The sequence below is a fragment of the Canis aureus genome, chromosome 22 (genome assembly GCF_053574225.1).
Source record: "Canis aureus isolate CA01 chromosome 22, VMU_Caureus_v.1.0, whole genome shotgun sequence".
NCBI lineage: Eukaryota > Metazoa > Chordata > Mammalia > Carnivora > Canidae > Canis > Canis aureus.
Genome location: NC_135632.1, coordinates 28,173,182 through 29,239,779, shown reverse-complemented (window position 1 = coordinate 29,239,779; position 1,066,598 = coordinate 28,173,182). Strand labels below are relative to the sequence as shown.

At 37.4% G+C, this 1,066,598-nt stretch overlaps 1 protein-coding gene, 5 long non-coding RNA genes, 1 other non-coding gene and 3 pseudogenes across 12 annotated transcripts; 7 read left to right on the top strand and 3 right to left on the bottom strand.

The window, feature by feature from the left end:
• Positions 1-87,642: 87,642 nt before the first annotated feature.
• Positions 87,643-105,397, top strand: LOC144294344 (uncharacterized). The gene is made up of 3 exons (XR_013361752.1): positions 87,643-87,708; positions 96,088-96,195; positions 105,315-105,397. It is a non-coding gene; the product is annotated as an uncharacterized LOC144294344 (long non-coding RNA).
• A 90-nt stretch (positions 105,398-105,487) lies between these two features.
• Positions 105,488-124,285, top strand: LOC144294343 (uncharacterized). The gene is made up of 3 exons (XR_013361751.1): positions 105,488-105,638; positions 115,915-116,025; positions 123,601-124,285. It is a non-coding gene; the product is annotated as an uncharacterized LOC144294343 (long non-coding RNA).
• A 3,714-nt stretch (positions 124,286-127,999) lies between these two features.
• Positions 128,000-128,520, top strand: LOC144294342 (transcription factor BTF3 pseudogene; annotated as a pseudogene).
• A 19,891-nt stretch (positions 128,521-148,411) lies between these two features.
• Positions 148,412-148,551, bottom strand: LOC144294423 (U4 spliceosomal RNA). Its single transcript, XR_013361806.1, has one exon. It is a non-coding gene; the product is annotated as a U4 spliceosomal RNA (small nuclear RNA).
• A 42,160-nt stretch (positions 148,552-190,711) lies between these two features.
• KCNH8 (potassium voltage-gated channel subfamily H member 8) lies at positions 190,712-553,992 on the bottom strand. The gene is made up of 16 exons (XM_077865348.1): positions 553,663-553,992; positions 426,222-426,455; positions 390,623-390,754; positions 338,272-338,399; positions 335,128-335,368; positions 302,291-302,448; positions 296,838-297,045; positions 261,057-261,254; positions 249,564-249,763; positions 248,455-248,704; positions 242,045-242,259; positions 223,736-223,774; positions 219,272-219,630; positions 216,947-217,053; positions 214,329-214,405; positions 190,712-193,846 (listed from the first exon to the last, which is right to left on the bottom strand). Exons 1-16 carry the CDS (start codon positions 553,736-553,738, stop codon positions 193,142-193,144), a joined length of 3,327 nt encoding a protein of 1,108 aa, XP_077721474.1. The 5' UTR covers positions 553,739-553,992; the 3' UTR covers positions 190,712-193,141.
• LOC144293961 (uncharacterized) lies at positions 458,531-459,482 on the top strand. Of its 2 annotated transcripts, none has more exons than XR_013361311.1 (2): positions 458,531-458,732; positions 459,297-459,482. It is a non-coding gene; the product is annotated as an uncharacterized LOC144293961 (long non-coding RNA). The 2 variants fall into 2 exon arrangements; XR_013361312.1 differs by having other exon boundaries at positions 458,531-458,763.
• A 1,706-nt stretch (positions 553,993-555,698) lies between the features above and the next one.
• Positions 555,699-655,451, top strand: LOC144294341 (uncharacterized). 4 transcript variants are annotated; one of them, XR_013361750.1, is made up of 8 exons: positions 555,699-555,920; positions 564,826-564,916; positions 573,087-573,147; positions 594,172-594,338; positions 604,143-604,236; positions 637,579-637,659; positions 643,333-643,610; positions 655,230-655,451. It is a non-coding gene; the product is annotated as an uncharacterized LOC144294341 (long non-coding RNA). The 4 variants fall into 4 exon arrangements; XR_013361747.1 differs by lacking the exon at positions 564,826-564,916; XR_013361749.1 differs by lacking the exons at positions 564,826-564,916; positions 643,333-643,610.
• A 45,303-nt stretch (positions 655,452-700,754) lies between these two features.
• On the top strand, positions 700,755-701,081 carry LOC144294340 (transmembrane protein 14C pseudogene; annotated as a pseudogene).
• A 10,279-nt stretch (positions 701,082-711,360) lies between these two features.
• LOC144294249 (nucleoside diphosphate kinase, mitochondrial-like) lies at positions 711,361-718,346 on the bottom strand (annotated as a pseudogene).
• Positions 718,347-898,431: 180,085 nt separating this feature from the next.
• LOC144293959 (uncharacterized) lies at positions 898,432-913,431 on the top strand. 2 transcript variants are annotated; one of them, XR_013361310.1, is made up of 5 exons: positions 898,432-898,510; positions 899,467-899,588; positions 904,049-904,132; positions 905,275-905,475; positions 913,078-913,431. It is a non-coding gene; the product is annotated as an uncharacterized LOC144293959 (long non-coding RNA). The 2 variants fall into 2 exon arrangements; XR_013361309.1 differs by lacking the exon at positions 898,432-898,510 and adding an exon at positions 899,092-899,248.
• Positions 913,432-1,066,598: the final 153,167 nt, after the last annotated feature.

Sequence of the window (1,066,598 nt, the reverse complement as noted above, 5' to 3'; positions counted from 1 at the left end):
TGATAGTCACAGAGAGAGAGAGAGAGAGAGAGGCAGAGACATAGGCAGAGGGAGAAGCAGGCAGGAGCCCGACGTGGGATTCGATCCCGAGTCTCCAGGATCGCGCCCTGGGCCAAAGGCAGGCGCTAAACCGCTGCGTCACAATAGCAGATTTTAATGTTGTTTTATACTTGTACAGAATATGGTGTGTTCAATCCTTATTTTTTCAGTGTTGTTTTCTAAACTCAAGAAAAACAAGAAAGATTTAATTCCTTTGGTGGTAGATGCAGCAAATATGTATTAGGCATGTGTTATGTGTTAGGCTATCTCCAACATATTCTCAAAGGTACTAAACTATGTTTTAATGAACTTTAAAAATCAATTGATTTTATCTTCTTCTTTAACAACACGAAAGTTTTAGCCTATTGAACATCCCTCCAACATCACCTCAATTACTGTTACTGTTTTCTTTCATGTTGTAGATGCATACTATTTTGATTCCACATTGTTTTAAAATATAAATTTAATTATCTATACTCTTTTATCATTCAACTTGTTTGCATTTAAGAAAACAGTTTGCTAAAAAAAAAATACAATTTGCTGATTTCTTTATTCTTTGCCTGTGGGTTTATTTTTTTCCTACCCAAGTATAGCTTTTAGTATTTCTTTTGGTACGGTTCTGTGGATAAAAGAGTTTTTTAGTCTCACTTAGGTTGAAAATGCTTTCTTTTCCCCCCTCTGTCTCAAATGATGGTTTCATGTAGTATAGGATATTAGGATCTGTATTCCATCAGTATTTTGGAGATTTTTATTATCTCTGGCATTTATTTATTCAGTAATGTTTTGGTAAATGATTTCTGGAGGTTGAGAAAAGAATCTTGATTTGTAGCATTTGTCAGTTTCTGTGGTATGAATATCCCCAATATGGTGATTTCAAGCTACTGATATTTTAATGAGTGGCTCACAAGATTTCTGGAAATTCGACAACCAGCTTTTTGAGTTGGTACAGACCAGCTCTATCTAGCATGCCATAGCATCTATTGTTGCTGAATAGAATTTGTGTCAGTATGATTATCTTTTCTATCCTAGGTAATCTTTCTCCCTGGGAGCTCTTAAGATTTTCTTTTACTATTGATGGTCTGCGATTTTAAATTATATATATAAATTATATACATATATATAAAATAGATTATATATATTTGAGAGAGAGTGTGTGTGCATGCATGTGAACTCATGCGAGCAGTGAGGAGAGGCAGAGTGAAAGGGAGAGAGAAAATCTCAAGCAGACTCTATGCTCGGCACAGAACACTGCAGGGCCTGTTCTCATGACCCTGAGATCATGACCCGAGCAGAGATCAAGACTCAAACACTTAACCGACTGACCCACTCAGGTGCCCCCGCCCCCTTAAATGATATTTTGGTGTGAATTTACCTTTATTTGTACTACCTGGGACCCAGTATATGTTTTCATCTAAGGAATCAAATCTTTTTTCTACTCCTCAAAAATCTGAGTATAATAGGAATATCCATTACCTCTTCCCTATTCTCTCTAGTTTCTCTCTGGAATTCTGATAAGATGTAATATGGAGCATCTAAATATGGTTTCCATGGTTTTTGTTCATTTTTAAAAATTTATTATTCTTCCTGTTTCATTTAGGGTTTTTAGTTTATTCTTCTGTTTATTAATCTTTTCACCTGTAATTAATTTACATGTAATTAATTTGTGTATTAAATTTTTTTTCAGTAATTATACTTTTCTTTAAAAATGTTAAAAATGGGGGTGCCTGGGTGGCTCAGTGGTTGAGCCTCTGCCTTTGGCTTGGGTCATGATCCCAGGATCCCGGGATCGAGTCCCACCTCGGGCTCCCTGCAAGGAGCCTGCTTCTCCCTCTTCCTGTGTCTCTGCTTCTCTGTGTCTCTCATGAATAAATAAAATCATAAAATTTTAAAAAAATAGTCCATTGATAATTTTTTACAAATATTTTTCATAAATTTCTGTTTTTATGTTCTGATATACTTTGAAGCTTTTATTACACTTAATTTGAAGTCATTTTTGGATTGTTTGATTATTTCTGTTCCTTCAGTGTGATTTCTTCTTTATTTTTTAAGATTTTATTTATTATTCATGAGAGACATGGAGAGAGGCAGAGACATAGATAGAGGGAGAAGCAGGATCCTTGCAGGGAGCCCGATGTGGAACTCATCCCCGGATGGGATCACACCCTGAGCCAAAGGCAGACGCTCAGCTGCTGAGCCACCCAGGCATCCCTAGTATGAATTCTTCTGTTTGTTAGGTTTGTGGTTTATCTCTTGGCTATGGGGTATAATAGTTAATAATTACTGAATGTTCACTGGGGAGTCTCGAGAACTTTGTGTTATCTTAATCTTCCCAGTAAACTATTAGGTAGATACTATCATCCCACATGATAGATAGGGATACTGAAGGGTTAAAAAATTAAGTAACTTGTGTAAAACACATAGGTAAGAGAGGCAGAGCCAGGAAGAAGTCTAGATTCGGAGTTGACACTCAATCATTATTCAATGCAGCCTCTTATGTGTCTTTTTCCACCCCAATAATATTTCCACTGAGGTATGAATGAACATACATCTATAAAATTATTAAAAATTATAATGAGATGGCTTGGTGAATTTCCACAAAATGAATGCACTCACACCCAGATCAAAGAACAATGTATGTCCAGCACCTTAGAATCTTGTTTGCAAATTACTAATGTGTTTTTATCTTGAATTATTAATTCTAATAGTTGCCTCGAGATTGTTTTGCATTTTTTTGTGCACACAATCATTTTATGTGTGAATAATTGTAGTTTTATTTTTTGCTTTTCAGTTTGAATAATTTTCCTTACCTTGTCTTATGAGTAAGGACTCCTGTACAGTGTTGACTAGAAATAATGCTAGAAGGCATACTTATCTCATTCTCTATCTAAGAGAGAAATCTTCATTAAATATGTGAATTGTTATAAGGTTTTGGTGGATACTCACTCTCAGATTAAGAATTTCATTTCTATGCCCGGTTTGGTAAGAGTTTTATCATTAATGAGTTGTATTTGATTTCTGTCATTGCTATCACATTATGTCGTTTGGAATTTCCTTAATTTGTCTTTTATAACCGCCAGGCTTGTTTTCTTTTTTCTTTATTATTTATTTATTTATTTAAAGTAGACTCAACACCCAACACAGAACCTGAACTCATAAACCCTGAGATCAAGACCTGACCTGAAATCAAGAGTTGGGCATTTAGCCAACTGAGCTATTTAGGTGTCCTAAACTTAGTGGCCTTAAATGACTTAAATATATTATTTTATAATTCTTTAGGTTAGAAGTCTGCCAGGTTTTGGTATTAAGCTTATGCAGACCTGAAAAAAAAAAAAAAAGGATCTCTCTTTTCTTAGGATATAGGTGAGTTTTTGTAAAATTGTTACTATTTCTCTCTTAAATATTGGCTAAAATCACCAGGAAAGATATTTGGGCCTGGAGATTTTCTTTGTGAGAATGTATTTATTAATAAAATTGATTTTTTGGCGTGCCTCAGTGGCCCAGTTGTTTAAGTGTTTGATTTCGACTCAGGTCACAATCCTAAGATCCTGGGATTGAGCCCCACATTGGGCTCCCTGCGCAGCGTGGGGAGTCTGCTTCTCCCTCTGCCTTCCCTGGCCTGTGCTCATTCTCTCTCTCTCTCTCACATAAATAAATAAAATCTTAAAAAATAAATTTAATTTTTTATAGATATGGTCTATTTTTAAAAACTTTTAAAATTAGATTCAGAGTAGAATTTAGTGATTCATTAGTTTCATGTAACACCAAGTGCTCATTATATCAAGTGCCCTACTTAATGCCTATCATCCAATTATCTCCTTCTTCCACCCACCACCCCTCCAGCCACTCTCAATTTGTTTCCTAGAGTTCAGTGTTACTTATGGTTTGCCTCCCTCTCAATTTTCATCTTATTTTATTTTTCCTTCCCTTCCCCTATGTTCATTTGTTTTGTTTCTAAAATTCCACGTATGAATGAAATCATACGGTATTTGTCTTTCTCTACTGACTTATTTCACTCAGCGTAATACCCTCTAGTTCCATCTACATCGCTGCAAATGGCAAGATTTCATTCTGTTGAAATCTGTTGATGGACATCTGGGCTCTTTCCATAGTTTGGCTATTGTGGACATTGCTACTATAAACACTGGGGTGGGGCAGCCCTGGTGGCTCAGTGGTTTAGCGCCACCTTCAGCCCAGGGCGTGATCCTGGAGACCCAGGATAGAGTCCCACGTCAGGCTTCCTGCATGGAACCTGCTTCTCCTTCTGCCTATATCTCTGCCTCTCTCTCTCTCTCTCTCTCTCTCTGTCTCTGTCTCTGTCTCTCATGAATTAAAACAAAACAAAACAAAACAAAAACCCACCCTTAAACACTGGGGTGCATGTGCCCCTTTAAATCACTATGTTTGTATCCTTTGGGTAAATATGTAGTGCAATTGCTGGGTCATAGGGTAGCTCTATTTTTAACTTTTTAAGGAACCTCCATACTATTTGCCAGAGTGGTTGTACCAGTTGGGATTCCCACTAACAGCACAAGAGGGTTCCCCTTTCTCTACATCCTTGCCAACATCTGTTGTTTCCTGAGTTGTTAATTTTAGTCATTCTGACCCTTTTGAGGTGGTATCTCATTGTGTTTTTGATTTGTATTTCTCTGATGCTTAGTGATGTTGAGCATTTTTTTATGTGTCTGGTGGCCATCTGTATGTCTCGGAGAAATGTCTGTTGATATCTTCTGCCCATTTCTTAATTGGATTTCTTGTTTGTTTGTTTAGGTGTTGAGTTTGATAAGTTCTTTAGGGATTTTGGATACTAGCCCTTTATCTGATAAGACATTTGCAAATATCTTCCCCCATTCCATAGGTTGCCTTTTAGTTTTGTTGACTGCTTTCTTTGCTGTGCAAAAGCTTTTTATTTTGACAAGGTCCCATTAGTTCATTTTTGCTTTTGTTTCTCTTGCCTTTGAGGACACGTCTAGCAAGAAGTTGCTGTGGCCAAGGTCAAAGAGGTTTCTACATGTTTTCTCTCCAGGATTTTGATGAATTCCTGTCTTATATTTAAGTCTTTCATCCATTTTGAGTTTATTTTTGTGTATAATGTAAGAAAGTGATCCAGTTTCATTCTTCTGCATGTTGCTGTCCAATTTTCCCAACACCATTTGTTAAAGAGACTTTTTTCCGTTGGATATTTTTTCCTGCTTTGTCAAAATTAGTTGACCATAGAGTTGAAGGTCCATTTCTGGATTCTCTCTTCAGTTCCATTGGTCTATGTCTATTTTATGCCAGTACCATACTGTTTTGATGATTACAGTTTTATAATACAGGTGAAGTCTGGAATTGTGATGCCTCCAGATTTTTTTTTTTTCAACATTCCTTTGGCTAGTCAGAGTCTTTTGTGGCTCCATACAAATGTTAGGATTGTTTTTTCCAGCTCTATGAAAAATGTTGATGGTAGTTTGATAGGGATTGGATTAAATGTGTATATTGCTTTGTAAAATGCATAGATATTTTAACAATATTTGTTTTTCCAATTCATGAGCATGGAATGTTATTCCATTTCTTTGAGTTATCCTTAATTCCTTTCATAAGTGTTTTATAATTTTCAGAGTACAGATCCTTTACCCCTTTGGTTAGGTTTATTCCTAGGTATCTCATGGTTTTTGGTGTGGCTGTAAATGGGATCAATTCCTTGTTTTCTCTTTCTTCTGCTTCATTGTTAGTGTACAGAAATGCAACTGACTTCTGTGCATTGATTTTATATCCTGTGATTTTGCTGAATTCCTAAACCAGTTATAACAATTTTTGGGTGGAGTCTTTTGGGTTTTCTACATAGAGTATCATGTCATCTGTGAAGAGTGGGATTTTGCCTTCTGCAAAGGGGATTCAACATCCACAAGTCAATCGATGTGATACACCACATTAATAAAAAAGAAAGGACAAGAACCATATGATCCTCTCAATAGATGCAGAAAAAAGCATTTGACAAAATACAGCATCCTTTCTTGATAAAAACTGTCTGCAGTGTAGGGATAGAAGGATCATACCTCAATATCATAATAAAAGCTATATGTGAAAAACCCACAGTGAATATCATCTTCACCAGGGAAAACCTGAGAGCTTTTCTCCTAAGGTCAGGAACATGACAGAGATGTCCACTGTCACCACTGTTGTTCAACATGTTCAACATGTTGTTCAAAGCCTAACCTTTACCATCAGACAACAGACAGAAATAAAAGGCATCCAAATTGGGATAGATATAGACTATTAAAATATTCTCTTTCTTCCTATGTTAATTTTGGTAAGTTGTGTTTTCTAGAAATTTGATTATTTCATTTAAATTTGAAATTTATTTGCTTAAATTTGTTTATAAGAGTCTGTTCAATTTTTAAAGTCCTATTTTTCATTCCTGACAATAGTAATTTGTAACTTTTCCTTTTTTTTCTTGGTTAATCTTCTTAGAGATTAATCAGTTTTATTAATCTTTTCAAAAAACCAACATTTGGCTTATTTTCTCTGTTGTATTATGTCTCTGACATCCTTAAGTATGCTCTTAAATTCATCATTCATCTTCTATTCTCAGCTTGATTTTCTAACCCCCCTTTTAATTTCATGAAGACATTTAATTAATTGATTTTTAACTTTTGTCTTTTTCTAAGGGATGCATTTGAAATTATAGATTTTACCCAGCACAGCATTAGCTGCATTTCATATGTTTTATTTTATTTTTTTAAAGATTTTATTTATTTATTCATAGAGACAGAGGGAGAGAGAGAGGCCTAGACACAGGCAGAGGGAGAAGCAGGCATCATACAGAGAGCCTGACATGGGACTCGATCCAGGGTCTCTAGGATCACGCCCTGGGCTGCAGGCGGCACTAACCTGCTGCGCCACCAAGCCTGCCCCATTTCATATGTTTTAATATGTTGTATTCTCATTATCATTCTGTTAAATATATTTTATAATTTCCAGTATAATTTTTCTGCTATGTATTATTTAGAAGAGTAATGCTAAATTTACAAATATTTTGAAATTTTCTAATTATTTTTTGTTATTGATTTACAGATTAATTTTTATAGATATGCTCTGAATGATGTTGACTGAAATTTGTTGACTTGCTTTTGAACTAGCTTTTTGTTCATTTGAATGAATATTTTATTTCACTTAAATATTTCTCTCATGTTTGAGTACAGCATTTCTCCTGTTTCTTGTTTCTCTATCACAAGCCATCACAAACACTAGTGACTTAGAACATTATCATTTATTTTGCACTAAAATCTGGAATTTTGGCAGAACACAGTGGAGACAGTTTGTTTTGGTTTATGTGGTATTAGCTGGGATGGCTTAAAAGCTGGAAGATAAATTATGTCATTCAAGGACTTTGTCCATTGTATCTAAGAATTTGAATTTACTGGCAAATAATTTATCCATATATTTTCTTTAGTAAACTTTTGATATTAGTAGTATCTGTTTTGATAGACTTCCATATAATTCCTGCTATTGATTTTATGTCTCCTCTCTTTCTTGATCAATCTGGCTAGAGCTTTATTAATATTTGGGGTTTTGCAAAGAACCAGATTTTGGTTTCATTGATTTTCTCTTTTTTACTTTATGTTTTCAACTTCATTGATTTTTGGATTTTATCTTTATCATTTCTTTCCTTATAGTTGATTTATTTTTATTTTATTTTATTTTTTTTTAGTTGATTTGATTTAGATGTAATTTTCTTTCTTTTTATTCCTCAAGTTTGATCATTGGTTTTAGACCTTTCTTCCTTTTTAGTATAAGTATTTAATGGTATAAATATCTATCTAAGCTCTGTTTTAGCTGCATCCTACAAATTTTGATATATTGTATTCTCATTTTTATTCAATTAAAATATATTCTAAAAAAATAAAATAAAATAAATAAAATATATTCTAATTTATTTTGTTTTTGTTTTTGTTTTAAGTTTTTATTATAATCCCAGTTAGTTAATATACAGTGCTATTTTAGTTTCAGGTATACAATATAGTCATCCGATACTTCAAACATCACCCTTGCTCATCACAAGTGCATTGCTTAATCCCCATCACCTATTTCACCCATCCCCTCACCCACTTCCCCTCTAGTAACTATCAATTTGTGCTCTAGAGTTAAGAGTCTGTTTCTTGGTTTGCTTTTCTCTCTCTTTTTTCCTTTTTCTCTTTGTTCTTTATTTTGTTTCTTAAATTCCACATGTGAGTGAAATCATGTGGTATTTGTCTTTCTCTGACTTATTGTGTATTCTAATTTCCATTGAGACTTCTTTGATGCATGAGTTTGTTAGGCATGTGTTCAATTTCCAAATATTTGGGGATTTTTCAGATATCTTTTAGTGATTTATTTCTAGTTCAGTTTTATTGTGGTCAAATATTTTGTATAATTTTATTTGTTTTATGGCCCAGAATATGATCTGTCTGGGAGAATGCTCTATGTGCACTTGAAAAGAAAACTAATTATCTTTCATTGAGTGGAATGTTTTATAAATGTTAATTACGTCAAGTTGGTTGGTAATATTCTTCAAGATTTTCTAAAAATTTACTATTTTTAAAATCTATTCTAGGGATCCCTGGGTGGCGCAGCGGTTTAGCGCCTGCCTTCGGCCCAGGGCACGATCCTGGAGACCGGGGATCGAATCCCACTCGGGCTCCTGGTGCATGGAGCCTGCTTCTCCCTCTGCCTATGTCTCTGCCTCTCTCTCTCTCTCTCTCTCTCTGTGTGACTATCATAAATAAATAAAAATTAAAAAAAAATCTATTCTATAATTACTGGGAAAGTAGTGCCAAAGTCTCCAATATAATTGTGGATTTATTCTTCCTTCAGTTATTAATTTTGCTTTTTGCATTTGAAATTTTGTTAAGTGCATATACTTCTTTTCTGTTTAAGATTTTTAGAATTTATTTATTCATGAGAGACACACAGAGAGAGGCAGAGACATAGGCAGAGGGAGAAGCAGGCTCCCTTTGGGGAGCCCCATAAGGGACTCAGTCCCAGGATCCTGGGATCACACCCTGAGCCTAAGGCAGATGCTCAACCACTGAGCCACCCAGGTGTCCCAAGTGCATATTCTTCTAACATTTTTATGTCTTTTTGATGTGTTGATCCCTTTATCATTATATGCTGCTCATCTTCATCTCTGATCATATTGCTTGTTCTGAAATCTACTTTTCTGTGTCTTTATATTCAAAATTACTCTACTGAGGGCACCTGGTAGAGACAGAGGTAGAGGGAGAAGCAAATTCCCTTTGAGCTGGGAGCCCAATGTGGGGCTGAATCCTAGGACCTGGAGATTATGAATTGAGGTGAAGGCAGACTTTTAAGCATCTGAGCCTCCCAGAAGCTCTACTTTTATAGTTCCTTTATCAAATTCTGATGCCATGCAAAGTATTTTCAAATTCTATGAAGGTAAAAGTGGCTTACTTGGGTTACCTTTTTGACATCTTGGCTTCTCAAGCCTGAATTGCCTTGGTGGCTCTGAGCCTTCAAATAGGTTTTATATTCAATTTTTCTAGTTATTCTTGGAGGAATAATTGTTCTTCCACAAGCTATTCTATCAAATCATATAGCAATTATATATTATGACTGCCTAATCTATTATGTGTTTTTTGGCACCTGAATTTTATAACAACATGAATATTCTATATTCTATATTTTATAATTTCTATGAGTTTTTTAAAGGAAATTATCTTATATACATGTTTATATGTGTTTTGTGCACATGCATGTGTGTGTGTATATGTGTCCTGTATTATGTTTTTAGTAGTGGAGGCTTCTCTGCAGGGCAATTTCATTTTTGCTTTGGTTGGAACTCCATTTTCGTATCAGTTTTCATATTAGTTTCTATGATTACATGTTTACTGCTCCACATTTGATTCTCATCCATACGAAGTTACAAGATCTAATTTCTTTCAGGTTATTGTCTCCACTCACGACTTGAAGTGGATGACTACTTTATACTGTGGTTTTGGGCTAGTGGGTTGAGATTTTCTGATCTCAATGAAGATAGACTGGTTTCCTTGTGTCTGGACTTAGTTGATGAAATTAACTAAGTCTGGATCATGTGAACAGAATTGTGCAATAAATCACCATGTGTTAAAAAAAGACACTTGATGAAGCAAATTCAGACCCATTATATGGAAACACTATTATTTATAGGAGGTAATAAACTATTAAAACATATTATCCACAAGACTTATGGAGTGAAACTAGAAATATACGGCAGAATATTTATGGAAATTAGTGAAAGTGGGAGAATTGTTAATAAATCTGATATACATTAATATTTCTAGCTTCTAGGCTAAAATATAGTAGTGGTGTCATTGTTGGAAGGGAGAGGGAAGGGACGGGAACCTTAATATATTAAGTCATTACTATGTGTAGGCACTTTATATATTTTATTTCATTTATTTCTCAAATCAGTCTTGTGAGAAAAATATTAGTTTTTTCATTTTACTGGCCAGGGAAATATGACTTAAAGAAGCATCTCATTTAAGGCTACAGAATTCCTGTAGCTGTCGCTTATGTCTAAATTAAATTTATTTCAGTTTCATCAGAATATATTGAGAGGAAACTGGGGTACAATGGTGGAAGAAGACAGACTAGGTCCCTGACCTTTATAACTGGATGAGCTGCCCTTGTGGCTTCTCTCGAAGCACCTGCTTTCCTCTACCATTGCATATCTCATTTTGTATGTAATTATCTTTTTAGATGTCTGTCTTCCACTCTGGGCTGTGAGTGCCTTGAGTGTAGTGACAAGAGCCATATCTATCTTTGTATCCTTAGTGCTAAATCAATGAACAAGTAGTGATTGCTAAATCCCAAGTTCAAATGGAGATTGGTTTCATAACAAAAGTTGTTCCCCTTAATCCATAGGGCCATAGAAAGAGTAGAATATGTTAGGAAACCCTACCTAATGAAATATGCCAATAATATGCTCTTCAGTGCCTGAGCTATATATCAGCAGGGATAGGAGGAATCAGTTTTCACTTTGATTTTGGAAAGAGTATTGGCATTGATAATTTATATAAATAATTTCCCCCTTTTCATGCCACATATCATCTTTTGCTGAATAACAGGAAATAAAAATGACTGATAGTAATATAAATGGTTAGCTTCAATTTCTTTTAAGATGTTTTTTGTCTTTACATATATTTCTCTTATTATTTAAAGCACAGTGATTTAACAGTGACATAAATGGCTAACTTCTCCAATCTTTTAAAAATAGTTTTGCTCATAAATGCATCTCTTTTATTATTGAACATACAAACAGTTCTAATGGATGGTTGGTATAGTTTCCCTAGGAAGGTATGAAATTGCTTTATCAGATTAATTTAGTAAGACTCCGTTTTTGACAGCTTCTTTAGAAGGCTGTGGCAGTGGATACATATAGGCAAAGCTGTTATAACATGGGGAAGTGTGGAACATCATAGTAGTTTACAGAAGAATGTGGTCTATTCAAGTCTCATAAAGGAGTTTTGAGGTGAGTGGTACAGGTGAGGACAGGTCAGTCCTACACAGTCACTTAAGGACACAGGTTTCTTTCCTTTTGTGGATTTCTCTACATGCTGGGGCTTTGTCTTCATCTACATGGTCAAGCTAAGTCTTAAACACACCAGATGGGGAGGAGTGGATGTTTGGGGCAAGTAGTCTCTTCTTATAAGTAAGCGAAGCATAAGTTGCACATCTTACTTCTGCTTGTGGTAAATTGATGATAAGGGTTATATGGCTAAACTGAGTTTCAAGGCTAATCAGGCAATGCAGCATTAACTGGGCAACTATCGCTTAAACTCTATTACTGTAGAAGAGCAAAATAGATTTTGTGAGACAATTAGCCGTCTCTACTGCTAATGGCAATATTGGAACTGACATGACAGAAAATGGGTTTTGGGGAGTGGGTTCCAGAAAATCTTTGGTATTTATTGCTCATAAATGACTTAATGTGGCTAAGCTCCTTTCACAAATCTGAGATTTTACACATTTTAATACTGGGAAGAGTTTGTTTAGTTAGTCCTGAAAAATCTCTACTCCAGTTTGAGGTAGCTAACACAACATAATTCCCATATCTTTTTTTATGAACCAGTCAGAGATATATTACTTGACTGTTGCCCATGTGTCTGGTCAGTTAGTTGTGGATTCCAAAGCACAGACACAAGGAGTTTTGCTTTGCTGAGTGTTAAAACAATACCAGACATGAATGACTTTCTGAGCCATTCAGCCAGGGGTTTGATTTTATTTAGTAGGAATTTGTCAGGGGCACCTGGGTGACTCAGTAAGTTAAGCATCTGACTCTTGGTTTTAGGTACACACTCAGTGGGGAGTCTGCTTGAAAATTGGCTCCCTCTGCCCCTTCCTCCACTCACTTTCTCTCCCATCCTGTCTCTCTAAAATACATAAATAAATAAATCTTAAAAAATATAAATAGAAATTTATCAAGTGTTGCTCATTGAAGACGAATCTTTTGATACCAGTTGTTGTCAAACATTCTTGCCCAGTCATGTTTATGCTCTTCAACTGTCGTGTTCATTTTTTTTTTCCTTGACATAAGAAATGTCTTTAATAGAACATTAACTGAGACATGTGATGTAACCAGTCTCTTTCAGGTCTTAAAGTATTAGCTCACAAAAAAAGCATTTCCAATCTTTATTTAAAATGTTCTCAGAATCTATGTATCTAATAGGTTGCTGAGTAATTGCAAAAGTAAAAACTAAAATATCTAAAGTAAATGACCCTCTTTTAGAAAATATTTAAGGTGTTCAGTCTTCTTAACTGTGAGTTGATGGAAGAGACTTTTTGGGCCCCCTGGTGCTTCTAATAGAGTGGTATTTATACTATATCCTAAGTTGGCCAATTTATCATCAATGAAAATATTAGTTTGTAGATGGAAAAATATGAAAAGCTGCCTCTTTATTTAACTTGGCAATTCAGCTTGAATGGAACATTTTATGGGACCTCCTCATTTCTTTCTGCTCTCTCCTGCCTCTCTTTCCATATCAACTTAAGAGGCAACTTTGTTCTCTAATGAATCCCAGTGTGTGGCAAGATGTGGGTTGAGGTGTTTGGAATGCGTGCTAATAAAGATGCTGATAGGACAAACAGTTCTATGGTTGGTCCTGGAACATTTAGGTATAAATTGGGAAATGAACGCTCATTTGTTTTTGTTTCTGAAACTGTTCTGTCTCTACTAGATCTCTGTTACTTAAAGTGTGGCCTCTGGATAAACAGCATCAGCATCTTCTGGGAGCTTGTTAGAAATACAGAAGTTGAAACGCTACTTCAGACTTGTTGAGTCAGAATCTGTATGCTCTGCACATCTCTAGATGATTCTATATACAGTTAAGCTTGGGAAGCACTGTACTAGAAAATCTGATGAAGCCTAGCTATCTAGCTTTTAATAAGACTTTAATAAGTCATCCTCAGATTTACTGTTCCATACATATAATATCTCAGTTGCCTCTAGTCTCCTTGAGACTTTAGAAACATGGAGCCCATGAATTATCAGATAATTGCAGTAGCTCTTTTTAGAATAACCTGGTCTAACAGTCTGAACTAACAAAAATAGAGATGCAAACCACTAACAATACAGATATCTCACACAGGACTTTTGTCCAGAATATACAATAAATTATATAACTTGATAATAAGAAGCTAAATGATCCAATAAAAATGGGTAAAATATTTGTATAGGCACCTTACAAAGAAGATATTTGAATGCCAGTAAGTCTGTGAAAGATTCTTTTTTTTTTTAATTGAAAGGACTGAAATTATTTTTTATTTATTTTTTATTTTTATTTTTTTAAAGATTTTATTTATTTATTCATCCATGATAGTCACACAGAGAGAGACAGAGAGGCAGAGACACAGGCAGAGGGAGAAGCAGGCTCCATGCTGGGAGCCCGATGTGGGATTCGATCCCGGGTCTCCAGGATCGCACCCCGGGCCAAAGGCAGGCGCCAAACCACTGCACCACCCAGGGATCCCTCTGTGAAAGATTCTAAACATCATTAGTGAGCATAAAAAAAAAATAAAATCACAGTAAGATTGCTTCGTGTGCCTACTAGATGGCTAAAATTAAAAGGAAAGTACTACCAATACTAAGTGTTGGAGAGGATCTGGAACACACATAAGCTACTATTGGTAGTGTAAGATGGCACAGCCTTCTTTGGAAGATGGTTTGGTAGTTTCTTATAAACATATGATTCAGCAATTCCACTTTGAGGTATTTACTGGGGGAAAAGAAAATATATGTCCAAACAAAGAATTGTACACAAATGTTCATAATGGTTTGTGTATATTAGTCCCAACCTAGAGAAAATCCAAATGTCCATCAATAAGCGAATGCATAAAGGAACTGTGGTGTATCCATACAATGGAATATTACTCCACGATAAAAAGGAAAGGACTACTGATATATGCAACAACATTGATGAGTCAGTCACAAAAGCTTTATGAGGAAGGAAGTTTTATCCCCAACAATTGCATGGTGTATGATTCCATTTATAAGAAATTGTAAGAAGAGGGAAATCTTTTTTACAGTGGCAGAAAGCCAATAAATTCTTATCTGAGGCTGGGAGTTTAGAAGACTAGACTACAAATGGGCACAAGGAAACTTTTGGAGTGATGGAAATAATCTATGTTTCAATCATTGTAGTTACAAGCATGTATATGTGTATACTTTCTCAAAACTCATTGAACTGTACATTTAAAACAGGTGCATTTTACTATATGTAAATTATTAATCAATAATGTTGATTAAACCAAACCAAAACAAAACCGAGCAAACTTAAGGTTTAATTAACAAGATCCACACCTATCCTCCAGGAAAATCTAATATCAATTTGAGTCTTTTTTCTTTTTAATAAGGCTGGCCAGGGGTTTATCTATTTTATTAATTCTTTCAAAAAACCAGCTCCTGGTTTTGTTGATCTGTTCTACAGTTCTTCTGGTCTCTATTTCATTGAGTTCTGCTCGAATCTTCTTCTGTTTGGTGTAGGTTTTACTTGCTTCTTTCTCCCATTCCTTTAGGTGCAAGGTTAGCTTTTCCAATTTTTTGAGGGAGGCTTGTATTGTGATGTATTTCCCTCTTAGGATTGCTTTTGCCGTACCCCAAAGATTTTGCATAGTCATATCTTCATTTTCATTAGTTTTCATGAATCTTTTTAATTCTTCTCTAATTTCCTGGTTGACCCATTCATCTTTTAGTAGGATGCTCTTTAACCTCCACGTGTTTGAGTATCTTCCAAATTTCTTCTTGTGATTGAGTTCTAGTTTCAAAGCAATGTGATCTGAAAATATACAGGGGACAATCCCAATCTTTTGGTATCAGTTGAGACCTGATTTGTGACCCTGTATGTGGTCTATTCTGGAGAAAGTTCCATGTGCCTTTGAGAAGAACGTGTATTCAGTTGCACTCAGATGGAAAGTTCTGTATATATCTGTGGAATCTATTTGGTCCAGTGTATCATTTAAGGTCCTTGTTTCTTTGGTGATGTTCTGCTTAGAAGATCTGTCATTTGCTGAAAGTGCTGTGTTGAAGTCTCCCAGTATTAGTGTATTATTATCTAAGTATTTCTTTACTTTGGTTATTAATTGATTGATATACTTGGTGGCTCGCACATTAGGGGCATAAATATTTGTGATTGTTAGGTCTTCTTGTTGGATAGACATTTTAAGTATGATATAGTGTCCTTTTTCATCTCTTATTGCAGTCTTTGGTATAAACTCTAATTTATCTGATATGAGGATTTGTACTCCAGCTTTCTTTTGAGGACCATTTTTTTTAAATTTATTTTTTACTGGTATTCAATTTACCAACATACAGAATAACCCCCAGTGCCCATCACCCATTCACTCCCACCCCCCGCCCTCCTCCCCTTCTACCACCCCTAGTTCATTTCCCAGAGTTAGCAGTCTTTACGTTCTGTCTCCCTTTCTGATATTTCCCACACATTTCTTCTCCCTTCCCTTATATTCCCTTTCACTATTATTTATATTCCCCAAATGAATGAGAACATATAATGTTTGTCCTTCTCCGACTGACTTACTTCACTCAGCATAATACCCTCCAGTTCCACACGTTGAAGCAAATGGTGGGTATTTGTCATTTCTAATAGCTGAGTAATATTCCATTGTATACATAAACCACATCTTCTTTATCCACTCATCTTTCGATGGACACCGAGGCTCCTTCCACAGTTTGGCTATTGTGGCCATTGTTGCTATAAACATCGGGGTGCAGGTGTCCACGAAGGCAAAAGAAACAAAAGCAAAAATGAACTATTGGAACTTCATCAAGATAAGAAGCTTTTGCACAGCAAAGGATACAGTCAACAAAACTAAAAGACAACCTACAGAATGGGAGAAGATATTTACAAATGACAAATATAAAGGGCTAGCTTCCAAGATCTATAAAGAACTTATTAAACTCAACACCAAAGAAACAAACAATCCAATCATGAAATGGGCAAAAGACATGAACAGAAATCTCACCGAGGAAGACATAGACATGGCCAACACGCACATGAGAAAATGCTCTGCATCACTTGCCATCAGGGAAATACAAATCAAAACCACAATGAGATACCACCTCACACCAGTGAGAATGGGGCAAATTAACAAGGCAGGAAACAACAAATGTCGGAGAGGATGCGGAGAAAAGGGAACCCTCTTACACTGTTGGTGGGAATGTGAACTGGTGCAGCCACTCTGGAAAACTGTGTGGAGGTTCCTCAAAGAGTTAAAAATAGACCTGCCCTACGACCCAGCAATTGCACTGTTGGGGATTTACCCCAAAGATACAGATGCAATGAAATGCCGGGACACCTGCATCCCGATGTTTATAGCAGCAATGGCCACAATAGCCAAACTGTGGAAGGAGCCTTGGTGTCCATCGAAAGATGAGTGGATAAAGAAGATGTGGTTTTGAGGACCATTTGAATGATAGATGGTTCTCCACACTTTCATTTTCAGGCTGGAGGTGTCCTTAGGTCTAAAATGAGTCTCTTGTAGACAGCATATACATGGGTCTTGCTTTTTTATCCAGTCTGATACCCTGCATCTTTTGATGGGATCATTTAGCCCATTCATGTTCAGAGTAACTATTGAAAGATATGAATTTAGTGCCATTGTAATACCTATTCAGTCCCTGTTTTTGTGGATTATTTATTTGGGATCCCTCTTTCTTTTACCGGGTTGCCCTTAATATTTCTTGCAGAGCCAGTTTGGTGGTCCCATATTCTTTCAGTTTCTGCCTATCCTGGAAGTTCTTTATCTCCCTTCTAGTTTGAATTAAAGCCTTGCTGGATAGAGGATTCTTGGCTGCATGTTCTTCTCATTTAGGAGAATATATCCTGCCAGCACTTTCTGGCCTGCCAGGTTTCTGGAGAGGTCTGCCATTAATCTAATATTTCTCCCCATATAAGTTAGGGATCTCTCGTCTCTTGCTGCTTTAAGGATTTTCTCTTTATCTTTGGAATTTGCAAATTTCACTATTAAATGTCAAGGTATTGAATAGTTTTTATTGATTTTTGGGTGAGTCCTCTATCTCTCAGATCTGAATGCCTGTTTCCTTCCCCAGATTAGGGAAGTTCTCAATTATGATTTGTTCAAATATACTTTGTGGTCCCCCCCCCAACCCCGTCTCTTCTGAATCTCAATCAGATGTATTTTCTTCCTTCTCAAGCTGTCATTTATTTCCCTAAGACTTTCCTCGTGGTCTCTTAATTGTTTTTCTCTTCTTTCCTCAGCTTCCTTCCTTATCAACTTGTCTTTTATGTCACTCACTCTCTCTTTCATCTCATTAACCCTAGCAGTTAGAGCATCCAGTTTGGATTGCATCTCATTTAATCTATTTTTAATTTTGGCCTGATTAAATCTCAATTCTGCAGTAATGAAGTCTCTAGAGTCCTTTATGCTTTTATCCAGAGCCACCACTAACTTCATAATTGTGCTTCTGAATTAAATTTCTGACATTGTATTTAAATACAAATTCTGTAACTCCGTGGCAGAGAGTATTGTTTCCGATTCTTTCTGTTGTGGTGAATTCTTTCTTCTAGTCATTTTGTCCAGTGCAGAGTGGCTGTATGAGCAGGCTGAGTCAAAAATATCAACCACGACCTAAGTAAAAAGCACCCTGATGATTCCAAAATAAATAATCAGAAAATAAAATAAAAGAACAGAACAAGGGAACACTAAAGTGAAAAACAAATTTTAAACAAAGTAGTAAAATAAAAAGCCAAAAAAAAAAAAAAAAAAGAAAAAGAAAAAAGAAAAGAAATGCAAAGAAAAGAAAAAAAAAGGGAGGGGAATGGTGGTGGTCAGGAAGTGGTAGTGGAGAGAAAATGTAGTCTACCTGAGGGGTGCTAGAGGGTGATCCTCTTTGTTCTGAGTGTATTTTGTTCTGTATGTTAGAAGATGCTCAATTCCAAATTTATATAAATCAGCAATACTTATATAAAGCCCCAACACTGACCACAAAAACATAAACAAGATAAAAGAGGGGGGCAGAATGGGAAGGAAGAGAGAATATAATCTCACAGAATAAACCAACACAGTGTTCCACTTGGTTCTGGGTGTATTTTGTTCATGTGTTAGAAGGTACTAACTTCCACCATTGTAAAACAAAACAAAGGAAAAAAAAAAAGCAAACCCAAAACCAAAAAACAAATACTCATATCTTGTATATCTACCAAAATTAAATTGAATGTGTTGAAGGGAATCCAGAAGTGAAAAATATATCTAAGACATGTAATTGTAGAAATATGAAAGTCAAAAAGGAAAAAAACTTAAAAATGAAGAGTTAGTAAAATATTGTAGTTAAGGTGTGAAAAGAGAAAAAATATTAGAAATTTTTAGTCTGCTATGAAAGCGAGTCATAATGGAAAAAGAGAAAAAAAGGACCCTCTAGTTCTATATACTATTTTCCCTCAGTCCTGGAGCTTTCCAGTGCTGCCTGGTCAGTAAACTTAACTATTCCCTGTTTCAACTGGTCTTCTGGGGGAGGGGTCTGCTGTGCTGATTGGCAGGCCTCTGTGCCTGGGTGGAGATGCCCTGCCCCTTGCCAGGTGTTGGGCTCATTATTAGCTGTTTATCCTGTGAGGCCTTTTTTCCCTAGAGGCCTCACCTCTCCCAGGCACAGGTGAAACTAACAGGAAAAAAATTGGTAGCGGCCAGATTTCCAGCTCAGGAGTCAAGCTCCCCGTGAGTAACTAACCGCAGTCTTCCAGTCCACACTGGCCTAGATGCTCCCGGGGCTGGCACGGGTGCACTGATCTGCACAGCTTGTGGGGAGCCCAGCAGCAGGAGAGTTATTGCTTCCCTGTACCCTCCCTGCTTCCACCTGTGCCAGGTGTAACAAAGTACTGCAGGCTTTGTCTGCTTGGGCACGCTGGGATCTGTGTCCTTGTGCTGCTAGACCCATGCTCCTGGGGACCGCCTCTTCTGAAGGGAACAGAGTACAGCCACCTCTGTCTGTGTCTTACCCTAGAGCCCACCTAAAGGACTGGCTTCTTCCAAAAGCCCCCGAGGGCTGCACGCTCCAGCCCTTTACTGATATCAGATCCTGGTTTGCAGTGAGCTTTCCCTCGGGTGCCTCTCCTCTTATAGTAACTCCAGGAATCTGGATGCTTCACTGCCTCTCCTACAATTCTGCCCAATTTCCCTGCTAAGCACTTTTCCATCAGGGAAAACTCCAGTGTGGATTTTTAAAGTTCCCACTTCTCCAGGGCTGGGCTTTGGTGCCCTGGAGGCTTTTGCCACTCTGCTTTAACCCTGTTAGTTGTGGTTCCCTCCCCCACTTCCTTTTTTTTTTTTTTCCCCACATTCCTACCTTGTTAGAAGCAAAAACTCTTCTCTCTGTAGCATTTCAACTCTTCTCTCTTTAAATCTCAGGTCGAATTCATAGGTGTTCAGGATGTTTTGAAAGTTATCTAGGTAAGTTTGTGGGGTCAGGTGAGCTGAGGACCCCTATTCCTCTGCCATCTTACCCCTCCCTCCCAGGAAAATCTAACATAAGAGAAAACCCTTAATACCATAATATTTACCTTCTTTTTCCTTTGTAGTTCCTGGGGGATTTCCCTTTATTTCCTGTGACTTAAAAAAAAAAAAAAACCCAAATCAGAGATGCTTATATTTTATGAGCATTTCTACACTTTTGTTGGCTGGGAGAAACTTAAAGATAATTTTAGTCCACTGTTTTTTGAATTTTAAATTTCCATGAGAATTATGGAATTACATAAGTAATATAAATCTCTCCTCCTCTCTTTACAACCTTTCAGTATAATCTAATCTCTTATGATTTTCTTATGGAGTACTGGGTCCTGTTTTATTTATTTATTTGCTTATTTATTTATCATTATTTTTAAATATTTTATTTATTTATTCATGAAAGACACACACACACACACACACACACACAGAGGCAGAACTTAGGCAGAGGGAGAAGCAGGTTCTATGCAGGAAGCCTGATGTGGGACTCGATCCCAGGACTCCAGGATCATGCCCTGAGCCAAAGGGAGATGCTCAACTGCTGAGCCTCCCAGGCATCCCTGTTTAATTATTTTTAAATATTTTATTTAACTATTCATGAGAGACGCACAGAGAAAGGCAGAGACATAGGCAGAGGGGGGAAGCAGGCTCCGTGTGAGGAGCCTGATGTGGAACTCAATCCAAGACCCTGGGATCACAGCTTAAGACAAAAGCAGACCCTCAACCACTGAGCCACCCAGGTGCCCCTGAGTCCTGTTTTAACAATGAAGGTAAAGCCAACACTTTCTGTAAGAAGGATAAGTGCATATGGATCACAGTCACTGCTCTAGAGAGCTAAATGCTCAAGTTATATATCATGTAGGATTTATCATAGAAGTGTCCTTCTAAAACTTTCTAGATGATTCGTAAATAATATACTTTTATTATTTTATTTATTAAGGACCAGAGACATTTGTTTAAAATTTCTCATTGTGGATATACTTTATAAATCTATAAATTGACTCATGTCCCTTATTTGGCCTCACCATCCCCAACCCCATACTCTGCTCTAGAGAAGACTTATTTTTCTAGCAGTTCTCCTTGCAATTCTTTGAAGAAGCCATTAATCCCTATATCTGCATCTGCCTGTTTGCTCTTCCTTCTGTTTGAAATACTTGTTCCTTTTTATTCATTTAATGAACTTATGCTTATTTTTCAAATTTCCCTTTCTCCAGGAAGTCTTGCCAGCCAACCACAAAGTTAGTTGCTTTTGTCTCTGTATACTATAGCATCTTGTATGTGGTTCCATTAAGAATCTTAACCATATTAGTAGTTATTTAGACATCTGTTTCCCTCATTGTACTATGAAGACTGGGAGGGCAGGAAATACTCTCTAGTTACCTTTGTTTCCCTATTATCTAACACAGAGGCACAGAAATAGACCTATGGTCTACATGGATAAATAAATCCATGTTATTAATAATAAAATTAATTTTAAAACTTGGGAAGCAAAGGGTTGAACCTTTGAAATAAATTGCTATATTTTCTTCTAATAATAATGAAGTGTAAAAAATAATAAAAGGTAATATAACCTATTCCCCTATTTCTCTGTTAGAAACTCAGAGCAAAATTTTTGATTAACAATTCTCAACTTCTTGATATTCCCTGGTTTGCTTGTCTTTGGTCCTATTTTAATAATCTTTGATCTTATTCTGCCTCTGTTTTTATTGTAAGCAATACCAAGTGTGTTTTAAGATGTAAAGACCTGAATAAAAACTAAAGAACACTATGACGCTGGATTCAAGGGGATGCCCTTAGAGCATCTTGGGACTGGAAAGAAAAGAAGCCACTGCCCTTGATGTTTCTGGTGGAGGGGAAAACATTCATTATTTGTTCATCAGAGGCAGAGAGGAACATCCCTGAGCATTTTGTTAAGTCCTTAGCTGGGGCCAGTTTAAGGAAAGGTATAGAACTTCTCTGAGCTGCTGCACGTGATAGTACATTATATAGTCAAATTTGGATAATGTGATTTATATATTTTCCAGAAGGCTTTGAATTCCAAGAAATTTAACAGCAATATTTTTAAGCATTACAGTATTTTAAACTGTAAGGCAATTTTACATTGGAAATATAATTGACTTTCTAAGTGCCAAGGAAAACACTAGTATGTTAGAGACTGAAATCAAGTCCACCCTGTAATCTTTATTTCTTTTTGTTACACTCATCTGCCTATCCTCATCCCCTCCCCCCCATTTCTCTCCCCACATGCTCCCTATTCTTCCTCCCTTCCTTTATTTCTTTTTTTTTTTATTTTATTTGTTTATTCATGAGACACACACACATACACACACACACACACACACACACACACAAACAGAGGCAGAGACATAGGCAAAGGGAAAACCAGGCTCCATGCAGGAAGCTGGATGTGGGACTCGATTCTGGGACTCTGGGATCATGCCCTGAACCAAAGGCAGGTGTTCAACCACTGAGCCACTCGGGTGTCCTGTTCCCTTTTCTATTAATCCAAATTCAACATGAAGCTTTTGGGTTTTTAATGCTTTCTTTAAAAAAAAAAAGATTTTATTGATTTATTCATGAGAATACACAGAGAGGAGAGAGAGAAGCAGAGACACAGGCAGGCTCTATGGAGGGAGCCTGACGTGGGACTCAATCCCAGGTCTCCAGAATCACACCCTGGGCCGAAGGCAGTGCTAAACCGCTGAGCTACCCAGGCCACCCTTTTTAATGCTTTCTTTGGAGTCAATCAAGAACACATGGGATTTTGCTTCCTACCTCAGACATTTCCACCCACTGCCTCTAAGGCCAGTGGAAACCTCAACTGCTTGATTCTTCACTTACCTTCTAGTTTAGGAAATGTGTGGCTCAAAGGAGCCAGAGAAAGAAGAACTTTCATCTTTAGGGTTCTAAGACACTAATTCAATTATATAATGAATTCAAGTCTTTGAAAGTCTATGCCTGGGATCTAACCGTATCTCGAGTTCTGAAAAACCAAATTTGTATCATTTGATTATTCTTTCTTTCCACTTATATGAAATTTTTCTTCGTGTCCTAAAAACACTTGTTTTGCTTAAATAATACACAAAAGTGTTACATAAATCTAGACTGGGTAAAAAGAGGTACAGAGAGGCCAAGAGAGAGGGTATGCTAATGTAACTAAGAAGCTACTTAGAGTTCAGTAAGTCTTTATTATAGAACTGCCTGCAGCTTTGATGGAAATTATCTATATGGCAGCAGGCACAATCCTATATTTAGAGACTAGCATTATTTCTATGCCCTGGGACAGTCTGAAAGTCTTCCTATGATTTAACTGTCTTCTTGTACTTTATATCCTATGCCGGGGGTGGTAAACTGTAGCTCATAGGCAAAATTCTATGTTTTTATTTGGTCCATAAATTAAGAATGGCTTTTACATTTTTAAATGGTTGACCAAAAAATTAAAAGAATATCTGGTGGCACATGAAAAATTATGTGAAATTCTAATTTCAGTGTCCATAAATAAAATTTTATTGGAATATTCTTTTACCTATGGTCCACAGTTGCTTTCATGTAACATTGGAAGAGTTGAGTAGTTGCAGCAGAGACTATATGGTCCACAAAGCCTAAGATACTTATTTTATGGCTCTTAATAGAAAATATTTGCTGATACTGGGACTAGACTTCTGTTTCTCTTGGTTCCTGTACTCCCTTGTCCATGTGGACTGTTTCTTTCTTTCTTTTTTTTTTTCATGTGGACTGTTTCTAAATTGTTTCAGGACATCCTCGATGTATAAGCCCATCCCTTCATTGCTTCCACTGGAGAAAAATCATTGCTATCAAGTTTTTCCATATTTTTGAAGACTTTTACTGAATTTTGGGGGTGAGACACAAATATCTTGCTGCTTGCTTGTTATGGCCCTTTCTCCTCTTTTTTTTTTTCCTTTCCTTGACTCTATCTGGTATAACTAAGAATTTCTTCCAGGTCACTCCTACACACTCTCAGGTTCCCTGTGGGTCTCAGGATCTACCTTAAGCAGGCTTGTTGAGAAACTGTTACCAACAAAGCTAGTGCTGTCTCTGGAAAAGAATTCTGGTGAATAGATTTTTCACCACTAACTACTATGGGAGAATAATAGTTCTCCAGTGATTTAGCCAAGGCTCAGAGCCTTCTCTAGGTGCAAATGATTTTGCTCTTTAATTCTCTTTTTTCTTTTTTTTACTCTTTAATACCCTTAGACAGGATCTCAGTTGGGTCATAAAGTCTCTTCACAGTGTACTTCATCCCTACATTCTTTCAGACATTATACCTCTAGATGGTCTTTTGACTTTAATCTTTGTCTGCATCAATGAAAGAAAAGATCAGAGGCTGTTCTTTGAGATGTCTTCAGCTACTTAAACTCATAATTATAGTATCCTGATTCTCATTGTACAATGCTTAGCAATTTAGTTTTTAATCAAAACATTACACTCAGAACTTTAGTCAGAGTGATGCGTCAGTGATCTATTGTTACATGGAAAGATTGCCTAGTGAGTAGCTGGGATTATTAAAATATACAGCGGTGTCAGAGATTCTGGCTGGAGTCCTGATTGAGAGAGATTAGAGGATATTTATCAAATTCTTCTGAGGGCTACTCTTTGTTCGCCTGGTCATGGTTTTAAAAGCTTTAAAAGAGTCTTACTTGGTAGCATAGTTAAACAGATAGTAAAATATGTATATTAAATATATAACATTCTATTCCTTTCAGCATATTGAAGGAAAAATATAGTAAAAATATTTGCATATCATTATGTATTTCTGGCCAAGTTACAGTTGTAAATTTTGTTTCAAACATGTTGGAATGATAAAGTATAAAAGACATAGATGGGCAAAATATAGAAGAACATTTCAATGGGCAGAAAATCAAAGTTTGATTGAGGTTCACACTGTGGATTTGCTGGGCTTTGGGTGTACATGAGAATAGGGACTATATGAGGCTCCCTGTTTAATGTCCTGTTCTGGAAATGAGACACAAAGAGGCTATTGTGGGCTTATGACTAATAGGACTCGATGAACCTGGGGAAGTTGGGATTCAGTCTTACCAATGGCAACTGAACCAGCCTCCCACTGGCTCAGAGACGGAACTGGATTTTTTTTTATATTTTCCCAAATCACTCAGGGGTAAGGCCTTTTAATCATCAATATAAATTTTCCTGGAACTGATAGAGAAAGAGAAAGGGAGAGAGGGATGAAAATATTCTAAAATTGATTGTGGTGATAGTTGCACAATGGTATTAATAACTGATAACCATTGAATTGTACACTTTAAATTTGAATGTATGTTTTGTGAATTATATCTCAATAAAGCTATTTTTTAAACAAAGGAAAAGAATTTTTACAAGTCAATATTGTGAAGACAGCCTAATTGAAAAACAGTCAAATGATGTGAAGAGACATCTTGCAGAAATGACATCATTCTTAAACATATAAAAGAAGCATATGAAAAAATACTTAATTTTATTCATGGTAAGGAAAATGCATGTTGAAACAACGGAAATGTCATTTTTCACCTATCATTTGGCAAAGGTCAGCAACTTTGAGTATACCTTAGGTTGGCAAGGCTGTCAGCAAACCACTCCCCTCATAGCCAGGCAGTAACTTGTCTTTTCTTGACAAGTTATCTAGGAATCACATTTCATTGTCTACATTGCAAGACACTGTTGATGTAAGATTTTTATACTCATAAACCCTTCTGTCAAGAGTGATTTTCTTAGCGCATAAATCAGTCATTTTCCTTCCATTGTACCCAGCCATCATCTTAATGGTGTTCCTTGCTTCTTGCATTCCAGGTATCATTGCACACACTAATTCCTTCACCAGGAATGCAAGAAATAACAAATAAAATTTGGTATAATATATCAGTCTACCTAGTTATTATCTAATAAGAAAGCTCCTTAATTTTAGGAAGTTAAAAGGATGAAAAGATATATATTCTGGATGAAATTTGCAAGATGAATAGTGTTGAATGGGTGTGTATTTGAAATATTTTAAATTCCCAATACTGATTGGGACTGAAATCTGAATACGGAAATATTTTATTTAAAAACATCCAGCAGTGAACATGCTTGAAAAAGTATATAGGGTTCATTCATTCATTCCCTCCTCAAAAATTTATTGAATGTTTTTTTCAGTAAGAGGGCTAGACATTGTGGGGGTATATCAATAAAAATGAGACAGTGATTCTTTCCTCAACTAGTTCATGCTATTCTCTGAAAAGAGAAGTAACCTGAGACAGGGGCTGGAAAATTATGTCCCTGTGAAGCACCAAATATTAAATATTTTAAGCTTTACCAGTGACATGGCCTCTGTTGCCCAGAGTATTATTATACCTTCCAGGTATAAAGTACTAATTTCATTTAAGAGATTCTAATAGATAGGGATTCAGAGGAGGGAGAGCTTGCATTTAGATAGCAGTCTTCTGTAAGGACTTCATGGGGGTACTTAATCTGGAACTTTGGTGTTGGGTAAAATATAAATTTTGGGGTATGATAGCGAGAGAGGTGAAACTGAGGCAGGAAAGATGCTCTTGGTAGAAGAAAATACATAAACAGAATTACAGTGGAGTTGGCTAGCCAGTGGGCATGGAGTAGTAATTCAGTTTGGTTTAAGAATAGTATACATTAAATGGAGTGAAACATAAGTGGGAAGGAGGGTTTGGGTAAGATCAAGAAAGGCTTAACAATTAGAAAAAGAAGAATGGATTTATTATTTTGTCAACTTGGGAGGGCTGGTGGAAAGCCATAGAGTCACAGAGTGGCATGGTCAATCACGCCTTAGGAAAGTTAAATCTGGTGTTCTAGGAGTCCTGAAGCTTAAACAGTTAGGGATCATCTTCAAAAAAAAAAAAAAGAATACAATACTAAAAATATGACGTTAGATAGAAGACTCTAGGAGGGGCTCAAAATAAGTGTTGGGCCCCCAAATCTGTTTCATATCCTCCTGGAAAATCATCTCTGTGGGTATCATGAGGGGTGGCTACAACAGTAGTCTTGGCAAGAGATAACAAGAATTTGACAGAAATGGCAGAGGGAATTGGGAAGAAGGGAAAAACTCAGTCTATAGAGGTTAAAGTGTAGGGCTTTGCAACTGGCAAACAAAAAATGCACAGATTTACATCATCTAGTGGAAGCAAAGAAGAGGAAACAAAGTTAGATCTGAGATTTACAGTTTAGAAGGTGGTGATGACAAATAGAAAAACGTAACACAGAGGAGGTACAGCTTTGCAAAGGAAGAAGATGCAGTTAGTGTTGAACAGAGTGAGCTTGAGATTGTCTAGGTAAAATTATTTAGTAGGCCATTGAAAATGTGAAATTAGAGATTGGGAAAGAAATTTGAATTTGGGATTACCCACATCAACATGAGTATTGTGAGAGAGTGAGATTATCCAGGGAGAGGATACAGAGATATCAGATGTCTTTGGATAGAGTTGCCTCCTCATTTGGTGGAGGTTGAAATGGAAAATGGCTGCACAGAGAACTGATAAGCTATCTTAATATTCTTATTTCCTTTCTGGCTACCAAGCTTTTCTTTGGAGATCCCTTAACTTTAGCAGGAATGAAACTACTTTTTGGAATGAAACTACTTTTTATGCTACTTTATTATCCATTAGATGGTATAGGTATTGCCCTGAAATATAACATTTAAATAAATTATTTATATTCATTCTGACTTTAAGCACCTATTTTTTTTAAGATGACATTCACCATGTTTTTTTAGTCTCCTTTCATGAAACTACAAAGATGTGTGAAGCATATGCCCCTCCTCCTGACAGATAACCTTTAAATCTGTCTTTCTTCCCTAGTATTTATAATTACTCTACCTCAGAAGGGGTCAAATCTGTAGAAATGGAAGGAAAGAAAAACTCTTGAGAAGTATGTAATTATAAGTAATAGTTATGCTCTCTTACTGTAATTGCAGTTCCATTTTAGGGCTTCCGTTTGTCCCTTCTTGATTACTTCTGACATTAGCAGGATCTAAAAGTTTGGTACAAGTGTCTGGAAAAAATACTTCTTGAGAGTATTTGCTTACTTATCTGATCTCAAATGGCTGGTACAAGAAACCAGGATATTCAGGATGTTCATATCCGTCCAAATAGTCATCTTTCCTTCTTTAAGAAGGAGAAAGGTTTCTTTAAGAAACCTAGTCATAATACATATCATACTTTTTTCCCCTATTGTTGTTTCTCTATTGCTTTAATGATTTTTTTCCCATGAATTCCCCAATTAACTATTTTCACTGAGTATTTTGAGAAGCACATTCCCCTTTCTAGATTTCTTGAGATTATTTGAAACATGGTAGAAGTACTTTTCCAGAGACTTTATTAGAAAAAAATATTATAAAACTGGTTTCCAACCTGGTTCATTATCCAAATAACCTGGATGACTAAACCTACACAGATTTCCAGCAACACGTTGTGCCTTTTCTTGGGTTAGCATGCAGTACTTTCCTTCTTTCTTATGTTTTACTGACATATTTTACCTATCCTTAAGGTTCAAAATATTATCTATATTCTGATGACCCCCAGTTATATGTCTCCAGTCCAGTTCTTTTACCATAGCCCGATTACATGCCTAGCATTTCCACTTGAATGTTTCACTTATATCTCAATAACATGTCCTGAACTCATCTACTCCACCCAACTTGTTTTTCTCCATATCTTTTCCTTTATCAGGGAGTAGCCGCCATATATGAAGATATGTAGGAACCACCCTTGATTTTTCTTTCTCTGACATCCTATTCCTGCTCTACATCCATTCATGGGCAATTCCTATAGATTCTTTCTAAAATATAGCTGAAAGCTATCCATCTCCATGCCATCAATATCATCTAAGCTTTGATGTTCTCTCATGTGGGCTAATGCAAGTCTCCTAATTGGATTCCCAGCCTCATTCTTGCTTCCCCCATCAGTGGGGCTTAACCTGATTGTATATTGGATTCAGCTGAAAACACACAAACTGCTGGTACTTGGGTCTCACACCCAGAGATTCTGATTTAATTGGTCTGGGGCATGGCCTGGGTATGAGGTATTTAAATAATTGCCCCAAGTGATTATAATGTGCAATCAACCAGTGATGGAGAATCACTGCTCCATCCCACACACAGCGTGGAGAGCCAAATCCTTAATACTTTAATCAGTCTGCTTAAAACCCCTCTATGTCCTCCCAATGACCTCAAACACATTAATATCTCTATTCTATTGCATCTGTTGATCCTTCTGACTAATGCATCCTCATCTCTTTATCCACTTTATTCTGCTTTGCTTCTGGGTTCGGCTTCCTCACTTTTCTAGTACACCATTCTATACAATGGATCTTGGAAGTGGTTAGGTACATGTAACTTGGTGGCTATTCTTCTGCAAAGCAATCTCATCTCGTTTTTCAATCATAATTTGGACTGAGAGAACTTCATTCTTTTACTCTATCCCTATTCCCACTTTGTGCTTAGGAATATGACCTAGGATTTGCTTTTCAGAATATTCTATCAGAACTAATCAGCATCCTTTCTGATAGTTTTTAGCTGGAGATATCAGGAGTTGTGAATTGCTAAAGTTATAAACCTGCTGCCATGTCCCCTGGCTGAATGCAGAGTCATCTCCAGTAGGAGACAAAGTGACTAGCATGTCAAGAAGAGAGAGGCTTTGAGATGCACGGTGCTGCATTTATATGATCTTATTTAATCCTCACAATAACCCATCAGATTATTGCTATTCCCATTTTGCTGATGAGAAGAGTGAATGCCAGAGAAATTGGGTAATATGCTTACATGTTACTGTTTGAGTTAGAATTCAATTTTAGATATAAAAAATCAGCTTATGAAAATCAATTTCTGAAGTATATTTTACAATGTTCTCTCCATATAAGAATAAGTTTATTGTGAATATTTCACATCAGTATACAAAAGCCAAGTCTTCAGAATACGCATTAACTATTTACTAACACTCTTGAAGAAACAGGATATATGTTTTGCATAAAAGTTAGTGCTAGGGGTACCTCGTGGCTCAGTGGCCGAGCATCTGCCTTTGGCTCAGGTCATGATCCTAGGGTCCTGGGATTGAGTCCTACATCAGGCTCCCCATAGGGAGCCTGCTTCTCCCTCTGCCTATGTCTCTGCTTCTCTCTGTGTGTCTCTCATGAATAAATAAATAAGATCTTACAGAAAAAAGTTAGTGGTAGTGGTTGTTGGCAGATTTATAACATGGCTCTGAATACTGTTGGCTCAGATGGGTTATGTCAGTTAATACTTCTCTGTTTTCTGTGTGTGTGTGTGTGTCTTTTAGATTCCATATATAAGTAAAATCACATAGTATTTATCTTGGTCTATCTGATTACTTCATTTAACATACTACACTGTAGGCCCATCCATGTTGTCACAAAGGGCACGATCTCATTGTTTTTTTAATTTCTGAATAATATTCCATGGTGTGTGTATATGTATACATATATACATATATGGGATGTATATATATATATGACATCTTTGTCCATTCCTCTATTGATGGACCGTTAGGTTGCTTCCAAATCTTGGCTATTATAAATAATGCTGCAATATGAAACATAGAAGTACCTATATGGTTTTGAACTAGTACCCAGTATTGGGATTAGTGGATCCTATGGTATTTTTATTTTTAATTTTTTGAAGAACCTTCATACGTTTTCCATAATGGTTGCACCAATTTGTTTTCCCACCATGATTTCATAAGGGCTCCTTTTTCTCCACATCCTCACCAACATTTGTTATTTATTGTCTTTTTGATACTAACCATTCTGACTGGTGTGAGATGATAAAAAAAAAATACACTCATAAATACAGAGGACAAACTGATCATTGCCAGGAGGGAGGGGGGAATAGGGTAAGGGGATTAAGAGGTACAAACTTCTAGTTATAAATTAAATAAGTAATAGGGATGAAAAGTAAACTTAAGGAATGTAGTCAATATCATTGTAATATTGTGTGGTGACAGATAACAACTACACTTACTGTGGTGAGCATTCCATAATGTACAGAATTCCTAATCATTATGTTGTACACCTGAAACTAATAAAACATTGTATGTCAACTATGCTTCAATTAGAAAGTTAAAAAACCCCAATGCTTCTCAAAAATGTAATGTCACAGGAATCACCTGGAATCTTGCTTAGATGAAACTACTGATTTAATAGAACTGGGATGTGATCCGAAATCCTGAATTGCTAGCAGGTTCTCAAGTGATGCTTATGCTGCTGTTTTGTGCACCACTCTGAGTATCAAAGGGTTAGAATTTCAATGACATAAGTTATATTCATTGCACCAAAATCCCTGTAGCCCTCTCATAGGTTAAAGCTTAAATTGTAATCATACCCAATTGAATATCACACAGAATTCATTGACACAAGAAAAAAACCTATCATGAGTTGGTGCTCATGTGACCACTTTATTTATTTTTAAAGATTTTATTTACTTATTCATGATAGACATAGAGAGAGAGAGGCAGAGACACAGGCAGAAGGAGAAGCAGGCCCCATGCCGGGAGCCTGACACTGTACTCAATCCTGGGACTCCAGGATCATGCCCTGGGCGGAAGGCAGGCGCTGAACCGCTGAGCCACCCAGGGATTCCCTCATGTGGCCACTTTAAGAGTTAGATACTCACTGTACTGTCATTCTGGGGACAGATTAGTAGAAGAAACTTCTGTAAATCTTCTGGAATTCTGAGGGAGGAGTTCTTAATAAGTAGTAAATTGAAGCTCTGGTGATGAGGAAGCTCCAGAAAAAAAACACAAATGAAGGAAGTGAAGAATCTGCAGAAAGGAGATATTGCTACTTAAGATGTAAGTTCTTCCCAAATGTCGAACACAATATACAACTACCATAAATAAATTACTCTTCTTATTCAAGTGTAGAACCATTCTTGGTAAATAGAGGCCCTGGCACTTAAATTTTTTAATGGGGGCAGGGGGGTCCTTTTTTTTTTCTTTTTTCTTTTCTTTTCCTTTCTTTTTCTTTCTTTTCTTTTCTTTTCTTTCTTTTCTTTCTGGAAATTTTATTTTTCTCCCTATCTTTCAAGCTGGTTTACTGGGAAAAATAATTTGTTTTACCTGTCTGTAAATAGACTAACTTCAGGACTGAGAAGAATTCAGATTTCTGAAAAGTTGGGTATCCTGGAGTTTCTTTGCCACATAGGAGGAAAAAAAAGTGTCCTGTGCCAGTAGATACATAACAAAATTAAGGAGGCATACTGTTTCATGAAAATTTACAAAACTGAAGTTTTGAAAAGCTTTACATTGGGAGAAGCCATGTTTTTGTCTGTTTATTTTAAATTTTTGTTTAAATTCTAGTTAACATAGAGTGTAATATTGGTTTTAGAATTTGGTGATTCATTACTTCGTATAATACACAGTGCTTATCATAACAAGTTCATCTAGTTAATACCCATCACCCATCTAGTCCATCCCCCACCCACATCCCTCCATCAACCCTTTGTTTTCTATACATAAGAGTCTCTCTCTTTTGTTTTTAAAAAAGGATTTTATTTATTTATTCATGAGAGAGAGAGAGAGAGAGAGAGAGAGGCAGAGACACAGACAGAGGGAGAAGCAGGCTCCATGCAGGGAGCCCGATGTGGGACTCATCCTGGGTCTCCAGGATCACACCCTGGGCTGAGGGTGGCGCTAAACCGCTGAGCCACCCGGGCTCCCCCATTAGAGTCTCTTATACTTTGCTTCTCTTTCTTTTTTTTTTTCCTTCCCATATATTCATCTATTTTGTTTCTTAAATTCGCTATATGAGTGAAATCATATGGTATTTGTCTCTCTGGCTGACTTATTTTGCTTAGCGTAATGCACACTAGCTCCAATCACATTGTTGCAAGTGGTAAGATTTCATTCTTTTTGATGGTTGAGTAATATATATATTCTATGTACATAATATATATGTCACTTCCTTACTTTAAAAAAAAGATCTTACTTATTTGATAGAGAGGGAGCACAAGCTGGGTGGGGGGAGTAGCAGGCAGAGAGGGAGAAGCAAGCTTCCCACCGAGTGGGAAGTCCAACACAGGGCTTGATCCCAGGACCCTGGGATTATGACCTGAGCTGAAGGCAGGCGCTTAACCAACTGAGCCATCCAGGCACCCCTATACCACTTCTTTATTCATTCATCAGCCCTTGGGCATTTGGTCTCTTTCCACAATTTGGCTATTGTTGATAATGCTGCTATAAACATCAGGGTGCGTGTGCCCCTTTGAATCTGTATTTTTTTGTATTCTTTGGGTAAATACCTAGTAGTGCAATTGCTGGATCATAGGGAAGTTTTATTTTTAACTTTTTTAGAACCTTCCATACTGTTTTCCAGAGTGTTTGCATCCCCACCAACTGTGTAAGAGGGTTCTCCTTTCTCTGCATCCTCCCCAACATCTGTTGTTTCCTGTGTTGTTAATTTCAGCCATTCTGACTGGTGTGAGGTGGTATCTCATGGTGGTTTTTACTTGCATTTCCCTGATGATGAATGATGTTGAACATCTTTTCATGTGTCTATTGGCCATCTGGATGTCTTCTTTAGAAAAATGTCTATTCAGGTCTTCTGCCTATTTTTTAACTGGAGTTGAGTTTTTGTGTTTTTTTGGTGTCAAATTTGATAAGTTCTTTATAGATTTTGGATAGTAACCCTTTATCAGATATGTCATTTGCAAGTGTCTTCTCCCATTCTGTGTGTTGCCTTATAGTTTTGTTGATTTTTTTTCTTTACTGTGTGGAAGCTTTATTATTTTTTTTTCTTAAGATTTTATTCATCTCTTTGAGAGAGAAGGAGAGAGAGAGAGAAAGAGAGAGAACTGTCAGGGGGAGAGACAGAGGGAGAAGGAGAGAGAGAGAAGCAGACTTTCTGATGAGCAGGGATCCCAATATGGGGCTCAATCCCAGAACCCTGGGATCATGACCTTATCTGAAGGCAGATGCTTAACCAACTGAGGCACCCAGGTGCCCCGTGTGGAAGCTTTTTATCTTGATGAAGTCCCAGTAGTTCATTTTCGTTTTTGTTTCCCTTGCCTCTGGTGACGGGTCTAGTAATAAGTTGCTATAGTTGAGGTCAAAGAGGTTGCTGCCAGTGTTCTCCTCTACGGTTTTGATGGTTTGTTATCTCATATTTAGCTCTTTCATCCATTTTGAATTTATTTTTTTTGCATGGTGTAAGTAAGTGGGCCCATTTCATTCTTTTACGTGTTGCTGTCCAGTTTTCCTGAGACCATTTGTTGAAGAGGCTTTCTTTTCATTGGATATTCTTTCCTGCTTTGTTGAAGATTACTTGACATAGGGAAAGGGTATATTTTTAAAACTAGTGATATTCTTCCTGTAACTGGGCCCATGGAAGTAAAATATTCCCTTTGTCTTTGGGGCAGCATTGTGAGGGCAGTATAAGGCTTTGGAGGTGAGGAAGAAGAAGGCACCACAGAGTAATAATTTCATTTTCTTTTGTGAAATGTGAAGATAATTTTTTTGTATGAGTAGGATTGAGGGCAAATTTGAAGACTGTAGCAGGCATGAAAGCAAAAGGGATTAGTTTAAATCAGCAGTGAGAAGGACCTTGCTGGGCAGTCCTGAGTTATTTCCAATATTTCCAAAAAAAACTAAAAAAACTTTGGTGATTAACTTGTTATAACATCATAGCTCCTTAATTTTGGCTTGTATTATAGAATGTAAGGAGATAATGCAGGTTTTCTGGAGGCAATTAGAAGTACTGATTGGGATTTATATGCCTTTGTTTAAAAATGAGATACATTAATTATAATATGATAGACTAAGTCTCTCAAAATAGGGGATTGATGTGGATTTGGAATTAAGACTTTTGAGTATTGAAAAGTTTAGGGACTATTATTAAAAATCAAGTTTATTGCCCCTTTGGAGATACATCTTGAACCAATTAACTTATTTGTTGTCATTCAGCAAATATTTAATGAGCATCTTCACATGCCAGACACTGAGCTGGGCATTTTGGGATTTAGTAATGAAGAAGTCAGGATCATTTCTTATGAAACTTATGGAGGGAAAAGGGAATATTAAAAAAATAGCTGCATGTAATGTTAATATAAATTATCCTAGAGGCTCCTGATGCTAAATAAAATGTTGATGTATTTAATTTCCTTATTTATATATTTAAAATATAAAATTCTGAGAAGAAATCAACAAATAGTTACCTGTGAGTAATACAGACAGTGAATGACCTTTGGTACCCATATGATGCATATCCCTTGGGTTGGTTATCATCCTACGAATATATCCCTTGTAGTTTTTTTCCTAGATGTATTTCCTATAAGCAACTCACATAAAAGAGCTGATGTCAGACAATTGGTGAAATTAATCACTTTCATTCAAACAGCATTTGTTGTGTTCGTTTTAGGTTTTGAAATCTAGTCCCACGTATTTCCCATTTTAAAGCCTAGAGTTCAAGTTCATGCTGTTCTGCAATGATCAGCTGTTTGACTGTTTGCATTTGGTACTTTGTTTTATGAATCCTATTTTGATTTACTTTCGTCATCACCTGCTTATCCTGGTTTTCATAGGGAGCCATAAATAACCTCTGTCTATTTTTCTCTTGGTACCTTTTCTTCTAGTTTTTCATATTTCTCAGCCATTTTTACATTTCTTCAAATGCTTGAATATTGATTGTGTAATTAAACTTTCAGAAACACACAAATTATTTGATTAAGTGAACTAATGTTCAGGAAAACAGAAACATTTAAATCTTTTATATGTAATATTTTAATTTGAGAAATAGTGATATGCTTAATGTTACACATTGTAGAACATCAGAGGTTAATCGCAAGTGTTCTATTTCTTAAATAACTGGGTGAGTGCATGAGCACAATGGGTTCCTCTATTGTTCTTCTTTATGCCTTACACATGTTTTATAATTATCCCTTTGTATCTATTGAATGTAAATAAAAATTAAATTTTTCAGTAACAGGAACTGGAAAGAACAATTGACGTGAGAACGTGTGAAAACTAAAGGCCATAGTTAAGCATTACATTTTGTTTCCATTGACCACACATAAAAAAGTGAATACTTCATAGTATTTACCATGATACCAAAGTTAAATTTATTTTGTTGAATTTATGTCTGTTTCCAGAGATTTCCTATAAAGTTAAAAAATTTATTGTAATAGTCCAAGAACTGGCTTGTAAGTCAGAGTTGAATGTTGTGGGAAAATTCATTTGTTACAATATTTGTGGCAGAAAAAGATGTATTTGTTCATTTTAATTTGTAAGTTTGCAATAGCAGGTTGGTTTTATGTATCAACTTTGTAATAATTAGTTCATTGATCTTATTAATAAATTTGAATGAATTCAGTTATTTAAAAAATTGTGAGCATTTTTCTCTACATCAAGAAAATATCAAAGGCCTCTAACTTTTAAAACTTATTTTCTAAGTAAACAAATAACAATGTAATTTAAAAACATATAGAATCTTGACTTTCTGAGAAACCATCAACATTTAAATATTAGCATGAAGTTTTCCTGTGATCATTGAATGCTTAGATTTTCTTTGGGTGAATGTAAATACACAAATATTAGCCCTAGCTAGACTTGGAAATATTACTTAGAATTTTTTTATATATAAGTCTACACACATACACATATACACCACAATTGTTATTGGTGTTACAGAGAAAAATTAAAACCTGCAAAATATTGTATCACATGGGACTTAATCTAGTCTGAGTACATCAAAATAAATTGTTTTGTTAGATAGCAGGATGCTAAGTCACTGAAACACAAGTTAAAATTTAATTGGAAAACAGGCTGTTGAAAATAGGCTGAGGCAGGAAGCCAGGATGGGAACACCTGGGTTGTGCAAATGAAAAAGGAGAGTGGGAAACATTTTGAGGTTAAATTGGCTTCTTCACAGCCAAGGCCATGCTGTGGTCTTTACTTGGATCATTCTTCTTCCTCCTGCCACTCCATACTCTGTCTTCATTTTCTGTATGGATGACTTATTTCATCCTTCAGGTCTTAGGTCTAGTGTCTTCTCCTCAGAAATGCTCTTATGTTAAGTATATATCTGCCTCCACCAAATGACTCCCAGGACCTGTGTCAGAGCACTTAGCACAATTTTCAATCACTTATTTGTTTGCTTACAGTGTGGTTGTCTATTTCCCTTCCCCATTGACAACTTCTATTCTGTTTCCAATCTCTAAACTCCATAAGGAACGATCTGTTGTCTCTCCCAGTGCCTATTAGTGTGCGGGGCTCAGTGGAGGTCCAGTACTTCTTGCTGCTTTCAGGTAGCAATACAGGTAAATCATCTCTGACATGGGAATCAAGCTTTCTCAAAACATTTCTATATAGGGAGATCTGTAGGTCCTTTTATCCCTCCTCTTACCCACACACTATGCCCTATCCCATTTCAGGCTTTTCTATCAATTTAACATATGACATATGGTTTTTAGTGGGGAGAGCATAATTAAAGAGCTTTCATAGGTCACTGGAATTGTACTTTACATTTTCAAGCAGAATTCTCTCTTTCCTAGTGATATGACTAAAAGGCAAGAAACTTGCTATCTGTAGTTTTCTTAAAGCATGGTGTGCCCCTATGCTACCATTGACCTTGTTTAGACTGGAGCTACTTTCAATGTTAGTTCAGTGTCCCTGGAGGACTTATATTTCTGTCATTAATTTTTAAGCTATCATTGGGCTGTGTGTTTATTACTCAGAAAGCATTCACTGAGTGTAGATGAGTAGGGAGCTTTGTACAGAGGATTACCCTTGGGACATAAAGATTGAAGGTGACATCATCCTTGTATTTGAGTTGATTAAAAACTAGGTAGGAAGATCACATGTTCATATACAGAATAATGAAAGACAATTACAAATTGTTTAAAACAGTGGAAAATTAGAAATAATGAAAATGTTTAGTAATGGGTGAATAATAAACTGTGAGATATCTACATGTTGAACTTTGACTTTAAATTATGTTAATAACATAGACACGATCAAATTATAAGGTTAAGTATGGAAAAAAGTCAGGATTCAAAATATCAAAAATTTAAACTGTAGGCTTCATTTCATTGCTCTGTCTCTGTAGCAATGAACACCATTTAACATACTCTATAGTTTGGTTGTTTATTTAATATATTTGTTTCTTTCCATTACTATATAAGCACCATGAAGGCAGAGTTTGTCAATTTTTTGGTCCTATAATTTTTATTGTATAGAAAACAGTGCCTGATACATAGTAGATACTCAGTAAATATTAGATGAATAAGTATATGCTTAGAATATAGAAGAGAATGATGGAATACTAGAAAGAACTATTAGTAATGGTTATCTTTGGGTGTGGGATTATACAGAATGTTACTTTGAAATATAAGTTTTCTCGTATAGTATGCATTAATTTTGTAAGAATACTCTATACACACAGATATATATATATGTATATATGTACGAATATATAAAGACTGGATGTAATTACAGCAAAAAAGTAGCTTTCTTTGAATGATAGACTAAAAATAAATGTTTAAAAATTTGTTGTCCACCTAAAATACAGCAAAATTTATTAGTTTAAAATTCTTTTAAAAAGTAAAAAATCTTTCATTTGTGGTAGTAGTGGTTTGACTCAGAATATAGAGGAGAATACAATAAGCAAATACTCTACTATCATGTTATTTATGCTCAGTAATATGAAATTTCCTTAAAAAAAAACAGAAGGTTTGGCAATTATGGGGCTTAAACTATATTTTGTTAGTGATAATGTGTACATTGGAGCTTTTACGCTGAAGGAGTTTAAATAATGTAGATATAAGGGAAACCAGAAAACATTTAATTTCTTTAGGAGTCAAGAATTTGTGCTTTGTTCTTACTTTAACACTGTGTTACATAAATCCTTTCAAATACCAAATGTCTTAAAGTGGTTTGAAATAAATTCTTGGAAATTCAAGTTTTAACCCAGAATGCCCTCTCTAGCAAACGGTGATTAAAAAAAAGAGTTCCCCTGATAATAAAACTGGAAACCACATGGGAAGAAGTGTCACAACATGAAGCAAGAAACCTTTTAATCAAGCTATCAAGGGTCTGTTTTGAAATGTGTAATTAATAGAGCTTCTGGTTAAAATTTAATGAAGAATGTGCTCCTTATCAGGATCATTTCAAATCTAACAGAATTTAGCTGCATTTTGCATATCAATTTGGGCTAAAAGAATAAAGTTTGGTGGCACCTGGGCGGCTGAGTTGGTTAAGTGATAGACTCTTGATTTTGGCTCAGGTAATGATTTCAGGGTCATGAGATGGAGCCCCAGGTGGGACTCTGTGCTTAGTATGGAGTCTGCTTGCCCTTCTCCCTCTGCTCCTCCCCCATTCTCTCGTGTGTGCCCTCTCTCATGTAAATAAATACATAAATAAACATACAAATAAATAAATAAAATCTTTAAAAAAATAACAAAATTTGAACATTAATTGTAGTTAACTTCGCAATTATTCTAAGTGCATACACTACAAAGTGGGAAAACTAAGCTATTTTGGTTAGGTGACTAGCAAAGAACATTATATTTCTGGCCTCTTTAAGAAGAATCTTTTTAGATATCTTAGGTGTACCAAAAATGTTTTGGTCAGGTTGTTTTGTAATCCATGAGCTAAGGGGAACTTTAGGAGGCATATATAGAAGCTGCCTTCTTGGTAAGAGTGTTGTTAGGGCCATTTGAAGAATAAAATACAAAGCAGATGTTCTTATAGGTACTGTGATATAACTTGGTGTGGATGTGCAGAGGGGATTTCACTTAGAGATAACCAGTGAGAAATTACAGGCATGGATCATTCTATTTCTAAGGATAACTTTAAAGAGTTGACTGGGAAAGTCCTAATATTCTGTAAAAATCAACATCCATGCATCTTTTCCCATTTAAAATTTAAATAGAATACAGCTCCTTTCTTTTTTATGACATTCAGTTCATAGAGAAGAGGAATTTCTTCATCTCTCAACCACAGTGCTTTTCCAACTTTAATATACACCACCTGGGAATCTTGTTAAGGCAGATTCTGATCCAGTAGTTGTGGGTGGGGCCTCATTCTGCATCTCTAACAAGCTCCCAGATGGTACCAGTGTTGTTGGTCAGTGTACCTCTGAACTTGTTTTCTCTGGGTCTCTCACCTACCCTGCCCCTTCCTAAATGACCCAAACCTATTAAAATATAAATGATTTAAAGAAATATAAATTGAACTAAGGAAATAAACATAAACTATTTAAGGAAAATGATGTTTAAAATTTTTCTTTGGTGTGACTTACACAGAATTTAGCAATATTCAGATGCCTGTTATATATATATATATACATATATATATATAACATTCTCTGAATATATATATATAATTCTCTGAATTGATAGATTGAGAAAAGCATGGGATGAGGAGACAAACACCTGTTGGGTATGAACTTTGACTCAACTATTTACTACTTGTGATACATACATAACATAAGTTCTCTGAGTCTCAGTTTTTTAAGTAAAATGGTGAAGTTAACACCTACCTTGCAGGACAATTGTGAATATTGAAGGAAAGAGTGTACGTTCAGTGTCTAGTTCAGGTTTTGGAATATAGCAGGCACAGAATAAATTCTAATTTCTTTTTTCACCTTTTCTACTCTACTCTAGTCCTGAATGAGAGGAGTAAAATCCTGCAAGTTTGGAAGTTAAAGCCAAGAGAGAATTAAAGTCAGAGCAATACGTATACTTTTCTTATTAGCATCCACTTCAGATCTACAGTTACGTTACATATTTTGTTTTTGTTTTTAAGATTTTATTTATTTATTCATGAGAGACACAGAGAGAGGAGAGAGAGAGAGAGAGAGAGAGAGGCAGAGACAGAGAAACAGGCAGAAGGAGAAGCCGGCTCCATGCAGGGAGCCCGACATGGGACTGGAGTCCGACGTGGGAGTTGATCCCCAGTCTCCAGGATAGCACCCTGGGCTGAAGGCAGGCACCGAACCGCTGAGCCACCCAGGGATCCCCACGTTACATATTTTGAAATAGAAAGATATATTATGTAAGATGACTTGCATCATAAAATTACTGGAGTTCATATTTTGAATATAAAAGTCAGGCTTATTTAGAGGGAAACTCAGCTTTATTAATTGGACTAAAAATGTTCAAACTTTTTTTGGGTCAGAGTTGGAGCTAAAAGTTACTCTACTTTATGAAATATGGCAAAATTAAGTTTTTCCAAATTATGAAAATATATGCTATATTAGTTTGATTTGCTCAATAACAATATTATTACAAATGTAATGGCTTAAAAAGCATAGATGTATTATTTCACAGATTCTATGAGTCAGGAGTCCAGTCATAGCTTAGCTGGCCCACTGCAAGGATGCAATGAGGCATCAGACAGACCTGGGTTCTTACCTAAAGACAGTATGGGAGTATCTGCTTCTAAACTCACATGGTTGTTGGCAGAATTCAGTTCCCTGGAGTTGTAGGGTGGAGGGATCCAGTTCCTTGCTGGTATTGGCTAAAGGTTACCTTCAGTTCCTTGAGACTATCCTTAGATCCTTAGCACATGGGCCTCCCAGCAGGTCTATTTGCTTTTTCAGAAAGAGCAAGGGAGAGAATCTTCTTACAAGATAGAGATCATGACCCTATGTAACATAATCACAACTGGAAAAAAAAATAAATTGCAAAAAACCCCCAGAAAAATGTAAACAAAACAGAAAGAAAGCTAATTGGTATTTTAGACTTCTTATCCTCTTCAATGTTAAGCATTATGCACAAAAAGCCTCTATATTCACAAAACAAACTGACAGACTATAAGAAGAAAATGCCCTGACACTCATTTGGATGTCAGTTTGTTACCTGGAACTTTGTTTAATTGGTCTAATGTTATGAGTAACTTTATCAGAAATTTCTGCTCTGCTTCTTTAATCTCATGATGTTCAGAGTATTGAAAATAAAAATATTACTTATTTAGAAAATATCAATTTCTCTATTAACAGTTGATCTGGAATATTTTAAAATTTGGAATAACTTGGAATGTTTTTAAGGATCGTACCCCACGCCAACTAATTTTGCAGTTTGCAGAAAAAAAAATTAAAAAGGGGTCTTGCCGTCCTAGTTTAAGAGGTTTGGAAAAATTCTAACTACCTTGTCCTACCACAAACAAGAAAGTCTTTTGCATCTGTAGCATTTAATGGCATTTCCCCCAAATGACATTCATTGAGATAACAATTCTACATTCAAACTTATTCAGTAGATAAACCTGACATGTACAAAATAATATATATAAAAAGATATTTCTTGCATCTCTGCTTTTAATAGCAAAATATCAAATGGGGACTAATTTAATAAATTGTTAGATCATTTCAATGGAATAATAGAGTTTTTAAACAATTAAGAAGACTATATGGTGATATGGAATGATCTCTAGGATAATTTTTCAATGAAAAAAGCAAGGTGGGCATCCCGGGTGGCTCAGCGGTTTAGCACCGCCTTCAGCCCAGGGCTTGATCCTGGAGACCCGGAATCGAGTCCCATGTCCGGCTCCCTGCATGGAGCCTGCTTCTCCTTCTGCCTGTGTCTCTGCCTCTCTCTCTCTCTCTGTCTCTAATAAATAAATAAAATCTTAAAAAAAAAGCAAGGCTCAGAACTGTGTATATAGTGTACTGTCATTTGTGTAACAAGGAGATTAAAAAGAAGGCAAGCATACTGCATACTTAGGCATAAAGTAACTCAGGAAGAAGAGTGGGGCTTGGGGATCCCTGGGTGGCGCAGCGGTTTGGCGCCTGCCTTTGGCCCAGGGCGCGATCCTGGAGACCCTGGATCGAATCCCACGTCGCGCTCCCGGTGCATGGAGCCTGCTTCTCTCTCTGCCTGTGTCTCTGCCTCTCTCTCTCTCTCTCTCTGTGACTATCATAAATAAACAAAAATTAAAGAAAAAAAAGAGTAGGGCTTACAGACACATGTAGGAGGGAGATTTCACCTTCCACACTCTGTTGTACTGTTTGAATTTTGAGTCATATTAATTTATTTCCTATTCCAAAATCAAATTAAAAAACAAAAGAATTGCATGTGTGTGTTGCCTTTGCTTTCTCTCTTCCCATTCATTCCTTGACACCCAGGAAGCTGACTTCCTTATCATAACTTTAAAAACTTAATGAGATACTTTAAAAACTGCTTTTGTTAAGGTCACCAATGACTTCCATGACATCATGTGCAGTGGTCACTTTTCAGGTCTCATTTTATCAAATTTCTCTGTGGTATTAGACCTAGTTTACTATTTTTCCCTCTTGAAATATTTTCCACTCTTGGGTGGGACAATATCTCTCTCAGTTTCCTTTTCCCTCATTATTGCATCTCACTCTCTGTTGTAAATGTTCACTAGAACCCTGATAGTAGTCTCATGTCCTCCACCCTCCTCTGTCTTCTTTCCCTAGCGAAATCCATCTGTTTTCATTGTTTAAACATCATCTGTGTACAGATAGTCATAGTACAAACTTGGGTTTCATGACACAACCTTGGGTTTTTCCTTTTTCATTAAATATCTTCATCTTTTTGTTACTTAACTCAGAACCTGAGAAGTCATCATTTTCCTTCAGCTACTTAGACCCCCTCAAATCTTATCCACTAAGAAGTTCTGTTGTTTCTACCTCCAAAAGTAGAATATACATATCTATAATATATAACTATGTATCTATAGATCCATATATATATCTACATAATATATATATCTACATCTTAAATATATCTCCAAATACTACCCACTTTCCCGCTATATATTATATATATTATATAGATAGATACATAATATCTTAAATATATCTCTAAATATCACCTACTTTCCCCATTTCTATTGCCACCATCTTAGTCCATTCAACTTTTCTCAGAGCTATTGTAGAGTTCTTTGAACCCTTTCCACTATTCTTCCCACCTTTTTTTTTTTTTATTTTTTATTGGTGTTCAATTTACTAACATACAGAATAACCCCCAGTGCCCGTCACCCATTCACTCCCACCCCCCGCCCTCCTCCCCTTCTACCACCCCTAGTTCGTTTCCCAGAGTTAGCAGTCTTTACGTTCTGTCTCCCTTTCGGATATTTCCCACACATTTCTTCTCCCTTCCCTTATTTTCCCTTTCACTATTATTTATATTCCCCAAATGAATGAGAACATATAATGTTTGTCCTTCTCCGACTGACTTACTTCACTCAGCATAATACCCTCCAGTTCCATCCACGTTGAAGCAAATGGTGGGTATTTGTCATTTCTAATAGCTGAGTAATATTCCATTGTATACATAAACCACATCTTCTTTATCCATTCATCTTTCGTTGGACACCGAGGCTCCTTCCACAGTTTGGCTATCGTGGCCATTGCTGCTATAAACATCGGGGTGCAGGTGTCCCGGCGTTTCATCGCATTTGTATCTTTGGGGTAAATCCCCAACAGTGCAATTGCTGGGTCATAGGGCAGGTATATTTTTAACTGTTTGAGGAACCTCCACACAGTTTTCCAGAGTGGCTGCACCAGTTCACATTCCCACCAACAGTGTATGAGGGTTCCCTTTTCTCCGCATCCTCTCCAACATTTGTTGTTTCCTGCCTTGTTAATTTTCCCCATTCTCACTGGTGTGAGGTGGTATCTCATTGTGGTTTTGATTTGTATTTCCCTGATGGCAAGTGATGCAGAGCATTTTCTCATATGCATGTTGGCCATGTCTATGTCTTCCTCTGTGAGATTTCTGTTCATGTCTTTTGCCCATTTCATGATTGGATTGTTTGTTTCTTTGGTGTTGAGTTTAAGAAGTTCTTTATAGATCTTGGAAACTAGCCCTTTATCTGATATGTCATTTGCAAATATCTTCTCCCATTCTGTAGGTTGTCTTTGAGTTTTGTTGACTGTATCCTTTGCTGTGCAAAAGCTTCTTATCTTGATGAAGTCCCAATAGTTCATTTTTGCTTTTGTTTCTTTTGCCTTCATGGATGTATCTTGCAAGAAGTTACTATGGCCGAGTTCAAAAAGGGTGTTGCCTGTGTTCTTCTCTAGGATTTTGATGGAATCTTGTCTCACATTTAGATCTTTCATCCATTTTGAGTTTATCTTTGTGTATGGTGAAAGAGAGCGGTCTAGTTTCATTCTTCTGCATGTGGATGTCCAATTTTCCCAGCACCATTTATTGAAGAGACTGTCTTTCTTCCAATGGATAGTCTTTCCTCCTTTATCGAATATTAGTTGCCCATAAAGTTCAGGGTCCACTTCTGGATTCTCTATTCTGTTCCACTGATCTATGTGTCTGTTTTTGTGCCAGTACCACACTGTCTTGATGACCACAGCTTTGTAGTACCACCTGAAATCTGGCATTGTGATACCCCCAGATATGGTTTTCTTTTTTAAAATTCCCCTGGCTATTCGGGGTCTTTTCTGATTCCACACAAATCTTAAAATAATTTGTTCTAACTCTCTGAAGAAACTCCATGGTATTTTGATAGGGATTGCATTAAACGTGTATATTGCCCTGGGTAACATTGACATTTTCACAATATTAATTCTGCCAATTCATGAGCATGGAATATTTTTCCATCTCTTTGTGTCTTCCTCAATTTCTTTCAAAAGTGTTCTATAGTTTTGAGGGTATAGATCCTTTACATCTTTGGTTAGGTTTATTCCTAGGTATCTTATGCTTTTGGGTGCAATTGTAAATGGGATTGACTCCTTAATTTCTCTTTCTTCAGTCTTATTGTTAGTGTATAGAAATGCTACTGACTTCTGGGCATTGATTTTGTATCCTGCCACGCTACCGAATTGCTGTATGAGTTCTAGCAATCTTGGGGTGGAGACTATTGGGTTTTCCCCACCTTTATTTTTGATACCCCATACAACCAACATAGATTTCCCACATAGCAGCCAGGGTACTTTCTCTTTCAAAGACTTGGACCTGATAACATACTTCTATGGAATGACTCCTGCTGTGCTCAGTAACAAACCTTAGCATGGCCTGCAGTGTGATGTATGAACCAGGACTTCCCGACTCTACAAGTTCATTTCACGTGCTTTGCTCTCTGGTTGATCACACTGGACTTTTCTGAGTTCCTGGAATATGGCAATCTCTTTGCCACCTCATGACCTTAGTACATGCTGTTCCTTCCTCTTGAGGGGGGGCTCTTTCCTTGCTTTGCTCATGCCAGAGTCTTTATCCAACATATCTTAGCTTAAATTCCTCCTCCTTAGAGAGGACTTTTCTCGCCAGCCAGTACAGAAATGGCCTTTCCCAGGTATTTGCTATCATTATATTTATAACATTGCATCTAACTACGCTGTTTTTGAGTCCTTTTGAAGTTCTGTAGTGTTTGCCAGCAGGTTAAGGGTGATGACTATTTGACTGTAGAAATGGTAAGAAGACAAATAGTACTGTGTGCCTTGCTTTGTCAAATATATCTCAGCATGGGATAAGAGAGTGTACATCATTTTCAAACTATATGTGTAATAAAAGAGACAAGAACAAATTTAGGGAAGGACTAATGATTATTATCTTGGCTCAAGGGAATTGGCAGATGGGGGAATAATCTCCTTTGAGAGAAACAGGCATCCATTTACCATCTTGCAATCCCAAAGGATACCTAATTATCTCAAGCAGCAGCATTCATTACAGTCTAAATATGGTACATTGCATTGAATTCTGAACACAGTTAGGACTGTAAGAGGTCTTTAGAGTTTATACAGTGTATCTTTTTCTAATAAGCAAATCAAGAACTGGAGAAGTTAATTGATCTGCTCAAGGTCATCCCACTGCTGAATTGACTTGCTGCCTTCTGCTCCAGGGAGATGTCCATGACAATTTTTTAATGCTCAAGCTTTGAATTCCCGAAGGCAAAGCCCTGAGAACTATAAGGACTCACTGAAACCTTAAATTTTTTTCCCTGGATATCTCTGAAGTTATAGGAACATATCAACTTCTTATTTTCTTACATGCAGGTTTTAAGTCTCCTTTCTGAATGAAATAACCTTTAAAAATATAAGTAAGGCAATAATTTAGATATAAGATAATAATCATAAATAAATAATGATATAAATCATCCATAAAACTGTGCTTCCCCTGGATAGTAGTATTTTGATATATTTCATCTTCTTAAGGATGGCTCAGAACAAGAGAACAGCCTTCTTTAATCCTGAGTCTATTACTCTGTTACCGAGAAATGTCAGAGAAAAATGGGGTTTAGGTTTCCTGTCTTCAAGCTTTTCAGGAAAACTGAGACAGGATAAGACAACAAAGTCAATATATATTTGGGGCTTAAATACTACTCCATGTGTTTGAAAACATCTTCCATGAGAACTTAAGGGTTTTCATTATATGTATAAAGTAGGTGGATATCTTTTTTTAAACTCTAGGTATAAATATATGAACCTCATTCTCAGTTATCCACCTCATTTGATTTTAACTTCTTTAAATGGATATGCAGGTGGGTTGCTATGGTTTTTCTTTTTTTGTTGTTATTTTTTCTCCAAGCTCAAACACATGTTCTTTGCCGAGAATCTAGCTAAGAAGCTTGTAGGGGAAAAGCCCAGCAGAGAAGTAGTGCTGCAGTGCAAGTGGGTGCTGTCCCAGGTGGTTCCTGATGGATCAGACTTGCAAGGAAGGAAAAGATGACAAAAAAAAAAAATTCAATTCTGTTTTGGCAGGTTCAAGATACTGACATGTTTTGTTATTTCATCCCTGGAGACTAAATTAAAGCGATATTGTTTCTCCAATACACCTTGGAACCAATAAAAAGAAAATAATGACTTGTGGTGTCATCGTGTGGGTAGGTCACTGGAAGTACTGGGACTTCCCCCTCAGGTATCAGAATCTTCAAATATTGAATTCAAAGTAAGTTCTCCTCTCACTTTGTGGTCAAACAAAGCTTTTGAGTATAAATTTTGTAACCAGATCTGATTATGATCTATTGCTGGGCAAGTTATTTATCTGCTTGATCCCCAATTTTCCCTCAATGTGTGATCATGAAAATTAAATGAGACAATTAGGCAAATGGTTTTGCACAGGGTCTCAGACTTAACAAATATCTTCTGGCAGAGAAGAATGGAATAGAATTTTGAGGCTAAATTATGAACTACGACTAGAGAGTTGCTATGCTATTGAGAGAAGGCTAACTCAGGTTTTAGCTGCAAAACCATGATTTGGTTTGCTTTGTACAGTTTCTACTGTGAAAAATTTTAATTTATTTTTTTAAAAGATTTATTTATTTATTCCCCAGAGATAGAGAGAGGATGCACATGCACACCATTTTGTGCAAGGGGAGGGGCAGAGGGAGAGGGAGACAAGTAGACTCCCTACTGAGCAGAGAGCCCTACTTAAGGCTCAGTATCAGGACCCTGAGATCATGACCTGAGCTGAAACCAAGAGTCACACATTTAACAGACTGAGCCACTCAGGCGCCCAGAAAAAATTTAAATACAAGGAGTGATAGTTAAGTATGTTGTTCGTGATGATAGCAACTGTGAACAATAGCTTGGGATTTGAAAAACTAAAAATCCTTCTTTAAAACTTAGTAGATTTTGAACATTAGCCAGCATCATCCTATATAGTCAAATACTTGTTCATTCCAATGACTTTGGAGCCTTTAGCGTTTCTCCCCCTCTCCTAGACCCCCTGATGCGTCTCTTTGCTTAATCAGGAATGAAGCTGAACTTTTCTGCCACCCACTGTTTCTCCATGTATATGGAGGGCTTTCTTTGAGTTGTGCCCAAAATAACATCTGATCTGAAAGCAACACTAGGAAATTCAATCATCGATGAAAAGAGGAGTGAGAAATAAAAGCAAAGTCATGCCCCTTGAAAGTTCAGCTTCAGCTCTGGAAAATATAAAAAGGAGATTTGGGCGAGTCTATTTCTGGAAACCTGACTGCTCCAGCACAATGTGCTGAACAGTGAGGGGGATTCTTTTGTGGTTAATGTACACATAGAGAGCCTCTCTCCACTGTGTCGGCCTTTTAACCTGCTGCAGGGCAAAGCCAGTCTCAGCTGCCTGTCCTACACTGGCTAATCCATCACTTGAGAGTTTTCCCTAGTATAATATACTATATAGCACTTAACTCTGGTTTTCTAGATCTTTTGGGTCTTGGCAGACAGGTATTTCAAATCCAAGACTATATACCTAAACTGATTCTGGAATTGATTTCTTGTCTGGTGTATTTCTGCTCTTCACCATCTAGTCTAACAAATATTCTTTTCCCTAGGGGACATTTCCCTGCATCAGGGCATCCATATGCATGTTTTCCACACTCTAAGGAGACTTTCTCTTAGGCTTGCTGGAGAAAAATAGGACAAGTCATAACAAAACAGCCTGCCAGTGCCTACTAATATGACTATACACAGTAATGTGGATGAGTGCTGGTGCTGCTTCTGGAATTACAGTTCCCTCCTTCCCTCCCAACCTATGCCTTCTTAGACCTAGTGTTGTCAGCTGGGCATGAAATATCATTGAAAGCCTCTTGAAAACAAAAACAAAATAACTATCTCATCTTACATTTCTTAGGGCTTCTGGACTCCTATATACTCTATTCTTTTCTGGTTTTCCTATTTGGTCATGATTTAATTCCTAAAGGGATGTAGGTCCCATCATATTCATCACAGGCAGACTCTATTTCCTGATAGGTCCTTCTGTGCTTTTCTTATCTATAGCTAGCTATGCTGAGGGATATTTTGGAAAAATAAGCCCTCGCAATTATCAGCTCAACTCAACAGAAAATGACAACCAAAAAAAAATCCTTTAACTTGAAATTATCTGGCTGTTTCAAGGTGAGAGAATTCATTTTTGCCTTGGACCATCAGGATAATTGTCTCATTTTCTCACTGTGCTTTGCTAGTGGCCTAAATGTTCCTGTGAGCTTTGAGTCCTTTATCTGGTTTGGTCTCTTGTTCCAGCTACTTGTTTTTGCTCCTCCTCCTTTTCTTTATTACCTGTAACCAAGGAAACTGATACATACTAAAAGCTTTCAATTGTTTTCTTCATTACTGGTTGTTTTTGGTTTATTAGTTTGTTTCTTAAACATTTCCATTCTTCTCTGGATTTTATAGGAAATACCACTCCTTTGAAGGGAGAAACCATTGATTCAGATAAACTGAAGGTATGGATGTGAGAATAGAAAAAACCTGGAAGCTCATGAGGTTGCCCTGGACTTATGTTGCAGGGAAAGACTTGTTCATTTATTTATTTTTTTGAGAGAGATAGAGAAAGTGAGAGAAAGAAAGTTCAAGTGGGTTGGGGAGGAGCAGATGGAGAGGAAGACAGGGAACCTTAAGCAGGACTCATGCCCTGCTTGGAACCCCACACAGGCTCAGTCTCATGACCCTGAGATCATGATCTGAGAGGAAATGGAGACCTGGATGTCTGACTGAGCCACCCAGTGCCTCAGGAAAGACTTAGTTTGGACAGTCTCTTTTATACTTCACACTTTGGATAGTTGGGGTGAAGTAGTGGCAAACAAATAATCTTAATATGTCAACTGAGCTTGGATGGTATTACTCAAAGCAATAGAAAAAGTCATGGCTGTTTTTCCCCAAGTCCTTTGAGTATATGCCATACAATATGGTAACCACTAGCCACAAGTGATTATTTAAATTAAAATTAATTAAAATTAAATAAATTAAAAATTCAATTTCTTGATCACATTGATCACTGTCAACTGTGCCATAGTCACATGTGACTAGGGGCTATTATATTAGATAGCATATATATATATATGGCACATATATAACACTGCAGCAGAACGTTCTATTGACAACACTGCTCTAGTCATTACCTTGCTTAAGTTGTTTCCCATCTTGGAATATCACCTTCCCATACTATTACCTCTGCAAAACCTACAGTGCTACTGAAACTTGGTTTCCTCTCACCTCCATCATGCATTGAACGACTACCTCATACTTCATTTTCCAATTTTTAAATTTCTTGGGCACCATTTATAGAATTTAGACCATAATGTATATAGTCAGTATTCTTATTATTTTATTTGCTAGTCCTAGATTTTTTAACTAGATTAAAAGCTTCTTAAAGATAAGAGTTATACTGGGGCACTTCAGTGGTTTAGTTGGTTAAATATGTGAGTCTTGTTTTCAGCTCAGGTCATGATCTCAGGGTGTGAGATTGAGCCCCACCTCCTCCCATTGGGCTCCATTCTGGGCATGGAGTCTGCTTGAGATTCTCTTCCTCTCCTTCTGCTCCCCCCCACCCCACAGGCACTGTCTCTCTAAAATTAAAAAAAAAAAGACAAGAGTTATGCCTTATATGTTTTGTTTTTATAGTCCCTCAGTACCCTGTACAACTTGAGACCATATTATTATCATTATTATTAATTTTTTAAAAAGTATAGTCTGAGACTAAGCTCAGGGACTTATATGTGTTTTCTAGAATGAAGTCTCTTATAAAGCTATGTTCATAATTTATTTATTGTTGTATCCTCAGGGTTTCAGTAAGTGCTCAGTAAACCTAAAGAAGACAGAATCATTTCATTTAATTTTCACAAGAGTGTGAAATTGGTATTATCTTTAATTTTTACAAATTCAGAAATTGGGATTCAGGAGAGTTCAATAATTTGATGAATCCCAGTACTAATAAACAGTAGTTATTTTGCACACTGGTGCTTTTGCATGTGCCCTTTCTCTCCACTTGGTGTTTCATCCCTCTCTCCAGCAGAGTAACCTGGATTTCTTACATGGCAACTCAAGGATCCTTGAGGGAGAAAGAAGTTACCAAAACTCTGCCTCATCATTCAGTTAGTCAAAGCAATGGAAAATCCAGCACAGATTCCCAGGACAATAGTATTAGCATGCAGGCTTGATTTATGTAGACAGGGGGTGAAAGACTGTTGAAGAATTATCCTTGGAGACTAGCTACCACATGAGTCATCATCTCTTTGGGGTTCCAGTTTCCTGGTACCATGATTCTTTCTATAATAATTTCCTACCTCAGAATATTCTTCTGTGAGATTTGAAAGCGATTAAAAACAAAGCTTAAGCTGCCAGAACATTCCCATTAAGAGAAGTGACCTGGGTTTGATTTCTAGAAATAAGCAGACTTCTGAAAAGCCTAGGATGGCCTCTTATTCTAGAAGGAGGCAAATATAGTTGTCAGCAGGATGCACAAGGATCTTGCATGGGGATGCTTATGTCTCCCAACAAGAGGCCTTTTGATTAGTGCTACCATCCTGGGATTCTGATAGCTAGAATTCTTGCCTCGAAGGTAAAGTTCCTCAAACTGTGAAGCTAAGACACTTGCATCTTTCTTCCAAAGTGAAAACAAGCAATTTCAGGGAAAGATGGAAAAGACATTTCCCCTCAAAAGATTCTTTTGGCATCCTTCTGCAACCCACTCAGCAACTTCAGAGTTTTACAATCAAATAATGTCTTTTTAGCACATAATCATCTTTTATGGGGAGCTGGGCTTTTTTAGTTGTATGAATTACTCATGTTGGAAGGAATAAAATTTTACAGAAAACCTTCTGAATTTACTGGGGTGATAAGCAATTACTTTGAGAGAGAAAATTACATGAAAGAAGCTTGTGAATGTTTTTTCTCCTGCTGCAGTCAAAGAAGAAAGTTAGAGAAATGTTACTTTAGGGACCCAAGAGGAGGAATCCACATAAGAATATGGAAGACAACAAAAAGTTTGACTTCATTTTATTTTGTAATTGTATTTTGGAGAGCAATTAATTATTTGACACAATGTGTAAATTGTGCTTTTTAATTGCTGTTCCCTCACCACCATTGTATGTTTCTTTCTCAAGTTGTCCTGTTAAAAAAGAAAAATTAAAAAGTAGCTGAGCAAAGGATGCTTTCAGAAAACTACGAAGTGAAGCTAAAGTAACTGAGCCAGGCTCAGTCTGAAGTTTGGCTGTGTCAGTTACTCAGAGATACAGTGTGCATGGCTGTCTTTTTTTTGGTAGGCTCCCTTGATCCTGCACTCCAAAGTTCTTGGAAAGCTGTTATGGCCTTGAGTGGAAAAATGAAAACTCAAAAATGAACTAACCCAATTTGCTGGATTGGCAAAAAACTGGGGTTGGCAAACCCTGATTCTGAATATACATCATCCTCAGAGCAAATGAACAGTCTCTCATTTGGGAACTAATAGACTGGGATTTAGATACTAGCATTTTCCATAGCCTTGCTCTGACATGATTCACTTTGCAGCAGAATTTAGAAATAAGGCTCTAAACCCCAGTCAGTCCCTGGAGGTCTCAGAAAAATTTGGTTAAATCCCTGCTCCATTTACAATTGCTATATAGTGATCCATTCCAAACTGTTTGGTTTAAAATAGCAACAATTTATTAAGCGCCAAATTCTTTGGGTTGGTTGGCAATTCAATAAGGACACAGTAGGGATAGATTTCTTTGCTTTGTGATATCTGGGACTTCAGCTGGGAAAAGTCACATCGCTGAGAGCTAGAGAGTTCATTTCTAAAGATGGCTCTTCACTCACATGTCTGGATTTTGGTGCTGGTTGTTGGCGGGAACCCTGGCTGGGTATGTTAAGTAGAGCATCTGCATGCAGTCTTTTCATGGGAGTTGATGTCCTCACATTTGAGTCGTTGGACTTCTTACAGGATGGCTCAGAACTTTAAATGTGAATGTCTCAGTGAACAAGGCAGAAGCCACAAAATTTTTTTATGATCTAGTCTCAGAACTCATAGAATGTCACTGTTGCTATATTTTATTCATCAAGGCCATCATGAGTGCACCCAAATTCAAGGGAGGGGAGGAAGTGCCATCACTTGATAAGTTATTGGCAAGGTCACACTGCAGAAGAGCATGAAGAATGGGAGACATTATTGTGGTCTTTTTGGATAATATAATCTTCCACATTCCTGTTTCACTTACAAGAAGACTTAGGACTGAGTTTTGTGACCTGCCTCAAGGGTAGAACCCATCTACCACTATCAGATTTGTACTCTGCAAGGTAATGAACCAAAGAGCTCACACGTCATGAACATGGAAGATAGTGAATATCTTCTGTTCTCATAAAAAAGGCACAAAAACACAGCCACTGAGTTTTGAGGAGGTTTGTAGCACACCTCTGGCTGGTTAATACAGTATACAAATCAGTGTACATTGTTCAATTTAATTTTCATGTATATAGCAAATAGATACTATAATATATAATTCTTAAATAATGTTACTTAAATGTTGACACACACTTGTATGTATATGTTTATCTAGAGAAATTTAGAAATACATCTAAGCAAAAACATGTAATACTTTTATGAAGAACAAAATGAAAATTTGTTGAAATACACTATAGAAGATTTCTTAATGAGGAGATACATTTTTATAAAAGTTTCAATATAGTTGACATGATGGCTTTCCTCAAATTGGCCTATAAATTCAATGTATTTCAATGAAAATCCCAGTAGGTATTTTTGGTATTGTGGTTGATTTTTGTTTCATCTTGTTTTGCTTTGTTTTTGCTTTAGTAACCTAGTTCTCCTTTGCTTAAGTTAGCTACTGGGTTTCTGTCACTTGACACCAAAGAACCCTAACTCATAAAATGGGTTTACCTGCTATCTATTCCCCCTTTCCTCAATTCTACCCTGCTGATGGGCATGATATTTTGGTGGAGGAACAAAAATATGCGAGTAGTAAACATTTGTTGTTTTTTTTACCATTCCACTTGACAAGAAGTACAAATCAGGGTTTCAATGGCTCCAACTCAGTTTCATCAGTGTCTCTAAGATTGCTAGCAATGTAATTAAAGTCTTCCAAAACGACTTTTTTTTTCAGTTCACAATTATTCATCATTCACTTATTCCTATCCCTTACTTAATTGTTGAGTGTCGATTGTGAGAGAGATGCTGAGCTAGGTGCTAGAGATAAAATGGGGAAACAACATAAACACAATTTTTGCTTTCAAAGAATTAATGTTCTAGGTAAGGAGACAGTATATAAATAAGTACAGCACAAAATAAGCCTAGATTATGGTAACTGTTATGGTGGAGATCAAATGAATGCTCCTTATCTTATTGAATGCAAGCATATGGACAAGATGTCAAAAATGTTCAGTGTAAACCTCTATACCTGACATTTTTAGAGGAGTATAGAATTGTTTAGCAAACCTTTTTCTTCTAACAGAATTCACAAGAGATTATTACATATTGATTTTTATTCCTTACATATCATGACAAAACTTTGCCTTTATCTATCCTATTCTGTATCTTCTGCTTATTAATACACTTAATTTATTGCATTAAATGACAAGTAAGATGGTATCTGAGCCTAATGTGCAGAGAAGATAATTCAATCTTTGGGAGTAGATTAGATTTGGAGGGAGTGATTCAGGAAACATGGATTTAATGATTTTAATGGAAAAGTATTTTTTGGAAAACAACATTAAAAGGTAACTAATTGATTTGTGGATAAATATCATTATTAATTTGAATGAAAGTTTATAATATTTTGATGCTAATTTTTTACAACTAACTTCTCTATCACTCAGCTACACCTGTGACTCCACCTCATTCTCTGTCACTTTCTGTTGTGAATTCCAGACAGCGTGAACTTCCTATTGCTTCCTGAACATAAAGACTACTTCACTTTTTAGGCTCTGTCTTTGTTTCTTCTTTCTAGAATGTCTTTTTCTTCTATTACCTTCTATTCCTTAAGAAGGAATTCTCATATTTGTTGGTTAAATTTCCAGTAATTTTCCAGAAACACAAGTTATTTAAGATAGAATTTGGTTCTTCAACCAGGCTGTGTGTCATTATATAATTAAATCATTCCCCGTGAACCACAAGCTGGGTTTATAGCAACAGAAAGTTTGTAGGTGGTAGATCAGTTTGTGTAACTCTACAACTATGTGTTTCCAGGCTTCTAGGAAGCGCTTGAAGTAGTTGAGGTAGCTGAATAGTAGTCCCTTAGTTTTATTCCCCTGTTCTTCCAGTGTTTCTAGTGTTTGGGATCTTTACCACCTGTGTCTTGTATTTAATCAACCAGTATTTATTGAACAGCATCCCGTTCTAGGCCCTGTGATAAGATTGGTGGGGACAGAGCTGTCACAGATTGGGTTCCCTGGGAAGCTGACTGAGACAGATATTAGTATACAAGAGCATATATGGGTGGATTTTTAGTATCAAACCCTGTGGAAGGAAAGGGAAAGAGCTAGATGGGACACATGAAGAGGTTGAACTGTAATGTTGTCTCAGGGGAGGCCTCAGTCAACCATTTGAGGAATTCTGAAGAATGACCCTTCAGAGCTGTCCTGTGCTGGGACAAGAAGGCTGGATCTTATACATCTGCATTTATGTTCATTCCCTCTAGTAGGGCATGGAACTTTGGGCAAGGTTGCTCTTTTCAGTTTTAAACTTTCTATAATCCCCCAAAGTGTCAGGGAGCAGAGGGCTTTCTGCTAGCAGCTCTCCCAGAAACTGAAATACTAAGTCCTCTATTTTTTAAAGATTTTATTTATTTATTCATGAGAAACACACAGAGAGAGGCAGAGACATAGTCAGAGGGAGAAGCAGGCTCCCTAAGGTGAGCCTGATGTGGAACTTGATCCCAGGACCCCAGGATCATGGCCTGAGCCGAAGGCAGATGCTCAACCACTGAGCCACCCAGTGTCCCCAAGTCCTCTATTTTTGAAGGGAGACCTGGGAAGCACATCATGGTATCCATCATAAATCACATCCAGAGTTAAGTACCTACTAAGGGCAACAGTTGAATAAATACCCAATTCCAATATTGTGTGGTAAAGACAGAGTAAGTGTCTCACAGGAGGAGAACTTAATGTAGTTTAAGGGAAGTTTGAAGAAGCAGTAGCATTTAAGTTCTGAGAGATCATTGAGAATTAGAGGGACAAAGATGAGGTGATAGTAAGGAGAGAGAGAGAAAAGTCAGGAGGTAAGAAAATAAGGAATGCTTGGGGAACTATTTCAAACTAAATTCTTGGAGCCAGTAACCTGGCTATCCTAAAAGGAGTAAGGTATAAACAGATTAACTAGGTGAAAGAGGTGTGTGTGTGTGTGTGTGTGTGTGTGTGTGTGTGTGGTCTGTATTGGGAGAGTAGGTGTTATGGATGGAATAGCTTATGAGAAGGTTGGGAAGTAGAAAGGGAGGGAGGACAGAGAAAGCTGAGGAGGGAGGGGTAGAGATGGGATGGAAGGGGAGGGGAGGCAGGAGAGGAGAAAGAATTGGGTAATTGAAGGTAGTTTTTGCTTGGCTTGAGAGTGGAATTTGTGACTATGAAAGTCCTTCTGTGCTATATTAACAAGTTTAGACTTTATCTTGAGTGCAGTGGGAAAGCCGTAAAGGATTATAAGTAGAGGAATGACATTTTTTTTGCTGTCACTTGTCCTTTATCTCAGATACCTCATGTAATTATTTATTCACTGAAGGCTTATGTATGGCACCACTTAGGTACAACCGAGTCTGAAATAGTTTCATTTTAATATTTTATCACATAATTACCTTGCTGTATTAATCAGATTATGACATAGAATAAAGGACTTATTACTGGGTTAGACTTTATATAATTGTGGGAGCTGGTGGGATAGGCTTTGTAGGCTGTTACCTCCCCATCTGGTACAATATTTGGCTGGAAATCTTTATGGATCAGTCAGATCTACAATCAGGAAGGAAGGCTGGATGCAAATGACAGCAAGGAAAGATGGGAACCCATGAAGATGAACTGGAACCCATGACTGTCCCTCACCAACTCTAGTCTTGACAACGTGAGTGACCTGCACAAAAAGATGGTGCCCTTTACTATGTAGCTGCACATGCATCTGGCCCAGGACCCAGAGAAGCTAAAGGAGAACCACCAGAAGATGGAAGATCTGCAGATCTGGGTGCTTCTCCATGCCAATTGAGTGGGTCAGAGGGCAGCAAAATTGTATATGAACTGCAACAGTGCCTGGTGCTCTACACCAACCTTCAGAGTGCAATGGCCATTGCTTCACCTCTGCCTTCCAAACCTTGTGTGGATTTCTTTTGTGGCCAGTGCTGACCTAGAATCATACAGAGAAGGGAAGCATTATTCTAGCTCTAGTTGTTGAGAAGTTGACACTGCACAAAACTACCATACTTCATGTTTTGAGCACCCTTAGGACTACTAAGCATTCTGCTGAACGTAGTACACACACACACACACACACACACACTATATGTATATATATATATATATGAAATACACAATACATTTATATAGTAATATATTACTATAATATTCTCTGAAGGATTATTATCCTCATTTTATAGATAGAAAAACAGAGAGAGAGATTGAATAAATTGCTTTAGTAAGAAGCAAAACTGACATTTGTATTTCATTGCTCTAATTCCCATCCTATAGTTTCATGTACTATGCAAAATAGCTTTCTCTGCCAAGTACTGTAGGTAGACAGATGCTATTTAAAAAAAATACACCATTTTTGTCAACATAGCATATTTTGACACATATAGCTCTAAAATGAAGGTTACTACACACTGATGCTTGCCAATGACCCTCACTGCCTGATACTAAAATTTCTCTGTGGTTCTGTGATAGTCATCTACAACTCGTCCATCACTGCCGCCATAGAGGCATTGAAGCTTTAAGAGGCTCCCTGATTTTCTGAGGCTTATAGAACATTCTAAACCATGGACATTCAGATTTGGCACATCCATATTATCATATTATCATTGACCATATCATTGGCAGGTCTGAGATTGCAGGAAATTAACTTCCTTAGGACCCACCCTTAGCCAGTGACTGCTGACAGGTGGTGTACAAATACTCCAGCTTCCATGGCTCAGCTGGGAAAAATCTGAGGCATGTGATTTTACATGATTTTCGGACTTTTCTTGTGGGATTAAACTCCAGTTACCCACAGTGTTAACTTACCTGATACACACCCTTTATTGATTATTTCTTCTTCCTTGACTACTTTCCCTGCCCTCTTTGTAGGACTTCCTGCACTTTCTAAACAAACTACTTGTATTTGAATTTTGTCTCAGTATTTGTTTTGCAGGAATCCTAACTAATATAAATGGGAAGGGCATGGAAATGAGGTGAAGAAAGTGAAACAGGGAAATAAAGAAGGAAGAACTAGTGAGATAAGTTGGATAGAAAAAGGTAACTGGGACATATGGGGAATAAATAAGATAGAGAAAATTATTAGGGACAAGGAGGAGGTTGTTAACCTGACCTAGAAATAAAATTGCTTGGTGAGCTTACACAGATCTCCTCTGTAAACCATGTCTGTGATTCAATCACATCACCTCTGTGTTGGCTCAGGGTCAGAAGATACACTCACTGGGTGGAATCTTCGAATTCCTTTTGAAAGCAAAACTTAAGCTTGCAAGAGACCTTTTATAAGAAAAGTCTAATTTCACAAATGTATCATTGCATACTCCTGTGGGGTCTGACTTTTCCTTTTTCTCCCCCTCTCTGCATATTCAGAGAAAAGCATGGTTTTTTTTTTTTTTTCTCACTTTGTGGTTCATCTTTTCCATTTTGGATTTTGAAAAAGTCAAATTCAGAGTCACTTTGGAAACTTTTTAAAAAAAATATTTTATTTATTTATTCGAGAGAGGGAGAGAGAGAGAGAGGCAGAGACACAGACAGAGTGAGAAGCAGGCATGCAAGGAGCCTGATGTGGGACTCGATCCTGGGACTCCAGGATCATGCCCTGGGCTGAAGGCGGCGCCTAACCACTGAGCCCGCGGGGCTGCCCTCAGAGTCACTTTTGTTAACTTCAGCACTTGTAATATGACTTGGCATTTTCTAAAGTGGAATAAAAATTCAGGCTAAGTGCACCAATAGACAATTTCCTATTCAATTTCTTTATCAAATGGCTCAGGAAATAATTACTGAAAACTTGAGGTATAATTTAGCTAGTGAATAAACCTTTAGTTTCATACAGTAACTTCTCCTGCCAGAGGACTCCTCTGGGGATGTATCTGAGTTTCCTTTAGCTTCTACTTCTCAGACAGTGGACCCCTAATGGTTTCCTCGCCTGGCACTATTCTTATTTGTTTGTTCTTTCATTTCCTTATTGGGTTGGAGTTGCTTACCTCTAGAAGGAATTGTGTTATTATAGTCACAATGAGTGACTGTATTAAAGGGAGAACACCTATCTGAAATATTTCAGAAGACATTTCCATGTCACCAGTGCCAATAAGCTTTTGAATCTTCCTGGGAAACAATCGTGCTATCTATCCAGTAATGACTTTTTAGTTGACCTTTTTAGATACTTTTTTGTCTGTCTTCTGTATATTTTTGGGAAACTAAGACTTGAACAGTTTGAAACATTGCTATTGTTTTGATAACAATAATAGGTAGAAGAATGGCAGGCTTTAGGAACAGTGCTTTATTACTATGAGGAACCAAAGAACCACTTACCCTCATATTCTTTTTGTTTACAATCATGGATTAACAGAAGCAACACAAACCTGACCGTAAAATAAATTAAGATAGGTCGCCAGTTCACTTCCTACAATACAGCCAGCATTTGTTAGCGAATGAAATCATTGAAGTAGGTAGGTACAACCCAGACACATAATAAAGTGCTCGACACTTTTATGGAATCCAAAAGTGAAAGTAGGTATCAATGCTCTGTGGGGCCAAGGGAAAGAGTGGGTAATTCTCCCTGGGAAAGAGAGAGAAAGAAAAGTTTCATTGAAATAGTGACATTTGAAAGATGAGAAGTCATTTCCAGGAATGGTTGGAGTAGGGAATTTCAAACAGTCAAGGCTAGGAAGTGTGAAAAAGGATGGAGTCTTTGGTGGCACTGTTTGCTCCTCTATGAGCTGAACTACTGGATCTGAAGTGTCAGGGGAGTGCAGTGAGACAGAAGCCTGGAGAGACACAAGGAGCTACCCCAAGAGGCGCCTTGTAAATTATGTTGAGGGATATGGACATATTCTGTGGGCAAAATCCACTATAGAATATTAAGCAAGAGGTATTAGAATCAAATGTACATTTCAAAAATATTACTTCAGTTGCAATTTGAAAAATGTTTGGAGGCAGGGGACTAGAAGGGTCACTTAAAATACTTTGTGCAAGGGATGATGATGACATTAATTAAGGCCATATCAATAGAGATGAAGAGGTGGACAGATTCCAGTGACTGGGGAACTAAAGGAGATGAGTTCTAGTTATTAAGGACGTGTTGGAGAGGAGTGGACAAGAATTGATCCCGATTTTTTGCCTGGGTGATTGTAGATGAGAAGGGTGAGAGAGGAGTGGGAGATGGTGAGGGAGTGTGAGAGAAGGTGCCAGAGAGGTCTTGAGAGTCAGGGTCTCTTGTTAGGAGAACATCTTCCTGCTCTGGATGACTCTGAAAACAGAATCCCACTGATACATTGATTCACTTGGGTAGGGGAATCACACATGGTGTGTGGCTCCCAAATACCTGGCCCCCAATACAGTACTGGAGGCGGAAGCTAGATTTTAAGGATAAAGGAGCATTCTGACAGAAGGACATTTGATTTGAAACTTATTCCTTTATTCTTTTATCCATTTATTTAGAAGACATCTAGAAAGAGACCCTTATGTTCCAGGCAGTATGCCGGAGATAAAATGGTGAATGTGACAGAGATTAAGAAAGACAAATAAAAAGACAGTTTCATATAGCAAAATAAGGTCTATGTTAAAATGTTTTAGGCTGGAATTCCCTCTAAGAAAAGGATTTGAGTATTGAGAATATTTCATATGGGAGATAATTTGAAAAACCACCAATTAGAGAAGTAGGGAAGTTAGGAAAGGTAAGGAAGCCAGTAGAGGGTGCATTAATGAGCAGGTTGTCATAGTGAGTCTCATGAATTCATGGAACTAAGGCCATTTATACAGAGGAGAAGATACTATAGATGCCTGGGCTGAAAGAAACTTGAAAAAAGAAAGGGGTACCAAGAGCAAGCTGATGATACTCATTAATCTTTTAATATGTAGAGACTTCAATTCCTCCAGTTTCTGCAGATGCTGATACCACAAATGATTAATGATTTCCTGAACATCTATTTATTCTTGTTATTCCATCATATTTGTGGGGAGGGGTTTTAAAAAATGAGTATACATCACAAGCTTGATTTTCAGTGAAAAATTGATTGGTAAATGCATTTGCTCAATGACCATTTCATATAAAATGTTATATTTTCCCCCATTTTCAGACAGTTTTAACTGATGGAAAATTATACATATTTTGAATATATTTTTCACTTGGTTTGTTTAATAGATTCATATTAAGTGAAAGATTTTATAAACTAAATATACACATTTTTAATTTGCATATTAAATTATTACTAGAATGATTAAATGATTTCACCCTTTTCCCATTTTTTCACATATAAAATAGAGATGATGATAATTCCTACTTCATAAGAATGTTGGTAATATTAAATGAAGTACTATAAGTAAGAATGTCTAATAAAGTGTTACATTTTTCATGCTTAACAATTGGCAAATATTATCTATTATACCTTTTCAAAGTTTATTTTATGTACCATTGAGTTGTTTTAGAATTAAAGTATCTAAATTCCAAAGATACTATAATCCAAGTCCTAGACATTTTGGTCCTAGACCACTTTCTCCTTTGAGATAATATTGTGTAATGTTTAAAAGCACATACTCTGCATCTGGGGGTAGATCTGGAGGGCATTATGCAAGTATAATAAGTCAAATATAGAAAGACAAGTATTATATGATCTCACTTATATGTAAGATCCAAAAAAGCCAAACTTACAAACCACAGAGTAGAAAGATGATTGCCAGGGGCTGAAGAGTGGGGGAAATGGGGAGATGTTGGGTATAAAGGAGTATAAATTTTCAGCTACAAGACGAATAAGTTCTGGGGATCTAATGTGCAGTGTGGTGACTATAGTTAACAATACTATATTATATACTTGAAAGTTGCTAAGAAAGTAGATCTTAAATGTTCTTACCACAAAAAAAGTAGTGGTAACTTTGTGACATGATGAAAGTGTCAACTAACCCTAATGTAATCATTCCACAATATATAAGTGTATCAAATCATCACATTGTACACCTTAAACTTACATAATGTTATATGTCAATTATATCTCAATAAACCTGGGGAAAAATAAGGACTCTGAAGCCAGATTGCTATTATTAGGTGTATGACTTTGACAAGTTACTTAGTATCTCTCTGACTTAGTCCTTCAGTGTGAAATAGGTATAATAATGGTATTTATGGGGTTATAAAGAGTTATAAGAATTAAATGTTAGTATGTTATTTAAACCTAGGACGGTGCCTGACAGAGTGAACACTAATAAGCATTATTATTATTATTGTTATTCTGTTAAAAACAGTAGGTAGCCTTAAAGAGCTTACCAAAGCACCTAATAAAAGACAAATTTTGCACTATTGTCATTATCTTATATTGCATAGATTCCTGATATTATTTACAATAGTTAAACAGGGTAGAGTGGAGTAGTCCTAAGGATAGAACTCAATAAGTTGACTTTTCTGATGGAATTTAGAAAATGCATATTCCAACTTTGACATTGTTGCATCCTCCTAGAAAAGATAAACTTATTTCTACTGTTGTATAGAAGAGATCTATTTGGATTCAGTGTTTAAACATGTTGGATGAAATTTGCCATATTTATGTTCTTCCTTTTTTAAAATTTATGTTCTTCCTTTTGAAGTATGCTTCCAGCTATTCTGTAGAGTCACATTTTGACAATGTCTCAGTCCTTATTAGTTTAATGGGTCCCACCATAGAGTTAGTTATTTTTGGAGAAATAAATTATAGAACTGGTGGTGGATTCTTAGGAGTTTTACCTAGATGGTTGACAAATGGCAGGAATGATTTCCTGTGGGCCACATTCCTCTAGAGACAGATGACAACCCAAAGGGAAAGCTCCTGTTAGTGTCATCATTACAAGAAGAATAAATTGGATAACTCTGTCAAGGTATACTGTGATGAAAATGATCACATTTGACCTAGCCTCTCCCTATATTTCTATTCTAGAGCCCAAGGGCTACAGGCTATAATAAGGTCCTTCCCTGTTTAGACCTATCCTTGTCTACATTCATGGCTTTTCTGGAGAAATCAGAGAATGCCAAGAGTAATGTGAACTGATGTGCAGTGTTAGGGGACAGATTTACTTACAAATTATTTTAGGAATTGTTTGCTTCTTGGTGTTTTTTTTTAAAGTGATGCCTTGAACGTCTGGAAGTAAATGTTCTTCTCATCTTTACCCACAGGTTGTATATGGAATGGCTAAATTTGGTTTTATTTTGTTTTCCAAGAAATATTAGACTGACTGATCTAGTGCCTGGTTTGATAAATATTCCTGAGTAACAAAAGGAAACATTCACGAAGTGAAGCCAAGTCAGGCCAGGCCAGACAAGACAAGGCAAGGCTAAATAAAACAAAGTACAACACACAAAGAAGTCAATCAAATAAAAATTGTCTGGACTGATTGGTAAAATCATATCATATCTCAAGCAGTATTTATTATAAGGGTGAACTATATTTTTATAAAGTTAAAATCTTCCTTTATGGTTTTCAGTGCTTCCCAAAGCCAAACTATATCAAATAATTCAAACCAAACCAAACACTGACCAAACAAACAAACCTCAATTTCAATTTCCACATCTTTGTCTAACTTCTCAATTCATTCCTCAAGGGTAACCCATCCATGTAGGGGAAACAGATTTTAGTCATTAGGTTCAATTAAAAGAAAAAGTTTGGGGACACATTATCTATGTATAATTCAATGAGGGATGCCATGGAGACCCTTGATGCTGGTTGACACTTGAGAGGTGGAACAAAGAACACATGGCATAATTTTGGTATTTTTCTAGATAATTCTTAATTTAGGGGCATGACCAGAGTCTAAAAGATTTCACAATCTGTGGCATCATAATGATTAGCTATCACCTTCACTTTGATTCTGATGTATCCATGTTCAGTAAATGTTTTCCCAAGTCCCTACTATGTCTATGGCATAATTCTTATCCTTGAAGAGCTTATGGCCAGGAGTAGGTACTGCTAGAGCTTTTTGAGTAACAGCTTTATTGAGAAATAATTCATATACCATACAATTCATCCATTTTAAAGTGACAGCTCAGTGGTTTTTGGTATATTCCTGGGTGGGGGAACAATCACAGCAGTAAATTTTAGAATAATGTTGTCACCTCAAAGAGAATCTATGTATCTACTAGCAGTCACTCCTTGCCCCTCAACTTCCCAGTGCTATTAAACCACTGTATACTTTGTTTCTATGGATTTGCCTCTTCTAAGCATGTTATATAAATGAAATCATGCAATATGTAGTCCTTTGTGCTTGGCTTCTCTCATTTAGCATAATATTTCAGGGTTTCTCTATGCTGTAGCATGCAACAGTACTTCATTGATTTTGTTACCAAATAATATTCCATTATATGGATATTCCATCTTCTATTTATCCATCCAAGAGCTGATGGACATTTGGTTTATTTCTACCTTTTGGCTGTTATTTAAACTTGGTATGAATATTCTCGTACAGGGTTTTGGTATACATATGTTTTCATTTCTCTTGGGTATATAACTAGGAGTAGAATTGCTGGGTCTTATGGTAACTACATTTAATCTTTTGAAAATCTGCCAGACTTTTATAGAGGTTGCATCATTTTATACTCCCACTAGCAGTGCGTTATCACTTTTGTTGTCTTTTCTCCTTATACAAATTAGCATCAGCTTTACTCTGTCTCATAACTCCAACATCTAATCATTTGTCAAGCCCTGATAATATAGGTGTGTGTGTGTGTGTGTGTGTGTGTGTGTGTTAAAGATGCCTTTCCATTCCCACTGTCACTTACCATATTACAACTTCACAATAACAATCACCTTAGTTGGTCTTCCTATATCTGATCTCATCTACTTCTTAGCATCCTCTGTTATTACTCCAGAGTGATTTTTCTAGAGTGAAAAACTTCATATTCCTTTACTCCTTAAAATCCCTTAATGTTAAAAACAAAACAAAACAAAACAAAACAAAACAAAAGAAAAAAATCCCTTAATGTACATCCTGATCTCTTCCCAACCAAATCAACTCTCTGGTTCCAGCCTAGCTTGCTAAGCTCACTTCCTGCAGCTTTATTGCTGGTAGGCTTTGCTCCAGCTACCACAAATCCCTTGCTGTTTCATGGAACCACATGATGGTTAAAGCCTCCAAGACTTTGCCCAAATTTTGTTTTGCCTGGCATACCTTTCTCCCATTTTGTCATTCTGTTCAACTCCTATTTGTCCTTTAAGACCTCAGCTTAAGAGCCTTTTTTTCTCTTTTGAAGACTTTGCCAAGACTCCATAGAGAAATAGTACCAGTTTCCTCCAGGTTTTGTTGTTATATGCATCACATTGTATGACAATTATTTGTTTTATAATATCTAATTCTCTTTTTAGACTGTGAGATATATTTCTAAAAGCAAGAGACCTTAATGATCATCTGACTGACCTTTCACTTTTGAAAATGACAAGCAACTAAAGCAGAAAAGCAACTTGGTCACTGGGTAAATCTTTGCTAAATACCATCCCTACCTTCAGACCTGACTCACAGAACTCTAAAAGTTTTTGTTTTCCTTTTTCCTGTTTGAAATAAACATTTCTTTTTTTTTAATATTTTATTTATTAATGAGAGACACAGAGAGAGAAAGAGAGGCAGAGACACAGGCAGAGGGAGAAGCAGGTTCTGCAGGGAGCCGATGTGGGACTTGATCCTGGGACTCCAGGATCATGCCCTGGGCCAAAGGCAGGTGCTAAACCACTGAGCCACCCAGGAATCCCCTGAAAGAAACATTTCTTTAGTGATGGGTCCAGAGCAATGGATGGAAATGAAGATCTTATTATTTGCCCTGATATTTATGTGGCTTTCTAGGAATATATTCAGCCATAGAGACTCAAAGCCCTGAAATAACTTTAAAATAGCTTATCAGCAAATTCTTAGCTTGCTGGGATTTGGCCAAAAGTTTATTCAATGATCTGCCTTTTTCCTTTAAATATCATAATAATATATTCACTGAGTGATTAGTGCTCATAGTGACAGAGATACCTACCAAAAAATATTCCTGCAACAAATAAAGTTTATTTTTAAAAAGTTTTTAAAATTTCAGTATACTTAACATATAGTGTTATATTAGTTTCAGGTATACAATATAATGTTTCAACAGTTCTACGTATTGCTCAATACTTATAATATTGATCTTCATCCCCTATCTCACCCATTCCCCACCCCCTTTCTGGTGACCATCAGTTTGTTTTCTATAGTTAAGAGTTGGTTTCTTGTTTTTTCACTCTCTTTTTCTCCGTTGTTCATTTGTTTTGTTTCTTAAACTTCACATGTGAGTGAAATCATATGGTATTTGTCTTTCTCTGACTTTTTTTGCTTAGCATAATATTCTCTAGCTGTATCCATGTTTTTGTCATTGTAAATGGCAAGAATTCAATCTTTTGTTGGCTGAATAATATTTTATTGTGTATATATAAACCTCTTCTTTATCCATTCATCTATTGATGGACATCTGGGCTGCTTCTATAATTTGGCTATTGTAAATAATGCTGCTATAAACATGGGGGTGCACATATCCTTTTAAATTAGTGTTTTTATATTCTTTGGGTAAATACCTAGTAGAGCAATACCTGGATTGTAGGGTAGTTCTATTTTCAATCTCTTGAGGAATCTCCATACTGTATTCCACAGTGGCTTCATAGTTTACATTCCCACCAGCAGTACACAAGTATTCCTTTTTCTCCACATCCTTGCCAACACCTGTTGTTTCTTGTGTTATTGGTTTTAGCCATTCTGACAGATGTGAGATGATATCTCATCATAGTTTTGATATGTATTTCCCTGATGATGAGTGATGTTTAGTATCTTTTCATGTGTCTGTTGGCTATCTATGTCTTCTTTGGAGAGATATTTGTTCATATCTTCTGCCCATTTCCTTTTTTTCAGATTTATAATTTATTTATTAATGAGAGATACAGAGAGAGAGGCAGAGACACAGGCAGTGAGAGAGAGAGAGGCAGAGAGAAGCAGACTCCATGGAGGGAGCCCGATGGGACTTGATCCCAGGTCTCCAGGACCACGCCCTGGGCCGAAGGCAGGCGCCAAACCGCTGAGCCACCCAGCATCCCTTCTGCTCATTTCTTAATCGGATTATTTGTTTTTTGGGTGTTGGGTTGTATAAATCCTTTAAATGTTTTAGATACTAACCCTTTATCAGATATGTCATTTGCAAATATCTTCTCCCATTTAGTAGGCTGTCTTTTAGTTTTGTTAACTGTTTCCTTTGCTATGCAGAAACTTTTTATTTTGATGTAGTCCTAATAGTTTATTTTTGCTTTGGTTTCCCTAGTTCTAGTTCAGTGAAAAAATTTGTTGGTATTTTGATAGAGATTGCATTAAATCTGTAGATTCCCTTTGGTATTATGGGCATTTTAACAATATTTATTCTTCCAATCTATGAGCATGGAATATCTTTCCATTTGTATCATCTTCAAGAAACTTTCACAACTATCTATAAACAAGTAGCAATACTGAACAATACTGTTGGGTTTCTTTTACTAGCTATTTCCCTCTGGATTTACTCACATCAAGTATAATACAAGAAATAAAGTAGATATTCTAGAAGGACAAGTAATCAGTTTCTTTCTTGAGGTAGATTAAAAAGCCTCTTGAAATCTCTGGGCCATTTTCTTAGGCAGCAAAAAAGAGACTTATTAGCAGTTGTTATAGATTGAATAGATTTGTAAAGTCCTAAAGTTAGGCCCCTTTCTCAGCAAGAGTAGCAAAGGTTACAGAATCATGCAGAGCTGTAATCAGTCCCTTCTAAGCAGGTCTAGGTATAGGGCAATACTTATAAGTTCCATTTCATGTATTTATGCAAAATATAATGTGGTGAGTTTTCATTTTAGTTCCAGAATATTGGTGTGGACATTACTAGTTTTTACCATATCTGTTTCTTTTCAAGTTTATCTAATTTGGGCCTGAAACTCATATAATTTGTCAATGAGGACAACTTTTGTTCTGACATCAGAGGGATCCCACACAGCTCTGATAGTGCCTCTCCTTTTAACTTATGTCTTTATTGAGAAGCTACTATTTTTCTGTGTATTATCTATCAAGGCACTGGCACACAGGGTTGAGATTATTTTTTGCAATCTCAGGAGTACAGATATTGCACAAGACATTATACACTTGATGTACTACTACCAGGGGTAGTGCTAGCCACACTGGTGGGAGAAAGGAGGGGGGATATTTCAAGAAGAGGGGGTTGCATATGTAAAGACCATGACGTTAGGAGAACAGAACTGGGGTGTGGTAATCAAAGGGAAAAAATAGCAGGAAAAAGTTCGAAGAGGAGCATGATCCAAACTGTTCTGGGCCTTGCAAGCCACTTCAAGGAATATAATTTTGCTCATATGTGATAGGGAAGCCATTTAAGAATTTCTAATAGGGAGCAATGTAGATTTAGGTCATATAGGCTGTCACAAGGATATAGGAGTAGATGATGTCATCTAGAGAAGACTATCAAGATTGAGGTGAGAAGAGGTTTAGAAGACAGCCAAATTGATGCCAGAATTCTTCAGTGGTTTCCAGCAGCCTACAACATGCAAAATACAAATATTTATTTTGGCATTCAAACCTACCCATTGTCTTATCTTCATCTACTGGTTTTTCAGTTTCTTTTTTTTTAAATAATAAATTTATTTTCTTATTGGTGTTCAATTTGCCAACATACAGAATAACACCCAGTGCTCATCCCGTCAAGTGCCCCCCTCAGTGCCCGTCACCCATTCACCCCACCCCCCGCCCTCCTCCCCTTCCACCACCCCTAGTTTGTTACCAGAGTTAGGAGTCTTTATGTTCTGTCTCCCTTTCTGATATTTCCCACACATTTCTTCTCCCTTCCCTTATATTCCCTTTCACTATTATTTATATTCCTCAAATGAATGAGACCATATAATGTTTGTCCTTCTCTGATTGACTTATTTCACTCAGCATAATACCCTCCAGTTCCATCCACGTTGAAGCAAATGGTGGGTATTTGTCATTTCTAATGGCTGAGTAATATTCCATTGTATACATAAACCACATCTTCTTTATCCATTCATCTTTCGATGGACACCGAGGCTCCTTCCACAGTTTGGCTATTGTGGCCATTGCTGCTATAAACATCGGGGTGCAGGTGCCCCGGTGTTTCATTGCATCTGCATCTTTGGGGTAAATCCCCAACAGTGCAATTCAAATTCTATTACTATTTTTCAGTTTACCTGGTATTCTAAACATACCTAATTCTGTACTATTTTTCATGTTGTTTCTCAAACTGAATTCCATTTCTTTTCCTCTGTGTATTAAAATATTCTTTGTCCTTCCAGGTTCAAAACAAGTCTCATTCCTTCTTGAAATCATTACTGATCCTACAGTAGATCTCCACTATACATGAAATGAATAAGTGAATGAACAGGGTACACTAAATGCGTTAGGTTTAATTCGATGAAGAGGAATGAAACTAACATTTGTTCAACACCTAATATGTGTTATTAACTGTGTTAAGCCCTTCAACTATAGAGTCTTGCTTGATCCTCACACCATCCTATAAATGATGTATTATCATTACTCCCCTTTTACACAGAAAGAAAAATGCCTATGGATGTTTTCACAATATCACACTGTCTTTTAAGAAGTTGAGTTTGTCTCATTTGCATAGTATCAAAACACATCTGAGTCAAAAAATAATCCTGAACTCACTGAGTTACATTAAAAAATTAATGTCCCTTACTTTGCTCCTCCCTCAGGCAGGATTTTATCCTATTACATTTTAATGATAGTAATTTGTTCTCATTGATGCTTTCTCCATCCTACTTATAGGTTCAAGTTCACTCTCAGATTAACTCTTCTAATTTAGTAAATGATCTGTTGTTTTTCATGCCCAATGACCAATTCAATTCAATTTAGCAAACATTTATAAAGTACTCTTCTCTGTGGTAGGAAGAGTAAACAAAGATGAGTAAGACAAGAGATCTACTTCCCAGGGTTCTTGAAATCTTACAAGAGAGTTAGTTCAAAAAAATAAATATATGTAAGGAAAGATGGCCCTTTATTTCTTCAGAAAATGTTATTTGTTACCTTTCGTGTACCAGATGTTGGTAGCCTCTAGGGCTACAAAGATCAATACAACACATTCCTTGCCTTGAACAAAGGCATTGTTATCAAGGAAAAGTAAGAGAAGAACACAAAATAACATTCAGAGTAGCATCCTTGACTCAATAAACTTCTCAAGCTGGACATAGTAAAGATATAGATAGAATAATGACAGTGATTTCGTTTTATTATTGAATCCCCCCACCCCCCAGCTATACAGGAGAATGTAGGGAATATATTGGAATGAACTAGAAGAATTATGTAGGAATAAGAACACAATTTTGTAGGAATCAAGATGTAGAAAATAATTTAGAAGTTCAGTAAAGAGAGACTGTCATCTATTACAATGCTTTTAAAACTTTAATGTATAGAAATTCACTTAGGGATTCTGCTAAAATGAAGATTCTGATTCCATATGCTTGGGATGGGGCTCAAGAATCTCTATTTTAACAAGCTCCTTGGTCTGGCATCACACTTGGTGTAACAAAGACCTAGTATATGCAACTTTTATGATTGGCTTAGTCTTTAAGAATTATTACTGATTCTTTTAATAAAAAATTAAGGCTATTTTAGACAAAATTTCCTTACATAATGAATAATAAACCATACTAATATTTCTTGTTTTTAGAAGCTTTTTCAATTTAAAGGGGAGGGAAAAGGTCATGGAGTAGATACAAAACCACACACACACAAAGAGGGTTAATGTAGTGAATAAACATTATCATAATGTAATAATAACAGAAAGATTATAAATGAAAAATACTCTTCAACAACTGGTCTTCATTTTTTCCTAGTTTCTATCAATTTTTGTCCATTTATACCAAGTACTATTTACATAGTTTTAATTATAGCACAGGATAAAATTTTGTCTTCCTTTCAGGTATATTTTGAGTGAACTCATATCCTATAGATCAAATTTATGAATTTATTTAATGCTTTGATTTTGTGAAAAGATCCAGTCAAATCCATAAAGAGTACAATTGAATTGAATTTGGTAGACAAGGTATATTCAACTTGTTAGCTCTTCTAGCAAGCATAGTATCCCGAAAGAAACATCAGTTTGCCTAATATTTACCAGATGTTGATTCCTACTTGTCAGGTCTATGTTTGAAACTTGCATCAATCAGAAAAGAAAGTGGTAGATAATCCACATATTTTACTCTTATTGTTTTCTTAACCTGTCAATTACTATAGAAAACTATAGAAGAAAAGCGATGTTCCTAACTTAAGCCTTAGTTCAAACCCCATGCTCTTGGTGAGGGCTTTGGGTGAACTAAACGTGTGAAGGAATCATTACTGCAGTTACTGCAGTGAAGTGCAAGGAGTTGGAAAATCAGGCTAAAAGTGAGTATTTTTTAGTATTAATTTTCCAAAGACTGAAAAGTTGGCATTTGACACTCTAAAGACACAGTATGGTATCAATGTTCAGAGCATGGGTTCTGGAGTCATACTGCTTTAATTGCTGTGTGAATTTGTACAAATTACTTACTTCTATCCACCTCAATTTATACATCAGCAAAATCAAGATAGTAATGTTATGTACTTTATTTAATTTTTATGAGTTTTAGGTGAAATAATTCATGTAAAAAGAGTTTAAAATAATACTTGGTTCTTAGCAAACAATAAATATTTTATTATTACTACCGGATGTAATATAATTTTAACTACTGTGCCTTTCTTAGAAGTCTCTACTCACGTGGCTTCTTTCTTTATTTCTTAAAACATTTTTAAAAAGATTATTTATTTATTTATTCATGAGAGACACAGAGATAGGCAAAGACATAGGCAGATGGAGAAGCAGGCTCTCTGCAGGGAGCCCAATGTGGACTCAGTGGGGGTCTCAATGAAGGACTTGGTTTGAGACTTAATCTTGGGACCTGGTATCGTGCCCTGAGCTGAAGGTAGATGCTCAACCGCTGAGCCACCCAGGCACCCCTCATTTGGCTTCTTTAATAGAAAAACTTCCTATGCCTCCTTCAACCCTTGTGACTATCTTTTCCCCCCAATTTTCTTCAGAGGATTCCTCATAAATATTGGTTTTTCCTAGAACACTATCTTTGGCCTATCTCTTTTATCACTATATGTACTGCATTCAATTTATTCCTATCACTTTAATTAGTTATACCCTGATAAAATTCAAATCTATAACTCTTAGCTCTGATTTTTCTTGCAAGCTTCTAGCTCATATGTATCCAACTGCCTTCCCAAAATCTTTATTGATGTATTTAAGCCAACATATTATTAACTGAAAATTTTCACCTTTGTCTGCATCTACATCCTTACCAGAGCTCATTTGTGGATAGTGGATAACCCATTTTTTTACTTTGGGAGTGACTATGTATTATGCCTTACTTTGACCACTGACATATGGGTAGAAGTAATAGTATGACAGTTCTGAGCTTAAGCCATAAAAGCCTTTGTGTACTTCTACTGTCTCTCTCCCACCTCTGCTATCCATACACACACACACACACACACACACACACACACACACACTCCCATGGTTAGCCTGCTAGTTCAAGGAGAATGAATGATAAATGGAGTAGAAAATTCCCATCTAATCCAAGACCTGTAATGAGAAGCAGACTCATCCATCACAGTGTAAAGTTGCTCAGCTGAACTTGTTAACCTATAGATACATGAATGATAATAAGTAATTGCTTTTTAAAACTAGTAACTTTTAAAGTCATTTTGCATAAATAGCTAACCAATATAATGTTCTACAGGCATCTCAAATCCAGCTTACCTGAAATTAAACTCCTTTTCTATTGCTCACCATAAACCTGTTCCTTTGTGGGTTGGTGGCCTTACTACTCATTTTGTCACTCATCCAGACATCAGGATATTTTTCTTGTCTTTAACCTCTCTGTTGCTCTCTATATGCCTTGTGTCCAAATTCTGTCAATTTCGTTTCCTAACTAGTTCTAAAACCCATTTTTCATCCCCATACTCAATATTGCTGCATGGGTTTAGGCCCTAATCCTTTTTCTATTGGGCTATTGCAGTGGAGCCCTAATGGGTCTTCCTACCCTTGTTCTCACTGGTCTCTGATCCCGACCCACCCAGGCATGATAATCAGAGTGATGTAAAATTAACCATGTCACTGTGCTCTTTCAAATCTTTTGCCAGCCCTCACCATCCACAGGAGAAGTCAAAATTCCTTAGCATGAATCTAAACTTCATCATCTGGTCATCATTTGCCTATCCAAATTCATTTCACACTTCTTTCCCTTTATACTTTGCATCTATCAGTTTAAAACTATGTTAATTCCAAACATATCATGGGACTTCCTACCTGTGTGACCTTATAAATTATATGGATTCTAGAATGTCTTTCTATCTTTTCTCCATATGATAAATTCACCTTCATCATTTAAAATATGAATTAGGCATTACCCCTCTTTGAAGCCTTGCTGGCTGCTTCAATCATTTCTTCTGTTACTTGACAATGTTTATGTTACCACACTTATCACTTTGAATTACAATAATGTTTGTCTGTCTCTTCCACAAAACTGAGTCCTGTGCCCATGATTTCTGGTTCTTAGCACAGAGCTTGATGTATAATAGAATAGATAGTCAATATGTGCTTTCTTGGCCAAATTAATGTTGTGGAAATGATGTAATTTTATTCAGCAGTGTCCTGGTGGAGATAGGAAAGTCTCACAAACTCAATCAAGCAGCTTTCAATTGCAGCCGGAGCCAGAAGGTTACCCTCCCTATTCTCAGAGGGCGTATGTAGTCAGATGGTCAGGTATCCTGAGCAGGCTTCTGGAAGAAAGGCAGGCCATGAGGAGACTCAGAGAGAAGCAGGAGGATGGGTGGTGATGGATGTGATCTCTTTCCATTATTCCTCATGTTTTGAAAACCCAAATTATACTTCTGAAACCATGAATCTGATTGGATTTTTGAGTGTTCACAGCCAAAGGGCTGATTTCTGTGTGCTCTATAAGAATGAAACTTATTAACGTGTGACTCCCAGATGAAGAGGCTGAGGTAGAGAAAGCCCTCAAGAAGTAAAATGGAAAGTTACAGGAATTGGGGGGAGTGTGTTTGAGTTGAGCATGCTATGACTAAAATCTCTAAGGTGCAAAGAGTCACATCTAGATTATAATTCTCATAGAATTTATGGAAAGTTAAGACATTCCAAAATGCCTAGCACAGGGCATAGCATGTAGTACAGTAAAATTAAGTTTTCTTCTACCCAGATTCTTCTTTCAGAAGAAAGAGAAAGAAAAATACTTTCCCTGTTTAACTACCTTAATGTTAACCTAATTAACACACTTATTTTTTTATGGCTTAACTTCAGTTAAAATGCAAATATGCTATTTATAGTTACATATTAAATATTCCAATAGTAAAAATTGACAATTGACAATGAAAAATCTAACCAGTTCTTGAAAGTAAAAATAAGGAATAATCCTACTGTTGAAATGCTTCTTAACAGGTGTAACATAGCTTCCTGGCCCACATTTTACCCCAGGCCTTCTTATGGCAACCAGGTTTGCGCTGATGTAATCTCCCCTGTCACATCACATACTTCCAACCTTCTGCTGTGGGTTTTTCGGACTCTCTTGCCTGGAAAGCTTGTGGGAATTAACCCAGTATTTCTATAATGGGCAATCTGAAAGTACAAGGGAATTAGCATCCCATGGGCAACCCCTGACCAGTAGGGAATGGGAACTAGGGAATAGAGGCTCCCTCTTTGTCCTTGAGGTGTTCAACTTTGAGGCATGGTATGCAGCTTCTCAGAAGGTGCCAGCAGAACTGATTCAGCAGCTGCACACAGCAGACAGATCCAGGATGAACACTTACACTGGTGTTCTCCCTTTTCTGTTTCACTCTTAGTGGTTCTCCATTCCTGTTGCCCAAATCTCATCCCCAAATAACTCCCTGAATATGGGTCCTGTCTCAGGATCTGCTGCTTTACCAGAGATATCCCAGGTTAAGATAACAAGCTGTATTGGACACATTTTAGGCCATATCTTAGATTCTCTCAGAGTCACAAGTCTATGGGCTTTTAGCCACTTGCTTGTGGAAAGCCAGTTGCCAACACTACCAGAACTTCTTTGGCTAGAATGACTTTATGGCACCCACCATGGTGTGAGCCTGATCAGAGCCACTCTGATCCATGGACCCTGGTTCCTTTCTTTTTCTCTAGACTCAGAACAGATTCCGTGCCACAGGATGGCCCCTGGATTCCCCAACAATGTCAAAAGGGACCAAATAATATAAATTGGAAGAGCAAAAACAGTTGATTCTCTACGGGGAAACTCTGACCAAATGAGAGACAGAGGAGGATGGGGGGCCCTCAGATAAACTCCTCTCTCTTCTTCCTTTTCATGGGTGGTACCAAAACATAGTTTTCTATGCAGCTTGTTTGGACATGTTCCTACAGCTGAGTGACCAGCTATGGCTCTCTGTGACTCGTGAAGCAATAGCTGGCATGGTAATATATCACCTTATATTTCCTTCCCATCTTTCTCTGTCTTTCTTACTGTTTGGAGACTACATGTCTCAACACTTAAACCTTGTTTCAGGCTTGCTTTTAGGGTAGTGGGACTAAGACACAGGCCATTGAGGAATTTTACTACATTGCTGATAATACGGAATAACTGGGGGCAAGTAGAAATCAACTTTGAAAGAGGTTATACAACAAGATGTAGGCCTTGAAAAGGTCTTAGGATTATACTCTCTCTCTACAGCTCAACACAGAAGGCATTAGTTCCTTTTATATAGAGTCAGTAATAATACAGTTCAGATACCTACCTCAATTCTGGATGGAGAAGGAAGTCCAGCCCATGCATTTCCATTCCTATGGTACCTCATTCCTCTCTTAAACAAGGTAAGAAGAATATCTGCTTTTTCTGGTTTTTGTTTCAGCCTTCACCTTTTATTACTAAGGTGTGTAAAACGCTTTGAAAATGAAAAAAGTATTTTCTAATTATGAAGAAAAGCATGTGTACTATCAAGAACTTAGAAAATTAAGAAATTTGTCAAGAAGTGAACAAAAATCTCCTGTGGTTCTCCAATACACAAATAGCCAGTTTTGTGCATTTCTTTCTTAATTTTTAAAAACCTATGCATACTTATATGTATGCACACAAAGGGTAATGTGTAATTTTCCTTTCTAGAAATCTCTTCCCACTCTTCACCCATTGGAATACTACCTGGCCCTCAAGATAAGCTTATTTGGAACCTCTTTTATAAAGGCTTCTCTCATTTTCCACATCAATATTCTTCTCAGACATATAATATTTGGTTTGTGTCATATTTATTTTTGTTCATAGGTATATATATTCCCAAACTAGTTTTTAAGTTTTTAGACCAGAGGACAGAGGCCATATCTGACTCATCTTTGAAATCTCACTTCATCTGACAAGTATTGAATTATTATTTGATAAACAAATATACAATTTATCTTATTATTTTTCAACACCTTTATCACAGTATTATTTCTTACACATGATTATTATCATTTTATGACAGACTTTTCTCATTTATGAATTATTTCATATATTTCTAATTTCACCAATTAGATTGTGAAATTTCCAAAGGCAAGGACCTCTGCTTATATTTCCTTTATCATATTTATCACATTGTTGAATATAGAGCAGGTGTCCAGCAAACCTTTTTTAGTTTGTCCATTAGCCATCAAATACTGCATATTTATACCTCAGACTAAAAGCAAATCACCTCTAGGTCAGGAAAATGGTCAGGAAAAAAATATATATATCCCCATGATGTTCCATGGCAATTAAAAGAGGGTTTGTCCAGATGTCCATCATCAGATGAATGGATAAGGATGTGTATACACACACACACACACACACACACACACACACACACACCACGGAATATTACTTAGCTGTCAAAAATGAAATCTTGCCATTTGCAACATTGTGGATGGAATTAGAGGGTACTATGCTAAGTGCGATAGTCAATCAGAGAAAGACAATTCTCATTCAATCTCATTTATATGTGGAACTTGGGGAACAACAGATGAACATAGGGAAAGAGAGGGAAAAACAAAGCAAAATGAAATCAGAGAGGGAGACAAACCAAAAGAGACCCTTAACCATAGGAAACAAACTGAGGGTTGCTGGATGGCAGGAGGATGGGGGGATGGGGTAATTGGGTGATGGACATTAAGGAGGGCACATGATGTAATTAATGAGCACTGGGTATTAATGAGCACAACTGATGAATCACTAAACTCTTCTGAAACTAATAATATACTATATGTTAATTAATTGGTTATAAATACATTTTTTTTAAAAAAGAAGGCTTGTTCATGTGTATTTGAGAATGATTATAGATTATTTCTGGTGATCAGTCACTCTGAGGAAAAGGATCAAATAAATCTTTATAGATATTCAGTAGCTCGAGAGAAGTCACCTTCTGAGAGAATGTAGTTTTCATTGTTTAAAGTTAGAACCTTGCAATGTGGGAACATTGCTGCTTTGATGAGATTGAAATTCACTTATGTGAGAGAAAATACTTGAACAAATTAAAAATGTGAAGAACACAATTATCAACTACACTGACTTTACCCAAAATGAGATATAGCATGGGAAAGTCAATACTGGAGTGGGTGTCCCCCTTCTCCCTCTGATTAGCATGAACATTTTTTTAGGACTTTCTCATGAGTATTTTGAGTTAATCCAGGTTCCATTCTCAGCTCGTGCATTTGCTTCATGTGTAACCTTAGATAAGTCACTAAATCTTTTTAAACCTAAGTTTTCTCCTCTATAATGAGGATAACAATGCTTCCAATTTTATAAGATTATTGTAAGATAAAGACTAAGATAAAGGTAGCTCATGAAAAAGATTTAGCAAGATGCCAGCCTGTCACCATTGTTAAATAAATACTATAAATAACTAAATAATAAATATTAGCATTTATTACTTTTGCTACTTTTTTTCTTAGACCGTTAAAAAGAGAAATTTGCATTCATTAGTATTAAATTGTTTTTTTCTTACCAAAGTCAGTATGCATTTCTTTTTCCTCTTTTCCCTTGTTTAGGTCCTATTTATGACTTTGCAGTAGCAGAGCAACAACAAGCCTCTCTCACCAGGGTTCTTAGGGTTAAAAATCCTCTTTTAGTGGGGGAAATATTAATTACTGATATTAGAAATAGAAAGCCTGTGAAATAGATAGAAGTGCATGTGCAGTCAGTCAGCAAGACATAGCTCTTTCTTTTGAGAAAATGTGTACAAGTGACAAGCATCATAGAACCATTAATTGTTCCAGTGTGGGACAGGCTCACAGCTTGTAAGCATAAGACCATTTGTCTTAAAACTGACAAAGCAGCTTGATTAAATGGTACTATATAAAGAGATGTGAAAGTTAAATTTCATTAATGATTATTATAAAAAGAGCAACGCAAAACACCCTCAATCATTTTCCACGAGGAAAAAAAAGAAATTGAGAACAAATTATATAAAAACAAAGTAATTTTTAGGTCTGCAAGCACTTCCATGTAGTTAATAACAGGAAAGTAGACAAGCTAATAAATGCAGTATTATAAAGACAAGAGAATGCATACTGACTTTGATAAGAAAAAACGCTCAATTTAATACTAACGAATGCTGACTTCTTTCTTTTTTTGACAGTCTGAGAAACTCTTGTCTCTGTGCTGCAATGAAGCTCACTGATTCTGTCTTCAAAAGCTTTGAAAAAAAAATGTAAAAGGCTTTTTTGCCTCATGGAGAAGACAATGCAGAGGGCTATTAGGAATTCTTTTACCCCCTTGATTCACGTTCTTTTAAAAAGAGGTACATGATAGTGCTTTCTTTCCACTCCCTTAACAAATAATTGGTTGACCCTATTTTTCTTTTCTTTAATCTGCTTACCTCTGCAGAGCATTCCAGAATTTGTTTGAGTAGAAAGATCCTTTCACTCAAGGGATTTAATTAAAGAAAGAACAATGCTCACATCAGCAGTGCAGGAGCAGGTGATTCGTAATATGGCCTCAATATGAATAAGATTGGGCAGAAGCCCTCACTGTAGAACTTGGGGGTTCGTCTTACCACAGCCTGAGAGAGATGTAGATAAGTCAAACTGATGACCAACTATTAGGTTTAGACTTGAAGCCCAATAGGTGGTCTCTTGATGTGTTCCCCGGAAACAAGTCATATGTCTGGAGAGATAAACATGCTGCTTCTCTGAATGAGGAGATGCTTTTAATCATTTGTCTTATGGCAACTTCCATCTTCATTCTTGCAGAGACTTTCAGAGGAAACGTTCTCACATCTAGTGATCTGTAACCTTACACCAGTGGAGTTACCTTGTCTTTTTTGCATTCTGAAGGAAAGGAGCCCTGAATTTAACTCAGGTAGCAAGAAAAAAATTCATAAGTGTATTTTAATTTATCTTTCTCTAACTTCTGTTTGTGAATATGTAATTTTAAGGGTGCACTATACCAATTTAGTAAAAAAAAACAAAAAACAAAAAACCTCTTACACTTTGCCTATATAGGCCTTTTCTCAGAATTTGTAAGTTATCACCATTGTTAGCATCTTCAGCTCGGATAATGAAATGTCTTGTGTACAGAATGATGAACCAGTCATCAAAAGTGCTTGGAGCAGTAGGGGGGGCATTTTGTTCAGAGTCTGTATCAGATCAGCTCTTAAGCTCCATGCCTTCAACTCAACAAGTGACCATATTCTGTAAAATAAAATGTGAAGTTTTTTTAAATAAAAAACCAAACAAACAGACCCATCACTCTCTCTGGCAGTGATGGTTTCATGGCTCATGATGGAAGACAGAGTTCTGTTCTCATCTCCATTCTCTGCCTTTAGGTTCCCTTGAGTATTTGCCGAACTGGCTATCCCATCTCTAAAAGGTGTGGTGCTCAAACTTTGGCATCCAGCAGAATCCTCTGGTGAGGTTTTTCAAAACACACATGTGGAGATGCTTCCCACCCTTACTGAATCAGGAGTTGGGAGTGTGTATGTGGTTTAGGGCGGGTGGCAAAAAGGTCTCTAGGTAATTCCTATTTATACCAAAGATGAAGAACCTCCTGTGGTAAACCCTGGCTCATGTCGATGCACGGGCTAAGGAGTTTCAGTTGCAGCTGCATAGTGAAATCACCTGGAGTCATGAAAACACTACTGCTGGGTTTTACTTCCAGAGATTTTGATTTAATTGGGAACTGGGTTTTGAGAGTTTAAAAAGCTCCCCAGGTGATTCCAGTATTCAGCCAAAGTTTTAGACTTTGTCTCTACATACCCAGGCTAGGCGAGAAGTGTTTTGAGCAAGGTGCCATATTTTATCTGAATACCTACTAGTACTATTTTTTTCTTAATTTTCATTAATAGATCCCTCGATAGGACTGCTATACTTGGAGTGCTACATGCGAGACTGCTATACATAAAGGATAACCTATATTCCTTTGTTCATTCATTCAATCATTCACACATATTCATCAAATGTTTTCTACTCTGCGTCATACTCTGTTCTGTGGTTTAAAGCAGTGGTCAAGAAATACACAGTCATTGCCTTTGCCTTTGTGATAATTAACAGACAGAAACAGCTGGACCCACTATTTCAAGCTCTCTTCATCAATTGGCTGCTGGGTTTATTTATGCCCTCTACTTTTGACCTTTTCTTTTCTATCCCAGATGCTCCTTTTTTTTAAACCAAATTGTGCTTCCCTGAAAGAATCATGTGTTCCCACACTTCTGAGTCTTGTCCCTGTTGTGATCTCTTTGCTTGGATGTCCCTTCTTCTTCCTAACTAGCTAGCTTCTATCCATGTTGGCTATCAACTTTTTCAGAAGTATTCTTGGACTGGGGTAGATGTCTCTCCATCATTCTCCACAGTTCCTTGCATTGGGCAGGATTGGTCAAGTAGGAAATCTAGGGACGCCTGGGTGGCTCAGCGGTTGAGCGTCTGCCTTTGGCTCAGGGTGTGATCCCGGGATCTGGGATTGAGTTCCATATTGGCTCCTTGCAGGAAGCCTGCTTCATATCTCTGCCTGGGTCTCTGCCTCCCCTCTTTCTGTGTCTCTCATGAATAAATAAATAAAATTTTTTTTTAAAAAAGGGAGGAAAATGTACTGTATTTGATGTCAAATTGAATATGTCAAGTGAATTCTTGGTGGGCATTAGGAAAAACAAAGATGAGGGTAAGGTTGTTGTGTGTTTACAATTTTGTGGCCATGCACATTAGATGAGTTAAGGGCAGCATTGGAGTTCAATCTAAGGGAGCACAGTCTAATGAGAACCAAAATGTATAGGCTTTTCTCTAAGCTGCTCTGGCCCATCCTCATTTTAGGGATGTTACATGGAGAAAAAACAAGTGCACACAGCTTAAAAAGAGGCTTAAAAAGCAATGATCTAACTGACCCTATCTAATTAAAGAGAGTGGTTTTGGAGGATTCTGTGAGGTGCACAAAGGATGTGTCAAGGAGAAATCTTCTTGGGTCTTAAGTAAATGGTTAAATGGAGCTTGTGGACTGGGAAATTTTAGGAATATTGCAAATCTGTTGTCTTTTCTCCCAAAGTTGTTATAGCCAGGGTAACTAAATTGAATGTTTATGAATTTGCATTGCCTCTTGTTCCAACTGCTGCCATGTTAGATGGGAGAAAGCCCAAGGATGGGAAAATAATAGAGCCCACTGCTCTGATTACATTTTTTTTGCCCCTGCTGCTGTTGAGGGTAGAGCCTCTCCCAAGGGGTTAACTATTTGCTTTTCAAAAGTGCTTTTCATCCTCTATTCCAATTGTTGGTTTATTTCTTCTTTCTACCTTAGATGTAAATTCCTGGAGAGCTAGGACCATGACCTTAACTTAATCTTGCTTATAGCTACAAGAACTGGCATATAGTTGGTACTCAGAAATATACATTGGTTGATAGGTTCCTATTTTTATAGTGTTCATTAAAAGTTTTGCCATTTTGAAATATCTTGAGCAAAGTAAGGAGAGCACTAGGAGAATTCAAAAACCTAACCTTAGTTTCTTTATCACTACTTCTTAAAACTTTATTTTTAACCTCCAGAGACCAACTTCTAGAGGTCTTTATGATTTATACCTTGCTATTACTCAGGGACTTTCTGATTTTTTTTAGAAGGCTATTCTTAGACTGCTGCTCAGTGCCTTGAGGGAGGTCCCTCAGGTTTTTCAAAAGACGAGTGTAGGTGAATTTCTACCCTGGAGAGGAGGTGGATGGTGGTGTAATAGGGAGGCTGACATTGCCTTCTTTGAACATATTCATTTGGCTGTGTGAAGGGGAAGGGGACTCATAACAGTAAGGTGCCTCTCAAATGACTTAAAAATAAGAGGAATAATATATAGACCCTGGAGAGTGAAATGATAACTTTGGATTGTAGCACAGTTGGTCCCTTCAGAAATATGTGAAGACAGTTTAATAAGATCACATGGCCTTTAGGCACTAGCTTTAACTGAAGGTATTTGTATATATAGGAAAAGAAGATAACAAAAAGAAGTGGCTGTTCACTTTGTTTAATGTAGAAAAGGAAGATCAGAGACAGAGGGGCTCTATCCATACCAACTATTCTGGTAAAAGAAATCCCATATCTTGGTAACTAATATGAGTACTTGATACCAAATGTATGTATGTTCCTATTGTGAAAAATGGGTATTTGGGACTATCATTTGTCTAGTAACAACCAAAGCAGGAATTATATAATTGATTTTCCTACATTAGTCCCATGTTCACCATATACTCTTCTTTCTATAATTTGCCTTTGCATGGAGCTCTATAAGAAGCTCTCCAAAAAGAATGGTATTCTAGGCTGAATGAAAGTAATATACATTATTGTAAACATAATAATTGGTGTCTTGTTTATCATCATTTTCTTTGGTTACTGTAAACTTGATTCTCCTGGTGATCTCTTTACTTTGATATTTACCTTCCTTCAAATTCTGGATTCTATACTCTGTACTAAGAATGTACTTACTGTAATTATTCATGAAAATGAACTAAAACATCACTGCAGAAACTAGAACTTGATTGCCATATATCTACTTCAGATTTTAAGAGTAGATCATCCTGTGCCTTTCAAGAAGTTTGTGTACCTTTTCATCAGTATCCATATTTTAAAATGTTAAAGGCTTCAATTATGTCTCCTTGTAGCTCTTATGTATTTATGATTTATTATGTTAAATAATTATGTATTTATTATGTCATCTGATTCTCACCAACCATGTAATGTAGCTGGAACAGATTTCTATTTTTACAAAGGTTCTAAGATGTTCTTGTTTATTCAAGATCATAGGTAGATGTACTGGATAAATGGAAATCGAAAGCAAATTTCTGTATCTAAGACCAATAAAATGTCCACAATATATGTCAAATGATATATCAGATTGAGTAAAGGGATAAAAATTTCTCCACATCAATCTTGATGAAGGGTCCCACTGAATATTCTTCATGGTCACACTTCTAACCTTTGAAGAATCCTACTCCTATTATAACATACAAAACAGAGGTTGCTCACTTAATTTTGTTTATTTGGCTCACTTTCCAGTTACTTTCTTAAATATTTACATAACAAGAAGAAATCTCTAAATATCTAAAAATTAGATATTTTTAGGAGGGAAGATCCTGGTAAAGGAAACTTTAGATTTCTGCTGGCCTTTTGTGTTGCCAAGAAAATAGATTGGCCATTTGATATATTTAACACATGATCGGTTTGGGGCTCATTCAACATAATGTAGATTTGGCAGTAAATTTAGAAGTAATAGCCAGAGAGAATTGAATAGAAAAATAAATAGTAAGAAGAACTGGTAGATTTCAGGGACATTTCAACAGGGTTTAGGAAATGAGAATTAGGAGAGATGATGGTATTAAGAAATTGGCTGGGGGGTACCTGGGTGGCTCAGTTGGTTGAGAGTTGACTCTTGATTTCAGCTCAGGTCCTGAAGAGGCTGAGACCTCTTGATTTCAGGTCTCAGCCTGTCCTGAGACAGGCTCCCCGCTCAGTGGGGAGTCTGCTTGGGATGCTCATTCTTTCTCTGCCCCTCTTCCTTCCCCTTGCGCGTGGGCTCGCATTCTCTCTCTCTGTCAAATAAATAAATCTTAAAAAAAAAAAAAAGAAATGGGCTACAGTCTGGAATCTAGGACATAAACTGGAACACAGGAGTGGATAAACAGTCTAGTGGCAGAGTCAACAAAAGAACTTTAGGGAAATTTGTCTCATAATTTTAACTTTTTTTTTTTCATTACTGTGATGCTTAAATACGTCCTTTCTGGGGTGCCTGGGTGGCTCAGTTGGTAAGCAGTCTGCCTTTGGCTGGGGTCATGATCTCAGGTCCTGGGATAGACCCCTGAATTAGGCTCCTTGCTCCGTGAGGAGCCTGCTTCTCCCTCTCCTCCCTGCTTAAGCTCTCTCTTGCTATCTCTTTCACTATCTCTCTCTCTTAAATATATAAATAAAATGTTAAAAAAAAATGTCCTTTCCTGCCTTTTCTGTAAACCTGCAGTGAAGTCAGCTCTGCACACAATTGCTCTTTTTGAGGTGTTTGTCTTTATAGAAATTAAGAGAAGAGGCCAAGTTTAAAGTTTGGTTCAATGCAGTGTTGGAAGAAGGTAACAACATGAGGATCACAGGGAAATTATTAATAAATTGAATAATTTGTCTACAGCAGAAGGTGATAATTAGAGACCAGGTAACCACAGTACCCAGGCTTCCAGTCCATTTGCAGAAATCTTAAAGGCAGTATTAGATTTCCTAGTGCTATGACACGGGGTTTAAGCTAATCTTCATTTTAAGAGACAGGGTGACCATAGCTGGCATATGGATTACTTTAAAAAAATCCTCCTAATGATTGGCTTATTTCCCCCATAATCTTATTTGATTCACATTTTTTTTTATATTCTGACCAAAACCTGTACATTAAAAGTGTTATTAAGTTAGGACATAAAGGATTGATTTGTTCAGGGTTATTGCCCATCATGAAGTAAAGCCTATAGGAGGAAATGATTGATTTAATAAATGAAGCCCAGAAACTTTCTCAGAAGTAGTTCATGTTAGTTTAAACACTCATTGTCAGTATAGTAGGCAGTTTGGAATTTCTTTTAAATATGGAAAATATTAGGTAAATTACTATTCTTCCTTGAAAACTGAAGCTAGTACATATTTTAATATTGGTGATGACCACTCATATTTAAAGAGCAGAAGCAGAAGTAGGCATGTATGAAAACAAACCAAGAATTGACTAAGTTTGCTTATAAGAATTATCAAATCCATGTGATGGTACTAAGAGCTACCATAATTAAACATCTACTGTATTCTAGGGGCAGGGCTAAAAATTTTATCATGTATATCATTTAATTTTCAAAGCTCCATAAAGATAAGTATTATTATTATTATTATATAAATGATGAAACAAAGGTTCAGAGAGGTTAATAAGTTGTCCAAGGCCACACAGGTAGAATATGTTAGAATTTGAGCTTGAACTCAGGTCTATTTCATTAACAAACCGGTATATCCGACCTAGTTTGTCCGAGCAAAGCAAGACCGAGCCAGGTGGACTGTTTTAGCAAAACTAAATCACTTGGCCTATGTCAAAGGCGTTATTATAAGCTGTTGACTTTCCTGATTTGGAATATACATTTATTAGGAAATAAAATCACAAACAACAACTTGACCTTGGGAGAGTTGCTCATCTCATCTTATAAATAAATTGATTTCCTCCTTCTAACTTTAATGTTCTATAGAGCCTAAATTATATACCACTTGGAGCAGTAGTATATAATTTATATTCCTAGAAATCTTATCAGATTAGGTAATTATCTGGCCACCTTGTATTCTAAATCCCTCCTAATCTTTCTTCTATCTTGTTTACTCACTATGATTTTCCATTTCTTGTTCTCTAAACTTTTCTCATTAATCAACAAATATGTATGAAACTCTATTATTATGTGACACCTGGGTGGCTCAGTGGTTGAGTGTCTGCCTTTGGCTCAGAGCATGATCCCAGAATCCCGGAATCGACTCCCACATCGGGCTCCCTCCATGCTTCTCTCTCTGCTATGTCTCTGTCTCTCATGAATAAATAAATAAATAAATAAATAAATAAATAAATAAATAAATAAAATCTTTAAAAAAAGAAAGATTATTATTACACACAATGGAGGTGATAATAAAAAAATATAAAACTTTTGAGGTAGATCCAGAAATTTTAGTGGAACAAGAAAAAATAAAGAAGATAGGAAGGGACAGGATAGGGTGGAGAATAGAGGGAGTGCTTCAGCAGTGGTGCCTGACATAGAGTGGGGACTTAATAGATTTTTTTCTTGAATGAGTGAATGAGTAGTTAAGTGAATAGATACATGGACGAGTGGATGGATAAGTGAATGGATGAATGTGTGAATGAATGAATAGATGGATGGATGGATGGAATAAATTGACTGGAAAAATATGGTTTTGGAAAGATGGATACAACAAAATCCTATCTTGCCTCTATGGACTGGGTCCTTTTATTGGAGAATCTGCTAAAAACAAGTTGGCAGTGGTTACAATCATCTGAACATGGCATGAAATGACAGATTCTGACTCAGGCTTCTCCCTATTGTTTAGGTTTGAACAAGTCAGAAGACACCTGGGGACTAGATGGTGGAATAAACAGACTCTTCAGCACTAAGTACCTAGCGGGAAAAGTTATTGAAATAAGCAAATGAAATTTGTTTTCAGTTTGATACAGAAAACCTGAGTGTTTAACTAAAACCTAAATACCACGTAAATTCTGATAGTAAAGAAAAACAGTGCTGAATAGAAAAAAGAAAAATGTTTGCATAAAAACACTAATGATACCAAATGAGAGAAGGGGGTAAGGATAGATAAACAGCTTAGCAAGGAAAAAGATTATGGCTTTGGAGCCAAAAATACAGAACAATGCCAAGCCTAGTCTTGCCTCTGCCATTGCAGCACTTTGCATCTCCAACAGTAGCAGAAGATTACCCCCCAGGGTGCTCTGCCAATCTCCTGGGCCCAGAGAAGAAAACAGTTTTTCTTTCTTTTTTTTTCTTTCCTTGCTTCTAGAAGACTGCTGCACCCGTTTTAGAATGCATACTGCTTTTAACCAGACCAGTGCAGATTTTTGAAATATGTTTTTTTTATGTCACTGTTTGACTTTGGACAACCATTGTTAATTTAAATATTGATTAAATACCATATGTTGTCATGAAAAGAGATTTTTATGACCCTTGGCAAGCACTGAGCCTGTTTTCCAACCTTTAGAATGTGGATGGTGAGGCAAACTCATAATTTTCCTGGAAGGATTATATCAGGTAACCTTTAGTTTTTCTAGATTTACTGTGACCTCTTTTATGAAATTCTGTGGTTCCAGAAAACTATACTTATATTAGATCCTGTATCTTGGAGGTGGGACTTATCAAATAGTGTTGCCCACTATTTTATGCTATAGATGAGGACAGCACATCATTTGCCAGAAAATGTTCTTTGTTTTGAGAAGAATGTAGTGTTTCTTCTCAGATATGTGATTATAAGGACAGTAGGTCTTCTTTGTTGTAACAGCTTAAAGGCAGAAGGAGGTCACAAGTTCTAAAATCATGGAGCCTCTATGAGCCAAAGTTTCAAGGCTATTGATCATTCCTTTTATGATAACTTATAGAATGGATTGAAAGGATCTTTACTGAAAATCTTCGGTGGAATAAAATACACAATGGGAAAAGAAAATCTGAAATGGAAACCTAATTTCAGGGCAAAGACTTTGAGAGATTAAGATTGGCATAGATGTGGCCAGCTATTAACCTGAAATTATTAGAGATGTCTCAGAGTTTAGGCCAGATAGTCCTTCCTCATAGCAGGAGATGAGGGGGTGGCAGCCAGAGTATATCTGTCCTTTCCATGGTCTCTTGAAAAATTTAGAGGTGGAACAGACATTAAAAATAAGTAAAAATTGTTCTCTGATAATGTGGCCTATGAAGCCCAGATACTTCCCTCAGATATTATTAAAAAGAGAAGATTTTTTTTTTTTTAAAGAATCAAGTTTGAATCTGATCAGGCCTCTAGATATATGGGAAGCTTAAATTTGTTTTTTAAGATTTTATTTATTTATTCATGAGAGGCACAGAGAGAGGCAGAGACACAGGCAGAGGGAGAAGCAGGCTCCCTGCGGGGAGCCCAATGTGGGACTCCATCCCAGGGCGGGGATCATACCCTGAGTCAAAGGCAGATGCTCAACCGCTGAGCCACCCAGGCATCCTGGGAAGCTTAGAAATTAATATAAATTTACAGGAAAGATAGAGGTATAAGAACATGTTATATGGCAACAGGGGTGAGGACCAGTAAAATGTGGATAGGGAGGAACTCTGCCAGATGAACAACCTCTTCTATAATAAACAAATCACAGGGAAAGTGAGAACATGAGATTGAGAGAGACTGAAGGGACATAGTGACCTACTGTTGACCCATTGGAATAATGACGTTCTTAGATCCTGGTTTGAACACACAGAGTGAATATGAAGAGGAGGAAGACAGAAAGGAATCCGAGTAGTGATTAGATATTCAATGATATTAAAAAATTAATAGTTTTTCTTAAGATGACATAGTCAATTTAAAGTTAAATATTATAGTTAATATGGTTAAATATTACAGTTAAATATTAACTAACTATGTTGTAATTTTAAAAGGAGCTTTATCACTTCTTCCATAAATGAACCTTTTACACTTAAATATTTAGGAGTGAAATGATGAGAGAGTTTATTTTTTTTTTTTTTTTTCTGGTGGCTAAAACATGTTTTTAATAATCTTTTTTTTTTTTTAATTTATTTTTTATTGGTGTTCAATTTACTAACATACAGAATAACACCCAGTGCCCGTCACCCATTCACTCCCACCCCCCGCCCTCCTCCCCTTCTACCACCCCTAGTTCGTTTCCCAGAGTTAGCAGTCTTTACGTTCTGTCTCCCTTTCTGATATTTCCCACACATTTCTTCTCCCTTCCCTTATTTTCCCTTTCACTATTATTTATATTCCCCAAATGAATGAGAACATATAATGTTTGTCCTTCTCCGACTGACTTACTTCACTCAGCATAATACCCTCCAGTTCCATCCATGTTGAAGCAAATGGTGGGTATTTGTCATTTCTAATGGCTGAGGAATATTCCATTGTATACATAAACCACATCTTCTTTATCCGTTCATCTTTCGATGGACACCGAGGCTCCTTCCACAGTTTGGCTATCGTGGCCATTGCTGCTAGAAACATCGGGGTGCAGGTGTCCCGGCGTTTCATTGCATTTGTATCTTTGGGGTAAATCCCCAACAGTGCAATTGCTGGGTCGTAGGGCAGGTATATTTTTAACTGTTTGAGGAACCTCCACACAGTTTTCCAGAGTGGCTGCACCAGTTCACATTCCCACCAACAGTGTAAGAGGGTTCCCTTTTCTCCGCATCCTCTCCAACATTTGTTGTTTCCTGCCTTGTTAATTTTCCCCATTCTCACTGGTGTGAGGTGGTATCTCATTGTAGTTTTGATTTGTATTTCCCTGATGGCAAGTGATGCAGAGCATTTTCTCATATGCATGTTGGCCATGTCTATGTCTTCCTCTGTGAGGTTTCTGTTCATGTCTTTTGCCCATTTCATGATTGGATTGTTTGTTTCTTTGGTGTTGAGTTTAAGAAGTTCTTTATAGATCTTGGAAACTAGCCCTTTATCTGATATGTCATTTGCAAATATCTTCTCCCATTCTGTAGGTTGTCTTTGAGTTTTGTTGACTGTATCCTTTGCTGTGCAAAAGCTTCTTATCTTGATGAAGTCCCAATAGTTCATTTTTGCTTTTGTTTCTTTTGCCTTCGTGGATGTATCTTGCAAGAAGTTACTATGGCCGAGTTCAAAAAGGGTGTTGCCTGTGTTCTTCTCTAGGATTTTGATGGAATCTTGTCTCACATTTAGATCTTTCATCCATTTTGAGTTTATCTTTGTGTATGGTGAAAGAGAGTGGTCTAGTTTCATTCTTCTGCATGTGGATGTCCAATTTTCCCAGCACCATTTATTGAAGAGACTGTCTTTCTTCCAATGGATAGTCTTTCCTCCTTTATCGAATATTAGTTGCCCATAAAGTTCAGGGTCCACTTCTGGATTCTCTATTCTGTTCCACTGATTTATGTGTCTGTTTTTGTGCCAGTACCACACTGTCTTGATGACCACAGCTTTGTAGTACAACCTGAAATCTGGCATTGTGATGCCCCCAGATATGGTTTTCTTTTTTAAAATTCCCCTGGCTATTCGGGGTCTTTTCTGATTCCACACAAATCTTAAAATAATTTGTTCTAACTCTCTGAAGAAAGTCCATGGTATTTTGATAGGGATTGCATTAAACGTGTATATTGCCCTGGGTAACGTTGACATTTTCACAATATTAATTCTGCCAATCCATGAGCATGGAATATTTTTCCATCTCTTTGTGTCTTCCTCAATTTCTTTCAGAAGTGTTCTATAGTTTTGAGGGTATAGATCCTTTACATCTTTGGTGAGGTTTATTCCTAGGTATCTTATGCTTTTGGGTGCAATTGTCAATGGGATTGACTCCTTAATTTCTCTTTCTTCAGTCTCATTGTTAGTGTATAGAAATGCCATTGATTTCTGGGCATTGATTTTGTATCCTGCCACGCTACCGAATTGCTGTATGAGTTCTAGCAATCTTGGGGTGGAGACTTTTGGGTTTTCTATGTAGAGTATCATGTCATCGGCGAAGAGGGAGAGTTTGACTTCTTCTTTGCCAATTTGAATGCCTTTAATGTCTTTTTGTTGTCTGATTGCTGAGGCTAGGACTTCCAGTACTATGTTGAACAGCAGTGGTGAGAGTGGACATCCCTGTCTTGTTCCTGATCTTAGGGGAAAGGCTCCCAGTGCTTCCCCATTGAGAATGATATTTGCTGTGGGCTTTTCATAGGTGGCTTTTAAGATGTCGAGGAATGTTCCCTCTATCCCTACACTCTGAAGAGTTTTGATCAGGAATGGATGCTGTATTTTGTCAAATGCTTTCTCTGCATCCAATGAGAGGATCATATGGTTCTTGGTTTTTCTCTTGCTGATATGATGAATCACATTGATTGTTTTACGGGTGTTGAACCAGCCTTGTGTCCCAGGGATAAATCCTACTTGGTCATGGTGAATAATTTTCTTAATGTACTGTTGGATCCTATTGGCCAGTATCTTGTTGAGAATTTTTGCATCCATGTTCATCAGGGATATTGGTCTGTAATTCTCCTTTTTGGCGGGGTCTTTGTCTGGCTTTGGAATTAAGGTGATGCTGGCCTCATAGAACGAATTTGGAAGTACTCCATCTCTTTCTATCTTTCCAAACAGCTTTAGTAGAATAGGTATGATTTCTTCTTTAAAAGTTTGATAAAATTCTCCTGGGAAGCCATCTGGCCCTGGACTCTTGTGTCTTGGGAGGTTTTTGATGACTGCTTCAATTTCCTCCCTGGTTATTGGCCTGTTCAGGTTTTCTATTTCTTCCTGTTCCAGTTTTGGTAGTTTGTGGCTTTCCAGGAATGCGTCCATTTCTTCTAGATTGCCTAATTTATTGGCGTATAGCTGTTCATAATATGTTTTTAAAATCGTTTGTATTTCCTTGGTGTTGGTAGTGATCTCTCCTTTCTCATTCATGATTTTATTAATTTGAGTCTTCTCTCTCTTCTTTTTAATAAGGCTGGCTAATGGTTTATCTATCTTATTAATTCTTTCAAAGAACCAACTCCTGGTTTTGTTGATCTGTTCCACAGTTCTTCTGGTCTCGATTTCGTTGAGTTCTGCTCGAATCTTTATTAGCTCCCTTCTTCTCTTGGGTGTAGGATCTATTTGCTGTTTTTTCTCTAGCTCCTTTATGTGTAAGGTTAGCTTTTGTATTTGAGTTCTTTCCAGTTTTTGAATGGATGCTTGTATTGCGATGTATTTCCCCCTTAGGACTGCTTTTGCTGCATCCCAAAGATTTTGAACGGTTGTATCTTCATTCTCATTAGTTTCCATGAATCATTTTAATTCTTCCTTAATTTCCTGGTTGACCCTTTTATCTTTTAGCAGGATGGTCCTTAACCTCCATGTGTTTGAGGTCCTTCCAAACTTCTTGTTGTGATTTAGTTCTAATTTCAAGGCATTATGGTCCGAGAATATGCAGGGGACAATCCCAATCTTTTGGTATCGGTTCAGACCCGATTTGTGACCCAATATGTGGTCTATTCTGGAGAAAGTTCCATGTGCGCTTGAGAAGAATGTGTATTCAGTTGAGTTTGGATGTAAAGTTCTGTAGATATCTGTGAAATCCATCTGGTCCAGTGTATCATTTAAAGCTCTCGTTTCTTTGGAGATGTTTTGCTTAGAAGACCTATCGAGTATAGAAAGAGCTAGATTGAAGTCACCAAGTATAAGTGTATTATTATCTAAGTATTTCTTCACTTTGGTTAATAATTGATTTATATATTTGGCAGCTCCCACATTCGGAGCATATATATTGAGGATTGTTAAGTCCTCTTGTTGAATAGATCCTTTAAGTATGATATAGTGTCCCTCTTCATCTCTCACTACAGTCTTTGGGGTAAATTTTAGTTTATCTGATATAAGGATGGCTACCCCTGCTTTCTTTTGAGGACCATTCGAATGGTAAATGGTTCTCCAACCTTTTCTTTTCAGGCTGTAGGTGTCCTTCTGTCTAAAATGAGTCTCTTGTAGACAGCAAATAGATGGGTCCTGCTTTTTTATCCAGTCTGAAACCCTGCGCCTTTTGATGGGGTCATTAAGCCCGTTCACATTCAGAGTTACTATTGAGAGATATGAGTTTAGTGTCATCATGATATCTATTCAGTCTTTGTTTTTGTGGACTGTTCCACTGAACTTCTTCTTAAAGGGGAATTTTAAGAGTCCCCCTTAAAATTTCTTGCAGAGCTGGTTTGGAGGTCACATATTCTTTTAGTTGCTGCCTGTCTTGGAAGCTCTTTATCTCTCCTTCCATTTTGAATGAGAGCCTTGCTGGATAAAGTATTCTTGGTTGCATGTTCTTCTCATTTAGGACCCTGAATATATCCTGCCAGCCCTTTCTGGCCTGCCAGGTCTCTGTGGAGAGGTCTGCTGTTACCCTAATATTCCTCCCCATAAAAGTCAGGGATTTCTTGTCTCTTGCTGCTTTAAGGATCTTCTCTTTATCTTTGGAATTTGCAAGCTTCACAATTAAATGTCGAGGTGTTGAACGGTTTTTATTGATTTTAGGGGGGGATCTCTCTATTTCCTGGATCTGAATGCCTGTTTCCCTTCCCAGATTAGGAAAGTTTTCAGCTAGAATTTGTTCAAATACATATTCTGGCCCTCTGTCCCTTTCGGCGCCCTCGGGAACCCCAATTAAACGTAGGTTTTTCTTCCTCAGGCTGTCGTTTATTTCCCTTAATCTATCTTCATGGTCTTTTAATTGTTTGTCTCTTTTTTCCTCAGTTTCCCTCTTTGCTATCAACTTGTCTTCTAGGTCACTCACTCGTTCTTCCACCTCGTTAACCCTCGTCGTTAGGACTTCTAGTTTGGATTGCATCTCATTCAATTGATTTTTAATTTCTGCCTGATTAGCTCTAAATTCTGCAGTCATGAAGTCTCTTGAGTCCTTTATACTTTTTTCTAGAGCCACCAGTAGCTGTATAAGAGTGCTTCTGAATTGGCTTTCTGACATTGAATTGTAATCCAGATTTTGTAACTCTGTGGGAGAGAGGACTGTTTCTGATTCTTTCTTTTGAGGTGAGGCTTTCCTTCTAGTCATTTTGCTCAGTGCAGAGTGGCCAAAAGCAAGTTGTATTGGGAAAAAGAGAAAAAGAGAGGAGAGAAAGAAGGAAAGAAAAGAGAAAGAGAAAAAAAAAGGGAAGAAAAAGAAAAAAAAAGAAGAAAAAGAGAAAGAAAAAGAAAGGAGAAAAAAAGGGGGTGGGGGAAGGAAACAAATCAAAAAGCAAAACAAAACAAAAACAAAAACAAAAACAAACAAACAAAAAAAGAACCACCGGGGAGTATCTTCTGATTCTGTGTTCTTTAAGTCCCTTGGCTTCTCCTGGAAGTTGTCCGTCTAGCTGGTGTTCTGGGGGAGGGGCCTGCTGTGCTGATTTTCAGGTGTTAGCAGTTGGGGGAGCTGCTGTGCCCCTGCCTGGTGCAGGGCTCAGTGGGGGTTGTTTACCCCGTGAGGCCGCAGGAGGAACAGCCCCAGTGGCGGGGCAGCTCTGGAAACCTGGATTCAGCTCCGGCAGGAACTCCGTCTGCAGGGCCTGGAGGCTCCGGGCGGGGCCGCTGATCTGCTCAGCTGGGGCAGGAGCGTCCTCGCTGTCCTGGGCCCTCCCGGCCTCTGCCTGTCCCGGGGGAGGCGGGATCCTGGGCTGTGTCCCGGCGCCCTGTGCTCCGGACCCTGCGCTGGTGGATTCGCGCTCCCGGGGCCGCGCAGCCCCCTCCGCGGAGCCGCCGCCCGAGCCCCTCCGAGCTGCTCCTGGAACCGCGCAGCCCCCTCCGCACGGAGCCTCTTCCTCTGCCCGAGCCCCTCCGAGCTGCTCCCGGGGCCGCGCAGCCCCCTCCGCGGAGCCGCCGCCCGAGCCCCTTCAGCTGCTCCGGGTCCCGCCGGGTTGATGAGAGAGTTTAAATGCGAGTGCCTACTGGCACCAGAAACTAGTGTAGCAGGTCATGTGTATGATACTGAGAGTAATTTAGAGAACTGTGGTTCCTTCCTCCAGGTGGACCAAGGATGTGCTCTCTGGTTTCTTTCCTCAATACCTCTTTCTTTAGCTGTATCAAGGAGTTTATTCCAATGCATGGTTTTCTGTGTTTCAGATATTGTAATTGATTTCATTTGTACCTACGTACTTTCTCCAGAATTAAGATAACCTAGATAACCTAGTTAGGATTAGAAGGAACACATATTATTATTTACCGTTTATGTAGGAGATTGGATGTGTTAGATGCTAATGGCATGCTTGTCATTATGGGTATTGACTTGCACTGCACAAAGCTCCACAGTGACTTTTTGCATTGTTCACAGTGATTCTGCAATAGCATGAGATATGCTGGTGGAATGCGGCTGGGACAATGTTGAATTTGGAAAAGGATCCATTCTTGTCAGGAGTGATTCACAGGTTTTCATTTTCTGGTAAGATTGTATCAGGCTCCCTATTTTAACTTTGAAGCATAAAGGAAATGTTAAACTTTCAATCTTTTTCCAGATAATGTTCTCTGATAACAGACTTTGACCATTTGCTCTAATGGAAAAAGCAGTCCAACTCAGATTCATTGAATCCATCCATCTCTCTATCCACCCATCCATTTACCCATCCATCTATCCTCCATCTATCTATCCATTGATCCGTTTATTTATTGAATTCATCTATCTATCTATCCATCCATCCATCCATCCATCCAACCATCCATTCATCAATCGATCTATATTTATACACTTACTTTTTACTTATATGTCTTCTTTGTAATTTCTTTGGGAATTTTTTATGGCAAATTTATTTTTATTTGGTATTTGTCACAATTATTGATCAACAACATTTTGGGGGATACCTTCATATTCCAAAGGAAAAAGTTAGGTTAGAAGGAGAGAGAGAGAGAGTAATCTTAAATATTAACTAACTATATAACCTCGGACAACTATAATTTTTCTGTTCTTTAGGTTTTGCCTCTGTAAGTTATTTATCAAATACCATGCTCTGGGGAAAAAATAACTTTCCCAGGAAAAAAATCACTAATGATCTCATATCATGTTCAAAAACTATTTACGAGATGGGATATCATTATGTTAAATGAAAAGAATGTAATGCTCTTCCATAATAATCTCAAATTTGTAATATAAACAGTAAAGCATACTGAATGCAAACATATTGAAATTATGCTTTTCTAATATCTTTTAGCTTTCTATAATTAAAATACACTTATTTCTGAGCAGAAAATAATGCCAGGAAAAGAAATCCATGATGATATAATGAAGTAACAAGTGTAAAAAGCCTAAAAAGCTAATGTATAATGTATTTGTTTGCAAGTGTTATTTTGTTTACCAAGTTGCTGAAGATCAGAGAAGGGTAATCCAGGGTAGATAAAGTAGATAAATAATGTTATCTTATAATAATCTTTCCAGCTATATTAAATTCAGCAATCATCTATTATGTGTTTTTTGTGCACAAGACATTAGGCTAGATCCAATAAAGCTATATAAATGAGGAAAGATAAATCAAAAGAATGAATCTGGCTTTCAGGTAGGTTATCTGACCTGGATGATTAAACGGATTATTTGGAACAGATACTTTGATGAGGAAATCCCAAGTGTAGGGGGGGCATCTGGGTGGCACAGTCAGTTGAGCGTCTGACTCTTGGTTTCTGCTTGGGTCATGATTTTGGGGTTGTGGGATCAAGCCCTGTGTGGGACTCCATGCTTGGTGCTGAGTCTGCTTGTGACTCTCCATCTCCTTCTTCCCTTCCCCCACTCTCTCTTTCTCTCTCTCTAATAATAAATAAATAAATCTTAAAAAAAAGAAAAATAAGAAAATGAATTTCACTTCTCACCACTTCTACTATTACCATCCTTCTCTGAATCACCATTGTCTCTTGCCTGGATTATTGCAGTGTATGCCTAACAAGCCTTTATGCCACTTTCTTCTCTCTCTGCTTTGAATGTCTTTCCCTAGATATCTATATGTTTAGCTCCTTCACCCCTTTTGTACCTTTGATCCAATACCACTTCTTTGCTTCCTTGCCCATCCTGTTTATTTATTTATAAAAAGATTTTATTTATTTATTTATTTATTTATTTATTTATTTATTTATTTATTTATTTAGATTTTATTTATTTATTCATGAGAGACACACAGGAAGAGGCAGAGACATAGGCAGAGGGAGAAACAGGCTTCTCTCAGGGACCCCGATGTGGGACTCAATCCTGGGACTCTGTGATACACCCTGAGCCAAAGGCAAACACTCATCTGCAGAGCCACTCAGGCATTCCCTTGACCATCCTGTTTAAATTTCAGTTCTTCTACTCTACTACTAGCTTTCTCTGTGACTCTACCCAGCTTTATTTTTCTAAATAGAACTTAGGTTGGTTTCCCGTGTCTCCCTTGGCTAACATGTCACATCCATGGTAGCAGCCATTTTTGTCCTTTTTGTTTACTGCTGGATTCCCAGTTCCCCAGCAAGAGAGCAGTCAGAGGGAGGAAGAGAATATTTACTGTAGTGGCTGCTGGCTCCCACCCTATGGGGTGGCCTCAAATTAGCTGTGTTCCGTGAAGTCACTGCTTCTCTTAAGATAGACCTCTATTAGACCTCTATTACTGGACTCTCTCCTTATGACTTCTGGTAATACTACCTTCCTTTTGTTACCTGTGTACTTAGGATGTTTTGAGTCCAGCATTACCACACTGCTCCTTGTGGTTTTCCTTCATCCTGCCCAGACTTTTGTAATATGTCCCTTACTGAAAACATCCTAATTTGAGTATGCCATCTGTTTCCTGCTGATGCCCTGACTTACACAGTGCTCAATAAGTATTTTTGAATGAATGATTAAAAAACAGATTTTTAAGGGCAAAAGGGGCTTTCACAGGTTTATATTAGATTTTACACATATCTTTGTATCATGTCCAATGAATGTGACTGTTATAATTCTAATTCTTAAAGAAAGATTCAGTAAATGTTCACATCATACAGAATTTAGAACATTTCTGATTACTTTTAATGAATTTAAATATAAAATTCTATGCAAACATAGATCTCTTGTCTTTTATTCTTCTCAATGTATTTTACATTCATAAAGATTTAATTTTTTAATAAGCTGCAGAGCTGAATCTACAATAATTAATTTAAAATAAAGCAATTAATTTAAAATTTGCTTCTACCTGGCAAAATACCACCATTTTGACCCTCAATAATTGATTGAAGATACCTTGTTAGAAGCTAAAAGACCAATAATTTGATTTAGTTTATTTATTTTTATTTTATTAAAGATTTCATTTATTTATTCATGAGAGACACAGAGAGAGAGAGAGAAAGAGAGAGAGAGAGAGACAGACAGAGACACAGGCAGAGGGAGAAGCAGGCTCCATGCAGGGAGCCTGACGTGAAACTCGATCCTGGGCCTCCAGGATCACACCCTGGGCTGAAGGTGGTGCTAAACCGCTGAGCTACACGGGCTGTCCATTTGATTTAATTTAAATCAACATGTTATGTTATTTGTTAACCGGAGACCTGTGGAATTTCATTTCAACCTAGACGAGAATAAAAGAAGAAATAGAACTTGGCAGTAATGAAGCTCTGTCCTCTCATGAGATTTTTTTTTTTTCTCTCATGAGATTTTAAGAGCCTATGAAATGCTTACTGACTTAATGCTGATGACTGGCTTATAGAAATAGTTTGAAAGGGTAGAATATAGATGTTGACTTATGTTTCTCATCCTGAATCTTTGTTTAGGTAGTGACCACACTACAATGGTACTTATTTAGTTGCTATCATTATATCTTTTCCACTGAGAAAGTTCACTTAGATTTACAAATGTAGAGATGGCTGGTCTCTTCCTAAATTGGAGTGCTGTGGAGTGGTTGGTGAGGTGAGACAAGGTCTTCCTTTGAAAATTTGTCGAATGGTACTTGACCATTGATAAATTAAAAATCTGCTAAATTGGTGAGGTGTAATTGCTTAGAGTTCTACCATTGGATCAATGGGTTGTCATGTTGATCTCTATCTCCCTTTATCTCTGGCTAGTCACTGAGATTGTGTGTGTGTGTGTGTGTGTGTATGTGTATCTTCACATCTCCCTTAACTTTAAAATATATAGTAAAAAATGCATCTGATTGCTGCATCATACCTTGATTTGAAAGTCCAAATTTTGCTTCTACCTGGCAACTTTGATTTCAAGGGGAGTTAGACCTTAGCTTTTCCAAAGGAACAAATTTCTTTCTTTCTTTTTTTTAAAGGTTTTATTTATTTACTCATGAGAGATGCAGAGAGAGAGAGTAGAGACACAGGCAGAGGGAGAAATAGGCTCCTCGCAGGGAGCCCAAAGTAGGACTCAATCCTGGATCCCGGGATCACGGCCTGAGCTGAAGGGAAATGCTCAACCACTGAGCCACCCAAGTATCCCAAAGGAACAAATTTCTAAATAGAATTTTAGTTAATATTTTTTACAGCTTATGTATTTCATTTATTTGACTGTATTGGTCTACAGTTGTTAAATAACCACAAAATACCAGTGGCCTACAATAGCGAACATTATTTTTCTTCGTGTACCCAAAGGTCAGCTAGGAGTCAATTGTTCTAGACTGGGATTGGCTGGACAGCTTTGTTCATGTGCCTGTGGGTTGGCTGGATGTGGGGGTGTCAATTGATCAAGGCTGGCTGATTGGAGCACCCTGGCTGGGTGGCTCTGTATCACATGTTCACCCTCTGGGGGCTAGTGGGTAAGCCCAAGCATGAACTTCTCACAAAAATGCCAGAAACACAAGAATGCAAGCCAAATCACTCAAGACACTTTAAGGCCTAGGCTGGGACTAGTCTGATTTCACTTTCATCTCATTATTCTCTTGGCCAAAGCAAGTTATATTTTTTAGTGTGAGTAACTGCAGAGCAAGACAGCAAAAGGTACTGAAACACAGAAGTGGATATGAAGAATTGAGGCTAATGATGCAATATACCAAAAAGACCATCTGATCCAAGATCACTTAATGTAACTAATTTTCTCACATTTATATTTAAACCCAATGGCAAACAAAACAAAACAAACAAAAACAAAAACAAAAACAAAACAAAACAAAACAAAAACAAAAACAAAACCCAATGGCAGTTTTTCTCTGCAAAGTGAAATACAGGTGTTTCCTTCTACATGATTTTTCTTTATAACTTCATTTTCCCACTGTATTCTGAAACTCAATTTACCTTATCTTGAGCAAATTAGGAAAAGGCCTTTAATTCTAGGGATTTTTCTATGCCTTTGCACAAAATGCTAATCAAAATGCTTGCTGTTTTTGATCTCACTTTGGTAAGTTCAATTAGGACCTTCTAATTTGAGAATATAAAAGTACAACAATTGAAGAATCATTGAAGACAATATGCAAATAATTCAGTCTGAAAGCAACATATCTAAATCTTCACTAAGTTTTACTAATTGCATCATAAAAGTAAAAACAACTAAAATATCTTTTATAGTAGCAGTCCTGAATTTAGGCCTAGACCCACAAGGGTATTTCCCTAGCTGAGAGTTATATAAACTCTGAAAATAACCATATTTAATTTCCTAGTGAAAGAGAACAAGGGGTTACACATACTGGAACAGGTTTATATTTCCATGAAATCTTTGGCCCAAAAGCCTTGGTTATTGTTTTGTGGCAAAGAACTTTTTGGCAGTTTTAGAGGTCATACATATTCCTAAAACAGTAAATATTTTGGTAAACTGGACACAAAAGTACATATAGGTAACCACAAATGTCTGCAAGAGCTAGTTTATGATGAATCATGATTTTGTAGCAGAGCCAAGGTTGTGAATACCCTGTATTAAGGTGTGTTGAGGCTGCATGGAAGACTGGAGGGGAGGCTTACCAGGAGTCTATTTGTATGAATGTTAGGAGACCTTTTGGGAAAGAATCTTCCTGAAAATATATAGTGTGTATGTTGGTACAATAACAGCCCCCAAGCATTTGTAGGCAGAAGATGATTTTACTCTTTGTGATTGATGAATTTCTGTAGTGATACATTTGGCTTTCTTTCTCTTTATTTTTTGTGTATCTATTAAAGTTTTTGGGTTTGTGGTTACCATGATGTTCATATATAACATCCCAAGTACATGGCAGTCTATATAAAGTTGGTGGTCATTTAAGTTCAATTACATTCTGAAAAAAAAACAGACACAAACTTTTCTTTACTCCCTCGTCCACATTGTATGTATATGCTATCGTATTTTGCATTTTCTTATTTATAATTTTTCTTATGTCTTATTATGGCCATTTCTTTTCAACTTAAAGAAGTCCCTTTAACATGTAAGGCTGGTTTAGTGGTGACAAACCCCTTAACTTTTGTCTGGGAAATGTTTTATCTCTCCTTCAGTTCTGAATGATAACTTTGCCAGATAGAGTTTTCTTGGTTGTGGGTGTTTTCCTTTCAGCACTTTGAATATATCATACCATTTTCTACTGGCCTGCAAAGTTTCTGCTGAAAAATCAGCTGAGAGCCTTATAAGGTTTCCCTTGAATGAGACTTTTTGTTTCTTGCTGCTTTAAAAGTTCTCTCTTTATCTTTAACCTTTGACATTTTAATTTTTTTGACATTTTAATTATTATGTGTTTTGGTGTGGACCTCATTGGGTTCATCTTGTTTGGAACTCTCTGTGTTTACTGGACTTGGATGTCTTTTGCCGTCCTCAGTTTAGAGAAGTTTTCAGCTATTATTTCTTTATTTTTTTTTAAATTTCTTTATTTTTTAATTATTTCTTTAAATAAGCTTTTTGCACCCTTTTCTCTCTTCTTTTTCTGGGGCCCCTTTAATGTGAATGTTCACCTGATGTTGTCCAAGATATCCCTTAACCTATCCTCATTTTTAAAATTCTTCTCATTTGGGCAGCCCCAGTGGCGCAGCGGTTTAGCTCCTCCTGCAGCCGGGGGTGTGATCCTGAACACCCGGGATCGAGTCCCACATCGGGCTTCCTGCATGGAGCCTGCTTCTCCCTCTGCCTGTGTCTCTGCCTCTCTCTTCGCTCTGTCTCTGAATGAATAAATAAATAAATCTTAAAAAAAATAAAAATAAAATAAAATTCTTCTCATTTTGTTTTCCATTACCCTGTTTTCCAGATCTCTGATATATTCTTCTGCATCCACTAATGTACTGTTCATTCCCTCTAGTGTATTTTTTATTTCAGTTATTGTATTCTTCAATTCTGATTGGTTCTTTTTTTATATTATCCATTTCTTTATTGAAGGTCTCACTGAGTTCTTCCACTCTCCTCTCCAGCCCTGTATCTTTATAATCATTACTTAAAATTCTTTTTTAAACTTAATTTTATTTTTAAATTTCACTTCACTTTATTTTATTTCCAGTATAGTGAAAATACAATGTTATCATTACTCCAAATTCTTTATCAGGCACATTTCTCATCTCTGTTTCATTTAGTTCTTTTTCTGAGGTTTTGTCTTGTTCTTTCTTTGAAGCATATTGCCCTGCCTCCTCATTTTGCTTGACTTTCTGTGTTTCTATGGTTTAGGTAAACAACTACTTCTCCTAAACTTGAAAGAATGATCTTGTGTGTGGTCAGCTTCTGTGCAGATGATTGACTGTGGGGGTTGGTGACATTCACTGGCTGGCTAGAGTTGTGGGTGGTATGGGCTGGGGGTCATAGAGCTCTCTACACCATGGGCACCCTCGCAGGACAGCTAAGGCTAAAGTGGGTACAAGCCACAGTGTCCCAAAGTACTGCCAGAGGATGCCCTGGCAGGACAGCTGGAGCTGTGGCTGGTGTGGTCCAGGAGATCCCTGGGCTCTCTGTGCAGAGAGTAACCTGGCAGAACAGCTGAAACTAAAGTGTGTGCAAGCCAGGAAGACCTAGGGCTCTATGCACAGAGGGCATTGACAGGCTAGCTGAAGCTAAAGTGGCTACAGACCAGTGTGGTCCTGGGCTGAAGCTGGATTGGGCGTAAGCCAGAGTGTCCCAGTGTGCTTAGCAGGGAGTATCCTGGCCAGGAGAATGGAGACAAGACCAGTGTAGGTGTTCTAGGGTCCTCTGCACAGGGGCACCCTGGCAGGGTGGCTGGATCTGAAGCAGATATCAGCCAAGAAATCCTAGGATGCTCGACACTGAGGGTGCCCTAGCATGCTGACTGAAGCTGAAGTAGTGTGGGCCTGGAGTGTTCCAGGCTACTTTATGCCTCTGTCATCTTGGCACAAAGGCTGGAACTATAGTGACCACTAACTAGTATGTACTACCCCGTGGCTGCCTTGGTGGGATGGCCAGGGCTGGTGTGGGTTAGGGGCCTGGGCTCACTGAGGTGACAGGCCTGTTAGGGCACCCAGGCTGTGTACTAGTCTGTGCTTTCAAGGAGGAGGGGAAATGTAGACCTGCCTGTCAGCCTCTGCCTGTAGAGCTTTCCATTTGGTGAAGTTCTAGGGCTGGATCTTTTATATCCTAGTTGCTCTTTTAACCTTGGCTTTATTTCTGTGCCCAAGGACAGAGGAATCTGTTCCCAGTTCTCAATACTATCCTTTCTCACTACAATTAACGGCATTGTTGGGGGCGTCTTCGTTACCATGTCTCCAGTTCTCTTGCTGTTCTCTTTTGCTGTTCTATCTTTTGTTGTACAGAAGCAGTTCAGCCAGCCCTCAGTTCTTCAGGAGAAATTGCTCTATAAATAGAGGCAATTTGGTGTGTTCTGAGGAGGAGATGAGTTCAGGGTGATTTTATTTATTTATTATTTTTAAAGATTTTATTTATTTATTCATAAGAGACACACAGAGAGAGGCAGACACATAGGCAGAGGGAGAAGCAGGCTCCTCGAGGGGAACCCGATGTGGGACTCGATCCCAGGACTCCAGGACTATGTCCCGAGCCAGAGGAAGACATTCAACCACTGACCCACCCAGGCGTCCCATCAGGGTGATTTAAAACTCCATAAGCAGATCATCCTTAGTTATTACCTAGATGAATTGGCTTGATTTTAATTTTTTTAAGATTATTTATTTATTTATTCATAGAGACACACACACAGAGAGACAGAGAGAGAGAGAGAGAGAGAGAGAGAGAGGCAGAGACACAGGCAGAGGGAAGCAGGCTCCATGCAGAGAGCCTGACGTGGGACTCGATCCAGGGTCTCCAGGATCCCGACCTGGGCTGCAGGCAGTGCTAAACCGCTACACCACCGGGGCTGCCCTGGCTTGACTTTTAGTACAGAAGGAGGAGAAAAAAGAGAGGGATGCAAATAGAGGGGAAGGAGAGGATTACCAATGAAACTAAAAGTTAAGTTTCTCCAAAATTCTAAGTTATATTCACTTTTCTTAAATTTGTAGGAGGAAACATTTGTACCTCTTTCCTCAAGCTCCTGTCTCAGTATATAATGGGCTTCAGGGTTGAATGAACTTTTGTTCCTCACATCCCCTTAGGGAGGGCAGAGTTAGGGGAGGTGGAGGAGCTAATCCTATGTGCGGAATTTGCTCACTGGGACTTATCTACTGGGGAGCAGGATGCTTACATGTCATATAACTTTTCCAAGCTTTTACTTCCTGGCCTTTTTGTCTCCACGCACTTAGCCTGGGAAGAGCCCACAGCCCATGGGAAGAGCCCACAGCCCATATTCTGAAGAAGGTGTTATGAACTAGACCAGACATAAAAGGTGGGTCTTGATTTAGGATTAGCAGGGATGATTTCCTTAATTAGTCCACAGTTACAATGACTTTGCTTTATAGTGGTCTCAGTTAGCAAGCAGTGGAAAACATACACATGAGATAAGGATACCTGGTGGTACACATCGAGGCAGCTTCCTGCTACCTCCTCAATTCTCGTGGAAGCACACCAGAAGCTATGTCTCAGCAGCCTGTGCAGAGTGAAGAATCCTCCGAGTCAGAACACATAAGGTAGGAGGAAGACAGGCAAGTCAAATTACTTAAAGTGAATTTCTTGATATCCCATACACATATATTCTCAGTTGATTTCATGCTATGTCTTTGGGGCAAGGCTTCCATGAAGCAATATTTGTGGTTGGCTTCCCTTCTCATTTTTCAAGCTCTCTGTTCTGTGTGTAACTAGGTGTATAAGGTAGGGCTGTTTGTGTAAGTGATATGGAGTCAGGTTTGTGTGTATGCCTAAGCTTGCAGGCCCTAAGATCTAGGTTTAGAATGGGAGGCAGGAGGCTCTGCTTTGCCTTCCTAATTATGCTTCCCAATGGTGCAGCATTTTGGATATTCCCATACAAAGAAACCAGTACTTTATTTCTTATTTGTCTCATTGTGTTGTGGCATTCTGAACTACTAACTAGGTATATTTAGTGGTGAGTAACAAAGGTGAGGCTGCTTCATGCACTACAGCAGAGAATATAGAATGTAGCCGCCCCATTGAGGACACTGGGCAATCAGCAGGGGAGGGCAACAGCCATATTGGAAATTTGGCAGCTCCAGCAAAGCACAACATGAGCACAGCATGACTTCAGGCGACATTGATAAAAAATGTCATCAGAGGCAGCATCAGTGAAATTGCACATTCACTAGGCTTCACAGAGATTGGAGGCTTGCTGATAGTGCCGCACGGAGCCAGAGCTAGAGCCAGAGCAGAAGAGGAAGTGGTGGCTGAGAAGCCTTACTTTTTCACTACCAGTGGGGCATCTCTAGGGGACATGCAGGAATTCTTGGGGGAGGCTTTTAAGAGAATCTGGAAGATTTTCAATAATAGACAAGGGAAGAATTAGAAGCTATTGTGTACCTATAAGTGTGACTTTCTGTAATTCTGTAACTGGCAGGGCCTGGGAGAACACAGGCACTAAGTTTGAACAGGTGTTTGGCATACCTTTTTCCTAATTCTAGGCATACCTAATCTGATAGCCAACTGGGGTGCTTAAAATAAACGGATTGGTTTCAGGATCCTAAATCTTTTACTTTTTTCGTTGTTATTGACCATGACTGGGGAGTTTTCACATCTATTTTTAGCATTTTGACAGCTTCTGCATTACTGATTCCTGAATCTATCAATTAAAATGATATTGGTCTATGTCCTGTGTACATGTAACAGGAGACAATGATGGGCAATGAATATGTATATATACAGAGGAAAGTGATGGAGGGACAAATGGAGGAAGATTTAGCAATATTGCAGGAATATCAAATTTTTGTCTTTTTTTTTTTTTTTTTTTGAGAGAATGAAAGCATGCATGGGAGCAGGGTGGGAGGGGCAGAAGGAGAGAATGAATCTTAAGCAGGCTCCATACGCAGCACAGGGCCTGAGATGAGGCTTGATCTCACAACCCTGATATATGATGTGAGCCTCATGAGATCAAGAGTCCGATGCATGACTGAGCCACCCAAGCACCCTGAGGAATATCAAATTTTAATCCACATTACATTCTAAACCTCACGAAGATTACTTTTTTGATTAACACTTACAATTTGAATTCCTAGCACAGTGTGTGACCTATAAGAGAAAATCAATATATTTTGATGAATAAATATTTATTACATCTGTATATTATCTAAAAGAAACAGTGCACAAGAAGTGGTATTCTGGAGAAGGACTGAGAGGTAGGAAGTAGAATGATGAAAAAGCAAAGAAAAATTTAAGACAAAGGATTTTGAAGAGTGAGAGTGACATTAATCTGTCACATTAAACAGAAAGCCACCATCAATTTAGCTGTTTTTCTTGGGTTTTGCTCTTTGTACAACATTACCTCTTCAAACAATAAGGAACTGTGCATGTATTTTCTACTGGTGTTTGTTGAAGAAAAGTAATTCAGGGCATAAGACAGAACAGACTCTTGGCTGCATATGAACAATGTGTTCCAAAAAATCAGATTTAAAAGTTATTGTAGTGATAAAATGAAGGCATTTCAAGATCTGCCTTACTGCGACTCTAGTCTCTTATGCCAACTCACATCACAGCATCAAGAAAATAATCCTGTCTCCTTTGTTGAGGCCATCTGAACTGGAAGTGAGGGAGTGGGGAGGAGACGTGCTGAAATGGCACCTACATGCTCTCCCCACGTAGTCACATCAGAATAGCAGAGAACTGCCAACAGGTGCCCTCAGAATCATGTAAAAGTTCTGACTATCAAAACCAAAAAAGACACCTCTTTTGGAATGGACAGCAGCACATCACCTCCAAAGGGAATAGAGCTATAAGCAGCCTGATGTATATTCTTAAGATGGAAGCCAGGTAGTGCTTGCTTTTTCTTCCTTAAATATAGATCTTTACTATAAAATAAAATGCCACTATCAACTGTTAGATTTCACTGCTACAACTTGTTTAGTTCCTTTAAATTAAATTGTAGTTTAACACTCAAAGAAAAACTAAAGGGAAGTAAGAGATTGATGAGAAGAAAAAAGTGAATCTCTCTGTCCTTTTTACCCAACGTTGGTAACAATAGCAGTGCACATTCAAGAAATAAAAGGAGGTTTTGTCAATCTCTATAACTCAAAAGATATTTTGTGTTTATTTGTGATATGTTTATTTCTCACAAATTCGAGCCATAGGAGCTTTTTCCTTTGAGAGTACCTTATGGAACTGCTGTAGTAAAGATATGTTTATCTCCTTCTTGAATTATTTCATTGATGGTTTCCTGCTCTCCATTCTCTCTAAAGTTTTTTTCTGGACCTTTTGGATGGATCCTTTAATTTTTTCTCTTTTCTATTTTTTCATGTTTCTTTCTCTCTCACACACATTATATACCCCAACCTTATCTTCCAACACTTCTTTTGACTTCTTTATTTCTGTTTCATATTTTATGTCTCTATGCCTTCTTTCTTATTTATGGAGTTATCCTTCTTTATAGCATCCTTTCTTATTCCATGAGAGCAATGTATTCCATTATTTCTCTGAGTATATTAGTGTGTGTGTGTATGAGAAGTTTCTTCACCAACAGTCTTGTTTTCCTCCAATTTGTTTCCTATTTATTTGTTTTAATCCTTATCTTTTGGATTAGAACCTTTTCTTCAAATGGCTGGTAATCCTTGTTTGCCAGCTTTTATTTCAGAGTCAGAGATTTAAAAAAGCTGATTTAGAAGCTCAGAATTTTGTAGAGGGCGTTGACTGTGAACTGCAATAGGGGGTGATCAGGTTGGAATTTTATTGGGAAGTCCATCATATCAATATCCTTGGTCTTGTCTCTGGGCTGCTCAGATTCTATAGACAAAATTCTTCACTTTTCCTGCCTGAGAGCCTGGTGAGAAAGAGATAGGCTTTTTTTTTCTTCACACAACATAATTCTCTTGAGTTCTACCAAAGTTATGCCTATCAATAGATAATATAGATGAAATCATATAGTATTTAACTTTTTGAAATTGGCTTTTTTCACTCAGCATAATTACTTTGAGCTTCACCAAAATGGTTGCATGTATCAATAGTCCATTCATGTTTATTACTGAGTGATATTCTGTGGAATGGATGTAGTGCAGTTTGTTTATCCTCTCACTCACTGAGGCTCATTTGGGTTGTTTTCAGCTTTTAGCTACTATCAATAAAACTGCTATGAAGTATAATGTATAGGTTTTCGTAGGAACATAAGTTTTATTTACCTGGGAATGTCCAGGAAGAGGATTGCCGGGTACTATGTTTAGTTTCAAAAGAAACTGCCAAACCATTTTCCAGAGTGTCTTTTTACTCTCTTAATATCTTCTACAGAGCAAAAGTTTTTGATTTTGATGAAGTCTGGTTTATCAATGTTTTCACTTATTGATTGTATTTTTGCTGTCTTCTCTATGAATGATTAGCTTAATTCACAGTCACAAAGATCTTATCCTGTTTTCTTCTAGAAGTTTTAGAGCTTTGGGTTTTATATGTTTGTCTTTGACCCATTTTGAGTCACTTTTTATATATAGTACAAAGTATGGCTCAAAGTTTCTTCTACATGTGTAAATATTGAATTTCTTTGGCATCATTTGTTGAAAGGGTATTCTTTCTTCATGGAATTGCCTGGCATTGGTCAAAATCAATTGGTCATAGTTTTGAGGAACTATAGACCGTTTATTTTGTTCTGTTGTCTATGTAAGCTTTTGAAAATGGCACGGCTTTATATTTGGACTTGAAATCAGGTAGTGTGAATCTCTCAACCTTATGCTTTTTTTAAAAAATGTTTTGACTATTATATGTTTACCTTTCCATAAACATTTTAGAATCCACTTGCTAATATCTACCAAAAATCCTGCTAAGGTTTTGATTGGGATTATGGTGAATTTATAAGCCAACGGGGAACCAACATCAACCATATTGAGTCTTCTGAACTATTACATATTTTTTGTTGCTATAATAAGTGGTTGTGCCAATTATCAGTTTGTTTTCCATACCCCAGGTGATATTTTTTAGCTCTTAATTATCAGGGGCTAGGACATTGTCTAGCATAGACTAAGCACTTAGTAAATATTTGTCGACTATTGGCCTTAATGTCAGAAAATTTGGGTTTTATTCCTGGCTCTACTCTTTTTATTGTGATATCTTGAGTAAGACACACAATACTCCTGAGCTTCATTGTACCCATCTGAAAATAATTCAGTGGGTCTAAGTAGTATGTAAGCATATTTGAGTTACATACCATGAGTCTACAACTGAGCCAATTTGACATAAATTACTAAAGCATGTCGTTTCTCCCTCCTATTCTGGTTGGCTTATCTGAGTTAGGCAGGAGAATTAAAGGGAGAAAAATGAACTTACAAAAGTTTTTCCTACTACATAATTCAACTGAATTGGATACTCTTAGCATTAAATGTTTGAAACTTTATTTTTTTTCATTGAGGTATAATTAAAATACAGTGTTCTAGTATAAATATTTGAAACTTAAAAAAAGGGAATTTATTGGGATTTGTGGGTCAAGATGGAAGGAAAAAAAAGTCATGGTGACACTTGCTCATATCCCCCTCCATTTCACAGTCCTGTAGAAGAATTATTTAGCAAGCAATATTTTCATAGTCTGGGCATTCTGCAAGATGGATGTGACTGACTTTGAATGCTCTGATACTGATCACTCCTATGTAGTTGATGATTATTCATAATACTCCTTAAATTAATAACAATAAGGTTGGGCTTATGGAATCATGCAAAGTAGACAGTTATGGCAGCCAGAGCAATTCCACTTATCTTCTCTTCTCCCTCATCCATCAGCAATAGTGCCTATTTCATTACTTACTGGTTACTAATTGTCTCAGGTTGTTACAATAGAAGAGGGGATTTCATTTTCATTGGCTATTTACTCCCAAGACTAGTTCAGAGAAGTGGTGGCCTAATTATTATGGGCTTAAATATTTTATCTTACTTAAGGACACAACATTTGATAATGCTGAATTTTAATCACTCTTGTGGTCAGGTCTTGCTGACCCATAAGAAGAGTTATCTCCTTTCATTTACTTGAATTATTACACTCTAAATTAAAACTTTTGAGTGTAACTCTCACACTATTTCAAAGTGAAGATAATTGCAATCATATTTTCTTAGAAAAAGATTTAAAAGTTGTCACATTCACCTCTAGAATTCCTTCTCTACCTCTGCAATTAGCATTGTGTATCTACCTCTCAACAGAAACTGTTCTTGCAAAAGTTATCTGTAGCTTCATTTTTCCCCCTTTACTCTTAGACATATCTGAGTTACTTAAAGCCTCTGACCACCATTTTCCATGGCGTTTTCTCCTCCATTGGCTTCCATAATACATTTTTATGCTAGGGTTTTGTTTTGTTTTGTTTTTTTTGTTCTTTTTGTTTTGTTTTTTATCTCTCTGGTTCCTTTTTTCTTTCCTCTTCGTAAGTCTTGCCAGACTTGGAGTGGCTTTGCAACTATGAAGGGGCAGATGAAGTGGTGACATGGAGGGATTGACAACCAGAGACAGTTGGGGTCAAGCAAGAGGCAGTCATGGCAAATGTCAGCAAGGACAAGTGACAATGAAGGCTATCCCATTGCTTTGGCACTATGCAGTCCCTGTGGGACCAAGGGCACAAATGCAGCAGAAGTGAGAAAGGACCTGAATTGACTGAGGTTAATTTTTCACATCCAGAAGAATGAAAGCTCAAAATAGAAATTAAATTCAGTTGTAGAAATAAAGTTATATATTGGAAAATCTGTTTGTGGCCCAAGATTTAAGTTTACCAACATGCAGTATTTTCAAATGGCTCTATCTTATATGTCATTTGACCCTGATAATACTATGAAGAAGACAAATAAGTTACAGTTGCTCTCCACTCAGAGTTAAACAAGTTTCCCGATGTCCATGCAATCCAATAGCAATAAGGCAAAAACTGGATTTCAGGGCTTCTGCTCAACAATGCCATGCTCTTTCCACTAGATCACATAACTGGGCTTAACTGGTTATTTAATAATTGCAGGAAAAAAATTCAATGATCCATAATCAGTAAGACTAATGCCGAGTCAGATCCAGAAGAAGTGCTATCCAGTAGCGATAGAAACTATTTTAGGTGAAATACTTGTAAGTCAAACTAGTTGACACAGCCATCAATAGAACTGATTGCTATTCAATTTAAACTGAACCATTCTACTTTGTCATTTTAGTGTCTAATAATGTTTGCTGCAGACTTCAAAGTAGAGGAGTAGCATTTTAGAGTTGGATTTAACCTCTTGTGAAGTCCTTTCATTTTACAGGTAAGAGAACAGAGATCTAGAAAGGTTATGACTTTTGCAGAGCTGATTAGTGATGGAAACAGAGTGAGCTCCCAGGTTTTAAGATGGTGCATTTTTCCTTACACTATCTTACCTTTGGAAAACTAAAATGCTAGAATTGTTACTATTTTGGCTGAGTTGTAAGGGGCTGAAGAAGTGCTAGGCCATTCAAAGGAAATGAATTTACTTTGTCCCATTCTTTCTAGGCTAGATGTTCCTCTCTGCCCATTATGAGTATTTCAGTAAGCCTAATAGGGGGTATTTGTGTTATCAAGGTAATAAGCTTTCCTTGGAAAATATGAATATTTTTAGCTTTGGAAGGTAGAGCTTGTTTCAGAGACTATTTGCTTAGGGTATGGTGGATGGTAAATATATCTTTAGTCCATTAACTTCTATCTTTTATCATAATTTTCAAATAGTTCTCTTTAAAGGACTTGAAGGTCATACAATTTTTGCCAGCCCGTTAAGACATCCAGATCTTAGGCCCATATATTATTTCACTGTGGGATGGTTATCTAAATTGCTGCACTTCCTATTTGCTTATTGCTCTTTAATTTTTTTCCTTTTCCTAGTGCTTTTCATTAACATTTTATCTCAACTTCAATTACATCTTCCTTGTTTCTCCTTATCATCACCTCTGACAAAGTAAGTATACTTTGTTCCAAACAAGGAAACTGTCTTAATTCATCAACCATGTGGTCAATTAATTAGCCTAAATTCTTGAACACCTGTCAAGTCTTGCTGAGTTGGCAGATACTTTTCCTTCCTTATTTTCATTTTATGCTTTCTCTTTTTGACTAGTCATTTGGTTAAGTTCCCGTGATGAATAATGTGGTTTTGCTGTGGGTTAGAATGTTTTAAAATTGAAATCTGACCCTATAGTTTCTTTCTGTGTTATATGAAAACATATTTAGCCACATTTAGTCTATCTTTACCCAATCTACATAATTTCCCAAGACTCAGTATCAATTAGTGAAGTGTTGTTAGTGGGTTGTTATTTGAAGTCCAGGCACTTACTTATCAGCTCTAAATGAAGCTACTGCATTAGCCTTCTAATTAATCTTAAGTCTTTTTATGCATAAGGATTATATATATCCATAGCTCTTCAAGTTTCTCATACTCTAGCCACATGAAGACACTTGGTACTTTCTTTTTCTCATTCTATCTACATGAAATGCTTGTATCTTTTTCTACCCATTGAGCATTAGATGCCCACCCACATAACATGGCTCAGATGAAAGGTTACCTCTCTATGAAATTTATGCTATCTCCTGTGGTCTTAGATTGGTTTCTGAGAAACAGAGGCTGACACAAAGATTCAGGTGCATTTGATTTATGGTTGAGATGCTCTTCAGAGGACATGAGTGAGGAAAGAAGGACAGCAAAGAAGAGCAAGATTATTACCTTAGGAAAGGTTTACCATGGCCTAATCCACTGGTGGTGAGGTAGATTCCTCCAGAACATTAAGTATACCACAAAGTTTTCCCTCCACAAGATGTGTGTGTGTGGGGGGGTGTCAGTCTTTTGTACCTCCATATTTAGTCATTTAAATATAGGATATTTTCGGAGTTGGTGAATATTTCTAGCCATGTGACTGCCATCAACAGAGGGTCATTTTCTTGAGCAAGGGGCATTTGTAAGTTCTTAATAGCCAATATTCTCAGCAACCAGGACTCTGTAAATATGACATGGAGAGACCCCAACAGCATCCAAAACGCATACTAAATTAGAATTTTTTCACCTCTCTGTGCTTGTACTTTACATAATTGTAGTTTATGTATCTCTGATATCAAGTATTCCATTCTTCTTTAATCTATGGAAAATTAGAAATATTCAGTCACCCAGAATAGCTTATTCTTATGTTAATATAGCATCCAGTGGTTTTAAAGTAAAATTATAGCTCATATTAAAAAAATAACTTTGATTGAGTGTTTCAGTTTGTAATGTGAATATGAATAGAAGCCAGTTTTAAGGTTTATGACACTTGGTGAAGAGTATAAGCAACTCATAAAAAATAATATAAATGGCCTATAAGCATATGAAAAAATCATTAGCTTCATGAATAATCATAGTAATACAATAAAAATTAAGATACAAAAAACACTCATAAAATTGGCAACTAGTACAAAGGATACCTAGTGTTTGTATGGATGCGAGTGAATAGATACTCTTATACATTTTTTATGGGATTATATATTAATACAATCTTTTTTTTTTGGAGGAGAGGATGTGAACTTAGCAATGTTTATCCAAAGTGCATGACCTTTGATATTAGAATTTTACATTTTAGAGTTCAACCTAGAGAAATGATGGAAATAAGAGGAGCAGGAGGGCAGAGAGAAGCAGACTCCCCACTTGGCGGGACCTTGATGTGTGGTTCAATCCCAGGACCCTGGGATCATGACCTGAACTGACGGCAGATATTTAACCAACTGAGCCCCCACCCAGATGCCTCAACACATACATTTTTGTATATTGGGTATCGAGGCTAAATCAAAGACTCATGGAATATTCCTGGTAGAGGAGGTCTTTAAAATTATCTTGATTAACTATCTCAAATTATGAATGAGATCAGAAATTTTGGAACATTTCTGCAATGTTCTGCAACATTTCTGAATCACTCATTGTCAGAGCTAGGAGCAAATTCAGACCTTCAGATTCCAATCTGCATTCTCTCTGCTATTAATATAAGTGTCTCAACAGAAAAAAAGAAGCTCTCAAAGATGTACAGTGAGGAGTGCTCAGGGCACTGGGACCCTTTCTCTATACAATTCTTGAACTCTTCTACCCTATGCACAATTGAATATTTATTATTTTCACTTGTCCAGGATTCCTCCCATCCCTTCTCTTTATTTTTTGGTGAATTCCTCCTTTCACTGTGATCCTGGAAGGGCCACCAGTAATATTATCCTGCACATCCTGGCCACAGAACATTGGAGCTATACTAAGTTTGGCCTCCATGCCACACCATCTCCCTTGTCACAACTCTAAGGCACACAAACTAAGCAAGGTCATTAAGAATCCTTCTATAAATTTTTAATTTATTGATAGAAGAGAGAAGCTCCATCTTTCCTTCGTGAAGGCTAAGTTGGGTGGCCATATGCCTGCATTTGTCTGTATTCATGTTCTCCTCTTACTCTGACAAAAGAAGATCCAGATATGGTTGAATAGAATGAATGAGATACATAGAGAAGCAGATCCAAGAAATGGTGAAAGGAAGTCTAGACAGTACCATATGAATTGATGACATCCCTAAGTCTAGTTACAATGAATGCTTTCCCTAGTTTCATAAACCAAGTGCTCTCTCTCGCTCCCTTTCTCTTATTTTTTTTCTCTTTCCTACTGTTCTATTCTGAAATTGAGTTGAGTTGTAGTTTTATCATTTGAAAGCAACAAATCTGTTCAACACAGCACATTGCTTATTCTGGTCTTCAATAACTGCCTTCTGTATTTTTAAGCTATCACACCCATTTCCTTCTCTATCCTCAGCTATTAACCAGGAGACAGGAGACATCCTGCAACCCTGAATTTCCTTCTGGCTTTATCTTTCAGCTGCTGATGCTGTGGTGAGATGAGCCATTTGGAGGTGAGACTGAAAATCTGTCAGAGGAGTTTTCTCTGATTTTCATCTTTTTCTCATGAGCAGAAGTAGAAATTTTAGAGGTGAGTGAATATAGCCCTGTCATTTTACTAATGAGAAATCAATGTTTTGGAACTATTTCCTAAGGTGAAAGGTAGAGCTTGAGTCAAGTATGACCAAATTTATGGTCCAGGGATATTTCCTCACTGCAGCCTATCCCTCCAGTCTCACTGGGTAATTTTCCTCTCTTGGAAACTTGAAAAATATGCCTTGCTGACTTGGTTCTGGTGAGTGAGAGGAGAGTTCACAACCATATTTGGAAAATGGACCAGTCCCTCTATGATCATACATTTAACCTAATTTCATGAACTCTAAATTCTGTAAAATTAATGTGAATGACTGTGGGTCTTTCACAAAATATATTTTACTTTCCTATATCAGTTTGTCCCAAAATACTTAAAGATAGAATATTCTGTTTCTTTTTTTATTCCAAAACTAACCATCATCCTCAACTTCTGAATGGCTATTACTTTCTGAATATTTCTGGTTTAATTTCTACAGAAACATTAATATTGTGTTTAAACCTTATTTCCCTGCAAGGGGCCAGCTTCTCATCAACAACTACAAAGACAAGTTATAAGCCTGAAAAATGCATTTTAAAAATAACTAAGTTAATTTGTTAACAGCATTAAAAGATTCACCACAGCATTAAAAGGTTCACGACAGAATCTTTGTTAGGAACCAAATGAGGATGGGCCACATTCTTTTTTTTTCTATAATTTTTTTTATTAAGGTGTAATTGACCTATGAAATTATATTAGTTCTGGATGTGCAACATAATGAGTCCATATTTGTATACATTGTGAAATGACCACAATGAGTTTAGTTATGCCACCATATAAACTTGCATACTATGCAAAACAATGTTATTGACAACAGTCACAATATTGTACATCACATCCCTATGACTTATTTATTTTATGACTGAAAGTTTGTGTCTCCTACTCCCCTTCTTCCATTTTCCCACTCCTCAAAACCCATTCCTCTCCAATAATCATCAAATTTGTTCTCTGGAACAACCCTGAGATCATGACCCAAGCTTAACTGATTGAGCCATCCACACACCCTTGCTCAGCATAATATTCTTAAAGTCAACCCATGTTGTCACAAATGGCAAGATTTCATTTTTTTTTATGGTTGAATAATACTCGTGTGTGTGTGTATGTGTCTTTATCCATTTATCCATCCATCCATTTATAAATTTTTATCCATTTGTCCATCAAGAGACACTTAGATTGTTTCTATATCTTGGCTCTTGTGAATAATGCTGTGATGAAGATACAGGTGCAGATATCTTTTCAAATTAATGCTTTCAATTTCTTCAGATAAATACCCAGAAATGGAATTGCTACATCATTTTTTTTTGAAAAGCTGCCATACTGTTTTCCATAGTAGCTGCAGCAATTTACAATCCCATGAACAATGTATGAAGGTTACCTTTTCCCCACATCATTGCTAACCCTTGTTATTTCTTGTCTTTTTGATACTAGCCATTCAGACTGGTGTGAGGTGATATTTCATTGTGGTTTTTATTTGCATTTTCCTGATGATTAATGATGTTGAGCATCCTTTTATGTGTCTGTTGGCCATCTGCATTTAGAAAAAAATTATTCACATCTTCTGCCCATTTTTTAATCAATCACTTGGTTTTTGTTATTGAGTTGTATAAATTCTTTATATATTTCAGATATTAATCCCTATTGGATTTATAATTTGTAAATATGGTTTTCCATTCAGTAGATTGCCTTTTTATTTTACTTTGCTGATGATTCCCTTTGCTGTTCAAAACCTTTTTATTTTGAGGTAGTCTCATTTAGTTTTACTTTTGTTGCCAATACCTTTGGAGTCAGATCCAAAAAAAATATCATCAAGACTAATGCCAATGTACTTGTTTTTTTTGTTAGGAGTCTTATTATTTCTGGTCTTAAATTTAAGTCTTTAATCCATTTTGAGTTTGTTTCTGTGTATGTCCTAAGACAGTGATCCAGTTTTATTCTTTTGCATGGGGATGTACAGTTTTTCTAATACCATTTATCAAAGAGACTGCCTTCTTCATTATATATTCTTGCTTCCTTTGCTGCCAGTTTTTTTTCTGGACTTTATATTCTGTTCCACTATATGTATCTGTTTTCATGTGAAAATCATACTGTTTTGTTTACTATAGCTTTGTAATATAGCTTGAAATCAAGGAACATGGTGTCTCCATCTTTGTTCTTTCTCAAGACTCACTTTGGATATTTGGGATCTTGTGTGATTCCATAAAAATTTTAAGATTGCTTTTCCATTTCAATGAAAAATGCCATTGGAATTTTGATAGAGATTGCATTGAACTTATAGGTTGCTTTGGGTAATATGAACATTTTAACAATTTTAATTCTTCCAATCCATGAGCACAGAATATCTTTCCATTTATTGGTGTCTTATTCATTTTCTTTCATCAATGTCTAGTAGTTTTCACTAACAGGTCTCTCACCTCCTTAGTTAAATGTATCCCTAGGTATTTTATTACTTTTGATGTAATTGTAAATGGGATTTTTAAAATTTTTCTGATAGTTTTGTTGTTAGTGTATAAAAATGCAACATATTTCTGTATGTTGACTTTATATCCTGCAACTCTATTGAATTAAGTTATTAGTTCTAACAGGTCTTTGCAGAGTCTGTAGGATTCTTATATACAGAATCATGTCATTCACAAATAGTGAGTTCTACTTTTTCCTTTCCAATCTGGATGCCTTTCATTTGTTTTTCTTGCTTAATTGCTCTAGCTAGGACATTCAATACTATGTTGAATGAAAGTGACAAGAGTGGGTATCCTTGTTTTATTCCTGATCTTAGAGAAAAAGCTTTCAGCTTTTTTCTATTGAATATGAAGTTAGCTGTGGGTTTGTCATACATGGTCTTTATATGTTGAGGTACAGTTCCTCTATACCCATTTTGTTGAGAGTTTTTATCATAAGTGGATGTTGAATTTTATCAAATTCCTTTTCTGTATCTATTGAGATAATCATGTTTTTATTTTTCATTTTGTTCATGTGATGTATTATGTTGATTGATTTGCAGGTTTTGAACCATCCTTTAATCCCTGGAATAAATCCCGCTTGATCAAAATATTCTTTTAACATATTGTTGAATTGGTTTGCTGTCTTGTTGAGGATTTTTACATCTATGTTCATCCGGGATATTGACCTCTAATTTTCTTTTGTGGTGTCATTGTCTTGTTTTTGTATTGGGTGATGCTGGTCAAGTAAAATGACTTTAGAAATGTTCCCTTCTCAAATACAAATCAAAACCACAATGAGATACCACTGAACACATGTCAGAATGGCCAAAATTAACCACACAGGAAACAGCACATGTTGGTGAAGGTGTGGAGAAAGGGCAACACTCTTACACTATTGGTGGGAATTCAAACTGGTGCAGCCACTCTGGAAAACAGTATGAAGATTCCTCAAAAAGTTAAAAATAGAACTACTTTACAATCCAGCCATTGACCTACTAGGTATTTCCCCAAAGTATACAAAAATACAGATTTGGGGGTTCCTGGGTAGCTTAGTCAGTTAAGCATCTGACTCTTGATCTCAGCTAAGGTCTTGATCTCAGGGTCATAAGTTTAAGTTATGTATTGGGTTCCACATTGGGCATGGAGGAAACAAAAACAGATTTGAAGGGGCACATTGATGGAGCACATCAAGGAGCACATCAAGCACCTTGATGTTTATAGCAGCATTATCAACAATAGCCAAACTATGGAAAAAGCCCAAATGTCTATCAACTGATGAATGGGTAAAGAAGTGAGGTACATACACATACACACACACACACACACACACACACACACTAGAGTATCAAACAGCCATAAAAAAATGAAATCTTACCACTTTTAATGGTGTGAATTGAGTTAGAGGATATTATGCTAGGTGAAATAAAGTCAGAGAAAGACAAATATCATATGATTTCACTCATGTGAGACTTAGGAAACAAAATAGATGAATATATGGGAAGAGAGAAAAAAAGAGAGAAGGAAGCAAACGATAAGAGATTCTTAATGACAGAGAAAAAACTGAGGGTTGATTGAAGGAGGTGTTGGGGGGATGAGCTAAGTGGATGATGGGTATTTTTTTTAAAAAAAATTTTTTTTAATTTTTTTATTTATTTATGATAGTCACAGAGCGAGAGAGAGAGGCAGAGACACAGGCAGAGGGAGAAGCAGGCTCCATGCACCGGGAGCCTGACGTGGGATTCGATCCCGGGTCTCCAGGATCGCGCCCTGGGCCAAAGGCAGGCGCTAAACCACTGCACCACCCAGGGATCCCTGGATGATGGGTATTAAGGAGAGCACTTGTTATGATGAGCACTAGGTGTTATATGTAAGTGATGAATCACTAAAGTCTACTCCTGAGACGAGTATTACATTATATGTAAACTAACTAGAATTTAAATAAAATTTAGAAGAAAAAAAACAGAAGAGTTCCTTTCTTCAAAACTTTGGTAGAATTTGAGGATAAATGTTAAATCCTCTTTGAACGTTTGTTGGAATTCACCAGTGAAGCCATCTGGTCTTAGACTTTTGTTTCTGGAGAGTTTTTTCTTAATTTTGTATTTATTTTTAAGATTTTATTTATTTGAGAAAAAAAGAGAAAAAGCATGAGCTGGCAGAGATGAAGAGGAAGAAGCAGACTCCCTGCCAATCAGGGAACCTAATGCACGGCTGGATCCCAGGATTCTGGGATCATGACCTGAGCCAAAGGCAGACACAGCCAACTGAGCCACTCATGTGCCCCTCTGGAGAGGTTTTTAATTACTGATTCAACCTCCTTGCTAGTACCAACTTTGTATTTCTTCAGGATTTAGTGTTGGGAGATTGTATGTTTCTAGGAATTTGTCCTTTTTTCTATGTTGTCCTATTTGTTGGCATATTATTGTTCATAGTTATCTCTCAAGATTCTTTGTATTTCTTTGCTATCAGCTTAAGTTCTCATCTTTGATTTCCGATTTTATTTGAGCCTTTTCTCTTTTTTTTCTTAGTGAATCCAGCTAAAGTTTCATCAATTTTGTTTATTTTTTTCAAAGAGCTAGTTCTTAACTTAATTGATCTTTCTTATTGTGTTTTAGTTTCTAATTCATTTATTTCTGCTCTAATCTTTATCATTTTCTTCCTTCTACTAACTTTGGAATTTTTTTGTTCCTTTTTTTGGTAGTTCTGTTAAGTGTTGTTTAACACAGAGTGATAGGCAGAATAGTTGTCTCCAATGATGTCCATGTTCTAATCTCCAGAATCTATGTATATGTTGTTATACGGCAAGAGGGAATTAAAGTTGCAGATGGAATTAAGGTTGCTAGTCAGTTGACCTTGAAATGAGATTGGTCTAGATTATCCAAACGGGACTGATATAACCATAAGTCTTCAAAAGTGGAGGATAGAAAAAGAAGAGTCAATTTTAGAGTCAGAGAAAGAAGTGACTGGCCATTGCTTGCTCTAAAGATGGAAGGAGGTGACTTTTAGAAGCTAGAAAAGCCAAGAAAATGATTCCTCCCTAGATTCTCCAGAAGGGACACCATCCTACTGATAGCTTGATTTTAACCCTGAGAAAACCTGTTTGCACTTCTTCCTGCCAGAATTGTAAAACTCCTAATAAATGCATAGTGTTTCAAGCCACCAAGTCTGTAGTAATTTGTTACAGCAGCCATAAGATACTAATACAGACAGTGTTTTACAAAATCATATGACCATAGAACACCTAATACCTCCTATATCTTGTATCCAAATTTGGGACAAAATTTGAGGAAAATGATGGTCTCAACCCTTCTTTATTCTCTAAATTAGCCCTAACCAACAGAATATTCTGCAAAGTTTATATCTTTGCTATGGTAACCACTAGCTGGTTATTGAGCACTGGCATTGTGGCTGGTGCAACTGAGAAACTGAAATTTAAATTTTATTTTATCTTAATTAATTTAAATTTGAATAGCTAATGTGACTACTGGCTAAAGTATTGGACAATACAAATTTAGATCAAAGTTTTCAGATTCAGTTGCTCACAGAGGCCAGTGTATATATGAGAAGCTTACCAAATATAAATAAGATAACAGCAAAAGAATTATGATGAATAGCACTTACTCTTGGTCTCAGTGTTCCAGAGCCTGATGAGAGTGAAAGAAGGGTGTTCTTCAGAGGATGTGCCTTGACAGTAAGGGAGAGAGCTACTCTGCTTTTGCCAGGTATGGCAATGAGGAAACAGACATTTATTATCAGACATAATTTTTCAAGAGAAGCTAGGAATTTGGGTTTGGGATCTTAACTACTCAGAGCCCTAAAAGTTTCAGATAAAAGCAAACATACTATGGGGCACATGAGCCTGTAGACTTCTAGTTTAGAAGCCCTGAACAAGAATGATACATTAAGTTTTCTTTTATTTTAATTCTGAGGTCCTGACCTAAGGAAAAGATGTATATGTCAGCTGTTGAGTATAGTTGTACAGACTGGGGCACTGCACACGAACACACGTGATGTGAGTCACCATTGACATTGCACACATGAAGGATGATTGCAATTATTCAGATAATTTTTTTTGCAAATGGTGGTAAAGCACTTTGTTCTAAAAAGTTCAGCACATTATGACAATTTGCCAATTGATGGAAATAAGTTGGCTTGAAGACAAGAATTTTTGTTTGTTTTTATACTGTTGTATATGGGATAGTGACAACTCTGACAAGAAGAGGTACAACTTCAAAGGAGAATATCCAGGAAGGCTGCCTATCAGATAAAATTCAGCTTTATAAACCCACTATTTGTAAACTCTGAACTTTATTTTCTTACACATTAATTAAAAAAAAAGATCTGTAATTTTCCCAGAAGGTGCCAGACCAACTTATATAGGCTGAATATTCCTGCTATGGTTTTCTTCTCAGAATGCATTCTATTTTTCATATCACTGCTCTTCAATGCATTGTCCTATTTAATTGATTTATCTTTATGGTCCCCGTGCCAGCTAACTCAGAAACCTCACATAGAATCTGCCCCATAGATTCTTATTGAAGGAATATTTTTTCTTTTGTATACCCAGTATAGGTATTCTTTTTCTTTCTAGCTCTACTTGTTTTTATTTCTCAATCCTTGTCCTTACCTCTCTCTGTCCCTGTTACCTCAGTTTCTCACTCTCTGCCTTCGTCTCTCTGACCTCACTTCTCTCACATTGTCTCTTCGTCACCTCCTGAATTGTTTCATTCTCATTTACTTTCCTTTTTCTTTTCTCTCTCACTTCTTACTCTGCTTACTATTTCCAGCTCTGTGTCTGTCTGTCTTTGATTGTCTGTCCCTTAAGTGGGGACTTGGAATCCAAAAAATTGAGACAGCAAAAGGTGTGGCCCATCAAACTTAATTTCCCAATTGTTTTTTTTTTTTTTATCAGGAAGTTTCAGGCTTTTTTTCTTTCCAAGATGTGAAACATGTTGGAGAATGAATGACAGATGCTTTTAAATACAAAAAATCTTTCTCAGAAGCTTCAGGGTAAGTCCACTTGAAAAGTCATTGACCTTCAGCAGCAGGAGTTCCCTGGTGGCAGCTTTCTTCTTCCTTCTCTCTCTTTCTTTTATCTTAGAAAATAAGCTGGAAGCATCAAAGTGGAATTTCCTGCAGCAGATGAGAGTCGAACAGTGGCTTATTTTAGTTTCCACAGAGTCCACTCTTCTTGGGTCAGAAGAAGTGGTGAGCCTGGCATTCAGAGAGATGAGTCTGCTTCTAACATCACACCAACACCACCAGGGAAGACAGTTGGGCCAAGGAGGTGTAAACGAAGAAAGGAAACCGGCTGTGAATTGCTTTCTTTCAGCACTGCTTTCAGATACTCAGCTGTTAAGAAGCAGAGTTGCCATTCTGTCTAAGACAACCGTCTTTGCTAAATTATTCTGGACTGGGTCACATGGGCCATTCACAGGTGTTCAAGTGAAAGGCTTACTTTCTTTTTTCTAATTTTTCAGAAACAGAATTATTTAAAAAAGAGAAAGAAACAGAATTATTTATTTATTCATTCATATAAACAATTTTTTAGAAGCAAATTTTCTTTATTTTCTATTAAGTTCCCATTATTCTGTGATCAAATGTACACTTGGATCCAGATGTATGGCTGGCAGTGACAATAATAATTAAAAGGTCCCAGAGTCCTTTTTTTTTCTGGTGAAGTAGGTAGAAATCAGCTAGTCCTACCAACTGAACTTGATAGAGAGTTTGTTTGCAGGGGATGGATAACACCAAAGTCTTTTACTTTTCCATATATTATAGCTATAGGACCTCTCATTTAAATCAAAATAGAGTTCAGCAAGAGAACCTTTCTGCTGAACACTTCCTGAAGTTGGTCTCCATTTCCTTACAACCAGTTTAGAGGATTTCCTTCTTATGAGTGAAACCATATGATATTTGTCTTTTTCTGACTGGCTTATTTCACTTATGTTTATACCACATCTTCCTTTTTTTAATAAAGATTTTATTTATTTATTCCTGAGAGACACAGAGAGAGAGGCAGAGACATAGGCAGAGGGAGAAGCAGGCTCCCTGCAGGGAGCCCGATGCTGGACTTGATCCCAGGACCCCAAGATCATGTCCTGAGCCAAAGGCAGATACTCAACCACTGAGCCACCTAGGTGTTCCTACAACTTAATTTTTAAAATTTTAACTTTAACTTTTTAAAAATGTATTTATTCTTTTTTTATGTATTTTTTATTGGAGTTCGATTTGCCAACATATAGTATAACACCCAGTGCTCATCCCATCAAGTGTCCCCCTCAAGCCCGTCACCCAGTCACCCCATTCCCCCATCCACCTCCCCTTCCACTACCCCTTGTTCGTTTCCCAGAGTTAGGAGTCTCTCATGTTCTGTCACTGTCACTGATTTTTCCCACTCATTTTCTCTCCTTTCCCCTATAATCCCTTTCACTATTTTTTACATTCCTCATGAGTGAAACCATATAATGATTGTCCTTCTCCAATTGACTAACCTCACTCAGCATAATACCCTCCAGTTCCATCCATGTCGAAGCAAATGGTGGGTATTCGTCCTGATGGCTGAGTAATATTCTGTTGTATACATAAACCACATCTTCTTTATCCAGTCATCTTTTGATGGACACTGAGGCTCCTCCCCCAGTTTGGCTGTTGTGGACATTGCTGCTATAAACATTGGGGTGCAGATGTCCTGCCGTTTCACTGCATCTGTATCTTTGGGGTAAATCCCCAGCAGTGCAATTGCTGGGTCTCAGCTCTATTTTAACTCTTTGAGGAACCTCCACACAGTTTCCAGAGTGGCTGTACCAGTTCACATTCCCACCAACAGTGCAAGAGGGTTCCCTTTTCACCGCATCCTCTCCAACATTTGTTGTTTCCTGCCTTGTTAATTTTCCCCATTTTCACAGGTGTGAGGTGGTATCTCATTGTGGTTTTGATTTGTATTTCCCTGATGGCAAGTGATGTGGAGCATTTTCTCCTGTGCTTGTTGGCTTTGTGTATGTCTTCTTCGGTGAGATTTCTGTTCATGTCTTTTGCCCATTTCATGACTGGATTGTTTGTTTCTTTGCTGTTGAGTTTAATAAGTTCTTTATAGATCTTGGATACTAGCCCTTTATCTGATATATTTTCAAATATCTTCTCCCATTCTGTAGGTTGTCTTTTAGTTTTGTTGACTGTTTCTTTTGCTGTGCAGAAGCTTTTTATCTTCCTCCAACTTTTTTTAAAAAAGGTTATACCACATCTTCTTTATCCATTTATCTATTGATGGACACTTGGGCTGATTCCATAATTTGGCCATTGTAAATAATGCTGCAATAAACAGAGATGGATATATCTGTTTTCCCCCATCACATATATATTGTTTTATATGGTACAAACTAAACTTTTTGTCTTCACTCTTAATTTTTAATATTTTAATTCAAATTCAATTAGTTAACATATAGTGTAATGTTAGTTTCAGGTGTATGATATAGTGATTCAGCTTCCATACAACATCCTGTGCTCATCACAAGTGTACTCCTTAATCCCCTTTACCTATTTACCTACCCCCTACCTCCCCTCTGATAACCATCAGTTTTTTCTCAAAAGTTAAGTGTCTGTTTCTTGATTTCATTCTCTCTTTTTTCCCTTTGCTCGTTTGTTTTGTTTCTTAAATTCCTCATACGAATGAAATCATGTGGTATTTGTCTTTCTCTGACTTACTCTGCATCGTATTATACTCTCTAGCTCCTTCTATGTTGTTGCAAATAGCAAGATTTCATTCTTTTTTATGGCTGAGGAATATATATATATATATATATATATATATATATATATCCCCATTCGTGAGTTAGTGGACACCTGGGCTACTTCCATAATTTGGTTATTATAGATAATGCTGCTATAAACATTGGGGTGTGTGTATCCCTTTGAATTAATATTATATTCTTTGTATAAATACCTAGTAGTACAATTGCTAGATCCTAGGGTAGTTCTATTTTTAACTTTATGAGGGAATTCCATACTGTTTTCCAGAGTGACAGCTCCAGTTTGCATTCCCACTAACAGTGCAAGAGGGTTCCCCTTTCTTCACACCCTTGCCTCATCCATTATTTTTGTATTTTGATTTTTGCCATTCTGATAGATGTGAGGTGGTAACTCATTGTAGTGTTTTTTCTTAAGATTTTATTTGTTTATTCATGAGAGAGACACACACAGAGATAGAGAGAGAGAGAGTGAGAGAGGCAGAGACACAGGCTGAGGGAGAAGCAGGCTCCATGCAGGGAGTTTGACGTGGGGTTCGATTCCGGGTCTCTAGGATCATGCCCTGGGCTGAAGGCAGTGCTAAACAGCTGGGCCACCACGGGTGCCCTCTTTGTAGTTTTGATTTGCAAAATTGATGATGATAAGTGATGTTGAGCATCTTTTTATGTTGGCCATCTGTATGTCTTTTTTGAAAAAATGTCTATTCATGTCTTCTGCCCATTTTTAATTAGATTATTCATTTTGGGGGTGTTGAGTTTTATAAGTTCTTTATAGATTTTGGATACTAACCCTTTAATCAGATGTGTCATTTTCAAATATCTTCTCTCATTTCGTAAGTTCCTTTTTACTTCTGTTGATTGTTTCCTTCACTGTGCAGAAGCTCTTTATTTTGATGTAGTCCCAATAGTTTATTTTGCTTTTGTTTCCCTTGCCTCAGGAGACATATCTAGAAAAATGTTGTTATGACTGATGTCAGAGACATTACTGCCTGTGCTCTCTTTTTAGCATTTTTATGGTTTTAGGACTCACATTTAAGTCCTTAATCCATTTTGAGTTTATTTTTTTGTCTGGAATACTTTTTTTAATTAAAATTTCTGCTTTGCCTATATTTGATTGAGCAAAGCTGGAGATTCGGTAGGTAAATATACATGCTCTCTCTTGCTCTTTCATGCTTCAACCTCGCTGGCCCTTTTTATTCTCTTGAATTTTTCACATTTTTTTCTTACTCTTTATTTTTCATGGAATGCTCCTTCTTATCATTTTCAACTACTTCACTTCTGCTTGTCCCTCAGTTCTCTGGTGTCACTCCCTTTGGGAAACCCTCATGGGCTTTCTATTATAACATTACATAGCCTTCCAAATATGGGATTTCTTTTTTTATTTTTATTTTTATTTTTTTTTCAAATATGGGATTTCAACCATATGGGAAATCCACCTTTCCTTCATATATTTGTCCTGGTTGTGATTTAATATTTCTTTCTGTGATTATCTGATTAATATCTGTCCCTCCTGCTAGTCTATAAGCTACACAAGGGCTAATATGGGTTACTTTTATTTGGTGTTTAGCAATGAGCTTAGTACATGGTAAACATTCAACAAATATTTGTTGAGTGAGTAAATAGGTGAATGAAAAACAGGACCAGAGTTGCCATCTTACATCCCCATGTGTATGCACCTAATCTGAGCTGGTCTGCCCAAGACCCACTGACCATCAACCCTAATTCCCCACATGGTTCCATTTCTGCTCCAACAAGATGAAAGAAACAATCATGAACCAGGAGAAGCTCACCAAATGATAAGCACAAGTGGGCATTGGTGGGAAAGGAACTGTTTGTAGCCCATAAAATGGCCACAGCAGATGATAAAAAAACTTCAGTTCTCTTTAAAGAAGTTAGGGGTAAACAATATCTCTGATGTTAAAGAAGTGAATATATTCACAAACCAAGGAATCCACTTGACAACCCTAAAGTTCAGACAACTCTGGCAGCACTTTCAGCCTTCCAGGCCATGCTGAGACTAAGCAGCTGACAGAAATGCTACCCAGTAGCTTAGACCAACTTGGTGCAGACAGCCTGACTAGTTTAAGAAGATTGGCTGAAGCTCTGTCCACACAGTCGGTGGATGGAAAAGCATCGTTTGTTACCGGAAAGAAGGAGGATGATGAAGTTCCAGATCTTGTGGAGAATTTTGATGAGGCTTCCAAGAATGAAGCAAACTGAATTGAGTCAACTTCTGAAGAAGATAAAACTTGAAGAAGTTATTGGGAACTGCTATTTTATATATGACTGCTTTTTAAAATTTTGTTCATAGATCTGATAAAATCTAGATCTCTAATATTTTTAAGCCCAAGTCCTTTGGACACTGCAACTCTTTTCAAGTTTTTGCTTATACACAATTCATTCTTTGCAGCTAATTAAGCTGAAGAAGCCTGGGAATTAAATTTGAAATAAGGTTAATAAAGTTCTTTGCTTAGTAAAAACAAAAAAACAAAAAAGAGGACCATAGCCTTTGCAGTGTCATTGAATCAACCTAGCCAGGATCTTTGTTTTTGTTTAATAATCACAAGGAACAACATAGCAAGTAGGTACAGGCCAGTGAGGCCCAGGAAGAGAGACATCCTTGCAGTGGACACTCCAAGGGCCATTAAAGGTGACTCTCCGAGAGGCAAAGGAAAGGGAGAGGCTCAGAGAAAGAAAGGTCAGTGGCGCTGGTGAAACCAATTGAATTCCTACCCATAGATAGGATCAAGCTGCCACTGCTTGGGAGCTTCCAAGCATCTAGAATTTTGTATATCCAAAGTATATTTTGAAAAGAAAGCAATTATAGCAGCTTGGAGTGCAAACCTTTATGAGAGGCTCATAGAGGCAATGAAAATGATCCATTTCATGAAAATGAAATCCATTTCCAATGAAAATGATCATTTTCATGATCCATGGATCATGAGTTGAGTGAAGATGGATCAAAGGTTTCTTGCATCTAAATGCAAAGGCTAATAAATGCAGGTGAAACATTAGAGATTGCAATTGGAGAATGATGCAAAATCACAAGAAAATTGTAAAATATTCATAACAACAGCGTTGAGGTCAAATTTCAGAGGCAGCAAGAGTGTGCAGCTATTGTACCCCCAATAACTGCATCCTGATCAGACTATTCCTGTAATAAAGTATTGAACAGAGAGGGAGTCTCCTTTTGTTTTTAACAATTTTGTGAGTTAGGTTTTTCAGTCTTGTGGACTGTGTGATCCTCCTAATAACTTTCCTGACAACATTCCAACGAATTATTTTTCTATTTGCCCACAATCAGCTCTTCTTGCTTGTAAATAAGAAAACTTGCCCTATGAAATGTGACAGAAAAAGCTAGGAAAAGGCTCTGTCTAGTGGACTCCTTGAACACCAGTCAAACCAAATGTAGTGTCCTGCAGTGGAAGAGATGGGAAAGTGGGGATGCTCTTGGCAGATCAGCAAAACTTCAGCATGTAGAAATTTCACAACAAACCCCTTGTGGTGGAAGCTTTCCTTTGTGGCATGATAATTCTTTGGAAATAAGAATGAGACCCACTAGATTGCTTGCATGACAAAATTCCTGCTTCCCCAAATTCAAAAGGATAATCTAATTCAGTGGTTTTTCAGTGGGGGCAGTTTTACTCCCAAGGGGACATTTAGCAATGTCTGGAGACATTTTTGATGTTACAGCTAAGGAAGGGAGTTGCTACTGGCATCTAGTGAGTATAGGCCAAGGATGTTGCAGAACATCCTACAACACACAGGGAAGTCCCCCATGATGGAGAATTATCCAGCCAAAACTATCTAGTCTGTGTATCACTCCTGAGAAATTCTGGTCTAAATAATGTGACTGAAACTCTCTTGCTTCTTAGGGAAGTTTTGTACTGGAAAGAAAATCTTGTATTGGAAAATGTTAAACTTCATATTTTGAGGTAGTATATAGAACTGCATTGTCCAGCATAGTAGAAACTAGCTATTGAGCATTTGAACTATGACTAGTCTGAATTGAGATTATGCATATGTGAAATACACACTGGGTTTCTTAGTATGCAAAAAATGTAGAGTATCTCATAATAATTTTAAAATATTGTATACATGTTGAAATTATAATTTTTGAAATATTGAGTAAAATGAAATAAGTTATCAAAGTTAATTACACCTGTTTCATTTTACTTTTTTTTTCATATGGATTACTAGAAAATTTAAGTTACATATATGTGGCTCATCTCATATTTCCATTGGATGTCTCTGGCCTGGAAAAGGAGAAGCTAGTGAATTAAAGATTTTTGGACAAAGGAAATTCTGCTCATATTGAAAAGAACAAAAGCTAAAAGAAATAATCTTTCATTTATCCTTTAATTTTTCTACCCAGTAGACATTTTTTAAAAGTAGTCTCCATGCTGAGTGTGGATCCTAACATGGTGCTTCAATTGATAACCCTGAGATCAAGACCTGAGCTGAGATCAACCGTTGGATACTTAACCAACTGAACCATCCAGGTGCCCCCAATAAACATTTTTGAACACATGCTATGTACTAATCATTTGGCATATTAAAGATCAGAATCTCTTCCTTTGTGAAGAACTCATAGTCTATTAAAGAAGTCAGAGAATTAAGAAAAGGGATTGCATAAAAATTTGTATATTACTGAGTATGTATAGAGAAAAGTGTGATTAGCTATTTAAATGAGTCAGGGAGCATAAAGAGGTGATGAAGTTTCATTAGGATCTGTCCTTTGACATCTTCAAGTGTTATCTGACTATTCGCTTTTCTGAGACTCACCACTTGAAATGTGATTTTTTCCTCTCTCTGCTAACACTCTGCCTAACTTAAATGACTAAACCTTCCTGGGAGCATTGTAGCCCAAAGAGATGCCTCATAATTTGGAACTTTTAAAGGTGTTAATTTGTTGATACTGAAACAGAGGTACACAAATATGCTTATTTAATGCAAGAATGACCATTCTAAAGGTCTCATTCAATTAAGTCCTGCTTGTAACTCTTTCTTGGATTGTAGGCCAATGCAGTAACACACAGGTTCTGTATTAATTTCTTCACTAATGATCTAACTGCCCTCTGTTCACTCTAGGCCTTTGCACTTCATATTCCCTTTGCACCTTTCCACACTGCCCTTTGCATGATAATCTTTTAGCCTTTAAGTTTCTCTCTTTCTCTTTTTCTTTCTTTCTTTCTTTCTTTCTTTCTTTCTTTCTTTCTTTCTTTCTGATTTTATTTATTTATAGATAAATATTCACACAGAGCACACACAAGTAGGGGGAGCAGCAGGCAGAGAGAGAGGGAGAAGCAGGCTCCCCACTGAGCAGCAGAGAGCCTGACATGTGGCTTGATCCCAGGACCCTGGGATCATGACTCGAACCAAAAGCAGATGCCTAATTGACTGCGCCACCTTGTCTCTAGGTTTCAATTTCAATGCTACTTCCTCTGGTAAGCTGTCTCTGACAACTGCCACCCTACAAAATTATGTGCTCCTTCTCCTAGAGCATTGTCTTCTGAGAGAGCCCTTCTCACAGTGTATTTTAATGGTGGTTCAGTGTCCCATCTTCTTTATTAGACTGTGAGCTCTAAATGGCTGTTTTTGAATCTCATTTGCTCACCTTCATGTCCTTAGCATTCAGCCCCAAGTGTGACACATAGTATGCCTTAGGTTAGGTTCCCCAAAGCAGATACTAGGGTGAGGACTTGTGTGCAGATTATTTTATTAGAAAGTGTTCCCAGAAGTAAGAGAGTGGGGAAAACAAAACAGTGTGGGGCAGAAGCCCAGCAAGGGTGTAATTTCAGGTGATTTCCCACCTGATGAGAAGATGTGGTAAATTACCTCATCCTGATCTCAGTGAGAGCTCTGGAATCTTACAACTCCTATTTTTCCCGGCCCAAGTCAAGAGTTAGCTTTCCACTAGTCAATCATTGGAAATGAGCTCTTTGGGGGTCATAACTTGTAGCCCCTTCTGGTTCTCTGCCTTTGCAGGGAAAGTCAGCAAAGTGACTCTCATAGCCCAAGGAAGTTTTATGAAGAAGGTAGCAGGGGCAGGCCATTAAAAGCAAAAACACAGATGTTGGAGAAGGGGTGCACAAAATTTGTAAAGGAAATCTCAGAGATCCAAATGGAGCAAAGTCAATGTCTGCTACATAGTAAATGTTAAAAATTTTTTTGTTGTTGTTGGATGGATAATTTAAAAATCCTCTTTCAGATTGACTGGCAAAGCACAATTAATCCAAGCAGCTATGTGGATATTTATACTTAATATACTTGACAAAAGTAGCAAATATAGGGTTTTTGCCTTGCTAACTTTGGACTTGAAGAAATCTGTATATCATTTTATATAGAATGAGTGATCAGCAATTGATTGATCTACTGGATTATAGTTTTAAGAAAAGCTTAAATGAACATATTAATTATGAATCTATATGCTTTTAAGGGGGAAGTTAGAATCTTTCAAAAACATTTGTCTAATATTTTACCCGATTTTAAAGAAAGAAGCTACAATGTTTATCTATAAATCTTTTCTTGATACTACAGTTATAGAACTATTTTGTTTGCCAAACCAATAGCTGAACCCTTTATGGTTTAACTAACAGATATGACCAATATAGAAAATAACTTTAGTATTGTCATAGAAAATAACTTCAGTATTATCATAATATGACATAATTATGACAATTGTAATTATGACAATTATGAGAATTGTAAAAAAAAGTTTAAAGTGATATGGCATTTTACTCTGATCTCAGGGCTAAATAGAAAAACCTGCTGAATGAAATCTTTGACCAGTATTTTAAAATTTATATGGCAATTGTAATGCTTCCCTTGAATTTATATTATAGTGCTGCACCTGGTAGAGGGATAATGCATCATGAAAACAGTTCGGTCTCAGTAGGATGGCTTCTGATGGAGGCTTACACTCCCAGAGTTTGTCTTTAAACCTGAGAGCCTACCAAAATATAAATCATGTGGTGTTTACTACAGAAAAAAGAAAGTCACAAGGGAGTGATCAATGTAGTGGAGATTGTGGAATGAATGATTTCAGATCAAGTACATGATCCTTCCTGTAGCCGGAATCTTATTTTTAATACTTTTCACAGATATCAGCACAGTGCATGATTATTTACAGCTGTACTGACTCTACTTCTCATTTTATTGCTTTAGTAAAGTAAACTTTTTTTTGGAAAATGGAATTTAAAATTGGGATAAATTAAGGGGCAAGTAATTCAATCTGGGATAAATCACAAATATCACCTCAGATTTTGCCTTTACCTTTCTACCTCCTTGTTAATGAGCAATGAAATTATTTTATCAGAAGAGTGTTGGAAAACACATATTAATACATATTCCCTGTTTTCTGCAATGTTCCTTTAATATGGTTGTGGATGAACACCGCCTACAATAAAAAAAGGAATATTTACACATCCCATGTAAAACTAATATTATAGCCTTGTATAACAAAAACATTAAAATTTGCATATGTATAGTGGTAAAGTAGTTCTTTAATTAAAAAAAAAACAAGAAATTATGAAATCAGGTAATAAGACAGAGGAGTATTTGTATAGAAAAGGAATCAATACATTTTGAAAATAACTCCAATCAATGAAACAAACTTTAGACTGCACCCAGGTAAAGAATGAGAGAAATGGAAAGGAGTTGTGAGTAATCCACTTTGAAAATAGCAGGGAGAGATGGAATCAAATATTAAACAGCAGTTGAGAGCTATGGAAATAATTGAGAACCTTTCATATATGCTTAATAAGGTTTCTGAAGGAAGAGAATGGAAAGAATTTTGAAGAAACAAGATTTGAAACACTAGTGGCAGGAACAAAGGCAGAGTACTCAGGAAGGAAGGGCACTGTAAATAGGGGCTGGGATAAAAATACTTACCCTATACTAGGTATTAAAACAGCAGAATGTTAAGAGAAAAAGAGATTCTTAAAAGCTACTACAGAGTAGCTAGACAGACTAACTAGAATGTCAATTAATGAGACAGCCAACTTCACATCATTAACAAGAGATGCCAAAAAAACGGTGATGGAATCTCTTCAAAATAGTGAGGGAAAATATCTGATGACTTACACTTTTATATCCAGCTAGATTATCATGAAAGAGGGAGGCAGGTGTAAGAGACATTTTAGACATACAACCACTAGGAGAGTTTTTCAGCCATAGTCTCTCCTGAAAGGAATATTAAATCATCTTCTTCAGTAATAAGAAAGTTACACCTTGAGGAGAGTGAGATACAAGAAATTAAATATATAAGCACAGAAATTTTATATGAAATTTTTATAATAGTAATTAACTTTTGGATATAAAAACAATACAGAACAAATATTATGTGTTAATAAAAAAAGAAGAAGAATATTCTAGGAAGCAGTGACAAGAGGGGTACATTGTTTTGTGGAAAATTAAAGGGTGTTAAGATCAGCATCATTTTCAAAAGGAAGAAAGGAATCTTGAATAGCTTCAAATGTAGAAAAATGAAGACCCAAATAAGTATGTTAAATAATTTAAGAGTAACCTCCATTATTCTCCAGCAGAGGGACAAAAAAAGAATGTCCAAATATTTATTAACTTAGCAATATTAAATAATTTATTATTTAATATAAGTTAAATAAAATGGCACAAGACAGAAAGAAGGTGAAAAATAAGATGGTGAAAAAAGAGTAGTTTACACCACAATACCCATTGATCCCTTTGATTCCTCTGATGATAGCCTCAGTCCTTCTCAGTTTTGTCTATGGAGGTATAGAAATAAGAACATGTGATTTCACATATCAGCATGTTTTTAATCATCTTGGTAGCTCTTTCTGACTCTGGTCTCTGCACTAGAGAATATTCTAGTATCTCTTTATGGTCCTACTCACAGATGCACTGTTAATCTTTACTCCTCAGTGGAATCTGAAATTAGAACTAGAGGACTTGGTGGAGGCCTCATATTCTCTTTCATCTGCTTTTCTTTTCCATCTCCACCTATCCCCCTGAGGTCTGCAATCAGTTTCCCAGGAAAGCAATGCCAATTAAAACCTCCAAGAGGGCATATTCTTTGAACCTCAAATCAGATCACATGATCTATCTGATAAGTATTGGTTCCTATTGGAAATAGGGAATCATGTATTCTTATTAGAGATGAAAACAGAGCAATACTTATGACTTATGATCATAATAAACCATAGGAAGAAAATAAATGTATATTAACTTATTAAAATGAGAGGAAGATAAAACATACCTGATTTTCTAGATAATTAATAAATGTACTGAACCTTGAGCAGCCAAGTTATCCAGATCATTGCACTAGCTACTCTAGAGACATATTTACCCATATACATATGATTTCCATCTCGTCATACTATTTAATATCATAAAACTTGATTGGAAAAATTAATATCCTTTTTTTCAAACTAGAAAAATCTTAATTTGTTACATTTACTGATTTTAAGATTAGTTATATTTTGTCAGAACATATGGATAGAACAGAAAAGATTAATAAACATACTACTTGAGACAACCACTATTAAAAGTTTGGAATATTTTTTCTTTCAGTCTTTTATTTAAGTTCTTGGAAAAATGTTGGCTCTCCCTTTTGCTACAAAAGAAATGTAATCTTTAGTAGGTTTCTGTATTATACTTGGAATCTTCAGTGACAAGCTTATGGCAAGGACTCTGAATGGTTGGATGTTTGGATGGGTGGATGGATGTATAAATGAATGGAGTCATGAATAAGTGAGTAGAATGTGAATGCAGTTCATCAGGGAAAAATCATGTATTCAAATTCAGGCATCAATCACAGAGAATCTAATGAACAAAGGGTGAAATAGAATAAATTATTAAGGTGGGTTATAGGTGGAGTAATCTAAATGTCAAGAAATAACAGTGCCCACTTTACTCTCAAAATGACAGCCACCAATCCCAAATACAGAATTCATACTTTGGAGAAAAAATGGAGCAATTTTCAAATGAGTACTAATGTCAGCTCTGTCATCTGTTTGCATCTCAGCCTATGGAATTACACACAGCATGTGCAGGAATGATACCTAGAGAGCTTTAGAGAGTTTCCCCATTCTGTGGTATTACTGTTCAGTTTACATTATAAAATGACACAATTGCCTATAATATAAAGGATACTTGTGTTAAGCTGGACTTCTCAGATTCTTCTCCCCTCCCCCAGCTTCACTAAGATATAATTGACATATGACACTGTGTAAGTTTACTATATTCAACATAATGATTTGAAATACGTATATATTACATAATGATTACCACAGTAAGTTTAGTTAGTGTAACCATCACTTCACATATTTACATTTTTTGGTATGTAAAGTGAGAACTTTTAAGACTCTCAGTACTTGCAAGTGTACAATACAGTATTGTTAACTATAGTCACAATAATATAATGGTGTATATTACATCCCCAAAATTTATTCATCTTATAACTGGAAGTTTGTACTCTTTAACTATCTTTACTCATATGTACCCCACCCACACCTTCCCAATCCTGGCAACCACCAATCTGTTCTCCGTTTTTATGAATGTGGTTTTTTTAGATTCCACATGTAAGTGTGGTTTTTTAGATTCTACTTGTATAGTATTTGTCTTTCTCTGATTTATTTCACTTAGCATAATCCCCTCAACTTTCATCCATGTTGTTGCAAATGACAGGATTTCCTTTTTTATGACTGAATCTATTCCACTATATACGTATAGTATATATTCTTTATTTATTCATCTGTTGATAGACACTTAAGTTGTTTCTATGTCTTGGCCATTGTAAACACTGCAATGAACATGGGGGTACAGATATTTCTTTGAGATAGTGATTTAATTTCCTATGGATATATACTCAGAAGTGGGTTGCTGGGTCATGTGATAGTTCTATTTTTAATTTTCTGAGAAACCTCCATGCTGTTTTCCATAGTGGCTACACCAATTTACATTCTTACCCACAGTGCACAAATGTTTCCTTTTCTACACTTCCTTGCCTATACTTGTTATTTCTTGTCTTTTTGATAATAACCATTCTAACCAGTGTAAGGTGATATCTCATTGTGATTTTGATTTGCATTTCCCCAATTATGATTAATAATGTTGAGCACTTTTTATGTCCCTGTTGGCCATTTGAATATCTTGTTTGAAATAATGTCTATTCAGGTCCTTTGCCCATTTTAAAAACAGATTATTTGTTTTTTGCTATTGAGTTGTGTAAGTTCCTTATATAATATGGATATTAACCCCTAATCAGGTATGTGGTTGCAAAGATTTTCTCCCATTCTGTAAGTTGTCTTTTCATTTTGATGATTTTTTTTCTATATAGAAGTTTTTTAGTTTGATGTAGTTCCCATTTGTATATTTTTGTTTTAGTTATTTGTGCTTTTGGTGTTATATCCAAAAAATCATTGCAATAACCAATGTAAAGTTGCTTTCCCCTGATGTTTTCTACTAGGAGTTTTATCGTTTCAGGTCTTCCAGTAAGTATGTAATCTATTTAAGTTATAGAGAGAAGAATATTTTTTCCTATTGATGTCTTCTTTGACTCATTGGTTGTTCAGGAATGTGTTTTTGAATTTCTATAAATCCATACATTTGTGAATTTTCCTGTTCTTGTCCTGTTATTCATATTTAGCTTCATACCACTGTAGCCAGAAAATGTATTTGATATAATTTCTATCCTTATGAATATGTTGAAACTTGTTTTGTGGTCTTATCTATGATCTATCCTAACGAATGTTCAGTATGCTTGAGAAAAATATGTATTCTGTTGCTATTGGATATAATGTTCTGTATATGTCTCCCAGCTTCACTTGGGCTATAGTATTGCTCAAGTCTACTATTTCCTGATATTCTCTGCCTGGATGATCTATCCATTGTTGAGAGTATGGTTTTAAAGTCTTCAACTTTTATTGCATTGCTGTTTATTTCTCCTTTTAGTTCTGTTAGTATTTGCTATATAGATTTACGTGTTCCAATGTTGAGTACACGAATATTTATAATTATTATTTTTTCTTAATGGCTTGACCTCTCTATAGTTATGTAATGACCTTCTTTGTTCCTTTTGTCCATTTTTAGCTTAAAGTCTCTTTGTCTGATATGAATTTTTTTTTGTTTGTTTTTTTGTTTTGTTTTTTGATATGAATATTGTTATTTCTACTTTCTTTTGATTACCATTTGCTTGAAATATCTTTTTCCATCCCTTTATTTGAAGTCTATGGAAGTCCTTAAAGCTGAAGTAAGTCTCCTGTAGGCAGTATATTGTTGAATCTATTCTTTTTATCCATTCAGCCATTCTGTCTTTTGATTCAATAATTTAATCCATTTATATTTAAAGTAATTATTGATAGGTAAGGACTTACTATTGCCAATTTGTTAATTGTATCTGACTGCTCTGTAGATCCTTTGTATTTTGCTTCCTCTCTTGCTGTCTTCTTTTGTGATTTAATGACTTTTTATAGCAATATGATTTGGCATTATCTTAATCTTTTGAGTATCTACTATAGGTTTGTCCTTTGTGGTTACCTTGAGGCTTACATAAAATATCTTATATTTATAAATTCTATTTTTGGCTAATAACAACATATTCAATAGCTTACAGAAAATATATACATTTACTTCTTCTCCCTCTCATATTAGTTTATTGATATTATGTTTTTTAATATCAAATAACAAATTAATATAATAACAAATATTACTGTAATAAATAATAAATTATGGTAGTTATGGTTAATTTTAATATGTTTAATTTTAACTTTTTAACTAAAATTGAGGTGATTTATATATCACCATTACAATATTAGAGAATCGGAGTTTGGCTATATATTTACTATTCTTTTTTTTTTTTTTTTAATTTTTATTCATGATAGGCACACAGTGAGAGAGAGAGAGGCAGAGACACAGGCAGAGGGAGAAGCAGGCTCCATGCACCGGGAGCCTGATGTGGGATTCGATCCCAGATCTCCAGGATCGCGCCCTGTGCCAAAGGCAGGCGCCAAACCGCTGCGCCACCCAGGGATCCCTATATTTACTATTCTTAATGAGTTTTACACATTCATGTTTTCTGAAGTTAATTGAATTATTTTAAATTCAATTTAAAATGACCTTTTCATGTTTCCCTTTAGACAGGTCTAGTGGTGATGAACTCCCAGTTTTTGTTTGATTGGGAAAGTTTCTCTTTTTTTCTATTCTGAAGGACAACATTGCTGGGTATAGTATTTTTCATTTTCAGGGCACCCCCCCCCCCCCACACACACACTTTTTGAATATGTCATTCTACTCTTGCCTGGCCTGAAAAATTTCTGTTGAGAAAAATGCTAATAGTCATTTTAGGGTTTCCTTGTATGTGACCTGTCACTTTTATCTTGCTGCTTTTGTAATTCCCTGTCTTTGACTTTTGACAACTTAATTATAATGTATATTAGTTTTGTCTTTTTCAGACTTAACCTATTTGGGGTCTTTTGGGCCTTGTGAATCTGGATGTTCATTTCTCTCCTCATGTTTAGGAAGTTTTCAGCCATTATTACTTTAATAAACTTTTTGTCCCTTTCTCTTTCTCTTCTCCTTTATACTAAGTGGTTAAGGACATAGAATATGACTGGGAAATCTTAATAGATGTGATTGAATAAATGGTTATCTCTAATATCATGCCATAGGCCTCCTTCCTCCCTATTGTTATTTTTATTAGAAAGAAAATTAGATGAAGACATGATTGCCTCTATATCAATATTTCTGATGACATAAATTGTAGGTAGGTGATATCAGTGTTAAATAAATCAAAATTAAAATTGATCATAAGAAATTGGACTATGGACCAAAGTGATCCATATGAAATTTAATTTTAAAAACTTATTGTTGGAGAAGAATATCAACAATTCAGTACAATACAAAGATGGGCTAGGGTAGACTAGACAACAACTCGTGAAAAACACAGATTTTATAAGCCATCTGGTCACCGCAGGCTAATATTATACATAGACTGCTGTAAAAGCAAATATGATCTTAGGAATTAGAAATATTATATTACATTAGAAAGTATGCCGAAGACTTGTTTGTTTCAACTTAAAGAGAAACATCTGAATTGCTGTTGATGTCCAGTTTGGAATATAATAATGCCTTCTGAGGCAGTGAGCCACGTGCCATTGGTAAAGTTCGAGGCAATCTTGTAAGTTCACCTAAAGATAAAATTCATTTAGTAGGAAGATTGAACTAGGTGATTTAAAGATTGTTTCAATTCTAAGGTTCTAAGATTTAAGTGGAAATTCCGTGAACTTCAGTTTATGTTATCTGTGAAATGAGAGGGTTTTCAGAACAACTAAGGTATATCTACATAAAGTTTTGTGTAAAAATATTGACATGTTTAGGCAAGTTTAAAATGAATAAAATCCATGGTTTGTCACAACTAAAGATTTTCTAAATTATGCTATTATTTTAATTTTTATCCTCATCTAATTAATGTACCTTTTTGGAACTTTATAAAATGACAAGGTATTTGTCAGAATGATTCACTCAGTTCTTTTGTTTTAAAAAAGGGAGCACAATTTTTATTTTATTTTTTGTCTAATTTGAGAATATTTGGGTTTTCTCATACCATCAGGCAACTAGGAACCCCAGTTTTCCAGTCTTCAGCTAGATCGTGAAAGGAAAACTGAAACCAAAGACATCAGGCCTTTCTAAAAAAGCTTTTTTAAGAGTGGTCCCACTAAATAGGCCTAGAATTCTCTAGAACAGGAGTTTTCAAAATATGGTCCATGGGCCCCTGGGGTACTCAAGGCCCTTTCAGGAAGTCAATGAGGTTAAAATTATTTTTATAATTATATAAGACAATATTTGCCTTTTGTATTTTGATATTGTGCTGACAGTATAAAAGCTATGGTATATAAAACTAAGCTCAAATCAAGACAGTTCCACCAAACTGTATTAGTATCATGTATTCTTCATTGCCACGCACACAAATGTCAATTCTATTTAAGAATGTCTTTTATGAAGCAATAAAATTGTTAATCTTATTAAATAACCTTAGAGTATACTTTTTAAATATTCTGAGTGATATAATGGAAAGTATGCATAAAGCACTGTATGCTTTGGGTTTAAAGCTGTCAACAGATGAATGGATAAAGAAGGTGTGGTGTATATATATATATATATATATACATACGTATGTATATATGTGGTATATACATATATATACACATACATACAATGGAATATTGCTCAGCCATAAAAAATGAAATCTTACCATTTACAGTGATATAGATGGAACTAGAGGGTATTATGTTAAGCGAAGTAAGTCAATCAGGGAAATAAAATTCTCATAGGATTTCACTCACATTTGGAATTTAAGAAACAAGACAGAGGATCATAGGAGAAGAGAGGGAGAAAGAAAATAAGACAAAATCAGGGAGGGAGACAAACCACAAGAGACTCAACTATAGGAAACAAAGCAAAGATTGCTAGAGGGGTGGTAGGTGGGGGGGATGGGGTAACTGGGTGATGGGCATTAAGAAGGACACATGATGTAATGAGCAGTGGATGTTATATGCAACTGATGGATACCTGAACTCTATCTCTGAAACTAATAATACACTATATGTCAATTAATTGAATTTAAATAAAATAAAATTTTTAAAAAAGAAAGACAAGGAAAACAAACAAAAAGTTCCATTTTTACTTGAAAAATCTATTAACAAAAAAGGAAAATCTATTAACAGACAAAATATGATTATTTAGATTTGAGTATCCAAAATATTTTCTCAAAAATAAAGTAAGCTGTCACGTAAGTTTTCAAGTGAAAATTAGAATTTTAGAAAACTTGCATCATATATGTGATCTTGACATTTTCCAAAGGTTTTTCTGATGAGATCAGTGGTGATAACAAAAAATATTATTTTTTGATATTGTATAATAAAACGTGTCAACGTTTTGAACATCTGCATAGCTCAGTGAACCAGTATCTTCCAAATGACCATGATGTTATAAAATCATTCATGTTAAAGTGATTCTTGTACTCATTCAGAGTACAAGAAATGTCAACAAAGTTTAATGTGATAGATTATGCAAAGTTCACTGAGATTGTTTTGGAGTCCTTTCTGCAACTTCCCTTTAAATCACTACCTCTTGTTGAGTATTGACTTAACATCAAATAAGAAAATCCACAAATATTTGAAAAGGCTATTAAAATATTCCTCTTTGTCAAACTACATATTTTTGTAAGGGTTACTTTTCTTCATATACATAAGTCCAAAAAACAGATAGCATTTGACTGAATGCAGAAGCTGATGTGATAATCCAGCTGTGTTCTATGATATTGAATATTAAAGGGATGTGCAAAAGTGTAAAATATGCTACTCTTCATTTTTTGTTTGTTTTGGGAAATACGGTTATTTTTTCATGAAATATGTTATTTACACCAACTAATAAATGTATTTTAAAATAAATTTATAAATATTGCATATATTTTTCAGTTTTAATTTCTAATACTATAAATATTGATGGTATAACCCACATAGACAAAGTTTTGGATTTCCTTGATAATTTTAAGTGTAAAGAAGTTAAGAATACACTGGGGCTGCAAAAGGACAATTTTACCAGACTTCCTTTTTTAGAATTGACTCAATTTGCCATGACACGCCCTCTTCTTGACTTTGTTCATGGCCTTAAAATAAGTTGCTAAAGTTGAGGTCTTGATCACTGTAAAAACTTCACTAAGTTTTCTCCAAATCCATGAACTTCACTGCCCTAAGTAAATCCCCTTTGGGAAATTACAGCTTGTGCTATTCAAAGTCCTCTCAGCCTTTCCTGGACGTGAAATAGTTCATTTCAGTGGTTGCATTTCCGTATGGTGTGAAATGATCCCTACATCAGACCCCTGCTGTGGGAGCCATTATCAACCTGGAAATGGAAAACAAAGCCAAAAATAGGGTACAAATGTGACCTACCAAGAAAAAAATTACATGAAACTCAAACTTGAGTTATTAAGGGATAGCTGTCTTTAGACCTAAATATAAAATGAATACATACAGACCTCTTTTAATACATATTTTTCTCTGGGCAGGAAAATGCTTACATTTTGCTCAATTATTAAGTAGAGAATCTTAAATCTAATGAGTAGACGTCATAGTCAATTAATGAGCTATTAAAATGACTACATATTTTTTTAAAGATTGTATTTATTTACTCACAAGAGATACAGAGAGAGGCAGAGACATAGGCAGAAAAAGAGAAGCAAGCTCCATGCAGGGAGCCTGATGGGGTACTCGATCCTGGGACTCCAGGATCACGCCCTGGGCCAAAGGCAGGCGCTCAACCACTAAGCCACCCAGGCATGACTACATGTTTCTAAAGTTATAATGTAAGTCAAGGGGAAAATATTGTTTGATTTACAATAATTAGATGGCCAGGCAACCTTCTTTGGAAATCCCTTTACTAAGCAAAATGATCTATATGTAAGAATAGAATACAAACTTTACAGAATGTCTAGCCATTGGCAGCGATTTTAAAATGAGACTGCTCAGAATGGCTTTTCTGGCCTATTGAAATGATTTCTCAGATATTGGAAATTTCATTAAATTATGAATTATGGAGGAAATGTAATTCCTTTTTCTTGAGAAATTACTTGAATGCTCAGAAATATTATTAATGCTAATGACTGGCTAAAAGTCAAAATAATGAACCAAGTTGTGGCAAAAGTCTATGCTTATGATTAACATTCTATCAAATTTATTTTTAATAAATTCAGGTACTGCATACTGAGACTTCATTATAAGTAATAAGCCTTAACTTTCAATTAAGGAGCTATTATTGTACAGCTACAAAATTAATAACAATAGGTAACATTGATTGAGTGGTTGCTATATATGCAAGGTTCTACTCTAAGCACTTTATATTATTTCATTCTTTCAATGAATACTATGAAGTTTATACTATTGTTATAGTCTTTTTAGGGCTAAAGAAACTGGTTCTTAAAAGCCCAGAAACACAAAGCCAACAAAGTATAGTTATGATTAGAACTTAAGCAAAAAATTTAAAATAGAACTACCTTAAGGTCCAGCAATCTCACTTCCGAATGTATATCTAAAAGAAATGAAGTCACTCTCTTCAAGAGATATCTGAACCCCATGTTTTTTACATTATTTACAATAGCCAAGGCATGGAAATAATCCAAGTGTCCAGCAATGGATGAACGGATAAAGAAAATGTGGTACATATTTATATTCAACAGAATATTTAGCCACGAAAAGGAAAGATACCTGCCTTTTGCAATAACATAGATGAACTTTGAAGGCATTATGCCAAGTATGACCTTACTTATATATGGAATCTAAAAAAGCTGAACTCATAGAATCAGAGAACAGACATGATTATCAGGGGTTAGGGGGTGGGAAATGGGGAGATGTCATTCAAAGGATAACAGACTTCCAATTATAAGATGAATAATTCTGAGGATGCAATATATACCATGGTGACTTTAGTTAATAATACTGTATTATATGCTTGAAAGTGGCTAAGAGAGAAAATCTCAATGCTCTCATAGCACACACAAAATTGGTGATTATGTGTGGTGATGGAGATGTTTACTAGGTTGTGGTAATTGTTTTGCAATTTTTGTTTATAAAATCATCACATTGTGAATCTTATACAATCACGTATGTCAATTATATCTTAGTAAACCTGCAAAAAATAATGCTACTACAATTATGGGTTCGCAAATATCTCTTTGAGACCCTGCTACATTTTTTGACATATACCCCAAAGTGAAATTGCTGGATCACATGGCAATTCTTTGTTTAATTTTTTTGAGGAACTGCCATTCTTTTTTCACAGTAACTGTACCATTTCACATTTCCACCAGCAATGCACAAATGTTCCAATTTTTCCATATCCTTGTCAACACTTGTTATTTTCTGTTTTGTTTTTAGAATAGCCATCTAACAGATGTGAAGCAGTTTCATATTTTGGTTTTGATTTGTATTTGATTAGTGTATTTGATAATCACTAATGATTAGTGATATTGAGCATCATTTTCTATGCTTATCAGCCATTTGTATACCTTCTTTAGAGAGTGTCCCTTCAAGACCCTTCTCGTTGTTGAACTGAATTGTATGTTTTTTGTTGTTGTTGCATTGTAGTTCTTTATATCTTCTCTATGGCTTTCCCAATTTTACAACTGTTTTCCCTTTCTGATTGCTTTCCCTGTATATTTTGTTTTCAGCACTGGACATTGATACCATATCCTTAAATTCACTGCATAACCAGCCCCATGGTTGTGTAAGATCAAATCCTATAATAATTTATTATATATGTCTCTTAGGAAGTCTGCTTCTCTGATTACACCCTAATATTAATAGTCCTTGTACAAAAGTCCTATTAAAAAAAGAAATGCAATCATCATGTTACATATTACATAACATAGTGACTTTGTCAGAGTCAAACTTTTGGTAATTTATGGAGTCTGGATTCAGGTCTACTACCTGAGTCCATGTTCTTTCAGCAGGACTATGTTGTCTTCTTTAAAGCAAGGAAAAGCTTGAGTGTCACAGCTCATTAAAGTATCTCAGCCTTTCCTATAACATGTCCTTCCATGAAGTGTTAATGGCAAAAACCACTTTATCAATGACATGGTTTCTGAGTCAGTCACAAGGTATTTTCATTATCCTCCAAGTTACCCAGATGATCTAACTGTTGTCTAGGGCCATCCTAGCCATGTCAATCACAGCCACTGTGGAAGAAAACGAACATCTCGTCCTGCTACCATTATGAATAAACATATACATGATGTTCCAGGATGTGATAAAAATAACAGGGTCATCCTGTCTAGTTCTGGTCCATAAAATAAAGGAAAATTTAAGCATTTCCTCTAAATTACTCATTCCGTAGCAAAATAACTATAACCCTGACTTTTGCACAATTGATTTCTAAGGATATGTGATATCCTTTGTGGATATAGTAACTATGTGAGAAAGTTCTTTTTCTACTGTGAATAGATTAACATAAGCCATATAACCTTGGTAATTTCACAGCTTTTTTTCCTTTAAATTTATGTTGTAGAGAGTTTTGTTTTGTTTTGTTTTGTTTTTGACAAGCTAATCTTCCTGAAGTCTGATTTTTGCCAACTTCTCATAAGCAAATCTCTTTTCTAAGTGCTTTGATGTCTGAGTCTTCTTCTCACATGAACATGCTTTTGTATTTCTTAGGATATAAATATCTCTGATTGTTGGTACAAGGAATTAAAAATAGGTAGTGTTCTCTCTCTTTTACTGAGTGTATATAACACAAACTTATTTTTTAAGATTTATTTATTTTAGAGAGAGAGAACATGAGTGAGAGAGGCAGAGAGAGGCAGAGAGAGAGAGAAAGAGAGAGAATCTTAAGCAGGATCCATGCCCAGTGCAGAGCCCAGTGTTTGACTTGACCTCATGACCCTGAGATCCCACAACCTGAGCTGAAACCAAGAGTTAGACATTTAACCTACTGTGCCACCCAGGTGTCCCAACACAAATTTATAAGCAACCTTTTATACCACTGTTCCTTGTAGCTTACTCCATAAGAAGACCCAACTTAGGAAATTTATGTTCTAATTTGGATCTGAGAGGGGAAGGACCTATAAAGAGAGGCTGGTACAAAGCTGAAATCTGGAATATTTGTTTTATTTCATATCTATTCATAGTATTAGAATGTAGTCTTTTATGTCATAACTGCATGAGTTTAAGTTTGAACTTTACAGCTTATTTGCTATTAAATCTTGACAATTTTATATAAATGTTCTGTCTTAGTTTCTTTGTCCCCTAAGAAAAATAACAATACCAATATAATGTCACAGAGAAAACTAAATGAATTAAGGCACATATTGAGCTTAGCATAGAACCTGTCACAAATAAGTACTCAGTAAATTTTCGCTACAATTGTTAAGTTTTGTGGTACTTTGGAGATCATTTGAAGCTCTTGGAAAAGGGCAAAAATTGGCCTCATTATTTAACCAGAAGTTTTGACCATATAGCTGGTGCTAGGAGCTAAAATTCAAGGAACCAAATTTAGTACATGCTTAACTCAGCTTGTTTTGGGGAAGGAGATGTGAGGGTCTGCCATGTAAAAAAAACCTCCTTTTTGATATTGGAAAGTAAAACTCTGTGGAGAACAAGCTTGAAAACCCATAATAGGTCTGAGGCAGGATCAAATTTGGGATGGAGGGATGCCTGGGTGGCTCAGCGGTTAAGTGTCTGCCTTTGGCTCAGGGCATGGTCCTGGAGTCCTGGGATGGAGTCCCATATTGGGCTCTCTGCATGGAGCCTGCTTCTCCCTCTGCATATGTCTGCCTCTCATTCTCTCTCTCTCTGTGTCTGTCATGAATAAATAAATGAACTATTTTAAAAAATAAATCTTAAAATAAATAAAATCTTAAAAAAAAATCATCCCCAACAGTTTGGGATGAAGAACAATCTAGTGACTCAGAGGGGTTTGAAATGAAAGCTGATTGCAGGGGGAAAGAAGGAAGGTTATAGGATATATTTGAGATCAGTCTACTCTTTGCCTTTATTGGATTATGGGAGAATGGTATTTTATAAATACCAGAATGATAATTTATAAATTATCCAGCTGCTGTGTAATTAGAGACAATGTAGAATTGATCCTAGTTTGGAGAATCTTTGAATGGGTTCTGTAAATCCTCACATTGATTAGACATGATAAGGAATTAATATTGAACAGCTGTCTTTACTGATAGTGAAGTTTTTTTTAACATTTATCACAAACTTATGCATTATATATTTGTCTTCTCAATTTTGCAGGTGAGAAAACCAAAGCTCAGTCAAGGAAATGTATTAGTTATGGCTTTTCTGGTGGCAGAAAATCAAAACCCAGTAGGAACTAGGTTAGGCATAATGTAGAATTAATTGGCTTAAATACCCAAACCAGAGAAAGGGCAGTGATAAGGCTAGGTCCCAGAGTTTTCTGGAATAAGAGAAGGTAGTGGTGCCAGGCCCCATTTACCTACTGGCTCTTAATCTCCCTTCATTTTTCTGCATTTGAACTTCATTCTTTCACATTGGCTTTTGCATTACGGCTGGGAACATGGCCCCGGGCAGCTCTTTCTCTTACAGTTTTGCAACCTACCCACAAGACAGAGGTGATAACTCTTGGCTGCTTGACCTGAATCTCTATTATTTGCTGTTTTGTGAGGTACACTTTCTGAGTGGAGAGACAACTAGCCAATGAACTGGAAGCCCAGTTAGTAGACTTGAATCCATAACTGACCTCTAAATTTGCAATAATCGTGCCTTGGATAAACCTCATTGGCTACGATACTGCCACTGCACAAAGCTGACCTCTAAATTAAAACTCAATATATTCTTATATAGTCCATAACATTTTTCAGCCTTTGGGGTGTTACACTTATGACAACCATATTAGTTAACTACTGCTGCATGATAGCTTACCACAAAATTTAGCAGCTTAAAACAGCATTTATTATCTCACAGTTTCGGTGGGCTGGGAATTGGGTGTAACTTAGCTGGGTGCCTCTGTCCAGTACCTATCTAAGCTGCAGTCAGGTGTCAGCCAAGGCTGACGTCATCTCTTGCTGATCTGGAAAAGAATCTGCTTCCAAGCTTTCTCACATGGCTATTTGCAAGCCTCTGATCTCCCCTGGATGTTGACTAGAGATCTCTCTGGCCTCACCAGAGAGCAGTTCATAACATGGCAGCAGGCTTTCTTCAGAATAAGTTAGCAAAAGAGTGAGAGAGGCTTCCTAAGATGGAGGCTGTAGTCTTTTTGTAATCTACCTTGGACAGTGACATCAGCTGCATTTGCCATATTCTATTCACTACTGAGTCACTAGGTTTAGCCCACACTCAAGAGGAGAAAATTACATAAGGACACAAAGGAAGCAGGAATCATGGGGCTGTTCTTGTCCTACAATGTCTTTTAACTATGCCTTTTTTTTTTTTTCTTAGTTTCTGGTAAACAGAAGACAAGACTAGCAATTCATAAATATCATTAATTGCAGGGTCTACAGTAAAAATAAGGCCGAAAAATTCAGCTCTTAGTGTACTAGGAAGGGCAAAAGACTGCATCTGTCCCAGGATATCCGTACTTTCCCTCAGCTATTCCAGAGGAAGAAAGACTTATTTCTTAAGAAATTGAGAGATCATTAAGTCTAGGTTAAAAACCAATTTCTAGGAAGTAATTTCATGAGCAAGTTTTTAGACTTCCATAAATTTAGAGAATTCATATAATACTGCCTATATCCATTTTCTGCATAAAATATACTATCTAAAATGGTATGCTTCCTCCAAATTGCCCCTCTGAGTTTGCAATGATATTCTAAGAACATCTTAGTATGCGTTTGGCATCTGTATTCTCTGATACTATTCTTTTAGGAGTTGAGTTGGCATGGTTGGTGGGGCAGTCCTGGCCTTGGATCTTTGTGCTTTTGTTTCAGCACAGAGCAGCACTGCACCTAAATTCATACCACTTGCACTGTTGCCCCTAATACTCAACCAGTATAATCTGGCTTGCCAATTGATTCACATCGCATTCAAATAATAACTCTCTATTAATTAATTTATTTATTTTTAAAGTTATTCTTTTTAAAGATTTATTGATTTTTTTAATTTATTTTTTATTGGTGTTCAATTTACTAACATACAGAATAACCCCCAGTGCCCGTCACCCATTCACTCCCAACCCCCGCCCTCCTCCCATTCTACCACCCCTAGTTCGTTTCCCAGAGTTGGCAGTCTTTACGTTCTGTCTCCCTTTCTGATATTTCCCACACATTTCTTCTCCCTTCCCTTATACTCCCTTTCACTATTATTTATATTCCCCAAATGAATGAGAACATATAATGTTTGTCCTTCTCTGACTGACTTATTTCACTCAGCATAATACCCTCCAGTTCCATCCACGTTGAAGCAAGTGGTGGGTATTTGTCATTTCTAATGGCTGAGTAATATTCCATTGTATACATAAACCACATCTTCTTTATCCATTCATCTTTCGGTGGACACCGAGGCTCCTTCCACAGTTTGGCTATCGTGGCCATTGCTGCTATAAACATCGCGGTGCAGGTGTCCCGGCGTTTCATTGCATCTGTATCTTTGGGGTAAATCCCCAACAGTGCAATTGCTGGGTCGTAGGGCAGGTATATTTTTAACTGTTTGAGGAACCTCCACACAGTTTTCCAGAGTGGCTGCACCAGTTCACATTCCCACCAACAGTGTAAGAGGGTTCCCTTTTCACCGCATCCTCTCCAACATTTGTTGTTTCCTGCCTTGTTAATTTGCCCCATTCTCACTGGTGTGAGGTGGTATCTCATTGTGGTTTTGATTTGTATTTCCCTGATGGCAAGTGATGCAGAGCATTTTCTCATATGCATGTTGGACATCCACATGCAGAAGAATGAAACTAGACCACTCTCTTTCACCATACACAAAGATAAACTCAAAATGGATGAAAGATCTAAATGTGAGACAAGATTCCATCAAAATCCTAGAGAAGAACACAGGCAACACCTTTTTTGAACTCGGCCACAGTAACTTCTTGCAAGATACATCCACGAAGGCAAAAGAAACAAAAGCAAAAATGAACTATTGGCACTTCATCAAGATAAGAAGCTTTTGCACAGCAAAGGATACAGTCAACAAAACTCAAAGACAACCTACAGAATGGGAGAAGATATTTGCAAATGACGTATCAGATAAAGGGCTAGTTTCCAAGATCTATAAAGAACTTCTTAAACTCAACACCAAAGAAACAAGCAATCCAATCATGAAATGGGCAAAAGACATGAACAGAAATCTCACAGAGGAAGACATAGACATCTCTATTACTTTAAAAAATAGTGGCAATCATTATTGCCAGTGTTCAAGGGGCAGCACAAGCATTTTTATCCAATACAGAAAGCTTTCTGTAAATGTTTTCTTTAGATCTCTCTCTGTTCTAAAAGCAGGCAACTGCTGAAAACCTTTAGCATGAACAGGTCCCTGTGTCCTGTTGACTTTCTCCTCCCCAATTTGCACACCTTTTGCAATATACTATTCCAGAAAAGCTGTGTGTGACCCTTGAGAAGATGGTCTGGTCCCTTCCTCTGATGGCCTGTCTCATGATAATCAGGCATCATCAACTCCGCTTTGGAACAGTGATGAATTATCACTATATGAAGGCTCTCATCAAGAACCTGAAGTTTGGATTTTGATTCCTTCTTCCTTTAATGCCTTTCTCTTGCACTCAATTAAGAAGGAAGTAAAGAGGAAACCTTTTCAGAGGGCAGTCTTAGGAGTAAAGAAAGTGCTCTGGGAATGCAATATTTATTCTAAGAATCAGTTTTAAATTACTCAGTTTAGAAGATGTGCATTGTTCTCCTAACTCCCTACTTCTGTGCACTGAGTAATCAGAGCTCAAAAAAAATCAACAATCTTCAATGTTCAAATAATATAAAGTAATATTTAATGTGAACATTTCTTTCCTACTACCTACACCATATTGTATCTGTGTGGTTTTTGAGTAAAGAAACCTAAAGCATGTTTTGGGCAAAAATGATGTAAATTAAGTAACAGAGTTTGCTGAAAAAAGGAAAGGAGATAAGAATGTACCCTTTTATTTTTTTAATTTTAATTTTTTTAAATGTTTATTTATTCATGAGAGGCACAGAGACAGAGAGAGGCAGACACATCGGCAGACGGAGAAGCGGGCTCTCTACCGGGAGCCCAATGTGGGACTTGATCCGGGATCCTGGGATCAGGCCCCAAGCCAAAGGCAGACACTCAACTGCTGAGCCACCCAGGCATCCCCAAAAATGTACCTTTTAAATATTTTTCCCCATCCTACAGAAAACATAGAGTTATAAGAAGAAATAAACAACATGGAAATTATCCAGATCATTTTTCCTTCCTATCTGGGTTTGGGCATTTACAGTAGCTTAGAGATTGGTTAGTAATTAGGAATTCCAGCCCGCAGATTTGAAAGCCATTATTTGTATTTTATACTTAGAGAGTATACACATTTGTTTTTAATTTAGTATGTTTTGCTTCCTCACTTGGTTTTGGCTTGTTTTCCTGCCTGCATAGCAGCAGGTGTTTGGATGATAATAACATCTAAAATAATTCTAGGAAAATGTGCAAATTGGCTGAAGAGCAGCAGGAGCTATCACAATATGCACCTCCCCTCCTCCCATAATTTAGTTTAACTAATCAGATTGCAGCATCAAAGCTGTTATGTACTTGGTACATGGTTTTTTGTTTTGTTTTGGTGTAAAATTGTATGGGTGTTTTAACCACGATAACAGGTGTATATAAAAGTTTTGAAGTTTGGGAAGGGTATTGCTGCAATCTAGAAGTGCCCACTATTAAGGGTGACCATATTACAAGACTTACAAACAAAGAGTTTTTAATTCACAAAACTTGAGCTTTGAGATATGTGTTCATTTATATTTATATCAGTTAGAATTGTACTCCATCGAAAGGAGAAAACCTATCAAGCTACGGCTTAAATAAAGGATTCTTTTCATCACATAAAGTTCAGAAATCATTCAGTAGGTCTCTGATGCTATCAGGGACTCATGCTTCTTCCATCTTCTCACTCTACCATGCTTTGTGTGTGGATTCCGTCCTCATAGTCTCTGAATGGCAACTGCACCTCCAAACATCAAGTTCATATCCTAGCCTGAACAAAAGTGAGGGCAGAAAAAAGGGCAGCTCCTCTATCAGGAGAGAGAAAACTTATCATGAGCTCTGTAGCGTAATAATTTGCAATTATACCAGAAATGGGCCACAGGATTATCCATGGTTACAAGAATAGTTGGGAAACCAAGATTTTTAGTTGAGTAAATTGACACCCTATGAAAATCAGAGTTTTGGTTGGTGAGGGAGAAGGAGGAGAATGTATATTTAGTAGATAATTGGAGAGACTAACAAAACCCATTTTCAAATAATAATTTTTCTCTCTCATTTGTATATATGTAAATGTGTGTGTATGTGTGTTTCCTGAGCATGTTTAAAAGTATGGGCTTTGATGTCTTACAGAACTGGATTTGAATTCTTTCTATGACATACTAGATATGTAACATCTGGGAAGTTAGTCCAGCCTAGGGTTCATCCTGCAATCCCACTGTTTCCCAACCAAGAACCAGTTCTGTATGTTTGCAGGGTAATGGTACCAACAAAATATAGCTTGTGATGGAAGGAGGGACATTAGTACACCAATTTGACTACTCACCATATTCAAAGCCTACATCTGAGGGCTTATACTGCAGATCTCCTGATGGGATTACTTGATACATTTATCTTCATGCGTATCTCTGGTTTGAGTATTTCTGTAACAACTGTAATAAAACCACAAAGAAGTCAGTTGTAGGAAATTAAATTTGAATGCCAAAAAAATGGAATATATAGGCCAGGTTCAGTCCAGCCAGCAAGTTTACATGATACCAAGAAGGTATTGGCTGTTCTCTACAGCATATTTGATGAGTACCTGAAATCACCAGGTAGATGTCTTTTTGTCTAGGCTGTATGATCTGGAAACAAGTGAGATAGTCTTACTCCAGGAAGGTTTCTTCATGGATATTCAGCACTAGTGTCCATGAGCAGCAGTGCCTGACTAAGGTTCAGGGACATATTGAGATGGTCTTAGAAGACTTTCTATGGGGGCACCTGGATGGCTTGGTTGATTAAGCATCCAACTCTTAATTTCAGCTCAGGTTATAATCTCAGGGTTATGGGAACAAGCCCCACATCAGGCTCTGTGCTGGGCGTGGAGCCTGCTTAAGATTCTCTCTCCTGCTCCTCCTCCTCCCCAATAGAAGACTTTTGTATGGAAGGACTTCTTCCTTCATTTGTCACTGCCACCCCAAAGAGGTATGTCCAACCATCAACACTAATATAATCCACAGAAATCTTTGCTACATCCAACATGACATCTGTAGGACTTCAAATTTCATGACTTCTAGACCTGTGTTACAGACAAAAGAGGCAAGCTAGAGGGAGCTCTGAACTCACTCTAGACTTCTTAATCCAATTGAAACGGTATCACAATACATTTTATTTCACAGCCATGACATCATCCTGAAGGCAGTGGACACTGACTAAGATTCTGAACATCATTCTCTGCTTCACATTCCCCATTCATATGAGCCATTTCCATCCTGTTTACATAAGGCATTTATCCCATTTCAGTAATATAATTTTGACAGATAGGATTTCGATTCCCAGAAAGCACAGGAGGAAGTTTTGTCTCAAATTGGGTTCCAGTGTTTATCTTCCCTGCCACCTCCACACCCTCCTCTGTACTGGTCTGCATTATCAGAATTCTCTGAATCCTGAGTTTTGTTTTCTACTTTCTTTTTTTTTTGCCTCTGAATCTTTACTCTTCTTTCATTCCTTATATTATCCCCTACAAATGAAAGCATCTCTAAGTTATATGATGAATATGAAATATTGAGTCCATGTAGAAGCTTGAGAAAAAATAAAAATAAATAAAATCTCTATTAAAAGACATGACAATCAATTTGGTATACACAGAAAATACTTCTGGAAGATAACTGCATTATAACTTTTCTGACATTATGTAGTCATGCTCTGATTGCTCAGCCCTCATTCTTGCTACCACATTGTCATTCTTTATCCTTCTTTTTGTTTTCCTAGTTCCTTTGAGCAATGACAGTCATATTGAAGGTAAAGAATAAAGAAAAGAAAAGAAAGAAAAGAAAAGAAAAGAAAAGAAAGGAAAAGAAAAGAAAAAAAAGAAAAGAAATGCTAAAAAGGTGACTACCTGTCTGAATGTCAATGACCATTTCCAACCACCAGAGACACAACCACTCTGACTACTTTTGAAATTCCAGACTCAATGTGGCCTCTGGGTGATGGAATTGGGGCTGCCAATTTTTCTGTGCAATAGAGGAGAAACTTTGGAACTAAGACTGCTTTTTCCAGTACACAACGATCTGCTAGATTTACTGGTCCTTGAGCTGGGTTTACTGGAAACTCAGTAAATAGCATAATCCATTTCACTTAACCATGTGGAGGTAAAAGTTTTTATGATTTCAGGCCAGTGAGAAGTATTTTAATATAGAGTTAAATTTGATGGTACAATATTCCATATAACATAGTACATGTAAGCCTAGTAGAAAGATTTGTAAATTTAGCCTAAAACATAACCAATATTTTTTAAGTGTCAGTTCAGTTTATTTCATCAGGAGTATTTCAATAATAAAAGGCCTTAGAAATTAGTGCTATCACAGTAAATAATGAAAATTGATGATGTTGGCTGAAAACCACATTTTTAGTAAAACTGATCTTATGTCCATTTATTTATTCAGTTATTACTGTATAACCATTTGCTTGCACAGCCACTAAAACCTAACTCCTATTAAACACTGGAGTCTAATGTGCATTGGAAATGCAGGCATAAAAGAAAGTATCTGCATAAAAGAATTCATGCCAAAATAAGTATAAAAGAAAAACAGAGAGAATGGGTATCTTTAAGTTTCCATTATTATTAGCTTTAACTGACATGAAAGCTACACGTAAATAAGACCTTTTCCAGTTGGGTTGCCTATCACTAATTGAGTGACTGCATGAGTGTGTGCATGCAGGCATGCATGTGTGTGTATGCATGAATAAATACAGAGCATAAAATGATCAGCCATTGCAAATCATATAATCACCATTGATGTTGTCTTGAACATTCCTATTGGATGTCTAAAAGTAGAAATAATATCATTATATTTGCTCTTACTTTCTTTTTTTTTGATTGAAGTTGGCAGGGAATTGTTTTCCTGATAATAATTTCCAGTGGATGATGTCTAGGAAAATGATTGAATGAGGGAAAACCAATAAGCCTCCTCTTCTAATTTCTTAAGGGAAAGTATAGGAGATTATTTAATCTAGAAAGAAAGTTTTCACTTGCCTATTGATTAAAATAAAAATATTGAAAAATATTGCAAATTAAAAAAGGGATTTCTATATACTCCATACTGAAAGTGCAGGATTAAAAGCATCTGTAATATGCTAAATTTCCTGCCATCAATATAACACTGTATATTAACTAACTAGAATTTAAATAAAAATTTGCAAGAGAAAAAGATTTTTACCACATTTGAAATTAAAATCGAGGGGAAAAAACATCTGTAATACCTAGCTTGATCTAATTCCTAATTAGGTATCATCTGACTAAAACATAAGTATGGAAAGATTGCTCCTGATCCAAGCTGAAGACCTTACTTGACGTTTTGCTAATCTGATATCCCCTTCTATTGTGGGTTGAATTGTATAAAAGGACTTTGCGATATTAACTGCCAACCAGCACCTTTGCATGTGATCTTTGCTGATGTGAATAGGCTCTTTGCTGATGATCAAGTTAATATAAGGTCAGTAGGGTGGACCCTATCCAATATGACTGATGTTTTTTAAAAAGGGGAAGTTTGGAGACAGAGACAGATGTACACACAGAAGGAACACCAAATGAACATGAAGGCAAAGATCAAAATAATGCAGGTAACAAGCCAAGGAAAGTCAAAGGTTGGAAGGCCAAAGACCTCAGTGTCTCCATGGTGCTCACTGCTCTGGGCAAGAATAGAGAGAAGGCCTTTCAAAACTCTAGTCCCAAATTTGAGTGTTTGAAACCAGTGTGGCCTAATGAGATAGATTAAATCATTCCAATGTCTAGTCTATAGATAAAATCCAGAAGTAGTTAGAGTTTAGAGGTGACTTCCGACATTGAGAGTGCTCATCCTTCAGTGACACAACAATGGAATTAAATTAAGAATATGACCCCTATAAGGATGTCTGAAAGATATATGAAAGAGAAGGAAAAGAATGTAAAAAAATTTTCCCATTTCCTTTTCACATTTATAGCATACAACTTATGACTGAGGCCAGATGATTGGTTTTCCCCAAAATTTCCTAAGGTTATTTTCTTAGTACTCAGGCAACAATACTTGAAATGGATTTTGTATAGGATTTTAGAAGATAGTAGTTATCTATTTTTCAGTGATAAAAGAGAATATGAGAATTGTGGAAGGAAAGGTAGGATTGTGCTAACCAGTTCACATCATCACTGAGAAAAACAGACAGTCATACAATGCTGCAGAAAGTCAGACTGCTGGAATATAATGTGGTGGAACTGAAGAGAGTAACTAAAAAAACAAGATGAGAGAAAATAGAAGTTCCTGAATGAAAAATTAGAATAAAAGAACATTCTGATAATCAATGGCATACTTGGAAAAGAAATAAAAAATGTGAAAAAATAACAAGTAGGAGATAGCAGTGTCTCACGCTATCTTAGGTAAATTTAAAATGGCAAAAACACTCTACAAGGCATACTCCAGCTATTTCATATCTTTCATAGCATAAAATTTTCCCTTCCTATCTTAAAACTAAAGGTAATTATCAAAGGAATCATAATTTGGATAGCTCCTAATTCTGTATTATACTATCAAGGTAATAGAGTGTATATGAAATATTCTCAGGGGAAAAAATGTGAAAAGTTTAGAAGTTTGTGGAAAATACATATGAAGAATTTTGAAATCAGTTACTCACTTTAGAGACACGTAAATAATCCCATGAATTAGGTTGTTAACAAGAGTGGCATAATTAGGAGTGAGGGTAGAAAGAATAAATTTGCTTTTTCTAACTATACTAAACGTGTAAAAGGAAAAAGAACATGATCATACATAAAAAGGTTTAAGAGTAATAGGGAAAAATGTAATTTTCTAGAAATGTATAAAACATATGTAACAACTAATATAAACATTTTATATTATACACATAACAACAGAATATTAGGTTTTTTTTTAATTTAAGAGGCCAGTGACTTCTTGCTCTTAGGATATGTGCTGAAACAAATAGACCAAAAGGTATAACAAGGTAACAAAAATGGCGGAATAAAATGAAAAGATACCATAAGTGAAAGAATCATGAAAATAGAGGGGGGAGGAGCAAGATGGCGGAAGAGCAGGGTCTCCAAATCACCTGTCCCCACCAAACTACCTAGAAAACCTTCAAATTATCCTGAAAATCTATGAATTCGGCCTGAGATTTAAAGAGAGACCAGCTGGAATGCGACAGTGAGAAGAGTTCGCGCTTCTATCAAGGTAGGAAGACGGGGAAAAAGAAGTAAAGAAACAAAGGCCTCCAAGGGGGAGGGGCCCCCGAGGAGCCGGGCTAAGGCCGGGGCGAGTGTCCCCAGGACAGGAGAGCCCCGTCCCGGAGGAGCAGGAGCTGCACCGACCTTCCCGGGCGGAAAGGGGCTCCAGGGAGGTGGAGCAGGACCCAGGAGGGCGGGGATGCCCTCGGGCTCCCCGGGACAGTAACAGCAACTGCGCGCTCAGGAGAGTGCGCCGAGCTCCCTAAGGGCTGCAGCGCGCACGGCGGGACCCGGCGGGACCCGGAGCAGCTGAAGGGGCTCGGGGGGCGGCTCCGCGGAGGGGGCTGCGCGGCCCGGGAGCGTGAATCCACCAGCGCAGGCTCCGGAGCACAGGGCGCCGGGACACAGCCCAGGATCCCGCCTCCCCCGGGACAGGCAGAGGCCGGGAGGGCCCAGGACAGCGAGGACGCTCCTGCCCCAGCTGAGCACATCAGCGGCCCCGCCCCGGAGCCTCCAGGCCCTGCAGACGGAGTTCCTGCCGGAGCTGAATCCAGGTTTCCAGAGCTGCCCCGCCACTGGGGCTGTTCCTCCTGCGGCCTCACGGGGTAAACAACCCCCACCGAGCCCTGCACCAGGCAGGGGCACAGCAGCCCCCCCAACTGCTAACACCTGAAAATCAGCACAACAGGCCCCTCCCCCAGAAGATCAGCTAGACGGACAACTTCCAGGAGAAGCCAAGGGACTTAAAGTACACAGAATCAGAAGATACTCCCCGGTGGTTCCTTTTTTTTGTTTGTTTGTTTTTGTTTTTGTTTTTGTTTTGTTTTGCTTTTTGATTTGTTTCCTTCCCCCACCCCCTTTTTTTCTCCTTTCTTTTTCTTTCTCTTTTTCTTCTTTTTTTTTTTTTTTCGTTTTTTTTTTTTCTTTTTCTTCCCTTTTTTTTTCTCTTTCTCTTTTCTTTCCCTCTTTCTCTCCTCTCTTTTTCTCTTTTTCCCAATACAACTTGCTTTTGGCCACTCTGCACTGAGCAAAATGACTAGAAGGAAAACCTCACCTCAAAAGAAAGAATCAGAAACAGTCCTCTCTCCCACAGAGTTACAAAATCTGGATTACAATTCAATGTCAGAAAGCCAATTCAGAAGCACTATTATACAGCTACTGGTGGCTCTAGAAAAAAGTATAAAGGACTCAAGAGACTTCATGACTGCAGAATTTAGAGCTAATCAGGCAGAAATTAAAAATCAATTGAATGAGATGCAATCCAAACTAGAAGTCCTAACGACAAGGGTTAACGAGGTGGAAGAACAGGTGAGTGACATAGAAGACAAGTTGATAGCAAAGAGGGAAACTGAGGAAAAAAGAGACAAACAATTAAAAGACCATGAAGATAGATTAAGGGAAATAAACGACAGCCTGAGGAAGAAAAACCTACGTTTAATTGGGGTTCCCGAGGGCGCCGAAAGGGACAGAGGGCCAGAATATGTATTTGAACAAATTCTAGCTGAAAACTTTCCTAATCTGGGAAGGGAAACAGGCATTCAGATCCAGGAAATAGAGAGATCCCCCCCTAAAATCAATAAAAACCGTTCAACACCTCGACACTTAATTGTGAAGCTTGCAAATTCCAAAGATAAGGAGAAGATCCTTAAAGCAGCAAGAGACAAGAAATCCCTGACTTTTATGGGGAGGAGTATTAGGGTAACAGCAGACCTCTCCACAGAGACCTGGCAGGCCAGAAAGGGCTGGCAGGATATATTCAGGGTCCTAAATGAGAAGAACATGCAACCAAGAATACTTTATCCAGCAAGGCTCTCATTCAAAATGGAAGGAGAGATAAAGAGCTTCCAAGACAGGCAGCAACTAAAAGAATATGTGACCTCCAAACCAGCTCTGCAAGAAATTTTAAGGGGGCCTCTTAAAATTCCCCTTTAAGAAGAAGTTCAGTGGAACAGTCCACAAAAACAAAGACTGAATAGATATCATGATGACACTAAACTCATATCTCTCAATAGTAACTCTGAATGTGAACGGGCTTAATGACCCCATCAAAAGGCGCAGGGTGTCTGACTGGATAAAAAAGCAGGACCCATCTATTTGCTGTCTACAAGAGACTCATTTTAGACAGAAGGACACCTACAGCCTGAAAATAAAAGGTTGGAGAACCATTTACCATTCGAATGGTCCTCAAAAGAAAGCAGGGGTAGCCATCCTTATATCAGATAAACTAAAATTTACCCCAAAGACTGTATGAGAGATGAAGAGGGACACTATATCATACTTAAAGGATCTATTCAACAAGAGGACTTAACAATCCTCAATATATATGCTCCGAATGTGGGAGCTGCCAAATATATAAATCAATTATTAACCAAAGTGAAGAAATACTTAGATAATAATACACTTATACTTGGTGACTTCAATCTAGCTCTTTCTATACTCGATAGGTCTTCTAAGCACAACATCTCCAAAGAAACGAGAGCTTTAAATGATACACTGGACCAGATGGATTTCACAGATATCTACAGAACTTTACATCCAAACTCAACTGAATACACATTCTTCTCAAGCGCACATGGAACTTTCTCCAGAATAGACCACATATTGGGTCACAAATCGGGTCTGAACCGATACCAAAAGATTGGGATTGTCCCCTGCATATTCTCGGACCATAATGCCTTGAAATTAGAACTAAATCACAACAAGAAGTTTGGAAGGACCTCAAACACATGGAGGTTAAGGACCATCCTGCTAAAAGATAAAAGGGTCAACCAGGAAATTAAGGAAGAATTAAAAAGATTCATGGAAACTAATGAGAATGAAGATACAACCGTTCAAAATCTTTGGGATGCAGCAAAAGCAGTCCTAAGGGGGAAATACATCGCAATACAAGCATCCATTCAAAAACTGGAAAGAACTCAAATACAAAAGCTAACCTTACACATAAAGGAGCTAGAGAAAAAACAGCAAATAGATCCTACACCCAAGAGAAGAAGGGAGTTAATAAAGATTCGAGCAGAACTCAACGAAATCGAGACCAGAAGAACTGTGGAACAGATCAACAGAACCAGGAGTTGGTTCTTTGAAAGAATTAATAAGATAGATAAACCATTAGCCAGCCTTATTAAAAAGAAGAGAGAGAAGACTCAAATTAATAAAATCATGAATGAGAAAGGAGAGATCACTACCAACACCAAGGAAATACAAACGATTTTAAAAACATATTATGAACAGCTATACGCCAATAAATTAGGCAATCTAGAAGAAATGGACGCATTCCTGGAAAGCCACAAACTACCAAAACTGGAACAGGAAGAAATAGAAAACCTGAACAGGCCAATAACCAGGGAGGAAATTGAAGCAGTCATCAAAAACCTCCCAAGACACAAGAGTCCAGGGCCAGATGGCTTCCCAGGAGAATTTTATCAAACGTTTAAAGAAGAAATCATACCTATTCTCCTAAAGCTGTTTGGAAAGATAGAAAGAGATGGAGTACTTCCAAATTCGTTCTATGAAGCCAGCATCACCTTAATTCCAAAGCCAGACAAAGACCCCGCCAAAAAGGAGAATTACAGACCAATATCCCTGATGAACATGGATGCAAAAATTCTCAACAAGATACTGGCCAATAGGATCCAACAGTACATTAAGAAAATTATTCACCATGACCAAGTAGGATTTATCCCTGGGACACAAGGCTGGTTCAACACCCGTAAAACAATCAATGTGATTCATCATATCAGCAAGAGAAAAACCAAGAACCATATGATCCTCTCATTGGATGCAGAGAAAGCATTTGACAAAATACAGCATCCATTCCTGATTAAAACTCTTCAGAGTGTAGGGATAGAGGGAACATTCCTCGACATCTTAAAAGCCATCTATGAAAAGCCCACAGCAAATATCATTCTCAATGGGGAAGCACTGGGAGCCTTTCCCCTAAGATCAGGAACAAGACAGGGATGTCCACTCTCACCACTGCTATTCAACATAGTACTGGAAGTCCTAGCCTCAGCAATCAGACAACAAAAAGACATTAGAGGCATTCAAATTGGCAAAGAAGAAGTCAAACTCTCTCTCTTCGCCGATGACATGATACTCTACATAGAAAACCCAAAAGTCTCCACCCCAAGATTGCTAGAACTCATACAGCAATTCGGTAGCATGGCAGGATACAAAATCAATGCCCAGAAGTCAGTGGCATTTCTATACACTAACAATGAGACTGAAGAAAGAGAAATTAAGGAGTCAATCCCATTTACAATTGCACCCCAAAACATAAGATACCTAGGAATAAACCTCACCAAAGATGTAAAGGATCTATACCCTCAAAACTATAGAACACTTCTGAAAGAAATTGAGGAAGACACAAAGAGATGGAAAAATATTCCATGCTCATGGATTGGCAGAATTAATATTGTGAAAATGTCAATGTTACCCAGGGCAATTTACACGTTTAATGCAATCCCTATCAAAATACCATGGACTTTCTTCAGAGAGTTAGAACAAATTATTTTAAGATTTGTGTGGAATCAGAAAAGACCCCGAATAGCCAGGGGAATTTTAAAAAAGAAAACCATATCTGGGGGCATCACAATGCCAGATTTCAGGTTGTACTACAAAGCTGTGGTCATCAAGACAGTGTGGTACTGGCACAAAAACAGACACATAGATCAGTGGAACAGAATAGAGAATCCAGAAGTGGACCCTGAACTTTATGGGCAACTAATATTCGATAAAGGAGGAAAGACTATCCATTGGAAGAAAGACAGTCTCTTCAATAAATGGTGCTGGGAAAATTGGACATCCACATGCAGAAGAATGAAACTAGACCACTCTCTTTCACCATACACAAAGATAAACTCAAAATGGATGAAAGATCTAAATGTGAGACAAGATTCCATCAAAATCCTAGAGAAGAACACAGGCAACACCCTTTTTGAACTCGGCCATAGTAACTTCTTGCAAGATACATCCACAAAGGCAAAAGAAACAAAAGCAAAAATGAACTATTGGGACTTCATCAAGATAAGAAGCTTTTGCACAGCAAAGGATACAGTCAACAAAACTCAAAGACAACCTACAGAATGGGAGAAGATATTTGCAAATGACATATCAGATAAAGGGCTAGTTTCCAAAATCTATAAAGAACTTATTAAACTCAACACCAAAGAAACAAACAATCCAATCATGAAATGGGCAAAAGACATGAACAGAAATCTCACAGAGGAAGACATAGACATGGCCAACATGCATATGAGAAAATGCTCTGCATCACTTGCCATCAGGGAAATACAAATCAAAACTACAATGAGATACCACCTCACACCAGTGAGAATGGGGAAAATTAACAAGGCAGGAAACAACAAATGTTGGAGAGGATGCGGAGAAAAGGGAACCCTCCTACACTGTTGGTGGGAATGTGAACTGGTGCAGCCACTCTGGAAAACTGTGTGGAGGTTCCTCAAACAGTTAAAAATAGACCTGCCCTACGACCCAGCAATTGCACTGTTGGGGATTTACCCCAAAGATACAAATGCAATGAAACGCCGGGACACCTGCACCCCGATGTTTCTAGCAGCAATGGCCACTATAGCCAAACTGTGGAAGGAGCCTCGGTGTCCAACGAAAGATGAATGGATAAAGAAGATGTGGTTTATGTATACAATGGAATATTACTCAGCCATTAGAAATGACAAATACCCACCATTTGCTTCAACGTGGATGGAACTGGAGGGTATTATGCTGAGTGAAGTAAGTCAGTCGGAGAAGGACAAACATTATATGTTCTCATTCATTTGGGGAATATAAATAATAGTGAAAGGGAAAATAAGGGAAGGGAGAAGAAATGTGTGGGAAATATCAGAAAGGGAGACAGAACGTAAAGACTGCTAACTCTGGGAAACGAACTAGGGGTGGTAGAAGGGGAGGAGGGCGGGGGGTGGGAGTGAATGGGTGACGGGCACTGGGTGTTATTCTGTATGTTAGTAAATTGAACACGAATAAAAAAAAAAAAAAAAAAAAAAAAAAGATAATACAACCCTCAAAAAAAAAAAAAAAAAAGAATCATGAAAATATGATAAAAAGGTATTAAATGTTTCAAATACTACTAATGCATTAATATATGCACAAAGTAAAAAATTATGTAAAATAAATTTTAACTTACCTTAATTAATTTACTACAGATCTAATTGAAAAAGTTAAATATTGGAAAGGAAACATTACATTTGACTAAGTAAATATGTTACACAGCTCATTTTGGAAACTAGAAGCTTCTGAAACTTCTATAGAGCAAATAGGATCTTAGGTTCCTAACTTGATAAAATATCAGTGCAAGAGTTAAAAGGAAAAAAAATCCACACAAGAATTAGTGTAAATACTTAAGAAAGTGACCAGAAAAGTTTTGTATAAATGTGAGTATAGGGATGCCTCAGTAGCTCAGTGGTTGGGGCTCAGGTTGTGATCGCAGGATCCCGGGTGGAGTCCTTCAGATTGGGGCTCACTGCAGCGAGCCTGCTTCTCCCTCTGCCTATGTCTCTGCCTCTCTCTCTCAGTCTGTGTCTCTCATGAATAAATAATAAATCTTTAAAAAGAATATAAGTATATACACAGATATATATGTGTGCACATACATATACACACATACAAATCAACTGAGTTCTAACAATGCAAACTAGACATCTTTCAAATTCATGGTGGAAAATGTGAATTTGATTATTATTTATTTGATTATTATATATTTATTTGATTTATTATATATTTGATTATTTATTTAGATCATCTTGCTCTGATAAGCTTTTAAAGTTTTTTTAAAACAAATCTATAAAGTGATGCAAAAAAGTTTAAAATTCAGTTAGTAAAAAATGGATGTTGTTTAAAAAAGTTTACTATATAGAATTTTCTAAAATTGCCAAACCATACTGACATATTTTAAATAAGATTTGAACAAAGAGGAAGAGATAGCTAATTCCTGGAAGAATTTCTCCTCTTTTGATCTTTACAACTTAAAAAATACATATAAATATGTTTTAAAAATTTTATATAAAAATTTATATAAACAATTTATAAAAATTTTATATAAATATTTTAAACTTTTTAAAAAAGATTTTATTTATTTATTTATTTAGAGAGAGCATGTATGCAAGTGGTGGGAAGGAGCAAAGGGAGAGAGATTCCCAAGCAGACTCCCCGCTGACCACAGAGCCTGATACATGGCTCCATCCTAGGACACTGCCATCACGACCTGAGCCAAAATCAAGAGTTGAATGTTCACCCAACTGAGCCACTTATATTTTAAGCTTTTATTTAAATTCTAGTTAGTTAATATATAGAACTATATATATATTAAATATACATATTTAAATCATATGTAGTTTTAAGAATCCAGAAAAGTGGGAAGAATGATTAACATGTATAAGCACAAAGCCAACATTTGTATCTGAGTGAGGTATAGACATTCATTTTAAATTCAAGAACAAAATAATGGTGCCCACTATCACCTTTCCTATTTATGAAAGGATGGAAAAAAGGAATGAGAGATCTTCTGAAAATCAGAAGTGACTAATTAATTGTCTTTTAACAGGTGAATGGATAAGCAAACTCTGGTATATCCATGCAATGGAATATTAGCAGCTATAAAATGGAATGAGCTATCAAGACCTAAAAGGCATAGAGGAATCTTAAATGCATATTGCAAAATAAAAGAAACCAATCTGAAACAGTCACGTACTATATGATTCAACCATATGACATTCTGGAAAAAGGAAAACTAGAGACAATAAAATGATCAGTGGTTGTCACGAAGTCCAGGAGAGAGAAGGAGGGAGAAATGAATAGCTGAAGCACAAGAGATTTTTCAAGGAGTGAAACTATTCTGTACGATATTGTAATGGTAGATACAGGGCATTACACATTTGTCAAAACCTGTAGAACTGTGTAGCACAGAGTGAACCCTAATATAAACTGTAGCCTTTAGTTAGTAATATTATAACAATTTTGGCTCATCAATTATACCAAATATATCACACTTATTTTAAAAATGTTAATAATAGGAGAGGTTGGGGGATGCCTGAGTGGCTTAGCGGTTGAGTGTCTGCCTTTGGCTCACGTCATGATCCCGGAGTCCCAGGATTGAGTCCCACATAGGCTTCCTGCAGGGAGCCTGCTTCTCCCTCTGTCTGTACCTCTGCCTCTCTGTGTCTCATGAATAAATAAATACAATCTTTAAAAAAAATAATAGGGGAGGTTGGGTGGGGGGGATAGAGGGAGAGGGAATATATGGGAACTCCATGTGCTCTCTGCTCAACTTTTCTGTAAACCTAAAACTTCTCTAACAAATTAAGTCCATTAATTAAAATAAAACATAAAAAGAATGATAAATGCAGGAAAAGTACAATTGAAATGTAATTTCTTACAAGTAAGTATTTCTAAATTTTTCATTTACTTTTGGTATTATTCTATATGGTGCTATAATTTTCTGCATAATAGTTATTATTTTTAATATCTTCCATTAGATTCATTTTTGCAAGTTTTGTTGTCTTATTCTTTTTCTGGTTTGGAGCTGGTTAAGCATTTAAATATTTTAGTATTACTATTATATTTTGTCCAGTTTTTCTAAATGTTTGAGGCACTATAGTCAATTTTTCACAGTAACTCAATGCACCATATTAATTATAAGTCACCCAAGTTTTTTAAAAAGTACATTTTATGGTATTTCTATCAAAATCTCAAAAGGAGTTCTAAAAATTCAGTGAAAACTTCTAAATCACTTGAGAAATGAATAGGTAAGAAAATCAAGACAAGTGTATTAAAAAGCAGCACCAGAGGGATAAATATCTACTAGATATTAAAACCCATAATGGAGCAGTAACTCTTAAGGCATTTTGATATTGATAGAAAAATAAAAATATGAAATAATGGGGTAGCATCAAGTATGTATAAATATACCTCACAGAGGCAAGTAAATTTACTAAAAAATGGATAGGAATGTAAGCTATGGGCTTTGAGTGATAATGATATGCTCTTGCAGGTTTATTATCAGTGGTAATAAATGTACCACTGTAGTGGGGAATGTTAATGGGGGAGGCTGTGATGTGTGGAGACATGGGGCATTGGGAATCTCTGCATCTTCCTCTCAATTTTGCTGTGAATCTAAAACTGTTCTAAAATAATGGCCTTTAAAATTAAAAAATGTTTTAAGTGGATAGTGAAAAAAATTACTAAATATGTCACACTGAAGTAATTGGTTAGCACTTTGAAATATAGAAAAAGTCACTTTATACTAATCACTGAAATATTCTCCATTTGAATAAGGGCAATGATTGTCATAGGGGTGGGGCTCGGGGAGTGGGTGTTCTTTGCAGAATCATGCTGCCTTTCTTCCTGGGTGAAAGAAAAAGCAGTCGCTTTACAGCTAGACTAGAGTGGGAATTGTAATTTATCTGTTTCTGCTTGTGTCCTGAAGAAGAATGAAATGTCTAGAAACACCAAATTAGAGGGTTAAATATAAAACATCAAATTAGAGTAGAAGTGGCAGAAAATAGAATAGTTTATCTCACAGAGGGATGATAACATTTTCAACTTCTAAGTAACAATGGGAAAAATGAAAATAAATTTATATGAAAAAATTGAAAATATCCTTATGATGAAAAATAATAAAGAAATAAAGTATACCATAAAAGATTTACATGAGACATGACACAATTCACTATCTATAAAATATTAAGGATGCACACAAAGTTATAAGCAAAATATCAAGACCACAAAAAAATTAAGCAAGCATGTGACATGGGTTGACAATTCAAAAAGGAAGTACAATCAGAAAATAATAATATGAGAAGTTGTTCATACTATCTAGTGATGAAAATGTAAAATAGAGCAACATTAAGCAAATTATAAAAGAAATTATAACACACCTGTGGTAACACTGGGGTAGAATTGTTGTATATATATTTAAGGTGGTACACCTTGATCTAAAAAAAAAGTGACTGAGTTGACCACAAGTATTCTCTACATTTCAAAAATATGACTTTTATGAGAATTTATTATTAAAAAATAAATTTGTTAGTGACTAAGAAATCAATTATTTTGTATCCAGTTGAGAGAATGGGTTACAGCTTCATGTAAAGTCTATGTTAACATGTATAAAGCTTCTACATAGCAAATGGTATGATTAAATAGAGACTATATTAAAAGAACATGGTCATAGTGGCATATAAAAAGGTTGGTTTATATTTGGCATTTTTTCCATCTTTATAACTGTGTATGTTTTGGTGAATTAATTTTTCTGAAAATAAGGAAAAAGATGGCTCTATTATTACAGGAACCAGGGTAACAATCACAGAGATACTGTCAGCAAATCCTAGAATCTGATTCCTCTTAGTTTATGGCTTGAATTGTTTCTCCAGTCACCTGAGATTAAATTTTAAGGTAGATCTTCCACCTGTGAGGATAGATAGTTGCATTGTAACCCCCTCTTCCTGACTCTTCTACTGGCTTAAATTAGAATTCTTAGGGGGTAACTTTTTCTATTAACTGACAAGGGATTCATGAGTTTGCTGCTGAATTTTAAAGACCTTAGTGGATATTTTTACAAGATTTTCAGCTAGAGAGTTAGTAGAACAAAAGCTTTATTCCCTGAGTTACCAAAGGTTTAAATCACAAGTGGAAACTAACAAGAAATCTTTCTTTTTCTCATGTGGTTTCCATAGGCGACTCTGTATTCTTAGAAAAACGTGAGCAATCACTATGGTTCTGAAGCAGTTTCTTGTCTGAAATGTAGCATATATTTTTAATCTGAAAACTCATAAAAGCTATTTCTTGGACAATTGGGAGTGCCATCTCTGTTTTGTGAGTTAAAATGCTTTCTGTATTCTTTCATCTTAGGTTAGACTACTTTCATGATCTCTTTTTTTGTTAGCAACTTGGAAGAGGAGTGCTCTATTATGACTGGCTAAAAATCATTTGAAAGAGAACCCTCACCTAAAGAACTTCTGCTACACAACTTTTTCTTACTCATTTGCTAGTGGAGTTGAGAGATACTTCTAAAGTGATTAACTGGAAGCCTTAGGAAATGAGGATGAGTGATTTTAACGGGTTTCCTTTCTTTTCTTTTTAAAATTATTTTTCATTATTTTTAAAATTTAAATTCAATTAGCCAACACATAGAACATCATTAGTTTCAGATGTAGAGTTCAATTACTCATCAGTTGCATATAACACTCAGTGATCATCATCACATCACATGAAGCCTTAATGTCTGTCACCCAGTTAGTTACCCCATCCCCCCACGCCCCTCCCCTCCAGCAACACTCAGTTTATTTTCCATAGTTAAAAGTCTCTCATAGTTTGTTTCCCTCTCTGATTTTTTCCCATTCTGTTTTGCCTTCCCTTCCCTTCTGATCCTCTGTGCTGTTTCTTATAGTCTTCATATGAGTGAAACCATATGATAATCATCTTTCTCTGATTGGGTCTCAGCAGACCTGCAGTCCTAGAAGATATCTATACTCTAAACTTCATATATTTTTGCAAATTCTATTGTCCTTCTCTTTGAAATAAAATGATGAAAGATGACTTTGTAACTATAGATTGCTTCTCCCTTTCCCTAAACATTGTTGGTGACTTTTCTCCAATAAAAATCCTTTCAACATATAACAACAATATTTACCTTTCAACAAATGTATACATCTTTGCATAGAGTGATGGTGATACGCATCCATTACAAACAATTAAATCTCTGATCTTAAGAACAAATTTGTTGAAATGATTTTATATCCCAATAGGATATCACAGTGTGACAAAGCCACATAGAAAATAGATTCTTGGAAGTCCTAGCCTCAGCAATCAGACAACAAAAAGACATTAAAGGCATTCAAATTGGCAAAGAAGAAGTCAAACTCTCCCTCTTCGCCGATGACATGATACTCTACATAGAACCCAAAAGTCTCCACCCCAAGATTGCTAGAACTCATACAGCAATTCGGTAGCGTGGCAGGATACAAAATCAATGCCCAGAAGTCAGTGGCATTTCTATACACTAACAATGAGACTGAAGAAAGAGAAATTAAGGAGTCAATCCCATTTATAATTGCACCCAAAAGCATAAGATACCTAGGAATAAACCTAACCAAAGATGTAAAGGATCTATACCCTCAAAACTATAGAACACTTCTGAAAGAAATTGAGGAAGACAGAAAGAGATGGAAAAATATTCCATGCTCATGGATTGGCAGAATTAATATTGTGAAAATGTCAATGTTACCCATGGCAATATACACGTTTAATGCAATCCCTATCAAAATACCATGGACTTTCTTCAGAGAGTTAGAACAAATTATTTTAAGATTTGTGTGGAATCAGAAAAGACCCCGAATAGCCAGGGGAATTTTAAAAAAGAAAACCATATCTGGGGGCATCACAATGCCAGATTTCAGGTTGTACTACAAAGCTGTGGTCATCAAGACAGTGTGGTACTGGCACAAAAACAGACACATAGATCAGTGGAACAGAATAGAGAATCCAGAAGTGGACCCTGAACTTTATGGGCAACTAATATTCGATAAAGGAGGAAAGACTATCCATTGGAAGAAAGACAGTCTCTTCAATAAATGGTGCTGGGAAAATTGGACATCCACATGCAGAAGAATGAAACTAGACCACTCTCTTGCACCATACACAAAGATAAACTCAAAATGGATGAAAGATCTAAATGTGAGACAAGATTCCATCAAAATCCTAGAGAAGAACACAGGCAACACCCTTTTTGAACTCGGCCATAGTAACTTCTTGCAAGATACATCCACGAAGGCAAAAGAAACAAAAACAAAAATGAACTATTGGCACTTCATCAAGATAAGAAGCTTTTGCACAGCAAAGGATACAGTCAACAAAACTCAAACACAACCTACAGAATGGGAGAAGATATTTGCAAATGACATATCAGATAAAGGGCTAGTTTCCAAGATCTATAAAGAACTTCTTAAACTCAACACCAAAGAAACAAACAATCCAATCATGAAATGGGCAAAAGACATGAACAGAAATCTCACAGAGGAAGACATAGACATGGCCAACATGCATATGAGAAAATGCTCTGCATCACTTGCCATCAGGGAAATACAAATCAAAACTACAATGAGATACCACCTCACACTAGTGAGAATGGGGAAAATTAACAAGGCAGGAAACAACAAATGTTGGAGAGGATGCGGAGAAAAGGGAACCCTCTTACACTGTTGGTGGGAATGTGAACTGGTGCAGCCACTCTGGAAAACTGTGTGGAGGTTCCTCAAACAGTTAAAAATATACCTGCCCTACGACCCAGCAATTGCACTGTTGGGGATTTACCCCAAAGATACAAATGCAATGAAACGCCGGGACACCTGCACCGCGATGTTTCTAGCAGCAATGGCCACTATAGCCAAACTGTGGAAGGAGCCTCGGTGTCCAACGAAAGATGAATGGATAAAGAAGATGTGGTTTATGTATACAATGGAATATTACTCAGCTATTAGAAATGACAAATACCCACCATTTGCTTCAACGTGGATGGAACTGGAGGGTATTATGCTGAGTGAAGTAAGTCAGTCGGAGAAGGACAAACATTATATGTTCTCATTCATTTGGGGAATATAAATAATAGTGAAAGGGAATATAAGGGAAGGGAGAAGAAATGTGTGGGAAATATCAGAAAGGGAGACAGAACGTAAAGACTGCTAACTCTGGGAAACGAACTAGGGGTGGTAGAAGGGGAGGAGGGCGGGGGGTGGGAGTGAATGTGTGACGGGCACTGGGTGTTATTCTGTATGTTAGTAAATTGAACACCAATAAAAAATAAAAAAAATGAAAAAAAAGGAAAATAGATTCTTGTACATAAAAATCTACGGGTACTTGGTTGAGAATATTTGCAGAATAATTTTCTAGGAATGGAAGCCACCATCAATTGTATATGCACTTTAAAATTCGAAAGATGTTGCAAAATTGCCCATTAAGGAGCTGATACCAATATAACATACCATCAGCCAATGTTTTATTGGCCATATGTACCATTTATCCGTCTCTTTTCTCAATTTTTCCATAAGTAACTGATCTCTTGTTTTATAATATTATATTTTTCATATACAAAAAAATTAGCACTTTGTCCTTGGTTGCATATACTTTCTCCTGACTGTTCATTTTATTTATAGCATTTTTTTTCTGGTACAAAGTTTTCATTTTTTGTCGTTAGATTTTTATCTTGATGAAGTCCCAATAGTTCATTCATTTTGCTTTTGTTTCCCTTGCCTCTGAAGATGTGTATAGCAAGAAGTTGCTGCAACTGAGGTTTAAGGGATTGCTGCTTGTGTTCTCCTCTAGGATTTTGATGGATTCTTGCCTCACATTTAGGTGTTTCATTCATTTTGAGTTTATTTGTGTATGGTGTAATAAAAAGATCCAGTTTAATTCTTTTGCACGTGGTTGTCCAATTTTCCCAATACCATTTGTTGAAGAAACTCTTTTCCACTGGATATTCTTTCCTGCTTTGTCAAAGATGAGTTGACCATAGAGTTGAGGGTCCTTTTCTGGGTTCTCAATTTAGTTCCATTGATCTATGTGTCTATGTGTCTGTTTTTGTGCCAGTACCATACTGTTTTGATGATACAGCTTTGTAATAGAGCTTGAAGTCTGGAATTGTGATGCCTCCAAATTTGGTTTTCTTTTTCAACATTCCTTTGGCTGTGGTTGTTGTTGTTGTTTAATTTAGTTGAATATAGTTGTCACACAATGTTACATTAGTTTCAGGTGTGCAACATAGTGATTTTATTATTCAACTTCTCATATGTTATGCTATGCTTATCACAAGCGCTTGGCTACCATCTATAACTATTCAATGCTAGTGCAATATCATTGGCTATATTGCCTGAGCTGTGCCTTTTTCCCGTGACTTATTCATTTCATAACTGGAATCCTGTGTCTGCTTCTCCTTTCCACCCATTTTGCCCATTTTTCCACCCCCTTTCCCTCTAGCAACCATCAGCTGGTTTCCTATATAGCTGCTTTTTGTGTATCTGTTTGTTCATTTGTTTTGGTTGGCATTTGTTCATTTGTTTTAGGTTTCACATGTGAGTGAAATCATATAGTATTTGTCTCTTTCAGTCTTATTTCACTTAGCTTAATAACCCATCTGTCCATCCATGTTGTTGCAAAGGGTAAGATCTCATTCTTTTTTATTGCCATGTAATATCCCATAATATAGATGAATGATAGCTAGCTAGCTAGACACATAGATATACAGATACAGACATATACATCACATCTTCCTTGTCCATTTATATATCAATAGACAATTGTGCTACTTCTCTGTCTTGGCTACTGTAAATAATGCTGCTATAAACATAGGCGTACATATATCTTTTCAATTCAGTGCTTTTGTTTTTTTTCGTAAATACCCAGTAGTGGAATCATTGGATCATATGGTATTTATATTTTTAATTTTTGAAGAACCTCCATACTATCCACAGTGGCTGCACCAGTTTGCATTCTCAACAGCACATGGGTGTTCCCTTTTCTCCCCATTCTTGTCCACACTTGTTATTTCTTGTCTTTTTTATTTTAGCCACTCTCTGTGCAGTGATATTTCATTGCATTTTTGGTTTGCATTGAGTAATGTTGAGCATCTTTTCATCTGTCTGTTGGGCATCTTGTGTCTTCTTGGGAGAAATATCTATCCAGTCCTTTGCCCAATTTTTAATCAGATCATTTATTTTATTTTATTTTTTTGTGGTGTTGAGTTGTATACATTCTTTATATTTTGGATACTAACCCCTTATTGGATGTATCATTTGCACATAACTTCTCCCATTCGGTAGGTTGCCTTTTTGTTTTGTTTCATTGATGGTTTTCTTTGTTGTGCAGAAGCTTTTTAATATAGTCCCAGTAGTTTATATTTTGTTTCTCAAAATTCTTGACAATTTTCAAGGCCCAATTTAAAGGCGGCTTTTTCCAGAAACATTCTCTGTATCTTTGGTTTGATATGATTTTTTTTTCCTCTTCTCTTTTCCCATGACCTAGGCTCTCATGTTATGTCTCTGTCTCTTCTACCCTGTGTTCTAGCATCTGTTTCCTTTCTCTGATTATAAGTGACATGAACTCAGATCTTCTTGAGTCTTGTTTGTAATTCTAACTCATTAAATCCTTTTATGATTGAATGGAATTTTAAAAGTTCTAAATGATTGGGATTTTATAAAAAGTATTTATTCTTTCACAGTTCTGGCAGCCACTAGTCCAAAATCAGTATCACTGGGCCAAAGTCAAGCTGAGCTCTTTCTGAAAGTTCTAGGGGAGAGTACATTTCTTACTTCTCTCAGCTTCTGGTGGCTACCAGCATTCCTTGGCTTGTGATTCCATTACTCCAATCTTTGTCTTCACATTGTTTTCTCTGTGCGTGCAGTCTCCCTTTGCCTTTCTCGTGTAAGAACCCTGATGATAGTATTTTAGATCCTGCCTGGATAATCAAGGACAAGATCCTTAACTTAATCACATCTGCAAAGACCCTTTTTCAGTTTACAGGTTTTAGGGAGTAAGACTTGATGTCTTTGAATATTATCCATCCTACCACAGGTCTATAGCATCTAATCCAAAGAAATATAATATTTTTTAAAATGTTGAGTCTGTTTCTCTATTCAAAAATGAAGGGCAGGGTAAAAGGCAGTGTGAATGTTGGTAAAAGTTTGGGCTTTGTAAGTAAGGGCTGAAGAATATATATATGTCATATTTATTGAATATAATTTACATTCAATAAAATGCTATATTTTAAGTATTCTAACTAGTTTTGATAAATTTATACATTCCTATAATCACACGTACAATCAATATACAGACATTTTTTTAATCACCCCACACAGGTCCCTTGTGTTCTTTCCATTGTGATCTACTTTTTGTCATTGCATATTAAATTTGCCTTTTCTAGAGTTTTATATAATCATACAGTATGCTTTTTACAGTTAGCATAATGCTATTGAGATTCATCCATGTTGTTGACTGTATTAGTAAACCATTCCTTTTAATTGCTGAGTAGCATTTTGTTCATCCTCTGTTGATGAATATTTGAATTGTTTCCACTTTGAAGCTATCATGAACAGTAATGTATAGGTCCTTGTGTAGATATATGCTTGTTTGCTTTGTTTTCCTTCTTTGTAGTTTATCTGCTTATTTTATTTTCCACCGCTTCATAGAGCCATGTCTTGAAATGGACAGATATGGACAATAAGTGTGGTGACAGTATTTGTGGGACTTCCTGCCTTTCATGTTTCTATTATGGAGACAGAGAGTAGTCACATCAAAGAAAAAAAAAATCCTACCTCTATTTCAGTTAGGATTTAATCCTTTCAACTAACCAAGCAGACAGTAGTTCCATTGAGAGAACAAGATAAATTGGAAGGGATGTGAGAGCTTGGAAGTATAAGCAAGTAATTATCTGACTCAATCAGAGGGAGGGCCAACCTTAATGGGGTATTGCTTGCTAAATTAAACTTCAGGGAATCAAACATGTAAATCTAACTTGAGATGTAACCAACTTTCTAAGCCATAGAAAGTTCAGGCTGAGTTAGTGTTCCTTGTTCTGTCTTGCCATAGAGCTCTTAGAAGAGCCTCTGGACAGATGGTATTAATACAGAGCTATCAGTCAATCATCTGGTTGATTCTTTTTCATACCACAAGTGATTTCACAATGATTTAGAATATCAACAATGAATTCACACAGATGCTATACCTCAGTGGTTGAGAAAATATCTGAGCTAATCCTAGCCCAGTTTCTAACTTATGTTCTAACCTCAAGAAAGGTATTGAATACATTAAGCTCTTTTTGAGAGGAGGAAGGTAGAACTGAACATTTTAGCTGCTATGGCAACAGGTACCATTTACATCTTATGGTTTTGTTCCTGGAGAAAATCTACTCAGTAGCAGAAATGGGGACAGGATAGGAAGGGGAAATGGAATATGTGGTTCCAAGACCTTCTGGCCCAAACTCTGTGCAGAAGATTTAATAGCAATAAAGCCAGAATTCCCAGTGCAGGGAATTTCCATTCCCACCACTAATTATATCTGCATGCTGAGCTACAGCTGAGGAAATTTGAGGTATTCTAAACCACAGTGTCCTTATTCAATTTTCCCCTAATAGATAAAGCATAGAAATTTATATTAAATATAAACACCAGATATCTTACTATGTTCCCAATAGAAACACACGAACTGTAAGAGATAATACCATTAACAATCTATTTATCAATTTTAAAAGCCTAGGTGTTGAGCAATGTGCTGTAATTCTTTGGTAATAATGTAACAATATAACCAGTCACATAAGAATTATTATTTTTTCCCTTATTTCCAAGGATTGTGTTAAAAAGTCAATGTCCTCTTATGTTGTCTTTTTCCTTTTAGTTCTCATCTTTTTCTCCTTCACTTCTTTCCTCTGTACTCAAGTATGGTTGAGTTTTAGGTCCAAAACGTCTTTCAGGTTTTTGGATAATTCTTTGATCTAATTTCATGTTCTTTAGATAAGAAACTTTGAAGTCTTGGATGTTGATAATCATCTCCTGGTCCACTCTGCTGAGTTAGAACCTGGAGAGCCTGAGGAAGTTGAGATTGGGTATGCAGTACCTATAATATAATGATGAACCAAGTAGACAAGATGCCTGCTTCCAAAGAGGTGATGATTTGATTAGGAAAGAGACATTAACCAACTATGTAGCACGTATTTTTAAATTTAAATCCTGTGAAAGAAAATCTCATGGCACTCTAAAAGTATAAACCTAAAAAGTGACATTGAGCTGAAGGGTGAATTGCCATGCGTATCTTATTGAAATTTCACTTTCATCTTAAAATTTTTATAGAAATTAGTCCAGCCTCTGCACACAGGTTATAAAAAAAAACAACCAATGATTCAATGGGTAAGAGACTAAGGAAAGATGACAGTACCTGACTTTTTACATATAAATTTTATTAAGAGACAATTCTATCAGTTTTTAGATCCCTTAAAAAAGTTTTTAAAGCTTGAAACTTTGCACTGAATATAAGAAAGCAATTTGTATCATCTGGATAAGAAACCATTAAATATCTTGAAGATAGAGGATGAAACTTTGTCCTATGCTGGGATGTAAACCTGTTGATGGAGTGGTTAAGTCATCAACAGACTTCTTCCTAGGCTCCTCTTTGGCTCTTAAGTGACCCTAGCATCTGTTATGTGTCCCAGTCTGAAGGTATGAGCGAAGTGGAAAGACACCCAAACTTTAATGCTCAAAACACAGTTTCATACAAAAAACTGGAGCCCCCTTTCCTCTATTACAGACAGAGAGCAGGAATTAATCGGGAAAATGAATAAATGCTATCAAGGACAAATAGTTTTTTGGAAATAAATGTAGGATGATTATCACATGTTTTGATGTGGAAGGACTGACATCAGACCAGGTCTGTGGAGGGTCTTTCAGATTCATACAACGTGAAATCTCAGGAAAGAGTAATGGAATCAGAAAAGACACATGCCAAGAAACAATGTTTGTCACATATTATCTGATTCATGGTCTCACACTGACAATCTTTGGACTCCTGTGGGGATTTTGTCAGGGTTACAAAACATTCTAAAGGCAGATAACCTCATGGGATTGTTGATTTATCTACCTAGGAGCCAATATTCACATTAATTGGGATTTAATATCATCACCAATGTCCCCTTACCCCAACACTTTGAAATGTTGTGTGGTATTTAACACATTATGTAGTATTATTGTGTGGTAATGTTGAAAAAATCTTTAGCGGTTACCCAAAAACAACACAACAGAAACAGCCCTGAAGGATGCATATGGTTTAAAAATTGTAATAGTGTATTCAATTGATGTGGGGTTTTGCCAAGGTAGAGAAAGAACTGATAAGCCAAGAAAAGTAGTTTACTCCCTTCTATTTATATAGGAAGGGCAATGGAGGAGACAGTAGAAAAGAGTGACAGGTAGGACAGAATTAGAAGTTGCTAAGTACCTAAAACATTATACTGTGCTGATGTTTTGTATCTAGCATCTTACTTAATTTTTAAAAGACACATGATTATTCCTTCTTCCCCAACTCCCCCCCCCAAAAAAAAAAAAAACTGTTAGGAAACTGAGGACCAGAGGCATTGTGCAACTTTCTCAAAAGTCACACTTCTAGTAAATGGTAGAACTAGAACTGGAACCAAGGAATGTCAGACTTTAAGATTCATGCCTTTTCTAAGTCATTCAAGGAGGCAAGAGAGACTGTTTGGTAAAAGTACTGAGATTCTGGATTCCAAGATTCTAAGACTCCAAGGGAGAGATCAGAATAAATTTTTCAAAGCACAAAGCTGGAGGAGGGACCGTATGACCAAGGAAGACACAAGGTTGGTATTAAGTACAAGATGTCAGTGTAGAAATAGATAGAACTGGGAACTATGAGAAAATCTTGAATGTGCATTTCAATGTGCAAATCTTGAAATTAATTTTTAAATTAATTTCCATAAACAATCCAGAAGGAATGGTATTAAAAAGTTGAATGATCCAAGAAATGAGCTTTAGAGACTGGATTCTGTTTTTGGCTCTTCCACTTACATGTCATATGACCTCTCTCAGATTTCCTTATAGGTAAATAGGAGCTAATAATATTGTAGTTATTGGGATAAGTTTGAGATGGAAGCTAGTAACAGCATAAGATGGACAGTAGAACCATCTGCATGACACTTGAAAACCATGCAAACCAATCAGTGTGGTCAAAGGGTTGTGAATTCAGAGAGATAACTACAGAAAGTAGAAACCTCATCAACTGTATTGTAACTGAATGGTCTGGAAAAGGGCTGTGTAGAAAAAAGGGCAAAAATTACAAGTGCTTTCTTGTCCTGTCCAAAGGAGAGAACACAGTTTTTAGTATTTAGACTAAGAGCTGTTCAACTTTGGATGAAAGATGAAAGAACTTTTAAGGCCAATGAATTCCTTTTTATCTTACATCATGCTCATCAAGCAACCCATGACCATATTTGAGGATTTTTGCAGCTACTTTTATAATGAGATCAGGTGTTAGGGCATCTGCTCAATTTAAGGGAAAATTCCCCAATTCTTATGGTATGAGTTATTTATTGCTGGATAGTAAATTATTCCCAAACTTATTGGCACAAAACTGTGCATACTTATTATATCATAGTGCGGGTCAAGAATCTGAGCATGGTTTTGCAGGGTCTCTTGAAAGTCTGCAATTGAGATATAGGCAGAAACTGTAAGGTTCAATCTGGGGGTTCAGTTGGGGCATGATCAGCTTTAAGTTCACTGTGGTTCTTGGTGAGATTTAGTTTTCTGTGGACTGTTGCACTGAAGGCCGCAGTTCCTTTCTGGGCACTGGCCAGAACCCTCACTTCTTTGCCTTGAGGTGCTTTCCATCACAGTAATTAAGTGAGAAGAACCTGAGAGAGATAATACCAGCAAGAGAGAAGTCACAGCCTTTTGTTACCTAAAAATGGGAAGGATAGCATATCATTTTTTACCATGTGCTGTTTGTAGAAGAAAGTCACTATCCTACACTCACAGGGATGGGATCATGCAAGAGCATGAGCATCAGGAAAGAGGGAGCACTGAGAGCCATGCCAGAAGCTGCATACCACAATTAGCTATCTACAAACTGCTGTAGCAAAGATCGTACTCAATCATGATTACTGAAAACTAATGCAGATGACTTCTTAGGAAAAACCTGAAGTCCCCTTTACTCTGTCGAATTTCCTTTCTGTAAATGAAAAATTTAGCCACTTGTTTTTCTATAAATGAATCATGGCAACTGATATTAGGGCCATAAAAAAGCAACACACTGTAGCCTTGCTCTTACTGTGGCCTCAGGCAACAGCCTTCTTTTTGAGCAGCCTACTTGTGAGCAAGGCCCAAGTGAATAATGTAAACCAAAGTCCCTTGACATGTGCTTTCCAAAGTATATTTACACTCCACGTGGGTCAATAACCTTGATATTTGGCAGAGGTCTCTGAGCAGATGATGGAAATATTTTACCTCACATTTAGGCTGACTCTCTTGTGTTGGTATTTCAACTTGGAATATCGGGATGAATTGAGGGAAGAGAGGCAGTATAGAATGGGAGAAAGGGAAGAAAGAAGAGCAGAGACATTTCTTGTTAAGTCTCAAGCTTTATAAATAATAAGGGCTTGGTTCTAAAGGAAAGCTCCCATAGCAAACAAGGATAAGGAAGCTTCAATTAAAAAAATACATGCTTAACTCTGAATAGTTCAGGGGGGACAAGAGTCACATTTAACTTGTACCTGCTTTAACGAGACAGTAAGGAGAAAGGTGCCTGCCTGTCTTGAATGTGTGTGAATGCCTTGCTGTTTTGATTTGGGTAGAGGAATAAAACTTTTTGTGTTTATTTCTGTTCTTTTTACCACTATCAGCATCTGGGCTATTGACTGGGGTAATTTAAAAAAGATTTTAAGCCTAAGCAAAAATGCCATTTCCTTTGACTTTCATTTCTTGCAAAATAAGCATGGTCATGCTGAGTAGTTAGATTATTGATTTGCTGGATAAATCATACTCTAAAGTATACAAATTCTTACAAAGTCCCTCCAAGGGAGCTATCTTAGATAAATAATGGTGAGGAAGATTGTATAGAATGTGTTGAGTGGAGACCTGCCCATCTCTGGGTTCCAGACTGGAACACAGATGCTGTACCCTGTCGAAACCTGTTTACATCTCACCTTTGCTGCACAAGTAAGGGGGGATCTGGAAGCACAAGAAGAGATCTTTTGGAGCAGCTGGTTAAATGCCATTTCCGTTATTTGCATTGAGTTCTAAACGTATCCTGTGAAGCCGTATAATGACCAATCTTTTATTACTTCTCCTGCAAATAATAATCACTGTTGAGATTATAGGGCCTTCCAGTCACAATTTTGTGGCAGCCATCTTGTGTCAGGCTCTGTCCTGGTTGTTATGTAGAGAATATGAATCAATTGAAAAACTAGCTGTCTTGGAATGGCTTATAACCCAAAGAGACACACAGGTAATAACAGGCATAAAACTGGAATATGAATAGAGCTAAGAGCAAGGATTTTGGAACCAATGTAGTTAGGTTTAAACTCTAGTTCAGCCACTTAACCAGGAGTGTGGTTTTGCATATATTATTTAACTACTTTTATCCTCAGTTTTCTCAGCTATGAAATGAAGATCACAGCAGTGATGCCCTGATAGGATTATTGTTAGGACAAAATGAATTAATATACTATAAGACTCTGAGTGTAGTTACCTGTTTCCATTAAATATTAGCTGTTTTAATTTCTTTCTGGTTTAGACTTCTTGTTCAACCTTGCCTGAATATCCTCATCAATAAAATAAGCCTAATATCATAAGCTGACAATGTAACAGGTTTATCAGGAGACTCAGTGCAAATAAATGCAGTTATACTATTAAGGGAAGACACAATGTATGTTTTTATTAATAAGATTTGTTTTCCAAGTTCAAGTTCAGAACAGAATTAAGTATGTGTTTATAAATGTCCAGGAAGGTCTGAGGTAGATCTAACAACTCTGTGAAATTGTGCCGAATTTGGTCTTTGGAATATCAGAGGAAGGACTGTGTCTCCAATTTGTGGTGGAAAATCGCATAATTTCTCAGCCTCTGCTTTCTTATTTGTGATAAAGGGATAATAAAGGATATATTATGGCCTTACTGGGAGTATTTAGAGAGAGCACATATTTAGTGTACCTGGCATATAGCAGTTAGTTCATTAAAGTCATCGTATGTTGATATGAAAAGAAGAGGGAAAGGTGAAACCTGGAAGGAAGGTCATGGAAGAGGGGTATGGAACTCCAGCATGAACACTCATTTACACAAACCCCAATAATCCAAATCAACTCTCTCTAGAGCAGCAGATACCTGGGGTGCATGTAGTAGGGCATCCCCAGTTCTGCTACTTTCACTTTGATTCACCTTATATCTAACTGCTGTCTCTTGTCCCAGCCCCAGAATTATGTTGAATGCCAGAGTTAGGTTAAGTAACTGGCCAGAATCAGTCCTCATGTCAGACAGAAGAAGGGATACAATTCTCTCTGGTGGCTCTAGAAGCTGAGTTTCTTTCACTTTGTGAGTTGAGGCATTAATAACTACTTGGAAATTTACGATCTAAGTTGTTTCTCACTCTTAACTAGACTGTCCCCTTCCATGCTTTTATGAACTATCAATTTTAGTTTTGGTCACATCTGAATAGAGTCCAAGTGACCTATAGATTTTTCTCCCTTAGTCTTCTCTCCAGTTTCCCCATGATTGGAGGATCTTAAACCAGAAAAGATTTTAGAAGCCATCAGGTCCAAGTCAACTCACCCTATATACATTGCCTCCACACTGGGCTTGAACAGTGGTCATCTAGGAACTCTTTGATCCCGGTTACCACTTCCTTCAAAATACCAATTGTTCCACCATGGGCTTAATTCTCAAAAAAAAAAAAAAAAAAAAAAAAAAGGATGTATCTCCATCCATGATCACCTCTTGTCATTTATTTCTGTGCCCATGAGTTATATTGTAATCCTTTGAAGCTTCATGAAGCAAGGAGGAAGAGGAAGAAAGAAGGATGGTCTGACCTAAGACAAATTGTTTTTCTATTTTTAAGAGTTGTGAGTGATTATGAACATCAATGGTAATTGAAAGGAAACAATAAATTAATAGCCAGAAGCATATTGATGGGTCAAGAGATTAATTCATTTAGTGGAAAGGTTAATTAATTGGATGTGTATGTGATAAAGACATCTCAAGGTGATATTTTAATTGTCAGTCATATCACTGGTGAGGAGGATAAGAGAGAAAAGTGCTAAATTAGAGAATTTAAACTCAGTGTTTCTGATTGCACTCTCTCTGACTCTGCACTAATAAAGGTGAGAAATAAGATGTGGTTTTCTGAAGGTCTTTGAGGGGGGAAAGCAAGGACATTCTAACTACTCAGACACTCATTCACTGTGTACCCCAGCCATACTCTTCCCTTTTCCTTCAGCTTACCAAAATTTTCAGTAAAAAAAAAAAAAATGCTAGAGTCCTTCTATTACACGCATTAAAATGGACATATTGCACTTGTCATTAATTGTAGAAGAAAGACCTGGTCCCCATTCAAGGAGTTTTAGGTGACAAAAGAAGAGGTGTATTAATACAGGAGTCAATTTATAACATTCTTACACAGAAGACAAACACTGTTAAGAATATCATATATAACAATGTTTTAGAAAAAAATAATAAATCAGTTGTGTCAGTGAAAAACATGGTTTTGCCCTAAACAGTAATTCTAAGGATGTTTTTGAATAAAAACACTCACTTAAAATATTATCAAAAATAACTTCATAGTTTAAAAAGTAATCCTAAAACATGCTATTCCATTTACTTCATATGGAATGATATTATATGAATAGCATTATTTTCTGTCAGAGTATTGTCTTTCACCTCAAAACCCACTTGTTATTGCCCTGTTTCATTGCCATTACAGATAGTCGACTATGTCTTGTAAATATTTCCCCTTTTCCAGTGACAGTGTTAGAAAGACACTACAGAGGAGAGGGGATTCTGGTTTCTGTGTGCTGCTTCTTGGTTGGCTCCTGTGGTACATGATGACGAGTAGTGTGCTGCACACTCAGTGAAGCTGACTTTTGGCTTGCCAATTCTGGCACCAGGCTTGGTCCACCTGTACCTGGCAGGGGTTTCCTGTTTGCCCTGCATGCATTTTCCTGCCCTCCAGCCTCAGTCCAGAGACTATGGACATTTCTTATCCAGGCAACCAGGTAAACCCTGCTGCCAATGTGCTATGTCTATCACTCAGTCTAGATTCTAGCCTTGAGGCCCCTTTTTCCAAATTTGTTCCTCTTGGGGACTCTCCTTCTGCCATAGGGTATCTTTAGCATTCTCTTTCATCTCTTCTTTGGAGGTAATCCTCCATAAACAATAATTCTTTATATCAAGTATTTTCTGTTCTAATTACTGGTTTCTGTCTTTGACTCGACCTGATACATACTTCAGGTAGCAGATTCTTCTGGTAGTCTGCCCATCTCCACCGTGCACACACCATTCCACTCCTTTCCCAAGGCATTCTTCTGCAAGCATCTGTGACTCTCTGCTGAGGCTTTGTCTTTGCCTTTCCATGGGGCAGGCCTGGCATACTGAGAAGCTAACATCTCTGGGAGCAGCCCTCAGCCATTAACAAATGGGACCTAGGGGATGAATACACCAGCTTCTTCCTCCTCAAGTGGGACAACTCATGGTCATGTTCTACAATGTCTCCCAGAGCAACGTGGGGCTTTTGAGTCTCAGTTGCTCACAGTGATTATTGCTCAACAACACATTTTTTATGTGTTATTCCTTCCTTCCCCCTCCTTATCTCATTTCCGCATTCCCCCATTCCCCCACCAGTGTTTCCTGAAGTCATCCCTCAAATATTCTATTTTACTACAATTTTTGTCTCAGGATATGTTACTAGGGGAACTCAAATTAATGCATCCCATTTCAGATATGAGGGAATGAAGAGTAGGAGAATATAATTGTCTTGTCAAGTCAAATAGCTGAGTAGTAGAGTTAAAAACTCAGTTTGTCTCAGCCTAAGCCTTATTATATACATTTGCTTTAGCAAATATCTCTATAAAGATAGTTTTAGGGATGCCTGGGTGGCTCAGTGGTTGAGCATCTGCCTTTGGCTCAGGGCATGCTCCCAGGGTCCTGGGATCGAGTCCCACATTGGGCTCCCTGCAGGGAGCCGCCTTCTCCCTCTACCTATGTGTCTGCCTCTCTCTCTCTCTCTCTCTTTATTCATGAATAAATAAATAAATATTTTGTTTTAAAAAGATCATTTTAACCACATATTAGATAAGTTCAGATCCATTAGTCTAGTCTAAATACAAAAACCCTCAAAAATAGGTGCCTCACATCTACAAATGTGATCAAAATGGCATACTATTACTCTCATGGCTTATATATGCAGCTGGTTCAGTGTTGAAATATAAACAGTGTTTTTATATTTCAGTGTTATATTTCAGTGTTGATTTCTTTTTTTAAAAGATTTATTTATTTATTCAGAGAGAGAGAGAGAGAGAGAGAGGCAGAGACACAGGCAGAGGGAGAAGCAGGCTCCATGCAGGAAGCCTGACATGGGACTCAATCCCAGGTCTGTAGGATCACACCCTGGGCTGCAGGCGGCACTAAAGCCCTGATTTCTAAACACAACAACTATCTGTAATTAAAACTAGGAAAAACATTAGATTGGTTTTTCTTGGGATACATTTTCTGTACTCTCGGGGGAGAAACTTCTCTCTCCAACCATGGTTCACTAATCTTGTAATTTTGACTTGTTGTTGTAACCAACACCAAGCCTTTATCAAGCTAGGCCTTATAAAACTAAAATGTACCTGTGCCTCCTAAGAATAAGATTTTTCACAAGGATGTCATTAGGCTAGCCTATAGAAATAGAAAAGTTAGGAGCCTATTCTAATTAGAAAGTGACATGTTCACTTATCAGTATGGTTTTAAAACATAGAGAGAGATTTGAAATAGAAAATGATGAGTCTCCTGGAAGAAGGTAGATATTGATGTACATTTTATTAAATATAACATGTAATAATAATATACTATTATATTCAAACTCCTTCTTGCTTATGACTTGCTTTAGGTGCTACTGGTTCCTTTGCTGTCTAGACTAGAGCAGAAGTCTCAAACTTTAGCAGGCATCAGAATCATAGAGGTTTTTGGGGCCCATCCCCAGAGTTTCTGACTCTGTAGGTCTGGGTGGAGCCTGTGAATTTGCATTTCTAACTAGTTCCTGGTAATACTAATGGTGCTGGTCCAGGTACCATATTTTGAGAACCACTATTCTAGAACAGTGTTTTCTTAACCTTGGGTGTATACTGGAGTTACATGGGGAGATTTAAACATTACTGGTACTTGGGGCCCACTCTAAGTTAGAATCTTTGAGGTTAGGGCAAGGAATCTGGTTTATAAAAGCTAGCCTGGTTGATTCTAATGAGTGGCAAGCCAAGAACCAATGTTTATTTAAGTGTTTCTGCAAAACTGTAATGCGTACACCTGAGGATCTTGATGAAATGCAGACCCTGATTCAGTAGCTCTGGGATGGGGTCTAAGATTCTGCATTTTTAACAAGCTCCCAGATGAAGCTGCTGCTGCTCCATGGACCATACTTTGAAAACCAAGAGTCAGAAATGCTGTCTCTTTTCTGTGGATATAAGTTTTTCTGTAAGTTAACCAGAGGTATACTAAATGCTTCAGGTCTAGGGCTCAAATATTTTTGGGTACTAGGAGCTGGAAATAAAAATTTGACTTTGTTCTACAGGTCCTCTGACTAGAGCAGGGACTCTCATGACTCATTTTGGGTAATGGGTTACCATGGCAACTTTCAGAAATCTGCGTATCAACCTGGGGGCTCCTGAACATCACTGCCAATCACAGCAAGGGACTCCAAAAACATTAGAGAGTGTTAGCCATGTAGCTGCAGCCACTCAGAGACCTCTGTGTTACCTGGGAGATGCAGCTGAGTTTGAGCCCCTTCCTCAGCAGCAGTTAACACTGATCCCCATGCTGAGCTCAGAAATAATTCTCCCTCACGACAAATAAACCATAGTGGAGAATGAACTGCCAGTTGGGGTTCAGGAAATTAGTATTGGTAGAAAATTTACCACTGAAAGCAAGAGTACCAAAGGGATAGAGTACTCTTTACTCCAGAGGGAATTCTTAAATAAAAATGGTCCCTTCATGTTAGTATATCCCTTCTGGATTCTTACAAAAACAAACAGCATGGATACTCTTTTAAGTTCACTTCCTCCCATTTTATTCTCTGTTGTACTCAAATATATCACATATGTACGTTCTATTTTTACCAGCCAACTGAAAAAAAAAAAAGATAAAAAAACAACCCAAAACAGAGCCTTAAATTCAGTATTAAATTCCACCCCACCCCCTTATCTCCAGGGGAAAAACCTAAAGCAGAAGCAAATAGTCTGAGGAGGCATAGTTTTGCCCATAGGAAGCATCCACTCAGCTATTTTTTCTAGAATATACATTTTATTTAATTCCCTTGAACAACAGATGCAGATGTGCTGGTCTCTGCCTCACTGGGCTGTCCTCCTGTCTTTTGCGAGGTTTATTCAGGGCTCTGTTGACTTTTACAACCCAAGGAACAGATTCTTTCAGGACACAAGCTGCAGGGAGTGACATTTAGCTTATTCCCTCTGGTGGGACCTACTCTCTCTATGGGATAACGAGGGGAAACTTTGAAGACATCTGTGTGAAGTGGCAGACGTTTCTTCATCTCGGCTTCCAGCTACAGGAGCTATGGGCAACAGGGCAAGGCCCCGTGCTGCAGGGAAATTTCTGAGGCTTTTGGCTGACAGTACTCAGGTGTTCTGTATCTCAGGGTGGTGGGCATGACATATATATGTCTGATTTCTGAGGCATCAGCAAATTTCTTCAGAGAAACTTTATGGGCAAGAAAAAAAGAGATACATGTTCATATTGATGAATACATTTCCCGGATCTTTCTGTAATTGTAAAGATTTTAAAATAAGGCTTTGGGGGGCACCTGGGCGGCTCAGTAGTTGAGCGTCTGCCTTTGACTCAGGGCGTGATCCTGGAGTCATGGGCTCCTTGCATGGAGCTCCCTGCATGGAGCCTGCTTGTCTCTCTGCCTATGTTTCTGCCTCTCTCTCTCTGTGTCTCTCATGAATAAATAAATAAAATATTTAAAAAAATAAAATGAGGCTTTGATTACTAAAATTTGGATAGAAATCAGAAGCCACACAGGTTGGAGCTAAGATGGCTAGGAGCAAAGGTGGCATATTATTCCCCTGGTGCATCCCCCACAACTTTTTCTTAAAGGTAAATGTTGACTTGATTGGTAATACTGTAAGGAATAGATTGCAGGTGACATAGCGTAAAAGCTAGATTGTGGCTTCTGTGGAGAAAATGTCAAAGGCAGCTCATTTTTCAGAAGTTAGCCTGAGACTCTTAGGGGAAAGAGGAAGTAGGGAGAAGGAAAGAGAAGGGAGAGGGAGAGAGGGAATGGAGATGTCAGGGTAGGGAGATGGAGAAAGAGGGAGAGCTAGGGAGTAAGCAGGTGGAGAAGAGGTAGGGGGAAGGAAGGATGGAGAAATTTGGAAGGGAAGTGGGAGAGAGAGATAGGAGGCAGAGGAAGTAGGAGAGCCAGGGGAGACCAACTGACATTTGCTTAGTATTCTCTATATGTCAGGCAATGTGCTTTCACATAAATTACTTCATTGACTCTTCACAAAGACTCTGCAAGTTAGGTATATTTTAATACCCGATTTTTAGATAAAGAAATGGAGGCTCAGAAGTGTTAAATAACTTGTTTGAGGTCATAGAGCAAGGAAAAATGGCTGGAGGCAAACACTCCTTTGTGTCTCTCCAAAACTCCTGCCCTTTCCTCAACATTGTATTTCTTTGGAGTGTGTGCCCTTGGATAAACTGAAAGAAGCAGGCAAAGGAGAAGCCTCTTAGAGCAGTCTTTCATGGAAACTGCACAGGTTCTGAGGCTCTGTTTTCAGTGGTGATGGTGATCTAAGGGGAGAATCCATTTGGAGTGTTACAAAACTTTCTAGTAAAGGTGATGTCTTATAAGGATGATCTTACACCTCATGAGAAGAAGCAGCTGTAGCAAGAACTATTTGGAACAAGCTATTTTCATTGCTCTGGATAAAATCATAATCTTGACATGAGCAGTTCCATTTCACACAGGGGCCATCAATAGCAACTGTCATTCTCTAACCAAGTAGTTGGTTTACTTCACATCCAAATATGATTCCTCCCTATTCAGGAAGAACTGACAAGTTCATAAGGCTTCAAAAGGCATTTTCATTTTTTTCTTCCTACTAGAAAATCCAAGTCAAACAAGAGAACAAAGACCTACAACAAATCAAGAGGTACCAGTACATGACACATAGTAGGCATTCAGCCATTACCAGTAATGAAGGAACGTTCAAAGTGCTCTTGAAGAAAGTGATCACTTATTTTCATGAAAAAATTTATCGATTTATTAAGAATGCCATGGAAACAGTATGGTACATAATTGTCAGTTTTGATTGTTTGACTCTAGCTGGTCTGCCCCCCACAGAACCAACTACTCATTATCTAAGGGATGATGACACAGCTTAGGGTAACGTTTCTGGAGTTTGTTCCCTGGAACATCTATATCAGAATTGCTTGGGACCCAGCCCATATCTTAGGAATCAGGTCCCTAAAATCTCAATTTTATTAAGATCCCCTGGAAATACATCATTTGAACAGAAGTTTGAAACTACTGATATAGAGGTTGACCAGGTCTTTCTGATACAATGACAGACTCAGACCTATCTTTAACAGAATGTAGATGCTAGTCCACCTGTGTATAAATTAGGTAGGACTCAGTCTTGTACTACTATAGATTCCATACCAATATTTCCCAATATTTAGTGCATATAAATCACCCAGGGAGTTTAAGTGGGAGATATCAGGCCCCACCCAAAGGCACTTGGTTGAAGCCAGATCTAAAGTTTAAGCAAGCACCCCATGTGATTCTGATGCATGTATTCTGTTAACCTCCCACCCAATACAGAATCCTTCTGGAAAACAATTTTCCTGTCACGTAGTTATGCAACCTCTCAAAGGACACTTTATTAGTGATTTTACCATCTCTCAAGGCAATAAACTCCATTTGTAAGTGGCTTTAATTACCAGAAATTTCTTACGTTGAATTAAAATAAAGTCCTGTTAATCTGTCTGGTTCTCTTAATTAGAGCTACACAGAAGACTTTAGTCCTCAGTATTGTTTTAAAGAAAATATACTTGACCAAGAAAATAAGTGCTTTTCTTTCTTCTGGATCCCTGTTTTGCTTCTTCAGCAGAGTTGGTAGGTAGAGATCCAAACATGCATCCCTGATAAGTAGACAAGGGCTTCTGCTACTTACATTGCAATAATGTTTGGAAAATCAAATACCTAGAAAAACTTGGGATTCTCATTTCCTGGAATAATATCACAACAGACATAAACAAACAAAGCAAAATGTGTCATTCTGGCTGCCCAGGATATGGAGGAGTTCTGCTCAGAATAATGATGATGAGGGAAAAGGTGAATAAAGAGTAAGTTGGGACTGAAGTAGGTGCCCTCCTCTAAGAAATCAATGAGAGCCCTCACTTACTATGGGTGATCATTCATTTTCATCCAGCTGCAGACCTATGAGGGCAGGTATCTGATTCTTATGCCTAAGGTCAGCCATTAAGTGCAGATACAGAGGAGAGACTGGCTGGAAAAATATGGGCATGTTTCCAGACATTTCACAGGGGCTTCCTCAAATCCTCACAGGTTAGCTAATTTGTCCCATCTGTATGCTTCCTTAAAAAAAAAAAAAACACACAAATATTTTATTTTATTCTATTCACAGATTTCAAAAGGAAGTAATTACTAGTAAAGTTTTAAAAGACAGCAAGAACAGATCTGGACATGAAGAGGATACCGAGTGGCTATGGGTTATTGGATTTATCATTTAAAACAATGTGACTGGGTAAGTTAAAAAAAAGTCCATGGCCCAATTATTCATTTACAAAATGAGGATAATAGTAAGTCATTTTTAGCATTGTTTGACAATTATATGAGGAAATATAACATGTTAAATTCTAAATATATGTTGGTACAGAGTCACTACTCAAAAAACAGAATGTCAGTCATTATTGTTAGCATCAATAATTAGTGCTAGTTTGCCAGAAGAATATTCACACACTAATACCGTTCTTTTTGAATGGTACTAAAAATGACTATATAGGTCAGGAGAACAAAAGGGAGAATTAATACAAACCTGAGCACTTTAAATCTAGAAAGCTGCCTTTGCCTCAATTTTCCCATTCACTTAGGTAAGGAGAGATTAAATTTTGGAGGTGGAGAAGTAGAACGCATTGTCTTGAGTAATATGTTGATACACACGTACTATTTCCTTTTTCATACAGATTTCTTTCTGCTGCCCAGCCAATTTTAGGGTACAAGATTCACACATCAGAGCTTTTGGTTTGTTTAGATGTTTTTAATGATACAATTCTCAGACTGTTTATTTTTTGTGATGCAAAAAAAAAAACCTGAGACTCCAGAATGTAAATGGGATGTTTTCTAAGAATGTCTGGGATGATTTGGCCCTAAATGTCCTTAAACATCAAATAAAAGTTGAGAGGTGCCTGGGTGGCTCAGTTGGTTAAGCGTCTGCCTTCGGCTCAGGTCATGATCCCAGGGTCCTGGGATGGAGCCCCACATGGGGCTCCCTGCTCAGGGGGGAGTGTGCTTCTCCCTCTGCCCCTCCTCCTGCTCAGGCTTGTGCTCACTCTCTGAAATAAATAAATAAAATCTTTTAAAAAAAACCCAAAACAAATAAAAGTTGAGTGAAGGTGTTTAAACCATTCCCAAGCCAGCATCTGAATTTGCATTTGGCTGAGATGCAGGGAGAATTATAGGTTCTAGACCATCTCCGGCATCCGAGCTGTGTAATCTCTTTTTATCTCTTTGCAAAATGAGAATGAAAACACCTGCGCTGCATAACTTACAGCTTTGTTGAGAGCTTTACAGAAAAAAATGAAAACACTGATCCAGTGTAAGCTGGCCTTACTACTCTCACAAGTCATTGCTCAGAAGTCTGGGCTCCCTTTTGGAATTTGCACTGGTGTATAATCTCTCCCTCAAGAATAGCACAAAGGAAGCATACAGCCAAGGTTCTCTCCCTCATTTTGAGATCAGAATGGCTTAAAGTAGTTGAGATCTCATATCCCACAGACCAATTTTGGGTTCCTGAACAATGAAGTTTGATGCCTGGAGGGGAGACATTTATGCCAGCACAGTGGGGGCAGCCTTAATTCGGGTCGTTGGCGTGAGTCAGCAGAGCCTAACGAGGTGGAGCCCTGCCTACCACCATGCCAGAGCCCACATATTTGACACTCAGTCCATGTTTTTATTTCATTAATAAAATATGACCTCACTGTTTCTTTGTAATCCCGAAGTGTGAGGATACATTTGTTGCAAACTGCATGCAAATAAAAGGGGGGATTCCTTTTGAAACTACATCCTCTTAATAATAAATAGTTTTTGATCTACTATACATAACAGTAGTGCATTTCTTAAGACGGCAAGCTTTTTCTTTTTTTACCAAAATGAAAAGAAAACATTCATTTCTTTATAAATATTTTAAATAGTTTAAATACATATTTCATACCAAGTATATAAAAATAGCCTCTCTTTTTTTTTTTCGATAAATAAAGACATGTTCATTTACATGGCAAGTAACGTGCAATAGCTAACCACTGGCCACCAGCTCTATTTGACTGATTGTCTAGGAGATGACATGCAGTGATAATTGTCCCTTTGCCTTCACAAAAAGAAAAATAGATCAGCAGGAGCTGTGCACTCCAGAGGCCAACAGTGCTATGGATATTGTTCAGGAACGACAAGCAGGCACTCAGGAAAAACCTTTGCTGCATTTCACAAAAGTCACCTAGGACAAAATGAATCCACAGATTCTTTGTCTGGAACTTCTAGCTGCTCAGACCCTCAGGGTCTTTGGACTTTTAAAAAGTCTGTGAAACAGACGGGTAAGTGAATACCTGTAGAGGGAACGGTTTCTGCTATGTTCCTAAGGATCTAGCAAGTGCTTGCTACAGTATGGATGTGGCTCGCCTTCGGCTGGCTCCTCACGCACGCTCCTGCAGGACTCCCAGCTTAGCCCAGTCTTCACACCTGCCCGAGGCAAAAAAGGCAAACTAAAGCTGTCATGCAGTGGTGGGTTTGGAACTGGCAGCTGCTGCACGTGCGCAAATATCATACGTTTATGGCTTTACTATCTTTCATTTCTGCTGTGCTTGTGACAACTTCCAGTGGAAAGTTTTCCAAGGGTTCCGTAGAGATTGATGCTGCTCCTTCCCTGTCCCAAGATCCTGGCAAGTTTTCCAGACTGAAGGAACTCGTGACTCCTTGGCTGAAGCTGCCCTCCTCTGATCTGCTTGGGAGAACCAGATGCAAGGACGTTTCTGAGGAGGAGCAGAGGGAGGATGAGAGGGTCGCTGAAATGGACTGCAGAGGTGTCAGTGTAGAATCTGAATGTGGGGAGATGCACCTTAAAAATTGCAGATGACCTTCTTGGACGACCTGGTAGTGCGCAGGTGAATAATCAAGGTTTGGAGAATGATAAAGTTCAGTGTCAGCTGGATTTTGCTCATGAGCTCCAGTTCGCTGGGGGCTGCTCCCCACAGAGGAGGGATCCACACTCCAAATGTGTGAGGTGACATTACCATGACAGAGTTGTGCTTGAGTATAAGTAGCTCCCCCAGCTTGTAAGTGTAGGCAAGGTTGGTGTGTGCTCCAGGTCATCCTGGTCTGTAAGCTGTCCCTGGAGGGACACACGGATGTGGAGTGCAGAGAGCAAAACCGTGACGGTTGCTGAGGTGAGAGAACATTTTCTAGAAGTTGCATCACATTCCTCATGTCTTTACCTAACTGAGAGACCTCCTGAGTCAATGTCGTTACCTGCGTGGATAAAGCAAAGCAGAAAGCAATAGTCAGAGGTGCATGGCAGTGCTTTGAGAGCAGTGAGGCAGGGAAGTGAGATTTCACAATACGAAGGACTGAAAGGCTGCCCACCTCTAACTCCAGCCAAGTCCAAGGGGTGGATGGGAAAGTTGGGCACCTAATCTACAGCCATTCTTATTCTGAGGGAACCTACAGAGATATTCATAGTTGTGTTCTTAATCAGTGACTCTGGGGTTCTTGAACTAAATTAGAGATGTGGGTCAATTATCTCTTGTATCTCGTACATACAGACAGTACCTTAAGTTAATGGGTTACACAGTGGTGCACACAAATCATCCTCAGACACCTCAAAAACCAGTATGGAGTGGTGGGTATTGTATGTAAAGCACTCAGCACACCATCTGTCCAGAGTAGATAGTAAATAATAACCCTCACTTTCGTCATTTTTGGTTGAGATCCATGCTCATTGTAGGTTCAGGGGCAAACTAGCCTTCAGGGATGATGAAGGTGGTAAGCAAGAACCTGCACCAGATCGGTGAGGGAGGGAGTTTGCAGAAAGAGGGAACACAGCCAAATAAGAGAAACCTGAAAGCTAGGTAGGTGCAGATCAGATGGTGTGGAGCCTTGGGGCCTTGTGGTAGATCAGTGAACCTGGAGCCTTGTGGAATTGTAACCCAGATTATGTGGTATGTGCTTTATTCACTTTTCTAGCCAAGACATTTACCTTTTGTAAGATTTTCCAAGTAGACACAACCCTCAAACACCTAAGACCCACTGAAAAGTCTTCATTATTCATTTTATACTTAAAACCGATAATAAAATCTGTCAGAGGATCTATTTTCTTGCCAACCACATCACTTTTTTCTAACCATGGAAGACCACCAGAAGATTGAATCTAGCTTTTCTGGAGTGCTTACATTCTTCAAAGTGAGGAAAAGAAAGCAGGACACAAACATGTATTTTCTAATCTTTGGTGATTTGTAACAATAACACGATGGTGTAATACTTTGCCTTCATTGCTATGATTGTATTTTATAAAGGACCTTCTGTGACTTGATTATTCTATCATGAACCACAAAACTCCAATATAAGCACCTGAACCCATTGACTATCCTCAAAAAAACAAAACAAAACAAAAGGCAAGTTCGACTTCAGTGATGCCAGATCCAAGATTGCTGTTTTGGGCAAACTTTTTTCAACATTTACGTACACATTCCTAATTCCTCCAGCAGCTTAATTCATTTCACTTCCTGTGAGTGCGTTCTGAAACTAATTCTCCCTGGCAGGCCCATCAGGAGGTAGTGCCGCTTGAATCAGGCATTTTAAAAAAGGCCAGAAGGAGGTTTTTCCATGGTTCAGGCAACCAACTGGTAACACCTGCCTTGAAATTGCCAGGCCAAAAGTATTTGTGCCTTGCTGCTAGCATGGAACTCGAGGGACTCAATCGAATGCCTGTCCAGGCTTTTCAACAGATCTGAAACTTTGGGTGATAAAAAGATACCTCTGAGCCTCACATTTAAGAAGCAAAATAGTGAATCTGAGAAAGATGCTATGTGTTTTGAGATTTTCACTACATTTTAACTATGTGTTTTGAGATTGTCTAATTTTATTACCTGCCAAGCCTCAATTTTAAAGTGCATGGGTCACACTTAAATCAGGATCTGGATCTTGGCATTGCAGACATTCACCCATGGGTTCCATCTTGAACTGATTAGCTCTCTTATCCAAATTTCAGAAGAGAAGGCTGACACTAAACGAGATGTTTGAAGGGATATATTGACCATTCATTTCTGTGAAATGTCTAAGCTTCATTTCTGCATCGAATTGACCAGAGGTACATTAGCTCCCAGTAAAATGCTTTTTAATAGGCATTTTATTAGGCTTGAATAAAGATAGTCTTTGAAGAACCATTTTGCATTTTAAGCACATTAACAATTATGTTATTCAATAAATGTTTGAGTAAATTTATGATACAATGTGATTTCAGGTACCTTTTTCTCTATTGGATTTATAAACAGTGCTAAGATAGGCAGAGATACATTATTATTTCCCCACCTATAAAATGGGGACACTAAGGCTCAGAACTTAAACAACATTTTTAAGGTCCCTTATTTCATTCTTTGGTCTGGAATCCAGGCCTTCTTATTTTGGTGCTCTTTCTGTTATAATATATAATCACCTGGAGAAGGAGGTATTGATTAAGAGTTGAGAGATTTTTGTTAATGTGCTCAGAATTTGTGAAGAGCCCAGATGATACAAAAAGATAGCTTCATGTGTGAAATCTATCTGAAGTGTTAATTCAACATCAAGTAAGTAAATGGCATCATCTCTAAGTCAGAGATGTATTAAGCAGAGCAAAACCTCCTCATATTAAATTATACAAATAAAACAACAAAAACAGTGTGCAGTAAGGGGAATTTGGAGCCAGACAATACACCAACATATATATTTCTGATGAACTATTTTTTTCTAGATTTCAAGATGGACAGGTATTTTCTCATGGGTGAAATAGCTTTTGATAGCCACATCCTTGACATCCAACTTTTACTGTGCACTTATCACAACTTCGGGGCAATGAACTTCGAATGAGAATCGAGAGTCTTGACTGGCTCCCAGAATGTAAAGAAGCATTAGCATTTCCAGAAAACAAAATCACTATATTAGCCTGAACTAAAAGCAAACAAAGAATCCAAGGAAATAGAGCTTTCTTTAGCTCTGAAGGGTAAAGATCAATTTATATCAAGATTTCTGTCACTGTGTCACTGAGGAAACACCCCTGCACCTTATTAAAGTTACATGAAGAGAATTAATCCCTGTTGGATATGGGATCTCTCACTTCCCAAGGACAAAGGCAACTGTCACAAGGAAACACGGCATCTCCTGGAGGTGGATACTCTGGTGACGCTGAAAGTGACAACATACTGCCACAAAAACTGCAGTAAGAGGCACGGCACTTTTGTTTACTGCTTTCTGCTGGGCTTGCTAACAAAATTCATTCTAAAACAGGAAAGGCCTTATTCTTAATCAAATGTGGAAAGCAAAGAATGAAGTCTCTACAAGGGTGGTGAGGCTTTCTGCCTTTTTATAGCATGCTAAGATGTGCATTTGCTAAAAAAGCTTGTTGGGGCTACTTTGTGAACAAGGCTCCATCCATTTAAGGAGATATGCCTTCAAAATACAACTTAAAACCAGAGTACTGCAAAAATAGGTCAGTAAAAACAAACAAAAATCATTCCAGATCAAATGAACCAAAGTTTTCCCACTTACCTCAACACCTGCTCAAATTCTTTAAATGTCTTCTGTTACTCATATTAGAAGATACTATCTCTTTTTTTAAAAATACATATTATTTATTTGAGAGAGAGAGAGACAGACAGAGCAAGAGCAGGGGGAGTGGGAGAGGGAGAAGCAGAGTCTTCACGGAACAGGAAGAATGTGGGGCTCAATCCCAGGACCCCGAAATCATGACCTGAGCCGAAGGCAGCCTCTTAACCAACTAAGCCACCCAGGTGCCCAATACAGCCTCTTTTTAAGTGGATATTACAAAGCCCTTAACAAGCCCTATCTCTCTCTCTTCCTTTCTTTCTCTTCCTTCCTTCCTTTCTTTTCCTTCCTTCCTTCCTTTCTTTCTTCTTTCTTTCTTTCTTTCTTTCTTTCTTTCTTTCTTTCTTTCTTTCTTTCTTTCTTTCTTCTTTCTTTCTTTCTTTCTTTCTTTCTCTTTTCTTTTCTTTTTTTTCTTTTCTTTTCCCTCCTTCCTTCCTTCCTCCCTCCCTCCCTCCCTCCTTCCCTCCCTCCCTCCCTCACTTCTTCCTCTCATACCTCTAGGTGAATGACCCCATTTTTCCAGGTGTTGTTGAAAAGGTTAATGTTGGTAAGGGGATGGGATGGGGTGAGGATAGGATTTGGATTCTTTTCTAATCCATTTTAGGGATTGTTTTACTAATTAAAGATGCTCAATGCCCTTTCTTTCTTTCTTTCTTTCTTTCTTTCTTTCTTTCTTTCTTTTCTTTCTTTCTTTCTTTTCTTTCTTTCTTCTTCCTCTCTTTCTTGACCCTGAGATCAAGAGTCAGATGCTTAATCAACTGAGTCACCCAGGTGTCCCCCCATCACATTTTTTAGTGGCACCTATTTACTGACTCCCATCTCATGACTATGAGTGCCAAGTGACAAACTTAATTAAGTTATTCAGAATTGTTTTATCAGCTGAAATTTGGTAAACTTTTTTGCATCTCTGGTTGCTACCGTAGCTGGCTATTTTAGATGTGGCCTTCTGATTATTTCTATTTATAAAACTGATAAATAAACCATAACTTAATACACATTTTCCCCTTGTGTATTAAATTATATTCCTTTATTCATTCCCCCCCCCCTTCCACTTCCTTCTCTTAATTCTTCTGTGAATAAGAACCCATCAGTCTGGGATTTAAAACTGTCAGCCAAACCAGTTCACCATCACCATCTGCAGAGCCAATTGTTCACATCCAAGATTTCTCTATCCCTTCCAAAGTCCCAACTGCTAGAAAGAAGTGTTGAAAACACCATCTGTGCTTCCAAGTGGTTCAGTTTTCTATCCAAAACTTTGGATCATCTAAAGATTCTTCTCTTCTCTGTTCTCCCAGTAACATGTATTTTACCACACGAATCATTAGGTGTTTAGCAGATTTTTAGGCAGTACATTTGCTCTTGTTTAGCAGCATCTTCTGTCATGAATAGAAACACTCATGTGACACCGGACTGGTCAATTATCCATGATAATCCACAAAGTGATCATCCCATACCTTTAAGAAGGAAGTCACTAATTGCCACAATTTTTCTATTTTTTGCCATATCCAGCTTTTCTCAGAACTTCTTTTTGCTAAGAAATAGTTATTGTTGCCTACATTTCCAAGGTATCTGTTTTTCTTTTCTTATGTTTAATTTGCACCACTGATGTGATGCTACTTCTCATCCTCAATCATATGTCCACAGATACTTTGTTGTGAGGATTAAATAATACAATGGAGTTAATGTTTGGTCCCTACATATAACTGATGCTTGCCAGGATCCCCAGTATCTGCATTTGATAATGCAAAACAGCTCAGTTGAAAACTTCTTCATGGTAGGGAATACTGACCCAGGAAACATTTAGCCCAAAGAGAATAAAGGACATATATAACTCCTCTTCAGCCTCAGCACGGAGAGACAAACCATGCTGTTAATGCTTTTACAGAATTAATTTGGGAGAAATAGAGTCTCCAAGTTTTAGCATCACTTGTGTAGCTCTTTGCCGTAACAAATCGTAACAGCGATAACCAAAGCCTTTGAAAAATGTTGATCTAAGGTTTGAGTAATTGCAGTCAGATGGATTGAGAAATCTCTATAAAGGATGCATGAGCCAAAATACAACAATGTTCAGCAGGATTAGCTGGGGGCAGGTATGACTAGTCATTATTGTGCTTTATAATAGCTCTAGTCTCTGTATAAATCCTGCCATTTACAACTCTTTGTTGATACATGAGTAAGTTAATGAATAATAAGTTGCATGGTTAATTTCTTAGTATGAGTTTCTAATATTTTCATTTGAACTTAAATAACTTTCACCAATCTCCCCTAAATAGCACTGCAAGACACAGATTTAAGTACCACTATATCTCTAGCAGGTAAGAATGTTTTATATGATGTCAGTATCTCATAGACATCCCCCTCACTTCAAAATGGGAGGCTTTAAAACCATTGTGTTATTACATAGTTGAAAAAAATCCATCTGGGATGCTGGTGACCTATTGTTCCAATAAGACTGTGCACTGCCAGTTTTTACACTTAGATTATGTGCCTTTTAGTGTAAACACAGATTTGCTGTTCTGGTGTGTCTCTGGATTGTGCCTTTTGGGAACAGGAATGTGAGTTTCACAAGGAAGACCAGAATTGACAATACCTTTTATTTCACGTAGAAAGTAGCTAACTTTTGCCTTCTATTATTCATGTTTTACATTTTTCAATCTTGGCTATTGGCATGGTATGATTCATGGCCTCTGAGTATAACTGGAACTTCAATTGATAGAAAAAAAATGCCGTTTCCATTTTTGTACATTCAGTGAGCAGATGGGTAATGCATCTGTTGATATAATCTTCTTAGCTTGAAGAGTTCTTGACCCATCACTCAATTTTTGCCAAACATGTACACATTTTCCTGCTAGACACAATTTTTCTAAATTCCCGGTCCTAATTACACCAATCCTCTCCATCCCCCACCCCCCGCCATGAACACATATACATTTTTACAAGCTCTGATTCAGGTAATTAAATGGTCTTTCATTTAATCTTTTGTTATGTTGCATATTTATCATGGGATTCAGACAAGTTCAATCAAACTCCATAAGCAGGCAAAACAAAAAGGACGATCGGTATAATTTCATCCTTGTGTCTTTTGCTTCACAACACATTCAAAAACAAATGACAATCTTTTTATCTGTCAGCTAAAATAATAATCATACTCGGCACTTGCATAAATTTCATCCAAATGAGAATCTCAATCCCATTACTAACGAAAGTTGTAAATCTTGTTCTACAGCTGGAGAGACTAGAATGTTGGGAGGTGAAATGGTTTACCCGAGGTCACACAGGAATAGTACCAAGGGCTTTACTTTTGCAGGTGCATCTGATGCCACTTAAATTATAAGAGAAGAATTACAAGTCTTGAAAGTGATTACTCCAATGGTTTCATTGAATTTCTGCAAACTCAGGCCTTTGGACAAGACTTTATTACTTTAGCTGTATTGTTGTAATCCATTATTTATCAACCCTTTGATTGCTTTCCTCATCTACTTTCCCACTTCCTGTGACAAAGTTTGATTAGTATCCAAATTGCTGTCTGGCTAAAGGATCTTCACTGCTATTAGTGAAAAATCTGTCTCATCTCAGAATACAAACTGTATTGACACTGCTTATCAAGACAATGAATAGAGGAATTACTTGGGGATCTTGACACCATGTATACTAAGACTCGGTAGGTATGGGGTGGGATTCTGCATTTCTGTTAAGCTCCCAGTTGATGCGAGTGCTGCTGGTTGTCGTATTCTAAGTCAGATCATGACTTCCTATTATGGATCTAGTCCCTTTGGTTAACTCTTCGTGTACTAGTCTTTCAGTAAGAGCTGAGAATCTAGTCTAAACAGCTTTTCTCAATTCCTTTGACAAGTCTGTAGTTGGAGTTTTTTTTTTGTTTAGATCTTCTTTTACTTTCTTTCAACAATATTTTGTCATAACCATAAGAGACTCTTAATCATAGGAAACAAACAGGGTTGCTGGAGGGGAGGAGAGTGAGGGGATGGGATAACTGGGTGATGGACATTAAGGAGGGCACAGGATATAATGAGCACTGGGTATTATAAAAGACTGATGAATTACAGACTTCTACTTCTGAAACCAACAGTATATGTTAATTAATTGAATTTAAATAAAATAAGCACAAAAAAACACATATTTTGTCATTTTTGGTGTACAAGTCTATACCTCCTTGGTTAAATTTATTCCTAAGTACTTTATTCTTTTTGATATTACTGTAAATGAGATTGTTTTTCTTAATTTTTCTTTCTGATAGTTCATTATCAGTGGATAGAAATACAACTGACTTTTATATATTGACTTTATATCCTGCAGCTTTACTGAATTCATTTATTAGTTCTAACAAATTTTGGTGGAATCTTGAGGGTTTAGGGTCTTTGTGATTGTTGAAACTGTTGTCTTTCTTCTTGGTGGCTCCCAGTAGTTGAGGGTGTCCCAAGATCTGTCAGTGTCCCTAAGTGGAGGATCATAGAGAGTACCTAGGTGCACGTGGATTAGAAGCTGGTCCTTAGGCAGCAGCTGGGAAAGTATGCAGTAATATCCCTTTCAGGGAGAAACTAGGAAATGGGCATTTTTGCATGCTCCCTCTCTGCTGAACTTGGATATACAACCATAGAGATGCTCTTAACACCCATTTTTTCACTCTTTAAAATGTAAATTCAATTAATTGACATATAGGATATTATTAGTTTCAGAGGTAGAGTTCAGTGATTCATCAGTCTTATATAATACCCAATACTCATTAAATCACATGCCTTCTTAATGTCCATCACCTAGTTACCCCATCCTTCCACTCCAGCAATCTTAGGTTTGTTTCCTATGATCGAGTCTCTTATGGTTTGTCTCCCCCTCTGATTTTATCTTATTTTATTTTTCCTTCCCTTCCCCTATGATCCTCTGTTGTTTCTTAAATTCCATATATCAGTGAAATCCTATGATAATTGTCTTTCTCTGATGGGCTTATTTTGCTTAGCATAATACCCTCTAGTTCCATCCATATTGTTGCAAATGGCAAGATTTCATTTTTTTGATAGCTGAGTATATATATATATATACATACTAGCTGAGTATATATATCATTTTTTTGATAGCTGAGTATGTATATATATATATGCAAATCCCATCTATATCAATTTATCTGTTGATGGACAACTGAACAAACCCTCTTTTAATTGCTATGGAACATCATGGATATATATTCCAATCATTTTCTAAACCTAGAGTTGATTTGGTTTCAGTCTGGGATATAAATATGTAGCATTTTGGTATAAATGGCGAGATTTCATTTTTTTGATGGTTGGGTAGTTTTCCATAGACACCACACCTTTATCTATTCATCTGTCGACAGACATCTGGGCTCTTTCCATAGTTTGGGTATTGTAGACATTGCTGCTATAAACATTGGGGTGCAGGTGCCCCTTTAGATCACTACATTTGTATCATTGGGTAAATACCTAGTAGTGCAATTGCTGGGTCATAGGGTAGCTCTATTTTCAACTTTTTGAGAAGCCTCCACTCTGTTTTCCAGAGTGGCTGCACCAGCTTGCATTCCCACTAACAGTGTAAGAGGACTGCCCTTTCTCCACATTTTCACCAACATTTGTCATTTCCTGACTTGCTAATTTTAGCTATCCTGACCAGTTGAGGTTGTATCTCACTGTGGTTTTGATTTGTATTTCCCTGATGCTGAGTGATATTGGGCATTTTTTTCATGTGTCTGTTGGCCATGTGTAAGTCTTCTTTGGAGAAATGTCTGTTCATGTCTTCTGCCCATTTCTCGATTGGATTATTTGTTCTTGAGGCATTGAGTTTGTTCAGTTCTTTATAAATTTTGGATACTAGCCCCTTATCTGCTATGTTCTCCCAACCATTTAAAAATTATTTTTGTTTGCTATAATCATGTAGGACTTGTGAAAATAAGCCCCTTTGGCTTTCAGAGCCAGATGTTTTGAAGACCCTAGTTGGGGGCTCTAGTTCCAAACTCTCCAATGCTGGGAGTTAGGGGCTCCCTCTTGATTATGTGGCACTTTATCCGGGGTGGGGTTTAAGGTTTATGTGTCCCAGCCTTTACTATCTGTCTCTATGTAGTGATTTTCTCATTCACCTGATGGGTAGGAGTCATTCAGCTTGTTTCTATTATTTCTTATTTGTATGTTTATCTCACAGGGAATTATTCTGTGTATAGATGTACATTCAACATGTATGTACACAACATATGAAACATAGAAATATGTTATTATTTACTTAATATGAATAATAGTTATTTGGACATCTGTTATTTTATCAATACCTATATGTTTAAAATGGCTCATGGTTAAAAAATAAAAACAAAATATTTGGTATGTACATTAGAATCTCACTTAAAAATGCAATGTACATGTAATTCCTTTAAAAATCCCCAAATATCTTACCTGAAAAAGAAAACTGATTTACATTAATTGCTTCTCCTTTATTTCTGGTTGTTATAAGTTTCAATGACTAATTTTTAACTACTGCAAATCAGTGTCCAAAAAAAACACCAAAAGAATAGATACCTACTTGAATGAATGCAAAAGCTTTTCTTTTACTTTCATAGCAATTGAGCAATGAACACCTCAGTGAGAAAGACTGGTTCAGCAAGGTCTAATATAAAGCATCATGGAACCTACTACCTAAAGCTTGTTCAGAGGTCTAGAGTTTTCTTTTAACCACCGGTAGACACCTACCCGATTCAAGCTTTTTTGATAATGGAGTTTTAAACAAAAACACAATTCTCTATCAAATGAATGCTATGTGAATAGAACTCCTTTATCGCCAAGGCTGAAGAGATTCACTTTAGAGAGTAGGCTTGCAGATCATCAACTGAAGTCAGTATAAGGCTGTAGTAACAGTATTTTGTTACCAGCTATCAGATTTGATTTAAAAATACATTTAAAAAATCAATATTTTACCAGTGGACTCCACCCCACTTATCATTTTATTTGCTTCAAAATGTACTCCTTTTCCTTTCTTTTTTCTGGATTTGAATATGCTAACATGTGGAATAGTCACCAATGGAAAAACATATTTGGGAGATGTATCTTTCCCCTTGAATAAACATACACTGTATTTTATTAGACTTTTTTTGAAAAGCCCTTTCTAAAATTATCATATTTTAAAATTATCTGTCCATTATTAAATCAAATATTACTTTTAAGTATATATGGGTAATTTAAGAAACCAAAGACTCAAGTCTTAACGTGGGTATCTAATATTTCAGAAGGAAATCTTTTCAGTGCACACCAAGGATAGCCTTCTCTGAAAGCTAACCCAATAAAAAAAAGCCACTGAAATGGGACTCAGGTCTTGTTTTTAAGCCTTTCTATACCTCTTGCTGCATATGTGATTATCTCTGGGCCTCAATTTACTAATCCATGATAGAAGCATCTCACATGATGGGATTTATAGGGTCTCTTCAAACTCAAAATTGGAATTTTATTTTCTCTTCTATTCAATGTTCTACCTGATGGTTAAAAAAAGATATAATGCATAATCCAGCACTTTTTATACATTCATCACCATAAATGTATATCTACTGTATGTAGCCAGTCATAGCAAAGAAAAAGATAAATATTCTTGTCCTCATAGAACTGACATTCTAATGGGAGATAAAGATAATGAAAAATCTAGATAAATAAACTATGTACTGTATCAGAGGTTTGATAAGCTATGAGGAAGAACAAATTTAGAAGTAATTTGGGTAGAGGGGACTTCTATTTAAAAAGACTGGTCAAGGAAGACCTCACTAAGTTGACATCTGAACACAGGTTTAAAAGAGGGAAGAGAGCTTCCATGCAGATATTGGGGAAGAGCTTTCTGAACAGAGAGAAAAATACAAGACCTTCAGGTGTTTTCGTAAACTAAAACATGATAGACAATATGGTCTGTTCTGGAAATGTCATCTATAGGACACTGGGATCATTTGTGGTTGTCTTTAAGAAATTTGGACAAGAGGAGGGGTCAGTGGCAGAGGAAGTTAATCATGATGATTAAAGGGTCTGTATTTCATGTCACATGAGTAAAGTTTCAGGAAGAGAGAGCATTAGAGAGGAGGAAAATATGCTACAGAATGGGGAGGAAGAGAGATATTAGTTATCTTCAAAATTTAAAATATTTTCAGCATAAAAAACATTTATGTAGTTTTTTCTATGCAACTCAAGAGGGATAGAGTAGGAAATATTAATAAAAAGGCTTTATAGAAAGTTATATGAGCTAAATATAGAGAATAGGTTTCTAATAGCTAAACTAATTGAGGAATGAGGTTGGCTGTCATCAGAAGCACTTGGAGAATTTTTTTTTTTTTTTTACTTGGAGAATTTTTTAAAAGATTTTGTTTCTTTAGAGAAAGAGAGAGAGCAAGAGAGAGAGAGAGAGAAAGAGAGAGAGAGAGAGAAAATATGAGTGGGGGAGGGGCAAAGGGACAGGGAGAAAGAAAATCCTTAAGTAGACTCCCTGCTGAGCACAGAGCTCAACTTGAGGCTCCAAGGACCCTAAGATAATGGCCTGAGCCAAAATCACAAGTCAGAAGCTTAACTGACTGAGCCGCCTTGGTGCCCTGCATTTGGAAAATTTTTAAAAATACAGATTCCCAGTGCCAACTCTAGAGTTCTGAGATTCAGTTAGTCTATGCCTGGCCAAAGGAATTGTTATTTTTAAAATACTTACTAATATTAAATATATTTTATATATTCATAATTTATAAAATATCTACAATCTATAATCATGTAAAAAGTTCTAGAGAATCTGAAAGCACAACTAGGTTTGGAAAATACTAGTGTAGCTTTCTATTGGGACATAGTGAGTTTCTCACTATAGAAAATGTTCAGGCAAAATAACTTCTTGCTAAAAATCTCAGAAACAAAATTCCACTACTAGAAGATAAGCTAGAATAGGTGGCCTCGGAGATATCTCTCAAATTTCAAATTTTATGATTCTCCCACATTATAAAAATACAATATTGAAGCTGAGATTGCTAAAATATTGATTTCAGAACAATTCGTCTACCTATTACATAAATTATTTTCAAATTCTATCTTATCCTATGGTCACATAAGCACAAAAGGGAAATCTGACTAATTTAGTATTGATTTATGATATTGTGTTTATTTCTAATTAGGTACAAGTAAATGGGAAGTGTCAGTTCCCATTTGTCTACGTGCCTTATGGTTCTCTAATAAAAAGACTTAAAGAATCTCCAAGCCTTCTCAAGTTCATATATATTTATTTTCTAGTCCTGAACATTGACCTACTTGAGATAAGGACATTCTCTGTTGTACTTCTGTAAAGTCTGCATACTTTAACAACAACAATAAAAATAATAATAATAATTTTGAGGCAATTCACAGAATTTTTTGGAGATATGATCAAAGTTCTCAAGAGCTTGGGGAAAGAAGAAATGTGCACATGAAAATAACATAAAAGTATAGAAAAGAAAATGCTGAATGGCAAGGTTAGAAAGCAAGTATTAAAACTCAGAGAAGGCACTTAAAAACTGGGATTCATCATGGAAGAATCACGAAAATTCATATTAGGCTGGAGGTGGAATCAGAGCCCTTCTGAAAGATGTATGATGTTCTCATTTTTAAAAAGGTGAAACTCATGTATTAGGGGATGAGAAGAAAGAAAAATTTCCCTGTAATCCCTTCCAATTGTGAAATTCTATAAAAAATTTCTAATACTATTTGTAGCTGCTAGATTGGATCAATTATTGGACTTAATTTTTCTGTTGATGAATGGAAAATGGCAGAGGGGTATGTTCTCTTAAAAATGTATGAACCTGGGCAGCCCGGGTGGCTCAGCGGTTTAGCACCGCCTTCAGCTCAGGGCCTGATCCTGGAGACCCGGTATCGAGTCCCGCATCGGGCTCCTTGCATTGACCCTGCTTCTCCCTCTGCCTGTATCTTTGCCTCTCTGTGTCATGAATAGATGAATTAAAAAAATCTTTTAAAAAAAATGTATCAATTTATGGGGCTCTTAAGTGGTGCAGTCAGTTAGGTGCCAGACTCTTGATTTTGACTCAGGTTGTGGTTTCTGGGTTGGGGGATCAAGCCCTGTGTCAGGCTCCATGCTCAGCATGGAGTCTACTTAAGACTCTGCCCTTCTCCCCTGATCTCTCTCTCAAATAAATAAATAAATCCTTAAAGAATGTATCAAAACTTACAAGTTATTTAGGAAGTATGGGAGAGGAACACCCATATTCATTAAAAAAAAAAAAACAGTTATTCTGAAACTATTAGTTAGTAGCCAGTTAATAACTAGGCTATTACTAACTGGCTAATTACTACTAATAAATAATTAATAACCAATTGTTTAAATTTCATTTGAATTTCTCTGTACTTGCTTGAATACACAATAACTCATTTTACGGAATATTTCTCATTTTTATTTCTAGAATAGATCCACATTCCAACCAATTCTGCTCCTTGTATGAGCTGAGACTGACTTGTATGAACTCCATCAACAGGCTCATTGGCTCATTGGCTTCTGGTTGGGTTTGGCCATTGTAGAACATCAGCAGATTGAAGAGAGATAGAAGAGGGAAGTCGGGGTATATGTTCCTCTGGCTGCTTCCCTGCAGAGTTGAGGTGGGCAGAAGGTCACAGAGGGTCCCAACAAAAGATCACAGCTCTTTTCAGGTGGCCTTCTCCACCTTTCTGGGACTCAAGATTCTATCTATAATCACTCTCTACCCTGGCCCCTTCAGACCCAGGAGTTGTAGTGCTCTTCTATTGTTATTATACCCACAGTGGGAGGGACAGTGCTAACCTTTGTGGTTGCCCTACACTCAACTAACTTCTTTGTAAATACTCTTTTTCCTGCTCAAGTTGCCCATTTGGAATGTGGCATTGGTCCCCCTTGGACCTTTACCAATATGTCCATTAAGTCCCTCTACTCAAAATAAGAGAGGCTTATGTATAAGTAATCACAGGTTAGGAAGACAAAAACACCTAATATCCAAAATCTATATCCATATTAAATTCATACTTCACAGGATAAACTTTTGAGTGGCATTTTTTTTCCTTTTGGGAGATCCTCACTATTGTTTAGGGTATGTATGTATGTATGTAGGTAGGTATGTATTTATTATCAGGAAATCTCTCATAAGAGCTACAAATCTACCTAGGTATACAGGCTTGAGAACTGAAAATAAACAAAAAGCATCCTGCAAATCATTAAATAGTTGGGTATATTCCAGTTTAGAAAGCTATGCCCACAAAACGTAGCATTATAATCAGTAATACTTATGTTTTAAGATGAAAACTACAGAATGGCTTGTCAGCAGTTAAATGGATTTTGTTTTTCTATGTCAAAAAGTGAATGTACAAATTTTTTTAGGTTTTACTTTTGAGAATTGATGGTTAAGAATACATATGTGATCATGATGAGGAAGAAATGAGATTGTACAGTCAGAACTTGGAATGGTCTCACAATTCTCTGAGTGTGTTTGGTTAAACTAATTGTCAAATAAAAGATATAATGATAATACTAATTCAGAGGACTGAGGCATACCCTTTACTATGGATGTTACTCATGTAAGTTTCTCTATGTGAATTATTAATAGAAGTCTAAATTTTCATTGCCAGTTAGAAAAGTAATAAAGCAAATCTTTGGTAAGGAACAACTTCTGATATTGCTATTCTATTTCTTTGACTGAAGGAGACTTCATTGATCTCATGCTACAAATTTGTAGATGTGACTTCAAAATCACAAAGAATGAAAGAATAAACTGAATATCACCAAAATTAATACTTTTGTGTTTCAAAGAAAAATGTGTAGAAAATAAAAAGGCAACTTCAATAATGGGAGAAGGAAACTGCACATCATAACTTGTATCGAGAATATATATGTAATTCTTACAACCCAGTAACAAAGAGACAATCCAATTTTAAAGTGGGCAAAGGATCTGAATAGACAACTTTCCAAAGCATGAATAGACGACTTTCTAAAGCATGAGAAGATGCTCTATATTATTAGCTATCAAGGAAATGCAAGTGAAAATCACAATGAAATACCACTTCATACACTCTAGTATGGTTATAATAAAAAAGTCTTATAACAAATAAAAAATTGCTGGCAAGGAAAAGAGAGCTTGGAACCTTCATATACTGCTGAATGTAAAGTGCTGCTGCTGCTTTGGGAAACAGTCTGGCAGTTTCTCAAATGTTTAAACATAGAGTTACATTACGATTCAGCAATTCCACTTAATTACCCAAGAGAAATTAAAACACGTCCACACAAAAACTTGTGTGAATGTCTTAGGAATGCTCATAGCAACATTATTCATATTAGCTAAAAGGTGGTAACAACACAAATGTCCATCAGCTGATGAATGAATAAGCAAAAAGTGGTATATCCATACAATGGAATATTACTTGGGTATAAATGAACAAATGAAGTACTCCCAAGCCACAACATGGGTGAACCTTGAAAACATTATACTAAATGAAAAAAAGCCAGTCACAGAGGACCATATTGTATGATTCCATTTATATGAAATGTTCAAAATACGCAAAAATATGGGCAGAGAATGTAGATTAATAGGGTTCAAGATAGGGGGACTTCAGGCATTACAAGTGATGGCTATATGATACGGAGTTTCTTTGTGGGGTTATAAAATGGTTTAAAATTGATTAAAGTGATGAATGCACAACTCTATGAACATACTAAAAGCCTTCAGATTATACACTTTAAATGGATGAATTAGGGTGCCTGGGTGGCTCAGTCAGTTAAGTGTCTGCCTTCATCAGGGAACCTGCTTCTCCCTCTGCCCCTCTCCCTGCTTGTGCACTCTCTCTTTCTCTCTCTCTCCTCTCTCCCCCTCAAATAAATAAATAAAATCTTAAAAACATAAATAGGTGAATTATATGATATATTAATTATATCTCAGAAAAGTTGTTTTTTAAAAAAGGAGTTAATAAATAGTATGAAAAGTCAGGCTTTTCCCTTTAAATAGTAAATACAAGTTTTTTCTACAAAGGCCATTTTTTGTTTAGAAATGTACATTTAATTCTTATGAATATATTTAAGACTTGGGTGGGTTAAAATGATCTAATATTAACTTTGTGTACATACAAAAAAAAATGCTAAAAAGTGGCAATCAGAGCATTCCAGCCCAAATACCCCTTGCTGAACAAGGATGATTTAACAAGACACCTGCATTCTTTCATTTTGAAAATGAAGATTTGGCTATGATGATGTTTCCAGTAAGCTTGGCAGGTTCTTTTCTGCCTAGTTTCATAATCATTTTTGCTACTTACATGTTTAGTATAGTAGCAGGTAATGATTAAGCATTGTTTAAGTGGCATACTGGGTGTCTTTGCCCTTTAATCTCTAAGTCTTACAGAACAAGTGTTCTTTACATTGATTCAGTGACACTATCTCATCAAATTATTTAGCTAAAATAAGATGCACTGAAATATAAACACTTTGCCCTATCATTTTCTATTCTAATTTTATATTAAGTATTTTCATAGCAAAAAAAAAGTCTCAGGTAAAAACTAGTAATTTTTATGATCAACTGTGTCCCTTAAATCTATTAATTTTCATTTTATCCCTCATGAAAATTCAAAATTTTCTCTCCCATGAAAGCACTGAGACAAATCCTCTCCTATTACTCCACACCGGGTAGGAGGAGGGAGCAGGGGGCTTTAACTTGAGAGTAGCCTTCTGTTGAATGGAAGTATAACCTTGTAGAAAGAGAAAATGAGTATTTGACCCCTTATTAACAGAAAACATCATGCTGGGTGCTTTATTTATGGTATAAAGTTCTCGCAATGATCCTATATTGCAGATGTTATTATTACCACTTAATAGAGGAAAAACCTGAACTTAGGGAAGGTGAACATTTTGCTGAAGTCAGATGGTTAATTTTATGAGTAGGGATCTGAATATTTTTCTTTCTCCAAAGCTTATTCTCTTTCTTTACTAGTCTGTTTTATGTCTTATGCCTGCTGTGGCGAAGCACACAGGCTCCCCCGGTAGGCTTTGCTGCAATGTCTTTCTGGGTCAGCCAGATTTCAGAAATAAGGAAACATTCTAACCCTTACCTACAAACCTTTTCAGAAATGGAGCACTTGACTTACACAGCCCATGGCCCCCACAGTGACATTTTGTTGTTATTTTTAAACGATTTCCTTAGAATTGCACTATTTCTTTGTTTGCTGTAAAGCAATGGCAATGTTTTCAAAAGTGTTCTAATATTAGTAGCTGCCCTATATCTTTTAAACTCTCTTCACTGTTCTGTGAATGTAGGTTATTACCAACATGATTCCTTTCCTGATTTTTGTTCTGTATTTAGCCAGCTGATTATGAAATCTACACATCAATGAACAGTTTCTTTATATCTTAAATATTTAAGCAAATATCAGAATAGAGTTGTTGCCATGTTCTCAAACTTTATACAATGCTTGACATACCCCACATATATTGAGATTGCCCTTTTTATTACAGAGTTATTATTATGCAGTAATTCCATGGTCATTATCAATTCTCTTGTTTACCACTAACAAGGAATAGAATAAATGAAGAATAAAGCAATCAGATGAGCACATGGGTGAGTGGTAGGATACAGGTGAAATGGAAAAATTAGGCTTGGATTTTAAAAGGTAGTTTTTTTTTTTTTTTTTTTTGCTATGATAAGCAACATTACTTTATAGGAGGTATGAGGAAAAAACAAATAGGAGGTTGGAAGAAAGATAATTTTACAGTTTGAAACCAATTTGTATTTTCATTCTGCCTATCTTAGTGGGTTTTAATGCACCAAAGGGTCAAGACTGTATAAATTAAGTTATGTGTAAAGGATAAGATTTTCTTACTTAAGCTTCAACCATGAAGAAATCAGATATTTCCTATAAGAAAAAACTAATTCTTTAGGGAAGGATAATTGGACAATTGATATTTTAACTTGCCCTTTTTATTTCAATATATAGCAAGATAAAAAGATTTATGTCATCTCACTAGAAAAGCAATCATGAATACCAAATCACACTGGGGAAATGTTTTGTTTTTCAAGTGCTTATCTGTTTTAACGTATCTACCACTGGCTCACATTGTCAAAGAAAAATCATATCATGTGTGGATTTACAGCCGTGACTTGGGAAAATTATGTAATTTCCAAAAGGTGAAGATATAAACATATTTCTTTCCCAGAACAATTATGAACTCCAATATTTGAGTTAAGATATAGGTCAGTCAATTCTTAAAACCATTACATGATCTCAAATGTGAGGGAAAAGAATTCAAATTATATCAATGGGTGCTTTTAGCCAAAAACAGTATGTGAAAAGAAATTATTCAATAGAAGTTTCTCTGACAAGGTATTTAGTTTGTTTCGTTTTGTTTTGTTTTTTAAATGGATTTTTAACAGGAGGTTATTTAGGTAATCCAGTGTATGGCCAAGTCCTTGTGATTTAAGAAGTTTCAATCCGGTTAGTTTTCCATTCCTATCTTGTTACTCTGTCCATTGGAGCTCTTTTGTCTTGTTAGCAACAATTTCACTTCCAGAGAGAGTGGACACAGAAGGGGAAATGGTAGTAAATTGTAAATCTTCACGAAGCTGAAGACACACAGGTTTAAGAAAAACCTCTGACCTTCATGACAAGCTACCCAGTTTTCCTCTATTACAGATAATTGGAAACTGATTATGATCATATGATTTCATTTTCAGAAATCTCATCAGTGTTAGTAAGTGGTTACATTTTTTGCTAAGATCTCATCAGATAATCTAAAACTTTAGTCCTAGAAAGGGTGTGTCTGTGCCTGCCCACATGTCCTCACCTTAGGTCAACCCTAAAGGTCACCAAAGACAGGTCCAGGTCTTCCTGCATATTCCTGTCTGAAGAAGCAAGCTTTTGAGTCTCCTCTGCAGCTAGGCCTGCATGAAGAGCTAGAGAGTCAATCTCTTAGGAACCACCCTCAATTCCCCTTTTCCTTGCCTAATGGTAGAACAGTTTTGAGTTGTCCTACATGCTCTCTCAGTGGTCCCCACCAGGAGTGAGCCCCAACTGCTTTCTGGATCACCTCCCAAATAAACTATTTGCATCCAAATTGTTGTCTTGAATCTGGTTTTTTTTTTTTTTTTTTTTTTTCCTAATTGAATTTTTTTGGGGAGGACACCAAATTAGGACAGTGATTCAGAAATTACCTTCTCTATTTATATGAAATGGCTGGAAGAAGCAAAAAGTAGGTAAGTGGGTACCTAGGGCTGGATGAGGGAACAGGGATTAATCATAAATCACTATGAGAAGTCTTGTTGTCAGTGGTTGGGGGGGTGGGAGGTGGTAAAATTATTCTAAAACTGATATGACAGTGGAGCCATTCAATGAAGTTACTAAAGATCATTGAATTGTATACTTGAAATGGATGAATTTTATGATATATAAAATATATCTTAGGGGATCCCTGGGTGGCGCAGCGGTTTGGCGCCTGCCTTTGGCCCAGGGCGCGATCCTGGAGACCCGGGATCGAATCCCACGTCGGGCTCCCGATGCATGGAGCCTGCTTCTCCCTCTGCCTATGTCTCTGCCTCTCTCTCTCTCTCTGTGACTATCATAAATAAATAAAAATAAAAAAAATAAACTAAAATATATCTTAATAAAGTTATTAAAAAGTTACCTGATTTTACATGGATAGATGGTAAGATCTGGAGAGTAAAAGTGTTCAAAGTTACACAGCAAATATATGTCAGGGAAGGGAAGAGCATTTTAAGCCATGTGATTATTCTGAGAAATAGCATTCATCTTTATATTAATCATCTTGCTTTAACTCATTAAAAATTAAAGTACATGAAAAAAGTGAAAAAGCACCAGTTATATCAAGTATCAATACATTTATGACACTAATTAGTATAATTATCATTTATTTAGTGCTTACTTTATGCTAAATGATTTGCCTTTACTATTTCAATTTCACAGTGGGCCATAAGGCCCTTTATTGTCCTCTTCTTGTACACAGGGAAATAGAGAGAGGGTAAGTAAATTATAAAAGGTCACGTAACTCATATGAGGCTTAGTGGGAATTCATCCATGCTGGTCTGACACCAGAGCACATGCCTATAATTAAATTATATTGCTTTTGCTAGCAACTAGGATTTATAGCTCTTACCACTCCAGCATGACCAAAAAAAGAGGAAGTTCCATACCTCACTGTTGAGTTTATTTATTTGCTGTTTGGTTTCCTCTGCTTTAATGAAGAGAACAGCAGCTCCAATCTCTGGGTCTGAAAAGTGGAACACACACAAAATGAGTCCTTTAGTAATAAACCTCATATTTGAGAATTGGGGCAGTTGGAATGGGGAAGGAAGCTTAAGCTACTACCTTTAATCTTCCTGATGCCTGTGCACTGTAGGTTCTGTCTCCCTGGAAATGGACATGCTTCTAGTAATCCTCTGGATCATGCCTGATACACTCCTTGAAACTAGGAACGTATCATAGTGGGGACTGTGACCACACTGATTGGATGTGTTCACATCATATCTTCCTTTCCCCTGAACACAATCACCACCATGTTCCAAGATGGCACATTTTCTTTTTTGATCATTCTCTAAAAATATATCACAGTCAGTGCCTAAACCATGGAAAAGGAATGTTCTTTTCCTCTTTTTCCCCCCAAATATTAATTCCCATGCCCATGAGAGCATCCTCCCCCACTTATATTTCAGGTGCTTAACTTTACTATAGGTTTCCTATCTCCTCCTGTGTTACTCTAAAAGATAGTATCTCCTATTTCCTGGTTCTCTTATCTGCACTTTTTCTTTACCTTACTCTTCCAAATACATTTATTTCTGTCAGCACCAAAAATCTGGATGAATTGCTGCTAGCTGGAGTGGAAAGGAATATATATATATTATATATTACATATATAATTATATATGTATATGTGACATATACATATATAATTTATTTATACTTATTATTTAAATATATTTATAGAAAATTATATGGTCATCCTAATATCTTAATTCTGGTAAATTATGGGTAGAAAACGTGTGGAAGAAAGAAGTCACTGAAAACAATCTGAAGTGGCAGAGTAATAGAAGCTCATTTTGCAAAGACTTTGCAAAGTTAATCTATTAATTCAATGAATGACTAGAGAACATATATAATAGACCATGCCTCCTTTAGAAGAGAGAGCAATGAATAAAGAAAATGTAATTGACCCTCATGGAGCTTAGAGTCTAGCTGGGAAAAGAGACATTTAAAAAGCAATTAGGCAATAGATTTGAATTTCACACTAAGGGCAATAGGAAGCTATTTAAGGGTTTAAAGCATAGGATCAGAATTATAAGAATAAACTTGTATTTTTAAAAAAGTTTACTCTGTATGGAGAGCAGAGTGAGGCCAGAGAAGAGACCTTGGTAGCAATGCAGGCAAGAGATGGATGTGGTAAGGAAAAGTATGGTAGCAGTAAGGACACAAAGTCTTAGAATGTAGGGCTTAGGAGGTATAGCCAAGAAAATTTGTTGCTTGAGTGCATGAGTGTAGGAGTGAATGTTAGGAATATAAGAAGAGGAGGCTATAAGGAGGTGGGGGGACCAGAAATAGGTGGATGGATGTGGTGAGGTTCTGTGCATCATGTCTAGGTCTAGGTTAGTCAATAAGGAAAACTTCCAATTGGGACCTACCATCAACTTTCATAGCAAATACATCAGTGTGACTGTAACTATGATTTCTGTGCCTCTTTCCCCAGAGTAATATCAGCACAGGTAAGTCAATCAAATGAATGAATCAGGATTGTTGACTGAGATCTGTACTCCTTCTATTCCTGTCTTCCTTCCATCTGCAATTCCCCTCACTTCCATCAGGGAAGCTTATAAGGACCTTTCCATTTCCCCAGAAGATGATGAGTGCCAGGAAGTAGGATTGTTGATTGACATGGAATACTGGTATTCTAAAAAAGGAGACACACACCCAGAACTATACATTCAAAAGTTTTTACTGGGCTTGGTTTTGTTCACAGAAGTATTCACTAATTATTAGTAGATACTGACACAGGATCTCAGAGCTGAGTGGGAAGGGGATGACAGAGTTGGCAGGGGACTATTGGCCTTACATCTGGTAGTTTTCTGGTAAATTGTTTTGGATATCCTATGCTTGCTCATTATTCTCACTTTATTATAACTACAAGTGTGTCTTCTTTAGAATTTACTTGTTATTTCTGGTCTTCATTATGTTGATAGATTTCTTTTTATGGGCAATGAACTCAAGAAGGCAAAGGAGAGAGGAGGCTGGTTAGGTTTAGGGGTACCCTTACATTAATTCACCATCACCAGAGGGTAGTGCTTCACATAGGTCTCCATCATTTCCAACCTTCTTACATCCTTTTGAAGTTGTTTAAGCTCTGACAAAATGCACATACACAATCTCTAACCAATAGGTTGGTTAAAAATAACCAATGTTCCCATAGTGTACAACCAATACAGCTTTTCCTCTGGATAATGCTTTTGTGGATTAGTCTGCATTTGTAGTAAGAAAACATGGTCACCCTTTAATCAACAGCAGAAACTTGAGTCTCCTGACATACCATTTACCTGGGCTGGTAAATGACAGAGCATCTAGCCTGGACAGAGAAACAATTTCAAATTATATCTTAATAATTTGGAGATGGGACAGACTCAAGTTTAATTGTTCAATGACATTGGTAAAGTTCTATCATGTAGAAAATATTCAGAGAATGGGAAGGCAAAAAAGTGCCTATGCCAAACATTACAAGATAAAAAGAAATATCACCCTTTGTCAAAAGGCTAAATTCAGAACTTACCTCCAAGAGGTGGGGAGACTCTGGGCTCCAGTCTGATGCGTTCAGAGCCAAAGTCAAAAGTCTGACTTTCCTCACTGCTATTTCCATCTTCAATTCCATCAACAATCCTATTTAAAATAAAGGACATTGGCTAGTTGTGCATTTATATTAATGGGTTCCAGTATTTTGTTTTTAAAGATTTTGTTTATTTATTTTAGACAGAGAGGCAGAGCACCTGAGAGAGAGTGTGGGGCTGCCGGGCAGGGGAAGAGGGAGCGAGAACTCCAAGCCGACTTCCCACTGAGCATGTAGTCTAACTGGGGCTCCATCTCACCAACCTGAGATTATGCCCTGAGCTGAAACCAAGAGTTGGACACTTAACCGACTGAGCCACCCAGGCACCCTGGGTTCCAGTATTTCTAGAAGACTAAAATATTGTGTTAATTTCTAAATTCTACATACTCTAAAGCTGTACTATCCAATATGATAGCCATTAGCCTTATATGGCTATTGAGCACCTTAAATGTGGCTCATGCAAATGGAGATATGCTGTAAGCATAAAATACACATTGGATTTTGAAGGCTTGAGTGAAAAAATGCAAATGGTTTTATTAAAAATTTTTAAATATTATTTACATTTGAAATTATATTATTTGGGGCATACTGAGTCAAATAAAAATAAAACATTATTAAATTAAATTTCACTTTATTTTGTTTTTTTGAGTTCTGTTTTGTTTGCTTTTAAAAAATGTGGCTACTAGAAAATTTAAAATTACATATGTGGCTCACAATTTTAGTGTACATTGTATTCCAATGGAAATATAGAATTTAGAATCTTATTTATTCTCAGATTCAAAGCCTTAAACTACAGAATTCTTCTTATCTGAATTCATGTTAAATCACCAATCTATCCAGAATTAAATGTTTTAATCTAGTGATTATAGCATCACATTAAATAACTTTGATGACACCTTTACTCTCAACCTGGACAATACTCTGAAGTAAGAGTTAAATAATTACATATAAATAACTATTAAGACTTTGCCTAGTCTTTTCTTGCTAAAAAATGTCTAAGCTACTCATTATTTTAAAAATATAAGTCTATTGTAGAAAATTTAAACCTAAAAGTAAAAAAATTAGAAAACAAAAATCACCTGTAATCCATCACTACTGTTAGCATTTTGATGCAGATCCTCAAAATCCTTTTATAAGTGTTAGGATCAATTGTACATAGACCTTTCTTTTCCAGCTCTGATATATTTCCCTTTAAGATTTATTGTCTTTCTTATTTAAAATGTAGGAAGGAGAAGAATAAGGCAATATTTTCAAATTACCATCCTCAGCTGAATTCCTGAACCTTTAATGTCCACCTGCTTTTTTCACTGTTTTGCTAATTTTTAAAAATATTCTCTCTAAATGGATAAATTGTGTTTTCTTCAAATGACTAGTTGAATATATTGACAAATATCACTTGCCTTTCAAGTAGAAAAACAGAATTTGAATCCAGATTTCCAAACTTAATCTCTGAGATTTTAGACAAAATAGTTCACTTCCTATATCTTCATAGTACAGATAACATGAATTATTTTACAGGACTCCTGAATTCCTGAGGAGACTAAATGCAATAGTGAATGTGGAATTACCTAGCAGAGGACATGACACATAGGAAGCAATCAGTATTTTTTTCTTGCTTTTATTTATTATTCCCCTATGATGTGATTTTTCAGTATTGCTTGTATGCACCATAAACTACTCCTTTCACATTATCTGAGTCAGGATTTTTCACCCTCTCAATTATCTTTAGTTAATCCTAAAGTGAATTTTTAAAAGTAAAAGTAGAGCCATGCCATGTTACCTATGGAAGAGGCAAAAATAAAACCAAGTTTCAGTTATCCACAATGATGAAGAAATCAGTATTAAAAATGAACATCACTTCATTTTCTTTACGATTTTAACTTATTGTTCCATAAAATTTTTGGTAAGTTCAAGTACTGAGGGAATAACATCAATGAGCCTTGTTCTTTTATTTTCATTTAAATTTATAAATTATAGAATTACAGTTTGTAGAAATACAAACTTATAATAAGAGGTAGAGCTAAATGGATGAAGGACTTCTGAATATTTAATGGACCCTTTTGAGAATATGACTAAAACTAATTGTTACATTGCACACTCCTCCATGTAGAGGCAAAAATTGCACACAAAATCCAGGAAAGTTGAAGAAGCCAGGCTAGAAACCTGTGTGGTTGAGAGGCCCAGAAGGCTGAATAATTTACTAACACGGCACTAATTTGAACAAAAAGTAGCCCTTTCACCCAGGAAAGAATTGCATGATGTGATTCTTACCTTGGACTGAGGTCTGGGGGTCCAGCACTATTCAAAGCTGAAAGTTGCAATTTCAAGTTTCTCTCCTTCCTTTTACCATGGTTAGGTGGGTCGATTTCCTGTTTGTTTTTTGGGGAATGTGAACTGGAGACTCTGCTGGGTGAGTGAAATGGCACAGTGCCTGAAGCCAGCTGCTTCAAGCTTAAGCCTAGATAGCTTTTATTGCTTCCACCCTTTTTGCTGCGTGCAGAGGAGGCTCCCCTCGTGTAGATGGGAGAAAGGGAGACTGTCTCCTCGTCCTCCCCTTCCTCCTCCTCCTCTTCATCTTCCACAATGGATGGGAGTCTTTTGTTGATGCTGCCATTTCCCTTGGGCTCCGACTAAACCAGTGGATAACATAGGTTAGTACAGATCGCAAAGACCACTTGAGAGGTAGATCATTCATGCTGGTGGGCCCATCTAAGCAAAGTCAAATCCTTTAGAAACCTCTCAGTAAAACTTCACACTTTGCAGATTTTGCTTTTATTTATTCAGGGGTTCAATGTATCCCCATTTCTGATATTCCCCAGGTTTACCCTTTCTGCTATCCTGGTGTTAGTCTGCTAACACCTCTCTTGGTCTTTTTAAAACTGTCTTGGTGCATTTTACCAGGCTTGCATCCAGATTTTAATCAGTCTGTCATTGGTAATAGTATATGAGGGCACGTTCTTAGGACATTTTAAATTTTACAGGAAGGTGTCAGCCCCCTTGTTCCTTTAAAGCCATAGGGTCTGGAGTGGAACTTTATGTGTCGATCAACCAGAAAAATATATTATCTTTGAGAAAAAAAAATCTTTCCTATTTTGGATCACAGAGATGGAGTAAGGTCAGTAACAGCCACAGCTACTCTACTTTCTGCTATATTTATTGTCCAATGTCATTTGGCAGGAAATGGGGCAAACCATTTGGTCTACTCCCCTTGAGAACCCTGGGAAGGGAAGGAGAAGTCTTGCTAGACCCCATCTTAGACTCTTGACTGGAGTCATTCAATTTTTTAGACCAAGAAGAAGCAAGGGAGAGAATGTGTAAAGGCAATGGAGGTAATGATAGAGTGGCAGGGCAGAGAGGACAGCAAAGAGGAAGCTAGTGGCCCTCATGGGGTCACTATAAGAGTGGCTGTTTCTTGCTCTGCCTCAGACATGGCTTCCCTGCTCCAAAAGGTCAACACATTTTTTTGTATGCCTCATTTTGTATGCCTCATTCTCTTTTCAGGATACAACTGCTTCTACCGCCTCATCACTTTCTTTCTTCTTTTTTTTTAAATAAATTTATTTTTTATTGGTGTTCAATTTACCAACATACGGAATAACACCCAGTGCTCATCCCGTCAAGTGCCCCCCTCAGTGCCTGTCACCCATTCACCCCACCCCCCGCCCTCCTCCCCTTCCACCACCCCTAGTTCGTTTCCCAGAGTTAGGAGTCTTTATGTTCTGTCTCTCTTTCTGATATTTCCCACACATTTCTTCTCCCTTCCCTTATATTCCCTTTCACTATTATTTTCTAAGAGAAATAAGACAACAAATAGAAAAGATTTAAGAGTGCTATTTAAATCTCATGAACTGTCATAGTTACTCCTTCGTCTTAATAAACAGTTGGTTTATTGGTATATTTGGATTTTCCTGTAATGTTCTAATGATAGATACCACAACAAAAAATGAACTTGAACCTGTGGTGACTTTACAGGCAATAGCCCATTCAGTGTAGGCCAAGCTAAGAACAATTAGTTTACTCATGTAGCTTTCTTGTATTTTAATCTTAATGACTCAAAATTTCTTGAGGAAATGGCATTATTAGACTCATCTTTCCAACTAGATATGATTCTTTTAATTAATGTGAAGCCATTAGTTCTTTATTGGGATAGTCATGGTTTGGCTTTTGTTTTTTCTTTTCACAGCATTTAAAAATTCTGTGCTTTTAACAAAAGTTGGACCGACATGGAATTTCAGGGGAACATTTGTTTGGTAGCACTGTAGAAGAGAAAAATTAGCTCACTCAGTTAAAGACACAACAGGGCAAAGTTATCAAAGAAATGAAAAACAATGAGTGAATTCTTTAATTGGACTTCTGTTTATATTTGCATTGGCAATTTAATCATTCCTTTGGCTCAAGGAGGCTCCTCTGGCCCTAAAAGAATTCTCTGACTAATAATCCACAGTGTTTGTACTTCTATGAGTTTGTTTAAATTTAAAACTTCCATTTTATTATGGAAACTTGGCACTTTGGGCAAGTTGCTTAGATATTGACTCTTGTGATCAAGGCAGCCAGCAGTACTTTAACCAAGAATTAATTATTCTCCCTACCATTATTGCTGACAGATGCCACGTTTATTAGATTATTTAACACCCAGCCCACACGCAGCCTCTATGCAGGAGTACCAGTTACTTTCTTCAGGCCATCTATACAGAAACGCTTGCTTCCCTTGTGTAGCTGGACTCACTCATATATACACAGCCATAAGCTTCGACCACAGATTTCTTCTTTCTCTTTTGACCCATCCTTTATTTTCTCCTAACCAGTGCTTTTATGAGGGCAATGAGGTGTTTGTTCCCATAATCAAAACAATCTCTAATTTAGCTCATGACATTCTATGTGGATAGCCACTTTGAACTCACAGTTGACTAGATTCAGTCAAACCTGTCATGACTATAGGGGAAGTAGAAAAAAGTCCAGTGGCTGAATGCATGGACTTTTGGTCATACAGTCCTAGAAGTCCTGAGACTTACTATCTATAACTTTGGTGAAGTAATATAATTACTTAAATCCTTGGTTTTCTCGCCTATATATTGGGAATGGTATGAGAAAATAGGTATTAGATAATGGAAGTTAAAACACATAGCAATGTGCATTGGAAGTACTTAATAGATGCTTGCCCTTGTGATGATGATCATGAAGTAAGTGGAAGCATTTGCCTCAGGGCAGGTGCTAAAGAGAGTGTTGGTTACTTTCTTTTTACATAATCTACCCTTCTTTGCTAGTTAACATAACTCTTAGCAATGCACCCTGCCCACAGATCTCCTTTTTCCCAAAGATCTTCCTTTGCCAGTTCGTTTGGCCATGAGGCTAAGTTCAGGGGTGATACCATATAAACGGACAGGTTAAAAGGAACTTATAGGAAGACGTCTGGAAAGAAGTGCCTCTATCCTGTTCTTTCTTTCTTTTTTTTTTTTTTTATTTCTAATCTGGAATATTGATAAAATGGAGAGGTCTCCAGCAGCCATCTTAGACAATGAGATCTTTAAAAAGGAAGCCATGCATTGAGCATAATGAAGCCAAAAGAATAAAGCTCAGGACCCTATTGACACTGTTATTATCACCCACCTCTGGTCTTGTCCATGAGAGAGAAATAAACATCTTTTGCTTTGAAGCCCACGTTATTCTGGTGGTTATGATATTGTAAACAAATTTAAGCCTAAATTATACAGAATAATTTTTCTTTTGAAGCTAAAGATGTTGTGTTCTTAGAAGGGATATTCATTTTCAGAGTCCAATGAAGGGGTGAGGAATTCAAATTGGAAAATCCAAAAAAAAAAAAAAAAGCTAAATTTCTTGTTATAAGAAAGAGAACATAGGAACAGTTTAGGGGGAAAGGGATATAGAATGAGGAGAGTCTCCAGGTTGAGAAGAGTTGAAACATAATAACTGTTTTGCTAGCTCCTGAGGAGGGTAATTTGTAGACATGAGGAAGGAAAGATAACTAGTGCCAGAGAGAAACTAGGTTGAATGCACTGAGAGGTTTTAAGGGCTTTTAAGAAATTTCTCAATAGTATTAAGAGTAAGCCCTGTTTGTGCCTCCACAGTCCCAACTATCTCCAGTAAATCATCAATGTCTTTGATATCTGTTACGTAATTGGATACGTACGTGTGTCTGTGTATGAAAGGTGTTGGGTTCTGCTGCCAGTAGAGTACTGAGTAAGAAAAGGAGCTTTTTATAGGGTTCCTGTCACAGGATTATTGGTAGTAAAAGTCTAGGTAATAAATCTGAGAAGTTACTGTTTCTTAGAAAAGTTTTCTGTGAAATTGGAGGATTCCTAAAAATTGGGACTGCCTTAAGGGTTCAGGTGAAACCACTTCCAGAATATCTCTGAACTATTTTTTTTTTTTATATCATGGAGAATCATGTTGTACCATCAATTGGAAACTTACAAGAGAACATTTGGCTACTAATCTTAAACGTAATAAATGTACTTCCAAGATCAGTATCTCAGGACTTTACTACTTTTGGAAGGTTCTGGTGCCAACTACTTTTCAACAACAATATAACCCTTAGAGAGAGGAGTTTCAATACTTCTCTGTTTTAAACTCCAGAAAGTCCATCAATACATTTCACTGGAAAATATATCAGGGAAAGTAGAAAATAAGTACATAAAATTCCTGAAATAGAAGGCAGATTTATTGGAAATCCTACAGATTTTAGATAAATGTTCTGCTTTTTGGAAAAAGGCATACCTGTGAGACTGTAGATTTATTCGATAATCTTGATATCACCTGAAAGAACAAACAAACAAATAGAATTTGTAACGATCATTTAAACCTCCCCAGGTGGTTTGGGACTGGGTGAACCGTAGGAAGCCGGGGAAAGAGAGTGTGAGGGATGATTGATCCACCTGGGTAGGCAAGAAGGAAAAAAAATGCCCCCTAAAAGATGCAGAAAAAGCCTCCTTCACCCCAGCCTCTGGCAGCTCTACTGACCAGTGTGTGAACTAAGAAAAGGGAGCAGCAAACAACGTCACACCTAGAAAATAATGATTGAAATAGTGGATGTACTGGCTATCTTTTCCAACTTGATGTCTTATTTGCTCCCTTTTTGTTTTCCATCTCCCTTTTCATCTTTCCTGCCCTCTGCTAAATTCTTGAGTCTTCTATGATTTTTCTCTCTGGTTCTGTGAAACAGAAACTCATGGAATATTTTCTTATTTAATCTAAACTCTTTCCATTTATCCACCTCCTCTTGTTTGAATACAGGTGCGAGTGACACCTCCTTTCCATCTCACTTGTTTTCCTCACCATGATGTTCCTGGTGAACTACAATTAAGTTCACTGCGGATCCTGATCTCCTAGTTGACTGTATTTAAGATCCCATTGGTTATGAAAAGAAAAAAATGCTGCCAATCAAATGGTGACATGCCATCAATTATAAGATAGACCCCAATTTCAGAGATGCTGAAAGGTGACAAACAAATGTGTATTGTTGAATCACTTAAGCTGGGTTTCAGAATACATCTTATAGAAAATCAAACTACACTACTGTGGAGGAGTCCATTCCAAAACATGCAGCTTTCCATGATGGACAAAGAAGCTCTAAAACTTATGATCTATTCTGGAAATATGCTTCAGGTCTCATCCACTTTGATTTTTGCTCAAATACACTTCTTTCATTTTAAAGTGATAATAGATGCTATAAATTAGCGTAGCTTTATTCACATAAAAAAAACCTTTTACACTCAAAAATGATCTGCCTCGTAAGTGAGACATAGTTGGTAATTCTGTTAACTCTCACTGTTGTTGTTGTTTTTTTTTTTCTAGATGATTAGGGAAATAAATGTGTTATTATTTATACAAATGCTGGCATCATTATTGCTGTGCAAATATGTTTCATCAATGTTTAATTTTATCAAAGAAGTCAACCCATTCTACATCTGCTTAGTTGCCTAAATATGCATTAATCAGAGGCATTGTAGACATAAGTTTTGTAATAATTCCCTAAATGGTGACAAATAAAACAGCTGAATAATTGAAAATGTGAAAACCAAAATCACAGTGCTGTTGCTACTGTGGTAGACACAAAAATGTGTTTTAAAAAGCCTGTCAGTTACATACAGGCTGGATGGGAGAATGAATACACCTGTGGGATTCAGGAGGCATGAACAGCTCCAGGTCAGAGGCACCCTCTGAGGTGTAGGGAAAAGGAAATGGCCTTAGAGTCTTCTGATTTAGATGTGAATCCTAGCTCCCTGGTTTACATGGTAGTAACAAGACTTCTGTCAAATTGCTGAATCCAAAGTTTGTTCTCTATCAGTGCTTCTCAACTTATATGTGCACACAAGTCACCTGGGGATTTCATTACAAAATGCAGGTTCTGGTTCAGGAGGTCCGGGGTGGAGCTTGAGATTCTGTGTTTCTAACGAGTTCCCGGGCAATACTGATGCTGCCCACCCACGGGCATACTTTGATCTCATAACCAACATCACTGCTATTATCATTCTGTCACCTATTAATTTACTAAGTGTTCACTATGTGACAAAAACCCTGAAAAATGCTCCCAGGCATTATGTCCACTAATTTTCATTGCAAGCCTATGAGGTAAGAAGTATACATTATATAACCAACACTATTGTGGTAGGCTCTCTAAGTAAGTCATTTCATTTGCATATGGCATTAATCACACGTATTTAAAAAGTGTACTATGATACATTCATTCTATTGACTAACACTTCATGCTGACCCAGATTCTGCCAATTGCAGAGAATATTAGTTTCATGGAATCCCAGTATTTTAAAGCTAGAAGTCACCCTACAGAGTGTCTGTTGCAATGGTTTGTAACCTGACAGACAGTAGAATATTTGAGAAGCATTCCTAAGTAAATCAGATTCCAGAGCACCAACTCCACAGAGGGTCTCTTCCAGTTGGTGGTGGGTATGGCCAGGGTCTCTGGGTCAAGGTTGAAATCAGAGTTAGTCCAACTGCCTACCTAGACATTGGAAACTGCTACCCAGGAAGATGAGGGGACTTGCCCAATTTATGCATCAGGTTAGAGTCCTGGCAAAACCCTACCAGACACCATATGCCCTGACTCCCAGTGCACCTTGCACACAATCAAAAGTTGTCTCAGGTGCCCTCTTCAGCAGGTAATGCTGTTACTTGAGCTGAAAGGCTAAGTGCCTGACATATTGTTGAATTGAATTTAGCAGAAGGTTTGATGACTGCCATAAAGTAGGCCCCCAAATCTCATGATATTAAGTTACCCAAGCACCTTATTAGGCTTTTCTGAGTTCCAGACCTCTCTGGAAATACAATACTTTCTAGGCATTCTATCCCCAGTGGGAAAAACAACCTTTGAATAGATAATGTTTATAGGTCTCATTTTTTTTAAAGATTACTTATTTATTTATTCATAGAGACACAGCTAGAGAGAGAGAGAGGCAGAGACACAGGCAGAGGGAGAAGCAGGCACCATGCAGGGAGCCTGTTGTGGGACTCTATCCGGATCTCCAGGATCACGCCCTGGGCTGCAGGCGGCGCTAAACCGCTGCGCCACCGGGGCTGCCCAGGTCTCATTTTTTTTGTTCCAGTAACTGGAAAACTCAAAGGTTTTGAACATTTTGAGGAAGATAGTGTTATGCAATTTGAGTCCTTCCCACATGAACTTTTAAACCTTATAGATAATAGAGCTGCTGGTAGTCTCTAATGGGGATGATTTAAAAAAAAAAAGACTGAAGTAATATGGATTGGGATGATAGAATGTTCTAAATCAACATAAAATAAGGAATGAAGATCATTGCAATAAAGTCTAGAGAGAAATAAAGGAGGCTGAGGGTTAGCCCACTTGGAAATGCACTTTCAGTTTGCCAGGACAGAAGAAGCCAAGTGAGGGCAAGAAGGACTGGGGACATGTCTCAGTACAAGGTCATCATGAATGAGGTAAGGCTTTATAACCCTTTGGGCTAGGAAAGAAACATTCTCAGCTATGCAGAGTTGGTTTTAAAAGATTGTCTTCTTCTTTTATTTCCCTGGTCCCTAACCACTTAACTTACTCTATCACTCTGTTAAATCCTGTGGAACCAAGAGGGAGGTTACAATGAAAAAAAAACTGCTCACTGGCATAGAGAACCAGAAGAAGGCAAATGGTCTCTTCTTCCTCAGACACCCTGCTACAAAAAAGCAAAACAAATTCACAATCTTCTTTAAAAAACAAAGAACTGTGTTGGGAAGGCCTCAAAATTCCACTAGTGGGCTTGAACTGCAAACAGATATTAATGGAAGCTAATGCCCTACCCTTAAAAGTTGAATGGTTTTTCGGTAGTAGTGAGGCATTGTCAATAAGCTTTCCTTACTCTCAAGATCTTTTCAGGAGGTTGAACCATCAAAGTTGAGTACTACGAGGTAGGAATGTAGCAAATGGGAATAGAACCCACCACAGAGGCCTAGGAATCCTGAACTATAACCCAGTGGACCATTGACCCAAGGAAGGTATTTCCATGGCTTACTTGGTTTGTAGGTCAGAATTATAAGTCCCTGTGTGAGTCTGCAACTCTGGAATCTCCTAAGACACTAAAGTGCTCTGGTAAGAATGTTATCTACAGCTGATTGCTCAATTGGGAAATGAGATGCAAATTACAAGGCTCTTCTTTTCCAGTGATTCATGATATCCTCCGCTTTGTTAATAATGCCACATTGATTAAGTCACAAAAGCAGATTGAAGGAACATGTGTCCTCATTCAGAAAAAGGAATCATCACATATTTTATCTTGTTCTCTGAACAGCAACATTACCGATATTGGTGGCTATTTGGGTAAATAAGAGTATGAATGAAGGATACTCAGTAACTCACATAGTTAAAATGCCCATTCTTACAAAACCTAAATGATTGTCATATGATACGGGCAAGCAGCAAATCAGGAGGTCTCATTTTTATTTCTGATCTGCTTCTTTCTCTTGTAGACTTAAGTGGAGAAACCTCTTGGTGAATGCCACCAGTGGCAGGTGGAAGACAGAGGAATTGGAAAGCTCTGGAGAAAGAATAGGCTTTGAATAAGGGGGCATTCATAGAAGTTCACTACCATCTACTCTCAAGAAGACATTTTCAAAGTTGGTCTGAAACCCTAAGTGGGCAATACAGTAGCCAACATGTTTCCTTTGCTTGTTGTATAACTTAGAAACGAGATTTTAATTAAAAAACTGATGATTTTGAACTTTTCTAATTTCACCCTGAGCCTGAGGTCAAGACAAACTATTAAGACTGAGAAGAGAATTCTTTTCCTCTAAGAAAAGGAAGATGAAGAAAGACTTCTGATGAAGAAAGCACATGTCAAGTAACCGACACTTGAATTTAGAGTTTATTTTCTAGTTCTGAAGAGCTTAACTACTGAGCCTATAGTGTAGGAAATGCCACACAAACTCTTCATTGCTGTGTATTACGATAAAAGGTCTGTGTGTCCGGGAATAGGGTGGATAGGACCCATTTAGGAGATAGTATGGCATAGTGGTTAAGCGGCAGGATTTTCCTAGTTTTTTCACTTAGTAGCTATGTGACCATAGGAAACATATTAATTGGGATAAAATAGGTAATGCTGAGGTAACAAATAATTCGGTAAATTTTAATGGTTTAATCCAAAAGAATTTTATTTCTCATTCTTCCTCTAAAAAGTGATGATGGGGTGCCTAGGTGGCACAGTTGGTTGGACCTCCGATGCTTGGTTTCAGCTCAGGCCCTGATCTCAGGGTCATGAGATCAAGCCCCATGTTGGGCTCTGCACTCAGTTTGGAGTCTGCTTAAGATTTTCTCTACTCCCCTCAAATAAAAAGTAAATCTTTAAAAAAAATGGTGATAGTATTTATTTGTAAAGATTTTATTTATTTACACATGAGAGACACAGAGAGAGAGAGAGAGAGAGAGAGAGAGGCAGAGACATAGGCAGAGGGAGAAGCAGACTCCATGCAGGGAGCCTAATGCGGGACTCGATCTTAAGACTCCAGGATCATGCCCTAAGCGAAGGCAGACCGCTGAGCCACCCAGGCATCCCAGTGATAGTATTTAAAGTTGTTTTGAGGATTAAATGAGATACATAAATGTAAGCTGAACAAATCTTGGAGACCCAATTGGCCACACATTGGACATTAAGTAAAATGTATAGTAACCAAAAGTACAGTTGACCCTTGCACAGCACTGGGAGTTATAGGGGTGCCGCCTACCCTCTTCCCTGTGAAAAGTCGTTTAGAACTTTTGACTCCCCACAAATTAACTACTAATAGCCTACTATTGACCAGAAACCCTATAAACAGTTGAATAACACATATTTTATATGTTACAGAGTAACTGTATACAGTTACAGTATACTGTATTCTTACAATAAAGTAAGCCAGAGAAAAGAAAATGTTATTAAATCATGAGAAAAAAAAAGAAAATCATGAGAAAATACATTTACAGTGCTGTATTTATCAAAAAAATCCACATAAAAGTGGATCTGTGCAGTTTACACCTGTGTTGTTCAAGAGTCAACTTTAATTTTTTAAAAGATTTTATTTATTTATTCATGAGAGACGCAGACAGAGGCAGAGACACTGGCAGAGGGAGAAGCAGGATCCCTCTTGGAGACCCCCGGATTCCAACCTGAGCCAAAGGCAGACGCTAAACCGCTGAGCCACCCAGGTGCCCTGAGTCAATTGTAATTTTAAAAATAATTCTTTTTGTGTGTTTTCAAGAACCTTAAAGGTTATATATTGATAAACCTTTGATAAACCTATTGATAAGTCTGCAGTGAGACTTTCTAAAATTACCCCCTCCCTTTCTACTCCATTAGCAATAGCTAAGGTGCTTTTTCTCAGTTCTCTTCCTGAAACTGGGATCTTTCTGTTCACATTTCCCTCCTTGCTTCCCCTCCGGCCGTCATGCCCAATGTTCCTGCCGGAGCTGACCACTAGGTGGTGCCATGCCTTCCAGCCCTCTCGTTTCTCTAGGGAGAAAAAGCATCTGGAGCTTGCCAAGCAGTGTGTTTTGCCACTTCAACTTTAAGATACATAAGGAATTCTCACATAAGACTTATGGTGAAAAAAGTCCTCATATAGTTGCATTTATTTAGCACTTGGTCCAGTGTCTGGCATAAAAAGTGATTAATTTCTGTTAATAAGTGTTACATTATTATTGATATATGGGTTATAAAGAAAAGTTTCCTTTGAATTGGATTAATGGGATATAGGGCATTTTTAGCTATGGATATCCAAGCATTCACACAGATAGGTTTGTCCAACCGAAACTAATATATATGTAGGACTACTTAATAAAGAGGTCACAAATTTGTTAAACATGAGTTTTCCCCACATTGCTCTCCTAGCGAGGGCTGTCATCCCATGTCATAAAACTCTTCTTTGTACAACACTTTACATAAAGTAATGACTCGGATGGGTGCTTGGGTCAGTTGGTTAAGCGTCTGCCTTTGGCTCAGGTCCTGATCCCAGGGTCCTGCGATCGAGTCCCACCTCAGGCTCCTTGCCCAGCGCGGAGTCTGTTTCTCCCTCTTTCTCTGGCCCTCCCCCTGCTCCTGCTCTCTCTGAAGCTCTGTGTCAAATAATAAAATCTTTTTTAGAAAATGTAATGACTTGGTATTCTATTCTTTTCTCTCTCAACCCTTTTATCTGCTTCACTTAAATAAAATAAGGTACTTTCAAATTGTCCATACAGTCAAGACATGGATAATGTATGCAAATTAACTCAAGCACAAATTTAACTTCCTATCTCTAAATTCAAATGTATGAATTACAAGGCTTTTGAATTAAAAGAAAACCCAACAAGTCTCTTAATACTTACTTAAGAACTTAGAAAATGCAGGATGATTTTGAGGGAGTCAGAGTTACTTATAAATATGTGCTTAATATCATTCTAGAAAGCCAAAGGAGGAAAATATGCACCATTATGTGAAAAAACTAGAAATTTCTCCACAGTGACATAGAGTTTTAAAGACTTCAGGCTTCAGGAGCTATGTACCAACTCCCTGATTTGGGAGTTCAGCAGTTAATCAGCGCTAAAAGAATTTGCAGTTTAAACTCATTATATTGAGCTGAGATTCCATGCCCCCCAATGACCTGCTTCTGATTAGGGTACAATGGCTCCTTGGTTAGCTTGTAAAATCAGCTACTATGTAATTGTAAGGAAACACAATAGCTGGTTTCATAAGAGTTTCAGGATACAAGCTGAGTACTTTGGTTCCAAACCAGGTTGGTGAAGGAAAATGCTCAATCTGGTATGAGAAGTTTTCACATCATAACTCCCAACGGTACTTCTAAAGCTAATGTGAAATGCCTAATTTGCTGCCAAGGAAGCTGACTGTCAATTATACACTGTAACAAAAAAAAGGTGAACTGCCCTATATGTTGAAAAGTGTTTGTATCAGCAAACCGAAAAGAGCTACTTTGCTTATTTAAACCACAGTGCCTTGGTTAAGCTCAGTTAGCCAGAGAAAATAAGAGGCCTATATAGGACCATGGTAGAGGGGTCATAGAAGGTCAGGCTTCTACATGACCAAATGCATTTTTTTTTTTTTTTTTTTAAGATTTACTGATTTATTTTAGAGAGAGGATGAGCCAGAAAAGTCAGAGGGAGAGAGAAAGAGAGAATCTCAAGCAGACTCTACTCTGAGCACAGAGCCTGACTCAGGGCTCAATCCCATAACCCAGAGATCATGACCTGAGCTGAAATCAAGAATCAGACCCTTAACTGACTGTGCCACCGAGGCACCCCCAAATGCATACCCTTTTTAATTAAAGCAGTCTGAAACTTCGGCATGAAGAATATTGTGTTTCATAGCATTTACACTTTTGCCAAATACTCAACAATTTCTAGGTGAGGAAGAAAGTCTCACAGATAGTAGATGGAGGCCAAGCTTCTTAGGTTACAGTTTTGTTGTACTCATGTACATCATGTACTCATGTACATGATGGAACATTATAAGGTGTTTCTAGAATGTTATATAATATATAATATGTTACATATTATATATAACAATATAGTTATATATTGACTGAAAACAAGTCTTTGCGAGAATTCACAAGAGGAGTACAAAGCACTGAAATTCAGAAAGAAATGTGTCTGAGTTGGCATTTTTGTTCCCCCATAACAATTGTCATAGATCAAATCTGCCTGATATATCTTGTTTCCTTTTCTGGTCTCTCCTAATAACATCCTCACCCAAAGTCTGTGAAGGGGGTCATTCCCCAGTAATTTATATGGTGGTATGTCTTTTCTATTTCTTTTCTTATGTAAATTTGTATTTTGAGCCTCAGCTTTTATCCCAGGATAGAATTTTCCTTAACCTTTCAAAATACACAGTGAGGGATTTAGGGGAGAGGTTTATGGGGAGAGGTGAGGCCATGACCTCTTTCTTGAAATTATACTATGTGGACAAGATTTTAGCATTATCATGGAACAGCCTAGTCACAGAGTGGCCATTTCCAAATTTGGACAAAAATCACAGCAGTTATCTACTGTGGAATTCCTCTTCATGAAAATGTGAACAGTGAATAAAGCATATCCACTTAGAATGGTCATAACTTCTTAGAGTGGGGCATTCTACTTACAAGCTAAGTGAGTTACTTATAGGTTCACACAAAGACATCATTTTTCTAGTTACACACATGAAATCTATACATTTAATTCTCTTCAGAACAAACTTTTCTCTCCAGGTTTTAAGGTGATTATTTCCATGATTGCAAAACATGCACCAGTGACTTTACTGGAAGGCCAATGTTTTCACAAGTATACACAAGTTTGTGCAAAGGAATTCTGGCCCTTCAAGTTTCCAATCTCGTGGATCAGGCTGTGCTTGTGAAGTTCTGTCTTTGGGGATTGTGAGAAACTGGCATATTGGATTCTTTGAAGGAACAATTCTGGCCTTGGGTTGGGTTGTGAAGGCATACTACTTTTAGGTAAGATAGATGCTTCCAAAATTAGTCATTTGGAGTTCCACAGTGGGAGTCATGTTTTTCTTATTAATTTCCATTAGATCTTCAGGAGGTGTAATTTCTATTTGGCACTGGCTCTACATCATTGACTTTAAGCCTCTCTTCCTCTCTTCCTTTTTTGTTAATTCATTCAGAATTTTTAAATAAACACTTACTTGGAGAAGCACCATTAAAGTGATTCTGTGGCAAATTATTTAGAAACTCTAAAGAAATATTTTAAGTTATGAATATCCTCCTATTTATTAATGAATTTGGCAGAAATATATTCCTATAGGCTAGACTCTTATAAAATGGTGGCACACTCATCTGTCCGGCAAGCTGCATTCATCTGCCACTCCTCATATTTTCCTCAAAATACTAAATGATATCATATGTGCTCACTCTGCGTTTCCTAAAGAACACATTCTCATTTAAAGGCAAAATAAAAACACAATAGTAAAATAAAACACATGCAGAGAGCAAAACAAATAATTTAATTTGGCTGCACACATTTCTCAATGTTTAAACGTTTTCTTAAGCTGGAGTAAAAAAAAAAAAAAAACAATAGAAAGGTAATACAAGAAGGACCTATGACTCAGACTGGTTAATTGTTCACTAACTGGCTAACTATTCACCTGGATGGATGCATCCTGTTGGACATGCAGCTTGATGAGATTTCCTAGACTGTGTGTACTTAGGCTGAATCACATGACTCCTTCTGGCTGATGGAATGTGAGCAGAAGAGATCTGTGCCATTTCTGGGTCTGGCCCCTAAATAATACAAGGGCAGCCTCCAATCTCTCTCTCTTAACTGGTTGGTTGGCTGGATACGAAGTGTCCTGTGAGGGACTCTGAGTTCCAGATGACCCTGAGGGCTAGGGGGTGATGGGGCCACCAAATAGAGGAAGCCTGGATTCCTACGTCATCAAGTGAGAAACTGCCACCTGTCCATGGAATATGAATGAACTTTACTGCATAAATCATGTATTCTACTTATTATATTAAGTTACCAGGACTTGGGGTTGTTTGTTGCAGCATTTAGCTTGACTCAACCAACAGTGTCTTAGTGACCATTTAGGCCAGAGATGAGGAACTGGAGGCCTGCAGAAAGAAAACAACTTTCTCCAAGTTGTATGTATTGAGTGTAATGCCTAGATTCATTTTCTTTTTGACAGAATCCTCTTTTGGCTTTTCATTCTTTTCCCCATATACAATGCTAACATTTTGTCCTATCAAGATGAAAGTGTGACTAATAAAAGAAAAAAACGTAAACTACAACCTGGAATACAAATACACTTCGTTAGCCCTAGTCAGACATGGGACTGTATGAATCCTGGCAAAATGCAGTGACACAGATCGGTGACCATATGCTCTGCTTTTAAAGAACTTAATCTTCTGGGTGGAACACATAAGTGGGATTACCACATCACTAAAAGCTTAGCGTCTTGCAGATGTTCATCTCAGAATTTTTCCTTAATCATTTTCCTCAATGGCGTGGAAACCAAATCCTTTAAATCCCAATTCATTTCACAGAACTGTATCTCCATGAATCCCTCTGCCCTTATAGAGTTGTCATTAGTACTGCATGCTGGCCTGCCAATTCATAATCTTGAGGTACTTCAATTTCCCCCCTAACTTGGCATCTTGTTTGCTTCCGGTTTCTGACTACTTGGCTACTGTTCCCTTCAGTTAAAGCCACCACTCTTTTGGCATCCCAGGATGCTAGGTTTAAATGGTGAGCAAATAGATGCCTTCAATCTGATGAACCAAAGGCCTCCAGATCTGCCTGCCGAGCACAGTCTGCGCTGTAGCGTAAGCAGACTGTCTCTACCATATGTCATCGTCTCTGCTGTCTACACCCTTTTGGGGAACTTCACGGGAAAAGCACTATTAGAGATGTTTATCCTGGGATTTTGTAATTTGTTTTTAATTTTAATTTAATTTCTACCAACTTAGCTCATTTAGAACAGTTTTAATTATACCACCCACAGACTCTGTGTTGTATCAATTGAGTTTGGGTTTGGGATTAAAGGGCTAACTGAAGAGATGTTGTACATGCCCAAGGATGACCTGTGAAATATTATTAGACTAGCTGAGTGCAAACAGTGAAATATATACTATAGTAAAACATTCAGGATTATTCTAACAAGACCCAAGAAATCCAATTCTTGAATTAAAAAAACAAAATAAAATTATGTTTTCAAAAAATCCTAACATACAGAGGTAAAGTATTTGCAGATTGATTGAGAAATGTTAAAAATATTGTTTCTTTTATCTGTATTCTTTTTGTTATTGTTGTTAGGGGGAGGGAGAGTGAGTGAGAGAGATGGGGGGAGGGGCAGAGGCAGAGGGAGAGGGAGAGAGAGAAGTCCAAGCAGGCTCCATGCCCAGCACAGAGCCCAATGTGGGGTTCAATCTCATGATGGTGAGATCATGACCTGAGCCGAAATCAAGAGTTGGATGGTGAGATCATGACCTGAGCCAAAATCAAGAGTTGGATGCTCAACCGACTGAGCCACCCTGGCACCCTCTTCACCTATATTCTAATCCTCCTCCATAACTTTGTATATATATATATATACATATATATATGTATATATATATATATACACACACACACACACACACACACAAAGGAAGTGCTGAGAACATTTTATTTCAATTGATAAGAAGGCCTCCAACTTCTTACAAGGATGAAATTGAATCTGAAAAGAATTGAAATACTATTTTGTACATCTGAAATGATCATGATTTACTTGTAAACATGGAATGAAGGAAGGATGAAGAACCATTACATGTATAGAAGATTGAAAAGCATGTACTTGAGTGGGAAGGTGTTCTTGAGTGCCAGTTGGTGACCAAAGGGTTATTAATAGGTGGATGGATTTATGAGCAAATGAAAGCACAAATACTAAGGGAAAGGACAAGTCAGATGGCCAAGCTACAATAGTTCTGCCGTCTTACTCATCCTCTTGTTAATGAGATGTCTTTCCTGAAATATTTAGGCACAGTAGGTTTTTGATGAGACAGGACGAGTAATAGCATTAAGGTTAAGAAGATTAAAGTGATGTTATTCTAGAAATTCAGTATAGCTCCTGCTGTACGTCAGGATGACTGAAGGAAACCAACTTCTTTTAGGAGAATTATGTTCTGATTTGTAGCAGAGTGCTTTAGTGGACAAATGTACAAGGCTGGGATTCAGAATACCAGCATTTGACTCAATCTTATACTATCTGATTCTTTCACTAATTCTGTAATCTCAGGCAGGATACTGCTGGGACACTCAGTTCCTTCATCTGTTAAGCAAGGATTCAGGGGTGATGCAAGAACTAAAAATTAAATGAAAGGAGGTAATGTAAATAAACTCCCTTGCTCCTGATACATACTTAATAAACATTAACATCCTCTCCTCATCAGCAGATGTGCTACTAAATATGCAGTCGACAAGAGAAATTAAAACATGGTGAAAGATATTTTGATATTTTGACTGAATCCTATTTGAAACACATACTTGGAATGGTTGATGGAAAACTTCATCCCAAAGTAAAAGTCTGCTTTGTGCAAAGGGATTATTCTAACTCCTTTAGGTATACCATTCACTTAAGTTATATACCTAACCAATGACTGGATTTTTAATTCTGTGAATGAATACATTTTCTTTGCCTTTCCCTTTAAGTCACTTATAATCAAAGGAAAATCTGAGTTTTAATACATAGTACTTAAAATCCCTTCCAGCTCCAATATTTTATTATTCTGTGGATATGGAAACATATATATGTATATATAGTTTATATAACTATATATAACTTTAACATATATATAAACTAAATTCCAATCAATATTCATCAAGCCCATACCTTGTACCAGCAGTTTTACTAGGAAAATGATTACAATGATTAATAAAATATAGTTATGGCTCTCAAAGAATTTATATGTATACAATTGAGTTCTCCGCTTATAATTTGGTTGAGTTCCTCAATGACTTATTTTTAAAAAACTTTCTCATCAAAGTATAACATATGCAAAAGCATGCACAAATAAGAAGTGTACAGTTTGAAGAATTATCAAAAAGTTCTGTGGTTCATTTTCTCTTAATGTGTGAAGCCTGTTTTCCCATGGAAACATGTTTTCCCATGAATGCTCCATTAACCTAAAATACAGCTTGCATTCACTGCTCATAGGATTAAAGGACACAGGAAAAATGTATAACTTTGTTTTGATGGATAAACTTCTACTACATTGCCACTGGGTTTAGGATTCAGGTGGCATGGGACTGAAGTTGTAGTTCCTGACCTCATTTGCTGAAGGATTGGGCCAGATTTTACCACTTTTTTCTTTAATTAGTCTTCCTACTTAGTACCTGAACTTAGCAATTAATCTCCAAGAATACTATAATAGTAACAGAAGGCAATGTTTGTAAAGTGCTTACCATATAGCTTTGTTCACAGGAGCTATTATACTATTAGCAGCAGCAACATCATCTTCATGTCACAGAACCTTGTCAAGAGGGTGGGTTCTGTTACCCTAGTCTACAGGAGAACTTGAGGGCAGGCTCCAGACTTTGATGGTAGCTTAAACAACCATCAGAAGTGCAGTGGGGAATGTAGGGACCTGAGTAACACCAGTGGGGCAGGTTTGAGGATTCTAGGTGAATGCACCCTAGGTAGTTTTTTATTCTCAAGGAATGTGCATAAATTGACTCCTGCCTATGTGTGTGTGTGTGTGTGTGTGTGTGTGTGTGTGTGTGTATGCAAATCTGACACCTTTTATTTCAGGCTGAACATCTGCTGCTCCCTGCAGGATGGAAGTAGCCAAGAAAGTAAGGAAAGAAAGACTTTTTTTGTCTTGTTTATGAGATGGCAGGTGGCCTTTTATCCTCTGACTTTTCCAACTCAGCTAACCCCTGCTTTCCCCCAAGGAGTTTAAAAATCTAAATGTTCACTGTTCAACTTGCAAACACAAGCTGAAATACCCAGATGTCCTCAAATGTGGCTGATCTCTTTGTAGGATATGCCTCATGCTGTTTGACTGACAAATGGTTACACCAGACAGAATCCAGAAGAGATGATACAAGAGCCCGCTCAGGGTGGTTTAAAGCTTTTTATGTGTTCTCTACTTTATTTGTTTTTATTTTTTGTATATGTTTAAATATTTTGTTCTAAGAAAATGTTGCTGAGATATGATTGCATAACCTGCAATGATGTGATTCTCCACAGTTCATACAATACTGGCTTTGGTTCATTTGTCCAACAGCTACCCCTGACCACCCACCACTTTTCTGGATCTTTCTTACCGTAATTCTTCAGTCCATGAGTTGCCATGGAAACCACCATATTACTGGAGTGTGATCTCTCTTCATCATTGACCCCCTCACACAAACACTCCCACACACAATAAATGATGAAACCTGAGTAGGCACTTGACTTGAGCTGAACCACTCAGTCTTCCTACAGGAATCTAGAATTGACTAAAAGAGTTCAGCTTAATCCGCTCCCCCCTTGAGTTGAGGAGCTGCTATCTGCAACAATTTCTTGCCATTTGGACAAGGAAAGAAAGACGGCATGATGACCAAAGGAAAGATAAATGGAGAAGCAAGGAAAAGTGAGAAATGTGGAGAAAATCCTAACCTGATTATAAGAATTCCTGAGATTCAGGTGTGTGTATGTGTGCATTTGCATGTATGTGTGTGCGCGTGTACTTTATTTAATCCTATAAGATACTTGGAATCCTTACAATAAATCTCCTCTGCTTCTGATGCTCTATTTGAGTTGGATTTTTGCTGCCTATAGTCAATGTCCTTATTCTAAGTTGCCTCCAAACTTACCAGGATCCTCAGGCTGGCCCTTGTGCCAATGCCCCACACTAGCTCTATCCTAAAATTAGAATTTTAAAAAGAATCAGTCTGTACTTTGAGAAGAGGTGAAGAGTAACCCTTTTTCTTCTTAGGAGTATGGAGCCTTCATCTCTCTGAGGCAGGGGACTAGGCAGGAGCAAGAGAACTTCAAGGTAGAGTGGAATATAAACTTAGAATCCAGTGGAGTCCATTCCACCCTGAGGTCTTTCAGGGGAAAACAGGGACAAAACTAATAGTAATGGAGGGAATGAAGCAGTAAGCCTGCGTAATCGCTAGAAGAAAAGAAGACACGGAGGGTCTTTTTACTGCAGTCAGAGCAAGTAAGATGTTCATTAAGTGCCAGAAGTCCAACAGCCATCATCATTTACTGAAAGCCATGAACATAATAAACATAACGCTGGGCCCTGGGGACACTACCTGAAATGTGATCTTTTCCTTCAAGGTAATGTTTGCTGCAACTTCTGAATCCACTGAAAGATCAGTATGAGAAAAGTTTCAGAACAGAAATATACTGGGTAGGTGCAAGTAAAATTTCTAGGCCATTATTTACTGAGCTTTTTCCACCTTATCTGATACCATTGTAAGCACCATAAAAGTGTATGATACATAAAACAATTCACCAGAAAACATTTCTTGCAGGAAAAATATTTTAAAATATACACTGACAAACAAAACACCTGTTGCTTCTCCGATAGCAAGGAAAGCTGACATGATCAAATAACATGTGAGTCCTTTAATACGCAATTTTCAAAGAACAAATATCTCAAAAAGGTGCAGAATTAATTATGTTCTCTTTTTACACAAGACTGAGCTAGCAGATGCACACCTACACTCAGGCTACTATTGAAGAGCTAAGTATCTAGGTTGTCGGATATGATTTTTAAAATTAGTACCATTTGGTAAATCATTTTCAGGAAAATTGCTTCCAAGTAGCCCAATCTTATTTCAGTCTGAAATGGGTACTAAATTTAAACCAAGTCCCTCCTTTGGAAATAGCTCTCTTTTCAGTACAATCTTGAATTAAATTGTAATATAGTCACATCGGTGGCAAGAGATGTTGGTAAATCACAGATTTCACTTGAAAGATCTATTCAGCCTTGTTGTTATCTAAGTGAGGAAGCAGAGTCAAACCTCATGGATATAGTACAGCTTAAGTATTTAAGAAACTGTCCAGTGTCAAGTGACCCAATGGACACATTTCAATACAACTTAGGAATTAGATGCTTTTATCAGTGTTATTTGTGTTTGAGATAGGGGCTGCCTACTGAAAACTCAAACAAAATAAAGATTCACCTCGGCATATTAAAGGCATGGGGGTCTAGACTCAGAAATATAAATTCACATTCAGATACCACTGAAGCTAATGCTAACTAAGGAATATGAGATATACTCAACCAGATTCCACCATACACATTAGAGACCCTATATCTCACAGTTAACCATTAAGTAAGTGCAACAGATCTGTGTGTTATGTTTTGATGAAGTATTTTATAAACATAGATAAGCTGCTTTGCTAGACCTAGAATTTTCCATGTGTAAATTCATTTCACCCAGGAAGTTTGTAGTCTCATATCCTAGACAATAAATGTGAAGTGAATAACAGTCCAGAATGACATAATGGTTAAAGGTATTGATTCTCTACTTTCTGGGGGTTTTAGTGTTGTAAGAGTTCATCTATTTCTACAGAAAATACATGTGTGAGTTTAGATTTGAAGGCAGATCCTTTTTCATCTTAAGACAACTTACTATACCAAATTACTTGGAGGAATTACGTTATCTATACTGCAAGAGGGTTTTTTTTTTTTTTAAATTCAGCTTAAATTCCTCCTATGGCTTTTGAAAACCTCTCATCTTAAATTTAAGGGAAGTGAAAAGTAGTATTTCCAATTTAGCTATTCTTTCAATTTATTCTTTTTAGTATTACAAAAAAAATTGATACTTTCTTTGGCTTTGTTACCTCTTAGGAAAGTAATTCTGAATTCTCTTAACTTTTCATTTAATTTTATTTTTAAGTAAGCCATATGCCCAAAGTGGGGCTTAAAATCATGACCCCAATACCAAGACTCATATGCTCTACCAACTGAGCCAGCCAGGTGCCTCAGATCAAGGTTGTAGGGAACTAGGATGTTAAGAAATGAGGTTTTAAGTAGCTATGAGAAGTCAGCACCTCAACCACTCAAGTATGACCACATACGTCCAAGTGGAAAGAAGCTGCTGGAAGAGCATGTCCTCAGGGGCTCCCTTGTCTCTGCCTCAGGAGCCTTCTCTGAACTTTGCAGTAGCCTCTTGTGCTGTATTGGAGATGGGTAGTCCAGGTCCTTCACCTAGATAGGTCACTGACCCTCAAGAAACTGGAGAAATACCCCTTTCTTTATTAAAGAAGTAGGAATTCTTTCTCTACCTTTCAGAACGAGGAATATTAATGACTAACAAAATGCTTCCACAATATGGGTTAGTCAGAAGAATAGTTCCTCTCAGGGAAAAAAAACCCTAGAATATTGCAAATATCTGGGGCAAAACTCAAGGCGGCCGATCGAGACTTTTGTTGTTACTGAACATTATGCATGCTCTGGCTTGCCTTTCAACAATCATTCCTATTAAATCATTTGTGCCACTGACACATCTAATGAAGTCATATTCGTGACCAGCTTAATCCCAAGATGCAGGGTAGTACCTATTTTGTTAGGAAAGCTCTTTGTATAAACTGAGACACGAGCAAATATCTAATTTCATAAAATGCTCATTATGCTTTCAGTGTATCAATCTTTGGCTTGAATCCTTTTATGCATATTTAGTAATTTTAAGATAGACTATTTTGGGTACTGTTTGACAAAAAGATTTCTCTTAAGCAAACTCCCTAGCAAGCAAGTGGAATAGTAAACAGTTACAAACACAGCAAACTCTGAGCCATATATTCTATCTGGAAATCTTTAAATTCTGGAGAAATCATGCATCTGTAGCTAAATAGTATATCACTAAAACTGATGCTTGTTATAAGCGCATGAAAATAAACAAGAAAGAAACTGAATTAAAGGAGGTCATCTATAAACAATACTTTCCTAAAATGTTGATAACCAACGCCAGGCTTGATTTCTACCTAATTATTTAATTGTTCAACTACTGGCTGAATAACCATACCTTATTCATTCAGGGACTTTTACAAGTGAAGTCATGACATGTGCTTTTACTGTTATAAATGATCCTGAGGATCCATGTTTTAGGTCTCAGCACTAATTAGAAGTGAGACTTACATCACTCTCATGACCTTCTCGAAGGTTGTATGTGAGGTCATGCTGAATGTCTTCCACAAACTTGTGAGCATACTCTGGGTAAAGGTCTAGCACTTCAAAGAGTCCTTTGAGGATGATGCACTGAAGATCACAGTAGGTTAAAGCCTTCACATCTGCGTTGGTCTTGATCACTTGGTCCTTAATTGATAGATTTGCTCCAATTAAGTCCCCTTTCCCTTGAAACAGTGAAAAAAGAGACATGTCACTTTTAAACAAAAGCAAGCTGGGACTGGAGACTTCATTTGACTTACAGGCTTCACTTCTCTGAGATGACTCTGCAAAGAAAAAGAAACCTTTATCTTGGCAGTGTTGATATTTGGGGTCTTGCAATTCTTTGTCATGGGAGGGGGCTTTCTGTACACAGTAGAATGTACATATTCCCAATCCCCCAGTGGTGACAACCAAAAATATCTTCAGGCATTGCCAAATGTTCCCTGGCGAGGCAAGACTGTTCCTGGTTGAGAGCAGTGGTCGAGGGGATAAAGACTAGGAGAGCCAGAGAGGGTCGAGGGGATAAAGACTAGGAGAGCCAGAGACAGCAATTGCCATGCATAGATGACTCCAGACAACCCCTCATGGCATTCAACAAATAACTTCAAACAAAGCAGTTGACATTTTTGTCACAGTTGCCTCAACTGTTCAAGAGAAATGATAATGGCTCCAGCTTTTTTTGTAAGGCTCTGTATCATATCCTGAAAATGTCTATTAATAATTTTGATTCTAACACAATAATTGTCCTCATCATCAGCTTGCTAACATACTCAGGTTGTTTTATTTACCTCTGAACATGTCTATCAGACAGGATGGCAAGGAGAGAGAAGGTGGCCTCCTTCCATCTCCTCAGAACTGGGGGGCAGAGAGAAGTATTAGACATGATGGACACTGAATCTACTAAATGAAAATATAAGACACAAGCTATACTTCTAACACTCTCTAACAGTGTAAAAGGCCAATTTTCCCATTAAAAAAAAAAAAAAAAGAAAAGAAAAGAAAAGAAAGAAAAAGAAATCAAATAAATGAAAACTATGTGCTCTTGGCTTGCACCACTGTAAGGAGAGAGACTTACCACCACTTTGTCATCTGTGCCCGACCCACTCCCAGCACCTTCTGGTATTTTGCCTGCGGAGTCTCTATCAGTCTTAGGTTGGATTCGCCTGCCTGGGAACTAGCTGGCTTCCTTGAGTTTGCTGATTAGATAATACTAGATGATGTATTTGAATCTTTAAAATATTTCAATTGATTTGAATCAGTTTAGCTTAGCAGGAAGGCGAGCATAAATATAAGTGTTGATTGCACCTTCAGATTGATTTTAGACACAGCCATTAATTCACTCGGCATCCATGTGAGAAACATGAAAGAAAATCCATTCAATCATCAGACAAACTTAGGTTAAACACTGAAGTAATATGACCTAAGTTCACAGAGGACACTGGCATGAGATTCATGGCTACAACTTTGGAATTTCTTTGCTTTGTCCTCCTGCCTGTGCTTTAAATTTTATTATTTTTTTAATGGCCACTTTACTCTGTCTCACAGGGAATCAACAACCAACAACTGATCAGCAGAGAAACCACCAAACAAATAATATCTTTGGAATGGTACACAGCAAATTGCCCTGTCCCCCATTCGGTTATTTTTTTAACTTATAAATTGTTATTTTTTTTATCGTGCTCAGCATTTCTGGAAGGAAAGTATCTGACCTATAGCAGGCTTCAATAAAATTCTGTTTTATTGAATTTCACAATAAAAGGAAACATGCCAAATTAACCATGAATACTTGAAATATTCATAAGTATATAAAAGATAAAAATTGAACATTTAAAAATTATTGAATTACATCTAAGTATTATCTTTGAAATAACATTAAATTCAAACCTTGAGGCTGAGCCTATTTGACCAAAGAAAAAAGGGACTAAAATCTATACTTACAGTTCTAAGGGAATATACAACTACATGGTGCTAGAGAATTCAAGTTGTTTTTGTTGTCACCGATACTGCTAAACTTGGCAATTTTGTTTCTTACATGTTTTATTAGAAATCTAAATTGGGGGGATCCCTGGGTGGCTCAGCGGTTTAGTGCCTGCCTTTGGCCCAGGGCGTGATGCTGGAGACCCGGGACTGAGTCCCACATCAGGCTCCTGCATGGAGCCTGATTCTCCCTCTGCCTGTGTCTCTGACTCTCTCTTTCTCTCTATGTCTGTCATGATAAATAAATAAAATCTTTAAAAAAAAAAAAAGAAATCTAAATTGATGCTCAAAAACTCAAAATTGGGTACCAATGCAAGATGTAAATATACCATCTGCTCTGCTTTTTTGCCTTTTTAAGATTTTATTTATTCATGAGAGACACAGAAACAGAGACACAGGCAGAGAAGCAGACTCCCTGCAGGAGCCCGATGCGGGACTCGATCCCAGGACCCGAGGATCACGACCTGAGCCAAAGGCAGATGCTCAACCACTGAGCCACCCAGGGATCCCAGATGTAAATATACCAGGATGCTTTGAATCTAGTAAATTTTGAAATTTGTATATCTCAGGAGAGTTTGTCATGATGTAGTGTCTTGCTACAAAGAGTGTTTATATATTCTGTTAAGCAACTGCTGTTTAGAACGACTTTAGGGTCATCACACATTCATACTTTGGATGACCATAGCATGACTATTTAAGCCACAATGACCCCAGCTATAAAAGCAACATCAACATCTTTCTAAGCTTGGCACCATAGAAAGAATTCCAGTGTATTTTTCATTTAATGAGTATTTATGAAGCACTGACCTATGTACCAGACCTTGTGTTGAGCCTTGGTATGTGTACACTGGTAAATAACAATGTGGTCCTACCTTCACTGATTTTATGGTCTTGTGAATTTCTCACTATCTAGATTTAGGACCTTGATATAAGTTTCTTAATTAGTCTAGGTCTCAGTGTCCTTATTTCTAAAGAAGAGAAGGATTTCTATGATCTCTTTCTCCATTTTTCAGAATTCTATTATTGATATTTGCTAACTAGTGAGTCTTCCACAGGCAGTGGGATATGGGGGGTGTGTGAGGCAAGCTGATGGGAAGCATCTGCAAATTATCCAGGTTAGAGCAATAACATGTTTAATTATAATTAAGCAGACTAATACCATCTGTGAAGAGCACATTTATCAGTGCTTTGTCATTTTCTTTTAAACATCAGTGAAGAAATTGGTAGAAAAACATAATTACCAGGACATGAAATGGAAGTGTACAAGGCAAACAAATTCTATCCCCATAACAAATCCTTGATTCTATGTCAACCGCCTCCCCAGGCATCAGATTAAGAAATGCCTTCGTGTATCGACTGGACAACTGAGTTGCTTGAATAAGTTACGGCTTGACAGCTGTTTGGTGATCCTTCTTCCCTACAACATTATATATTAATTCATTTTGTTGGCAGAGTGAATGTGTATTAAATATCTAAAGATCAAATGTGAAGCCATGTGCTTACATTTATTAAAGTCAGTATTGCTTTTAATTGGCCCTATATGACAATATTACCACAGGGGAAGTAAAATACCCAATCTCCATTGAAATAATGTTAACCAAAAAGATAGAATATTAGTAGTTTGTTATCCTTGTTTGGGTTTAGTCCCAATACCACATACAAGCATTTAGAATGGTCATGTGACAGTTTGCATTTAAACCATTTTTCGTGTTCGACACAGTAGAAATGAAGATGTGAAAATGTTAATTATGAAAATCATAATTCATGGAGGAAATTGGGGCCAAGAGCATAAGGCAAAGGATTAAGCCTTTCAGATGTGAGTAGAATTTTTTTCAATAAGAAAATCCAGTTGAATTATGTATTACAAACAATGCTAATTACCTAGAAGCCACTGAATTTGTACCTATTATGTTCTAATGTTATGGAGGTTGGCTTCATATTCCATTCCTAGAATTGTTGCTAGTTACTGAATGTAAAACACACCAAGATTATGGAAAAAAGAGATTATATATATTTAAACAAGTTATATTATTTTTGCTTACAAGCATATCAAACCATGTAGTTTTGGAAAAATAACTATATGCCCTTCTAAAGGAAGGCTATGTTAATAGGCAGGCTATAAAACTTACATGGTCTTAAGGAAGGCCATGGAAAATTATTTTATGATTAAAAGTAATTTTTGAAGCAAATTTAGAAATAACTGTAAATTTTGATTTAGAATCACAAAATAATAGAATGGTTGTTAACTTTGCCAAGTTGGTAGCAGGAGTTTTAAATTCTCCTTTTAAAAACACAGCCTCACTCCGACACTGATAATGAACTGGCCAACCTGAAAATGAACTCTTTCGGTTGCTATCCTGTGCCTTTCTTAAAAAAAAATTTTTTTTAAATTTTAGTTAATTTAGTTAACATATAGTGCATTATTAGTTTCAGGAGTAGAATTTAGTGACGATCAGTTGCATATAATACTCAATGCTCATTACATCAAGTGCCCTCCTCAATGCCCATCATCCAATTGCCCTATCCCTCAACCTCGTACCTTCCCTCCAGCCTTTCTGTTAAGGAGAAAAAACATGAGGATGAATCAAGAGTAGTACCAAAACTTTAAAAAGCAAGCCCTACCTTTCCTCTGGTAAGTGGCAAATTGAGTGAATATGAAGCAATGAGAAGCCTGTGGGTATTTCACTATTCACTAGCCTCCCCTTTCCACCTTTAATCAGGACTAACCATGGCAACCTAACAGGATAGTAGGATTTAAGTTGGATAATGGACATAAAACACCTGGCTCATATTGGGGATTCAATAAATATTAGTTCTCTTCCCTTTCCCAAATATAATCTGTCTTGAAGCTTATGACTAGAATCCAGTGAAAGCAGGCTTACAATAATTACATAGAATAGCAGGCATTGCTTAGAGGTGGAAAGAGAACTGGATATAGAGTCAAAAGACCTAAGTTAGCTTTGGCTTTGGAAAAACAGAGAAAATACCACTCCCATCTGTTTCTTTGTGTTAGGAAGGCTTAAATAAGAACCTGCACGTGAAAATATTTTATAAATGGTTAAGTGCTTTATAAATCTTAGTTCTTAAATTATATTAAAAATAAATTAACCTTTTTATATTAACACAAATTCTAAACATCGATATACTACATTGGTGTTCAAAATATATTTATTGTTTAGGTCACAACCTGACACATTCTTAGGCCCTCTGTAAATATTAGTTGAATGAACAAAAAAAAAAACAAAAAAAAAACAAGAGATAGTGATTTTAAAAGAATTACACAAAAATTGTGAGTAGGAATTTTTCTACATTAACTCTACACATCATCTTTTGTCAGCTGACCTTGTATTTTATTTTATTTTTTTTTTAAATTTTTTAAAAATTTTTATTTATTTATTTATGATAGTCACAGAGAGAGAGAGAGGCAGAGACACAGGCAGAGGGAGAAGCAGGCTCCATGCACCGGGAGCCCGATGCGGGATTCGATCCCAGGTCTCCAGGATCGTGCCCTGGGCCAAAGGCAGGCGCCAAACCGCTGCGCCACCCAGGTGACCTTGTATTTTAATGAAAACCAATTGTATCTTAATAAATGGGAGTCAACTTTGTGGTATAAAATCTTTACAAACCATCCTATGAAATTTCTTTCAGGAAGTAAAAATAAAAAACCTTGAAAATATTGGATTAATGACTGCAGTGAGAGCTTATTCTCAATGCATAATAATTTTTGCACTATTTCTAGCCCAGATGAAATAATTTTTATGTTCTTCTCTGAATTTGTTCTCCACAGAAATAAAGAAATGCTCTCTTAAAATTGATCGGCTACTTCACCAAAAGGCAGCAAGTATCACGACTAATAATCTGGCTTTAAGAATCAAAAAGAACTGTGTTCATTTGCTTATCATGTTATTTGGAGAAATTAACTAAGATACTATTTATTCATTTGTAAAATGGGGTTAATATTCATACTGCTGGGGATGCCCAGGTGGCTCAGTGGTTAAGCGTCTGCCTTTGGCTCAGGGTGTAATCCTGGGGTCCCGGGATCGAATCCCGCATCGGGCTCCCTGCATGGAGCCTGCTTCTTTCTCTGCCTATGTCTCTGCCTCTCTGTTTCTGTGTCTCTCATGAATAAAATAAAATCTTTAAAAAAATATTCACCCTGCTGGATTTTTAACAAGAATGAAATGATATGTTGGATGTAATACTTAGCACAGGGTAAACTCAGTATGTGGCATAACAATAATAAATAATTGGCAAATGAAATCCATTTAAGAAATAATCCTAATTCCATATGTTCACCCAGAATTTCCTTACTCACAATAGCAGTATTCTGTTCCCCCACTATTTTCTCTTCTCAACTTATGCTCTAGGGTAAAATTTCATGAGGTTTTTAAACTTAGACCCACCAAGAATAGCCAGCACCATGCTGTCTTTAAGAACTTCCATGGAGCCTGAGCATACAAAGTAGATGGCCTGCAAAGCATCTCCTTGACGAAGCAGATACTCCCCCGGAGCACAGAAAGAGGTTTTGATGTGTAGAGACAGAGACCTGAGGCAGCCCCGGCTGGCACATTCAAAAAGGGACAACTGTAGGATTTCCTTGTTCAAATGCATAGTGATGTCAGAACGCAGCTCGTCTGGAAAGTCTTTCAAAAGCTGTCAAGATGAAAGAAGAAATCAAGTTGGGTTAAGTCTAGTCTAATTTATTTACTCTGCAAGAGAAGAGGGATGTTTTTCCCACTGTTTGACCAACTAGTGTACAGAAGAGGAAATATATAGAACCCTGGGGAGATTTTTCAGTGACTGTGACCCCAGTTAGTTGCTACTGTAAAATCAGCAGATAATAAGTCTGGAGAAATATGATACATTAATAAAAGACTCTAGAATGAAGATGTATGGCTTCTTGTGACTTAATTTTCACAAAGACTCTCACTCAGGAGAGAAGATATGGAATTTGGACTCACTGGTATTTTCCTCTGGCATCGTGGTCATATCTGCACAAGTGGAGAAACCAAATCATCAGTTAAAAGAGGGATTATAGTTTGATTGGGGCACTGTAGCACAGTTGATTATTATAGGATACCTTTCTTATGTGGTGATCTGGGGTATTCCTGGAAGTCCACAGATAACACATGTGCCAGAAGACATTTTCTTTTTTACTTTGTTGGTTTTAAAGGCACACAGTAACTTGGTTAATCTAATAATCCAACATTACACAATTTAATGGTCATAAGAATTGATTGGTTCCTCCAGAGAGGATCAATAAGAATGAAAGTCCACCTGATTGACCGAAGTAGCAAATTAATGTAAAACAATGGTCAGTCCAGAGTGTCATCATGAAAATGTAAGCCAAAGCCGATGAAAGAAGATGAACCAGGTTTCATGAGGGATTAAAAAATACAGGTAAAGAAGTTGGTGTGTACTTCACTTCTGAGGCCTGCATTAGAGCACCTTGCTTTTACCTAAGAATATGTGCTTTCTGCCTGAAAACGTCAACATGAGAAATGAACATTACCTCATTTGAATCTATTCCGTTGTTGACTGACCAGGTTGTTTGGAAATATTCAAGCATCCTCTGCTTGAGCTGCTGGGGCAGGTGATGGACCCGTATGAAGTCCTTCAGATCCTTAGTTCTAGTGTGATAGAGAGACCACCTGGAATACATCCTCTGTATGATCGCTGTCACGTTTCCAAACACCAAGGCATGCATTAAGGCTAGAGAGGACAACAAAGCATACAATGGGAGAGAAATATGATTGAGTAGCTCACCCCTTAAGTCTAAATTTACAGTTTATATATCCTGAATTCAGCAGAGTATGCTTATGTGGCCATGTTGATACAACTGTTTTGGTATGAGCATTTTGGTACAGCCACTTTGTCACAGAGTGGATCCTGATGCATTCACTTGAATCCATATGGCTTGATAAAAGTAAAAATATCTTTTAAAAATATTCAGTAATAGGTAAAATAGGCCCCTCTGACTCACAATCCACTAACTACTATTCTGGCTATGACCAACTTTTATTTTGTACTTTTTGCATCTATATTATTTTAATAGGTATAGTTTAATAGCCAAGATAAAATAATTTTGATATAATTTCATAAAAAACTCTAAAGTTACAGTTCAATGGTTATCATAATAACAAATACATTTTAAAAATAAGTCTATTATAGAGGTACCTGAGGGGCTCAGTTGGTTAAGCATCAGACTCTTGACTTTGGCTCAGGTCATAATCTCAGGGTCAGGAGAGCCCTAATGGGCTCTGCCCTCAGCATGGAATCTGTTTGTCCCTTTCCCTTCCCCCTCCTACACATCCCCATCACTTGTGTGTGCATGCACACATTGTCTCTCTCAAAAATAAATTAATAAAATCTTTTTTAAAAATCTATTATAACTGGTTAACCTTTATTAGTCTTTTCCCCTAAGCCATCACTTAAAATTTGTTTTAGCATATTAAATATAACACATTTTTATTAATAAAGGTATAGAGAAAGTTGCTAGAAATGTAACTGAGGATTTTCTGAGCAATCTGAAGCTGAGATTAATATGGCTCCAATCGCCAACCTCACTTTAGCTCTGAGGTTACTTACATTTTAAGGAGATATCTGAAAACCTGGGACCATTAAAGAAACAAATGCATTCATAGAGAAAAACATATTCTGCTTAGAGTCATCTTGCCATTCTGAGAGGAACCAGGTTGGTACATATATATGCGATTCCTGTTTTAATGAGATTTCTCAGTTGGTATTTAATCCCCACTTTCTTGCTGACCTTTCCCCTTTCTCAAACCACCAACAGATTATAAGATAGAAGACAGTTCACAAGAATTCAAGAGTTGATGGGGATTGGAGATGGGTCTTCTACTGAAAAAAAAAAGTTATTTCTAGGAGTTATTCACCATATGGAATGCCCAAGTATCTTAAAGTCAAGAAGGCAAGACAAGAATTTGTACTAAATAGTGATTAGCCAAACAGAACTGGAATGGTCTCTGCAGACACTAGCAGATAATCCAAGAAGGCCTTGAACCCACCCGGGGCTATGGCATTGGGAGAGTTGAGAGCCAGGTGTAGTTAGGTTTCTGGGCAGGTCAACTCTCAGTGATATTCAGAATTCACCCCTGATCCCCATCCTGGACAGGACTGACAACTCAGAGGTCGGGTGAAATCATCTGTTTCAACAGCTTTTGATAAAAAAAAAAAAAGACTAAAAATTTAGTAGTTTGTCTATTAGGACCTATCAAAGTGTCCTTGTACCAAAATCTCAATGTCAAAGGAACTCAAGTTTCTCAGCATCAAAATGAATACATTAGTGCAAATGTGTCAACATATTACTGCATCTATCTTCCAGAATCTTCATTCTATTTCAAGACAGCCTCAAATAAAATTTTCTCTTTCCTCTACATTCCCCAGTAATTAGTGACCACTGGCATGTTAATTTCAATCTAATCTAATATTGGAATTAAAACTCTTTCAGGTTATACATCATCATTTCTCTATGGAAGATATGGTCATCATGCCTATAAAGATAAATGGTAATAATAAGGAAGCCCCCAACATTCTGGAAAAGTTACTAGAAAAGGCTAAATTTAGGGTCTATACACAGGAGGAGTATAATGTTGCAGAGAGAATATGGGCTTCAGAATCAGACACATCAAGATTTGAAACCTGACTTTGGCACTTCCTAACTGTGAACTTGGGAAGATGTTAGAAATCCCATGGATAAGTAAGAGTGGTAACTTATTCATATGACTTTTTTGATATTTAAAGAGTTAATATATATATTTTTAAAGTGCCTAATATTTTGTATGAAAAACAGTGGCTGCTCAATTTATGCTAATTTTTCCTGTGAGATTGGAAAGTGTAATGACGAATTTTCAATATGCCCAGTAGTGTAAAAATATGGGGAAAAGGACTCAGTTTAGGTTTTACAGCAATCTCTTAAATATTTAAGAGTGTTTGTTAATGGAAATAACTTCTTGATGAAAGAAATTCAAGAAATATTTCAAAAATGCTGGCTCCATACAAATGTAAGTATATATTCTCCCTACATTTTCAAAAATGGAATGTCTTACAACGGGTCAAAATTATTCCAAGAAAGATGTATACTGCCTAATAACTCACTATTGAATGGCTCTTGGTAAATTCTAAATAGAGTTCCATTCTTCTGCATGTTTTTTAAAGCACAGTAGTTCCTATGTCAAATACTTTGTTTGGAAGAAGAGACCTCTATTTATGGTAAACACTCAGCAAAGGAAGGAAACGATTCTGCTCCAACTCAAAGAAATTAAACACCAATTTCAGGCTCAGTTAATATACTTATGGGCTCACTGTTTGGAAGCCCTACCATCTGTAAAAGTATGTAATAGTCTTTCATGGAGATTAAACTGAGTACTGAGAACAATTTTATTTCATTTATTTTAACACTGCTTTCCTTAATTATGTGTATGATTTTAACTTTGCTTTGCTTAATTATAATGTGTGTAAAACACTTAAAGTAAGAGAAGTAATATGTTCAGATCATTTAGCATCCTAATTGTACATTATCAATAAAATGAATTACTGGATTAATTGTAGCATTCTAAGTGTTGTTGGAAAGTTCTAGTCTATTTTCGAGTCACCATAATTTCAGTTTCATTTCAGCAGCAGCAAATACTTCTCATTTAAGTAGTTAAATAAATAAAACCACAGATCCCTTAATTTTTCAGTTTCTAAAGTTATTTTGCCTCTCTGTCACTGGTTATCACTTTCACACTGGTGAAGAGTGTAGATAACTGTCAGGCCAAATCATTCCATCTGCTATGGCAGTTTAACTCAAGAACTGCAATATCCAGGTCAGTTTGGAAGTTATCATTCACTTTTTCTTTTCCTCCTAGCAAATCTGATGTATATAATTCTTAAAGTAGCATGCTAGGGCTGCTGCTGAGTGTGTGGGTGGCTCTTTTGCTTTGTATAATTGAGTTTTGTATAAAACGAATCCTGTAAAATCCTGTCTTAATATCAGGTCTTGGGAGGAACCTCCGTAATTGGGATCTCAGAAGAAAGTCAATAGAACTTAAATGAAAGTGCACTCTTAGAGGGGCTGCCTGGCTTTCTTTTTCTGTGTCTCCTTTTCTTCCTCTTCCTTCTCTTTTCTCTTCCCTCCCTCTCCTTTCCTTTTCTCCTCCCTCTCCCTTCCCTTTTCTCTCCCTGCCTCTTGGGCAGCACTGCTCTCCTGAGGTAGAGCATCCTTGCTGAGTTCGTCAGCCAACCACTTTGCAGTGCCTGCAGACTGTTTGCCCCTAATATAAAAGGATACCAGAGCCCAGGCTTTGGGTAATCTTAGCTGCCCTCCTCCTCTCTCCCACCTACTCACTGACCTAGAATTTTCCCCTCCTGCTGGAGTACACTGGATTGTGGAGAGCAGATGGCGGAGAAAGCAGAGTGAGAACAATTTCCTAAACGACCTATTCGAATGGCAGTGTAGCCATCTTTAAAAAGCCTGAATTTGTGAACACCATAGCCCATATGGGGCCAATAAAATTCTGTCAGGAGAATATATATAGGATGAGAGGACCCAAGGAAAGCCTTAACTGTTAGGAATTTCACTTTACCTTTTTCAGGACAACAATGACTCATTTAAACGGGGCATGTCCTCAGGGATGAGCCACCTTCACTAGGAAGTTTTATCTGACCTCCGAGATTGAGCCAATGGACCCATCCATTGGGGCTTACTTATTAGGTGACTATGAGGCCGCTGTTAGTAAATCTGATAGAAGAGCCTTTATTTATTTTTTAATATTTTATTTATTTATTCACAGAGAGGGAAAGGCAGAGACATTGGCAGAGGGAGAAGTAGGCTCTGGTGGGACTCCGACCAAAGGCAGATACTCAACCACTGAGGCATCCAGGTGCCCTGATAGAAGAGCTTTTAAAGATATGGGAAAATGTTCTAATATATTTTGTTTAGCAGCAAAAATGATATGCAGAGTTAATGTAAATATTGTCAAAAAGAGGGTAATATATGTGTAAAAAGACTGAAAAGACTATCTTTGGTAATGGGATTTTATGTAATTTTAATTTTTGTGTGGACTTCTCAGTCTTTTCTAAATGTGCATTATAATAGGAAGAATTAAAATGGAAAAAGAAAGAACATCATCTGCCCAAGTTCCTATTTCCATTACTAAACTGTGAACTCCTCGAAGGAAAGTTATGTCTTAGTCATTTTTGTTTCCCCAGCATCTAGCACAGTGCCTGGCATAATTTAAGCATGCCATGAATATTTATGGAACTGAAGTGAACCTCTGGTCATTTGATATTTTGTTTTAAAAGTTTTGTAATCATGAGCAATTAGCTTAGAAAATATATTGTGAATAGTTCAGCCCCAAACACATCCTTTCACCCTCATCCCACTTCCCAAAGGCAATTTTTTTTTTTAAATTTTTATTTATTTATGATAGTCACACACAGAGAGAGAGAGAGAGAGAGGGGCAGAGACACAAGCAGAGGGAGAAGCAAGCTCCATGCCCCGGGAGCCTGACGTGGGATTTGATCCCGGGTCTCCAGGATCGCGCCCTGGGCTGAAGGCAGGCGCTAAACCGCTGCGCCACCCAGGGATCCCCCAAAGGCAATCTTTTAAAATTATTTATTTGAGGTCTTCTTGTGATCATCACCAATATTTTAGACAACTTAGTTTTACTTCCATTGGTTGAATCATCATGTTAAGACAAGACCTAAAAACAACCTGACATGAAAGGTGAGAACTCAGCTCACTGTTACCTACCTTCCCATCCCACACTTGGTAGTTACTATTTTTAGCTCATCTATTACAATTTTACAAGGCGATATTCATATCAATGACACATCAAGAAATTATACAAATACTAAATGTACAGCTTGCTTCTTAAAGCGTTTTACCCTCCTGATGAATAAACAGGATATTACCAGCACCCTAGGCCTTCCTTGTGTCCCCTTCACAGACACTAACCAGCCCCATTACCAAAGGTAACCTGTAGTTGTGAATTATATTGCAATCCATAAGCTTTGCCTACTTTTAAATTTTCTTTATTTTTATAAAATTTTATTTATTTATTCATGAGAGACACACAGAGAGAAAGAGAGGCACAGACACAGGCAGAGGGAGAAGCAGGCTCCATGCAGGGAGCCTGATGTGGGACTCGATCCCGGGTCTCCAGGATCACGCCCTGGGCTGAAGGCGGTGCTAAACTGCTGAGCCACCGGGCTGCCCTTAAATTTTCTTTAAACAAAGTCACACAATATGTACTTTTTGGTGTCTGACTTCTCTGCTTAGCATTCATTGTAAGATTCATCCATGTGGTTGCGTGATGTAATAGTTCATTCATTCTCATTACTGTATTGTATTCTATTGAATACTGGTTTCACGATTCATTTATTTATGTAATAGAAGCAACGATGCTTCTATAGACATTTATTGGTCTTTTGAAATATATATAAGTATTCTATTGGATATATACTCTCAGAAGTGGAATTGTTGAGTGGCAGAATACAAGTATGTTCAGTTTTGGTAAATATCAACAAAATTATTGTACCAATCGCACTCCCATCAACAGTATAGGAGAAGTCAAGGTGTTCCATATCCTCTCAAACCCTTGGGTTGACACTGTTTTTAAGAATAGCATTCTGGGCACTGGGCATCTGCCTTCGGCTCAGATCATGATCCCAGGGTTCTGGGATTGAGTCCTGAATCCTGCTTCAACCTCTCCCTCTGCCTGCCACTCCCCCTGCTTATGGTCTCTCTCTGTCAAAAAAATAAATAAAATCTTAAAAAAAAAAAAAAAAAAGAATAGCATTCTGGTGAATATAAATGCTATCTAATTTGATCTTAATTTACATGCCCTTCATGAACGATCCTGATTTGCATTGTTTATTTGGCATGGAAACCTACTTGTGAAGTATTTTCTAAAGTTTTTATGAATTTTTGGATTGTCTGCTCTTATGGATTTGTAGACAGTCTTTATTTATAATAGATAAGAGTCTTTTGTCAGATAGATATTTGTAAATACTTTCTCCTATCCTATGGCTTGCCTCTTTACATTTTTAAATCATGTTTTTTGATAAATACAAATTCTGTAGTTCAATTTACCCAGTGTTTTCTTTATGGTTAGGGCTCCGGCTAGAATTAATTTTAATGTACAGTTTTAGGAGGAGACGAGGTAGTTTTTCAATAAGCAGATATACGTTTGAACCAGCAACATTATTGAAAGAATCATCATTCCCCCGTCACACTACATGTCACCAATGTTATAAATAAAGTGACCATATGTGCGTGGACCTATTTCTGTACTCTCCTATTCCACTGGCCTATTTGTCTGTTCCTGAGCTAACACGTGCTTTCTTTTCTTTTCTTTTTTTTTTTTTTTTTGTTAAGATTTATTTATTATTTGGGAGAGAGAGAAAGAGAGCAGGGGGAGGGGCAGAAGGAGTGAAAGAATCTCAAGCAGTCTCCACTCTGAGCACAAAGCCAAATGCTGGGCTCAATTCCAGGACCCTCAGATCATGACCTGATCCAAAATCAAGAGGTTGACACTTAACTGACTGAGCTGCCCAGGAGCCCATAGCATGTGCTTTCTTAATTGCTATAATGTTACAATGGATCTTGATATCTGTACTGCAAATCTTCCGATTTTATTCTTTGCCATTGCTTTGACCAGTTTTAGCTTTGCATTTGCACTCATCCGTAGAAACAGCTTGTCATTTTGCAAACACACACACACATACCCACCAACACACATGTACTAGAATTTTCATTGGCGTATTGAATCTTTAATTTGGGTAAAACCAGTATATTTAGAATATTGAGTCTTAAAATCATCACCATTGTAAATCCTTCCATTATTTTAAACAATTTGTAAATTTTCTCACTAATGTTTTGTAGTTTTCTGCATAGTAGAATTGCACATTTGATATTTGATATTTTTATAATTACTTCTATTTCATTTTCAGTTGTTTGTTACTATCATATAGAAATACTATTAATTTTTGCATATTGAACTTGTATCCAGTAGCTTTACAACATTCACTTATCAACTGTGATAGGTGTTTGAAACTTTTAAGGTTACATAAATTTGTCCAGATATGGATTTCTCTCCCATTATTTTTGCTAGATTTCTTTGATAGTTTTAAATATTCTTCTCATAAATTAGTGGTTTGTATACACTGTCATTACAGATGCTCACATGCAACCTTCTCATTTTTCCCTCCTCCTCCCTCAGCTAGTGAAAGCCACTGCCCTAGATAATTATCTTGGATCTTGGCAGTCACCTGCAACATTAAATATTGCTACTACCTGCTTTTGTAGTAAATATTGCATCCCTGTCATTAATAATTTCATTAGCCTTGGGTGGAGATTCCTAATAAGATACCTCAGACTTGATTCCATAGTAACATACACCTAATTAAAAAAATTATTTGTGTACATTTATAGAAATTAAGGGAATAAAATCAATTTATAGTATATAATACAATGGATATCCTGTTGTTGTTTTTTTTTAAACAGTGGCAAGAAACAGTTTATTGACCATGCTGAAGGCATGAGAAGGCAGGACTGATGAGGAGTGAAGGGTCAGACCTCCCCAGTGACTCCAAAATCATGTCCTCAACCAGGTCCTGGAGGTAGCCTTTGTACTGGTTCAAGGTGAGAGTGAGTGGATAGCTGTAAACTCACTAAACCTCTGCTGCCTTATATCTAAATTAAAGTGTTATTAACTTTTATCTCATAGTGTTAGGAAAATTAAATGAACAAAATGTTCCATATTGTGAGCCCTTATGATCAGCTCTCAAAGTTAGCTAGTTAGTTAATTAGGAAATATTAAAATGCAGGCATCATTTCTTCTAGCCTAGGGTAATTGTCATAATAATACAGAGTTATTTCCCACAAACACAAATTTCAGAAGGTTTAATTAATAAAGTCAAATTATTTAGATACCATTTGCCTACGTGCTGTTCAAGTCACCTAAATGCTTTAATGCCACTAACAAATGTGCCCTGGTTTTCCACCAGGATAATTTGATCAATGAACGCTTAACAAGTGACAAAGTAACATTATCTGATTATGTCCTTTATCTTTTGGCCCTGTGACCAGCACTGCTTTCTACTTACAATGAATAGCAGGGAATAATTTATGCCTTAACCATTTCTGATTCAGGACCATTCACAATATAGTATGTGGATCAATAGAGAATAAAAGCTCAATTATCTAGCAGATTCTTGAAATGTCAGATCAGTTAGGTTAAGCCTTGAGAATTTGAGCGTTTCCTCAAATTTCCACCAGGAATAGAAGAAACATGGGCAAATATTAAATAAGTATAAACTGTGTATATTGGCAAAACACTTGTCATTTTGCTAACCTGAAAGATGGGTGATTGAGGAGACTGGCGATTATAGAAGTTATAACATTGGGTATAAAGCAGCCACCATGGTGTCGGACACATTGCAGCTCTTCACAAAATGAGAGTTCCTGTTCTTTGCTCCCTAGGCTGTTGTCGCTGTACGTCAGCCAAGAGCCTGTTACAATTGCTATAGTCCCAGCATTCCTCTTCAGCAACTCTGCCACAAGCACTGCCTTTCCAAGAAATTCTCCTGATCCCTGGCCCTTGCTTTTTCACTGCTTCTGAACTTCTATCTGATTTGGCACTTAGCATTTACAGTCTGCTGTTAGTAAAACTCCTTCCACATCTTTCAGCCTATCTCTTCTAAGCTGGATCACAAGTTCCTTGAGGGAAAGTTTGGCTTTATCCTTGTTTGATTTCACCATAGGCAGGATGAGTCATTGCTTAAAGCCCCACATAACTCATTTTACATCTCCCACGCAAGGAAGCTGGTAGGAGCCATTCCCTCTTATAAGGTGAGAAACTCTAAGTGATAGCCGGAATTAAGGCCATTAAAAGAATATGATAAGGGATGCCTGGGTGGCTCAGTGGTTGAGCATCTGCCTTTGGCTTAGGTCATGATCACGGGGTCCCAGAATCATGTCCTGTATCAGGCTCCCTGCAGGGATCCTACTTCTCCCTCTGCCTATGTCACTGCCTCTCTGTGTGTCTCTCATGAATAAATAAATAAAGTATTTTTTAAAAAAAGAATGATAAAACAGGCTTTTGTGGCAAATCATATGGGGCAGAAAATACTGCTAGAACCCTAGTTTAAGAATTCTGACCTAAGAAGAATGTTTAAGAATGACCTAAGAAAACAAGACTTGATCCAGCCTAAACAACCACATCTCCTACTACTCCCATGAGAACAGTCTTATAATTCAGTAAATATCCAATCATGTATTTATATGTATGTAGTAGTAAGCATTTATCTGGGTTCAAACCTTGCCTCTTTTACTTACTGATTGTATGGCATTGGGAAAGTTACTTTATTTCTCCAAGCTTTAGATTTATCATCTGAAAATGTGGAGAAAAATAGTATCAATCCTGTTTTAAGTTAGGAGGTTCAGGGAAGGGAAATTAAAGTAAAGGTTTCAACAGAGGAAACTCACTATAGAGAATTGGTTTTCCTGGGGCTAGAGTGCTAAACGAGCAAAAAGAGAGTATAGAGGTAATGTCGATATAATAACCACAAGAAGGAGCTTCTGTCCTTGGAGATGGATAAACAAAGGGAAGAAGTGCACTTATCAGAACACAGAAGTCCAAAACAGGAGCTGAGAGGAGCCATAAGAAACCAGGGCTCTGACTTTGGATGTAGAGGTGCTCCCAACTGATGCAGGGATCTTGAAGAAGACCCAATGAGGCTGGTTCTGGGAGTGCCTGAAGATGCTGAATGCTGGGACTACTTGCTGCTGCTCGACGTGGTCTGCCACTCAAGGTACATCATACACATCAGAAGCAGGCAGTCTACTCTTTCCACCTCCAGCTTTCCACTCTCCCTTTGGCCTCCCCTATTTTTTTTTTTCGTTTGGCTCGCCTATTGGTGGAAGTAACTGTAGTCGGCTAGCAAAGAAAAATGAGTTTTGCGGAGTCCAAACCCCAGCACTACAAAGCACAGCACAGAAGGTGGGTTTGGAACTCAGAGACAATAGTATCTTAATTTGTGTATTTGTTAAATAGAATAGTGATAGTGCCCAACCCATAAGAATTGCTCAGGGTATTGTACTGAAGCATCTAGCACAGAGAATGGAACATAAAAACAATTTTAAAATGTTGAATATTTATTATTTTATTGGGTGTGTTTCTTTGTTTTTATTTTTAATTAAGTGATCTATCAAGCATCCTTAATCTACTATATTGGTATTAATAAGATTTGATAACATTCACTTGAGATTATAAAATGGAGTTTCACACTTATACATACGTGCAATTCAGACTCATGTAATTCACAAATACTAGGAGTAAACAGTATGCTAAGAAAACAAAGTTCCTGCCCTTTCAAAATCAGCATTAATGGGATGCCTGGGTGGCTCAGCGGTTGAGCATCTGCCTTTGGCTCAGGGCATGATCCTTGAGTCTCGGGATCGAGTCCCACATTGGGCTTCCTGCATGGAGACTTCTTCTCCCTCTGCCTATGTCTCTGCTCCTCTCTGTGTGTCTCGCATTAATACATAAATAAAATCTTTAAAACAAAAAAACAAAATCAGCATTGAGTAAATGATTACTTCTTTATCTGTCCAGAAAATGGAATTTTTTGACATCATAGACTTTCACTGCTAATCTGTATGTAAATTAAAGTGTTTGCCACTTTTTTTTTTAATATTTTATTTATTTACTCATGAGAGACACAGAAAGAGAGAAGCAGAGACACAGGCAGAGGGAGAAGTCTCTATGCAGGAAACCCGATGTGGGACTCCATCCGGGGACTCTGGGATCATGCCCTGAGCCAAAGGCAGACACATAACTGCTAAGCCACTCAGGCGTCCCATGTCACTGATTTTCTAATTAGTGCTTTTAGACTCTTCCAACTTAAGTAACATACCTCTATTGTGTTTTATGACAGAATAAACAGAACAGCAATAGTATGGCACCTTCTCTTGGTGTGAAAGAAGAATTTGTCTTACCACCAATCAGCATGGTGCAGATGGAGAAGATCTTTTCTGCATCTGTATTAGCAGAGACATTCCCAAACCCAACACTGGTGAGGCTGCTGAGGGTGAAGTACAGAGCGGCAATATAGGCACTTCGGATCGATGGGCCCCCCAAGGTATTGTTGCCGTAGTATGGAGATTCTAGTCTCTTTCCCAACTCATGGAGCCAGCCTGCAATGGAAGAATGAGAAGGTAAGCCCAAATTGTAAAATCCCAGTATTAGCACCTGGCAGTCATGATAAATGAACATTTAGGGACATACTAATTTGCTCAGGAGAAAGAAGAGAGAAAAGTTAAAAGGAGATTAAAGGCAAAGAATGAGTTTCCATTCCTAAAAAGCAAAAATGTCACTTTTATGCAAGCTGTTCTGTTTAAGACCCAGCAGAGAAGTGGGCATTCAAGAGCAGATGGGTGGTCAAAGCTAAACAGGTTCCCCTAATGCAGGAGATCACCTGCAGGGAGAGAAATTGGGATTGTTACTGTCAGTAACAGTGTTGTCTATTTCTCTAGTGGTTAAGCTCCTTCTCAATTGGAATTTTAAGAGATAAAGGAGTCTAGTAGGTATTTTTAAACCCTACATGATGATAAATAGCAACAAACACAAGAATCTCGACTTCACACAGACAAGATGGGCTTTATTTTCATCCTGCGCAACTTACCCTGTTTTATTCATTTGGGCTGACATCTAGTTGGCTTACCAGTTCATGCTACCTTACTCAGGAATCTTCCTCTGCAACCCCATTCTGCCATTTGGGGCTGGGAGGGGGAAAACTGCTCTACTAAGAGGTTTCTGTAATAGAACTGGATGCCCCTTGCAACTGTTTTATAGTACTGGTGTATATATGTGCCCAAACTGATCAAATCAAGAGCTTTACATATATGCAGTTTGTTGTATGTCAATTATGTGGTCATAAAGCTATAAAGAAACTGTATTAATAAAGATGGGAACTAGCAAGTAGGCTATTGACAGTAATAGAATGGAAACACAACAGAAAGACAACTTTAAAATCCTTTATTGGAAATATTTATCCTCTAAGATTTTGTATTCTAAAATTCTGTCTCTCTCACTGTATGTATGTATGTTACAAAACACTATGACAATTCAGTTGAACCCATAAGGCTCATAAGACTTTTGTTAAGAGATGTTATTCACTGGCCACTACTTTCTTATAAACACTTCATTTAATGGCTGCCCCAAAAGAGATGAAAGTCATTATACTTTTTAAGTAGTAATAATTCTGCCCTTTTCTGCTAAAGTTATAGATTATGGAACTGTACTAAGTAATTAAAATGCATATTTTAAACAACTGGGAATTCCTTGAGACCAAAGAGAATTGCTTAATGGCAAGTATTGTGCCTTATTCATCCTGTTTCCCTAGAGAAATGTTTGTCAACCCTTAGCTTGCCTCAGAAACATCTAGAGGGCTTGTTAAAGAGATAGCCAAGTGCATCCCTGGAAGTTACTGGTACAATTCAGGAGGCTGGGTAGGGGCTGGGAATCTGCCTTTGTAATAGATTCCTACATGATGCTGATGCTGCAGATGGAAGGGAACACACTTTGAAAAGCCACTGCTCTGGTACAATGATTCTCAACACTGGCTATAGCTAGAAGACTTTTTAAAAAAATACACTGCCCAACGGCTGTCTCCACTAACTGCATTAAAATTTCTGTTGCCAAGACCAGGTACCGGTATTTTTTAAAAGTCCCCAGTAAAATCTAATGCAAAGATAGAATTTAGAACCACTATTCCAGTACTTAGCAAAGCACTAACAAGAATAAGTTTTAATAAATGTTTAAAAAAAAAAAAAGAATGAATTAAGGAATGAATAAATGATTCTTGCACTCTGTCACAGTATGAGACAATATGACAACATTGATGCAATGAAACAGCATATACGCATTTGTAAATTTGTACTAGAATAATGAATATATGTTTTGATGATAGAGAATAATAATAAAACATTAAATTTCACATTATAAAAGGTGATGCTGTTAGTAAGCTATGAATATTTACTCTGTCTGGAAAGCTTTGTGATGAAATAAACACTAGTGATGGGGTTCAGGGCAAGCTGCCCCAGAATGTGCCACTTTGGCATGTGAATTATTTGAGCTGAAGGCAATCAAGGCCTAACAGACTCAAGAAGAGCCTTTTACTTTCCTCTCAATTGCCTAAAATAATTTAAATAGGGGGCCTATACCAAAAAGAGAGCTATTACCAGGGATAACTTTTTACATCAGAAAGGCAAACATTTGTTTACCAAACATTTATTGTTCTTATCTTCCAATGAATTGCATTCCTTCCCTTTGAAGCCCCCTTCAGTTTAACTCAGGATGGCATATGACTCAACTACCTGTCTTTGACCTCCTCATGTCTATGTGAGACTTCCATATGTACTAAATTAAGTTGTTTTTTGTTTATTTGATTGTCTTATGTCAATGTTATTATTAGCCAGCCAAAGAACTTAAAAGAAGGAAAAAAACTTCCTCCCCTACACTAGATTCAATACAGATTTAAATCTGGACTCTTTAATTTACAGGCCGTAGGAACAACTAACTTCTTTAAGTTTCACTTTTCTTATTTGTAAAAACAAGGATATTGTCTAACTTGTAGGGCTGCAGTGGATCCAATGAAGTGCCACATATGAAAATGCCAACCACCGTTACTGGTAGAGGGTTGGTGCATCATATCTCTTTTCTCTTTCTTGCTTCTCTTGATAACATTGAACAAGAAAGTACACAATCCAGAAAGGTAAGAAAAAATAAGAGATCAGCAGTGAACTGTAATGGAAAAGAAAGGTGGTGACCACATGTATTCAGTAGAACCTAAGGTAAGGATTAGCATTTTCTAATAGCAACAAAAGGGAGAAAATTCAGATGGCAGTGGTTTTTAAAATTGAAGGAGTAATACACCTCTATGTAAATCTGAAGAGAGACATGATCCTTTTGTCAGAACAAAATTCATGTGAAGACTCTTGCACCACTGTATTCATTTTTAGTTGGTTCATGGCTTCCTGAAGCCCCTTCATACATATCAGATTAAAAACCTCTGTTCTAGAAGTGAGTGGGAAGAGAAAGTGATAAAAGGAGACTTAATAAAACTTAGTCTAATCTAGTATAGAGAAAGATTCAGAAATAAAAACAACTTATCCAAGATTAATTGAAGAGATAGCACAAAAGCAAATCAAATGTGCATTTAAAAAATATTACTGGTATGTTTATATACACTGTAGGAAAACAGTCTAGACACAGAAAAAAATCAGGAAGCAGAAATAACATCTGAATTTATTGTCATATTCAGGATGTTGATTTCTCAGAGTGGTGCCCCTGTTGGCATTTGATCCAAATACTATCAAATCTGAGAACAAGAGGATGCTGAATGGCCAGTGGGTTGGCTGTTTCTTATGTGTCTTCCAACTTGTGCTCTGAAAGGTTTGTTGTTGTATTATTTCTACTGGACAAGGAAGTGATTAGAAGGGCTCTCATCCCTTTGTTCCATATTGGTCATTTCTGCTAATTACTGGGCAACTGAAGAATACCATTTTGGCCAAAGAGTAAATATTGCATGACCTATTTTTTGTTTTAGTTGATGCACAGAAGAAGAAAAAAATCAGAAACAATAAAGCTACTGCTTCCTCTTGGCTGAATCAGCTATACAATCAGACCATGAAGAAGCAACTGGACCATCTACTGATCTTGAAGTAAAGTATTCATTTACTTACAGAAGCCAGTTTTCTCACTTAAAAAAAAAAAAAAAAAAAAAAAAAAGCAAACAAACAAACCCAGTCAATAGATTTGGTTAAGTTCCTTAATTTGAATAAAAGTAAAAGACATAAGAATTCTCTGAAACAAATCAGTTCTCATATAAATTGATTTCGGTATTAAAATAGGATAAAAGTTTGTATTAGGACACACAGATTATATCCTCATCCAATGCCTGTTCATTTACAATGTGGAAAGCTATCTCAGAAGTGATTCAGGGAGCAAAATGCAGAGGAACGACAGACCTACTTTTGTTGATATCTCTTTTCTGTCTAGCCAACTGTTCTGTCTATTTTCAGAAACATCTTGTTTTTTAAGAAAGGTTGCTACTAAACTGTGTTACAGCTGACTGAGCGAAAGCAATAATGATGATGACAAAACCTGGTAACACGGAAAAGAGGTAACACCCACAAATCCGGGGATTGGATCTGTGGGCTAAATAAAACTTTTTCACAGAACAGCTCGTCCAAAATGAGAGCACATGTTCACTGTAACAAGACAACATGTCACTGTACTGTACAGAAAAAACAGTTTAACCAATTTGGAAGCCAATCTTTTTTTATGCTGGAGAAACTCATCTCTAAAGGAAGGGATGTCCTAGAACAGTCTGTCTGCTTCTGCTCAATTTTTTTTCCTAAAGAACATTTTGAAGGAAAAACATACACAACATAAAGTAGAATCTAAATATACTGAATACATTCCCCTCTCATAAAAACAAAAGATAACAAAATAATCCTATCATTAGTAAAATTGATTAGATAAATAAAAGAGTATATTTCTGGAATAAAGATCAATTTCAAAGCCCAGAAGAGCCTGTAACTTAGTATAATTCAATACATATATTTTTCATTGTATTCTTACCATGGGCTCAATATTTCACTTAATTACATACTTTAACTCTAAATGGAAGTTCTTAATTATTTTACTCTTTAGGTTTCCTACAATAACTCACTTATTTTTTTTTTTTTTAAGATTTTATTTATTTACTCATGAGAGACACAGAGAGAGACAGAGAGGGAGAGACACAGGTAGAGGGAGAAGCAGGCTCCAGGCAGGGAAGCCCGATGTGGGGACTCGATCCTGGGTCTCCAGGATCACGCCCTGGGCTGAAGGGAGTACTAAACTGCTGAGCCACCTAGGCTGCCCAACTTATTTACTTTTACAATGCATGTGTGTACAGTTTGTACAGGTGTGACCTGCTTTATACAACATATGCATTCTTGAAAAGCTTAGTTTAGGTTAGCACTTAGTAAATTATTTTAGGTTTAATGAAAGAAATAGGAACATGTTATTTAAGGAAGACCTATGGTGAATTTCTTTGGTCACATAAAATACCTTAGGAATATAAAAACTACCCAGTAAAATATAAGCTTAGTAAATCAGATTTATATGTGTGTTAAGATATGTTTGTATGGATAGAGAAAAGAGAGAAGGGACTAGCACATGCATAATTACACCAAAATTCAAAATGGTACTTTACTTAATTGGGTATGAATGAACCATGCTGTATTAGGGTTTAGCTAGACGCAACAATGGAGCCCATGCTAGAGTTTCCTTGTTACTAGGTTGGCGCGTAGTTTACTTTTCGCTGAGGACTTCCTGTGCTCCAGACACTCTACTAGGGCAGTACATCTTCCAACTCATGGATAGGCCTTAACTCTATGGGATAGGTTATCATCCATATTTTGATTCATTATTTCACTAATCATTGTAACAATTTAGAAATTATCATCCCTGTTTTAAAGGTAGGAAAACTAAGACTCAGAGGGATTAAATAAATTGCTCAATATGGCAATTTTAAATCCTCAGGATTTTAATCCAGATATGTTCACTGTTGGAACTCAAATTCTTGGCCACTATGCATAGTACCTCAGTGTGCTACAGACCTAAGAGTACCAGCATTGCAGTGTAACTGAATGCCTTTACAAGCGAGGTACCATCCTTTATGATGGAATACAAACATGGTAAAAAAGAAATAGTATAGTTAAACCTTCCCAGAAGCAGACTCTGAGACATGGCTTTATCTATAAGTAATTTATGTAAGTTCTGGGTCCAGTCAATATTTTTGGGAGACAATAGGGAAGGGGCACATAGAGTGGAAGCAGCCAATGAAGTGTGTCTGTAGTTACCGCTATAGACAACTGCAGCCTAATCCTACTGGGGAACCTCTGGGATCAGTGTGGAACACACCTTCGGTTGGAGCAGGGGATATATATATATATATATATATATATATAACAGCTATCAGCTATCAATAATTGACGGCGGCTCCAAGGGAGTTTGAATTCCCTACCATTGCCATGACTGCTAGCAAAGGAGCCTTCCATACCTGAAGACAGTGCCTCAGGCATGGATACATAGCTACAGATCCTAAGGATGGGAATCATATAGATTGAGGGGACATGGTGGAGAATCAAGAACATTTTCGATAGCAGCCAACACTTACTAAATGCCAAATGTTTTACTAGGCTTCCACATAACATTATTTTCATACAACTATCACAATTACTCTGCCTTAAAAACAAAAGAAAAATAAAAAACTGATGATGAGTCCCAACAGAGAAGTTCAGCAATTTTCTCCCTTCTTTTCGGGAGTTTTAGAACTGAGAGGCAAGTCCATACTTTTCTAAATAAACATCCATGATCTTTCTACCATACTATACTTTTTTTTTTTCATACTATACTTTATAAAGAAGTAATAATTTTAAACAATCTTTTTAATTGTGCTTGTGGAAACCATTATTTAGTAAGTTTGCATTTTCAGTGGCCACTTTTGCTTAGAGTGGGAGATTGTGTCTCAAAGGCACATATCATATCAGAGAAAATAGAAGAATTATCCAAACATAATCCACAATGTAGACATGGGATAACATGGCATTTAGAACCTGAAAATTACTTCAACAGGGATCAAGAGGCTTCTAATGTAAATTCCAAGCATAGAAAATACTATAGTTAACATTTGCTTCCCCTCCCTCCATACTTAATCCTTTTGGACTTCATTCAGATGAGAGGTAGAAAAACACTGTTTTATGAGTCCTAAGGCAGGAGGTGTCTTACTGGGAGAGGCAAAGCCATGGGAGACAATGATTGTAGTGCATAGCATGAGAACTTCTCTGATCTCTTCAGCCTCCCACAAGGGGCTGAGGTGTAGGCCTGCCCAGCTGCAGGAGTGAGTGAGAGATATGAAACTAGGTGTCAGAAGTCTGAGTGTATGCATGTGTTTATGTAGGCTTGTGGGGGTGGTGATGGTGTGGTACTGGAAAGCCAAAGCATTTGTCAGGTATTGTATTTACTGTTATACATATTCAAAAAGGAGTTGTTAACCCCCAAAAAATATTACAAAAAAGCTTAAGATTTCATCTCCATTGTCTCTTAAAATATCTATATATTCATCTCCATTTCTTAAGGTTCAACTAGTACCTGTTGCTATAGGTTTTTGTTTTGTTTGTTTTTTGATTTAAACAAACTTTTTATTTTGGGATAATTTTGACTAATAAAAAGTTGCAAAGAGTACAAAGAATTCCTATATATCCTTCACCCAGTTTCCTCTACTATTAATATCTTAATGTTTGTCCAACTATGAAATTAACATTGACACATTACCATTAACTAAACTACGGACTTTCAATATTTTAATGTAATAAAGAGTTAAGGAGTTCAGAGACTTAGATTTCAAAACTCAATCTCCACCTCTACTTCATCCCATGTTACAGGATGTGACTGCGGATTAGACGAGAAGGGCACCACGCTACAGTGGTATTTGATACTGATTTGTTGATTCCACTAAAGAAAAGGCATCAATAAATCTGGGGTCCTAATTTGAATAGGAACTCCATCATTTAAGTTCCCACTAATAGCACATTTTGGTTTTCATACACCGGGAGGTATCTTACATTTCTGAAATGGTATAACTTACTTTCGAGGTAAAAGTCTGAAACAAAAAGGATTAACCATACAGTGAAAGGCTGGACTCTGAGTCAGGAAATTGGGATCCTAATCTTGGTCCTGCCATTAATTAAGTTGATATATGACCCTATATGGGTCACCAGTTAGCGCCAGTTAGCCTTTCTGGTCTTCCATTTTTCCATCTTGAATATGAGGTGATTGGATTGAGTAATCTCTTTTTCCATAATCTTTTAGTAATGTTTCTCAGATCTAAGATTTTATGAAACAAGATCCTGTAATGTTTCATCACAAGTGGTTGACTTTCTTAAAGCAAAATGCTTGTGTAATAACCCATGATCTTATGAATCCATCTTTTATTTGTTTTTAATTATTTGAGTGATAACCCATCGACAAATATTGATGGGATAAGGATGGGAGATTTTCACATTTTGATGTGTGTATCATTTCTGCTCTATTCCCACTGCTGAACAATTTTTCAGAAGCAATATTATGTGATGTTGATACTGTCAACAAAAAGATGTACTGCTTGCGCTAAAACCAGTCCAGAGTTTGCCAGTTCTCTAAAGTCTACTTGAATATGAAGTTTGTATGAAAGAAATTTCCTGACTATTGATTGCTAAGGTCTAGCATTTCACTTCAGCAACGATGAATTGAAAGGTTACACACTATGGTAAACTACCAAAATTGATCATTAATACATGCAGCAAAAAAACAAAAATCAAACCAAACAGAAATCCTCCAGAAAGAACACGAAATGTGAAACAACCTGAAGCCACAGTTGAGCAACTACTGTAGAGTTTTCTGACTGGTCCTAAGAAGAGGCAGTACAGGCCATCTGTTTCCAACCAACTGAGGCACTTCCAAATGCCTTTCAAATCTTGGTTAAAAATAAAGGAAATTCTAACAAAGATTAGGCTCATGGCTAAGTTAACAGAACCTAAACTATGAACTATTTGCCTTTAACCGTCCTATATGAAATGCTCATACAGTTCACAATGCTTTCAGATCTGCCTCACCATGAGCATTTTTTCCTGAGTCATTGCTTATATGTTTTTCATGGCTTAATGAGTTTGTGACATACATTCATGTCTGAGCACAGAGTAGCATTTCCAGAGACAACTTGTCACTCGATAAGAAAATTCTAATCCGAAGCACTCATTCTTTGCACAAAGAGACAAAAACAAGTTTCAGGAAAATAATTTAGGGTAAAAGTAATTGAATCCAACCAAGTAATTTTACTTTTGTGGCATGCTAAATTTATTTTCATTATCTGCTCCCAATCTCCTTTATGTTTTCTCTTTTCTCTCAAAGATTCAGAGTTGCTACAAACCTAGGGAAGAAAAATGAATTGACATGTCCCACGTTTGCAAACCATTTCTCAGCTGTTGTAGTTGCCTGGCAGTCATTTAAATTAGAAGGATAGGCTTTGATATCCATTAAAAAGGAATCTTAAGTTTCTCTGGTTTGTAGAACTTCAAAATAAAGTTCTAATTACATTTCTTCCAAATGCATTAAAGGAAATACATTTTCTAACATCTCAATTATAAAAGTAATTCAAATAAATTAAGCCATAGAATATGCTAGAATGTTGTGTTCAAATGCCCCATTAAAGAGTCCTCTGGATTTTCTTTACCTTTAGTTAGGTCTGAAACTAAAGGCATTTTCTATGTTCTAAAGGCATTTTCTTCAAGTTTCTAGGAAATACCCATGTGTCAAAATAAAACACCAAGTTTGAAGTGTCAGCCTTGGTTCTCCTTTAGAAGAATGTCCAGTAATGCATTTAAAACATATAACTAACTTTGTTTGATGGCTTGATGGGGGAATGAAATACAATAAGTGGTGGGAGTTTTGCATGAACATTCCAAAATAAGTTTTTTGCCAGCACATGGCTGAGGGGTCAGATGTGAAGTTAACACAGGTGTGCCCAAGACACCTACAGGTGGCATGGAAATTTTTACAAATGAGAAGTAGACAGAGTGCCCAGAGACAACAATCAAGGAACAAGAGATGCAGGAAAAATGCAGAAGAGAAACGTGACAACAGAGAAATGTATCTGACCAAGGAGTTCTGTAAACCTGAATAACTCAGAAGGCAAGCAATGCAGCATAGGAAAGTGCTACTTAGTTGTGTGATGTTAGCTAACTTACTCATCTTCTTGGGCCCTAGTCTCCTTCTTGCTAAAATGGAGAACATGACAGTAACTCACCTCATAGGCTGCTGTAATGTCAAGTGACACAGTTCACATAAAGGGCTTAGCAGAATGCAGAATTAACCACAGCAAGCACTAGATAAAAAAGCTATTCTTATTGTTGCTGCCATTGTTTGAAAGGAATGAAGGTTTTCTGTCTTACTGAAAGTAATGCAGACTTCTAAAATCCTTCATTCCTCAAGATTGGTATAAAATCTTAACCCACCATCTCATTTCCATCCGTATAAAATAATGAACATGGTAGCAGAAATAACGTGAACAATCACATCATTCTTGCAAATCAGGGATTTTGTATCATTCGTATTACAAATGTCACTTTCTGTATTGAGGTACTGAAGACACAAAATCGATAGGATGTAAGTTCATAATATTTTGTCATCAATTTCTTTGCCATTACTTGATTTGTTATGGTAAAAACAGTATGTCATAATATTCTTGCTTGTGCCTTCGTGGCTGGAGACCACACGCTGATCATCAAATGTGATGAATATTTTATATATCATTTAATTTAATCATCGAGGGATCCCTGGGTGGCGCAGCGGTTTGGCGCCTGCCTTTGGCCCAGGGCGCGATCCTGGAGACCCGGGATCGAATCCCACATCGGGCTCCCGGTGCATGGAGCCTGCTTCTCCCTCTGCCTGTGTCTCTGCCTCTCTCTCTCTCTCTCTCTCTCTCTGTGTGACTATCATAAACTAAAAAAAAAAAAAAAAAAAAAAAAAAAAAAAAATAATAATTTAATCATCGATTGTGTTAACAATTTCTTACAACTCTAAGAGCCAAGCATTACAATCTAAAATGTTGATATTAAAATATTAGTACTTGGAAAGGCTAAGTCAAACATGAGAGACATCTGTTAGGGAGAAGGACCAGCTTTTGAATCTGGAGTTGTCTGAGTTGAGAGTCTTTACACTAGTTAATATCATGCTACCTTTTGATCCTTCTTGTCAATCAAGATTTTGGTATTAGCACGCTCCTGATTGACTTCGTCTCTTTTATAGAAATGGCTGCTGCAATTGATTTTTCTATGTCATTGCTTTTCCCTTCCACCTGCAAATAGAAATTTTCCATACTCCTTCTGCTGCTTATAGTCACCATCATCTAAGACGTGTGGTCAGGAGACATGGTGTTATTTTTATTTTGAGACTGGAAACTTTTGTGATGCTCTTTGCTGCCCCACCACCCCCACCAGAAACCTTAGCTATTATTCTAAAGGCAGTTGGCGGGAATTGATATGTTAATGGTCAGTGTATGCAAAAGCTTGGGGAATGTGAAAGCTTTTTGGAACTGTAGCCTGAACTCTCAGCAAGTCCCCAAGGTTTCATTTTTCAGGAATAGAATTCTTTGGTTATCCTCTCATGGACTTTGCAAGAGACTTTATATAGGTCAGGTCCATGTTGTGAAGGAATTAGAGACCACACAGCTTTTGTTTTTCTTATGAAAACCCACTTTCTTATGTAGTTTCTTGGACCTTATTAAAAATATTAGGTAAACTAAGTACTTTGAACCATGTTTTAACCATCCCATTCATTGGCATCTGACTTTTGATTTCACCCGCAGATACCAACTCTGTTTACAAATTCATTATTTGGCAACCGTAATGCCTTTTTAATGGATTGGAAACAATGGAAGCAAGGGCAAAAGATGGTTTAGTCTCCAGCCTGGCATGCAAAAGTTGGTTTAACTCACACTGTAATCAAAGTACAGTATATAGTTTATCTACATATTTGGCTAAGTCTTACCCTAGCAATTTGGGGGAAGAAGGTGTTTTTACTTTCATTGGATGATATCTTCTGAAATACCTTCAGTTCTGTTTCTGGGAAACGTGTTTCAAATGCCACAGGGCAGGTTTTGTAGGTGTCATTCCGGGAGAAAGCTGTCCCACTCTAGGCATAGAGCAGAAGCCGCAAGAGGAACATAGTAATGAAAACAAAGAAGTCCAAAGACACCAGAACATCTTGAGAAAAAGTGGCAGGAAGCATGGGTAGAGTGGCAGTAGCATGGGTAGGCACGGCTGAGGGAGCAGTACACAACCCTAGTGAGCCCAGGCTGTGGCAGAGGCAGGATTTGGCTCCCAGTTCCAACTGCTGAGGACCCAGGAACATGTGAGTTACCCTGTAGTCACAGCCCAGGCTCTCTCTAAGACTAGGGTTGAATCCAATCTGCCTCCCCTGGCTACCCACCCTTTGGCCCTATTTCTACTCTTTTCTTCCAAAATATAGCAGTATTTCCTATGTTTAAAAATACAATTGTCAATGCTCAACTGCAACCACTTTTCAAGGTCATATGACTCCACTTCCTGTGCCCGGTTTCCCTTTTCTGAACATCCTGCAGATTGTTCAGGTCTATCTTTGATGTTTTGTCTCAGAATAGAATGCAGTTAATTTTTGTATTTTGGTTTGTTTGTTTGTTTGTTTGTTTTGGTCAGCAATTGTGACCAAAGACTTGGTTGATGACAGGACTTGGTTCCTGAAAGCTCTGTTCTTACATCCAGTCCCCAGCCGAGTGTACATTCAGATCAATTCTCTTTCTTAACCTCCCACCACTCCTCAAGAGAGTCTTTTCTTGAGCCGGGAGACTAACATATTACTTTCATTGTTTCCACCTGTTCAGGAGTTTCTAAATAGCTCAAAATTCATTAATTAATTCACTCACTTAGCAACTATTTAGTAACCATGCATAATGCTTGAGATGCTGTGAGATGTAAAGACAAGGGAACTGGGGCATCATTGTCTTGCAGTCTGCTTGGGAAACTCTAATAATAGTGTACATTTGTCTGAACCAAGGGCCCCTTGCTGGAGCAATCAGAAATGGTTTAGAGAAGGAGAGTATTCAGAGTGTACTGCAAAGAATAACAGAGATGGAGGAAAAGTGCATTTTGGGAAGTTAACTAAAGGCACTAGGCCAGGAACATTTAATGCACATATGGAGAAAAGGAGTTTATGCAATTGGGCTGAAGTGAAGGGTATGGGACAGGAAGTCATGTAAAGTATGTTTAGCCTGCAAGTTTGCAAACTTAAAACTATCCTCCTTTTCTTCCAAGATATCAAAAATCAACAAAAGCAGTCAACCAAAAGGAAAGTTGGGTTTAAACTGCTCCATCAAGGACTAACATTTGATATAATGGATTACTTTGTGGCAAGAATGTTAAGCCTTTGAATAAATTAACAGGAAAACTGCCAAATCATTCTCCTCCTAGGTATATGCATGTGTGCATGTGTGTGCGCGTGTGCATGTGTGGGTGAGAGAGAGTGAGAAAGACAGAAAGGGAGTGAGTGTCAGAGAAACAAATCACAAATAATGTGGGGATGAATTTAGTATAATTCTTGCTAGAATCGGGATGGTTCCTTCAACTTTATTTTGAGAATACTCATAATGAAAAAGATACTGCACATTCTTAAAATCTAGAAATAACTTTTGAAGAAACAATAAGGCAAAAGGTACCAAGGCCTTGAGAAACCGCTGGAGAAACCTCTGGGGGTTTATCTCAGGGTCATTCGGTCTGACAAAGTTCAATAAATGTAGAAGAAAGAGAAACACGTTTTCAGTCTTGGGAGAGGCTCATACTGAAGAGTTTGAGTTATTGGCATTCAAGTCTCATGCTGGTATCTAGATTACAATTTTTAATCATTATGAATCATCATCACTATGATGCAATACTCACAAACATTTTTAAGGATCTTGCAAAACTCTCAAACCTTCAGTGATTTCATTTAGGACTTATTTTTATCCCCTTTCACTTTGCAGTAATCTATGTAATCAATTTTTCATTTCCATTGCTTAGCCCTCTGTCCCTCTCCTTCCCCTCCCACCACTGGATGCTTTACTGCCCTTTCATCTCATCTGATTATCTGCCTGCAGCTCCCATTAGACCGCAGTTTCTTGAGAGTAGGAATTATTGTCATCTTATACGCTTGATTCCCAAGCCTAACTCAGGGCGTGGCACCTAATATGCAGCCAATACATATTTATTAAGTGATAAAATATATCCTTCTCAATCATAATCATTGCAAAATAGATACACTTGCCATGAATATAAAACAAGCTTTGGTTTTGCAGAATGGGTTAGACTTCAGCCCCATGACTACTTCACAATCTGACTTCAGGGAAGCTAGCCCTCTAAGTTCCAACTCCTTCAACTAAAAAAGGAACTAAAAATGCCTTCTTGTTTTTGAGAGGCTTGAAGAAGATAATTTTGTTAAACATCTGTCATGGTGCCTGGAGTGATTACTGTGTAAAATGTTGGATCTTTTTCACCTTTCCTGCAGTCTTCCATCACTTTGTCACAAATAACTAGATGATTCCAAAACAAATTAGCTTTCTAAATTAGAAGATGAGTTGACAATTAATTTTCATCATATATCATGTATATAACTAAAAATGGACATGTGCCAGTAGGGAAATTTGGGTGTTAGAATAAAGTTATCCATTAATATAGACAGATAATAAAACATATTGAGGCATTACATCACTTAGCAAAACCATATGTCTCCTGATTAATTTCAGTGAGGTGTCTAAAAATTCGAAGGACATGTTGACCCACTGTTTGGACTGCAATGATATTTGATGCCTCTCTCCATGTAGATGCCATCATTGTTCTATCTCATGCTCTTTGTTCCTTGTTCAGAGACATAAACATATTTTAATTATGCTATCCAATTAATAAGCATGGTTAGTAGAAATGAAACAAATAGAGTTGATGAAGTTGAAAAGAGACCATGTTCACATTCGCTAGTTACCAACACAAAATAACCTGATTGAAAATAAACATTCTTTAGGAACAATGAGACAGTGAACATTGATCAGGGACAAATTAGACACAGTAGAAATAATCAATTAAAAAAACCATAATAGCTACAACTGCACAAGGTAAAATTGTTATTGACCAAAAATGATGGAAGAATAAAATCTTCTTAACAAAAATTAGTTCTTTAAAACGTACATTGAGAAAATTGAACTTGCTGGAAATGTCACAAAAGAAAACTCATTCTATCTGATTTGAAAAAAATTGATTGATGAATTAAGTCTTTGGTACAAAGTTCACACAGGAAAGAACTTACCTTGATAAAAAATAACTTCAATAGAAATTTTAAAAAGGAAATGGAAAGGAATTATTTAACACTGCTGTATAGGTATTTGATACAAAAATTAAGTATAATGAAGTTAAGTGACTTCTAGATGAGAAGTCAGAAATGTTGTTCTAGTGAAAATGTCTGTATACTAAATATACAATGGAAATGTCCTTAGGGGTCAAGAGAGTAAGGACAAACATCCACAGAGTTAGTTAAAATGCAGGGTTCAAAATGGTAGGATCAAAACATCTGCCTTCATCAAAATCAGTTCAATATTTGGTCGAATAAAGATGTTTTAATTGTTTGATCAATATTTCAATGCAATTATTGACTCAGAAAATAGAGACTTTTACTAAAATAATTCCATTGAGCTTGCCATCCAAAGATGGAATCTTTCCCTTCCAGGGAATGAAAAATATGTGATTCACCAATTTTAAAGAATGTAAAATCCTCTAAGTTGGCAGTGGCAATGAATTGGTGTTTGTTTCCCCGACGCAGACACACACACTCAGTAAGGCCATGATAATTGTTAAGAATGACTATCTGATATGACTTGCTTACACCACTCATCAAGCATGTTGTCAACAGAAAAACAAAATAATACTGGGTTATTCATTTAAGAAGATCTAATTCTTCAGAAACCTATTATACCATGGTATTATTTTTGGATTTGCAAATATATTTGCATTGCTATGAACAAGCATTTTTTTGTATGAAACATACAAAACACTGTATTGGAGATAGGAATCATGTCTCCTCAGTTTATGACATACTCTTAAATCAAGTACTAATTGGCTCTTTGAAATAATTTCATTGGTTATTTCCTAGAGGGTCAGTCACCACATATTCCACGATATACCATTTCAGCCACAGAATAGCTTTGCAATCTGTAAGCCTAAACCAATATATTTAAAAAAATTAATGGGATTAACTAGCACTAAAAATACGATTTTATGAGCAAATGATAAAATTAGAAATACCACCCTTCTATATATGACACTTAAAAAAAAGCCAACCTTGACAGAATTCCATTTCAGGCTAGAAAGACTACTAAAAATAAAACTGTAATCTCTGACCATCAGCAGCAGATTTTCAGTAAAGACTGCGAGCAGTTTGCGTGCTGGCTTCAACACTATAAATCAAGTACATAAAGTTTCTGGAGAACAAAATCAGCTGTGAGAGTCATGATTTTAATAAAATATCATAGGGCAGTAATAGGAATAATGATAGCTAAAACAGCAGCAGTGGCAGTGGCAGCAACAGCTGTTAACATGAAATGAGCATCTGATAATCACTTCCTATCACTTAATCTCCATCATAACCTGGTAAAGAAGCTAATCCTGCTTCTATTTCACAGATGAGGAGCCAGTGCCTAGACAGGTAAATGCCACACACAAACCCACACAGTTGGTAAGCAGAGGATTCAGGTTTTGAAGTCTGAATCTAGAACTCGCATTCTTAAAAGCAGTCATGTGACATCTGATCTTTTGAGATCAAATATAGGTTTACAGGAAGCTATCCAGCCCAAAATTAATTTTCAATGTTTTCATGAGAGAAAATGGATAAAGAGTTTGAAAGCTGTATAAAGCTTGATGTACATTAACTTTTATTTCCATCTTTAATATTTCAACGGAGGGAATCTTCTGGCATCCAGTTTCTGCCAGTCTATTTAATTTTGGTGTAGAGGACAAGGGCATGGACAAATATACAAGGAAACAAATCTACCATTTTTGCAGAGAGACTTCATAAATCATTTCTATCTTAACAGGGTTCTGGTCTCTAAGTTTCTGAGGAATTAAGTTTGGGATTTGTCTCTGTCTTTCCTAACTAATCTCAGTGGAAAAAAAACAAAACCAAAAGACTCTGTCCAAGTAAATGACCTGTCAGTAAAGAGATTTTAGCAGTAGTCTCCATAGTGTCTTAAACTATGAACCACATTTTAATCACTTCTTCTATTTGTGGCTAGTTGGAGAAAGACATACAAGCAAACACCCAAACATACACACATGACAAGAACCAAGGAAAGAGGTATGGACATTTTTAAACCAGATGTCTAATTGGTTTACATAAAATGTCCAATTATCTTTTTATCTTTTATCTTTTATCTATAACTCATGGTCATGTTTGTTAAAATCTCAAATGGAGAAATAACTCCAGTGGAAATTCTTTATAAATTTAATACCACTTTATAAAAGTAATCACACAATGAGGATAACAAACAGAAGAAAACTTTTCATTAGTTATGTATATAAAGCTTATACTTCATATACAAGTATATATACATGAGGATATAAAGTGTGAGACAAATTTCCTAAAAATAGCATGTGTATTCCTTTTCATGTGAATGTACAGCTGGACTAAACAGTTTGACAAACATCACAAGGAGAAGTATTGCCTACATTTCTCTGTTTTGAGTTTGGAATAAGATTTCTAAAATACTCTATTAATCAGGTCACACCTTCTCTGGTCTCTCTTGTCTTAGAGATCACATCTGCACATCTCAGCCAAAACTCTCAACCATTATTTTGGCCTTACCTCTCTTTTTACTCACTGTGTATCTGAAAAGGCAAATTGGTTACCTATGGACTGGATCAGGTCCAGTTATTTACACTGTGCTTACATTGTGCTTTTCAAGTTCTGCATTACTTGCCAATATTTAAATATCAGACATTTAACAAAAAATCCTGACTCTCAAATTCTCTGAAAACATCAGTTAATGTAGCTGGACCTAGGTCATAGTTGGTTCTCTCAAGTAGGGCTTGCATTCTCCACTTCTTTCAGAACTTAATTTCAGTAACCTTTAGTTTCACACCTGGCCTCCTTCATCCATAAATGCTATGACTTCCTCTTGTTAACTTTTTATTTTATTCAAGAATGTTCTGCTCCACACAAACTCATCTACTAACTGTTCCTCAAATGCATTGTGAAATTTCCTACTTCCATGAATTTATTCACACCATGTATACCACACCTAAATATTCTCTAAATGTTCTCCTCTAAAATAGTATTCACCTTTTAAAGTTCATCTCCAATGCCATTCTCAAAGAAATTCAGTTAAAATTATTTTTATTTCTTTCTAAGCTCTCTTTTTTAAAGATTTTATTTATTTACTCATGAGAGACACACAGAGAGAGGCAGAGACATAGGCAGAGGGAGAAGCAGATTTCCTGTGGGGAGTCTGATGAGGGACTCTATCCCAGGACCCTGGGATCATGACCTGAGCCAAAGGCAGATGTTCAACCACTAAGCCACCCAGGTGCCCTGTTTCTAAAAAACTCTCCAGGAAATTTTTATGTGTGCAAATTTACAGCAAATCAGCCTTTAAAAAATAATTTTTGTGTAGTTTTGTGTCTATCTCTTGACACTCCAAGAAGAGAGTATAAGGCAGGGGCTCTAATTTACAACTCTTTGCATTGCTTGCAGCTCATAGCACTGTCTTTTTTCAGTCCTCAACAAATATTTATTTCATAGTAAATACTGAAAACCTTGTAGAGTTTAAATGCAACAATCTCAAAGACTCAGTTCTTTTTCTATTCTATTTTTCAATATATCTATAGTCTATTATGAAAATAATCTGCAGTACATTGAACTGTCACCTATTCCAAAGAATATGATTAATATAGTAGCTAGAAATAATTCTATATCAAGCAATTTGATGATGCCTTCTCTAGACAGCAGCATAATTCATTTTCCTAGTAACTGAACAATTCTGTTTGAAGGACTGGAGATTTGATGTCTTACATTTAAATGATTTTCCCCTATAAATATATCATAAGTGGGAATCAGGTCTTCAGTAATTAACCCTTATTGAATTGGCCTTTTAGGATTAGATTACAACCATTCTTATAGTTCAAACAAAACATACAATGAGATCACACTGGAATTTAGGTTACAGTATTTGGGGCAGAAATTGATACAGTAGTTCTGGCAAGATAATGACCTTGGCTAGTGTGTAAGGCTTTCTGATATAAATACCTGAAAATACTGGTAATATATGCATTCTTCCAAATGAGGAAGTGAAATCTTCACATGCAAAAAAAGGAGTAGCAAATTTGAAGGCTGGCATGGTGATGGTGCTGATAGGGAGAGAAGGATAGGAAGCTGACCAGAAGTAATGATGTCTATGGCCTTGGATTTCACACCCATTCAGGCACAGGAGAGAATACCTAAATCTTACAAACACTGAACTGACACCTGGTATAAAACCGCGACACATGCATGGAGAAGGGTAGAAATGATCTACCCAACAGCTTATGGGAAAGACAAGGAAACTAGAGTTTGAAAAAAGTAATCTCTTGAGAGAAATTTTTTAAATTCAGACTTGTGCCTTGCATACATTGGTGTCTGAATATATACTATCCATGAGGCACCTTGAAGCTAAGCAATTTTTAAGAATTTGATCCTAGGCCAAGAAATAATGTTTCTGTCCTTGGCAAAAGCAAACAAAAACAATCAAAATTCTGTATATTCTCATTCCTCCCTCTGCACAGGATTTCTAAAAGAAGTCCTATTGAAGATGAGCTGACAATGAAAATGAAAAGCATCAAAATACATGAGGAAATAAATATTAAAATACAATGAACTCGAATTAATAAAATAAAAAAGGGAAATACAATTAAGACAATATATTTAAAATATTTAAATTCAATTAATGGACATAAAGGAAGGAATTAGAACTATTAAAAGGAAGCCAAACACCATGGAAAACAGAGATCTGAGAGAGCACCAAATAAAATTTCAATCTATATTTGATAGAAAATAGTTAATAAGGATCTATAACATATGTATAACTAAATTCAAAACTTGACCCAATAAACATATATAAAACCTTGCAAAATTATATGCAAAAAATATATATGCATGTCCTAATCCAAACACCAAAGAGTATATTCAAAATGAGTGTCAACAAACCTGAAGAACCAGTGTCATAGGGACCAAATTCTGTGACAACTAATGCATGTAATTAAAAATCAATAACAAACACTTAACTTCATAAGTCACATACACATTGAGTAGTAATTTTTAAAGATTTAACACTTAAAAATATAGAGCATCAGAAAGATTATTTAGGAAAGAAGAGAATTTGTAAATTAATGAGCTAAGTGTCTCATTCACCAAAGAGGAAGCTGTAGTAGTCAGAAGAGAAAAAAGGAAGAAACAACAGAAAGGAAGGAAGGAAGGAAGGAAGGAAGGAAGGAAGGAAGGAAGGAAGGAAGGAAGAAAGAAAGAAAGAAAGAAAAAGAAAGAAAGAAAGAAAGAAAGAAAGAAAGAAAGAAAGAAAGAAAAAGAAAGAAAGAAAGAAAGAAAGAAAGAAAGAAAAAAGAAAAAGAAAATATCTTCTACTTTACTTAGGGAATTGGAAATTAAAACATGACGCTATTTCATTTACCCTCCACTTCTCCCTGACCCTAGATTTTTGCAAGTTTAAAATCATTCATAGTAATTGTTGGTGATGATCTGGGGAAAGAACACATATTACACTACCAAGTAAGACACTGCAACAATGTATTATTATTATCATCAACTACTATCTGCTATTTAATTATCTACTGTTACTATTACTATGACTTCTATTTGTGGTAATTTATATGGAAGCTAATGAGACAAAATAAAACACTCTTTATTAATACATTTGCATAGGCGAAAAATAGAATCCAAGAAGAGCCTATGCACCAACTTGAGGAAGGGAGCAAGTGGGAATTAGTGGGTAATGGGGTTTTGGCTTTATCTGTAATGTTGTATTATTTTAAAAATACAAATGAAACAAATACGGCAAAATAATCTCAAACAGTGTCTACACCATTTGTTCTAATCTTTTGTATGTTAAAAATACTTTATTTAAAAAAAGAGATTTCTAGGAAACCTCAAACTTTTCAAGCTTTAGTTTCTTTTTTGTAAATGGGGTTGAAAATATCTGTCTCATGGAAATGCAATAAAAATCAGATGAGACAATGTACACAAATATATTAAGCACTGAACCATGTATGTAGTTTGTACTAAATATACGTAACTAAATATTAATTTGATGTAAGTCTATTGTTTTTAAAAATGTAGAAAAATTTACAAATAACTCCACTACTTACTGAATTTATTTCTAGTCTCTCTCTCTGTATGTGTGTGTGTGTGTGTGTGTGTACTTCCTCTTTATCCCAAATAGGAATCATATAATGCACTGAAATCTGTATCTTGAGTTCTTCATTTGAAATAACCAGAGCTTTTCCCCATGTCATTAACTTTTCATTAAAATCATGATGTATTATTTCTTACCCTTGTGTTTTCTTGATACTTCCTTTTTTCCTGTCTTTTTCTATACGTCCTATGGTTTGTGTGATTTATAAGCTATGTGCACTATTTTAAATTCTATTTGGTGGTGACATTTAGTTTTTCAAAGTCTATCTAATCTATATTCTCTACTTACCAGTTAATATTGACAATTTACATTGTAGTACCTCCTTTCCCTGCCCACATCTCTAAGATGAGAAATTTTGTATATTTGAAATTTTCTTCTAATCTTGGATGAAATAGAAAACCTACTGAGCCTGGCAGAGCTATTATTTGACGTTAAAAGAATGTCTGTGCAACAAAGATAATTGTCCCATCTCCTTGCAGACCTGTGCTCTCTGAATCAAAGGGCAGAGTATGAGTATAGAATGAAGGACTTCCGTTAGTGTAGATCTCTCAAAATTTGAAGCTCAAGTTGTCTGTTGGTTATATTTTAAAATCCAAACCTATTTATGTGTCATTTTGTGGAAATTCTTGTCTCTAGTAATAAGAGATCAATGGTTGATCCTAATTTTTGATGATGGTTAAGATGGTTAGGATGCTTTTATCCTGGTCATTATATAAATGTTAGTGGGAAGACGGGAGAGGCTGCATCAAGGGTTGCTATTCAGAAAAACTGTTACCTGGATCCAATTTTCTTGAATTTAGTGATGAGGGGAACATATTAAAAAAAGATAAAGAAGATACTAACTTAAGAAAAATCCTGACACCCTGATTCTTTTCCATTGAAATCACAAGTTATTTTCTATTACTTCTTTTTTTTTTTTTAAGATTTTATTTACTTATTCATGAGAGACACACAGAAAGGCAGAGGCACAGGCAGAGGGAGAAGCATGCTCCCCATGGCAAGCCCAATGAGGAACCTGATCTCAGGACCCAGGATCACGCCCTGAGCCAAAGGCAGACACTCAACCGCTGAGCCACCCAGGTGTCCCTTTTCTATTACTTCTTAAAAATATTATCTTTACACTTCAGCCCTGGAAATTTAAAAATAGTGTATTTGGATTTGAGGAAAGGGATATATAGACTAAAATGTAATTTTAAAAAGACATACATCAGGTCAACACTACGCCCTCTTTGAAATAAGGGCCAAAAATAACAAAAATCAGTTCACATATTTTTGGAAGTAGAAATATGTATTTCTATCTTCAGAAATACCTTAGAGTAGAAAATCTCCATTGAAAATCTTTTGTACTCCTCTTCTTCACATAAAAAATAAGTTGATGTTCTAACAATTTTGGAGATCATCTGTTCTGACCACTTCATTTTACCCAGAAGAAATATGAAACCTGAAGCCTAGATTGGAGTCTTAATTTCATGACTCCCAGTCCACTGTTCTTCTCAGTACATCATGAGAAGCAAGCAAGTAAGTAAAATTAGAAGTTTAGAATATTTCTCTCTAGGGCTCTTCCTTACACTAACATTCTGTGATCTATGAACCAAGGTTAGCTGGAATAAAATAGTAACTCAACTGGAGCCAATTCAATTGCCTAAGGTTGCTGAGTATAGGGGTTGAAAAAAAAATGCTGGCGTTAAAGGCTGCTTTGCAAAAGGACTCCCCAGCTGAGCTAATCAAATGCTGTCCAAATAACTGAAGTTCTAAGATATTAGGAAATCAGCTTTGCTTCGGACTATCATTTAGAGACTAAACCAGAAATGAAAATTTGAACATTTCAATCACAAGTTATTTCTATATCCATTTGGAGAGTAGCGTTGCTTTCTCTCAGTTTAAGAAATCATTACAATTCTTTAAAGTTGCATGTAAAGTGAAATTGTTTATTGAGTTTGTTTGCATCATAAAATTGACAGTGCATGGCTGTGGCTAAATTCTTCCAATGGTTAAGAAATTTAGAAAAAAAATGGATTACAGGAGAGGATTTCCATGGCATGTATATTATTGTACAGAATACAATTACATTCTAATAGTAAAAACCCTGGAAAGAACAGAAAGTTGAAAAAATGTTCTACTATTGAGTTGGAGCACTTCTGACTGAGTCTCACTCTCGGTAAAAGATACGTCAACAGACTAGGTATTATTTCTTCAAAAAACCCAAGTTTCAAGTGCAAGGCAATTTTCTTAAAGGAATTGGAACCGAATCTTCTCCAAGTTGAAAACAATCTTAGAGATCATCTAGCTCTAGGATGTTTTTGTTTGTCCCATTTACAAGGAACCCATGAAAAAGTATCATAGAATATACAAACTATAGTTTTATGCATACTATTTAAACAGATGTAGGAATTTATCACAGAGAGTTACAACTTCCACTCATTTTCCAAAAAGGCTTATGACTCAAGAAGAATTGAGACTCAGTAAGAACCAGTTGCATGGGGATCCCTGGGTGGCTCAGCGGTTTAGTGCCTGCCTTGGGCTTAGGGAGTGATCCTGGAGTCCTGGGATCAAGTCCTGAATCAGGCTCCCTGCATGAAGCCTGTTTCTCCCTCTGCCTGTGTCTCTGCCTCTCTCTGTCTGTGCCTCTCATGAATAAATAAATAAATAAATAAATAAATAAATAAATAAATAAATAAAATCTTTAAAAAAATTTAAAAAGAGAGAGAGAGAGAAAAAAAAAAGAGTCAGTTTCGTATCTCATTTCCACAGAGATAATTGGCACAGATATGGTATAATAAAATTTCATAGGTCATATAGGTAACTAGCAGCAGGGCTGCAGTTAGGATAGAAGATCCCAACTTCCAAGTTAAGAATTGTTCTATTTTACCCTGTTCTTTTACAAAAAATATTTTTGAGGGCCAGAGTTGAAAGTTTGGTATCAAGTATCCATAAGAATGTCTGTTAGTGATCTATAAAATATTTTCTCAGTAACATCTAGTGAAGTTAGAGTAAATATTTAATAAAAAAGATAATTTTCTGAAACCAGTATGAAAAAGAGTATAGACATTGGATAAGTCAGGGAGAAATTTATTAGTACTTTAGATTATAAGACTGTTTTCCTAAAAACTCAAAGAAATTAGTTAAAATTTGGATACATATTATGTGAAATATCTACACAATATTATTTTCAAGTCACTAGATTTTCTTATATCAATAATAACTGGAACCAAATTAATGAAAAATGGATCCCACCCACATAAGCAGAAAAATGTAAAATATTTAGAAATAAACTCAATAAGAAATATGTGTGACTTGTATGAAGAAAACTACATACTTTCTCTTAATTATATAAAAATTTTTAAATAATTGGAGATTAAGTACCATGCCTTGGATGACAAAAGTATCTCACTGTTATAAAAGCATTAATTTCCTTAAACTAATTTTTGAAATTAATTCCAATTAAAATGCCATTCGTATTTTTTTGGAGGGGTGATTTTTCCTAATATTGATCTAAATGAGTAAATGAGTCAGAATGGCCTCATTCTACTTGCTGTACCAAAAATTTAAACAGTACAATAATTAAACTCAGCAATACTGGTATAAAATTAGACTGTCAGTGAAAGAAAAATGAAATCTAGTAATAGCCATAAGTATGCATAATAATTGAGTATGATTAAAATGCCATATTTAATTAGTGTGAGTAAATGGATTATTCAATAAATAATACTGAGAGGCTATTTAGGCATTTAAACTATACACATATACGAAAGAAAGAAAGAAAGAAAAAAGAAAGAAACAAAGAAACGAAGGAAGGAAGAAAGAAAGAAAAAAAGTTAGATCCAAGCCTCAACCAGCTATATTAAACTCCCCCTGACCACCTTTTCTTTTCTTTAGATGCTCACATTGCCTTTTGGACCACCCTAAAACTAGTATCTTCAACTTTGAACTTATTTAAGTATAGAAGCATTTGGCACTCTGGAAGCCGGAAACATATTATTGTCCCTGATCTTAACAACCACAAAACTCAGGAAAATCCTTTAGGGTAGAAAGAAGAGGTCAAAGGTAGGCAAAGTTTCTAGTGATTAAATCATAGGATCCTTTGGGAGGAGCACAATAAGTCAATGAATGGTCAGCAGAGCATCACCTTCTTGCAGAAAATACTCAAAGGAGATTCTCTCTTCCAAAGTCTAGGTCAGGGCAGGGCTGAAGGTGTTTGAGAACCAAGCATATTCCTTCAAGGGCTGAGAGGACAAAATGAGACTAGGAAGCAGCTCATTGGAGGGTTTTGGATCTAATAAAAGATAGCAGTACCAACCCAAATTTATCTCCAGTTAGAAAATGGAAGTGTGTTTGAATTATTCACTAATTCAGAAAACACAAAAAAAGGATCAGGATAGGGAATGAAAGAGTTGAAATGATTAGCTGTCTCTGGTATCCTATAAGGATGAAACCATTGCTTATCATACTCTACACAATAGGAAATTAAGAACTGACTTATTCACTGCCACACCACACAAATCCCAAGACGCTAAGTGAGGAATATGGCCCTTAAAATCTACATATTTGAATAGTATATGTGATATTGTGATTCATAATAATATGTATTTGGTTTCCATCTTGTTTCTGGCACAGATCTCCTAAAACATCTTTTCTATGATATAACTATTGCACCTAAAGATGGAAGCTGATTGCTAGATAGCCAACCCTGTGATTAGAATGTTGGAAATTTCCATCCCACTCCAACCTTCAGGGAGGGGAGAGGGGATGGAGGTTGAATCAGTCACCAATGACCACTTGTGTACTTACTTTTTATGATTTCAAATCCATATTTTGAAACCTTGTTTTGAATGAAGTCATTTGTGATTAGAACTTGTTTTGAATAACTTGTTTTAATGATATGGTTTTGAAGTTGGATATTGATATTGATATGATACTGATACTCATATCAATTGTTAAAAAGAAACTAGAGGCCCAAAATGGAGTCACTTTTGCTAAGCTCCACCAAAACTTAATACCTAACCTAATTGCAGTTTCAGCCTCTCTCAGGAATGGAATTTTAAACCAATCAGTCTGGAATTTCTGATCAGCACTAGTGAGGTCATTTGCATGTTAAGTAAGACTTTCTGTCTTTTCTGCTAAGGGAAGATGGCCTTGCCTGAAACAATTCTTTCTGTTCTTGTGCTGATAACTTCCTTGTCCAGCACCATTTCTGCCTTTAGAAATCTTCCATTTTGTATAGCTTCTAAAGGATGCTTTCTACTTGCTGGTTGGGATGCTGTCCTGAATTGTTAAGAAAGTTAATTTGATCTTCAAATTTACTCATTTGAATTTTTGTTTTTAACACAACCATACCCTTGTTTACTATGCTTTCCTGATAACTCCCATATCTGGTTCCCCACTCCCTAAATCCTTTGTCTTTAGCTGAGGGTAGTATTTAAGATGAAAACATGGACTATTTTGGCAAGTTACTCAGTTTTCCTGGGTTTCTCTCACATATATAGGGGATATACATGCTATCATGCTTCTGTTTTCTTCTGTTAGTCTGTCATTTTATTACAAGGTGTCTCCTCCAAGAACCTAGAAGAGTAGAGGGAAAATTATTTTTCCCCTCCCATAGAAACAAAACAGTTCCCATTCAAATGTGATTTGAATACTGAAGAAATTAAATTTTTGGATAGTCAAAGTATCCTAAAATAATACATAATTTGATTGAAATATAATGTTGACATTTGGCTTTCTATTACATCTTAAAATAATGTACTATGTAATCGAAATATAATCTTGACATTTGGCTTTCTATTACTTTATTTAATTTTTTATTAAGTTTTTAATGTTAATTCCATAGAGTTAACATATAGTGTTATATTAGTTTCCAGTGTACAATAGTGATTTGACCATTCTATACATTATGCAGGGCTCATCATGACAAATGTATTCTTTAATCCCCATTACCTATTTCACCCATCCCTTGACATACCTCCCCTCTGGTAACCATCAATTTGTTCTCTATAGTTAAGAGTGTGTTTCTTTGTTCATTTCTCTCCCTCTGGCTTCCTATTACTGTATGATCTATACTTCATGGAAATACAGTTTCACCAAATGAGGAATGAGAATTTTGTTCTTTAATTTTATAAATGATAAGATAATATAAAGAAAGAGATACCCGGCATAACTTACTTCTGAACACTGAAGGAAGACTGACTTCAGAACCTCTTCCTCTTTAATCTGAGTGGGATGACACATTGATATGGGACAGAAGGCTTTATTTGTGGTCCACTGATTCATTCCTGCATTCACCCAAATAAATGATCCTTGGGTTCTCTACATAGGCATACTGAGATCAGTATCATGGAAAGAACATAAAGACAGGAGTTTGTGGTATAGAGTATGTACATAATGTCTCTCTGGAAAGAGAGAAAGATACACTTATACAGATACACATATGCATATATATATGTATGTGTGTTTGTGTGTATGTTATTAACACAATAATGATGTGTCATAATTCTACATCACTTCTTAGTTTGCAAATTGTTTTTATATACATTAGCTTACTTAAGCTCACCCAACTGATGAGATATAGAAGCAGAAAAATGTTCACCTTTAGCCCTCGCTGACATATAGCCTGCCTAGTCTCTATAAGGATCAAATAAGTACTGGTTGCTACATTTGAAAATGGCCTCATGACTGCCTGTACTTCTCACTGATAGTTAATAGTGAGCTGAATGATATGCACCAAGAGATCTCAGTGAAAGTAGTTTTAGGAGTAGAAATTCAAAGAAACACTCATGATCTAATACTCCCTGCATGTCCCCTCCCCCTTGAGCATGAAGCATATGAACGCCAGCTTCATACAGCAAAAGTGCAGCTCTTTCTGCCCATGGGTCTTATCCCCATGCTACTTAAATAAACTTAAGTTGCACCATAAAAGGTCTCAAGAATTCTTTCTTGATTGTCATGCTCAGTGATCTTGCAACACAACTACTCTCTAATGTAGGTATTTTTTGTTATCTCCATATTATAAATGAGGATAATCTCTCTCTCTATTCTTATAGATTTACTGTGGAAAGATTCAGTGGTATCCCATATTGTTAAAAAGATGGAAATCATAATTATTCCTCCTACTATGATACTAAGTCTAGTAATTTGTTAAGGTGTGTTTTTTAAACTCCAAATTCATGAGAGATTAACAGAATATTAATAATGTGTAGTAGAAAAAGGAAAGGTTATGAGGTAAGATAAATGTATGCGACATTTGGGTTAAATAAAGTTTAAACAATTTCTTTGGGATTTCTCTGAGCTCACACTGTGCTAATTTACCTTGTCAGTCCTTCAGAATGGGATGGAGTGCCTTCATTTCTCAAACTTATATGACAATAGGACCATTTTTGCTTGGAGTGTATGGTCTGAAGCTCAAACATATTTGGAAACCCTGGTACAAGAATATTCTGAAATATCAGCTTCAGTATTTTCTAATTGTTAAGTGTGAAGTACATCCTCTTATTGGGCAACTCTTGCAATGTGAAATCATATTAACTCCCAGTCTGCTACCCGAAACACAAAACTTTCCTATCAAAGGATTGAGAACAGTATGCAATTAAAAGCTAATTTTGTGTTGCTTGCTTTCTAAATGCCCAAATAAGTTTTAAACGTACAAGGTCAGACGACAGAGATAATTCAACTTCAGCATTGGAAATTCATATATGTTATTTCCTCAATTTTTTATAAGTAAAGTGTATCATTATATTCAGAATGTACAATGGAAAACTCAATTTTAAGAATAGACCATTTGCTCTTTATGGCAAAGAGTAAAATCTTTCTAGAAAACATGGAAACATTTCTGTTTTCTAGAAACCTTTATCAAAATAGAATAGAGCACTGGCAACTCTTTTAAAACTGATGGCATTTAATTTTAGTTTCTCAGAACTACCAGTAATATAAATTGTTTCTGGTGATGATATTTAATTTATATATTAAATTATATAATTTATATTATATTATATTGTGTTATATATTGCTTCAGCATGGAGGTTAATTCCTTCTCAATGGAGAAGGATCTCCATTGAGAGAATGGACCTCCCTGGTCCATTACTATATTCAAATAAATTCACAGATGTGATGAGGATTGAAAAGAGACAGGGATGTGGAACAGGTTAGGAAGGACTGAGTTGTTGTTGGTTTAGGACTGTTTATAAACTGTGAGTATTAACGTCACAGAAATTCCTGAGACTTTTTTAAACCTTGCTACTCAAAGTGTGGTGGGGGAACCAGCAGCCTGGACTTCACTCAGGAGCTTGTGAAATACACTGGGTCTCAGGCTGCACTTCAGATTTACTAAACTAGAATCTGTATTTTAATACAATCCTCAGGTGATTTCAGTACACATTAAAGTTTAAGATCTTTTGTTTTTCAAAAAAGCCCAGGTACCCCTCACTGGGGTACATTTTAAACCTTCATTTTAAGCTTTTTCTCCTCTTTGTTCATTTCATATACTCCCAAGAATGAGAATCTATAGATAAGGCTATCTCAAACAGTTTTTCATAATTCTTTATACAAAACCTGAAAATGTAGAATGCTAGTCAGTTATATCTTTTTAAGGGAAAATTGATGCAGTTATTGAAATAACCAGCTCATAATATCATAAGACTGGTCATTTTTTTGCCCATTGCATGAGGCTTGTAAATGCTAAGCAGTTGGTAACTAGAGAGCCCTTTAAATCAATCAGCTTTTATGATGTTTTATCCAACGAGGATCAGATTTAGGATTAAAATTGTCAATGAAAATTTGAAAATGATATCTCACTTAATCCTTTTCTTCCCATTCCAGATTTTTGGGCTTTTTCCCTCTTTTTTTGGTCATTGGTACAAATATACTTTTAGGCATCCACAATGGATAAGCTTACTCCAGCCAAAGGATTAAAAGATAAAAAAGCTTCTCTCTATTACAGTGTACTCTCATCTCTATCCTTTGTAGCAGATCATCTACTTTAAAGTTCAGCATGTCACAGTTTTAGAAATAGAGATAGCTTTGAGAAAGAATGTAAGGAAGTATTTTTGGCTGCAAATCGGAGCTACTGACCACGATGCAGTCTAGCCGAGGAAGCACGGCTTGGTCAGTAGAATGCCATTGTGACGTTTACATAAGGAGCCCAGACTGTGTTGTAGTAAGCAAGAAGCATCGATAACTACCACATGTCCTTTTCTCAGCTAATTCCATTTGGCATGACAATGTCCGAGAAGGGTATGATTCATAGAAGCATTTTAATAAATGTTTTTTTGTACGTTGTCCTGTTTGTTTTTAAATGTAAGGGTAAAGATGTTACAGTAGAAGATATTCATCTTTTTTTCTCTCTCTCTCTAAAACCTTACGTGAAGCGGGTATTCTCCATCATGCATAGTAAACTGAGAGACACAGGGCCCCAGGGAAGTGAAGGTGGGAGGTCCACCTCACCCCAGCAGTCAGTATTTGAGCATGTGACCTAAGCTTGGCCAATTGGATTCTCCCTTTAGGGACTGCAAATTAGAGACAGAAGGTTAGGGGTCTCTCATAGCATTTACGAAGCAGAAACACATCTAGGCCACGTTCGCAAACTGTCAGCAACTGTGCTTCCTGCACTGGGATGCTTGGAGCTGCCTTGGATCATGTTCTTTCCCTAAGTCTTGTTCTCTCATTCTGAGTCTGCATGTCCTGCTGATGGATTCCTTTTTTGTTTTTGCTTCCAAACAAGAATCATGACTGTAAGAGAAATATCACCTCTTCACTAGACTTGAATAGCATACAGAGTTCATTGATGGAAGTTTGAGCAGATAACTGCAGTTGGAGAATAGCACCAATCAGTAGTAAGAATGGAGGAGGTGTTTGTAATGGTGGTAGCTATCAGCTGCAAGAACATACTACTTACCAGACTGTGTTAGGTATGTCAACTTGAGCACTTATAATACTCAAAACCACTGAGGGTCGGTACTTCCATATCCACTTTACAGACAAGGAAACTAAAGAGCCTTGTATAAAAAGTCACACACTGAAGTCATTTTGGCTAAAATCGCATGCCTAGTGAATCCCTGAAGCAAGATTCCAATCCAAATATTTCTAACTTAAATCAGAACCATTATGTTCTATTTGGGATCCTAAGGAACTCTTTAAGGACTAATTCAATGTCATTATTGAACTTCATAAGTGATAATTAAAATAATATATCCCTATATTAATTGGGATGTACAGAAACATGCATGTCTTCTTATTCAGATCTAGCTGGGTATTTATTGAAGACTTCTTATAGAAAACAAATAAAGATACCCCCTCCCTAAGAGATCATTCTGAAACATGTCTTTGCAGCCAAAATAAAAATTTTAATTTAAAAAGAACACTTAGGGGTACCTGGGTGGCTCAAACATCCAACTCTTGATTTCAGCTCAGGTCATGATCTCAGGGTCCTGAGGTTGAGCCCTGTGGGTGGCTCCATTCTCAGCAGGGAGTCTGCCTGAGATTCTCTTTATCTCTCCCCGAACCCCTCCCCTCCTCTCTCTCTCTTTCTCTCAAATAAATAAATCTTAAAAACCTTTTTAAAATAAAAAGCATACTTAGACTCAGTTGTGTTATGCTTTTTTTTTCTTTTTAAGATTTTATTCATTCATTCATTCATCATTCATTCATGAGAGACACACAGAGAGAGAGGCAGAGACACAGGCAGAGGGGGAGAAGCAGGCTCCATGCAGGGAACCTGACGTGGGTCTTGATCCCGGGTCTCCAGGATCACACCCTGGGCCGAAGTCGGCGCTAAACCGCGGGGCCACTAAAGCTGCCCTGTGTTATGCTTCTTTAACGCAATGTTAAATCTTGCCCTTGAAGCACTAAGTTCCATAAAAGTTTTCTACACCTCAACAAGCTTACAGGATAGATGTTGGGCCTGTCACCTGTATTAGCCTGGAAGAGGAAATCTGTATGTGTGCAATTGTGAGGCTATGTGAAATTTACTAATTTTTCAGAGGCTTGTAAATGCTAAGCAGTTGGTAACTAGAGAGCCCTTTAAATCAATCAGCTTTTATGATGTTTTATCCAACGAGGATCAGATGATGATATTTGATGATATTCTTGTTAGATCTAGCTGCCTTCCCTCTATGCATGTTCCAGTCATAGAACTATAACACTGTGATATATCTATCGAGCTATTTGTCTCTTCTTCCTACTGCACTTTAAGTTCCATGACATTAAGTATAATATTTGTTTTGCTATCTCCAGTGCCTTACACAGGGTGAAGGAAGCCTGCACTGGACACTCAAAAAAATATTTTTTGAATGAGTAAACAACTTAAGTGATCTCTTTATTTATTCTTCCCCTCTCAAACTTCCTGCCTGAAAAGATTTGCTGAATAACCATTTCCTCTAATCTCATAACATTCAAAATTATTAGAAGGAGTTCTATACAAGAAGTTAGGGAATCTAGGTTCTTGTCCCATGACTGTCACTTAGTAATTGAATGGCCTTGAAGACTGACTCATTCAACATTTTTTTTCAAACATTTGCCATGTGCAAAGAAATATACACTGTAGTGGAGATACAGCAGTGATACAACAGACAATAACCCCTACCACCACAGAGCTTATATAGCCTAGAGCTGGATTTCTCACCATAAAATTTAAAAAGTTCGACTAAGCTCCTCCCAAGCCTAAAATTCCATGAAACAATAAGTCAAACCTTAAATTTCTTAAAATACAGTATGAAAGTGTATAAGAATATGAAGTAAAAATAACACTAGGCAAATTAGTTCATAACCAGCCTTTGGTATAATTAATCCATGAATATTAATTCTTCCTTCCAAAAATAGATATCTTATAGAGAAGTGATATTACAGTTTTTTTAAAAGATTAACTTTGATTTGATCTGATGAAAAGTATGGGAGCTCTCTCTAGCTATAAGTAGTAGACCTGCCAAGGACAAAAAGGGGAAAAATCATTTTAAGACAATTAACGATGATTAGAAAGAAAATTCCATTTTATCCCTTGGGGATATGAATCTGTTCTATACATCTACCTTTAGTCACACCATAAGAACATGTTCTCTAATCAAACTTTATTTGTGTGAAGAATTTTTTGAATCATGGTAGTTGGACCAAAAAAGATAAATATAATATTAATACACAAATTCCATAGGAAAAACTAAATTATCCTAGATTCTCAGCTGCTTTAAAAAAATAGGAAAGGTCATAATTATTTAATTTATGTCCAAATCTCAGCTGGAAAATCTTTTAAATGAACAATAGGGCAAGTAATTTTAAGAGAAGGGAAAGTCCTTATAGCCAAGTCTATAAATCCAGTATTGACAGACATAATTAGCATACTACCTTCCTGATCATTTTATGAGAGGTGTTTGGACAGGAAATCTAATTCTCTAAAGATAAAGGTTTAGTTGTTCTTATCATAACTGAGTAAAACATAGCAATTCTTTAACGTGCTGTGATCACAAGATATACTCCCTGACACATCCTCTTTCCTCAAACTTGTTGATATTGGTGTTTGCTACTGATGGTTTATGTGGACACTGAACCATGATTAAAAAAAATCACACCATACTGGGTTTGTTCTTCCATTAAAGTCATAAATTATGGAAACCAAAATAGACTTTTGAGTTATTTGGTGAGTTTTCTCATATTCTAGCTGAGGAAACTGAGGCCTATAGACGTGAACCAAATTACTGCAAATCTCACAATTGGTTAGTGGTGGAGCCATGATGATAGGAGAGTACTGTTGCCCCAACCCAATGTTTTCTTCCCATCATTGTACTATGCCAGTGCTTTCTTTGTGGGTTGACTTCCACTTCACAAGCTTCCATTCATTACATTGAACCATAACATCAAGTTTAAGAGTAGGAGTGGTAGGGGGCAATACTGAAGCAGTTCAGATGGCTGGCTTCTTTTTTCTTAGAAAATCAATACCTCTGTGTGTTTGTGGGAAGAAAAACAACAGCTAGCTTGTACATCTGCAGCAGAACTGGTGTGTTGGAAATGAAACAAAAGCTTTCCTCATCTAACTAAATTTGAGAGCGTGAATAAGCTGAATTTCCCCATCTGGAGACTCTCAGACTAGACAAGGCTTACAAATTAATATGAGTGTATAGGTCTGGGGCCTGAAGGAAATTAGGTCAGGCCCAGAAAGGAATCAGGTGGCTGACCACAAGTCAGAATTTAAATATGGATTCAAAACATAGGGCAGAGATCTAATGCTGTGATTCACTGAACACCATTAGGACTACACCAGAGTATGTGATGAGGGACCCTTCAGGACAAGAAAATAGAAAGGGAAACAATACTAAAGGACAGGAAATGTTTTAAACCAAGTACAATCCAGACTTTGGTCCTCCTTTTAATCAACTCTTCTCTGTCCTCCTCCTGCTGTCTTTTCCTCTCCCTGCTCACATTCCCAAATCCCTGCTCACATTCCCAAATCCCAAATATGTAGGATATTCCTGCTTTCACTCTGCAGTTGTATTGCTCCCTTGACTTCATTTCTGAGAATTGAGATCCACAGCAAGGCACAGAAGAAGTACTTTGATAAGGAAGAGAAGACTATTCCGAGATGAAAATTATCAGAACACATTCATTGCTTTGGTGCAACTTAGGGTCAATATCGAGATGTGTAGGTGCATTTTTAAGAACGTAGACAGGTGATTCACTCCCTGGAATCTGTTTTCATAGGATCTCCAGCTCATTCTCCAAAGACGTACTTTGAAGGCTTTGTATATACGCCCTATGGTGAAAGGCTGGCATTATGAGAGGCAACCCAGGGATGTTCCAAATGCATTCTGCCATTAAGTACTGGTATGAAAAGTTAGAGCATCTTTCTCTCTTGGGAATCTCTTGTGGCTTCATCCCTGTGCAAAGGTCTGAGTTTCCAAAAGTTCAAGATTGATTTTTGGAGAAAAGAAGTGAAGAATTTCTAGCCAACCAAGAAACAGATTCTTTTGATGAAATGTCAGATTAAGGAAAAAAAAAAAAAAAGAATTCTACACGGTGTACTATGACAATTCTCTAAAGGCAATGACTGGGAGAAGAATGCAGATATTTTTGGATAGAGGGTTATAGCCTTCAGAATTTCATTTTCTGTAAAGTTCTTGTGGTTAACATAAGTTTAAAAATGTGTTCCTGTGCAGAACATTTCAGATTCATTTATGCAGAATTATGTAACCCTTGGAAAAATCTCCCTTAAATTCCCATGTATTATGGGGACACAAAATTCTACAAATTATATTTGTTGATATCCAGTACCCTCTATCATCCCAAATTCCCGAAGTATACTAAATGTGGCAAGTGGGTCATTATAATACATTCTCTCTCTGTCTCACTGCAGTGATTGGCCATAGGCCAGTTGCCCACTGATCCAATGGTACTAGCCCTGCATTGGAGATGTCAGATAATATAACACATTACTTATCTGAACACTTCTACAGCCTGGCTGGTCATTTTAAACAGTTAACTCATTGAAATCTTAACCGATTACTCTTTAAAATATATATAAGGATTTTCCAGAAAACTTTCTCAAGAGAAATCACTTGATCATGGACCCAGCCCACTCCACCTCTAAAAATTATTAGACAAATTGACAGTCAGAGGACATATTTATGGACTCATCTTTCACCTCCTCCAAATTCTAGACAATCTTCCTTTTCACTTAAAAATGGAAAATGTGACAAATGTAAGCCCTTACCAACTTCCCACTTCAGAAGGCTGTTGTCTTCCCTCTCCATTTTTCCAATGACATACCAGATACACGCCATCCAGTGTGCAAGAAGTGCAAACATGGACATGAGCAGAGTCAGGACGATTGTGCTATGCTGAGAATAACGGTCCAACTTCTGCAGGAGACGCAAAAGACGCAGCAGCCGGACTGTCTTCAGGAGATGCACGAGAGACACCTGTGGGAGGAGACAGGGCGGCACAACTTGACCCATGGGCTCATTTCATGTTATGACGTTACTTTAACTTACAGCTGTCCTGAAAAGTTCTTGAAATTAAGTATAATCATGATCCCAATGCTATGGTCATTTTTCATGACCATACCAATCTCATTTCTTAACATATTATATCAAGAAGTGATAGAACAAAAGATAAAATTTCTTTAAATTAATTCTTATTTTCCTTAAGATTTATCTGTTTTTCTCAACCTATTTGGTTGAATATAATTTTGTATATTACGATAAACAACTGAAACACATTATGGTTTCAGGACTGAACATAAGGTGTCTCCACCTATTACACACATTTTCTTTCAATTCCACATCCCTTCCTCAGTGTAAGAGCGGTTTTATAACAATAACTGATACATGATGAAGTAAAACCCTGTGAAGTGGCAATAACGATAACTTAGTTTTGGAAAACACAGTGATTAGATTTATCAAACTTGTATCAGATCTACTCAAAAATGCCAGTAGCATGTTCTGTCTCATGTGCTGTGCTCTCTTCCTTCTAACATTGCTGATAGACAGGGAAAACATGTGCCTGAAACTTATACATCCTGAGCCCTCTCTCAAATACGCTTAGAGAACCAAAATAAAATGAACACAATTTTTGAAAACTCTCCTACGTCCTGACTTCGTATGCACTAAACAGTATACTTGTTGCTAAGGGATTATTTTCCTGACTTCGAGCGCCCAACTGAAAAATGTGCACTGTTGGTGTCCACCAGAATGGTCAATGTCGTTATTAACAACACATGTGGTGCACTAATGTATACTCTTTCACACCTCAATGAGCCTCAATAAGCATTCTAAAATAGAAAAGGCAAATAAAGTATAGGCTTATATGCAAATAGAGTTTGACAAATTACTCAATTTTTTCTAATTTGGGAAGGGGTGTGGAAAGAACCATAAATACAGGGGAAGAAAGTGGTTTGTATGACTACCCCTAAAAACGGTATTTCCTAAAGACAGAATCATAAACACGGCCAGCATCTTCTGGAAATTTGCCTTTATAATTAGCTCTGGAGTTAGTTGACTTCCAATTCCTTCCTCCACTATTCATCTCTCCTTATGTCTAAGAAACTCGTACCTAGAGCAGTGCCTGACATATAGTAAGTGCTCAATAAATATATGTTGAATGAATGAATGGGTAATAAATTGAGATACAAAACACTCTACATTTAATATAATAATAGAAATTCAGTTAAAGTGTTTTCATTTGTAATCTTGTGAATTATTCTATACTGAAATATAATAAAATAGTAAGGTCGGTTAGCTGTGCTTTTCTTTTTCTCATTCTTCTATGTCAAGTTTTATTTTCATCTCCTTCACAGCCAAGTTCTCATCTGTCATTTTTCCAGCTCATTGTAAACCAGATGATTAAATGCCAGTACTTTGGAATATCTACTTTGTAACTTAGAGGAATTACTGACAGTGGAGTTTGTTTTATGGTAGAAGAATATGATAGATAGATGACAGTTTTGTACTTGAAATAAAACCTCAAACAGAAGTCTCAAAGGGAAAAAGCCATTTGCTGTGGACTGAAGTTTGTCTTTCTAAATCTCATGTGTTGAAGTCCTAACCCTCAATGTGATGATAATTGATGATGGGGCCTTTGGGAAGTAATTTGGTTTAAATGGTTTAAATGGTTTAATGGTTTAAAAGGGTAGGATCCTCAAGATGGGTTAATGCCCTTACAAGAAAAGCCCAGAGAGTATCCTCTCTCCTCCTCCTCTCTCCCTTTCTCCCTGACTCCCTCTCTCCTTAACCCAATGTCTCTCTCTCCCCTTGCCATGTGAGAACATAGCAAGAAGACAGCAGTCTATATGCCAGGAAGAGAGCCCTCATCAAGAACAAAACTGGCTGGAACCTTGATCTTGGACTTCCCAGACTTCAGAATGGAGAAAAATTTCTATTGTTCAAGCCACCCAATCAATGATATTTTGTTATAGCAGCCTGAGCAGACTAAGACACCAATGACCATAGAATACTAATAATGTAAGGAACTCCCCATTTCCTTTGACCAGAAAGAAGATGTTCAAGGGAAGAATAGGGGGCTGTCCTTACATGAGAACAATAGTCTTTTGAAAAGATAAAGGACATGAGCCTTGGTGTCCAGGATGAGACAGCCTTAGTGATTTTGCTGACACTTTTGAAAAAAATTATACTTATTCCCATCTGAGTCAATAGCTTCTTGCTATAAAATGTGAGTTTGGTCTCTTAATGAATGACAGAAGAAAGAGGCATATTCGATTTAGTTGGAAATATATAATCTGGAAAAAACAAAGTATCTTTCTACTTTTGGGATGCTATCCTGAATTTGTCAGTGATAAAAATTAGAGGCACCTTAAAGACAGGCGCAAGAGTGTGATGTACTCATCAGTACCCCCTATCAAATGGGAGTTTCCCCTATTACTAAGTGGACATGACCACCCCCTGGCTATCCATTAGGGGAGAGAAAGAGAGAGAGAGAGAGAGAGAGAGACAGAGAGAGACAGAGAGAGACAGAGAGAAGAGAGAGAGAATTTGATTAACATTTACCAAGGTCTTTCTGTGTGTTTGACACTTAGCAAGGTAGTTTATAAAAATGTTGCCTTTTTAGGCTGCTGAGAAACCCTGTAGCGATTTTTATGCTCATTTTGCCATTTTTGATGTTTAACTTCCCCAAGGAAGTCATTCAGATGGCAAGTATTAAGACCTAATATAAGGATTTATATTTTTGCCTTTTTCACTCTATCATATTTTCTGTTTCATTCACAACTTTGTCACTCAGAGTGCCTTTCCATAATGACTTACACATGGTAAGTTTTATTAAAGAAATGTGTGAGTGTATATAAAACATTTACTATCAGCAATTATAGTCAGAATCAAAATTAGAGCATTCAATATATTTTTGATGGTTGTAATGTATTTTTGAGTGTCATCTACAGAGATGCACTGACTGAGTGTATTTTAGATCTGGAAAGCCAACACCTGTGTTTATTCATTTATTTATTTATTTCCTTTTTTTTTTTTTTTTTTGGTAAGCCTGTGCAGTATAGGAATTGCATAATGTGGGAAGCCTGGGAGGCTCAGCAGCTGAGCATCTGCCTTCAGCTCAGGGCATGATCCTGGGATCTGGGGATGGAGTCCTGCATCAGGTTCCCTGTGGGGAGCCTGCTTCTCCCTCTGCTCATATCTCTGCCTCTCTCTCTGTGCCCCTCGTAAATAAATAAATAAAATCTTTTTAAAAAATTGCATAACGCATAAACTTTTCTTCGTAGCTTATGTTTTCCTGGGAAGTAAATATAATACATTGAACAAGCTTTTCTGTTAAAATAGACGATTTTATCTTAACTCATTTATTTGGGGGCATTGCAACTTTATGTGCCAATCTGTTAATGATCATATTCTCACTCCAGTGAGACACAGAAAAATCATCACTGATAAGAGAGATTCCTTTATTCCTTCCTTTCCCTTTCTTTCTAACAGAGATGTTGATCTATAATTTGTATTCTTTATAAAGTATTAGTGCCAGATTTCACAAGGCAGAATGAAGAAAGGGAGCAAGAATGCAGTAAAGGTGTACAAGTATTTAAAATTCATCAAAATATGAGAATTAGATTTTGTCAGAAATCCTTTGTGTTAATTTTAGACAATGAGGATGTTAATTATATATAAACATATTATGTATCTTAAAATTTTATAGATTTTATAATATAATGATGCAATATATATTTTAAATCATTCTATTTGCTCAGTCCCCAAAGAGAAATGGAACATAAAAAAATATTATTAGTATGTAGTAGCAAAGCAGCAAGTTAATTTAGAACACAGTCTATTCAACACGATTTATTTAAGAATTCTCCAGGAGAATGTGGAAAAGTTTTCTTAGCATTTTGTAAATTATGTACTTCTTTTGAAATTTTTTTGTTGCAGTCTTGCAAAGCCTTGTTTTAAGTCATTACACTTTCATTATAGCACACTTATCTAGTCAAATTCAATTTTAAAAAGCACTTTAAAAAGCCTGGATAACAACTCAATGTGGCACTGATTGATATTATATACTAAATTTTTCCCCAGAGGTTTCCTTTAGTTAACTTATAAACCTCTTAAAGATGTTGACACCCTCAACTTTCCATCTTCAGAAAAAAAAAAAAAAGAAAGAAAAAGAAAAAAAATACTATTATATAGGTAATTAACAAGTGCACAAATCTGTACTCAATAGGCAGGATTACAGTTCAATCTTCATTCTGAAGTCAATAATGACTATATTTGAAACACTGATCACTTTAGTATTGAAAACTATGCTTTTAAATTCTTGATAGAGAATCTCAAGGGGTTGTCAACTGAGTAAGAAATATGTTTAATATGAACTAATGTTTAGTAAATTTTTGCCTGCTAAAATTGGTTACTGTAGCAGCAAACTGCATTACTGGCCCCAAAATGCTATTATGCCTCCCTAAAACTCTTTCTATGTATAAGTGAGCACTTAATGCTTTTAAGAACAACAATTGTTCAATAGTAAAAATAGCTATTACCACAAGTGGACATACTTTATTTCCTGCGAGGAGGCATGAGGATAAAGGCTTTCCATGAAGGAAGAAGGGAAGTTACAATCATAGAGAAAAGTTAAAAACCCAAGAGAGCTCTCAAGTTCACGGTCAGTGTTTTTTAGGCTTTTGCCCCACCCAACATTTTTATAAGGACTTCTAAGAAGTGGTTGAATTCTTTTTCTTTTTTTTTTTAATTTCAATATTCTTCTTTATCTTGATCAGTCTTTTATTTGTTTTGCCAGTAAGTAATGAAATACTCAAGAGGTAGAGAGTAAAAGTCATAAAACTGGAAGAAATCTTAAACTCTCCACTAAATTCCTGATGTAAATATCTGCCTAAGTAATACATAGTAATGCCTGTATTCCTGCAGATGGTTTCCTTATCAAAGGATTTGTTCTGTGAGTCAGTATTGATGATAAACTCAGGCTTTTCTTATTTCCTTGTCTATGTATTTAAATAACTCATACAGATAATGCAGATTTCAAAAGGAAGTAACTCTCTTAAGTGGAACTCCATGGTCTGCGTACCATTGGTCACTTTGGCATCTATATTCAGGAGGGCACAAGGTCCTGGACATACAAATTGTCACAAATGCTTAAAACCTGAATATATGGAAAACAAACACAGGGTTAAGATCAAGATCATGTGGAAGGACCCTCTGTACTCACCACTGTGACGTTGAAAGCATACAGGAGATCAAAAGGCAGAGCGGCAATTAAATCAATGATGAACCAGGTTGTGACATAGTGGATGCAAATTGATCTCGCTTCAAAGATAACTTGGCCAGACTTGCTGACATAGGTTGTTCGGAAATTTAAAATAATATCTGCTTGAGAAAAAAAGATAAGAGAAAGAGAAGGAAGGTACAGAGAGAAGAAGTAAAGAAGGAAAGACAAGGAAAGAAGGAAGGATGAAGGGAAGACAGGCATTCAGGCAGGGAGGAAGAGGGAGGAAGAAAATTGTATAAAATTAAATAAAATTAGACAAATGGTAACCAGACTGATAATATCTGAAATACTCTTCTTTACAGATCCAGTTCAATTCAACAAACAGGTACTGAAGAAGAGTGAAGAAAGTGATGTTTTCTGAGCACTTAATACATTCCAGACATTGGGCCACATGTTAACATAACTAAAATGAATAAAAATAACAAAACAACAATAGTCATCACTTACTAAATGCTCATTATGTACTGGGCATTGTCCTAAAAACTTAGCATAGGTTATTTCACTTACTCCTCAGAACACGTTCTTAAGTAGACAGTATTACCTCCACATTAAACAGACAAAAACTGTCAGTGAGGCAAAGTAACACATCCATGATCAAAAGTGGCAAAGATAATTTGAACACAGATGTAATTTCTAGTCTGCATTCTTTTTTAAATAAAATTTTACTTTGTTTCATGAACAAAGTTTTACTAATTTCTGTGTAGGCATAAAACTTATCTCTGCCCTAAAAGCACTTATATTAAGAAAGTGTCAGAGGATTCTTGTTTGGATTTCTAGGCCCAGTTTCCCCATTCCATTTTCATGGATGATGTAATCATTTCCAATTTTTCTCTACATCATTCTTTTATTATATTTTTATTTTATATTCATACTTACTTTAAATTTATATTATATTTTATTATTTATTGAACTTTTATATTTATATTATGTTTATGAATAAACATCTCAGAGTCTGTTATATTAGTCTCTGGGTTCAATATCATTAAAGCATCGGAAAAGATTACCTTTTCCCTAGTTTGTTTTAGAGTTGAGCACAATCAGGCCATAGGGAAGTTCAGGATTGCTGAATATGTATATGTAAGGGGGATAATGGTTGAGTATTTTATGGGTTAGTGAATTCAACAGAACATACTTCTTCATGAACTTTGTTGTTGGGGAGTGCCATGAGTCATTGACTCAAAGATCAAAGGAGAGAATGTTGGAGGTTAAATACGCCAAATCGAATAGGAATTGAGAGAGTTATGAAGCAAATGCAAAGCTGAATTACATGGTTATCGAATGAACTGAAATAATCTTTAAGTTTACTTAAACCTTTGAAAATAAAAATAAGGTTGTATGATGATAAAAAACCTAAAGTTTACTTAAACCTTTGAAAATAAAAATAGGGTTGTATGATGATAAAAGTTTGATATCATGAACACAATGAGGATGACAGCGATGCAACATACAAGAATGTGCATTTGGCAGGTCAATTTACTTTTCACTTCCTGTTCACGTTTGTGGTAGGCAGAATTCAAAGATGACCCTTACTCTAATATGATCTCCTCCCCTTAAGTGAGGGTGGAACCTGTGAGCATGATAAGATATCATGCCACTCTCATGTAGGATCTGACTAAAGGAATATTTGCCTGGGTGGCCTACTTGATCAGGTAAGCCCTATATAAGCAAGTTTTCTTCAACAGGTGGTAAGGGATTAGAAACCAGTGAGAAATGCTCTTTCTGGCCTGGAAGGAGGCAACTGCCATAATGTGGAAAAGGCCATGTGGCAGGAAGGATAGGGAGTCTCCAATTGCTGAGAGTGGTCCCTGGCTGACATCTAGTAAGAAATTTCCATCCTAAGGAAATGAATTCTTCCAACAGCCATATGAGTTTTCAATACAAAGATGACTACAACATGTATTCCATCATTTGGTTCTCATTATACCTTGTAAGGAGAGAGAATACAAGAACTATGACAAGACAGATTACTGTTACATTATTACAGATGACACACATGCTTTTGGCATAAGCCCAGTACTGTTCTGGGTCCTTTATAATCATAATCCCATGTACTACTTATAGCAATGCTACACAGTAGGCACTTTTATTATCCTCTTTTACAGATGAGGAAACTGAAGCACAAAGAAACTCAAATGATTTGTCCAGGGTCACACAAACGATGAAACTGAAACATAGGATTAAACTCCTCAGCTAGTCAGTGGAAGAGCAAGACTCAAATCCAAGTCTCCTAATTTCCAATTCAGTGCTTTGGCTTTGGTAACTTCACAGAGGCCAGTCATGCCCCAAGTCTGGAAGCAAGTTCTAGGTGGCTTAAAAAGGAAACAATGGCTTTTCTAGTCTATTGTGAATGATCAAGCTTTTTAAAAATGGCATTATTAACAGTCACATTTTTGTCAAAAAATAAAAATATTGAAATAGTTCTGTTGCTAATATTGAGAATGTGAAAGGAAGAAGCAGTGGCTAAACGATTCACAAAAGACGAAAACAGGGGCAGCCCCAGTGGTTCAGCAGTTTAGTGCTGCCTTCAGCCCAGGGCATGATCTTGGAGACCCGGGATTGAGTCCCACGTCGGGCTCCCTGCATGGAGCCTGCTTCTCCCTCTGCCCGTGTCTCTGCCTCTCTCTCTCTCTCTCTTTCCCTCCCTCTCTCTCTCTCATGAATAAATAAATAAAATCTTAAAAAAAAAAGATGAAAACAATCCCAAGGTGACTCTGCAGAGTAAAAGTGCTATCACAGCAAAGTACTAATGCATCATTGAAACTTAGCTGCCAAGAATGGACATACCATGGAATGCCATCAGATAGTTATGGTAGCAGGTGAACATCTCATTCTTTCTTTTACTTTCTGGGCTCATGTATTTCTTTATTAGCAAGTCAGTACAACAGATAAGGCCACTAATTGCTGAAATAAAGCAGGGATTTCAAATTCCTGGTTTCCAAAAGAAAGCTCAGATTAGGGATTTAGGTTTTCATTTTATGAGTGAGAAATCCAGAGTTGTTTACCAAGCCCTTTGGTGGGTGATCTGTTGTTTCCATAACACAGACTGAGATAAGTCTCCTTGTTCATTGTAAGATTGGAGGTACAGAATCACTAAATTCTACTCTTGAAACCAATTATTACACTATATGTTAACTAATTAGAATTTAAATAAAGATTTGAAGATAGGAAAAAAAAATTAGAGGAACAAATTCCTTGCATATTTACTAACTGATCACCTGTTCTACCACAAATTTCACAGAAAACCCACTACCACCATCCACATTTCTGGGGCATTCTCATGAATAGAGGAATGAATAAAATGATTGGCCTTTGGTTGATTGATGTGGCATTTTTAAAGCTGTGTAGTAAATTATGTGTTTGACTAAAAGATAAAAGAGGTGCAGACTTCTGAATAGAAAAGACATTTTCATGGATGAGTCATTACAGAATATCAGTTTAGAAAGCTTTTAAAAAATAATTTGTTACTCATTTGAGTTAATTGGGTGAAAAAAGGAGATATGCTAATTTTAGGTTTTAAAAAAGAGTAATTATAAGACTTTTATACACAAATAGTAATAATAGTTAAAGAATATAAAAGATTCTTTTTTTAATCTATGGATACAAATTTACTTCTGAGATACTTCATGAATACTTTAGGTTTCTTTTCAGGGAAAAAAACTAAACATACATTATATTCTAAGATTTCCAGGATGATAGTCCTATTGTTGTGCAAAACTGTAGGTTTATTCGATGATTAGCATTATTTTTGGAAAGCTCATTTCTAAGAAACTTACTTTTGTCATATGCATAAAAATAGACATAATTCTGGTGTATTGTGATATACAAAAATATTCTCACATTCATTAATTTGTGTGACAATACCAACTCTCTCAGGTGTACTATTTTATCAATGACTCAAGACACTTAAGGACTTTGTTTTGTATTGTTTTTAAAGATTTTATTTATTTATTTGACAGAGAGAATATGAGAGCAGAAGCAAGGGGAGCAGCACCAGGACAGGGAGAAGCAGACTCCCCACTGAGCAGGGAGCCCAAGACAGGGCTCAATTCCAGGACCCTGGGAACATGACCTGAGCTGAAGGCAGATTCTTAACCAATTGAGCCACTCAGGTGTCCCTTAAGGGCCTTGTTTAAAGCCATGAAAAGAGTAAGCAACAAAGGATAGGACATCTATTTACACTTGATCCCATTTTCTTTCCATTCTCCTCAAGATTTACTGCACTTCCCAATATATTTTAGAGGGAATAACAATAGGTTGGCGCAGGGAAGCGCATTTCTGAACATATCCCTTAGATCAAACTCAGCATCAGCACCACCTAGGAACAAGAATGTCACAGAAGTGACAAAGGAGTCATAGAATTGAATGTAAGGAAATGAACTGTCTTTGATTCTGTCTAGGGACAACAGAGAATACTCTATTTTCTCTCTGTGTTCAAGAAGCAAGAGAACTCGATGCTCGTAAATATCTCCTTAAATGCAAGGACAGAGATGGTGACACAAGTTCTCTAAGCACAAGGGAAGCATAGAATAAAATAAGATTCTGAGGAAGAAAAAGAATAAAAGACTCCAGATCTCGAGTCCCTCATAAGAGAATCATGGCAGCAAAGTGGAGCTTGGCAAACATTGGCTGCAGCTGCTCCCCCTCCCCGTGCTCATCTCACTTCTCTCAAAGGTTTTGTACCTTTGGCAATTAAATCAATGACTCATTCAAATGTTACAGTAAGAATGTGCTCTCCTCCAGACAATCCACAACCTACCTGAAAGGCAACAGTATGGTTTCTATTTTGAGACATCTGGAAAGCAAAGTACAATGTTTTTTGACTTTATGTTGAAAAATACTCAACATGTTGAAAAATACTCAATATGTTGACAGCATATTCATTATTCAAATTTCTATATGTAATTTTTCTCAATTCCATTTATTATCAACATGTACAATTGTCCCTTAATACACACACACACACACAGTTTGAACCAGGAAAAGTATTCTAAAACTGTAACAAATTAATTCATAAGAATTTACCACCTCAAAACTTTAATGTCTCATGTGTTTGTATGTATATAATCCCTTGTAACACATGGTGCTGGTATCATGTGTAATGAGTAAATAACCAGGGCAATAGAGAGTCATTATATGTATTCTATGTGGCTTATACAGTTTCCAAAAAAATGGTCATAATATACACTATCAAAATGAGGTAAAATATAATTGAATTCTCTGATGATTCAGATGGCACTTAATTATTTTCAGGATAATCAATTTGCCTTGTTGTATTTCAGTTTTACATAAGCATGATTAAAATAAATATAGATAATAGAGAGATAACTGTGTACATGTTCTGTTTTTATAATGTTAAGGCTTCCAAAAATAAATGTTTCCTTTCACTCCCACACTAAACAGCTATATATGTGGACTAAAAAGCAAGAAGGTTAAATCCATTTTTTCTAGTTTGATTTCTTTGAGAACCATATAATTAGAAAGTAGAAGAAAAAAAAAAGGGTGAATTTGATATGGCACAAATTAATAGATTTTCTTCTTTATTAGTACTTAAGCCAGATGGGAAATAATTTAAAAGTCATATTGGCTTACTTGTTAAAAAGTAAATTAAAATATAATGGTGTGCATGTGAGCATATATACCACATACAAATAATTAATATCTTCATTTAGCCATTTCTTTAAAAATTAATCAATGTAGTACAGCGTGGGTGGAAGGATATTTAACTAAACCAGCTGCCAACTCATTTGCAAGATACCGTCTTTCTTCATTGCTTGTGAGGCATTCTGAAACAGGATGGTGTCACAGCAAATTGAGCTCAGTGTGGGAAGGTGAACAACTGAGAGCTAATTAATGAAGAAGTTTGAGGGACTAGCAAACCTAAGAATGTAACTGATTGTCCATGTTAGTGGATGAAATTTTCATACCACTCGATCCTTGCTCATCTTGTCAGCATATGTTCCTCTTCCTTACTTTAAATGAGAGATCTATGGGGGAAAAAGTCAGCAGACTCTGAGAAATAGCACTTAAAAGCAATTGCCTGAAGAAGAATGCAAGCAGATGCATCAAGGGGCATTTGATACTGATATTGACTTCTGTTTTGTACCAGTGTGTCCTGCATTATCATGGTGGACTCCTACATTGGTTTTGACCCTCAACTTCAACATTACATGAACCCATGTAGAAGGAAAGGGACCTAAAAATCACTTTCTTCCAACTGCTGCCTTCTTCCTTATTCCTTGCTTTCCTTGGTTCTAGTTTTGTCCTAAGTAGCAACACAAAATGCATTGACCTCTTCCACCCAAAAACCTTTTCTATAAATATTAGAGATCAGTCATCAAGTTCTCTCCATGCCCCAGGTTGAATATCTCCATTTTGTTCAATGGTCTCTTACTGATGTTTCCAGTCCTGGTGTTTTCCTCTAGCTTGATGGTTTTCACAACAAAATCTCATGAAGACAGGATTTGAGCTTTCACCTTCTCCTTTCACCCTTCCTCTTTTTAAGCTGAGCTTTTATTCATTTTACATAGTGAGGCACCCTATCAATTTTTACTTTGAAAAGGAATTTCAAGTCTTTAACACAATAAGGAAAAGAAATTCGTTCACGTACTTGACTACTGTCTTTTTGGAAGGAAGGTACTGAAAGGGTAGAATATCCCAAAATACGTCATTGTGGCATACCAATTATTTTGAGCTGAAGATAACAGAGAAGCAAAAATGAGAAAAGCTCCCTGCCCTGCCCCTATTTGCCTATAAGCAGGGCATAAATTTTCAAAGGTATCACTCTTCTCTATCAGGAAGGACAAAAGTTAATTCCCAGGTGTACCCAGAAGTGTGGTGGACAGTGGCAAATTCATATGTTCCTACCAGTGTTTTCAGAATCCTTGTTACTCTACTGTCTCACCAATACTTGATGTCATCAGACCTTAAAAATTTTGCCAATTGGGCTGAAGTATAAAGTTCCTAATAATACATCTAGAATTGGTTCTATTTTTAGTAATGCAAACCTAGTAAGTTGTTTGGAAATCCTTAAAAAAACCTCTTATATTACTATTAGTTGAAGCAAACTTTTGCCAACTTAAATCTCCCCACATTTTTCATACAGACTGCTCCCAAATGACTGGTCCTTTTCCTTATTGAAAGAACAAAAGTATAGCTCTCCCTTTCAAATTTGGCACATCCTTAAGTACTATAAAAATAACCCCACTGGTGACCTGTTGTACTCTTTGCCCAATGCAGGGCACTTGGCATTTAAAGATGTACAAAATGTGCAAAAGAAGCATGCAACAGACTCTGATTTTATTATCTGATGTCATTGTATCTTTTGGTGCAAAAGTAAATCCCATCTTTGAATATGGTGGCAGATCAAAAGAGACAGCACACACTCCCGATGTATCTCTATTAAACCCCCAATTCTTATTTATAAATAAAATTTATTTTATTATATTGACTTGTATGTTGCTTTAATTTTATTGTATAAGTTAACCATGTAAAAAGCTTTCCACATAACATGCATATTGGTATGTGTAAAAACTACCAATTTTGGCTTCCTATAAATTATTCAACTTCATTTCAGTAACATGTAACTCTAAATTAGATATTGAACTTTGGAATTACCAGATCATTTTTAATAAAAATAATTTAATGATTAAACATAAACCTATTGAAAGATCATGACCCATGCATATGCCACTTAAATATAGAAATCCTTTTGGCGTACACATTCTGTCTATAATTATACTTACCAAGGGGTAAAATTTCCTAGTTTAAATATAATAGAAAGTATAAGGACTGTCATGTCTATAAATACCCAGTCATGAAATTTTTTAAAAACCCCAAACACTTGAATCTACTAATTTCATATGGAATAAATATTGATTATACAAGTAATAAAAATTAGAATTGATGAAAATGAATATAAATAAAAATGTATTGATATGATTAATGTTTGCCCCAAAGTGAAATCCAACACATATATCTTCATAAGAGAGAAAAATTTTAGATTAAATAATAAGGTCTTTTATGATTACATATTATTTCACATTTTAATTAGGACTTTCTGATCATTTTCATATTTGAGGAAAATAGTACCCTTAGTATTTATGGCAGTCTTTATTGCTGTTTACCAAATATTCCTGCCTCTCTACTTCCTGGTATGATTATATTTCCCTACCACTTGAAGAAGTTGTGTGCCTCACTTTGGCTAAAACTATGAGAGCAGGAGGAGCCTGAAACACTCTGAGCAAAATTTTGAGAGCTACTGTACTCTTCTCCCTGCCTTGATGATCATGGGAACATGTGGCAAGATGGAATCTCTGTCAGCCTGGGTTTCTGAGTGACTACAGTGGGCAGAGCTCACAGCTGACTCACAATGGACACGTAGCATGAGGGAGACATAAACCTTTGTGTTATATTCCACTGAGATTTTGAAGTGACTTGTTACCACTGCCCGTCCTGACAGGTATGTATTCCTAAAAGGCTATAGAGCAGAGTAGCTAACAGTGAGTATCTGTAGTCACACGTTTTGGGTTATAAATCACTGAGCAGGTATTAGCTGCCATTGTTGTTATCTGTATTAGTAATATGAGTAATATGTAGTACTACCATTCTATAGGCTTCAAAACTGAGAAACAGGGACAGTGAATGACTTATCTAAATCTGCCTAAGAAATTAATACAATTACTTTTATTGTTACTTTATAGATCTGATACACATGATATATAGTGCTAACATTACAATAGGATTATTGAAAAAATGAGCATAATAACAGACAGCATTTTAAAAAGTCTTCTTACCTGATAGGGCTTGTTTTAAGTGCTTTATATGTATTATCTATTTTGATCCTCATATGTTCACTATGAATTAGGTATTACGTCCATTTAGTGATAGGTTACAGGCTCAGAATTAACTTGCCCATGGTTACCCAACTAGAAAATGGGAGACCTGTAATTTAAAGTCTCCTGTATACAACCACAAAACATTTTTTATTATAATTCTTCAGCTTAGGAAGGGAATTCTTCTGGTGAGGCTTATGAATTACTTTTTGAAATTTAGGTACTTTTTAGAGTCATAAGAAGATAATTAGGTTGTATTTTGACTATGGGTTGCTATATTTAACGTTATTTGGCATCTTTTAAAAATGTTTTTATTTTTTTTCTTCAAATTTTTATTTACATTCTAGTTAGTCAATACACAGTGCAATACTGGTTTCAGGATTAGAATTCAGTGATTCATCACTTACATACAACACCCGGTGCTCATTGAAACAAGTGTCCTCTTTAATATCCATCACTCATCTAGCCCTTGCCCTACCCCACCACCCCCCATCAACTCTCCACAGTTAGTTCTCTATCTTTAAGAGTCTCTTATGTTTGTTTCCCTCGATCTCATCCCTGTCACATATGTTCATGTTTTGTTTCTTTAATTCCACATGAGTGAAATCATATGGTATTTGTCCTTCTCTGACTTATTTCACTTAATACCCTCTAGCTCCATCCACTCATTGCAAATGGCAAGAATAGATTCTTTTTGATGGCTGAATAATATTCTATTGTGTATATATACTACATCTTTTTTACCCATTCATCAGTTGATGGACATTTGGGCTCTTTCCATAGTTTGCCTGGATCATAGGGTAGTTCTGTTTTTAACTTTCTGAGTTGACCATATCCATTCTTGAGTTTTCTATTCTGTTCCATTGATCTATGTGTCTGGTTTTGTGCCAGGACCATACTATCTTGATGACTACAGTTTTATAAAGCTCAATATCAGATCCATGATGCTTCCTGCTTTTCTTTTCTTTTCCAGGATTGCTTGGTCTATTTGGATTTTCTTTGTGTGTGATTCCATACAAATTTTAGGATAGTTTGTTCTAACTCTGTGAAAAATGCTGGTGGAATTTTGAAAGGGATTGCATGAAATCTGTAGATTACTTTGGGTAGTATGGACATCATTTATTTTTGCTCTTATCTTTATTATTTCCCTTCTACCGCTATAGGCTTTATTTACTGTTCCTTCTCTAGCTCCTTTACATATAAGATTAGGTTGTCTAGTTGAGACTTTCCTTGCCTCTTGAGGTAGGTCTGTTTTGCAATATACTTCCCCAGTATATTGTTGCATCCCAGAGGTTTTGGACTGCCATGTTTTCATTTTCATTTGCTTCTATGTACTTCTTAATTTCTTCTTTAATTTCCTGGTTGATCTACTTATTCTTTGGTGGGATGTTCTTTAATCTTCATGTATTAGTGGTTTTTCCAATTTTTTCTTGTGGTGGACTTCAAATCTCATAGCATTGTGGTTGGAAAATATGCTTGGTATGATCTCAACTTTTTATACTTGTGGAAGGCTGGTTTGTGACCCTGTATGTGATCTATTCTGGAGACTGTTCCATGTGTACTGTTCCATGTGTTCCATCTAGTCTGGAGACCGTTCCATGTGTATTCATTTTCCTGCTTTAGGATAAAATGTTCTGAATGTATCTGTTAAGTCCCTTTAGTCCAGTGTGTCATTCAAACCTGTGTATCCTTGTTGATTTTCTGCTTAGATGATCTGCCCATTGCCATAAGTGGGGGGTAAAGTCTCCCACTATTATTGTATTACTATCAATGAGTTTTTTAATGTTTGTTATTAATTGATTTATATTTTTGGATACTCCATAAATATTTATGATTATTAGGTCTTCTTGATGTATAGATCCCTTAATTATAATAAAATACTCTTCATTTCTTGTTACAGTCTTTGTTTTAAAATCTGGTTTGGGGACGTCTGGGTGGTTCAGAGGGTTAAGCTTCTGCCAGGACCCTGGGATCAAGCCCTGCACTGGGCTTCCTGCTCATCAGGGACTTTGCTTCTCCCTCTCCCTCTCTCCCTCCCCCCGCTCATGTGCACGTGCATGTGCACGCTGTCTCTAATAAATAGTCTTTAAAAAATTAAGCACTGGGTGTTATACTATATGTTGGCAAATTGAATTTAAATAAAAAATTTTTTTAAAGAAATCAAAACAAATAGAAAAAATAACAAAATCATAAAAATAAAACAAAAAAATGTAGTTTGTCTGATATAAGGGTGGCTTTTCCAGCTTTCTTTTGATGTTCATTAGCATGATAGATGGTTCTCCATCCCCTTACTTTGAATTTGCAGGGTGCTTTTGGTCTAAAATGAGCCTTGGCTCATAGCATATAGATGGGTCTTATTTTTTAGTCCATTCTGATACCCTATGTCTTTTGATTGGAGCATTTAGTATACTTACATTCAGAGTGATTATTAAAAGACATGAATTTAGTGCCATTGTGTTACCAGAAATTGGTGTTTCTGGTGGAGTTTTCTGTTCCTGTTTAGTCTTTGTTGCTTTTGGTCTTTTGTTCCACCACTCAGAGTCCTCCTTAATATTTCCTGCAGGACTGGCATAGAGGTAATGTACTCCTTCAGTTTTTGTTTATCTGGGAAACTCATCTCTCCTTCTATTCTGAATGACAGCCTTGCTGGATAGAATATTCTTGGCTTCATATTTTTCCCATTCAGCACACTGAATGTATCCTGCCATTGTCTTCTGGCCTGCTAAGTTTCTGTGGACAGATCTGCTGCAAACCTGATCTGTTTTCCATTGTAGGTTAAGGACCCTTTTCCTTTGCTCTTCCAGGAGTCTTTGTTTGTCTATGTATTTTGTGATTTTAACATTGCTTTCGCAGTAGTTGGCTTTTGTTTAATTTAATGGGAGTGCTCTATGCTCCTTGGATTTTTATGTCTGTGTCCTTCTCCAGAGTAGGGAAATTTTCAGGTATAATTTGTTCAAATAAATCTGCCTCTTTTTCTCTCCCTTCATCTTCTGGGATTGCTATGATATGAATGTTATTACATTTTAATAAGTTGTTGAGTTCCCTAAGTCTACCATCATAATTTATTACATTTCATTCTCTCTTCTGTTCAGCTTCATTAATTTCCATAATTTTATCTTCTACATCATGAATTCATTCCTCTGCTTTGTCCATCCTCATTGTTTTGGCATCCATTTGGGTTTGTATCTCCATTATAGTATTTTTAATCTTGGCCTGATTAGATTTTAGTTTTGTTATCTCTGCAGCAAGGGATTCTCTATTGTCTTCTAATGCTTTTTTTCAAACCCAGCTAATATACTTATAATTGTTTTCATAAATTCTAGTTCAGACATCTTACTTGTATCCATATTGATTAAATCCTTGGCTCTTACTTCTACTAAATGTTCTTTCTTTTGGGGTGAATTCCTCTGTCTTGTCATTTTGTCTAGAGGGGAAGAAAAAAGAAACACACCTAGATCGTAGGTGTGTTTTGGTCTGCTTGTTAGAAGCTAGAACCACAATTAAAAATATGTGTATTAAAAATATATAAATTATATAAAATAATAATATAAATATGTATAAATAAAAATAAATAAGCAAGCAAAAATTAAAAAGGAATTAAAAAATAAAGTAAGATATAAAAGTAAAAAGAAATCCAGATCCTATTTCTCCTAGAGCTGAGGCTTTGCAGTTCTCTATGATAAGTGGATTTCTTGTGAGCAAGGAGTCTGTGCTGATCATCTAGGGGAGAGTCCTGTTGTGCTGATCCCCAGGCAGACTTGCACCTACAGGGGGCAGGGGGATAGGGCTTAGTGTAAGCAGCTCCAGTTTCCACATGGTAGTGCTGTTTAGCTCACTGAGGTTGGTCCTTGCTGATGGGGAGAAGGCAAAATAGTGAGGCCCCACTCTGCCATCCCCAGAACTCAGAGTTTGTGCTAACCAATCTTCAGAAAACCCTCACAGAAGAGCAAACAATCATCCCTCTTATGTCCCCAGCTTCCATCAGATCCCTGCCTTCACCCTGCCTGTGTCTGCCAGGTAGCACCACACTCCTGTGTGCACAGATGGGTTTCAAAACTCCAATTTTTAGGGATTTTCGAGGTGCTAATCCTCTGGGGAAAGGTCTTGCCATGTCTTTGCCATTTATTGGCCCATCCCAGGAAAAGGGGGTTCCTGACTGCACAGTGGTTCAGAGTTGAGGGCAAGGTGAAGCCAAAAAGCCAGCACCCGGGCTCACTGCCTTCAGTCAGCATTCCTGCTCATATGCCTGAGAACAGTGCAGAATGTTGGCACCATTCATTCTTCTTACAACCCAGGGGATCCTCAGACCATTTTGTCCACTCTCTTGTCTCTGCCCTCCTTCCCCTCCAGATCACCTTTAAAGCAGGCTCGACTGGGATAGTGATAGACTTCCAAAACTTCAGATTTTGTGCTCCCCACTTATAATACCTTGTGGTAGTCTCTGTAAGCAAAACTTCTTCCCCTCCACAGCACCTGCAGTTCTTATCTCCCCCAAATCAACTTTTTGCACCTTCTGCCTTCCAGAACGTGGCTGCTTTTTACTAATAGACTTGCAAGTTTTGTTTTTTTTTTCTCCCATATTGATTTCATCGGTGGTCAGAAAGATTTGATAATTATCTAGCTATGCTCCAGGGATAGTGCAAGCTTAGGGTCCCTCCACCATCTTAACTCCTTTTCTAAAAGAAAGTTTTAATTTAAGAATTGCTTATACAGGGATCCCTGGGTGGAATAGCGGTTTGGCGCCTGCCTTTGGCCCAGGGCGCGATCCTGGAGACCTGGAATCGAGTCCCACATCGCGCTCCCGGTGCATGGAGCCTGCTTCTCTCTCTGCCTCTCTCTCTCTCTCTCTCTCTCTCTCTGTGACTATCATAAATAAATAAAAATTAAAAAAAAAAAAAGAATTGCTTATACACTGCAAAATGCACTGGTCTAAAGTGGACAGTGTGATGAATTTTTCCAAAGCTGATCAGCTTTGTCATCACAAAAGGATAGAGATACAACTAGGACCAGAACATCAGAAACCTCTTTTATGATCTAGTCCAGTCATTAATTCCCCAAAGATCACTGTTGTCCTGATTACCATAGATTAATTTTGCTTAATTAATTAGGAACTTTATACAAATAGATCAATAGTATATACTCTTGTGTATGGATTCTTTCATTGAACATTGCATATGATTTTCATCAATTTATTTATTTATTTTTTTAAATTTTTATTTATTTATGATAGTCACACAGAGAAAGAGAGAGAGGCAGAGACACAGGCAGAAGGAGAAGCAGGCTCCATGCACCGGGAGCCCGATGTGGGATTCGATCCCGGGTCTCCAGGATCGCGCCCTGGGCCAAAGGCAGGCGCCAAACCGCTGCGCCACCCAGGGATCCCGATTTTCATCAATTTAATATCACGTTCACTTTTTTAAATTGCTGTATAATATTTTATTGTATGACTATACAGAAATTCACTTCTTAATTTCATTGTTGGTGAAAATTTGGGTTGTTTCCGATATGGGCCATTACAGCTAATACTCTTAGAAACACATACACACACACATACACACACTATACTTATCTTTGTGTAGATACAGATAGGCCTGTTGACTCTACGATTAGAATTGCTGGGTTGCAATTATATATGTTACTTCTGTTACTTGAATAGATTCCAGCAAAGAGTCTAAGAGAGACTGTATTCATTTGTATTCCTACACACAGTGTATGAAATTTCACGTTGTTCTATATCTTTCCACAATCCCTGGTAATTTTGTCTCTTAATTTATTTTAATTTTTCTCTACTCATTCTAGTGACAGTGAAATTATTTTCACTTTCCTAATGATATCAAGCACATAGTAGTTGCATACTTGGATATCTGCTTTCATGAAATGTCAGTTCAGGATTTTTGTCTAATGAAATATGTTTTCTTCCTTTTTTTAAAAACTAATTTGTAAGAATTCCTATTATATTTTCTGATTGTGAGTTGTGTTCTAAGTAATTTATGCCTATGCCAAGATCATTAAAATATTCTACTATGATGCCCCGTAGGAGTTTTATTTTTTTTTACTTTGACATTTTATCTACAATCCTTTGCTGTGAATGATTCTGTGTATGGTGGGATTCAGGAGTCAAGATTTATATTTTCCTAGGTAGATATCTGATTGACCTACCACCATTTTAAAAAGCACTACCATTCCCTCCAAAGTATTCTAGTGGCATTTTGTCAGAAGTCAGGAGATTGTATATGCATAGATCTGTTTCTGGTCTCTACATTTTGTCCCAAGGGCCTATCTGTCAGATACCAGCTTTTCCAACACAGTCAGAAATGGATACGCTTAAGCTCTATCAAAGGATTCTCAAATACATTTAAAATATGACTAATATATTTGACTTTTAACACAAAAGTTGATTAGTCACAAATCTGAAATGTTATATTAAAAAAAACCTAACTGAAATAAAATATTCTGCATTTGAAATAATGGAACCATGTTTAAGAGAAAAATAGATTCTCACTTTAGCACATTATGATTTCATAGCTATTTTTATGAGGGTGATCAGTAGAAATTGCTCATGTATTTGTGTTATGCCATAATTGCATTTCTACTTGTGGTTTCTATAATTTAGTCTACTTTTAGTCTTTCTGAACAGTAAAATCATAAAAAGATCAATAATGTCAAGCCACACCTATCTGATTTCAGTAAGATATGAGTAGGATCAAGCAATAATGATGAAGTTGGGGCACAAAGTGTTTCTTTGCTCTAGTTGTATTATAATCCAGGTCACTCAAATAAAAAGGAAAGTTGGGAAGTAAGACAGTATCTATGTTTCATGAATTCTCCCTTAGGGTTGTTTGAGTAGAGAGAGTAGCCCAATTACAAGTCAAGTCAATATCACCAGGCATTTAAGACCCAACAATTCATCATGGTAGCTGGATCACCAAAACCAAGAAACGAAATCACAAGACAAGCAGAAATAGAATCCAAATAATCACATATAAAACTCAACAACAAAAGGCAGTACTAGAATGAGACAGGAAGAATTCCAGAGCCAGTTAATACCAACATGCAGCTATATACTCAGCGTCAGGGCAGAAGGTGAACTTTAGGAGGTTAAATTTATCCTTTGGAAATGTACAATATCAAAGGGTTATCAATTAGAACTATAGCCTTAAAAGAAACAAAGTTTCTAGTTATTTTTAATTGTTCATATTTCACATTAAAAGTTGTTTTTAAAGTTCTTACACACTTTATCCTTTAAAAACTTATTTTAGGATATTTCTAGAGTCTAAGGGAGAAACTGCTCCTGTATATGTTTATACAAATAAAATATAATGTCTGCTGCTTCTGTAGCTGTTTATATAAATAAAATACAGTATTCTCAGTGATATTCTACAGAGAGCAAAAACATAACTCTCAAAATCTACCAACTGTGTTTTTCTACTTATTATATTTTCCATATATTTTAATTACTTATTTCTACTTATTTTCTATTTATAGGGCAGTGGTTATTGATGTAAAGATGAATAACTAAAAGTTCACAAAGACATCTATTTGTTAAAAATCATCTACTCGTGTACTCAAGGAAGATCTTGTCCTCAAATTAACTTTTTATTACATTAAGATAGTTTTACTGCTGTTTTTCTAGGTATATGGATGAAACCACATTGTCTCCATCAGGCTAGAGTTACAAGGTGCTACAAAATTCAGTTTACTCAGGATCGAACATTGCCACAGACTGGAAATCTAAGATTTTATTCTGAGAAGTTGTTTTCTGAGGCATTACTCAAACAAGTGAGTACTCCAAATGTGGTTTTTTGGCTATTACTAGTAACAACTTGACAAGGGGTTGTTTTCATGAATTCTATACTCAAGCTAATGCTGTTTCTTATTTAGTATTTGAATGTCCATCACTACTGATGCTATTCTGAATACATACTTAAGTACAAGTAATGTCTCCTTTGCATTGGAGTGACTGAAACATAACTGTCTCAATGTGCTTCAAGATTGCTATTGACCATGCATTCTGTATAATTCAATTGTTATCAGGATTTTCATGTGTATTGTCAGTTCGAATTTTCAATCTGTATGAAAATACATCTTTTAGTGATAAGGATTCATTTGTATTATCTTAATAAAGATGTCCAAGGCAGGGACTGATCTGATCAAATATTACCTTCTGTAACTATACACTATTTTCGCTCTTTCTGAGATCATGAAATCTGAAACCAAGAATCTGACACTCAACTGGCTGAGCCACCCAGATGCCCCATAAATAATGGCTTTTAAAAAATATAACTGGGTTTCCTGCCTTGTTAATTTTCTCCATTCTCACTGGTGGGAGGCCCCTCTTGCACTGTTGGTGGGAATGTGAAATGCTGCAGCCACTCTGGAAAACTGTGTGGAGGTTCCTCAAAGAGTTAAAAATAGGCCTGCCCTATGACCCAGCAATTGCATTGCTGGGGATTTACCCCAAAGATACAGATGCAATGAAACGCCGGGACACCTGCACCCCGATGTTTCTAGCAGCAATGTCCACAACAGCCAAACTGTGGAAGGAGCCTCGGTGTCCACCGAAAGATGAATGGATAAAGAAGATGTGGTTTATGTATACAATGGAATATTATTCAGCCATTAGAAATGACAAATACCCACCATTTGCTTCGACGTGGATGGAACTGAAGGGTATTATGCTGAGTGAAATAAGTCAATCGGAGAAGGACAAAGATTATATGTTCTCATTCATTTGGGGAATATAAATAATAGTGAAAGGGAATAGAGGTGAAGGGAAAAGAAATGGGTAGGAAATATCAAAAAGGGAGACAGAACATGGAAGACTCCTAACTCTGGAAAACGAACTAGGTGTGGTGGAAGGGAAAGAGGGCGGGGGGTGAGGGTGCCTAGGTGGCAGGTACTGAGTGGGGCACTTGACAGGATGAGCACTGGGTGTTACTCTGCATGTTGGCAAATTGAACACCAATAAAAAATAAATTTATTATTACAAAAAAATATAACTGGGTTCTAATTTCAGCCTTTGCACTTAGTAGCCGTGTTTCCCTTAAAAATTGGTTTTGCTTTGTTTTTTTTTTTTTTTTAACTCTTCTAAGTTCTAATTTCTACTTAAGTACTGGAACTAATAATTACTGCCCTTCATTTATTTATTTAACCAATATTTATGGATTGCCTAATATGTACATGTATTTATTGACTGGATTTGGAGGTGGGAAGAATACTAATACTTTGTTCATGCATTCAAAGAAATTGTAATTTAGTAGGAGATATAGGTAAATAAACAGGAAATCATAAAGTTACGTGATGAGTGTTCTGGAGGAATTGCTATACTCGAGAAGGAGGAGCTAACTTGGAAGATGAAGACTTAGAAGGTGAGGCTTGGGACAGACAGGTGGGAGACCACAAGTGAAGTGTGTCCTGAGCATGAATGAGAGTTATCAAGGCAAAGGAGAAAGAGGATGGAGGCTGCAAGTATGCATTTATTTAAAGTTCAAAACTAGAGGAGCACGTGGGTGGCTCAGTCGGTTAATTGACCAACTCTTGATTTTGGCTCAGTTCATGATCTCAGGGTGATGAAACAGAGCCCTGCATAGAGGTCCATCTGGGCATGGAGCCTGCATAATAAGATTCTCCCTCTCCTCCTGCCCTTCCTTACCTCTCATGCTCTCTTTCTCTTTCTCTCTCAAAAAAAAAAAAAAAAAGAATGGGAAGTGATTGAAGGTTTTTTGTTTTGTTTTGTTTTGTTTTTAGAGAGAGAGAGAGAGGCAGAGACACAGGCAGAGGGAGAAGCAGGTTCCATGGAGGGAGCCCGATGTGGGACTCGATTCCAGGACTCCAGGATCACGCCCTGGACCAAAGGCAGGTGCTAAACCGCTGAGCCACCCAGGATCCCCTGATTGAAGGGTTTTAAGCAGTCAGATGACATGATAAGATATGCATTATATTAAAACAACAACAACAAAAACAAAAACCTGCCTCTAGCATAATGAATAGATCCTAAAAGTATAGGCAAGGAAGAAAGTTAGTCAAGGGATATGGTTATCTAGTCAAAACTGATGGTGACTGGAACTGAAGTAGTCACAATAAAGAATAAGAAGAGACAGTGTACCATCTGATGGTTAGGAGTGGACCACACAGTAGTCTGAGCTTGATTTTACTGGGGGATTAAGGGAGAAGGGGATATCTGTGAAAAGCCCTATGTTCATGGCTCATGGGGTCATAATCACAGATATGGGAAACTTTTTTTTTTTTTAATTTTATTCATTTATGATAGTCACAGAGAGAGAGAGAGAGAGGCAGAGACACAGGCAGAGGGAGAGGCAGGCTCCATGCACCGGGAGCCTGACGTGGGATTCGATCCCGGGTCTCCAGGATCGCGCCCTGGGCCAAAGGCAGGCGCCAAACCGCTGCGCCACCCAGGGATCCCACAGGTATGGGAAAATGCAGGAAGGGAAAAGGTGAGTCGTTTAGGAAAAGAAGGTGATGAATTCAATTTCTGATGTGTGGTATTTGAAGAAGCAGTGCTTGCTGGAAAGATAGCACACAGTTGAATACACATGCATGAAGTTTTGGAAGCAATCAGGTTCAAGATATTGATCTGGAAACCACCAACACTGAACTAATAGGAGGTGATGCAAACACTCATGGTGGGAGAGCGATGTAAGGGAGAGAGGAGAAAGCCAAGGATAAAATCCAGGGAACTAAAATACAGGCAAAGTGAGAAGAGCTCATGGAGGAGATTGAGTAGAAATGTTGAGGAAGGAGAAGGAAAACTAGAACATAGTATGCCATGGACGCCAATGTGAGAGAAGGGATCACTAGTATCAAATATGGAAAGAAATGTAGTTAGAAAAAGACTATCAAGCACCATTTGACAAAGAGGTGACAGGTGATTGGAAGACTCTTCTCTTGCTTTGTTATAACCATTAAATGAAATAATAAATAGAAAAATATTTATCTTTTTTTAAATTTTTATTTATTTACTTGACAGAGAGCACAAGCAGGAGGAGAAGTAGGGGCAGAGAGAGAAGCAGGCTCCCTGCTGAGCAGGGAACCAGATGTAGGGCTCGATCCCAGGACCCTGAGATCATGACCTGAGCTGAAGGTCAAGTGTCTACTTAACCAACTGACCCATCCTGGTGCCTGGGAAAATATTTATCTTGAGTCTGCTGTCCAGATAGAAGTTTACTTGTTACCCTTTATATTTCCTTTCTTTATAAAGTTATTTACCGTCTTTGAGCTTCAGTTTCTTTATCTACAAACTGGGATGAATAATACCAACAAATTAAGTTCTTAATTATACTACACTGTGTAAGGTCAACCACAACAGTATTGTAAGATAGGAAAAATAAGAAGTAACTCTTTGCAACTTCAGTCTTCTCAAAGGGTTAAATGTCAAATGATAAAATGTAAATTAATACTCTTTAAATATTCTAATATTCTCAATAAAAATGAGGCACTAGTAATTTTAAAAATCAGACTTAATATCTTGCATTTTTCTTGGCCCTTATGTTTTATTCAGGCCATTATCTGATTCAATCCAAGTGAATCATTGTCTTATTTACTATGTAGTAAATTCCCAGTCATGCTCACTTTCAAACCTTCAATATCGATTTAGTGCACAGTTACTGTATACTAACACCTGGAATCCAGGTTTTGAGAGTTACGGTCCTTTTTTTTTTTTTTTTTTTTTTTTAAGATTTTATTTATTTATTCATGAGAGACACAGAGAGAGGCAGAGACACAAGCAGAGGGAGAAGCAGGCTCCCTATGGGGAACCTGATGTGGGACTAGATCCCAGGACCCCGGGATCACGATCTGAGCCAAAGGCAGACACACAATCAGTAAGCCACTCAGGTGCCCCGAGAGTATGGTCTTTATACAATAGCCCTATTTGTGTTGGTTTTTTGAAATGTTCCATTCCAATAGTGAATTTCATTTTTATTTCATTAGAATTACAAATAGATGAACAACTACAAGCACAGTTTAGTTCTTGTTGCCACCTCAGTAAATTAAGCCTCATTCCAGATGCTCAGTCCTCATGGTTTCTCATTCCACTTTCCTATCAACTTCTCCTCTCTGATCACACCTTCACATTCCATGACTAATACTTACCAGCTTTACATCTATTTCAAAATACACCAGCTATGTCTTTCCTGGAATCATGACATCGTCTATACAGCCTGGAGCAAGGTTACTGCTGCTCTTTCACTGTCTACTGAAAGTTTTTCATACTTAGGCAAATTTTCTCATTCATTGTATAAGATTCTCAAATATAGGAAGAATGCCTTCAATTTCTTCAGTACACTTTTCATCACCCAAAGTATGATATTAAGTTTTGTCAGGGTTACCTTTAAATAATTCTTAGTAGTTAATTGCTAAGAAAGATTTCTAATTTTCTGGTAGGCAGGATATCCAGCCAAGTTGAGACTGTAGCATCTCCATGCTTCTCTGCACATCCATAGAACACTTTTCTAGGATTATCACCCAGACATAGATGTGGCATCCTAAAACCTAGCTCTTTGAATTTCTGAGTTCATTTCACACTCACCCTAGTGCACCATTTGGAGGGCCTTGAGGAGTTCTTGGAAAGTTTGCAAGAGGTATGCAGGGCACACAACCTATGGGATTTCTCAAGCTACCTGCTGTTTGCTTGATGGCACGGACTTGTTAAAGATTAGTTACTCTAAAGTGAGCTATACTGTTTAAAAGTAAAGAATGGCCACCCGTGGAACCACATGAAAAAGCCATGGAGGCTTGCCTTTAGAAAGAAAGCTGTTGTTCAACTCCATGAGCCATACTTCCTATTTTGTTTATCTGCACTATGGTAGTAAGTAAACATTAGTCACCTGCTTACTATGAGTCAGATATATATTAGCTGGACAAACCAGGGAAATAAATATATTATCCAGTCCACATCCTCTGGGAGCTCATAGTTTATTTATGCTATGTGTGTGGAGTGGGGGAGAAATAGACTACTATGATATAGGGATGAAAAGTCAGAGAGGGAAAGTATTTAAATAATGGATGAAGGAAAACTAACTCAGATTCATGGTGATAGAGGTAAGGAGAGTTGAAAAGATGACCTTCAAGAAGAGACCAAAGATGACACTTCAAGGATAAGGAGAATTTTATGGGACAAAGAGAGTTAAGGAGATGTCTTGCCCCCTCTTTTTCCCTGAGAGTAGGAACTATGAAAGATATGAAAATACAAAATATGTAAGGAATGGTACAAAGAACTGCTGATGGTCCAATATGTCTGGAGCCACAGGTAAAAGAAGAAAGTGATGATAAATAAAATCTTAGGGCAGCCTGGGTGGTTCAGCAGTTTAGCGCCGCCTTCAGCCCAGGGTCTGATCCCAGAGACCCAGGATCGAGTCTCACGTCGGGCTCCCTGCAAGGAGCCTGCTTCTCCCTCTGCCTGTGTCTCTGCCTGTCTCTCTCTCTGTGTTTGTCATGAATAAATAAGTAAAATCTTAAAAAAAAAATCTTGTTAAGAGTCTAGACCGTGGGAGGTTTGCAAAACTATGTTGAGTATGCCATGAGCAATCATTTGAGTGACATAATATTGGTCCTCAACAAATATTAATGAATTGAACAATACATAATGAGTTGCATCTAGGTCCAGGTGCCCATAATGTATTCAGTTATCTAAAATATTTAAAGGGGTACTTTGGTGGCTCAATCAGTTACACATCCAACTCTTGATTTTGGCTCAGGTCATGATCTCAGGGTTGTGGGATCAAGCCCTGTGTCAGGCTCCACCCTCAGTATGGAGTCAGCTTGAGATTCTCTCTCTCTCCCTCTCCCTCTGCCCCCCCAACTCTATAAATAAATCTTAAAAAAATGTTTAAATAACTTCTCAATACATTCAATGAATATTTGCTCTAAAAATTATTTATGTAGTTATCTTAAAACTATTGGTGTAATTAGGGAGGAGATTATTCCAATGGCAAACACAAAATGCATGAGTTGAAAGTGGGAAATATAAACCACATAAGTAGTGTTATTTTTATTTAGACAATATGATTTTTTAAACTGCAAGAAAACATACTTGAACAAATGGGAAAAGAAAAGAATGACATAGCAGAGTTCATGTTTGGTAAGAGGCAAATGAAAAAAAAAACCCTCATTAGTCTGCAATAAGATTCTAAATCAAGAACTCACAATTTTCCTCTGGGTTTCTAAATTTAGTAATATTCCATTTTTAATTTCCTTGCCTTGTTCAAAACAAGCACTATTGTTTCATTTTTTATGAGCACATGCTCCTTCTCATAGTCTATTTACAGTAATATGTAAGTCAGAGGGCAGCATCATTCTCAGACCTGCGCTGAGATAATTTTCCTTCAAAACTACCAACTCACAAACATTTCAGATATAAACATAATGGATTCAGGCACATCATGTAATAAATTTTGTATTTGCCAAGCAAATACAATTCTATTTTCCATATATATATATCTAATCTCCTAAGGAAAAAATAGAAAGAAAGAAATAACAATGATGCAATATTAATAACACTCTTTTATCTGAATTACTCCATTAAATGAAATGACTGTTTAGTAGTAAAACAAATTCAGAAAGCGACATGCATCTATAACTTTTCACAATCGCTATAACTATAAAAAATATTAGCATGAACAAATTGTATTTCAACTAGAGCTTTACTGACCAATAAATGCTCTGAAGATAATGTGATTTAAAAAAATGAAATTTTGAAAACATGTTATAAGCTGTATATGTTAATATTCTTTAGCCCATTAACTCCACCCCTTAAAATAACACTAAATGCATTTGATGTTCTCTTTCCTTGGAATATTCTTTATCAAGAAATTCAGTTGACTGTTTCCTTGCTTCCTTTATGTCTTTATTTAAATGTCATGTTATTCATTCACACCCCTGACTACTTTACTTAGGATTGTAGCTCATTTCTTTCCCCTTCTCTGCTTCACTATTCTCTATGCAACTCACTATACTCTCTGACATGTTATACATTTTACTTGTTTTGATTCCTATTGGTCTCTATTGGGATATAAATCCTATAAAAGCAAAGATCTCTATTTGTTCTGCTATTCTATCTGTACCAACTAAAACACTGAATAGCAAACAACAGGCATTTGACATATGTTTGTTTAGTTAGTGAATAGATATAGTTTGGGGCAGCCCCAGTGGCTTAGTGGTTTAGCACCGCCTACAGCCTGGGTATGATCCTGGAGACCTGGGATCGAGTCCCACGTCGGGCTCCCTGCATGGAGCCTGCTTCTCCCTCTGCTTGTGTCTCTGCCTTTCTCTCTCTCTCTCTCTGTATCTCTCATTAATAAATAAATAAATCTAAAAATAGATTAAAAATAGATATATTTTTCACAGAGATGTTAATTATAATTTTTTAAGTAGCAAAAAAAATCTTAAATGTGTAACAATTAAGACATGGTTAAGTAAACATAATAGTTCATTTATATAATGGAATATTATGCAACTATTAAATGTTTATAAATACTTACAAAACACAGAGAAATACTTACACTAAAATCTTATGTGAAAAAAAAGTCACCAAAATTTGTGTAGACTATGATCAAAACCACATGAAAATAAACAGGGAAAAGAGCAGCCAGAAAGATTGAATGTGGAAGCAGTAGTTATGCTGGGATGGGTATGAATGAGAACCATTTGTTTCTCCACTGTTCCTATCTTAAAATTTATGTCAGTAGTACCAGGGTCAAAAAACTACTATATGCCCATTTTACATGAACTTTAAAATCTTTTCATATAATTCAATCATAAAATGGTGCAACCATCCATACAAAAAAGAGTGAACTACCCCTAAAGAAATTTTTAGGTTTATTTATTCTAAAAAGCCTAAAGAAGCAACAATGAAACTCACAGTTTATTTGCAAAAATAAATGCAATTTTAGTCTTTGCTTAAGTGCTTGAGTAGGTACTTTCATTTATTTTTTTTAAAGATTTTATTTATTTATTTATTTATTTGAGAGACAGAGAGAGAGAGAGAAGAGTGAGCAGGAGCAGGGGAGGGGCAGAGGGAGAAGGAGAAGCAGACTCCCTGCTGAGCAGAGAGCCTGATGTGAAGCTTGATCCCAGGATCCTGGGATCATGACCTGAGCCAAAGGCAGACACTTAACTGACTGAGCCACCCAGGTGCTGTAGTAAGTACTTTTAAGACAACTTATTTGGGAGCTCTCAATAACAATAATGACAATAGTATTTTACTTTTCAATGCACTCTTTTTCCCCCCAAGGCATTCTGACAAACAAAATCTCTCCACTTTTGAGATAAGACACTTGGTATGTTACACTTTTGTGGGATTTTAAAGTGGCAAATAATCTTTTTTTTTTTTTTTTTGGTTGTTTTAACTGTTTAATTATTGCTGTATCCTCAGTCTTAAATTTATTCACCAGAAAATAGCTGGTCAGTAGTCAGGTGGGTACTGATTAATTCATGTCCAGTCAATGGTTAATGCTCGATACAACACATTCCATTTATTCAATTCTCCAAATGTATTATCTGGGAATGTAGAGACTGGGATATTCTTGTCGTCAGGTTAAAAATGCCCACATGAGGCTAAGGACAAATCTGACCCATGGCTATGAATGCCATCTTGAGTTCTCCTTATTTATTTATTTATTTATTTATTTATTTATTTATTTATTTATTTTAAGATTTTATTTATTCATAGACACAGAGAGAGAGAGGCAGAGACACAAGCAGAGGGAGAAGCAGGCTCCATGCAGGAAGCCCGATGTGGGACTTGATCCTGGGTCTCCAAGATCACACCCCAGGCTGCAGGCGGCGCCAAACCGCTGCGCCACCAGGGCTGCCCTTGAGTTCTCCTTATTAAGAGACTCTCTTACTCAATCCAAGATCAATGTGAAGGATAGAGATGTGGGGGTGCAGATATAGGGGTACATGGCTGTGTAGGTTTCCATTTGAAAGGAGAGAGAACAGGAGAAAGAACATACATGAAGGGCAGGAGAGGAAAATGAGGCAGATGGAGGGAGAGAAGAGAGGAGGGAGGGACTCACATATTAAGAGACAAATGAATGCCTACTCAAGCCTTTTAAATATGTAGTCTGGGAATACCAGGTTACCCAAAGCATTTAATGGTAAAATTTATTTGAATTCCCTCATCACCACAAAATTTCGACTTTATTTATTATTAGAAAACTTTCCCTTCAGTATCCAAGTCTGTAGCTTTGATATCAGTCATCTGATTAAATTGGAAAATGACATATCTTTATTTGAAATTTTCAGGAAAATGACTCTAAGCTGGGCTTAGCTTGTGCAATGAAATAGCAATAAAATGTCTATGGTCTTTCAGGTTCCACTGAGATTTATAAATTTTATCCTAACAGAAAAAGACATGCAAGAATGCTGAAAGAATTAACATATTTCTTTAAAAAAAAAAGATTTTATTTATTTATTTGAGAGAGAGAGAGCACAAGCCAAGGAGAGATGCAGAGTGAGAAGGAGAAGCTCAGCAATTGAGCTCCCAGGACCCCAGGATCATGACCTGAGCCAAAGGCAGTTGCTTAACCGACTGCCACCCAGGCGCTCCAAGAATTAAAGTATTTCATTTGAGGCTTGAATTTCTATCACAGTAACAAACTGCAGTTGAATGGTATAAGAACATTATTCTTTAGTTCCACATGGGAAAAGGCATATTGATAAAGATTATGCACAACAAAGATGGATTTGGGAAGAAGTTCTATAAAACAAACACATATCTAAATATTGTTGGGAATTGAACACAGGGGCCTCTGAGTGGTGCCGTCAGTTGTGCATCCAATTTTTGGCTTTGGCCAGGTTGTGATCTCAGGGTCATGAGATTGAGTCCTGAATTTGGACTACATGCTCAGGTGTGGAGTCTGCTCAAAAGACTCTCTCTTCCTCTGGACTTCTCCCTGTTCTATCACTCTCAAATAAATAAATCTTTTAAAAAAGAAATTGAATGCAGATCCAGTAAAAGTATGAGTTTGTTGAACAGAGAGAAGTCTCCATTACTCTAAAGCTAGTGAGTAAGCCTTTAGCTAATGACTTTCTTCTAAACTGTTACTGGAAGCCCAGCTAGTACCTTTCAGTCTCATCAGAGCAGGGCAGGAAAAAGGAGGAGGAGCTGAAATGAAGATCAGCTATCTTCCTGTTCCTACATTTCTGATGGAAGATTGGAGACACACCTGGGATGATTATTTGTGGTCACATCAATGCTGATAAAGAATGCCTGACTTAAGTAGATGTAAGAGACCTTCTCTCAGCCTTTCTAAAAGGATGCTGAGGCAAACTTGTAGAAGTAGCTGATAAAAGCCTTAGATCCTTTAAGTGGTAAATGAGTCCCCAGACACTTGTGTTCTTGAAAGTTAAGGGATATGGAATGTTCTGGTCTACCTTATTCCCATGATTAGCTGAACTTTCAGTTTGTATTAAAAGGTGCTTGTTTTCTGAAAAAGAGTGGATAGTAAAACAAACTGAAGAGATAGAAGCTTGGTGACATTATTGACAATTCTTATCAGTACTGATTAAACAGTGAGTATTTGCTCATAATAATGCTACTACCCATTTTACAAGTTGGTTTTAGGGTTTTAGTCCTAGCTTGGTCAATAATCAGCTAGTTCTTGGATAAACTGCTTTCTGTTTTCCCTCTTTTCCTTCCTATTTATAAACAGATACACCTGCTTCAATTATGTCACAAGGTTATAATAATAATTGAATGATAGGAAGAAGTAAAGATTCTGAGATAGCAAAATTTGGTGACATGTGAGTGAATAGAAGCATTAATTAATAAAGCATCACAAAGGAGAAAAAATAAAATAACCAGAAATGAAAATATAAATATATGCTCAGAAGATATACTACATGTAGGGGAATTCTATTCATTAGTTTGGGTGAAATAATTTGTAGATAAGTAAATTGTGATCTAAAAGCATTAAACACCAAATGATGGGTAGTGCTGATTAGTGAAATAAAGTCAAACCTACATATTTCTAAAATAGTTCCTATGTGTGATTCTGTGCCCACTGAGAACCAGTGAAGCAGAACTACCTAAGTCAGCACAAAGTATAACCTTAAAAAATATAACATCAAGGAAAAAATACCTTTTGAATATGTATGAGGTGTTTCGGTTGTCATAATAACTGGGGAGCATTGGTGGTCTGTAGTGAGTAGTAAGGATGCTAGATGTTCAGTCCTGGCCAGTATGGTCTACACAAGGTATGATTGCCATTTATCCCCGTGACTTTCAACTGTCTTTTTATGACTAAGGGGAATATGAGGCAAATAGAAAATACAATTGCATACCATGTTTCCTTTGACCTTTAGCTTTCTGAGGATTCCCAGAGAAACCAACAGAGTTACAGCTTTATGGCATAGCCTATGATTCTAAGCCATTGTGATTATAACAGCTGATAAGAAGTATGTGCAAACCACAACCTAGATAGGCTCACAGTGGAATGACAGGACAGAAAAAAGAGCATTCTGTTCCTCTGGGAGGGATTTATCATTGAACCTCTGAAATGGCCTAGTGTAAGGAATCAAGATGACAAGAGAGTGGTTTTGAAAAAAAATTTAGGATGATATAGCTATCAATAACAAAATATCCAATTAACAGTGGTCCCAATAACAGAAACACTATTATATGACTCATCAAGGAGTCCACATCTTCTTCCCTATGTCACTCCTCATGATTAAAGACGGCTGCAGTAATTACAATGTATCATACCCTTCTATCCACACATCCTATGGGAAAGAAAGGAATAAGGACACAAATATTTTCCCCTGTATGTCTCTCTGCTTTTTTCAGGGTAAAAACATAATTTCCAAAAGGCCCCATAGAAACCATCTCTATATATCCTATTGGATAGAATTGGTCACATATTTTAAGGGGATAGGAAATATCACTGGCTTGGAATTCTCATAATTCATTCCCTGGGTCTGGGATACTGCTGTTTGCACAAAATTGAGTTCTTTTGGGGTTTTGTTTTGTTTTAAGATTTTATTTATTTATTCATAAGAGACACAGAGAGAGGCAGAGACACAGGCAGAGGGAGAAGCAGGCTCCTTTCAGGGAGCCAGATGTGGGACGCGATTGAGGAACTCTGGGATCACAACCTGAGCCGAAGGCAGATGTTCAATCACTGAGCCACCCAGGCATCCCCCTTTTGGGTTTTGAGAAGGAAATGGGATAAGTGATTATTGGACCTATGGGTATACCACAATTTTTGCCACCAAGATTTCAGAGATTAAAACTATTAATTTCTGCATTCATGGAAGAAAGAAAAGGAAGTTAGCACTTCTTTCTCTCATTTTCTGCCTCATTGCTATGAATAAAAGAAAGCAAGCTGAGTAGAATTTTTCAGAAAATGGAATCATATTGGTTATCTATTTTTTTAAAGCATTTAAAAGAAGTTTCATTTATTTATTCATGAGACACACACAGAGAGAGAGAGAGAGAGAGAGAGAGGTAGAGACACAGGCAGAGGGAGACGAAGGCTCCATGCAGGGTGCCTGACGTGGGACTCAATCCCAGGTCTCCAGGACTATGACCTGGGCCAAAGGCAGCGCTAAACCACTGAGCCACCGGGGCTGCCCTGGTTATCTATTCTTAAGAAACCTGATACAACAACCAGGAGACCTGAGTGTGTCACCAATTCGTTACAGGGCCTTAGGCATATCACGAAGGCTCAGTTTCCCACTCATAAAGTAAGAAAGATTGGATTAGATAAATTAGTAGTAGGTCAGTTCTCATTGTAAGTTTCTGTAAGGCTTTGAGACAGCAGATAAATTATACATGATGGTTTTCAAACTAAAAGTAATTTTATAACCACTTTGTAACTTACAGACAAACATTGTGCCCTATTGATCCTAAAGTATTAATGTAATTTACAAAGAAATTTATTTTAAAATGAAGAGAGTAGTTGGGAGAGATTCAAGCTCACCATTCACATTTATAATTTTACTAGAATAATAACATTCAGATACTTTATTGTGAATTTATCAGGGAAGAATATTTTTAAGTCAGTCTTCCCAAAAGAGTATTACTAAACAGCCCAGAGAAGAGAGTTCAGAAGTAAAAATATCTTTAGGAGGTGCTGAATTAATCACATTTAAATATTTCTTTAACATTGAATTTCTCAGAGAATTTATAAAGCTAATGTGCATTTTGAATCACCAAAAGAGATATATTATCTTCCAAGTTTCATTTTGACTATATATATATTTTTTTATGGAATACTTAATTTTCCTCATTTAGAAAAAAAATCACATCATCTTACATTTGTATAGAGTGGTTCAAATAAGAAAATGTTTTGAAAGTACCATGTTTTGCTATACAAAAGCCTTTCCTTCCCAAATCTCTTTAAACTACTTCTTAACAGTTCTGATCCAATTGATTTTAAGATGTCAATTTAATAACACTATCTTTAAATAGAAAATAAACATGTTAAATACACAGAGATTTGGCCACATTTACCAACTTAAATAACTATTAAATGGTACAAGCACTGCCTTATTAGTATTGTAAAAACACAGTATTATAGGCTATGCACTCTTTTATTCCTACTATTTTGAATTATTTCTCAGTGATCATTTTTAGGTTACCTTTGTGAAATATGTCACAGAATAAAGGTTCTGGGAAACATACTTTGAGAAGTTTTCAACTATTTTTCCAAATCTGTTATAATAAATTGTAGATACTCACTTATAGAGCAAGAAGATAACAATAGCAAAGAGTGGTAAAGTTTTTACTCCTTATGAAAATTAGTCATTCAAGGGGATTCCAGGCTGGGATAACTCTAAAACTGTTGGCAGGCCAAAATCTCAAATTCTAAACTAATCTTTGTAGAAGGCAAACTGCATTAAAAACAGGGGTGAATTTCCATTTCCTTGTCATGCTGCTAGTTAAAGAGTGGGTATTGCCTACTTAGAGGAATATCTTACTGCCCTGAGCATAGCAGAAATGTCAGTCACAAAGAATACAGAAAATATAGGGGCAACTGGCAGGGGGCAAGCCAGTTGCCCCTTTATTTGGTTTAGTAGAAGAAAGCAGCCTTAAAGAAAGCAGCCAACCAACCAAGTCAATGCTCCAAAATTGTATAAAATATCTTTCTCATAAGTGTCAGTTCTGGTGTAAACACATTATCATCTGCCAGTGAGCATGTAGTACAGAAGTGGTGGTAACCACTTAGAATTTCAAATATCTAAGGACAAGGAAGGGTGGAAAGTTCAAGATATAACCATATCCCTATGACAGAGTTGATAATAATAATAATAATAATAATAATAGTAATGATATGAAATATTTGTTAAGCAGATACTCAGGCATAATAGACATGTAGATTGCCTGCTCAAATTCTTGGAAACTATGAACATGTCATAGGGAGTCTTTTTAGAGTGCTAACTTATGCATGCATCTTGGGCAGGTAGGAGAAGACATGGAAGGTTAACAAAGTAAAAGGATATAAAACAATGGATTGGCATATGGATACACTCAATTTGTTCACAGGCTGGAATATTGTTATTTGCCTTTTAACAGTGATTTTATATCTCTTTATTATGGTTACATCTTCCCAGTGAAGAATGGTTTAAGTTAAAAAAAAATTAAAATATATTTCCTTGACTTTATAGTTTTGCCAAGCTACCCAGGTAGACAACATTGCCATCTAGTGGTCTATTCATACTACAGCCACCACTTTTGGGGTGGGAGCAGGGGTCCTAACATAGCTTTGAGGGGGTTCTCAGTAAATGCAATGGTAATAGTGGTGCCAAAGCCACACCAAGAGCATACAAACTCATCCAGAGAAAATGTGCTAACATTCATTTAGAGAATCCACTCTGGCCCCAAAGCTTTACCAGCTCCACAGAGAAAAAAGTACCACCACTACTGAAATAAGGGTTTGATCTGGCTCATTTATTTTCTTCTGTTGAACTTTAAGATCCATTTCTCATTCCTGTGTTCGCCTACCTGCTTGGAAACATTTTCCAAACATTTTTTCATTTTTACAATGAGGATGTTGCCCTATATAACCATGACCAACCATGTAAAGAAGCAGGTATCAGGTTACCAGTGATAGTCAAGAACGCCACAGGGATGAGTGAAAGGGACAAGGGACATTTCTGTACTATCTTCCCAATTTCCTGTGAATTAAAATGAAACGAAACAAAACAAAACCACACACACACACATACACACACACCCACGAACATCCCCTCTACAGGAGTCAATCTAAGCCTTAATGGAGATAAAGGATTTGTCTTTTTTTTTTTTTTTTTTTTTAGGATTTGTCTTAGAACAAACAAGAAAGAGCTAGGATTTGGTCTAAACATATGAAGATTTAAGGGACAGGGAGATAGGAAGAGGCTTATAAGAGTGGAGCACAGATGGCTTCAGCTGAGGTTCCCAATATTCTAGAGATAAACATTCTTAGCAAGCATCCCATGGGGCCTCTTTTTAAGTTAAAATCAGATACTCCCTCTTCTCCTGATTGACCGTAAGGCTTATGTAATCCTTTGATTCTGCAACCAGGCCATCTATGGCAACAACCACCAACATGCCAAAAAGGCATGGAAGGATATGGAGAATCATGCCCAAGACTGGCCCATTATCAGACCACTGATGGGTTCTTGTCAAACCCCATCTCTGACCCTGTGCAATTAAGATCATGATGGATGTGAGAGTACCAACAAGATAGTCTTTTTTAGTCTATTTTTGACAAAACAAGGATAGAAACACAAAACATGGGCTTAGATCTGTTTGACTAAAGGAACAGTGAGAAAGCTGGAAGAGGCAATTTTCAGAAATCCAAATATGTGCTTCTCCAAAATTTGCATCAGAGGTTTAGTCATGCCCATGCAAATGGATCTTAGTTCAAATTCATGTCAGAAGAATCTGGAACACACTTACTTCCTTTATGCAAATCTTCTAGGAAAGCAGCCGTTGGTTCTTACCTATAATAAAAAGAATCTCCACTGCAATGTCACTGACTGTTGTGCTCCGAGTCGTGGACAGGTCATCGTTGCCAATAAAGCAAACGTTGTAAGGTACGGTCACGGCAACATAAAACGTCGCCAACAGAATAAGCCAGTCCCAGCCAGCTTTAAAAGTGCTAAAATGCAAAAGTATGAATTTGGACTTTTTTGCATCAGAAACTTTATACTCCGGAAATGCTGGTTTATCTACAAAAACATTCTGTGGATAAAGACAAAAAGGAGAGAAGGGAGACACAACATTAGAAGCAAGGATCACACAGCCGTAAACACACTTCTGTGAGGAGGATCATTCATCCACACAAGGCCAATGTATTTACAAGTGACTTTTAGAAGTTGGTGATGCAAAAAGTAGAGATGTATATACTAAAATTGAGCAGAGAGCTTTGTTATAAATAACAGAAATACACAGGATTATTCATGAATGTTAGGTGAATAATCTAGACTTTGTTCATTAAGAACAAAAAGATCATTTCCTAAAATGTTGCCTATGAACATCCACAGTTACAAGTATAATCCTATACACACTGGAAACACAAAGATACATTTATATTCCTATTGTCACGGGGACATTCCTTATACTTGTAGTTTTGAGATGACACTACCTAAAGCGTATAAATGACTGAAATTCTTCTAATAATAATCAAGTTACCATTTTTTTTCCCAGAAAGGATAGAGATATATGATCAATATTCTATGGTTAACAGCAATTTACATTTCTTCCAAAATATAACCAGGTTGTGCTAACTACTTGCATTTTGCGTTGTAATTGTTGGTGAAGTTTCAAGTTGGGAACCCATATCTCATACCCTTGATTGGCATGGATTCATCCTGACACTAGCTAGCCCTTGTTAAGATAGCAAAGTAAGAAATGGTTGCTTAACAATTATTCAAGTCATAGGATGAGAAAGGCAGTGTTCACTGCAGCCAATGAAATGCAGAAGAATAGCTGGAATTTCATAGCTGCAAAAGCACTTCACTTTGAAAGCAGTCCAAATTGATGAACAATTCTTATTGCTATAAGGCAAAGGAAGGCCCAACAATAACATGTGTGGAAATTTGACAAGCCTATGACCAGATACTTGCAGACCTTGCATTGACCTCAATTAATGAGAAATACAAGATCAGTAATGGAATCCTAAATTCGAAAGTTAAGTTGAATGAAGTGAACAGTTAAAAGTTTTGGAATATGTGTTACTTGCAGGTCACAGTATGTTTTCTTGTTTCAGACATTAAGGAAAGGGCAAATTGATGTGGAATGTTCAGGGATTCCTAAGCTATTTGAGGACTCAAGAAAGGTCAGTAATACCTAACTTTTTAGTGGTAACTGTTAATGACCAAATATTTTTGCTACCTTAATAGTAATGCACCCTTTATCTTACATTTCTCCTTGGTAGGCATTTCCAACACATTTCTACTTCCTGTTAATATTCCCACTCAACCCACACAGGCGCCTCATAATGCCAGGATTTCATGGTGAGGGACTGTTTTACTACTTCCAGATGGTTCTTTGATACCCATCTTCCATTGCATCTAAGTTTCATTCAATTCCTTGATACCTGACCTGCCTCTTTTACCTCATTCTCTGGTTTCCAGAAACAAGTTTAAAGGGTGGGTTTTGGCATAAAACTGGGAAGAGGAGAACAAAGTTTACCTGTTGGGCTTCTCATTTAAAGTTTAGGCAGGTACATAGGAGAAGAGAGAGTTAGGGTTGGTATTAATCACCTGAGGGTTGATAAGTACTTCTGTTTAAAGAAGGACATGATGGATTCTCATATATTTTTTTTTCAAATATAAGACATTAACAGAGAATGGGGGAATACCTCAATTTCTCTCTGAGTAAGTTGTTTCCTATCATTTTAAAGAGATTAAAACTTCACCTTGTTTGAGGGAGATGCCAGCTCTAGGAATGAGGATTGGGAAAACTCAGGAAGTATTTTCTTTGGATTATGCTGATTACATGAAGCATTAGTGATGCTGAAGCAAAAAGTCAGCAATATATTATTTATCTCCATAGGTCAGAAAATAAATCATACTACTTCATTTTTATAGGGTACTTAAAACATATTCCTTAAAATTATTTTAAAAGATACTAAGAATTCATTATACCTCAGATTAGGCTTAAATTGTGAAGGGATTTTCATCTCAAATCCTGCACATTGTGACACATTCAACTGAGTAAAAAAATGGATGCTTCTCTTCTCCTACAACTAGATTTGTAAAGTTTTATCAAAAATCTTTTGAATGGAAAAAAATTTCTTATAATTGGAAAGTATGCTTTTAGCAAGTTGGGGAAAAAGATTATTTATAACCCTGAAACATGGGGTTTGCCTAAGGAAAAATGTAACCAACTATTCTCAATTTTAGTTATATATTATTTATTAACTTCAAAGCATATTCTTTAGTACCAATAGTGTTTTAACTCTGTAACCTCTATGAATTATAAATTAAAGCCAAAGCCTACTAAGGTAACTGTTTCCTAAACCAGTTTTGTAACTTTTCTTTGAAACTAACTTTCCAATGAGCAAAGAGATGGGAGGATGTTTCTATAATCACTGCACCAAGTCCCAGGAAAGCCTTTGCTTGTTCACCTTGCCTTCCAGGACCACACTAGTATGCAGCTGGTAATATTGGCATTTAGAGCACTCTCCTTTGAAGCCCCAAGGCTCTTATGATCTTTACATTTCCTTGCATTAGAGACACTTGCATCATCACATTGTCCTTGATAGAGTAACAAATCAAGAAAGCAGAAATTAAGTACCTTTTTCGAAGATGTACAAACGTGTAATTTGACTTAGTGCCTCATCTTGTTCATAAAATGTAACCAATATGTCCCCATTCACAGTGTCCCTTGTACCATAGTGTACTGACTATGGCAATACTTTGATCTCTGTGCTGTGATAGCACAATGATTAAGCACTTCTATTAAGCATTGCCTCATGATGGCTGACCTTTCCTAGTTTATTCTTTATAGGAAAGCACAATCCAAAGTGCAAAAAAATCTAGGAAAGCCAATAAATGAGTAATTGGAGCTTTTCTTTAGTGAATCAAATATTGGCACCAGGGGAAGTTCTCGCATTCACAGTGTGCACACATACCACCTACGTTATTTATTTTCAATTTGTTCTTTTCTCTTCTTTGCAGGTGCCCAGAGATGTGATAAAGGACAGCTCGACTCCGTTTCCGGGCTGAGTCAAAGTGGGTGCCTGCTCTTGATCTTCCTTTGGCTTTGTCTGGGGGAAAATAAAACTCATTAAGCATCAATGAATGCGTCATTTCATCCCAAGAAAGTCAAGTTTTGACAGTTCCTTTTCAATGCACATAGGACACGTTTTTCCACACTTAAAATTATCTGCTGCCTCCTAATGACATATATTTAATTTTAGTCCTTACAACTTATATATTTTGTCATCATCTTAACTGCATTAATTTTTTAAATTACAGTAAAACATACAGGAGTATAAGTTCAGAAAAACATTGAATCAAAAGTCAAAAAACTTACTCCCATTTTCCTGCTATTCCATATGCATATCCCTAATTCAGCTCCCAATGTTTTTTCTTGCTATTTTCTAGAAATATATCTAATATATATACTATATTAACAATCTAATATATATATACTATATTAACATTTATATATTTTTTCTTTGCATAAATGGAAGTTTGCCATAAAAACTCTTTACATATTTTCTCATATCAAAGTAACTTATAAATCATTCTAAATATACACAATATTTGTATTTATGTTTATAAAGTCAATTCATATTATTTTGGCCAATATTAAAGTTACATTGCTTTTTTAAAATTTATTTGTAGGAGCTGTTTGTGTACTAATTGCCATTTTCTTGTCATATATCCTGCCAATAGGATATATGCTCTCCTTTTGTTACTTCACTTTGAATTTTATTTATCCAGTATACAAATTTTAAATTTTTATTTTGTCAGATTTAATGTTTTACCCATTGTGGTGTCTAGACATTATGTGCTACAGAGCCAAATTGCCTTCACTAAAAAATTATTTTAAAAAATTTATGCCTGCTCTCTTCCAACATCTTTATGTCTTTTTTATTTTTGACATTTAAATCTTTAATCAAATGGAACCCTATTTCAGTAAAATTAGGTAGATTTCCAGCTATTTTATTTTCTTCCCAAAGGGCTATTGTCCACGAGAAAAAAAATATTATTCAACATTAAGAAACATTTAGTCTTTATTTGGTCAGTCAGTCAACATACAATATCATCCTAAACAAATTGTATCTATATTACAGTGACTGTGAAATATAAAAATTAAAAACTATTATTTATCTAAGCTTCATCATCCAATCTCTATAGTATTACAAAGCCTCTTTGATTTCTCTGTTTCATAAAAATGATGTGGTTTGGTTGCAAGAGTGGGGAAGCCATATAACTATTATTGGTAGCTATTGTGCACCAGGCCTTGTTCTATTTATTATTTCAATTAATCCTCATAAATATCCAGTGAGATTAGTATTATTATCCTCCATTTGCAGACGAGAAAACTGAAAGGTCTAATACTATCACAGAGCTAGTAAGCAATAGAGGCAATATGTGAAGCCAAACTGGTTGGAGTCCCTACTCCTCCCACGCGCAGCACCTAGCAGGAATACTGTTTGGTCTTGAGTGTAATTTTGACTAATGCATATCATTGTCCCTGCCCATCTAAGCTTGAACTCCAAGTCTTTCAAAGATTTTAACATCCCCAATTCCCACTTCACTCTGGCATGCTTTTAATGACCAGAAAATGGGGTGTTTTATTCCCTACAAAAATGTAATCTGATGTTCTATGGGTTTTTTTTTTAATTGTTCACATTTTGCTTCTTATTTTGAAAGAATGTTTAAGATAAAATATGATACATCATCATAAGCTTGGATCACTAAAAACAAATTTAAAAACAAAGAACAACACCAAAAGGGGCATTTTTTTGGAAACTCATGGCTGAACAATCACATTTCATTGTATTGTTGAAGGTTAAGATCATGTTTTTTTGTGTTCAAGATTTTGGTCTACACAGAACTTTTGAACACTGTATTTGAAAATGTAACCATTAATCCATCAGGGAGTAAATTTAAATACATTTAAATATGAAAACAGACAGATGTCTTTAGGAATATGGTAGCAAAGACCAGCAGGCTGCTTATACTAAATCAATTGGTATCAAAATGCCAGGTGGAATTACAATGCTAACTACCAAAGGAACCAGATTAGAGATTTATGACAGATAATAAACCCATTCCTTTCTCACTGGAGAAATCAAATTAAGAGCTAAGAATCTTCCAAAGAAAACAACAGCAATTTTATAGTCTTAAAAAGGGGCCCTTCAAAGGGAAACATAAAACTAAATTCTAAAAAGAATTAGTTGTTAATAAGACAATACAAGGGGTAGCAGAGGGAGGAACATTGCTGACAGCAAATGAAAGGTGTGAGGGCCTTGGGCATAAGAGTTCAGCATCTCTGAAAAACTGAAAGAAGTCCAGGAGAGTTGGCATATAGAGAATGGGAAGAAAAAAAGTAAAAGGGGAAACGAGGAGGTAGGCAGAACAGAAAGATCACCCATCACCCATCACCCAGGGCTTCTCAGGCCCCATTAAGAATTTTGCCTTTGACTCTAAGTGCAATGGTAAGAGTATTAATTGGGGAACCGCTTAGGGTTGAATAACTCTTTGAATAAGAAAAATGACTCTCTCTCTCTCTGTATTGTGGGTCTTTCCCTTTCCTATAACAAGCAGAGTTTAGCAATCTAAAGTGGTGGAGCAGCTCTGCCATCCTTCACAAGTGGCCCCCATCTCGGAGTCCAAGGCAGCTCCTGTGGGGGAGGAGGAAGAGGAAATAAGTAGAGGGCATGAAGCTTCCTATAGGAGCCAGAGGTCACTCCCATCACTTTTACTCATCCCACATTAGCCACACTCGGCTACAAAGAGGTGAGGAGACAGAGTCACTAGCTGGGCAGCCTTGTTCCCTGTTGAATCTCTGTTGTAAGCTGGAGAGGGTCCTATTAATAATGGATGAGTTCTGGGGGATAATTAACAGTTCTGGCACATGAAACCATAGCAAGGTTTTAAGTGTTCAAATGACATGAGAAAATTTGAATTTTCAAAATTGCACATTAAACTACAGTGTAGAAACTGATTAGAAAGAGTCAATAGAGGTCGTTAGGAATCACTCAGGTGGCCATTTTAAGTCAGTTGAATACAGGCTCCAGCGGTAGAAGTGGAACAAAGCTGACACATTCAAAATATATTTAGAAAGAAAAGTTGCATGGCTTTGTCACTTAATAGATTATGAAATTATCTTGCAAGACAGTGACAGGAAAAAATCTAGGCCCTTCAAAACATAATAGGACAACTATGAGGCTAAAAAAACTTTGAAAAAGACAAATACAAAGAGGAGGGAAAGGATAGTTGTGGTGTCAGAGAATCTGAGGGAGAAGAATGGTTCAAGAAAGAGAGGCCATAGTGTCTTCACACCTCACTTTGAGTGATTCTCCTTAGGTGGAAGAGACATCCCATCACTTTCTTTTATAGGAAGGAGGACATTGGTGGCATATACATGAAGGTGGACATACAGGTTTGATGGCAGGAAGATGAAATAGCTCCTGTCTGGGAAATTCTTTCTTCCTTTTTCTTCCCTCCCTTTTGTCTTCTCCCTTTCTCTCTCCTCCCCTGGACTTTCTTTTCCTTTCCCTTTCTGTGTTTCTTTCTTTCTTGTTGACTTTGGAGGTGCAGCCAAATGCTAAGGGTGAGGGGTAATTAGCACGGGCTGGTAGTTTGAAGACAAGATGGAATGCTTGAAATATTTGTTGTAGAGGATGGGCTGTCAAGCTCAGTAAGGAAAGGGATAGATTTGTTGGAGAATTTGCCCCACTTGAGGCTGCTAAAAATAAATTTGAGTGATTCAGAGGATTTAGAGGATTCCCATCCTCCCTAACTTAGGTATTATACCAGCAGTTCACAGCCACTTGTGTCTGGGCCAAAATAAAAATATTGTTGGTCCTTTTGGGTTTGCAGCTTTGTCAGATAGATATAGAGAAAATACAGAGATGCAAGAGAATTTGGGGTCTATGTACAAGAGACATTAAAATGATAAACCATAAGTTCTAAAGCAGAAAAAAAATGAAAACAGTAGTGAACTAACAAAAGGAAGAAAATAACTGGAAGTCACCATCAGATCACAAAAGGTAAATGACTTATGTTTAGGAGAATGTATGTGCTATAAAACTACACATGATCAACACAGGAGAGGAGGTACTATGTTCATAATCAATATGATGAAAGAAGCAATTTCAGCTATTGAGCAATACCAAGTAATGATAATTTTCAGGAAAAAAAATTAAAACTTACATTTACACTCCAGTGAGTTAGGACTTCTCAACAAAACATTATGTATTAGCAATATTCCCTTAGCTCCTCTCATGTTCTAGGCATCAGGCTAGGAACACTGTCTTGGTTCTCATTTCATCCCCCCTTTTAAAGCATCACTTTTTCCATTCATTGCAAAGCAAATGAAAGGTCATAGAAATCCTGTAACATGCCCAAATTCAAAATGAGTGGACTGATTCATATTTGAATCCTTAACGATCTTCCCTGAATCCTTAATAGGTAATCCTTAATCCTTGAATCCTTAATGATCTTCCATTCTTTCCACGTCACCATAGATTATGGACAACTAGCAGTAGCTTCTTATGAGATGTTTTCACTTATCTGTGTTATGCTGTTGAATCAGAATGGATCTATATCCTAGATAGGCATCATTTCCTGTGCTGTTTTTTTTTTTTTCTCTCATTTTGCTCTTTCCTTTGCATCACCAGAGATACACATTGGAACATCCACCTCCCCAGTTGCCACTTTTAGGTTCCATTTCCTTTCCACTGCCCCTCACATCCCCTCTTTTATACTGTAAAATATTTTTATAATATACTGGTTTATATTAGAGTATGTATGTGTTTCCATTTAGATAATAAGGCAGAGACTTCTGGGTTAAGATGGCTTAAAAACAAAACAAAACAAAAGCTCCTTCTTGTTTAAAAAATTATAAGCCATAAAAAATCATGAAATTTTATGCTCTGAATTATATACTGCTGAAAACAGAAAATTGTTAAAAACCACAAAGAAATCTTACAAATCAAAATTGCAGAGAAATAATTAACTGTCTTAAAAATTGGTAGGTCATGGTGGCAATAAATAAAATTATAGAAAAATTTAGTCATTTATTATTTATTTTCTATATTTATTTCTATAATTTATTTATTTATTTATCTGTGTTTATTATCTATAATTACTGAACATATACCTATGGTACCATTCAACTTAGAATGCCCATTCTTTTCATATGCTTGTGGAACATTCATAATTGATTTTGTTCTGCAAAAACATTTTCAAAAATATTCCAAAATGTAGAAGTCATGTGCATAAAAAAGCCTTCCATCTATTTCAAACTTTCATCATGTGGATCTTTTTTTCAAGTCCTTTATAATTCTTGATTTTAAAAGAAATTAGTAAATGAACTTACAGACTTTTGGAAATGAAAATATATTGTTTTAAAAAATAAACAATGTTGGGGTGCTTAGGTGGCTCAGTTGGCTCAGGTCATGATCCCAGGGTCCTATGATTGAGCCCCTTGTAGGGCTCCCTGCTCAGTGGAGAGTCTGCTTCTACCTCTTCCTCTGCCTCTCCTCTGTTTGTGCTCTCTCTCTCTCCCTCTTACTCTCTCAGATAAATACATAAAATCTTTTAAAAATCTTTAAAAATTAAAAAAAAAGGAAGCTCCACACCCATTGTCCAACTTAACCTAGGGCCTGAACTCATGACCATGGGATTAAGACCTGAGCTGATATTAGGAGTGGATGTTTAACCAATTGAGCCACCTGGGTGTCCCTCAATAAATACGAATTTTTAAAAATATAACAACAAATATTCGTATGTTTTAAAGAAAATTTTGTAATATTCATGCAATAGGAGGAATCTTTAACTTGATAGAGAATTTATCAGTAACACAGGGAAAACTCATTTTTAATGAAGTGACATTAGAAGTTTCACTTGGAAAATACAGAGAAAATTTAAAAAACAAAAAAATGCCTGGTTGTTTTCATTATTAAGGGTTTTCTGCATTTTCTTCCAAATTTTTATTTCATTTATTTTTTTATAAACTCAATTGCAATTATATAGTAATAACATTTGTTCCTTGAGTATCAGAAACTAATATATGTACATTTTACAAAATTTAGAAATGTAAAATAGCATAATGCAGGAAGTGAATATTTTTCATAACACCGTCTCCCAGAAATAATTTAAATTCTGATGATTTTTTTTTGTTTTAAAGATTTTATTTATTTATTCATGAGAGACACAGAGAGAGAGGCAGAGATATAGGCAGAGGGAGAAGCAGGCTCCATGCAGGGAGCCCGATGTGGGACTCGATCCTGGGACTCCAGGATCACGCCCTGAGCCAAAGGTAAGACGTTCAAACATTGAGCCACCCAGGTGTCCCATAAATTTTGATGATTTTATTCTTTGATTTTGTTCTACACTTTTTTTTAAAATTTTTATTTATTTATGATAGTCACACAGATAGAGAGAGAGAGAGAGAGAGAGGCAGAGACACAGGCAGAGGGAGAAGCAGACTCCATGCACCGGGAGCCCGACGTGGGATTCGATTCCGGGTCTCCAGGATCGCGCCCTGGGCCAAAGGCAGGCGCCAAACCGCTGTGCCACCCAGGGATCCCTTAGACTTTTTTTTTTTAAATACTACTGACCTCATATTTTGTAAACTAATCTTAAACATAATTAACACAGGAATAATCACAGATCCTAGAAATAAAGAGGCCCAAAGGGGAAAATATCTGTCAATGGATGTGGGACTGTCAATGGATGTGGTACTGGGACTTTACCTAATTAAGAAAAAGTTTTTAACTCAGTTAATTAAATATGAATTTTACGATTTGATAGTTACCAGAGGGGAGGTGGGTGGGGAGATGGGTTAAATAGGTGATGGGGATTAAGAAGGGCACTTGGGGTGATGAGCACTGAGTAATGTACAGAACTGTTAAATTACTATATTGTACTTCTGAAACAAATACAATACTGAATGTTAACAAACTGAAATTAAAATAAAAACTTAAGGGAAAAAAATGGAAAATATAAATTTTAAATATATATATAACCATTTTTTAAAAGTTTGCAATGGTCTTTGGCCACTAATTAAGTCTTGCTTCTGTGATGGGAAATGAAAAAAGTCAGTGATTCTGGAGCAGAGTTGTAGCGCATGCTGCACTATATTGCCCAGTTGCCTAATCAAAATGGAAAGGTCTAAGTCTGTAGTTGTTGGGAGTGTGTCTGCCCAGAACCCTTACCTCAGTCCTCAGACCACTCTGGAAATGCTCCCAGCTATGGAGAGTGACCTGGACCAAAGTGATTTCCTTTCCCAGAGCAGCTTGGGTTCAATAACCAGTCAATATGGGAATGGAATGGGAGGTCCTCCTGCCCAACTCAAAGGGCACCGGTTTTAGCTAATGGTGAACCTGGGAGTCAGCAAAACATCTTATGGCAGCAGCACTGCTGCTCAACTGCCCTTTCTGCTCTGTCCTCTCTTCTCATCCTTTATTCTAGCTTTGTTCCTAAGAGAATTTCCTAATAAATGTTCTGCAATCTCCATCTCAGGGCTGCTTGCTAGAGATCCTGACCTACATCAGCAGTGTTGCAGCTTAACTACTGATCACTGGGTCAGAATAAATACAACAGGTTGGTGTTTCAATGGTAATCTGACACAGTGAGAATTAACATCTGAACTGTGAGGCAAGGATGTGCATCAGAACAAAATATTTACTGATACATAGAAATGACTAGAAGTGAAAGAAGAAAAACATAGTGAATTGTTCTGGGACCTGGTTTACTCCTTGAACTGAAGAATTCTTCTGAACTAATATATAACTGGTCCACACTGGTTAAGGAAGGACACAAATTTGTAACTTCCACATTTTTAAATTTATAATTTTGAATCCTTTCTATTGGCTGGAATGCATCTTCAAGTATTTTTTTTCAAGAGACATCTAAGGATTATATACTTTATGATTTTCCATATGACGTACTGTACAATCCTCTACAGTGAATTTTCTTACCCTGAGAGTATCACAAAGCCTGATAATCTCTCAGGCTATTGGAGCCATAGAATACCAGGACAGGGTAGTAGGAGCAGAGTAAACCAAGGGTAAGCATGAAGAAGTGCTGTCTATGGACAATTTGAAAACAACGATAAATCAACTACCTTTGGTCAGCTTTTCATCACCATGTGCAGGCATTTTAAGTAATTTTAGTGACAAAAACTCTCCTTCCTCCAAAAATCTTTTACTGGGCTTGGTTCAAAACAATTGCTGTGGTTATTGTTGAATTTTAATAGTACACGTAAGCTTCCAAATTAGCACATTTATGGTAGAAATTATGGGCTGGGAGAAAATATTTTCAAATCACTGACAAAAAACTGACTACATATCGAGAATATGTAAAGAACTCTCAAAATTTGACATCATGAAATTTAAATAATCTGATTAGAGAATGAGTAAACACATAGAAAGACATTTCACTAAAGAGGATGTAAGAATGTCAAATAATCATGTGAAAAGATGTTCAACATCACTAGCCATTAAGGAAAAGCTAATGGAGAATAAAATGATATATCATTATCTACCTACTAGAACAGCTAAAGTGAAAAGCAGTGACAATACCAATTGCTGGTGCAGATGTAGAGAGACTGGATGTTTCACACATTGCTTATGGAAATGTAACATGGTACAGTTGCTCTGAAAGTTTGGCAGTTTCTTGAAAAACAAAAATAACGACTAAATATATACTTAACCATACAAACTGGCAATTGCATTCCTGGGCAATTATCCCAGAGAAGTGAAAGTGTATGTCCCACAAAGACCTATGCACAATTGTTCATAGCAATTTTATTCGTAATAGCTAAGAACTGAAAGCAAGAACCAGCCATATCCCTCAATCGGTGAATGTCTAAATAAATCGTAGTGTATCTGTATCATGGAATACCTCTGAGCAATAAACAGCAAACTATTGATATATGCAGCAACTTGGATGGATCTCCTGGGCATTATATTCAGTGAAAAAAGCTAATCTCAAAAGGTTACAAATAGATGTTTCTATAGTTCTATTTATGTAACATTCTCTAAATGCCAGAGATGAAGGACAGATTAGCAGTAGTCAGGGGTTACAGATGGTGAAGGGTAGGGGGTGACTATGACTATATAAGGGTAGCAAGGGAGAGATATTTGTGGAGATAAAGTAGTTATATATCTTGATTATGGTGGTAGTCACACAAAACTACCCATGTGATAAAATGGCATAAATCTATACACACATATTGTGCCAATGTCAATTCCCTGGTTTTGATATTATAAGATGTAGCAATTGTGAACAATTGGGACCCCTCTTTTTTCTTTCTACTATCCTTGCTAATTCCTGTAAATCTATAATTATTTCAAAACAATAGAAAAGTATTTTTCAGACTGTGTCTCGGTATTGGTCTTTTTTTTTTTTTTTTTTTACTTATTTTGAGCACAGCACATTGAGGCCTTCTAATTGTTTTCAGTATTTGAGAATCTTTTTTTTTTTTTTTTTTTTAATATTTGAGAATCTAAACTACATCAAAGCCTGGAGCTGGTTTTTCATACTCAGTGATGCTGGCTCATCCCAACAGTTTGTCAATTTGGAAAAGGACTCCTTCCTCAACACATATTACTTCCATCTATTATAAAATTGTTACACTGAACCCACCTTGTTAGAATACGACACTTTACTGTCATATGCAAGAAATTTTTTATCATTAACAGGATATAAACTTACACATCTACAAAGCAAATGTGTATATTTTTAGATCTTATACATTCATGACTTACTGTTGTATCATTAATATTTAAAATAGAGCCTGGTATGTGATAGGTAATTAATTTTTTTAATGAACAAAATAAGAAAAATATTTCCCCATTATATAATTGTATGACATGTATTTGAGTATCTATTGATTGGTGGGAATGTGGTTAGATGCTACGCTTATCAGATAAGCATCACTGTTTTCATCCCTCGTCTTTTTTAGTCTATTTTCCACAGAAATCCTCAAAAGATTGCTGTGCATAAAACTTGATTCTGTATTTTATAAAGTCATGTATGTTTTATCCCACTTCTGATGTAATTATCTTCAGTTTATTTTATATACATCTGGAAGTAAAGATTTTATTAGCTACAACATACATAAAAAAGAAAAGACAAATCAAAAGTGTGCAGTTAGATTTCTGGTTAGTATTGATCTTGAATATCTAAATCAGAAAAAAGAAATATATGTGTGTGAATTATACCTATATCCTATGCCTTCTCTTTCTCCATAGAACCCTATCTCTGGTTTACTCATCACCTAGCTTCAACAATATGAATAAACATATGGTCTTATGTATTGTCACCCACTCCACTGCTCCACTTTCTCTTAAGGCAAATTCGAGGCATCCTATCTATCTATCTATATCTACCTACCCTATATATACATATGCATACATAGATATATAATAAAAAGTTTCTAAAACAAATCACAATATATATCACATAAATATATAACCACATTCTTTAATATTATCAAATAACCAGTCATTGAGGAACTCTGGCTTTTATTTTATTTTTTAAGATTTTATTTATTTTTTCATGAGAGACACAGAGAGAGAGGCAGAGACAAAGGCAGAGGGAGAAGCAGGCTCCCTGTGGGGAGCCAGATGTGGGAGCAGATCCCAGAACTCTGGGATCATGCCCTGAGCCAAAGGCAGATGCCCAATCACTGAGCCACCCAGGCATCCTAAGGAAATATGGCTTTTAATTGGGATTTTTAGATTCTTAGGTTTTAGAGGAAGTGTGATAGGGATAGAAATAGGTGAGTGTGGGATAGAAGAAAGTCACCAGGCAATGCACTAGGTCAGGAAGCCCCATTTCTTTTTGTCTGTTTTATAAAAAATGAGCTTTGGAATGAGATTTTAGTCAATGAAAGAACTCTATCATTTAGAGAAAATGGAAATTACTAAATAGGTAATCTTGGGTCAAAACAAAAGAGTACTATTCTTTCTGCTTTCTCAAACTAGAAAAAAAATGTACACTTAGTAGAAAAGTGTATTGGATAATGCAGTAGGTGCTTTGGCTTTGCACAATTTCTAATCTGGAAGATGTATTATGTTATTTATCTTTCTACTCATTACTTAGTATAGGGATAGAGGGAAGTAAGTTACTAATGTTGCTAGTTACTTTACCAGATTCTTTATTCATGTAGTTGATATATTCACTTCATTGTTCTGTGTGAGGAATTTAAGTCACTAATTGTGGGAAGTTTGGGAGGAGACTTTATACAAGAATTGGCTAAAAAGACAAAGGAGAATTGTTTTAGAATTCAATGGCAGAACTTGATTTCCTTTGAAAAGACCTCTGATTGAGTTAGAAGAAATCAGAATAATGCCAGAGGATTATTACAGGAACAAGTAGTTTTCCCTTGAGAGTGAAAAGCTGAAATAACTAAAATAAATTTTTAAAAGTCCGAGAAGTCCAAGCAGCAAAACATAGGAAATAAAGTGAGGGATTAAGATAAACTAATATTAAGAATTCAGAAAAAAAATTTAAGTAATCTCTATGCCCAACATGGGACTTAAACTCATGACCCTGAGAACAAGAGTCACATGTTCTACCAACTGAGCCAGCCAAGAATTCAGAAAAATTTAAAGTGCTAACAATTATGATAGATATGAGGTGTGAGGATCGAGGTTAGTTTAAATAGCCATAAAAAGCAATAAAACTCATTTATATAACATACCAAATTTCAAAATGACTAGAGAATTACTCATTTTGACATACGTTAGAGTAAATTTATATTTATTGACTTTTAAATGCTAATATTCTCCAGCTAAATAATTGCTGTTGAGGGTTTATTATAATTTCCTTTCTACCTTTTGTTGGATTAAAATTTTTCTTAATAATATATTTTTTAAAAAAACATCCAAGTTTTTGGTTATTGATCTATGTAGGTACCAAACCACTAGCCATTTTGAATCATAAGGATCCCTACATTTGAAAATTAAAATATGTAAACTTTAAAATCAGAAAAGATATCCATCAAACAGTTGACTGAGGAGAGGCAAACAGAAGAGTAAGCATTTCTATTTTTAAAAAAATCCATGCTTCTTAACAATAGTGATGGAAACACATTTTCAGAAAATATAGAAACTGAAAATGCTTTGGGGTCCCTGGGTGGCTCAGTGAGTTAAGTTTCCTTAAGCCTTGACTCTTGATTTCAGGTCAGGTCATGAGCTCAGGGTCATGAGATCAAGCCCGCATAGGGCTATATGTTCAGCAGGGAGTGTGCTTGAGAATCTCTCCCTCTCCTTATGCCCAACCCCACTTACAATTGCATGGCACTCTCTCTGTCTCTCAAATAAATAAATAAATATTCAAAAAAGAATGAAATGGAAAATGCCTTGATAGGTGATTCTTCAAATTCATGGAAGTGTCTTTCAGTGATAAATTTAAATAACTGAACCAAGGCTGAGGTAATTATCTCTTAAGGAGCACTAACAATTTCACTGAAAGAGTTGTATGTACATAAATCAGAAATAACAAATAATAAACATACCAATCTGCTTCCTACTCTACTTCTTTCAGTTTTGACTCTTGCCAGCTTAGTAGAAAACAGACACAGAAAACTTTTGGCTCAGTTTATTGGGGTTCACGCTCAACAACTTAATTTTAACTCTTAAAAGAGGAAGATGTGACTTGACTTTTGCTTTTGGATTTACAGTGAAGTATGCACTGAAGGAAGATTTTAGATGCAGAAAGAGCAAACAGATGGTATCTAGCCATAAAAACTGTAATGGATTGGTAGGAACATCCTCTAATTATTTACTCGTTTAGGATATAGTTCTAACAGTATTTACAAAGGAAATAAATAAAGAAATTAGCAATACACACTAAAGAAAGGAGTCCTTGCATATCTAAATATGACAAGTATTAAAATGTGGTATAAGCAGAATTCTCCCATTGATGTTTTTTTTAATCCTTAGTCACCTGTTAGTTAGGAATTTCTTTTATGGAAATTTTGATGAAGCAAGTTATGTGTTTTCTTCTTTTGTCCTCTCAAAAATTGCAATTTTCAATTATTCCTAATCATTGCTATTATATATACATATTATCTCATAATCTCATATATATATGTGTGTGTGTATATATATATATATATATACATATGCAGATTTATCAAGACATTGAGTAATGCAGTTTTTGGAATCTTTCATGGATGGAGTAGCCCTGGAAATAAGTCTTTAATCCTTCTTTGATCCACGAAGGCAAAAGAAACATCCACAAAGGCAAAAGAAACAAAAGCAAAAATGAACTATTGGGACTTCATCAAGATAAGAAGCTTTTGCACAGCAAAGGATACAGTCAACAAAACTAAAAGACAACCTACAGAATGGGAGAAGATATTTGCAAATGACGTATCAGATAAAGGGCTAGTTTCCAAGATCTATAAAGAACTTCTTAAACTCAACACCAAAGAAACAAACAATCCAATCATGAAATGGGCAAAAGACATGAACAGAAATCTCACAGACGAAGACATAGACATGGCCAACATGCACATGAGAAAATGCTCTGCATCACTTGCCATCAGGGAAATACAAATCAAAACCACAATGAGATACCACCTCACACCAGTGAGAATGGGGAAAATTAACAAGGCAGGAAACCACAAATGTTGGAGAGGATGTGGAGAAAGGGGAACCCTCTTGCACTGTTGGTGGGAATGTGAACTGGTGCAGCCACTCTGGGAAACTGTGTGGAGGTTCCTCAAAGAGTTAAAAATAGACCTGCCCTACGACCCAGCAATTGCTCTGCTGGGGATTTACCCCAAAGATTCAGATGCAATGAAACACCGGGACACCTGCACCCCGATGTCTATAGCAGCAATGTCCACAATAGCCAAACTGTGGAAGGAGCCTCGGTGTCCATCGAAAGATGAGTGGATAAAGAAGATGTGGTTTATGTATACAATGGAATATTACTCAGCCATTAGAAACGACAAATAGCCACCATTTGCTTCAACGTGGATGGAACTGGAGGGTATTATGCTGAGTGAAGTAAGTCAATCGGAGAAGGACAAACAGTGTATGTTCTCATTCATTTGGGGAATATAAATAATAGTGAAAGGGAATAGAAGGGAAGGGAGAAGAAATGTGTGGGAAATATCAGAAAGGGAGACAGAACATAAAGACTCCTAACTCTGGGAAACGAACTAGGGGTGGTGGAAGGGGAGGAGGGCGGGGGGTGGGGGTGAATGGGTGATGGGCACCGAGGGGGGCACTTGACGGGATGAGCACTGGGTGTTATTCTGTATGTTGGTAAATTGAACACCAATAAAAAATAAATTTATTAAAAAAAAAAAGGACAGGGATTTCCAGAGGGAGTGAAGGAAGTACAGATATAAGTTTGATTATGTTAATAAAAACCCTGTAGCCTTGAGTTTGGAAAAAAAAAAAATCCTTCCTTGGATATTCTGTAAAAGAATTCAAGTCAACATGTTGTTATTGAAAAATTGCCAATGGGCGAGTTCTGGTTATAGCATGGGGAATTTGGAGTAGCTAGCTGGGGAGATAAGTGCTTTAAAAGACCCCTAAAATCATTATGGGGCATAAAACTGATGGGAAAAGGATTTAGGAACATAAAATAGATTGAAACACAAAGTTGTAAATATTAGGCACCAGAAACATTAGATAATGCTTCTAGAAAAGAAAGGATTTCATGTGGATTTAGGAGCAGGCAATGAAGGTGGATTATTAGGCAAGATGAATATGTGAGCCAAGGTTTAGGGTAGCAATAACATGGCAAATTCAGGATAGAATAGAGCCATCAGGATAAGAGAATAGTAATAGAATAGTCAAAATTCTCTATAAATTTTGAAGCATTTTTCAGAAACATCAGAAAGCTTAGACAAATGCGTTAGATTATTATTAGTAGTGTTTAGAAATTTTCAAAAAAAATTTTTCTTCCACAAAAAGATAACAGGAAAACTGGGAGGGAGAGGTAAAAACAGAAAGGAAGAGAATTAACATTTACTGAACATCTATTAAGTTTCAGTTAATCATTGTGGGAAGACTATATTAATATAAATCTCATGTTAACCATTAAGGTGGGTTTTATCTCCTCTACTTAGTTAGCAGATGAGAAGACTGATGTGAGAGAGCTGATGTACTTTACTCAGCATCATACAATAGGAATAGGTGGACCTGGCATGCATTTGCAGGTCTGTATGTCTCTAAAACCCATGAACCTTCCACTAAACCTACTGCATTAAAGAGAATGATGATAACCACTCACTCCTTATAAACTGAGAAACCATTAGTTCCCCTGATCCTGCCAGAAAAAAATATGGAGAGGGACTCAGGAGGAGCAAAAGGTAGAAAGTGGGGTAAAATGGAATTAGCTTCCCAGAGAGCGGTAGATTATCGATAAATATAGGCACCTAACAAATCCTCACATTCTTATTCATACATGCCTCTCTTCTTATCAAAATACAGAGTTTACTTCCTCCCCCCTTGAATTTGGGTTGGTCCTGTGACCAACAGAATATGGCAAAAGAGATGGTGTATGACTTCTGGACTTCTGTAACTTCTATATTTGCCCTCTTCACATCCAGCCTCTATGCAACACAGCAAGGGCTGAACTCCTGAATAATGAGATAGAGAGATAGAGCGATAGAGATAGAGGAGTAGAGGGAGAGGGATAGAGGAAAAGAGAAATAGAAACCTAGACAACCCTGTCATTCTCTCCTCCTCAGTTAAGGTATTGGATATATTAAGTTATTTAGGATATTTCAGTCCCAGCCAAGTTCCAAGACCATGATAGTAGCTACATGAGTGACTTTAGCAAAATCCATTTGGAACAGAAGAACCACACAGCTTATTCAAAGAATCATGAGAAATGATAAACTATTATTGTTTTCACTTTGGGGGGGGGGGGGATCTGTTATACAGCAAAGGCTAATTATCAGTTTTGAGATCCCAGAGTGGAGAAAACAAATCATCAGGAAAAGATAGAGCAATAGGGTAATGTCACTTTAGTCTCTGTCTTCATTCATATCCTTGAGCCTATAGAAGACATTTCAAAATACCTCTATTAAAATATAAATATTCCCTGGAAAGACACTCAGCTGCCTAGCAAGGCTTCATTGACAGCCAATAGAGCACAACATATGGAACAGGATAAGAGGGAAAGATTCTATTTAAGCCTGATCTAGAATAAGGAATAAGAAAGGTTCCATAGAGAATTCATGATTTTGCAAGGGCTTGGCCCGGTCCATGTCTAGCTAATACCAGTACCATCATCTCCAAAATCACCACCCGTCATGATCATCTATTGTGACTATGATTGACTTAAAAAGACCTACTTTATGTAAATATCATCCTAGAGCAAATTTAATTTATACTTCTCTAATTCTCACAGTGACATTCTGAGGTAGACATTGGTCCATTTTAAAGCTAATAGCACTTAAGTGCAATAGGTTTAAATAACTTACCCATATCTTTGTAACTTACAAAAGGCAGCATGACAATTAATACCTAGTTCTGTCCAATTTCAGACTTTGCCATTTGCCTTTATCAGTTTCACATAATTTGCAGGCACTTTTTTCTTAAGGACTGTCAACCCCCCAGTTTTTTTTTTTAATGTTGGTAATTGATTTTGAAAAATAATAAAGTTCTATAGGAAATTGGCCCATATTTTAGAGTTATTAAAAACATTAAAAATTACTTAAGATGAGAAACAAATTTATAGGAATTCTAATATAGAAATCAATTAAAAGTAAAAAAAATAATAACTTAAAAAGGTTTGCCTTTAAAATTTGTAGCAGTAGCATTATCATAATGACAGTGGGTGGTGAAATGATCCAATATTTTTCTCACTGGTATTCCCCAGTGTCCTACATTAAAATTCCTTAGTGCTTTTTTTGTTCTGGTTCTTCGCAGTTTATAGGAGGCAAAGCAAAAGAATCTTGGCCATCCTTTGAGTCAGTTGAAGGAATAAAATAGAATATCCATGAAGAATTCAGGCCAGCAAGAAATAGCCAGGAATGAAAATGTAAGGACAAAGGAGGAGAAAAGAAGAACAGTAGATGTTGAAAAAATATGCCAACTCCTTGTCTATAAGACCAACAAATAGATCTAATCTATTCATTCCATTTTAAAGCATCTATTTATTTTGTGCCAGCCACTAAGCTGGGAAGACGAAGATAAATAATTCACAATTCTTGACCTTAAGGAAAAGTAAGCAAACTGATTTATCCAGACAAATAGTATGCTAGGAGGTTTGAATGTGATCCAGCTAATTCACAGAGGTCCCAAGATAAGGCTCCATTTACTTTCCATTCTGAGATGTAACTCCATCATTGCTACTGGACATGCAATCTTCAGGTGAAGAACAGAGTCAAAAATACAATCCTTGTATTAAAACCACAGCCATCAAATTGATAATATGATATGCAAGAGTTGGAGGAATACGGAGAGAGCCCTTTATTTCTAAATGAATGGCTTCCTTAGAAGTCTTGCATAATAATGCACCACTCAAAAATACTGAATAACAAATTAGTTTTCATCAACACTGAAATTTAACTATTAAAGAGACTTATGGTATTAATACTATCCCTCATCTTCTTAATGCTATATGTTATAGGGTGATGGTTTGGTTGCTCTATACCAATACTTCTCAACCAGGGGAGATTTTTGACAATGTCTGGAGACAGTTTGTGTTGCCAAAATGGGTGTGGATGCTACTGGCATCTTTGGTAGAAATCAGGGCTATTGTTAAACATACTGCAGTACACAGGACAGCCTTCCACAGCAAACAATTATTTGACACAGAAATGTCAATAGTGCCAGAATTGAAAAAAATCACCTATCTATATGTCCATTTTACATAAACTTTAAATTCTTTTCATAATATTCAGTTACAAAATGATGCAACCTTCCACACACACAAGATGAACTATTCCTAAAGAAATTTTCAGGTTTATTTATTTTTTTCAAAAATAAGGAAATAAGGTTACATAGGCATCAAATGACTTGAAATCAATAAATGACTTAATTTTTTTTAAAGCTTTGGGTCATGCCTTAATAATCAGTGTGACCTTAAGTATTCAATTCAGAGATAGTCAATTCTCAATTGGTCCATATTTCTCGAGTTATGCCCATCAATTCACCAAATAATGATCTAAGACTGATAATTTCAGAGATTTTCTTTTGAAGTAATTCTCACAAACATGGTGGCAAACTATGATAATCTCCTGGTTTTTCCTTAAAAGAAAAATGATAGTGTCTTACTCACTTGAATTCAGAATTTGAATCTATAACAGTCTCAGTAAAATCTAAGATAAAAGACCCTGAATCTCTAGTCTTGATTCTGTGATCCATGAATTAAATTAAGATCATAAAGTTAATTCATATAGGTCAGGGAACATACTTTAAGTGCACAAAACAAGAATTTTTGAGGCATGATGAAGCATTCCAGATGGGTCAACATAGTAGCAAACTATAACTTTTTTAGTCATCAAATAGACCCCCAAATGATCTCTCTATGTCAACATTTTATGATTGTGCATCTATTAACCATGTGTTAGATGCCAGGAAATGCACCTGTAAGCCTTATGAAACAAGAGTTGGCAAAAATAAAAGTTCAATAAAAGAAACTCTTGGATAAGAAAGAAGCTGACCAGAGTTTGTAGAGCTCACAGATTTCCATTTCTCATTATCTTGGTTATATCTATCACTCTCCTGGGCTTCTAATACTTAGTCAGTTTGACTCTAGGGTCTCTTTAAACTTCCTTACATAGACTTGCCTCTCCCTTCTACCTTGAATCAGAAATTGAAATATTATTTTCCTTAGCATTTTTGGTACTAATATCTCACTACCCATTTTAAGACTGTGCAATTCTGTGGCATGTTTTTAATGATTCTAGAACGTGACTGCTTCTTAGACCATTTGGAGAGACTCTTTTCCTTCCTTCCTCCCTCTTCTCCAGACCAGAAGCATGGTCCTATTGACCTGAGTACTAAAGTGACCTATGCTTTTCTTTTCCTTTTTTTTAAAGATTTATTTATTTATTTGAGACAGAACACAGACATGAGGAGCTGACGAAGATGGAGAGAGAATCCCAAGCAGACTCCACACTGAGCTCAATCTCATGACCCCAAGATAACGACCCAAAACTAAGAACTGATGCTTAACCTATGGGTCTTCCAGGAACCTCAACCTATATACTTCTTAAAGCTATAGAAGTTCCTGTGATTTGATAGTTAAAGCATTACACAAGATATAAGGCACAACACTTAGCACTTAGCTAACACACATTAAGTGCTGAATGTAATGACTGAAATCAGACCCCCACCAATGAGACTTTCCAGGGAATCATGTCTTGTAATTAGAAATCCCATAATTAGAAGGCATTCAGAAAAAAAAAAAAAAAAAAAAAAAAGAAGGCATTCAGGTCCCATCTTCCAATGCTTTCTCTAGTATAAAATGATCTAGTTTAGGTACAGGGTGAGGGAGGAGTCACTTGTTAATTAATTATCTAGACCAGGAATCTGCAAACTCTGGCCCACCAACCAGTCATCTTTTTTTGTAAATAATGTTTTATTGGAACACAGCCACACTCATTTATTTATATATGGTCTATGGCTGCTTTTCTGCTATAGTGGAAGAATTAAGTAGTTTTGGTAGAGACCATATATGGTATGGCTCACAATGCCTAAAATATTTATTACCAAGCCTTTTACAGAAAAAGTTTGCTGATCTTTGATCTAGATCAAATGAGAAAGAGCAAATGAGAATGAAAATGTGAACTAACCATTTTCTCAAATATATTCCCACGTGAGAGCTAACTCACTAGAGAAGGAGCAAGCATAATGGCCCAGCTTTATCAAAACTTTTAAAAATTAAACTTTGCATAATTGATCCTAGGTTTGTGTATGTAGGTGGTTTAAAGAAAAAAAAAAAAAAGCACACCAGCAAGTACATTTGAAGTTCAAATATTTCCCAATTCTATTCATTTCACCATTATGTAACATCAAACACTCCATAAAATGTAGGGTTTATGAGAATCAAACCATTTAAAGACTGACATTGAAATGCAAATTCCATTAAATTCAGTACGAATACTAAAGTCTATTTTTGTCTTTCTTCTCCCTGAATAAGACCAGGGACCACTGGAAACTTCATATGACCATCTAGTGACTTATACATGACACTTCATAGTAAGTGTTTCTTCACTTAGCCACAAAGCTATTTACTGGGTTTTTCCAATTGAATCAGTGGGAGCATCAGAAAAAGAAAGTGTACACATACACTTCAATTTCAAGAACTTAGATCAGAATAAGAGCTATTCTGGCTGGTAATACTGAATGTGGCAAACATACAGAGTGTCCTCTTGCTCTGGTGAGCTCAGATGGAAGATTTGGAATATAGGGTCTTCAGTTCACAGTCTACAAGCAGGCTCTGTGACCCAGTATCTTACAAGATTTCCTGTCATGTAATATGGCTGTGGAATTACAGATCCTTGCAATAAAAGATGCCCAAGAAATTATCCTCTAATTATTTTATACTGTAGCTGGAGAAACTGAAATTAGGAAAAGCAAAATGCCCTGTCCAAGGTCACACCGCTAGCTAGTGGCAGAGATACAACTTGAACCTATAACTCCTGGGATCTCTTTACTATATCCTAGAGTTAGCAAGGTGACCTGCACTAGATAAAATTATGAAGTAGAGGAAAGCTGTTCTCAGACAACCATAAACCTCAAACTCCTTTCTGATTGCATGACTTGAAAGGAAGATTCATCCACTAATGAATGAAGACCAAACTCCTTAGCATGACCTATAGTTGGAAGTCTGAACTACATATATGTTCTCCATTCAAGGCCACTACTCATATTCCTGGGGCTCTAGAACAGCTCACAGACCAGCATGTCTTCAAGAAGCCCCAAGTGCTAAGGGCAGTTCTGGAGGCAGTGTCTTCAGGAAAACCTGGACACCAGAACTAATCCAATACAAAAGAGTAGGATACAGAACAAGGGGAAAGAGGCCCCATGTTGACTACACTAGATACTACACAAAGCTTATTCTAGGCAGTCAGTCACCTTGTATCTTTTCACAGGAAGCAGGGGCTGCAAGGGACCTTGTGGAACATCTCACGCAGTTATTCCACAGTTCCAATTTTATGGCCCATAAACCTGGGAAGTTAGAGCAAGGTCCTTGAGCTAACTTTAATATTGCATAAAACCTAGGAAAAATAATTTTTTATCATCACAATACCCATAAGAGCCATAATTATAGCATACTTTACTAATCTACACTTTAGCTAGAACGACATTTACCAATATCACATGACCAGAAGCTCTGATTGGCTACCGACAACAGCAGAAGGATTTCCTTGAAAGGACAGAGGGCAGAAACACGTCATATAGTGATAGTTCACATTCCTTTTAACAAGGTAAGTGCCAAGAAGAGATATAATCTAGTATATTCAAAGTATGGATGAGGAAACTCAAGCCCAAACCTGACAGGGTATTAAAGGCCAGCTCGAGCTTACAGTTTGCCAAGTTTCCCATTTCTGAGTCAGTGTTCCTTCCAACAGAATATGCCATGGAATCTTCTAGAGTAAACCAGTCACATAGCCCTGTTTTCCTTATAATGGAAAAATAGGAGGGATAGAAATAGAATTTAGCTTTTTTCAATGCCATAAATTTATCTATAAACATTTGCATTTTTAGAATGTGTGATTTCAAATAAATAGGTGAAAGTTTAACTCACGACAAAGTTCAACCTAAGTCTATGTAATTTGCAGTATACTTAGAATGAATTTCAGTTTATCATATTGATTCAGCTGATTTCCAAAATGGGATCAATTAATATTATACAAGATATCTAAGTGCAAAACACTATGCAGAAGGGAGTTTGGGAAAGTCAATCTTTACCTTGAAGAAAATGACCATTTAATCTGGAAGAAGCTGTTGATCTTATACCAGTTAGGATACTTTTTGCAGCAATTGACCCAAAAAAAAAAAAATCCAGAAAATCCTAATCAATTCAGATAAAGAGCAGAAAAAATGAATTTTGGTCCATGCTCTGGGTTGATTTAATTCTCAGAAAAGCTCTAAGAATTTGTGTTATCTCTGTTTCAAATCTAGCAGAAAGTACATATGCCTGAAATTCATGATTCCTTGGCTCTGGTGTGGTTGTGTGTCTCACCAATTTCTGAGTCAGAGGAGTATACAGCTGTAGTTGCCAAGCCTGAGTCAGACTTTACTCCTAGAATCTATGAGGAATGGGGCAAGCTCCACCAGAGTTATGGTCTAAGACTAGAAAAGCAGTGTGTCCCCTCCTTGTAAATACACTATGGGGAACAGGGCAAATGAACACAAGATGGCCAAGAGACCAAAAGATGTCCATGACATGCACACAATAAAAATGATTAAAAATATTACTTCATATGCAAAAAGTTCAGATGAAAGCAAATCTGTGGAGAAGCTAATAATTTGGCTCTGGAACCAGATTGTCTAGACTCAAATCATCACTCTACTGCTTTTTAGCTGTGTGAGCTTAGGCAAGTTACTTAACCTGATTGGGCTTTCATGTATTCATCTCTAAAAACAGAGATAGAAATAGTACCTACTCACTGGCATTTTGTGATAATTAAATGAGATGACACCCATGTAAGTGCTTAGAATAGTCTCTGACACACGGTAACCACTCAATCGACATTAACTCTCATGATTATTATTATTATTGAGTATGAGAGGCAAAAATGGTAAGTATTTAAAAGATCAGAGAAAGGAGAGAACACTTACAAAGGAATCAAGAGTGGGATAAATTGTGTACCTGTGCTCAATAGCATGGGATGGGTCTTTGTGTTAAGGGCGGGTGTTGGGGGAAGATGGCATTCTGGATGATGCAAAGTGTAATGGTCAAAAAGAGCAAAAGGCTCAGTAGTCTAATCAATCTGTCTAGAGTGAAGAGGAAACTTTTGACAAGGTCTTAGCTGCCAGGAGTTTTTCAGAAATGCTGGGCACGGGTATATCTGCCAGGTTGTTTTCCTCCTCAAATGTAATTTTAAAAAATCTATTTTTCATATTGGATTTATAGGTCCTTTATTGTGAAACAATGATAAATCCCCTTTTATTTAAGCCATTTACTAAAAACAATTTTACATGAAGATATCACCATGTGAAGTTTATGAAATATTTGTAAAATTACTCCATTAAGAAACAGATTGTAACAACTGACCCCTTTGAACTCAAGAACAGCAATCTATCTTGCCAATATGGATGTGTTGATCTGCAGGTTATTATTCTCACTTCAAAACACTCTTACCCTCTTGATGGCTTTCATCTCCTCCAGACCTGCTAACCCTTTTCTCATAGTTTCTCTTTGGAGACTTCATAAGAGCAATGCTGTTATGATTCCTAAGTTACAAGAATCCATAAACAACACAAAAATGACATTCTTTATATTGACATTTCATGATATTTTCCGTCCATCTCTGGATAAGATTTGGCAACATTTTCTGGAAGGTAAGAATTCAGCACCTATGCAGATAATTATTTTCGTGAGTTGCTTTTTGTTAAAGAAGGCGTTATTTTTAAATAAGTAGTCAAAATCTCCTAGCCAATCAAAGTGGTACAATTAACTAGCTTTATAGCAGTCATTTATGTAGAGTAACACTGGAATTTTACTTGGGTAAAGAAAACATAAGAAAATTCTCTCATCCCATTTTGCCTTAAAAGTCCGTACACTGATGGTTTGTGTACCTGTGCATTCCAAAGTAATGTTGGCGTGGTGGTTGTTGTGGCTTGTCAAAGCCATGCCTACTGTGTGGCAGGCACTATACCAGAAGCCAGAAAACAAAGTCTCCTGTCTCACACATATTTTAACATTTCTGAGATACAAAGTTCCCATCCAAAGTCCTCTTTCCTTCCAAGAGGTTCTTACACATAGAAAATCCAAAAGCTACTTATAGCAGAAAGCAAGCCCTAAGAAAACACAGAGACTATGGGTAAGGGCAGACACTTAATCCACCGAAAACTGAGCCCCATGTCAAAACAAATTGCCATATTGCATCTCTGTTGTGGCTATGGGTACCAGATTTCCGTGTAGTTTCTAGCTCAACTATTGAACTTGGTGCTTTCAATAAGGCTGCGGCTGCTTGTCGCAAAAATCTGGGTTTTGGTTTATGTTCCACCATCTTATGCAAATATTTTTCTTCTGAACCTCTCAACCTTTGAGAAGCCTTCCCCTCATGCCTCCCTTCTTCTTCCATTCCTACTCAGAAATAATAGAGAACTTTTTCTAGATCTCTGCTTTACTATATAGAACAATGTATTTTAGTTACTGGTGTCACTCCCCAATAGACAGTGCAAGAAATAGGCAAAGGCAAGAATTTTTCTTTTCCACCCATGTGTCTCTAGATGTTAGATGATTCTTTTTTTTTTTTTTTTTAAATTTTTTTTTTTAACTTTTATTTATTTATGATAGTCACAGAGAGAGAGAGAGAGAGAGAGGCAGAGACACAGGCAGAGGGAGAAGCAGGCTCCATGCACCGGGAGCCCGACGTGGGATTCGATCCCGGGTCTCCAGGATCGTGCCCCGGGCCAAAGGCAGGCGCCAAACCGCTGCGCCACCCAGGGATCCCTAGATGTTAGATGATTCTTTGCTGAATTGATACGTAAGACAATGAATCTAAGGGTAGCATTTTGGCTGAATCTTAAGCTTTGAAATAGTACACATAAGACACTGTGCTTTCTGACTTTATGAAACACTATTTAACCTCCAAATAATTTTTCCACAAAGAGTCAAGTTTGATAAAGCCTTTCAGACAGCTTTTCCCACTCCTTCAGTAATTTGTATAAAAGTAGAGGTTCACTCTCATTTTGAGTAAGCATTTATCTCTTAGCTAAGGGGAAACCCTAGTGTCTCATACGACAGGGGTCCTTGCAGTTGGGCCCTCTGAGAGAGAAAACAGAACAACACTAACAGAATGAAAAAGTTTGGAAACCACTGAGCTCAAGTTATATAGAATCCAAGGACAACCAAGCTTGCTAAATCTAAGAAAGAGAGGAGAAAATAAGCATTTGGCTAGTATGAAGTTTTAATCTTGTCACATTCCGATTCCACTTGAACCCTAAAGAGTTGTTATTTGGTGTTATTTCCAGGTTTGACACTGTTAACTATATTACTAATGTTTGCTTGTTAGCATCCTTAGAGTTTACATTAAGGCAGTCTGCCTTGTTCCCTTGAAAACCCATTTAATTTAATCCTTGGTTTTATGGTAATGGAAGGCAAATTTGCTATGTGTGCATGTGTGTTTGTGTATGTATGAGTATGAGACAGAGAGACAGAGAGAGAGAGAGAGGAAGGGAGAAGGAGCGAGAGTGGGTAAGGAAGCTGACTGAAGCAGAGAAGCAGAGAATTGCTTTTAGGCAGATCAAGGACTAGGGAGTTCTGGAGCTGGGAGGATCCTTCAGAATTATCCCAAGTAAGAGGAAAGAACTAGGCCTTCAAACTGACTCTCCCCACACCACTGACTAGTCATCAGATAAAGGTTGCCTGGGAAGAGCTGCCACCGTGGACAGGTCCTCCTTTCAGCTTAGGTAACCCCTGTAGGGAGCTAACAGCTCAGGGCTGTCTGCCAGCAAAGCTTCTGAAAGCTACAAACCCTTCAGTCCTGCAATAGGGCATCTGGTGTCATAGCACAGTGTCCATGACAATTCAGCATAAAAAAAAAAAAATGTTTCATTTTAAATAAGTATTTTTCTGTCCAAATCTTGTGTTTGGGAGATGTCAGTAGAAAAGATCACTGAGAACCAGCAAATCAGTAACTTAAATCTTCCATTTTTTTCTCATCTATAAAACAGACTTGATTTACTCTATATAGAGATAAAGTTGTTTTCTTTCCTTTTATTGTTTGATTTGGCTTTGTTTTCATCAACTATAACTAGTCCTTTGAAGACAAAAATTTCTTTCACTGCCTATTTATGAAGTTAAAGACTCATATTTTTCACATGAAGAGGTGGGACAAAATTTGTTAGTGTCATTTCTTCTGAAATCACTTTTCTGTTTCACTTATCAAAGAATTAAAAATAAAAGTGATCATTTATACCTTTCTCAACAAATACTTAGATGTAAAACCCCTTCTCTGAGATAGTGTGGCTAATTTCTACCTAAAGTGATAGAGATTTGAGGAGGGAAGTTGCGTGATTTTAGCAGTTAGCATAATGCCTTGAGGTTTGCCAATAATTTGCTCCTGCAGGATCCCCCTGAGATGACACACTCAATCACCCAAAGGCCAGAGCAAGACCACACTCCCTGCTGAAATGTAAACAGAAAGCTTCAGGAGTCACCATCATGTATCACAAGTGTGGCTGAAAACCCATCATGATTCAAATCTTGAGCTTCTTGTAGAAACAGAGGCAGCACTCATAGGGTCTCATGATGTGTGGGCTTGTTATGGACTGAATGGTTGTGTCCTCCCACCAGAAGTTCATATGTTGAAGCCCTAATTCCCAGTATGATGGTATGAGATGAGGCCTTTGGTAGGTAATAAGGTTTAGAGGAGGTCAAGAAGGGGTCAAGAGGGGGTAGCTCCCATGATGGGGCTTGTGCTTTATGAGAAGAGGAAGAGACCAGAGCTCTCTCATCTTTGCACCTGCCATTTGAAGTCATGGTGAGAAGCAACAGTTGTGCAAGCCCTCAAGAGGGCTGTTACCAGAACCTGATCATGTTGGCACCTGGATATCAAATTTTCCAGCCTCTAGAACTGTGAGAATTAAATGTCTATTGTTTAAACCACCAGTCTAAAATAAATAAATAAATAAATAAATAAATAAATAAATAAATAAATAAATAAATAAAATAAACCACCCAGTCTATGGTATTTTGTTAGAGCAGCCAGAAAGCTGGTATTTGTTAGAACAGATGGAAACAGGGCTAATAGGAATTTCTGAAAATATTTGGATTCTTTGATCATTTGGAAGTTTTTGCAATTAGAGGAATTGAATTTGAATGTGATATCCTAGATTTTACCCATATATAAACATGATTGAATCAGCAAGTTTTATTTTGTTGAGTTGACAGACTGTGAAATATCCTTCTCCCGAGAGGTGACTGATCAGATTCAAATCAGGCAATGGGATCACTCAGGCCTTAGGTCAGATAGGAGAGATTTTCTTTTGAAGCTGTTACATGGAGATCAGTTGGGGGCCTGCAAATATGAGACCGTATAAGTTCTAATTATCCTTTGAGAAAAATTGAGGGAAAATTTCCTGTTTTTATGTCTTAGAAAGTCTATAATCTTTACAGGATAGACCTTCTGATACTATAGAAGCACTTTTCCCCCTGGTGGATCCAAGAAACACTTGAAAAATGGCACTTTTGCTGAAAATTGAAGGACATAAATGATCTATAATATCTAATACTGAAATATTACACCTCCTGATAGGCAAAATGAATCAAAGGAGCCACCTATTCACATCCTCATATTGTTTCACTTTACTGATAAGGAAGATGGGACAATTCTAGTCCTGGGGCTTGGGGCTCCTCCTTTAGTGCTCTCCACTAACGATTTGCCTTTGTGCAACCCTGATTTTGCTTGGTTTTAGAATGAAGTGTCCCCTTCTGGCTTTGGAGTTAGACCTAGGTTGGATGCCTTAGCAAAGGCTGAAATCACCCACTCATACGCCTGCTGGCACCCAGTACAGATTCAGACATGGACCACTCATACGCCTGCTGGCACCCAGTACAGATTCAGACATGGACCCTTCTTATAAGGATGACTTTCGAGTGTTATTCCTTCCTTCTGAGTAAGACAGGACCTTCTTTTTTTTCTATTATTAAACATCATCTCATCAAGTTAAATACCTAACAGGGTGAAAAAGCAAGTGATTTTTGTTTTACTTTGTTTTGTTTAGGTTTTTCCAAAGATTTCAGGAAATTTCTCATCACTTACCAATAAATTAGGGCAGGTTTGGATGAGTGCTGATGGAGCAGAAGGTTGATTAACAATTTTTGAGTGCACCTGGTGCAGTTAATTAAACAGTAATTTTTTCCTTAAAAAATAATCAAAGTTACACATGCACATGTCTGTCAATAGTCCAAAAGTTTTTAGAAAACCAGAATTTTCTAGATCTTCTCATCCCATTTTTTCCTGTATCAGAAACAAAACTTTTCATGTCTTTTGGCTATTTTTTTAAGTAATCACTTCTAATGCCTATATTTTCACTTTCTCAACTTTCCAGTTCTAGGTGCTACTGACTTGTTTCTCACTATAAAAGATGAGAGTTTAATTCTTGTATATCCCATCCCACAAGCACACGCATCCTCTTTCCATCTCCCCTTCCTCCCAATATGGTTACAGAGTTACTTTGGTTAGATCAGTCTTCAGCATTCACAATATTTTGACAGTTGAGCCATTTGGTGTATGATATTTTTTCTTCTCCACACAAGTTTTTTTCTTTCTTTGGAGTTAATAATTATCTGATTTTTTTTGCTTTGTTTTCTATATATTTATCACTAATAAAAATCCAATCTCTTCACTAATTATGTGAATTTTCCCTCAGTAAAGTTTGACGCAGCAGGTGGAATATTAACCAATCTTGAAGCCTTCCCTCAGAGCCTCTGTCTGCTCTGATCTGGGCAGGATGGCTTGCTCAACCCAGGGCAGAGCTCTTATCCTGAGCTGTCATCTTAAGATAATATACACTCTTTCAAATTACCTCTTCACTTGCCAAATCTCATGTCTTCATTTTTCTGGTTTACTGCCTCATTTTGGCATATCACAGCCTCTAGTAGATTCCTCAGAAAAGGTGCATGGAAGGGAAGTAGATTTTTAGACCTTTCATGTCAGAGAAAAATATCAGCTGGATATAAATTCCACATTGGTTGATTAGCAGCAACACCCTAGCCCCTGACAACTATCATTCTATTCTTTGCTTTCCTAAGTTTACCTACCTAGATATCTCATGTAAGTGGGATCATATCATCTTTGTCCTTCTGGGACTGCCTTAATCCACTCAGCATAAGGCTGGAATTCCTTCTTTTTAAAGGCTCAATAATATTCCATTGTATGTATATGACACACTTTTTTTAACGCATTCATGCATCAATGGACATTTAAGTTGTTTCTACATCTTGGCTCTTATGAATAGGGCAAGAGTGAACACTGGAGTGCTAATATTTGAGATTCTGATTCTAGTTCTTTTGGATAAATATCCAGAAGTAGAAATGTTGGATCATATGGTAGTTTTAATTTTTAATTTTTTGAGGGACCTCCACACCTAGTTCCCAGGCTATACTATTTTGCATTTCTACCAACAGTGCATGAGGGTTCCAATTTTTAAGGCAATGCTGTACTGCTTTTTAGCTTCCGGTATTCTTTTGAGAAGTCCAAAGTCATTCTGGTTTCTGATCCCTTGTATGTTACTTTTTTCTTTTTTTCCTAGAAGCCAAAAGAATCATCTTTTTGTTTGCAGTATTATGAAATTTCAGTGCAGAAACTCACATCCTTCAGTTCCAGAAACTTGTAGTAGTTGATTAATAGAGTCCTTCACTCTAGTTTCTTTTTATTCCTATTTCTCTCTCTCTTTCTTTGATACTGTTTTTAATCTAGTTCCTTAACCTCCTAGATCTGTGCTGTTCAGTATCACAGCTGCTAGACACCTGTGGCTTCTCACATTTGCATTTAAATTAATTGAAATTAAATAGATTTTTAAAATTCAGTACTTCAGTCCCACTAGCCCCACTTGAAGTGTTCAATAGCCATATGTAACTAGTATGTACCCTATTAGCACAAATATAGAACATTTTCATCATCACAGAAAATTCTAGGACAGTGCAGTCCTAGATGGTCCTCTAATCTTATCTCTTTTCTTCTATTTCCACATCTTTGTCAGTCTGCTCAAATTTCTGAAAGATTGCTCAACTTAATCTTCCAATATTTCTATTAAAATTTGAGAAAAATCATTATTTTTAAATTTCCAAATTTTTCTTAAACTTTGGAATTTAACTTTTCTTTAAAAATTTATTTTCTTTTCCTGTATCACCCTATATTTATATCTCATGGATTTAATATCTAGTATTTAATATCTATTCTAATGTGTCTAGAGATATTGAATATTAAGCTTTGTTATTCCTAAAGAGTTTCTTCTTACTCAAGGTAGACTATTCATCTGTGTTTATATTGGTTTATATCCTTTATATTAAAAGATTTCAGTAGAAGTCCAGGCAGTTTTAGATATCTGCTTCACATTTAAGATATTACTCAGCCATTAGAAATGACAAATACCCACCATTTACTTCAACGTGGGTGGAATTGGAGGGTATTATGCTGAGTGAAATAAGTCAATCGGAGAAGGACAAACATTATATGGTCTCATTCATTTGGGGAATATAAAAATTAGTGAAAGGGAATAAAGGGGAAAGGAGAGAAAATGAGTGAAAATATCAGTGAGGATGACAAAACATGAGAGACACCTAACTCTGGGAAACAAATAAGGGGTAGGTGGGCAGGGGGTTGGGGTGATTGGGTGATGGGCACTGAGGGGGGCACTTGGTGGGATGAGGACTGGGTATTATGCTATATGTTGGCAAATTGAACTCCAATAAAAAAAAATTAAAAAAAAAAGAATGGAACATGATAAATCTGAATGGAAGATCTAAGCACATGGATAAGATGTGTCAAATTTGTTCTTTGTCATAGGGTGATATGGCTAAGCTATTTGCATAAGCAAATCCTACTATCAACATATTCAGAACTTTCCTCCTGTGCTGTTCAGATTATTTTGAAAAGATTCTTCCAAACTCTTATCAACAGAGTATACACTTGGCTGCTAGGGTTCTAGGAGCAAACTTGAGAAATCAGACCAGGGTCAGAGTACTTGGGATGTACATATTTTTATCTCCTCCTCTTTTAGTGCAGCACCTGTATCCCCAAATGTGCCTGATTTTCTTCAGTCCAGAGATCTTCAGTCTCACCCTCACAAAAGGAGACGTCTCACATTTTTCAGCAAGGGCAGGGAAGTGTATCAGACACCTATTAGAGTGTGCTGTGCATTCATGACCAAAAGATTTATATTCCAGTGGTTAGGAATGCCATGATTGAGGAGAGTCACTTGCCAATGATCACATACTATTTGGGGACAGCATGTGTATAGCGATTGGTTGCACTGAGTGTCCAGGCCCTTCACCCAACTCAGGACAGTTCTGAAAAGTCATCCTGTTACCATACCAGAACCTGAAGTCTTCTGCTTCATCCTACTTTCTTTCCTTTTCACCCAGATCTTTTTTTTTTTTTTAAGATTCTATTTATTTATTCATAGAGACACAGAGAGAGAGAGGCAGAGACACAGACAGAGGGATAAGCAGGCTCCATGCAGGGAGCCCGACATGGGACTCGATCCCGGGTCTCCAGGATCACACCCCAGGCTGCAGGTGGCACTAAACTGCTGCGCCACCAGGGCTGCCACTCACCCAGATCTTGATCCTACTAATACTTGCTTCCCAGGGAACTTAATAGTTTGGGGAGGGCAGTTGTCTGGTTGCACAGAGTAAGGGAAGAAATCTGTGGATTCAGCTGCTTTTTAAAAAATACTTTCAAATGACTTTTGTGTTTTAGCTTTACCATGATCGTCACTTTGAAAAGGAACTCTTCTTGAGTCTTGGAAAGTGCTACAGTAAAAATCACATTTCTTCTGAGCTTTTTGCATTACTGGTTAGGATTTAGGTTTCCCAGATCCATTCAGTTTGCACACATCAATTTGCTTTTCAGTTTCTAAAATTTTGTTGCTATTATTTTTGACCTATAAGCTTACGTCTTTAAAAAAAAAAATCTTTTCACTGTCATTTTAGTGACATTTGGGAAATATGTACATGTAATAAGCCAGTTTCTTGATGTAGACTTCACTCTGCCTTTGGAACTTCTGACGTTTTTATTTGCAGGCCATAGTGGAGTAAACGGAAATATTAATCGTTAAAGCTCTCTGGTTGCCCTAATCCCAGTAAGGAGAGTGAACAGGTAAGAGATAATATATATCTTGAAAGTTGATATATTCTTAAGTGATGGGGAACTATCAGATTGAAGTTCAGCATGGAAGGAGTTATTACAGATTTTGCAATTATAAGATATGACTAAGTATAGATTAAAAACTAGACATTATCTCAAGGATCATGGTGGTTCACAAATTGAATGACAGTCATAACTATCTTTAACAGCCATCCTGATGGAATAGAATGCATAAAATGCAGGCATTTAAAAGCTATCTTTTTATTAAACTCAGTATTGATGAGATATAATATGCATTAGTATGTACTGTTCTAGACTCAAAAGGAGTAGAATGAACTTCAAGAGGGCTTAAAGGAAAATGGCAAATATAATTATAGGGTTGGGGACAGGGAGAACCTAAGTAGTAAGCAGAAAAACACACAGTTTATTCAGAAGAGAAGAATTACATGATTTTCTAATGGCCCTAAAGCAAATAAAGCAATACTCATTTGTTTTCACATTTTTAAGTGCTTTTTCTGAGAAAATTTAATGGGATAATAGGTGGGTAAAAGTACCTTATTGATAGGAGGCCTTTCAATGTTAGTTTTCTTCCTTTTTAAAGGACCCAAGCACGATAAAATGGTCTTAAACTTCAGCAAGAAGGAATGAAGTTTTTTGTTTTTGTTTTTAAAGATTGTATTTATTCATGGGAGACACAGAGAAAGGCAGAGACATAGGCAGAGGGAGAAGCAGGTTTCCTGCAGGAAGCCTGATCCAGGACTCCAGGATCCTGCCTTGGGCTGAAGGGAGGGGCTCAACCGCTGAGCCACCCAGGCGTCCCAGGAATGAAGTTTTTACATAAGAATTCCCTAGAAGTGAGTATTTTTAGAGAATGGACTTATTGTTTTAAAAACGTGTACTGAAATTTACATTGAAAAAGGAATGGATGGATTATATCCATGAATGTATGCAAGAGGATTTTCTTTGTATAATGAACCTAGGAATCATGTATTTCTTCAGTTTTTTTCTGTATTTTCCTCATTTTTTTTCATGAATGACTATGCGGCATTTTTATAAGGGATTACCATGGTTATATATTCCTTTATACCGTGGTGTAGAAACTCTCTAATGTAGCGATTATAGCAGATCAAACTCTGAAGCCAACCAAGGCTTGGGTTCGAGTCCTGGCCTCACTACTTACCAGATTTGTGACCCGTGGGCACTGTACTTAACTTTTAAACTCATTGATGATAATATCCCCTACACTACAGGGTAGTTGACAGGATTAAGTTTATAAATATATGAAAAGCATTTAGAAGAACAACTGGCTTATGGAAAGCATTCAATAATGTTGGATATCATTTCTATTCCAAGCAACAATTAAGGCATTTACAAAATTATAGATTAGGAAGATTTTAAAAGTAAAAAGGATTTAGGCAAAGGGTAGAAAAGAACAAAATGAAACTCAGAAAGAGCTAAAAATTTGATATTATTTAGTCATATTATTAAATATTATTAAATTTCTAGCTCAATTAAAAAGAGGAAAACATGGTTGAATATAATAATTAGAGTAGCTATAAATAAATTTTTAAAACTCATATCCTGACCTAAAAGAAATCGTCCCAGGATTCTCATAAAGGAGTCACTAGATTATTTAACTTTTTTTAAATCACAAAATGTAAAGAAGTTATATAATCTCCACTCTTAAATACCCTTAAGACTAAATTTGTAAATATTAATGAATACCCAAGGGTCCAGACTTCCTTATGGTAAGCAAATATGCTTTTTGTTTTCTAAACTACAGAAATCAAACACAGCTTAGCTTCATGACAAAAATGCCCCAATGCAGGGACATACATTTCCCCCCTTAGTTATAGGTAAACAAATCAATAGCTAGAAAGCTGTAATGCTTCTGAGATTAACTCTGCATTTCTATTTTCTGTATTTATCACCTTACCTACCCTGTGGTGAGTCTTCCTATAATTGAGAATGTATCCCAAATTACACTCATTTAAATATTGTTTTTCTTACTTTGTCATATAACATTTGTACACATTTAAAACATTTACTTCCAAAGAACTCACTTATTTGTATTTAGGCCATTTTAATAATGCCTGCACTTTGATTATGCTTTCTAATCTATGTGCTAGTATAGTATAATATATATTTTTTAAGAAGTGTTTTGGGTGTCCTTTAAAATCACTGTGCACTACCAACAATACTCGAGACTTCTACTACTCTTTGGGAAACATTAGATTAAAATAATAAACTTTGACATACATATTCACATTAAAGCTCATTTTTAAATGTGAAGTTAATAATATCTAACATAGAAGTGAAAACTATATTCCTTTGTTAAATGAAAAAAAAGAAGGGAAATTTTGAGGGCTACATTAACCACTGAAATCAAGGCATGCTTACTCAGGTGAATGCCTTTCCTGCTTCTTTACTAGGATAATGCTGTATTTATCCACAAATTTTCAGCCACTGCTGTTAACACAGCAAAATTATCTAAGGTAATAAACTAAATGAGTTCCCTCTATTTTTTAAAAAACTGTTTACTAAGCATCACTATAGATGTCTTTCAATGAGTTTTTAAGTTTTTATTTAAATTACAGTTAGTTATCATACATGTAATATTAGTTTCAAGGGAACGAAATAGTGATTCAACACTTCCATACAAAACCCAGTGTTCATCACAAATGCCAACCTTAATCCATATCCTCTATTTCCCCCACCCCATCCTTCAATCTCCTCCCCTCTGGTAACTATCAGTCTGTTCTTTAGAGTGAAGAGGCTATGTCTTGGTTTTCCTCTCTCCTCTTTTTTCCCCTCTTTGCTTATTTGTTTTGTTTCTTAAATTCTACATATGAATGAAATCACATGGTATTTGTCTTTCTCTGACTGATTTATTTCAGTTAGCACAAAACACTCCATCCATTTCTTGCAAATGGCAAGATTTCTTTCTTTTCTTTTTTCTTTTTTTTTCTTTTCTTTTCTTTCTTTTCTTTTCTTCTCTTTTCTTTTCTTTTTTATGGCTTAACGAGAGTCTAATAAGTAAAACAGCCAGTTGTGTCCTGTGCTTATTTTTGCCAATATGGCAAGTTTGAAAGTCTGTCTCTTTGTCTCTTTGTATTTATTTATTTATTTATTTATTTATTTATTTATTTATTTATTTATGACACACACAGAGAGAGCGAGAGAGAGAGAGAGAGAGAGAGAGGCAGAGACACAGGCAGAGGGAGAAGCAGGCTCCATGCAGGGAGCCCGACGTGGGACTCGATCCCGGGTCTCCAAGATCAGGCTCTGGGCTGAAAGCAGCACTAAACCACTGAGCCACCCTGGCTGCCCAAGAATCAGGTTCTAATCAGACTTCTAATCAACTGTACCAAGCACGGTATTTATCTGTAGATTCTTTTGAGCTTTTTGTGTAAGCAATTATATCATTTGAAAATATGACAGTTTTGTTACTTTCATAACAATCTTTTATTTTTCCCTTCTCATGGCACTAGTCAGAGCTGCTAACTTAGGCGAAACAGAAATGGCAACAGCAGTGTGTTGTTTCAATTGATTATTATATTGGTCATTTTTTACAATTTTTTTGGTAGACATAACCTTGATCAAAAAGCAGAAGATTCCCTTATTTGTATTTTTGCCAGGAGCTCTATATAAAAATATTTTTAATATGTCCTGTGGTGGAACTCCTGAACTTACTGAGATGATCAGATTGTCTCCTAAATTAATCAGCTAATATGGTAGATTTATTAATACACTTTCTAATGTTAAATCTTTCTTCACTGTAATAAATTCAATTTGCTCAGAATGCATTGTTGCTTTTATTCATTGTTGGATTCAGTCTGTTTCTATTTTTTGTTTAGAATCTTTGCATTTACATTTATGGTGAGATTAGCTTGTCATTTTCTTTGCCATGCTTTGCAAGTTGTCCTTAGCTGGGTTTAGTGCCAAGATTGTAATTTTTCTATCCTCTGAAAGAATATGTTTAAGACTGAGTTTATATGTTTATTAAATGTTTGGGAATACTCATTCATGAAATCATTTGAGTTTAATATTTGTGAGGAAAATATTTAAGCAAGTGATTCGATAGGTTTAATTATTACAGGATAATTCAAATTTCCTTTCTCTTCTTGAGTCAACTTTTAAAAATTTTTCTACGAACTTTCCATTTCACCTAATTTTGAAAAACTATTGGCATAAAGTTTTTGATTATATTATCTCTTTAATCTCTGCTGTATCTCCTGTCATTTCCTCTTGTTCATTTCTAATATTAAACTGTCCAAAAGGAAAGTTTTGATGTAAGTGAATGATCTATATTTTAGGTGGAAGTTTCTGTATCTTATCTCCATTATTCAAGAGTTCAAGTGGATAAAACATTCTAGGTTGGCACTGATTCTCATCAACACTTGGAAGATAGTGTTCCACTCTCTTCAGGCTTTTATTGTGTTGAGAGGAGAGATGCTAGTCAAATTGGCTTCCATTTGCAGATAAAGTCATTTCTCTAAGCCTGCTTTTAAGATCTTCTCTTTGTACATAGTATTCTTTAGTTTTACAATGACATTTCTAGATTTGGTTTCTTTACATTTCTTCTGTTCAGATTGGTTGGGCTTCCTAAATTTGAACATTGAGTTGCATTAATTTTGAAAAATCCTTAATAGTTTATTACCCATCATTCTTTCATGACAGAGAGAGAGAGGCAGAGCCACAGGCAGAGGGAGAAGCAGGCTCCATGCAGGGAGCCCGACGCCGGACTCAATCCCAGGTCTCCAGGATCACACCCCGGGCTGAAGGTGGCGCTAAACCACTGGTCCACCAGGGCTGCCCCATTACCCATCATTCTATTCTTTTTCTAAAAGTCCACTTTTTAAAATCTTTTTACTCTAACCACTATTTCTCTTGATTTTTTTCATGTGTAATACATTGCAATAATTGGATTGCTTCTTTTCTAATTCACTTACTTTTTCTTTTTCTATGACTAACCTGCTATCCATCTTTTTCATTGAGTTTATTTTTAATTATTATCTTTCTCATTTATAAAAGTTCTGTTCGGTTCTTCAAATATACATGCTATTTTGATAGTCTTTGTCCCTCTATCATATTTTACAGCCCTCTTGAATTTTCATTAAATAAAGCATACTTATATTCTTATCTGATAATTTTAATATCTACAGGCTTGAAGATTCAATTTTGTGATTTCTTTTTTTTTCTGGTGACTCTTGCTCATGATAATTTATCTCATAGCATTGATGACTTTCATTGTAAGCTCATGTTCCTTGGAACTTTGTCTCAGGATTCTTTTAGAATTGCAATTAGAAATACCCAATGGTGGACTGCAAACTGGTACAGCCACTCTGGAAACAGTAAGAAGTTAAAAATAGAGCTACCCAATGACCCAGAAATTGCACTACTTGGTTTTTACCCCAAAGATACAACTGTAGTGATCTGAAGGGACATCTGCACCCCAATGTTTATAGCAGCAGTGTCCACAGTAGCCAAACTGTGGAAAAAGCTCAAATGTCCCTTGACAGATGAATGGATAAAGAAGATGTGGTAGGGATGCCTGTGTGGCTCAGTGGTTGAGCATCTGCCTTTGGCTCAGGGCATGATCCCGGGGTCCTGGGATCGAATCCTACATCAGGCTCTCCACAGGGAACCTGCTTCTCCCTCTGCCTGTGTCTCTGCCTCTGTGTGTGTGTGTCTCAAAAATAAATAAAATTAAAAAAAAAGATGTGATATATATATATATATATATATATATATATATACACACAAATACATACATACACAATCGAATATTACTCAACCATCAGAAAGGATGAATACTTACCATTTACATCAACATGTTGGAAAAGGAGGTATTATGCCGAGCAAAATAAGTTAATCAGAAAAAGACAATTAACATGGTTTCAGTCACGTGGGGTTATATAAGAAATAGCACAGAGGATAGGGGAAGTGAGAGAAAACAAAATGGAAAGAAATCAAAGAGAGAGACAAACCATTAGAGACTCTTAACTATAGGAAACAAACTGAGGGATGCTGGAGGGGTGGTGGGTAGGGGGATGGAATAACTGGGTGCATGAGGATTAAGGAGGGCATGTGATGTAATGAATACTGGGTGTTATATCCAACTGATGACTAATTTAACTCTACATCTGAAACTAATAATGCACTATATGTTGGTTAATTTAATTTAAATTAAAAAAAAGATGTTGAAAAAATTAAATATGTTCAATACAATATTTCTGAAATAAAACCCACTTTTCCAGTAAAAAAAAAAAAAAAAAAAACAAAAAAAAACCCTATCAGAGAAGACTTGTGTGCCTGGTAATCTCACAGACTGGAATCACTTTAAATAAAATTTTCAGCTAGGTTTACTCAATTTCGAACAGATGTTACAAATTCAGCCCCAAATCTAAATAAGTGTGATCTTGTGATAAGGAATTCTTATGAAAAATGTTCTTTTTCTTTTTTCATGCTTTATGCAGATCCAAGGTTTAGATAAAGAAGTCTTCTTCTTTGGGGCCTCTCACCACCACCCCCACCATAGATGACACTTCAATGTTTCAATATGTGAAAGATACACTGTTTTGTATCTGATTTAACCCCACGAGAAAGTTGAAGTGTCCAATTTTCTACTTGTTATAAAAATGATAACTCCTTCCTCAACAGCAGGTGTGAAAAATATCTGGCTTGCTTGTGACTACCACCTTCTTTTATTCTCCTATTCACTATGGCCTTGGTAGACAGAGTTCAGTAATTGATTATAGCAGCCTTCCCCTGTGAGACAAGATGCCACCTCAACAGGCTTTTCAACATAAAATCTAGGTAGTTATTTCCAGCCAAAAGACATTAGATTATACAGTAACTCTTATTTGCCAACTTTGTCTAGATCATCTGATTCATTAGATTTTTTTTTCTCACCACTGTCGTTTGTTATACTCACAAATTAATAGCTTCTCTTTTGATTCTAACAATGATGTGTGATTGCACAAGGGTGATAGTCACTATGAAAAGACACCAGCAAAAATGCATTTCTTAGTGTACATAATGGATATAACTCCAATCCACAAATCTAGCAATGACTGCACAGAGTAAAATGGCCAGCCAGCAGTACTTCTGCAGATATTGATTAGCATTCTTGGCTTTCAGGTTCTCCTGTTATCCCAAGGCTGCCAATGAGCTCATGTAATTGAGCAGAATATTTTGTCAAGCCTTTGAGAAACTCCTTTCATTCACCATGTTCCTGTTCTCTGGTTATGTGAGAATTTTTGGATACCCTCTAGTCCTTTCCTACTCACTGGTAGCCAGCATTTTCCCAGGAACTTTGCAGTTAGACTAGAATCATTGAAAATCAGTTTTCCAGGGTACAATACCCTCAGCAGATATTTGGGCTTATCTGAAGTTCTATTCGTGCACAGAAGGTAATGACAGAATATTATTAGGAATAATTTCATTTTAACTTTAATTTAGCCAACCTCCCTTTTAACACAAAGCTAGACTACTTACTCAAAAAGTCATGATCCAATGGTATGGTTTGGTTTTCTGTCCTTAGGTTGTAATGTATATAAATAAGTTGTTAAATAATTTGTTAACTTGTAATTTCATTAATCTATCATTCAGGTTTTGCTGAAATTCTATTGAAGGTGAAATACAGCTGGAGTCCCATTTGGGCTCCATCATTTAATGACTGCTCTCAGCTCATACTATGGCACCTTAAACATGTAAGAGAGTAAATACTGGAGAAATCAACCCAAATCATGATACTTAGCCACTCTGATGGTTACTTCTTAACACTGTGCTTCAATGGGACTCAGGGCTCTATCATATTCCCTCCTTCTCTGTTGGGTTTTACAGCTTCCTTCAGATGTTCCTGAGTACATTTCTTAGTGATCACATTACCCTAAACCACTTTCTTGAGAGATGAGCCCTCACAGATGTGTCTCTCATATTGTGCTATAATGTGTGGGCTTTCATATTCCATCTAGTAGGCATATTTTACCCATCTTTTCACTAAGGTTGTATAAATAAACTAAAAATTTTGTATCAGATATATCTGGAATATCCCATTTCTCCTTTTCATACAAGGATCATTGATTTTCTTCATTAGTCATTAGAAGTTGTTATTTTCCTTTTCAATAGTTTTACTATCTCTGCCTGTTCTGCTACTTTATTTTACCTTGCTACGTAAGACTTCCCATATGCTTAAAAATCCCCCATTTACCCCCTAAGTCTCAGCTTATTGCTGGAGTTTCCCTAGCTCAAAAACTCCCTTTAATAAATAAATTAAAAAAAATCATTCTAAACTGATTCTAAATCGCCACAAGACTCTTCATCTCTTAATGGCACTCAGTTCAGTCTTTCATGTGCCCACCCCTAATCTCCATTCTGGTTAAATTCACTCAAAAGTGAATCAGATGTAGCTCCGCCTTCACACAGCTCAGAGTCTAGAAGGGGAAAAGGAACACAATAAAGAAACAAACGCACACACCAATGAGCTCATAAGCACCATTTATAACTTCCAAAGTTTCTTCTCAATATAATCAGTCATTTTAGCAGCTTTCTAGCTAATAAATATTCATCTCACCTCCCATCTTGCATCAACATTAATATGAATGTTTGCTATGAAATGCTAATACTTAGGCAAAAAATTTGATTCTCCACATTGAGTCTGTACATATTTTTCTCAAGAACTGAAAGATGTATTTTTAAAGTAGATTAAATAAAATTGAGTTACCATATAATTTCAAGAAATTGAAGCAATTAGATGAACATTTCAGTAGACATTTATCTAGTGAAACTTCTATGTTCTCTCCGAGCCACATCATTCCCCACAAAATGTGTCAAATAAACACATTCAAAGCCTCATGGAATTTGGGGGAAGCCTGTTTGTAGAGACGAACAGGATTGCTCAGTGGGGCTCTCAGATCTTCCTGTCTGCAAACAAGCTAGCAGTGATGGACAGTTGACTTTTATTGATGTGAGAGGCAGAAACTAAACTCAAACCCCCTTTAACTGGGGACCCAGGCCCTCCCTTCAGTGTTTCCCAGCACTTACCTGAAAGGCTGACACCTAAGCTCTTGGCACTTAACAGTCTGTTTTTCTCACACTGGCAAAGCCATCACCACACTAACCCATATAAAAAGAAATGCAAAAAGGGTAACCACTCCTACACCACCACCCTCTGCAGCACAAACCCATGTCCTGCCAGACCTAGGTATGCTTCTCCATAGGATGCTGATCCCAGAGACACAGGACCTCATAGATCTGTCCATGGTTCCAGACTGTACCATATCATTCATGACAGTTGCATAACAGCTATAATCCCTGAATTAGGAACACTCTCTAATACCAACCTCCAGGTGAATTCTGTTGGATACAGAGAATATCACTAAGAATGCATATAACCAACCAGAGGTCCAGTTATATGGCTTTTTAAAATTCTCAGCCTGAATTTTTTTTAATTTTATTTATTTATTCATGAGAGAGATAGAGATAGAGAGAGAGAGAGGCAGAGACACAGGCAGAGGGAGAAGTGGGCTCCATGCAGGGAGCCCGACGCGGGACTTGATCCCGGGTCTCCAGGATCAGGCCCTGGGCTGAAGGCAGTGCTAAACCCTCAGCCTGAATTTATTAATCTTCTTAATACTCATTTGTCTAGTGTTTCAATTAGTTGGGCATTTAATTACAAAATGTTTTAAATGTTACATTCACCCCGCAAAATGGTCAAAATCATGTCTCCATTCATGAAGTAATAAAACTATAAATACCTTTTATAAAAATTAGAATAATAAGGTATTAGGTTCATAAAGATTTGTCCAAGGATGACAAGTTCCAAGAAAAAATTCAGTCCACAGATATGTTTAAATTGGTTGCAGAATATTTTAAGTTTTTCCTTATTTTATTTTATTTATTTTTCATTTTTTTAAGTTTTTCTTTAAAATGGAAAGACTGTGAAGCAAAACATGTACATTATGCCTCAGTTTCCACCACAGTTTATCACAGGATTTCACTCATCTTATTATCCCATGGTCCCTAAAGGCAACTTAGTTTATAAATTTTGGCTTTCACTATTTGTCTTTGGAAGACTATTTTAAAAATGAAGATAGTGAAAATGTACAGAAAACCCAAAGGATTTTTTCTTTTAATATAGATAATATAGATGAGATGAAGATTCTTCAATCACCTTAAGCATCTGCCTGGGCTGTTCATTTCATATTTCATCACATATTTGACAAAGAGTTGGTATGGATTTCCTGGAGGCAGAAATAGATGTCCTCACAAAAAAGTATCAATTTTTACAATAGTTCTCCCATTAGACAACTGCTCTCTATTAAGATATCTGCATATGTTTCTTCCACTTTGTAAACAAAAGAAAGTGATGGGAACAGTATTAGAATGTTCCATACTGAAAATTAAAATATTCCATGTATACAAAAAAATCATCTCAAATGTAATTAATATCTGATCAGTGGCTTAATGATTTGGAGAATATTTGTGTGTGTGTGTGTGTGTGTGTGTGTGTGTGTGTATATATATATACAGGCAGAATATATAATGACTTCAGTTACCTTAAAAATATTGACCAAATTGAAATTCCCAGAAACTGAAAGATAATCAGAAAAATCAACAAGAACAGGAAATTGACCAATAGCAAAGATTCTATTTTAAGTGAAATAGCCATTCAACACCAGCAGTAAGAACACGTTTTGAGAGGGAACGGACTCAGGTAAATACATGTCAAATGGTCTTTGATTTAAATCAGGCACAAAAGAGCCAAACAATATATTCATCAGAATGTACACCTGAAAAAAAAAAAAAAAAAAAGAATGTACACCTGAGACATGCAGTTTTGATAGTTATGATCTGATTTTGAAGAAGCAAGAATGCTATGTTGTTTTCTCTCCCTGAATAATAAAACTTGCTAAATTGGACGTCATTTATACATTTATGTATTCATCCATCCATCCATCCCTTAGTATTTCTTGAGAACTTACTGAGTGTAAGTGATACCCACAGTGTTCCCTGATGTAACCTAAATTTTAATGGAGGATAGAATTATTACAGTAGAAATTAGTTTTGATGAAGTTCGTTTCAGATGGCAGTAAATGCTATGAGGACAATGAACATGCTGATGTAAGGGATGGCTGGAGGTGGGCTCCTTCAGACAGGGTGGTCACAGAAGCCCCTTCTAAGAAATGTGTATGGCCAAAGTCTTCGCAAATTCGGAGGCACAGGTAAATCATCTGAGGATCTTACTAAAATGCAGATTCTTTTTTTTTTTAAAGATTTTATTTATTCATTCATAGAGACAGAGAGAGAGAGAGAGGAGGCAGAGACACAGGCAGAGGGAGAAGCAGGCTCCACACAGGGAGCCCGACGTGGGACTCGATCCCGTGTCTCCAGGATCAGGCCCCAGGCTGCAGACGGCGCTAAACCGCTGTGCCACCAGGGCTGCCCTAAAATGCAGATTCTTATTCAGAGGGTGATAAGGGCCTGCCTCGTGTGTCAGGTCCTTGGATCTCACATTGAACAGTAAGGACTCTAAATAAGAAATAAGAATGGTAAAAAGAATTGGGGCAGGAGCTTTCTGTTTTGATGACAATCACACGTGGGGTTTGGAGAAGGGACTGCAACAAGCCCAGACTTCTGTCCACCTCATTTCCAAATTTCTATAATTTGTTTCATAGGAGGCCCTAGGGCATGATGGAAAGAGAGCTGCTCTGAGACCAGGCAGTCCTGGGGCTTGAGTCCTGTCTCCATCTTCTCATGGTACCGAGGTTTTGGACAGTTCACTTGCTTTCACTTTGTTTTTTTAAGTTTCACTCTTCTCCATTCTAGCAGAATCTGTGGATAATCTGTCTGACTTATAGAAAATCATCAGTAAATGATAGACACTCTAGATTGGCTGACCTAACCTGACTTCCAAGTCCTTCTTCTCTTGGCTATTTCTACTCTAAATGTGTGAAAACCTTATAAATAGACTGGAAAACTTTGATTTCCTACCTTTCTTCCAGCTAGAGAAGGCCATGTGAAAGAGTTATGGTCATTGACAACTTGATGGAAATTCCCGGACACTCCTTCCGCCCACAAAAGCAAAGCCTCAAAAGGAGAAGCCTTTGCCCTCTGTCTTTCACTATCCTTTCTGTCTCAACAGAAATGAGTTCTAAAGGTGCAACAGGCATCTTAGAACCATGAAATGACAAGAATGAGAATGAGGTGCAAGCTGGCTCAGTAGGAAGAGCACGCAACTCTTGATCTCAGGGTGGTGAGTTTAAGCCCCATGCTGGGTGTAGGTTACTTTAAAAAAAAAAAAAAACTTAAAAATGAAAAGAATGAGAATGACAAGCAGCACACATGAAGACAGCAGAGCAGAAAGGCAAAAAAGAACCTGAGTGCCTACCAGTATTGCTGTAACCATTCTAAACATGGGCTGCTCAGCTCCAGACACTTTGCAATATGAGAAAATAAAGCCCATACTGGTTAAGCTTATGCTGTTAGGTTTTCAGGTTCTTGCAACTGCTATTGATATCTAATTGTATAGTGCAGCTATTCATTTTTATTTCTTCTGAAGTCACTTAGTAAGAGGAAAAGGTGGGTGCAATGTTAAACTTTCATCAGTGTAGTTAATACTGACAACCTGCTGCTATCTGCCAAAAGTGAGGCTACCAGGAAAGCCATTGCATTTGAATACTGGTTTGTATCACTGCTGAAGATAATATGAGGCGCCTCACACATCAACCCCTAAATTCTCAAGACAATTCTGAAGTGCTCATTTTTTTAGAAATTATAACTAAAAGTCTCCAGGTCTGGGTTAACTGGTGATGTCGTTGTTACATAATGCATAGCTTGGTGTCAACCAGCATTTCAAACCAAAACTGGGGCGTCCTACAAGAAATAAACAAAAATAATTGCCTCGGGCCCTGTGCCTGAAACAATAAGGCACAAATTATGTGCGCAACTGGTTTGAATGGAAAACCAGATCAGTTATAATGAATGAACTACTGTGAAATGAAGTTTGGAAAACAGACAAATAGAACTGACTATAGAGGAAAAGATCTTTCTTTCTCTTTCTTTTCTTTCTTTCTTTCTTTCTTTCTTTCTTTCTTTCTTTCTTTCTTTCTTCTTTTCTTCTTTCTTCTTTTTTATTTTTTAAATATTTTATTTATTTATTAATGAGAGAGACACAGACAGAGAGGCAGAGACATAGGCAGAGGGGAAGCAGGCTCCTCGCAGGGAGCCCGATGTGGGACTCGACCCCGGATACTGGGATCAGGCTCTGAGCCAAAGGCAGACAGTCAACCACTGAGCCACCCAGGCGTCCTGAGGAAAGGAACTTTAAAAAAAAACTGAACATTGTCTTGTAGGGGAAAGTCCTTTAATAAAATGAATTAATCAGGGCAGCCCCAGTGGCGCAGCGGTTTAGCGCCGCCTGCAGCCCGGGGTGTGATCCTGGAGACCCGGGATCGAGTCCCACATCAGGCTCCCTGCATAGTGCCTGCTTCTCCCTCTGCCTGTGTCTCTGCCTCTCTCTCTCTAGCTGTGTCTCTATGAATAAATAAATAAAAAATCTTTAAAAAAAAAAAAATTTAAAATGAATTAATCAGCAAGTATGTCCTCTTTATCTATTATGTGCAGGCACTTCAGAAATTCAAAGACAATGGAGGAGTATGCCAAGTTTAAGGTCCTCTTCACAGTTTGAGAAAGACAAGCCAGATGAATGAAGCCAGCAGAAAACACAGAGCTGTCCAAGGGAAGGACCCCCACCCTGAGCTCAGGTGGTTCAGGCAAACTGACAACAACGAAAAGAAGTAGGATTCCCCTGGTGACTAGGAGTGACAAACGTGGTTAGATTCAGGGCAAATCTGAGAAATGGGTGTGTAGAAAAATGAGGATGAATTGTATTCGTTAAGTGTGAATAAACCAGCTTGGTTTGTCCAGAGACTTCAAGAAGGTCAACATGAGGAGGACCTGGGATCTGGTCTTGCATGGCAGGGGCGGGGCTCCCCACAGGGAAGCCTACCTTTCCCTCTGCCTATGTCTCTGCCTCTCTGTGTCTCTCACAAATAAATAAATAAAATCTTTAAAAGAAAAAAAGAAGGTTAACATGAATGGTTGTTAGAAAGTGGGTTGCAGGGGTGATGAGAATGTAAGACCTGCTTTCATAAAAGCACATCTGTTGAGAGTCAAAAGGGGAGGTGCTGCCCCCTTGCTTCCTGGTCACACAGCCTTTCATCTGTGCGTGCACACCCCTCATGTCTCCCTATGTCTAAATCTACTCTTCTTATGAGGACACCAGTCAGACAGGATTAGGGCCCACCATATGGCTTCATTTCATCTTAATTACCTCTTTAAAGGCCCTATCTCCAAATGCCGTCACATGCGGAGGTAGTGAATTTAAGGCTGTTCAACATAGGATTTGGGAAGCACACAATTCAGCCCCTAATTGTCCCCAGGCCAGAAACTTGGAGTCAGTCTTCTGCCTTCATCTCCTGTCAAGTCCTACTTCTAACTGTGAACTCTAGCTCCACATCTTCTACACTCCACACCATCTATATCTAAAATATTAACTGGAATTTAAATAAAAACTTGAAGAAAAAATAAAGAATGATGTAATACAATATTTAAGACTTAAGCTCTGCCTACTTAGATAGAGATAAACTTCAGCTTCCTGACTTTCATAATCTGCTTCCAAAAAATGTCAACTATTTGCTAGTTCAGCTCCTGAAAATAACATCCCTCTGTTGGGTGCATCAAACTCCACTCGTCTTTCAAGATTTGCTTAAATATTATTTTCCCTATGAAGTTCTTGGCTCTGCTCCAATTCTTGTTGGCCCCACCCTATCTTTTTCCCTTTTCTGGAAAGGATTTACCAGTTCTGCCTCTCTACTATCATTGACTACACTGTATCACAAATACTGGATCGGTGTCCTTCATAAGATCACAAGCTCTTAGGAGAGAAAAAAAGAATCCCAAGAAAATAATGTACACTCTGGACTTTGATTTGGTTATACAAATGTAAATCTTAGTTATATTAAGATTTTTTTTTTTACTCTGTCAACTTTATCAACTATTATTGCACTTAAATTCATTGGTAAATGGAAATAAGAATAATACCTAATTCACACAGTTATAATGAGAAATAAATGAAGTTTCTGTTAGTATGAGGCAGAGACTCAATAACAGCTAGCTATTAAAATAATACAGAGAGAATATAACAATGACCACAGCTATCTTTTACTGAGCGTATTCCATATTTTCTGTCCTATATGATTTGCATATATTATTTCTTATAAACCTCAATAAAATTGATTCATATATTGGGACTCACAAAATGGGACCCAGTGCCCTGACATCTAAACCTATGCTAGGCTGCACTTAGGGGAAATACCTGTCAAGGAATCCTAATATACACCAAGCACTATCCTCCAAATCAGCTTTAGCTAGCTTACCTTATCCTAAAATATAGGACCTTGCTAGCCTCATAAAGAAATCCCCTATCTCCTAGCCAATCACATTGTTTCCATGTTGCCCCTACTACGTCCCTAGAAAACTCATTCTTGTCCAAAATCCGAGTGACCCACTGCTCGTGACACACTGTATACTCCCAATCCATGGAGTGTTTTCCCTTGAATAAAGGGCACCAAATCCATTTCTAAATTCCATGATTTTTGTCATTTGACAATCTAAAACAAATGTAGACACGTACAATTACCCCATTTTATAGATGAGAAAATTCAGTCTCTGAGATGATAAGCAGCTAGTCTAAGATCTAATACCCAACATGTGGTGGAACCAGGATTTCAGGTAAGTATAGATGATCCAAAGCATCTTCATTTTGACATCCCCTAACAATACAAATCTGAAGGCAGAGTGGATACTCAATAAGTATTTGTTGAATTACTTACTCCACTATTAATCCACTTTTAAGTTGTATTAAAACATTTCTTACTGATAGTAAAAGAGGTGAACAGAGTCTCACCTTATTGTAATGCTGGAAATGGATATAGAAGTTAGTGGTTTACACACTATTTTTAGAATGGAAGTAAAATACATGTCCAAAATAAGGAGGGTATTAGGTAGTAAAAATCACCAGATTTCTGCTGAAGTCCTCCATACCCTCCCTCCCTTCTCCGTCCCTCTCTTCTACTTCTCCCCCACCAAAAACACACACACACATCACCTACCCAACACACATCTCAGAGAGCTACCGGGTACACCTACAGTACTTTGTATTTTATGCTAATCTCTGATTGATGCTGTTCCTTGTATCTCATACCTTGCAAGCCTTTTCTATAAAATATGTTTTTCTTCATTTCAAATAAAACCCCAAGGGGGATCCCTGGGTAGCTCAGTGGTTTAGTGCCTGCCTTTGGTCCAGGGCATGATCCTGGAGTCCTGGGATCAGATCCCACATCAGGTTCCCTTGCATGGAGCCTGCTTCTCCCTCTACCTGTGTCTCTGCCTCTCTCTCTCTCTCTAGGTCTCTCATGAATAAACAAATAAAATCTTTAAGAAAACCTCAAGCAGTATAGATATTAATGATGAAAGTATTTTTTAAAAATAGAAGTGCACAAGTTATACCTCTTAAAGTCCATAATTGAGCCTTGGTAAAAATTAATTTAATTAACACAAATCTTATTTCTACAACCCAATGAACTTCAGTGATACATTTGTATGAGGTGCAATACCAGGTCAATCAGGCTCACTTAGAGTTTTCTAGTGCTATGAAACAATATTGCTCCAGTTACACAGTGACATTTTAATGATTTTCAAACACTTATCCTGAAGTTCTAAAAATATCATACGCTAAGATGTGCCTTTCCTGCAAGACATGCCATCAATTGGTGAATTTTAATGTATTTTTCTCTATTAATGGCAGGTTAAAAATAAAGAAAAGAAATATATATCTATTATTTAAGATCATTTTATAACCATATTGGCTTTATAATATTGGTGGGACATTTATAATAAGGTAGTAACAGAAGAAAATGTTCTTAAGTGCGCAGTACATGTTGGAAATAATACATAATCTCATATAAAGTAATAATCATTTGAGGAAAAAGTTATAAAACTATAAAAATTTAGGGACTGTTGTCAAATATTTCAAAATTCCTAAGTCATACTTTGCATTATATAGTTAATGTTAAAAATGTTTTGTTGATATTTTTTGCTTTAAACTTTGCAAGTGATAGAACATGATCGTACACGTTCCCTAAACAAACTGGACTATTACTGAGCATAGTTGAACATATTTATTTAAATATAAACGTAAAACTCATTTTTAAGATAGAACTTTGAATTAGGGGCAGCGGTTTAGCACCGCCTTCAGTCCAGGGCCTGATCCTGGAGACCCGAGATCAAGTCCCACATCAGGCTCCTTGCATGGAACTTGCTTCTCCCTCTGCCTGTGTCTCTCTCTCTGCCTCATTCTATCTCTCAGGAATAAATAAATAAAATATTACAAAAAAAAGAACTTTGAATTAGTAAAATTGTCACTGGTTCCAGAGTATCCAAATTTATGCCCTCCACCCCCAAATGGCAAGTGCGGTCTTTCATGCGCAAGCAGTTCTGTTAGTGTGAAACATGTGGCCTCTCTCTGCTACTTTACTCAATTCTTCCCAGGGAAAGAAGAGGAACTTAATTGGATCACATTTGGAAGGACGGTATTAAGGCACAGCTGCCTTGGGGAACACCTGATCTGCTCTGGTCCTTGAGCTTGAATTTATAATTTGGGGAGATCTGCCTTGCCTCATTACAGCTTGACCAAGGGTAACTCTGCCTAAATCCAGAGCTGAGAAAGGGGAAGCTCACTTGCTGTAGATGATACATGTCAGATGCTCTGTTATCAGTATTATCAGAAAGAAAGGTGATATGCTGGTCTCCCATCTGCTTTATTCTTATTCCCTTGTGAGTTGGTCCAGCGCTTGGGTGGAGAAAAGGAGCGTTTTCATTGAGCTCTTTCAAACCCCAAGTGAGTAAGTATAGTTTGCTCCTTTTATCAATTTCAGTCTTCCAGGACAGGAATTTCTCCCTATCTGCAGAGCAGACATGACAGACCTAAGACAAAGGTGATGAGTTAAATTTTATAAAACCATGACACATGATCCTCATGTTTAAAGCAAGTCAGATTAATTAAATTGCTCCCTTTGAAGCAAAAAAAAAAAAAAAAAAAAAAAAAGTAGTAGTCATATATTTTTTAGTTTTATATTTCTATCTACACATATATGGGTGTACATAATATACACACATATTCAATATATGAATAATGATTTTATTTAAATATTCTTTACTGTGGCATAATAAATATAAATATATATATAAACATATATACATATATATAAATGTGTGTATATATAAACATGTATATAAATGTCTTTCTCTCCTGTTCCTGGCAAACAACTCTATTAATTTTTTGGAATCTCTGAGATGAGGAGTGTCTTTTATACACTGATGAATGATTAGTGGCTGGGGTTCCCTAGATAGCTTCAGTGATGAATGATTAGTAGCTGGGGGTCCCTGGCAAGATTAGGGAGTTGGAACTTTCACCCCATGCCTAACCTTCTGGAAGAGGAGAGGGGCTGGAGACTGAGTTAATCACCAATGGCCAATGATGTAATCAATTATGCTTACATAATAAAACTTCTGTAAGAATTCCTGCAGCAGGCTTGAGGGCTTCTGAACTGGTGAACACACTGAGGTCCTGGGAGTGTGGCTCACCCACAGGGACCATGGCAGCTTCAGATTCCCCCTCTCCATGCCTTGCCCTATGCATTTTTTCCATTTTGCTATTTCTGAGTTGTATCCTTTGTAATAATATAAGAAAAGTGTTACCCTGAGTGCTGGGAGCTATTCTAACAAATTACCGTATTTGCAGAGGGGAATGTGGGGTAGCAGAGCCTCCAACTTTAAAGCCAAGTAGGACAGAAGTGTACAGGTACCCTGGGCTCCCAATATTTGTGACTAGCATCTGAATTGAGGGCAGTCTTGTGGGAATGAACCCATAAACCTGTGGAGTCTGACACTAACTCTGAGTAGTGTCAGAGCTGAATTACATGATAGGACCCCCAGCTGGTGTCCATAAAGTTGGAGAACTGGTTCTTGGTATGGAGAAAATCCACACATTTAGTGTCAACAAGTGCTGTGAGCAAATACAATTCATACTCACCTTCCATATTCCTATAATACCAAAAACAAAAACAAACAAACAAAACTAAAAACAAAACTGCACATTGACTCCCACATTTTCTTTTCTCTCACTGGACAGGTGTTACACTTGCTGTAATATCCACGTAACTTTCATTGTAAGACTGTTCTTTCCTTTTGTATGTAAAATATGCCTAACCATTTAGTCATGCAAACACACAGGAAAAGGGTTGTGTATTTGCAAACATTTTAAATGATGGAAGTGGGGGTGGGAGTACCATGATAGTTCTCTCTTTTGGGTTGTCATTTCAAGAGACATTCTATATTTAAAACACTAACATATATGTTTTAAAAGAACCGGAGTAAGAGTTCATTCTTAAAAAGACATAGTTGTTGAATGCCAAATAGCTTGTTCTCATAAAGAATTTACTACATAGGACATCCCTGAAATGACGATTGCTTTTTCTCTGGTCACCCCAAAGTATCTAATCCTACTCCTGTTTAAGTGAAACAAAACTGACATTTTTTCAGCATCAATTTTTGTCAGTTTGCATGAATTGCAAGAAATTTCATAATAAGTATAAACAGAAGGAAAAGTATAACTAAAAGGAAAGCAACATAGAGCCTTAGACTCCTTTAAAGATCATTAAAAGCTTATTTATACCTTAAAACAAATCATTATACTGTTCTGTATGATGAGATACAGATACACATTTGTTTCCGACAGTCCACTCTAGCAACCATTAAACTTGATTCTTAATTTTGCACGTGAAATTTTCACTTCTAGGTTTTGAGCTACTTCACTTTAGATGAAACTGACAGATATACTTTTAATCACATCATTTTAAGTTCACTTATTGCTCTTGATTCATTTTCTTCCCTAATAAAACAAGTTGGTGTGATGCTTTATATTCTAGTAAACTATTTTCCATTCTCATTCTATTTGCATAGGAATATGAACTTCTGGTTCCTGTCAAATGAGTCTTTATTACTCAGACAAGAATGTAAATTCATGTAATGTCTCTGTGATTTTGGAATAGGCACCAAATACTGACTGCTAACAGTTCTGAATATTTATCAGTTGCTGTTATTAAAAAGGCAATTTTTTTTTCCTCCCAGAGTTTTTGAGTAAACAATTTCAAAATGTTGCTCCATCTGTCAATGTTTTCTGAAAACAGTACCAACCTTCTTTTTTATCTTCTGGAGTAATCTTCACTTTTGTATCTGTTATATCTTTGAATGAGGCCAGAAAAAGTACCACATCTCCTTTCTCATTCTTTATAGGAACAATATCCAATAGGCACCAAAATGGAGACCCTGCAACAGTAATAAAAATACAAATCAACCACTGCCTCGTGTTTTTCTTATGAAAACCTCAATCATTACTGGTGCAGTTAATAAAGTCCTTACTGTTTTCTTCTATCCCACACCTCCCCTCCAAAATCTTAAAAATGTCAGTTTTCAGATTCCATAAATGACTAGCCCATATGCATATCTCTTCAATCCCAAATGAAATGCTTTCTTTGAAAATAAGGCTGTATTTTAAACAAAAACACTTGTCTGTGCTGAGATATTTCTGCTTATGTAATTCAAACTGTATTTCTTTTTTGAACTTGTTGATGTTGAAGCATTCCACTTTATGAAACATTGCCCCTTTCCACCCCCAGCACGAATGGGTTGCTAAATAAAGACCTTTGTTTGGTAGGAGTTTGCTGGAGGTTTATTTAGTCGATTTAAAAATCAATGATTGCCCACCAGAATGGCTAAAGTAAAAAAGATGGAAAATACCAAGTTTTGGGGGAAATGCAGTCACTTGAACTCTCCTACATGCCAGCTGGTTGCAAATTAGTACATATACTTTAAAAACTGTATGGCAGTATTAAGATACATTCCCACAATACAACATTAGGCAGCACTGTGAATGAACATTATGCAATAATCAACAATCGGATGAATATCACTAACATAATATTGAGCAAAAGTAGCCAGTCACAAACGAGTAGAATACATTTACATTAAGTACAAAACAGTCAAAACTCACCTACAGTGTTAAAAGTCAGGTTGGTAGTTTAGGAGATTGTGATTTGAAGGGGAAACAGGTTGGGGGAGTTCTAGGATGCTGGTCAAGTTTTGCTTTATGATTTTTATGTTATTTACATAGGAATGTTCAGTTTTTGAAAACCTATCAAACTCTACACTTATGCATGTCTATTTTTCTACTTTAAGAACATATTTTAGGGGCGCCTGGGTAACTCAGTCAGTTAAGCATATGCTTTCATGGGTCATGTTCCCAGGGTGCTGGGATAGAGCCCCACATCAGGCTCCCTGCTTAGGTTCCTGCTTCTCCCTCTGCCTCTGCCTGCTGTTCCCCCTGCTTATGCTCTCTGTCAAATAAATAAATAAAATCTTTTAAAAAAATGAACATATTTTAAAAAGAGGTAATCAAGTACAATTCTATTTTTTGCACAAAAGAACCCTGAGAAATATCATTAGTAGCTTTAGGTTCAAACCCAAGGCTCATATTTTAAAATGTTTTTATGTATATTAAGATATACATTTTCAGAGTATATTAAAATTCTTATACTAGATTTCCTACTAAAAAGCATTCCTGGGCAAAAGAGAAAATTGAAAATGGCAAAAAAGTTACTGCTTAAAAACAAAACTATTCATCTACTCACATAGATTTTTCCTTCATTTTTCTTTTGATGGGGGAAAAAACATTACTATTGTGAATATACACCTTATTTGGGAGTTGATTTCTAAGTTGGGTATAAGACAAAAATAACAGTCAGAATACTGATATTCTGATATTTTAAGTTGCTTTGTATATATTGCATTACATTTCATAATTTCCAAAACAGGCTGAGATATCTATCCAACCTTAGAATCTAACAAATTTTTTTTCTTTAGTTAAGCACCAGATGAAGGAGTTGATATAGGGGCCATCTGACATAAAAAAAAAAATCACATTTTATTTTATCTGCTTTGTACTTTTTGAAAAGTGTAGTTGAATATACAAAAAAGTGTGTATAATGTGCTTCTACTATATAAAGTATGCATAGACTGTGTCCCTGTTCCACCACATCTTCCTAATAGCTTCAGCATCATGAATTCCTTTGATCTTTTGATTCAGATCTATGATTTCCTTTCATTCATCTTCCCAAATAGCTATGTAACAGCAATCCTATTTCAATATCCCATCACCAGGCTCCAGGAGACCTGGGATCCAAACATAGCTCCTACAGTAACTAACCTTGGACCATGGGGGGTATCAATTAACTACTCTTCTCCAATTAACTTGGTCCCTCAATTCTAATATCCTCACATTCATCAGTCCAGTGGTAGATAGAGCAACTCAAAAACCATGAGACAATAAATCAACTCTATCATCTATGACTAATGGGGAAAACTCATAAATAAGCCATATTCCTGGCCAAACACTACTATCCTCATCATCCCAGAATGGCTCTTAATTCTAACTTTTCCTATGGCCATCATTTCAAGTTGGGAGCTCTTTTCACTAATGCTGTAGCTATGGTAGGAACAAAAAGAACCATCATGGCAAGCTATCAATCAGACCCTGGACATAGTAATAGCAGGGACATGGCAAAACAGTATGAATCTGATATTTGGATCACACCTTAAAGCATCTCTCTGTTAGCTATCTTAGAAAAACATCATCTAAATAAGAACAGAGGCTATTAATTTTCCTGAAAATCCATTTTATCTATGCACTCAGATAGGCATCATTATTGTCTCCACAGAGACTTTGAACAGGTGAACCAAAGCATCTTAGAGAGAGGCAAAAGCATATCAGGTGAGAGAGAGCCAAGGGAAGAGCTGCCCACCTGACAGTATCTCTAATCACACAGCAGTCATTTCACATCATGTTCTGGAGCAGTTGAAAGATCACTTTGAGATTTGTCTCTTAAGTTACAATGAGATATAACCTTTGACATTTTATAAATTCAGCAAAAGTTCTCAACATGGGTTCCTTTAAATTCAAATTTTGTAATGATTTGGCATGCACTAGCCTGATGTCTGCCTTCCCATTGCATATATGACAAAAAAAATGTGTAGAGGCACACCTCAGAGATACTGTGTGCTTGGTTCCAGACCACGCCAATGAAGTAAACACTGCAATGAAGAGGGATAAATGACTTTTTAAAAAAAGGTTTATTTATTTACTTTAAAAAGAAAGAGGGGGGAGATGGCAGGGGGAGGAACAGAGAGAGAGAGAGAGAGAGAGAGAGAGAGAGAAGAATCCTGAAGCAGACTCCCCCACGGAGCATGGAGCCTAATGTGGGCTCATTCCCAGGACCCTGAGATCATGACCTGAGCTGAAACCAAGAGTTGGCCTCCCAACCAACTGAGCCTGGGTTAAATGAAATTAGGTTAAAACCTAACCTAACCTAACCTAACCTAACATAACATAACATATTAGGATAAACAATCCTATACAGTAGTCTATTGAGTGTACAATAGCATTATGTCTAATAATATAATGTGCATGCCTTAGTTAAAAATACTTTATTTCTTAAAAAAATGCTAAGCATCACGTAATCTTTTTTGCTGGTGGAAGGTCTTACCTTTGCTGATGGCTGCTGACTGATAAAGGGAAGGTGGTCGCTGAAAGTTGAGGTGGCTTTGGCAATTTCTTAAAATAAGACAACAATGAGATTTGCCACATTAATCGACTCTTACTTTCGTGAGTGATTTCTCTGTGGGATGTGGTGCTATTTGATAGCCTTTTACCCACAGGAGAGCTTCTTTTAAAATTGGGAGTCACTTCTCTCAAACCCCCCTGCTGCTTTATCAACTAAGTTTATGTAATACTCTAAATCCTTTGTTATTTCAACAACCTTCAAAGCATCTTCACCAGGAGAAGTTTCCATCTCAAGAGTCACTTTCCTTGCTCATCAACTCTTAATCCATTAAAGTTTGATCAGGAGATCACACCAATTTAGTCACAGCTACAGGCTCTACTTCTAATTCTGGTTCTTTTGCTGTTTCTACCACATCTGCAATTACTTCCTCCACTGAAGTCTTGAACCCGTCCAAGGCACCAAGGCATCCATGAATGCTGGAATCAATCTCTTCCAAATTCCTGTTAATGTTGATATTTTGACCTCTTTCCATGACCTCTTCCCTCTTAATGGCATTTGGAATGGTGAATTCTTTCTAGAAGGTTTTCGATTTACTTTTCCCAGATGCAAAAGAGGAATCTATGGCAGCTATAGCCTTACAAAATATGTTTTGTTTTTTTAAAAAATATTGTTTATTTTAGAGAGGAAGAATGTGTGAGCAGGGAGAGGGAGAGAATCTCCAGCAGGCTCCCTGCTGAGCACGGAGGTGACACAGGGCTCCCTCTCAGGATCCTGAGGTCATGACCTGAGCAAAAATCAAGAGTCAGACACTTAACCGCCTGAGGCACCCAGGCACCCCCAAATGTGTTTCTTAATTAATAAGACTTGAAAGTCAAAATTCCTCCTTGATCCATGGGCTGCAAAATGGATGTTGTGCTAATAGACATGAAAACAACATTGGTCTCATTGTACATCTCTTGGATGACCAGCTACATTATTAATGAGTAGTAATATTTTGAAAGGAATTTTTTTTCTGTAAGTCTCAACAGTGGGTTTAAAATTAAGATATTCAGAGAACAATGTTATAAACCGATGTGCTGTCATCCAGGTTTTGTTCTATGTATAGAGCATAGAATAGATCCAGCATAATTCTTAAGGGTCCTAGGATTTGTTTGGAATGTTCAATGGGTATGAGCTTCAACTTAAAGTCACCAGCTGCATTAACCCCTAACAGAAGAGTCAACTATCATTTGAAGCTCTGAAGCCAGCCATTAACTTCTCTCCAGCTATCAAAATCCTAGATCATATCTGCTTCCAATAGGAGGCCGTGTCATCTATATTGAAAATCTGTGGTTTAGCATACCCAGTTTTACGAATTATCTGAGCTCGATCTTCTGGATCACTTATGCAGCTTCTACGTCAGCACTTGCTGCTTCACCTTGCACTTTGATGTTATGGAGACAGCTTCTTCCCTTAAACCTCATAAACCAGGGCAGCCCCGGTGGCTCAGCGCTTTAGCACTGCCTTCAGCCCAGGGCGTGATCCTGGAGACCCGGGATGGAGTCCCACATCAGGCTCCTTGCTTGGAGCCTGCTTCTCCCTCTGCCTGTATCTGTTCCTCTCTCCCTCTCTCTCTCTCTGTGTCTTTCATGAATAAATAAAATCTTAAAAAAAATGAAAAAACTACACCTGCAAAGATTATTAAAAAAAAAAAAAACCTTATAGACCAATCTCTGCTGGCTTCAAAGTTTTCTTCTGCAGCTTCCTCACCTCTCCCAGCCTTTATAGTATTGAAGAGAGTTAGGACCTTCCTCTGGATTAGACTTTGGCTTAAGGGATGTTTGGCTGGTTTGATCTTCTCTCCAGACCCTTCAAACTTTCTCTACACCAGAATAAGGCTGTTTCACTTTCTTAGTGTGTTCACTTTCTTAGTGTGTTCGCTTTGTGTGTTCACTGGAGTACCACTTTTAATTTTCTTCAAGAACTTCTTTGCATGCACAGCTTGGCTGTTTGGAATAAGAGAGCTAGTTTTGGCCTATTTTGACTTTCAACATCCTTCCTCACTAAGCTTAACCATTTCTAGGCTTTTGACTTAAAGTGAGAGACATGCAACTCTACCTTTCATGTGAATACTTAGAGGCCACTGTAGGGTTGTTAATCAACCCAATTACAATATTGTTGTATCTCAGGGAATAAAGGGGCCCAAGGAATGAGAAAGAGAATGGGAATGGCCAGTTGGTGGAGGGGTCAGAACACATACATTTAAGTTTGCTGTCTTATATGAGCAGCATTGGTGGTGCCCCAAAACAATTACAATAGTAATATAAAAGCTCACTAATATCTATGAGATCACTATAACAATTATAATAACGAAAAAGTATGAAATATTGAGAGAATTGCCAAAATGTGAACACACAAAGCGAGAAAATGTTAGAAAAATGGCACAATCAAGTGGCTCCATGCAGGGTTGCTATAAATCTTTGATTGGTAAAAAAAAAAAAATACAATTATCTGTGAAGTACAATAAAGTACAATACAAGGAGGTATACCTGTATAAGAGAAACAGTATAAGGGAATTATAGGCTTATTTCTTTTCTCCCTCCCTTTCCTTCTTCCTTTCTTCTTTCAACTGCTCCTTCAGATTTATCCATATCAACTGCCCTACAAATATGGTTCTGGCTATCTCTAGAGTTAGAAGGCAATGCATATGCCACTTGCTTCTTCCCAAAAAAGAGGAAAGATGCCAACACTTACCAAGCAGGTAGGCAAGACCCTTCACACTTAATTTGCTCATTTATGCATCCCTTCCCTGGCTTTCCTGAATTTCTCTACTAGGCCCTCTGCCCTGGCTCTCTGACAAAATCTCCAAGCTTGGAGGACTATAATCATTCAAAGCTATTCCCCAAGGTTGGCCTCTTCCATTCTTACCCATGGGCACAATAAAGATCATCAACATCTTCCAGTCAATGGTAATTCAAGCCTGCTGTGATAAATCTCTCAGAAGGTTAAGATGGGAGGCAGCACATTCCTCAGCCTCAAATCCAGAGATGAAGGATTCTTAAAACAGGTTAGAGGGCAGAAATCCTGTGTCAATTTTAAGTCCTTCTGTGATAGCAGCAGTAATTACCATGTGGGCTGTTGAGTGCTAAAACAGATGAGGCTCTGCCAGGATTTAAGTTAATAACACCTTAGACTTCCATGGATGAATACAACTCACAGGGAGAAAACAGAGTCTATACCCTATATGGTAAAATGTATTTTTGGAATTGCATAAATAATTACACAGAGCTTAAATGCGGTGGAATGTCCCATGTCTCCACTTTGGTACTTCCTTTTTCTCCACTGGGAAACAAGGGTATTGGAGAATCTGACTTGCTACTATTCACAATTGTAAGAAGACTTATATGCTTTCTACAAACCCCCAACAGGTTATATTTGGCAATAAGCAAAAAAAAAGAAAAAGAAAAAAGATAGTTTCCAGTAGGAGTTCAAAGTTTGATAACTTAATATAAGAAGGTACAGATATAAAAGCAAATTGAGTTGTGAGTTGTTCTCTTTTCTTTAATGACTCTGCTGTTGTGATGAGAGATACAAGTTGCATTTCCCAGTGTAACTCAGTAGCAGAAAGGAGGATATGGACACTTTGCATATCCTCATGTTTCTTATCATCAAGCAGGATTTTAATTGGATTTTTCACAATAAATATGTGTGACATTGAGTTTTTGAAACTATTACTACGGTAATACAATACCCCAACTGTTAACAGCATTAATATCATGTGACCTAAACATTTTCAGGTGCTCTTCATATTTCACACTGAATCTGATGAGTTTTGGTCCCAAAAACTGTTGTCTTAGTGCTACTTTTTTAGTGATGTGGTGACAAGTTTGACAGTTTTTAGAAATTAGTCTAGGGAGTACATATTGAGGCAGGGGTTGGAAAGAGACTGCGGACAAGTAAACAAAGCTATTCCTGATAGTAATGGATGATGGGACACTCAGAGCTGTAGCAGAAAGGCTGCAGCAGTAATGCGAATACCAACTGATTCTATCATCGAACTCTTAGCTATCCTTCCTCTTTACATTTGCTACTATTGCTTTGTCCAGCCTTTATCATCTCTCATCCACTCTTCAAAAGTGTTCTTCCTGCCTTTAGGTTTCCTCTCATGCTGCTTCCTATAAGCTGTGAAAATACAGAGTATTGAATAAAAACACCCAATGGCTTTTCACTGCTTGCTTAAAGTATTAGCATAACATTCCAGATTCTTTATCAATATGGAAGGACTATTTTCAAGGGACTGAGGAAAAAAAAAAAAAACAGGAATAGAATGGGTACTGTGAAAAGGTGACTTAAAAGAAGAGTCATATTAAAAAGGAAAGAGAAGTCCCCTGGAGTACCCAGAACTGTATGGGGAACAAGCTCCATATCAATCTCACCATTCTTGGCATTTGTACTATACTAAGGGATAAAAGCAAAGACTCTTTTGTGAAATATCAGGTAAAGGCTGTACCTTACCTGCAGGAAACCCTTCCAAGGGTCATCCATCTACAGTGCAGCATATATATGTTTCAGGTCTTTGCCCTGTCCCCACTGGATTTTCCTGGAGTGAACCCTTCCTCCATATGCCCCAGGATCTTAGTGACCCAAAGTTAAAGGGCACTAGGACACTGACACCTGTGTAACAGCAGAGGGTAAAGTGGAGTTGGGGGGCGATGAACAGAACCAGCTAGAGACACCCCTGAGCTGGGCAGTGGCTAAAGATACCTTTCATTTCAATATTCAATGAAAAGAAGGATCTCATAAAAACAATGTGTTGGGATCCCTGGGTGGCGCAGCGGTTTGGCGCCTGCCTTTGGCCCAGGGCGCGATCCTGGAGACCCGGGATCGAATCCCACATCTGGCTCCTGGTGCATGGAGCCTGCTTCTCCCTCTGCCTGTGTCTCTGCCTCTCTCTCTCTCTGTGACTGTCATAAATAAATAAATAAAATAATAAAAAATAAAAACAATGTGTTTTACATTTGTTTCTTTGTAGGAAAAAAAAAAGCCTGTAAGAATGCACACAAAATATTAATAGCGGTGGCTTGTGGAATTATTGTTTTTTCTTTTCTCCTTTCTTCTCAGGAACTTTATTTTCAGTTTTTATAGAATAAGGATAAAGGAACATATAGTGGGGTTCTGGCAACTCTAGAGATTTGAGGTAAGAAATTGAATATTCAAGACAGGGCAATAAGGGTGATGAGGTCATATCTCTGGGGAGATCACTTTTTGCACATTCCAATGATCTAAATTTTAACAGATATCCCAAAGATAGAGAGGAAAAGAGAGAAAGAGAGAGAGAAGAAAGAAGAATAGATATCAAATCATGCAACGCTTAACTGATTTGAATGTGCCAAGTTTTTTTTTTTCTTCTTTCCATTTTGTTCCAAGTTCCTTTTCTCCTTAAATAAAAACCGTATTCCTCTCCCAGGAGTATGTATAGCCCTTTTTAAGAAATCTCTAATCATTAGGAAAAAGGGGAGCTCGGGAACTTGAGAGCCAAAAAAATTATCCCCAAGATGTGATTTTATCAATAGTTGCACCATCCTTGCTCAACAAATCATTGATTATGTTATTGACCAGTAGAGCTATTACTTGCTTTAAGAAAACCAAACTGCTCTGACGGTAAACAGAGATAATTATTACCTGAAATTGAATAGATTTTCCACATATGGTTAAACACAAATTCAGCTGGGATGGGTTTAGAGGAGGAGCCAGAACAACTGAGTATAGTCCAATGAGACATAGAGATAAAAGGAGTCCTGATAATATAAACAATATAATGCATGCAGCAAGAACTTAGTGTGAGAATTTAAGTTTCCATTATGTGCTAGACACTATGCCATATGCTTTACATGCATTATATCTGAACTTCTCATTAAGCAACATGACCAATACTTTACCGCACTGAACCACATTTTACAAATGTGGAACCTGAGATATGCAGTATGTTCTTTAGTTCACACAGCATTTAAATGCCAAAGAGCAGAATTTAAACACAAGCCTCAGTTGTGTTTCAAATTTTGCTTTATTATAATATTCTGGGCATATTCTTATTCTATAAACAATGTTCAGGAATGGAGTTTCACTGTCATTTAAGTTTTCTCCACATGCTCTAGGACATAATGATACAAATGGTTTCTTAAATACCATAGTATAAGAGAAAAAAAATGAAATAAAGGCTTAGGATAACCCACAAATTTCTCTCAACCAAGAATAAGAGTAGAACCTCTCTCTCTCTCTCTCTTTTTAAGATCTTATTTTTTTCAGTACTCTCTATACCCAGCATGGGCTTGAACTTACAACCTGGAGATCACAAGAGTTGCACACTCCACCAACTGAGCCAGCCAGGTGCCCAGACTTCTCTTTGAGACAAGATTTAGCTATTTTAGTTTCAGATTGGAATACATTCTTTATTAAGATACACATGGCTCTAACTCTTAAAGTTCCTTCAGTAGCCAGTGAGACACTGGGATCTGAAAACCAACTACTGTACTACTTTCAGTCCCCATGTTGAGATAAAGAGAATGTACTCAGAAAAGTTTCCTGGTAACAGTTTTTAAGGGTAGTAACCTAAGTCGTTGATGTGTGTAGCACCATATTCTGACCTCATTCAGAAAGCATTTGTCTGACACATCCTCCCGATATGTTTTTTTCTCTTGCTTTCTTAGGAACCTTAAGAAATGGTCATCTCTGTATTGTGGCAGCTCTAGTAGTACACACAGTGATATCCCCCTGATTCATTTCTTCTTCTAAGACTGGAAAAAACAAAGAGCCCTGAGCCCCAATCAACTCTGAGCTGTGGTTCTCTATTTCAACGATCCTCTGGATGAAAGGCGGCCAAATGTGACAGACAACTGTTAGTGAGCAGAAAAATGTCTGATCCAAAGGGCTTTGCTTTGTGATCGCTACTTCCTTTTGGGAACAAGACACTGAAGCAAACTTGCCCCCACGATACTTGACTTTAAGAAAAGCAATTTAAGATTTCTTCAAACTTGCTGTTTTTCAGTGAAAAAGAACTTGCTTTAAATGAGAATTCGAGGATCAAGTTAACTCTAATTGCACAAGGTTTTAGTTGGAGGAATCTATGGTCTTTGTAGGGCAATGGGAATAATTGTTGGTATCAATAATAATCATAATGCCCACATAAATCCAGCATGGGTAAGGGAGTCTGGGACTCTAGGATTACTTAGTTTAGGACCCAAAAGAAAATATTTGGAGATTACATTGCAAGCAATTAGAAATAAAGTTATTCATTCAACAAATATTTATTGATACACATAGAAAAAAAAACACAAATATTTATTGAGTGCCCTCTATGGCTGGGAACTGTTTTATGTGTTTGGTTACCTCAGTAAACAAAACAGAATAGATCTCTGTCCTATACCCCCAAGAGACCTTATATTCTACTTTGGAAAGAAAAACAATAAACTACCAATAATCGTAGAGTTTGTTAGAAGGTTTTAAATGTTTTAAGAACAACAACAACAAAAAGGGGGTTAAAGAATGTGGGAAAGGAAGAATAATATTCTTAGGGAATTATTCATGAAAGTGCTACTTAGTATTGCTTTTGAATATTAATGACTAGATGTGTGCCATTGCAGATCTTCTTAGAAGCTAATGATGAGAAGAACATAAAGCAGGTCTCAGGTCAAGCTAAGGAGAAAGGGAAGGAAAAAAAATTTGACAACAGTGTGTTAGCCTGCAGTGCGGTTGTAATGGAAGTTCACCAAGGTCATCAAGGAGTCACCCAGCCAAGGTGACCATCAGGGTATTTCTGTATCTCCCTGGAACAGAACTATTTAGCACCTCTGTTTCATTCAGTCATTGGCTGGAAGCAGCCTGTAGAAAGTTTGGCCTCTGTGCCAACACAGTGAAATGGTTTCAGAGCATAGCAGCTGGGGCCATTAGCCAATTACTATCCTGTAATCAGAGACACAAGATGCATGTTCTCATGGTTGCCACAATTAGCAGAGTAGATTATCTCACTTTTTTGGCAGAATAGCATCCGTGCCTTTCCTCTTGTCACTGAACCACCATATTCCATCAGAACCCAAAACACTCCTCTGCACATAGCCCTAATAGAACCATCAAGCCCAGTACTCTGACTAGCACCTCACTGGAAGGATACACAAATAGTCTACACCGAGCCAATCAGTTTCTTTTCCAGTAATTTTGGTCTTGAACAGAGGGACCCAAGATCAAAAATGGAGGAAGCATATTCATTTAACAATGGAGGCCAGAAAAATCCTTCCAGTTATTCCTGCCACCTAGACCTTACAGAAAATTACTGCTTCCTATCTTTTTCAAGAGCTGGTTGCTCATTGCTTTCTTTGGGTCTGTAAGTTGCAACATATGTTTTTAATAAACTAGTATTTTTAGTTAAGATAATCATAATCAATTTGTGGTGTTTATGAGGAATTCTAATTACAAAAATACTATGTTTAGAAAAGGAGAGTCAAGGTATAATGGGAAAAATCAGGGCTTAGATGACCTTGCATGTAGTTGAGTCTTGGATTCTACATTTTACTCACTGAGTATGCTCAAATATAATTTTTATACCTGTCTGAACCACGTCTGCATACTGAATATACAGCTACTTCTCATGGTTAAGGGCTTTGAAGAGGCTAATATGTACAAAAGTATTTTACACTTTTTGACTAATTATATAAAATAAGGACTTTACCTATACATGTAATGCTTCCATCCTTTAACTATTTTTTTTATTTTTATTTTTTTTATTTTTTATTTTTTTTTATTTTTATTTTTATTTTTTTTCCCATCCTTTAACTATTAAAAAACATTAAGGGAGGTGCCTGAGTGGCTCAGTCGGTTAAGGATCTGCCTTCAGCTCCAGTCATGATCCCAGGGTCCTGGCATCAAGCTCTGTTGGGCTCCCTGTTCTGCTTCTCCCTATCCCTCTGCCCCTCCCCCTCCTTGTGTGCATGCTCTCTCTCCCTCTCAAATAAATACACAAAATCTTTTTTAAAAAAATCAGGCACAACTATGGTTCAGTATTAATATTTGTTAAAGCTAAGTGATGGCATAAGGTGGGTATTGGTTATAAAAATCTGCATACATATGAAACATTTCATGATTTTATTTTTAATTAAGGAAACATATTACTTTGGAAAATGGAGAATTATTCAGTATTTACTTGAACATCTAAGCTAGTGTTAAGTTGTAACATAAAGTCAGCTCAGATTGCTGGGGTTAGAAAGATCTTTGAGATGATGAGATGAAACTCTTTACTGGAAAGATGAAAATCTTGAGTTCAGAGTGGTTGAGTAAACCATTCAGAATGATTAATGTTAATTGTTGGAAGAGGTGAGACTATACCTCAAAAGTCATATGACTTTCAGTTTCATTGGCTTTGTGCTAAAACACAGTGCATTTCTACAAACATTAAAAGAAATCTCTAAGGAATAATTATCACATGAGTGAATAATATTATTTTGATATCTGAAAAGGAAAAAATTATACTTGCATAAATTATTGATATTAGTGATAAGCAGAGGGAAGGGCCGAGAGAGAGGGAGAGAGAGAAGAGAAGTGGACTTGGAGCTGAGCTGAGCATCGAGCCCAACATTGTGCTGGATCTCATGACCTGAGCTGAAATCAAGAGCCAGACTCTTAACTGGCTGGGCCACTCAGGCACCCCAATCAAGTTTTTGTTTTAAGTAGATTTGGGATTAGAATCTGTTGAGTGAGATAAAAATGATAACAAATATGTTCTATGGGAAAAAGCAGAAATTTTGAGATGAGAATTTGGAAACGAGGAAATAGAAATTGAAAAGAAGTAGTTAAGAATCTCATGACAATTCTCCAGTGTATAAATACATGGTGGCAGTTTTAGGTGTCATTTTAGCACTTTCCAAGAACATGCAGACAACAAACATACTGAACATTTCTTCCATTGTGCAAACTCGACTCTTAGCAAAGACTCATGAACACAGTGCCAGATTGCCCTGAGTCACAACTTGGCAGGCATATTGAAGCAAAGCAGTTAGATGCTTCCTTAACTTACTGCTTGCTCCTCCCCTAAAACGGAGCTGATATCTCATCAGAACTTGAGTTCAAACCCTATTCCAGGTGAAGACTGCCCTACCCTTTGTGCTCAGATGAGCTATTAGCACTGGCAAGCCTGCCCCAAGACAGACACTGTTTTGTGAAATCTGAATTCATGCATAACATTTTCTCACTAGCTTCCATATGATTATAGGCATTTTCCTCCAACACCAACAAAAGCACATTTTGATCCTATGCATATAATTAAAACATGACAATTCAGAATTCTCCTAAACCATGTGGGCCTCCAATTTGATATTAACTAATAGATTTGGTACATTTATCTTCAGAGGTCAGTAGACGTCTTCCGTAGAGGGCCAGATAGTAAATATTTTTGGCTTTGCCGTTCATAGAGTCACACAGACTCAACTATTCAACTCTGCTATTGTAGTGACAAAATAGTAATAAACAACACATAAGCAAATGAGCATGGCCATTTTCCAATAAAATGTCCTTTATAAAACTGGCATCCTGACAGATATGACCCACAACCCATACTTTGCCAACGCCTTAGGAAGAAGTCTATAAATTACTGTGTTCTAAGAGTTAATTCTTCATTCTTTGGGAGTTTTGATTACTCTATACTACCAGACTGTTTAAGAAGCTCTATTTGTTAGTGCAAGAACCAAGTAGAACCTAGACTGTGAATGTCATAGGGGTGCATTCTAAAAAAGATTATCCAGATGATCCTATTTTACTAAATAGAGGGTCGTCATTTCCTTTCACTTTTGATAATGAAAATATACTTAATTATCCTTCACCTATAAAAAAGCTTAACAACCTTAGAGGGATCTCTGACAAGGCATGTCTTTCAATTCCATTAACAGAAGCTATGTGGGGATTATGACATTGAGTACAAACTTTGTGAGCTGCATCCCAAAAGCAAGATACATGCAAATCAAAGGAGAAAGGAGTCAAATGGAGACTGGTCAAGGAGTCTGTGCAGACTCAGGCCAAAGCAACTAAAAGATCAAATGCACGAGAAGCTTTTACTCTGGCAATCTCTTTTTATGCTTGGAGGAAAACAGGTAGTGTTTGGGGCGCCTGGTGGCTCAGTTGGTTAAGCCTTTAGCATTCACCTTTCGCTCAGGTCACGATCCCAGGAAGCAAGTCCCACACTGGGCTCCCTGCTCAGTAGGGGTCTGCTTCTCCCTCTGCCTGTTGCTCCCCATGTTTGTGCTTCCTCTCTCTCAATAAATAAATAAAATCTTAAAAATAAAACAACCAGTAGTTTTCTAAATTATTATAGATAGATATATTATAGATACTATACACAATGAAACAAGTTCAAGCAAAAGGGGATTTTTTTTTTAAATCAAGCACATTCCAAGTTTAATGTTTTCCCTTTTAATAGTATCTTAGTAGCATTGTTAACAAGATTTCTTTTGCTGTTTGACTCCTAGTGTAATTTCTGAAACACAGTACTCTTTTTTTTTTTTTTTTTTAATAGTGGAACATGATGATGTTTCAAAAGATAATTTAGTGGACTCAGCATTGAAAAATTCTGGGGAAGTAAAGACCTCAAGAAAAATAGCTGTCCTTATCATAGATGAAATCAGTTCTCCAGTTAGAGCTTGGCTACATTACCCATTGCTAGAGATGCTCTAAGCCATAACTTTTTTTTCACTTGATGTCATTTTTAATAATGATAGTTTTTGGATCTGGTCATCAGTGCTCTGTGGATTAGTAAATATTAAAAAATAGACATGCTAAAACAACAAGCTATGCTCCAGCTTTCCCTCCCCTCTCATTTCAAAACATACAAACCCAACAAAGTATAAAAGGCCAGGTTAGGGGATTCCATTGCAGATGCACATTTTGGAGTCATTCTTGACACTTCCTTTTTTCTCATCCTCCTACCCCCAAACCAAAGAGATCACTAAATCCTGTCAATCCAGTAGCTAAACCCTTGAAATGAGTTTTAAATCCATTCATGTTTGCATCTCTATTGACCACATCCTAGACTAAACTAGGGCTTCAAAAACTTTAGTATGCAACAGAATCCCCTGGAGGGCTTGTGAAAGCACGGGTTGCAGGGCCCCACCTCCTGATTTGATTCAGTAGGTCTGGGTGGGGCCTGATAATTTGCATTTCTCACAAGTCCCAGGTGACATCCTCATTACTGGTCATACTTCAATAACACTTAAGCTTATGTGGATTACCTGCCTCACATGGCAGAAAAAAAAAATGATCTTTGTAAGATTAAATATTCATTATGTGACTTCCCTGCTCACAACTCTGACTGCCTTCAGTTAACTGGCCATAACCTGAGTATGGTCTATAAAGCCTGTGATTCCATCCTTATTCCACTCCTATAGGATGTGATACCTTACTGCCTGTTCTCCAGTGCCACTGGCTTTCTCTCTCTTTCTCAGATGGGGTAGTCTTTCTCAGAACCTTTGCACACAGGCACAGGGGTCTTTGTTTAGAATGCCTTTATTCTTTCCTCCATGTAGTCAACTTATACTCACCCTCCAAAGTTCAACTCAAAACTCAATTTCTTGATAAATTCTTCTTTGTTCCCAGATCTGATCAGATACCCCTATTATTCTATCCCATAGCAGCTTGCAAACTACTTAAAGGTCCATGATTATGTGATGAGTCTTTCTTTCTCAGTAGACTCTAAGGTATAGGAGAGCAAGGATTATGACTATTATGACTTCCTTTCTCTTGTACTCCCCCAGGTACAAAGCAGATTGCCTGGCCTGAACATTGTAGGAGCTCTACAATTGGTGTTCAAAGAACAAAGTTAATTTTTATAAGATGAACTCCAACTTTACAATAATAATAATACTATTGGTTGAGAAACTGATGGCTAACTTTTACTGAGTGTCCATATGCCAGGCACCATGCAAAGCACTTTACAAGCAATATTTCACTTAAACCTAAAAAGTAGATGCTCTAACTGCTATTGCCATCTTACAGGTGAGGAAACTGAGGCTCAGGAAGTTGAAGTAAACTGCTCTAAATCACATAATTCATAAGTAATGGCAGCTTTTTTGCCTGGTGGATATAAATCTGGACTCTGAAAATCATTATTGCTAGAATTTATGTGGTTCTTTATATTTTCTATCCCTTGTTTTCTTTTTCTGATCCCCTTAACAGCTTTAAGATATAAAATATTATCTTTGCCTCTTACAGGCAAATTTAGAGATTGGAGAGTAGAATGACTTGGCTAAGGTGGTGTTCAGCATGTCCTGAGTCAGAACTTGAACTCAAGTCTTCACATACACAATTCATGATTCCTTCCATTAAGACATGCTGGAAATGGGCAAAAGTGCTCTCTACAATAAGATAATTTTTACTACATTTCTATTCTCAAAAAAGCATCTGAAAATGTGAATTAATGTGACCATCTTGCCAAGTTCCTAGCGGCCAACAATTGGAGTACTTCTCAGACAGTTCTTTCAGCTTTGAGAGATATTCACATGCCAGAGCCTATAGGGAGAGCAAATACTTCCTTTCACATTCAGAGGGGTTCCACTGTCTCCAACACGATGCACAACACAATCCCTGAGTTGTGTGCAAGTTGCTGGTCTTTTCTGCATTCTCTGGTGGCTGTCTCTCCAGCTGCTTTCCCCTTGCTTTTTCTTGCTAGCTGCTCCAGAGACACTCACCTCTTAGCTGCCTTATTTATCTCAAAATAAATAAATGTGTCTGCATTGGCTCAACCTCTCAGAGGAAACTGGCATAGAAAGGGCTAAAAGCAGAAGGATGCAATGAATAATCCAGTCCTCCAATCCTGCATTCTTGGATTAAGATGCCTCAGGACAACCCTGTTACTTCCCATGCAAATAGATGTTGCTTTATCAATCCTGCAGAAAACTCCAAAATGCCATTCCCTTTATCACTGCAAGACAGAGAATGAGAAGAGGTTCCCCAAATAGAAAAAAAAAAAGAAAAATATCCTAGCAACAGAACCAATGTGTAGAAACAGAAAGAAAAGGGGAGGTTGAGGTCAGAGATCTGGAGAGATTTGGAAGGAGAGGTACCAGAAGGCTGAAACAGAAGAACTAAATGAGTTTACAGGAGGGTGTACAGATAGACTCATACAATGTCTCAAGGCTGTTTGAGTAGGGAGCAAGACAGGGCTTTATTTGAAACAGTAAAACAAACATTTTTACTCAGTCAGCAAGTATTTCAGCATTTCTTATGTGCCAACGACTGTTCTAGGCACAGCAGATACCATGATTAATTAATATAGCACCAGAAAAAAAAAGCCACCCGTAACCACCCACAATCTCCTGGGAGAGATACATGTATAAAGGGAAAGTTGTAACAAAGGGTCTATTAGGCAGTTTGGCCTGCTCTAACAAAGTATCGTAGACCAGGCTTCAGAACTACAGGAATTTATTTCTCACAGCTTGGGAGGCTGAAGTCTGAGATGAGGGAGGCAGCACGGTCTGGTTATGGTGACAGTCCTCTTCTGGGTTACAGATGGTCAACTTCACGTTGTGTCCGCACACAGTGGAAAGACTCTCTGGCCTCTTCCTATAAAGGCACCAATCTCATTCCCAAGGCCTCCGCCCTCATGACCTAATCACCCCCAAAGGCCTCACCTCCTGACACCGTCACATCGGGATTCGACTTCCAACATCTACATTTTGAGCAAACACATTCAGCTCATTGCAGGTGCCTACTATGAAGAAAGGAAGCATGATGTGAAACAGAAGGTTTCAGTTGGTGAAGGCCTCACAGATGAGACAGGCTTGAACTGAACTATGATGATTTTACTGGTCTAATGTGAGTGTGTGGGCAGGGTGGGGGTGCTGTTCCCAGCAGGCGAGGGCCAAGTAAAAAGGCACAAGGCAAGTCAGGACATGGGGGATTTTTTAAATATTATAAAATGATGAGTCAGCCTGAAGCGAGGCTGTGTGGAGTAGGGATGATGAGAAATGAGGAGAGAAAGGTGGGCAGAAAAGAGAAAGGCTGAGTCTGAAGAGGTAGACTGTAGAGCAGAGCTAGCTCCTGCTAGGTAGCTAGGTAGCTTTACACCTCAGGCGAAGGAGTTTCCATTTACTCTCAAGGACAAGGAGGAATCACTGAAGGCTTTGTCTTAGGAGTGAAGAAGGGTCAGAGGAATGCTGAGGGGGACAACTTGGAGGCAGGGAAGAGAACAGATTGTAGATCGGACACCTGATTAAATAAAACTATCGAGGGGCACCTGGGTGGCTCAGTGGTTGAATGTCTGCCTTTGGCTCAGATCATGATCCTGGGGTCCTAAGATGGAGAACCGCATCAGGCTCCCCAAAAGGAGTCTGCTTCTCCCTCTGCCTATGTCTTTGCCTCTGTGTGTGTGTGTCTCATGAATAAATAAATAAAATCTTTTAAAAATAAATAAGTAAATAAATAAATAAATACCACTGAAACTCAGGCCCCAACTCATCGCAGTCTCAACTAAGGCAGCAGCTGGAAGAATGACTTTCTTCATCAGGGCAAAAGGATCCATGCGAGTGCCCTATAGATCTGAAGTTCTGATAACCAGGTAGTGTTTAAATTTGGTGAGTATCACAGAGTAAAGGCTCATCATTGAGAAATAAAGCACAGGTCTATTTTAAACAGTTGTAACCAGTCAATATTATATAATTACTCATGGTAAAAGTACAGCAGGTCGAAAATGGTGTAAGTTTTCGTGTTAGCCTTATAATTCTCCTACAACTCAGATGCCATACAGCCTCTCAGCTAAGACATCATAGAATCTTTATGGGATCCCTTTGAAGATGGTTACATGTCTATGGCTTTTCTAGTGAGGTGAGGAGGGACTAGAAACCAGGCAACAGGCCAGGGTTCTGACCCTGGATTCAGACATCTAAGTGGGAGGTTCTGAAGGTCTGGCGCTCCAGGAAATGGGAGCAGACAGGCTCTTCTGGAGAGGGAAACATGCCAGGGGAGGAAGGGGTATTTGTTGAAGGGTTATAACATTGAGGACCAGCCTCATGGGCATGCAACCAGTGCAATTGCACAGGTTGTGCACTCAGGAGGGCCCCAGGTCTTGATGAAATGGTCCACTATTACTATCTTAAAATTTTTGGTAGAACTTTTTAAAGATGAGGTGTTGGGGGAAGGTCTGTATTTTCACTTCGCGATGGATCCTACAAATCATGTACCTTTCCTAATAATGGGTGCTGAGCAATGGTTATCTCATTTGGCCCTCCATCAGACTTCAGTGAGGGTGGCACCACTACCTGTGTCAGAGAAGGTCAAGCTGAGGCTCAGACAAACCAAGTCACTTAACTAGCGTACATACTTAGTATACAGCAAAGGGAACTTGTTTCACTCCAAAGAATCTCAAACATTGTTTGTGGTTACATTTCATTTCCGGCTCATAAAGATGAAATAATGAATAGCCACAGGTACAAAAATGAGTCACTTAATAGGGTTCTTTCTTTGTCAGTTCGCCAGTTCTTCCCAGAGAGTTAAGTACAGCATCTAGGAAGCTGCTCTCTCCCATAACCCAGGGGCCGGTGAGGGGGAGTCACAGGGTCCACAGCCGGAAGCTGAGGTTTGCCGTGCCCACGAGCATGACCTAGTGTCTGAGAGCACATGCATCCGGAGTCCACTTAACTTCTCTGTGAATGAGTTTAACTATGAAATGGGGTATTAATAGGATTTGCCTCAAAGGACTGGTGCCAGGAGTAAATGGAATAACAACACAGGCAAAGTGTAGAGCACAGAGCTTGGCCCTCAGCAAACACACAGGAAATATGAGCTGTTATCACCAAAGTCGTTTAGTGACTTTGTTTAGTCAACAAGACTGACTGTGAAGAAGGGAAGGCATGCAGGACTGGCTAGGTGGCAACGGTGACCACTCAGTCTCCACAGAACCCAGAGAACTACGTGGTTCCCGAATGCACAGAGGCCTGATCTGCAGGGCTGTCTCACTTTGTTGTTATTGTGTTTTTTTGTTTGTTTGTTTGTTTGTTTTTTAAGATTTTCTTTATTTGAGAGAGAGAGAAAGTGAGAGCAAGCACAGCAGGGAAGAGAGGGAGAAGCAGGTTCCCCACTAAGCAGGGAGCCCAATGTGGGGCTCAATCCCAGAACCCTGAGATCATGACCAAAGGCAGATGCTTAACACAACGGAGCCAGCCAGGCACCCCTGCCTCACTTTGTTCTGATCACCCTGGCTGGAGAGCCTGAGTGAGCACGTCAATAAAAGGACTGGCATAAAACTCCTGCTCAGTGACTCAACAAAGCAACTTTCACTGTGGGCACAGAAAGAGAGCAGCACGCTTTCTCTTAGAGTAGCTTGTTCAGATGCATGAGACCTAGCCCAGGAGAGCTGCCTATGTTTACAAGGACGAAGCCAAGCCTGAATACACGTAAGTGAAAATATGAACTGCCAGGCAGCCTCCCAGTTCAGGCCACCTGGGCCCTGCCGCTCTGGTGTGCGCTGTGCTGTCCCAGAGCCCTTCACCTTCTGGCTACATCACCCTATGGTTTTTGGCTGCATTACTGAGCCCCACATCTTGAATGCAAAAGACACAGGAGGGAAATATAAAATTCCAATCTTCTATCAAGACTGAACGACACACACACAAAATATTAAAAAGACTGCACAGACATATTGGAGAATCATCATGAAATCATAAAAGCATCATAAAAGGCTTTCTATTTTGGGGCATGCAAAGTCTAAAGTAGAACCTCAGCGGAATCAGACTGGAAAGTAACTGAGAGCAAGCAGCAACAAGCTGACCCACAGCTCTTGAATACACTTAGTTGTGGGAAGCATGGTCCCTATTTGCGTCCCTTTAGACATTAGAAAAGCCATACATTTTATAAGCATCAGAATTAAATATCCTCTTGCCTCTTGCTACTCTCTCTCTTCCTCAATAAATGTGTTTCAACAAATCTAGATGTGGAGTTTGTAAAACATGGCTGCACATTTTTGGTCACTCCTTCTATTAAGCATTGGGATCTAGGTTCCCCCCCTCATGAATGTGGGTAGCCTTGCAGCTGCTCCAAACACAATCCCAATATAGCACGGAAGAAGCTATGCAGGTGACATCGTAAACTGGGTCACAAAAGGTCTCACAGCCTCTGCCTGGTTCATGGACCAGTAGATTATCTGGAAGCCTCCACGAGAGGCTCTGTGTAAACACTTCAGTTTTCTGTCCCAATAGATCCTAGACTTCTAAGATGCCAGACATGTGAGTGAAGTCATTCAAGGTCCTCCAATCTGAACATGGAAGCATCGTCCCTCTGAACACCACCTAACAACCAACCTCTGCCAACCCCAAAAGAAAGAAGAATCATTCTACCAAGCCCAGCTTGGATTCCTGACCCACAATCCTATAAGCTGCTAACAGCCACTGTTGTAAGCAACTCGATTCTGAAGTAGCTGTTGCACAGCAATAGTTAACTGGGACATTATATAAACTGTACTGTGCCTCCTTGATGCCACATGCCTGCAGGTAAGAATTTGCTTCTATCCATTTCACAGGAAAAAAGTTTCCAAGCTCTGACCTTCACTAGCTTTTCAGGAAATGTGAACCCAACAGGGCTCTTCACAGATACTTCCAAAATCCAGAAGTGTCTCTACAATCTAGTCCTCTTGGTTTCCAAGAATTTAAGACTCTAAGCTCTTCACTGTCCTCCAGGCTCACTCCGAAGCTTTCAGTTGCTGCCTAAGGACCATCCCAAGCAAGGCTAATGCTCATGGCTTTGACAATCTCAACGGCCTGAGGAGAGTCTATCAAAGGATAACACTTGCCTTTGTGCTGCCTTTCTTGGGAACTCTGGTCTGCGTCTATGGGAGGGCTAAGAAGGAAAATGATCTTGCTTCACTCAGAATTACCTTTCCCTCCACCCCAGGGCTTGCTCCACCTTAAAATAAAGTTTCTTTTCTTTTCTGTAATCTCAAGGCTGGTTCTCGAACTCTTGTTGCAATAGGTTCCTGGCCCACTGCTTGCCTCATTGTTCTTTGGATGTGGTAGAAATGTAAAGCGACTGTGAGTGATGCCCATGCTGGGAACCCCCACAGCCACAGAAGACACTACAGTTTCCATTAAAGTGCATTTTCTTATTACATGGATGGGCATGACACCCCTTGCTCTGAAATTTGGATCTTATGTGGAAACCATTCTATTTGCAATGCCCATCTCTTAACAGGAATGGGAATGCCAGTGCATTTAAAATGTTAATTTTGAGAATCATTTGACATTTTACAACCCCAAGGCTTTGTCTCTTTTCCTATATTGAGCTCCAATTCTAAAGTACCTGGAGGGCATAATCAAATATTCTAAAAATCATATGCAAAGTCATTTGAAAAACTGAGTGTAACAGAACTCACTAAGAATATCTTACATATAAACTTAGTGTTAGAAGGAAAGTGGTGTTCCTTACTATAATTATCTGCTATGAGCAGCTCATTGTAAAAAAAAAAAAAGAAAAAGAAAGTTCATGAGGAAATCTGCTTCCTTTTGCCCTTGATTATGAACTGACCTCATAAGACTGAATAAGCATATGCCTGATTCTGACAGTTTATATGTGTGCCAGAGTAAAGACAGTGTGTTGCCCAGCTAGTGGTAGGCATACTCTTCGTATTTTAGGTAGTTCATATAAATACCTTACATTTTAATATCTGTTAGTTTTTTTTTTTTTTTTTTTTTTTTTTTTTTTTTTATTTATGATAGTCACAGAGAGAGAGAGAGAGAGAGAGGCAGAGACACAGGCAGAGGGAGAAGCAGGCTCCATGCACCGGGAGCCTGATGTGGGATTCGATCCCGGGTCTCCAGGATCGCGCCCTGGGCCAAAGGCAGGCGCCAAACCGCTGCGCCACCCAGGGATCCCAATATCTGTTAGTTTTAATGTGCATTGAAACAGAACTATGCAGCTAGTACATCCAACCTATATTTAAACATTTTGAGGGAAATGAGCAAGACAACATTCAATGTCTCCTCATTTCTCTCACTCTCCTTCTCTCATCTTCTCTTCCAATCTTCCCCTACCTCTCTTCTTCCACCCCTGGTCACCCAAGAGAAGGCTCCTCAGTTTCAAGGTTCCAGCTTTCCCCTAACTCCAATGCGACTTTTTATTTACTGAACAATTTAGTTTTTCAGCTTCTGATTTGCATTTGAATATACATCTAGCAGCCAAATAAACAAAGGATTCCTCACCCCCCAGGAATCCTCCTTAAACAAATATTTACAAATAGTAAATTGTAAATAAATTGTTTTTATTGTCACAAATATTTAAAGTCCATTATCACAGAATGTTGAAAAGCTAACTGTATATATATTTTAAAAAGCGTTGATATTTCTAGGCATTTTTCCATGTCTTGACAAGCTGAGGACTATCACATAACACACACTTCTGTGTTCAAATTATTTTTGTGCAACAGTTTCCTTATCTGTAAATGTGAGACAATTCATTTTTACCTGAATTTTTATTGGGAAAAGAAAAGTGTGCTGGTTGGTACACTATAATCAATTAGATTTATTGTTACTTAGATTTCGTGGTATATATATATATATATATATTAATTTCAAGAAACGAAATTACAATGTTTTGCTGCATATTTATTTTTTAAAAGATTTATTTATTAGAGAGAGATCGTGCATGCATGTGCACACGAGAAGGGATGTGTGCTGGTACAGAGGAAGAGGGAGAGAGTAACTCAAGCAGATTCCCCACTGAGCGCAGAGCCTTACACAGGGCTCGGTCTCAGGATCCTGAGATCACAACCTGAACCAGAACCAAGAGTTGGACACTTAACTGAGGGAACCACCCACGTGCCCCTCATTGCATATTTATTTATGGTTACCTTCTTTTTGAGGCTAGAGATCTCAGTTTTCCATTTAGAGTAGTGATTTAGTTTTCTTTTGCTTGCAATTTGAATTATTTTAAAAAGATTTTATTTATTAATGAGAGAGAGAGAGTGAGAGAGAGGCAGAGGGAGAAGCAGGCTCCATGCAGGGAGCCTGATGTGGGACTCGATCCCAGGACTCCAGGATCACACCCCGAGCCAAAGGCAGATGCTAAACCGCTGAGCCACCAGGGATCCTGCAATTTGAATTTTTATAAAGTGAATCAACTAGGGGCACCTGGGTGGCTCGGTCAGTTAAGTGTCTGCGTTCAGCTCAGGTCATGATCCCAAGGTTTGGGGGATTGAGCCCCGCATCAGGCTTCCTGCTCAGCGCTCAGCATGGAATCTGCTTTTCCCACTCCTTCTGTCTGCCGCTCTCCTGCTTGTGCTCTCTCTCTCTCAAATAAATACATAAAATCTTAAAAAATAAAGTAAGTCAACTGAAAAACAGTAAGCAATAGTTCAGAAGGTACATGGAAATAAACGGCAACTCTTGAAGGTAACCCAGGAATGAGTGAATTTGTGAGTGAAAAGAGTTATCTAAAACTCTACCAGACTCAAGATTCCCTTTTGTAACAAATATTTGTACTTCCCTCTTCTCTATTTAGAACTGAAAAATCATAATTAATATGATTATATAGCTTGTTTTCAGAAAAAAGCACTAAGTATTATTAACTGTAATCTAACAGAAAATTAAAGTGAGGTCATCTCTGAGAAACTAATATGCATCTCAACATGAAGTGTTCAGGTGTGCCTGCCTGCAGCAAAAGATGTGCATTGGCAGCTGGATAACTGGATCGATATGCAGAATTCCAGGGAATGCAAGAGCTCGGAATGCAGAGTCCATGTGAATGTGCTACATCCATGACAAGTACTATGAGTCAGTGACAATATTTTTCTGAAATGGGTGAAATTTGAAACAAGATAAAAGTTTAACCATTCCTCATTACACTAAGGTTTTCTTCTTGGAAATTCAATGGGAAATTAAAGCCTTCCTCAAAATACTGTTCAGATAATTAGAAGCCAGTGTTCACTTCCTGGAAAACCTGATGGGGCATTAGAAAGTCATACAGTGCAAAATACTATATTGTTAACTTTTGGTACTATGTCATACAGCAGTTCTCTCCAACTTACTCATCTTGCAAAACTGAAACTTTATTTTTTTTTTATTTTTTTATTTTTATTTTTTTTTATGATAGGCACACAGTGAGAGAGAGAGAGGCAGAGACACAGGCAGAGGGAGAAGCAGGCTCCATGCACCGGGAGCCCGATGTGGGATTCGATCCCGGGTCTCCAGGATCGTGCCCTGGGCCAAAGGCAGGCGCCAAACCACTGTGCCACCCAGGGATCCCTTAAAAACTGAAACTTTATATCCAGCTAACAGCTACTACCTTTTTTCTCCTCCCCTCAACCATTAGAAAAAAAAATTTTAATTCTCTGCTTCTATGAGTTTGACTATTTTAGATACCTCATGTAAGTAGAATCATGTAGTATTTGTCCTTCTGTGAATGGCTTATTTCACTTTCTATAAAGTTAAGAGGATAGATCTCATGTTAAGGGTTCTTACCACAAATAAACAAGCCACAAGAACACAAGGAAATTTTTGGAGGTGATGGATATGTTTAGTATCTTGATTGTGCTCTGGTATCACAGGTATATATATATGTCCAAACTAATCAAATCATATACATTAAATATGTGTAATTTTGGCATACTAATTATACCTCGATAAAATTTTTAGAAATTTAAAAAGAAAGAAAGCTATGTTAGACACTGGACAATTCTTCAATTGCAAGACCAACCCATACATTATAGAACATTTAGCATCCCTGACTCCTGTCCATTAGATGGTAAAAGCAGCACCCCCCCCCCCCCAATTATTGAGTCAAACATCCCTAGAGAAGTCCCTGGGAGGTGGTACCAATCCCCTTTCCACAGATTCAGTGGCTTAAGAGCAAGGACCTTGAAGTCAGAGGATGTTTATGTATCTTGGTTTCTTTGTTTACTAGTTGACAATTTGGGGCAAATTGTAATACATTTAATGTGAATGTAACCAGGTGTTTTAGGTTTACTTTCATCCCAAAAAGAAATGATAGAATCCTAACACCTAAGTACTTCAGAATGTGACCTTATTAGGAGATAGAGTCTTTACAGAAGTAATCAGGTTAAAGTGAGGACATTAAGGTAAGCACTAATGAAATATGACAGGTGTCCTGATAAAAATGTGGAAATCTCAACACAGCCACTCACATAGGGAAAATACTATGTGAAGGTGAAAGTAGAGATCAAGAAGATGCTTCTACAAGCTAAGGAACACTGAAGATTGCCAGCAAACCACCAGAAGCTAGGGCAGAGGCATGGAGCAAAATCTTCCTCACCGCCCTCAAAGAAACCAACTCAACTGACCCCTTGATGGTAGATTTCCAGAAGGGTGAGACAATAAATTTCTGTTGCCTAAGCCACTGGTTTGTGTGGTATTTTGTTGTGATATCTCTAACAAACTGATACATCGGGACACGATATTTGCAAAATTAATGGTGCCATTTTAATTTTCTTTTGACATTTTTATTCTCTTCCAGCCTTTTTCTTCCTGGGATCTAGCTAATATGAAATTGGGCTTGATAGAATGGAATATTATTTCACCATCAAAAAGAATGAAATCTTGCCATTTGCAACAACATGGATGGATCTAGAAAGTATAATGCTAAGCAATATAAGTCAGTCAGAGACAAATACTATATAATTTCACTCATATGCGGAATTTAAGAAACAATACAAAGGATTTAAAAAGAAAAAGAAAGAGAATGAGATAAGCCAAGACACAGACTCTTAACTATTAGAGAACAAACTACTGGTTATCAGGGGGTAGGTGGATAGAGAGGTGGATGAAATACATAATGAGGATTAAGTAGTGTACTTGTCAAGATGAGCACAGGATGATGTATGGAATTGTTGAATCATTATATTTTACACCCAAAACTAATAACATTATGTTAAGTATACTAGAATTAATTTTTTTTAATTAAATTTTTTTAAAATAAAAAATAAATTAAAAGAAAAACAAAATAGACTTGAAAGGTAAGATTTCTGTAGAGGATATGCTAAGATTAACATGTAAAGGTTGGGGCCCATACAGCCAATCATGATGATCTACCATGGTGGAGGATATAACTTTCTACCATTTAAAACCTTAGGAAGAAGCTAGAGTCTGGAAGATGGCAATATGACATGATATACTACGGTATCCCTTCAGTTTGTGAGATTGTGAAAAGGAATATGGGAGACTAGAGATAATCTCTTCACTCTGAGGCTTCACAGCTTTGAAGCAGGAAGAAGCTGTGTTGGATAGTTTTTTGGAAACACTGAAGACATTAGAGACCTTTTATTTCTGTATTTGGGACTTGAGAAAAACTGCTTGTCAAGATACCTCTTTATCAACATGGAGGTGGCTGCCTACTTTTGAGGAAATGTGAGAGCACAAAGGATGTTCCAGTTTATTTTCTCAGAGACTCTCTTTGCTTCTTTGTATGAAGGATGAGTGTGCTCACCTTTTAAGAGCTAAGGGGAGGTAAAGTGATTTAGGGAGTACCACCAGCTACAAAACTCAGCTGTAATGCTATAAGGGGAACATCAGACAGATGAGCCATGCATGACTCAGTGGTCAACAAGAGGTGAAGGGACCCTTTCTACATTAAGCCTCATGCAAATCACCATTTAGGAAGAAAAAAAAGAAGGAGAATGAAACTCTCACAGACTGGGCTTATATCAGCAAAGCAACTGTACAATGTCTAAAGAAATTGTTTAAAGTATTACATGAAAGAGCCATGGTGGTAAGGACTTGGTTTTTGAGATATCCCCAATCCTTTCACAAAATTAAAGTAAAAGTAACTAAGGTAGCAAAATCAGAAATCCATGAAAAACATCAAACTGTATGACAATGGTCCCCTTGGGACCTCAGAATACAGAGTGATAGGGCAATACCCCTAGTACTTAAGTTTTTACTCCATTTTGAGTTGACTTTTACATATGACATAAGATTATGGTCCAATTTCATTCTTTTGCATGTGGATATCCAGTTCTTCCAACATCATTTATTGAAGAGATTATCTTTCTTCATTGTGTATTTTTAGCTCTATTGTGAAGGATTAGTTGACTAAGAAGCTAGATTCTGTAGGAACAACAGCTGCATAGGAAAAAACAGGATAGGAAAAGGAAAATTCCCAATAGGCCTAGGAGATTGGGGGGGTCTCATAAATTGTCAAAAGGTATCTCTATTCCCAAAAGAAGAAATGCTCTGAAAGTAGAGGACTTCATAGACAGATCTGAAAACAATTAAAACTAGAAAGGAGAGGCACCTGGCTGGCTTAGAGGGTGGGCTCTTGATCTTGGGGCTGTGAGTTCAAGCCCCATGTTGGCTGTCATTACTTAAAAATAAAATCTTAAAAAACAAAATACAAAGGAGCTTTACATTCTTCAATTTACAGTGATTACAAGTGGGCTACACAAAGATAGGATGGTGTTGGGGTTGCCTGACCCTTCAACACTCTGAGAAAATCTTTCTTGGAAATTGTTGGAACCAGAACTCTACTTGGTCAGAGCATGAAGATCAGGGTAAAGAAAGAAAATATTTCAAATACTAGTGTGGGAGAGGCCATGCTAGGAGAGGAAACCAATCTCAGGAAGTAGCAAAAATGTATCTGTGCTAAAAAGTGATTAAGAAAAAATACTTTCTGGGATGCCTGGGTGGCTCAGTGGTTAAACGTCTGCCTTCAGCTCAGGGTATGATCCTCGAGTTCCAGGATCGAGACCCACATCAGGTTCCCTGCATGGAGCCTGCTTCTCTTTCTGCCCATATCTCTGCCTCTCTATGTGTGTGTCTCTCATGAATAAATAAATGAAATCTTTAAAAAAAATAAAAAAGAAAAAAACTTTCTGGTGATGGCAGAAGGGACTTAGAGCCATAGATTAGGAAAGTTTTCCAAGCATACCTCTATTTCCAATATTCTTCTAAAAGTCAAAGAAAACATATTTTTCAAACAAACAACAGACAAGGATAAAAGAGAAGAATAAAGACAAAAATTATCTGACCAGGGCAGCCTGGATGGCTCAGCAGTTTGGCGCTGCCTTCGGCCCAGGGCCTGATCCTGGAGACCCAGGATTGAGTCCCACATCGGGCTCCCTGCATGGAGCCTGCTTCTCCCTTTGCCTGTGCCTCTGTCTATCTCTCATAAATAAATAAATAAACAAACAAACAAATAAATAAATAAAATCTTTTAAAAAATTATCTGACCAAAAAACCTACATAAAGTAAAAACACACCCAAAATATTCCATGGAGTACACAAAACCAAAACATTTCAAAATAAAGCAAAGGTAATCAAGAAAACCTTACCAAATTTGAAACAACAACACACAGTAACTTAAAGACTCAGAAGTAACATGAATAAGTATTACAGAATGAATGTATTCCCTCAAAATTTGTATATTGAAATTCTAATCCCCACGACCTCACAATGTGACTGTATTTGCAGACAGAATCTTGGAAGAATTAATTAAGATGAAGTCATATGGATGTACCTGAGTCATATTGACTGGTTTCCTTATAAAAAGAAGACATTAGGACAAAACATAGAGAGACAAGATCATATGAAGACACCGAGAGGAAAAGGCAGTCATCTACAAGCCAGAGAGAGAGACCTCAAAAGGAAGCAATTCTGCCAACATCTTGAGTTTGGACTTCCAGCCTCCAGAGTACTGAGAAAATAACATTCTTGTTGTTTAAGCCACACAGTGTGTGGTGCTTTGTTATGGCAGCCCTAGCAACTAATGTACTAGGCAAAGAATGATATGAATAATATGAGCAAACTGAGCTCAGGAGGGCACATAAACAGAAGACAAAGGATTGAAGATTTTTAAAGAGAAGAAATACATTGTGAATGCATACCACAAGAATAAGGGAAAGGAAATAAACTACACATGGTTAAAAAAAAAAAAGGGAAAAAAAAGAAATGAAAAAGACAAAGTGATAAAGAACACGCAAAGAGGACCCAATAGAGATATAATTGGATGTTATTAAAGAGGAGAGTCAAAGCAATAGGAAAAATAATAATGACAATTACAATTCAAGAAAAATTTCCTACAATAAAAGAGACTTAAATAAATAAGAAAGGACATATAACATATCAGAAGTAAAATCTGACTCTAAACATTCTGTATCAACTATCCGTAAACTGTGGCCTGAAGGCCAAATCTAACCTACTTTCTGTTTTTGTCAACATAGACACATTGTGAGACAGCCCACCTAGTCATTTACATATTTTCCAGGGCTGCTTCACACTACAGTGACAGAAAGGAGTACTTGAGACAGATTGCCTGCAATACATATAGTATTTACTATCTGGCCCTTTACAAACAGGTGTGCTGACCCATGGCCTATGCCAAAATATACACCAGTAAAAATATTGGATTAAAATAAAAAATAAATAAAAATAAAATAAAATAAATTCATTGAACATCCAGGACAAAACATCAAGATACTTAAATAGCAACACTTCTAAGGTAAAATAATACTCTATACCAGTACATAAGGGAATAACATAATTGAGATATTTAAATGAAGAAAATATGAACCAAAAGCTTAATTTTCAGCCAAACTGATCTACCAGTCTAAAGGCCACAGTTACACAGTTATTAACAAGCAAGAATTCAGAGAAAACAGTTCCCATGAGCTCTTTCTGAGATGGCTCAGAGATCAGGCTTCAGGAAATCAAGAAGAGATTGGAGAAGCTTTGGGCTAAGGATATACGGTTATCATTAGGCATATTTAACAATAGCAGTAAGATTAAATGACAGAGTATAAGAATGACAAAATATATGCAATTGCTATTTGCTGACAATGTAAATATAACTATGAAAGAGGTCAGAGAGGAAGAAGGGAGACTACGAGGAGAGCAGAATGAACATGCTGTCTTACAGATGATAACTGGTACAAAAAAAATTACTTTAAATAATCAGGGGAAAGGATAAGAAGGAAGAATTGGCTCCCGGCTAGTCACAACATTGTTTATTGTAGGAAATGAAGACAAAATCTTGAGAAAGTGGACTGTAAGTACCCTAAAGGTAAATAAATGCCTCATGTTAAGGATAACTTTTAGAAAAAGACACAAACTTTCTAAGTAATAAAAGTATTTAAAAGAGAGAGGGGCAGAAAAGGCAAAGAAAACAGACCACATTCCAGTAGGAACGCAGAAGTCCATCAACAGACGAATGATTGAATAGATGATGATAGATTCAGATGATATCATACTATGCAGCTATAAAAGAGAATGAATGACTTTTAGCATACATTGTTCTACAAGGTATACACAGTCCTAGAGAATATATACTGTTCTGCTGAAGTGCAGAATAGTGTGCAAAGTATGCTCTGTATAAGAAAAGGAGAAAACCACAAAGATTTTAGTATTGCACATATTAAAAGAAACAATGACAGAATGAACACAAATTAATAAAATGGTTAGCCTTGGCTGATAGCCATACATCTGTTTGCCTAGAATAGCCCTAGTTAATGCCTTTTGATATCAATAGAAGTGGAGGAGACTGCTTTTTGAAAAGGCATCTTAATGGTACTCATTTCTGATATAGGTAGACCCTTGACTATCTAGAGGGAGGATAAGTAATGAGAAATGTTAACTACTAAACATGAAAGTGTAAAATATCTCCATTTTAGACAAAAGTCTGCATTGTATTTTTTTATGTGTGAATTGTATGTAGGTGCTTTACTTGAAATAAATGGGATTCTTAATACAATCATACACAATGTGACAACACAATACTGAACAAATTCTATAAATCAGTGATTACTTTTTTATGGTAATTATGCAATTGCTTTATTTTTTGAAAATAGATGATCTTATTGAAGTATAATTGAAATAAAATGTTATATTAGTATCAAATATATACTGATTTGACAATTATACACATTTTGCTATGCTCACCATAGCATACCAAATGTAGATTTATATTATGTTTATCTGTGAAACTGTCTTCCTAATTATTACTTAATTTTTAAAATTCTTATTCTTTCTTTATATTGGCCTTTTCATCTGTAATATGACAATGTAAGAGTATCTCTCTTTTAAAATTGTTTTAGGATAGACAGAAGACATCAATAGACACTTTTCCAAAAAAGACATCCAAATGGTTAACAGACACATGAAAATATGCTCAATATCATTCATCATCAGGAAATAGAAATCAAAACCACAATGAGATACCTACCACCTCACACCTCTCAGGATGGCTAAAATTAACAATATTAACAACACAAGAAACAACAGGTATTAGTGAGGATGCAGAGAAAGGGGAACCCTCTTGCACTGTTGGTGTAATGCAAACTGGTGCAGCCATTCTGGAAAACAGTGTGGAATTTCCTCAAAAAGTTAAAAATAGAACTATCTTATGATCCAGGCATTACATTACTAGGTATTTACCCAAAAGATACAAAAATACAGATTGAAGGGGTATATGGACTTTGATATTTATAGCAGCATTATCAATAATAGCCAAATGAAGGCGAGAAGGAGGACTGTTGAGGGCATAAGCTTTGTTTTAAAAATCAGAAATCCAGACATCCTCTGAAGTATCCATAAGTCCCTCTAATGATTACTTTCAATTCCATTCAGCAAACATTTCCTGCGAACTAATAACTGTCTGACGGACCCTGCTCTAAACTCAAGCTCTACCTGCTGGACATGCTGAAACAACTCATGTATTGGTTGTGCTTCAAAGGTTCACCATTGTATGTGGAGAGAGATATTTACAAAACTAGCTAACATACAGCATGATTATCAGAAGGAAGAGAGCAATTTTCAATCACTTATAATTGGATCAATTTATTGGCTCAAAATGTCAGACAATTCTCCATATTGATTGGGTTACAGCAGACTGGTGCCTTTAATCATTTCCACCCAAGGAGGTCCAAGGCTATAGACATCTTATAAAATCCTGGGCTCAGGAAATTCTTTTGGGTGTTGACTCCCACACCGTACTCCGTATTTTCTACCTTTCTGGCCTCTAAAGTTTCCATCCTTTGGGCTTCCCATCTAGATTCTGCCCCTTGGCCTAAACCTTTCTCAGTGCTGCCACATTTAGATATTTTGAGCTGGCTTAAAAAGGAAGACGTTCAGATGGATCTGGAGTTACCTATACAAGGCACCTATCTTGAGAAGGACAAATCTGCAGTCAGCGGATAATTTAGACAAAGAATATCCCTTTTCTCTTTGTTCCACCAGATGGTGGTTTTATCACTCCTGACCAGTCTGCATTCTCCATGGCATCTCCTATTTTCTTCTATCTCAGGCTCTCTTCGGTGATTGCGGTATAATTACACAGAGCTGGAGTCCTTTTATTTTATCATATTTGCTACACAGGCCTTATCTATTGACACTGGGAAGGACACAAAGGTCTGAACTATGTTCCTAATACCAAAGCACTGGATATTCTGTTCCTCCTAGAATGGTACTTTCCAATAATTCATGACTACCATGTATCCAAAATTCACATGATCAAAGACTGTCCTCCAAAGACAAATAAGTTATAAAAGAAGATGAGGTTCCCATGTTCAGGACGCTATACCTCTTCCTGATAGTGACCCCAATACTAAGTGCTGAGAGCAAAATATAGAGGCTTGAAATGCTGCTAATCATCAGCAATGTACAGGATAGCCTCCCACAACAAATTTACCAACCCAAAAAATCAACAGTGCCAAAGCTGAGAAACCCAGAGTTAGAATGCAATTTAGATTTTGTAACAAAAAGACCCCAAAATGAAATGATTCCAGTAAGAGAAATTTATTTTCTCATCGTTCTGGAGGCTGCAAATGAAGATCAGGGTGCTGACAGGGCTGTTTTATCTTGAGGCCTCTCTCATCCTGTACTTACATAACCTTTCATCCATGTGCCTGTATCGTTGGTATCTCTTCTTCTTATAAGGACACTAGTCATTTGGATGTGGGCCCCACCCTTATGATCTCATTTAACTCTAATCACCTCTCTAAAGGCCCTCTCTCCAAATGCAGTCACAGTGGGGTTAGAGCTTCAACATATGAATTTTGAGGACACACAATACAGTCCATAATATTATGGGAAGGGAGAAGAAAAATTAGATGACAAACAATTGTATTTTTTAGGCATTTTTCCTAAAAGTTACATAAATCATTCTTTTGCATATCACTGGCCCAAAATTTTGTCACACCCAGCCCAACTTCAAAAGAGGTGAGGAAGTCTATTCTCTAGCTTGGTAGCCCTGCATGGAAATAAATCTCGACAGCGATGTTATTTCAGGGAAAACTATTAAAGAAAAAGAATTTTAGAAATTGGAAAATGACAATCTGTTCTCTTTTTTTAAAAAAGATTTAATTTATTTATTCATGAGAGACACAGAGAGAGAGGCAGAGACATAGGAAGAGGGATCACGACCTGAGCCAAAGGCAGATGCTCAACCACTGAGTCACCCAGGTGCCCCAATCTGTTCTAATTTTGAGTTGGCATTTCCCCAGGATCATGCCTCTTGGATTCATCCAAACTACCAGGACCCATGAGGTAAAGAAACCAATTCCTACTTCAGACCCAAGCACTGCAGATACCATACCGGTCCCTATATCTTCTTTTATTTAGAAAAGAGACACAAAACCAGCCACAGGAAAACACTTTCCTCAGCAGCAATTTTGAGTCTAGGCAAATTTATTCCTACTCTGAGGTACACCACGTGCCTCTTATTTTGTCTTTTAAAAAGTAGTGAGAAAGGCTCCGTGGCCAAGGAACTGGAAGAGAAAATGCCTATGCTGTCCTTTACATTAACTTCCTCTTCTGCCAGTGAACACTCGGATTTCTGTCTTAATGACTGTGGTTCAGATGTGGTTCTTAAAGGCACGTAATTTGGAGAATATCCCTGGATAAGATCATCTATTAATAATATATTAACAACTATCATATCTAATATGTATTTTAAGAATGACCTAGTGAAATTATAAGACACTTCACTTTAACATATAGTCATTTAGTTAATATATAACATTGAACAGTTATAATTCTAATGCTAAATTTTCAAGCAGTTTATGCTGCTAATGGCTAAAACATGACTATTGCCCGAGTCGTTTGTGGAACTTCAATAACAGTGTATATTTATGGGAAATGCCAGTAAGCTTGAATGTGAGTTATGGAGTAATTACTGAGTTGAAAGCAGGTGACCCTTCCCAACTGCCCAATGAGCACCAATCTAGGAAAGCCACTCACCGTTCTTCTTGTAGAACATAATTTCTCCTTTGAATTCTGTTTTCTCCTCCAATGACTTTTCTATTTGAAGCATCAGCTGCTCATTGGTTTCAACTCCAAATAAGAATTTGCAGCTGCAACTCTTCTGCATGACTTCAGTCCGGGCGAATCCAGCGAGCTCACAGAAGCCATCAGAACAGTAGACTATGGGGAACCCCTTAGCCACCTGGGCATTCGCAAGGATGAAGTTGCTATCTGTAGAACAACAAGAAGACACTCAGGCACTACATGAGCATGAGGAACTCTTTTTTAAAATCATAGTTTCAGGAGAAATTATGAGCACATGTGTTTAGCTAACAGTGCCTAAAACGCATGTCCTGATGTGCTGGGGTGAGAAAAAGACAGTCTAAAACACTGACCAGCAGAATTATGTATTAAGCTCTGATTCTGGCTTGCATTTTGAAACACACTACAGAGGGAATACAGTTTTCATTGGCCTGCTTCAAAGCACTTAACTATCTAGTTGGCAGTCAGGTAGGCACTATTGGGCATAATTTTGGGCTCAAGCCCTGAATCTGCTGCTTGATGTATATACATAAACTTGAACAAGTTATTCACACACTATACTTCAGTTTCCTCAGGTTTGATTTCTCTAAAAGCAGACCCCAAATGAGGATTCGAGTGTAAGACATTTACTTGGCAAGTGATTTCAGGAAGTAAGACAGTAGGAAATTGAGAAAGGGAAGGCAGGAACGGTAATAAAAAGTAGGAGAAAGGGTTTTAGTGCTATGGCAGGTGGGAGGTTATACAGGGACCCTAGAATTGACCAAAGACCACAACATGGAATTTTCTCACTAAGGGGAGAGAAAGGTGTGTCATAGGAATTAATGAGAAATGTACATAATGTGCTTTGTGAAGTCTGTGGCACAAATAAGTATTCACCAAAAATTGTTGAGTATTATTCACATCTTTATGGTCATTATGTTAACAAATAAGAATCAGAGGACAATCAAAAATAGCAGAGTATTAAGTGCTTGGAGATAACCTCTACAAGACAGTGTGAAAGGCAATATTTAGGGAAGGTTCCTATAGGATGAATCTTTTTGAGATTAATTTTGAGGTTTGAATATATTTATAAGCAAAAAGACACATATTGGGAATGGGCTGTAAGAGAAGGCATTTACAAAATCTGCTGGTAGGTGACTTTTAGGTTCAGAATGAATTAGAGATTATTATTATATCATTCATTCATTCTTTCACAAAGCAAATGTTGGACAATATATTAGACAATATTAGAGGCTAGTATTTTTTAAAATAACACAAGTAAAAATACAAAGAACCACAGTGGTTGTTAGATGAAAAAATCAAGATTCAATATAATATGTTATTAGATGAACTATTTGTCTGAAAATATATAAACACATATAAACATATATATGTATATCCAAATATGAAATGCTTGTGTGTACCCAAAAATAAGTGGAATACCTTGGCAACTGTAGATATCTTTAGAGAGAACAACATTGGGCAAAGGTGGTAGGCACACTTATTTTTACCATACACCTACCATACACTTTTAAAGTTATACTACATGCTTTATATATTGCATATTCAAAAACCAGAATGTTTTAAAAATGTTTCCAGCAGACAGCCTATCTTGAGCAAGAAGGAATTCCAGCTATTTCTCATTGGTCAATAGCACAAACAGTGAAGAGCTCTTCCATGGGCTTCCTCATCATATTTTTAAACATCTGTTTCATGTTTCCACAGCCCACTATCCGCTATGAGAACCAAATCCATTCTACCCACTTTGCTCCAATCAGCCCTTAGCCCAGAGCACCAATTCTAGTGCTAACATCTGCATCCTGCCTCAGCTGGGTTGGCTTGTCTACCCTCCCTGGGGAAAAAAGCCAGAGCTAAAGTCCTACACTGGGAAGCCTTTGACAGCATGTTGTTTTGAAGCCACAGGAAGAATTAAATTATCTGAGACTAATATTTAATTCTGCCACACTTTGCAGAAGCATTTATTAACTGTGTACTACATGTCGGACTTTGTTCCAGGTGTAGAGACAAAAAGTTTACTGGATGCAGTCTCTGCGCTTGAGAATCAGTAATGAGCCTGCCCGAGTTTCCAGCTAGGTCCAGAGGTGGGCACCCTCCTACTGGCTAATGGTCTTCACCCATAGCTCCGCACAACTATGGATCACTCTCTAACCACAGTGTCTTTTCCTCTTCCCATTCTAAAACTTTGGCTGAGAGATTGCTTAGAAAATGTAAATACATAGCATTGGCAAAGTACTCAAGCATCCTGAAAGAGCTTTTAATGCATTTTCAGAAGCCATTTTTTAGTCGACTATTGACATGTTTATTGACTTTCTACTATATGTCAGGTGACTTGATTCTACCATATGGCAGGACCTACGGGGAGATGATGGTGGGTGATAAAAGATGAAGAAGGTATAGTCTCTAGCTCTAGATTACTACAATTTAATTAAAGAAATGCATGAATATCAATAACACTAAAACACAGCTTATGATAGGTACCAAATGAATGGTACACAGATGATATGCACTACTAGAGTTGAGAGATTAAAGATTCTGAGCTTTGAAAATGGTTAATGTGGAGTAAGACAGAAATAGGTGGAGATGATCAACCAAAAGTCCTGGAAGGTCAGAAGCAGATGCCAGGATGGAATAGGCTCAGGATAGAGAGCAGCCATTGGAGACAGGAAATAAACGACACCACATTTGGTCCTAAGGTCCAGTTTTCCCATTATTTAAAGGACTACAATAGTTTTCTTTTGTTAGTATTTATCTGGTATATTTCTTATCTTACTACTTTCAACCCTTCCTTCTGGGGATCTATTTTAGTTGTGTCTTGTACATAGCACGTATTTAAATTTTTAAAAAATACCGTATGAACGGGTTAGGTCTAAGTGGTTCAGTCAGTTGAGCATCAGACTCTTGATTTGGGCTCAGGATCCTGAGAGCAGGGGGGCTTTGCACAGGGAGTGGAGCCTGCTTGGGGTTCTCTCTCTCCCTTTGCCCTCCCCCCTCAAAACTACAATATGAAGATACTTCGATCAACCTAAGATCAATACGTTTACCCTTATCATTATTACTATCTTAAATTGTTTTCCAACTAACTTAATTTGTGCTTTTCTTCACCATTATTTTGCCTTTTCCATTCTCAAAACTGAAGAAATATAACTTACCTAAAAAACTGTATAACAATATTTAACATCAACAATAAATATCCACCATAGATCATACATCCAGCAAAACTCCCTCTGTGCACCACACAGATTGTATTTCCCTCCTTCCCCAGAGAAGAAACCCAAAGCTTGAATTTTTGTAATAACCATTCCCATTCATATTTTACCACTTACATATGTATCTTTACACAACAAATTGCCTATTTCCCCCCGATTTTATGGCATACATTACAGTATATCCTTCTACATAGTTCTTAGTGACTTGGTTCTTTCATCAATTTCCTTAGCGTCCTTATAATTGTTTACATAAGAAGAGACCAGCCCTTCTGGAGCTACAATAAGCTTTTGAAAAAAGCTGCTAAAGGACTCACCAAATTGCCTAAACTGTGTGTTCAATTAAGGATTATACTGTGTTGTGGGGCGGGGACAGATGGTGGAGGAGTAGGGTCCCCAAGGCACCTGGCCCCACCAACTTAGGTAGATAACTTTCAAATCAACCTGAAAACCTACGAATTCGACCTGAGATTTAAAGAGAGAACAGCTGGAACGCTACAGAGAGAAGGATTTTCACTTCTAACAAAGTGGGAAGGCAGGAAAAATATAAAAAAAGAATCAAGTGGGGGAGGGGCCCCTACGAGGAGGTGGCAAGAGCCTCGGGACAGGAGAGCCCCCGGGAGAAGCAGGTACTTTGAGAATCCGCACCGGACCCTTCCGGAGGGAGAGGCGCTCAGCAGGGAACCCGGGCAGAGCCGCAGGAGGGCAGCGGGGCCTCCAGGATCCCGGGGTCACTGGCAGAGGAGGGCCCCGGGGGGAGCGCCCCACACACCCGGGGATCTCGGTAAAGGGCTGGAGCGCCCGGCGGGGCCTCGGGAGAAGCCAGTGGGTCAGGCGGGGGCTCCGGGCGGAGGGGGCTGCGCCCTGATGCCTTCGGGAGCCCGGCCCCGGGGGGTGCAATTCCAGCGGCGCAGGCCCCGGATCCCAGGGCGCAGGGGGACACAGCCCAGGATCCTGTGGTCCCCAGAATGGGCGGAGGCAGGGAGGGCACAGGACAACGAGGACGGTCCTGCCACAGGGCGCCCCCGAGCCGTGCAGGTCAGCGCCCCCCGCCCTGGGAGCATCTAGGCCAGTGCCCACTGGGAGCTGCGGCAGTTACTGCGGGAGCCGACTCCAGGGCTAGAGAGGTGGCCACCACCTGTGGGGTTGTTCCTCCTGGTGTCACCCTGTGCCTGGGAATGACAGGACTATCAGGGATCAGGGGCCTCACAGGATAAACAGCTCACCTGAGTCTAGCACCTGGCAGGGGGCGGGCAGCTCCCCCAGGTGCACACACCTGAGAATCAGCACAGCAGCCCCTCCCCCAGAAGACCAGCTGGAAGGGCAGCGGAGAGCATGTGCTTGACAGAGCAGAGCTGGAAAGCTCCAGGGGAAGTCAGAGGGATTTACGGTATATAGAACCAGAGGGTACCCCTCCTTTTTTTTCCCTTCTTTTTTCCAGTACAACTCATTTTTATACCAGGCTGTAAATTTCCATTTTTTTTCTCTTTTCCCACCTTAACTATAAAATTTTACCACCTCTTCATTTTTAAGATTCCTAAAAGATTCTTCCTTTTTGACTTTGATAGTTCTACAATTACAGGTCCTAGATATATTTTCCACTTCTAGATTCCCTTCAACATACTCAACTTAATTTGGGGAGATATACAAGATATGTTTTTTGTTGTTGTTTTGTGTTTTTTGTTTTTTCTGTCTCATTTATTTCTACAATGGCATAAGTTAATACCTTCTAAAACATGACCAGTATGCACCCAGAACCAAGTGGTATGCCATTCCGTGAGATTCCTCATTCCCATTCTGCCCCCCTCTTTTATCTCATTTATGTTTTGGTGGTCAATGTTGGAGCCCTCTACAAGTGTTTCTGGTATATATAAATTTGGAACTAAGCATCTTCTAAGTTACAGAACTTAATATACTCAGAAACAAGAGGATTACCCTCTAGAACCCCTCAGGTAGACTACATTTTCCCTCCACTACAACTTCTTCACCACCACCATCTCCCAGTCCCCCCTTTTTTCCTTCTCCTTTTTTTTCTTTTTTCTTTTCTTTTCTTTTCTTTTCTTTTCTTTTCTTTTCTTTTTTCTTTCTTTTTTTTCTTCCTTAGGATTCCTGGCCTTTTATTTTTTATTACTTTGTTTTACAATTTGTTTTTCTCTTTAGTGGTCCTTTTGTTTTATTTTGTTCTGATCTTTGTTTTCAATTTCTGGTCTCTGACCTCGGCAGAATCATCTAGGGTGAAATTTACTTAGGTCTTGATTGATATTCTTGATGCAGCCTGCTCATACAGCCACCCTGCACTGAGCAAAATGACTAGAAAGAAGAATTCACCACAAAATAAAGAATCAGAAACAGTACTCTCTGCCACAGAGTTATAGAATTTGGATTATAATTCGATGTCAGAAAGCTAATTCAGAAGCACAATTATAAAGCTACTGGTGGCGCTGGAAAAAAGCATAAAGGATTCAAGAAACTTCATGACTGCAGAATTGAGATGTAATCAGGCAGAAATTAAAAATCAAATGAGATGCAATCCAAAATGGAGGTCCTAACGATGAGGGTTAATGAGGTAGAAGAAAGAGTGAGTAACATAGAAGACAAGTTGATGGCAAGGAAGGAAGCTGAGGAAAAAAGAGAAAAACAATTAAAAGACCATGAGGAAAGGTTAAAGGAAATAAATGACAGCCTCAGAAGGAAAAAATCTACATATAATTGGGGTTCCAGAGGGTGCCGAGAAGGACAGAAGACCAGAAAGCATATTTGAACAAATCATACCTGAGAACTTCCTTAATTTGGGGAGGGAAACAGACATTCAGATCCAGGATATAAAGAGATCCCCCTCTAAAATCAATAAAAACCATTCAACACCTTGACATTTAATAGTGAAACTTGCAAATTCCAAAGATAAAGAGAAGATCCTTAAAGCAGCAAGAGACAAGAAATCCCTAACTTATATGGGGAGAAATATTAGATTAACAGCAGACTTCTCCACAGAGACCTGGCAGGCCAGAAAGGGCTGGCAGAATATATTCAGGATCTTAAATGAGAAGAACATACAGCCAAGAACACTTTATCCAGTAAGGCTCTCATTCAGAATAGAAGGAGAGATAAAGAGCTTCCAAGATAGGCAGAAACTGAAAGAATATGTGACCACCAAACCAGCTCTGCAAGAAATATTAAGGGGGACTCTGTAAAAGAAAGAGGAAGCCCAAAGAAATAATCCACAAAAACAGGGCCTGAGTAGGTATTATGATGATACTAAATTCATATCTTTCAATAGTAACTCTGAACGTGAATGGGCTTGATCCCATCAAAAGATGCAGGGTTTCAGACTGGATAAAGGCAAGACCCATCTATTTGCTGTCTACAAGAGACTCATTTTAGACCTAAGGACACCTCCAGTCTGAAAATGAAAGGTTGGAGAACCATTTACCATTCAAATGGTCCTCAAAAGAAAGCAGGGGTAACAATCCTCATATCATATAAATTAAAGTTTACCCCAAAGACTGTAGTAATAGATGAAGAGGGACACTATATCAAACTTAAAGGATCTATCCAACAAGAGGACCTAACAATCATGAATGTTTATGCCCCTAATATGGGAGCTGCCAAGTATATCAATCAATTAACAACCAAAGTAAAGACACACTTAGATAATAATACACTAATACTGGGAGACCTCAACACTGAACTTTCTGCAAATGACAGATTTAAGCACAACATCTCCAAAGAAATAAGAGCTTTAAATGATACACTGGACCAGATGGATTTCACAGATATTTACAAAACTTTACATCCAAACGCAACTGAATACACATTCTTCTCAAGTGCACATGGACTTTCTCCAGAATAGACCACATACTGGGTCACAAATCAGGTCTCAACGGATACCAAAAGATTGGGATTGTCCTGCATATTTTCAGATGATAAATGCTTTGAAACTTGAACACAATCACAAGAAGAAATTTGGAAGAAACTCAAACACGTGGAGGTTAGAGAGCATCCTGCTAAAAGATGAAAGGGTCAACCAGGATACTAGAGAAGAATCAAAAAGATTAATGGAAACTAATGAGAATGAAGATACAATTGTCCAAAATCTTTGGGATACAGCAAAAGCGTCCTAAGAGGGAAATACATTGCAATACAAGCATCCCTCAAAACATTGGAAAAAACTCAAATACACAAGCTAACCTTGCACCTAAAGGAACTGGAGAAAGAACAGCAAGTAAAACCTACACCAAGCAGAAGAAGAGAGTTAATAAAGATTCGAGCAGAACTCAAAGAAATAGAAACCAGAAGAACTGGAGAACAGATCAACAAAATCAGGAGTTGGTTCTTTGAAAGAATTAATAAGATAGATAAACCATTAGCCAGCCTTATTAAAAACGAAAGAGAAAAGACTTTAATTAATAAAATCATTAATGAAAAAGGAGAGATCACAACCAATACCAAGGAAATACAAACGATTTTAAAAACATATTATGAGCAGCTATACGTCAATAAATTAGGCAATCTAGAAGAAATGGACACATATCTGGAAAACCACAAACTACCAAAACTGGAACAGGAAGAAGCAGACAACCTGAACAGGCCTATAACCAGGGAGAAAATTGAAGCAGTCATCAAAAACCTCCCAAGACACAAAAGTCCAAGGCCAGATGGCTTCCCAGGGGAATCCTACCAAACATTTAAAGAAGAAATAATACCTATTCTACTAAAGCTGTTCTGAAAGATAGAAAGGGATGGAATACTTCCCAACTCATTTTATGAGACCAGCATCACCTTAATTCCAAAACCAGACAAAGACCCCACCAAAAAGGAGAATTATAGACCAATATCCCTGATGAACACAGATGCAAAAATTCTCAACAAGATACTAGCCAATAGGATCCGATGGTATATTCAGAAGATTATTCATCATGACCAAGTGGGATTTATCCCTGGGATGCAAGGCTGGCTCAACACTTGTAAAATAATCAACGTGATAGATCATATCAAGAAGAGAAAAAATAAGAACCATATGATCCTCTCAACAGATGCAGAGAAAGCATTTGACAAAATACAGCATCCATTCCTGATCAAAACTCTTCAAAATGTAGAGATGGAAGGAACATTCCTCAGCATCTTAAAAGCCATCTATGCAAAGCACACAGTAAATATCATTCTCAATGGGGAAATACTGGGAGCCTTTCCCCTAAGATCAGGAGCACAACAGGGATGTCCACTCTCATCACTGCTATTCAACATAGTACTATAAGTCCTAGCCTCTTGTTGAGACAGACAACAAAAATAAAAGGCATTCAAATAGGCAAAGAAGAAGTCAAACTCTTCCTCTTCACAGATGACATGATACTATATATAGAAAACCCAAAAGACTCCACCCCAAGATTGCTAGAACTCTTACAGCAATTTGGCAGTGTGGCACGATACAAAATCAATGCCCAGAAATCAGTGGCATTTCTATACACTAACTATGATACTGTGGAAAGAGAAATTAAGGAGTCAATCCCATTTACAATTGCACCCAAAAGCATAAGATACCTAGGAATAAACCTAACCAAAGAGGTAAAGGATCTATACCCTAAAAACTACAGAACACTTCTGAAAGAAATTGAGGAAGACACAAAGAGATGGAAAAATATTCCATGCTCATGGATTGGCAGAATTAATATTGTGAAAATGTCAATGTTACCCAGGGCAATTTATACATTCAGTGCAATCCCTATCAAAATACCATGGACTTTCTTCAGAGAGTTGGAATAAATCATGTTAAGATTTGTAATGGAATTGGGGATCCCTGGATGGCTTAGCAGTTTAGTGCTGCCTTCAGCCCAGGTCATGATCCTGGAGTCCCAGGATCAAGTCCCACATCAGGCTCCCTGTGTGAAGCCTCCTTCTCCCTCTATCTGTGTCCCTGCCTCTCTCTCTCTCTGTATCTCATGAATAAATAAATAAAATATTAAAAAAAAAGATTTGTGTGGAATCAGAAAAGACCCCGAATAGCCAGGGGAATATTGAAAAAGAAAACCAGAGCTGGGGCATCACAATGCCAGATTTCAGGTTGTACTACAAAGCTGTGATCATTAAGACAGTGTGGTACTGGCACAAAAACAGACACATAGATCAATGAAACAGAATAGAGAACCCAGAAATGGGCCTTCAACTCTATGGTCCACTAGTATTTGACAAAGCAGGAAAGACTATCCACTGGACAAAGGACAGTCTCTTCAATAAATGGTGCTGGGAAAATTGGACAGCCACATCCAGAAGAATGAAACTAGACCATTCTCTTACACCATACACAAAGATAAACTCAAAATGGATGAAAGATCTAAATGTGAGACAAGGTTCCATCGAAATCCTAGAGGAGAACACAGGCAACACCCTTTTTGAACTCGGCCACAGTAACTTCTTGCAAGATACATCCACGAAGGCAAAAGAAACAAAAGCAAAAATGAACTATTGAGACTTCCAGATAAAAAGCTTCTGCACAGCAAAAGAAAGTCAATAAAACTAAAAGACAACCTACAGAATGGGAAAAGATATTTGCAAATGACATATCAGATAAAGGGCTAGTATCGAAGATCTATAAAGAACTTATTAAACTCAACACCAAAGAAATAAACAATCCAATCATGAAATGGGCAAAAGACATGAACAGAAATCTCACAGAGGAAGACATAGACATGGCCAACAAGCACATGAGGAAATGGTCCACATCACTTGCCATCAGGGAAATACAAATCAAAACCACAATGAGATACCACCTCACACCAATGAGAATGGTGAAAATTAACAAGGCAGGAAACCACAAATGTTGGAGAGGATGTGGAGAAAGGGGAACCCTCTTACACTGTTGGTGGGAATGTGAACTGATACAGCCACTCTGGAAAACTGTGTGGAGGTTCCTCAAACAGTTAAAAATAGACCTGCCCTACGACCCAGCAATTGCACTGTTGGGGATTTACCCCAAAGATTCAGATGCAATGAAACGCCGGGACACCTGCACCCCGATGTTTCTAGCAGCAATGTCCACAATAGCCAAACTGTGGAAGGAGCCTCGGTGTCCATCGAAAGATGAATGGATAAAGAAGATGTGGTTGATGTACACAATGGAATATTACTCAGCCATTAGAAATGACAAATACCCACCATTTGCTTCAACGTGGATGGAACTGGAGGGTATTATGCTGAGTGAAGTAAGTCAATTGGAGAAGGACAAACAGTGTATGTTCTCATTCATTTGGGGAATATAAATAACAGTGAAAGGGAATATAAGGGAAGGGAGAAGAAAAAGACTCCTAACTCGGGGAAACGAACTAGGGGTAATGGAAGGGGAGGTGGGCTGGGGGATGGGGTGACTGGGGGACTGGCACTGAGGGGGGCACTTGATGGGATGAGCACTGGGTGTTATGCTATGTGTTGGCAAATAGAACTCCAATAAAAAAATAAACAAACAAAAAAAAGGATTATACTCTGTTTGGGGTATTTAATTCTTCCTGCAAATATACTGCAAAAACAAAGCAAAAAAAAATCATGTATTTGGCCTTTCTGTTTATATTTAGCATTTGTCCTCGATATGTAATTGCATTTTAATTCCGAAGAGAATTTAGTGGCAGTCTCCGTGCCTCATAAAGCTTAGTGTACTTGTTACAAGAATAGTCCTTCTGTTTGGGAAAGAGTACCTCCTCTTACCCTGCTATCTACTTGGAAACATATGCTTTTCTGAATACCAGTCCTGGAATCTCCAAAGAAACACGACATTTACTTTAGAATTATGTAAAACAAAGCCATTGCCATAATGATTATGAACCCATCATGGGTATATCACTATCCATACATATGCTAAGCGTATTTAACCTTTTAAGGAATCAATTATGTATATGTGATATGCATCTAAATGCCACACTGCTTTTCCCTGCTTATTTCTAGGTCATCCTTTTGTGCAAATTCATTTTTGAACCGGGAGTAAACAGTAGGATCTAAATGTGTTTACAGTTTAGGCAGTTGATTCTTTCTCTAAATGCTTCCTTAGCAAAAAGCCTGTGTAGATCATCAGAGGGAATCTCAGGGTTGGGGGAGACCCAGGTCCTTTGTTCTGACTTCCTAATACACAGGCACCACTTTCCCGTTCAAATGGAGTTGTACTATTCCTTGTCAGCTCCCCAGGCTCTCTGGGAATGGTGGAAGAAATGGAAAGCTAGAGAAGAAAAGAAGGAGAGAGGGCAAAAGTCAAACCACAACTAACTCCTTTCATCTTTGTGGGGTTTTTTTAAATTTATTTATTTATTATTATTTTTTTAATGAGAACATTGAGGCCTGGAGAACTTTAGATTCTGGTCCAAGGGGATTAAAACTGGTTCTGTGTTTACTCTATCCTGCATTCTTTCTGCAAAGAAGTGACTTGTCCTCTGTTTTCAAGCAGGAATGGGTTAATTCTGGAAAAAATGACTCTAGAAAATAGTCTAAAGCTAATTCTAGAAAATGGGTTATTCTAGAAAATGTTTACCTCTTCTGTTCTGCCAACAGCCCAAATTGATAGTTTTTTCTCTACAGAGATCATTTATTAACCAATCATTGACATATATCAACTCATAAATAAAATACACAAATACATAAATAAAATACCAAGTTCAGCTTTAAAACAAAGTTCATTGATGACATCTCCCAAGCCAGTTTGAGTCTCTTAGCAACCTCCATGTCACTTCCTCATTTTCTCCAGAAAATCAGTATTTTATGACAGCGACTTTCTTGGTTCCAAAATATTTTGCACAGGCCTCCTCCCAGGAGGCAAAGAAATGTAGCTGCGATTCAACAGATCAGGTTTCTGACCTCATGCCAGTGTAGATCAGAATTCTTACAAAATTATTCCATTAAAATATCCCTCCATTGGCTGAAGCCATTAATTTGTATTCTAAGGGATCTTGGGGCATAGATCTAAGTTCAATACTGTTTTTGAAACCCCATGATGAATAAAAACCTATCAAAACTGCATATTCTACTGTGTTGTATATTCATGTTTGAGGAGTTTTGACTTGTTTTAATATGAGTCTGCCAACTTTTTAACTGTTGAAACTTCAGGACGGTGTGCTATTTGTTTTCTATGACTCTGGGGATACCATTTAGCACACCTCAACATAACCTATGCTTGAGAATCATGATGGAAGGTAGACTGATGTGGGAAACAAAGGCAAAAGAAACAAATTCAATTTCCTTACTGCCTATTGACAAGTCCTTTGTTTTTGTTTTTTTTTAAGGTTTTATTTATTTTTTCATGAGAGACACACACACACAGAGACACAGGCAGAGGGAGAAGCAGGCTCCATATAGGGAGCTCAATGTGGGACTCGATCCCAGGACTCCAAGACCATGCCCTGGGCAGAAGGTAGACACTCAGCCGCTGAACCACTGCTGAACCACTCAGGGGCCCGCCCGACAAGTACTTGAAAAGGGTAGAGTGACCTTCCCTCTGGGAGCTCAGCTGCCTCAATATTATTACTTTGCTAAGGGCAGAAAGAAATCTTGGTTTAACATTACCCCGACCTCCAGAATCCTGTAAGTCTTCTTTAACATACAGAATTTCCTTTGGAAACTTCCTTATCCCTACCCCCCAAGATATGTTAACAGTCATTCTCCAAGCTAATAAATATATACATATCTGATTTATATCCGAAAGGTCTCATGGCTAAGTTTTCAGTAATAAATGACCTTTTCCTAACAATGGCCTGCCCCCTCAGGGTCCTGGAAACCTTGTTTTCAAAAGACCTTGGAGGTTTATGCTATCCCTAACCCCCTCCCAACTTGAAAGTGTATAGTCAGTCATCCATCACAATCTGAATGCAGCTCTTTCTGCCCATAGGTCCTGTCTCTGTGCTTTAATAAAACAATCTTTTGCCTGAAGATGTCCCGAGAATTCTTTCTTGACTGTTCCGAACTCCAGGATTTCTACATCATAGACTAGGGCATGCTCCAAAAAATTAGATCCAAAGCAACCCATTCCAGAGGCCTCAAATACTTCAAGACAACCATCTCTGTATCCGGTCTAAAAATTCTGCATTATGGCAGACCCCTGGAATCATTTGAACCTAAGGAGTTAGTGGTACTTGGCATCAAGGAGGATTCTGTATTCCTTTGGCTCTTTCTGACAATGGCACAGAAATAGAGACTTTGATGGTCCAAATCTTTCTGAAATGTGCTTCTGGTACTGGTTCTCTTTTAAAACCAAATCTTGTGTCATGCTAGCCAGTACTCTATGAACATACTCTGCAGACAAAGTAGATGGGCAAATTTGAGTCCTCCAGCACTCACATTCTCGCAGAGAACAAGAAACAAACATTAACTTTTAAGTTCTTTTAGGAGTTGCCCCATGCTTTCTGAGTAACATTTACATACAGATCCAAGACAGACAACATCTGTCTCCCTTGTGTTATTGATCACTGTCATCTCAAGAGAATACTTTATTCAAGCAAATAGATTATGAATATCCCTGACTTTAAAATATTTAAGTCATCTTTGCACTTTATATCGATTTCAGGGAACTTAATTGTATCATTTCCAAGTATGATGGCATCTTTATTAGATTGGTGGTACTGGCTGCAAGCTAAAATCCTCAGTGTGCTTTGTACCCAAATTTAGGAGGTTGCTTGGATCGAGGACTTTCCTAACCTTATAAAAAAAGTAGTTGGAAAATTTGCAAAGAGGGAATCTCATGGTCCTTGCAATTTATGCATCACCTAGTAGCATGCTTCAGATGGTTACATTGGTAGCTTTCATCCTTTATTTATGGTTTGATTTCCTAAAAACTGTATAAATTATCACTGCAAACAGACAAAAATGAGAAGAACACTATCATAAAGCAAAGCTCAAAGCTGGGATTCTAGTGCTGAAGCTGTAGTAGAGAGCAGTAAGCTCTATCTGTGAATGAGACTATCTAGGTCTTTTCAGTCCAGTAAGCAAACACACAGACAAATATAAACAAATGCACTGCTCCATCTTGTCCCTGGGAATGTGGTCTAGGCCAGCAACATCAGCCTCAGCTGGGAACTTCTTGGAAATGCAGACTTTCAAGCCTCATCCCAGGCCCCTTAAATCACAATCTGTATTTTAACAAGATTCACATGCACATTAATAGTTGAGAAGCTCCTTTAAAATATCATTGGAGAGGTATATGAGATCCTAGTGATAGTTAATGACAGAGAGGGCACCCAAGTGGCTCAGGACAAAAACAGGAAAAAAAGACTTAGTTTTCATGGTATACCTCTTTAAATTGTGAATTTTGTAGTATATACATGTAACACCTATTCAAAAATATCTTCTTAAAGTTTATTTCACCATTTTCCTAAATGGTTGAATAAAAATAACTTGGATAAAAATAAGTAGTAAACTTGATGAAGTTAAAAAATCTAGATAAACAGATTTTGAAATTTCCAAAAGCTCATTAAGGCAAATACATGTTAAGCAAATTTAGTTCACTCTTTATCATAATTTGGTAACTGCAAAATCACTAAGTTTTGCAAATTCCACTTTTTCAGTGGTGTGAGCTTCAATGTTGAGCTATACTAAATTTTAGGTGTATGGTCTATAAGAGTTGAAGAAATGCGTTGAATTTTGAAAAAGAATGATTTTTATTTATGACAGGGTGACAGTACTTACCAAAAACAAAATGAATGAAGGAGAAACTTTATAAAATCTCAAAGACAATAATAAAATGTACTTAGTATTTTATCTGCACTTGATTCCCTACAAACACATTTGAAATAATATTAAAATGTGCCCTATTTTCTCTAGGTCTTGTCTTACAGAGTTAATCTTTTAGACAAAATGATCTTTTCACATCATTTGTTTACTTTTTAGAAAATGAGTATAACTATCTATACTCTGCCATTAGGAGGCACACAGCAAGGGATAGGGGATTGGTTTATTTGTTCATTAATGTAGTTACAACCTCTATTGTGCCTGACATATAGTAGATGCTCAACAATTCTTAAACAAATAAGTGAAATAAACACATAACCTATAAGCTTTTATTACAGTATACCAAATGAAGTCAATGTTTAGCTCAATCTATTGTTTTATCATGTAGCAATAGCATCTTTGTTTAAATATTTTTTGGGGGGTTTTATTTATTTATTTGAGAGAGAGAGAGAGAGAGAGAGAGAGAGAGAGAGCATGAGCAGAGGAGGGAAAGGCAGAGGGAGAGAGAGAAGCAGATTCCTCGCTGAGCATGCAGCCCTAAGCAGGGCTCCATCCCAGGACCCTGGGATCATGACTGAGCCTAAGGCAGTTGTTCAACCAACTCAGCCACCTAGGCTCCCCTCTAGCATCTTTGTTTTAAAGATAAAACCAGGTCAACCAGATAAACCTTTATTTTTTCATCCTGACATGCTACTTTTAGCAAAGTCTTTGGTAAGCAGAAATAAACAACTTCGTTTTCTATTAGAAAATCAATTAAGCAAAAACAGTGGGTTAAATAATGTTAAGCCCTTTCTCCAAAATATAAAATGAAGAAATTATAAGGCACTTTTACTTAGTAAAGAAAACTACCATGTTTTACAACAACGTAAATCAGCATTTTGGAATCATCAGGGACTCTTTAGGATCATTCAAAGGTACTTTGTGATTTCCTAATCCAGGATGCTAAATTTTGGCCACTACCCTAGTGTAGGGAGGGAGACTAGTCAGTTCCAAACAGGCCTAGGGAAAAGAACTAAGTATAATGTAAATATCTCTGTATTTGCATATATATTATCCCTGTATTTGCATATAACTCCTGTCCGACCGACCCTACCTCCCTCCCCAAAATCAAATATGAACCTTGGGGGAGCCTTCTGGAAAGGACAAGGGTTTTTTCCTGCTTTTGCAAAGAGCAGAGGAAGAGAAAGCACCATGTTCACTACACTCTTTCCCTCTTTTCAATATACACGACTGGATAATCTAACAATGCTAACTCCCCCAGAGGGTAAGGTAGTTAGACAATAAAAGATCAGGAAGGTTTTGTGTCTTGCCAGTAGTGGGGCCTGAATTTTCTGGCCCAATTCTCATTTAGTTCAATTTTATTCCCTTAAATAAATGTAAATTACCAAATATGTAGCTAATCGTGGTTTAAATTTTATACCTTTGCAAAAGCTTTCTTAGTTTATTTAAAGACAAAGTAAGACCACATGACAATACTTTTGTTCTGACAAACCGAGTAATTTATTTTGTCATCGTATTTGTCCTATTGAAAGGCAGACTACATGGAACCTAGCAAACGAAACTAGCCACGTTCTATGAATACCCAGATTCCCAAAATATTTAATTTAACTTGTCCCCTGGTTATCCTCCAGCACAACCTAGAGTTTGCTTGCAATTATGTTTAATTCAAAGAATATTTCCTTTTAATTTCAAAGAGACTGGAACAGGATCTTTACTTGAGATATACATAAAGGTTTAAAAGAAAGTGATTAATTTAGCCACATTTCATTATTTTTTACACTTAAAGGACTTTTACATTTGAATTTCTGAAGACAAACTATATAGTGTGTTCATTGCCACAGGGTGGACTGATTTCTCCTTTCCCACTCAAGCATTGTTTATACTCTGTGGAAGCTAATGCAATTCAAATGTTTTTCATAATTTGGTAGCGTTTTCCAGAACCTCATCTGTCCACGGCATAATCTTCTCTGCTTCACAGTACTCATGTTAGATTAAACAGGAAAGACGAGTGGTTTTGCAAGAGATAATTGTAAGTTAAATAGCAGGAAACACAAGAGTAAACTAATTTGATAGTTACAGATATTCCATGGCTGTAATATTAGTGCTTTTATTCTAGTGTCTTCTGTAGTAAGGCAGAGAGAGTGCAAAACTTTAATTAAGGTGATACCTTCCAGAGACAGATCTCTGAGAATTTGTAGAGGAGGTGGTGGCCAGAGGAAGATGGCAAAAACTGAGAAACAAACCAACACAGGTGAATGTTGCCTCTGCATTAGGAAACAGATGAGCAGAAAGGAGGCAGGCAAATAAATTAGACAGGCAGAAATAAAGCAGATTAGAGTTGCTGTTTATTAAACTGCTGTGATATGCCAGGCGCTCAGGTCAGTGTTCAGCATTTTAAATTTTTGACCCTCACAACAGCATCTTACTGTAAGTGTCATTACAGATGTAGGGACTTCAGCTCAGAAAGGCTGACTAACCTAACAATGCTCCACAGTAAATTAAAATATCCTTAGGGCTGCAATATTCTCGATTTCAGTAGAGGACAGGCAGCGGTGAATAGAGCTGGGATACGAGTAGGCGTTCCTCGTCACCGAGTGCAGAGTTTCTCCAAGTGCAGCGTTGGCCTAGCTTGTCCATTGGAATCTCCTGGGTTCACTTATTAAGGTTGCAGTTTTGCAGACGTCACCTCGGGTCTATTAACTTAGAACCTCCAAAGTATGGGAGCCCAGGATCTCCATTTTAAATCAAATCACTAGGTTTGGTTTATTATACAAAAATTGAGACCTTCTGCCCTAATGGAAGGAGGTTCTGATTATATACCCAAACCCCAATTTGAGAAAGACGTATCTCCTTTGTAGATGAATACATACTCAGTTTCTAAGGTGTGGGAGGATTCCCTTCTATATAATAACCCTTTTGATTTTATGGTTTTCTAAAATTCCTAGAGACACTTTCAATAATTAGCTCAGTGCACAGAAGTATTGAAGTTCAAAGTTTGCAGAGAATAGTGAAGGTCAGTGTATGGCCCAATCTATAGTCCTTTAATCGTCCTCTACAACATTGTATTTTTTGGTTGCACCAGTGCCTAGGGATGGGAACCCCACTGTTTCACAAACTGATGATGTTTTGCTGTGACTATGAAAGGTACTGACCTACCTCACATACAGATTTAAAACATGCTTTTGGTCTTATTACCTAGAATACTCTTTGTAAAGAAAATTATGCCTAACACTCTCCCATTTTATTTTATTTTTTTAAGAGCGAGGGTGAGGGGCAGAGGGAGAGACAGAATCTTACTCAGGCTCCATGCTCAGTGTGGAGCCTGACGAAGGGCACGATATCACACTCCTGAGATTGTGACCTGTCCTGAAATCAAGAGTCAGAAGCTTAACTAACTGAACCACCCAGTGTCCGGCCACTCTACCATTTTAAACTCTTTAAAGGATTTCCATTGCAATTGGAATGAAACTTAAATGCTCTCTACCATGGTCTGTAATGTGCTACCTAAGATTTCACTTACTTTTTTCTGGTATCTGACATTTAAGAATGTTCTTCTGGGCTCTTCCAGGAGCGCCTGGGTGGCTTAGTTGGTTGAACATCTGACTCTTGGTTTCAGTTCCGGTCATGGTCTCAGGTCTGGGGATCAGGATCTGCATGGGGCCCCAAGCTCTTTGAGTCTGCTTGAGATTCTCTTCCTCTGTCCCTTCCCCTGTTCACATTCTCTCTCTCTCTTAAATAAATAAATCTTAAAAAAAAAGAAAGAAAAAGAAAGTTCTTCCCAGCTCTTTCCAGCCTTCAGGCTTTTGCTTATGCATTTCTTCTCCCTGTGATTCATCTTAGGTCTCAGATTAAATATTCACTTTTCAGAAGATTCTTTCCTGACCATCTTATCTAAACAGGTCACCCTTCATTTTTCTCTATCATTGTAGCCCTTTCTTTCCTTATGACTATTACCATTTTTACTGATATTTCAACACATAGGGTTGTTTATTTATGATTTATTAGTTAGTCACACTCCAGCCCACTATGCACAAAACTATAAACATACACTAAACTGTAAACTCTATAAGGAAATGATCTGTCTTGTGTATCCTATCATCAAACATGTTATGTGGGTGTGTATTTTTTCTAAGTGAATATTATCTAAGATATGCATGCATGTACACACACACGTGCACACACACACACTCACATCTTTTCCCTCTATGAATGGTATCAGTACATCTGGGTTCTGTAGTCCTGACACTATAGTAGCCACCTAACTTGCAGTATAGAAAACTGTCTTTTCATAAGAAAACTCATTTATGCTAATGTTTAGATTTTAGGTGAAGCACCTTTTAGACCTAAGTCATGAGGAGATATAAATATGAAGTATAACATATCTAGTGGAATTTTACATTTTGGATGAACACTGGTCTACTATATCAGATATCTTAAAATCGGATTCCCACTGTCTCAGTAATAAGCTGTATGATTGTGCCCAAGTCACTTCCTCTTTCTGGGCCTTACTTATTTCATATGGAAAGTGAGGAAATTCATATCCAAGATCCTTTCCAGCTCAGACACATGCAGTTCAATGAATTATGGGCACCAAAATATGTGTCAACAGTGACTGGAACATAGTGACTGTAATAAGTGACTTAAAATACTGTATATAATTTTAATCTTATGAACCAAAGATAGGAAGGAAGGGAGGGAGGGAAGGAGAGAGGGAGAGAAAAAAATGAAAGACAGACAAAAGGAAAAAGAGCTTGAATATTAGAATTGAGCAAAAGAAGCATCTTAAAACGACATGGAATATTTCAAACCAGAATTCTTCTGCAATTTCAGTAAAAGATTTGCATGATATACTAGTGACCACTTAAGAGTCAGAGACAAATTCTGCCACTCTTTACCTTTGAGAAGAAGATAAGCTAACTTATCTGAATTTTAGTGTCTTCCTTTTGTAAAGAGGAGGTGATTGTTCATTCACATAAAATAGCTAACGTAATGCCTAGCATGTAAAGACATTGCTCAGTAAATCATAATTTTATTATTTCCTTAATTATTTTCAAATATTTCCCTTTCTAGAACATGACCCTTAGATCAGTTAAAAACTGAACAAAGGTCTTTGATTCAGGAAACTAATTTGTATTATTCTAATTCTAGGGATACATGCATCATTTATTCAACAAATATTATGTGCCAGGCATACTGCTAAGTATTGAGGGGAGAAAGGAGAGAAGGAGGGAGGATGGCCTGGGTTCATGTCTTACTTCTATAATGAAAAGCCCACTCTGGCTATTTTGTATAGAATATACTGTAGGAGAACATTGGCAAGACTGACAAAACCAGTCAGAGGTTATCCCAAGAGTCCATTTTGAAAGAGGTGATTTGGACTAGGGTGGTTAGCAATGGCTGTAGTGAGAAGTGGCCAAACCTGAGGAATCTTTAGGAATAGCTGAAAACATTTGCCAAAGGATTCAACTTCAATGGGAGAGCAAAAAAAGAATCAAGAAATAATGCCAGTGATTTTGGGTTAAAAACTAGAAGGGTAGAGGTGCATTTTATGAGATGGGAAAAAAAGGAACCCCGCAGATTTGAGAGACTTCAAGAGTGTGGCCTTACATATGCTAAATTTAAGAAGCCCATTAAGCATCCCAGAGAAGATGTGAAGTAGGCAGCTGAATAAATGAATCTGAAATTTAAAGATGTTATCTATGCCGAAGATATAAATGTGGACTTGGCAGAAATTAGATCATTCAGGAAATGAATATAAGTAGAGCAAAGATGAAGTCTGAGTACTAAATACAGGAGATGTCAACATTTAAAGGTTGGAAAAATCAGAAGTTATCCAAAAAGAGTGAGAAAGAATGACCAGTAAGATAGGAGGAGAACCAAGGAGGTCATGAAAGCAGGCAAACTAATCACACATTTCCAGGTCAATGTTAAGTATATTTTATGTTTTAAATATGATTTGCAGTATAGATTTTTAAATGAATCAATAGAATCATGTTCTGAGTCAGGAGGCTCTAGAGAAGATGTTCACTGTGACATTGTACACACTCTACTTAAAAGAATGACCTTAAAGATAGCAGTGTGACTTCCCCACCCCTTTCCCTGCCCTGGCTCAGTGCAGATATGTAAGATGGGAAGTGAGATGAGGTGCTAAATCAATGAATTTTTCAGCAAAAGTCTAATTACGTTTAGTTCAAGTGAATTTATTTTTACTATAAAGGCATCCTTTCATCATCAAATTAATTTAGCCATATTACAAAGCATTAGGAAATCAGAGAAGAAATAAAAATATTACCCATCATCTGACCCTTCTCAGTTAAGGTAATAATTTTCAACTCATTTCTAAAATTTTTTGCCATTCACATATTAAACAATCATGAATAATCATAATGGTAAACCTGGTTTTATTCACTTGTCATTACATGGCCAGGTTAATTAATATGTTCTGTCCAATGAGGCATTTGGATAAGTCAGTTTGAAGATATCTAGTAAGATATTTTCATTTCCATTAAAAAGCAATATGACAAGAGAAATGCTTTTACCATCCAGGGCATTATGCCCATTTACCTTCTCTTACCCCTCGCTCCTGCTTTGGAACTTATTTGTGATATCTAGAGCTATGTCATTTTGAGGCCTCAAGACAGCTTTTCTGCAAATGGCAGAACTAAAGGATGGAACGAGTCTGGATTTTTTATATCTTTGAATAGCGAAACTAATGCTAGCATTTATATTTAAAGTAATTATGAATAAAGTAAGTGTGTATGTGGGATGGATAAAGTACTTATTGTCATTTTGTTATATGTTTTCTGGCTATTTTTATAGGTTTTGTTTCTTGTCTTATGCTCTTTTTGTGTGTGTGTGGTTTGATGACTTTCTTTAATGGTACGCTTATATTCTTTCTCTTTCTGTTTTGTGTCTTTACTAAGGTTTTTGCTTTGTAGTTACCATGAGGCTCACCAATTGTCTGTGGTAATAATCTTTTTTTTTTTAAGATTTAAATACTTATTTATTTGAGAGAAAGAGAATGCATGCACTTGAGTTGGGGGAGAGGCAGAAGCAGAGGGAGAAAGAGGAGAGAAGTAGACTCCCCCAAGAGTGCAGAGTCCAACACAAGGGCTGGATCTCTCAACCTTGAAATCATGACCTGACTTAAAATCAAGAGTCCGATGCTCAACCAACTGAGCCACCCATGAGCCCCACATTCTTTTTTAAAAAATATTTCCACCCTTTACCCCCACTCTGGCAACCACTAATCTCTTCTCTCTGTATCTATGAACTTGATTTTTTGTTGTTGTGTTTTTTCAGGGGAGGGGTGCTTTATATTCCAAGTGTAAGAGAGATCATATGGTATTTGTCTTTCTCTGTCTGATATATTTCATTTAGCATAGTGTCCTTTGAGATCCATCCATGTTGCTGCAAATGAAAAGATTTCACCCTTTTTTTAAAAAGATTTTATCTATTTATTCATGAGACACACACATACACACATTTATTCATGAGACACACACATACACACAGAGGCAGACAGAGGCAGAGAGAGAAGCAGGCTCCATGCAGGGAGCCCGATGTGGGGCTTGATCCTGGGACTCCAGAATCACACCCTGGGCGGAAGGCAGGCACTCAACCACTGAGCCACTCAGGCGTCCCCTATCCTTTTTTATAGCTAAAAAATTATATCACAACTTCTTTACTCATTCATCCATTAATGGACATTCAGGTGATTTTCCTATCTTGGCTATTGTAAATAATGCTGAAATGAACATAAAGATGCACAAATACTTTTGAGTTAGCATTTTTGTATACCTCAGATTAATACCGAGAAGTGGAATTGCTGGATCATACAGTAGTTCTCCCTTTAATTTTTTGAGAAACCTCCATGCAGTTTTTCATAGTGGCTGCACCAATTTATATTCCCACCAACAGTGCAGGAAGGTTCCCTTTTCTCTACATCTTTGCCAACACTCTTTATTTCTTGTCTTTTTAATACTAGCCATCTGACAGATGTGAGGTGATAGCTCATTGTGGCTTTGATTTGCATTTCCCTGATGATTAGTGCTGAACATTTCTTCTTATAGCTGTTGGCCATCTGTATGTCTTCTTTGGAAAAATGTCTCTTCAGATCTTCTGCCTGCAGTTTAATCAGATTACTTGTTTTTTGTTTGTTTCTGTGTTTGTTTTGCTGTTGAGTTGTATGAAGCCTTTATATATTTGGATATTAGCCCCCTATTAGATAAATGAGTTGCAAATATTTTGTCCCATTCAGTATGTTGTCTTTTCACTTTGTTGGCAGTTTCCTTTGTTGTTTAATATATAGTCTTACTTGCTGGGATGCTTGGGTGTTTCAGTGGTTGAGCATCTGCCTTTGGCTAAGGTCATAATCCTGGGGTCATGGGATAGAGTCCAGCATCAGGCTTCTCACAGGGAGCCTGCTTCTCCCTCTGACTATATCTCTGCCTCTCTCTGTGTGTCTCTCATGAATAAATAAATAAAATCTTCAGAAGTCTTTATTATTTTTGCTTTTGTTGCCCTAGCTTTTGATGTCAGTCAGATTGAAAATCATCACCAACACCTATGTCAAGAAGCTATGTTTTCTTCTTGTAAGTTTGATGGTTTCAGGTCTTATGTTCAAGTATTTAATCCATTTTGAGTAAGTTTTTGTGTATGGTGTAAGTGGTCAAATTTCATTCTTTTGCATGTGGTCATCCAGTTTTCCCAACACCATTTATTGGAGACTGTTCTGTTCTTTCCCCTTTGAACTTTCTTAGCTCCTTTGTCATAAATTTGTATGTGTACGTTTATTTCTGCACTCTCTATTCTGCTCCCTTGATCTGTATGTGTTTTTTTTATATGTCAATACCATAGTTTTAATCACTCTAGTTTGTAATATAGTTTGAAATCAAGGATCCTGATGCTTCTAGCTTTGTTATTCTCTCTCAAGATTGCTTAGGTTATTCAGGATCTTTTGTGGTTCCATACAAATTTTAGGATTATTTTCTCAATTTCTGTGAAAAATGCAATTTGAAATTTGATAGGGATTGCATTGAAACTGTAAATTCCTGAGTCTTATGGTCATTTTAACAATATTCTTCCAATCCATGGGCATAAATATCTTTCCATTTATTTGTGTCTTCTTCAATTTCTTTCATTAATATTTTTTAGTTTTCAACATACAGATCTTTCACCTCCTTGGTTAGCTTTATATCTAAGCATTTTATTCTTTTTGATGCTATCATAAGTGAGATTATTTTCTTAATTTCTTTCTGATAGTCTGCTATCAGTGTATAGAAACATAATTTATTTTGTGTATTGATTTTGTATCCTGCAACTTTACTGAATTTATTAGTTTAAAAGTTTTTTTGTGGAGTCTTTAGGATTTTCTATTATATAATATGTAATCTGCAAATAGTGACAGTTTTATTTATTCCTTCCCAAATTGGATGCCTTTTATTTCTGTTTCTTGCCTAATTGCTGTGAATTAAAGAGGTAAGGGTAGGCATCCTCGTCTTGTTCCAGAAAGCTTTCAGCTTTTCACTGCAGAGTATGTTTGCTGAGGGCTATCATAGCCTTTATCACACTAAGGTCCATTCCCTCACTACTTGCTTTGTTGAGAGTTTTTATCTTAAGTGGATGTTGAACTTGTGAAATGTTCTTTCATCTCTATTGAGGTGATAATATAATTTTTATCATTTACTTTGTTAATGAAGTGTCATCACATTGATTGATATGCAGTTAAGCCATCCTGACATCCCCGAATAAATCCCACCTGATCATGGTCTATGATCCTTTTAATGTATTGCTGAATTCAATTTGCTGACATTTTTGTTGAGGATTTTTACATCTATATCCATTAGGGATATTGGCCTGTAATTTTATTTGTGACATCCTTGTCTGCTTTTGGTAATCAGGGTAATGCTAGCCCCAAAAGGTAAGTTTAGAAGAGTTCCCTCCTCTTCTATTTTTTTGGAAAAATCTGAAAAGAATTGGTATTAATTCTTCTTTAAATGTTTGGTAGAATTCACCAGGGAAGCTCTCTGGTCCTGGATGTTGTCTGATGGAACGCTTTTGATTAGTGATTTAATCTCTTTCCCAATAATTGGTCTATTTAAATTTTCTATTTCATCATGATTCAGTCTTGGTAGGTTATATGTTTCTAGGAATTTATCCATTTTTTTCTATGTTCTCCAATTTGTTGGTATATAATCATTCATAATAGTCTCTTAAGACCTTTTGTATTTCTGTGGCATCAGTTGTATCATCTCCTCTTTCATTTCTGATTTTACTTGAGCCCTCTCATTCTTTTTGAGTCTAACTAAATGCTTGTCAATTCAGTTCATCTTTTCAAAGAACCAGCTCTTATTTTCACTGACCATCTCTATTGTCTTTTTAGTCTACCTTGAATTTCTGCTCTATTCTGTTATTTTCTCCCTTATACTAACTTTGGTCTTGTTTTGTTCTTTTTCTAGTTCTTCTGGGTATATAGTTAAATTATTTGAGACTTTTCTTACTTTTCAATGTAGGCATTTATCACTATGAACTTCCCTCTTAGAACTGCTTTTGCTGCATCCCATGTTGTATTTCCATTTGTATCAAGGTATTTTTTTTTTTATTTCTTCTTTGGTTTCTTCATTGACCTATTGGTTGTTCAGTGGCATGTTGTTTAATTTCCACATGTTTATGACTTTTACAGTTTCCTTAGAAATTAATCTCTAGTTTCATATCATTGTGTTCAGAAAAGATGCTTGATATGCTTCAGTCCTCTTAAGTTTACTAAGGTTTGTTTTTTGGCCTAACTCATGATCTATCCTGTAAAAAGTTCCATGCGCACTTGAGAAAACTGTGTATTCTGTTGCTTTTGGAAGGAATGTTCTATATATGTCTGTTATATCCATTTGATCTAATGTGTCTTTTAAAGCCAATACTTTCTCACTGATTTTCTCTCTGGATGATCTATCCACTGATGTAGATGGGGTGTTAAGGACCCCACTATTATCATGTTGCTATATTTTTCTTCCTTTAGGTCTTGTTAATATTTGCTTTATTTACTGAGGTGCTTCTAAATTGGGTGCATGAATATTTACAAATGTTGGATTGGCCCCTTTATTATTTTGTAACATTTATCTTTGTCTCTTTATAGTTTTTGTTTCAAAGTCATTTTGTCTGGTATAAATGTAGCTACTCCAGTTCTTTTGGTTTCCATTTGTATAAAATATCTTTTATATCCCTTCACTTTCAGTGAGTGTGTTTTCTTATATTTGAAGTGAGTCTCTCGTAGGCACCATATAGATGTGTCTTGATTTGCTTGTTTGTTTGTTCTTTATTCATTTAGCCTCTCTGTGTCTTTTATGATCATGGTATGTTCCCTACCAGGTAAGTATACCACTCTACATCTTTTGATCGGAGAGTTTCATCCAGCAAAACCTATATCCACATTTTATTATGAAAAATAAATTCCTATGTATTTAAACCACTAATATTTGAATTTCCTGGTACTTGAAAATGGAAACATTCCTAACTGAAATACACAGTATCATGAATATTTCCCCATGTATTCCTGTGGGGTTTTTTAAAAAAGATTTATTTATTTATCTATTCGTGAGAGACACACACAGAGAGAGAGAGAGAGAGAGAGAGAGAGAGGCAGAGACACAGAGAGCGAAGCAGGCTCCATACAGGGAGCCTGATGCAGGACTCAATTTCGGGACCCCAGCACACCCAGAGCTGAAGGCAGATGCTCAACCACTGAGCCACCCAGGCATCCCAGTATTCCTGTTTTTATCAACATAATTTGAAAGATGATATATAAATATACCAAAGTTACTAAGCTAATCACTTCTTAAATGTATATATTTTCTAGAAGCGTTTTAGATTTTGATGTTAACATAAATTAAAGTTAGTATTTTGGATATATCTTCTAGAATTAAAGAAGACTTTAAAAATACCCTTCTCAGTCATCTACTACTAGACATTTATTGATAACAATTGATCTTGAAGATCTCTAACAAATTCTGTAATTTCCAACAAAAGTCCAATGAGGGAAAAAATTAAGATGTGTAACTCATGATATAAACATATGGTATGAAATAGTATCATCCTAAATCCTGTTGTTGTTTTTCTCTGTTCTATGTTAGAATACAATTTAAGAGATAGGGATGCTAGGTAATTGGTTCTCTTGCCCTTGTAAAGGCTCTTCTGGCATTGCTATTCATCCATATTAGGAAAGCAAGATGTATTTGCTCAGCATGTAGTGATAAAACCAAAAAACAGTTATTATTCTATACAATAAGAATTCTCAGAGAGGGGTACAAGTGTTGCAAAAACAAAGGCTTGGAATAATCTTTACTTCCTGGATTTTGTTCCTTTCTCAGTTTGTTTTAGGATTGTCTAGTCTACTATTTTCTCAGTCCACTGACGTGAAAATTATACTATTTGATATATTGGGACCATTGCCACATAGAAGAGTGGTCTTGTTCTATATTTGCCTAGGAAGTAAAAGCAATGTCCATGGATTGACACCACAAGGGAAAAGATTTCATCTTAGCACAGATATAATTGTATCCAATATCTAACACTACCCAAAAGGTCACAAGCTACCTCAAGTACACTGAGCTTCCTAAGAGCATTCACTGAAGCGGATGACCGACACAGATTTAGCAGAAAGGGACTACAATGAGTGGCAGAAACTTGGCCTAGATGGCTTTTAAGATCATTTGAAAAACTCTAAGAGATAATCTTGCCACTTTGTTGAAGATTTTCCTCCTACCAAGCCTTGGATTCTGGTCTTTATATCTAGATATAGAAATAAAGTATTCCAAACCTAAATGCTAAATTTCTCATTATAAAATTTTTTTTCTCATTATAAAATTTATAGGGTATTATGTATATATTTATCCCATAACCAATAGTTTCAAAATGGACCTTTTCATCACATTTTTCTTATGCAATGGGATACAATTTAGATTTAAATTGTTTTGAAATGAAAGGTATAAACACACACACACACACACACACACACACACAGACAAACACAGATTCTGGATCTACATTGTGGGACTCAAAGTAGGATCAAAGGATATACTAATTACACAGATTTCTCAGTGTTGTTGTTTGCATTTGTTTCAAGTTCACTACATGAAGTACAAGATCTTCATTGCCTGCATTTATATGGCCCTTATTATTTACTGATATTTGCTTCTGAACAGATTCATGTAGATCAATGAAATCAATAAATGCATTGCTATCCAGTGGGTATGCCAACTATGGCTGCCCTCTAATACTCAAGTGTCTGGTCCTTGTGCTAATGTCAAGGGCAGGGTTTTATAAACCATCATGGCTTTTGGAGAGAACCAGGATGCCACACACAATTGAATAGGTCATGTCCCAAGTGAGTGTGCTCAACTGTCAGTTATATGGGGACTGAAATGCAGCCTGCACTCAGCTCACCAAGCCATGAGCCCTAATATTGGGTCATGTTCACTAGACATATATCTTTCATCAAATGACTAGTCCCAGAAGATTTACAAATAACAATTATAGAAATAAAACAAATGAAAAAAGCCTATACTACTCTTTATATGCTAATGCAGCATAGTTTAACTTGACTTTGGAAAACACATTCATACCCTATAATCTCATACTCTTCTGTAATACAGATAAAGATACTGTAATATAAATAAGTTAAGTGATTTCCAGAGGAATTACAATTAGTCAAAAGAGAGTAATAACATCAAGTTCAACTGGATTTTTAAACCAACTGATTTTTTTAAACAATTGTATTAAAATATTTTTAGCATAATATATATATATATGGCACACAGGATATTGAAATCTACTGTATTACAAAAAAGTATGAATAATTTCTATATTTAAAGTTACATTTTTATGTTCCTCTTTCTTGTCTTAGTTCTCTCCATTTAGTCATGTTCTATATAGACACCTATTAATGGAGACCGTGTCATCCTAAGTCTACAATTTGGATGAATAATTTAATGCACTGCTCAAACTTACACCATATGCCCCTTTCCTGGTTCTGTGAAACGGGCATATAACATGATTACATTGTAATAGTTTTATCTAATTCTATATGGGATATTGTGATTTATAATAAGAAATATATATGGTCTCCCTGGCACAGAGCTCCTAAAATTCTTGCAATGTTCCTAAGCAGTAAGATCAATGGGAACCTTTTGTCATAATAGTTGATCTTGTGTCCTCAAATACCCGTAGAGTGAAATAGCTCCAGGATAATAAAGATGAAAGAATTAAGCAGAAAAAACTGTCTTTTTGAACCAGTCCCTTTCAACCATACCCGAGTTTATGCTAATGAAGTGACTTTTGGAAAGCCCCTAAGAATGGGCATTGATTGCCAGTGGAGCTAATCATGTGATTGGAGGTTTGGAACTTTCAGCCTCACCCTCACTTGCAGAGAGGATAGAGGAGCTAGAGGTTGAACCAATCATTAATGACCAATGATTTAATGACCATGCCTATATAATGATGCTTCTATAAAAATCCCATGAAGATGGGTTTCAAAGAACTTTAGGGTTGGCAAATGCATAGAAATGCTGGAAGAATGGAGCACCAGGCTGGCCCAGAAGCTTCACATCCTTTCCTCACACCTTGCCTTAGGCGTCTGTTCCTTTGGCTGTTTCTGAGTTATGTCTTTTTAGTAAACCAGTAATGTAATAAGTTAAATGTTTTCCTAAGTTCTATGACCTGCTCTAGCAAATTAATTGAACCCAAGGAATAGGTCATGGGAACCTCGGATTCACAGCCAGTGAGTCAGAAGAACAGGTAACAACTGGAACTTGGGACTTGCATCTTTGGACTGAGCCCTTAACCTGTAGGACATGATGTTAAATTGTAGGACATGCTGCGCTGGTGGCGCAGAATTGCTTCATGTGCAGAAAAACCCATACATGTGGTGTCAGAGCAAAGTGTAGGATGAGAGCAAAAAAGAAACTCAGGACTGTTTTTCCAAAACACCAAAATTCACAAATTACATCATTTTCTCCAATCTTCGTGTTCCTGTCTCTTTTATATACCAAACTTTAACCAGTGCCTTCTTACTCTACCTCAACACATGCAACACTCACAGGTGGACATATCAGAGTTTTCCTCTTTACTTCCCTCCCCCACAAAAGACAGTAGATTAATTCATCTCAAATACATTAACAGGTGGAAAGGGTAGTGAGGACAGGATGAAGGGAGAAGAGAATAGATAATATGTGATTTATCAAGGTATGACTAACCACACATTTGTTATTGTTGTGGTTGTGGTTGTTAACCAAACCCCATACAAAGAAAGGCTTCAAATGATTCAAAGAGACACCAACAATTTAAATTCCTCTGGGAAATCTATGGAGTCCTTCACATACTAGTAAAAGATGCTCATTTTATTTTTTTACTTTTTAAAAGATTTTATTTATTTATTCATGAGAGACACAGACAGAGGGGCAGAGACATAGGCAGAGGGAGAAGCAGGCTCCCTGTAGACAGCTTGATGCAGAATTTGATCCCAGGACTGCAGGATCATGACTTGTGCTAAAGGCAGACACTCAACCACTGAGCCCCCTAGAGTCCCCATAAGATGCTTATTTTAGTTATACCAGGAGGTCCAGGGCTGTTTCACCAGGCTTTTCCCTGCCTTTCACCACCACAGTTCCCCATCTGGACACAAATATCACTTATTCAATGACTTTTCTTTTAACTTATCTCTACATACAAGTCCACATGTTGGAATCTACTTTATCAAACAAATTTGCAATGTCTGCTTCCCAAAGAGTGCACAACTGCATCCTTGCCAAAAGTTGTTGTTGCTAGCTTTAATTTAGCCATTTCCCTGAAATAATTATTTTCAAAGATCAGGTCACTCCAACTAGCATACTTTTCACTCAGCACCTTAGGTTACTGTAATTCTGTGAATTCAAAGTAGCTGAGACATTTAGGGGCATTAAAAAGATTTGCATTCAGCCCCCACAGTTTTAGGAAAAATCTATTTATTTGATAATATTTATCTTTTTCAGTTATAACAGGTTTACACAGATGCTCGCTGTTACATGGCTTTTACTATAAAATATTCAAATATAAAATTAAAGAGTAATGTGTCAAAACCTAGATCCTAATCATACAAAATTAATGAATATTAAAGTATTTCCATATTTCTAATTTTGCAATACTATAGATGCAGTGTCATGACATGCCTTTGTCAATGGTAGGCCTTCTCATCCTCCCCTAGAAGCACACAAAATTCTGGAATGGGCATATACCGAATTCACCTTTGTTTTTATATTTTCATCATTTTTTGTATATATAAACAACATATAGAAATGTTTTATGTGTTTGTAAAATTTACAAAATTATATTATTCTTTATGGATCATACTGAAGTCTATTCCCCCAACACCAGTAAATTTTGTGTTTCATATCAATTCACATTGATAACTATACATCTAATTGTTTCATTTTAACTACTGTAGGGATATATCACAGTTAATTTACCTATTCCTCTATAGATGGATATTTAATTTCCTTCTTTCCTTCCTCTCTCTTCCTGTAATAAAGTAGCAAAGTGCATGAGAATAAGTGTCAGAGTTTCTAGAAGTTCACTGTTACCTTACATTTTTAATAGCAAATTGAAGAACCTTTCTTATTAGGAGACAAGCATTATAACCTATAAAAGCACCATATGTATTTTGCAAACTATCCCACAATTAATCCACTTACTTTCATTTTTCTAAGTATAATTAACAAAGGATGCTGGTGACCCCTCTGATACAAATTTTCCACTTACAAAAGTTCTTCACCTACTATGGTATCTTGAAATTGGCATCCACTCAGTGTATTGACAATAACAATAATACCAAATCAAAGCTGTTTTCAACAGTAGCAAGAGTTAATATTTGTTGGGCCAGGCAGAGATGGAAGCCACTTAAGATACCAGCTTGGTTCACATACAGAGAAAGAATATGATAACATGAGGTATAAGGATAAGAGGCAAGTAGCATTTATACTCAGAACATCAAAAAATTTCCAGATGATGGGGGGAGCTATTTAGGATAAAATATAGAAAATCACCATTTTGTAAGTCAAAACTGATAATACATAAAAATAGGCTGTTACTCATACTTTCTGGATTTGACATTAACAGGATTGGTATTTTCTGAAATAGTCAAGAACTATTTCTAAGATACCTGAAGGGCCCAAAGCATGTGTGACCCATACCAATCAAAATTTGGAAGTGTTCCTTTCCTATCATACCTCTTAGATGCTTCAGACCATTCTCACGTTAATGGGTGGAAATCCACCCTTTATCAAGGGCTGCCAGCCAGAGTTGTTCATTGGTGACTTCACAAAGGCTCTCAGCCAAAGGGAAGGCTCAGGGTTGGTGATCAACCTCATGCCACAGGGTGCTACTTACACCACCCAAGGAGGTCTCTTTTTCTAATGGATCTGTCCACCAGATGTGCATTTTTTAACTTTTCACAAAAGCACTCTGTAGGCTACTATTGACCGTCTCTTAAATTCTATACAAGCCTGGAGAACTGAAGTATAAAATGAGCCGTGTATGGAGGGGAATGGTGAGCTGGACCTTCATAGCACATGCAAATGGTGACTCTCCTCTATTAGAAGGGACCCTTGGTTTTCTTGTAGTTCAAATCTTTCTACAACAAAAATCCCTCTGCTGAAGTTGTTGAGAGGTTTTTTTCAGTTCTGGATTCTAAGTGAAGGATATGGCTGGGGAAATAAAAGCAAGAGTAAGATTATCTTCTTGGCAACCAAGCAGAGATGACGTATTCCAGTGACATTAGGATATTTGCAATCTATTGATTGAATTTAATAAACCTGTAAGGTGTGTTTTGTTTGCCAATCACACAGGAGGCTTCCATTTGACCACGTATTTTTCTTTAAAACTAAACTAAACAAAACAAAATAAAAATCTGTGGTACTAATTCCTCTTATTTTCTTGCTAAAAATAAATTCCAACTGAGATACAGGAGCAAATATCTCAAATGTGTGATTTGAAAAATTTTAAAGCATTTTAGCAAAGGGACCTCTGACTTTAGCTAGGTATTGTGTATTCACTTGTGGTGTCAAGTCTCAACTCATTACAATTAATCTATTGTATTGATTTAATATCTCAGGCAGAGATGTATTTACCTGGCTAGAGCACTGTGGAAGATGCTTCTAGGAGAAAAGGAATGTTTGCAAATGAAGATGAGATCCTCTGATGAAAGGAAAGCTGACAGTGAGTAGCACTCACAGAATCAGACCCCAAACACTCATTACTTCAAGGCTCAATCCCCCAAATTAAAGCTAATAATGATTTAGTTTTGCATTGTTGGGTATTTTCATTCTGTAAAAGAATACCTTGGGGTAGAAAGGAAGCCAAGCAACAGATTTGCTCTTGTAGGCTGGCGCATTAAGAGAGGGTTATTTAAACTAGAGCCAAATTACAATGAACCATTTCCACGATAGATGTCAGCAATTCCACAGAAAAGAAGCCCCCTCTCTTCTCTAATATATAATCTTACTGTTATTTTAAAAATTTTTTCTGATTTTTTTTTAATTTTTTTTAAATTTTTATTTATTTATCATAGTCACAGAGAGAGAGAGAGAGAGAGAGGCAGAGACATAGGCAGAGGGAGAAGCAGGCTCCATGCACCAGGAGCCTGATGTGGGCTTCGATCCCGGGTCTCCAGGATCGCGCCCTGGGCCAAAGGCAGGCGCCAAACCGCTGCGCCACCCAGGGATCCCAATTTTTCTGATTTTAAAATAGATCTGTTCTGATCCTACAAGTAATAAGGTACCAAATAAAATGTAAAATATAGAAAAAATCATGATTCTATTAAAGATCATCAGATCATTTTTTTCACCTTTATCATTCATTCATTCAAAAGAAGCTATAGATTGTCTACAACATACCAAGGATATTCATAATAAAAGGAATACACTGAATAAGACAATTTCTGCCCTCAAATTATGTGTCATCTAATAAGGAACATGTATAAATACACGGGAAAATTTAAAAATCACTGTTATAGGGACGCCTGGGTGGTTCAGTGGTTGAGCATCTGCTTTTGGCTCAGGGTGTGATCCGGGGCCCAGGGATCGAGTCTCACATTGGGGTCCCCACAGGGAACCTGCTTCTCCCTCTGCCTGTGTCTCTTCCTCTCTCTCTCTGTCTCCCATGAATAAATAAAAATCTTTTAAAAAATCAGTGTTATCATTGAGGTACAGATGCATATTTTATATTGAGATACAATGAAATTTGTGAAACTGCATCCTTCATTTTCAGTTAATGTAAATTTTCTCTATGACAGTGGACATATACGTATATATTTAGAGATGTATTTATTTTAGAGAGAGAGAGAGAGCATGTGTGCAGGCACAAGTGAGAGGATGGGCAGAGGAAGAAAATCTCAGGCATACTCCCCACTGGGCATGGAGCCTGACTCCAAGCTTGATCTCAAAACCCATGTGATGATGGTGACCTGAGCCAAAACCAAGAGTCAGACACTTAACTGACTGAGCCCTCGACAGTAGATACATATGTTTATCATGTTACAGATTACAAAGTAGTTCATGCTTTGGATATACTACAATTTGTTGATCATTTTGTAATGCTTGTATGTTCTGAGCATGTAAACCTTTTCACTCTTTAACTAACGTGATGGTGGATCTTTCACATTTGTCCCTAGGCAAATTCCTAGAAGTTCAAAGGGTAAGAACATTTCTAAAACATCTGGCACACATTGCAAAATTGCTTTCCAAAGAAAAGCATTGTGCCAATTTACATGTCCACCTAGAATTGAGCATTTTAAAAGATACACACACAAGTACACATTATTAAATATTTACACTGTCCTTGATTTCTTCAAGGTTTCAAAATTATCTAAGTGTAAACAATCTGTTTGTTCATAGTCACAAGTAAATAGGTGTTTATAGGGACACCTGGGTGGCTCAGCGGTTGAGCATCTGCCTTCAGTTCAGGACGTGATCCTGGAGTCCCAGGATCAAGTCCTGCATCTGGGTCCCTGCATAGAGCCTACTTTTCCCTCTGTCTATGGCTCTGCCTCTCTTTCTGTGTCTCTCTTGAATAAATAAATAAAATATTTTTAAAATATATGTGTTTATATTACATAAAGATCCAGATTTGATTGGTTTCATCTGATTGTAAAAAGTAACCTGTTTCAAAATTTAAAAAGCAAAGAAAATACAATTTTTGGTATCATGTAATCAATGACACATTATGCACTTTGCTGTAATCTTTTATCACAACCATCTAAAGCCATGATGTATCAAGATGGCATGGCAACTGACTTGTCTTCACCTCTCTTCAGTAGGCACCTGTACCTAGTAGGTATCTGGTTTCAAGTAGCATAAAATCATCTACTGATTATTTAGGCTTCATTAAACTTTTATGTTTACTCTTTGCAACTATAAAATTGAGTTAACCACCAATAACAAGTAAAAAGTATTCACATACATGGAAATCAAGAAAATTATCTCTACAACTTCTATAAAAACTGGGAATAAAATTCATTGAAACTCAAATTATTAAAACACATTATTTTTGGTCAACATCTTCTAGTATTCTGTGTGTGACAGACACAAATTGATGGCAATATTATTTACTTCCTCAACTACTTTCCTACCTTTTAAACTACAAAGAGAAGTAACAGGACCTAATAATGGACATTTAGAATGAGAATCAATTGCCCCACTGGAAGAGCAATTCTAGATTAATTCACAACTTGAAATGATAAATGTCTTAGAATTTGTTCTATAAAAAGATGCCAAGTTTGAAGTTCAGGGATCTGGTTTAGGACTTCGTTTAGCTTTACCATTTACTAGTTGACTGACCCACAGCAATTATTGTACTTTAAAGTGTTGGTGCCCTTATCTATGAGATGGTGTTGTGGGAATAAAATGAGTTACCACTCATAAGAGTGCATGGCATACAGTAGGTATCTTGGATAACAATCTTTTTCATAGCTAGGACAGTTTCTGTAGCTTCTCTCATAGACCTTTTTAGCCAAACCACTAAGTATGTGGATTATTCATGACTTTCCAGCTAATGTTCTACTTTTTATCTATTTTGGAAAATAACCTGATGAATACAAATGAATACCAATTAGCTAAATATACTGGTGATGTAGCACATGAATAAACCACCATTTTATTTGTCACTGGGGATAAATTTTTTCTAATGAGTCATAGAGCTAGCAATGGTGTGAATAGAACATTTATTATATTTCCTATAATACAATATAGAATCTATTTTATGGTTTGATTGAGCTGCTTCTAAAATTTCACATCTGTGCCACTCTCATCCAATGGGTCCCAGATGACTATCATTTTCATTTTGAAAGTCTCACATGATGCAAAATAATCTAGAAGTTCTAATAGTACTTGATATAAGCATAACATGGTTTAATGAAAAAAGTATAGCTTAAAGGTTAAAAATACTGCTCTCAGAGATGAGCAAACTTTTTTCTGTAAAAGGCAAGAGACTAAATATTTTAGGCATTGAGGACCATCTCATTTCAGTAACAAATACTCAACCTTGTCATAGCACAAAAGAAGCCATAGAAAATACAAAAACAAGTAGTATTATGAGATACTCTTTTATTCTTTTCAACTATTTAAAAACACAACCCCTATTTTTAGCTCACATGTTGTTCACAAACAGGAGGGGAGCCAGATAGGGCCTGCAGACAGCAGTTTCCAGATCCCTGCTCCAGAGTCATACTGTCTGAACTCAAATTCTGGCTTTATCCCTTGCTGGCTGTGCCACCTGAGTGAAGTAGTCTCCTCTGTCCACTTGAGTCTAAACTGGAACAATAACCTGTACCTCATTCATGTGAGTGTTATGTGATCTGAATGAGGAATATACAAAAGTGAATTGTATTATGCATGGAGGGTAGCTACAAATGGTAGGCCCCTTCCCATCTAAGTGTTTTTATTTTTATGGGCATCCTGTATAGTGGAAACATAAGATCTTAGAATCCAGACAGACCTGCACCCAAATCCTAACCACTAATTTTTACCCACATTACTGAGATGTAACACTGAGCCTATAAGCAGGATTCCTGTGAGAGTCTGGTGTATAGTATATACTGACTGTTTCATTGAGTTCCTGGCATGAACAAGATGTTTTTAAAATTTTGGTTATTGCTGTTTTATGCTAAACTCTTTTTTCCAAGGACGTAAGTAGCTGACATGCTTTATATCGTTGTACCACTTATAACAGATGTGTGTGTGTGTGTGTGTGTGTGTGTGTGTGTAACTCTGGTTAAGCTCTGTATTGGGAACAAAGCACTCACATTCAAATATAACCCATGGTGATTGTTAGGAATTCTTGAGTTCTCATGTATATGCTAGTTTCCAATCTAGACACTGGGTCATCTCTAGGAGCAAAAGTTCTCAAGAAGGGAAAAGTGTCAAGTATAACCATCTTACTCCCTCAGATCCTCCCCACTTCTCTGAGGTATCTGAAGAGAATAAAATACTGGCTTACCAGAAATAGAGAACACTAACACTATGGATTGGCAACTTTGCCTGGGCTGAGAAGAAATGAGTAAAAGGAGAGGGTCAAGGACAAGACAGGCTAAAGAAGAAAAGGCATGGATGGAGGGAAATGTTTTGTCTAGTCTTCAAAGTTAGTGGGAAAACCAGATTGAGGCATCCAAAGAGGGATGCTGGCTCTAGGGGAGAACCATGACGCTTCCTATATTATAGCTGAGTGAGTACAAACAATAAATTTCAGGCAGTGATTTGCAGGAGTCACTGGATGAATCTAGGTAAAAGAAGCCCAGTGAAGAATCCAGGTAGAGACCTGTGAGTATGGCTCTGAAAACAGACCCTAAATCATATGGTCTTGTGGAAAAGTCAAGGATATGAAAATGGGACACTGTGGATCTTCAGAACTGTGCCTAAGCTGCAGACCTATGTGCACTGGTGCTGTTTCCTGTTATTGGAAATCTGGCAACATTTTAAGATGAGTAGTCCTCTGGAAGAATACTGTAGAGCTCCAGGGGGCACTATTCAGACTATAGTAGTCTCGTGTAAATGGCACCTGCTGGAGTTCTGCAGAGCACAGCCTGCGTAGCCCAAGCATTAGTAGACAGCTGCTTTCCCTGCAGAATGAATTTTCCCTTGTGTGTGTGCATGTGTATGTGTGTTTGCATGCAGTGCTGGAGCACAAACCTTAATGCTGAACAACACATGATGCCTCCAAGTGTAACTTGGTCTCTTAGTGCCAAAACAAAGATGATAGAAACTATACTTTCTTGTCTTGTTTTCCACAAAAATACCAAACACCTAATACCATTTCCAAAGTCTGAGGCAAAAAATCTTTGGGTATTCCAAACATGATTGATCAAAACTACCTTCTGTAGGACCCAGGATGGAAATTTCACACATAGACACGCACACATACAGGCATACCACACACGCAAATATATATAATTATACCAAACATATGCAAACTTTTTATAAAAATAAATGTGGTAGGCATTGCCTTTCCTAAAACTATCCCACCAATACTGCTGGTAGTTGAAGCATTGGTAAATAAAATAAGTATTCCCAGTATGAAGGCTGGAAGAATTTTACAAGTTATGCTTGCAAGATAGGCATTTGATATTTATATTATTGGAATATCCAAGACTACAGGAAGTTCCATATGGTCAAAAGGAATTTCAAATCAAAAGATTATTTCAGAATTTATATTTCAGTTCCTTACAATGTGGTTTACTCATGGTATCACTTTTCATAGGCAGGAAAGTCATAATAGACATCTGTGAATAAACAAACAGTATATTCACTTAAAATCACTGGATTATATGTACACCTGACCTACCACAACAACCAAAATACTTCATGGAAGAAAATAACAAGTATTTTAACCATCTAAGTTTTGTCCTAACTTTAGTCACATATCATGGAGGTAAATATTGTCCAAATCAATTATCTATAAGTGTAGGACCACAAAAATACAAGGATTCCCAGAATAGATGAAAAAGCATGCGCTACAGTATAAGGCTTATAAAGAATTGTCAAGTCCACATCAATAAAACATGCCACCTTTCACAAGCCATGAAGTAAGCCAACCATTTTGTAAGAAGGAAAATTAGGAGTTTTACACACGAAGGGCAAGTTATTACAGTGAATATACATGCCGCATTCAGGAGTCAGGGAAAAGTCAGTCAGCTCATTCTTTGAAGTCTTCAGGTAAAAAACAGATATTAAAAACAATGACTATTAGGTTAATCTACTACATATACAAGAAGCAGTAACTGCTGAAGTTTTTGACCTTGAGTAGCCTAGTATGGCAGGATGTGATGAAAAGATTTCTAGGATGTGAGTCAGCAAAGAGGTTTTTGATATTACTATGTTACTAATATTCTATGCAACCTCTCTGTCCTCAGTTTCCTTATCTATAAAACAATGGATTGGATTTTTATAGACCTGTCCTGTTCTATTATGTCTCTTCAAATCTTCCTTCACATTAGTATTTAATTTCAGGGACTAGGAATAAAGTCCAAACCTCCCAGGTTTGCATTCAATTTTCCATATAGTGATGACAGCTTTTGCCTCCACCTTTGTTCTTGTTTTATTACTGAAACTACACCAATGTTTGACTCAGATTCTCTTTTTCTCTTGCTCTTCATCATGATTACCTCTGTTTTTCTTCCTTTTTCTTCAACTGAACTTTTACTCCATTCTATCACTTCCCAAAACCATCTCTTTGTTAGAGTTCTATGTATCCGTCACCACTATAAGCTATATGCTCCTCAATGTCACAGGGTGGGCCTTATGCATTGGTTGCACCCATTAGTACAATACCCAGCAACACCCTGTCCAAAATATATCCTTGAGAATGACTGGTGATTGATTCTAATCTTGGGCAAAGAACCAAAAGCCTATTTATACTTTTGTTAAAAATCAAAACCAGTGATCCCTAAAATAAAAAAAGACAAGAAATGACAAGCGTTAGCAAGGATGTGGAGAAAAAGGAACCTCATGCACTGTTGGTGGGAACACAAATTGGTGCAGTAACTGTAGAAAACAATATGGAAGTTCCCTCAAAAGTTGATATTAGAAATACCTTATGATCTAATAATTCCACTGCTGGGCATTTACCCAGAGAAAACAAAAACACTAATTCAGAAAGATATATGCACCCATGTGATTGATTATTGTAGCATTATTTACAACAGCCAAGATATAGAAGTAACCTGTGTTTATCAACAGATAAATAAAGAAGATGTGATACACACACATGTACATACAATAGAATATTATGCAGCCATTAAAAAGGATGAGATCTTGCCATCTGCAACAACATGGATGGACCTAGAGGATATTATACTAAATTAAGTTAGTCAAACTGAGAAAGACAAATACCATATGATTTCATTCATATATGGAATATAAAAAATAAAACAAATGAGTAAACAAACAAAAAGCAAAATCAGACCTATAAATACAGAGAACAAACTGGTGGTTGCCAGAGGGAGATAGAGGCTTCCAGTTACGGAGTGAATCAGTCATGAGAATAAAAGGCACAGCATAGAAAACATAATCAGTGATATCATTATAGTGTTGTATGGTGACAGACATTGGCTACACCTGTGGTGAGCACAGGATAACATACACAGAAGTTTAATCACTATGTTGTATATCTGACACTGATGTATCATCGTGTGTCAACTATATTTTAAAAATCCTTTAAATTAAAAATTAAAAAATTAAGAAAATTTTTTAAATTTTAAAAAATCAAGGTGAGCCTTAACAAACGTCAATTCTTCTCATCCTTATGGGAATGAATGCCTTTGAAAAGGAGAAAATTAAACATTTCAGATTATTGTAAAAGGTTTATTTATTTATCTTTAAACTAGAATGGCTAGGTTTCATAATTTTCAAAGCAAGCATAGTTCAGGAAACAAGAACAACATTACTAGTCTAATTTCTCATAGGCTTCACAGCAACTCTTAATGAACTTCATTGTCAAGTGCTTTAAAATCCTAATGGCTGGATAAAATTTAGTATTTTCTATTTTGGAACATATAATATACTCGCCATTGAAAAGTGTCAGGATTTGCCTTTATTCAAAGTTTAAAAAAAAAAAAAAAACTCCTGTTGAGTTAGGTTACTCTATTCCCCATGTAAAAAAGAACTCTACTAAGAGAATAATCACAGATTGCCTTGTTAATCTTAACAAAAATCTTCACTCTCTCTTTTACGATATGCACATATTCTCCTACAGGGAAGCACAAATCAATAAGAGATGTGTCAGTATAGGTCTTTTTTTTTTATATAAATTTATTTTTTATTGGTGTGTCACTATAGGTCTTAATCTGCATTTATTAATTCCTCTTTGCATTACCAAATATGATTTCAAGTAACTTTTTTAAAATCTTCCCAATCCTTAACTTTGCATATCTTTTTTGTCTAAGAAAAGACATTAAAGTATTTGAGATGAAATTACAAAGTGATGTAGCAGTACAACCTTTAAAAGGCAGAAATTATTTAAAACTTTTTTTCCAAACAAATAGAAGAAAATGGTAAGTAAATGGTGAGCCCTTGAGCCAGAGTTTGCAGTTTTATGGTCCCACATGATCATGGAAGACTAGCAGGCAAAGATGCTGAGCTATACAAACTCTGGTAATGGGAATTGGTAATAAATGGTTGAAGCAGACCCATGCTATATAAGCAGTAAATTTTAAGACTTCAAATGAAAAGTAGTACAATGGACTCCAATCCCAAATAAGCACATTTAACTTACACAAACTTAACACACAAGTTCAGCATTGATATGTAGATAAGTAAATAAATAATCAAATAATCTAAAAGAGAGGAAAAAGAAGCAATCATTTAAATAGTATAGGTAACTATTCCATTCAGTTGGAATAGTTTCAAAGATAAGCCTTTTTTAAAAAATTATAATGTGGCCCCAAAACATATGGCAACTACTTTATTAGAAGCTCAAGTCAAGCATTGGTTACCTGTTCATTGCTGGGGAAAATCTGTGTTAGTAAAAGACAAAATGTCAGTCCGCAATAGACTTACTTCAGAGGGGACGGTGGTAGGTAACTTAAATCACATGCAAATTTAATCCTATATAGAGATCTTAGCAGAGAAATGCTGTATAAAGTGCCACTCTTCTAATGCCCTATGTTTGGAATTGTTGATCTCAGGCCAGAATTATCCTGTCCAGTAACCTTTGCTCAAGTGTCAAACAATAATAATGCAGTGGAATCTTAAGGGCTCCAGTGGTATCTTCATCTCCCACAGCATCTATTACATGTAGAGTGCTAATTACTCTTCTCCCTTAGGAACCTGACCCATTTAATACATAGGTAAAAAGATAAAGACCAGAGAATATTTGTGACAGAGATGGAAAGAGAATTGGAGATGGGGTCCCTATATTTTGTTTTATAAAATGAGAAATTAAAACCCAAAAGTCCAGGGATTTGATCAAGGTCTCTCTGTGCACAAGGCAGTGCACACTGGAGTCATTTGGGACGTCTCTAGGGACAGGAAATACAGGTCTTTTTCATCAGAAAAGCATAATATGGAGGCTTTCTTTTATTTTCCATATGGGCTTCATCCTAAAAAGTATCCTGAACAAAATGGATGCTACTGATCTTGCTGCAGATTTCTCCGTGGTTGAAGCAGAAGTTTCAAAGGTTTTAACTTCTCTACAACAGGTTTACATTTGAGTTGGAAAGTTCATCTGAACCACTTACTTTTATCAAAGCTTACCATCACTATTTTTATTGGAGTGCAATTTATTTAAAGGGGGGGGGCTGGTACTATTTGTCACACCACAGCCAGTTTTATAAGGCATTACTGCTGTTTTCTGAAACCTTTACTGCAGTTATACTGACTGGAAATGCCAAACAAAATTATCCTCTGTACACAAGTGCACAGGTTTTGACCTACTTTAATTAATCAATCCTAGTTCACATAGTATTATTATTTTTTTAAAGATTTTATTTATTCATGAGAGACACAGAGAGAGAGGTAGAGACATAGGCAGAGGGAGAAACAGTCTCCCCACGGGGAGCTTGATGCGGGACTCGATCCCAGGACCTCAGGATCACCACCTGAGCCAAAGGCAGACACTCAATCACCCAGGTGCCCCACAGGTAGATACTATTAAACATTTCACCACTAACTTTTCTCCCAGAAATTTTGAAGATATTTTGGCTATATAAAACATTTATTTTAACTGAAGAAGATACTATATACAGAGAGTAAAGGCACTCAGCAAAATTGGCATTTGACAATTTTCTCATATCTGCAAATAATTAGAAAAAAATATTTTTTAATGTAAAAATGTAATTTTCTATGTAGAGGAACATGGTCCCTTTTGGAAGGCAGATAGATAAGCATTCTTGAGTAATTTATAGAAGCTTTAAGGCTATGAAATTCTACTCAAGTTGCCTGACTCCACTTGTTTGTCCTATAAAAATGGGATGCTAATGTTATTTTTTTCTCATGCCTAGAGACTTGATAAAAACTAATTATTTAACATATACATATTTTTTAGAAGATGTAGAGGCTAGTGAAATTACTAATTTTTTTCAGTGATATTACTAATATTAACTTAAAATGACATAAACTTTATTCGAAATTAGTGTACATTTGACCCTAGAGGACTTGTTAAAATGTAACGAATTATAAAGACTCGATAAGTCAGAGGTGGGCTTAAAGCTTTTTTTAAAAAATAGGGGGAATTTTGTAAAAAAAAAAAAAGAAAGAAAGAAAATATATTGGAAGTCAAGGAAAAGACTTATTTAGGATGAGAATAATTACAAGAAGGACAAAAGGTGTCCTTTGTAAGGATACTTACAAAAGATACTGTGATACTTTTTACAGACAAGATGTTGGTTCTGTCTATTCCAATCCCCTTTTTACCCCTCTGTTCAGGTAAGTGGGGTTCGGGGCATCATAGGAGCTGCTGTCCCGCAGCAAAATCTCTAGCCCTGCTTTTATGTGTCCTGACACCTGATGAGTCATGGAGTGGGTGGCCTGAGTATTCCTGCGAGCCATTAATTCCTATACCAGATAACTAGCAATAGCTATACTTGGAAATTACTGAAAACTACATAAATATATTCTGCTCAACCTAAACTAAATAAATATTCCCAACTCAACTTCCACGTTAGTTGAATCCCAAAACTGCCTGCAGCAAACACAAAGGCAAGTGTGGTGGAGGGAAAATTAGAATGGAAAGAAACAGTACAATGAAACTGTTGTGGTTAAAATACATTACTTTTGAAAATTTTACAAACAGAAATGATTAATGGTATATTCTAGGGCCGCTATCGAGCCAAATGAAAGGCCCTGAAAGCTTAAGTTTCATTAAGTTTCTGATAAAACCTCATCTGCAGAAAGATCCCCATCAAAATGAACTACCTCTGGGGATACCTGGGTGGCTCAGCAGTTGAGCATCTGCCTTTGGCTCAGGGTGTGATCCTGGAGTCCTGGGATTGAGTCCCACATTGGGTCCCTGTGGGGGGGCCTGCTTCTCCCTCTGCCTATGTCTCTACCTCTCTTTGTGTCTCTCATGAATAAATAAAATCTTTAAGAATAAAAAAAAAGAGCTAAGTCTGGAGTCAAACACACACAATGTTTTCTTCTAGATGGTTCATGTGGACAGCACCAACAGAATAGAGGGAAAAAAAGAGACACAGTTCAGGAAGCATATGACAGGTGGCTGAAAAGGAATAAGATGGGTTATTACCTGTGGATTCAGGGATCAAATGTGTTGCCTTAGTCAACTTCTACCTCCTGATACCCCTCTGTTTTATGGTCAGTCATGGATAATGTTGCTATCCATGAATGAGTGTGGCTGGAAAAAAAAATCAATGGCATGTTTCCCACATCTGTGTGGCCAGGACTTCCGCTGTGAAATCTCCTGTTTTTGAAGCCTTTGTTGAGAAGGTTCACCTTCTGGGCTGCATGATGTCAGAAACACCCTTTCATGCTCTTCTACAAACTTCCAAGTCTTCTCCCTGACAGGTAAATGTCTTTAAGTGATATTTTAGCATTTATTTTTGGAAGCCATTCCTGAGTTCAAGGAAAAACCAGCCAAAATGGCCACAGCAAGACCAGATGGAGATGCAGCCTGAATGAGATGTGAGCTGTGCTCTGCAGCTGTACTTCAGATGGAGTTTAAAAAGTATTTCAGAGCCATCTACTCTGGGCCAGCATCTAAGCTGGCACCAGAGTGAAAACCAGCATTGGGTAAGACATGTTTGCCATAATTAATGTCTACATTCTAGGAGGACAGAGGCTCCTACAAAATAAACAATATTTATGAGGACAAAGGATGATCACAGGTAACTTTCATATAAAATAATGGAGTTCAAGACCAAGAAATGCACAGTGAGCTACCTAACTCAGTGATTCTGCTGGGAATCACTCCTGACATTTGGCTACCAGGGGCCTAGGAGAAGCCTTGATGAGATTATTAAGAAAACTGGATGTGACATCTGTGGGCCATTTAAACCCCTTCCACTCTAGTGAAGCCAAAGAAATGTATCCCAGAGCACTCTGTGGTCACTCTAGGAGCATTGTGCTTTCTGACACTAGTAGGAAAATCACAGCAAGTCATGATGTCCAACTTCTCAACCTTAGAGTTTCTTCCAGGAGCTTCACTGATTGCTTCTCTGCATACTAAATGACAGTAGAAATAGGTCAAGAAAGGCCTCTCGCTGTCTCATCAGAAGAGTTTTGGTTTCATAGTGTATGTGCAAAAGGCCTTGAGCTCTCAGAAGGGAGGGATGGCAAGCACTTGCCCAGATCTAGAGTAATCACGAATGTGACATTCGGCTGAAAGTCCCAAATGCAGGGTCCTACAGGAAAGCCGTGGGTGCCACAGTGCTCAATAAAATAGTTATATGTTTCACTCTCCTCCCGCCTGCCTTAACCGATGTACTAAAATAAGCATCTCTACAACTAAACCCATAAAGTAAAATGAGTAAGCTGCACATATTTTTTTGAGCTGCTATTGTGCTATTATGGCCCATAATATTTGTGTTGAATAGAATTACTTTGAATCACTAAACAGAGATTCATAGATGGTTCAGAATACCAAAGGTCTCAGAATCTAGTTTAGATTCATTTAGGTCAATGAAAACAGCTTAATTCACTCAACTCCAGTGGCTCCGAATATCTGTCATGCAGGTGTTTGGAATACATCAGAGAGTAAAACAAAGAGCCCCTCATTGGGCCTATATTCCAATATCAAGGTGGGGAGAAGAAAAACAATAAATAGCAAAACTAGCAATAAGCAAATTACCAAGTATGTTAGAAGATGATAAGCAGTCCAGAAAACAACAGCAACAACAGTAGACAAGGGTAACTGGGGGGCATGGAGCAGAGTTGAGATATGATTGTAAATAGGATGATCAGGAGGGGGAAGCATTACTGAGAGGGGCCTATTTGAAGACAGACTTGAGAACGGGGCACCTTGTGAGTTATGCGGACAGTCAGGGTGTGGAGATGCTCCAGGCAAGGGAACAGACAACGCAAAGGCCTTAAGGCAGGAGCACATCCAAGCATTCAAGGAGCAGCAAAGGTAGCATGGTACCTCCCAGTGAATAAGAAGAAGCACAGTAGTGGTAGTAGTTGAACTGTGCTCCTCCAAAATTATATGCAGAGGTCCTAACTCCCAGTATCTCAGAATGTGACCTTTTTGGAAACAGAATCAATGCAGAGGTAATTAATTAAAATGAATCATACTGGAGTAGGGCAGGCCCCAAGTCCAGGAGAACTAATGTCCTTTAAAAGGGGGGAAATTTGGACACAAACACAGACACACACACATACACACACACACACACACACAGGGAGAACACAGCGTGAAGATTGGAGTGACATAGCTGCAAATCAAAAAAACCACCTGAAGCCAGGAGACAGACCTGGAACAGAGTCTACCCTAGAGCCTTCTGAGGAAAGGAACACAGCCCTGCTGACAGCTCGATCTCAGACTTCCAGTCTTCAAAACTGTGAGATAATACATTTCTGTTTTTTAAGACACTCAAGTTTGTGTCACTGTGTTATGGCAGCCCTAGCAAACTAACAATGGGCAATTAGGCCAAAAAGAGAATAAGGATCAGATGATAAAGGGTTTTCATACACGGACTTTGGATGAAGAGTCATGACAGCATTTTCAGCAGAGGAGTTATATGATCTGCTCAGAGGAGGCTGAGTTCTTCAACTTTATGAAGTCTCAGAAAAGGAGAAAACATGGCAAAGAAGTTGACAAGGAGTCACCAGTGATGCAGGAGAAAAATCAGGAGATTGTACAGCAGGGAGTGCTCATGGTACTTTTCAAACTGAGATCATGGCCAGATGGTATTGTAAGAGCAGTCCATTGTCAGCGGATCAGGGATCACCAGTGAAGGGGAAAGAGGGAGAAGTCCATCAACTTCTTCAAAAGCATACAAAGAGCCAGTTAAAGCATAAAAAAAATAAAATAAAAAAACTACCCTCTTAAGTCCATGGAATCCATTATGGTTAGTGGTGTTTTTTTTAATTTCTTAAAATTCAGACATCACTTATCAAAAGAAAAAAAGAAGGTAAGAGATAATATCTGGTTTCATTGTATAGGGCTTCTTCTATTTGTGTTGAACAGAATTACTTGGAATCACCAAGCAGAGATTCATAGGTGGTTCAGAATACCAAAGGTTTCAGAATCTAGTTTAGATTCACTTAGGTCAATGAAAACAGCTGAATTCACTCAGCTTCAGTGGTCCTAATATCTGTCACACAGGATCTTAAGAGGAAGTCTGTAACTCCGCTTCATGGCATTTCCTGCATCCCTAACTCCTCATCTAAATGGCCTTATGCAGAGGGGAAATTCTTTTTTTTTTTTTTTTAAGATTTTATTTATTTATTCATGAGAGAGAGAGAGAGAGAGAGGCAGAGACACAAGCAGAGAGAGAAGCAGGCTCCGTGCAGGGAGCCCGACGTGGGACTCGATCCTAGGACTCCAGGATCACACCCTGGGCTGAAGGCGGCGCTAAATCGCTGAGCCACCGGGGCTGCCCAGAGGGGAAATTCTTGATTATTGCCATGGTCCTAAACCAACTAAATAAAGTGACTGTATGTCAACTCTGAAATCTCATATTGATGGACACAGAACATTTTAAATAATCCCAGCTCCTGTCATTTAAAAGCCTCACGATACAAACAGGCTAGACTAGCCTAGCCTGACACCTACAAAACAGACTCTGAAGCTAGCCTGCCTGGATGAGAATCCTGCCTGGAGAGCTCACTACCTACAGGATCTTGAGCAATTTGCTTAATTGTCTTGTGCCTCAATGTATGTATTTGTAAAGAGGGGACAGTAATAGAAGATAATAGAAGTGACTTCATATTGGTATAGTAAGGATTGAGTTAATATTTGTATGAACATAGAACTCACTTAGCACTCAGTAAAAACTATGTATTTGTTAAATATATAAACCAGTGTGTATTTTTCCTGGTCAAGAGTTTTGACGAAACTAATGAAGTTGCTTATAAAAGAAAAAACATATATTAAAGACAATTTTTTCAAGCTCTTAAAATGTTTTGCCTCTAGAAAGCAATGTCTGTGTTAAACTACTCATACATAGGTATGAGTGCTCATCCACTCACCAAATGGTCACCTCCTTTAAAAGTTTGAACATGACAGATTTTTATAAATTATAGAAATGCAAGGTGAAATTTCTTAAGCCATCTGTGCTAGATAAGCTAAAACAGAATGCTCTGCAACAAAAGTAACGACCCCCGTATTAGCGGTGATGGTAGCTGTACACAAGCAAAAATATGAGCCGTCTACAAGGGGTGCTAAGGCTTTCCATGAATCCCTCATTTCATGCTCACAATCACCTCAGGAAGTGCACCCTGCCATCATTGGCTATTTCAAGATGAAGAAACAGTCTCAGGGATATTAAATGCCTGCTCTCTGCTCACGCAGCTACAAGGCGGTGGGAAACCTGGTTTGAGCTCTTCGCCACTCTGCCTGTGCGCACAGAGCCCTGCTTTCGCCCTGCTCAGTGCCCTCGGGATCCTGCTCCTTCCTCGCCCTGCCCCGGGAGCCTCAGCACCCAGGACCTGGCCCGCCGCCGCGCTGCCGCAATCTCAGCGGCCAAATGGAAAAATCAATCCTGTTGAAAGCTGTTTCCTGGAGAATGCCTCCCTTGCTGCTGGGGAAGCTGCAGAGAGCACAGAAGGGGATCCTGATGTATTTGGGAGTGGGCAGCACTTTGTGTTGCCTTGAGGACAGGCATTTCTGTGCAGTGGGGAAAACAGAAGATCTACCAAAGGCGCTCGGAGCGTGTACACGAAGGTGGCCCCCGACTCTGACTCGCTTTCCTGTATGAGGAATCACTGTAATTATTAACACTTTTGAAGCTGCCGGTGACGTTTGCTCATTTTCCTGAAGTTAAAATCCACCATAATCAGAAGAGTAGGAATCATGACATGTACAGATCTAAGAAAAAGGGTCAGGAGCTACCGGTAGATATTGATCATAATTGGGAATTTCAAGTTGAGAATATCTGCCCTTCCAAATAAGCATGGCACGAGGGCGCCTGGGGGGCTCAGTTAGTTAAGCAACTGACTCTTGATTTCTGCTCAGGTCCTGATCTCAGGGTCCGGAGATAAGCCCGGTGATGGGCTCAGGAGGGAGTCTGCTTAAGATTCTCTCTCTCTTCCTCTTCCTCTGCCCCTCCCCCTGCTCGCACTCTCACACTCTCTGCCTCTCTCCCTCTCTCTCAAATAATATATAAATAAATCTTCAAATAAATGTGGCACCATTTGAATTTCATCCATTACCTGCATAAAATAAACACACTTCACCCTGATGTAGAGGGAAGCCAGCCTGCCCCAGCTGGTGCTAAAACCTCTTCCTATTTTTTTCTCTCTCCATTCCTCGCCGGCATGGAGAAAATCAGCTCCAAGAGCCATCAAGCTAAGAGAAAGGGCAAAATTTGATTGGAAAGTGATAATTCAAGTTGTTTGTGAATGACAGGTAGAGCCAGCAGGTTCACTAAACATAGACAAACTTTATTAGCAAAGCTGCTCATTCAAATTATCAGAGGAACTAGGTTCCTGAACCCATAAATGGTTCATTGCAAGCATGCCCATTATTCTAAATTCCTATTAATTTCTCAATTCCCAGTTGGATTCGGCTGCCTTCAAAGGCACATTCTATTTGCAGTTTCTGACACTCTGTAGGGATGGCTAATAATTTCATCTAACTGTGGGACAACTAAAGATGTGACTGAATTAGCTACAGCCGTACTTCATCTAGCCACAAAGGAAATGTGGCAGTGCTGAAGAGTGGAATCACCTTCTGCAGTGGAATAGACTGCCTCTCTGAAGAAAGGAGGGCCTACTGAGAAGAATACCAGTTCTTTATTTATCAGTTTGTTTGGGGGGGAGGGGAGAGAAGTTGTGTCACTGTCAAGTAATTACTACCACATGAGAAAACAGGAGTCCCTTAGGGTCAACTGGGGAGCATTGGCTAGGCTGAGAAATTCTCAAAAGAATCTGCGTATGTTGGTCACATAAAAAACCACAGAACCAGAATACATGTTGGGATCATGGAAAAGACACAATTAAATACAAGACTTGTTGACTTGTCTGCTGAATATTTCACTACACGTTAGAGCATCTGAAAATGGAATGGGCTCAAACAAGTTGTTCTCATGCAGTGTTGGCCCAATTATCCTCAAGATTGACGCAATCTCTGGTAAATCTAGGCCCTCCTAGTTCTCCTAGGTCCGGAAACAGCCTTTCAACTGTCTTCTCCCCCAACAACCCCCATTAAGTGCCAATGTGTGGTAGCAGGAGTTATAAATAAACCAGCTGCTAAGGCCCCCAATAAAAACTACCATTTACCTAAAAGGGATTCAACTGTCAAGCTGTCACCTAAGTTTCTGAACCTCAGCAAATGCCAGAGCACAAATCCTAAGGCACAGAGAACAAGTTTACCCCAAATAAACATGACTGGAGAAGTGCAGCATGATTTGCTTAAACAAGCTGACTCGCTTCAGGGACTGGAAAGGTAGAGCTCCAGTCAGGATGTTAATTTACACTCTTTGGTGGAGAAAGGGAGAGAGATACAGGACCAAGGCAATAACAGCAGGAGGTGCTTAAGCCTTCATGGAGCAGATAAGGGGCACATGGACCTTTCGTGATGACAGTGGGCACAGGCCTTGGATACTGTTGAACAGTAATCACAAACTTCGCTCAGAACCAGTGACAGTCCATCCTCAAAGCCAAGATGGCTCGGCATAGAAGACATGCTGGGTTAGGGAGGACATGCTAGAAGAGGGAGATTATCTCAATCATGAGAACATAATAGTTAAAAATACAGGATTTGGAGTCAGATAAGCCTCGTGTAATCACCAACTTCATTATCTTCTAGCTCTATGTGCTTGGTACATGTCTGAGGTCAAGTTCTTTAAATACAGAGCCTGAAACAAAGTTTAAGATATACCTAATTTATTGAGGGAGTGCTTTCAAGAAAAGCTTTTAAGAGAATAAGGGGAACAGAATTAAGAAGGGGAGAAATGACATGGTTTCTGATAATGTAACCTTGACCTGATCAATAGGGGACCTCTGGAAGGTGAATACACCACAGATTTGTCCCTGCCTATCGTCCAAGGAGCTGGCTTTTGTAGCCCTGGCCCACAGGTAGAAGGGAAAGATTGGGAGAGTCTGTTAACCTCCTGGACAAGGGCAATTAATTATTTGAGGAAAGGGGAAGCTGTGAGTTTACCAGCCAATGCTGGTAGCAGCTGTTGGATAGGCTGATAGTAGTCTGGATCCAATCTAGATATAGAAATTATACAGTAGGTTAAACAGAAAAATTTTAATATAAATAATTACTATGATTAAACTGTATAACATTCTAAGACTGAAAGAGAATATCCTAGGAGGGGCAAACTGGAAGAAAAATGTGGTTCAGCCCACCAGAGAGTAGAGAAGTACACTGGTTTGGTCAGGCTGAATATGGTTGGTTTGCTGGGCAAGCCATAGGCCACCACCCACTGGAGTGCAGAGTAAGCCAGGGGTGGATGACCAGCATTGATAATGTGGGTGTGTATGTGTTGGGAATCTGGATGCTGGCAGGAGTCAGGGGGTCGGGTAGGAGCCTCACTGAGGCTCTGGTTTTTGTCAAGAGGGCTAGAGAAAGATCAAGGCTAGGCTAAGTCTGCATTCACATCACCAACCTCCAACACCCCTCTGAAATGGGCAGAAAAGCACCCCACCCCCCAATACACACACCTGCAGTGTCTCTGTAGCACCCTCTACTGGAATTCAGTTAACACAGAGCATATATTGAAAAGTGCTTTGGGAGCTGAGGCAACAAATTGGTAATGGACATAGTACTTTCAGTCCAGGAAAGGAGAACTGGATGGAGTTTCAATGGATCCTACCAGTGCCCACTCTTCACAGTTTCCTCTTCTAGAAAACAGAGGTAACATCCAGTATAAAAAATTATTATGCAGATTAAATGAGATTTTGTACAGTGTCAAGCACAGTACCTGGCATACAGTAAGTACTTGACAGATGGTAGCAAATGCTATTGGTCTTTTCATCATTTCCATGTGATATCAAGCAATGGGAAGCATTCACAGAAATGGCAGGTTGTTCCTCTCTACTTCTTTTTAGAAACACCAAACATCTAGTTCACCTCCAGCACTGCCATAAAGAGGGTAAGTAGAGACTTCTTGCCCAAAGCTGTAGACTCAGAGTCATTGTAAGGATCGAGTAAAATAATATTGTAAAATACTTGTCAGAGTACTAGTCACGTAAGTGTTCAATGGTACATGGTAATATTAGCCACATGGTAACTGTGGCTAATATTAATAATCATCATAAATTAACATAGGATGGCAAAAATCCAGATTCAAAAAGATTTTGCCAACTTTGCCTAATGACCCCAAACTAAAATGATAGTGTTTATCAGAATAAAGGCAAATTCCTGCGTGTGAGTTGCAGAAACAACACAATACAAATAAAAGATCTGACTAAATGGCAAAGTTGAAGAAGAAATTCGTTTAACAAATATTTATTTATTGCCCTACATTTTGCAGACACTATTCTAGATAAAGAGGGAAATTGCAGAAAACAATAACAACAACAACAACAAAAAACAAAAATCCCAGCTCTCATTGAGCTCACACTTTTTTGTATGATATGCAGAGGCTAAAAAACGAACATGTCAATACATAGTTTGTCAGATAGTGATGAATGCTCCGAACATAAATTAATCAAAGTATTATGATAATGTACTGGAGACAGTAGTTAGCAAAATCTTCTCTGATTAGGTGGGCACAGAAGTGAAGGCAGCTGAGGGAGTGGGTGTGGGTGGGCACATCAGAGGGAAGAGTGTGTAAATCAAAGGGTCTGCAAGTACAGGTGCAAAGGGCTAGAGAGGAAGTTTAAGTGACACATTCAAGCTACAGTGAGGAGGCGTGGTACCTAGCCAAGACTAAGTGAGAGGGAGAGGAGTGGCAGACAAAGGCAGAAGGAAAGGTGAGCTTTCAGATCATGCAGAGGAGATTCCAGACCACTGTGAGGATTTTGATTTATGTTCCAGCTGCTGTGAGGAAAATAGTTTGTGCAGGCAGGGTGGTGGGCAAGTTGTCTGTGCAAGATAAATTGGTAGCCTGGACTACAATGAGAACACTGGGGTTGGTTAAAATGTATTGGATTCTGGAAGTAATTTTAAAGCTGAGCCAATAGGGTAGATGATGGTTTAGAAGCACAATGAAAGAGAATAAGACACATCAGGATGACTTCAGATTTCTGGCCCCTCGAACTGAAAAAACAGTCTCATAAGGTAAAGAAGACTAGGGGGTAGGGGAGATTTTTTTTTTAAAGAATTTAATTTATTTATTCATGAGAGACACAGAGAGAGAGAGAGAGAGAGAGAGAGAGAGAGAGGCAGAGACACAGGCAGAGACACAGGCAGAGGGAGAAGCAGGCTCCATTCCATGCAGGGAGCCCAACGTGGGACTCGATCCCGGGTCTCCAGGACCACAACCTGGGCTGAAGGCAGCGCTACACCGCTGAGCCACCCGGGGCTGCCCTGGGGGGCACTTTTTAATGGGAAGATATAATCAAGACTTTGTGTTTCAGTATTAAATCTGAGATGCTTACTAGACATTCAAAGGCAGATATCCAGCAGGCAATTGTACATGGATCTAGAGTTCACAGGAAAAGAACGGTCTAGATATATGAATTTGAAAGTTCTCAATGCATAGATGTATTTAAAGTCTTAAGAAGGACAGGATCACAAGAGTGCATGCAGATGTAAAGAGGATAGCTTCCAAAAAGAAAGCCCTGGAATACTCTGGTGTCTAGAGCAATAGACACGATTGTGAAGTTATACTGAATTTAAAAGAGGGAATTTTAATTTAAAATGGAATAATGAGTTCCTGCTCCCTGCTCACAAGCAACATCTGCTGCCCTCAGTCAGACTATAGGGATTCCAACATCGGGTGAAAAGAAGGAGCACATGATCTTCAAGTTCAAAGCCATCAATATAGAAGATAGTTTTCTAGGAATCAAGAGATCTTTAGTTAAAAGTCTGCCCTTAACTTGTTCTGTGGCCTTAAGGAACTCATGAAACCTCCATAGTCTTCAGTTTCTTCATTGATAAAATAAAGGAGTTGGATAAGATATTTAACATTCTCTTCTGAGATCTAAAAGTCTGTAATTACCAGGGATCCATTTCTGTTCTGCTTAACCCAGACATTATAAAACTCAGATATAAAAAAAAATCCAAAATGATTTAATAACTCCAAAGAGTTGCTGATTTGTTCAAAATTAATTAATTAGATTCATACAATCTGACAAAGGCAAAGCCTTTCCAGGTAGCTCCTGAGTTATCTTCCCCAGAGCCCCTATTCCTATTTCCACTCTGAGGTGATACAGCTGTACTTCTGTGATAAGCCATAGCAAAGGAAGAAAATTTAGCTCAATTTAAACAATAGGAGCCTTGATCCAGAGAAAAGTACACTGCTGGATGCCTTGAGACATGTGAACAGGCCACCTGGGCTCTCACAACTTGGTCAAGAGAGGCTGGATATGCAATTCTAGTGAAAGAGTGAAAATTACTACCCAGAAATGCATAGGGCTAGCTGTAGAAAGACCAAAGAGGAGAATGGCCATCTGTTGGCAAGTTGGGCTTAAACAGAAAAAGCTAGTATTCATGTCAGGGCCTGAAGATGAGTAGGGTTTCTAGGCATGATGAAGAATAGAAGTTTTGTAATCAAATAGGCCTGGGCTCCAAACTCAACTGTATTAGCATTTAACGGTTTACCCTTTGATAAGACTCTTCACTCAAAACTCAGGCTAATACCTTCTTCTTACCATATTTGTGATAAAAAAAATGTTATAATTATATGTAAGATACTTAATACCTGGTATCTAAGAAGGAATCAGCAAACCATAGTTATTAATATTTCAATAATAGAAGTAGTAATGGAATCCCAAGAAAAGACACAACATGAATAATGTTCATGAATCTAGTATTCACTGATCTCCTTGATCTATTCACAGCCTATCTTTTAAATCTTATTCTGGCTACTTTCCATCATGACTCTCCTTGTTACCACATGGAACTACTTGCCATCCCAAGTATAAATTATATTATAATTCGTTTTCCCAAAGTCATTCATATACCACCCAAACAAATTTTGCACTATCTACATAACATTTGTACTAGTATTTGTCTCCATTTTTCTTGAATTATTGAAGTTTTCACTTAAATACATTTATTTAATTACAATATTTTATACAACTCTAAATAGAAATCTAGCATTCCTTTCCCATAGGTGAAGAGAACTAAAAACTAAGTGCAATTTAAACCCTTTTTGTTGAATTCTAGTTACTGTAGTCTACTATCATATTTAGGTCAATACATCAAAGAGCAAGGGGAGTAAAGAGGGACTACTTAACTAGCAAGTACAGAAAGGGGTTACAGATGCATCACTATGAAATTGAGGCCTTTTTTTCCTGAATAAAAGTATTGAAAGATGTTTGGAAAGAGAAAACTCTGTCACTGTCACTTATCAAATATTATTTAATGCTACTTCTAGATACTGTGCATATCTGCAGTTGTACAGAGCCTTTGAGAAACATCACCTTGGTTCATACTGTCTTGCCCTCTCTCTTTATTCCAATCCATGTCTTTCAGTGCTCCCTTTCAAGCCCTATCTCTTCCATGGAGCATCCCTTGATTATTCCATTCAGCAGTTAAGCTCTCTGCTTATAAATCAAAGTTCCTGGTGTTAACTCATTTGGAAAGAAATCATGCACTTCCTTATGACATTTGTTCTATAACCGTCACACTGGCATTTTGATTGCATTTTTATCATTATCTAGGTTTTTCTTACTCCTCCAATATAAGTAATTGTGGGTGAGAACTCTGTCTTTGCTGCCCACATTATCCTATGCATACTTGGAAAATGGCAGGTATGTCATAAATATATGTAGAATACATAACTACAACATGTAGTCAATGAAAATATCAAGTACTATGATCATACTGGAAAACTGAGATAAATATAAATGGGGGCCGAGAATAGTGACATTAACTAGGCATTACTGAAATAAAAATATTTGAATATTAGGCAGCAAGGAAAGTTTTCCTGAGATAATTTTGATTTCTTATTACTGTGAAAAAGGTAGCTGTTAGCACCATTATCAGAAATTCACCATGTTTCCAGACTCTGGAATTAACAGAGCTCTATCTAGGTAGTGCTGTCAAAGGAATAAACCATCACATTCTGGCCAAGATCCTTTATCTCTCATTTGACTTGCTTGAAAATGATAATAACCCTTATTAGGACATATGTGATTGCCCAGTTTTATTATCTTTTTTTATAGGTGTATGAAACTTAACCTGCTATAACACTAACACAGCCATTTCACAATGGCTTAGAACCCACCACAGTGAAATTTCAGAAATATAAAGACAATTATGAAGAAAGTAAGGTTTAAAAAAAAAAACAGTATCATACAAAAGAAGGTAAAATAGTAAAATGAATTCTCTCACATCATACACTTTAAATGAGATTGGAACACCAAATAGAAGGCTTCATCCAAGCCAGCTATAGGGCTCTCACATCATTTTCTACCAAGCCTTGTGTAATAATCAGGATGTTAATCATCACATAATGAGGTGTACCATCTTAAAGGATATAATTTCATTTTATGCATTTGGGTAATGTCACTTTAGAGAAAATCAGATAATGGGCAGAAGAGAAAGCAAGGAGATAGAAAAGGAATCATAATTGAATGCTTAGGTCTGCTGTCCATCCTTGCCTTTCTCCTTTCATCCTTAAATGCAATGGCAAGTTTCTTCACTCTTGAAATGTTAAAGGCTTTTTTAGAAACAAGGAGGAAATTCTAAAAGGGCCTTTGTTAGAATTGGGAGAGATCTTGGAAATCATCTAGCTCAAACTCCACATTCTGCAAAGAAAGGAAGAGAACACCAGAGAAGAGTGTAAACTGTCCAAGATCACTGGTAACTTTTGTCAAAGGGAGGTCTGGAATGCTGGTCTCCAGCCTCAGGCTATCCAGTGCCTCCTCAAAGAATTTCCTTCATCGACCTCAAAGCCTGAGGCCTTCCCTTCTCATTCCAGGCCAGGTAGTAGTAATAGTGAGAAAACAGGAGTATATATTACACAGATGATGGATAACTCATCAGAAACCTGCAATTCTACCACTAATGTTCTGCTGGTTTCCTCAGCAAGCATATGGCTCATGGATGTGACTTCCTTCGTTGACAACTGGAGTGAACAAGCAGTACTTCTATCAAGTTTCACACTACCAATGACAATACATCTCCCTATAAGCAAAGCTGCTTTTTGCTTGGAATCCAGTAGACGGAGCTGTGCTTTGAGGACAGATGTGAAAACAGGATCATTTGCTTACTTCTGCAAGGGAATTTAAATCTTTTGGATAATTTGATACAGTCCACATGACTAGTTTGAATGCTTTACAATGTAATCACCAATTGCTGGATAAGTGTTAAATAATCCTCCAAACTCCCAAAGATTACACTAGCTTTGCTTTCAAGAACCTATTCTATTTTTAAATGATTCAAATCTTTTTAAAAATTTATCAGCATTATTTTCTAGATGAATATACTTCTTTGGCCTCAGGAAGTACAATGACATTGTGTTCAAGAAACACAAATTATTCTACCAAATGAAAAAAAGAATGTTTTAGTGATGCATTTTCATTAGTAAATAAACTTCTAAGCACAAAAGAGGTTATTGGTTTGCTTGCAATGGCCATCACAAAGAATCTTTTAAAGTAAAAAGTCATAATGCTTCAAACACCAAAGAAAAAGCCACTACTAAAATAACCAATGAAGGAGTAAAGAAAGCATAAATCCATCAATCAATCAATCAATCTTTTCTTCACTACTGATTGAGTAAAAAATTAGTCATGCTCACAGCAGACCTGTTCTGTTCTGTTTTCTGAATGCAGAGACTATGGAAAAATATGCCTCAGGTCCCAAAGTATTGAAGATTTGATATCTCTTAATTCTTTGCTTTAACCCTGAGCTCTTCTGAACAGCAAATTCAGTTCCCCTTTTTCCATCTCCCACTCATAAAGGGGATTCTCATACAAATTGGGTAAAACAGATTTCCTTTTGGTACTACTATCAACATAAAAAAATAGGAAACAGAACATCTCCCCCAGGAAGCCTCCTTTGACATCCTGAGCCCATGATTCTCTCCCATTCTTAAGCACCTTCTACAGATGCAGGAGGCTCTAAAGTGCTCAGTACTTGGGGCACCTGGCTGGCTCAGGTGGTAGAGCATGCAACTCTTGGTCTTGGGGTCGTGAGTTCAAACTCTAGTTTGAGCGTAGAGATCGCTTAAAAATAAATAAATAAATAAAACAAAATTTGCTCATATATACCTATTAAAAGAATATTTTTTTAAAAAGTGCTTGGTACGTAATTGTTCTCTTAGGGATTTATATATGGTTCCTTCTCTCTGACAGGCTTGCAAACTCATGAGAATAAGGATTATAACTTCTACTTATTTGTGATACTCAGCAATATTGCAATACAGACAAGTGCTCTGTCACACGACCTTGATGGAAAATCAAACTGTTTTCGATTTTTCATGTCCTCAAAAACATGTCCATAGAATTAGGGTGTTAATTCAAACCTAAGAATTATTGCTTGGTAACATTCGGACAGTTTCTAAACGATCATTCATAATATTTTATTATATAATGAAGATATGCAATAGAAATAAGAATAATGACATATGAAACATTAAATATGTACTTTTTGAAAGTAAGTACAAAGACTGAGTAAAAACACAATGTAGAAATTTTCAAACTGGCAAACTTTTGCAGAGCTCCTCTCTTGCAGCATTTACAAGAAGAGTAAATGACTCATTTCCTTAAACTGCATTTGAATCTTGGGAAATTAATTTCTGGAGCATTTAGCATTTGACTCTCTCAACTTGCAGACTAAGAAGATAAACAGGCTAAGGCTGTATTGTTAGAGTTTTATTAAGTCCAGCTGTAATTAGTTTCTTATTTTTAAAAATCTTAGTAGAATTGCCAATTGACAGTAGGTACACTGAATACCCTGAACTATATGTAGAAAAATACAATCCTTAAACCCATGCCCATTACATTAAAATTTTGTGCAAGAAAGTCTCCCTCTACTCCACCTTCAATATCCAGAACACATCATGTCTATTATATCTACTTCTTACATTTTTGGTGAGAAAAGCCATTAGCTACATAAGACAGCTGTTCACAGCCTTCTAGACACAACTTGGCATATTTCAGGACATACAAATGATCATTTCTAAATTAAAAGAGTCCAATTGCACATTGGACTTATTTTGTCACTGGCATAATTCAGCCATCTATTTGTGCATATTGGTATAGGAAGGGACATAATAAAAATATATCCCTGCAATGCAATACCTACTTATGAGAGTCTCAAAATACTTCATAGATATTAACAGATTATTTTGTATTACTATAACATAATGGAGCATTATCACCATTTTCTTCGATATAATATTTGTTACAATGTTAGACCATTATTACAATCTAGGCACAGAGACCTGCTTCTATATTTTCAAAAGAGGTCCTTTATTAAGCATAACTTAATATGCAACGGCCCTTGAGCAACACAGGTTTGAACTGTGCAAGTCTACTTACATGCAGGTTTTCATAGTATGGTACCATAAATGTTATTTTCCTTATGATTTTCTTAAGAACATTTTCTTTTCTCTAACTTACTTTATTGTAAGAATACAGTACAATGAAACATAAAACATAAAAAATATCTGTTAATCTGCTTATGTTAATGGTAAGGCATCCAGTCAACACTAGGCTACAGTGGTTAAGTGTTGGGGGAGTCAAAGTTACACACGAATTTTTGATCATATGGGAATTGGCACCCTTAACCCCTATATTGCTCAAGGACCAACTGTACCTTACTTATTTATTCTTTCATTGTCTCACAAACGTTTCTTGAACACCCATTTAATGCCAGCCCCCAAGTCTACAGAGCAGAATAATACAGTCTACATTTAGCCTTATATTTTCCTCCCTAACTGCTCTATCCAAAAAACATTTTTCATTTCCTACTTGGATGTGCATTTCTGTAAATTGTTACTAAGATAGCTTCCTTCTTGAAAAGCTTCCTTGGCAGACATGATGTCACACTTTCCTAGCTCTTCTCTTACCCCTGCCCATTCCTTGTCTTTGATAGCTTTCTCTTCTTTCTAAAACTGTTTCAATGACATCTCAAGCTTCAATCTCCTCAAAAGCCCACACAAGTTCCTGCATGACAGATCCCAGTCTTCTACTCCAGCTTGTCCCCTGCCCACAATGGCAGTCTGTCTCTATGCTTTCGCAGCACCAGTTTGTTTATAATTCTCCATCATACATTTTATTGCCTCCGTGCCTCTGTTCATACATTGCCCACTTCTGGAATTCCTTTCCCTCTCTCTCTCTTTTTTTTTAATCTGATTAATTTTCATCCATCCTTTAAAATTTTTCCTAGAGGTATTCTCTGATACCATTTCCCTTCTCTACCATTCTCAGGTCAGATTAGGTGCACCTTTTCTGTGCTCCCACAGTACACTGCTCACACCTTGGTTAGAGCATCAGTGGGATGGTTTTCAGGTTATCCATGGGTTCCTGTGCTCTCTTTGTGTGCACAGATGGTGTTTCATCAATTTTTTCTGTACCCCCATGCCTGGCTTGTAAGTAATTGGTAAGCATTTGTTGAAATGAACTTGAGAAGTTAAGTGGAGATTAACTGTATTTACCTAAGGATGGGGATTTTACTAACATAGAGAGTAACTCTAAGATAACATTTTTCTGAATTCTCAGAAAGGAACTCATCTTGCCCCCAAATAGTGGTAAGCAGAAATCCTCTAGCCACACAGAAATATACTCATTGACATTTAATCCCTGGATTAGACTGCACAAGATTTAAAATCAAAGCCAGGTGTTTGTGATTTTGCTAATGAAATATGTAAAAAAAAATAAGCGATCATTAACCATTAGTTGAACATATGAATGATTGGGTGGATGGGTAGGTGGGTGAATGGATAGGTAGATGGATGAATGGATTGACAGGTTGGAGGGTAGTTTAAATACTGTATTCATTTGATCTCTCTTTTGGTTTCTTTTTATAACCATCTACTCATGAAATAAGGCTAGGAAAACACTCTCTGTACCTCATTATTTGGTCTTTTTGTATATATATTTGTCCTCTATTTTGACAGGACTCAGAAAGACCAAGTACAAAGATTTCTTGAGGCACTGAATGAATAGTCCGATGTTTCTGAAGTTCATTAGAAGCCCCTTGATTTCCTTTATAAGAATGAAGATAAGATCTCTTCCAATACCTCATTCACAATGGAGTGTGATTCTCCTCCTCAATATCATTTTTTTTTCTCCCAACAAGTTTAAAATGTTTTGGTTAAATACTGTAAAAAATACTTTGGACAAATATCAATTTAAAAGAAAACCTGGGCAGTCCTGGTGGCGCAGCGGTTTAGCGCCGCCTGCAGCCCCGGGTGTGATCCTGGAAAGCCAGGATCGAGTCCCACATCAGGCTTCCTGCATGGAGCCTGCTTCTCCCTCTGCCTGTGTCTCTGCCTCTCTCTCTCTCTGAATGAATGAATAAATAAATAAATCTTTTTAAAAAATAGAAAGGAAAGGAAAGGAAAGGAAAGGGAAAAGAAAAGAAAGAAAAGAAAAAAGAAAGAAAAGAAAAGAAAAGAAAAGAAAAGAAAAGAAAAGAAAAGAAGAAAAGAAAAGAAAAGAAAAGAAAAGAAAAGAAAAGAAAAGAAAAGAAAAGAAAAGAAAAGAAAAGAAAAGAAACCTGACAACCATTTGTGTGACGTGGGAGTTTTTTTGTTTTTCTAATCCGTGGTTGTTGTTTTTTATTTAATCTCCATGAGAACTCTATCTCCTTCCATTTGTGGAAGAGGGTGTCATAATTTAAAACTATTATTTGCGATTTCAGGTCAGCTTTTGGGGCTTCTAACCAGCCAACTCTGAATCTGTTCCATTATAGAGAGGCTTCACAGTCATGTTTAATCAACATAACTGCATTTCCAAGATCACAATTAATTATTACAAAGAGGAGAGACAGAGAGTGGTAACCTCAGTTCACAGTAGAATCAAATTCCTAGAATGCCCTCCTCTCTCTTTTTTTATATAAGTTTAATTTTCATATATATATGTAAATGTATATATATTATTTTTTTAAAGTAAACTCTATGACCAACATGGGGCTTAAGCTCTTAATCCCAAAATCAAGAGTCACATACTCTACTGACTGAGCCAATCAGGTGCCCCAATTTTCACATATTCTTTAAAAATAAGCAGGTAGATCATATAATTTGTCATGCAAATTGGTGCACATTTAGCATTGAATGGAAGCAAAAAAAAATTATATAATTTAAAAATATTTAATTAAGAACTGACAATTTGGTTTCAATATATTGATGAACCAAATAAAAAATTCTATTCAATAATTATTTTCAAAATAAAACCCTTCCTAAAAATAAAAAAGAGCACATATCCTTAGCAAAACAACATTTAATACTTCCTTATCTTATATGAATATTAAATATATACAACATTCATTTCCATATTCTGATAGCTGTATTATTTCATCAGTGACTATCCTTGATTTTAGGAAGTACATTCTGAAAGAGTTAGGTATTTTTTCCTATGAAAATTTACCAAGAGAAATAAGTTTAAAAATAGCATAAGCCGACAAAGTATTCATGTACATATTTAGGTACTTTAAACAGGTTCTTATTTATATATATCTCGAGTACCATATCACTGGTATTTTTTTAATGTACTTTTTCTATATGATCTTCTTATTTTCAATTTTGTGTAAAATTACCTGCAAACTTCTTCAAAGATGGATTTTATGGATAATACACAGGAAACTGGGGACATTTAAATCTTCTTTTTTGTACACCATAAAAATTTTAACTGGAAAAAAATACTCTCTCCATAAACACTAAGGTACCTGGTAAATAAAAAGCAAATTATGCTACATGGAGTATAATCTCAATTATAATATTTTTATATTGAAACATGTAAATATTCTTATAGATATTGGGTTTTCCTTTTATTTATAATAACTTTCTTTGCAAAATATTTCTGATACATCAACAAATATCTGTTTTGAATATTAAGCCAAATCTAAATACTTCAAAATATATAAATATATTCAAAGAGAGAGAGGAGTGCCAACAAAACATTCTTCCCCAAACCCAAGATATTCCAAAGTGCAGTATAAAATTCCAAAATTAAGTCTTTATGGTGGTTGAGCTCTCATTATTTAATTTGTTTAGCCTCTCCTTTTGTAAAGAGCCATTTCAATGTGTTCTTTTTGGAAGCGTTGTTTCAATAATTAGAGTTTGTTACATGTCCAAAATATGAATATTTTTGCCTGTCCATTCTTTGAATACTTGATTCTAAATTTCTAACTAATTTTTAACAAAAGGCAAACAGAATTTGAAGTGAACACTGGTGCTTCTTCAGCAAATTTTCATCTTCCCATCAGAAGTTTTGGTTAGTGACACACCTATGGTTTCCACAATGGGTAATAAACAAAATAAACTTTGTGCGCAAGTTACATGTTCATTATCAACTCTTTTTTTAAGACCTGTATATTCAGTACCTAATATTTCATTAAACATTCATTTCTCTTTTTCTGTTGTTGCTGCCAAAGGAGTTTATTCCAATATAAAATTTTTCAAACCATGAAATATGGTTGTAGATTTAGGCCATATAATAAATGAAAAGAAACTCTCTATGAAACAGACTATTCCTCCTCTATTTTTCATACATATTTCTCATACATTGAGCAAAACTGTGTACATTTCCTACTAGCCCCAATGACTGGTGCCCTGGCAGTTTTGTGCACCTGGCACAGAAGGAGTTAGCTGTCCCTAGTCCCTGAGGTTCGAGAGCTCTTTGTTTTATCAGCAAGCAGAATACACAGAGTCTCTGAAAGGAAGCTGGAAAAGCTTGGAGTAGAGAGAGGCAGGCTGATCATTGTCTTTCAGATTTAACCACATATTAGAGTGGGAAATCTTTTCATTCCACATGGGTATCACAAACTACTAGACCAGACTAGGGCAGAAGCTGCAAGCAAAGCAGAAATCTATGAAACACAATCCAACTAATTCATCTTAAAATGAATAACATTTCCATAAAAATTGAAAAATTTGGATAGTCATTAAACCAGAGTAAATGATAGGACAAGTATAAGTCAAGACTAGACCAGGCAAACATATGATCGCTGGCCTCATTAAGCCAGTTTGCACTTCCAGCTTGCATTCAAGAACCTGAGTTCTCCTAACTCACTAATATGGTACAGGAGATCTGTTAATGAAACTGAGATTGTCAGTTTTTATCTTTGAAATTGGTGGTGCATCTGTCAAATAAGATGAATTGACCTCTCATTTTGTTTTATTCTGTTAGTGGTATTTTGTTTCTAGAATGGAAAAGAATTTAACTAATTGTTTTTGGAGAATATAAACTAACATCCAAAGGCTTTAATCTAAAATGGAAAGCAATCAACCTGTTATCCCCTGAGTAACAAATAAGTAACAAGTAACAAGTACTGATATATGTATACAAGTACTGAATATGTATCAGTATCAGTATAACTAACAATATATTTCTCTTCATTTAAGAGAAAATGAATAGAACTTACTGAAGAGAAAACACGGGTTCTAAGGTGGGAGAGTTACAGTATTGTATGCTAATTCTGTCTTAAACTGAGGATTCAAAGAATACTGGTGTGGATAGCTCTCAAACCTCCACAAGATTGCTGAATTGAGGTGTGTGACCCAAAGTTAGGGACATAAAAATTCAGACTCATCTATGGCATCCACTAAGAACATAACTAAGAAGAAATATGCTATATAGCAGCTAATAGAGTATTATGCTAAAAAAAATGTTTACAAGTTTATCTTTAATTACCTCTTCTCTGTCACTTAAGAATTTGACAGTTTTCTTATCTGGATAATGGCCATGAGGGAGAGAAGGTGAGGTTTAAATGACACAATGGCTCATAATTGGCCCTTAAAAAATATTTGTTGAAATTTGAATGTTGAAAATTAATTAAATGGAAATAAAGAATTGAAGAACAAAATAAAAACACTGTGATAAAGATGTTGTTAGCATTATGAGTATCTAATAGAATTTTTTAAGGTAATTGTTAATTGTATTTCACTTACTTGAAAAGATCCCAGTTATGTATTATGCATAAATTAAACAACACAACTTTAAGGATATAATTTCATCAATGAAGTCTCACTGTACAAGTAATGGCTTGGGAACTTTGTATCTCAAAACTTGTCTTTTTAAAATTCACAGGCCAGGGCACCTGGATGGCTTGGTCAGTTAGGCATCTGACTCTTGATTTGGGCTCAGGTCATGATCTCAGGATTGTGGGATCAAGTCATGATTTCAGGGTCCTGGGATGGAGCCCCACTTGTCAGACACTGTGCTCAGTGGGTAGTTGGCTTGGGATTCTCTCTCCCTCTCCCTCTGCCCCTCTCCCATTCTCTCTCTCTCTCTCTCTCTCTCTCAGATAAATCAATCTTTAAAACTCATAAGCCAAAACTACATTTCTTATGAAGTGACATTACTACATACTATAGGGTTAAACAAAAATTAATTGATAAAGTTGAAGCTGAACTAATATTAATTTAAAAATTTAAAGGACATAGGTAAAATTGAAAATCACAATTAGCTATAGAGAACACTAATACCACCCTGATTATAAAGCATTGTTGCAGAAATAAAAAAGAAAAGTGGGAATACCAACTTGTGTAATGTAGTAAAAGCTCTGCAACTTTCCTTGAGTATTGTGTTGTTTAGGTTTCCAGTAAATTCTAAAAATATGCATTTTTTTCTCTTCAGAATTTAACATTTTAGTAAGCTTTATTCACTTAATAGAGTATTATTAATCATTCTCTAAGTATCTTTAAAAATAAATATCTAACAAAAATCTACAAGTTATTTGTGCTTACTATTTATTTGATCTGGATATATTTTTAAACCACATTTAGCAATTTCTCAAAAATCATCTCATACATCAAGCTGATCTTTAAAGGCTTTACCTTATTTTCTACTTTTATTTTTTCTTCACTCATATTCCTTTACCAATTTTTTTGTTTTGTTTTTCTTTTTTATATGGAAAACAATTTTATTTTTAATCGGTTATTTATATCTCTGAAAGCTGCCTAGTATTAGTTTCTGCAATGATGTAGAGAATCAGTTGATTAATTAGCTTTTTTAAAATCAGACTTACTTAGTAATTCACTGAATAAGACACCATATTCCTCAGTTTCACTATAAAAATCTGTACCAAGTTATTTGTATCACATCAGAGTTTATAGCAAAACAATTTAAAAAGACATCCTCTTCTAAACTCCTTCATTATTAATTGTAGCACTAGATCATGCAACCAACTGAATAAAACCCAGTTCATCCAGACAGACAGGACTACTCACTTTTTAAATTGAAACAGCAATATTATATTACTCACTACTTTGCTTTATTATCACATCTGTCATTTGTCATAAGACTTGGTGATTTACATGTCTTACTGAATACAGCTTTGTTTATGAGGATAAAAGACAGTTTTTTATAATTAGAAACTTATCAATTAGATAATTTATTAATTAGATAATTATCTATCGCTAGGGGATTTTAAAAATATATCTCTTTAGATACATATTTTTTTAGTTTTATGTAAGTATATAAATATACAATACACATGAATTGTTCCCAGGAACTAATGACTCAAGCACATTTTCGCTGCATGAATTATCTGAGTAACAATTTTTATCCAGCAGGTACAAGAACTTTAATATTGCAAGCGAAGAATTCATATTTACAAATTTGAGGGAGTATCCTTTTGTTAGATGATTGAAAAGTTTGCCTCTTAGGACGTGATGTCCTTTGTTTCTCATCATAGTTTATGTAATAGTAGAGAACTGCTTCTAATGAAGGTTTGTTTGTGCTCTGACATTTGTGGAACTTATTGTTCTAAAAGCACCCTGTCAGATGCAAAAAAGAGGATAAATTAAGCTCAGTTTAACGTGTAACATGATTTATTTCAACCTGATTAGCACTGAATAACTATCAGACTTTATATATTAATAGGATGATACAATAAAATGAATATAAGAACATGCAGCGTGGTGGAAGTTAAATATTTGAGAGGAGAGAAAAACAGCTTTTCAAAATGGCAAGCCATCCCTTCCTACAGCATTTTCTTTTTTCATAATTTTCTGCCGTAAACCTGAGGCTGATGCCAGGCAGATGTTGGTCAGCCAGCCAGTGTTCATCATCTGCTTACCTGCCACAGACCACTACTTTGAAGTTCTGGTTAGTCTGTGGCTCTTCCAAGTACTGGCCTTGCTTGAGATCCCTCTCTTCCCATCTCTCCTCCCTCCATACTTTCTGAGATTTACCTTCTTTTTGCAAATCCCTATTCTCATTGGGCCAGATAATTCATCTCATAAGCTATGGCATACTTAACTAAGATGCTACTATACTCTATGAGATACCCTAATATAGTGTATTTTCTTGTATTAAGAAAACGTTGAAAACATCACTGAAGAGTGGAGACTGCTTGGTGGTTACTGGTTGGGGAAGTTTGTTGTTCTTGGTGTTAGGAATCACTATCACATCAATTGTGCTCACATAAGAAAGATCCTTGGGGCACCTGGGTGGCTCAGTCAGTAAAGTGTCTCCCTTCAGCTCAGGTCATGATCCCAGAGTCCTGGGATCAAGCCCCACTTAGGGCTCCCTGCTCAGTAGGGAGTCTGCCTCTCCCTTTCCATCTGCCTACTGCTCCCCCTGCTTATGTTCTTTCTCTCTGTCAAAACAAATAAAAAAAAAAATCTTTAAAAAAACTTTTTAAAAAAAGATACATCTTTATCTCTATAATATTAAAATGAAGCATAACTTGGAATCACAAGAGTCTATAAATTTTATTAATCATTTATTATACAAATCTAAATCTCCACACATTCTCTTTTGGCCATAGGAAATGATCTGAATTGTTTCTATGGTACAATGGAGCCCTGCTCCAGCTTTGTTTTGTGCAGTAGCCAAGCCTTATCCCTGAAGTTCTCTTACACTGCCATGTTCATTCTGGCTTCCGCAAATGTGCTCTGCTTTCTCAGAACACTCCCATAATCTTTACCTCTCAATGCCTTCTGTTTAAGGTTGGCTTAAGAATCATCTCCCTGGGGGCACCTGGGTATCAGGTTAAGCATCTGACTCTTAGTTTCTGCTCAGGTCATGATCTCGGGGGTCGTGATCTCAGCATCAGCATCATGAGATCCAGTCCCACGTCAATTCCAGGCTCCGCAGGGAGCCTATCTGAAGATTCTCTCCCTCTGTCCCTCCCCTCCTCTCTCACCCACATGCTTTTTCTTTCTCTCTGTAAAATAAATTTAAAAATCTTTAAAAAAATCACCTCCTTGGAGAAACCATTTCTGTCATTACCTTTGTTTCCCACAGTAACCTCTGCTTATGCATACTTCTAGTATAAAGTTCAGCAATGATCTGCCCCCATTCATTTGCTTATTAATTTTCCTGTACTGTATGTAAAGTATTTTAAAGATCAGAATGGTTACTTATTCATTCTGAATCCCTATGATTGATCTCTATGTCTGGCACACAGTGAATACCCAATAAACGTCTGTTGATTAGAGATGAATAAAAAACTATTGCATGTTTGGAATTACTGAAGTAGTCCTTGAACCAACCTTTCTTTTCTGTGTGTGTATATTTTTTTATTGGAGTTCGATTTGCCAACATATAGCATAACACCCAGTACTCATTCCATCAAGTACCCCCCTCAGTGCCCGTCACCCAGTCACTCCATCCCCCCGCCCACCTCCCCTTCCACTACCCCTTGTTCGTTTCCCAGAGTTAGGAGTCTCTCATGTTCTGTCACCCTCACTGATATTTCCCACTCATTTTCTCTCCTTTCCCCTTTATTCCCTTTCACTAATTTTTTATATCCCCCAAAAGAATGAGACCATATAATGTTTGTCCTCCAATTGACTTACTTCACTCAGCATAATACCCTCCAGTTCCATCCACGTTGAAGCAAATGGTGGATATTTGTTATTTCTAATGTCCTAGTAATATTCCATTGTATATATATAGACCACATCTTTATACATTCATCTGTTGATGGACACTGAGGCTCTCCACAGTTTAGCTATTGTGGACATTGCTGCTAGAAACATTGGGGTGCAGGTGTCCTGCCGTTTCACTGCATCTGTATCTTTGGGGTAAATCCCCAGCAGTGCAATTGCTGGGTCATAGGGTAGTTCTATTTTTAACTCTTTGAACCTCCACACAGTTTTCCAGAGTGGCTGCACCAGTTCACATTCCCAACAACAGTGCAAGAGGGTTTCCCTTTCTCACATCCTCTCCAACATATGTTGTTTCCTTTCTTGTTAATTTTCCCCATTCTCACTGGTGTGAGGTGGTATCTCATTGTGATTTTGATTTGTATTTCCCTGATGGCAAGTGTTGCAGAGATTTTCTCATGTGCTTGTTGGCCATGTCTATGTTTTCCTCTGTGAAATTTCTGTTCATGTCTTTTGCCATTTGAACCAACCTTTCTAATATCTTTCCACACGGTGCTTGAACGCTGCATGGACACATCAAACCCTATACAAAAGCCTTTGATAACTCCCTTTTACCAAGTGATGAAGCATCAAATTTGTGACATACATAGTACAAAAGGTTTTTTGCTTGTTTGTTTTTTAATAATTTCTCTCCCAGTGCTATTCAAGATGGAAGCATAGAAGACTCTGAACTCACTTCCTCCAAAAGACACAACAAATCTAAAGCTACATGTGGAAAAAGAAAACACTAATTTGAAGATGTATTTGCACCTTTACATTCATTTGAGTATTATTTACAATAGCCAAGATATGGAAACAAGCCAAGAGTCTACTAAAGGATGAAAGAATAAAGATGTGGGCTACTCACACACACACACACACACAAACACAATGGAATACGACTTAGCTATAAGAAAAAATAAAATCTTGACACTTGCAACAACATGAATGGGCCTCAAGAGTATTATGCTAAATGAAATAAGTCAAACAGAGAAAAGACAAATACCATATAATTTCACTTATATGTGGAAGCTAAAAAACAAAACAAATGAATAAACAAAACAATACAAAACCAAACTCATAGACAAGACACAGTGTACTAGCGATTGCCAGAGGATAAGGTAGTTGGGGTAGGCAAAATAGGTGAAGGAGATAAAGAGGTACAAACTTCCAGTTACAAGTAAGTCATTGGCATATTATGTACAGCATGGGGACTATAGTCAATAATATTTTATTGCTAATCTGAAAGTTGATAAGAAAGTAAATCTTAGAAAGTTCTCATCACAAGAAAAAAATGTAACTTTGTACAGTAACAGATGGTAAATAAACAATGCGGTGACCATTTCACAATATATACAAATGTAGAATCATTATGTTATATACCTGAAACTAATACAATGTTGTATCTCAATTATACTTCAATAAAAATTATTTCTTTCCTCAAATAATTTAAAATTCAGTTGGGAAAATAAGCCAAGAATAAGTAAAACAGAAAAAATGTCAACCAAAATGGTAAAGTTTATATGACACTTATTTTGAACCAAATATATTTAGAAACAATTGACATATATTCATACATTCAGTCATGTAATTATACAGTAATTGCCATCATCTTGTTAGAGGTGAAGAAATCAAACCACTGAGAAGTTGTATGACTTTCCCAAGCTTGTAGAAGGAAGAAAAGGCAGAGCTGAGATTTGTAACCAGGCAGTCTGGCTCCTACCTATATTCTTAGTTACTGCACCATATTACCTCTAAGAACACAACTCATAAATGCTTCCACGCCCCCAAAACAATTGCAAGGTTGACTGCCAAATGAAGGAACAGACACGTGCTATAACTTTACAGTGGGGAACAATAGCTTTATGCCAGTTAGATTCAGAAAGATCTTATGGGAGAGGTGAAAATAGAATGGAATTGATTTTTCAGGATTTATTGGACTGGGGAAAGCAGAGTGGGAGAAGGCCTCCCGAAAGAGAAAGCAAAGATCAGTAAATACAAGGTAAGTTGTTTGGGAGATAACACTGGAGCATGTAGGGTAAGATGTGTAGGGTCAGAGGTGGGGGGGGAGTTAAATTCTAAAGTCAGTAGTTAAAAATATTTCTAATTAACCCTAGAAGTCATTGGGAGAAATGGCCAAAGATAAAATGTGTAAAGTATTGTTTCAGAATAATAATCTGTTAGTGGATCGTAAAGCAAAATCAAAGAGAAAGATACTGAAACAGGAAGCTCCTTACAATACTATTTTACAGGTTTGGACAAAAGTGATGGGATCCTTGTTTGCCCAATATTCCTACTTAACTTATTAATTAATGAGATAACCAGTCAGATGTTACAACTATATCAATGGAGAATCCAAAGAACTAGACAGATAGGCAGTAAGAAATGCTGAAATGAACTTAAAAATAGATTAAAAACTGGACTTTTCCCTAGAAGGGGAAAGGAAGTCAACTTAAAAACATTTATTTGTATATAGAGAGTTATCAAAAGCTTTTATATAGGGTTTTATGTGTCCAGGGAAGTGTTTAAGCACTTGTATCTCTAGGAATAAGAATTATTTGCACTTTTAATTGTCTAAATTCACAGTCAAAGACAATGAAAGGTACAGAGAGACCTCCATGTAACCAGATATCCAGGAAGAGGAAGTTGCTAAAGAACACCTAGTTTTCCACTGAAAACTTCAGTAATTTTTCCCCCATTTCAGAGTCTTTCACTGGGTCAAAATGCCCATTTCAACATTGGTGTGAGCGTTAAATGAGAATATCAGTAATATTGGACCAGAACAGGAATGTAAAGTTCCTAACACATGGAATTAGGTGGTACTTTCCTTCTCACTCTTTGAGTGAGATCATTTTCTCATTATGCATGTGAACTGGCAGGTTCAGAAAAGGAATAGAACTGTCTTTTATGAGATCAGGCATATGCAGTTATACCTGGCCACTTCCCAGGCAAAAAAGGAAAATGATAGCTCAAAGGGCACACCAGAGTTCTCTTAGGGAGAAGCTGGCACTAGGAAAGTCAGCATTGTCCAGTAAGCCAGAGTTGGCAACAGAGTCTTTTGTTTTGAGTCAGTACTTTGTTATAAGAAAAATAAATTAATTTGAGCTATATTTTTCAAAAGAAAAACAAATGAACAGGGCAGCCTGGGTGGCTCAGCAGTTTGGCGCTGCCCAGGGCCTGGGCCTGGAAACCCGGGATCGAGTCCCGCATTGGGCTCCCTGCGTGGAGCCTGGTTCTCCCTCTGCCTGTGTCTCTGCCTCTGTGTGTGTGTGTGTGTCTCTCATGAATGAATCGATGAAATCTTAAAAAAAAAAAAAAAAGAACAAGGATGTCTTTTCAAGTGTTCAAATCTTTAAAATAAAAAAGAACAAACATTTTCTAACATTCTATCTTTTGAACATTTGATGGAAATATATTAGATTTGAAAGAATCTGAAAGAAGGCTAGAGGAAGGTGCAAACTGAAAAAAAGAGCAGGACATGGGAAAGATCTAGGCCTGAGGACCAAGAAAGAAGCAAGTCCAATGACAAGACTCTGATGCTTCTGCAAAAGGTGACCGCTGCTAGAAGCCACTGCCATCAGTGCTGAACTTGGCTATGTTCACTGTGGCTCCTTAATGACCCTTCTTTTCCTGGGTCACTTTTCCAGAATCGGCCTCAGGCTGCAACATCTGATTGGCTAAGCTTGGGTCACACGCTGTGCCCTGGCTTCTGGGGAATTATCAGGTAGATGGAGTATCTCTCTCTTTCACTTTTGTACTGAGAGGCAAAACACTGCAGCCAACCAAATCAATACACACTGGTAATTTCTGCCAAAAGACAAATAGGGTAATATATGCTCCACTGTCAAGCGATGGAGCAACTGTCCAGGCCTATCTGGGTGTTGAGACCAGAGAGAACTTCTCTGTTGGGTATGGAGAGAGGATGGGATATGAATCTGTTATGATTAATCTACTCTGTCAGCATGAATGCACCTTGAGGAAGAACAGAGCTACGGGAATCAAGGGAGGAAAACCCCATCATGCCAGAGCCAAGCAGCTCTAGTATAGGGTTCCTTCTAAAAAGACAGAAAAGGGAGCACCTCCTAGGTGGCTCAGTGGTTGAGTGTCTGCCTTTGCCTTGGATTGTGATCCTGGGGTCCTGGGATCTAGTCCCACATCAGGTTCCCCAGACGGAGGCTGCTTCTCCCTTTGCCTATGTCTGCCTCTCACTGTGTCTCTCATGAATAAATAAATTAAGTGTTAAAAAAAATAATAAAAAGGTAGAAAAGGGCAAGGAAAGGAATCATTTCACACACACACACACACACACACACACACACACAAAGAATGAACATACTGAGTCTTAGAACTGCAGGCAGTCAGGCAGCAGCTCATGTAGGTGTATGTGAGGACAGCAGGAAAAATGCATGGGGCACTCCCTAGGGCCTCAAGCTGGTAAGAGGAGTGTCCCTATGATCATAGCTTGTGAGGCTCAGGGACACACTGCATTGCACAAGTTATTGGTATTCTTACCTAAAACATACGTTTTTATTAATCAGTTTTACTGCCACTTTCACTTATGATGGCCTTCCTCTTAATACACTTAACCTACCCTGAAAGGGTCTCTATCTTCTTATCTAACGTTTTAAAATAGACAGTCCCAACTCTTTGCAAAGCATTCCCTGACCTAAACCAATACATATAGTTTTTTCCATTAATCAAATTGTTAAGCACAATTTAGTACTTAAAATCAAACACTGTCTCTGGCATTCTCTGATTCTGATCCATAAGATCTGTCTCTCCAGTCATTTTAGGGGCCCTATGAAGAAATTACCATCAGACTTTGAAATTCCCTAACTCTATAACAGATGCTTCATCAACACTTTCATCAACGATTTGATCATGATGGAGCAGAAAGAACACAGAAGAGAGACAGTCTCGTTTAAGCCTGTCACACATTGGTTATAGGATGAATAGTTCATTCAACTTTTGATCCTTACTTCTTCATCAGTGAAAAAAAGGAACAATAAAGGTGGTAAAGATAAACATATCATCACCAACACCTAGCTCAAAATGCTATCATGAGCTAATAAAAATAGAGCAAAATACTTGCAAATGTCAAACCACTGCATTATAAAAATACTACTTCTGAACACTTTCTATTACCTAGAATTAGCATCAAACAGAAGCAATTTCCCTAGCAGAACTTCAAATGCCATAGCAGGTTGTAGAGATGGAAGATATTTTTGGAAATGGAATCCATTCCAGAATGCTTGAAAATATATCATATAGGTAGTTGTAATTTTGCTCAAATCTTACTCTGCTGTCCTTTCCTATCCCAATATGGCCCATATTCTGTGCCTTATCCAATTTGGTTCATAATCTCTTAATACCACCTCTTTTCACAATAATGGCAACTTATATTTATACATCATTTTACAGTTTACAGAACACTTTCACACCTATAGTCTCATTTGATCTTTGCACCCACACAAAAACTACAAAAGTAAAGTGTTAATACCTAATAAGCTCCCCACAATATTTGAAGCCTTAAAGTTAAAGCAAAATTCTTGAGTGAAACAGCTATTTTTTTAAGGAGTCTCCTCTTGTAGTTGCTGGAGAGGAAGTGGGTGGGGGGAATGGGCTAAATAGGTGACAGGCTTTAAGGAGGGCACTTGTTGTATCATATATAGGTGATGAATCACAAATTCTACTCCTGAAATCAATGCCACATTATATGCTAACTAACTTGAATTTAAATAATATCTTGGAAGAAAAAAAAAGTCTCTTCCTGCAATAGCATAATTACCTTCAGTTTACTACTCACTACTTAAGACAACAATTTGAAACCTTTTGGGTTTCAAAACAAATTTTACAATTTACAAATTTTTACAATTTTACAAAAAATTGTTTCAAAAACAATTTTGCAAATTGTTTTTATCTCTATCCAAAATTTAAATTGATAAGTTCTGTACATACTTGAACCTTCCATGACACCCTATATTCAGAGAGCACTTTACAGCTTGCAAAAGCATATTCACACTTACCATCTTTTTTGAATTTGCACACACTCAAAGGTTAAGACATGAGGTTAAGGGCCACCTGGCTGGCTGTCGGAAGAGCCTGTGACTCTTGACCTCGGGATCATGAGTTCGAGCTTCACACTGGGGGTAGAGATTACTTACAAATAAACAAACAAACTAACTGAATAACTTAAGAAAAAAAGACACAAAGTCAAAATCATGGTTTATTTCTTCACCTTTGTATCTCTTAGGACTAACACAGTACCTGGTATTTATGAGAGATTGTATAAATGTTAAATGTGAATGAAGAAGGTAAAGAAAAACATGGAGGAAAGAGAGAGAATGATATGACTCAAAAGCAAGGAAAGATTAGTGTCCATGGAGATACAGAAGATTGTTCTTATTTCTCTCTGTGCAGAAACTTCACTAAATTACATTAATATTCAATTCTCACACATATACTTTGTGTTGAGCACTAAATTACAGGTTTTGCAAAGAGGGGACTTATTAAATATTGGAATTAGAAGATGTTCTCTTCACTATTTTTAAAAATGGCATATGTTTAAGAATCTAAAACTTTCAGTGAAATAGGGACTGAAAATAATCCTTGCATGGGATCAGCCTCAGCTTTCAAAGTAAAACTTTCTCTCATTACTGATGCTTTAAAATGAGAAAGTTTCAGTGTCTCTATAAATGAATCTTTCTAAAAGTGATGTGGAAATCTTAAATCTTTTATGACAATCAGCTGCAATCCTGCACTTAAAACAGTAAAAAAAAAAAAAAAAAGTGAAGAATAATGCTTCTAATAATATTTGATTGGCTTAAATTTCCAGCAGGTTTGCAGACCATTTCTAAACAGACCTGCTACAAGTATTTCAAATTCAAAACAAGGTAGGTACGTGTCTTTTATTGGAATCAGATTGAGTGAAAATAAATATAGTAGGATCAAATTCAACCACAAACCCAAGCCAAATCCATAGAAAGCTGAAAAGGAGTAACTTGGCAAAATAGAATCAATTGCTCAAGATGAATGCATCATTTGTTTAACTAGAGACATTTATGGCAATAATAAAAGAAACATGGTCTTCTTAAATCAAAATGGAAGAGAGCTAACAGAAAAAATCTCTTCATTCCCCATCTCTCTTTGAAAAACAAAAGTAAATACAAAAGAACACTGGAAATTTGAATCAATTATGGATTTCCTGGAAGATATAAAGCAGACAGGAACAGACCGATGTTAAAATCCAACTGAGTTATGATTATCTCAACCAGAGAAAACCTCAAACAACCCCAAGATGAAGGCACTCTTTGGAGAAGAATTGGCTGATACTCAAGAGAAGTACAGAAGGCTGAATACCAATGAGTCTCAAGGTCAGTAATTATTATTTTTGCTACCTGGAAAAAAACAAAAACAAACACGAGTATATTCTATCAAAGTAGGAATTCTGACATGGGAGATAGGTCCTAGAAATTGAGACAAAATCCTAGGTAAAGCATTTCCTAGGAAATTTGAAGAAAGCTTCAACTGGTTCGAGGTCACCACCTTGCCCATTTGCTCCTCTACACAATAGCCACAGGAAAAACTCCTATTTTTAAAATAAGAATTTACTGCAAAACAAAGAACAGTTATTACCCAGTCTGTAAAAATATACTGGACACTATGGAGACTGTACAATTTGAGACCTAGGAAGGAAAACCAAACCTTTGAAAAAAGTATTACTATCCCAATGGGAAATCCAAATAAACAGAGTTAAGAACAAAACAGAAGAAAGACTAAAAATGAGTAGAACTAATGCCCTCAGAACTAATACCCCACAGCATAGAGGGAATAAACTAAAAAATGGTTTAAAATTAGGTTGTTATAAAGAGGTAGCTATAAAAAAGCATAAATTAAGACTAAAATTAAGACTAAAAGTCTGTAGACAAAACAGCAGAAGGGGCCCTGATAAAAACTGGTGACCCAGAAGGCAGACTCTGGAGACCTCTCAGCTGAATGCAGTGGACAAGAGTTGAATAGTATGAGAACAAAGTTACAAGACATAGTGAGAGCTAATAGGCTAACATCCATTCACCTCATAGGAGTTTTAGAGAGGGGTAACAGAAGAATAAATCATCAAAGGGAAAAAAACACCAAAGAAAATTTCCCAATGCCTTCAAGAAACTCCATAAAATAAAATTGATATTTAAAAATAAAGAGACTAAATCTGCCAATAATTAAAGATATAAAAGGATAAGCAAAAAACTATGCTAATGAACAATTACCACCATATGTCCTTCACCATATGTGAAGGACAGGCAGAGATAGAGGAGGCAGGCCACTCCAGATTGGTCAGTGGCAAGTGTAGGAAGCAAGGGAATTTGGGACACCTGGATGGCTCAGCCAGTTAAGTACTGGACTCTTAGTTTTGGCTCGGATCATGATCTCAGGGTCATGAGATAGAGCCCCACTTAGGGCTCAACAGGAGTCTGCTGGAGATTCTCTTCCTCAGCTCTCCCTCTGCCCCTCCCCTTTTGGCCTCTCCTAAAATAAATAAACCTAAAAAAAAAAAAAAAAGAAGAAGCAAGGGAATTTACTTGAGAGGCTTGTCTTGAGACAAAGAATCCACCTACTAGAATCTTAAAAATTTATGCAGAGGCCTAAATATGGTTTCAGTCATGTATATCATCCAGATAGTCTCAACACCTTACTCTCTCAAAGCTACATCTTTAAGGAGCACCTCAGTCTTTGAAGCATGCTACTCTTGATCTCGGGTTGTGAGTTCAAGGCCCATATTGGGACAGAGATTACTTAAAAAAAAATAGTTGCATCCTTGAAACAGCTGCCACTGAGGGAAGGGTGTTAAAAATGAACTGGAAGTGCACCTGAGTGGCTCATTGTTGGTTAATTAAGCGTCTGTTTCTTGGTTATGGCTCGGGTCATGATCTCCAGACTGTGAGATTGAGGCCTGCCTGCAACTCTGCACTGGGTATGGTGCCTGTTTAACATTCTCTTTTCCTCTCCTTCTGCCCCTTCCCCTCCCTCTCTTAAAAAGAAAAAAAATGAAGAGATATATATTAGTAGTATAGAAAGATTTCCAGGATCTATGAAGTGGGAAAAATTTGTAAAATATCAATGTATGAACTCATTTATATTATACACATGAACACAAATGCCTAACAAAGGTGTGAAAAGATGCATACTAAAACCTTTTGCACAGGGGAATGGGATTATCAGGCAAGTGTGAAGAAGGGGTATGTGCAGATAAAGAAGTCCTGGAGTCAGAAGGACTCTGTTTTTTAGTTTGTACATGTATGTAGGCACTATCTGAATTATACATTTATGTTTTAGTTTTATGATTTAAAAATATTATTCAATAGGCTGTCTATTACTATTTTACAAAAATACAAGTTTCTTTGAGAGTTTTAAGATATGATCATAGCAAGTCCTCAAAACAATCTTGTCCGCAGGGCTGAGGAAAGTCATTCTATAAAATTAAGGACAATTGTACCGAAAACCACTAACCAATAAATATAAAAATCATTATTTTCTGTAAAAATATATATCCTTAAAAATGAAATTCATACAACATACTTAAACCAGGCTGGCCATACAAACTGTGTATGGCCTCCTACTTTCACAAGGCTTCCATTTGAGAGATTTTATTTTTTATTTTTTTTTTTTAATTTTATTTATTTATTTATGATAGTCAGAGAGAGAGAGAGAGAGAGAGAGAGGCAGAGACACAGGCAGAGGGAGAAGCAGGCTCCATGCACCGGGAACCCGATGTGGGATTCGATCCCAGGTCTCCAGAATCGCGCCCTGGGCCAAAGGCAGGCGCCAAACCGCTGCGCCACCCAGGGATCCCCAAAGATTTTAAACAGGAAGTTCAAAGAGGTTGCCAATGAATATTTCTTTGTGCGTCCTGTCCTAGCCACCCATCCCTCAGCCCCACCATCCATTATATAATGTAAACCCCAAGCTATTGCTACATTGTCATTTCCACTTGTTGCTTTCGGAAATTAGCTAACCACCAACAGCATCCTATTTTCTTTCACATTAAAGTCATTAGGCTTCTTGCCCATGCAGCTAATATTTCTTTAGCTATAAATAAATTGGACACATCTTATTCCCCACAAAGCTATTATGGGGGGGGGACATCTCTTCAAAGCAACCAGGGAGATAAATTTTATTCCTTTTACCTCATCAAAGGTCAAATTAATTTCACCTGGGTTGTTTACACTTTTAAAATACTTTCAACTTTTGCTCTTGATAAGATGAGGAGAAGATGAAACAGGGAAGAGAGAAACTTCCTAATTGCTGTAAAGGAACCATGGAGCTTCTAACTAGGCTATTGTGCCAGAACTGAAGAGAAATTGGAATGGAATGATGGGGACCTACAAACAGCACCTACATACCACTCACTCATACCACTCATGAGAAGGGCTATTCCATGAGAGTGTACGTGACAAGGGGCTTAGAGTTTCTTCTGAGAACTACCAGGATGTAGATTTGTTACCAGCACAAACAGTTGCTGATACAATAAAGAGAACAGTGAATAAAATTTTTATCTTAGAACTAATGTAGCTGAAAAAGAAAAATGAGAGGGAAAAAAGCATTTATTACTTTCTTGAATCAGTGGAAAACCTGTGAGTACAAGCTTTAAAATGTTCACTTGATTTGACTAGATTTCACAGAACCATGGAATCTGATGCCCCAACTTAGGTTTTCCCCTCAAGACAAGCACAGATGTTTTCTCTACCAAAACTGGGCCATCTTTGCTGGTTCTAGCTCAGTTTTGCTAAAAGTCAATTAATTAAATAATCGTCAACCTTTATCAAATGTATCAACTCTTCTAAGGAATATGTTCATGAATTTTTAAATTACAGTCAATGACTATATAACCTTTTTATGAATCTCATATGAATACATAGGCCTTAATTTTGTATTTATAACAATTGAAATATAAAATTTCAGCACTTCATTTGCAATAGAATTGTTTTGGACTTTTTTTTTTTTTTTTAGTTGTTTCACATTCTTTGCAATTCCATTTTTTATACCTCAGGCTTTTTTTTTTTCTAAGATTTTATTTATTTATTTGACGAGAGAGAGAGCACAAGCAGAGGGAGCAGCAGAGGGCTATGGAGAAGTAGGCTCCCCGCTGAGCAGGGAGCCCAACAATGAGAGACTCAAACTCAGGACCCCAGGATCATGACCTGAGCTGAAGACAGATACTTAACTGACTGACCCACCCCAGCACCCCTAGAGTTCAGGCTTTAAGTTTTGCCATTAATTAACCAATTGGCATACGAGCCATAATTCTGTAATTACTAGCAAAATCACCCGATTTTTTTTCTTTGTAATACTTATAGGTAAACCACTGTAAATTAGATTTGGGGTAGTAATCTTAGTCTAAATTTTGGTTGTTGAATATGAATTATAAATTTCTGAAAATTAAATGTATTTATAAGAAAACTAATTCATCCTATGACCTTTTAAAATATTATCTTTCAACCAAATAATTTTTAAACATTCATTTATTGATCTTATTAAGTATAGTTAACATATAATGTTATCTTAGTTTTAACTGTACAACTTATTATATTAATAATTCTATACATTAGGCTGTATAGTTTTACCATTTGTCACCATTTAAAGTTATTATTATTTACTATATTCTACATGCTATACTCTTCATCTCTGTGGCTTATTTTAGAACTATGAGGACAAAAAAAAAGAACTATGAGGACAAAAAAGTCAATAAGCTAAAATTTACAGTAATATTTAAAAACTATTAATGTAGTCCTATGAAATGCACTGCTATAAAACTTATATCTTTATAAATAACTAAATAACAAGCTAAATTAATGTTACTTGAGAATTTAAAAGATCCTTTATGAAAGGAATAAAGGGGAAAGGAGAGAAAATGAGTGAAAATATCAGTGAGGGGACAAAACATGAGAGACCCCTAACTCTGGGAAATGAACAAGGGGTAATGGAAAGGGAGGTGGGTGGGGGGTTGGGGTGACTGGATGATGGGCATTGAGGGGGGCACTTGGTGGGATGAGCACTGGGTGTTATGCTATATGTTGGCAAACTGAACTCCAATAAATAAATAAATAAATAAATAAATAAATAAATAAATAAATATAAAAAGGTCCTTTAAATATGAAAAGATTCTTTAACATTAATATAAAATTTAGGAATTTAAAAGAGATTACTATAAGCTAAATAATTCCCAAATGAAACTTTTATTAGATTCATCTAAAAATAGTAAATAAAACAATGTTTATAAATGCAATCATAAAAATTATTCAACTCAGCAACTAAATATTCATTTAATATATTCAAAAAGAGATGGCATATTTAACAATAAATTCTGTAAATCAGTTATCCAGCAAATAGATTTTTGGAGAACTAATTGGCTTTTAAACTTTGCTTTTGATCTGCCAAAGAATGACCTACCATTGCATTTTAACTACTTAAAGTTCTTCATCCAAACACTTCTGATTTGGCTGATTCTAATAATCCTGCACTTGCAAGATGAGCATGAAAGGATAGGTCCTATATCTAGGGATCTGGTTATCAACTTATTTAGTTACTCAAATAGGTAAATGTGTAAATGGTTTATGGCTGAATCAAAAGGAAAAGCTACCCATAGTCTGTGTAAAAATAACTTGTAGCATGCAGGCCAGATTTCCTTAAGAATGAGCTTTTTATTAAAAAACAAAAATTTAAGAGTGCCTGGGTGCTTCAGTCAGTTAAGTGCCCTACTCTTGATCTCAGCTCAGGTCTTGATCCCAGGATTGTGAGTTCAAGCACCACACTGGGCTCCATGCTTAGCGTGGAGCCTCCTTAAAAAAACAAAACAATACAAAAAAACCCTGGAATCCTTTATTTTATAAAGCATTATTAAAGACCTAATTTTAATTATACTTCAAAAAAGGATCATGTGTCAGCAAATAATGGCTTCCTAAATTATTTCTAGCTTACAGAATAATCTTGTTAAAGTAGTATATAATTTTTCTTAGACTTTTGAGAATCATTAGATGTTCTTAGAAAAGGAGTTAACAAACTAAGGCTCTTAGGTTAAATTCAACCCACCACCTGTTTCTGTAAATAAAGTTTTATTGGAACACAGCCATACTCATTCATTTACATATTGTCAGTGGCTGCTTTCAGGCTACAATTGCCCAGCTGCATAGTTATGATAGAGGACTATGATAGAGGCCCACAAAACCAAAAATATTTATGACCTGACCCTTCACAAAAAGATTGCTGACCTCTGCTCTAGAATACATTTGTATATCCTACAACAAGGACCAATGGTCTTAGCTTGACCAATGTTATGTTAATGATTACACTTTAAATATTTAAAATATCAGCTAAAGCCCACCAAAAAATAAACACAAGAGGGATCCCTGGGTGGCTCAGTGGTTTAGCGCTGCCTTCAGCCCAGGGCGTGCTCCTGGAGTCCCAGGATCGAGTCCCACGTCAGGCTCCCGGCATGGAGCCTGCTTCTCCCTCTGTCTGTGTCTCTGCACCCCCCACTCTCTCTATGTCTATCATGAATAAATAAATAAAATATTTAAAATAAATAAATAAATAAACACAAGTATAGAACAAAAATTGTGCAGCAGTGCTTGGTCATAAATGGGGATTCCAGATAATAGAAAATATCCTTATAATTTTATTTGAGCATTCATTAAAAAATGCATATTTAAAAATCTATTTTTAAATAGGTTTTTAAACTATTTTATAATAATTAATTCATAGACTCCAAGAATATTTCTAATGACCCAAGTTTTCTCATAGCAGTTGTAAAAGACAGTAAGATTATGTAAACATAGATATATAAAAAAATTCAGAGCTGTTCCTGATTTATAGAATCATCAAAATCATCAATTTATTCAGCCAATGGGTAGGTGAGAGCAGATAAAAGTTTATTCTCAAGGATTGTTTTGATTGTTTATACGTGCAATTTTAAGTATTATTTAATAAATGGAAAATATTTACAGTTCAGCTTATATAGAGGACTGTATCTCTTAAGCACTTATTAACAATTGGGTATTAAATATTGCTCTGTTCCCCATGTACCACGGAAAGCTACATATTCCAAGTATATTTGGAACTCCATAGGAGTTTAGTAAAGGCAACTCTGAAAGAGAATCATTTCAGGATCTTTACTTTCAAAGCAGATTTAACTGGATTATATGAAGTTGAGTCTTATGAGCAGAATGGATAACAAACGGGGTGATACCAAGTCATCAACAAGGTAAAGTAACCTTTACTGAGCCAATCCTGTTTTTTTCCAGTTGTTTTAGCATAAGGCTTTACTGTTGTTCTTTTTTTTTTTTTAAGATTTTATTTATTTATTCATGAGAGACAGAGAGAGAGAGAGAGGCAGAGACACAGGCAGAGGTAGAAGCAGGCTCCCTGCAGGGAGCCCGACATGGGACTTGATCCGGGGACTTCAGGATTATGCTCTGGGCCAAAGGCAGGCGCTAAACCGCTGAGCCGCCCAGGAATCCCCTGTTGTTCTTTTATTACTATAATTTATTTGTATTGATAGATACTAAATATATTTACTATTATGTATGGTAATTTATTACCACAGATCACATATTTTGGAAAATCTGTGCTAATTTTAGCAATGAGGTTTTTACTCACTGTAGATTAAAAGTTAACCAAATTTGGCCTGTAATCCCAATTTGGTTGGGGAAAAATTAAAAACAAAAAATAATAATATTTCATGACACAGAAAAAATAATATAGGATTCAAATTTTAGTGTCTATAAATAAAGTTTTATTAAACAATCATTTGCTCATGTGTTATCTATGGCTGTGTTCATGTCATAATAGCAGAATTGAGTGGGAGGTCATAAAGCCCATAAATTCTAAAATATTTATTATCTGGCACATTGCAGAAAAATTCAACAAGCTCTGCTTAAAACTATACAGAAATGTGGAATAAGCAGAAAAGATTACCAGATGTCTCCAATGCAATACCATGGCTTGTTTCCCACCCCTTCACCACCACCTACAGAAAAAGCCAATTTTACCTCTTCTGCGAATTCATTTCGATATTTCTTTACTCTATATGAATTTGAGATTCTTTGACTTTTCTTTTTTTTTTAATTTTTAATTTTTATTTTTATTTATGATAGTCACAAAGAGAGAGAGAGAGGCAGAGACACAGGCAGAGGGAGAAAGAAGCAGGCTCCATGCACCGGGAGCCCGATGTGGGATTCGATCCCGGGTCTCCAGGATCGCGCCCTGGGCCAAAGGCAGGCGCCAAACCGCTGCGCCACCCAGGGATCCCTTGACTTTTCCTTTGAACCCTGTCATGTCTGCATAGTTCCCTTTTTAACAATAGGTTAAATAAAATCTTTAACACATGTTTATTTTATATCTGTATAAATGTATTTATTTACGTATCTGTATGAATTATGATTTTTCCTTTATTAAAATTTATCCTTCAGCAGAATAAAAAGAACACATCAAAGAATATGTATTATTCTCCCTGCCCCTCCTTTAACATCACGTGAGAGTAGAGCATACAAAAGTGATCTGTTTATGCTCTGCCCTTTCAATATAGGAATAAAAGACAAGGCCCAGGAAAAGTGCCCTTAAGCAACACAATAATTTGTGAAATGCCAGGTGTTTATACAAGGTTTTCTTTTGGAGAGACTTTTGAAAATGAAACAAAAGGCATATTCAAGGGGAAAGGACATTCATTTCAAGTCAGTAAGGGCAAGTTGCAGAACTTTTTTTTTTTTTTTGGAGAGGAACACTGCATAAAACTGTGGGAGAATGCACCCCAGCGGATTGTGTCATTGCAGCAATGTCTCCCTAACAGTCTGAGAAGGTGATTCAGGAAGCCAGCTACCTACCCCAGCAAGTTTTAAAGCTGATTAATCTAGTTCCTTCAGAAGGCTTTGACTTCGAGAATTGTTACTTCCTACTGTTGTTTTTTTTTTAAGGACTACGTATGGATAATTTTATTGTTTTCTCACTAAATTTGTATTTTCCATGAGACAAAAATCTTGCCAATTGGACTCTGCCCAACTACTACAAGGGTAATATCTGCAATTGGCAAAACGTTAACTTATATCTTGAAATAGAAAAAAAATGAACATGTATGAGCGTGTGTAGATACACTGTGCACAGGGGCTTAACAGGGATTTGGAATGCCCTGTTAAATCATGAGAAAACTTCAAACAATGTTTTGAACAATAATTATATTTTTGGAATAAATCAAGATAGTAAATATAATTACAGTCGACCCTTGAGCAACATAGGTTTGAACTACATAGGACCACTTACAGATTTTTGTAGAGAAGTACTGAGTACTATAAATGTATTTCCCTTATGATTTTTTAAAGATTATTTATTTATTTATTTATTTGACAGAAAGAGAGCATGAGTTGGAGGGAGGGTCATAGGGAGAGGGAGAAGCAGACTCCCTGCCAAGCAGGCACCCTAATATGGGGCTATATCCTAGAACTTTGAGATTATGACCTGAGCAGAAGGCAGATGCTTAGTCGACTGAGCTACCCAGGTGCCCCTTTTTCTTATGATCTTTTTAATAACATTTTCTTTTCTCTAGATTAGTTTATTGTAAGAATATAATATATAATACATATACAAAATACATATTAATTGACTTTATGTTATCTTTAATGCTTCTGGTCAACAGTAGGTTATTAGTAGTTAAGTTTTGGGGAGTCAAAAGGTATACATGGATTTTCAATGGTGAGGGGGGGTCAGGTCAACATCCTTAACCCTGCAATATTTAAGAATCAACTGTCCTTTGACAGAATCACTAGTAATTATAATGCATGATTTCTAATAAGTTTGAATCTATATTTTTCATAGCACTCAATACTCCTTTGAAGAGAAAAAGGGCAAATAAATCATAGGAGCACAAATATGCTAACCTGCTAAAGTAACAGCTATAGTCATAATGATTCTTTTTTAAATTGACTTCTCAGCAGTAATTTCTGCCCAAATTAAGATCATGTGAGAGATATGGTACACATGAAAATAAAGCCCCACTTAAAATTACTTTCTTACGGGATGAAGACACTTGCAAATCTTGAATTAGATAAAAGATTTCTATCTAGACTATGACTCTTACAGCTCAATAAACAACAATAATAGTAATCAATTTAAAATACAGCAAAAGGGTTGAATAGACATTTCAGCAAAGAAGACATCAAACAGCTAATAAGTACATGAAAATTGTTCGACATCATTCATCATTAGGAAAATATACATTAAAACCACACTAAGATACAACAACATACCCACTTGAATGGCTATAATAAAAACCTAGACAACAGCAAGTTTGGCAAGGATGTGAAGAAACTAAAACCCTCTACATTACTAGTAGAAATGTAAAGTGGTGCCATCACTCTAAAAATAGTTTGGCAGTATTTTAAGAAGTTAAACATAAACTTTCAATGACCCAACAATTCCACTTCTATGAATCTACTCAAGAGAAATGAAAACGCGTTTCTGCAAAAGACTTGTACATGAATACTCATAGAAGCATTATGAAACAGGCTGTTCTGGGGATCCCTGGGTGGCTCAGCGGTTTAGTGTGCCTGCCTTTGGCCCAGGGCGTGATCCCGGAGTCCCAGGATCAAGTCCCACATCGGGGTCCCTGCATGGGGCCTGCTTCTCCCTCTGCCTGTGTCTCTGCCTCTCTCTCTCTCTGTCTCTCATGAATAAATAAATAAAATCTTAAAAAAAAAAAAAAGAAAAAGAAACAAGCTGTTCATAAGCAAAAACTGGAAACAATTCAAATGACCATCAAGTGGTAACTGGACAAACCCAAAGTGTCATATCCATGCATGGATGGATTCAGCAACGTAAAGAACCAAAATATTGACCTACACAGCCTCATGGGTGAACCTCAAAAACATTATGTTAAACGTAAAAAGCCAGATACAAGGGACTACACATCATATGATTCTATTTTTACGGACTATTCAAAAAAGACAAACTTATAGGAACAGAAAGAAAATCAGGGGTTGCCTGGGGGTCGTCAAAGGGATTGACTACAAAGAGACTGGTGGGAATTTCGTGGATGATGGAAATACTTCAAAAGTACGCTGCAATGATGGTGGCACAACTCTATCCATTAACTAAAAATCATTGCATTGTACATTCACCATGGGATATAAATTCGACGTCAATGAAAGGATAAAAAAAAAAAAACCTGTGAAAACTTATAAAATTCCACAGATAATTTATGGCACAAGTTGGAATAATTTTTAGACTAACTTGCCCATAACAAAACCATATGTAACAAAGCCTAATCCATTTGGCTAAATATTTTGACCACAAGGCAGATGCTCATCCTAGACCCCAGAGATTTCCTTAGGAAAGTACTGTCCAACAGCACTATCTCTAGATTTGCATTTCTCCCACGTTCTGCAATAATCTAGTATCTCCATATACATGTTCAAAATTCATTTTCTTGCCAAATATGTTTGAAGAGGGCTGTGTTCTACATTTACCTCTTCGAGAGGCAGAGGCCATTCCAGCATAACAAAGATTCTGATAAGTTCTGCATCAGAACCAACACAATTTGACTTTATTTAACAGTTTTTATGAAGCATCATTATCATGCAGAAAGTTATAGAGAATGTTATGTCCTTGTATTCTTCAACTAGCTTTAAGTGTTAAAAATTTTCATTTTTACTTCAGATTTTACTGAATAAAATATATTACATATATAGTTGAAATGCAGATGTATCCAAATTCTATCCCTTCTTCTTTAATGATATTCACTATCTTAAACTGATGTTTATCATTCCCATGCCTATTATTTTATGTTTACTACAGATATCTAAAATTAATATATGGTATTGTCTACATAATCACTAAACTTTGTATAAGCAATAATATATTTGTCTTTTCTCTCTCAAAATTGTGTTTTCAAGATTCTTCTATGTTATGGATGGTTCACTTTCATAAGGTAATATTTCATTATATGATTACATTCAAAATTTACTTATTAGACTACATGTTGCTATTACAAATCAAGATGCAACAGGCATTCTGGACATATCTCCTTGTGTGCTGGTAGTGGACTGATTTCTGGAATATATTTCTAGAAGTGGAATAGCAGTGTCCAAGAGCATGCCCATGTTTAAATATACTATAGTTTGCCAAATTGCTCTTCTAAAATGGCTGCTCCAAGTCACTCTACCATAAGCATGTTTAAAACCTGTTTCTCCAAGTTCTTACCAATATATATCATTTCAAATTTTCAAAACAATACACTAGCCATATAGATATGAAATGTTTTAAGCCGCATTTCCTTGGTTACTAGTGAGGTTGAGCATCTTTCTCTTGTTCTTTCTCCTGTTGACTTACTCTGAGTTTTCTCCTCTGTGATTTGCCTTTGTCTGTTTCTTTTTTAGACTAATAGAAGGAGTTCTTTTAAAATTTGGTATGCACTCTTTTGTCAGCTCTATTGGTGGCAAATATCCAATCCCAGTGTGTAGTTCACATTTCAACTATGTTTGTTATTGGTAGGTTTTGCTGCAGTGGTTGTCAAGTAATTTTTAAGTTGTAATTTAATTGCATTTGTCAATCTTATTTTAAGTTTCTGGGTTTTTTGTGTATTTTAAATGCTTCCCTCCCTATGACCATAAAGATATTCTTCTATATTTCATTTTTAAAATTATTTATTTACCTAAGTTTAGTTCACTTAGAATTTAAGAGTTCACCTTTTCCCAGCTCATCTCTAATGTCAATTAGGCCCTTATAAACACCTAGGTCTGTTTCTTGGTTCCGTATTCTTTTTGTTGGTCATTTTTGTATACCTGCATACGACCTTGCAATCTACTTGCTTAAGTTAACAAACAATAAATGTTGCCATCTGGTAGAGCAGATCTCCACACTTTGTTGTTATTCTTCAACATGTCTTCACAGTGTGCTTTCTGTTCTATTGGTATTTACATTCTCGATGAAATGTAAGGACATTATTTTGACTTCTTTTCTAATTTGTATAACTCATTTCATTTTTATTATTAGATTGCATTGGCTAGAACTTCTCGTAAATATTAAACAGAGGAGGTAATAGCAGGATTCTTGATGGATTCCAAATTTGAGTGAGGTTGCTTCTAAAGTTTCACGACTACATACATTAACTGTAAGTTTTAGATGAATACCTTTGATCAAACCAAGAAAGTTCTGCTATTTTGCTATGGCATTTCCTAATGAAGAAACATCAAAAATAATAAAATTTTCCCAACATAAGATCATACCATACTGTATTATCTACCCTTTCCTGAGTAACAAAATGCCCCAAAACTTTGTGGCTTAAAACAACAATGGTTTATTTTTTGTGTGTGATTTTGTGTGCTGGCGCAATGGCTCTGCTGCTTTCACTTGGACTCACCCAGAAGGCTATCCTCATGAAGCAGGCCTACTAAGCCTCAGCTTAAAAGTTTGGGGTATTTCTCCTTTTGTCTTTTCATTCTGCAGGAGGCTGGCCCACACTTCTGAAAATGTCATCAGGGCTCCTGGCAACAAGGAAGGAGAAGATCTAATGCAGGAGCACTTTCTAAGCCTCTTTCATCGTATTTCCTAGTGCTCCATTGACCAAAGCAAGTCACATGGCCAAGTCCAGATTCAACGGTAGAGAAAGAGATACTACCTCTTGATGGAATGAATGTCATTCTCTACAGTCTAGAACCTCCTTTATTAATGTAGTATGTTACATTAACAGTTTTTTCTAACGTAAAAACATAGTTTTTCTATGATACAGATATCCAGGTATTTGGTCATAGAGATTTAAATAATATCTTTTTATTCTAATTTTTTCTTTGTGTCTTTTCTCTTTTCCTAGATCAGTCTTGACATATATTTATGTATCATTAACTTCTTCAAAAACCTAAATTTTTGGTTTTCTGATCATCTATTTCTTTGCCTTACATTGAAAATTTCTTACCCATTTCTGTTCTTCCTCCTTTCTTAAGATTTACTCTTTCTTTTTCTACCTTCTGTAGTTAAATGAAATACAAAACAAAGGAGAATGACAAGAAATAGATCTGAAAGTGAATGAAGCAAGGACTAGCATACAACCCTTCCAGGTTCAATTTTCTCCTGATAAAGTCTATCTTTTAAAAATTATTTTCTGAATGGTTATTTAGGGTGAATTCTCTGTCTTAGTATGACTAAAAATGTCTTTCACAAAAACTGACTTCAACAATTAAAGATATGCCATGTTATTAGAAATAAACATTTCTAATAAAAACCAGATAAAGATGTAATCCTCCTTAAGTTAGTTCATATTTGTTAAGATAATAATCAGACCATCCCCAAAAATGCATATTTTTATATTACCATGTTATATTCTCTATTTAACTAAAATAATTTATTTTCTATTTTATTCCATTTCCTCTACCCAATATCCTTTCCCTGGATAACTCTATGAAATTATATATGGCAACCACATATTCCATTTAGGAATAAATATTTTAGACTTGTTGCAACAATCTAAAAATAAACTCTCACAGAATTTTTTACAAAGAGTACATCCTCATAGTCTGTCAAATAGTCTTTTGGGGAGACTTAAAAAACAAAACAAATTTTAAAAATAAAGAAACATCTTGGTACTGACTTGCTCTATGTGTATAGCGGATATATAGAATTGTCTATTCACTATGTTGTAAACTTGAAACTAATATAACATTACATGTCAACTATACTTCAATTTAAAAAGTAAATTACATAAATAAAGCCATAATAGCAATTTTGAGTGTTTGAAGTTAAGCTGAGAAGACATAGCAAATCTTCCACTTTGACAGCCTCCTGCTTATCCAGTGATATCAACCAGTTCAATAGTGGTTTTCATAATTGTTTCAATAGAAACTCAGAATATTTTTAAATGTATGCTCAAAATACCTTTACCTTTATTAGAAAAACTGGCCTTGGCTCTGTGGGCAAATGTAGTCATACCAGATCACCTTTACAAAGCTTAAAAGTAGGCAGATTTTAGAAATAAAATATTTTTTAGTGTTACATTCTAGTTTGTCCTAACATATGCTTCAAATTTTTCAGTAGAAAAGAAGGATCTTGAACAGTGATAATTTTGACTTTTAAATGTTTTGAGGTTCAGTATTAACTAATTGGCACAAATTGATGAAAACTTTTTGATGCAAAGCATCTCTGTTTTATCTATGTACTCTCATTCTGGTCATGTTTTTTTTTTTTAATTATTATTTTTTTATTTAAATTCAATTAGGCAATATATAGTATATCATTAGTTTCAGATGTAGTGTTCAATAATTCATCAGTTCTGTATAACATCCAGTGCTCATCACATCACATGCCCTCCTTATGCACATCACCCAAATACCTCTCCCCCACTCACCCACCTCCCCCCTCCAGCATCATTCTGGTCATGTTTAAAAGCTTAGTCTCAAAACAGAAACACAGCTCTCTTTCTATGCATCATTAAGTACTTCTAATAGGATGATCATCTTAAGAAATTTCCTGCATAGAAAATGCCTCAACTCTACTGCAATACTATTATGAATGTTGTTTACATCTGATCTTCTCTACAATAATTAAATTTGAGATATGGAGCCCAATGTGCTTGGATGCAGACTTCTCCTCTTTGTAACTTTTAGCATCTTTCAACAAATAATACCTGTTTCCCCCATGGCTTTGCTTAAATAACAATATTCTAGGGGTGCCTAGCTAGTTGAGTTGGTGGAGCATGCAACTATTGAGTATGAGCCCCACACTGGACGTAAAGATTACTTAAAAAAATCTTTAAAAAAACCAAAATCCTATTATTGTATTTCTGTGGGATTTATTTATTGCTGCTGCTATTATCTAGCTCTGTTAAATTCACTGCAATGCTGAACTTATTCAAAGATATTTATTTGAGTCTTTCTTATGCAATTTACTCTTGAAATACATTTTAAATTTCCTAAAGTCTCTGAGATATAGTAAAATGTTTCTACTTTTATTTATTTTTATTTTTATTTTTTTTAAGATTTTATTTATTTATTTATTCATGAGAGACACAGAGCAAGACAGAGAGTCAGAGACACAGGCAAAGGGAGAAGCAAGCTCCATGCAGGGAGCCTGCTGTGGGACTCGAACCCGGGACTCCAGGATCACGCCCTGGGCCAAAGGCAGACACTCAACCACCGAGCCACCTAGACATCCCAAAATGTTTCTACTTTTAAATAAAATATATGCCAGAAAGTATTTTGATTGTCTCTGTTAACTTTCATCTTGGAGAACAATCACTGTAGCACAAATAAGCAACAAAGTGGAGTTTAAAAGTTGTTTCTGGGGGATCCCTGGGTGGCTCAGCGGTTTAGCACCTGCCTTCGGGCTCCCTGCATGGAGCCTGCTTCTCCCTCTGCCTGTGTCTTGCGCGCTCTCTCTCTCTCTCTCTCTCTGTGTCTTTCATGAATAAATGAATAAAATCTTTTTTAAAAAAGTTTTTCTGTGGTAGATAATTGAAGCAGATTATTGTAGATTACCGATTAAGTACAGTATATTATTCTAAATTTTTCCTCTGAATTTTGTTAATCAGAAATGCTATAGAAAATAAAGAATCATGATAACTGATATATTTTTGATAACTGATATTTTTAATGTTGACACTAAGGTTCATATATGAAAGTATCTTCTGAATAACTAATAAAGATTAAATTATTAATCAACATAGTTTTAGAGTTATATTTTGTCCCTATTACTCAAAAACAGATAGTTCATATATGGTAGCTGATGAACACCACAGATAAGTACATTTGGCAAAACTTCAAGAAACAAATAACAAACATTTCCCCACTCTAAATAAAACCAGAACAAAAACAATCCCCAGGAGTAAATTCTCTACAAAACCTCAATGTTTGGGGCAAAGGATCTCTCATCCAAGTAAAAAGTATTTATGACATTAAAAACACATTCTTTCTCAACAATGTCTCTCTCATTCATCCCCAACTTCCTAGTTCAAATTTTCTTCCCCAGTTCAAGACCTTTGATACCAGTAACCCAATTACTTACCAGTTTGTCTCTAGTATCTCATGTCTTCTAATCCACCAAAACTCCATTGCTAAAGAGCACTTCTCAAAGTAAGGCTCTGACTTTACCAGCTGAATATTTTGCAGTAGCTCTCTACGGTCTGATTCAAGTCCAACCACATTATTTAGCTTCCAAGACATGAGCCATTATGTCCAAATTACCATTCAAGCATTCCTAGAGTTATCCACTTTGCTATTTACTTCACAAATGCCCTGGCCCAGCAAAATCTTCTGGAGAACCATCTCCCCTTCCCACCTAACAGTTTCTACTCAGGATACAAGTTCCAGTCTAAATGCTCTCTTCTCTGTTCTCTTTAAGAAGCATCTTTCCCTTTGTTTATTAATTCACAATCCTTGTTAACTAGTGCTCTTATAACCTTTCCATTCTACCCTGTGTTCTAGTCATACCAATCTTTTCTCTGTCACTAGAGTGTAAGTGTCCTGAAAGAGGGGAGAGTTATCCTTCTGTTTCAGTCATGCCCTCAACAATATGTGACATAGTGACCTGCATAAGTAGCTGTTGAACTCATGTCTGAAACACTGAATTAGAGCCTCAAGATTAAGGGATGGACAGGGCACCCACTTCCTATCCCTTATTCTCAATTATTTTTTTCAATAAACCAAAAACTTCAGAAGACCAAGTATTTCTGTTCTCCAAAGATATGGCAATGAAAAATCTCAAGGTTCAAAACATAATACAAACCAGTGAATTTATTTATTTCCAAGAGGCTTCAACTCCAAATCTTATTAACAATCAAATACAGAATTTTCTGGAAAAAGTCACCCAATTACTGTATTTACTTTCCTGTGCTATTCAGTGTTACTAGAAGGCATAAATTAATTTTGATGAATGAACAAAGAATTGAGTTGGTAATATACTAAGCAAACGGTCTTCTGACTTTCATAATAAGAACAAGAGGAAAAAAAGCAAAGCAAAGCACCACCTTCTAATATATAATGACATGTTCAAATTCAGTAGCTGTAAGTGTGGCAAAAACTGAATTAACTATGTCAGAAGATGGATGACTTCCCATTAACTGCATTTTAAAATAATGTTAAGATTATATTAATTATGAAGCTTTTCATTTTAATTGTCTATAAACAGAAGAGGTTAAGTCAATTTTATGTACTTCAAAGAATTTTTAAACAGGCTGCTGCGCTAACACATGAATAATTAGGACATTCATTACTTTTAAAAATGACTTTCTTCTGTACATCAACATGTCATTACTCTCTCTTCTCACTCATTCTTGCTCTATCTTTGTATGTATATACAAATAATACACATGTATTTAAATATGCATGCCCTTAAATACTCAAGTATTTAATACACATGTATTTAAAGACAATAAATATTACACTTAGAGATATTTGCCTGTAACTAACAACAGATGGAAACACAGAATGGGCCTGGCTATCCAGGAAGTATTATGAACTAGAAGATAAAATGTAACAGAAGATAATTCCTACCCTATAGTAACCAAAACATATTACAGATGCATCCCTATATAGTCTATCCTCATTACTAGTGGATTCCTTATTTGGGAATTTGTCTATTCACTAAAACATATCTGTAACCACCAAATTAATACTTATGGTGCTTTAACAGAACTCACACACATGCACAGAGCACTGACAAATATGAGTCACCTGGCATGGTCCTAACTGAGGTTGAACAAGGTCTTTCTCTGCCTTCTTGTTTCAGCTCTTAAACTGTAAACAAGTGTCTCTTTCAGTCTATTTAGTGTCAAGTTTTTCATCTTATTGTGCTTTCTGTTGGTGATTTTGCTATTTAAAATGGCCCCCGAGCAAGACCTGGCTGGCTCAGTGGTTGAGCATCAGCCTTTGGCTCTGGTCATGATTCTGGGTCCTGGAACCAAGTCCTGCATCAGGCTCCCCAGAGGGAGCCTGCTTCTCCCTCTGCCTATGTTTCTGTCCATCTGTCTGTCTGTCTCTCTCTCTCTCTGTCTCTCGTGAATAAATAAATAAATAAGATCTTAATGAAGATTAAAAAATAAAATGGCCTCCAAGCCTAGTGCTCTCCCGTGTTCCTAAGTCTGAAAAAAGCTATGATGCGTCTTACAGAGAAAATGTGTGTGCTAGACAAGCTTCATTCGGGCATGAGTTATAGTGCTGTTGGCTGTGAGTTCAATGTTAACGTTCTGATCAGAGGCTCACTGGAAACTAACCCTGTATTTTCCCTAGGAGCACTGGTTCAGTATTAGCTAATTCAGTGTTCATGGGAACTTTATAGGTTATAACTACTTCAAATAATGAGAATCAGCTATATATCATGCATGCACACACACACAAACATGCACACACAATTACACATTTGCACACACAATGGAATAGAATAGTCTAAAATGAAGTTACAAAATTAAATAAGCAAAACATAGGTAATGTTAAAGAAACATTACTTTTCCTTAACTACATAAAATTTCCAGCTCAAAATCAGTGTGTTTTAGTCAAATTAATATATATTGAATTTCAGTAAAAGGAAGAATATTTTTCTATTAATTTCTTTGATAACGTTTCAAGTAGAAAACAGTCCTAAAAGAATCTTAGGAAAGAAAGAAATCATTTAGTTGCTACATTAAAATGTGACATAAAATATTAAATGCAATAATAGCAATTACAATAATAACACCAATAATAATCTCAGCATTTCCAGGTCTTTCCAGCATTTTCCATCTCTGGAATGATCTTACTTAAACTAAAGAGATGTCTGTTATATGGGAATATTCTTATTCAAAATATTTTTTTTTAATTTTTTTTTTATTTATTTATGATAAGCACACAGTGAGAGAGAGAGAGGCAGAGACACAGGCAGAGGGAGAAGCAGGCTCCATGCACCGGGAGCCCGATGTGGGATTCGATCCCGGGTCTCCAGGATCGCGCCCTGGGCCAAAGGCAGGCGCCAAACCACTGCGCCACCCAGGGATCCCCGGAATATTCTTATTCAATGTTTCCAGGGCCCCATACTGTTTAGTTGAATATATCCAGCAGAATACATATTCAATATGGGTGATGACCTCCAGCCTTAACAACTTTAACTTATGTTCTAAAGTTTTGTTGAAATTAAATAAATGAGGTTGCTTTCATCCACAACTTAGGCAAAACTCTCTCTGTTAATCAATGGGATGATGGAGAATAATAATCATAATTTAAATCATTTATCAAATTAAGTTATTTAATTAAGTCATTAATTACGTTTATCATAATTCAATCTGCAATGTATTAATAGATAATTTTTCATTAATAACATTATAATGCCTCCATGATAGAAACAGCATAAAACAATTTACAGACACATAGTCTTTATACCCTCAAAATGGTTAGATTTTAAACTTATTAGTAGCCATTGTTTACTGTAGTTCCTTTTTAGCAATCTGTCTCTCAATACACAGGTATGTGCTTTTACATACAAGACAGGTATCTGTAAGCAGGACTCACCATTTCTGAACAGGCAATATCACGTGATGGTTAAGAACAGAGAGTTTGTGGTCAGCCAATGCAGTATTTAAATTCTGGCCCAACTATTTGCCAAGTTGCTTAACCTCTCTAAACCCTAATTTCTTCCTCAGTAAGAATCTCAATCCCAATTTTTAAAAAAACCCAATACTAGAAATGAGAAGCTTTTTGAGCTCAAAACAAACTCTTATCTACAAGCTGCATCTGAATTGAGATGAGACTATTTGCATTCTCAATGTTCTCCATATTGTGCAAATAACAGTGTGTTTTGTTGCAGAAATGTTAATATGTTTGGTTACAGGGTGCCACCTCATACTCCAGTAGGGTGTTAGGTAATATCTAGCATACACATCATAATGTCTTAACTAGCATCTGAAAAATTCTTAATTCCAAACACATCCCATCCTCAGGGTTTTGGATAAGGGGTTGTAGAGTGGTAGTATACAATTTTAAATTGCTGAGAGAAATAAATGACAATGCAGGTAAAGTGCGCATGTGTACTTTATGCACATATATGACTATGCAGGATCAGATCATATCACTCTAGCCCATATTAGCTCTGGCCCAACAAAAGGAGGAAAACAGAAGAAAATACAAAAATTTGTGTTCATTAAATTATCCCAAGTTGGCCTTCACCCTCCCCTACCTTAGTGAATTCCCTGCCTTCCCTGACTGAGGTCAGCAACTCTTCTTTGCCTGGCCTCATGCCTCCTCCATCAGGCCTGTTTGAATTCCTTTCTCAAATACAATCCCTCTTTTATTATTATTAGTAGTAGTAGTAGTAGTAGTAATGATTTTATTTATTTATTTGAAAGAGAGAGACAGAGATAGCAACAGGGAGCACGAGTGGATTGGAGAGGGAGAAGCAGGCTCCCTGCTGGGGTGGGGGTCCATCTCTGGACCCCAGGATCAGGACTTGAGCTGAAGGCAGGTGCTTAAGCAACTGAGCCACTCAGGCATCCCTCAAATACAATCCATCTTTTCCTTCAAGTCTTAGTGTTCTCCAAGCATCAAGATCATTTTTGACTCCAGATCTCTAACTACCCATGCATGAAGAAGAGTACCCCAAGCCTAACCTCTCCCAAGGCACCCTCACATCCACAAATGCACACAAATGATCCAGAGAGTAGATTCCTTTCCAAACAGATCTATAGAAGATAATAAAATATATGAATAGATGGCTTCCATTCACATCCACCTATGGTGCTTTCTCCCAATATAGCCCAAGTTATATAATATCACTCCATTTCTTAATACCTTATACTGGATTCCTATTTCAGTTTGAACATAATCCAAACTTCTTTCCACAATGATTTATATGGCCCTACATGATCCAGTTTCTTACCACTCAGAACTTGTTTCATATTACGCTCCACCCCACCCCCAACCTATAATCTTGTCACGTCTGTCTTGAATGTTCCCTTCTCACCTCCAATATTTCCACTGCTGGTTTGTTCTCATTATTCAATCATTGTCATAAAGGTAATTTAAAGGGCCTTTTTTATGATCGTCTTTTCAAAAGAAAGAACCTCTTTCTCCAAGTTACTTTTCTTCTCCCTTTTCTCTTATATTTTCTTATTATTGTGTGTTTCTCTCTAAACTCATTTTATTTGTGTGTTTAGGATTTCCACCCACCCCTGCCATCAGAACATAAGCTTCATGAAGGAAGAGACTTTTCCTGAATTATTCACAGCTATATACCCAGTACCTAAAACAGTGCTGGGATATAGTATGCACTCAGTGAACATGTATTGAATGAATTATTGCTCTAACTTGGCAATGCCTGAACTTAAAAAATAAAAGTAAAAACACCGGGCAGCCAGGGTGGCTCAGGGGTTTAGTGCCGCCTTCAGCCCAGGGCCTGATCCTGGAGACCTGGAATCGAGTCCCACGTCAGGCTCCCTGCATGGAGCCTGCTTCTCCCTCTGCCTGTGTCTGCCTCTCTCTCTGTGTGTTTCTCATGAATAAATAAATAAAATCTTTAAAAAAAAGTAAAAACACCACTCTAAAAAAGATTGTATGGTATTGCACCATACAAGATAAGTTATACATATTACAAAGTAGTACATAATGAAGTACTATGGGAACTGGGGAGAAAGGGAGAGAGTCTTATAAACTAAAGTGGTCAAGAATAGTGTCATGTCCACATTCATATGCCTGCCCCCAAAGAAAGTACTGGAATGGTGCTGGATGAACTCCTGTAAGCTTACAAGAAGAAAAATCACTATATGGCTAGGATGTAACTATCCGCAGAGAGAACAACAGATTCATGCCACATGGAACACAAATATTTAACTTAATTTTTTATTAGTTTTGGATAGTGGAGCCTTAATCCAAATCCCAAAACACTGATTCAATGGGGTGCATTTAATTTGTCAAGATTAAAATTAAAAAGTGATTTTTTTTCTTTCCCTACCTCATGTGCACCTTCAGGGTCGGATACTAAAAGTTACTTTTGCTTCAGAGAACAAAAAGATTTTAACCTAAGAGAACAGTGGTGCCCAATAGAACACGCATAACACTCAGTAAGAGGCTTAAATTCAACCAATAATCAAGGATGTTCTATCTATCTGAAAAAAAATTAATAGAATGTTCTTATAGAACAACTTCTACTAAGCTAGGCACTGCCTATATGGGAAATCTGGAAAACTCCAAATCATATCGCATAACCTTAATAAGTCTTCTGTTTTTTAGAGAGCCTTCATTGTGTTTTTTTCACATTTCTCCTTTTGCCTAACCTCAACTTTACAATGTCTACACCAAAGTCATTTCAAAGAAAATACTAAAAAGCTAACACTGTAGTCATTGTTGTCCAAGCAAATCTCATAACTCCTAAGACTTTTATTATCTTAAAGGTCAATTCCCATGGAATAAAAGTCTATGTAGAGAAGACATTTCAGAGTCTCAAAGTCAAATATTCTTTCCAATTTCACTTATTTGCCTATAGGTTGGTCATGACACTGGAGAAGAAGCACGGGTTCTAACCAGCTGTGTGACCCTGGACAAGTCACATTGCCTTTCTAAGCCCCATTTCCTTACCTTCAAATTAGAGGTTGAAACAGATAATTCTTCAGATCTCTTTCAGAACTTTACCAAAAAAGGCCTTCTGAGTCTGCACAAGAGTGAAATATTAAAGGAGAAGATGTGAATAAATATTCACCCAAGGGCAGTCCAGTGGCTCAGCAGTTTAGCACTGCCTTCGGCCCAGGGCCTGATCCTGGAGACCTGGGATCAAGTCCCATGTCAGGCTCCCTGCATGGAGCCTGCTTCTCTCTATGCCTATGTCTCTGCCTCTCTCTCTGTGTATCTCTCATGAATAAATAAATAAAATCTTTAAAAAAAAATATTCACCCCAACTCAGCAGTATATATATTCTGAGAAAATTCTAATAATAGAAAACAAGTCCAGAGGAAAGCACTGATATCATAATTTGAATTTTATTATTTCAGGTAGCATTATTTCTAAACATGCTAATGTAGCTAAATTGATCCTATACTCCCAGACAGCTGCTGTAAATTTATTAGTTGAAGAAAATGTCTAATGTGAAGTCTGAGTACATATGGGAAAACTTGAATTTGAATTCATATGTAAATAAAAATAGCTCACAGATATTTTCCCCCTCTGAAATGTCATAGAGAGTATTAGGAGAACTAGCTTACATTCAGCCTTTACATTTAATTGGATAAATATAAGATCAGCTAAAGAACCAATATGATGAACGAAATTTCATTTTAAAAGTGATGAAAAAGGTGGTATTTCCAGAAGAAACATACTAGAAGGTGTGCAAAAATTGGTCTTCATGTTCTCATGAAGTTTATAAAGATACTTCCATAAAATTGCATCTCAACTATTTAGAGTCACATAAAGAATAGTATTTTCATTGTCATTTGTGGACTAATATAAAATAAAAGAATGATCACAGAAAAAGTGTAACTGATAAAGTGACAAAACAGTTATTATACATGTTTCAAATTACTACTTTGAGTTCACATATTTTGACTAATTACATACAGGGTTTTTCTGAATTACTATATTCAGACCAAGTTAATCCATTATTAAATATTTGTACTCAGAAAGTATTTATCCCAGGGTGATAGTGTCCTAATATTAAAACTCATGGCACTTCATCTAGGGTGAGAAAGCCAAATTCATCATTAAAAAAAAAAAAGGAGATTATATTATGTTCTCACTAGACTTTACATAATAAAACATAAAATGATTGGTATTTAATTCATAGGGACAGATTAGCACATTTCTCTCTTTCTTTTGCAGTATTTTCCACTAATAGAAAGAAAACAATTATGGATAGACTCAAAATTCCTCTTTTTAAAAAAACAGGCACAAAGTTTTTACTATACAGAAATCAAAATAATTCAGATCTGGGCTCCTGGGTGGCTCAGTTGGCTAGTATCTGCCTTTGGCTCAGGTCATGATCCCAGGGTCCTGGGATAGAGTCCTGCATCCAGCTCCCTGCTCCACAGGGAGTCTGCTCCCTCTACCCTTCCCTCCATTCAAGATATCTCTTTCTTTCACTACCTCTCTCTCTCAGTCTCTCTCTCTCTCAAATAAATAAATAAAATCTTTTTAAAAATAATTCAAATTTATAATCTCTCCCTTATAACATTTTCTAAACTTTACGATTAGAAATAACATTCATATCTATCTCTTACACTACCTTCTTGAGATAGTGACTATAATTTTATTAATCACATTCTACAGCACGGAGGAGGTGCCAGGCAAGGTGAATAAGAAACATGCTTTATGACACAATGGGAAAGTCAACTCACTAAAATATGAAGATTCAGCTTCAATTTCGTTCTTAGAATCGAGAACATTTAAAAAAATCCCTATTACTTAAAAATTTGAAGGTCCAAATTAAAGCTTTTAAAGTAAATCCTTGACTAACTTGCTTGACCTCACACAGGATGTTTTTCTGTTGCCCAAATGATAAAGGAAATACTGAGATTTATTTATTTATTTATTTATTTATTTATTTATTTATTTATTTATTTAGAAACACTGAGATTTATGATCTTGCCATGAGATCTGTAGAAACTTAATTCTTAGTATCTGCAGAATCAATCAGGCATTTTTAAATACTATTTTGAGAAAACCACTATATTTGTGTTTCTTTTTTTTTTTTTTTTAGATTTTATTTATTCATAAGAGACAGAGAGAGAAAGGCAGAGACATAGGCAGAGGGAGAAGCAGGCTCCCCATGGGGAGCCCAATGTGGGGCTCGATCCCAGGAACCCAGGATCACAACCTGAGCCAAAGGTAGACACTCAACCCCTGAGCCACCCAGGCCTCCTTTTTATTTGTGTTTCTACTCATTACTCTGTTCGAATATATTTGAAAATGTATGGAAGGTAAAATCCTTAAAAATATACTTGCTTTCTAAGGGCCTAGAACTAAGGTCAAATGGAAAGATATCAAAACACTACTGAGCTAAGGGAAGAAACCTATTTTGTGTCAGAAGCCACAGAGAGTTAAGAAAGGAATACCACTTGCCACAGGGTGTCTGCCCCCAATCTTTCTTCTTTTCTTTCAGCCACAGAAGAAAGAAAATGTCATGATGGGGTAGAAGCCAAGGTATTGAAAGGAAGGAGACACTGAGAGGGAAACAGAATGGCAACATAACACATAGGTGCTACCTACTAGACCATACCAAAAAGCAATAAAGTCACCTATGGGAACTTTTGGGTGCCAAACCTGACATAGCTGCCCAGAATCTGTGCTCACACGAGTCCTGGGGAGGCAAGGAGAATTATTTTCTTTAAGATAAATATATAGAATATTCAGTAATCAAGATAATTAGTCATGTATGTATATATGTGTGTATACACATATACACAATTATTTGTTCTTAGCTGAACTCATTTAAATATTGGTTAAATGTTCTATCATTTTCTCATAAATCATACATTGTGAAGAGCTTATGTTAATGGGTATGTTCTTCTGCCATGATATATATGTCTATACACAGTTTGTGTCTTTCTCCACTCTCTCTTCTCTCAATCCTTTCTCTCTGCAACATTCACAAGCTGAGCAAAGAACTAAAAAATGAGAAGCTGAGTGAGTTGTAGACACAGTCTATCTACTTCATAACGTGAATTAAAAAGAAAAATAGAGGGACACCTGGGTGGCTCAGTGGTTGATCGTCTGCCTTTGGCTCTGTGTCTCTCATGAATAAATAAATAAAATCTTTTTAAAAAAAGAAAGGAAAATAGAACAGTTCAATTCATTGAACTATTTCCTGCTTTCTATACCTGGAGAGTGCAAGTTCTCACACATTGTTGGGCACATAGTAGATGCTCAATAAATATTTTTAGAATTTTTTTTCAGGTTCATCTCTGTTTATTGTTTTCAAAACAAAGCTAAAAATCATCACTCAAAATGTTTGAGAAAAGTGCTCAGCTCAATCACAGTTAAAAGCTTTATGTAATTTGCAGCCAGAGCATCATGGACTGGTGGTCACCAACAAGAGCTTCTGGAGTGGCCCAGACAGGGCCTGGGGCCTGAAATGGCCCGTTCCTGCTACTGGAGCCCCAGCACAGTTCTCTGCATGCGCCATCCAGGGGCACCCACAGAGGATAAGGACCGCTCAGCTCCCCACCGGGCTTGCCAGTTGCCCATCGGGCACCTCCCTCCCCCACCAGAGGTCCCCAAAACCTGGGAAAAACCTGGGAGCTGTCCAGGCACCTATTTCTCAAGGCAATACCTTGCATATTAATGGTCCGTTGCTCAGAGGGCAAGTTTCAAAACCTCATCTCACAGATCCAAGCCATGATTTTCCATCCCAGTTGCACATAAGAAACACACCATGTCATCTGTTTCTTTTTAATCAGACGCCTGGGTCCCCCCAGAATCAGAGATACTGATTCAGCAGCTCTGGGACAGAGCCTGGTGATCTGCAGCTTTCAGCTGCTCATGAGGCAATTCTGTTTTGCAGCCAGAGTTGAGAACTACTTAGAAGGAAATGAATCTCCTAGGTTTGTTAACGTGTAAACATAGATCTGTTATTTTTACCTTGTCAGTTAACTCAGACAATCTTTTTCTTTTTAATGTATAACATATATACAGGAGGAAATAACTAAGCAAATAGCAGGGGATGGAATTAGAGGTCTTAAGAAACCAATAACAAAAAATTTATTATGCAATCATAAATTTTAGGGGAGGGTGATGCCTTCTAAAACCATATAGTGGCCAGACATGAGTTTGCATCTTGATTCTGTTACTTTTGCAGTGTGACACTTGGGCAAATTGCTTAACTTCTCCCTACTTCAATGTCTTCATTTGTGAGATGGAAATGTGGCTAATTCCATATAAGGTCTTTTTGTGAATTAAATGAACTTATGTATAAAAAATGCTGAGCAGAGAGAATAATACATATCAACAAATGGCAGGCATTTATAATGATGCAATGATGATGACAAATAGTAATGATTTTTTAATATAAGTGATCAAGGAATTTTGAAAAACCTAAGTGATTAAATAGAAAAACACTTCCTATTAAGTCTTGTTTCATACTTAACCAGTTGAAACTTTTAGTAAATTTTTTTTTTGTATATCTACTCTATTTTTGGCACTCTGCAAGACTAAAAGACAATCATAAAAAAGAGATATCTCAAGGAACATGTACTCTTGTGTGAGAGGCAAGTATGTAAGTAAAAATATAATAATAAAGTAATACTATAATGACTGTGAACAAGGCTATATCATTCTCTAAGCAATAATGTCAAATAAAAATTTTGTTAAGATACCTAGATTAGCAACATGATTTACAATATTATTCTTTTGAAACTTGCCCAACCCAGGAAGATAGTCAAAGTATTCCCATTACTGTGAAGTAAAAAATATCAGAAAACAAAGAGACATATGTGTACCTAGAAAACTCACAGACAGCAACTACAAAGATCAGAAGCCTTTCCTGCTTCCTCTTTCATGATTGCAAAAGGGAATTCCTCTACTCAGATGAGATTACTCTATTTTCACACTTTGAGTGCAAACATTGTCAAGTTCTCACACACATCCAGAATGAAAATCCTTCACAACTGAATGAGCAGAGAATACTCAATCAGCTAACCAATACCAAAACACCAACAGAGCAAAATTACCTGTGAGTTATTCTAGATTTCAAAACAATCTCAGCTTCTCACTTTACATAGGAAATTCAGAGCCATGTCTCTCTGGGTTAATGGGATATTTCTCATTTTATCCATAAACTCGGTAATGGAAGCAATTAGCACGTTTCCTTCCTGACTTCAAAAAAACGCCACTAATTTAAAAGTATACATGAAATTATTGAAGTGAATTTAGTAATCAGAGGAGCAGATCTGTCATTCATGGCATACCTCTGATAGGCTCATTTATTTATAGACTCAAGCTACTGAGTACCTACTTGAATACTGAAGAAGAATTGAAGAAAAGCCATGTATCTCTACCATTTGCATCAACTCTTAAAAAATGACAACTTGAAAAATATATTGCCAGCAGGAATCATTCATTTTTTCCTGTTATTACCCTTCTAGTCACTGAAAAACAAGATGATACATAGAAATAAATTAATAGGAACAAAAAATATTACCTGTATCCTCCAAGGGACCTAATTTAACCTAGAAATCTCTAAGCCAGTGAGGAAGCTTCTTGAGAAAGTATAAAAACAAGTTTTCTTAAAACTTAGGGTTTTTTTTAATATGATGAAATGTTCCAAAAAAGAAATAATTTATGTGGCTCACAAAAATATATATAATTTATTAAAATAAAGAAATGAGTGAAGAAATTAGAACAAGTAAGAGTAATAAAGAGACTATGTAGCTAATGTTATTTTTACTTAAAAGAGTCTGTACCAATGCTATAGAGAGTCTGAACATTCAACTTTGAACACTCTTATGCCTGTGAATGGAGGAAACATGGTCAGTTTCACAATATTCCCCATATCTCTTCCCCATCTAACTTTCTGATACTGGAAAATGTAAATTCTTTAAGCCTGAGACACTATTACATCATACAAGATATGATACTTTGGGAACAATTAACATTTAAATGAAGTAATACTAAATTATAAATAGTTGTGTGTATGTGCATGTGCATGCATGAGTGCGTGTGTTGGGGACAGAGCTTGAGGAACTGATAAAGAAGGGAAACAAAGAAACAGGAAGGTAAGAGTATAGCACCTGAACTTTACCTAAGAGAAGATGCCTTTTCTTCAATATCCATATCTGCAAAGTAAGAATGATGTCATTTCTTTCAATGTGTCACAAAAAAATAGAATAAAATATTAACAATGTGTCACATAAAAATAGAATAAAATATTAACATAAGGTGACATAAGGAAAGAATGTAAGACATAAGGCTGGAACACACATATATGAATCTCCTCCATGGATCTCAAGTAGAAATATATCTATTTCCTTCCCAAATTAGTCTGGTGTTTGTAAAAAATAAATGAGGTAATATATGTGGCTTTATGATAAAGTACTTACGAATACTTTCCACCAACATAATGTAAAACATGAACTTGATGTTGAAATTCTTTGACAAGGAAACAAGAGATGTGTATAGACAATCTGTCAGTCATTAGGAGAGTATTTACTGATTCTTGATAGGATCCATAAGATTCACTCTAGTGGAAGCTATGCATTTGTTGAAAGACAATTTTAGGCTAGGTATCTTTGTTATGTAACAGGATGATAAAATGTACCCATATCACTTCCCATTTCTGTTGAGGTCCTAAAACATTAAGTGTTAATGTCTCCACATTCTAAAAGAAACTACACACAGGATTTTAAAATGAGGTTAACAAAAAACAGCTGTTCATACATTAAGCCTTTCTTTCACACTAGTTATGAAACAGTGGCGTTTCAGAGACTACAAAGAGGTTTCAAAAGATAGAAGGGGCTAGGCTTTTACCTCAAGCCCAGGAAATCGGCCTTCAATAGCATAGTCAAAGAATGTCCTCTGGAAATTTGGGGTAAAAAATTTAAAAAGTGAGAGATGGTAGCAGACCAGCTGCGCTGCTGGAACAATGAAAGGAGATTATCTGCAGAGAACATGAAAGTGTTCCCTGTGGATTCCATGGTTTCAATCTAGGCCTACAAGGGAGCCAGCATGGGGTTATCAAAGATCCTGTACAAGAGGGACCCTTGTAGGTAGACAGTGACCTTCTTAAAAGAAGATGGAGGTGTACCTTGGGTGTCTTGGGGTTGATGGAATAGTCATAAGCTAGAGAAAAATGTGATCACTCAAGTCAAGGAAACAGTAGTTGATAAATCCCTTGGGATGTGCTGCCTCTGTATGCATATATATGTGCATGTGAGTGAGAAGAGATCTTAAGAACTCAAGAAAGTGCCAAATAAGAGAACCAGCCTCACTACAATCCCCAAACACATGTCATACTCCAAAGATGTAATAATCAGATGGCACATTCGCCAAACAATCAAAACAAGGCAGTGACCAATCAACATAGCTTCTACCAATTTGGCTAGAACAGTACATATCAAATGAACACCAGGTTTACTCCAAAATGCCAATGACAGCTTTCAATAATACTTGTTGACTAAGAACTTTTCTGTCCCACATATCTCCTCTCTCCTCCAGGTTCAACCCTGGAAGAAACTGAGGCAGCCTAATGAATGGGGGTAGGGGAGGAAGGGGAGGAGGAGAATCTCAATAGTAGGGATCTTTCCTACTATAGGTTACCAAGACAGGCTGGACTTATGCTGGGAGAGGGAAGAGCTAACTTTTCAAAGAAGATGAAAACTGTGACTATATATTGCACTGGATCTTTATTGAGACTATAGTAACTGAAAGATCTTTTCATTACTTAATATTAACCCAGAATGTCACAGAACTTGACATAGATTTCATCCACGTGGGAAGAAACTGGTCCCTGGGGAGCTCATACGGTGACAGCTACAACTATATAATGTTTAGGTGCCAGTTCTGATGTTTTCAAAATTTGTTTTCAGCCACAGAGATTCTTCAAAGGAAAGCTGCTGCAAAGCTCAATGTGTAAAATAGGTGATCTCAGAGTTGCTCTAGTTGGGGGAGGGATGGTGTGGGGAACAAGGAAGGGCAGGTACATGCCAGGGCCCCAAGGGAGCTGAAGGGTAGCTTCAAAGCCAGCCTTGAGATAGTCCCTTCAGTAGATAAGTCCTCATCATCCCCCAACAGTTTTCTCATACTCCTTAGTAATGCCACCTCTCTCCACCCCACTCCCATGCCTAAGCAACCACTGATTGGCCAGAAGTATGTTTACATTCAAATTAGTGTGGCATTGTTCTATAGAAAACTCTGAATCTACTGTAGTCAAACTTCTGGGCTTGTGGCATAGATCTCAAATGATCGCCACCACCAGTTGTTCATGACCCCTTAGGTAAGAACGATTTTTGGTACTTAATCTAACAAGGAAGGTAAATTCCTGGAAAATCCAGGACAATAGTCCTGGATAATAATGGTGTGTTCTTACAAAGCATGAAAATGGTTTGTGTCTCAACGTGAAGTCAAACATTAAGATCTTAATCATGTAAATGTAATGCTTTACACTTTAGTTCCAATTTTTTGTCTTTTTAGTAAATATAGACTACTATAGTCAAAACTGTGTCTATAAACTCCTGCATCACTATAAAGTGCATGACATTTGATAATATATTCTACTTTTCTGGGCTTCAATTTCTCTGTCCATAAAATAAGAATAAAAACAACTTGCAGTGTTGCAGAGATTAAATAAACTGATGTAGGTGAAAATATCAGACACAGCATTGGGTGTATTGTTGCTCATTAGATGTCAGATCTCTTCCTTTTTCCCTTTTCAAAGTAAAATCAGAGTAAAACTAAAAGAACATGGGTTTTGAAATTAAATGGCAAATGTTAGAACCCAGCCCTCCCATGTAGTAGCTTTGGGACAAAATAAACAGCCTCTCTAGGGTCCTCTGCCTCTGTCTCTAAAGTGAGGACAATACAAATATCTAGAATAATAAGAGGCCAATAAAGACTCAAGTCCTTTCCATATCAAAGTTTCTGTCATATTAAAATTAAAGAGATACCAAACATTATATAAACCATTAAATATTTTTCTTAATATTTATATTAACATTCAAAATTGTGGGATAAATTTTTCCCCAAAGTCTATCAATCTACCTTAGAAGATAATATCAAAAGTAAATAACAGGAAAAAAATAAAAATAAAAATAAATTAAAAAAATAAAAAAGTAAATTACAGCGGTGGTGATTAGCTGGCACATCAGTACAGCATGCAACTCTAGATCTTGGGGTCGTGAGTTCAAGCCCCACGCTGGGAGTAGAGATTACTTACAAAAAAAGATGGAAAAAAATTTAAGTAAATTATATAAGAAGTCTAATTTAAGGAAATTTGTATTTGGCAGCTTGGGGTAGGCTAGAAAGCCTTATTTCAAAGAGCTGTGAAAATCTTGATATGAGGTGAACATAACATAGGATGAGGCAGGGACTCCTTTGAGAGTGAAAATAGGTACTAAAGAATATAATTGTATAATATTAAAAATCATTTTTTTTTATATTCGACTGATTTAGTTATATTAATGAATGTATAAATTTTTTTTTCCAAAGCTATTTTGAAACACAGTATTTCTAGAACATAATATCTATATTTTTATATTACCAGAAAGTAACATAATAATCTAAGCACAATGATCTTTTCATTATATTTTCACATAGTTAAGTCTTGCACTTAGTCATATCTGTCTCCTTCACTAAGTTGCTGTTACTGTTTTAAAGACTAGTTCTTTTTCTCTGTATATAGTACTATTACTTTTTTTTTTTTTTTCATAAAATTGCCTGTAATTTTCCTCAATGGTGTATTTTCTGGTTAATAAATTTGAAATTGCGGACATCTTCAATTAACTCTTCACTATAGACCATAAAAAATTATAATTGAAAAAATAGTCTGTAGTTGCTGAAATACCTCGTAGGCACATGCAAATTTTGCTAAATGGATGATATTCTTGATTCCATTTTTCCTCAAAATTTTGCCTCATTGAGAATATCTCAATTCTATCTTCTATATTTAAAGATGTAAATATCTCAGTCTAAAAACTTCATAGGCTCTCATTTTGCCTTACTCAGAATAAATATCTTCAAAAAATATTTCCATAATACAAAAATATGTTATAAAAGGTGTTTTATGGGGCACCAAGCTGACTCAATCCATTAAGCATGAGACTCTTGGTTTCAGAGAAGTGAGTTCAAGACTCTTGGTGGGCATGGAACTTACTTAAATAAATCAATAAATAAAAGGTGTCTTCATGATTATTTTTGGGGTTTTGCCAAATATTGGTGCTGCAAAATCATAGTTCTTTTCGACTGCATTCAGTTTCAGTCTGAACATAAATATGTCCAATTAAAAATAGAACCTGCATCAAAAGAGTCAAGTTGAAATATTCCAAAGGAAAATTAAAGAATTTCAAATATTAATCTAGTGGATAGCTTGAGTTATTGTTTTTTCCCTTTGCTTATCTAGAGATACATTTCAATGTATTTCTGTTTTTGATTTGTTTACAATAGTTGCTATACACTAAAATGAAGTTTTGTGTATGCTGTTTATTAAGTACTTTGATTAAATATTTTCTTTTTTTTTTTAAGATTTTATTTATTCATTTGAGAGATGAGAGAGAACAAAGGGGGTGGGGAGTGCAGAGGGAGCAGGAGAAACAGACTCCTCACTGAGCAGAGGGCCCTTTGCAGCTCAGATCCCAGGACCCTAACATCATGACCTGAGCCAAAGGCAAATGCTAAACCGACTGAGCCAGTCTCCCTGATTAAATATTTTCAAATGTTTCAAACAAAATGAAAAGAAAAAATAAAATCTCACTTAGAAAGGACTAATAACTTTTGTGGACACAGATTATTTACAAAGCATGAATTCAAAGACTCAGATATTTTATTTTTTAATTTGTTTTGTCTTTGTCGTAACTTTTATTTAAATTTTAGTTGTTAACATACAATGCAATATTGTGTTCCAGAATAGAATTCAGTGATTCATCACTTACATACAATTCCCAGAGCTCATCAGAACAAGTGCCCTCTTTATCACGATCACTAATCTAGCCCATCCCCCACATGCCTTCCTCCATCCAAACCTTCAGTTTGTTCTCTCTCTATTAAGAGTCTCTTTTGGATTGTTTCCCTCTCCCCTTTTTTTCTTTTCCCCCTTCCCATATGTTCATCTGTTTTCTTTCTTAAATTCTATATATGAGTAAAGTCATATGGTATGTCTTTCTGTGACTGACTTACCAAGTCTAACATAGTACACTCTAGCTCCATCCAAGTCACTGCAAATGGCAAGATTTCATTCTTTTTAATGACTGAATAGTATTCCATTGTGTGTGTGTGTGTATATATACATATATATATATGTATATATATATGTATATATATACATATATATATATATATATATATATATACTGCTTTATCCATTTATTAGTAGATGGACATTTGTCTCTCTCCGTAGTTTGGCTATTGTTGATAATATTGCTATAAACATTTGGGTGAATGTACCCCTTCTAATCCGTATTTGGGTAAAAACCTACTAATCCGTATTTGGGTAAAAACTTGCAGTTGCTGGATCATAGGGTAGTTCTATTTTTTAACTTTTTGAGGAACCTCCACATTGTTCTCCAGAGTGGTTGTACCAGCCTCCATTTCCACCAGCAGTTTAAGAGGGTTCCTCTTTCTCTGCAACCTCCCCAACTGTGGTTTCTTATGTTGTTAATTTTAGCCATTCTGACAGGTATAAGACCGTATCTTGTTGTGGTTTTGATTTGTATTTGTGAGTAATGTTGAGCATCTGTTCATATGTCTGTTAGCCATCTGGATGTCTTCTTTGGAAAAGTGTCTATAAAGGTCTTCTGCCCATTCCTTAACTGAATTTTTTGTTTTTTGGGTGTCAAGGTTGGTAAATTCTTTATACATTTTGGATACTAACCCTTTATCAGACACATCATTTGCAAATATCCTTCTCATTCTGTGGGCTGCCTTTTAGTTTTGTTGGTTGTTTCCTACACTGTGCAGATATCATTTATCTTCATGAATTCACTTATCTTGATGAATCCTCAACAATTCATTTTTGCTTTTGTTTCCCTTGTCTCCAATGATGTGTCTAATACGAAGCTGCTACAGCCAAGGTCAAAAAGGTTTCTGCCTGTTTTATCCTCTAGGATTTTGATGGTTTCCTGTCTCAGATTTAGGTCTTTCACCCGTTTTGAATTTATTTTTGTGGATGGTGTAAGAATGTGTTCTGGTTTAATTCGTCTGCATGTTGCTGTCCAGTTTTTCCAACATCATTTGTTAAAGAGATTGTCTTTTCACCATTGTATATCCTTTCCTGCTTTGTCAAAAATTAGTTGACCTTGTAGTTGTGGGTTCATTTCTGGGTTTTCTATTCTGTTCCATTGATCTATATGTCCGTTTTTGTGCCAGTACCATACTGTCTTGATGACTACAGCTTTGTAATGTTGCCTGAAATCCAGAATTGTGATGCCTCCAATTCTGTATTTCTTTTTCAGGAATGCTTTGGGTATTTGGGGTCTTTTGTGGTTCCATACAAATTTTAGGATTATTTGTTCTAGCTCTGTGAAAAATGCTGGTAGTATTTTGATAGAGGTTGCATTAAACATGTAGATTTCTTTGGATAGGATAGACATTTAACAATGTTTGTCCTTCCAATCCATGAGTATGGAATGCTTTTCCATTTCTTTGTGTCCTCTTCGATGTCTTTCACAAGTGTTCTATACTTTTCAGAGAATAGACGTTTTGCCTCTTTAGTTGTGTTTATTCCTAGGTATTTTTATTGTTTTGGTACAGTTGCAAATAGGATCGATTCCTTGATTGTTTTTTTCTGCTGCTCCATTATTGGTGTATAGAAATGCAAAGATTTCTGCATGTTGGTTTTATATTTTGTGTCTTTGCCAAGTTTATGTATCAGCTCTAGTAATTTTTTGGTGGAGTCTTAAATATGCCTTACACCCAAAAGAGCTAAAAAAGGAACAGCAAAGAAAGCCTAAAGCCAATAGAAGAAAGGAAACAATAAATATTAGAGCAGACATAAATGATATAGAAACAAACAAATAAAAAAGTAGAACAGATCAATAAAACTAAGAGTGGGTTCTTCGAAAGAATTAATAAAATTGATAAGCCCCTAGCCAGACTTATAAAAAAGAAAAAGGGACTCAAATAGATAAAATCATGAATGAAAGAGTAAAGATCATACCAACACCACAGAAATAGAAACCATTATGAAAGAATACTATCAAAAACTATATGCCAGCAAATTGGGCAATCTGGAAGAAATGGACAAATTCCTCGAAATTCACAAATGACCAAAACTGAAACAGGAAGACACAGAAAATTGGAACAGACCCATAACAAGCAAAGAAATTGAATCAGTAATCAACCCAACCAACAAAAGCTCTGGGCCAGATGGCTTCCCAGGGAAATTCTATCAGACATTTAAATAAGAGTTAATACCTATTCTTCTCAAATTGTTCCAAAAAAAAAAAAGGAAAGAAAACTTCTGAACTCATTCTATGATGCCAGCATTACCTTGCTTCCAAAACCAAAGACCTCACTAAAAAGGAGAATTACAGGCAAATATCCCTGATGAACATGGATGGAAAAATTCTCAACAAGATACTAGCAAATTGAATCCAACAGTACATTAAAGGAATTCTTCACCATGATCAAGTGGGATTTATTCCTGGGCTGCAGGGGTGACTCAATATTCACACCACATTAATAAAAGAAAGGATAAGAATCATGTGATCCTCTAAACAGTTGCAGAAAAGAATTTGACAAAATATAGCATCCATTCTTGGTAAAAAATCCTCACCAAAATAGGGATAGATGGAATATACATCAACATATATGAAAGACCCACAGCTAATATTATCCTTCATGGTGAACAACTGAGAGCCTTTCCCCTATAGTCAGGAATAAGACAGGTATGTCTATTCTCACCATTACTATTTAACACAGCACTGGAAGTCTTAGCTTCAGCAATTAGACAACCAAAAGATATAAAAGGCATCCAAATTGGCAAGGAAGAAGTCAAACTTCCACTACAAGCAGATGACATGATGTTCTATGTAGAAAACCTGAAAGATTCCACCAAAGACTCATATATTTTAAGATTCTAAATGATGGAGCCAGTAAAAAAGTAAACCATGCACTGACATGACAAATATTTTTCTGCATTTAACAACATATATCATGTAGTGTAACTACTATAACTAATTTCTCATATATAAAAATATTTGGCAATTTTGACCACTATAGCTTCTTAGTAATTGATAGATTATCATTGTTTTTTGACACAAAAATGAATCAAATGTACACCACCACCAAATCCAAGCACATTTCTGCTTCATACATTTTTTAAGTTCAATAAACACTGTGTTTACTGTGATATTATGCTATACTAAAATTTACATTTCTCTTGTCACCACTGAGTAACTTTATTGTTAATGATCCACTTCACTGAATTTACAATGACATTTATAATAATGTATGTTCACCTTCTATAGAATAAACTTTGAAAAGCTTTACTTACATCCATAAATTAGATACAAAACTCAAGCATTATTAAAATTAACTCCTTTTCCATCAAAAACTCTGATGGGGGTGCCTGGGTGGCTCAGTCAGTTGAGCATTTGCCTTCAACTCAGGTCATGATCCCCGAGTCCTGGTCCTGGGATCAAGCCTGCATAGGGCTCCCTCCCTGCTCAGTGGGGGTCTGCTTCTCCCACTCCCTCTGCTTCTCCCTCTGTCTATGTCTCTGCCTCTCTCTCTGTGTCTCTCTTGAATAAATAAATAAAATCTTTAAAAAAAAAAAAGAAATGGGAACTCAATATTTCATTAAACACATCTTTCATTTTTGTGAGGTCACTGATGGCAGAAAAGTTTCACTGCAAAAAACTTTTAAAAATACGAAAAATAACTACATTCTACTTAAATTTCATTGTATACCTAAATGATAATTTCCTGTGCTTCCTACTGACTTCACTAACCTGGGCCCTGGTAACTCCATGCATCTCACAGGCCTTGGTGCTGCTGGTTAGTATACAATGCACATGTTGTCCTAGGAAAGGATGTGTGTGTGTGTGTGTGTGTGTTTATATACATATATAATCTGTATATACAGATTATTATTAAATATTTTGTATCTGGAAAGCATTGGCATAAAAGATATGCATTGTTGGAGTTTTTCAGACTTAAATACACATTAAAATAAAACCTATCTTCCCTACACAGATTCCTGAGACATTAGAGAAGACTATAGTCAAAACCTTTAAGTACCAACTGGAGATCTACCAACCCATTTTGACTTATTTTAATGCAATGATTAATAATGATACTACATTAAAAATGAAAAATTTGGTGCAAGTGCTAAACTAAATGGGACTACATTAATAGGCAGAAATATGGATGTGTGGGTACTCCACCAAAATTCAGTAATACATATACAAAAAGAGAAAATTAATGTCAGTATTATAAACACGTGCATACATATACATGTATGTTTGTGGGTTTGTGTGTGTGTGTGTGTGTTTCCAATGTAAAAATTCTAATTAAACATTAACAAGTAAAACCCAGTAACATGACCAAGTAACTTTTATTAAAAGAATGCAAGGATAGTTCAATTGAATTTTATATTAATTGATTCAATAAGAAACCTAGAATTGCTTAGACAGCTGATGAAAAGCCAATTTATAAAATTGCTCGATGAAATAGGAACATATAACAAAGTCTCTTAATAAAGTGGAAATATATAAGAAAATATCTATCCCTGAAACTAAAGCCAGAAAAATGCTTACTAGAAAGACATTAAAATAATTTCCATTGAAAGTCAGGAATAAGAAGGATTTTCTTTACCATTACCATTTTTATTTATTTATTTATTTTAATATTTTATTTATTTATTCATGAGCGACAGAGAGAGAGAGAATGGCAGAGACACAGGCCAAGGGAGAAGCAGGCTCCATGTAGGGAGCCTGATGTGGGACTCGATCCGGGGACTCCAGGATCATGCCCTGGGCCGAAGGCGGCGCTAAACCACTAAGCCACCCGGGCTGCCCACCATTACCATTTTTTAGTAGTATTTATAATGTTTATAATACTAACCAAAAGTCAATTCGATAACAGAAAAAAATTAAGGGGACAATATGTAAGAGTTACAAAAGCTGGAAACAAGAAAAATTTTTATTAGTTGAAGATAGTATTATTTCTTAGTTGAAAACCCCAAGAAACTAACTGAAAAATTATTGCAAGGGATAGTAAAAACTCAGCAAGCTGGCTGGTTAAAAAAATAATAACACATAGGAATCAATAGCCTTCAAATAAACAAACATAACTAAATTAGAAAAACAAAATGGTGGAACAAAAGACTCCACATAGAAACGACAAAGATTAAATAAGTAGGAACAAAAGAAACAAGAAATGTGCAAGAACTTTACTGAGAACCCCCTAAAAAGATATAAATGATAGAAACACATAAGTTCTTAGATATAAATTTTCAACATCATAAAAATGTCATGTTTCATACAGATTCCATTAAAAATACCAACAAGATTGTTTTTAGCTAGATAATCTGGTTCTTAAATTCATAGGGACTTCAAGTAAGTATGATTAGCCAACTAAAACTTTTCTGGAAAAAAATAGTGAAATAAAATCCTTAACATATTGTAAAATTCCTATAATTAAAACTATGACACTAATATAAAGAAAGAGATGAATATAGTAGGATTGAAAGTCATAAGATTAAAAAAAAGATAAAAAAAGAAAGTCATAAGATAGAAAAATTACATATAGAATGATAAAATATTATAAATATACATATAGGAGTGCAGAAGATAACATGATAAACTAGACATAGAAAATATGCATAGAAATAAGCATAGTACAGATGAATTACTAAACAATCATGTTAGGAAAATGGATAGGCATCTAGAAAGAATAAATTTTGATCCCTACATCATATATATTCAATAGATTAAATTGCAGAACTTAGAATGGAGGAGAACAAATTTGAATATATAAAATGAAACTATGGTAAAGCACATAGGATATATCTTAAAAACAAGTTTAATATAGAAAATATCTCTCTAAGTATGACATAAGAAACACAATAAGGAAAACTGATTAATTCATCTATGTAAAAATCAAAAGACCAACCAAAATTGGAAACAAAAACATATACAATTCACATCACTTAAAAATATTCATTTTGTTACTATGTAAAAAACTCACAGGTGTCAAAAAGAGAATACTAGTAATCCAATCAATAAAGGGCAATGAATATGGACAAATAATGCCCCGGAAAGGAAACTCAAGTAGACTTTAATTAAATGTTGAACTTCACTTACGGAAAACAAAGGTACATTCAAAATTATAATAGGAAGCCATTTTTAATCTTAAATTGAAAAGTAATTTAAGTAAAGGGATAAAAAATGAATACGCTGAAATGTTATGCAAACATTAATATTAATACTATTAATACTATCTTTCAAATAATTTTATAACTTTTGGTTTGTTTGAACCAAAAATACACTATAAGATATAGAGCACTATACAGATGGACAAGAGCCCTCAGTGATTATTACTTCTGTATCTTAAAACCTGAATCCACATACTGTTTGAGAGAGGGTAGCAAGCTTATTTTCAGATGATGGAACTATAACTTAACCAAAGATGTACCACATTAATACAATACAAAAGCTGCAATGCCAAGACATGCATTCTTTTCACCATTTATGGAATCATAGGTGTGAAGGTAAAAAATACACCCACTTTTAACTTCATTATTCTTTTCATTGAAGAAATAACTAGAACACCACAATTAAGGACAACTCTACTTGTCAAACTGGGTGTTTGCTATTTTGATAACCTGTGAACTTCTTATGTGGATCCTTTTTTCTAGAAAATCAAACAGAACATGGAAAGATTGGTAAGTGCCCTGGTCTCGGTTCCTTCTAGTTCAATGACTAGAATGAGAAACTCATTTGGACAGACAGGTACAATAAGGAAGCCTATCTAAAAGACAGAAGAGAACAAAAAAAAAAAAAAAAAAAAGAAAAGAAATGAGTTTAGATTATACTTGCAAGTTGGAGAGCTAGGTACTTGTATTTCTTCTTGTAAATTCATTGTGGAGAAAAGGTAAATGATCTCTGTTAAAAGATGTCAACAGTACCTGACACTGGAGAATATATTTCTCCCAATAAAAGGAGACTCAAAATAGGTAGAAGAATTTCTTCTGTAAGACACTAACAAGGTAAAAACACAAAATGATGTCACTATAATAGATATGAGAATTAGAATATCTTCTATAGAGAGATTAGCCTGACAATAAAAGAATCACAAGTTCTAAAATCAGCAAATTCTAAGCACCAAAATCTCAAAGAAAAAGGATTTCTTTATTTTTTTAAAAAAATGGACAGTAGATTTTCTTTGATGAGCAAAACTGCTCTGTACAGTGAATGCGTTAAGTAGTTCCAGATATGAGTCTTAAATACCAATCTAAAAACATTCTTTAAGTGACAAGTACTTAAACCATAATATATCAAAAGGGAAAGAAAAAAACAGCACATAGACTAGAAGGGGCTAAAAACTTTAAAGCAGAAATGCCTTTTGGCAAGAATTAGAAACTAGAAATGATACCACAGATTGCCCTAGTTTGTTTATACTTGCTATAAAAAAAAACACATTTTAAAGGCAGTGTGATATAGTAGAAAAATCACAGGCTATAGTAGAAAAATCACAGGCTAGTGTGATAACACGGAAAAATGCTGAGCTTGAGTTTTGTCATCTGTAACAAAAAGGGGGGCTGCCTTCCCCCTTGCTGGGCTGTTGGGTTGTGGCAGGAACAAATAAAGCACCAGCATAGTATACAGAGTGTATGTAGACCTGCCCAACATGGTAGTCACTACTATCATTAAACTTTAATAAAGAAAATTAGCACTTGAACCATGTGAAAATGAGAGGCTAGAAGCTAGTCTAGAATTATGTTTCAAAACTAAAGTTAAACAACATAATACTGAATATAAGGAAAATCAGTTAGCACCAAAGGGAAATAAAGGCAATTAATTACTCCGCAACTCTAGCCTTCAAGGAGTTTGCAATTCTTTTACACCAAGAATCATTTATTGAGCCATAACTTTGTTCCAAAGGTAAGCCTGAGCAAGGGGGATACAAAAGAATAAAGACAAAAGAATAAAGTCAAAACTTGAAGGAATGGAGTGCTGGAATATGAAAGCATAGAATCAGAACACCAGGTAATGTGGAAGCAGGGAACAAATGCCACTTAATTCAACTTGAAGCCTCATAGAAAGAGCTTAGATACAAGGTAACCCCAGGATGGGTCTTGAAGAAAATGGATCTTGCTCTTCAAGTGACTGGCCAAGGCACAAAGACATCAATGAACAGGGGATTCAGGGTGAGTAGGTCTGCAGCCTGGGAGACAAAGGTTTGAAAAGATTCTGCAGCATCATCTTGGGGTCATTTGACACTAAGGACTTTGGACAGTCTCCAAGAGGTAGCAAGGAGCTGATAGATGGCTTTAAATAGGAGGGTTAAATGATTAAATCATAGTGCTTTTATTGGAAGTCACTCTGGGGACAGTGTAGGCTGAAGGGTAGGGAGTAAGCAGGATATGGGCCTATCGCCAGAGAAATCCAGTTAGAGTAATGTTACAACTGTGTAGATAAAAGAACAGAGGATCCAAACTAAAGAAGAAGCAATGAGAAGGAGGTAAGGAGCCAGATTAGGGCATTTCTAAAGGAAAATCTCAAAGACTTGGTAACCAATTAGATGTGTGGACAGTTGAGGGCAACTCAGATTTCTAGCTTGGAGAAATGGATGGGCGGTGATGCCAATAACGGAGGCAGAAAACATAAGAAGACAAATAGGTTTGATAGGCCAGGAAAGATTATTAGTTCATTTGGGGACATGTGAGTTTTGAAAGGTTTAAGGGAGATAGATAGCTGCATTAACAGCTATGAAGGAAAACCAAAATATATCTTCCAGGGAATGCATAAGCCAAGAACTGTATTTGACTGTTTAAATTACTGAGAAAGCTCTTCAACTGCTCCAGTTGTTAAATATGAACTATGTCATAGGTAAAGCTGAAGTCTCATCTTTTTTGTTTGTGGGCTCTACTAAACCAAAATGGATTTAAAACTTAGTATTTAGACTATCTCAGCAAATATACACTGTCAGATTGAACTCTACTATCTCTACAGCGGTTGCAATTCTGTACCTTTTACTGTTGGCACTTCTCCAATTGACTTCACTAGAACTGAATGCTAGCACACCCTCAATTCTTTTTCTTCTCCACAGGCACAATTTTATAGTATAACACAACCCTGGAGGAGAAGAGTACTCAGCTATGTGGTGAGAAATCAATCTCTCTCTTTCCCAAGAGATAAAAGTTAAGCTCCCTGGGCAAAGCAGACATTTGTAAAAACATGAAGAACCCATCAATCCACTGAATTCTCTGGGACCCTTGTCAAAGTGTAAAAAAGCATTTTTAGAAGAGATAGTAAGAAGAAACTTCTTAGGTTTCAAGGTGGATGTTTCTCCTGCATTATGCATCAGACTGTGGAATATGGAAAGGTTGAGAGTTTTTACACCAGGCATAGATGGCACCGTACTATTGTACCAAGATATGAATCTATCACTTTCAATGGCTTACGAAGACAAAGTACTCTGACTTAGAGACATCCCATGTCTGGCCTAATTTACTTTCCATTCTCCTCTTGCCTCTACCTTTTGCCATCCACATCCTCTAAGATACTCAAAGACACCCCTCCCCCTTTTTAGCTTCAATGACCCTGCTACACAAATTAGCAAACAGAATATTGTCTTTGTTCTTATCATAATATGAGCCAATAATTCCTCCCCAGATGCCATTCTTTATATAAAACCCTGCCAGATCATTCACCCACAGAAATTATTCCTTTTTCATCCAGATGTGCACAGTCCTTTGCCTATATCTCCTGAATATTCTTATCCATTTCCAACCTATCCTACAATACCTTTTGCATACATTTATCATCTTCTTTGAGAGGAGGACAAGCCTGGTTTACTCCAAAGATCCTAGCATAATGGCTGTGTATATAGTCAGTGTTGCTTAAATATTGTTGAAGAAATGATTGATCATTGAGACTAAAGTAAAGATTTCATCAGAATGACTGTATCATTCTAGAAATATGTTAGATCTAGGATATCCCAGAAATGGGTAACTCAGGACCTTCAATGTGTTTCTCATGCCAGAAGAGGTTCATGCCATGGCCTTTGGTCTGGGGTGATACTAAAAGCCAGAGCCTAAGAAAAATATATAATGAGCATAACTTCCATTTTTAACATATTGGCTATCAATTTTCCTCTATATAATGATGTCAGATCAAAATTATATGATATTTTAAAGACTATATCATAAAAATTTTCTTATTATTTGTGTATTTCACTCATCAAAAGAAATGTATGTCTGATAAAGGCATAAATCCAATTCTTTTTTTTTTTTTTTTTTTTTTCATAAATCCAATTCTTATAATCAAATGCTTTGTTCATTGCATGGAAGTTATGAGAACTGCTGTGGTAAATCCTTTGCAGAGTAAAGAATTCATCTACAAAATCAAAGCATGAGAATAAATAATTCCCTCCTCGCCCTTCTTTCTTCTCTCCTCTCTCTCCTTTTCCCTCTCTCTTTTTTCTTTCTAATTTTCAGTAAATCTAGAATAAATTTAAATAAAGAACATTATTTAGTTGAACATAAGCCAACTTCAATGCAAGAGTGCATAGAGTCTTAAATCTGGGACATGGCTAGGGGCATGAGAAAGACATGGAAAACATATTTTTTCAAAGTAGTTCACTTAGTTTGCCCAGAAATAGGCCTGGTTAATTAGTAAGGGAGAAATACCCCAGACCCCTTAGAGTGCAGTGCCCTGCTTTGGCTATAATTCTTTGCAGATGCCACATTCTTAGATTGTTTCTCCATCCAGTACAGGTTAAGAGAACCAGGTACACAGACTAACAGGTCCCATTTCTTATCCATAGAGAGGGAACCCCCTGTTAAGGGACTGGATTAATATCCTAAAATAATCCAAAATTTCCCACATCACTTCTAGATCAGAGAATGAAGAGTATGACAGGACAGCTGACTAAAATGAACTAGACTAGTTTTACTCCTGTGCCACCGCCAGATAGTGAGCAAAACCCTTCCTCTAGTAGGCTGGAATTCACTAAGATTCCAGATGTAAACTCCACAGGGTTTCATGCATATAGAACTACAGAGTTCACTTAATAAATCTACTTTTTAGAACAAATGTCAGAACATTGGATTTTGTATGATAATACAATGGTGGATAGCATCTGTAGTAGACAGTTTCAAAATGGCCCTCACAATTCCCAACTCCTTGTATATACACCTTGTCTCATCCCTCTCTCGAGTGTGAGCAGAACAGATGATTTTAGATGTGATTAAGATCCATAATCAGTTGACTGTGAGTTAATCAAAATGGAGATTATCCTAGGTAAGCCTGACTTAGGCAAATTCTTAAAAAGAGAGACTTTCCTGCTGCTCTAGAAGAAGCAAACTGCATGGTTGTAAGAGGCCCTATAGGAGAGGACATGTGGCATCACCTGAGTGCAGCTGCTGGTTGCTGAGAAAAGTCCCTGGCTGATAGTTAGCAAGACAACAGAGACCTCAATCATAAAACCGAAAGGAATTAAATTCTGCTAACAACGACATGACCTTAGAGGAGGGCCTCAAGCCTCTGCAAAGACCATAGGCCCAGCTGAGGACTTGTTTGCAGCCTTGTGAGACCCTGAGCAGAAGACCCACCTGATCCTTGCCTAGATGTCTGGCCTACAGAAAATGTGAATTATTAAGCCACTAAGTTTGTGGCAATTTACTACACAGGAAAAGAAAAATAATAAAGAACTATCTCTTTAAACATAAAGAATAAGAATAAAAGAGACTACAAGTAGCACAGAAAAAAATTTTTAAGAGTCTTTATAAACTTCTGTTTGGGGAGAGATATCTCTAGAATTCTAGCTATTTCCTTGAATGTTTTCATGTAATAGCCTTTTATAGACAGACTCGTACATAATGGAGCTCATTCTTTTTTATTGGCTAAATGCCTTTGCTGGTATTCTCCAAACTACAACCCAGCAAAGACTTAGGAAGATCTCCACTGTCCTACCTTATTCTTCCACCTTCCTGCAGTATTGGATTCATTACCCTTCTTTCTATGATTATAAAGTTAAGAGCTCTATGTTCCGTGATGAAAGCATAAAAGGAAAGATGGAAAAAAAGAAGAAAGGAAATATGAAAAGAAAAACCATTGCAGTTACCTCTGTAAAGGAAGTATTTCAATTTTAACAAATTTCCTTGGATCATTTTAAACAGGCTATACAGAAGTACATAAAGTACATGCAAATATGAATGAGTTTCTAAACTATTGTTATCCTGAATACTTTGACTAGAATGTCCTTGATAGAGTCACTGGGCTACAAACTTCCTTTAAAGTTTAAATCTTGTTTCACTAACCCCAAAGGAGAAGTATTCTGGCCAAATTTTGATATGACTAGAATATGTAGGCAAATTTACAGCTATGAAAACGTACCATTATGTATGTTTGAAAATGGACACTTGCTTCTGAAAGTTTTATATCCTCAAAAAAAAATGTGTTTTGCTCAAAAGGTACTCCATGACAAATATCTGTACTAAAAACTATTTTTAACATATGTACTTATGTCTTCTCTACTATACTTTCTCTTTGCAAGATTAATATTCATGTGCTTAATCCAAGAAGTCCACTCATAGAAGATTTTTTTTAAATACATCAAATATATTTAAAGAAAAACCACGTAGGAAAAACGAATTAGATCCAGGTTATGCTGTTAAAACTTAGTATGTGTGTGTGTGTGTCTGTCTGTCTGTCTGTTTTAGAGTGTTTCCAGTGAGAAGTGTGGCTACATGTAATGAGTCAAAAAAATTCATTGGCATTACTTTTTTGTCCTAAATAGTGTATACGTAGTTAATGTTAGCAAGGTTCTTAGTTTTTCTCAGTCTCACTGCACTTCAATTAAACACAAACCAGGAGAACATAATTCAAAAGTACATGTATTTTAGGGTAGTTTTACCATAAAAAGATTCATATTTTCCAATAGTTTTTAAAAATTATATTGGATATGAGAAAAATATTTTTCCAATTAATGGTCCACAATTGTCTTTCAATCTTGACAAAGAGCTCACTTAAATATCAAAAGGAAGAAATAACTATTATATAAATAATAAGGTGTCACCAGGTGATAAAATATATTATTAACTTCTTTTATGTTGCCCTGTGATAATATTTCAACTAATAAATTAATAAGATTATGTTATGAGCTTTTATTATTGTATACTTACTTTTTTCCTGGGAGAAACTTTAAATGTTTTAGGTTTTATTATTTTCCGTTACAATATTAAGTCAGTAAGGCTAATAATAATACTGCATGGTGGTTAAGTTAACAAGGTGGTTTGCCAGGATTACTGTTTTTTCTCTTCATTTTTTTTTTCATCAGGATTACACAATATAAAATAAAATAAGAAACTAAGATGACTATAAAGTGTACCTAACAAATAATCCAATATACCAAGTAAACATATTACATTTTGAGTATAATAACATCATTCACTTTCTGTAGAATTTTTATTTAGGTAGGTGGAAGTTTGGTGAATTTAAAACTTGCAAATAGTTTTGTCTTGCACAAGGAATTAATACTATAAAAAATCAAGAGAAAGAAGGATGATCATAGGAAGAGTTTCAGGGAATGAAGTATACTTAAAATTTTGTCAATACAGAAAAGATAGCACAATAAGATAAAATACTTAGCCAGGGAAATGGTATGCCCATGATTCTAGATACAGCAAAATTTGAGGCTAAAAATGTGTTTAAAGTATTCTTTTAAATTTCAGATTATTCAAGTCATCCTACAATTGAAAAGAGAAGTAAATGAGAAAAATACAATCTTTTTCCCTGGAGTGGGGTTTGTTGGGATGAAGGGTATTCATTAGATGTAAAAAGAAAAAAGTCCTGCCAAAGTAAACCTTCATGTTACTCCTCATTTTGAAATTTGTTTCAGTGATTTCATACAAAGTGGTTCCCTATAGGAATCCCCCAAGTCCCAACCAAGCACAGACCAAGCATGTTCTCCAAAAGTTTTAGGTTTAGGTTTTGGTTTTGGATTTTGGTTTTGTTTTCTAAATGCTGGTAGGTAATGATGGTCTTCCCAAATAAGAATTTAAAATTTCTAATCCATTTTAATTAACATTAATGTTTAACTTTTTAAAAAGGAGCTATTCACTAGTACACCCATCTACATGCGCTCCAGTCATCAAATGTTAGAGTGACAGAAAGAGGCAAAGGTATCTCGTACTGATGGTCTAAAGCCCCTCTCATTATAACTGATATCTAAATATATTGCTGCAGTAATTCTCAGGGCTATGCTGGGATGACTCACTACACTATGCACTCCATTCAACTTTAAATGACAATGAGATAAGCAACTACCATTTACCAGTAACCTCGTTTTTAATAAATGCTTTTGGGATCCATGTTGAGAGTCTTTGTGGCTTAAATTTGCAACTTCAAGAAGAAACAGACAAACCAAACTAATCAGCTCCTAAGGTAACAATTAATAGTACCCACGTTCACACATGGTTAAAGACAGCAAGGGTGATTTTGTATGCTGTTCGGGTGGTGAAGGTAATGGCAGTGGCAGGGGCTATAAGTTTTATTACAGTATTTTCTCTTATTATCCAAAGAAGACACATTGGGCTGCACTTCACCAATACTGTCTGACACATGTAGAATATAAAAGGGAAGAGAACGACTAAAGCAAGAGTTAAAAACACTGTAAGAATAGCCACACCTTTTGCCCTGAGTAGGGTGGATATCAAAAATAAAAAATGAACAAAATCAGGTAAATTATTCGTCTCCCTCCCATGTAAACTTTTCCAACTATTCCTAAAGCACAAAGTCCAGGACTTTCTTCTCACCATAATGGGAATGTGTATATAGACTACTGGAGTGGAAATAGAATTAGAGGTGATCTCTCATGCCAGTTCCATGAAATACACCATCATAGTAAAAGAACAATGATACTTGAACCACAGAAGAGCCTTTAGAATAAAGGAGTTCCTATGAGTTTTGTGTAAGAGACAGAAAAAGGAAAGATAACACACAGAAGCAACATAAGCTAGGAGGAAGGTGAGGATATTCATATTGAAACCAACTAAGAGCATTTTTAGGGGTCAGAGTACAGAGTCCTAAGCCTGTTGGGAAGACCAACAGGCTCAATAAAGAGAGCTCCGGAAGCCTGGGAAGGAACGGGGACCTGACCGTGGTCCTGAAAGAGGACAACTTGCAGGTGATTCCAAACATCTCCAAACGTCCACAGGACACTAACTATATCCTTGTTTTCAACTATAGCTGAAACAAGCTAAACGTCTAATAATACTCACCCTCAAAAAAAAAATTGGTGGAAACTTTCTCATACGATCAGCCTTTATAATGCCCAGCTCATCCCTCCCCAACAGTATATCCTAGAGTGAGGATAATCTCAGGACTGAGAGGTACGCTCTTCTAGCTTAAAGGCAGGAATCAAGATTCTGACAAACTCATAACGCTTAGAATTCTACAGAAAGCTTACAGTTGGCAATCCTGATTCTAGTTTGCGTGTCTCAAACTCTTATGGGAAACCATGCCTATCCGAAAGACCTCAAGGAATGATGCTCCATGGAAGCCTAACATTTCAAACTCACCCTGTAATCGAGACAGCCTTGAAACTCTAGGAAGGTAAGGTGGAAATTCACTAACATGGACATTCCCGCTCTCACCTCGTTAAGTTAATTTTTCAAAAATTTTCAAAAAAAAAAAAAAAACAGTCCCATAAAGAAGTGCCCGATCCAGGTCCCACACTGAACACGGGCGTCGGTCTTTCTTCAGGCTGCTTGCTGGCTCCCACAAACCCAGGAAGTCAAGGGGACCAACTACACCAATCCAAAGTGTTAACACTACACCGAACCATGGGTGGAAGGAAAGACGCCTTTGCAAAAACGGAAAGAATTTCACTCCGCCGGTGCAAAAAAAGACGGTGGGAGAGAAAGTAATTTATACGTGAAAAATCATTCTCGGAAAATAGCACACAACTCGTCGAAGTGCAAGACTTACGTGTTCCGTCAAAACGGGTGGCGATGGTGTCGAGGAAGGTGTTCTGGGGCGCCAGTAATCCTTTCATAACCGGCATTTTTCCAGCGTGGTGTGAAATTCTCCATCAAAGTTTGTCCAGAAGGATGGTTCGGGAGGAAAGCGCCAAGAAGGGAGCAGGGGAGCGTGCTGACGGCAGCGGAGGGCAACCTGGCGTGGCGCTGGGGCCCATCCGGGGGAGGAGGATGGAAGCGGAGAGGGAGCGCGCTCCAGCCAACGCCGCTCCGGCTGGAGCCTCCCCGCGAGCGCTCCGAGCCCGCCCCGCACCTCCAGGCGCAGCCCGGCGCAGGCTCCCTCTCCCGCCCCCTCCGCCTCCGCCAGCCGCCGAAGCCCCCCCACCGCCCCTCCGCGGGCCTCGCACCCCCCGCCCCGCCCGGGAAGAGCCCGCCGTGGCCCGGGGCGCCGCGCCCTGACCTCAGGCGCTGGGGGCGCGGAGGACGGCGCTCGCTGCAGGGCGAGGCCGGGTGGCGCCCAACCTCCCGGTTTCCAAGGGGCGCGGGGAAACGCGCGCGAGCTCGACTCCCACCCCCCAGGAGCCAGTGAACAAAGACCCCTTTGTTCCCGCTCCGTCCCTCTCCCGGGGAGACCGGAGTCCCGTGGGTGTGGTACTGGAGAAGGGGAGGAGACAGGTTGGGGCAGGTACCCGGGAGCCTGGGAGGGGGCAGCCCCCCCCCCCCCCCCGTGGTGTCCGAGAGAACCGAGGCAGCCGGGCGCCTGCGGGGGGAGGTGGCCCCCTTCCGGCACACCTGCCGCGGCGAGTGCCCGAGCCTGCAGCAGGGCAGCTCCGAGTTAGTCGCGCGGCCCCCTCCCCAGCGACCCGGGTCTTGCAGCCTGAAAACTAGTCCAAAGCTCCTGGGTTTTTCCACCTCTCCTTCCCGGGTTCAAAAGCGGGTATTTCGGTCCCGCTCTCCAAATTGCCCGTGGCCTTCCCAAGCCGTTCTAAACTAAAAGAAAACAATAAGAGGTTTTTTTGGGTTTTTTTTGTGTGTGTGTTTTTTTTGGGGGGGGGTTGTTTCTTAATGGACGATGCATAACCGGTTTCTCACTCTCGGATGAAATGTAAATAAAACATTCCTAGAAAAGTTTTCTGTTTTTATTGATTTGCAAAATGCACTGTTAAGTGCAAGCAGCAAGGTTGCCTCGTAAGACAAGCCACCAGCTTCCACAGCCAGCAGCCTAGGCCGCCTCCTCCCCAGCACCCGACAACCCCCACCCGCCCCACGGCGAGGCTGCCTCCGACGCTGGAGCCTCCGGCTGGAAAGCCTGGCCGAGTCCCCGGAGCGGCAGGTGTCGCGGAAAACGAAAGCGGGCTCTCGGTGCCCTTGTCCCCTTTGCCACGCGGGGACCCGGGGCTGCCGGCGCTCCGCCCGGGGAAGCCCGGCCCACGCCTGGCGCGGAGGAGGCCCCGCGCTGGGAGCTGCGGCGCCCGCACAAGGGAAGGAGACGTGGAGGGAAAAGTTGGGAGCCCAGGGACGGAAAAACAGCCGTCCGCCAGGTGCCGGCGCACCCGGAAGGGAGGGAGGGAGGGGGCGAGCGAACAGGTGTGCAGCCTCGGCGAGGGGCAGCTCGCGTCCCCGCCGCCTGCGAGCTCCCGCGCGGCCGGAGCGGGGAGCGGGGAGCGGGGAGCGGGGAGCGGGGCGGGGGGAGGGGACGGGCTCCTGGGGCGAAGGGGAGACCCTGAGGCTGTCGTCACGGCCGCCCGGGGCTGCGGGGGGGCGGGGTGGAAGCCTCCCCCGCACCCCGCCCCCAGTCCCTCTTCCTCGGTGATGCACTTCCTGCGGCCGAGGATTCCCTTTGTGTTGAAATTCAAGAAGATCCGGCTGCGGCGCGCGGCCTGCGGGGCCCGGGGGCGCGGGCCGGGGCGGGGACTCCGGCGTGGGCGGCGCGGGGCGGCGACCGCGAGGCCGGGCCTTGCCGGGGGTCCCCCCGCCCCCCGGGCCCCGCCAGCCGCGCGCCCCCCCCCAGCCTCGCGTCCCGAGCCGGCTGCGCGGTGCGGAAACGGAGCCCTCGGGGGCGGTGTCCCCCACGCGGCGCGCCCAGACTCCTGCGGGCGGCTCCGTTGGCTCCCTCGTGGGCAGAGTGGGGAGGAGGCCAGAGGGAGCCCCTGCTTCTGTTTGGGCGGCGCGCCGCGTCCTAGAAAACCCGGGCTGCTGCTGTGGATGTGAAAGCCGGAAAAACGCCCCGCACCTAGTGGCTTGAAGTTCAGCAGGAAATAACATCAGGTGTAAACCAGCATTCGGGTTCATAAAATGTGCACTGTAGAGCTGGGTGTCTGTGTGTGTAAAAACGGTTGGCTCGTGGCCTTGATCTTCGTTGCCAAACGCATGCAACGAGAAAGGAGAGGGGCTTAAGAAAGGCAACCCCAGAGAAAGCCTAGGTTTTATGGGGGGGGGGGGGAAAGCTCAGCATTTATCACTCACTGTCTTAGTCGTTTCTCCAGTACCTACTGTGTGTGAGGGACTGTACTAGACATGACAAGATTTCTCCCCTAAAATCATAGTCCAGCCTCGGATCATACTGAATCCTACTGGTCGGTAGTAGATGGCTTTCACCACCTCTTACGTGCTCACATCCCCACCAAGAAGTCTTCAAGACAGTCATCACCACTCTGGTCTTGGAATCCAGGCCTTCCCTGAGTATCCCAAGAGACAGGAATTAGGAACTACCAGTTTCTAACTACCTGGTCCAGAAACTGCCAGGACTAAAGCAGGCACAGAATCCAGATTCAAAGGGAAGGAACAGAAATCCATGTATTAAAAATCTCCAAGTCGATTGTTAGTATTTCAAATTTCAAAGGAGATTGCCTTATGACAGTATTCCAAAATTTGATTTAAAAACCTAATTTCACCTATTCTAAATATTTCCATAACAATTTAGGATTTAGGGGTACAAAATCTTGGCTCGAGTCCGTAATTCTTTATACGGAAAATGTTAAGAAACAAGTGTAAAAAAAAAAAAAAAAAGACACAAGTGTAAAAATATACATTGAAATCCCTTGAGAACTAAAACCATGTATAAATGGCAACGGTTACTGTTTTCTTTCATGTTTGTTCTCTCATGTTGGTGGAGGTCATGGAGAGGATGTGACCACTGGTTGACCCCGGAGCTGGTCTCCAATCAGAGACTCCTCACTTTCCCCCTATCCTTGTAAAGTATTTTCTGCCTACCTTTCCCACAGCCTGGAGCTGTTTTCAATGGCACAGACTTGAGAAAGCAAGCTTTTAAGCCGTAGCTAAGATTTTGGTGGGTGGATGCCAACATCTATTCGTTTTGCAGCTACTCAAGACAAGCCTAGTATGTAAGTCCTTCTGCTGGTTAAACCTGCCACCTACTAATCTGGAGTGGCCTGCCCTTTTCTTTGGTTTCTCCTTGCCCTCTGCATACAGGATTCATTTAAGGTTTTACCTGGGGAACTCCTGAGGTTTCAAAACAACACCTCAACATTTCATGCTGTCTTTTCAGTCTGGATGAAATTGAAAAGGGGCTTCAGAAACCACCCACCCACCTCCACATCTGTTTGATGGTTTTAGGTCTTCTTCATGTCCAGTTTTAAATTATAGCATTCATTCAATACCATGGTACAAATAAATGTTTCATTGATGTCCATAGGCTTTGAAAACATTGTTAAACTTTTTCTGGCAACAAGAACTTTTGCCCTCAGAGGAGAAGTAGCTATTTTAATTTATAGGCTGGTAAAAAAAAAAAAAAAAGAATGTCTACTCAAAAGTGTGGTGTTTTGGTTTTACCTCTACCACTTATCCCCTTTGTGACTTTGTCACTACCTTGGGAAAGTCATTTAATCTTTGTGACTTAATACTCCCTCATCTGTAAAACTGGAATAATACTTTCCCTACCTTCTTCACCGAGTAGAAGAAAATATTTGTGAAAAATCTTTGAAACCTGTAATGTGCAGCACATGATATAAAGCATTATTACAAACATCAATTTCTCCTTTTTTGTTGTCTTCTAACACCTAATTCAAAGTTATTTATACACAATAAATATCATTGACTGTTACAATATATGGTCTTATTAACTCAGAACACATTCATGTATTAATAACCCATCACAACCTATGGCTTCTGAGTTTTTCCTTCTAAATATAAATGACTCTAGAAGCTCAGAAGGAAAATCAAGTTCATTCATTTCTTTTACTAATGCTCTTGAGTTGTCCTGCTGTGATCCAACTAAACTGGATTCTGGTGGTATGGTTACTGCCTCCTGTTCCCAAAATACATTCAATGTGTATAGAAACTGGAATATTCTGGCAAAAACTTCCAGAGTTATGATCACAGTCAGGATAATCTAGATTATACTTCAATAAAAATATAAAATCTCAGTGGCTTTTTACAGCAATGCTATTTCCTGCTCACTCTACATTTCCAACATGACTTGGCAAGTACCTCTGCTCATTACTAGGGTCCAGATTGATGGAAACTCTGCTCAAAATGTTTTCCCTGATAAGAAAAAGAAAATATGATAGAACATACACTGTTTTAACACCTCTGCTCACAACCTAATGGGTAAAAGGAGTCATGTGACAATTTGAATTTGAAAAGGGTGGTAAAATACAATTTGTTTTGTACCCAGTCTTAATTTATAAAGGTGATGACAGAGGTCAATGCCATTGAAAGAGAAGTTTAATATCACTTACAATTTCCCTAGAAATGAGAGACAAGACTCACGATGCAGAGCCACAGAGGGAACACCAAGGAAACAGAAGCAAGAGTGAGGGGAGCTCCTAGGTCACAGCTTTTACTGGGATTTCTGTGGGAAAGGCAAAGCAGGACAGAGTTTAAGATTGGCTCATTTCAATAGTTGTGGTGGGATTTAGGCCACAGGGGTTGCACCTGGCCCTGTGGTGATTTAGGGCAGGGGAAATATTAACTTGATGTGAGAGATTTAGATAAGCTCATTGACCAATTATGCATATGGTCTTCCTCACCTATAAGATGGAGAGCTTTGGAAGTATTGTGTGAACCTTCATCTATTAGAGAGAAATAATACTCATACTCTACCTTGAACCTTGTGATAATTAAATGAGGTAATAATATAAAACACATATAATGGTATCCATAGTAAGAGCTCTATAAGCATAGGATATTATTTTAGGCTCTCCTGTGCAGACTCTCACTTTGGGAACTTAGGTCACTACAAACCTTTGGCAGCAGTCAGATAGCTGATTCCTAGGGGTTCAGGGATTCATCTAATAGCATCCTCAACTCTTGGTAAATTTTCACAATATTCAAGTCACACAGCCAAGAGTATAATCCAGACCACTTTGCCATTCAGTTTATGTGAGCCTTTTCCGGAGGGTGGACAATAAAAACTGGGGCTAATATTTGCTTTATTCATTTATTAAACCTAACTATCTTTTCCTTACCTTGGAATATTCTGTCACAGGAAACTTAACATTATGTCCTTTAGTGCCCATCCGCAGTTTTCAACATTCTGCTTAGGCCTCTTGAAAGAAACACTGCTCCAATTTCATCAGATCTTAATGGTGAACACCTTCAATTTCATCTTCTCTCATCTGCCAGTGATTTTATAACTTCATTCATCCTACCATCTTTCCTTTTCTCCCAAAAGATTAAGTGTTCTCTGTAAGAGTATCATACAACCCCCATAATTTTTCATAGTTGGCTTCTAGAACTGTATTCCATTTGTCAAACCTTCTCCCCTATGTATTTATTTCTCTAATGGTTTAGTCTCTTAACCTATAAATATTCCAGATCCTCTCTCAGAGAGAGAGAGAGAAACAGAGACATAGGCAGAGGAGAAGCAGGCTCCCTGCAGGGAACTTAATGTGGGACTCTATCCCAGGACACCAGGATCAGGACCTGAGCCAAAGGCAGATGCTCAACCACTGAGCCACCCAGGTGACTCTATAATCTGGATTTTTCTTCAACCATTTTACCTAGATGTCTCTTGTAAAGCCATTGATGACCATTGATGACCTCTTGTTAAAGTCATTAGTTTATTTTTCTAAACTAATGGACATTTTCAGCACATATATTCCTGATGTTTTTTTCCCTGCATTTGATCCTGCCAATAATTCTTTTTTAAAACTCTCTACTTCAGGGATCCCTGGGTGGCGCAGCGGTTTGGCGCCTGCCTTTGGCCCAGGGCGCGATCCTGGAGACCTGGGATCGAATCCCACGTCGGGCTCCCTGCATGGAGCCTGCTTCTCCCTCTGCCTATGTCTCTGACTCTCTCTCTCTCTCTGTGTGTGACTATCATAAATAAATAAAAATTAAAAAAAAAAACTCTCTACTTCATAAATTTCTAAGATAGCAAACTTTCTTGTCTTGGAAAAGAAAGCCCCTTACCTGTTGAATTTTTAATTTTCATTAAAAAAAAAAAAAGCTTTCCTTCAACTTTTCTTCATATTTCATCATTCTTCAAGATTCCATAAACTAGATTACTAAATATTTTCATCTCAAGTGCTGTCATATCTGAAATATCTCCTCTATGAAAACAGTTTTCAAATATTTAATATGAAGCCAAGGCCTTTCCTCTAAGCTTCTGATAACATCCAACTGTGCGTTTTATTTTACACTTTGACTATTTCTCCCACACAAACTTTTGCATCCATCATTAAGTAGAAGACATCCCTCTTCTTTCTTTCATTCTTTTTTTTTTAAGATTTATTTATTTATTAGAGAGAGATAGACTGAGAGATAGAGAGACAAAGAAAGAGCAGGGAGAGGAGGAGAGGGAGAGGGACAAGCAGGCTCTATGCTGAGTGCAGAGCCTGACATGGGCCTTGATCCCACAACCCGGAGATCACAACCTGAGCTGAAATCAAGAGTCAGAAACTCAATGGACTGAGCCAACCAGGGACCCCCCCCTTCTTATATCTTAGTCCCAACACCCATCATATCCTTGGGCCCTTATTTTATCTCCTAATTATATCTTAAAGAATCTCTAATTTTTCCATCTAATCAATACCTAGTTCTGGTCTTTCCCATGTCTTACGTGAACTCCTGCAATGCCTCCTAAGTGGTTTCCTTACCTAAAAGTTTATCTACCTCAAAACCATTCTTGACATTCCAGCTAGCATTGATCTCATTAAAAGGTAAGCCCATCATGTCACTCCTCATGCTGTCCGGAGGGTAAAGTCAAATGTCTATTTTCTGAGCTCAGTTTATTTCTTCATGATGCATTTCTCATCATACTCAAATTTTTTGTGCAAGGAAAACAAAATTCCTAGAAGTTCCCAAAACATGCAGTGCTCTTCAGGAGCCTGTGACTTTGATCATACTATCCTCACTTCCTGGAAAGCACTTTTTAAACCTCCTTAGCATGACTAACACACACATACCCACGTTCTACTCCCGCCTAATTTGGATGCACCTTAAAATGGAGTCATTTTGCTTTCAGAACAGCTGTTGTATATCAGTTGTATATAATCTGACCTAGTTTTACTTCTGTGCTTTTAAGTAAGTTACTTAGCTTTTCTGAATCTCATGGGAATTATAATAACATACATTTCACAGAGCAATTGTGAGGGATAAATGAGAAAAGACAAAGAAATCAACAAGGCCAATGTCCACCATGTACTCATTGTGGTATTCCCATTGTAACTAACATGATCTCTGGCACATTGTAGTCATGTAAATACTTGTTGAAAGAATAAAAGTCAGTTATCACAATTATTAGTTCATTCATTTCACCCATATATTACTTTCTATTTATTAGTTTATCTCTCCGTCTTTTGCCCCACCAAGCTTTTGAAGGTTTATTATCTTAAGAAGACTGTCTTATCCAATCTTTTATTCAAAAAAATCTGGCATAAGGTGTATTTAAAAATGTTTGATGAATGAATAATGAGTAAATGGATGGATGAAATTATTCTATAGCAGGTCTTCCTCAGCAGCAAATCTCGACACTGACTTCACAGCTCCTTCATTACAATTCCCTTTGCTATCCAATCTCTTCTCCTTCCCCTGATTCACTGATATCCTGAATGTAGGTGTGGGTGTGTGGTTGTGGGAGTTCCCTTTTGATTTATTTATTTATAAACCACATACATTTTAACTTAAAGAAAATATTCCAAGTGTTTTCCCTATACTGCTGGATTGATAATTTATAGGCAGAAAATGAAGAGAGGAGTTTGTATGTGATCTAAACTTCCCTGATCAGATTATTGAGCAGGCATTTTCTAATGTGTATTTATACAACAGACACTTTCTAAAGTACATAAGAATAATGTACACTCTTTAAATCACAAAAATTTCAAGCTATAGAATCATTCTTCTATAACCTTTCACAATGAATCCAAGGCAAGCTCCGATGACTCTGTCCTGCACTGGGTGCTCCCAGTACAGGACACCCATATGACACCCATATTTTTAAAAAGAGGGCTCCAGTTGTTGAATGTTTGTTAAGTTGAATGGACTACACATATTAACAGATAAGTGAATATTTGGGAAAAGTGAGGTGTTGTAATTTCTCCTTGATAAAATGAACTTATTCATAAAGTAATGTCTTCCTACTTTTAAAACTATTTCAAGACAGTTCACTATTTAAAACAGACACAGAAAGTTAGTTTAAATGAAGTATATAATATGAGTGGTGGGATTATAAGAACTTTTATTGCTTCTTTATAGCTTGACATGTTTTCCAGATTTTCTCATGAATATGTATTACTCTATAATGAAATCTAAAATACACTCAGAAAAATCAGAAATTATATAATGGAGGGGCAACTGGGTGGCTCAGTCGGTTAAGTATCTGACTCTTGATCTCATCTCAGGTCTTGATCTCAGAGTCGTGAGTTCAAGCCCTGAAAAGAAAAAAAATTATATAAAGGAAAGAGCAATTTATTGTACAAGAAATGTGATTTTACTCATCTGAACGTTAAATTAAGCTCTGAGTTAAGTAGAGGCCAAAATAGGGTTTGGTTAATATATAAGTATCTCAGTCATTTGGGTGAGATCAAAATCTGTCTTGGTGCTAAAAAAGAAACTATTATTTAGTTTTTCCAAGTATCAAAAATGATAGTTTTTCACTATCATTTTTCCAAGAAGAAACTATCATTTAGTTTTATTGAAATAACAAGATATTGGGCATCAAAAACTCAGGTTCCACTACAGACTCATTCTCAACTAATTTTGAGACTTTGAACAAATCATTTAATATCTCTGGGATTCATACAAACAAAGAAGGAAGAGAAGCTTTGGCTCTCCAAGGTCCCTTCCAGCTTTAATATAATGTGATTCGTGTTTAGGGAAAATATTTCAAAATAAGATAAGGAGTCATGTATTTACACTTGAAAATTGAACCCTTGCAACAATCCTGCTGCCCCTGAGAACTTAGAAGAAAAACTGTATCCGTTTGCTCACATACAGATAGAGACAATGCAGAGTCTTCTTGCTTAATGCATTAAAGATGAAAAGAGTGACTCTTACACCCTCCTTCCCTTCCTAGATTCTATCCTGGTTTCTGTTTTTAGACTTTCACACAAGAAAAAAATATATATATAAAGTCAGTCTTTTTCAAGTCTCCTGCTGCTCTTTTGTATGTATTTAAAACCCAATGTTTTAGCAAAAGATGAGAATAGATGCTCAGTGCTGATGTAAATGGCAATGCCGTCATCACTCAGCTAATGGAAAACAGAAATAAAAGGATACAGAGGGGGAAGGGAAGGGTCGAACTGCTCTAACTGATGAAGTAGATGTTTAAAAGTTATAAGTTCCTGGTAGTGAGACATCATGCTGTTTATTTCTTGTTTAATTTCATAGTGCTGGCTCAGTGATCTCTTTCTTTTCTGAATTGTAGTAGCACTATCCAAATTCTGTATTTGGTAATGTCTCATTAAATATCAAGACATGTGTTCTTTCAATATCTTCATTCTAGAAAATTTAGTTTCATTACCTTCCAAAGTCTGCATGCCTTGGGTCTTCTACCAGATTAGAGACATGTTAGGTACCAGCGTTGTATTTTAGATGCTTTGTGTCTTTCATGGTACCTAGCTTAAACTTTGATCTCTAGAGGTTTTCAATATAGACTTATGTGTTCTCCAAAAATAGTGGGTTATTTACACAGTGTGGGTTGGTTTAAGGAACTTAACTATGATCTCTATGTTGCCAACGTCTTCATTCCACTACTTCATTCAAAATCCTTGAACTGCAGATTCATTTCAACTGCATTTTTTTATTACTTCCCCACCTCCACATCTACTTTACTAGCTAAGTGTTGTCTTCTCCCAGATTCAGCTCAAAATTCACCTTCTCTGAAAGACTTCTATTACTCCTTTCCCACCTTGGCCATCACTTTAACTTTCAAGATTCAGTTATTCCTTTGCTGCTTCCCAGTTTTGAAACATTTCTTATGTAATTCTGTTCTATAAATTTTGCTCCTAAATAGTTTGTAAGGAAAAGTGTTGAGTCACTTTCTTCATTTTGTGGAATATGCAAAGACTGGTATATTATAATAGCTTAATAAATACTAATTTCTTCCCTTGTAGCTGCCTTAAAATTTCAGGCAGTCAAAACATATTTTCAAATTACACTGGTAGGGCCTCCTGGGTGGCTCAGTTGGTTAAGCATCTGCCTTCGGTTCAGGTCATGATCTCTAGATCCTAGAATTAAGCCCCATACCAGGCTTCCTGCCCAGCAGGAAACTTCTCTCTCTCTCTCTCTCTCTGTCTCCTCCCTCTAACCCTCCCCACTGCCTGTTCTTTCTCTCTCTCAAATAAATAAAACAAAATTATACTGCTAAAGCTATTTCTAGTGGTGAGCTTGGCACTTGGGGATCATTGCCACTCTGCTGTATTCATTAATTCAAAGTGGAGTGCGGTAAAGTGACAAGAAATTCAATACAATTTTGAATCATAGGATGGCAAAACTAGACTACAGAGACCATACATTGAGTCTAGTAGAGGAGAGTGGTGCACTAAGATAAGCTATGACTTTTTCAAGGTCAAACAGTCAATTCAAGAGAGAATACTTATATCTAAATGGTCTCAGCAAAGTACCCTTGTGACTTTTCTTTATATCTCTGTTTTTCCTGGATTAATATTTTTTCAAACTATGAAGGATTATTAAGGTGTGTACTTCTTGATGCTCACACCCTTAACATGGCCACAGAAGATTAATTTCCTTCTTTTCCTTTGAGTTGTAGCTCTTCTGATAAAATATTCATGGCGGCTCATCTTTTGTAAATCACCTTTAAAGCTTCTCAACCTGGAGTATTTGTGCCCTGATGGATCATGGTATGTGGTAAAGTTATTTCTAAAGCCACAAGATGAAGAAGGCCCATCTTCTAGAAACTTGATTTTCATATTAAAATGAAGCTATATATTTCCTTTTTAATAAAAGGGTTTTTTAAATTATTTATTTATTTATTTTTATTTATTTTTTATTTTTGTTTTTTAAAATTTCAATGTTGTGGCCACTACTACAAGCTGTTCTTCCTGGAATACACATGCAGGCTGCCTTGAGGTTAGCAGGTCTCAAGACAAAAAGTTGACATTTAGAGGATGTAAGACTATCTAGTGAGTTGCAAAATATCCGCAATGTCAGTTTATGAAACTGTCTATAATTATTATGTACCTTGTGTTTCAACTTTGACTTTCAATCTGTCAATCTCATTTCTTTGGGTTCCCTACCATTTAGCAGATTACTGAGCACAATACATATTACCACCCAATAAATGTAGAATATCTACTGAGGATGACAAATAGTTATCAAGACCATTTGTAGAGGTAAAGGAAATATCAGACTGCCCCAAGATATATGAAGACCCAGCTATGCCATAGCAGGGACCACAGAAATTGAGAAGGTACAGCACTTTGAAAATATTTTAAATTCTAAGAAATACTAGAAAGAAACAATTACAGGCTACCTTGAGGAATAATTTCATTTGAAATTGCTGATATGAGGGAAAATAGATGGAACATTCAATAAAGACTGTTATGCATGTGGGTTATAAGTACAACCATTAATAGATCAGTAACTTTTACATGCACATTGATTGATAATTTTATTACATAGTTACATGATCCTATATGTCATCTCATTTTATTTTTTCTAAGAGTGACACACATAAAATCCCTTTTTATAACATTAAAGAAAAATAATTCTTAGGTTTCAATTAAAAGGAAAAAATAAAATGTGAAAAAACACAGTTTCTGAAATAATGAAGTCATTAGAATTTTAAATCTTTACATTGTGGATTTATTTTCTTTCACCAAAAAAAAAAAAAAATGTCAACACTGTCAACATTGCAAGACAAAGATTGTGGAGAAATTGTTTCCTAAAAACTAAAATTATTGATGTTTTATTTACTTAAGATTATGTATTTATTTATTTGAGAGAGAGACAAGGAGAGAACACAAGTGGCAGGCAGAGGGAGAGAAAGAAGCTGACTGCCTACTGAGCAGGGAGCCTGAAGTGGGGCTCAATCTCAGGACTCCAGGGTCATGACCTGAGCCAAAGGAAGAGTCTCTTACCAACTAAGCCACCCAGGTACCCCTAAAATTATCAACGTTTTAAGGAGTATAATTTGTAGTTAACTTTTCATTTCTTTCGTTTAGGTGATAGTTTGACATGGCAGTCACAATCCTTTTTGGGAGGAGGGAGGTTAGATCTGGAGAAACAAAGCAAAAAAATTGTTGGATATGCTAAGATATATTTTGAGTGGGCTAAGCCCCCAATGGCTTGCTCTTCTCATTAAAAATACATAAAGATCAATATTACAGCTGTGCTTAATGAACAAAATGATTCAAAATAAAAGCCATTCACAAAGTGATTCAGGTGCCATAGAGATTGTGATTGCTTCAATGAAAAATGAGTGAATGAATGAATGAATGTATGGAATCAAATACTTCTGGATCAACTGGCAGGTGCCTTGGCTCAATGTGTTATTTCTGTATTGTGTGGTGCAGAAGTGTAGAATCCTTTGAATTTTGGAAAAGAAGAGTATTTTTATCGATCAACAAGCTCACACTGCAGCTCCTTTATATTAAGTTCGAATTTCAACTGTTAAATACTCCCCTGGATAGCATTTTGTAAGCTTACTCATTCTTCACTGCCAAAGGCAACAAAACGGGAACATCTAACAATTTTAATTGCTATTAAATGCTTATTTAACCACATGTGGAAGAATTTCAGGGAAAGTAGCTAAAATCACCTCTTATTCCACACTGAGTATAGAGATTACTTAAAATCTTTAGGGATGCCTGGGTGGCTCAGTCAGTTAAGTGTCTGGCTTCGGCTCAGGTTATGATCTCAGGGTACCGGGCTCAAGCCCCACCTGGGGATCCCTGCTCAGCAAGAAGTCTGCCTCTCCTTCTCCATCTGCCACTGTCTCTTACTCTCTCTCTCTCTTCCTCAAATAAATAAAATCTTTTAAAAAAAGTTTTTTTAAAAAATCTTATATCACACTTCTTATCCTTTTTTTAAGGATTAGATCTTTTGAAAGTTTTATTTTCTTTTGAAAAATGAGTAGCATACTATTATAATCAGAGGATGAACAGTCCTTAATAATATTGACTGCATTCAGGAAAAATTAGAAATTATAAACTGGAGTCAAAAATTAATAATTAAATTGAAAATTTATCTTTCCCATTTATAAGATTTCAAGTTTTATTTTATTGCTTCCAGAAATATAATTTAAACAAACCAAAAAATCTGGAGTTTTCTATGGATAATAAATTCACAAATCTCAAAAGCATAACTTGACTTACCAATTGAGCTCTGTATACATTCTCATAAAAATTGGGCTAATAACAGTTTGAATACACATGTTTCAAGAAGTAAATGGAGGAGAAAAGTGTATTCTACACATGGTGGTATAATTGACAAAAAAAGCAGACTTGGAATAAGGAGACTCAAATTCTAATATTGAAAACTTGAGACACATAAATCATAAATACTTGGACTCTTTGCCATCTAATAATAAAACTTACTGAATATAGACAGTATCATTCACTTTTCTGTGGAAATCTCCCTAAAAGATCAACATTAGTTTGATAGGCCTCAAGTAGTGCTCAGATTATGATACTAGGAGTTGTTTGTGGGATGATTTTAGATTGTACCAAGATGACATTATGTTATTTCAATAATTATCTACTATGAAAATGCATATTTAAAAAGTTTTCCATTTCAGTAGTGATTAAAATATTGTTTAATATTTATGTTCTTAAAATATTTAGATTTTTAAGAGAGATTATATAAAATATTAAATATATAATACTACAGCTGATAATAAAGTAAACACATCTTTAAGTGATTGAAGAGGTCTGATTACGGGGAAACAAATGTTGCCTTTGCAATGCAAGCATCAGTTTGAGAAACACAGAATGACATTTATGTGAGATTCCTTCCCATTTTTAAATAATATAGGCCTTTAATAAAAGTGAACCACATTAGCTTCTTACTAGATGGTAAAAGCAAACAAGCAAAAAACAACCAAAAAAAGTCTACCACACAGCAAGCATCCTGAATATACATTTTCAGAATGCTATGGTACATTTTCTTTTTCTTTAAAACCAGTTTTTCATGTCTTGGGAAATTACTTCTCAGTGGTTATTCAAGGGCTTTTAAATGGATCATCACCCAGAACATCTCCAAAGAGATTACTGAATCAATTCCATATGGTATTGATGCAAGGACAGATTTAGAATCCAAAGAAACAAAGTGAAGACTATAGAATTAAACATGTTTATATAGGGTTAATTAAATTTCAATAAAAGTACCAAAGCATTTCCATGGGGAACATAAAGTCATTTTAACTAATAATGCTGAAACAATTGGATGCCCATTTAAGGAAAAAAAATCAGCCTTGACCCTTCATTCACACTATACAAAAAAAATTAATACAAGATGCACCATGGTCCTAACCATAAAAGCTAAATCTACAACATTTCTTGAAGACAACAAGGAGAAAATCTTTGTTAACTTGGAGTAAAAAAGACTTGTTAGGAAGGTCACAAAAAGCATCAAAAAATGATAAAATACCACTATATTCCCTGCAGAATGATTAAAAAAAAAAAAAGACAACATCACATGTTGGCAAAAAAGTGGGACAAAGGAAAACCTTATACTTGCTAGTCAGATGTGTAAGCACTTCGGTAGTTGGTTTTACAGTAAAGCTCAAGTTAAGTGTGCACTTACCATATGATACCTCAATTCCATCCTTGGGTATTTATCCAATAGAAATAAAAGATTACCCATGTTAAACATTATACAGGAATGCTCATAGGAGCTGTTAATCAGAATAGCCCCAAACTGGAAGCAACCTAAAATTCACCAGCAGCTGAAAAAGTGTATCCATACAGTATAACACTACTCAGCAATAATGAAGAATAACCTACTGCTACATGTGACAACATAGATAAATCTCAAAATTGTGGCACAGAGTAATGTGTCCAAAAACAAGAGTATACAGTATAGTGTATTACTAGTCCATTTATGAAAAATTCTAAAATAGGCAAAATTAATCTGTGGCAACAGAATGCAGATCAATGGTTGTGCAAGGCTAGGGATAGAGGGGACTGACAACAAAAGAAAGGAATTTCTGAGGTAATGAAAATATTCTTTATCTTAACCAGAATGTTAGTTACATATGCATATATATTTGTTAAGGCTCATTGATGTGCACACTTAACATACCTGTATTTTGATATCAACTTTGATAAAGTTGATTTTTAAAAACTGTCAAATTAGAATAATGTCTGCTTGTGAGGGAAGATTGACAAGATGTGCACAAGGCAACTTTCTGGAATGATCAAATAAATATTCTATATCTCTTTGGGGTGGTGGCTAATCTGTTGTACACATTTGTCAAAACTTATCAGGCTATAACCTTAAAATCTATCAATTTTATTTTATGCAAATTATTCTTCAATTAAATGAAAACAATTACTTTAAGAAATGAGATGCAATAGCAATGCAAAAAGAATATTTTTATGTCTTTCAAATTGGCAAAGATATATATGTATATATCATGTATGTATGTGTGCATATCAGTGCTAATAAAAGTTGGGCAAGATAGAAATATTAGTATACTGACAACAGGAATGCAAATTAGAACATTTCTAGAAATACATGTGCTAATTTTCATAGCTTCTGAACATATATACCCTTTGGTTGAGTAATTTTACTCTTTGGAATCTATACTAATGAAACAGAAGTCCAAAGATTTATGTGCAAATATACTCATTTCCTAAAACAGTAATTTAGCTGTAAAATTGGAAAGAAACCTGTCCAAGTAGTAGGATATAATTATATAAATTACAGCATATCTATGTGGTTGATTTGAATAGGTATTAAATGATGTTTACAGATGATTTTGAATAGTATGAGAAAATATTATATTAAATACTTAGCAAAATGAAAAGATATCAGATAGTATTAAAATATTATGGTTATAATGTAAACTATGAATGTGAATATTTAAGAAAAAAAGTGTAAATGCTAACATTGGTTGTTACTGGGAAGCAGGATTATGATTGCTATTTTCTTCATAGTTTTCAACTTTATTTTCATAAGTTAAAAATATTTTGTGAGAAAAACTAAAATTGTAACATAAATTTAAACATTATTCTTGTTACTATTTGCAAAGATAAATGTTTACGGTATCAATGTCACTACAATTTTATAAGGTGAAGATTTGTAAATATATGTCCTATACAGTTGTAAATGTTTTAGAAGAGTGAATAAAACATGAATATATTTTTCTGAATATAAGGTACTATATTCTTTTTATCAGTTTGGAATATATCTTTTTAACTTTTGTCCTTCCTTGCTATAACTTCTGAAAAATAGCTTCTTTTTTTTTTTAAGATTTTATTTATTTATTTGAGAGAGAAAGCAAGTGAGCACAAGCAGAGGGAGGGGCAGAAGCAGACTCCCTGCTGACCAGGGAGCCCGATACAGGGCTCCATCCTGGGACCCCAAGAACTGTGATCTTGAGCCAAAGGCACCACTTAACCAACTGAGCCACCCAGACACCCCTGTTTTTTTTTTTTTCTTTTGGGAGGGACAGAAATAACCTACATAAATTTTTTTTTAAAGATTTTATTTATTTATTCATGAGAGACACAGAGAGAGAGGCAGAGACATACGCAGAGGGAGAAGCAGGTTCCATGCAGGGAGCCTGATATGGGACTCAATCCGAGGACTCCAGGATCATGCCCTCAGCCGAAGGCAGACACTTAACCGCTGAGCCACCCAGCCATCACAACTGCATAAAATTTTTATTTTTCAACATAGTACTCAGTATTTATAAAACATGGTGACAGAGATGTTTAATACTCACCAAATACCCATACACTTCCTCATGATTCCCAGCTCCCTTTCATTTGACATGACCATGTGATGAATTTTGACTATGTTACTCTGCAGATCTTTCTTCCCCATGAGCAGTAAATTGGAATCCTCATCATAAGATTGAAAGTGGAAGGAGTTAACAGATCCAAGGGAGTCAGTCACCAATGAGCAACAGAATATACACCTGTGAAAAATGAATCTTTGTTATGTAAAGCCACTAGGGTTTCAGGATTTATTACTTCAGTTTTAACTGTTATACTTACCAATACAAATATTAGTACTAAAGTGAGGATTGCCATTGAAACAAAAAAGAAGAAGAAGAAGAAGAAGAAGGAGAAGGAGAAGGAGAAGGAGAAGGAGAAGGAGAAGGAGAAGGAGAAGAAGAAGAAGAAGAAGAAGAAGAAGAAGAAGAAGAAGAAGAAGAAGAAGAAGAAAGAAAAGAAAACGAAAAAAACACTGAAATGTCTGGTATTAGCTTAATAGTTTGGCCAGTAGGAAGTGGGGGAAAAAGTATATAGAGGGGGGCCTGGGTGGCTCAAACGGTTAAGTGTCCAACTCTCAATTTTGGCTCAGGTCATGATATCAGGGTAGTGGGATCAAGCCCCAAGTTGGGCTCCCACAGGATATAGATCCTGCCTAAGATTCTCTTCTTCTCCCTCTGCCTCTCTGCACAACACCCCCTTTCTGTCTCAAAAAAAAAGTATACAGAGGCTGGAAAGATGGATCTATATTATCCTGTGGTTGAACACTTAGTAAAACCTGGTAGTATGAGGTGGCGCTATTTGCTTTTACATTTGGCAAGTTATTTCAAGGAAAAAATGAGCTTTTGAAAAAATTGGCTCAGATGTAAGTGGGAAAAAAAAGGAATAATGAAAATGCAGAAATTCAGTGCCTTGTAGGATTGGCAAAGTCACTGATTCTAGACACTAGCTCATAAGATTAAGCATTTAAGGAGGTTCTTTTCAACAAATTTAAAATAAGCACCAGCTTAAAATGACCCAAGGCAAAGATCAGAGTAAGAGTATGACCTTCATATCTACTGTTAATGATAGCCTTAAGGTATTCACTATTAAATCGAGCAAGAGAAGGATGAGGGGGAAGTAGGAAAATGTAGCAAATCTGGGAGCCATCCGTGGTTGTGCATATTGATGTGACTTTAAGCAAATAAAGGATAAGTATACTGATTTATTTTTAAGAGAGTTTCACTTTGGGGTGCCTGGCTGGTTTAGTCAGTGGAGCATGTGACTCTTGATCTCAGGGTTGTGAATTCAAGCCCCATGTTGAGTGTAGAAGTTATTTCAAATGAATAAATTAGTTTTAAAAAGTTTTGCTTTTATAAAAATCGAGTTTTATCCAAAAAATATTTGTGATTGTTCAAAACCTAACAATCATTAGGACCCCAAACTACCATAGACAGAAAGCAACTGAGAAAGGAAAGCCCTGAGTAATAATGGTCAAGGGACTTTCTCCTTGAAAGTTGAATCAGGGTCTAATAAAGGTGCATCCAGGATAGGGAGGCCAGCAGGACTTCAAAATTGCTATGGAACAGTACAGGCTTTTCTCCATTCTTCCCTTTCTGGTGAAAGATTTTATTGAGGTTTCCTGTTTCAGTTCCACCAGTTATACTGGGTGAAAGGGAAGCAAACAGCTTTCTTTTTAGTTGATGGGGCACCTGGGTGGCTCAGTCAGTTATGCTTCCAACTCTTGATTTTGGCTCAAGTCATGACCTCAGGGTCCTGGATCAAGTCCCCTATGTCGGGGCTTCACACTCAACAGGGAGTCTGCTTGAGATTCTCTGTGTTATGCTCTCTCTCACCCTCTCTCTCTCAAATAAATAAATAAATCTTAAGGAGGTGGAAGGGAACACCCATCTTTTTAGTTGATAGGTGTATGGCCCAAGAGGAGAGAGAAACTAGAGTATGGCTTACTCTTTGAGCTGGGTGAAGTGACACTGAGTTGTTAACACCAAGTTGTCTTCTTAGGGAAAGGCTGAGTGTGTTCTATGAGTGGAAAGATATTAACAAAGGCATGCTTATTGACCAGAAAGACAGATGGTGGTGGAGACACTGATCAGTTATGGAGTAAATATGATCTTACTTCTTTTCCCAGTTCCCTTACATGCAGTGCCTTGTGACTAATGGATGGCCAAGAAGCTAAAAATAGAAATCAGGTATGCATTAATGTGTTAAGTTGCTGAAAATCTTGGGCTTATTTTTTATTGAAGGATAATCTAGCTTATCCTGAGAAATAAATATGTTCATAAAGTAAATTTGGAAAAAATAAAAATTGGAAGAAGGAAAAATAACATCCATAATACATTTATAAAGCTTTTATTTTTGCTGGCAGTTGATATGTTTGTTGTTGGAAATTCAGAAAATATTTCCCAAAAGAAAATAAAATATGAAATCATTTGTATTTCTATTTCCCAGATATATTACATATATCATAAAAATGTGTGAAATTCTCAATAGTAGAGTTATAATTTGCATATTTTATTGACTGCATTAAAATATATATATTATGATAATCTCAATATAAATGTATCTTTATTCTTAGCATAACAATAGTATAATTTGTTTTATTTTTATGGATTTTCAATTGCAAAATCTTATTACATAAAATTGAGTTGCACACTTTATATATTTTAGATATTTGAGAAATTATTCTATTGTTATGCATGTTGCCTATGTTTTCTTTTATTCTTTTTATTTTTTTAGATTTTATTTATTTATTTATTTATTTATTTATTTATTTAAGAGAGACAGATCACGAGCAGGAAGAGGGGCAAAAGGAGAGGGATAAGCAGACTCCCTGCTGAGCAGGGATCCTGATGTGGGGCTCCATCCCAGGACCCTGGGATCATGACCTGAGCCAAAGGCAGAAGCTTAACTAAGCCACCCAGATACACTCATTGTCTATATACCCTCCCAATGATTGATTTAATCCCAGGTTTTAGTTATAAAGTCTTTTATGTCATGTATTTTAAAATAGTAGTAGAATCTTTGTTTTTTTCTTAAATTCTTCCAGGTTTAACATCTTTTTAAAATAAAATTGCTCTACCCAATTACAACAAAAATTCAGTTTCATTTTCTCCAAATATTAATATGGGATTATTTCTGTGTTATTTTGTTTTTATTTCTTAAATTTCAGATCATGTAAGACCCCACATTGGTTTCATTTGCTTCAGCATTGTGTACAGAATTTACCATTCCCCCTCACTAGTTTGCAATGACACTTTTAATCTATATTTCTACATAAATGTGTGGTTTTGCCCTCCCTTTTCTCTTCAATTAGTTTTACTTTTCTCTGCCAGTGTCAACCTATACTGTTATAATTAATGTATTCTTACAGAATACTTTATATCCTTTAGAGAAATTTTCCCTTTTTTGCTTAAAAAGAGGGCTACTTTTATACATTGTCTCTTCCAGGAGCATCAAATAATTAGCTTGTTGAGATCTACAGAAAATTAAGTTTGAATTTCACTGAACTCATAAGTTAATTTACTGGAAATCGACTTTATTACAGTATTAATTCTTCACAGCCAGAAATCTATTTTAATCTCCATTTATTCAAATCTTATTTTATTCAAATTTTTAAAAATGCTTAGATATTAGAATTTATTTTAAGGACCATCACATTCTCGTGTTTCAAAGAATTTTTAAAATAAAGAAATATACAAACAGCAAACACTTGAAAGAATTCTAACTATAGTAATGAAATGGAAGGATATACAAACATCTTCATTGAAATAAGGCATATCTGAAGAAAAAAAGAAAGAAGGCGTAACTGTATTGAAAGGAGACCAGAATAATAGGGACGACTTGATTCTGCACTACTAGATAAGTGATACTGTATTTCATCTATTTTAAGATGCAAATCTTTCCATGTTTTTACTCTGAAAATCTCTGAAATTGTCATGTGTTATGTAACCTATGGCATCTTTTTTTTTTTTTTTAACCTATGGCATCTTAAAATGCCTTTCAGCAACCTAGTTATCATTGCCTGTGTGTATGACCAAAATTTGGTCATAACTGGTTGTTATAACATCAATTGAGCTATAGATATTATTAAAATATACTGAGTTCCATCACTGTTTTTAAGAAGTTCACTAAGATTTAAAGGTGAAAAGTTATCATGTACCTAGGAAGCCAACAGAAGTAAACAATGGGGACATAAATTTAATATTTGCAAAGCAAATGTTTCCATTGAACAAATACATTCATTCTCCATTTTCTTGCAGACTGCAACTGAATGCTTTCTGAGAACCAAGAAAGGAAGAAATCCATGGTAGATGATGTATGAGGGTTTGTTACTAATATATATGCTGATGTATTGTCTATCATAGACAAGAAACAGTAAGCATTAAATTTGTAGAACAGACATGTAGGACTTAGAGAAAAACTGCAGTCTCAACTGTTACACATATTAAAAAAGCTATGTCCCCAAGGAGATATTTGGTGGGAACATACAGGTAATGATGATGATTGAGATGATTTGAGAAGAATTGAACGCAGAATGGGAACACATTTTAACTAGCTTATGTCACTTATATACCCTGATTAATGCCTCCCAAACTTATATGATTGAAAAAATGACCTTGCAGAGGTCTTTCAAAAAGTTATCAAAAATTTAAAAACTTAAGGGGTATAAAGCAAAAGTTCTTAGTTTAATTGTATGCATTTTTCTCAATAGTATATAAAATAATAATAATTCTAATAATGTTGATTTAAATGAGATGACATATTTCATATCAGTTAGAATCCTTTCATTGTAAGTATAAAAGTAAAAACTGAAACTTGCCTAAACATTAAAGGGAATTACTTCATTTAACTATGAGGTCCAATTTTTCAGCTTGATTCAGGTTAACTCTGAATCAGGTGTTCATAATATCACCAAGGAGTTGACTTCTGTGTCCTCACCCTACCTTTCATATTGTGGACTCCATCTCCTCTTTAGACACAGGCTCAGAAGGCCAGTAGTTATAAAAGTTAATGTACTGAATGTTGGTGGATAAATACTCCAGCTCTTAGCTATTTTGTGATTTGGGTGGGATAAAATATATAACATATAACCCTGGTTCCCAGAGCTAGATTAAATCCCAATAATGGAGCTGTAAATAAATGGTCACACACACTTTATTGATTGCTTTTCCTTCTTTGTCTTGCTTCTCTGCTTCCCTTCCAGTGTTTTCTTCTCCTCCCAAATGAACTCTTTACATATACCTATGACTCAGGATCTGCATCTGAGGAAACCCAAACTCAAACAGTGATATTAGATCTTCCCTTTCCCTTGTCGTTTAAAATACAGTGTTTATTTTGTAAGACTTATCTGAACCTTGGTTTCTCCCTGAATTAAAAGGAAATAGTCATGCTTGCCCCCACATTCTTGACGTGATTACTATGAAGATCAAATGAGAGAACATATATTAAAATGTTTTGTAAGATGCTGTACAAATGAGCATAGCTATAGTTATAATTATCATATATTTTAGAAAAATCAATCCCCTCAATTATTGGCACGTAAACAACAAATAATATTTATCAGTGGTGGGATCCTAGGCTGTGCCCTCTGCCTTCTCTTGAAATCAAAAGGACAATAATTAATAAAAAATTAGATGATTCATCACAAAGGGATTACCGAAGGCATGCCTTTGTGTAGGATACAGCTGCCCATTTATTTGTTGTTAATACCAGAGACCTCTCAGCAGGAGGAGAGCAGAAAGGAAACAGGGAAAAATTGCTAGAAAAGGGCAAAGGGAAGCCACCTGCTGGGCACTGCTCCCTCAAAGGCTAATGTAACCTGAACTGACTCACACTTCAGCTCCACAGGGCTGCTGATCAGGAACACAACCGAGGCCACAGTCATTCACTCAATGCAAAATGTCGGTTTCCAGAAAAAATTCAGAGCGAATTGACAATAAATAGTTGCCAATGTTATGGTCTTTACTCTTACTCGTTTGGAACTCAATATGCTTTACTTTGCTATATTTTATTTTTATTATTTTAAAACGTAATTAAATTCCAACATACGTGCAGGCAAGTTCACACACCATAAGTAGAGAGTGGGAGGAAATAGCACATTGTGAACAAGCTGGTAATCACCACGCGAGTCAAGAAATTATCAGCACCCTACTCACTCCTTTCAGACACTACCTGACTCTCCTCCATTAAGGTAACCTCTATCTGGATTCTCTGACCAGAGATTAACTTTGCCTAATGGTGAACTTCATATAAATGGAATAGAATGGTAGATATTCTTTCCTGTCTGGCTTTTTCACGACAATTTCGATAATGAGACTCATTCATGCTGTTGCCTTTACCCATATTCCATTCATTACATTGCTGCATATTATTGTATTATAATATACATTCCGATTGTAACACAATGAGTGGTTTACCCTTTCTACTGCAATGAGTGGTTTACCTTTTATACAATGAGTGGTTGTAGAGTAGTTTACCCTTTCTACTGCTGATAAACATTTAAGTTGTTTCCTGTCTTGGGCTGTTATGACTCAATCTATAATATATATTCTCATGTAAGTCTTTTTATGTGTACATGTATTCATTTCTCTTGGGCATATTCCTTAGAATTATTGGGTCGTGGAGTGGATATATGTTTAATTTTGTTTAATTTTAATTTTGTTAAAAATGATATTTTTCCAAAGTAGGTATGCCTCTTACAATCCCACAATGGTATACAAGAATGCCATTGCTACACATTTCTGTAACACTTGATATTGTCAGTCTTATTTATTTCACACATTGTGATGGTATCTCATTTGCTTTAAAATTGCATTTCACCAATTACTAATGACTTGAGCATCTTTTTAAATATTTTTGGCCATTTGGATATCTTTTTCTTGTAAAGTATTTGCTTAAATCTCTAGTCCATTTACTACTGGTTTGTCTTCTTTCCCTTATTGATTAGAAGTTTCTACCTATAAGGGTCCCTGGGTGGCACAGGCAGTTAAAGGTCCCACTCTTGGATTCGGCTCAGGTTGTGATCTCAGGGTTGAGACTGAGCCCTGTATAGAGCTCCATGCTGAGGTGGAGTTGACTTGAGTTTCTCTCTTCCTTTCTCTCTGCCTCTCCCAACTGCACTCTTTCTCTCTCTCTCTTTAAAAGGAAATAAGTAAATCTTTTTAAAAAATATTCTCTATATATCATGGTTACAAGTAATTTCTCAGTTCCAGCCTCACATCAAGTTCTATGCTCAGCAAAAAGTCTGCTTGAGATTCTCTCTCCCTCTTTCTCTGCTCCTCCTGCTCATTCTCTCTCTCTCTCTCTCTCTCTCTCTGTCTCTGTCTCTCTCTCTCTACACACACACACACACACACACACACACACACACACACACAAATACATTCTCAATTAAGTATATAATGGCTTGCTTCTCTCATTTTGTGGCTTCTCTGTTCACTGACTTTATGTATTTTAAGGACTATAAGTTTTTAACTTTAATGTAGTCTGATTTATCAAATTGATAAATTTACATACCATAAGGTCAGAGCATATTCTTCTGTATTATCTTCTACTTTATTGATTAGATTTTTACATTATTTTAAAAATCTACCTGGAATTTTTGTTTATGCCTAGAATCAAGGTTCATTTTTTCCCTTCACGGATATCCAATAGTTTGTCCTGTGCCTGAAGAACTTCCTTTAGCATTTCTTATAGTGCAGCAGTGCCAGTAATAAATTCTTTCAGTTTGTGTTTGTCTGCAACTTCTTTAGTCTCCTTTTTTTTTTAAACCAACCAAATGTCAGACCATTGTCTTCTGGTTTGCATTGATTTTAATAGAAGTCAGTGGTAATGCTTCCATATACTATGTTTTTCCCTTTCTGACTCATCTCAAGATGTTCTTGTGGCATTTAGAATAGACTTTTCTAAAGTTTTCCAGTTGTAATTGATTTTTCTGGAGAGATAGGTTCAATGCCATCCGTGGGGGGTAAAGCTTCTGCAATGATGTCAAGGCAAGAAGAAGCTGGGTTATTATAAGAAAATGAAGGAAAGTTGAGTATATGGTGACTAATTTGTCCTTGTTCACCAAGGATTTTCTCAGTTTTAGTACTAAAAGCCTCACATTCTGGAAAACCCCCCAAGCTCCTAAAAATTGAATAGTTTGCCCAGGAATATCCTGGTTTTAAAAATGACTGTCCTACATCTCAGAAAACCTCTCAATCCCACACAAACCAGGATATTTGGTCCCCTGATATCAGCTTCTCTCTTTCTCCATCCCTTTCCTCTCTCTCCTATTTGTTACTAGCTTAGTTCACCTGCATTTTTCATTTAGATTGTTATAAAGGCCTGCTAACTGGTTTTCATGTTTTTATCATTGGCTCCATTATTGTTCATTTTAGCAATCATTTCCAAGTTTGTGAAAGCAGGGTATGCATGGTGTCTAAACTATATTTCTTGTATCTAGCTCTGCATTTGATTTGCCTTGAGACTAAAGTTTCTCTCTGCTTTAACCTTGGTATCTGTTTGTTTTGATACCTTTCAGTGCCAAACCGGATCTAGAGCAATACTCTTTTCTTTGGTGATTTGACAGTGCTTAATGATTTCCAACGCTCACTATGTGGAATGAGTATCTATTGTGCTCTTTTCCAGTCCAGGAGGAAGCAGAGAGACCACTGGCTTCTCAGGTTGCTACTTTAGAAACAAAAGTAAATTGTCCCAAGAAAAGAGTGCTTATTAAAAACCCAAATTGGGGGATGCCTGGGTGGTTCGCGGTTGAGAGCCTGCCTTTGGCTTAGGGCATGATCCTGGAGTTTCGGGATATAGAGTCCCACAATGGGCTCCCTGCCTGGAGCCTGTTTCTCCCTCTACCTGTATCTCTGCCTCTTTCTGTCTCTCATGGATAAATAAATGAAATCTTTAAAAAAATAAAATAAAATAAAAACACAAATTGAAAATAAGTTTTGGATACAAGTAAAACTAATCAAGAGTGGAATGGATGGATCTTGAATTAAATGTGAGCTGTGGCTATTGAAAAATTAGGATAGCTTCTATTCTTTAGTGGATGTCAGTTAGACATAATACAGTTATTCTTGTTCTCTACTGATTTCTTGGATGGAAAGTCTATGCATTTCTTATCTAGAGCAATTTTCTGGAAAGTTAAGAAATAGTCTAGAGAAAATTTGGGACATCTTAATTATCTTCAACAGGTTTTGAATGAAATAATTATACCAAGGCAAAATACTTTTACCAGGTCATCATCAGCATATGGAGGGAAGATTTTTATTCTCTCTTATGTTATTTATTCCCAACTAATGATATCATTGCCAAAAACTTTCTTTTTTTAAAAAAAACTTATTTTATTTATTTATTCATAAGAGACACATACAGAGAGACAGAAAGAGACAGGGACATAGGCAGAGGAAGAAGCAAGCTCCCTGAGGGGAACCTGATGCAGAACTTGATCCCAGGACCCTGAAATCACGACTGAGCCAAAGGCAGAAGCTCAACCGCAGAGCCACCCAGGTGCCCCTATTGCCAAAAACTTCATGAAATTATCAAATCCCTTAACCACTTCAGGATATATTTAGTATAGATTTTGGTGAATAAATTGCTTAATGACCAGGAAACCATAGACTTAGCTAAACTTCATGGTTTAGAGGTCATTTAGTGAGACACCTTTGAAGTTGTATTTTTCATTCACAGCTGATAAACTTTCTTCATATAAAATCTTGTGCAGGGATCCCTGGGTGGCTCAGCAGTTTAGCACCTGCCTTCGGCCTAGGGCGTGATCCTGGACCTCCCAGGATCCAGTCCCGCATCAGGCTCCCAGCATGAGCCTGCTTCTCCCTCTGCCTGTGTCTCTGCCTCTCTCTCTCTCTGTCTCTCTCATGAATAAATAAATAAATAAAATCTTTTAAAAAAAATCTTGTGCAAAAATGCAATGTATAAAAGTAAAAAAGAAACGTTTCTCTGGATGAGACACAGAAGCAAGACTGCTCACCATCTTTTCCTCCCCCAGTATTTGCAGCATTGTGAAGAATCAGAATTATTAGAATTTACAATAATATTGTGCCAAGTTTGCACAAAATTGTAATGTAACATGCCCACCAACTGCACAGAAAATTGCTCCCCAAATAATATTCTTGCAAACCACACAACAGAAATGTACTGTTCCCCTATCAGCTTGAAATTGGATTCATCATATATTATAACGTTTCAAAAGAGCTCAGAGAGCCTTTCCCAAAACAGTATTTTTTTCCGAAAAAAATAGTATCTTAAGATCATTGTATAAAAATCACCTTCAACTTAAGCATAAAATACCTATTTGAAATGAAGTTATCTCTTTAAAATTTATCTTTATATACAAAATAGGAATAACAACAAGCATAAACATAAACATACATCTTTTTAGTATGTTACAGATTTTAACTTGCAGAAATATAAACTCATTCTTGAATCAGATACTTGTTTGGTATGCTTTGACTGTATTCCAAATCTGTGGAATCTCTTCTTCAAATTTTGTGGAAGCTCAATGAGTACAGAAATCTGAGGTTGAACTCCTCTGATGGAAGTGGAACTAGGATCCTAGAGCCTTGACTGCTTAGCACCCCAGTAGCAGGCCTGCTTCCCAGCCTTCCCACAATCTGTGTTGGAGGGGCCCAGACATCCTCTGTTAGTGCGGAAGCCACTCTTGTAGAGATTGTAAGGCAGAGTGCTTAATGATGCTGGCTTTGGAGTCAGTGATAGCTAGAATCGAGTCACATCTCTGCCATTTATTAATTTGTCAATCTGATCTCTCTGAGCTCCAATTTCCTTATCTGAAAAATAAGAGCAGCGGTAGTAGCTAGTCTCCAAAGTGAGATGCCATCATTTTCTGTCTCTATGCCCATGTTGCTCCATCCATTAAGAGGTATATTCTATTTCCCAGCCCCTTGAATCTAGGCCAGCCTTGTGAGGAAATGGCTTTTTTACTAAGAGATTATAGAGGTAACAACTCTATGCTAGTTCCTGTAACAAACTTGAAGAAGCCTGGAGCTTCTGGTAAGGAAAGCCAGCCCATGTGGTATAACAAAACTCAAATGAGACTATTGAGATGGGGAAAAAAATCAGGTAGTGGCAGAGAGGTCAGGGGGAGGAGTACTTGAGATCTCAGAAATTTGAGGGGAGTCTTCATGGATCCTCCAGCCGAGCCATCCAATAGGAAAGCCAGATGAGTGAGTGATCCTGTGTGAAAAGAGAATTATCTAGCTGAGACATGCCTGAATTTCTGGCCTGCAGAACAGTGAGAAACGATAAATTATTGTGTATCAATCCATTTAGTTTTAGAGTAGCTTATTATGTAGCAATAGATACTGAAACGAAATTAGAAAGTACCTCATGTGGTTGTTGTTAGGGTTAAATGAGATAGCAATAATAAAACAATTAGCACCCTATGGGGGAACATTGCAATTAAATTCAACTGCAGTTAGTGATTGGCCTGTGAGTCAGAATTCCAGAGACCTTTCCCATTTGGGGGCTTACATTCTAGAAGGAGCAGATGGAAATAATAAATAAGTAAATTATATAGTTTGTTAGAATGTGTTAAGTCCCATGGGGGAAAAATAGAGCAAAATAGATTGGTAATGTAGGGTTGGAGGAGACAGTTTACAATTTGGGATAGAACGGTCAGCATAGACTTTCTTGAGAAGATTAAATGTGAGGAAAGGAATGTAAGGGGGTGGGGGAGCTCTCTTTGCATGTATCAGAAAAGAGCCTTCCAGAGAAAGAACAAACACTGCAAGGCAGGAGCATACCTTGAGTGGTCAAGATGCAGTGAAGAAAGAGGTCACCGGGCTGGAACACAGCAGACATAGTGGAGTATGGTAGGAGACTGGTGGGGAGGGGTATATAACCTACCGTGGTGTCTTTGGCTGTCCTAGAACATTTAGAAAGGGATGTTCTGTGTAATGAAGGCAGTGCTTTTTTCTTTCAAAAAGTATGACATGGAAGTTCAGTAATTGCTAACACAGATTGCTACCTGCAATCATCTTGTTTTGTTCATTTATTTGTGTATTCTGCTAATCTTATGAAAATGTAAGATTTACAAAAACACAAACCTAAAACAGTTCCTGTCACAGAGCAGATGATCAAGATATATTTTTGTTTAAGGGAATTCATGGATGAAAACACTTATTGGTAACAAACATCTGCCCAATACTCCATAGTTTACAAAATGCTTTTAGATTAGTTATCTCAGTTTAACCTTACAATGCTGTGAGGAAAATAATATTATAATTCCATGGTCTAGATGTGGAGAGATGCAGAAACTTTAAAGGTCTAGCCAGTGGCGTCTCCTTGAAGGCCACATGCTGGGGGAATTGTAGGGAGTCAAAGTGTTTGTGTAGGGTCTAATTTTTTAAAAGAAGCTGTGTTACATCTCATACTTTAACTTAATATTTAAAGAAATTTCAACATACATTTAAGTAAGGACAAAGGATGTAATTTCTAACAATGAAATTTTGACACCTCTCTTTTAAATGTAACAAATCCCCGGGTGCCCAGTTGGTTAAGGGACCGATTGACTCAGATAGTGAGATCGAGCCTCCCATTGGGCTCTGTGCTGGATGCAGAGCTCACTTAAGATTTTCTCTCTCCCTCTACTCCTCCATGCTCATACTCTCAGTCGTGCTCTCTCTCAAAAAAAAAAAAGAAAAAAAAAAAGTAACAAATCCAGGGGTATCTGAATGGCTCAGTTGGTAGACCATGTGACTCTTGATCTTATGGTTATAAGTTCCAGCCCCACATTAGATGTAGAGATTACTTAAAAATAAATCATATAGAGGAGCAAGACGGCGGAAGAGTAGGGTCCCCAAATCACCTGTCTCCACCAAACTACCTAGAAAACCTTCAAATTATCCTGAAAATCTATGAATTCGGCCTGAGATTTAAAGAGAGACCAGCTGGAATGCTACAGTGAGAAGAGTTCGCGCTTCTATCAAGGTAGGAAGACGGGGAAAAAGAAGTAAAGAAACAAAGGCCTCCAAGGGGGAGGGGCCCCGCGAGGAGCCGGGCTGAGGCCGGGGCGAGTGTCCCCAGGACAGGAGAGCCCCGTCCCGGAGACGCAGGAGCTGCACCGACCTTCCCGGGCGGAAAGGGGCTCGCGAGGAGGTGGAGCAGGACCCAGGAGGGCGGGAATGCCCTCGGGCTCCCGGGGACAGTAACAGCAACTGCGCGCCCAGGAGAGTGCGCCGAGCTCCCTAAGGGCTGCAGCGCGCACGGCGGGACCCGGCGGGACCCGGAGCAGCTGAAGGGGCTCGGGCGGCGGCTCCGCGGAGGGGGCTGCGCGGCCCCGGGAGCAGCTCGGAGGGGCTCGGGCAGAGGAGGAGGCTCCGTGCGGAGGGGCCTGCGCGGTTCCAGGAGCAGCTCGGAGGGGCTCGGGCGGCGGCTCCAAGGAGGGGGCTGCGCGGCCCGGGAGCGCGAATCCAACAGCGCAGGCTCCGGAGCACAGGGCGCCGGGACACAGCCCAGGATCCCGCCTCCCCCGGGACAGGCAGAGGCCGGGAGGGCCCAGGACAGCAAGGACGCTCCTGCCCCAGCTGAGCACATCAGCGGCCCCGCCCCGGAGCCTCCAGGCCCTGCAGACGGAGTTCCTGCCGGAGCTGACTCCAGGTTTCCAGAGCTGCCCCGCCACTGGGGCTGTTCCTCCTGCGGCCTCACGGGGTAAACAACCCCCACCGAGCCCTGCACCAGGCAGGGGCACAGCAGCTCCCCCAACTGCTAACACCTGAAAATCAGCACAACAGGCCCCTCCCCCAGAACACCAGCTAGACTGACTGACAACTTCCAGGGGAAGCCAAGGGACTTAAAGTACACAGAATCAGAAGATACTCCCCGGTGGTTCTTTTTTTGTTTGTTTGTTTTTGTTTTTGTTTTTGTTTTTGTTTTGTTTTGCTTTTTGATTTGTTTCCTTCCCCCACCCCCTTTTTTTTCTCCTTTCTTTTTCTTTCTCTTTTTCTTCTTTTTTTTTTTTCGTTTTTTTTTCTTTTTCTTCCCTTTTTTTTTCTCTTTCTCTTTTCTTTCCTTCTTTCTCTCCTCTCTTTTTCTCTTTTTCCCAATACAACTTGCTTTTGGCCACTCTGCACTGAGCAAAATGACTAGAAGGAAAACCTCACCTCAAAAGAAAGAATCAGAAACAGTCCTCTCTCCCACAGAGTTACAAAATCTGGATTACAATTCAATGTCAGAAAGCCAATTCAGAAGCACTATTATACAGCTACTGGTGGCTCTAGAAAAAAGTATAAAGGACTCAAGAGACTTCATGACTGCAGAATTTAGAGCTAATCAGGCAGAAATTAAAAATCAATTGAATGAGATGCAATCCAAACTAGAAGTCCTAACGACAAGGGTTAACGAGGTGGAAGAACGAGTGAGTGACCTAGAAGACAAGTTGATAGCAAAGAGGGAAACTGAGGAAAAAAGAGACAAACAATTAAAAGACCATGAAGATAGATTAAGGGAAATAAACGACAGCCTGAGGAAGAAAAACCTACGTTTAATTGGGGTTCCCGAGGGCGCCGAAAGGGACAGAGGGCCAGAATATGTATTTGAACAAATTCTAGCTGAAAACTGTCCTAATCTGGGAAGGGAAACAGGCATTCAGATCCAGGAAATAGAGAGATCCCCCCCTAAAATCAATAAAAACCGTTCAACACCTCGACATTTAATTGTGAAGCTTGCAAATTCCAAAGATAAGGAGAAGATCCTTAAAGCAGCAAGAGACAAGAAATCCCTGACTTTTATGGGGAGGAGTATTAGGGTAACAGCAGACCTCTCCACAGAGACCTGGCAGGCCAGAAAGGGCTGGCAGGATATATTCAGGGTCCTAAATGAGAAGAACATGCAACCAAGAATACTTTATCCAGCAAGGCTCTCATTCAAAATGGAAGGAGAGATAAAGAGCTTCCAAGACAGGCAGCAACTAAAAGAATATGTGACCTCCAAACCAGCTCTGCAAGAAATTTTAAGGGGGCCTCTTAAAATTCCCCTTTAAGAAGAAGTTCAGTGGAACAGTCCACAAAAACAAAGACTGAATAGATATCATGATGACACTAAACTCATATCTCTCAATAGTAACTCTGAATGTGAACGGGCTTAATGACCCCATCAAAAGGCGCAGGGTTTCAGACTGGATAAAAAAGCAGGACCCATCTATTTGCTGTCTACAAGAGACTCATTTTAGACAGAAGGACACCTACAGCCTGAAAATAAAAGGTTGGAGAACCATTTACCATTCGAATGGTCCTCAAAAGAAAGCAGGGGTAGCCATCCTTATATCAGATAAACTAAAATTTACCCCAAAGACTGTAGTGAGAGATGAAGAGGGACACTATATCATACTTAAAGGATCTATTCAACAAGAGGACTTAACAATCCTCAATATATATGCTCCGAATGTGGGAGCTGCCAAATATATAAATCAATTATTAACCAAAGTGAAGAAATACTTAGCTAATAATACACTTATACTTGGTGACTTCAATCTAGCTCTTTCTATACTCGATAGGTCTTCTAAGCACAACATCTCCAAAGAAACGAGAGCTTTAAATGATACACTGGACCAGATGGATTTCACAGATATCTACAGAACTTTACATCCAAACTCAACTGAATACACATTCTTCTCAAGCGCACATGGAACTTTCTCCAGAATAGACCACATATTGGGTCACAAATCGGGTCTGAACCGATACCAAAAGATTGGGATTGTCCCCTGCATATTCTCGGACCATAATGCCTTGAAATTAGAACTAAATCACAACAAGAAGTTTGGAAGGACCTCAAACACATGGAGGTTAAGGACCATCCTGCTAAAAGATAAAAGGGTCAACCAGGAAATTAAGGAAGAATTAAAAAGATTCATGGAAACTAATGAGAATGAAGATACAACCATTCAAAATCTTTGGGATGCAGCAAAAGCAGTCCTGAGGGGGAAATACATCGCAATACAAGCATCCATTCAAAAACTGGAAAGAACTCAAATACAAAAGCTAACCTTACACATAAAGGAGCTAGAGAAAAAACAGCAAATAGATCCTACACCCAAGAGAAGAAGGGAGTTAATAAAGATTCGAGCAGAACTCAACGAAATCGAGACCAGAAGAACTGTGGAACAGATCAACAGAACCAGGAGTTGGTTCTTTGAAAGAATTAATAAGATAGATAAACCATTAGCCAGCCTTATTAAAAAGAAGAGAGAGAAGACTCAAATTAATAAAATCATGAATGAGAAAGGAGAGATCACTACCAACACCAAGGAAATACAAACGATTTTAAAAGCATATTATGAACAGCTATACGCCAATAAATTAGGCAATCTAGAAGAAATGGACGCATTCCTGGAAAGCCACAAACTACCAAAACTGGAACAGGAAGAAATAGAAAACCTGAACAGGCCAATAACCAGGGAGGAAATTGAAGCAGTCATCAAAAACCTCCCAAGACACAAGAGTCCAGGGCCAGATGGCTTCCCAGGAGAATTTTATCAAACGTTTAAAGAAGAAATCATACCTATTCTCCTAAAGCTGTTTGGAAAGATAGAAAGAGATGGAGTACTTCCAAATTCGTTCTATGAAGCCAGCATCACCTTAATTCCAAAGCCAGACAAAGACCCCGCCAAAAAGGAGAATTACAGACCAATATCCCTGATGAACATGGATGCAAAAATTCTCAACAAGATACTGGCCAATAGGATCCAACAGTACATTAAGAAAATTATTCACCATGACCAAGTAGGATTTATCCCTGGGACACAAGGCTGGTTCAACACCCGTAAAACAATCAATGTGATTCATCATATCAGCAAGAGAAAAACCAAGAACCATATGATCCTCTCATTGGATGCAGAGAAAGCATTTGACAAAATACAGCATCCATTCCTGATTAAAACTCTTCAGAGTGTAGGGATAGAGGGAACATTCCTCGACATCTTAAAAGCCATCTATGAAAAGCCCACAGCAAATATCATTCTCAATGGGGAAGCACTGGGAGCCTTTCCCCTAAGATCAGGAACAAGACAGGGATGTCCACTCTCACCACTGCTATTCAACATAGTACTGGAAGTCCTAGCCTCAGCAATCAGACAACAAAAAGACATTAAAGGCATTCAAATTGGCAAAGAAGAAGTCAAACTCTCTCTCTTCGCCGATGACATGATACTCTACATAGAAAACCCAAAAGTCTCCACCCCAAGATTGCTAGAACTCATATAGCAATTCGGTAGCGTGGCAGGATACAAAATCAATGCCCAGAAGTCAGTGGCATTTCTATACACTAACAATGAGACTGAAGAAAGAGAAATTAAGGAGTCAATCCCATTTACAATTGCACCCAAAAGCATAAGATACCTAGGAATAAACCTCACCAAAGATGTAAAGGATCTATACCCTCAAAACTATAGAACACTTCTGAAAGAAATTGAGGAAGACACAAAGAGATGGAAAAATATTCCATGCTCATGGATTGGCAGAATTAATATTGTGAAAATGTCAATGTTACCCAGGGCAATATACACGTTTAATGCAATCCCTATCAAAATACCATGGACTTTCTTCAGAGAGTTAGAACAAATTATTTTAAGATTTGTGTGGAATCAGAAAAGACCCCGAATAGCCAGGGGAATTTTAAAAAAGAAAACCATATCTGGGGGCATCACAATGCCAGATTTCAGGTTGTACTACAAAGCTGTGGTCATCAAGACAGTGTGGTACTGGCACAAAAACAGACACATAGATCAGTGGAACAGAATAGAGAATCCAGAAGTGGACCCTGAACTTTATGGGCAACTAATATTCGATAAAGGAGGAAAGACTATCCATTGGAAGAAAGACAGTCTCTTCAATAAATGGTGCTGGGAAAATTGGACATCCACATGCAGAAGAATGAAACTAGACCACTCTCTTTCACCATACACAAAGATAAACTCAAAATGGATGAAAGATCTAAATGTGAGACAAGATTCCATCAAAATCCTAGAGAAGAACACAGGCAACACCCTTTTTGAACTCGGCCATAGTAACTTCTTGCAAGATACATCCACGAAGGCAAAAGAAACAAAAGCAAAAATGAACTATTGGGACTTCATCAAGATAAGAAGCTTTTGCACAGCAAAGGATACAGTCAACAAAACTCAAAGACAACCTACAGAATGGGAGAAGATATTTGCAAATGACATATCAGATAAAGGGCTAGTTTCCAAGATCTATAAAGAACTTATTAAACTCAACACCAAAGAAACAAACAATCCAATCATGAAATGGGCAAAAGACATGAACAGAAATCTCACAGAGGAAGACATAGACATGGCCAACATGCATATGAGAAAATGCTCTGCATCACTTGCCATCAGGGAAATACAAATCAAAACTACAATGAGATACCACCTCACACCAGTGAGAATGGGGAAAATTAACAAGGCAGGAAACAACAAATGTTGGAGAGGATGCGGAGAAAAGGGAACCCTCTTACACTGTTGGTGGGAATGTGAACTGGTGCAGCCACTCTGGAAAACTGTGTGGAGGTTCCTCAAACAGTTAAAAATATACCTGCCCTACGACCCAGCAATTGCACTGTTGGGCATTTACCCCAAAGATACAAATGCAATGAAACGCCGGGACACCTGCACCCCGATGTTTCTAGCAGCAATGGCCACAATAGCCAAACTGTGGAAGGAGCCTCGGTGTCCAACGAAAGATGAATGGATAAAGAAGATGTGGTTTATGTATACAATGGAATATTACTCAGCTATTAGAAATGACAAATACCCACCATTTGCTTCAACGTGGATGGAACTGGAGGGTATTATGCTGAGTGAAGTAAGTCAGTCGGAGAAGGACAAACATTATATGTTCTCATTCATTTGGGGAATATAAATAATAGTGAAAGGGAAAATAAGGGAAGGGAGAAGAAATGTGTGGGAAATATCAGAAAGGGAGACAGAACGTAAAGACTGCTAACTCTGGGAAACGAACTAGGGGTGGTAGAAGGGGAGGAGGGCGGGGGGTGGGAGTGAATGGGTGACGGGCACTGGGTATTATTCTGTATGTTAGTAAATTGAACACCAATAAAAAAAAAAAAGGAAAAAAAAATAAATCATATATATATACATATTTATGAATATATGTATATATATACACACACACATATATATATAAACAACAGTAGGAAATTTTTACATATTTCTTTTCACCTCCTTAAACTCATATTTCCATTCCACTTCTTTCATAGGATTTTATCTTTAAAAAGTATTTTTATATTTGAAAGGCTTAAATTGATCACACTATCAAAATTCTCTGTGAGAAAATGGTGCATATAAATTGAAATTTAAATATTTCATTTCTTATGACAATAAGGCTCCAGATTGAGTTATCTTTATAATTATTATTAATAGATAGCTAATAAAAGTGACGTAGATGTACTGTAAATGTTAATAAATAATAAGCATAAAAGGAAAATTTATTGCATTTCTTAAGGAGATGGATAGGGATTTCCTTTATGCATTCAGGGCAGATTCTACTTTTTTTTTTTTTTTAAATAGGGGTTTAGCATCAGCTTTACTCCTATTTAATATCTTTTTCTGGTGTAAGTACTAAGAAAACATGTTTGCATAAATAAATAGATGGGAATAAAAAGAGTTGTTACTAGCAATGACCCTTGAATTCTTTGACAACTTTTCCAAGTTATACAATAAAAAATACTTAGTGATCTACCACCAAGAATTATTTTAAGCATCTATAAGTTCATAATTCACTTAGATGAATTGTGAAAAGTGGAGAATTAGAAAGCACCTGACCTGAAAAAGGTTTGCTACCTTTTCCTTATAGTTATTCACTTGCTCAGCACTTGTACTGACATTTAGACAGGATTTCTTTTTTGTGTGCACCAGAGGATTTTCTGTGCACAACAATAGAGCAATACAAGGCATTAGTGAAAAGGTGTGCTGGGGGCTACTTGGAAAAATGAAGGCAAGAAAGGAGAACTTGTGAAGCATTTTCAAGCTGGTTCATTTTAGATAAGAATGCATATGGAGGTTGAGATTTTGGACATTGATTTTCTTAAAAATATCTACGTGCCCATGTGTCGCTGGGGAACTCCGTGATGGCCAGACTCCAGTTTGAAGACTGCTTCCAAAGTGGACAGGCTGGACAATGGCCCAATGTAGGAAGGTACAAGGGAATATAGTAATCAGAAAATACCCCTAGAAGCATGGTCTCAAAGAAGGAGAAGAACGAGACCAGAGACTGAGAAATTTCTTTATAACGAGGGCATGAAATGACTAAAGCAGGCAGTTCAGGACCAAAGTCCTAAAGCCCTAGACCACTGGGGATAGGAGTGAGAGTGGGAGTGGCAGGGATAGGGTTGGATGTGGGCTGGGCTTTAAGGAGCTGGCATCTCCAGGTTATTGGGAATTTTTATGTGAAACTTAAAATTAGAATCTTGTGGGAAATTGTGATAGTAGGAGAAACGAATAAGATTGTATAAGAGGGGCCATGTAGGGAAATCATGTACCTTTGAATACTAGTTTAACTGTTGTGATTGTCTGATATCTACTGCATGAAGTAAAACACAAGAGACGATATAGAACTATGCTATCCCATGTGGCAGGTACCTAGCTACTAGATGCTATCAAATGTCTGATGTGTGGCTGGTCAGAATTAAGATGCACTGTGTATAAAACACAAATCAGATTTCTTTTTTTTCTTTCTTTTTTTTTTAAAAGATTTTATTTATTTATTCATGAGAGACACAGAGAGAGAGAGGCAGAGACATAGGCAGAGGGAGAAGCAGGCTCCCTGCAGGGAACCCAATGTGGGACTCGATCCTAGGACCTGGGGATGATGACCTGAGCCAAAGGCTGATGCTCAACCATTGAGACACCCAGGTGTCCCCATAAATCAGATTTCAAAGATTTAAAAATGAAGAAAAAAATGTGAGTTAACTCAATGATATTTTGTACTGACTGCATCTTAAAATGGTGATTGGTGGATATATTGGGTTAAAGAAAATATACTTTCTTTTAACTTATTAGAAATTTTAAATTATATATGTGGCTCATTTTCTCTTGAATTGCATTGGGCTGGAACTTCTTCTCTGAGGATTTTTTTTAAATCACAATAATTTCTGGATAATTTTAAAGTCATTTAAAATTTTATTATGAAAGAAAATGAAAAGATATGGGAAAACAATAAGGTCACTTCATAGTTTTTTTAAAGTGAAGATATAAATGCATAAGATATATTAACTAAATAAAGCATAATTAAAACTATATAGTGATTTATGATTCCAAATTTGAAAAAAAGATAAATGCATATATAAATAAGAAAAGTTCACAATAGTATAAATAATAGATTTTTCCTGAATGAGATTTTTGTCTTATTATATGTTTATATGTTTTTATTTTCCAATTATTCAAAATAGACACACATTTTTATTTATTATTATTTTTATTATTATTAACTTTTAAAAGAACATAATGGAAGATGTCCTTTTAAAATCCTTTTACAAAATATTTAATAAAAATTATATGGGGTGCCTGAGTGGTTCAGTCAGTTAAGCATCTGTCTCTTGATTTTGGCTCAGGTCATGATCTCGGAGTCTTGAGATGAAGCCCCTTATCAGTTCCATGTTCATCAGGGAGTCAGCTTGAGATTCTCTCTCTCTCTCTCTGCTCCTCTCCCCACTCATACATGTGCTCTCTTTCTTTCTCTAAAATTAAAAAAAAAAAAGATATGTAGAAAAATAAAGAGAAGCATTGAGAAATGTTTATTTCTATTAGTCAGAGTGGCATACAATAGCCTAAAAAGTATATGATAGTGATAAATATTTTAGGAATAATTTAGTTTCATTCCCTTATTGTCCATTATCAATTAGGATGTACTGCTCATTTCCATTATCAACAAGTAATGGGAGTCAATGATAAGAAAGCATTAAATTTTCTTGAAAATACCAGGAGAGAAAATCCGTGAAAAGAATTTACTTAGTTTTTCAAAAACATTACCTTGCAAGGAAAATATAGCTACTTGGTGGCCATACAAAAGCTCTAGTGTATGAAAAGCATTTTCATGGAGCTGATCCTAATACAATACCAAAACCATGATAAGAATTTACTCAATTTTTCAAAAACATTACCTGTGAGGAAAATATAGCTACCTGGTGGCCATACAAAAGTCCAAGTGTATGAAAAGCATTTTCATGGTGCTGATCCTAATACAAACAGGAATTAATTGATTTTCAGAGATCTCTGATACAGCTCCAAATATTCAGCTCTGATTTACCAACAGAAAATGAATAGAAAATGAACTGAATTATTCCAGAATTACATCCTTAATATTCACTTTCAAAAATTGTTTTTTGGGCACCTGGATGGCTCAGTCAGTTAAGTAGCTGCCTTTGACTCAGGTAATGTTCCTAGTCTTGGGATGGAGCCTGGGTCTTCGGGCTCTCTGCTCCAGCAGGAAGCCTGTTTCTCCCTCTCCCTCTGCCTCTGCCTGCTACTCCCCATGCTTGTGTGTGTACTCTCTCTCTCTCTCTCTCTCTCTCTGTCAAATAAATAAAATCTAAAAAAAAAATGTTTTTAGTTTGCTGGAGCAGTATTATCTGATTTTACTCAGTTAACTTAAAGGGAATCCTGCAGTCTCCCAAAGCATCTACTTGATAATCAAGGAGCCATTCCAATGAGACATTGCGAACCTGTTCGCAAGTATATCTCAAACATCCACATCTGGTTCATAAGCTTCTATTTTTTAAAAAAGATTTATTTCTTTTATTATTTTAGAGAAGGAGAGAGAGAGAGTGTGAGCAGGGGGAGGGGTAGAGAGAGAGAGAGAAAGCCACAAGCAGATTCCCCATTGAGTGTGGAATCTGATGTGGGGCTTAATCTCACGATCCTGAGCCAAAATCAAGAGTGGGATGCTCAACTGAATGAGCCACTGAGGTACCCCTGGTTCATAAGCTTCTAATCATATGATTCATTTACAAGGTGAAGACATTCAACCCAACATGTGACAAGCACTGACATCTGAAACCTTTTGGGTGGCAATGGCAAAAAGACTGCTTAATTAAGAAATGGTAAAGTGGTCTAAACACAGCAAGAGGGCAATGATTCAGCATTCATCCTGATTACTGATCTGCTTTCTAATCTACGGCTCATCAATTTCTTTCTTTTCTTAATAGCTAGTTTATTGGTTCTTGTTTCTCTTGAGGTTTGAGAATGGAAGAAAAGATGTCTATGAAAATTTCAGGACTGTGTCATTGATGCTATCTTTCTCCAGTGACTCACTTCAACATACATGACTACTGACCCAACATTGTCAGAGAAAGAAGGCTCCTCTATTACACCTTTGACTGCAGCTGGCATCATAAGATACAAGTAAGTTGAAATAGATGTGGGTGGAAGTGGGTGGAAAAACCACTATTTTAGAAATGTGATATGTGCTATAATGGAGAGTTGTACATATGTCCAAATTGCCCTGAAAGCACAGAGGACAGAGCAATTCAGGGCACTTCTGTTCTGCTTAGTGAGCAGGATTTGGGGCTTGGAAGGTGTCACAAAGAGGTGTGATACTTGGGGCCATTCTTGCCAGGCAGAGAGCTAAAAGGAAGTGGAGTGGAGGTTCTAGATTACTGGGCTCCACCTCCAGTGCTTTGAGTGGTTTGGCCGTGGGGCCTAAGAATTATAACTTCTAACAAGTTTCCAGGTCATGCTGATTCTGATTCACTTTTCTAGACCAAGGGAACAATAAAAATATAATTAGTTCTATGACAATGTCCTCCTTTCTTGCCATCAACAATTTGTAACACACAGACACATACACACACACACACACACACACACACACACTGACCAAGGGAAAAGAGAACTTGGTATAGTGTCTGAAATTAATCGAGCCCTTACAAAGCATTCTTTTGAGATTTCAGCTTTGTCCTTGCAGGTTTAATAAAACAGCTCACTCAGTAATGTGCAGCTTCTTCATCTGCAGGAGGCCCTGTGGACTGCAGTTTGAAAGCTGGGATAAGGAGGAATTGAGGGGCACCTGGGTGGCTCAGTTGGTTAAGCATCTGCCTTTGGCTCAGGTCATGATCCTGAGGTTCTGGGATTAAGTCCCAAGTTTGGGCTCCCTGCTTAGCAGGGAATCTGCTTCTCCCTCTGCCCCTCCCCACTCGTGCTCTCTCTCTTTCATGCTCGCTCTCTGCCTCTCAAAGATCTTTAAAAAATTTTAAAAAAATAAAAAGGAACAGTTGAAATGCAAGAACTAACAGTGCTCTACAGCATCGCAGAAGTGCAGATTCTGTTGTTGTCTGGAATGCCCTTGAAGGTGATGGAGCAGTTAGAATATTTAGAATATCATCTACTTTTTTCTAAGTTTAGGTTTTATTGATTATGGATATTTGAGAATTAATCTTTGCTTTCACTGTGTGTGTGAATGTGTTTATATGATTTGAAAAAACTAAATAAACAATTGTGATCTCCCAGTAGCTGGGATTTTGAAAATAGTTAAATTTGGTGGGGCTATGTCCAACATGGGTTGTGCTAGGGAAGCTTAAGGATTTATTTATTTATTTATTTATTTATTTATTTATTTATTTATTTACTTACTTACTTACTTACTTATTTAAAGAGCATGAGCAGGAGGAGAGGCAGAGGGAGAGAGAGAGAGAATCTCAAGTAGACTCTGTGCTAAGTGTGGAGCCTGACTGGGGACTTGATCTCACAACCCCGAGATCATGACCTGAGCTGAAATCAAGGATTGGGTGCTTTAACCGAATAAGCTACACAGGTGCCCCAATACTGGGGAAGCTTAGAACACCAAAGTCAAACAGAACTGTTCTTTAAGAATCTCTAGGGAAGTATTCCAGATTGAATAACTCAGAATTAAGGAAATAAACCATAGGAGGAAGGAGATGAAGGCTGGGATAACTCTAACAACTAATAGGTAAGGGATGAGGTTTCTCAAAGACAGATCAAGATTTTCATACCTGAGGGTTAGTGTGACTTGAAGTGGTATGGTCCAGGGCTGGGAGGAGCCCTGAAATTTAAGCATGTCTTTTGCTTCACAGTAAATCCACCCATTACATTTCTTCACTTCATCAAAATCCAAGAAATGCTTCACCTCTCTCCTGAGTTTTATTTTTCTGTCTCAGGCAGGTGAGAGTCTCCACCTGGACAGACTGTCAGATCATCCCAAGCTGGGACTTAATTTTATCAAACATGCATATATAAAGGTTCATGTTTGAAAATTATACACGTTGATGAATTTTCACAAACTTAGCACATCCATAACTAATACTCCAGAAGGCCCTCCTTCCATCCAATCCCTACACCGTCCCTTCACCAAGGAATCACCATCCTTATTCCTACCTAGTAGAGTTGTTCTGTCTATAGACGTGCTTTATATGCATCTGTTTCTTTCTTTCAGTGTTGTTTCTGAGATTTGTAGATGGTTCATTCTCAATAGTGTACCATATTGCTTGGTGTGTAATTACTACAACTTACTCTTCATCTAACTTTTGATGAGCATTTGGTAGTTTTGTGTTTTAGGCTATTAAAAATATTACTACCATGAACACTCTAGTATATATCTTTAATTAAGCTTCTGCATGCACATATTTGTATCATAGGAATGGAAATACTGCATTGTAAGGTACCCATATATTAAACTTAATAAATACTGCCTGTTCCAAAGTGCTTATACTAATTCATATTTTTATGAACTGGACATGGGAGTTATAATCAGTCTACACCCAGATCAAAACTTGATAGTATCCGACTTTTACATTTTAGCAATTCAGTTGATATGTTTAGCACCTCACTGTGGTCTTATTCGCATTTTACTTATGGTAAAATGGACATTTGGATATCTTCTTTTTAGTAAGGTGAGGGCTGGCTAGACACAGGAGCCAGGCAACAGGCAATGGAATATCATCCAATCAACTATTTAAAATTCTCAGAGAGCTATGTTTATTGTCTGAGGTCCCTGAGCATCACTCACGGGAGTGTTCTTTCTCATTTTGGAGGAAAATTTGGGATTAAAATAGTGTGGAGAATTTTCAGAAAATATAGTCTCCTCATAACACTGTATAAACTATGATAGTAATTCTTATCTCATAGGGTTACAATAAAGACAAATGAATAAATATATTTGAAACTCAGAAATTTGCCCTGCTTAAATATACTTTTAAACTAAAATATAGTTAAAATATATTTTTAACAATATTGACAATATTATTATATATTATTATTATATTTTCTATTAAGGTCCTGAATTTCCTATTCCTACATGTAATTTGTTCTTTTCATGCACGCACTCACACACACACACACACACACACACACACACACAAGGAGCACAACATACTTTGAAAATTCCTGTGAGAAATCACTGTCCAGAAACAATGTTTACTTACTGTTTAAATGTTCTATCAGAAATCTGTTGGGAAAGATGGTAGAAGTAAAATCCTACCCCGCAGTATATCCACTGGGAAAAGGACAGTTGTAATCAAATGATGTCAGAAGCCATCATTTTTACCCAGAGGAAGTCATGAAAGTTGTTAGAACATTAGTTGCTTAAAAGGAATTATGTCCATAGACCTTGGTAGTCATTTGTGAGCAGTTGTCACTTTTTGTTGTTTGCCTTTTCTTTTTTTTTAAGATTTTATTTATTTATTCATGAGAGACACAGAGAGACAGGCAGAGACATTGGTAGAAGGAGAAGCAGGCTCCCCACAGAGGGAGCCTGATGCGATGCTCAATCCCAGAACCCTGGGATCATCACCAGGGCCAAAGGCAGACACTCAACTACTGAGCCATCCAGGTGCCCCAGCTTTTTTTTTATATGAAATATTTCACACATACAGAAGACTATATATTAAAAATGTAAAGAATAATAATTTATAATACCTTCATATTCAGGTTAAGAAATGGTACCTTGCCTTCATGTTTGAGGTCCCTGTTTTTCCTTAGCCATTCTTTACTCTATATCCACAGGTGAACTCCATTCGTAGCAATATTCTTTTCATTCCCATGACTTTCTTTATCTTTTAGCACATAAGTATTTATGATTAAAATTTATTATTTTTTTACATGGTTTTGAACTTTAATAAAATGATATTGTATTGTATGTCCTGTTCTGGAGTTTGTTCTTTTGGTTAAAGTTTTTACTACAGATTTTTCCATGTTAATTGTATAGTTGTAGTTCAGTCATTCATTATTCAGCATTCCTTTTTATAAATACACTGGAGTTTATTTATCTATTGTTCTGTGGATGAGCATTTGAGTTGTTTGTGGTATTTTACTAAAAAAATAATACTGCTCTATCAATTGTGTGTTTGTCTCCTAAAATATACATGTAAACATTTTGGGTTTTCACTAGGGAAGAACTTTCTGGCTAATCAATTGTGCATATTTTCAAGCCTTACAATTTTTTTCCAGAATGGTAGTAGAAATATACATGTCCAACAACAGTAAAGACCCATTACACCACAGCCTCACCAACAGTTGGTATTGTCAGATTTTAAATTATCTGCCAATTGTGTTAAATAAAAGCATATTTCATTGTGGTTTTAATTTGCATATCCTTGATTATTATTAGTAAGATTACCATGATTTCATATGCTTGTTGTCATTCACATTTTCTCTTTTGTGAAAGCCAGTTCAGTAATTTAGCCTACTTTTCTGTTGGGTCTTTTTTCCAATTGAATTACGGGAATTATTTATATAGTCTGCATACTAAATCCCTTGTCAATTCCAAGAGTTGTAAATATTTTATCTCTGCTTTGTCTTATCTTTTCATTTCTTCAGAAAATCATTTCATGAAAAAAAATTTAATTTTCATGTTGTAAAAATTCTGTAATGTTCATGATGCTTTCATCATTTGTATGTTTTTATTTATTTATTTATTTTTAATTTTTATTTATTTATGATAGTCACACAGAGAGAGAGAGAGAGGCAGAGACATAGGCAGAGGGAGAAGCAGGCTCCATGCACCGGGAGCCCGACGTGGGATTCGATCCCGGGTCTCCAGGATCGCGCCCTGGGCCAAAGGCAGGCGCTAAACCACTGCGCCACCCAGGGTTCCCTGTATGTTTTTTTTTCAAGATTTTATTTATTTATTTGAGAGAGAGGATGAGCAGGGTGAGGGGTGAGGAAGCGCAGGGGCAGAGGGAGAAGCAGACTTCTCATTGAGCAGGGAGCTCCAGTAGGGCTTGATTCCCTGGACCCCTGGATCATGACTTGAGCCCAAAGCAAATGCTTAAACAACTGAGCCACCTAGGAGCTCCTCATTTGTATGTTTTTAAAAACAACTATTACTTTATACCAAAATTATAAAGACTTTTTACCCTATTGTCTTCTGTAAAGCACTAAAAGTTTTCAATTTGAAATTTAGGCCCATAATATACTTTGAATTGATTTTATCTTCTTTTATATAAATAGCCTATTGTTCTAGTGCAAATTTTAAAAAGATTTTATTTATTCATTTATTTGAGAGAGAGAAAGAGAGAGAGGGAGAAGCAGAGGTAGAGGGACGATTTATTTGTAGATTATTTTGCTTTTTTATTTAGAAAATAATCTTATCTGAAAATAACAAAGTTTTTTACTTCTTTTGGAAAGTTATATTTTTATACCTATTTTCTTATGAACTGGCTAGAATTTCCAGTACAATGCTAATCAGAAGTCCTAAGTCTTGTTTGACTCTGATTTTAAAATAAATACTTTTAATATTTAACTGTGAAGTATAATGCTTTTTCCTGAGCTTTCTTTTTGGCAAATTCTATGTAAGAGTGTCCAGATTAGAGTTGTTGCAATTTGATTTTAGAAAATCCAAAACAAGAGTAGTTTATTGACACGGAGATGTATCCTATTATTTAAAATAGTACAGAAATAAGTGGTCCAATGATGGATACAGCAGTTACATAAAATCATGAGAAATGTAGTTGTTTAATCTTTTCCTCCACTATTCCTTACACAAATTTTCCTTTCAAGGTCATTTCATGGCTCCAAATAGTTGCTGGGTCTCCAGTCATCACAGCAACCATTCTAGGAGCAACAAGGAAGAAGCCAGTAAAAAAAGAGAGAGAGAGAAAGAGAGAGAGAGAGAGAGAGAGAAGAGAGAAATAGAATCAGTTTCCATTAGAAGGACTTCTAAGAAATCTTACATAAAATTTAACTTTATGCTTCATGGACAAACAACCAGCTACAAGTGAAGTTAATAACATTTTGTTGTAGCCCACAGTGCTATTCTCTCCTCAATTGTAAGATTATTTACTTAATAAAGAAGGAGATTGCCTGTGAGGGCAAATCACAGTCTCTCTCTTTGTGAGGTTAAAGAAGATCCAAGCTATTCTTTGTTGATAATATTTTTTAAAAATCATAAATATACATTGAGTTATACTGAGTGTTTCTATGCATCTACTCAGATGATCACATTTTTTCCCCTTTCACCTGATAATGTTGTGAATTACATTAATCGATTTTCTAATTTAAATGCAGTTGTACACCCAGGATAAACTCAACTTGGTCGTGATATATCTTCACTTTACACTGTTGGAATTGACTCGCTAATATTGTGTTTAGGATTTTTTCAGATACATTAAAGAGTGAGATCAATTTGCAAGTTTCCTTTTTTCATTATGTCCTTACTGATTTGGGTATCAAGGTTACACTATCTCATAAAATTAATTAGAGGGAGTTATCTATTGTTCAAGATTATAGTTATCTGTATCTTGAAGTTTGGGTAGAATTTTCTAGTAAAACTAGTTTTCTTGGGATTTCCCTCATAAGATTATTAACAATGAAGAGTATTAATTTTTTGAAATTATTAATTGTTCTGTTTCTGAATCCTTTAAATTTAAAATAAGGATTTTTCTCGACTCATTTTAGTTTTCTAAAATTTAATAAGTGATTTGCTTACTAGGATTATGAAATACAGTGTACATCTCAAAATCCAAGTTAGGGCTATGGTAGTTGGTCTTCTATTCCTAGAGGAAAGATTTTAAAACTTTTCAGTAGAATCAGCCTCTAGTCAGTCCCAGGATCAAGGTGAATAGGGCTTGAAAGTATCTAATAAGCTCTACCCTAACCAGCAGATGGAACTTAAGCTGCTGCCTACACTGCTTTTCTCTTGTGTAACCTAGCTCTCTGACTCACTTCTCTTCTGGGTCTAAATACACTTAATTCCCACACTATTTGGAATTAAGCACTGAATGTTCATCCACTTTGTGTAGATGATGTTTTCTCTTCCTTGAATACGTTCTATCCACTTAACTTTCCATCCCAACCACTTGGACCTCTACTCTTTTCTACTTTTTCTTTTCAAACTCCTGCTCATGCATCTTTTCCACTGGGAGGTCTTCCAGGACATAAACAGAGTTGGACTCTGTCTTTCATGTTATCACTATACCTACTACTTATCCCTATCACTTCACCTGTTACACTTGGTATTTTCAAAACTTTTTATTGAGTTATATCAGAAATGTACGTATCACTAGTATACAGATTTATGAATTTTCACAAACTGTACATACATTGTTTTATATTTTTGTATCTTGGTTCCCCCTTATCAGACTCTAAGCTTATAGTAGCTCTCTGTAGTAGTAGTTCTCTATAAGTAGCCCTCTCTAGGACATATCACAGTGGCTGGAATAAATACCTGGTAATAAGCAAATGACAATTTTCTTTTTTTTAATGAATTAATTTATTCATTCATGAGAGATACAGAGAGAGAGGCAGAGACATAGGCAGAGGGAGAAGCAGTCTCCCTGCCGGAAGCCCAATGCAAGACTCAATCCCAGGACCCTGGGATCATGACCTGAGCTGAAGGCAGATGCTCAACCACTGAGCTACCCAGGTGCCCCTCTTTTTCCTTTTTGTCTATCAGTTATGATTATCCAGCAATTTATTAGTCCCTCTTAGCATTGGGGATTTGCTACTGTTATTGCCATTTGCTGATGAGAAAACAGTTTCTGTTTCTTGCTTAAGGTAACTTAAGTTGGAGATTGAATTATTGGCCCCAATATTTAATCCCTTTTGGTAATCAGGCCTGATGGCACATACTTTTCCTGTTTTTCCTATCACCATGGGAAGAGTCTTCTTCCCTAAACTCTGACTGTGGGCTCAACCATGTAACTTGGTTTGGCCAGGTGGAGATTTGGAGCCGGGGTGGTAAACAGAAATGTGCTTCAGTACTTAGTCAAGCACTTTTGTGCCTCTCATTGCCATGAAAAGAGCTTTTCCTGTGTGGCTGCTCCCCTCTCAGTCTGAGCTCTAGAATGAGACACCATTCTAGAATGGGCTAACTGGGCAGCCCCGGTGGTGCAGCGGTTTAGTGCCGCTTGCAGCCTGGGGTGTGATCCTGGAGAACCGGGACTGAGTACTGCATAGGGCTCCCTGCATGGAGCCTGCTTTTCCCTCTGCCTGTGTCTCTGCCTCTCTTTTTTTTTTTTTTTCTCTGCCTCTCTCTCTCTCTCTCTCTCTCTCTGTGTCTCTATAAATAAATAAAAATTTTTAAAAATCTTTTATATATATATGTATATATGTATACATATATATAGAGAGAGAGAGTGGGCCAACCAAACTCAGCCTGGATCAGCTGACCTGCAGACACAGATGATTTAACTGAGCGTTGCAACCCAAAGTTTGAAATAGTCACATGCCACTGATAATGTACTTTACTGTTACACGGCATTAGCTCTCATTTAGCCAATGCTAAAAATAGATTTTACTGGCCCTCAGATCATGTCTTCAAGCATGGTGAAATTCTCCTTCAATTATGATGCATTTCCTAATCGTCAGTTTAGAATTTAGGACTCCTGCCCTTGAGTCTTCTATGTTTCTGCTTTAATACAGAATTTTTTAAAAATATATTTAAAAACGTATTTACTCTCCATTGGATACCAAATGTGGTCACTCATCCTCTAAGTGGGGGTGATTTTTTTAAAAGATTTTATTTATTTATTTATTTATTTATTTATTTATTTATTTATTTATTTATTGGAGACACAGAGAGAGAGAGACAAAGACATAGGTAGAGAGAGAAGCAGGCTCCCCATGGGGAGCCTGATGCAGGACTCCACCCCAGAACTCCAGAAGTACAACCTGAGCCAAAGGCAGATGCTCAACCACTGAGCCACCCAGGTGCCCTGGTGGGGATGATTTTTGTGACATCAATCCATTAAACAGAGGTCTAGCTTCTTGGTTAGTGATTACTAGATTTAAATATGTCTACTGTTTTCAATGCTATAATTTGAATTGACAGACACCCTCCTTGGAAGTCAGCCCTCAACCTACATTAAGTTCTTTCCTTATCCAGTTTACTCCTTTCTCCTCTTGAGTCCATCGCTGAGGACTCACTGTGCCATAAGAGATATTTAACCTGGACAGGTTATGACAGCCATGGTAGTTCTTAATAGAAATTAATCAGTGGGGCTTCCATCTAGTTCACTGTAGGTTCAAGAAGTGGAATTTAGGGGTGCGTGGCTGGCTCAGTTGGTACAACATGTGATTCTTGATTTCAAAGTCTAGAGTACAAGCCCTACATTGGCCATGGAGATATTTTAAAAAAATAAAATATATATTTAAAAAAAGAGAAGGATTTAATCATCAAGAGTAATCACAGGGCTCTCAGATGGCTGGTTTTGCTCGATTCCAAGCCACTTGGTCTCATGGAAAAGAAATTACTATCTCTGCAGCCTCATGTCCACATATGTACACCTCTAACATGCTTCAGTAACTGATTCCACAATAAATATATAATCTTTATAGTAGCCCAGAAATAGAATGAGGGCTAAATGCTCAGTTTTATACTTCTTGCTCTATAATCATTTCTGCCATCAATGACACACGTCCTCTTGTTTTCAATGTTAGGTATTGAGTGTTGAATTTATCTTATTCCTTATGCCCGTGGTTTTCAAACATGAGTGACATCAGAACCACCTAGAAGAGATGTTAAACTACAGATGCCTTAGCTACCCTCTTCCACAAGAGTTACTGACTTAATATTCTGGGGCGGGACCTAAGAATTTGCATTTCTAACAAGTTCCAAGTGATGCTGGCACTGCTGGTTCAAAGCACCACAATTTGAGAATCATTGCCCAAATTTATGATGCACTAAAATCATAAAAATCTATATAATATCTCTCTACAGTCTTACTTACTTATTTCCCCATCTCCCTCACATAGGTCAGGTTGAAACAGACTCTGGGAGGGGGAGTTGCATGAAGAAGGTTTTTGGTGAGAGGTCTCAGGAGATACCCTACTTCGGAGGTGGGAAAAGGTAAGACTGGGCAGAAAGACAAGCTGACCCACAAAGGTTTCCACTGAGGCCTTAGCCAATGCTATGAGGGTGCTCTGGAGCTGAGAAAGCTGTTCAGAATTATCCCCAGGTGAGAAAGTTTGGCCCTTGTATTCCCACATCAGTCAATCATTGGCTGCAGGCAGTCACCAGGAGGAAGCATTACCTTGAGTGAGGCAGTTCTCTGATGCCAAAGTAGTGCCCAGGAGAGATTGCTGTCACTGGCAGAAATTCCCAGCATCTAGAGGATGGAAGATTTTACTCCAAAGAGAGTTCTGTATGTGTTGACCTCCATGGTTATTTATGATGTATATTATTCAGTGAGTAAAACAGGTTTAAGAAACATGTATACAGTATCATTCCATTTTTTAGAAAACAAACATCTGTTATTTTTATAAATTCTTGTATTTGAGTTTGGAAAAGAACGTAGGAAGATAAATATTGGGCTCTTTATACACAATACTTCAAGGGAATGGAAATGTGAAAGGGAGGAGATTGAATGAAATTATTAACTATTTTCTTTATATTTGTGCTGTCTTAATGATTATGTTGACATGTCAATTATACACTGTTATACTTAATTAGAAAACAAATACAAGGTAGCTTACTCATATTACAAAAGAAAGACACCTCCAGCTCAGAATTCTTTTATAATCCAAATTTCTTCAGTGTATGTGAAATATAAATCAATTAAAAACAAAAAAATAAGTTTATAGGCTTTCAAACAGCGTATGTAACAAGATTTCCAGTGTTGAATAAGTTACCTTTCAAACAGCCATTTTTGACTTGAAGTGGAACCTTACATTTGTCTTTATGGAGATTTTCCATCTCCCTGCAAGCCATACAGAGTGTCCTGGTTGTTCAACATGCTCTCCAGTACTAAGTTACAGAAGCCCTTAACACTTTAGACATTTTTATGCGGATATAGAGTCACTGAGGTTTTATTTTGCATTTCTCTGATGGCTGGTGACATTGAGCATCTTTATATATACTTGTTGGTCATTTGACTTTCTCCTTTCTTTCTTTCTTTTCTTTCTTTCTTTCTTTCTTTCTTTCTTTCTTTCTCTTTTCTTTTCTTTTCTTTTCTTTCTTTTCTTTCTTTTCTTTTCTTTTTCTTTCTTTCTTTCTTCCTTTCTTTCTTTTCTTTCTTTTCTTTCTTTCCCCTTTCTTGTTGCAAAAAGCTTTATTGTCTGCATTTCCTCCCAGCTTGGGCGAGGGCTCCAGAGCAATTAAAAAGCGGCCTAGTAGCTGCAGAGCGAGGCTCAGGCAAAAGCCCTGGCACCGGGGGCCCGCCAGAGGGGCCCCTCCAAGGCAGCTGGGCTCGGGGCGCGCTCTCAGGCCAGAGGCTGAGCCTTTCACAGGGCCGCCAGCCCGAGGAGGCGAGGCAGGTGGTCTCCATCTTCTCATCTTGATGAATCTCCCGTCCTCACCTGGGAAGCGGTTCTCCCGGCAGTCACAGAGATGGGGCCTGGGGACAGAACCCCAGGGGCCCAGCTCAGGCTCTTCGCCAGGACCGCAGCGGCTTCGGTGGGGGGAAGGAGGCTTCAGCACGCGCAGGAGCTCGCCGAGGCCGAGGCGCGGGTTCTGCTCGGCCTGGGCCTGGGTGGCTCAGCCGCCGCGCCTCTCCGCGCCCACGGGGGGTGGGGGTGGGGGTCGCGTGCCCCGGAGCCCCTGGAACCCCGCGGAGGCAGCAGCCCAGAGAAAGGGGGGGCGGGTGGCTGCTGGGGCCTCCGCGTTGGCCCAGGGGGTTCCCAAGGCTGCAACTGGGAAAGACGTGGAGGGCGGTCGGGGCCGGCCCGGCGGGAGGCGCGTGCCTGGGTGGGGTGGGCTGCGGGCGGGCACTGGGGAGGCGCAGCCAGACGGGGGGCGCCCTGGGGCGCCCGCGCACCATCTTCTTCTATTTTTTTTTTTTTAATTCATTCATGATAGAGAGAGAGAGAGAGGCAGAGACACAGGCAGAGGGAGAAGCAGGCTCCATGCAGGATGCAGGGAGCCCGTCGCGGGACTCGATCCCGGGACTCCAGGATCGCGGCCTGGGCCAAAGGCAGGCGCTGAACCGCTGAGCCACTCAGGGATGCCCCCTTCTTCTATTTTTTAAAGATTTTATTTATTCATGAGAGACGCACACAGAGACAGAGATAGAGAGAGAGAGGCAGAGACAGAAGCTGGCCCCATGCAGGGAGCCCGATGCGCCCGACGTGGGACTCGATCCCGGGTCTCCAGGATCGCGCCCTGGGCCAAAGGCAGGTGCTAAACCGCTGAGCCACCCAGGCGTCCCCCGATCTTCTTTTATGAAGTGTCCCTTCAACTCCTTTGCTATTTCTCAAAACAGGTTTCCCTGTCTTCCTGATTTCTATCATTCTTTGTATATTTTTCACACAAGTGAAAAATCAGCGTTGTGAAGGTCTTTCCCCACTTTGTGCCCTACTTTTTTTCACTATGTGATGAACAGAAATTCTTTTTTTTTAAAAGTAAACTACGCCCAAATGGGACTCGATTTCACAACCCCGAGATCGAGTCGCATGTTTTCACCAACTGTGTCAGCTAGGCACCCCAGTGAACAGAAATTCTCAACTTTCACAAGTCTAATTTGTCAGTTTTTTGCGTTAAGTTTTTTGGTGTAGAAATCTTTGTGTACCCTAAAGTTAGGAAGAGAGTCTGCTATATTTTCCTCTGGAAGCTTCTTTGATTTTTCTTTCACATGTAAGTCTCTGCTCTGTGTCAAATTAATTTTTTTTTATGGTGTCAGGTTAGGTGTAACATAGTGTGTCCCTTTAAGGATTGAGTGTGTGTGTGTGTGTGTGTATTTAGAACAGTATCTGACAGCCACTGCTATCTAAATGTTAACTATTATTACCATTATTATTCACTATTTCTAACTTTATTAATTCTCCACTGACCTTTTAACCCTTATTTTCTTAGCCATAACACTTCTTAAATTTTATATTGCGTCATTATTTAGTATCCAGGTGCTTATTTTACTCCACTTTTAAGTTCTGCTATAATGTAAAGCCCTTTCAGGGACTGTTTTTCTGCCTTTTAATTTGCTTCTTTTGTTTGCTTCCAAACTGGATTTTTTTTTTAATCTGCCTTTTAAAAGCTTTCCTCCTTCCTCTCTCCTTTTATTCTTCCTTTTTTCTCCTTTCCTTCCTTCGAAGCTTCCTCTCTTCTCTGGCTTTCCTTCTCCTCCTCCTTTTCCCCTTTCTTTCTTGTTTGTCACACCATGCCTCTCACCTTTCTCATGATACTTTGGTAATATTTCCTGAGACATTTTTTCTTTTATTTACTGTAATATGAATAGTTTATATTTCCCCATAGAAATAGAGAACATTGCTCTTTTTTTTTGTATTTTGTTATTATATCTGATATTTGGGCTGACTCCTCATGGACGGCAATGTTGCCTATTTCCTTGGGGAGATTTTTTTTTAATTTATTTTATTTATTTGAGAGAAAGAGTGCAGAGAGAAAGAGAGAGAGAAAGAGTGGGGAAGGGGGTGGCGATCTCAGGACCCTGGGATCACAGGCTCCAGCTGAAGGCAGATGCTTTACCAACCAAGCCACCCAGACACCCCCCACTCCTTGGGAAGATTTTAGTATATATATTTGAGAGGTCTTACTTTTCCATATATTCCAAGAAATTAGCCACATCTGCATCTGTGTAATCAGCACTGAGTCTTTGGCCTTTCCTTAATGTTCACTGATAAGATACACTGGCCATTTGAAAGAGTTTCCTTTTTTTTTGTAAACTATCATTTGACATTTATATTTTATTTTTGATTATGTGTTTAAAATGGAGAGGTGCCTGGGTGATTCAGTTAGTTAGGCAGCTACCCCTGCTCAGGTCAGCCCTAGGGGTCAGGCTCCCTGCTCTGTGGGGAGTCTGCTTCTTCCTGACCTTGTGCCCCTCTCCCAAACTTGCATGCACACATGCTATGCTCTCTCTCTCTCTCTCAAATAAATAAATAAATAAAATATTTAAAATGATAAATTAGTCCCATCAAGAAATTAATGTTTGATAGTAACATTTGAAAAATATTTTATAATTTTAAATCCCTTTCAAAATTAAAGAAAAATGTTGAGATTGCTTTCCAAATTTCAAAATAGAATTTTTATTGTTACAAATATTATTAATAGCTGCTTAGAAGAAAAAAAACACATTATTCCTTTAAAAAAATATGGGATGTCTTCAACTGCCAATTAAAAGAACAAATGCAATCAGGTTTTATACATTCAGATAGTATGTAATAGTGAAAAAAATAAAAGGAACTAAAATTTTATAGTTTGTAGGCTCAGGTTCAAGCTTAAATTTTGTCACTTATTAAATATAAGCTTTTCAAAATGAGTTTCTCTGAGTGTCAGTTTCTGTATTTGGAAAATGAGGATAAAAATAACTACCTGAATAAGCTCATGCATTATTACAAGAACCAAACTGGATGATATGTAAAATTCCTTGTAAATGGAAATTGGTATGCCAATTAAAGTTGTTTTCTCAACACTTAAAGTGAGAACTGAGCAACTTAGTTCGAAAAATTTGACACTTGGGTCTTTAAAAACAGTTTGAAATGAACAGAGAGGCCACAACTTGGGCTAATGTCACTTCATCTCAGGCTCAGGTGTTCAGTCACCTAGTACAGGAGGTGGAGGTGAAAGGTAACACTCAGTGGTGGCACCTTCTGCTTCCCTCTCCTCTTTCCCAACTTTAGTTTTCTAGACAATTGAAAAAGAAAAGGAAAGCAAGTAAAGGAACTAACCTTGATAGATGAGGCAAAACACTGTGAGGGTACATCATGTTCTACTAGAAATCAATTATTGTCACAAAACGACTCATTATGTAACAAACACCAGGCATCTTAACTATCTTTTCTTTCAAAGAAGAGGTGATTGAAACCGGACAGACACACTAACTAAGACCCATCAGGTGAAACAGAACTGTTTTCTTCTTAATTGTCTCTGAATCTGAGTCCTGTTATTTCATTTGGTGTTATTTCTCTATTACTAGTCACTTGTGGTTGTTGCTGTTAAGGCAGTTTACATAGACAAACTAAGAGTGGGGGGGGACATCCAAAGTCTGAGCTTTCCTGACTTGGACCTAGACTCTTGGTTCCTAAGTGTAAGTCAGTGCGATCAAGATGGAAAGTTATTGTGTGCATGTGTGTGTGTTTAAAGATAGATAGATAGATGATTGATAGATGATGATGATAGATAGATAGATAGATGATAGATAGATTGATTTAAGAGGTAGAGGGACAAAGGGAGAGGGAGAGAGAACCCAAGCAGACTCTGCACTGAGTGCAGAGCCCAACATGGGGCTCTATCCCAGGACCCTGAGATCACAACCTGAGCCGAAACCAAGAGTCAGATGCTTAGCAGACCTTGCCACCCGGGTGCCCTGAAATTACTACATTTTGCCAGCACAGTCCTGGTATAGCATCAAACCTTGGTTCAATCTAGTTCAATCTCATCATTCTTATTTTATTTTAAAGGTTTTGCTTATTTGAGAGACAGAGAAAACAAGTGGTGGGGAGGGGCAGAGGGAGAGAAAGAGAGAGAAGCAGACTCCCTGTTGAGCAGGAAGCCTGCTCCAGGGCTTCCTGGGATCATGACCTGAGTTTAAGGCAGACATTTAACTGACTGAGCCACCCAGGCACCCATCATCATTCCTTTTTTTTTTTTTTTTTTCCTTGTGAATTCATGCCAGAAAGCATGGGCCACTGAGTGAAAAGATAGTGGTTCAGAGCCCAAGCACAGAATCCAGAATTTATGTGGGTTCAGATTTCACTTCTTAACCATCTAGATTATGGTAGGTCACTTGATTTCTTTTGACCTCCTCTTCCTCATCTCCAAATTGAAGACATTTACAGTACCTGGTTCTTAGAATTTGCTGAGCATGTTTCATTAATGTTTCAAATTAATGAAATTAATTTGTGTAGCTATATATTAAACCATGTCTGGCACACAGTAAGCATCATTATTATTAGCTATTCTGGAATTTAAATTCAAGTGACTTGCTAAACTCATACTATTTTTACAATGAAAAATGTTTGGGATTTCAGCTGGCCAAGTTCCCTGGCTTCTAATAAGACAGTACTCCCCCACAACAAATAGGACTGTTTATTCTTCCTTTTGCTTCAGTACCTTTATTAAATTAGTCCATGTTTAAATCTAAAGCAAAACCAAACACATTTAGTAATGGTGGATAGTTCTTGCTAAAAATACTTACCTCAGTCTTTGAGTCAAGCTGGAGTTTCCTGTGGAGGCCAGATGCCAAAAGCCTGCTGAGAGAACAGCATGTGATGAAATCTGCAGAAAAGACCAAAATGATCATATCCTGGAAATGCATTTTGTCAGAGCCCATCCATTCTCCTCTTCCCACAGCCTTGGGCTGTGACCACTTAATTCTCAGGACACTATGATACAACATTATTGATGACAAACTCTGGACTCTCTAGTGAGGGACTAGAAGAAGGGAGGTAGCAAACCTAAAGTTTCTCTTTCCCCCTTTCTTTTTATTACACATTTCTTTTTATTTTATGGAATTTCTCTGGGTCTGAAGTGAGGGGCATGCATATAAGGCAGGTGTGCACTTATACTGCAGTGCACTTATATTATAGAGCAGTGATTCTCAAAGTGTGGTCCCCAGACCAGCAGCATCAGAGTCACTTGGGAATTTGTATGAAATCCAAACACTTAGCTCCATCCCAGACTGCTGACTCAAGAACTCTGTTTGTGGCCCTTAGAGATCTGTGTTTGTTTTTTAAATGTTTTTCGTTTGTTTGTTTTTGTTTTTTTAAGTAAACTCTATGCCCAATATGGGGCTTGAACTCAACAACCTCAAGATCAAGAGTCACATACTCTACCAACTGAGCCATCCACACACCCTAGATTTGTGTTCCTACAAGTCCTTTGGTGATACTAATGCATGCTCAGTTTGAGAGCCAGGAACAAGAGGTTGGAGGGCCTGGTCTCCAGGGCTGGCTCTGCAATTCATTTCTTCTATCACCTTGAGATAAACTTTATAGCCTCTCAGAAACTGAGCCCTCCTTTTGCTAAAGATAAATGGAAATATTGGGCCCCTGGCCAGAAGATAATATGTAAGAGTACCTCATAAATTATCAAGTGATATAGACATGTATCTTTTACCAGAGCCTTTTGATATGGGAACAAGAGAAGGAAGTCAGAAGGGGCTTTGATGAGACTGAATGAGACTGAATGATTTTTTAAAAAGAAATAAAGACAAAATAACGATAGGGTTCTCAGAGTTTGGGGCTACTTTTCACAGGCGGACCAGACTAGGCCAATCAGAACAACTGATAGGGTGGTGCCCAGAAATGTAGGAGGCAATTCTAGAGTTATATGAAGGTAGGGATTCCACTTGGGGAGAAGTGAACAATGTTAATTCCTTCTCCCTTTGTATTTAATTGTATACCTATAACCCACATTAGAGTGCCTCTTTCTTTGTGGTAGAATGAGGGTAAGAGGTAGCTTGAGTCACTCCTAAGAATGTGGAATCACAGTCAAGAAAAGTTAGCTTGAGGAAAATACCTTTATAAAATTATAGCTGGCATAAGGGAAGCCTGATTATTTGGACCCCAGGAAAATATATTCTTTCTGAGCTTAAAAGAATATATTAGCATCTTCCTGAATCTAGATTGAAAGACTCAAGCTAATTCTCTAGTTATTCAAAAAAGAAGCAAATTTCCAGTGACAATAGGGCTATTAAATGTACCAGTTGAAAAGGAGAATAATGTGTGCCTCGCTGAGCCAAATTTCAAATCAAGATTCTTTCTTAGTATCAATCATATTGGTGGTGCTATCTGTTTCTATACATTTCTTGTAAATTATTGATGTGTGTCATTGGATTTTATAGAAATATTTAAAATATAATATCTGTGTATGAAATGTCTTTGCTCTAAAATGATCTTTTCAAAGACTTAAGTGACAACACATGAATCCAAACTATTTTTTTCATAGACTAAAAATACTGTTTGTAAGAATTGCTAGTTATGTTCTTTTTCTTTCAAGGGTCTTTTTTCCTGTAGGAAGACAGGAATATACATAGAGAAGAAACAGAAAATTGAGTTTCAAATGCCCAATATTAGGCTGCATTTTCTTTCTTTACCGATTAAGTTATGCCAGGCCCTTGTGGGTTTAAGGAGGAATATAATACAACTATGAAAGCATTGTTTTATTGTGTTACATTTTGTGACGGAGCTCCTTTCAAATGATGCCCCCATCATTCAAGCAGTAACACAGGAAGAATCCAATGAATGGGGTTTCTCTGGCATACTTGGAAAATGTCACTTAGAAAATAAAGCTTCAGAGGAGTTGGCTTTACCTAAGCTATGTATCCACCCCTCCTCCAACTCTAAGTCAAATAGTTACAGAAAACTTCATAGATTTATACACTAGGTTTAGGATACCCTACTGCCATCAAAACCTGAGGTTAGGGATGCCTGGGTGGCTCAATGGTTGAGCATCTGCCTTTGACTCACGGCATGATCCTGGAGTTCCAGGATCGAGTCCCGTATCGGACTCCTTGCATGGAGCCTGTTTCTCCTGTCTCTGCCTCTCTCTCTGCCTCTCTCTGCGTCTCTCATGAATAAGTAAATAAAATCTTTAAAAAAACCCTGAGGTCAGATGTCTTCATTTCAATTTCTAAGATTGTAACAGTGGCGTACCCATTCAGTAGGGTACCATAATTTCCCTTCCACACAGAATAGGATAAGTATTCTAGTAAGATCATATTACTATCTATATTGCCCTATGTGCTTCTTGATTTGTAAAACAAAATTTATTTTAAGTTTTAGATTTTCAGAAAAATTGAGCAGAAAGTAGAGTTTCCATGTTTCCTTTCCCCACTCATACACAGCTTGTCCTACTATCAACATTCTCCCACTAGGGTGGAGCATTTGTTACAGTCAATGAACATACATTGCTGTAGCATTATTATCCAAAGTCTATATTAGGATTCACTCTTGCTGTTGGAGATCCTGTGGGTTTTGGTAAATGTATAACATGTATCCACCATATAATATCATATAGAATGATTTCCCTGCCCTAAAAAATCCACCACGCTCCACCTATTTATTGCTCCCTTCTTCTTAACTCCTGTTATTCACTGATATTTTTACTATTTCTGTGGTTTTGCCTTATATAGTTGGAATCATACAATATGTAGCCTCTTTAAATTGCCTTTTACTAAGCAGTATGGATTTAATGTTCTTCCATGTCTCTTCATGGCTTGTTAATTTATTTCTTTTTTAGCACTGAATAATATTCCATTGCCTGGATATACCCCATTTTATTTATTCACTCACCTACTCAAGGATATCCTGGTTGCTTCTAAGTTTTGACAATTATGAGTAAAACTACCATAGACATTCTTGGGCAGATTTTTGTATAGGCATAGGTATTCAACCCAATAGGGTAAATGCCAAGTAGTACAATTGCTGGGTCATAAGAGTATGTTTTGTTTTGTAAGAAACTGCCAAATTGTCTTCCAAAGTGGCAGTACCATTTTATATTCCCATTGACAATGAACAAAAAATTCCTGTTGCTCCACATTGTTGCCAGTATTTGATGTTGTCAATGTTTTGGATGTTGGCCACTCTAATAGATGTGTAGTGGTATCTCATTGTTTTAGTTGAAAATCTCTAAAGACATTTGATGTTGAGAATCTTTGCATATTTTATATGGGATGTGTATACTTTATTTGGTGAGGTGTCTGTTCAGGTATTTGCTAATTTTTTTAATTGGTTATTTTCTTACTGTTGAGTTTTGATAGTTATTTGCATATTTTGGATAATATTGCGTATAAGATATGGTTTTTTGCAGATATTTTCTCCTAGTCAGTGACTTGTTTTCTCATTCTCTTGATAATGTCTTTTGCAAAGTAGAAGTTTTTCATTTTAATGAAGTCTAGCTTATCAATTATTTCTTTTATGGATTGTGCCTTTGGTGTTAGATCTAAAAAGTCAGTACCATACCCAAGATCCACTTAGATTTTCTCCTATGTCATCTTCTAGGAGTTTTATAATTTTGTGTTTTACTTTGGGGTCTATGACCCACTTTGAGTTAAATTTTGTGAAAGTTGTAGAGTTTATGTCTATAAAATTCTTTCTTTCTTTCTTTCTTTCTTTCTTTCTTTCTTTCTTTCTTTCTTTCTTTCTTTCTTTCTTCTTTCTTTCTTTCTTTCTTTCTTTTTTTTTGTATGTGGATGTTCCTGGTGTTTCAGCACCATTTGTTGAAAAGACTCTTTTTCTCAATTGTCCTGGCTTTGTTCCTTTGTCGAAGATTACTTGATAATATTTATGTGGATCTGTTTCTGGACTGTTCTATTTGTCCTTTTTGTCACTACTACACTGTCTTGATTACTGTGACTTGTTAGTAAATCTTATAGTTGGATAGTGTCAGTCCTCTGACTGTATTCTTCTCTTACCATTTTGTGTTGGCAACTTTATAATCATTTTGTTGATATCCATAAAATAACTTGCCAAGATTTTGATTGGGATCACGTTAAATCTATAGACCTTTTTGGGAAGAATGGGCATTTTGAAAATATTGAGTCTTCCCATGCATGAACATGGAATGTCTCTCTAATTATTTATTTTGTCTTTAATTTGCCTCATCAGAGTTTCATTGTTTTCCTCATAAAGATCTTGTACATATTTTGTTAGATTTATATTTAAGTATTTCATTTTGAAGGACACTAATGTAAATGCTATTGAATTTTTAATTCCAATTCCACTTGTTCATTGCTGGTATATAGGAAACTGATTGCCTTTTACATTAACTTTGCATACTGCAACCTTGCTGTAATTGCTTATTAGTTCCGGGAGTTCTTTTGTTGATTCTTTTGGATTTTCTAGATAGATAGTTTGTCACTTGCAAGTGAAGACAGTTTTATTTTTTCTTTCCCAATCTGTATACCTTTTATTTCCTTTTGCCATCCCATTACATTTGCTAGGACTCCTAATACTATGTTGTAAAGCAGTGATGAGGGGGTCTCCTTGCCTTGTTCCTAGTTTTAACAGGAAAGCTTTGACTTCCTTATCGTTAAGTATAATTTTACCTCTAGGTTTTTTGTAGGTATTCTTTATCAAGTTGAGGAAGCTTCCCCTCTATTCCTATTTTGCTGAGAGTTTTATCATGAACAGGTATTGGATTTTGTTAAATGCTTTTTTGCATCTACTGATATGATCATGTGATTTTTCTTCTTTAGCATGTTGAAGTGATAGATTACATTAACTAATTTTCACATGTTGAACCAGCCTTGCATACCTGAGACGAATGCCACTTGGTCATGGTATATAATTCTTTTTATATGTTACTGGACTCGATTTGCTACTATTCTGTTGAGGATTTTTACATCTATGTTTTTGAGAAATACTGGTCTGTAGTTTTATTTCCTTGTAATGTCTTTGTCTGGCTTTGATACTAAGGTAAGACTGGCCTCATAGAATGAATTAGGTAACATTTCCTCTGCTTCTGTCTTCTAGAAGAGATTGTAGAGAATTGGTATGATTTCTTTCTTAGGAATTCACAAGCAAACCCATCTAGGCCTGGTGCTTTTTATTTTGGAAGATTGTTAGTTATTAAGTCAACTTGGAAGATTATTAATTATTGATTCAATTTTTAATAGCTATAGGCTTATCCAGATTATTTTTTTCTTGATTTTTATGGTAATATTTAATAATTACTTATTTGCAGAGTTCTAACAAAAGCATAGCAAGAATCTCTTCTCATGAAAGCATTTACCTTTCCCTGATCATATAACCAAATCCTCTATCAAATTTATGTCTCTTGCTTTATCAGCTTATTTTTATTCTATACCACTGCCCAACATGTCTTTGTTTAAAAGTTTTCTTCAGGTTTTTCTTATCATTCAGCCTTGGTCATGGGTTGTTCTCCTTAAGAGAACTGTCTTTATTGATGTCCAATATGACAATGTAGAGTATTTGCTTTGCCTGTATTTTGATATTTTGAGTCATCCTTTTAACAAGACTTAATCCAAACTTCAAGGGCAAATCCTTTTCCTTCAAAATAGAACAGTGTATGGAAGAAGTAATGGGTTCCTTTGAGAGATACAGAATATATCCAGTTTATGATGCAAATTCTCTATATTTGAATTAGATTTTACCACCACATAATTGTGTGTTTCATCTTGAACTTCATGCATAAATACAAAATTTTATTCCCTTACCACAACCATTTAGAAAAAATATCCAATTTATCATAAAATTTCTCAAAAATACATTCCTACTGTATATAACTAATGATTGCCTATAATCATATTTTCAATATCTGAATAGACATGACACTATTCTAGAGGTGCTCAATACATCAGAATTATGGAAGGAGAGTCAAGACTTATTAAATTACACCAATCATTTAATATGGAATTATAATTGATAGTATTATACATATAAAAATCATATCTATATAATCTTATAAGGAATCACATCCATCCTCGAAAAAGGGCTTTGTTCCTTATTGCTTGTTTTCATGGGGTACAACCAAATAAATAATGTCTGAAGAATATAATAAATCAAATTATATTAATATTAATTCAGTATTTATTTTTAAAAGTATATAAGGCGGGATCCCTGGGTGGCGCAGCGGTTTGGCGCCTGCCTTTGGCCCAGGGCGCAATCCTGGAGACCTGGGATCGAATCCCACGTCGGGCTCCCGGTGCATGGAGCCTGCTTCTCCCTCTGCCTGTGTCTCTGCCTCTCTCTCTCTGTGTGTGTGACTATCATAAATAAATAAAAATTAAAAAAACAAAAAAAACAAAAAAAAATAAAAGTATATAAGGCATATAAATGATGATATTAAAAGTAAGAGAGTTTTCTTTTTAAATCTTTTTTTAAAGATTTTATTTATTTATTCATAAGAGACAGAAAGAGAGAGAGAGGCAGAGACATAGGCAGAGGGAGAAGCAGGCTCCATGCAGGGAGCCTCAATCCTGGATCCTGGGATCAGGACCTGAGACAAAGACAGACACTCAACCACTAAGCCATCCAGACATCCCAGATAGAGAGTTTTATTGACCAAGTATAACATATTTCATTTTCCAATGATGGCCATATTCTATCCTGTCTTGTCCCTTCCATGGAGACATGAGCTTTATGATCTCTCACCTTGAATTTGGGCAAGCTTGTGACTATAGTATAACTGATGAAATGTGAAATCTGAGGCTAATTTATGAAAGTTGACACAGCTTCCACCGGATTCTTCTTTGGGACATTTGCTTTTGGAATTCAGCCACCATGCTATGCAGGAACCCAGACTGCATGGAGATGCTAACATACAGGTATTCTGATTGACAGGCGGTAACCAAACTAAACTGCTAGACTTGTGGATAGTGAACAGATGATTTTATCCCCCAGATATCAAGTCATCCCTCAATGTCTTCTCAACTCATGTTCCAGGTATCATGGAGCAGAGACAAGTTGTGCCCCCATGACCTTTTTGAATTTCCAACTACATCTCCTGTAGGATGCTAGGAATGTTTTTGTATTTCAGATTCTGAGATTTTTTATTACTCTAGTAAGTTTGGGATGGTTTGTTAGGCAGCAGTAGTAATTAGGACAATTCTTTAATACTGGTAAGGCAGGTATCTTCTGTTTGCCTCTTTATCCCCAAATCTGCTTTCTGCTTGTCTACACTATACTCTCTTCCCTGTGGATGCTGACCTGCATGGACTATATGAACAGGCTCCGGTGCCCTCCAGTGTCCTGTTATGTCAGCCAACTGGGAACCCCAGAAGGAGTTCAGAGGGAGAGAGAAGAGAGAGGTCAGAAGAATGATCCCTCTGGCTTCCCTCTGAGAAGATGGCTCAGTATCTTCAGCTCCAGACACTGCTGTTCTCGAGAGGGCCTACCTGACATGTCTCTCCTGGGCTCCAAATCAATATACATTTAATAGTAATACTGCTTTCTCCTCTCATTCTTTGCAATCTAGTAATGGCATCATAACCTTCTTTAGTTATTCTTTGTGCTTCTGTGGCATCCATTTTGTAGGCCTCTAACAAGTTAAACAAAAACCAAACTTCCCATTTCACTGCCTTGCTTTGATAAGGTGCACATCTTGACTTCATTTGACCACTCCCAAGTTCTGCTCTTACCTTCCAGGAGTATGGTACAGTCGGTAACAAAACACTTAAGTTTCCTCCAGGCTACCATCCCCAGGGACCACCTACGACCCTTCAACTCACCAGTTGAGCCTTTGCATCACCCAACTTCCTGTTGGTCCTACACGGCCTGCTAGGGTTTCCTCTCTGGACCTGTGAGTAGAAAATTTTATTTTCTGGTCTCTTAAGTGCCCGCTCACTGTGCTGCAGCAGAAACCAACATCTTAGTAAACTCTGTCCTAGGGTAGCATACAGCATTGGCAATTGCCACTACCACCAGTTTCCTGCATGCATATCCTTGTGGTTTCCCTATTCCCTGCACATGACTTTGTAATGGGTCCTTTTGTTTTTTCTAAAATTATTCTAAATATGAATGTGCTGTGTATTTCCTGGTGGGAATGAAAGATACAGCTGATGGTTGGTTTAGCTGAATCTTCAATTTTAACTCCTCTATAAAGGCAGATGCCCCTCACCTAAATTTCTTCAATGGCCCTTACAACTCTGTAATTGTTATTTAAATTCCTTTTCTTCTTATTTGTTTATCTTTATATCCCTCTTCTTTAAAATGTCTTGCTCATATAGACACTCAGTAAATGTCTGATATAGAGATCCTTGCCAATCACAAGGCACCCCCAAAATAAAGGTAATTAAACACATTTTGCTGGGGACATTCTCTCAGTATGTTTCATAACAGGTAAAGTCTTAAGTTAAAGATGAGTTAAAAGTGGGGTATGTCCCACAAATTGAGGAAAACTCACCTATAGGAATAGCCCATAGTGAGAGTGACCAGGCCCTTCCTACCATGTGTGCAAAGGGTACAACATGTACCAAAGTGAGTCAAGTGGCCTCTCTTACTAGACATGTAGCAGGAAATATGGATTCCAGACTCATTCCCAAGCCAGGCTGGTGGTAGATAGATATGGGTTATATATCCTGGTGGACACAGAACTATCTTGGTTTCCTCCTGTTTCCCACATACTTGATAGTGTTCCTTTTTGGTCTTTTTTTTTTTTTTTTTTTTGGTTTTATTTATTCATGAGAGAGACAGAGAGAGAAGCAGACTCCATGCAGGGAGCCCAACATGGGACTCCATCTGGGGACTCCAGGATCATGTCCTGGACTGAAGGCAACGCTAAACCACTGAGCCACCCAGGCTGCCCGAGCCACCCCAGGCTGCCCCCTTTTCAGTCTTAAGTGTGTACTGATTTAGATGATAAATATAGAATCACTTTAGCTATAAATAATAGCTGTGGGCTGGAGAGTATGGAGAGAATATTCAGCCTTTTAGAAAAGGAGACAGACCAACTGCAGTCCTAGAAGAGGAGCAGGCACCATGAAACCAAAGAGACCAGAGTAGATGTTCAGAGCAGAATTTCAGTCCTCTGTGTTGAGCCATCATGGTAGGCCGAGGTTTGGGCAGCAAGGAGTGTTGGGACATTTTATTTTAACATTTGGATCAAGGACTGATGTCAACAAAGGAGTCTGGAAGAGAACACTAACGTGGCCCTAAGTGATGGGCATTTTTATGAAGTCTGCCTACTGACTGACATTTGTACCTGTAAGGTTCCTCTGGGGTGGTGGCCCCCAGAAGGCATGGCTGTCACTTAGACATTGTGAAGGTAGAAAGCACTTATTTGGTTAAATTTCTCAGAATGGTCTATACTTAGGCTGCTGCTCTGGATTGTGGTACCTGGAGATTCTCATCTATCTTCTCTAGAACAGAAATTCTTACTCTATCACATTCTTCATCTTTTTTAATTATGGGCAAAACTTGACTTTCAGACACATTCATATTAAAATTGCCACAAATCTGGATTCCATTCTTGTTAGGTTATTAGGGGTTTTGATTGAAATCCTAGAGTATAGGCCTTTTTCTCAAATATCCCCACATAACAGACACTGTCTTGCCTCTGTCTTGGGAATTATACTTGACCTTGGTCATAGTTTCGTCCATTGGTACATCCAGCTTTGGGGATCAAGGATTTCAAAGATAAATGGGAGTAAAGATAAATGGTGGAACCTAATAGGGTAACTTTGGTTAACATTTTTGTTCTGATAAGTTTTTTTTATATAATCAAGAGTAAATATAAATAATCCTATGGACTAGTTTATTCTTTTATAGGTAGTCACATAGATAAAAAATAATTATTTTGTTATGAATTCTTCTTTTCAAATATTATGGAAACTGTATAAACTAAACACACCACTAATGAGGTCACAGTTATAGGCAGCCAGTTACCCAGAACAGAGCAGATTTTGTCACAATTTGCCAAGACTTTTAGCTTAGTGACTAACTATTTAGGGAATAGTTAGGTGAGACTTAGTTTTAAAACTGAGAAAATGGGCAGCCCGGGTGGCTCAGTGGTTTAGCACTGCCTTTGGCCCAGGGCATGATCCTAGAGTCCCAGGATCGAGTCCCATGTCAGGCTTCCTGCATGGGGCCTGCTTCTCCCTCTGCCTGTGTCTCTGCTTCACTCTCTCTCTTTCTCTCTCATGAATAAATAAATAAAATTTTTAAAAAAGAAAGCCTTAAAACCAAGAAAATGTCTATGCATTCACTTGTGATAGTCACCAGTGAGACTGCACTGAAAATCAGTGCAATAGACGTTATTTCAAATCCTGACTCTAAAATTCTCCACATGCTCTTGAACAAGGCCCTCAACTTCTTTGCATCTGTTTCCTCAATTCAGAAGTTGTTCTGAGAGTTGAATGCTGTCATGACAGCCTACAGTACAGAGCTGGAAAATGTTGCTGCAGATCTTTAAACGTTCCTTCAACCTATGCATAATGCTTATTTATGGTTCCACATTATGTACTAGATCATAGGGGAGGAGTTTCTTGCTTTATAACATGTTATATGTATCTTTACTAAGGCCCTCATGTAGTGACTGACTTAAAGAATTTTTGAAAGGAATGAGTGAAGGAGGGAGGGCAGATATAACCATTATAATGATTAAAGAGTCTGAAATTATTGAGATGAGGGGCAAACATGTATCTGGGTTAAGAGTTTGTTATACCCCCTCCCCCCCAAAAAAGAGTTTGTTATACCTCTCTAGTTTGACGGTGATTATTCCACTTGGTACAAAACACTCACCTAGATTGTGCCCCTAAATGCAGGGTTTTACTGAAAGCTTTTTTTTTTATCTCCAAGAAGATAACCATAAAACACTATTGTCCCAGTGGACCTATGTCATGCCATAATTATTGCTTTGCTAATAAATAGTTGTAGCAAGATAAATTGGAACAGCAGCAGCCATCTGACTTGGGAGGTCTGATTAAAACTGTAGGAGGTCAACAGAATATGAAGGAGATAAATATTATTTTTAAGCCCTCATCTAGGAGCTGCATGTAGCCCAGGCATCGGAATAGTTTGTACTGCACAGTGAATCTGTTTCTCACAAGCACATGTGTGGTATTCAGTTCATAAGCCAACCCACAAAAGTCTATTGAGTGGTTAATACACCTGAAGCAGTCTTTGTGTCCACGAGGCAGTGTGGTCAAGGTTTCCCTGTGGGATGGCAGGAATATGTTTTTTTGACTCTGTGAGATAGAGAGTTCCTTTCTCCCTTCCAGTCTCTCTAGCTGTCATCTGGCAGGGAGGAGGACATGCTACCTGGAGGATTTGAGCATAGACTCTGCTGGGGACGGAGTTCAGCAACAGTGAAGATCAGAGGAGGCATTTCTAGGATGAAGAAAAAGGAGATGTTACATTCAATGACTCTAAAGTACCATGTATAATAATACTGAGACTACCACCTTTTTATTTATCCATCAAATCTTTTTTTTAAAAGATTTTATTTTTAAGTAATCTCTATACCCAACATGGGACTCAAACTTATAACCCCGAAAATCAAGAGTCAAGTACTCACTCTACTGACTGAGCCAGCCAGGTGTCCCCATCTATCAAATATTTTATGTTTTGGGGAAAAATGGATGTTTTGAAGAAAAAAGTTGCACAAAATGTCTAGCACAAATGTGATCAACCATCACGTAATTATTCAGTGATAAATTAATCATGTAAGAGCTACAAGGATTCAGCTATTTCAGTGTATAATTATGTGTACTATTGTGTTTTTCTGAAGAGTCTCCAGGGAAGCTTTCTGTAATGATTCTAACTGCGCAAGGTGTAGAAAGTGACCTTTCCTAGCCTCATAGGGAAGAAGTCTCTGTAGGACAACTGTTAGTCCTGTCCAACTACTGAGCAGAGGACAATTCTTTCACTTCCATGTTAGTCCTTTCTTCCACAGGGGTTAGCCTCTAAACCTGGAATCAGAGAAGTAGATTCATTATTAGCTCTGTGTTCACATCTTCTTAAACATACTACTTTGAAATGAGAACAGTTCTCACTTTAGTTCTGTGGGTTTAGGCTGGGGGCTCACGTGGCAAGGCTGCCATCTAGTGTGCAATAGATTTCATTACACCCCCCAACCATAAAAGACTGAATGGAATCGTAGTACGCGCACATGCTGATATGCCATCAGTGCTAGCTAGCTATATGCAGGATTTACTGGTGATTCTAAGCCAAAAATAGGTCAGAGATCACTAACAGAATTACTATCCTTAATCACATTTTTCTATGACTAAAAATATCTCCAAGCTTCAGCCCTTACATTTGGGGTACTTTGCAGTATCTTAGGGAAAGACATGGACACATCCTTGGGCTCTGATTTGTGGGAGAAATCGTGATTACTAAAATTAGATTATGTATATGGAGATTAGGTTCAGCAGAAAATGTTTTGCTTTGCTGCCGATTTTCAAACAAATTTACATAGTTTATATAAATAAAGCTGGTGTCCTTAAGTTCCTTATAGCTTGACAAGGTATCAATGAATTCATGCCAAAAACTTTCACAGAGAGAATTTTAGGTAAGAGGCCCTGTAAGATGATGATAATGAGCATGAGTATTTAAAGTCAGACTGCCTAGGTTTAAATCCTGGCTCCCCTACTTAGTAGCTGGACAGACGTGGGAGCGTTACCTAATGTTAAATGCCTCAGTTTCTCCACCTGTCTCTGGAACTAACAGTTGCAGTTACTCACAGAGGATACTGTGGGAATTAAGAGTTGTGACATACAAAGAGATCTAGATGATTGTTTTTTTAAAAATACATTGAATTATTTTTATTATTTTTTAAATTTTATTTATTTATTCATGAGAGACACAGAGAGAGGGGCGGAGACATAGGCAGAGGGAGAAGTAGGCTCCTTTTAAAAAGGGTGCCCCTTTTTAAAAAGTTTTATTTATTTATTTTTTATTTAAGAGAGAGCACAAGCAGGGGGAAGGAGCAGAGAGAGAGGGACAAGCAGGCTCTCCGATAGGCAGGGAACCCAACATGGGGCTTGCTCCTAGGACCCTGGGATCATGACCTGAGCCTAAGGCAGACACTTAACTGACTGAGCCACCCAGGAGCCACTACATTGTACCCTTTAATGAATAACAAGAAATAGCCAGCATTTGAGAATGAGGGTCTGCACCATCTTATTTAGAATCATACATTTGACAGGTAATAAGGGAAGCAAACCTAAAACCTACCTTCATGCTTATTTTCCTTCTCTAGACATTGGCCAAAAAGGCAGCCTTATTTTTAGTGCTGAAAAAATTGTATTTCAAGGTTCAGTGCAGTGAAGTAGTAAAAGAAGATAAGGGTGAGAAATCTGAAGACATGAGTATTATAATTTTTCAAACAGTAGGAAGAATGCCAATTGATTTGTAGTGAAAAGGCTGCCCCTAAGAGTTTAGCTTTCTGTACCATTTTACAAATCATATTCAATGAATAGAAATGAAATGTTTTATCTCACTTGCCTGAGTGATTGAAAAAAAAGAAATAGTAGGCCATTTCATGATATATAATGAAATCATAGAATTTACGGATAAGGCATACAGAAGCCCAAAGAAGCAACAAAATTTTTTGTTTTTGTTTTTTAGAGATTTTATTTTTTTATTTGTGAGAGACACACAGAGAGAGGCAGAGACATAGGCAGAGACAGAAGCAGGCTCCATGCAGGAAGCCCGATATGGAACTCCATCCCAGGACCCCCAGATCATGCCCTGAGCTGAAGGCAAACACTCAACTCCTGAGCCACCCAGGTGACCCAAGAAGTCACAAGGTTAGTTAGTGGTGACAGCTGATTTCCGAGGCCCTTCCTGATACCCAAGATTGAATTCAGACAAAATAAAAGGTCACTAAAATGACATCTTTACCGGTAACTAGATTCCCACTGATCAAGCCAAAAATTTAAAATGTGTAGTTTGAAGAAACCACCCCAGCCTCACAAACACTGTTTACTTACAATCTTCTGAACTTTGCTCCTTGCAGCAGGTGTGGGAACTGATATTTACTGGGGATGAGGAGAGAGGCCTGATAGGGGTAAATTACTCTTGGTTTGGGGGGATTGAGCCAGAACTGAAAGCAAAAAGCTCACAAATGCCCTGGAGAAACAATTCCTAAGCACGCAGGTGTTCTTTAATGTGGGCAAGAGGAAGGGCCCCTGAGCACAGAGGGCAGAAACATTCAAGATTAAGGTCGACAGGGATCCCTGGGTGGCGCAGCGGTTTGGCGCCTGCCTTTGGCCCAGGGCGTGATCCTGGAGACCCGGGATTGAATCCCACATCAGGCTCCCGGTGCATGGAGCCTGCTTCTCCCTCTGCCTGTGTCTCTGCCTCTCTCTCTATCATAAATAAATTAAAAAAAAAAAAAAAAAAAAGATTAAGGTCGACAGTCAAGTGACCACCTTTTCACTCTTGCTTTTGCGAGAGCTGTTCTCACAAAACAACCATGCACAAATCTACCAGGACAATCCCCCGCTATAGCAGACATCTTTCAAGTCCTACAGAATATTCTTGGCCCATGTCCAATTTCAGCACCAGCTGTGGTGGACAGTTTCTGGCAGGCTGACCCTGTCCCACCTGGGTCCTCCATGCTTCTTACTCAGTGCTTTCTCTAAAACCATGGGAGCTGGCTCTGGAAGTGTGGAGAGATTCATCTCCTCAGGGGAGACCATTATACAGTAAGAGATTGGAGGCACTAGAGAAATGCCTCCCCAGGCACCCATTCTTTGTTGAAGTCATTCTGAGGTGAATTTTGTAAGGTTTCCTCAAAAGGTCTTCCACAGGATTTAATTCTAGTTACCCAGGGCTAACAGCTCTAACAGAAACCATTTAGGGGTGCCTGGGTGGCTCAGCCAGCTAAGCATCTGGCTTTTGGTTTTGCCCCTGATGTCAGGGGGATCTCTGAGTTGGGCTTTTCACTCAGTGTGGAATTTGCTTGTCCTTGTCTCTCTGTTTCTCCCCTCCCTGCTCATGTCTCAGGTTCTGCTTGTAGAGGAACCCAAACTAAGACTACACTTATGGTTTGGATCATGTCTGATTCCTTCTTTTCAACTCACTCCTCAGTGGCCAGGAGAAACATTCAAGAATCACTGTTAACTTACCCTGGTTTCCCCAGCGGATCTTCAGACACCTTAGCACCGCTTGGGGAAAAGCAAAAGCTTATGTCTGGCAGTATTGACCGTTTCCTTTGCAAAGCTGCAAACACCTCTTTCAGCATGGGAAGCAAAGGCTTGGGGGAGTTTACTAGGGACCCAACTTTCAGCCCTGCAGAGCACTTTCTAGGGATCAGGAAAGGCTCAAGGACTGCCTACCTATAATAGTCTTGCTGTATATCTATGTGTCTGCATGTAAGAGTGGTTTCTCTGAATTACTTCACTATATTTGGAGAGTGGGTGAAAATATCAGGTGATAGGATGCTCCTTCCCACATCTAGCTCAGAATTATTATAATTGAATCAAATGTTGATTTGAGCAACCAGGAACATATATTTTGTTCTTTAAGATACTCTGAAGCCTGGTTAGAAGAGGTTGGAACTTTGGCAATCGAGAACAGTGTTCCTTGTGCATTCAGATAGGCATACTGATATAAGGGACAAAACATGTGCTCAGAGCCACATGGGTCTGATTATGAAGGCTGGCTTAACTATTATTGAGTTACATGTAGTCAATACTGTGATGATTCACCCAGAACTGTCTTCTGGAATGAGGGACATTTCCTCTCAGTGACTGGGAGTCTGCAGCTGAGAGTTTTCAGCTGTCAGCCATCTCCAGAAATTACTCCTGGTAATCCTTTGATACTTCTTTGCCCATGGTCACACTCCTTTCTGGGGCAGCTGATCCATATCATCCAATGGCCCACTGACAGAAATATGTAAATACCTGACCATCTCAGCCCAAGTCAGAACAGCTATGAAAGGCTCAATTGTAGAGATTAGCCAAGGCCACAGCTGAATCTTTGTCACAGCTTACCTCCTCCTTTAGCCCAATCCTCTATTCTTCTTTTCTTTTGTAGGTATTGATCTTAAAAATATGCCCTAATAAGTTGTCTGTATGCTAACTCCTTCTCAGAGTGTGCAGGTGTCCCAGGACACCTGCTTTGTGACACTACATGACAGGGCTTGATTGAGACAGATGAGGTTTTTGGAAATGAATAATGCAGCCCTTGATTGAGACAGATAAGGTCCTTGGATAACTTGATAATGCAGCCCTACTTCAAAAAATATTCTTTTAATGTTTAGTCAGCATTTAGTCTTCAGTGAGATCAGTTCCAAAGAAGAGTGTTTTATACTCTTGTTTTTTCTATTCTCTTTCAGTCCTAGAGGACTAATTACATTTCCCAAGTGATGGTGAGAAATCTGATCTGAATCCTTGGGTTAACTGTCAAGAAATTTTCCAAGTACTTAGATAATGCTTTAGTACTGGATACAGATTGATTTCTTAGGAAATTGTCCATGGATTCTACCTCTTAATCTATTCTGAGCTTATATGTATGATCCTGAGAAAGTCATTTAAATGTTATGAGCCTTGGTCACAGTCACAGAATGTCTTCCTCACAGAATTATGGAAAGAATTCAATTGACTTTTTAAAAAGATTTTATTTATTTGTTTATTTGACAGAGAGAGAGCACAAGCAGGGGGAGTGGCAGACAGAGGCAGAGGGAGAGGGAGAAGCAGGCTCCCTGCTGAGCAGAGTCAACATGAAGCTTGATCTCAGGACCCTAGGATCACGACCTGAGCCAAAGGCAGATATTTAACTGACTGAGCCACCCAGGCATCCTGGAAAGGATTCAATTAATTAATATAATGCACAGAATAGCTACTCAACACAAGGTAACTTACTTCTCCTAGCTTCAGTAAACTGGGCCATTCATACTTTTTTTCCCCATTCATACTTTTTAAGTAAGGTAAGGTGTTACAAATTATAATATAAAAACTGTGGTTACTGTTGGCAAGATCTGGTTACCTTGTAGACCTTAAGTAGACAAGGTCATCTATCTGTTGGGAAATAGGGTGTCCCCCAAGGAATGAGTCACAAAATCTCCAGTGTTTGCTGAAACACATGATGAAAATCATGTCAATGGCATTGAGTCCATGCTGAGCTCTTCTCTTCCTCAGCCAAGATTTCCTTTTCGGGGGTGTTATATGTTTTTAGCAAGAGATGCCATTTACATCATAACTGAGCAGGTCTTCATAGTGACTTCTGCTCTTGATGTTATTCAAGGCAACTTTCTAGAAGGCAGTATTTCCCCATATAAACAAAGGAGAGGAAAAGAATAGGAAGAGTGATGACAGGAGATGAGAGGACACATAAATAGAAAAAGTTTTCTTGAATTATTAATTCCATGGAGATACTGATTGCCATTTTTACTTTTTTAAATTTTTTTAAAAATTTTATTTATTCATGAGACACACACACACACACACACAGAGAGAGAGAGAGAGAGGCAGAGACACAGGCAGAGGGAGAAGCAGGCTCCATGCAGGGAGCCAGACGTGGGACTTGATTCTGGGTCTCCAGGCTCAGGCCCTGGGCTGAATGCAGTGCTAAACTGCTGAGCCACCTAGGCTGCCCCTTTTTTAAATTTTTTAAAGATTTTATTTATTTATTCATGAAAGACACAGAAAGAGAGAGAGAAGCAGACACACAGGCAGAGGGAGAAGCAGGCTCCACGCAGGGAGCCAGACGTGGGACTCGATCCCAGGTCTCCAGGATCACACCCCTGTCTCCAGGATCACACCGTGGGCTGAAGGTGGCGCTAAACCGCTGAGCCACCCGGGCTGCCCTGCCATTTTTATTAATCCTAATATTATCTAATCTCCAGGCTCCATAAGAGTTGCTTATTTTCCTGAATCTCTCTAACCAAAGGAAAAAAAAAATTGCTTAGCATAATTCACACAAATCCAACTGTGTGTGTTGTGAAGAACTGCAAACCAAAAGAAGAGTCAGGACTTGTAGGTTCCAGAGGCTTAGCTAGCATAGATCTCTGGGCACCACAGGTCCAGACATCCAATCAAAATTTCCAGGGCCATTTTAATGGAGTATGGAACATAGGAGAAAATTTACCATTTATCTTTTTGGTATAATAAAAATATGCCCTAAATTTTTAAACTGGTCTCATATATTCAGAAATATATTCAAATAATCATTAATACTGAAAAGAAAAAAGGGAAAATGGAATTACCACTCAACCTGTAGAGAATGACAGAATACAGCAAAGTCAACGGTGAAGGCTAGACGGTTCCAGATGGAAGCCTAGATTCTTCTTAAATGGCAATTGAATTACATTTCTTCATCTTTTCCTCATTTCTGCCCTGTTTCATTTCCCAATCTGAAATCTTGGCAGTTTTCTCTATATTCATCATCAAACTATCACACTATTGGTTTTTTTTTTTTTAAGTTAACTGAAACTGAGTTGAAATAGACTCCTTTTCATTAATAGCACCAGTGCCAGACAATAATTTGAAATATGAGGAATTTTCATTTAATGCCACTTCAGCTTGGCACCTTTTGTGTTTATTCCTCTCCTTGCTGAGAATCATTACCCTCATGACTTACTCAAATGGGGTTTCCCATTGTAGTAACTCAGATGGGTTGGGATGGAGAGTTTGGGCTTGCCAAAACTGACCTGCCTTGTTTTCGGTTCCTCATAGACCTGGCTCTTCTTTTTCTTTCTTTTTTTTATTTTAATGATTTTATTTATTCATCATGATAGACAGAGAGAGAGAGAGAGAGAGAGAGGCAGAGACACAGAAGGAGGGAGAAGCAGGCTCCATGCCAGGAGCCTGACGCGGGACTCGATCGTGGGACTCCAGGATCAGGCCCTGGACCAAAGGCAGGTGCCAAACTGCTGAGCCACCCAGGGATCCCCTAGACCTGGCTCTTAGTGAATCCTCAGGCTAGAAAACAATCTAAATAATCTACAACAAAGTATCACTATTCCAGTTATGTAAATGGATACTCCTTCCATTTCAACCTTATTTAGATTTTCTTTAGCCTGTCCCTTTGTTCTAAACCTTTGCCAAATTTGGTAATTCTATCTATTTATCCCACTCAAATAGTTTCCAGTAGACTGCCACTGCTCTACTATGGTCCCTAAGTGACCATTTCCAGCTACTGGAGTAACTTCCTAAAGCATCTCTTGTTTCCAGCCCTCATCCTCTGCCTTGATTCCAGTGAGATATAGAAACTTTATCCAGTACAGATGTATTCCTTTATGCTATTATTGTCATGTATCTATAACTTTATATAAGCCCATTGATAGTTTTGTAATAATTGTTTTTTGCAATTGCCTTTTAAATCAGTAGAGAAAAGAGAAATATATATATTTATATTTACATGTTAAGTATCTGTAAATATATTTCTACTTTAAAAAAGATATTTATTTATTTATTTATTTATTTATTTATTTATTTATTTGAGAGAGAGAGAGAGAGAGAGCATGAATAGGGGAGGGAGAGCAGAGTCAGAAGAAGAAGCAGGCTCCCTGCTCAGCAGGGCTCCAGGATGTGACCTCAGTGGAGGGCTGACACTTAACCGACTAAGCCACCTAGTTGCCCTATATTTTCTTACATAATTATATTTACTGGTGCTCTTTCTTTGTGTGGATTCAGGTTACCATACGGTATCATTTCTTTTCAGTCTGAAGGACTTCTTTTGATATTTGCCATGAAAATCTGTTAATGAATTCTTTCAGTCTTCGTTTGTATCTGGAGATACCTTAATTTTTCCTTCATTTTTTTATAGTTTTGCTTGCTACAGTTATTAGTTGACAGTTGTATTTTTTCAAGCACTTTAGATATGTCATCCCACTGCCTGCCTTCTGGCCTCATTTCTTTCTGCCTGTCATCTGGTAGTTTTAACACAGTTTCCTTGTTGATGATGAGTTGTGGCGGGGGGGAGGGTGTTTTTGTGTGTATATATGCGTTAACTGCTTTTAAGATTTCCCCTTGGACTTTATCTATGACATGTCCAGGTGTGGATCTCATTGTGTTTATCCTGCTTGCAGTTCATTAAGCTTTCTGTATATATAGATTAATGCTTTTCTCTTTTTTGGTGATAAAGTTTTGAAAATGTTTAGCCATTATTTCTTCATTTATTTTTCTGCCCCTTTTCCTCTCTTTGAGACTCCTTTACATATATGTTAATATATTTTATGTTGTCCCAAGTGTGTGAGGTTCTATTCATTATGTTCTCCATTCTTTTTTATTTCTGTTCCTCAGGATTATTTTTATTGACCCACTTCAGGTTTGCTGAGTTTTACTTCCGCTAGCTCAAATCTTCTGTTGAGCTATTTTACTGATTTTTTCAATTATTGTACTTTTCAGTACCTGAAATTCTACTTGGTTAGTTTTTATAACTCCCCTCTTTTTATCGAGGTTCTATATTTGATTATCCACTGTTATTATACTGTCCTCTAATTATCAGAACATGGTTTACCTTTGTTTTTGAACATATATAATACCTACTTTTTTGTCTATTAAGTCCAACATCTGGGCCCCTACAGAGTGCTTATATTGAAACAGAGATAGTATCCTTCTATATATTGGCTACATATTCTTATTTCTTTGCATGCCTTGTATTTTTTTTGTTGTTAAAAACTGAGTATTTTAGGTAATATATTGTATACTCTAGATTCTTATTTCCACCTCTCATAGGGGTTGTGAATGTTGCTCACTTGTTTACATGTTTAGTGATTTTTCCTGAGCTATTTATGTAGAGTCTATACTCCTTACAGTGTGATGATGGCTATCTCTCCTAAGTTTTAAAAATTTTTTTCTTGTTGTTATTGTTTTTTGTTTTTTTTAAATTTTTATTTATTTATGATAGTCACAGAGAGAGAGAGAGGCAGAGACACAGGCAGAGGGAGAAGCAGGCTCCATGCACCGGGAGCCCGACGTGGGACTCGATCCTGGGTCTCCAGGATCGCGCCCTGGGCCAAAGGCAGGCGCCAAACCGCTGCGCCACCCAGGGATCCCTCTTGTTGTTATTGTTAAGCATGGTTTCCTATGGGTCATCCCTGGTCAACATAGTTTAGTCCTCAAAGATTGGTTAAAGATTTGGTGGGAAATTTCATCTTAACATGGTTTATCCAATCCATTTTCTGATTTTAGAGAGAAGCACAAGTTTCTAAATGCTTAGGGATATTCATGTATTGCACATGTTTGTAAGGGCCTTGCTCTATATCCAACACTCTGCTAAACTGTGGGAATATAATGGTGAATAAGTAAGTCACCATTTCAACTTCCATGGAACCTACAATCTCATTGGCATGGCAAAAGAAGGAGAAAAAAAAATCACCACAGTCCATATTCAGGAGTGGGGAAAATATGAAGAAGGAAAAAGGTAAGTTTATTTTTTCTATTTTTAAAAAACTTTTTCTGTTTTTGACTGTGTCGGCCATTTCAAATTTATTTTTCCTTAAATACAGCTCAAGATATCTAGTGAGGTTCTGAAACACCTAAGACAATGTTCAGAATTGCAAAGGGAATCCTGGCACTTCCTCATTTCCTGTCGTGCCATGACAGAGAAAGAAAGTAAAGAAGGGAAAGGAATCATCTGTTTAATTTATATCCACCACAAGCCTTGCCTTCTTCAATAAATAACCCACTTCAGTGCTTATGTACCCATGCAATGATTCTGATCAAAAGACTGATTTCATTTCCTTGTAATCAGACAAGGTTATTTTACTGTAATAATTAGAAACTAAATAGTTCTTCTTTGATTATTGGTATTCAGTTTGGCCTAGAAAATCATTAGAAACTTATAAATCTGTAATCCATGAGAATGGAAAACTACTGATAAATGCAAAGTAGTAGCTCTGACCTATGCATGGTGGAATTTTCAAAATTATAATGAATGGGCTTGATTGAGGCATCAAATGTAGTTTTTATAATGCAATTCATTTCTGTATGGTTGCTTTCAGGGACACACATCACAAATCACTATACAAATCATTGCAGTCTATCCAGCAAATACAATTCATAGCTATAAATATGGCATTGCATATATCAAGAAACTACAGTGTTAAGGAGCCAAAAAATGACTTTGAACAAGAGTGTCAGAGAGTATGGCATATTTGAGACACATTGAGTTGATTTGATTGTTTTATTATAGAGGCTATGAGATATTACAGATCAGAGAGAAAGATTTAGATTTTGAATTGAAGAATTATATAGTTATTCACAAAAAATACAGATAGTTATATTCTTTCCCATTTTGCAAGCAAAACAAGAAAAAAGATACTCATAGAAATGAACTGAAAGGGAGGTTGCTCTTGCTTTCAAAAATTTATTTCTCCATTTACATGTGATTTGTCCATTTCTTCCCTAAAATATGCAAGAAGAGTTTAGCTTCAGGAGAGGCAGTCTTGCTCAAGGAATAATTCTCTAGCTTCATTGTAGAGGAACTCTTCAGCTGGTAGAAAAATCACATTTTTGCTCCTAAGTAAAATGATTTGGCTACGAAGCATAATGAATGGTAATTTTCAAAAGGAGTATGATTTTCAAAACAAACTTCACAATACTACATTCAAGAGGTTTCTTTGTGCTGTAATTAATGGAAGCAACTTCACCAGCTGAGGCTACGAGTCCCCAAGGACAACGTTGTTTTATCTCCAGGCTCAGAGAAAAGTTTCTATAGGTGGTCTGCAGGTATCGGTCCAGTGCAGGAGCAGGAGGAGCTTTAGCTTGAAATTAGATCCAGCTCCTCCCAAAGCAGAAGGGATACTGGCAGTTTAGGAATGGAGGAATGTGTTTGTGTGTGTGTTGCTGGAAGAGAATGCTAAGACAATGTCTGGCTGACCTGCAATTGCATGTGCAGTCCTCAGTACTGCAGGCTCCAGTCATGCTTGTAGTAAAAACACCCTAGGAATGTATATTAGTTTTCTACTACTACTGTGTCACAAAACATCACAAATTTAGCGGCTTAAGACGACATGCATTCTGTATCTCAAAGTTTCTGTGGGTCGGGAGTCCAGGCATGGGTAAAATGGCCCTTTGCTCAGGGTGTCATGAGACTGCAATGAAGATGTTGAAGGAGTGCCTGCCCTTCTAGAACTTTGGTCTCTCTTCAAAGGTCATGTGATTGTCAGCAGAATTTAGTACCTTATGTTTGAAGATCTAAGTTCCCTACTTCCTAGAGGCCACCCTCCATTCTCTGCCACATATCCTCTCTGCAGTGTTAGTTTGCTTCTTCAAGGCCAACTTCTGCTGCTGCTTCTTCAAGGTTAACTTCTGCTGCAGCTGCTGCTTTTCTCTTACTTCTAGACCTCCTCTGCTGAAGGGTGTAGGTTAGGTCAGGCTCACTGAAGATAATCTTACTTTTGATATTCTCAAAATTAATCATCCTGAGATCTGATTTATACCTAAAAATCTCAGACTTTTTGGCATATGGTACAAACTAATCATGCAATGAGATCCATCATATTTTCTGGCCCCACCCATGCCTGAGGGCAAGGGATTATACAGGGCATATATACTAAGGCCCAGAAGTCTTGGGGCTATCTTATAATTCTGCCCTACCCCCCCTCCATAGGACCCAAGATAAGCAGGCAGGTTAAATCACCAAAACTGAGGAGAAATGAAGGAGGTAAACACTAAAATACAGCAGAAAGAGACTCTTGGATACCAGGGCTTGATTTGAATAGCAGCCTGAAACAGTAACTCAAAAAAGCCAAGACGATGAACAGAGAAGCTTCTCTTGGAAATGTAGAATCAAACAAAGGCATTAAAGTCATTAGGAATAGCTATACTTCATAGAGGAAGGCTGTTCTATCCAGTCTTGAAGTGGTGGTGATGTAGGAATAACACCAGAACATCATGGACATGTAAGACTAAAACAAGTTAGGGAAAGGATCCAGTTTTAAGCCTTGTTAGGGATTAGGGGTGAACATTCAATACTGTATTATAGGCTGTCTCATGAAAGCTAAACCAGAGAATGGGGCTAAAGCTTAGAGCCTCAGTGGAACCTCTAACCTCTATCTCTTCCCTACTCTCAACTTCAAATCTATAATTTTGGGACAGATGTAATCAGATAAACCTGAAAAGAGAGAGAAAGAGAGAGAGAGAGAGAGCAGGTAAGTACTCAGCCCAAGAAGGACTCTGAGTTTACTCAGCCAGCCACCTGGAATACAAAGGGAAGTTTATGGGACACCTTGGTGGCTCAGTCAGTTAAGTGTCTGCCTTCAGCTCAGGTCATGTTTCCCTGGGTCCTGAGATCGAGCCCCGCATCAGGCTTCTTGCTCGGTGGAAGTCTTTTGAAAAATTTCTCTCTCTCTCTCTCTGTCTTTCTCCTTTCTCTCTCCTTCTGCCCCTCCCCATGGCTTGTTCTCTCTCTCTCAGATTAATAAATAAAATATTAAAGAGAAAATAAAGGGAAGCTTAAAGGGGCAACTAACTTGTCCCATAGACCAGTTTTACTTTAAGGGTGAGGTTAGAAGATCAAGATAAAGGGTGGAAGCTGGGCTCATACAATTAAAGTGATAGCAGGCTTGTTATTTATTTATTTATTTATTTATTTATTTATTTATTTATTTTTTATTTATTTAAAGATTTTATTTATTTATTCATGAGAGACACAGTGAGAGAGAGGCAGAGACACAGGCAGAGGGGGAAGCAGGCTCCATGCAGGGAGCCTAATGTGGGACTCTTTCCCGAGTCTCCAAGATCACACCCTGGGCCGAAGGTGGCGCTAAACTGCTGAGCCACCTGGGCTGCCTTGGGCTTGTCCATTATTATAAATGACTTGATCCAGTGAATATCTTGGGTTATGATGAATCAGTCTCTCCTAATGTTAGAAGAGTTTAGGAAATTGATTTGTAGAAAAGTTTTAATCCCTCTGGATTAGTGGGAAGGGTCAGAAGACACTACAATTAGCCTATTGTTTTTCTAGAAGTTGGCATAAGGAGAACCATAGACATGCCTTTGGGTGGCAAAGAATGGATCAGGGTACTTTGAAGAGGAGTGGCTTTGGGCAATAAGCTATTTATGCTGGTACTTAGATTTTTGTTTTGTTTTGTTTTATTTTTGACCTGATCGGTACCAGGTGAAGGAGTAATAGACTCTATACAAGCTCCACTAATTCCCAGAAAGTTGTTTTCATTGTACTATCTGCTCTGGTAGTAGTCACTGGTTTATCCTACAGTAGAACTCAGAGGTCTAAGCTCAATTCTCTAATATTCAGTTTTGATTCCCTAATATTAGACACTGTGTGGTGTGTTAGGCATTAAAATCATAACATTATGATGCATACAAATTATGTTGTCATATTCAGAGTGCTGTACTTAGTTTAATTACAGTGTTGTTTTTGCTTTTATTGGTGTTTTAAAATGCCTCTTGGAGTTATTTTAAAAATATATAAAATGTTTATTTTTCAGAGTGTAAAAAGTTACATGCATACTCTAGGATCTTTTAGAAATGTTATGGTGTGAAGAGGTAAATAACCATAGTATGCAGTCTTAACACTTTTTAACCCTTTTCCACTTTTCATTAAAGATGCAACTTATTAGTCAATGATTAAATAATAACCTTGGCTTGAACTTGCCAAATAAGCATACTTTCTGGGATCAAGCATATGTGTCTTTGGCTGATGGGACAGAGCTTTGTTTCAAGATAGTAATTGAAGTGAGCCACTAATACATATGAAAAGTTGTGCACATCTCTGCTTATTTCCTTTAGGACAGATTTCAGGAATTGGAATCCTAAGTCAAATGATACGAAGCTATTTGCACCTTTTGATAATGTTGCTGTGATGGCCAATTTCATGTGTCAACTTAGCTTGGCTGTAGTGCCCAGTTATTCAATCAAACACTAATATAGGTGTTGCTGTGAAAGTATTTTGTAGATATGATTAACAACTACAATTAGTTGGTATTAAGTAAAGGAGATTATCCTCAATCATCAGGGTGGGCCTGATTTAATTAGTTGAAAGGCCTTACAGCAGAATTGAGACTTCCCTGAAGAAGAAATTCCTGCTGTAGACTGCAGCTTTGGTTCCTGCCTGAAGTTTCTAGCTTGGCCTTCCTGAATGGGCTTCAGATTTGTCTACCCAGTCCCCACAGTCACTCATGTCAATTCTTTATGTATTTGTAGGTATTTATACTATGTGTATATATGTCATATGTGCGTACATATATGTCTTATATACATGTGTATATGTCTTCACATGCACCCATACATCAATACGTATAGGTTATATACACACTTACATAATTTACCAGATAGATAGAGATAATAATGGTTCTGTTTCTCTGGTAGAACCCTGATTATTAAGTTGCCAAATTCCTTTTCAGAATGATCATACTCATAATTGATAGAATGTCCTAATCAGCACATGTTAACCAACATGGATAATTATAATTCTGTAGACACGAGGACCCATTGACTAGATTTGACTGGGGATCTGATCAAAATGGTGTTTCAATCCATGACATCAATATGGTGATGGGGGCAGGGTTTACTAAAAGTGAAAATGAAGAAGTTAGGGAACCTGTCATAGCTGTAACAATGAAATCCTAAATACTAAAGGCATATCCAATTGATAACATATATCCATTAGGATTCTCATATATTCTTTACTTTTTGCTCTGCAATTGTCTATATCAATTAAAACTGAGTCCCCAAATGGCTTACTTGATTGCTCACTCAAGTATTAGGGTTATTTAAAAGACTTTAAACTCTGGTCAAATACATCAAATAATACATATTCTTTGGGCTTTCAACTAATGTGGAATGTAATATGATGTTTCTGTATTTAAACAGCCATTTATCAGACTTTTCTTGGCTTACAACTATCCACGCTTTATAAAATAACCCTGATAAAAAAATAATAATAAAATAAAATAAAATAACCCTGACCTCTTCTATCAAAGGATGAAACTGAGGACAAATGTGGAGAAGTGGGTCAGACATGGATTTGTGTAGCAGGAAACTTACTCAGAGACATTAGGAAGGTAAGATAAATACTGTGTGTATAGACATTACTGAAGATACATCACTCATGGGGGCATGACAAAACAATAACAACTTTAATTTTAGCTTTCCATTTTCCTTTTAAATCCCCACTGGGAGGCAAATTTCTACTCTACCTTGGGATCAAAACTCAGGCAGGACCTTGTCTTTTCTGGTCCTTCTTTAGTTAAGCTAACAATTCTCCGTTGCTCAGGCCTCCTCCAGGTAGGGAGGCTGGAATCAGGGGTAAGAATATAGATGGCATCTTTTCCATATTCTGTACATTCTCTATCCTCTGAAAAACCATGCTTCTAATCCTTCCAGAGTTGGAGGGATAGGGAGAGATGCCCTAAGGGGAAAAGTTCCCACCTAATAGAATCCTACCTACCTAATTTCAATGCTTGTGAGATTTGTCAGGCATTTACAATGACTTTCTGGATGCACTTAACTTAGTCGTTGGCGACCTCTTGGGGAAATTTTCTGCCTTGGGTAAAATACATCTGTATTATGGCTCACATCTTACTTCTTCTTGGCCTCTATAAATCCAGCAGTACCTCCAGCCTTTACTCCTTACCATGGCAGGCTGCCCTCTTGGTCAGAATTTACGAAGACTCTGCAAGGTCTCTTGCACATGGCCCTTATGTGAGGGGACAGTCATCTGACATTTTCCCTGTCAGACTCCAGCAGAGCAGACTAATTCCAACACAATAGCCACTTCCCATCTGCCCTACCATCAGATCAGCTAGCCAGCCAGTCAGACTCTATTGCTCTGTTGCTATTTAGATTTCTCAGAGGAAGGGGGGGGGGGGAATAGAGAGAGAGAGAGAGAGAAAGAGAGAGATGAGTGTACTCTGTTTGCAAACTGTAAGGAAGATATTTTTGTGAGTGGTTGGATTGAAGCTTTCTCCCCCAGTCATGATGGGAAGTGCCTACACTCTCCAGCCCGCTTCTACCCCCTATTAGGGGATGTGCCTCACAATACACAATTTAGAGTTCTCTGTAAAGCCCTACTTCCCTCATCTCTAAATCTCTAGGTCCTTGTTGTGGAGGAGGATGTTTTAATCACCTCCTCCAAACAGTTTGCATCATAGTTGCCTTGCACTTCCTTTAAGGTTGCAGTATCCATTGAACGAAGGCAGTGGCTCTTACAATGGTCCCAGACCAGCATTATCCTTGGGGGCGGGGAACCCCCAAGGATAATGGGAGAATGGGTTAAAAGGCCCATTCTCTGAACTCACCCCAGACCTACTGGATCAGAAATTCTAGGTGTGAAGCATAAAAAGTCTGTGTTTTAGCAAACCTTCCAGGTGATTCTGATGTATGCTGATGTTTGAGAGCCACTATTCTAAGGCATCTCCTAAAATTCCACTTTAATATCCTCTCACGTGTATACTTAGCTGAACTTGTTGACCCACTTAATCTGTTTCTTATAATAATGCACATGTTTACAGATTTAAGAAATAACTATGAAATGATAAATCATAATTACATTTTACTAAAACCAAAGCCTGCTGATTATCTGACACTCATCAGTCCTAAATTACTATGAGTTGAAGGTTGGCCAGTAAGGGCAGCTGGAGTAATGTGTTATTATATTCCCTCTCCCATTTCCCTAACTCCAGCTTGCTCACTAAACTATAAAATAAATTATTGTTTTGTAAACTACTGCATTAATTTTTTTAGCTTTGCTCAGACTTCTTTGTGTTCTTTTTGTAGTAAAAGACACTGTCCCTTTATTTCACTTGCCTTTTATAGTAACCTCTTAGGTCCTTTGTTGCTATATAAATCAGGATTCCTCAACTTCAGTACTACTGATATTTTTGGCCAGATGATTCTTTATTGTGTGGAGCTGTCCTAGATGCCAGGAGCATACTCTAAATTGTGACAACTCTATAAAGTTCTCCAGACATTGATACATGTTTCCTGGGAGTGCAAATCAACTCTAGTAGGGAAGCACTGGTTTAAATGGATACCCATTAAGTTCCCAAGTATATTTAACATTTCTAGTAGGCTCCACACATTTTGAAGACCAAGAGGAACACTTTGTTTTGGCCAGGACTTATAATTACCATAGAGATAATTTTGAAATATTTTAAATAGTATTATTTTGTGACTTGTTATAAAAATGCATCTTTGGATTGCTGAGCAAATATTCTGATTCACATCATCAATTAAGCCCTTAGAATCATTTCGAGAATTTACTGTCTGAGAGCCCTCATTTATAAACACAACAAGCTCCAAGAAACACAATTACTATACATTTTCTCAAGGAAGGGAGTGGTGGTAGTATCGTAGACTGTTGATTTAAATTGTCTTCTTTTTTTTCTTCTTTCATTAAGTGGTAATTCAACTCTTCATCTTTCGTGATTTTCTTTACTCACTTCAGGCAATTATTGCTGGCGATTATGATGTTAATGAGTTATGCAGAGCAGACTGAAAAAATGAAATATATTTTTAGGAAGTTAAGTTAATGGAAGCAACAACTTGAATGCATGCAAAAAGCAGGCATCTTTCTTATTGTGCCCTGATTGATTTCATAAGTCAGGTGTTCATATGAATAGATAACCTTTACTTAGTGCTGGGAGTATTTTGACAAGAAATTTACTCTGATGAGCCATAAAGGAAGTCTTTTGTGAGACTGCCTGTTCTGCATTGTGTCTGATATATTTTTTTTATATTGCTTGAGTTAATTTTAAGGCCTCCAAATCTAAGCAGATGATGCTGATCGACATGAAAACCAGAACTCTTTTCTTGCCTCCTTTGTAGTTGAATTCTAATGGTCTTGACATATTGTGGTATTGTTCACCAGGGTGACATAAAATACAATCAAACGCACACACAGATGACTATGGAAAAGCAAACCCAGATGACAACACATATCAATAGAATATTTTCTTTCACCCTTTTCTTTTTATTCTTGAGTGACACAGCAACTGAAATAACCTTCTTTTTTGAATGCCTTTGATTCAATCAATTGCATGTTTCCCCTCAGATGAGGCTGAAGTATTAGCACTTCACTGTCAAAACCACCTTTGTTTCTAAATTAATACCCAATATTTACATACCAGTAAGATAGATCTTAATATGCTGAGACTCTCATCTTTTTCAGCCTTCAGTTTTACAAACTACTTTTATTCCGGATAAACTTTCAAACTGAAGTGCTATTGAAAATATGCATCAATGATCCTGGACTTTTTGGTTAAGATGGGAGATGGCAGCAGTGAGCTAATTATGGATGATGATGATGATGATGATGATTATTGAGATAAGAACATTAAAAAAATGTAAGTGTGGAGCCTGACGTGGGGCTCAATCTGAGAACCTGGGATCATGAACTAAGCTGAAGGCAGACACTTAACTGAGTCACCCAGGTGCCCATCTTTTTTATTATAACCATCATAGTGGTTGTAAAGTGGTATCTCGTTATTTTCAGATATAAGATTTGCAAAAGTTTTCTCCCATTCTGTTGTTTCTTTTTTTACTTTCTTGATGATGTACTTTGAAGCACAGACGTTTTTCATTTTGATGTTGTATATTATTAATTTTGTCTTTTTTGCTTGTTCTTTTGTGTTATATCTAAGAAACCATTGCCTAATTCAAGATCATGCCTATATTTTTATGCATAAAACATTTTAGAGTTTTATAGTTTTAGCTCTTGAGTTTAGATCTTTGATCCATTTTGAGTTAGGGTTTGAGTGTTGTGAAGTGGGGTCTAAGTATAGTTTTTGCATGTGTATATCCAGTTTTACCAACATTATTTGTTGAAAGACTATTTTTCTCCATTGAATTTCCTGGCCATCTTAGTTGAAGATAAATGGTAAGATGCCTATTTTATTGTTATATATATATATGTATATATATATAAATACATATATATATATATATATATATATTTTAATAATAATACCACACAGTTTTGATTACTGTAGCTGTGTAGTAAGGTTAAAGTTAAAGTTTGGAAGTGTGAGTTCTCCAAATTTGTTCTTTTGCAAGTTGCTTTGGCTATTTTAAGTCTTTAATTTCCGGGGATCCCTGGGTGGCGCAGCGGTTTGGCGCCTGCCTTTGGCCCAGGGCGCGATCCTGGAGACCCGGGATCGAATCCCACATCGGGCTCCCAGTGCATGGAGCCTGCTTCTCCCTCTGCCTGTGTCTCTGCCTCTCTCTCTCACTGTGTGCCTATCATAAATAAATAAAAAAAATTAAAAAAAAAAAAGGTCTTTAATTTCCACATGAATTTTAGGAACACCTTGTCAGTTTCTGCAAAGAAGTCAGCTGGCATTTTGATTTAAATTATACCAAATCTGTAGATTGATTTGGAGAGCATTGTCATCATAGCAACATAAGTCTTCTGATCCTTGTTTATGGAGTTTATTTCCATTTATTTAAATCTTTGATTTCCTTCAATAACATTTTATAGTTTTCAGAGTATACTTAACACTTCTCCTGCTAAATTTATTCCTAATTACTTTATTCTTTTTGGTGCTATTATAAATTTTTTCATTTATTTAAATTTTGCTCTCTCATTGCTACTATATAGAACAATAATTAATTTTTGTATATTTATCTTGTATGCTGCAATCTGTGGGACTCATTTATTAATCTTAAATTTTTTTTTAGTGAATTGCTTAAGATTTTCTTTGAATAAGAGCATGTCATCTGCAAACCAAAATAGTATTACTTCTTCCTTTCTAATCATGGGATATATTTTATCTCATTTTCTTGCCTAATTACCTTGGTTAGAACTCCTAGTACTGTGTTGAATACAAGTGCTAGATAAGACAGCCATTTCTGGTTCCTGATCTTAGGAAAGTATTCAGTATTTCAGGTTTAAGCATTCATTATGAAGTATGATGTTAAATGTGAGTGTTTCATAGATACTCTTTATCAAGTTGAGGAAATTCTCTTATACTTCTAGTTTGTTAAGTGTTTTTATCACAAAGAAGTGATGAATTTTATCAAATGGTTTTCCTGCATCTATTGAGATGATTATGTGATTTTGTTCTTTGTTTAGTTGATGTAGTATATTATATTAATTTATTTTTAATGTTAAAACAACCTTGCATTCCTGGGACAAATTCATTCAACTGTATCATCTGTTTTATATAAATTTTGGATTTGATCTCTTAGTATTTTGTTGAGAATTTTTGTGCCTATATTTACAAGAGATACTCTTCTTTAGTTTTCTTTTCTTGTGCAATCTTTGTTTTTAGAATCAGGGTAATACTGGTCTCATAGGATGAGTTCTCTCTTTTTAGTTTTTGGAAGAGCTTGTGAAGAGTTGGTATTAATTCTTCTTTAAGTGTTTGGTAGAATTCATCAGTGAAGGCATTTGGCTTTGGGTTTTTTTTTGTGGTAAGTTTTTTGATTACTTATCTTTTTGCTTGTTATAGTTCAAATCAGATTTTCTAGTTTTTAATTTGGTTTTGTTTGTGTCTCTCCAGGAATTTTTCCATTTAAGTTAAGGTACCTAATTTGTTGGCATATACTTGTTCAAACTATTTCTTCATCATTCTTTTTATTTCTGTAAAAGGATGGCTCCTTAGGTCTGAAAACAAGGGTGATCAACTTTGTCTCAGATTTGAGTAATAATTTAAAAGTCTGTAATGTTGCATTAAATGGATGGATTAGGTAAACTATTTAAGATTAGAGAACTAACTGGCTAACTCTGTTTCTAGGGAAGGCCTGGAGTACACTCCCATCATGAAGATGATAAGGAATGCACTGGGGAGAGGGACTGGTATCATTGAGAAGTTCAGTGGTGGCTGTTTTCTGTCACTGTGAAAGTGGGCTTGCTGCTTTCAATGGGAATAATAAGGAACCAGGACAGAGGGAACTAAACACCAGAAACAAGCTGGATGTGATTTCATGGAGGGCAGCAAAGCCAACATGGCCCAGAGGGCCTTGAACTGCTACAATTTGTGGCCGTGGCATATACAGCATGGTGGACCTGGAGGTGAGATAGATGGGTAGTCAGTAAGAGTATTGTCTGTCTAATGCAACCACAAAAGATCAAAAGTGGGTGAATAAGAAGACTGGTGAGAACCATTAAAATGGGCAATCACAATTTTTCACCTACCTTCCAGATGTGAGCCAGTTCTCAAAGCCATGAGACATTACTTCCCTTTAATGGAAGGACATTCCAAGTTCCTTTGAGGATATAGAGTAGTGATTTCTCCAGTCCTTCCCTAAAGGACCTTATGGTATTTGCCAGAGTAACTGGAAAGGAGAACACAGGTCTTTCAATGACTGTTATATACATAGTCTCAAATGATAGTGAAATCAAATTGCTCAAAAATGGCATCATACCACCTTTGATAGAGTGGGAGCATGCAGATAGAGTCCTGGTATATTAATTATGATCTTGGATGAACTGCAACAACAAGGACAGTATGTGGTTCCACTGAATCTACTGTGTAAGACTTTATTGCTCTTTGTAAAATTGCAACTGGATATCACCTTGAGGAAACACTAACTTAACAAAGTGAACTTCAACTGTTAGAGTTACAAGCCCTTGCAACTCTTCACCTGGAGCCACTTGGTCCACAGGCTAGAGGTGTTGGGGAATAACCACCTCTCCCCAGTAAATACTCCCCTATAAATACTCCAATTACCTTGCTGGGGTTAGTATCTGGGCATGTTGGGATAACTAAGACGCATTACACCATGTCTCTAAGCCTCAGTGGCCCACTGTCAGTTGCCTGTACAATGACACACCTTTTGTTTGCTGTCTTCTTTTCCTTGTCTCACTTCCCCACTTCTCTACATGTGTTTTCTTAGTCATTTCCCAAATAAACTACTCATCGCACATCCTTGTCCCAAGGTCTGCTTTAGAGAAACTCAAACTAAGATACTTCTACCTCCAATTCGGTGTCTCTGACTTCTCTCCTTGCTCTTTTTGAGGCAAAATAGAAGTATTGAGAGAAAGAGCTGAAAAAAGTCAAGAAAGAATAACTGAAAATGGAAGGACAAGCAGGGGAAATAAAGAGTGTTCTCCAGTAGCATTGTGGGTTCACCTGCTCAGAAGGGAGGAATCTGAAAGAAGAACTGGCTCTTGACTATTATGCTCCATCACGCATTTACCCAACCCCTAAAGCAATCCACAAAGAAGATATGGTTACCTGAAATTGTTAGCAGAGTGCAAGATATGTGTGATGGCTAATTTTATGTGTTGACTGGACTGGGTCACGGGTTAGCCATTATTCTGGGTGCTTCTGGATGAGATTAGCATTTGAATCAGTAGAGTGAGTAAAGCAGATGGCACTCCCAAATGTGAGTATCATCTAATCCACTGAGGAACTGATGAGAACAAAAAGGCAGAGGAGGGGAGAATTCGCACTCTCTGTCTTACTGTTGGAGCTGGAACATTGATCTTTTCCTGCATATGAACTAGGATTTACACTATCAGCTCTCCTGGGTCTCCAGGTTATAGATGGCAGACTGCAGGACTTCTCATCCTCCATAACCAAGTGAACCGATTTCTTACAATAAATCTTTACTGGTTCTGCTTCTGTGGAGAACCCTGTCTAATATTGCATGTCATTTGAGAGACAGGGTCAGCTGCAAATAACAGAAAACATGATCACAGTCACTTAAGCATATAAAGTTTACTTTGATCAAATAATGAAAAGTACAGAGGTAATGAGTCCAAGTGTCTTCCAGCTGCTTAGCAATAATGGCAAGAACTCAGATATTTTCTATTTTTGTATTCCAGCATCCACTTGTACTCATGTTTGCCACCTCCTGGTTGCAGTATAGCTGCCACACCTTAATCTCACTTTTGTTGCAGGAAGAAAGAAGGCCAAACATGAAGGAATGTACTTCTACTGAGAAATCTAAGCTTTCCCAGAAAACCTCAACCATTTCTATTGGCCAGAATTATGTCCCACGGCCATCTCTAACTACAACAGACTATTTTTAGCTGGGTAGATTGCCACCCTGAACAAGGAAGACAGGATTGAGGAATTAATATTAGGTCACATTTATCACCAGGTTCCACATAAGGTGAGCACAAGTAAAACTCAAATTATCTCACAGCAGGGTTAGTACATTCCTCTAAGGTCATTTTGTAAAATCAATTTCTGAAGAATGGACCCTAGAGATAGGTATGTGACTATTCTAGTGGCTTCATGCAATTAAAAGCCCACCTACATTGTGTGTGTGTGTGTAGTGGGAGGTGGAGGAGAAATGCCATCTAAATCTAAAAATAAGATGGATTAGAAAGCTAGGATAATATGATAAAGAAGAGAGGGATCCAGAAACAGAGAGACCAGCAAAATTTATAGAGCTCACTCAACAACCCAGATAATGGAACAGTAAATACTTTTCACCCAATTGCATAGCTGGCTAAACTGCACTTGATTTTAGCCAAAAGGTTGAGAAGGGATAGCTGGCTAGCCTTAATCACAGCAACCGGAAGAGTTTTCAGGTGGGCCTTCTGAAAATTATTTCCCATCTGTAGTCTAAGTAGGAGGCTGAATGACTTCATAGACTGAAAAATGAAATTCTTGATGTAAGGACTTCTATCTTGGCTGCAGAAGACTGCAGTAGTTACTGCATTCGATTTGTGCACATTTTGTGTCTGCGTGTGCATGTCAGGGTGAACATGCACCCTGGAAAATGCCATTTATGTAGGGAAATATGAATAAATGGCATCTTCCAGGCTAGTCATTCCAGAGTTGACCTCACGCAAATTTTTTATTTCTAAGGGATTCCTTGGAGGAGCACTGAGAGACCAATCCCTTGTGTTCACCTGTACAATTCACTTGTTTTAAGTAATGAAATCCCCAGGAAGATATAACATCATTATGCTTCTGTTCTTTTCTTACTTTCTGAAATACGTGCAGTGACACTTTTGATCTCTCCAGAGACACCAAAAAAAGCTTATGGACACAAAGATGATTCCTCCAAGATTCAAAATTTGTATTTTCTCTTTATGTGTCTGTATCTCTTACTACATGTACAGTGCACACATGACAGCGTGGAAAATATAAACACACCTTTTTTTCATTTAGAATTAAAAGTCTTCTGGAAATTCACTGGAATGGCAATAAGAAATGCATGCTCATGCATTATTAATCTATGCTATAAAAATGGAATTTACAGTAACATGATGTTTATTGCTTTTGCTCCTGAGATGCAGAGACATGCGCCTTTTTTTGCCAGGCACTTTAAAGCAGAGCTGTTTCACTTCATGCTGATGGCACTGCAGCATCAAACAAGCACCAATGACATTGCTCAGGGTCTTCCAAACGAATTTCTAGATTTCATTATCAAAAAAATGGTCTGCCCATTTGTACTGCCAGTCTTAGTCCAAACTGACAGCATGAGCTGGAGTGATTCCAAATCTGTTTTTGTAGGGATATCTCACAAATTACAATGGGAGCCATAGAAGTATATTACAGAGTTCCATTACATTACCTCACTGTCTTTCCAAAAAAAAAAAAAAAATCCTGGGAAGAGGCTTTGTTATTTTTGTTTCACTATGTTTGTTTTACAAGAGTCTAGCAGATTTGTATTTAAAACTTCCTGCTGGAAAGGATGAACATGGTTGCACCAAGTTTTCTGGAACACTGGGCATTGAGACAAAAAAACCCAGGTTTCCAGGTGTATTCCCTGTGCTAATGGTGATCTCATAGACTGATTCAGATTTCTATAGTTATGAATATAGTTTGCATACCCACCTCCCTATCATGTATTCAAGATTGCTGTAGGTGTGGTGTAGGTTCATTGATTTGGGCTAGGTATTTCAACGTTGACTTCTTACAGACTTACCTTCTAATCAAACATGTTTTTTCCTAGGAGTCCCATAAAGTAGGGCTTTATATTAGATGAACCGTATGAAACTGTCATTTTTTGATGTCAAAGATGGTTGACTATGAACAATTTCATTTGGCTCAGTCTTGTCCTTGGTCCCAACTAGAAAAATAACTCTGAATAAAACATGGCTACTTCCTTTTCTTCAGTTTACTCCAGAATCCTGTCCTTTGAATGGTCCCCAAGAGAGCACTATAACTCATTTCCTGACTATAGTTGCAGGAGACACAGTACTGCACAGAGAGTTGGGCAATCATGGCTCAAACTGTGGATCTTCTATTTCCATAGCTTTAAGGTACTTATTCATCATGGCTCCCTTGTTATTCGTAGTGGTTGTCATAGATTTCCATGATGTTTTAAAATATATTTTCAAACACTCTAGGAAAAGATGAGCATATGTTCATCTCACAGATGAAGATGGTGGGGCCAAATGTGACTTTGCTATTGTTATTATGTAGGCAGTGATGATGTCACAGTCTCCTGTCCACCTCTGGTGGACCTCTTACCTCCTCACAGCAGTAGGGCTTTTGATCCTATAATTGCTCACTATCAACAATGCTTTAGTCTCCATATTGACAATTATTTAACTTCATTTCTAATCTTTAAAATGGGGATAATAATAGTATCTTCTTCATAGGATTGTTTTGAGAATTAAACTAGTTAATCTTAATATGTGAAGTATTTTGAATAGTTCTTGTATTGGAAAAGTGCTATGTGTGTTAACTCTTATCGTTAGACTTTTTATTCAAAAGCTTCTTGCTCTAGGAAGCTGAAACTTGATGGAAAACTTACACTTGAATTTTATTACAGTGAGCTTTCATATTCATGAAGTCAACAATGTGAAAGCACAACCAAAGATTGATTATAAGTAGATGTATTGCATTCTGCTCTAATAGAGGTCTTATGTTTCACTATTCAGGGAGCTCATCCATATTCCTCTCGGTTTATAGTCTTATGTTGGGCTGAGGAATAATTTTAGAGAGTCATAAAAAGCCAAGGTGTTTGTCATAGCACCTGGAAGCAAGCATACTGTGGGCAGGTGCTGAGAAACCATTCTCCATCCCTCATGCCAAAACACCTCAGCCCTTTCCCTGCCATGGCCCTGGTCTTGGACATCACTGAGGCAGCCCCTGCCAACCCAGCAGGCTGTTTGATGGCTTGGTGTTCTAGGAACTGAGATTGTGAGATGAATGCTCTGGCTGCAACTCACAACTGGCACTTTCCACGAGGCCTGTGGGATTGGAGCTGTTGATCTCAAGGCTCATTGCACAATGTCCAGGTATAAAATGCTCAGAATGCTCCATGGGAGCAAATTGGCTGCTTCTGGATAATTACCAATACACTCCCTCTTCCAAAGACCAAAACCAGTACATGAGTAAGACTGTATTATCAGCCCTAATGACTAATAGATTAAGTCATCCTTTTTTATAGCAAATAATGCATATAGCAGTCACTACTGCTGCTCTGTATATGCCTTACCAAAAACTCATTATAGTTTGCTTCTGAGTTATTAAAAATGTCTGGATCTAACTTTTGGAGCTGAGAGAGATCAGGTCCTCACTTACTGGGGCCTTAGGAAACAAGGTCGTCAAGCAGATGCTGAATGGATTGTGAAATGTGGAACCCAGGCAGAAAATAGCCTGGTTCATCTATGTCCTATACAACTGTTTATAGATATGCTGTTTATAGACAGGTCTTCATGGGAATAGGGATCCTCACTGGAGAAGAGAGGAAATTTGGAGATAAAACAAATGAAAGTGGATTATATTTATGCTGGGATGGCCTATGTGGAGAGAGAAAGGACAGAGGCTGATGGAATTTGAGAAGATGATGATAAGGAGACAGGCTCAAAGAGTGTAAGCACACACAATCCTATATACTGTGTATATATCCACAGTAGCTAGGAAAGTAGCATGTTCTGTTCATAAGGCAATGGATCAGTGTATATTCTTGGTTGTAAATGTAATAGTTCCTGATCAGGTCAGACAAAATTTTAAACTTAAAAGTTGCATAAGAAAATCTTTCAGAAAGAATATTAATTGGTTCAATTTTAAAAAAGATTTATTTATTCATGAGAGAGAGAGAGAGAGAGAGAGAAACCGACATAGGCAGAGAGAGAAGCAGGCTCCATGCAGGGAGCCCAATATGGGACTCGATCCTGGGACTCCAGGATCACGCCCTGAGCTGAAGGCAGATGCTCAACCACTGAGCCACCCAGGCGTCCCTTAATTGGTATATTTTTAATAAATAACATTTCATCCAAATTTCTTTTAATTAATTAAAATTGGAGATCAAAAAATTAGTAAAAAAGGAAAGAATATACATACAATGGGAAAAAGAAATTCTGTTCAATAAATGGTGTTGGGGGATGTCTAGGTAGCTCAGTCAGTTAAGCATCTGTCTTCTATTCAAGTCATGATCCTGGGATCTGGGATTGAGCCCAACATTGGGATCCTTGCTTAGTGGTGAGTCTGCTTCTCTCTCTCCTCTGTCCCTCTCCATGCCCATGCTCTCTCCTTTGCTCTTTCTCTCTCAAATAAATAATAAAATCTTTAAAAAGCAAAAAACAAAAACAAGTGATGTTGAGAAAACTACATGCAAAAGAATGAAACTGGAGCACTTTCTTATACTATATACAAAAACAAATTCAAAATGGGTTAAAGACCTAAATATGAGAGCTGAGACCATAAAAATACTAGAAGAGGCACAGGCAGTAATTTCTCTGACATTGACTATAGCAATATTTTTCTAGATATGTCTCCTGAGGCAAGGGAAATAAAAACAAAAATAAACTATTAGGACTACTTCAGAATAAAAAGCTTCTGCACAGTGAAGGAAACAATCAATAAAACTAACAGGCAACCTACTGAATGGAAGACGATATTTGCAAATGACATATCTGATAAAGTTAGTATCCAAAATAGATAAAGAACTTAAGTCAACACCCACAAACAAATAATTCAATGAAAAACTGGGCAGAAGACATTAATAGACATTCCTCCAAAGAAGACATCCAGATGGCCGACAGACACACTAAAAGATGCTCAATATTACTCATCATGAGGGAAATGCAAATCAAAACTACAATGAGATATCACCTAACACCTGTCAGAATGGCTAAAATCAAAAACACAAGAAATCACAAGTGTTGACGAGGATGTGGAGAAAAAGGAGCCGTCTTGCACTGTTGGTAGGAATGCAAACTGGTGGAGCCATTGTGGAAAGCAGTATGGAGTTTCTTCAAAAAATTAAGAATAGAACTCTTCTATAGCACAGTAATTGCACTACTAGGTATTTACCCAAAAAATACAAAAACAGTAATTCAAAAGGATACATACACCCCTGTGTTTATAGCAACATTATTTACAATAACTCTATTGTGGAAGCAGCCCAGGTGTCCACCAACAGATAAATAAAGAAGATGTGGTACATATATACAATGGGATATTATTCAGTCATAAAAAGGAGTGAAATCTTGTCATTTACAATGGCATGGACGAAGCTAGAGAGAATAACACTAAGCAAAGAAAGTCATTCAGAGAACTGAAATATACCAGATGATTTCCCTCATATGTGGAATTTAAGAAACAAAACAAATAATCAAAGGAAAGAAAAAGAGAGAAACCAAGAAATAGACACTTAACTGTAAAGAACAAACTGATGGTTACCAGATGGGAGGTATAGGAGGATGGGTGAAATGGGTGATAGGGATGAGTGCACTTGTGATGATGTTGTACACTTGGAACAGATATAATACTGTATGTTTTGAAATTAGTGAAAAGAAAGGTAATAATGTTGAAATCAATCTAAGTGTGAAATATATCCTCTGCTGAACAAATATCAGTAAATTTGCTTTTTTTTTTTTTCCATGCAAGAAGCAAGATTTGCCCATGATTAAGATTCCTCTTGATGCCTAATAAAAGGTTACTAGATTCCTTAGCTTGGAAAACTCAGTGTTGAACAACCATTTCTTTTGCAGAATTTCTCAGAGTCTAAACAGATTTTTCTAGTAGTGCCTATAGAATCTGCTCCCCAAACTTATTTGATAATAGAATCCCTTTATAAGACCCATCTGTAGGAATTAATATTCTCCCAACATGCATGAGAAATGTTATCCAAAAGGTCTCTGCAATTCTCTTTCATGAGCCTCAGAATATCTTTAATAGACCTTATTAGATATTATTCGTTCTGAAGCACTTTCCACATACTATTTTTAATTCTCAAACTATCATGTATGTAAGCATTATTATTCATACTACAATTAAAGAAGGAGATTCAGAGAGGTTAATGGATCTTCCCAAAGCTGCAAAGCTAGTAAATAATGGAGCTGTGTTTTAAACTGATAACTGGTCAATCTATAGCTTTTTTGTTTCCTGTGTAAATATGATTAAATGTCAGAGTTCCTCACTCTGTGTTTGCTAAAGAAGGTGGTACTCTTCTATCCCTTAGAATTAATTATAATAAGGAATACTCTTTTGATAAACTTGATGTTTGATTTAAATGGCTATTGTAGAAGGTGAACTGATTAGGAAAACAAAGGAATGAAATCATTCCATATGAAGCAGGACATAACCAAATTTGTTGCTGAGTAAGACTTGAAAATTATTTTCAAGGCTGCATTAATGCATCATCTACTGGCTTTCCCCTGGCTCATGCTGTTACTTTGCCAGATTCAGATTTGATTTAATAAGCAACAGCTTAAGAAAAATCATTTATGGAATACCCTTGCAATGCTTAAAAACATGTTCAACTTGAAAGCATCTTGGAGACTTTATTGAACCAGAAGGGTGGTATCCTGCACAGCTCTTATTTTGCTTTGAAATAAAAGCCTCTACTGGTCTTGTCCTTGTACTCTTATTTGTGAAGCCCAGTTTAGAAGTTTAAATGTTTTCCTGTAGGAACAATTCTTGCTATTTTACCTTTACTTCTTCTACGTTAAATGCGTGGACAAATTCAATGGCCTCTCCCTCCCAGCCATACCTTTCTTTGTAACAAAGGTCTTTGTATTCCAAATGGATTATTTCTAAAGAGACCTGTTCAAGGAATAAGCTTACTTTCTTAATTCTAGCACTATCCAGTTGAAAACAAAAAAATCCAAATTCTCCTTTCAACTGCACTGTGAAATTGTTTTCAGTTTATTTCATGAATTCAGAGTGTTTGATTATAATAAACGGTTGAATTTTTTTTTCTTATGTGACACTATCTTCTGACCTAAACTTCAATTCCTTTTCTTGACTCTATTTTTACTATAAATGTGGAATCCGGAAGCTGTTAGATTGTGTCTCTTGAAGCCACTTTCCTGTTTCTCACATAGCTTAGAGCCTGGGAGCGCAGGTTTGTCATAGATCTCGGGGTATTCAACCAAAGTGCCTTTCTTTGAAGATTCTTTCACATTTACTACAATGGCTCTTTAAATGGAGCAATCTTCTGATAGAGGAGGTAGGAGAAGTTAGGGGAAAAAAGGCCATAGTGACCTGGGGATATGAGTAGGGTTGTCAGATAAAATGCAGAAGACTGTTGACTTTGAAATTCAGATCAATGAAATAGTAGAAATATGTCCCAAATACTGCACAGGACATACTTACACTGAATAATTCTGCATTATTATCAGATATTTAAAGTTAATGTGGCTGTCTGTAGTTTTATTTGCTAAATCAACAGTCCTAGAAATTGGAGAAGTGTAAATACAGAGGGCAAGAGGTGAGAGACTGCAACATAGAGCTGAATCTACCTTTACAGCATGGAAACAGAGGAACTGAGGCAGGAAGATGACAACATGCAGGCATAAAAAGGGAAAAAGAAAATACGCTTCTTAATTTCAGGAGTTACCCTTCCTGGGAATATTTAAGAAATAAAATGAAAATAACCTAATCATTTTTGTAAACAAATACAATTAGATAAAACTTCAGATGTTAATGTTTTCTCACTTTGTCATCTAGAACATCAAATCTGAGCCTTTGCAAATTCTGAATTCAAGCTTGTTAATTTTTATAAGTTATTCCTTTTTTTACATGAAATAATGACAGCAGAATTGTGTTTTCTACAGTTTATTTTTTTATTTTTATTTTTTATTCTTTTAAAGATTTTATTTATTTATTCATGAGAGACAGAGAGAGAGAGAGAGAGAGAGAGAGAGAGAGAGATTGAGGCAGAGGGAGAAGCAGGCTCCATGCAGGAAGCCTGACATGGGACTCAGTCCCAGGTGTCCAGGATCAGGCCCTAGGCTGAAGGCGGCGCTAAACCACTGAGCTACCTGGGCTGCCCCCAGTTTAGTTTTTTAAAAATAAAATTGCATTCCCTTGGAAAATAAGTTGGGTTCCAGGATATGTTATCAAGATGGTAACGTTTGCCCACTGTTTTCTTCTCATCTGTGTTCTGAGCATGTAACTGATTCTTCTGCAAATGGACCTCGGAGCTATTTTGACCCAGTGGAAACCTTCAGTTCCACAAAACTAGTCTCCCTGACTAGGAAAAACCTAAAAAAATAATGCTAAAATTGCTTCTGAGGGAACTGGAGAGTGAAGTGAGTAAATATGACTATTAAAGCAGTCGGTGTGAAGGAAGGAAAAAGCTCCTAGAATGGGGGAAAAAAAAAGAGGTTGAAACAGAATGGGAAGGTGGGGATAGCAATTCCTGGTGAGGGTCTGTACTTGTGGACTGATGAAGGGATGCATTCTTGGAGGTATGGCTGTGGAGGTGCATCTCTGGAGTGGACACAGAGATCCCCAGCCTTCTAAACTACATCAGATTGCTGGAGCATATAAAGAGTACAGTCAGCCCTGAAGGAGCCCAGAGAGCTAGGCCCATAATGCCTCAGTGGCAATCATAATCAACTGATGACCAAGAGACTGCCTCATTTCTAGAAATTACTAGAGACTCAGAACTTTTGCATAACACTGGGCAGGAGTGGGAGAGGGAGAGGTCATCACATCAACTGTGATTAAATTTCCCAGCAGCAGAGCAGGAGGATGCAGAATTAAACTGATTCAGGGAAAATAAAGTGAAATTTACTGCGTGCCCATGGCCTCAGATTCATTCCTACCCCACACATTTGCTTCATCTGAATTCCACGCTTATCAATAACTAGGAAGAATCCTTTTAGTTTTTTTCTCATAATTATGCCTAAGGTATCATGATGTGGAATACCAATTTCATCAATTTGTTCCCAAGGTATTGTGGGTTCCAGAGAAATTCCCAAATTGCTTGATTTTGATTCAACTAAGACAGACTCTAATTGTGTCGCCTCTAAGATTTGGAAATAATTGAATCTCTGTTTCTGTCTTTTGATCCAAGTCCTAGCAAGTAGTTCTCAGTATAATAATATTTTCCTAGTATTACTTCAGCAGTCAAACAAGACTATAATCCAAAAAGCCCCCTGTATTCACAGAGACAATGCTCTTATGATGAAACCACAGAAAGAAGTTGTAATTAATGCAAGAAATAATGCGAACAATCTATTAACATAATCTGAATGAAATCCTTGCACTGTTAAATGCAGACACTAAGTGCTCATATAATACTTTATTAATTAACAAAGTATTTATCCACAGGGAAATGAGGATAAGAGACCATACACTTTGTCAGACTACAGGAAAATGTATTAGTGCTTCATAAGAAATGCATACAATTCAAACAATAGCATGATTATCTTTTTAAAGCAATTACATTTAATCTCAGAAGAAAGAATAAATACATTAATTCTTCTATGTTCCCTGATAAGCCACCAAGATACATAAGTGATCATTTTCTTTTCCTACAGCTCTGGAGGCTGGTGGCAATCCAGTGTGTGCTGCTCAGACAACTTATGCAGTGAAATATCACTTAGCACATGAAAACACATTATGAGATTAACTGACTTTTGGCTGAATAGAATTCTCTTCCCTGGGAAGCCACGGTTTGTACTTGACTTTGCACATTCCTTTCAGCTTTGGAGACTTGGATGATGAGAAGGTGTATCTCCCATACATAATAAAAGAGTTCAGTACTGAATTCCAAGTCTTTTTTCTTATCCTGGTATGCTGCGCTGAACCAAGTATCATCACTGAGAATGTTTTTTACCTTGAAAACTCCAGATGCAATGAAATCAAAGGATTTCCATGATTTCTTTCCCTTGGTTCCATTCAGGCTCTTCTTGACCCTCCAGAACTGGAAGCCAATAACAGAAATTATAACCCTCATCTGCATTTAGCTGATTGTGACAACCATACAATGATCTACCCATGTGCCATGTAGCCACCAACTAATGTGAGAGACCTTTGGCCAACCAATCTTTGTTCATTACCTCCTAAGCCACACCCAGGCCTTCCCAGCTGCAGTTTCCAATGTATTATTCCTTGTCTATCAGTCTGAAAAATCAGCTCCAACTGCTCCTATAGCTGCTCTATGGATGCTGCTTTTCTTGGCTGCTCGTACTTCAGAAATGGCTCTTTCTGGTTTACCCAGGGGCCCTAGACCAGGGTACTCTGTGTCCTAGATGCTGTCACCCTTTCCTGAAGTTACAGCAAAGGGATGGGAGCTGGTGCAAAGCTACAGAGAGATTGCATGGCTAACTAGTCCATGTATTTCTTAAATACTCTCTTATTCAAGACTAGACTTGGAAACAGGGGGCCTAAATGTCAAATGCCCTAGATGCCACATGGTGTGACAATGAGAAAATAATCGAACACTCCAAGGCTTCTGTTTCATAATCTATAAAATGGTGGTACTAATTACTTTCCTGTTATTTCCCAGGGACTCTAGAGATGGACAATTATTACTATATATATGAAAATATTTTGTGAAAGTACAGAATGTCAAATGAGTTGCATTATTGTTTATATTTATAGGAAGACTAAGTCAACTCTTTAAATGTTTTTTCTAAAACATACATATCAAAACGCCCCATGAGGTAAAATGCTGTAAATGTTATGTGGTCAAATATGTTTGGCAAAAACTGCCTATGGTATCTCCTTTTAGGAGATGAACAATCCTTTTGCCATATTAAGGGCTCTAAAAAGTCCATCAAAAAGAAATTTGTTTAAGTTTTGGTTCACTAATACTTTCTTTGACCATTGGATTTTTTTTTAAGGATTAAGAAAAAGTGTTTTTTTTTTTTAAGGTATTATTATTAAAACTCTATGGAGGGAAAAGGATATAAAGACACATCCAACATAACAACAAACATTCCATGGAACTAGTTTTCTATAGAACATAATTTAAGAAGCCAGGTCTGGATTGTTTTAAATGTGACCCTGAAACAAAATGTAAAGACGTCATAGTTTTCAAAAGAGAAGCTGCTTATTTTTGTACATGTGTTTTTAGGATAATATTGAGATTATTTTAATATGATACAGAAATATACCTGGTATATTTCACCTAGTATTTGTAGGATTCCCATCAACTCTTTTAATGTGGTGACAATAATACCTACACTGAGATTTCTGGAGGAAACACACAGAGATAATTTCCTCTCACATTCCTTGTTGGTGTTATGATGGACTTCTTTCTAGGCCACCTCTGACAAAAAGTACTAACACCAGAAAGAAGGAGCTGAGGGGAATAGTTAATAAATCCTTTTAGCCAATCTTGTGTCTTTAGAGGCCAAGTAATTTTTCTTAGTCAGTTTGGACTGTTATAACAGAATACCATAGACTTGGTGGCTTATAGATAACAAACCTCTGTTGCCCAGACTTCTGGAATTGGGCAGTCCAAGATTAAGGTGCTGGCAGGTCCTCTTCTGGTAAGAACACCCTTCCTTGTTCATAGAAGGCCACTGTGTCTTCATAGACGTAGCACTCTAGGTTTTTTTTATAAGGACACTAATCCCACTCATGAAGCTCCACCCTCATGATTTAATCACTTCCTGGAGGCCCCCACCTCATAACACCATCACATTGGGGGTAAGGGTTACAACATGAATCTTAGGGACACACAAATATTCAGTCTATAGTGTAACTATGTTTGACGTCATTCTCAGCTACTTCATCCTTATAGAGGTACATAAGGCAAGATGTACCTAACATTCTCAAGATGAAACAACCAACTGGGCAGGATTTGAGTTCGCCTTCCATGTATCTTTCCATTTCCATTTTCTTCCCATTCTTTCAATTTTCTTCAGCCATTTTTTTTCCCATTTTGTTGCCTCTCTTGCTTTCCTTTAATGACTGTTTCTTTGATTTATAGATATCATTAATTATAAGATGTACATAGATTTAATATAAGCTGGGGGAGGAGAAGAAGATACAATTATTTGATACATCAATTCTAGGATGCATACTGATTTTACATGTTTATTTGTAATAAAAAAAAAACCTTTATAATGTGCTTATCATGCACCAAACACAAGTCTAAGCACTTGTCATTTATTCATTTAATCCTCTTCATAACTGTATGTAGATACTGTCATTGTTCTTATTTTATAGATGAGGAAATAGCACAGAGAAATAAGGAAATTGCTTAATATCACACAGCAAATGACAGATAGGGGCTACATTCAAACACAGTAATTCTTACTACCCCCCTATTCTGCTTCAAAAAAATTCCTGAGCCTCAAGAAATAGATCTTGGCTGAGAAATTTTCGTCTTTGTTTTTCATGTCATAAAGCATGATGAAGGTCAGAAACACATGATAATTAAACTACTCCCAATTATTTAGCCTTTTATTTTACAGATATTTGTCATGCTCCTACTATGTGCGTTCTGTAGTAGAAGGCTCTTAGAGGGGAAGAGAGGTTCTATTTCAAGGCTGTCACAGTTGTGTTGGGAAAAAAAGATGTGCACATGTAAACCATAGCAAAAGGGAGAAGACTGCCCTTTGGATTGTGGCCACAGATGCTGTTTAGATGCTACTCTTAGGGTTCCAGCCTCTTGCCTAAGATCACACAGTGGGAGGTAGTGCAGTTAGGGTCCAAACTCTGACCATTTGACCTCATAGTGCGTGCTTCCAACACCACTGCCATGTCTTCTCTGCTGCTATTTAGGGACCTCCTAGAACTGTGCAAAAACAATTGCTATGTTCCTGTGGCATGAGTTCTGTGTAGCCGCATCGGTGGTGGTAGAAGAAATTTTATTTTTAGTTTTTTTGTTTGAAAACAATGTTTAGAATGTCACTGCTTGATGGGAAGTAACATTGAAGTCAAAGTCCAAGAAGCCAGAGATGGTGTCCATGAATTATCAAAATCTCAGAGCCAGGAAATTGAGAAGAGGTAAAGTTTTCTGGCTACTGACCGTGCGTCCGCTCTTGTTCTTTCACTGCCATTGTGTAAACCATTAGATGCCTGAAACATACCCAGCTCTTCAGTCTGTTTATTCAATTTCTTCCTCGTTTCAGACTTGACAGCTTATTATTTTTAAAACAATCTAATGATTATAATCTAGGTTAGATTTATTCAGTTCAGAATGCATGAGAATTGTTTTTACCAAAGAACAAGTGTCTACTTTAGAGCCTCTTCATTGCAACCTATTTTTTTTTTCAACTGCCAGATTCTTAAACTGAATTTTGAAAATGCATTTGGGGCACTTTATTCAGGTAGAGAACTTTTATTAGTGGTCTTTTGACCTAATAAGCAGCAATGATATCATTTCTAAGAAAAAATAGCAAGTAGCTGATCACAGTCCATTAACCAGAATATGAAGCCGGTAACACTGAACTTTATTGACAAGCTGGAGGAAGTTCTATTCTCCGTCATTGAGAAAGCCGCATGGGCTATTTTCCTGCCTGGACAACCAGAAGTCCGGGTAATGGAATTCAGTGGGGCCTTGAGGAATGTGCCACATGCAGTTATTGTTTTTTTCTTGTTTATTTTGGCAACTGGCTTTATTCAGGAGAAACCTTGAGATTTGTGTAGTCAGAGTTGTATGTGCCAACACCTTCCCTGAAGGGCAGAATTTATCCAGTATTATCACCGTTCCTGTATATTGAATTTCTTTATCTGGGAGAATCAACTCTCTAATAGATAACATATTATGCAGAATTGATTTATGGGAAATTTTATTCTTAGGACCCAAATGAAGCAGAGAGATTTAAGTCAGGCATATTTGGAAATACAGCATTTGCTGTAAGAGGAAAAGGCTGTAAAAGATTGCTTGAAGTAGCACTTATCACAGTTGTAGAAATGGTTTAAACTGGCAACACCAGGATCTCTGTTTCTCAGTCTTCTGAAGTTACTCTTTTTTTTCCCTACCATTTAAATAGTCCATTTGACGTCCTTGTCCCAGGGGGGATATCTAATGATCTGTCCTGCATTTCTCAGGATCCTGGGAAAGTATTTTCCTTCTCTCAGTAACTCTCACTTCCTGGTTGGAAAACTACCCCTCAGCTCAATTTCAATCAGCTTTTACTATTGAGTTCCCACTGTCACCCACGGATCTAACCCTCTTGCATCCATTCTTTAGGTAGGAGAACCAACTATCCTGGTTTGCGTGGGATGTGGGAGTTTCTGGGCTAAAACTAGAGAAGTCCTGAACAAATTTGAATGAGTTGTTCACCTTATTCTCTAGGACACCAGTAAACAGCTCTGCTATGTATAACAAACTTTCTGAGGGATTGGGGATAACAACAATGAAATAAAAGCACAAAAAAGAAAACAACACAAACTTAGAGATATGACATCAATGTAGCTAAGGCCTGGTCCTCCGTTCCCTTATCCATGGCTAGCAGTACTACAACAAACTCTAGCAATTCTGAAACTACCATCTGGGCACCTACGTGGCTCAGTGGTTAAGCATCTGCCTTTGGCTCAGGTCGTGATCCCTGGGACCTGGGACGGAGTCTGGCATCAGGCTCACCACAGGGAGCCTGCTTCTCCCTCTGCCTATGTCTCTGCTCCTCTCTCTGTGCATCTCATGAATAAATAAGTAAAATCTTTAAAACAAAAAACAAACTACCATCTATCTTCCAGGGACTGAAAGTACAATGGATTGAATGTTTGCATCCTTCAAAATGCATCTGTTGAAATCCTAATCCCCAGTGTCATGGTAATAGGTGAAGCCTTTGGGAGGTGATTAGATCATAAGAATGAAGACTTATGAAAGGGATCCCAGAGCACCCTCCTCCTCTTTTTACCATGTGAGGATACAATGAAAAAACAGCTTCTGCAACCCAGAAGAGGGTCTTCAAAACTGGACGGTGTTGGCACCCTGATCTTGGATTTCCATTCTTCAGATCTGTGAGAAATATATTTCTGTGTTTTATAAACCATGCAGGCTATGGTATTGTGTTAAAGCAGCCTGAACTGACTGACAGAAAGGTTGAAGGTAAAATATTTGAGCAGGTTTCAACGTAAGAGAGCATGTGTTTGGCTTTTAGAAAGAGGCCCCTGGCAGCATTCTGTAAAATAATGGAGCAGATCTTGAAGTGCATGGAAATTGTCTTTCTGTGGCAGATACTACACCTTGTGCCAATTAGGCACTCAATAAATGCCTGTTGAATCAAACCATAAGTACCCTAAAAAGATTTTACTATGAAAACCCTTTATTATCTCAAGTAATAAGAGACCCAGTGTAGTGAATTCCAGAGTTAATTCAATGGATCCTCATTATTACCAAGAACTATGTCACTTCCATCTTTAAGCTCAACTATCTTCAGTACCTTTGCTGTATATTCCCTCATTGCCACAAGATGCCAGTACTAATTCCAAAGGTCAGATTGCATGGCCACATCAATAGAGAAAAAAGGAGTTTACTCCTGGTTCTCTTTTAATTAGGGAGGAAAGTTTCCCATCAGATTTCTTTTTAAGACTCACAAGGTTATCAAGGGAGGTTAGGAAAATTAACTTCTAGGAGAGGGATATAGTCTTTCCCAACCAGAAGACATGGGACTATTGGTTGGGCAGCAAACCGAAACTTCCACTCATAGCAAAAGTAGGCTGTTGTCAGTAATTTGGGGATAATGAGACTTCCCATAAAAAGAATTTATGTGTAGAATCTCTGATAACTTTTTAGCCACATTGGTAGACACTGACTAGAAGCTCACCTGAATAATTTCTTTTTCCAAACTCATATAAAAACCACCTTGCTCAGCTTCTCTTGCTATGTGCCTGACTTCTGGCCAGTGGAAAATAGGTATGAGTGCCTTAGAGGAGTCCTACCCAGGAGAGCCACGTCTCCCACATTAGACTGATATTTCTGAGATTCAAACAAAAAATTAACTTTATTGATTTATATCACTGCAATCTCTAGGCTTTTTTGTTTTAGGGGCTATTAATTATAATCTCTTTCCTTGCTTCATATACTATTCTTTTTTTTTTTTTTAAGGTTTTTAATTTATTCATTAGAGACACACACACAGAGAAAGAGAGAGAGAGAGAGAGTCAGAGACACAGGCAGAGGGAGAAGCAGGCTCCATGCAGGGAGCCTGATGTGGGACTCGATCCCGGGTCTCCAGGATCAGGCCCTCCGCTGAAGGCAGCACTAAACCACTGAGCCACCCGAGCTGCCCACTTCATATACTATTCTAAGTAGAAAAACCTTACTCAGACTTCTAGTAGCTCTTCTTTTACTAATGGCATGTAAGGCTAAAACTGAAAACTTCACTCATTCTTTATGAGATACCCCTATGGTTCCAGAAGTCAGATACCCCTATGGTTTTACATTTAAAAGTAGACTGGCATTCATTATTTTGAGAACCCCCTACCCTTAGTAGAATTGATTTGTGCAAAGAAAAATGGACTGAACCCATTGAATTTTAATTATTTCTGCAGAAATGACTGCAAGTTTAAGATGAAGTTGAATCCAACCTCATTCTGTAAGATACTACAAAAGGAAGCATTATGGAGTCAGTTATATATGTTCTTACTTTTTGTGTTCATCTTTATAATGCCTGCTTTTGTCATTATGTCATTCCAACAGACAAGAAAACTGTGTGGGCAGATTTTGTTAATCCCTGGGATTATAAAGATGAACAGTGTCTTGTCCTCGTAGAGCTCACAGTTTGTATATTGACAATGAGAATTTAATTTATTTTTTCAATTTTCATTTATTTATGATAGAGAGAGAGAGAGAGAGGCAGAGACACAGGCAGAGGGAGAAGCAGGCTCCATGCACCGGGATGCCCGATGTGGGATTCGATCCCAGGTCTCCAGGATCGCGCCCTGGGCCAAAGGCAGGCGCCAAACTGCTGCACCACCCAGGGATCCCGACAATGAGAATTTAATGTCTTAAGAACAATAGTGGAGTGTGTGTATGCTGTGGAGCACAGAAAAGAATATTACTAAATCTGCCTGGGGATGATTTTACAATATTTATCACATGATCTTTGTCTACTTGGACTGCTATAACAAATTATCATAGATTGGGGAATTTATAAACAACAGAAATTTATTTCTCATGTTCCCAGAGACTGCAAAATCCAAGATCAAGGTGCCAGCAGATTTAGTGTCCTTATGAGGGCCTATTTTCTGGTTCATAAATAGCCATCTTTTTGTTGTATATTCATATGGTAGAAAGACCAAGGGAGCTAGCTCTCTGAGGTGTCTTTCATAAGAGTACTAATCCCATTCCTGAGGGCTCTACTCTCATGACCTAATAACCTCCCAAAAGCCCCACCTCCTAATACCATCACATTGGGCATTAGTTTGTGCTCAAAACATGATTTGGAGATGGGAGCACAAATTATCCGGCTTAAAGCACAACCCAGTGACCAGGATGCTGTTAGTGTTCAAAACTGTTATCCTTTGTCCTTTCTTAAGCTATATTCTAGCCAATCTGAAGGCACTTTTTGTTTACCAGAATTTTGCCTGTCATCAGTGGTATGCTGGTCAACCAGTTCTCCACAAAAACAAAAGTTTTGATTTATAGCATTTGCCAATTTATGTGGTGTAAATGCTTCCATCGTGGCAATTTTGAGCTATAGCACCTTAATACAGGTTGACAAAATGGTTGAATACTTAATAATTGGCTTGTAAGTGTTAGCCAGCATACTATACCACTGTCATAATCTGATAAAATCCCCCTCATCAGTATATCTCAAGAATATTTTATTTTATTTTATTTTATTTTTTCATAAGAATATTTTAAAAAGACTTTTTAAATTTAGGATTTTGTGAAGATTCATTGATTCATTCAACAAATATTATTTTTGCATTTTTTGTGTGGTTGACCCTGTTATAAATGCTGGGGATATACCAGGAACAGAACAGACATAGCTCCTTCCATTATGGAGTTTCTGTTCTAGTAGAGTGATGACTATAATGGGGAAAATCAAGATGGGGCAAGGGGTTACTGAGATCTTATGGGACATATTACTTTATATATGAAGGTCAGGTAACTCTTTTCTTGGTTAGCTCACATTTGAGTAAGGTTTGAAAGAAGTAATAGAGAAAAACATGCAGATATCTGGAAAAGGACACTGAGGGTGCAGAGACTCTGGAGCAGGAAAGTGCTTGGCATGTTTAAGGGAGAGCAACAAGATAACTGTGCCCTGATTGGAATGAATAGAGGATAAAGTGGTAGGGAAACTGGTGAAAGAGATATGGGAGCAAGGTGAGGGGTTGTTATGGATAACTATAATTTATTGAATGCTTGTTCTGAGTAACAACAGTCTAAGAATTATACAGATATTGCTTCACTTAATCTTTATAAGGCAATGAGGGAGTTAATATTTCTTCCCTTTTACTAATGACAGACTTGAGGCTTATAGTAGTATTTTAGTTTGGGTTGCTCCAGAAGCAAATCCTGAAACAAGAATCTGAAGGCAAATAGTTTATTTGGGAACTGATTCCAGAAGATACCAGTAGGAAATTTGGGGATTTAGTCAGGCAAGGGAAGAAAACAGAAAAATGATGTGTTATGAAGTTACCTACCACTGTGGGCTACTGGAGCTTCATTCCACAGGGGGACTCTGAAGGACCATGTTGAAGGTATGCCCCTCAGAGTTATCCCACCAAAAGGGTGATGAAAGTGGAGTGTTTTATCTCAAAGTCCCATCCATCAGAGTTTAGAGCTATTCCCAAAATGCATTCATTCTCTGTGCTTTTAGACTGTCATGCTTTTGTACATATATTTGGCCATTAAAGAAAACCTTTAGACAAATATTTTTGGGTGCTAACAGTTGAAACTACCACCCAGGGTCGGTATCCCTGGGTGGCGCAGCAGTTTGGCGCCTGCCTTTGGCCCAGGGTGCGATCCTGGAGACCCGGGATCGAATCCCACATCGAGCTCCCTGCATGGAGCCTGCTTCTCCCTCTGCCTGTGTCTCTGCCTCTCTCTCTCTCTCTCTCTCTCTGTGACTATCATAAATAAATAAAAAATAAAATAAAATAAAAAAATAAAAAGGGTCAATATGGTCCCTTCCTTTGAACACTAGGAAAGGTTCATAATGAGTATTCCAATTTGTTTTCTTCAACAACCCTCAAATGGCACCTAGAACTCATTTCATGAATTTTATTTCAACATAATTGCAGATTTAAAGACCATTTAAGACAGGTCAGCAAGGGTATTTTCATGAATTCTAAAGCCATAGTAGTCTAAATGGGTAAGAAATTTGCCACCAAGGATAGTATGAAAGAAGACACAAGGAATTACTTGACATCAGCGAAGATTAAATTTGATTCTTCCTTTTCTGAAACTGTGAAGGCACCATTCAGAGAGCCAAGAAATTGAGGGATGGTACAATGTGAGGTAGTACTCACCACGGTAAGAAAAAGGGATGCTTGGAATATTGTGTTAAAAGCAAAGGCTATGGCAATCTCAGTGAAGCGCCACTCTGCCTGTCCAGGGGATCCCACCATGTCCACATATAAATAGATACAAAGCAGCTCTGGTTTTTAGGGAGTAGCCTGTGTGTATCTGTGGTCTCTCTGCTCATCCATACATGACACTTAGAAAAAAGAGATGGGAAGTGGAAGTGATTGGAGAGAGCCCTTTGGGCTATGCTGATCCTTACCGTGTGCTCCAGGAAACTCCACTCTCCTGAAAGGTAGTGGTCAGGCTTCCAAAGGAAACTCTATAGGGAGTGTGGTACAGAAGGCTTTGCATAAATTAAATGAAACACAACCATTCCTAGACCTGAGAGATCACATTGTTTTCCTCTCCAATCTCCAGTTAGATTATTTATTTGAAATGGTATCAAACATGCCTGTCCCTAGGCTAGGAGTAAAATAGCAATTTTGAGGCTGAACATAAGGAGAAGAGAACAAAAAGATGAAAGCAATCAAAATAAAATGGGGCACGTTGTGGAAAAAAAAGGCCAAAGCATGGCAAAGATAATCCCATTCTTTGATAATACATAAAGAGCCAAAAATTCAATAAATAAATGTTAAGGCCATGTTCAAGGGAAACACTGTTCTTGGGTGTAGAAAAATGGGTCTTACAGCAGAGGAAGACATGATCAAAACCCATGTTTCCCAACCGTTTTTTTAAAGCAGCAGAATGCTTTTATTCAAATGTAATCATACATGGAGTTCAATTGATAAAGCAGATAAAAATGCAGCTGCTCCAGTAGAGTAAGGGGAGGCCAAGGGCACTGTACCTCTGCCTCTCTGTTTTTTCCAGCAGCTGCTCCTGTAGTCCTGCCAGGGAATACTTGTGTTCTACAAAGCAGAATTCGAAAAGGAAACACTGGAATGTTGCAGCTTCTGCCCCTTTCATAGTTTTACAGATATTAAATGTTATAGGCTCCTCTTAAACCAGTAGACATACACTAATAAAGTCGCAAATCTCTTTTCTTGTGTTCATGATTTTTTTTTTTCATCCTGTAAATGGGGTTGAAAGATGTAGCAGCCCACAAAAGTAGGGGATTTGAACCAGCCCATTCACACTTCCTGGTGTCCCTGCTGGTATTGGCAGGAGAAAACTGTATGTGGGCAATGTGCAATATTCACACCAGTTAGAAGATTCTTGCCTGACCTCATGATTGGATTTATTTGAACTTATCACTTCTCAGATCTTTGACCCAGGGACTGTTGGTTATTTGCATTGCTTCTAAAGAGTAAGTCTGAGACATTTAATATTTATCTTGAGGAGGTCAGAAGCCTTAGGTGGACTCTGTATCTGGTTAGCTGGAATGATTAATTCATATATCCAAAAGCTAAAGGGTGCTTTCTGTGAATTGTCTGCATCATTTGTTGAAATGCAGCAGGATGGTTTAATGGCTTAAATGCACTGGTGATGAAGGAAAGAGGAGGGCTCAGTGCTTCTTGGTCCCATGAGAAACTGTAGGCATGGAATCAAAGAGGGCTATTTAGTCCCTGCTTAAGCCATAACCAGGGGAGAGAGGTCCATGGCCTGTAATTTAAATCATCATCAGTCTCCAGTGGAGAGGAGAAGGTAGATCTATATCACTTCTGAATGGATGATCTGAGGGAGGAGAAACAGCCTTTAATATACTTGGTGCTTGAAGGGAGACAGCAGTGGGAGCAGAGGGTAGGAGAAATACAGAAATGGGTACTCCTAAGCTTTCTCTGGCGGTAGCCTTTTTTGTCTATAAAATGGGCACAAGAATAACTACAATGGTAGGTTATGACTATTCAAAAACATTCACACTTCTTTACCACCTTAATGGGAATAATTAGCTTTTCTACCTGGCTGATACTGGGTTTAACCATGCAAGTTGACTGGCCTCATGTAAGGCAGAAGGAATTTCACCATAATTTGGCTTTGAGCGTGACCATGTAGCTTGCATACACCGATGGGTTACCAGTCAGTATGATGCAATAACAGTTTAAAGTAGACCTGTCATAAGAAAAACATGCTCTAGCTATCTATCTCTGAAGGAGAGGTGACACTCATGAAGCAGACCTGGACCCTACCTGCAGCTTGAAGCCAACCCCAACCTGTATCACTAACCCCCAGCTGACCTATAGATCTGTGAGCAAGAAAAATGTATTTTGAAGTCACTGAGTCATAGGGTGCTCATAGGCCCATAAACAATAAAGAACTGCTGCTGCTATAAACAACATTCACATTAGTATTTGGGTTAATACTTTTTTTTTTTTTTCTCCATATGAATGAGTGGGTATCACATAGACTTCTGGCTAGAGTCATACTGGTGGGGAAGTTCCCTTAATAGTACCAGTTCTCTTCACATTTCAAGTCAAGTTCCACTCTGTCCTGCTGTCCCTTTCTAGTTGTTTCACATCCAGTGTAGAACACTGAAAAGGTGACAAAATTAGACATCTCTTTTGGTTTTCTTTTCACAAGAGTTCTTTTTTTTTACAACCTACAGAAATGGGCGACTTTCCACAGGCCTTTCTGGGTGTGCAGTGCTAAGCTCATGAAAGCTTGTGGTATGGAGTTGGCTGTGCCACTGGTTTTCACATTGCCTGAGGAGCTTAACCTTTCTGTATTGCACTTCCCTGATTTACATAATGGGGCTGATTATAATTGCCAACCTCACAGGATTGTTGTGCGAATTAACTAATGTTTGTAAAGTACTTAGAGGTCCATAGATGAAAGGTGCTATATAAGCCTATTATTATGTCATCAAAAATGAAATTCCAATAAGAGTACACTTTCATTTAAATTTCCATTAATTTTGCCATCATTCTAGATGAATTCTCACTGGTTTTCTAGAGCAAAAAATAAATAAATAAATAAATAAATAAATAAATAAATAAATAAATAAATAGGAGAAAAGGTTGTACATTAAAATACGAAGCATTCATATGGAAAGGAAATTAGCTAGAGAAAGCTAACACTTAAAAGTGATTTTAAAATTATTATCCTTTAATGAGCCCAGATCATGTAATCAATATTATGTAAAACCTAGATATGGTCTTTGAGTTTACAGACTAAATCATGAACCTGACTAATTAAATAGCGAACATTTCTCATTTCAAGTGTGTAGAAATGAATGCTGTATAAAGACCCATAACTCTACTTATTTTTAAATTGAACTTCTTGTTATAGGAAATAGCCTTAAAAGATTATAAACGATGATAAATGTATAAAGGATATATATGTACATATATATATGCCAATAGATACACATGGTTATCAGGTGGTCTGCGGAACTCTATTGGATCTGTGTGAACTGGCCTTGACATTTGGACTTGCTGAAGTGACCCTTGCGTAATTAGTGCCATAAAGTTTGAGTGTAATCTCTCTCATCAAACCAGGGTGTTAGATCTTGAACATCTGGTTTAATATCCTCATTTTACAGATAAGAAAACAGAGACTCAAGTGTTTAAATAATTTACACAAAGTCTCTTAGCTAGAGATTAGCTAATTGGGGGCCCCCCCTCAAGGCCCCCACCTAATGTCCTTTCCAGTACAACTATTGACATCTATGCATAAGAGGATTAGTTACTCATTCATGTTATAATATGGGTTATTTCTGCTCTGCTTTTGGCATCAAGGGTACATTAGATGGACATTTCCAAGCCTCACTGTTCAATGAAGTGAGTTTCTTGTGTTAATACTAGTAAAATGTATGCACTCATCGACCATGATGATGATTTAAAAGAAAACAAGATGTTATTCTGGGTGTCCTAAACACACAGAAATGATTCCTTTTTCTAGAACTGTTGACAAGAAATGGCAGATGGGGCATTGGAAGCTATTTCCTTTTTTGGAAATCGAGGGTGTAGATTAAATACTATCCAGTTCTCTGACTCTAAATGTCTATGCATCTGAGATGCCAGGTTCATTAGAAGTAGAGAATGATACCAGGTCTTTTGCTTGTAACAGGGAGAGTTCATTGGATTCCACTGAATTTTAATGACAGTAGAAAGAGATGGATGCTGTTGCTTCGTTTTCCATTAGATAGATGCTATATACAGATAATAAAGGAAAAGTCTATTTAGAAGCTTAATGCACACTTATTTCTTAGGTTGTCTCATGCTGCTGATGTCTGAAGATGCAAATTTTCTTTGTAAAATTGGGAGTGAGAGTAGTGGTACCAAGTCCAACTAAACTTCACTGGGTTATGGATGGGGGAAATTATGTTTCATTTGATGACTGCGGTGATGCCAAAAGAAACCTGAAAGACAAATGCCTGCCTTAAATATTGAGACAGAGATAGATGGACTAACAGAAGCACTATAGGAAAACCGCAGCAACCCTTTAGTGGCTGGGAATCTTATTCTTCCTCTAGATTTGATTCATCTTTCCACTTCCGTGCCAATTTTGCCCACAGATTCATTTTCTGTTTCTAAGAAATTGAAAATGTTGGTTGCTTAACACGAAGGTGCATAATCATGGGAGCTCATTCACGCATTCATTCATTCAGGACTTTCAGGGCACCTCCTGCTTTGTGGGAGGCATGTGACAAATATTATGGTTGATTTTTATATCATATCCTATATGTCACACACTTCATTTAATTTTTGCTACAACTCTGTTGTATTATCATCCCCATTTTACAGATGAGAAAGGGAGACGGAGTGAGCATGTTGTCAAAGTCACATTGCATTGGCATTTTTTTTTCCCTACATCTTAGATGTTTTAACATCTAAAAAATCTTGCTGGCTAGATGGGTTCCATGCTGGGCATGGAGCCTATTAAAAAAAAATCTATCTCTCTATCTTGCTGGCTAGGGAGAGACTGGCCCTCCTTGGGGAAGCGAACTCTTCTTATAGATAGCAAAACATAATCCCTGGAGCACACCTTTCATATGCAAACCAATCAGTCCCAAGTCTATCCTCCCAACCACCTACTTCTCTAAATCTCACACACATAACCAATATTTCTACTGCCCTGAATCATCCCAGGGCAGGGCTCAAGCAACTGGAGACCACCCTTAGAGCCCCAAATCTACTGGAATTATTCAGATTAGCCAGTCCTAAACTATTTATTCTGCTCTGTCTTGCCTTTCGCACAGAAAGCCAAATCAAAGTTCTGATCTAGGTTCCCCCCATCCTTCCTGCTTCTGCCTCCTGACTGGATGTGGTGCTTCCTTTGTGGCCCTTTGTGGTGTGCCATGACTCTTGTTTTCTTTCAATGGCATTGACCTCCCCATGTCGTCACTCAGTTGCCCTTATAAATTTGGATCCAGGTACAATTCATCATAAGCTGGTAAGGAGGACGGGAACGGGGCACTTGGGACTCAGTAGGCTGAGGGGCTCCAGATCTGTGCTCTTAACATATAAGCTATACTGACAGAAATGAGACACTCCCTTTAAAGAGCTCTCAGTCCTGTGGGGAAACAGATTCTGAAGCAAATCATTAATATGTAAATGCAATTATGGAGATATCATTGTTATGGCTAGCTCACTCGAAGCATCATCAATGAGAAAAAAACCATATATCTTGGATAGTGTTTGTGTAAACTTGCTGTTTGGTTCCATTCAACACATATTTAAGCACCTACTGTGTGCGGGCACTTTCTCAGTTACAAGATACATAAAAGGGCTGTGATAGAACACAACTTTGAGTAGCTGAGTAGAGATGTGGGCACCTAAACAAATAATCATAATATTGCTTGTGCAGTAGGTGCAACAGTCAGAAGAATGGGTGGGATAATCAACTCTGCTCCCAGGAGAAATTTGGGGGGCAGGCAAGCAGTAAAATTACTGTGAAAAATTAGAAATTTAGAAAGTTTTGTTCAAGAGGTCACGAGTCAGGGGTAGGGATAGAGTGTGTGGTCTCATTTAGTTGGAGGGAACAGAATTAGTCAGGATTTTGAGACATGTCATCATGCAAGTCTGATGGGTTTGGCTTGTGTCTTTTAAACTCTGGTTGTATTGAACATCAAAAATGAGACAGATTATCTTTAGAATTTCAAGCCAGGATCATAGACCTTACTGTATGGCGGTGAGGAGCAGGTCAGAGTAGTAAAGAGAGTGCCAGTTTTTAGAATTTAATAGATCTGAGTTCAAATTTGGAATTTCTAACTCACTAGTTCTGTCATTTGGGGCAAGTTACTTAACCTCTCTGAAGTTCAATGGGAGTAATTTTACCTACCTAAGATGTGCAAAAATGCCTGGTGTACACGGTTAAGAAATGAAAGTTTTATTCTATGTTCTGGTCCCTCTGGTCCAAAGGGGTCTACGTATTTAGTCAAAAGATATGCAGATGTTAATAACCCCAAAAAGGTTACATAAATAGCACAAAGGCTATGGTAGTAAGACTCCACATAGGTTTTGTTAACAGTCATTGCAATATGAGAGTGATAAAATAAGCTGAATCAACTTCTGTTTCCCTTATTCCCTTGAACAACGTCTTAGCATTATTCCTTTCTTGGACAAGTCTTAAGCATGAGGAGGTTTGTGAATTCTTGAACTACAAGAGGCTGGGGCAGATTGGTATAGTATTACTCATGCAAAGGAGGGATGATACCTGAAAACCAGAATTATGATTACTGTCAGTAAGTTACCTTCATTTCCCAGTTAGTGTTTTTCATTTGTTCTTTGTCAGCAAGTAAGTAGGCCCCAGCTTCTCTTCTGTGTCTTCCTTCTCAGTTGCTATATCAGATTTACCATTTTATGAGTATTTACTATGTGATACGCTGTTTGGGGGCACTCAGTATATATATATATGTATGTATGTATCTTGATGGCTTTGGTTCTAAGCTTGCTAACACTAACTCATGTGTTTGAACTCAGCTCCTCTGGGCTTCCATCCTGTCAGTATTATGAACTGGATTGATCACTGGTTAATCTTTATTTCCAATGTGGCACATTCCTATATTATCCATTCATCATTTGAACTCATATATACCTACAGATGTTGCTTCATTGTGAATAGTAGACTGAATTCAACAGCATGTCTCTTGATACCACCCTAAGAGTTCAACAGGGAAAAATCTGGAGTCAGACTGTCTAAATTCTATACCTGCTAGTCCGGTGACTTCAAGATAAGTAATTCAATTTCTATGGACTTGAGTTTCTTCAACTCTGATAGTACTGACTTCAGAGACTTGTTGTAATGAAATGAGATAATATTTAGCCTTGTTCCTAGTACATAGTAAGTACACAAAAGATATTAGTTATTATTTTCATTGACAAAGACAACCCAGGGAAGTTAAGTTGTCTTGTGCTGTCCAATTTAGCAGTCACTAACGACATGTGGTTATTTAAATTTAAAGGTACTGAATTTTTAAAAATCAGTTTTTTAGTTGCACTGGCCATGTTTTAAGTATTTAATAGCCAAAGATGGCTACTGGTGTTGGATAGTGCAGATGTGGAACATTTCTACCTTTCACAGAAAGTTCTATGGGACTGTGCTGATAATGACATTGCTCTCAAACACTAGAAATATCGTAAAAGAAATATGCAAAATGCACCACATGCTTCAAACCAAACCTCATCTGTGTATCCTGTGGGGGCTATAAACGCAAAGAAATATCCCAAAAACCCACCTACAGCATGTGTAAACCTTTTGAAACAATTAGAGCACACACTGTTCCTTTGCACATTGTTTTGTGGTGATTTCTCCCTACCCCCCCTCCATTTTCAATATCTTTCTGATGGAGTTACGTTCCATATGTAATATTGCTACAGGTGCAAAATTGTTTCTTTCAATCCTGAATGCAGTTGCACATGTGCAACAATAGCTCTGAAGGCCAGCACACCATTACTGTGGATCCAGCCTCTCTCATAGTCTGTGGGTCAACAGCGTTCTTCTTTGCTTGCTAATGCTTTATTGTCTCTTAGTATACATTGGAATAATAATGGTAATTTATGCAGATATTTTGTATGCATAGCAAATAATGAGAAACACCTGCAGAAATTTCCCTCCTTCTCTGAGTTCAGCAACTAATTATATTTTTAAATAATGGCTACCATTGAACACAATTATCCAAATCACTTTAAGTAATGGAATCTTTTTAAGGTGTTTTTGAAAATTTTAGCACAGTTTTTAAACACTCATTTTTATCTAGAAGATGGGAGGAAAAAAAGGCTATTGGGCGGCTTACCCAAAAAAACATTTTCTGCCAAGAATGGATCAGCCCTGGATTTTCCTCGGGGGCCCTGGTCTGACTCCCAAGGCTATGACCAGCTGATGAAAACCAGGTTTTCTGTAGAGTTTACCTTGCTGATTTTGGAGGCTTGCTCTTCCTTCCGTTCTCTCTTTCTTAATGCAATATAAAAATAATTAGATTACCTCTAAAATTCTCTTCTAAAAAGCACAAGTTGCCACATGATTTTCCCTTCTGTCAATCTAGTAGTTTGAGTGGAAAAAAACACTGGCTGGGAAGTCAGAAGACCAGTTTATTTTGTCCTTCTGAGTCTCAGTTTCCTCTTCCATACCTCAGGAAGGTAGATACAGGTAACCTCCTAATGGCTTTCTAACTCTGAAGAACCACAACCCCATGATAGTCAATAGCCTCTGAATCCTAGCTGTCAGGAATCGAGCTCAGCAAAGAGAATCTGAAAATGGAAGTGTTTGGCCAAGAGCAAGACCAGTCAGTAAGAAGTACATATTTCCTCCCTATATCTAAACCTTAGTTTGTGGTCTCAGTTAGAGCAAGGTTACGGGAATTTTTTGATGTATGTACCTATGTGATTTGGGATTGAACACAGTAGAACAATTTGGGAAATCTACATCTTCTTGGACACTTCCTCTCATTGTTATCTGTGTGGATGTGATCAATTCCACCTTCCAATATTTCTTTTTGTTTTGGTTTTGTTTTTTTCCCCCCATCTTCTAACATTTCTCATCTTTTTTCTACATGCCTACAGGAGTTATTGGTCTTTAGGAGGGAAAATCAACTCTTGCAAAATCATATCATTTTCTTTGAGATTTTGGGTTCATTTGGCCAACTGAAATTTATGGAATGCTTCTTAGAAAATGCTTCAGTTACAGGAATTTCTGACCTCAAGGTGTTTACAATCAGAAGATGGAAACGAGTTAAGTAACAAAACAAATTTAAAATAAAATGGTGAAAATAAAATAAAACTGCATCATGAAAGCATGAATGGCAGAGTTGTTCATTGTGATAACAAATTAAGGGGAAAAAAAATTAAGGGGAAATCTCCTAGAAGAGGTGATCTATCCCAGAATAAAGTAGGCAAGCTAGTGAATCCCAGATGCTGGCCCGTGGACTGGTGCTACTCTAGATTGAAGTTTAACTCCTCTAATTGATGAAAGCATAAAGGAGAAAAATAAGGAAAGCAGAGTGATTGTTTTCTAAAGCTAAATATAGTTAATGAAAAGGATATCCTTTTATATTTTGAGATTATGTTCTACATATTCCTTTGTTGTTAAGCTATCTTTTATAAATGATAGTTAGCATATATGGTTATTTTTAGATTTTTTAAAAAGAGCTTCTTTGGCAAAATCAAAAGCTGGAAAACCTATGTCATCCTCAAATCTTGACTGTGTTTGAATTTTTTTTTAAATTTTTATTTATTTATGATAGTCACAGAGAGAGAGAGAGAAGAGCAGAGACATAGGTAGAGGGAGAAGCAGGCTCCCTCCATGCACCAGGAGCCCGAGGTGGGATTCAATCCCGGGTCTCCAGGATCGCGCCCTGGGCCAAAGGCAGGCGCCAAACCGCAGCGCTACCCAGGGATCCCTGTGTTTGAAATTTTTACTGGATCTTTAAAATTAAAATCTGGGAGTCTCTGCGTTGCAGTTCCCCTCTCTGTTCTTTTTTTGTTTTGCAACTTCCAAGGGCCTCTGTGTTCTTCTAAGAGAAGGAAGATGAAAAGCCAAATGGATTTTTATTTTGTATTTCTGCTGTGCTGATGAATTACACTGCTAATCTCAGAGAGAGAGAGAGAGACAGAAACAGAGCAAGAACAGGGGGAGATTGAGTTTGAAGGTACATATCCTATAAAAAAAACAGTTGATAGTGATTTAAAAATCACTGTCCACAAAAGCTAATAATTGTGCATTTGTAAGACAAGCTTTTCGTGGTCATTATTTCGTTTAATTTTATATTATTATAGTAAGCAAAAAGACAGCATGAAAAGTCTCTTGAAAGGAATTGTAGGCACAACTCCCAGGGGATACTCTTATCAGACCCAAGAGAGCATGACAAAGGAGGTGTAAATGGGACTCTTCCCTCCCCAGTGAGGACAGGAAAGGGTAGCAAGAGTCACCATGGGAAACACAATTTACAAAAAAAAAAAAAAAAAAAAGTCACTATTTGAAGAAAGTCATTCTTTTCCATTTTGGAATTCCAGCTAAAAATTAAATTGATGCTAATCCTATTTCCTGAATATATAATCTTCCTGTGTTATGTGAGCGGCTTATATGACTCATATTGCGGGTGGATAGTTAAAAATGAGCTGCTTGTGTGCTTCTGCACAAAATGGAGGATGGTCAGTAAAATAGGTGGAGGTGGCCTGTGCTGTCTTTGCTACCTCAACAGGAAAAGGAAGAGATTTTGAACTTGGTGGCGGAGCCTGAAGTGGGTGAGAGAAGGGAGGGAAGGAGGCATTCACTTGGAATCAAAGGGCAAGTGACATGGTACTACTCATTAAATGATCTCTGTGCTTTCCCTTCTTGACATTTAGCTCTCCTTTGATCAACCTCTGCTGGACACCCAGAACTAGTGAACATTTCCATCCTGAAACTCACTTCCCATGTTAAACTTCTATACAAATAAATTCTGTAGTGAATGAGAGGGATCGTGGCTTGAAAATGGCTTGACAAATACGAATGCTTTCATTCTTTAAAAAGGATCCTTAGAGTAGAATTGAAAGATGGCATTTTTATTACTCAAGATTTTGGAGTATACTAAAAAAACACTGCATCCATCTTGTGTGGATGGCTGCAATCCTTTGTAGATACTTATGGTCATATGACCATAAGAGCAGCTTCTTGTCTCTGTTGCTAACAACACTTTACTTTTACATTAAACATGATCTTAAGGAAAAAAATCTACTTAAGGGACATCTCTTGGCTGTTGCTGTTCTGAACATAGCTTAGCACCGAAAGAAAGCATTTGTGGGCTGTTTATAGTTGCTGTGTCAGAAGAATGCTCTTTATCACGGTAATTTGGAGAGTGTAAGATGGTGGCCCCTGGGGAAATTTGACTCAAAATAAATCTTTGAGAGCATATATCAAAGGTGCTTGGAAAGACTGTCTTTGAACAACTGGTTAAGTGTCAGATTTTTCCTCCCTCAGATGAACTTTGAGGATAAAATGCCTGAAAGAACAAGCATAGTCTAGATTTAATTCTACACTAGCAACGTTCCCTCAGGAGATAATGAATAGTGAATAGTGAAGTTCTAAATCCATTTCCAGAGCTTTCAGTGAAAGGCTAAACTGTCTTTTTTTTCCAACAGCCACATTAACAGCTTCAAAACTACCCTCAAATGCAGACATTATACCCCAAAAGAGGGATATCCCCCCTCCCCCATGCTACCTATAATAAGCATCAGACTGCTTGGCCATTCTTTCTCAAAAAATTCCAAAACTTGCAACTGTCTGAAAATAGGTAACAAAGGCCTGAGGGACCTGAGAAGGACCCTAAATATTATCTGCAAAGCAGATTAATACTGTATGTGTCATAGTAATCGGTTTTAAGAGATTTTTACCCCCCTTCTCAAGTCGCAGTTCTCAATCATGGCCACAAGAGGGAACCATTGTTTAAATGTTGGAAGGACTGGGTCTTCTGAGGGACTCCTCCAGCTCGAATCTCTCTTTAATAGAAGAACCTGGTCAAAGGGGTGGAACAAAAAAGTAAAGGGACAGATACACTCATCGATGCAGCTCTGTTTTTGATAGCTAAAGTATCTCAGCTTTTAAACATTAAAATAATCGAAGGTACTCCCAGGACGGTGACTTGGTTAACAGAAACCCAAGACCCGGGTCAAGCACAGGATAGAAATTCATGTAATTGAGAAAGCACCGACGAGTCTTTATTTTTACCACAAACAAGGCAAACTTTTTTGGATGCAAACAGAAAATACTGAAATAGAAGGACACAATGACAAATCCAAACCTCTAGCTCAAATGTGTTGTGTATTAAATAGCAAATAACAACAGTGGCTGGTAACTGGAGAAGGGGAACATATGTTGTAAAGAATTCTTGCTTACAGCCTTTTGAACCAGCACAGTTGTGAAATCCAGATTAATGTGATAAAAGACATATAGAATGGCCTCTTGGAGTTCACATGGCACCAGGCTGGCACAAGTCCAGTTTCTGCACCAACAGAACTGCAAAACAAACTGGAAAATATTTGATGCCAGTAGGGCTTTTATAGGAAAACAGATGACGGCTGAGATTATTAATCTTGACAGTTTCCTGATTTATTAGGACGTTGTCATCCTCTTCTTTTGTATAATTTGGCAAATGATCACAGTATTAGACTTAGTGGAGGCAGAACTAAGGGTTTCCCCGTCTAACAGTGGCAGCAGGTATAAAGCAGTAGGGCTTGGGTTTAGGCAAGACGTGGATGAAATGAATTTTCCGTTACATACTGTCATTTGAGGAACACTAAATCGGTGTTTCCTAATGACTGTCAACCTAGATATAGCTATGTAACTAAAATGCATGAATTATCTCAGAGAAATAAACCTTCTGTTTATTTAGTAAATCAGAAGCAAGGGGACTAAATTTAAAACCAAGGTCTCTCTAGCAGTCAGGAATTATGATTGTTTACCATGCAGGCAAGGAAAAACAAAGAAAACAATTAGGAAATAGTAGTAATCTTTAAAAGCCATTCTTCTAAATTGTGATTCTCTGTATAGAATTTCTTACTCTGAATCATTCATGCAAAATCACTAAAACAATCTTGGGTGACTTCATAATAGACTCAAAATTAGAAAGCATTGGCATATTTTATTAGTGATCTCCTTCACCAAGATATCTTTACGTTCTCTTTTTCATGATACCTTGCATTTAAAATAACTGCAACAGAAATTAAGCCTCAATAAAATACATCACAATTATAGGTATTTCCAACTAAACGATGTTATCCCCACGACAGTTTTATCAAAATATAAAATCCCAAACTTGAAATGTTATAATTGAACACTTTTTTTATTAAGAAAAGCCATGTCTGCACCTATGTTTCAAGACTGACATATTGTGCAATAAACAGCAATCAGCCTAAAGATGCTATATTAAACAAACCAAGTTTTGTTTTGCTAAACTAAGCAAAATTAGTTGAATGCCCTAAGTAATAGTTGCTGGTATTTTTTTTTCTAAATTATTTCTCCACTTGTTTTTGTGTCTATGCATAAATTAAAAATCTGCTGAAATTTATTATTCATCTGAGATGTAATTAATATGCAAAATTATGCAAATTAAGATGCAATTAGGCTTCAATTCTCTAGTGGAATTTTCCATTATAATTTAATACAAAGTAATAGAGTAATTGGTGTCACGTGTAATTACGGTTACTCACGTGTACTTGCAGACGTGCAAATGATGTGGTATATGTTAGTTATCCTATGCAAATGGTTCATGCAATCTCTTAATACTTGGGAATGAAGTAAACAAAGATGGATCTTCAAAAAAAAAGGGTGAGAGGGACCCCTCTTTCTTCTCATGTGCTACCATTTTGAAGAACTATGTGAATAATTGTAACTAATTTCCCTGCATTTATTTCTAAGAATTTTTAACTTAGTATTATGCAGTGTATTGTTTATTACTTTAAAGAAATTATTTCTAGTAAAAATGAATCTCTAAACAGAGACCTAATCGCGATTCGGATGCCACATGGGTGAATAATCCAGGACGAGAGCAAGCACACCAAAGCACTAACTCCGCAGAGGCTGTTTTTGCATCAGGCTCAAAAGGTCTTGTCTTTAAAAGAAATAACATAGCTAGGCGAGCTCTGCCAAAGAAATCACTGTAACAATGTTGTGTTATTTCCTGATTACAAAGTTGATCAGTTTGCTTCCCGGTCTCTTCAGAAGCCAGGCAGTTTGATTTTCCAAACCAAAATTTCTTCCCTCCTACTTTTCAGAATTCTAGGAGAATTCCATGTCATTTCTTTCTGAATGAATAAAGCACTGAGCAGATTAAACTATGTAATTCTCTCCGTCTCTAACTCTGCCATTTGGTTCAAGGGACTCAGCCGCTAACTACCGAGTGTCTCCCTGTGTCTCCCTGAAGAGATGAAAAGAACGAGAGTCTGATGAAAAGAACGAGAGTCTCCCATGTGCTTGTCCTGAGCCTGGAGCTGCAGCTTATAATTTCTCCATGAGAAATGATTACCGCTTGTTTTAAAACACCCATGCTGTGTTGAATCCTGCACAGAAAACATTATGATCTCGACACTTTCCTTCTCATAACTGAAGCACACACTTTAAGACGAGTATTTTATATTCTCAGCTCCAATTAACCTGAAGTGTTTCTCTTCCCTATGTCTCCCCCTCACCCTTACCCCCTTCATCTGAGCCTATGACTCTATCCTTTTGTGACAGATTTTTTTTTTAAGGGAAGGGATGTGTGATATACTTGGTTGTAATTAATAAGAGTGGGCACTGACAGAGAAAAACAGGCTTGCTATGGACTAGCAGATAAAGAGCTTCCCTCTCTCCCCACTACATTCCCACTTCTTACCCCTTTCCTCTACCTCCTTTGGCTGGTTATTTGAGAAAACAGACGTGGATAAGAGAAAACAAGCACTACCGCTAGTCTCTCGTGCTGCACCCTTTCAAAGGCCCACCCATCCATCCATATGTGGCTTTCCCATTCATTCCGATAATAATACCAATTACTATGCAGGCAGGGCCATTCTTATTCACATTTGCAGCTCACTGTGGACATTTATGCTGCACTCTGAGCAACACTCCTATCTTCAACAACATCGATTATACAGCTGTTGTACAATCATTGTAAATGAAATATACAGTGCCCCCGTTCAGCTCACAGAAACATTTGTAACCATGGAAGGTGGGATAGGAGAGGGGTGGCCTTTCCTCTGCCTGATTTCTTTCCAACACGGCCTCATTCTTCAAGTCCTGGTATGTCCTGGGGCTTGGAGGGGGGGTCGGGGGAGGGAGAAACTGAAATGATATAATTTAAGAACCAAAAAGCCAAGGCAATGTTGTTTTCTCTCAGAGAAGGGACTTTGAGATTCAGGTGCAGTGGACAAATGGGGTCCCAGGACCTCAGCCATTACAATGTCTCTTCTGGGACTTCCTGTGGCCAGACATCCTAGATCAGATGAAACTTGGACTCACACTATCTAAGTCTTTCCAATCAGGTTGTCTGATGTAGGCAAATGTTGTCTCTGCTATTTCCTCTCTTTGCAGATAAAGTTTTTCTATTTGTTCTTGCCTTCAACAGGTTACATTTGTAGTCAAAACCAATACTGTGGGTAGGGGCACCTGGAAGGCTAAGTTGGTAGAGTATGTGATTCTTGATCTTGAGGTCATGAGTTTGAACTCCATATTGACACAGAGATCACATTAAAAAAACAATATTATGGGTCTTTTATTTTTACTTTTCTAAGAAATTGTATTGATTCAGTCTGCCCTTCCCAAAGAGACCTAATCAGCGAACTCTTTTGTTCCTTTCTTTCTACACATTTGTCTCTTCCAACCTTAAGAGAGAGACTCTGATCCACTGAATTGACATAAACCTGACATTCTACACATGACCATCCATTCACCCAGGTACTGTCACATGCAATCAATACAACTCAGATTATACGTACTTTATATATGAAAAGATTAATGTCTTAAGAAATGCCATACACGTAATTCAAGATAGGACTGAGACTTAAGTAGTAATGCTAGCTTTCCCCCCTGTATTTAGATTTTATTTACCTTTATTTATCAAACACTCTCCTATAATCTTTGCAAAAACTCTATTGGATGAAAGTTAATACACTTTTTTAAATGTTTTAATATGTAGGAAAATATCTTATAATCAATGCCACTTTGACAGTCACTTTCAGCCAAACAACAGTTATTGTGAAGCTGCCAATGTTTGTAGATGCACAAACTTTTTTTGTTATTCCTGGCGAATGACTAAAAGCTGAAATCCTTTGAATGTTTAGCCAACAATCTTTAACTTAAGGACCATTTAAAAAAAATAACACACATCTTTCTCTTGTCTGAAAATTCTCTGTTTGACATCTTCTGGTAAGATCAAATCCTCTCTCTATGGGTGTCAGCAACGTGGAAGAAATTTCTAGAGACAATGGTGAGTACTCTTTTAAGAAATGCTGCATCACTGACATTCTTAATAGCAGAAAGGATGACACTTTGTGGAAAAACACGAAGTTGAAAGCTAATTCTTAGTTGTCAGCATCACAATGTGGAGGGTTTAAGAAGACCAAACCTGATTATTTCACTTATATTTCCTTTATCTATGTGCCTTTTATATATGTGATAAGTGATAAAAATAGATGTTAAAATAACTCTGAAAGAGCTTCTTCAATAAGTATAAAGCAATAATTCCAAGTGATAAGAAGCCATTGTGTCATAGGTTAATTAGCAGCCATCTTTTCTTTCTTGGGGACACATTAAATAATGGTTCATCCTACATTCAGTAGTGTCTTAGAAACAAAGAAATGTATTAGTAACTCATTTGATCCTTGTAGACATCCTATGCGCTTAGTGCTATTGGTCTTATTTTATAGTTTAAAGACCAAGGTACAGAAGTAACTTGGCCAAGGGTACATATATAATAAATAGTTAAGCATGGATTTGCAACCAGGAAGTTTGGCCGTGGACTTCACATTTAACCGGGGTGAAATCTGACTTACGGGTAGGATTTGTTAGGTTTAAACATTAATTTTTTTTTAAAAAAGTCCTTAACTTTTGGTTTTATGGCTGTAAACATTTAAAATTGGGAAATTTTGTATAAGAATTTGAATTTCCAGCTTTTTAGGAAAATCAAGTCTTGCAATAGCAGGTGTCTATTCTCACCTGATAACAACCAGCTTGAAGGATTGGTTGCTTCCCCTGCTGAAGCACATGCTCTCTTGTCTCCACCTTGCCTGCTCTCTTTGTTTTCTTCACTTTCTTCTTCCCTGTGAGGATTTAATGTTGTGGCTTCAGTTATGCTGTTGTGTTAAAACTGGGAACATCCTTAGGAGAGCTCTCTTGGAAACCACTATTCCCACCCCAACCTCCCCCTTTCCCACCCATATTGTACATCGCACAAATGAAATCAGGCCAAAACAGGTGGAAACACCTCTGGCCCAAAGTTGTAAAACAGAAATCTTTGTGTGTTTGGCCATGGTATCAGACAGTATTTGATCAGAAGCAAATTGGCTAGGAGTGATATCCAATAAGGAGCTTATTATAGGGATTTTAACCATGTAAAGTTCTGGTGACTGGTAAGACAATTTATGTAGGGCTATTGCTTTTGCATCTAGTCTGGGTCTGGCATGAGCAGGGCTGACAGGGAAAAGGAAGGATGGTTGTGAAATGGGGAGAGCAAATGCAAGCTGTAATTCACGTGATCAAGGCAGAACCCACGGAGGTGTCACACCACCTCTAAGCCTCTGACTTTGTTAATGTGAATCATTTGCAGAAGAAGCTGCCAGCCCATTACTGCAGAAGTAGACAGGTTCTTGGCTAGGTAGTCAGAGAAGCCAAAAGAGGAAGATGATAGAGAATGGGCTAGGTTGCTGCTGCAAACCAACCAGGTGAGCCAGCACCTGTGACAAGGTATGTGAGCTGCAACTACTTCTGACCATATACCAACCTTCCAGCATAATCAAAACTGAATCTTCACCTTCCCAGCTTCATAGAAATTTCTGGTGGCCAAGGGTAGTCTGGAGCCATAAAGGGAAAGGGGAATTCTGGGGAATGTAGTTCCAGCTTAGCTAAATTAACACAGCACAAAACTACAATAGCCCAAAGTCAAGAAATCAAAACCCTCACAAAGCTGTTGCCTAAAAAAAATTCAGTCTCCCATCTTTGAGGGACCAGAAGGATGAGAAATCTGCCAGGAATCCATTGCACTTGGATCATGAGATCTCTTTAACCATGGTGCTGTCTAATTTTCTGCTCTTCTTACTTAGGGCCTAAAAGACACAATATGCAAATTGAACTTCTATCTTGGCTGTCACAAACAAGCTTCTCTTTTCCCTGGATCAGTTCTCCCTTAGTCTAGTTCCAATGCGCGGCTGTCCTGGCTCATGTGAATTTCCCCCTTTGGGGTAAGGATGCTTCCATCCACACAACAGCAACTCTGATATTGCTGTGGCACAGTTTGTTTTGTTCTCAGGCCCAGGTCTAGTTTCAAGAATCTCCACAGAAAGAATTGCAGAATCTGGAGTTACACATAATACAGGCCTTATATGAAATCCCACTCATTGTCTGATGATCAACATTTGTTGACTCTGATATTGCTGCTCAGCAGTGGCTGACAGGGCAGGCAGGAAACAGAAGTGCCTTTCCTTGGGGTAACCCTTATCTATCATGGCTCATACTGCCTTATGATTGGGATCTCATTTTTATAGCTGCCTATTTGCACTCATATACACAGCTAGCCTATCTTAAGCAAGTTCACAAATACCACATTAGATGACATTTCCAACCTCACCTTCACACTGTGCTCAATCCTGGCCTAAGTCAACAGCCAGGACCCACCTTTACCCTTATAATAAAACTCCTTTAGGGGTCCTGAGTGTCTTCTGCTGCTGACCAACCTCGCTAGGGCCATCTTGATGCATCAGCCATTCTGATAAACTTGAACCCCAAAGGGAAGGACATTTCAATCTTTTCTTTTCAGAGTCTCATTGACTCCTTATACAAAGATTCACTAAAATGGTTCTGGTAGAGTTCCAACATGCCCCCATGTTGGCGATGGTTTACCCCGTGCCACCCAAACACCTGACACCAGCTTGGTGTCCTACAGTTAACTGAATTCCACTCAATTTTGACACTATCTACCTAGAGATAGCATAAAATCCTCCAGGTTAAGATGTCTTACATGATTATTCCCACCCCCTTCAGATGCCAGCTGCAAGCCCAGGTTGCAACCTATGTTCTGACCAACTGGCTACAAATTGGAGATTCCAAAGGCCACCCACCCCCTCCCGCTCAGGTTTGATTAATTTGCTAGAGCAGTTCACTGAGCTCAGAAAGACATTTTACTTACTAGATTACCAGTTTATTATGAAAGGATATAACTCAGGAATAGCCAGATGGAAGAGATGCATAGGGCAAGGTATGGGGAAAGGACATGGAGCTGTCATGTCTTCTGAGCATGCAACTCTCCCTCAATTGCCTGCTATTCACCAACCAGGAATCTCCTGAACCCTGTCCTTTTGGGTGTTTATGAAAGCTTCAGTTTATAGACAGGATTGATTGCATCATTGGGCATTGGCAGTTGATTGAGCCTCCAGCCCTATTCCTTCCCCATGGGACTGAAAGGTCTGACCCTCTAATCAGGTGGTTGGTTCCGGCAGCCAGCCCCCATTCTTAGGTGACTCATAACAAAGACAACTTTTCTGCTCTCTTCACTTAAGAAATTCCAAGGATTTTAGGAATTCTGTGTCAGAAATGGGGATGAAGACCAAATATGTATTTCTTATTATAAATCACAATATCAGGCCCACCTCTTACCAGTCTATCATATTAGGTATTAATGAGTACAGAGAAGTTTCAAGCTCTACAAATTGTCCTATTATACTCAGTCTTAGCCCAGGTTCCCCCTAATGTAATATGAGGAAACAGGAGTGGGGGATAGGCAGAGTGAAACAGGAAAGGTAGAAAAGCTAAAACAAGGATGCATGAACATGTTGGCATCTACTCTGACTCTTGTTCATCCTGTGGGACTCTCTGAGGAGCCTAATGAAATGCATCTCAGACCTATCTGCCTGGGGAATTAAAGAGGGAATAATTTGTCTATTAATCCCTTAACTCATTCATACTTCTGGGTTCTGAGTGGGATTCTGTAGGTGTCCTCTGCTGCAGCATCAGAGAATCCAGGGAATGGTGAACAGTCTGTGAACAAAGCTTCAAACTGAGGTTGCATCTGGGTGAAGCTCATCAAAGCCCATGTGGGACTGGTTGTTGCAGCAGTAGCTGGAGAAAGAAATCTGGCTGAACAGAATTAAGTGGGCTACAAGAGGGATCCACTAAAGTCCATCCTTGTAATACTTAGATTCACTCATGCCTTCCATTCAGGTCACGTCCCCTGACCTGGTTATGGGAGACAATGGTCTTCCTAAAATTCAAGGAGACTTACTCATTTTATTGAGTAGAGTATGCCAAGACATCACATTTTCAGAGAGAAAATATCAGGCTTTCCTTTGTGATATTCCCACTGAGCTATATAGTAATAAAGCATCAATTTATTGATGCTTCTTTTCTTGATAATTCTTTTCTTTCTGGGCATATGAAAGTCAAAGTTTCCAAGTCCTTTTGCAGTAAGATATGACTAATGGCCAATGAAACATAAGCAGAACTGATATGTGTCCCTCTGAAATGGAGGCAGGGAACAAGCCCCTACATAACTTTCCAGTCTCTTCCATCTCTCTTTGAGCAAAAAGAATGGAGTCTGTTTGTTGAGATGACAGAATGACAACAGCCTTAATCATTGAATCATTACATGGAGGACAGCTGCCTGGAAGGATCACCCAGCATATAATAGACTTTGCAGGAGCATGTAATAAACCTTATATGTTTAGCTGCTAAGATTTTGGGACTTTGTATTATAATATCGTAACATATTCTGTGTAAAACACCCCTTAACATTTGCAAATTTCTTGTACGTTATAATCAAAAGTCAGGAGAATGGGTTATATATTAATGTTATAAATATTTATGATATAAGTTGAATCACTGCTTAGGGGAAATTAAATTCTTAAGTGAGGGAATGTACTAACATTCAGAGCTAGAAACTTTCTAACATCTCCTGCCACATCAGAACTCATTGGAATTGAGAAGTCTTGGTTAAGATCCTAATACCTGCCACACTGAACTGTCTCCTAGTGAGTTTCTGAAGACCTGAATATGTTCATAGGCATGGAATATCCAAATATCCCTTCACTTTTTGTTCCATACTAAGTGCATCTGTGTCATTGTCCATTATAACCTCATTCCTTAATCAAATTACACATAGTATCCCAAGGATAAACTTTTGAATTGCAGGGCCTTCTCAGAAGCCCGCATTTGCAATGATGCTACCATAATTCATTATTATGTCTCAGCATTGTAGTTGATAAATAGTTGATGTTTGTTGAATTAAGTCAAATTGAACTGACATGAATTGAAGAAGGAGGAAGATGATATAATCATTGTGCTGGGGACTTTATATCTATTATGAGGTGACTAATATTATCCCCTTTTTGCAGATGAAGAAATTAAGGTTTAGAGAGATTGGGTAAATTGCCAAACGTCATACTAATGGTAGTCTATGTTGAAGTCTGTGAATTCTAAGATCTGAGATAAAGCCAACCATCCTTCCACAATATCATAATGCTATCTTGAATTGAAAGAAATGTAAATTGAATCAAAGTGAATTGAATTGAACTGTATTGAACTGAACTGGAAAATCCATCACAATGTAGAGATGTGGGGCTCAAGCCTCTGTAGTACTCATATTATTTATGGTGTATCATTACGCCAACACCCATCACTACATGCCTATTTCTGAGAGGTGATTCTTTAAAATATTGAACTCTTAATATGTTTTAAAACTACTTTTTTAATTAAAGTTTTAGCTAATAAAAAAGTTTTGATCAAAACTCTCAGGTGACTTATATTGCCGTAATAACCCCTATCTCCTTCCGGGTGAGACTGGCTCTTTTGATCTCAGAGTGCAAGGGGATAGGCCTGATTGGCACTGGTTCATAATACTTCTGGTCTCATTTAACATGTCCACATGGTGCAAAACTGTCCAGAATGATAATTACACGAGGGGATATTCACTAGTATATAAGCTACCATGACAAGCTTTCTAAGAGGCAGATTCTATAACCAGGTTTTAAATCGCTTTAGACTTTGAGTCAGCACCCTTCAGGAAAAAGCAGCAACTGGCAAGCATGTCATTGTGGCATGCTATGTGGACGGATCATTAAAACACACACATACACACACACACAATCAAGTTCAACTGCCTAATTTCTCAGAATAGGAAACAATACCAATACCTCAAACTGATCTTACGGTTTATAGTTTATACAGAGTTTCACACATGCATGATCTCATCTGTTATGTCATCTGAGGCCTCAGCCCTAGGAGGTTAAGTAATATGCTTAAAGTCACATGGTTACTTAGTGACAGAATAAAAATGAAGTGTCAGAAGCCCAAAGTTTGTTATAGGTGTGCTTTTCATTGAGTTACTTTCTTAAGAAATATATAGTATAACACCCAGTAGACATTGTACTTAGAACTTTGGTTTGGCATTGCAAAAAAGAGGGTGTGAAATATTCAACGAATACTGAATTGCCCTCAACTGAAGATGATCTAAAGCAATGAAAACAAGTTGCCAATATGGAGTAGGAAGTGACAAGTGTCTATGAGTGGTTCTAATCATTTCTAGGGGAGTTCATGTAGGAGTGATTTCATTTGATTCAGTGAAGAGAAAGATTCTCAAGGATTTCTAGGCGAGGGGACATTTGAATAGATTTTTAGATAGGTAGAATTTTAATATGCAGACCTGGAGTATATGAAACAGAGGGAATTGTTCTAGATAGGGACAAAGGCAGGAAACATGATACACATGGAGAACAATGAGGACTCTTGCCTTAAATCTCAGCTACATTATCTTTTTATGTTTTAATGTCTTGAATATCATGAATTATCTTGGAGTCACTTTCAAAAAAAACCTTCCCCTCCAGTAGGCTATGGCATAAGATGCATATTAAGTGAATGATGGACTTTCAATCAGTAGTGTCTCATCAGTGAGTTAGGACATTATCACTCATCTTGATGAAATTGAGGGTGAATGGAGAAAAGTCATAGAAACTTAGATTCAAATTTTAAGTTGTGGAGAAATCATGAAAGGCCTGAATACCAGATTAAAGTTGTTGAGACTTTATTACACATGCCATCAGGAGCCACTGAACATTTTTTGAGTAAGAAGTAATAGAGTAAGAATAGCATTTAGGAAATTAAGTTGACAGTAATATGTGGGTAGACTGAGAGTAGAAAGACAGTAGAAAGGAATAATACAGAGAGGTGATTAAATAGTTAAGGAGAGAAACAATCTGAACCATTTAATTCATTACTGGGCAACAAACCACCCCAAAACTCAGTGGCTTAAAAAAACAACCATGTATTTATTCTATAATTCTACAGAGCAGTCATTGGGTCTGGGCCTATCTGGGCAGTTCTTCTGGCGTTAGCTGGTCTCAGTCATATACTTGCCGCTGATTACCAGAGCTGGCCAGCCTAGGATGGCATCAGTGGAATGGTATCCTTCAGTGGACTGGCTCAGATTTGCTTACATGGAGGCAGAAAAGACTTCCTGTCTAGAAAATGGAAGTGCCCATGGCCCTTGAAGCCTAAGCTTGCAACTGGCTTGATATTACTTCTGTTGTGTTCTGTTATTCAGAGCAAGTCATAGGTAGCTGCAAAGTCACATTGCAAAGTGCTGTGGATAAAAAGAAAGGGAAGGAAATGACTATAGTCATTCCCCCCACCCCCAGCAATCTGCCATATTCCCCAATTTATTTCCTTTATCACTATTTTTTTCATATAATTCTTTTTCATATACCTTTTTTCTCACTATATGAAAGATACGGAAGAAAAGGCCATTTTTCGGGAACATACCTTATTAATAATTTCTCTCTAAGGATCACCATCTTTAATAAAAAGAAGCATAGCATTATGGTTTTGTCTTTAGTTAGGAAATCATCAATTCTATTCTTATTATTAGTTCTATTTGACTAAGCCTGAAATATTTGCAGTGTTTTATACCATACTTAATAATATCAATAAATATGGTTTATGACTAAATTTGTCTTTTTCTTCCTTCTATGTTCAAATCACATTACAATAAACACATCGTACTAGGCTTAGTTAGTGGAAAGTATTCATCAGTGGAGGCCCATGAAGGATATTCCAACATGTTATTAAAAAAATATGTGGTGCTTAAAATATTGAAATTGCTTTGGATCCAGAATTTCACTGAACTGCTTGTTTGGTGATTTTTTCCACCAATCTTTCTTATTCCATTGGTAGGTCTGTTCTTAAAGGTCTTAATAAATAAAGGGGACCTTTCTAGTATATTTCATACACTAAGAGGGGCAGAATAAAACATAATTGGACATTTTAGGAAAATTTCCCTTCAAGGCAACCCAAAGGAAATGTTTTCTTTCTCCATCTACTTCATTAACATGTATTTCATATAGCTTATGTTTTTAGTTTTTATCCAGGTGCTTTCATGAAATTTAAAAATTTACAAACTATATTGTTAGATAAAAATTCTATCTAGAATTCAATCTATTAGATAAATATTCTCACCAGATCATGTAATTTCATTTTCTAAATACCTAGTGAATCTGTTTAGGCTCATGGCTACTACCATTTCTCCAGTTCAGATCTTCATTACTTCTCTTCTGGACAAATGAAGTACTTTCTTAGCTAGCGTCCCTGGTTCCAGCTTTTCCTGTTTTGCAATGTATCCTTTTGGACCTCAGAGTATTTCTGATGGAATATTAGTCTGACCAGATGTTCTCTGAAGAAAAATGATCTGTGTTCAAATAAGTTTGAAGTGCGATAGGCCATACCCTTCATGCATGTAGAGTCAAAAACTCTTAGCACAGTGAAAGCTTTGAGAAGTCCCGAGTTACATGAAGATAGTAACATGCTTTTCTCTTCTGCATTACCCATGATCACCATACTATTTAATTTGAAGTACCTAGTGCCTTAGGCAAAATCAGAATAATTACAGTAGAGTAGGAATTTGAAGAGAAAGTGTTAATATTTAACATTTAGCTTCCAAAAGGAGACTGTGAACATCAAGACTAGAAAAATTCTTGAAATCTCAGCTTTATTGAGAGAGAATGGATTTATAAATTCCAAAAGATCTTTAACATACCCAAATCCAGACTTAATGGAACCATAGGTCGCTAAATTTTACCAAAAAATGTTGAGAGGTTAATCAGAAAACAGTAGTGTATGAAGAATGCCTTACCAGGATGAGGAAGGAACATGATACTTTTCATGAGGCAGACAGGAGACATTTAGGAAGGATAGGTAGAGGAAAAAGAAGCAGCCTGGATCCTTCAGAGATGCAGCACCTCCACTTCCACAGGTCTTCACCCAAGGGTTGCCAGACAAGTGAGGTTAAAAACTTCAGGCAAAATAAAAGGGAAGTTGAAACTGTAGGGTATGTGCATTCCTTTGCCAATTGTAACTCTGAAAGGACAATGACTTACAAGGTCCTCTTGTGCCAAAATGGGATGGTCACAGTGGAATAGAAAAGATTGTACACATATTTAGGCAGGGAATTTTGCCAATTAAATTTCCCTTGACAGATCTTTGGTGTGAAAGGAATTAAACATTTGTTCCATGCTCCCATTGAGGCAAATGAAAATAGTTGAGAAATAAGACTGGATCTGTTATGGGTCACCATAGTAGATGGCAAGGTGATCCCACATTAAAAAACAACAACAACAACAACAACAACAACAACAACAACAACAACAAAAAACAGTAAAGCAGAAAGAAGCTGCAGCTGAAAAGCAAAGGATTTAGAGTGCATAGGAAACCAAGGAGAAGCATAATATCCAGATGTGAAAATGAGGATGAGGCTCTCAAAACTTTTGATTTTGCTAGGAGAATAGGCAATACGTTACACCTAAGAAGGGGATGTAGTCAGAAAAAAGACCATTGCCCAGAGTTAGGTGACACAAGCTACACCTCAACCAGAATTCAACAAGAGAAAGTCCAGAAGTCATTAACCCCAATTCTGGACATTCTTTTGGAAAGAAAATGGTGAAAGATCATCTGCAGGTGAAAAATTGCTTGAAGGAGAGTTTAAATGTTCAATTGAGTGAACAATGACCTAGGTGAGAAGATACTAAACTGGAAAAGATTGAGTTACCTGTAACTGGAAAGTTTTCTTTATTACTTTCTATCCATTGTTAGAAATGCAGATTATAAGGGAGTTTAGTTACAGAAGTATCGTAGAATTTTACACAAATTAGATATAGGTATGAATTGTCTACTCTATTACATAGACCAATCTGATTCTTCATCTAGTCTAGAATCCCCCAAATGTATTTGTCAAAAAATTAAAAAAAAAATTAACAAGTGACATCTTCTCTCAGAACTAGTATTGGATGGAACATGCTCTGGGAAATTAGGTACTATGTTTTTATGAGAGTTATCTCTTAAGAAAAATCTTTTTTCTTTTTAATTAATGTTGGCTTTTTAATGCTTTTTAGGAATTCTTACATGGTTGAGGCATTATGTTAGGTGCCTGAATTGAAAAGATGTCTCTATCATAAGTTCTGGCCTCAAAGAAGCCACAGACTTACAGAGGAAATATGTACTAGTTTTGGCAACATATATAATAATTATTTTTTATTTAAATTTTGCTAGTTAGCATACAGTGCAATATTGGTTTCTGGAGTAGCAGTCAGTAATTCATCAAATACAATATCCAGTGCTTATCACAACAAGTGCCCTTTTTAATACCCCTCACCCACCTAACCTATCTTCCACCCATCTCCCTCTGTCAACCCTCAGTTTGTTCTCTGTTATTGTTACTTATGGCTTGTTTCCCTCTCTCCTTTTTTCTCCCCCCCCTTCCATATATTCGTCTGTTTTCTTAAATTCCACATATGAGTGAGATCATATAGTATTTATCTTTCTATGACTGGCCCATTTTGCTTAGCATAATACACTCCAGCTCCATTCACATTGTTGCAAATGGAAGATTTCATTCTTTTTGATGGCTGGATAATATTCCACACACACACACACACACACACACACATATACATACACGCACACCCCACATCTTCTTTATCCATTCATCAGTTAATGGACATTTGGGCTCTCTCCGTAGTTTGGCTATTGCTGATAATTCTGATATAAACATTGGGGTGCATGTACCCCTTTAAATCTGTATTTTTGTATACTTTAGGTAAATATGTAGTAATACAACTGCTGTGTCATAGGGTAGTTCTATTTTTAACTGTTTGAGGAACCTCCAAACTGTTCTCCAGAGTGGTTGCACCAGTTGCCTTCCCACCAATAGTGTAAGAGTGTTCCTCTTTCTCTGCACCTCACCAACACATTTCTTTGTTGTTAATTTAGGCATTCTGATGGATGTGAGGTGATATTTCATTGTGGTTTTGATTTGTATTTTCCTGATAATGAGAGATGTTGAGCATCTTTTCATGTTAACCATCTGGATGTCTTCTTTGGAAAAGTGTCTACTCATGTCTTCTTATTTTTTAACTGGATTATTTGTTTTGTCAGTGTTGAGTTTGATAAATTCTTTACACATTTTGGATACTAACCCTTTATCAGATATGTTTTTTTTGCAAATATCCTTCCCATTTTGGGGGCTGTCTCTTAGTTTTGTTGATTGTTTCCTTTGCTATGCAGAAATTTTTATCTTGATGAAGCCCCAACAGTTCATTTTTGCTTTTGTTTCCCTTGCCTCTGGCAACATGTCTAATAAGAGGTACTATGGTTGACCTCAAGGAGGTTTCTGCCTGTATTATCCTCTAGGATTTTAATAGTTTCCTGTCTCACATTTAGGTCTTTCATCCATTTTGAATGTGTTTTTGTGTGTGGTGTAAGAAAGTGGTCCACTTTCATTCTCCTGCATGTTGCTGTCCAGTATTCTCAACATCATTTGTTAAATAGACTATCTTTTTTCCATTGGGTATTTTTTTCCTGCTTTGTCAAATATTAGTTGGCCATATAGTTTTGGGTCCACTTCTGGGTTGTTTAATCTGTTCCATTGATTTTTATGTTTGTTTTTGTGCCAGTACCATACTATCTTGATGAATAAAGATTTATGATATAGTTTGAAATCCAGAATTGTGATGCCTTTAGTTTTGTTTTTCTTTTTCGGAATTGCTTTCGGCATTTGAGGTCTCTTTCGTGATTTCATACAAATTTTAGGATTGTTTGTTCTAGCTCTGTGAAAGATGCTGGTGTTATTTTGATAGGGATTGCATTAAAGGCAACATATATACTGATATTGTAACAGTATGGAGACAACTAGCATGAATTTTGTACAAAGGTTGGAGGAAAATTTAGGAGGAGTTTTACATTTTTCTCTTTAAGAGGTTATAGTTTAAGAAAATGGTCAAGGCTAGGGTATTCTCTCACAACTTCTATTCTACATCATAGTAGAAGTTTAAGAAAGTGCAATAGGCAAGGAACAGACATAGAGATTAGAAAGAAAGAAGCAAAACTGCCAATATTTGCAGATGACATGATTGTCTGTATAGTGAATCCTAAATAATATGCAAAGCATTTACTAGACCTAATAGTGAACTTAGCAAGGTTGTGGTATACAAAGTTAATATACTAAGAGCAAAGATTTGGAAAATAAAAATTTAAAGGATGCATTTAATATGGCATCAAATCCATAAAATACTTAAGGATAAATTTAGCAATACATAAAAAAATCTTGTACCCTGAATCCACAAAATATTAATGAGAGAAATTAAAGAAATTATTATATTACCATGTTAATTGATAAAAGACAAAGTTGTCAAGATGTCAGTTCTCCCCCAAATTGTTATATAGATTTAACAGAAGCCAAATCACAATTCCAGAAAGTTTTTTTATTTCATAAATTGATAAGCTATTCTAAAATTTATATGGAAGTATAAATAACCTGGAATAGTCAAAACAGTCTCAAAAAGGGAAAATAATATAATATAGGAGGTTTTCCCTGGCTTCAAGACCATTATGAAGCTACATTTAAGGTACATTATTATTATGAAGCTACATTTAAAGACAGTGTGGTATTTATAAAAAGATAGTTAAATAGAACAGAGAATCAGAAATACAATCACACTTACACGGTCAATTGAGTTTTCATAATAGCACTGAAGGATTTCAATAAATGGTGCTTGTGCAACTTGATATCCACATGGAAATATTGAACTTTAACCTCTACATCATGTTGTGTGGTGATTTGAGATGGATCACAGGCCTAATTTTAAAATTTACACTTATAAAGCTTATGAAAGAAAACTTATGAAAATATCTGCATCAAATGAGAGTAAGCTGGGAGAAATCATTTGTAAAACATATATCTGGGAAAGGACAAAGAACTTGTATTCTATAGTTAAATAATAAAAAGATAAACAATTCAATCATAAAAGACCTGAACAGAGACATCACACAGGATGAAATATATGTGGCCAATAAATAAATAAATGAAAGATGATTCAACATCATTGCAGGAAAATGCAATGAAATCACGAAGAGGTACTGTATGCTCCATGTTTAGCAGGATGGTTAAATTTAAAAAGGAACAGCAACATTAAATGTTGTCAAGGATATGGAGCAACTGGAATTCTCACACATTGACAATGGAGCATTATATAGTACAATCAATGTAAAAATCTGTTAGTTGATTTCTCTTTTTAAAGTTGAACATGTATCCTCCCTATGATCTAATAATGACACTCCCAGGAATTTATCCAAAAGAAATGAGAATATATGTCCACATAAGACTTTATGATAAATGTTCATGGCAGCTTTATTCATATTCAAAATTAGAAACAACCCAAATGCCTATCAAAGAGTAGATAAAGAATATATTCAAACAATGAAATAATATTAAACAATAAAAATGAAAACTATTCACTTCTACAACAACATGGATAAATCATCATACCAAGCAAATGTAGTCAGATACAAGATAATGAACATTATATGATTTCATATGTATGAATTTCTAGACTAGAAAACCCTAACCTACTGGAGCAAAGGATATCCCCAGAAGAAGCCAGAGAACATTCTACAATGGTGAACTTCCTATGTCTTAATGGCAGTGTGAGTTACGTGGATGTAGGCGTTTACCAAATCTTATTGAATTGTCCACTTAACATGTGCATATCTTACTGATTATAAGTTTTATTCTTAAAAAAGGGAATACTCACTATATTTGGTAGGAATCCTTTTCACACTGGTATGGGCAAACAATTCTGAAATAATTTTGTGTTCTTTGAGCGAATCAGTAAATATATTGATGATAATGGGTGCCAGATTTTCCTCTATTGCAGTTATAACTGTGGGAGGGAGACAGCTAGAATGAACACAGGAGTGTTGAAGTGGAATTAGAATCACCAGGTTAATTCATTATTTTTAATATATAAATCGATAGATTCAGAAATAAACGTGTGTGTGTATTTTTTGTTGTTGTTGTTTTTCCTAGCTCTGAACACTGAGAGAGGTTGAAAGCAATGAAAAGCTAGTAGCAATGACCACAGCTAGTATTCAGATATTGGCTCCTAAGTATCATTCTCCACTAAAAAGGACCAAGGCTCCCTGGAAGAATGATTAATTCCAATGCTTAAGCTAAAAAAAAAAAAAAAAAAAAAAAAAAATACAAAATGAGTTATTCAAGAAAGTCAGAAACTACTCAAGAATGTTGGAAACCTGATGAAAGGACACCAAAACTGGACTAAAGGGGCTACTGATGTCCAAAATCTAGAAGAGTCTGAGCATCAATATAAATAATGCTAGAAAAGGATTACAATCCATTGAATAAAATAGAAATATGCATGTCCAAATTGATATAAAACTAAATGAATGAATGAATATATCATATACTAGGGTGGTGGTGGGCAAATGCCAGCCAGAGTGGTGAAGGCAGGCATCAGATCTTGGGGCCAGGTGTGTTTCTTTATAGCTGTCTGCACCTGCTTAGACTTCTCCTTGGGCTTGGAATAGACTTCCTGTTCCCCACCAGCTTGGTGTCTTCCTTCCCTCACTTCTCATGGCCCAGCTTTATGTTACCTCCTTTGGGAAAGTTTCTTGAATTTTTAGAAGCATCTTAGTGAAGTAATTATTGATCATTTGTTGTCTTATTTTTCATAATCCCTTTCTCAGTAGAAATTGTTTTTATTTTTCTTAGCACTCTCTTTTTTCTTAGGGTCATGTTATCTTCTATATTTTTTATTTCCATTCCCCCACCCCCACTGGTGGGCACTGGAAGATTTTATCTCATTTTTTTGATTCTTTATTACAGAGGATGCTGTAACATTAATGGCATTGTATTAAATTGTATCCCATCAATTGGTTGCAAGCTATGAAAATGAAAGTAATAGGGGTCAATTTAGCAAAAAAATTAGTTTATCTTGATGCCAGCTGTGAAAAATGCATAAGACTGGCTGAGAGCCAATCACAGAAGCCCTGTAAGGTACATTCTTCCACCTGCTTACAGGAAAAACCTTATTTAAAAAAAAAAAATCAGCAGATAACTGCAGCTCTCCTTCTGTCCTTTGATTTAGAGTTGTGTTTTGTTTTGCTCCCTGACTAGACAGTCCTGAATTGGGTTCCCTGACAACAGATGGCTCTGTCAGCCAGTTGGGCCAAATGAGTCAGTGTATTTGCCACAATGATGGACATCAAACAGCCATGGAGGTATCAGGATGCCCACTCGCCCAGGATCAGAAACCTCATGCTGGTTTCCAGGCTTCCCTTCCCCTTTCTTCAGCTCCTGCTGAAAAGAAACTTACAGAAGCTATAACAAAACAACCCCCCCCCACACCACCACCAACATTCTTTCTGAAGATTAGAGGCAAAAATAAAAGCCAGTTCAAGAAAAAGCAGGCCTTCTCTGAGGAGGGTGGGAATTTCCCAGTGTGGGTTAGTCTTTAGGGTCAGGCCAGTTCAAACAGCAGATATAAAATAGTACAGGTGCCAACCTTACCTCTGCTGCCCATTGAGCTACAAGTCACTTGATAGTTTTGTCTTGCTGGATGCAGACGTCACAGCCCTAAGTACTTCAGCCGGCTGAGCCCGATCATATTATAATGATAATTGAGTTGCAAAGTGAGGCCAGATGAGTACCTATTTGAGACAGAATTCTGGAATATGATGTGCACAGCCCCAGGGAAGGAAGAGCAGCTTCTAAGGGGCTTTGGGAAGACTACCATTCTCAGTGTTTTTCTTTGTATTTTTAGAGGTTTCCTCAGACCTGTTTGCAAATATTTCTATAATCATGGGAATTCCTGTATATTATAAACAATTATAACTGATATTGATATGATCATTTCTGATTTTCACAATAGGATCAGATCTTCAGTCTCAACAGATTCTCATGATAGGGTCATATGTGTGACACCTATAAAGGAAATATGGCAATCCTTATTTTGTAAATGAAGACAGAGACTTGGAGAGGTAAAAACATTATCTATTTTAAAAGGAAGAGAATTCTGTAATTCTGGATTGAAGATGAGTTATTAACAGAAAACAAGTATCCAGTAAGCTATATCTTAGGTATCTGAAGAAAATAAAAAAGAATGGTGAGAAGAAAATAAATGGTTATTATCTGGCCAGATATTCTCAGTAGAAGATGGTATCAAAGGGATCTGGGATAGGTTCACCTCATACTTTATTGCCTATAAAACTTGGACTTGGGATGTTCAAGGATGTCACTGGGAGACACCCCTCCCTAGACTTACCCAGAAGTCTCAAGATTTGTAGTACCTGGAGAAATAGGGATCGGTGAGACTGCAGATGACTCAAGGCACTTCTATTATGTCAATGAAAACAGTTCGCAACTCACAGCAGCATAGGATACAATTCTGTTTTTCCTCTGTCATTCCTGCTTCCTACTTCCTTACTTCACATGCAGGCATTGGTGACTCCTCATCTGGTACTGATTAGTTAAGAGGAGGAGGATGCAGTAAAGCTAGAGAAAGAAAGAAGTTTTGATTTTCAAAAGTCTTGTTTTAATTTGAGATAAAAGATTAAGAGGTTAGTCAGATTCAGTTGTTCTTACTATTAAAGGGGAGATAAAAATTTCATGAAATGGGACAATGGCAAAGAACAAGTGGAGAATACACAAGGACATTGGATAAAGATGGACCCCAGCAAAGGGACCCTGGATCCTTCACTATGCTTTCTCCATGCTTCACCCCCTTTGTGTTTAATTCCTGAGGACAAAGTTGAATACTAGGGAAAGTGAAGATTTGAATATAAGCAGGAACCATGCAAGTTTTCACAAGTTGTACTTAGGATGAAGACAAGGCTTAAGTTTCCCTGTGAAGGAGCAGAAATATCTATGATCAGACAACAAATCAGAAGATATTTTACCTTGAGGTCAGTCTTTTGTCATGCATTCCATAAAGAGGGGTCGTGTGCTGACTTTGGCAGAGGATGGGTCAAGGTTCAGATATGTGGGAGAAGGTGAGAAAATTAGCCAGTTTAGTTAGTACGTATTTTGTTCATCACCGATCAATGAGGACGAAACAGTTCAGCTAATCATTTCTGAGGCAGAGAATGGGAATTTTGGAGGTCTGCGTTGCCCTGTCACAGGTAGATAAAGAGGAATCTGTATGTCTTATTTAAGTCATGCATGGTATGGGGTTCTTTGCAATAAGTAGTTTTCTAGAACATAAGAGTGGGGGGATTTCTTTTTTTTTATTTTTTAACTTTGCTGTTTTCTAGGATCACAGGGCCTAAGTAAAGTTTAATGTTTTAAATGGATGCCAGTAAACCAGGAAAATGGTCCAGAATGATCAACCTAAGACATGTACGTGGACTCTAAAAAAGAAAAAAGAGCCACCAAACAGCAGCAACAACCAGGAACAAAACAAAAATTCCTACAAGAACAAAATACTAGCCTCATTTATCTCCTGATCAGCGTTTCTATACAAGAAGCCTTGAAAGCAACAAGATACTAAGTAGTAGGCCAAAGATAGTTTAACCAACCACATTTTATTTAATATCTACTCTACGAACAGTTTTGACCATGCAAGAGCTCAGAGAATATTGTGCCGTTGAATCCTTCTAGTAGGAATTATTAGACAATGAATTTTGACCAACTAAGTAATTAGGTAAACAGTGGCAAAAGGACTGGGAATAAATATTAAATGTATTTGCCTGTAGAAACAAAATATGGAGATTGAGATGTCAGAGTGAAATATAGATATTACATGTCTTTACTATGTAGAAATGATATAACTAAAGTTGGATAGGCAAGAGAGAAAGGAAGTCAGAAATTAGATAAATTTATTCTCACTTAATTTATTAAAAATAAATACTGTCAGTAACTAAAGTCAGGTGAGAGAGATGAGGGGAGAGACAGAAAAGGAAGAAGAAATATCTTAATTTTTAACCATTAGTTATAGTAGGGAACTTAGAGATGTATTTTTAAAAAGTACATGATTAAGGATCTAATATAAAATTATTATTATAAAGATAACAACTAAAGGAAAAAAAACCACATAACTTGAATAGCAGATAAACAACACACACAAAAAAAACCCAAATAAAATGGAATTTATAATGAAAGAAATTCTTTAAAATGACACTGAAAATGCAATACAATAATATGATGGAAAAAAGATGAAACATAACTTTTATATCAATAAGTCACCTTTTAAAAGGCTTATCTTTGTCTAACTTTTTAATTTTTTTAAAGGCTTAACTTAATTTTTTAAGAATTATTTTATTAGCTTATCTTAGTGAGACAGAGAGAGAGAGCAAGTATGCGTAAGTAGGAGGAGGGTAAGAAGGAGAGGATCTCAAGCAGACTCTGAGCTGAGTGCATAGCCTAACATGGAGCTTGATCTCAGGATCCTGAGATCAGGACCTGAGGTGAAATCAAGTGTCTGACACTTAACAGACTGAACCACCCAAGTGCCCCTGAATTTAGTTTTTAAAGGAAATGAATCTCCAGAATGAATCATACAACCTGATTCTATGGCACAGACTCATCTAAAGCAAGGCACTTCAGTAAGGCTGAAAATAGAAGAATTAAAAAGGGCAGAGCAGAAAATACACATAAAAATAGACCAGGGACTCCAGTAAAATAATATTAAGAAAGATACTAATACTGCAGAAGTATGTGACTTGGGATCCCTGGGTGGCGCAGCGGTTTGGCGCCTGCCTTTGGCCCAGGGCGCGATCCTGGAGACTCGGGATCGAATCCCACGTCGGGCTCCCGGTGCATGGGTGCATGGAGCCTGCTTCTCCCTCTGCCTGTGTTTCTGCCTCTCTCTCTCTCTCTCTTTCTCTGTGTGATGACTATCATAAATAAATAAAATTAAAAAAAAAAAAAAAGAAAATCCTTAATCTATTCCGAACTAAAAATAAATAGGAACCTTAGGTATAACCTTCTCTAATCACCATACAATGAAACTAGACAGCCCAAAGGCCCTTTAACTTGGACTTTGTAATAATATTTTCCTAAAATCTAAATTGAAGAAGAAATAAAAAATGAAATTGCATTGTATGTAGAAAAAAATGTAATAAAAACACTTTAGAATCTATGGGATGTAGTTAAAACGGGGTTTATGGAAAATTCATCATCTTAAAACACTTAACCTCAGTAAAAAAAATGGAGTCATGGGGCTTGTGCACCCTTGTCGACTCATGCAGGCCTAGGGGAAAGTGGTTCAGTGCAGGCCTGGTGTATCCTCCTGTCCAGCCAGAGTGAGAGGGAACCATGCAGAAGGACTCTGGCCCACTAGTGCCTTCACATTGGATCGGCTTTGGCTATGCAGCACTGATTGCTTCTGGTGGGATCACTGGCTATGCAAAGGCAGGTAGTGTCCTGTCACTGGCTGCTGGGCTTCTTCCCTGTGCTTTAGCAAGCCTGGGTGCTTTTCAGCTGTCTCAGGATCTGAGGAACATTTGGGTTTTCCTAGCCACATCTGGAGCCTTAGCTGGCATTATAGGAATGAGATTCTATGACTCTGGAAAATTTGCCGGTGCCAGTTTGTCGATGGTTGCCAAACTTGGAATTACTGTATTGAACATGCCCCGTCAGTAGTAGTCATGTCCAGCCTGGACTCATGAAGAATTTAAAACTTCCAGTATTTTTAGTGTAATGAGAGAAATTAGGTGCAGCATTTTCAAGTATTTTGACATTTTACTTACAAAACAAAACAGAACAAAATGACATTGAACTTTCTAGGAGAAAAAAAATCAGTCATTATCATTACAACCCTAAAGAGGTTGCTGGTATATAATCCAAGAGCTTATTGTTATATTCTCATATAGTTTGATTCTTGTATGTTGATGTTATCTCTTCTTTCTGTATCTATAGGTAAAGTCTCAAGGGGTAAAATGTTAGGTATTTTCATTAACAATGTTAGGTATTAACATAAAGCCCCATGACCTGCTCATAATGGTGTGAAAAAAATCTTTTATGAGATTTAGGATTTCTGTTCTTTGGCTCATCCTAGAGCATAGGCCTACTTTGAAATTATGTCAAATGAAGTATCAATGAAAATAAAGTTTGCCATAAATTTAAAAAATGGAGTCATGAATAGATATCCAATTCAAAATTTAGAGGAGAGAAAATGAAATTAACCTGAGGTAAGTAGAGGAAGTTTGATAGATTGAATACGTCTCACTTTTTCAGTTCTCTCTGTATATGTCCCCTGCCTCTTGCCCTTGTGCTCCATCATGTGGATTTCTTTGGCAGATGGGATGCCAGTAGATGGGATGCAACAGAGGCTTGCAGTGCACATGTGCAGCAGTGTAAACTCTTGTGTATCTGCATTTGCCCTGAGAATAACATCCATCAGCTAGCCTGCTGGTTCTGGAGGAGAGACACATAAAGGAATGCTGCAGAAGCATCAGCTGGCCTGGAGGAGGATGAGAGACACATAGAGGAGAGCTGCACAAGCTATCGAGTGCATGACACAGAGCTGCTTCGCCCACCATGACCTGGAGAGAAACTGTCCCAGGCAACACTGAAGTTCAAAAATGACAGTGCCATGAAGATTTTGTGGTTGTTTGCTATGTGACATTACTAGGACAACACGAATGAATCAATTAGAAAATAGAATAATGGTGAATTAATTAGAAAATAGAATAATGGTGAATTTTATTTTTAAGCTTTTGTTTTAAAAATGTCTTTAGCTTTTATTTATAAGCTTCTATTTTTAAAAAGCTAATAAATTGTTAATTTCATGCAAAGAAAGAGAGGAGAGAGAGAGAGAACCTCAATAGCAAAAGAACTATTAAAAGAGAGGAGAGAAATTTTGAGAAACAGGAAATTTAAAGCTCAATAAAATAATTTTGCTGTGATATCTGAATATATTTGTTTATTTTTAGTTTTATTTATTTATTTATTCACGATAGAGAGAGAGACAGAGACACAGGAGGAGGGAGAAGCAGGCTCCATGCCGGGAGCCAGACGTGGGACTCAATCCCTGGACTCCAGGATCACGCCCTGGGCCAAAGGCAGGCGCCAAACCACTGAGCCACCCAGGGATCCCCCTATCTGAATATATTTGAAAATCTATATGAAATATTTTATTTTCAGGAATACAAAATATTCCCAAACTTAGAAAATTTAAACTGTTTCCATAGAAAAGAGCCATTTCCAAAAAACACCAGGCCCAGATAGACTCATAAAAGAAGTCTACTAAACCTTAATGAGTATGATAAGTTAATAATATTTAAACTTTTTCAGAGCATTAGAAAAAGAACTGAATTATTTTTGTAATGAATACAGATATCAAAATCTAACAAATATTGGGCAAAAAAGAATACTAAAGCACAATATCTCTTATGCACATCAGTGGAAACATTCTCAATAAATCATTAGCTAATGGAATCTAGCAACAATTAAAATGCACCAGAAACAACTAGGTTCAATTGAGGAAATGCAAGGATGGTTTCATATTAGGGCCTCTATTAATATCCTTCATCATATTGATACATTTAAGGAGGAAAAAATAATATGATCATAACACGGCTCTGAAAAGGCATTTGATAAAGGTCAACATTGATTTTGGATTGAAAAACAATGAACAACTAGATGTAAGTTACCTTAACCTGATAATCTCACATCTTTATATCTGCCTATTTTTCCTGTATCTTTCTCAGCCCCCAAACCACATGTTACTTACTATAGAAATAAATTGCTGTGATTGTGAGAGAGGAAGGGATAGAATCAGTCCCCTAAGCTTTGTCATATTGTGTGGTTTAGGGGTCAAATCTGGTGCCCCACTGGCCGAATTTAGCACACAGATATGTTTTTTTTCTGGCCAGCACAATATTGTTTTAAGATGAAAATCTTAGTGTCTGTGTGATCCTGTACTTTCCCATTCGCTGTGGTCATCTACCATCTATTATTTTATACCAGATGCTGAGAAGCATCTGAGTTATAATCTCTGATGGAGAGTTGCCCGTGGCCATGTGTTTTCATCATTGGCTGTAGAAACCATTGCCTTCTCCAGATCCATCTTTAAGAGCCTTTTCACCAGAGGAGAGCTATTAGCTTCAAAACTCAAAGTTTTAGATGATCCTCTAACCATGGTGAGAGATAATCCTTTTGAAGCCACTTTCTCAGGAGTAGGGGACCTAGACAGGGTGCGAAGGAGCATGTGTGGTTGTGCCACCTGTAACATATTTGACCTGTTTGTGAAAAGCTTTTCAGAAAAGAACCAAATGTTCCCCTTAACATTTACTTAAAAAATTAGAAAATGCGTTAGTAACAGCCTTATCTCCCAGATTTGCACAGGAAAGGACAACATGACCTTTTAAATATTCTTTTTTAGTTAATTCTTAGGATCAAGATTGAGGAAAGAAATTGCGAATAAATATTGTAAAAAAAATATGACTGTTAAACAGCCAAACCTGGAAGAGTGAGCCCCACAAAAGGGAAAGTAATTGATAGATGAATAATACAATGTGTAAAGATGTATTAGTGTTTTCATTATTTTGTACTATTTCTATTCAGTTGGAGCTGATTTCCATAGTAATATAGTTAGCTAAAAATCTGCCTTTGTATATAAGGTCTCCACAGAAAAAGCAAATATGAAAATGGCAATTTTTAAAACAATATTCTGTTTTTTGTTTAATAAAACTAATGTTTCCAAATCTGCTTTTATTAAAACACAATAAATACCATCAATTTTTGACATGAAATCTCATTATATACTGTAAATATTTATCACTTTCTAGGGGGAAGATTATGCAGTAGATGACTTCTCATTGATTCACTCATAAAGCTGAGTTAGAAGTGAAGCTTCTTTTTATTTTCATAAAAATAAAAGGAACTCAGAATTTGACATCCATTCCATTTGGACCAGCTAATCAGACAAAGCACAGATGGTGCACTTTTCAAGAGCATTTCTTTTAGCATTAGAAAAATTATAAAAGTAATGTTAATATAAAAACCTTCAAGGTAAAATAGAAAACAGACAATGCTATTGCAGAGATCACTTCCTCTCCTTTCTGGGATTTATTCTCTTACTAAATCTAAAGTTTTGGCATCAAATACCATATTTAAAGATGGGTAGAATAGTATAATTTATATCGTTTTATGTTTATAGATCTGAAAAAGAAAATCGTTATACAATAGCTTAAAGTGGAATACAAGGCAATGTATGGTCTTGATGTCAAGAAGACTAGGGCTCCTTGGGGGAACAGTGTAGCTCAGTCATTGGTCAAATTTCTACAAACTTACAGGTTCTCGGTCATTGATCATTGATGTCAACAAAGCTGTAGATTTGTGAGCTCTGACCTAGCTTTTGAGGGTCTGGTGGAAGCCACCTATGTATATACATCTAGAAAATTTTGTATATACATTCAAGTGGGTCACAAACCTTCTGAGAAGTCTCACTAAGGATCCGTGGATCACTGGTTAAGGGCCCCTGAAATAAATACCCCAAACATTTTAATCCATTTATTATTTGCTCTCGTACATTCCCTTTCTCTTTTCTAGAAATGTATGAATCATTGCCCACCTGCAAGTATTCTGAATCTAAGGTTGATTCCATCATTAAGAGTCTTTTACATATAATCCTACATTTTAGCTCCTAGTTGTAAATTTGTATTTTCAATCCCATGCCTTGGGACAAAAGAGAATAGAGTTAGACTTTATTCATTTTATCTCTTCTTCCTTCTGGGCTAATGATGATGGAGGAGGAAAGGAAGGTGAGATTCTATCATCTTTACTGAATAAAAAAAAAAAATCAACTCATGTAAGACCTGGCATGTTAATTTTTGGATATTTGCTTTTAACCACTAAGTTATCCCTTTCTCTCCCCCTCATACAGTGACACATAATGGTTTGGTGTTTTTTCTATTGTACCTAAATTTTTTTTTATTGAATAACACATGATGAAACTATCAAAAAAAAGTTAGCCCTAGAATATTGTATTTTATTTTGACCATTACATGCTTAATTCATGTTTTTAAAAAGTATAATCACTTAGTAGAGAAAACTTAACATCTCAGAGTTCTCAAAGTGATTTTGATTTTTATGAACACTTTTGAAGATCAGAATTCTTTTTGTGGATGCAACTTGGTGGTGCAACTACTCATGTGCAGTTAAATAATTTTTCCTTTAAAGATAGTGGCTTTTCAATACTCAGTTGATGTATTTTTTAAAGGGACTAACTATCCACTTTATGAAAGCTATTATTTAATTATTCTGGACAAAAAGAAATAATATCAAGCATAACATCCCAGACTCAGCCAAAGCCAATTTCAAATACTGGCCTTCTCTATTCTTGGCTATCATGATTATAGTGTTACAGTCAGACTCCAGGACTAAAAATAATGAAATGTGTTGGTCTTGAACTTAATGCCTAGAATATCATTCTTAAAAGAGAGTCTCCTTGAATGTGTTCTGGGGAAACTGGGTTAAGATAATAAACTAAGAGTAGGTAGCTAACTTTCCTCCAGTTCATCATTTCTAAAAATAATAAATATATTTTTAAAGGATTAAATAATTATTGTGTTAAAAATTTTAAAGAAGTCATCAGTGAAGCAGAAATATTAAGAAATTCCTGAATAAATGGAAAGAAGATAGAGTTGGATACATGGCAGTAATTGAACTTGGGATATTCAGAAGCTTGGGCAGTTGCTTTATAGAAGTTCAAAGCTAAGAATCAAAGATTCTGTAGGTAGAGGAGGCACAAGGAAATGGTGAAGGTGATAAATTGGGAAAATATATTCTGAACATGTGGGTAGCTTACATCTTCCCTTCTGACCTGACTTAGTAGCACAAGATAAAATAGCAAATGACTGGGAGAAGCTGATGAATATCCAGGTATATGGCAACTTTTAGGAGGGCCTTAGAATCTTCCACAATTAGAACAGCAATTCCAGGCACTCTAGCTAGGAGTATATGCCAACCCCCATCCTAATATCACTGCTGGATTGATATTTATGAATCAGAGTAATTGAACAAGATAATTTTCCCCAAAAGACTTTTAAGATGACATCTATATGCATACATACATATATACATATATATTTTAGAAAAGTCATATTTTTTCATGGAATAGAAATCCAAAAATTTGAGAGCAATCTTACCTAAATTTTGAAATTCTAATAGAAGAGAAAAGAAGGAATGTAGAAGAGGAAATTATTAAGAAAAACAAAGAAAGTAATTATGAAGAAAGAAAGAAATGATTTTTCAGCTTTTGAGATACTCTTCATATTGAGCAAAATACATGCAGTAATTTTACTTTATGGATAAAATTTTAGAAACATTGAGGATAATGAGAAAATTTAAACTTTCCAGAAAGATGAAAACAGGTTTTCTTCAAAGAAATGAAAATCTAATTGGCATCATACCTCTCATTAAAAACAATCTATATTAGAAAACACTGGAGCAAAATGTTGACTAATGCTATTTTCATCTAAAAACCCTGAGATGCACATACTTAAAAGTGAGTGATATGGAAAGATCATGTAACAATATGCTAAAATGGTTTTAGATAAATCACTAAGACTTCAGATATTACATTCCAAGGTGAGGTTCTAGGTCAGAATGTAATTTTCTTTTCTTTTCTTTTTTTAAAATTTTATTTATTTACTCATGAGAGACACAGAGAGAGAGAGAGAGAGGCAGAGACACAGGCAGAGGGAGAAGCAGGCTCCATGCAGGGAGCCCGACGTGGGACTCGATCCCAGGTCTCCAGGATCGGGCCCTAGGCTGAAGGCGGCGCCAAACCACTGAGCCACTGGGGCTGGCACAGAATGTAATTTTCAAAGAGGTGACCAAAATCCAGCTACATGTCCCTTATACTCATTGCCCATAAGAAACATATAAAAGGGTTGGATTTAGAGATGAAGTAAGTAGAAGATTTTTGGAGAATCCCACCCTATAAAAGTAAAAGAAAGTCTTCCACAAAGAACTTGAAGAACTTACTAGGTGAGCCTCTGAGAATTTAGGGGACAGAGTGTGTCTGATTCTATTCTAAGAAATCTAAAAGACGACATGAGGTTTGAAGATGGAGTAAAAGAGAAGGCTTTGTATGGCCTGTATCAGAGAAAAGGATGCAGACGTGTGTTTTGTGGGCCCAACTGTGAGCCACATAAAAGAGAGCTGGCGTGGAGTCATCTTAGGTCCTATCTACCTTAGGTCCCTGGAGGCATGACAGACCATATACAGAGAAACCACAGACATCACTGAATGCCCATAGATCTGAGGAAGGGGAAGTAAGCAGCTAGAATAGAGATGGATCTGCCCACATAAAAGAAAGTGTACTTGAGATTCTCAACCCTGTTTTAGAAGAGAAAGAAGCAGATTCAACCCTGCTTTAGAAGAGAAAGAAGCAGAGTTCTACTGGTAGATCACTATAACAGTATTAGTTAAGCCAATTTCCTGCTCCCTTGCCTCTGTTCTCTCTTCTTCAAGTCAAAGATCATCAATAGCAAGGCAGAGGAGTATAAGTAGAAGGTCTAGCAAGAGAAAAAGTAAAGAAAGCCCACCCCTCTGATGATTGGCTTCCTACTAACCCAAGGATTGAGCTGGATGAGAAGTAACTTAAGGAGTTTAAAAGTTGTCTCCTACACAAGGATGAACATTTAAGTTATTAAACTCAGCCTGTATTTGAGACTAGAAGTGCCAAAGATTTTACTACCGCAGAAAAATAAAAAACTATATGACGTATCTAATCTTTGTCTGAAAGCAGAGGACACCCTAAAACAGATTTGGAGGCAGAGAAAGAAAAAGTAGTTGTTTTGTAATTACATCTCCAGAGCTGTGTTTGTTTTTGGTATTGCTATTACAATTTTAAAAAGGACAGGAAAAAGATATATTTCACAACTACTAAAAGTAGGTTTATGCTGATTTTAATACTAGAGAAAATAGAATTTAAGGTGGAAGTATTAAGTGAGATAAAATCATATTGGTAAAAGTAGAATTCATCAGGAAAATATGAGTTACAAACCTCAAGGCACCCTGCAGTATAACTTTGATACATATTAAACTGAAACTAATAGAAATTCAAGAAGTAATTGAAATAGATGTATAGGATTTTATACATGCAAAATAATTTATATTCCATTCAAAATTCAATGAAATCTTCACCAACATTAACCCTCAACTGGGCCTTAAAATATACTTCAACAAGTTTCTCAATTTAAAAATCAAGTAAGCCATGTTTTCTGGAAACAAAAATACAATTATGCTTATTCTAAATAACTATGATTATAGAGGAAATCCAACAGGAAATTACAAATATTTAGAAATAAATAATGTGAGCAATGTGTGTGTGTGTGTGTGTATTCACATGTGTGTGTTCACATTTGTGTGTAGCTATACCCTGTAAAGTGGTACCCAGATGAAAATTTCTAATATTAAATATATTTGTTAGGAATCCACAAAGAAATGAATTGTGCATACACTTAAAGAAAATAGAAAAAATAGCATTAAAATATACAGAAATGTAAAGGGAAGAAATTAAGAGAGAAAAGGGAAAATTAACCATATAACAGCCAAAAGTCTAACCCAGATCATTAAGCCAAAATCTAATTCTTGGAGAGGACCAATAAATACAAAGTCTTTGCTAAGTTGATCAAAGAAATAAGAATAAATTTCAGAGTTTGACAAATGCATATAGTTTCACTCATCTACCGTTACCATATCGTACAGAATAGAATCCTCATCCTAAAAATTTCGTCTTCTACTTATTTATGCCTTCATCCTCCAGAAACCCTGGCAACCAACGATCCAACATTATAATATCAGTTAGACAATTCTCAGTATCCTACAAATCTTCTGTGCTCTACCTTTTCATCTCTCCCCACCTCAATTTCTCACGAACAGTAATCTTTTTATTGTATCCATAGTTTTGCCTTTTCCAGAATGTCACATAATTGGAATGATACAGTGTGTAGTCTTTGCATGCTTTTTTCACTTGGCAATATGCATTTAAGTTCCCTCCATATCTTTTGGTGGCTTGAGAGCTTATTTCTTTATATGCTGAATACTGTTCCATTGCATAGGTATACCACAGTTTGTTTATCCAGTCGTTTATCAAAGGACTTGGTTGTTTTGGTTTTGGCAATTATGCATAAAACTGCCATAGACATTTGTATATGGATTTTGTGCAAACATGCTTTCAACCCATTTGGATAAATGCCTGAGAGTGCAATTGCTGGATTGTATGGTAAGCCTCTGTTTACCTTTGTAAGAAAATGCTGAACTTTCTTGCAAAGTGGCTGTGTCATTTTGCATTCCCATGAGAGTTCATGTTGCTCCCATATCCTTGCTGCCATTTGTTGTTGTGGTTAGTGTTTGGATTTTAGCCATTCTACAAGCTGTGTAATAGTATCACATTGTTGTTTTAATTTGCAATTCCTTATGACATGATATTGAGCATCTTTTCAATTGGCTTCTTAGAATCTGTATATCTTTTTTTGATGAAGCGTCTATTCAGATCTTCTGCCCATGTATTAATTGGGTTGTTTTGTTATGGTTGAGATTTAAGAGTTCTTTGTAGATTTTAGATTCAAGTTCTTCATAGGACGTAGGTTTTACAAGTTTTTTTTCCCAGTCTGTGGCTTGTCTTTCTGTTCTCTTAACAGTGTCTTTCACAGAGCAGAACATTTTCACTTAAATTAAATTTGACATCAACTTTTTTTTCTCATGGATTTTTTTTGGGTTATATCTAAGAATTCACCTTCAAACCCAATGTAGGTTTTCTCCTGTATTAACTTGTAGAAGTTTCACAATTTTTTATTTTATGTTTAGGTCTATGATTAATTTTGAGTTCATTTTTGTAAAGGCATAATGTCTGTGTCATTTTTTTTTCCATGTGGATATCCATTTGTTCCAGTGCTGTTTGTTAAAAAGATTATCCTTTTCCATTTGAATTGCTTTTATTCCTTGTCAAAGATCATTGGCCATATTTGTGTGGGTCTATTTCTGGGCTTTCTATTCTGTTCCATTGATCTGTTTGTCTATTATTTTGCCAATACCACACTGTCTTAATTACTGTGGCTTTAGAGTAAGTCTTGAAGTCAGATAGTATAAGTCTGTTAACTTTGTTCTTCAATATTGTGTTGGTTATTCTGTGTCTTTTACCTTTTAATAAAAACTGTAGAATCATTTTATCAATATTCACAAAATAATTTGCTGGGATTTTGTTTGACATTGCCCTGAATCTTTAGATCATATTGGGAAGAACCAATACATTAACAATATTGAGTTTTTCTTTGTTTGCTTGATCTGTCAATTGCTGATACAGGAGCTTTGAAATCTCCAACCATAATAGTGGATTTGTCAATTTCTCCTTAAAATTCTATCAGTCTTTGCCTCATATGTTTTGATGCTCTATTGTTAGGTGTATACACATTAAAGATTGTTAAGTCGTAGAGAATTGACCCCTTTATCACATGTATGATTCTCTTTACCCTTAAAAAATACCCTTGCTTCTGAAGTCTGCTTCATCTGCCATTAATATAAGCACTTCAGCTTCCTTTGAATAATATTATTTAATTAATATTAACATGACTTATCTTTTTTTCATCCTTTACTTTTTTTATATAGCACCATGTCCAACCCTTTGGGGGAAGGAAGGTTATATAATCACTTTTGCAGACACCTCAAAGGTTGCCTGCCACTTTGGTATAGAAAGGATATGGTCCAATTTCTTGCTAGCTTAAGATACTGAAAGGCACATAATGTTGGTAGATCAACCTCCCTGGGCTGGGGTAGGGCAGAAGGTAGACAGGGAGGTGGTCTGGGATCTGGGACAGGAGGACAGAGCATAAGTGTGGGCTTAAGTTCTTGTCAACAGAATTAGTTGGTCTTAGGCAGGTGCTGGAGTGGAAGAGGGCAGGCTGAAGGCTCAAGTGGAGTAGATGTTGCAATGGTGGCCTCCTTTTGCCCAGTCCACCAGCTCATTGCTCTGGAATCACAGCTGGATTTCCCAGTGGGTTCCCTCCAGGAGGCACTGGTGTGAATGACATTCCTACAGCTTCATGGACCAGTCTAGGCTGTTTCTGTGAGCTTCGTTTTCCCACCAGTCTTCCTGTGCAACACCCTCAGGTTGTGCACTGATGTGAATGTTGAAGTCTCCTGTGAAGATGTCCAGGACAGCCTCAGCCAAGTTGGTGCAAACTTCACTGAGGTCTTCCCAGACCATGGTCACCAAGAGGCCAGTAGCTGATGAGGGCTGGGTAGAAGGTATTCCTCTGCAAGTCATGATAGAACTCAACAAGGATACTTTCTGGTGTCTGCAACATTTTCACCCCATTAACTTGTAGCACTTTCTCTCAAGGCACCGATTACATCCTTACCCCAGTGAGCCACTGCTGCAACCTATCTGCTTACCAGAGTCTGCTCCAGGTCCAAGAGGGCCCTCTTGAGCTGGGGTGCACAAGCAGTCTCTCCCAGGAGCAGTAGGTTACACAGCAGACCCTATAGCACTGTGCACTAAAAGGGAGGCCACTTATGTCACCTAACCTGGGGCATCTTGCTGACCTGGACTGACTCAGCTGCCTGAGGTCCTCTTCATCCCTTTACTTTTAATCTACTAATTTATACTTAAAATGAGTTTATTGTTGAGCTGAGTCTGTTTTTGTTGTTTTTAATCCACGCTGACAGTTTTCTGCCTTTTAATTGGTGAATTTAGACCATTCACATTTACAGTGATTATCCAGAAAGTTGGATGAATTAACTGCCCTGTTTTTTTTTTTTTTACCATTTTCTACTCCTCACTCTTTCTTTGTTACTTTGTTATCTTCATATTGTTTTCTATTTTCTCTGATTTTAATTCAGTTTTTTTTTTTTTTTTTTTTTTAATAATCCCTACACCCAACATGGCCTTGAACTCATCACTCCGAAATGAAAAGTCATCTGTTCCTCCAACTGAGCTAGCTGGGTGCCCCTAATTCAGCTTTTTATAATGATTTCATTTTCTCTCCTTCTTTAGCATGCCAATCACAAGTTTTTACATTTTTTTTATGGTTGCCCTAGAATCTGCAATATATATATTTACTAATCTAAGCCCACTTTTGAATAACACTAGACCACTGTACAAGTACTACAGATATTTCCTAACACAGCATTTCCAATCTTCTCTCTCATCCCTTAGAACATTGCTGTTATTCATTTCACTTATCTAGAAGCTATAATCATCCAATGCATTATTGCTACTATCATTTGAACAGTTACGTTTTAGATAGATTATGAATAAGAAAATATTTTCTTTTATTTTCATTTATTTCTATATTATTGCTCTTCCTTTCTTCATGTAGACTGAATTTTCTTACCTATCATTTTACATCTCTAAAGAATTTTTTCAAAACATTTTCTGCAAGGCAAATCTACTGGCAACAAATTCCCTCAATTTTTGTTTGTTTGAGAATGCCTTTATTTTTCCTTCATTTTTGAAGAATAATTTCACTGGATATAGAAATCTAGGCTGATAGGTTTTTTTCCCCCCAATACTTTAAATATTTCATTTACTCTCTTCCTGATTGCATGGTTTCTGAAGAGAAGACTGATAGAATTCTTACACTTTTTATTCTAGAGGTAAAGATTTTTTTCTGCTTTCAAAAGTTTTTTGCTTTTGTTTTTTGTGGTTTGAGTATAATATGCCTAGGTGTCATTTGTTTGTTTATTTGTTTTGCTACTATTTATCCTGCTTGGTGTCTTCTGATCCTTGATTAGAGGTTTGGTGTTTGTTTCTAATTTTGGAAAATCCTTAGTCATTCTTGCCTAGATATATTTTGTTCCTTTTTCTCTTTTCTTTCTCATATTCCTATTATAGATGTGTTATAGCCTTTGAATTGTGTCCCACAATACTCGGATATCTGTTCCTTTTTAAAAACACTATTTTCTCTTTGCTTTTCAGTTTGGGAAGTTTCTATTGACACAGCTTTATTTCTTTATTTTAAAAGATTTTATTTATTTATTCATGAGAGATACAGAGAGAGGCAGAGACCTAGGCAGAGGGAGAAGCAAGCTCCCTATGGGTAGCCCGATGTGGGACTTGATCCCAGGATCCCTCAACCACTGAGCCACCCAGGTGCCCCTTTATTGATGCTTCTTTAAATCTTATGTCACTGATCACTGATTCTTTTGTCAACTATTTTCAGTGTACTGATGAGCCATCAAAGGCATTCTTCATTTCTGTTACCTTTTTAAATTTCTAGCATTTAGTTTTGATTCTTTCTTAGAGTTTCCATTTCTCTGCTTATATTACCCATCTATTCTCTTATATTGTTAAATCTCACATTAGTGTCCTTAGTATATTAATTATAGTTATTTTATATTCTCAGTCTGATAATTTCAAAATCTGTCATTTCTGAGTCTTGTTCTGATGCTTCTTTTGTGTCTTGAGATTGTGTTTTTGTTTGGTGTGGTTTTACCTTTATCCTGCAACTCTTTATTGATAGCTGGTCATGATGTATTGGTTAAAAACTGAGGCAAATTGACCTTTAGTGTCAGGTATTACATTTATCTGGCTAGGAGTCAGGTTGTGTTTACAGTTTGCTGTTCTGCAGGTGTCAGAGGTTAAAATTTCCTCTAGTGTCCTTGTTTTTTTAAATATATTTTTATTTATTTTTATTTATTTTATTTATTTATGATAGTCACAGAGAGAGAGAGAGAGGCAGAGACATACGCAGAGGGAGAAGCAGGCCCCATGCACCGGGAGCCCGATGTGGGATTCGATCCTGGGTCTCCAGGATAGTGCCCTGGGCCTAAGGCAGGCGCTAAACTGCTGCGCCACCCAGGGATCCCTAGTGTCCTTGTTTTTATGTTTTATTGCCTTTGGGTTTCTCTAAAGACTCCTTTTTGTTTATTTTACTTATTTATTTTTAAAAGACTTTATTTGAGAGAGCAAGAGAGAAAGCATGAGCAGGAGGAGAGGCAGGGGGAGAAGCAGACACCCCGCTGATGGGGAGTCCTACTCAGAGCTTGATCTCCGGACTCCGGGATCATGACCTGAGCCAAAGGCAGACAGTTAACCAACTGAGCCACCCAGATGCCCCTAAAGTCTCCTTTTTAAACGGAATCCGAATATTGCAGTTCTTTCTTCTGTACTTTCCTGGAGTGTGATCTTTACAATTACTTGTCAGCTTTTTCTTCCCCTTAGGTGAGACAGGAAGGCTTGATGGCACTGGAATTGTGCATTTCCTCCTGCCACCTGAGTAGCTAGAGGGACTTGGTTCTGAGCACTTCCTTTGCCCCATATCAGTTAGGATCTGGTGAAACTGTTTCTCTTGAAAGGAGGTTTTTGTTAAAGAGAACAGAATGATCTGACCATATTTCAGAATAGTTACTTTCCCCCTTCCTCTGTTAGAGCACTAGAGGATTTGTCTCTGATCTTCACTGTAAGAAGCTGGTGGAGCTGATGAGTGTAAAACTCACAAACGTGTGGAAAGACCCTTAATGCTGGGCTTCCAGGAGTTTTATCCCTTAAGCAAGCCCATGCTCAGTCTCCGACAACTGGTAAATGGCCATTTTTACGTTCTTACCAGTTCCTGGCTCCAGTGGCTTCTGTTCCCAATAAGCTGTGATTCTCTCTATCCATCTGTCTGTCTCTTCAGTTTTGGGGGGCAGCAGTTTGCCTTGTGGTCTCAATACTCTGTTGTATCCAAGAACAGTTGTTGATTTTCAGTTTTTCACATTTTTTTTTTGTTGTTGTGAGGACCAGAATGATGGGTTCAAAACTCTTTACGTTAGACTCAGATTTTATTGATGAATTCTACTAAGCTTGAGAGAATAGATTTTGATGATATAAAAATTATTGATAATCATAAAAATTCAATGATTTCTAAGTAATATACAAACTTATTATAACTCTTATACAAATACCAAAGTTATATAAAAACTGAACATTGTAAGTTCGCCTTTCTTAGGAACATAGAGGAAAATGCCCTAAATAAAATAGTTAAAAGTGATCACACAGATATGTTATTTATTTACTTACTTACTTGATTTTTAGAGAGAGAAAGAAAGCCAGGACAAGTTGGGGTTGAAGGTGGAGAGGGACAGAGAGAGAGGGAGAGACAGAATCTTAAGCAGGCTCCATGCCTGGTGTGGAGCCCAGCATGGGGCCTGATCTTACAACACTGAGGTCATAACCTAAGCCAAAATCAAGAGTCAGACACTTAACCAGTTGAGCCACCCAGATGCCCCCAGAGAGACTTTTTTTGTGACTACTCTTCTTTTAAAAAATATTTTCCTTTAGAAACATCTTAGCTTTCCTAATAGCTTAGTTACCACAAATGAGAAGCTTTTCATTTTCAGTTCCCTGAAGCATTGATTAAGCACAGTGCTAGGCACAAAACAGATATTCTATAAACTTGTTTTCAATGAATGAATGAATGAACATTGAACACAGTGCTCTATAAGGGGAATTGTGAGAGGCGCATAATGAAAAGTGTAAGGTCACTGCCTTTCCAGAGCTCACAATCTTGTGAGGAGTCAGCTACAAACATAACAGACTAACCCAAATCAGATTGTGATAATTGCTGCTATAGAGAAACAATCACACTTCTATAAGTGTATGTGGGAAAGAGAGATTAATTCTAAAAAGCAGTGTTTATTTAGATCATGGCTTAAGAAATAGAGGGAAATGAAGCTTTCTGACTAAACTTAATTTCACAATTACCCAGAATCATAGAATTAGATTTGCACAGTGGTCTATCAGAGGCTTAGTTATTGCCAATTAGATCATAGAATCATTTTAGAATGCATTCTAGATTCAAAAGAAATGATTTTGGAACCTGAGTTTTCCAAGACTTTATCACTCTAAAGGTAATATCATGTCATTTTTATGGCAAATATTTTAATATCCATGGTATGTTGTCTCAGTGAACATACCTTAAAAACTCCAGCCCCTAAATGTTCCTGGATATCTTCAGGCAAATTTCATGTGAACAATTGAATAGTCTTTCCTGAATCTTCTGCCCTACTCTGCTCTCTTCTTATGGTCCACAGGTCTAGAAGCTGCTTGGGAGAGTGCCTCACCTGTCACTGCACCTGACCCTCAGCAGTGCTGCCTCCCTCTTCATTTCTGCAGCAAAATTGTTTTATCCATATAAGAGGGAAAAGGTCTCAGTCTCCCACAATGTGTGGTCCTTTGCTTTGAGATTAGTGTGGCTTGTGTTTTCATGTCCCACAATCACATACACATACACGTGCACGTGCACGTGCGCACACACACACACACATACACACACCCCTTTCTTTCTTTTTTTTGCTGTCACCTAAACCTACATAGTTTGGCAAAGGGACCATCTGCAAAAACACGTTCTGTTTTCTTTTTCCCCATTCCCCATGAACTTTCCTCATTGCCCTCTCTTATAGGAAAAATACTCTCTCCTCTCCCAAATCAGGCAAAAAACTTCTCCAGATCCTGGAAGCTCAACTCATCAGTTCTTGAAATATCTCTGATCACTCCTAACTCCCAGTGTAGGATATGAATCACCCTTCACAGACTCAGGAAGACAAGAAAAATCACATCTCTTCATTTTTTATATGTCAACTTATTTTGATTTTCAGGTTCTTCCTGCTTGGTAATTCTCTGGGGCTTCATGCCATGTTTGGGACATGGGGCTCTATTTCAAGTCCTCCCAGAATCCTACTGTCCAGACATATCTTTCTTCTCTGGAGATTTACTGCTCCTTCAGGCTGCTGCCAAGGAAATACTCACAGCCCTCCCTGCTTGCATGAAGCTCAGATCTTTCTTTCCTTTCTCTCTAGTCCAACCTCAGTCCAGAGGAATCTCCTTCTAGTTGTGAGGGGGTGGTTTGTCTCTCTCCTGCTCCTATATTTTTTTTCCAAGCTACTCTGCTTCTTCCTGCTTGCTACTTTACTTCTTTTCTTCTATCTCTCAAAAATGCATGTGGTTTCCTAAAGGCTTGGGTTTGGGAGACAAAGAGCCAAGACCCTGGTTTCAGTCCTATGGCATTTCTCCCTAGGCAGTGCTGGACAGAGAAGCCTGTAATTTGCTTTAAAAAATTATTTATTCACTTGAGAGAGAGAGAGAGAGAAAGGGAGAGTGAGAGCAGGGGGGAGGGTAGAGGGAGAGAGAGAGAATCCCAAGCTGACTCCCCACTGAATGAGGAGCTTGACTCAGGGCTCAATACCATCATCCTGAGATCATGATCTGGGCTGAAACCAAGAGCCAGACCCTTAACTGACTGAGCCACCCAGGCACCATGAGAAGTCTGTACTTTGAAGGAGAGAAAAGAAAAGAGGCACAATATGGGATTCACCTAATCCCAAAATTTACCTCAAATACTATCTATTCACATCAGTTTTGACTTTAGCTTAGATTCTCCAATATGTTTTTAGAATTATAAAGACATTTAGAGATGGCCTATTCTTATCCTTGATAAAGAGAAAGAGGCTCAGGAAAAAATGGATTTAAAGGCTCAATTCTGGTTATCTATTAACTGTGTAACAAAGCATCCCCAAACTTAGTGGCTTAAAACAATGACAATACTTATGATGATCGTTATTATCTCTGGTGGTCCTGGAGTTGGCTGAACTCAGCTGGCAATTCTCAGTTGGAGCCTGTGCAATATTGAGTCAGACAGTGGTGACTAGGATGCCTGAAGCTTCGTTCACTCAACTGTCTGAAGGTTGATGTTGCCTGGTGGCACAGTCAAGTGGCGGCTGAACAGATGGGGCTCCTTCAGCTTCTTCCTTTATTCTCATGTAGTCTTTTGACATGGTCTCTCCAGCATAATATCTTACCTTGTGGCTCAGAGTTCCAAACATACATGTTGAGAGAAGGGATGAGAGTAAGCTGGGTCCCCTTTCATGATCTAGCCTCTCACAGGAAGTCTTAGTGACATGACTAAGGCCAGCCATTGTTCATTGGTGGATAATTAGACTCCAACTTTTGATAGAAGTGTCAGATAATTTGCAGACATGTTTTAAAACCACAACAAGTATATCTTCTTCCTCTATGTTGGTCAACTCCATTTCCTTTATGTCTCATGTCTAGCCTCCCCTCTGCAGCATATAATTTATTCCTTTAATGTGAGCAATGGTTAATTTTATGTGTCAACATGACTAGGTGGTGAGACGGCCAGATACTTGGTTGAACGTTATTTTTGGGTGTATTTGTGAGGACGTCTCCAAATGAGATTAACCTTTGAATCAGACTGAGTAAAGAAGATAACCTTCCCAATGTGGCAAGTATCATTTGACCTTTTTAGGGACTGAATAGAACAAAAAGGCAGAACGGGGGAGAATTTGCTTTCTTTGCTTGAATGCTTGAGCTGAAACATTGGTCTTTTCCTATCTCTGGACTAGGACTTACATCATCAGTTCTGGTTCTTAGGCCTTCAGTCTCAGACTGGAATGACACCAATAATTTTTATGGGTCTTCAGCTTGCAGATGGCAGATTGTGGGACTTCTCAGCCTCTATAACTGCATGAGCCAATTCCTCATATTCATTCTCTCTTTCTTTCTGTATGTGTGTACACACACACACACACACACACACACACACACACGGTTTCTCTGGAGAACCCTGACTAATATAATATATCTTTCAGATTGGAAATTTTCTCTTCACTCCTAGAGTCAAATTCCTTATTGGCTTCCTTGCCACTTAACATGTAAAGTTCAGCCAACTCCTCTCTCACTTTCTTGCCTTTTCCACTTTTCTGCCATTTTTTTTTTTTTTGAGCTCTAGTCAGGCTTAAACATTAGAGTTAAAATTATTTTCCAGACTCCTAGATGATTTCATTCATTTATTTTCAGACTAATTTTAAAGATACATTATCACATTTCACATTACTCTAGAAACTGATTTTTGTATTTTGAATAAGGCACAGTAATTATGGAATACGGAGGGTCTGACCTACAGGAAGCAGTCCTGCTGATGAGATTCTCAGCTCCATCTTACTTGCACGAGAAAGCGTTGTTGATTCACAATTAGATGTTGCATGCCAAAGGAAATCTTGTGAAGGAGATAGCTAGGACTCAACTATAGATATTTTAGAAAGTAAAAAGTGGAGAGTTTAGGACAGGGCTGGCAAACACCCAGAGAATATATCACAATGCTCATTTTCCTTACCCCTGTTAGACATGGCTAATCAGTCATAGCACTGCAGCTGGAAGTGGCCTCAGCACAGAGCCCGAGGAGCTACTACAAATAAAACTATCTGGATTGACACAAAAGATAAAGATCTTTTGCCCTCTTGGGTCCACACTCTAGAGAAAAAAACTGAAGTCAAGCTAATGTTAAGAAGACTGTGGATGTGGATTTTGTTTCCAAAGCTTATTGACGGCAGAAGGCATATTTATAGCAATGTGAACATGGTGGTTTTCTGACTGGCATGAGAGTCCTGCCAGAGAGTCCATCCACACAGATATAGTCAATAATCACTTGTGTTGATTGTGATGTGTGGTACCTTCAAATTACTGTGTCCTCAGCCTCTAAGAGATTAATCACCTTGGCTATACATGGGGACATAGCTTTCAATGGTTTTCATAAGCCTACATCGTAAGTGGTACAAGAATCTTCTAACAGGAAATAAATTGATATAATTGTGGTAAATATGATTCTGTCCTCAAGACACTTCCTTTTCAGATGCCCTTCACTTCTTGGATTTCTTTTGCTTCCCCCATATCCTTACCTCTGTGTAGAGTTTAGCACATGGAAGAGGTACAAGAATTTGTGATGATGCTGTCACACAATCATTTTTTAATTTTATACCTTTCTACATGCTGCAGAAAATCAAAAGAGAAATGAAGAAATTTCTCCAAAGCATATTGCATATATCATTCTGGATGCATATATAGTGTCCTGATGCTGCAGACAACTGCTTAGTCATTCATTTTATTTAAAAAAAGGGGGGGGGGGGAACCTGAGCCTCTTAAGAGCTAAAACTGAACCACATTTTGATTTTTAATGTTTAAAAAAATAGAAAAGAACATTTTGGCAAGCCTGTGATTATTTCTAATTGCCTTAGAGAACTCATGTTCTGGGGATGGGTTTGATAAGAAACAAAGCATAGAGAATTGATTTTGTATGCTATTAATTCGATGCCCATGCCACACTCAATAAATGACCATTCTGTTTCATACCACCTCCTCCCAGAGGGCAGAATGGAAGAGAAGAAATACCTGGGCAACCTTTGGGTCAGTCTCTGTGGAAGGCTTCAGAAACATATGCTATCTGGGCATGCCCATTTATCAAACAATTTACACAATTCTTTTTTCTAGCCTATATTACCAACATGACACAATTACTAGATTTATTAATGCCTTGTTGCTGGGACTAGAGATTTCCCAATGTGATGGACTAATGCATATTGCATTAGCGCTAACATCTGGGTCTCTACTCCCACCAACACCAAGAGATTAACTGAAAAACAACAATACAACTTTTCCCTTTGTCTCAATGCAAGTCTCCTCCCTTCCTCCCTCCCTTTCCACATCTTGCTCTTTCGCTTCCTCTCTTAAGCACTCAACAAGCTTTCTTGAGCAAAGAAAGTAAGAAAGTGTTTGATTTACAACCTCATTTTGTCTCTGCTTGTATTTCACCTTCTATCTTCACATTTCGTATTGAAACCAAGATGAGTAGGGGGAGACGAATAGGCTATCTATTTTCCTCTCAATCTTTCAAGTCTTTGGAGAAGCACCAATCACCATTCAGGTTGTCAAGAATTCTATCAAGATCTAGGAGCAGGGCTCAAAAGAGCACAACAGCATATGGTTCTTACATTAGGCCTGGGGCCTGGGGTCCACTTCATCTTTTGTGGGGCTAAGAGAACAGGCAGAGAATATGATGGTCATATGCCTACTGGGATCATTGTCCTCTCCTCACACCTGCTCATATAAATGCCTTCTGCCATCACAATTTGTTGCCTGAGATCCCACTGTTGGCTATCCTGCTGTCTCTTGTTATCTCCTACTTCCTTTTGTTCTTGTTGTTCAACCTTTGTGCCCTAGGATCTTGCCCCTAAAGCAAATGTCTAAGGCAGGTGTTCCAATATCTTGGGTACAGCTCTCAATCTCAGTTATTTGTAAGATTGCCTATGGAAGCAGACCAAGCTTTTAAAAAGCAAGCAAGCAAGCACTGTGGTAAAGACGGCAATTGACAAATAGCTTCAGTGTTGGAAAGGCAATGTCATAGTCATCATGAACTGGTTACTCATGTCCTGACTAAAGGGGGCAGCCATGGTTCCCTATATGCCCTAATTTTCCAGGTTTTTTAATTTTTCAAAATAAGCTGGAATCAGATTTCCATGTAAACTCTATTTATGAATATTTACAACTAATTCACATTTTAAAGAAAGCATAATGCAAGTACCACCCCCCAACCCCCACCCCCACCCCTACTGCCCACCCAACCCATCTGTAGGTGTGATTAGACCTATGGGATTACAGTCCTCTGGTTTTAGACTGTTTTCCAATCGGTATGCCGATTGGAAAACAATGCCAGGAAATCTTGTCCAGAAGTTTAGACTTCTTCTTTTTTAAAAAAAGTTCCATTTATTTATTCATGAGAGACATATATAGAGACACAGAGACATAGGCAGAGGGAGAAGCAGACTACCTGCAGGAGCCTGATGCAGGACTTGATCCCAGGACCCAGCATCACACCCTGAGCCAAAGGCAGACACTCAACCACTGAGCCACCCTGGTGCCTCCAGATGTTTAGACTTTGTAAATAGCTTTTCCTCATTCATGGATTGCCCCTTAATATACTTTTGCCTAAATGCTCTTTATCTTCTCACACTGTATCCTCATCCACCCCATGTCAATTCACCAGATGTTCAAATGAGTATCTCTGGTAAGTGAGATACCATACAAGACACTATAAGAACTACAAAAATGTTAATGAGAATGAACTAGACTGCTGAAAAATTGTCCCAAATTAGTGGTGGCTTAAAGAAATGGGTATTTATTTTCCAGATAAATTAAATTCCAATGTGATATGTTTTCTTCATAAGTCAGGGACCCAGATCCTTCTGTATCATGGCTCTGTTACCCATCACATGTTGCACTTGACTGCATAGCCTTAAGGTGATTCATTATCTACTCTAGTCAAATACCACCAGACTATGTTATAGTAACAAACTTGCTCTAAATCTGAGTTGCCTCATATGGGTCCGGTGGCTTTTCTCATTGCTATATATCTGGCACTAGTGGCCTGCAAGTCCATTGTGGAAAAAAAGAAATGGAAAATACACATTGGGTCTTAATTGACTCTTTCTGAAGGTGACACAACTCCTGCTTCAATCACATGGTAAGAGATAGTCCCATGATCCCAACTTACTGATGTAAGAGGATGGTAAATGTAAAGGATCACATATACAATTGGTGATTTATAATACTTTTTGCTATGCAATCAAATTCATATGCCACCTAGTAGGAATATGAATTGGTAAAGGGGAGGGAATGCCAAAAAAATTCATGCGTAACTAACAACTCTTATTCTGCTGTATACATTTTTTATCACATGGTTATTCCTAGCTATGAAAGTGGCTGGTTGAGAAATACAGTTTTAATTCTGGGTGGCCATGTGCTTAGCTAAAACTTAAGGTTCTATTATGATAGGAAAAGGAGAAAACAGATATTTGGAGGCAATTAGAATATTTTGCTATAATGAAGTTGATATGGTCTTTGCCCCGAAGGAGCTTACTGTTTAGTAGAAAAGATAGATGTGTACATAAAGGATTATATTGAGGTTAATTGTGTCTTGCTTTAAAAGAATAAAAGTGTTGTGGGAAGCATAAACAAAGTTAGGGGAGAGATAATCCATTAATAATTATGTAAGGAATCAAACAAGTATAATGAGTTAGAGAAAACTGTATTCTTTGGAATGCCTTAGGGTCCTGGGAAAGTTTACTAGTCCAATCAGGGAAGTCCTCAAAGATGAGGAGACAGAACTACATTTCCTATAGGCCTGCTCACAGTGGTTAAGGGTCACATATTTGTGGGAAAACCTACATCTTGTTTTCTCCCACATAGTCCAGGTTTACACTTATCATTCCAGTGTATTATTAGTAACATCCTCTTTTAATTTCAAAATGTTCTAATCTGGGCAATAATAAATTATTTGATCACTCTAGTCTAGTGATTGGAGGTTGGGATATAAGAAGGTAGGAGAGAATATGAAGAGGGAAGCTGGGAAATGGTAGAAGCATGTGTGGTGTTGGTGTGAATTTTTTTCCCAGAATCGTGCAAATGTTCATTAAAGTTACTAACTTCATGAAATCATGAGCATGACAGTTTCTTAAGTGAATGGTATAAAGTCAGTATACGAGATGGAATGGAATCATTTCTATGAGGAAGTGATTTTAGAATCAGCAGAAATCTTGGGGTACTAGATTCCATAGCTGTAAAATTGAAGGCTGAAATCAAGTTGAAAGGGTGTCCAAAGGATAAGGACATTCATCAGTGTTATGTCCTACACTTAAAAAAACAGATTTTATTTATTCATGAGAGATAGAGAGATAAGGAGGCTGGGAGATAGAGAGAGAAGGAGGCAGAGACATAGGCAGAGGGAGAATTAGATTCCATGTGGGCGGCCTGATGCGAGACTCAATCCCAAAACCCCAGGATCACACCCTGAGCAAAAGGCAGACACTCAACCACTAAGCCACTCAGGCATCCCTATCCTACACTTTGTAGGAGGTACTATTTGAGCAGAGTCCTGAAGAACACTTTATTGATCTGGAATTCCACTTGGAGTCTGCATTTCCATGTACTTATTCCATGTACATCCTCTCTCATGCACTCTAAAAAATCAGTAACTCCCATACAACTTTTCTCTTTATACTCATGATCATTTTAAAGGCATGCCCTAAAGCCTTCCCCACTTCTTCCTTCCCCAGATAGAATTATACAACCAACCCCATACCAGTCCTTACTACTAAAAACTTTACCACTCCTCCTTCATATTATAGCTGATTTAGACAAATGGCATGAAAATGAGAAAGCACTGGTTTAAGGCAGGCTTGCCCACTTGCCACTCAGTGAAAACATGGAAACAAACAATGAAATGAACTGACACACACAGGAAACCTAAGTTGAGTTTTAATTTGTAATCATCCACAATTTTGGAGAGAGTCACTTCACTTCTTTGAATTTGAATTTACTTGTCCATAAAATGATGTTTGGAGACCAGATCAGTTCTTGACAAAATGCTTATTCCATGAGATGCTGTTCTTCAAGCAGAAAAGTATTTCCTTTGGAGTGTATGGTAAACCCACATCACACATTGGAATTCCTAGAGGGAGTTCCTCCCCTAAGAATTACTTCTTAATTATGTCAGATGTACCATATCTCAAACAGAAATGTCTCTATTTACATTTCACATTGATAGAACAAAACTGGCTCCATAATTTGGATGCCTGCATGGATCAAATATACTTTCCCTTCATTCACTTTCATCCATCTATATCTGTACTGGTTCATTTTCAGCTCTTACTTCTTCTGGTTATGTCTAGGATAAATTTTGTCCAAATATAATTACCCAGGTGGCCCTGGGGCAGCTTCATCCAACTTTATTAGGCTTCTCCCTTCCCAAGGTCACCTCTACTCTAGGTCTTCTTTAACTTAGCATTTACAGTGTGCTTCTGAATTTTCAACTTTATTTCCTGAATTATACCTTCTCATATTAAAATAGGATTTGCCTATTTTTAATTTTGTCTCAGTATTTTCTGAAGGGATTGAACATATTCCCTTATTGTTTAAACGGTATTTTTTACCGTTTATTTTTGGGAATGACGAAGCTGTGCCCAGCCTTTGCACAACCCGCATCCAACCTGCAAATAATTGGGCTGTGGAAAAGGGAGTATCCCACTCAAATAAGGAAGCTGCTGAAGGAAGTCCAGCTAGTCAAGCCACAGATTGTCATTGGTGATGATTGGTATTCTTTTGATGAAGATGACCGGTACTGGTGGAAAAGCTGAAGACTCCTCCCACCCCACCCACTCTGATGGAAGAACATTAAAAATAGTCTTCTGGGGTAAGCTGTGCCCAGAAACTCCCTCTTAGAGATAGAATATTAGTTCTGGTTCTCAGAAAGCCCTCAGTGACATAGGCTGTGACTTTTAAATCCTAGGATCTCGGTATTTGTGAAATGTCTGTCCTATATTGGAGCATATACAGAAAATTGAATAAACATGGAGAGCATTCAAGGAATAAAAAAACAACAAAAAATAATAATGGTATTATTTTTAAGCTTATTGTTTAAACGGTATTTTTTTTTCTTGTTGTATTTCCTTCTAGTTCTTTTTTCTTTCAATATTTTTTTCTCTTTAGCTTAAATGGGGCTCCTGTTTGTTTCTATTACCCAACTGTGGTTGACATTTGTATATCTTGTTGCTTTATTTTACCTGCTTTCTTTTGGGGGGGTGGGCAGGAGGGCATATAGACTTTGAACTTCATAGATTATCATACTAATTTTTCCCATGTGAGCAGTGTCTCAAAGTCATTTTTGGAAAAGAGCAAGTGACAAATTCTTGAAAACTTATCTGGTCTATATTTATAATACATTTATTATAATTAAATGCTTTGCTTTTGTTTATCAACTTTACTAATAGCTAAAATATTAACTAAGAGTATATCAAACTTTTAAAAAAGATTTTTATTCATTTAGAGAGAGAGAGAGAGCACTCAGAGGGACAGAGGGGTAGGGAGATGGACAAGCAGACTCCTTGCTGAGCGTCAAGTCCAATGTTGGGTTCAGATCCCTTGACTCAGAGACCATGACCCCAAGACCATGAACCTAAGACCATAACTCCAGTGGAAACCAAGAGCTGGGTGCTCAACCAACTGAGTCACCCAGGCACCCCTGTCAAACAGTTTTTAATCACCTTGTACATCTAGGGGTTTTCCACCATCTTAAATATATAGACAAAGATTTTCTAGGAAGACATTATGTGTAACCTTTTGGTTTGTGAAAATATGCCACACGCCTATGTAGATCTCCCCCTCAAACTGGTCTAAGAGAAAACTTTGAAGAAGGGAAAATGTTTTAGAAAAAGCATGGGCATGTGTTACTGAAAAGAAGTTATTTAACCTTTGATCTTCATCTCCTTAACTGTATAATGGGCATAATAATGTCTGTTATATTAAGTGAGTTATTTGACATGAATTGCTAATCCTCAACCCCGTTTGACCTACAAAAATGACAATTTCATATTAGTAATCTGGCACCTAATAAAATGAGCCAGCATCAGTCATTAATAAAAGCGGATTCTCTTAGCCTCTCCATTATCATATAATTTCTCCAGTGCCGCAGTAATGCCCTGCTCTTCTTCCTCTCTCCTTAGACTCACATGTTTCTAGTTTCTTCTATCAAAACTCAGGAATCAAAGACTTGAAAAAAAAAACCCCAAAGGCACAATTTATCTACCACATCATAAACATTTTTTTCTGATAAAATTATTGCATTTTCTGTAGAAAATTAGGAAAATACAAAAAATTTTATTTATCCATTTGATGGAAAGAGAGCACAGGGGGAGCAGGGGAGGGAGAGAGAGAAGCAGGCTTCCTGCCAAGCAGGGAGCTTGATTTAGGGCTCAATCTCAGGACCTCAAGATCATGACCTGAGCCAAAGCAAGATGCCTAACTGACTGAGCCACACAGGCACCCCTAAAAATACAAAAAGATTCTTAAAAATACTACTAATAAACTATTGTCCACCAGCCTTCCAAATTCATTTATAACATTTCCAGATATATGGAAAAAATATAAATAAAGCATGTAAATATATGGGGGGAAGAGAGTTTTCATTTTAGTTTTTCAAAATACATTTATTTGATGGGTATTATTTTGTATCATTTCTAAATTTAATGTGCCATCAAATATTCTTTTATGTAATTTAACATATTGTTAATGGCTGCATGATATTCCATCTTAAGGGGATACTAACATTTATTTAAACAATCCCCTGGATATTTATGGGTGTTTTTTGGTCTTAAAGGATGTACCATGATGAAAATGCTAATACATAAATGCCTGTTCCGATCTAAAACTCTTTCTTAAGGACTAACTACTAGAGGTAGAAGTTACAATTACTCAAATTTTAATAGTGTCAATAAATTGCCCTGCAGAAAGTTTGTACCAGTTTATACATTCAAGGGCAATTCATTTAATTATCTACTTCCTTAGACCAGAATTTCTCAAATTTTTTGTTCTCAGATGTTTTTATTCTCTCAAAAATTACTGAGATCCCTAAAGACTTATGTGAGTATTATGTATGTATTACATAAGAAATTAAACCTGAGAATATTGTAAATGTTTATGTATTCATTGATTTTAAAAGTAATAAACTTGCTATAAATTAATAAAAGTTAAATTTTCATGAAAAATAATTGTATTTTCCAAACTAAAGGATCTCTTTAATATCTGGCTTAATAGAAGGCTGTTGGATTCTCATATTTGCTTTTACGATCAATCCACATTTGGTTGAAATATGTATGAAAAAAGGTTCTGACTCACACAGAAATGTAAGTGAAATAGGGAAAAGTATTTGAACAGCCTTTTCATATAACGGTAGGTATTTTTCTTTGACACTACCTGAAGACCAACAAGTGATAGTTTCTTAAAGGTTAGTTGCAATATGGAATCAGAAGTCAATGCTTTGAACTCTGTTGAATTAAAATCCAGTGGTCTGTCTTGCACCTAAATGGCTCTTTTTACTCATCCATAATTACATAAAATCATGTGTTGGTCACGGGTTGAAAAATATTGTTTTTCAGGGTTATGCATACCTTTCAATCTTTGACACATTTCACAATAAAATACCAAAACGCCACGTTTATTAGCATCATCATCAGTCTCATCTGAAAATTCTTTAAGTATTGGGGAGCTGTCAAAGTACTGTTGTTTGAAAGCTTTAATTTTATTATTGGTCATAAATATTGTCAGTTGTTTTCCTTGAAGCCACAAGCTCCCTTCATTTATATTCCAGAAAATATCTGCCAGATATACAACTTTGAAAACCCATACTTCATCCCTCATTCTTTCAGATAAAAATGGTGGTCCTTGAACACACACAAGTGCTTTTCCTTGAGACAATTGTCATACTTTTGTATGCGGCAGAAGGGCTTTAAATGTTCTTCCCATTTCATCACACAGAATATTAAAAAGACTTGTACTCAAGGGTTGAGATTTAATGAAATTAATATTTTTACTACTTCACCAAGGACTTTCTTAAATGAAACTGACTTTTTCCCCCCTGTACATGAATATTGGTGAAGAATATGATTATTATCAGCATAGTTTATTTTCATGGTCTTAAATTGTGCTTTGGCACCATTGCTTTGGCATAATCAATGCAAGTATCAGCACAGTGAAAAGGCAAATAGCATCTTAGTATTACTGTGAAAATAATTTTGCCCTCGTGGCCCCCCTGAAAAGGAAAGAGTGGTTCTTACTATTGTATTATTATTATGGTTATTATACCTATTCTTCCTATCCCCTCTTCAATGAATGAGGGCAGGGATGAATTATTTTTGGATCCTACCTTCTCCACCCCCCCACCAGCAATATTTACTGATTAATTCCACTTACTAATACTCAAAAACAAAACCAAACTTCACTGATGGTGCAAAGGCAAGACAAAGACACAGGTTCTGAAGCAGAAGAGAAGGTAAACACACAATTACTTTTAAAAAAATTATTATTTATGTGTTTAAAGTACAAATTAGTTTGGTAGAGAACATCTTATGTCTGTTTTATTTCCATATCCCTCAGACTGACAATGGGATGCCTATCAATTAATTCATTTAGAAAGCCATACACCACAAGAAATAAATTATTTGTCCTCTGGAGCTTGTCACAAGGGGATTTTTAAAAAACCATTAAACAGAAAGACAACTGCTCATCTTTGAAAGATGAAAGGCCACTTCTTCCTCCTCAGCTGATAGTTTCTTAGTAATGATACCTACTATGGATGGTGTTTCACATTATAAAGCATGTCCATATACGAATTACTTAGCCTCTTTGAACCTTGTTTTCTTATATGTGAAATTGGATTAATAAGGATGCTTTGGGAGTATTTAAGACAATGAATATGATGTGTTCAGCACTGTGTCTGGCACCTAGGAAGTTTTCAGAATGATCATGGTGATGATAATAATGGTAGTAGTAGAATCAGTAGTAAGAGTAACATCTGTGGGAGCTGTTATTTTAGGCATCAGTAATGCGGCCTGGCAAAATGACTGGGCTCCTTCATGGTCACCTAGAAAGGCAAAAATGGAGCTGTTCTTTAGACCCTGGCTATTTTCACTCCATGCCCCAAAATCTTCCTTCTTGAGCCCCCACTGTACCTCTGGGAATCTCAGAAAGTGTCATTAGCTCTCCTAGTTGGCTTGATCTACCTCCTGATGGTTGGCTTCTCAGGCAGCCTACATGGATGGCATCTCCAAGCTGGACTCCTCCCTGCCCTGACAATGGCTCAGTGCATCGAGAGCCCTAAGAAGAATGGAACATTTACATGGAAGCACAGGTAGGAAAGGGTTTACAGCACACACTTTGGAGTGAGCAAAACCTGAGTCAGAAACCAGTTTTTTGTTTCCTATACCCTTCACATCGGGCACATGGAACAATGCTACTACTCACTTCATGGAACTGTGGTGAAGGTTATTATATGAGGTAGCATGAAGAGCTGAGCACAGGCACACAGTACCAGGCACTGTGAGTCATAAGAAAATGCCTATTTGAGGATGAGTCTTACAGAAACATTTGCTCTTCCGGGTCCTGATTTTTAGTCCCCTAGACTAAACATCTTCACTGTTTTCCTCCCTGCTCAGTCCCAGACACATCATAGAATTATAAGAATATTAAAAGCTCAGGACTCTCCCTACACAGAATTTTCCATAACCCTCTTTCTTCTTTGAGCTCCTAAAGCTATTTCATAGAAAAGTGACCTTATTTTTAAATAGAGGGGGCAATTGAAAATTAGTGAACGGACCTACCCCCTAATGATTTTTTTCTCAGACATAATTATAATAATTAGCATTATAAAGTGCTAATTATCTTTGGACACAGAGGACCTGCACACCAGAGACAGAGGTCCGCATTAAGTAAAGTGCATTTCACTTTCTTTAGTTACGAGATTTCTCTATTTTTCTCTTTGTAAGGATGCAAAAGATATTTAGTCCACCAAGCCTCATTTGACGACTTTTTTTTTCAGTTAAGGAAAGTTTTTTGCTGGCCATCCACTGCCCAACTCCATATTGAACTTAGGGAGATACAAAGAATTGTTCCCAAATCATCACTTTTTGTTAGATGATCGTTCTGTAGTTCTAGGCCAATACCTAGAACCCAGGAAGAGTCTCAAACTGTAAAGATCATGAGTTTCTTGTTTAGATGGCAGATCATTCTTATTAATGAATGGATAGATAAAATACTACCCCGAGACTCAGAAACTCTGGGGGCAATTGCTGAAGGTATTAGCTATGTAGAAGCTCAGTATGTGGTACATAGGATTTCAAGCTGCATAGTATTTAAGGAATCACGTGTTCTAACTGCTTAATTTTATAGAGGAGAAACTGAGGCAGAGACGTACTGGCTAAGAGAACTGGAATTGAAACTGGAGCTATGGATGTTTCCAGCAGAATTTTGGTCACCCTGCATTGGGCTTTAAGTCAGAGGGCTTCTTATTAAGTAAAGTCAGGGCCATGTTTTAAAGTTAAAAAAAAAATAGGGCAAGTAATGAGGCATTGGGCATTGGGGTAAGATTATGAAGAGTAGAATTCTGCACTCCTCTTTATCATTTGTTGTCAGCAATGAATAATTGTTAATATTACCTAGTCCTCACCTCATTAACACAGACATTGGATAGGGAGGCAGAGTTTAGAAAAGAATATTAGTAATGCAGAGCTATAAAGAGCCATAGACATTTTCTGAGAGCCCCAGAAAACCATATAATTAGTTCATCCCTCCAAGTCCAATGTAGGCACCTGTCTCCCATTTCAGCCTAGATATTCAGTCACCCCCAAGTCGGTCAGCCTCATCGTCCAACAGCTCTATTCAATGGGATGAATAGAGGTTTGTCCCAGATGAGAGAACACAGGTTCTCATCTGTGTCAGATCAAAATCTACCCCCTTAAATGTCCATTCGCGGGACTTGTTTTGTACATTGAAGCACAAATAAATCAGTAGGTCTCACTTTAAAAAATACTTTAGAGGGACACCGGGATGGCTCAGTGGTTGAGCGTCTGCCTTAGGTTCAGGGCGTGATCCTGGGGTCCTGGAATCTAGTCCCACATCGGGCTTCCTGCATGGAGCCTGCTTCTCCATCTGCCTGTGTCTCTGCCTCTCTCTCTCTGTCAGGAATAAATAAATAAAATCTTAAAAAAATAGTTTCAATTATTTAAAAATATGAACATAATCCCCTTAAGTTTTCTCTAAGCTGATGTTTTTCTTTTTCTTTTTTTTTAAAAGATTTTATTTATTTATTTATTTATTTAATTATTTATTCATGAGAGACACGCTGGTCTGCTCACATGTTAAGGTCTGCAGCTCTGTCAGTCCTCTCTATTATGCCTCTTGAGGCATGTTTCCTAATCTGATGCCATTCCATTTATTCTTTTTGGAATGCTTTCGAAATTTGCCTGTTGTCTTTTTTTTATACTTTTTATATTTGTTCAAGCTTTCCTTAGTGGGCATATATGACTTTTCTACTTGAGGGAAAGAAGTGCATTTTTCTTTCAAGTTAAATAAAAGTGTGATTATCAATATAAAGCAAGATGACTAAAAATAATCTCTCATTATTATGTTTTTATAGCTTATATATGGATTATTTGAACTAGAATGAATTTGTTAAGTCAATTATTTCTATTTCCATCACTGCACACTGTGGTGATTGGGGAAAAAGATGCTTCTTTGGTATTACCTTTATTTTCACATTCTGGAGTTTATGATAGTATGAGAAGGCCTAAATTTGTAAGCCAAAGGCCTGATTTCACAATTCAGAGATCTGGATTTCATGGACACTGGGATGGAGTTTGACTGCGTGTCTTTAGACAACTTTTCAGTTTCCTCATTTTTAAATGGCAATAAAATAGTAATGGCTGCCTTTTATTCTCCATACAGAAGTAAGAGAAAACATAATAACACTTGTATATCTATGAAGGCTTTGCAAATTTTGTTATTATCTCTAATGTTTATTCACATGGCTGCTGCTTCCATTTTTTTTCATCAGGAAATCCATTTTGTGAGAAGAAAAGCAATGTAAGAATTCATTTTGCCTATAAGTGTCTTTAGGGATGAGCCCTCCACCCTCTGAGCACATTGCCTAACCTCATGTCACCTAACTCAACTGAACTTCTAGTTAGACAAGTTAGTGATGGTGCACTGTCTCCAGAGAATGCCAAGTCTATGGTCCATGAACACATGCAGTCTGTGCCTCTTAGCTCCTCTGATTAAACAGTTGTGGTAATGTGACTTGAAGAACCCTCCCTTGGAGGCCACAGACCGTGCCTGTATTCCCACCCAGGTTTTAAAAGGTATACTCTTTGTTAAGAAAGAGTGACAATGAGGGTGCCTGGGTGACTCAGTTGGTTGAGCATCTGACTCTTGATTTCAGCTCAGGTCATGATCTCAGAGTTGTGAGATCAAGTCCTTCATCAGGCTCTAAGCTCTATGTGGTATCTGCTTGGGACACCTCTCTCTCTCGCTCTCATCCTCTGTTTGCCCCCTATGCTCCCCCCATGCTCTCTCTCTCAAATAAATAAACAAGCCTTTAAAAAAGAGAGATAGAGTGTGACAATGATTTAATATAATTCTTTTTCTACAACTGGGGGAAAAACCCTTAACTTTTACCAATTATTGAAGAAAAGAACATGGGGAGCACATTTGCTGAATCAATTGAATATTCCCTCACAGAGTTGGTATAGACATATCTCACATAACAACTTTTCAGGTGCTTGCTCTGGGAAAGGTCTATCACTTATTTTCAGACAATTCCTTTTTATTTTATATAATTGCTTTTTCACCAAAAATATATTTATTTTATATAATCACGTTTCACCAAAATGACACTATATGAAGTGATATTTTGACATTACTGTTTTAGGCAAAGATACAGTCACCAACGTATTCTATAAGAGTTTCTACTCCGAGAAACCCACGTGGATTCTTTTGAATTGCTCCAACGCTTGGCTGAGCCCTAAATAATTTGCTGTACACCAAGTGCGAAGGCTGGGGAGATGTCATCTGTGCATCTCTTTATTCTGGTGTGAGTTCTGTTTCCATTTTTTTTTTTTTGAAAAGCTCTCTTTCTTAGCCTTTATTTTGCCTTGAGATTTTTTTTTTTCTTCTCTGTGCTAAAACTTTATTTCTATCTAGTTTGACCTCAGGGAAACCATAAGCTTGCAAAAGGTTAAAAACAATTTATGAAGAAGGTGATGCAGAAAGAAAAATGCATTTTCCAAAAAATAACTCCTTTGGAGCCCTTCTGCAGTACCTGCTACTTTCTGTTATCTTCTTTCTAGATTGAGTGTCACAAATTTTCAACTCATAACATTCTCAGTACAGGCTGTACTTACTGGCCTTCAAGTTATCCAACTGATGTATTCAAATGAATTCTCTTTTTCAATTGTTGTATTTTGCTACAAATTGATCATTGATTTATAGAACTCAGTTGATATATTTTGAAAGTAATGGGTTGAGATGGAACACATTTAAAATTAAGACAATTTTTTTTCATTTAATAGCTTCTCCCTTGGATGTAAAATTTTCAGGGATATGTGAAAAGTCATTAAGCCAGGCATACATGTGCATTTAAAAATTCACGGCCACAAGAAGTGACAGTATACCAAGGCAGAGAGATAGAAGTTTGAACCTCAGTTGCCTGATTCCTGGGACAAATCAATTCTTTATTCTTGGATATTTTTGTAGGATCCCCTCTTCTTTCCATTTCCAGCTCAATATTTACACCTGAATGATGCTCGGCTCTTTAAAAGATGGGCTGGCTGGATAAGTTGCTGTCTCAGACAGACTTTAAATGTATTTTCAGCATGTCTTCAGACAGTTACTTTTCTTCTGTTCAATTTTGTTCATCTTCTTACTCAACTTTTCAAGTGCTACTATTTCCTTTTTAAATGTGGTATTGAGAAGTGCAAACATTATTGAAAGAGAGAGTCTTACTAGCATAATTGTGCATTATCTTCCTTTTATATTGCAGATGGAAAACATTAAATCTAGGGGGAATAGAAATCTGCTCAATCAGATAATGATAGTACAATTTCCTTTAAAAATACTTACCTGTGGAGAAGAAAAGTACTGATTTTTTAAGGTGGCAACTTTCCATCATTCTTAAAAAGAGTCAAATGACACAGGGAGTTAAAATTCTGTCTTTTGGGAGCCAAACTTCCTTGCTGATGTTACTCCTTTCCCTCTTGCAATTTGATATTTTAGGTAGGGATTTGGGTGGAGTAGGAGGAGGGAGTACTCCATAGAGCAGTATATCATAACTTGGGGGTTAAAAGAGTACTTAGGACACAGTGCTCTGTTACATGTCTTATATTAAGTTTTAGTAACAATAATTACTTACAAAAATCTTTAACAGCTTTATTAAAGGATAATTGATGAGCAAACTGCATATATCTAGTGTACAATTTGATAATTTTGATCTATGTATAAGTCTGTGAAACCATCATCAAAATCAAGAGAGTGAACATGGTCATCATCCGCAATAGTTTCTGCAGTCCTTCACCCTGGTTGGAGATAACTGTGTATCTGCTTTCTGTCCCTACTGTTTATATATTTTAGTGTTTCATCTAGATGAAATTATAAAGTATATTGTCTTCATTGTCTGACTTCTTGCATTCTGCATAATAATTTTTAGAGTCATCGAGGTTGTTGCTTGTATCAACTGTGGTCCATTCATTTTTATTGTTGAATAGTCTTTGTCTGGACATGTGCTTTCATTCAAATTGTAGTGAATGGCTGAATGGTGTGGTTGGTATCTATTTACTTTTAAAGAAATCACCAAACTACGTTCTAAAAACCAAATACCTTCTAAAAAACAAACAAACAAAAAGCTGGACAAAGTACTTTAAAAAATGTTTTTTAAGATCATGAACAAGGTGGGCAGGTTCTTCTTACTCCATTTTGGCCAGAAACAGAAGAACATTAATTACTTTTAATGAAAAAAATAAAACAAAACAAAAAACAGTCAAGGAGAGCTTAAGATTTCATTTTTATTTTTTTCAAAAATATCATGAGACTTTAGTTAAAAGAGATAATATGCAGAAGTATTGGCTAAACTGGAGTTTTATTCCACTGCCATGTTCTTAGTGGTTCATATGGAGATCTGAAATTTCATATAGCTGAAAAATTCTGTGATTCGATAATTATAATTTTCATTATAATGGTAATTCTGATTAATGACAATCTTCAGAAATACAAACTTTGCCAGTTAAAAAGGGAAAATTTTTTCTTTTATGTAACAATTTTCAATGTAAAGGTATTTTAATAGATTAACACTTCAATTTCCTGAGTCTTTCTTCCAAACTTCAATACTTGAAGTCTTTGAAAAATACTAACACTGAACATTCTCCTTTCTCTGTAAAAATATGGTTCTTACAGAATACAGATATTTTTTAGACATAAAAATGGGTAAGCATAATTTGAGAGTCTATCAGATAAAAGGAAATAAAATCTAGAGAGCTGGGCTTATCCTGGCTGTAGGGAGACGTGGCTAGCTTCGAAGACCTCTGACAAGAAATAACAAGAAATAGCTGGATACTGGCTGGAGAAATGGCTTTTACTTAGCTCATCTCTCCCAGTGGAAATTCATTCATGTTGTGCAACAAAGTGCTAAGGATCTTCATTACAGGTGTATATTGTACTACATGACCTCTTATTAGCTGTTTGTGATACCGACTCTTCACTGCCCTCCCTAATCCTTTTCACTCCCACCAAAAATCCCACAAGCAAATCTTTATTTAATTTCCAAATATCCATATCCTTTTGGACAGGATTTATTTATCTGACTGCTCCTAGAATTATTTATCTAGCCCAACACTGCCACACCCTTCATCTTTGATCTTGTTTCTGTAAAGGTGGTGATTGCTAATTCAGAATGTGATCTCCAAAGATGAAATCAGCTCCATCAACCCAAATAGCTGTCTCAAAAAATCCCTAAAATCATTTTTGTTCAAGGCTTGACATGTTGTCTTCATTAGCCGAGCCATGTGTCCATCATAAATCCCATCAAAGAGCTGACTGTTTTCTCCACATTGTTTTGAAAAGTCTAATTTAAATGTTAACTAGCCCAGCAGTAATACAATTCGGATTGTTAACAGCAACCTCCAGACTCAGAGACAGTTCAAATGACCATTATCTGGAAAAACGAGACAGAGTGAAGAGCTGTTTCTTATTATGATGCTTAATTTACAAATTAAAAGCTCCTCAAACCCTCATTTCAGAGCTGGCCCTATTTGGGGCAGTGGTGATGGATAACAAACATTGTTTTAAATAATAAAATTGTTTTAAAACATAAGATGACAAAATAATTATAGTCAAATTGACATTTTTTTCAATTCCTTAAAATTTTCACAACTATGATGTGATCAGAATTGTTAGGGGCATTATTAGTCTATAAATAAACATGTGAAATAATATAGTATGTACTCAATTTACTTTCAAGTTTTCTTTATCACTGCCTAGAATTTATGCCAAGTCTATCTTGCTAGATTGTGAGAAAACATCTGCCTTTAAACATGTAGAGAAGTAGAGGTATTCAAAATTGGCATCATTAACTCTTGTTAAATATTAATATACATGTATCAGACATTTATATGAAGAACTTAAGAACTAAGATCATATAGAATATCAGAGATTATAAATAATGATTCTTGCCTTGCTGGTCTACAGAGGCTCAAAATTATTATCATCTGAGGAGAGTTTATTTGTCAGACCAGTGCTTTTCAAATTTCAGAGATCGATACATTAATTTTTCTAGTAGACAGGATTTAAGATAGCCCCCTAAGTCCCTCCTCTTGGTTAATGCCTTTGCATAATTGCTTCCATTTGTGTGTGTTCCGGACCTATAATGTGCTTCTAACTAACAGAATATGGTAAAGAGCTTCCCCATGTAAAGGGTCATGTGGAAGGAAACCAAGGGTGGCTTCCATCTAATAGCCAGCAAGAAATCCAGCCCTTAGTCCAACAAACCTACAAGGAACCAAATGTTAACAAAAACCAAGTGACCAAGGACATGATTTCTTTCCCAGTTGAATCTCATATGAGATCCTTACCCCAGCTAACATATTAATTGCAGCCTTGCAGATGATATAGCCAAGCTATATGTAGATCCTTGACACACAGAAAGTGTGACAAGAGTGTGTTTTCATAAGTTGCCAAATTTGTGGCAATATTGTTACACAGCAACAGGTAATTAATATATGTGTTATAAAGTAAATTTGAGGGGATCCCTGGGTGGTGCAGCGGTTTGGTGCCTACCTTTGGCCCAGGGCGCGATCCTGGAGACCTGGGATCGAATCCCACGTCGGGCTCCCGGTGCATGGAGCCTTCTTCTCCCTCTGCCTATGTCTCTGCCTCTCTCTCTCTCTCTGTGACTATCATAAATAAATAAAAAAAAAATTAAAAAAAAGTAAATTTGATAAGTGTCAATCTATAATTTAAAAAATGAAGTAGACAAACAGGACAGAATGAAGTATAAGCATGGTTCATTAAAATTTTACTTTATATAGTATTCATACGTATATCTACATTGGGTCATAAGATATATGTATTTCATAATGTGGGTTGTAGTAAAAAAAAATTGACAAGAATCTTCTGGAAAAGACCCTTTGAAGTTTTAAGCCTGTATATTCTCACTTAATCTATGAACCCTTTACAAGACCTGTGAATCCCGCTGAGACAGGGGTATAGGAGCAGCCAGGGAGAAAATATGAATATGGAAGACTAAGAGTATTTTCTCACATTTAGGAGATTTTTTTTTTTTTTTGGAGGAGTATTAAGAAGGTTATATCTGGAGTAAATTACAGAATTATGTAATGTTCGGTACTCAATTTACAAACATATAGAGACAGAACTAGGCAAGACTTTACGTTGTGCTAATTTAGACTTTTTTTTTTAAAAGAGATTTTATTTATTTATTCATGAGAGACACAGAAAGAGAGAGAGAGAGACAGAGAGAGAGAGGTTGAGACACAGGTAGAGGGAGAAACAGGTTCCATGCATGGAGCCTGACATGGGACTCGATCCTGGGTCTCCAGGATCAGGCTCTGGGCTGAAGTCGGAGCTAAACCACTGAGCCACCCGGTCTGCCCAAATTTAGACTTTTCCCTCCAAAGTGTAGCATTCATCTCATTGGTAGTACTATATGACTTTAGTTTGCATGTAGACAATTGAATTTTTTTTTAACATTTATGCATCTATCTTCATGAGTATCTAAAACCTGACAATGTTACTGCTTAGGTCATGGTGCCTCTGTACCAACTCTGCCTTCTTTTTAGCATCAGTCTGTGTTCTTGTGATGACATGTGAGTAAGACCATCAAACATCAGGAAAATGATTTGTAAACGTCAGATACCTGATAATTGGGAAACCCTTTTCCAGACCAAACTTTGGTTTGCCAAAGAAATGGAAGGAAACTCCGAGAGGTTAAGAGGACTTGTCCTGCTCACTGTTGCACGTGGGATCATACACTGAGGAAAAAGAATGAGCTGTTGTCCAAGTTTATGTAAGATGTAGACTCTTTTGAGTTAAATAAGTTACATTGGTAGAGAAAGTATATGTGCTTGTGATGTGGGTAAGTGTCTTAGGGGGAATGTGTGGCTTGTGTATGTGTGATTTCTAGTGTTTCCTGTATTAGACATTGTGCTAGACATAGCCAACAAGACAGCTAAGGCATATTTCTTGTCCTTTCAGAGTTTATAGATTAACAGATAATCATAGTCATAAACTCCAATAATCAATAAATTGAGGAAGTTATTGATTATTAGAAGTCTGTTTTGAAAGTCGTGTAAAAAATCTAAAAGAATGTCAACTTTCACATTAGAAGAGGTGAGATCAGATTTTAACTCCACTATTTGCTGGCCTTATGATCTTGGACAACGAAACCTCTGTGAGCTTCATTTTGCTCATGTAAATAATTAAGATTTGAGTCTTTTCTTCACTGAACTGTGTATAGTCAGTCTTTGCCAGAGAAACAGAACCAATAGGATATGTATGTATATATATAGAAAGAGATTTATTTTAAGGAATTAACTTCTATGTTTATGAAGGCTGACAAGTCTAAGATCTACAGAGTGGAGCAGCAGGCTAGAGACCCAAGGAAGACCCAGTACTGCAGTTTGAGTCCAAAGGATATCTGCTACACAAATCTGTTTTGCTCAGGGAGGATTTATCTTTTGTTCTACTCAGGCCTTCAATTCATTGACCAAAATTCACCCACCTAATAGAGGGGAATATGCTTTATTTAAAGTCCACTGATTTAAATGTAAATCTCATCCCAAAAAACTCTCACAGAAATATCTAGAATAATACTTGACCATATATCTGAGCCATGGCCCAGCCAAGTTGACACATTAAAATCAAGCATCACAGGTTCACCCCAACTTGGCACCCATACACATTTCCTTGAACCATACTTCATCTCCAAATAGAGGTCATACTTCCACTTGACATGATACAATTATCCTGTGTGCAGGTGAAAACACATTAATCCTTTTTTCAGAAGAAGTGTGTATATATATATGTGTGTATATATATATATGATGTGGGAATTAGGGGTGTCAGCTCCCCCACACAACTAAAAATCCATGCATAACTTTGGACTCCCCCAAACTTAACTGCTAAGCTGGAAGCCTTACAAATAACATAAAGAGTTGTTTCACACATAGTTTGTATGTTCTATGTGTTATATACTGTATTTTTATAATAAAGTAACCTAGACAAAAAAGGGTTATTAAGGAAATTATAAGAAGATAAAATATACTTATAGTACTGCACTGTATATGTAAAAAAAAAAAATCTATGTATAAGTTGACTCATGCAGTCCAAACCCAAGGGTCCAAGAGTCAACTGTATATGTGTGCATGTATTTGTGTGTGTGTGTGTGTGTGTGTATAGTACCTAGATTTTCCAGCACGTGGCTTATTGTTACTAAATGCTGTTTCTTCACACTGTATTTTGATTTAGGATCAATCTCTGCTACATAATGTCATATATTAACCATGATAAGAATTAGCTTCTGTACAAGCGTGGGCATAAAAATTTGTATATGGTATGTGCTTACACATTTTGGTAAATAATAAATTACATGTGCAGTAATTAGATGCCTGTTTCTTTTGTATAAAAAATCATCTACTTAATTTCCTGCATTTTAGGCCAGGGCCCCAATTGTAGAATTCTTGGCAGAGGAAATCAGGGCTTTTCTATTTTTAAGAATCTGAAACTAATTTTTAAAAATTCTACTTGCACATAATGAAATAGGCTCAAAAGGCTGCATGGGAATTGGGCAGCTTTTTATCTATCTGAATTATTTACCCTAAAGTGGTGGTAATGATTGCATGTGTGTGTATGTGCATGTATACATATACATATGTATGTGCATAAAATAACTGACTTTTAAATCTCCTGCCATCAATACCTAAAACTTTATGTAATTCGTTCAATGTTCAGTCTAACTATCTATCCACAATTTAATTGAAAATCCTGCCAACATTATGTAGGTTACCCCCTGCTCTATCCTAGCTAATCTGAAAAATAAAGAAAAATATTGGACTTTGAGCATTTAATCCAGATACAGATAAAGAGCTCTATCTCCATATACCTTGCATTTATATTCTCCTTTCCACTTATAAAATGTCTTTTCCTCAGTAAGGCAAGAGATGCATGTCTATGTTAAAATTCTATTTCTACCTTCATAATACTCTTCCTAATTCTACTCTGAGTGTAATAGGTAGCAAATATTTTTTCTATTAATTAAAGTCCTTCACTTTTAGAATGAATTTTTTTGAAAGCTCTCCAAACCTCTCATGCTCTTAAAGAAAATATCTTCTCACATGGAAATGCTTAATTCATTACTTGATACTACAAAAATTAAAAAGTAGTCATTCAAACTGGTTTATTTTGTCCTTCCTTCTTCAGTACCCATTATTCCCCTTCTCCTAGGCTCAAACAGATATGATGAGAGAAAGAAAAGTGTCACTCACACACCTGCACAAGGGTCTTTGGAAACTCTTGCATACCAAGAAGGTGAGTCCACATTATAGCTTTCCTCCCATCCCAAATTATAATAATCAGGATGGCTAATGATTGGGAATTTAAATTCTGCTTTCTTATTTCCAATCATTATGCTAAGATCACAGAGATAAATAAACCTGTAGCGCTGTGTAAGGAAAGAAAATCTTTTCAAATTCACCCAATCAAGTTATTCTAAATCCAATCTTTCTATGCCTTGCAAAATCAGCTATATCTGGTTGTTTTCACAATTTCCTGATTAAATCTGTCAATAGATTTTCTGCTGCTCGTTCCGTTATTTATCTAGAGCATTAATGAACTTCTCTACCTCCTGTGGATCCATAAATATTTCTATTTTATTATCAAAAACAACCCTTAATTGGACTAAAAATAGGACTGTAGATCTATCTGCTCCACCTAAGTAGTGAATTAACTTTTGCGGCTCCAAAGTCACCATTTATTCATTCATCACTCACCGCTATTTATTGCATGCCTACCACATGCCAAGCATCATTCCTGGGGCTCAGGATTAAGTGGCAAAAAAGGCAAGCAGGGCCGCCGTTGCTCCCACAGATGTTAGGTTCAGTAAGAGAGATGGTTAGTTAATAAACATGCCACCAAATAAAGCAGAAAACTTCTCACGATGAAGAGTTATATGGGAATACAGAACAGGGAAATCTGGAACGTGGTAACTAAATGTAGGAGAGGAGAATGTGTGCCAAGGAAGAGAGAGAGAGACCCAGGAAGTCCTCTTGGAAGAGCTCACATTTGAACTGCTGTCAGGGAATAATGAGAAGAAACTGGCCAGGCACAGATCCACGGGAGAGATTTTTCAGACAGCAGGAACAGCAGATGCAAAGGCTCAGAGTCAGGAAACTGGTATGTTTGAGGACACGGAAAAAGACATGTGATTGGAACTCAGTAAACCAGTAACTGCAACTAACATGACATTGGCAGTGTTCCAAGTATCTGACTTCGGCAATAATGGCTAAAATGTCTTGGGCTCTCAGTATTAGCCGAAGACCAAGAACATTCATTCGTTACCTCAATCAATTAAAAAAAATAACCACGTGAGGGAATTAACTTCTATTATATCCATTTTCCATTAAACTGAAGTTCAGAGAAGTGAGTGACTTGCTGAAGGATATTAATCTAGTAAGTGGACCAACTCAAACTGAACCAAGCCCAGTTCCTTAACCAGTGAGTCACAGTCCCCACCTGACATCTTTTCCACTAATAATTTGAACTATTTTTATCTTGTTTTATGAATTACTTTTGCAAGTCACACTTAGCCACTTTGGTTTCAGGATACTATACACAATAATGTCAGTATCTGTATGATATTTTGCCTACTAGGTAGGAGGCAGTGATATACTGGTAACCGTTGAGCAACTAACCCCCATCTTCCCCCCAGAAAGTCCTGATTTGTGGCATTTGTTGATTTCCATAGTGTAAATACTCCCACAATGGCCCATTTCAAGTCAACAATGAGTCATCTGCTAAATGCGCAATCGAGAAGAGATGTGCCCAATCAGTTCCTATGAGCCAGAATGAATGGGCTCCAATATACCACTGCTAGGAGATGTCCAATAAATATTCATTTGAATGAAAGCCTACCCATAGGAAAACAGTTTGGAATCCCTTTGATGAAAGTCAGAATCAAAAAGGCTAAAACCAATTGCATTTTATTACTTTCCATCCTCTAAATTTACTAGTTGGGGAGAAAGGTAGGAGGCAGTTCATGAAAAAAAAAAAGAAAAAGGATGTCTTTTCCCCTGATTTGTGCTAGTCAAGAGTTTTATCACTGCCACCTGAAATGTTTTGCCATTGAATCTGCTCATTGTTGAGCGAATCATTGTCTTGAATGTAGTGTACACGAATGGTATTTCAAAATGAAGAGGCACAGCACCTTAGGCACCTATATTAAAGTTCAGGATTGGTTTTGCTAATTGAGAATTTAGGAGACCAAGCCCCTGGATGCAGCACCTAAGGAATTGTTTTACAACATGGAAGCCGTTAGACAATATGGACCTTCTATGAATGAGCAGGAATCCTTGCCGTGGGGGTGGAGAAACTGCCTTCCAAGTGCAAATTCCAATGTGGAATCATCAAATAATAATTCATGACAGAGATACAACATATGCTCTCCTGATAGAGTGGGAGTTACAGGACACAGAGAGCGAGTAAGCAGCAGAAACTCCGTGAATTACAGCACCTCATTGCCATTATAAAACATCTTTATTGGGAGGGAAAACGCAATATTTTGGTAGAAGGAGATGAAGTAGGTAGTCGGGATTGCTCACTTACGGTAGAATGTGCAATTTTACAGCTGGGATATGCCCGTCTGCTTTGTGTCTTCCTTGACTCACAGCCCATCCTGTGTATACACAGTCTAATCCACAAGGCAATCAAGGTGCTCACGTAGAACCTGGGAAATGGAGAATTTTATGAAAGGGAAGCCTATATTTGCTACAGAAAGTTCTCAAGCGCCATCCTCTCCATCCCCTTGGTAATGTTAATTTGATTTGTGCTACTTCTGGGAAGCTGTTGTAGTGGTCATTGAGTGTGTGTTCTTGAGGCAAGTGGATTGATTCACCTGTATAAAACTCCTTGTTGTTGTTGTTTTACTGTTCAAGTTTGGAAATTACCACCATTTCATCTTCTTAGCAAAGTCTTAATGCTAAGAACCCATCACTGGAGTCAGGTGCAGAAGCCTGGTGCCCTTGGATCCTTGAGGCTTACAGCAAATTCCTGCTTTACCTTCCCAGTGTTACAGTGGCAGAGAGAACAGCTTCTAAAGTCATCGGAGAGATGCAGTCTATTGGAATTTTTAGACCTGTAAAGAAATTGACCATGCAGGGATGCCTGGGTGGCTCAGCGGTTTAGTGCCTGCCTTCGGCTCAGGGCGTGATCCCGGAGCCCTGGGACTGGGTCCCACATTGGGCTCCCTGCATGGACCCTGCTTCTCCCTCTGCCTATGTCTCTGCCTCTCTTTCTCTGTGTCTCTCATGAATAAATAAAAAAGAAAGAAAAGAAATTGACCATGCAAATCCTTCAGTAAGCTCAGTGTGTGAGACATGTTTTCCTCCCTAGGAGCAAGGGGAAGGAACTCATACTCCTTCCAAGACAGTTTTCAATCTCGTGTTTTTGCACTTTTTAATTCTTTCTCATGAAGGGACAAGTTAAAAGATTTGAACCCTTTATCTGCTTGGCAAATCAGAATATCAAAATAACACGAGGAAGGTTTATAGCCAAAGATAGGCGTCACAGAGAATGGAGATGAAAATGCATGATATTTAGAAGTCTCTACTCTCTACCTTATCATTTTCATCAAAGAGAATATAATTCCTCTATGCAAACATATGAGTGAATTCCTATATTCATTCTTTCTCAAATCACCTACTTGTTTTGGGGAAGTGTTCCTTTAAAATATTTTGAATCCCAATCATATGTTGAAGGTTTTTTGAAAGATGAGAGGTCATCAATTTCATGGTTTTAGTGATTTGACTCTGGAATGCCATTATTTTCCTCTTATAAATTTGATCAGTAAAAAATCCCATAAAATGGTCATAGTGATTCCCTATAAGGTAGTCTCCTAACACCTAAGTTTAGAAAACAATGTTTCAAGGGGTACTTTATGTTGATCCACATCACTGTGAAGTCTTCTTTATTTGTTATTGTCTTTTAGAAAGCATGAAAATGTCTTTTCTATTTGGAGTTGTTTTCAGGAAATATGGACTCTTGTCTCTCTCGTTACCTCCTGGCTACACTCACTTTCTATGCTATTTGTGTATCTACATTATTCATGCTTACAAGCCCAGCTGTAAAATAAAAATAGAGTGAATGAATGAGTTCTAAGGATCAACATAAAAATACGGCCTGAACTCCAGCCAAACCTTGAATCTAACTTATTTAGATCAGTTCACTAGTTCACCACTTCCCTACTTCATACAAAAATGCTATTAGTCAAACTACTTCTCTTTTGAAAATCTGTTCATCTGAATATAAGTTTGAAGCCCAGGACTTTTCTTAATTAAAATGATCAAACCTATAATATTCCATGTGTTCTGTACATCCCTCAATTCCCTGTAAGACCTGGAAAGTTTTCATGTCAATCAAAAAATGAAGAAAACTACTTCGTTTTGTTTCTTGATTTCTGAAATTCAGACCTCTTTATTTTTATTTACTCACCAGCCAGAAAACATTGTGTGGCTTTCTTTGAAGCTATGAAAAAGATTAATACAGAATGGCCCCAACTTTACTATGCTAATATTCTGGGAGGCATGGTCCTCAGAGACCATCTTAGGCTGGCTGCTGCTGCTTGTGATGCTGGTAAATTGAAAAGCAAAATACCGCCGACACAGTGAAAAAGCATGGTCAACTTTACATCAGACTTCATTGTTCCTGCCATCATGCGCTGCTTTCCACACATAATAGTGACTGATCTGGGTGATCCTTTTCACTTAAGGGAAAAAACATTTCTAAACTCATTTTATCAGCTCCAGAGTTTCATATGTATAAAACAGAGAATTATATATGTGACAGGGCCCAATACAGGGACTAAGAGATCTCCAAGCCTGGAATGAAAAACATAGAGTTTTCTGGCAATTTGAGCCTTTTGTAAATTTTCCTCTCAAGCTGATTCACATGGCTGAGTAGAAAAATGTGTATTCCTCATTGAACTCCAACCGGCAGCTTCCTAGCTTTCTGCCGTCAATTGTGGTGAAATCATTGTCAATTAATCAACTGGAAGAGCAAACACCTGCCCAATTTATTATTATTTTTTTACAAGTAATTAGGAGGTCCAATAAAGCAGCAGGAGTAGATACATTTTCAGGTAAAAGCATATGTCAAAACCTGCATGTTTCTAAGCAATCCCACAGCAGAGAAAGAGAGAGAGAGAGAAAGAGAGAGAGAGAGAGAGAGAGAGAAAGAGAGAAAGAATATGTATATTTCTTTTGACAACAAACAACCACAAAAAAATTCTGAAATGTAGAACAAAAAGGCTTGTCAAGCAACGATCTTTATTGCCTAGGATCCCAGCACCTGCGAGCATATTTAAGAGCATGATGTGTGACACATGTATGTAGGTCACTGTTGTGTAGGTGGCATAGGTACCATTGGCCTGGGTTCAGGCAATGAGCTTATATCTACCAGTTTTCTGTATATTTTGTAAGCCAGGCAACAGAGACAGACTCTACATTTTGTCTCTTCTCCAGAGAGAGGGAGAGGGAGAGGAGAGAGAGAGAGAGAGAGAGAGAAGGAGAGAGGGAGAGAGAGAGAGAGAGAGAGAAGCAGCCGGGTGGCAGAAGCCCATGTACACTTGCACAAAACAGGTGGTGTTCTAGTTAGGATGCCATATTTGCTATTTAGGGTTCTTGTGATCTCTGGAAGGATGGGTAAGCTATAGGGTGCGTAGGATGAATCTACACAAAGCATCCCTAGCGCTCCAAGCCTACAGGCTCTGAGCGACCTGGCACTTCACATATCGAGATGGGTTATCTCAGCAAGCCTGCTACAGAGTCTCTGCGAAATTTGGGTTACCACATTTAGCTGTGGGATTACAGCACATAATACCACAGATAGGAGATAATGCCTAAGGCATGCGGCTGTGGCAATGTAAGCCTCGCAAGGCTAATTATGGCAGATTTGGGGGTTGGGGCAGATAGAGGTGAGGCAGGACGTGGAATGGGTAATGCAGCATGGCTTGTGGCTTGCTAGTGGCTGTCATGGCATACTTGCCCCCACAGCCTGGTACCCCACCTACACTGACAATCTAAACAAAGCTATGAAATGTCATTCTGTGCCTCCATCCTTCTTTTGAGGCAAACAGCAAAAAATCAGAATTTATTTTCTCACTAGGAGTCCAATAGCACATAAAGGGGGCAGAATTTATTTTTTTCTCTTACTTTTAACTGTTTTTTTTTTTGAGGCCGAAGTGATAGGTTAAATTTTTCTCTCCAATGGCACTGCATGAATTTTTTTTTTCTTTAATAATGATTCGTGTTCATTGCTTCCAGTGGCCAGAAACTCTCAAGATATTTATGAAACAAGTTGTCACCTCATGGTACCTCACCAAAACTTTGTTTTGTCACATTTGTGTTAGTGAGCTTTATTTCTCACTGTATTTCAGTTGAATAATCTCCCCAACACTTGGACAAGTCCTGGACAAATCTGGTAGAGTTCAGAATAAAACTACATTGTGGTGGGTGATAATTCTTGCTAGTCCAGCTGTCTCAAATTTTGAACCTGTTCACATTTCCCGTATGCCAACATTTCCTTCTGATTTACAAAGACCATTTGAATACTGTAGCAAGTCATGAAGGCCATTACCTCGTCTCAATTTTTCTCATAAGGAAACGTTGCTTATCATAATCTATGTCCTACTCCTGTAACTCAGTTGTTATGAAGCTCAAATGTAAAAGGTGTTTCTCATATAATTGAAGTATTTCCAATGTACTACTGTGTTGTAATCTCTCCTCCCTTTCTCCCAGATGCAACTCTTCTTAATCTTGGAAAAATGCACAATGAGATTTGGAGCATTTAAAAGACATAAGTTGTCCAGAAAGTCTTAAAATAAAATCTGAAGAATACCGGATATGGTACTGATTAGTGCTTTCTTGGATTTTTTTTTTTTTTTTAGGATCTCTGCCTTTTGGGCACATGCTAAGATTATATTTTCTACCCTCTTGTGTTTGCACGGAACCATCTGACTAGTTCTACACAATTAATTGTGATCAGAAGGGCTGTGAGTCATCTCTGATCCAGGGCATTTAATGGTTGATATATATAGGAGACTTTCCAGATCTTTCTCTTTTTCCTATATCATGGCAACTGGCCCACTTTATGTGCTAGCTCTTTCTTTGGGGTTAGCCCATGAGTATAATGAATGCAACATTTCTGATGATCCCTAAGGACATGCTGGACATTGACCCTGAGTAGGAAGTAAATGTGTGTTGAAATAAAACACTGATTTTTGAGAGGCTCTTTGTTACCTCAGCATAACCTAACCTTTCCTGACTGTTAAACTAGTTCACTGGAACTGCAATACATGTGGTGTGGAAAAAAGGGGGTACCAGATGGGACAAGTTTGGGAAGAGCTAGTTTGAACAAGATGAAATAGGTTATGTAGGCTGTTTCAGATTCATTAGTGGCCTGTGAATCTTCATAAGTCTATTGTAAAGACAAAGCATCCTAATACAGTACTTTCTATTTGATGATCATCCCAAAACGGCTCACATGCCAAGGAATGCATGCCAAGTCTCCACCACCTCACTGGCCTTTGTCCTCCTGTGACAGCATCGGGAGAGTCTTCCTCAATCCTTGGTAATGCTAGCTTATGGCATAGTGCGGGTTTCACTGCCATTCCACGTTCCTTGTAATCCATTGGCTTGAAGAAATCTATAAATTCATTCTCCTCCTGAATGTTAGCTAATTTCAAAGGCAAGCGTATAATATTTTGCACGTGAAGGAGAGAGCGGTGCTATTCTCTAGGAGATATATATTTTTTTTAAAAAAATGTAGACTTTGACATTTTTCTGGCTCACTAATTTCTTTTCTTTTTCTGATTAAAAAATACACCTCGTTTATGAGGAAAAAAAAAATATATTACCATACGTGCTACAAATAGAAGCCAACACACCAAAGAAAGTAACTGCTGCTAAAAGCTGGCTAATTGAAATGTAATTCATTAGTTTCAAACAGAACTGGCTGTGCGTGCGCGTGCGCGCGTGCGTACGCACAAGCACACATACACACACACTCACACATACACATAGAATTTTTGGCCTCACAACCCTTTCCAAGGTTGCATTTATGTTTCTTTATCTGGCAATGTTTTTGCTGCACTTGAGAAACTGGAAAAATCTATTGTATTGAAAAAACTAAAGGTGGCCACTCACATGCAAAGTCAGTAGCTATGTTTTTTTTTTTTTTTTTTTCCATGACTATTTTCCTCTGGGGGATGATTGTATAGACGCCAGCCTAACAAAGCATTCTGTCTGTCAGTGGTGTACTGAATTTGGAGAGAGTGATCAGAACTTAATTCTCAAAATGTTACTCTGATGCAAATCGAGGCCATTCTATTTCAAGAGACTCTAGTTTCTTTATTCAAAGTCACCCTGCATTTCTGGAGCTAATTTGGTCTGAAAAGTAACCGGTTAGGTGAAGAACCAAAGTGTTTCCAAGCCTTAGGCTGCAGGTGGCTGAGATAAAAGTAAATCCCAAGCTGTTAGAAGAAGAAAAGGAAGCGGAGGAGGAGGGAAAAAAAATAAAATAATGAAAAAAAGGAAATGAAAAGGAAGAAGGAAGGAAGGATGGAAGGCAAGAGGGATGGAAGGAAAGTAATTCTGCTCCTGCGCTCATTTACTTTCTGAATTGACACACGAGCAGCCCAGATCTTATCAGATAATACACACATTTAGAAATCCGTCTGCACGTGTCTATGTTCCTACAGCCCATTCTGCCTAGCTAAAACAACATCTTTTTTTTTTCCCGAAAAATCTGTTTCCTTCTTACATAGTCCAAATGTTAGAATGTGGTTTGAATTCTTTTTTGAACATTAATTTAAACAGTATGGGAATAGATCAGCCCTTATAAGTCTAAATAAAACTTCCTTCGACATATATAATATGGTGTGCTTATTTGGAGGCTAATGGAGCTGGAAAGGAAAAGTGGGAAAGAGTTAAGCACAGAAAAGAGTAAGCTTCATGGGAGTTTTTTTCTTATAAAAATTTAATTGCTGCGTATTTTTTTTCCATCCAACCTATTTAGCAGAAATTTACAGCAAAGCTTTAAACTGGTTTTCATACCAGCATTCCAAATGTTCGGATATTTTGACCTGAACAGAAAAATGCAAATAACACAGTGCCACTTAGTGGAAAGGGGAAAAAAAAATCATGTGGATGAGGAAGAAAGTCAACAGGCATCCAAATCATTGCCTGGAATTATAGATACAAGTCATGTTTGACATTCAGATGCTACGCCTTTTGATGGCTTTCAATCACATTAAATTTCTACTGCCACAATAATAAGTAAATTGTGTCACATGCTATCACAACAAACATTTCCAAAAAGAGCATGGAGGAATCCATTCAATGCTAGTAGTATAGAAATGTTATAGACTCTACTTGCTCAAGGAGAGAAATTTTAGTAACTTCTTAAGGTGAGGCAGTCTTGTAAATTGATAGAACCATATAATTTTTGTAGCTATATATGAATTATAATCAGACACTTAGACTGTGCTCAGCAGAGCAACTTTCTTCTCTGCGTTAAGAAAAGCTGGAGGATCATTGACATCCATAGTACTTTGAGGACCTTGAAAAAGTCACAACTGGGGTGGGGCCATATCTCTCCAGCTTTTGGTGAGTCAGGGGTCAGGGCCACCAATTTAGTCTGCAAGCTGAATATTTTGTTTCCACAAAAATGAAGGTTCACTATCGAAAGTGAAGCTTTTTGTAACTATTGTTGCATTGTCCTTGGGGGTGAAATGTGTAATACCTTTAGGTGTCTCTCTGTGTGCCTATTAAATGCAATCATCTATCAAAGCTATCAAATAGCATTTCATTATTCTAATATTTTGCAAAATTCACAGCATGCATGGACAAAAGCAATGACTCTATTTATGTACATATAACTTGACACACCCAGTAAAGAGCATCAAGGCGCTCTTTCCCTCTCCCACTCCCTCCTGTTCTCTGTTGAAGCTAGAGCTTATTTATCCAGCTCTGAAGCGCTCTCAAAGTCTGCTTCCTCCCACCGCCTCTCAGCTTCACAACACCCTTACAAAAATGCTACCTTTGGATACTATATTTTATTTTTACAGCCCACTGCCAACAGAACACAATTGTAACCCTGGACTAGGTAACTCAGCAGGATAGGTTCACAAAGTCTATGGTCTTCCATTGGGCCAAGTTGTGATCTTTTAGGGTAGGTGGTGCTGAATGCAAATGGCAGCACTGATGGTTTTACAAAAAGTATTTGAGGCATCCTAGACAGCACTTGGGGAGTCAGCATGGAATTAAAGATGAACAGCATTCACAGCTCTTAATCAGAAGCTCTTTCTACAAGAAAAAAAGAGAAATTAAAAAAAATGTTCCTACATTACCTACAGTGTTGTTAATGTAACTTTCTATTTACATAATATGCAAAAAGGGCTGTCTGCAAACTGCAGTAATCTATATGGAATGAGGACAAAAGATACTGATTTCTCTAAAATGTTCTTGTTAAGGAATAATCAAGAAGTTAGAACCTCTAATCTTGCAGTCAAAGCAGAAGTTTGGGAGATTTTTTCTTTTTTTCATTTTGCTCATGTATATATATTCACATGCACAGACGAGTACAGACAGATTTACAGATATCAAATATATCGTCTTTAACATTCAAGAACTAAATTAAACTTCAAAGAAAAAGTTAAAGTTCCCAGTAAAAGAAACATTTATTCACTTTTGATTTAGCCTTAAGCACTTCCAGCAAGTTTGCTCTGAGATGTCTAAGGAGAAGTTAAGGGTGTGCGTGTGTGTGTGTGTGTGTGTGTGTGCACCATGTTCCTGCTTGTGTTAGAGGGAGAGAGGCAGAGCGAGGGAGATTGGAAGGAGAGACAGGAAGAGGGGAAGAAAAGGGAGGGAAGATGAGATAGACTAGACTGGACGGAAATGGAGCAGAATGGAAGGAAAGAGGTAGAAAGAGGGAAGGAGAGAAGAAAGGAGCAAGGGACAAAGAGATTGCCAGATGCTCTTTCTCCTCTGAGTCCCTGAACTTTCCAGTGTTTTAATCAGTGAGAGATATATTTTGCCCTGAGTTAAAGTGATGCCCGAGGGAGCTTCTAGAGAAGGAAATATCAAAGGCAAGTTTGTCTAAGAAAATGTCCAACTGCTTGTAGGTTCTATCTTCCATTTCTAGATGATGATAAGGAACATTCTGGTTGGCATCGACTGTGAGGGCACAACATATAGAGAAAAGCACATCTAGGGCAATACAACATCGAACCAGCAAGGGATGACTGAATGAAGAATCAGCACAAGGAAATGCATTTGCAAACAGCCAGTTAGTAGCTGATACCCTTAGGACCACTGTGTAAACTGCTGCAGGCTGTACCAGTAGGAACTTCCCAGAGTGGAGATACTGGGATTCAATGAGCTTACAGACTTGATGGGTCTTTGAGTGTCTTATTGGCCTCTGTGTCCTTCAAGTCCAAAGATGTGCTACACCCAGGCATAAAAATGTAAATCATCAAAAAGTTTCAGACTGACTAATGCATATTTTAGGACTAGAATTGTTATATTGGATTTCCCTTGGAGTTCTTCATATACACCAATTAAACCACCTGTTGATCAATTTTACTCTGAAATAGAATGATGACTTTACAAATTCACAGTATTATTCAGGTTTTCTATAGTGAAATGACAGCAGCAAAGACTTCCAGATCCAGAGACCCAGGTTTGAATCCCAGATCTAGTTTGGACTATCTCTGTCTTTGTTCAAGAATCAAATTACTCTGCACCTCCATTGTTTCCCTCCATAAAATAAGAATAATCATAGAAAGAGTACCTCACAGAAATTTCATGAAGGTCAAATGACAGCATCCTTGCGAAAGATCTTTTTAGGTTGTGACCAGCACTTCCATGGGGCCTTTTAGTGATTTCTTTATGTGTAAGGCTGATAATTTTATACATCTCTAAAAATTGTCTGTTTTAAAACTCTTTGTGTCATGCTTGGTGGTCTAGAGTGTTGGGTCTCTCCATCAAGCTGTTATGCTTGATAAAAAAAAAAAAAGTCAAAACCTCTTTCCAGAATAAAATGGAGGTTTGCCTGTAGACTCTCTGGGGGCACCTGTGTGGAGGTGGAGTGCCTTGTCATTTTTCCCAATGGAACATCTTATCTACCACCAACTAGTTAGGTTTCTAAAACTCAGTGTTTTTCTTAGTTAGCATTGTAGGGCTTTAAAATGAGATCTTTCTTTCTGCAGGTGCTGTTATTAGCACTCCATATGCATATTTCATATCATCTTGCTTCTGAAATTCCTGCATGAAATATTGTACAGTATTATTAACCCCACTGTACAGATGAGGAAACTGAGGCCTAAAACCTTATTTGTCAAAGATCACCCAATTAGTGACAAGGGAGATCATAATTTGCCACATGCCAGACTCTAAGGGCTATGCTTTTATCCATTTATCACAATACTTACTTCATTTGCACTTTCCCCCCTTTAGATCATAGCAAAGGCTTTGCCAGAAAAAGAAATGCTTTTGGAAAAAAGAGCATAATAGAGAAATAGTATACTGTGTGAATAAAGCAATTAAAGACAATGTATATGATAGTTTAAAAGCAAAAACACTATGCGTCTATATGGGATGGGGCCAGAGAAAGAGAGAGAAAAAAGATGGGAGATGACCTGAAAGAATGGATACATATCAAACTTGATGGTGGTGGAAATAAGATATCAGTAGGAATGAAATTTAAATTTTTCTTTTTTCTTATTTTTAAAATAAGTGTGCCCTGTTTTGCTTTGAAAAGAACATTGAAACTGTGTGTTATCTGACACTTCTGACATTTTTCTAAACTCTAAGTGTGGATTAATTTAAACCAAGGGATAGCTATCTTTGAACATCAAAGTATTTGCTCCTTGTTCCTTCACATGCATTTGATGCTAAGTCCTCAGCTTCCATCAAAGTCATCATAAGAAAGAGCCATATCGGAAGACCCCCTGCTTTTCCTGCAGAGTGTTTTTCTGGACATTACTTAAGATGACATTCTCTAACATGTGTTAGGTCCTAGATGTTTATTAGAACTTAGTGCCAAGAAAAACTGTTCCCCTGCAAAGAGTGAATTGCCCTCTTGTTTCTAATAATGCAGAAGATAAGCCAATCATCAGGCTTTCTTTATGCATATAACATGGAGAGCTCATCCAGATTTGCTCCTTCATTAGAACTGTATCGATCTTTCTGCCCAGTTTAACCATATCCTTCATGTCTTCTCAGGCCTGGTTTCCTCTTTCTTTGTTTTTCTTACTCCTTCTGCATATATATTATTTGAAGAAACTAAGTTTCTTCAAATAATGTTTGAAAAGTGGCATTCTATAAAGTACTTAGTTATACAATATGAGAATTAGTTATACATTTAGGAGGTGGGAGCAATGAAACTGTCTGAAGTAAAGAAGAAAAAAAAAACTTCCCATATAGGTTTTAAGAAGAATATTAACCCCTCTACCTTTTGGATAACAACAAATGGGAAAATACAAATATTTGTGAAAATATGTCAACCATGACAAACTTGATAAGACAACTGGTAGAGAACGGCAGGAGCTCTGTGTCCGAGTTGTGGTGAACTGGTTTAGTTGGGTGGTTCAGTGACTCAATTTTATTTTTGAAACTCAACAACTATAGTAATGATGTCCAGAAGATGGCCTGGCCATAGGCAAGAATTAATAACCAGGTCTTGGGAGAGCAAGAATGCTAGGATTAAATCAGTGAAATATTGAGGACATTTGTCAGAGAGAGATTGAACAAACCTTGTCAAGATGGATTGGGAGGAGATTAGACAGTGTTGAACAAATTCCAGAGAGATTGGGGCTTTGAAAAGGACGGAGATGTGATCTTTCCCAGGAAGAAAGGCAAAGGATAGTACAAGGCACAGAGACAGAACACTGGCATGCGCCACAGTCAGTGCCATGATGGGTCAATCTCTAGGGTTCGTCCTGGGGCATTGCAGTACAGTCACTGGAAGGGGCGCATGATAAAGGAGGGGGGGGGGTGGATGAGAGGAGACATCTGTGTGTGGTGCTGAGGGCTCTGGGGGATAAACAAAGGTTTTTTGAGCTATGAAGGGCTACTAGATCAAGATTTGGAAAGTGATTGGATTCTGAGAAGGTATTCTAACTTTCTTGTTTGGGTTGGGGGATCAGGGAAGATTTTACAATTGATGTGAGCCAGTAACAGGAAAAGTAATGACAAAGAGGTGGCCATTTTGTCATCTGAATATGAGGCGGCTTGAGGCCACAACATTGGAAGTGATATAGACTCATGGTGCTAAGAGGATGGGGAGTCTTCATGCCCCTGCTCTGTCACTTTAACCGCATACCACAAATCTGCCATTCCATAAGGGAAAGGTCCAAGAACTATGATCTGATGCTTGCATCAGATGTTTCTGTAGAGTCTGTTACATCCCCTCAGCTCAATTATTAATCCATACCACTGTGATGGGGGTTCTGTGCATGCCCATGACAGTCCACCTCAATCAGCCAGCTCAGCACCTCTCTATTTTTCTGTCCTAGAGCTTTATCTGCAGATGGCCCCTGGAAGTGAGAGGGTTAACACCCCTATGAACATCCCTCAATTAATGAGGAGTGGGTGTTGGTGGATATTTGCCCAGGCCTCTGGTCCTTGGAGGGACAATTCTGATGAACTTTCTATACATTTCCTCAGAATTCCCCAGATGGATTGAGCCCCAATTGCTCACAGCAATAACCAGCTTGGTAATGTACAGTTTATTACTTGTGCTAGTTGCCCATCTTACTCTCCCTGTTCCCTCATTCCTGCTTCCTGGGATAACTTTCCAAATAAATGACCTATATCCAACTCCGTCTTTTGCCTCTGCTTTCAAAGGAACCCAAGCTAAGAGCTCAAAGTGGTTTTTTGGATTCTCTCTTTCCTACTACTTTTTAACCGCTCCAACTTACTTTGGCTCTAATTTCTCACTGGCAAATCCTGTTTTAGTTCTGAAAAACCCCAACTGTCAGTTGTTAGAGAAGCTGCAGGCAAGAATTCCAACCTAAAGAAAGGTAAATTTAACCCTAAATAATAACAGACTCCCTCCACCCAATGAAAGGAGGAGTTGAAATATTTTCAATTATTGGCTGTTGCCTTTAAGACCTTTATTGACTCTCATCAATGACAAAAGTTAACAATTGCTTTATTTAGAGGTCTTAATGTTTAAAGTTGGAGGTAACAGGTAAAATGTAACTCTTGGAATGTCATCAGAGTGATGCTGTTTCTTTATACTGGAAGACACAGTTTTGGATGTACCCCCAAGTAACTCCATTCCAACTGAGGTCTGCAGTGGGTATGATGTATCTATAAAATGGAGTAAAACCTAGTGTAACAAATAACACAGAGGAGCATTTTGTATGTTTACTAATTGAGTTCTTATTTTCATTACTGTTCCCATCTCTAATAATGTATTTATTTGAACCAAGTTGCCCTTCTTTCACTAACCTTAAAAGTAACTATCAGTTATCACTAAGATGGCTGAATGTCTAAGGTAGAATAAAATTATTATAATGATGGGTTAGTATTTTTATGTAGCAATCAATATAATCTCCCAAAATAGCTTCTGAAGCATTGACCCACATTGTCTTTGGGGCATGGTTGCTACTGCAAAAATTGAAAAAAAAAAAGACAATATTAAGCTCATGAACTTCTTAAAAGGTGCTATAATTCCAAGGCAAACAGGTAATAGCTTTGAGAAAATCAGCACTTTTGAGTAGCAAGAGCCTGTATCTTTTAAGCACCCAAAGTAGAGTCACAAAAGGTTATATGATTAATCAGAATAAGTTATTGACACCTGCCCAGACTAGATAACCCTGGAGAGAGAATAGTCAAAGATGAAGCAAAATGGATTAAATGCTGAGAGGCTCACTGAAAGGCTCACTGTTGTCATTCATGGATGATAACATGGAATATTGGCCATCCCTGAGAACTAGAGGCAACTTTACCTATCAACAGATGCCAGAGAGGACAGGATCTGACATCAGGATGAGAATCCCCCCTCAATGCCGTGACACTTGCCATATCCCTAACTTGGAAATCAACCAAGGTGGATGAGGACAGGAGGAAAAAAATGTATAATTGAGTGGCTTTAAATCTTAATTGACTGATGTTGCATTTTTCAATTTGAGGAGATTTCATTTAAAAGTTTGTATTTCCGGTTTGTCTCATAAAATCAGAAGATCTAGCAACATCAGGGGATCCTTCCAGCTTTCAATTTTCCCACTCAGTATTAGCTGCTCCCCCCAACCTTGGTACTATAGTTTGCCCCAATCCCTACCGCTCCTTAATGTCTTACACCTGGATCACTTCACTCACTTAAATTATTAGCACGGGGCCTGTGGATATTTAAGTGCTTATCTATAAGTTTAGAGAGCAAAACAAGGGAAAGGAATTTGGCTGAAGGTACTTGTTTATCTACAGAAAAGGATTGTATTTATAAGGTTAATTCTGTCAATGGAGTTACCGCTTCATGCCCGTCAAAATCAGAGGCTTTTTTTTTTACCTATACAGTCATTGCCTGTTTTTCTCATAAGAAGGTTGCCACCTAGACCCTATGAGACTGGGAGAATAGAAACCTTAGTCCCTATTGGATATAAGTGGAAATAATAATATACATATACATATACATACACATATACATATACATATACATATACATATACACACATTATGTATATGTATGTGCGTGTACATGAGTTAGCTCCCCTAGCACCCAGCAAGTTTGTCAGCATCGTACTATTGCAAAGCTTAGTTAAAGAAGACCCGAATTTCAAGTTACAATTATGAAAACAAAACTGGTTTCTTCTTAATTTTGTAGATACCAGGTTTGCATACAGCATTAGCCATTTTCCTGTACATTTCCATTAGTAATGTCTTTGCTGATTAGTTTTTTCTAAATTAGCATGTTTATCCATTAGCATATCAATATTGCTGCCAACCATCCTCTTAATTTTTAGTTTTCTTGTTGCAACAAAAAAATTTTTTTTTGCCAATAAAAGCAGGCATTTCTTAAAGCCTTAATTAACTCCAGCACAATTCCTTTTTGCTTCTTTAATAATAGTGTGTAATATTTACTAAGATTATAGATTTTGCCTTATTCAAAACCACTGCTCATTCGAATAAGCAAAATCTTCACATTTTCGGGTTTGGCATTAACACAGTCTCCACTTGTCAAGAGATTCTCCAAGTTCTGGAATGCTTTGGAAATACTATACATTTTCAAGATAAGCATCAGAAAAACTTCAAGGACAAGGATTCCATAAATGTAAGATTTTTTTCTAAGTGATTATTGAAGTACGTTGGGCTTTCAGTAACCATGTAAAAGGAAAAAGATTATGGTCCAAACTCCAATTCTCTTGTCCAAGTCCTTTATCTGTATTATCCCACCACAAATAAGCAGAATTCTGGCTGACTCATTGCTTTGATGTGCACAATTATATAAATTTGAAGTCACCTACATCAAATAAGTAACACTATGTTTAACAAAGTACACAGGAAGCACGCTAAAATATATAGTCTGCTAAAGACTCCTGTCTACACTGTTATTCGAGGTAGGTTCTTTTGACTACAATGATTAAATATCTGCAATAATTTTTTTTCTGCTGAGTCTGTGGAGACTGTTAACGTTATGCTTACCCAATTCTAAGCACTGTCTTATTAAGGTAAGTGCCAGTAATTATAAATCTTTATGTGTAAGTGTAGGGTTTTTTTCACACCTTTCTGGTGATTAAGAAAGAAGAATGATGAAGAAGCTGGTGATATTGATGACTGTATCTCACATACTGTTTGTGGAGGTGTAAATTGTCACTGTCTTTCTGGAGGGCAATTTGGCAAGATCTCTCAAATGAGAATGTCCTTTGCCCTGAAAATTCCACTTGTGAGAATTATTCCCAAGGAAATAATTGGAGAAGAAGGCAAAGATGAACGTACAGAGATGTTAGTGATAGTGGGGAAGTGAAAACCAGTCTCAATACCCAGCAATCAAAAACAGTTGAATGAATTAGGAAAATCCAAGCAATGGAATACTAGAAAGCCATAAACACGGACAGGATAAATCTCTATATAAATTAAAGTGAAAAAAGATGAGTATTTACTATTTAAATTTTAAGTACAGTTGTAGAATAACATATCTAATATGATACAGTAAGATAGATTTATATATGGAAATGCAAAAGACCGGAGAGACACAAACTAAAACCACTCAAATTGCTAATCTCAGTCCCATTATGAAGGCATTTCACTTTTTAATTTTATTTACTTCTCTATTGTGTAACGTTTTCCCAATTAGCTGGTTTTGTTCAAGAATTGTCTGTATTATTTATTTTTTTAGGATTGTGTTCCAGCACTCAGACACTCCCCTTTCTCTTTTCACATGAATCTTCCTCTGGAAGGAAGTCCTTGTCATGTGCCCCTTGGCCAAGCATAGTGCTCACCCCAACAAGGGTGTTAGTGTCTCAATCGGCTCTCTCTCCATCTGGGGCTATGAAGCCCACATGTAACATTCTCTCTCCAGGACTTAATGCTAAAGAGAGTGACTCAAGGGCACAGGAGGAGTTAGCTGTAAGGCTTATTGTAGGGGTGGAGGTGGCGTGAAACCCGAAAGTTCCACGGTGTGACCCTTGCGGTGGGTCCTGTGGCTCAGCTCTCAGAACATTCCTGGTTCTTGTCCATTTGTTAAACCTCCTCTAGCAAGGGCTCATAGAGACCTTCTAGTTCATCTAGCTTCTAGTTCATCTCCTCTGCCTTTAGATGGCCATAGTTCTGCTTCTGACTGATATGCTTATTTTGTTTTATAAGAGAAAACAAAACTATGTTTCCATCTAGCAACTGAAACAAATAGTTATGCACTATTTAGAAATAAAAGCCAGAACTGAATGAAAAAGCAAGGGGGGAGGGGGGAAGAAGGAAAGAACAAAACAGAACAGAAAAACCCTTGTGATTTCAGTTGGATGTAAGTGTGGGGCAACCAGGCTCATGATGATAAGGACAAAAACCCCAAAAGTGAGAATAAAAGTCAGTGTGGGTGTAACCATGAGCCATCTGATTAGTGTAACGAGTATATGTCAGGGAGAAACTCGCCTCTGTTTTGCTTTTCACAATATAAAACAAAGGCTTTAATATTAAGGGTTTAGTTCTTATTGTTCACTGTGGATTTATTGAACTGAGTCCCTTGAGGAGGCCTGGTTAATTTATTTCATATGAAACAGGTATCTTCTGTATTGGAAGTATTGTATTTTATTCGGTTTTGAATTGCTAAACTATCCAGACTTGTATCTTTTCCCTTACTAAGACGAGATAGATTCATGGAGTCACAAATAATAATAGCATCATAAACAAATGAGACTGAAATGGTTTATATCATGACTTCTCTAAGCTGAAGACATAAATGTTCCCTTTTTGAATACCTGAATAATTCAAGTAAAGGTATTCTTTAAACTTTTCCAGTATTCATATCTAAGAACATAAAATATTTTCACAATACAAGTACATTTACCAAGAGCAAATGTTTAAACAAAAGAACCAGGGTTCTTAATGAAACACCCTCAGGAAAATGTTTAAACTTTGCCCTTAAGTTTACTTTGTTCACTAATAGGCTTCTATTTCGAGTAGAGAGTAGGAAGGGTAAGTTCAATGTGTTAATAAGAAAAAAGTAATAATATTTAATTAATTCTGGCTGAACACACATGGTTTAATATACTTGGCAATATCATTCCATCACATGATATGATAATTTAATGGAACTTTTTTATTTAAATTGCTGGCAAGTTTATGAAATTATAAAGCAAATAGGCCATGCACTTGGGTGTAATTGACTGTATAAATGTGTTTTATACTATACTGTTGGCAAATTAGCCAATCCCTGTCACGGAATCAATTATTATCTAGCTGAATTCCACAAACACAATAGCAGAAATATTGCATTTATACAAAAAAACACCATGATTGTTAATCTTACATTGTGCATCTTAAAGCAAGGCAATAAACATTTATACTCTGGATAATCGTCTTAAGATAATGCCACTGCCAAATGATGCACATTTAAAGATTCCTTGTTGTTGGAGACAGTCATTTGGGTTTTATTTGTGCCTGCCTCCCCGGATCAATGAAGAGGATAATGGAAGCTTGGGTAGTTCGAGTCAAGTAGGGGTACGGGCATTTGACCTGCATTTAAGAGACACACACTGCCCAAAGCCAGATAACACGGTGCGTGCATACCTTGCTCTGGTGGCTTTAGAAATAATAACAATGTCACGTGTGTAGACGGAGCTATCACTTTCTGAGTGCTGTCATGCACGCTCTATCTTGTTACCTTTCCCAGTGAAAACTGTGGCATGGATGACCCACAGAAGAGCTCTGTGTCGTCAGTTTCTAGTCTGGCTTAATTTAGCACAGTTTATTTGGACCAGAAGGAGGTTTCTTTCTTCTCCAGTTAGCCCTCCAGTGTTGCCAGCCGAGGCTGCTGCAAACTGCTTGTTGGGAAAAGCCTGGATGCCAGCTTTTTGGATTCTGGACGGTCGAGGATGCAGCCGCCCTTGAGATAACTCGCATTTTCAAAACTGAATCTGATGAGACCAAGTGTACCTTCTCCTGGCCGTTTGCATTTAAGCTTCATACAAGTCTGTGAGGCTTACTTTACTCATTTGATGAGCAAGCGGAGGCTTAAAGAGTCAGAGAGATTTATCCAGGACGACACATATAGAAAGAGACAGAGTATGAACGTCCATCACAAGGGCTGATTCAAAACCTTTGTTCTTTGCTCTAAGACAAAAATCCAAACAGCAAGACCCTCTTCCCATAGATGCTGACCAGAAACCAAGTCTGAAGAAATAAGGCTAAAACGGAGTCAACAGGGAAACTAGTAAGCATATTCCTTACAAGAATATTTTTCTCCTTAAAAGGAGCACATTCTTTTTTCTTTCAGCAGTTCGGCAGGGAGTAGATTTCTTTAAATACCCAGCTGAAGCGTGTTATCTCCTCTTTGTCTTTTTCATATTCACTTGAGTACATATCATAATATGCTGTTTGTTTTAATAGAGGTTTTTCTGCCTTGTGGTAAGCATTTGGACATTTCTTCCTTCTGGGAGAGTTTTTCCCCCTTAAGATTTCCTTTCTGCTGTTGTTGCTGTTGTTTTTTAAAAAAATGCTGGCCTTGATTTGAATCAGTTTCTCCATCGTTCCATTTTCTTCCTCCTCTTTAACCTTTGAATTTCTTCTGAGCCTTATTCTCACTGCTTTCTAGTAGTCAGCCCCACTGTTTGGAGAGCTACATCTCCCAGAGATTTGCTTTGTGAGCCCTAAGGTGGAGGAATGACAAAAGGGAGAAGAGAACCTTGCATTAAAATATTGACTTTTCATTTCTGTCGGGCTTTGTGGGTGTGTGATGTTCAATGAATATTGGACAATAGTGAAAAACTTCATACAAGTAAGCCTTGCCTCCAAGCTACAACTGTATTTAGTATAAGTGAATGCATTTTAAAAAAACTTATCATGATATTTACCCATTTTTTTAGGATATTCAGAGAGCCAGTAAACTCTTAAAAATCTGTGGAGGTCATTCCTTCCAAGATCTTTTATGAAATAAATATTTGTTGAATGGCAAAATTTAGTCCATAACCACTTTCCATTCCTTGCTTTAGAAGAAATGGGAAGCACTAGGATATGGCTGGCTGTGATTTTTATAATGAAACAAAGGTAGATCTCAAGACTCTTCAAAACAATCACAGATGATGAAGCAGGTTTTCCAACTAGTCATTAGTTTAAAGGTTTATATCAAACTTAGAGCAACTGTAAATTAATTTCTACACCCTCCTGAATATCCTTTTTATAGACACTGAATGTAAGTGAATGCTTTCCAATTTACCTTGCCCCCAACCTGAAAAATGTGAAAAATGATGAAAAGAGGAACAATGAATTTTACCACCTCATCAATCAACATTTCGGATTTGGACAACAATATTTTTCCTAGAATACCAGGGAGAGCTGTGGTGATGTGGATTACAGCCTCTCTCAACTATAGAACTTCATCTTTTTTCTCGCTCACAAAATTTAGACATTCATTCAGCATACTTATTGATTTATTTAGGATCTTTGCTATGTGAAGCATTTAGATCCTGCACCAGTGTTCTTAACTGAATGACTGGCTAGATGAGTGATTGAATGTCCAACCCCCAAAGCTATCTGTGTGTGTGTGTGTGTGTGTGTGTGTGTGTGCCTTCCACTGGATATCTCCAAATCATCGCAGTTTCAACAACTCCAGAGGTACATATACTCCACAGAGTCCTCCTAAAACTGACTCCTCCTTTAGTATCATTTATCTACTTGGGGAAGGACAGCTACCCAATCTAGAAATCTAATTTAGAGACCCAGTCTAGAAATTTCAAAAGTCATCTTGAATCCCTTTGTGTGAATCAAAGAACCCCACCGATCAGTGGGTCCTTAATACCTACTCTTCCTGCCTCAGAAATACCTCTTCCCCCTCGATTTCACTATGGTTAGTTCTGACATTTATGATTTCTCAGTCCTAGCTATGCAAGGAGTCCCCTGACACAGGGCAGCAAGTTTGACTCTTTCCCAGGTCATTTTCCATGCAGTCACTAACTTTTTTTTACTGAAAAACTAATCTTATATGTCATTCTTCTACTTCAAAACCCTATGATGCCTCCATCTCTGACAGGAATAAGGTCCAGTTTACTTAGCATGATGACAGGGTCCCTCATGATGTTTCTCACTGTAGATCTCCACCACTGTCTCCCAGCACACCTCTACACCGAACCTGCTCCCACCACACCTATCATGTTGTTGTATTTGGAAACAAGAATCTCACATATTTCCATGACTATGAGTGCTAATTTTTTTTAACAAATCCATCTCTATGGGCCTCAAATTACTCATGTATTAAATGTAGCTAATAATATTGAATACTTTATATGGATGTTGTGAGGATTAAAATAAGCTAATACATGTAAAGTACTTGAACAGGCTCCAGCACATGATACATTTGCAATAAATATTAGCTCTTATTGTTGTATGATTCAAATATTGCTTTTAGTCTAGGAAGCTTTTATTCTCCTCATCCTCCTGGACAATTCTGACTCCTAATGACCATCCTCTTTGGGAAGCCATCTCCGATTTGGCAGGAGAGTTGCTCCTCTATACATCCAAGGTTCTTTGTTCACTTATGTAATAGAGACCTGTCTGATTTAAAATCATGTATTGGTTTGATTGTTTGTTTCCTCCATTAAACTTTAATATCATTAAGAGCAAATACAAGATCTTAATCTTTTTTGGATGCCTCGGAAAGCTAGCAAAGTGCCAGCCATTTTGTAGGGGCATGATAAATGATTGTTGATCGAATAAAAGACATATGTTACATGACACTGGATAGTGAAGACTGGTCATGTGATCTACCTACAAACTTAAGGGGACTTCAGAAATTTTTAACAATCCTAACAATCCATTTCTACTCCTAATAGATCTTGTCCTAGGCTGTTGAATAGTGGAAATTCCTGCTTGGGGGCATGATTCTCAAGTGAGATGAAGATTGGTCCAATCTATTGTTTTCTATATCACACTTCAGACAGAAATGGAATGGGTGGGGCAGAAATATTTTTCTTACCTTATCTTACATATATTTTCTGAGTTCGAGGTATAGTATATCTGTGCTAGTAAAATTCAGAAAACATTTCATTCATTTACATGTGATTTATGCCAGAGACCTGCCAGAAGAGTGTAGATATGAATCAAAAAATGTGATTCATTATTCCCCATATAGAAGTAATTATCTATGCCCATAAGATTCTCCCAAAGGGACAGCATGATATTTAAAACAGGAGAATTTATAGCTCTCACACATATTTGCATCTTTTACAAAGTCGATAATATTTTGAAAGGAATTGTGTGGAATATATGGGTGCCCTCAGGCCTACGGAGTTCCAATGAATCCTGCCAAATATTATATACCGTAAAGAACTCCAGCTTGATTGGCAATCCTCAGCTTGATCAAGGGGTGTGGAATATTAACTTCTTGAGGTGGTAGCCCTTACAAGTAACGGCTCTTACACCCTAGGTTTTCTCCAGGACATTTTCTCAAGTGTGTTTTGGTACTTCCCAAGTGTCAGGGGGAATAAGAATTAATTTAAAATGATTGATGATTTGGCAACCATCGAATGAGAATGAATCACTCCTTCCCTCGTTGGCAGTCAAAACTCAATTTGGTTTCCTGCTTTCTGTAACCCGTGAAAGTTTTCTAAGTTGCAGTAGATGCAGTTGAACAGCTCCATCGGAAACCTCAGCTGACTTGCCAATACAGGAACCGGGAAAGGTACAGGAGAGGTTGTAAAGACTAACATTTTACACAAATTTTTTCAAGCTGAGTGCTAAGATGACAATGGGTGATTAGGCTGAGCCCACTCAACACAGACTTAACTGGTCAGGAAATGGTTGAGTTTCAGCTTTTTGGGGAGATTTTAATTAATTCAATTCTTAATTATCAGTCCCTTCCCCACTCCCTATCTAGCCAGAGTTCCCCAAATTTGAAGGGATTGTCCAGTTATTATCAGTTTATTACAAGATCCTCTATCTTAGGCCTTCTCAAACTAAAATATGCATGTGACTCTCCTATGCATCTTTGTTAAAAGGTTCAGTAGGTCTAGAGCTGGAGCCTGCATTTCTAACAAGCTCCCAGGTGGTGCTGCTGGTCTGAAGACCATACTAAGTCTCAGATGTCTAAATGCAACCTCAGACCACAGTAGATCCCTTCCTGCCACCCTGGGTTTCTCTACGATGCCATATGCAGGCAAAAAGTAGATATTTTAGAATAGCAGAATAAAACAGACATTCTAAAAAGCAAAAAGTCCTTCAAAAGTCGCTTAGAACTGTGGAGACCTAAAACTGAGAAATGACATTTCTTCTAATCTCTTTATAGGTAAACAAATAGGTCTAGAATTACCTTTGTTTTTGGCCTTTTTAGCATCACCCCAGCATGTCAAGAACAAGAAAAAAGTTTATTAGAGATTTACTTTCACATTTCTGAAACTGAAATCCATTCTAGTGATATAAGGGGCAATCCTAAACTCTTTAAAACAATCCAAGTGCTGTGCCAACCATCCATTTCCTGGAGTCTTGTAAAGGTTGCTATTTATGCCTCCTCTGGATCTCTTGGTGTGCCCGTTCCCCTGTTGCTGTGAGTGTAGGCTAGGGGGGATTTCCCTGGGTCCACTGGGGACCTTCTGGCTGGGGCAGCTATCAATCCCAGTCCCCCACCCATCCTCCCACTCCTCTTTGCCCCCAGAGCTAACCAGATGATTAGATCCTTCTGGCATACCAAACACCAGCTCCCTTGCCTCAAGGTGGGCCCAACTTTATCGTGCAATTCATGCTCCAGAGCCACACATTTGATCAGGCTGGAAATGAACTGCAATTATATCATCTCCTCATTGCTTGATTCCTTCCCCTGTTACACCCCGCTTCCTTCACTCCCCTAATTTGAGAGCACTCCCCCAATAAACACTTAGCAAAAGAATCCTTATCCCAAGGTCTGCATCTAGGGAACTAATATGAGATGATTATGTCATAACACTCTTCTACCAAAGTTAAGAAACGCCTTTTCATTCCAGGAAATGTCATTGGATTCTAGAAAGAAAAGAGAAAGAGAAAAAAAAAAAGAAATGAACCATCTAAATGGCTGAAAATGACCCTATGATATAGTGGTAATATTTATTTCTTGAGTTATTCTTCCTCTATTTGTCATTTAGAATAGAATAATTAGCTCATCCTTCGTAAAAGAATTATCAATGCTGATTTTTTTTTGCTTAAGTAAGATGAGATGAGATAGCTCTCTCTGCCAGCGATATCTGCTAGGATAGCTGATGCTACCAGTTCTTTAGCCAGAGCCACAGTCATTTCTGCTCACCTTCTGAAATCCAAAAGCAATCGGGCAAAAAGCAAACTCTCCTATGAGCTGAGCATACCCCAGACTGTTCAGGTTCATATAGATTAGCTGTGTTCATATTGCAAAGATTAGGCAATCATCTATGGATGATGTCTTCTTACTTTATCTTGTCTTTGAACGAATGGGGGAGTTATAAATAAAATGTTGTTCAAGGAGGTGTATAAATAAATTGGCATAATTAGGTGTCATAATTAGGTGCCCAATGCTGTTCCAGACACATTTACATAATTGTCAGTGCTGCAATGAAAATAATTGTTTGCCAGGATTGCTTCTGTTAAGGCTGATAGTTCCTTACTTAGTATAGTTTGTTCTAAGTGGTTGTTTAGAAAATATTCTAAACTCTGATTGTGGAATCATTGTACACAGACTTAAATTTTGGTTTGGCTTATTCTTTAAAAGTAAAGCAAAGGGCAAATAGCTCATTTTTGGAAACTTTATCCATTAGTGGAGCTGAGAAAAATTAAAGTTTTTATACACATGCACACGAAGAATGAAATGCATACATGTAGACAAAGTATACTCTAAAATTCACCTTTTAAAATCCAGAACTCTCTTTTGAGCATTAAATTGTACCCCTGACTGATGAGTGTCTGTCCAAGGCCAACTGAAATATGGTTAAAAAGAAATTAGTATGCTTCTGTCTGAGGAAGGAAGGTAGTGCAGAGGTGCTCTTGTTGCTTAGATCCCTTTATTAATCTCCTATCTTAATGTCTAGACTTTCTGATATACTTTCTGTAATACTTTTTCTCCAGATGTCCCTCACATCCTTCATGTCTTTGCTCAGATGTCACCTTCCCAGAGGGTCCTACTTTGCCCACTCATTTAAAAAATTTTTCCCTGCCCCCCTCACCTCTGTGCCCTGCTCTACCTCATTTTCATAGCATCTACCGCCTACCAGTCTACATAATTTACTGTTTGTGTTTATTGCTTATTGTCTCTCTACTCTAGAAAGTAAGTTCTATGGAACAGAGATCTTCATATTTAAAAAAAACAGTGTAAAGAACAACTGCTAAAAGGAATTTATTGGTTCACAGAGAAGTCCAGGAATAGTCACCTATAGGCATGGCTGTATCAAGGGGTTCACATGCTATTCTAAGACTGTGTTATTTCTTTCTTTGTCTTCTGCTTTACTTTCCCCCTCATTCTAAGGCAGATTTTTCTATGTAGTTGCAAATTGACCTTCAGCAACTCCAGGTTACTTTGTATTTAGCCAAGAAGTATCAAAGCAAAGAGGAGGTCATCCTTCTAATGGTTGCAACATAAGACTGGAGACTGGCTTTCAATTCCCATTCCAGAACCAACCACCATGACTAGGATGCATACTCACTGGCCAGAACTAAGTCCCACACTCATGCCTGGGGTTGTAGTGGGATGAACTCCACCTGAACCACATATCGGTAGTTTCCTAAAAGAAAATCAAGGCTATACAAAGCTCCTGTATCTGTTGATTATGCTTTTCTCCCAAAAATATCAGCCACTTGTAAATTAAATATTTAAGAAGATTTTTATTCTGAATTTTGGTGCTTGTCCCTTAGGAATGTTATAGATCTATGAATGCCCTTATACACATTTCCTTCCTGACTGAACAAATTATTACAGCAATGAAGAATTCACATGATCATTTACAACAGAAGAGCTAAATTCTAACCCATTCTCCAGGCCACAAACAGAGTTCAGTGTGCTTCATATATTCAGAAGGATTTGCTGCAAATTCACCCTTGATTCCACAGCTGCTAAAGCCTTAGATTTTCCTGGCATTTAACTCCATCATATGAATGTATTTTGTGTTACAGAAGTTGTTCCTGGGGCACCTTGGTGGCTCAGTGGTTGTGCGTCTGCCTTTGGTTCAGGTCATGATTCCAGGGTCTGAGGATCAAGTCCCATATCCGACTCCTCACAGGAAATCTGCTTCTCCCTCTGCCTATGTCTCTACCTCTCTCTCTGTCTCTCATGAATGAATAAATAAAATCTTAAAAAAAATTGTTCCTAATGTTAAGTAAAATTGGGGTAGCTCTTCTCTTCTAATTGCCCCATTCTGCTACTACTAATAATTAATGGCTCTTCTGCTTGTAACATCATTTAACTTTTAGGTAGACAGTTATATCTCCCCTCAGCCTCCTTTGATTAGAATGAATATTCTCATGTTCTTAGCCTTCTCTCACAGGTCTTGTTTTCCAGACCTTTTATCATTTTTGTTGGTCTCTTCTGAACTACCTACGGCCTATCTTCTTTAAAAACAGTGTCTGATACCCTCACCTGAAGCAGAGCCATATTCTCACAGAGCAGAATCAGAGTTCTTTTGTTTAAGACATTTTGGGGGGTGAAGGTGGGGGGAACTATTGTATAAAGCCTCTTTTCTCACCCGCAGGTGGGTTCTATTATTGCTTAACCGGTATTCCTCAGTTTTACAGCTATTTGGAAATTTACCAATGTCATCATCAGACCCCTGCACAGATGTACAAAATATAATGAAGCAATTATTTAAAAGAACATAAAACTAATTGTTAAAAAAAAAACTTTCCAAGTTGATCCAGCTGTTAACTCTGACCTGCTTTCAGCAGGAAGTTTACATATAAAGAAGAGAATATAATCTGCAGGTGTGGACACCCCTTGACATAGAATTGAGTTAAAAAAATTTAAGATACTTATTGTGCTATTTGGCTTTGTTCATTTAAAAAAAAATCTTCCATTATGTATAACCAGATCTTTAAAATTACAGTAGACACTGAAGTATTAGAAAATTTCACAATGGGGAAAAAATGACACCAACTTATGATTTGGAGGAACCTACCTGCCATTCTACAATTAATATGCTGATCATATTTTCATTATTACAGATGTGCCACAATGGCATATAGTTTCCCTGTGACAAGATGTCATTTAAGGCATAGTACAATGTAGAATGCATGTATAATACCATTATGCTTTCTGATAGTCTAGTGCAATGTATTGTCTGATTACACACACATATTCTGTAACATACTGATACACCACCCAACCATGCTTCTTTAATGAAACTTCAAACCTTTGTGCAATATCAATCTGCCAAAGAAAGTAGTCCCTTTGCAGGTGATATAAGCAAACTCAGCTGCTTCCCTTTTAAACTTCCAGTTTCCTCTTCCATAATCAATCTAGTTGCTGCGATTATCTATGTGACAGATGTTAAATGGAGAGATGTTTAATTTTCCCAAGGTGTTATTATATACTTATTTTATGTTCATTTGTTTTCACTCATGTAAGTGCTTCATTGGAATGAAATTTCCTCGATGACTGTCTTGGGTTGTGAGAACTTCACGTCTTACTCCTAAATAAGCCTTCCCTGACCTAAAAAAGAATTTTACTAGCCTATAAAAATAAATCCTTTTGTGTGTGAGTGTGTGTGTGTGTGTGTGTGTGTGTGTCTACTGTTCCAGCTAATGATTAGATCCACATTTCCCAATACAAGATCCATTCAATAGTCTATGACCAAAGGGCCCTCTGATCAAATATGATTGGGATACTGTGTTTTCTATTCTCCTCCTGGAGAATGCACACATGTAGATATGAATAAAAAAGGCTTTGAGTAGTCCCAGAGTAAAGAAACCTGTTCAAGACAGTGTTCCCCAACATTTTTGGACTTGACACATTTTTACTCCCACATAGTTCCTATTAACAGTTCTGAGAAACTACTTGAAACACTGAAATATTGGTTTATAACAATATTTAAAACAATGATACTTTGTCATTTTCAGGCAGTCTTCTATATCCAAGGAAGTAGTTCAATGATGTTTCCTTCATTTATGGACTTCTGTAAAAAGTGAAGACAGATGACAAGATGGAAGGACACTCCATCTTGAGTTTGAGGGGGATGGGAAGAGGCACTGCCCATGTGAATTTCTGGAAGGGGAAAAGAAGGGAATGATTAAGCCCCTATTACATTCTAGACACTCTTACTCTTACATACTTTATGTACATACATGCATTTATTCATTTAACAAATATTTATGGAGTGCCTATTTTTCTAGGAGCTGTGAATCAGTCCCGAGCAAGACAAATTCCCCATTCTGATGGTGCTCAGATTATCATGTTGAATCCTCAAGAGGTAAAGGCTTCATCTTCACTTTACAGATGAGAAAATTGAAGCTCAGAGACATTACACAAGTTGTCCAAGGTCACAGTGATGGTAAGTCAGCATGGAAAGGGTCTGAAAACTCACAGCAGACCTCCTTGTGAGATTCACATCCCAGTCCAGAGCCCTGTGTGGGGGGCTTTGGTGCCAGGGAGTTCCAGTGGCTGGAACAGGAGGTGAGATCAGGGGATGCTAACAGGGAGACAGCTCATCAAAGGCATTGTCTTCCACATACTTTATTACCTGTTACACACCCTCTTTACCAACTGCCTATAATAATAAGAAGGCTCAAACCTGGAGGCATATTTATGTGAGTAAATAACACTCCTCTCCTTTCCAAGACAGTTTTGCATCAGCGTTCTCAGCAAGTACTTTCATCCTTGGTTTCCAACCTAACTTTATGGGGAAACTTAATCTATATATTTACAAATCACTCTCTGACACTGAGCCTCAAACCCATCTTTAAGTTCACAAAACCTCTTATTCTGCCCCTAACAGCTAAGAATATGCTGTATCCTGAAGTTCTTCTGAGTTCTTGGTCTGTGGCTTTCATTGGGATGTGAATGGGCTGTGAATTTTAGGTTAGAATCTCTGTTTTTCTACTTACTTAGTATGAAAGTATGAAAAATTCAGACCAAGTTTATCCTCCTCACTGACGCCCCCACCCCATTCCCACCCCCACCCTCAACTACACTTTCTCCTGCTTCCTTATATCCATGATACCGTTTCAAAACTTGCTGTCAGGAAAGGACTTGAAAGATATTCAGGCCACATAGAGTCCTTTTCTATCATCTTGCCTCTCATGGGGTAAAGCTCCCCTAAGGTTCTGTTGAGGAAATTGTCTTTCAGGTTCCTATCCCTGAGGAACTCCTTCACACTCTAGGTTTTAACTCCTGCTTGGATGTTGTTGACTCCTCAGTCTCCAGGAAGGTATTTTCTTCTGAACTCCAAACCCTTATTTCCAATAGCCTACTCGGCATTGCCATCTACATGTTTTGCAAGTGCCTCAAATTCACTCTCTCTAAACCTGCTCCTCCACTCAGCTGTTCCATCTGAAGTCTGCTCTGTGACTTAGCCACTCTCCATAGGTCTTGGCTTTCCCAGGAGGAGAAATTTTATATTTCTACATCTATGGCTCTGCCTGTACTAACCATGACATTTCAATCATGGTGCCTCTAAGTTATTAGTATGCTCATTGTCTTGCTGTCTATCTCCCTTCTAGGCGGTGAACATTTTGAGGACAGCTACCATATCTTTTCTGCCTCTACCTTCCCAATGCTTAGTAAATGCAAGTGAGTGTCGAGTGAATGATAATAGTCTGAATGAATGTATAAATAAATAAAGTGTGAATAAAGGTAAAAATGATTGATGATTGATGAGTGTGATCTATTTGCTAGGGATACTTATATTTTAAAAGATGTATAAAGCCAAAATAAAGTAGTAAGACAGCAGCAGCAATTGTCTCTATTTAATCATTTGTTCAGCGGTGGTTCTAAGGAGCTTTACATACAACACAATAAAGAGCTTGTGGGAGTCACCTACTAAAAATGGTTTTAAGCCAATAACTAAGAAGTTTAGGACCCTTCCTAATTTTTAAAATAGTTATCATTTTAGGTTTATGTACTTGTAATTTTGGGGGGGTACATAGTCACAGTATTGTTTTGATATGCCATGAGAGGCGAGGAAAGCCTAAGATGGTGGTCAGAACATCTCTCTTTGGCAATTGTCTGGCATGCTTCTTTGTGTCTAGAGTTGCTCTACCCAAATCTTCCCACATTTTCTTTGGCTTACTGGTTTCCTTTGCCTTTAAATAATACAGAATTTCTGGCTGTGCATCAAGTTTGTACAAATCAATTCTGGGATGATAGGAAAGGGTCTTAGAAGTTGAGCTTCACTTTCCTTGTCATCCACGGCAGAAGTTTATCTGCATATTAAACACACTAATGTCCACAAAGAACCCCTTTTTCTTATAGTAGAACAACAATCATGAGACCATAGCCAAATTTCCCAAGTTTCTCCACATATAAATAAAAGAATCATAAGCCTTCCAGTCTTAAAGATGTTATCTATGTTCTTATAATTCATTCAGTACACAAACAGGGGAGATTCCATACTTTTTTGTGTGATTCTGTTGACACTTGCCTTTTCAACAGTAAAAAAAGAACTATGTATCCTATATTGCTTCTTAAACATAAGAGCTTCATGTTTAAATGACAGTCTATCTGCTGCACAAAATAAAGAACATCACATAAGTTATCTAAAAATGGGGACAGAGATCTTCTACTCCTAAGAAAATACATTTTATCTCTGATAGCAAGTAGTATAATGTAGTAAATGGGCTTTGGATTCATAAATAATAATAGCAGGTACACACTGGTACTTATATAAGCCAAGTTCTCTAAGTGTGTTACAGAAGTTAACATAGTTCATCTTCACAACCACTTTCTGAAGTAGGTACTATTTGTCTCCTTTTTATAGTTGAGGACAGTGGCCAACAGAAATGTGCCTGTGACCAGCAGAGCACATGTGATGGGACCAGAATTTAGACCCAAGCAGTCAGATTCTAGATACCATCCCTTTAACTTCCAGACTTGGTGACCCAGCTCTTAAGCTAGCTCTGCTCACAATGTGTGCCCTCTGTAAAGCCTCAGTTTACTAATCTATAAAAACGATAGTACTGGGATGCCTGGGTGGCTCAGGGGTTGAGCGTCTGCCTTTGGTTCAGGGTATGATCTAGGTAACGGAATCAAGTCCCACATTGTGCTCCCTGCGAGGAGCCTGCTTCTCCGTCTGTCTGTGTCTCTGCCTCTCTCTCTGTGTCTCTCATGAATAAGTAAATAAAATCTTAAAAAAAAAAAAAAAACGACAGTACCTACCATCCAGGGTTATTGTGAGAATTAAATGAATGTTCACTGTAAAGCCCTTAGTGGAGTGCCTGGTGTAGGGAAAGATGTCCCCAAATATATCTATTATCAATCAGGATATATTTCATATGATTGTTATTAGACTGCATTGGTATCTCGGAAGGAAATAAATAGCATGTTCACAGGGATAATTGAAGTAAGTTTAATGAAGAGGCCATTATAAAAAGCCAACAGTGGGGAAAGGAAGGACCCTAAGGCTAAATAGTTATTACTGAAAGAACTTACCACTCCTAGACCTGAGGGTGACAGTACAGGGAGCAGTTTCTAGAACTTTCTTTTCCAGAAGGCTGCCTGATACGTGCTGTGGACTTCAAGAGAGAAACAAGCAGTGTAATGTATGGCCGGGCAGGGAATGACCTGGTGTAATGAATATCTAGACACTTGTCTCCTGCTGCCACCTCCTCGAGGCCACACCCAGAGGAAAGTCATACTCAAGGAACCTGCACCATGCTGTCCACAACATTCTAAGATATGGTTTACCGATTCTCCCATTACCTGTGTTACAAAGATATGTATTTATGTGTGGTCTGCATGCTTCTGTGGAAAAACATGTTATAGACAAAATTTTAAATAAGACATTGTAGAAAATTTCTGGGCTAAGAGTGAATCATTCCTACCATCCCTAGGCAATTCATTCACTTTAGTATGTCATACCTAAAAACTGAATTTATTGACTTATTTTCATTTATTTAAGCCTTCCATAAACTTGCTTTGTACTAGGCTCTATTCTAAATGCTCAAAGGTTAGCTAGTTTAATTTAATCCTAGTAAGGAGTCTATGAGATAAATACTTTTTAATTCCCATTTTACAGATGAAGGAATTCAAGCAAGAGGCTAAACTCAAGATCACACAGCAGTAATTAGAAGAGTCTAGATTTGAACTCAGGCAGACTGACTCTAGAGTGAAAGCAATTAGCAAGAGCATTAACCATAGCCCACTTTTTAAGTGTTTATTGTTGCAGGCAGTCTAGTTTCTTTAAAGTAAGTGACTTTGTTTTTTGAGTAGAGTTTTTAAATCAACTTAAAATATCTAAACCTTGTCGGGATCCTTATTTGGACAACTGAAAAAAAAAGAGACATTTTATTAAATGATCAGAAAAAAGGTTAAACACTGAATATTAGATAAAAATAAAGAATTATTGCAATATTTTTTGGTGTGATAATACCTAAAATATTCTTATCTCTTGGAGAAATATTGAAGTTTTATGGGTGAAGGGATGCAGTGTCTAAGATTTGAAGAGTGAGCAGATGGATTAATCAAGAAAGGTGAAATGTTGGTAATTGTTGAAGCTAGGTAATAAATAGATACCTGGGATTCATTGTGAAATTCTCTGTTTTTGTGTATGCTTATGATTTTTCATTGTTAAATTTTTTTAAAATACTGTCAATTCTTATAGAGATATTTTAAGGAGACAGTAAGAAAGGAGAATTTCTTAATTTTAATGCAGTAATAACATTGATAGTAAAAAATTAAGATAAAATATAAATTTCATAGACCTTTTTTTTTTTTTCATAGACCTTTTAAAACATATAAGCTTGAAACTATCTTGCTTCTTAGAGCAGTGATTTGAAACTGGTCAGCATTTACTTACATTTTATATTTATCACCTATTGTAGTCTTTCCCACATGCCCAAATGACCACCTTTTACTGTAGTTGTGGTAAAAAGCCTTGTAGTAACAGCAGGTTTGTCTTCTCCAAAACATGAACCCACTAGAGCTGAGAGCTGACTTCCTCCCTCAGAGAGTATGTGTCCTTAGGCTGAGCCACCAGTCTTCTAGTCCTATTTTCTCATTTCTCTCCATGTACCTATAAGGTCATTTGAAGGGACACTGTTGGATGTATTCCTAATGTTACCATATGGCTTCTCAAAAAGCACTGTGCATGCCATAGGTATGAACTAGGTAATCACGTTGTTTTTTTTTATTTTTATTAGACTTAAGGAAATCATAAAATTTAGAGATAGAGGGGCCTTAGAATACTTTAATCTTTGCCACTCTTTCAATAGAAAATATATGGAGATACAGGGAGATTAATTGACTTGCCTAAATTTATACCAAGGCTTAACTTTGGTCTTTCCCCAGAGAATGTCAATTCTGATTCTCTATTTTGTGCTTAGAGAAGGTCAACACCTTGGCTCTCCTTTTTAAGACCTAAGGCTCACATAATTTTGTCAATGTTTGTTAAGAAAAAGAACATAAGATTATAAAGACAAACTTTAGTATAAACACTAATATTTATTTAGAATGAGAAGATAGTCATGATATAATAATTTAAATTACTAAAAAAACCCCACAATTATCATAAAATGCTGAGAGGTAACTATGTTTTTATAAATTAATTGCCTAATGAGGCTCTTTATTAACCCATTTATTTGGGATTATTGAATTAGTGGTTCTAAAGAATTCTCTTTTATACTATTACACGGTAGGATTCCTTTAAAAATAAAGTTTAGAGTTGTATATAAGTTTATATAGAAGAGTATTTAATTCCTCTAAGTTGTAAATACATTACCTCTGGTAGTTTCTGACAGGTATACCTAAGTTACAGCAGAGCCCAAGCATCTAGGCTTACACCAGACATGGCTAGGTAAGAGAAGTTGACTGTGTAAGTATTCATTCATTCATTCATTCATTCATTCATTTATCAGACATCTGTGATGCTCCTACTAGGTGTCAGTCACTGTGCTGGATGATAGTGATGCAAAGATGAATAAAATATCTTCTCTTAACTAATCCTTGTGCCCCAGTATACTGGGAGAGAATGGCAAACAAAGAATCAAAATTCAGTGCCATACCTATTGAAACAGGGTTGTGGGATAAAAAGATCAAAAGAGAGATTGCTGATTCTTTTTTGGAGCAATATTGTAGAGAAGCATTCACAGAGGAAGTGACTCTGAAGTGAATCTTAAAGAAGAAGTAAAATGGGGGAGAAAATTATAGGGACAACATGTTCAAAGATGAAGAACTAGGAAGGGGTATTCTCTGACTCAATAAGGCTGGAACAAAATATCTAAGGAAGGCAGTGTCAGGGGTCAGGGCTTGAAAGGGCAAAGGAGAGACGAAGTGGCATATATGGTGTGCTAAAGATCTTGGGCAACACCTAATAGGTGAAGAGAAGACCTTTCTCTCAGTCAGGCTACTGTAATAGAACACCATGGACTGCATGGCTTAACAACAAACATTTATTTCTCATGGTTATGAAGGCTGGTATGTCTAAGATCCAGGTTCTAAGCTGGTCTGGTGTGTGGTAAGGAACTTCTTCCTGTTTGCTGACAGCTGTCTCCTTGTATTATCACATGGCAAATAGCAAAGATAGAGAGGAAGCTCTTTGTGTCTCTTCTTATGACGGCACTGATTCCATTCATGAAAGCTCCACTCTCATGACCTTTAGGAATACTAAAGGCCTCATCTCCTGATGCCATAACATTGGGGGACAGGATTTCAACACACGAGTTTGATGGAGACAAGGATGTTCCATCTATTGCACTCTTCAAGAATTTTAAGCAGATGAGCAAGAGAGGGGGAGAGGGCAACTCTCAGCCAGAAGATAAGCATGATGTACATCTAACAGTCTGGGTGGGGAGGGGCATAAACAAGAGTGGTGATCCAGAGGATGAAGAGGAGAGAATCAAAATAAATTATCTGTAAAACATAAGAAGAATGGGACTTTGTGATTGATTATACATTGGGGATGAGCAGAAAGGGAGGAATTGGGGATAAGCTTGGGCACCTAGGAACAGAATTATCATTTGCTAAGATGAGAATATTAAATTAGTATAGGTATTTCAGTTTATATTCTCCTCAGTACTTTCTTAGTGAGTAAATATATATATACACATATATATACATATATATATTTAATCACTTTCTATTTAATCCTTCAATTAGAGCCAAAATTAAATAATTAAATTATAATATTAATATTAATATATATGTATATATGTATATATGTATTTACTCATTTTCTACTCTTTCTACTTACAAAAATGCTTCAATTAGAGCCAAAATTAAATAATTAAATTATAATATTAACATTAATATATATGTATATATGTATATATGTATTTACTCATTTTCTACTCTTTCTACTAACAAAAATGCTTCAATTAGAGCCAAAATTAAATAATTAAATTATAATATTAATATTAATAATGATGCCTAAGTATTTAAAAATATTTCATTACTAATATGGTTTATAAAAATATCTCACCTGTTTTATGTTTCATAAAATTCAGTCCTACTTTACTAACTTATGCAGCTGTATCATGAGTGGATGGTTTAATTCTTACAGGAAGTTCCATTGCTGTTCAGATTTCAAAATCTATATGGCTCCCCTTTTTCTTATGTTTTCTGATTTGTACTTGACTGTATTTTAAAAGGAAGGGGTACCCATCTGGTACTATCACTTCTGGTTCTCTAACCTACTACTACTTTTATAGGTAAATAGTTCCTCACACTTTTTATTAAGGGGGCTAGATTTCCTACACTGTCCAACATGGTGGTTCCTGCTACACGTGATCATTTATAACAGAATTAAAATTAAATACATTAGAAACTCAGTTGTTCTGTTGAACTAGCATTTCAAATGCTCAAGTTCCATATATGACTGTGGCTACCATATTGGACAGCTCAAACATAAATAATGTATCATTCCAGGAAGTTCTGCATTATTTCAGAAAGTTATTGGAAGTTTTGGGCTAGACCATTATTCTTGTGATCCTTTTGAAACTATATAACTATTCATTCAGGATGCTAATGAGATTTTCCTTCTAATTCTTTTCATTGAAAACACACTCCACATGCATTTTCATATAAACTACCCATTGCGTTTTGCATATAAATTTGTTATTATCATGAAAATCATGAAGTCTTAAATATTTAGGAAACAATTTTGGGTCCAGTTAGCAGAGGTTGGCAATACTGAAAAAATCATCAAGATATAACAGCTCTCTTTTAAGATGTCAAAGTGTCACCACTAGTTTTACAAGGGAAAAGGTAGTTTGAAATACTAAACAGACCATCTTGGTCGATTTGTCTCCAGTGAGTAATAAATCCTCCCTGTTTGCTAACTCAGCCAACTGATGTGCTTGGTTGACTCTAGAGAATTTATAGTCTCTTTCTAAAAATTTATTGCTGAGTGGATCACTATATTCATAATTTCAGGATTACAAACAAACTCTAATCCAGCCATGTCACCAATGAATAAAGTGGCATCATTTATTTAAGTGGTAACTAGAGTTTCATGAGTATTTCACCTCCAAATCCATCTCTGTCATGACTGGCAGTAAGTCAAAAAGTAGTTAACTTGAAAAAAAAAAAAAAGACAAAAGCCATATCATCGCATCACCAACTCTGGGTACATTTAAAAAGTGAAGCAATCTCCATTCTGAAAAGACTAAACACCAGTAATTCCTCTACCTAGAATATCCAAAAGAGAAATAGGTCATCATTGAAACGAAAACAATAAGCATAGCACTATTTGGAAGAATCAATAGTGTCATGATAAATGAAGTCCCCTCTTGTATTGCAGCAACAAACCTCTTGTGACTGAGAAGTCCCAACTGATTCTCTACCTCCAATGACCCCCCCCCCCCCACTCCATATACTTAGTCCCCAGGATTCTCTCAGTGACTCTTCTAAAACAAGAGTCTAGGTCCCATAAACTATGTAAAGCCTTGTAGATCCAGCTACAGTCAGAAATAAACTAACCCTTTCTGAAAGGGCACCCCAGCATGGTGACTGATCACTAGACCTTCGTCATATTTCAGCTGTGTTGGCTATATCGTGCAGCCACCCTACTTAGCAAGTGTGACGGACACTCAGTGCTGGGAGAAGTTGATGTCATTCCTGCTGACAAGGACACTAACAGGCTATATTCTTCTTGTGCCATTCGGAGGCGCATTGAACAAAGAAGCAAGTGGCCAGAATGTTCAAAGTTAACTGCAAACGGGGAAAAGAAAGTTAATGTGACACGCTGCAGTATTATCTCTTAGCATGCAGTTGCAAGCTTTGAAAGTCCCGTTAAGTATCTCTTTTTTAAGATAAATACCTATTAAGTAATGTATATGCACAAGCTGAAGTGTTAAATGGTTTGTTGAAACCTATTAGAGTACACAAGATGATAAACATAAATTATAGCTAATATACTGCACCAGTGATTTTTAAACATAAAAATTACTGACACTGTAAAAACACACTTGAGTCATCGTAGCAGCATAATAGCACTAATCCATGTTTATCCAACCATGCACTTTTCAAAAACAACACAAACCTCTAATAAATGCTTTGGCTTCACCTTGACAACTTATATGGGTTATTGCCTCGTTCATGCCTGGATAACCATGTGTTATGACTTAAATGTTCTTTAATATCAATTTATGCCTTGAAGAAAAAAGATTGAATAACATAGTGTACATATGGTTCAATTTATTACAGCAAAACAATCATTTTAGTTTGAAGATATTTTCTCATGGTGCATATCATAGAAATCTTCTTCAATAGAGCTCTCAATAAACCAGATTTTTTATGTCACAATAAATGAAACTAAGGCAGCTAATTGTTGCTAAGATTCTAAATAGATGGGTCTATTTGGCTTCCTTGTCAATCAAGAAATACATTCCTTAACACTTGTATTTCTGGATTCTAATGTCTCTAATTGGATTTTACACTATCTGATTAACGAGGTAGTTTATAGGCTACTATAAAAAAATTGATCCTTAAAAAGTGAAGGAGGAAATTGTAGACTGTCAGCATTACTGAAGAGACAAGAAGATACCAAGAATCATAGTGGTTGCAAAAACCAAAGGGGAGGGAGTGAGAAGAGAAAGTGAATTCTAGAGATAGAGTAAGTCAATAGTAACTATGATTATCTCAGAGATGCTTCAGATGATATCTCCTTACCCCCAGCCCCCAAAATTCCAAGTCTCTAAGTAGATATTTTAATTTGATTCTGGCTGGTTGAAACATTATGCTTGGGTCACACGGTCACTACACTGATCTGAAAACCTGGCATGTGGTGGGCTTGATGTGCTAGCAGATGACAGAGACTCTGTAGATATCTATTTCCTTAAGAAGAGTTAGTCAATCGAATCAACAGGTCTTTATAGGAATAAAAATAGAACCAACATACTTACATATGGCTCATTATAAAATGGCAAAACACTACAGCAATTTAAAAACATACTCCTTTAATTATTTATTCTTTATTTCTCGCTTTCCCTATGCCAGTCAATCATGCTATTTGGGAACTCACTGTGTGATATTAGGGATGAATGAGCACCACTTTTGGGGTGGGGGAGGGGCTTGGAGCAGACAGGCTGAAAAAAGATTAAATTAGTGTTATAAATGATATAATAAACACTTGCAGGGAAGCATTGAGGAAAGAAGGCTTTATGGATTAGGTAGCATTGGTTGCTGAATCTTGAAAGACACAAATTAGTCTGAAAATGGCCCATGGAAAAAAAAATGGCCCATGATCCCATAGAAAACCAACAAAAAATAGACTTGTCTTTCTAGAAATTAATACTGATAATAAAATCTAGAAGTCCTAAGAACTTTATCCAACAGATGCCAGGAAATGGAGCTTTCCACTCAACAAACTTGTTTCCAAACAAGGTTTCTTTGGGATGAATGAACCATTACTTCAATCACCTTCCATTCCAGCAAACACTAATTCGCCATCTTCAAATGAACTTAGCTTTTCTGTAAGGTCTTCTCCATAACCACTTGCTTTCTCTTACCCAGACATAAATTCATTTTGTAGGTCAAGTACGTGAAAAATAACCTTGCAAACAGATACATTTTGCTAGGCATCCTAAACAAATCCAATTACAAGGTGATCAATAAAAAATCCAGTCAAACTGAATTTCTCTGTTTCCAGATCTTGGCTGTTTTTTTTGTTTTTGTTTTGTTTTGTTTTGTTTTTTACCTAGGTCTTCAAGCTTTAGATTGCATTGGTTTCTCTAGAGTTCCTTCCTTTCCCATATCTACATACTCAAATTTCACCTGTTCTTTAGGGCAACAGTCTCATCTCACTTCTATATGAAGCATTCCCTGATTACCAATGGCTTCAAGTAGCTTCTCTTTTTCATTTCTCACAGCTTGTTCCTGAACTTCTGTAGAACTTACTGATTTTCATCCTGTACGCTTCCTGTTTACATTTGTGTTTACTATCTTCCCTGGTGGACTCTATACTTCTTGAGGGCAAGTAGGACCATCGCCTCTTTCCCTCTGTGTGCTAGAGTTGGGCACTGTTCCTGGAGCAGCTTAAGCTTCAACTAGGTTTTGTTTAATAAACATGATAAATTTGCCCATAATTTTGAGGCTTCTTTCTATTAGTGCCATAGAAATTTGCCATCATTAAGATTATACTCTTGCAAAACTATTAATGAGGAACTGGAAGTAGAGATATTTCTTTGGTATACCTATTTCTATGTTAAAAAAAAAAGACTGATTCAAACCATGACTGCTTTCATTTTAGTTTTATTCTCAATCCATCAAAAAGGAGTGGATTGTATACCTTTGTGATTCACAAATACACAGAGGCAATTACAATTCTAAAAAATGAGCCTGTCTTTCCATCCTTGAAGATATCATAGTGACACACTGCAGGTACTGGGGCATGGTCACCTACGAGGCTAAGCTTGTGTACGTGCCCATTGGAATGTATTCTTGAACTGTCTAATCCTTCTTCATTATCCATTAGCCCAGCACACGTATTCTGGGATGAAACTCAAAGTCAATGACTGTTTATCATCATTAGCTCCTCCAAGCAATGATTTACATGCAAGTCCTGATACTGTTCACCACTGCTTCTCTAGCCCATCAGCATCCAGGTTTCCCCTAGAGCATCCTTAAGTGATTCCAGCTTGAGAAACCCCATCCCAGATTCCAAATGTGGAGGTCCTTGAGCAGTATCTGAGTAGACTAAACAATCTACATTTATGATGTTCCCCCTGGGAACATTACCTCCATAAAGGAAATGACACATGCAAATATACACGGTCAAGTAAACATCCTACTCCTTCCGTAAGAGCGCTAAGTATGTGATTTGAAATCAGTTTGCCTCTGGGGATGTGGTGGAGGTAGATGACCTAGTAACAGAGTCTTGGTAGTAGTAATTTAGAAAATGGCTGCCAGAATGTCCCTGGCTCACTGGGTGAAAAAAATTATCCTTTCTCTGGAGCTACATGAATGGTTTCATGTGATAACTAAGAGAGAAGACCATCCAGCAGATTAGAACAGGGACCTGGAAGACAAATCTCTCAGCAATAACTTTGGCAATGCTGACAGTTTTCTGGGTTGATCTTTGAAAAGTATTTGTTCTAATGTTTTAAGGTATCATTTTCCTCCCTAAAAGTACAGAAATATCACAGTCAATAGTGTTTTCTGATTTTTGTAAAAACACATTTCAGTCACATAGTAAATGATTTGGTTTCCATGAAATTTTAAGGTCATTTTCAATAAAGAATTCTATCATCTTTTAGAATTGTAATTCCATGGCCCCAGAAATCAGCTTTTAACAACTTGGGAAGAATCCATCCACTCTGTTTAAAAAGCAAAAACAAAAATAAGCAAACAAAACTGTTAACTTTCACCATGATCCCTATATTTTAAAAGTCTGTGAATCTGTACTTTTAGGCTATATTTAGGAATTACACAAGCAGTGATGTTCATTTTATTTCACATAATTTTCCCTCTTCTGGTTTAAAATTCTTCATTTGCAGAAATGCAACATGCATTTTGCATATATTTACTCATATATACTCGAGGGTGAAGTTTATAAACTCATCAGAGTAAAAAAGTCCAGGCTCATGTAAAATTTTGAGTGATATTTGCCTTCACAATTGTCACTTCCACCATTTTATCTTGTCCTTCTACTTCTAGTGATAGCCCTGTTATCAAAACCCGACCTCAGGCTAGGATGTCACTCACTTATATTCTAATGTAAATTTGAGATAATTTAATCACTTTTTTGTTACCTTGTACATCAAACCTGAACTCAAATTTGGAATATTTGCCTCCTGTTAAGGAATTAGAACAGCAGTTGGTAGGTGAGAGATTCCTGGGGGTGATGGTTGGAAGAGGATGCAAGATGGCTTCTCCAGTATCCCAGTAGTCGTATTTCTAGGATATTGACTCTATTCATCCATAGGTGTACCCATACTAACAAGAAACCTCACAATATTCACCTTATATTTATATTTGTTTGATATTGTTGGGTTGAGTACCTATTGAAAAATGATCACTAAATTTGATAAAGAAAAAACATTTTTACCAAATTATAAATTTCCAGTGGTACATGAGAGCTTCATTTTTCTCTTTTTCAGTATTTCTAGGTAATGAAAAGGGACCACTAGTAACAAAATGGCAAGAGCAAGGGTGACCTCAAAAGCACATGCTCTCATCTCATATTCCTGTTCTCTGAATCCTATTACATTTTACCTCAATTTCCCCTGAGCGAACAGTTTGTGTAGAGACAGGGTTTATCTTCTTTACATTCAGATGGTTGCATTTCCTGCTTAAAATGTTAGCTAGATTGTCTCTGTACCCTGCCTCCCCCCATCTTTTGGTCTCCCAGAAGCTGTCTGCTGCTTCAGGCAAACTTAATGATGGCAGGGCCGCAGAGCCAAAAAAGGAAAAACACCTGTGGCCAGTGTAAAGTTTAGTCCTGAAATAGACAGGCAATGGCCATCACCTGCCTGCTGTGTGAGAGCCCAATCAAGTCTATTCATCACAACTGTGCAGATAAGGGCTTTTTTCACCCCCCTCCTTTTTTTTTTTTTTTTTTTTTTTTTGCTGTTGTTTTTGTTGAACTGCATGTAATAGGAATAGAACAGAATACAGCAAAGAAATGGTGCCCTGTGCATCTCCGCCCGGCCCTAAGGGGCTGCTGTTTAGATACATTCCCTGGAAGTGGTCATTGTGTAAAAATGGCTCACAAAATGTTCATTTTGGAAAATAAACTTGGGCTTTCTCTTCAAAAATTCTATTATGAAATTTTCTTTCTGTTTCCTGAGGAAATTATGAAAGAAAAGAGAATGAAGGCTAAGGACAGCTAATTTCAATGAGGACAGACCATATGTCAGGGAGCATCTCAGCAGGGGTCAATGGGGCACTTTCCTGTCTATGCCTTGTCATGGCATGAAAAAAAAAATAAGGGACAGTGAAAAATCATACACGTGTGGATGCTGTGACAAAAACCTGATTCCATCTTTTTCCTTCAGCAATTCTTAACGTTTTTTAAAATTCCCATCCTTGAAATGCTAGCTTTCCTTAGCTTCTATGACTCCCAAGTTTCCTGGTCCTTTCCTAATCTCCTTGATTGGCGCTTCTCCATTTCCTTTGTAGGCTCCCTTTTCTCAGTTCATCTTCTTAATTGGGGTTGACCCTAGACCTAAGTTATTTATTCTCTGCACACTGTCCTTGGGAGATTTCATCTCATCCACCACAAAGCTGCAAGTAACAGCTATACATTGGCAGCTGCCCAAGCAGTCTCTGTACCCAAGATCTCTCTCCTAAGCTCCACAAGAATCCATAGGGTGGCTACCTACCATTGTGTTGGCCAATAAGATATGTGTCGTGTGGTTACTGGGGATTTCTTAGTGTGTTCAGCCTTCTGACAGAAGTGCTGAAGTGCATCTTTTTCAAAACTCTTCTTGTATAGAGATTGATATGAGGCTAAAAATGAAAGAAAAAAAACCCCTTGTGAACAAGAGGTAGCCATAAGGAAGAAAGCTACCTGCCGAAAATGAAACAACAATGATAAATAGAGCCTGGGACTTTAATGAAATCATGAAATTACTTCATAAGCTGTGGGCTGCATGCTGTGGACTTCTTACATTTGTGGGGAAAATTGTTCCTCTTTGGTTTTATACATAGTTATGTATAAGAGAGAATTATATGTATGGGTGCATATCATTTTATACCTTAAATGAGAGAATACATACTTAAATGAGAGAATCGTATTTAACATGGAGGAAATGTTCATGAAAATTGATTATTCATTTTGCCACAATGATTATCTCAACATTTTCAAAATAGGAAAAATTCTTTGGGCCACATTCATTGACTAGTGAATTAGTGAGTCATGACTAGTGAATTGACACATTCACTTTAGTGAAGTCATTAATTATAATAAGCAAGCATCACCAATCTCACCATCATCACTACATCCACACCTCACCATCCAAACTTATTCAATTGGAAATTGAAAATTATAAATTCTAAGAACTCTTGAATTAAAGGAAAAATAAAATGGAAAGTATAAACAATTTAATTATAAATGGCATTCTACTCTAAGGAAGAACTTCCTTCTTCCTTCCTCTCTTCCTCTATTTATATATGTTTATCTAGATATTTGTACCCATATGGGTCCATGAATTCTTATTTTATTCAATAGTACATAATCCATTATAATAATTTATTTTGACCCCAAAATTGTTCTAAATTTGGCCAGTAGGAACTTCTTCAAGATGGCTCTTGTGTATTTCTGACCTATTATTTTTTGAACACTCCTTTACTTTCTGGTTCAAGATATTCCACACTAATTTTTTACTTATCCTGCTCTGGCTCTGAAATCAGCCATCTTCCTGGGGCTCCTGGTTCCTTTAATGAGGAATGCTATTTAGAAACCAAGCACTAGGCATGCCCACTACTCTAGGAATGCCATCACTTCTAACCCTTCCAGAGGACAAGATGCATAGTCTTCTGCTTTCTCATAGTTATGACTATTTTTTTCTGTCAGTGAGGAACCTGTCTCCATTTATCCATTATATATTTATTCTTTTTCTCAAGTATAAGTAGTTTCAGATTGCTAATTGATATCTTCGTGAGAAGCAAACCTACTAACTAGAATTCCATACTTACTTGTGGGTCTTTATTCTTCAAAAATATCAAGGTCAAGAAAGACAAAGAAAGGCTGAAAAAAATCTGCAGATTAAAGAATTTAAAAAACCCAACATAACAACTGAATGAAATGAGTAATCTTGGTTTATATCTTGGACCAGAAGAAAAATAATATTTGGACAATTAGTGAAATTTAATATGGTTCTAAGATTAGATAATATGACTGAATTAATGTAATATTTAAAAATTTGAGAACTCAATGTGTTTATGTGTGAAGGATTTAGGGAAACATACCAAGAAAAATTCTAAGAATTAGAACTAAAGATGAAAAATGCAGGAATTAGAAAGGAGAACAAGAACAGAAGAATCAATCATGAGTATCAACTAATGAAATAAAAAGTTGATTCTCTGAAAAGACCAATAAAATGACACATTTTTTATGTGTCTCATTCAAAAGGAATAGTGTTTATACAGGGCAAAAGTGTTAGGGGGCATAACTGTAGCTACAGAGATGTAGTGTTTTACCAATAAACTTGAAAGCCTAGATGAAATGGTTGATAGAGTAGGAAAACAAAAATTTCTAAAATTGTCTCAAGAAGACAAAGAAAGTTTTAAAAATATGCCCACATAGCACAACAAAAACAAATCTAGAAGTTGTAAAAGATGTCCCTCAGTGAAAAGGAGATATTCACTTTGGTGGGAGACTCAATATTGAAGTGTCAATTATCCCTCATGTCATCATAAATTTAATTTTATTTCAATCAAAAATCTATTATAATATGTCCTATAACTTGAAAATATCATTCTAAATTCATGTGAGAGAGAATGTATACAAATATAACCAAGATAATCTTGAACAAAAGGAAATAATTTTCAAGAAAAATACCATCTTTCCAAATATCATACCACATTAGAATGTAATGACGATAGAGTAGTCCTGATGCACAAAAAATCCATCAGTGAAAAATAATAGAAATCAAAGACACAGATCTATACATACATGGAAATGGTGTTTATTTTGCATGCCATGAAAAAAAGATGAAACAACAAAAGCCCAAATAGATTTAAATTTACAAAAAATAAGTTCTAAATTTACAAAAAATAAATTATAAATCTATTCAAAAGAACTGTGGCAAAATGTGTTAGAAACTTTGAATAGGATAAGTCTTCTTAAACAAGGCATAAATTGAAAATGTCTTATGAAAAAGGCTAATATATTTTATATTTGAAGAAAATATCAGTAAGACAAATGATTCAAAAAACAAAAACTAAAAAAATTACAAGACAAGTATGGATTGGGGGTATATTTTCATTGTTTATAACTGAAAGTGATTAAAAACCAGAATCTATTTTTAAGCTCCTAACATTACTTGGATCAACCCAACTGAAAATAGGGCAAAAGATGTGAACAGATCATTTACAGAATAGGAAACATACATGGGTGACAAAAACTTAACATAGGTGTTTGGCACCATTAATGACCAGGGAAATGCCAAAGAATACAATGAGATTGATAATAACTACAAAACTTGGCAATATTAAGAGGTGGTGAAATGTGTATGAAATGGGTATTTTTAATACTATCCATGAAAAATCAATTCACATAGCCGCTTTGACATGGTATCTCTGAATCTTTCGACACTAATAAATGAACTCTCTTTGACCCAGGATTTCCATTTCTCATTATTTAATCTTAGGAAATATGTGTATGCATGTATAAAGAAGCTCATGTAGGGATGTCTACCACAGCATTGTTGTGATAGCAAGTAAATTTAGGGAGGCAAGTTTCATCAGAATTAGAAAGAAAAAAAATAGCAGACAGTGGAATTTCATGTGTAATTTGGGCCATATGTGATAAATTTATGTAAACAATGTAAAAAGCTTATCAGGATGTAATGAGTGACAAAAAGCAAGTTACAGAAGAATAAATATGGCATAATACCATTTATTTAAAAAATAGTCATGCAAAATAAAACTATATACAACTAAACATCATTGTGTGTACACGTGTAGAAGAAATGTCTATACCAAACTGATTTAATGAATAGAAAGAGTTTTTTATTTCTTTAGGGAATATATAGAAACAGAAATGATGATGAAAGATGATATAACTCCATCTTATTGTTTACATTTTTTTACATCTATTCAAATGGCACTGTTGTAATTGATTATTTTTTTCAATTTCTAAGAAGAAAAATGGAAGAAAGCTATTTGTTCTACAGCTCTAACTAACCATCTGTATTATATGTACATAAATCAGTTAAAGGTCCCAAAGATCACTTTCTCTGGTGAATTTTCACAGAAGTATTGTCATTTACACAACTGCATCTCTCCATTCATCCATCTATAAATGCCTGCACACATGTATGTGCAGCTAATTTGATTAAAAATTAATGTTTAAAATAATCATGGATGTTTGATTTTATGTAATATTTACATTTCTAAAAAATTGAATTTAAATAGCTCTTTCCTAAATTGAATTATATTTTCAATGCAGTAACAGAATACAATTATCTAAAAAACCATGCTATAGTGTTATTTTGTAGAGTCAACAAATACTCCACAAAATGCTTGCCTTATAAATGTGAAATTTATACATCAACTTTACTTAATGGAAAATAGCCCTGCAGGTAACTTTGCTCTCCTTGTTCCCTGCCTTTCAGCTAAAATATAGCTAATTTATACAGGTTACTTTTATTATATTCTTGGACCAGTTTATTTTTATAAAAAGCACTGTCAGAATGCAGCCCTATCATTTAAATACCAAATATCCTCCACAGATTTCTTTCTGAATCATCAAAATCTCCTTGGAAAACTGTGTGTTTGGGGGCAATTGCTATATTAGTTTTCATATTTTAATTTACTTGCCAAATATTTAAATATATTTGATAACTACCAATGCAAGCTGAAGGATTTTAAGAATGTGTTCGGGGGGATTATATTAGAGACTTCAGAGTAACTTGCAGATCTAGAGGGGTTTCCAAGGCTAAATGAATTCTTAGCAGGTTTATGAGAAACCTTTTGGAAATAATTTGTAAGTTTATCTGTTAATCAGCAAATCTGATTTCTACAATATTGCCCGCAGTGAATAATTAGTTATTTTTCATGGCCATGATGCTTAGTTAAGAGTGATAAATTTTAATTATAGATTTTTATTATTTTTGTCTAAGAGAGACAAGATCCAAGAATAGAAGATATGCTTTAAAGGAAAAGGTCATCAAATTTCATTCACTTTAAAATATAGGCCTTTGCCTATCAAAGTCAAATATCATAAATTAGTGTGAAAGGCAAGCAGACACCTGGACAGGTGGAAGGTAATGCCCAGGTCTGGTTGTAGAATCCACCACATTTTCTTTTTAAATATCATCCTTTTTCTCTCTCCAAAATCTGTTGGTACCTACATTCATAGATACAAGGGAAAAAGCTATGATTCAAAATCTGGAATGAGGAAAAATCGCCAAAGCCAAGTGGGATAAAAATCTATATCCACAAAGCCCTTTTTATAACCCTTTTGAAATGTTTTTATTATTATATGAAAGAGAAAAGCACAGAGAAAGGAATAATACAAATGAAAAAAAATTATAGAAAATTTAAATTTGACTAGTCACATGACCAAGAAATATTTTTTTGAATGCCTGCTGGAAGTTGGTAAAAAGGCTTTTGTGTTTCCTTTAATAATGAAAGGCAGTCACTGTTTATTTCTTACACTCGTTTAACAAAATACAACCGTAAACATACCTACCCAATAATTTGCCTTCACAGTTTGGGGAAAACTAATGAAAACATCTCAATAATCATACAGCAAGAAAATATGCACACAAAATGAACATACAGCAAATATAAGATAGAAAATGGAAATGCCCCATAATTCCAGGCTCACAAAAGAGCAAATGCAATTGGTGCGATGTATATTCAGCCAGATGTTTTTCCAAGATAAAGATTGAGATATATAGGTAAGTAGCACATGTATATTTTCTTCCAATTTGTCCTTTACTCTTCAAGATTCACGGTGAGAGTACTTTGCAAGGGAGAAGACAATGTTCTTAAAACGCTGAAAAGAAGCAGATAGGGTCAGGAGATAAAGAATTCCAGGCAAATTGAACAATACTACAAAAAATTGTTTTAGGAATTAGCTGTTTGGCTAATCTAGAAATAGAAATAATTATACAGTGGCACATTCATTTGGAATGCCTTGATCTTTCCCAATTATTTCTGCTAAACACATACAAATTGAATCTTACAACTATTGACCCTTTTCAGTAGTAGGGCATTTGGGCCTTTTTATTTAACTGCACTCAAAATCACAAAAGAAGGGAAGCAAAAGCACATAGTAGGAACTGCCAGATCCTAGGTGCTCAATGGATGTTGGTTAAGGTATTAAGATGTACTGGGGTCCTAGATGGGGTTGGAGATTGACAAGGTTTCAAGAGGCCAGTTTTGCTTTTAGTCATTTTGGCTTGTGCTGAAATTGTTTATTTAAATTCGAACCTCTTACTCTTCACATTTTTCATTTTCTTCATCTGTAACGTAAGACTAATCACCTTCCTGATGTGCCTTGCAAGGATTTTGTGATGTCTGAATCATTTTAAAATAAACCTGTTTAGGGGCGCCTGGGTGGCTCAGTGGTTGAGTGTCTGTCTTCAGCTCAGGTCATGATCCCAGAATCAAGTCCTGGATCAGGCTCCCCGCTACGAGCCTGCTTCTCCCTCTGCTTATGTCTCTGCCTCTCTCTGTGTGTCTCATGAATAAATAAATAATTTTTAAAAATCTATGCTTAAGATTTTAAAAAGTGAATTATATACGATGGTATGAACTTAGTGTTCCTTCTCTGGATAAGAAATGTATTGGTAAGAGTCAGTTTGGGATAGATAACCTCATTATTCCTCACACTGAGCCATCAGTGGTTCTCATGAAGATGGGCTCAGGAAGGAAGTGATACTTAAAGCTAGATTTCAGTAATGTCACCATTTCTATTTATAAGGAGTAGCTTTTAAACAGAAATGTACTTGCTCGTTTAAGACTGCATTGTATGCTACTGTGGTAAAGTAAATGCTTATGTTTCTTTTATCATAAAGAAAAGTTAAGTCAATTAGTAACGACAAGAAAATAAAATATGTGTAAAAAATGCTTGGTCCAAATATGACTACATGGAGTTAAAACAAAAACTATATAGTGGATGCTGAGTGTACCACCTGGACCCCTCTTCCAGAACAAGGCACTCATTTCCCCAGCAGTGCGGAGAGTTTAAGCAAAGGTAAGCCCTCTCTTCAAAGGCAGTCAAGTCTATGTCTGACCCTCGTGCTTTCTTTATTCCAGGAAAGCTCCATAGGACCATTCCAGATTCAGAATTGGGGTTCTGATTCGCAGTTCAATTTCTCCCTCTGCCCCATCCAGTTTGACTCACACTCTCACTGGTATTATTTTGAAGAACATGTCCCCCCACATTTCCTGAGTATAAATCTCTTTCTCAAAATTTTTTTGAAGGAACCCAGTCTAAGACTAGATACCAATAGACTTTGACATTAGGGGCATTTCCTTTTTGGTGGCTAATTTGAAGTGGAGAATGAATAAATATCTAAATTTAACAAATCAAAAAGTTCAGTAAAATCCAATTATTTGACATTATGAAGGAAATAAACAAACTTAGAAATTGCTAAAATCTTTGTTGGACTGTGGAATAGAAGAACCTAGTTTTTTGTTATAGACTTTCCTGTACATTCATTATGCATGTGATACTTTGAATTGTTTAATGTAGGAACGTGTAAAAAGTACATATGTTGGGGTGTCTGGGTGGCACAGTTGGTTAAGCATCGGACTTTTGGTTTCAGCTTAGGTTGTGATCTTGGGATTGTGAGATAGAGCCCTGCATGGGGCTCTGTTCTCAGTGTGGAGTCTGCTTGAGTTTCTCTATCTCCCTCCCCTTTGGACCCTCCACCCTGTGCTCTCAGTCTCTCTCTTTCTCTCTCTCTCTCTCAAATAAATAAACAAACCTCTCCAAATATATAATGGAATCTTTTAAAATTTGGTTTAAAACAAACAAGTGGGGGCACCTTTGTGGCTCAGTGGTTGAGCATCTGCCTTTGGCTCAGGGTGTGATCCTGGGGTCCTGGAATTGAGTGTTGCTTCAGGCTCCCTACAGGAAGGCTGTCTTTCCTTCTGCCTATATTGCTGCTTCTCTCTGTGTCTTTCATGAACAAATAAATAAAATCTTAAAAAAGATAAAACAAACAAGCAAAAGACTACCAAATCTCCAAAAAGGAAAGGAGGGCAACCTCATGGCCCTAAACACCAAAACATGGCAGCCAAGAAAGAGAAGTTTGTAGTATGATCTTGTCTGACACACCTTGAATCTTCTGCTTTCCAACCCTCAATCTCGCAATTTCATAAACACTATTCATGGAAAATGATGAATTTAAGAAAATGAAAATTCCCCCAAATATTTGCCCTTTAAACTCACAATCACCTTGATTCGAAGAAAAGCACATTAAGTAGGTGAATCAAGACTATGAAGAGAAAACCCTATGCATAGAAGCTTTTTCTTAAAAAAAAAAAAAAAAAAAAAAAAAGCTTTTTCTTCCATCCTTCTGTCAAAAGCTGTCTGATTCATCATTTTAAAGAATTCAGGCTGAGATGAGAGAGTCAAAGCTTAGTGCTCTCTCTCCTTAAAAAAGGATACATTTCTGGGTAGGGAGGTGAAAGTTAGTACCAAATATTTAACAATGTTTTAGGAGAGAAAGCAGAGTCCAGGTCATTCTAGAAAAGGAAGAAACAGCCCAGGTGAGACATAGTTTCCTCACCAACATGTTCTCTTTCTTTCTTTCTTTCCCTCTCTCTCTCTTTCCCACACTCTCTCCCTCTCCCCCTCTCTCTTTCTCTACTGTAGAGGTACACAGAAGAGGAAAAGACACAATGCACAGTCCTTGAACTATAATTCGAAGGCAAAAGAAACAGACTTCAGATAAAATAGTGTGCTAAGGGAAATGTAGCCATAATGTATAAACCAATGCGATCTTGGGAAAACTTCCCATGTTGAACAAGAAAAAGATGAAAACAAATGGCACGAGAAATAGTCTGAAAAAACACAGGAGGAGGAGTGAAAGAGGAAGGAAGGAGAGACAGAAAGGAGGGAAAAATGGAGGGAGAAAGGGGGAAGGAGGAGGGAAGATAGAGAGGGAGGGGGAGAGGTAGTAAATAGAATGCAAAAAGACTGTGAAGAACCTATTCACAGTTGGTTTAACATTCAAAAATCAATCCATGTAATTCACCATATTAACAAATAAAAAAACAAAACAAAAAAAGAAAAGAAAAGAAAAACCATTTGATCGATGATTTCAATAGAGGCAGAAAAAAAATCATTTAACAAAGCCTGGTACTCATTCATATTAAAAGGCCCAGCAAAAAAATTAGAAGAGCTCTTCCCTAAGATGCTTCACTTCTTTAACAGTTCTAGAGAAATGACCATGAAGATCCATGAAGTACATGACCATAAAAGGAAGGAGATAAGAAGGAAAGGTAGGCATCACTCATTGTACCTGGATTACTCCTCATTCCTAGGTACACTTGCAGACCACAGCCTTGTTAAAAGGAACTTTTTCTCCTCACTAATGTGGGCCAGTGGATTAATTCAAAAGGTGGAAGACCTTTCTTCTGGGTTGAAATAATATCAAAACTCACTTACTAGGATAATGAAAGGCTTACTCTGATTTTTTCAAATTCTTTAGACCCTCAGAACTCTATCCATTTTTCTCCTTCTTCTGAACCACAGTGGTATTTGTATCTCCCTTTCTTAGGCCACATCTTTGACTTCTATCTGTATCAATAATTTTATCATTCTCTTCAACTCTAAACCCTTGAAGACAGGGTTCTGGATTGATCTTTGTATTTTCCCAGAGCAGGGATGAAAGCCCTTCTTATAGGTGTTGCTCAGAAACTACTTGGTAAGTAACATGGAATCAAATGGCAGTATGAGGGACAGAGCTCTGAACTAGAAATAAGAAGTCTTGAATTCTAAACCTGACTCGTCATTAACTAGTTACAGGACCTCGTAGAAGCTTCTGCCTCTCTGAGTTTCAGTTTCCTTTTCTGTTAAATGAAGGAGTCAGAATTAATTGCAAGGTCTTAAGATTACTGCCAGCTATAAATCTGTTTTGTTATGAATTTTAAAAGATGAACTTAAAAGTGACTTTTCTTTTAGATATCTGAATGGTGCCACTGTTTTTGCTGGATGTTGTCTTCACTGTAAAGACAGGTTGGGGAAGAAGCAACCAGGAAATAGATCCCTGATGGAAACAGCAGCAGTGACCTGCCCAGGTGTTTAAAGTAGGACACCCTCTGGGAGCCCCCACGGGCCTGTGGTGAGGCTGAAGATCAGAGGACCTAAGAAATTTGGAGAAGATAAGAGCATCACAGGTGTATCTACAGCTAAAGAGTTCTGTGCTGTAGATCACTATAAAGTCTGGAGGGGAAGAAAGGCAGCTGCCAGACCAATACACCATTTTTAGAGACTGAGTTTACACAGGAACAGTTGCCAGTGTGGGACTGGCCTAATGATTTTATCTCTTTCTCTGTCTGACTTCCCTCCAGTGAATCTTGTAAGGGAACCAGCTACCTGATCCTTTAATCCTGCTAACATTTTATAAAAGAAGATTCAAATTAGTTTTGCTTATTCCAGATGCTTTATATGCAAATGAGCTTTAGAATTGGTGGCAACTAAAATGTGAAGCAGACTCTGATCGGTTGGAGGAAATACTCCCACCTGAAAACCCTCCCAAAACAATGAGATGATTCCCTTCTCCTTGCTGCTCATGACTCTTTTCTCAAAGGAATTCCAGAATCTTCCAGATATCTACTGTGACTCTTTGATCCCAAGGAGGCACTCCTCAGATTCCTTTTATGTGTAACTGGCTTTGACTTTCCTCAAACAACATGTGGATCGCTATCCCTGCCTTCCATAAATAGTATTACCTATGCAGTATTAATCAGCGTTTGCAAGTCAAATATTAAGATCATTCCTTGGGGTAATCCATGGTACAACTTTGCCATTTTATTTTTCCCTTTGCAACTCTAACTAGACAAGGGAAACTAAAACACTGAGCTAGGAATTATTTATTTAAAGCCTCAATCCAACACACACAGACTCTAGATAAAGATTGCTCACTCTCCTTTATAATAAAAGTGGCATCTTAATGCAGAGCGGTGTGGAGCTTCAGCCTTGCCCGTGGGCCAGCTCTTACATCCCCCCATGTAGCCTGGCATTTGCCCTCTAGCATTCCCATGTTGCTTGGCTCCAAATGGAAGTGCTCTTAATTTCAAATGATTTATTGGGGACAAGTGGGAAGCCTGTCTGATCTAAGTCTGTTTGTATTTGGTTTCCTGCATCTTAGGGGTGATTTTAAGACAATATCTTATGTTGTAAAGGAGGGATAGGAAAAAGAGGCAATGCCCACCTGCTGTTGGGCTAGAGCTCGCTGGTGTTTTATGCAGCTGTGGGGTGCATTTCTGCAGCAATGAAAAGAAAGAGAATCAGCTCTGAGGACAACAGCTACATGATGGACTGGCAAGAGAAATTTGTGCAATTCCCGTCAATTTATTTGTTGAAGGGAAGTTCTATTGGACTGTTCAAAGAACAGAGGGCTAGGGCTAGGGACTCCATCATGGGTGATGGGATCACTGACCAGTTTCTCTCTTGCCCTGCTCCTATAGCACTCACTTCCATTACAACATGTTCCAGATTATACAGAAATTACATTTTTAAAAAGATTTATTTATTTATTTTTAGAGAGAGCATGAGAGGGAGGGGCAGAGGGAGAGGGGAGAGAAACTCAAGTATACTCTTCGCTAAGTGTGGAGCATGACATGGGGCCTGATCTCAGGACTGTGAGATCATGACCTGAGCTGAAACTACAAGTCAGACACTCAACCAACTTTGCCACCCAGAAGCCCCCAGAAATTACATCTTTTTAAATGTTTGTTTTCAGCATTTCCTATGAGCTCCTCATAGGAAAGGGACTATATTTGTATTCTATTTATCCTCCACAGGGCCAAACAAATAGTAAACACTCAAGAAAAATATGAAATGGATATGTGTGTAAATGAATAAAAAATTTTTTCGCAGCTAAAGCAGGTGCATACTTATGGGAAAAGGTGCTGTATTTAAAAGATGGCATCTAATGGGAATATATTACATGACCTCTTACTACCAGTTCTCTTTATAAAATATCAGATGAAAAGATTAAAGCAGCACTGTCTGATATAACTTTCTGCAGTATTGGGAATGTTCTATATCTGTGCATTCCAACACAGTAGCCACTAGCCACTTGTGGCTACTGAGCACTTGAAATATGGGTAGTGTGACTGAGGAAGTGTATTTGAAATTTTATTTAATTTTAATTATTTTAAATTTAATAACCACATGTGGCTTATAGTTACTATATTGGATAGCACAGATCTAGAGATATTCTCAGGAAAGTTGGAAAAACAAGAAAAGTATACTGTTTTTGGATGTTTTTCAGAGGGAAAAGTGTGTGTGTGTGCATGCACATATATGTGAATATGGTATACATATGTATGTGGTGTCTTATAAATGGTCAGTATCAGGTTCATTATCAATATGGCAAAATATGTTAGGAGCATGGTCTTTAGAATAAGCCAGACCTCAGTTTGAGCCTTTGGCTTTGCCACTTACTAGCTATGTGACCTTGAATAACTCATTGTTATTATGGGCATGCAAAATTGTCCTGCCTGCCAAACATGTCAGGATGGAAACTTGAATTTTTTGGAGAAGATATGATGGGTTGTCAACCTTATTCTAAAAAAATGAGTTGTTGGTGAGGCCCCTGGGCCATCCTAACTGCAGAGAATATTGACAGAGTGACATCACTAAGATGGTGACATAGGTCATTCCTGACCTCAGTCTCCCTCATGAGAAGACAGACTAGGAACTCTCCATAGACAAGACACCATTGTGAAAATCCCCAAATCCAGTGGTGAGGCTGAAGCACCTACCCTAGACCACATGGACAGAGAAGGACTGCATTAGAAGATTTATAGGAGTGGCTACACTCTGACAGCATGACCCTTCCCCCAAGCCAACATGGCATTTTATCTAGAGGGCCCTCTGGGCTTTTGATTTCTTCAGTGGGCAAAAAGAGAATCCAAGATGGACATCCAGTTCACCTAGCATTTGGAAACACTTTCCTAGAGGTCCGTTTGTGTCTCACATGACAGAGATCACTGAGGGACACTGAAAAACTCTACCACTGGAGATCAGATAGGGATGGAGAAGAGGGGCAGGGATTATAGCAGTTAGCACTCAGATCTTGGTGGATGACATTCTTGCCAGGAGCAGAACCCAAACAGAGATGCCAGCCAACGGCTCTGGGCATCTGAAGAGCTGAGCAGGTGGCCTCATCTGGCCAAGGAACTCAACTAGCAGTTCTGCCTAATTTGGGTCCTCAGTCAAGGGACCATATAATTGTAGAGCACGATTGACTTGGCTCCACCTGGGCAGGAAACCAAATTTGCAGCCCCACCCAACTCCTCTCTAAAACCTCCCAACAAAGAAAAATCTGAGACCAAATGGTTTCACTGATGAATTCTACCAAATATTTAAAAAGAATTACTATCAATCCTCCTTAAACTCTTCTAAATAATTGTAGAGGAGAGATACTCCCAAACTCATTATATGAGGCTAGCATTCCCCTAATACCAAAGCCAGATAAGGGTGCTACAAGAAAAGTATAGGCCAATATTTCTGATGAATATAGATGTAAAACTTCTCAACAAAATACTAGCAAACCTGATTTAACAGCACATTAAAAAGATCATGCTCAGAGCACGTGTGTGGCTCAGGTGATTAAGCAGTTGACTTGATTTCAGCTCAAGTCATCATCTCAGGGGTCCTGGGACTGAGCCCTGCAGCAGGCTTTGTGCTCATCAGGAGTCTGCTTGAGGATTCTCTCTTCCTCTCCCTCTGTGCCTTCTCCCTACTTGTGTTCATTCTCTTTCTCTCTATAATAAATAAATAAATCTTTAAATAAAATAAAATAATCATGCTTCAACACCATGTGGGATTCATCTCTGGGATGCAAAGATGGTTCAATATACCATCTTTTTCATTATATCCTATTAATAAAATGAAAGATTAAAATTATATGATCATATCAGAACATTCAGAAAAAAGAGAAAATTCAACATCCATTCATGATAAAAACTCTCAACATATTAGGTATAGAAGGTGGGTATCTCAACATAATAAAAAGACATATAAGACAAACCCATAGCTAACAGTATACTCAATGGTAAAGGTTGAAAGCTTTTCCTCTAAGATCAGGAACAAAACAAGAGTGCCCACTCATTGCTCCTATTTAATCCAGTAAGGGAAGCCCTTGTTACAGTTAGGAAAGAAAAAGCAGGGAAAACATCCAAATTGGAAGAGAACACGTCAATTGTCTTTGCAGATGACATATTCTTAGAGATAAAAAACCTTAAAGACCACCAAAAAACTGTTAGAATTCATAAATGAATTCAATAAAGTTGGAGGATATGAAATCAATGTAAATCAATTGCATTTGTAAACACTAATAATGAACAATCAGAAAACAAAATTAATAAAACAATGACATTGACAATAGCATCAAAAACAATAAATACTCAGGAACAAATTTAACCAAGGAAGTGAAAGATCTGTAAACCAAAAAATCATGAGACATTGATGAAAGAAGTTGAAGAAGATACAAATAAATAGAAAGATATCCCTTTGCTCATGGGTTAGAATAATTAATATTATTAAAATGTTGGTCCTATCCAACATAGAGATCCAAAACTATCTATATAGATTCATTATAATTCTTATGAAGATTCCAATGGTATATTTTATAGAAATAGAAAAAACAATCCTAAAATTTGTATGAAACCATAAAAGACCCCAAATAGTCAAAGCAATTCTGAGAAAAACAAAGCTGGAGGCATCACACTTCCTGATTTCAAACTACATTACAAAGCTGAAGTGATCAAACCATATGGTACTGGCATAAAATAGATGAATGGAAGAGGATTGGGAGCTCCGAAATAAACCCATGCATACCCAGTCAACTAATATTTGACAAAGGAGCCAAGAATACTCATTGGGGAAAATAATCTCGATAATGGTGTTGAGAAAACTGTATATTCACATGCAAAAGAACGAAACTAGACTCTTATTTACACCACTCATAAAATTCACTTGAAATGGATTAAAGGGGATCCCTGGGTGGCGCAGCGGTTTGGCGCCTGCCTTTGGCCCAGGGCGCGATCCTGGAGACCCGGGATCGAATCCCACGTCGGGCTCCCAGCATGGAGCCTGCTTCTCCCTCTGCCTGTGTCTCTGCCTCTCTGTCTCTCTCTGTGTGACTATCATGAATAAATAAATAAAATCTTAAAAAAAAAGAAAAGAAAAGAAAATGCTAATTTAAAAAAAAAAAAAAGAAATGGATTAAAGATTAAATGTAAGACCTAAAACCACAGACTAGAAGAAAATATAGGGAAAAAGCTCCATGATATTGGTCTTGGCAACATTTTTTTGTATGCGACATCAAAATACAAGCAATGATGAGACTGCATCAAAATAAAAGCTTCTCCACAGCAAAAGAACCAACAAAATGAGAAATTAACTGATACAATGTGAGAAAATATTTTCAAGCCATATATCTGATAAGAGGTTAATATCCAAAATATATAAGGAACTCCTGCAACTCTCTAACAAAAAACAACTCAATTAAAAATGGGCAAAGGAACTAAATAGACATTTTGCAAAGAATACCTACAGACAGCTGAGATATGCCCATTGATATAGGGTTTGAAAAGATGCTAATCATTGCTAATCATCAGGGAAATGCAAATCAAAAACACAATGAGATATCTCCTCACACCTGTTAGAAAGGCATTTATTAAAAAGGTAAAAGATAACAAGTGTTGGTAAAGGAAAAGGGAAACCTTGTGTACTATGAGTGGGATTATAAATACATCCATTGTGTGGAAACAGTATGGAGGTTCCTCAACAAAATTAAAAATAAGAATATTATATGATGCAGCAGTCCCCCTTTTGGGTATCTATCCAAGGAAAGTGAAGGCAGGGTCTCAAGATATCTACACTCCCATGTTCATTGCAGCATTAGTCACGCTAGCCCAGATAACAAGCTGAATGCTTGTTTTTGTTTGTTCTGTTCCAGTTAAATATCATAAGCACAGGCTAACACTCTTGGGTTTAAGGGAGGAGTAGTAAAACAGAGAAAAGAGTCATTTATCTTTAGATCTGAATTCTCTCTTGGCAGGTAACTATGGATTTTTGGTCAAATTATTTAACCTCTTTCCATATCAATTCTCCATTAGTAAAATAGGGGTGAATTTTACTGCAGGGTTAGGAGAGTAGAAGAAGGAATATTTAAAACATATCAGACATATAAAGATGTTTCATCCTTCCCCTTTCTTCCATGACCACTGCCAGCGTATTGTCCCACTTTCAGCTTCCCCTGCTTATTAGGGGACCAGATTAAGTAAAATAATGTCTATCATCTAACCTACCCATCCAATTAAAAAAAAAATCTGCCAAAGTTGGATTTACATTTTTTTTATCTGTGTCTTCAGATCAACAAATCTGATGACTATAGGAATTGAAAGACAGCTATCCTAAAGAAACTACCAGCTTTTACCATATGCAAAGTGAATCGCATTCTACTCTTCTACTGTTCTTTCCACATTACTGTGCACATATTCCATTAAACCAGTATTGGAAATTTTAAAAAACATTAAACTATGATTGTCCTCATTGTCCCCAATCTTGGATAGCTTGAGCATGCATACTCTCTGCTCCCTGATCTTTAGGTCTGAGAGATGAACCAGCTGGGTCTGAGCAAATGGATACAGCAGCTCAGGAAACCCACATGACTCCCAGAATGCAAGCAATCCATTAGGAAGGGAATTCCATTCCTGGGGTAATTCTCTTTAAGGTGAAGAAGGAATAGGTTTGGGTACTGTCTCCTTGCATGTGCCTTTGGGCACATTGTTAGTGATCAAAAAACTTTCTCTGAACTACCTCTTTCCATCACCACAACAAAACAATTTCCCCTGGAAACACCTGCACATTTTTAAGAACCTCTGTCAACCAAAAAGGGTTGGTCCATTAATCAACTGAAGTCGACAAAAAAATGTTAGCATTCTTCACGTGCACGCTGAAAGGCATTGTGGTCCTAGATTATTATCTTGTATCTGCCTTTCATTGCTTGAGGCACCTAAGGAAACTAGTCCTTCCCATTGATATCTCTGCATCATATTCTTTCTCCTCAGCAGTAATAACAGATAGTTATGCTTCTTGGGGAGCAAAATTAAAAGCAAAAAAATTTGGACAAGTTTGAGTTTGTTGCAATAAATATTTCGGAGAGCCAAAATGAGTTCTCAAGTGCTTATATTATGACAGATGTATTCCTACATTTGGGGGAAAGTTGTGATCACCATCAAATACGTTCACAAACGTGTAATCTCTTTCTGGTTAGGGCTGGATGCTTTACAAGGCAAGATGTTAGAGTTAGGATCTTGGAGCTTTGGTATTCTTGAAGAAAAAGTTTGAGGGTCTTAGAAATATTGGACAGGAGTAAAATATAAGCTGAAGTACAATATCGAAGCAAATTTAAATGAAAGTAGTGAACAATTTTTTTAACTTCTAGCACTTAACTATATAAGCTTATTATATAGTAAGTTGCTTGGTGGCTCATGTATAAGTTAAAATGTTGAAAGACACAGAAAAAAAGGAGACTCAGGGATGAATTTAGATTTTTTTAAGACCCTGAGCTTTAAAAAGATGATAGCCTTCCCTATGTAATTCAAAATAATATAAAAGCAATTCTGAACTGTAAAACAAGAGTAAGGAAATCCAATAACATTGAGATTTCTCCCACAGTACTTTTTAATAAGATCATAAAATAAAATCTTTCAAGTATTTCTCTAATTTTTTGACGCCTCTGTTTTGCTGGTATCCTAAACATTTGCTTGATTTCTTACTGGGTAATTCAGCCCTGAGGACTGCTAACCTTTCACTTACAGACTTGTTTAATCCTTTATTCCACAGACTTGTATTGAAGGTAAGTTATTTGAAAGACTGGAAACTCATAGATGAAAAAAAGTTCAGTCCCTCCTCCAGAAAGACTCAAAACCTGGTGGAAAGATAAATGTACAAACAACAGTAGTATAGTGAGTATCATAAAGTTCTCAGCAAAGCCAAGAGGGAGTAATGAAGAATAAAGCAAACTCTGGAAATACTGGAGAAGCCTTTGCAGAGCTGACACCAGAGCGAGGTTTGGAATACCAACACACATGGAGTGACAGGGAGCATTCTAGGGCATGGGATGGTGCTGGTCCTTTTATAAAGGGGACAAAGAAATGGAAGTAGGGGAACTTAGTTGATCCCAACTTCAGGGACAAAAGATTTTAGGCCCTCTTTGACATGCCTCCTCCTTGTCCCTTTGTTTTCAGATTTGGCACTTTTACAATCTCTTTTACATTCTGCCCTTGCCCCTCCCCTCTTTTCTTTTTGGTTATAGTCATAGATGTTCTCAAACTGCCTCACCTGTTCAGATTCGATTCTGAATTTTTGGGTTCCTTTATAATGGATCACAGTTCTCTTACAACTTTACAGTTAGTATTTAAATATCTAGTAGCTTTCCACATTTCCTTTGCCTTGGTTTGCTTGAGTAGTCTCCTTTGTGATTAGAATATAGTCAGATAGAGAAATCTTTCCCACTGTCCACATTTATTATGTCAGATTTATGTAACCGTAATGCTCCTCTTAATTTGATGTGTGGATCTTGGACATGGGGGAGGACATGCATAGATTTAAGTGATACACATGGTGCCTCAATGTCTGAGCACCTGGATGCATCTGGGGAGTGTTACAGAACTAATTGGCAGGTGTGTACATTGCAAATAGAAAGATCTCCCAAGCTTCAAGAAATAACCAACCACTCTGGGTTCCCCAAAGAGAAACATTCAAGGGTGTCTCTGTTCTATTTGTTAATTATAAAAAACAGATTGCCATGGTGATAAGAGTGGGCTAAATTAGGAGGGGTTTGGAGACTGATAGTAGAATGTGGAAAAGTTGCCTGACATTTATAAGCATCCAGAAAACTTTATTCCTTTGAATCTAGCTTGTCATTCTATTCCCATACCTATGGGGGGTGGGGGCTGGAAGGCAGCCATCATATTTCTTCATATGCTACATGGATGATTGGTCTTTCCCTTCTCTAGTATCAAAAAAACCCCAGGTAGCTCTTTGCTCCTTGAAGATGGAGGCAATGTGCTCATGTGTTGTTTGTGGATGGAGTGAGGATAAAGGGGTTCTGCCTACAGTCAGAAAGAGATTGTAGACCAGTGGGCAAAAAGTCATGAAGCACAGCAAGTAGCTTGATCTGGCCCTGCACAGTGGCACAGGGACAGCAAGTCGAATCATATATAATGATGCACACTACAATCATGCCAAGAATTGATACTTTTGCTAATAACTAGACTCTGGAGATTCTCCTTTGGGTTTTAAATTGGGAAGCCATATGATCAGCTCAGTGTTTCAGAGAGAGTAACGTACATGCAGTCTGAAACACTGGTTGAAGACAACACTATTAGTTGCAGGGTTATCTGCTCATAGTCTTTATTAGTTGTAAAAGTGGAAAGGTCATAAAATAGAAAAGACAGGGAATGAGGTCCTGAATGAGGGCAACAGAGGCATAGGAAATAGAAATGATAGAAAAGAATTCAAGGGCATCCAGAAAACAAAATAAAAAAACACTTGGCAATTACAAGAGGATTAGGAAAAAATCTAAAATACTTCTCTTCTGGCTTTAGTAAGTGAGTCGATGAAGGTTGAGACTAGTAATCCAAATAAGTAAGAAAAATGTTTGCAGATAAAGTGCAGAGAAAGAAGTGGCTCTGACATAGCTGAATATATATTTCATTAATTCACTTTGCAGGTGTGATCCTTTGCTTTATATTGATGTAAGAAATGTCTTCTTTTTCTTTCCTTTTTTTTTTAAGATTTATTTTAGAGAGAGAGAGAGAAAGAAAGAGAGTGTGTGGGGGGAGGGGCAGAGAAAGAGGGAGAGAGAATCTCAGGCAGACTCCTTGCTGATTATGGAGCTCAATGAGCGGTTCCATCTTAAGACCCTGATATCAAGACCTGAGCTGAAACCAAGAGTTGGACGCTTAACCAACTCTGCCATCCAGGGGCTCCAAGAAGGGTCTTCTTTTCTTCTTCCTCTTCTTATCGTTGTAGTCCTGCTAGGCTTGACTTTTTATTTTCTTTAGCCAGCACTGTGTGCTTAAAATTTTGAATTAGTTGCTAAGATTTAAAAATAAGAAACATTTTACATAAAAATCTGGATTTCTGACTACTGGTGAAAAATTGAAACATCTGTGTGATGGTTAATTTTATGTGTCAACGTGACTGGGCTAAGGGATGCCCAGATAGCTGGTAATATATTATTTCTGGATGTGTCTGGGAGGGTGTTTCCAGAAAAGATTAGCATTTGAATCAGTTGACTAGATAAAGAAGATTACCCTCACTAATGTGGGTGGGTATCTTCCCCTGTGTTGAGGGCCTGAATAGAACAAAAAGGCACAGGAAGGGTGAATTTGCTCTCTCTATTTGAGACGTCCAAGCTCCCCTGCCCATTGGTACTCAAGCCTTTGGCTTCAGCCTGGGACTTACATTATCAGCTAGCTGGTTCTCAGGTTTTGGGATTGGGACTGAATGACACCACCAGTTTTCCTGGTTCTCCAGCTCATAGCAGATTGTAGGACTTTCTGAACTCCATAATTGTATAAGTCAATTCCTATAATAAATCACTTATATATAGCCATATATCCCATTGGGTCTGTTTTTTCCTGAAGACAAATACAATCTGCTTAAATCAATAATCCCTTTCGGCTGGACATAGGCTCTCCAATTCGACATAATCCCTACTGCACCCCATTATTTCCTTCACAAGCGTGTTCCACTCATTCATGTTTCCTGTATGGGACCTATATGGAGCAGATGCCATCAAAATTCCACCCTGAATCTCTTGGCCTGCCCCAAAGGTTGTCCTCAGGTCGTTCAGATGGCGCCCTCTATCTTTCTGTCTGAAGCTGTTCTCTTCCCACTGGAGCGCGCTTGGTGCACCTGTGGACCAGGCCAGAGGTGCCAGAGTTACTCACACCCCAACCACTATGAATGAGGGATGGGAGTTGTTGAATAAAGGCTCAGCTTCCTTGCCATCTCATGAGACACTTACGAGGTGCTGCCAGGTAGTCTGTCATAGAATTCCCAGTAGGACTGAGTACTTGTTGCCCACCATGGTGACCCAACTCATTACCAAACTTTATGAACTGTCTCTGCTTTCCTGACTCACTTTCCCACACTTTCACATGCTTCATGGGATCATCTCCAAAATAAGTCACTTGCACCCAAATCCCTGTCTTGGCATCTGTTGGTAGAGACAGCTCAAACCAAGACAGGACCTGCAACCAATTCAACCTGTCATCTTGGGTTTAGACCATCTCCTGGGTCCTAACTACTCTTCAATAATAAGTTTCAGTAAAAAAGAAGAAAAAGAAGAAGAAGAAGAAGAAGAAGAAGAAGAAGAAGAAGAAGAAGAAGAAGAAGGAAGAGGAGGAGGAGGAGGAGGAGGAGGAAGAGGAGGAAGAGGAGGAAGAGGAGGAAGAGGAGGAGGAGGAGAGGAGGAGGAGGAGGAGGAGCAAGAAGTTGTTTCAGTCTCAGATTGGCAGAGATAGAAATGACCTTGGAGAAGGTGGAAGCTTAGGACCATGAGCAAATTGTCTGAGGTCACCCTGCATGGTTGCTTCAAAGACAGGAGGAGCCTCTCTCTCCTGATGCCCAGGCAAGTGCTCCGCCCACTACCTCACTGGGAGCCAAGAGACAGCACTCACGTCAGCTAAATCCAGCAACTGCCTGTTTTTGAAAATAAAGCTTAATCTACACATGGCCACGTCAGCTTGTTTATCTATTATTGTCTTTGGCTTTCTCAACCCCCTAGTAAAGTTGAGTAGCTGCAACAGAGATCATCCAGCCCAGAAAGCCTAAAGTATTTGCTATCAGAGATGGAAGGTTTGCGGATCCCAGCCCATTGTAGTGATATAAAGGGTATTGCCCTCTCCTGAGCTCACTTACAGGTAAAATAGTAAGAAGAATCTCTCCTTTCCATCTAAGTTTACTAGAGTAAAAATTGCAACTTACCTCCCTTTTGTTCAGCCAGTGGAGGATGTTCGTGGCAGAGCCAAAGATCGAGACTGAAACTCTGACTTCTCTCGATAAATTAATTTATTATTTAAGCACATCTGCCTGTTTATTTAAAGAGGTGCGGTGGCCTCCACTTGTGCACTTGTGTGGAGGGAAACATCACACTGAGATCTCAAGTGTCACGGCAATTAGTCAAATGGGGAAAGATGCAGCTCCAGGATGTTCAGGGACACTGTACTTGATAATCTTTAATTTGCTCAATATTACAATTAAGGTAACTTCAAATGTGTTATAACCTTAATAATGTCAACATGTTTCCATTATCTCGGGTATACATATTATTTTTAACCTACTTCACACACAAGAATGTATTAATGCATTTTTTTTGGCTGCCGGTAAAGTGGCCCTCTAACAAGATTGTGAAGGACTTAATAACCTTGTAGAAATGTTTTACTGATGAGTATTTAAAAATTATTGGAAAATCACTCAGTAAGGATTGAAAAAAAAGTGTGCCACATCATCATTGGCTGGAAAATAAATATTCCTGAGGAGAGACACAATTAACAGGAAGACAGACAAAACTCCTATTTTGGTAACAAAGGAGACAAATCAGAGTGGGAAGGGAAATACAGCCACATTGCAAGTAGAAGAGCTGTGAGCTTCACAGCTCATCAGCTGTGTGATCTTGGGAAAGTTGCTCAGCTTGTCTGAGAGTTAGTTTCTACATTTTTAGCTTAAAAGCCCTGCCTGGTTCCCAGCAGTGTTCATATGATAATGTAATTAATTGATGCTGCTGAAAGAGTTGTGCCAACTGCACAGAGCTGTGCAAATGTCCATTAGTGTTGTACAAAGCTGGGGCAAAAAAATATCGGATGGTGAGTGTGTGTTTTCTGTAATCTTTTATTGCATCTTCCGGTGGTATTTTAAGACAGTTAAATATAAACAAGAGGAAAAAGAGACAGAAGGGGCAATTTATTTCCTCCATCTCAGAGCTGTCTAGCCAGAAATGATAGATGATCAGTGCTCTACACCCCTGTCCCTGCTCGACACAAGGGTGGGTTCTGAGTGGCAGAGAAGCAGCTTGTTAGGTGGTAGCTGCAAAAAGGAATTTGTGGGACTCATATTTTTTTTATACCATGCTGACAGTGACCCATGCCCAGTGCCTGGCTTTTATTTTCTTATTTTGGGAGCAACTTCACTAGCCTCAGGCATTCGTTCATGTCCCCTCCTTCTTCGCAAAGTATTCAGAGGCAGGCATAACCCTGAGCCTGGATTATTGAGGTAAACATTTATGTAACTCCAGTGCTTTCCACTGGTGTGAAATTACTGATACATTGGGATCCTCCATTTTCCCTAATTAGACCAGTGAGTGAGGGATTTGCAGAAACAATTCCAGAGACTCTCACTTTAATATTAACTAATGTGCACTTGGCCTACTTTTTGATTTTCCCACTGAACATATAGGGTCAGTTTCTCATCTTGCTTGGCACCCCTGTGGAGTAAGCTCAGAACTGCAATGTTTTCAAGGGCGATGACTTTCCTCCCTTTACTTCTCTCTCACCTTTGCTTCCCGCTAGGATTTCGTTCACTGTCCATCCAGGTACACAAGCTGTAGTTTCATGGGATTCTAGAACTGTTTTGATAGGGCTTGTCCAGAGAATTCAATTAAGGAAACTGAAACCATTCAATTGAGTTTTTTACAGACCTGTTATGAGGATCACCATGTGTGGATATGTATGTGCAAGTATGTGTGTGTGTGTGTGTGTGTGTGTGTGCCCACCTGGGTGTGTATATATATATATATATATATATATATATTTTTTTTTTTTTTTTTTTTAAAAAGAGGGATTGCATTTCAGAGTACAGAATCCTCTATTCAGGTAACTTTTGGAAAGGGAAACCAGGATCATAAAAGGAAACACACACACACACACAAATAAATAAATAAAAGGAAACACACTCCATGAGGATCCAAGTGAGGAATTGTGGGATGAATGAGAGCTTTAGGGGTTAGACTGATTGCATTCAATTTCTGCCTCCCAAAACATGTTCTTTGCAAGCTTGAAGTAGTCTATTTATCTGAACTCCAGATTCCCATCGATAAAATGAGGATAAAACATAGCTCTTAATTTGGTTGTGAGGTCATGCTAATGTAGATAAATTATTCTTTGTATCCTGGCATGTAACAGGCCCTGGGTTAGTTACTGCTCTTGCTGTGGTACGAGTAACCTCAGCTTACTTGTTTCTGAAGGACTACTGAGATACATAAAAGGTAAGTTTATAGAAAACCTACATAGTAAAAAGACAAATAAAAATACTGACTTGGAGATCAAGAATTGTTGGGTCAAGTCTTCTAGCCAGCTACTTTGTCTTTTTTGCTGAAAGACTCTTGCTTGGCCAAGAATGAGAGGTTAGGACTCTCCGTCGTTTTTCAAATGATGCCCTCTAGCATCCTCCAGACTTTCAGGGTGAACAGTCCCACAGTTTGGAAGGAGAAGGGAAAGGGAGAAAAAAGAATGGACTGGCCACTAGCCTCCAAACTCAGCGTCAACCAAAAGAGCTATTTTTGTCTCTTTTGCTCACCTGACTTCTTGGTAGGATTTGGTTAGCTAAAAAAGCCTCTTTATCTAGAACTTGGCAAACGATTGGACAGGACGATCCTGAGATCCCTTCCAGCTCTCACATTCTGTCAAGATTTTGTCACCTTTTCCAAACTTTCATTTGTCAGACTGTCAGGTTGCCTGAGGCACCAGGAAATTTCAAGGTGGTTATGGGGCAGAGTCAGCTTTTTGAAAACTATGAAGTAGGCACATAGTTCTCTGTCTCCATTTATATGTAGAAATGCCCTGTTCATCTTCAGACTCCTCACTCCCACAGCCTGTCTGCCCCTGCAGTTTCCTGGAACAGGTCCCTTCCTTGGGCTCTGTCCTCACCCACCCCATCCTCCAGAGCCTCACAGCCCAAGGCTCCTGGCTCCATTTTGTTATAAACACCCAATCCTTATCCTTGTACTGGTGCCCATCTCTATTTGAGCTGTGGCTAATGAGAAGAAAGTACTTCACACTCCCCTCTCCCAAGAATAGCTTTATTACCTAAAACACTAAGTCTCAGAGGGAAATACTTTTCTTTAGGGCATCTTTACTCACTTTCAAATCCCACCACAATGCCAGCTGCCTGGTTTGTCTGCCCATAAAGCCAGCTTTGAGGTCAGAGGCCAAAGTTTCTGCTATAGTAATTAAAAAATGAACTTTGAGGTCAAATAGATCCATGCATGTTAGTCCTGTCTGTATAACTCCTTTGGTTGTCTATCTTGTGCAACTTAACTTCCCCAGTTTTCTGTTTGTAGATGTAGCAGCTATCTCAGGTTTGTTGTAAGAATGTAAAGTTTTCCTGGGATAAATCACACCTGAAACCAAACACACTTCATATTTGTTATTGTCATCAGCATTATACAGACATTCAACTCTTACTCAAAACCTCAAGATCCAAGAAATATCATACTCCTCTATTTTATTTAAGTAAGCTCAATTTCATTTTGTTACAGAGTTCTACTTTTCTCTGTCTCTCTCTGTCTCTGTCTCTGTCTCTCTCTCTCTCTCTCTCTCTCTCTCTCTCACACACACACACACACACATCCAAAGGTGTACCCAAAGGCCCTACTATCTTCCCAGCAATAAAGCAGTGGGAAAGCCCTTCTATCATGCTAGTTGGTGGCCACCTATTGTCCTGGCTCCTTCAGGAAAGTTTTGGTCCACCCAGGGGCTCTGCTGAGTCATACTCAGGTCATAAGATGCTTGTTGAGAATGGGTACTCCCATGCCTGAAGTCTACTCTCATGCCTCCCACCATCACATACTCTGAGGCAAGCATGTCCACTCAGAGTAACGAGCAATTACACCTTCTCTTGAGACAGGTCAATCTCTAACCTCTTTCAGTCTGAGGGAAATTTTTCTTTTTCCTTATTCCTTTCTTTTGCCCTCAGATTCATATTCCTTTTACCATCCCATGTGAGGATACCCAGGACTTGATGAAATACTAGAAGGTGACACATACACCTACTGAGAAAAAGGAGAATAATACCTAGCACTGAGCAAGAGAAAGTGTCTATATGCAAACATGTTATAATAATCCTCTGTCATAATTAGCATCACTATTAGCAGCAGCATTGCCACCTCCACCATCATCATCCCCACCCATGCTACCAATATCAGGAACTCTTTCTACAGTCACGATCCTTGATACTTCTTAAAAGAGGACAAAGATGAGTCAAACTTGCAACAGCTTGGAAGATTTTATTTATTTCTATGAAGACAGAGAGACACATATGAGACAGACAATGCAAAATTCTAGGCCTGAAAGGCATTCATTTTTGACCAGGACATATGTAGCACTAAGAATTTCTTCCTTTGCACAGTGCTTTAGTCTTTTCACCAAGTCAAATCTTCTTCCATACAAAACTGTAAACGACCATGACATATGAGGGAAGGGGGAATATTATCAGGAATGACTGAATAAATCAGCTTGACATTAAAGTTTCAGCTTAAATTTTAAGACGTTAGTAGCTTCTCCTTATGAGCTAGTAGCAGTGAATGATTCACATTAATCACATTAGGCATCTTGGTGACGGGTCCTTCCCCTATTTTTAAATAAATGCTAACCTCATATAAATCTCATTTAACTAAAGAAAAGTAAAACACTTTCAAAGACAAAGGTAAGTGGAGGTTATGACTGTGTCCCTGTTTGATAAGGAAATCCACAGAGAAAGTTTAATGTTATTTATTAATCCTGGAATAGTATCAATGCCAGACCTTAGGTGCTTACATGCAGAACCCTCTAATTCTGATTAAATAATAATAGTTACTATGTATTAAGAGTTAACTATGTGCTTAACGGCAAGATAAGATCTTTGCAAACAATAGTTCAGTTAATCCTAACACCAACTTTGGAAAAAAAAAATGCCACTGCATCTCAGAATGGCTACACTGCTTCTCCACAACATATAACCAGGAAGTGGTAAATCGTGATTCAATCATTGTTTGATTGACTTTAAGACCTGTGCTCACAACTACTGAGCCAGACTGCCTCCTCCCACTTCCTCACTTCCTCAACTTGATGAGAGAAGTAAAATGTTGGGGATACCAAATTTGGTTAGTGACAGCTACCTCTCTTCCCCACCAATTTTCAACATTTTCTACTCTTATAATTTTCCTTTATTCAATTCAGTTCAATAAATGGGAGCATTTAATGGCCTCACATAAACATGGTGTTATCTTTCAATCTTCCGTCTTCCATTCCCCACATCCCATTAGTTGATAAAGACTTTTCTAACTTCCAAAATCCCTTTAGGTTATCCTTAGAATCCCAAGAATGTGTTTAGGCACTCATTCTTGTTACTTGTCATGTGCATGTTGAACTGCAAATCTTTCTGGACTTATGGTGGGATTACCTCCTGATAAACCCATCACAAATTGAAAATATCATAAGTCAAGAATGCAGTTAATACACCTAACCTACTGGACATCAGAGCTCAAGATACCTATTTTTAATGTGCTCAGACACTTACAGTAGCCTATATATAGCTGGGCAATATCATCTAACATGAAGCCTATTTGATGAAGTGTTGAATATTGAATTTATTGAATTCTGTACTGAAAGTGAAAAACAGAGTGGTTGTTCATGTATTGGTTTTTACTCCATGATCATGCAGCCTATAGAGTTGCAGCTCATTGCACTGTCTGGCATCATAAGATTGAATCATGCCCCATGTTGCTAGCTCTGGAGAATATAGAAATTCAAAACCTGATGTGCAGCTTCTACTGAATGAAAAGTCAAAAAGTCATTAAGTTGAGCCATTGTAAGTCAGGGACCGTATGCAATTCTTACAGAGTTACTCTGTTGGTCTTTCTTATTTCATTTGTAAGGAAAAGTTGTGAAGGACTGGAATGCATCAAACAAACAAACAGGTAAGTTGCTGAGTACACTTATTGGCATCCTGCCAGGTTTTTTTTCCTGCCTTTTATTGTCTTTGACCTTTTTAAAACTCTTTAATTGTAGCTGATAGCAATATAAATGGATCCAGTCTACACACATGCAAATGATTCTGCTCTGGTGAAGGAAAGGTTGACTTCTCAGTAATCCTTATTGAGCTATTTTTGTGTAGTAATTTGAATTCTCCTTTGAACCAGTTGTAACATCTTATTGGTTCCCTCATTAATTAGTAAGTTAAATAAAATCTTTGATGTGTTCTTTTTATGTTTGTCAGAGAATCATGGTTTTACCATAAGAAAATTTAAAAACCCTTATCACTTAACGCTTCTTCTTAACTTTGCTATTTACCTTAATTTGGATTTCCCAGAAAGCTGAGCCTGAGGCATGGATTTGGTTGCACGTATTTATCAGGGGGTCATCACAGAAAACTACAATGATGATGTGGGAGAGCAAGACAGGCAGGAACGGAAAATCAGTCAGAGGTGTGTTACTGAGTTGGTTACCACTGTGGGCTTCAGGACTCAGTTCTGCTGGGGAATATCTGAGCAACCATGTAGAATGTGTACCTTTGAATGATCGTTCCAAAGTAAAAGAGGTTGGGACATTTCTCTTCCAAACACTGTCTTCTATATGTTGAGGTTGCCCTATTGGCATGAATCCCTTCCTATCTATACTTTCCATGGCTTTAGAAAAGTTGTAAGGCAGAAAATTGAAGAAATGCTGCTGTGTGCACTTGGGGCATTTAGCTGGCAGAAATGCAGAGCTGATCATCCCAGCCGCACCAAAATCAGGTGGCTGAGGGGATGTGGTGCAAGGCACAAAAGCAACTGCTATACGACTAGTACAATCTATCTAAACTGAAAATTGTTATACTCTTCATCACTTTAGAACTTTTGATTTCTCATTGCCTGTAGGATAAAATCAAAACACCCACATGGCCCTTCATGCTCTGCCATTGGCCTTCTCTCTCAACCGTCTCCTCATACCCCAGCTCCTATCTACACTTTGATGCTTGCTGCTGCCCTGACACTACTGTGACCTGGTACATATGCTCCTGTTATTTGTTTATCCTCCCTTCTAGCTAGCCCATCATTAGATGTCATTAGAAGTGTTTAGTGACTGCCCGTTTCCCTCTTACTCCCCCACAAGACATGATGTTTCCCTGCGACATTCTGCTGTGCTTCCCTCTATCACTGCATCAACCACACTGGATTCTTTTAGCTGCTTTTTTTCTCTCTCATTATTCTGTGAGTTCTTTGAGAGCAGAGACAATTAAAAAAAATCTTTGTTGTAACCAATGCTCAATAACTTCTCTCCTATAGTAGATATTCAAAAACCGTAGATATCATTAAGCACTTACTTGGCACCTGTCTGTACTGGTCATGATAGACTATAAAGACTAGTCAGGATGGGCCAAGTCATGCTGCAGGACCAAATAACTGGGAAATTTCAGTGGTTTAAAACTACCAGTGTTTATCTTCCACTAATGCTACATAGCAATCATATGTGGGCAGAAAGCCTCTGCTCATAATATTTACTCAGGAACCCAGGCAGCCAAGTAATCATTGTCTGGAATATGTTGGTTGCTTAATACAAAGGAAAAGAGAACTCTTGAGAATTTTGCACTGGCAATTATATACTCATTCCACACAAATAACTTTTGCTCAAAATTCACAGGTTAGAATTTGTCATGTATTCCCATTCATCCAAAAGGGGACTAAAAGTATACCTGCCATGTGTCCAGAAGGAGGACAAACAGAATTATCTGGTGATCTTACAAATGACTACCACAGAGTTTTGGTCATCAACATTGCTGTAGGTTAAATTATGTCTCCCTCAAGGTCCATCAGTTGAAATCCTAACCCCTAATGCCTCAAAATGTGACCTTATTTGGAAATAGATTCATTGTAGATGTAATTAGTTAAGATGAAGTCATATGAGGGGTTCCCAGGTGGCTCAGTCAGTTAAGTGTCTGCTTTGGCTCTTGTCATGATCCTGGAATTCCAGGATCGAGTTCAGCACTGGGCTCCCAGCTCAGTGGGGAGTCCGCCTCTGCCCCTCACCCTGCTTGTGCTCTCTCTCTCTTTTGCTCTCTTTCTGTCTCTCAAATAAATACATGAAATCTAAAAAAAAAAAAAAAAAAAATGAGGTCATACTAGAGTAGTGTGGGCTTCCAATCCAATATAACTAGTATCCTCATAAAAGGGTAAATGTGGACACAGGCATGCATACTAGGAGAATACCAAATGAACAAGATGACAGCCATCTACAAACCAAGGAGAGGGGCCTGGAATAGATCCTTCGCTCACAGCCCTCAGAAGGAACCAACCCTGCCAACACCTTGATTTTGGACTGCTAACCTCCAAATTGGAAGACAAACAGGTTTATGTAGTGTAAGCCATTCAGCCTTAGCGAACATATACAGATTTCTGTACCAGGAGTTGGATGCTGCTGTAAAAAATATCTAAAAAGAGAATGTGACTTTGAGAGTGGGTAATAGGTAAGCTGAGAGAGTTTTATGAGATGCATGATAGAAAAAGCCTAGATTGTCTGGATAAGAGAGTTAGTACAAATATAAAACTTTTTTTAAGAAAATATTTTGTTTATTTATTCATGAAAGACACACAGAGAGAGGCAGAGACATAGGCAGAGGGAGAAGTAGGCTCCCTTGGGGAGCCAACACAGGACTCGATCCCAGGACCCTGGGATCATGACCTGAGCCAGAGGCAGACACTCGACCACTGAGCCATGCAGGTGCCCCCAAATATGGACCTTTTTTAAAAAAAAAAATTTTATTGGAGTTTGCCAACATATAGCATAACACCCAGTGCTCATCCTGCCAAGTGCCCAAATATGGACCTTAAAGGAGTTTTTGGTGAGGTCTCAAAGGAAATGACGAATATGTTATTGAAAACTGAGGAAAGGCAGTCCTTGTTATAAAGTGGCATAGAACTTATCTGACTTATGTTCTGGTATTTTGTGGAAGTAGAATTTATATATAACAAATATTGATATTTAACTAAAAGGGTTTCTCAGCAAAGTATTCAAGGTATGGCCTGGTTTCTCCTTGCTCTTTATAGTAAATGTGAAACAGATAAATTGAAAAAGAAATTGTTAAGAAAAAACAAACTAGAACTTGAAGATTTGGAAAATTCTCAGTCTATCCATATTGGAAAAAAATGAGAAAGCTTACTTTGGGGAGAATGTCAAGGATGTGGCTAGATCGCTATTTACTAAAGAAATTAGATGTGTGACTCATGAATCCAATCAAACATCTCAGCAGAAGCCATAAGTAGAGATGAAGTTGTATATAGGAAAGATCTATGGGAGATTCTTTTGTCTGATGGTCTGGACTCCTATGAATGGCACAGGAGACTAACAAAGTTTTTGAGAAATTTTTATCAGCATAAACACTGCCAGCCAGGATTGAAAGGGACAGAGACGGATAAGAAAAAGGGAAAATGACCCCAAAGGTGGCTCCTTCTTGGTTCCAGAAGGCTGGGTCACCTCTTTAGTTGCAGAAGGTGGGCTGCTACCCAGTGATGAGGGAACAGGACCACCACTCCTATGACCCTGAAAGACTGAACATTGTACCAAAGATTATCCTCAAGTCTTAAAATCGAATGGAATTAACCCTCCTAGGTTGTGGACTTTTCTGTGACCCTTTTCTCCCTCTTCTTTCTTCTTTTGGAATGGGAATGTCTATCCTATGCTTATCCCAATATTGAATTTTCAAGTGGACAACTTGTTGTCTGGTTTTACAGGTTCATAGATGGAGTGGAATTTTGTCCCAGAATGAATCTGACCCTCAATCTCACCCAAACTTGATTTAAATGAAATTAGATTACATTTTAAGCTTAGAATTAATGCTGGAATGGATTAAGACTTTCAGGAATTTTGAGATGGGTGAATGTATTTTGCACGAAAGAAAGACATGAATTTTGGGGGGTGAGAGGGTGGACTGTCATGGGTTGACTTATGTCCCTCCAGAAGTCATAGGTTGAAGTCCTAATTCCCAGTATCTCAGAAAGTGATTTTATTTAGAAATAAAGTCACTGAAAACATCTTGAATAATGACATAATGTCTTATGGAGAAAATCAGTGTCAAGGTTTTCTTCTAGGAGGATTTGGTAATCCTCAGTCTTACACTTAAATGTTCAATCCATGTTAAGATAATTTTTGTGAGTGGCATAAGATAGGGGTTCAATTTAATTTTTTTTTGCATGTGGTTATTCAGTTTTCTCAGTACCATTTGTTAAAGAGGCTCTTCTTTCTCATTGAGTGTTCTTGTCCTCTTGTCAAACATTAGTTGACCAAATATGCAGGGGTTTATTTCTGGACTTTCTATTCTGTTCCATTGGTCTATGTGTCTATTATTTATGCCAGTACCACACTGTTTAAATTACTATAGCTTTGTAGTGTAGTTTGAAATCAGGAAGCATGTGATACCTCAGCATTGGTTCTTTTTTTTTTTTTTTCCTCAAAATTGCTTTGGCTATTTGGAGTCTTTTGTGGTTTCATATGAATTTCACATTTGTTTCTATTTTGTGAAAAATGCTATTGTAATTTTGATAGGGATTGCATTGCATCTATGGATGGCAAACATTTTTCTTCAAAAGCTCCCTTACAACAGAGTAAACAAGTACATTGATACAAAGCAAGATAGTTTTGATCCCCCACAATTGTCTCAAAGCAAGGAGTTTTGTTCTTGCATACCTTCAAGCTCTCTTTGCTGCTTTAGGTTGATGTGCAAATTTGAAGGTAATGCTAAACTCAATGGATGAGATTGTACCTATAAATTTCTTGCTCCTCTTTTCTGTTAATTTCTACTCTTTTTTTTTTTTGTGGTATTTTCTTTTCCCAGTCTGTATGTTTTTCACAGAATCTTCTTTTTTTATTCCTCCTATCCCAGATTCTTACTCTCTTCCCTGCTATGTCTTTCACTTTCCAAATTTCTTCTCAAATATGCAAAAAGCATACTGGGGAAGTTTATGAAAAGAAGTTTGGGTTGAAATTTGTGGAGAAATTCTATGGCTCATCATCTTATATTGAAGTAGAGATGTGTCAATCATCTAAGTCAAGCAGGATCCTTCAGACACTTAAAAGATATATATTTGATTGTCTTCACTGATTGAGTTTAACCAGATTATTGCCACAGCTCCACTTTAGCTGAGTGAGGTAGATACCAACTAAGTATTTGACAAGAGGCCTTCCCTTCAGTTCTGGTCAACCAGTGACATTTTCCTAGTGGGAGACAGATTGAGGACAGCAATGGTGGCAACAATTACAGTAGTGAAGATAGTGGTGCATAACATATCCTAACAGATTGGAATGTTTTCATAGTCCTGTAGAGTCTGCACTCACTTTCTTGGTAAATGACATTCTCTAGATTTGGAGAATAACAATTCCCCAGCACAGGTGTGCTCATCTCCAGACTCTAGTATTTTATATGAACTTAGTGTTTTAGAACCTCAAAATATATATGTCTGTCTATTTATTTATTTGTCTATCACCCATCATTCTCTATATTTAATCTGTAATGTTATGAGATAGAAAACAGGAGAAAACCTCCAATAAGAAAACAGAAGGCTCAATAAAGCAGAAGAAAAACTATTTTGGTAAGGAAAATATTTCCATATTATATTTTCAAGAGGTCGACATAAACAATAGTGAGTTAAAAAATATTTTTAAAATTATGCACAGTGTCACTTGCCAGTGTTGTGTTAATTAATGCAAATGTAGAACACTGCATCAATTCTTGCTTGAATTCTATCAATGTACATCTGTACTGTAAATATGTTAGTGAATAACCCTAAGCCACTGTCAGAAGATTCTTTTCTCAACTGCTAAATTCTAGAAGATTATTGCCAGCATTCTAGGCATATCTTCATATGCTCAGGAAGATCCAAAAGGAGCCAATAGAAGCCTACAGAAGGGGTGTGCCACCCTCCCATTCTTACTATGTATAAATACTATTGCCCAAGAGTAGGCAGAAAATAGAAAAAAATTCACTTTAATTAAGCACTCGATAAAGGAGTAGATTTTGTGCTACTTATATAATTTTTACAAAATAGGCATTACTGAAATGTCAGCTAAGATACCTAACTTTTCCAAAGTGGTTGAGAACAGAATAAATGAGAAGAGTTAAAACAAGGATAATGTCTTGTGTCAACATTCTGTTAGTACACCAGCCACCATTCCATGACTGACATTTTTAGCACTTTAGAAGGATTTCCATATTGGCTTTTTTTTTTTTTTTTTTTTTTTTTTTGTGAACAAGAAACAAAAAATTCAAAACCTCTCCCCACACACACTATTAAAAAGAAATCTGTGTGCCAGCTTGGATCCTGAGTCTTTCTTATAAAGAATCATGAAAAGAATTGAGGGAGAGAATAGCAAGTCACTGATAATTACTTGAGTGATTGACATTGGAAAAAGTGAGTTAGTGGCAGAAGAGAAATGAACATATCCAAATAGTTTAAAAAAGAGAGAGAGAGAAAGAAAAGAAAAAAGACAAGAGAGAAAAGAAAAGAAAAGAAAGAAAAGAAAAGAAAAGAAAAAAGAAAAGAAAAGAAAGAAAAGAAAAGAAAAGAAAAGAAAAGAAAAGAAAAGAAAAGAAAAGAAAAGAAAAGAAAAGAAAAAAAAGAGAAAAAGAACTAGAGACGACAGCCAGCATAGATTGGGTTATTGGGGGAAGGAGAATTCAATGAGCTTTTAGAAGGAAGAGAGAAGGACTTAGGACCTAACTTACATAAAGGAAGCAGCTGTCAAGGTAAGAACTTAAAAATATGATAATATCAAATAATATCCTCTTTCCACATTTATAAGAGTTACAAAAGATTTAAATTGCATTTCAAGTTAAACGTTGGACTAATTTTAAAATGTCATGTCTAAACCGGACCACAAAGTTACTCAGCGTTTTGTGGTTACTTTGGCAGTACAAATCATATACTCATTTCTGTGGGAATAATGATATTCTTCTTCTATATGTCTCTGGATATTTCCCAAATTTCATTGTTCAGTCTTTGTTTCTGATCTTTGAAGATTTCATATCTCGACCCTGACTCATTGTAAAATATGAAGGAAAAGAAATCATTACTTTTGCATTAAGATTTTAAAAATATGCAAAATTCCCATTCTGAACAATACTTTGGAAAATTATTGAACTTATAATAAACTAAACATAAATCCATTACTGTGTGAATGGAATGCAGTGTGAGGAGCTCTGCAGACACTCTCTTCAAAATGAAACAACAATAGCTAATTAAAATTGCTTCAAGAAAAAATATTTGAAGTTTCTGGAAATTGTCCTAAGGGCATGCAGCAAATGATGAAATGTTTATTTAAGAAAATTTACTGAATCTTAGTAAGAATAGTGAGAATCTGACATTTGAACTACAATCATATCCTCACCCCTTCTCACTCCAGTTTAATGTGATGGAAGCTCTACTCCTGATGGATTTAACAAAATCACAGAGTGCTATTTCTTCTTAGTGCTCAATCTAAAAACAAGGTTTCTCCCCTAGAGAAGCAGAACACCAACATTTTTCCTCTCCCCAAGCTCCAAGTCAGATGTGGTACAGTGTTTTGGGGTTTCCTTCTTCCACCCAATCCACACTTATAGGATGGGAACTCTATCCAAGATGTGGCAGGTCAAGAATACTCAGCCCAGGGATCCCTGGGTGGCGCAGCGGTTTGGCGCCTGCCTTTGGCCCAGGGCGCGATCCTGGAGACCCGGGATCGAATGCCACATCGGGCTCCCTGCATGGAGCCTGCTTCTCCCTCTGCCTGTGTCTCTGCCTCTCTCTCTCTCTCTCTCTCTCTCTCTCTCTGTGTGTGACTATCATAAAAAAAAAAAAATACTCAGCCCTGTTTGGCCTATATCCCAGCTCATTCATAGGGTTACCTCCTGGGTTTAGTGCCGCATTTATAGACTAGAGATATCATTCTGAGAGAAGTTAACCATTTTCAATGCCCCAGCTCTCCCTCTCCAGAATAATAATACTGAGGTTCTTTCCAGGGAGAAAGGCAGGTTGTAGAAAAAGAAAACTCCATAACTCTCTATGAGAAGACTGACTGACTTGGAACACAACATGGAGAAGATCAAACTTAGGGGCACTATCAAAACCAATGGAGATTTTGGGGATGAGCAATTAAAAGGAATCTAGTAAATCCATAATAGCAATAAGAAAAATAGCAGAAGTTTAACAGAAAGCCAGGGAAACATAGCTTAAGAAGCTATCTTCATCTGATATGTCATTTGCAAATATCTTCTCCCATTCTGTAGGTTGTCTTTTAGTTTTGTTGACTGTATTCTTTGCTGTGCAAAAGCTTCTTATCTTGATGAAGTCCCAATAGTTCATTTTTGCTTTTGTTTCTTTTGCCTTCGTGGATATATCTTGCAAGAAGTTACTATGGCCGAGTTCAAAAAGGGTGTTGCCTGTGTTCTTCTCTAGTTTCCAAGATCTATAAAGAACTTATTAAACTCAACACCAAAGAAACAAACAATCCAATCATGAAATGGGCAAAAGACATGAACAGAAATCTCACAGAGGAAGACATAGACATGGCCAACATGCATATGAGAAAATGCTCTGCATCACTTGCCATCAGGGAAATACAAATCAAAACCACAATGAGATACCACCTCACACCAGCGAGAATGGGGCAAATTAACAAGGCAGGAAACAACAAATATTGGAGAGGATGCGGAGAAAAGGGAACCCTCTTACACTGTTGATGGGAATGTGAACTGGTGCAGCCACTCTGGAAAACTGTGTGGAGGTTCCTCAAACAGTTAAAAATATACCTGCCCTACGACCCAGCAATTGCACTGTTGGGGATTTACCCCAAAGATACAGATGCAATGAAACGCCGGGACACCTGAACCCCGATGTTTATAGCAGCAATGGCCACGATAGCCAAACTGTGGAAGGAGCCTCGGTGTCCAACGAAAGATGAATGGATAAAGAAGATGTGGTTTATGTATACAATGGAATATTACTCAGCTATTAGAAATGACAAATACCCACCATTTGCTTCAACGTGGATGGAACTGGAGGGTATTATGCTGAGTGAAGTAAGTCAGTCGGAGAAGGACAAACATTATATGTTCTCATTCATTTGGGGAATATAAATAATAGTGAAAGGGAATATAAGGGAAGGGAGAAGAAATGTGTGGGAAATATCAGAAAGGGAGACAGAACGTAAAGACTGCTAACTCTGGGAAACGAACTAGGGGTGGTAGAAGGGGAGGAGGGCGGGGGGTGGGAGTGAATGGGTGACGGGCACTGGGTGTTATTCTGTATGTTAGTAAATTGAACACCAATAAAAAATAAATTAAAAAAAAAAAGAAGCTATCTTCAGGGGTCCTAGCAAACTTCAGAGACAGACCTCAAAGACTTTCCCTGAAAAGAAGCCCTGCTTAATTGGATCAGACAATGTAATAACTTATACCCTGGGGCATTGTTAAAACAATAGACCAATCAGCTAGCAATTAGTGAAGACTCACAACTGGGTGTAGTATCAATATAGGCAGACCAGTCAGAAGCTTAACAGGGAAATCAGGCCAAGAAACAAATAAAGTGAACCTGGATAAAACCATTGTCTTCTAGAGAGTGGGCTGAGGGAAAGAGAAAGTCAGGGTGGCTGTGTGCATGTTCAAGGGTGTACCTGGTGAGGAGCAACGCATAAGGTTGCAAACTGTGGGGGAAACAAACTTCACAGACTCAATTCAGTCAAGTTATTAAACAAATCAACAAAGGATCAAGCAAGTAACAATAACAACTCCTGGGGTGGGAAATTAATAACTAAAGTACATACAGGGGCAACCCGGGTGGCTCAGTGGTTTAGCGCAGCCTTCAGCCCAGGGTGGGATCCTGGAGACCTAGGATCGAGTCCCGCATCAGGTTCCCTGCATGGAGCCTGCTTCTCCCTCTGCCTGTGTCTCTGCCTCTCTCTCTCTCTCTGAATAAGTAAATAAAATCTTAAAAAAATAAAATACATACAATATATTTTGAACCAATAAAATTATGAACCAATATAAGTATGAACCAAAGTATATACAATATATAATTTAAAATGAGTAAATAATAAAAAAGCAATCATTTTCTCATAACAAAGAATTACTGGACATACGAATAAACAGAAAAATATGACCAATGCACAGGAAAGAAAAGCAGGCAACAACAATAGTCTGTAATAGGAAACAGATGTCAGATTTAACAAAGACATCATACTTAACCATTATAAATATATTTAAAGAACTAAAGAATACTACATTTCTTTTTTTTTAAGAATACTATATTTCAATAATTAAAGAAAGGTATATCTCATCACATCTTGATGAGATGATATTGTCTCATCAAATAGAAAATATCAATAGATAATTTTGTTAAAAAGAGCCAAATAGAAATTATGAAGTCAAAAAGTAGAATAATTAAAATGAAGAATTCTTTAGAGGAGTTTACCAATAGATTGGAGCTAGCACAGGAGAAAATTAAAGAACCTGAAAACAGATCAACAGAGAATATGCAACCTGAAGAACATAAAGGAACAAAAGAATAAAGAAAAATCAATAAAGTCCTAGAGATATATAACGTAATTTTAAGAACACTAACATAAACCTAATAGGAATACCAATAAAAAAAGAAAAGAGCAACAAGCATATTTGAGGAAATAAAGGCTGAAGTCTTTCTATATTTGACAAAAAACATTAATCTTCACATAAAGGGAGGTCAAAAAATTTTAAGTGGGGTAAACTGAAAGAAATTCACACCTAGACACATCATAGTTAAAATGGTGAAAGATAAAGACAAGGACAAAATCTTGAAAACAGTAGGAGCAAAAGGATTCATCATGTGTAAGTGAAGCCGAAAGAATAATAGATGACTTCTCATCAAAAACAATGAATACCAAAATGCAATTTAGAGTGCTAAAAGTTAAAAACATGTCAACTGAGAATCTTATATCCAGCAAAACTATCTTCCAAAAGTAAAGATGAAATAAAGACATTCCAAGGTAAACAAAAACTGAGAAAATTTATTGCAAGAATATCTACCTTACAAGAAATACTAAAGAAAATTCTTCAAGCTGAAAGCAAGTGAGTTGAAATAATAATTTGAATATACATTAAAAAAACAAAGAAAAAGATAAAGATAATTATGTAGCATATAATGATACATATATAATTGTATTTTGGGGCCTATAACATATAAATATGTAACATATTTGTTGATAACAGTTCAAAGGAGGTATGCAGGAACATAGCTGTATTGGAGCAAGAAAACAATATCAGATAATAATTAAAATCCATAGGAATTAATAAAGAGAACCAGAAAAGGTAAATAAGTGGTTAATAAATACAGAGAAGATAATAAAACAAAATAAAATAAAAACAGGGAATGAGAGCTCTATAGGAACAAAATTTCTCTATTTCACTGAAACTACAGCAGTGGAAACTTGAAATCAATTCTGGTAATGAAACAGAATTGAGAGTCTAGAAATAAACTTTTACATATATGATGAATTGATTTTCTATGAGGGTGCTAAGATAATTCAATAGGAAAAGAGGAATCTTTGCAACAAATGGTACTGGAACAACCGGATATCCATATGCAAAAGAATGAAGTTGGACCCTTTCCTCACATCATACACAGAATTAACTCAAAATGAATTATAGTTCTAAACCTAAAAGCTAAAACCATACAACTCTTAGGAGAAAACAGGAATTTTTATAATCTTGGGTTAGCAAATATTAGTTATAATACCATAAATGCAAATTTAGAGGAAAGATTGATAAATTAGACTACATCAAAATAAAAATTAAAAAAACTTTTGTGTCTCAAAGGGCATCATGAAAGTTCAAGAACATCACACAGAATGGGAAGAAATATTTGCAAGTCATCTACCTGATAAGATCATTGTCTCTTGAATATACAAACAAAAATTCTTAAAACTCAACAATAAACAAGCAATTTAAAAATAGTGAATAGGAATAGAAATTTCTTCAAGGAAGGTAAGTGATAAACAAGCATGGTAAAAGATCCTAAACATCATTATTCTTTAGAGTAATACAGATCAAGGTCACAATGAGATACCACATCACATACACTAGTCTGACTAAAATTAAAAAAAGGTAGACAATTGCAATCGGGCTCCCTGCATGGAGCCTGCTTCTCCTCTCTGCAAGTGTTGTCAAGAATGTGGAGAAATTAGAACCTCATACATTGCAATTCCACTCCTTGGTATAAAACTATGAGAAATGAAAATGTATGTTCACACAAAAGCTTTTACACAAATATTCACAGCAGCATTATAACCAAAAAGTAGAAAAACCCAAATGTCCATCAAATAATAAACAGACAACACAAATGTGGTAAAGCCATACTATAAAATATTATTTGAATATAAAAAGAAGGGGAGTACTAATCATACTACAACTTGGATGAATCTTGAAAATATCATGGTAGAAAAATGTGGTCATAAATGATTACATATTGTATTATCCCATTTGTATGAAACATCCAGAATAAATGAGTCTACAGAGATGGAAAGCTGATTAGTGCCTGGTCAGGATTAGGTGAAGAGGGAAATAGGTAGTGGCTGTTGGTAGGTGTTGGGTATATTTTGAAGGATTATAAGAATTTTTCAAAATTGGATTGTGGGGAAGCCTGGGTGGCTCAGCAGTTAAGCATCTGCCTTTAGCTGGTGTCGTGATCCCATGATCCCAGGATCAGGCATCTGGCTCCCTGCATGGAGCCTGCTTCTCCCTCTGCCTCTATCTCTGTCTCTGTGTGTGTGTGTGTCTCTAATGAATAAATAAATAAAATCGTTTTAAAAAATTGGATTGTGGTGGGGCACCTGGAAGGTGCAGTCAATTAAGCATCCAACTCTTGGTTTCAGCTAGGACTTGATCTCGGAGTCATGAAATCAAGCCCCGATCGGGGTTCAGCATGGAGTCTGCTTAGTTCCTTTCTCCCTCTCCCTTTGTCCCCCGCCCATTCTCTCTCTCAAATAAATAAATCTTAAAAAATAATTAGAATGGGGTGATTGTATACTTTAAATGCATGAATTTCATGATATGTGAATTGAATGGGTTGATTGTATACTTTAAATGCATAAATTTCATGATCAGTGAATTATATCTAAATCAAACTGTGAAAATATTTATTACTAAAATTCTGTCAATAATCATTCCTATCTTATGAGGAGATGAAATCTCAGAAATTGAAAATGGTTGCTCAAAGTCCATAGGCAAAAAGCCACAGAGATTAAGTTTGTAATCTAGCTCCATCTTGGTCAAAAACTATTGCTGTTTCCACATCACCAAACTGTGGACAAAAGAATTGAAATAAAAAAGCTCAGAAAAAAATTGGGGGACTGAAACAGTTTCATACTATTTATTGAGGCAAACACAGATAAAATTTTTCAAATATTACATTTAAAGAGCATTTACTAAGCATAACTTTGTGTTGGGCCTGTTTCTGAGTGTGGTAATGTAAATTCAAATAAGACATAAACTGATTTCTTTGAGCGTAGAGTAATGTGGAAGACACAATGCAAATAAATGCCGTGATAAAATTATACTCTTGGAAAATACAGAGAAGAGGGACTGGAATCAAGTAAGAGGTTTTGGAGGTGACATTTGGGCTGACTCTCAGGCATATGTAGGTTTTTAGCTAGATTAAAAAAGGTAATTTATTTTCAGTTTTGGAGTCTTAGTCAATATATAGTACTGTTTTCTTCCTTTCCAGAGTTTGACTCAATTGATAAGCATATCCAAGAGTAGAAAGATGGAAATTAAAATATCTTAATTACTTGCAAAGCTATTTGGGGAACATGACTTAAGTCTGTGTCCATGTGGTTTTGCTAAGTCTTCAACCCTAAAACTACATAAAATTACCCAAAAAAGATGAGTTATCTATTTCTATGTAACAAACCCCAAATTTAGTGTGTTAAAACAATGGCTGATTACTTCTGGTGATTCTATGGGTTAACTAAGTAGTTTTTCTGTTCCATATGGTATTTTTTGGGGTGACTCACATGGCTATATTCAGGTGGCAGGGAGGTTGGGCTGGATGGTTCAAGAGAGTTCTCACATGTTTGAATTTTTAGGTGTTAGGAGTTGGCTATGGTACTTTGATCCCCCTCTACATGGCTTCTGTTACTTCATGTGGCACTTCCTTTCCACATCTTCTCTCTCTCTGCCAAGGCAGGCTGGACTTCCACACAACATGGTAATCAGATTCCAATAGAGGGTAAATGGAAGCTACCAGGCCTTTCAAGAGCTAAGCCTAAGACACATAAAGCATGATTTCCACTGCATTCTACTGGCATAAAGAAATCAGAAGGCCAGCCTGGATTTAAGAGGTGGATAAATAGATTTCACTTCTTGATGAGAGAAAAAGCAAGCATGTACAGGAAGAAATGTTGGCAATCTTTTTTTTTTTTTTTTTTTTAAGAGAAATCCAAAACCAACTTATACATCTAGTCATAGGTATAGTTGAATAACATCAGGACTCTCTGACCCAGGAATATTGATTGCATGGCAGAGAGCAGAAAGACAAGTAGATCCGATAGATGAATGGATTCAAAAGAGAAAAAGAAAAAAGGTGCTGCTCCAAAAATTCCCAATTGCTTCTCCCAAACTCATCAATCATATGAGTTCTTCCCTGGGGTAATAATGAGTAAGAGAATGAAGAAGAGCAAAGAGTGTTTTTCAAGTAGAGCCCCTTCCATATGGAAGCATGAAGGAATAAGTGGTCATCCGGAACACCAGGTAAAGTCTCACAAAACACAATATCAGGTAGTACATGAACTCTACAACTTTGCATTAGTCAATATGGCTGGAAAAGTGCCAGGATGTTGCTGTCCAGAATTGTGGTAGCTGAAAAAAAAATGGATTTTCTTTTTCTGAGATGATTTCAGCACCCCCTCAGCTGCCTTGCCTAACTCCTCGTGGAGATATTTGAGAGATGTCTGCTGCTTTTCTTCTTCTAAAACGTTTAAATACTTTTAAGTTTGAGTACATTCTTGTACTTCTTGTGAAGCCTGAAGAAGATTATTTAAATGACAGATGGGATAGGGCCCATGTTGTAGAGGGTGTATATCAATTAGAGATACAGAAAGCCCTAGAGTCATGACCAGGCCAGGTCATAACACCTAGGCTCCTCCCATCATGCTGTATGATTCCACCACCTAATTAATGAGGCAGATTCTGGAATCTGTTGATGATCATTCTTAATGAGTACATACAGTAGGGCAGGATGCTTCCATTTAGATATACTAATGAATGTAATTATAATTTTATTCCATCTTCTCTCCAAAGCAATTGAGGTTTCAAAACCTGGAAAAAATAGTGATAGATGAGCAGTGTCAGAAATAGGCTTTCTCCCTGAGGTAATTCACCTGCAACAGGAACCCTCATGCCAAATAAATAAATAAATAAATAAATAAATAAATAAATAAATAAATAAATATCACCATTTGGTGCAGAATAGAGAAGGCTTCTTGTCCTTATTTTGGAATCCCACTGGGCCTAGAACACTATGCTCAAGGACTCTCAAGGTTGTTTATTCTTTTTATTTGTTATTATTTCCTTTGAGTTTTTTTTTTTTTGTTGGTGGTGGTGTTGCTTTTAAGAACAATGAATTTGAAAGAATGTTAGCAATGATTTACCATATAAAGATATCATATCCAACTATGTGAATAACTACCTGAAGTTGGAGGTTATAACAACAAAAGTTGAGATAAAGAGTGGATTCAGATTTTGTGGAGTCCAATACTTTTATAATCTGGAGTACCCTCTTTCAGAAAAAGAATTCAAATTTAGAGTCTAAAATTTGGTACGGGGACTTAGAAGGGGTCCGTGTAATTGGGGAACCTTAAATCTTAAGTTTCATTGGTTTCATGATAAATTTACCTTTTGGGAAGCAAAATCTTATTAAAAACCACAGATTCTATGATTATTTATATTAAGTTTTGGGTAAACACGAACAGGACATTTTTTACCAATGGCATGTGTTTTGCCTCAGACAAAAGAATTGTGGAGGATATACTGGGGTTACAGGCGTATTAGTTTGCAAGGGTGGCTGTAACAGAATACCACAAACAGGGTAGCTTAAACAATAGAAATCTATTGTTCACAGTACTAGAGGCCAGGGGTCCAAGATCAGGGCATTGACAAAACTGATTCCTTCTGAGGGCCGGGAGAGAGAATCTCTTCCATGCCTCTTGACTGGCTTCTGGGTTTCCTGGCAACATTATCATTCCTTGGCTCGTGGGTTCATCACCTTGATCTCGGTCTTCATCTTCCCTTGATGTTCTCCCTGTGTGCTTGTCTGTCTCTGTCCTAACTCCCCTTCCCCTTTTTAGGGATGCAGTTATATTGGATCAGGTCTCTAATAACATCATCTTAACTTGATCCCCTGTAAAGACCAAATTTCCAAGTAAGGTCGCATTCACAGATAGCCAGGGGTTATCAACCTCATGGTGACAGGGGACATGCTATTAATATATGGATCATCATATGAAATCAGTGTCCTTGGGAGAAAATGCTCTGACATGCCCCTTACAACCTTCCTATTCTAATAGGTGAAAACATGCTCAGAAAATGCCAGAATTTATCATTTTATCAACACAAAACCAACTTATAAAGGAAATCTAAGAAATTCCTTCCATTACGTGCCTGGAAAACTATGGATCCTTCAAAATATTGTGGAGACCTTATCTTAGAAACACCATTTCTAGCCCACCTTATTGTCTGTTTGCCCTCCGGATCCATACTCACATTTCCCTTCTGCCCTCTGCCCAGAAAGGCTGAATTAATAGACGACATCAACTAGTAGCCTCAAGTCCTGTGACTTCAGGCTGGGTTCAGCCTGTGGGGCCTTCCAGGTGGAGATAGGAGAGAGGCAAAAGAGTAAGATCTGAGTATGTGGGATCTTTGCTGTGAACTCACTTCTGGCTTCGTCTCTCAAAAGAAGTCTACTGTTTTACTCAAGGCCTCTGACTGCATGGCTTTCCAATCAGATCCCGGGACCTTTTCCTCCCCTTTGGACCATGGATGCTAATAGCTCAGCTTGTACTAACTCATGGGTGAAGGCTTTATGCCCTGTGCTCCCTTAAATCGACTTGTTTTTTAAAAAAAAGAATCCTTATAGAATTATTCTTTTCTAGATATTATAGATATATGTATTATAGATAATATAGAGAGATAATTATATACAGACAATTATATAACATAATAATATATGTTATAGATATGTAGAATATATCTAATTTGTATTAGAACCTTGACTGATACATCTCCAATCCCCACCCTCCTTTACTTTCAAGTGTGTTGGACTTAATACTATTTATGTAAGAAATCATACTTTATTGTATTTTACATTTAAAAAATGATATATAGCAGCCTAGCTCTCCTACTAGGCTAAGAGGAACAAACTATCAAGTTAGATAGTGTAGGGGCACATTAGTAACAATGATATCCAACTCTTCAAGCAGAATTCTTAAGCCCAATTATAATGACTACATCTAGAATTTGTTTAAATCTGCCCCTCCCCTGCTCCTCTCCCCTTTAGAGGCAACGAGCTCTAAAAGCAGCCAAGCCAGTGGTAAAGTTTAAGTTCATTTCAGGACAATAGGTCTTCCCTATATAATACTTTGTCAAAATAAAGTAAATGCAAAACATAATCTTAGAAAAAAGGTACAGCCTTAGGAAGCATTAATTTCATTCTGTATGCTCAGTTGTGCAAGAAATATTACTCTCTCTTCCATAAATGAGACCATTTCAAAGATTTAGAGGGAAATTGAACTTTAGCCATTTCCCATGTTCCACTCTTGGAATTTTACAGCGACAAGGTATTTGGAGGGAATGCTGTGGAACTCGTCACGAGTCATTTGTCCACAAAGATATTGCCATGGCCTCCACTGTCCTGGAAGTTTTGTTTTATCTACTTTAGGTTTCAGGCCCTGAAATCCTTCTTTGAAGCTTCCTCTGCTCCCACAGGCCTAGACATACCTGATAAATCATTTTCTTTCTGAAATCCTTCTCACTATCAGGCCATGTGGAAGCTCTATCCTATCTTTTTCGTCTCTTCCCTTTTGACTCTCTAACCTTTAGCCAAGGGGAAATCTCCTTCCCCTCTGTGTTTTTTACTAAGACATCTTGTCTGTGGCTGAGTCCTGTTTCTTCAGCTGTTGACAAATCTGCTAAAGTCCCCTGAAGTCTTAGCAGGGTGGAACAGAAAAGCCACAGAGAATTAGGTCTTCAGCTTTGATCATAGGAGCAAAGGAACAAGGAGGAAATAAAGGGTGAAAAAAATCCCCCCACAGTGATTAGCATTTCAAAATATTATCCGGCCATAATATCATATATTGAGTTGGGGAGATAAGCGTGTGTCCGTGATGAGGAAATGAAGCAGGGGTCTGGGGACAATGAGATTAGGACTGGATTAAGAAGTAGCTGTAGGCAGAGAATCATGTTATCTCCAGGCTTTTTAAATGCTTGATTCAACAGGGACTGATTTTCTTTTAGATGAACGAGGACTTTCCCAAGGAGAGACATGACCACACATAAGCTAGAGAATGCAATGGTTGTGTCACACTTTCATGATCATTTATATCAAATTGCCTGATTAATAGGGTGGGAACTCATCATATAATTCATCAGTTTACCCAGAGCTGTCCCAACAGGAAATCTGCTACCCATCTGCCAAAAAGTATGTGTGGAAGAGATTCGGCCAGATACAAATGGAGAAATCCCCTACATTGCATCTGGGTGACTCTTTCTTATCTGCATCTGTCTGACGTACTTGTTTCTCATATTGCTTTCTACTTTTTCCACTTCTGCCTAGTTGTCCTGAATTGCCTAAAGTTGCAGCTCAGTGGTTCTGTGTATCATTTCTTTTACTCACCAAACGTGCAGATTCACCAAATGGGACCTACTTCAGCTTCTCCTTTTATTCACTAGCCCAGGAATTCAGCATTCTAGATCAGTGATTCTCAAACTTGAGTGTGCATCAGAATTACCTGGAGGGCTTGTCCACAGAGATTGGTGGGCTCCACCCCTGGAATTTCTGCTTGGGTGGGTCTGGGAAGAAACTTGAGAACACGAATTTCTAACGCATTCCCAGAGATGCTATTAACATCTCTGGTCTAGCAATGCCAGAGTACAAATGCTTACGGTTTGAAATAGGACCTTTAATCTTGCTCCCCTAAAATCAAAGTGTTTCAATGACAAAGAGATCATTCTATTTTTCTTTCTGGCCAAGGTGATTATTTTTTCCCAGCCTGTGTGCTTTGATACAAAATCAATTGGGAGACTATAAGAATTTTTTTCTCTAGACTCACTTTCAGGTGAGGCCTATACAGTATGATGTGAATTATTTATTTACTAAATATTTAGTAAGTGCCTACTTTCTGTGGTAGGTATTGTGAGTGTATGAATATGAGACATATTGTGAAGGAGATAATACTGTGTAATCAAAAGCATGCAACTTTTGGAGTCCCAAAGTCTAGATGAAAGCCTGTCTCTGCTTCAAGGGATGCTATGTATGGCTTCTCAGGCTTTGCATTGTACAACTCAGGACCACTGTGTCATCTTTTCTCAGCTGGTGGTACATTTTCAAGAATTCTGTTCCTCATATGATTCTGGTCAGGGTTGGTGACAAGAGAAATTTGTGAAAGATGTAGAAGCAGCAGTTATTAGACTCTAAGTTCCCTGTAGGGCAAGATGCACTATAGTAGCTTGTGCCTATTATCACTGATCTCATGGCTCCCCTCTCAGGCATGGGCATCAGCCAGGCCATAGCTCCATCCCGTTCAGCTTCTCTGAAACCTAGGCCAGGTGAAGTATTCCCACAAGGTGAAATGTGCTGGCTCTCCCTGTATGTTGCCCGATTCACAGGGGTTGGGGGCAGCAAGAACAGATACGGGTTCCAATTTGTCCCTGCAGTATCCATCTTTTTCCTTGGTCTTTTAGCTTGTTCTTGCTTTCCCTCACTTTATATAAATTGTCTTAGCACTTTTAGCCCTGGTCACCACAATTACTTTCACTCCACACCAGGCAAAGAGCTATATCAACTTCAGATAGACTCTTCATCCGCTCTCACAATTACATAAGGCCTAATCTCTACCATAAATCCCTTATTATACATCACCTTTAGTGATTCTGCTTTTATATCAAATCCTGACTGGCAGAGGCACCGTTTACATGGGACTCTTTGGAGTTTTGCAATGTACAACGTGTACAATTATATTTGTTAGCCCTGTTCTAGTACTTATGATCTAAATGACCTTGGTCAATCTATGGAACTTCACTTAGTTTCAATTTGCTCATATATAAACTGGGAATAGCAATCAGTAATTTAAAGTATTATTCTGAGGATTAAGTGAGCTAGCATATGCAAAATGTCCTGACCATTCTAACTTAATATAATAATCCCATTCCTGTTATTCATTATACCATTATTGTGTTTCAATTTCTACATATCACTTACCTCCCTTCAAATAGTCTTATTTATTCCTTTTTCACATGTTTATGACCTATGTTCCTCCAGTAAGACATACACTATATATGAGAAATGTGCTTTGTCAACCTTGTTTACTGTCGTAGTCTCAATGTTTGGCCCTAGAAAATGCTTTGGTACTCACTAATATGATGGATGCCTGGAGCAGAGAAAGGGCGTGGGTATACACGGATGAATGAATTAATGAGTAAAATCCCTAGAAGAGAGGCGGGATTCATGGTGGGAATTCAATGTACAACAGTTTTCTTTTAAGTGTTAATGAACTGGTAATGTAAATGTGTCCACCATTAGCCACAATACCCAATAGATTGAGATACATGCCATAAAAATGGTCACATATAATTTAAGAATACAGGGAAATCATATTTAAGTAATAAGCCAAAACTTTATGGATAAAAAGACATTTTGGGGGTGTCTTAAATTATGGGTAAAATTTTAACTGGAGAACTTTAGATGAGAAAGGGGAGGAAAAAACCCAAGTGTTTAGCAAAGCATAGGGATATGTTGGAATAGTAAATGGCCTTTTTGACCAGAATATAAAGTTAGTAACAAGAAATTTATAGAAGGTAAGTATGATAAATGGGAAGGGAAATGAGGACTAAATCATGGAAGCCTCTTAATTACTCTCTAATTACTTAAAACTTTATTTTGTTGAAGTGTATTTTGCTAAGTATGTGCCCCACAGAGCACTGGCACTAGCTATTCAAGATGCTCTAGGAAAATAAAAAGATGTTCCTGGTCAAGTACCATATCCTTTACCTTCCTGTTGGAGTACTACCAGTACATTAGCATACTTAAAGCTCAGGGAAGTCCTGCAGTAAAGACCTATTTCGGTTTTGTTAAACTGGTGGTTCCCATATTTATTGGTGGAAAATTATCCATGCAAAATGTACATTGATATTTAGTGGAATTAGCATCCAGTGGATAAATGTCGAATATTCTACCAAGGTCCTGTGGTAGTTGTCAGGGAAATACAAAGATGAGTATTGTACATTCCCTACCACAAGGAAGGTAGAGCTGTGCAGTGAAAAAAGCACAAGGTTTATGGCATGATTTAGAGTTGGAGAACAATATAATCAAAATAGGGCCATAGATATATTCATCTTGAGATGGTAGATAATAAACTTGAATGTTGGAGGAAATAAATACAGAGAAACCAGTTAATAAACTTCTGTAATTGTCCAAAAAGGAGACAACTTTGAACTAGAGGTTAACTGTTGAATGTGCTCCTTCATCTCTTTTCCTCACGCATGGAGATGTGGGCCAGACTCAGCTAAGATATCCCATCAGATCTAGAGGCAGGGTGGAGCTACACTGGGAAATTCTCAAGTTCTGAGGGCATCTGTCAGAAAGTCAGAGCTGGAAGAATGAATGCAAACTGTGTGATCAAGTAAGAGGGCTAGAAGAGAAGACCTGAGTGGAAGATGAGATGATGCAAAATAAGAAGTGGGTCAAGGAAATAGGGCTAGGAGGAATGAGAAGTCATCAAGAGGGCAAGTAGAAGATGGTCTCAGGGAGTCCAGGAGATGTACAGATGCCATGAGGACTTCAGTTCAGTTTTGTGGCCAAAGGCAGGTTAATTTAAAGGTGCAAGTGGTTGGAAACAAAGGTTAAAGGCATAGGAGAGGGAGCATCCTTGTAATTCAGAGGCTGATTAAGATGAAAACAGGCACAATCTTACCAAGAATATGGGCTTTTGTCAGGTGGACTGATGGATAATTTGTATTCATTGCTCTTTTCCTTAGGGAAAGATAGAAATTTTGCTAAATGGATATGGAAATGGAGTTGAATATGGAAAGTTGTTTGGATTTTCTGGCAATGTAGAAACTGGGCCCCTGGGAAGAAAAGTAGCCCATTTCTCTGTATTAGTTAAGACCACAGTGACTGTATATACATGTTATCCACAAGAACTTCAGCTTTCATTAACAGTGACTTCCTTGAGTGTGTATATCTCTGAACCCATAGATTCTGGCTCAGTACCAGTATGTAGTATGAATTCAATAAATATTTGATGAGTCAATAAAAGAGGAAGGAAAGAAAGAAGGGAGGGAAGATTGAAAGGTGACCCTGCCTAAGTTCAGAAAACATGTAAAGATTATTTAACAACATGAGAGTTTCTGATAAAATCTAAGTACATTATGGAAAAAGCCTAATGACATGGACATGATCCAACCAATTTTCTCTGATTTTGGAGGCACCAAATCAAAACCAGTGTATCTCTCAGATGCCTTCTAATTCTTTATTTATACAGTGTTAACAAAATGCAATTTGGTATTTGCATGAGTGAGTCAACTTTTAAAGACTATTGTCCTGTGTATTTGCTGTGAATGATAGGAGCCATTTGAACATGCACACTAAGTCACATTGATTTAGAAACATAAATAATTAGAAAATGGAGCCAAGTAGAGAAGGTGTTATCATTTGATGAATTGAAGAGTGTTGAGAAGAAGATGGGTATTTGGGGCCTAAAATTAGTCCATGATATTTTCACAGTTCAAAACTTTCATCTACATAAACACAATAAAAGTGTTCCTCCAGCAATCAGATTTTAAAAGGAAAAAGAAAAGCAATTCTTATTTGCTATTAACATTTGCCTAATGGATAGTGTCAGCTGACATGAAGAAAAGTTGGCCAAGTAGAGTTAGGGTAAACTGAATTCTTTGGGGGAGGAGGAGAAAAAATGGATTATTCTGGTATAAAAGTCCTTTAAATATCCATAATAAATAAAATAATGAGATTTTCAGAAAATCACTTAAGCAGAAAAAAATGGCATAAAGTTATTAAATCTAAAGCAGAATAAGGGTTCTTTAAAAGTTTTAGCTCTTAATGTTTTGAATAGTAATTTCATGTTTATTTTCTGATAAAAAATAAGAGATCTATCTTTCCGGGTTTTGTGTGAAACCTAAATATTGTTTTGCTATTTGTACAAATTTACTGCTGAAATTTTAGTGTTGTGAATCAGCATAGCATCACACATTAAATGGATATTGATCTAACATTAGAAATAAAAAACAATACCCATTAAATAAATCAATAAGGATTTAATTCCTGATGAACTCAGCAGCCTAAAATGGGGTATTCGTTTGCTTTTTTCTTTTCCAAGCAAACTATTTCACAATATAGGAAATATTCCAACATTTAAAAGATTATAGTGGGGGAAAAACAGCATTGGTGAAAGCTGCAGTTTGTAATTGCAAAGTTAATTATCTTTCCTAAACCATCAGTTGTCACTTAGAGAGACCAGATTCTTGCAGACTCTCCAGGGACTGCCTTTATTTCATTCCTAATGGCTTGGGACCCACCATTTTGCTGTCTCTGAACATTTGGTCACTGAATGCACCATTTATGGAGTATTGTTTAATTAAGGACAAATTAAGAGAACTGTGCACAGAATTTAATTTCATAGACTCTGTAAATTCTTTTAAAGAGGATACTAACTATAGGCATGATAAGTTTTCATTATCCATTGCTTCTATAAGGTATTGACAATTTATTGTTTGCAACAGTTCCAAGTTTTGTTTACTCTTCAGGGGATTTTGTTGGCACTGTACTTTTTGTGCTTCACAGAAATCCTATGGAGGCATCTGACTCTTCATTAACCCCTTCAGTTCTGAATCACCCAGACACAGAAACTCTCATACTTGAAAGGTTGCATTTGGTCTTTGTAAAGACTAGGGATTTATGGTAAGGGTTGATTGAGAACTGACATCATTAAAACATGTACTTAATGTTCTAGATCTTGGGATATAAATATCTCACATAGATAGCCATTCATTCATTCTTGCATTTGGCAAATATTTTCTAAGTGTCAGCTATGTATCAGGAAATATTCAATGGAGAAAGGCCTATTTACTAAGAAGTAGAGGAATTCTGAAATATTTTGATTTCAAAATGTTTTAGAGTGAATTATCACCAGCCCCTGTTTCCTTTGAAAAAGGCAAGTGCAAATAATAAGTTTGCCTACTGGCACTCTGATAGAATAATTTTGTGTTAGATACAAAGTAAATCTTAGAGATTTTATTGTCCAAACCTCCATATGTTACTGATGATAAACTAAGTCACAGAGACTTTTTTTTTACTTGTCCAAATTCATTCATTACATTAGTATCAAGTAGCAGATACTTGAATTCTCAAATATAAAATTATTGAAAAATATAATTATTTAAGAAATAGCTATGAATGATGTCTAAATTAGACGGGTAAAAATATCTATAATATTAGGACTACTATATTTCCATGTAACAGAAGCTCACTAAAACTCTCATAAGCCAATGGGATATTTATTATAAGGAAGTAAAAGCTTCAAAACAAACTCAAATCAAGAATTTGATCATCAGGATTCTTTACAGTCTTATAGTTGTGGCATCTGATTCATTCTTTTCTTCCTATGCAGATATTTCTAATTTGTTTTCCTGTCCACTTGGAAAACATGGCTGCTGATAGCTCCTAGATTTATAGTTATATTCTAGCAACTCGGCAACATACACTCTCCTTCTGTTCCCCTCCAAAGTTCCCAGGAAGGCACTCATTGAAGAAACATGAGTCCAAGTATCTTCCTGAATCAATCCATGATGGCCAAATAGGAGAGATCTCTTGAAGACACTGTGATTAACTCTTTCTATGTCAGAGGTTCAAAAGTAGCTAAAAAAGCTAAAAAAGAGCTAAAAAAGTAGCAAAAAAAACTATATAAAGCTATAAATAAAAGCAAGAACAACTTTACTGAAACAATCAGGATTCTCTTTGGGGAAGAATGATAAAATGGTTATTGAGAGGGCCCATGAAGAGGGTTTTAGGGACTTGCCAAGTTTTATTTCTTGACCTAGAAAGAGTGATAGGGGTATTCACTTTGTGAGAATTCACAAAACTATATATTTATGTTCTTTATACTTTTCATATGGGCATTATGATTCAAAATATAAAATTAGTCAATATTTCTAAAAGAGAGTCTTGGCTCTGAACCCCCCCCCCCCCAATTCAGAGTTATCTCCAAAGAGTAGGAGGGACAAAGAACTCCCACAAAATTTTGTGGCTCTAAGAGTAGAGGAGTCTTAGGTTCTATTACTATTCTAGTTGTCAGGGCAATTTCAAGTCTCCTCAGAACACCTTCTTGTTACTGTAGATCAAGGGCATAGAAAAGTTGTACATGCACTGTTTGCCTTCATGGGCTGGTCTGAGCAGCACTGTAGAGGCCTCTTGTGCCACTCTGGTCATAAGGGAAGGCATCAAATGATCTATACAACTCTGAGAACTTAGGGTTTGCTAGACTTGTACACCCCCTCTATAATCCCCCAAGCCAGGGTCCTTTTTTTAAGACTGAGGAGTACCCCTGCCTCCAACTCTAAACTCCTCAATGGATATTAACTTTTGAAGAAAACACCCTGGAAGTATACTGCAAACATCCCTAGGCATCAAAGCATAGAACCTGGGACCTATTTGAATTGAGGGTAAGAAAAGAGAAAAATACAGGCAAAACAACAATAACAACAGAAAAATCAACATTAAAATTCCAAATTTAATATCCATGAATAAGTCTTTTACATCTATTTACCATTTAAAGTAGTTAGAATTGGCTGGTAGCAACAAAACATTTGACATGATCATTGAAACAAGTAGAAAGTTACTTTTTCTTTTGGTTTGTAATAAATCATGGAAGAAGACAGTTGCTAGCGGGGGTGCAGCAGTTGTACATTGTCAGGGCCAAGGACTCTTATATATTAACATTTTCCATGTGGTCACAATATGACTGCCCCAAGTTAACCATCACAACTTAATTCAAGGCATCAAGAAGAAGAGAGAAGTGGTGGGAGAGTGGCAGTATCTCTTCTATTAAAAAAGGAAAATCTTCCCAAGACTCCGCCAGTGGATATCTGCTTACAAGACTCATTGTTCAAAACCAAGCTCACTCTTAGTTGAAAGAAAGGCTTGAGACATGAACATTTAATAGGGCTCATTGAATCTCTGTTGCCAAAAAGAAGAGTGAATTGGATGTTGAATAGATAACCAAAAGTGTGTACAGCACAGGGGTTGCACTTTATTGTTTAACAGTCTCACATCAAAGGATGATCCTAACTGCAGAGATAGAAATCATTTAGGAATAGTTACTAAAAAATTGTTAAAGGCAACCTGGTCTAACCTATGTCAGAAGCAGAAGCCTAACCTATATCTGACAAACTTTAGAAAGGCCCATGAATTCAAGTAGGGAGTCACATCCCCACTCAAAACCACAGTAAGTGTGTTAATATGTGTTTATTTTTTGTTTACTTTGTTTGAAGCATGTTTATATAATTTCTGTGTCTTCAAGGTAAAACTAGGATAAAGGAGGAGGAATACTTTTAAAAGCACCTCAAATTCCCTCTGATCCCATTTCCTAGTTTCATCTTTTAATAATCCTGCCTGGTTTCCAGTATATAAAATCCTGAAGTGTTAGCAGAATTACAGTACTTGAGTATTTCTTTGCTATGATAGCAACCAATTTTTAATTATTTTCTCCCAAACTGCATAACTCTTTCTTTTACAGAAACACTACTATTTTTTACAAAGTCAAAATCTGGACAGCAGTTCTTCATTCACCAGAAAAAGAGATACATATACCCATTAAAGAAAATAGACAGTGTGTTTGTGTGTGTGTATGTGTGCATGTGTATACACGTGCACACACAAAGTGGGGCCAATCAAGATTTTATAAAAGACGGGATCATCGAAGACAGTGTATAGTACTAAATCCTTGCAACTTGCATTCCTGCCATAACAGAAAAAAATAAGAGTATAAACATAGTAAATCAATAAGCAGATAGGTAGATAAAACTCTGATATGTATCCTCAGATTTGCAGATGTGAGCACTCAGACTTGCAGCCAGACAAAAGGGTTTTTTATTATCATATTTCATAAAGAATCCCCTAGCTATGAACTAACTGCTAAAATATTTAGATAAGATTGAGTGTATAAAGAAGAAGGGGAAGAAAGAGGAGGGTGTGACAGGGAAGAGAGGGTAGATGTGGAGGAGAAAGACTGAGGAGCTTAGGCATAAAATGTCATCTGAATCATAGCTAACATATTGCTCACCCAACACTAAGATGCTATAGAAAAATTATACCAAATCCAAAACCTGTCAAATGAGATTTAGCAACACAGTTCAGAAGTTATCCCCTATTGGGTAACTGTCTATAATCTTGCAACAAACCCCATAAGTGTTCACGGTGGTTATTCCATATGCTAAGGGTAGCATATCATTTCAGAGCTGTCAGTTTTAATTTCAGTTTTATTAATTTTACCATAAGCCTACAGACGTATATTTCAGAAGGCATATATCATAAAGATCGTAAACTCCCACAAAGAAGCTGGTGATAGTTATAGGTTATGTCACAGGTTTGATGGGAATTAGATTCTCAAGAGACTAGTAAGAGAAGGTTTAATGTATATGTCAAAGCATGCATGGAGAAACTATCCTCTCCACAAATTGGCAGTCAAGATATGTCCAAGTGATTAAAAATACTTTGGTGAGGTTTTTTTTTTTTAATTAACAACACATTGTGTTACAAAAATGTAGACTTTCAGCAAACCTATGATGTTGTGGTGAAGGTTTATTAAAAAAAAAAAGAAAACTATTTTTATTTCTAAGAGTACTGCATCTTAATATTTCTCAGTAACTTGATAATTTTTTGAAAACTGGAATCAAATATTTCACAGTGTATTAGCAGATATCTTTCAATCACTGGCTGGTGTCCATGGACTTTTTTTTTTAAGATTCTATTTATTTATTCATGAGAGACCGAGAGAGAGAGACAGAGACAGAGACACAGGCAGAAGGAGAAACAGGCTCCATGCCGGGAGCCCGATGTAGGACTTGATCCCAGGTCTCCAGGATTACACTCTGGGCTGAAGGCGGAGCTAAACCACTGAGCCACTTGGGCTGCCCAGGACTTTAAAACATGTATAAAATGAAACAGATACTGTGGTCAGTTAAAGACGGCTGCAAAATCTTTGCCATTCATCCCACTGAAAGAATCTATTTCTCTCCCATTGAATCTGGAGTGATTTGGGGACTTGTTTTGTCCAATGGAATGTGGTAAGAGTAACTCTAAATTTCATGGTTAAGTCTTAAGATATGAGCCCTAAGATTAATCTTAAACTAGTCTCATCAATGGAAATGCAATCATGAAAAAATATTAAATCTCAAATATGACCCACTGGTGGTTGCTAGACCCTTTGATTCTATCACATAAGAATTCAGAACCCTAGGACTTTCACCTTTACCTCCTAGCAAATTCATGCTAGGAAGCCAGCTACCATGTAAGAAGTCCAACTACTCTTAGCCCACCATGTTACAAGGAAGCCCGTGTCACTTAGAAAGAGAGAAGCTACATGGAGGAGTGCTACGGGGCCATCGGTAGCTGAATGCAGTTGAGTGACTCTAGTTGACATCATGTAATAGACATAGTGCTCAGAAGAGCTCGGTCCAAATTCCTAACGCACAGGATGCTGAGAAATAATATATTGTTTTTGTTTTAATCTACTGAGTCTTGAAGTGGTTTGTAGTGCGGCAATAGATAACCTACACAGATTACGTGTATAGTATGTGTGCATGTCTAAGTATATATAACACATGCCCATGTATATTTGCAGTTTAAAGAGAAGTGATGCAAAATAAAACCTGGAATAAGAGATTACCTTTGTATATTCATAAATAACGAATAAACTTGGTTATACTGGGAGGTGGGCACAAGTGGACATGAAGCACAAATGAAACACTTGTCACTTTTAAAAATATTTGCTTTTTAAAAATATTTTTAGACGATGTTACTATATTTTAATTACTTAAAATTTTATAGCTAAAATTTAAAAATACTTACTCAGGGGCACCTAGGTAGTTGAAGCGTCTACCTGGGTAGTTGGTGAAGCGTCTACCTTTGGCTCAGGTCATGATCCCAGGGTCTTAGGTTGAACCCAGCATCAGGCTCCCCACTCAGTAGGGAGCCTGCTTCTGCCCCTCCCTCCTCCCCTCCCCCTCCACTCTCCTCTTAACTCTCCCCCCTGATCTTTCTCTCTGTGTGCTCTCTTTCTCAAATAAATAAAATCTTTTTAAAAAGTGTTAGGCAGAGAGAGACAGACAAACAGAGACAGAGAGATAGGAAAGGAAAATGAGGTGGAGAGGAAGACAGCTGTTATTTGAATGCTAATATTTTTAATAAATTGACATGCCAAGTTGTGCTCAACCAGGGATGGCAGTGCTTTGGAAATACTTCTTCCAGGGATTATATTTTGAGCAGCCTGGATGGTAGCTCTAAGGTAGTCTTTACATTGGCTCATCAATGAAAATGCTACCATGAAAGAGTATTAAATCTCAAATGTGGGCCATTGATGTATGCTTTGGTTGTTGTGGCATAAGAATTTAGCCTTCTAGGGCCAGGAAAGGTAAACCTATTAGTTTAGATATAATGTTTGAACTGAACATCTTTGCTTAAAAGAAACCTCAATTTTACTTTGTAAGTAAACTTCTCCATTTTTTAGTAAAGATTTAGTAAAGATTCATAGAACTCATCTAAAATCTACAAACTGTTCATTTAATATTGAAATGACCCTAACCAGAAACTTTTTTAATTTTACAAAATATACTTTAATAAGGACTCTATGCATGTTGTGTAGACAATAATAGTTATCTTCATTGAGCCTGACTTTTTAGTAAGTATTTGTAATATTAACTCAAGCATCTCTTCAAAAAAAAAAAAAAAAGATGGCTTTTCATTGGAATTTTGTCAGAAATCATTCTGAACTTGTCTGTCATGAAAACTGAACATGCTGTCTATCCTAGGATCTTTCCTATGCCTCACATAAAACACAGTATCATAATGATCAAGCATGCAGTTCAACTCATAAACATTTTTTAATGAAATGGGCAAAATAGCTCCTCAGTAAAATAAAGCCCAGTTTATTTTAATGATTCCTATGCTAATAATTAAAGCAAACAAACAACCTGGTCAGAATATTCAATGAGTACTGCACTGCAAAGTGAAATGTGAATACAACCAGGAAGGCACATGCCTCCCTGCACAAAACTTCATTCTTAGCATGGATTCACTGATTCACGCCTAGTGAAGAAAGATGCCTATATTCCTACCCAGATATTCCTGCATCCATATTTTATCTTAATCATTATTTAAGTACTATGTCAATATTCTAACTTTAGGGCTTGAAAATTAAGAAGAAAATGTTTGAAGAAATTCAATGATAATAATAAACAGTCAAAAGAGAAAATGCACGCATGTGTACAAACACAAATATGTACCAAAATTTCAATAGCGTGGTCTTCAACCATGTGAAAAAGTTGTCATGGTGGTCACTACAGATTTGAAAGCATAAAAACTTCCACCTAAAACATAAAATTAAATGTTTGATGAAATGAACATTTTATTCAAGGAAAGAATTATCAGAGTAGATTTAGTCTCACAGTAGGTATTTTTCCCAACTTCCTTTAAGACCAAATGTACTCTGCTATCTTTTTTGGTTGTGCTTGTTGTTTTAACCTCTTCCATATTCATGGGAAGAAATTTACCAGTGTAGGTGCTACCTTTTAAGCCTGAGCCCCAAGCTGAACCATGTAGAACAGATCTAAGACCAGCTCAGAGCAAGACACCAAACCAGCAGGACCTATAGTTAGACTCACCCAGAGCTCAGCCTATATATCCCAATCCCAGATGATCCACAGACAGGTGAGAAATAAGCAGTTCTGGTATATTCTGCTGTAATTATGTGAGTGTCTATTACATAGCAATATTTGACTGATGACATTTCTTAGAGGATTTGGGGAGAATTGGTTAAGTGGATTTTTGAAGAGTATTTGCTAAATACTCTGTATTTATGTTTTTGATTTCTGGCTCTACTTAAGCAAACACTAGACAGAGAGAAAGCATAAAGGGGAATTGACATAAGCAAAATTGACCAAAAAAAATTCTAAGTGGGATCAGTGTCAGAAGAGGGACAATTAAGTTCAGAAAAACAAGCAAAATAAATGGACAAACATAGTCCCATTATACCTTATTGAAGTTAGGATTAAGATGTTGATCCTAAAACTATAGTCATATTTACACTACACTTTCTGAAAAAAAATCTTTCTCATATGTATTAGTTTTCGTCATGTGACCCCCCCACAACTTGCAAATGAAAACAGGGAAGACATTTTTTATCTTCATTTCCCAAATTAGACAGACAAAGCTCAGAAAGGTTAAATGGTTCATTGTTATCACCCATATAAACATCTGACCCTAAGTTTTTTGTCTCCTAGGCCTGGCCCTTTCCACAACAATGCTATTCATCTCACTTTTGATAGGAAAAGAGAAAAGCAAAAATGATCTTACTCCAACCTGGAATTCAATACAGCATCTTGCCTAAGAACTATAAAATGCTGTAAAACATTAGCAGTGCTTATCGAAAGACCTTGTCTGTATGCTGCTTTAGGTTCATTTGGTTTCATCTGTGGTACACGTGTGTCATCCAGGTCAACCACTCACCCTCCTTAGTGGTTGGCCTCCTACCTAATGTTACTGACTAAAGCTGAGTCCTAGCAATAGATGAAGTCAGAAATTGGAGAAAAAGGCATGGTGTTGGCTCCTATGTAATGGATTAAGCAGAAGCAAAATGCCAACAGTAATTAAAAATATATCTTAGTCCTGGGTTGATATTTAGCATCTTGGCCATTAGCTTACTGGCTTGAGAGTTCACAGCCTTTGTGGTCATACCATTTGAGGGTTTTGATTTGGGCATTGTGGTAAATCCAAACATTTGTCAGCACTCACTGCGGCTATTAATAGAAAAATGTACAAAGTTATATTGTATTATTTTTTTTTGTTTTGGTGTATTTTTCCATGGAATTAATAGAACCATTGCCTTTCTCATTAAAAAAAAAAAAAAATTCTATGCTGACATTCCATTAGCCAAACATACAATAAGTTGCTCAGCCAGTTTTAACACTAGGTTATTCTCTGAATAAAAGCCAAATATTTTATTCTAAAAACAAATATCACTACTGTGTGCCAGGAATTATGATACAAGATTAAATAAAACAAGATTCCAAAAATATTCCTTTGCCTATTTGTTAATTTTAATGGTAAGAAAATAATTAAACCTTCCTAGTCTGCTGAAGTAAATCAAATCCATTTGCTTGATGATCAATTCATTTCAAGATCACCTTCCATGAGAAAAATGTCCTAGAAGTTCATTCAGAGATTTTCTCCAATTAATACATGTCTAAGCAGAAGATAAGATGTGGATGGATATAAACAAAGATCTGGAAACAGTGTCTCTGCTCTGAGTACCCCGATTTTCAGAGTCTCCCAGTGAAGTATGCTGCCTTCATTGATCTGAGGGAGGTCTCTTAACCATGTGATTGTTAGTGTGACCTTCACAGAACCATCCTTTGTTCTACAATCCCCTCTAGATTCTGCTGCAAAAACTGATGGGCTACCGATCCACACAAAAATGGGCAGAGGTGCTTCCTGCTTGTGACACTTTTTCTTTGGGCTCCTCAAGTAAATTTCAGATACTCCCAAGTCCCCCAAGTTTCTCTGGATTCCTTGGCTCATCATCCTTTATTCCATCTTCAAAGCCAGCATTAACTGTTCAAGTCCCTCTCACATCGAGTCACTCTGACCTTTTCTGCTGCCTCTTTTGTTTTTAAGGGCTCTTGTGATTACATTGGGATTACCCACATAATCCAGGATAATTTCTCCCTCTCAAGGTCTTTAACTTAATCACATCAGCAAAGTCCCTTTGCTACGGATTCCCAGGATTAGAAAGAACATGGACATCTTTGGGAGCACGGGGGCATTATTCTGCCTACTACACACCCCACACATACACAGATAATCTAGATAAAGACTATATAAACACGCTTCAATTGAAATGGTATCTGATTCAACTCCCCCACTCCTGCAGGCCTTCAAAGTGTACAATCTTATGTTTTTCAGAATGATGTATGTTTAAATCACCCTATTCCCAAACAATATAATTAGATCTCTTTATACATAAAGAGAAATCACCATTTAGTAAGAAGTATGAACTCTGAAGTCATAGAGATGTATCATGACCTTGGGTGACATTTCTGAACTTTAATTCGTTCATCAATGAATGTGAATAATGTATTTCCTATCATAAAGTATCCAGCACAGTACTCACTGGTACCCAACAGCTATTGTTCCTCTCTCTCCTAGACAGCTACAGCTCCCTCACAATCCCATCAAAATCTGTTCAAAAAAGAAAATTCAGAGCTCCTGTAAGATTGTGGACCGTTTTACACACATGTGTACGTACACACACACACACACACATACACACCACACAATGACATGAAACCACTAAAATCAGAGGCATAGACTACTTCACTTTGCTGAAAATACAGCCTGGGTGTCCGAGCCAAATTGATAATCTGACCCGAACATGATAACAAATGCTTTGAGACACATCTACTCCAAAGGCGAGACAAACAGCTATTTTGGTTTATCCTGGAGCTGTTGAAAGTCATAGCACAGAACCCTGGAGTTGTGGAACTGGAATTGTACTTGGAGATCATCTAGTCCAGCAGCTCAAATTGTGCATCTCGGAATCCTTCAGAGTCTGTTTTTGGTGGTGGGAGACAGGAGCTGGAGCAAGCTCTGCATTTCCCAACCTTGCCTCAACCAGAGTTAACACCACTTGGGCCTGTTTTACAAACACAGTCCTACATAATATTTGCTTGATGAAGGGGTCCTGCTGAATTTGTATTTTTATTTGTCAAGCCATTGGTTTAGTTCAACCCCCTCATTTTACGAAAATGAGAGTGATTTGACCTATGTTACTTGCTTCAGCTTGCTGCCTTCTTAGGGGTCGCCATTGCAAGAACAGGGATCGCTCGCAGTCATTGTCAGATACAGCATCAACTGCTCTGCAATCAGCCAAGGGCATTGTGCTGAGAAGCCATCAATTATCCTGAGTAGTCAATGAGAGTTTGCTGTTGTAAAGGGACTCAATTGAAGATAATCCATAAAAAATCAATTACATTATTATTTCTTAATTAGGGCACTTGACAATATAGCTTTCCTCAGCAAAGCCATCAGTGAATAAGCACATAAATACACATAAATAAATGCTGCTTCCATCCCAGTGAGCTCCTCGATAAGTTCACAGTGACCTTTATCACCAAATAGTCTTCCAGAAAAGAACGTTTGCACGTTTAAGAAGACTCCCAAGCTGTTTTTCTCTTTTGGATGGAAAAAATGAGTCCGTCACAAATGCTAAGATTATAATACTGATATATTTGTAGATTATTAAAATATCATTTAGTATATGTGTAATGCTTTCCAGTTTACAAAGTGCTGTCACAGTTCATTTCTTCTCTTTGAGGCAGTGGTGAGCTCAACTCTATACCTTGAAGCATGCCAAATATGCCCTTGCACGGATAACTGATAAGGAGGTACCTCACCTTAAGAGATTATTTTCCATGACCCTTCTTGACTCATCCCTGACCTTATCCCATTTCAAATGAATTTGTTCCCAGCCTCTGAGTCATGGCTGCATCTCTCATTTGAAGCTTTGAGAAAGTCCTCTGGACTTAGTGTTGTATTGGTTTTGTTTGTTCATTGAACCACTATTTGTTGAATGTATGAGGTGCAAAAAACTCTGTGGAAACAAAGGTTCCTAATTCACAGAGTTTATACTCCAACAGATGAGTGATTATAATGCAGCGTGAACACCAAAGCTCCACAGGCTTCTGAGAACATTGAGGAGAGTGCCTTCCCCATATTTAAGAGAGAGGGGAAGGCTTTTTAAATGAAGTACCAGCTAAACTGAGACTCAAGTAATGAAGAGAAGTTAACAAACAAGATGGAGTAAAATATCATGTTCAAAGGCCCAGGATAAGAGACTGTATGGCCTAATTTCAGATCCTAAAGTAGATCAAAATGACTGGAGGTCAAAATGGGACTGGAGAGTTGAGCCCCACATAGACGTAGAAAGAAGACAGCTATTGGGGGGAAAGGTATTCCAGGCAAAAAGTTCAACATATGCAGTCTCTTTGGAAAAAGGAGGCAGAGACTGTAAAAATTGGCTATGACTGGTGAAGTTTGAAGGCTTATGGTGACACTGGGGATAGGACCAGAATGAGACCCCAGGCCCTAATGTCCAAGGCTAAGAGAAGGTGAACAGCTCAGGGAAAGAGAGAGAATTGACGTTTCCTCTGACTTTTGGTCTGTTCAGACCATCAACAGATTGGATGAAGCCCACTCATATTGGTGAAAGTGGATCTTCTTTACTCAGTCTGCTGACTGATTCAATGCTAATCTCTTTCAGAAGCACCCTCATAGACACACCCAAAATAATGTTTCACCAGCTATCCAGGCATCCCTCAGCCCAGCCAAGTCCTCTCATCAAATTAACCATCACAAAACACAAATCTCATTTTTGCCTTGCCCTAGGATAATCCATTCTACACACATCAAACAGAGTGTTCTTTTTACCATATCCATCCCTATCCCATTTCCTATTCATCTTAAAACACTCTAATCACATTTGGGATAAAATCCAAACTCCTTACCATGGCCTAGAAGGCTCTACATGCTCTCACCCCTGTTTACTTCTCTGACCTCATCTCAAAACTGTCTCCCCTTGCTCAAGTTGCCCCAGTCATGTGAGCTTTGTGTTTGTTCTACTAGCATGTTAAACCTCTTCATGCCTCAGGGGCTTCACACTTGGCCATTCCCACTGCCTAAAATATTCTTCCCTAGATCTTAACATGGCTGGACTTAGCACAGACATTTTCAGCAAAAATGTCATCATAGAAAAGCCTTCCTCTATCATTCTACTGTCAGATTGCCCTTGGTTCAACCACCTGCTATTCCCTAGCATGTCATTCTGTTAAGTTTTCTGCAAGGCTACCTTGCTCTATTAGGCAGGGAAGGCTGGCTGACACTCCCCAAAGCAGAATGACTCAAAGACAATAAGAATATATTTCTCATATATAACAGTCCAAGGTAGATATTCCTAAATGAATGGTGAATCTTCTACTTGCAGTAATGCAAAGACCCAGGGTGCTTCCTTATGGTGGCTCTGCCCTTTCTAAGGCTTCCAAGGGAGAGGAAGGGAGACTGGGCCTGAAAGTGGCACACATTGTTTTTGTTTTCTCTCTACCTTCCATGGGGGGACAGTGAGTCCCCTGACCACACAAGCAGCTACAAGGGCTGTCCAGACACTTCCCAGCTATGAGTACAGCCTACAAATAGAAAGTGGATATTCATCTCTGCTAGAGCAGCAAGATGCTATTTAAAATTATCATGGTTATTTATCAGTCCACTTACTAGTTACAATATTATTATTTTATTCCCCCATCAAAAATTAAGCGAGCTTCATGGTGCCAGAAACTTTTTCTATTATGGATAACAGTATAGCTTTATTTCTTAGAATAAGGCCTAGGGGAGTCAATGATGAATAAATTCTTGTTTAAAATATATGTTTAAACAAAAGTAGAGCTGGAATTAACCTTGGTCTTCATATTCAAATCTCATACCTTTTCCATCATTGGTGGTGGCTCAGCTCCTCTGAAAAAGAGAAGCCAGAGACCTGGCCCTGGCTGGCTTATGAAGTGCAAATAAAAGAATCAGTGGCTTCTGAGGTTCTACCCAGCTCTGAGATTCTGTGTGGCCCTAATTTCCTCTGAGGTCATAAGGAAGCTTGCTCCTGAGAAGATAGGGGAACTTTGCATTAAATAGGACAATGACTTCTATTCAGTGGTTCAGCTTAGGGCTGAGCACATTTTCAAAGCTGAAATTGGTCTTTGAACAGACCCCTATACTTTCAGGCACACTATCAGTTCTGCAGGGCTAGTTACACTGCATCTCCTGGGAAAGGCAAGAAAGCAGGATAGAAATGTGCTTTTTTTTTTAAATTTTTTATTTATTTATGATAGTCACACAGAGAGACAGAGAGAGAGAGAGGCAGAGACAAAGGCAGAGGGAGAAGCAGGCTCCATGCACCGGGAGCCCGACGTGGGATTCGATCCCAGGTCTCCAGGATCGCGCCCTGGGCCAAAGGCAGGCGCCAAACCGCTGCGCCACCCAGGGATCCCAGAAATGTGCTTTGAATCAACGAAGGCCTTTCTGTTATTTAAGTGCAGCTAAGGTGCAATATCCTTAATTGGTAAAGTGATCGTACTGATTGCCTTCATGTTGCAATAATTCCAGGCTAGTGTCTGGTATTTTGGAAGGAAACGCTCAAAAAAACATATATGGGATATATATATATATTTATTTAATATATATTTATTTATATATATATGATTTATATTTATATATATATATTTATATTTATTTATATATATATGATTTAAAATATCAATGATAATTAGAATGTTTAAATATGTAAAAATGAAAAAGCTGATCAGGGGAGTCCCTCAATATGCCTGTAACTCACCAACTCCCCATCTTTTAAAAACGCCAGTGTTACCCAGCATTTCCCCACTCTGTTTGCATGTACAGAACAGCGGGATTTCACTAACACCCTTTGTAGGGATCACCTTTTGGAGTGTTTGTGGAAAAGGTGTATTTTAGTATGAGTGCTTCATACCAAGTGGTAGAGTCCCATTCCTTTGTCTCCTTTTCTGCTACTCCCGACTTTCAAGTATTAATAAATATCTTGGTCTTCATCTCTACAGTTACAATTCTTTCACTCTCTTGCTGTCTGACAAGAAATGGCAACTGTCTCTTTTATTTCCCCAAACCCACCTCACCTGCTGTGTATACAGCAGTCCCCCCTTATATGTGGGAAACACATTCCAGGACCCCCCACTGGATACCTTAAACCATGGATACTATATATATATATATATATATATATATATATATATATATATATATACACACTGTTTTTTTCTATATATACATACCTATGATCAAGTTTAATTCATAAATTAGGACAAGAGAGGGACAACAAATAATAAAATAATGCAATCATAACAATATACTGTAATAAAAGTTATGTGAATGTGGTCTTTCAGAATACCTCATTGTACTGCACTCATTTTTCTTCTTGTGATGATGTGAGATGATAAAATGCGTACGTGATGAGATGATGTGAGGCTAATGACATAGCCTTAGGCTACTATTGGCCTTCAGATGATATGTCGGAAGGAGGACCATCTGCTTCCAGAATGTAGTGGGCCATAGGTTATTAAAACCTGTGGAAAGCAAAACCATACATAATGGGGGGAATACCATAAGGAACTTTTACTGCAAAGATAAGGCAAGGTAGCACTGAACAAGATCCAACCTGAAGGTGAACCCTAAACTTGAAAACTCCCCTGACCTAAATAGAAGGGTGGTGATTTTTAAAGCTCACTTGCTTTCACCTTATCGGGACCCAAGATTTCTTCTACTGGTAGAAGACCTTGCTGGTATTCCACCTCAACCCTCAGGTCACACCAGTGGAACCCGCTGAAGGTTTTCTCTGGGTGCCATTGCTGGCTCAGCCCTCACTGGGTATGATCCCAAAGTGCAGGAGAATCAAGTCTCTCAGGAGCAGCCATCAACCAGCGTGAAAAAAATACCTCCTGTGGTTATTTACATCTATTGGATCTGGATGGCTGAACTCATATGCGATGGTGTACTACTGTGCACATTTCACAACGCCAGGCATAGTGGTGTCACATTGGCAGCTTGAAATAGGCCACGGTGGAGTATTTATAACAAAGAAATGGACAAATACTACAAATAAGGGCTCTTTTTATCCCCAGTGAGCCAATTGTTAAACATTTATTAGCATACTCTGGATATCTCCGAGGAGTATGGTCCACACTGGCTCCCAGAGTTCCTGAGTGAGATTCAGCTCGAGGTATGAACATACATTGAATACCTTTATGTTTCTGTCTCAATTGACTGCTTTGCTTCCTGGGATTTTCTGAGAGCATTTCCAGAATAAATCTTTGTCTCAGAGTCAGCTGCTGGATGAACTCAAAGACACTAGTGGACAGTTTCAGGTAGGTTCCTTATGATTTCAGCCTGGCTTCTGGAATACCTCTGAATATCCAAAATATCCACCTACCCTACTATGTACCTTTAGCAAAGAAAGGAGAGAAACCTAAGATTATTTTCTCAAAGAAGATTTTCTTGATCACCCTACCTAAAACGGCATCCTCCTTCGCCATCCCTGGTCCAATATTATTTTTCTTCATGGCATTTATCGCCACCTGGCATAATGCTAGGTATCTATTTGTTCATTAATTTATTATCTGTCCATTCCACTAGAATATAAGTTCCATAGGGATCAGTTCTTTTTATTTACCTCTAAACTCTACATTTTTGATGCAGTCTAAACCCTGTCCTACGTTCGATGCAGTATAAGCATGAACTGATCCCATCAAACAAAATTAAATCAGACACAGTGGATGTAAATAAAAATATAATGTGACTCTTGCCCTGGAGAAGTTAAGTGCAGCTAAGGGGAGACATAGGGGAGACATAGATCGAATAATGACAGTGCATTGTGTTAAGAGATGTTACCTGTGGCCTAGTTTATCTATAATGAGTCTATTTCCTTAACATCTAGCATATGTATGAGTGTTTCTTCACTCCAATCATCCTGTCTCAGCTCAGCCTCTCCTCAGTTATGTTCCTTTAAATCAATGCTTCCTCCAGGAATTTAAATCCTTCACAGATCCTATCAGAGTAAGCTTATAAAAATGTGGCTGTGGCCATGTCTTTTCCCTCAAAAAAGTCTCTGAGCTATTGAGCATTGCCTGCAGAATAAATCCCAAACCTTAAACATACTATGGATACTTCTTCAAGATTGTTTTGCTCCCTTCATTTCACCAGTCATATTTTTACATCTGAGCTCCTTACAATTCCTAAAGCATAGGAAGCTTTGTTTTTTCTTGCTTCTTTTCTCTAGATGGGTGGTCCACCCTTCCCCCACTATTTCTACACCTACCATGACCACCATCACATGGCTGTTGGATGACAAGTCACAAATCTCTTTCTGCATGCCTTACAAGTGAGCTATGATTCCTTTGTTTTGGAATATCCTTTTAAGGATGCTTATATAGCTAACCACCTCAGAATAGAGAGATAGTGTTTCCTTCTGGAGCAAAGGGCAGGTTTGCTTACTGCTCATTAAAAAAGACTTGAGATCCCTAAAGTTAGGATATCACTCTATAATGAACCTACTGTGTGTGCAGGTGTCTTCAGGTTCTCTTCACGTCTCCCTGTGGAAACTGGGGCACAAGGAACCAAAAGGAAAACATGCGGATGTGCTGGCTACTTCTAGGCTGAGAGTAGTAATAAACTGTTATTTGTCTCCAATCCAGGTGTGTCACGTTGTCTATCATCATCCATGCAACTGTGGTAGTATAACAATTCGCTTGCCAAAAGGGTAAAATCTTTGACTATACAGTCCTTGAAAATAGCTAACCTCTGCTTACCTTTAAGACTTAGCTGAAGGACTAAATTGTTGAAGGAAAATTGAGAGAAAGATGCATTTAGAAAAGGAAAGAAAAGGAAAGAAAAAAAAAAAAGAAAAGGAAAGAAAATGCTTTCAAAGAATACGAAAGAGTCTATGATAATTTCCAAAGATCTAGTCCTCCCTTTATCTAGTCCTTCCCTTACTTTTCTGACATTATACTCCTTACATCAAGATATTGTGTTTAATTCCTATCCCTTCGAATCCAGGATGGCCTAAATGTGGCAGCAATTATGTTCTGGGACTTCTAAAAAGTAAATTACTGGAAGATTTTCAGCTTCCACTTGGATCTCAGAATATTCGCTTTTAGGACAACCCTTTTGTCTCTCATCTACCATAATCTAGGAAAAATCTAAGTCACATGGAGGGCCTCTGTAAAGGAGCATTAGTCAATAGTCCCTACCGAGAGCTCTTAGCTCACATATAAGTAAGCCATCTTGAACATCCAGCCTAGGAAAGCTCGCAGATGACATCAGTTTCAGCCATCACTTGAATGCAACTGTGTGAGAAGCCTCAAGTGAGAACCACCTAGATACACCTGCTCAATCTACAGTATCATAGATTATTTAAGCTGTTAAGTTGTGGGGTAGTTTATTATGAAGCAATACATAAATGGAGCAGAATTGGACTTCAGAAGACCTGTACTACCAAATTAAAAAAAGACAAATATTTTAACACACACACACCTATCAATGTAAGCATATTATTCTTATCATGGTGGAAAAATTTCTGAGATGGTTATCTACTCAGGAAGGTTACGCCACATCTTCAGACATTAGCATAACCAAAATCACGGATCAAATGATCCCCCCTTTTTTTAGAGTGTTCAGGATAATTGGAAATAGTAAAGTCTCTATTCTTTTGAGGACCTGCTATGCCCTAACTACCCTTATTAGTTTTAATTTGTCTCATGGTGCATTTTTTTCTTCCTGTGGAATGTAAAGTGCACAGTCATAGTGGAAGTAGAACAAAGTGTCAGTTTTTGCTTTTCCAATGAAAGTGAGGCTTTTCTAATCACTTTATTTGTCGTGACATGCATCCACATGTTGCTTAACTGAAGATCATTTTCATTAGAATGTTAGTTATCCTTAGTGTATTATAGGACAATAGTTTTCAAACTTTAGCAGGAAACAAAATCATCTGATGGGCTTGCTAAAAATCCAGATTATGGACCCTACTGCAGATTTTCTGGTTCAGGACATCTGGGATGGGACCTAAAATCTGTATCTCTCTCTATTTTTCATAGTCATGTGGTTCTAATTGAGGTTTTTTTGTTTGTTCTCTATTCTTTAACTTTTCTAGCCCAATTATATTGGCAAATAACCTTGTGTGAGTTTTAAATTGTATAAATTGATGAGTTGATATATGTATATATAGCAATAAGGTTAGCTAATGCATATCTCATCTCATATAGTACAATTTTATGCATGCATTGAGAACTTTTAACCTTCACTGTCTTGGAAATTTTCAAATATATAGCACAGCATTATTAACTATAGTCACCATGCTGTACATTACATCTCTAGAAGTTATTCCTCTTATAATTTAGACCACCTTTACCCATCCCCCTTCACATCTAGCAACCACTAATCTAATCTCTGTTTCTGAGTTCAGTTTTCTTAGATCCTACATATAAGTGAGATCATATGGTATTTGTCTTTCTCTGTCTGACTTATTTCACTTAGTATAATTGACCTCGAGCTTCATCCATGTTATTAAAAATGGCAGGCCTTCCTTCATTTTTTATGGTTGAATAACAGCAGTCCATTATACATGTATATGTATATTATGTATATATACCACATTATATACATATACAGTATACATATATAAATAATATAGTATATATAAACTTGGAATTGCTGACTCATGATATTCCTATTTTTGATTTTTTTAATTTTTGAGGAATCTCTAAACTCTCTTCTACAATTATACCAATTTACATTACCATCAACAGTGTACCCAAGTTCCTTTTCTCCACATCCTGGTTATTTCTTGTCTTTTTGATGATGGCCGTTCTAACAGTTGTGAGATGATACCTCATTGTGGTTTTGATTTTTGTTCAACTGATGATTAGTGGTGTTGAACACTTTTTTATGTGCCTGTTGACTATTTGAATGTCTCTTTCAGAAAAGTGTTTATTCAAGTCCTTTGCCCATTTAAAAATTATTTTTTTTAATTTTTATTTATTTATGATAGTCACACAGAGAGAGAGAGAGGCAGAGACACAGGCAGAGGGAGAAGCAGGCTCCATGCACCGGGATCCCGACGTGGGATTCGATCCCAGGTCTCCAGGATGGCGCCCTGGGCCAAAGGCAGGCGCTAAACCACTGCACCACCCAGGGTTCCCCTTTGCCCATTTTTAAATTGGATTATTTGTTTTTATGATATTAAGTTGCATGAGTTCTTTCTATATGTCGTATTTTAGCCCCCTATTGATATGTGGTTTGCAAATATTTTCTCCCATTTCACAGGTGACCTTTCAGTTTTGTAGATTATTTTGTTGTGTAGTTTTTTAGTTTGATGTCATCTCACTTGTTTATTTGTTTTTGTTGTTTTGGTTTGGTGTCATATCCAAAAAAATCTGCTTAGACCCTTGCCAGAAAGCTTTCTTCTATGTTTTCTTCTAGGATCTATGTTTTTAAATCTTGCATTTAAGTCATTGATACATTTTCAATTTTTGTGAATGGTTTAATATAGGGATCCAGTTTTTGATTATTAATTCAATTTCCCTACTCATTATTGTTATGTTGAAATCTTCTATTACTTCAAGATTCAGTCTTGGTAGGTTTTATGTTTCTAGGAACTTATCCATTTCTTCAAAGTTGTCCCATTTATTGGCATATAGTTGTTCATAATAGTCTTTTATGACTCTATATTTCTGTGGAATCAGTTATAATGCCTTGTCTTTCATTTATAATTTTATTTCATTCATCTCCTATTTTCTGGGTTAGTTTAGCTAAAGGTTTGTCAAATTTTTTTGTCTCTTGAAAGAACCAACTCTTAGTTTAATTAATATTTTCTATCATTTTTCTTCTCTATTTCATTTATTTCTTCTCTAAGTTTTATTATTTCCTTCCTTCTCCTGCCTTTGAGTTTTGGTCACTCTTCTTTTTCTAGTTCCCCTGGTGTGTAGTTAAATTGTTTACTTTTTTTTTCTTGATGCATGCATTCATTCTAAAAATTTAGCTCTCAGAACTGCTTTTGCTGCATCACAATACCAAAAGTTTTGGTATTTCGTGTTTTCATGATCACTTGTCTCAACACATTTTTAAATTTCCCTTTTGACTTCTTTTTGATCCATTGGTTGTTCAAGTGTGTGGTGTTTAATTACCATGTATTTATGAGTTTTCCAGCTTCCGTCCTGTGGTATGCAATCTTGGTTTCTAACAAGTTCCCAGTAAGGCTGTTGCTATTGTTCAAGAACTCACACTTTGAAAAGCATTATATCATAGGGTGGTAGTTAGAATGGTACTGCTGCTGATTCATACATGTGTTTGAATGCTGGATCTGCTATTCTCTCTTCTTTTGATATTGTGCCTCTACTGCTTCATAGTAAGATAGGGACCATAAGAATAATCTACATTATAGAGTTATTGAGAATATCAGACAAGAATACACATGTAAGGCTTGTAGAACAAATCCTTATTGACAAATTATTTATTCAAACCTACCCTTTAGAAGAGATCATCTATTAATAAAATGTGGACATGTATAAACTTATGCTATTTCCTCTATAGGATTTTAAAAATGTCTTTCTGCTTTCTTATTTGATCTCTCCTTATTTCTTGTTCTTCCTTTCAGATTTATATCACCTAGTTAAAACATATTCAAGATTAGTACAGTAATTAGTTTGCTCTCATTGACTATTTTATTTCCAGAACAACTCAGCCCCACAGAACTGTGATTGATCATCTATTTAAAAGAAGTTACCTAATTTGCCACTTCTGCACTTTAGTATACATTCTTATTACATATTAAAGACTTCACCAGTCACTTTTTTTTCTAAAAGAACACAAGGACAAAAGGTTTTTTAAAAATAATTTTATAGGCTCACTGTTTACCTGTTATTGCCTGAAAGATGAAGTGTTGTCAAGAGGAAATGTCAGCAGTACCAAGAAATGTTTACATAGTAGAAATGACTCTTAGAATTCTTACAACTGCAGAGAATATTTTATTTTGGATGACAAGGCAATCAAGTATTTTCCAAATGTTTTTACATCTTGCCCTGACTATTGCTAATGCTGATCTACTCACACAGTTTATAACCACTTGCCCTCAAAATTAGGTTCCTGTTTAGATGTGTTTGTGTTACCCCTTTGCAAAATTTCATTTTTCCTTAGAGGTCCTGCCCACCAAATGCCCTCGTATCGGTATAAATTGTAAATGGGGCTTATTTAAGATTCGATTTCAGCTCAGCCTGCCAAATCTGTTCACAATATCATCTTATTTAACTATTTAGATTAATCTTGCCAAAACTGCCACTTGTAACAAATCATGTGCTGATGAATGTTTAACAATTAGCTCTCTGAAGGAAAATTAAAACAACAGTAACAAGGACAGACCCTGATTTGTAGTTTGCCAATTTTCCTGGTGTAAATACTTCTACAATGGCAAATTTCAAGTTACCAATGTGGTATCAGTGAATGCAAAAACAGGAAGAGATGGGGACGGTTGGCTCTCCCGAGTAAGCTTGTGTGAGCTGATACCAGCACACCACTCCTTTTAGCATAGATATATACTTCGGTGCTTTAATCATAGAAGAGTATCTATGATTTCCTAAATACAATAGCACTTGTTAGCCTCCCTGCTTTTGCTTATGCTGTTACTACTGCCAAAAATACCCACCCTCGTGTGTACCCAGCAAACTCCTACTTAACCTCAAAGATTCAAGAAAAATGTTAACTCTTCAGAGTTTTGCTATTTTCTCCTAAGGGAAGAATTAATTACTCCTTTCTTCCTTTTTAAAAAAAATATTATTTATTTGAAAGAAAGAGAAAGAGATAGCAAGAGAGAGAGAGAGAGGATGATAGAACAGAAGCAGGGGGAGAGGGAACAGCAGGCTTCCTGCTGAGCAGGGAGCTCATCCTGGGGCTCAATCCCAGGACCCGGGGATCATGACCTGAGTGGAAAGCAGACACTTAACTGACTGAGCTGTCCACATGTCCCTAATTGCTCCTTTCTTAAAAAATTTTATTGAAATATCTTTGACATATAGAAGTTGTACATATTAAGGTATACACCTTGGTGTTTCAATACATGCATACACTGTGAAAAGATCAACTTATCCATCACCTCTACGTAGTTACTATTGTGTGTGTATATGTGTGAATATTTGTATGCAATGAAAATATTTAATTTGAGATCTATCTTCTTAGCAAATTTCAAGTGTATAATACACTATTAATTATCATGACCAGGTTATACATTAGATCTCAGAACTCATTCATATAGCATTACTGAAACTTTGTATCACACCAATATCTTTTCATTTGCCTCTTATACCTTCTGACCCTGGCTATCACCATTCTACTCTCCGTTTCTATTAGTTTGACTATTTTAGATTTTGTGTATATGTTAGATCATGCAATATTTTCTTTTCTCTCTCTGGCTTAATTACCCCTTTTTCTGTGTTCACTTAGCACTTTAGTAATACTTTAATTAAACACTATCACGTTGCCTATGTGTGTATGTATTTATGTATGCCTAGCATAGTTCGTGGTGCATTGTAAGCAATCAATACATTTATATTGCATTAGCCAGAAAAAAAAAAAGGCTCCAAGTAAACAAAGACCTAGAGTTTTAGAAAACAGAAGAAAATATATTTCAAGTAATGAAATGAGTAAAAATAGTTTAAAACCTATTAAAAATTACATTACAACCCTTTTAAAGGTAAAATATTCAAGGAAAGGCATCAACCGTATAGCATTTTTGTTTATAGAATATAATATTTAAATATTATATTTGATTACTTAATTCTTTCTACATTTCAGGAAGGCTAAAAAATGAAAACTCACAGAAATGAAGCAACCTCTCCTCCCCCACCTCCATTAGAATCAACAAGGTAATGATTAACAGTCAAGACTCAAATTTATTTAATCTGCTTTTTTGACAAAATATGTAGTCCATCTCATCTAAACCCCAAAGCACGATGAGCTTCCTGGGGCATTGTACACTCACTTAATAAATATTACTGACTTTTCTCAGCTCCAGCCTGCTAAAAAGTAATTCAGCAATACACATTTAATTTGAGTCTTTCAAGTCTTGATAAACTAATGTAGAAATAGGACCTGAAGAACATGTTAAAATTATAAAGTGTATAATTTTCTAATTCGGTGATACAGTATTAATTTGGTCCTTTATCATGTATGTATTGAGTACCCACTATGAAATAGCTAACATTTATTGTCTCCTTAATATGTGCCAGGCAGTATTCTGAACACTTTACATATATTATCTCTTTCATTTTTACAATCATTTGAGGCAGGTACTATTATTATCTTCATTTTTCAGATAAGGCTTAGCAAGTTGAAATACTGTGACCAAGGTCACACAGCTAATGTGCGGCAGAATTGAAGTACAAACCCAAATCTGTAATCTGCATTGTTAACCACTATGAAATGCTGTTTTCTTTTTGTTGTAGAAATAAAGCTGTTGAAGATTCTTTGCATCAACAGCAATAAATACTCTTTTAGATATCGGGGATTTTAAGAGTCAGAGAACTAGCCCCTGACTTCAAGAGTTGAAGGTCTGCTGAGCAAGACATGTGTTGACATAAACATATTTAGATAAAGATACTTTTGTGCTTAGAAATATCTCAGCATTCAGAAAAGATGGGACTTATTGGCAACTGAAGCTGACAAACTTCAAAATTTGAGGTGGACATCAAAGGATGAATAGGAGAAAAAAACAGGAAGACAGGGTTCCCAAGAAGTAAAAATATCAGGCTTACAGGCAGAAATGCAAGAAAATGTGTCACCCACTGATTACAGGCCACTATTAATATAGAAATTTAGATAGTAAGATTAGAATCAGGTGGGAGAGGGTCCTGAATGCAAGGGGAAGGAAATTGGACCTTATTTCTTAACTACTGTTTATGAGGGAGAGAATAATTGGCCAAAAAAATGATATTACAACATAATTCCTCTGGCACCAGTTTGTTGGACAGGTCAGGGGAGGGAAGAGAACTGTAATTTAGATCTGGATCCTGGAGATTAGAGATGAGATATTGATGGGAAAATGAAAGCATCCACTATCAAAGTCATTATGAAGAAGACTCAAAAAGATTTTGTGGGTACCAATGGAGGCATTCTAAAGTGTGTAAGCTCAGTAACTAGGTGAAAAATTGGATATTTAGGGGAGAGATGCTAGTTTGTGAATAAGGATAAATGCTTTGTTTTGCACATACTCTAAGTGTGTGTGATACACACCTCCAAGTAGAAACATTCAGGAGGCAGCTAGAAATTTTTGTAAAAATGAAACTCAGAAGAGTGTTCTAGACCAGTAGTCAGAAACCTATCTATCTAGAGATAATAGATAAATTCTTGATGGAGGGATAAATCTGGACTAAATACAATTACAGAAAAGTAAGATCTAAAACGTTGAGTAAATTGACATTTAGGGTATGGGGAGAGGAAGTGCAAGCAGTAAAGGGAGATAAAGAAAAATTAGCAAGTGTCAAGGACACCAAAGTGAGAAAAGGTGTGAAATACTCTGTGGCCAGATGTGCTGAGTACTGTAAAGAGGCCATATGAGGCAGGAACTGAAGAAAGACTATTGCCTTTCACAACTGGTTTAAATGATTCTTGGAGAGTTCTAAAGCAATGGGATGTACCGAAATTGCATTGCTTTGAGTTGTGATGAGAAAGAAATGGAGAGAAAAACTACAGACATATTTGATAGTGAAGTGGGAGAGGAGGAAGCAAGATGAGGGCAGGGTTTTTTGTTAAGATGGAGGAGACTTAGATATATTACAAAAGGAAGATCCAGGGTAGGGGAAAAGATGGAGAATGGAAAGACAGATGGGAAAAGATTCTTTTTAAAAAAAAAAATTTATCTATTTATTTGAGAAAGAGTGCGAGAGTAGTGGAAGGGAAGGGGCAGTGGGAGAGAGGGAACCCCAAGCAGATTCCCTGCTGAGCGCAGGGCCTGTCAAGGGCCTTAATCTCATGACCTGAGATGAAATCAAGAGTTAGGCACTTAACCACCCAGGTGCCCTGGAAAAAGATTCTTAAGAAAGCAAAAGAAAATGATGAGGCCAAAGGAAAAATTGCAGGGACTAATATTAGGCTGGAAGATAATCACTTTTTCTTTCTATGAGACCCTGGAGAAAGAAGCCAGAAGAGAAAATATTTTGCAGTGCAGGAGAGGGTATAGTTATTAGGGGGGAAAAATTCTTTTGATAATCTACCTGCATCCAAACTTAGTCTGCCTGCCAAGTCGTCACAATCATTGTTTAATGGAAAGGCTTCCCCTAAAGGGAGCAGGTGTGATTGGAACCAGTTCAAGTGTGAAGGAGTTGACGCTTCCTTTGGCAAGCTCCTGCCTTTCTTCTCACTCTTTTTTTCTACCACATCCTGCAGGTGCCCAGTGGCCCCCCACTAGGAAACTATATCCAGGTCTGCTCCCTGGGGACATTTCTCAAGATTTTACTTATTAAAAATTTAGGTCACTGTTTTCTGCCTACCTATCAAGAAAATTTTGATAAAATTTTGTGTTTCCTAGCAGCTGAATTATTATCACTCCCATGCCAGGTTCATTGCTCCAAGGGACTCTCTATGACAAAATCTTTGTCCAAAAGAAGGAGTAGAGTTTGCAGTACTGAAGTTGTCCACTTTTGGATTCTTTCTGGGTAGCCCTGACAAGGATCCCTTCGAAATTATGTCATTTGGTTGAAACTGAATGACCTTGATGGACCACCAGCCTATAGAGAGGTGATTGAATATGAGTAGGCATTAGAGTAGAGGAATGATGATTTAGGTGCACATATATGTGCTGACCAAATATTAATAATAAGTGTTACAGATTATTCCTATCAGTTTTTTCTCTAATACTTGCTTCAAGAAAGAAAATAAGATGGGTGGGAAATTTCAGGTGGGAGCAAGGCCTGTTATCAGTAGTCTGGTTCTTCAGAGAAACAAAAGCAGTAGGATAGATAGATAGGTATGTAGATAGGTAGATTATTTATTTCAAGGAACTGGCTTTGCACAGTTGTGTGTTGGGCTGGTAATCAGGCCGGAACTCTCTGGCAGGAGCTGATGTTGCAGTCTCAGGCAAAATTTCTTCTTCTTCAGGGAAACCTCACTCTTGCTCTGAAGACCTTTCAACTGAGTGGATGAGGACCACTCATCTTATTGAGGAAAATCTCCCTTACTTAAAGTCAACCGATTGTAGCTATTAAGCACATTTACAATATACTTTCACAGCAATACCTAGTATTTGATTGAATAACTGGGTATGGTAACCTAGCCAAGCTACCATATAAAACTAACCATCACAGGGCTTAAGTTATGACTTTTAAGAATAAGGATGTGTTGAACACTGTTTTTAAATTGATAGTTGTATTGCAGCATCTCCATACCTTTACGTATCTGCTTTGTAGAAGTGATGCTTTAGGGATAGCTAGGCTAAGAGGCTTGAGTTAGAACTGAGAAAAGAGAAGAAGTTAACCAGTGGAAGAGAAATATGAAGGATTTGGAGAATGCAGCAAATTCAAGAAATAAAATAGACTTATTTAAGAAAAATGATCAGAATGTAGGAATGCTCATGGAAGATTCCCATGAGTATTCATGGGATGGTTTTGAATCACTTATATTTAAGTATTGAAGAAGGAGCAACCTCACAATACTGAAAGATTTAGGGATAGATTTGTCATCCAGATGAGTGACACTTAAGTTACACAGAAAGGAATAATAAACTTGATAAATGAACAACGCTCCTTCCATCTATGATCCTTGTTTCTTTTGTGCTGATTTTTTTCTTTGGCATATGAATTATTTCCTAAATTTAGGATGTAAAACCAGATATCACTACATCAATGACTGATCAAAATTAGCATCAATTTTCCTATTAATTTATTAAACTTTGCATACTTGAGTAAGACATGTGGCTTATTAGGAGGAGGAGAAAGAACTAACATTTGTTGTATGCTTACTACATGCCAAGCCACCTCACTAATTTCCTTACTCTCATTTTCTCCTCAGGAGGGCTCTTTAAGTTAGGTATAATTATCTTGATTTTGCATATAAAGAAGCAGGATTAAGGAGGTTAGAGATAATACCAATGATAAATGGAAGTGTTCAAAATGGATTCAGGTCTCAGTGTTGGGCCTCCAGAGTCCAGATTCTCAACCAATATGCAAGTGTAATTCCAGAGATAGTTATTTCTGAAAGAGTCACCATATGTGTTCCTTGGCACCTTGGCATGCCACGGACTGGCCTTTGGGACAACCTGGGAAGATCAGAAGAAGCTGGAGCTGGAGCTGGAACTGGGATACTAGGCCAGGGACTTCACATCAGCTAGATCAAGCACCATGTTGATCAAGAATATGTTGTTCTCCAGTTCTCAAAAATATATATAATAACATCGTTCTAAAAAAAAAATGAAATAACATCGTTCTATTTTAGATCATTCACTCCAGGCATCTATTAGACAACTAGTGACCACTTTTCTTAAATCAGCACTTATGATAGAAAGGACTCAATATGGTTTATGGTTTGGTGATTGAGATCTGCTCATAGTGTGGAGGACTTCCCATTTAAAATGAAGATTGTGTTACTAGTGGGGCCAACTTCAGGTCTAAGTAAGATAAATGTTCTCTGAATAAGTGGCCTGGGGCAAAGTGAACTAATTTTTAGACTTTGTTTCATCTCAGGCTGCCTATAGAGGTCTAGCGATAAATCAGAGCCTATCCTTACTAGAGTTCTTTACAAAGGTAGATAAATAGGACATAGACATCAGCTTCCATTATATTAGGTGGTATAATCCAAAAATCAAAACATAAAGTGTCTTCAAGTGTTATCAAATCTATTAAGTCCAAAATAGTTCATTGATGACCAATTTCCACGTGCTTAAATGGTGCAACTGCATCTTAGCTTATGTGAAAATCAATGCAAAAACATGAATCACCAGAGAGTACGCTGGAGCCTTCCAAAGACAGTTTGTAATTAGCAAACCATCGATCCAAAGAGACAGGACCCTGAAAGCTACAGAGCCCAGGCAGGTGAAAAGCCAGAGTCCCCGTCCTTTGCAATTAATCATTACCGCCCTGCTCCCTCTCAGCACCACATAAGGGATTTCCGTCCAGACAGTAATGTGGCATTTCAGCTGATTTGGGGGTGATAACTCAACTCTGGCACCAAAGAGAAATATATATGGCATTAAAGGGAACTCATTACATAGCTTATACATACATGCTCCATTTTAAGGCCAATCCTATTATCATTAATATTTCCCAGTATCTTTTTTTTCCACCACACCATATCCTGGTCAATATTATATAAATCCAAAGGAAGGTTATGATTCATAGAATCACAAGATCTTGGAAAGCTAAGGGGTCATTCATTTCATCTAACCACTTCATATACAGAGGTGATGAGGCAATTTGTCTCAAGTAACAGAGTGGTAGATACGAGGGTAGAATCGTTGTTTCATTCCCATACAGTGTATTTCCCACCACATCTTATAGACTAATAGCACAAGAGGTTTAACTTGGTGGTCTGAATCTTTTATCTTAAAGTTAAGATAAGTTAAGATAGTTAAGTTATCTAACTGTTAATTACACCACTTTCCAAAAAGAGCTATGACCTTCTCTAAGAGAAAGCTCTAGTAAGGCCTGGATTCTTGCCATGAAACTGACACATATTTGTAGTTTGTAGACTAACAAAGAATTCCCATCTTCTTTTTTTCCTTATTCAAACTGTTGTATAGATTCTACCTGAGGCCAAACTTTCTACTGTTCACTAATATCCATTTGCCCTCATGAGAAATTGGGCTTCATCATCTCTTTGAAAATAGACAAGGTCATAACTACTTCCTGGTCAGTTAGGGGACTTGTCTATTATGGTCGGAAATGACATGTGTCACATTTAGGCCAAATCATTTTATTGCTGGTGTGAGACTCTGAACCTTGCCCTTTCCCTGTCTCTCTAATCCAGAACCTCTACATCAAAAAAAGACTGTCCATCAGCATGGTCCCTGAGTAACTCTAATGAGCAGAATTGACCAGGTTTGGGTATGTAGTGTGAGCCACTGATACATTGGGGGCCATTTGTTACTGCAAAATTACCAGTCCTATCCTGACTAATACAATAGTATTTGACCAAATCAAGCTTTTCTTGATTTGTTATGGGTTTTGAAACATGCACACCACATTTGCAATTTAGCTAGACAAAGAAATGTGTTGAATGATGTGCACTCAGGCAAGATAGGAATCATTACTTCTTTCTTTGTGCATATATTTTGAAAGTGTAATCAAACTTATTTATTTTTCTAATATTATTGCAGACTTTTGGAAACTGATTTGACTACAGATAATTATTTATCTGGACTATACTTACATATATAACCAGGGTTATTAACATATGATTTTGCTTTTAAGTCTGATATGTCTTTAAAAATCAGTTTAAGTAGTGTTGAAAGTAAAACTAATTGGGGGAGGGGAGAACTGAGTGTGGAGCCAGCAATTCCACAATAGTTACCTGAGAACACTATGGGGATAATTATTATTGAGTCAGTCAAATGTTCCAGCAGCCTGGTCACAGCAGGAATCAATGCATACCTCTGTTTTCAATATCAAGGGATCATCTCAAAATCATCAACATTTGTGAAGTGTGTAAATGCAAAATGGCTTGCGTTTAACCCCTCAGGGGCCTTGGTAGGATTCCCTCTGCACTTTTGTTTAAACTGACATCTTTCTCTGAAAAGCAGAAGGGGATCTTTCCAAAACTCCATTTCATTCTTATAAAATAGAATACAAATATAGTTACACACTTTGCCTCCCTTTCTCTCTCCTGTCCTCCATCCCCTAATAAGGTACCTCTCCCTATACAGACAAATTCTAAAGCGGGGAGACAACATCAGTGCCTAACGGATACATTTTTATCAGATTTCTTCATCTTTAAACCTTATAATCATTGAGCCATTTATGAAGCAGTGGGCCAACCAGAGCTCAAAGACCAGTGATCAGAAATTCCAGAGATTCCAGGACATTGACGGGCAAAGCAGGAGCTTAGCAGGAAACCAACTGAACCCTGTAGCATGTAGAGAGAGCAATGCACTTCACTCAACATGTGGTCCCTGGACCTGCAGCATTAGCATCTTCTGGGAGTCGGTTAGAAATTCAAAGGCTCAGGCCCTCCTCCAAACCTCCTATTTCAGACTTCTTAGAGAAGGGCCCAGAAATTTAACAATTTCTCCAACCAAAGTTTGAGAATAACTTGTGTAGCATTTTTAATCAGCCTCCATGCATTTCTGTGCATTTCTACTTTCGTCTGGAACTCAGCGGGCATCTTTAGGATCAGCAGATATCTGAGTGTGCATTATTCAGCTGTTCTGAAGCCTCTGTCCGATTAGACCCTATTGATGGCAGTACTGATAGCGGCTTCTGTTTTGTAGGCTGAGGAAGTGCCAGGCAATTGCCTTTTCTTAGATAATTCCAAGATTAACGGGCTCACGTTGCTCAGATTAGCAGTGCTTCCCACCCTGCAGCCAGCTAGAGAGGGAACACGCTGTCCTCTCTGTGGGCCAAGGGGCTCGCTTCCCAGCCATCAGTTTGGGCAGGAGAGATGCTGATCAACATAAGTCACTGCCTGTTCCCAGATTGTCACCATTACCCAACCAGTGAGACATTCCGTCCTGGTGCTCAAGCAATGCTCTGCTAGTTTGCCTGGCTCGAGCTGTGGATGGGCAACTGCATCACCAATTGCAAAGGACATTCTGTTCGAAAGGGAGCAGGCAGACAGGGAAAATCCTTCCCACCTGATTTCAGAAGGAAATGTCAGTGCAGTAAAGCAGTCATTTACAGAGAGCAGGAGTGAGATGAGCGAGAACCTTCTTACACATCCCATGAAAAGCCAGCTGGACTTGGAAGTACTTCGTGTATTTCCAGGGGAGGTCGCCATGGGGACACCTGTCCTCCTCGGGAGAAAGAGAGTGGTGGGAGAGGCTATCATTATTCCATCTTTGCATTTTCCTTTTAAACTCAATTTAGGTTTTGGACAATTTGGAGTTAGTGTCAGTGTGCAGGGGTTGCAGGAAACAAACCTTCCAAAGGAAACAGGTGAATATAATGAATAGCTGCCCTCAGTAGCAAAAACACCTTCCACAGTGGCAATGGATTCTACTCCAAAAATCTGCCGAAGGCAGCAATGGCAATACAGGTGAACAGAAGTTCTCTCTCCCTTAAAGAAAATAACACGAAGATGTTTTTACATGATAGTTCTTTGAAAAGAATGCTGCTCGTTTTAAAGCCTCTGGCCACAAGATAAAATAGAATCCAAGTGTTCAAATATGCAAACGTGACGCTCCTAAAGTACGCAGTTCTGCCCAGTTTTGTCAAAATGGCTTAATTCTGTCCAACCCCATCAGATGAGATTCAGAATGGATGTACTAGAAACAATAGCAAAAAATGTTGTGCTACAAAAGTAGCAATGGCAAAAGTCTGGTTCCCTCTCCAGCCTCTCAAAAAAAATTATCCAGGCTGCCCATTATAACACCTGCTGCTCACAATGAAAGCCCAAGCCAAGCAACTCATGCCCTTCCATCCAAATATCCAATCTACCCGCAGAGAATTCAAGCTGTCCAGCCACACACCAGCTGCTTGCTTAGTCACCGCAGAATGCTCAACTTCCACTCTCTCCTCTCTCCTAATGTTTGTGCTCTTGGTTTCCCTGCCCTCTGCCTCTTCCATGAAAAAAAAGAGCTGTTAATATAGTCTCAGAATCCCCCATGAGCCCCTGAACCAAGACTTGGGGTTCTTTGAGCAAGGGTAATAGGATTTTAGTCTTCCTTTTCACCTTCCTTTTCACCTTCTACTTCTAGTATGATACTAAACTGGCCATTTATAAAATACAAGGGAGAACCAATAGGTTCTATCCAGTGCTTAGGGACAACAGTGATTCTTTGATTGGACAGTTCGTGGATTGGGATGAGCTGTGGTCCAGCCTCACTAATCTACCTTTATCCTATTTTGCGATTATGAGATGAAAGAATGGCTTTAATGATCTCAAAAACTACATTAGCAAGTTCCTTTTTTTTTTTTTTTTTGCCATTTGGTTTTCTCAGTGCTTAAGCCACAGAAATAATTTTTTACTTTGTCTTGCCTTGAGTCATGACTTGTCCTACCTTAGAGATGTATTTTAAAAATAACATATAAGCCTTAAAAAATAATTGTATTTCCTCATGAATGTATATTTTTATTTTTGAGGATCTTTGACTTTATCAGTGATTGATTATTGGACTGGGTGATTCTTAACATTTTAACTTTAAAGGCATTCTATGTGGGCAGTGACATACACTGGTCTGGCAAACCCAGATGTTTATAGTGCCCTCAGCATTGATCTTTATTGACATAGAATAGTTATGATTCTGTGTTATAAATAATCAGTCCTAGCTAATTATGTTCGCAAGCCATGGTGGCTTTGCAATAGCTTTCATAATGCAGCATGAGACTTCCCTGTCTGTGCCCTTCTCTGGGAAAGGTCGACCAAAGGGAGCTGAAATTCAGCCCTAGCGTTGTTGGCCAAGCCAAGTATCCCAGTGGAAGGACATCCCTTAAAATTCAACTCTTCAGAGAAGAGGGTCTTTTTGCAGTTGATACAGAAATTCTGTTTGTGCTGTCAGAGACCCGTGGACCTGAAAAATCCTTACTCTAGCCTTTAGCAAGTGTGATTCCTTTCCACCATTTAGATCTCACCTCTCAGAGAAGCTTTCACAACCATTATATTTAAACTCTTTCTTCACTCCAAGCATACACAATTTCCATGAAACTCTCTGTCATCCGCTATGTAATTCATAGCAGCCAAACAAAGCAGTGATAAGTTTGCAGCAGATTTTCTTACTGACCAGATTTTTATCCTTCCCTGTATCCAGGCTCTTTTCTTTATACCTTCCCAGTCTCTTCCTAGTTGGCCCTTGCTATTCCCTTTAACCAACAGAATGAGGCAGGAGTATACTAACAAATGCACATTTCAAGTCTTTCTTTGCATTAGTTTAATAGCATCCCATTGGCCAAATCGAGCTACATGGCCAATCAAAAAGTCAGGAGGAAGGGAAGTGGAAGAAAACACAAAAATACTTGGTAAAGGGTGTAGACACAGAGATGGGTAAAAAAACAGATGTTGATAACTCAGGATACAGCATTGGGCAATTTCCACCAATTGCCAGTGATCTCCTGGAACACCGTGTTGAGAAGGACTTCAAAGTTTCAACGGAGCTCCTTTCAGTTTCCACTGGACTCATTGAAAGGTGGGCCATGATTAATTTACCATGCCTTTCACAGTCTACGATATATCTGATTACGTAGCAAAAATCTTTAGAGAGAGTTAGAATCAGATTAGGGGAATCAAGAAAGCAAATATTTGTCAATGATCCTAGAGCTTAGAAAATGTCACTGGTCAGTAGCTCTGTCACAGATTTAGTGCCCTACAACACTTATTTGTTTTCCTTTTACTGTTTTAAAGTTTGCATTTTGGAGACCATTGGCTGTATTTGCTATAGCCAGATGTGTATGTTTCCCTCTTTTAAGAACTGAGAATAGTAAGGAGGATTAGAAAAGTGGCAGCCCGGGACACTTGGATGCCTCAGCAGTTGAGCGTCTGCCTTTGGCTCAGGTCATGATCTTGGTCCAAGGATTGAGTCCCACATCAGGCTCCCTGTGAGAAACCTGCTTCCTCCTCTGTCTGCCTCTGCTTCTCTCTGTGTCTCTCAGGAATAAATAAATAAAATCTTTTTTTTTTTTTTTTTTTTTTTTTTTAAGAAAGGTGGCAGCTCAGTGTGGGGGGATTCAATGCAAATGTTGGGCTAAAAGGAGCTTAATTTTTTGCAAGGCTAACTCTGGAATTGGTTTCAAAAAGTCCATTGTTTTTTTCCTACAATTTGAGTTCATCAAAAGATTTCTCCTGTGTGGGCTTCTTATTAAGGTTTGTTGATAATTTGCTTAAAAGCCTAAGAAAATGACTGGCATAGAAGTGTTGGCTTATAGCTTTATTTCTATCACATCACTATTTGAACACCCACATGAAATCTATTGTCTACTCCCCAAATTGTCTAAACCTTCAAGTACCATCAAGTTGTTTTTTTTATTTAATGTCTGTCTCTAATAAAAAATCTGCATAATTGGGAATGCCGAGCTTGTAGTCTGGAGGAGCTACTGATTCCCTACTCACTGTAGTGGCTTTTGTATATGCTGAGGATAGCAGCTCCTCCATATTTTTGTTTCCTGAGAAAGACAATGTATTTGACCCAGTGCAGATGGTCCCCACTTAAGATGTTTCAACTTGACTTTTTGAGTTCACATGGTGTAAAAGTGATATGAATTCAGTAGAAACTGTACTTTGAATTTTGAATTTTGAATTGTGATCTTCTCCCTGGCTAGTGATATGCAGTACAATCCTCTTTCCTGACACCGGGCAGTAGCCCCAGCTGCAGTTCCCAGTCAGCCACACCATCATGAAGATAAGCAACCGATACACTTATAGTCATTCTCCTCCCATTCTACCATTCTGTTTTTCACTCTCAGTACAGTATTCAATAAATTATATGAAGTATTCAACACTTTATTATCAAGTAGGCTTTGTGTTACATGATTTCCCCCAACTGTAGGCTAATGTAAGTGGTCTGAGCATGTTTAAGGTAGGCTAAGCTAAGTTTTGATATTCGGTGGTAAGGTGTACTAAATGTGTTTCAACTTATGATAATTTCAACATACTCACCCACAAAGAGTTTATCAGGAGATAACCCCATCATAAGTCGAAGAAGACCTGTATAGTGATTATAGTTGCCATTACAGAGGAAAAGAGCAGAAGGAGAAAATTAAATCAAGGGCCCTGTAGCATAGAGACCAGAAACCACTGACATGGTAAAGGGATGACTTCATCTCCTTTCTCTGCAAATTTGTATTTCTCATTTCAGTGAATATGGTCACTGTCTGCCCAGTTTCCCTAGACACAACCCAAGAGTACTTCTTAATGTCCCTTCTTCCTTAAACCTCAGGTCTAATCAGTCACCAAGTCAAGCCAATTCCATTTCCTATAGCAGTCTCAGATTTGTCATGTGTCTCTCTGTGTCCATTCCCACTTTCTGAGTTGAGACCATCCCATCTTTCATCCACATTATTGCCTAACCTGCTCTCCCAGTTCACAGTCATGCTCACCCAACTCTAATCCATTTTCCAAACAGCCAAAGTGATTTTGTTTTGTTTTGTTTTGTTTTGTTTTGGGAGGGAGATAGATAGATGAAGAGGAGGAGGGGAGGAGGGAGTGGAAGAAAGAATCCTAAGCAGGCTCCACTTCCAGTACAGAGCCTGATGTGGGACTTGATCTTACAACCCTGATATCATGACTTGAGCCAAAATCAAGAGTTGGATGCTTAACTGACTGAGCCACCCAGGCACCCTCAGCCAAAGTAATTTTCTAAAGAACAATTCTGATCAAGACATTTACCTGAATGTTTCATCCTTGCCACCATTCTTAAAAAAGATAAAGTTCTATAGCTTGGCCCCTAAGATTACCTAGCATGCCTCTTTTCTCGCCACTTTCTCTACATGATTCAAAATTTCGTTGGTTCTCTGAACACACTGTGCTCTTTCCAGGATTTTGTTTAGATTCTTCCCTCACCCTGAAATACTTATCACTCACCCATCACTTGGCTAATTCCTATCAAGTCATGGCACAGGCTTCCCTTTATCCCTGATGCCCTAAGATGGGTTGGGTACTTTGTTACATGCCTTTCTTGCAGCTTCTCCTGTAGAGCTCTGACTACACTAGATTGATAATTGCAGTCTATCTGATATGTAGACCTTACTATACTATAAGCTCCAGGATGGCAGTGTCTGTGCCTGGCTTGTTTACGATTATATTTAGCCATCTAGCGAATTGTTTGGCACATAGCAGACATTCAATAAGTGCTTTTGATTTGAATTGAATAAATATGGAATGCTGGAGACCCATTATCAACTTACCTCATGTCTTAAGAGGATGTCTATAAACTGACGGTTAGTTCAACAAAGTGATAGAGCACAAACTCTGGTACCAGGATGCCTGGACTACAATCCCATTTATGGCACTTACTAGTGTGTGACCTTGGGTAAGTTATTCTAAACTTCAAGTTCCTCATCCTAAAGTGGGAATAATAATACTTACCTAAGATTATAACAACCTAGGATTGTTATGTATATCTATTAGGGTTGCCTAATCTATAATTGGGCATTTCTTTTTTTAAAAAAAAAAGATTTTGTTTATTTATTCATGAGAGACACAGAGAGAGAGGCAGAGACATAGTCAGAGGGAGAAGCAGGCTCCCCACAGGGACCCAGATGTGGGACTTGATCCCCGGACCCAGGATCACACCTGGAGCCAAAGGCAGAGGCTCAACCACTGAGCCACCCAGGCATTCCTAATTGGGCATTTCTTAATCACCACCCGGTACAATGTCTAGCTTAATGGATGTGAAATAAATAATAGTCTTATTCTCAGAAATAGGATAGCCAATGGAATTGAATATGGATAGTCTGAAAAGTGTTGGGACTTAAGAGAGAGAAGGAAGGAAACTTGGGAAGCTGGATTGAATAGAAGAATACTGGAGAAACAGTGTTGGTGTAGCTCTTAATCTTGAACTAAGATATTCAACTAAGGTTCCATTTGAGTTTATTGTGTGTTCCCCTCAGATTCAAATATGCATGTGTATATCTGGAGCTTACATACTTCAGTTTGGACTCTTTTAACTGGTGACAAAAGTGCGACTCACACAGCTTAAGCACTAAAATGAATTTATTGTTTCATGTAACTATAGTAGAGAAATAACACTGGCTTCATACAAAGCTTGAACCTATAACTCTAAAATGTCATGAAGGGCCCAGTTATTTTCATATCTAATTCCAAAAGTGACTGCCAGAGGCTCTCCATGGCACTTGCATGTGCCTTCACATTCAGCAGGGAAGAGGAAGTCTTTATCTGAGCATTCAAGCCAAAGTCTTCACATTCACTCTCATGGTTCCAGGAAAGGGCACATGACTCCAACTGTTCCAGTGAAAGTTGAAAACTGGGACATTTGTGTGTCCTTTAATCAACTCATGTGATTAGGGAGATGGGATATACTATTTGCTTAAACTAATCCGAACCCACTAGTGAAACTGGAATTAGGGTCAATCTCCTTAATCTACAAGGCGGAAAATATGGGAAAGAAGTTTTTTCCAAAGACCTTAGAAATACTATTACCATTTAAGAGAGGGAATGGAAGCCTACCAGCAAATAATGGTGGTTGCAGGACCAGGAAGCATCTTGGAAAAGACCTTGTCTTCAACGATGAGAGAAACCAGGTTTTAGAGCTTCATCTCAGGACCACACCCAGTAGAAGGCAAAGGTAGAGAGTCAGAAGGGTTTTATTTTGCAGGCGTGGTAGAGGCTCTCCCTTAAAGGATATCACAATAACCATAGCAAGCAGAAAAATCAAGAATCTAAAAGTCATCCAAATTGCCCTACAAAGATAGTTTAGAGCTCAAATCCAAAAATTCTGACTTAAAAATAACATGGCCCTGTAAACTTGCATAAATTGAGGCCCCACTTGAAATAACCAAACTTCACAGCCTTTAGAGAAGGTTTAAAACAATAAGCCCCAAAGTAAATTGATAGGTTCATCTAAGCAATGTACATATAATAGGTACAATTACATTTAGTGTCTTCCAACCGATTGCATCCATGGGATCAAAGACAATAGTGGGATCTCATGGATCCATAAGCCTCAAAGCTGTTTTTCCCATTTAAATGTGTGACTCTCTCTCTCTCTTTCTCTCTCTCTCTCTCTCTTTTTTTTTTTTTTTTGTAGCATATGAACTTCTTATATTTATTTTTAGGCACTCTGCACTGAGCTGCTTGCATCATGTCAATGTTTGCTGTGCTAACTTTACATCTAAAGGTTATTCAACACACTGAGATCTGAAAAAACAGTCACATTTTTTACCTCGAAGAAACTGTACTTGGATTCTGCTATATGTTCTAATGGTGTTAAATGTCAAAAAATACTGGAAATACAAGTATTGGGAAATGGGCTGCAACTGCTGCCCTAGATGTCTTGTACAGCTCAAGGGTATGAAGATGCCAGGCACTGCAGCTCAGGGTCGGCATTCTGGTGTCAGTCTGGCAGATTTTGAAGAGGAATATAAATTGGAAGGTAGGAAAGTAAGTTAGTGATTGTTTATCAGTGCCAGCAATTCACCTGGTACTGGTCCTAAACAAAAGGGGCAATAACAACTGAGTGAAGACCTGAACAAAGTAACAAAATTGTGTATAGTACAATTGGTGCAGTGTACCAAGCACTTATTTACTGCTCATGGCAACCCTGGAAAGTGGGGATACTATCTCACTTCTGGCAATGGGACAAGTGAAGTTACTGGTTACAAAGTAACTTGTGCCATTCTCAAATGATGGCACAGGTCAACTTTTAATGGCTTTTTGCTGAGTGAATTTTCAGTTGTAACCCATGGATCAGCAATGAGACCTCCTGTGTCTGTCACTAAGTGGAAGAAGTCCCCTTAGCCATCTCTGCATTTTTTCCAATGCTTCATAGCTTCCATAAGATCCTCTTGGAACTACTGTTTCATTAATGCAACCAATTGCCCATGAGTCAGGAAAAAGACAAACCCCCTCTCAGTCTGCCTTGTTTAAAGACAGGGAAAGCAATGGTGAGTTGGGGAACACCCACAGCTAGAAACACTTCAATCAACGCTACACACACACACACACACACACACACACTCAAAGGTTGAATATTCTATCAAGGAAGGAGAGGAAGCAAGTTTGAAAATGAACTTTTAAAATCCTTCTTTGTTTAGAAATCATACTAATTTGCTTTCTATGTTTCTACTTAAGATTAGGAGATGCTTGTAGTTCAGTGTTTGGGAAGAGAAAATAATAAAATGCTGTTTGTTTTTCATGATACAGTAGATGTTATAAGTATATTATAATTAAAATACATTGTTACATTACAATTACCTTCTAATTTAATAATAATGTAATCTGATAAATATCATTATAACAGAAAAAGCCATACTTTGGATTTGGATGGCCAACTTATGACCCTATACAGACATGAGACTTCAGTGCCTGAGTTTGTTTTCCTATTTACAATCACAAAGTTACCAGGCAATCATCTAGATTGGGGTCTGCAAACTATGGCCCACAAGCCAAATCCAGCTGGCTGTCAGTTTTTATCATTTTATTAGAACACAACCATGTTCATTTGTCAGCATACTGTGTATGGATGCTTTCAGGCTACTGTGGCAGAATTGGGTAGTTATGACAATGACTTGTATGGTCTACAAAGCTAAAAATATTTGTTATCAGGTCCTTTACAAGAAAAGTTGCCAGCATCTGACCTAGATTATGTGACAGTGTTTAATTTTCTTTTTTTTATCTTCTCGGGCCTGCCTGGCAATAATTAGGCTGGCATATCATAATACAAAAATGATAAAAAAAATCATTCTATATCCATTATTTTGCTACCTTTGAAATAATATATTAGCAAGAATATTCTGTTTCCTTTTACCTAGACTTGCTGGTGACTTGATTTAATTTCACTGACATTTGAACACCTACTGTGTTCCAAAAATAGAGATTCTTACTTGCAGATGTTAACACTGCTTATGAAGAAGGACAAAAGTGATATCTATGGTTGGGTAACAAGACATGATGAAAAGTCTTCCATGCTCTTTGAAAAACCAGAACTATCAGATGAGTTGATGAATAAATGTTTTCTTTCCTTTGCTACCCAGATTGATTAGGAGCAAAAATGAAGAGTATAGTTTGTCATCAGTAATGATAACCAATATGCCCTTCCCGTGCCACTGCTGCATTCTTTTAATATTTGAACAGAACATTGTTACCTTACGACAATACCAAATAATTTTAACTCCCTTTTCACAAAGACTCCAATTATAACCCAATTCCTTTCAGATTAAGTACAGTTTGATAGCAATTCCCTTATACCAAAAAATATAGCCCAAGATAATGGGCTGTGAGTATAGTTTCAATGCTAATAAGAGGCAGTTTAACAGCCTCAAGAAGTTCATTCTGACTACATTTTCATTGCAGTGATAAACAGCATATAATGCCCCTCAATTATAGCTTTAATGTAAAAAAATGAAGTTATAAGACAATTTATCCCAACTAAATTGTAATTTCATTTCTGAGATGTTGCCCTTTTAATAAATAAAAACTCCACTTACCCATTCCATTGTTCTCAGGTTGGGTTTTGACAGTGAGATAGATTACAGGAAAAAAAAAGAATTACAGATGAAATCAATGCTACCACTATAAGTAAATTAGTGAGAGTTTGTTCAAGCCACCAAGCTTGAAACATTTCTCTCCCCTTTTCTCTCAGAGAGCATTAGGAAATAAAATGTTATTGATGATTGCAACTTTAAGTAGAATCATGGATTCCAGCTGACTATGAGCAATGAAACAAAGGAACGCATGAAGGAAGTCCTTGGGTCATATGCTAAAGTTCATTTTTTTGGGACTTTATTGGAGTGTACATATGTTCAGAGAAGTTCACCTCTTACACGTGTACAGCCCTATGAGTTTTCACCAACAGACAAATGAAGCCATCAATCAGATCAAGTAGCAGCACCCCAAAAGCCAAGGATGACCTCTCCTCAAGGATAACCACTATCTAGATTTCTGACCATTAACTTTGCTTGTTCATACTTTATATAAATGAAATAAAACTTTTGTGACTGACTTTATTGCCCCACCTTATGTGGGCAATAGCCATCCATATTGTATGTGTGTGTTGTATTATATTCTATAGAGTGTGTCTCAATGTAGTTTCCATGGATGAGCTTTTTAAAAATAATTTTAATGATTATGGATTTATTTATTTTGAGTGAAGCAAAAGAACAAAACAAGAATACCAAACCTATGATTTTGAGGAAGCTTAGAAGAAAATGAACTTCAAGAAGACAGTTGCAATCCTGAACCTGAAATGTTCATATCAACTTTACAAGTAATCTCAAAACACTAAAAATAACTTGTTTTAGTCAATTTGGGCTAATCAACCACATGACTTAATCTTAAGCAAAGATGTCACATCCAAATGCCATCACATTGGGGGTTAGGACTTCAGCATATGAATTTTGGGAGGACATCAACATTCAGTTCAAAGCACAACTTAAATGTCCCTAGATAAGCATATGACTGGACCAGCCCTGTCATATCCATACAGTAGGATTCTACCTAGTAATAAAAAGCAATGAAGATTGATACATGCAACAACCTGGGTGAACCTAAAGGGCATGATGCTTAGGAAGAAATGTTAATCATAAAAGGTTGCATGTTGTATTAATCCACTGATATAATATCCTTACAATGACAAAACTATAGACATGAATAGATTAGTGGATGTAAGAGGACAAGGATGGGGCAGAGGGTAATAGTGAGATGGGAACGGGTACAAATACAAAAAAGTATCCACTGTCTATCTAAACTTCAAATTTAATTGAGTGCCTTTTATTTTAGTGGGAAATCTTGTCCCCATATTCTAATCCTCCTACAGATCTGTGTTAATTGCTTTTCTGAACACAGCTCTCACTTCTCTCAGTCAGTGGAATCCTTTCCTTTTCACAGTGCCTTTTGGAACTCACTGTTGGACATCATCAAAATCTCCAGCATCCTCAATCTCTTTTCATTTATCATGTGTTTCAACCTGAGACCAGATTCTCTCCTGGGAACACCAATTCCACTGCACCCTTTTTTTTTCTTCACCCCTTCTATACCACCAGGATGGTTGTGAGATGGGTGCCCTCACTTAATCCCCTGACCACATCAAACCCTTCCCTCCCACTTCCCAACACGCTTCAGCTTGAATCCTTTGTCATTAGATGACACTACAGACCACTCTTTCTTACTCTAAGTATGTACAGGCTAATGGGTTATCCTCTGATTCTTTGAAGAATTTGGTTTCTGGCGCAGTGTCATTTACTGCAAAGCCACCTCCATCATAATTCTTGGTGATTTCAATATCCACACAGATGAGAATTTCAAAACCCTGTTTACTCATTTCTTTAAACTCTTCACATTATTTCAGCCATCCCCTCTCAAAGTCCTGATGCCTTAGACCTCTTAGCTACCAAGTGTGTAACCTCATCTTTATTCACCCCTCTCTGCTCACCACCTACAGTCTTTCTAGCTAATATCCTCTACTACTCCAGCTCAGCATGAGTATCTACAATCCATTGATCTGACCTTTTAAATTTCCTCTTAACTCTTTACACCCCTACTTCACTTCTTATCCAGGTAAAATTCTAAAGCCAATTGTTAGAGTCACTTCTTTGCATATGCCCTTGTCTCCCTTGTGCTCTCTCTTTGGGCCACTCACTTGAAAAATGCAGCTCTACTCAAATCCCACTCTCCCCATATGCCTATCTCTGCCCATGAAACTAAATGAAATTGGAAACAAACACAGGACTGCTCACTTCCCTCACTTTGAATTCCTGTTCACTCTCCACAATAGAATCTCTACAGTGGCTGGACAATCATACTACCTGTCCCCAGTCCATTCACATTCTTATTTTCCCAGGTGACTGTTTTGTACTTTCCACTCTCTCCTCAAATACCTAACAGGTCCTCCTTTGTTCTCACTCTCATTTTACTGAGGAAGTAGAGGTGATCAGATGAGAAGCTCTACAAGTTCTCACACCCACACCCACCACCTACTTGCATCTGTGTCATCTGACTCTGCCTTCTTGCCTGTTACTGAATGAGTGTTCCCCTCTGCCAGGAAAGACCAATCCCTTCCCTTATGTGCTTGATCCTATCAGCTTTCACCTACTTGAGAAAATTATCTAGAAATTTCCTCTCTTTCTCCTATAGCAACAACTCCTGTCCCAAATGTTTCTCATCAGCTCATAAATATCTAAAGAAAAAAACCCCATCTTTTAAGCCACTTCCCACTCTAGCCAGCACCTTCTTTCTCCCCTTCTCTTTACAGCATGTTGAGTATCTACACTCACAATTCCTAATTGTTCTCCTCATATTCTATTTGAACCCCTCTACCAAGGTTTCATCCTTGTCACTCGATGGAAACAAAGCTCTTGTCAAGGTCAGGAAGGACCCCTCAATCCAATAGTCAAATCTCAATCCTTATTTTACTTGATCTATCAGCAAACGTTGTTACATTTGATCTTTCCCTACTTCTTAAAGCATTTCCTTCCCTCTTTGGCCACCTGGTTTTCTTTCTATCTTACTAGCTACTTATTCTCCACCTCCTTTGGTACGTCACCCTCATCTATCTAACCTTGGAATGCTGGAGTGCCTCAAAGTTGAGCCTTTGGAGCTCTTTTCTCATTGCTTGAGGAATCTCATCTGACCAGGATCTGATGACAAATTTCTGTCTCCAGCCAGATTTCTCCACTGAAGTATAGACTCATTCTGAGAACTTTCTCAGATTTTCACATGGCTACCTAATAACTATCACAAATTTAACATGTCAAAACTGTACTCCTGATCAGATTGCCATTGTCTCTCCAAAAGTCTGTACCTCTCACACTCTTTTGTTTGCTAAGACACAAAATCTTGGAGTCATACTTGATTCTTCTCCTTTTCCTCACCATATTTCTTTTCAACCAGCAAATCTTATTGACTCTATTTTCAGAATATAGCTATAATCTAGTCATTTCCTATCACTTTTACTGCTACCAATCTCACCTCACTTATTGCAATGGTTTTCCAATGAGTCTTCCCACAACCGTTCTTTTTTCTTTACATTCTGTTCTTGATCAAGCAAGTGAAATGATACCATTAAAAGGTATCCCTGTGCATATCAATAGTCATTTCGAAACCCTCCAATACTTCCAGTCTCACTCAAAGAAAAAGCTGAAGTCCTCACAATGGCCTAAAAACACTATATAAAATCTGCCTTCCCCATTACCTCACTGACCTCAACTCCTATTAATTCATCTTCACTATTCCACTACCACCAGCTCCACTCCACTCCAGCCACATAGGCCTCCTTGCAGTTTTCCTAACATACCAGCTATAGTCCTGCCTCAGGTTCCTGGATCTGTAGTATTTTCTGCTTGAAATTATCTTCCCTTGGATATCCACTTACTCCTTTACCTCTTTAGATCTTTTCTCAAATGTTTCCACAGTGAAGCCTTCCTTGACCACCTCATTTCAATGAAAAGTGAGTCCCTCCTTTACCTAGGTGTTTTAGTTTTCTACCTAACTCTTACTTCTTATTACCATTTAATATGCCATGCATTTAGCTCATCTATTTTGTTTACGATTTTTATTCCCTGTCTAGAAAGCAGAATTTTTTTCTGTTCCTCCAACCTGCCACCCACTGCAGAATCTCCAGATAATATTGTTGCCAATCAATATCTATGTTATTGTATGCTTTGGACAGTAGGAAGACAAGAGTTTCCAGAGCCCCCTGGCAGTTAGATTGGAATCTTATGATTCATGTTCAGTGGAATGTGGACAGAAGAGCTGTAGGCACTTCTAGCCCTAGTCTATAAAACCCTTTATGAGTGATGCTCTTCTCACTTCTTGTTCAGCAAACTTGGAGGCCATTTGTTATAGATGGTGGCACCTTCAGGGAGACAGAGCATGTGTCTTAGACTGTGACACAGAAAGAAGTAAATCCTTGCCTTAAACTACTGATATTTTAGAATCATTTAAGGAATTAACATACTCTGAAACATATAGCACTTAATAAATATTTGTGAATATTCTGAATAAGTAAAAAAATATATTATTTTTAATCATTCCTTAAAAGACATAATACTATGCTCTCTAACATAGTCAATAAAATATAATAAGCGCAAGTTAGCCAGTAGTGTCAAATATTGTTCTATGCTACACAACCAGACCTACAAAGACTTCTGCAATGTACTCTGTGGTGTGCCCTTTGTATTTTTCAAAAACCATTCTACTTATCATGGTTATTTCTGATGTTACTTTGTTTTGCTCACTATTGCACTGACTTCTTGGGGGCTTCATTGTTGGTTCTCATATCTACTCGTAGATGCAAGAATCCCTACTTCTTCTCATTTTTGTTTTTCCTTCTCATTTTCCCCTCACTTTTTGTTGTATAGTCTTTGCTTTTCAGCTGATAATGGCAAGGCTTGAATGTTTTAGCTGTTGCCCCTGAATAAGAGCACTTTCTGGTTTGTAAACCATCTATCATACAATATATTCTTTGTGGACTCTTGGCTTGTCTCAGCTCTTGTCATGAATACTCACATACTCACAATAAAAAGCCTTTTCAAATTCTTTTGAAATTTGAGTCTGTCAGATATATAATCACCAAATAAAGGTAATGGAATAATACAAACAAATTTTGGGTAAATCTTTTTTTTCTCCACATTTTCTATGAATTTACTTTATCTAGTATTCTTGTTTATAAGAATTACCTTTCTTTTTTTTCATGTTTGCAAAGGTACTGGTGGACTAAAACAATCCTTTGAAGACTAGAGGAAATGTTATCCCTTGTGGTAACAAGATTATTTTCAAACACAACCTTTTTAAAACAATTTTAATCTAATCAAAATGTAGTTATAGCCTGGAATTAAATATGCAAGAAGTGGGTTTCTTAATGGGTTATTTCAATGGGATGTGAAGTTAGAATTGTTAAGAAATGCAGAATGCTAATTAACTAGAGTTAAAAGCTGGGGATGAGATAAAATATCCTGACATGAACTCTTGATCAACCTTCCTTATTCAAAGTTCACAGGATCAACTTGACCTGGTTGATATAGAGCTGTGAGATCATGGCCATTAAGACTTCTGGGGGGTTGTTTCATTTATTATTCCACCAGCCAGCAGGGGGAGACACAGAATGCTCCTTGTAATCCAAGATCTAACTCCAGGTACCTTGAGCCCTCATCTGTCCTTTGGAGTCCATAACAGGTAGAACAAGTTAGTCCAGTCTGACAAAGCTCACCCCTTAATGTTTTCATTTGCTTGAATTACAGTTGATTTTGCATTCAAGTGACTCACTAGGGGGAGGGATTTGTTTGTATTTGTTGGTTTTGCAGATACTAGATGATATCAGTTTTTTATATAAGTAAATTTGGCCTATGTCTCCCAAACACTGATGAATCTAACTAAAATTTAGCAATTAAAAAAAAAAAAATTAAACTTCACTCTGTCTCCTAACCACTACTTCTAAAAATCTTAGCCCAACAGTCAACTTTGTAGGAGCTAGCAAAAGCAGCACTAATAAGCCTAACAACAATCTATATTAAAATTTTTAAATGTCCCAGCAGGTTAGAAGGCCCAGGCTTTGTGTCTGATCTTCCAGGAACCAGACAATTTTGGTTTTATCTGCCCATCAGTTCAGTTCAACACATACCTGGGGTAGGAAGACCTACCAAAGGAGATATATGCCAACTCCTAAGTTAAGTACTAGGAACAAAGGCAGGTCATGGCACTTGCCCTTTGGATAAATACACATTTAACAAATAAATTACTGGATTGTGTGATCCATGAAACACGAGAGATGTGAATGAGGTGCTGAAGTAGTTCAGAGGAAGCAGCAATTCATCTGAAGTAAGGCACTGAAGTTGGCTTCAAGAAGAGAAATAATACCTGAGCATAACTAAGAGGAAAGAGAATGGATTTGGATAAAAAAGGAATAGAATTTGAACAGTTACAAAATAAAACAATCTGAGCAACTCTCCTCTGTTGGTGTTACTGGAAGATGATGGGACATGGTTGGGGGCTTTGCATGCAAGTAAAGCTGAAGAGGAAGGCACAAGATAGAGGGTGGAGAATTCTAGACCAAAGCTGAAAAAAGGCTACAGAGGGAATTAGGAGTACAGGGCTCTCAAAATTAGATAGTTATTCAGGCTCTACCAATCTGATGACAAGAGTGTCAGTCATCAAAGAGACTGATAGAATATGAAAATATAAGTGAAAACCCAGCACCCTGAAAAACAAAAATCCATGTCTTATTCTTTCAGGAAGATTGCCTTCATTATACAAGCAGAAGAGTAGTAGATATGAATTACTAGGCAACACAGGTTCTCAAAAATTAAATGTCATATTCAAAGATAATTTCAACTTCAAATTTATCTTGATACTCAACAACAATTTTTCCTTCTTCAGGCTTTAATTTTGAAGATTAAATATTGGTTCATGGAAAGGCCTCAAAAGAGCACCTTGACAGGCATATCTCTGAGTTCTTTAGATAACAACAAAGGCAAAACAACTTTGAGCGAATACCTATTTCATTTGTCCCGTTTTGATTTCCTTGATTAATAACTTTTATCTGATCTTTTGCTAATTTTATAGAACATGGGGTAGGGATGATAAGTTTGAAGAGCTGAATTCCTACTTGTGTTACATAAAAAGTATGTGGGTTGTTGCTTTTTAATAAGTCATTTGAAAAAATAAAGACTGGATGTGCCAAAATCCCCGCCCAAATCTCACTTAACACCCCTTTCTGAAAGGAAAATAAAACCCTTAAATATTTACACAAAACCTAATTATGAGTTTGCAAGCACTTTAGGTGGTTGAAAATGCAGGGTCTGGACTGGGAAAGAGTAGAATGAGAAGGCAATATGCTGTTTCCAACAAATAAAACAAAGGTCAGCAACTTCTGGGTCATAGTCAGGGTAGAGAGTGCTTACAGATATTTTTTACAGGTCTCAGGTTCTGCCAGTAGACAAGGAACAAAGAAATACAAAAAGGAGTGAAGGAAAGAGGAGAAAAGAGGAGCAAGAATAATTGTTGACTTTCTCTGATACTCATCCAGAAAAAGCACTTTACTAGAAGTAGCATGGAGGTACAAGAAAGGCTGGGCTGTATGAATTATTATGCTTAGATTCTAATTTTGGCCCCTCCCCTCCTGGCAACATGCCCTTTGGATAGTCACTGAACTTCTCTGGATCTGTTCTGTCTTGGTGCAATCATGGGAGCCCCAGTCCCATAGGCTTGTTGAGATGGTTAAATGAGATACCATGCTTGAAGTTAATGTACAATGGCTGCACAAAGATGGTGATCAATAAATGTTAGACCTTTAGCTGTAGCTTTTACCAACTCTATTAGAGAACTATAAAGATTAACCAATCTAAAGGAACTGAAATTCATGACATTTCTCCTCAGATTCCTTGGTCTTCAAAGATCCAGTTTCCGAATCCAGTCTCTGGCACATCATCATGATGAAACCAGCAGTGAATAATCTCCCATAGAGTTTACAGGTTAGAACAGAAGTTAATTAATAATTTCAAGGACACGAGGAATGCTATACAGTGTAGCACAGGATATGATGGAATCAAGGAACAGGAAGACCCAAACTTGTCTGTCTGGGGAGTCAAGTAGATGTCCAAGAAGAACTAACCCGAGGTTAAGAAATAAAGAAGAAGAAGAAAGGATTTGGACAAAATGAGGAGAAAACTCTGGGGGAGAGAGGGAAAAGGAGACGGTGAGTTTGCAGGACTACAGAGCAGCTGGAGCGTGGAAATCAGGGGACTTCAGCCTTTTACATATAGAGAAAGTAAGGGGGTCAAACCACTCAATCTTTTCTGTTCACTTGATTCTTTTTTTCCTCTATTTACCAAGTAGTTTAAAAAAATAAAAAACAATACCAATAAAACAGTCCTTCTCTTCTGAGTGGAGGAATCTTAACCCCAGGTCACATATACTAATTCCTACCTTGTTAGAAAAGATGTAGAAATTTTCAAATGAGCCAACTCTAGAATATATGCTGTTCTACATTCTGTCCCCAAACAAAGGAAACAACGGTAGTGTCAATATGTTTCAACTGTGTGGGTGAGAGTTGAGTTATTTCCTGACTTAGGGGCAAACAAAGACCACCTTTCTATGCTTTATATTCTCATCATTTTTAACTAGCTTGCTGCAACTCATCCTGTATGTGGCAAAGGAGAAAGGGATCCGCCTACATTTTGCTACAGACTGTAGCTACTGTGAAAATGTAGAAATTGTCCACTTTCCACAGGGAGGTAGCATGGGAGAGAGTTGGTGAAAAATCCCCTTTCAAAGGAACATGGTGAAGGTCGTAGGTAAATTTTACACTGTCAGCACATGGACTCCTTTAAGTAAGGGGTTGGCAGACATTTCCGTAAAGTAAATTTTTCAACTTTGCGGGACATACATGTAGTCTCTGCTGCAACTGGAACTACTGAGTTCTATTATACAATGAAAGCAGCCATCGAGGGATCCCTGGGTGGCACAGCAGTTTAGCACCTGCCTTTGGCCCAGGGCGTGATCCTGGAGACCCGGGATCGAATCCCACATTGGGATCCCGGTGCATGGAGCCTGCTTCTCCCTCTGCCTATGTCTCTGCCTCTCTCTCTCTCTCTGTGTGTGACTATCATAAATAAATAAAAATTAAAAATATATATATATTTAAAAAAAAGAAATTAAAAAAAAAGAAAGCAGCCATCGAGTATAGGTAAATGAATGAATGTCACTGTGTCTCAATAAAACTTTATTTATAAAAACAGCAGATCAGATTTGGCCCATGGTCTGTAGTTTGCCAATCTCGGCTAGAGGAAAGAGATTATTATATTAACTACATTTTACTTGAGTTATTAAAAAAAAAAAATTCACACCCCAGCAGCCCATAGGGGCAGTTTCTATTGTTTTTGTGTAACTTGTTGCTCACTGTGACTTCGCAGAGACCCTCAAGAGAGAGTGGAAGCATTCTGCATTAAGGAAACCAATCCACAGAGTGGGTTTCTTTACAAATATAATTAACATTTGTAAAATAGAGCATCAGATAGAACTACTTTTAATAATCAAATGATGGAAATTGTAATTTAAACTTTATTTTGCCCAAATTTCAGTCTGATAAATTCCCCACTGATACCCACATTGGCCCTGAGACCCTATGCCACGTATCCAATAACTTTGAAGGAACCATTGTGTCTTTTCATGTAAATCTTGCTGAGCTCATGGATCACTGACCTGCTTTAGGTGATGTGTGGCGTATCAATTTCTCCCTGAATACACACAACGCACTCATCCACCCTCTTTCCTTCTGAGATTTTATTCATAAAGTGACTCGTGAGCATGCACTCACCAATTTCAAACCAAGGTAGCCTGACATTTTTTTTCCCTGTCAAGATGCCAAAAGCATTTAGAGCGCTTTACCAACATCCCACTTGCCAAATTTCCATTTTAACATCAAAGCTGTTGGAACCCTGAGACAAAGCACAAAGCCCTCTCAGCCAGTCAACTCCTATTGTTCTGTTTTACACGGGTTAAAAAAATAAATAAATGAATGGCGAAACAGATTGTTTTTGAAACTGATAACACAATTTGTTCTCCGGCTTCATATGTTAGATTTCCGCCTGCAGCAAATATTTACAGCAGAGTTTTAACCCTCTCAAAATCAGCTTGGTAATATAAGGGCTGCAACTGTCTTTCATACAGTACCCTTGCCAAGGTGGCTTTAAGAGAGAAAAAGTAGTGACCTCAGACACCGTCCTATGTGCATGGTCAAGGTTTAGTTACGAGGAGACATGCAGATGGAAAACATAGTCAAAAACTTATCGTCAATTATTTAGCATTCCCATAAACCATTAGATGGTCAAAAATATCTTTAATTGATTCCATCGCTACCTATGCTACTTATTATTTATTACTATAACAAACTTCTCCATGGGAACAGCTAATTGTACCTCCCTGGTGGCCACTTCAAGTGGAATAAGCCCTGCACAGTGCAGCCTAAGATACGCTGAAAGGTCTTCAGCTTTGGGGATTTGATTAAAACTGTATTACATGAACACATCAGCAACCATTGCCAAAACAAAACACTAATTTAAAAAATCCTTCTGCTTTACTGCTTAACACAATTGAAAGGAGCTTTGTGTGCATGCGTGTGTGTATGTGTGTCGTGTGTGTGTGTGTGTGTGTGTGTGTGTGTGAGAGAGGGGGGGGAGAGAGAGAGAGACATGGGGAGTGGTAGCAGAAGGAGGGGGTCGCATATGTTGTCTCCTCTGCAGACAATCATGTTTAATGGAAATAATGTGGCATTCTGTGGCGTACTAAGGCAAAAAAAAAAAAGGGGCGGGGGGGCAATCCTGCCAGTGGCATTCTGGGTACAAGCAAAATCCCTGACCTCATGATAGGACCACAAACTATTGTACCAGAAAGCCAATGGTAGGATAAGAGACTATCTGGCCCAAACTCCCCTAAACACACACACACACACACACACAATCACATGCCCTTGTGTGCACACACGCACACACACATCCACACACCTTTAAAGAAGCATAATTGTTAATCTGCTCTTTAGTAGAAAAGACAGATGTTATGGAAATAGTAAGCCACACTCTGCTCAGAGTGTTCTGTGGAAAGAGATTCCATAGGCAGCACTCTACACGGGAAGATTTAGACAATTAAGCAACCGTTGTGAGGCATGCAGATGAATAACACATGCTAAATTAAATCAATACCAAACACTGTGTTGGAAATAGGTTAATTGTTTATTTTAAACTTCATGGAAGAAAAAAAAAAGTAAGCAACGGTGGAATTTGTCAAGTACTCGAAGCAGTTTACTGGCCTAGATTTACCACAGCAGCCCAGAGAACAGCATGCCCTGCGAAGTCCTATCGATGGATCTTTTAAAAGCATTTCTTCACCTACAATTCCCAACTCACTTCAAAGAAGGGTGGGGAGTGAATATGGAATTCTTAGAAATTTAAAGACCAAGACATTGAAATATTGCCTGATAATTATAGATACTCAGGCTGAGCCTCAGACCCTAAGGGGAACATGTGTCTCAGTTTACCACATTTATTCATGTAGACTTACAAAATAAGAGCAGAAGCCCTCTGCCATCTCTTGTCCGACCCGGTGGATAAGCTAAATGTTGTCTTTGCAACATTATGTGAATGAATCAAAAGCAACAGTTGTCTAGGGATATGTTTATGTCATTCCACAATGTTTTATTTTATTTTATTTTTAAGGTTTTATTTATTTATTCATGAGAGACACACAGAGAGAAGCAGAGACATAGTGAGAGGGAGAAGCAGGCTCCCTGCGGGGGTGCCTGATGGAGGACTCGATCTCAGGACCCTGGGGTCATGACCTGAGCCAAAGGCAGATACTCAATCACTGAGCCACCCAGGCGTCCCATTCCACAATATTTTAAATACTGAGACATACTAAAGGGCCAATAGCTGATGCATTTCTTTAATATAATGTTTATGTGTAAGGGGTAAACAAATCTGAGCTTTGATGTTAAAACAACAGACGGAGCAACAGGGCGATAGCCTGTATGTTTTGTACATCTATTCAGTAACCCCAAATGCTAATTTTTGCATTTAGAAGAAACAGGAGAGGGAAGACTCTTTTCTTGAGTGTCTAAAGATTATTACCAGCCCAGATACTTGTATATGAATTATTGTGGTTACTTCTGTCTCTGAGAGAGGAATATCGATCCCATTTTACAGATGAGGAAGCCGAAGCTCCAAAGGGTTAAGTGACTTGTTGAAGCTCACACACTGGCCAGCCATGGAGTTGGGCCATGAGACCTATGTCTGGCCGACTCCAGAGCTCAAGATCTTTCCGTTACCATAGCAACCTGCTGAAAACAGTCTCCAAGGATGTCCCAGGTTGCAGCTATCAGCCTGTCTTACGATCATCCATACTCTGCATGACCTTGTGTTAGTTATAGCAGGACAGCTCTTCTCTAAAGTAATCCCAGGGTAAGTGAATATGTATCTTCCCTACTCATCTCATCACTTTGTTACCAGGATAATTGAGCCAAATTGAAGTAATGATATTGGATTCATTAAGCACTTATGTATTAATTTTTATTTCTTTCATGTATTTTTAGATTTAAACCCCTTCTCACAAATTGATTAAAATGGACTTTTACAAAGGATCAATTAATTTTTTAATTAATTAATTAATTTATTTATTTGAGAGAGAGAGAGAAAGCATGAGCAGGAGGGGGAGGGAGAAGCGGGCTCCCTGCTCCTACCAGGAGCCTGACAGAGGGCTCTATCCCAGGACCCTGGGATCATGACCTGAGCTGAAGGCAGACACTTAACTGACTGAGCCACCCAGGTGCCCAAATTTAGGAAATTATAAATGAAAGCTATATACCTTGATCATTTCCTTTTACCTGAAACATATAAATATGCATTCATTTACTAATATTTGGAGTTAAGATAAAAATCTTTTCTTTGAATATATGGCTGCACGCATAATCCGTAACTGTCTGCAGTTTCGAGTTTTGGTTTCCTTAAAATGAAGGAAGAACCTAAAGATACTTTCAAAACAACCAGAATGTGGAATTCTTTAGAGAACTGATTTTCTCCCCAAGCATTTCCGCTTGCTTCACTGGTACCTAATTCCATATCATTATTTTTAGCAACTTAACATTATTGCATCTTTCCAAAGCATACAACTTTGTTTTCATAAAAATGATTCTATTTCTTTTTGCACTAATATTTCAAACTTTATGAAATATTTAATTAAAATTTATATTATAATAATTGTTATAACACAACTGGGATAGACTAGCACAGGATCAAACACAATTGCCTCCTGATAAACATTCTGTTCAATTGGTGGAAATATAAACTCATAGGCTAATAAGGAAGGACATCATTCAAAATTTTTTTCCAAACTGGAGAAAACCAATTAATCCAGCAAAGTGATTAAAGAATAGTTAGTATAAATTAGAGAATAAGCATAAGTAAAATAGAAGTATTTAGACTAATGGCATAGATGTTATCAGGCATCTAATATGACCTGCTTATTGATTTGGACCTTGAGTGCCCTGGCAGTAAAGTAAAAAAGGGAAACATGTTGCATTACTATTAAAATTCCACTCCGTTGACCCATGATAGAAAGTGCCACCTGCAAGCTCAGTTCCATCCTGGCTCTGAGCCATCTCAAACTCAGTGTGGACTGGGTTTGAAGATACATTATCTATGTCCTCATCATCAGCAAATGGGGTAGAGGGGGCCTTGTGGAGTTATTTTATATCATCTTTCAGATTTCTCACTAGTGACATAAATCATGGAATTGATTTGCAGTTCCCATGTTAGATCTCCAGACACGAGGGTAATTTTATGGCTATCATTATCACATGTCTTCTTTGTTCCGGAAGAAGTAAGGAAGGGGTTGGATGAGTGGGAAAGTGGAAGAACACTTGTTTTCCTTACCTTCACTTTGTGATGGCCTGGCTAGTTCCTATCTTCTCCCTCTCCATCAGTGGTTCTCCTGGGATATCACGCAACTAGGGTGTGGCACTTGAAACTGGCATGGAAAACATATATTTTTGTTTGCAGAGATAATCTTTTTTTGGGACTCAGGAAGGTATTCATCACATGGATCTCTGAAAAATATCTTGTGTAATAGTAGACAATGCATTCAAGTTGGATTTTGGCAAAAAATTCAGAAATGTACAAAATGAATATAGATATGAATGGCACTTCTGTTCTTTAAGAAGACTAAGGATTTTGTTAATTGTTATAAGCTTAAATATAACATTTCATTCATAGGAAGTGTAAGGTTGGATCACTTTAGTCCTTTCCCAGTTTCATCCTCTCATAGCTTGTGCACATTCCTTTGTCCATTTACAAATAAAGGTACATGTTTTTGGAACTGTGGAAGTTTAGAATCAGAAGGAAGTCAAAGGTCATTTCATTCAACTTTATCACTGAACAATGAGAAGAACCCCTGAAATATCGAGGAACAAGGAAACCTTCCAGATCCTACAAGTTCCCCTGCTAATAGTCTCTCTTGGCACCATGATCTGGAGGGGGCCAAAGATGAATAAATAGGGAAAATGGGAAGCAGATTCCTGCTGAGCCCAGAAGAAACGATTGGCAAGCAGATCTTGTTTGTGTTACTCCTTACAAGTGTGCCTGACACATATTACGTGCCATGTTAGAATTGGCCATTATTGTTACCTTGCACCCTCTGTCAACTGTGCCTGTTCAAACAGTGTCTGTCTGATCCGTTGGCAGGGATATAACAGAAGATTTAAGCATCAGAAGAGTATTTGGAATCAATACATTCTGACCAAGATATTCTGTGGCAATGTTGTCCTGGCGTACCAGAGATGTTTTGCTGTTACGCACAAGCATCTTACTTTTAGAATGAGATAAAAAATATCCTTCCGGAGAGACTGCTCTACTCATTTCAGTCTCTCTCTATATTATATTGAATTTCTAAATTGTGAATATGAGGAATGCTTTTAAAGATGTTTTCTTCCTTTGCATTTAATTTTTGTGTTCCCTCCTCCCAAACCTGCCTCCCAACACCCAGGATTCCCAATCTCAGTCAATGACGACCATGATCATCCAGTTTTGCAAGCTGGAAACTTGGAAATTATTCTGGATTGCTAATTTTATCTCCCTGCCATTTTCAATCCATCCTCAAGTTCTGTTGGGTCTACAACCATCGTCGATCTTATGTCTCCCAGTTCCTCTCCATCTTCATCCCAGCACCCTGACTGCCATCTAGACAAGAACTATCTCCTAACTGTGCAAGAGTTCCCCAGTTTTCATTCTTGCCTCACTCCAATCTATGATATTGCAGCAGCCAAAATTATAGTCTCAAAAACAAAATCAGATTATGTCTCTTTTCTCTTGAAAAACTCCTGGCTCTTTCCTGCCTCTAAGTCTTTATGCTCTATTTTACTGAAATGATTTTTAAACTCTTCATGTGGATAGTTCTTTCTCATATTCTAGATTTCAGAATAAATGTCAGCCACCCTTTCTGAAACTGGTCCCCCACTCTGTTATTACTTCTCTCATATTTGTTTTTTTATAGTGTTTATCATTGTAATTATTTATTTGTTTGTTTGTAATCTGTATATTCTACTACAAAATTTAAAGAATATTAAAGAGGAGCTATGTTCATCTCATCCATCACTTCATCCTCATGGCATATAATGAGCTCTCCATGCTGAATGAATGACTGAATAAATGAATGAGGTGGGTCAGTTGTCATAAGCACTTGGGGTTGCCTTTAAGGAAATGGAAAGAAGAGGAAATGGAAACTGAGAAACATATCATGTGAAGCAAACCCTGAAGATTTTGGCTTCCTTGTGTGAGGGATGGTAACTTACTCATTTCTTGTTTCTAGTACGTAGCACGGTGCCTGTAACAGCACACGGGCTTCAGAAACACCTGCTCTGTGAATGAATGAAGTAACGGATGATGCGAGTGTGAAGCTAAAAGAAAAATGATGCAAACCTCGCCGTTTGGATGAACAGCTATGTGCAAACACATGAAAGTTGTTTTGCAATTAACAGTATTGTTGAAGATGTCATTATTCAGGCAGTGATTAAGAGTTCTTTTATTAGAATTCATTGTTTCATACATGGAGAACAGGAATCAGGCCTCTGTTCATTAATTTTTAACTTAGTTATGAAAGTGTCTTCTTTCATGATTGTGAATAGCTCACTCAACTGCTTGGAATCTCAGTACTTTCTCTTTTTTAAAGTTTGGTTGTTAACGCTACAATCTGATTAATAACTAGGCTAGTACTACCAATAGCATGAATACTACTACTATGACTATTATTGATACTAATATTAGCAAATTAATATGAAAAACATATAATGTTAAAATGTTTTTCTGATATTACTACATGTAAATATATTTACCATTATCGTGGAAATAGGATCACAGACTCGGAAACTGGATTTTTTGTTTACATGGACCTTAATCCATAAAGAAATGAAGACTGACCCCCCAATCAAAAACAAAGGACTATCACACCTCAGTTCTTAACATGTTAATCTTTAAAGATTCTCTTTTATTATGAGTAAAGCCCCAAGCCTTCCCCACACAAGTATCCCAAAATTTATTTGGGAACCCACTGGAGAGGGAGACTCAAAATAAACATATATCACAAGGTTGATCCCAAACATTTGAGAAGTTTTTCTTGTGTATTTTGAGTCATGGAACATCTCCACAAGCAAGGTAAAAAATGCATCTGGAAGGAGACTCAGGTATACATTTAAGAAAAAAGGGAACTGCAGTTTTCATGAACAAAAGAAAGCTAATTTCAGCTTCCTGAGATTTTCATTCCATCCAGCAAGTCCTACTGATTCTGCCTCCAATGTCTGTCTTGCATCTTCCAGCTCCTTTCCATCTTTTTCCGGTATTTAATCTGATCATACCTCTCTCTGAAAATCCTCCAGTGGCTCACTGTTGCTTCCAGAATGATATCTAAACACAACCCTGTAAGGCATGTGAGAGTCTTCGTGATTGAAGGGCAGTAGGGTATATGAATTCCAAAGCTAACCTGTTTAGGTTTGAATCCTAGCTCCAACACTTTCTTGCTGTGTGACCTTGGCCAGGCTACTTAACCTCTCTGCACTTTACATTCTTCATTTGTAACATGTGAATGATAGTAGGAAAGGACTCATCAGGTAGCTGTAAAGATTAAGTAAATCAATTCAGAAGAACATTTAGGATAATGTCTGGCACATTATAAACACTATGTTTTATATTTTATGATGATTTATGATGGGCTAGTGAGGTGTATTAGCAGATTGCTGTTGGATATTGGGTTGTCTTGATCAGGAATTAGCAGTGATCAAGCTACTTTTGTTTGAGTGCCTCTGGGCTTTATCACAAAAAAATATGAAAAGGAGATAAAATGAATGAGCCCTGGGCTGATAAGGGAGAAAGAGAAATACTGTCAGTAGAGGTAACAAGCTTCCTGGAATCAAATAGAGGAAACTCCCAAGTGTATAAAACATGGGGGGCCACCACTTTAATGGGAAAGAAACCAGCTGGGCAATCTACACATTCCTGGTGTGATCTGTAGTTTCTAGTCTAGCCACATGATCTCAAATTGTCCTAGTTCGGGTTACAGTTAGCACCAACTCGTGGTAGATTAAATATCAATGGGGACGTTTCTTGGGATGGTTTTGGAGATCTTGGGGATACATAAAATGTCCAGAACATCAACCGAAGTTCCAGAAATCTTCTGAGTACTAAACACCTATGTTGGCATCCTACTCTGAAGATATTGGGCTGAGATGATTTGGGGGTCCCTGGGATCTGCACTCTGCTCCTCTCTTTCCCAAGATGGGGCTGCCTGATAGCTGTTTCCCTTCTGTCTTAGAGTCTTCTACATTCCCCTCAGCTCCTCCAGAACTCTCCATGTGAGGACAGGGACTGGGATGATGAAGATGACTGGGTGAGCCAATCACCAATCACATTACATTCAAATTTACATTATTACTGGGATTAGTACTGCTGGGTTTTACTCACCACATTTTCTCAGGGATTTCTTGTTTTGCACCCTCTATTTAGAGTCCTATTTATTTTTTATTATCAGGCTTTGTAAACCTGAAAACAATCCAGGCTCAAAATCATAGCCCTTTTCACTAAAGTAATTATTACGACACAATTTTTGAAAATGTATAGAAATTGAATCATTAGTAGTGCCATAATTCTAAGGAATCCAGTTATGACTTATATTACAGAATGTAGTTTAGTATTGCTATCATTTCAAGTGTGTGTGTGTGTGTGTGTGTGTGTGTTGTGAGGCACCTGGGTGCTGTGGTTGGTTAAGCATCCCACGCATGATTTAGGCTCAGGTCATGATCTTAGGGTGGTGAAATTGAGCCCCACATGGAGCCCTCTTAAGTTTCTCTCTCTCCCTCTCCCTGTCTCCTTGTTGGTGTGCTCTCTTACTCTTTCTCTCTCAAAAAAAAAAAAAAAAAAAGTGTGTGTGTGTGTGTGTGTGTGTGTGTGTGTGTGTGTGTGAATGAAGGTTTTGAGGTGAGAAATGGAGTTCAAACAGTGAGGACATTCTAGGCACAGGAAAATGTTGAACTTTGCTGTATTTTTTTTTTTTTTTTTTTGCTTACTTGGCTCTTTCCTATGTAAGATTTCAAGCTGTCGATGGTGGGAAATCAGTAATTTTTTTATCCTCTGAGTGTACTTCAGTGTCTCACACATAATGAACCCTCAAAAAATACTGGTTGAAGGAAGAAATTATGACAAAACAAGCATACAATAGTATGTAAAGGAATGGAATGAAAACTGCTGTCCGAGAGGAGAAGATGGTAGATACAGGAGCTTCGTTTAGCTCCACATTGTTTGGAGTCTGTATCTTATATCGTTTCTTGTTTTATTTCCTATAAAAAATTGAACTCAGAGCATGATGTGCTCAGGATCATCAGTACATTCCTGCCTGGGCTAGGAATTTCCATAAAAAGGGCAGGAAAGGTGGAAAGCCATAGCTGTATCAGCAGAAACCATTCTCTTGCCTGAAAACCAAGGTTACCGCTTTGCCATCACCCATAATGTGGTCCATGCACCAGTTCCATGGACATCCCTCAGGTGCTCGTGAGAAATGCAGAATCTCAGGCCCGACCCAAGACTAATGGAATCAGAACTGCATTTGAACAAGATCCCCAGGTGATCTGTGTGTGTGTTGAGATCTGAGAATCATTGAGCTAAATAAAGCACGTGCTAATTTAAGGAGGCCAGTGACGTGGTAGGTGCTCCAGGCAGCGTAATGGTGAGGTCTGAGAAGGCTGTGATTTCAATTCTGGGTGACTAGGAAAATGATGGTCACGTTAACTGAAATCTGGAAGATGAGATGAGGAACTGGTTTGAAGTGGGAGTGAGGAAGAGGCAGAATGATGCCACTGCTTCCGGAAAGAGGAACTGTGTCACCCAAACTTTTGCCAATCAAATGGATAACCGTCAAATGCACTTCACTCTTAATATCAGAAGTCCACAGATACAGAGATAAACTGCAAGAGGAGGAAAAGTGAGGAAACATTTTAGGTTGGAAAATGATATTATTTAAGGATATTTGAATTCCCAGAAGCCCAGAGATGCAGAAACTGTTCTGGGTCCCACTGTGGTCTATACGTCGCCGGATCACTTCTCTGGGCAGAGTTCTATCCACCAACTCTCCATTTTTCATTCTTGTTCTTTGTGTATTTAATACCTTGAAAAACAATCCTTTTAATATTTAAAACCCATTTCGGATATCCACACTGTGTAAAATGTGTGTAAAAAGCCTTTTAACACAATTGTTTTCAAATGACACTGTCAATGTATTTTCCCTCATTTTCGTAATCATTATTACTCACTGTTGCTGATAATAACTCTATATGAGCCTAGAACTGAAATCTTTTTCCTTATGGATTTTTTAAAACCTTACCTTTCATTGTATGTCACAGTTACTCTTGTGGTTTTTTATTTTGTGGTGATTTTGTCAGGTTCTTCTTGAAAAATATCACAAGCATTAATTTCTCTTAATGCAGCCTGGAATCATTTACATGAACTTTGCCAAAATATGCATATGATGGGGGAATAGATTATCTGGGAGGGGTGGAGGATGAGGAGAGAAGTGAACACTACTTAGTATAATGCACCTTTTATCGTCAGATCTCAAAGTGCTTCGCAAATATTAATATATCACATTACTTCCCTGGGAAACAAGTCAATATGATTAAACACATTTTACAGATGAGAAAACTGAAAGCATAGATTGGTGAAGTGATCTGCTGAGAGCTCTAACAAAGGTCACAGTGGAGGAGGGGGCCAGAACTCAGTGTCCTGATACTGGTGGCACACATCACTTGTCATCGGTTACTTGGCCTCACTTTTGTTTTAGAAAGAGGAAAAAAGCCTATGGTCCATTAACCCAGCATAGAGCCCTGGGACAAGGTGTGTTCTTCCCCCTTGCCCCTCCTGCAGTCTCAATTCTCTATTGCTTTTGCAAACTCGGCTCCTTACCCCCACCTCCTGCTGCCCTCACCTCTCAGAAGAGAGGGGAATAAATGCAGGCTCACTGGAGATAAGGTGAAATCAATATTATGGCTGATTGTATATGCGTGTATGCAACAGAGAGGCTGTGAATGTGTATGTGTGTGCATGAGAATGAGTGTGTGAGACAGTGTGTGTGTACGTGTGAGTGTGCATGAGACACTGAGACAGAGTGTCAGAGAGTGTGAGAGAATATGTGTGAGAGATAGAAAGTGTGTGAGTGTGTATGGGAGTGTGTGTGAGTGGATTATGAGAGAGTGTGTATGTGAGAGATTGCGTAAGACAGAGAGGGACTGTGCATACGTTCATTCAATACCTAAAAGGATAGCTCACATTTCTAAATTTTCAAATAAGACAGGACACTTTTAGGATTACTGTTATCATTGTACCAAAATAACACGAAGACCAGAATGCTGTGCTAATTTTTGTTAAAGGCAAAGGAGAAATCCCCTACAAACTTTGAAAGTTTTAGTGCTTGAAGAAAGGCTACCAGAGCTCCAGATGTGAGGCTGGAGTTTCATTTTGCCCCAGCTAAACCCCTCCCAGGATGACACTCGAAGGTTGGTAAAAGTCAAAGCAGTCTGCTTGGGCCTGCCTTCCCGCAATGTCCCCTGCAGCCTGCCACATCCTCTCCCCACTGCGCAGGCCTTTGGGGAATGAGCGTGTTTGTGATGGCTTGGAAATGACGGTAGAGCTGCTCGTGGATGAGTGCTGGGTATCAGGCTGGCAGAGAGAGCACCCTGGCGTAAAGGAGAGTTTGCATCTGCAGAGATGGTGAGCGAGGCCTGCACTCCTGGATGTGCAGCTTGCCCTGAAAGCAAACTGCATGTGCTTTTCTTCATTCTTTGGCTCCAGGCACCTTGACTGGGACTCACCCTTTTTTCAACAGACTTGTTACACATAACCTTGTCTTACCCTGCTTGAATTTTGACCTGGCCATCACTGACATTTTCACGAATGTTCTAAATCTAGCCTGATTTTTTATCTTCCAGTGAGTAAGCATATTCACATTCCAGAAGGTCTCTCTTCTCAAGTCACTAGAAGACCAGCCCCCAAATTCCCTACCCTGACGATGTCTTGAGTTCACTTTGCCACGGCCTTTCCAAGACACCGCGTGAGTAACCACACCAGACCAACTGTCCAGCTGTTTTTGGGTGCCATTGTGCATGGTGACCACAGTGATGCACAGGCTGAGTCTTCCACTTGGTCCAACATGCTCTGTCTGCCCTGTGCGGTTCATAATAATACCTGTCATGACTACTGATAATAACAGTAACTCTCTGAACAAAGCAAGAATCTCTCCAATGATGATTATGAGAATCCTAAGAATTCTAAACTAAAATAATAACATAATTTCAGATTTTAATCCTAACAGGCTGGAAATGAAATGTGGGCCTAGAAGTTGGGGGAACTGAGGCACAGTCTGCATCGTGGTTACCAAACCATTATTTCTTCCTCATATTGGAAATCAGGTCGAGAGCAGAAGTAAGACTACTGTTGTGACAGAACTTTGGTGACAACAGAACATTTTTACTTTATCAGAAGCAGTTTTCAGAAGATTCACTATATTGAAATGTTTTTTAAAAATCCCTACAGTTTGCTGTTAGGGCAGGGAAAACGGAAGAGGTGTTAAAGTCACAGGAGGGCAGGTGAGATTAAACAGAAGGTGTACTTAAAAATGTCACATTTCTTCTTCCATGCTTAGGAAGTGACCTGCACCATTTGCATGTACTCTTCCTTTAAAATAATCACATAAGTAACTACATCAACTTAATACAGTAAATAATGTTAATTTAGGTTTGAAAAATAATTCTAGCTCCTTTTTTTTTACTTCCCAACATATGATACTATACAAAACACAAACTGGATAATGCCAGTTAACAGCCTTAAAAAGGTCAAAACAGATACACTCTAAAAATGCTAAATGACTTTTAAGGGCATATTAAATTCCTACTTTTGTCATTCTTACTCCTTGTTTTCCTTCTCCTCTTGTGGCAGAGGTATTAAGACAGACTAAATGGTAAAAAAAAAATTTAAAAAATCAGTATGGAGGAATTCGCTAACCCAAGAGCCTGGATAAAGGATGAAATATAGAAACTAGTTGTGAACACACACACGATTTTACAGTATGCTTTTTGCTTCCTCAAGAAAATCTGATTTTCTAAAATGTCTCCCTATGCTGTTTGTTCTCCGTTTTCAACTCGTAAGGATGCATACTTGTCTTTCTTGCCTTTAAATCTTTAACAGTCATTCCTAAACAGACGAGAGTCATTTAAGAAACAGAGTGCAGATTTCAGAATTCCATTTGCCAAGACATTCTGATTTAGTACACTTGGGATTGGGCACATTGTTTTTCACAAGCACATCTGGGGGCAGGGGGACCAGGAACTTCTACTTCGAGAAACACGTTGGCCTAGGACCAAAACAAAGACACCTCAAGTCTTCAGCAGGCCGGGAACTGATGGAGACAAACTTCAGTGGACCCTAGAGAATGAACTAATTAACAACTCCAAATATGTCACATGTTCGTCTTCTAATGATATGTGTAATTAGAAACCATGATATGGGGCAACTGGGTGGTTCAGTTGGTTAAGTGACGGACTCTTTCTTGGCTCAGTCTCGATCTCAGAGTAATGAGTTCGAGAACTGCATTGGGCTCCAGGTGCTGGAGCCAACTTCAGCAAATCAAAGCAAAACCACTGTGACTACTGACACTCTTTTAACAAAAGGGAATACAGAGTCTACAACCCCAGGAATAAAAGTCATAGACAAAAAAAGATCATGTACATAGGGTAGCTAGGTTTGAGAATATCATTTTTTTTAAAAAAAATTATCTTTCCAAGTCTGGGATTTATGAATCCTTAACTAGTTTTTACCAATTACTTTCCATCAAGATTTATGAGGTGGAATTATTTCCAGTAAACATGCCTGGAAAGAGGTATTTAATGCCAAAGAACAGTTTTTCCTCAGTCCCTATAAGGCCTTTCTCTTAGAAACAGGAAAGGGCTTTCTCTTGCAAAGATGAATGTTGTTCAAAGGATTCATGTTTTGCCTCATTTCAAAACTCATACTGAATTTGGCAAAATGCGATACCCATGGAAGGGAAAGAAATTTATATTATAGTCGATAGCATAGAATGTCTTTCTGAAATTATTTGAGTAATGCACACTCATATTATTCTTTAAAGACTCTTTAATGAGGCATTTCCCAGGAAATTTTGATGATAATCTGGGGAGGACTGATTGGTAGTATTTACGTACTTGTGAGGGACCACAAAGTTACATTCGTGTGAATGAGTTACTTCCTATTAAATAAATGACTCTTCTTTCACATGTGTAATAATACTTAAACTTCACTTTTTTTCCCTCCGCTCTCCCAAAGAAGTTTCTTTCTCTCCTGTCATTTGTTGTTGTTGTGGTGAAGTTATTTTTCTTGACGAGTTCCACCTACTCACTGTTAACCCGAAGGTCTTTTCCACTGTAGACACGCTGTGAATGCGCAAAAAGGAAGCTTGTTATCGCAAGATCAGCAACTCAAATTACAATGTGATCAGAAGTGACATCACTGTGTGGTTTCATTAATGATATTAGAGGAGAACAAACTAATTTCAGTTATTCTCTTCTTGTCGCAAGGCTATGCACCTTGCCTTTGCTCCCATTCTCCCATCCCTCCCTGAATTTGCATCAGGAATCTCTTCTCAGGATCCCTTTTCCTTCTTTTCTCCCCCACTCCGTTGTGAGTGTGCGAATCTCCTCATTCAGCTCGTGTAGAGCAGAGCAGAAACAAAACAAAACAAAGCACATTAACACTATTGACCTGATAACTTTCTTTTCCCAGAATAAGATCTGAAGAGAATTCAAGAAAACCACAGATACTAGAACTGATGAAGTCTACTTCCTGTGAATTCGTGTGGCTTGCTCATCAAGTCATATCCCTTTTTTAATTCTTATTCTTTATTCTGTAGTCACAGTGTTTCTACAGTTGTCTGTGGACCCTGCTTACCACAAACCATGATTGTCATATGTGAGAACCTTGGCCCAGTTCTAGTCCTAGAGCAACAAAGACCTGTAACCTGGACTGCCTTTTCACCTATGCTCCATTGGGCTCTCAGTGGTAGTGAAACTGGTTGGTTTGAAACAGAGTGTGCTCAGGGGGGAATCTGCCTTTGCTTGAGTCAGTCACTCTCTGCTTTACTTTTCCAGTGATGAAATTCTCTGCGCATGTGTGTGTTTCAGTGGATGGGAGTCTCTGGGGGAAAAAGTGACATGTGGGAGAAATAAGGGTTCTGTACTCTCATAGTAGAGGGGTTTGGAATGCCAAGAAGGGAGTCTGAATGTTGGGCTGTCTTCTGGCTTCTGAGTTGGTTTAGGGAGCCTATAGGAGGTCATCAGACCAACAACCATGGCCAAGTCATTTAGCCTCTCCTGGCTTCATTTCTCTTAAGCCTAAACATAGTTTCTCAACCTTGTCACTATTGACTTTTTGGGACAGATAATTCTTGTACTCTCTGTAGGATGTTTGGTGGCATCCCTGGCCTCTACCCACTAGATGCCAGTAGTTTACCCACCCACCCCCATTGTGACAGTCTCCAGATACTGCCGATATCCTTTAAAGAAGGAGGAGAGGGCAAAGTTGTCCTCTATGGAGAACCAATGGCCTAAATCAAAGCAGTCAAAATTTATGATAACTTTCTGTTCTAAGGTTCCACGAGTATAGCATTCCATGACTCTAGATCCATAGCTGACTTGTTGATGCAAAAGATCTTTTTTTTCAACTCTAATGGCTAAATATGTTTATATCATTGACCCAAATTGAGATTTAGCCTCAAATATTTGTCAAGAGCTTATCTTGTGGTGTAACAATAGGGGGCAGCATTTGTTGACCACCTACTGTGCTGAGCACTTTCAGTGAGACCCTCACTTATGGGTAAAGGTTGAAGGAAGTATAATTATTAGCTCCAACTTAGAGAGAAGGCAAACTAAGGTGTAGGGACATTGAACAACTTGCCCAGGATCTCACTGCTAGTAAATGGGAGAACTCAGATCTATCTGCCCTAAAATTGCTGATTTTTGCCATTATTTTATATTCCTTACTGCGGTATTTTGCCAGGCATTTTTTAAGCTTTTAATATCAACAGATTGACTCCTTTTCTCATGGTATCTATAAAGAGGTATAATCATTATCCTCATTTAATTTTTTTTCCTGTGGGAAAAAGGAAAAGGGCAGAAAGAGGTTATATAACTTGTCCCAGGTCACACAACTAGTAGGTGATAAAGCTAAGATATCAACTCAGTTGGCGATCCCAGACACTACACCCTGTTGCCTTTCAACGTAAAAGGCTGCAGTACTAGATCTCTATAGCCTATGAGTCAATGCCAGTGAGTATTCCTTTGGTGTTGTTCAATTTTCAGTGAGACTTTGGAAATGGTGGGAAATGCCTTCAATCTCTTTTCTGTAAAGGAGTTGGTGCTATGGAATAACACTGAAATTATAGTTGTTTTAATAAGAAAGTTTTTTAATGAATTGTTACATAAACGAAGAGATTTGACCTACGCTCCTCCCACTCAATCAAAGGATGAGACGTTTGGAACACCTTCAGTGGCAATGCTATCCAAAATCTGACCAAGAGCCACCCAGCTACGCTCTCGTCATACCTTGGTAAGCACTCCCATGCTGGGGATACAAAACATAGGATTCCTGAAAGGTTCAAATACTGGTAGTAAGGGAAGTCCCCACTAATGACATGTATAGAGGGACAGAAGAATCAAGATACAAGAGTAAATTTTTCTAACTTGGAAAAAGCCTGGCCAGGACAATCTTTCAAAAGAAGGAGACCCTTGACTGATTGTCAAGGGTCATGAGACATCCCAGTTGGAGAGACAAGTATTGTGGTGTGAAGAGAGGTAGCAATTTCAGAGAAAGGGATCTTACCAATCATGGCTGAAGGAAGAGGACTGCAGAAAATAAGAGAAGGCCCCTGCCTCCCCCCTCCAAAAAAATAGATTAAGGTAAGAACGAGCCTTGAATTCATCCCTGGATGACTGGGTTGGTTTGTTCATTTATTTATTTATTTATTTTCGGTAGGTGACATGGACTCATCCAAGAGTCTTAAGCAAAGCAGTGGCAGAATCTAAAACTTGTGTCTTGAAAGTACTGCTGTTCACCTGTGTAGAAAATGGCCCCATGGTTTAGAGCCTACCTTTGGCCCAGGGCATGACCCTGGAGACCCAGGATTGAGTCCTACATTGGGCTCCCTGCTTGGAGTCTGCTTCTCCCTCTGCCTCTGCCTCTGTCTCTGCCTTTCTCTCTCTCTCTCTCTCTGTCTCATGAATAAAAAAAAAAAAAAAATGGAGTTGACATGTATCCAGGCATCCAGGCATCCAGGTATCCAAGCATTTTACCATTGGACAGCCACATTTTTCTTCTTGGAGTCTACAGACAAACATGATGAACTCATACAAAGCCAAGTCCCAATTTGGCCCGGATTTTTCTGCCTCTGCTCTACCTGGGGGCTAATTAAACTATCCTACGGGAGTCCCCCTGGGACACATTTCTTTGAGCAATAGGGTCTAGGGAATGCAGTTACAGCTTAACCTTCTTTTCCCACAAAAGAAGTCTCCTGAGTTTAACTGGTCTAAAAACTCATGGTGTGGGTGGAAGTAAATGCAGGCAGCGCCAACGGCATTAATATTTTATGCCTATAAGGCAGTTTTGTAGCCCAGGTTCTCCAAGCTTTAAAAAAACATGCATTTTTAAAGTCTCTCTCTCTCTCTCTCTCTCTCTCTCTCTATGTGGTGGAGACATGGGAAATTAGAGGTAATGATTGAACTTGCTGTGGCCTCAGTCTCAACACAGAACCTGGAATTGGACCCCTCTCTCCATCTTGTGCTGCTTCCTAGACCAGAGACGAATCCACACTGGGTGGAGTTGATCCCCTGACTAGAGAAGTTGAATATTCAGAAAGAGATGTTCTAAATGCTTAGATCTTTATGCCAACATAGGTAAGTAGCTGTGTTGGGATCGTATTCCCACCTCAGGGGCTACAAAGGAGTAGGAAAGGAATCCACATGATCCACACAAATAAACAAGGCCAGTGTAAAAATGCCAGCCATTACATGAGGAGAAGTGGTTTCATAAGCTCCCCATCTGGGTTTCCTTCCCACCTTGCAACGACCATCAGGCAGGAGGGAAAAGTCACATGGAAATACATTTACTTCTTAAACTAGCCATGATCATGTCAGAAGTCAACGAAAAAGACATACAATGCCTGAGAATTTCTAAAGTATGCAGACTTAATGACAACCTCTTTTGCTGATAATGCAAGTAGATTTTCTCACTGTCAACTGCAAGAACCCTACCAAATTCTTTTCCACACCATAACTCCTGATAGAGCTAATATGCTGCTCTACCCAGAACTATGGCTCACTTAATTTATATGTGGCTTTCTTTTTCCTGCAAAAGTCACATGAAGAGGGGCCCTGCAATTATGCAGCTGGAAGTGGGTCCTGGCAGTTCAGTCACAACTGGACCCTCTACTCCATTTGATTGGACCCTAACTTGTCTTACCTTAGTCTTGTGGTCCAAAGGAATGTAAGCAATGTGTAACTTCCTTCCCACAACTGTGTCTTATCTTTCCCAAGGTCCTCCAGAATCCTCCTGAATTCTCTGACTTAACATGTTGTCTACTAAGTATGCTACCATGATGGATCATTTTCTAATCAATAGATCCAATACACTATACTAGGAAAGAGGAACTTAGAAAGGAAAAGGCACAATCTTGCTCCCAGCTGTCATTTTCTAAAAGTCAGTGGGTACAATTGCTCTACCTGGGACTTTAGGTCACTGAAGCCATTCCCCACAGATTCTATGGCCCTCAGCCAAGCAAGTAGTCCTTTTGCCTACCCCTGTTCTTTCCCTGGGAATGATGGGGTAAAGAATGGGGAAACCAGGGTAAAAGTTTTATTTCCTGCTAGGATAACAAACACCTCTTCATAGCTGGTACAGAAATTCCATTCTGGTTGTGGGATGTGTATATCAATAAGACATTTGGATAAACTACAGTTATTATTTCCAGAGGGAGTGAAGCCTATTGAGCTCTATCAGTAACCAAATGAGTGATTTTTAAACAAAGCAATCACGTTAGCTTTCTGGGCCTACATTTTTCTCACTTGAAATGAAGGGGTTAGCCTAGAAAATGAGCTGTAAGGCAAAGAGTCATGCTTCCAGCCATCCATACTGCTCTACTGGCTTTAACATTTTGGGGTTATGGGTTCCTTTGAGAATCTAACAAAAATTGTGGGGAAAAAGGTAATATTTCAGAAATTTTGGAAATAATCCAGGGGACTCTCAGATGTTTTTGACTCTCCTAACCTCAATCCATTTCCCTACTCCAGAAATCTCTCCCCTATTGCCCTGTAAGAAGGGGAAATTTTTAAATTTTTAAGGTGCTCACAATGGGCATACAATAGGTACTCAGAAATGTTCCTTGAGGGAGTGAATGAATTAAATCTATCCCATGATCTACATAATCTCTATTTTCATAAATGCAATATATCCCTCAAAATAATTTATTAAATATCCACTTGCATTTATTATTATCTGCAAACCAAATAGCATTATTAAATTTTAAGGACTGGTTCATACTCCATAGAAGCTAGATTACAATTGTAGAGAAGTGAGAATGATCCAGAAACCCATCAGTCACTCCACTAATTACCAGAAGTCGCTTCAGCTGCTTGAACTGGCATGTATTCACTCCTCAAGTTCCATATTTATTCAGAGAGGATGGTCTCCCCAAAGAGAGGAAAGCATTTTTAAATTCAAGCATATCTGAGCAGATTCCCTCAAGAACCCCAAATGAAATCTCCACTCAAGTTTGGTACAGATTTCTGGAAGTTTTATAATGATATCTAACTCATTCAAATTAATTGGTCCTTTCCAGGAGACTATGACATCTTCTTATTTATTTTCCTATTGTTTTTATTACCTTATTATTTTTATTACCTTTATTACTTTGAATAATCGTAATGGAATCCAGTATCAGTTGAGGAAAAAAGTGTAAACCTCCTAAAATATTCAGCACAAGTAATAAGGAATCAGAGGTTTTGCCCATGGATTAAAAATCGACTGTCACTGTAGCATCTGATTGTACTTATGATCCTGTTTATAGACAGGTGGTTTGGGTGGAAAATTCTACTTTTTATTTTTTATTTTTTTAGCAGTACCAATAATACCAGCTAAATACTACCTTGATTTCTCATTACCAAAGCTTGGCTTTTGACTCATCTCAGAATAATCTGGCATAATTTGTGTATTATATGGCTGCACTCCAAATTCTCTCTGCCTGGTGTAGTGTGGTAAGCTAATCCAAAACATCTGTCCTGCACTTTGTGCTCAAAATCCCTAAAAGCGGATATAGAATAATGGAAAATAGATCTTCCTTTTGTGCTTTAGCTATTCAAAACTAGGCCCTTAAACAAACATTCAGAAACAAATTTGTCTTTTATTAAATGGATTCCAAATACATGTTGAAATAAATAAGTGTGCCCTCTCCAGGACCCACAAAGCTGGAAACAGTCTAGTCAGCCAATCCATCTTCCAGTTTCACTAAATTCTCATTATTCAGAAAATACTGGTAGTGGTTGGCTTGAATTGTGCCCCTCATGAGTGAGCCCCTGGTATTCATGCCCTTGTATATTCGTGTTTCTCCCACATTAACTCTATGCTTCTACATGTGACCTGTTTTGGCCAATGGGACCTTAGCAAGCTTGATGCAAGCAGGGGGTTTGAAAAGTGCTTACAAACTGAATCTTATCCTCTTGGAATATCCCATCTTGGAAGCTCATTGTTGTTCTGAAAGTCGCTTGATCTGACTTCTGATTGATGAGTGGCCATGTAGAGAAAGACCCTGGAAGAGGAGAGATTGTCTTAGAAGTCCCAAACTCCAGCAGAGCTACCTGAGCTGAATGCAGCCAAATGAGTGACCTCAGTTCTACTACACAGATTAGGAAACTGCCCAGCTGAGCCCGGTCAACCCACAGAATCATGAATAATAACAAATAATAATGAATCATTGTGTTTTAAACTTCAGGGTAAAGATGTAAAGAATTATAAGGTTATATGGTTTTAACCACACATTTCAGTTAATGCAATAAATGCAAAAATTCAGTTAAGGCAAGAAATCATGCATATATGTATATATTTTTAAAAAGATATAATATCTATATTACAAGATACAATTATGATATGAATGACTCTTCTTGTTGTTGTTTTTATTATTTGTATAGACATCAAACTTTAATGCCCAGAGTAGACAGGAAAGACAAATAGTCAAGTGTAGATTGTGTTGAATGAACATCTTTTTTCCAAAAGTATTTTTCTCTGTATTTATACTCAAATTAAATAAAAGCATTGATTAATACTTACAAAATTCTGAAATATTAAGAGATAAATGTTTATTAATTGGCCATGCTGAAGGCAAAAGACATTAAGTATACAAATACTTAAGTACTTAAATGTTAAAATTGAGCTGCAAACTGAAGTATATCATATTACTTTGAAAACTTGCTTTTCCCATTGAAGGACCATACACCTAAACTATTTTTTTTGGTCTCCACCAAACTGATTAATTTAGCTGATTAATCGGGTACTTTTTTCTGCTTTTGTTCGAACTTAATTAAAAACTAATCGATTATTAAATTTTATCTAGTATTCGTTTCAATAATAACTAACACTTATTCTGTGATTATTAAGTGTTAGGAATTCTGCTTATACCTTTGCATAGATTAACTGATCATCACAACCTGCAAAGTGGATGGAGTATTCTTCCTACATTTGGAGGAGAAACACAAAGATCAGAAGGAAATTTTCCAAAGTCAGAAAGCATATATGTGACAGAGCCACTTCCAAGTGGTTGGTTTGGAAGTCTCTGTTCCTACAATTCTCAAAGCAGGGGGCAGAAAACTTTTTCTATAAAGGACTAGAGATTAGTAAATATTTTTAGTTGTGCAGTTCATACAACCCAAGGCTGCATTTACAGCACAAAAGCAGTCAAAGGCAATAAATAAATGAATAGGGTATGCCTGTGTTCCAATAAAATTTTATTTATAAAGACAAGTTTTGGGTTGTATTTAGCTTGCACCTACAGTTTTAAAACTTTGGCCGTTGTCTGCACAGATTCCCAAACCAATAATGATCAAATCTGAGCTCAAATTAGAATCACTTGGAGGGCTTTTTAAAACAGATTTGTGGGCCCTCTCTAAGAGCTTCTGGTTCAGTAGATCAAGGATATGTCCAAGAATTTGCATTTCTGTCAAATTCCAATGTTGCTAGCACAGGGCACACACTTTGAGAACCACTGTTATAAGTATACAGGACTTCAGTTGCTGACTTTAAGATAGAACACTATTCTGAAAACCTAAATCTATCTTGCTACATTTTTGGTGAATGCAAGCACCCTGAGATGATCATTTTAATCAAATTCTTGTCTTTGTTTCCTCCTTCTCTTTTATTGTGGGTCCATGAGGAGGTGGTGTGCATCAGAATCTGGAGGGAGGAGTGATAAGGAGAGTTATAGTGAATGTTGAACATAGATCGATGGTGCCTGTCTCTACCACCTACTCCATTCTTTTGTGCCTGTCCCTTCTCCATCTTTTGAAGATGAAACGTTTGTGACAAATTTTAATCTTGTCTTAGACAAGACTCAGACATATGCACACATAGCCACATATTTGCGTATGATATTTGATGTGAACTTTGAAGGTTATGGACTTAGGATAACATACCCTTACAGAATAACCAACTGAGCTTTCTACAGAGGTGATAAAATGCAATAAGTTATGCCAGAGTGAACCAAGAGATGGGAGAAATGGTGATTTTTCCAAGTGTTTTACTGGGCGTAAATGTGGAAGAAAAAGAACATTCACGGCACACAATCTCGGAGCCAGGTACTGGCCTTCCACGGAATTAGCATTCGTCATTTCTTCATGTTTCACAATGATGCTATAGTTTAGAAGATCTCATCACAGGGTAATTAAAAACAAAGACTCCTGAGTCATAACACCCATGAGTGAATTCCAGGTCTTTATTTACTGTATCTGTGATCTTGGGCATGATTTTACCCCCTCTTCTCTTCCTTCATAAAAGAGGATGTTAATTGAATCTCCTTTTTTTTCTTTTTTAAGACTTATGTATTTCTTTCTTTGAGAGAGAGAGAGCATAGAGAGGGAGAGGGAGAAGCAGAATCCCTGATGAACAAGAAACCTGACTTGAGACTTGATCCAGCACTCTGGGATCTGAGCCAAAGGCAGATGCTTAACCGACTGAGCCACCCCGGCACCCCTTGATTGTATCTCCTTTAAAGATTATGTGAGGACTAAACGAGTTACTATGTGGACAGAGACTGATCACATGGTAAATAGTTATTAAAATGCCCATACTGTTGAATACATTTTATAATTAAGGAGGCTGAGTGTGAGAGAGATGGGCTGATGCATTCAGGGTGATTTTACATGTGTACGAATCACCAAAACAAGCTTTGAACCTGGCTGTGGCTGATTCCAAAGCTTTGGCGCCTGAGAGAATGGAAACACAAGCCAAATAAAAGGAGCATCCAATCCCTTTTAACAGGACAACAGGCTCAGGAACACACACCAAAAAATAATCCCAGTATCCAGAAACACAGAGAACTGTGCAGGTATACAGCTTTAGAGAGGAATAGGCTTCTGGGAGGGTGGGAGAGAAGGAAGAGTTGAGGTAGAGCCATGTCTGTGTGAGATGAGGAGAGAGCGTTGTGGTACAAAGTTATAAATGACTGCCTTGGATGTAAGAAAGGCCATTGGAGGCAAGAGAATGTTCCTGTGGCAAAATTAAGTCCACAAACTTAGGAGGACCTCCTCACAAACACAAACACATACCCAGAGAAACACACCACAAATAAAAAGAAAGAAAATCCCCAAATTAAAATAAAAGCCAAACAAATTATTTATTCAAACATTGTATAGAAAATATTGTCAAAATAACTTCTATTCCTCAATAATGATAAACGGGGAAAAAAATCATTATTCCTTCATCATTGTTTCTCCCAGACTCCAGTTATTTAGCTAAGTAGGGCAGAGGAGCTAAGGAGGGCCTGAGGTAGCTGGGAAAATATTAAGGAAAAAAATATTTGTGAAAATAACTTTACAAGCCCTTCTGTTTTCCAACAAGGGGCATATCTGTCCCCAGAGCCTTGCAGCTGTGCCTCGCACAGAGCGAGCTATTAGGTTTACAGCTCCCAGAAAATAGCTTCACACAGTTCTGATTGCACAGGGCCCTCTGAGGTCTTGCTGCAGGTTTGGTTTGGTTTCACAGTGATTTTATATTTCCTGTTCAAGGTTTTATTAGTTTTATATAGATACATAAGCATGAGGGGTCAAGGGGAAAGGCAGAAACACAAGACAATGGAATGGAATTTTTAAGCTGTAACAAGAGTTTAAGGGAATAAGATGTGGGAGGTTGGTGCAGGAGTCTGGACATTCAGGCCCAGATCCAAGCAAGGTCTGGTGCCAAAAATCCAGGCAGAGTGGACCCATTGCATCTCCCAACTTGTGCTCCCTTCCCTTACTTCTAGGTATGGGGATTCTCTTGCCAAAGCCGTTTTATTGTTGTAGATGTAGAGACCAAAGTTATTATAAGTCTAATTCAGCTGGTGATTAAGAGCATGGGCTCAGGAACCAAATTGCCTAAGTGTGAGTCCAGCCTCTCCACATGTAGCCATGTGATCTGGGATGCTAGTGTCCTCGTTCCTCATCTGAGAAGTGAAGACAACTGTAAAACTTAACCCACATAGTTGTATGTGCATATGAGTCTTATATATTTATGTATTTATTTTTAAAGATTGTATTTATTTATTCATGAAAGACATAGAGAAAGAGAGGCAGAGACACAGGCAGAGGGAGAAGCAGGCTCCATGCAGGGAGCCTGATGTGGGACTCGATCCCGGGACTCCATAATTACACTCCAGGCTGAAGGCAAGCACTAAACCACTGAGCCACCCAGGTGTCCCATAAGTCTCATTTAATAATAAATGAGAATCAAGGGGAAAATATGGTAAGTGAAAAATCTGATACATACACACACATACATATATTTAGAGAAGTACCAGGCATACAGTAAATGAGGTATATAATAAATTATGTAATAAAATACCTAAGACAGTACTGCCATAGTCTCAATAAGTATTATCTCTCAGTATTATGTTTATTTTTATTATCAATTTTATTTTAATGAAATGTTGATTTCCACAACTAATTAGTTTCAGGTCAATTTCCTTAAGCGTTGCCATATATGCTTCTAGTCTATTGCACTTGAATCATGGTTGAACCATACAGGTAAGCTTCAGATAATGAAGACTAATGCATGTATATTTATCTGTGGTCAACAACTCAATACCTTTAAATGTGAAGAAGTGTAGTCTAGAGCCCCACTAGGCATGGAGCCCCCAGTTGGGACCTGACATCATGACCTGAGCTGAAATCAAGAGTTGTACACTCAACTGACTAAGCCATCCAGGCGCCCCTCAAGTGATACTTTATAAAATTCACTCATTTTTCTTCCCCTGTCAGCTTGCCAAGTGAGTGCTGAAGATGTGTAAGAACTGGAGGACATGTATTCAGGAATATAAAGGGTGATTGAGGCAAAACACTCCTGCTCTCAAAGGACTTACCACCTAATGGCGCAGAATGAGACACATGCCCACAAATCAATGCCATCCAAGATAGCAAGGAGAAAATAAAAGTGTTCAGAGGAGAGAGAGCCATTCCCTCAACCTGAAGAAATCAGGCCAAGTAATACACTTAACGTTGTTTTGCCACAATTTGTCCCTCCACAAAATGGAACTAAATTTCTTGCCACCTGGCTCTTAAGACTATGTTAAGGGCATAATGAGCCCATTAAAATAAAAGTGTTTTTGCAAGCAATATCCTACGTAATTGCTATTAATATCAGCAATAAAATCAGTATTCTGGTTATGAGTAGGTAGGTAATCCGTTTGGGGTGATTCTACTTATTATTCTGTGTAATTCTTAGCATCAAACTGTCAATATAAGAGAAACAAAATGGCTCTCTTGGCTGACTTCACAACCAACGAGCCAATGCTCTTTGACATTGGGGCAAGAGGACCACATGTCGCTCTGTCTTCAGTTCATAGGCAGCATGGTAGAGGTGCAGAAAAAAAAAAAAAAGCTCCATCTCTGTCTCTCAGTCCACCATCCTGGGTTATTAACTAGAAGGGGTTAAAGGGTAAGAAAAGGGAATCTTCTGGAGAGATGTGGTCAAGTATTCTGAGAATAGCAAGCATCTGAAACAGAAATCTCAGTCTTACGCCATCCTTCTCATTATGGCAACAGATAGGAATCACACCTATCATTTTGTCCACTTACAGATTTTTAGAAGGTTTCTTTTTTCTGTTTTAAACAGATTTTTGAGTTTCTGGCCACCCAGATCCAGAGCTTCCTGTCTCAGTAGGGATGGCATCACAGCTCAGCTTCTGCCTTGGCACAGTCCCACTTCCTCTCCTTCTTTTCCACAAGTATTGCCCTTGGGAGCATTCCCTGATGAACAACCTACTTGCTAAACTTCATCTTGGTGTCTGCATCTCACGCAACACAACTTGAGATGTCTCTCACCACACTGCCCGTCAACCTGGTGGCCCATCTAAACAAAATAAAATGCCCTTAGTCCCGTGAGCCCACCACGTTCCCTCACCTCTATGTTCTTTTATGCATGTTCTGTCACAGTAAGCAGGACCTCGCACGTGGTACATGCTCAATAAACAGTTGTCGCTGTTGTTGTTTTTGAATGAATACACATCCTTGGATCCAGAAGACATCCTCCCTGCCCCTTTTCTGCCACCTTCCTTTTCCTGAGTAACTCATCCTCACCTTTTCAGATAATTCAGCCTGAAGGTCTTCTTTGCAAAGTATTTCCTTGGTCTTTCTTGGATTTCCTCTCACTCCCTTTACTCTATCAGAGATTTTTGTTGTACTGTGTTATAGTTGTTTACTTGCCTATTTCCTTCCACCCCCACACAAACCTAGATTTTTTAGCACCTTGAAGTCATGGCTGCATTTTTTTAACTGCTATTTAACCAGTGAATAGTAGATGCTCAATAAGTATTTGAAAATAAAGCTTAGATGACTGATCTCCTAACATGTATGTGCCTTAGAATCACCTAGAGAAATGTTAGAAATATAGATTCTTGTGCTTGATCTTGAGCGCAATGAATAACTCGAGGGTTAGGGTCTATTTCTGCATTTGAGAACGAAGTCCTCGCCTCGACTGTTTACTGTTTCTACTGAAAAGAGATGCATTTAGTGATACTTTCACTTTTTTGACATTCATTTTATCATCTACTTTTATTCAAGGCTAAGCTCTTGACCAAAGGATATATCAACTGATGATGCTTTTTCTCGTATGGGAAAAGATACCGTGCTTTACAAAGACCCAGTCTGGTGACTGAGCATGAGAGCTACAGAGATAGGTTGCCTCGAATGACTACTGGTAACTACCAGTCTCTGGCTGTACAACCTTGGACAAATTACACCCTCTCTGCGCCCCTCCATCCTCACCTGCAAAATGGAAACAACAATAGTCCTTATATCGTGAAGTGATTGAGGGTCAGGTGAGCAAATCCATGGGAAACCTTTAGAACTGAACTCGATGTGTAGGCAAATCTTAATTAGTGTTAATGATTTCTACTATGATTATGAGTACTATTTTTTATTATTGTTTTAGGAAATAACCTTCCAGAAACATGTAGTTATAGGGAGTTATTGTAGAACTGTCAACGTGTACAAGTTAGGCAGGGGAATGAATAATAAAATTCACCGTGTGAGACTTTAATCTCAAGATCTGCGTTATCTTCCCATAGTTAGCTGCTTTTCCATGATCTCCTGGTTCCCGGTGCCTGAAGATTTTTGCACATTTTGTTTTCCTGTCAGGGCTTTCCAAGTGTAAACAAGTGTGCTCTACAGTTCACAATTCTACCAGAGACTTGGGTGAAGGATGTTTTTTATATCTCAGAGGTTTGAAATTGCACAATCCTTCAGGTATAGCATTTCAACTGAGAGTGGCCTGTTTTCTGAAAGCCAGCCTTTCGTACAGACAGTAGTATATCAATTTGTCACCAGCTTGGAGATCCTGGCAGAAAACTATGAGAATTACATACCTGTAATTTGGTTTTCTCATTATAGGGACCTTGCCTGTCTGGGTGCCGTTGAGTAAGGTCATTGACACTTAACAGAGAGCAGCTGGACTGGGGAACTTGATGCCAAAACTCAGCAGCCCCTCCTCTCCCCTCCGCCCCCACATCCCTCTCTGGCAGGAAATTACACCCAAACCACAGAAAACATTGCAAATGCTTGCATCCAAAGAGTTATAATTAAGTTGATGAGCTTAAATAAAAAGGCTGTGACCTGTTTTTTACTTTGTGTAAATAAGTCAGGTGAAATAATCCATTTTACTTGTCCCCAAAGTGTTCATCCACCTGAAGGCAAGAGAAAGCTTAGATTTCATAGGATTAATTTGGGCTAACCTTGAAAAAAGTTTGCACATAAAAACTCTCAAAAACATTACCATGGAAATCTGTGAGCTTTTTTCTCCTACAAAAAAATTAGTTCTCAAAGCCCCCAGTCCCAGATAAAGATAACGTAGAAGTTTGACCTGTGAAAGTCGGTACTATGTAAAAGATTTGAAAATCTGTCTTGCAGAAGATAAACTTGTTTTGGATCACTCCATAGGGTAGAACTAAATAAAATGGGTAGAAATATATGAAGAGAGACTCTTAGGGTTAATATGAGTTTGTGGTGTAAAGTGTCGTTGTATAACAGCTGGCATCCTATTTGCGTATAGCAAGGATACAATATTTGCTTAGGGATATACCCTGACAAAGGCTTGAGGAAGAAGGCGAGCATCATAGAGGATTATGTGTGGTGATCTCTCCTTCGTCCCCTCAAATTTTCAATAAAATAACTAAATTGATACAAAGCTAGTTTCTAGAGGATCTGTCCTAGAGATTGACAGAGAGGCTGGATGTTGCCTCCAAGACAACGTAGGATGGAAGAGAGGACTCATGTGTAGTAGCTTGCGTGTCAATGGACTGACACATGAGGAAGTAAGATGTCAGGAATTTGCAAAAATTGTAGAGAGGGCTCTGGACTTTCAGAGAAGTTCATGAGGAGTCAGCTTGAATCCCTGAGGGACAGGAAACCCTGGCTGTCAGTTTAGTAGCATGAGAGAAAGAACATTTCTACAGTGCTCTGCCAAGTCATACAATAACTCCCTCAGAGGTAGTAGGTCCTACTATGTTTCCTCACAGAGTTGCACTCTGGTCCCCTTGGGGACAAGTGAACTAGGAGACCAAGATAACCCAAAGGGCACAGATGTGAAGATGCAGTCCTGCTTAGTGTGCTAAGTGAACCCTCTGAAGGAGCCTTAGATTCAGCCTTGGAGGAAGACGATATCAGAGAAGGTTTCTCAGAAGAGACAACAGTGGGGTGGGGCAGGGGGTAAATCTGAACAAACAGTGTGTTCAAAATACCAGATTGGTACTTTGAGGGAACAGCAAACCATTGAGCATGGCTAAGTCACAGGGGCTAATATGAGATGCTTGTTCTGCCTGAAACAAGCCTAGGAAGGTAGCCAGGAGCCACATCACAGTTTCCAATGCCAGTCAGTCCAAAGCCTTTGGATTTTATCTTGAAGACTATGGGAAGCCATTGAAAACCATTAAGCAAGGGAGTAGTGTGTTTATATTTGGGGACAGGACAAAATACATCAAGTCTCTAGGCAACTGTTTGTTTTGCATAGTTTAGACATTTACTTGCCCAAACATCCTCCTTCTAGTCCAAGAACTCACATTTTCTCCAAGACCCACCTCTCCTATGAAATTCTATTTAATCATACCAATCCCTTTCTTTGATCCCTGTAGCATTTGTTTTTTGCTCCTGTTATCACTCTTCTCCTTGCACATTTTTGTTTTGTTTTGTTTCCCAATGTAAGCATTCTTCAAGTGTTATTTTGTATCTAAGTCTTTGAAAATCATTCCGGATAGAAGGATAGAAATCCAATGCCTACAGGAGACAGAGATATATGGTAAATGAATAAAGCAAACCAGGTACAATAGACATTTGTTTGCATGATAAACATGTAGTGATATGATTGACTCTTGAACAATGCAGGGGTTAGGGTTATATCCACCTATAACTTTTGACTGCCCCCCAAAACTTAACTACTAAAAGCCTTACTGATAACATAAACAGTCAATTAACATGTATTTTGTATGTTACGTGTATTATATACTGTATTCTGACCCAAAGTAAGCTAGAGAAAATAAGACATTATTAAGAAAATCATAAAGAAAATACATTTATAGTACTGTTTTGTACTCATAAAAAAAATCTGTGCATAAGAGGACATGTACACTCTAAACCCATGTTGTTCAAAGGCCAACTAGAATTTTTATTTCCATAAAGAAGATGTAAAACAAAACAAAACAAAACCCAACAACAAACAAAAGCCCAGGGAAGTGCTAATAGAGATGTAAGATTAACCACAGCCTAGAGGAGCAATAGGGAGTGGTGAGGCCTGTGGCCAAGGAGAGAGTCCATTCACTTTTATAAGAGTGGCAACCACTGCTTGATCCCAAGTGATTGTTAATATGCAGAATTGGAGGTCCAGCACATAAGATCTCTTGGTATAAAGAAAAAAAAAACAACCCTTGGAAATTCAGATTTTATTTTTAAACAAAACTTTTTGAGTTTTATTTTTTTCCTTGGGTAGGAGATTCATCTTAACATGCATGCATTTTAAAACAGTAACAGGGTCTCAAACTGTTCCGAGCAGACATTAGACAAGCACAGAAGGTTGAAAATCCCTATTTAAGAAATGGAAATTGCAGTAAGAAATGGAGAAGTCACACACATATGGTGGGGTGGTAGTTTATCCTGCTCCCTCAAAAGTTAAATCTAAACTTCATTCACATTTTTTTTATTATGATATTCTGATCTGATGCTCGGTTGTGTTGAGCAGAACTGGGCCTCCCCACAAAGATTGTTGGTTCCTGCCTCTTAACACAATAGCTCTGAGCAAATGGAAGAGGCCCCTCCAAAAGATCTCAGCCCAATCCCTTGATGGCCAGTGAAGCTTCCTCTTCCATTTGGATTTACTTTTCCCAAAAGGCACATCTCAGAGGAAGACTAGGCCCCTGCAAATGGCTGATAGATTTGGGGGCAGTTGTTTGAATGTGTTTTCCCTTTGATTCCTGTACTCAGGCTGGACTTCTCCTTCTCACATTTCTTCCAGAAAGAGGTGAAGTCTTAGGACGTGACAGGAGCCACAGGTCTATGGAAATCCATATTTGGAAATGAAATACCCTGATATTTAAAAGTTGACTCCAAATCTTTCCAAACACTGGAGTCTAATACCAGCATATCAGTGAGGCAGATATATGACACAGATCTCCAGATTACAACTTCTGTCATATATATTTGTACTGCCATGAGGTCTAGAAACTTGCTTGATAAACATAATTTGAAGACAAGGTGCTCTGACTCCTGTGATTTTTTTTTAACACTTTTGTCTCTCTCATTCACTTGGCTCTTACTTTGGGTTGCCTTTCTTTGCTATTGAACTTTAATGCTTATTTCTAATTCCCTCAAATAAATGGGACCTCCTGGACAGCAGAAGCCATCTCTTGAGTGTCCTTCTGTCTCCAGACCCTAGCATGGTAGTTTTCACTTTGTAGCGGCATCATAACAACTATAAAAACTAAAATTTATTAATTGCATACTACAGACATTATGGGTAGTGGTCTAGTCATATTATCTCACTTGTTTCTTAAAAAAGCATTACAAAATAACTATGGGTATTTTGATTCTTATTTAGAGATGAAATCCAAAGGTAGGAAAGAAACCTGCCCAGGCTCATGTAGTTAGTAAGGTATGGAGTTGGGACTCGAACCCAGGAAGTGGGTCTCAGGAAGTGCTGTTCTACTGCTAACAATGCCTGGTGATGGTCCCATGAGGTGGATGATGTCAGAGAACTTGAAGGTATTCCCCCTGCCTCCCTTAAACTCTGCTAATCCTTGATAGTTAATTCATTTCAGATAACTTTCAACATAATAATGGCAGTGCAAAAAAAGAAACTGGAGTGATCTTTTGGCCTTACAAAGACAACTGTCGTGTGCTTACTTGAACCATCTTTAAAGAATGGTTTGTAAGATATGGACTCACAAAGACGTGTCCTGATCTCTTGCATATTTGATTTAAATCGTATGATTTGGCTTCAATTATATCCTCAAATATTTTTAAAATACTAATTTTTTAAAACCTGCACATTCATATTTGATTTGAATGTAATGGCTTAAATTATATCTTCAAATATTTTTAAAACACTAATAAAAAAAGAAAGAAAAAAAGAAAAAAAAGCCCTGCACGTTCAAATAGAAATTCAACCTACTAGATGTCTCCAATGTGCTAACTAATAGTCTCCCTGATTAACCATATAATAAATACATGTTATATATTTGAACATAAAGTACATTTATACTAATAAAATGCCACTTTTCTCTGCTTTACATATTGGAGTTCTGTGTCAGATTTCGTTTGCATAATGCATTCTGCTCTGTGAGAAAGTTGGAAAGCTTCTTCTCTAATATATATAGCTTCTTACTAAGTCAGTCCCTGCTCTCCTGCCTAATTACACATGCCTGAATAGTCAGTAGGGGCCGATTAGCATTGTATTATATTTATGGAATCTAAGACACAATCAATCGTAAGGTGTACTAGTATTTTATATACCACAAGGAAAGAAAGACACTCCCATCGAAAGTCTAGCATGCAATCAATTCTGACATGTTAGAGTTTTAAAAAATGAAGTTCTCAAATCAATAGAATATAGTAATTAAGAACTTGAATTCTGAGATCAGATTCCCTGGGTTTGAAATCTAGGCATTCTACGTACTCTGACCGTCAGCAAATCACTAAGCCTCTATCTTCATCTGCAAAATGGGACTATTATTACAATCTAATTCTGAGGGCCATTGTGAAGGTTAAATAAGAGACAAAAGTGCAAGACCAGGGGACTTGGAGTCTAGTAGGACCTTGATAAATGTCTGCTATTGTCATTATGGGTCCGAAGAAAGCCCTTGATTTTACGACCTGATTGGATAGGCTTGCTCCTGTTAGGTGCTGGGCAGAGTCTAGCAATCTATGCTTCTCTTTTTAATCTCCTTTTCAGAAGCTCTTTACTCTTAGTCAGAAGAGTGAGCACACATCTGATTGAATGGGCTTTTATCCCTAAAGGAGAAGGTTTGCCTGATGATATAAAGCTCTGTTCAGATGCCAATTTAATCTCTTCTGATGGAGAGGTTTTAGAAGCTTTTAGCCCTCCTTGGTGACCTCCATATCGCACAAATAGATTTCTCCTGCTCTCGTGTCCTACAACCCCCTAGTACTTTGGAAGGATGGAGTAGGCTTTCCTTCTGAAGTGTTGGTCATGAGTGCCGTGGTGGGAAGGTTTATTTCGATAAATGATGAAAGAGTTCAAATTTTGGAGCTAACTTTAGCTGTAGATCTTTGGTTCAAAGTGAAAAAATAAAAGTTCTTGGACTATTTGAACTGTATATACTAATCATTTCATATGAAATTTTTATGTGGATAAATAGGAAAGTGGCAACTCTATTCTTAACATCCTGTCGAATGCTGAACATGCCTTTCCAACTGCCTGGTAGTTACCACCAACTCATCATATCTCAAAGCAGATGCATGGACTTCTCCAAACACAAGTAAAACAGGGTGGGCTTGACTATGCTGGTGTAACAAATAGAACAAAAGCCTTATGTCACCAACCAGCAGACGGTAGGTGCCTCTCCTCAGTACCCCTTGACAAAATTATCTGAGCTCCCTCCATTGCAGGGCCACACCATCAAGTACACCTTCCAAGTTTGTTTCTGAAGGAAGAGAGACTGTGAGGTCACCTCAGATGTTTGTGGGACCAGGACTTTCAGTGGCTTATTTCACTTCCACCCACATTCCATTAACCAGAACTCAGTCACAAACCCCACCAAGCCTGTTGATTCTTACTTCAAAGGTGTTTCCTTTTTGTCCACCCTCATTTGACACTGGTCTTTTACAGATACTCTTCATCTTTCATCAGTACCACCAAAGTAACTCCTTAAGAGATCTGTATATCTTCTCTCTCTTTTCCCCTGTCCCTGAACATATATCCCTCACATTACTGCTTGCATTAGCTTTCACAGACCTGATCTCATTCCCCTGACTGAAAACAATTTATTTGCCTGTAGGATAAGAACTATGTTCCTTACATGATTAGCAGGTACTGTCAGTTGCTAGTGAGCCTGTCCAGGCTACCTCCCATTGACTTCCTTATGTATAACTCTATCCAACATACCTGGATTTCTTGTTTTCCTGGAAATTTCCTTATTCTATGCATGGTCTCACATCAGTCAATATTTTTGTCTTTTGAAGGCCTACTGTTAGTCAAGACACCATTAGGTGTTTCCCTTCTTCTGTTAAGCCTTTCTCAATTCACCCAGTTGAAATGAAATGATCATCCAAAGAGCTCCTAAAGCACATTTGAAAGAACCCTTATTTCACACTTATTCATTCCTTGGGTGTTTAATGTTAACTATGTAAGGACTTGTCTTCCTGACCTGACTGCTTGCTCTTTAAAGATCTGCTGTAGATTCTAAACCCTTTATATCTACAACACCAACCTCAATGTGTTGGAGACAGTAGGTTCAATACATGCTTAATTTTTAAAACTCTTAGTAACTGCTAGAACTAAAAGATACCACAAAATTTAAAATGTAAGGTTGTTCAATATATTTTCCTCTCTAACATGACACTAAAGCCCCCAAAGCAGAGATTTGTTGTGATAATACTGACGTAATCTTTAATTTCCTTAATTTATAAAAGTATGTTCAAGATGGAAAACAATGAAGGGTGTTGTCATTTCTGCATGATACAATTTGGTTCTTTAAAGTCCGAAAGCTCTCCTGGCTGATGTTAAAGAAACATTCCAGTAGGTGACTAGCATTCACCAATTGAATCCCAAACCACCATCTATATCTGCCTCTGCTCCGCTTAACACATTTTCTCTATTCTGTGTCTTACCAAAAACTATGGTTTTTAAACCTATCACTTCCTTCTGGCTCCATTTCTGTCACCCCATTCTCCCAAACTCATGACCTTTTTAGTCCTTAACTAAATATTTTCTTTAATGGATCTATTGACTAAATGGCTTTATTTCCTCACCGAATTCATTGTCATTTGGATGAAAATTCAGTTTTTGAAGCATAGTGAGGAAATAATAAAATAATAAAGGTGTATCGGTAAGATTCTTTGGACCAGAACCAGCAGTGAGCTCTAACTCTAACCAATATAAACAATATGGCAAGTTGTTTATTCTCACAATAAAAGCCCAAAAGTGGGATCCCTGGGTGGCGCAGCGGTTTGACGCCTGCCTTTGGCCCAGGGCGCGATCCTGGAGACCCGGGATCGAATCCCACATCAGACTCCTGGTGCATGGAGCCTGCTTCTCCCTCTGCCTGTGTCTCTGCCTCTCTCTCTCTCTCTCTCTCTGTGACTATCATAAATAAATTTTAAAAAATTAAAAAAAAAATTAAAAAAAAAATAAATAAAAGCCCAAAAGTAAGATGAGCTCCATATCTGCTTTTTAGCAATTTTCTTGGCTCAGTCCTTCTCTGTATTTGCTTCATCCTTGACCCAGTAGAAAAATAGTTATAGTAATTCCAGGCATCACACTAGACACAACAACATTAAAAGAAAGGAGGAAACTGTTCTTGTGTTTTCTTTTTGCAGCAAGGAAACCCTTCACAGAAGTTTCCCAGAAGATTTTAGTCATGTTTCATTGGCAGAAATAGGTCACATTTCTGTCAAGGGGAAAGGGATTACCCAACTGGTTAAAACTAATAATTTGGGATGGAGTGGATTTTAAGGGGTCAATCACAATCATTACTACAAAGGAGAAGGCAGGGAAGAAATAGGGAAGAAAGAAGGCAGAAAGGAAAACCAAACTGGAATTAGCCTTCTCATTAGGCAAACTCACCCTTTATAAACCATTACTATATCTCAGTTGTGTCTCTAAATTTCAGAGAACTTCACTTAGGAAAGTGAACTTTTAGGCGCTTCGGCAGAGGAATGAGATCTCTGGAGGTTCATCCTGCATTTAATGCTTGCATCTATAAGACATCTATGTCACGTTCACTCATAGGTCATTGATCAGAACTAGTCATATGGCCCAACTAACCACGGCAAGTAGATGGCAGGAAATTCAAAACTACCACACACCTCGAAGGCAGGAAGCTAGAAAAACTTAGTGACATACTCCACCAAATATGCAGCCCATTCAGACAACCCCCAGATCATAGAGGCTTATCACAACACAGGTTTATTTTTCATCCCTACTGTATGCTCATCCAGGAGTTGAAAGTGAGTTTTCCTTTTGGAGTCACTCAGTGACCCTAACTAGTGACCCTGAGGTGATATCTGGACACATGTTTTCACAACCATCATAGCAAAAGAAAGAGTATGTGGCACACTATGTACTGTCTGGAAATGACATTTGTCATTCTACCCACATTTCATTGGCAAAGAAAATCATATAGCCACGCCTAATGCCTAAAGAGGAAGGGGAAGTGCAATTCTTTCCTGTGCCCAGAAGCAGAAAGCTAAACTATCTGGTACACTGCACTTATGAATAACCTGTTTACTTCTATTTCCCCAGCATGTCATCTTGGGTTTTCCCATAACTTCTCTGGCTGTTATCAAGTAATAAATAGTTTCTGTTTTGTGGTAGCAAATAGTTCGTTCCAGTGTAATATCAGAACTCCAAGTCTATTTGATTTAAAATCTCACCACATACTCAGTTTGGGGTTTGGAAGACTTCAGTGGGTATTTGTGTATGAGAGATAGAGGTTTGATCACTTTTTCTCTTTTTGGGTATACTTCTACTCCCACTCATTACTGACCCACTCTTTGAACAAATAGTTATTAAGCACCTACTCTACCAGATACTGTTCTAGATGCTGGAGACATGGAAATGAACAAAATAGACAAAGTTTCCTATCTTTAAGGAGTTTATATTTTAATAGATAAATACTAAATTAATTGTATAATAGGATAGTGATAAGTTCTAGAGTAAAAAATATAGTAGAAAGGGGGTTAAGAAGTGTTAGGGAGTGCTAGTTGGTTAGGTAGGGATGTCCAGAGATGGTAACCTTTAAGTAGAAATAAAGGTAAATGAATGGACAAACGGAAGAAAAGTTTCTAAGTCAAAGGTGAATAAATGCAAAAACTCTGGAGTGGAACATGACCTGGTTCATTTGCAAAACAGTGAGGAAGACAGTTCTGTTAGAGCAGAGTGATGGCAGGATGGGGAGAGTGGAAAGACGTGAAGCCAACGTGTAAAGAGAGACTAAGATCTCATGGAGCCTTGTAGGTCAATGTGAGACACTGGAGAGCTCTGAGTAGAGAAATAGCATAATATGGTGTGGGTTAAGATCATTTAGCTGCTGTGATTAGAATGGGTGGGAAAAGGAGCAAAGCCAGGAAAAGAGAGACCTATCAGGAGACTACTACAGACATCAAGGTGAGAAGTGTTGGTGGTATGAAAGTTGTGAATCCTTTTATTTTTCAAGCCTCTCAGGGCCAAGACCAATGATGAGGGAGGAGATAATAATTGAGGCATTCAGGACAAGAAAAAGTTTTACCCAACAGTTGGAATCTCCTAGAATACTCTCTGGGTGTGATAGAGGCCAAGTGTTGAATCTTTCTCTCCCAAGGCACCTTTGTGGGTTTTTAGGGATTTCCTGTTGCTGGTGATTTCACATCTGCATTTTCCTTGATAGAAAATCAAGGTCCCACCAGCTGGTTGGTAACATCTGACTCTCTCCACCAGCTTGTGGTTTCTGGCTGTTCAATGTCTCTTGGTTTGGACTACTCAGCTCCTCTATAATTTTCTCTTAGGAAATCTAGGCAGGTCAACTCCTATTTACAATGTCTAAATTTCCCAATAAGGGACTCACTTATCAATTGTCCTGTGCAACCCAGGAAGTTCTGGCCATTTCTAAGGTTGCCTGGTCTACTGTGCCACCCAAGGGCAACAAGCCAACTACAGCCTCTCATCTTTATAATGAGCTCAAAATACTGGTTCCCGTGTCCTTCAGTCTTCCAAGAGACATTGGGACTGCAAGCCACTCCTTGAAATTTTGAGGTGAAGGGAAAGCATGTCTTTCCCCTCTCCTCTTGGTAGGGAGAAGAGAAACATAGCATACAGACAATTCCCTGAAAAGATTCTTCTTACCAGCTTCTTCAAATTCAAGTTTATTTCTTGTCTTCCCTTACACAGACAGGGAGGGAGTAATGGATTAATTCTGGAAGAACACGCTTCTCATTCTTAGTTGGTGCTGCAGAAATATCCTGCCACCTAGTTTTATGAGATAGATCATTCATCATCTGCTTACAGAGATTCCAGGTCTCAGGAAAAGTTGGATTAAATATCTTCTTATATTGTAAGCATGGGGTTGGGACTTATGAGGCATGTGAGACTCTTAGGGCACACAATTTAAAGAGGCTTCACTCTCAGGGATGTGCAAATGCAGGGTTGGCACTTCATGACCTGATTGTGAGCCTCCTTAAATTTTATGTCCCACATGCCTCATTTGTATCTCCTAGTCCCGATCTTGACAAGCAAACAGAAGCCCAGCAGAGCTAATTTAAGCAGAAAAGGTGTTTGTTAAAAAGACATTTTGGGGTGACTCATAGAATCACAAAGAATGCTGGGGGAATAGGTTCAGAGGCTACATGGTGAGGAACAAGGCTCCAGATATGCCACAGGTGCAGTGGCAACATCCCACACTGTTCTGCTAGAGACACACCCAAGTGTGGACTGCCCACCACACGGGGTCTGGACAGCAGACGAATTCCACTGAAACCACAGTCTCTGTTGTTTTTGGAAACAGATTTAATCACTGCTGCTACTGCTGTCACTGTCACTGTCACCATGGATTCTGAGCAGTCCCTGCTTCATCACTTCACTAGCTTTTAAGTCAGAGTCTGGGCAAGTGATCTGAATGGCACAGTCTCTAGGTCATGTGTCCAAGGTGCAAGTCATTCTGAGAAAGTGTGTTATCAGCCATTTTCACCTTCCATACAGGAGATAGGCTTAGATTCCTTAGGTGGGAGATTCCTCAAATATATTAAGAGAATTTCGATTTCTGGGTAGCCAAAAATTAACAATGGGTGACAATCAATCAACCAATAAATAAATACCGTGAACCAACTGGTAGTGCAGAATGTTCTGGAATGAAGCAAAAATGGAGGTTAATAAAGAATGAAAAAGGGGTGATCTACTTGCAATACAGTGGTCAGTGAGGGACTTAAGCTAGACTTCAGGAAGGAAGGATCTGGCTATGGCAAGGCTGGTTACAGGTGGAGGACAGAACCAATGCAAAGGCCTCTAGGATGAGAAGGACCTTGGTGTGTTCCTGTAACTACTAATACCTGGAGTATAAATGAAGAGACTTTTAGGTCAGGGAATAGATTAATCTAATTTCTTTCTTTCTTTCTTTCTTTCTTTCTTTCTTTCTTTCTTTCTTTTTTTTTTTTTTTAGAAAATCACATTTGCTGCTCTCTGGGGACAGAGCTGGTATGGGAAGAGTCAGACCAGAGATACTAGTTGGGTGGTTGTTAAGGTACTCTGAAGGGAAGAAGATAGCTCAAATAAGGTAGTGACAGCAAAGCTGGAGATAAAAGTCTGGACTTCTTGTATGTAATTGGAGACAGAATCAGTTATTTGAATATGGGAAATTAGGAGGAAAGAAGAATCCTATATCAGCACCAGGTTTCTGGATAGAGTCAGTGAATGGATAGCTATAACTTTTACTAAAATGGAGAAGTGGAAACCAGGCATGGTGGTAAAAGTTCAAGAGTTCTAAATGGGGCATGTTCAGTAGGCAATGTCAGTATGTCATCAAATTGGAAAGGCTTCAACTCAAGCTGTTAAAGTACCTCAAGAGTTGCAACAAACCAATTTGCAAACATTTTAAGTAAAATCGGTATTAAACATTCCATGACGTTTGGAGTCCAGAAACATTATGTTGGCTTTTGTCTTGGTATTTTTTTCTTTTATTTTTAAAAATAACGAAATGTTTTAAACATACCGAGAAGCAGAGGAATAGAAACTTATAAGACACCTGTATATCCACCATCCAGATTTAACAAATGTTAACATTTTACTATATTTGCTTTAGATCTTTTTAAAAATAAATAGCACTGTACACACACAGCTCTACTCCCTCATCCTGTTCCTCTTAACCGTATGATACCATTTATATAAAATTCTAAAACATTCAAAACAATTCTATGTATTTTTAAGGACCACTGCATATGTAGTAAAATTATAAAAACAAGAATGTGAGGACACGCCAACAGCAGAACATATTTTTTGTTTTTCTAATTTAGATTAAATGTAGTTCAATCCCCACACATCAGGGGTTCCAAGAAATCACATCTCAGTCGTTTTGGAGAATGACTTTCCTCCTCACTTGAAATCTTACAAGAAGTCTGCTATGATAACTCAGGAACATTGGAGAGAACCACTAGCTTTCAGTTCACTGGGGTCACATCTAAGATGCTCATTGTCCAAATCTACACAGACCCCTTGAAAGCAAGAAGGCTGAATCTTCACAGCATCCACTCCCTTATGCCAAATGTGCCTTAAGAATCTGTTTCAAAGCTCCCAGTGTCACCAACACTTAGTGTTCAGTCCCAGTATCTGTGCATCCCCCATCCCAGAGATCCCAGAACCTTAGCACAATTGCCTAGGCACAAAGCAAAAGACCTAGCACCCCATTCCACCCCCCAAATTTAATTCTCCCCAGAGTTAAACCTTCCTTCTGTTCCTTCAATATCCCATACCTTCAACTTCGGGACAATACTGCTCTCAGCTACTAGCTTAACACACTAAAGGTTTTTTAACTCCTCCTTCCAATATTAAGGAAAGCTGGCATTCAAGGTAACAAGTTCTGTCAACCCTCGAAGAAAAACAAGTGTCTTTCCTTCTTCCCCAACAAGCTCACAGCCAAAGCAGTAAGACATCATTCATTTCTCAGATTACCTTGTTCTACTGAATGCAGTTTCCCTCTTCTGCCTTTGGACCACACTCTCCTAAGGAGCTCACTTGGGCTGTTCCTGACAGTCACTTCCAGAAGGTTCTCTTCTAACACCATATTTTGTCCTCCTCAGAAATAGTAAACAAATGCCTGGCCCCTGTCATCTCGCTATTTTTACTACTTACTACTCTTGCTTCCACCACACGGTCTCTTCTTTGCATTATATATATATATATCATTTTATTTATTTATTCATGAGAAACACAAAGAGAGGCAGAAACACAGCAGAGGGAGAAGCAGGCTTCCTGTGGGGAGCCTGATGCGGGACTTAATCCCGGGACCCTGTGATCACAACTCAAGCCAAAGGCAGATGCTCAACCACTGAGCCATACAGGGGCCCCTCTTCCTTGCATTTTTGATCTCTTAATAATTTCAATCATTTTCTATTCTTCTCAGAAAGCACTTCACTTTTGTTCTTCCATCTCTTGTGTTTTGGTGGTGAACCAAAACATTACCCAGTGAATATAGAAGGGGGTTTCTATCAATATAATAGTACTAAGAAAAGGAAAATAAAATACATTTTGAAATGTTAAACCTTTTGCCCACCCATCCCTCACAAAAAGAAACACAAAACAAACAAATGCTCTAACCTATTCGAACCAGTAACAGCATTGAAAAATCTACCTCCAAATCTCTGCCAGAGTTATTGGTACCTATATCCTCATTATTTTCTAACTAAACCTGCTTTTCTCAGGCAACAGCTAAGCAAAAGAATATGGTTTCTGACTGAATTTCATTGTCAAAATATACCCATTTTGACAAAAAAGAAGTTTCTACTTAGTCCATTGAAAAGTTGCATTGCAGGATGTTGAATAGACTGGGGACCAACCCACCACTTATGGCATTATTTCTCTGACATGATGGGTTTCCAGTCCCCTTGAAATAAACTTCAGCAACATAACCCACTGGGGACTCCACAAACACAAAGTCAAGTGATAAAAACAAAAATTCATACTCCTAGAATGGAAATATTTAACTTTCCTGGAAATATTTCATTTCAGCATAACTGTTTTATTTCAATTATCAGATAACTATCTAAATGGCTTTCTTCCTCATAACTCTTCCATTTACAGGGAAATATTAACTGAGCACATATTTAGGGCTCTCAGAACTAAGGAAACATATAAGTGAAACACCAGTTTTTTAATAGAAGACTTCTTTCTTGTTTTCATGTCCAAAGTTACTAAATAACAGAAGTGGAATATTTAGTTATTCTTAGACTGAATTCATCAAAAGAAGTTCATAACTACAAGCTTCCCACATTTTTAAAGCTTTTAAAAAATAATATAAGTTCACTTTTTGTAATCGTCATGCCTAGAATATGTATAGAACACAATAGACATGAAATAAATATTTGAGAATGGAAAATGATCTGCTGAAAATACTTTTAGATTGCCTTGCCTAAGGGGGAGAAAAGATCATTCACAATCTCTTCGAATCCCTACATTGTATTTTCTCAGCAGCATGGTGGTGGTATTCCACGTTCCCTTTTTCCCACACTCTCCCAACCCCAAATCCCTAAAAGGCTGAAAGCAGGAAGGCAGGACTGGACAAATCAAATGTCTCATTAAGAATGCCTGAAGAAATATGCCTAAAGATGAAATTATAGCTCTTAGACCAGCACTCAAAACCCTGGAATAAAAGAAAAGAGAGAAGGAGGGGGTAGGGGCAAAATTATGCGATTTGACCGTGGTTACTTATCCAGCAAATGTTTCTGAAAGCTACTAACTACTAATTGTGGTAAAGGTTTTTAAGCCGGGAAATGGCGAGTCTCTCTCTCTCTCTCTCTTTCCTTGACGCTCTGTAATTCATATGTATTTTGGGGATGGCACTATGTCTTAAATACAATAATATTTTAGAGAAATTTGAACTCTGTAAGTTAACAGGTATGCCAATTTGGGGCCATAAAAGAGATACAACTCCAGAGATTTCGAATAATTTAATAAGGCGTAACCATTTTTCTGAAGTTCTGTGGTATTTTTTTCATCAGCCTGAAAAGCTCTACCATGTGGCCTAATTCAAGGCTGCAGGCAGGAGAAATTACCGACTTTATTATGCCTGCCTGGTGCTCTCCAGTAAAAGCGTATGGCACCAGGCATTCTCATTCTGGGAGGCTCTGTAGAAAGCTTTTGCCCTGACAGATCTCCACTGGTTTCTTGTGAAAAGCAACAGAGAAGGAGGTTATGTTCCATTGTGTACCAGGCTTAGAGGTTTGTGTCCCTCTCTTTGCCTTAGAAAAGGCCCACAGCAGGGCCTAGTCACACCCAAGTCATAATGGCCCTTGGGCCACTGAATGCCATTCAGAGTTTGCTGAAGAGAGATTAATGTTTATTATTATTGCCATTAATGCTATTACTGTTATTGTTGTTATTATCCATTGCTTATTGGAAATGAGCATTCTGTGGTCTTTTCAAACATTCCACTGCTTTTCCTGCAGTGTGTAGAATAGCCAGTCACTTATCTACAAGAGAACAAAGGGTAAAAGGGAAGCCATTGCTTCTCCCTACAATTCTTTAGGTGCAACTGGACTTGTGTTTTTATTTGCTCAGATAGATAAGAAAAAAGAAAAGAATGGTGCATTAGCTACAGTTTATCTGGCTCCTCTGAGGAACTAAACCCCCAAATCCCAGTGGCTTAATGTAATACAAGTTTATTTCACACATCCAAACCCTAAGCCAGGTATTACTGATGGGCAGACAACATTCTTCTAAGCACGGAACCAAGAAACTGGGGGGGCCTTTCATTTGGAGGCTACTGAGTTCACATTGATGGTTGACTCCACGCTAGCCAGATAAATCAGACATGGGAGGTCTTAAAGTAGTACACCCTACTTCTGCTGACCTTCCACTAGTCACACTTAAGTGCAAGGAGTCTGGGAAATGGAGTCTACTGAGTTGTAAAGACAGGATTGGAGCTTGAGCAACCCTTGTTCATTAAGACTTGTTCATTAAGTGTCAGGATGTTGAGTCAAAGTACATGGGGGCTCACTTATATATGGAATCTAAAACTATTGAATTCATAGAAACAGACAGTACAATGGTGGTTGCCAGGGGCTAGGAGAATGGGGACTGGTCAAAAGGTACAAACTTTCAAAAAAAAATGTAAAAATAATTTTTTTAAAGGTACAAATTTTCCCTTGTAAGATGAGCAAGTTCTGGGAACCTAATGTACACCATGGAGACTATAGTTGACAACATTGTATCATATATTTGAAAGTTGCTATGAGAGTAGAGCTTTAATGTTCTCACCATAACAACAACAACAAAATAGTAGAAGGATGTGTTAACTACCCTTATTGTGGTGAACATTTTGTGATATATATGTGTATCGAATCATCACATTGTAACCCTTAGATTTACACAATATTATATGGTAATTATATGTCAATAAAGCTGGGGGGGAAAGTACATGAGGGTTCTAGGTAAACTTCCCTTAGAAGGTGACATTTGTGTGGATAGATAGCACAGTGGGAGCAAATCTAACAGTTTTTTGAAAGTTGGACATACTTGTGGTTATTGTTTCAGAGAAATCAGCATGAGCTTTTCTAAAGGCAAGTTCCTCTTGAAACAACTTTTACATTTTAAGCAGTCAATAGTACAGTGCTAGATACAGAACAGTCTCTTAAGTGCCAATGTCTTTTATCTGGGGCCATTGAATTTCTAAAGAGAAAAGCTCCTTTCTAGAGGTAGACATCTGGCTGCTTGGGTTCTGCTTGCCCTAGTGAGAGGTAGGGAGGTCAGCTCCTCCAAATACAGATTTCCAATCCATTTCCTCCAAGTTTTAGCCCCTAAATGCACCATATTGATGCATCTGAGCTTGTAGTGCACATTATTTCTCCTCCTTTCTGTATTCCTCTTTATAAAAACTCTAACCTGTCCTTTCTCCCAATTCATTTTGTCAACTCCCATACCTCTAACGCTTTGCATCTCCAAAATTTTATTGAAATTTCTCATTTGATGATGCCTTTTCCATTCCTTGTTCTGGTGGATTTAAATAATAGTCTTCATTTCTTGAGAGGTTTTTTAAAAAATGCAGATTCCTTGGCTTATTACTTGAAAATTCAAATAAAGTAAATCCGGCTTAGAACTTAAGTTTATCTTATGTTACGAAAAAAAATAACATACACACACACAAAAAAAAAAAAAAACACAGAAAGAATATAATAAATCCTCATGTGGCCATTACCTGGATTTAATAATTATCAAGACTTAAGATATTTTTTTCCTTGCTGAAGTGTATTAAGGCAGGCCCAGATATTGCATCATTTTGTCCCTATATAGGGCAATATGCATCATTAAAAACTAAGACACTTATATAACCATAATACCACAAAATTAACCATGTTTATCTGGAATCATCTAATGTTCAAGTCCACAATCTAATTTTCATGATTGTTTTTAAAATTTATCTATAATTAGTTGTTCTTCAAATTCTTCAAACACAGAGAAAGAAAATTGTTTTTTTTTTTTTTTTACAAAACAAGTATAGATGAATAGCAAAGGTGATGAAGATCACCCAATAAAAGACAATTTTTAGATCAATTTCACTTACCAATGTCAACTGACAAAAACTGTCATGAAAACAGCAACCATAAGAAAACTGAAATGACTATACTAATAATCAGACAAAGCATTTTAATACAAAAAGTTATAAAGAAGGATATTTAATAATAATAAAAGAATCAATTTATCACAAAGATAAAACATAGTCTAACATATAGGCACCTAAAAATAGAGCCCCAAATACATGAAGCAAAAACTGACAGTATTGAAAGGAAAAATAGGCAACTCAACAATAATAGCCAGTAGCTATAACACCCACTTTCAGGAATGCATAGGTCAAGTAGGCAGAAAATAGAACAGTTGAACAACTGTAAAGCAAATATCTAACAGGCATCTATAGAATTCTCAACCTAATAATAGCAAAATTTATATTCTTCTCAAGTGCACAGAGAACATTCTCCAGGATAGGCCATAAAATAGGCCTCAATAAATTTAAAATGATTGAAATCATTCAAGTATGTTTCACAACCACAATGAATTGAATACAGAAGGAAATCAGAAATTCACAGATATGTGGAAATTGAAACACACACTCCAAAAAAACATGGGTCAGGAAAGAAATCACAGGAAAATTAGAAAATACTTTGAAACGAATGAAAATCAAGATGCAATTCCCAAAACTTGTGAAATGCAGCATCACACCACATAGTGGAAAACTGATACCTGAAAACACTACATGAAAAAAGAGGAAAGATTCAACTCGATAACATAATCTTCTACTTTAAGAGACTAAAAAAAAGAAAGAAAGAGAAAGAAAGAAAGAAAGAAAAGAAAAGAAAAATGCAAGTAAAACCTAAAGTAAGCAGAAGAAAGATAATAATAAAGATTAGAGTGGAAATTAATAAAATGGAAAAAATACAATAACCATAGAAGAAAAATCAATGAAACCAAGAATCGGTTTTTTGGAAAAAAAATTAATAAACCTCTAGCTAAACTGTCTAAAAAAGAGAATGATTAAAATTACTAAAATCCAGGAATGAAAGAGGGACATTACTAACCAACCTTACAGAAATAAAAAGTATCATGACAGTATCCTATAAACAACAGCATGCTAACAAATTAGACAATCTAGATGAAATGGTCAAATTCCTTATATGACAGAAACCGCTGAAATTGATTCAAGAAGAAATAGAAAATCTGGACAGATCAATAACAAGTCGAGACACAATTACCAATAAAAATATTCCCATAAAGAACACAGGCCTAGATTGCTTCATTGGTGAATTGTATCAGATATTTAAAGAAAAATTTGGTAATAGTATTGAATTAATGCTATTTTTCCCAAATTTGAAAATAGCAGTAAGATTATGTGAGAGAATGTTCTTGTTTTTGAAAAATTCACAACAAAGTATTTAAGGGTAAAGGAGTATGATATAACACCCTAAAATTGTTCAGGAAAAAAAATTTTATGTAAGGTTTACCCGTAGTTGGGTTTATGTGCATTTAGATAATTCTGTGTGTGTGTGTGTGTGTGTGTGTGTTTTGTGTAAAGAGAAACAGAATGAGAAACAGAGAATGATACATTAAATGTGCTAAATCTTAACAATGAGAAAAGCTGAATTATGGGTTCAAAAAGGTTTGGGTTTTTTGTTTTGTTTTGTTTTGTTTTTTTTTTTGTTTTTTTTTACATTTTTTCTTACAATAATACAAAGTAAGTTTAAAGTTATTTCCTAATAAAAGTTTAAAAAAATACATTATGACCAAGAATCATTCTAAGAATACAAAGAATCATTCCAAGAATACAAAGACTGTTGAATATTAGGAAATCTATAGGATACCATGTCATGTTGATAGAAGTAAGAGGAGAAATTATATGTTGATCTTCATATATATCAAAAGACATTGGAGAAAACTCAACAATATTGATAAACACACTCACTGAAATAAGAATCAAAGGATATTTCTTTGACACAACAAAGGAGCCATACAGAGATATCAGCCCTTTCAGATATTAAAACCTAAAAGTAAACTTCTAGAAGCTTTCTACAGTTGAAACAGTATAGTAAATATTGTTGCATGAGTAGATGGAGAGACTAACAAAAAAAAGGTACCAATCATTATGGGAATAAAGTGTTTTATAAAAAGGACAGCATAAATCAATGCAGGAAAGATGGAATTTTTAATAAACAGTATTGGCTTAACTAGATTGTCATTTTGGAAAAAAGCAATTATGATATTGGATATATATCTCATAGAAACATCATGGATACATTTAGACCACAGATGCTAAAGGTAAATATTGAAACTGTCAATACTGGAAGAAAATTTTATAATTTGGACATGGGAGATTCTTCTTAACTATGACTGAAAATCTAAAAAGCAACTAAATATAGGTAAATATTATTCCATTAAAAAATTTAAAGGCAAACCCAGCAAATATAAAAAAAACTTTTGGAAAATTTATAACACAAAAGATCAATATTTCTCATACACAAATGCTAAAATCTGAGGGACAGAATTAACATACCAATAGACAATGAGGAAAAGCCAGGAGCAGACAGCCCACAGATTAACACATGAAAATATTTTCTTTAACACATGAAAATATACTCAACCTTACACCTTTATTTAGGAAAATAAAAATAAAACAACATGAAGTTCTCCTTCTTACCTACTGGATTGGCAAAAATCACAGTTTGACAAGTATTCTGTTGACAAAACTGTGTAGAAAAAAAAAAGCTGTGTAGAAATAAGGGTTTTTTCTTTTTATCTTACTTTATTGATGGGAATATAAAATGCAAAAGGCTAGCGGAGGGAATTTTGTTATTAATTAGAAAAATCACATGCATTATCTTCCCAACCCTCTATACTCCACTTCTAAAAATCCATAAGTTAAACTCACAAAAACATATATTTATGCACAAAGTCATTCCTTTCAGAAATGTTTATCTACAAAAGCTTATGAACGATCCTGATGACCTTCTTTAGGACACATCCAAACAATGGAGTAGTAGGCAGTCATAAAAAAGAAAATTTGTTCCACACTGAGATGGAGAGATCTTCAGCATATTTTTAGGTTAAGAAAAGATACAAAACAGTAAATATGCCGCCTTTTATGTAAGAAAAAGCAATATATCAATTATGTGAATATAGTAAATATAAGGAGAATTGACACTTTATCATGCTAAATGCAGATAAAATGTGACTTCCAGTTAACCTGGAGGAATGAACACGTGTTTGTGTTAGGGTTCTCTAGAGAAATATATATATATATATACACACACACACACACACACATTTATTTATTTATTTTTAATTATATATGAATATATAACTTAAAATATAATATTAAGTTATAAATAGATATACATAATATATAATATATATTGTTATAAATTCAATTTACATATTTATTTGTAATTTATTTTTAAATTTACATATTATAATAATTTATATATTATATATTAATACATATAAATAAAAATAAAGACAAGGGGATTGGTTGATTGATGTCAAGAAATTGACTCACATGACTGGAGGCTGTCAAGTCCAAAACCTGCAAGATAGGCTGGCAGACTGGAGTTCCAGGGAAGAACTGATGTCTCTGTTCAAGTCCACAGGGAATTGGCTGGCTGAATTCCTTGTTCTTTGGAGGAGGTCAGTCTATTTTCAACTGATTGAATGAAGCCATGTGCATTATTGCAGGTAATCTTTATTCAAAGTCTACTGATATAAATGTCAATCCCACCTAAAAATGCCTTCACAGAAACATCCAGATGTGTTTGAGAAAACATCTGGGTACCATGGCCTAGCCAACTTGACACAAAATTAGTCATCACAGTGTTTATTTCTGCTCCTTCCAGGTACCAAATGAAATGATAGTAAAGGAGGAAATGAATAACTGTATGTTGTGGGTGCAGAACAGAGGGAGATGCTAAGAGGATAAGAGAATGTGTTACAAGGTAATGACCTCTTTGGGAATCTAGAAAGGCAACCAAAAAATATTTATATATAGAGAGAGGGGGGTGCAGGGAATAGGATGAGCAGGATTCATTAAGCAAAAGAAAGGAGAAAATGAGTTCGGTAAAGGCAACTTCTACTTTCTCTCCCCAGCCTATGACACTGGAACAAGACATAAATTTAGGGAAATGGCATCAATATAACACAGTTTTATTTTGTTTTATTTGTCCATTTTCAAAACCAATGATGGATCCTCTTACTCAGTTGCCATGATAACCTAAAAATCTGTTGAGCCTATGTGCAAAGAATTAACCATCTGGTTTTCAGCAGACGAGCAGAAAACAAACATGGACACTCTACCTTTCCCAACTGCCTTTCTTGCCAAACCATATATATCTATGATATGGTTCTTTCTCTGCTTGCCTGAGACAGTCCTTTGGGTTGCTGCTCCTCTGTCATTCTCCCCCTCTACTAGAATCACTGACATCTTCTCTTTCACCAGCACAGCCTTACTCATCATTTCATCAGATCACTTATTTGACCTATGATAGTTCCAGATAAAAGTTGAGACCCTTTGCAGCATCCCAAACTTTCGTTCACCCTGCTTTCCCTTAAATAGGGATGAATGGTTCTAAAAATGGTGACAGGAGCATGATGTGCTCCTTGCAGATGACAAACTTGAACATGTTACAGAATCTCAAATGACTCCTCAGAAAATTCTACAATATAACCTTAAAGATAAGAGGTATTACATTCTAGTTCTTACTAACTGTAAGATTATTGAAGGTATTATGACATTATCACCTTAGTTATCTCTGCATCAGTGATTATTCTGAATTGGGTGTCTAGTACATACTTTAGTTGATAAAACAGACATAAATTTCTCATTAATTTAGAATATATGACTCCTTTTTCCAGCAATGACCTCACCTGGGCATCTAGGGGTAAATACTAATGTCAAGCAAAAAACTCAAATGTCATTTAACTTTTATGAATGGAAAGTAATTGTTACTACAAATGTTTGGTGACTCTATCAGAAATGTTTTATTTTTAAAAGATTTTTAAATTTTAAAATTATTTCATGAGAGAGAGAGCACAAGCAGGAAGAGTGGCAAAGCAGGCTCTCCTACTGAGCAGGAAGCCTGACACGAGGCCCAATACAAGGCTGGATCCCAAGACCCTGGGATCATGACCTAAGTAGAAGGTAGATGCTCAACCCACTGAGCCACCCAGGCAACCCTCAGAAATGTTTTAATATTTGGATGAGAATATTCTTAGAGGCCATTATATCACTTTTCCTCCATTCCACCTTAAAGACAATAGTTCATATATCATATAGTTATTATTTTTGTCAGATTTTAATCTAGCACTAAAAATCTATTGCCAATAATATAACTTGAGTGTTTTATTTATCGTCTTTGAGTTTTAGTATCAGAGCAGTGAAAACTACCAAGTAGCATTATAACAATTTTTAACTGTTAATTTGTTTTGTTTGTGTTTTTAAGGCACACTAGTAAAATTGACTTTCAACATGCTGTACATATTTTTACTTAAAATTTACCATAAATGATCAATATAAAACAGAATATTAGTGAATATGGAAGTGTTCTGGGCATCAGTAAGATTTTTATTTTATTTTCTCTTTCTTTTTCTCTTTGTCATCATATGATCTAGGATCTATAGCAGAGAAACACATAGAATATGTAATCCTAAAATTTGGGGACCACATGCCTCTATAGCCAGCATTATCCTTAGCTTGGACAAATCTTACCTGCAAAGGGGTCACTGAAGAATTAAGAGATTAATTGATCCAGTCCTCTCAATCATATTACAAGAAGTGCAAACACACTGCCTTGCCACTGCTTGGAGTCTCGAAGGATCTGAATTGTCAAAGCACTCTGCCTGCGTTGGAATTCACCACCTCCTTCAGAGCAGCCTTGAGCTGGTCTGGGCATACTGTCTTTGCCTCTCAGATCCACAGATCCTATTCTGTGTCACAGGAGGCTGATGTGCACTGATTGCATCAACTGATTCCCTTGTCATCTGGTTTCCAGTTGAGTTTAACCAATAGGAAGCACCACTGGGAGATTGGAGTCCCTTGGCTCCATCCAGGTTGGGTCATGACACTTCTGCTGCATCTTCTTTGAAAAGCCATATTTCTTTTCATGTAGACCTTTTCTACAGCTACAAGTAGCTCTCTCTGGGTTCCATTAATCATTTCTTCCACTTGCCCATTAGGATTTAAGTGTGCCAATGGTTCCCCAGTAGTGTTAGCCCTTGAGTAATCTACCCTTCATTGGTTTCCTTTAACCCTGTCTATACTGCAGTAAAGACTTCCTTTATTAAATGCTTCTCAATTACCCTGCTTGAGTGTGCTATTTCTTTCTTTCCTAGAAACACGCCTGTTTCTGTCAGAGACTGGGGACTTAGACTTTGGTCCAATCCTAGGAAGGCCAGGAGATCCAATGTAGGTATTCATTGTCATCCATTACACAGCGTCTGCCTCCCACCAGCTCCCTGGGCTTTGTAGTACGAATTATTTACTTTTCATGTTATCATTTTAGGAATATATATTCCTAGAAGTGCTGAAGCCATGGCTGGCTGTAGATCATGATTGTGAACAGATCACCGCAAGCCTCATGAGTTTTATTTATGAACTTATATTTCATGCTTGCAAGTTTCTCTTATGTTGTTGGCCCAAAGAAGCATTCCGCTCACCAATCCCCTGCTTTTTCTCAGCTTTTATGTTTCACCACCTTGTCAGCCCCTCACTGAAAGAAAAAACATGCTTGTCAAGGTAACACTGAGATCCAAAAATGAAGAGATTTTAGGCAGCAAATTAATATTCACTGCCCATACTCAGCTCAATTTCTTATAATAATTTAGCACCACATATGGTAGTTATGAATAAGCATTGATAAGAGAAGTTTTCTAATCTTTTCCACATGATCCAGAAGAGAATGATTTTTAAAACTTGACTGAGCCAATAAATATTAATAGTTCCAAAAATGGGTCCAAAACTCTAACCAATGAAATTTGGAGTTGGGGATTTGCTTTGTTGCAAAATTACATAGAAGTGATTCTTAGTATTATCATGTTAGAGTCGTTGGTCTCTGGACATCCAAAGGGTTCTTGCTGCAGAATGAAATATCTAGAAAGACAAAAGAGATGATTACAAAGACCTTTCATTCTAAAAAGCCACAAATCAAATTAGTAGGGGAAAAGAACGAAAAAAATCTTTTCACTGTTTATTTTCTCATTTTTCTTTTGTCTTTTCTTATTATGAAAAGCAAAGGTGGCAGGCAGAGGCATGTGCACACACAAATCCAGAGTGTCTACAATTCCTCAGCATTGATTGAGATTTGCCTCTATTCTAAAACAATATCCCCAAACATGCAGAAAACAGATACTAGCCTCTTCAAAAATGCAATTGAATCAGACAACTTGAAATCCCAACAGAAAAGTTCATTTGAGAAATTGTGCGATAACAATAATCACCAGCAATCAAACAGATTCCTTCAAATCTTTGGCTAACTGGCATCCAAAAAGTAGCAAGAAAAACAACATAGTACTATTGTTTTTCTCATCCCAATTTTTAAAATTTATTTTTCAAAATTCACAAGGACCCACCAGTTATTTTTATCTGTAAATTTATTGAAGAGGGAACCCTTTAAAATATAGCTTACAAATGTGTGTGCCATAGAGTTAAATGCTTGAGTATTCTGGGTTCACTTGAGGATGTTAGTTTTAGTTTTACTAAGAAATATGGGCACAAGAAAAAGAGAATAAAACATCATGACATGGAACAATTTATATTGTTTGGGAACCACACATTTATGTATGAACTATAATCTCAAATTATATATCAGAGTAAAGGAGGATGACTAAAAATGTTTAGGAAAAAATAAAAAAGACCTATCACATGGTGGAGGAAAACTGCTCCTATTTTCTCTAATTTTTAAAAATAAGCCGGGAAGAAGGAATATTGTATCACAAGGACAATTAATGTAGCAGAAAGGGAGTTGGATTTTCGTCCTAGATTTCCCATGAACTAGTTAGTTGAAGGACCCACCCTGAGGCCTCATTTTCTTCAGCCCTAGAATTTGGAAGAGGAGCAGTGAGGGGGTGGACCAGATGATCTTTAAGATTGCTTACTGAGCCAGAATCAAATGTATTCTAAATCTATCGTAAGTAAGTTCCATTTCACACATACACACACACAAGAGATAAAAATGCCAGTTGTTATCTTTTTCCTAAGGCTTTGGTTTTGTTTCAGACCTTATTTTGGAAAGGGAAAAAAAATCACAGATGAATCACTGCAAATTATGATACCAGTCATGGATCTTATCAAAATTGGCGACTCATCCATTTTCAGCAGTTTTGCTAGCCATGGGAAAAATGCAATTTCTTTCTCTCCTTTATCCAAAGGCCAAAGGAACATGATTGCATCTTTTCTCCAATCTATAAAAAAGGCTCTGACCATTCTTTACTGCTTTGTGCATTTTCCTACTTAATCCATGGGAATAAAATTGTTCAAGTCGATTTTGAAGTCAGTTTTTTCAAAAGATAAATGTTCATGTTTGGATTTGCTGGTAGAGTAATAATAATAATATAATAATTATAATATTAAGTATTTACCCTAACTTGTTATTATTATTAGTTATTTTATGTCCAGCTTAATTTTGGTTCATAAAAATGCCAATTCTATGTAGCAAAAAGAGCACTGAATTCTAAGCTAAGAACGTAGATATCTGTACTCATCTTTGCTACTAACAACTGCGTGACCTTAGGCTTGTCATTTACACATTGAGCTTTAATTTCCTCACCAGTAAAACAAGAACACTAAGAAAACCTGTCACATATAATTCCCAAGGTTATTGTAAAAAATCAAGTAAAATAATTATGTAAAACCACTTAAGATTGCTAAGCATTATACAACTAATATTTATACTAATTATTTCCTTACTTACTTTGATCTTCGACGATTCTGCTCTCAAAGGAGTATTGAGATTCTATACGTATTCAAGACGGGATTTACTGTTAACTTTAGAACTTTTATATATTTTTTGGATTTTGGGTTGTTCAGTTCAAAGCTCAAACACATCTACCTAACCCAGAACTACTATTGACAGAAAGTGTGAAGAAATAGTCTCACGGCTCAGTTAGCATGCTGATAGCTACAATGTACAATACTCCTAAGTGTCCGTGACTCGCTTATGTGTACAATATTGACATAGCTTCTCAAAGATATGAAATCTGGTGGTTCTGCTACTCTCCCGTGTCCCTGCAGGTGAGAAATCTTGCATGTTGAAAGCAGTATAACTGTGATGGTGATAATTTTAAAAGAGGGCAAATTTTCAGACGTCACCTTTATTAACTGCAGTGCCATCCAAAACTTAAATCTTTCCCATTCAGCAAAGTGACGATTTTTCAAGTTTCCCTGGGCTTCCACAATAAAGGGAGTTTTTGCTTATTGAGTTCACTGCCAGGAAATAAACTTGAGAGTAGTGATTGCCATAGATCTATGGAGAGATTAAGAGTTTGCAAAGATGGTGGAATATGCAATAAGGTGGCAGTTCCATATGCAGAAGCACAGTGAGAAAGTTTCTTTTAGCTTTCTTAAAGAAAATCACAGTAACCTGGAAATTTAATAAAGTTCCTTGAATATAAACAGTCTGGGGAATTATTGGTTTTGAATTACTGGCAACAGTGAAGAGGGTTAAATACAGTTTCAGAATGAAAATTAGTTTTATTTCGTCAGGAAGTGAGTGAGCAAAGAGGTGCAAGGCAAGAAAAAGAGAGAGAGAGAAGATCACTGGGGCCGATACAAAAAAGTGCAACCTAAATTCAGAGATGACAGAGCAGGTGCAGATTTGCAGTGTGGCCACCACAGTGTCACCTACAGCTGAGGATACCAGAGAGGGAGAAAGAGAGAGAGAGAGAGAGAGAATGTAAATGTGAAGCAAATTTATAGATGAGTACTTTACTACTTGAGTTCTGAATGAGATCTGATCTTTTCTCTCTCCCACCTTCTTTAATGCTCTCATTAGAAATAGCAGAAAGAAATAAAACCTTTAAAAGTCATGGTTCCTTCTTTCCTGCAGCAAACATTGTCATAGCACCATTTTAATGAAACTGAGTCACCCCAGACTACCTTGCTTTCAGTGTTGAAGTTTGGTGCTCAAACCACATGCCCCAACATATTTTTTCTTGCTTTTCTTTTGGTTAAACACAAGTCCACTTTCAAACCAGGTTCACATTCTTCCTCTGGCTCATTGAAGGAAGTGTCAGGAGGAAGGCTTTACCTTTTTTTGTTCCTTGCATTTGGATATCCTGTTGCACAACTAGGTTTTACAAATTCATAAGGTTGGAATGACCTAAAGGGTCATTTCAAGTACCCATTATGAAGCTGGAATCAAAAACTCAAACTCAAAATCCAAGGTCATTAATAACAGCACTACCTAAGTCACTTAACTAGTTCTTTAAACTTCACATCATTCCCTCACCTGCAAATAGGGATAAGCCTGTAGTATAAAGGGTTATTTTGGGAATTAAGTGAGATGTTGTAACTAAATTTCAGAAAAGACATTACACTAAATGTCAGCTTCACTTCTACCTACTTACTACTCCTTAACTCATTTACGGGAAGAACTACATCTAGAGACCATTGAGTAGGGGTACCTGGGTGGCTCAGGGGTTGAGTGTCTGCCTTTGGCTCAGGTTGTGATCCTGGGGTCCTTGGATTGAGTCCTGCATTGGGCTCCCCAAGGACAGCCTGCTTCTCTCTCTGCCTATATCTCTGTGTCTCTCATGAATAAGTAAATAAAAATCTAAAAATAAAATAAAAACCATTGAGTAAAGAAAAATTATTCTGTGTTTAAAAAAATTCCTTAAAGACAGAAGTCACACACATTCACAATAAGTTTGAATAAAGGCAAGGATTAAGAAGTAAATAAACCTGTTTCGAATCCCATCTCCATGCTTGCAAGTTCTTTGAACTTTGATTCTCAAGTCTTTCTGAGCCTCAGTCTTCTCTTCAGATCCACTGATGTTTCCTTGACTATTAGGTAAGATCATTTACTTAAAATGTATTATTTCGTTCATGTAACAAAATGTTTGTTAAACAGCTACTGTCCTAGGCACTTGGGACTACATCAGTGAATAGGATAGAAATCTATGTCCTATGCAGGTTTTAGTTGTGGTAGGATAAGATAGACATCAAATAACACATAGAATAATATATATGGCATGCTAAAGTTACAAATGCTATAGAGAAAGGTGTAATGGAGATTGGGGGTTTGGCAGAAAGTTTTGTGGAGTGAAGGGAGGGAAAATCATGTTATCATGTTATTGGGTTAAATATGATGTTCAAGATATGGCTTGTTGAGAAGGTAAAATTTGAGCAAAAACTCAAAGAAGGTCAGTAAGTCAGTGATAATGTGATAAGGAGAACATTCTAGGCAGCAAGAACAGTTAAACAAAAGCCCTAAGTGCCGGGAGGCCAATAATGATTGGAAAGGAGTAAGCAACAGGGAGAATAGTAGAGGAGAGATAAGAGTGGCAATAGGGACCAAGTCATATAGGGGCTGTCAGGCCATTTTGAGGATTTTGACATTCAGGGAAATGGAGACCCTCTGGGTTTTGAGCAAAGCAATAATATGATCTAATAAATGCTTTAAAAGGATCTCTGAGCTGCTGTGATGAGATTTCTCAAATTTTCTCAAATGTAGGGACATGAGTTAATAGAAGAACAATCAGGAGGAGAATATGGGAGAGGAATAAAGCAAGTGACAACAAGGGAATGGTGAGTTGAAAAAGTCTAGGTCTAGGTTGAGGGAAAGCCCATAAGATTTTCTGATGAATTGAATATTAAGAGTGAGAGATAGAGAGGGGTTGAGAAAGATCCATAGATTTTTCACATTCGGCATCTGGAAAAATAGAATTACCATCAGTTGAGATGGAGAAGACTACAAGTTGAGCAAGATTCGAGGTAGAGACAGAAGGAATTCAATCTGAGCATAAAGAACTTCAAGTGCATACTACACACCTAAGTAAAGATGTCCGAGGGATAGCTGGACCTATGAACTAAAGCTCCCAGAAGAGGTCAGGTTGGCAATTTCAATTCAGGAATTATCAGCACTTAGAGATATCTGAAGCCATGAGACTAGGTGAGATCCACAAGCAAGTGAATGAAGCTAGGGAGGGGCAGGAAAACAGACCAGTGGCCAGTGAGGTAAGGGAAAGGCTGGGGAACACATCTGGAAGCCAAGTCAAAGAAAGTGCATCTAAGAGAAGAAGGGCACAATCTATGATTACAAATGTAACTAATAGGTCACGTTAAGATGAGGAGTGATTTGGCAACATAAACATCACTGCAACCTTGACATGAGCAGTTTTGGTGGAGTGGTGACAGTGGTGAGGAAAGCCTAACTATGCTGAGCTTAAGAGATAATAGAAAATTTTGAGAGAGAATAGATGTTTTCTCAAGGAGTTTGCTGTAAAGGAAGAAAAGAAATGGAGTGGTAGCTGCTGTGAGCAGTGCAGTTAAATAAAGTCTTTTCTTTTTTTTAATTTTATTTATTTATTTATTCATGAGAGACACACACACAGAGAGAGAGAGAGAGGCAGAGACACAGGCAGAGGGAGAAGCAGGTTCCATGCAGGGAGCCTGATGTGGGACTCAATCCGTGGTCTCCAGGATCGCACCCTGTACCGAAGGCAGGTGCTAAACCACTGAGCCACCCAGGCTGTCCTAAATAAAGGCTTTTCGATGTGGAAGAAATTATACTATGAGTGTTGATATTATGTGTATTAAGCTTTTGGAACAAGGCTTGGTAGCTGGTATTATCTGTACTCCTCAAGAACCCGTTTTCACACTTGGTGATCTTGGCTGTCAAAAAATCTTTGCGTATTGATACTTCCCAATGTCTAAGTACCTGTGGATATAAGCAACAAGGTTGGCCTATGACTGAAAGGGCTGAGGAAGCTCGACCTCAAAGCAAAGTCTTTCCTTGTGTTGCAGAATCTCCATTCCAGTCACATTATTTCAAGGAAAAATACCCAGGAGAGTTACCATGTTGGCCTCTAACTCCACTTTGGAGCTGCTGCGCCTATACCAAGAGACATATACTTTCCCTGAAATGTGTCATTATTTTCTTCACATGACATCAATGTGTTTTCCCAGAGAAACGACATGGTGACGCTCATACCCTTAGCTTAAGACATCCCACACTCCTCGAGTATATTTCATTCACACTACAGTTGAAATACTATGGAAAGAAGAGGAGCAAAACTAGAGGGAATGCGAAAAGTAGCAGAAAGGGAATGTGACTAAGTAAGTGAGAAGAAGAGTCCTATGTGAGTGACAATCGGTGATTCACCTGATAGAAAGGAATAAGATAATTCCATTGCAGTGGCTGAAGTTGATGTAGAATTAGGTGGATGTGAAAAGCATCTGTTGGTTTTGTCTATCCAGTGTCCAATATCCATTTTCTGGTAGTAGCCCCTTGATAGTCCCTTGGAAACTATCACTGCTACAGGCTTAGTAGAATATAGATCTAGTTGTTGCGCCCTCCTTTTGGTAAGCTGTCACCAAAAAACCCAAGGTGAACTATTCCTCTTGGTGGAAGTGGCACCAGGAGAGGACATAGTTGCTCTTATCTTCTTGCCATGGGAATTTCCTCAAGAGATGGTCTATTAAGACCTGCTTCCCAGATCCAGGCTTCATCCTCAGTGGGTGTGCTCTGCTATGACTGTACCATTTGTTCATACAGTTACCTGGCCATTTGGTGTCCGCCATGCTATAACTTTCATTAAATTTTTTGAGTATCAACTTCTAGGTTGCCCTGGTCCCTGCCCATGCCAGGGCTCAGTTCTTCAGCTCTTTCTTTATATCTTAAAAATCATTTTCCCTTCCTTCTTTTTTCCTTTCTGATTAAGCACAGCTACTTTCCATGTATTTGCAACCAAAGAATGCTAGAGAGAGACTGGACTAGTCTGGAAATCCAATTGCTACTGTCAACCTTCAAAATGACTTTTTAAGAAACACACCTATTAGTAGGTTGGGATCTGCCCTTGGATACAACTTTAGGTTTTTCCATTACTTTTCTCACTGGCTTGATAGAATCTCTCACTACTGGCTAACAATGGGAATGACCTATGAATCAGGGGCTGCTTCTCTTGCTCACCAAGTCCTCAATGACATGTCAACAGATGACTGTTTAAAATTCTTTTCCTTTATTTGCTCTTAGAACCAACAATAATTATAAAATAAATGGCCCTGAAATGTGTAACATAAATAGAGAAGGATTCTTGAAATCTTTTGTATATTCTAGACTGCCATGTGGGGGAAAAAGAGATCCTTGTCTATTAAAAAAATCTTTTTAATATATAAAATGGAAATTACTTGTCTAGATGCCACTCTAAGAGCCTTTTGCTCTTGGCTATGAAACCTTCATTTGAAAGCCTTTTCTTTTGAATTCTCTGCCACAGTTTTATGGGATGTTCAATGTAAACAGATGCCTCATATAAACTTCATTTTTTATAGGTAGCTAATATACTAATATCCTACAGGGATAATTTAAGCTCCCAGGTGTCCAGGTTTTAACTAGGCTACAAAGAAAATTTAGCCAAGGACAATAGGACAAACTACCTAAGCTAGAAATGTCATGGCTCTTTCATGAGGCACCAGGATTTCAGGAAACTTCAAAATAATGTCACACAAAGAACAATCTGGCTAGGGAAGAGACTTCATTAACTGAGGTGATTCAAATTTATAGATTATGTTGGGGCAATTTAGAAGCAGGGAATCCTTGTATATTTTACTTATAGACATACTTCCACATTGAAACTTGGAGCAGTAAAATGTCTCATAATGTGATGGCAACAAAATACCAACTCTTCTTACCAGGGTTATTGTAGTCTGAAAATTCAGATCAGGATCCATGCTATTAGAGAGTATATAATCCAAAGTTAGACTCAGAATACTTTACACACACACACACACACACACACACACATGCACACAAACACGTTATATTTCTGCATGTAGTGAAGTTCCTATTGAGAAGAAATTTAAACCTTTGCAGGAGAAACCACCAGCCAAGCTTTATACCCAGAAATTGGCTGGAAGTAGATCTTTGGCTCTTCTCTAAATACAAAATACAGTCCTTTGTTAGTAATTCAGACATAAGACTGAGAGTCACCCCTTGCCCTGGTGTAACAGATCCTTTTATAGCTGTCTCTCCATTAGAGCACAGAATATCCAGTTCAGAATGGAAAGGAGGTTGATACACTGGCATTAGGGCAAAGAGCTTTCTGGAAGAAAATAGTCCCTTGTCTTTAAAGGCTGGATATTCTAAGAAGCCCTGCAAATGATGAGTTCAGCAACTGAGGTCTGCCAAAACAAAGGTGATGGAAATAGGAAGTTGGAGTGAGGGCTGATATAATACCTGTGCAGCATCTTTCCACAACGAGAGATTCCCTAGGCACAGAAGTAATGCTCCGGGGCAGTGATCCAGTGTGTTAGTGTGAACTAAGAGACTAACATGCAAGCACGCAGTAAGAAGCAGGTGAGTGAGGAGTTTGCCACTAGTAGACCACATGGCTGCAACAGAAGTAGCACACATCTATTAAAAGGGGAGCCAGACAGACGTCCAGAAGTCCTCTCCAGTGCTCTCTAAGGTGCAGTTTGGAAATAAAATAAAGTCTTTCAAGAATATGAATCGCAGGAAACCTTGACAATTTGGGCATGCAGATGGACTGAAGAACAATTGCTGGATTTTCTCCTAACCTGGCATGGTAGCTAATTTTATGCATTGACTTTTCTAGGCTATGGTGCCCAGCCGTTTGGTCAAGTACCCGTGTAGATGTTTCTATGAAGGTTTTTTTGTAGATGCAATAAACATTTTAAAATCAGTTAACTTTAAGTAAAGATTACCCTCAATAATATGGGTGGGCCCGTATCTAATCTGATTAGTTAAGAGCCAAAAGAGTGAAAATTAAGGTTTTCTAGAGAAGGAATTTTGGCTCAAGACTATAATATAGAAATTCTGCCTGAGTTTCAGCATCCCAAGCTGTCCTATGGATTTGGGGCTTGCCAGTCCTTGTAATAGCATGAGCCAATTCCTTAAAATCTCTCTCTCTCTCTCTCTCTCTCTCTCTTTCTCTCTCTCTTTCTATATATAATATATATGTATATATATGCATTTACACATATGTATATGTGTACATATAGAATATATACATATATATTATATATATTATTTTCTTTCAGTTCTGGAGTTGTCTATTTTCTTTTGATTTTGGAGTTCTCCATTTCCTCACTAGACTCACTATATATATAGTAAACCCTGACTGATACACCTAGGCAGGTGAGTACTTGAATGATTGTTTGGAGAAATGCAAAATACATGGCTGTGTGTGAACCCCCAGCTGGTGAGACAGTCCATTTTGATTATATACATACGCAGCTGATAAATATAGACATATTGTTCTATCACTATGTCGCTTAAACACTCGCATGCAGTTAAAATGATTTACAAAGAGCTGCACATTTTACCAATATAAGAATCACTCCTTTTTTGTAAGTAACGTCCCTCATCTCTCTCTTTTAAAGTACATTTTCTTGTAAATTATCTTTCTAGCACTATTTTCTACTTGAAACGAAACTGTAAGAAAGGGGAATCCCAGGCAGGCTCTTCTTGTACTATGTATTTAAATAACCCCAGAGCTTTGGCAAAATTCCTAAATTCTCTTCAAGTTTCAGAGACAGGTAGGTAGGTACCCAAAAAGGCTTGGGCAGAGTGAGCCTAGCCCATAAACTGAAAACTCTAGGACCAATGAGAAAAGACAGAGGGCTATTCACCTACAGAGAGGAAAAAAACAAAATTCAGAACTGAAGAGACCAGAGACCTTAAATCAAATGTATTCATTCATTAAAAATCTATTCAGCACTTACTACACAAGAGTGTAGTGTATGTTTGGTGTTGAGGAGGAATGTGGGAGGGATGGTATACAGCTTATTCCCTCAAGGGCTGTGAAGTACGTATTGTAGTCCCAATTTGTGCATTAGAAAACTGAATATGAGAAAGATAAGAAGTGTGGTGGTTCTAGAATATATCTGTAAAGTAAGTATAAAAATAACTGTAATGCAAGATAGAAACTATAAGATCTCATCCAGGGAGGCAGTTGAGAAGAGTGCTTTTAGGGAAGCAATAGTAATGTGCTCCGAAATCCCAAGATGCAATGATGCCTGCAAACAGAACATAGATACCCTGAAATCAGGGCCAGATTAAGATCTTTAGAGGCCCTAATCCCCAAAGAGATTATGGTGGTGTCCACCTCCCTCCAATATTATAGTATATAATTCAAGACAAAAGAGTACTTAAATTTTTAAGAAATTAAAGAAATCTGGCTAAGTTCTGATTGTTTTTGCCATAATGATTACTTTATTACTTTTCTCAAATTAGCACATCTTGGGGGAGGTGCTCCTCTTTCAAAAACAGTCTTGGGGAGGTGCTCCTCTTTTGCTTGTTCATTAGAGTTATTCTTGGGCTATCTACATGCGGATGAATAAAGTTTTATTGACACATGGACACACTCATTCACTGACGCATCATCTATGACTGCTTTCCCACCATGATGGCAGAAATATGTAGTTGAAACAGAGGCCAATGGCTCAGAGACAAATAGGGCACTTCAGCATGGTAGAAATACAAAAAAAAGGTGTGCAAGTGGTATGTGCTTACCTGGAAAAATAGGCTGACAATCTCATAAGAGGCCTCACGGAATGGCAGTTAGTTAAGCAGGTAGTTATTAGTTACTTAGTTTACAGTCATGGGCACAACTTCCCTCTTCAGTCTGCCTCATGGGAACAGATCACCCAAGGCTTGAATGAAAGTTGCCTGAAGATCATGAAACTGATGTGTATATAAAGTCTGTAATATTTACCAGACCACTGGTCCTATGACTATCCCATCCCCACTTCACCACTATAGAGGCAATCATAGCCAAACTGATGATCAGTAGGTTGCTTAATGATCAGAGAACCGGAAGTAGGGGCTGAAATGAACTGTAATAGCAGCAGATGGAGAGAGCCTACGAGAGCTGTCTCATACACACAGGGATAGCCTTGTCAATGGAGACAGAATTCTGGTGCATGGTTAGGCACTGCTGGGGTTTGCCCCTGTAAAATGCCTTTTTCTGTGTTGCCAGCCTCCCTTCTTATGACACATTCATTCTTTAGAAATCTGAATCTATCCATCAAGGTTGCAGTCAAGTTTTGCAAACCTAAGTCTCTGGTATGTTTTTTCTCTCTAGGTCAAGATTTGTTCTCATCTGTTGTTTTTCTTCCTTAATTTTCAAGGGCATCTCTGTAGTTGTCGAGTTCAACTTGGAGGAGTTGATGACTTTTTTTTTTTTTTTCTTTTCATCCACACAAGTTGAGAGTGGATTCAGCTATTCTCATTGTCATGCACCTCACCATGTGAGCAATTACTTCCTCAGGAACTTGTTTGGTGCCACAAGCATGTGTTCACCTATTCAGGAATGTAGACAAAGAGCTCATTTGGAGGCCCTAAAACCTTATCAAATCCTGATTTATATAGGTAACCACATCAATAAACACATCAAAATCCTGCTGGGTAGTGATAGTTGCTAAATAAACCTTAATGTGTCTTTCCTGACTGACTCCGATTTGGAATGCACAGCTCTCTTTCTTATATCTTTGGGACTGTAGCATCTCTGCCTTGGTGGTACAGCTGTTGGCCCTGCTGACCACATCTAGTCTATTTTGTATGGCATAGTACACCTGGATTATTGGGAGTCTCAGTCATTTCCTTGTCCCTGTGGTCAAGAATTTAATGGAACATTGAACTGATCATTTAGCAATTGCCTACTTTTTATTATGTTGACATGGGGCAGTTTCGGGTAATAGTTGCTCTTTGGAGAAATGTTTGTAAGGCAAAAAGGTTAACCTTTCAAATGTTTTGAAAGATGGAAGAAAGAAAGAGAAATAACATTTTCAATGCCAGTCATTGTGTTATGTACTTTCCACACAAAGTATCTATTTTAAACCTCAAAGCACACACCTATTTTGGAGATGAAAGTTGAAACCTCTGCTAAGTTAAAATAACTTGTCTAAATTCTCAGAGCTAGTGAGTGGTGAATCCAGGAATACAGGCCCAAGTCCACCTTACGGCATGGTCTGATCTTCTGCTTGTGTCATACTGCGTTGCCTTTTTTCAACACCAGTTAGCTAGTAAAGATTGGTGGCTCGTGAAGCCACTGATGCATTATAATGAAAAGCATCTTGCATAGGACTTGTTTTCGGTTTTAGATTTCAAAAGCACACCATCACTTCCATAGCTGTGCCTAATACTTTCTGGAATAGAGTGGAAACCAACAACAGATAAATTGACATTTCTATTATATTCCTGCAAACCTAACTCTAATAGTCACCAAGGAACATCAGCTACAGTCAGCATTCATTCAAATAATACAGTAGATATTTATCTAGTACCTACTAGGGGCCGACCATTTGTCCTGAGCTTTATAAAAAATTTCTTGCCACATATTGACCTAATGCCTGAACACACTAGCTGCACAATGGCCAAGAAGCCCAGTATAAGGATGGACAAAATAGGAGTTTTGAACAATTTGGGAAAGAAACTGTTTTATCACAGATTTTTTTTTAATGTATACTAATAGCTGAAAAGCACTGGAATATGATTAAAACCTATTAAACACAAGTTTTGCCCTCTATTGAGAACCACTGACACCAAACCAGCCCAACAGAGAAATCCTGTTTGGTACTTAATGCTCACGTTTACCGACTTGCAAACACTGAACCATTTCCAGTCAAGAGTCAAGCAGCCCTTGGCACTGACATCAGCACTTGATGACATCTCCGCGGCCCTTCTTGGAAGCTTTCTTTCTGTCTACTGACTGGCTTCAGGGGTGTGGCAGCTAGTACCACCTACAATGTAGCAGAATATGAAACAACTCAGCTATGAATTAAGAGTATTGACTAGGAAGAAACCAGAACATTATTTGCTCTCTGAACCTCAGTATCTTCTGGAAAATGGGAATGGTACTCCTGTCTCAGAAAAGCATTATAACATAATTTTGAAATAAAGTTGGTATAATGTTCATTCATTTAACAAAAACATAATCACACATTTACTATAAACCAAATACTATGAAAGGCACTGAGGAGACAAGAGTAAACAAAACAGACAATGCCTTCATGGGGCTTTACATGGGACAAACAGAGGTTCGCCGAATAGTCACAGAATGAGCTAAGCCATTAACATTTGTCACATGTCATAAAGAATGCTATGAAATGCAGCATGCTTTGGGAATATTAAAAAAAAACAACAACAACCCTGTGGCAAGGTGTTTAGCAGTCCCTCAAAAGATGCCCATGTCCTAATCTCCTGAACCTGTCTGAATATGTCATCTTGCATGGCCAAAGGGACTTTACAGATGTGATTAACTTGAGAATCTTGCGAGGGAGAGAGTATCTTAAACTATCCAGGTGGGCCTAACTATAAGTAAAGGGTTTTGAAAAGTGGAAGAGGAAGACAGAGAGATGTTTGATTATAGAAGAGGAGGCTGGAGCAATATGATGTGGGGAGAACTGAGTCTGCCATTACCTGCTTTCAAGACAGGAGTAGGAGCACAAGCTAAGAAATTCGGGTGGCTTCCAGAAGCAGAAAAAGGCAAGAAACATTCCCTAGAGCCTACAGAAAGGAAAGACTATTGACAACTTGACTTTATCACAGTGAGACCTGTGTCATACTTTTGACCTACAGAAGAGCAAGATAATAGATTTACATTATTTTATGATACTAAATTTCTGATAATTTGTTACAGCCGCCATAGAAAACTAACACAGTCCTACACTTAATGGTGGTGGTGGAGGTCAGGGAAGCGTAGGTAGTCAATGGAAGCCTCTGAGGAATTTAATGGAGACTTGAGCGTTGACTTGGATATAGATGGAGTGCCTAGCCCACTAATACCTGCTCTTCTGTCCTCATTTCACACCCCTCAGCCTGGCTCTGATGCCCATGGCCACCTCTGGTGGCAGCTGTGCTCTCCTGAGACAGCTGGTCCAGGAGGTCACACTGCTAGCAAGATCCATGAAGCCAACTAGCTTTGATTAGGATCTCTTCCCACCATCTACCCATAGCGCATTCTATCAACAAATATTTACTGAACTATGTGCCAGTTCCCTTTTAGGTCCTGAGTACACAGCAAACAAAAGGAGAGATTCAATGTTCTTGTATAACTGGAATACATCTTTATGCAAAAGATTAATTCTATCTGGTCATAATTTTTTTGAAAAGCAGAGCCACACAGGAAATAAATTGATGTGATCTTGAAAACTGCTAGACTTAAAAAATGCCAAGAAACCACAAGCTGGGTCCAACAGTGACCTCATGAAAAAAATTCTAGATAGCCAGAAGAATCAGTTGACTACTGTGTTCTTCTTGCCATCGTGTTTGAGTGAGGGTTACTGCAGCAAGACAGAGAATCCCAACTCGAGTTTGAGGAATTGCCAATGCTACACACCCAACTGGCCTCTGGACTTAAAAACAGAGTATGTTCCTCCTCAAATTCTAGTGGTAAAGCTTAGGAATAGACCTTCTTTAGGGGTGCCTGGGTAGCTCAATCAGTCAAGTGTCTGACTCTTGATATTGGCTCAGATCATGATCTCAGGGTTCTGAGATCGAGCTCCACATCTGCTTGTCCCTCTCCCTCTGTTCCCCCATCTCTCTGTCTCAAAAAAAAAAAAAATTGTTTAAAGAATAGATTTTATTTTAAATCTCCAAAGTGAGAAACTCCTAGACACTAAAGAGATAATAAAAATGAGTGGCACCATGCATAATAGTTTGGCATAAACATTGTTAATGCACTGCACAAACATCTACAACATTTTTAAAAATTCTGTATCTAAAAAATATCATCGTAATTTCTAGCACCTGAGGATTTTGGGGGGAATGGTTGTTTTGATTTTCACTTGTGTTATTTTCACATCATAAATGTAATACTGGTCTAGCATAGGTATATGTTCTCCAAATCCCTGCCCAAATTTAAGAAAACATCCTCGCCCACCCCAGAATGCTGAGGAAAACCTGAGATTCTGGTGGAGCGTGTCCTCATCAGACCTTTTAAAGCACGTGGCAACCATGCATAATAAACGAGAATTCTGAAGTAGCTTCAACTGCCTATTGGTTTGAGAAGGTGACCTGCCAGTCCCTGGATATTTGGGTGGGAGACATTAATCAAGCATTCCTTTGTCAGTGTTAGTTAAATATAGTTAAATGATCCTATCTGCCTGGGCTGTTTAGACCTGTCAGAAGTAATCTGCCCCTTCTTGAGGATTGCCAAACAGGTTTTCATCCCAAGTGACTCAGTCATTTATTCCCGTTTAAATACAAATCTTACTTACCTCTGTAAGTCCTGGCTCACCCTTAAAAACTCCACGTGGGCTTAAAATGCCCCACTGTATAACGCAGTGAGAATTGTTATAGATTCTTCTCATTTTTCTGAATACTACAAAGAATGTAGCCAAATTCCCCAGAGAGTTGGGGAGAGTAGCAAGTAAATCTAGGACAAACCACAGAGATGGTATATAGGGATTGATTTGGAAGGAAGTACTTGACTGATATTTTAGCCTTGCTCACCCAGAACCTATACCAGGAAAGGAGGCATTATCCAAGGAATCTTCAAGTAATATAGGTTAGGAAACACAGAAATGAAAAATTTCTGGTTTGGACCACACAATGAAGATTTACAATAGAAATGATAAAAATGAAATCCCCTTCACATGGATGAGTATTTTTAAAATTGGGACAAAGAACTGGAAACTGTTCCTTTCATTGTTACAGAAGTGCTGTGTTTTTTTGTTTTTTGTTTTGTTTTGTTTAAGACACCAGATTGGTCTGACTCTGTTTCCTCCTCTTTGGTGCCAGGATCTTTGTCCAATGGGACCACAGCAAGAAGTAATGTCACAGTTTCAGCATCAGGAATCAACTAGCTTTCTACTCAGAATTGGCTTCTGGATGTAAGAGCCTTAGAAAGGTTCATAATCTTTCACCTCCACAGTTTTCTCTTCTAGGAATTTCACCTAATGGATTGTGTGGCCATACAAAGAAAGCGTCATATGCTAAGATGTTCATCTTGGTTTCATTTACAATTGAAAGAAAAGTGAAATATACGTAAAAAAAAAACACTTCAACTTATTCAACAAAAGATGATTGGTTAAATTAATTCTGGTGCATCCACAGAAAAGGAATATTTCATAGCCATCAACAATTGTTTATAAGACCTAAGAACAAAACAAATTGGTTTTTTATCATTGACACTTTTCTGTATCTTTTTCTTTTTTCTTTTCTTTTCTTTTTTTTTTTTCACGAAGATCATGATTTGCCTTGGTTCTTAGTTAATAGGCAGAAGAAACTGGAAGCTGGATGTGAGCTGGATGTCCAACAATGGACAACACTGAATACAGCCTTTCTCTTTAAAATGGTTACACCCAGACTCAGTATTCATTATTGCCCAACCAATTCTTCATCATGCAATCAAATATCTTTTCTTTCTAGCTACGTTGAAAAACTACCAACTGGTATTGCCCATGTTATTCTTTTACCTATTCTCTGTTGGTAAAAGCTGATTGTCAATTGGTGTGATCCTCTTGGGAATCTCCTTAACTATTTTGTTAACCAAGTCCTTTACTTCACAGGTTGACTGCACTGAAAGAGGCCCTCTCATGAATTGGTGCTTATTTAAAAGGAAGATTCACATTTATTTACTCACAAAAGTGCCATTGGGCTGAGAATCTTATTTTAGGTTAAACACACCTTTCTTCTCATGCTAGTGGTTGTCCTTAATAGATTATAAGCTTGTCTTTGAATTGCATATATTGCCTCAAAAAAGCATTGTTAAAATTAAATCTTATTTGCACCCCAATATTTTAAATAAGTCGGAGGAGCTGGTCTAATTAAAGTGGAGATGGGAAAGGACAAAAGCTGAGAGTGACCATTAACTCCTCATGCAAACTGGGGAGGAACTATTAATGATCTCATTGGGGCAACATATTTTACAAATTATTCCTTTTGTCTTTGGGAAGAGCACAGGCTCAAATTGCCTAGAAGCAGTAAAAGAAATGATTGGGAATTGGCTGCATAAAATGGAAACAACAATATAGGGTGGGGGTGGGGGTGGAAAATAACTGAAGTCCAGAGCCAAACAATAAACTGGACAAAAAAATATATCTGCAAAACACAGACAGTGGGCTAATTTGGTCAGTTACAAAGTGCTTGAACAAAACAATGAGGATAAGATGAATCTCCCCGAAATGAGCAAAAGATAGCTGCATAGGCAGCTGATGGCGGAAATACACAAACAGCAATGCCCAATACAAATATTTTTAAAAATCCTTATCTCCATATGCTACCTAATTGAATTTAAATTTAAAAAATTAAATAAATAAAATGCTCACCTCACTCATAATTAAAGAAATGCAAATCAAAACAAAAAGCCATTTTTCACCTGGCAGACAAGCAAATGTTGAAGCGTGAGGATAGTGTATGTTAGTTAGACTACAGACAAGGAGCCATTCTTAACACCGATGATAAATGTATTAACAGGCTAAAACTTTTTAGATAGCCATTAGGCAGAAGCTATCAAAATGAAAATACACATTGGTTTTGACCTGACAGTTAAACATAGACTTGATGTTTGCAAAAGCGAACATATATACAAGTGACATGGTCTGTCATAGCAGGAAAAAACCTGGAAACACCCAAAAGGTCTCCCAATTGGGGAGGGATTCAATATATTACAGAATGAGGTATCCATACAGTAGTGGCCAATACAAGAAACACGTGGTATTTGGTATGTTCTGGTATGGAAACAAAGCTTAAAAACATATCATTAAAAAAAAAGCAGGGTCAGAAGGTCAGAACACCACATGTAACATGCTTTTATTCTGTACATTGTTAAGAGGCTACTTCCAGGAATTATGGATGTGTGGGTTTTTAAGATCATACCAGATGCCATAACCACTGGGTGTCTTTGTTAGAAGGATTGGGTAGAAAAGTAGTGGCAGAGGTTGTTTTTACTCTCTGTTTTATACCTTTTTGCTTTGTTTGAATTTTCTAAATATGTTCATGTGCTCTTATTATAAATTTTTAAAATGTCAACAGAGGTTATCTATGTGGTTGGATTATTGTAATAAATATTATAAAAGGTGGAGAAAGCTATGTGTGAGGAAAACAAAACAGGATGCCCAAGTCATGAGATGTTTCAAGCTTACAAAATCACATCATCTCCATTAACTATGAAATCATTTGAAGCATAGTCTTTTTCTTTTCAAGATATTTAGTATTTAAGCCATTCATTCACCCAAATGCTCATTACAATATTGAAGTTAGAAAGGATGCCATTCCTTGCCCTCTAGTAAGAGAATGAGAGAAATATATATAAGGGATTGTGGGAGCAGAGAACATCACAATGATGGATGTTGATATATTTAAAAAAGAACTTAGAATATCCATCCCACTCCCATCTTTATTCCTGGCCCTCAATAAATGGGAGAGGCCAGTGCTTCTATGGAGCCTTCCCTAGTATCATTCTCTTATAGCATGAAAGCTACCATTTTACATGAGACTGAAATATCAATGCTTTGACCTGCCACACCCTTCAGAAAAGGTGTATGGCAGGGCTAGGTTGCAGTTAGAGCTGGGAAGAAGAGACCATCTCCACTTACACAGTGAGAATCTCCTAGAAACCTACCAGAAGAGCAATATTCTCACAGAAGCCAGTGGAGACCACCAGCAGACATCATTATACTCTGTTCTCAGTCAGGTATCAAATATGGGAATGAGACTCCAAAAGCACTGAGGAGTAACACTGAAGGAGCTGCTCTTCATTATTTATATGTCCAGTTGTCTTTCCTGCAGCCTAGTCGATAAGTGATTTATGAAGTAGGGGTTTTGCTGTCCTTCTGTTTAATTTTCTAACCCTAACTTTTTTCAGAAGCAAAATACTTGTAATTATGATATGTTCCTACAAAATATCATTTGTATCCAATATTTCTCTTTTTTTAAAGATTGATTGATTGATTTGAGAGGGGGGAGTGCATGCAAGCAGAGTGAGGGGAGGGGCAGAGGGAAAGGGAGAGGGAGAGAGACTCTCAAGTAGACTTTGCTTTGAGCACAGAGCCTGACACAGGATCCATCTCCATGACCCTGAGCCGAAATCAAGAGTCTGATGCTCAAACAACCGAGTCACCCAGGCACCCTTTACCCAATATTTCCTAACAAAATAGCTCCTCAGCAGTCTAATGATGGGCTTAGTTATTCCACAACATGAATGTTAACTAATAATAGTTGTTAAGCATCTACTATTGCCCAGCACTCTGATGGTTGCTTTCCTGAAAACCACCCTGCTGAAGAAAAGAGTACACCACTTCACAGATAAGGAAACTAGGGCTAATAAGGGCTAAACAATTTGCACATAGTCATGCAGCTCATAAGTGGTTGAGTACCTAGTTGAATGTATTATGGATTCTATAAATATTACCAAAGTTAAACTGAAGAGATAAATTTTACACAAGAGTTTGGCTTCTTGTATTATCCTACATAAATAAAAGACTGGATTCTACACAGTCAACTGAATGTGAAGGTCAAAGAAAAGAACTCAGTTGCAGGTTCATTCAGTTCACAGAACTTTCTGCACTGATGTGTTTTATCTCTGTGTTGTCCAGTCAGGTAGCCATTAGCCACATATGGCTACTAATCACTTGTTAGGTGGTTAGCATGATTAAGCAACTGAATTGTTAGTTTCATCTATTTTAGTTAAACAAATAGACACAGGGCTACCATATGGGACAGCACGGTTCTAGCCAAAGTCATTTGAGAAACATGTACTGGTAATTGGGATCAAAAGGAGAAGAAGTGGAGGGAGAAGAAATGATATAAAATCTCAAAATATTTACAGCTGGGAAAAACCTTAATGAGACCATCACATTCAACCCACTCATTCTACACTGATGAGTAAAATTGTGACCCAGAGAGATTAAGCAATTTGCTAAGGTTGCACAAGCTAGAAAGGGGCCTGATGTAAATCCCAGATTTTAGTGAGTGTTAAGCCTAGCTGTGATGTTACAATTACATAGGATTGAGTCAAACTATGGACAACAGTAGAAGGATTTTTTTTCATTATATTTAAAATTTTTTTGGTACTCTTTTTGGAGTCTGTATGAAGCAAGGAACAAGTGACAGTCTTAGACTGGTTGTCCTTGCCTCCTCCCAAATCTCTCTATATCAGTAAGAAATAATAAAGTAACATTTCCACAAGGTAGGGACATACGTAAGTAGAAAGCTAACCTACTAGTTAATTCCATGGCCTCCTGTTAGGGAAACATCAAGCACTTTGGAATTGTGTTTTGACATCCCAATTCTGTTACCGCCCCCCCCCCCCCGCCCAAAAAAAAAGAAAGAAAGAGAGAAAGAAAGAAAGAAAGAAAGAAAGAAAGAAAGAAAGAAAAAATCTGACTCCAAATTACGATATTCCCTAAACTATGCCTTCCTTCCCAACTTCTACCCCCGAATGGGTAGAATCCTGTGTACTTCCCTTCACAGAGAAGCTGTGCTATTTAATTAGGTTAATAGGTTACAGATAGGTTAATTAGGTTAACTCCTGGGCAGAGGGAAAGTGCTTCTAATTGCAGCTGCCATTGTATTACCTGGAGCTGAAATGGAACTTCAGTATACACTAGTCTGTATTCTGCTCATCAGAGGCCTATTTAAACATGGTACATGGTAGTGACTTACACATGAGGCACTACCATTCTCCTAAATTCTTTAGCAAAAGCATTTTGAAAAAAAGTACTTTCTGCTTTATAAATGATTTCTTCCAGGTTTCCAGTGAAACAAGTCATTTAAAAAATTTTTTTTTCTTTTTTCTTTTTTCTTTTTTTTTTTTTTTTTTTGACAAATGAAGGGGGAAAAAATACCTTTTCAAATCCAGGGCACTTGAAAGTTTCATTTTCCTGTTTTAATTTGCTTCAGCGTTTCAAGGGAATAATAATAGTTTTTTAATGCCAAAGGTGGCTTTCATCACTCAAAGCCCTCTAATTTCCTCCCATATTGCAAGTAATGTGTTAATAGTTCCAAAATGAAATATTACCTAAAACACAACTTGGTAATTTTCCTCACAGTTCAAAGTTATTTGAAAAAGAAGCATCACCTTTTACAAATATTTACTTTGCGACAACAGAAGACGCTGCAAATTATCTTCTTTTTTGTGCCATCTTTGAATCTTCTGCTGGGAAAAAAAGAAATAAGTGAGGAAAAGAAAAAAAGCCCTCCCCCTTCCCTTTCATGTTCTAATACTGGGTTGCACCTAAAGACCTGATTTCTATCTTTAAAATTAGATAATGCTCGTATATACATATAGTATATATAGAGAGAGAAGTGAGAGGAAAGCTTGGTATTCGTGGTCTCATTATAGAATACACACACCAAAGAAAGGATGTGCATAGAGGCCATAGAGAATTTAAAAGATTTATTTATGATGTATTACTGTAATTTTTAATTTAGACATGCAAATTTTTTAATTTGCACCGACTGCTTTGCCTTAATGGTTTTGATTAATACTTGGAGGTAGTGTTTGTGAAAGAGATTTATACTGTGATTCATCTGCAAAATAATCAAATCATTACCAGCTAATGACAAAGCTGTGAAAAATGATATAGATATTGTGTAACTTCCAGCTATGGCTGAACACGTGGAGGTACCCAATCCTTCCAGCAAATGTGGACTTGTGTTAATAACTGCTGGGAAGTTCGCTCTAGGTCCACTCTAATTTGGCAACAAAAAACATTGATCTTAATAAAGCTGTCTGATAAAAGGAGCAGTGATTAACATCCCGAACCCTCTATTCTGCTACTCATGCCAAGGTCCCTTTTTTTTTTTTTTCCAGGAATGAAAATTCCACTGCACTTCCTGCTTATCGCTCCATCTCACCTCAGCCCTCCGTGGGTTTCCAGATAAGGCTGCAGACAGCCTAAGAAGGGGGGTGTCGGGAGACCAGAGGGAGTAGGGCTGATGGCTGCAGGTGGCAGTTGCCGAGGGAGGAAAGCACGGTGAATCCTCAGTCTGAATCCTTTCCAAAGCCAACACCCATTCCTTCCAGAATTCAGAGGCACCTTCTCTTTTAGTGGGTCCTTCCTGCCTAGATTCAGGCATTCGGGACTGAATGGCTCTTGCTCTGTTGCTAATCCTGACACAGTCAGCAAAGGTGGAGGAGAAAGCACCAGAGCATGCCCAGAGTCAGCAGAACAAACTCTCAAATAGTATCAGGAAGCAGAAGAGGGCAGGAAGCAGAAACCCACAGATAATCCCCAAATCTCATTTCAGCCGCTTCTTGTGACAAGCTTCTCCACCACATCTCACCCAAGAGGCTAACTTGGACCAAATGGGCACATTTGGATTTTACCTCCCTTCTGGCTGCCCCGCCTCCAAGCATAGAATGAAAATTAACATTTCTTACAGTCTTAACAGTGTGCCAGACACTCTGCTAAGGCACTCCCCACCAACTTTTTCATTTAGCCTCACCACAAACCTGTGAAGTAGGTATTATTAGAAATATTATTCCCATTTCACAGATAAGTAGCTCTCCCAAAGTTGGTAAAAGAGAACTGGCATGTGTCGGAGGCAAGACTTATTTCTGGTTCATTCTACCACCATGGACCCAACCCATCAAAACTATGTCCTTATTTATCTGAAATCTCTACTCCAGACTGAAAATACCTCAAATGAGGGCAGTCAGGAGAGAGAGAGTGGATGAAGTAGAGAAGCGAGTTAAAAAAGAAGCTTGGATCAGCCACAGTTCATTCTGAAGCAATCATATTTTAACTCATTATCAAGAAATTCAGTTCCTTTTTTATTTCAGTCCTCACAAAGGAAAAGCCCAGTAAGTTGATAATCATTAATATTTCATTGAAAACCAATCCATATTTTCTGTGATGGTGACATGGACATTCCACTTTATCAGGAAGCCATTTTACAAAATTAGAAAAAGCAAGGCACCATTCTGGAAAGCACAAGCCGAGACCACTTATCATTATTATTTATTACTTATTGGGTGCCAACTGGGTCCCCACTGCAGAGAGGGAGCTGCAAAAGCATCATGCAGAGGCAGATGGTCCTTGTTCACTGGGTTCACAATCCAATTCAGATTACACGGCTACAAGGGACCCTGCATTCTTTCATTACTGGTAACTGTGACTGCTGTGGAACCACAAAGGAAAGATCAGAACTTTCTATCACTTTTCTAGACATGAAGACAAATGAGAAGAGAAGCAATAAGCGTAATTAATTTCAACCAGAGCTGGAAGAGAAAAACTTTCAGCTGTGGTACGTACACAGCATTTATTGGGAGAGCTTCTCTCTTAGCAGAGCCAGACCCAGTGATTCACAGATATGAAACAGGCTGCCATTTCGAAAAGAACCAAGAGAGGAAAATAAGTGTAACCTGGTAGCATCTTGGTTCAAAGTGTCTATGAGAGAAATCAGTATGTGATTTAACTATCCAAGGGACCCAAGAAAAGCAGGAAGAGTTAAGCCACTAAATTCAAGGTAAAGTTAAAATTCAGGTCATTCAAAGTAAGCCAACAGAATAAGCCTTTGGACAGATGGGCATCTTGTGCGCTTCAACACAAGCTCTGGTAGAAGTAATGAGGCTGAAGTGCTGAAGAAGAGGGAAATACGCTCTCAGAGGTAAACTTACACGCAAGTCATCGGGACTTAGCTGAATAATTCCCCCTAATGCTTAGATAAATAATGCTGCTAAATTCTTGGGAATCAAACCACATCTCCACCCCTCAGCTTTCAGGAGCTTCCAAAGACTGGTCTGAGCTGGCTGTGGGGAAAATGAAATCCAAAATATATTCATCACGAGAGTTTCAGAGAAGGGAGATGCTCCATCAACAATGTGAGAAGAGGAACTAAACTTGATTCTATGTTCCAAACCTGAAAGGCAACCTCAGATATTTTTGAGGAAGAGACTAGAGCATTCAGGTTTTATTAGCGATGCTTCTGCTGCCAACTGATCACAAATATTCTGGAATCCAGTTTTTATCCAGGTCCCCCAGCCTCCCTCCTCCAACACCAACAGTTATAACTGTGGTCATTGCAGAGCACATCAGCTGTATTTTAGGCAGCGTGTTTTCCATGTCTGCCGACATGCAGCAGAACCTTCTCAGATGATGCAAATGTCTTATATCTGTACTGTCCAATATGGTAGCTCCAAGTGACATGTGGCTAGTGCCACTGAGGAAATGAGTTTTAATTTGACTCAATTTCAGTTAATTTAAGCTTAGATAGCCACGTGTGCCTATTCACTGTCCTACGGGGCTACAGAGCTCTACAGAGAGCAGTGTCAGTCTTACAGAAGATGTGTGAGAATGTAGATAGAGCAATTTACATTGCACGTGGCACCAAATTCTCTTCCCCAGACTCCCTTGCAGCTAGGGGTGGCCCTGTGATAGAAGTCTGGCCCATAAGAGGAGAGCTGAGGGCTCCTGGACAAGTAATTTCCTTTCCCACATGGGACAATTTCCTATTTGCCTCTTTCGCCTTTCTTCTGCCTGGGGTGTGTACAAGATACCTACACACATGGTGGCCATCTTCTACGTGAATGCTATACACCGAGGCTGACACATCAGGAAGCTGGAAGGGAGAGTAGGACTTTGAAAACTTCCTCAGGGACTACAAGAGCCCTGGACCACCAACCTGGAGATTTCTGTGGCACGAGACAAATAAAGCCCTTTCTCATTTAAACTTTTCTGCCTGTTTTTCTGTGCTTGGGGCTAAACTCACTAATCCTAGCAGATATAACTATGTCCCATGATAAAGGTTTGCCATATAATGAGTATCTCATTGTCTACAGAACTGGCGTAAAGTCCAATTGTCCTGGCAGTGTTTATCCACTGCATCTATGCATCCTTCCCCTTCCCCTTGGGGCCAGCCTGGGGCACAATTGTGATGGGTGAGTAGTTGTTCTAAAATCTCCTGCCCCTCCCTCCACTTCCGTTCTCTGTTCTGTTTCCCTGTGTTCCTGGCCTTGTCCAATTCTTGGTTTCTTCCTCTCTCCTCTCAGCAGTGCTTCTGCTATCATCCATGACTCTTGTGGTATCTCCTTCAAACTGGGGAGTGGAGGGAGGATTGGCTTTGTCACGGGCTAAAAGGATTTTAGTCACAAAGAAGAAAGGGGAAGAAGCCAATTGGACATTAAAAGGGTGTTTCCTTCCATTAAAATCTCTTTGAAAATAAATAAATAAATAAATAAATAAATAAATAATAAAATCTCTTTGGTAAGTAATTTTCCATTATGTGCCTAGAAAGAGGCTGGCTTGGTCTTCTGATGCCTTGTTCACTCTTCTGATTTCTTTCTGATGACTCTTAATTGGGTGTCTAGCATGCACTAAACCTCCTCTTGGCCCTTACAAGCATATGGTTTCTTTTAATCCTCAGAACAACCCCAGGCAGCGAACCTTATTAAGAGGGGACACTTGGGGACTAGGTTGACCTTTTGAGAGTTCTTCAAATCCACACACTGTATCTGTTGATAGCCATTTACTAAAGTTGCCAAAAATCCCTCTTGTGTGTATGCGAACTGTATCTATCATTCCCATTTTGTAGCTGAGGAAAATGAGGCTCAGAAAAAACTACATTGTCATATATAATAAATGACAGTGTCAGGATCTCTGGTTGCAAGTCAGAGCTGTTCCACTAGAAAAGAGAGGAGGCTTGGGTTTATTCTCCCATGCAAAGCTATCTAGTGCCAGCCACTAAAAGCAGGCAGTTAGTCTCCTTCCTCAGAGGAGCTCTGATGGGTTAGGGGGGTGGGGGGCAGAGGGAAAATTAAGGAGAGTCTCCTGATGATGAGAGAAGTTGAAGACCCCAGTTCTCTGCCCCTGCCAAGATTCCTGGCAGAAAGACACTTAACCTTTGCAGCTCCCCGGATGTCGAGGCGTTAATAAGCTTCCTCACCTCACAGGGAAGTTGTGAGGATTAATTCTTGTTTAAAATCACTTTGTGATCCAACGATGAAAGATTCTCTTGGTTCTTTGGTCTCCCTCATTCCTCCTCCCACAGACATGACTCATGAAAAGTAGATGGGTGGAGGGAAGAGTAGAGACAGGCAGCTGAGAGCAAGTTGAAAACAGAATAAGATAGGGCAAAGAGGGCAGGGTGAGTGGTTCCAGAATTCAAAGACAATGACCAGGAACCACTGGAAGATGTTGACTAACTAACTGTCCCTCTCCCTGGGCACTCAAATATACAGCAGGAGTTTCCCCCACCCAGACACCATCTCACATCAAAGAGAATAATCGAGTGCTAACCTTTGATAAGTGCTCTTCAGGGGTCATGTTAATGTAAAATCCTGCCTCTGCCCTGTCCAGTCTTCTGCCCCCTGATGCACCTTCCTCCAGAAAGAGGAAGAAAAAGAGGTCATGCAGTCCTTGGATATTTGGACACTTGGGCTTAGATGTGTCCCCACGGCTGAAATGGTGAAATAATTTTTATAAAAACTTCCTACATTTTCCCCTCCTGTTTTTGTCTACTATGGAGTGCTATTTTCCTTTTCCTCTTTTTTCTGATTTAAAAAAATGAGTGTGGAAACATAGAGCAAACCCTATCTGAGTCAACTCAGCATTAAAGCACCTCAAAAATCACTTCTAATGAAGGACTTCAAAGATAGAAACAGGGATAATGATAGTTTTCCCTATATTTGTAGAAAATTCAACCTCTTGTAGGTAAGCCAATTCTATCTCTATTCCCCCCAGAGAATTGTTGCCCTGCAGTTGTAACTATGAAACAAATATCTACCCACCTGGATCCTGGGGAAATGTAAAAAGGATGACATGTCCCACAATATGACAAATGTCATTCCAGAACCTGAAGTTGACTGGGTTCATTTTTACTGTAATATTTCAATCCATTTGAGCAAGAGAAATAGGCAATGAATCATTCAACAAATATTTACCAGAGATCTTCTATATGCTGGTATACAGGAGATGCTCAATAAACACTCATGAAACAAAGGAGCTGAGAAGCTAAAAGATACATCTTGTTCTTAGGATCAAGATGTGCATGATCAATTCATGGGGAGAACACAATTAATTCAGAGGCTAAAGCTTTAAGGAAGAAAGAGCAGCAAGTTCAATGCAGAGGCACTTTTCTCATTTGGGTAAGGACAGAGCACCCCAGGCTTTCCTAAGGAACACTGTGTGCTGTTGCTCAGTCTGTGCACTGAACAAAAGGATTAGCAAGCATGGGTGGATGACAGAATTTGGCTCTTCCTACTTGCCAATCTGAGAGCCACTGGGCCACATCTGCCCAGATGTGATGTCTTCTACAAATTTACACAAAGACATAATGTACTTTGGTGTGGTCTTGTTTTCCTCTCTGAAAAGAAAATGTCTCCTCTTCAGGTTCGCTCTTCATTTATAGGCATGATGATCATGTGTGGCCCAGAGGAGAAAGACTAGCTGCAACACAGCTCTCCATGGGTGGATTAAATAAAATGCTGTATCATTGATTTCTCAGCACTGAACTATCCCGAGATGTTGCCGGTGTCTATTTAATAGAACTGCCAAAAAACATTTAATTTTTTCATATAAAACACACCCAGAAAATTGAACAAATTTCATCAAAATGTTTAAGTGCCAGAAACGATTCCAATCTAATAAAACATTAAGGCCTTGCGTGGTCTGTATTGCACATGTGGCAGACCCCCATTAACGACACGGTTGGAACCTAGTTTTTAATTCTTTTGCACAAAATCACCAATTTATGCTCTGCTGGGAAACCTTTTGGAAAGGTCTCTTTGTAAATAAAGCAACCAATGCCTTAAAATAAAGTTGGCCAGGAGTGCGTCTCCTTCAGGGTCTGAGAGGAATCTTCGCTGCTCGGATGCTGAGGCAGGCCTGCACAGTCAGCTGTTGTAACAGAATCTGTTGGCGTCTGTGGCGCGCTGAGTGACAGCAGTGTGTAATCACAGAGACGCACAGATACACATCAGACGGCAAGAACACAGAAATAAGCAGCGGAATGGGAGTATTTTGGAACCTAAATGGACCTTGGCACAAAACACTCTGAAACTGCCATTTTGCAGAGCCTGATCATTTTTGCTTGTTGCGTTTGGAATCTAGAAAGGGAAGAGTAAGGAAGAGGGAAGGAGAAAGGCTTATTTTTATGGGGTGCATCCCATGTCCCAGGCACAAAGGGCTTTGAATATTTCATGGGATCTAATCCTTGGAGTCACAAGATGATGTTAGGTGTATGATCGCTATTTACAGATGGGGAAAAACCAAGTCTTCAGAGGCAGAATAGCCTGTTCAAGGCCACACAGCTAATAAGTGACAAGGTCAGAAAGGAAATACAGGTCTGTCAGTCCTGAAAGTCCATGCCCTCCCACTTCCCTTGTTTCCATGCTGTGGTGTGAATCAGGGGGGAATACTTCCTTCCATCCCGATCCTAGAAGCCCTTCTTATCTGGTGGTTGCCATCTATATAAGAGAAGCTGGCTTTTAGCCAGTGCCCTTCACCTTGCCTGCTTCAATGCTCAAGAAGGAGAATCTACCTTATTCGAAAAGTAATCCTGTGAAAAGCTAGGTTGGGCTCAGTTGGACAACAATCGGACAGCTCATTTTTCTAATCAAGTCTTGTGGACCGTAGGACCAGAATAGTGGCATATGAAGTTTAAGAGGATGGCCAGCCTCCCAGGTACCCTCCCTGGGGAGGTGTCTTGACAAAATCTATTCCAAATTCACATCAGATGAGAGACAGAGACTAGATATTAGCATGTTGCAACACCTGCTATCCCCAAACATATTCATCAGTAAGGAAAGTCAGGTTCCCCTCTGAGCAAGGGAGCAGATTTACAAGAAAGCAAGTGATATTCTCCGAGGGGAGTAAACCCACTTTATGTAAACCTGAAAGATCAGTTACAGTTCCCAGAATTCACCCCAGAGTGTGCCCCTAAAGTCACCGAGTAAGGGACTGTGAGAAACAGTGTGAATGGACTCAAAACAAAACAAGACTCACCTGATTACAAGTTTCATTATGAACCTCGGGTTTTTTAGAGCTGGTGACATCACACTGCTTTGAAACGTTGGGAAGGGGAGAGGGGCTGCTATGTTCAACACACACGTGAACTTCGTGTGTCTTGCAGGCCTCCCTACTGACATCATACAAAACTTGGCCCTTACTCAGGCTTCATGATTTTGATAGGCCACCCCTGCCCTTCTCCACTTTCAGAGGTGGTTAGCAACCAAGGGTAGATTTTTGTTATTTTCAAAGGCAGCTTCAGATACCACACAATAGCATAACTGTCGATGAATGTCGGCATTGGATGCTCCGAGACCTGTCCCAGCCTCTGCCTACAATATACCTTTTGGATTTGGGGTATAAAAAAGCTTGGTTGTTCAAAGTATGGTCCACAGGAGGCAAAATGAGCCTCAACTGGAAACTTGCAAAAAATACAGAATGCCCAGTTCTGTTGGATCCCAATCTGTATTTTTTACAAGATCCCTGGGTGATTGGTGTTGATTTGTACATTAAAGTTTGAAAAGTGCCAAAATAGTCCAGTGGTCCTCCAAGTGTCTCTCCAGGCTCAGCAACAACAGCATCACTGGCAGCTTGTTATAAATGCAGAATCTAAGTTCTACTGAATTTGAATTTCCATCTTAAGGACACCCCACCACCGCCACCCCCCACCCCCATCCCCGGTGATGTGCATCCACATTGACACTGAGAAAGCGTTATTTTAGGGTCCAGCAAACCTGGGTTTCGGACTGGGTACCACCACTTACTAGACGTATAATTTTCCATAAAGTACAACTCTTGGAGTATCAGTCTCTTCAATAACGAAGTAAGACAAATAGATCCTTTTTTCAGGAAATTTAAAGGGATTAAATCAGGTCAAGTAGGTAAAGCTCTTAGCACAGAGTGTTAATGCGTATTAAGCACTTTGTAGATAGTTGTTTTTAGCTTTCGCCATTTGTTCCTTTCCCTCCTGTCTGTCATTCTCTACCTTAGAGATATTTCCATGAGGCCTTCCTGGGTCCCTTCCAGTTTTAACATGTCCCAATTTGACAATTAGTTCATTTTTCTTAAACCTGCTGAGTAGCCATTAAACCAAACCCTGTTAACTATAATAAAAGCAAAACTGGATTAAGAATTAGTTCTTCATCATGCCCAACTTTCTTTGCTTGCCGAGTTTGGTTTTATCTCCAATGTGAAGAAATAGAAGCAGAAGGCGGACAGAGCCCACAGCATGTCTATTGAGCACTTTCTGTGTAAACAGTTCAGATACTAACATGAGGACAAACAAAACAGTCATAGTCTTACTCTCATGGAGTCTACTTATTTAACCAGGGAGATTGACAAATAAATATACCATTGCCCTTGAAAGTGTAATAAGTATTGTGAACGAGGGTCATAGGAGCAAGAATAGAAGGATAATAGAATGTAGATGCTGAAGGTGGAAGGGTTAGGAGGGTGAAGTTGGAGAGATGGTCTTTCAGAGAGAGTGACCTGCAAGCTGAAACTTGAGAAGGAAGAATAATAGTTATTCAGGAGAAAGAGAACCCAGGGCAAAGTGATGCAAGTGCAATGGGTCTGAGATAGAAAGTGGTTTGAGAGAAGTTAAAGAGCCAGAGATAAGGTAGATGAGACTGGACCCCGGTCAGTAAGGGGAATGATTCCTAGAGAACCAGGGGAGGTGGGTGGAGCCAAATCTGGGCTCCCCAGCCATTGGTGGTTCTCTTAGGGAGGAGGGGGGAAGACACCACTGCAAGGAGCTCATGAACATAGATAGGTGTAAAGCAAATCTCATTACTGACCGTATCTATGAATGAGCTCCTAAAAGGAACTCAGTAATATTTGTGATTAAGTACAAACGAATAAATGAATGAGACATAATTCAAAGGCACTAATGATCTAATAGGAGCAAAAGTTATAGCTCGGGAAAAGTATTTTGTGAAAGAAGCAGGGTATCACGCCTTCAAATGCCCCTTCTCACCCCTGAATCTAAATTTTTTCTTGTTCTGCTGGATTTTCTTATCCACATACAAATTTGTTATAATATCTTGTGTCTTTAATAATAACCTTGTTTGACCCCCACATTCTATTCCGGGTACTGGCCTATTTTTCTAGTACCTTTTATACCAAAACATTGAGTCATAGGTTTCTGCACTATCCACTTTCTTCTCATTTTCTTTCTTAAAACATGTAATATTGATACACTAAAGAATATATGTAATGTATATGTAGATCATAAGGATTACTGATGAAAGTGGACACCCCATGAGTATTGTACCCAACTCATCTATTAGAACCTTACCAATTCCATTTCAGTGATTTGGTTATTCTTCTTCATTCTACCCTCTGTCTCTTCTATCCCAGACAATAATAAATCTGAATTTTGTATTTATCATTCCTTTCTTTTAGAATCATAGTTTTGTCACAGATGCTTATATCCCTAAACAGCATACATTTACTTTTACCAGACTTTTTGTACTTTAAAAAAAATGGAAAATCAATCATGTAAAATAAATTACAAATGGAATTTCCAATGGCAAAATATCCAAATATCCATAAAATGCACTAATGCTTAAAAAAGGGGGGGAGGGTTAGTGGACCTGGGTAGTTCAGTTGGTTGAGCATGGAACCCCAAGTGTGGCTCCCCACCCAGCACAGAGTCTGCTTGTCCCTCTCCCTTCCCCTGCTTATACTCTCTCTCTTTCAAATAAATAAATAAATAAATAAAATCTAAAAAAAAAAAAAAAGACTCCTTCCCTATATATGCACAAACCATCCCTCTCCCACTCCCTTCCAGATATCACACTGCTGAGCAATTGAACCATCCATCAGTGACTCTTTCCTTGGAGTTAGACATAACCCTTATACTATGGAATTCCTTTAAAACACAACTATCCTCCAGGAATTCATAACATATTAAGCCTCTACTATATGTTGAGTTTCCTGGGACATAAATTCTAAGACAAAGATTAGTGTGCAGGAATTTTATTAAGGAGGGTTCTTAGGATCAAAAGTTGTGGGGGAAAGGAAGGAAGGAAGGAAGTTTGAGAGAGGGAGAAGTTGAATTGTGATGAAGTCCAGTGGAAGCTTTAGCCAACACCAAAGGGTTCTGAAGCTGAGATGGCCCTTCAGAGTTTAAGTTGTGGCACATTGGTCTTTATCTCCTCATCCACCAGTCAATGCATGCAGTTGACCTTAGGCAAGACAGCTCTCTTCAGCCAAGGCAACTCCTTCAGGGGGCTGACATGTAGGAGATATTTGCTGGCTGTACTTCCAGCAGCTGGAGGTATACATTCTCATTCCTGAAGGGAAATCTGGATGGCACATCACAGCATCCACCAAAGTCCATCACACCCTAGACTGAATTTGACATCTTCTTGAACCTGGGGCAACCTAGTAGTGGCAAAAACCCATTGGATATGGGTGTACTGAAAAGGAAATGAGAGGAAGAAAATCAGCCCCCAAAGCGACTTAGTTAGAGAGAGTCAGGAAGGGAACATTTGCTGGGTCGTGGGCATTAAGTAAGGGCAATGCAGTACACCAGCTTCCTTTACAGCTTCAAAATGTTTTCCGGAATCCACGTTGGTCCTTGCCTCTAATTAGTACCGAGTAACTGAACTAGCAGACCAAGTACGTTCTTAGAGAACCAGCCCCACAGGAGAAGCTATCACCCCTCATCCACCTACCCACACACACAAAAGTCCACTTTGATATACTTACTCAGAATTTTGCAATCACAAAATCTTGAAAGGAACTATTTTCATTTTAGCTGAATAAAATGTTGAATCATTTTGAAAAATAAAAGTTGATACTTTGAATTATCACATGGGAGAATGACACTGAGCCAGGGGAAGTAACCTAAACTTTCTAGGTTTTTAGCTTCTTAATCTCTTTGTTAGAGCCTTGCCTCAAATGGAAACCCTGAGCTTCAAGAGGTAGTAGCAAGAGCAGTTCAAAAACGTAGAGGCAGGCTCACAGGTGACGGGCCATAATAGAGCCCAGAGCCATCTTAACTAACAGCATTGCCATGAGCAACTTTTGCAGAGCTGTGCTTTGCAACTTTTCAGGAGGTAAGAAGATTTTCAGCCAACTTTAAAAAATGACCAACAAGAGAGAGACAAAGCCATTAAGAAATAGCCAGTCCCCTTTATGCTGACTTGGTATCGCTTCATTCAAGCTGAACAGGTAGAAACAATTGCAACCAAATGTGAACATGAACAGGATAAAATTACTCATCTTAATTATCCTCTAGGATGACAGTGTTCAATAAGCAGCATTTCAACAAGATATTAGTAAGTTTCTTACTTAAGAAGATGGCTGGAGGGAGCTCTTTCAAATGTATTTGGGAAATTCTGTGTATTGTATCTTTCTCCTGCAGTCAGGTGCCCATTAGCTTATTCGGAGATCTGAGAAGTCCTACAGCAAAGAAAACTTCAATCTTGTTGAAGTGTGCAATCCTCAAGAGTCAATCTTTGAACATGTTTTCCTTGGAACACACATTAACATCTTGCCAAACTAGTATATGAAGAGCACAGTTTAGAAAATGCTGGTCTAACCCTACCTATTCTATTTACAGATGAGCAGCCCTGGTGTCAGAGAGGAAAGGAAGCTTTCCCAAGATCACAACAGTTATTAGAGACAGAGTCAGGACAAGAACATTGGGTCCATGACCTTCAAACCAGTGTTCTGTTTCCAATCCAATGACTAGTGAGGTAAATCAAATTTGCTCTTTTATAAACTGGCTATTGATGGAGGGTTGCTCTTAGAAATGACCACAGGATTCATCCTAAACAGAAAACATTTTCTCTTGTTTTCCCATTCATAGGATTTCTATAGGCTTTCTTATTCATGAAGTTATATAGGATAAAAGGTTTTCTTATCCTCTCTGGGACAGTGAGATGGAGGAAAAGAGGGTAAACAGAGTCAGCTTAATGAGATAAGAGAGCATCTACTTAGAACACTTAAGTCTATGTATGTCTTTTAAAAGTTTGTTCCATTTCCTCTGGGAGCCTGCATATTGGAGGTGAGACCTAGATGAGAGGAAGGAAAAAGTGGGAGAGAACAGTGGGACCCAGCAGTGTGGCTACAGAACAGATTCCAGGGAGAGAAGCTTCCATTAGAGGACTCTCTGTGGTAGACTCTTGGAAAGGAGTTCTGCTTTCTGATTTGAAATGCTCTATGCTTCAGTGTCCCTCTGTGGTACCCTCACCTTGCAACACCCTTTCCCACTCCCAAGGTCTTTTAGTGAAGGGAAATAAATATCAAGTAGAAGTACCAGCCTTGGATCACACTGCTTTAGGGAATGAAGTCGAGTCCACATTTGCAGGGAAATGCACAACATGGAAGTCTGGAGGTCCTCAATGGAGTGCCACTAGGAAGCCAAAGGGGCCACAGGAGGAGAATGGAATCAGAGTTGGGAGTACTTCCCCCCGCCCAAGAGTCCTCAGGTATTTGGAAAAAGAACTGAACCTCTCCATTCAAAGTAGGATAGGGCCTTAAATTAATTTATTTAGATATTTAGGCCAAAGGTGAACCAGAAGGCCAAATAGGATTTTCCTAATCCCTGGGAAAACACCTTCAGAATTGTATAGCCAGACCAGTGGGGAATAGGCCCAGAGAGAGTGAAGAAAACATATACATTCAGTTTTTGAACTTGAAATGCTAAGGAGGCTTTGAAATTAAACGTTTTTTAAAATGCTAAGAAGTCTATGTAACGATCTTCTATTTGGCCTAATTCCCCACAATGTGACACCCATTACTATTTAAGTCTTAATTCCAAGAAGCCCTAGACTTCCTTAAATCACTCTATCTTTCTCTATTCTTCAGCATTTTTACCTGTAAACATAGTTAATTCATGGTAGTCATTAAATTGGATGCTTCCTGGTAGTAACTCACACAGCTAAGAGCAATTAACCCCCTTTTTCCACTAGCAAGATGGGTTTGGCTCATCCTTGATGGGCAGAGCCGTTTCTCCTTCCCATCACTATTCAATATCGTTGAATGCAACTTTTGGAGCAGCCAGGTATTTGGATTCATCCTTTCCTATAATGCAATGAGAAACTTGAACATTTATTTTCTAATTTATCATTCTTATTTTGTCAAATGGTGTGTGCCTCCTCCCCTAAGCAGCTTGCATGAGCCAGTCAGTTGGAACCTAATGTGGATGAGGTTTCAAAGGTATGTGTTGTGAACTCCGCAGGTTTCAGAAGTTCTCGCTTGTGGTAATTTCTGTGGTTATCCCAGCCTATTCCTTTCTGAGCAGCAAGGCTTAGAACCCTTCCCCACAGCATTTACCCAAGCCACTGCTCATCAAGGAAATAAGTCCAAATGGTATCTTCAAAATCAAATGTCAAGGCCCCCATACCTCTCAACAAGTCAGCCCATCTGCAATGAGTTCTGCTTTGCATTCCTTCCATACACAAAGCTATTCTAGGGTGCATGTCGTAGAGTTTAGCCAGGAAGGCAGATGTGTGGATCACTATTTTGTGGTTCCAGAGCCACTTGTTGGCCGCCCTTTTCACCCCTTCCCCCCCCATCATCAAAGCTAGGAGGATTTTTTTTTTTTAAAGATTTTATTTATTTATTCATGAAAGATACACACAGAGAGAGGCAGAGCCACAGGCAGAGGGAGAAGCAGGCTCCATGCAGGGAGCCGGATGTGGAACTCGATCCCGGGTCTCCAGGATCGCGCCCTGGGCCGAAGGCAGGCCCTGAACCACTGAGCTTCCCAGGGATCCCCAAGCTAGGAGGATTTTATCAGCTAATGACATTGCTGTACTCAACCATTCTTTGTGGAAGAATCTCTACTTCTTTTCAGGCTCATCATTCATCATGTACATTTTAGATGAGGAAGGTTAAAACAGTTAACCAAATTATGTTAAAATATGTGTATAAACATGCTCAGAACTCTGGAACTGGAAAGCTGAAATGATTTAATTATTTAATATTTTAAGTGAGTGTGGGTGTGATATTTATATTATTATTACTAAGGAATAGAAAGAATCAAGGAGAAATTTCTAGGCTGCACAGCTAACGAGTGTGTCTGTCAAGAAGTTCTGTAATTAAATGAAGTTGAATAACAAGACATCTCTCCGTCTCTCTAGTTGGAAAAGCAAGGACAATGTACAAGTTTATAGGTCTGAAGGATAATCCAGGATTAACTGTTGAGAACAATACAGAGGAAATATGTATCTATCAGAAACCATTTTCCATTGTCCCATAATTGCAGAGAATCTTTTTCCTAGGAAGTAGGGGGAAACAGAAACTGAGTATAACAGAAGCTCTAAAGACTAAAACTTGTTCACATTCTGAGGAAATATTTTTTTCTTGTTCCAATTGCCCTTTAATAATTAAAGACAACATTTTTATAGCAACAAATCATAAACCCACTACACTAGCATTTGGCAAACTTTTTCTGTAAGTCAGATAGTAAATATTTCAGGCTCTTGGGGTCATACAATCTCTGTAACAATTGCTCCACTCTCCCATTGTAGCAGGAAAGAACCAAGGACAATACACTCAACAAAGGAGTATGGCTGTGTTCCAATAAACCTTTATTACAAAAACAGACAAGGAGCTGGATTTGTCCCACAGGTGGGTAGTTAGCTGACTCCTGCCCCAGACTCTAAGTTTTATGAAGGCTGGGACCTATATTTCTAAGGTCTGGTACATTGTAGGCACTTAATAAATATTTGTGAACAACATTTTTTAAAGTTGGAATTACAGTAGCTCTACAATTATGTGACCTTGGCCAAGTCACTTCCTCATTTAGAGCCTCAGTTTTTGATACTATAAAGTGGAAAACGTAATGTTGATCCTGCTTATTTTCTGACATATCTCATCATAATATAAGTCAATAGCAAAAACAAAATCACTGGCATGTATTAATATCTTTAAAAGTATCATATAAAGTTGTTTTTTATGTATAACATATTAATCTCACAGCAAACCTGCCTTATCTCCATTTTGTCGGGTAAGGAAACGAAGTACGCAGAGAGTTTAAATAGCATAAGGTTTTATGGTAAATGATAGAACTGATATTCAAACCCCAGAGGCTGCCCAGTTAATCACTACACACTGCTTTATATTCCCTAAGCTTGGAAACTGAAATGAGCATTACAAAGAGTTGTTTGTTTGTTTGTTGCCTTTTGTATTTTATAAATCATAGGACTGGCTTGCTCTATAGAACCAACAACATTTTATTCTTAGTTGTCCAATCCTTTATGAGTGTTCAGCCAACTTCACTGGAGAATAGAAGGGAACAGGTGATAAATCATGTAAGGTCCTATTGGTGGTGAGCAAATCTGGTGAACTAATGCAAAAGTGGGGCAGAAGGAGATATTTATTAGAAAATAACACACAGCTCATAAAACTAAGGAAGAGTAGAACAAGGCTCTGGGAGAGAGGACCTCATACAATGGTAACTCTGACACTAATAATGACACAGTAGCTTGCAACTGCTTCTAAATATCTGCTCATGTTTCAAATTCCTTGGAAAGAGAATCTCTTTCGTCCAGCCACCTCAGGTATTTCTGCCCTTATATAAATCACCTCTCCCTAGCCAAGGAACAAAACTAGTGGCAATATTATAACCCTAGATGAAACAGAACCATAAAGCAACCACATCAATGTATCTACCTTAAGTGGAATACCAGTACCATGTTCCGTTTCCAACTGACGCCCACTTCCAACTGACACCACCTCTACACAGTGCCTTATTGTGACATTTTGACTTGAAAATAAGAACATTTTGTGTTTCTTCCAGTCTTTACCATAGGCTGCCAAACACACAAAATTGCTGTTAAAAGTTCCAAATGCTTCTACCCTCCCTTCAACCTTTCCCTCCTTCTAGCTCTATCCTCCATACACTGTCTCCTTCCATCCATCTTGAATTTTTGGTCACATAATCGATGCCCATATTTCTTGATCAGCCCTGCCTATTTCACCTATTATCACACATGCACATGCTGATAGCAAAATTATCACACTTGCTTGTTAGCCATAGCAGTAAAATTCATTCTCAAGATTCTAATTTTCTTTATACATCTATGTTTTACAATTTCTCTGGTTTAAAATATAGCTTTAGTGTCATGACTTTATATTTTAATGCAAAATGGAATCATTGTTCTTATTAGTTTTTGTTTTACAAATGTATTTCTAACCTTATTTTCTACAATAATTTTTAGGACCTGACCACTACTTTCTGATCAGCACAATAATGGAATGCCCGTTAAACTGATGAATGTCCTTTGTGGATAAAATGTGGTTTTTGTTTCCATCACACTGGGAGTTCGACTCTTTGCAAAAGCATTGAGATAAATGTCAACTATGGAAGGTTGGAAAATCTGCTTTCCCCTTTCCCTAATTTGCAGTTGCATGTCTCCCCCACCCCCTGTATTTCCCCTGATAAGCCCAGAACTTCTCCTCCTCAGCCCAGAAAAATATGTTCCATTCTACAAGTCAATGATTTCCATGTTATACCAGGAAACGGAGCGAAACCAAAGAGAGTACAGAACTTTTTCTTTCTTTCTTTCTTTCTTTCTTTCTTTCTTTCTTTCTTTCTTTCTTTCTTTCTTTCTTTCTTTCTTTCTTTCTTTCTTTCTTTCTCTTTCTTTCTCTCTTTCTTTCTTTCTCTCTTTCTTTCTCTTTCTTTCTTTCTTTCTTTCTTTCTTTCTTTCTTTCTTTCTTTCTTTCTTTCTTCTTTCTCTCTAAGATTTTATTTATTTGAGAGAAAGAATGTGAGAGAGAGAGAAGAGAAGCAGGGGCAGGGTCCCCACTGAGCAGGGAGCCCAATATGGGGCTCCATCTCAGAACTTCGGGATCAGGATCTGAGGTGAAGGCAGACACTTAACCAACAGAGCCACCTGGGTACCCCAAGAGTATAGAACTTTCTGCCATGGAATATCTGGAAGGAGTTTGAAAGAGTTTGAGAACATTTCAACCCATGGTGTTCTATGCAATTCAGCTCTTGGTGTTTATTCCTTCAGACCTTCAAGTTATTATGCCAAAAATGAAACTATTTCTAACTAATAATAATCACTTCAATTTCTGATCTTAGAGTAATTTCCAGCACTTTGCTGTGTGCTTTACAAACATGAACTCACTGGATTCTCAGTAAACCCAGGCCATGTTGTAGCTGAGAAAACCAAGGCTTACAGAAGTTAAGCAGCTTGCTATACCACACAGCTATTAAGAGGGAGGTGTGAAATTTGAATCCAGATGGTTTGATCCCAATGCCTGAGCTCCAAATCATTTGCAGTTTTCTCATTCTTACCTTGTGATTTGCTTTGACCATTACTGTTATAAAATGTCATTTTAGAAAATGACCTGTAAATGTTTGCTACCTTTTTCAGCATGAGATTATTATGAGTGATTCAATACTCACCTTCCTACACCCAGCCAAAAATCATGTCTCTCGTTTCATCATGGAAATCAGTGAATAAGTAGAATCATTCTTTCATTCAATTCATATTTATTGCTTTCTTTTTTAAAAACATATTTTTATTTATTTATTCATGAGACACAGAGAGAGAGGCAGAGACATAGGCAGAGGGAGAAGCAGGCTCCTCGCAGGGAGCCTGATGCAGGACTCAATCCCTGGACTGGGATCAGCCCTGAGAGGAAAGCAGATCCTCAATCACGGAGCCACCCAGGCATCCCAATTTATTGCTTTCTTATTAGGTGCCAGGTTCTGCGTTAGGCTCTCTGACAAGGATGGGAATAAACAGTTTCTTCCTTCATGTAGTTTGGTGGGCAAGATACTAGAAGAGAAAGACGAAGAAAGAAAATGAGAGAGAATAAGATTTGGTGATTTTTTTTTTAAATTTCAAATTGTTAGCTGTAGGATTCAATAAAATTTAATCAGACATTGCACTGCAGACTACTTTTCAAGGCTGATTTTAGCAAATTTTATCCTTTAGTATAGAAATACCTTATGTTCCTATTATATAGGTTTTTCTGAACCACTGGGTTCTGCAAGAAAATGTAGAATTCTTTTCAGTGAAATGCCATAGCATGCTCTCTGTCATTCATTCATGACTATTAACCAATTGAAAAATGCCACACTGTTATAAATTGTTAAAAATAATGGTGGGCAAAGGAATGCAATTGATTTATAAGCAAAGTAAATGTACAGGCTGCTAAGTGCTAAAGACAATGAATTTTATCTTCAAGACTGGGCTTAAATGAGAGAAATTACAATGGTATTAATTTAAGAAGCAATATCACCACCTTATCCTCAGAAACCTAGACTACTTTAATACTAACAGAGGGCCAAAATTTCATTACAGCAAATGCTACAATAAAATTTTCAGAACGATAACAAGAATTTGAATACTTTCCTTTTTTCAGCAACAGGAACACAATGAACAGAATCTAGAGAAGTTACTTCTCTGTATTTTAACTTGAGTCACAAGGTAACAGCATACTTAAGTGGAAGAATCAGAAAAATCTGACTTTTTTCCTTTAGATTTACTATTGACCAAAGAAACAACGATACAAAATGAGACTAAGTCAGCTTGAATTTTTAAGCTCTCTCCCAGAGTTAATTTTAGTTAAAATTATGTTTGAGCTTCTGGATGGGATTTTTTCCCCCTTGTTTGATTGATTTTTGTTTTGTTTTCTTTAAATTTATGTTCCCTTTGCACATTCCACTTATGCCAGGTTTGGGAAGGGAAAGCGCCGATAATTCTGCAAGATGGTTGATTGCTGTGTTTTGGTTGATTAGGATGAGGTTCCAATAAAGCATCCAAACATGTTGGTGTGCCTCTCTGTTAAACCTTCAAATCCATAGAGGTGTCTCTCATCACTAAAACAACAGACCATAAAGTTTGCTTTATGCAAGTAGATTTATTTCTTTATTTGTACTCAAACACAACCATAAAGGTTTATCTTCTGATCAGAGAAAGAAAATAAACAAAGCAACAAAGGTCTTCACAAAAGAGAGTGTATAAGCCAAATTAACAAAGCCTTTGTTCTTTCCAGGTTAACAAGAAATGGGAAGAAAGAAAAAGGGGTAGGATTATGAGGAAAGGAAGCTCCATGCTTTTTTTATGTACTTTGATTCCTGATAAGCAACTTCAGTGTGTGTTTAAAATCTTGAGGATTTATATTATTAACCAAACAAGAATTTTTACAATCAGGGAACATTTGTCTGGTTTCCCCCTCGCCTCCTCCCTCCCCACCCATCCCCCCAACCAGCACACACAATTTTTGTAGAATATTTTGTTGGCTATAATTAAACTATGTGTGTTAATTAGGATTAGATTTTAAATGCACTGCTTGGGAAGTTGAAAAATACAGGATCTGAATGAGCCCAAATTGAGATGACACTTGAATTTTCGCAGATGTTTCCATAATCCTAATTTCAAATTGATTGTACTTCCTGAACAGTGAGAAGCCATTTTCAGTTATTTATTCAGACGTGTGCACTACTTTTCCCTCTGCCAGTGGTAGAAAATATCTAGCACTTTCGTTAACTCCTTCAAATAAACTGATTTCCGAGGCAGGTTTTAATGGGAGGAGTGCCAAATAAGACCCACCTGTTCCTAGGGTCACCCAGAGCCTGTGTATGGGCCCAAGCAGAAATCCGGACTCCAGCAATTTCTCCCTTGCCTGTCCCCTCGTGATGGGTTCAGCTGGCTTTTGACTGTCATTACTCAACAGGCCAGGGAAAAAGCAAAGAGAGACAAAAAAAAAAAAAAAAAAAAAGGAGAACTTCCCATATTATTGGCTACAAGAAGCCCATAATCTGTGACACTTGATTCAGTCACAAAGATGTGCAGTATAGGACGCTACATAAGCCCAGTGTTTGGACCCAACAGCAAGGCCACCTGTAAAACACATTCCCAAATAAATGGCCTGTAAAAAAGATAAGCCCCCGCCAAAGCTAAGAGTGTCGGTAGCAAGTGGCATTTCAGCTAAAGCTGAAAGTCCAACACCAGACTTGGAATACGCTTGAAAGAAAGGGTGGTTGTTTCTTGTGTGCATGTGGATTTGTTACAGTTTCTCTACGTTTTCTGTTCAACTCAAAATCCAGAGAGTCTTCAGAAATCCTGCCTTGGAAGCAACCCCATTCTACTGACAAGTCTTCTATTTGATTGTAATTCCTTGCAGCTTTCCTGTTAGGGGGGCCTCTGCTGAATTAGAGGCATCGTGCCTCCTTCCACCTGTAACGATTTCCCACTCAACTGTAAGACAATGGCCATGATTGATCTAATGAGGGACTGGAAAAGCCAGCTGATTGCTATAAATAGTAGAAAGCAAAAACTTGTGCTTGGCTTCCCAAAGAATTTCTCATCAACTCTGATACCCTAACCTAAATAGGTAAGCGGCCTCATAGCAAATTAGGTAAGGCACTTAAGCTTTTTCTTGGTGGGAGTTTGGATAGAGGGCCAGTCAAGATTTAAGCAGAGGGAGATGACTGATGAAATGTTCACGTTTTTAGAGCAACAATCACATGCACATGTCATTCTATATGGTCCCATGAAGGCAGCATTCTTTTTTTTTTTTTTTTTTTTTTAACAAAAAGCAGTCTGAATAAATGCAACTGCACATGAGTCAAGAGACTTAAAAGTTTTTCGGTTTTGTTTTTTAGGACTGTTGACATTTTTTTTTTTTTTAATATTTGAAGTACAGCAGACATAGCCTTTGTGTATTCATTTGTTAAAAGAAAATAGCATGCTGCCAAGGTACATGAAAGTAATTCACATAATGTCCCTGAAAATCACATAATTTTTTTCCTCACTGCATCTTTTAGGGCTGTGCTTCTTCATCCTGGCTGCATATTAGTCACCTGATGCTCATACCATACCCCAGATTAATTACAGCAAAGTAACAGGGCTCAGACCCAGGAATCCCTTTTTTTACACTGTCAGGGCAATTCTAATGGGCAGCCAAGTTTGAGATCCAATTATTGTATTAAAGAGTCTCTAATAATAGCAAGTAGAAATTTTTTCCTGCTGTTTTACATGCAGATGGAAGAGTCAAGTAGAATGGTCTTCTCCCCATCTCTTGTCCTGTCGGTTACCTGCGGATTAACAGTTCAGCGCCTGCATGCCTGGGCTTGTTCCTGATCCCTGCTAGAGCCCCTCCCTCTGAGGGATCCTTGTAATCCCTTGGATAATGGGGTAGGGAGTTGAAGTAACTTGCCTAAGGCCTATAGGGATAAGAGGCAGAACCTGATTTCAAATTTGGCCAATGTCTGCTGACACCCTGTGTTTTACCATTACAAAGGCAAAGGTTGGGGGCCTATGAGCTGCACACAGCCTAAAACTGGTTTCATTTGGCACTCACAGAAATCTAAAAATGTTTAAATTTGTGTGCCTGGATGGTGGTGTGTCATCTCTGGTTCACATTCATCCCAACCACACCCTGCAGTCTTCCCATGGAGCACATGTCAACCATTAACTTTAACAGTTTGGCCTGTACAGTCGTTTGAAATCACATTCTTGTGCTAAGGCTAGAAGGGCCTTTAAAGTTATAGTGAAGTCACAAAAGCATAAATGCTGTTCCATATTTTCATCCATTACCCATCAATAAAGATTAAAATTGTCCCTTCCTATCTGAAATGGATGCTCCTTACTAAGGTCATTCAATTATTCACTTGTTCATTCATTCACTTAATGTATTCCTGATAGAAGGATAGAAGACACTTTGTAAGTAAAATAATCCAGAAGGGTAGGAATTAACATGTATGTCCCATTAAGTGCCAGGCATTTGGCTGGGTATTTTGCAGACATTGGGGCTTTTTTGTTGTCGTTTTGTTTTGTTTAGCTAGTATTTAATCCATTCAGCAATACTACCAGGATGAATATTTTACTGATACTATAAACTGAGAGTGCATGAGCCAGGGGCATTTTCATTCCTTCATTTAATAAGTATGGATGAGTCACCACCACATGCCAAGCACTACTCTAGATTATGGAGATCCAGGCATTTGAACAAGATGGACAGGCTGCCCATCCTCCTTAGTGACATGCTAAAGCCCTTCTTATCTCAGCCAATTTGCAAGGCCTGATAATAAGATTTCAGTTTAACCAATTGATAAACTACGGGTAACTAGAAATTGGTCATGTTAAGAATATTTACACTGTGGACATTGGTAGAAGCTACAAATCAGGACCTTCCTTTCCTTTTTTCGAGATAACTTACAGCAATGCATGAAGTTTTAAAATTCAAATCCAGGCCCTCTGCCTCTGAAACCAGGGCCATTTCTACCTTGTAGGTGAATGAAGATGCCTTTATCCTCAAAATCTGTAAAAATATATAGAGAGAAGTACATCAACACTAGAAGTACAGATTCTGATGTAAAGCCTGGATTGGAACCCCATTAGCTGCTTACCAGCCATGTGACCTTGAGGATTTATGTTAACACCTCTTTGCCTCAGTTTCCTCTTCTGTAAAGTGGAAGGAAAATAATACATCATTGGAGTGTTGTGAAGCTTAAATTGGCCAATATATATAAAGGGGATAAAAGCCTGACATTTAGTAAGAACTATGTAAATGTTAATTATGATTATTAAAAAGCATAAAAAAAGCAAAGGAACTACTGTGTGGATACAAGTGCTTGTCCCTGAGAGAGAAAAAGAAAAGATTTGGAGTCAGAAGAGATCTATCTCATTCCTTTCCATTTTGTCAAATTATATTAAAAGTTCCTGCAATGGTGCAAAGTTTGCAGAAATCCCTGATTTGACCATGGCTGTTCTTATTATAATGGTAGAAAGGGAAACTGCATTCATCAAGCTGGAGATTCATCTGAATCCAGGAAAAGTAGATGCATTCTATATTGCCTCACCCAACCATAGGCTCGCCAAGACTGCCAGAGAGATAGAAGCTTTTGCCTTCACTGTGCCTCCTGGCCTGCCAAGCAAATCAGTGCATTGCCCAAGTCCATTTTTTTCTGTGATTCTTTGAAAGCCAGTCTTTTGAGTACTTAAAAATGTTAAAAACTTGTAATTAGCATTGTTTTCTCTTTTTTTTTCTTTTCTTTCTTTTTAAATTTCGTGCAATTTGTGTTGATTGATTGTATCAGCACTTAAAAAAAAAGTGTTGTTATATGCCCACTGAAATCTATAAATATTGCTAATCAAAGCTACTCTTATGATGGAAACAATTCTTATATAAAGAGAGTTGAGAAGGGGAAAGGATCCAAGGATAAGAGACATCTATCTAATCTATCAAGATTGGAGTACTTGAACACAATTCATAACAAGCATGTTTATGTTTCAATGAAAATTCGACAAGAAATCAGCTTTCAGTTTAAATATCAGATCTAGTTATTTCAGGGTAATAAGAATAAGAAGGCTTTGAGCAATCTATCTAGAAGTGGCCACACAATTTGTAAACTGAAGATTGAAAATCTTGTGGTCATGAATACTCAATCTTGTTTCCACAAAGATCTGCAAAACTGGCTACTTGGATTGTCCCAGAATTTAAGTCCATAGAGGATGAATATGTCATTTTTAGTGTTGTTTATTTCATTAGATGTTAGATTAAACAGTCATTAGTTCAGTCAAATTACTTAATATTATTACTTCATATAAAATGCTCCATAACCTCTGTACATATCAAAGAGTTTAATTTATACCAAAATCATTACTTGCCAATATTTGGGGACCTTGGTAGGAAATCAAGAATCTAGTCTGGCCAGTTAGAATGAAATTTCTTTTCTTTCATGCCTAAGAACTGCCTTCCCTCAGCCTCTGTCAAAGACTTTGTCAAATTTTTAAATGAAATAGATGTGTAGTATATAGTAATGACCTAGAATTACAATTAATAAACTTTTCAGAAAGCTGTAATATCCCAATGTCAAACTGTTCTGAAAATTTCTGCTCAGACTCTTAATGATATGATTCAACTCCAAGTCCAAAACTAGGAGGAAAAGTTAGTGAAACAATGTGCAAAAAGGATTTAAATCAAAATTTGGAAAATGAAATAAATTTTTGATTTGATGGCAGCCTTAATGAGAACTTCCAAAGGAAGCTGGAAATTGGGAGCAGGGGCTCTTATTATTTTCTGTATTTTGAAATTTTGAGCCATTTGGGGGACTTTTTGAGGATTAAAATTTCAAAGATATATTTTAGTTTTTTTTTTTTTTAACTTTAGGAGTAGCCTAATGATAAAATTTTGTATGGTTCCTACCTTCATCAGAAACAAACTAAATTTAACTTGGCAAACATATATGGAGTGCCTAGGCACTGTGGAATATTTAAGGGCCAGGGTTATGCCCTCCAGAAGATTATATTCTGACAGAGATAGACACATGCATCACATATTGATGAATAGTTTACATATATAAGTTAAATATGTGAAGGATATCAAGAATAACCAATTAACAACTCTGAAAAAGAGTTTTTATATATTTTTATGTTCATTTTTTCTGGTGATTAATGATTCTAGAAAACCTAGAAAATTTAGAAAAGTCCTCTAGACACCAGAAAAATCCCCTAGAGATAATCACCATTACCAACATTTTAATGTTCAGTCTGCTAGCTGAAAGACAAATGAAAAAGGATGAGCATGAGAACCATGATAAAGGTAGATAAGATCTGACAACTGATTGAATGTGGTGAGAGGAAAATCATCAAGAATAACCATATTTCAGAACTATGCAACTTAGTGCACAGTGATAAATAAACCTGATAAGGAGTATGAGAAGAGCAGCAGGCTTATGGGGAAAGGACAGGTGTAAATTTAAGTATTTAAACTGAAGGTAACAGCAGTAGAGTCACATGGAAATCACTAGGTAGAGTAGATACCACTAATAATATTCTTAAGGTATCCTAATTTAAGTTGGTCATTTTAAATTTATTTTTTAAAGATCATTCTCAACTATGAGTTGTAGTGAGAAGACACTGAGATCATGTTTTGATCCTTATCATCAGCTCAGATGAATACATGTAAAACATATATGTATATGTATTTTATAAAGTGCTCCTCCCATTGTCTGTGGTAAAAGTCATATGGCAAATGCAATGAATAGTCCCCATTCCTAAATAATTTTGGCCAATGTCTATCAAAAATTTCTTTTCGTAAGTACCTATGAAAATTTCAGCTTATTAAAAATTAAAGTTGATAGGCCTTGTTCTGTTCTACAAATGAGACAACAATGTCACCAAGAACAAAATGATTATTAACAATGAAAATAAGTCACGTAGCTAAAACTGAGAGAAGCCTAGAGAGTGAACCTTAGACAAGTCAGATTTGCTCACTGGGCCACTGTGGCTGAACAGGAATTTAGATAAGGATCTATCTTCACTTTCCCTATCCTTGCAGATCTTTAAGCATCTGACACTTTCCACAGAGTTAGCCCACTTGGATCTGGAGCAAATATATAAGCGATAGACATCACTGGTTATGTACCCAATTTTCATTTTCCTTTATTCCCTGATATCAAGTTCCAACTTTGTTCATGTAGGCCATGACCCCTGACCTAGGGGATTAATTTTGATTGGTCTAAACCAACCATGAAAATTCATTTCATTTTACTAGTCATTGGTCTACGTACAGGCACGTGATACAGTTGTGGCCAATGAGATATAAGAGCCATTCTGTTTCTGAGCTCTGTAAAAGTTTTTGCCTCCTTAATGAGAAAAAGAGTAGTAGGAATAGAAAGCCCATTGCCCAACCTCAGCTCCCACCTTCCAAGGACATGATTATTTTGAGCTTCAGCAGTCATTTCCAACCATGTTAAACAACAACATTAAAATAAGCAGCAGATAGTTGTACAACTAAAAGCAGAATCATACATCCTTTATGACATCTCTGAAATGCTGTAACCAACCGTGAAATCCCTACCTCCAAACTTTCTGTTATGTTTAACCATTAGTTGGCTTTATAGTTTAAGCTATCATTAGTTAGATCTGCTGTAACTTGCAATGAAAAGTAATCCTAATACTGCCTGTAAAGCATCTAGCATAAAGTATGCACTTGATAGAGTTTAATTTAAGTAAAATTAGTGTGTGGGCTCAGATGCACATTGTAGAGCGAGATATAGTCTAACTGAAGACTGGGTCTGGTATAGGCACTCAGGTCCCAAAGTCCTGCATACTTCACTTAAGACCAGCCTTACTATTATCCATATCTAGGTGTTAGGTTTGGTTTCTTGATTTGTTTTCCAAAGTAGTTAGATACGTGCCTTGCAATAACCCAGGTTGCTAAGTTCCAGCAAGATCCAACACTCCCTACCCCTCACCCCAAGAGATGGACACTCTTCATCAGACCAGTTTTCACTACTCTGGCCATTGCTATGAACCACCAGTCATCATTATATCTTCTTTCTTTGCTTCTTTCTACACCCTTGAGAACAACCATGTTGGAGTGGAATGAACAGGAGCTTGGCAGAGTAAGAGATATGGAAAAGGAACAGAGGGCTGAATAATCCATCAGCTGGCTAATCCATCTCTGAATAATTCATAAACTGACTAATCTGACCCTGCCATCCTGTCTATACATCTAGGAAAACAAAAAGGAGCCTTCAGGCAACTAGCCTTTTTGCTTCTTCCAATGAGTTCCAATATCTGAGGGCAAAGCCAAGAATTGTTCCTGCCACCACCACATCTATGGGGCTTAAAAAGAGCAGCCAGTCAGTTATATGTTCTTCTCTGTAGTTTCACAAGCAATACTGCAAAATACTTCAGGCAGAAGAAACAAAACATCAAAGAATTCAAAGGAAATGAGGTCATCCGAATCAAGTCCCCAATGTTCCCAGGAAGAGAATCCTCATGGTTAAAAAAAAAAAAAAAGACCCAAAAATAGCACATTTAAAAACCTAATTCTAGATCTCCCTTCCTTCTCAAGAACAAAAGTGTGTATTTCTCAGTCCCTAATGCGGGGAAATAATAGAGAACCCAGGTCATCGCAAAGGAGAGTAGAACTACACCTCATTGTTAATCTGGCATGGAAGTATGGTCAAAGCCAACGTTTTCTGTTATTGATGTACTCTCTGTCTTTGATATAGGAAGTCTATATTTTAGGGAGAAAAATGGTTTAATCCATATAATGTCCCCAGACAATAGTGGGACAACTATATAATAGAAATGTTTAAAATTTGGTGAGATTGGGAACCAGATAGTCAGTATCTACCTCTATCTCTTTAAAGATAGCTGTCACTATGTGTCCTTATTTATGGAGTTACAATAATCCTGGGATATTCTCCCTCTTGAGTGAGAAAGAAAATTGTAGTGGAATGCAAGCAAGTATGTCATAAATGCCTTTAGCATTATCTTTTCATTCTCCACACTTTTGTCTGCTGGTGAGTGCCCTCTCTATGCTGCGCACTGTGTTGGGCAGAGGTACTCCTAGAAGAATCACATAAAACCTCTCTCCATGAGAGTTCACCAGTTTGGGCACACGATTATTCACCAAGAAGGCTTGAAATAATTTTCTTTGGACACTGCCATTTGCCTTGATATAAACTACATAGAAATCCATAGAATGTTGCAGGCAAAAGAAAGCTTAGAGAGCTAGCAGGGAAGGGGAGAAGGGATACTGTAAAGTTTAAATGGCTCATCAGCTGATTTATCCACTTCTGAATAATAAAGGAACTGGCTACTCCAAACTAGCACCCCTAAACTAGCACTACATGGTAAAGGTGATCAATCACATTTATTAAAGGGTTAAATGAGCCCTTGATCCATGCAAAAACACAAAAAGGCAAATCCATCTCTGAAAGGTGAGAGATTAGGTGGCAAATTCTCCCAATCTGTAGTTCATCGCTCTGCCATACACGATGCCACGTAAGTGAAAATAAAGCCTTTTATCATTGATCTAGACCTTTCTTTGTCATTCACACTTTGAGGCTCTTGTCATCATGCTTTGACCTGCTTCATAAATTTTAATAAAGTTTTTTTTAAGTAAATATTTTATTGGCATATAACATGGAGATAGAAACGTGCACAAACTGTAAGGGTACAGCTCAAAGTATTTTTACCATGTAAAGTCATAGTAATCACACCTGGTTAACCACTATCTGGATTAATAAATAGAGATTACTAGCACCCAGATGCCTCCACTGTAGGCCTCTGTCTTACTCGCCTCCCAACCCTCTCCACCCCAACACAAACACACACATGTACACACACACAGGTAACTGCTATTCTTTTATCACTATGGCATATTTTTGCCTGTTTTAAAATTTTACATAAATAATTAACAATGTACTTTTTTGCATTCACTTTCTTCCTCTCAATATCTACCTGTAAGATTCATTCTTGTGATATAGCAGCTTTTTAATACTGTATAGTATTCCATCACGTGCATACACATAACAGTGATAAGCCCCCATCCATCATAATTTATTCATCCATTCTACTATTGCAGGGCATTTGAGTCATTCCCAGTTTTGGGCTCTTATAAATACAGCTACTATAAACATTCTAGTTTATATCTTTCGATGCATATATGTACCTATTTCTCTTTTATATACACTAAGAAGTGGAACTGCTGGCCATAGGTATATGTTAAACTTCCTTAAAAACTGCCAGCTTTCCAAAGCAGTCTCACTAACTTCAATTTCTATTAGCAACTTGTTCTCACCAAATTTTGTGTTGTTAGATTGGGTTTTATTTTTAGCCATTTTGATGGATGTATGTGGTTTTAATTTGCTTTTCCTGATGACTAATTATGTTGAGCACCTTTTCCTGTTCACATTGGGCCATTTAGATTATTTCTTTCTTATAAAATGCCTTCAAGTCTCTTACCATTTTTAAGTGGGATTAGCTTCCTTTTTTACTGATGTGTAGGTTTTCTTTATACATATGGGATCTGAGTCCTTTGTCATGGTTTTTGCATTGCAAATTGCTTTACTTTTTGGCTTTCTGAATGGTATCTTCTAATAAGCATAAATTCCTCATTTTAATGAAATCTAATGTATCTGTTTGTCTGTTTTTCCTTTACAGCTAGTCCTCTTGTGTCCTGTTCAAGAAATCTTTGCCTACCCCAGGTTCATGAAAACATTGTCCTATGTTATCATCTAGAATTGTGCCATCTAGTAGCCACTAGCCATGTATAACTATTTAAATTCACATTAACGAAAGCTAAATAACATTAAAACCTAATTTCCTCAGTTGCAGGAGCCATATTTCAAGGGGCCAATAGTATGTGGCTAGTGGCTAGAGGACAGTGGATATGGATATCATAGAAAATTCTACTGGATAGCCCTGGTCTAGAAGCTTTGTTGTATTAACTTTCACATTGATATTCACAATCCACCTGGAGTTAATTTTTTTTTTTTTTAATGTGAGACAGGGCCGTTAAATCTTTTTTTTTTTTCCATTAAATATTTTATTCGGTCCGCTGATGAGATATTTGGCAATCAGGAACATCTGCATGAAATTTTGAATGAACAGAAAAATGAACTTTTATTGTGCTACACTACCGAGGTTTTGGTGTTTGTTTTAGTGGCTAGTGTTGCTTACCTTAAGGAATGGAGTTTGTAATGTCACCAGTCCTTCTGATCCACCCTTTCTTTTTTTTTTTTATTAAAGATTTTATTTATTCATTCATAAAAGACACAGAGAAAGAGAGAGAGAAAGAGAGAGAGAGAGGCAGAAACAGGCAAAGGGAGAAACAGGCTCTCTGCGGGGAGCGCGATGTGGGACTCGATTCCGGGACTCCAGGACCAAGCCCTGAACCAAAGGCAGCCGCTCAACTGCTGAGCCACCCAAGTGTCCCTGATCCACCCTTTCTCAACCTTCAGTTCCAGTGCATGTTTTCTTTAGGGATGAAACTTCCAACTCCTATGCTATTTGCTTTTCCTTATCAATAACTCATGCTTTGGAACTCTATTTGCAGGCTTCTTTCTCATCACTGGATCTTTGATATGTAGGGCATATATATCCATACACACAGGATAAGTTTTTTGTTTTTTTGTATTGATTTGAGAGAGAGAGAGAGAGAAAGAGAGAGAGAGAGAAAAAGAACAAGCAAGAGGGGCAGAGGGAGAAGAAGAGAGAATGTCCAGTAGACTGCCCAGAGTGTAGATCCTCATGTGGGGCTCCATCCCATGACTCCAAGATCATGACCTGAGGGGATCAGGCGCTTAACTGACTGCACCACCCAGGTGCTCCCAGAATAAGATATTCTTTATTGAGTATCTGCTATGTGCAGACTACTCTCTACCAGTGTCTAACTTTTCCTCACTGATTTTATAAGATTACCATCCCACACTTCCCTAATCTGATTGGCTTCACAAAATATGATCTGATCATTGCAAACATATGTATGCTTCCCACAGAATTTACAGGTTGGAGAACAATTCTAAGACCTGTCTTTCATAGATACCTCTTTAAAAATAAGCTGCCATGAGCTAAAAAGCTACTACTATGCAGTATTTAAAATGTGGGACTATATAAAAAGAGAATTCCCATTTCCCTTGAGAGGGGCTGGATCCCACACGTCAGAGGAGTAGAGGCTGGCCACTTGGACCAGGGCTAGAACACAGTCCTGGGGGGCTCTTTGGATCAGATAATTATATGAAGTGAATATTAGCAGATGGATTATAAAGGTGAGGCAGAGAAGTGTTGTTGGTTAAGTATGAAAAGCTATATTTGTCTTTGAGTATCTTAGTTCCCCAAAAGTAGGCCCTGAAATGAGGATCTGTGTGCAAGGGATTTATTACAGAAATGCCCCCAAGGAAGTGGAGAAAGCATGGGAGAATAGAAGACTAAAGGTACAATTTCAAACAAAGTGCCAGCCTTAGTCTGATTCCGTAGGGGAGTCATAGAATGTAAATTACCCAGCTCGTGGCAAGTAAGCCAGGCTTTGTGCTGCTGTATTCATCAGTCAGTCATTGACCAAAAGCTACTATTGGTGGGCAAGAGGGGAAGCAGGAAGCAGGAGGCCAGTGCAGGACAAAACTCCTAGGCATTGCCAGCAGTCTGCTTGTGTGGATAAAGTGGCTTCAGCAACCTGCAGTCAAACCTCCAAAGTGAGTCAGTCATGGATACAGGTCATTTGAAGCAAAACCACACAGATGTAGGAGCACCTGGGTGGCAGTGGTTGACCATCTGCCTTTAGCTCAGGTTGTGATCCCAGGGTCCTGGGATTGAGTCCTGCATCAGGCTCCCCTCAGGGAGCCTGCTTCTCCTTCTGCCTGTGTCTCTGCCTCTCTCTGTGTGTCTCTCATGAATAAATAAATAAAATCTAAAACAAAAAACCACACAGATGCTGAGGAAAGGGCATCCAGAAACCAAAACAAGATCCATGGGATGAAAGAGGAGTAACTTTAGTGTCCACATGTCAGCTTTAAGGGGCAAGCCTCATGGTAGGGGACAAAACCAGAGATCAGGATGCAAGTAAACTTAGGCATAGTCCTTGATGGGGCCAGAGAGTCCAGACTTCCTTTTTTATTGACTGATCTGACTGAGCATGGCTGAGTTTGTCAGAGCTATAGGTTCAGAACCAGAACAGACTAATTGAATGGTTTAATTTGTTTGACTTCATTACATACATTTCCAATAATTCTCCTTCTGCATGAGAGTTCTACTATTCAATAAGTGTATCATTCATTCTTTCATTCATTCTCAGATATTTTTAATATCACCATGTCTCAGATACTTCCTGAGGAATAAAATGAACAAGACCAATATGGTCTCTGCATTCATGGAGCATACATTACAATCTAGTAGGAAGGAACAAAAGTTCAGGGAAGTAAAAGAACTTGCCCAAAACCACAAAGCTAGAAAGGCAGAGCTAGGATCTCAGCCCAGATACCCAGATCCCGTCCCTAGTACTTTTGATCCATCTGGCTCCCTGGAAGATGCAAACAATCAAGTCACTCATGGCAATGTAGAAGCAATGGCTACATTTTTCTTCCTCCCTAAAAAAAAGGCTTCTTGGGATGTGGGAGAGAAAGGTCAAATGAATTTAATTATCTTATTAGCAATTTGGGGAGAGGTGTTGCTTTTTCATTAAAATACAATTATAAAAACTGAGCAAAAATTAAAAATCAAGTTCAATTTTTGTATAGAGAGCACAAGGCCAAAAGACTATCCTTTCCCTTTTATAAACACCTTTCCCAAGGTGTGAAAAGACTTGGTGATAGGTGTATAATTTTACTGATCCTTTAGAAGCAGCTGAAATGTGGAAAAACCAGAGAGCTGGCTTAGAATAGATCCCCTGCCTTAGTTTCAGCTGCCTAAATGTGGTCATTTCAAGACAGATTCCCAAAGTTAATTATGTTTTCCTGTAAAATGTAGCATTAATTGTAAGTGTAGAGTATTAAAATGGAATGTATAATACACTACTCAGATGGTTTGTTGTATTTTTTTCCAAATAAGTGTATTGCACATGAGGTCCCTGTAATGGTATTAATTATTTATCACTCTATGTGGAGAAAATATCAATTATAATAAAGTATAAAAGGGTTATTAGCTTTTCTGAACAATAAATAAAGTGGAAGTTGTGAGATCAATATGATGAATATATTAAGTTAAAATTCTCTTTTGCCATAACAGCTGATAAAATTTTATGTACCAATCTCATGAAAGTGTTATAGACATTTAAAAAAGAAATATATTAAATAAAAATAAAATCTATTAAAGAAGGTAATTTTAAATATTTAATGATATAATTAAGTCTTATTAATGTAACATTCTCTATTTTTCAGATTAAAAATTCACAGGATTGTCATCCCTTTCATCTTAATCAGACACCGTGTTTGTTGTAATTATTTGTTATGTATTTTCATTAACATTTGATGAATATTAACTGTTTGAAATAAAACAGTATTTTTTCTTTAGCTATGATGACTAACAGGGGCTACTTCACAGCTAGCAGATGGAGAGCCAGAAAAGAAATGGGAGCTGTTCCAGCAAACTCTCTGAGGTAAGAGCAGAGCACAGTCAAAAGTTCATATGGTTCCATCTCTGGCTTCCAACGGTGGAGGGACCCATGACTTTGCCATGCCTGAGAAAGCCCATCTTAGCATCATCTGGGAAGCACAAAGTCTAGAGTGGTACAGAACTGAAATCAAATACAGCCTGTGGTACTTCCTCCTTTGGTTTTGGCCAAGTTGCTAAACCTCTTGAGCCTTGAGTTCCTTATCTATTAAATGGGTACCATAACACCTTCCTTGTAGGGCAGCTATGAGAACTAGAAAGAGTAAATATATAGAGCCTGGTCCAGAGATGATGCTGAATAAGACAAAGACAATCATTTGATGCACCCCCTTGAGTACTAAAAATGATGGGAAAAAAGACCATAGAGCAGTTCCTGATTCAGTTTAGTTGGAAAAATAAGAAAGTAATATTGCATATCCAGTGACACAGTTCCTTTCAAACTACGTGCATTAAAAATTGATGAGGACTTTTATGCTATGAGAGACACCCATCAAGAAGGTTAAGAGACAAGCCACAGACTGGAAGAAACTATTTGCAAATCATATCTCTGATAAAGGACTTCTATTCAGAATACATAAAGAACCCTTACAACTCAATAAGAAGAGAAAATCCCAATTGCTTATTAAGGAAAAAGACATGCTGGAAAGTTCAGTGTTCAAAGCTGGTTGTTTGGTTGTTTGTCACTGAAAATTGTGTAGATTTTATGAAATGAGTTACTATATGTAAGTGTAATATGTATGCATTGTTTACAAACGCAGTCTTCTTTGGAAGGAGCGGGAGGAGATAAGTACTGTTGTAACATTGACACTCTTGTACAACATTTATCACAGCTTTCAAAGAATCTTCACGCTGAATGAAATTTACAACAAAGCCCCCAAAGGAAAATTTGGTTCGAGGAACTTAGGAGAGAATGAGAGAATGAGTGAGTAGCTAATACTTTCTGATACCAATGAATGTTCTACTGAGGGAACAGAGAAGGTGATAAATACTATCTAGATTTAAAAAAAAAGAAAGGAAAGAAATGTTAAGACTTACTGCCTCATCTTTGATATGTTGCAGTGTTCTCATTTTCTATGTGTGAGATAATTCTACTAATAGCATCTGTATCACAAGATATTTCTACCATCCATAAAACTGTGAAAGACCCCATGGGAGGAAAGCATAAAGATGAAGTGGAAAGAATAGTAGATAAACTGAACTACATCCACCCAATATTGTTTACACAAAACACGGTGGCATTGGATCATTTTTTAAAGACTTGGTTTTGTCTCCTTTTTAATTATGAAGGATAAAATAAAATTGAGTGACTGAGAGGAATAAATAGATAATGAAGTATCAAGGGTTTTTATATAGAAGCTCCTTATTAAAATGACTGTCTCCTTCAACTGTTTAATCTAATTTCAGGTTTTCACTTGTTCTGCTCATATAAATGCACAGGTATTAGAGGTATTATTAAGACACTATGTAGTTCACACTCAGAGCTTGAAGAACTGCTTTAACCCCTTAAATGCTCAGTGAACCAACCAAAGAGGGACAACATGAGGGGAGAAAAAATAAAGCACTCATGGAAAACAGCAAAAGCAGTTTGACTTCCAGATTAGACCTGTGAGCCTGTCCTCACGTGCTAGTCCTCTACAAAATCTATAACCCTACCTATAATCCATGTTCATTGAGCTTTGCCTCAATTTAGATACTTTATGATTCAGCAGTCATACATGATAAAGATATCAAGATTGGAAATGGAGCTTACAACCAGACAATGGGAACGTCTCTGTACTTCTACAGCTTTTATGGTCAAATTGCCTGTCAGAAAAAAGTAAATCAGACCTCTGAGTGTCCTGTGTCCTGCTAACAATCTTCAAGTAATTTTCTTAATTTGGGGAGGGAGGTGTTGTCAGTAAACCAAATTCTAGACAAGCTGTTCTCAAAGTGTGGACTTCGGACCAACAGCATTAGCATCATCTGGTTGCTAGATATGTAAGTTCTGAAGCCCAGCCCAGACCTGAACCAGAAACTCAGGGAATGGGACTCAACAATATGTGCTTAAACAGAACTTTCCGGGCCGTGGGGGGCGGGGAGGTTCTGATGCTGGCTCAACTTTAAGAAGCACTACTCTAGATTGTTTGCATTTCAAGGCCACTTGACCAGATATAGAAAAGGGGACACATGCAGCCTGAGCCTGGCATTTTTATTCTGACTGTGCCCTTCCCTAACTAGGTACCAGCTCTCTGAGTCAGCCATTTAACCCTTTATAAGCTGAATAACTGGGCCGCTTAACATATGGGCAACTCTGGCAAATTGGCAGGATGCCACTGAGAAAGATATGCAAATAAGGTGTTTGTGCAGGCTTTGATGACACTTTCAATATTCCTTGTTGAATTAGCAAAGCCTTTAAGTGGGTAGGGGACTGTCCCCAGCCCCGGGAATTCCCCACTAAGAGATAGGACCCTTTCTACCTTGGAAAACCCAAGTCTTAATAAAAGCTGATGGAGTTCCTGAAGAGAATTCACAGAGACTGGGTCCAAAGAAAGTTAATCCTGCAAACCGAACATGCGTGCAAACACATACATGCACCCTTAAAAATCAACCCATTTAGAGTAGAAATTGTAATAAATTTTTGACTCTGCAGTTTTAAACAATAGTAACTATTAAAATAAGGTATAATATAATAAATAATAAATATACCAAACTTAATAGATTGTCACCCAAAGCTGTTGGTTTCAATTATGTGTATCACATGGAAAATGATTACTTTTGAATATTTAATAAAATCCTGGTTAAATTTAGATAAGTTTTTTTTGCATCTCTTTCCATACTTTCACATACCTGTGGTTTTGTGTTTTTCTTCTCTAGTTATAATGAATAACACTCTTTAGCCTCATTCTTTTTTTTTTAATGAAAAAAGAGAAACAAAAAGAAAGTTAAAATGAAAAACACTTCTATATACAATGAAAGGTTGGAAACGTAACAACACAAATTCTGAGAAATACAGGTTTCGCCTACACTGCACACACGTTATTCTTTTGTTACTATTTAAATACTTAAAAGTACAGTGTAAGCCTAAAATAGCTCAGACATTATGACAATGTTTCAGTAACAAATACCCCATCAGGGCTCCACTGAGAAACTTCAGCAGAAGGTAGAGTGTCAGTTGCTTTGCTTTTATTTATACTAAGCAAAATCTGAGAGGACCAAACTCAAGTCACCAGGGGAAATTTGGTGACAATTCCTTGAGAAATATCATCTCACCTAGTTGGAAGAAAGTAAGGGTGCTTCTGAGACTGCCTCTTAATAGTCATGATTGTGGTAGGTGTGAAAGAGCACTCAGGAATATAACCCAATGCTTCTAAATTTTTAAAGTATATGGGAATTGCCTGGGGGTTTTGTGAGTGTGCAGCTCTTGATTCAGTTGATGTGGGGCAGGGCCTGACCTTTTCATTGCGAGCCAGCTTCCAGGTGATGGTGAAGCTCCTGATCCCCAAACCACACTTTGAATAGCAAACTCTACTCCAGGTTTCATCCCCAGGACAATATCTTCCCCAGGACAGACCTGACAATGAGATCCTGTCCTGAAATCACTTCTTGATTCTTAAAAGCTAAGGTAAGATCATCCCATTGTATTAACCATTATTATTAACAAGTTGATAATAAATGTCTTCCTTTCTGGAGGGAAGACTTCAAGGAAATACTGTAGTTTATTTTCTGTGTTATCATGAATAAGATTCTTAACTCTTTGAGTCTCATCCATTTAACTAATATTTAGTGAACTCTTCCCAGTGCCAGGCCCTATGCCATGCCCTAGAGATAGACAAGACACACAGGGAAGCAGGTGATTTCAGAGCCTACGATAAGGGCTATAATAGGGATTAGAGTTTAGTAGGTCACAAGGGCCCCAAAAGGAATCTATAAACAGAGACCCATGTAACAAATATGAATTAGCCAAGTGAGGGGGAGATTGTTCCTGTTGTGCTTATTATTTTTTTTTAAGGTTTTGTTTATTTGTTCATGAGAGACACAGAGAGGGAGGCAGAGACACAAGCAGAAGGAGAAGCAGGCACCATGCAGGGAGCCTGATGTGGGACTCGATCCCAGATCCTGGGATTGCACCCTGAGCCGAAGGCAGATGCTCAGCCGCTGAGCCACCTGGGTGTCCCTGTTATGGCTGTTATTGAATAGTGGCCCTCAATGAATCATGACTCTCTGTGTCCATACCATTTGCAATAGGATGTTGCTGTTGTTCTATCAAGCAATAGAAGCTACCTCTCCCTGGAATCTGGGCTGCCCTTGTGACTTTCTCTGACCAATAGAATGTGTAGGAAAGGACATGCAGAAATTCTAAAGCCTACGCTTTAAGAAATCTGTAGTCTCTGTTCCTACCTTTTTGGAATATAGCCAGGAAAAAAAGCTGGGTAAAGAAGCTTGGTTAGATGACTGAATGATAAGAGGCCATGTGGAAAGCAACATCCCAACTTTCTAGCCTTCTTTACCAAGGCCCCAGGCATGTGAGACAGACTGTTGTAGGCTCTCCATCTCCACCTGCCCATCTGATGACTACAGTCATACGGGAATTCTCGGGCGAGACTAGCAGAACACCCAGCAAACACACAGAATCATGAGAGACAATAAAGCATTGTTACCTTGAGACAGTAAAGGTTGGAATGGCTTGCTCCACAGCAATAGATAACTAAAACACCAAGTGAATGAGAGAGAGAGAGAGAAGGAGAGAGCGAGGGGAGGGGGGACAGATATATGAAAATATTTAAGTAATTCAATATGTCAGGGCATGATGGTGTGAAAGGGCAGTGGTAAGAATTGGATCTAATGAGCAAGGCAAGGAACAAGTCAGTGAAGGGCCTTACAGAGAGTTTAAACTTTATTCTGACACATTTTGGAGCCATAGGATTTTGGTTGAGGAGGATGACATCATCAGATTCTTCACTTGTAAAGGAAATGTTAATGGCAACTGAGAAAATACTCCTATCTCAGGAAAGGCTGAAACATACTTTTGCCATAAACATCATCCCCATCACAGTGCCCTGTAATTGAGAGGGAACCCCTAATTCTCAGCTTCTCCCTGAGAAATGAACCTCCCACATTTTGTGTCCCAACTTTTAAGGCTGCTACCCAAGGGATAAGCCCCTAAGTTATCTAACTGAGAAAGTCAATAGATCTTTTATTCATGAGTCTAAGAGGACTATAGCAAAGAAAGAAGCTGTTCTTAACAGACATGTGAGCACTTCCCATCGCTATCCCTCTGCATCCCCCAACCTCAGGCTCAGTGCGAAGGAACAGACAAAGATACCCATCTCCCCATTTTTTCCCTGGTAGGAGTTTGACTTCAAATTTTCCCAGCTACTGGCTAAGGATCCAGCTTCTAATCAGCTTGCATCTAAGTGCTGACTTCAATTCTTCCCTTTGAGGCCACTGATGGATCTTGGCACACCCTCAACTATTAGGAACCACAAAGACAGCAGCTTGGATAATCATGAAGTTTCAAGAGACAGCCAAGATCCAGGACAGGGTTGAACAATAAGGTACATCTCCTACACAAGACCATTCCTTCAAGGCTAGGGGACTTACGTGACATCATCAAACTGACTAATACATGCATTATAGAAATACCAGAAGGAGAAAAAAGGATATGACAAGTGTAAATATATATGCACCCGATATCAGAATATCTAAATTTATAAAGCAAATATTAACAGACCTAAAGGGAGAATAGACAGCAATACAATAATAGTAGGGGACTTTGATACCCCACATTCAACAATGGATAGATTATCTAGACAGAAAATCAATAAGGAAACATTAGAATTAAACTCTACTTTAGAACAAATGGACCTAATAAACACATACAGAACATTCCATCCAACAGCAGTCAAATACATATTTTTCTTGAGTGCACATAAAACATTCCCAGGATATATCATATATTAGACCACAAAATAAGTCTTAATAAACTTAAGAAGATTGAAATCATATCAAGCATCTTTTCCAACCACAATGGTATGAAACTAGAAATCAATTACAAGAGGAAAAATGGAAAATTCACAAATATATGGAGATTAAGCCACATGCTCCTGAACAAGCAACAAGTCAAAGAAAAACAAAAGAAAAAGAAAAAATATCTTGAGACAAATGAAAATGGAGTTGCTACATATCAAAAGTTTGGGGATATAGCAAAAGCAGTTCTAAGACGGGATGATATAGTGATGAATGCCTACATTCAGAAACAAGAAAACTCAAATAAACTGCTTAACTTTACATCTTGATGAACTAGAAAAAGGAGAATAAACTAAGTCCAAAGTTAGTAGAAGGAAGAAAATAACAAAGGTCAAATTAGAAATAAATAAAATAGGGACCAGAAGGACAGCAGTAAAGATGAACAAAAGTGAGATTTTTTTTTTTGAAAAATGAGCAAAACTGACAAAGCTTTAGCTAGACCAACTGTGAAAAAAAAGAGGACTCAAAGTCAGAAATGAAAGAAAAGATATTAGAATTGATAACACAAATGTGAAGGATCATAACAAACTACTATATAACAAATTAGATAATCTAGAAAAAAATGAATAAATCCCTAGAAACATATATCCTATCAGACTGAATCATGAAGAAATAGAAACTCTGAACAGATCAATTACTAGTAAGGAGACTGAATCAGTAATTAAAAACTTGCCAAAAAATGAAAGTCCAGAACCAGATAGCTTCACTGGTAAACCCTACAAAATATATTTTTTAAGATTTTTATTTATTTATTCATGAGAATACACAGAGAGGAGAGGGGGGTGCAGAGACAGAAGCAGGCTCCATGCAGGGAGCCTGACGTGGGACTCGATCCCAGGACTCCAGGATCACACCCTGGGCTGAAGGTGGCGCTAAACCTCTGAGCCACCCGGGCTGCCCCCCTACCAAATATTTAAGGAAGAATGAATGCCAATCCATCCTAAGCTCTTCCAAAAAAATGGAAGAGGGAACACTTCCACACTCATTTTATGAGGCCCCCATTACCTTGATACTAAAGCCTGATAAGGACACTAATGAGAAAATAAAATTACAGGCCAATAGCCCTGATGAAGATAGCTGCAAAAATCCTCAGCAAAATATTAGCAAACCACATTCAACAGCACATTAAAAGGATCATATACTATCATCAGGTGGGATTTACTTCTGAAATGTAGTGATGGGTCAGTATAATTCAAATCAATAAATGTAACACACCACATTAACAAAGGATGAAAATCATAGGATCATCTAAACAGGTACAGAAGAAGCATCTGACAAAATATACCATTTCATGGTACAGACTCTCAATAAATTGGATATAGAAGGAATGTGCTTCAACATAATAAAAGCCATATTTGACAAGCCCACAGCTAATATCATACTCAGTGGTGTTCTGTTAAATCAGGACCAAGACAAGGATGTCCACTCTCACCACTCCTATTCAAAATAGTACTGGGATTCCTAGCAAGAGCAATGAGGCAGGCAGGCAGGTAGAAAGATAGAAAGATGAAAGAAAGAAAGAAAGAAAGAAAGAAAGAAAGAAAGAAAGAAAGAAAGAAAGAAAGAAAGAAAGAAAGAAGGAAGGAAGGAAGGAAGGAAGGAAGGAAGGAAGGAAGGAAGGAAGGAAGGAAGCCCAAATTAGGAAGAGGTAAAATCGTCCATTTGCAGATGACATGGTATTATATATAGAAAATTCTAAAAGTCCAAAAAAACTGCTAAAACTAATAAAGTCAATAAAGTTGCAGACTACAAATCAATGTACAAAAACCAATTGTGTTTCTATATACTAACAAACTACTGGAAAGAGAAATTGAGAAAACAACTTCATTTTCAATAACATCAAAAACAGTAAAATACTTAGGAATAAATTTAGCCAGGGAGGTGAATGATCTGTATGCTAAAAATTATAACTCATTGATGAAAGAAATCAAAGACACAAAAAATGGAAAGATATTCCATATTCATGGATGGAAAGAATATTGTTAAAATGTCCATATTACTCAAAGGAAACTACAAATGAAATGCAACGTCTACAAAACTCCAATGACATTTTTCACAGCAATAGAAAAAACAATTCTAAGTTTTACATGGAACCACAGAAGAACCTGAAAATCCAAAGCAATTTTGAGAAAGAAGGAGATAGCTGGAGTCATCACACTTCCTAATCTCAAACTATATTACAAAACTATCATAACCAAAATAGTATGTTGCTGGCCTAAAAACAGATATACAGACTAATGGAACAGAACAGAAGATCCAGAAATAAATTCATGCATATATGGTCAATTAATTTTTAATGAAGGATCCAAGAATATACAATGGGGGAAAGGATATCTCTTCAATAAATGGTGTTGGAAATTTGGATATCCACATGCAGAAGAATGAAACTAGACCCCTTATCTTACACCATACACAAAAATCAACTCAAAATGGATGAAAGACTTGAACATAAGACCTGAAACTTCTATCTGAACTCCCATGTTTATTGCAGAATTAGTCACAAAGGCCAAAAATGGAAACAACCTAAGTGTCCATTGGTCCATTGACAGATGAATGGATAAAGAAAATGTAAGATATATAGAGATAGATAAATGGAATATTAGTCAGCCTTAAGAAGGAATGAAATCCTTCCTTTTGTGACAAGACAGATGAATCTGGAGGGCATCTTGCTAAATAAAATACACCAGGAAGAGAAAGGCAAATACTGCATGGTATCACTTACATGTGGAATCTTACAAAAAGAAAAAAAAAAAAAGTTGAATACACAGAATCAGAGAGAAGAATGGTGGTCGCCAGGGGCTGGGGGTTGGGAGAAATAGGGAGAGGCTGGTAAAAGAGTCTAAACTCTCAGTTAATAAGATGAATAAAGTTTGAGGACATATATGTATAAAATCATGACTGTAGTTGATTATAAGGTATTGTATAACTGAAATTTACCAGGAGAGTAGAACTTAAGTCTTCTTACAAAACAAAAAAACAAAAAAGATAAATATATGAGATGATGGATGTGTTCATTAACTCAATGGGGGAAATCCTTTCACAATATATGTGTATATCAAATCATCACAGTATATGCTTTACATATATTACAATTCTATTTGTCAATCAGACCTCAGTAAAGCTGACAAAAAATATTAGTAAGGGAAGAGCCACGATTTCCAGCACCTGTAAAAACTCAGCTCTGCTCTTCTGCCTCTTTCACCACTCTTCCATGTCCCTTGCCAATTCCGTGTCCCCCACCTTAGTTCAGATTTTGGCGGAGTTGGGTGCAGGTAACATCTAGGTTCATCTAGATGTTTGTGATAGCAAAAAAATGAGAAAGTGCCAAGGCTATAGGCCTTGAAGATTTCATCTGGATCCATACCTCTGGTATGATTTTTCTTTTCATTTCTCATGAGATGAATTTTCTAGAAGAGAAGCCTATAACCTGAAAGATTCCTTATCTTGATCCTTGATAATAAATCTCAGGTTTGTTAATTAATAAATTTACCTTTGAGAGCAGCGACTCAGTCCCAGAGGTTTTAAACTATCTCTGGTGGGGTTGGGGATCAGGGGTGGATATTCCCAACCTGTTCATTTACTGATGCCAGCAATGTTGTAAAATCTAAGACAATTTAGGTAACAGAGCTCTCAAAGTGGGAGTTGCTTTTCCAAAAAGGTTAGGACAAAACATAAGCAAAGGTTTTTCTTTTTCTTTTTGTTTTAATGTTTTTAGGAGTTGGAGAAGGTATAGATGAATGAAATCAAAAGCCAAATTCCCTCATCTGTCTACCACATGATCCATCCTTGGCTTAGTAGGATATAATTCAGACTGCATGTAAGATACAATATAAGCCACATACTACTGGCTTCTGATGATGAGGAAAATCCAATCACTGTCTATCAGAAGAGTCTGACTTACCCTGGAGACTATTTTACCAGGCCACTAACACCTCCCAGTCTCAAAGCCAACCTCAGGGCAGTTTCACCTTTTTCAATACAGCTATTCCATTGGAAAATGACACCACAGGAAAGTGCCCCCAGAGTGTGTTCTCTGTATCTCCTAAGGGTGTGTAAAATGCAGCTCGTGGATTTAATTAGAATTACCTCAGAGAAAAATCTCATTTCCCCTGCCAACAAGAAACATTAAGTGGAGCCAGTGATATTAGAATTTGAAATTCAGAAAGAGAATCCTCTGCAGGCTGGAACATTCTGTATAGATAGAATTGTTCTTTGGGGAAAATGCTTGGCCTAGAGCCACTGGGGGGCTTGACAAGTCTCCTCCATGTCACATTTATAAGCAGGAGATACATGACCAAAATAAAAACAGGGAGGTATATTTATAAGGGGTTTATGATGTCACAAAAGGTTCCAAAGAATTGGTGGAGGAAGGTTTTCTTCACGGTAATAGAGAAGAGTAAGTGTGTGTGGAAGGGTAGAGCTTTTTATAGGCTGACTTATGCCCATGAGTATGAAACTTCTTTTCCTAGAACTAAAAGAACCCTATCCTCTTTCCTCAGTAGCTTCATAGAAGCCTACGCTTCATAGAAAAGTACAAATCTCAGAGTCCTGATTTACTGCTATGTTGCATGATTGTAGGGAGTGTCATGAGTAATTTGCTATTAATTCTAGTGAAAGTGTGGAAATGTCAGATTTAAGAGTTAAGTCTAGCACAAATACATCTGAGGCTAAAGACAGCAAGACAGCATAGGACACAAACAAGGGAGTGTTCCACTATGTCTGGATCACTAACTCTGTGAATCACATCAGGAAAAGTTTAGAAACTTTTAGTCTACTTCTAATAAATGCCATGTACCTTCTTCCAGGTCCCCGTCCAATAGTACAGATTGATTCTCTTTCACTATTGAGGTACATTTATTCACAACTTCAATGATTCTAGAGGTATCACTATGTTACAAGTCAGTCCAGTAATCAATACCAGTAAGAACTGAGTATGAAGCATAGAAAAAAATTAATGACCATAACCGTAATAGATAAACTCCACAAATCTACTTTTAGTCACACAGAAGTTCAAGGTTGGAATTCAGTGGCCTTTCACTCTGGATTCAGGATTCCCCTGTCTTCTTTCCTGTGGAGGCCTCACTGTCTTCAAAGCAAGGTTCTACAGAAGGAGAAAGAGAAAGCAAAAAAGACACACCTATCCTAAACCACATCAGCTCAGAAGTGCCACTATCATTTTCAATTCCATTATAGTCATAAGAACTAGTTACACAGATATATCAAAATTCAAGGTGACCTGGGAAGTAAAGACTCTGGCCAGAAAGCCATCAGAAACAACTGTAAACTATGATGAAGAACACAGGTACTTGGGAGCCTCTCTTCATCTCGGCCGTATAGGAAGAGAAGTCACTGAACACTAAATAATTAGGTGATAAAGACAGACCCTCCTTTACCTTGTTCTGAAAATCAGGATCATGGTGCAATTAACTCAATCAGATGGACCCAACTGGAATATTGAATCTGGAGCTGGCAGATCAAGGAGAAGGAATAGGAGAGAATTATTTCAGGCCACAGTGGCAGTGGCAGTGCCACCATACGTAATGCCAAAGGCAATAGCCAGGTTCGTCACTGATGGTGTCACAAACTATGACACCCCACACTCTGTTGTGCTTTCTCGATGCTGGGTCATAGGGATTATTTGGATTGTGCTTCTAACTGCATGGATGCCCTGCCTGTTTAAAAAGCTCAGTTCTCTAATATTCCCAGACATTCTATGAGCTATTCAATTTTCTATCAATAAATTCTTTTTCTGCTTACATCAGTAAGAGTCAGTTTCTGTTGCTTGCAGCTCAAAATCTTGAGTGATATAATAATAATAATATGTGATGCTATTCTGGGTGGTGGAGGTGTGGGGAGATGAAACATTAAAATAATGATATTGGTTTTATTAGGCATTTCTTAAAATGGTAGCAAGTGAAAATCCAATTAAAAGAAGCTCCAAAAGCATTTCAAGAAATTGGCAGCCTTGTTGGAGCAAGTGCCAAGTCTTCCAAGGTAACTATATTGAGGGAGATGACGTTGCTTGGATAAACATGTAAAAGGGGACACTTGGTGATAATTTTTTAAATCGTGTGGCACATAATGATGGAAGGTTTAGCCTGCACAAATGAGGCATATTAGATTAATGGTTTAAGAATGCTCAGCAAATGTAACCAGCATACATACATACGGCTTTATAGGTATTCAAGTTAAAACATTACTGCCTTCTCCTATACTATATACATTGCCTTTACAGATAACTAAGGTTACATGTCTGCAAAAAAGTGCATACAACTCACAGACATTCATTTACTAGACATCTCTAGTCTAGTAGATAATTAAAGGACTGTAAGAAAATAGATTTCATTCTTAGCTATTGTGTAGATAATTCACCATCCTATAATAGATAATTGACAATGAGATACTGTGGCATCTCTTCCATGAAGGTTTTTTTCTTTTTCCTTTTCTTTCTTTTTTAGAAATCTTGCTTAAAACATCACTGACATAACTACTATTTTTCTGAACCTACAGTTAATGGTTAGGAGGTTCAAACTGGTACTTGAAATCCATCTCTACCTTACCCAGTCTACGACCTTGGGCAAATTATTTATTTGTATCTGACTTCAGATTTTCCTTCCATTGAGGAAGAGAGAGGACAAATTGATGAGGAAGGAGCATAGATATAGATTATTATCAAGGGTTAGCTTTGTTTTGTTTGAAATGTGCAGGAACTGCTTACATATTTTAAATAATTAATTAACCCACTATATAACTAAATCATACCAAGCCACACAAAGACCAATTATAAAATGTATAATGAACTAAAGATTTTGATTTATCCAGTTCTGTGTTCCCACGCCCTCCCTCCTCCAAAAGACAAAAACTAACAAACCAATGCAAAAATGTTGTCAAGTAACCAAATGAAGTAAGTGACCTGTCTTCTGGTAATACTGAAGAATCATTGGCTTAGGAGGGGAATTCACTCAACAGAGTTCTCATTTCTACTATCTATATGCATACCCAGTGTCCATTTCCTACCCCAGATGGAGAAAGAGATCAACTGAGTAGATAAGGTAGTGACTTCATATTTGTCTGCTTAGTTCAGAAATGCATCATCCGCGGTAAAACAAATAATATTTAGAGGCTTCAATGTATTACTTGAAGTGGAAATAGAATGATGGTGCTAATTGAAGGATCTGAGATGTCATTTTATGAATATTTTAGTTCCATTATAAATTACTCACTTGTTCAGATATGTCAGCCTTCTTCCCCTCACCCTTCCATGCCCTAAAACATCTCCAGGCTAGTAAATATTTAAAGGATTATCAGAAAAAGTCAAAAGGAATTTGACATCAGAGTATCTCATGATGGAGAGTGTTAAAGTTAGCCACAAATAATAAGCGTCTCTTAGTTAACTACTGCTAATGGAATCACCTCCTAAGTTCTGTCAGAAAGACTCAGTCTCCATCACCTCTCTGTTTCTAATGTAGCAGTATGGTCAGAGGTACCTATCCTTTTTCTCAAGCGACAGAGGGGACTCAACACAGCTTTGTTTGAAAGACCACTTGCTTAGACTGTGTGGGTCTTCTGGCTTCTACTCTCACAAGTCTTCAAGCCTTGGACCAAGTACTAGGGACTAATAAAAAGGGGCAGGTAGTGACTCTGCCAGTCCCAGTTTGCCACTCCAGCTCTGTTCTCCAGGCCAGCAGAGCTAAAACAAGCAAGCAAAGAACTAAACAAAGAATATTCCAGGATGCCTGGGTGGCTCAGTCAGTTAATCAACTGACTCTTGGTTTCGGCTCAGGTCATGATCTCAAGAGTTGTGAGATCCAGCCCCACCTTGGGCCCCACGCTGGGTGTGGATCCTGCATAAGATTCTCTTTCTCCCTCTGCCCCTCTCTGCTCACACTCTCTCAATGTCTCTCTTAAAAAAAAAAAAAAAAAATATATATATATATATATATATATATATATATATATATATATATATATGGAGAGAGATGCTGAGAAAGCCAACAATAGATGAGAGAGTTCATTGGGAAGTTGTCTTGTGTTCACAATTGTGTTTCCCAAATAGTAAAAGCAAATGCTTGGAAAAAATACTGTGTCAACTCTGATATACTATCGTTAAACCACAGACAGGTTGAATTATTTCACTAAAAGATACTTCTTAACAAAACATCCATTGGTTCAGTTGTGATGCAGCTGTCCCATAGAGTTTAATCAATCTGAGCCCATGGTTTATCAAATCATTTAATAACAACATGCTTATAGGGGAATGTTACAAAAGAAGGCAGTGAAAACAATGTGTAGATGAGAACTTGTTTTATCTATCAATAACCAGTATAAAAAGCCAAACCACAAAGTATCTATTGTCCTGTCTCATGGAAACCCCCTAAGAATACCCTGAATCATAGTCAGAACTACTTACTGAACATATAGCAACTAGTCTATTATGGTTTTGAGTTGAGAAACCTTTTTACCTCCATTTCAAAAACATAAGCTCAGTAAAGAATTCAGAAAATCGTCCTTCATGGACAAATTGATGTGAACCAAAATTTAAAGCATTTTATGCCCAGCGTTTGTTTTTTTTTAAGGCTTAATCTTTTATTACAAGCAGTAGAATTTGTACATTGTTCAGCATTTATATGTTATCACTTTTAATGATAAAACCAATTTTCTCCTTAACTTTTTAAAAATTGCGTTAGAAGTTCCATTTAACTTTCTTTTTTTACACAAAGTGTGTTTTTAATTTAATTTTTTCAGCTTTCTTGGGATATTATTGACATGTAACGTGTAAATTTAACATGTACAATGTGATGATTTGATACACATATATATTGCAAAATGATTACCACAAGTTTAACACCCCCATCCTCTCACATAATTACCATTTTGCGTATGTGTGGTGATAACAATTAAAATTTACTCTCTTCACTCTTAAGTATATAACATAGTATTGCTAATTATAGTCAATATAATTTAATGCCATACACAAGATTCCCAGAGCTTATTCATCTTATAGCTGGGAGTTTGTACTTTGACCAGCATCTCCTCATTTTTCCCACCTGCCCACCCCTGGCAACCACCACTGAACTCTCTATTTCTATGAGTTCAGCTTTTTTAGATTCTGCATATAAGTGAAAACATACAATATTTATCTTTCTCCATCTGGCTTATTTCACTTAGCATAATGCCCTCAAATTCAGTTCCATCCGTGTTGTCTCAAATAATGGACTTTCCTTCTTTTTTATGGCCGAATAATACTTCGGGGTGTGTGTGTGTGTGTGTGTGTGTGTGTGTGTGTGTGTTTAATCTATTCATTCACCGACAGGCACGTTTATTCTAAGATTCAGTGACATTTATAAAACAATCTACTTAATCTGAGAATAAGTTTGGATAACAAAAGAAATCAAAGTTGGCACCAATACCTGAGAGAAAATATATTAACACACCCATCTTTCCATGCAGTGGACTTAGTCATGACTTCTTGTCTTTGCTTATGACATCCTTAAAGTCAGGTTGCATGGAGGCTTTCCATGGTCCCGTGCTCTGTTGTATCAAACAGAGGTTTTATCAAACACAGAGCAAATAGCATTAATGTTCTTTTCTTCTGTGCTTGGACCAATTAGACAGTATTGCTCCAAACAATAAATGCCCCTAAAAATAAGAAACATAATAGATAAGAAGGTTATTATTGCCCTGTGGCCTAGAAATTGGATTGGTTCACATATGTTTCCAATAGAATCTTTAATTAAGATCCCTTTCCTATCAACGTACTTCAGCAATTACCTGTATTGATGATGGGTCATTATTTTTCTGGTAAGGTAATAGAGAATCTCATAGCAATATCTTAACAAGTCACTTCTAGAATACTTCCTGCCTTTTGATTTTTTTTTCTATGACTAATTTACTTAAATGACTTGGTACTTATCAACTACTTTCTTAACTGAGAATGAATTGGCATGTACACCTGAATATTTAAGCATAAATTTAGCTGGGCTAGAGACCTCTATTCCTTAAGCACTCAGTGGAATAATTCATTCATTCATCACTTCATTCATTTGCCAAATATATACTAAAGACCTAATACGTATTCATTGTAGTGCTCTGATATTGTTTTTTTTTATTTTTTTAAAGATTTTATTTATTTATTCATAGAGAGAGACACACACACAGAGGCAGAAACACAGGCAGAGGGAGAAGCAAGGCTTCATGCAGGGAGCCTGATGTGGGTCTCAATCCCGGGACTCCAGGATCACGCCCTGGGCTGAAGGCAGGCGCTAAACCTCTGAGCCATCCAGGGATTCCCCTCTGATATTGTTTATAAGTAAGATTGTCTGCTGATATTGGACTTCAAAGTTGAGATGACAAATATGGGCTGATGTGCATGGAACCTAGACTGAGATTAAAAAAAAAATAATGATAATAAAAAATAATTTTTGATAGATCCCCCCTAAACAGTACTGACTATAAATGGGATACTTTTCAATTTGGAATGTCCTGTTAAAATTTGTTAAAGATTCTCTTTCCTTAAGTAAGTTTTACCTTACAGGAATGCCTTCTACACACCTATTTTAAAAAAATGTTTCTCCTATGCCTTGACCTCATTGACCCCCACCTGATTTACCTATGCCACTCTTAAACCCCACCTCCCAGCTATGCTGTCCCGTCCTGATCTGTGCTAGTCTCTTCTTTCACCATGATGTGTGATACAGCTTCTCTGATCTCTGGCCTTATCTTCCTTCCTATATTCTTTCTTCTATATTTGGACCAATCCAAGATGGCCCCAGAGAAACCTTCAGATCTCTTCTTCCCATCCTCTGTCCTGTGGAACTCCCCCAACCCTATTTATCCCTATGGTCTTCACTTCTTTCTCCATCTAAAGACGCTGTTTCTCTTTATTCCCACCTACGGCATTCATCCCCCTCACACTCTTTTGTGATGTTGCTGTTCCCAGGATGCTCTCAGGTTTTAATCTTGGTTGTGCACAATGATCAGTAGGTACAGTATTTGAAAAACTTCCTGATTCATGCTCTTGAATGGGAAATTTCCATCCTACGTGGAGCTCCTCTCCCAGCTCTCTAATAATTTTCCCACCATTAAAACTTAAGCTAACAGTATTAGTTAAAGAGATACGTGAGGTAGGAAAAGGCCTAGTGATAAAAAGGGAAAACAAAAGTGAATCCTATTTCTCTGAGACATGAAGCAGATAAGTAGAGAAGCAAGAAGGGAGGAGTATGGGGTTAAAGGATTGCTTTCTGGTTTTCCATCAGCAGTGGGCAGGAGGGAGTTGAGGGGTATATGGTATGATAAACTAGGTTGAGGTGAACACAGACATCAAGAGGTCTTCATCCTAATTCACATTTGGGCCTCTGGGATGCGGCCTCTGGCTCACTCACCTGGGGGGCAGCCTGTGAATTTGATCTAGGTGGTATAGAATGGCCTAAGTAGAGGGATGGTCAGAGATTAGTTCTCCAGGGTCAAACCTGATTTTTACAGGCATGAATGGAACCCAAATGAGGATGTACAGGGGTCTGAGAAGAATGGGAGTGTCAGTTTAGAGTCTGGCTGCATTATCACAGATGAGAAAAGAAGCCAAGGATATACAGTCATGGCAGGTATGAAGGTACAAAGCAGGTTTGGATCTAAGTACAAAGGCTATTGCTGTTCTTCAGGGGTATCTACAGCACCAAAGAGCATCCAAATAGTGCCAAGTCATCAAGAGGAGGCTAAAATGTTCTGATTACATCAAGGAAGATTGAAACTGGACAACCCAAAGCCCATGAGGTATACCTTTCAGCAGGAGATGCCAGCAGAAATGGATCAAGTCACACTTCAGAGGTCACCTTTCCAGGAAAAAAAAAAACATAAAATGACTAAACAAAGACCCAGAAGGGCACCTGGGTGGCTCAGCTGAGCATCTACCTTTGGCTCAGGGCATGATCCCGGAGTCCTGGGATCGAGTCCCCCTTCGGGCTCCCCTCGAGGTCCTGCTTCTCCCTCTGCCTATGCCTCTGCCTCTCTGTGTCTCCCATGAATCAATAAATAAAATCTTTAAAAAAACAAAAACAAAACCCAGAAATCTATTTCCTTGCCACCCTAGGAAGTCTGTGAGTTCATCTCCCACACTTGCGGTTATACCGAGGAAACAAAATGTTTTAGAGTCTGGGGATTTGAGAAAAGCTTGAAAAAAATATCATCTCTGTTAGACCAAGTTGTTTCAAAACAATGTCCAGATTAAGAATTAATTAAAAATAATCTCCCCTCAAACTGTTATTTGGTAGGTGGTGGCTCATAAGGAAGATCTAGTAAGTAATGGGGAAAATGGTAAAAACTGCATTGCCCTTGCACTCAGGATGAAAATCAGTGCATATTTTAATGACCCAACTTCCTTTGCCTTTTTCATCCCCCGCAATTATAGAAGAAAATCTCCATTGCCTTGACAATGAGAGGGTAGTGGAAAGCAGGATGTCCCAAAGCCAATGCTTTTAAGGCAGGAAAGAGGGGGAGTCTCCTTCTGCTTAAATTCAAAACCTCTTCCACAACTTATTTACATTATTTTTTATTTTTAAAAATTGCACACATGTTTGAAGGTGACTGCCTGATGGAAGAATTGACTAAACATGTTTTTAAATGTTGTCTCTTGCCCCATTCACACCAGCACCCGTGGGACTGCAGAATCTTTTCTTCTGACATTTGAAAGCATTAAAACAGCTTCAAGGCTGAAGAAAACATCTTCTCTGTAATCTTTCAAAAGTTTAGTTGCCAAGGAGACAGAGGCCTTGGCCACCAGGTAAGAAGGCCCCTGCAGTATATTCACATGGTTATTTCATGAAGGGGCAGGACAGTAAGGGATGATTGGAGGGAAGAAACACCGGTTTCCCAGGATCTTATACCTCGAGTCTCTTTTATTATGTAATTAGAGGAAACCCAAACTTGCCCTTCTCAAAATGGTACTGTTTTTTGAAAAGATTGCAATTTAAGCTCGACGCCGCCTTGATCGGGTTGAAATGCAAACATCATTCTCAGAACAACTACTTTGTAGAGAAGAAAGGGCCCAAAGAGTCTTTTATAGAATACAGGATAAATGACAGCCACCCAACACTACACTCTACTTTCAAGGAAGGTCATAAACATCATCTGTCTGTAGTATAGCTAGTAAGGAGCCGAAAAGAGTACAATCCTGAGCTAAAAAGGAAAAGACAGTGATGAGTGGATGGAACAAGAATATAAGAACAGTTCAAGTTTTCTAAGTGTATCAGTCAGATCTTGCTTGTTCATGTGAAGTGACTTTTTCTTACTTAAGATCTTTTCATCCTATGGTCAAAGAGTTGTTGAGAGTATGTGAAAGCGCATGAAATCCCCCCAGAATGCACCACAAGGAGTTCTTAGTTGACTTTTCATTTTGGCATGAGAGGAAAAAAAAAAAGAGCCAGGAAAAAGCTGAGAAAAGATACACTCTAAGGCAACACTCTCAATTAGCCTAAGGTGTGTGCATACTTTAATATGGGATGAATAAGACTAGATTTGTTATCTTTTTTTTTTAATAAATTTTTATTTACTTATGATAGTCACACAGAGAGAGAGAGAGAGAGAGAGAGGCAGAGACACAGGCAGAGGGAGAAGCAGGCTCCATGCACGTGGGATTCGATCCTGGGTCTTCAGGATCGCGCCCTGGGCCAAAGGCAGGCACCAAACTGCTGCATCACCCAGGGATCCCCTAGATTTGTTATCTAACACATTCTAACACATGGCAGAAAATAGAGATAATTTTGCCTATTCTAACAGATTGTTTCCATTCACCAGGCCCTACTCCTTTGTCATATACACTGAACTTAGCACACCAACTTTTGAGGGTAGAAGCAATTTTTCATCTTGTCTGGTCTGCCTGATGTGTTGTCTTCCAAGATACTGAGTATTTTGAATTCAAGAAGCCCAAAATACCAAGTTCACAGGAAAGGAGAATATCTCCTTCTGGTCATAAATCCAACCAACCTGAGATCACAAATGGCTATCTTTTCAAAACATGACTTTTTGCCCTTTTTTTTTTTTACTCTGGCTTTCTTAGATAATTAATAAAGAATCATTCTAATAAGCTGGCTCTCAAAGAGACTTGAGGTCATGCAACTATCCTTATCAGAAGAAAATTAAACTGTTAAATCAAACTGTTAAGCGTAGAACTCCTGCTTGATATAATATATATCTAATTATCTGTATTGCCCTCACGATTTTTTATTTAAGTGGAGTTCCAAGAGACATGGTTTTGGGGGCTCTAGAAAACTACAGTTCATTTCTCTGAAAGACTTATGCTCAAAGGGTAATTATGAATACAGTGGACACAAGAAAACTCTTGCAATTTTTCTACAAGAATGGACGAAGTATCAGTAGGAAATAAGATTATAAATATAGTGGACACTTAATAATCAATTAATTAAGTAATGAGTAACTTATAAATGTATATAGAGATAAGACAAATTTTTCCACCATGTAATTCTTAGCTATTATATGCAACACTGTTTTGAAAACTTTAGAATGCATTAATATTTTTCAAAATTTACTGTCTATCATTAGCCTGAAAACATATCAATATGCTTTTTCTGTTAAGCAAATAAGTTACTAATGACACTTCAGAAGGATCTAGGCTATGCATACACGTATTCTTATTCTAATTTTCATAATTTATTTTTTTAATTTCATAATTTAAAAAGCCACATGAAGAAGGTAAAATAGCCCATGAACAGTCACAGAATGACTAAAATAACAATATTTTATACTTTATACTAAAAATTAATGTAGAATAATATTCGATTCAATAGAATAATTCTGGCAGGATGTTATTCAAGCAAAAGTTCTGGTTAAGTGAGTGCCTAAAACAATTTTAATGTTCTGACTTCTGATCTTCCTACTCTATTGAAAGCTCTGTGGCTATTAGAATTCAGATTTTTATTGCCCAAGATACTGGCCCAATATTAGAGCTCCCACAATAAGTCAGGATTCCTTTTTACACAACATTCCATGTTCCTCATATAGATCAGAATTTTTCTATTAAACTCCTATTTAATTTTTCTCTTCCCTTTAGAATACTAAAAGGGATATTGTTTTCTGATTCTTCTTAATTGTTCTCCTTTTTCTGATCCAAATCAATTGAAACATCATAACAGCCTCAAAATTAATTACAAGATTTCCCCTCTGCTTGGATAGATATGTACACATCTCAGAATGTGACGGCTGCGTTCATATTACTAATTACTCACACATCCTTTGATGGCTGTGTGTCTGCGCTGGTCCAAGTGAAACACCCCACCTTTACTTAGGAGTTGTTCTGCTTTTTTTTAAAAGGAGGGGGCAGGGGGGATCCCTGGGTGGCTCAGCGCCTGCCTTCAGCCCAGTGGGTGATCCTGGAGTCCCAGGATCAAGTCCCACATCAGGCTCCCTGCATGGAGCCTGCTTCTCCCTGTTTCTCCACTTCTTTCTCTGTGTCTCTCATGAATAAATAAATAAATAAAATCTTTTAAAAAGGGGGGGCACAATGAAAATATATTGATGATTTTGGTTTACTATGACTGAACAGAATCTACTCAGCCTTTTACCTTATTGGCTCAATTTATGCTTTTTCCTTTTTTTTTTTTTTTTTTTTAAATCATGCTTGCATCAAGAGAAGCCAAACATTTTACTCTAGGGTGTAATTTTTGGCTGGAGGGCAATCTGAATAGATTCCATCCAAACTGGGAGATAAGATCTGCCTTTTAATACCCCTAAAATATATAATAATGGAAAACTAGGGACTCCTGGGTGGCTCAGTGGTTGAACATCTGCCTTTGGCTCAGGGCGTAATCCTAGGGTCCCGGGATCGAATCCCGCATCAGGCTCCCTACATGGAGCCTGCTTCTCCTCTGTCTGTGTGTCTGTGTGTGTGTGCCTCTCTCTGTCTGTCATGAATAAATAAATAAAATCTTTTAAAAAAATAATGAAAAACTAGAGTCACTAGCAACTTCAAAACCCTCTCCTCATCGTTTTACTTTTTTCCCCATATGAAGTGCAAAATCCATAAAAAAAGAACTTTTAAAGAGAAAACATTTTAGAGCATCTGGGTCAATATAGAATTTTTTGTTGATTTGTGTCAGTGAGACAGAATGTGGCAATGATATTAACAAAGGAGAAAAAATATCATAAGAAGTATTTTGCTGACAAAAAAGTCCTTCTTTTTCATTGTCCCTGCAGTACATGTTTCAGGGCTACCCCAGAGGGCTGAGCAGTTGGGCACTGCACAACTCCAGTGGGAACGTTCTGTAGATAGGTCTGCACATGCAAGTCATCCTGTGGGGCTGTGTGACATAGTGCCCAGATATTTGTCCAAATGCAAACAAAGTTGGTGTGTGTTTTTTAATGAGGAATTTATTTTGAGATGAGTGAATCCTAAGTTTTTTTTCTCCTCAAAGGGGAAAACATTCTTTGTAGCCTCATACTACCTAGTTCTAGATACTCTGTAAATACTTGTTGAAAAAATAAATGAATAAATGAAATGATACCATATCTTCTGTTTTCTTCTCTTTAGCCTCTTTTCCTACTTTTGGAACCATTTTCTTTCTTTTTTTAAAAAAGATTTTATTTATTTATTTGACAGAGCGAGAGCACAAGCATCGGGAGCAGCAGGCAGATAGAGAGGAAGAAGCAGGCTCCCTGCTGAGCAAGGAGCCTGATGTCAGGCTCAGTCCCAGGACCCCAGGATCCCAGGATCATGACCTGAGCTGAAGGCAGACACTTAACTGACTGAGCCACCCAGATGCCCCTCTGCCACCATTTTCTAATAAAACATTAGAACATAAAAGAAAGTGAGTGAATAACAAAATTAGAAGACATGGCACCAGATATAATGTGGTATGACCCCATTTTTAAATCTGAATTATCCTTCTCAAGTTTAAGTCCTTTTCTAGGAAGAGGGGAAGAAGAGTCCTTGGCAAACTGGAATACATGGTATTGATTAGTTGTCTACTAATTATGAAGTTAGTTAAACCCCAAAGAACTCCTAAGCCAATTAGAAAGGCTACTTTAGTCTTCAAATAAAATCCTTACCCCACTATCACCTCAAACTTGAAGCTCTACAATGTCCCTTTGGTCCTATCAGTTCAGTCAATTTTCTAATAATTGGAGCATCATTTTCCGATTTAAAATTATAAAAAAGAATTTAAACGTAAATATGCTTTTGGAAAGCAACATTGATTTATATTTATACTTCCATTGGCTGATATTAGATTATTTCCTAAGAATCTTGCATAAAAGATTGGAAGGAGAGATGATAAGCAATAGGTACCTAATATGAGGGGACGTTGGAAGAGAAGGAAGAAAAAGATTTTAAAAAAATGAATTTGGAACATTAAAAATAGCCTTTCTTTGCAAACTTCCTATTTTGCCTGCATTCATCTCTGTATCACAGAAAGAACTCAAACCTGAAAGAAGGCCATACACACACCAAGAAAAAAATAAAATAAACTTAATTAGAAATGAACCATTAGTATTCTATTTCTGCCAAGTGTTTGGGTGGTTTCCCGTAGCACACAGCTGTATCATTGCTATGAAATTGCTAAGTGTAGAAGTAACCCACCATTATCTATCCTGCAATAATACACTCCTTTACAATTCTCCCCAAAATGGGCACAAATATAACTTTGGGTGTGATGACCTTCTAGTTTATCAATCAGACCTATAAACACATTCTTCAGCCCTCCAAATCAACATTTGTGCTCACTCCCAAAACTTACTGATCAGCCAAGGGAAAGAATTAATTAAAACTAGCCCAATAGATGCACATCATTCTTAATTGTCAATTAGCAATATGGTTCATAAGCCTGGGATAGAAAATCTATTTGTAACAACTGATGGCTGAGTTATAAAACTTTGTTGTTGCTGTCATCTTATACTTATATTCTGGAAAATTACCAAGAAAGACAACAAAGCAAAGGATAATTTAAAACTCACCTACTAGGCACCTGGGTGGTTAATTGGTGAGTGTCTGCCTTTGGCTCAAGTCATGATCCCAGGGTCCTGGGATTCAAGTTCTGCATCAGGCTCCTCACAGGGACCCTGTTTCTCCCTCTGCCTATGTCTCTGCCTCTCTCTCTATGTCTCTCATGAATAAATAAAATCTTTTTTAAAAATTTAAATTAAAAAATAAAATAAAACTCTCACCTACTAAAAAGGACTTTTTCGTTTTGCATCTATATATTTTAAATGACTATGTTAAAAAATTTAAATTAAGAAAATGACTATGCTATGGTTCAGGCTTACCAATAACGGGTTCAATACCCAGGACCACTGATTATTCCTCTGAGCCATGCAATCTTAAGAACCTAGAATTTGAATGCATTCCCCAATAACAGAACCTCTTGGTTCCTTCTATTCAAAGTGTGATCCATGAACCAGCAGATTCACACCACCTAGAAGCTTGTTAAAAATGTGGATTCTTCAGGCCACGCCTCACCATTGCACAATCTAGATTTTGTCAAGAAGGACGGAGTGGAAAGGAACAGATGTCATGGGAAGGACATGCAAAGGCCATGGCAGAAAATTTCTACAATTGAAGTCCCTTAGGCTCTATCACATTACTAAAGCTTTATTTTGAGGTAGGATCTTGGTTGTTTTTTTGTTTTGTTTTGTTTTGTTTTGTTTTGTTTTGTTTTGTGTGTGTGTGTTTTGGGTTTGTTGGCTTGGTTTCATTTGGTTTTATTTAGACAGCCAGACTCCCATTAGACAGCCATTTAGACTTGACTTTAGGAGGGAAATGATTAAGGCCATAGGAGAGATATGAAAACCTCCCTTAATGTGACCAGCTTTAGAGACATCTCTGACCGGAACCCAAGGAAGATGATTCCCCAGGAAGAAAAAACAATTTTTAAGTGCTATGGTGCAAGTGAAAACACTTTTCATCAGAAAGTTCGTGATGTGTGATAGATACTCAATTGGAATAGTACTGGAGTCTCTAATATGTAATATGGAGTCTAACATTCCACTAGCCAGCAATGATGACATACTTCCCGAAAGAGAACAGGCCAATGACAGGAAGTTTCCCTCTATTGAGTGTCTACCATGTGCCAAGCACTGTAGTAGACATTTTTTTTTTTTAATTCCATTTATTTGGAGGAAGTTGCCACATTGCATTTTCTTCCTGTTTGAAGTCTGCTGTGTTCCTTTGACGAGACTGGGGCATTTAAGACCTTCTGTGGGGTACCTGGCAGGCCTGTTCCTTCAGCTTTATCCCAATCACTACGGCCCCATCTTTCCCATATTTATATAATTTCTTATCCATAACACTCTCCACTACTAGTGCTAATCATACGCATTAAAATAAAATAGCAAATGTGCTGAGAGAAAGGCACACTACAAAATGATACTTGTACTATCAAGCACTTTCCAAAGAGTATATTTGCATTAGGTCATTAAATATCATTAAATATATTCCCTCCTGTGAGAGAGCGCTTTTGTTCTCCACTCTCCCCTAACTTGGTTCATCTCTCACAAGTGAAAATATCTTTATCTCCACCAAGCCATTCTTAAATAATCTAATTGGATCTGTTATTATTCTTACAGGAAAATAATATCATTCTGCTTGAACAGAGAAAAATCCCAAGCAAAATATCTTACAAATGTATTTGTCTTTTGGAGTGTTTCTTTTAAACATGTTGGGTGCAAGCCTTAAAATACTTTCATTGTTTATAGGCCCCAAACTAGGATTCCTTCTAGAATCTGGATGCTCAAAACTGCAAATTAAAAGGCATGCTCTGAGTGTAGCTGGATATCTTCCACCATGCTACTTTAAAGAATATATTAAAGAGAGGGTGAAGGCAGGTGGTACATTTTTAACTGGCAGCTGAACATTTGCTTGGCTTAAAGCCAAATGAAATAACATAATCCTAACTGACTGGTACACCTCTCCCTGATCCCTTTAAATTCCTCTTTCTCAAATTCTTTATGACATTTAAATATCCTTAGAATTAATCATTATTATAAAACAAAGAGATGGTTATAAATGAAGATGGCTAGTAGCAATAATAATAAAATGGCTATTTTTTCCCCTGAGTATTTAGAATGTTCTTTGACTTTACATGGATTATCAGTTCCCACAAAAACTCTGTAAAGAGATATAACCTTACTCCCATTTAATAGATGAAGAGAGTAAAGCTGAGAGGAATGAAGTGACTTGCCCATGTTCCCAGAATAATCAGAGAGAAGACAAGATTCAAATTCAGACTTGTTAGTTTTGTTCCCTAGTCCATGTTCTCCTCATCACAGTCCCTGAAAACCATGTTGTCTAGATTCCCTTTCTGAGTTTCTGTATCTTTAGAGAAGAGCACCTAAAACTTTTCCAGGTTCTCTTGCTGAGAAGAAATGCCAATGAGAACGCCACTGGGAAGTGACTATTTTCAACTCCGCCGTTGGAAGAATGGTGCCCACGTGGCCAGTGCTCAATCAATGTTAAATAATAACAGTTCAAACCCAGTAATGATGAAGCAGGAAGTGCCTCCCTCTTTATACTTTTAATGACTTCATAGGGTTCTTTTTTGTTAATTGTTTAATCACAAATTTCAGTTATTGCTATTTACATGCTCTTTTTCAACTTTTGAATACAGACTTATTTCTATTTTGCCAAGCTTTCAGAAACACCAAATTAGAAACAAGCCTATTGTCTTCCACACAATTTCTGCACTGTGAAGAATGAGAAATGCCACCAGAGTGCCGGCATGCCTAATAGAGAAAAAGAAAGGAAAAAACTCAATTGTAAGTTGTCTAAGGAACGCTACCTTTACATCCAGTGTGCCCAAGGTCAAGAGTCACTCCTTCCATAATGGAAAACACCTCTGACATTACCTTCAAGACACTAACGAACAAACCAGAAAGGCTTAGCTGTATTTCAGGTAGAAATTCCAGCAGAAGTAAAGGGGTCGTTGAATGAGAGTAAAACTGACAAGCTTTTGTCCTGGGGTGAGTGAGTGACTTGCTCTTTACAGAAATAAACAGATTTATTCTCTCAATCTCAATCAGTAAAATCAAAAATTAAAAAACAAACATTTCACTTTGCCTTGGAGAATTAAGAGAAAGTACATACATGAAGTCCGAGCTTGGCGTGGTCATTTTTCATGATAAACCACCTGTACAAGCTACAGCACACTAAGCATTAGGCTGCCCCTAAACCCTCAAACATTTGAACCCAGATTTACCTTCAAAGTCATTGAGCTCTTGAACCATCATCTAAACTGAGATGGGTATGTCCTTCTCACAGAACCTTTCTAAGGTGAAATTCAAACACGAAGCTAACAAATCATTTAGGCCCAGTGGTGACTAATTATACAAATTTTGCTATTGTTACAACCAACCCTGAAAATTAGCGATGGCATTTGGACTTGTGGCATAAAAAGCCTTAAAAGAAAGCTTGAGGAAATCCAACAGAAACCCTTGACTATGCATCAGCAAAGGTGATTCCATCTGTTTCTGAGGATGCCTCTATGCTCTTAAATTTAGCATCATGTGAAGAGTAAAGGGATTACAGGTGAGTAAAAAGAGAAGATATGAATCAAAGTCTTGCCAGTAGCCAGGCCCCCTGACAGATTTTATGTAGCTTGCACAGGGCTTCTTAGAATTTGATTTTTTTTTTGATCCATATTCAAAAGATGGAAAATCCTAAATAAAATCCAGATTCTTGGGCAGCCCCGGTGGTTTAGCGGTTTAGCGCTGCCTTCAGCCCAGGGCTCGATCCTGGAGACCCAGGATCGAGTCCCACGTCAGGCTCCCAGCATGGAGCCTGCTTCTCTCTCTCTCTCTCTCTCTCTCTCTCTCTCTCTCTCTTCCTGTCTCTAATAAATAAATTAAAATAAAATAAAATCCAGATTCTTAGGTTTCCTTTAAATAACAGAAGATCTGGAAAAGTGAGCACATTATTCCCACGGGGCAGTATGTGGCAATAAGCGGCTGAGCTGAGAAGTGGTTGCTCCTGTCCCCCTTTCATAGAAAATGCCTATGTTCTTCAGTCTGCCCCAAGTCCCTTGTTACTGACACCAACCTGGTTGATTCATGTGCATGATACGTGATATGTCTGGCTCCTGTAAGCATTTAAGCATTGATAACCTTTGTTGTAAACACTGGTGAGGGGATACAAGTAAGTGTGTATCTGAGGGCTTTTCTACCTAAGATTCTAGGATATTTACTCGCATGTATGAAAAAAGTGATATACTAAAAAGCTCCTATATTCAGAATTAAATGGCATGGCTTTGATTCCACTTCTACCCTTAATTAGCTGAATGTTCTACAACAAATTATTTTAACCTCTTGGACTTGGATTTCTTCATTAGTAAAATAAACATATTGTATTAAGTTACTTATAGGAACCCTTGCATGTCTAGAAGGCTGCCTTATGTGGCTAAACCATAGGTGCCAGGGAGCCAACCTGATGTGTAAGTTACCTGCTGTCATGAGAGTGAGGGCAGTTATGAGAAAACATCCTAATGTCACTCCTGTAATGTGGTGAGAGAAAGCAAAACTTTAATTTCCTCTTAATAGTAAAATTCTACAGGAAAAGAATAGAGAAGCCATAGTTCCTTTATAATACCACAGAAAAAAATGAGAGAATTAATTCAATCTTATTCAAAAGAGAATTTAATATAAAAATAATAATAATTCTGTATGAAAGAGATCCACCTGTTCTGGGTGGAATTGTGACCCCTGCCCCTGGAGGGAAAAAAAAAGTTGTATAATAAGTTCAGCCCCCAGAATCTCAGAATGTGACCTTTTTTGGAAACTGAGTATTTAGAGAGGTAATCAAGTTACAGTGAGGTAATTAAGGTGGGCTCTAATCCAATATGACTGGTGTCCTTATAAGAAGGGGAAATTTGGCTGAGACACAGACACACACGTACAGATGTAAAAAGAAACAGGGAGAACACTATATGCAAATGGAAGAACATCCAAGGCTACTTACTAGAAGCTAAGAGAGAGGCATGGAACAAATTCTCTCCCACGGTCCTCAGAAGTACTCAACCCTGCCTTGCCCTTGGACTTCCAGCCTCCTGAATTGTGAGACAATACATTTCTATAATTTAAGCCAGTTCGTGGTACTTCGTTATAGCAGCCTTAGCAAATTAATATATCATCTTATATCCATTTGTCCCCAGCTAGCTGGAGTCACAGCATTTGTCCCGAGGGGACAAAGGATCCAGGGAAGAAAGAAAGTAAAAAAGAAATACTAATAGAAATGATAATAACAGGGGCACCTGGGGGGCTCATTGGTTGAGCATCTGCCTTTGGCTCAGGTTGTGATACCGGGGTCCCGGGATGGAGTCCCATATCGGGCTCCCCACAGGGAGCCTGCTTCTCCTTCTGCCTGTATCTTGCTTCTCTCTCTGTGTCTTTCATGAATAAATAAATTTAAAAAAAAAACCCGGAAAGGAAAAAAGTGGTGATAATATTTTTATGGCCTCTGCAGGGACAAAATGCAGATCACCTTGGCTCCTTTGATTCTTCATCTCCACGTTATAAATTTGGGGCCAGTATGTTCTACTTAAGAACTGACTTTTCTGAATCTTAAAACTGCTTCCTAAACTGGATCTAAGACCAGTTACATTGTGTATAGAACCCAGTGCGAAATAAAAATGCAGGGTCTCTTGTTAGAAAATTATTAAGAATTTCAAGATGGCAATAGCAGAGCATAAACTGTGTATGCAGCCCAATGGGACTGCATGGGCTGCTCGCTCATGAAGCGCAGTACTTACGGGTCCCAACAGATGTTTGAGAAGGCCATTAATGTCTTCACTCCCCTTTCTTTTTCTTTTTTAAAATATTTTATTTATTAATTCATGAGAGACACAAAGAAAGAGGCAGAGACATAGGCAGAGGGAGAAGCAGACTCCTTGAGGTGAGCCTGATATGGGACTCATCCTGGGACTCTGGGTCATGCCCTGAGTGAAGGCAGATGCTCAACCACTGAGCCACCCAGGCATCCCTTCACTCCCTTTTCTTTGCTAGGTAATTCTGCAATGTAATCTTGACTCTTTTTTGGAGCATTTTTTACTTGTTCACAGTTGGCTAAGTCCAAATTTTCTAGCAACTTCTCATCATCTCTTTCCATAAGGGCATTTATTTGCCAAATGTGCTGAACTCATTCAATGTCCCAGCTACCATGCTGGCTCTTGAAAAAGTTACATGGGACCTTGTCTGATATGATGTTTAATTTAGTGGCAGAAATAACTACAACCTAAGGAAGTGTGTAATAAGTGAGATTACATGCTAGATATTCAAAGAGAGACTTTACTTCCAGATAGGCTGCTTTTAGAAAACATAACATTGGGAGGGCCCTTACAAGAATAGATTGAGTTTTTCTAGGCATTTATGAAGACAATCCAAGTAGAAGATCCAGTATATGCAAAAGATGGAGATGACCAAAGAAATCTATTTGAAGAACATAGGCACTTTGGTGTAGATGGAAGCAGAAGGAGCCATTTGGGGGTGAGTTTGGGAAAAATGGGTTAGGAGTAGATGAGGAGGCTTTTCTCTATTTAGGAGGCTAATGGTGCAGGAAAGTTGGCTTAATTATGTTGAATAGCCAAAAATAAGCACTAACATGAGATGAATTGGACTTCAAATTAATTTTATGTCTGTCAATAGATGGCACCGTCCTTGCAGATGTATGTAGATCTATCTTGCCAAATATTGTGGAACACTAAAAACTATTTTATTCCCATGGGAAGAAGAAATCTTTATAGAAGATCTTTGGGTCCTTCTGATAAACTGGTACCAACATTTATATCGGGACATATCATATGGATGGCAATTATTTGTCTACAAGTCCTCCTTCCCCACCAGATTATGAGTTCCTCCAACTCAGACACTATGTCTTGTAATTCTTTCTATTCTTACATCAGACATAATGTCTTATATATGGTGAGTGTTTAATAAATATTTGTTAAATGACTAAACACAGATTGCTGCTGTTGTATGGTTGCCTCCATCTAAATACCCCTCTCCTATCTACTCATAAATGAGGGGTATTAAGTAAGAACTTGGAGTGAAAAAAGGCTCCCATCCAGCTCTCTTTGTGAACAATGGCTAATTGTTCTACTTTCAAGTAGAGTGTGTGTCCCATACCCATGATACTTTGCCTTCCAGTCTGGTTTCATCATCCCTCAGTGTCCTTGGTCTCACGATACCTGGCTGCTGAGTTACATGGTACCATTGTTTTCTTACATTTGGCAACAGATTAACACTCTCCTGGCAGAGCCACCCCTACTGAGATGAAGATGAAAAACTCCAGCTATGGTTAGCTAGATCAATGACAGCCATAATATGAGTATGACATCCCCTTCCTGTGCAAAATGGCTCCCCGATGTTCAGTTCAAGGACTCAAAAATTGGAAAGCCATAAGGTAACATGTAGCAAGGGCAACCTAATCCTTATCCTGCCACCACAAGAGTTTCTCTGCTGGTTAACTCTAAAAAGTACTTTTAATCTGTCCTCATGCCATCCTCTCTTCTTTGTGGTGTATTTGTTTGTTTGTTTCTAAGAGAGTATTTGCTGGCGTGTTCACCTCAGGGCTCACTTCAGAGCATGGAAGTAAGAAGAAAATTCCTCTGCTGGATGGCTCTGTTGTTTGGTTGTTGAAAGAAAGATCCTCTGACATAAAGGATACTAACTGTTTATATTGATTTAAAAAAAAAAAACCTGCCTGCAACACAGACTGGTCAGTAGGGAGTTTTTAGATGGTGTCATGATGCAAAATACTCTGTGAGACACTTATCATGATATCCAGTGGTGTTCCCACAGCTGCCTCCTCAGGGGAGGTCCTATGGGACTTACAAGGAAAAATCTTAAATTGTTTTAATTTTAAAACAATCTGAAGTCAGGGTGAACATCAGAATGGAGTTTTTATCATTTAAAAAATGTATATGGTGTAGCCCTGAGTTTTAGCAGTAGCAAGAATAAAAGACTCACTCATCTTTGTAAAAATTTTGAGGCAGACAACATTAGAGTGAAGAGGGAAGTCTTGAGCTCACTGGATCTAGATCCTAGCAAGGTGCTTACTTTCCAGAATTCAGTATCCCCATCGATAAAATGAGACAATGAAAATGACTACCTCACAGGCAGCTCAACAAAACAGCATTCTTAATAAATTAGTTGAGGCTGGCGGATCCCTGGGTGGCTCAGCGGTTTAGCACCTGCCCTCAGCCCAGGGCGTGATCCTGGAGTCCTGGTATCGAGTCCCACATCGGGCTCCCTGCATGGAGCCTGCTTCTCCCTCTGCCTGTGTCTCTGCCTCTGTGTGTGTGTGTGTGTGTGTCTCTCATGAATAAATAAATAAATAAAATCTTAAGAAAAAAAATTAGTTGATGCTGTAGCATATATTAATTACTAGAATTATTATTATAATTATGAATTATTATCATAATTAGCACTGGTTGTAGAGGCAGGCATCTTTAGTGGTTTGAACTCTATTTTGCTCAACATCTACTAATTATCTAGCCTCGGGCAGAACTTCTCTTTACCTCAGTTTCCACATCTATAAAATGTCCTCATAGGACTAGTGTGAATATGGAGATGAGTGGATGGCTATATAAAGTATTTGGCAGAGTGCCTGATATGTAGTAAACCCTTAATAAATGTAAACTACAATTGTTATTATTCCATTGCTGCTAAGATTATTCATAGTGCAAGATCAATGTTCTCTGGGAGAAAGAAAATAGCCCATTGTAGCCATATGAAGATCATACTGAGGACCAAGAAACAGAGAGTTGACAATTAGATGTACGCAAGGTGCAAAACTTAAAAAAAAAAAAAAAGTTACATTCCATTTTCAAAAAAAGTCAATGATTTCTTTTGAGATAACAGTACAGATAGCACAGAGTTGCCATACACACCCTCCCCCCCCACCTTTCCTAATATTAGCATTTTTCACAACCAGGGTATAATGATCAAAAGTGGGAAATTAACATTGGTACGATGCCATTAAATGAATGACAGATTTTATTCAACTTTCACCAGTTTTCCATTAAGGTCCTTTTTCCATCCAAGCTCAAATCCAAGGCTCCACATGGTATTTAGTTGTTGCAGTTCCTTTGTCTCCCCCAGTTTGTGGCAGTTTCTCAGTTTATCACTCTTTTCCATGACCTTGAACTTTCAAAAAATGCTGGTCCAATAATTTGTAGACTGTCTCTGAATTCAGGTTTGTCTGATGTTTTCTCATGTTAACTGAAATGATTAAATTTGGGGAAGACTACCAGTGGTGAGGTGCCTTCTCGGCACATCTGATGCAGAAGTACATGATATCAATATTCTTTATCATTGGTGGTGTTGACCATGATGACTTGGTTAAGATTGTTTTCTTTGGGTTTCTCCAATGTGGAGTTACCATTTTTTCCCCTTTCCCTACTCTATTGATTAGAAGTGAGTCACTACGTCCACTCCTTGCACAAAGGGGCAGAAGAAATAAGCTCCACTTTTTGGAGAGAGATATATCCAAGAATTCATGGATGTATGATTACAACCAGCACAGTAATTAATAAATACTTTGGAGACATAATTTGTGGTGATGCAAAAGTTTCTCCTTAAACTGTTGCCCTCTAATTTTAGCATCCATCAGTATATCTTGCCTGCAGCATTTTTACTATAATGTTCTTGTGGTGATTTTCTCTTTTCCTCATTTTGTTTATATATATTAATTGAAAATTCTTTGTAAGAAAGAAGTGTCCTATCTTACTTACTTAATAAGCATGGACTCATCAATATGTATTTTATCCTTGGAGCCATAAACCCATACTATATTTATTTGTGTTCTTCAAATCATTATGGCTTTGGCCATTGGGAGATCTTTAAGGTTACTGATTCCTGTATTCTGTTGACTTTTTTTTTCTACTTTCTTACTTCTTGAAACCATAAGATGGTCTGGTCTCATCTTGTATTTTCCCTATGTTGGCCCTTTCTTTAAGGACATCTCTTTTCATTGGAGAATGCTATTTAGAAACCAGGTTCTGGGTGCTAAGTACATTTCTTGCTGCTAGGGTATCAGTGCTACTAGGCCCTCCCAAGGAGTATATGGATGCATACCAACCAATGAATACACACACAGGTACACACGCACACACATTTGTGTATCTACATTTATTTTTTTACCTAACTGTATACACATTAAGTATTTTAATATGATATCTCTGAATCTCATACTGACATCTCTGAATCTCATCTAGAACCATAAGATTCTTTCTAGGTTTCCCCCTGTTTATTCATAAACTTCTTTCTCTGGCAATGAGAAATCTGGCATTTGTTTTCTACAATATATATATTTATTTGCTCAATTCTTATATACATGTAAAGTAGATTGCTAACCCATACCCCTGTGAAAAACCAATTTATCAACTGGAGTAAATAGTTTGAGTAAACAGTTTTGGTCTTTAGGCTGAAAGCATCTAGTTTCATTTTTTAAATTGTTTTTAAAGATTTTATTTATTTATTCATGAGAGACAGAAAGAGGCAGAGACATAGGCAGGGGGAGAAGCAGGCTCCCTACAGGGAGCCTGCAGGGAGCCCGATGTGGAACTTGATCTCAGGACTCTGGGTTCATGACCTGAGCTGAAGAAAGACACTCAACCATTGAGCCACCCAGGTGTCCCTTGAAAACATCTACTTTAAATATGGTTTTCCAAAGTTACATAGGTCAGCTCCTTTCTTCCTCACCACTTTTAGTAATTATGTCATGCACATGTTTGTCACAGTCTGTAGTCCTTCTTGGCTCTTGCTGTCATCCTGGCTATTTTTTTTTTTAATTTGTGTAAGTAAAATTCATCTTTTGTGATGTCCAGTTCTATGAATTTTGACGAATGCATAGACACACATCTACCATCACAATACGATTCAGAACATCACCCCCAAACTCCCTCCTGTTCTCCTTTATAGTCAACCCCTCCTACTCCCCCATTTCTGATCTGCTTTCCATTTCTATAATTTTGCCTTTTCCAGAATGTCATATAAATGGAATCATACAACATATGGACTTCTATATCTGGCTTCTTTAATTTAAGAACCTGTGTTTAAAATTCATTCGTGTTGTTGCATAAATCAGTAGTTTATTTCTTTCCAGTGCTGAGTAGTATTCCATTTTATGGATACACTACAGCTTATTTACCTATTCTTCTGTTGAAGGACATCTGGGCTGTTTCCAGTTTTTAGCGATTATGTATAAAGCTGCTATAAATATTCACATACATGATTCAGGGTGATTATAAGTTTTCAGTTCACTTGGTTAAATACCTAAAAGTAGGATTGGTAACTTCTATGCCAAATGCATAGTTAACATTATAAGAAACTGCTAAACTGTCTTCCAAAGTAACTGTACCATTTCGTATTCCACTGGGACTAGAGTTCCAGTCACACTGCATCAGCCTTTGGAATCACCAGTTTTGTTGGCTTTTTTTTTTCCAGTTATTCTAATATTATGATGTCTCATTGTGATCCTTATTTGCATTTCTCTAAAAACTGACCATGAACATATTATAATATGCCTGTTTACCCCCTATGTATCCTCTTTGGTAAAGGGTCAGTTGGGATCTTTGCCCTTTTAAAATATGGCTGGTTGTTTTGTATTGTGGAGTGTTTAGATTTATTTATCCTTCTGGATACTAGTGTCTTATGAGAGATGGAGTCTGCAAATATTTTACTTCAGTCTATGACCTTTTTTTCATTCTCTTAACAATGTCCTTCACAAAGGAAGAACTTATTGTTTGGATAAATTTAGTTTATCTCTTTTTTTCCCCCTTTTTAGTCTGTATTTCTGATTTCATAATTAAGAAACTTGCAAATCCCAGATCACATTAATTTTCTTTCAGAAGCTTTATGGTGCTGTATCTTACATTTAAGTCAATGATCCATTTTGTGTTATTTTTGCAATGTTTGAGGTATTTGTCAAGCCGCCTTTTTTTGCCTGTGGACATCAAGCTTTTTTGCTCCCCATTTGTTGAAAAGATCACCTTCTCTCCATTAAATTGCCTTTGAGTATTTGCCCAAAAGTTGGTTGACTATATCTATGTGATTCTATCTCTAAACTTCATACTTAGCCACCTGGTCTACGTGTTTGTCTTTTTGCCAACAACACACCGTCTGTGTCATATCTGAGTCTGGTTCTGATGATTGCCTTGATAATGACTCGCCTTTGCGTATGTCTCATGATTTTCGTTGAAAGTTGCTTATCTGGTAAATACTGAGGTAGGTATGTTTTGTGCTTGGAGATGGGCACATCTTTCCTTCTGCAAGGCCTTTGGGGTCAGAGGTTTGTATGCCCTATTCACAAGTTGGCTGAGTACAAGATTTGTTATTGCTCTGGTTATACTCATCGTACCTCAGACTTCAAATTCTGCTAGTCATACCTTCTCTTCAGGCCGGGGCTAGTTTGTCAGAGGTTATTTCCTCAGTGTCCACTTCTCTCCTGCCGCTGAGTCTGCTTTGTGCTGCCCTCCAGGGAGACTGACTCTTGCAGCTGTCCCAGGTTTCCTACAGGTTATCATTGTTTGACGTTTGTTAGCCTGGGGCTGAAGGGTAGAAGACACAGGGCGGTTTCTGATGAATCCTCAGTTCCAGGCAGGCCCAGTGTCCCTGGGTGGTGGGGTGAGGGCAGTGCACACAGCCTCCTGCCCCTCCCCCAGCTGCATTCTGAGCCTGGCATGCATGCCCCAACCCCCCACCCCCAGAGGCAGAAGGGTTTTTCTCTTCCCTCAGTGACAATGAGTTTTCACCAGAGCATTAAGTTCTCATTTTTTTGCTGCTTTTCTTTTTTTTTCAGATGAAGGCTTTTTTTTTTTTTTTTTTTCTTTCTAGAGAGGTGGTTCTAGGGGAAGTTTCTACTGAAGTTGCTCCCTTCTCCCAGACAACACCATGAAGGAAGCTTTGAACAATAGAGCAATGAGAAGGTTTTCAATAGAGGATCAGTGTGACAAGATCAAGTTTACCTTTAAAAAGCACACGGGGACTGGTTTGGTGCAGAACAGAATGTGAGAAGACCAGTCACAGGGCTCTTGAAACTGTGCAATAAAGCAGAGTAAAAGAAACATTAATTAATATCTTTAGAGCTGGCACCAGAATTCCTCTTAGGGAAGAAACTATCTCTGTTTAGGAAAATCCCTTAACAGGCCAGTTAGGTGTGAAAAGACCCCCAGAAAAAGAGTGAAGAACAAAAGCTCAGCTGAATTCTCACTGGAATAAGGTGAAGTAAATTTGAGCTTGTTTCACTGAGATTGATGAGAAGGGGAAAGGAGCAGGAAAGCAGATCAACAGCTTGATTACAGAGCACCTTGCAGGGAGGTGTGATCACTGAAATACCCAGGGGAGGGGGATTATTGAAATTACATTTATGTATAAGGATATCTAAAATGCTAATATAAAATGATCGTGCTTCTGTGAGATAGATGCCCTCTATTGCCCTGAATTGTCAATGAAGTCAGCCACACACAGCAAAGGGAGTGTTTTAAGGAACTGTGATGTGGGTGGGGTGTGGGCAGTCTTGGGACCAAGGATAGACACTGAGTCCCATGTCTGCATGGATTAAGTGCATGACAGCAATCATCCAAGGAGAGCCACTGAAATAAACAGATTCCAGGGGCATCTGTGTGGCTCAGTCAGTTGAGGACTCTTGGTTTCAGCTCAGGTTATGATCTCAGGATCCCGGGATTGAGGCCCACATTGGGCTCCCTGCTCCTCAAGGATCCTGCTTCTCCCTCTGCCCCTCCAACCTCCCCACCCCTGCTCATGCTCTCTCTCGACGGCTCTCTCGTTCTCAAGTAAATAAATAAAAATCTTTTTTAAAAAATGAGTAGATTCGGAGAAAGTAAGAATTCCATTCCTGACACAAATGTGACAACTGAAGCGCCCAAAAGGGGACACTGGACTTTTCACAGGTCAAAGATCTAGGTGTTTGAGGCAAGGTAATCTCAGAGAACCCTTCTGTCCATAGTCAGAGGTTCATTCCCACAGCCAGAAATAGATTAATGCTCAGGAACTGAGTATATAACTGGGGTGCCTGTTGTGTACATTTTCTCATTTAAAATAATGTTTAAATATATATTGATTTTTAATATAATTATATGTACATTAATAAAGACACAGCAAACTGAGTATGTCAAAATAAGCTGCTTTGGTCTTCAACTTATACCATCAGAAGAAAGCAACAGAGTTGAGTTAACTTATTCAAATCACTTAGAATCACTTAAGAATATCATTATATATCTGCAAAAGGGAAAATACAGTTGAAGTTCCTATCAGAGAATGTTACTCAGGGAGAAAATAAAATATAGTTCATGAATTGTTATTTTTTAAATGGAACAAGTCTACTTCAGAAGGAAAATTGGGCATTTTCATGATGACCTGGACAGAAGTAGAGATGGTAAAAGAGAAGCCTCTCCTCCAGGTAGATTGGGATTATGGCAATACCTTGAAAGACTACTCCAAATCTGAGTCCTACAAAGATACTTAAGTCCTACGTACATAACATATCGCTTGCAAAAGGCAAATTGGGCATGAAATGCCAATTATTTTACACCTGAGACACAAAAGCAAGACATATTACAAACAAGTGTATTTTGGGAGATTCTTTCAAAACAGTTAATCACTAACTTTGGCTCATAGTCTGTTGTATGAACTTCAGTACCAAACAAGAGGCAGTTGGAGTTACTGTCAACAACAGAAGCACTACATAAGAAAGTCAAAATTTTTAAAGAAAACCTCCTGTACATTTATATTGTAGGAATATGTCTTATAAACAAGGGAGAAAATGTCACAAAAACTCAAGGTATTATTCTTGGAAATATTCACATTCGCATTGTCTTTTATTTTATTTTATTTTATTTATTTATTTATTTATTTTTTGGTCTCCAAAATATCTCATGCCCTTTACTGAAATTAACACACAGAAATTATACTCCTCTGAATTCCCTTGAATTTGGTCTGTAATGGGGATACAACTCCAATTTCAATCCAAGTACATTTGAAAGGGAGGGTTTTATTAGTTAATCCAAATAGGCTTAATACTCTCTCAATTTAGTTCCCCCAGAACCAGACTCTGACATAAGGAGTTGAGTGCAAGTAGAATATTTGGAACATGATCCCAAGAAAACTAGTAAGGGTAGGAGGAAGGGAAACAAGAAAAGAGACAAGAGGCACCTGGGTTGGTTAATCTTCTGACTTGATTTTGACTCAGAACATGATCACGGGGTCATGAGATGGAGCCCTGTGAAAGGCTCCCCACTGAGCATGGAGCCTGCTTAAGATTCTCTCTCTCCCACTCCCACTGCTCCTCCCTCACCCTCAAAAAAGAGAAACAAAAGAGATAGAAGTCAGTAAGGTGTGCATTTCACAGAGATAATCACTGTGGACAACTGAGAATGTTCCTAGTGGCCTGTGGGAACTAGTCTGGAAACACACCTCAGATTTATCACAAATGAGGGGCCTCAGGGGTCGGATACTATCTGCTAACTCCTCCGTGTGCCTGTGGAAAGCTGCTTCTGTGGACATTAAATCTCCAGTTTGCCCTGTGGCTGGGCCACCCATCCTCCAGGGACCAGAAGAAGGGCTCTCCAGAGAGAGCACAAAGCACTTGCATAAGCAGCTTTGGGAGCTTATAGAGGTAACTACTGCGAGGATGTGTGGAGGGTACCCACAGCACTCATGATGGCACTCAGCATTGCTCAAGCATTAACAAATCAGAGAGCCCTGAATGAAAGAGATGTTAAAACAGCTAGGGATCGAGTCCTTTCTACAGGTATTTCTGATACCTCATACCTATTACAGGTCTCTGTGCTGTAAGCACTGAAGTTCTTCCAGGAAGGGAGAAAAGGAAAACCCATAAATGTGTTGTTGGCGTTCCCAGCTGAGCGTGCCTAAAATTAAACAGTTGTGTGTTAGGAAATGAGAAAAGAGGGTGGAAAGGTAGTGACTTGTGATACCAAGGGCAGTCCTTGGCCCCAGAGACTCAGGCCGTGGCTCAGTGTCTCATGGGAAGAAAATGAAGAATACTGGGAGACAATAAATAGAAGAATTCCTATTTGCTGCTTATATGAGAAACTGGGCCACTGTGAGAACAGGAGCCTTCTTGGTCTTTCTGGCAAAAGCACAGTGTGATCCTGAGGCTGTGAGGACAGCTAAAACCCAGCCCCACTGAGATAAGTCTGAGATCTGAGAGCTAGGACGCAGCCCAAGCTGTGTACAAGCATCAGTGATTTTTGTTGTTGTTGTTGGGAGGGAAAGTACCAGCCTCTATGGCCTTGATCAAGGTATCCCAAACAGCTTCATAGGTGGCATAACTCCAAGGGAGGTAGAGTTTAACAGGTGTGAGAAATGTTCATGGACACCTGAAATACTGTCAACAGCCCTTGGAAATAGAGAGGTAGTGAGGTTACACTGGAGCTGGATAGAGAAATGGACAGGGTGTCAGTGATGGAGTGAGGAGTGGGCAAGGCTTGGTATTGGTTGAAGATTGTACTGGGACTTCCAGATGGACCACGGTTGGAGGGAAGTTCATGGATGAGAAAATCAGGACATGAGTGAGGGACCCAGCAGGGCTCTGGAATGGATATGGAACAAGGATTTATTTCTTCAACAAATCCTGATTGAGCTTTTAGTACTTGTCAGGCACTATTCCATGTACTGGAGATACATTGCACAAGATAGAAAGTTCCTATTCTAATGTGGAGTTTAGAGTTTAACACACGGTGGTGTTATGTATGCATGATACTAGATAGTTTTTCTACCTTTTTTAAAACATCTTTTTATTATCGAACAATAATTATCTTTTAAATTTATTCTCTTCAGATCAGGAAATGTGGATATGGCAGATAAAAGTGTCCCAAGATGAAAACAGCTGTGTCAAAATTTATTATGCACAATGTCTTGAATCGTCTAAGCTATTTTCAATAATTTTATTCTTCTTGCAAATGATTGGCTAAGGCAATGGTGTGTGATATAACACTGGCCAATGAGACTTTAAGGGATATCTGCTAGGGAGCTTCTGAAAAAAAAAAAATTATCCTCCTGGACAAAAAGACATTAAAGGAGAAACTACCTCTTATCTGTCTCTCTTCATGGTTGTATGAGGATGTAGCATCTAAGACCACAGAGACCATTTTGTTTCCTTGAGGAAACCAACCAGGGGGAAGTGTCAACCAACTGAAGATGGGTGAGTGGACAGAAAGAATTTCTGGGACCCTGATTTAATAAATCCTGGAAATGGCTGCTTCCAGTGCTCCTGTTTTCGAGCGTATAAATTCTTCTCATTATTGATTCCACTTTTAATAGCATCCTCTGTTACTTGCAGCCAAAAGCATGCTCTCTGATGGATGCATCAAGTTTACCAAAGCATCAATCATGAATACTATTTAAACATCGGTACCAAATGTTCAAAATTGCCTGGGTTACATCGCTGACAACAAAAGTATTGTTTCTTGGCCTAAAGTGAATATGCGTATTTCAAAGCATTCCCTAGACTGAATCCACCTACTTTGTTCTCATTCCTCTTGAAATAAACCCCTTACTATTTGCTCTATACAGCTAAAACGTATACCTTGGATATACTAAATATACCAAATGATATTCTTTTATTAATGCAGAAGAATAAAAGTAACTCAAACCCAGATATTATAGTAAATAGTTACTAGAAGTCCTTAGGAATTCCTGAGGATTTGGCCCCTTGCAGTGATTTGTTCAGCATCCAGGACACTTTATTCTCCATCATACACTTTTAAGGTACGAGAATACCTTTTACATGGATCTGCCATGCCGCTCCTTCAGCACCACTTCCTCTGAATGGTTAGCCACTTACTCCATGAAAAAAATTATCTGCCAAAGTCACTTAATGTAGGCAGCATCATGAGACAGTAAGAAAACTTCCAATTATACTCTGACCTAACCTCTCTTACAATGTCTTTATATTCCCATAAATCAAAGCAGGTAAACTCTTAACATTGCTTTTGAAAAGTTACATTAAAAAATAAGGAAAGAAAAAAAGAGAGAAATAACCAGTTTTTCCTCACAGTCAGATTTTACTGTTACGTTGTGAAGACCTTTCAAGATTTTTCCAATATAAACTATGTCAGGAGAAATCTCAAAATATATCATATGATCTGAATTGTGGATGACAAATGGCCTGGGTTTCCCATCATTCCAATGTTGTCAATTTGGCCTTCCTCCTCATTGACTCAGGACAGACAGTGGGACTCCAGACTCAGGCCTGCATTAAGTATCACATCCAGTAAATGAATTTATTTCTTTTACCAATATCATTGCATCAGGGAGACTTGGGGGGAACACTGGCTTGGGAGAACCTTCCTGGTAGCTGCAGATAGTTCTATTTCCTTCCTGTAGTCCCAATAAAGATGAAGGGAAAAAAGAAAAGAGAAGCAGCACGATGAAGATAGAAAGGGTACAACTTCATATCAGTTTTGTGATTCCCATCCACGTTTCACACAAATTCACCACAAGATGAAAACCAACACTTGCTCAAAGAGTGGGACAGCGTGGAGCCACGGAGTCTTCAGCCTCCACCTGCATGCCTTTTTCAGAACCACAGAGTTCAGGGGCAATACGAAGGGAGGTGTCTCTAATACTAGCTGCCAACCCCCCTGATGCAATTTATTCTCTTCCCGAAAGCTTCCTTCCTCAGATGTGGCAATCACACCTCCTCACCTTCCTCCTCCAAGAGCTTTGTTAACTTTCCTGATTTGTTTTCCCCTGCTTAAATAATCCAAAACCTGCTACCGCCTAGTACCTCACCGAAGAACAGATGCAGTTGGGTGCACCTGGGGACAGCTGCGGTCTGGACTCCGGGCCCCCATCAATTATCACCCCCCTTACACTCACCCTCCCCTCCGTCACGTCGCCACCTGTGCTTCATGTGTTCCTGAGATTCCTTGGGAAAAAATGCAATGAGTGGCATTCGGGAGTCTCTCTGATTCCCATATAGTGTGTAGTTTTCCCTTCTATTCCTCTTTATCAACGTGTTAATTGTAAATGCAGCTACAAAGAAATGCCTCCAGAAAGCACAGACTTCAAGCTCAACCCAGACAAAGGTGTAGCGGCTGCCAGAACTCAAATACTATCTCGGCTTTCAGTCTGAGGCATGGCTTTGAAATTACTGCAGGCTCACAATTCCCCTTGTCTTCAAGGACAGACCTGGGCCCAAGCAGGCGGCACCCACTGTGAGTCTGAGGGCCACCGGCAGTGTGAGGGTTTTCACTATATTACAATTATTAAAACACCTGTGCTAAATAACCTGATCCAGTCTGAAGTGTTCCTGAATCTCCCAAATCACTCATTTCTTAACTAGGCTGGCTCATTGATTGCATTTAGGTCGGCACTAGAAAATCGAGATAAAGCCAGGTTCAAAATCTCTTGAAGTCCTTTCTCACCTGCACTCCAAGGTATGATACATCTGCGTTGAAACTTCTCATTCTCTTAATCTCCAGCAATCCTGATGAAAACCAACCCAGATTGAAATGGCACTCAAAAGGCAGCCAGGGGCAGCCTGAAGAAACTAGCTCAGGGAGGAAAGGGTGCCATTCATTTAGAATAAGAGTGGAGTGGAAGGAGTCTTTCCTACTAACATGAGATGATTTGGTGAAAGGTAATTCAGGGGTGAACTGTGCAGAAATGACAGAGATGCAGTTTTAAGTGAATGAATTCCCTCCTGCTTCTCAAGATGTACCCAGTGTCCGTGTCATATGCTTAGTCTATTTTAAAGCAGCTGGTCACTTACATCGAAAATCACACAGATGGATGAAAAGTTCTCACAGGATTAAGAAATGTCTTTAAAATAATCATGGCCACATGGGCTCTGTGGCCATCAGCAAAGCTAGGACTTTGGCCTCTTTGCCCATAAGCCCACAGCCTCCTACCGTTCAACTAGACTTCTGGCCCTAGCAGTGTTTTTGCTTCCTTCACAGGCAATTTCTTCCTTGGCCAGTGTTTCTTTCCTAAACAGTAGGGCTCAATTCAGGTATTGGCAAGTCTTACAGGAGCTGATAGAAAGAAGCCATAGGCAAATTCTAAGAAAATTCAATTCTTATCTAATCTCAGAAATACAGAATGGAAAGACCCTGGGTTCCTCTCATTCCAGGGTTATGCAGGAACTCTGGTATGGTTCTGAGACCAGCTTGTAGCTGTGCCCACACTTGAAGTTCTCAGGCACCTCTAGATTTTTCATCAAACTAGACCAAGCCAGATTAAGTCCACTAACTCATCACCATACCAACATAACCTAGGAAGATACAAGTGGATGTCACTAATGCTTTGAAAATTTCTCTTGCAACCTCTAACATTTCATCAGTATTTACTATATTCTAGGAACTACGCTAAGGTAGTGTATATAATATAACTTATACATTCCTTCCAGCAAGCTGGTATGGAAGGCACTCTTGGTTTCCCCATTTTATAACTGAAGAAGCTGAAATATAAGGTGTGTAAGTAACTTGCCCAAGGTCACAGAGCTAATAAATACTGGAACTAGAAATGGACCCACACATCCTAGTTCCAAAACCTATATCTTAACCACTACACAGTATATCCAAAAGAAAAATAGTCACAATGCACACACTTACACCCAAAACTCATTTAACCTCATAAATGATATGAGAAATGTAGAGGTAACAGTAAGATATCCTTTTCTTTTTCAAACTGGAAAATATTTATAATGATGACATCTGGTCAAGGGTGGGGCAGGTAAGGAAAGGGCTGTCACTGTTGCTGGGGATGCAAATAGGTACTAATTACCTAGAAGGTAAGTTGGCAATAATGTTCAATGGGTGGGGATTTTACTACTATTACAATTGGCAAATTTATTCCCAAGTCTTTATCCTAAGGAAATCATTTAGACAAGTATGAAAAGATGAACACACAGTGATTTCTCATAACATCAATGGCAATAAAATGGGAAATAGCCACAGCGTCCAATCACAGGGAGTTGGGTACACAAGCTGTGGTATATCCATATATTGGAATGCTGGCAGTTATTCAAACTTGTGATTTCAATGTGTATTAAAGGATATGGAAATATGATTAAAGTATACTATAGAATAAAAAGATAAAAACCCGTAGGCATAATATAATCTCATTTTGGAAAAAATCAACAGACCCACTGGGACCTCTGATGAAAAGGCATTTCTTATTCCCATTATTTAAATGCTGAATCTGTGGCTAGTGTAATTGTGTGCAAGTGTCTTTTACTTATTTTTCATTGTCCCTGGATCAATAATGTATTATTTGTGTAATCAAATATTTTGAAAAGCTATTGATAACTGTGATAACAGGATTAAATTGATTTTATAGATCAGTATATCTCAACCAGATTGTATAGGCAAATGTGATATCCCTTATGGAAGGTCAGCATTTTCTTATTACAAGCAAACTGAACTAAAATTAGCAAAAACTTTTGAATTTAAATCATCCCTTTAATTGGGTTCCAACATGCTGTTGTGAGTAGAGGTGGATGGGAGGGGGCGGGATTGCCATTAACCTGGAGAATTGCATGCAATCCACAGCTCATATTATCCATATCCAGTGGGCAACCATCTCCACTCTACAAATTGATAGAGTTGGGGGATGATGCATAGTGACAATACCTGGCCTTGGTAAGGGTGGGATCAAAGTCTAGTTAATGTCTGCATGTGAATGACTGTTCATCATGTGACCTCTGCAGTAAAAAAAAAAAAAAGGTTGAGAACAAAAGCCACAGAGGACTCACACTATTCCCAAACTCAAATGTTCAAAGTCCAATACTGCAAAATGCTTCATATGTACATGCCAAACTACTTCAATCCTTAACACTTCAAGCTACACACAAGTTAGAGGGTTCCGAATGTAAATCTTTCCTCCCTTTTGCCTCTTTCTTCATCCACTCTATGAGGATCTCCCGAGATGAGACCACAATGCTCCCAGGGCCAAGGATGTGGGTCCAAGCTTTTGGAGTGTCAACTAATGTGGCTCTGTTCCGTGTACACATGTCGAACTCCTGCCATTCTTCTCAAAACATATGCACAATTTGGCCAAAGGAGCCCAAAAGAAATTACGTAGCTGAATCTCTTGCCAATGTGGCAAAAATCAAAGCACATGCTCTATGAAAGATAGGTCGTTGACACTTTTTGAACTGTAGAAACAAGCGTTATGTAGTGTTAAATCATCCCACAACCGGCACACTTTTGCTATTTGTTTATCACTTCATCCAACAAATATGTTAACTGATAGTCAAAGGCACACTCTTTGACAAGAACAAATATGCTGAAGATATGAGAGCCCAAATGAATAATTGTTTCCACCACTTACAATAGGATTAAGGATTTATCAGATAAGGAAAATACTACAACTCAATTGGGAGCATGGGCGACAGTTCAAATATAAAATATTTGGAATACGTGTCCATACTTGATAAACATTGCAATCTATTTCCATGCTATTTTATCAATTTTGTCTCTATAGAAATCTCAAGCTTCTGTTTTTAAACACTATGCAGATATAAATATTTACATTTTTTGTGATAAATAACTGTACATGTACGTGTGTATGGTGTGTGTATTTGGTTGTATATACGTATTACATATCATGCATATCATAATGTGCTATAATTCACACCAAAGTTAAGCATGAAGTGATTTTGCATACCAAACCATATTTTATCACTTCTATAAAAATATTTAGTGAGCACTTTTTACGTGCAAGGTTTTGTGCTAAGTGCTAGCAAGGGACACAAAAATGAATAATAAATTCAATATGCATGCTCTCAAGGATATTATAATTTGTCAGGTAGTAGGAAAGATGAGTAAACAAACAACTATTAGGTAAACTTACCCAAGTGACAATGATAGAGATGTAAGAAAGTGTCCTGGGCATTTCAAAAATTGTATATAGACACAGATATAAAGGTGAGTGTAGACCAGCATTGTCAAATGTTTTCCATAAAGAGCCAGGGAGTAAGCAAATTAGGCTTTGTGGGCTATACAGTCAATGTCATCACTACTGGACTCTGCCATTATAGGCAAGAGAATCCATAGACAATATGTCAATCAATAGGCCTGGCTGCCTTCCCATAAGACTTTACATATGGACATCGGGATTTGAATTTCATATAACTTTAACGTACTGCAGTATATTATTTTTCTCTTTCTTGCTCTTTCCAACCATTTAAAAGCGTAGCAACCATCCTCAGCTCATAAGCAGTACAAAAACAGGAAGAAGGCTAGATTTGGCCTAAAGGCCAGGGTTTGCTGACTCCTGATATAGATAAATATGGCCTCCCTAAAGAGCTCGAGATCACAAGCAACTGGGGTGTAAAAACAAAGAAATTGGGGGGAAAAGCTTCATCAAGCAAAGGGCTGTGATGGGTATTGTGAAGACGCGAACTGTTTGGAAGAAATGGCAGTAGGGTGGGAAAGGCACAGAATGGGAGAGGGAAAGTAACCTGCAGTCACTAGAGCACCAGGTGAAGGAGTTTGCCTAGGCCCTCCATAACCAGAGAAATATTTTAAATAGGGACAAAATGATTGCAGCTGCTACTCAGGGGAAGGTGGGAGGTTTGGTGAGAAAAGGGATCACTCAGTCATCCAGCAGAGTGATCATAAAGGCTTGACTTTTCAAAGTAGCCATGGGACCAAGAAGGGGAGAAGGGATTCAGGGCATGATGATAAAGCCAGAAAACCTTGGTCTGGGATGTCTATATGCCTAAGATAAGGGAAGGAAGAAAGCTGACTTCATGGTCACAGTCTGGGGGAGGTGGACAAGCTGATATTGTGAATAGCGACAAAAGGAACAGAAGGACTAGTTTCAGGGAGATTTCAGGAAGGATGATGAAGCTCAAGGTGTGTGAGGCAGGAGGCGCAAGCACACAGAGGAGTCAATATTCCACTGGTTCTGAAAATGTTTTCCATTGACAGCCTATCTTCTCTAAGCTGCAGGCCATTGCTATCATATCGTGAATAGCTGCAATGATTTCAAAGCAGTGTAGATAGAACATTACCTACCAGTAAGATGTTTTGGATGCTAGCAAAATCTGGGCTCAGATGATTGTCATTTATCTTATATGCCTTGGCAGAGAACAGGTTAAGAACCATCGCTACCAACAACTTCCAAACACGAAAGTTTAATGTCTCATGTTAGCCAAAACACCTAAATAACCAAATGCTGAACTTTGCTCCCACCCTACAGGTATCTGCCTGTTAACTTTAAGTTTGGACCTCAGAAGGAATTTTAGACTTCAGATGCAGTTTGGGAATTGTCAGCATAGAGAGCCAAGGCCATTCAATAGAATGTTGTACAATAAGGAAATTGTTCTATATCTGTGCTGTCCAATATGGCAGACACGAACCCATGTGGTTACTGAATAATTGAAATGTGGCTAGTGTGACTGAGGAACTGAATTTTAAATTTATTTCACTTAAATTCACAGCACCTCCAGAAACCAATATTGCACTGTATGTTAACTAAGTAAAATTTAAATTAAAAAATATATATGTATAATAAAATAAAAACAAAAATAAGTTTAAGGAACCGTATGTGGTGGACAGTGCAGATATAGAGACAATTAGAGCTGAGGAAGTGAGTGAAATAATCAAGTAGATGATAGGAACAGCGTATCCAGAATCCCAGAAAGAAGGGACATTTTAAGATGGGTGGGGGGTAGAATGTGGGTAGAGATTAGCTGAAGGAAAGCCAAAGAGGAAAACTGAGGAGGGAAGAGTGGTCAACCATTTCAGCAGAGGAGGACAGGTAACAGACGTGAGGAAACACAAATACAAAGACATCTCCATGGATGGTGGATATTAGGTGACCTAATCCTTGGGGACCTCTGATTCCTACAGGAGCATGAGGGAGGCAGAATCAGACTGCAGCAGGTTTGGGAATTAACTGGTGACTAAAATTAAAATAATAACAGTAATGGGACACCTGGGTGGTTCAGCGGTTGAGTGTCTGTCTTTGGCTTGGGGCATGTTCCTGGGGTCCTGGGATTGAGTCCTGCATTGGGCTCCGTGTAAGGAGCCTGCTTTTCCCTCTATCTATGTCTCTGCCTCTCATGAATAAATAAGTAAAATCTTTAAGAAAATAAAATAAAATAATAACAGTAATAACAGCAACAAGTACGGCATCATGCACCAGAACTACTTCAGAAAGAAAATAAATAAAAGACATCTTTTTCAAAATCATGTGTGGCTTAACTCAGAGTTATTGGAGAGAGCAGACTGGGAAGGACATTGAAATGACTGTATTCCCTGACTTCTAGGATATCTTCAATTAAGGTGCACCATCAATATAATAACAGCTTTCTTTGGAGGGGGAAGCGGGAGCCACCACTTAACATACATGCACCAATTCTAATAGCCAGGCTTTCTAAACTCAAAGGAATAGAGTATATAGTACACAAAGGTAAAAGACGTAATGGTTTTTTTCATTGGAGAAGGAAACCTTAGCCTTGTGATTCCAATCAGTACTGTCACAGATTCTCAGAGAATTCTGGCTAAGCATTCTTGTGCAAATGGGAACTAGAGGGGGAAAAGAGAAGGTTGCCCTGGCAGGTAAGAACATTAGGAGAAAGAACAGAGTATGAGGAGGGGGTAGGTTGACTTACATTCTAGAGAGAACAGAGACATGGCCGGACGCCTGAGTGGATCAGTGGTTGAGCATCTGCCTTCCACTCAGGGTGTGATTCCGGGGTCTTGGGATCAAGTTCCTGCTTCTCCCTCTGCCTATGCTTCTGCCCCTCTCTCTGTGTCTCTCATGAATAAATAAATAAAATCTAAAAAAAAAAAAAAAAAAAAAGAATGGAGACATGGCATTGCTCTGCCATCACTGGCCTCGGTTACAGAAATGGGACCAGCAAAGGAATCAAACTCTGAGCACAAGTGCTTGTGAAAGAGCACATATGCTTCGGTTAGCTCCAGGTTCAGGTAAGGCCACTCTTGAGTTCTGGTGCCAAACAAAGGGTCTTCATCTGAGGCTCTACCATCAGCACCAGGCAGTCAGAGGAGACACAAGCCACTCTCATCTCTCCATCCCCCACTCCTGCCATTTCTGGGCTTCTGGCTAAAAAAAGGGGAACTTTCCCTTTTCTTTCCTTGGGGCAATTTACATGACCTTTGCATCCAGCTCACATCTTTAGGCTCTATATATATGCACGTTGAGAAATACTTTCATTAAAGAACATAGAGTCATGGAACTAGAAAAGACATCAAAAGGCCAGTCCTAATCAGCGATTTGTCTTCAGACAGGTATTTGTTTATCCTGCCCCCAAAAGACGATTATTTATTTCCTTCTTGCAGATCCCTAGGGACCAAGATGCTCTGCGCTCTGCCTTGTTTGTTTGTTCCAGTATTTTATCCAGATGTTGCTCATCCAGAACAGAGACCTGTATATTCATGGCAAAATGCACCAACGTCCATGCTGGAGTCTTTGTTCAAATGCGTACTGTACTTGAATAAACACGTCTGGGTCACTAGGTTCCTCCCAACAAATGTTTTAACATCTTCTCATTTCTTTCTTCCATTTGTTCAATTCATTTCAAAAATAATAATCATTGTTCTTTGCCCTTTTGTCCAGTTTGTTACTCTGTCTTGTATTTTTTTTTAATTAGGGAAATTTAGTGCAACATGTTATGTCTCTGATTCTAAATGTCGACAGTAAAGCTCTCCAAACTCATGATTTCTGTGGCAAATATAACCCAGTCTCACTGCCGAGTCACAGAGGCACGAGCATTAACATTTTATGCTATATGACAAAATACTGCACTTTTGGAAAGGGCCGGAATTAATGTTACTATGACAACTCCAAATTTCTGACTTTTATGCATGTAAAATTTCAAGGATACAGTTGCATTATAACACAAGGTTGTTTATAAAATCTTGCCTGAGCACTAAGATATTTATTACAAGTCCTCACTGAGACCAATAGAAAGTGTCATACCCCCCCCCCACAGCAATACACATCAGTGAAATAGATGGTAGTGTATATGTGGTTGCAAAATATTATGAAATCGATTAAAATCTTATTTCTTTCATAGCTGCTATACTTATAAACACATACATACAGTATGCAGCACTGGATATAAATACAAATAAAACATAAAGAGAAAACATATAAAACCTCATAAATATACAGTATCCTGCCTTATCAATATTCATTTATGCATATCTCTGCACTCACGCATTAATAAAAGCACATATATTGGATTTGAATGTGTGAGGGATGGGTAGGGAAGCTGTAATCAAGATATTCAAGCTCTCCTCTTCATGGAGAAGTATTACATTATCTCTCTCAGCCTATTATGTTTTCTGAAATTTCCAAATGTATGTTTTGGCCTCTTCAACTTTAGTCTTTTGCATTTAAGTAATGAGAAAGTTAAGTGCAATAAATGGATCACTCAAGGGCATTACAAAGAATGTTTTGATCTATTTAGAGCCTTTAACTTCAGAGCAAAGGCCTGGTTTAGTGTGACCTTAGTGAATTCAAACTGTTTTGTTTCACTAACAAGTGAAGCATATATTTCAATAGAATTAATGTATGACTAGCTTCTCAAAGAGACTCCATTTCAGACTGGGGTGGGAAGGGAAGGGGGGGATCTGATTTTGAAACTCCCTCAGACGTTATTTTTAAGAAAGCATTTCAGTATAATGCCAATTGATGAAAATTTGAGAAGTATATGGTCTTGCAGCTCTATTCTATTTTTGTTCATGAGTAATCAGGGGTGCAAATATCATTTTCTTCAAGAACTCAAAGTGCCAGGACTCTTTTGTGAGAATTCTAGATTTTTCTCAACAAACTCCAACATGTTCCCCTTGGGATTCAGGGGGACAGGGCCCTGCTCTCTATTCTTATTTGGTAAGTGTTAGTATTGAGGTCAAACCAAGCTCTGAGCTGAGATTCTTTCCTGTTTCCTGGGCCCTCACCTCCCTTAGATGTCTTCCTTGTCAATGGCTTCAGTCCTTCCTTCAGCAGCTATGAATAATGTGCCAACATCCTTACTAAAGGCCAATTGTTTTATGGAGCTGGGATGGATAATTAGTAAATTAATTCATTAAAGTTACCCTTCCATTATTGAACCAATCATCTGTATAAGCAAGATGTCCTTAGTTTATAAAAGACATTTGTGCCTATGAGTGAATAATTGTGAACCTGTTCTTTTTCCTTTCTTGACCGAGTTTAGAAAGACATTTTACAGGGAGTTCCTTTATGTCCTTGCTAAAACAGCTGACAAAATATAACAGAGGCCAGAGGCAGCCTAGGGCACGAGGAGCCACAGAGTTCAACACAAGACTTACAATCAAGCTTCAGAAACAGAGCCTTTGATTTAGTAATAGCTCACATTTATTGAGTTCTTGCAGAGACCAAGGTGTTATTTGAAGCACTCTACATTTACATGCTTTCATCCTCACAATAACCTCATAAGAGTGAAAGAACAGTTGAACAGAAGGCTAAATGACGTGCTCAAGTCATACAACCACAAGGTAGTAGAGTCACGATTTAAACCCGGGCAGTAGGGGTCTAGACGAAACTAAGCTGCTTCTTCTTCTTCTTCTTCTTCTTCTTCCTCTTCTTCTTCTTCTTCTTCTTTTAAGATTTATTTATTTATTTGATTGAGAGAGAGAGAGCATAAATGGGAGAGGCAGAGAGAGAGGGAGAGAGAATCTCAAGCCAACTCCACCCTGAGTGTGGAGTCTGACACGGGGCTCAATCTCACGACTCTAAGATCACAAACTGAGCTTTAGAATTGGTCACTTAACTGCCACCTGGGCAGCCCTTGACTGCTTTACTTAACAAAAGTTTTTCAGACCTCTTGAGATCCAGTTTTAACGGCATAGAATTTGGGGCTTTCTTCAAGTGCCTCTATTACCATCCTCCATTTGAGGATGGGAGAGATCTTTCATAGACGTAACAGCTTCAAAGCACTTCCTCTCACTTTAAACAACTTTGCTTCTTACATGTCTGATATTTAAACTACATCATTGCCCTTTAGTCAGTGGGAGAAGAGAGAACCAAACTTAAGCTTTGATGGTGAGAGTTTCTCTTTATAATTGCATAGGCTTTTTTTCTTTGATTAAAGTACAATCTCTGATTGTGGAGAATTTGTAAAATACCAAAACAATCATTCTTAATAGTTATGCCATGTTAATGATCAATCCGGGTAATAATGCTATGGTGATTAGCATCTTAACATATTTTTTCTGTCTTTTCTATACACATTACCGTATTTTAGATAACATTGTATATAGCAATTACTAATAATACTTAATACCAGTGCATAATCACTAATATGCTAAGAACTATTCTAAGTTTCATATACATCTTGCTTATTTCATTAATGTCTAAGCCTCATGCCAGTAATATTATTTATTATCAGGTCAATGGCCTTATGGTATTTTATTATGTGTAATATCTACTGTGTTTACAATTAAAAACTTGTTTTTTCCTTTTTTTTTTTACTATTATAGATAATACTGAAATGGACATCTTTATGTGTTTCAGATTATTGTAATATGGATAGGGTAGGTTGCTAGACATGGAATTAATAGGTCAATGAGCTGACCCTTTACAAGGCTCTTTCTGGTAGTTATTGCCAAATTGCTTCCTAGAATCTACTATATAATTCTTGCTGGAAGCCTGAAACATTTAGTGAGGCAACTGTTGTTTGGAGAGGTTAAGTTAAGGGATATGTCAACCCTTTTATCAAGTTAAATCATCAGAAAGTTCCATGTTTTAAAAAGAAGAAAAAAAGAAAGCTCCAAGTTTGGAACTCATTAATGGGATTTCTCAAAATGGTCTTCCCAAAGTCACATGTCAAGTGTATGGTTGTGACTTTCATTGAGAATAATTAGGACCTACTCCAGGTGAGCAAAATCCCTGTTTAAAGCATTGTCTGCAGTGTTAGTCATCATCCCTTAAACAGGAGCAAACAACTTTTGTCCTGTTTAACTGGCACACGTCCATTTTTTTCCATTTGAAAAAATATATAATTCCATTTGTACCTAGACAGTCAGGAAACCTAAAACTTAAGTAAATAACTTATAGTAGCCTACAAAATGAAATACATACTTTTCATGGGCAAAATATTCTGCCCACCATTGTCCCCGTGTAGTGTTCTAGTCACATCTCCTATTATTGCTATAAGCAAACTCTCTGTCCTTGACAATTTTAAGTCCTACTTTTTTTGATGACACTTCAGATGTCTTCAGCATCCTCATTGCATGCACAGTACCATTACCTGAACACCTTATTGGAGTCTTACATGTTACTCTATTTCCTTTACTTGCTTTTTATGTCCAACTTGGTGACTAGGTCAGAAGCCCAGAGAGTCTCTCTCATGTTTACATCCTATAGGAATTCTGAGAGGAGAGGGTCTCGTATCTTAGGTTTATTTAGTGACATGTATGGTGTCTGTTGTGCATTCACTGGGGAAGCACAGCGAGGTAAGAAGAGTCAATTATTACCCCCCTATAACCCATAAGAATTTGAAATCCCTTTACATCATAACAACCTCTAATAAAGGCATAGTCACTTAAGCTAGGAAGTCATTCTCCTGTACAATAGAAACATAAACTGCTAAACAGGTCCCGCTTTCATTGTTAGGACTACAGCTTAGTGTAAGATCTCTGCTCTAGAATTTACTGAGTGGTTAGCAAAAAACAAATGTTGACTCAGTACTTATCGTATGTACCTAACCTCTCTTTGAGAGAAGAGGACATTTTCTGAAAACCCCCTTTTAGTTTGGTTAGGGTTTAGAAATTTCTTTCTGTAACCCTGCATCAGAAACCTTTCTCAGCAGCACTACTTTGACTACTTTAAGTGCGTTTTGTAGAAACATCTCTGGAGAGTGCTTATGTTCTATGTAAAGCCATTATTTTTCAATATGGAAGCTCAACAAACTAGGTTGTATGCCTTTGTGTCTCCTAATCATTTCCTCTCAAGTTTCCAGAATTACTTAAGAAATATTCACTTTGTGAACCTCCTTTTGTAAAGTAATAGTTTGACCTGTATGCCTCAGTCAAAAGCAGAGTCATAAAATGTAGCTAAACAAGGCACTTGAGGAAAAAAAAATCAGGGTCAATGTGCAAGTCAGCCTAGCAAAGGAATGAATTCACTGAGTGAAGTCACCAGGTAATGAGTAGGTTGGAGGCAATTGAATTTTCTCCTGGAGAAGTCTTAAACTCTTGGGAGGGTGAGGAAGGAAAACAGACTTGTTGATCCAAGAGACTCTTCAAGTCTCTCATGCCTTAAGTATGGAAGTGTCCAAAACTTGCCGTTGAGATAAGAGAGGCATCTTCAAAACAGGCAGCAACAGCTTCCCCTAATGCCATAAAAAACCTGCAACAGAGAAAATGCAGAAACCTTCATTCAGATCCCAGAGACCGGGAAGTTGCTAATGGAACCATATATTCATCATATTGATTGGCCCATTGATTTTTCCCCCTTTTTCAGAGCCCATTCCTTGGTCCTGTGCCAGAGACGCTTTAAAGAGCTTAAACAAAACTTATACCAAATCTTGCCAGTGGCCCCCAGGGAAACTACCAACTAACTTTCTCTGTTGCTGCAAGTGCAGCTGCACAGGTGAATCCCCTCCAGAAGAAATTGTAGAGTTCTGGATCCAAAAAGCTTCTAAACCTATCTAGTCAAGAACCCCAACTGGGAAGGGAGGTAAGCAAAAGCCTAAGTGGTAAACTTGGATGGTTGGGCCAAGAGGATATGAAGAAAGATTTGCTAAGGTGCCCCTGAGCAAACAAAACCTAATACCCTAACACTTAGTACCTTAATACAAGTGGAAGAATTTTTATCTCAGCATCAAAAGTGTGAGTGGAGCATATTCATTCTCCCAGAATTAATAACAGAAATTCTGACATCAATTCCTTCATTTACTAGTGTCTAAACTCTACTGGGTTTAAGAATCATTCAGCAGATTCCTGGATCCACTTTTGGTGAGTCTGATTCAGTAGAGAATGGACTGTAACAAGCAGATTCCTTAGATAAAGGGGGTCTTTGGATCAAACTTGGAGAAATACTGCAAACAGGTTAACTGCAGAGGAGTAAATTGGATATCATTAAAAAGTTGAATGATTAATAGTGATCTCTTTATTGTTGTCCACTTATTCTACACACAGTAATTTAGGGAGCTCTGGCCAACCCTTGAGTAGCAGAGAAGCACAAAGATTGGTATTAATTAGAAAACTTTGGTTGTAAGTAGCAGAGACTGACTTAAGTTAACTCAAGCAAATCAGTATGACTTTCTTATGAGGCTATAATGATATCCCATGAAGTCTGATGATCTGAGATACAGAACTAGAAATCCCTAATAGTCTGCTTCTTTCCTATCTGCTAGTTCTCTCTCTCCCTGCCCCCATATTCCTTCCCTGCCTCTCAGTTTTTAAGGCAAGAAATGGCTGCCTCAAAGCTCCCCAGTTAATACATGAGAGTTCTACATAGAGAGACTAAATTCCAGTTCTGAATTGGGTTGGTTTCTACCTATAATATGATTAATATGGATCCAAGGTCATCTAGTGGTCAGAGGCCACATGAAGGGTGAAGAGCAATGTTGAGTAGGGAGTGGTAACTAATTTAAAGTTTCAATGGTACTCTTTCTAGGCTTTTCTTCTATCTCAGTTCCTCTCAATCTGAAAAGAGATATTCACAACAAATCATGGAACATATAGCCTTACATAGTAAGGAAGCAATAATCCATAGATTGTTGTTTCTTAGAAGGAAAGTAAAATAGATAGACAAGATTTGGTCTTAGCACAGGGTCAACTCAAGGTATAATTGCCAAACAAATGGAAAGTATCTGATTCCTCTTATCTTCTCCTTCCAAGCCTCTACACTCCACCTATGTCTTCCTACTCACTCCATCCTCTTCAATCAGTAGAGTAGGTATTAATCATTTGTACCTACTATGCATGGGTTAAATTGATCTGTCCTTTACCCCTCTAGAGCAAAAGATGACCACAATGAGACTAAAATCACCCATTTGGATGACAGGACATTAATTTCATTTACCCTGAAGGGATTTCCCTTTCCTGAGGCATTGGGCAAGTGAGTTATTCCTTGTGCTAGGATTTTGGTGACTCTCACATTTGAGCAATAAAGCAAATCAGAATGGACAGAGTATGATCAGGAGTCCTGATCTCAAAAGCAGATGTATTCTCAGATATATTTTTTGGCACTCCGTGACCTATTTGCCTGTATCAGGAGATTTTTCTGTTTTTAATATTTAAACAGGGTGAAAGAGTTCATTTCAGCCTCTGCGACGAGCAAACCCCATGGTACTCTTCCATAGGCTGAACAGAATTTTCTTTCTGAAAAAATTCATCCTCCAAAGGTTGAAGGTGGAATTGTGTGTGTTTGGGGTGGGAGTGGGTGAGGGGAGTTTGATCACAATTTAGCAAACCTTGACATTCTTTATAAACTCTATCATCTATTGCTTGAGGGGCTTTTCACTTACCCAGGTGTTCTCTACTGGCAGCTAGTTGGGGTGTGTGTGTGTGTGTTGTTTTTTAATCAAGCCAGACTTCTTCACTTGAAATTTTATAATTTATTTCTGGATTTAATGTGTGCACTTGAAGAAAGAATCTCCAATAAGCATCTGGTCTCTTGAGGCTAAAGGTGCTTACAAAGACTCCCATTAGAAATTTGAGCCAACTTCAAATTAGTCTCCCTTTGAGTCCAATGAGCACAATTTTGAGCTTTCAGCTTGGGTGTGGTTCTTCAAGCCTCTAAGATAGGATGAGCTGGTGCCAGTGAAATCTGTTAGGACAAGATGCAGCAATTTGTTCCCACGCCTTTTCTACCCTCTGGGCATTCACACTCAGAGGGGAGGTCACTCTACACTGAGCCACCTTGTGGCATGTGGGAAAACGACAGCCAAAGGCAAAAGTACTGGGTGACCCAAACATTTTTGGGACACTCTTCGGAGAGGGTGTGGTAGTGATCCTGTGGGACTTCTTAAGGGAACAAGCAATCGGGGAGCAGAGCTTTTTGGGGCTACTCCATGTGTCTTCTGTAATTTAACTCTCCTAGGAGTTGGTATTATTGGAGTGATTAAGAGACAAAGCTTGGGAGAGCCACAAAAATGAATCACATACTTACTCCACTAGCTACTGGTCATAGAACCTTAAAAAGTTATTCAGTCTGGTGTGAGCCTCTGAAAAATGAGAATGATAATGATATCTATCCCATACTTTTGTTGTGAGAATTAAACGAGATAATACATAAGAAAAGGGGTTTGCATAGTGTCTAGTATAAGTCTCAAAACTTTTTAAGTGGATAACAAGGAAACACTTGCTATCGGACTTGTTTGGTAAATTCTCACTAGTGCTCCTTTGAAATTAGAGCCATACTTATCTTGCATGGACGAAGATTTGATGACAGAGTTGTCTTTTTAGAAAAGGAAAGGAATCTTTTTGAAAGTGCTGTTAAGTCAGTGTATTTGTTTTATGATTATTAGATTCAATTAGTCAGGTAGAAGCTACTTATAAGCTTCTGTGCATTTGCAAAGAGGATATCCACTGGATGTCAAGGTGGACTTTGAAAGCTCCCCTTTTCTCTCTGTCTTCATGCCATATTTTACCATATAAATTAGATATCTTGAAGTATTAGGAGATATTAGTCAGAGAAAACAGATCTACTGACAAGCTCCAGGAGCTTAATGTGATGTCTATTCAGATGAAAGTTGTTGGTGATGTTCATAGGACTATTCCAGATCACACAGATTGTGTTGAAAGCCCAGCTAACCCCAAACCAATGAATGAAAAGTTCTCCTGTTTCTTCTCTATCTTCTCCTTTTCTCTTTATATTTAGACAGCAAGTAACTCCTTTTTAAGTACTGATCTCTTAGATACATCTGAAAGCTTTGCCCAAACCACAGACCCTTTGCCTCTGCCAAAATACAACGGATAATCTGTTAAAAGGGGGGAAAAAAAGTTAAGAAAAATACTATCCAAACCCCAAATACTTTTAATTTTGAGTGGTTCTTTTTTCTGCATAGTGTCTCACAAATAAAAACATTTTCTAGAAATATGTAGAGGATGAAATCCCACATCAATAATGGAAGGCACCAGATACGCAGGGACATGCTTCTCATTCTATTTCTCAGGCTAATTCACCAAAAGAAGCTCTTGAAAGATAGCTTCAATGCACTGAAACTGGCACAGTCCAAGATAATGGGATAAAGCTATGATTTTCCTTATCCATTTGAAATACAATTGAGATGGCGTGGAAGCTAGAGTCAAGGAATCAAAAGAATATCCAAGTGTAAGGACATTGATATTTTAAGTCTTAATGACAGAACTTATGTTCTTTGACCCTCTTCCATCATGTTATTCAGTATGAGGTATTAGGAGGAGGGGGAAGCTAGCTGGTTTTCCATCTCCACTAAGAAATTCAATATATTTTGTTGATTGTGTTTTATTTTGAGAGGTGCTACATGAGTAGGAATTATGTTTAATATCCTAGGAGCTTATCATTGTGCAGTACTTTACAGTTTGAAATCCCTTTTAAGTGGGTTGTTTGGTTTGATCTTCACCACAATAAAATATGTTCTACAGATCATTATTAAAATTCAAATTGGACAAATGAGGTTTCAAGAGATTAAGTGACTTGTTCAAGTCCACGCTACTAGTAAATATTCACTCTTAGTTAAGAAAATGGTGTGGTTGGGAGCTTAAATAGAACATCAAGAAAACTTATGGAACTTCCTTACTTTCAAATCTTTCAGAAAAAATATTTCTCCCTGAAATACCTATGTTTGCATACGTGGTAGTAACTAACGGTAAGGAAAGAGAACTGAGACCTCTCCTAAGTATTCTACTAACCCTGTAATTGGAGCAGCTTCTTTTTCTCTAAATGGAAGAGTAGTGATGATAATAATTAAGTTTAGGCTTCCTCACTTCCTTTCATCTGAGTTCTTCAGCCAGACAGGAAGGAACCACCCTCTCTACATGGTATGGATCTCTTTTCAAACTGGTCCACCTTCATTAACTATCTAGACCTTGGTTTTAGGTAAAGGCAAACATCTTAAGGAAAACTCAGGAGTCTCCCCCCACCCCAAATTGTGGTTAAGTCTGCTTTTTACATAGCAGGATGTCATAGATTTATAAAACTTTCTGAATTTTATTTGTTGGCAAATAACAAATAAAGTTGCCACCGACATAAAAATGGAGTTAAGGACCCATCAAAATCTCTAGTCAGCAACATCTGTGAGTTTAGTGGGAAGAGTCTGAAGGCAGAGCCTGAATAGAAATGTGAACACTCCTTCTCTCTGTCCCTGCCTCCTCTCAGCCTTCCACCTGCAATAGACTGTATTCATATCTCCCAGAGGAAATATGCTATTACTGATAATATGATCACTGAAACACTGGGAGTGGTTAGATCCAGAGCTCTGGCAGTGGGTTAATAAAAGGCCTAATGAAGAACAAAAAATCCTGCCAGTCGCTGTAAAAAAATATTGCCCCCGGGAAATTATAAATCAGACACCATGGTGTGCAGTTTAAAAATATATAGATACTGCATTGGCTCCCTGATAAATGAGGGAGTGGGCATACCGGTGACGAAACAAATATGTCACTGGATGCCCTTGAAGTTTCAGTCCACCTCAGCATGATGCAGTTAAATGCCTCAGCAGTGCAAAGCCAAAACCACATTTACTCAGCCTTGTCAGATCACGCTGCACTGGGCGGCAGAAACAGGATGCCTGGTCCACAAATTAGTTATAATTCCCAGAGCCTCGCTTGCTTTTCTCTTTTTATTTTTCTCTCTCTCTCTCTTTTTTATTTGTTTGTTTGCTTGATTCCACAGCATTAATCTCAATAGACTCCTAAATGCTGCTTCTAAATAGAGACCTGTATTTAGGATTTTCTTAATAAAGCCACATTGAGTTTGTCTGGAAAGAACCCAATGGAAAACAGTTTTATGGGCAGCTTCAAGGCAATTCCATCTGACCCATACAAGAACATATCAACAGCTTCACCCTGCCTTTTAGCTAAACTGTCAGTGATCCAGGAAAGAGGTTGACCTCTCCAACACTAGGAACACTCATACACCTTAAGTTATGAACATGTTGGCTGCCTGATAAATATTCACTGAGGGGCTGCAGTTCATCTTCTTGGCTTTGCTCCTTCACAGAGTCACTCTTGCCCAGGACCTCTCTCTTTAGCTCACTGTCCTCCAACAGGCCAGTTCTTCTCCAAGGGGTCAGCTTTTCACCTGGTTGCTTGTGAATTGTTGAATCCTCATTGGAAATAGGCATGTGTCCAGGGGACTTGGAGAAATGTGACAAAAACAGTGCAGCGAGGTCAAGACCAAGGAGAAACCCTTATTCCCACCCCCAATCCCCCACCATCTATAAAGGTTGCTTTACATTCTACCTGTTGGAGCTGGTGTCATTCAATGTTCCACTGAAAGAAATGGGGAGAGGCTGAGATGTTTCCGGAACTCCTTTCCATTTTTTAGGAATTCCATAAAGGCAATTCCTGAAACTTAAGGAAGCTTACATCTCTTAGGGAAATTCAACAGCAAACCTCCAAAAATAGATTGTTCAGGGAGAAAGCTCTACTTATAATGAGCTTCTGGACCTTTATCCTGAATTCTCCTTACATCTTACTGGAGATCTTCAAAACATCAACATCAGTATATTACCCTGGTATCAGTGAGTTCTCTTGGTCCTGGATGTGGATTCATGTTTCTTTTCTTTACTGAGGTGAGATGAGAATATGTAAACCAAACTTTACCAATGGGTCAGGGATGAGAAAAATGAGAAAAGAGATAGTAAAAGGAATATACAATTTAGTATTCTGATTCACGCATTATAGCTTTATAAAGCTATCTGATGGAGCATTGATTTCCATATGCCAGAGAAAATTTCTGATGGAGTTTTCATGAGTGCACGGTGCAGCAAAATGCAAAGAACAAAATGCAGTGAGATTTTCATATTATATATCATATACATAGTAAATTACACTTATTTTATTTCTTCTCCCTCTTCTTATCCATAAATAGTCCTCTCTTTGAATAGATTACACTGGCTTTTTTGGTGTCCTTATTTGGTAAAATAAAAAGTTGGTCATCGTGTGCTGCTCTCCCACTTTCTAAATTTTACTAGTCCCCAATATCCAAAGACCTGGCACTCACCACAACAAACAGGTAACTTCCTACCTTCCTCCCAATCTGCCCCGACATGACAGAGGCTACCTTCCCCCATTATCGTGGAACCAGTCACCTCAAACATATCCAGAGAGCCTTAAGTAAATTACCCAAGACAAGAAGATTCCTCCCCAAATACAGGACTTCCCTTTTACTCCAACCTCAAAGCACCAAACTTCACATTTTTATTCCGAGGATGTTTCCCTTTATATTGAACTTTGAGAGAAAATTGGTTTCTGGAGGGTGCTGCGGTGCTGCTAAGAGGGCATCTATCACATGGAGACAGAAATAAGACGAGTGGCTCCCCAGTGTTTGCACTGCCACCCTCAAAACTAAGCCAAAGATCCCTTTCTCTTTCTTGTACACTTAACAATGGTATTATATATATATATATATATATATATATATTTGTGCTATTATCAGAAGGAGCTTTGCAATGCTGCCAAATGTGTGGTCATCAGACTTATTTGTAGAATAAAGTCCTCGACAGAATCTAGTTATTTAGTCATTGTAGTTTACGGAATCCAACTTATAATTGGTGTTACTCAGTGCCAACTGAAGTACCCAACCAAGTTAGGTTAACTAATTCTTGAATCAGTAGGTTATGTGTATATAGCGCCTAGTCACATGCAAAAATAAACACTATGAAATGGCATGTTGTTTGTCCCTAATTACTAAGTATTAAAGAAATGACTTGTGCCCAGAGGAGGTCCTTAAGGGGCAAGTATGGAGCCACAGACCATTCTTTAAGAATCAGCACTTTAAGAATCCTAAGCTACAGATGAATAAGCCATACTTTCCAGAATGTTGGCTTGATTCTTTCTGGGTTTGTTTTCTTGTGTTATTCCTGAGTTTTTGGTTAAGTTTTGTTGCTGTTGTTTGGTTTTTGTTTTTTTCACATGTTCCTGGTGTGCTGAGAGACCTTAAAGAAGAGCCTTGAGTCTACATGTATATAGGGACTACTCTGAGATAAAATAGGGCAACCGGGCTGGCTCAGCGGTTTAGCGCCGCCTTCAGTCCAGGGCGTGATCCTGGAGACCCGGAATGGAGTCCCACGTCGGGCTCCCTGCATGGAGCCTGCTTCTCCATCTGCCTGTGTCTCTGCCTCTCTCTCTCTCTCTGTGACTATCATAAATAAATAAAAATTTATTTTATTTATTTACACTCTGTGTGTGTGTGTCATGAATAAATAAATAAAATCTTAAAAAAATAAAATAGGAAGAACCTCAAGAACACATCTGAATTTGGAATTAGAGAAGAGAAGGGACAGAAGCCTCTGTGCCCATATGAGGTTTCTCAGGGAAAATTGCATCTCAGAAATAGAGAGAAAAGCCTATAGGCAAAACCACCTCTCTCTTACTTGGAGGCTCTTCATATTGGGCAGTTTTAGAGACCTGGGGTCCTATTTGACTAAAGATCCACTAAATGCTGTTAGGTAGTCAATAAAGATAAGGGCAGAAAATAAATCTGTGAAATTGGTCCATGAAGTTTGTTGGTGGTCTCTTTTTTTTTTTTTTTTTTTTTTTTTGGTGGTCTTAACAAAAGTAATTGAAATGGAATGGCAGGGTGGAAGACATTCTGGAATCCGTTAAAAAGTGAATTTAATAAAAATGTGGCAGTAACATTTGCAGGCCAATCTCGGGAAGCTGAGCTATGGAAAAGTGTGGGGAATTGGGGTGGTAGCCTGAGGGTTTACAGGGTAAAGAAAATGTAAAGAGGGGAAATTATACAGCATATTTGTAAAAGGAGAAAGGTCATTTAGGAAGAGAAAGATTGATGATGAGAAAGGTGGGGGGCAAATGAACAAAGCCCTTAATAAATTCAGAGAGAATGAGATTGAGAAGATGTATGGAAGTACCAACATTTGGATGGAGAAATGATTTTTTATTTTAATAGTAAGAAAGAAGAGGCTAGGTGCTGTTGTAGGTCGGTTTGGATCACCAACTCTGACGATGGAAAAAATGACAAGAGTTCTCATCTTATGGTTTCTATTTTCGTAATGACTCTAGGTTATTAGCTGAAATGAAGGGGAAAGAAGAGAGAGCAGAAGAGATTTTTTAATGGTGCTTAATTTTTTTTTTTTAATGTAGAATGGTTGAGTAGTGTTGGGGAGCCTTTTGAGGTCTGATTTTTTTCCTCCTCAGCTATGTTCTACTTCTCCATGTGCAAATATGGAAAAGGCAAGAAAAGCAGAACGAAAGTTGGAATTTTACAAAGTTCATACAACAGAGGGAGAGAAGACAATGGAATCAAGAATATTTGCAAGGGAGAAATTACGATAATGGATCATGAAATCTCAGCTAGAATTGAAGGGAAGTAATAGCAGAAATGAGCTGAAGGATTATGAGTAAGCAATGGGATCAACAGATTGAATATCATGAAGTAGGAAGTACCAGAATAGTGGGAAGTTGTGGTCAGAGAAAGACATGTATACATTTGAGATATTAGAGTGGGTTGAGGGGAAAAGATCACTTCAAAGAGAAGGAAAGGAACTGAGAAGCCAAATTCCCTGGAATGATGAAAGGAGTGTCAAAGGAAATGAAGCTGCTGAGGTCAAAAATTAATGAAAGAAGAGAAGTGGCTAGGAAGAATTCTATCAGCAATGGTCACGAAAAGATGATGAGCAGAGTCTAGTCTTTCCGAGTCTAGAAAGGCAAAGCCTCAAAATATAGGGGTTCTGTAGGAGAGAGGGGAATATTGGTCTAGCAGCAAGCAATATGGTGCAGAGGACGATAATTATGTCTCCTTCTAGTCCTGGCAAAGGGGAAAAAGGCCTCTCTAAAAGGAAGGGCTGCTGAGTAGAGAGGTCTTCAGAGGACAGTCAGACTTCAGTCCAAGTCATAGAGTAGACATTTATCAGAGAATTTGACTCTCAAGGGCTGTTTACCTCCCAAGGGGAGAATGTTAGAATTGGGAAATGAGGGGAGAGTGGAAGGCTAAGCCAGTTGTCCAGATGAGAGTTCAAAGACTAGGGAATGAGAAGAGGACAAGCAGAACTGTGAGGCTTGATGGAATTGTTCCCAGGTACTGCTTTTTCTGAAAACATCACCACAATTAGAAGCATTGTTGAGTGTCCATGATGTCCGGGGTCTGCATTTTACATGCATTAGCTCATTTAAACTGCAGACAATTTATGAGAGTGTGGCCTCATTTCCCATTTTACAAAGGATGAAATTAGGATTTAGGTCATGTAACTTGCCTGAAAATATACAGCTTTTGAACAACAGAACTTAACCACTCGTCTACATGGCCTATCATTTAGTAACAGGTGTGGAACTGAAGGAACTGATCATTGTCCGAAGTTTCATAAGTCAAGCCACAGCTGTAATTCACTAAGGGAGTTCAATATTTCTGGGCATACTATTATGAATTCTTTGTCAATGCAAAAATAACTCCTCCCAGATGGAGAAATCCATTTGGCCAATCCCAATCCTCTTGAGGCAAGATTAATTTTTATTAAAAGGTATAGTTACATAGTACTTTAGATCAAAAATGATCAAAACATTTTACAGACAACAAGATGTCTCTCTGATTTAAAAAAAGAAAAAAAAATGACCCAATAAGGTCAGTGGCAAAAGCAAGAATTCCACCAAGGCATTATGACACTACTCACTATAAAGCACTGCAATTCCTTACTCATTAGCAAAGCTTTATTTTCCACGGGATGTATTTCAAATGAGGATATGCTATAAGTAGAAAACAATACATACGGGTTCATTAGTCTTGCTCTTTTAAAGATAAATGCTGTATGTGGGATAAATGCTGTGAGCAAGAAATTATAAGCAGGTTCCCATATGCTAGATATCTATTTCCACAGCTCCTATCATCATGGTTTCTGGGCACTTTGACAGATAGATGAGGCTAATTCAGGCAACGCAGTACATTCAGAAGAGTAGGTGAAAATCCTCTTTCTCCTTAGCTCCCTGCCTCGAAAAACAATAATTCATTGGAAAGTAAAAGGAAGAAAAGACTTTCTGGAATGGAAGGAAACCTACGGGAAAAGCCATGCAGGAGGGGCAAGTTTTAATCTTTTGGTTATAAGTAATAATGGTAACTGTATGACCCTTTGACCAAGGTATTTGGAAATCTATTCTAAGTCAATGACCCTAAGTGGAGAAAATGTTGTATGCTAATCATCATAGCATCAGATAGGGAAAAACTTCAAAAGCATCTAAGAAAGAGTTTTTCAAAAGTAGGTAGTATTTTAAAATAATTCATGGTGTATGTTTACCTGAATATCATGTAAATGTCTAAATCATATTTATAAAAACCATAAAATTATTTGGGAAAATTCTTATAATGTTAAATGGCAGAAGTGGTAATACATTAAATGTAATATGTGAAACGTTAAATAATTTAAGAGAGTGATTATAGCTGTGAAAAAGAAAAATACAAAGCATAGGGAAAAGATTGGGTTTAGGTGTTGAGACAAGCAGTAATTTCTTTTTGTTCTTTTAATTTCCTGTATTTTTCAAATTTCTATTGAGAAAAAAATGTCCCATTTTGAAATACAAATGATAATGCCATGATCTGGAGGTCTGAGAGCTGAAAATTCTACCAATAATTATCACATGTTCGAAAATCACTCAGTATGGGTTTCCAATAAGTATACCATTACTAGCTAAACCTGTATTTTAATCAGATTTTCCTGATTTTACGTATCTTACAGTACATTAAAGTGTGAACAATTAAAGGATTTTGACAAGCACACCCACCCATATAAACTCCACTATCAAGATACGGCCCATGTCCATTATTCCAAAAAGTTTCCTTATGCCCGTTCCCAGCCAAATCCTCCCATACTTCCAAGAATAGGCAACCATCGATCTGTTTTTTGTCATAATCAACTGCTTGTTCCTGTTTCAGAATTTCATACGCATGCAATCATACAGTTTGCACTCATTTAGGTCTGTCTCCTTTTGTTCAGCATAATAATTAAAGATTAATCCATGTTGCTACATGAATCATAGTTTATTTCCTTTTTATTTCATTAAATATATATATATAGTATATAGTACATATCATATAGTATACAATGTGTGTGTATATATATATATATATATATAGAGAGAGAGAGAGAGAATATATATATAGACCAACTTTGTTCTATATATATCTATATCTATCTATCTATCTATCTATCTATCTATCTATCTATATACATACTTTCATACTTTCACCTGTTGGTAGCCATTTGAATTGTTTCCATTAAGGGATATTATGGATAAAGATGTTGTAAACATTTCTGTTCAAGACTTCCTATGAGCATGCTTTCATTTCTCTTGGCTAAATACCTACCAGAGGAATTCCTAGGTTATATGGTTAAGTGTGTGTTTAACTTTCACAAAGTTAAACCACTTTCCACGTGGTTTTCCAAAGTGGTTTTAACCACAAAGGTTCTAAGAGAAAAAGAGAAAACCTTAGAAGAGACAAAAAATTCTTAGATAGAACACAAAAAGCACAAACCATAAAATAAAAATTTATATATATATATATATATATATATATATATATATATATATGATTTCATCAAAGTTAAAAATTACTGTTTTTCTGAAGGCAGCATTCAGGAAACGAAAAGGCAAGCAACAGACTGGGAGAAAATATTTACAATATATATATATGTGAAAAAGGACTTGCATCTGAATACATAAATAACTTTTACAACTCAATGATAAGAACTCAAACACCCAATAAAAACATGGGCAAAAGATTTGAACAGACATTTCTACAAAGAAGATAAACAGATGGCAAAAAAAAGCACATGAATAAATGTTCAATATCATTAGTCATCAGGGAAATGCAAATTAAAACCATGATGAGATGCCATTACACTTCCACCAGAATGTCTAAAATTGCAAAGATTGACAATACCAAATGTTGGTGAGGCCGTGGAGCAGCTAGAACTCTCGAACATTGTGTTTTTTAATTGGATGATTCATCTCACGCTGGTTTCTTAAATAAGCAAAGGACTATTCCCTTGAGTCAAGCCTGAGATTTAATTGGTGTTCATACTTGTCTTCTATTCCATCATGCCCTCAGACTGCTCTAACATGGCCAGATGATTGTAGCTAGCATAGCTAAAAATATCGAACACTCTCTACATCAGGAAAGAGACAATTATTGTTGGCTTGGCAGGTTATTGGAGGATAACATCTCTAAAATGCTACCGCTTCACATATTAAATATCGCATTCCCACACTGTTCTATTTCAATTGTCATAAGTTATTTTAGATACCACAGCATACCTCCCTCTTCCCATATAAATCTTGTTCTGTATTTGATCAAAAGTAATAAAATTCAGGCCAGAAACAGCAAATTCCTGGATCATCCTTCAGTGTACACCTCGATTTCAAAAGTTAAATTTCCCTCTGACTCAAGTCAAGCTATACGAAATCAACTAAAATGTTGACTGTGCTAGGTTGTGTAGTTTGAACTGTGAGATTAGGGAGATTCAAATATAGTTTCATTGACTTGAGGCCGCTAATTTTCTATAGCGCTCTCAGTCTGTGGTAAGACATTCCAGTGGCCTCTCTGAAGTGAAAACAGGGATGCTCCTGAATTTTATTTATTACACTTCCCTCCAAGCTTTGTTTGTTCTATTTTTGTGATCTTCTGATTTTCCAAACCCCAAGTCAGATATTTTAGGGGCAGCCAAGAGGAAAACAATCTGAGAGATAGTGTTTCTATGCAAAGATAATGACAATATTTTGATGATTTATGGAAAGAATGGAATAGATGTTTTATTTTTTTAATTTTTAATTTTTTAAAGATTTTATTTATTTATTCATGAGAGATACAGAGAGAGAGAGAGAGAAGCAGAGACACAGGCAGAGGGAGAAGCAGGCTCCATGCAGGGAGCCCGACGGGACTCAATCCCAGGACTCCAGGATCATGCCCGGGCCAAATGCAGGCGCTAAACCGCTGAGCCACCCAGCGATCCCCTGGAATAGATATTTTAAAACTGATTTTTCCTAGATCCTCAGATCATTCATTTACCACAGTTATAGCCATACCAAATGTTCTCAACATGTCACAGCAAAAACGTGTTTTGATGAAGTACTATTGAGACCTCCAAGTTTATAGACATTACATGCATTTGCTGATTTGCTAAATTTTCCGTGGATTCTGTCCTACATCAATTTCCTGTCCACTTTTCAGTACCAATAGGGATGGACTCTACTTCACTGTTCGTTTCTTCCTAAATCTCTTTAAAATGGAGGCATGTACAGATTAAATCAGAAGGCAAGATTGTTCTTGGTACAGCTTGTACTTTCTTGGAGAAACGTATTTAATTAATTAAGAAAAAATAATAGCACTCTGCAGGAAAAGCAAAAAATGCAAGATCAAAACTCCAGCTAAACTCTTAAAGCCATTATGAGTGACCTCTAAACCACAAACAATGCTAAAGTTCTTGGGAAAACTTTGTTTAACTGGCACTCACAATGCATATTAACTCAGAAGCAGAACCCTGCCAAAAATGTAAACCAGTCACTGTTTGTAAATGTGAAAAGAAAATTAGCACATGAGCAAAAGGAGAAACACATCTTTGGTGTCAACCTTTCTGTGAACTTCTGTACAGTTTTTAGAGTCGCTTTTGCTGGGTTTTGCAAAGGTGTGATGGACAGAGGAAAGATACACCTGGAGCAAATGGTACAGCTGTCGGTAGTTGCAGTCTGCAACTATGTCAGGTACAACTGTGTGCATTGTTTGTGATTCCTGATTTACAGAGCCCTGTAAATAAGGTAGCCTTGTGAAAGTAGCAAGTTCTGCAAGCTTCGCCAATTCTGGCTTCCCATTAGGATCACTAGAGTGTTTGCAAGAAAAACCTCCAAATGTCTAATTCTTTCTCCACATTCACTCCCCTGGAAACAGGGCCTGAGCATCAGCATTCCCTAATAACCCTTGGTGATCCTGATGTACCTAGTTAGGTCTAAAAAACCCTGTACTAAAACAAATTTTAGTAGCTGTGTCCAACCTAGTCTTCTAAGATGACAGGGGAGGTAGGAGCAGAATTGAAAGTCATAGAGCTATTCACAATTTATCAAAAAGTCCAAGAGAAATCACACATGAAAACTACAATATCCAAGTTTTACAGGGTTTTTTTTTTTTGGAGAGGAAGGGGTTGGTCTCTAATTATATTGGCTAAATACTGTGTCATGAAAGAAAGATTAATTTCCTTGAGGAATAGGTAATGAAGAAATGAATTATGATGTAAGAAAGCATTTTTTAGTATACAAAGATCTTCAACCATGGGCTCCATTTAGGAAAAACTAACTGCCTATACTTCTTTTGGAAAAAATCCTTTTATATTTTATTGGGAAAAGATCCCAGTCCCCCCACCCCGCCCCCCGCCACGTGTCAGTCTGAGTCTAGTTAAGCCTACCACTTAGTTCTGGAATGAGAGTGTGATCCAGACCTGGATAATTCTAACATCGTATCCCCTCAGCCAGAATGATTGGTTCAGGTCCTTGAGGATGACCTAGTCAGGCGACTAGAGAGATCTAGTGTCAGCTCTAGGCCTTTCTAGAAAGATAAGAAGAAAACCTGAGCTACCAGAACCACCGTGAGGGCAAAGTCTGTGTTTAACATGAAGGCATTGCAAAGGAAAGCAGACTAGCAAAGAAAATATATGGAACTTGTTGAACTGACATGACTGGATACCACAAATACAGATGTAAGTCAGCTCAGCAAGATCCCGGACTTGTCAGTTATACCAGGGAATAAATTTAATTGTATTAAATGCATTCATTCATCCATTCATTCATTTTGCAAAAGCCAATTTGAATAAGGTTTTTGTTACCAACAGCAAAGTAAGTTGGACGAATGCAAGATCCTTATTAGTGAAATTGCCAGGACCATTAAAAAATCTAGATACATTTTATTATTCTATGTCAGTTTTTGTTTTGTTTTATTAGACAGACTAAAGCTTTAATTTCCCAGTCAGAACCTCAAGGAAATTTTGAGCCAATAATTCAATCCATCATCAAGTATTAAATGAGCTCCCCTCTGGGCCTACCACTCTGCTAGCCTGAAAGGAAAGCGAAAGTAAGTAGAAGGCCGGTCCCTGCCTTCAATAAGCTCACAATCTTCTCAGAGAAAGCACACACAGTAGAAATAATTCGGGCAGAAAGAAGAACCTGAGTTTCAGTGGAAAGAAGTGTTAATTAGCATGCCTTAAATGCCTTCTGTGAGCCAAACATCATATGAAGTGTGGTAAAAAGACCCTGAGAAATAAATAGTACCACCACTGCCATCAAGAAGGAAATAGTCAAGAACATTAAAAACACAGTTTCCAGAG

Coding starts and splice junctions, on each gene's coding strand:
- KCNH8 (XM_077865348.1), bottom strand. CDS start 553,738: ATGCCGGTTATGAAAGGATTACTGGCGCCCCAGAACACCTTCCTCGAC. Junction 261,255..296,837: donor CCTTCTGAAGTGGGAAGTTG/GTAAGGGCTTAC, acceptor CTTCCATTGCAG/GCTGGCTCCATGAGTTGGGA. Junction 249,764..261,056: donor CTGCACCATGCTGATTGGTG/GTAAGACAAATT, acceptor TGTCCTCTCTAG/CCTTAATGCATGCCTTGGTG.